The sequence below is a fragment of the Equus caballus genome, chromosome 19 (genome assembly GCF_041296265.1).
Source record: "Equus caballus isolate H_3958 breed thoroughbred chromosome 19, TB-T2T, whole genome shotgun sequence".
NCBI lineage: Eukaryota > Metazoa > Chordata > Mammalia > Perissodactyla > Equidae > Equus > Equus caballus.
The window spans coordinates 33,184,315-34,295,921 of NC_091702.1; the positions used below are offsets into that span (position 1 = coordinate 33,184,315).

Sequence of the window (1,111,607 nt, forward strand, 5' to 3'; positions counted from 1 at the left end):
TGAGTCACGTTCACATGCCCCTCAGGGTGTGCTTGGCACTGCAGGCCCCCCTGGAAGCCAAGTCAGTTCCTTTGGTCTAGCTTCCTCCACATCCCAACCCCGCCCTTGTCTGTGTGTGGAGGTTCCCATGGGATCTCACCACCCACCAACCCCCCACAAACTTAACGGGCTATGCTCCCAGGCTCTTGTGCCTAAATGGCTTTCGAAGGTGGCCTGAGCAGGTCAAAACTCCTCTGCCTGGCTTCCTGGGTGTCATGTAGCTCCCCTGCTTCTATCCATCAGTGACAACCTCTTCTCTGTGGCCCTGGGACCCCCACATTCTGGGGCCAGTCCTTGCTTGGCTGAGCCTGGCTCAGGGCTTTCTTGGCACTGTGGCTGATGCTTCTTGCTGGCTTCCAGGTCCCTGACCTGCTGAATGCCCTGATTCTGTCCTGTTCTGCCATTTGACACTGGCCCGAGTCAATGCAGGCACTGGCTCCTGCCTTTGTCTCCCTCCGGCCCCCAGGAGTGTATGCTCCTAAGCCTCAGCATGTCCCCATAAGCCCTGGGTCCACCCAATCGTCTCTCTCACTCTGCTTGATGGGACACTATCCAGCCTTTTTGTTGCGACATCTCCCAACTTGGACTCTGCTCCACTTAGAGCAGAATCATCACTCATTGAAGAATATGTGCTGGGGGCCCACATGCAAGTCATTGTGTGGGGCATGGAGACCTCCAGCTGCCTCATGCTCCTCAGACCCACTGTCACACACCCTTGGTGCCTGGTTTTTGCTGTTCTCCTGCATTCCAGACCCCCTCCCCTCTTCCCACCCCACCAAAGGCCTCACCTGCTCTGAAACCTACTCTGAGGACTTCAAGCCAGGGCTTTCCTATGTTCTCTGTACACAAAGGGAAGGCAAGCTGGGGTAAATGGAGGGACGGCTGGCAGCCTAGGAGGAGCCAGCCAGGAGGTCCAGCCACCCCAAGCTTGACCTCAAGGGCTAAAGGGGTGGCTCAGTCTCTGCTCACCTGGAACCCATTCTGTCAAGAAGCTCTCCTCTAAGCCATGGCAGTGAAAATCATGAGAGCTCCCTTTTGTGGAGGGATTAAAATGTGCCAGCTTGTGTGTTGGGCATTTCCATACATCACCTCTGGTCCTTCAAAGCAGGTAGTCATCATTCCACTTTACAGATGAGGACTAAGGACCAAGACAATCAGCAGCTCCCCCCAGGACCTTTCCTCCCTGAGCTTCCAATGTACTTAGAGTCAACGTCCTGGGATTAACGCTACGGCATTCTGGTTTCCTCTCCATGTGCCCATCTTGCAGTGACACAGGGAGCTTGATGAGCACAGAGCTGAGTCTGATTCCTCTCTGCATCCCCACACTGCCCGGCACACTATAGGTGCTCCATGCTACCTCTCCTCCAGGCCCTTCTGGGGAGCCCAAGGTTCCTTAGGCCCAGCTCTCATTTCCACCCCAAAGGAGTAAACCCAAATGCCTTCCCCAAGGAAGGCCAGACCCCTTTTCTGGGGAAGGTGTTTGGGAAGAGGGACTGAGCTGCCACCAAGCGGCTTCGTGACTGTGGCCCTCTGGGAGTAGGGTGTTTCTAGGTCAAAGGCTGGGGGAGCCCCTATCTCTTTGTTTCTCCTTGGCAGAGCATCTCCACACACTGCCATCCCTGTCTGCCTCAGAGGATCTTTCCCACTTCAGGTATTGAGAAGTCTCAAGTCTCTCTCTATAGATGATCCTGTCTTTATACCCAGCTCCTCAGGGCAACCCATGGCCACCCCCAAGAGAGGGCGAGGGCCAGGGATTGACAGGTGGGTCCCATCACCACACTCCTGCCTCCGTTCCATCACGTATAGTAGACAGTGTTAGGTCAGAGTGACCCTAGGAACTGCTGAGCTGGTCCAATCCCTCCATTTACAGGTGGCGAAGCCAAGGCCTGAAGAGATGATGTTTCCTACAAGGTCACGGAAGGAGAAGAGGCAGAGACGCTGACTCCCCATCCGAGGCTCTTCCCACAGATCACGTTTCTTCAGCATCAACTCAGTTACCAAGGCGCTGCCACCCAGTTGGGGGTCCTGGAGCACAGTGATTTTGCTTGGTTGCTTCCCGGCTGGAGGACTTCGTGCCTCACCTATGGGGAGTGGACAGTGGAGGGTAAGACCACTAAAGGGTAAAAATTCAAACATGCTGCGCGAGCCCTTGTTGGCCCCTGCAACGCTGACAAAATGGCAGGCCGGGCTGTGTGTGCTCACTGTTGCTACGCTCCCTCTGTCCCCATTGTCTGGAGGGGGAGGGCAGCTGCCTCTATTTTGAGGACTGTAGTTGCTCTGGCCCATTGGCGCACAGACTTTCCACTAAGCAGAGCTCCATGCTCTTTGGCCAAGCAAAGGCCCCGCTCTTCCTCGGCCTGGCAGGACCAGCAGGGTTAACTGGGAGCTGCCCTTCCCCCGGTCATCACCATTTCCTCCAGAGGGACGGAGCCAGCTCTCTGCCATCTCCGAAGCTTCAGCGGAGTTATATTTTGCATAAAGTAAACTTAGCACACAGCGAACACAGTGAGAATATATTTGGCTTTGAAGCGTCAGTGTTCTGACAGGCATTTCCTATTAGCTATCTCCGAGCCGACCAGCCCGGCTGGGTTTTGCTTAAGTGGCATAATTCTTCTGCAGTGGAGACAGCTCATTCATTAGTCATCCCAAAAGCCAAATACAAAATATACTTCTCTAAGCCGACTCCACCAACCAGCTCTGCAGCGGGTGGAACAATGAAACTATGTTGCTCGCTGGGCCTGGCAAAGGTCAGCCTGAGAGCCACCTGTCTGCCCGGCTCAGGAGGAAGGCCCTTCGGAACAGGAAGGACACATCTGGTTGGCAGAGCCCTGGGGAGCCTTTCAGAAAGTGGGCTCTATCCCATTTCACTACTGAGTCACTCGAGACAGCTCGAAGCCCTGATTGAACCCACTCCGTTTTGTTTATGTTTTTTTTAGGTCCTAGAAGCTAAAGGTACTTGTTCTAAGAGGAAGCGAAGGAATGTGTCCCTTCCTGCTTGGGTCTCTCAGCTGAACTCAGCCCTTCCTTGATTGACATCCTGCGTGTTATCTCTTTTAAGCCCTGCACCCGCTGAGGGCCGATGTCTCCATTATACAGATGAGGAAACCGAAGCCCAGAGAAGTGAAGTGATTTGCCAAAAGTCACACAGCAAGAGTTCAAGCCGGTCAGGCTCCAAAATGCATCTTCTGTCTTCTCTTTCAGAAAGCTCCTTTGAGATGATTATCTGAGTTTAAAAATGAAAATATATATGGGGATGAGGGTCTCCTTTTCTCAACTTCAGGAGAACTTGGAATGCCACTGTATTCCAGGCACCCGGAGCAGGGTGGGCTAAAAAGCCAGCCAGGGAGAAAGCAGGGGGAGACATGTTCTAAAAGGAATGTTGAAAACACCGTGGGGTGGGAGTTGGTCAGGGGGGTGTTGCGGGCAGTTCTAATGGAGACAGAGCTTGGGAGCTGGACCAGAACAGGCACAGGGAGGGGGTCGTTGTGGTTCTGAGGCCCAGCTGAGGATTCCACACGTGCCCCACTGAATGGGCCATCTGACAAATCCTGACCAAGCAGAATGCCATGGGGTAAAGACTCCACTAACACCCGGTAATGACGGGAACACCAGAGGAGCACCGAGAAAGTTCTCATGCAGAGGCGAAGAGCTAGAGGTTGTGACCACAGCTGGCGGTTGGTGTCAGACTCCTCCTCGGAGGGCTTAATTAACACTCCAGGTGGACAAACACATCCACAGGTGCCCAGGCCAATGGACGGGCGGGCAGGGGAGACAGGCTAAGTCAGAGATAGAATACGTATACATAAGCTAGGAATGAGAATCTCAAAGTCCTTCCAAAGCAGACATCCGAAGCTTAAACTCTTGAGTGGTACCCTCCTTAGCCTGCCATTAAGACCTCCCTAAGTCTGGTCTTAACTCACCTCTGTAGTGTCATCTCCCACCCTCCCCTTCATCCCTCCACTTTCTGTCTCAAGCTGTTTGTTGTTTCCAAACACACATAGCACTTTCACTCTACAGCTTTTCCACATGCTATTTTCTCTGCATACACTTCGTCTCTCCCATCCATAACCCCACCTAGCAAACTCCTACTCACCCTTCAAAACCCTGCCTAAATGTGAATCACCTCTCTGGCGTTTGAGCCCCTCCTCTGTATTCCCTGATGTAATGTACACAAGCCACCTCATCTAGTGAGTGGCATATATTAGATGCTCAGTGAATGGCAGCTGATGTTGTTGTTGCTTCTCAGGGACTCCAAATGGACCTAGACGAGTCCACTGAAACAATACTGAATCTGGAGTCAGGGCTGCATCTCTGTGTGTGAGACCCCAAACAAATTTGGACAAGTCATCACAGCCTCTTTAGACCACGGTTTCCTCATCTAGAGTGAGGGATATGCTAGATGTCCTATAATTGGGTCCCTTCCAGCTCTGATTAAAACAAACCAGAACAAAACCAAAGCATCCCCAACAGATTGTAGGGATTCTGGCTCCGGTCTTCCGGGTGTGACCTGGACCAGAAACCAGGGAACCAACCCTGATCTTAATGGTCCTTCCGGGGGTGTGCCCCTCCCCCAGGCCGGGCCAGTCCTTAGGGAGGCAGAAACTCCTCCTTGACACGCTCTCAGCCAGTCATACCCGCTCTCCATCTGGGAGAAGGAGGGAGACAGCCTGTCATGGAGGTTGTGGGAAAATCCTTCTTCCTCCCCAACACTAACCCTGATTAGCTGTGTCTTCACCACGAAACTGCAGGGGTGTGTGCGGGTGAGTCATGGACGCCCAGATCACATTTATAGAGCGTGTGCAAGGCAGTGGGGCTTGGTGGCTGTCAGAATCACCCCGGTTCCCTTTCCCTCCCCTCCAGCAATTGTGGAGATTTTAGGACCCAGGTTTTTGGGTTACTTTTAAGAACCATCCTCTGATGCCACCCAAATACTAGGCGGCTCCTCATGCCAGGCCTCTGCCACTCAAAGCAGCTCCCTGGAGGTGGGTGGGGGCTTGCTCCTTATACCATGACCCCCACCCCCCTCCCAGGAGGGTCCTCACAGGGCAGACCCAGGCCTGAACCCTCTCTTTCTTGAACCCCTCTCTCCCTGGTCCCTGCCACCCCCAGGGCTACTACGAAGGAATCAGGAGATCTCTCTGGGCGTGGTTAATCTGAACCTCACAACCTCCAGGGGCCCCAGCTCCCACCACCCCCAAACCCTAGGCTCACTCTGTGGCTGCTGATGTGAGGCAGGGCTGCAGCCAAAGGCACAGGAGTCCCAGCCTCTCTGATCTGGTCACTCTGTTCCCAAATGTCCCCCTCATGCCCCTTTGCCATCGGTCGATGGAGGACCCTGAGCTGCCATCAGGAGCTGGGGAAGAGGCAGAGGCCTTTTCAGTGGAGGAATCCTGACAGGCGGGCGAGTCCCGACAGGCAGACCCGGGCTGCAGCGTGCAGACAGTGAGTCACCTGGGTCCCTGCTGCTTACTGGACAGAGCCAGAATAATGACAATAATAATAGAGACCCAGGGTGCTGTTATTAAATCCCACCTTTCCTCCCAGGATGGTATCTCCTCCATCCACCTGACAACCCTGAGGGGCAAGGAGGAGCCGAGGGCAGAGATTTGTTGCCTTGTCTTAAGTAAGGGGGAAACTGGGGCCAGAGTTAGTCTCCACTGAACCCGGTAGTCTAGAGAAAAGACTGCCTCCTAGTGTCATCCTGATGTCAAGAGAGTCTTGTGGGCCCTCAGTTAGTGGTCCTTCTCACTGGCAAAGCTCTAGGCTCAGAAGGGGAAAGAACTCATATTTTTTAAAGTTCTCACAGCCTATCCTCTAATCCTTACTTACAACAGCCCTAGGGGGTAGGGATGATTATTATCTCCATTTTATGGATGAGGAACCTGATGTTCAGAGAGGTTACGTAACTTTCCCATAGTCACACAGCAAAGGAGTGGCAGAGCCAGGATTTGAATGCAGTTGGTTTGACCGTGCCTTCTCAGCCTCCTGTGTTGCTATGCCATCCACAGCCAAGAATCCCAGAATCTCCACAGCTGGCTTCCTAGGCCTTTGGGCCTAGCCTTTCTCCATTGCCTTCCCCTCCTGGACTCGCTCTGTCTCAAGATTAGGCCTCTTCCCAGGGCTCCCTGGAGGCCAGCTTTCATTTTTTATCCTTGAGCAGCTGTGGAAAAGTAAAGACTCCACACTTTAATTTGGGGGTCTCAGTAATTATCTGGTATCCACCACCCACTCAAGTCTACCCACTAGTTATTATAATAACAACAATAATAATTTAGAGAAGCAGCGATGGTTTATCACAGCGTCACTGATCCCCCATGGGAGGCTGGATACAGGCAGATAGAGCCTCGCCCTTTCTTTTTATTTCCAAACGGTCCTGGATTGGGGAGTCAGGATTACTGGATTCTAGTTTTAGCTCTGGCAAGGATGCCACGTATCAGATGGCTGCATGAGCCCCTAAATACCTCTGTGCCTTTACTTTCCCCTCAGTAAAGTGGGGATAACATTCTTGCAAGATGATGCACTTTAAGCTTCTTGAAAGAAGCTCTAATAAGACAATTTTTTTCTTTAAGCATCACCACACCATATTTACCATTAAAAGCAACCCAGCAGCCTGATGCCTCAAGGTTGCGTTATCTTCATGCTCCAGTCTCCCCCTGCTCAGGCCGCCCGGCCCTGGGGAAGGCCGCTGGGTCGGGTTAGGGGCAGCGGCTGAACTCTTGGTTGCAGTGGGCGTCTGGCTTTTCCAGCCCTCACCCTCCACAGCTGCCTCTGCCAAGGCCCTGGAGCTAGAAAAAGCGAGGCCACTGCCTGAGCGCAATAAATGCTTTTATTAGTCCTTTTATTAATGATGGTTGGTATTTGTCGAGAAGCCGGGACAATAGTTATTCCAGTAAGAGGATATTAAGCTCCCGCGGACAGGCCCTGTGTATCTAGCGTGCTCTGGGCCCCGCTCCCCCGATGCTGCTTTATTACAAGGCAGCACGCCCCCGGCCTCCTAGCAACTCCAGGGAGAGGAGGGCGGGGGAGTAGGGATAAGCGGGTGTCGTTAAACACACAGGCCCTTTCAGAGGTTACCGTAAGCCAATAGCAGGGAGCTTTTGCTTCCCCGCTGGGAGCTTAGGGAGGCTGGAGTTTTGCATTCTTTTTTTGCCACCTCTGGGGTCTTGGCTGTTTTATAGCCAGAGCTGCTAGTGAGGAGTTGGTAAAAGAGGAGGACATCCTTGAACCATTTGTTAAACTGGAGACCATTCCCATTCTTTGATTTTCAGCCATGTCACATTACTTTTTATTTGACAAATCCACATAACGCTTACTACGTGCTGGCAGTGTTCTGAGTGCTTTTCAGATACTCATCTAGTTCTCATAACGCCCCTGAGAGGCAGGTGCTATTATTAACCCTATTTCATAGATGAGGAAATTGAGGACCAGAGAGGTTAAGTGACTTACCCAAGGTCACACACCTAATAAGTAACTGAGCCAGGTTTGAATGCAGGCAGTTGTCCCCAGAGTCTGTGCTTTTTATCTGATATTTTAAAACTGAGTCTGAAAGGAACTGGAAAATGTTTCTGAAATTCAGCAGCTTTATTGTTTTACCAAAGGAAATTAGAATTTTTCATGTAGGGGATAGTATAATAAATTAAAATAGCAATCCTCAGAATCAGAGTATCTATCTTTGAGTTGAAAGGATCCTCAAAGGTCATCTGATCTAATCCTCTGATGAAGACAAGAATTCTCTTGGTAGCATCCCTCATAGGTGATCCTCCAGCTTTTACCTGAACACCTCTAGTGACGGGGAACTCATTACCTCATCCAGCAGACCATTCTAGCTTTGGACAGTTCTCCCTGCTGGAAAAGAAAGTTCTTCCTCAGGCTGGACTGAAATTTAGCTCCCTGTAACTTATTCTCCTGGGGTGGGACTGGGGGAGGGGAAGCTTTACCCCTTTTGTATAGGTTAGTCCTTAAAGTGCTTGAAAACAGCTTTCATGCCCCCCTTAAATCTTTTTTCCTCTTTGGGGTTAAACCTCCTTCATTTTTTTGCTGTCCTCGTTTGTTATAATTTCCAGATTCTCTGTCTTCCTGTTTCCACCCCTCTGATGCACGATAGTGTGTCCATGTTCATCCTGCAGTGGTGTCAGAGGAAACACAACACAGCAGGTGTGGTCCAGCAGCGCTAAGAAGACTGGGCTGGCACCTCCTTCACCTCCTTCTTTTGTACCTAACATTTACAATGATGCAGCCTGAACTTGCCTTAGGATTTTGAGAGTCACATTATGCCCATGACTCATACGGAGCTTGCAATCAATGCTCAGCTCCTCCAGCTCCATCTTCCAAATTCTGAAATGATACACTGTGCTATTTGTTTTTTTGAGTCCATGGGTGGGGCTTTATATCTACCACTAGTAAATTTCATCTTGTTAAATTCAGTTCCTGTTCCAACCTATCAAGGTTGACTTGGGATCTTATTTTTTACCCTATTTAGTGATTCCCTACTTGACTTTGTTGCATCTGAAACTTTGATAAAAATGCTCTCTGTGTTCGCATTCGGGTTGTCATTATTTTTTTTAAAGCTGAATAGGAAATTTTTCAAGGATGGGTTTGTGGCAGAAGGTGAGGTAAAGCTTGTGTGACTCCAAAGGGACATTTTCTGTTTGAGTCAACATGAATGACCAGTGCTGTGCACTCTCTGGGGACGTGAGTGGCTGGGTAACCAGGTAAAGACTTGTACAGCATCACTTCTGCGTCAGAGCCTGGGACCCATGACGAGACAGGAAGGCAAATATTGATAGCCTGGTTCATAGATCTGATTGTTTCCTGTATACCCTCTGCTGACAAGTACTCAGAGTGGAAATGAAGGATGTTGTGAAATAGAAGAAAGACCCATTGTGAGGAGACAAACAGGACTCTCAGGGCAGAAAAAGCCAGGGGATGGCTGTAAGCACTAAGACCTCCAGAAGCAAAAAAGAAGACATTCTTGGAGCAAAGACAGAGCTAACAAAAAAAAGGCTTTAGCACGCTGCATGGAGTTTGAATAAATTTTTCTCGGCTTGAACAACCATTCCCTTCTGTCATCCCTGAGAGGTCACACCTGGAAGCCAAAAGAATCAGACCGAGGCCACATCATTGGGGTTCACAGCAGGGGGTCTCTGCTTATGCCAAAGGGTGTTGGAAATCAATTTAATGTCTCAATCTTGCTACTGATGGCCCTTTAAAGAACCCAGCCCACTTATGCCATGCACCACAGGAGTATATTTTTAACTCTCCTTCTAATATTTACCCAAATTGTTCTCCTCCTTGCCCATTTTGACCCATTCTTTTTATTTTCTCTTTCTCACCCCTTCTTCCCCACATGCCGCTCCTCACCCCCACCAGGAGTCTGGCACTCTGTGGGTCCCGGGCACCTGTGTTGGATGTAGCTGCAGGGACTGAGGTAGATTTTGGTGCCTGGGGGGTAATGCTTCTGGTGGCTGAGACTTTGGGATTTTCAGGAGAGTCATGAAATGGAGCCAGGTCGCCAAGTCCAGATAGGATGAGCCAGGAAGGCTGAACTGGGAGAGCGCCTGGGACTGAGTGGGAGCCAATATCTGGGGCAGAACAGAGCAGGGGACACTGAACTGAGGAGCAGGCAGGGTTTTGTGGGGCTCCCATGGGCCAGGCAGAGGCATGCTTCTCGGGGTTAAGGGCCCCGACTAGGGGAGAACATCCCCAGCTCTGTGGCTCCCTGTTTCACACTCCAGCTCTGATGCCACCTAACTCTCTCCTGCTCCCATAATGCACTGAGACCCTGTCTCGGTCCATTTGGGCGGCTATAACAAAACCACCACAAACGAAATGGTTTAAGCAACAAACGTTTATTTCTCACAGTTCTGGAGCCTGGGAAGTCCAAGAGCAAAGCACCAGCTGATTCAATGCCTGGTGAGGGCCTGTTTCCTAGTGTGTGGCCGGTCATCTTCTTCCTGTGTTCTCACGTGGCAGAAGAGGTGAGGGAACTCTCCAGGGTCTCCTCCTACAAAGGCACTAATTTCATTCATGAGGGCTCCACCCTCATGACCCAATCACCTCCCAAAGGCCCCACCTCCTGATACCATCACGTTGGGGATTAGATTTCAACACACGAATTTGGAGGGACACCAACATTCAGTCCATAACAGACCTGCTTCAGTTTGCTGAGCTTGACACGCACAGCCCCTTCTCAACTCGGTGGGTCCGTCCCTTCCACTCAAAGGACTTGTAGTTGTGGTCAGAGACACTCCTCAGCTCTCTGAAGCCCTATCAGGTGGACCACCCCACCCCGGCCTCCCTGCTTGGCCAGGGGGGCTGGACACTTATTTAGCATCAGGCACTGTGCCCAAGAAAATGGGGTGGGGGGCACCTCAAAAGGACAGGAACCACTTATCTGCACAGAACCAACACTTCCATTGACTTAGTAAATTGAGACTCTAGTTCAGTTAAGTCATTAAAAAGAAGATAAAAGTAAGTGGGATCTGTTTTTTAGTCGTATATATTCAGGGAGCACACAAATAGACAAACCCCTACAGTTTGCCTGGATTGAGCACTTCGCTTCACAGTTTATCTTTTGGTGACACCAATCCAGTCTCCGGCAGACCATAGGCCTTATTTACTGTTATTATTATTTTCTATTATTAGGCAGTTTCTTATCTGCCTGTGGTCTGACTCTTTCAGGGCTAGGCTTGTGGGCCTGTGTTAATTTGCAGGGGTGAGTTATTTACATTATATTACAATCTAGTCTATCAATTTCGTACACATTTTCCCCTCAAGATGATCACTAATCCAAAAGGAATTAAAACACTAAACCCAGGGGTAGGAAAAAAGGGGTGAGAACCGGATTTGAGAAGAACTGAAGGATTCTCTCTTTGTGCTTCGGCCCTGGGCCCGAGACCCCAAAGGTGGAAGGAGGCCGGCGCTCCTGCTCCCTGCTCACAGCTCTCAGCTCGGCTCAGAAGGCGCGGGAAATGGGCAGACAGCACGGATAAAAACGCCAACTCCACCCAAATGACTCAAGCGAAGGCGCGTCTCAGAGTCTGTGTTTCCCTGAAACTCAAGGCCTGAGCACAGAGGAGAACTGTCCCGCTGCCTGGGCTTGGATGGGAGCTTCATGAATCTCCAGACAGCCTCCGACCCTTTCTCCTTTCTCTTTGGCTCTGTGTCCTTCTTTGCTGAGGGTCCCTATTTGTCAGGATGGAAGGGAATTTCCTCAGTCAGTTTTGAATCAGACAAAACAAAAATAAGTGGACAGTCCTCCTCAGAGAGGGAGGAATAGTGGTGAGTCTTTTTTTTTCTTGTTTCACCCGCCTGACTTATCAGGCAGCACAAAGTGTGTGAGAGGAGGGTGGCCAGGAGTTCAGGTGTAGAAGGGGGAGCAGCAGTTTGGACACAGAATGGGATGGGGGTTGGTAGGAAAGCAAGGGATGGGACTCAGCCTCATGGTTCTCCCTCTCCCCCTGCAGGTGAGAACAGACACACCAAGAGGCAGGAGCAGAGCGGTGTAGACATGCAGGCGGGTGCAGGAGTGCCCACGCATAAACTGTTTCAGGGAGTCAACAGACAGAGAAAGGAGCCCAGGATAAGCAAAGATGATTGATGGTGAACAGGAATTACTCTGGGCAATAGTAACGATAGGAAGAACCACCGGCTGCCTTCATCCATTCAATGTGCATTTATTGACGGCTCCTCTGGGCCAGGCACGTTCTAGGCTCTGAGGATACAGCGGTGAATGAAGCCAAGCCCTCGCCTCCAAGGAGTCTAATACACGTCAGGCTCGGAACACACGTTATCTCATTCATTGACCCTACGAGATGGTTACTGTGACCCCCATGCTACAGATGAAACTAAAGGCATAAAGAAGCTTTAATACCTTGCCGTGTGTCACAGTAGAGCCAAGATTTGAACTCGGGTCCTCCGACTCCGGAGCTCCCCATTTTAACCCCTGGAACGTGGTACGCTGCTTTCACTAGCCAGTCCCGAGCTAAAGCCTTAGTTATTAGAACTCATTAGACAGACGACTTTTCCTCCTAGAACCTCAGACTATCCATCTGTGAAAAAGAGGCGTTGGATTAGCTGGTCTCCGAATTCCTTCCAGCTTCAGAGCTCTCTTATTACGGGAAAACATTCTACAGTGGTCTCCTCCCTCTGCCCCACCGAGCGCTTCTTGTGGAGATCTGCAGAAGCTTCGTGGATATTCAAAAAGAGATGAACACTCGCAGTAATGTTTCCCACACTGGACTCCAAGGATTTCTGTCCAGGGATTATGGGGTTTTCTATGAGAATTTTACTTTTGTGAAACAGATTCCTCCAGGGTCCACAGCTCCAGAAAGAAGCAGCTCTGGGGTTGACCTGTGGCCAGCAGAGGACAGAGAGAAAGGAGGCGGGAGGAACAGTGGAGAGGAGGGTCCAGTTGGGGTCGGGACTCAGCTAGTCCAGGCAGTTGTGTTTTGTCCTGGAGGTAGAGGGCTGGGGCAGTCAGTCCCAGAATAGTTTTTTCATTTTTTTTATGATTTTTTTTTTTGGTGAGCAAGATTGGTCCTGAGCTAACATCTGTTGCCAATCTTCCTCTTTTTGCTTGAGGAAGACTGTCACTGAGCTAACATCGGTGCCAGTTTTCCTCCACTTTGTGTGTGGGACACTGCCACAGCATCGCTTGATGTGCAATGTTAATGTCCAGGCCCAGGATGCGAACTCGCGAACCCCGGGCTGCCAAAGCAGAGCACACAAACTTAACCACTATTCCACCCAGCCTAGCAAGTCAATGCCTTGCTCGGGTCAATCTCACCAGAGGCTGGGAGAGGTAGGAGGCAGTGGGGCTCATCAGGGGCCCAAGGCTCAGAGCCCAGGAGGGCAGGCACAGTTCAGGCTGCACCTAGGACCCTATAAAGATCCAGCTAGAATGTTTGAAGGAGGAAGGACATGATGCTAAATGGTAACATGTGACCAAGCAAGAAGAAACGGGTCCCAGCAATTTCCCTTAACCCTGACTCACCTCGCCTGCCCAGTCAACTGCTCTAATGTGAGCTTTGTCGCCTGGAATAGTGAGGTGGCAGTGGGACCCTGGCTTGCCCGGTGGCTAAATGCAGCTTAGTAAACTTATTAAATTACACAGGAAAAATCGAGATGGAATATTAATTCTGCACACCTCTCCTCTCTGCCTGGGGAACCTGCCTTCCTGGGTTTCACTTTTCAAAGGCTGAAATAGATATGGAGATTTCACGCTTAGTTAAAGGAGAAGGGTGCTCACTTCAAGTCTTTTCAAAACCATTTTGGTTCTGAGCTTAGCGGAGTGGGTGGAGACCCAGTCACCATCTGGCATGAAAGGTGTTAACTTGGAGTCTCCAGTCAACTCTAGACATCAGATTCAGAAACAAAGAGAATTAATTTCGGAGGCCCCCTTAAACAGCGCCTCCTCCTCCAGCCTGTAAGTTGAGAGCCTATGACTAGCTAGGTATTAAAAAGTTAGGTCTGAGAGGTCACCTGCAATGCAGAACGCCAGGTGCCAGCGCTCACCCCATACGGCAGGATTATCTTATCAGCCAGGCCGATAAAACTCAGGGAAGTCTGGCCATAAGGAACAAATATTTATAAGCCCAACACCTTTCGGTCCATAACAGATTAGGCACAGAGTGTGAGCAGGAGCTGAGGGGCGAGTCAGCGTCCACTCTGGGCAACTGAGCCTGGTTCCTGATTAGAACCCTCCCGGGGTCCTCCCATCCTATTTAGAAGAGTGCACGTCGAATGGTGAACTGTTTAGGGGGTCCTTTCCCATTTATCCTGTCACGCAACCCTTGAGACAGCCTGGTGAGAGCTATTATCACCCCCATTTTACAGCTGAGGAGACTGAGACGCAGAGAGGTTAACTGATTTGCCTATTCGCACAGCTGGCAAGTGGGACTTGAATTCAAGTCTTCTGATTCCAGAACTGTGTCCTTCCCTCCCTCACCCCCCCACTCCAAAGGGGTGGGCTTGACTGCTCACTTGGCTACTCTTTGTTTTTTGTTTTTGGGTTTTTTTTGGTGAGGAAGATTTGCCCTGAGTTAACATCTGTGCCAATCTTCCTCTATTTTGCTTGTGGGTCACCACCACAGCATGGCTGATGAGTCATGTAGGTGCTCGCGGGAGATCTGAACCTGTGAACCATGGCTGCTGAAGTGGAGAGTGCCGAACTTCACCACCAGGCCACAGGGTCGGCTACCCTTTGAATTAGCAGCTCCCAGGAAGCCCCACTGTTCTGCCCCTCACTCCCTGCCCCTCACAGGCCCTGCTCCCTTGGCAGGTAAGGCAAGTCAGAATCCTATGAAGAGGTAAAAGGAGACAGTGACCCCTGTGGATGGTGGAGGGGTGCTTTAAAATAGCCCTTGCCCCCAAATATGTACACCCCTGTGGTCTCTCCTGGGGCCCAGAATTCATTCCTTTGGGTCCCCAAGTCTTTTCTGTTTACTCATTCTCCCTGGGAGACGTGAGGAAATGATCAAATGCAAATGCATTAGAATAAGAGGCCTTTAGTAACAGAGGAGGGGTCACTGATGGGAGGGGTCTCTGATTTCTGCCCGTGCTAGTGAGGACAGGGGGTGGGTGGCACTTGGAGGAAGCCCCCTCCTTCTGGGGACCTGGGTTTCTCCTCTGCCAAAGGCAAAGTCAGACTAGATGATCTTCGACATCCCTACTGCTTGGGCCTCTCAGGCAAAGTCTCCTGGGATAAGAAGTCCCTTAAGCCCTTCTCTGTCCATCCTCGGCCGCGAGAGTGAGTGTTCTGGAGGAAACAGCTTCTGAGTGAAGAGGAGAGGAAGTGAGCAACTGGGGTCAGGAAGCAGCCCATGCAGAGGCCTGGAGGTGAGTGCGAACATGTGTGTCTGAGTACCTGTGGGCCCGAAGCTTAGGTTACAAGAGGCTGAGAGATGAGGCTCCAGAGATAAGCAGGAGCCAGATCGCAGAGAGCTTGTAAGACTGTGTCTGGGGCCTGGACTTTACCGTAAGAGCAATAGGGAGCCAGAAAGGATTTAAAGCAAGGCAGCGGCATGCAACATGTGAGTTTTAGAAATTTTCCCCTGGTGCAAATGTGGAGAATAGATTGGAGGGAGGAGGACAGGAAAGGGCAGTGGGAGGAGGAAGGGCAGAGGGAGAGAGACTCCAAGTGGACTTATTTCTGCTTCCCACCCCCTTTCCTCTGACCTAGGCGGGCCGGCTGTGATACCTGTATTTGCAAGAGTAATCATAATAGCTGCCATTTATAGATGCTTACTCTGTGCCAGGCACTGTGTGGGGGGCTATGCCTGCATTGTCTCACTGAAGCCTCATGACAACCCTGTGAGGTAACAACTTTTACCACCCATATTTTGTTGATGAGAAAATGAGGCTCAGATAGGCCAAGTGTCTTGCCTTGGGTCACACAGCTGATAACTGGTAGCACCAGGACCCGGGCAGAGGTGCAGCTCATTTCAAAGCTCCAGCTTTTAACCACTGGATGTCCGCCTCCTGAGATGGCCATCACTGTGTTAGTCTGCCCTCTCCAGTACAGTATGGAGCCCTCTGGGCCCGCTTCCTGCCACAGTGGAGAGTGAAGGCAGTCTTAGTTGACACAAATGTCATTTGCTCTGGATTTCCTTTAACCAAACGGTGGGCTATGTCTGGAGAGGTTATGAGGCCTTTGGGAGTGTTTGGGCTCCCACAGCTGGTTCACTTTTGCCTGTCAGAGCAGAAATGGAGCCAGGTCTCGGGCAGGTGCTGCTGCTGGTGACCCTGCTCCCCATCCCCTCTGTCGGAAGCCTTGGGCTTCAGGAACCGTCTTCCAATCCGGGGGGGTCCAAGAAGCCACATCTTCCAGACGCTGGAGAACACAGAGGGAGAAGGGCCACTACCTCTTTCGCAAGCTGCCTCTTCCTAAAGGGGGAGCAGAGCCCCACATCTGCATCGGGAGGGCTGGAGGGCACCCCAAGGTGTTAGTGCAGGGGCAGTGCTCCCCGAGGGCCAGGGTGGAGAAGGGCAGACTGTCGTCTCCGACCTCCTAAAGTCACCAGAGACCCCCAAGTGGAGCATGAAATGCACCCGCTTCTTGCCAGTGATAAGGAAGGAGGGAGGTTACTTTGCTGAGAGCCAGAAGTGCAGGCTTCTGATCTGGACCCTTCCCTAGAGAGCTGAGTGGCCTTGGAGAAATCCCTCCCCGGATCCCTGCACCTCAGTCTCCCCACTAGATGACCTGATCCCTAAATTCCCCTTTCCCAGGCCCAGAGTCTGAGTCTCCAGGGCCTGGATGAGGCCGCGGTCCAGGCTGGCTTCACAGCCCTCTGCAGCCATCAGGGCCCATCCTCTCTCTCAGGACCGCTGGAGCCAGGCTGGAGAGCACACTGCCCCTTGGGCCTTCCACAGCCTGAGATGGAGCAGCCGCCTGCCGGCTCCAGGCCGGCACCCTGCTCCACGCCCAAGCCCATCAGGACACCAGCCTGTCTGGGTTCGCTATCAGTTGGAAGATAGGGCTGGCTTACACCTGCAGCAGGGCACACTGATTAATTTATTTTGCATCATTTTGCATAACCTGGCTCCAGGGCCCTCAGCTTGACATGCAGATTTATGTAAAAGAGACCCGACATGCAAATGAGCCAGGCCTGCCACTTGTTTTAGTAACAGGCAGGGCTGCATCACTGGTTCCTCTGGTCCAGCTGTTCTTCCCAAAGCCCACTGGTTCTCACAGGCCACGGAGGGGCCATGGGGCCATCCCCTGTCCCTGGACCTCCCCCCATCCCAACACACACCCAGTGCTGCCACCGCTGTGCTATTCTGGGAGCCCAGACCAGGTGAGGAGTCTACCTGACAGCGAGGTCAGAAAGAAGGAGGCAGCTAGAAACCCTGCTTCCCTGAGGAGTTTCTGGCTGAGTTACTTGTCAAGAGACAGAGAGAAGAACAGAGAGATAGAGAGACAAACACACACAACAAAACAGAGAGAGGCCAGCCGACTGAGAGAGGGGCAGACAGGGATTCAGAGGGGCCAGGAGACAGGGCTGCACAGACAGCACTGAGTCAAAGGGGGCGAAAAGCAAAAAGAAGTGGAGACAAGAGACAGGAGAGATGGGGACACAGGAGAGGGATGCTGATGGAGGGGGCAGACACCAAGAAAGGAACAGATTTCAGAGTTGCTGCGGAGGAAGAAGGGAGGATATAGCAACAGCCTGGCTGCAGGGAGCAGAAGTGAGGGAGGAGCCGGTGATGATGACAGCTTGATGTTGTGGAGCTGGGAAAAGGAGAGAGCTGTGGGAGAGACTGGGAGCTGCCCTCTTGGAAGCGCTGGCAGCAGCTTGGCTGCCACTGGCAGGCAGCACTGCCGCCACCTCGTAAATCCTGGATTTGTATCCGTCTATCTATATTTATACACACACATATCTATAGACACACACGTATATAAACCACACAGGCACACGTTGGTGGAAAAAAGCATTCTAGAGCCATCGGGGAGAAAGTGAGCTTGAGGGGCTATCCAGGACAGCAGCATCTGTCCCAGAACAGAGGAGGTCGTCTCCTCCTCAGAGGGCCCGGAGGAGAGTTCACACCCCCGCCTCCCGGCTGGTCCTGGCCCATTTAGCAGCCAACAGCCCTGGGTGTCAGGATGCTCCTTCCCGCACCTGTCGCAGCCGGGCTCCCCACACCCTGTCCTTTGAATGCTGAATGCACTCAATTTGAGCATGAGAGCAAGCAGGAAGCGGACAAGTCAAAAAATAAAGAGGAAACCCCTCTCGTTCCCACAACCTCTTTTGCAGGGAAATTGACTTTGTGGGAGGAGGGAGCCGCGTGTAGGCCCTGGGTGGGTGGTCTTGGAGTGCAAGGGGGAAGGCTGGGAAAGCTCCCTGTGTCTTTTGGATGATCTCCGCTTCCCCCACACAAGATCTCCAGGGAGAGGACAGAAAGGGGCATTTCTTAAAACCTAAGGTGGCAGCACTGAGGGTGCCCTCAGAGACCCTCCAGCCCAACCTCATCATTTCGCGGGAGAGGGAAGTATGACCCAGAAAGGTCCAACGGCTTGGTCAGTGCAGAGTTAGGCTAAGGGATTTTCACTAATGACTGTCATTTCCTCCAAACCTCCCCCTTGGCACTGATGACCTTCCCCTCTCTTTTTCTGTGATTCCTCCGATTAGCCCACATTAGTGCTGGACACACTCACAGCCCTTTGAAGAGTGGATGCTATTTTTACTCTGAGACAGATAACTTCGGACACGTAGTGAAAGTTGTGGGCACAGACCCTCATGTACACTTTTCACTGATGCCCCAGGAAGGCCTAGGGCTCAGCTTGGGTCACCTTTCCATCCTACCAGCTGCTACCTGCCAGGGCCCCAGCAGATAAGATCAACAAACAGTTTAGCCCTGTGGTGGTGTGTCATGTGAGCCATGGGATTTCACCTGGCAGAGATCTGCTTTAAGATGAGGTCTCTAGGAACCCGGGTCATCTCCGGGAACCCCACCCCCACACTGCCCCGCACTGCCCCCCACCCCACACCCAGCTACAATTGACGGTCACTTCCTCAGACTCACAGTACTTACTGCCTGAGCCTGATCCAGTCTGTTTGTTTCAGCCAGAGGTCATCTGGCTCCACTCTGGCCTGGTCCTTTGGGTACTCTGGCCAGCCTCCTGTGTCACCTTCATGTTAACCTCTAGTGGCTTTTAAGTTTTTGGAGAGAGAGATCCTTTTGAGAACATGATTGAGGCCATGGAGGTTCTCCCCATAGTACTGTCCTAACCACAAGATTTTGCATACAATGTCAGGAGATTCATAGACTCTCTGAAGCCCTCCGTCCAAGACAGACCGAAGAGTCCTCCTGGCATCTTCAGGCCTCAGGAAGCCAGTGTTGATGTGTGGAGGCCCCAGGACCCTGCCCATTTCAGAGGGAAACTGTAGTCCTGACAAGGTGGCATTACAGGACACTTCCCACAGAATATCTTCTTTCCCTCTTTCTATCTTGGGTATTACCTTTTAGGCAACTGTTTCTTCCACCTTGAAAGTCAGATGGAAGCTACCACTATCCCCTAGCTACATATCAAGGCAAGCTCAAACAACATATAATCCAAAACTGATTTCTACTTTCCCTTAGAATCTCTCTCCTGCTCTGTGCCCTCTCTGATAGTCTCCTTCCACTCAGTCCATGACCTTGACCCTGTTTTGCTCTAACTTGAGCCAGGGCTCAGCTGAGCACCAGGTCCTGATGTGGCTCCAGAAGAGAAGCAGAGTAGATGATACACTCTCAGAGAGTTGAAAGCTGGTCGGCCTTGTCCTCTCATCAGCCACGGGAGACCATAGATGGCCATGTTCTCAGAGAAAGGGCCTCTGAGGGCAAGAGTGGGTGGGAAGAGCGGAGAAGCCAAAGGGGAAGGAGGTGGGGGAGGGGGAGCAACCAGACTGAGGATTCTCTCTGCAGATTCCAGGCCCTGAGCACTGCCCCATCCCCACCCCACCCCCCCACCGCCCCCACTCCCTCCCCAAGAGCTGGTGATAGAGGAAGCTGTGGACTCCAGGCTCTGAGCCCGGCTGGAGACGCTGAGTCTCTGGGTAAAGGGGTAACGATGGGAGGGCTGGAATCTTTGGGGGGCCGGGGCAGGGTGGGGGCCTGGGAAGTTCTGCGTGGAAGGCCCAGGACTCAGGGTGGGCCGGGGCTTGGAAGAGTGAGAACAGGCCCCTCGCCAGAGAGGGGCCTAGCCAGCCCATGGGGTGGCCCAGGCATCCAAAGTGCCTTTAGATGGGGAAAGCTGCTTAATCTCCCCCTGGAAATCAGGAAGTTGGAACCCGCACAGCTGATTACGGGGCCAGAGGAGTGATTTCAGAAGAAAGATTAAAAGAATTAAAGTCGGCTCGGGAGGGAGCAGTGGAGAGGGAGCTAGGGGCAGTGGGGGGCTGAAGGGGTTATCTGCAAAGCCCCAGCACCTTGAACCCAGCTGGGAGGGTTTCTTGGGGTGGAGGTGGGGAGCCGGGCTGAGGTGGAGTCCGTGGGTGGGGGTCAGGCCTGTAATCTTGGGGGGATTCCGAGGGAGTGAGGGTCAAAGGTAGAGAGAGAATAGCATGAAGGTCTGAAGATCCTGAGAGCTCTAGGAGGGAATAGCCAGATGCCAGCGATAGAGCTGAGGCCCTACTTCCAGTCCAGGCTGCCATTGGAGGGGCGGCTCTGTGAGGGGGGCCTCACCCTCACACTGTCCGTCTCCTCCAGGCCTGGAACCCCCAGCCCCAGATCTTCTGGGTAAGCAGGAAAGAAGGGCAAGAGAATGTATGTAGGTGGGTTATCACTAGCAGAATGTGTCATGGAGGCCACCCTGGGGCTGAGGGGCAGGGGCTATTGTCCCAGGAGACCGTAGATTGAAGGACAAGGACAGTCCTGGGACGGTAATGATCTTGCCCTGCTTCAGGTCTAGACAGGAGAGTCGAGGCCAGAGGACAGCTGGGGCGCAGGCAGAGACTGGTGATTCCTCTGCTCTGCTGTCTGCTCCAGTCACACACACACACACACACACACACACACACACTCCTCAGCCATATTTGCTCTCATATTCCCTCCTTCTCTCTCTCCTTCACACACACACACACACATACACACGTGCACCCCACTCAGCCAGACTTGCTTGCTCTCATATTCACCCCTCCTCTCTCTCTCACACACACACACACACACACACACACATGCACACTTAAACATACATTTAAATAACTTGCAGACGTATATTAGCAAAAACATTCCATCTGGGCTGGGATTTCTCTCATTGCTTTGAATTCCCCTGGGTTTTAACTTGGAAAAAAAAAATAGGAAGAGGCAAAGATTTGACTAATGTTGGGTTAAGGTTTTTTTTTTTTACCCCTTTCTTTCTTAGTTACTGACTGCCAAGAATTTATGTTTGTAAAAGGAAAAGAATTAACTGTGTTGATTAAGAGGCAAACTCCCTGGAAATGTTCTCTCTTAACCCTTTGGTACCCTGTCAGCAAGACGCTGGGGTTTTCTGGTGCAGGGCTGGACATCTGTCCCTGGGCTGGAGGCCCAGAACCTTCTGAGGGGCTGATCCTCCCCAAAGGGAGCTTGTGGAACAGAGGCAAGCTGTGACCTTCTGGTGAGCGAGTGTGTGTGTGTGTGTCTATGAGCAGATGCCTGGGTGAGTGGCGTGAGAGTGTGTGTGAGCGTGGGCACTGTGAGTTCGCGTGTGGGAGAGGAGTGTGTGCACGTGGGAGTGTGTGCACGTGGGAGGGAGCGTGGTGACTGTGCCTGCATGTCCCTCAGCACATATGGGGTGTTCCGGCAGTCTCTGCGGCCTGCTGGCTGCGTGGTAAGACTCCAGGAGGGCGAGGGGACCTTCGCCTTGACCACTTTAGCAGGAACTGACTTGAGAGGAGCAGGGGCCTGAGACCTGACCCAAAGCAGGGAGGCTAGGGGGCTGGGGGTGGGCGGCTCTAGCTGAGGAAACAGGTTCTTTCCTGATATCCAGCAGCTGTTACCATGGACTAGCCACGACCCAAGGCTCGCCCCACCATCAGTCACTGTCCTCGCATGGGGAAAGGCGGGGGGATTTCTTCTTTTTCCAGCTCAGCCTGAGTACCCACCAAGGGTCTCCCCTCCAAATTTTCCTTCCGAAGCTTCCCTGGCCCTTAGGAAGAACCTGGACTGCATGGCTCCTGAGCTAGGACACCAGAGGGGCTGAAGCCTCAGGGAAAAGGAGGCCCCTGGAGCTGGGGCTCAGGTGTCTGACCGGAGAAAGGATGTTGGAGGAAGAAAGAGAAGAGATGAAGAGATTGCCAGAAGCTCAGAGCTTGTTAGTATGCATCCAGCTGTATAGACGTGCTTATACTTCCCTGAGCCCTCTGACTGGCCTCACTCCTTCCCAGACTCTGCACAAGCTGTTTCCCTCCACCTGGAGAGAACTTCCACCCCTACTTTGCTTAGTCAATTCCTACTCATCCCTCAAGTCTTAGATGCCACCTCCTCCAGGAAGTCTTCCTTGACCCCATCCTCAGCTGTCCCCCTGTCGCATGACAGCACCCTGAGCACATGGGCACATTCCACATGGTATAATCCTTACATCCTCTTGTCTGTCTTCCCCACTGGACCCTGCACTCCTTGAGGAGAGAGGCACAGCCTTCTTCATCCTGAAGCCCCAGTGCCTAGTCCCATGCCTGGTGCACAGCATGGGCTCATTCAACACTCGCTGAGTTGGATTGAAGGCCCTTGACTGCCAAAATCAGTGTTAGTCACTCCACAGGCCCTGATCTAGTGATCTAGTATACATGCCCCACCGTGACACTTACCACAAGACCCCAGGATTAGCTGTACATATATTCGACTCTTTCGATTTGCTAGGAGTCCCTCAGGGCAAGGATTTTGTCACAGTCATCCCCAGGGCCTAGCACAGCATCAGACAAAGAGTAAATGCCCAAGAAACGCTGACTGAATGGAGAGTAACCGCTGCATGATAAACATCCAGGAACACGCAAGGAGTAAGCGAAGTGTGGCTGTAAAGATTGTTGAGGACTGGAGTGCAGAGAAGAGCCTGTGCAATCAGAGTAGCGCAGAGCAGAGGGGAGGGAAATATTTATTGAGCACCTACTATGTTCTGGTACTGCCCCCAGCCCCGCACCAGGCATCTGGAGGCTGTTGTTTCACTTTCTCCTCTCCTTCATCCTATGATGGAGAGATACTTACCTCATTTGACATATCAGGAAATTGAGACCAAGAGAGGTTAGGTAACTTGCCCAAGGTCACACAGCTGGTATAGGTTAAGCTAGGATTCAAACCCAGGTCTGTCTGAGCCCAGAACTTAAGCTTCTCCTGCTGTGCCATCTTCCATGAAGGATGTGTGTTTTGAGCAGAGTTTTGAAAGATGTGAGGGACACAGCTTTGTAGAGAAGGCTCTCAAGCCCAGGTACGTGGAAGCCTGAGGGTTCCCGAGAAGGATGAATGCTGGTTAGCTTGTCCCAGGAGCTACATAAGCTACCACGTGACCAGGGAGCAGGGAGAAAGCCAGCGTGGCAAGGGACAGTGCCACTGCGGAGGAAGGCGCGGAGCAGAGAGCAATCAAGGAAGGCCTTCAAAAACAGATCAGAAGCCCTGTCTTGCAAAGGCACTGGGTGGGATTTTCAAAGGGAGCCAACACAGATGGAGTGCTTATTGGGTGGCAAGCACCGTGCTGAGCGCTTTGTTAATACATTTAACTCTTAAAACAAGGCTTTGAGATGGGTCCTACTATTATCCCCAAATACTGATGGCGAAGTGGAGCCCAGAAAGGTCACATGGCTGGTGAGTGATAGACCTGGGACTTGAGCCCAGACCGTCTGATTCCAGAGTCCATGTTAGTGTCAACTACACCAAGGAGGGAGAGTGCGCCTATGGAGGGCCCTCAACATGCGGGTCAGACTGGCAGGCTGAGTCTGGGAGTGTGATCAGAGCTGGGTGGAGGGCTAGGAGGGGTCAAGTTAAAGGAAAGCCCTACACCCCAAGCTGATGAGTTAGGAAATCATCTGAGTTTGGGGAACACTTAACAGCAGGGCCAGAGACAGAGTCTCCGATGGTCTAAACCTTCTCTGTGGACATGGAGAACTTGTCCTTGCTTCAGGGACTTTGGGGTCCCCCAACCTGTCAACCCTATCCCAGCCTCCCGAGAAGCCACAAAGGGCTGTGACGATGTGGGTTATTCCTAGGCTACTTCCCCTGGAGAACTCTAACCTGTTTGCTCTCCCCCCAACCTGTGAACAGGGGATCCAAGCCAAAACAGCACGTGGGCCCTGCCCTGGCCCTGCCCTTGTTCCTGCTGGACGCCCACTGCCCTGGGGGACTGGGCACTTTGCTGCCTGGGCTCTCTCCCTTTCTCCATTCAGGGCATGCCCCTGGGAAGGAGACTTATAACTTCTTGGTAGCTCCGCTCTGACTTCTCCCCAATTAGAGGGACACTGCCATCTCCCAGCCATGCTCTTTTGTGGTCTGGGTGGGTGGGTGTCACTGTCCCAGGCCAGCCCCATGACCCTGTCCAGACAGTCCAGAGACACTTGGGAAGAGCCAAGGCTGATGGAAGATGGTGACTCCCACACTGTCCTGGTCTCGTGGTTTTGTGGGGGTTTTTGAGGGGGAGTGCCCTTGTATCAGAACACCAAGAGATATTCTCTTGAATACCCATGTCCAGGAAATACTTTCTACCCAGCTTTGGACCTTTGGGTCTGGAAGGAACTGGCATCCCAGGATCGCCCTAAAACTTCTCTCATAGCCACTTCAGAGCAGCCCCCAGCCCTCAGCCCCCACAGCCCCTGGGCAGGAAATCATCTTAAAACCTACCCTTGAAAGATCCCCTCAAACAGCTCTTTACCTTGGTACAAGGTAAAGTCACCATGCTTATAGTCACCAAGCATTCTCAAATCCTCAGCCCATGGGACCCCCCCCCCCCCACATTAGCCCTGTCAGGCAGGCAGCTCAGAGATTATCAGACCCATTTTACAGATGAGGAAACTGAGGTCACACGGCTGGGGAGTCACATCAGCTGCACTGTCAGATTTCCAGGCAGTGGGACCAGAAGGTGGACCAGGATGGGGAGGCGGGCAGGATCTGGATAGATGCAGCCGAGGAGTTGGGGGAATTGGAGGGATGAGCGATCACAGTTCCTCTGTGCCCAGAAAGTCCCACCTTGAGTCACCTTCACCTGCCTTTCCCTGATGGAGCCACCGGCAGCTTCCCAGATGAGCAGGGCTGACTCATCTTTTTTCGCCACCTCTCCAGGGTGCTCTCAGTCAGGCGCTTCTCCTGGGTCTCGTAGGATCTGACTCAAGGTCCATTTCAGGTAGGCAGTATCTGTGGAGGCTTCGGCTGTAAGGCTCGCCTCTAAACAAGAGGAGGTATTTGAGAACTATTCGTGAAAAAAGAACACCGTGAACAGTGTTTGGGCTCTTCAGGAAAAAGAGATGCACAAGGCTACAGCGGCGGTGGCGATAGTAACACCCAATTACATAACAGCATCGACAATTACATCTTGCATGTCTTTAGCACCCGCTTCCAAAGAGCTTTAAGCTCCTCCACGTTTATTAGGCTATTTGATCTCATAAAAGTCCCACAAATGGGTGGTGATCGTTATTATTATCATTTTATAGATGAGGAAACTGAGACCCAGAAAGGTGTTAAATGATTTGCCCCAGGGCTTACAGAGTGGAGAAGTAGGGCTGGGTCTGTCCTGTTTCTAGAAGTTTCTCTGGGTGTTTTGTGCATGGACTCTCTTTTGGTGTCTACATTCTTACGAGGCAAGGTGTGGACAGAGGAGGTGACTGGCAGCAGGCTCAGAGAATTTTCCTGTACAAGGTCACTCAGAAACAGTGAGTCAGGCACCCTTATACTGAGGTCAGTTTCCTTTTTCACTTCCCCAAACAATTGTTGTGGAGTGAGCTCACTTGTTGTTCATTCTCAGATCAGGAGCTGAGGGTATTTGCGCAGTTTGCCCCGGAAGGTTTTAACAGTAGCAGTGATCTGAAAAAGAGGTCAGCGCTCTACCCTAGGGCTCCTGCCCTCCTGACCCGCCAATCCGCCAGCTAGGTGTGGGGTCCTCTCTAGCCCTGCCTATCACCAGAGCCTCTGCAGCAGTTCTCTGACCCCTAGCATCATTCCCATTCAATCTGTTCCATGACTGACCTTCCTGAAGCTCTCCCCACTCTCATAAATTGTCAGTGGGGCCCCACTACCTCCAGCCTCGGCTTGGTATTCAAGGCCCCACCCAGTCAGGTCCCAAACGGTCTTCCCATCCTTTGCTCCTCCCCATCTGCCTCCTCTACAAAATCCCATCTTCAACCAAGATGGTAGGACTTGCCTAGACATGCTTTGTGTTTTCCCAACTCCGCAGTTGACCGCCATGTCATTCCCCTGGCCTGGAAAGCCACTTCCACCCTCTCTGCCTGCTGGATTTCTATCCATCCTTCAAAACCTATGACAAACATGACCTCCTTCATGATGACCTCCTTAATTCCACCACCAGGAAATAATCTCTCCCTCCTGAGATGTCTTACTCAGTACACGGGTCTCTACACAAGTAATTCTCTGATTGTGTGTTGTGATGTGTAAAGCTGCAGAGACTGCAGGATTCTGCAATACCCCGTGTGTGTGTAGGTATGAGGGGTGGGTAGAGCTACGTAGAACACCTGAACACAAAGAAAGGATCGAACATTTACTGAGCTTGGAATGCGTCAATCACTTCTGCTCTGCCAATGAACAGAGAGCCAGGTGTCTTCCTCGGAGGAGAGAGAACACTCACTATAAATCTATAAACACACGTGGAGGAAGAAAGAAAGGAGAGAGGGAGGAAGTAAACAAGTGTGTACTGACCATTTACTATATTCCAAGCACTGTGTTAGAGAGGAAATTTCGCAAAAACAATGAGCTCACTTGACCCTCAAAATAGCTCGGAGAGGTAGGCATTATTGCCCTCGTTTTGTGGATGTGTACTGTTGAGGGTCAGGTTCCTCAGGAAACAAACTCTGAGAGGAAGACCCATGTGCAGCAGGTTAACTGGGGAATGCTCGTGGAACAACCCCTGTAAGGGAGTCATGGAAGCAGCCCTGGCAAAGGGAGAGGTCGTACGGCAGTGGTGTTGTCACAGGCCTCAGAGGATCCATGGGGCACTCTGAAGCTTGGGTGGCCCTTCAAAGATGTTCCCCCATCTAGGCAATGGGACTGGGTCATTGTGCCACCTGGGAGGGGCATAACTTAGGCACAACAGCTCCCTTCAGCCAAGGGCATTCCTGGGGAGGGACAGCATCCACTACACACACAACTCCAGACCTGAGAAATGCCTGCCCTGCATGCACACAGCACTGCTGGCAACTGGAAGGCTAGGGATTGCCCGCCTTTGTCCTGAGGCACTGTGTGGCTTTCACTCCATCTCAGAAGACTGCTTGGCTACCCTTTGCTCAGGATGCATCTTCAGGAAGACCGTGCCCAGAAAGTCACCCATGAAGAGAACGGTCTCCCCTTTTTCTAAGAGATCTCAGGTAGATCTGGTGCAAATAATAGCAGTGAGAAGGCAGGTAGCGCTGATCTAGTTACTGATGTTTTCTGTTACTGTCTGGTTCTTACACTTGGGGAACTTGGATAGTGGAATCCAAGTGTGATATTCAAAATATATAACAACAAGAAACACCCAGGATAGTTGGAGTGGTGCTGGCAATGTGCATCCCAGCTGAACACGAATTAGACCTGGTGGGCTCCGGAGGACAAGGCCACAGCTCCCCCAAGCCCCATGTGCTTGAGAAGAACCCAGGAAGGGCTTTCTTCAGAAAACAAAGCTGAGAGAGGCAGGTCTCCTGATTAACCTGGGCGTTTGGATCGGCATCTGAGTGGAGGTAGTAATCTATGCTGTAAGCCCCTCCATTTTGCAAGGACTGTGACTTACTTAGCTCTGTATTCTCTCATACCCAGCAGAGTAAAATTTGTTGGATGAAATCTGTTTGACTCTGGGCAAGGCACCACCCTACTCTGTGCCTCAGTGTCCTTATTTATAAGAGAGGCTTCCAAACCCTGTTTCTTCTTGAAACAGAAGAATCTGGTGAAGCCCCCTTAGGAGAAGGGAGGTGAGTGGGCCAGACCCAGGGCCCCCTATCCTGCTTTAACTAGAGCAACTCCCCTGTATTTGTTTATGCTTCCATACGGTTTCACTTATGCCAGCATTCCTCAGCTAAAAACAAAGCCTGGGAACCACCAGGCTGCGTATGATATCTAAGGTCCCTTATACACAGCTCTGACATGTGTGAATGCTAGTGAGCGGATGGACAAAGGAATGAATGAATGAATGAGTTAGTGAATGAACTCTGTGCCCCAAACTAACGTAGGCCAGTCCCTGGTCACACCTGTTGTTGGAGCAGATGGCCTGCTGTCCTGGGAGGTTTGGAAACTTACACAGGGCTAGATCAGAGCTCTCCCGAGTGCTGTCAATTGCAGGGTTCTGTCTCTCTTGGCCACAGCCACTGACAAGGCCTCCTCCCTCCAGGCACCTCGGGTGCCAGCAGGTCTGAACTGCACATTTCTTTGACTCTCCCAATACGTTGACTCAGCTGAAAGAGATACTGACAACAGCAGTACGAGTCACTGGCAGGTTTGGCAAAAGAATCATTAGGTTTTCTCAGTGTGTGTGTCCCGGGGTGTGGCAGTAGGTCTGGCTTGCTTCAGGTCCCTTCCATCACAGAAAAAGGGCCCTCAATTTTGTCTGTGACCTCCCTTCCACCACCCCTCCCTTCCTTTCTCCCTCTAGGACAGTAGTTCTCAATCTTGGCTGCATGTTGGAATCGCCCAGGGAAACTTAAAAATTACTGATGCCCTGAGATTCTGATTTCTTGGTTTGGGGTGTGGCCTTGGCAATAGGAGTTGAAAAAGCTCCCCAGGTGATTCTATTACGCAGCCGAGGTTGAGAACCACTGGTCTGAGGACAGGGAGTAGCGATCCCAACTTTGGCCTAAATTCTTCCTAGCCACGGGATTCAGACGTGTCTGCTGGGTTTGGGGAAGTGTGGGGCCCAGGCATCTATGAGCAGTGGGGGTGGAAAGGGAAGTGGAGGGACGTACACCCCACCACACCCCTGCCCACTACCCTCGCATCTGAGTCCTGTGGGGAGAGAAGCCTCAGGAGACGCCGAAGGGGCTATTTCCATCAGGGATCCTGTGAGACTCAGAGAGAGCAATCCCATTTGGTGACAGGGTGTGACGGAGTAGGGGGAAGGGAAGAGGACACCATGAGGCTCCAGTACACTGAGGACACCAAGTGGGCAGTGCTGCCCTTTTGGGGAGCTTCGAGACAACACCCTGGGCCTGGGCAGCAGCATCTTACAGGGCATGCCAGCAGCAAGGCCCACCTTGGAGTGGCTGCAGGCTGCGCAGCATCAGAGAACAAACAGGGTGTGGAGAGCAAACATTTGCTAAGACAGGGCATCCACTCTCGATGGCAGTCCCATTCACGAGCACAAGTGGGGTGCTCCCAAGGGGTCCTCCAAATCACAGAGTGAACCTCTGGTAGATGGGAGCAAGCGGCAGGGAAATCTGGTAATTTCATTGATGGGAACCCACCTGGACTTATGGGATGGTGAGGGCCGTGGACACCTGGGTCACAGATACAAGCCACAGTCATGAAACCGTCTGGGTGTGGCAGTGGTGTGGTAATGCACGACAGAGGCGGACTAGAGAAGCAGACATTTGCCAACCTGCTTGAATTGCCCCCTGGTCGGCTCAGTCCCGCTAAATAGCTCTCATGCTGTGTGCTCCCCATCTAGGCAGAGTCTTCTCAACCCAAGGCTTCTCTGTGTGCATGTTCTCAATACGAATTATTTGCTTTACTTCCTGTGCAAGTTCCTTCTCTCTCTCTCTCTTTAAATCACATTTTCTCCTAAATTAGAAAACCTCTTTAATTGTTAGCAGGAGCTGAGGCTCTGCTCCTCGCATGGACAATATCATTAAACATTGGAAAATAAACAAACTGGAAAAGTTTAAGACATTTTCAAACCCTTTGCTTCCCAGAGGGCGTCTGGGGCCCAGGGCAGGACAAGGTTCTGCTGGCCTGGGTTTATACTGTGTTGATGACTTGACCCCTCCAGCTGTGAGAAGCCAAACTGACAGCAGGGTTGTTTTTACTAAACTTCCCAGGATTGCAAACTTGATTTGGGAGGCATTTGCGCTGATTTGCGCTGAGGTCTCCAGCGACTGCGCCGAGCTTCCTCCTTGGGCCGAATGCATGATGGGAGTGGGCCAGTGGCTCTCGTAGCTGACAGCTGTTGTAAACCATCGCTGTCCTCCGGAGTTATTCCACAGGGCCAGGGGAGGAGAGGGTAGCTGTGGGAGGGGGTGGCGTGTGAGAACATTTCTTTCCATCTTGCTGAAATGTGAGTCTAATGAAATGATAATGAGGTTGTGGCCTTTAAGCTCCATTGAGCTTCTTGTGCATTGTAATTTTACCCAGAGTGGGGCTAGTTTTTGAAATGATTAAAACTATCGATTCCTAGGCCTGTGTGGCTTGAATCAGAATTCATTAGAGGCCCAGAGGTGAGGGATAAACATTTCTCCTTAGTTCAGCCAGGAAACAGACCCCATCTTGTGGGTCTCCTGCCTGCCCACCCACTTCTCCAGCAAGACCCCTGGTGCACAACAGGCTGATGTGGGGACCCCTGGAAGTGTTGGCAGACAGACAATAAACGGGATCCAGCATCCATAGAGCGACAAGTTATCAAAGTCCCAACCATGACTCCCAGCCATTTCTTGGGACCTCTCCCTCAGGTTGGAGGAGGGAAGTTCTCAATGTTTAGTCTTGGTCCTTTTTTCTTACAGGAGTTTTATGTGAAATGTCTTCTCTGTGAAAAGAAACACATAGAAACACTCCAAAGTGTGACCCAGAAAAATACTGGAAGGAGAAACTCCAGCTGGGAGCGGTGGCTGACAACGTGACCTGAACTTGGATCTCCCGAGCACCGTCTTTCACAGGATGGAAAGAGGGGTTTCTTTCTCTGATATTTGATGTCACCACCATGCTGGCTCCCAAGAGCACAAGATCACTCCTTTCAACTTCTAGTTCAAGTTCCCTTGAGCTGAGACAGGCTGGCATCTTAAAAAATAAGCTTACTTTGAAAACAGTATAAATGTTCCTCAAAAAATTAAAATAGAACTAGCATATGATCTAGCAGTTCCACTTCTGGGTATTTATCTGAAGGAAACAAAAACATTAACTGGAAAAGATATATGCACACCCACGTTCACTGCCGCATTATTGACAATAGCCAAGACATGGAAGCAACCAAGTGTCTATCAATGGATGAATGGATAAGGAAAATTACACACAGGCACACACACACAATGGAATATAATTGAGTCATAAAAAAGAAGGAAATCTTGCCATTTGCAATAATATCGATGGACCTTGAAGACATTACGCTAAGTGAAATAAGTCAGACAGAGAAAGACAAATGCCACACAATCTCACTTATATGTGGAATCTAAAAAACAGACAAAAAAACAAACAAAAAAACTTGAACTGGGTGAAGCAGGTCAAAAGGTACAAACTTCCAGTTATAACATGAATAAGTCCTGGGGATGTAATGTACAGCATGGGGACTATAGTTAATAACACTGTATTGTAGATCTGAAAGTTGCTAAGAGAATAGATCTTAAAAGTTCTCATCTCAAGAAAAAAAATTTGTAACTATGTGGTAATGGATGTTAATTAGACTTATTGTGGTGATCATTTCATGATATGCACAAGTATCGAATTATCACGTTGTACACCTGAAACTAATATAATGTTATATGTTAATGAAATTTTTTTTAAACTTTACTTAATATTAAAGGAGGCCAAAAAGAAAATAATTACAGAAAAATGTCAACAGCATAAGGATGGGCATGTTTCCAAAGTATGGGTGTCTTGTTCTACCTTAGCTCTCTCTGTTCTCGCCTTAAAGGGCTGAGGCAATTTATCTACACTTGGCCTGGCTCCCTGTCTGGGTCCATGTGGGGACCACATCTTAAAATTGGTCAGCCTCCCATCTTAATCTCTTCTCCGACAAGCCTAAAAGGTCACATTCTAACCGCCCACCTGGGACCTCCTACTCACATAGAGGTTCTGGTCTGAGGAGCAGGCTTTATCCACAGCAGACTGGGGGTCATGTGAGCCACTTAGGAAGACAGTCAGGGTGCAGTCCTCCACATGCGGCCGGGAGCACACAGAAGTCTCCTTGAGCCCCATCCCTTCCTCTTCTACTGCCTCACTGGGCAGTTGTGATCATCAAACACTCACAGCAATAATTATACTCAGACAGGAGCTTCAAGGTCACATACACCATGATCCTGTCCACATTTTGGAGATGACGTGATATATTTCTGGTTTTCCTGCTCACTTTTTAAAAGTCAGCTCAGGTATCGCCATTCTGAAGCCCTGTCTATCCCAGGCGAATGGGACGCCTTTCCTCTGGCTTTCCAACGCTTGATGGGCACCTAGGGTCCCCTATACCACATTGTATTATTATTCTCATCTTTTTCTCTGTGTGGCCCCCACTAGACTGCAGGCTTCTTGAAGGCAGGGTTTGCGTTTTATTCCTTTTTGTATCTCATTACCCAGCACAATGCCTGCCCCATAACATACCTGAGTGGATGATTGTTAAGTGAAGGAAGGAAGGAAGGAATCCAGGATGGATGTCATCTGATTCTTAGGACAACCTTGTGAGTCAAGCAGGGCAGGAATATGAGCTCTGATTTCCTGAAAAAAAAAAAAAAAGAAAAAAGAAAGGAAAGAAACGGAGGCTCCAGGAGGGTAGGGCCTTGCTTAAGGTCACCTGATTCCTGGAGCTGGCGCCAGGGCTGCAGTGCAGTCTGGTGGCACTGACAGAGGTGTGCGTTTCGCTGCCCACGCTTGCTCAGTCTCCTAAGGCCCTGTGCCATTCAAGAGTCTCTCCAAGGTGCCTCCTACACAGGTGGTTCCCAAGTGGTTCATATCAAGGTCCCCTTTTATTTTCTCCACCTGCCCCACCCCCAGCACCTGGGCTTTGAAAGATTTGGCCTAGCAAATGAACTGCAATTATGCAGTAATAATGACTCCATTTTCTCGTTTTTATTAATAAAAGACATATGCGACGTGCCACTCGGTGCTTTCAGCTGAGAGAAAACGTGTTTCCCCCGCTAGGTGACTACAATTCCACCCAGAGGCAGACAGTTAACAAACCACCCTCTCGGCTCGGGCCGGAACCGCAGCACTGCACTTGACAGCCCTTTCCCTGGGCCTCCAGCGCGCCGGCCGCCTGCCCCGGGTCTCTGACGTCGGAGGAGACAGGGGCCGTTTCAGCTGCTCCCAGCTTGCCTTCCCGTCCCCGCTGGAATCAGCAGACCCTGACTTCTGGAGAAGCGTTGCTGCAATGTGTCAGCTGCTCCAGGAGAGCCCGGAGTGATGTATTCCAAGACCTGTCAGGAGAAAGGGTTTACGGTCAGTTAGGAACTGTAAACTCCCTCCCATGGAATCGTCAGTGGAATTTTAATACTCTGTCTCCCTCTGTCTGGGCACTTCCTTCCACTCTTGGCCTGCTCCTCAATGCATATGGAGCAGGGCTCATGTTGGAGGGTCCCCCGGGAGAGCACACAGCTTCACTCCATCCAAGTGTCAGGGCTGAAAACAGGAGGTGAAGCTCAGACAGGACGCTGGCCTTCCCGCCGCCCCTGGGTCTTGGCTGGGCCCCCCGACCGTTGATTCTCTGGTGTTCCTTTCCCTTTCATAGCAGGAGTGAGGCCCTGCACAGGCCTGAAGGGAGCAGAAAAATGGAACTCCAGCCTGGCCTCTCCTTCCTTCCTTTATTCAGGCAACAAACACTGAGGGCCTCCATCCTGAAGGCCCACTATGTGCTGGGAAGGGAGCTAGGAGCTGGGGAACAAGAGGGTCACTGTCCCCATCCTCATGGCACCCCTCCCTGCTGCTATTCAATTCTGATCACTCCATAGATGGTAAATAACAAACAGGAAGAAGGGAAAAGAGAGGGAAATAAGAGAGGAGGTTGCCGGAGGAAGAGTCATAGTTAGGAATGACCTCCTGGGGAAGTGAAATGGAAAACCAGGCTCTAGGAACGATTTGGGAAGCCCAAGTCAGCCCCTTCCTGCATTATGGCTCCCAGCCCTCCAGTCTTCACTCCAGGAGACTTGTCTACCACATCTTCAGTGATAACTCCAAAGTCTGTATTTCTTGCCCAAACTTCACTTTTGAGTGTCAGACCCCCTATATCCAACTTTCTTTACCTGGAGGTCACAGAGGCAAACCATCCATGACCAAACTCATCATCTTCCATCATCTTTCATTATAACCTCTGAATTCCTTCTCCTCCTCCTTCTTTCCTAGACCATGAGCAATTTGAGGCTACTCCCCATGTCTTGGTTACCTCTGTGTCCCCAGTGTTTAGTACAGCCCCTGGCACATGGTGGGCATCCAGGAATATTTGTCAGAAAATGATCAGCACCACTTCATGGAAGAGGCAGCTTCTACAGGATCAATTTCCCCATTTCCCCTTGAAACTCCTCTCATCTGTTTCCCCTCAAGGAAAGGCAATCCCCTGGGTATGACTCTCAAGACTGTTGTTTTAGTAGAATCAAAATGGAACCGGTGAGATTTCCTCATCCCACAGGGAACTCCTTGGACCAATCTGGGGGTGGAAGGGGGATCTCAGGACTTGCCTTTGTATCCTAAGTCTTCACACAAGGGGTTTGATTTGCATATGTTAATATGGAGAACTGTAGCCATTTAATGAGAAGCAGTGGGCCATGTGGGTGAGCGGAATTCCTCAGAGTATTTTTTTCAGATGTCTTAATTCACTCTCTTTGTTGTATTTTGGCAGATCCAGGTGTTTGGATTGAGTTGGTCCTGGTCCCCACTCCCCTCCCCCAAATCTCTGAAACCACAGATCTTTCTAGACATCAGACTCAGCCTTACGTCTGGAGGGTGAAGGTGGGGGGAGCATACTACCCACCTGGAAACAACCCCAAGGAGCTGGCCTGAGGGAGACAGCCCCAGGCCCAAGAGCCCAAGCCCAAGGGGGGCGTGATGTGTTCCTGAGGGGGGTGGGGAGGAGAGGCTAGAATTCCAGAGACAAGAACCCTCTACTGAGACAGCCCCCTGGGCTCCCAGCCCTCCATCTGGGTTCCACTAAAAACACATTTTGCGTGTTTCTGTTGTTCTTAAGTCTGGGTTTATTTCAAGGGGAAAATTATAAAGAAACATCTCTGCCTTTATTTCAACAGCAGCTTGTGCTTGGGTAGGTTCTCATCTGTCTGGCCTGTCCTGCCTGGAGGTGAAAGGAGGGGGCTAGGGTGAGGACTGCCAGTGTCGCAAACCAGTGGGCCTGTCACCAATTCTCACCTTCCCAGTTGATGGCAACATTGATGGCAGGAGAGACCCGTGGTGGTTTGAGAACGAGAGGAGGGGATAGGGGGAAGCACAGGGCCAGGACGGATCTGCTGAGGCTGCCCCACCTGGGAAATCGCCACAGACAGAAAGGCAAGTGAGAGCGTCCCCACAGGTATTTGAAAGCCTTCCTCTCTGATCCCAGGGCAGCATTCCGCACATGTCCACCCAAGTGAGCCTGGGCTTAGCCCTGATAGGAAGCCAGAGATAGCAGAAGCCATCCTGAGGATTCAGGTTCTAACCCAGTCTGAGAATCCCCAAGGTTACCCAGAGCCCTTGAACTTGAATCAGCCTGCACCTCCGAGACGCAAAGAATGAATATCAGAGCTAGAAAGATCCTTAGCCACCTAGCCCAGGGCTTCTATTTCACAGATGAGGAAACTGAGTCCCAGGGAGGGGAAGCTCCTTGCTCAGGCCACACAGTGGGTCATATATCCCAGGCCTTGGTGCTGTCTGGCACTTTTCAACCATGCTGCTTATGAGGGTGGGTGGACGGCCAGATATCCACAGAGGGGCCGAGAGCACTAATATACATGCCATTCACGGACTCACACGTACGTGTGCACACAACACGTACACTGCCTCGGACCCTGTCAGCAGAGCTCACCAGAGCCTGGCCCACCAGGACAACCTGCTTTCTCTTTCAGGGTCATCTTGGACACTCAGGCTCCAGACAGACATGGGACTCAAAACACCCCAGTAGATATAGTCCTGTCTTTACACAGAGCTGATGTCAGACACAAAGAAAGAATTCATGGCGCAGGCCTTAGGCCCTGGCCTTCACCCACCAGAGAGCAATCCTTACAGAGCTCTCTTCCTTTGAGAAGGGCCTCTGCCATGACTCAAGTTGACCTGCTTAGGAAGGATTTGATTGCCCCCTGGTGGCCATGTCTGGCATCTTCAGCCCCAGCTCCCCCAGAGCTCCAGTCTATTCCTTCATCAAACATGTATTGAGCCCCCTGCTGTGGGCCAGGGAAAGGAGTGGCCAGTGGACTGTAGGAGATCGATATGCAAAGCAACAATTACAATACAGGTTGATTAGTGCTATTATAGAGGTAAGCTTAGGGTACAATGGAAGCTAAAAAAGAAAGGAGGGTAGTGGGGTGTCATCCCAGCTTCTAGGCAAGAAGCCTAAGAAAGATTCCTCAAGGGGTGTAGGCTGACATGTTTCCTGGGCTGTGCAGAAGCAATCAATACTTAACGTTCATTTGTGCAGGAGTTTACAGTTTACCAAAAGATTGTACTTGCATTTTCTAGTTTATTCTACCGATAGTCTCACGAAGTGTGTATCATTGTCCCCATTTTATGGATGAAGACACTGAGGCTCAGAGATGCTAAGTGAGTTGCTCCAAGTCTGTCTGGTAATTGGCTCCTGTTTGATTAGTACAGTTTCCAAACTGCTCCAACTGGACCAGACAGCCCATGGGGAGGTGAGTACACCAGGCAAGGGCTGAGGGAGGGGTTGACCACCTCTGCCACAAAAGGGTTGGTAAGTTAGGGGTTTGCATCCTAGGGGATGAGAGCTCTCTCTCTCAGAGCTCCCCAGTGATGCCTGGTGGGCCTCACAGGACTAATGCACACTGGAGAGTCCTGGGCTTTGTGGCTATCACATTCTCATCACAAACCTGGAAGTGATGGACACGAGAGGGACGTTTAACTTCCTTTTCCTCGCTGGGGCTTGTGGTCAGATCAGGGCTCAGGACACAGAGTGAGCACTGCAAGGGATCCTTAGAGCCACCGTGACGTTGCCTGGCTTCAGCATGGGGAGCACAAGTCTAGGGGGAGCCTCATCTTCCACACCCCCCTCCACTGCCAAGCACAAGCTGCAGGTCCTAGTGGACACCTTGTTAAAGAAGAATGAAAAATCCGGTGCAGCTATTTAGTGCGGCAGAGGAAAGTGGCCCGCAGTAGGAGGCGCAGCCCAGACAGCACCTGGGAAATCATCCACCACTGCCAGCCCTGGAGAGAGACCCTGCGTTCCTGGCCAGTGGGAGATGTGGGTCATTTAGGCTCCCCTCTCACCCAGAGCTAGTTCATCAGGGGGTCATACTGACTCCTTCCCAGGAATGCTCCAACAGCCTCACTGCTGCCCCAGAGTCCAAGTCCCGTCCCTCTTTGCTTGGAAATCCAGTTTGTTTCCCCACCAGTTCTCTCCCTCTCTTCTCGCCACAGCTCCCCTTGACAGGGCAGGACTAGAGCCTCAATCCCACCTGTGGCGCTCCCTCAGGGTGGGTCTGGGCCCCAGGATGTACAGACCTCTCATAAGAATGGGGGGGGGGCTGCTTTTGGGAAGGGGCTGGAAAAGGCTGGGGTGAAAGAGCTGGAATGAAGAGAGTCCCAGTGTGGTAGAGACCGAGGTAGTCTTGAGTGAGTGGCTGTGTGCAGTGGCCTGTGAACTAGAGCCCACCAGTGTGCCTGTCAACATTAAGATGAGAGAGGGTTAAGACTCTGCTGGGGTTCAGAGTGATTTGTACCTCCCCCAGGATTCTAGACCTGTGTGTTTTCTAGTGAACTAAAACTGGAAAGCCCAGAAAGTGATGTGTTCCAAGGGCTGGGCTCAATGCAGAAAGTCCTTTGGACCAAAGATATTGGCAAGGGGTGAAGGATTCAGATCCAATGACCCTTCACTGACAGCCTACCATGGACCCAGCACTGTGATAGGCACTTGTTCATATTTAATCCCATTTAATCCTCACCGCAGTCTCATAAAGCAATGAAACTCAGAGAGGTTGGGTAACTGGCTGGAGGTCACAAAGCTGGTAAGTGACAGCACTAAGATTCAAACCCAGGCCTCCAAATTCCAAAGTGGTTTGTTTTAAGAACATCTTTTGACTTTGTTAATTTATGGATGTGATGTGGAGACTTCCATGAAAGAGTCAAATATTTGGGAAGCCGAAGATTCAAGGGAGGGAGTGCCCGATATTTTTGTAGAAGAAGACTGCCCCTGCCATGGAGTCAGATTTCCCTGCCAGCTCTGCCTTGTCCCAGGACACATATTCTCTGCTGTGCATTTGGTTTTGTCAGTGCTCTGTGGAACTGCATTTTCAAGGACTCCGTCACTCCCCAAGCATACAAATGTCTCTCCTTCATTTTCCCTGTTAAGCAGATTTAAAGAATGAACTAAGATTCCTGGCCACCATTAATTTCACAGCCTACAATTATTTGCATCCCTTTTTTTGCTTGAGTCATTTTAAAAAGCCCTTATGATTCCTTTAATCCCCTTTGGTAGAGCGATTCCATTCTCTTCTCTCTCAATCCCCTCTCTCCTGAATGTCCCCCACTCCCCACCCCCACCACGGAAAGCTTTAAATAATGCAGCAAATTCTTGTTTCATTTCCTTTTCTCTGTTTCCAGATGGATTTTTCTCCCCAGAACATCCCTGGGAATCATTTCTGTCAGACGCTTCACTGGATGTCCCCTGGTCTCTACCCTCATCCGTCCCCTTCCACTCTCCCCACCAAGCCCCCCTCCGAAATTGCAATTTGCTATTTTAATTATAGTTTCTCTTGCCACACTTGAGGGTTTTTTCCCTTTGCAGCCCTCTACCTCCTTTAGATTTTAATCCTTTCTTCCACTGCAGAGAATTCATTAAGATTTCTAGATTCCTCTGAATTTGCTTCCTTAGCGGTGAATACTTCTTCTTAGTCTATGCATCATTCTGATTGTTCAGCGGCTGAATGAATCTGCTGAGCAGTGGGGCCAGTGTGCCCTGTGTGAACGAGCGGCCCCATCCAAGTGCAGAGCGAATCACCGCTCTGGAGATGGCATGTCCCTGGGCCTATCTGGTCGCTGCAGTCCTAAGGCTGACTGTCTCCAAGACCGGACAGTGATCCCAGGGCAGCTGGCCACGTGCCTCTGCCTCCTGGCCAGCTGGTGAGAGCCCCAGGGACGGTTTCTCTTTGGATTCCATACATTGCTCCTTGCAGGCTGGGACAGGCTGGCCTTGACCACAAACCATCTGGGTCACCCGCAGCTGTTTCCCAGGTGCCTGCTGGGCCCGTGGGCTGCGGCTGCAGCTGGAAATGAGTCTGGACAGGAAGTGAATGGGGAAGTAACATGTGTGACTAGGAAGCTGATGAGGGCCTCCCTTCGAGGGAAAGACAGGAAAGCAGTTCTCCAATGCACTCTAGGCATAGAGGCTGAGCTACTCATCACCGAGAGGAACTACTTGAATGCTACCACCTATCCTGTTTGGGCTCACAAATCTGTCACCCTTCTGTCCTTCAGGCAGGTATGTAGGTCAGCACTAGTGAAGGGCATTTACAGTGGGAGCATGTACACTTCGACTTTGAGCCCGGCTCGATCAGAAACATGGGGTGCTCCAGGATAACCTAAAAGTCCCTGGGAAAGTGATGTGATACACTTCTAGCTGTGTAACCTGGGGTGGGTCACTTTACCCCCTGAAACTCGGGGCTGATGTGACACAATGTCCAAGAAAAGCCACTAATGGGCAACACTGACTTTCTTACACAGGCGAGGACGTTTCCTACCTAATTCTTAAAGGGATTTGAGGCAAGAGACCCAGCTGGAAAATAGACAAAGGAAAAATGATTTTGAGTCCATAAAGCATAAGATAAGGTCTGAGACTGTCTGCAGTGGATGTAAAGGGAGTAAAGAGGAGGGAGGGCCCGTGAAGCCAGGTGAGTAGGGAGAACACAGGGGCCGGGGCCCGGGAGGACCTGGTGCAGGACCAGCGGGAAAAGCTGAAGGAGCAGGTGGGGCGGTGCACTCCTAGTGAACTCGCCTTCTAGTCCCAGGGGTTTCCGTGTTGGGAAAGAGCAGGCTCAGACTTTCTAAGACATTGGGAATACCAAATAAGATGGTAGAAAATGAGGCAGATAAATGGTCCAAAAAGTTGGGGTCATATCACTCTGTAAAAAATTCTGGCACCTTCTAGGTGTGCTTTGGATATAATGCTTTTACGTACTGAGGGTTTGTTTGTGAGCATGCCTCTGACACTTCCTGTCATGGTTCAAGGGCAGCAGCAATGCCAAGGGGAGGCTTAGAGAGGTGTGTTTTGCCCTTCTTGTCTTCATTAATTATTCCCCCAAAAAACACTAAGTAAAAATAATGTTTTTTGACATGGGCAGATGTCTTCCTAATTGTATGTAAAATGTGAACGAACACCAGCCCCTTTAGAAAAATTGCTATTTTCATTGATGTGTGAAGAATCAGCTGAGTGCACACCACAGCTTTGAGAGAGGTCCCCAGTCCCTGCTGTTTCTAAGTCTCCCCAGGTGAAAGTCTGGAGTCCCCGTTCCAGGGGCACTCGGTGATGCACTGGAGTGAGGGCCAGCTGGAAGAAGGAGAAGCTCTGAGCGCTCTGGGGCCATGAGGGATGAGTTGATGACATAGTAGGGACTTTGAACAGGCTGGGTTCAGGAAAGGCAGGGGGTATACTTCCTACGGGGAGGAGGGCACAGTAAAAGATGGAGGCTGGAGAGAGTCTGGCCATTCAGGGAGCTGTAGGGGTTGGTCTGTTGAAAGGGAGGGTGTCTGGAAAGCAGAAGCAGGAGGTGAGGTTGGAGGAACTGTGGTGCTAGATCCAAGGAGGATCTTGAGTGCTGGGTGAAGGAGGCAGGTCTGTGTTCTTGAGCAAGACACTCCATTGAATGCTTCCAAGCTCGGGAAAGCTGGGGGCAAAAGTCAGATCTTAGGAACATTGGTCACATGTAGGATAACCTGGAGGGTGGGGGCCGGCCAGGGAGGCTGGTGGGGAAGCTTCGGTTCTGAGTCCAGCATGAGAAGCAAGGGCCGGGACTAGCATGTATGACATAGAAACGAAAGGAGTGAATAATAAGTGAAATAGAAAAGATATGACAATTGGAAGGGGACAGCCGGAGATGGGGAGGATTTGAAAGTTAGGAGGAGAAAGATGCCCTGGGAGCAGGAGACATGGGTACTTTATATTCCCAGATGAGTTCCCAGGAGGGGGCTAGTTGGTTAGGCCAGTCACTTCGGTCCAGGCCTTGCTAACGCATGCACCAGAGCAGCAGAGATTTTCCACAAACCTTCCCCAGGAACCGGCAGACCGAGGCAAGTAGGGGTTAAAACGGGTTGCAAATAAACCAAAGATTAATCCTCAACGGTACTTAATGCAGGGTAAAATGTGATAAATTATTCACATCGTACAGTGTAATAAGCAGGTTGAGTCTGTGGCACTCCGCCTCTTGAGCTGTATTTTACACTTAGGTCCTCCTCTTATTCCTCTTATTTAATCATTTTCAGAACACCTGACTGAACTAGCTCTTTCAGGTCCCATTTTTTTCCCCTGCAAAAATAAATTAGATCATACATTCATCTCATGACATTCTGACATTTGCCATATTCTCACATTAAAATAAAGATGATTGGAAAGAAAAGAGCTCAGTAATTAGGCACAGGAGGAAGCTGAAACGCACTTTTCCTAAGGTTACCCCTTCTGGCCTCCGTGGAAGAAGCAGGTCTGTTCCACAGAGAGCCTTCAGAAAGCTCCTTTGCATATGGGATACTCCCAATTTGTGGTTAATCAGAGAGAATTAAGTCTGTTTCTTTAGAGTTGACAGGATTCTCTCTCCTGTGGAGTGGGTGTCTGGGGAGAGGTTCTCATAGCCCTCTGGGGTGTCTGTAAAAGGTATTATCATGAATGGGGCTTTTGTAGCCAAGAGCCTCCCACTCATGGGCATCCTTTCCATGGCTCCAGTCCATGGCAGCTAATTGCCCTGAACAACAGTGAATTTGCTCTACCTTCCTCCCCAGAGACTGTGAGTAGAAGGTTCTGGGGCAGAGACCATTTCTATTGTAGATCTGCTGTCTATGGGACCTAAAGTCAGTGGGGAAGTGCTAAGAAGCCATATGAAGGGGAGGAGGGTAAATTAAGACACTGCTGAGACAGGGCAGAGAGCACAGAAGCATGGCGGGGAGAGCTAGCCAGGAGGTGGTGGACTAAAGAACCAAGTTCAAGGGAAGAAATGGCCCCCGAAGAAAGGCAGGCTGAGGTGGAACTGAGGGGGACAGGGAATGGCCAGGACTGGGAATGAAGCTTCGGGAGAGAGAATTAGGGCTCTCAGAAAGAAAAAGGAACCAGAAAGGAGGGACATAGGAAGATCAACAGAGAAAGAGTGCCAGGAATAGCGTGGGAGGCGGTCTCCACCCCCAGCCGTTCTGATGAACCAAGCTGAGGGTAATTTAACTGAGGTGTCATCTGCTCTTAACCCGAATCTGCTTCTTTCTGTATAAAGCAGGACACAGACACACACGTATATATAGTTTCTGATTTCTTTATTGCATTACTGACTGTAAAACGCTTGGCAAACTCAGACTGCTTACTTCTCTCCCCCTCCTGCCATGTTCTGGCTATACCCTCTCCATCACTTCAACAGCCAGCCAAGCAGGGCACTTTTGATGTTTAATTATAAATACAAGACAGATAGGGACTATTAGGGTCTGCAAAATGCTAACAAAGTGGTGGGCTCTTTGTGTCTCAAAAATGGGGTTTCGGTTCCCTGGGCAGCCCATTCAGCATATCCAGTGAGATGTGACAGTGGCCCTGGCCAGGAGTTGTTTCTAAGGGAGGGGGCTGGCATAGATAGGAGCGACTGGGGCGTAGTGCCGGGAGCATTTCCTCGCAAAGGGAAGAGCTGTCAACAAATGTTTAGAAGCAAGTTTCTTAGGGATATTCAGGAATAACTACAGAAATTCCAGATTTGGGGTGCGGGGGGAGAGGTGATTCATATGTACTATATTATATAAGAAATTCAGAGAGAGAGAGACAAGCAGGCCACATTTCCCAAGGGCTATGAAAATCTGAAAACACTCTGATTTCCACGTGGAGGTGAGAGGCACCTGATGTTCCATGGTGGTGTATACCAAGGGAGTCAGAATGACTGAAGGAAGAAACCCAGCACATCTCTGGGGAGGTTGGGAGGTAAACCCAGAGCTAAGGGAGCGTCAGCCTGCAGCCCGCGCTGAAGCTGCTCAGAGCCGAGAAGGGTGCAGGGTCTGTGTGCTGCCAGCTGGGACCCCCCACAGCCCTGCTTCCGGCTTCCTAAGCAGGTTCGTGGGAGCTTCCCTACTGATGCTACTTAGTAGATGGTGAGCCCGGATGTCAGCACCAGGCTCTGGAATGTTGCCTGTCCACCATCAGCATGGAAGGGAGCCCTCCTGCCCAGACTCCCTCTGGCAAGCCAGTGCTGAGGGCAGCCAGTGGCCATGTGGAAGCCTGGGAAGACACATCCTCAGCCCTGAAGGCAGAGGGGCTGCCAGGCCACCTTGGCACACAAACAGTGCAGCAGAGCTGTCAGCTGGAAGACAAAAGTTTGCAGCATTTCCTTGCAGTTTAAACCTTCTGAATGTCTAACTGAAGGTTGGTCTTTACTTCATTTGGTCAATTAAATGGAATCAATTTCTATTCAGCTCACATTTAAAGACTGGTCCTCAAGGAGCCCCTGGTCCAGTGAGTCCAGATGAGTGAACCCAACATCTCGTATTGAGATAAGGGCATAACAGAAGTTTTGAACAAGGTACAGAAATGGCATAGAAGAGGGAAAAAGTGATTTATTTGAGGGATAAATAATAAAAAACCAGCAAACACTTATTAAGTATTTATCATGTTCCAGACACAGTGCTAGGGCCTTCCATCAATTAACTCCCTTAATGATCAGAAAAACCCAATAAAGTAGGTTCTGTTATTCTCATTTTACAGAAGAGGGAGCAGAAGCACAGAGGGTTTAGAAAAGTGATGCAAATTTACATAGCTTGTAAGTGGGAAAGCAGGATTCGATGCCACTACATTCAACTGCCTTTCTAAGATATTAAGTGAAAAAGGAGTTCACCTGGGAGAGAAGGTGGAGGAAAGCATTGCAGGCAGAGGGAAGAGCATATACAAAGCATGGAGGTGTGAGATCACACGGCACGTCCTGAGAAGGATACATAGCCCAGTTTTATGGAGGTAAGAAGTGTAAGCGCAGGAAGGAGTGGAACGTGAAGGTGGAGGGGAAGGCAGCGGGCAGAGCATGTGGGGTCTGAGAGCTTAGACTTCACCCTCTTGTGGTGAGGCACCTTTGAAGGGTTCTTAGAGGGAGAGTCACAGAGTCAGATATACTTTTAAGGAAGACCACTCTGGCTGCAGGATGCATTGGGTGACAGGCGCAGAGGAAGAGTTGGGAGGCTATTGCAACGGTGAGCAAGTGACATGATGAAGACCTGAACTCAGGCAGAGAAAGGGGGCATCGTTTTGAAAAAATTTTTAGAAGACTGAGTCAGTAATTCAGTCAGTAGTTGACTGAATGTGGGGGTAAAGGAGTGAGAAGTGGCAAGGATGAGTCCTAGGTTTCTGGCTTGGGAGCTGCTATGGTCACCAGTTAGGGTAGGAAAAGCAGGTTTGTGGGAGGCTGAAGGTAGGGAGCCAATTTTGGACATGCCGCTTTGGGGGTGCCTGAGTGACTCCCAGGTACGTAGACAGCAGCAGGCAACTGGATACACAGATCTGGATGGCCCTTGGCCACCGTTCCATCTTCTCTGCCCCACCCTGCAGACAGCTCCTCATTAGGAGCACAACGACAGGAAACATTAGAAGATGGAATCTGGAGTTGGCAAGGCTGAGCGTGATTAATGCAGAAGAAATGAAGTCAGTATTGGATGGCAACAAACTCAGAGTCTGTTAGACACAGCAGAAAGTGATCAAAGAGGAGGGGATAAAGGTGGTAATGGATGCTCAGAATATTCACTCCCGTAGACAGTCGGAATTCTTAAGTGATTTGAAGAGAGAAGAGTTCAATAAAGGCATCACTATCTTTTATTTTTACTGTCAACTCTTAGTTCAATACGATGAAATTTGTTGAACAATCATTATATTCATTGAGCCAACATTTATGAAACACCTACTGTGTGTCAGGCAGTTTTATAAGAGCTGAGGACATAGCAGTAAACATACAAAACTCCCTACCTTATGAAGCTTACCTTCTGGTGAGGCAGGGTGGGGAGACAAATGATAAACAAACAAACAAAATATCTATAATATTTGGGTATCAACTAACTAATACAGCATCTTCATGCAGGAGAGGAACAGGCCACTCCTCTGGGCTGAGGCAACCCTGTGCCCAGGCACACAGCTTGGCAAGCAGAGCCTGGGCCTGCTCTTGCTCCTTCAGCCAGGCATCCAACCCGCACAACTGTACATGGCAGCCCTATATAGAAAGCCAATTGTACCCTGGAGAAAAATAGAACAAGATAAGGGAGACAGGTGGTAAATGGGAAAGGATGTTGCAATTAAGAAAATGAGAAGGACTCAATGAGAAAATGACATTTGATCAAAAACTTGAAAGGGATGAGTAAGCAAGCCGCGTGGTTCTCTGGGGGAAGGGCATTCACAAGCAGGGGGAACAGACAGTGCAAAGGCTTGAGAAGGAGCATGCCTGGCACATCTGAGAAACAGCAAGGGGGCCTTCGGGAGCAGGGGGTGGCTGGAGGAAGGAGAACAAGGGGGAAAAGAGTGGCAGATTGGATCTGGAAGGCAGCTGGGGGCCAGATATTGCCGTGTAGACCATTGTAAGGACTTTGGCCTTCGCTCTGAGCGACATGGGAAGACTTTGAAGGATTTTGAGCAGAGGAGGGGCATGATTTGACTCATTTTTTAATGAGCTCCATCTGACTGCTGGGTTGAACATACAGTGCAGGAGGGAAGAGTGGAAGCAGGGGACCATCGAGGAAGCTACTGCAACGACCAAGGTGATAGGTGATGGCAGCTCAGACTAGGGAGGCAGCTGTGAAGGGGAGGCGAGTGGTCAGATTCTGGTTATATTTTGTGAAGCCAGCAGAATTTGCTGATGGATTGGATACGGGGTCGGAGAGAAGAATGACTCCAAGGTTTCTGACCCGAGCCATGGAAGAATAGAGTTGCCATTTGCTGAGAAAGAGACGGCTGTGGGAGGCAACATGATTGGGCATAATGTCCAAAATTTTAATTTGAGCGCTGACTTGAATGTGCAAAACGGCCCTCCCTCGTAATAGGCCCTGACGTTTGCAACAACCTTACAGAGGAGAAAACTGAGAGCCAGAATAGCTTGCTTGAATCCTGCCCAGCTAATAAGTGACAGAAGTAGGATTCAGATGGATCTGTGTGACTCTAACACCCATGCTCTTTGCTCCACACCGCACTGTCTCAAAGAGTTCCTTCCCCACCAAGGGACGGGAGAGAAACTAGACCAGGAGCAGCGCAGGAGCCGAGGCTGGATCTCATTCACCTCTGTATCCCCGGTGTCGGGATTCGGTTGGAGGAACCAGTAAGTAGTACTCCCCGTCTCGGCTCGATTTGGGGACCTATTGAGAGACAGACATGAGAGTAATGCAGATAGAAAGATTGGCTTTATCCTAGAGAACGTTGAGGTGGAAGGTGAGGCTTGAACGCCCAGCCACAGCGGGCTTCCTGATGTTACTCCCCTGAGCCTGGCTGGCAGAGCTTGACCCTACAGGCCTCTTCATGGAACGTTCACGTGGAGAGGCAACCCAAATGCAGGTAGACCTGCTCCAAGAGAGAGACAGGAAGAGGAAGGGATTGAGCTTGGCGTGCTCAGGGCTTTCTCTCAAACTCACTATCAGATAAACTGCTTCTCCCACAGGAAACACAGAAATGAAGGTACCCTGTCCCCCCAGCCAAAATCTGGGACACGTTGGATGCTCAATAAGCATTTGCAGAATTTTTTTTTTTTTGGTATGATTAAAATACAAGCAAGCACTTAGTATCTTGCAAAGACTATAGAAGGCACATTACATACAAATTTACCCCTCACTATAATCTTATGAGTTAGGCACTATTTTTATTTCCCTTTTTTTTTTTTTAAGATTGGCACCTGAGCTAACAACTGTTGCCAATCTTTTTTTTTTTTTTTTCTGCTTTATCTCCCCAAACCCCCCCTACACACAGTTGTATATCTTAGTTGCAGGTCCTTCTAGTTGTGGGATGTGGGATGCCGCCTCAACGTGGCCTGACGAGCGGCGCCATGTCCACGCCCAGGATCCGAACCCTGGGCTGCTGTAGCCGAGAGCGCAAACTTAACCACTCGGCCACGGAGCCGGCCCCTATTTCCACTGTTTAAATGAGAAAATGGAGGCATTGAAAGGTTAAGTACTTGACCCAGGGTGGAGCCAGAATTTAAACCAGGCTGTTTGGCCCAGAGTGAGACCATGGAATGAGTACATGTACTCCCCTCTGGGGCGTGCTGGTGAAGGTCCCATGTGATAAGGGCATTATTAGACATGAGTATGGAGTGTGTTGGGAACCAGATGAGCGAGCTGTTAATTCTGCCTGGAGTTGGTGTTGGGGCCGGAGGGAGTCATGGACAGTCACAGAAAGAAGGTGAAAGTTGACATGGGTCTTGAAAGACAACTAGAGACTTGTGAAAGGACAAGATGAGGGGGGAGAGGAAATGGCATTCTAGATGGAGGAAACAGCTTGGGCAAAGATCCTGAGACTTGAACAATATATGATATGTTTGAGGAATAATGGACCAGACTCCTCACAATAGAGATCACAAAATGGCAGCCCACCCTCCAAATTCAACCTGAAGATGTGAGTTTGGCTTGTATTATATATATAAGCTTTCAATTGTCCCACTATTTAAAAATTGAGCAGTTTCACATAAAACTGGACTTTTGGCTTTTCTTGAAAAACCAAAAGATAACCCTAGGTAGCCGTAGGCTTGTGTTCCCATATGGCCACCTTTGTTGAAAGCTGAGAAACCACTACCTCCTTCAGAGAGACATGGGCTCCCTAGCTTGCTGCAACCCCGACCACTCCCTCTCACTCCCAGGCACCTGCCTGCTTCATTCATTTATTTAACTAACTTACCTGGTTCCTGTGGGTGCTTGAGTTTGCAACCATTGGGCTAGATGCTCAGACTGAGTTTTGAAGGGCATGGTGTGCCATGCCAAGACTTTGAATTTTATCGAGAAGGCAATCAGGAGTCTTTGAAGTTTATTAAACAGAGGAGCACATGATCAGCTGAGTACAAAGGAGAGGGTGGATGGGAGAGAGATGGAGGCAATGCTGAAATTATTAGGCATGAGGGTACCGGTGGATTCTCCTGAAGAATTCCTTTTCTGGCTGAAGTAGCAGTTGTTCTGGGAGAATCCTTGTCGTGGGCACTGGACTTGGAGGCAGAGGGCCTAAATCAAAAAAGAAGAAGTTTCTCCTTTCAAACACTGTTAGCCCCACCTCTCCAGTAAGTCCTGTCTGTTCAGTAAAGAAGAAAACAAGCACAAATCTGGATCCAAGTCCCAGCTGTGCCATTTGCTCCCTGTATATCTCTGGCAAGTCACTTAACTTCTCTGGGCCACAGTTTCCTCAACGGTAAAACAGGAATAACATGACCTAATTTGCAGAGTAGCTGTGAGCATTGAATGAAGAATGGTGTTTGAACATGTCTGCCCATGGTAGGGGTCCTAGGGAGAGTAGAGGATAACTGGGATTGATATTATAGGAAGACCCCACATATGGGACTTGGTTCTTGGAATGTCCACTATCTAGAGATGGCACAAACCCCAAAATAGCTGGGGCTTTTACCAATGACAGGCCACATCAAGCGGCGTGAACAAGAACATATGCATAAAGGCTTACATCCCCTGCTTTTTCCTACCCCCAACACACACACACACAATGAAGTTTGGTGCAAGGGCAAAAACCCAGCGTGTGGTCTGAGCTGGATTTAGCTTCTGGGGTTGGTGTGGGGCATAGGGGCTCCAAATCCTCCGTGTCCTACATACAGCATCACGGTCACTTGGGGATGGAGGCTGCACAATCAGCCTGGTTTCAGCCTCTCTTTTCTCTGCCCTGCCGCTCCCTCCTTTCCCCTCCCCCTCACTCTGTCTCCAGCCCTGCAATTCATCACAGCTCTGTGTCCATGCCCTCTGTGACCGCGTCTCTCTGCAGCACCACTTCTGCATTTTGATGTTAAAACAATATTTTACCCAATATATGACAGCACTTGAAGCCTTTGCAAAGGCCTTTCACATCTGTTATTTCATTTGATCCTCACCAGGTCGCTGTCAGGTAGCCAGGAAGGTATTATTAGCAGGGGCGATCGTCAAACTATATAACAACCAATATACCATGGGCCCAACCAATTGGAACGGATGCAGGCCTAGGGCCGGGAGAGGGCCCTGGAGGTGTCCTCCCTTCGTGGAGGAAGGTCTGGGGGAGGGAGGGGTCCCAGAGTAGGGACCAGGAAGGTGGGGTCAAAGGGCAGAGCAGATTTGAAGGAGTTAAGGAAGTGGCTTTTTACCAAGCAGCCTGGAATTGTGTCCGTTTCTCAAGCCTCTGTAGCTGTACCAGTGCTTACACTTGACTGTGATGATCAGTCCAATTGTGCTGAGGTGGGGGTTGAGGTCCAGGGAGATAAGTAACTTGCCCAGGGTTAGAGGTGAAAAGAAGACCAGAAGTTAGGTTCCCTGACTACTCTGGCAGAGATTTTTCTACCACCTCAGAGTGCAAGCTAAATGCAAGAGCTTTTGTTTGCGTTTCATCCTCCTGCACAGCACAGCAGCCTTGAAATGTGATGCCTGACCTCACGCTTCCCTTCACACTTCTATCACCAAGTCTTCTTATCTACTTGCTCTGTCCTCTGTCCCACCCTCCATGAGTCATGATTCTGCCCCTGAATTTCCTCACTTGACTGTCTCAGGGATGATCTCCACTGATCCCCGCGCCATCTGCTATTACCTGGCTGGGAACGATTTCCAGAAACTCCTTGAGGCCCTCATCTCCCCCTCCTGAGCTGCCCATTGTACATCTCTCTCAGGTGTCCTCCTAGCTACCCCACCTCAACACGCCCCAAAGTGACCTCACCACATTCTCCTCCCAAACTTGCTCTCACAATGCCTATAAATGGCAGCACCATTCTCCCACTCCCCTAGACCATAAGGGAGTCTTCTGGCAGACCACCCACGAGCAAGTGCCCCTGATGGCATCCTCCTGCTATCACCTGATGCTCTCGGAAACCCCAGTGAAGATCAGCTCTGAAGTCAAAGCTGAGGCTGGAGTCTCATATGCCACAGCCTTTGTCCCACCCTGAGATCATGACCCCATCTTCCTTTGCAATGGCCTGTTCATTTTTTGGTAAATAAAATTTAATTTTCATTAAACTAATACATATACAGTGTTTAAAAAGCCAAACAGTCCTACTAAGTATATAATGAAAAATAAATTGCTCCCTGCTTCATTTCTCCCTACCTCTGATTCCTGCTTCTCAGAGGTAATTTCTTTCAACATTTCTTGTTCTTTCTTCAAGTGTTTACCTCTATTTTTGTAATGGAGGCAAAAGTTTACATTGTAATTCTAGATTTTTCCATTTTAGACATATCAGTTGACTTCTATGTCAGATGCTGTCAGTGCCCCACCTGTATCCCTTAGACCTTCCCATGAAGCATTTTTCCTCACTTCCAATTGCCAGGGTCTGCCTCTCTGTACCTGAAGGCTTTGGGGCTCTGCTCTCACATGCAGCAGGCTGACATTCCAGGAAATGGATATGCCACCTCCCCCACCTCCAGCAGTCCTCAACTAATGAGTTCCAGGAGTTGGCATATAAATATCTCAGCTCCCTCCCCCAAGGGTGGAATAATGTGTGTTTTGCCCCATTTCCCAGAGTTTCCCCAGTGGGAGAAAGTTCCAATCACTCACAGTGGTGTCTGGCTTAATCACACATTTTTTACCAGTTGCTTTCCCTTCCCTGTGTCATTTTCCCACTTCCCTATGAGTGTTCCCTGCACTTCCCAAATAAACTACTTGCTAGCAAATCCTTGTGTCAGCAACTGCCTCTGGAGAAATCCGAACTAAGACAACTTCCATAGGAAGATGAGGATTTATCTTCCTTACAGGCCTCTTCCCTGAACACACACACACACAGCCCCATATTCTCTCAATATATTTGAAGCATGGTTTTTAGTTAAATCAACATTCTGTATTTACATTACTATGACTATGTAAATATTGCTCACCGCTGAGTGACATGAACTATGTATGATATTTCTTTTTCCTAAATAGCATTTTTCCTCTAAAGTTAATAATTGCTCCTTTTTTTTCTTTGCTTAGTTATCTATGTATTTATCACTAATTCCCCCCAACTCTCTGATAGCCTAGAACTCTCTCTATATAGTTAAATAAACCAAATAAATGGAACATATGTTCCATTATTTTCTTGGAAACTACATCGTGAAGGCTGAAGTTTTCCTGCTTCAGTCTGAATTGGTTGCTTTCCTGGTTTGCAGTACCAGGGGCTTACTCCATCATCTTTCCGGAAAGTTCTTTAGTTTTTCTCCTGTATTAGATTCTCCTCTTTTTGGGGGTCCCATGTCTTCTTTGTTGGGTTATTCCTCCTTACACGCTTTAGTAGCTTTGTGAGAATGGGTGCATCAGAGACAAAGCTTTTGAAACCCGGCATGTCTGCAAATAATTTTGTGCATGTTTTATTGACAGTTTGCCTAGAGATTTCTAGATACAAAATAATTTCCTTTCAGAATTTGGAAGAAATTGTTCTATTGTCTTTTAGCTTCCATCCAGCATTGCTTTTTGTTTTCGGTTTACTTTCTGTAGCAATTTATTTGAATGAAATGTTTAATATTTAGACATGGGTTATCTTACTAGCTGTTTTATAATATACCCATACATTTTTATATTTGAAATGCTTTGTATATTAATTCCAGAGTTTTTTATTTTATGAATTCTTTTTTTTTTTACATTATTGAGATATAATTTTGGATTTATAAAATTCACCCACTTCAAGTGTACAATTTAATGATTTTTACTAAATGTACCAAGTTGTACAACCATCATCATAAACCAGTTTTAGAACATTTCCATCACCCCAATAAGATCCCGCATGCCCATTCAGCATTGCTTTTGAGAAGTCTGATGCATTCTGGACCCCAATCCTTTCTATGTGGCCCAGATTTTCTCTCTAGAAGCTTTGAGGATCTGCTCTTATTTCTGATGTCTGAAATATTCAATGATGTGTCTTAATATGACTTTTTTTTTTTTTTTTTTACCATCCTAGAAATTTTTTAGTCATTTCTTTGGCAATTACTCCCCAAACTTTTCTTAGTCTCCTCTTTCTACAACTCTTGTTCTAGTGGTGAGCCTTTAGGAATAATCCTTTAATGCTCTTGTCTTTTTTCTCTTATTAGATTTTTTTTTTATCTTTAATTGCTTTACTTCTGAGAGATTTCTTGTAATTTTTTCTTCCGAACCTACACAATTAAAAACTTTTAGCTCTCTTTATTTGCTATAAACCCTTTCTCATCTCTGAAAGTTCTTTTTTCTATAGCCCCCTGATCTTGTTTCATGAATGCAATGGTTTTCTTTTCCTCCAAGGATGTTAAATATGCTGTTAAAAAAATTTTTTTTTCTTCTCCTTGAGTTGTCTGTTTCTCCTGAGCTCATTGAAATCTCTTTGTGTCTGCACAGGGCTGGTTGAGTGGTGGACCACACTTTAGGATTATCTGGTAGGAAGCTGATCTTTTACTGGGGACTCCCCCTAATGCCAGTATCAGTAAGTGTTTCTCTTGGGTCCATTGGTTTACCCAGCAGACACTTCCCCAATCTCTTTCCTCTAGAGTCTAAGCCAGGCTTCCAGCATTCCAGGAGCCCAACAGGGGAAGAGGTGAGTGATCACTTTGTTTAGGATGAAGACTTCCACTTAATCCCCCTGTTTTCAATATGGTGCCTTACCTCTTCCGTCTGCTTTGCCTAATGTCTTCCCAAAGTCCAAAGTCTTTCTCCTTCAGCCTCTCCAGAGAGTAAATCTCCTGTGTTTTGCTGGGTAGGATAGAGAAAGCCATCTGGCTACAAGAGCTGGGAGAGAGGAATGAGACTTTCAACTCATCCTTGTGTTTTCAACCCAATTCCATCTCATTAGCTTCGGAGTTACCTGCTACCTCTATTTTCTAAACTTTTCTGTTCTTTTGCTTTTGTTTTTGTTTTTCATATCAAATTGGCTTCCTTCTTCAAAGCTTCTCCACCCCCTGCCTGCCCTGCAGGCAGCTTTCTTGTCTTTCCTAAATCAGTTAACATCATCCTACTACTATTCATCTTCCAAATTTTTTTGACATCTTCCATCAGCTATTGTCTCTTGTCTTGTTCCTAGAGTTTTTGTGGGTTTACACTTTGTTACTTTACTGTCATTTTAGGAACAGAGTCAAATGCATATGTTTAATGTGCCAAGTCTAACTGGAAATTCCTTTCCTGTTCTGCTGCCACACTCTTACGCCTGACTCACATTTCCGGTCTGGACTGCTTAATATTCCCCAAACAAACAGGCTCTTTCTGGCCCCCTTACCTTTGCTAATAAAGTTTATGGAATGCTCTCCTCACCTTCTTTGCATTCTTCAAGGCTAGGCTTAAATGTTATATCCATGAAAGCTTCTCCAGTTGCCACTGCTGGAAAAAAGTCTTGCCCTCCTCTCATGCCCATTGCACATTTCACCTCTTCTAAGACATCTACCAAATGCCACGTATAGCCATCACCTCCACTATGTAAGTTCCTTGAGGGAAAGAACAATATCTTAACATCTTTAAATCTCTTTCAACCAGCTCAATAGATATTTGTTGAATAATAAGATTTGTCATAATCAAATGTCTGCCCTACTGTGTACATTTTTTAAATGCGTATTTTAACCATCTTGGCTTCTAACACCCACAGTAATTCTGCAAGGTAGAGTACTAGCTTTAATTTTTAGATGTAGAAACTGATGCTCCAAGATGTTAAACAACTTGCCCAAGGTCCAGCAAGAGGCAGGATCAGAATTCAAATCCTATTCTCTCTGTCTCTAAAGTCTGTGTTTTATCCCAGCAGCCATGTCTCAGCTATCTTTTTTTTTTTTTAATGTTGTTTGTTACCTTTGTTGTATTAACTTGGATACTTAACATTTTTCTTCCTACTGTGTCGGACTCCCTCCACTCTGAAAGTGCAGGTGCAGTGTGTTATTCTGCTCATTCCAAACCCTTGTCCTGAAAGCTGGAACCCTCAGGTTGGCCTTTGTGGATCCATATCTGTCATTTATTGAGAAATTAGTCTCTGCCAATTAATTAGTAATAAATATGGTTAAAGGCAGGGACTCTGAAGACAGGTTCAAATCTTGACTTCTCCACCTACTAGCTATGAATGTGGGCAAGTTACAACCTCTCTATGCTTCTATTTCTTCCTCTGTAAAATGGACTTAATAGTAGTAGATAGCACATGAGATTATGGTGAGAATAAAACGAATTAAATACATGCAAACTGTTTAGAAGAGTGTGTACTAATTAATGTTACCTATTATTTTCGCATATTCTATCTCATTTAACTTAACTTCACACCAACCCTATCAGGTAGAAATTATGCTAACGTTGCAACGAGGAGCTTGCTATACAGATATAAATTGAGGTCTGTCTGACTCTAAAGTCATGTTCTTAACCACTAGGCTACACAGCCAGAGAGACAAGTGATATTTCTGGACACTTTTCAGCTTTGGATGTTTGGTAAATCTATGAACAAAAAGACAGTGAGGACCTTTGGTCTCCAGTGCAAGTCTAGAGAGAATGTGGAGGTATCATTACTCTGTAGGGATAAGAGCCACCCCCTTAGGCTGAGAGTCAGGAAACCTGGGCTCCAGTTCTCACTGCTGTGTGATGATACCACTTCCACCCATCCCCTCCCCCAGCCTCATTTCCCTTATCTGTAGGATGAGGAATGGCTCTGGCCATCTCCAAAGGCTCTCTTGCAAAGGCTCCCGGCAAAGCCAGGCTGTTATCTGCTGAATGTCAGCACCATCTGGTGGCCATGGGCCATAACCCAAGCCCATTGCCTCCCACTGCCACCTGGCGGCCGCTAATGCCTCATTAAGTTTGCATGGCATTTCGAATTTAAAAAAACCAATGACACGTTCACATACATTATTTTTGCAGCAACCTGACAAGATAGGTAGGGCAGGTGTTGGTACTGACTTTTACCAACAGGATGCTGGTGCCCAAAGAGGTTAGGTGAATGGCGTGGAGTCACATGGCAAGTTGGTGGGCTGTTAGAGCTGGGTTTAAAAGTATCTGGGATATTAAGCTACCTCTGAAACAGATTTAGCAGATATTTATTGAGAACCTACCAAGTGCAAGAGTCTTCACATAGGTCATTTTATGAACATACAAATGAGACTCAAGCAAAATAATTCACGCAGCGTAGGGTGTGGCAGAGGTAGGATTTGAACTCAAATTGTACAATTCTAGCAGCCGTATTTCCCCTTCTACTCAATGCCTAGGGCCAGCACACAGAACACCCCAAGGCTTCTATTCTCCAGAATTCTGTAATTCTTCTTCAGGATAGAAGCCCTAATGTTTAGTTGGGCTGATAGTCACCGAGAATGAAGACTACATTTCCCAGCCTCCCTTGCAGCTAGATGTGGGCAGGATTGGTGTTTGCGATTTCAGGAAAGAGTCTTTGAAGGGACTGGGCATAACCTTCTTCACTGGCAGCTTATAAAACAGCTCCCAGTGATCTCACTTCCTGGAAGTCACACTCTTGTGTAATCCTCTTCCCTTGAATGTGGCCTGGAGCTAGTGCTTTTAACATCAGAATGTAGAAAAAATGATGGGAAGTCACTTCCAAGATCAGCTTACAAAAGACTATGACTTCTATCTTGTTCACATTCTTTTTTTGGTGAGGAAGATTGGCCCTGAGCTAACATCTGTTGCCAATCTTCCTCTTTTTGCTTGAGGAAGATTGTTGCTGAGCTGACCTCTGTGTCACTCTTCCTCTATTTTGTATGTGGGATGCTGCCAAAGCATGGCTTAATGAGTGGTGTGTAGGTCTGCACCTAGGATCTGAATACAAATCCCAGGCCGCTGAAGCAGAGCATGAGAATTTAACCACTACGCCACTGGGCCAGCTCCTTGTTCACATTCTTAATGGCTCCTCTTGACTGCCATCTTGAATGAAGCATGCTACCATGTTGTAAGCTACCTTATGAAGAAGCTCACATGACAAGGAACTGAGGACACCTCTGGCCAATAACCAGTGAGGAAGTGAGGCCCTCAGTCCAATGCCTGCAGAGCAGCGAATCCTGCCAATAACCACATGAGTGATCCTGGAGGCAGAGCCTTCCCAATTTGACCCTTGAGCTGTCTGCAGCCTGGGCCAACATCTTGGTTGTAGACTTGTGAGAGCCCCTGAGCCAAAGGACCCAGCTAAGCCACGCCTGGATTCTTGACCTACAGAAATCGTAATATAATACATGTTATTGTTTTAAGCCTCTAATTTTTGGAGTAATTACACAACAATAGATAACTAATAAAGTTTCTTCCTTGCTAATTAGAAGGTGAACGTGATGGTTGGAGCAGACTACTTGGGCATGACATAGATGTGGGAATTGAGGTCCTTCATGGAGGAACAATGAGATGGTAGGAGTCTGGGTCCTGACACAATGGAACATTACTGATATTTCAAATTTTCTTTCAATCTCAGCTGAGGCCAGCTCTTCCCTTTTTGTGTTGAAGAGGTAGTGTGTGTCTTTTTATGTAAGCAAGGTTATCCTCAGGATAATGGCAAAATAGGTCGAATTTGCCTTTGATGTCCTTGCTGTTTCTGCATCTTGTTTATTCTTTCCTTGCCCTTTCTCTCGTCTAATGCCCAGTCCTCTGCAGTGCCTGCCTAAGGTTCCCTTTAGAGTCCAGATCCCAGCCCTAGAGCTCCCTCTCCACCCTCTTTTTGTTCTTGAGTTCCAACAGGGCTAGCATGATGCCAGTCCTCAGTTCAAAAGGCTGATAAAGGCTGTGCTTATTTCCTTGCAGGAATGTGGGAGGGGTGGCAGTGGAGGAGCAGGAGGACAAAATACTCTCAGCATATTTCAAATGACGGCGTTTGTGGAACTGTGAAATTATCAGAAGGAGACATACTTTTAAATAGTGAGATCTTCCAGGTTTCTCTCAACCAAGTACACATACCCTACTTACCCTACTTACCCTAAGGCTGAAGGGAAGAGGGATGTGGGACGGCACTAGAATGAAGGGGTGAATGAAAAGTGAAAGGCGACCTGTTGTCAAGAATACAAAATGGTAGAGAATACAGATTTTATTTCTTTGGGAAGCAATTTATGATTCGAGTCCTCCTCCCGCCACTGCTTCTTTTTTTTTGTTGCTATTCTAATAATGTTTAGATATAAAACCTGATTATTTCTAAAGGTCAGAAGAATTTGGACTTTTTAGCTCCCATAATTTATTCCTATTATGAATCTTGATAAATATTGCATTTTTTATTGTTTCTTCCTGGCTAGGCATCAGATACTATTTCTCATATCTGTGTTCCTGGCACCAAGCATGGTGCCTGGCACATAGTGGGGACTCAATACATGCTTGTGACTGCTAGAAGTCGGGGGGCAGGGGGGTCCTTATTCCTTGAGAATCATCCTCAGGTCGGTGCATGTGATACCCCCTCCACACGCAAATATAGACTGTCATTGCAGGATTCATTCATTTACTTAATAAAAAATTATGGAGCTCCTATTATATGCCAAGTACTGTTTTAGATGCTGGGGATAAAACCATAAATGAAGCAGACAAAAATCTCCACTCTCATGATGCTTATATACTAGTGGAGAAGACAGAAACTCAACAGATACATAAGTAGAATATACAGTATGTTGGATAAGTACTATAGAGAAAAATAAAGCCTGAAAGGGTGGCAAGGGAGTGCTGGGGAAGGGAGGAGTAGTCAGGGGAGACCCCATGGATGCAGCTCCCCAGATATCCTGAGTGCTCCTCTGCACTTCCTGGCTTCATTGCAGTAAAGCAGGGCCAGGTGGCTGCCGCTGGCCAATGGACTGTGAGCAGAAGGAGTACATGTCACTTTCAGGTCAAGGCGGTTCAGAGCTAGTGAGCCTTTTCCATCTCCCTGCCTCGGAGAACTTGGAGGCCATGTGTTCAGCTGCGAGCGTCACCAGATGGAAAGAACCTAAGTCCCTGAGACCTGGATGGAGGAAAGTACTCCTCTCTCATCTGCCTTGTATTTATTGCCCTGACTAACGCAGTGGCACTTGAGCAAAGCCCAGAAGAAGGTGAAGAAGGCGAAGAAGGTGAGGGAGTGTGAGTCCTGTGGTTATCTTGGAAGGAAGAACATTCCAGGCAGAGGGAACCTGAGAAGGACATCTGGATCAGCTTGAGTAACTTACAATAACCAATTTCACTTCCCTCCAGAGACTTGAATGTTTGACTCAATCACAAATCCTGTATACCAGATTCCTCTTGAAGAAAGGAAAAGGCGTCAATTATTTTGTGATTGTGATCCAGGAAAAAAATGACACACTCACCCATCTCCTAGTCTCTGTCCCTTGTTCCCAGGTATTTGGCATTTTTTCAGGATAGATGTGGCTCACTCTGGATGCAATGTTAACAGCAATGTCTGGCCCATACTCTCCATCCTTCCTGTCATGGGGAGAGCTGGAAGAGGAGGGTTGAGTATCAGGACATCATCCAGCTGCAGCAGCCTTCGGGTGGTGCTCCCCTTCTGGCTGCTGGCCATCAGAACAGTCAGTCCTCACTGATTCTCACGCCCCAAGCCTCCTACAATGGGCTTTTTTCTCATGGGTTTAATTTCTCCTAAGACCGATTCATAGAAGTTCCATTTTAATTGCTATCTGTTCTAGTGCTTTGTCTTACTTTAAAAGACAAGTTTAATAAATCCAAACCTTCTTTTGTCTAGGTCCTACTGACCTGTACAAAGTTAACTTTGACGAATGGTACATTTTAAGCCAAAACATACTCTCTGAACCCCAAACATAGTATAGCTTTTGGTGCTCTTTCCAAAGGCAAGAAAATCATAACAATATTCTGTATAGAAAAATTCCAATATATAAGCTGACATCATTTTTACCTTTTTTTAAAAAAACAAATCCCAATGCCTATGTTTAGATAATTACAAATGAAACTTTAAGAAATTTCCATATCAAGTTTCTCAAACTTAATGTTCAGATTCCTTATAAGGGAAAAAGATTCTCACAGATCTCTAGAGTTGGCTTAAATTATTTTTTATAATGTTTCATACATATATGTGTATGTGTGTATATATATATATATAAACACAAAACTAAGGAAAAGACTCCTTGTTTTTACAAATTTCATGAATCTATAAAACCAAAACAAATTTGTAAATTAAATACAAACAAAACTACCAAATGAGAAAATTAAAATTTACTATGTTGATTTTATAGAAGGAATGATATTTGTTGAAACCAAATCACCCCTCACAACATGGAAATTTTCCCAACTGCAAGAGCACAGACCTATTTAACCACATTCCTTGTGATGACTCAATTCTCCCACTAACCTTTGTTTGTATGGTACACCACAATATAATTTGGATATAACTTGGTGTGACCACATCATTTATTTTTAAAGTCTCTCTCTGTTTTTTTCTCATAAGTCTGCAACAGTTCACTTCGTACTATTTGCCAATCACAAATTCAAACAGAGGCAGTGAAACTGCATTCCCAGAATAACTGTTAAGGGTTGATAAATTTATGAAGATATCCCACTCCACTAGTAATCCAATACAAATTAAAATGAGAGGCCATTTCTTCCATCAAATTGGTAAACCTTTTTAAAAAGATAGAATAAATGCTGGTGGGTATGTGTGATGGGCACCCTGGAGCATTTCTGGGGAGAATGAAAACTGGCCTGACCTTTCTGGAAAGCAATTTGGTAGTAGGTATTCACAGACTTAAGAGCTTTCAAAGTCTTTGCATCAGTAATTTCACTTACAGGTTTCCACCTTAAGGAAATAATTTTAAAGTGTGGGCAAAGATTTCTGTCTAAGGAGATTCCTGGCAATGTTCTTGTTAACAGTGAAAAAACAGGACACCCCCTAAATGTCCAAAAATAATGAAATAAACTAAATTATTAAGAATTATGTAGCCATTACAATAATATTTGTGAACAATTTTAATAACAGCAGATAGTGCTCAAGACTATGGAGGGGAAAACATGGAGGGGAAAAAAAACAGGATACAGAGCCATATATTCTATATAGTTCTATTATGTCAAAAACATAAATGTGCAAAGAAAAAGACACAACAGAAATTAGCCAAAATGATGAGTGCTTTTTTTTCTGGAATGTGGGTAATTTCTGCTTTACTTTTTATGTTTCCTGAATTTTTAAACTTTATATAATGAGCATGCAATATTTTTATTTTTTAATTAATACAAATAACCCTGTAATAGATGGCATGTTAGCTTAGACCACCCTAAAAGACTCCTAATTGTCAACTGGACTTGCTTCCTTACAACATCTGTCACAGGTCCCAGATTTAATTTCTAGAGTTACACAAAATAAGTCTACAACTGCTGTAGAGATATTTCAAAAAGCAACCTTTCCCACCTCCCACTGCCATAACCCCGCTCCCCAACTTCCGTCAATTTTCTTTCTGCCCAACCCTTTCAACAGTTCTCTATCAGATAGGGTTTCTGATCTCACCAGCCTGCTTACCCTGTTCCAGACAGGCTCTTGTTTAATAGTTTTCCTCTAAAAATGTGATATTCAGAAGCAAAGGCAAGTCTCCAAAATTCTAAAACACAGCTATAGTCATACCACTCCTCTGCTAAAGAACCTCCAGAGGCTCTTACCAGAAAAGCAGACCCCCTCCCCCATCCCCCTTGGCATTCAGTGTCCTCCTGGATCTTGTCCCAGCCTTTCCAGCCTCATATCCCATTGGGCCTCTAACACATTCAACACCAGTGCTTTCAAACTATGTGTTGCTATGCATTAGTGAGTCATGAAATCAATTTAGTAACAGCATTAAAAAAAAAGAATAGAATAGAATAGAAAATACCAAGTTGTATTGCACATACTAAAGGCAATTGCTATCTTAGGTTGTACACACACACACACACACACACACACTAGGTCATGGCTGAACTGTATTTCTTACTTTGAGTGATGATCAAAAACCTTTTGAAAGCCACAGCCCATGCCACAGCCACATGAAGCCAGCAGCTGGTCCCCAATCTTGCTTCATACTGCCTTTGATCCCACTGTTCACTCAGCTAGGCAATCTCCCTGTTCTCTGTCTACTGAAACCTTTCAGGGCCCTAATAAGATACCACCTCCTCCTGGACATGTTCCACCATTTTCCCTCATCTGTGATCCTGAAGTGATATTCTCCTACCTTTTTTATGCCACTCAAAACAGCCTGCCTTGTATTGTAGCTATATCTGACACTGAGTTCTTAGAGAAAGTGTCCCTGGAGGACGGGACTGTGTCCTTCTTCAAAGGCCCAAACGTGTAGTGAACCTAGTTGATGCTCAATAAATGTCTGCCCAACTGAATATTTTCTATATCTCCTTCCAGGAGCATCTCCTGGTGTTCTTCCTCCTATTTGCTTGACAACAGGCCCCAGCAGGCATAAGATCTGTGCCCTGGGGTCAATGTTATCTACAGTGGTGGCTCTAAAAAACAGCCCGTCCTGAAAGCTTTCATCTTTCTTCAGGAGGAATAAGAGAAATAAACATACATTTTTATTCACCTAAAAGATACTCCTTTATTTGAGAGTCTCTCCTATGTTTTTGGTGTTAAGATGTATTTTTGTGGGGCCGATTTGGATCCTGGGCGCGGACACGGCACCGCTTGTCAGGCCATGCTGAGGCGGCAACCCACATAGCACAACCAGAGGCACTCACAACTAGAATACACAACTATGCACTGGGGGGCTTTGGGGAGAAAAAGAAAAAGAAAAAAAGATTGACAACAGTTGTTAGCTTAGGTGCCAATCTCTAAAAAAAAAGGAAAAAAATATATTTTTATGGAGCCATGTTGAGGATAAATTAGAAAATAATAGTTGGCTTTTAGTGTGTGTGTCTTTATGGTCCTTACTTGGCAAAATAAAAAGCTAGTAATTCTATGTTTGCCTTTAACAGCAGGGACTCAACTGCCCTTTCTGGGCTGGCTGCAGGTAGGTTCACTTTTTTAAAGGCCAGGTGAATTCATTGATATAGGGCTGGAGGAGGGTTTCTCTTCTCATCTCAAGGACTGCTATTTATTGGTCTGTGTTCCTCCTCTGACGTTTCCACTCTCTTGGTCCCCAATATGTTAATCACCCATTAAGTCCCTGGGGGTGAGCGAGTGTATCTCTGGCCCTTTAAATGGGGGCGTGGCGTAAGGGGCGGACCGCCTAGGAGAGACGCGGGTCAGAAGAGGAAAGCGGAAGCGTGGCCGCCAGTGGTAGATACTGCGCGTGCGTGAGGCTAGAGCAGGGGGCGGGGTCACGTGGGCCTTGGGGGTCCTGGAGTGGAGTGGCTGCCAGCGTAGGTAAGAAATCTCGCGAAGGCGGGCCAGCTGGTTGGGACCGTCGTCAAGGGCGGTACCCCGGACCGGAGGAGAACGCGCGCCAGGTCGCTGAGCCTGGGCCTTTTCCCCCGCGCGACAGCGGCGAGGCCTCGGTGAGGCTGACGGAGCCGCTGACAGGCCACCTGGACCGGGCCCACCGGCAGGGCGGGGTTGACTCTGGGCGGGGGGCGTGTCCTGCGTTTGGCCTGGAACTGGGTCAGGCGGTTTCCACTTGTTGATTCCGAACGAATGTGAGGCTGAGGGATAGGTGCGCCCGCTCCCCTGATTGTGAGGTCAGGAGGCGGGTCATCACCCCCTCCCCCGGACGGAACAGGTGTGCACCCCGCCTTTCGGGCCTGGGGCACCGGTGTGGGCTCCTCTGTCTGTCGAGGACTGGGATGAATGTGCTCCCCGAGTATGAGGCCGAGGTTTAGATGGGGTGACCACCCTGTGAGGCTGGTGCCAGTTTGTCTCTGCCTGCAAAGTGTGCCCCAAAGTGAGGATAGCTGGGGGACAGGTGGGTCTCTAAAGTTGGAGGCTGCTCCTGTGTCCTGGTTAGTTCTCCAGGTGTGGTACCTGGGGAGGGAGCAGTCTAAAGTGTTTGGTGTGCTTCAGACGCAGTCAGGGTGGGATGAAGTAGGATGGGTGAAAGAGGGTCCACGGCCATGGGGTATCGGGAACTGCTGGGGAGCCTTTTCCAAATAGGCATGCCTCCTCTATACCGTAATGTTAGGATGGACAGGAAGGCTTGTGTCCTCTGCATTGCCCACCCTCTACCACACTCTCCCCTCCATCCCCCCCTGCCCCCTAAAAATACAAGCAAAACAAACATGGCTGTTAACTTGTGGCACCAACTCTACTCCAGATGTCTGTGGTTGGGAGATAATTATGCGTCAGGTGTGTGTGTTTGAGGTCCATAATACAAATGGGGATGGAGGACCTCTGTCTAAGACGTGGCTTTGCTCATGGTTAAATTTAAGCAAAGAGTAGATTTTGAATCTTCTGGCAATAGCTGGTGTGTTCCATAGAATACAGAATAAAGATAAATGGGGGAAAAATTCTTGTTGAACTATTAGGCTTCATATGTCAGAGACATAATGTGAGAAAATTCTTTCCAGAGCTCTAAGAGAATAGTATGTTGATTGTCCTTTATATATTTCCTTTCTACCTGGACTAGCATCAGCAGGTGGATATTTTCTGTTTTCCAGGATATTTGGGCATCTTGATGATTTTCAGCTTTATCTCACTGTTTTAGAGACATTTAAACCATTGTGACATCCAATGTCAGTTATCTAAGTGAATGAAAAGTAAGGCCTTTTGAACTTAATGAAGTATGTTTAACTTTGGATCTGTTTATAGTTTTCACAGAGGTTAGATAGCATCTTCTCTTCACAGCTTCAGGTATCACCTGTATATATTTGTAAGATCAAGCTGTTCTTAAGTGAATCTTGAATTCGTGTTTGAATTATCTTCATTCTATGTAACAGCTCCTGTGTTACATCTTCCAAGACTAAGCATCCCAGAGTGAAGAGAAAACTCCTGCCTTCAGTATTTACAAATCCCAGGGAAGGACGCTGATTGGCCAGGTTGGACATGACAATATCATGGGCCTACTCTTCTGGCTAGGCAGCTAGGGTGTTTGATTAGCAGCACCACCAAAATTGCATGCGTGCAGGAGGAGCTGTTTCCCAAAGGAAAGGTGGTAAAGGTGCTGGGATGTTTTGACTGTAATTAACTTTGTTTTTCACTCCGTAGTTTAGCAAAAAACTTGCCTCTTTCAAAAAAAAAAAAGAAGAAATCTCTTGTGACTCTACGTCCTCCTTGACACCTAACCAAGAGAAATTGGGGTGACAATATAATTAATTAAGATGAGTGGGAAAGCCAGCATCTACTCAGCTGATAACTGAGTGGAATCCTATCTTCTGTGCATTTGACTTATAAGAATTCACCATACCAGTCAGTGAAAAAAGAAAAGGGAATCTGTTTCAGCCTACACAAGGCCCATGCCCTTCTTAGGAGGAGTTCTCTGAGGTTGGCCTGGGTCTTTAAAGAGAGATTCTTGTAATAGGGGAGATTTATTAGAAGCTGGAAAGAAGTGATGATTTTTTCTGTCATTCATTTAACTTATCACCTCATACACATATTTATATACAACTGATGAATAATACTAGGGTTTATATATAATGTAGATATTTATAAGACTTAGTTCTTATTGTTTTGTATATTGTAGAGGGTTAGTTTTTCTTTTCTAGAATGGTGCTACTAGCAGATTGTGCTTGACAGTTCGTAGTAGTAACTTAGTACCATGCACAGGTAGGTCTCAGACACTCTTCCTTTCTCTCACTTTTCTTTTTAACATTTGTTGTTCATATGTACTTCCTAAGTTTTAAATGACCACTCTTCTCCTTTAGACATTTACCTCGAGAAGTTTAGGCTGTTTCGTTGTGGCAGCTCCAAGCACTGTGGGCAGTAGTTGCCTAAATGTAACCTATTCTTGGAAAGAAACTTGGGGGTCAAGTAAGCAGCTCAGCCCAGTACGTAGTAGCATTGCATCTAACACAGGGTCTGTTTCTGAAGTCCATGAGTAAGGTGAAATTTGAGTACCCTTGAAAAAGTACCGTGAGAAGGAGTCATGTTGGAGACTGACAGATGATCTCTCAGGAAGTCCAGCACAGCCAGCTTTTGCTCCATGTTGGAAGAGCATGCTGTTTATTTTGAGCACAGGTAAATAGATTGCTTATGTATGAAGCATGCAAGAACTGAAATTGACCAAAAGGACAACAATGTCCATCTCCCATCCCATACTCACTCTGAAGCATATAGTTCCTTAGGGGAGTGGTGCGCAGAGTCCCTGGCTCTGAGTAAAATCATTTCTTTCTCTTTCCCTTTGCTGAAGATAGTAGTTGAATTCCTGTAAATTGAATGGATAGATGATACATTTCTACTGTTTTCATCTTGGTCCATGGGCTGAATTAATGCAAAAGAACATGAAACATCTGAAATTGCAGAGTTTGTGTCATATTATACATGAGCTAAATGGTCATTAAAAAAGAGCAGTGTTAGAGATTTTTAAAAATCTCATCTGGATGCAAGGATGGGAACTTGCAAGTGGGTGGCTTTGTAGTAGAATGACTATATCTTATTTTGAATGACCAGAACTGCTATTTGAGGCTCTGGAAACCAGTGATGCAGTGTTGCATGGCTGCTTACCTAGGGAGGGAGGGTGGGAGAGAGGGAGTGATGGAGAGATGGGTGGATAGATGTTGGTGGGTTGATTAGCTACTGTGTAATTAGGCACTGGGAATATAATGGTGAACAAGGCAAATCTGGTCTTTGCTCTCCCGGAACCTGCTATTCTCCTGGAACCTGCATTCCAGTTGAGGGAAGAGAATGGTGGTTCAGACACTGAAAAAATGATTGCAATGTGGTAAGTGTAATGAAAGAGGAGAACAATGTTATAGGTGCATATTAACAGGGAACCTAGTCTAGTTGAGCAGGACAACAACGACTTTTTTCCCCCCTAAAGATTGGCACCTGAGCTAACAACTGTTGCCAATCTTCTTTTTTCCTTCCTCAAGATCCCAGTACATAGTTGTATATTCTAGTTGTGAGTGCCTCTGGTTGTGCTGTGTGGGATGCCGCCTCAGCATGGCTCAGTGAGCGGTGCTGAGTCTGTGCCCAGGATCTGAACCGGTGAAACCCTGGGCCACCAAAGCGGAGTGTGGGAATTTAACCACACGGCCACAGGGCTGGCCCAAAAATGGCTTTTTTAAGGAAGCAAAGTTTTAGCTGATATCTGAAGGATGAATATGATCAGCAGTAGTTGACAAGCCTGATTACATAAAGGTAGAACTCAATTATAACTTGGCTAATTGTGGCATAGATCCCTATATGCTGTGAGTCAATATCTTCTGAAGCTTAACAATTACAGGTAATAAAAGTCATATTTAATTTGCAACACGGGTGTTATTCTTGTCTTCCAGTTCTTGTGTTAATCAGCAAATATTTATTGAATGTCTACATAGTTATGCAAATGAGTGAGCCCAGTGATGAGGAGTAAACAAAGAAACATGGCCCCATTTTTATTGTCTAGTTGGAGAGAAGAGGCATAGTCATGTGCTAAGTCAACTAATGAATCAATGTGAGAAAAGTGCCAAGGCACTGTTCTAAAGAAGACATGTATTCTGGATTCAGAGGATGCTTAAGGAAGGAAGGTGCCCAGAAGGAAGGAAAGAAAGAAGGAACTTAGGAAAATGGAGAGGGAAAGGAAAGAGAAGGTGAACTAGTGTGAGCAGACCTGGAGGGGAAGTGGAAGCTCTTTATGAAGGACTCTGAGTACAAATACTAAATTTAGTTGTAAAGGAAGGTAGGGCCAGCTCATGTGATGTCTGGAATCATGGGTTTAGAATTTGGAATTTTATTCTGTAGGCATTGGGGAACTGTTAAAAATGAGTCCATTTACCAGAGAAAGAGAATAGAAAACCAATAGAAATGAGTCCTCTATTATGTTTTTCTTCACAAAACAAACCACAAAAAGATGAGACAAAGCAAAGAAATGGAAGAAGAGAAATACTTGGATTGGGAAGGCCAGAAACAAAGTTGGCATGTAAAATTATTTCCATATCGTGATTTCATGATATCTTCCTGGGGATATAGTAAATTAAAACAAACCTTGATTTGATTTCATTGTAATGTGAAAAGTGTCTCATATGACACTTTTGGGAGGAAAAGAATGTCAGTGAATTAAGTAGGATCCTGGAACTTGAGAACAGTTGGGAATATCTGCCATGGTAAAAAAAAAAAAAAACAGCTGGTGCAAGTTTCACATTAACCTGTTGGCCAGTGTCATAATGGGGTCATTGCAGTTTATATGGTACATGTATTTTTTTAATGGTCCTTGAATCTATTATTAATTGAATGAGAATAACCTTATTAATTAAGAGAGAGTAGCTTTGGGAACTGTCAAGATGTCAGATAATCTTAAATTGGAACTATTAAAATATTAGTTATTAGCACTCAGAAGAGGACAGCATACTGGGTAATCATAATTCTGTGATATACATTTCCTGTCAGATTAATCTAATTTCATTCTGGGAGAGACTAAGAAACAATCGATGTGACCTTAAGAACTATAAAAACACTCTATCACAGGATGGTTGGGTGAAGAACTAGTTGTAGCATTCTGTCTCAGGAGGAGATTATCAGTAGTTCATTGCCAACCTTGGTGCTGGGGTAGCACTTAAGTGATGTCTGAAGGCAGTATCTGCATCAAGTGTGTAATCTTGTGTCATATATTAAGCATTTCATCATTGGTCTGCATACTGGAATGAACAGCTTGCTCAATAAATATTTGGGCAACACCAAGTGACAAGGGAGAGGTTAGTATTTCAGAATGTTGGCGATGTGGTCGGAAACAAATTAATTGAAGTTTGTTAGTGTATTCATTTCCTATTCCTGCTGTAACAAATTACCACACACTTAGTGGCTTAAAAAAAGCAAATTTATTATTTCCAATTCTGTAGTTCACAAGTCTAGCACCGGTTTTCCTAGGCTAATATCAATCTGTGGTGGGTCTGGCGTCCTTCTGGAAGCTCAAGGAGAGAATCCTTTTCCTTACCTTTTGCAGCTTCTAGAGACTGCCTAAATTCCTGGCACCCTTCCTCCATTTTCAAAGCCTGCAACATAGCATCTTCCTGACCCTGCTTCTGTTGTCATACCTCTTTCTCTGACGCTCTCTTCTGCCTCCCTCTTCCACTTTTAGACCTTTGTGATTACATTGGGTTCGCCTGGATAATCCAGGATAATCTCCCCAACTCAAGATCCTAATTTAGTCACATCTGCAAAGTTCCTTTTGACATGTGAGGTGACATAGTCACGGTTCTGGGGGTGAGGATGGGCATGGTTGGGCAGTATTATTCTGCCCACCACAGGCACAACTCAATTTCTAAAAAATGTACAGAAGCTGCTCTAGTGAACTCTCCTTTTTTAAAAAAAAAAATCCGAGCATGGTGATCTTTTGATTCAGCAGGTTTATTTGGGTTGGAAAAATTTGCTGACTGACATAAAGAAAGGAATAACTACTGGTAAGTGACAAAAGAGGAAGTTGGTGTAAGAAAAGGAATAATTTTAGAATGAGTTAGTAGTATAAAACACTTATTATCATAATAAAACATTTTTGTTAAGGGTCTCTGGTGCTTTGCAGGGGGCTGTACTGACCTTAGATAAAACACTTACCATTTAGCTCATGGAGAAACTTTTAGTATGATATTATGTCCTTTTGATATGCTTAGCGCTGGCTAGACCTTTCCAAAAGTACTGGATCTTGTTTCAGGGTCTTTAACTTTAGAAGAATTTGGAAATCTTGAGGAAATGTTAAATGATGATAGCTAGTGTTTCTTGAAAGCCTATTCTGTGTCCAGGCATTGTTCTAAATGCTTTACGCTCATTATGTCATTTATTCCTCACAGTAGCCCAGCAAAATACGTAGTTACATTCCTAAGAGTCAGGACTCTCAATTGTAAGTGACCAAAAAAAAAAAAAAAAAAAATTAAAAGAGTTAAGAGAGTTGTTGGCTTATGTAGCCAATGTACCAGGAGGCTATGGCCAGAGCTAACATCGTGGAAGACCAACCTGGGGCCTGAAGATACCAAGGCACTCTTTCCTCCTCTTCTAGTGGAAACGGCTCTTCCTCACCAGTTCCCTTTTAGTGAATCCTGGGAAAGGACTCTGGCTATATGATGCAACCTCTATTACAGGAGATTTTTGATTGGCAGCCTCCACAAGAACCACATGGTTTGAAGGAGCCTTTCCCAAAACAAGAGAGAGGTTCTTCTCTGGGCAAACAACGCAAATGGCCGCAGTATTTCATCTTACAAATGTAGAAGTAGAGGGGCTCAGAAAGGGTCGGCAGATTGACCAAGGTCGCAGATAGGAACTGGTAAAGTCCAGATTCAAATGTAATTTTAACTGACTCTTTGGCTTCTGTTCTTTCCACTTTGCCACCACTCCACGATGACGGGAGCTCAGTGAAGTGAAGGTTGGGAATGGAGTAGGGCAACTGGCAGGATGTTCTTTCTCCAGGGAATGCTTGATCGCTTGAAACTTCTTGAGTGTGGTATTCTCTAGGGAATGCTTGATCGCTTGAAACTTCTTGAGTGTGGTATCGGTGTTCCCAGGTGCTGAGCTGTCCTGAGAGCCTCTTACTAACTCCAGATAGGAGATATCAAAAAAGCCAGAAAAAAGTGCTTGCCTTTCTGAGTTATTTTGGAAAGACAAATGTGAAGAGTGAAACATTTTAGGTTATTAAATCATTTAAAACTTTCTTTTTGGGGGGCTATGTGGTCTTTTCTTCTTTTTTTTAAATGTATGAGAATGAAACTTAATAACTGTCCTCAGGAACCACTGCACGTGAATTAGATTGTGCATGTTTGCAAACCCCTTGCCTAATTGTAATCATTTTTGCTAAGTGGTCCAAATAAGAGTGAACTTTCTTAAGAAGTAATTTGTCATGAGCCAGTTCAGTCTTCTTTGCAGAAAGGCATATGAATGCTTATATTGCTACCGCATTTGGCTCATTGCAAAAGGAGCAGTATATTTGGTAACCAGGATTGGAAAGCTGCTTTCAAATGTTGCCAGATACGGCGTGGCCTGTTATGTCTTCCAGGAATGTATTTGATACCATGTGTTTGTAGGACAGAGCCTTACAGTCTATCTTCTGTAACATGTGAAAGAAATTAGTCTGTATTTGGTAATATACCAAATGTACTAGCTAGAAAAATTGTTTTCAGCTCTTGAAAAATCAGTCTCCATGAATCTACATGTCTTACACATAGTAGATATTCATTTCTTTTAATATGATAAAAATGAAACGTGGAAGGAAGTGAAATTCATTGTAAGTACTAAGAAAAATGAACCTTAAATTAGATAATATTGTCAGTTTGGGGCATGTTATTTTTTAAAAAACAGTAACAACTAATTCTCGACTCCCTTTGAAAAAGTTAGTTCTTTCTATGACTCAGTGGTTGTTAGCCTCTTTTTCTGCTTCCATTTCTCTAAGGAGTAAGAGAAGCTCCTACGATGGGGAGGGTTGGTGATGGGGTGGCGATTATGCCCCCTGCTGGCAGTATTGTAGCTTGAAAAAGCTTCCCAGTGAGAGTTACTGCTAGTTGTGTACTGCGGGAAACACGTCTGGAAAACAAAATGACTATTTTTATTATAATTTTTGCTATGGTGTGTGTTCTATTTGCATGTTTTTGCTTCTTTATTCTAAACGAGCAGAGCTCAGTGATGGACTTTTTAAAGTTTGGTTACTTGTAGCCTAATTCTGACACCAAACTAAAAACATTTAAGAACAAATTTAATCATTAAACATATAATTTTTTTCCTGAATGTGTTTTCAGTTTTCTAGAAGTTTTGCAGGTGGTTATTTTCTAGACAATTTTGCTAGTAAACCAAATTATCTTTTTAGTATATCGTATCATTTAGAGCTGTGAAATATACACAACATTGCATGCATTTCTTTTTCTTTAGTATTTCAGTTTTCCCTGAAAATGTCCATGTTTCTCTATGACTAACTTTCTTTCTAGAAATTGCTAGTTGGCTTTGGAACTATTGTATCCTGGCATCATTGTTGTCTCGCCTAATAGATCTGAACCCTTACATTTGCTAGTATCACAGCAAGTGACTAGCTGTCCATTCTGAGCCCTCTGTGTCTACACTAAGCACCTTGAGTGATCTGTGGCCTTGTATGGATGGCAGTGACAAAATTGGTCTATGTGCTTCTCTCCAGGGGAACTGGAGATCTACTCTGAGGTCTGGGGAATGTGAGGAAGGGATTAATTGCAGCTTTTGGCACCACTTTACCCTCGTGCTATTAGGTACATAAATCTAGTTGGTACTGGGTCTAGTGGCTGAGCTTATCCCAAGTCTATCGCTGTCAACATACTTACGTGTGGTGGGCCACTTCCTGTTAGATGTTCCTCCTTTGTGCTCCCATAGAAACTGCCCCACCCATATCATACCCTGTACCCTTGTGTTGATTTCTCTTTGCTTATAATCAGATCACCAAGTGACGAATTGGTTTCCACAAAAGTCTGACCAAGTCACTCTTTGTAATGTCCAGTTGAGAAATCTAAGTGATATATATTTTTTCTTCTTTGAAAAGAGATCATCATTCAGATCATCATGATCTAAGGCCACAACGCAAAACCAACAAAAATTTGCTTGGATTGACTGAATACAATTATTAAAAGTAAACATGGAAAATGAACCAGACCATGAAAATGTGGAACAGAGCCTCTGTGCCAAGACTACTGAAGAAGAACTGAATAAGTCTTTCAATCTAGAAGCTTCACTTTCAAAGTTCTCTTACATAGATCTGGACAAGGAACTGGAGTTCAAAAATGATCTGGTAAAAATTCAACTTTTTGTCAAGTGATGATATTTAACCAAAATATTGGTTAGAGTGTACTTTATGACCCAGAACTCTAAATCTCTCATTTTTGCATGGACTAATAGTCTGTGTACAGTTTTATGAGATAATATTACTCTTCATTTGTATAGTTCATTACAGTTTATGAAACACTTTAATACATGTTCTCAATTGAGCTTCACAACACTGATAATCCATTTTCTAGAGGAAGACACTGAAGTGCAGCTATGTTAAATGACTTCTCAAGATTGTTAAGCCAGTGGTAGGTTTAGAATTCTTGCACAGTGATTGTTTTCCCATTGATTTGATACTATATTAATACGATTGTGTGACCATGAGAATATTTAATAAGTTGTTTGACCTAATCATTTCTCACCATAATTTATGAAATAACTAGGAAGCAAGTCAGGCCTTCGTATATTGCTTATGACTTATGTCCAGACTTAGAAAATTAGGGCTTGTCATAAGACTTGCTGTTTTGTCATGCTTAAGAAAATAGAGGCCAAAGTCCTTCAATAGAAGCTTTCTGGAAAGGGCTGTCAAGATGGTGCAGTCAGTTTATAATTGTCCTTGTCCTTGGTAATCATTCAGTATGTGGATAGGAAGGGGAATAATTCTGTGGTCTTTTGACCTGATCCCTATTACCATGGATTATTGAGTTGGCTCTCAATCAGTTTGGTGGTATGTTTGTTTATTGATAATGATTCTATCAATTAAAACATTCATGATTATAAGAGGGATAGCATCATTCTGTGAGCATTAATTTCTTTTCTTTATTTAGATTGATGACAAGGAGTTTGATATTCCTCAAGTTGATACTCCTCCAACACTGGAAAGCATACTAAATGAAGTAAGTATATATTAAAGGTCATTGTCATTAATTTTGATACTTTCCGGGTTAGTTATAGTGTATGTATCTAGATTTTCCCTGTCCGGTATGGGAGCCACTAGTCACACGTGGCAATTTAAATTTAAATTAATTAGTTAAATAAAAATTAAAACTTCAGTTCCTTAGTTGTACAAGGCACATTCCAAGTGCTCAAATAGCCACATGTGACTAGTAGCTATTATAGTGGACAGCATAGATACAGAACATTTCCATCGTTGCAGAAAGTTCTGTTGGACAGTGCTGATCTAGATTGTGAGCCTCTCAAGGGCAGAAGCCATGTCTTGTTCATTTCTGTGCCCAGTGCAATGCCTTTTGCTTGGTAGATTTAAAAGAAAATGTTTTATTGAGTAAGTTGAAATATTAAAGTCATGTCACTTTTGAGATTTGTATTGTGTTTTGATAATGTTATCTCTACCAGTGATATTCAGATAGCTCATCCTCTGATAATGAAGAAGCATCCACAACCTTTAATGTGCCTCATCACTCTTCTAGATGAAGAAAACAAAACCTCCATAGGTTATCTTATGAGCACCATCTCTATTAAAGAGTTTTTCAGAGTTTTGAAATGATGTTATTCTTTTCTGAATTATCAGATCATAAAGGCTTTATAAAGGAACTTTGTGGGAGTACATGTTGGTGAAGCGTGCCAGTTTTTATGTGCTCTGCATCTGCTGACAGTTCTTCAGCTCAGCCTTCTTGATCTTTTAGAAACTTGCTTAAGACTTCCCTTGGAGGTTTTAGCTTCTAATTTGAGAAAGATTTTTTTTTTCTGTGTAAATCTATTTCAGATCCCAGGTTGTATTTTCTAGAAGATAGTGATGCCAAGCTTTCCCAACAAAAATGCCCACTGATCCATGGCTCTGAATGAGGTGGACCTTGGTCTTTATCACTTGTTTACCTATATTTTTAGGCTTTTAGCCAACACTTTATAGGATGGAAACTACTTTCTCTGTAAATTCTTTCGTTTTTCTTGTATCATTTTTATTTCTGTTTTTTATATCAGTTTGATGTTGCTGTTGCTTTGAATATATTTTAACTTCAAAAATGTTCTGTCTGATCTGTGTTGACGCTTAAGAATTTTTAGTTTGGACAAAGAAGGCTTTGGTCTATGAGAGAATATTCTGCAACAGTGAAGTTTCTTTTATTTTTTGCTTTCTAATATAGCGGAAATCTTTCATTTAGAGATGAAGAGATTAATTTTAGTTAATTTTGTTAACATGGTCTTAATCACATGCTCATTTCAATTATCTTACTAAGTGTGAAGTAAAAATAATTGTAGAGGACTGTGTACAAAGCCCTATTTGTACATATTTATAAAGTAATAGCAAAGAAAATTATGCTCATAAATGAGACTCTAATTCGTAATGAAGGAAAACCATCTTTGCACAGTTTTCTTATCTATGATGAACAGTAAGTAGTTGTTAGTGGTTTACTGAGAAGATAATGCTGTTACCATCCTCAGGAGTAATTTGGGTGCCTAGTGTATTTGGGTCATAGTGTTAGATGCTGGGATTTTAAAGTGCTATGTGACTGTCTCTGACTTTGAGAGAGAAATGGGACTGGAAATTGGCCAGCCTTCGCACCTCCAGGGAGCTAGGCAGGTAGGTAGGTGGAAGCAAAAATAATTTAAGTTATAGAACATTGTGAAGACTATAAGAGGGGAGAAATATTAAAGAAAATTATTTTTAAAAGGAAAAAATGAAAAGGGTAGAAGTAGAAAGTATGAATAAGCACTTGATCCAGGATATGTGTGTGCATATCTTCTATGATATGAATAATATCAGCCTGAAGAGAGACTGGCAAGAAATGGGCATCCAAGATATTTCACAGAATGGAAAGTTAGAGATTATCAAGACATCCTGAATCTCAGAATTTAGGGCATGAAATAATGTTACTAGGCCTTGTCATCCTTTGAAACTGTGCTACCTCTAGGTTTTTAATTTTTAAATTCCATTCTCTAACTGTAACTACCCTGCAGCCCCTGTCCATTCCCTCACTTTGTTTAAGGGAATTCTTTGACCCTATTCTTTGACCTCATTGAGACCAGGTCTCTTGATCCTTCCTAGTCTCCCAGTCCCTGAAAGCAGTCCTGGCTTTACTTCAATCCTACTATTGGATTGTGCAGCCAGAAACTTCTTTTGAACTTTTTGTTCAAGTATAACCTACAGATAGAAAAAGTACACAGATCGTAAATGTACAGCTTGGTGAATTTTCACAAACTGAACCCCCTGTGTAAGCAGAATCCAGATGAAGAAGTAAAACATTACTAGCACCCCAGAAGCTCGTCCTGTGCCCCTTCAATACTCAACTGCACGATAATCACTCTCCTAACTTCTACCACATTGATTAACTTGCCTGCTTTTAACTTTATATACATGGAATTATACACTGTGTGCTTTTGTTGTCTGACTTACTTCCCTCAATATGTTTTCAGATTCATTCATGTTTTTGCATGTAATTGTTCATCCGTTCTCAGTATACACCATTATTTATTCGTTCTACTGTTTACGGGTATTTGTGTAATTTCTAATTTCTGGCTGTGATGAAGAGTGCTGCTGTGAATATTCTTATTCACATATTGAGACATATGTATACTTACACACGCATATTTCTGTTGGGTGTATACTGAGGAGTAGAATTGCTGGGTCATCAGATATGGGTATGTTCAGCTTTAGTAGATACTGCCTCGGGTTTTTCAAAGTGCTTGTAATAATATCTACTTCCAGCAGCAATATATGGGGGTTGAGGTTAACATACCCTCGTCAACTTTTGAATTTTTCTCTCCTTTTCACTTTAGCTGTTCATTCTTGCAGGTATGTAGTGGTATCACATCATGGTTTTAATCTGAGTTTCCCTGAAAACTGATGAAGTTGAGTACCTTGATGTATGTTTTGGCCATTTGGATATCTCTCTTGTGAATTTCCTTTTCATATCTTTTGCCCACTTTTCTATTGAATTGGTTTTTTTAAAAAAACTTACTTATAGAAGTTCTTTATATGTGATGGATATAAGCCCTTTGTAAGATATGTTATTGCAAATATCTTCTTCCATTCTGTGGGTTACTTTTTCACTCTATTATTGGTTTCTTTCGATGAACAGAAGTTCTTAATGTTAATATAGTTCAGCTTATTAAGTTTTTCCATTATAGTTAGTTTTTTTGGATGTCTTGTTTAAGAAAATTTTGCAAATTCCAAGGTCATGGTGATGCTATCTTATTTTAAAATCTTTATTGTTCTATCTTTCACTTTTGGATCTGCAGCTCATCTGAAATTTTTGTGTGTGATATTGAGGTATGAGCCAGAACCATTTACTGAAAAGAGTAGTCTGTGATGTCACCTTTGTTTTCAGTCCGGTGATCATATATGTGTAGATCTGATTCTTTTGGTCTGTCTGTACTTGTCCCAATATCACGTTCTAATATTCAAATCTTTATAGTAGATCTTTATATCTAGCAGTCTCAAGTCTTCTAGCTTTGTTGTTGTTCTTGATTGCCTTGCTTATTCTTGGTCTTTTGCATTTCTCTGTAAGTTGTAGAATCACTTTATAGTTTACACTTACATAAACACACAAAAATCAGCAGAAATTTGGTAGGATTGTGTAGATTTTACACATCAGTTTAGGAGAATTGATATCTCTATTGTGTAGCTAGTAATTTTAAATTCAGCCTTAGTGGTACTCTCAATACTCTTCTTCCTTCACTTTTTCCTTCACGTAGCCTATAAGCCCTCAACCCTGGCTTAACTTAGCTGGTATGTTTTCTTTAATTATGTCCCCAGGCTCCTTAAGAAAATCAAATAAGATTCTGATCGACTCTCTTGCTTAAGACCTTGGTGCTGCAGTTCTTATTTCTGAATTACTTCCTTTCCCTTTCCCTATAGCAATTATTCCACTCTGGTACAGATCTCAAGTAACAATATCTCCTTGCTAATCCTAGCTCTGTTCTTAGCAGACTTGTCTGTGGACGTAGCTGAATAGCACTTGTACCTGTGGGCCTAAACCTCAAGAGAAATTTTGATACTGAAGATGCAGATTTTGGAGTCATTAGCCTGACATGGTATTGAAGCTATAGGTGTGGATTTTCTTGTTCATATAGGAAATGTGTGAAATAGGAAGAGAACTAAGAATATAATCCTGGGGAACAACATCATTTAAAGGGTGGGCTGCAGAGAAACTAGAGAAAATGACTGATAGAAAAGGCCACATAAGTTGGAGGAGTACCAGAAAAGAGAGGTACTGGAAACCAATGGAAGAGAAAGTTTTAAGAAGTAGGGAATGGTCAATAGTGTTAAATGGTGCAGAGAGGGCAAGGGCATGTTAACTGAAAATAGGCCAGTGCATATGGCTAGTATCTTCAGCAAGAGCAGTAGTCAGTAGCTAGTAGTAGGTGGAGAAAGTGGAGATGATGAGTATGGTCTGCTGTCTTAAGAACATTGATGAAAATGGTAAGGCAGAAGGTAGTCCAGCTGAAAGAGAAGGTAGGATTAGAAAATTCTTCTTTAATGTCTGTCATTCAGAATCAACTTAGTCAAAGCTGAATTCCTGATCCTGCTTTGTCTGCTATTCTGCTTTTTTATTCCGATTAGTAATATCACCTTTTGCCTAGTTGCTCAGGCTAGAATCTTCTTTGACTTCTCCTTCTCCCCCTCCTCCCATTTAAAGATTTTCTGTTTCCTTTTTCTCCCCAAAGCTCCCTGGTACATAGTTGCATATTTTTAGTTGTGGGTCCCTCTAGTTGTGACATGTGGGACACTGCCTCAGCATTGCTTGATGAGCGGTGCCATGTATGTGCCCAGGATCCAAACCCGTGAAACCCTGAGCTGCCTCAGCGGAGTGCACGAACTTAACCACTCGGCCACGGGACCGGCCCCCCCTCCTCCCATTTAAATGGTTACCAGAGACTTGATTTTATCTCAGTAATGTCTTGTCTTTGTTCCTTCTCTTGACCTGCATTACTAGGCTGGACTCTCTTCTCTACCCTCATCCATCTTTTTACTTCCCTATTTATCTGTCTAAACCATGGTTCTCATCATGTGTGTCCACTTCTTAAAAGTCTCAGTTGCCTTCTCACTGCCTACTATATGTAGTACACTAATGCATTAAATAAATGAATACTGATTGTGTCAGGCATTGTACTAGGCACTAGGGATACAGTGGTGAACAAGATAGACATGGGCCCTGCTGTCATCTATCTTAATGGAATATAAGGCTTTTTACAGTTTGGGTCCCAGCCTATCTTTCTAGGATCACCTCCAGTTCCTACTCATGTCCTCTAATCATTTTGGACTACTTCCTTTTCCATGGGCAAAACTCATACTATGAAATCACTGTGTCTGCACATGCTGTTTCAATCCAGAATGCCTTTCTTCTTTCTGCCTGCCATATTTTTCATGGTATACTATTTATAGTCAGGTGGTATTTGTTTTTTTCTAATTAGCCATTGGCTATTAGTTAACTAGTAAAGTATCTATACAGGTTTGAATTTTAAGAAATATTCTGAAGGTAACAATAATCTGCATAACTGTTCCTGGTTCCTCCTGCTTGCAAGAAAGAAATTTTGGGGGTGAACTCTCTGTAGAGAGAGATATCTGTCTAGATTGAAATTTAATTCTGTACTGAGCCTCTCTGGTCAATAACAATGCATGGAGTAGAGGTGAAAAGCAGAAATAGGCATGCGAGTGTTTTGGAGAAACCTATTCATGCCTCTCTGACTTATAGAGTATTTGGAATTTTGAATTTATTTATCCATATTATTCCAATTTAGACTGATGATGAAGATGAATCTTTTGTTCTCGAGGATCCTACATTGTTAAACATTGATACTATCGATTCTCACTCCTATGATACTTCATCTGTGGCAAGCTCAGATAGTGGTGACAGGACCAACCTAAAAAGGTAAGTAATCATTTAAATCACACTTGCGTATGGTTGAACTATTTGATCGTTTAAAATGTAAACATCTGTTTATAGTACAATATGGTCTGTTGGAATGGAAGCCTTGCATGGAGAGTACAGGCCCACTTGGGTGGAAATAATATGCTTATTAGATCCTAAAGATTTTAGCATTGTTGAGGGGAGAGGATTAAAAGGTGGGTACTATGACCACTATCTTCTGCACCCCCAGTAGAAAGCCATAATAACGCCAGGGACTTCCGGAAGCAGTAAGCCCCTGGGAGGGAGCACAAATCAAACTCGTCACAGTGTCTGTGGTGGAAACATGGAGCTTGGTTTACCTCACCACCCTCTGTTCCCTGCACACCCCATCCCCTTCCTCCCACTCTCTGAGGTCAGCTCCACCATTCCTTCATTCCCTTGGAATGGGTTCAGAGGAGAGTCACAAAGATGATTAAAGATTTGGGAAAAGGACTTCTAACCCTAAATAATTTCATATTGGCTGCTTTTCACCTTCCAAATTCTTGGAGAGAACATGAAAAGGAAAGAGAAGTGGAGGAAGCATAATGTAAATCTTTATTGAATTCATGTGTAACTTTAATGTTGATAAAGTTGTCGGTGTATTTTTTCTCTCTTCTTAAATTTTGCCTGTATCAGTGCTGTCTTCTTTAGGTTGTCGACTCTTGTGGGATAGGGGCCATTGCTGGATATATTAACCCATTCATCACTGTGTCGTACAAGTAAATAACTTATTTTTTTTTCAGCTTTATTGAGATATAATTTTCATATAACACTGTGTACATATGAGGTATACAGTGTGATTCTTTGATACACGTACAGATTGCGAAATGATTACCACAATAGGGTTAGTTAACATTTCCATCACCTCACATAATTACCATTTCTTTTTGTGACGAGAACATTTAAGATCTAGTCTCTTAGCAACTGTCAAGTATAGAGTACAGTATTGTTAACTATAGTCACCATGCTGTACATTAGATCACCAGAACTTACTCATCTTATAACTGGAAGTTTGTACCCTTTGACCAATATTCCCCATTTCTCCCACTCCTCAGCCCCTAGTAACTACTATTCCACTCTCTGTTTCTATGAGTTTGGCTCTTTTAGATTCTACATATAAGTGAGACATACAGTATTTATTTGTCTGTGTGACTTATTTCACTAGCATAACACCCTCAAGGTCCATACATGTTGTTGCAAGTGGCAGGTTTTGCCTCTTTCTCACGGCAAAATAGTATTCCATTGTGAATATGTATACCATATCTTCTTTATCCCTTTATCTGTAGGTGGACACTTAGGTTGTTTCTGTATCTCGGCTACTGTGAAAAATGCGGCGGTGAACATGGAGGTGCAGATATCTCTTTAAGATGCTGATTCCATTTCCTTTAGATATATACCTGGAAGTGGGATTGCTGGATTATACAGTAGTTCTATTTTTAATTTTTTAAGCAACCTCCATACTGTTTTCCTTAGTGGCTGCACCAATTTATATTTCCACCAGCACTGCATAAGGATTCCATTTTCTCTACATCCTCACCAATACTTGTTACCTTGTCTTTTTGACAATAGCATTTTACCAAATGTGAGGTGATATTGTGGTTTTGATTTGCATTTCCCTGATGAATAGTGATGTTGAGTATATTTTGGATATTAACCCCTTATCAGATAAGTGTTTTACAGATATTTTCTCCCGTTCCCTAAGTTGCCTTGTTGTGTATATTGCTTCTTTTGCTGTGCAGAAGCTTTTTAGTTTGATGTAGTCCCATTTATATTTGCTTTTGTTGTTTGTGCTTTTGGTGTCATATCTAAAAAACCATTGCCAAGACCAACGTCAAGGAGCTTTTTCTCTTAGGTTTCCTTCTAGGAGTTTTATGGTGTCAGGTCTTATGTTTAAGTCTTTAATCCGTTAATACACTTAATTTTTGTGTGACTGGTGTAATATAGGGGTACAGTTTCATTCTTTTGCATGTGATTATTCAGTTTTCCTAGCACCATTTATTGCAGAGAGTATTCTTTGCCCACTGAGAATTCTTGGCTCCCTTGTCAAATATTCGTTGACTGTACATGCAAGGGTTTACTTCTGGGCTCTCAATTCCGTTCCATTGGTCTGTGTGTCTGGTTTTGTGCCAGTGCAGTACTGTTCTGTTTACTACAACTTTGTGATATAGTTTGAAATCAGAAGTGTGATGCCTCCAGCTTTGTTCTTCCTCAAGATTGCTTTGGCTGATTGGGGTCAGATGTGTTTCTCTATGCTACCAATGAAACATCTGAAAAAATGGTAAAACAATCCATTTATAATAGTATCAAAAACAATAAAATACTTAGGAATAAATTTAACCAAGGAGATAAAAGAACTGTACACTGAAAATTATAAGTCATTGATGAAAGAAATTGAAGAAGACACAAATAAATGGAAAAAATCCCGTATTCATGGGGTAGTATTGTTAAAATGTCCATACTGCCCAAAGCCATCTATAGATGCAATGCAATCCCTAGCAAAATTCCAGCTTTCATACTTCACAGAAATAGAAACAACAATCTAAAACTTGTATGGAACCATGATAACTTAAATGTTTTTGGTGATCTGGTCACCACCTGCTTAATAGATAAGGCGTTTTCTTCTTGGCCACATAATAATGTCAGCACTCTTTTGCATGGCATCAGTCTGGGCCCTGCTTGCCATTTGACCCATTCTCTAAACACTCCCACCCCCACCCTCCTGGTTCCTGCCTTCCGTGTACTCACATTACCCCCACACACTGCACACCTGCACATCTTTGTAGTTCTGCTTGTTCTTTTTTGTTGCCTGACAGATTCATAGTTATCCATCCAGGCCAGATTGGACGTCTTCTCTTTTCTGTAGCTGTCCTTGATATCCCCCTAATAAACAGGATTAAAGTCTTCTTTATTTCATTTCTATAGTGCTTTATTCATTTTTCTTGTCTAACATTTATCCTTTAATTTAACAGTGAATTACCTATGAGTCGCTCTAGCTAGCCTTGAGTGTCTTATTTTTGTATCCCCAGAACATGCTTTTAGTCATAGAGAGTAGGTAATCATGTTGGGTAAAAGTTTAAAAACTACTTTTTGTACAATGATGAGTTGGATAAGTGAAAGGAGATGATAGTAGGAGCAGCTGAGAGTGAGTAGTTGGTTGATGAATGAGAGGGTGGTAATAGACAGGAGGACGGCAAGTACGGTGGATAAGGGTGGAAGGCAGATGGAGGTAACGCAGACATGTAGGGCAGGACGAGTGCTCTGTAGGCGACCTGGTGAGTGGTTGAACCTCTGCTGTGTTACTTAAGATGGGTGAGGAACAGTTTGGATCAGTGAAAAAGGAATGCTTGTACATTCTCTGAGGTTCATTTTCCTGCTTGTGCTTCTCTGAGGTTCAAGGTGGGTTTAGCACAGCATCTTAAATGTGGGACTGATAGCCTTTATTCCTCTTTGCAAAGCAGAACAAAGTACATAGAGTGTTGTCTTCGACTTTTCTTACTTTTTATGTTTTTATTCTTTCAGAGACCCTACCTTTTCCATTGTTTCTCTGTTCTTAAATGTTTTCGTTTTTGTTAGGAAGAAGAAATTACCTGATAATTTTTCACTCCATGGCTCAGTTATGCGACATTCGCTTTTGAAGGGAATTTCTGCCCAGATAGTGTCTGCAGCTGTAAGTATTTTGTTCTCTTCCCCCAGCTTTATAACCTGCAATGGCATAATGAAGTAGGAATGAGCATAAAACAAAGCCCCGCACTTCTCTTGGCCCGAGGCTTAAGAAAAATAGAATCTGGCTTTCATGGGTTTTGTGTGATTATTTTTGACTCATAAGACGTGGCTACACATCTTGACATAGAAATTAGTGCAGCCATGAAATAAAGGTCTGCTCAGAGTCTCGGGTGTGCCTAAATGAAATATGGCAGCAAGCCTAAAAGAAACTCTATCTGCCTTTTTTAAAAATTCCTTTTCAGTTTAGTTGCCATCTTGTGTGTTTGGTTGAGGTAGAGTGCTTGTGTTTTTAGCTTTTCTTTTTTTTTTTTTTTAAGATTTTATTTTTTCCTTTTTCTCCCCAAAGGCCCCCGGTACATAGTTGTGTATTCTTCGTTGTGGGTTCTTCTAGTTGTGGCATGTGGGACGCTGCCTCAGCGTGGTCTGATGAGCAGTGCCATGTCCGCGCCCAGGATTCGAACCAACGAAACACTGGGCCGCCTGCAGCGGAGCGCACGAACTTAACCACTCGGCCACGGGGCCAGCCCCTGTTTTTAGCTTTTCATATGGAGAAATGATTGAGCAGAATTTTTACAACTCAGTGATTTTTTAAAATAATTTACACAAGTCTTTTCATGTACCTTATTTTCATTTTACTCTTACAACTTTGAAAGTAGGGAAAGCCATATCCTGTTTTACAAATGAGAAGACAGACACAGAGAGGTGATATTAACTTGTCTTACATCATTGGGTTAGAAGATAGAGCAATTACTCAAAATTGGGGTTTCTGGCTTGAAGTCCAGTGCTGCTTTGTTGTGAAATGGAGGTGGTATTGGCGAATGTGGCCAGTGTATAATGGCTGGAACAGAATATCTGTATTCTTTTTTGAAAATCACTTAGGGCACTGGGTTAATGCAAAAATATTCAATAGTCTGTGAAGGCAACAGATGCTGATTCTGGTATGTTTGATCAAACTTTCCCTTTGACCTCAAAGCCTGTAGTTTTATGTAGTCTTTCAATTTTAATTTTCTGAATTCAATAGATAGATCCTGTATATAATAATATGATGATGATGATGACAGGTTCATACCCCGGGAACTTTGATGTGTTTTTATGTTCTTTTCATGGAGTTTAATTGGTATTTTGCATATTCAATTTGGATAAGAAATAAAAGTGTTGATTTTTCAGGAGGGGAAGAGATTGATACAGAAGTGGCATCATGACACCATAACCGCATTGCAGTTTTCAGGCTTATCAGAGAAAGCTCTTATTGCAGATACCAAAAAAAAAAAAAAAAAGAAAAAGAAAAGAAAAGAAAAGCGAAAGTGTTCTCTGTGGGCCCTTGGTATAGCCTGACCCAGCTCATATATCATGAAGTCAATTTAAATAGAGAGATAGTCAAGCAATGGAGGAAACCTGGGCAATTGTCCTTCCTCTTTAGGTGGAGAGTAACTCATATTTGCTAGAATGGGAACCACCTGTTGAGGATTATATTTCCATGACGTTTTCTGAATTTAATCCTTATGTAGGTGATGAAATTCATTCCTTTCAAAATCAAGATGAACCAGAACAGTCATTTGACCCACCTGTGCAGTTTTAAAAATATTTTGAATAATGGAGACTGAGCTAAAACTCAGACACTGAACAATGATTAGATAAATCTGTTATTTAAAAGGGTTTTCTCCTCCCTCTTGAAGGGGAGGGAAAAATTCTAATAAATCCCAGAGTGTTTGCATTTTATTCTTATTTCATTGCCATGGCTGAGCTCCTTTGGTATGTTAAAATGGAAACTGCTTTTCCTGTGACAGTCTTCATACTGTGCCTTCCTAATTTTGGAATTACCAGCTCAATTTAAATTGTATGCTTCTCTGTGATGGTTGGTTTATTAACATGTAAAGCTAGTTGTACTTTCGGGTATCTCTCCTGAATAGTTGTTCAATAACGCCTTCAGCCATGTGGATTGTGATGTTATTAGGGCTGCCTAGGGCCTTGATCATCACGGCTTCGTAGTCCACGCATGGAGAACACTTAGGGGAGATGAAACTTTTGGAGTTGTGAACTTCATTGTTTAATTTTGGAATCCTCCTCAAAATGATATGACATGACTATATTTAAAATTAGTGAAAATTAATTTTTTAAGGATATTTATCATTTTTATGATCATGTAAGATAATAGATACCTTGGCACAGTGTTTTGTAGAATGTTTCCGGTGTGTAATGATCTCCTGGAGAGCTTATTAAAATGCAGCTTCCTGGGCACTACCCCAGACCCACTGAATTGGAATTGCCAGCAGGGTAGCATGGGGATCTGCATTTTAACAGGTATCCTGATGATGCTAATGCACCCTGGCTTTTGAGAATGACTGTCCTCAATGTCTCAACACCAGTACTAAAATTCTGTAATCTCTCAAGTGCTTCCCACATCTATGGCGTTTTAGCTTTTAATGTTAGCTGACTTCTGATTTCATTATTCGGGTTCCGTTTTGAATATAGTTTATGTTTTTCATCTGCCGTCTCATTCTTTTTCTGTGTCCGCGACACAAATCATTTATCAGATACTTATTGCATGCTTCTTAATCGTCCAGCATTATGTGAGGCATGCCTTACACACACACACATCTGCATACAGTTGGGTATATCCTGCTCTCCAGAACATTGTACAGAGCAGCCTTGGTCATTGTTCTTCCATATTCCCACGCACTGGAGTAAGTTTCTTAAGTTAGTTCCCGGCAAGCTCTATAAAGTTGGGTAAAATAGATTCTGCCTTCTGAGAGATGGTGATAACGAATTGACCACATTGACAGGGACAGACATAGAGAAGAAAAGTAGAAGTCATGTAAAGAAGCTGACCTGGGAACTGGACACCCTGAGTTTGAGACATAGTTCTTCCACTCTCTGAATAATTGTGGGCAAGTCAGTTAAGCTCCTTGAAACGTTTGTTTTCTTAACCTGGAAAATCTGAATACTGCTACCTATTTTATCTATCTCTTCCAGTTTGAGAATCAAACAGTGTAATATATATGTATGTGAAAGCTCTTTGCTGCTGCAGTGCTAATCATTATTATTGTTTAAAGCTATAGAAGCATCAAATAGATTCCCTTACATTTATGTGCTACTTTACATTTAATTTGATCCTCACAAGAACTCATTGAGGTAGATGGGGCAGTATTCGCTATAAGTTGGACAGATGAGACTAATACTCAGAAGGGTTAGGTGACTTTCCCAAGGTCATTTGGTTACTGGTAAGGAGCTGGGACTAGTACTTAAGTTTTGATTTTCTTATGCTTGAGAACTGACTGAATATATGCTGCTCAGGTTTTATTTAGGGGTTTTTGGATAATCTGCTGAGTAGGAAGAATATCTTTAGCATATGTTTCCCTTTTCTAAAATCTTTATGGACTCCTACCATTTTGACCCATAAGTACCCATAGTTTATTCACATTATTGAAAATGGAACCTCTTTCCTCTCTCTTTTCTTTACATTTTCATTTATAATCAGTACCCTTCCTGAAGCATCTGTTACAGTTAGTAAAATAAAATGACCCACTCTCGTGCTTTTTATATTTTGTTGATTTATACAACTTTTGTAGTTTCTCTTAGGTAGGGGCAAAAATGAAGGGTCTACCTCTTGTCTGAATTGATTTGGATCAAAGTATGTGTAAAGAGAGCGCCTTATACCATTTTCTGTTTTAAAAAATATCTTTTCAAGGACTTTTTTTATTTTTAATTTCATTCAGGACAAAGTAGATGCTGGCTTGCCTACAGCAATTGTAAGTATACTTTAAATAATCCTTTAAAGGTAAGCTTTCTGTTTGATTGGGTTTTCTTGGATTCAGTCTTCTAATGTTCAAAGTTATTACATAAATTATTGTGATGATAAATTCATAAGTCATTTACTGCCAGTAGTCAAGTTTAAAATTTACCCGTGTTGAATGTTCTCTTTCTAATATATTGTTACTCTTCAGGCATTTGTTTGCGGAGCATCTAATGGAATAATGATTAGCTTTTTCCAGGTTTATTTGTATGTGATACTACCCTGCCCAAGTGAATTTGCTCCTGTGATTCGGCTTGCCTTTGGTTATAGGAGTGGAAGACAGTATTTGGTAGATTCACTTTGGGGTAAATAGTACTTTGAACAGCTCTGGACTCCATCGCCAAGCCTGCCAAATAGGAAATGTGGGGAGTGATTATAGAGAACTGGGGGATATTGAACTGCCCTCTTTTCTCGACTACTTCCAGCTGCCTCTTGCTTTCTTATTAGTCAATTGGTGAGGAAATGGGCTGAATTTTGAACATTTCTGGTGCCTTTTGGCTCCTCTGAACAAACTGGAGAAGAGCTTTCTTGTCCCTTCCCCACCCGCACAGGAGGCTCTTGCTGGATAGTGTAAGTGCCTCTTACTTGGTCTGGACCCCTGATTTTTTTTAAAAAATTGCTTTAGAGGAAGCTAAGTGGCATGCTTTTGCCTCTAATGTTGAACATATGATATTTTGATATTGTTACCCTTAGAGTAAATTTAGAGAGATTCCCAGGAATAAAATGTCCTGAGTTTCATTTCCCGTTTTACCTCCTAGATGAAATTCTCCTTATTTATAATAGTTGGTATGTCATCTGGTGCCTAGAGGAAGGAAGACCAACAAATTCAGCTCTGATTATTTCAAGATTCTTGATGTAATATCTTAAAATGTAATCTTCCCTTTCTTTTTCCTCAGGCAGTGTCCAGTCTGATAGCAGTGGGTACATCTCATGGATTGGCTTTAATATTTGGTAAATTTCCTAAGTACTTTCCTTATTTTAAACATTAAGTATCCTTTGGGTTTTATAATGTCTTTTACTCATAGTGTATATGGTGAACTTTATTTTCTTGAAAAAAACCCAGAAAAACTTGAAAAGTAGTGTCATTTTTATAGTTAAAAATTACTTGACCCAGCTTCATTTTGTTGCTCATTGCAAGTTTATTTTCTTCTTTCTGAATTTGTAAGTCATGACAGCATATCTTTTGACTTTCTGCAGAGCTAGACAAAAAGAATACAAAGTTGAAAGGGACCTTTGGTTGTCAATTTGTCTGCCTCCAATTTGTGGTGGTGGTGATTTTTTATTCTAAATCATATCCGAGTAGTAGGTATTCTAAAAGGTCTTCAGGCAAAGAGATTCCCAGGCTTTCTCAGTCGTTTTTAGTAACTCTCATTGACAAGAAGTTCTTTTCATTTACATTGCAAATCCCTCTAAACTGAAAAATTTTTAGCCCATAATCACACTCTTTGGTTGATTGACAGGAGAACTTAACTAGTTTCATTTGTATAGTAGACAGTCATCTGAAGTATTTTCTCATTTTTTTCCTCTCTGAGACTAAGGAACCCTAGTTTCAATAATCTTTCTTTGCTTTAGAATTCAATACTATAAGCAGAACATTTTGGTCTGTTTTTTAATTTAAAAACTATCAGGTAATATTTTTCTGTCATTTTTAGTGTTCTCTTCCGGATCTTAAGTCTTTTGCATCTCTCTTAAATGGAATTCCTGATGATGCTGGATTTTAGTAAGGAATCTACAGAATATTGTATAAGGTTTACCTGGGAATACTTTAGTAGCAGAACCACCATTTGATCTCTGTGAGCCTTGCATCTTTATTTACCGTATGAGTGAACAACTAGGTATTTTCCCTTGTTTTGGAACAATTGACTTCCTATTTATACATTTTCCATTATGCCAAAGGCCTTATTTGTCATGTGGTTTTTAACACCTAGTCTTTTCAAAGATGATTGATTTAAATAATAGAGTTTTACTGTTTAGGGATGGGAAGAATGGAAACAAAGATATAATTCTCTTGAGAAAACTTAGACTTGATTATTTAAACCATAATTTTTTTCTTATTCCATAATTGACATATTTTCATAGTAGAAGGTTGAAGATATAAAATACTAAATTCTATCATCTAGGCATAATCCCTAACATTTTTGTGTGGCCTTCTAATCTTTTTTCTGTACGTGTGTGTGTGTGTGTGTGTGTGTATGTATATGTACACACCCCAGAATGGGTCATGTTAATTTGTAACCTTCTTTTTCATTATAATGAACATCTTTCCATGTAATTATATATTCATCTGTAACATTATTTTTAACAGTTACATAGTATTCTTTTAAATGGAGTCACCATAATTTGCTTAACCATTTCCTACCATAAGATGTTTAGGTTGTTTCTAAACAGTATAGTAATGAACATCTTTGGAACTACATTTTTGTGCACATGATTACTTCCTTAGGACAAATTCCTAAAAGTGGAATTGCTTAGGTCAGGGTATGAACATTTTAAACACTTTTGATATATGTTGCCTAATTGCCTTGTAGAAAGTTTGACCAGCTTGCTCTCCTATCAAATGTAAATGCTTGTTCTGCTATAGGGGCATGATTTGTATTAGATGGATAGAATTTGGGGAAAGGATCTTAAAAGTTCTTTTAGTTCAATTCCCTTACTTTACATAAAGGGATTGAGAACAAGAGAGGTTAAATGACATGCACAGAGCCAAGATCAGAAGCAAGGAATACTGAATCATAGATCAGTGCAATTCTGCCACTCCAAGCAATTCACTTGTCCTGAGAGAACAGGAGGCAAATTCCAAAATATGTGAAGTAAAAAATAGAAGAACTAAGATGAATGAGGAGAGAATAAAATGCATATGTTTATCTGTCAGCAGAATGCATGTTGATTTTTTGTTCCCACTACCAGTATTCACTTTTCCTCAACTCTGTTGGCTTTAACGTCCCTTCCTTACCACAAGGATATAAGAATGTGTGCCTGCTTATAATCAAACCCATGTAGAGCTTACTGCAACAAATTAACACATATACTTTTAAAATAAAAACTAACAGAGAAGAAGAGTACATTGTCTTTTGCTACTCTCTCTCTAATTTCCTTGTGCCTGCTTCCTAATTTTTTTAGACCCCAGCAGATTTCTTATTGATAGGATGAAATAGTAATCTTTCATTATGGTCTCATGGAAAAGAAAGTCTGTCAGAATGAACATTTTGAGAAAGAATCATAATATTCTGGTTATGCCTCAGGCTTTCAATCATGCAGTTAATATATTTTACTCATAATTTTTGTGGGAATCAGATATTTGGGCAGCGAGTTTTAACAAATGCATTAAAATGTGCTTGAAAGCCAGGAACAAATGGCAGAGTAATAATACTATGAAGTATCTAGATTAGCGGTCTGGGTTAAATCTGATCTTTTTAAAACATCTTTGTTGATCGCATGAAAAAGTGCAGCAGCAAGAACTGTAATTTTTTAAGAACTACTAGATTCTCTTAGGAATAGAGGCATGAGTTATTAAAATAGTCATCATTATAAGCTTCTTAAAGATGATGTATGTTGCCTATTCTTAAGGAATTATAGGTTTATGGTATTTATTATATATCTTGGTTCTCACCTATATACAGGATCTCAAAAATTCAAGTCTTAATAAATGTGTCTCCTTATCCTTAAGGCCCTTAGTTTTCCATTTTTTGGGTTGTTAGTGTACTTTAGGAGATTATCTTTTTGTAATTGTTTTTGTTTCTATCAAACTTAATAGACTTGTGTTTTCTTACTGTGCTATAATTTGAATGTTACACATTTTCTCTTCTTGCATAACCAATACTTGAATATAATCATAGATGCTAGAGATGCCCATTAATCACATTTAATATCATTCCCACAGATAACTGAAGTTTGTCACTTATACTCTTGAAATTTTACCTGTCTTTTCTCTGAACTTTTGAACTGATTTCTTGCTTTTCTCTTTCTTTTGATCTTTTCTGCATGGATTCAAAGGAAAAGGTATAGTAATTTTGGTTTGCATGAGTGACTCTTTTTCTTTTGACCTTTTTAATGTTGGAAGAGAATGCTATCAATTACAGTTGATGCCCTCTTAGGAAATGCTTATTGGAAAAAAACCCAGCTAATTTAAATTGATTAAAGCAGGGAATTGTTAAAAATTACATATAATATATATATATATATATATATATATATATACATACATACATACATACATACATACCTTCAATGTTTTATTTTAACTGAAAATATATAAATATTCTTTTTCCTCTTAATCTTTTGATATAGTCCAAAGCCATTTCTTTGACTTTGTGTTTGCCACTTGGAGGTCTACAGCATCTTTTTTGGCATAAACTGCATCAATAATGGGTCATGTAAAATTTGCACTTTTAAATTAAAATAAAAGGTAAAAGCTTAGGCACCTGTGAATCGATTGAGGAGTGCAGAATTGTAGATTTTCACAAAACTTATCTTCAAACTTCTACAGTTATCTTGTCTGCAACTTATTTCATGACAGTTTTTTAAAGCAACTCATCTTTACCAGATTTTTCTCAGCATTCATTTAGTTTCATAGAAACAACAGCTGTTTCTTTTTCACTCTATTTCATCAGTTCATATATTGTTTAATTTTTAGGTACAGTAACATTACAGTGGCGTGAACAGGTTTGGAAGTGAACACAACGGACTCTTCTTAAGCATCAACATTCTAGAGAATAGCCGGTTAGCCATGGGGAGTCAGTGTGTCCTGGGCTTCAGTCACTCAGCTTTGCAGAGGGAATGCGAGCTTTAGTTCTCTGTGTTTGTTAGGTGGAGGTCAGGTGAAGTGCCTCTGCAGTTGTCTGATCATTGACAAAAAGTGTTTCCTAATATCTCTTTTCTTCTTCTCTTTTGGTCTTAGAGGATATTTTAATATGCTCAAGGGGTAAGAAAAGATTAGTAGTGAAGAATGTTGAATTCTGGCAATGAAAGTAGAGCTCCAGACCACAAATTTGATTCCTTCTGGGATCTAAGTGTTTCCTTCTTTGATGGTCTTTGGGCACTAAACTAGATAAAACAAATTAGTTAAACAAATTAGGGTGAGGAAATAGAGGATTGGGTTAATGTTGGTATTTGGAAGGAGGAGAAATTCTTGAAGTACGTTCAAATTTAGATTTTATAGCTATTACAGACTTTATATGTTATTTGTGGCTTTTCTTTGCTGTTCTGCGCATTACTCTTAAACCCAGAATATGCTGAGGAGATCTACCCTAAGCAAAGTGTACTTTGAAAGACATACTAGTAAAAGAAATAGGTGTAATTCATCACAGTGTCAAATAGGTGTGCTTTTGTGCTATCTGGGCTTCAGGTTCTCTTAATTAATTGTTAAGCTATTTCTTGTTGTTAATAATAATTCCTTACATTTGTACCATTTGGTAATTCTTAAAATTGTCATAGGCATTTTCTTATTTAAGCTCTATGCCAACTCTGTGAAGTTTATAGGAAAAATGAGAGACTCATTTCATATTTCTTGCCCAGAGTCATTTGCTTCATAAGGACCCTCTCCAATTCTTTTTAAAAAACTAAGTTGACAATGATAATAGATATGATTTTATGTGACTTTGTAAATGAAATTAGGTGTGCCACTAATTTAATCTCTTTTCCCCAACAATAGACAAAGGAGACTTCAGAGAGAAGGGGGAAAATAGAATTTCTCCTTTTAAATTAGTAAGATCAAGAGCCCCCTGGAGGAAGAGAAGGTGCAAAGCTCTGATTGTCACCTTTCTTGCTTCTCTCTAGGTCCTTTTATCCTTTCCTTATAACTATAGAATTTAAGTGTTTGGAAGAGGTTTTATTTTTATTTTCACCAGGTGCCTCTCCCCAGAATCATCCAGAACGTCTGGACTACAGAATGTTTAGTTACTCTAGCAAAGAAACCTGTCCAGTAAGACTCTGCTTTCTTCTTTCCACAGAAATCTATCTTTTATGATTAGCCTAAATTGTGTAATAGCAAGTTTGTTAACATGATACCATAAAGATAGATGTTTAAGACAGCAATAAAAATTGGTAAATATCTTTTGGAGTTAAAATAGATTATATTTTATACACTGTGCATCACCTCATGGCCATGCTACCTTATAAAGGGACATTATAAAGAGAATGAATACATTGTAAAAATCAAAAAAGTTGAGAATGTTTTCATTAAGAGAGTCCTATGGGATGTAAATTTGATACGTCTTTCAGGAGCGACCAAGGTTGATAATTTAGGTCCCTGTCTTAGCTACTTTTTTGTTCTGAGGAAGATTAGCCCTGAGCTAACATCTGCTGCCAATCCTCTTTTTGCTGAGGAAGATTGGCCCTGAGCTAACATCTGTGCCCATCTTCCTCTATTTTATATGTGGGATGCCTGCCACAGCATGGCTTGACAAACAGTGGGTAGGTCCGTGCTGGGGATCCAAACAAGCGAACCCAAGGCCACCAAAGTGGAGCTCGCAAACTTAACCACGATGCTACCGGGCCAGCCCCTCTTAGCTACTTTTTAGTACATGGATCCCACAGTTAGGAAAGCAGTCATATTTGGGGTTTTAATCTAGAGGTTAGATGTGTCTTTTTCCTTCCGTCTTCTCCATTTCCTCTTTCTTAATGGTACCATTATTCTCTTTTATCATACTCCTTAATTCTCCTATTCTTACTTTCCCTGAGTTATAGCAATACTTAAATAGTCTAATTTAAAGTTTGAACTTTGTTGAATCAGAAAGCAGTCATGAGTGTCTTTAAGTGTTGGTGGATCAGAACTGTGTAAAGTTTAGATCTCAAAGCAGGGATTACAAAGGATCCCAGCAGGACGTTGTACAGACTCTGCTCTGTGCCCGGAAGGCGGGCAGCCAGACTCAGGGGGCTTCTTTGTGAGGCTGGTAGGGATTTCTGTCTTTGTCCTCTTACTTTCTTTCCATCCTTTGCCTACATGCATGACCCAAAGTATTGGTATATATAGAACACTGTTACCCAACATGGTATCTTGACAGTTTGCAAAATAAGATATATGGATAATCCACTAACTGTATAAGGTGGCCGTGACAAAATAAGGACCCCAGAAAATGCTGATTTAGACAGGCAGTTTCAGTAAAGCAGAATAAAATGGGATGTCGTATTTAGAGTCAGGAAAATAGAATAAAGGAAATTTTAATAATTTGGGTTAAACTGGGGGAGGGAGGGAAAAGTATGTAAGTAAGGAAAAAATCTCTAGTTGTATAATTCTAGATGTGAATAAAGATAATGAGTTTTAAAATATATCAGACCTTTGTATATTTGTGCATTTTGTTCCTTCTCAAAAGTTCACCTTGGAAGGCTAAACTCTAAAATGATTTCAGAAAACATTGAGTATGTTTTGTGTGCCAGAAACAGTACAGCCATTAATTGTGTCAGAACTCCTTGTGGAATTGGGATTGCTATTTGAGCCAGCTTATGAACATAGAAGAATATTTGTGCAGTATTCACTTTGGATGGGCAAATGAACTTACCTAATATTGTTCCCTAGACCTGAGAATTAATGTCTTTAGGCTCTTTTTGATAACTAGATTTATCCTTCTAGAAGGAAGATTTGCAAATGTGGAAGCTATTCAGATGATTGTCGGATGGCTTATGAGTGCAAGGCACGAGGCTAGGTATTCTGGGAGTGTTAATTCACTCATAATCTCAGCCCTTAGAGAGGTCATAGTCTAATAGTGGGTGTAAGACATACCAACTTCCAAAAAGTAGCATGTAGATAGTTAAGGGAAGCATAAATGGTTGCTGGGGGAATTCAGAGGACTCCAGGTTGTGCAAGTATGGTGGGTTTTTTCTTTCTCTAAACAGTTAAATTTTATAAGCATGCCTTTGTATATTTAAATTTTTTATTTCACTGTTTTCAGGTGGGTATAGTAACGCACTCTAGACAAATAAGCATTGCCTAGGAGAAGCTCTAGAGGAATTTCTTTTAATTATTAGAGATAGTAAAATTTAATAAATATTTGAGTGCCTCCTGGAGAAATCAGAGGTGATTAAGGCAAGATCTTTGCCCTTAAAGAACTTAATCTAGCAGAGATTTGAATTATTTGCTTTTTGCATATCAGATGTTGATGCTTGAAAATAATTTTCTTAAGTGGTTTAAACTGTTTACTCTATAATTTTATTTGCACTGTTAATTTGCCTAGTAGACCTTTTCTCCATGGATAATATATAAATGTAAATTTTAGCCAAATTCTAAATTAATAAATTTTGATTTTTGAAGTTTTAAAGCTACTTTAAAAGATGGTATTCCCTGTAACCTTGCATCCTGAAAATAGCAAGAACTACAATTCTAGGATGAGACAGATGAAAGGCAGTTGGTTTGTTCAAGGAGATAACAGATTCCTTATGGATTTTTTTACTTATCATTAGTAAGGTTTATATTATGCGTCCTTGTAGATGTTGTTTTCCCGCATTCTTAGTGTTATAATTCAATGCCAAATATCTAGTAGGTGCTCAATAAATATAGTTTTAAATGGATGTGACTTCATTTCATTCTTTTGATTCTTGCTTCCTCCCACGTCTTTGAAAACAAGCCTATTCTACATATATATAATTTATTCACTCCTTCCATTTCTTTCACTTGATTTTACAAATTGCTCTCTTTAGATCAGAATCAAGCTTTGCGACTCTGTCTGGGTAGCACTAGTGTTGGAGGTCAGTATGGAGCCATCTCTGCGCTCAGTATCAACAATGACTGCTCAAGGCTTCTCTGTGGCTTTGCTAAAGGACAGGTAAATATGAACTTTAGTTTATGCATTAGACAATGCTAAAATCAATTTTTTAAAAACTAATATCTTTAGATCAATATCTCAAAGACCAAAATGTGTGTTATAAAATGTCATGTCTGTGGAGCTAACCTGAGGTTGCTTAGTCTGACTTTTGTGCACATTTTTGAATAATTGTTATTGACTGAGCCAGAGCCAGATTTTTAATATCTTAATTTATGTGTCTATATAATTAAATAGCTTTTGTAAACCAACCAGGCTGTTAGACAAAATTTACTTCCTTATAGTATTGTAGATAATTGTTGCTATTTTTTAAATATGCTATATTCTTCTTTCTGTATTCTTATTCCTGTGTTCTGGATAACTGTTTTGGTATTTTTTTTCTTTCCACTTCTGAAACTGGCAGTAAGTTATGGTTTTTCTCATCTTCTGACTTCTACATGACTAATTTGGCAGTGAGCCTTTCCTATAATTTTTATCAGTGCTAGAGAAATTGACTCATTAAAGAAATTTCTTTTACCTCTCAGTATAAGGACAACATTCAAAATCTAAAGGGAAAAGTAGGTGGGACAGGATGAAGGGTGGGTGAAGATGGAATCAAGGCCCCGTGCTTTAATGGATCTGCAACCTTTAGTTATGTTTTAACTTTACAGTTCTTTGCCTGCAATGTTTATAGAGCACGAATAGATTATTTTAGCCAGAAGGCAGGATACTTAAGTCCAAAAAAGAGCAATAAATTTGTTTTTAAAGCATTTGGTTGTCTTATAGATTACTATGTGGGATTTGGCCAGTGGAAAACTTCTCAGATCAATAACAGATGCTCATCCTCCAGGAACGGCAATATTACATATTAAGGTAGTATTTTCAGTTTTTTTCTAATAATTTTTATTATTTTGCCTTTGTGTCCATTTTTAAGTAAATTTCTTTGTAAACGGAATCGTTGACGATGAACTTCCTTTTATTTGATTAGCCTAGCAAGATGTTTTCTCAAGTTAAAACCAGAGATGGGCTAGCATGGTAACATTCCACTGCAAGTTGTGTTGAAGTCTAATAGAGCAGCAGAGTAAATCGACGTGATCCTCGATGAGAGGTTGGCAGCAAAGACAGGCAGTACCCTACTGAAAACTCACGTGGAGATTTTAAAGGTCTTTTTACCTTTTGTTTAGTCCGCCAAGATTTCATTGCTGAGGTGGTGTGCTCTGTCACACTTTGTTGGGAGTTACCTGAGGCTCAAGGCAACAATTGTGAAAGAACCGAGGTTTGGATTATGTTTAGAAATGAATCTGTTGGTTTATTTTCTTTCAGGCCTCTAAAGGAGAGGCATTAAGATTTGTGTCTTGGCTTTCTCCTTACAGGCCTGAAAAAAAATAAACCGACTTAGGTAACAGATTTCATTTATAAATACAATGTGAACTTTGGTTTTTGTATGCTGTCAAGCCCATGTTCAGAAGCATAAAAGGTAAAGGGCTATAACTAGGGAAGTCTAAAATCAGATCTGCTCGATTTTAATCATGTACACATTTGGTTGCTTAGCTGTGCAGACCTCTCTTATCCATGCATATGCTTTTTAAAGTCTGCAAGCATCTGGAGTTTATGTGTCTGCATCTAGGTTAGTTACATAAAAGTCTTTTGTGACAAAGCAGCAGTGAAGCATTTGGTAACAATGAAAACAACCAAGACAAGTAAAAGTAGAGAGAATTTCTCCTCTTTCTGAACATCATGGTGGTTTATCTTGACCTCTTCCTATGGCGTCTGTCAACTTCTAATACGTCGTAGTCATTTGTGTTTATGTCTTATCTCCTTTAATAGATTAAGATCTTTGAAACCAGAATCTGTTCTTTCTTTATGTTTGTTTGTTACTCATAGTAGCCACTCAATAAATGTTTGGTTGAAGGAATAACCAGTTGGTGGTGTTTATAAAAGGCCAGTTCTTTTGCAGAAAAAAGTTAAGCCTTTGGGAGAAACAGTAGGAAACAGAAGCGATAAAGGCAGAAAGAAAAGACAAGAATGCAGCCGAGGTTAAAAGCACAGTAGTAGAAACCATTGTGTTGCTTGGGAATGATGATAAGGTGGTACATGCAGACACTGTGACATTGGAGAAAGAGGTAGCAAGAGATATATGATGGAATACTTCTGAAGCCTTGGATTGACAACAGCCACTTACACTTCAATACTCTTACTCATTATTCTTCAAACTTAACCCTACATCTCATCGATAACAATTGGGGCTTGCATCCTTAATGTATATATATTTATTATTTATTTTAAAATTATATAAATGTACTACTGTACTGATATTTCAGTACATTATAAAACATATACACAAGAAGTAGAAAATTAATAAACAAAAATACAAGTTCTTTTATCTTTCCTACACTCCGGGGGGATGTGCCTCCCACCTTTGCACCTGCTCAGCTAGCCTTTGAGAGCAAGCTGTGAGACTTCTTCACTCTGCCTGTGTGTGGGGTCCAGGAAGAACAGTTTTACAGTAGCTTCCTGTACCTCAACCATCCCTTGACTAAGAGCACAAAGGCATGCTGTTTAGTCTCACCAGCCTTTGGGGTTAGGGAGACTCGTCACTGTAAATGATGCAAGTTAAGCTATGCAATTTTATATTATACAATTCACATTTACCGTAGCTCATAAGCCCTTAGGACTGTCTGTCATCGTGAACGTTGTTATTTTGAGTTTTCTAGGGTAGGTAATAATAACTGAGGTATACTCTGTTGAAGAAGATCAAGGAGGCAGCTCACTTTAGGAAGAGTTACATAAAAAGTTAAACTATTTTTAAATATAGTGGGTTAACTCTTGAGTTATTCAGAAAACATATTCAGACAGGTTTATTTCCCAAAGATACCAAATATCTTTTACTGTGTCTTTATTCTTGAAAACTAGGCACCTACAGATGTATCCAAAGTATCCTACTCAATTTAATACCCAGTTAGAAAAAGTCAGTGTAAGAACCCAAGTAGAGAACATTAAGGCTTTTATGAATTACAACTTTTCTTTTTATTTTATCCTGATGAAAGGTGGTTTTGCTTTTTTTAAAGCCTCAGTTTTTTAAAGATACTGAGTCATTTTAATTCTGAATACAGGTAAGTTTGTGTATTTGGAGTGGTGAGCTGAATCTTGCTTAGGTGATTTCAAATGCTATTAAAGGTGTTTGTTTTAGATTTTTAAATTTTTATAATTTTTTCCCTTATTTTCTTAACACACTTTACTGGTTGTTTAAAAATCTACAAAAAAATAAATTCCCTCTCTGTTTAGTTTACAGATGATCCAACTCTTGCAATTTGCAACGACAGCGGAGGCTCTGTTTTTGAATTGACATTTAAGTAAGAGACTAACCGACATTTGTTGACAAATGAAGAAAGTAGCTCTAGTTTAATGACTTGAAATTGAACATGAGGAGGTCTGGAAGGCCCGTGTGATTGAAAATAGCTTATGGCTGTGTATTACAGTTACCTCGGGAGGCTGATAGAACAGATGAAGCTCCAGAGCTGGCCTCCCCAAAATTCTGTCTCAGTAGGTCTGAGTTGGTGTTCTAGACTGCTCCTCCCCTGGGAATTTGTATGAGCCGTCAGGCTTGGGAGCCACTCTTCTGGGGTATCTCATTGATTTCAGTTTAGGCCCCAAGCTCAATCATAATGGCCAGGTGTAGAAAGGTTTTTATAGCTTTGGAATTGCCTTGTTTACTCTTTAAATAAGAGCAAAGACTATCTTGATAGATTGGAAGAACATTTGTAAAGCTGAGTTAAAAAAAAAGTAGAACATAAAATTGATTGTATATTATGTTTCCATATGTTCTTCAAAGGTAAGGACTATATTTGTTTCTTGTATTTCTCATACCTTCTAACAGTGCTGAACCCAAAGTAATTGCTTAAAAAATACTATTCATTTAATGTTTACTGAGCATCTCCTGTGTGTAGGTGTTATTCTAGGTACCAGGCAAGGTTGCTGATCTAATAGAACTTGCATTCTAGTTGGGGTGGGGTAGGGAGACAAACAATAAACCAACACGTAAATGAAGTAACTTCAGATTATTATGAGTACTATGAAGAAAATAAGACAGGTCGGTGGGCTGGAGTGCAATTGAGGATAGTTCAGGAGGGCCTCTCGCAGAAGGTGACATTTGAGCAAAGATCTGAATGATAACCTGGTCAACAAATGCAAAGATCTGGAAGAAGTGTTCCTGGCAGAGGGACGTCTGAACACAAAGGCTTTGAGGTGGGCACACACGGCCTGCTGGAGCAATGGAAAGAAGGAAGGTGTGGCTAGAGCCTGCCTTTGTCACGAGCAGCAGTAATAGGAGAGGAGTGAAGGCTGGAGCCAGATCCTATAGGACCTTTTGAGACGTGATGAGACATAGCAAGCCATTGAACTGTTTTTAGGAGAAGAGTGATAAATCTGGCCTATTTGTTGAAAAGACCATGCTGATGTCATGTGGAATTTGGATTTGGGGGGCAAGAGGAGGAGTTGGGAGGCTATTGTAGTATCCAGGCTAGAGATGGTAGTGCCTTGGAGCATTGCTAAATCGATTCTGAATGTTTTGGTTACGTTTTCAGGAGAGTGATGGGAGTGAGGACTTGTGAATCTAGATGTCTGTTCAGTGGCTCCAAGGGTGAAGTTTGCTGCATTGAACCTCTCCATTCCAAGCCAGAGTTGAAAGATCATCCCATCACACAGTTTTCCCTACTGGCCATGGCATCCTTAACAAAGGTAGGCATATTTAGAAGATGAAACTCATAACTTTTAGAGGCTTTGAATACCCCAAATTTGAAAATTACAGAGTAAATATTAAGAAATCTGTTTTTTCGTCTAAAGATACTGGTCATTGGATTGAAACCATCCTTGAAAGTGTGGATGACTTTTCCCTATGGACGGGTGAGTAAGCTTCTCTATCTTATTGGCAAAAAGAAGGACCATATCAGGAGGTTGGGGAAAATGACTCGTAAATGGTGAATTCTGTGAGATTGTCAGAAAACTGGGTAGAAGGGAAGTCAGTGCTCCAAAGATCACTGTCTGGGCTTACCTCGACGTGGCCAAAGCTGCATAAGCTGGTGACCAGAGCAGTGTCCTGGGAGTCTTGAGATCTGTATTTTCTACCATTATTGCTTTAAGTTTTTCTCTCATAAACAGCATATAGCTGGCTTTTGTTTTTAACCTCAATTTGACAGTCTCTCTCTATTCACTGTCCTGGTGCTTTGTGGTCACACCTAATTTCATGCGTGGATTTCCCTAGTCTCATTCACTGCACATTTGAGTGCAGTAAAATTCCCTCATTGGATTTAAAGCTGGAGTATAAATTGATGTATTGAATCCCAGCCCCAATTTTCAACATTTGAAAGACATTCGTCTTTGCGTGACTGCTGCACTGTGGTAGGATTATGCTTACCATCTGCCGCTTTGACATTGCACGGCTGCTGGAGAATACCCCACCACAATATCCAGCAGACGTTGCTCCCACGTAAGCTTTCCTTAGCTTCTGCCTCTGGTATTTTACTTTGGGGCGATACTTCCCCTGAAGGTACTGTGCACACCCCAGTTTCCCTTTTCTTTCCTGCTTGCTTGTTCTCAGAGAGTTGTGATCTTCCAGTGAATATGTGAGGAGACGTATTGATGGGATGGGGTGGAGAATGAGGGTGCAGAACTCTGACTAGTCCAGAAGGCAGCCCCTGTGCTGAGGGTGATCACTCCTGTTTTCTTGTCGGTACTCTGTATCTCTGGGCCGCAGGGGAAGCAGGTCTGCCCTTTCAGATGGTAAAGCTGGCTTAGATTAGTTCTTAGGTTAGCTTCCTTGAGGTTTAATTGAGGTTTATCATGGTGGTATGTGTTTGCATGTCTTTTTGTATGTTTTTATTGGTATTTTTCCCAAGATTTTATTATGAACGTTTTCAAAGACATAGAGAAGTTGAAAGAATTTTACATTGAACATTTGTAGACCTACCATCTAAATTCTACCATTAATATTTTACTGTACTTTATTATATATCTATCCATCTCTCTATCCACCTATCAAAGCTATGTTTTTTTAATGTATTTCCAAGTAAATTGCAGAAATCAGTACTCTTTCTACTAGATATTCAGCATGCATATCATTAACTCAATATCTGTTTAAGTTTTTCCTTTGGTGTAAAATTTACATACAATGAAATGCATAGATCTTGAGTGTACATTAGCAGAATATGGTTTTGTAAACCAAACCTCTGTCAAGATGTAGAACATTACCATTAACCCAGAAACTTCCCTCATGACCCTTCCCAGTTAGTCCCTGCTTCACTGAAATTTTAATGAGACATTAGGAGAAGTTTTATCAAGGAACACTGATCAGATGCTGTTTTTAACCAGAGTTTTCTCTTTATTCTTCTGTGTTTTGACTGTGATAACTTTTTTTTTCCCTTGGCCTTCTCCTCACGTAGATGGACCCTTCCAGTGTTCCATTGCTGGCCTGGCACTTTGTGGCAGTGCATAATTGTGTGAATCCCATGCTTGCCTTCTGCAGAGGAGATGTCGTTCATTTTCTGTTGGTAAGTTCTAATATAATGCTAGATTTGTTATAAAGTCCTTTATCATAAGACTTTCTTTCTGGTTCACCAGTGATTTAATTTGTGTCAAAGAAATATGCTATCATAATTCTTTGGCGAGAGTGTGACCTATTTAATTTTTATTTAAGGCTTTAATGGTTGACATGGAAAACAACCGATCATCCTCAGCTTCATGCTCCTTCATTGTTTATTTCTCAGTTCCATCTCCTTTGACTAACAAATAATTAATGGTTTATGTGTATGTATAAATATATGAATGTACATATGACTGTGTGAATGGCTTACCTATCTACATGTAGTGTATTTTTTATAGAGCAAGTATAATTGAGCACCTGCCATATTCTCTACATGTGATGGACACAAGAAGCAACTGAAGGAAGTATAGTTTTCTCTTTCACACAGCTTAAAATATTGTTTGAAAGGCAAAACCAGTGTGCTCATTACAACTAGAAAGAACAGTTTAAGGGTTGAACCATATGATGAGAAATAAAAGTTGATATAAGTTCAGAGTATGGAGAGATTTGTGTGGACTAGAGAGGCTATGGAAGACTTCATGAAGGATATACAGCACATATTGCAGGAGAGGTGGACATGCAACCTGGGGGAAATAGGACGAACCAAAGTTCTAGAGGTAATAACCTGGCGTATGTAATCCCTTCTTTGGGTTTCGCAGCTCAGTGAAGCCAGTGCCCCGCAGTCCACCTAGTTTCTCCAGCCAGAAACCTAGGAGTTGCCTTTCAGTTGCTCTTCTCCTTTCATATCTGCTCCATCACCACATCTTGTTGACTCTACCTCCAAAGTCTCCTGAATCTACTCTCTTTTTGTCTCCCCCGTTACTGTTTCCTTAGCCTAAACCACTGACATTTCTAGCCTAACCTCTGGAGTAGCTGCTTAACCAGTCTCTGGCCTCACTGTCTTTCCATATGGGATCTCCCTGCCAGGAAAGCTGTGCGCTCTCTTCCACTTTATTCTAGCTCATGGTTAGCATTGCCGTCCCTGACTTCCTAGACTAAGGTAGCGTTTCTTGCTACATAATGCTCATAAGACCTTCTCCTTTGATGACATTTGGCACTTTTAAAACTACTGGTCTAATATTTTTCTTCCTCACTAGACTGAAACCTCCGTTAGTCTAAAGACCAATTCTACTGCTGTATTCCCAGCCACTAGGACAGTGCCTGTATATAATTCTTAATGCATTTTTATAGAATTAATGACAGGGAAGAACCTCTGGTGGAAAATAAAGTTGAATATATGGGGTAGATCTAGATTAGAGGTTGGCAAACTGTGACCCATGGGCTAAATCTGGCTGGCTGCTTGTTTTTGTAAATAAAATTTTATTGGAGTGTAGTCATGCCATTTGTTGGTCTATATTTATATTTACTTTCACACTATAGTGGCAGAGTTGAGCGGTTGTGACAGAGACTGAATGGTCTGCAGAACCTAAAATATTTATTGTGTGGCCTTTTCAGAAAAAGTTTGCCGATCCCTGATCTAGGTTATATAATAATCGGCCTAGATTGGTAATGGGGAGCCATCATAGGTTCTTAGCTAATTAAAATGATAATGATGTGATTAAAATAATATTTTAGGAAGATCATCATGGAGCTAGCAAGAAGAATAGATTATGTTAGGTAGGAAGGAAGAGGAAGGTTTGGCTCTTGTACTAAAGGAGGTGTGAGGTATTTGGACAAGGATGGTTGGTTGTAGTGAGAGTTAGGGGTGTCATTTTGAAGGAAAGGCATGGCTTCTCATCTTATTGGATCTGGAAATTGAAGGACGTGAATGAAACATCACGTTTCTCACTTTGCATTTTAGTGGGATGAAGTATTCAAAGGGGAGATTGTTTGGGGAGAAACCAATTAGGCGGGCTGGCCCAGGGGTGCAGCGGTTAAGTTCGCATGTTCCGCTTCAGCAGCCTGGGGTTCACCGGTTCAGATCCTGGGTGCGGACATGGCACCACTTGGTAAAGCCATGCTGTGGTAGGCATCCCACATATAAAGTAGGGGAAGATGGACACGGATGTTAGCTCAGGGCAGCTTTCTTCAGCAAAAAGAGGAGGATTGGCAGCAGTTAGCTCAGGGCTAATCTTCCTCAAGAAAAAAAAAAAAGGAAACCAATTTGAATGGGTTGAGTTGGAAGTGAAGGTGGTACTCCCAGTGTTGTATCAGAGAGTGTCCTCTGGGCAGATGACAGTCCAGGTCTGGAGTACAAATGAGAATTCCAGGATGGAGAAGGTGGTTGAAGCTGTGAAAATCAAAAGCTGGAGCGTACACAACCTTAGAGGACACTCACACAAGGGAAAGGAAAAAGAAAAGGAAACAGGAAACGAGGTTTCTATAAAGGCACATGGAGGTAGGAGGGGAAATAGGGCAGTAGTTTAGTGTAACCTAAAAGACAAAGAAGGAAAGGCTCTGTGACAATATCAATTCCAGGGTAATACCAATACCAAAGAAAGATCAAGAAAGAAGTATGTGGGGCTGGCCCCGTGGCCGAGTAGTTAAGTTCGCGCGCTCCGCTGCAGGCAGCCCAGTGTTTCGTTGGTTCGAATCCTGGATGTGGACATGGCACTGCTCATCAAGCCACACTGAGGTGGCGTCCCACATGCCACAACTAGAAGGACCCACAACGAAGAATATACAACTATGTACCTGTGGGCTTTGGGGAGAAAAAGGAAAAAAATAAAATCTTTAAAAAAGAAATAAATAAAGAAGTACAGCCAATACTGCAGGATCAGACCACTGGATATGCAAGAAGTGGTTCCTTAGAAACTTCTCAGAGGACTAGTTATCAATGGAATGGAGGAAGAAGCTAGACTGGAGAGCCTTGTTAAAGAAATGGGTCTCTGGAAGAGCAGACTCACACGATTATAGTGTAGTGTTTGGTTGCAAGAGGAAAGAGAATAGTTAAATATCTGTAAGAAGTAAATCAAAGGAAGGTTTTTTGTTTTCTTGTTTGTTTTGTTTTTTTTTTTAAGATAAAGAAACCGGAAACATGTTTGATAGCAAAAGGAAAAGAGCCCTTAAAAAGGAGTGATTGAATATGTTAGCAAAGGAGGAGTAATGTTAAACCGTGATGGAGCGGGTAGGGTTTACAGCGTATATAGGTGAAATGATTTTCTTTAGTAAAGATGTTAGCAAATCTTAGGATGAAACCCTTCCAACAGGTGCAAGATATGGAACAATTCGGTGCTATCTTACTTTCATTTTACAAATAAGGCACCTGAGAAAGAATAGTGATTTGCCCTTGTTCACACAACTGTAATAGTGGAACTAGTTCTTAAACCCATTGCTCTAGATCCCATGCTCCTTTTACCAGAGCATCCTTTCTTACAAGTGAAGAGAAGATGGGAGTACCTGAAGGGCCCACATTAAGTGGTCTCAGTTGTTTGTTAAGGTATCTGGTAAGGTCCACACTGCAGGTAATGGGACTAGAAGGCAAAGAGGAATTGGGACTTAAAGCGAAAGGAAGACATCTAGAGCACCACTATGGGGCGTATGCAAGAAAACCCAGGTTGAATGGGATGTTATGAATTTCAGGTGTATATTGTGCTTTGTCTCTTTTTTCAGTGCTCTGTCATCTTGGAGAAGTGGAGAAAGCAAATTATAAGGATTATTGAAGATTATAGAGTGTATATATACATATATATAAATAAAATAGACACTCAAGGTTCTTTTGAGAAATTTTGGGCTGTTTGAACTATAACAGTAATATATTTAGAAAAGTTTGTCACTGTAGCTTCTTTTTTTCTTTTTTAAATGAACTTCTGTTTGGCTTTATTGCATTGTGTTACCAATCCCATTTTCTGCTTTAACTCTAGCTAAATACAAAAGTTGATGTGATCAAAGTAGGTTGTTCTGAGTTATGAGAGAGTAAAAGTTACGTTACAGTATTGCTAATACTGACAACTAGACCACTGATCAGATATGTCTTGGACTTTGGTACAAATCATAGTGTGAATGATTTTTTTCATTTATATAATAGTTTCTTTAATTTTGGGTATTTTTGGCTTATCCATACTCTGAAAGGAAATCATGTTCCAGGTAGAGTATAATTAAGTATCCAAAAAAGTCCCTCAAACAATAGCTGATGTTTAGGTTGTTTTTATTTTATCATCAGGTTAAGAGAGATGAATCTGGAGCAATACATGTTACTAAGCAAAAGCATCTTCACCTATACTATGACCTCATCAACTTTACTGTGAGTATTATTCAGATTAAATATCTCCACCTATTTCATGTAATTGTTTTGAGTCCATGAGGTATTAAAGCTGCTAGGATCACTGCCATGAACCATGACCTTTAGGATCGTATAAAATATGGACAGAAGTGAAGTCTTGCTTTTATTGAATGAAGTCTGAGTTTGGCATGATGCCACGGTATTTTTATTGTCTTTCAGCTTTATGTCCTGCTGAACACTAGTAGGATCAGGAAAAGTTTTCTTTAATGTCAGAAGAATACTCAGAAGAATTTAGGTGGATTTCTTTAGGATCATTGCCTGGGATTTTTGTAAACACATTTTCATATTTCTGAGCTTGTCCCAATTGGTTCAGGAACTTTTATACCTATTCTTTCCTTGTGACTAAAAACTTTGCAGAGTTTTTTCTCCATCATACATCTCAGTCCTGAGTGACTTTTTGGTTTAAAAAAGAGGTTATTTCTTTTTGTATCAAATTATTGTTTTTTTCTTCTTCAAACTGTGTTAATTCTGTGAGTACTGTAATTATGTTTCTGGGTTCTCTATCATTAATGGTTTTAGCACATCGGTATGTCATATTGAGTGAAACATTCTGTATGTGCATGAATATGGGCAGCTCTAAATATAAGGCAGTGCCTTATTTTTCCAGTAAAAAGGCTAAAAAAAAAGTTTTTTCCCCTAACTTGATAATATGCAACTTTTTAGGATATAGATGTAATAGATCTTTTCTTTATAATATATGATTTATTAATTAGTTACACATTTAATCTCACATATAGACTATTGATTTAGAAATAATACTTTTTCCCATACTCATTTCATGAAATAGTTTTGTTCAAACTCTTCTCACGGATATAAGACATCAGTGTCTTTGTCACCAGAACCCTTTGTTGAATCATCTAACACAGTTTTCTAGAATTGATCATCATCACTTCTGTTTAAGATGTCTGAAACACAGCACTTTAAAATCTTCATGTGACTCTGTCCCTGGAAAATTTTTCCCCAACTTCAAGTAGCCATTCTCCTAACAGTAGGACAGTCGGTGTTTTCATTTGTCCTGTGGTTTATCCGTGATGTGACCACTAACTGCATTGCTTTGTAAATTACGTTTAAAAGGCTGACTTACAGCAATGTCAATACTTGCAATTGTGAGGGTCTAATCTCAGGAATGTTTGCTAAACCTGCTAACATTGTTTCCCTGTCACTGGTTCTCTCTGTTTTAATCAGGTAACCTTTGAAAGCATTTAAAAACTATCACAGACTGAGAATGTGTAAGGCTAAATAATATGTTTCTCCTAAATGATAACTTTGTTTTTCAAAGTAATAAAGAGAGTACCTTCTAAGAGCTCTTTGTAAAAGATCTGAGTATCAGGCTGTTTTCTGAGAGAGAATATTTTTTTTGGAAAAAGCCTGGAATCTTTCCCTCATGGTAGCCTTTAGAGTGATAGAGTATGTCTTCAGCATATGTCAAAAGAAAATTGATCCATTTTCAACTTTGTTGTCTTTGACATGGTATTTTGCAAATAACATCTCATAACATGGGATGGGTCAGATAAATAAACCAACATGAATTTTTGTTCTGACTGATTTAGAATTCTAATTGAGTAGATTTTAAAACTTCATTTGTTTCTTTGGAGGGATTGAGATTTTTAAAAATTATTTTATTGAGGTCATAATAGTTTATAACATTGTGTAATTTCACTTGTACATTATTATTTGTCAGTCACCATGTGTATGTGTGCCTTTACCCTTATGCCCACTTCAAACCCCTTCCCCTCTGGTAACCACTAATCTGTTCTCTTTGTCCATGTATTTCTTTATCTACCACTTACAAGTGAAGTCATGAGGTGTATGTCTTTCTCTGTCTGCCTTATTTCACTTAACATAATACCCTCAAGGTCTGTCCATGTTGTTGCGAATGGGACCATTTTGTCTTCTTTTATGGCCGATTAGTATTCCTTTGTATATATGTGCCACGTCTTCTTAATCCATTATTAGCTGATGGGCACTTGAGTTGCTTCCACATCTTGGGTGTTGTGAATAATGCTGCAGTGAACATAGGGGTGTATCAGTCTCTTTGAATTGTTGATTTCAAGTTCTTTGGATGAATACCCAGTAGTGGGATAGCTGGGTTGTTTACATTCCCACCAGTGGTATATGAGGGTTCCCTTTCTTCCACATCCTCTCTAGCATTTGTTATGTTTTTTCTTTGTAATTATAGTCATTCTAACAGTTGTAAGGTGATATCTCGTTGTAGTTTTAATTTGCATTTCCCTAATAATTAGTGATGTTGAACATCTTTTTTTGTGCCTCTTGGCCATCTGTGTATTGTCTTTGGAAAAATGTCTGTTCATATCCTTTGCCCATTTTTTTTTTTTTTTTAAGATTGGCACCTGAGCTAACATCTGTTGCCAGTCTTCATTTTTTTCTTCTTCTCCCAAAGACCCCCAGTACATAGTTGTATATTCTAGTTGTGAGTGCCTCTGCTTGTGCAATGTGGGATGCCACCTCAGCATGCCTTGATGAGCAGTGCCACGTCCGCGCTCAGGATCCAAACTGGTGAAACCCTGGGCCACCAAAGCGGAGCATGCGAACTTAACCACTCAGCCACGGGGCCAGCCCCTCCTCTGCTCATTTTTTGATCAGGTCGTTTGTTTTTTTGTTGTTGAGTTGTATGAATTCTTTTTATTTTTTATTTTTTATTTTTTTTAAATTTTTTTTTTTTTTTTTTTTTAAAGATTTTATTTTTTCCTTTTTCTCCCCAAAGCCCCCCGGTACATATAGTTGTGTATTCTTCGTTGTGGGTTCCTCTAGCTGTGGCATGTGGGACGCCGCCTCAGCGTGGTCTGACGAGCAGTGCCATGTCCGCGCCCAGGATTCGAACCGACGAAACACTGGGCCGCCTGCAGCGGAGCGCGCGAACTTAACCACTCGGCCACGGGGCCAGCCCCATGAATTCTTTATATATTTTGGAGATTAAGCGCTTGTTGGATATATGATTTGCAAATATTTTCTCCCAGTTAGTGGATGGTCTTTTCATTTGTTCCTGGTTTCCTTGACCTCACAGAAGCTCTTTAGTCTGATAGAGTCCCATTTGTTAACTTTTTCTTTTGTTTCCCTTGCCTGAGTAGACATGGTATTCAAAAGGATGCTGCTAAGACCGATGTCAAAGAGTGTACTGCCTATATTTTCTTCTAAGAGTTTTATGGTTTCAGGTCTTACCTTCAAGTCTTTAATCCATTTTGAATTAATTTTTGTGTATGGTGAAAGATAATGGTATACTTTCATTCTTTTGCATGTGGCTGTCCAGTTTCCCCAACACCATTTAAGAGACTTTCCTTTCTCCGTTGTATAGTCTTGGCTTATTTGTCGAAGATGAGCTTTCCATAGATGTGTGGTTTTATTTCTGGGCTTTCAATTAAAATGTTTTGAAAATAAGAAATCTTTTACATAACCCAACAAATTGATCAAAATGGCATCCTTCAGAAGATTTTTAACATTGTTATTTACTTATTACTTTTAAAATTACAGTAGTACTTATTAAAGAAAATTCAGAAGATACAGAAAAATAGAGCAAAAAACTCTCCCATAATTCTTAGGGAGGTTTTGAAGGAATTGTATATTTTAAATAGCTTCTATTTTAAAATATGTATTATTTACATTTTAACCATCATCCTTTGACCACTTATGTGTATGAAATTTAATTTGCCCTTTTATTAATGTCATAAAAACTAGTTTGTCACTTTTCTTAAGTCATTTGTGCCGATGTGCCTTTTAAAAAATTTTATAAAAGCCAATATATCCTGTAATATATATTAAAGCTCTTGGCTTTCTTTTACACTATGAAAGTGTCGTTTTAGCACTGTCAAAACTCAGTACTGTGTTATGCACCTACTGTTCACTGGGCTGTCACTGAGTAGTTCTTGCTGTGATTGTGTCATCATCAAGTTATTAAATGACAAAGTCCTCAACATGATTTAACTGGGTGGCCAAGCTTGCTGCTTGTCCTGAATGATGGTGTGGGATGGGCCTCACCTATGTTTTGTTGTGTACTTGAATTGCAGTGGATAAACTCACGCACGGTTGTGCTCTTGGACAGTGTGGAGAAGTTGCATGTGATTGATCGGCAAACTCAAGAGGAACTGGAAACAGTGGAGATCTCAGAAGTCCAACTGGTCTATAATAGCAGCCATTTCAAATCACTGGCCACCGGAGGAAATGTCAGCCAGGCACTGGTGAGGGTATTCCATTATCTTAGCACTGCTTTGATAAACTTCGTGTCTTGTCGTTTTGTTTTAGAAATAGGAACTCTGAGGAGTTATCTCTATTCTTGAGATGTTTCTTTAAAAGCCACTAGGTTGGAGTGGAGGTGGGTGTGTTTGTAAGTATTCAGGAATGTGAACTAAAACAGTAATTCCTGTTACCTTCTACCCAGAAATGTGACTAATTTAATGCCAAAAAGTTTTAACTTTTATATTATAATAATGAAATGAAATTGAAACTTTATGAGAAATTGTAAAATACTTTAGAAACTTTAATATGGGGGCAGTAAACCTGATAGATTTAAGGGATAAATAAATGACTAGAGACTGGTAGCCTATGAGGCTTTGGAAATATTTGGGTGATTGGTAAAGGATTGAACAACAAGTATGGTGCAGCATTGAAAGGCATTGAAAGGCAAAGATGACTTTGAGAGAAAGAAGGAAGATTCTTTAAGCATAGGAGATAGATGAAATGTAGGAGCCTAGAGAAAAGGAAGACACAAAAGTTATGATCTTAGTATTAATTTTACTGTATTTTAAGTAACCACAGTAATGGCCTTTAGCAATTTACACAGATAGTTCACAGTTAAATTACTTTGAATTGTGATCTCATGTTTTCTAAACCAGTAATCTTTAAGCAGGAAATTTAGACAATTGTGAGGCTTCCCTGGGTAATTTCTTGAAAAAAATTATAATGTCATATTTAATAAGTGTCTACTATACGATATGTAGCCATTGCTAAAATCTCCCTGAGATATTACAACTTTAGCCATAAAATATCTATGAAAGGGTCTTCCAGCCTTAGAATTTAGAAACCAAGAAAGTCCAGAATAAGAAATGGTAATACAATAAAATTCACTAAAGTAAGAATAATTATTCTCCTACACTTCGATATTTTCTTGTGTCTGAGGGGTTATTAAAAATGCCATTAGACTTTAAACTTGCACTTTTGGTTAAGATGGAATAATGGGGTCTGGATTTACTCTCCTGTCTAGAAAAACAAAATCACACACCCACAAAAGAAACAGCGGTTTTCAAGATACTGATATCAGGTCCTGAAGGACAGCAATCTCTGACAAAATGGGAAACAAACAACATGAGCCCTGTGATTGTCCCAGTTCTCACTTTGAGAGAGTTTCCAGGCTGTGGCTCAGGGAGGAGAACCCAGCTGGAGCCTCGAGGACTGCTTGAGTTGAGACAGAGCTGAGACTGCGGGAAGGCAGAGGTGGGGTGAGTTTTCAGGACAGAACACTGGAGAGTGGAGCACTGTAAAAGGGGTCCTCCTTGGGTATTTATCAGGCTACTGATCAGCCGATGCATGTGAGGAAACTACCCACGCCAGGGAAAGAAATATTCAGAAGGTTCAGAAGGAACTATATCCAGTGCGCACACTGGCTTGCTTATACCAGCCAGATGGAAAACTTCAAGACTCACAGGGCATTGAGTGGAGTACTCATCTTGCCTCAACAGGGGGGAATAATTGGGATTGGGTAAACACTGCTCTGGCCCCACTAACAAATCTTAAAAACAAGACCAGAAAGGATCAAACTGTTTCCAAGTAAGTTAACTACCTCCCAGAACAAAGCACAAGTACATTAATAAGAGTACAGAAATTTCCAGAGCCCAACAAGATAAAATTCACAATGTCTGCCATCCAATCAGAGATTACTAGGCATGCAAAGAAGAAGAAAAACACAATTTATAGGGAGGAGAAAAATCAATCAAAAGTGACTTAGACTTGAAACAGATGTTAGAATTAGCAGACAAGGACATAGTTATTATAAAAATAGTCCATGTATCCAGAAAGTTAAGTAGAGACATGGGAGATATTTAAAAAGATGCAAATCTAACTTCTAGAGATAGAAACTACAGTGCTTGAGATGAAAAATACACTGGATGGGGACTAACAACAGAGTAGATACTACAGGGAAAAAATCATTCAACTTGAAGATATAGCAGATCTCTCTATAGCAAAGATATAGAATCTACCCAAAGTGAAACACAGAGGAAAAAAATAATTTAAAAAAATAGTGTTAGTGAGCTGTGAGAATCAAGTGGCCTAATACATGTGTAGTTGGGGTCTCTGAAGGACAGGAGAAAAAAATTGGAAAAAATAATCGTCAAAAACTTTCCAAAACTATAAACACACACATTGCAGAAACTTAATGAACCCAAGCACAATGAAAATAAAACTGTATGTAGATTGATCAAAATGAGCAGTAAAGAGAAAAATATTAAAGCAGCCAGAGAAAAAAGACACATTGAATGCAGAGTAACAACACTAAGTGTGAGAGCAGATTTCTCATCAGGAACAATCTGCAGCAATCTCCTGAGAAGATATACAAATGGCCAGTGAGCATATAAAAAGATGCTCAACATCATTAATCATTAGGGAAATGCAAATCAAAACTACAATGAGATACCACTTTGTGCCCACTGGGATGGCTGTAATCAAAAAGACAGACAATAACAAGTGTTGATTAGGATGTGGAAAAACTGGAGCACATACGTTCCTGGTGGGAAATGTACAGTCACTGTGGAAAACAGTTCCTCAAAATATTAAACAAGGAGATTCCATATGACTGAGCAACTCTATTCTTAGGTAGCTACCCAGGAGAAGTGAAAAGATACGTTCACACAAACACTTGTACACAGATGTTCATAGCGGCATTATTCCTAATAGCCAAAAAGTGGAAACACTCCAAATGTCCACCAACTGATAAAATGATAAAGAAAATGTGACATAGCCAGGTAATGAAATATTATTCTACAATAAAAAGGATGAACTGATACATGCTGCAACATGGGTGAACCTCAGAAATACTGTAAGTGAAAGAAGCCATGTGGAAAGAACATATATTGTTTGATTCTATTTATGTGAAATGTCCAGAGAAGGCAAGTTTATAGAGACAGACGCAGATTAGTGGTCACGTGAGACTGGGAGTGGGAATGGGGGTTGACTGGAAACGGGTAAAAGGGATCTTTGTGGAGTATTGGAAATGTTCTAAAACTGGATTTTGCTCATGGTTGAACAACTGTAAGTTTACTAAAAATTAGTGAGTTGTACACTTAATGAGTGAATTTTGTGGTATGTAAATTATACCTCAACACTATTGTTTGAAAAAAAGCAGTGGACTGTTTAAAACAACAGTAATGTATTGTAGCGTTTATTGTATGACAAAAATAGTACATAGAAGCAGGGAGTAGGGGATGGAAGTATATCATTGTGGAGTTCTTACATTATACAGTCACGTGTCATTTAATGATGGGGGTATGCTCTGAGCAATGCATCATTAGGTGATTTTATCCTTGTGTGGACCTCACAGAAAGTACTTACACAAACCTTGGTGGTATAGCCTACTGTACACCTAAGCTATATGGTACTAATCTTACAGGACCACCATCATATTTGTGGTCTGTAATTGACTGAAATACCATTATGCAGTGCATGGCTGTACATCAAGTAGTATAGTACTATTTAAATGTAGACTGAAATAAATTAAAGTCGTGTGTTGTAAATGCTAAGAGCAGTCACTGAAAAAGAAGTGTAGCTAGTAAGTCAGTAGTGACAAAATGGAATGTTAAAAAATAATAAATTCAAAGAAGCATAAAAAAAGAACAGATAGTACAAGTAGAAAACAATAAGATAATAAATCTAAAGCCAACCATATCAATAATTACAGGAAATGAAATAGTCTAAACATTTCAATTAGAAGGCAGAGATTGTCAGATTGGATAAAAAAAAAAAACAAAGCAAGGGGGCTAGACCTGTGGCCGAGTGGTTAAGTTCATGTGCTCTGCTTTGGTGGCCCAGGTTTCACAAGTTTGGATCCTGGGTTGAGACCTAGCACTGCTCATCAGGCCACACTGAGGCAGCATCCCATATAGCTATATAGAACTAGAAGGACCTGCAACTAGGATATACAACTATGTACTAGGCAGCTTTGGGGAGAAGAAAAAAAAACCCCACAAGAACCAGCTAGATGCTATCTACAGAAAACTCACATTAAATACAAAGACATAGATAAATAAAAGTAAGAAGATGGAGAAAGACATACCATGCAAACACTGATCACTAGAATGGCTGTAGTAATAGCAGACTAAGTAGATTTCAGAGTAGAGAATATTGTCACAGTTAAAGAGAAATTTCAAATTGATTTTAAAAAGGGGTTAATTTGTTAAGAAGATATAACAATCTTAAAGTTTTAAGCACCCAAAAACAGGCCTTCAAAATATATGAAGCAAGGGGCCAGCCCAGTGGTGTCAGTCAAGTTCGCATGCTCTGCTTTGGTGGCCAGGGATTCGCTGGTTCAGATGCCAGGCTTGGACCCTATGCACCGCTTATCAAGCTATGTTGTGGCAGGCGTCCCACATATAAAGTAGAGGAAGATGGGCACGGATATTAGCTCAGGGCCAGTCTTCCTAGCAAAAAAGAGGAGGATTGGGACGTCAGCATCATGGCAGAGTAAACTTTCCCAGTAATCTTCCCCCTCCAACATACAATGAAAAAATATCCATACTCCAACAGAGGATATCCAAACACAACACAGATAACATCGGAGAGACACACACAGCCATATGACAACAGGTGGAAAGGCTGGAGCCCTGCTTAGAGGAGGTGGAATGAGGTAAGAGAAAACTTCATCCCACCCCCCCCCCCCCCAAGACTGCCATCCAGGACTGCAGGAGGCCTCTGAGAGGGAAGGAATGGGGGAGAGGATGTTCGTTTGCAGGAACACCAAGGATCCTGGAGGGCCCATGCAGCCTAAAGGGAAGACCTCTACTGGGGCGAGAGCTTTTGTGGGAGGGTGACCTCATGAAGCCAACACCCTAGGAGAGCAGATAGCGAGAGTGGAGCAAGATAACCCTGAGAGCACGTGGGAGGAAGCGCCCTTACCCCCACCTACCCAGAGCCTGGCTCCAGTGCCTGGGATCGCAGCTGAAGGCAGAGGGCTCAGAATACACTGCTCTTGACCCCCACCCAGTGGCAATAGGAGGTAACTGCAACCAAATAATACCAGGCTGCATAAAAACAGAGGCACCCCCCCCAGCAATATCAAACATTATATCAAATCTCCAGACCCAGAGAGAAAATGACAAGTACCCAGAATTCAGTCCTGAGGACACAGAAATACGTAATATAAATGACAATGAATTCAAAATAGATATCATCAAAAAACTCAATGAGGTAAAAGAGAATGTAGAGAAACAATTCAATAAGTTCAGGAGCTACTTCATAAAAAAGATTGAAACTATAAAGAAGAATCAATCAGAAATATTAGAGATGACAGACACAGTGGAAGAAATAAAATACAGAGTCTGAACACTTGAGTGGACATCATAGAGGAGCATATCAGCGTAATCAAAGATAGACATGTGGAAATGCTCCAGACAGAGGAGGAGAGAGAACTAAGACTAAAAAGAAATGAAGAAAGTCTCCAAGAAATATCTGACTCAATGAGGAAATGCAACATAAGAATTATAGGTATTCAAGAAGGAGAAGAGAAGGAGAATGGAGCAGAAAGTGTGTTCAAAGAAATAAGAGAGAACTTCCCAAATCTAGGGAAGGAGATGGAAATCCATGTGAAAGAGGCTGCCAGATCTCCTAGATATGTCAATGCAAAAAGACCTACTGCAAGGCATATAGTAGTAAAACTGGCAAAAATGAGTGACAAAGGAAGAATACTAAGGGCAGCAAGGCAGAGGAAAATAGCCTACAAAGGACCCCATATCAGACTTTCAGCAAATTTCTCTGCAGAAACCTTACAGGCTAGGAGAGAATAGAATGACATATTCAAATCTTTGAAAGACAAAAATTTTCAGCCGAGAATACTTGGTATCCAGCAAAAATATCCTTCAGATATGATGGAGAAATAAAAGCTTTCCCAGACAAACAAAAGCTAAGGGAGTTTGTAGCCACAAGGACCCCTCTACAAAAAATCCTCAAGAAGGCCCTCATACCTGAAAAAAAAAAAAAAAAAACCCCAGGGAGAAAGGGGTTACAAAGCACAGAGTAAGGAGATAAATAGGTAGATAGAATCAGAATAGGATGCAAATACTCAAGTATAGCATTAAAGATAAAGGGAAGGAAAACACCAAAAACAAAGATAACCTTGTCATTTTAACCACAAACTCACAAAACAAGATGGAATAAGATGTAAGAAAAACAACTTAGGAGGGGAGGAGGAAAGGGACTGAATCAATTTAGACTAAGGAAAGAAGAGGCCATCAGAAAATGGACTATCTTATACACGAGATGCTGAACACGAACCTCATGGTAACCACTAAACAAAAACACAGAACAGAGACACAAATAATAAACAAGGAGAAAACAAACACATCATAAAAAACTACATAATTCAATGGGTAGACCAAAACAGGACGAGAAACAAAGGAAATGCAGGAGAACCAGAAAATGAGTGATAAAATGGCAGCATTAAGCCCTCATGTATCGATAATCACCCTAAACATAAATGGATTGAATTCTCCAATGAAAAGACACAGAGTGGCGAGATGGATTAAAGAACAAGACCCAACAATATACTTCCTCCAGGAAACACATCTCAGCTCCAATGGCAACCACAGGCTCAGAGAGAAGGGATGGAAGATGATACTCCAAGCTAACGGCAAACAAAAGAAAGCAGGTGTTGTCATACCTGTATCAAAGTAGACTTCAGGATAAGCAGGTAAAGAGAGACAAAGAGGGGCAGTATATTTAGTCAAAGGGACACTCCATCAAGAAGAAATAACACTTATAAATATCTATGCACCCAACAGAGGAGCACCAAAGTTCATAAAGCAACTGTTAACAAACCTAAAAGAAGATATTAATAATAACACAATAATAGTAGGAGACCTCAACACCCCACTCACATCAATGGATAGATCATTCAGACAGAAAATCAACAAGGAAACAGTGGAATTAAATGAAAAGCTAAGCCAGTTGGACTTAATAGACATATATAGAACACTCCATCCAAAAACAGCAGAATACACGTTCTTCTCAAGTGCACACAGAACATTCTCAAAGATAGAGCATATGTTGGGAAACAAGGCAAACCTCAATAAATTTAAGAAAATTGAAATAATAACAAGCATCTTTTTGGATCACAATGCTATAATGCTAGAAATTAATTACAGGAAAAAAGCTGGAAAGGGACAAAGATGTGGAGACTAAACAACATGCTATTGAACAAGCAATGGATCATTGAAGAAATTAAAGGAGAAATCAAAAAATGAAAATGAGAACATACCATACCAACTCAGATGAGATGCAGCAAAAGCCGTATTAAGAGGGAAATTCATTGCAATACAGGATTCCTTAAAAAACAAGAAAAATCCCAAATAAGCAACCTCAAATTACACCTAACTGAATTAGAAAAAGAAGAACAAATAAAGCCCAAAGTCAGCAGAAGGAGAAAGAGAATAAAAATCAGAGCAGAAATAAATGCTATTGAAACAGAAAAGGCAGTAGAAAGGATCAGTGAAACACAGCTGGTTCTTTGAAAGGGTAAATAAAATTGACAAACCCCTAGCCAGAGAAGAAAAAAAGAGAGAAAGCTCAGATAAACAAAATCAGAAATGAAAGAGGAGAAATAACAAGATACCACAGAAATACAACAGATTATGAGAGAATACTACAAAAAACTATATCCCAACAAAATGGATAATCTAGAGGAAATGGATAAATTCTTAGACTCTTACAACCTCCCAAAGCTGAATCAAGAAGAAATAGATAATCTGAATAGACCAGTCACAAGGAAAGAGATTGAAACAGTAATCAAAAGCATCCCAAAGAATAAAAGCCCAGGACCAGATGGCTTCCCTGGGGAAATCTACCAAACTTTCAGAGAGGACTTAATACCTATCCTTCTCAAGCTATTCCAAAAAATTACGGAAGCTGAAACACTTCCTAACACATTTACGAGGCCAACATCACTCTGATACCAAATCCTGACAAGGACAGCACAAAAAAGGAAAACTACAGGCCAAGATTGCTGATGAACGTAGATGCAAAAATTCTAAACAAAATAATGGCAACCCAAATACAGCAATACATCAAAAAGATCATACATCATGATCAAGTGGGATTTATACTAGGGACACAGGAATGGTTCAACATCTGCAAGTCAATCAACATGATATACCACATCAACAAACTGAGGAATAAAAACCATGATCATCTCAATAGATGCAGAGAAAGCATTTGACAAGATCCAACAGCCATTTATGATTAAAAAAACTTGTAACAAAATGGGGATAGAAGGAAATTACCTCAACATAATAGAGGCCATGTATGACAGACCCACAGCAAACATCATACTCAATGGAGAAAAACTGAACACCATCCCCCTGAGGACAGGAACCAGACAAGGATGCCCACTATCACCACTCTTATTCAACGTAGTACTGGAGGTTTTGGCCAGAGCAATTAGGCAAGAGAAAGGAATAAAAGGAATGCACATAGGGAGTGAAGAAGTGAAACTCTCGCTGTTTGTGGATGACATGATCTTATATATAGAATACCCTAAAGAATCCCTTGGGAAACTATTAGAAATAATTAACAACTATGGTAAAGTTGCGGGGTGCAAAATCAACTTACCAAGATCAGTTGCATTTCTATACTCTAATAACAAACTTACGGAAAGAGAACTCAGGAGCACAATTCCATTTACAGTTGCAACTAGAACAATAAAATACCTAGGAAGAAATTTAACTAATGAGGTGAAGAACTTAAACAATGAAAACTATAAGACGTTACTGAAAGAAATAGGTAATGATATAAAGAGATGGAAAGAGATTCCATGCACATGGATTGGAAGAATAAACGTGGTTAAAATGTCCATACTACCAAAAGCAATCTACAGATTCAATGCAATCCCAGTCAGAATCCCAGTGACATTCTTCATGGAAATAGAACAAAGAACCATTGTCTCATGCCATACACAAAAATAAACTCAAAATGGATCAAAGGCTTGAAGATAAGTCCTGAAACCATAAAACTCCTGGAAGATAATATAGGTAGTACACTCTTTGACATAGAACTTAAAAGGATCTTTTCAAATACGATGTCTTCTGAGACAAGGGAAACAAAAGAAAAAATAAACAAGTCGGACCTCATCAGACTAAAGAGCTTCTGTAAGGCAAAAGAAACTAGAATCAAAACAAGGAGACAACCCCCCAATTGGGAGAAAATATTTGCAAATCATATATCTGACAAGGGGTTAATCTCCATAATATATAAGGAACTCAACTAAACAATAAAAAAACAAATAACCTGATGAAAAAACGGGCAGAGGATACAAACAGACATTATTCCAAAGAAGATATACAGATGGCCAATAAACACATAAAAAGGTGTTCACCATCACTAATCATCATGGAAATGCAAATTAAAACTACACTAAGATGTCACCTTACACCTGTTAAGATGGCTATAATCACTAAGACGAAAAATAACAAATGTTCGAGAGGTGCTGGAGGAAAGGGAACCCTTATACACTGCTGGTGGGAATGCAAACTGGTGCAGCCACTATGGAAAACAGTATGGAGATTCCTCAGAAAACTAAAAATAATACTACCATACAACCCAGCTATGGCACTACTGGGCCTCTACCCAAACAACTTGAAATCAACAATCCAAAGTAACATATGCACCCCTGTGTTCATTGCAGCACTATTCACAATAGCCAAGACATGGAAGCAATCTAAATGCCCATCGACTGATGATAGGATAAAGAAAATGTGGTGTATATATATATACAATGGAATACTACTCAGCCATAAAAAAGGATAAAATCATCCCATTTGCAACAACATGGATGGATCTGGAGGAAATTATGCTAAGCAAAATAAGTCAGACTGAGAAAGAGAAACACCAGATGATTTCACTCATATGTGGAATATGAACAAGCACATGGACAAAACAGTTCAGTGGTTACCATGGGAAGGGTGCTGGGGGTGTTAATTGAACACAAATCAATTAAATAGAAAATGGACAAACAATAGAAAAAAATCAAAGAAAGCAAAAGCTGGTTCTTTAAAAGATAAATAAAATTGATAAACCTCTAGTGAGACTAATCAAGAAAGAAAGAGAGAAGGCACAATTACTGATATCAAGAATGAGAGAGGTGAAAAGATAATATGAGTAACTTTATACTAATAAATCAACAACTTTAGATGAAATGGAAAAATTCTTTGGAAGACACAAATTACCAAAGCTGACTCAAGAAGAAATGGAAAATCTGAGTGGCTGTACATCAATTAGAGAAATTAATTGATTTCCTGTGAGGAAACTCCAGGCCTAGATAGCTTCACTAGTGAAGTCTGTCATATTTAAGGAAAAAATAATACCAATTCTACACAAAAATATATATATATATTTTTAAAGATTTTATTTTTTCCTTTTTCTCCCCAAAGCCCCCCCGGTACATAGTTGTGTATTCTTTGTTGTTCTTCGTTGTGGGTTCTTCTAGTTGTGGCATGTGGGACGCTGCCTCAGCGTGGTCTGATGAGCAGTGCCATGTCCGCGCCCAGGATTCGAACTAACGAAACACTGGGCCGCCTGCAGCGGAGCGCGCGAGCTTAACCACTCGGCCACGGGGCCAGCCCCTACACAAAAATATTTTTAAAAATAGAGGAAAAGGGAGTACATAACAGTTTTTATGAGACTGCCTTAACTCTGATGATAAAACCAGAAAAAGACATAGCAATAAAGAACACTACCGACCAATGTCCTCATAAGCAGAGAAGCAAAAATACTTAAAATATTGGTAAATAGAAACCAGCAATGTATAAAAAGACTAATGATGATCAAATAGTGTTTATCCAAGGCATGCAAGGCTGGTTTAACGTTAAAAAAATCAATGTAATTCACCATAATAGTTGATTGTAAGGAAAACCGTAATGTCATCTTGAAAGACGTAGAAAAAGCATTTGACAAAGTTCAATATCCATTCCCAATAAAACTCTCAGCAAACTAGAAATAGAAGGGAAATTCTTCATCCTGATAATAAGGACATCGAGAAAAATTCTACAGCTAGCATCGTACTGAAAGTAGTACTGCCAAAAGCCAAAATTAAAATCCCTGATTCTGATCAGACCTCCTCTGGAGAAAGTGTAGAAGGCAGAGGAGCGTGTTAGAAGATTCCATGGGCATGAAGTGAGCAAAATCCAGATAGTAGGAAACTCTATGGAATAAGTGTTCCAGCTTCTTCAGTAAATACACTTCAAGGAAAATAAAGGACTGACAGCTAGAGGCAAAAACCTATATATTAAGAGACTTGAGATGCATTGGCCAGCTCCAACATGTGGCCCTTGTTTGGATCTTCATTCAGACAAATTAAATGCAGAAAAAAGAAAAACAGAACAAACAAGAAAAACCTCAACAGCATTTGACATCTGTGAGACAATTTGAAATCCAAACACTGATTGGATATTTGATATTGAGAAATGATTGTTAATATTTTAAAGTATATTAGTGAAATTGTCATTATGTTAAAAGGGCTCATTTATTATGCCTATATTGAATTTTTATAAATGAAATATTCAAAATCTGAGATTCACTTCAAAATTATACTGTGTTACAGAGGAGTCAGTGGAATGTAGATGAGACAGGATTGGTGATGAGTTGATAATTGATGAAGCTGGATAATGGATGCATAGGTTCATTATTTTATTCTCTCTGCCTTTGTATACATTTTTAAATTTCCGTAATGAAAAGTTAAGAAAAATTATCATAGTTATCAGTTATTGACCACTTATATATTTTGGGAGGTTTATAAATATTAATATATTTAAGCCTTGCAGAAACAGTACATGGTTTTCAAAGATGGGAAACTGAATGTTGCAAGTTTGAAACTTGTTTAAGGTCATACCCGCTAAGTGACAGAGCCAACATTTGCAGCCCAGATCTGTCAATCAGACAGTAGGTCTTCTTTCTATTTTGCTGGGCTATGCTGACTTTCATATACTATACTGGTTTGTCTTCCTGTTTTTCTCTTGAGTTTTATGCTGATATTTATTTCAGAGAACTTGGGGGTGCCATTTTCAGTCAGCCCTATTGTTTGCCAGAAGCATGACTACCTGTCATCCAACGATGGGCAGGTTGCAACAGTTTTCCTTCAGATTTAGAAGTTGGCATGTTCCTCCCTTTTCCATGTTCTGAAAAATCAAAAGACCATCTGTAAGCAGAAAATTACTTTTTGCACTTTGTCTTCTCTGCCACTGTCACTGACAGATGGCACTTGATTGACGTTTTCCCCACTTACTTATGGGATGATGGCATGAAACCATGTTAACCTTAAATGTTGTCTCTATAATTGACATTCTTTAAAACTTAGTGAGACTTCTAATGCATGTAATTCTTACCTGTTTTGTTTATTTTTTTATAGGCTTTGGTTGGAGAGAAGGCTTGTTATCAATCCATCAGTAGCTATGGTGGTCAGATCTTTTATTTGGGGACAAAAGTAAGCTCTTCCACTCTGTGACTTGTGTTTATTTGTGTCAGGATAGTTGGGGCTGAAGGAGGTTGCTGGTAAAAAGAGCAGTGCATTACAAAGTGGATATTGATCAGCGGTAATCTAAAACTTTTAGGGGTTAGATAGTGGTGATTTTAAGCTGACTTATTTTCTCCATTTTTAGAAATATTTTTACTTTCACTTAGCTTCTAATAGAATGCTTATTTTCTAAATTCAGGGATATACTTTCATAATCTTCGCATTTATGTTTTCATGACCAGGAAGATACCTTCTCATGTATGTTTGTCATGTCATTAAGATGTCCTTTAGCTTAGATCTGCTTAGGATATATTAAAATACATTGAGGTATTTGACTTAGAATAGAATCACTGGAATAGGAACTTTTTGTATATCAGTTTGTTCCTGTGCTTTTATTTTTTAACTTAACATGGAGAAATATTTATTCATTATTAAAATTCAAAATATTAGCAAGTCAGTATGGGAAGATTGGGGGTTCCTTATCCATGGGATTAACTCCTTTTTGGACCGTAGGCTTATTGACCTTTAAATATTTGATTTACTCATTAATGTGGGCCCTTGAAGACCCTTTAGTAAATGCTTCTAACTGTGGTATGAAATGCTTTTACTTAAAGAAATGTGAAATGAGATGTGGAACTGGGGCAAATGTGTCTCCCGAACAAGTCCATTGAAGAAGAGCATTTTAATTTTCTTCTCTTTGATTTCTAGTCTGTTTACGTGATGATGCTGAGGAGCTGGAGAGAGGTAAGTTCAAAGTAATTTTATGTATTAGAGCTGTTGAATTGGTGCCATCTTAACATTTCTGTTTTGACTTTGCAGAAAAAGATTATTTGGATTTGGGCTTTTTAGTTTCAGCAGTGTGCATCAAAACCCTTGTAACTACTGGGTACTTGATTTGGTAAAACTGTATAAATTAGGAGTAGGTTTAGCTATACATATCAGAAAATTCAAAATAACAGTGGCTTAAACAGGATTTTTCTCTCATGTAAAGGCAATCTGGAGGTAGGCAGTCCATGATTAGTATGGCAGCCCTATGGTCTTTAGTATAATATCCTGTTCCACCATCCTTGTGTGTGGCTTCTAGTCTCAAGGTCATTTTATGTTCCAGTATGGAACTCCAGCTGTTAAGTCTACATTCCAGGAAGGAGGGAAGAGAAGAGAACGGCTGGTCCTTGCCTTTTAAAGTGACATCTCAGAAATACCAAGCAACATTTCTGCTTACTTATCATTGGCCAGAATTTAGTCACATGGCCCCAAGTCGCTATAAGAGAGTCTTAGAAATATCCTTTAGCTTGTATATTACTGTCTCAAATAAACTTGGGACTTGTTACTAAGGAGGAAGGAGTGAAAAGATGTTGTGTTAAACAACTAGCTGTTTCTGTGATCAGTGACATTCTAGCTGTTTCTTCTTTTCATATTTAGGCTTGTGGCTGCCTATATTAGCCTATACAATCACTGTACTATCCAGTGCTTTAAGAAATTATTTTTCTTGGAAATAACATAGTCACATGGTTTTGGAATAATTTTAGATACTAAGCAACAACTTCTAGAAATATATTAGGTAAAATAGGAATTCTGACTGGCAAGTTGGTCACATAAAGGGGTCTGGTTTCTCCCGTTTATTCATTTTAGAGAGTGGATCATCTGCTGAAACAAGATTGTCTTACGGAAGCCTTGGCTCTTGCATGGTCTTTCCATGAAGGAAAAGCAAAAGCAGTAGTGGGTGAGTTAAAAGATTACTGGTGTAGTAGACATTGTTTTTCTGGACTAGAGGGAATGAATAATACTAATCACTCACATGACACTTCTGGCTTAGTGTTCAAGTATTTTATAAATAAGATGTTGTCAAAGCTTACAGACTTCCAATGAAAAAGGTTAATGACAAATACAGGATATAGAATTTTAAGTGTCACTCTTTTGATTCTTTTTTTTTTTTTTTTCCATAAGGAAAATTTGCTGTTAGAGCAAAAGGGAAGTACATGCTATCTGGTCTGATACATGTGAGGTGTTCCTGTTATGGCGTATTAGCCAACATTTTGATACCTAAGGATTGTTGAAATTCTATCTATTGGTAGCACAGGTTGTGAATAGAAGACCAGAATAGTTTCACTCTTGAAGATGTGGACTAACTTTGTTTTTTGCTGGGTTGTGCTTCTCTACAGGATTATCAGGGGATGCCAGTAAGCGAAAGGCTGTTGTGGCAGATCGGGTGAGTATTTTAATAAGGTTTTTACTAGGGTATAGTACAGATGTGCTTTTGGTATTTGCTAATATCTGTGGGCATGATTAGGTAAATGGCTACAGTCAGGGAGATGGTGTGTAAGAAAAAAACGAGTCGGGTTATCATTTCCTGGTGTCATCTTGAAAACTTTTTAAATTCTTTCTTATCGCCTTTTCTTTTTTTTCCCTTGCTTACTCTCCTATGAAGATGACAAAGTAGTAAAATAGTTCAAAGACAGCAGAAAGTCAAAGGAAGAAAACCCAGGGATCTGGGTTATTTCTGAACATAATTATAGCCCATAGAAAGTTAACATTTGTTAGTTTTTATAAACTGATAGTAATTATGAGAAGTATTATAAGAGCAAGTGTTTGTATTGCCTGAGATAGCAGGGTTAATATTTTAATATTGTTGTTATTAGCTTAATATAGTTAACGCTAATATTTACTATTAGATTTGTTTTCCTAGACTTGGTTGAATTCGTTTACTATAGTCATTCCTCCCCTTTTTATTGTGTAAATGCATTGGTAAAAATTATTCCAAATTAGTGTAAACATTTAGAAAACATAAGTAGAAATTGGTTACTCCTTAGACTTATGAATGCTGCTTGTCTCAGTATCTGCTCTAAAAAGAATTAGCTATCTGTGTTCTTTAGGGAAAGACCTACAGCAGAGGATTACTCAAGAGCTGAACTTCAAAATTTTTCATTTCCTGAGCAGTATAGATAGTAATGAGGTCTAGAACCTGGAGATAATTTTTAGGAAAGATTAGCAAATTAGTGGTAGCTCTGAGGCTGAAAGAAGTTAGGCTGGGGTTAAAAATATTGGGAAATAAAGCCACTAACATTTTGTATTATATTTTTAATGTAATAACAAAGCCTGGCTCTCTATTCTTCAGGAGGGCCATATATATTAGGTAGTGAAAAACTTTAGAAATACATCTTAATTTCTTTGCAAGACTCTTTTCCTTACAGATGGTGGAAATCCTGTTCCATTATGCAGATCGAGCTCTGAAAAAGTGCCCAGATCAGGGAAAAATCCAGGTGATGGAGCAGCATTTTCAGGTACACCTTTGCATGTGTTTCTAATAGACATTGCTGTGCATAGGTCTAATACTACTCTTTTATATTACTTGAGAATGGGACTTTCATGTTTGGGTTAAACATTTTTTAGTATTCAAAGCTTTGTTTCAGGGCTTGTGGAGCATTCTAAATGATGAAATTTTCAAGTAACCAGTCACATGGGAACAGATGAGTAAATTATTGTGGAGCGTTAGTGCTTAGCTACTTAGTGTTGTGTGGCAGGAAAGGATATATGTAAGTGGGTACAGAGCTGTGAATTGTCACCTCACAGTGGCTGACACCGGCTGATGACCGACGTTTATGGTAACTAGGCTAGTCGGAGAAGAGGTCTACTATCGAAGTGTCAGTTGAGTTCTAGGAGTACCTGTGACTCAGGAATGGATCCATTACAAAAAAAGCATGATCTCTAAAATATGCTAATGAAAAACCTTGAGTTTCTCTTGGAACTCAGTGAAAATGGAAGTCAAGGAGCAATTTAAAGACTTGTATAGTGTTTATTATGCAAGTTACACTGTTTGCAGTGATCTCCAGTTATATTTGTTACAAATCTCTTTCTCCTTCCCCATTCCTAGAGCTCCCTCCCCTCCCCCTGCCTCCTCTTTTAACAAATCTTTGAGGATCTAACACAGGGGTCAGCAAACGTTTTCTAAGCAGGGCCAGATGGGAAAATTTAGGCTTTGCGGGGCACGTATGATCTCTGTCACATATTCTTCTTATTTTTTTTTTTTTGTTGTTTGTTTTTTAAACAACTCTTAGAAAGTGTAAAAACCGTTTTAGCTGTGAGCCATTCAGAAAAAGGCTGTGGGCAGGATTTGGCCCATGGGCCAAAGTATGCAGTCTCTGGTCTAATATGTACTAGGCACTGGGCAATAATGAGTGAAATATACATGGTCCTTGCTATCTTTAAGTTTGCAGTGGAGTCAAAGTAACTTTTCTTGTGTACATTAGTGGAAATATTTAGAAGAGATCTAGGGGTTTTGAAGTTCTAAAGAGCAGGCCCAGCTCAGATCCTTGCATCTGTCCCTTTGATGCTCATAACTTTGGAAGATAGGGATAGATACAGCAATTAACATTTGGAGGACATCAAACATTTGGAGAGTATTAACATTTGGAGGATTTGGTTTCCTGAACTGTACTCTTTAGTGCCACAATAGTGGGCTTCTGGTGGATTAACTTTTATTACTGTTTGGCTGGAGGCTCATTAATTTATCAATAAAGAAGAGAACTAAGCCCAGATAAATCATAAAAATAGATAACTTGGGAGGAAAACATATGGCAGAAAGAAAGCTTTTGGGAACAAAACTGTGTGGGAACAATACCTTCTATATAAATAATTTTTTTTTTAAAGATTTTATTTTTCCTTTTTCTCCCCAAAGCCTCCCGGTACATAGTTGTATATTTTTAATTGTGGGTCCTTCTAGTTGTGGCATGTGGGATGCTGCCTCAGCGTGGCTTGATGAGCGGTGCCATGTCTGCGCCCAGGGTTCAAACCAGCGAAACCCTGGGCTGCCAGAGCAGAGTGTGTGAACTCAACCACTTGGCCACGGGTCTGGCCCCATAAATAATTTTTATACCAATGTTGTATATATAGAAAAGAAAACTTAGGGGCCAGCCCGGTGGCATGGTGGTTAAGTGCGCACATTCCGCTTTGGCAGCCTGGGGTTCACCAGTTTGGATCCTGGGTGCAGACGTGGCACCACTTGGCAAGCCATGCTGTGGTAGGCATCCCACATATAAAGTAGAGGAAGATGGGCACGGATGTCAGCTCAGGGCCAGTCTTCCTCAGCAAAAAGAGGAGGATTGGCAGCAGATGTTAACTCAGGGCCAATCTTCCTCAAAAAAAAAAAAAAAAGAAAGAAAGAAAAAGAAAAGAAAACTTAATATTTTAACAAGAGAATATCTATTACCAAGAAGTGGTAGGGAGGTATTCATGAAAGAACTCTCTCCATTGGAAGGTATACTCTGTTGAAAATAAACATCTAGTAGGGAACTAGGAGGGGCTGATGTGGGGGGGCGATGTGTAACATAGAAACCACCATGTGGGGAAGAACATGGTAAAGAGTTATAAAAGAAGAAAGGGAGAAAAGTGATGTTCTGTTGGAGAAATAAGAAAGAATCTCAGCGTGACAGGGGCTATGGATGATGGTTTCTAGTGCTGATTATAAAATTTACAGAGAAACAAACTGTAGTCATGTGTTCTTAACCATCTAGATCTTTGTTGGAAGTTTCATTCTGCTAAAAGAGTATCTGATAAAATTTTTTATTTATTAAGATTTTAGTCTCATAAAAGGTAAAGGATAACAGTGGTGGCGACCACTATTTGGGATTTGTTTTTTACTAATGATCAGGGATAGACTCTTCAGAGAAAAATTATCACTTTGTTTTAACAATTGTAATAATGATGAAGAATACACTCAGCATAAATCCTGTATTTTAGAAATCAAATATTTCAGAAAAAGGGGCCAGCCCCATGGCCGAGTGGTTAAAGTTCCATGCACTCCACTTTGACGGCCCAGATTCACGGGTTTGGATCCCAGGCGTGGACTTACTCCATTTGTCAGCCATGCTGTGGATGCATCCCACATACAAAATAGAGGACGACTGGCACAGATGTTAGCTCAAGACTAATCTTCCTCAAGCAAAAAAAGAGAAGGATTGGCAATGGATGTTAGCTCAGGGCAAATCTTCCTCACCAAAACCAAAACAAACAAACAAACAAAAATACTTCAGAAAAGAAAATATGGGTACAATCTCATGGTTATAGGCTCCAAAAAATGAATAGGTTACAAAGAACAGGAAATTCTTAAATTTTGACGTAATAACCACAAACAATTCAAAGAGAAAGGAAATGGAGGCATGTTGAGAGAAGTGTCTGTCTACAAAGCACAGAACAGCTACAAAAAATGGAGAGAGGCAGAAAACCAAAGATAGATGCCAAAAGCATCTTGACTGCCAGAAAGGAGAATACTCCAGTACCTACTAAGATGCTGAGGGGTACACGAAAGAGATTTTGACAAAGATTCACTGAGTATATACTACATGCCAAGTACCAAGTAAAGGGTGTAATATTCCTTTTTATTTAATTCTCCCAGCAACCCCATGAAGTAGATAGTGTTTTAATCCCCATTTTACAGATGAAGAAATTTAGGCTGAGGGAGGTTAAGTGACTCCCCAAGGTAATATTGCTAGTAAGTGGTGGGGCCAGAACTCATATCCAGGTCCTTCTGACTTCAGAGCCCAGCTGTTAACTAACCATTGTACTGTACTGTTATTTTCAGAGCAAAAAGTGTAAGGATAGGTGAGAAGGGGTGATGTTAATAGGTGTCTAGAATGATAATTATAGCAGAATCTGAATTGTTTAATGCTTACTAGGTGGGAGGCACTGTTAAAAACCCTTTGCATATATTAACTCATTTAATTCTTATTGTAACTTTATATGTAGATGCGGGTATTCACATTTATAAATGAGACTGAGGCACAGAGACATTAAATAACCTGTTCCAGGTTACATAGCTAGTAAATGATAGACCTGGGATTAGAACCCAGGCGGTGGGCCTTCAGGTCCACATCTGGACTGCTACACTCTACTATAGAATAATGCTTCTTATTTTACTCCATTTTCATGAGCACAGAGAAATGTTCTTTAAAGTGGAAAAGTCTAGATAAATATATTTAATAAAAAAGCTGAACCCCAGCATATGTGACATATAGTTACATTATGATTGTTCAAATCTCAAGACCCAGTGGAATCATAATCCAGGATACTGTTTGAACAGTTGGAGCCATTGTTAATGATTTGTGAGTAACTTTGGATCAACTTTTGAATGAGGTGCCCTCGCTTAAGCCTGGAGGCCTCAGCACAGGAGACACAATTTATTTCACTCAAGAGGGCTGTTTTCTTCTGGAAAAGGTAATCCTCAGCCCATCAGGATGAGTGGAAGTCATGCAGAGTTGGCCACAAGTCTGCCATTTTAAGCGTTTAATCTTAAATATTTAATCACAAAATTATTAAATAGGTTAACTCTTAAAGTGTATTTTTTTTAAAAAGAAGCGTGGACTTAGGAAGCTATCCACTGATAACCCCAATGTGGTTTGTGAACATTTTCCATGAGTTCACCTAAAAATGGTCATGTTCAATGATCATGTTAAACTCATAAATTGCCTTATTAAAAGGAATCTGAGGATGGCATTTTCATGGAATGCCTGTTGCATAATGCCTTGATTTCATTAAGGAATTTGTCTAAATTTTCCATTCTCCTCATGGCTGAAATAGATTAGTAAATAGTAAATAGATTAGTAAATCGATTTTCAGCTAGATAAACATCGCTACCCAAAAAGCATTCTTTGGGGCTTAGTATTAATTACATCTTGGGGCTCTTTGTTATCCAAGTTTTTGTAATTGATTTGGATGAAGATTTATTGAGTGGCTTGTCAAATTTAGATGACACCAAGAATCAGGGTCCAAAATGATCCTGACAGAGTGCAATCAAAAGCATTATGATATGAAATTTAACCAGGATAAACATCAAGACTTCATTAGATTCAGCTGATTACATTGCATGAGTATTGAGTTGGGAAAATCTAGCCAAACAGAATTTTAGTTGACTACAAATTTAGTATGAGCATTAGTACGTTAAGGTCCAGATAAAGGAAAGTTATAGTACCACTGGGCTACCTGTTGGAGATAAAACCTCTGAGATAGGTTATGGACTATTGACAGACTAAGCTATATCCCACAGCTGGGATGGTGGGAGGTTTTAAAACAATAGTTGAAAAAAAAATACTGGCGTTGTTTAATCTGAGGAGAAAGTGGAGACATGCCTGCCTTCAGATGATGAGGGGCTGTCGTATGAGGATTTACTGTACTGCTGCAAAGGGAAGGCTGGTATAAGTGGGTGGACATTAGGAGCTGTATTCCTGTTTAAAATGACCTAGTGATGATGTAATGGCTTTTGGACTTATGCACCTCCTACTGTTGAATGTATTGAAATAAAGGGAGTATGACAACTGGCCTGAAGTGTTTTTAAAAGACTTTCTTTACTGGGTGGGAATATCTAAGATTCTGATCCGTATAGAAACTCATTAGAAACAGGTATCCTTTAATCCAGGGAAGACTGGTTTCTTACTCAGAGTACCAAGAATTTGTATCTTACCAGCAGGTGGCGCTCATGCCTGCTGCCTCAATTTTAATCTTCACTTGTGAGGAAGAGCCTCACCTTTTCCTTGGAGTCAGAATATATGCCATTTAGTATTTCTGCTTTCCTCCAAAGATCAATATTTTGTCCTGCTTTGACTATAGAAAATAACTTTGGGATCTTGTGATGCTTTTGAAATGCTGTGGCTTTTATTTATCTATGAAAAGATTTGAACCTATACTTTATTTGTATAATAACTAGAAGGATTAAAAGGAATTAAAGTGTTCTCTGTCTCTACATCTTGAACCATGTTTTTTCTTCTGGCCGGGTCTTCCCATCCTAAAACAAAGTCAAACAGCAAATAAACGCCTCCTTTGCACCATGCCGTACACAATAGCCTTATGCCTCTTGTCTGCACATTCTTTACAGAGCCAAACATAAGAGTTGTCTGCATTTCCCACCTCCCTCTCATCCTGTGTCTATAAATTCTGTGGGCCGTTTTTGTTCCTCATCTTGTTGGTCTCCAGAAGCATTCAACGCAATTAGTGACTTCTTGAAACAGTCTGTCCCTTTGGCTTCTCTGGTATCATACATTCCAGTTGTGTTTTTTTTCCCCTATCTCTCTCACTACTTAGTGACTTTCTTTGTTCATTCTTCTTCCTCCTCATCTACTTAACCAATAAATGTTAGAATTCTTCACAATACTCTATATCACTGTTTCTCTAGATGTTGTCTGTGGACCATTTGCTTCAAAAAACGCTTGAGAATATTTGCTAAAAATGCTTTTCCTGAGTTATTTCGCAGGTTGGCTGAATCTGAGTCTCTGGGATTGGTGACCCAGATTTGTGATCAGCCCCTGAGATGACTCTTAAGCATGTTAAAGTTCAAGAACTGTTGCTTTATGTTCTCTCCCTAGGTGATATAGACAAGTGACTATCTTAACAGTGTCTTCAACCTAGATTGTTCTCCGAGTTCCAAGATCTGTATAGTAAGATGCCCATTTAATCTCCACTTGGATGTTTCATAGGTACCTCAAACTCATGAACATTCCTTCACAAAGCCTCTTTGGATGATCTCTATTTTACTGAATGGATCCACTATCCACCTAAAGGGAATTGAAAGATTCTTGTCTTTCACTCGTTCTTATCTATTCTGCCTCTTGACTTTTCTCTATTTCTTTAATCTGTTTACATCATGCCATCTATTCTTCCACTATTCTGGTGCATATCACCATAATTTTCTCTTGGTATATTACCGTAGCCTCCTTATTGATCTTTCTGTACATATTCTTACAGCATTTCATTGCATTTTCCACACAGCAGACAGAGAGAAATGTCTTTCAAGTCTAGACATGAGACTCTCCTGATTTTAAAATATTTTGAGGACTTCTGATTGTCTTGGAATAAAGACTAAATTCCCTGGAGTTTCTAAGGCTGTACATGATATACAGTTGTCCCTCCTTAGCTGTGGTTTCACTTTCCACCATTTCAGTTAACTGTGGTCCTCCGTGGTCTGAAAATAGTAAATGGAAAATTCCAGAAATAAACAATTAATAAGTTTTAAATTGCGCACCATTCTGAGTAGCGTGATGAAATCTTGTGCTGTCCTGCTCCATCCCACCCAGCATGGACATCATCCCTTTGTCCAGCATAGCCACGCTGTATACGCTACCTGCCTGTTAGTCACTAGTAACCATCTTGGTTGTCAGATCAACTGTCACGGTATCGCAGTGCTTGTGTTCAAGTCATCCTTATTTTACTTAATAATGACTCCAAAACACAAGAGTAGTGATGCTGGCAATTTGAATATGCCAAAGAAAAGCTGTAAAATGTTTCCTTTAAGTGAAAAGCTGAAAGTTCTTGACTTAATAAGGAAAGAAAAAAAAAGTCATATGCTGAGGTTGCTAAGATCTATAGTAACTTTTATTACAATATATTGTTATAATTGTTCTGTTATATTATTGGTTATTGTTGTTAATCTCTTTCTGTGCCTAATTTATAAATTAAGCTTTATCATAGGTATGTATCTATAGGAAAAAGATAATGTATACGGGGCTCAGCACTATCTGTGGTTTTAAGTATCCACTGAGGGTCTTGGAACACATCTCCCACGGATAAGTGGGGACTACTGTATCCCCACCTAACTCCTCCTGATTCTTGGTATCCCTACAATACTGTAGAGTTCTTTTCAGTTTTTTGATGTCCCCGTTCTCTCTTAACTCAGAGCCTTTGGCTATAGTGTTTGCACAAAAAAATTCCTTGCTATTTCTTTTTAGCTCAACTAGCTCCTATCTATTTTCGGGTGTCAGCTTAAACGTCACTTCCTCTGACTCCCGTGTTAAATCAGATCCATTTCTTTGTAAAATACCATGCACTTAAATTACTCATTCAATGTCAGTCTTCCCCAGCTAGACTGTGTAAGTCCAGGGACCTGTATAAGTGCAGGGAACAAGTCTGATTTTTTTCACTGCTGTATTCCCAGCATGTGGTTTAGTGCCCTTTATTTGGTAAATATTTGATGAGGGACTTTAAAAAAAGCACATGAACTTATGTTGTGTACATGTTTGCTTTGGAAATATGTTTTAAATCTAACTCTGGGAGGTTTGAAATGAGAATAGAACTTAGCATTTGCAACGCAGATGTCCATAATCATGGCTGATATTGTGTGCGATGTGCCTGGCAAGTATCTGATTTGATCTTTATACTGGAGGAGTAGCTGTTATTTATCCCCATTTTACAGATGTTTACAGGTGTTAAGCAGACACGGAGCTTGAGTAACTTGCCTAATATCACACAACCATTAAAGAGCAGAACCATGATAGGCACCCAGGCTGTCTGGCTCAGGAGCCTTGACCCTATACCGTACTGTGTTTCATCCCACAGTTTATTCTTTCATAATCTTAGACCAGTATGTTATCAGGTAGCTCACTTTGAAATAGAGAGGACTAAGTAATATATGAGTTTTAGGAAGATACTAATATATATAAAAAGGTGAAAGTACAAATGAATTCATTTTAAGATAACCATAGTAATCATCTTTGAATGATTATGGGCCCTTTTATTTCTCATCTTATTGGTCCTTAATAGCATTCAGCGTAGTTAACGACTTCTTGAAACAGTCTGCCCCTCTGGCTTCTCTGGTGTCAGAGCTGTCTGCCAGCAGTGCTCTCAGATTCAGAAGCTGGTCAACTAACTATGGAAACAGGTTCATGAATTTGGGTTATTTTATCTTGCTACACTCATGTTTGTGTATGAAACAAGGTAAAGGTATAAATAAATGAGGCATTTTAATAATATGAATCAAGCTAAAATAATATAATTTTAAAAGATCTGAAAAATGAAGCCTTACGTTAATCATTACCAAGCTCTCCTTCCAGCTTCATGTACATTTCCATGAGAAGCATATCATTCAAGGCTGTTCTTATAGCAACTGTTGGCATATGTTTTTGTTTTAAGAATTCATGCCAAAGAGTGGACAGAGACTAAAACTGAACGCAGAGTGAGATGATAGGAGCTTTCCTTGTTTAACTCATGCTTCCCTGAGATGATTTGGAAGGGAAAACAGTGTTGGTGTCCAGCACACCGCCTTGTCCCTGAGGCTTGCTTAAAATGCTGGTTCTGGGGAATCAGGTCTTTCCTAGAAGATTACTTTGTTATCATACTGGGAAAAAAAAAAAAGGAAAAACACATGTACACACATACACATGCAGAGAGATATCTATATAGCTGCTCACAGTGTGTGTATGCTAATACTGGACTACCAGCTACCCAGCTCAGACAGCCTTTGGAGATCGATCCGTCTGTCTGTCTGTCTATCTATCTGTCTATCTTTCTCTCTTTCTATGTGTGTGCTTAGGAATGTTTATCTATTTTGGTATATATACATTCTAGGCTTTGTTAAAATTTTGAATCATTTTCAAACAATGCTGTTTTCACTGCCTGACTGACTTTTAGAATATAGATTATGAGAATTAATGCTGTTGTTCCAAAAAGCAAAGGCATCTACATCTGCTATCTCGTTTCTTTTCATATCATCCCTATGAAATAGGGAAAGCCAGAGATTATATCTTTAGTTGGCAGATGGTAAGATAGTCACAATGCAATAAAATGATCTATTCAGTCACTCGAACAATTGACAGGCTTAAATTTAGGTTTTCTGTCTGTCAGCTTAGTGTTTTATTTACATTTCCACATTGCCTTCTTTAATAAGTCTTAAATATACATGAATATCTAATAAGAGAAACAGTCTTCTTTGGCCGATGATAGGGCTGTGCATTGAAGAAGAGATTAGAAAAATATTTACTTTTTTTTTTTTAATTCTGGAGACCAAAAATTTACCCATTTCAGGGGACTCCTGCAAGCTTTTGAGACTGTGAGGAACATTCTTAAAGCAGGTATTGCTCACTACGTGTGTGTTGAAAGACTTCAGGCAAATAGCAGCAAGCAGCACACAGCGCATGCTGAACCTCAGGGCGGAAGGGCTGAAAGTTTGCAGTCAGGCCCTTGATCGCTCAACGTCCCAAAGAGAGGTGTGTGTAGATCAAGTCTAGCTGGAAGGACTGAGGGTTTCGCTTCAAGAGAAGGACCTGTCTTTTCCCATTCTTCTTTCTCATAGTGCTCTCATGAAAGCAGCCTTCCAAATGGGTTAAGTGGGGAGATAGCCCAGCTGGGCACCAGCTGCTCACGGTGGTTGTATACTTGTCCTGGGAATGTCAGCTGTGTAGCTGAGTGCAGATCCTGTGGGAAGTTGAGTCTGTGCTTAGCCCTTGCCACTGGGGAGATGGAGAGCTACAGATCCCAGCCAGCTCGTTTTCAGGCCCCTAGGAGATTGCCACCGGGCATTCTCCACTGGATAGTCTGACTTGACTCTTCGTAATCAGATTCTAGAAAAGAAGCCTTAAAATATGGAAATAGATTTGGCTTTAACTAATATTTTGTTTATGATTTTTAATGTTCAAAATTGATAAAGCATTAATTTGGATGATGTAGCCCTATTTAAGTGAGTTAAGAACAGTCAGGGGTAGCTTTGAGGACTATGTGTATCCTCTTTTTTTTAATTAAATTTTTTATTTGGGGATAATTGTAGATTCACATTCAGTTGTAAGAAATAATACACAGAAATCCCATGTACACTGAACTCGATTTTTCCCATTGGGAACATCTTGCAAAACCGTGGTGTGACTACATAACCAGGATATTGACCAATACACTAAAGATACAGGACATTTCCATCACCACATGAATTTTGCCTCTTTATAGCCCCATCCACTTCCCTCCCGCCCCTACCCCCTTCCTAGGCCCTGGCAACCACTAATTTTTCTCCGTATCTATAATTTTGTCATTTCAAGAATGTTATATAAGTGGAATTACGTAGTATGTAACCTTTTGGCATTGACTTTTTAAACTCAGCACAATTCTCTGTTGATTCATCTAGGTCGTTGATTCTATCAATAGTTTGTTTCTTTTTTTTGCTGAGTTGCATTCCATAGTATGGATGCACTGAAGTTTAACTAACCATTCACCCGCTGAAGGACATCTGGGTTGTTTCCAGTTTGGGGCTATTAAAAATAAAGTTGCTATAGGGGTTGGCCCCATGGCTGAGTGGTTAAGTTCGCGCGCTCCGCTGCAGGCGGCCCAGTGTTTCGTTGGTTCGAATCCTGGGCACGGACATGGCACTGCTCATCAAACCACGCTGAGGCAGCGTCCCACATGCCACAACTAGAAGGACCCACAGCGAAGAATATATACAACTATGTACTGGGGGGCTTTGGGGAGAAAAAGGAAAAATAAAATCTTTAAAAAAAAAAATAAAAAAAATAAAGTTGCTATAAACATTTGTGTATAGGTTTCTGTGTGAACATAAGTCTTCATTTCTCTGGAAGAAGTGCCCAGGAGTGCACTTGTTGGATCGTATGATAGTTTTATGTTTAATTTTTTAAGAAACTACCAAACTGTTTTCTACAATAGTTTTACCCTTTTATATTTCCACCAGCAATGTATGTGTGATCAGGTTTGTCCACATCCTCACCAGCATTTGGTGAAGTCACTCTTTTTCCTTTTAGCTATTCTGATAGATGCGTAGTGATATCTCATTGTGGGTTCCATTTGCGTTTCCCTAATGACTAATGGTGTTGAACATCCTTTCACGTGCTTATTTGCCATCTGTATATCTTCTGTGAAATGTCTCTTCATGTGTTTTGCCTATATTCTAATTGGATTGTTTGTTATTTTACTGTTGAGTTTTGAGAGGGTTTTTTGGTTTGTTTTTTTAAATTCTGCATTTTAATCCTTTATCAGAAAGGTGGTTCTCCCAGTCTGTAGTTTTTTTTTCATCCTTTTAACAGGGTCTTTTAGAGAGCAAAAGTTTTTAATTTTGATCAAATCCAATTTATCAGTCTTTCCTTTTATTGATTGTGCTTTTGGCATCAAGTCTAAGAACTCTCTGTGTAGCCCAAGACCCCAAAGATTTTCTCCTATGTTTTTTCTAAAAGTTTTATAGTTTTGTGTTTTACACTTAAGTCTGTGATCCATTTTGAGCTAAACTTTGCACAAGGCGTGAGACTTAGATCAAAGTTCTCTTTTTTGCCTATGGACATCCAAGTACTCTAGCACCATTTATTGAAAAGACTAGTTTTTTTCTTTGAATTGCTTTAGCACCTTTGTAAAAAATCATTTGGGTCTATTTCTGGGTTCTCTTTTCTATTCCATTAATCTGTGTGTGTCCGTCCATCTGCCAGTACCACATAGTCTTGATTACTGTGGCTGTATAAGTCATTTGAAATCGAATAGGGCGATTCCTTCTACTTTATTTTTTGTTGTCAAAATTATTTCAGCTATTCTACCTTTTTTACCTTTCCATATAAATTGTAGAATAATTTTGTCTCTATGAAAAAGTCTTGTGAGAATTTTGATAGACATTACATTAAACTTATATATCAATTTGAGGAGAATTAGCATCTTTACTATGTTGAGTCTTCCAGTCTTCTTTGATTTTTTTAATCATCATTCTGTAGTTTTCAGTATACAATTCCTGTACATAGTTTGTTAGATTTATACCTAGTCAATCTGTCTGTCTTGCCTTCCTTTCTTTTTTTTCTTTTGCAATTATAAATGGTATTGAATTTTTAATTTTGGTGTCCACGTGTTCATTAATAGCATACAGAAATACAATTTATTATTGTATGTTTATCTTATATTCTGCCATCTTACTGAACTCACTTCTTAGTTCTAAGGGTTTTATGTAGATTCCTTGAGATTTTCTATGTAGACAGTCATGTCATCTGCAAAAGAAACAGTTTTATTTTTTCCTTCCCACTCTGTGTGCCTTTTTCTCTCCTTTTCTTGCTTTATGGCACTGGCTAGAACTTCCAGCATTGTGTTGAATAAGAATGATCAGGGCAGACATCCTTACCTTGTTCCCAATCAGAATGAAAGCAGTCAGTCTTTCACCGTGAAGTATAATGTTAGCTGTAGGAGGTTTGTTGCAGATATTCTTTATCCAGTTGAGGAAATTCCCCTCTATTTCAGTTTTTCTAAGAGTTTTTTCATGAATGGGTGTTGAATTTTATCAAATGCTCCTTCTGCATTGATTGATACTGATTTTTCTGCTTTAGCCTGTTAGTATGGTGTATTACATTGATGGATTTTGATTATTGAACTGGCCTCTCATCCCTGGAATAAACCTCACTTGGTCATGATGTAGAATTCTTTTCATATATTGAATTATATATGCTGATATTCTGTTAAGAATTTTTGAGTCTTATTCACGAGGGATTTGGTCTGTAGCTTTCTTTTTTTGTAATGTATTTTTGGATTTTGGTATCAGAGCAAAGCTAACTTTACAAAATGAATAGGGAAGTGTTCCTTCCTCTTCTGTTTTCTGGAAGAGGTTTTGTAGAGTTGGTAGTAATTCTTCTTTAAATGTTTGGTAGAATGCTTCAGTGAAACTAAGCATGTAGATTTTGGGGGGGAGTTTTAAATTATGAATTCAATTTCCTTCATAATTATAGGAGTATTCAAATGATCTGTTTCATATTGAGTGAGTTGTAATAGTTGTATTTTTTGAGGAATTGGTCTATTTCATCTAAGTTGTCAAATTTGTGTGTGTAGAGTTGTTCATAGTATTCCCTTATTATCCTTTTTTTTTTGTTCCTTGCACCCAGAAAAATCCTTCCGTGACTGTCTCCCATACTGATTCGAGGACTATAATCGCAGTGTTTGGAAGGAAGAAAATTTAGACGTGGAGACACAGTAAGCATGTAGGTTGAAGAGAAGTGAAATGGCAGAAAGAGCTCTAGATGAGGTACCAGGTGGCCTGCATTCTGACAAGCTGTGTGACCCTTAAACTTTCTGAGTCTCAGTTTTCTCATCTCTAAATGGAAATAAAAGTCCCTTCCTGGACAACCGAATTATTGCAGCTATCACCTGTGAAGTGCTTTGTAAACTTTGAAATATAAGACTTTAAAGGATTAAAAGTCTCAGATAAAAATATAGGCGGGGGGAATTTATTAATACTTATTACATTTTCTTTGGCAAATACTAGTTAATGGTAGTTTTGATTAACAAGGAAATGAGAGCTTTTTGCAGAATGGAAACCACATGATAAATTGCTGGGGCCAAAGAATTCATTCTTACTGCAGAGTGGATGAGGCCTTCTAAGTCATTTCTGATTCCATTAACAAAATGGTAATTCCTTGCAGTCTGGAACCTTAGTGCATTTAACATCACTGTCCCACCATGAGTTCCTCTATTTTGTCCTGGCAGTCTGGGTCACCCTAAACTAGAGCAAACTGAGGGGCCTCCCCAGGGCCTTCAAACTAAAGAGCCTCCGTCCTCTATCCACCCCGACAGCCTACAGCTTAGAATGTGCTTACCTGAAGACTAAGCACTGTGGGACAAGCAGAGTAGACTTGCCAGACAGACAGACAGGAAAAATAAAACGAGAAATACCTTTTTGAAATTTGATATTTCAGAAAAATCAGTGTAGTCATGAGAAAAAGCTGAATTGTGTCAGACTTGTGAAACTTATTTTACAGTTTAGTACTGCTTTTCTTTTAAATTACGTGCATAATCCCTGCTTAGGACCTCTAATGTTCTCTCTCTCTTGTTTTTAATAGATATTTATTAGAATAGGTCAGGAGTGATGATGCTGTGAAAACAATTAAAAAGTAATTGTCGTTAATTATCATGAAAAATAGTCATTAATACTTTCAGAATGTAATTATCCTAATAGCTAACCTATGCACTCCTAGTTTTATTTGTTAGAATATCATAATCTGTCTCGGTCAACACACATTAGGGTCAAATCCAGTGTTACGAATGAGGCTTGTGAAGCAAGATGCTTTCTGTTGGAGCATTTTAATTAGGAATACGATGGACTACTTCTCCATATCCCTTGGTAGAGAGAATAGAACTATGGTATGTTAGACTTTTTAATTTAATTTTACTTTTTATTTTACTTTTTGACCCCTTGCATCCATTTCTCACATCCCCTAACCCCTGCCTCTGGCAACCACCACTCTGCTCTCTATATCTCTAAGCTTGGTGTTTTTTTTTGTTTTTTGTTTTAGATTCCACATATAAATGAGATCATACGGTGTTTGTCTTTCTGTGTCTATTTCACTTAGCATAATGCCCTCGAGGTCCATCCATGTTGTCTCCGATGGCAAGATTTCATTCTTTTTTATGGCTGAATAATATTCCATTGTTTACATATACCATAATTTCTTTATTCATCCATCAGTGGACACTTAGGTTGTTTCCTTATCTTGACTATTGTAAATAACACGGCAGTGAACACGTAGGGTGCATATATTTTTCAACTTAGTGTTTTCATTTTCTTTGGATAAATACCTGAAGTGGAATTGCTGGATCGTATGGTAGTTCTATTTTTAATTATTTGAGGACCCTCCGTACTGTTCTCCATCGTGGCTGTACCAGTTTACATTCCCACCAACAGTGCACAAGGGTTTCCTTTTCTCCATATCCTTGCCAACACTTGTTTTTTCTTATCTTTTTGATAATAGCCATTCTAACAGGTATTAGGTGATATCTCATTGTGGTTTTGATTTGCATTTGTGATAGTTTGTGCTTTTTGAGAAATTGGTCCATTTCATCTAAGTTGTCGAATTTGTGTGTGTAGAGTTGTTCAAAGTATTCCCTTACTGTTCTCTTGATGTTTACAGGGTCTTAAGTGATATACTCTGCTTCATTCTTAATATCAGTGATTGTGTTTACTCTGTATTCTTTGTCAGTCTTGCTAGAGGTTCATCAATTTTACTGATGTTTTTCAATGAACCAGCTCTTTGTTTTATTGACTTTCTCTGTTTTTTGTTTGTTCATTTTCAATTTCATTGATTTCTGTTCCTTATTATGTCCTTCCTTATGTTTGCTTCGGATTTATTTCATCCTTCTCTTTCTAGGTTTTTGAAATGATAGCATAGATTGATTTGAGACTTTTTTTGTTTTCTAATGTATGCATTTAATGTTGTAAATTTCCCTCTCAGCATTACTTTAGCTGTGTCCTACAAAGTCTTGCTATGTTATATTTGCGTTTTCATTCAGTTGAATGTGTTTTTAAATTTCTCTCATGACTTTCTCATTGATCCGTGGTTTATTTAGAAGGGTGTTGTTTAGTTTCCAAGTGTTTGCAGATTTTCGTGTTATCTTTCTGTCATTGATTTCTCGTTTGATTCCGTTGTGGTTGGAGAACACACTTTGTATAATTTCAGTTCTTTCAAATTTGCTGAGGTTTGTTTTATGGCTCTAGATGTGGTTCATCTTGCTATATGTCCTATGGGCACTTGAAAAGAATTTGCTTTCTACTGTTGTTGGTTTGAGTATTCTAAAAATATCAGATGGTATTGTTGAGTTCTTCTATATTCTTGCTAATTTTCTGTCTAGTTGTTCTATCAGTTATTGAGAGAAGGCTGTTGAAGTCTTCAGCTACCACTGTGGATTTGTCTATTTCTCCTTTCCCTTCTGTCAGTTTTTGCTTCATATATCTTGCACCTCTGTTTGGTGCATACACATTTAGGATTGCTATCTCTTCTTGGTGAATTGACCCTTTTATCATTTTAATGTCCCTGTCGGTCTATAGCAATTTTCTGTGCTCCAGAGTCGGTATTATCTCATATTACTACAACCACGCCTGCTTTCTTTTGATTAATAGTTGCTTTATATATTTTTTCTATCAGTTTACTTTCAACCCGCCTATAGTGTTATATTTGAAATGAATTTCTTGTAGACTTCTTAAATCCACTTTGCCAACCTGTCATTTAATTGATATATTTAGACCATTTACATTTAAAGTAATTATCCGTTTGTTAGGGCTTACATCTGTCATTTTAATTTTTGTTTTCTATTTGTCCTCTCAGTTTTTTGTTTTTCTGTTTTCTTTTTCCTTCCTTATTGCGAGTTGCTTGAAAATTTTGTACAATTTCATTTTGATTTATCTATAGTAGCTTTTTCTAGTGGTTGCCTAAGTATTACATTATATATACATCACTTATCACAGTCTACTGGTGTTATTTTTCTCTTCACATCTCTTTACCCTCTCCTGTTTATAATATATTCTCTTAAATATTTCCTCTACATTCATTTAGAACCACATCACACAGTATTGTGATTTTTGCTTCAACCATAAAACATAAGTAAGAAAACTCAGGAGAAGGACTGTCTATTATAATTACCCTTATTTTTGCTTACCATCTTCTTTCTTCTTTCCTGATGTTTCAAGATCCCTTCCTTTATTGTCTCCTTTTATTTAAAGAACTTTGATTAGCCATTCTTTTTTTTTTTTTTTTTTGAGGAAGATTAGCCCTGAGCTAACTGCTGCCAGTCCTCCTCTTTTTGCTGAGGAAACCTGGCCCTGAGCTAAAATCCGTGCTCATCTTCTTCTACTTTATATGTGGGACGCCTACCACAGCATGGTGTGCCATGCAGTGCCATGTCCGCACCTGGGATCCGAACTGGCCAACCCCAGGCCGCCGAGAACCAGAATGTGTGCACTTAACTGCTGTGCCACCGGGCTGGCCCCTGATTAGCCATTCTTTTGGGGCTAGTTTTGCTGACAGCAAAGCCTCTTCATCTGGGAATGTCTTGATTTCTCCATCATTCCTGAAGGATATTTCACTGGATTTAGGATGGTTATTTTATTTCAGCACTTGAAAAATATCTTGCCACCTCTTCTGGCCTCCATGGTTTCTGATGAAAAATTCAGTCTTTCAAATTGTTTGTCCCTATAGTTAAGGGGTCGTGCCTCTTATGCTGCTTTCAGGATTTTTTTTTTTTTGTCTTTGGTTTTCAGAAGTTTGAAAAGTCTTTGGTGTGGATTTCTTTAGATTTGTCCTATTTGGATAAATCTTTGTGTTTGTGTCTTTTTGCCAAATTTAGGACATTTTCATCTATTGGATCTTTGAGTACTTTTTCAGTCCCACCCTTTTTCTTCTCTCCTTCTGAGACTCCAATGACATAAATGTTAGACCTTTTGTTATAGTCCCACAGGTTCCTGAGTCTCTCTTCATTTTTTTTAATCAGTAATTTTTTTCTCCTTCAGATTGGAAATTTCTGTTGTTCTTTCTTCTAGTTCACTGATTCTTTCCTCTGAACCCTCTATTCTGCTGTTGAGCCCATCCTTTGAGTTTTTAAAATTTTCAGTTATTTTATTTTTCAGTTCTAAAATTTCCATTTGGTTATTCTTTATGTTTTTCATTTCTTGGATGAAACTTTCTGTATTTTCATTTGTTTCAAGATTGTTCATAATTTCTCATTGAAGTACTTTTATGATGACTACTTTAAAAATATTTGGCAGATTATTCTAACATCTCTGTCATCTCAGTGTTGGCCTCTATTGATTGTCATTTTTTAATTCATTTTGAGATCTTCCTGATTCTTGATATGACTTTTGATTTCCTTTTGAAACCTGGACCTTGTTGGTGTTATGTTGTGAGACTCCAGATCTTATTTAGACTTTCTGTTTTAGCTAGTTTCTTCTGATACAGCTCTGGCAGGGCAAGGGGAGGGGTGCCATGTTGTCACTGCCAGGTGAGGTGCTCGTCCAAGTTCCCCACTTGGTCTCCATTGAAACCTGATGGGAAGTGTTCCTCCTCACTGCTAGACTGAGATGGGGCTTCCTGCTCCTTATTAAGCCTTCACTGATACCTCATTGGCTGGTTAGAGGTAGGGAATGCCTCATTACTGTTCCCCATGTGCCCTCAGTTGTTGACAACATAGTGAGAGGGGCCTCACTGCATCAGACATCGGTGAAAGTTCTGATTCGTAGACCTCCTCTGACGCCACTCCAGTAGGACCTCGTTACTCTGGGTGTAGGTAGAAATTCAGGCTCTCCACATGATCTCCACTGGCACTCTCCATGGGGGAGGAGGAAGGGATTTGTTACCAGCTTGTTGGAGTTGAAAGTCCTGACTTTCTATTGCCTTCTCTGATACCACCCTGGTCAGGGGAGGGAAGATTAGGGTACCTTGTTACATCCTGTGGAGGGTGAAATCTAGGTTTTCCAGGCAGCTTTTGCTGGCATGGTGAGCATATCAATTAGGGTTCTCCAGAGAAACAGGACCACTAGAAGATATATATATATATAAGTAGGTTTATTATAAGGAATTAGCTCATGTGATTATGGAGGCCAAGAAGTCCCAAGATCTGTGCTTGGCAAGCTGGAGACCCAGGAGAACTGATATTTCAGCATTATGAAGGGAAATCTGCTTTACATGGTCTACTGATTCATATGTTAATCTCATTCAGAAAGTTTGATCAAATATCTGGGCACATCATCGTCCAGCCAAGTTGACACATAAAATTAACTGTCATAGTGGGTGTGGGGCCACAGTTTTTTTGTTTTTAAATTGTATCTTCTGAGCTCTTTTTTTTTTTTTTTTTAAAGATTTTATTTTTTCCTTTTTCTCCCCAAAGCCCCCCGGTACATAGTTGTATGTTCTTCGTTGTGGGTCCTTCTAGTTGTGGCATGTGGAACGCTGCCTCAGCGTGGTTTGATGAGCAGTGCCATGTCCACGCCCAGGATTTGAACCAACGAAACACTGGGCCGCCTGCAGCGGAGCCCGCGAACTTAACCACTCGGCCACGGGGCCAGCCCCTGGGGCCACAGTTTTTTCTGTGGTATTTTGCTGGAGAGTAGTAGTTATTTCTGAAAGTTTTTCTTTTTTTTCTTTTACTAGGTTTCTCCTTTTCTATTTGTTTGGTTAGAGAGAGTAAGCCTTTGTTGGGATGTTTTCTGTCTGTGCTTGTGGACGTTTCCAGGTTGCCGCTTCTTCAGCTCCAAGTCTTGGACATATGGTTAAAAAGAAACCAGGGAGCTCACTACCATGTTGTTCCTCAGTTCCTGAAATATCTAGCTGGTCTGCCTTCTTTCCACCTTTCAGAATCTTCACGTGTTTGTGTTGTATATACTATCTATGGTTTTTAGGTTGTACTAGTGGGAAGAATAAGGAAAAATATGTCTGCTCCATCTTCCTGGAAGTGGAATTCTCCTGTATGTCCTCTTTTCAAGGCATCTCAGGGTCCCTTGGATAAAGAAAGAGAAGGATGTGAGCAAAAGTTTGGAATTGCAGATGGTGAGAGAGTCTAGGCCAAGAAAACTAAGCAGTGCTGAGGGAAGGGGAGTTGGCAAGTGACATATAATTGAGAGATTTGCAAAGAAATAAAGTTCGCACATGTATTCTAAGTAATTGTATTTTTTATTTTTATGAGTGACAAAAGTAAAAAGACTCTAAACCACTTGTAATCCTGCCACAATTTTTTAAATTTTCATCTCACTTCTTAAATCTCACTGCTTAAAACCGCTTGAGTGGTTTTCCACTACTCTTAGAATAAAGTCCAGAATCCTGCGCATTGCCCCTTCCTCATCTGGTGCCAGGCTCCTCTTTCTGTGCTCTGGTCACACTGTCTCTCTCAGTTCCTCAAGGTCCTATGCTGTCTCGTACATCTGGACTTTCCCACAGGCTATTATTGCCTCGTACTGGAGCATTCTTCCCTGTGACTTGGTTGGTGAATGCTCTCTTTCAGGTGTCCATTTAAATGTCATATTCTCAGGAAGGCAGACTTAGGTTATGTCTCCTTGCCATAAGTTTCCCTGGCATTCCATATTTCCCCTCTGGTAACTTTCCTCATACTTCATTGTTACTACTTGTTAAAAGGCTTTGTACTAGACTATAAGATATGTCTGTTTTGTTAAGTACATATTGTTAACACCTAGCAATGTGCCTGGTCCATAGTAGATGCTTTATATAAATATGGTTGAATTTCACCAGTGGTTTGGTGTACATCCTGCCTATACGTTATAGCCAGTTATGTTTCCATAGAATTGAGATCGACTGAACTTAGTTGTATTACCCTCTGTTTTTTTAAACCTTCAATTAATTTAACTTTTGGATCAGTTATGCATTCATGTGATTCAAAAATCAAAAAATATAAAAATGTATACAGTGAAAAGTCTCCCTGCCACCCTAATGCCATCTGCCTAGTTCCCACCTGCCTCTCACCATCATTACTAAGTTTTTAAGTATATTTCCAGATTTTCTGTAGGTAAAATGCTAGCACATATTCACATTTTTACCTACCCACACATCATATTTCCTCCTCATTTAACACAAATGATAGAAAACTATATTTGTGATTTTTGTGCTGTGTTTTTTCCACTTAGTATATCTTGGACATCTTTTTATGTTGGTTCATAGAGAGTGCCTTTTTTTTGGTAGTTGCATAATATCTTTATTTTTTGACGCTATCGTAAACAGTATTTTTTTACTTCAATTTCAGCTTGTTCATTTCTAGGATGTAGAAATACAATTAATTTTAGTATATTTATCTTCTATCCTGAAATCTTGCTAGGCTGACTTGTTAGTTCTAGCAGTTTTTTATATTTTTCATCAGATTTTCTGCATAGGCAATCAAAGACAGAATTACTTCTTATTTTCCAATCTGGATGTTTTAGTTCTCTTTCTTACCTTACTACCCTGGCTCCAGTATGGCCTCCAGTGTGATATTGAAAAGAAATCATGATGGGTGGCACCCTTTTCTTGTTCCAGTGTTAGTGGGAATGCATTGAGTCTTTGATTTATAAGTATGATGCCAGTCATAGGTTTTCAAAGATGCTCTCTATCAGGTTGAGGAAGTTCTCCTCTATTCTTAATTTCCTAAGATTTTTCTTTTTCCTAGAGCAAATGTTATTTGCTTTTGTCAAATTCTTTTTCTGTGTCTGTAGAGGTGATCATATGGGTTTTCTTTTTTCATTTGTTAATGTGATGAATTATATTGATTGACTTTTTTGAGTGTTAAACCAACCCTGCATTCTTGGGCTAAACCCATGTGGTTACGATGTATTATCTTTTTTTGTGAATTTCTATGTTCATGAGGAATAATGGTCTGTTGTCTTCTTTTCTTGTAATGTCTTTGTGTGGGTTTGGTATTAGAGTAAAGCTGGCCTCATAGAATTAGTTGTGAATTATTCCCTCCTTTTCACTTTTGCTTTTTAGGTTGACATCTTCTTTGAAGAGTACTCTCTCCCTGTTGATGAGATATTTTCTGCCTAGAACCTAGGCCTTCTAGGATGTTTTTTAAAGGAAATCATTTCTCTGCAGCCCCCAGAAAATGAGAGTACTACTGAAGTCTGATGCTTGGTTACTTGACAGTTTCCAGTTATGATAAGCTACTGTTTCTCCCTCAAACTGTCCTGAAAAAGGCCAAAATTATGGGTTGCCATTCATTTGTTATGAGTCTGTACAGGATGAATTTAAAGCAGTCAAAATATTATGAAACCGAGAAGTTAAATCAACCTTAAAATAGCTGGTTTGGAAGATGTGACAAAATATGGACAACCTTAATCACCTGAGCCACAAGCCGGACCAATTATGTCCTTTTAACAGTTTGATGCATTTTCTTCTGGTTTTTTTTTTTCTTTGCAGATTTTCTTTACAAAGTTGTGAGATAAATACATGTTTTCATCTGTTTGTTATAATGTTATTGTAAACTCTTTATAAACTTTTAGTACCAACATAATATATTATTTAAATAGCAGATTTACTTCACTATTTTCCTGTGTTGTATATTTAATTCCAATTTCTTTCTCCCTTCCCTCTCCTTCTCCTGCTTCTTCTGTTATAGAGCTGCAGTGAACACCTTAATGCATTATAATTTTTTTCTTAAGTGTATTTATGATAAATTTCCAGATAGAATTACTGGAAATTTTTTTAACATTTTTGACACATAGTACCAGATTGCTTACCCAAAGCGTGGGGTAAGTTGTATTCTCTCAACAGTCTAACAGTATCTTAAGCAGACCTCTCTTGTTATGTGTCGTGTCTAACCCGTGAGCTGTAGGACAGAGATGTGGTGCTGATGCTTTCTTTATGGTCTCTCTACAGGATATGGTGCCTGTCATAGTTGATTACTGCCTTCTGCTGCAGCGAAAGTGAGTATATGTTGTCTGTCAGATTCAATTACTTTGAATCCAGCTTGTCTCTTGCTTATGTTATAATTTACTGCTATGAATTCTATGAATTTGACTGGATAGGTTTTTAAAAAAAGTTTAATTTACAGGCCGGTCTCATGGCCAAGTGATTAGGTTTGTGAGCTCCACTTCTGTGGCCTGGGATTTGCTGGTTTGGATCCTGGGCATGGACCTGCTCACTGCTCATCAGGCCATGCTGTGGCGGCATCCCACCTAGAACTGGAATGACTTACAACTAGGATATACAACTATGTGCTGGGGCTTTGGGGAGAAGAAAAAAAAAGAGGAAGATTGGCAACAGATGTTAGCTCAAGGCCAATCTTCCTCACCAAAATAACCCCCCTTAATTTACATAAATTAGATTCTTTCACAATTTTCAGTCCATTTACCTAATAAATTAACTTTTCCAAAATAGATGCTGTGGGTGTATTATCTATGCATTTGTGTGGCAGGATAGTGGAGGCGAAGAACATAGCTAACAGAAAAGCAATACTAATTAAATATCTTAAAAGTAAAAGTGTATGATTCGTGTACTGTATATATATTCTTTTATGAACTATCACTAAAACACAGTATGTCGTACTGCCCGGAAAAGGGCAAGATTCCTGTATCTGCAGGTTTGATTTTTGGAACATTTTTGTTTAAAAGAAATCAGTGTAAATAAACTCTTGATTAGGCTTTTTTAAAGGTTTAAGTAGTAACTATGCTAGTTACTAGCTGGTTAACCAACTTGTGCTAGTTAACGAACCTGTGCTAGTTCACAATTTTTTCACAATTATGATAATAGTTCCCTGCACGCCAGGTATTGTTCTAAGCCCTCTACATTAAATTTGTCTAATTTTTATAACAGTGAGGTAGATGTTATTATCTTCGTTTTACACAGGAGGTTCCAGAGGCAGAAAGCCATTAAATAACTTGCCAGAGCTCACTCACACTTCTTTTGAGGAGTGAAGGTGGGATTCTAATGCGGGCAGACGAGCTCCTGGGCATTTGTTCTTTTGTGGCACTTTTTGGGTGGTAGGGAACAAATGTGAGCACCCAGTGCAGAGACTCCTAAACCCTGTACAACACCGACCTGACCCGTGAGTTTATATATATTCAGGTAGCCTGCATCATGAAAGGTTGGGTCCTACTTTCAAGTTATCAGTGAAGCTTATCAAGAGGGCAGTTATTTGCCACGTCAGACCTTTGATTAAGTCATGGAGAGCTGTAGCTTCTGCTCACTTGGGGCTCAAATTCATTCCAGTGTTTCAGCTGTAGTGCTATGTGTGATTATCCAGTGACATATATTGTATTCACAGTTGAGATGTTGTGGAGAACATTGCTTTATGTTATGCATTGTCTTCTTCTTGAGGGCCCAAGGGAGAAATTTCCCTCAGGTGTTAGTACCAGAATTACTTTTGCCTCTTCTGAACAGCTCGTTCACTTTAATCAATGGACAGTGAACTGTGTAGCTAATTACTATTTCCTAGAAAGCTAAGAGCCGTGACATACTAACCTCACCCTAGCTTTTCTTAGTTTATATTCTTTACCCCAATTTTCACACTCACTTCCTTGTCATCTTGTAGTTTTTAAAGCAGCCTCATAATTTATGGATCAATTTTACGTATTTTGTTTTGTTTAATCCTCATAATTACAGTGTAAGAGAGGTAATGTTGTCCTCATTTTCAGATGAGGAATTGAGGTATAGAGATGTTGCTAATACTAATAAGTACTTGAATCAACCCTAATCTTCAAGTTGAGATAATCATAAATGAGATATAAAGTACCTAAAAGACTAAATTTTGTTTAGAGTAAGAAAGCGTAGATTTATAAAATGGGTTATATCCACTTAGAATGGTGCCTGGCACAAAGTAGCTACTCAGTACCTGATGGTTGAATTAATGAAGTAGTTCTGCCTCCTGGTTTGCCAGATGACTTGTGGTCATTATCTTGAATACTCTCCCAGTGATGTGAAGTTGAAATGGCTCTAGCAGTTGTAAGATGAAGGATTATAGAGGGAAAAAGAAAAAAAATAGGTTCTTTCTTGCAGAAATATTTTGTGTTATTCCCAGAAATGTTCTGGAGATAGACCTTTCTTTTCTATATGATTCAAAAAGGCATTATTTCTAACTTTCTATTGACTGCAATAATTTCTTTATTAAATCACAGCATATAACGTAGAAGATAAGATCTGGTATGATTTTCACCAAATTAGAATCTATTTATTATTTCTTCTTTTTTTATCAAATTTTTTCTTTCTTTAATTTTCTTGACTCCTTAGCTTGTTTGCTTCTGGGCTGTGTCAAAAATAAATGCAGTACTTGTTGGAGATCTCAGAAAGAAACACCTGCAGTCATAGTATTCCTGACCTCCACGGGGAAGGGACAGCTCAAGAGTCCTTTTCCAACTCTTGGTTCTTTTTGCAGGTCTTCCCTCCCTCCCTCCTTCATCCACCCATACACACATACTCCTAGATCAAGGGCATGGACGTTTCCCAGGTCCATAGTGCAAATAGTGTGGCCTCCTTCTCTCTCAATCCCGTTTCCAAAGGCTGAAGATCAGGTTGCACTACATCCTGCTCTTGCTCAGGAGAAGTTCCAGCACGTGTTGTTCTCATTCTCCTTTCCCTCCTGCTCTCTTTCCCCACTTTTTCTACTCTCTAGGTTCCAGTAAGGGCAGGAGGGACGAGGCAGCATTCCCAGCAGTGTAAGAAGGCCTGGAGTTGTGAAACTAAGCACTGGGTCAGGTGTTCCCTTTTGTGTTCTAGATTGTGTGCTTCTGTGCTTGCTTACTTCTCACCATATGGCTTTTCTTTTTCATCAGTGTTAAGAGCCTATCTATGGGCCTGAGCTTAGGGGGAAAGGGGTCAAATTGGCCATTTGATCAACTTTGATTCTTTGCGTCTAGGTCATCTTACAGTCTCCTTCCATTTCAAACATGAAACAATTAAAGATTTGTTAGATATAGAAATTCTATGTTTGCTTAAATAGTTCAATATAATCACTCTTAACTGGTAGAGTTTTTATAATGTTTTCTTAGAGTTGCCATAGATAACAAGGTTAAAAATGGTCAATTCCCCAGGTTAAATTGAAGTGGAGGATTAGAAGCTGTATGTCACTTCCTTCTAGTATAGTGTCTTTCTTCCTAAACTGGACACTCTCTTTATACCATCTTTTTTGACATTTGGTTCCATTTTCATGTAGGGTCTTTTGTATTCCCAAATTTCCAGAGTATCTGTGACATTAACATTGCTTTAAGGAATGCTTGGGTTTGCATAACACAAATACAGTCTCACAAAACATAGTCTAGTATTCGACCATTTTCAGGTAACTTCTTCCACTTCTAGGGTGATCCTTTAGACTCTCAATCCTGGCCTGCACATGCCTTTTATATAAATATCTTCTGATTGAGTAAATTGTTTTTATAGCCATCCTCTTATTTTCACTATTATACTGTTTGTTATGTGCATCAAATTATAAACACAATACATATTCTGAAATTAATTTTAACTCAATACCACAAGCATTATTATACTATGATCACTATTACCTCATAGTAGCATAATTCATAGAACCCCATACCTAGCAGTAATGTTAATTGAACTAGTGTATATATGTATTCCTATTCATACCTAAGAAGTGTTTTATAGTATAAAATCCTTTTTACTATGACAGGAACCACTATATTATAGCCATCTTTTTTGGTTAAAACTTGGCTATATAGTCTTTTCATGAATTGTTCAAAATTAGAAATGACAGGAAATGCTGTTTTTGAAGACTTGAGCTTTATTTTCACAGTTTGGTCTCTGTTCCACAATTTCATTTCAATTTTGTAATGTGAATTTTTTTTTCAGTTTTAGACACATGATATAAAATGTCTCAAGGCTTTTTCTAGGACATTTAATAATTTGTCATTTTGCCTATACAACAGTAGCCATAATTGTAGCTTATTTTGAAATTGGTCCAGAGTATACTTGACCTATAATCATAATTTTGAACATTGTTTAAGAATAGGTGCTATATGATTATATGTGAATTATATCTCAATAAAATTGTTATTAAATGAAACAAAATAGCTGCTGTATGTAGATGATCCTGACACTTTGAGCTTATATCACTGTAAGCTATCCAAAAAGAAGCCATTGTTCAGATGACTTGAATTATATATAAATCTGAACCAAAAATATTTCTGTTAAATCGGAAGTGAATCTGAAGCGGTCTTTTGATAGCCAGGATATTTGTTCAATCTTGTTGTTCAATATCCTGATTATTGTTTGAGAAGCAAAAAGATCTTAATTATCAAGCACAGTTGAGGAGCTGGATGTTTCAGATCTTGTTTCCCTGATAGCTGCATCTTCAAATTTTAAATATCAAAGCTGGGGGGAAGGTGCTACGCCTTTTTAATTTTAGAACAGCTATATTGAGATATAGTTCTCATACCATACAATTCACCATTTTAAAGCGTACCATTCAGTAGTTTTAGTATATTCACAGAGTTGCACAACCATCACCACCAAACCTTTTTAAAGGAAATCTTTACAAACTGTGGTACTTGTATCGGAAAACAGAGCGTTTTGAACATAATTTCTCTTTTTTCTTTTTTTGTGAAGGAGATTGGCCATTGAGCTAACATCTGTTGCCAATCTTCCTCTTTTTTTGCTTGAGGAAGATCTTCACTGAGCGAACATCTGTGCCAATCTTTCTCTATTTTACATGGGATGTAAAGTGTGGCTTGATGGGTGGTGCTAGGTCCGTGCCCTGGATCCAAACCTCCGAACCCTGGGCCGCTGAAGCAGAGTGCACAAACTTAACCACTATACCACCAGGCCGGCCCCTGAATTTGTAATTATCTCATAATCAAAGCTGAGTTCTTCACATTTTTTTAAATTGTAAAATTGGTAATGCACAAAGTGAATTTAGCCATTTTCTCTATCAATTTGAAGTTATGAATGATAAACTCCAAATGATATTTTTAATATGAGTATTAACATAAAGTGAAATTATGTAAAAAAGACCTCTTTGATGTCCCTCTGTTATTCAGAACGGATTTTCTGTTATACTGGCTATAGAGAAGCTAAGCTTTAAGCAATAAACAGCAATTCTTAAGTTAGTCCTTCCAGGAAACAAAGTCAGCACACTGGATGGAGTAAAATGCATAAATATAGAAATAAACACAAGAGCTAAAGCTTTTTTGTATGGACTTTTATTTCTCCCTCCTTCCTTGATACTCTAATAAATATTCTCCCAAAATGATGTGAACATGTTTTAGAATTTTGTTTTATTTTTATTTTAAAGTAGAGATACAGATAAGATTACTGAGTTTTATTTTTCTTGTATCCTTATTATAGCCTTTAACTGGTTAAGAAAGAAACATAGTTTTGTCATGAATCTTACCAGCAGTGATGCTGCTGTTTGTCACAGGAGTGCCTTGTTTGTCAACTTTTATGCTCTATTTACTGAATTTTTAGCTCTTTAATTCTCCTCTCTAGGGCTTTTTCTGCTGAACTGAAATAGTAATTATCTTCCCTAGCATATTGTTTTTAACAACACGTTACAGAGTGCAAAGGCTAGCAAATAGAACATTTTCTTTGAATTCATTAGAGTTACTTTGTTACTCTTACTTTATCTTTCTTATAGTAAAGCTTCATTAATTTCAGTTTCTTTTATTTGGCTAGTAACTGGTAATCACAAAAATGTGATGGGCTATTGATTAAAATGAAACTAACATGAAAAATGCTCTGATAAAAATGAAGCAAAGAGGAAAAGTGATACAAAAATTACATTCGTAGATATGAGAAAAAAGTAAATGAATATGGATTTCCCCCAAGGATACTGCAAATACTGTTTATTGAAAAGTGGCCTGTGGTTCTGGCACAGTTGTAGCCAGTCCATTTATCATCTGTCCCCTTCCAGGACTTCAGATGAGGCAAGACCCCATCCTACTCCTTTCAGAACGTTCCTTAAACTTTTGTGGAACTTGTCATGAAAGAGCACTTTTGGATGAACCGTCTATACCATATTTCACAACTGACATGATATACATATAAAAAGATTATACATTTGATAAATAAATAAGTAATCCTAACAGATAAATAGCATTTACACAGTTTTTATTTTAAAAGAAAAGGAATGAGTGAATCAGTGAATGATACAAGGCAATACAATGTATGAATGGAAACTTAGGAAACATTTATTTTTGCCAGTCATCAAAGAGTTTAAAAGAGTGATGTTGTTTAATTTATACTTGTTAAATTATCTGGGGGGAAAAAACCAATCACAATTGCCTGGTGAAACTGGTATGATTATACATTACTGGTGGTATGATGCTTTTTGAAGATAATTTAGTGATACATTTCAAGTGCCACAAAATTTTTCGTATCCTTTGACTCAAGATAAATTTCTAAAAAGTAGTATGACCAAGGGAATTAAGCCCCCATAATGGGAACGACTGCATATGTAGATGTTCATTGTCACATCACTCATAACAGTTAATACTGGAAATAAGTGATATAGTCCACACCACAGGAGTAGTTAATTAAGTTCTGATGTTTCAGCATCTTGAAACCTTGTTTGACAAAATGGTAACTTTAAAGAGTAGGTAGCAACTTAGAATAATGCTTATCATCTTAATGTTGCATGAAAACAGAATTCAGAATTATATCTGAGTATAACAAATTATTTATGGACTATTTGCAGAAGAAGTAGGAAATAAAATAATTATTGAGTGTGGTAGCATTTAGATTAATTAAAAATTTTTGTTTCCACAATAAAATAATGTCCAGATATATTTTTAAAATACTGAATGAGATTTCTTCCTTCTCGTCCATCAGTAATTACTACCTAAAGCCTTTGAAAAGCAAGGGGTAAGAACTAGGTAAGGAAGCAGATTGGCTCTGCAGATCAGCTCAGGATATTTAGATACCAGGAAAGAGGAAAAGATTTATGAGTAGTCCTTTTTAATTTTTTTTTCTACTTCATCATGTTCACCGTACTACTCACTCGTATCAGTGTTGTCTTTAAGAAGCATTGTGCCCTAATAGACTCAGCACAGGATTTAGACCAGAGAGCTGAGTTCAAATTCTGACTCCATAACTTAACTGTGTGACTTTCAGAAAATAATTTAACTTATTCAAATTTTCTTATTTGCAAAAGAAGTATTGAGAGAATTAACTAAGATAGTATGTATAAAAAGGTTTTCACAATATACAGCTCTATGCAAACATTGTGAATGTTGTTATTAAACTTGTGAGTAAGTCAAAATAGAAGAAAGATGAGATATACCTAGCAGACTGAATTTAGTGGATGTTTGGAATGTTCCTAAGAGTGTTTTTTTCCCCTTCTTGTTACAGAGATCTTTTATTTAGCCAGATGTATGACAAATTAAGTGAGAATTCAGTGGCCAAAGGAGTGTTTTTGGAGTGCCTTGAGCCATATATCTTAAGTGATAAATTGGTGGGGATCACACCCCAGGTAATGAAAGACTTGATCGTTCATTTCCAAGATAAAAAGTTAATGGAGAATGTGGAAGCCCTCATTGTACATATGGATATCACGAGCCTAGATATTCAACAGGTGAGTTTATAGACAGTCTACTGATTTACAGAATAAGCATCATTCCTTTACTGATTATATTTACCTGACTGATCCAGCCTCCCCCTACCTTCTATCAACCCCAATTATTTATTGAGCACTTTTGGTAAGATGTTTCATAGACTTGTATTTGTCAATGTGTTTCTTAGGACTGTTCTTTAATGAATGTCAGATGATGAACTCCTGCAAGCCAAGAGGCTTCTCTTTCTTCAACATCCCCCAGAGCTCTTAGCGTAGAGTTTACATTTGGTAGTTGCTTGTCCTCTCATAGGTTTACATTCTAGCAAAGAAGTTTGACAATAAATAGATAAACAAGTAAACAAACCAGAGATATCCAAAAACAAATTCTATGTTAAAAGTCAAACGGGAAATATAGTAGAGAATGAGAGGCTACTTTAGATTGGTTAATTATTAGAAAACCTTCCTGAGTCTGGAATCCATATGACAAGAAGGAATAAGTAATGCAAAGATCTTGGAGAAGACTGTTACAGGTAAAAGCAACAGCTAACGCCAAAGGAAAAAAAAAAAAGATATATGCCTTGGCTATTAGAATTACAGATAAAAGGCAAACAGATTTGGAGCTTGGTTGAAAGGGAGAGGTAATCCTTTCAGGGCAAGGTACAGATTTTTTCCATTTTATTCGGAGTGCTATGAGAAATCATGAAAAGGTTTTAAGCAAGGTCACTCTGGTTTGCTTTAGGGATAAAAGAATGAGGGGTGGGGGCCAAGTACAAAAGGAGCAAAGAGACTAGTTAGGAGCTGGTCCAGGATGTGGTCCTGGCTGGAGTTGCTAACAGTAAGATAGAGAGAGATGGCCTGACTTTGGATGTGTTTGGAGGTAGAACTGATTTGCTGATGAATTGGGTGCGAGGGTGTGGAAAGAGAGAATTTAAGAAGGATGCCTAGTTTTTCAGCTTGAGAAACAGGGTGGAATAATTCCTTTAAGAAGATTGGAAGACTGAGGTAGGTCTAAGTTTGGGAGTCAAAATCAGGAGTTCTGTTTTGCCATTTTATTTGGAGATAGCTCCTAAACATTCAGGTGGAGATATCAAGTCAGTGGTTGGATATATGAGTCAGAGAGGAAACTAGGGCTGAAGCTGTAAATGTGTTAGTCATCAGCAAAGAGATCTATGATTATGGCACTGGCTGAGAGGAAGGGTAGTGAGAGAAGAGAGAGAGGTCCCAGAACATACCTTCATCTAGAGTGATTTTCTCATGACACCTCACTTCCATTTTTCCTCTTACCTCTCTGGCTTCTCCTTATCATTCTCCTTTGTCGACCTCTTCTCTTCTACTTCAGCCCTCTCCTCTTGTCAGTATAGTATATTTTAGCTCTCTTAGGAACAGAATATAGAGTACTCTATACTTTGAGTCATCTTAAAGTATGTCTCTCCCTCATATTTTCTCTCCCTAAATATTTTCTCAAATCAATTTCTCTCCTTCTTTAAACACTTCAAGCTCCTTCCCACCTTAGGACCTTCATCTTTACTGCTGCTTCTGCCTTCAGAGTCCCCAGTGTCCACCTCTGCTTTTGGCTCACATACATGCATCCTTTAGGTCCTAGCTTAAATATTGCTCCCTCAGGGATGATCTTCTTAATTCTCCAGCCCAAGTCAGGTTCCTGTATAACACTTAGCACATTTGTAAATGAATTATTTGTGTCATTGAGTATCTCCCCCAAGTCATAACTCACACACCATTTTGTGCCTCTCCCTTCTTTTGGTGAGTGTTCAAGATGAATGGACATTCCGTAAGGGTACAGACTAGGTCTGGGATTGTCTCATCCATCACTTTATCCCCAGTGCCTATGAGAGAACCTGAATATAAGTGTTCAGTAAGTATTTGTAGAACTAGTGACCCAAGGTAAAATAAATATGGAAAGGGGGTGGATAGAGAAGAAATAACGTTAGACATTGGAGGATGTTTCAAAGTAGCTGTTGTACTATTAAAAGTAGTATTGAACCTTCAACAGCTGTTGTCTGGCATTGTGTTTGAGTACTTCAATTTTGTTTTTTTTCAGAGAAGGAATAAGAAAAATTAGGGAAGAGAAGTCAAGATCTTCCCCATTCTTAAATCTTTAAGGAGAGGAATTGGTGAGACTTACCTAATTATATGGACCAAGCAACTTTTCCTTTTTACAGGTAGTTCTCATGTGTTGGGAAAATCGGCTATATGATGCTATGATCTACGTCTACAACAGAGGCATGAATGAATTTATTAGTCCAATGGAGGTAAGATACTTCCTAACTTGGGCACATATTTAATATTGTCTATTAGTGTTTTTTTCCTAATTCTCCATTGGCTTTGAAAGTTTCTGTTTTCATCCATTCTTCTAATTTCTTGTAGATTTATTAGGCTCGCACCCATTTCATTTGGGACTTTTAGGTAGACTTTAATTTCATACCTTCTACCATTGCTTTCTTTTTTATCTGCATAATTATGTATTTAAATCTCAGGGAGCAATAGGCACAATTAAAAGTTATGCTTACCTGTTAGACTTTAAGTTTTTTCCAATAACTTTTGAAATTATAATAGCTTTTTCAAAAGGTATAAGAAATTCAATATATATACTTATTGTATATATTGTACTATTGAATAATGCTATTTGTAGATATATTCTGCTGTGGAAGGTCCTGAAAATGATTGGAAGTCATTATTTGTTAACTGCTAGTTTGTTGCTTTTCCCAGTTCAGAATTGTATAGCATTCATTATAATTTCTTATTCTCATTTCCATTAGAAGAGAGCATCTAAAAAGCATTTGGGCTTATTTTAAAAAGAACCAAACCCCATCTGTCTTGTTATTTGCCTTAAATTTGGGGACGGAATTGTGGGTAATGGATTGTAGATACACGTAGTGCCCTGCCCGCCCATTGCCTTTTTACAGCCACTAATTACCTGTGTCAAAAGAGCCAGGCATCTGCTGACGGCAACCGGTCAACTTTTTTGTGTATTTAATGGCCATCCAGAGCTATCTCCAGTATTACTAAGTCAGGAGTCATTCTAGATACTTCAGTCTTCTTTAAACATATTAGCTTGGTGAGTGAGCAGCCCTGTAGTTCATAACTCCTTTAGTTTGGGTTGTACCTCTCTGTTCTTGGTCAATTTCCAAAATGAGTGCCACAGCCCCCTTCACTGGTTTTAACCCTGATTGTCTGTGTGTCAAATAAGTATTCTTTACACTTGAACAGCTCTCTGCTGCTTACTCACCGAGATCCAGTACTTCCCTGAGAAAGAGTGGTCACCTCCCTCCTCAGTGAGGTCCAGGACCTCCCTGCAGGCAAAAATGTTCTCTGCCCCACTACCAGACCACAATTAGGAAGAGTTAATGCAATGTCTAGTTTCTCTCAAAATAACCCCTGAAAACACCTTCTAATTTGATGCATTCTGTGTTTATAAAAACAATTGCTGGGTTTTTGGTATTGTTGCTTTTGAAGTTTTTGTTTTTTGTGGGTTTTTTATTCCTCAAAGTCTGGAGATTTTTATACCTGCACATCTCAGATGGAACACTGGACTATTGAGGTGGCCTTGTCTTGTGTTGAGTAGTTTTTGAGCTTTCAGCAGGAGCTTGGTATTTGTCATCTTTTGGAAGTTATGGCAGTGGGCGTTTAGATGCATCCTGTGATTCCTCGTTTATAATTCTCTGCCTGTAAGGAAATCACTTTTCAGTGTTTAAAGTTTAGTTATTTTAGTACTTAAAGAGGTTCAAATTAAGAGGAGGTGTCCTGCCTTTTGAAATTTTCTAGATTTTCCAGAATGAAAGTGTCATCGCATTTGGGATGACAGCAGTAGTCTCTGGAACCTTTCCTGACTTCTAGTTTTGACTGTTTCTGAGGCCAAAGTAGTGCCTTGTGTTGGGCGGAAAAATTTTTCCACCAGCTTAGATCCCAGTGGTGGGGGGAGTGCTGCAAATTGACAGACAATAGACAAATTAACAGGAGAAAAGACAAAGTTTATTCACACATGTACTGGGAGCACTCAGTAATGAGTAACTCTCTGAAAAGCCAGAGGTAAAGGTTTATATACTAGTTTAACAAAAGTTGGGGCGGAGCGAATTTATGGTTTCCATGGGAAAGTATGAATGGTTTTTTGGGCTTTTTGATGCTAATTAACAGCTGAATTTGCACTTCTCAGTGCTAAAGGTCAGTCTTCTCCCCAACAGGAAACTCCCTCCCAGGAAGGCCAGTGGAGTTTTACCATTAATCTTACTGTATTTTCAGAGGCTCTGCTTAAATTTAGATAATGTTTCTCTCTGTGGCTGCTGATCATTCAGATGTTTTCAGTTTAAAGTAATCTTCATTACCATTTGGGGGGCTATCATTAATCCCTTCACTTGCTGACTCTTTTTTTTAAAGAGTAAAGCACTTTTAGGAACCTAAGGATATTTTATATTCAGAAATCATAATCTCAACAGAGACTTTCATCTAACTGGTATTTATTAATTGGTTTCTTTTAGTGAGGAATATGACAACAATGATTGTTTCCCAGTGATCTTTCTAAAACAGTTCATGTCCACATTAAAAGTTTTTATGTTTAAGAGGCTGACCTGGTGGCACAGCGGTTAAGTTCGTGCACTTGGCTTCAGCAGCCTGGGGTTCACTGGTTTGGATGCTGGGCGCAGACCTATGTATTGCTTATCAAGCCATGCTGTGGCAGGCGTCCCTCTTATAAAGTAGAGGAAGATGGGCATACATGTTAGCTCAGGGGTAATCTTCCTCAAAAAATAGTTTTTATTTTTAATCTCAGTAGCAAATGAATAATTCAATCAGAAAGGTAATTAACAGCATAAGATTCTTGATTATCTTTTTAAAAATATTCTTTTTAAAAAATAATGGTGATTATTTTTCTATTAATTTTACTCCAGAAACTTTTCAGAGTCATTGCTCCTCCTCTGAATGCAGGAAAGACGCTAACAGGTATTAATTTTCTAAGCCTTAATTTTTTTCTCTTTTTTGTATTTTAAGATATTATTTAAAATATCATAAAATTCACCAATTTTATATGTACAGTGTGAATTTTGACAACCATATATAATCACGTAACCAACACCATAATCAAACTATAGAAGGAACTATATAGTTTCTTCACACTAAAAAATTTCCACCTGCGCCTTTGTACGCTATCCTTTCCCCACAGCCCCACCTACAGGCAATGACTGATGTACTTTCTGTCACTACATTTCATGTAAGTGGAATCATGCAGTATGTAATCCTTGGTGTTTTATTTCTTTCACTAAGTGTAGTGTTTTTGAGATTCCTCCATGTTGTTGCATGTATTAATATTTCATTCCCTTTTACTGTTGAAGAGTAGTCTGTGGATTGGACATACCATCGTTTGTTTATCTCTTTACCAGTTGATGGACATTTGAGTTACTTCCAATTTGGAGCTGTTATAAGTAATGCTGCTACAACATTTGTGAACGAATTTTGTTCTGTTTTTAATTAAACTTTGTATTATGAGGAAATTGTAGATTCACATGCAGTTGTAAGAGATGACACTACTCTTTATCCACTTTCCCCTACTGATAACATCTTGCAAAACTAAAGCACAATATTACAACTAGATATTCACACTGATAAAGTCAAGATGCAGAACAGTTTCATCACCATAGGTATCCCTTATGTTGCCCTTATCCCCCACTTCTGATCCCTAGCTATGAGTAAGCTTTTGTGTGGGCACATGTGTTCATTTTTCTTGGGCAGTTACCTTGGATTGGTATGGATGGGATGTATGGTAAATAAATGTTTTACTTTCTAAGGTACTGCTGTTTGGTTTTTCAAAATGGGTGTACCATTTTGCATTCTCATCAACAATATATGAGAGTTCCAGTTGCTCCATATCCTTGCAAGCACTTGGTACTGTCAACCTGTCAGTCTTTGAAAAATTTTAGCCATTCTGGTGGGTGTATAATGGTATCTCATTGTGATTTTAATTTTTATTTTCCTGATGGTCAGTGATGTGAGCATCTTTTCGTGCGCTCTTGCCTATTCATATATCGTTTTTTGTGAATTGTCTCTTTAAATCTTTAACAGTTTTTTGGGGGTGGGGAGGAGGTGTTATTTGACTTCATATTATTGAGTTGTAAGAGTTCCAAGTGAGTGAACTCCCCACCAGAGCCTATAAGAATGTTCTTTATGTAGTCTGAATACAAGTTGTTTTTCAATATATGTTTTGCAAAAATTTTCTCCCTGTCTCTTGCTTACCTTTTTGTTTTCTTAACCATGTCTTTCAAATAACAAAAGTTTTTAATCTTAAAGAAGTCCATTTTATTCATTTATCCTTTTATTCATTTTCATCTTTTCGTTTATTCATTTTAGACTTTTGGTGTTCTGTTTAAGAAATGTTTGTCCAATTCAACATCATAAAGATTTTCTCTTATGTTTTCCTCTAGAGATTTAATAGTTTTAGCATTGCATTTAAGTCTGTAATCCATTTTGAGTTAATTTTCATCTATGATGCAAAGCAAAGTTTAAGGCTTTTTTTTCTCATATAGCTATCAGTTCCTTTACCATTTTTTGAGAAGATTATCTTGTTTCCATTGAATTACCTTGACACTTTTTTCAACAAAAAATGGAGAAAAACTGATTTAAAAAAAAAAAGTCAATTGACTGTATACGTGTTGTGTTCCATTGAGCTATATGTCTATAAATATAGACATATAATATACTGTCTTGATTACTGAAGCGTTATATTAAGTCTCAAAATCAGATACCTTAAGTTCTCCAACTTTATTTTTCTTGTTCAAAATTGGTTTAGCTAGTCTAGATCCTTTGCCTTTCCCTATGAACTTTAAAATCAGCTCATCAGTTTCTTTTAAAAAACTTATTAGAATTTTGTTTGGAATTGCATTGACTCTATAGATTAATTTGGGAAGGATTGACATCTTAATGCTATTGAGTCTTCTAATCTATGAATATGATATGTTTCTCCATTTATTTTGGTCTTTTAAAATCAATTTGCTTTCTCAATTTCTGCAGAAAGGCAGCTGAGATTTTGATAAGGATTGCTTTGAATCTGTAGATCAATTTCAGGAGTACTGCTATCTTCACATCGTTAAATCTTCCAATTTATGAATACAGGGTATCTTGCCATTTATTTAGGTCTTGTTTAATTTCTTTCAACAGTGTTTTTCAGTTTTTAGTGTACAAGTCTTATACTTCTTTTGTTAAATCTATTCCTAAGTATTTTATTCATTTTGATGCTATTGTAGATGGAATGAGGTTTTTAATCTCATTTTCAGAATGTTCATTGCTAGTGTATAGAAATAAAATTGATTTTTGTATATTAATTTTGTATCCTGCATCCTTACCAAATTCATTTGTTAGTTCTGATTTTTTAATGGATTCTTTAGAATTTTCTACATATATAACATCATGTTATCTATATGTAGAGATAGTTTTATTTCTTCCTTTCTAAACTGGATTCCTTTTATTCCTTTTCTTCACCTAATTGGCCTGGCTAGAACCTCTAATACAACTTTGAAGAGAAGTAGCAAGAGTGGACACCCTTCTCTTTTTCCTGATCTAAGGGAGAAAGCATTTAGTCTTTCACCATTAAATGTGATGTTCACTGTGGGTTTTTTGTAGATGGCCTTATCAGTCTAAGAAAGTTTCCTTCTATTCCTAGTTTGTTGAGTGTTTTTGACATGAAAAGGTTAGATATTACCAAATGCTTTTTTTCTGCATCTATTAAGATAATCTTGTGGATTTTGTCTTTTATTTTATTGATATGATCCATAAGATTGATTTTCGTATGTTAAGCCAATCTTACATTCTTGGGATAAATACTACTTGGTTGTGGTGTATAATCTTTTAGCATGTTGCTGGATTGAGTTTGCTAGTATTCTTTTGAGTGTTTTTATGTTTATATTCATTAAGGATATCGTTCTGTAATTTTTATTTCTTTCTTTTTTTTTCTGGTCTTGGTATCAGGTATACTTGATATTTTGGTATACTTGTCTCATGGAATGAGTTGGGAAGTATTCTCTCTTTTGTTTTTTGGAAGAGTTTATGAAGGATTGATGTTACTTCTTCTTTAAATGTTTGGTAGAATTCATTAATGTGAGCCTGGGATATTCTTTGTTGAAAGTTGTGAAATTACTAGTTCAGTCTCTGCTTGTTAAGTCTATTCAGATTAACTATTTCTTCTTGAGTCAGTTTTGGCACTTTGGGTATTTCTAGGAATTTGTCCGTTTCATCTATGTTATCTAATTTGTCGGTATATAGTGTTTATGGTATTCTCTTGTAATTGCTTTTATTTTTGTGAAGTCAGTAGTTATGTCTCTTCTTTTATTACTGGCTTTTTGTAGTTTGAGTCTTCTCCTTTTTCTTGGTCTATCTAGCTAAAGGTTTGTCAGTTTTGTTGGTCTTTTCAAAGAACCAATTTTGATTTTATTGATAGTCTTTATTTTTCTTTCCTCTTTCATTTATTTCAGCTTAGTCTTTATTATTTATTTCCTTCATCTTGCTTTCGGTTTATTTTGCTCTTTTTTAATTTTCTTGAGGTGGAAGTTTAGGTTATTGATTTGAAATCTTTCTTTTTTAAAAAAAAAATGTGTTTACAGCTGCAAATATCTCTCTAAGCGATGCTTTATCTGCATCCCATAAGTGTTGGTATGTGGTGTCTTCATTTCCATTCGTCTAAAAGTATTTTCTAACTTCCCTTGTGATATTGATTATTTAGAAGTATATTGTTTAGTTTTCACATATTTGTGGATTTCTCACATTTCCTTCAGATGTTGATTTCTAATTTCATTCCATTGTGGTCAGAGAACATATTTTGTTCTCATCCTTTTATAGCCTAACATATGGCCTGTTCTGGAGAATGTTCCATATCCACCAGAAAATAATGTGTTGAATATGTTTTCTTGTTGAGTGCAATGTTCTACAGATGTCTGTTAGGTCTAGTTGGCTTATAATTTGTTCAAGACTTCTATTTCCTGTTCCTGCTAATTGAAAGTGGAGTATTGAAGTCTCCAAATATTAGTGTTGAATTGTCTATTTCTTACTTTAAGTCTATGGTTTTTGCTTCATTTTATTTTGGAATTTTCAGTGCTCTAGCAGGGTGTTTTGTGCAGAGTCTCAAAGTCAGCCATAGGTTATAGATTAGGGCCTTTTCAGTCTTCCCTGGGTATAGTCATAGCCCTGTATATGCCCATGTCCTTCTAGAGTTCCAGAAATATGTTGGAGCTTTTGAAAGCCTGATGGCAGACCTCCATTCTCCAGTTTTTCCTTTCAAGTTTTTTGATGAGTCTCTTATTAGTCCCTTCTGGTAGCACTGACTCTGGCATCTGTAAAGTTAAACAATTGTGCTGACTGTTTTTAGCAAATGTCCTGGGGTTGGTGCTCTTTGCATAGAGAAGCTCTGAGTCTGGACAAAAAGAGACAAGCCCTGAGAATGGAGCTTTTAAGTGAGCTGCCAGATAGATCAAATAGTGACATTTCTCTAGGAATGGGGGCTTTGGGGGAGTTCCAAACCCATTCTGACCCCTCAGGTGGCCACTAGGTGACTGATTTTCCCAGCCACCATAGTTGCAAGGCTGTTGGTTTTCAATGAAGCTGGGGAAAGGGGGATGGGACTAGGTAAAGTTAAATCACCGTGGAGTTCCCTGTTCTTACTGAGATTCAGCCATTTTTCTTGAATAAACATTCCTTGGATTGTTTTCATTGCTTTTGTGGAAGCGCAGATTTTTGAATGTTTTCCTCGACTATCTCATAGTCAGTCCCTCTGAGTTTTGTCTTTGTTTTGCTTGGTGTTTTTTCCCACTGTCTTCTCATTAGATGATTTCTATCGCTGTATCTTCAAGTTCACTCTTTCATGTCAGTTCGGCTGTTAAACCCATGCAGTGAATTTTTATCTTCCATGATTGTTTTTCAGTTCCATAATTTTCACTTGGTTCTTTTTGTGTTTCTGTTTCTCTCCTCCATTTCTTCATTTATCTGTTCAAATTTTCATGCATTGAGGCATGTTTTGTTTTATTTCATTGAAAATAAATAGAATGGTGGCTTTAAAATTTTTATCCATTAGTCTAACATTTTGTTCATTTCAGGATTGGACTTGATTGACTTTCTTTTCTTTTAAGAAGAATATGTTTTATTTTTTTGGTTCTTCATATGTTGGATAATTTTGGATTGTATCCTGGGTACTGTGAATGTTACATTGTGGAGAATCTGGATTCTGTTATTTTTCACCACTGAGAATTTTTTCCCTGTGTTTTATCAGGTAATTTTCTTGGCTGGGGCTTGAATTGCAAACTCTGTTTCTGTGTGGCAGCTCCAGTCTCTTTTCGAAAGATCGTTTGTCTTTAGCTGGTCTGCTTTGATTCTTTTCCACTTGTGTGGCTTAGGGGTCAGTCAGTGATGAGGATAGAGAGTTTGAGGATCCTCTTTCTGGCTTCTTTTTACAAGATTCCTCCAGTCTGTTAACTTCCCATTTCCTACGTTCTCTTCTTTAGTTCTCCAACCAGAAAGATTGCTGATTTTCCCTTGTGAGCTCCCAGCTGCTGCTGTGCTTGCCACACAGAGAGCACTTAGTCCCAGGCTAAAAGCCACAAGTGATAGTAATGTACTGTACACGTCCCTGTCTCCACTCCTCTAAGCACATGAACTCCACACCAGAGCCGGTCTGCTTCTCTTCACGCTCCCGTGAAGGAGGGCGGGTGGGAGCTTCAGGGAGGGGCTCCAGTCTTGGTGCCGACTTTTCCTCTTAGGCTGAGCTGCTTTGCTTGTTTCTCATGCATGGTGTGTCAGGGATCAGTCACGGAAGTGGGTAGACAGTTTGGAGCTCCTCTCTTTGACTCGTTCCCTTTTGGGATTCCCCTACTCCTTCCACATTCATGATTTCCTGGCTTCACTTTTCTGGTCCCCTGTGCCAGAAAGATGAGAAGTTTTTCCGTCCCTCTCCCTCCGCCCCCACTGCCTCTGTGTGTAGTGGAGACTGCATTTAGCCCAGGGAAAGGCACAAAGAAGAAAAGTTACTTGTATGGCTGCCACTGTCCTCCTACCAGTGACTGTGAACTCCCCACCAGATTTGTCCACTTCTATTCACTCTTTAGCAGCTTCAGATAGTTACTTTTGTATCACGTCCAGGTTTTATGGGGTTTTTTTCCTGTAAGGTTGAGAGCAAGGGGGATCATTTGGTAGAGTCATAGTCCCTCACACCCAATAGTAACCCTGAAATGAATCTTTTTGAAACAAACTTGAAAATTGTTTTTAACATATATTTGTGGCAGAAATGAAAGCAGTATATTGAAAACTCCAAATGGAATTGATAAACTTTTGCAACAGAAAACTGTCTGGAAAAAGATAGTGAGGAGAGAAAAGGAGTAGAAGAGGGGTCAAGAAAATTAAATACTTTGTTGGTATATATGCTTCAGTTCAGTATCCATTTACTAAGCACCTACTATGTGCCAGATGCTGTGCTGGATGCTAGAGCTGGAAACAGAGATGACACAGGCTTCCTGCCCTTAAATTCATAGCAATGGAATAAGGGAGATGAGTATGTTAAACAAGTAAATTGAATTCTCTAGAAGTATCTGAGATTTTATCTGAGATTTCTAGCAATAAAGGTTTACCTAATTAGCCGACGAACAGGAACTTATTACACTAGTAAAGTGACTACCACCTTGTATCATGCTAATTGAGTTGAATCAAATAACGTTTAGGACTTCTGGTTTCCAGTCTGGTTTGTAAGGAGCTTAGAAATCACCACTCTGTCCTACCAACAAGTAAACAGGTGAACAAGCTGAAAAATCAGCAACTCTTCTGAGATCTGCCAGAAAAGTGAGGTCACAGACCAAACTCCCGTACCAAAAACTAGAGAGCGAGGCAGGCACAGAGAATCACAACTTACTGGAGTAGACACCTCTGCAGGAACCAGTGCTGGGGTAGGAAAACTGGAACTGTAATTGAAGAATTGCTGGAGGCTCAGTGTAGACAAGTCTGAGATCTAAAAACTCCAGGGAGGCCCTGTCACAGTGGAGTCCCCATAATTTTGTAAGATTTACCCTCCAGGACTGCTACCAGGTTCTCTCAGTGAATATCAGAGAAAAATCCCTTGTGCTTCTGCAGGGGGAGGGGAAAGGAACCATTTTGAAATATGCAAGAGTATTCTGTTTTTCTTAACTTTGTCTGCCCCGAGGAAAAACTATTTTGTCAAAACTTAACCTGCTGGGGTTTTATCAGAGCCTAAATTACTTGAGGGAAGGAAAATACTCAACCCCAGCATGTTCAACCCATCCTGTTCCACCTACGAGGAGGAAAAAAAACTGAGGAGCACTGATGAGGTTCATATCTTAGAAGCACAGGCACCAAAAGACTGTAGAATCCTTCGCCTCCCCTCATAGCTTACCACCACGTGACTAAAGGCCTCTTTACAGTAGTGCCTTTTACCTAGTGCATCGTATGTGGCTTTCAAAAATTACAAGGCATACCGAAAGGCTAAGAACACAGTTTGAAGAGACAGACTAAGCATTAAAACCAGACTTAGATATAGCAGGAATGTGGGAATTATCAGACCAGGAATTTAAAAAAATACTGTGATTAATGTGCTAAGGACTTTAGTGGAGAAAGTAGACAACACTCAAGATGGATAATATAAACAGAGATGGAAATTCTAAGAAAGAATCGAAAAGAAATGTTAGACATCAAAAATGCTGTAACAGAAATGGAGAATGTCTTTGATGGGCTTGTTACTAGACTGGACACAGCTGAGGAAAGAATCTCGGCATGAGGACATAACAATAGAAACTTTCAAAGGTGAAAAGCAAAGAGAAAAAGACTGGAAAAGAAAGAATATCCAAGAACAATGGACAACTACAAAAGATGTAACATACACGTAATTGGAATATCAGAAGGAGAAGAAAGGGAGAAAGGAACAGAAGCAATATTTGAAGCAATAATGACTGAGAATTTCCCCCAATTTAATATCACACACCAAACCACAGATACATAGGAAGCTTGGTGAACACCAAGCAGGATAAAAAGCGAAAAACTGCACATAGGCATGTCATATCCAAACTGCAGAAAATAAAGAAAAGATCTTGAAAGAGGCCAGGGGAAAAAAGCACTTTACCTATAGAGGAGCAAAAACGCGAATTGCATTCTACTTCTCAGAAATTGTGCAAGCAAGAAGAGAGTGGAGGAAAATATTTAAGGTGTTGAGAGAAAAACCCACTAACAGAATTTTGCACCCTGTGAAATTATCCTTCAGAAGTGAAGAAGAAACAAAGACTTTCTCAGACAAATAAAAATTGAGGGAATTTGTTGCCAGTAGAATTGTCTTGCAAAAAAATGTTCAAGTAAGTGCGTCAGAGAATGAATAAGTAAAGATAAAAAAACTTTTATTTTTCTTATTCTTAATTGATCTATCAGGTAACAGTTTGTTCAAAATAATAATAGCAACAATGTATTTGTGTATGCTTGCATATGTGTATATGCATAGGTATAAATGAAATGAATGATAGCAAAGATACAGATATGGGAGGGAGAAATTGGGTGTATCTTGTTATTTCAAGGTACTTGCACTACCTGTGAAGCAGTATGTGAGGCAAAAACTGATAGAATGGCAGGGAGAATTAGATAAATCTAGTATTGGAAACTTTAACACCCCTCTATCAGAAGTGAACAGATTCAGCAGGCAGAAAATCAGTAAGGACATAATTAACTCAAAATGAATCATAGATGTAATTGTAAAATCCAAAACTATGAAATATCTAGATGATAATATAGGAGATAACTTAATTGACTGTGGTTATGGTGATGAACTTTTAGATATGACACCATCCATGAAAGAAAGGTACCATTCCTGAAAGAAATAATTGATAATGGAGTCCATTCAAATTAAAAATTTCTGCTCTGCAAAAGACAATGTCAAGAGAATGAGAAGATAATCCACAGATTTGGAGAAAATATTTGCAAGAGACTGTTATCCAAACTATACAAAGAACTCTTAAAACTCAACAATAAGAAAATGAACAACCTGATTTAAAAATGAGCAAGAGATCTGAACAGACATCTTACCAAAGAAGATATACATATGGCAAGTAAGCAAGTAAGCATATGAAAAGATATTCAACATCATTAGGGAATTACAAGTTAAAACAACAATGGGATACCAGTATGCACACGTATTAGAATGGCCAAAACCTAGAACACTGACAGCACCAAATTCTGGCTAGGATATGGAGCAACAGGAACTCTCATTTATTGCTGATAGGAACGCAAAATGGTACAGCTACTGTAGAAGACAGTTTGGTGGTTTCATACAAAACTAAACATAGTCTTACTGTACAATCTAGCAGTCGTGCTCTTTGGTATTGACCCACAGAGTTGAAAACATATCCAGACAAAAAACCTGCACACCAATGTTTATACCAGCCTTCTTCATAATTGCCAAAACTTGGAAGCAAGCAAGGTGTTCTTTAGTAGGTAAATGGATGAAGAAACTATGGTACATCCAGACAATGGCGTGTTATGCAGTACTAAAAAGAAGTGAGCCACCAAGCCCTGAAAAGACATGGAAGAAACTTAAATGCGTATTACTAAGTGAAAGAAGCCAATCTGAAAAGGCTACATACTGTATGATTCCTTTTATAGGACATTGTGGAAAAGGCAAAACTATGGAGACAGTAAAAGGATCAGTGTTTGCTAGGGCTTGGGGGGATGGAGGGATGAATAGGCAGAGCGCAGGATTTTTAGGGCAGTGAAACTATTCTGTATGATACTATAACAGTGGATACGTGTCATTATACCTTTATCAAAATGCATAGAATGTACAACACCAAGAGCGAACCCTAATGTAAACTATGGACTTTGAGTGATAATGATGTATCAATGTAGGTTCACTTATTATAGGAAATGTACTCCTCTAGTGCGGGATGTTGATGGGAGAGGTTGTGTGGTGTGTGATAGCAGGTATATGGGAAATCTCTCTACCTTCTACTCAGTTTTGCTGTGAACCTAATTAAAACTTCTCTAAAAAAAATTATTAATTTAAAAAACCTGGAATTGAATCAGGATGTAATTATTCATATAATTTTGACCAATTTCAAGTTTATTTTCACTTACAATAGCACAGATTTGGAGTATTTGTGAAGGATTACTGATTTCTATATCAAAAATAGAAAGTTCAGCTCATCATTATTACTAACCACAAATTCTTATAATCTACACACCATAAGAAGTACTGATCACTTCACCCACTCTTGGTGCTTCTACTCTATTCTCTGTTGCTCTTGACCCCTTGGCCTAAAGCTCGGTCTGATTATATTTCCTATTTATTGTAACCAAGAAATAGGTTTATATTACCAGATGATAGAATCTTACATTTTAGATATAACTTAGAATGCAAAGCGTCCTAAAGGTCATTTAATCTAAGTCTGTTAAACGTTTGTGAACAATGGCCTTCTCAGCTCTAGAGCACTGTAGGTGGTTCAGAGTCCATGTTTCAAATGAGAAGACATTCTAATTATGCCTTAATGTTAATTCGTTGGTCATGGTCTATAATTCATCAACTCACTGCCTGTTCTACACCTTCCCCTGGTCCCAAGCTGTTGGTTAAGCCAACAATACATAGATCTCTGCCTTCAGATCTGTTCCTTCTACATGTACCCTTGAATGACTCATTGATTTTGTGTCTGTGAAAAGAATCTAATGGAAATTCTAAAAATAATAACTAAAGTGGTATTTCAATTTTCTGCTATTTGGAAATATACTTACCTTAAATGGGAGGTTTTGTTTTTTGTTTCCACATAAAGATTATATTTCTGAAAAGGTTTTGAAAGAGACTTGCTAAGATACTTTTTCTATTTTAGATGAACAAGTTGTTATGGGCAACAAGCTTCTTGTATATATTAGGTAAGAGATTTTTTATTTACTCCTCTGTGTGTATGCTCCTTCTGTAAATGTCACCTCTTATGTATATAGTGCTTTTCATTTTTCGGGGTTCTTTCCTTTATAGCCATGCTTCTCAACCATGGGTGATTTTGTCCCCCATGCCCACCCACCAGACTTTGACAATGTCTCAGACATTTTTACTTGTCACAACTGGGGCTGGAGGACAGATGCTCCTGGCATCTAATGAGAAGCCAGGAATGTTGCTAAGCATCCTGCAATGCACAGAGTAGTCCCCACAATGAAGAATCCTCTCTCCCAAAATATCAGTGGGGCTGAGGTTGAGAAACCCTGATTATTTTACTTGTACTACCGACAACTCTGTGGGATATGTGTTGTCTCTATTTTATATATAAGGGCAAGAGATTTGTTTAAATCATGAAAAAGTTAGTGACAGAGGTAAAGCTGAAATGTTTCTCTCTTTGCTCCTGGACCAGAGTTTTTTCCAATAGACTATGCAGGCTCAGAGTTGTGTCCTGATAGAATTTTGGATAGATAACTGGCCGCCAGGCTGGCAGGCAGGCAGGCAGGAAGTTGGCAGAACCTGCCAGAGCATCATTTTAGCTCCTATTTAGTGTCAGAATTAACTTTGAGATCCATTTCACACTTGTTACGTTGATTCTACAGATGCAGAACATATGCAGCATTTAGCTAGGACTCTATCATCTGTGCTTTAAACTTCTTAGAATATGCTGGTATCCAGCTTCTCTAATCTAACATTCAAATTGATGACTAGTTCAGATAGTTTTAAAATTCATGCCACCCCCCCCTCAAAGAAAATAAATGAATAAAAAGTGAGGACATATTCGGAAGACATTTTTATATGTCAGCCTACAAGGCAAGTCATTAGCCATAAGGAAAATCTGATTTGGAAGTAAAACTGTACAGTTAAATTCCTCATGAGATTCTAACTCTCCCTGAAGGCTTGTCCAATTGCAGACATTTTCCAGATGTTTATTAGCCTAGCTCATTTTCCATCTTTAATCACCATTTTTAGAGCCACTGGTTTAAAAGTCTCTGAGAACATCAGGCTTATAACAGGTAAATCAAAGTATAATGGTGCTGTTAGGTTCTTTCTAGATGCTGAGTATGAGACTTTTAGATAGTCTGTCCTTATTCCCTCTTGCCTTTAGAGTGCAACTTGGGTTTTTCTTAGGAAAAATAAGAAGAAATGAAAGTCCTTACTCAGTCACAGGATGTGTTACTTCACTATCATCTCTGTCGCCCATGTTTTCTGAACTGGCTGTCATCTTGATCTGGGTTTGAACTTGCCCTAACTGGCAAAAGCTGAGCCTGCTTAAAAATCAAGCTAGTGTCTTGGGTTTGAGAAACAACCTGGAAGTTAGTCCATTATAAGTCACCAACTCTGTTCTCTTTCTTTTCTTCTAGCTGTTGTCTAGCAGGCCGTGCCTATCCCCTTGGTGACATCCCTGAAGATCTTGTTCCCTTGGTTAAAAACCAGGTTGGTGCTGTTTTCACCACATGTTTACCATCAACACCTCTTGTTAAGATGCACTAAAGACAAATTGTAATTGAGGGTTACGCAGCGGTCCAGAGCCATTAGCTATGACAGGAGAGCCTGCACACTATTACTGAGGCCAATAATCGTAGTTGAATGAGGTAAGAGAAGTTATAACATAGTAGCAATTTAAACTAAATTCAACCTGCCTTTGTTTTATCCAGGTGGGAATCATTGCTTTGGCAAAATACTTTGTAAGGTGAAAAAATAATCAACTTTTTTTTTCAACTTGCAGGTTTTTGAATTTCTAATTCGCCTGCACTCAGCAGAAGCATCCCCTGAGGAAGAAATCTATCCCTATGTTCGGACTTTGCTACATTTTGATACAAGAGAATTTCTAAATGTATTGGCACTGGTAAGAGATAAATGATATGATTTTAATGTGTTTTAAAAGGAGGCAGGTTGGGGCCTGCCTGGTGGCATAGTGGTTAAGTTCATGTGCTCCATTTTGGTGGCTCAGGATTCATGGGTGGGGATTCCAGGCATGGACCTACACACCACTCATCAAACCATGCTGTGTTGGCGTCCCACATGCAAAATAGAGGAAGATTGGCACAGATGTTTGCTCAGCGACAATCTTCTTTAAGCAAAAAGAGGAAGATTGGCAACGGTTTTTAAGCTCAGGGTCAATCTTCCTCACCAAAAAAAAAAAAAAAAAGCCAGCATGATTATTTTTTAATAGAAAGAAAATAATGCAAGTAATAATCCTTATGCAGGTATAATTTTTATGCCCTAGCAGTAAGTCAGGGTTTCAAACTTCTACATTTTTAATTTTGTTGTACCACCCGTATTTTCTAATTCTTTATCCCCCTTCCTTCCCCCTCCCTCCCTTCCTCCCCCTCTTTATTCTCTCTCTGTCTCTTTTTCTCTCTTTCTCTCTCTTTCTGTGTGTCTCTGTGTCTGTGTCTCTTTCTAATACATCCTTATCAAAAAGTTAAAGAAAGCAGAGTTAGATGTGGTGCATCTTTGATTTTATAAATTCTGTTAGTTGGCACACTAAATATGGAAGAAGGCTCTGAAGTACATGTGGTGGTGGTGATAGTGGAAATACCTGGAGTTGAAATGTAACACAGAAGCTCCCTGCTGAAAAAACATCCTTATACGTGTTCAATTAAAGATGGGTTTGGGTGAGCCAAGTTCTCTGTGAAAATGCCTCCAGGGGAATAATTATATAAAACATGATATATCATCTCAATTAAATGGCTTTGTAGTTATAGTCTAAAAAGCTTTCAATAACATGGACAGCACTTATATTATAGTGTTTAGTGAAGCAGGAGGCTCAGAAATGTATAGAACACACAAATAATGTATATGCACAGTATTAGGAGAAAAAAGACAGGAAGGAAATACACCTAAATATTAATAGTGACTAACTCTGTGAGATGGGGCAAATATCTCTAAGGACCGTATAGTACTTTTATAAGTTGAACAATAAACTGTTAAATAAAAAAAGTAAGTACTCCTGAGAAGGTTAAGATACCAATTATACTTTGAATTACTTTAATTTTAAAATCTTACTTCAGAAGTAGTAACTTTAATTGCATATGAAGAGGGGAAAAGAAACTTAGAACTGGAAATTAGGTCTAGTTGGTTTAGGAGATCTTCGACATCCAGAAGAGGACATAAGGGTACTTGGTGTCTGGCATGTAGGAAAAAAGAAACAGGAAGTGGTGGGGCAGGGGATTCGGAAAAAGTGGTAGAGAGCGACAATTGATTTTACCTAATTTTCATTTGTTTAAGGGCTGTGTTAGCATTGTAGGTCATTTGGAATTATGCCGATGTCTGAATTACCATATTGAGATTGATAGTAACCGCAATATAGTCTCTCATTTGCTTGACAAATGTGTGAGTGCCTAGTTTATCACAAGTACTGTATTCTGGGGGTGCATCCTTGGCTGACGGGATAGAAACCCTGCCTTTGTGGAGGAAGAGGATCCAGATTGTAGAGAAGTAACTGTAGCACAGTGGGATACATGCCATTGGAGAAGTGCAGGATGCTGCACAACACCTCGGAGGGGAATCTAATGGAGGGCTAGGGAAGGTTTCTTGGGTGAAATTATGTCCATGTTGAGTCTCAAAGGATGAGTAGAAGTTAGGTTAGGGAAAGATATTCTAGGCAGAAGGACAGAATATGTAAAAAGACCTGGAAACAATACAGCAGTGTGTGTTCAAGGAATTGAGAAAAATTCAGCGTGGCTGCATCTTTAAGGAAGCCCGCAGAGAGAGAGAGCTCCAGAGATGTAGGCAGAGACTGAATTTTGTAATCCATAGTAAGAAGTTTGGACTTTATACGAGAGCAGCAGGTAGCCATTGAAGCTTTTTACATAGAGGAATATCATGATTTGTAGTTTAGAAAATTCTGACTGATGAATGGAAAATGGATTGAAATGAAATAAGACTGGAGACAAGAAGATCTATTAGCAAATTTTCGTGGTAATCTAAAGAGAAGGTGATGGTGGCTTGAATGCGGGCAGTAACAGTGGGGTACTAAGAAGTGAAGGGTTTCACAGATACTTGAGGAGGCATAGCGGCCTAAGATTTAGGGCTTACTGTGCAGTTGGCTGTGAAGGATAAGACAAATGAGAAGCATCAAAAATTCCCAGATTCCTGACTTGGTGAACGGGATATGTAGTGGTTTATTTGTTTATTCAGTAGGGAATCGAAGGAGAAACAAGCTGCTCAGGAGATAGGGGGAGGGGACAAGGGTGTGGTGAGGAGTCGGGAGATGTAGTAATTACTTCTCGTATGTATTTAATGAATTTGAAATGCCGTGAAGACAAGTGGAGGTTTCCTTCCATGCCTGCACCAAGTGTTGGCTGCATTCCCAAATGGGGATGGTGACAGATTTTTAAATTACATTTCCTACTTTTTTAAATTTAGGAATATTTTTTCAAGTAAAGTTTTTAAATTTAGCTTTCTTGAAGTATGATTTATACAAAATATAGTTCACTCATTTCAAGAGAAGAGTTTGACAAATATACACAATCTTTTAACCACTACTACGATCTAGATATAGAACATTTTTATCACCTCAAAAAGGTCACTTCTGCAGTTTTGTAGTCAGTCCCAATACTTTCTGACACTACAGTTTTGCCTTTTCTAGAATGTCATTTAAATAGAATCATAAACTTGGTAGTTTTTTCTGACTTCGTTCACTTAAAATAATGCTTTTGCGATTTATCCATGCTGTTGCTTGTGTCAATAGGTTTCTTTTTATGTCTCTATAATTTTCCATTTTATGGATATACAGTTTGTTGATACATTTACCAGTGGATGATTCTTGGGTTGTTTCCAGTTTTAGGCTACTATGAATAAAGCTATTATGAACATTTACATATAGGCCTTAGTGTGGACATAAGTTTATTTCTCTTGAGTAAATACCAAAGAATGGAATTGCCGGGTTATTTGTTAAGTGTATTATTTTACTTTGTAAGAAACTGAAACTGTTTTCTAAAGTGGTTCTACCATTTTACATTCCTACCAGTGGTATACGAGAGTAGCATTTCCTTCGTCTTCTCACAACACTTGGTAGGGTCCATCTTTTTAATTTGACCATTCTAATAGGTGTAGTAGTATCTCATAGTGGTTTTAGTTTATATTTTCCTTCTGACTAATGATTTTAAGCATCTTTTTATTAAAATATGTTAGCCAAGAAGATATGTTTGCCATCCATATATTGGTAAAATATCTGTTTAAATTTTTCGCCCATTTTTTTAAATTGTGTTTTTCTTGTTGAGTTTTGAGAGTTCTTTATAAATTCTAAATACAAGTTCTTTATCATATTACGTAAGCCTAGCAAATGTTTTCTCCCAGTGTGTGGTTTATCTTTTCATTCTCCTAACAATGTCTTTTGAATAGCAGAAGTTTTAAATTTTAATCATCTAATTTATCAGTTTTGTTTTGTGATTCATGCTTTTGATGTCGTATCTAAGAAATGTTTGCCTAACCCAAGGTTGCAAAGATTTTCTCTTATGTTTTCTTTTAGAAGTTTTATGGTTTTGGGTTTTACATTTAGATCTATGATCCATTTTGAAGAAATTTTTGCATGTAATGCAAGGTTTAGATGCAAGTTTTTGTGGGTTTTTTTGGCATATGGATATCCAGCTCTTACAGCACCATTTAATGAAAAGACTGTCCTTTCTTTGCTGAATTGTCTTTGTACTTTGTCAGAGATTTATTATCTGAATATGTGTGGGTCTACTTCTGAATTCTGTTCTATGCCATTCGTCCGTTTGTCTGTCTTCATGCCAATACTATCATACTGTTTTGATTTCTGTAGCTTTATGAGTATGGAAATCACATTACGTTAGCTCCCCATATTTTTGTTCTTCAAAATTGCTTTGTCTTTTGTAGGTTTTTTGCTTTTCAATATGAATAGAAGAGTTATCTTGTTAATTTCTACAAAAGCCTGCTGGAATTTTGAGTAGGATTGTATTTAATATTTAGTCAATTTGAGAATTGACATCTTAGCAATATTGAGTTTTCTGACCCATGAAAAGGTATATTGTTCCATTTATTTAGGTCATCTTTAATTTTTCTCAGCAATATTTTGTAGTTTTCAGTGTACTTTTCTGAGTGATGAGGATTCAATGTAATGTTTTGTCTACTATTGTACAATTTTCAAATTTTGATAAATTAAAACAAAAATTGCCTCCCTCTTACCTTGCTTTGTACATTGCTGTCAAGAAAACTGATGTTAGCCTGATTTTTCTTTACTTTCCCAGGGACACAGTCTTTTTTCCTACAGAACCAGCATACTTTTTTCCTTATATTTAAAATAATAGTTTTACTCTAAGATATCACTCAGAATTGACTTTCTGGGTCAGTTTTACTCTATATACTGTTGACTCTTTCAATATGTGAATTTAAGTCTTTTTATTTCAAGAAAGTTTTCTTCAATTTGAATACTTTTTCTGCTTTATTGTGGTCATGCATGGCTTAATGACAGGGATACATTCTGAGAAATGCATCGTTAGGTGATTTCATTGTGCAAATATCGTAGAGTGTACTTACACAAACCTAGATGTGGTATAGCCTACTGTACACCTGAGCTAAATGATTCTAATCTTATGGCACCACCCTCGTATATGTGGTCTGGTCTTGACCAAAACGTTGTTATGTGGTGCATGACTGTATTTTATATTTCATCTTCAGAAACTCCAACTATTTTTGTATTGTGTCTTCTTTATCGTCTGTATTTATCACCTATTCTCTGATCTCTTTTACTTCTTTATTCAAATTTCATTTTCTTGGTTCTTTTCACTTACATTCTCTATTTCTCTTACAGTGCTTTTGATCATATCTCTTCTCCCTTGGTGGCTTGTAAATCTGTCTTCATTTTGAGATGACTTTGTCTTTTTTTTCAGTTTTTTTTTTCTGAGTTCAGTTAGCTCCTAGTTTGTATCTTTCTGCTTTTTGTGCATTTCTTTCCTGAATTCTTAAATTTCTGTGATACTCTTTCAAATCTGCAGTTGTATGTTTAAATATATTTAATATATATTGGGATAACGTTATAGTTTACTTCTATCTTGTAGCTAGTTTTTATTTTGTGTTATTCTGGAGTGCCTGCATCTGCTGTTTTGATTCTCATTTTTTGTGTTGGATTTTTCTGGACTAGCAATAATAGGTGACTTTGTTGGAGAGTGGAGGAAAATTGCATACTTGTTTTCCTAGTTCAAGTGACTTCTCCATTTGCTACAATTAACTACAATTTCTTTTTTTTCTTTTTCTTTTCTTTTTTTTGGTGAGGAAGATTGTCCCTGAGCTAACATCTATGCCAGTCTTCTTCTATTTTGTATGTGGGTTGCCGCCACAGCATGGCTTGACGAGTGGTGTGCAGATCCATGCCTAGTTTCTAAACCTGCAAACCCTGTGTCTTTTGAAGGTAGTCTGTCATCTTCTCAATCTTTGACATTATCTTGTTTTAGTTAGGATCTTTATCTTGAGCCACCTCCTTCTTTACCATGAATAATTCCCCATTCCAAAGTACCTCCTCTATCCCAAAAGCCATATCTTACCAAGACCTCTGATCCACACTTGCCAGACCCCTTCTTTAATCTTCCTGTTGGCCTGTGCTCTGATCCACCAGGTCTCAGACCTGATGTCAGTGTTTTCTCACCCAGAGTGGATTTCTCTTTGCTTCTGGAGGTGAATATTGAATGGTATTATAGGTGTTCTGCTACCAGTGAAACCTTGTCACAGCCTCCTTTCTTCTCCCCAGTTCTATCCTGACTTCTTTATGGTGTTACAGGCTTTGGAGCCAACTCTGCTAATTTGGGATGTGGATTTTCCCACTTTTATGTAAGTTGAAGTTTGTAGTGTTTGTTGTCCTTCTAGTTTTCCCATTAGCCTGGGTTGTGGGTGATTCTTTTTGCTCTCTTTTTATCATACACAGATCTTGTTGGGGGATGTGTGAAGGTGTTAGGACATAGCTCCACAAACTACAGCCTGTGGACCAAGTTCTGCTCCATTTGGCCTCTGCCTGTGCAAGCTAAGAATATTTTTTACGTTTTTAAGAGTTATAAAAACAGAAGAATATGTTGTTGAGACCACATGTAGCCCACAAAGCCTAAAATATTTTCCCTCTGGCCCTTTTCAGAGATGTTTGTTGACCCCTAGATTAGGATTTAGCCAATCAGCATTATCTTACAGAAACTCTGTAATAATTTTTAAGGGACTACGGAAAGAAGCTTTTATGACAAAATTCCCAGATGACTTTGGACTGAGTTTTGGGTCTACCTTTGTGCTTCGCAAACTGTGTCATTCTCCATTAGGACATCTTTGCGTATTATTCCTCTAACAAGCATTGTACAATTAGAAGCATCTTTGTGGAATGATAATGGTTTAACAATGATGTGCCATTTTGTTAACTACAACCAAAATATGTCATTATGAATATCCTAATATTCATAATATAGTATATCACCACTTAATTATGTTTACAGAAGTAAACTTTCAATATCTGTTTCAAAGCAGTGAATACAAGCTATCAAAAGGAAAATGGATAAGGAAATTCTTTTTTCCTTGCTGTCACTGCTGTAGTATTTTAATGCATCTGTTAATTCTCCATGTTTTTGTGTTTTAGTTGAATAGCACTTGTATTAGCAGACAGTACCTTCAGTTTGTACCTGCAGAGTTGACATGTCACTTTGGCAGGCTGGGCTGGGGGATGTTTGCGTGAGCTTGTGCGTGTTTATTGTTCTCATAAACCTGAAGATACAACTGAGAGACTTTCTAGTCCCCCTGTCTGTCTTCAGTCGGGGTCATATTTAACCTGCTTAAACATCAAAGTATCTTCTGTTTGAGCTTTCCAGATTAAGAGTTCCTGTGTCTCCTTGGTTACTCATTTCAGCATATCTCAACTAACTGGCAGCAAACCAGTATAGCTGAAAAAAAGATTAAAAAAAGGAAAGGGTTTTCTTTTTCTCTGTAATTAACTAGACAAATCAGCAGTCATTTGTTTAAAGCACTTACTGTGTGTCAGACAGAAGGGAAAGAAGGCGTGCTCATAAGAGAACAGCGTGAGCAAAGGGGCTTTGGAGAAGTTGGGGGATTTCAGGGCCAATTTACAGAACAGCAAGTATTCTGGTTTGAATGTAACCTCGATGTAGTCTTGAAGGTTCGTGGCTGTGAAATTCCTGTTTTCTTTTAATCTATTGGGACAATATGTAATCTATTTTCTTTTCTCAGGAAAATAAGCAGTAAATTATTGCTGTGTGGATTTAAATATTTCTAAGAGCCTAATGTGCAAAGTGAGAACCATAAGAAAGATCTTTGTCTTTCATCATTCTTGTTATTCAATAAACATTTTCATTTGAATTTTTTGGTAGTGGATACAATTTCAGCTCCTTCATATGTGTATCCTGTACGTACTAGGTATTTTCAGAATCTGGTGCTGTCATTTACTTTGGTGCGTGTTCTATTCAAAATATATTTGGCTCTACTTGAGCAGGGACATAAAATAAGAAGTCCTGTACTTGGCAGTGTTTTGAAAATAGGGTGCCTTTTCCTTGTATGTTGGCTTGAGGATTTTAACATTGTGGCATTTTACCATAATAATTTTTTTAACTATCTTTGAACATCATTTTTTCTTAGTTGTCACGGAAATTATGAAAATTATTTTTCATGACAGTTCACAAACTGTATTTCAGTTATTATTTCCAAATAGCACAGATGGAACGATGGCTGAGCATGTAACATGTATTTCATCCTTCTCAAACTCTTGGTCACCAATTGTGTCTTGCAATTAGTGTTTTTTCTTTTTCATTGCCTGTAAACTTTGCCTTCCTTTCTTGAATCACTTTTTGGTTGCCTGATAATCACCATATTTTATGCTTTTTATCTATTTTTAAAGTTTCAGAATACTGTGCAATATTAAATGTTGTAGCTTTCTACTTAACTCACTAAAAATAAGTTATTAAAGATATATAAGGAAAAAACTACTGAAGAATGATTATCTTATTTGGGAATTTACTTGACTATTAATAAGAATTTAATATCTTCTTTCCTTCTAAAATTTACAAATAATTATTTTTAAAACTTTCTTTCTCTCTTTTAGACTTTTGAAGATTTTAAAAATGACAAGCAAGCCGTAGAATATCAACAACGTATTGTGGATATTTTGTTGAAAGTAAGTATTCAGAAAAAATGTCTTTGTGTTGATGTTTATATTAAGAAAGTTGAATTATTTTATAGCAAGTTCTAAAATAATCTTGTTTAATGAAGTGCTGTGTTACAGTCATTTATCTTGTTTAATGAAGCGATATGTTGCAGTCTTTTAAAAATTTTATTATGATGTCTTTGTCTTCAAAAGTTGAATGAAATACTAATCATTCATTCAAAGAAGATTTAATGTCTCTCAGCTTTAGACTTGATACAAGGATATAGGGTACTACTCTTGAGAAAAGTATATTGTGATAATTGCTACATTAGTATGATTACATGCAACGATAGAAACTAACTTCAGAGTGCTTTGAGAAAACAATTAATGTAAATAATCTCCTTCTGTCTCATACCATCATCGCAGTGTTGCTAAGGTAGTTTTACCGTTGTACTGAGATGATGGGTGACACTTAGGACTTGAGGCACACAAAGACGATCATCCCGGTCTGAATCTAACTAGATTCAGTCCAAAGCTATTTTGAGGTTCATGCTGTTGCTAATGAATGAATGCAGAGACAGATTTTTTTCCTTTCCATCTGCACAGCTTCAACCAGGCCAATTTCTTCTTGTAGTTGAAAGCTTAGAGTTTTCATCCTGTTCATTTGGCTATAAAATAGAGATTTCTTCCTCTTAGTGACTTTTAGATTATTTTGGACAAGAGACCAAAATTAAACTGTTCTCTGTGCATAACATTAATGCATTACAATTATAATAGTTCTTTATAATTTTCAAAGCACATTTATATACATTATGTCATTTGAGCTATTTATTGACCTTGTAAGACTGACAGTGATGAAAATACAAACAGGATGGCTAAGCTCCCAAATAATGCCAGTTTGATCCAGGTGGTTAATATGGAGATTTTTCACCTAAATGCCCAAAATACCTTTCTAAATGGTTTCTCGATACATCATCTTGTCCTTGTTTAATTTGTGATCTTGCCTCTTCTCTACCTAATAGTCTTCTATGGCTTCCCATTAGATCAGTTGGAATTAAGTTCTGCTGTGAGAGAATATTCAAATTAACAGTGGTTTGATTGTGATGGGAATTTATTTTGTCATGTAAGTCTGGAAATAAGCAACCTGATTTAGTAGAGTGGCTTCACAAACTTATCAGGGATGCAGATCCCTTCTGTCTTACTGCTCTTATTCTTAGTACATGGTTTTTGTTTTTTGGTTCAAAATGGCTGCTCAGGCTCCAGCCATCACCTCTGCTTTCTAGCCAGCCTGACTGCAGAAAGAGGTGAAGAAGTGAGTGTTCCTTTCTTTAAGAAAATTTCTTAGAAGTTATCTACAACAGTTCTGCTTATATTGTGTTGATCAGAACTTAGATATATGGCAGGTTAGCTGCTAAGAGACTGAGAAATATATTCTGTATTACGGGTGACCATGTGTTTAGCTCAAAATAAGGAATTCTGTTTCTAAGTTAGGAGGGAAGAACAGATGTTGGAGCACAAGTACTAGTTTCTTCCGTACCCATATAAACTGCTTAATGTAACATCCAAGATCCTTCTGTATTTTTTAGTCCCTGACTACTTCTCTGTAACTGCTCCTCTCTCCTACCCACCACCGCCCCGCCATGTTATGAACTCCTCAACCATACTAAATTGTTGGAATTCACTGAACTTTCTCTGTCATCTTTGTGGCTTATATTCTTTGCATAGGTTTTCTTTCATCCCGTCATGCCTTTTCCTTTCCTTTCTCTGCCTGGCAAATTCCTAACCATTTTTCAAGATGTAACTCAAATAGCATCCATGAGAAACTCATTTAGGATCCTCTCCCATACTTCCAGTTTGATTAGTTGCCCTTTCTCTGTGTTCATGTAACACTTGATGCTACACTAGACACACTGTTTCGTAATTGTTTACATGTGTATTTTCCTACCCAGACTTGAGCTTCCTGTAGGTATAGACTCTGAGGACTTTTGGGGGGGAGGGTGCCCATTGTTTTAACATGCCCAGAATGTGCCTAGCACAATGCCCACAACTTAGCAGACATACAAGAAATGTTTTCAAGTTGATTGAATTGGAATTTAAATTTAAAACTATACTGAGTTAGAAGAATGATCCAAATGAAAAGAAGAAATCTCCGTAAGTACTTAAGTTCTTACTATTGGGGAATGGCTACTCTTATATATTGTTTTGATAGTATTTACCTTGGGTCCATGAAGAATGAACTTTTGAGATTATTTTCTCATTTCTGGTAATAGAGTTGTACTAATCTGTTAAAGGGTACTTCTGAGGGAGCCAGTGACAGTGGGAGTATAGGCAGTGACCAGAGAACAGGTGAATGAGCATCAGATCTCAGGCATTATTGTGTGTGCTGAATGGCTGCAGACAGAGAGGAGAAAGGCTGTTAATATGTGACTTTGTACAGGATTGCCCTACAGATTTTGTCAGCATGGTCTCTGAAATAGGTCGGAGAGAGGAAATGGAGAGAAATCAAAATTTCTAGGGTGATAACCAATTAGACACTTGCTGAGGTGCCAGGGGAACTGGCTGTGAGTTAGAACTGTTTTCAAAGATGTTTCTAGGATCAGACAGTTAAGGAGTTTGCTTACAGAGCAAAAGGAAGGGCTAAAAGCAGAGACAAGCACTAGTTGAGCCCCAGCAGTTGAGTTCTACTCAAGGGTCCGCACACTGGAAGAGAGTGATGACTGAGTATTCTAAAGCTGTAGAAAGCTCTTTGAATATGATCAGTTGGAATTTAGAGACACACACACAGATTACAACTTGAAATATCCTCACGCTCTTAGAAATGACTGATTATGCACTTGAGCAAGCTGTGATTGCTGGGCTAAAAGCAGGAAGGGTGAAAGAAGTGTATATATGACTAGCACAGTAAGAAGAGGTAGGCCAAAAGCCAGCCCCCAGGGAATGCTTTATAATAGGAGAAATGTTTATCTTTGAATAGAGGATGGAGGGAGGGAACTTAGGTCTTTGCCGTAGATGAGACAGGGTGCTGTTCCCTAATTTGTTGTGGGGTTGCTGCCATAGATCCAGTAAGTCCAAAACAGTACATGATCCTTTCTCAAACTTCTGCATTCTCTCTTTGTTAATGGCATCATTATCCTACCTGCCTGTCAGGCTCAAGATCTATTTTTTATTCCTCCTTTAGCCACATATTTCCACACATATGAATACTTGTCCTGTCTCCTCTCTCTCTGCAGTGTCTTTTGCACCTGTTCCTCCTTCCGTTTTCCTTGTCTCTGCCCTGGTCAGAACCCGTCTGTCTCTCCCTTGGACCCCTGCAGTCACATGCATCTTGGTCTCTCACCTTTTCGGTCTTCCTCTGTTATTTTATCCTTCACACTGCTGACAGGATAGTTTTACCTCAGCACAATACTGATCGTGATCAACTTTCCTGATTGAACGCCTTTAGTCTCTCCCCAGTTTGTGATGGAATAAATTCTAAATTCCTTGGAATGACATTTGAGGCCTAATCTTTTTGTATCGAATTTCTGCCTCCTCTGCATGCATGCTCTGCATTCTAATGAAACACATAGTTTCTCTAAGCAAACGGTGTTTTCCTGTGTCCATGCTTTTGCTCACTCTTCCTCTGCCTGGATTGCTCTCTCTCCTGCCATTTCCCCATCACGGGTTCCTCATGGGCTTTAAAGCTTAATTTAAAAGCTACTTTTCTCATTTCTTTTCAAGTTCCCTGTCTAACCAGTTGAAGTGAATTTACCCCAGTGTGCTTCTGTAGTCATTTGTTCCTCTGTAATAGTGTTGATCACAGTATGCCTTTTAAGATTCATTTACCTGTCTCACCTTCCTGTCTCATTGATAATTCCCTTGAATGTGTCTGCCATAGCATCTTACACATAGTAGGTACTCTGGAGATAAGAGCTCTCTTAAAGCAGGGGAATGATTATGATTTGATAACTGTGTGTGGCTGTAAAAAGCCTGTTACATGAAGCCATCTGTTCAAGAAACTGTTTATAGACAAGGCAGAAGCCATTTCCTTCATTGATTCGTGGGCTAGCTGACTTCTTTTCTGGGATGCTTTTACTCTCAAGTTATCTTTTTTTTTTTTTTCTAATGATTTTATTTTTTTCCTTTTTCTCCCCAAAGCCCCCCGGTACATAGTTGTATATTCTTCGCTGTGGGTCATTCTAGTTGTGGCATGTGGGATGCTGCCTCAGCGTGGTTTGATGAGCAATGCCATGTCCGCGCCCAGGATTCGAACCAACGAAACACTGGGCCTCCTGCAGCAGAGCGCGAGAACTTAACCACTCAGCCACGGGGCCAGCCCCTCTCAAGTTATCTTTTAAACCCCAAAGCAACTTCCTTCTTCCTGTGTTAGTGGGCAGATTTTTAAGAGGGTTATTAATTTACTGTAAATTAATTTGAGTAGGATTCTCTTTTAAGAATTCAAGAGGGAAACATGATCAATATTTCTTTGAAATCCACCTCTCTAACAATTCAGTTCTCATCTGAGTCATGCCTAGAAACATGCCCAAAATCGCTAACATGTTTTCCTTTCAGAGTGTGTGAGTAGTTGTGCTCCTTCTCTCAATGGTATTGAGCTCTTTTATTGAGTTGTTGCACAGTCAGTAAAAGAATCTTTTCATGAGTCTTCAGTAATGAGACATCCCCCCTCCTTCTAATTGTATATTTTTTGTGTCAAACCAGATGGTGTATTGAATAAATGGTCTCTTTGCTCATCAGGTTATGGTGGAGAATTCTGATTTTACTCCCTCACAAGTGGGGTGTCTCTTTACGTTCCTCGCCCGGCAGCTCGCAAAGCCTGACAATACTTTGTTTGTTAACAGAACCCTTTTTGATCAGGTGAGTGTCTTTAACAATGAGAACTAGAGTTGTTTTTACTCTACTTACTGTTCGTAGAACCCTTCACTGGATCACACTGTTTCTTTTTTTTTTTTTAAAGATTTTTTATTTTTTCCTTTTTCTCCCAAAGCCCCCTGGTACATAGTTGTATATTCTTCGTTGTGGGTCCTTCTAGTTGTGGCATGTGGGACGCTGCCTCAGCGTGGTTTGATGAGCAGTGCCATGTCCGCCCCCAGGATTCGAACCAACGAAACACTGGGCCGCCTGCAGTGGAGCGCGCGAACTTAACCACTCAGCCATGGGGCCAACCCCTACACTGTTTCTTAATAAAACAGCCTATAGGATAAGTTTCTTATCAGGGAGAAGCCTGTTTGGGTTTCAGTTTGAATCTAAATTGTATGTTGTTTACAGAATAATATATCTGGATACTATGACTTTGCCTGGTAACTTGGTGTCATGGGAGTGTGGTTTGTGGAGATTGGTTTATAGAAATTCTGTTCTCTTAATTATTGTGTTGCTCTAAATTGCCTAGAATTCTTTGCTGAAGAATTTTCCAATGTGAGAATCACCCGTCTCACTGGTAGGAATACTATGATGTTGATCATCTGAAGGAAAGATTACTTTTAGAAAATCTAAATTTACTTACAAATAAATGACTTTGACTCTGAAGCTCTAAAGATATCTCCAAATCCCAGTTAATTATCTCCTACAAATCCACAGGTGGCAAAGAAAATACTTTTTTTCTGGAGAAAGTTGCTTATAACGAGTAGCATTTCTTGAGCACTTCACAGTGCCAGACTCGATTCCAAAGCTTTAATACGTAATATTAACTTAATGCTCCCAGTGGGTCTGAAATTAGTATAGTTGTGACCCCCGTTTTGCAGATGAGGAAACTAAAGCCTGGAGAGGTTGTCACTCATCCAAGGTCATACTTAATAAGTGCTATTATTAGCAATAAATGTTATTATTGTTAATAAAGTTAGCGTTCAAATTCAAGTGGCCTGACTTCACAAAGTCCGTGCTCTGCTTGGTCCACGGTATCAGGGATCTTAAAGTTAAGATATAGAGATGATGCTGCCTTCTAATCATGTTTCTAAACACAGTAAAGAAATGTGTGCAAGGTACATGTTAAATTGTTAGTGTGCCTGAGCCTGCTGTGCCATGTACTAGAGCCATCAGCTGGGAAGATACTGTATACTGTGGTATTTGTTATGGCTGAGTGTGAATGAGTTGGTGATATAGAAAGGGTAGGTGTTGTTTTCATTATGTCAGTGTTATGGCATGCATGCTGGTATCCAATAAAAAAATACCTTTTCTTTGACTAGGTCCTTGAATTCCTCTGTAGTCCTGACGATGACTCACGACACTCTGAAAGACAGCAGGTATGAACCACTAGAACTCTTTTTGCTAAAGAATGGGAAAGAAGACAGAGTAAGCCCAAAAGAACCCTTCCATTCTAGACCTCATGAGACATAAGGTGAAAATGACTTGTGACAAACCCTAATGCTAAGCTAGAAAGTGACAACCAGAAAATAGTGTGGATGGTTGGTTGAAGTACATGTATAAGGCGCTTATGTCAGACTAAATTTCTAAGCAGACTGGACCTGTCTTTCATTCAACATGGCATTAAAGAGAACACTTCATCCTTCTCCATTATGTAGGAACAGTTGGCACCTATTGTATCCTGCTTCTCACCAGTGTCATTAATCTGGTAACCACTCTTAGCTACAATGATCCTGAATCAGAAAGGCTGCAGAATCCTGAGTATTGAGACACTCAACTTTTGGGTGTGCTCTCTAGCACCACTGCAATAGGGCTGGCCATTTCTGAAGACCAGAATCCATCTGTCCCTCCGCAAGTCACTGTGCGATAGTAACTGTTCGATCACCTCCTCTTTCTACTTATGCCACTTTCTGTAGGGTCCATTTTACGAGGAAGATTCTTTAAAAGCTTACCCACTGTAATTGTGAGCACTAAGAGAGTCAACCTATTTAAAATTGGTAGCCAGACTCTGTCAGATAAGCTACAAAGATTAAGTGTTTTGAGAGCTGTGCTGATTTTTTATGGTAATAGTGCCCAGCTGGGAGGTTGAGACTCAAATAAGAACATGGGATAGCAAGAGTGACCCCTTTCTCTGCACAGCTGTGGCCCAGTGACGGCTGCAGACTATCTTAGGGAAGACAACAGCTGCTAAAATTGTGGTTCTCTCTTAAATTATATTGAATACAAATGGCTACATGGACTCTCGTTTTGCCCCTATTTCTCTACTGACAGGAAATGTGGATCCTGGTATGCATGGTATTGCTATATAAAATAACAACTTTTTATATAGACAACTAAATTAAAATCAAAACCAAACCTAAATGTAAAAGCTGAACCTTGAGAAGTAATCATAGGATAGTAATGTTCTATTACTGGAGTCCCCTTTAAGATTTTGTAGGTTTTTTCCCTACTCATTTTAAAAATACAGAAAACTGAAGAAGTTGCCCAAGGTCACAACTAAGATTAGAACCCAATTCCTTCCCTTCTAATACAGCACTCTTTCTCTTGTACTGTTCATTATGTATAATAATTTGTTTATGCAATATTTTTTAGTATTTTCCAGTGTTGTGCTGATAAAAGTTTAACAATGGCTTCCCAAGTGTAGTTCTGATATCAATGTCGGTTGATATTTTCGTTTATGTAAATGAATAAGATGAGAGTGCAGCCACGAAAGCATGTCAGAACTTCACTCGTTCATCAATGAAGAGATTGCTTTGCTGAATCTGATAACAGTTTTAGAATACCTGCACTGGAACATAATTTCTTAATTTTTTTGTGCTATTCACAATGTAATGACTATGACGTGTACACTTTTAAGTTTGATTGCCTTATTAATGTTATTTCCATCACTTTCCTAATCAGGGACTGGCACACTTTTTCTGTAAGGGGCCAAAGAGTAAATATTTTAGGCTTTATAGGTCATGTGTGGTCTTAGTCACATGTTCTTGTTTGTTTGTTTTACAACCCTTTAAAAATGTAACAAGCCCTGATTTATAGCATTTGACAATTTCCGTGGTGTAAATACTCCCACTGTAGCTGATTTCAACTTACCAACATGATGTCACTGAACACGGAGTTTGGAAGAGATAAACAATACCACAGTTTTTGTAATATTTCCACCCTGTAGATATAATCACAGAAACTAACCTCGAGAGCATACATAGTAAAATGTAGTAAAATTAGGAAGCAGTGAGTTTTTGGAGTATTACCTTTGTTTTTAATTTGTTTAATTTTGAATTTATATAATTTAATTTTTAGCGATGGCTCTATTTAACATCCAACTTAAAAAATTCCTGAAAATTTAAAAATCAGCTCCAGTGAGTTGTAAGACTGGCTCCAGCTAATGGCATTTCTATTATGTTATTCCACATTGAGGCTTCTGGCAGGAGGGGTTCACTCCGCAGTTATTCTATATGACAGTACATTATGGTACTCAAAAACATTAAATTAGAGTTCTGAAATGTTAAGTTTGATAGGTTTTACTTCTTTTCTGCCTTTTGTTTTTTAACCTGAAAGTAATCAATTTCCTGTGTTAGAGAAATAGTTTGTTAAATGATTTCCTGGAGTTCTGAGAAGCGTCATGTCATTCTAGGTCTTAAACTTAAATACAGGAGAGAGCTTTCTCATATTGCTCTATTTACTATATAATGATTCTATTGTATTTTGAGATTTATTTAAAAATATTGATGAATCAATCTCAAGATTCTAGTCACCTTTATTATTCAGCCTCTTGTTGTGATAAAAATTATATGAACCCCAATGTTTTTGTTTGTTTTTTATTGTGGTAATATGTATCCCATAAAATTTGTCATTTTAACCATTTTAAGTGTACAATTCAGTGGTGTTAAGTGTATTGCATTGCTATGCAACCATCACCACCATCCATCTCCAGAGCTTTATCTTCCCAAACTGAAACTCTGTCCCCATTAAACAATGACTCCACAGAATCCCCTCCCCCAACCCTTGGCTGCTGCCAGTCAACTTTCTGTCTCTATGGATTTGGCTGCTCTAGGTACCTCATGTAAGTGGAATCATACGGTATTTGTTCTTCTGTGACTGGCTTATTTCACTTAGCATGATGTTTTTAAGGTTATCTGTGTTGTGGCATGTGTCAGAATTTTATTCCCTTTTAAGGATGAATAATATTCTATGTATATACTGTATTTCGTTTATGCATTCACCCATTGATGAACATTTATGTTGTTTTCACCTTTTGGCTCTTGCAAATAATGCTACTATGAAAAACACCAATGTTTAATTAGAAAAATTAACATGGATACTACCTGTGAACAACAGATTTTAAAGCACCATAAGACATAAAAGCCAGACAAAAATATACTTCTTGAAAGAATATATATGGACATTTTTAGCTCAGTGGAGGGTCAGTCAGATATTCTAGTTAGGCTTTATTTCCAAACACTGTGGCATTACTTCCATGTTTGAAAGATAGATCCGTTTATCTTTTTATAAGACTTAAATACGATATGGTCAACATTTTAATGTCAGTCTAACCCCTTTTATATGTGAAAGCCAGGCCGAAACATGAGCAAGTAATAAGACAAAAGGAAAAAAGTTAGGGGTGGTGTGGCTGAATGGACTCTTAAAGAGCTAGTAAATAAAAGTAGATTCCAGTATTTTTACTCATTTATTTTAAATGTTCAGGTCCTTTTAGAATTGCTGCAAGCTGGAGGCATAGTCCAATTTGAAGAGAGTCGGCTCATCCGTATGGCAGAAAAAGCAGAGTTGTAAGTTGTTTTGAAGCCAAATTTTAGTTCCCATAAAACTATTAAATTGCCTTTCTCTAACTTGAAGCCCAGTTTATTGACACATTGCTGTTTTCTTAATTAAGAAAGGCTGTGCAAATAACAACAAAAAACCTAAGTATGAAAGTTTTTGCCTTTCAAGTCTAGAAATTAGTAAAATTTGCAGAAATTAACAGCAAGTAAATTTAAAGTGTTTGTACATTTGTTTTAGTATGAAAATGAAGTGGCAGTCTTATGATTTATTACTTTAGGTTTTTTTACTTAAAATTTCCATGGTATTTCATAGATTTTTGACAGTTATTTTTATATGTTATAAACAATGCAGAATTTAACATAGCAAATAAGATGTAGTATGTTAGTACTACTGTTTATCTAGTTTGTTAACTATTTCATTTGACATATTTAATTCTGAACAGAAAAACTTAATTGATATCTAATATATTAACTATTTTTTATGTGACACATGGTTGCTTTAACATTTATTTGGTACCCAGCTTTGAAATTTCTTATAAACATGGTATTCAGCAGCATCTTAAACCTAGATTTAGGGGAATGACAGATACTCATCTCCCTTAAGTAGTATAACTTCATTGAACAGTAGAAATCACATCCATTATAGTAATTTTAATTAATACTAACCTCTATACCTAAGCAACTTCTTGAAATGGTAAGCTAATAACCACCTGCCTGTTTGGGTACACTGAAGTTTTCCCTTTTGTGTTGTAGCTATCAAATTTGTGAGTTTATGTATGAACGAGAACACCAATATGACAAAATTATTGATTGCTACTTACGTGACCCACTAAGAGAGGTGAGTTAAGAGACTATTTTCCCCTTTTTTTTTACTCAGCACTCCCTTACCGAGTAGAAATAACTATTCAGTAAGTATAATTATCCAGTAGAAATATTTGGACATGTGTTTGCTGATTCAAGGTTTTCTTCAACAGGTTTTATTTTGAGTGCCTCCTACTAGCCAAGTATACATTTATACGTAAAACAGATAGAGTTCCTGCAGTTTTAGAAGTTATAGTTTAGTGACAGTGACCTGACAGTAAGAAAACCAAATATACACAGTAGTCCACCCGTTCACGGTTTTGCTGTCTGTGGTTTCAGTTGCTTATGATCAACTGTGGTCTGAAAATATTAGATGGAAAATTACAGAAATAAACAATTCATAAGTTTTAAATTGCATGCCTTTCTAAGTAGCGTGATGAAATCTCGTGGTGTCCTGCCCAGGGCCGTGAGTCATCCCTTTGTCCAGCATGTCCACACTGGCTGTATGGCTACTCACCCATTCATCTACTGTTGTGCTATCACAGTGCTGGTGTTCCACTAACCCTTATTTTACTTAATAATGACTCCAAAGCGCAAGAGTAGATGCTGGCAATTTGAAGAGAAGCCGTAAAGTGCTTCCTTTAAATGAAAAGGTGAAAGTGCTCAACTTAATAAGGAATGAAAAAGTCATACTTTGAATTTGCTAAGATCTATGGTAACTTTTATTACAGTATGTTGTTATAATTGTTCTATGTTATCATTAGTTATTATTAATCTCTTACTATGCCTAATTTATAAATTAAACTTTATTATATATATGTATAGGAAAAAACACAGTATATGTAGGATTCAATACTGTCTATGGTTTCAGGCATCCACTGGGAGTCTTGGAACATATCCCACATGGATAAGGGGGCACTACTGTAATTACAAATTGTGATGAGTGCTAGAGAAGAGAAACTGGGTGCAACTTTAGAGGATAATGGGGGAACTGACGTATACAGAGCAGCCAGGGAAGAAATCTCAGAGAAAGTGGCATATAAACTGACTTTTGGAATGTGAGAAGTTAGTCAAGCAAAAAGCCAATGGAAAAGTGTTTCAGGATAGAGAACAGTGTATGCAAAGGCCCTGAAGTGGGTAAAAATTTTGACATGTTGAAGGAACTGAATAGAAAACTAAATATTGTTTGAGTGAATGAATTAATAAATTATGTTGTCTGTGCTCTTTAGGAAGAAGTCTTCAACTACATTCACAATATCTTATCCATTCCTGGACACAGTGCAGAGGAGAAGCAGTCTGTATGGCAGAAAGCAATGGATCATATTGAGGTGCTGATTCCACAGAACTTTTTAAATTTGCCCATTTGAATGGATATCTCCCAAATTAACTTTTTGCTACCTAAGCAATGACAGGTGTCATATTATTAAGTTGATTTATTTGAGGATTAACATCTTTTTCATATAATTTATTCCACTTCATATTTGTATTTGTAAGGCCTATGTGATAATCAATTTATTATATCATGACTTATGAAAATAACCCATGTTCAATCAGCTAGTTGAGAAGCTGGAATATTAGTGGGTTTTTACAGTGTTCTAATCTACAGAATGATTCTGAGAGTACTACTGGTCTTTTTCCCTAACACATGCTAGGAGCCATTCTCCCTAATCTCCCAATGGAATTTTAGAAACCGTACTGCAGTGAGTTGTTCTCTGTGATGTATTTCCTTTTCTTAGGTAACAGGATGATGATTCTGATTTTGTTTATGCATGCTGTTTTACAAGAATGCAAGAATTTCCTTGGAAACAAAAAGTTCTTTTTTAAAAACCATGCTTATAGATGCCTAAATGGAGAGACCAGTACATGTGTGATGAACATGTGATCAGAATGCATTATGAAAAGGGACCCCAAAGCACTCCTCACTTTAGTTTCCTTAGGTTCATAACATACAATGTACCTCAGAGACCAACAGAGCTGGCAGGTGTGCTGAAATCTATTCTGTCTTATGGGTCACTGATTATTGAAAAAAAAGAAAACAGTAACGAAAGATTCTGAGGTACTCTTACTTTTGGATCTACAAAGGTTCTCTCCTCCTTGTAGCAAAGATCAGGTGATGGGGTAGCCTCTGGTGATGGGTTTAGAGATGTAGTGAAAGATATGATTATTCAACGTGTTTTAAATTTTTATACATTTGAAAAATGGTAAGAAAGTATGAGCTCTGAAACTCGAAGAAAATACTGCATGTGATATGAATACTTTGTTCTGGTTCCTGCTGGTTGTAAAGTGTAGAAAGATCAGAAATGTGAACAGCATCTTATGTGAAACATCTGGTGTGAAAGGTGGTGCAGTCAGTGATCAGATGTGTGGTCTGAAGTAATTTCCAGACTTTCATCTACAGGATTGAGAACATATATATGTTATTTAACATTATCATACTCCTGCTAACAACAAAATGAATATATCCTGGTGAAAGAACCCAAGAAAACTTCTCCTATTTCGAGTTGTCTCTTTTTTCCTTTAATCATTTTGTATTCTTTTTCCTTTCATCATCCCCTTCAAGTCTCCATAGTTACATTATGGCCCATTCTTCATTTCTCTTCATCTGCATTATGCAGTGGTTTCAGCAAATGGACTCCAGACATCCAGAAATGAAGTTATGTCTTTCTACATAATGTGAAACGTGATGAATTAATCAATGAGCAAACAAATTGCTCGGCAGAAAACTCATACTGGAGAAGCAAGAGTATTTTTGCTGCACAACTGTTCTGTGTGCTGACTGCTTTTCCCATATCTGCATATTTTTTCACCTTGAACTTTTTAATATCTCTTAAGGCCACGATTACAAATATATAGACTTTTTGTTGAAGGCCTTCTGTGGCTTCAGTAATGTAAATAAAATCAGCATTAAATATGTAGGGAGAAAAATCCTCGTAGTAAAGTTTTCTGACAGTATACACAGTGTATAGATTAGCGGTTCCTAACGCTGTCAGAGTTACAGAACTCTTTTGAGAATCTAATGAAAAATTTGGACCTGTGCCTCGTAATATTGTGCATGTGCTCAGCTACATAATGTTGTTTACAATTTCAGGGATCCACAGCCCCCTAAAAGCCATTCTTAGATTGGGTTTGTGGATTCTAGGTAAAGAATTTCTAGCTTAGGTGGTTTTTCCAATGTAGGCAAAATGTGTTTTATTAGATTCTCTAAAATATTTTTTAGTTTGAAATAGAAAAGACATCCAAAAAAGTGCATAAAACAAATGTACAGTTTAATAAAAAGTTCCAAATCAGACATCCCAGGCCCAGATCAAGAAACAGAGTTATTTCCAGTACCCTAGACTCGTCCTGTGTCCTTCCATGATTACCATCCCCGGCCTCCTCTAATACTCACATTATCCTGGTTTTTCTGGCAGTTTCTTGCCTTTCTATATCTTGTTACTACTTGTGCCTGCATCCAGAAAAATAGATGTTTTTGTTTTGCCTGTTTCTGAGCTTTATGTAAATGAAGTTATACTGTGTATTTTTTTCTTCAATGTTTTGAGAAGTTTGTATATTTTGTTCTATGTATCTGTGGTTCATTTTTATTGGATCCTGTTCCGTTTTACAGGCTATCACAGTTTATCCATTCTATTGTTAATGGACATTTCAGTTGTTTCTAGGTTTTGACTATCAGAAACAGTCCATCCATGATCATTCTTTATATGCATCTCCAGCACAGCCACGTGCATTTTTCTAGGGCCATGGTTCTCACTTTGATCCCCAGGCCCGCTTGACAGCATCAGCTGAGAACTTGATAGAAATGTAGTTTCAGTCTTCACCCCAGACCTACTGAATCAGAAGCTCTGGAGGTGGGCCCCAGCAGTATGGTCTAAAACCCCTCCAGGTGCTTTTGACGTGTGCTAAATTTGATAAGCCCTGCTCTAGGGTCTGTAATTGCCGGTTAATTGGGATAAATATCTTAAACTTTACCAGATGCCGGCATTGTGTGAGATTTTCCATTGACTCCATTTCTTTGCTAGGCTTTAAAATTATGTCAGTCTAGTGGATGTGTAATGATATTTCATTATGTTTTAAATTTACATATCCTTAATTATTAATGAGATTGGTGGCCTTTCCACGTTTATTGGCCGTTTAAATTTCCTTTCTGTGATGTGCCTGTTGAAGTCTTTTGCCCATTTTTCTGCTGGAATCTCTTTTGTACTTACTGATTTGTAGGAGTTCTTTGTGTACCCTGGATCTTAGTCTTTCAGAGACATGTGTTGTGAATATCTTCTCCCACTCTGGCTTTTTTCTATGGTTCTTTTTAAGAAAAGTTGGTTTTTGTTGTTTTTTCTTTTGATGTCATCAAAATGATAATTTTTTCCCTTCTATCCTGAAGGAGAAGTTCTCCTATATTATTGTCTAAATGCTTTCTTGGTTTTTTTAATCTTTAAATCTTAGGTCCACCTGAAAGCAGTTTTTCTATATGGTACGGGGGGGGGGTGGTGGGGGGGGCGTCCAATTAATTTTTTTAAATAGAGATGCCCAGTTTTCCCAATTTTCCCAGCAACAGTTGCTTTAAAAGGTCGCCTTCCCCGTCGCTCAGCAGAGCTGCTTTGTCATAAGTATGTCAAGGATCTGTATGTTTGGTCTGTTTTTCTGGGCCCTCTTCTGTTTCCTTGGTCCATTTGTCTCTGTATCGGTACCATGCTATTTTAAATATTGTTGCTTTATAATAACTCTTGATATCTTTAAGAGAATATTGGTGCTCTCGACCTTTTATACTTCCAAGTACGTTTTAGAATCACTTTGTCAAGTTCCACCAAAAAAATTTTCTTAACCTTATGATTCTGACAGGGATTGCATTAAATCTCTCAATCTCTTGGAATTTAATTGACATCTTTGCAATACTGAGTCTTCCGATCTGTGACCATATGGTATAACCCTTTATTCAATATCTTTCTATAAAGTTTTATAATTTTCTCTGTAGAGATTTTCCATCCTTTGTTAGGTTTACTGTCACAACTTTATATTTTTTAGCATAAAAATGCTATTGCTAATGATATTTTAAAAAATTTTGCTAGCCTCATACAAGCTGAGGAAGTTTCCTTTTTTCTATCTCTGTAAGAGGTTAATTAATGTTGGAATAATTTCTTCCTTCACTGGTTCCTAGAACTTAGCAGTGAAGCTATTTGAGACTGGTGTTTTCCATATGGAAAGATTTTTGACTGTTCACTAAATTTCTTTAATGGTTAAAAATTAATGCAGGTTATCTATTTCTTAGGTCAGTTTATTAATTATATTTTCTAAGAATTTATCCATCTTGTCTACATTTTCAAGTTCTTGACCTCTATTAATTCATAATAGTTTCCTATCTTTCTAATGTCTGCAGACGAGTGATAATACCCCCTTTTTCATTTGTGATATTGATTAGTGGTGCCTTCTCTGTTTTGAGATGTATAAAAGCAGTATAAACTACAGTTATTTGTGTCAGCAACTTATTAATCTACAAATACTAACACTCAATTGTTAGATATATCATGAATATTGCAGTCACAATAAGTTAACGAATTTTTTTTTGATAGTATACTATGTTGATCTATAGTGGGTCTTTGCCTTTCAGCCATATAACATGCAGTTGGAAAGGTAGGATAGCAGGTCACAGAAACCAAGTAAGAAGAGAGTTTCAGGAAGAAAAGGACAGCCAGTAGTGTCTGGGAAAGTTCAAGGAAAGGGCAGATTGGAAGTCTTAGACTTGATAGAAATAGGTCTTATTAACAGTGGTTAACAGTGGTCAACCTCTTAGTCTCATTTAAGACTTATGACCTTAGTTGATTTCTTAAGACAATTCTAGTTTCAAAATCCACCAAGCATCAGAAGTAAAATTTTAGAACTCTTAGCCAGAAAAATTGCAACTATACTTTTTTTTTCATTTCTTCAAATTATTATTTTAAGCTCAAGGGTGAAATTCACTCATAGGGAGTTTGGGAAGCTTCTGTTCCTTCTGTTCATCCTGTAGATGTCATGGCCTAGATCCAGAGTTTTAGTACTTTCATTTTCTAAGAATTCTGAATTACCTTTTATATCAAAACCTGATTTTTTATATGGCATTTTTCTAATTTTGCTCATTTGCAATGTGCCTTTAAATTGAGGCCCTATATCAAGGTCTCCCGAAATGCAGTGTAGAAGCTCATGAAAATATTGAGGTAGGTGATCGTGCTCCACATCTGTGGAAATTCTGTTTAAATTTAACCGTAAGAATCATTTTATCTTTTTCTTTCACTCCAGGAACTGGTGTCCCTAAAGCCCTGTAAAGCTGCAGAGCTGGTTGCTACTCACTTTTCTGAACAGATTGAAGCAGTCATTAAAAAACTTCAGGTAAATATTGGAAAAACACACTGGGAAGAAGCATCTAGAGGAGCGACAATTATTGAATAGCTACCAAAGAACCGTTGATTGTAGTAGTTTCTTCAATTGATAGTTGCCATTTAATAGCAGTTTCTACACATTTTGTGTGTGTGTGTGTGTGTGTGTGTATTTGGGGGTAGTTGTGTGATGATCTCTGAGTTTGGAAATGAAGGGAGTTCATCTTTTGTACATAACAAATATTAGCATCACAGAAACGTTTTTGGAGCTATAGCCTGTGCTTAGTCTAGAGGTCTTAGTCCACAGAGGATCCTTCCCCCCTCCCTTTTTCTTTTGCTGTAGGAACTACAACTGTATTCTCTTTGAGGTTCATGTTATTTATTCAGACTTTTGTCTCCTCAAATTGGGTTAATGCTGATTATTTAGAATTTTTCTTGGAAAATCTTAACTAGAATACAAGTATATTCATGCTGAATATTGAGATGCTCAGTTTGAAGTACTATTTTATGGACCTACTGTTCCACTTGTCACTACCCTGGCAGCATTAGTAGTGAGTTTTGCTTACCACCTATGGCCTCAAGTGATAGAGGTAGGGAATAGGACAATGACAGGGACATGAAGCACAAGCCAGGGTCCACAAATAGCAATAATAGTGGTGGAGAATAGGTATGCAAGATGGAGACCAGAGCAGTGAAAGGGAGGCAGCTGGCATGAGAAACAAAAATAAGGAATTCATTCATTTAAACGCTTATTATGGCTCCACTGTGTACCACAGTATGGTAGGCCCTCGGAGGCACAAATAAGAATACTATCTTTTCTTTAATTTTTCCTATGGAACAGAGAAGCACTTATATAACCACAGAACAATGTTCTAAGTGCTACACCAGACATATGTAAAACGTGCTGTCGGGGGCCAGCCCCATGGTATAGTGGTTAAGTTCAGTGCACCCTGCTTTGGCAATCTGGGTTCGTGGGTTTGAAACCCAAGTGTGGACCTATACCACTTGTCAGCCATACTGTGGCAGCAACGCACGTACAGAATGGAGGAAAATGGGCACAGATGTTAGCTCAGGGTGAATCTTCCTCAAAAAACCAAAAAAAAAAAAGCCAGTGCTGTAGGAAAAAAGAGAGTGATAGACTGTGTGAGGAAGTCAGACAAGAGTTCCCAGACATGCCCGAACTGGATCTTGAATGATTGGTATCAGTTTTCCAGGCAGAGAATTTGGAAGGACTTGCTACATAAAGGGTTATAGGTATGTAAAGTCTTGAAGGCTTGAAGCAACATTCAGAGAATGATCCAGTCTATGTGAAGCATAATGTGCTGGGGACGATGGTGGAAGAAGCATTAGAGTAAGCTATAAAAGGCATGTTGGAGCAGAGGAGTTAAAAGTATAGAGGCTGGATAATAGAGTTTGGGGCCTGATATCGAACGATCTTCTGTGTAATGCTAAGAAATTATACGCCAGTATACATCTTCTGTATACTGGAGAATTACTAAAGTTCTTAAAAGGAATGACATCATTGGATTCATTTTATAGAACATTAACTCTTTAGAGTGGAGAATGGTCTGGCAAAGAGAGCAAATGGAGGAGAGAGACCACTTAGACCAGTCAGAAGGAAAAAGGTCTAGGCAACAGATGGTGAGGACCTAAGGGCTAAGTCAGTGGAGAGGACCGGTCCAAGATATGTTTGAGAAGGAAAATGTATAGGGCTTGGAAATTAATTGAAAGTGATGCGAGGAGTTAAAAATGACTCCCAGATATCAGGCTTAGTTGTCCAGCAGGATGAGGTCCATTAAATCAAGATAAAGACTCATCCATTAATCAAATATTTATGTACCTGCTGTGGGACATAATAATAAAAACATTATTAAGTGCTGAGGATACAAAACCATAAATGTAGCCCCGTGCTCAAGGAAGAAGACAAATAAGCCAAAAGGCAGTTGCAAAATAGTTTGACTTGATGATGGTAGAGCACTGCCTGGGTACTGAGGAAGAACGTGGAGGGTCACCCAGTCCAGTCCAGTGATGGGGACAGGAGGACATTTCTGCTAAAACTACTCTCAACCTACAAAGGTTCTCCCCCCTTTAAAAGTCAGCAGTTCCAGTGAATCTTCTTGCTTGTAGTGTTGTTACTGTCATTTACAATGTAAGATTATCCTTTGCAGAATTTTCTTTTTCCTATAGTCTCAAAAGATATTTAGTGGCAGAGAGCCCAGGTAAATGAATATAAATGTCACTCATCAGACAAATATATAAAAGCTGAAGTGTCATGGATAAAACAAAAAGAGGCTACTTGACTGTGGACTGTAGAGTCTTACATATTTCTTTTAAAGAAATGAAGTATTTATTTCATTGCAGAGCTTTATTGATTGTGTGAGAATCTCACACAAATTTTATAAAGTACCTTTACTTTTGATGGCAAGAGATAGTCCTCTGATCAATTGTTTTCAGAATTCTTGACATGAAAAATAAGCCAGAATATTAAGTTATAACCAGAAGTGTAAAATAAAACAAAGTGATAAACCAGGGAAAAGATAGACAATCAAAGACTGATAAATATATATAAAATATCACATTCTAAGTGATATTAATTCTTTTCAGTTTTGAAAGTCCCCTACTTTTTATAGGTGAAGTTTGATTGTGTCAAAAAATTTTAAAAAACTAAACTATAATAATTTTTGCTTAGCTTTCCCAAGAACTTAGAAACATTATTTATATTCATGTAGTATAAGGTTTGTCTCATTTGATTCTCACCTCTACCCTGTGCGGAAGGCAGAGAAGAAATTGCTGTTTTCTTTTTCACCTAAGTATAGTGAATCTCTAAGAGAGTCAGTGACTTACACAAAGTCAGATAGCTAATAAGAGGAAGAAACAGAAGCCAGATTTTATGGCATATTAATTGCTAACATGTTGCAGTTTGCCATCTCTTCTATAGTTGATTATATTGGGGAGTTAATGAGCATTTTTGGTGTTGGGGGTGATTTGGGCCTCAAACTCCCACCCTACCTAGGGCGAGATTAACTCTCCCACTGTTGGCCATTGTCACAAGGAAGACCAGGTGAGGCAGTGTGAACCCATCAGTGCAGCCAGAACTCTCCATCAGCAGAGCAGTTCAGAGCACCTGCCATTCTGAGGGTCCTTGTGTTGAGAACTGCTCAGTGATTTGTCTCAGTAGAAGGCTTTTTTTGGGGCAATAACAAAGTGTTTGTGTTTGTTCTGTGCTCAAAATTGAACGTGTGACAGTGATTAGAATTACTGAGAGGAAATGACCTCCAAATGATTCTTTAGAATTTCTTAAATCAGTCCAGAGGGCTTAATGGAAATAATCATATGCATGTGTGCAATTTAAAGGACTATTCTAGAGTCATTCATTACCATAGCATAACTTGAAGAATTTGTTTTAATATTTAATTGTATTTTCTATTGTTTTTCTGTTCAGAACCAAGTTTTGCTTTTCAAATTTTTGAGGAGTCTTCTAGACCCAAGGTATGTTAATAAACTTTACTTTTTCATAATACATAGATAGGAAATCATTTGAGGTTAAGAAACTGGCCCATGGAATCCACATAGTACAATCAGCTCTTGATTTTTAATATTAGTGGGAGTCACACTTACATAGATTATACCAAAATACTTGATGTAAAAATGGATTATGTCTTGAGGGAATACTTTTCTTTCCATTTGGACATGAGTGTATGTGGTGAGTTGTCATCAACGTAAATAACATAAGGAAGCCATGCCATGAGGAGGTGTTTCAGGAAGAGTGTGATGGTCGTCTGGCTTCACTCCTTCCTATTCCTTATTCCATGCTGTTCATTGGTAGCTTCACTTTTCAAAGTAAACACCTCGTTCCCAGCCCTCCTCTAAATGTATTACCTTTTAAACTCTCATTTGAAGTGTTTAGTTTTAAATAACTTTTCCTGGCTGTGTGAGAAGGAAAGTTTAAATGTTTTTTTAAGTGCTGCTGTGGTACTCAGCAAATAAAAACTAACCCAAGGAGATGATGAAATTAGTAATGGATTTATAAGCAAAGTAGCTCTGCGTGTGAAATTGTAATATTTTGCTGTAACTAAGTGGAGTACATTAGGAGTGGAGTGTAATAATATTTAACGTCCTCCAAGACAGTCACTCTTAACCAGAAGTGTGTGCATCTGAATCACTTAGGAAACTTTTAAAAATATAGATGCCTGGGCCCAAGCCCGCAGAATCATTGTGGGTGGGGATATTTTTGATGTACACTTAAGAGTGAAGCATCACTGGCTTAAGTGTAATATTCCAGGATGACATAGCTTTCATATCACATATAAAAACTTTTTAAGTTGCAGTATAATATACACTAGCCATTAAAAAGAGTAATTTACTTACTTTAGCAATTATAAAGTCCGTTTTGGTTATCCAGTATTCTCTGCTATTTTTAAATACCAAAATACCAGTAATTTTGTTATTATAATAATTTTTTGAAATCTCGGTCATTTAAATCTTGAACAGGCTATGCCACATTTAAAATTCAGAGTCATACAGATGTGTATGTGCAGATGTTTAGAAAAGCAGTCTGGTTACATACTCCTCTGCACCCCTATTGAAGACCTTTTCAAAGTATCCGTGTTTTAATGCCCTGTTGTCAGAATATTACTGAGGCTAGACACCTTTTTTTATTTCCATTAATCTTTTGTATTTCCCTCAGAGCCAGTTTGGGCCCTAGTCTCTCCTAGAATTAACTGACGAAGATAACTTAGAATTGTAGTTGGGGGGTTGGAGGGAAAGAAGAGAGCTGGAAAAAGGATGGAGAGAGCTGAGGGAGAGGGGAGAGGACTGAGGAGGACTGAGCCAGGCGGAAGAGGAAGGGGGTGCCCAGTCCCAATTACCAGCCCTTTCTCTGGAGCCTGTACGCCCCTTTTTCCATGGCAGAATTCCTTCTGTTCCTCTCTCATGTCAGATCTCCAGTGTCAGATCAGTTTTCTTAAGACCTGACTCCTCTTTCCCCATCCTACCTAGGGAGACTCCAGCTGGATGAGCAGAGGAAATTCAGCTTTGAACTTGGCCATTACTCACATGTAATAAAATATAGAAGATGGATGGTGACCCAATCTTACTTTTTTTTTTTTTTTTTTGAGGAAGATTGGCCCTGAGCTAACATCTGCTGCCAATCCTCCTCTTTTTGCTGAGGAAGACTGGCCCTGAGCTGACATCCGTGCCCATCTTCCTCTACTTTATATGCCGGACACCTGCCACAGCATGGTGTGCCAAGCAGTGCATAGATCTGCACCTGGGATCCAAACCAGCGAACCCTGGGCCACTGATGCAGAACGTGCAAACTTAACCACTGCACCACTGGGCCAGCTCCCCAATCTTACTTTTTTAAAATAAAAAATATCAGTATTAGGTAATATAAATATCACTACAGTCATTGATTCTGAATGACTGGTTTCCCATCCCATTTTAGCCTTTGTGAATGAGCATGCTTTTTGACTAAGCTAAAAAAAAAAAAAGGATTAGGGTCTGGTCAGATCCTAGGAAAACTGAAGGAGGAAACTGAGGGAGTGTAGAAACAGCTACTTAGAGTCAAAAGAACACCCAGCATCGGTAGACTGGCCCTGCCCAGCAGTTCTCACTGGCAGACAACTTCAGACTGTTTTTGCCTTTGATTCTTCCCATTCTCTTCTTCTTAAGCAGTAGTTGTTTTTTTCCCCACATCCAGGTTTTTTCCCCCATGAAGCTCCTATAGCAGCCTTCTGGAGAGTAGGGAAAATGAAGAAAGACAGTTATTTTGAGACAGAGACAGCTTGTATTATGTGTGTCATATCAGAATGTTTCTTTTTTTGCTCTTGCCCCAAAAACCTGAGTCAATAAGATCCTCAATCCTGTGTATATAGTTTATGCACATTTGATTTAACATTTATATATATTCAGTGAGTTGTTTTTGAGGGGGTAGCTTTTTATTTTTGTCAGCAGCATTTTTAAAGGAACAAATCATCTAATTGAATTCTTATGTATATTTCTCTATTTTCTTTATCCAATTTCTTTAAATTATCTTTGCTATGTAAATAATGTCCTCAGTAGAATTAATTGACCTACAAAGATATTGGTGGCATCTGTACATAGAAAGATTAGATAGTTCTGGGGGAAGGGGGTTAATCCTTCAGAAGCAAATTGCTTCCCTGAATTGAGGCCAACAACTTGGGAGAGAAAGGATTTGCATCCCCTTCCAGTTCCCTTCTTTGGGACAGCTGCTGCATAAGCCCCGCGCCACCCCCTCTCCCTGCGTGCATTCCTGCTGGCCAGAAATTCTCCCAGGAGCTCTCCTGATATATTTACATCCAGATGCAGGTCTTTTGTGCACTGGGGATGCTTGAAGGATAATACAAAAGGACACTGATGGGTCTTGTGCAGCTATGAGCTGCATAAAGAATAAAGAGAATGTGCAAGTATATTTATATTCACAATATTTTCCTCAGTACGATTTTCTTGGTAATGTCAATTTAGCCTTTGTTAACATGTCCGGGAGCCTCTGAAATATATGGAGTATATGGTATGATTTTCTTGTAGCAAAAAGTACATAAAACGACACATTATATTTCTAAGTCTTAAATCAAGATAAAGTAAAAATTGAACATTGCCAAGAAAATGAGTATCTATGCCAAAGAGCAAAACATAGATTATGGAAATGGTTATACATTGAATTTAAGTTGACTCTGTCACTGTTTCTGTGGATAATTTTGAAGGGACATCTTAAGATATTGACACTCAGTGTTGAAATAACATATTTCAAAATTAAAAATTAGAACATTATGTTTATGAACTTTGACATATAAAAATACATTCCTACTTCAGTGAGTGCCTGTCAGCTTGGCTAGGCTCACTACCAGATATTGAATCTTTGGTTAGTATTTTGCCAGCAGCTCAAGATTCAACCTTTTAAATCCTAACACATCATCTCCAAAAATAGACAGACAGACAGATAGGTAGATAGATAGATAGATAGATAGGTGATAGAAAGAAAGAAAATAGCCTACATGCATTTATTTCTTCTTTTGTTTATTCAATAATTCTTTATAATAAGATTGCCATCTGCTAAGTGTTGTGCTAGAGGTTGAAATGGCTCAAAATTATACTCACTTTTTTCAATCCAAACCTGTTCCTTCTCTTTTATTTTCTCTCCTAGCAAATGACATTATCCACTCATTTATTTCATTTAACAATTTACTGAGTAACAGCAGCTTACTAAGCACTGTGACAGGCATGGGAGATAAAATGGAGAATAAGATGGGGCCCTGCCTTGAGAGAATTTACATTCTAATGGAGAAAATGGACGAGTAAGCAGACAATTATAGTATAAGTGTCTTAAATAAATCCTGAGAGTGATGACAATTTTTTCGCCGTCCTTTACGCACTCCACCCCACCTTCTCAGCCACACCATACAGAACCATTCATCAGAATCTGCCTCTTGGATATCTCTTCCCTGTGAGTCCTGCTCTCGTCTACCCCACACTGCTCTGGTTCAGGCGCTCAGCATCTCTCTCCTGGTCTCCTAACCAGCCTTCCTAATTTTTCTACTTCCATTTTCAAGCAGGCAAATAATGATAATGTTCTTCTTCCCCTTCTCAAAGTTCTTTCATTATCCAATGTAAAATCTAAACTCCTCATGGTGCACAAGACCTGCCTCATTCTGATTCAGGCGTATCTATCCAGTTTCATTTCCTTCCTTTCTCCCGCTTCTCTTTTCCCCTTTATTTCTCAGCAGTACTGAACTGTTTGTTCATAGGATACACTAAACATTGTCCATCTTCGCTTTGCATATGTGTTCCTCCCTCTTAGTCCACTTTGTTTTCTTAAAAGCAGTTTACCTGTATGTATTAAGAGCTCTCAAGTTATACATGTGTATTGATCCAGTAATTCCATTTTGGAAAATAGATTTTAAGGAAATACTGTGAAAGAAAAAAGTTAATATTAAAATATCCTTATTAGCATTTACAGAGTGAAAAAGCTATTTAAAAAGGAGGATGGAGCAGATGGCTAAATAAACAATACGGTTCGTTGTTGTTATTGCCACTGAGTTGATTCCTAGTGACCTGTGTAGAACAGAGTGGAGCCCTGCCCTGTCTTTTTACGCCATCCTCTCACCTTCCAGCACTACATCAGACAATGCTCTGCTGCTATTCAAAGGGTTTTCATGGCCAATTTTTTCAGAAGTGAGTGGCCAGGTTTTTCTTCCTAGTCTGTCTTAGTCTGGAAGCTCCACTGAAACCTGTCCACCATGGGTGAGCCTGCTGGCATTTGCAATACCAGTGGCATAGCTTTCATGCATCACAGCAACACAGTGTGACAACCGACGGATGGGTGGTACAGTTCCCTGACCAGGAAACAAACTCAGGCCGTGGTGGTGAGAGCACCGAATCTTAACCACTAGACCACCAGGGCTGGCTAAACGTTGAGGTGTCTGAGCATAATTGAATGCCAAACTGGCAAGCTTGGCAATCTGAGTGTAAAAATAATGCTAAACTCGAAAAATACTAACATTACATAGTGTACACACATACTATTAGTGTGTATGATTGAATGGTTGCTAAGAGGATATGGAGAGATGTAGATATCTTATTGTTCACTATATTCTTTGTCCCCATAGATTTGCTTAAGTTAATAATAAAAATGAGAGCAATTGTTAGTAGTTTAGAAGGGTCTGCTCTTTGCTTTTAAAACTTCTGAAACAATGAAGACTGCTGTGTAAGAGCAATATATTAAAGTTTCGAAAAATGTGCTTCATTTATATTTAAAGAAGTCTTTCCAAATACCCATATTTTTCTATTTACAATGAAAAGGACACATTTTAAGATCCTTGTGGCTTTTAAAATCCTACCCTTTCTTCTGTTCTATTTATGTTACTGTTTTTTTATTCTTTGGCCTTGTTTTTGGTTTCTTTTTTGGTTTTCTACTTTTTTTATTCCTTCTCTGGGTTTAATTGAGCTTTTTATGTGATTCTATTTTTTCTCCTCTCTTAGTATATCAATTATATGTACATTTTTAAATATTTTAGTGGCTGCCCTTCAATTTGCAATACATAATTATAAGTAATACAAGTCTAATTACAAATAACACTATAGTACTTCTTGGATAGTACAAGTGCCTTATAACAGAGGATTCTTAATTCCTCCCCTCTTGTCCCGTATGACATTGCTGTCATTTATTTCACTTATCCATAAGCTATAATCACTGAATACATTGTTACTATTATTCTTTTGGGCAAACTCTTTTCTGTTAGATCAGTTCAAAATAGGAAAAATAAAAGATTTTATTTTAGCTTCATTTATTCCTTCTCTAACACTCTTTCTTTATGTAGATCCAAATTTCTAACTTATATCATTTTCCTTCTTTCTAAAGAACTTCTAACATTTCTTGAAAGGCAGATCTACTGATGACATACTCCCCCAGTTTTTGTTTGTCTGAGGGAATAGTTCTTTTTCACTCTTGAAGGAGAATTTTGTTGGATACAGAGTTCTGGGTTGGTGATTTTTTTCTTTCAACACTTTAAGTATTTCACTCCATTCTCTTCTTGTTTGCATAGTTTAGGAAGAGAAGTCTGATGTAATTCTCTCCCTTGCTCCTCTATACGTAAAGGTTTTCTTTTCCCTCTGACTTTCAAGATTTTCTCTTTGTTTTTGATTTTCTGCAGTTCAAATATGATATGTATAGGTGTGGATTTTTCGGTATCCTACTAGGTATTTTCTGGGCTTTCTGGATTGGTGGTTTAGGATGTGTCATTAATTTGGGGAAATTCTCAGTCATTATTGCTTCAAATATTTCTTCTGTCCCTTTTTTTCTTTCTTCTCCTTACGGTATTACCACTATGTGTATGTTACACCTTTTATATTTGTCTCACAGTTCTTGGATCTTCTGTTCTCGTTTTTTTTCCCCGAGTCTTTTTTTCTGTTTCTATTTTAGTTTTGGAAGTTTCCATTGACATAGCTTGAAACTCACTTATTCTTCCCTCTGCTGTGGCCATGCTGCTGATGAGTCCATGAAAGGTTTCTTCATTTCTTTTAGTGTTTTTAATGTCTAGCATTTTCTTTTGTTCCTGTCTTAGAGTTTGCATTTCTCTGCTTACTTTACCCTTGTGTTCTTACATGTCACTTTTTCCATTAAAGCCCTTTGCATGTTAATTATAATTGCTTTAAATTCCCATCTGATAAATCCAACATCTCTCCATATTTGAGTCTGGTTCTGATACTTGCTAGATCTCGTCAAACTGTATTTTTTGTCTTTTAGTATGTCTTGTAATTTTTTATTGAAAGCTAGACATGATATACTGCATAAAAGGAACTGAGGTAAACAGACCTTTGTTGTGAAGTTTTCTGTTTATCTGGCTAGGTGTTAAGCTGTGTTTACTGTTTGCTATAGCTGTAGGTGTCTGAGGCTGTAATTTCCTCAAATGTCCTCGTTTTTGTCTCCCTGGTCGTTCTCTGGGTTTCCCTAGAGACTTCTTCTAAAGTAAGATCTGAGATGTGTAGTTCTTTTCAGTTGTATTCCCATTACTGTACAGGAGCCCTACTGATGTGGTGGTGAGGTGTGGTGGGAGGGGAGGCATTCTATAGTCTTGTGATTAGTGTTCAGTCTTTAGTGAGCCTGTGCCCCGGGCAGTGACCTTCCCAAGTACTTCGTAGTACCTCTCCCTGCCTCTAAGTGAAGCAGAAGGCTGGAGGGGCCTGGAGTTGAATATTTTCTGTCTCCCACATGGAAAGCTACAAGGGGCTGGAGTTGGTTATTCCTCTTCCCCCAGCTTGGTTAAGCTTTAGTAAAACCCCAGTCAGTTAGGTTCTGGTAAACTAGTTTCCCTTGAGGGCAGTTGTATTCGTTTATTAGGGCTGCCTTAACAAAGCATCACAAGCTGTATGGCTTAAATGACGGAAATTTATTGTCTCAGTTCTGGGAGCTAGAAGTCCAAGATCAGGTTTGGCAGAGTTGATTCCTTAGAGGGCTGTGAGAAAGAATCTGTTCTGTGTCTCTGCTCTAGCTTCTGGTGGTTTGCTGGCAATCTTCGATATTCCTTAGCTTGTAGAAGCATCACCCTGATTTGAGCCTTCATCTTCACATGGTGTTGTTCCTGTGCGTATGTTTGTGTCCAAATTTCCCCTTCTTTTGAGGGCACTGGTCATATTGAAGTAGGGGCCCACCCTACTGTAGCATAACCTTATCCTAACTTAACTAATTCTATCTGCAAAGACCCTATTTCCAAATAAATTCGCATTGTGAGGTACTAGAAGTTAGAACCCTAACATGTGAATTTGGGGGGACGTAATTCAGTCCATAATAGCAGGCCTTGTTAAGAAGAACAAAATTCTCTGGGTATATTTCAAAATGGCCGCTTTTCGCCACCCCACTGCTAGAAGCATGATGGGATTTTTCTCTCATCTTCACAGTGAGAACCTGGTGGGCCTCCTGGAGGTAAAACTCATGAAAGTGAGGGAACTTCCCCCGAAGACTTGGCCCCCCTGGAATTTTTAACTCTCAGGTTTCCACACTGAACCTCCAGCAGTTCGTCAATTACGGTTTAATTAAGTTTAACCCAGTACGGTCTCCAGTAGCTGTGGTTTTTATATCTGCTGTCTGTCTCTTTCTAATTTGGGTGGTGGCAGTTTGCCCTGTGACCTCAATACTCAGATGGATCCAGGAAGGATTGTTGATTTTCAGTTTGTTCGGCTTTTTTCCTCTGAGGACGGAAGTGTTAACTTTCAGTGTCTTTACATGCCAGACCAGAAACCAGAAGTCTTTGTTCTCTATATGTTCAGAATTATATGTGGATATCATAATAGATTTATAGTAGTCTGACCCAGCTTCAGTTCAAAATCTGTTTCTGGAAACTGTTTAAAGAATGTCTCTGTGGTGAGGTCACAGAACTGCCGCTCTTCCATCTCTTCCAATTCCATCTATCACTTGAGACAGAGAATGACATCAGGTTTCTCACCTAAACCTGAAAGTGCACCAGTTTAAGTATTATGGGGAGATGCCAGGACCTGCGTCTTTCCAGTCTTTTTCTACTTGGGTCACATTAAGACAATCTTTCCTAATAGGATTGCTAGCAGATTTTAGTGATGAGAGCTTTGCATTGGGAAGAAAATATACATTACAGGTAACTGCAGTTTTCTTCTTATTAGTGTTATGAATAGTGGAACTTTGGAATATTTGTTTTAGCTATGCTATGAGTTTTTAACTGAAATCTATACAGCGTTGGAATGATCCAAAACTTGATAAGATTATGGAGCTAAATTATTTTTTCTGCCCCTAAAGTCATTGGGCTCGTATTTCTGTTAGCTTATAAAGCCATTCTTCCTGCTTATGTAGGAGAACATTCAAAACAGTATACTTTTTTATGAATATCAGAGAGAAAACAAAATTTCTTTTAAGATTTAAAGGAGGACATTTGGACACTTGATTATTAATCAAACTCTGGAGATGGAAAGTGGCCAAATCCCCTACAGATCTGTCTTCGATCTGCTGTTACATCATTTGATGCAGCAGAATCTTTGCTGTTAGACAAATGGTACACTTGTCTGCTTTGGTCTGTGCCTCGTAAAAGTTTATAAGGGATTGTGGCTCTTCCTGTGTGAGGGGTACTGACAGCTGTGCACAGTGTAATGGGTCATCATGGAGCTCAGAGAGACCAAAGCATGCTACTGCGCTCCTTCTTCCCACAGGATGGGTTTCCATCTAAGCCAGTTGCCTGTCCAGTTTGTGGAACATTGTAACTATGTTAAAGTTTCATATAAATTTTGTAGGTACTGTCTTTGCTACTTATAATAACCACATCTGAAGTATTTTTCAGGCAGATTGGCACGCTCACTCATGTTTTGTTCAGTTGACACAGGATTACATTGTGGCATCTTTAACATGGAATGTATATGGAGGGCTAAAAGTTCAGCTGAGCAGCCTTGTGAAGCAACTTGCTTTGAATTAAAACTATATGGAAAATAATTTACTCTTGTGTTTTGTGAGTGATATATCTGAGTTCTCAGTCTAAAAGGTACCAAGTAGTCGTTAGTATGTCACCACCTCTAAGGACTGGATCTGTGGGAATGAGGAGAGAATTCAAGTAGTCAGGATTTAGGCTAAGCTGAGGTGACCCTAGTTGTCAAAACAAGTTACTGAGGGAAATTGTGAAATCCTCTTCCTTGGAAATCTAGAAGAGTAGTCTAGACTATTTTTGTGTGGTATTTAGAATGAGGAGGAAGGACTCAACCAGACTTTTTTCATTCCTGCACAGCTTTTATTTTCTCTGGCAAATATTTTGAAATCAGCATTTAAATTTTAGAATCAATTTAATGTAATTTTTTCAAAACTGGTAGTTTATCCTTCCCCAGAAATGGCCTAATGTGCAAGATTATAATTTTAAATTATTTTCACAACCTAAGTAAGAATGGATATTTTCTTCAACCTGAATTTTGGGGTGTGGTTGGTATGTGTGTGTTGTGTATTTCACAAGGCAAACAAATGCTTTCTTTTAAAGCTGACAAGATAAAGCCTTGTAAAATTCTCCGTTTTATATATACTTAAATGTTTGTATCTTTTAAGTCAATGCTGTTATTAAAATAGAAATTCCCAAAGAGTAGGTATGCTTTAGGTCTAAAATATGTAATTTTGACAGCCATTAAAGTTAGCAGTGGGTATACGGCAAAGTAGGCAGCTCATAGAAGACTAACAGAAATAGCTTTGGGAAATGGATATAACAAATTGTATTTATATGCAAGACTGATAGCAGTCAGAAATGGGTGTAAATTCATTAATGCTACAGTTTATTTATTAAAGGTTTGGTTATGTTGCTGTTGCCCAATCATTTCCCAGCACACACATTATTTCCCTCGCAGATGAACGCATCAAAATCTATTCGTCTGGGTGATTTGCTTGGTTTGATGCATCTTCACATCTTCAGTACTTGTAAAGAGTTTTGTCAATAAATGTTCTGGAAGTAATTAAATACTCTGATTCATTTGCACATGCTTATGTCTAATCTTAATTTGTTCCATAGTCTTGCATTTATAAGACATATTAGCGGAAGTCTGGTGTAGATAAAATGTTAACACCACTAACAATATGGCAGAGACATCTGGAAAGTACACTGGCTCACCTTAATGTCGAGAAACATTCGTTAGCATTCTCTTTCTCTTTTACCTAATAGTGTTCTGTTGAGACACAACCTTGATCCTATGTACAGAACTATCATTTCCCTGGGTTTATCATGTGCGTCTTCTGCTTTCTCCATGTAGAACTTTCTGACAGGATTTATTCCTAGCTTTACCTGACTTTATAGCCCTAGTCCTTGTAATTTTCACCCCTCTATCCTATATTTCGTTCCCTCTGTTTGCATGCAATCCGGTACACTATTTCCAGTCAGTTCACTTCGGTTCAATGTACGTTTACTGAGCACCTATTTATTATGTGCCAAGACTATGCTAATACTGGGGAAATAACAATGAACCAACACGGTCTTTGCTTTCCCAGTTTATAGTGTAATCAAACAGATAATTTTCAGATTATATGATAAGAACTAAGGTAGTGGTCCCCATAGGGCATAACCAGTCACTTAACAAAATTCCACATTAAAGGCAGTTGTGAAATTTAAAAAAAAATTGAAAATTCGATCTTTGGGATTGACAGTTAATTTGAAGAGATAGTGAATTAGCCCATCAGCAAGTATTGAAAGCATCGAGCAGTAGAACTTACTGAGCTCATCACCCAACCTCTAGTCAAGAGTGAGTGTCACCAAGCTCTTCATTTAGGAAGGATTACCCATATGTAAATATAATTTCTTCTTCTGTAACTGAAGTCTCTTACTAGTAAAAATAAGAGGGCTCTTTACCATCATTTATAGAATATTTAGAAGCCCAGATCCTTCTCTCTGGAGTCCAGAGATTCCCACCTATGGCTCTTGGTGTGCTGTGCGTGGGCTCCAGGTGTTCTTAGAGACTGACCCCCTCGGGTCGTGGGGTGGTTCTTGAGGCACCTAGAATGCCCTGTCATCAATCTTATTTTACTCCGATGGGCCATACAAATATTGTTGCTTTCTCTGTGCCACAATATGAGAAAAGCTGGCAAGTGTTGCTTTAGACAATCTGCCTTAACCTTTCTTCAGAAGGTCAGTTTCCCAAGCAGTCATTTTGTGTCTTATTAACCCTATTTCAATTCTTTATATAAGGAGCTTCAGTTGAGGAATTCCGAAGAGAAGATAGGACTTTCAGTAGGAACTGATTTGTTATGAAACAAGAGAGAAGATGATTCTTAGGTCTCCCGTGAACAACAGTTGATTTTCTAAATAGTTCATTTTGGCCACCCGTAGTTGAGTGTCCTCCATGATACAGCTAATCCTCTACTTCCACAGCTTCTGTGTGGGCACTATGACTAGTGAACTTGGTGAATAGCTGGCAGACAAGGCAAATGAACCCATAAATGTTGTGTATCCTACTATTCATCCAATTTTTTGTTTTAACAACACCCAAATAGTTAGCCGTTACTACATGCAAGACACTGTTGTAGGCTTTGAGAATTCATTAGTGAGAAGATACCTCATGCCTGCCCTCCGAGTTTATAGTCTTGTAGAGAAGATAGATAATTAAAAAGTAATTACATTATGGTGCGTTTGGTGCTGCGAGGCAAGGACAGCGGGGAGTGCTGGTGAGACTGGAAGATGGTTTGTTATGTACAGGTACTCAGGGATCAAATCATTTAAACTGAATTGGGTCGATCTTTGTTTCTTTTAGAGCAACAGTGTGTCTTTTGGTGTTATTCAGAGGCACCTTCATGGAATATTATTTCCTTAATTGTTGAGTGTAAACTGAGAAATACTGTGATTTAGAGTGCCTCTGACGTAACTTACTGCTAACCTAAGTAACAGGGAGACTTTTAATTCGCAACTTTTCCTGACCAGAAGATAGTCTTGGTTTTAAGGTAACATTTTTTTTTTACCTGTAGCCTGAATTATAGATGTGAATAAATAATGCTACTCTCTTGCCTTTTATGCTTTCAGGGAAGGTATTCATGTAAATCAAGAATTGCTGCAAATATCTCCCTGTATTACAGAGCAGTTCATTGAGCTGCTCTGTCAGTTCAACCCGGACCAAGTTATAGAGACGCTGCAAGTCCTTGAGTGCTACCGCCTAGAGGAAACTATTCAGGTGAGACCAGTAGTGTAGCGGAGACAAGCGTGGGCTTTTCCTAATCAGTCACCATTTTACAGGGAGCAAGGGGAAACTCACACAGTGAACCACTTGCCTAAGCTGAAGCTCAAAGGTGGTAGCACCTGAGATTGAACCCAGACAGACTGGCTCCATGGCACATGCTCTTCATTGCCTCCCTATTTAGTAAAGTCAGAAACAGCACGTGTCCATCATTGTTGTTAATCAAGTTTCACAGCTATTCTGACCAACATGATAAGCCTAGAAAAAGGAATACAAGAAACATATTAAAAGGAGAAAACCAAGCTCTTGTTCGCAGGCACTGATGGTGAGATAGTCCTGCTGCGCCGTAAGACTGACTAGGCTGAAGGGAATTCAGTAGCCGTAGCACAGGCTCTGCTTTGGTTCTCTTCCCTTGTTTTCTCCTGTTTCCATATGAGAAGCTAGTACATTCCCCATTTAAAGTTTATTTTAGGGGCTGGCCTGGTGGCTGGCAGTGGTTAAGTTTGTGCACTCTACTTTGGTGGCCCAGGGTTTGCAAGTTTGGATCCTGGGAGTGGACCTAGCGCTGCTTGCCAAGCCATGCTGTGGCATCATCCCACATAAAATAGAGGAAGATTGGCATAGATGTTAGCTTAAAGCCAATCTTTCTCACAAAAAAAAGAAAAGAAAAGAGATTTATTTTTAAACTACCATTATACCTCCTTTCCTTTGCTATCAATACTCATGAAACAGTAAGCTATATTTTTTATTATCCACTTCCTGAACTGCCCACACACTTTAAAATTTTTAAATTATGAAATATTTCAAATATATTGAAATATGCAGAATATCAAATACCTATATACCCACCAACCCAATTTTATAGTTGTTAACATTTTGCCGTACTGGCTTCAGATCTTTGATGTTTTGTTGTTGGTTTGTTTTAGCAATAAAGCACCTTTTATGCATCACATTCCCCTCTTCTCCCCTGAGGTCCCCACCAACCTCACGATGGGAAGTTTCTTCTTCCCATTCGTGTTTTTTATTTTTCCTATTTATGTGTTGATCTATAAAATACGTGATACAGTCTTACGTGTTTTTGGAATTTTTATTAATGGTATCATAATACATATCTCATTGCAAATTTCTTTTTTCATTAAATGTTTTTAAACCTATCATTTTTTATACATGTAGATCTAGTTCATTTTAATGGTTGTATAATATTCTATTGAGTGAATATGCTACAGCTTATTTATTTCCCTATCGATAGGCATTCATATTGCTTCCAGTCTTTTACTTTATAAGCAACGCTACATTATACATCCATGTCATATTTCCTTGTGTTTCCATGTGAGGTTTCTCTAAATAATACATCTGGAAGTGAAATTCTTGAAACAATAGAGTAGCTTAATTCTACTGATATTACCAAGTTGATTTTCTGTTTGTTTCTATTCTCATCATCAGTGTTTGATATTTGCTGTTTTTCCACATTCTCGCTGATTACTAATATTTTTAGACTTCTTAATTTTTACCCGTGTGATGGATATCATTGATTACGTATGACATTGAGCATTATTCCATATATTTAATGACCCTTTTGATTTTCTTTTCTCTGAATTATCTATTCATATTATTTGCCCTTTTTTCTACTGAGGTTTTGCCCTTTGCTTGATTTCTGTTTCTTTCTCATTTCTGCATCTCTAATCCTTTGCTGATTTGGTGTGTTGGATATGCCTTCTTGCAGTCTTTTGTGGCATGTCTTTTAACTTGGTTTTTAGTGACTTCTATTTTATCAGTCTTTTCCTTTAAGGTTTAAACTTTTTTGTGTGTCTTATTTCCTTTCATAATTTTATGGCATAAAAGATAGCCTCTTATATGAGTTATATAGTTTAGCTTTTTACATTTAGGCTTTTAATTCATCGGGAATTTATTTTTGTAAACAGATCGTGAGAGATTTGTATATTTTTTTCCACATCCATAGCTAATGGTCCATGGGGCATTTTATCATCTTTTCGTCACTGACTTATAATGCCACACCGCTGCATACCAAACTCCCAAATATACGTAGATCTGTTTGTGGATTCTGTTGTGTTCCTTTGGTTATTTGTCTTTCCTTATACCCATACCACATATTTTAATTAATACAGCTTTACAATAAGGCTTATTATTTGAAATAAGAGTCTTCCCCCTTCATTCTTTTTCTTTAAAATTCTTTGGCTACTCTTGGCCTCTTACTATTCTACATCAACTTAGGAATCACATTATCAGGTTCTTTTAAAAAAAATTCTTCTGGGATTTTGATGAAAAAATACATTGAATTTGTAGATTAATTCAGGGAGATTGACATCTTCTGGTATTGAGTCTCCATATTCAGGAATACGGTTGTCTTTTCAAAAGATCTTTTATGCTGTTTGGTGAGATTTTATTACTTCTATATAATATTTTATATGAGATTCTTGCACACATTTTCTTAAATTTGTTCCTAGAAACTTATACTTTTTGTTAACATTGTGAAAGGAAATTTTTTGAAAATTTTTTTATTGATTGCTGCTGCTATAGGTTAATAATTTTGGTGCATTGTTTTGTATCTGGTAACCAGGCTGAGTTCTTTTTTCATTCAACTAGTTTCTAGATTTTTTAATGACAAAGATATTTTATGAGAATAAAGGTACTTTTGGGTTGTTTTCTTTCCAATCTTATACTTTTTTCTGCCTCTTATCAGATGTCTAGGAGCTCTAGGATATTATTGAGTAGAAGCAGTGACAGTATGCATGCTTGCCTTGTTCCTGATTTAAAAACGAACGTGTCTAACATTTTACATTAAATATGGTGTTTATTATAGAATTTTAATAGATAATTTTTTATTAAATTAAGAAAGTTCCATTCCCAGTTGTGTTTTGTTTTTGTTTTTGTCAAGACTGGGTGCTGCATTTTATCAAAGACTTTTTCTGCATTTATTGAGATGATCACATGTTTTTCTCCTTTAATCTCTTAACCTGTTAACATGTTATTTGGGCCTCTCTTTTTTCTTACTACTAAGAAAGTTTTATTCTACTTTATTAGTTTTTTCAAAAACTAATTTGGGGTTTGTTAAACTTCTCCATTGTTTCTCTGTTTCTTTTCTATGGCATTATTTTCTGTGTGTATTTTCTTTCTTTTGTCTTCTTAGCTTAATTGGTATGTCTTTTTCACTTAGTAGAAACTCTTAATTTATTAAATTTTATTAAGATCCCTCAAGTTGACGTGGAGTGTTTTCTTTGTCATTTTGTTCTAAATGTTTTGTGTATAATTTCACTTACCAATTTCCGGTTTATATTATTACTATTTATGTGTATGTGTTACTTTTTCTCCAATAGACCTTATTCAGATGTGTAACAATGTTTTAAATAGATCAGTGAAAAAAAATGGATGAACGTAGTCCAGTTAGAACTGCCAAATGGGCCACTATAAAACTAGAAGGCCAAATATTTGCATATTATACTGTAAAGTAGCGTACTACTAAGGTATGAATTCGTTATTTATTATCATGCAGTATTTTCATCCTTAATAGGATCTTCTCACTACACAGACGAGATTTGTGAACAAAAATCTCTATCTTTTCTTCTTTCCTAGATTACCCAGAAGTATCAACTTCATGAAGTCACTGCTTATCTATTAGAAAAGAAAGGAGATATTCATGGTGCCTTCTTAATAATGCTAAAGGTAACATTTTACTCTGTTTGCTTTGTCCTGTTTCTGTGTAGCCCTCTATCAATTCATCAGTCCATCTTTTTTAGTTGAGATATAATTGACATATAACAGTGTGTAAATTTTCATCAATCCATCTTAATTTCTTATGTTTCAAAGTAAGTTGCAGACAATAGTGCATTTTACCTCTAAATATTTTTATCATGCATGTCATTGACTAGAGTTCAATATTTCTTTGTGGGTTTTTTTAAGGTAAAATGCACATACAACAAAGTTCACAAGTCTTGTGTACCATTTAATGAGTTTTGACAAGTGCATACACCTGTATGTATAGCCCTAGTTCCTAACAAGACAGAGAACATTACCTTCACCCCAGAAAGTTCTCTTATACTTCTTCATAGTCTGTTCTCAATCCCATCCCCCCAGAGGTAACCACTCTTCTGATTTTTTTCATCGTGGATTAGTTTTGCTTGTTCTGTTCATTCATGTTAATGGAATTGTACAGTAGGTACTCTTGTGTAATTCTTCTTTCCTTCAGCATAATGTTTTTGAGATTTATCTATGTTATTTCATGTATCACTAGTTTGTTCCTTTTATTGCTGAGTCACTTAATTGTATGAATATAGCACAGGTTATCCATTCTCATGTTGATTGACGTCTGGGCTATTTCTAGTCTTTGGCTATTATGAATAAAGCTACTGTGATCACTCCTATACACAAATGTTTTTATTTCCCTGGAGTCAATACCAAGGAGTGGAATTGCTGGGTCACAGGATAGGTATAGGTTTAGTTTTATAAGAAGTTATCAGATCTCCTTCCAAAGTGGTTATACCACTTTACATCCCACCAATAGTGTATGAAAGTTGCTCCACATTCTCAGCAACAGTTGGTGTTCTATCAATTTTTCAAAGAATTTTTTTCCATTTTTTTAGTTGTTATGAAATATGCATATCATAAAATTTACCATTTCAGTGGCATTAAGTATATTCACATTGTTGTGCAATTATCACCACCATCCATCTCCAGAACTTTTTCAACTTCCCAAACTGTAACTCTATACCCATTAGACAGTTACTCCCCATTCCTACCTCCCTGCTCCTGGCAACCACCATTCTACTTTCTGATTCTTTCACTTTGTTTACTCTATGTACCTCATATTCATGGAGTCATACAGTGTTTTTTTGTGTGTGTCTAGCTTATTACACTTAGTATAATATCTTCAAGATTTATCCATGTTTAACACGTGTCAGAATTTTATTCCTTTTTAAAGCTGAATAATATTCCATTTTATGTATTATATTGCATTTTATTTATTCATCCATTGATGGACACTTGGGTTACTCCCACCTTTTAACTATTGTGAATGATGCTGCTATGAACATGGATGTACAAATATCTTTTCAAGACCCTGCTTTAATTTCTTCTGAGTATATATCCAGAAAGAGAATTGCTGGATTAAATGGTAATTCTGTTAATTTTTGAGGGATTGCCATACTGTTTTCTATGGTGGCTGCGCCATTTTGCATTCCCACCAGCAGTGCACAGGGGCTTCAGTTTCTCCACATCCTCACCCACACTTCTTATTTTCTGTTTTCTTGATAGTAGCCATCCTAATGGCTGTGAAGTGTTATATCTGTTTTTTAAATATTATCATCTAGCTAAGAATAGATTAGGGATGTCCTTTTTATGTCAAAAACTACTCCATATTAGCTTCTAGGTTTTTTATAGCCATATAAGTGTAAAGCAGGCCAGGAAGAATATGCTACAAAGGCTTTGTGTAGGCTCTTAACCTCTTTTAATCTGTAAGTTACCCCTACATCCATTTTTTCCTTGTAATTTATTTGTTGATAGCATGAACCTGGTTTTAAAGGCTAAGTAAAAATATTCCTGGCATGGATGGAGGGAAGTGAAACAAGAAATCCTCACAGGGAATAAGGCCATCATTTGCAAAGACATGGGAATACAAAGAAATATGAACTGCTAGGAGAGCAGCCAGCAGCTTTATTAGAGCTCAACTATCAATACGCAGGTCAGGTTAGAAACAAAGGCTAAGTCCAGATTTGGAAAGATTTTGTAGAACATGCTAAAGAATTAGGACTGATTCTGTTGTCACACAGGATCAGCTAAAGGTTTTTAAGCAAGGAACTGGCATAATGTTGTTGTTTCATAAAGACTGCTCTGATCACTGTAGGAAGATCTGGCGGGGAGGGTGTGCAGAGAAGTGCGAGGTAAAAACTCAAAACAGAGCATCTGTGAGGCTGTTGAGTAGTACAGCTATGAATCAGTGAGGGCTTAAGCTGGGTGTGGCAGTGGCGGTGGAGTGAGAAGAAGAGGTGGATTTGAGAACTATTGATCATTTCTATATGGTGCGGAATAAATGAGAGGTATGGTGATTCTATGATTTTTAGGTTAACATTGGCCTATATGGGACCTAAAGAAAAGGAGCAAATTTTGCGTAAAATGGATGTGTTATGGTCAGTTTCAATGTATATTAAGACACCTTTGGAATATCAGTTAAGGGTGTCTAAGGGTCTAGAATTTAGTACAATAGTGGACACTACAACTGCATATTTGTGAGATGTCACACTCAAGGCTGTCCCCTGTGCTATAGGGATAGACTTATATGTCCTTTTTTATTCCCACCCACCTCTTTTTCTCATAACCCACTATGAATTTTATTCCCTTATTCCAAAGCATAGATAAATCCTAGTCCTCATTACTGTGCTTAAAGAATGTCAGTGATGACTGTGTGGTAGTGCAACAGAAGCAGAAGTGGGCCGAATAAGTGATACGTGATATTTTGGGTCCCTTCCGATACTGCTAGCTCTGCTTTCTGTGTACACAAGAATGCTCTTCTGAATGATAGTAAGAAACCATTCTTAATAACCTTGTTGCTTCTTGAGGATTTTTCTTTAACATATGTTAATTCAAATATGTGGTGGATTAGAAATACAAAGTGTTCCTTTTACCCCTGCATTCTTTTTTACCTCCTAGAGACTACAGAGCAAACTTCAAGAGATAACACATCAAGAAGAAAGTAAGATCTTGGGTATAATTTACAATTTTTTCTCCAAGGGATCCCATGTTGTAAAAGTTGTTGTCTAATAAACTGCATTTATTGAGTAATAATTAGATTCATCTGCATAATTACTGTTTATCCACTTTAACATTGATCTTAATTTTAGCTCATTTTCAAGGGCTCTTAGTAGGAAATTGTAGAAGCCATTGTGGCTTTGTGATGCAAATTGTCAGCGGAGGTCAGTATAAAATTAGGCACTTTTTGCTGCTATGATTATTCTTTTGGTTATATTTCTGTACTGTTTTTTGGTTATATATAAATGAGATGCATAACTAATGTCATAAAAGTTACTATAATGTGCTGAGCAACAGCAAGTCAGAGCTTCTAATCAGTAAATAGCCAGTGTTTCTGTACTGAATTTATATAATTTTAGCACAAAGTGGTAAAACTTGACAGTTGAGAATCTTGAATGGCTTTGTCATGGGTAGATATATAATTCTCATTATTTTCCTTAACGTTTAATATATATTTATTGTTTTCAATTGTGGAAAAGTATACATAACACAAAATTTACCATTTTAACCATTTTAAGTGTATAGTTCAGTGGCATTAAGTACATTCACATTGTTGTGCAGTTACCACCACCATCTACGGAACATTTTCAACTTCCCAAACTGAAACTCTGCAGCCATTAGACAATCTCTCCTCATTCCCTCCTCCTTCCTCAGCTCCTGACACCCACCATTCTACTTTGTGACTCTATGAATTTGACTCCCTACTCTAAGTACTTCATATATGTGGAATAATAGTATTTGTCCTTTTGTGTCTGGCTTATTGCCTTAGCATAATGTTTTCAAGATTTATCCACGTTCTAGCATGTGTCAGAATTTCATTCCTTTTTAAGGCTGAATAATATTCCCTTTTACTTATATACTGCATTTTGTTTGTCCATTCATCTGCCAGTGGGTACTTGGGTTGCTTCCACCTTTTGAGTCTTGTGAATAATACTGCTCTGAACATGAATGTACAAGTATCTTTTCAAGACCCTGCTTTTATTTTTTCTGGGTATATACCCAGAAGTGAAATTGCTGGATTAAATGGTAATTCTATTTTTAATTCTTTGGGAAGCCACCATATTGTTTTCCATAGTGACCATATCATTTTACATTCCCACCAGCAAGGCACAAGGGTTCCAGTTTCTCCACATCCTTACCACACTTATTTTCTCTTTTCTTGTTAATAGCCATCCTAATGGGTGTGAAGTCATGTCTCATTGTGCTTTTGATTTGCCTTTACCTAATGATTAGTGATGTTGAGCATCCTTTTCATGTTCTTATTGGTCATTTTTATGTCTTCTTTGGAGAAATGTCTATTCAAGTCCTTTGCCCTCTTTTGAATTGGATTATTTTTGTATTACTTGACTATTTTCAAAATAGCCCTCCCAAAGTTCAAAGAATCAGTTGAAAGGTGATTGTTAGATTGTCCTGCCTCTTTAACACACCAGCACATTTCTTGAACCCCTTGGCCCACACATTTCCCTAAACACTTTTACCCTAATTTTGTGTAGATTACTTGCTTATCTATATTTTTTGATGGTTAGGACCTAGGTGATAGGTATTATACTGAATCTTTTTGGAACTTCAGTAAACACGTGATTGACTTTTCCATATTTAACTCAGCTAAACATTTAGCTATTATTTTTGTACTGTTGCTATGTGTTCAGTCAATTTAACTTTGTTAGATTTGTTGCATTTATGGTATTTTTCTTTTTGTTATAAGAATAATTTTTGCAGACATGAAAGATTGAGGGAAAAATAAGAAGAATGTTTCCCCTAAACCACAACACTGATTTGCAAGTGGTATGTCTAGGGAAGCCAGTACGTTGAATTCCAATGAAGATAAATTTCTCAGTAATAGTCTTACATCTACCATTTATTTTCAGCTTCAGTTTTTTTCAGTATGCTTAAGAATTTTGGAAGATTTGCTAATTGCAAGATAATGTGCTAGTTCCTTTGGGTTATAATATACATAGATGGCTAAAACACAGTCCTTACCCAAAGAACTACAGTCTTGTGAAGGAGACAGACATGTAAATAAAAATATCTAATGCTGGTAGAATCAAGTATTATAAAAGAGATACAGTGAGAGTGGCAAAGGATGTGGAAAAGTGGGGAACTGTTTGTAACTGATGAATCAGAGATACTTTTGTGGAAGAGGTGACCTTTGAAGTAGGATTGGAATGACGAATAGGAGTTTGATAGGCAAAAGCAAGAAAGGCCTCTAGGCTGAAAACATGAACATGAAAGTTCCTGGCTAGTAACCTGAAGGAGTGAGAAATAATCCAGTGATGCAAGAGCACAGGGTGAGAAGATGAGCCAGAGTGTTTACCATGTTTACTTACATTCTGTTCTTTTTTTAAAGAATTTTTTATTTTATCTTTTTCCTTTTTCTCCCCAAAGCCCCCGGTACATAGTTGTATATTCTTCGTTGTGAGTCCTTCTAGTTGTGGCATGTGGGACGCCGCTTCAGCGTGGCTTGATGAGCGGTGCCATGTCCGCGCCCAGGATTCGAACCAACGAAACACTGGGCCGCCTGCAGCGGAGCGTGCGAACTCAACCACTCGGCCACGGGGCCAGCTCCCTTACATTCTGTTTTTAAAAATTAGAAGTCTTTGATGGTTTTGTGGATGGGACAGATGTGTTTGGACTCGTACTTGAGAAAACTCTAGTGACAGTATAAAAGGGAATGAGAAAGGCAAGATTTGGAAGTCAGAAGTTTAATTAAGAGGCTGTTGCAGTGCAAATGAAGTAATGAAGAGCTCCACCAGCATAAAAGTAGTGGGCTTATGAGAGTAAGGAAGTAGAATCAACAAAATTGGCAGTTTATTTGAATATGTGGGTGAAGGAGAGGGAAGCATCAAAGATAGTGAAGATTTACAAACTGGTTGACTTAAAGACGATGGTTCCCTTAACTTAGTTTGGAAATTTAGGGGAAGGAACAGATGTGAAGCGAGAAAGATGAGTAGGTTTTTTCACATATAAGGTTCAAGGTTCTTGCAGGACATCCATGCAGAGATAGATTCCTAGAGTCTGTCGAAAATTCAACCTGCAGATTATGAAAGGCATGAGGGCCAGAGGTGTGTACTTGAAAGTACAGCAATGTCATGAGAGTTGAAACCATAAGAGTGGCTGAAATTATTGAAAAAGGAAAAGGAAAAGGCCTAAGATAGTATTTTGGAGGAATTACCTACATTTAAGAAATAGGTGGAGGAAGAAATGGTAGAGCAAGAAACGTGAAAGATAATCTCTCTACTAACTAATCCCCAAACAGATGATTGAGAATTTTCCATAGCTAAAGAATATTAAAATGCTAAGTATGATGTGCTTTGAATGTACTGTGAATGTCAAACATTTATATGGAAAACCCCCATTGCACAGAGTTATCTGTTTTTTAACTGCTAAACCTCTGTATCAGGTCTTATAGATGATTCTATAATAGAAAACTAAAGCTATGCAAAGAAAAAATAGTTTAATTTTTTATAGAAACTCTGAGATTATCAGTAATGTATCCTTAAGTGATGTGAACAATTTTTTCTGAATCTAGATACTAAAGAGGATTCCTCGTTGAAGGATGTTGAAGATACCATGGTAGAGACAATTGCCCTTTGCCAGAGAAATTCACATAATTTGAACCAGCAGCAGCGAGAGGTAGGAGAAGAGGTACTTAAAAGTCTGTTCTGGTCTGAAACTAGGAATTAATTCTATTTCCACTGCCCTCTCAGCTACCTGAGTTTAATTCAACTGGATTTTAATCACTGTTTAGTGCTCCCAGGAGTCTAAGACTCCTAAAGTTATTATAGGAGTGCTGTCTTCTTTGTTCTCACAAAAGGCTTTATATTCCTAGATTTGGCTGTGCTGCAAAAGTTAGGTGTATGAATAACTAGATGTCCTCGTTCTCTTGGGACTGAGATTTTGTGTATTCCGTGTAGTGGTACTGTGGATGTGTCATCATTTATCATCTCCTCCATTCCCTGTGGATGAAAGTGAGCTTGAAGAACCTGAGGAAAACCCTCAAGGGATACAGAGAAAGCTGGAAAAAGGTCAAAGAAGGCTATGATATAGTAGTTCTCAACCTTGGCTGCATATTAGAGTCACCTGGAGAGCTTTGAAAAATCCCAGCACTCAGACTGCACCCCAAATCAATTAAATTAAAGTCTCTGGGGCTGGGACCCAGTCGTCAGTATGTTTTAAAGCTTCCCACATGCTTTTGCTGTGCAGCCAACATTGGAACCACTGCTGTAACAGATTCCAGACTGCAAAAAGGGAGAACACAAAACTGAAGGCGGTATAGTTGAGCGCCTGGTGCAGGTAGGAGTTACAGCAGTGAAGCAGAAACTAAGGGGGCGAGATGTGACTTGACTAAATTCTGTAGTAGCAGCATGATATGGCCATAACTCCTCTGTGCCTGCCCCTCCAGGCTCTGGCCTCCTTCCAGTGCCTGGGTTTCTGAAATGAGAAGCAGGGTAAATTTTTTATGTATAGTTTTAGCCATACATGTTACAGTGAAAATAATAAACTTGGTGTGTTTTCTGTTCTTATGAGATGGGTAAATTTCTCCTTTATGTTTTTGTCAAGGATTTTTTAAGGTCATAAATTTTGAAGACCCTTTAGAATATAAATCATATGTAACAGACACATTTACATAATAGATGTGATTTTTTTCTTTATTAAAAAAACTTTTTTGTGTAAAATGATACATCCTGTCATTTTTAAAAATCCTGCAATACAGAAAGTTACACAGAAGGATGTTTTAAAAAAAATTACCCTGTATCCATCCTGTCACCCAGAAATAACCATCATTATCATTTTGTGAATATCATTTTAGATATTTTTTATCTGCCTAGGTTGGCATAATTTTAGAAAAATTGGATCAAATAATGCCTGCTTTTAAAAATAAATATAGTATTTAATCTTGTTTGGCTGCATGCCCAGTTGGGTAAGGAGTGCAAGAGAGGTTGCAGAGACCGAAGAAAAGACCTGGAGATGGCAGGCAAGACATATGGGTTTATTAGGAGTTACATACAGGGAATGTCCAGTGGCGGCCAGCTGGATGGAAGTGTGCACCCACTACCTCCCCCTGAGAGAAGCTTGCCTAAGTAGGCAGAGGAACAAAGGCTGTGTGCCAGCCGAGAGGCATTGTCCTTGTATGACCTGCATTCCAAGGACCAGAGCTCCCCACAGGGGGCCTCTGTGTTCCCTCAGACCGCAGTGGTCTTTGTGCTAACTATCCCACGAGAAACAGCTGGGTTGGCCAAGCCCAGGAGTGTTATCATCATGAGTGCTGGCACGCAGCCCAGACAAGGGGCTGCAAGGACACATGGTCGTAAAGGGCACACGGGCTAGTGCGCCTACAAATCTCGTTTAGGAAGCTTATGTTAAAACTGAGGAATTTCTGAGTTACAAATAAATATTTCTTCACCATACTATCTCGCTTAATAAATCTCACTGAAGTTAAAAAAAAATCTGAATAACTGTAATAGATTGGAATTATGTTTATAATTACATTTCAATTTTATAATATCTATGATGCCAAGCCAATAAGGAAACTTGCATGAACTTCTACTTGCTCCAATCTCTCTTCTCCATTCCTCTTAATTTTAATTACTTATGTTATTCTACCTCATTAAGGTTAATAACACATTCCTTTCTGTATCCGTAATTCCCATAGTTGTTTAATCTCTATTTAAGTGGTTGTGGGCTTTACACCAGTCTTTTTGCCATGACTTTGCCATTCCTCAGTTTTTATTTTCATTTGTCTTTTGGTTAGCTGGCTATATTTGGACATGGTTATATTTTGGTAGAAAAACACAAAAGGGTAGAATTGTTAAAACTATGTTTATACATATTTAATACCAAGCCTTTTTTTATTTTTCAACCTTCCATCTCTTCTCTAATATCTATTTGATACTCTTCCTTTTTCTCATGGAAAATTTAAGGAAAAAATGACAGTTGTGATTTATAAATAGAGCCATTTAGGTTCACATAAGCCGAAATAGGTCTAGATTCACATATATTAGTAGTAGAATTAGATATAAAATCCATGCCTCCAGAACTCCAGGGATTATTCTGATTATATTTGAACTCAGTATCTCTTAATCAGAGATAGGAACAAGGCTTTCTTCGATGTGACAAAGGAAAATTTATTCTATCTTTTTTTGGTCCAAAAAAAATATGTCTGAGTTGGAAATTGTCTTAATAAAGATATTAGATGTTAGACTTCTTTCTATCCTTTGAAATTTTCACTTCTCTAAGATTATTACACCATTTACTGGCTGCATATAAGAGAAGTCTGTCTGTCTCCCTCTCTTAGACATAAACACACACACACACACACCCCTCCTGCCACTCTACACCTCCCCCAACAACTAACTAGTTCTGCTTCCTTTCTGAACAAGTTTCATAACAACAACAAAAAATTTGAATGATGGTTTTTATGTAAATACTATTTTTGTGAAAATGCTAGACTGATTTTATATAATACCACACAGTAAGTTTGGGAGATGGTTGATTGCCTTTTTTCTCTTTGTTTTTGTTTTGTTTTATAGAGAGTGAGAACAAGAGCTATTATCACAGACCCTAAACTAACTAGAAAATTTGAAGTATCCAAAAGCTTGAAAATGAACTGTCTCTAATATTTCTTTTCAAAAGTTTCATCAGAAGATTTAATAATATGTAGTATTTCCTTAAAGTTAGACCACAGGAAGTTGGGTTGTCAGTCCTTTCCCAAGTAGAATCGGGACCTGTCCTGCCTTTTTTTATCTGTCTATTTATGCTGCTACCCCAGGGTCCTGTGATTACATACAACGAATAATATGGCCTTGTTATGCATATAATTTCCTGAAAAGAAAGCTATTTATTGCATAACATGAGAAAGTAATTCAGGTTTAATTGTGTTGCTCTCAGGGGTTAGGATTGTCATTGTCATGGATGGTTATTTTAGCCTATGAGTTTTTAGAGTTATCCAAGTTAAAATTTTAAGAACCAATATTAAAGTGCAAGAGAGAGAAAATATTTAAGAAGTGTTCGCCATATAGTTAGGGTTAATGTAGACGTTTAATTGAAGAATACCTTCTATTTAAGGTATGAACACATCCTCAGGCTGTTACCTCTACAGCCATGTTTCCCCTAGTCTGCATCTATAAATCATGAATAAAGTAAACTTTAAGAAGGTAATTCTTCTAAATTGTCCAGATTAAATAAGAAAATTTAAAAACCAAATTTCTAGGGGCCAGCCCGGTGGCACAGCAGTTAAGTTCGCACATTCTGCTTCAGCAGCCCGGGGTTCTCTGGTTCAGATCCCGGGTGCAGACTTACACACCGCTTACCAAGCCAGGCTGTGGCAGGTGTCCCACATATAAAGTAGAGGAAGATGGGCACGGATGTTAGCTTAGAGCCAATCTTCCTAAGCAAAAAGAGGAGGATTGGCAGCAGATGTTGGCTCAGGGCTAATCTTCCTCAAAAAACAAAAAATCAAATTTCTAAGCATAATAAATATAAAACCCAAAAGATAATAATTAAATATGCCATGTATCATTAAATTAAAAGACCATAAAATGCACAGAAATAAATGATGTGATTGTGAAAATAAGTTAAAATAGGCAACTAAAAGGTAAGCTAAGTAAAGCTATCTAAGAATAAAATACAAGATTAAAAGTTCATGAGTACTGGATAAAGTAAGTTAAAATTTCGATAAAATAAAGCATTTCCCGGATGTAACATAGTATCTCAAGAATTTGAAGAAATACATAAAAAGTCAGCAATATAAAATTCTGGCCTTAGGAAAACTCAAGTGGGGACAGATAAGGGCTTCCTAGTAGAGCTCTTCAATGAGAAGTCACCCAATGGGAAAGTCACTGGACCCTTAGCCTGTCCCCTTTGCCTTAAGGGATTCCCGTATCTCCATTGCCAGCTGAGTTCTACAGTGTCAGATGGAAGGGTACACGACATGCCCTCTTCTGTAAATAACCACTCTTTCTTTGCTCTGTCAATGCTTGCTTTTCTTCATGGCTCCTGGATGTTTGCAGGAGTAGGTTCCTCCCAAGATAATGGATTAAGGCCCTTGTAAATCATTATCCAACAAGAAAACATGTTTGAAATTTTAAAATGTATTAGTTTGTTTTTTGATGATAAGTATTTTTCCTAAGGTTTAGGAAGAGCACAGAATTTAGAATCAGACTGCCAGTTTGCTGACACTGTGATCTTTGGCAAAATTACTTAACTTCCCTAAACTTCCGTTTCTTATCTCAAGTGAAGATAATGCTTACTGTATAAAGTTATTATGAGATTAAAATGAGAAAATGTGTGTAAAGCGTTGAATACAGAGCCCAACATAAGAGGAATAAATAAATGATAGATCTGTTAATTTATCTCAGGATGTAGTTGGAAATATTAATTGAAAGTATGTTAACTTTCACTTCTTGGTCTGTGATGACTAAGGAAATACAAAATAATGCTTGATATAGGAAAAAACATTGGATAACCTTTATCTTGCTTGACATAGCTGAAGAGAGTTGGGGGGATAAATGTCGGTGGGTACTCTGTTCTCTTCTGCAGTACATCGGGTTGTTTAGACTTTGACAGTGATGCATTTATACCAGAGAATGTAAGAACCCAGCAGGAAGCTCCTTTGAACCTACTCTTTCTTGAGACACAGAAGGCTGCAGTTCCAAGGTCTAGATTTACTTAACTTCATCTCCCTTATTTTCCCAAGGTGCATGGTAAAGGTGTCTGTTCTTGCTATGGTCCCTGCTTTTTATTGTCTTTTATCTTACCAGTCAAGTGTTCCATCTTTTCTTTTTAAATTTTTACCAACAAATGTATATGAGAAGTACATTTCAACTTGTAAAACACTATGCTGATGTTAGTTATTCTTAAAAATAACCGAGCACTTTGGTTTTTCTTTGGTTTCCTCTGATATTATAGGCACTCTGGTTTCCATTATTAGAGGCAATGATGGCCCCTCAGAAGTTGTCTAGTTCAGCAGCTCCTCATCTACATGCTGAAGGTAAGTTCATCAAAGTCCACCTATACCGTCACCCGATTTTTATCTGACAAAAGTTATCATTTATGATACCTTTCCCCAGTACCGTATTCTTATTATTTTCCTTAATGAAATCATATTGTAGTGTTGATCTCCTCTTTCGGGTTCAGTTCTTTCTGTGGCACCAATATATCATTTGTCTTGAATAATAGTGGCTTTGCAACTTACCAAGAGTTAACTTTAAAAATATCAAACTGGCCTTGGTTAGCTAAGTTTCTGGGAAGCTATATAAGTCCACTATTTCCACTGACAGATAGGAAAAGCCAAAAACTCTTATTTTCAACTAACCTTAATATTAACATTTTATTATAACAGCTCTGAAATCTTTGACCATGCAAGTCCTAAACAGCATGGCAGCATTTATTGCCCTTCCATCAATCTTGCAAAGAATCTTACAGGTAAGTTAAAAGGGGGAAAAATACAATTGATCAATTTCAACTAATATTTTAGTTATGTGTACATAACAGCAAATTGGACTAATGTTTAAATGAGTCTCAAGAATCACGCAGCTAATATTTGGCATTAACTGAATATCTAACCTGTGATTCTCATCCTTGAATCTTTCCTAGCACTCCAGGGGTGTGGGCTTGCCTGGCACACACTTGGGACCTTCAGTTAGTGAGTGCAGCCTTCAGATGTTCACTGTTAACCTTGGGATGTAGATATACAAGCTTCCTATTGGTGTGCTAACTAGGAGAGAATTGCCATTATTTCCAGCTGATTATACTTTTCTAGATCAAAAAAAGATAACCTAAAAATTAAGTTAATATAGGCATTTCTTAATCCTAGGTTGTTACTTAGTTTTTCTAACTCATCCTAAAACTTACTCTATGTCCAAGACTCATCCTCTACTCTAGATTCTGGCCAGCTTTCTGTCCAAAGCCTTTGTAGGAAACATCATTCTAGCCTGTTTTCTTCAGCAAAAATGGCTGAATTTTTCCAACTTCATCAAAAGGAGAACACTGAAATTACACTAAGACATAGTTTTAGAAAAATCTGTGAACATTCTTGGGGAAACAGCAGGAATTATCCTTAGAATCCATTTTATCTTCCTTCGCTTTATGTAGTATAGAGACACACACACACACAAATCAAACAGTAATATGATGCTATTGGTCTTTATAATTTTCAAATGGTTTTTATCCAATCAAGAATATCCCTGTCAGCTCTCCTTTAAGACTCTCCAAACTCTCTTCCCATCTGATATTAAACATCTGGGCCTTTGCTGATAAAGATTGCCGCATCCAGTAGTCTCCCTTCACATACTACGTTACCATTTAGAATGTGTCTTCACACATATTATCTCACTGATCTTTATCATGTATTGAATAATTCTTTGATAAAGACTACTTCTCTTATGTCCATTTTAAAATACGTCAGTCTTAAGATTTTTAATCATATATAAAGTAATATCTCCATAAGGCAGAAATACTTTAATTTACCAAGTAAATTAGAAAAAATGAAATCTTAAAGCCAAAAGTGTCTTCTCTCTCAGTGTATGCATTTTGCTTTGTGTTGAGCTTTAACTACACATGAAGATACATAAATTATAATAAATAAAAATCTGTTTTTCCCTTGGCAAAAGCATATGATTTTTTAAAAATTTCGTGTTTCAAGATTTATGTCTTTAAAGGCTTTTTATATTTGAAAATCTTCACTTTATTTTGAGTGATGCTGGCATTCACTGTAATTGTATTCTTATCATTTTCTACCTTCAGTGGTTGTTAACTCCCACTAATCAGGAAGGTGTGCTGTTTCTTAAACTCCTTGTTTGCACATTTATGATTACTATAATAATAATTCTACCTTGTATTTGTATAGAGATTTTTATTTTTTCAAGGTGCTTTCAGAGATATTATCTCATTAAGCTCACAACAGTCTCTTGTTGTAGGTAGGGCTACTGTAGCAGTTTCTGTTGATGAAGGAGGAAGGAAACTGAAGTATAGAAAAGTTAAGTACCTGGCCTGCCATTAGTGGCAGAACCCAGACTACCACCAAAGTCTCTTACCTCCTAATTTATGCTCTTTCTCGTTTTATCATACGATCCTTTTCATTTGTTTCAGGCTCTGGTTTTTCGAGGACTTTATTAATTAGTTTATTAATTACCTATGTAGATGAAAGGCACAGTTCTTGCCCCAAAAGAGCTCTTATAAGAGAGGCAGAAAATGTTCTGATATAACTATTTATAGGGCTCTAAGTAAGTAATAGTGGCAACCTTTAGGATTATCTGCTCTGAACCCTATGTAGGTACTTGCCGCTTCTACAACCCTACCCTCTTAATCCATGTGATTACTACAGGAGCAGCCATGTGAAAGGGGCCCTGCCTCCTAGCTCCACCTGATTGACTCCAGGTGGGTGCCTGGCCTAAGCAGGACCAGAGTCCTTTTGAGGAAGTGTTAGAACTGCGCTTGAGAAAGATGAATTCAAGTCTCTCTTCAGGTCTCTGGATTACATAAGGCACAAAGTTCAGGAGCTGACGGTGACTATTCCATCATATGGACTGAAAGAGTAAAAAAAGCTAATCTCAAAAGAGGAGAATGAGGCAGACACACGAAGAGGAGAATAGACAAGATGTATGGAGGAGAGGGAAGATACAAGGAGAGGATTCAAGACAGTGGGAGAAGAGGCAACAGAGAGAGAAAATCCTGATGGCATTTGAGTCCCTCATTGTAGCTCTTAAGGCTTACCTGCAATCCTGTGCTTGGATCCTTGAAGCACCGCAGCACCTTTACAATAATTATCTTTTTTGAATAAGTTAGAATGAGTTGGGTTTCTGAATATGTATAGTCAAAAGAGTACCAATAAAATATATTTTTGAAACAGACTGGGGAATTTGGAAAGATTTCCTAGAGAAGGAGATGTCTGAACTGAATTGCAAAGAGCCTAAAGGAATCAGGGAAAAACAGCAGATAGGACTATTTAAAGCAGAGTGAACTATATATACAAATAATGTGAGGTAAAACATGGTACATTTGGGGAGTTGCAAGTGTTTAAGTATGCTTGGAACATAGGACAAGAAAAGGTGAGGCACAGCTGAAATTTGACAGACAGGCGGAGACTGTCCTGAATTGCTTTATAAACCGTGGTAAGGTCTTTGGATTTTATTTTAAAATTAGTAAATTCTCATCAAAAGATTTTAAGCAGAGGAGTGATTGAATGAGGTTTCTCTTTAGAAAGATCACTCAGCCTGTATTATACAGAATAAATTAGAAGAGATCAAGACAGAGGCATAGAGATCCTTAGAATGTAATAGGTACTCGAGTTTGTTAATTGGGTTACAGAGAAGATGAATTTGGAAATTACATAGTTGATAGAATCCACTTGACTGTTTAGATATAGGGGAACACAAGAAAAAGCCAGGTAGGAACCCAAGTTCCAGGAAACACCTGAGAATCAGGTCTGTTTACCTATTTTTATTTCCCATTAGAATATAAGAATGTTGAGAGATAAGACTCTCTCCAGAACTCTGTCACCATCACCTAGCCCAGAGGCACCTGGCATATACAGTCATGTGTCACTTAACGATGGTGATACATACTGAGAAGTGCGTTGTTAGGTGATTTCATCATTGTGCGAACATCATAGAACATCTTACACAAACCTAGATGATATAGCCTACTACACACCTAGGCTGTATGGTACCAATCTTTTTTTTTTTTCCTGCTTTATCTCCCCAAATCCCCCCTGGTACATAGTTGTATATCTTAGTTGCAGGTCCTTCTAGTTGTGGCATATTGTATGGTACCAATCTTATGAGACCAGTGTCATATATGCTGTTTGTCATTGACTGAAATATCATTATTCAGCACATGACTGTAATAAATATTACTGAATAATAAGTATTTCTAGAGTGAATAAAAGTCAAGTATGGAGAAATTCCACTTCTGGCCAAGATAGAATAACAGAGACTGGGTTAACCCTCCTGCTTGAAATAACCAACATATATAAAATAAGTTTTATGTATATATAATATATAAAATATATACAAATATATATAAAATATATAAAATAGTTTTCAAAAAACTGGATAGCAGGCAGTAAAGGACAGTGATTCCCAAGAGACGGGAAATAAACAATGTGAGTCTTTTGTTTGCCCCACCTTAATGTCCTGAGAGAGTTTCCAGACAATAGTGCAGGAAAAGGGATCCCAAGCAGTTTCCAGCATACTCACTCATTTGGGGATATGGAGCTGAGAGTTAAGAGAGACCAAGGTGCCCAGAGTTTTCAGGCCAAGTACCAGGAGAGAGAACTCTGGAGATATGCCAAAGGCTCCCTCAAGTATAAGTGCATGATCGAGGAAATTAGGCCAGGGAAAGACTCACCTGAAAGCATTAGAGGAATAACAAACTCACACAGGGCCAAAAATAGTGTCTTTCCCACCAGTAGGACTAGAAAACTTCACAATTCACAGAGCATTGGGTAGAGTACTCAGAAGCACTCAATCATGGGAAACAGCTAGCTGTAGACTAAACATAGCTCCAGTCATTGCCTTACAGACCTGAAAAGCAAGACCTGAAAAGATCAAACTATTTCCATGCAATTTAAATGCATCTCAGAACAAAACTTAAAAATACTTTTAGGAATACAAAATATCCAGATCTCAACAGTGTGAAATTTACGGTGTATGGCATTGAGTGAAAACTCGTAAGGTATGCAAAGAAGTTGGTAAATGAAACCCAAATATGGCATGGATATTAGAATTAGCAGACAAGGACACCAAAACAGAAGAAAAGATTAGTGAATTTGAAGACATAGCAATACAGACTATCCAAAATAAAAAACTGAGAGAAAAGTGAATCAGAAGAAAATGAACCAGAGTATCAGTGAGCTACGGGATGGCTTCAGGCAGCCCAAAATTTGTGTACTTGGAATCCTGAAAACAGGGAGTCAGAGCAGAAAAAATATTTGAACAAATATTGGCTGAAAAATTTCCAGATTTATTGAGAACTGTTAACACACAGATCAATAATACCAAGCTCAAAAAACATGAAGAAAACTACAAGGCACGTCATAATTGCTCAAAATAAATGATTAACAGAAAAGCTTAAAAGTAGACAGTGAAAAAAGACACAGAGGAACAAAAATGAGAACAGCAGATTTCTGCTAAATGCTCTTGGCCACTTTGACCTAGTTGACATTTATATATCAATTACAGTAGCCGAGTACACATTCTTCTCAAGTGTTCATGGAACATTTACTGAAACAGACTGTTTTCTGGGCTATAAAACAAGTCTCAATAAATCCAGTGTTTTGGATTTTAGCCATTCTAACAGGTTTTGGTGGTCTCATTGTTTTAATTTGCAGTTCCCTAATGAGTAATGGCATTGAGCATCTTTTCATGTGCTCCTTTGCCATCTGTGTATCTTCTTTGCTAAAGTGTCTGTTCAGATTTTCTTGCCCGCTTTTCAGTTGGATTTAGTTTTTTTTTTTCATTTATTGTTGAATTTTGAGTTCTTAGTATATTTTTTATACAAGTTTTTTCTCAGATAAGTATTTTGCAAATATTTTTTTCCAAGTCTGTGGCTTCTCTTTTCATTCTCTCAACACTGACTTTCACAAGGCAGAAGTTTTTAAAATTTTAATGAAGTCCAACTTTTCAGTTTTTTCTTTCATGAATTGTGCTTTTGGTGTATCTAAAAACTCATTGTCAAACCTAGGGTCACCTAGATTTTTTCTCATGTTATCTTCTAGAAGTTTTATAGTTTCGCATTTTACATTTAGGTGTATGATCCATTTTGAGTTAGTTTTTGTGAAGGATGTCAGTATCTACAGTCGTTTTTCTACATGTGGATGTCCAGTTTTTCCAGCACCATTTGTTGAAAAGACTATCCTTTCTCCATTGGATTGCCTTTGCTCAGTTGACTGTATTTATGGGAGTCTGTTTCTAGGCACTCTATTCTTTCCCATTGATCTATTTGTCAAGTCTTTTGCCAATACCACACTGTCTTGATTATTGTAGCTTCATAGTCAGTCTTGAAGTCAGGTAGTGTCAGTACTGTGACTTTGTCCTTCCTTAATACTGTGTTGGCTATTTTGGGTCTTTTGCCTTTCCATCTAAACTTTAAAACATTTATCTGCAAAGTAACTCACTGGCATTTTGATTGAGATTGTCTTCGTCTGGTTTTGGTATTAGGGTAATGCTGGCCTCATAGAATGAGTTAGGAAGTGTTCCCTCTCTATTTTCTGGAACAGATCGTTGAGTATTGGTATAATTTCTTCTTTAAATATTTGGTAGAATAAACCAGTGAAACCATCTGGGGCTAGGCCTTCTGATTTGGAAGATTATTACTTATTGATTGAGTTTTGTTAAGAGATGCAGCCTATTCAGATTATCTTTATCTCCTTGTGTGAGTTTTGGTATATTCTCTTTCAAGGAATTGATTCATTTCATTTAAATTATCAAGTGCTCCAACCATGAGTTTTTATGTGCCTAGGTGTGTGTGTGTTTGTTTTTATTCTTCCCCCTCATCACTTTTCTCCTTAGTCCCAATGTTTAATCCACTTTAAGTCCTCTCCACTAGACTATTTCCTATGCTCCAGCACAGTGCCTGGAACATAATATATACTGAATAAATATTAGTCGACTCAATCACCTAATGTCCTTGAGTAGTTCTCAGCAGTTTCTGAAGCACTTTTGTGTTCTTTATCTCTTTTGATCTCTGTGTATGTTGAGCTGGGGAAGTAGTGGTATCTTCATGTTCCTCATGAGGAAAGGGCCTCTCAGAAAGATTACATAACTTGCCTTAGTTACTCAGTTATTAAGGGAGCACAGCTGGACCATTAACCTAGGTCTTCTAACTCTGCTAAGGCCTTTTCTTCTAGCAAGGGTGTTGATGCTATCTGGTGTGTTTTTTGTATCCACCTTTCTTCATCAGGTCTCTGGGGAGACGATAGAGAGTGACAGTTATTGACATGCACAGTTGCTCAGATATTTACAGTTTTTCCAGAAGAGAGATTCACTTGATAAGAGGTTCTCAAAGATCTTCTTGACCTCTAAATGTTTATTCAAACTGATACCTCACACCTGAATTGTACGTGTTTCTTTCATGAACATTAGATGATAAGTTAGTGAGTGATTTTTTTAATTCATGAATACTTTTACTTTATTTTATTGCTTAAATATTATTTATCTTATTTTTTTATTTTTTGCTTGAGGAAGATTCACCCTGAGCTAATGTCTGTGCCAGTCTTCCTCTGTTTTGTATGTGGGTCGCCACCGAAACATGGCCACCGACGAGTGGTGTAGGTCTGCACCCGGGAACCAAACCTGGGCTGCCGAGACAAAGCTCACTGAAGTCAATCACTAGGCCACAGGGCTGGCCCCTTAAATATTTTAAAAAATTATTTTATTGAGGTCATATTGGCTTATAACGTTTTGTAAAGTTCAGGTATACATTATTATATTTTGGTTTCTGTGTAGACTGAGTCCTGTTCACCACCAATAGCCTAGTTTTTATCCGTCACGATACTTATGTACCCCTTTACCCTTTCACTCTTCCCCCATCCCCTTTCACCAATCTGTTCTCCTTATCCATGTGTTTGTTTGATTACCTTCCACATATGAGCAAAATCAGTGTTTTTAAGGGACCTTATTTATGTTATATACATTCTGTCTTCACTGCTTGCTTTATTGATCTTCACTCTATGGCAAAAGTAATTCTTGACTTCTGAGAAGCTGTTTATGACTTTTTACTGAGGGAATTAAAACAAGCAAATGATTTATATGCTAACCTGTTGAGGGCATTATTCATATTTTAGAGTAATCCTTGATTACTAAATATTTTAAGACATTACCTATATGATACAATAGGTATTAGAAAGCAATAGGGAAAGGAAGTGGTCATCTCATCTTTTTCTAATGTGCTTTTTAAAAATCAAGTTTATGTGCAGTACTCAAGGGTACTCTTTTATAGTTTACAAACAAGTTAAAAAGAAACCTCAGCAGTTATTCATTGCTCAAGAATCTAGCTGACATCTTTGGAAAATAATTTGAAAAGCTAGTGGATTGTGTACATGCTGTGCCGGAAGCCTTTAGCTCCCTTTTGCATTCTATAATTTATATGTTGTCCCAGCATGAGGTAATTTTCATGATTTCACCTTTAAATTATGCATATTAAAGTGAAATGTACTGATACAAATATAGACATGACCTATAAAGATTTCTTCTTTTTCACAGAATTTAACCTTTTAAAGACCTCTTTATTCTCTAAACCACTCTTGTCATAAACAAATGACAGAGCTTTTCTATGCTAGAGCTATATTAGTGTATTGGATGCACATATTATAGTAGATATTTTAATAGGCTTTTTATAATAAAGTATTGCACTGTCCATTAAATACTTTGAGAAATAAGCATATTTATTAAGAGCTTGACCAAAAGCATAATTGAGTGTAAGTTCAGAAGCCTTAACATGGGTCTATTTTTAGGCAGAGAAAATTAAAAGAAAAAATTGTCTGTTGAGTGTGTGGCCTGAGTTGTTTTTTCTAGTAAAGAGTTAGCCTGAGATATCTCTAGTCTTGCCTTTTGTAAATGGTCTGCACATGTTTGACAGGCATCTTTAGCTTAGTGACACAATCTCTGGCTTTGAAACAGAGAATTTCCCCACTAAACTTAAGTGACCTCTTCAAGCCCAGACTTGTAAACTTGTTAATTAGTACACAAATATGTAGCTGTTCCCTACTGTCAATTTCTTCAGCATAACCTTAGCATCAGGGACCAGGAACCTGTGGCAGACAGTCTTGTGCTGCCCCAGACCAACTGAAAATTCTGAAATAGAAGCTGTACAAACCCGGTTCTCAAGAGCCATCCTCAGAGGCTAGAAGAGAAAAAGAAGCAAATCCTAAGACTATGTTGTACAGGAGCAGGAAGGCAAAGTTTCTTCTCACACTTCTGAACCTCGCTCCTAAGTTTTTCCTACTTCGCAGTCTTTTTTGTTTTCTTAACGTATGAACTCAGTTACTCTTACTGCACCAAGATTTTAATAACTCCTACTCCCTAAGAACCAGAAGTGTTACCTATATTTTCAAGCAAAGCTTAGTTTATCACTTAGTTATCCATACTGGTTACTTCTATTATCTAGCAAACATTAGTTTATTATTTAGTTTATTAGTTTATGTATCCATACTTGGGAGACCAGTATAGTCTATTAATTAAGAACATGGTTTCTGAAGTAACTAGATTCAAATCCCGCTTATCTGCTTAATAGTTTTGTGATCTTAGACAATTTTACTTAACCTCTCTGAGCCTGAATTCCTTCATTTGTAAACGTTCTGGAAGGAATTTCATGATATGGCATATATGAAATGCTTAGCACTGTACTTGGCGTATGCTATGCAGTTAATAAATAGCGGCTACTTTTATCATACTGTATAGTTGGATTCCCCTGTTTAGCATGGAAGAGTCGTTTATGTCATACATGATCTCATATTAGAGTAAAGTAATAGATTTGACATACTCATTTATTAGTAAATTTTTTATTGTAATTCCCAGTCTAGCCAAAGGTGCAGCAAAATGAGCTCACAAATGTGCCAATGGAGATAAAAATTGCATAATACAACTTTTTGGTGGAGCAATTATGCAGTATCTATCAATACCCAGAAAAATGCTCTTTGAGTCTGCAATTCCTTTTCTAAAAGTCTCCTCCAAAGACAGATCAGAGCAAAATTTGCAGCCACTTGCGTTTGATAAGAGTGGGTGGGATTCGGGGTTAGGGGTCAGATGGGAAACTTAAATGTCCAGCAACAGAGAAAGGTTGGCTAACACATGGTGTTTTCACGTGATTCATACTCTGTTGCTATTATGAAATATTTGGTGATGTGGGAAACTGCTTACCATATACTCTTAAGTAAAAAAAAGTTATAAAAGTAATATGAGAAATACTGAAATTTCATACACTAAGAACTACATCCCTGTCTGTAGTCCTTTCTCTCCTTCCCCAGAAACAAGACTGGAAGAACAAACATCAACACATCAGAAGTGTTTATCTCTGAGTGGTTGGATTTCAGATTTTTTTGGTTTTGTTTTCTTTTTGTACACTTCACTGTTTTCCACATTGTAGGTAATAAACAAGTTACTTGGCACACCTCGTATGAAATGCAGTGGAGGGAAGATGGGGTGTCTAGGTATCTGTTGTTTGTCACTAGTGACCTTATTGAAAAAAGCTTTGAAAAACCGAAAGCTGCTCCTTGGATCTAGAAACTGATCTCCTAAACTGAAGCACTGTAGTTGATTTGGGCCAGGAGGTGGCAAATGTGGGTCACAGGAGGAGCTGTTGTTGGACAGACTCTGTGTGTTCACGAGTGCATCGGTTTAAGTATAGCAGATAAAAAAGCCCTACGAGAGGGACAGGTGGTGTTTAATATGGAGGAGAGGAAGCTTCTTGCAGGAAAAAAACCAGAGTGAAATTTAATTAGACTTGCAAAGAAGATTGTTAAGCAAGGGGCGTGGATCATTTAAATTTTATTAATTTTCCCAAAATATTTGTGATGGCCAGAGGGAGACTGATGTGCATTTCCAGTGGAAAGCTTGTGGAAGAATAAATATTTTGTGACTGTAGAAAAATACTTAAGAATATTTTGCTTTTTCAGATAACTTATATTTTAAAGTAATTTTAAAATACCAAGAACAGAATTATAGCTTTTTGCAACTTTTTCCTAATTAGGATCCAGTTTATGGAAAAGGAAAACTTGGAGAAATCCAGGGACTTATTCTGGGAATGTTGGATACCTTTAACTATGAACAAGTAAGCTACTCTCCATTTCTAAGCCTGTCCTAAGGTAGAAGGAGACTATTTCTTTTTTCTTTGCACCTATACTTTTTCTTTAAAAATTACCATCTATTTAGTGGAAGTTTGGTAGATTGAAGTGGTTTTTAAGATTTTTATATTGCTCTTCTCTTCATCTTACTTAATCTGTATTTTATATACACACATATATATTCTAGAATGTGGAAATGCATCAACTTTGGATTCATTTTATTGTTCTGTTTCATGGGCAGTGGGAAAAATATATTTTATTTCCCCGTTGAAAAGTATGAGAAACTTTCTGGAAAAATAATTAAATTCAAAGATACAACCCATGAAAAGGAAGGGTCAGCGTGAGTATAGAAAATTGCAAAATAAAATCAGAGTGTTCTTTTATACATTCTGAAGCAGATAATTGCCACTAACCAAAAATGGTCATTAGTCTTTCCTTAGCTCAAAACTGCCTATAGCTTTAATTCTCAGTAGAAGCCAGCTTAGTGTACAGATTTTTTTCTTAGTGTACTTCAAAGTGACTCATGAAGCCAAGAAAAGCTCCATTTAGGCATGTTAGATACAATGTCTGCTTTTTTAATAATCAGAGGGAAGAAAAAGAAAAATTGGGGTGGCAGAGCCTTTCTTAGGATGTTCTAAGAACTGCGGTTTTGCTAAGCATAGCACAGTGAGGCTGATGGCCCTGCAGGCCAGACCCCATGTTGGCAGAAAGAAAGCTGAGTACAAGGCACAAAATTTTTGCAAACTTTGTAACTTTGGAAGAAGAGTAAAAGATGGGGTTGATTGGAAAGAATTACAAAGGTTAGACCATTAGAACTAAAAGTTCTGCATTACAAAGGACTTGCTATGTAGCAAGGAGGATGGGCAATATATCTTCCCCCTTGAGACCTCAGAAAGGAACCCAACTGCACATCTAAATGATATATATGAATGTTGAGAATTAGATATAGTATGAAAACGATTTTATTTTGCAATTTTCTATACTCGTGCTGACCCTTTTCATGGCTTATATCTTTGCATTCAATTATTTTTCCAAAAAGTTTCTCATTTATGAGAAATAGTACTTTATAAGCACAAAGATCCTTAAAATGACTTAATGTGGTAGCTGTGAAAATGTCTTTATGTGACTTAATGACAGATGTCACAGTCTTGAGTAGATTCAAATGACTTGTAAGTGCTGATCAGGAAAATGTGATCTCTCTGCCCGAGGGAGATGAAAATTGAGTAATGGCCATTAGCTTTTCCAGGGAAAGGTTATTTGAAGTATTGCCATGAATGCAGTTTCTATAAAAAAAATCAGGGATTTTTTTTTGTTACAACACTTGGAGCCATTCAGAAAGAACTTATTATATAAATGTAACAAATACTATAATAGATTTAGGTTTATCTAGTCATTTGAAAGCCATCAGTACTGAATTAAGCCACAGCATGGGAGAACACACATTCTCAGTAGAAACTAGTAACAGCCTTTTAATAATTATTTTGAGGATCTTAGTGTATGCACTTATCATTACTCTGCATATTAAAGTTAACCACTGAAGTTTGGGGGGTTTTAATGTTTGTTTTATCAACTTTGTGCCTTTAGAGTGTATTCCAATTTCAGTTGTTCATAGTTGAAAAGTAAACAAGTATTACTCCCTATTCATCCCTTCTATCTCTTTCACTTTATCAATGATTTTTTGTTTGTTTTTGTTTTGGTCTTTCATAGACCCTGCTGGAAACAACTACTAGCCTCTTAAACCAAGATCTCCATTGGTCGTTGTGTAACCTGAGAGCTTCGGTCACCAGAGGACTGAACCCCAAGCAGGATTACTGCTCCATATGTTTGCAGCAGTACAAGAGACGCCAAGAGATGGCTGATGAAATTATTGTCTTTAGGTAAGAGAGGGAAGGAAATGTTCCACGTATGGTATGTGGACTCGTATGGTATTACCAGGCAGAACACACGTGGATACACAGCCCCAGTCAGTCATTCTAGCAGTGAAGAAAACAAGACAGAGTGCCTGCCCTCATAGACCCTATACTCTGCATGGGGGTCGGGAGGAGTGGGTGTTAGGGTGGTCAGGCAATAAGTACATAGGAAGTAATAAGAGCTATGAAGAAAAATAAAACACAGGGTAAGGGGAGGTAAGGATGAAGTGTTCAGGGTGAGAGTACTATTTTAAGACACCATAACGAGGAAAAACATCTCTAAGGAAGTGACATTTGAGCAGAATGAGAGAGGTAGGAGTGAAGGTTCAGAATATATTTTAAGGGTGGGGCCAACTTGCTGCTGTATTAGATGTGGAGTGTGAGGGGAAAAAGGCTTTGGCCTGAGCAACTGGATGAACATGGTGCCCTAAAAAGAGGAAGAACAGGTGTGAGAAACGGGGAAAAGCAGGTTTTGCCTTGGAGATTTAGTTTTGAGATGGCTAGTAGACATCCAAGTAAGGATGTCGGGTAGACAGTTATTCTAGTCTGAAACCTGGAGACATGTCCTGGAAATATAAATTTAGAAGCCATCAGCATTTAAATGATGTTTAAAGCCACAGTGCAAAGAGAGAAGAAATCCAGTGTGAAAGTGAAAGGTTTGATCTCAGGAGCAAAGACAGCTCATCTAGAATATATGGATAGAGCCAATAGACGATGGACTCTGGAGCCAGACTTCTTGAGGACGAGGTTGACCTGATCTGACCTTTGTCTGAAGGATCTCTTTGACTGCTCTGTTGAGAATGGACTATAGAAGGTCAAGGGCGAAAGTAGAATACCTAGTTAGGCTACTGCAGTAATGCAATTGAGAGATGGCCCTAGGTGATAGTAATGAAGTAAGAAGTGGTAAGATTCTGGATATGTTGTGAAGGTAGAGCTGAGAAGATTTATTTGTAGATTGGATGTGAGGTTTGAAAGAAAGAACTGTCAAGGATGACTCCAAAGCTTTTAGCCTGAGAAACTGTAGAAAGTAGTTGCCATTTATTGAGATGTGGAAGGTTGGATGAGAGCATGCAGTGGGGGTGGAGTTGGCTGGAAATCAAGAATTTGGTTTCAGGGTCTGCCCAGGGGTGTAGTGGTATAGTGGTTAAGTTCCCACTTCGGCAGCCCAGGGTTCACAGGTTTGGATCCTGGGCACAAACCTGTATGCCCCTCATCAAGCCATGCTGTGGCAGCATCCCACATACAAAATAGAGGAAGATTGGCACAGATGTTCGCTCAGGGACAATCTGCCTCAAGCAAAAAGAGGAAGATTGATGGTGGATGTTAGCTCAGGTCCAATCTTCCTCACAAAAAAAAGAGAGAATTTGGTTTCAGGCATGTTAAATTTAAGATACCTATTAGACATCCAAAATAGAGTTCTTGAGGGGACAGAAAGATGAGGTTTAGGAGAGAAGTCTGGGATGAAGGTGTAAATTTGGCAGTCATCAGCAAGTAGGTGGTATCTTAAAGCAAAGGAATTGGAAGTAATCACTAAAGGATCAAGGGTGGGTATAGAAAGAAGCGTGCAGAAGAAAAAGACTACAGAAAAGAAAAAGAGTAGATAAGAGAAAGACTGTAGAAGAGAAAAGGATCGACTTCTGAGGTAGTCCCGCATTGCAGGTTGGAGAAGGGAGGAGGAATCAGTTCGGAGGGCTGGGAGTTATACGCAGCGCCTCGCTTCTGGGAGGCTCATTTGGTAACTTGGTGTAATCAATAGGGGATTGCTTCATAGGAGTAGTGTAAGAATTTAGCACTGACATTTTTGTAAATGCTTAATCAAATCACAGCTCTGGCCTTGAATTTGATGAGACACACCACTCATGTTAATATCAAGCTGCTTATATAATGATGACTTTTCTCAATTGACTTTTTTCAAGCTGTCTAAAACATTTCATAGTTTGAGAAATGAACAGAAGTTCAACTCATCCCCCAGGTGGTTTGTAGTCAGAGAACTGTGATTCTGTTCCTACTCAAAACTCAAGTATACAAATATACGTCTGGATTTTAAAAAAAAGAGAAGACAGCAACAAGTAAACTCCCTTTCTGGTTTCTTAATCTATACAACCAGCAGTGCATTCCAGCTTATTGAAATCTTTATCACGTTATAAATACACTGTTTTTTTTTTAAATCAATGGCGTTTTAGTTTTTTTTTTTAAGATTTTATTTTTTGTTTTTCCTTCTTATCCCCAAAGCCCCCCAGTCATAGTTGTATGTTTTAGTTGTGGGTCCTTCTGGTTGTGGCATGTGGGACGCTGCCTCAGCATGGCTTGATGAGCAGTGCTAGGTCCACACCCAGGATCCAAACCAGCGAAACCCTGGGCTGCCAAAGTGGAACACACGAACTTAACCACTCGGCCACGGGGCCGGCGCCTATAAATACACTCTTAACATAGCTGATGTTTATGGATTTTATGATAATGAAAAGTACAAATTAGTTGCTTTCGTTTTTTAGCTGTGGCCATCTGTATCACTCATTCTGTCTGCAAAACAAAGAGTGCACCATCGAAATTGAGGGGCAGACAAGATGGACATGCTACAAATGCCGCTCAAGTAACAAAGTAGGAAAATTAAGCGAAAATTCATCTGAAATTAAAAAGGGAAGGATAACCCCATCACAGGTAAGACTTGTTTTCGCAGAAAAATGCAGACAGTCTTTTCTTACCAACATCTTTTAGGCCTGGCTTCATGTTTTTTCAGGTCCTATAGGCCTCAACAAATTTACGCTATGGGTATCCAGTGCATGATGTCTTCTGCTCAGTCCCAAGCAGTGTTTGAAGAGTCTCTCCTCTCTGCCTAGGACTGAAAAACAGGGATTTGAGAACAACAGGAGACATTTTCTGCCCTCAAAAAGCTTAAGATCTAGTTGAACAGAGGGAATGTACACACGAGTCTAAGATCCTTTGACAAAGTAAGAGGTCAGCAAGTACAAATGCTACAGTACTGATGAATACCTATATGCTGAAGAGTGCCGAGTTCTCACCTTTAAGTAGGGCCGATGGGCAAGGTACATACACGTGTGTGCTGTGTATGGTTTTCTTAGCTGGTTACTGTCTTCAAAGAACTTGGTGCAGTAGTGTTCATTGAGAAATTTTCGTTGCCTTTGAAGTCTGACTAATAGACTAGATATAATTTTTGTTCAATTTGCAGCCTTCTTTTTTTTCATCTTGGGCAGGCAGTGGAGCAGAGTTTGAACTCTACTGCTTAGTAGCTTTTGGGAGAATAGAACTTGACAACATGAGGGGCTCAGTGTGGAGGAGGAGCAGTTACTAGGGCTGTGACTTGATCATTGTGCTATTCTCAATCTACTTCCTCTTCAAAGTGACAGATAGTGTCACGTTTGCTGTTTCCTTCTCCTTTCTCTATGCCACCCCATCCTACAGTCAGCCTTCATATCACATAGTAAAAAGTTGGACCGGTTGCTTTTCTCTCTGTTTCATTAGCTTTCAGTGTTATATTAGAAGCAGACCCAAGAAAAAAAACCTTGGTTGAGCTTCTCCCAGATAACAGTTTGGAATTTCTACACTCCAGTGGTAGGCATTCATTTATATATCCACCCAATATATATGGAACAGTGCACCAGGCACTGTGCTTAGTCCTGGGGATGTAATGGTAGACAAGTCGTTTGTCTTGTGGAGTTCACAGTCAATGAAATTGTAAACAGATCTTAAATAAGTGTTCTTAAGTTCATTCTGACACCAAATCGTGGTATCTTTTCCAGCACCAATTCTGACATCAGTTTTGTCAGTTCTTCAGACAACAACAATTCTGAGTGTCCAAAAATTCAATTCTGACACTACCTACCAGGAGTTAGTGTCAGACTCCACAGATTTAAGGATTCATCCCCACAGGACTGCTCTCGCTTCAGACACCAGTCGCAAATGGAGTGCCCAGGTTACCCACACTTCCGTCTGACTTGGCCAATTCAGGGGTCCCCATGACTACCCCCAGTTAGATAATTCACTAGAACAACTCATAGAACTTGAGAACATACTTTATGTTTACCAGTTTATTATAAAGGATACGACTCAGGAATAGCCAAATGGAAGAAATGACCAGGGTGAGTTAGTAGGGGAAGAGGGTGCATGGAGCATCTATGCCCTCCCCCAGCGTACCGCCTTCCCAGTACATCAATGCGTTCACCAACCCAGAAGCTCCTTGAACCTCATCGTTTAGGGGGTTTTTATGGAGGTTTCATTATGTAGTGATGGTTGATTAAATCATTGGCCATTAGTGATTAAACTCAATTTCCAGCCCCTCTCCCCTCCCTAAAGGTGCAGGGGGAGGGGGGCAGGACAGGAGAGGGTAGAACTGAAAGTTCCAACCCTCTAATCATGGCTTGATCTTCCTGATGACCAGCCACCATCCTGAAGCTATCTAGGGGTCCCCAGACATCAGTCATCTCATTAGCATATAAAAGGCACTCATTGGGGCTGGCCTGGTGGTGGATGGGTTAAGTTCATGTGCTCCGCTTTGGTGTCCCAGGGTTTGCAGATTCGAATCCTGGGCACGGACCCAGTGCCGTTAGTCAAGCCACACTATGGTGAAATCCCACATAAAAATAGAGGAAGATTGGCACAGATGTTAGCTCAGCCACAATCTCCCTCAAGCAAAAAGAGAAAGATTGGCAGCAGATGTTAGCTTAGGGCCAATCTTCCTCACCAAAAAAAAGGCACTCATTACTCAGGAGATTCCAAGAGTTTTAGGAGCTGTGTGACAGGAACCAGGGACAAAGACCAAATATAAATATTTTTATTATACTGCAGATGAATTGTGCTGTAAGAGCAGATAATGAGTAGACCTAATCTAGACACGGGAGATCATGCTTCCTCAAAGTGCCATGTTAGCTGCCTGAGAAGGAAAAAAAGAAGTAAGCTAGACAAACTTTAAGTACGAGGGTAGGCAGGAGAAGGAGTATTCCAGGCAGAGGGAACAATATAGAGAACAAACATGTAGCATCTCTGCTGTGAAACAGAAACGAGCATGAAACTAGACGTTAAACATAATTGGATCTAGAGGGTGAGAGCAAGAGTGGTGTGAGATGATGCTAGTGAGGTAAACAAGGACCATCTTAATTATTTTGATGTTTATACTAAAGAAATAGGGAAGACATTGAAGGATTTTAAGGAAGGAATGATCTGATCTGATCCAGAATAGCATTAAAGAACACTGACTGCAGTGCAGGAAGTGAAAGGGAAGAAAGAATGGATGTAGGGAGACCAAGAACATTGAAGTGATTTAGAGGAGAGAAGAGGTGACTTGTACTAGAATGGTAGAAGTTGGGATGGAAAAAAGAGTACATATCTGAGATGTGTCTGAGACGAGCACAAACATCAGAATAACCAGTGGTCCCTGCTTTCCTCACTAACCTCATCTCATACCTCTCTCTTTTGGCCTCTAGATCCAATCATGCTCAACTTCTAGTTTTATACTCTTTTCTGCTTCACAGCAGAGATATTATATTTGAGAGGTGGAATTATCAGGACTTGGTAACAAATAAATTGTTGGATGGGGGAGGTAAGACAGAGGAAGAAGTCAAAGATAGCACCCAACTTTCTAAACAAACCCAATGGATAACAGTAACATTCACTGAGATAGAAAGCAATAAACAATAACAGATTTGGGAATAAGATAGAGAATTCATTATTGGAGTTAGAGATCTCTGCAGGACATACAGGTAAAGATGTTCAGTATGGTTTCCAGATTGAAAATTTTATTAACCAGTCATCCAGAACACTTCCTTGTTTGCATTTAGGGAAGGAAAGACAGATCCTGTGATTTCCAGCATCTTTCCAAGCAGCATCCAAGTGCATATGAGGGGACCTTTACTTAATGTAGATACTCCAGGCATTACATCTTGGGGCACTTCAGCTTTTTTCCTCTTTCAGTTTTATCCTATTCATAAACAGTTTGTGATTACATGCATGTTTTTATATGGATTTTACCAGTTAGATTTTTTTTTCTTTCTTCCTAAATAATACCCAGAAGCTAAAACAGACTTTTTTTTCCTTTTTCTAAAATACAATTCTGTATTATGTATATATAATTATGTGTTTTTATACATAATTTACAAACAGTAAAATTCACTTTCTGTGAATTTTGACAATCCTCTACAATCAAGATATAAGGCGTATTATCACCACCTTCAAAAGTCCCCCTTAGCTCTTTCTAGTCAACCTCTCCCCCTACCTTCAACCTCTGGCAACCACTCATCCATTTTGAGTTAATTTTTTAATAGGATGCAAGATAGGATTGAGGTTCATTCTTTTGCATGTGAATTTCCATTGAATTGCTTTTGTACTTTAGTCAGAAATCAATTGACTGTGTATTTGTGGGTCTTTTTCTAGACTTTCTATTCTATTCCGTTGATCTATATATCTATCCTTCCTTCAGTTCTGTAGCTTTATGGTAAATCTGGATATCAGGTAGTATGTATCTTCCAACTTTGTTCTTCTTTCTAATATTTGGCTATTCTATATCCTTTGTTTCTCCAGATAAATTTTAAAAACCAACTTGTCAGTTTCTACAAACTATTATACTAGGATTTTATTGGGATTGTGTTGAATCTATAGATCAATTTGGGGAGAGTTGACATCTTAACAATACTGAGTCTTCCAATCTAAGAAGATGGTATATATCCCAATTTATTTAGCTCTTCTTTGATTTATTTCATCAGTGTTTTGTAGTTTTTGGCATATAAATCTTGTACATATCTTGTAAGATTTATTTCTGAGTATTTAATGATGATGCTTTTGTTGTTTTATATTTCAATTTCTAATTGGTCATTGCTAGAATATAGAAATACAATTTATTTTTGTATATTGACTTTGTATCCAGTGACCACTGACCTTACTAAGCTTACTTATTAGTACTAGGACTTTTTTGTAGACTCTTTGATATTTTCTACATAGATAATCATAACGTATGCAAATAAAGACTATTTTATTTCTTCCATTCCAATAATTTGCCTTTTATTTCTTTTTCTCGCCTTATTGCATTGGCCTTCAGTGCAGTGTTGAATAGGAATGGAGAGAATAGACATTCTTATGTTGTTACTGATCTTAGGGGGAAAGAGTTCAGTTTTTCATCATTAAGTATAATGTTAACTGTAGGCTTTTTATGTGTAACCTTTATAGTACCATGTTTAGGAAGTTCCCTTTTATCCCATGTTTTGCTGAGAATTTTTTCATCAATGAGTATTGAATTTTGAAGCCATTTCTACTACCTTGGTTGTCCTGTTCCCACATCCCCACACCTCATACAGTGAAGAAAGACAATCTGTTTCATTGCTTTCCTCCTGCCTTCTCTCAGAGCATCTAGAAAAGGGAAATTGTTTTGAAATTGGATCTGCATCTCAAAGGCAGCTTTATTTCTGAGGCCATCCCATTCTGCAGGGCAGGTGAGATGACTCAATCTTTTTATTGTTTAAGAAACTCCAGTAAGATTATTGATCAGATCCTCTTGAAAATCTCTGTTTGATGCATCCTAATAATGTACAAGCTAGACTGAGAGCTATTCTGGATTTCTTAAATTTTCCTCTAGCTGTCTGTCTCCCTTGATTTTCTTACATAAAGTATTGTGAAAAGATCTGGTGGGCTGGTAACATAAGAAGGAAAGAGGAAATGAAATTTATCAAATATATGTTTTAGATGTGTGTATGCCAGTCTTTACCACAACTTTATGAGGGTGATATATTCCCTGTTTGCTGAAGGAACTGCATGTAGCTCAGAGAGGGAGGGCCAATATTTGAACTGAAATTTGTAGGATCGTCATCACCCCTGTTTTAGCATTCTGGCTTATTGAAACCTGGTAAAACTGATTTTTCAATTACGTTCATACCACATTGGCTGTGCTAATTAAGATTTCTTACCATGCATGAGCCACTCACATTTTTAATTATAAGAAAATTTAAAATGAAAATACTAATTCTGTGTATGATGGCTTTTTTTTTTTTTAAGGTTGGTACCTGAGCTAACATCTGTTGCCAATCTTCTTTTTTTTTTCCCCCTTCTTCTCCTCCCCAAAGCCCCCCAGTACATAGTTGTATATTCTAGTTGTGAGTGCCTCTGGTTGTGCTATGTGGGATGCTGCCTCAGCATGACCAAATGAGCAGTGCCATGTCTGCGCCCGGCATCCAAACCTGCAAAACCCCAGGCTGCCGAAGAGGAGCACGTGAACTTAACCACTCAGCCATGGGGCTGGCCCCTGTGATGGCTTTTATTAAACTTCATTTCACAAAAGTTCTACTTTGCTCTCTTAATTTCCTTCGAAAATCCATTGGCCCTGGTTATTAAGTTCCTAGCCAGTGTACGGAGGGTAACAGAGGTGAGGGCCCCAGTGACTCTGAAATCAAACTGAGACAGCCAGTTAGCTTCTACCTGCTGCTGTCTACCCCAGAAGGTACGGAATGCCTTTGAAGCTTCCCACTGCCTTTCTAACATGATCCTTCTATCAAATAGCTTTTTGTTTCATTCTTTTCTGAGACCTGTGATGATTCACTTTTACTTCTTCAATTTCTGACTCCAACTCAACAGGATACAACAGTTGTCCTCAAAACTGTGGTTTTGGTGGATAAAGTCTTTCTTCTTGTTGCTCCTTATCTCATTTCTGTTTTTCACAGTTGGCCAATATATATAACCAATAACTCTGACGTATTGGTTACCTCCCAACAGGTTTGCACAGACGTGATGGGAGTTATTCCCTCAGGAAGTCTGCTTTCCTCTGAAATAAGCACTTCTATTCTTTATAAGCAGGAAAAATGACTCAAATTTCTTTCTTTTCTTATCTCCTCTCCCTCTCTCAGGCTTACAACAGCTCAATCTAGAATGTTTAGGTCCACAGACTAGACCTTGCGAGTCTGTCTGATTCTCTGTTTTGCTTTACATATTACTCACAGATGAAATACATTGGAGAACCTAATTTCAATTGAAGTACTCATCATTCTATTATATTTTCTCAACAAATATTATTCCAATATAATATAATAATTTATTTCATCTTTGCTTTATTGAATTTATGGTAGTAAGTAATCATCTTCGTTGGTACTGATTAGCATTAGAAGAAATTAACTTGCTATTCATTTTAAAAATAATAATTGTTGCTCAACGGGCAACATGATATAAATTCAATGAAACATAATTGAAGATTTACTAGATATTAGTTTTAACAATATTATTAACAGTGCTTAGAATTCTTGATAGCTGGTAATAAGTAATGTAACAGAAACATTCAAGTTGTTATTCCTTTTAAAACTTCAAAAAACAAGAGCATTTAGAGACTCATCAGAAAGTTTTATGATGTAGTGCTCAATATCTTTTCTGATTTGAATGAATCATCCTTTTTCAGTAGAGAGCCAGGTTCGTAGGTCAAATGTCAGATTTTTTGTTTTTTCAATAAGAGGTAAATATCTGAGGAAGAAGGGGACTGGAAATAAACATACAGCTGCCTATTCATTCTTTAATAATCACAAGGAGAGAATTAAATGAAATAAGCTGATATTTTCCTTAGTACTTGGAGTTGGTTTTATTTCTTGATTTTTAGAGTTGTCTAAGAAAATGTTCTGTCTTTGGGGGTAAATTTATAAATAATGTCAGAGGGAAGTATTTACAACTTCCAAGAAATTATTCAGTAAATGACATTTATGTGCACTCGTCATAATTTTTTGTTAACCATTGTACATTGCTTATTTATTTTGGATTCCCACTATAAATTGGAGATTTGGTTTACATGCTGTTTAATGAAACAGGAACACTGGTATTAATGTGCCATTTTCATTTGTCCATTTTTAAAGAGTATTAGATCCCTAGTATAAATATGTTAGATTCAAACTAAATGCTAAAAAATGAGATTTCACTTTTTGATGACAGCAGCATTTCTCAGAAGAATATCTTCTAAATTAAACTTACAAATTAAATGAATATTAATACATCTCAGAAGTGCAGAGAAATGATAAATGATCCCAATATAAATGAATCTTTTTGAGGAGACTTTTGTCCATTTTTCAGTATCTTGTTATAACACTCTGGTATTAAGTGATTCGTTACTTCACCCAATATTTAATGTATGTCTACGTTGGGCCAAACACTATTCTTGGTATTAAGTAGACATTAGTGAACAAAAAAAATAGTTCCCAGCATCATATAGCTTACCATCTAGTAAGAGAGCTAGACAATAATTAAGTAAACAAACAATGTATCAAATATGTAGTTTCAAATTGTGATAGGTGTCTAAGTGCTGTGAGGGGAGAACAGACTGTTATGGGAAGAATAACATGAGGGGAACCTCCTCTGGACTGTGTGGTCGGGGATATCTATCTGCAGAGATGGTGTTTAAGCTAAGATCTGAAGGGTGAGAAGCTACCAGCCATGGGAACAACATTCCAAGCAAGAGAAAACAACAGGCGCAAAGGAGCTTGAGGGGGGAATGACTTGTTCAAGGAACTGAAAAAAGGTCAATGGCTGGAACATGATGACTAAAGGGGAACATGGCGAGGAATGAGGTTGAAGAGGCAGGCAGGGGCAGATCCTGAGTAGCCTGGAAGACTCTGGTAAAGAGTTTAGTTTTTATTCTTAAGAATAGGAGGGGTTTAAAACAAGGGGACTGACATGATCCATTGATTGTGATTGTGGAAAATGGATAGACACCTGCATGTCTGTTACAGCCCATCGTTTACCTCTTTTGCCAGAGCAGTTAAACAGTCAGATTCTTGAAGTTCTGTAAATTTGTGCAGTTCCCTTTGATCCAGAAAAAGCTTGTGTCCAAGAAACCAAGACATGACAATAGTACCAAGAAAGTGTCTCCAGTCTTTATGTAGAACTAAAGGTTTGATGGAAATGTGGGCAACGGACGTAAAAAAATTCTGTGGTCCAATTAAATGGGAAAAAATGTTCAACTTTACCAGTGATCAAAGAAATGCAGGTTAAAACAGCTTATGACACCTTTTTCCTTTTTTACTTATTAAACTGGCAAATTTTCTAAACTGGCATACATCAAAAAAATACGTATGCATTTACATTGATAAGAATGTTAGGAGACAGACTTTTATGCACTGCTAGCAGGAATGCATATTTGTACAAATCCACAATCCCTTCTCCAAGTCCCTTTGGCCAGATGTTTCAGAATTCATATTTTTTTTATTTTAGAAAGGTAATACAGGTGCTTCCATTTCTGACAGGATGCATTTGGAGTGTCTTAGGGGAGAAAATGGACAAAATAAATAAAACAATGCTTCTCAAGACATTGGACCTCAAGCAGTGGAGGAGAGTGACCCCTGAGAGACAAGAAACATATTATGTAAACCCTAGGATTGCCCCCAAATTACTGTCTGGAGAAAGTTTCCTAGCTATGATGTAGGGAAGGGGAACCAAGGCAGAGCTCATCAGTCTCTTTGAGTTGAGGAGACGGAGCTGGGAGTCCAGGGAAAGCAACGTGGCTAGAGTTCACAGGACAGAATATTGGACAGGAGAGAGCTGCACAGAGAGAGAGAGAGCCCCAAAGATCTCAGAAGGCAACTTTAAGTATTAAGTTAACTAATGACCCACTCAGTTATGTGAAGGCACTACTCAAGGTCAGAAAAAGAACCACCCAAAAGGACTAGTGGAGCACTGTCCCACATTAACATAGAGCCAGGATTAATGCCAGCCTGGAAAGCTTCATAATTCACAGGGCAGCACTGAGAGTACTAAGTACAGTCTTGACCTCAGTTCTGGGGGAAAGGTTAACCCTAGACTAACTGCTGCTTTGATCCCACATAACAAAACTTAAAAAAGCAAAACCTGAGGCCAGCCTGGTGGTATAGTGGTTAAGTTATTAGCACACTCTGCTTCAGTGGCCCAGGGTTTGCAGGTTCAGATCCCAAGCTCAGACCTACACGACACTCATTGGGCCATGCTGTGGCAGCCTCCCACATACAAAATAGAGGAAGATGAGCACAGATGTTAGTTCAGGGCCAATCTTCCTAAGCAAAAAGGAGAAGATTGGTAACAGATGTTAGCTCAGGGCTAATCTTCCTCACAAAGAAATAAAAGTAAAACCTAACAAGATCAAATTATTTCCAAGTATTTTAATCACATCCAAGAACAAAGCTTAAGAATATGTTAAGGATTACAAAAACATCTAACCCAACAAGGTTAAATTCATAATATCTGGTATTTGATCAAAAATTACTAGGCATGCAAGAAAGCAGGAAAATACAAGTCATAAAGAAGAAGAAAAAAAATCAGCTATGTGACTTCTGGAATAGTCAAAACTGTGGAGACAGTAAAAAGATCAGTGGTTGCCAGGGGCTGGGAGTGGGAATGAATAAACAGAACACAGGATTTTTAGGGCAGTGAAAGTACTCTGTATGATACTACAATGGTGGATATATGTCTTTATACATATGTCCACTCTCAGAATGTGCAGTGCCAAGAGTGAACCCTAATGTAAATGATGGACTTTGGGTGGTAATGATGTGTTAATGTAACATGTCGTCAATTATAAGAAATAGACTACACTAGTGGAAGATGTTAATAATAGTGGAGGTTGTGCATGCATGGGAGCACGTGATATATGCAACATCTTTGTACCTTCATCTCAGTTTTGCTGTGAACCTAAAACTGCTATAAAGAAAATAGCCTTTTAAAAAAAAATCAGTCCATTAAAACAGACTCAGAAATGGCACAGATGATAAAGTTAGTAGACAAAAACATTAAAACAGTTATTATAATTGTATTATGTTCAAGAATCTAGGGGAAAGATTGAACACATTCAATAGAGATATGAAAGTTATAAAGAGCCAATAGAATGTCTAGAAATTAAAATTACAGTGTCTGAGATGAAGAACACACTGGATGGGATTAACAGCATAATGGACATCACAGAAGAAACAGCTAGCAAACTTGAGTAATAGAAACTAGCCCAAATCAAACACAGAGAGGAAAGACGGAAAAGAAATGAATAAAGCATCACTGAACTATGGAACAACTTCAAGTAGCAAAATATACGTGTAATTGCAGCCCTGGAAGAAGTAGAGGTGGGGATAGTACAGAAAAAATATTTGAAGAAATGTAATCAGAGTTCCAGTAATGGCAGAGGAGCCTGTACTGGACAACCCATCTGCCAATAGCAGTTATAAGCTCTAGACAGAATTTGAAAAAACAGCATTTAGAGAGCAACCAGAAGCAGGCAGAAACTATAGGGAACACAAACCTTGAAAGAAGGGAAGCAAATCAGGGGAACTCTACATTTAACCAGCTTTTCCCTTAGGGCACTTCCCAGTTTTCCTTGCAGTACTGAGGGAAAAGAGCTTAAACAGACAGTAGCGTTCTTAGTGGGATAAAGAAACAGAGGTCAAAGTTCAAGACTACCAAAGCACCTAGCTGTAAATGAGGGGGGAAATCTCAGAAAGAAGGGTACCAGGGAGGAGGGAGCCCCAAATTCTTTTTATACGTTTCTAAATTGCACTTACTCAGACAAAGCTCCAAGAAACTGAGCAGAAGGTAGCATCAGGAGGACCAAAGAACTGAGCAGAGATTTCAGCAGCTGCATAGTGTTGAGTTTTGAGTGCCAAGTTAGAGGGATTGATAAACACCTCAGGTTTTTTATAGAAACTGCAGAAGGACTGTACTTTAGGACTAATAGCTGCCCCAAGACTAAGGGCAAAAGCAAAATAAATCTCTCTAGTAAAGCCAAGCCCAAATAGGGTCAATAGGAAGAAGGAAAATGTAACCTGAAATCAAGAGAAAAAGCATCAATAGAAGCAGACCTGTGGATCACCCAGATGTTGGAATTGGCAGTCAAGGGCTTTAAAATAGAAATTATAAATATGTTAACAATTCAGAGGAAAACATCAACAGAATTATTGAACACATGGGGAACTCTCAGGAGATAAATAGAAACTATAAAATGAAACCAAGTATAAATTCCAGAGCTAACAAACATCTAAAAGTAAAATTTCATTAGATATCAATAGCATTTTTAACACCGAGACAAATATTATCAGTAAATTTGAAGACAGTTCAATAGAAATAATCATAACTGAAGCACAGAAACTAAAAGGATTGAAAATAAGTGAAGAAAGCTCTCAGGGACCTATGAAACAATATCAAGAAGTCCAGCATATATATCATTGGAGTTCCAGATAGTGAGGAGAGAGAGACCAGTGGTCGGGGGGTGACCTAACAATGTCTAAAATTTTCCCATATTTGGTGAAAAAACACCAACTCATATGTCCAAAAAGCTCAGCAAACCACTAGCAGGTCAAATACAAAGAAAACCACACTCAGACACATCATAGTCGTAGACCAACTGCTGAAACCAAAGATAAAGAGGAAATGCTTAAAAGCAACCAAAGACAAGACAATAACAAGAATGATGGCTGACTTCTCATTAAAAAAAAGGAAGCCAGAAGACGATAAAATGTTATTTTCAAAGTGCTAAAAGAAAGGTAATACGGCACATATATTGTGTAACATTCCCGGTGGGGTTAGGGCATTATCCCAACATCAAATGCTTACGTGCGATAAATAAAGACTGTAAATGGCCTTCAGGTTTTGCTGTCAGATGACTTTGGGTGCCTAAGTTTTTAAAAAGAAATCCTGTTGGGTTCAGAACATTTTGGATTTCAGAATTATAGGAAAAGGGTTTGTGGATCCATCTTACTAGTCAGGAGAAAAATTGGCAACATGTTATTTTTTAATAATAAAAAAAATTGAAAACAGCCTAAATGTCCCAATAGCCTCCCAAAAGTTGATTAAATTAGTGACAGTCTGTCTATACAATGAATGTACTGCTTACTAGCCGTGAAAAATCATATTGTGGGAGAATATTGATGTGGTAAAATAAACATTCTCAACACGTAACATGAAAGATCACAACACAGTGTGATTCCAAATGTTAGTAGTTATTGCTGTGTGGTTAGATTCTGATTTTTATTTACTTTGTTTTGCTCTTTTGTATTTTCTAAATTTCCATTAGTGAAAATGTATTCCTTTGTAATCTGAAAAATCAAGGCTTGTTTAAAAAAAAAAAAGCGAGGTGGTAAGGAAGGTCTTACTGTTGCTATTAAAGTGTGGATCAGATTGCTTCTCTAAATCAGGGATCATTTTATTAACAAAGATCACAAAAGTTCAGCATTACTAAGGCCATAGCTTAATATACCATCCATACCCCCAGATCTAGTTTCTGCACACCTGGATTTAAAGTATCTCTCTTAAACTGCATTGCCTGAGGCATTTCCAGAAGGAATCCTGTTAAATGAAAAGTAAGACCTTTATGAGCGGTGCTGAAGCATTTCTCTTGCCACTTCAAACACTCTCTGACTTAATCTCCAGAGAACAGCTTTCTCAGATAAATTGTCCAGCACCACATCTAGTTCTTGGCTTGTTTTAAAAAGTCTGCAGATTCTTTCATGAGGTCGTTTTTTTTTTTTAAGCTTAAATATCTACTTTGCTTTGAAAATCTATTTTCTCCCTTTTCAAAACGAGCATACCAGAAGTTAAAATTGGATCACATTTAGCAAACTACATCATACATCTGGAGTGAATTCCAGAGTATTAATGTCATGGTATGCTAGAGCAAAGACTGTCAAGTCTAATTTTTGCAGACCTGCTGAAAACGAAAAGACAGTCTGGACAGCCGGGAGTTTTGATCCCTGAGCTGAGGTATGTTTTCCAAAGTTATTCTGAAAGTCAGAGAGGAAAGACAGAAAAGCCTCAGTATGGTCCTATTTGAAGAGCTTGATGTCACAGTGTCTTTATCATCTATACTGTAGGCTCTTAGGATTAGACTGTTAGAACTGGAAGAGTCTGGAGAACGTGGGCCCTATTGCTTACCCAGTACTTAGACCTCTTGTGTCATTCTAGAGAGATTGTATCTAGTATCTATTGAACTACTTGTAATGACCTTATTCTTCCGTGTAAATTTATAAGTTGATGTTCTGATTTCATGGTTGGTTTCTGTGTACTTAACATTTGCCAGAATTCACTACTGAAACCATGTGGACCTGGAGTTTTCTTGGTGGGAAGATTTGATAAATTCAATTTCTTTAACAAACACAGGGCTATTCATATTTTCTGTTTCATCTTGGGTCCATTTTTGTAAGTTGTTTTTTAAGGAGTGTGTCCTTTTCATTTAATTTGTCAAATTTATTGGCATAAAATTGTTTGTAATAGGCTCTTATCATCTTTTAAATGTCTGCAGATAATATGGCGTGTAGTAATAGATCCTCTTTCAATGCTGATGTTGGTGGTTTATATTCTCTTTAACTTGATCAATCTAAATAGCAGTTTATCCATTTCATTGATACTTTCAAAGAATCTACTTTTGTCTGTAATTTTCTCTATTATTTTATTTGATTTCTATTACATTGATTTCTGCTCATTATTTCTTTCCTTCTACTTAGTTTGGTTTTACTTTGATCTTTTTCTAGCTTCTTAACTTTGAAGCTTAGGTCCTTCATTTTAAACCTTTCTTATTTTCTAATATAGCGTAAAACGCTATAACGCTCTTCCTCTAAGCACTGTTTTAGCTGCATCCTGCACATTTCTTTAAATGCTTTATTGAGTTAGAATTGATGTAAAATAAATTGTACATATATAAAGTGTATGAATTTGTATCCATCAATCTGTCACCACAATCAAGATACGGACTGTACCCATCACCACCAAAAATTTACTCAGTTGCTCCCTTCTGCTTTCTGGACACTGCTGATTGGCTTTCTGTCACAATAAATAAATTTACATTTTGTAGAATTTTAGATAAATGGAACCATAGGTGTGTATACTTTTTTGGTCTTGCTGCTTTCATTCAACATGATTATTTGAGATTTGTCCATTTTGTTGTATCAAAAGTTCATTTCCTCTTCTGTGTAGTGTTTCATTTTATGGATATACCATAATTTGCTTATTATTTCACCTGTTGATAGACATTTGGATCTTTCTAGTTTCTTGCTATTACAGATAAAACTGTTATGAAGATTTGTGTACAAGTCTTGGTATAGACATATACTTTCATTTCTCTTGGGTAAATACCTTTGGAATAGAATGGCTGGCTCATATGGCAAATGTATGTTTATCATCTTAAGAAACTGCCACACTGCTTTCCAAAGTGGTTGTACCATTTTGCTCTCCTACCAGCAGTATATACGGGTTCCAGTTCCTCCACATCCTTGGTATAGCTGGTCTTTTTAGTTTTGGCTATTCTAATAGGTGTGTGTCTCATTGTTTTTAATTTGCATTTTGTGAATGACTAATAATGTTGAGCATCTTTTCTAGTGCTTATTGGCCATCTGTATATCTTTGAAGAAATGTCTATTCAAGTCCTTTGCTCATTTTTTAAGTGGGTGGTTTATTTTTTTGTTGTTGAGTTTTAAGAGTTCTCTGTATATACTGGATATTAATCTCTTATTAGATATGTCATTTGCAAATATTTTCTTCCATTCTGTGAGTTGCCTTTTTACTCTATCTGTAGTATCCTTTGGTATACGAAAGTTGTTAATTTTGATGAAGTCCAATTTGTCTATTTTTTGTTGTTGTTGTTGCTTGTATAACTTTAGTGTCATATCCAAGAAATCATTGCTAAATTAAATGTCATGAAACTTTTCCCATATGTTTTCTTCTAAGAGTTTTGTAGTTTTAGCTCTTATATTTTAGGTCTTTGATCCATTTTGAGTTAGTTTTTGTATATTGTGTAAGGTAAAGGTCCAACTTTGTTCTTTTGTATATTGATATCCGGTTTTCCCAGCACTATTTGTTGAAAAAACTACCCTTTCCACATTGAATCGTCTTGAAATCCTTGTCAAAAATCACTTGACCGTATGTATGATATATATATGAGGATTTATTTCTTGTCTCTGTATTCTTTTCCATTTGTCTATGTTTGTCTTTATGCCAATAGCACACTGTTTTGATTATCGTAGCTTTATAGTAAGTTTAGATACTAGAAAGTATGAGACCTCCAATTTTGATCTTTTTTTGATTGATTTTGCTACTCACAGTCCCTTGAGGTTTCATATGAATTTTAGGATGGATTTTTCTATTTCTGCAGAAAATGCCACTGGGATTTTGATAAGGATTGCATTGAATCTATACATTGCTTTGGGTAGTATGGACATCTTAACCATATTAAGTGTTCTAATCCAGAAACACGGGATGTTTTACTTTTTATCTTTGTCTTCAATTTCTTTCAGCAACATTTTATAGTTTTCAGTGTACAAGTCTTTTGCTTCCTTGGTCAAGTTTATTCCTAAGAATGTTGCTCTATTTGATGCTGTGGTAAATGGAATTATTTTCTTAGTTTCCTTTTTGGATTGTTCATTTTTAGTGTGTAGAAATGCAACTGATTTTTGTGTGTTGATTTTGTATCCTGCTACTTTGCTTAGTTCATTTATTAGTTCTAACAGTTATTTTTGTAGAATCTTTAAAGTTTTCTACATGAAAGATCATATCATCTGCAAACAGAGATAATTTTACTTTTTCCTTTCCAGTTTGAATGCCTTTTATTTCTTTTTCTTGCCTAATTTCTCTGGCTAGAACTTCCAATACTATGTTGAAGAGAAGTGGTGAAGACAGTCATTCTTGTCTTGTTTCTGATCTTAGAGGAAAAGCTTTCAGTCTTTCACCGCAGAGTATGGTGTTGCTGTGGGTTTTTTATATATGGCCTTTATTATATTGAAATAGTTTCTTTCTAATCCTAGTTTGAATGTTTTTATCATGAAAAGGTGTTGAATTTTTCCACATCAAATAACATGATCATGTAGTTTTTTCCTTAATTCTGTTAATGTGGCGTATCCTGTTTATTGGTTTGTGAATGTTGAACCATCCTTGATATAAATCCCACGTGCTCTTAGTGTATGATCCTTTTAATGTGCTGTTGAATTTGGTTTGCTAGTATTTTTCTGAGGATCTTTCCATCTGTGTTCGTCAGGGACTTGGGCTGTAATTTTCTTTCCTTGTAGTATCCTTATCTGGCTTTGCTATCAGGATAATGCTGACCTCCTAAAATGAGTTTGGAAGTGTTCCCTCTTCTTCAATTTTTTGGAAGAATTTGAAGATTGGTGTTAATTTTTCTTTAAATGTTTGGTAGAATTCTCTGATGAAACTATCTGGTCCTAGGCTTTTCTTTGTTGGGAGGTTTTTGATTACTAATTCAACCTACTTACTAGTTCTTGGCCTATTCAGATTTTCTCTTTCTTCATGATTCAGCCTTGGTAGGTTGTGTGCTTGTAGGATCTAATTTCCTTTCAATTTCTTCCTTGATCCTAAGTTTCTATATATTTGGGAAATTTTCCAGAGATCTTTCTGTTATTGATTTCTAATTCTGTTCTTATCAGAGAACCTTCTTTGTATGACATGAATCCTTTTAAGTTTATTGATAATCATTTTCTTGATAGAAAATAGTCTGTGTTGGTAAATGGTCCATGTGCACTTGAAAAGAATATGTATTCCCTTTTTTGGGGTGAAGTCTTCTGTAAATGTCCACCCGCTCAAGTTAGTTGATTGCGTAGTGTAAGTCTTCTATATCCTTTTTAATTATTTGTCTACTTGTTCTCTCATATATCGAGAGAAAGGTATGGAAATCTCGGACTATAAAAGCTATTTCTCCTTTCAGTTCCATCAATTTTTGTTTTATGTACTTAGAAGTTATTAGAAGCATAGGCCTTTAGGATTGTTATGTCCTCCTGATGAATTGACACCTTTATTATTATGAAATGATCTTCTTTATCCCTGGTAATAGTCTTTGCTCTGAAATCAAGTGCTATCGTGGTATATCTTTCTCATCCTTTTGCTTTTAACCTATTTGTGCCTTTATATTTAAAATAAGTTTCTTGCAGGCAACATGTAGTTGGGTCTTGCTCTTTTACTAATCTGGCAATCTCTCTTAACCCTTCAGATATTTCAAGATATTCCTGTACCATCAATCTTCTCTTCCTTGAGCTAAACATACTTTTATTATAGTTTGGGCTGATACTTTTTATAAATCTTTCACTATGATTATCAAACTTTTTGTGCATGTTTTGCTTAAAAGGGATATTATATCACAAAGGATACTTTGAGTTGGCCCCTGTAAGAAATGCTGACTGTTGTGTATTGTGTCAGTTGATTAACATTGTCAACAAAGATCTATGTCTATTTGGTTCCTCACCATTTGGTTAAAACCAGCCTGGACCATCTGTTCCACTTTTCTTACCCCAATCATATTTTTATCTTGGCCAACTACTGACGTTTTGATCTCCAGAAAAATTTCAAAGGAACTTAACAAAAAAAATCTATTTATCATTCCTCTGTTTTATCTCAGTTCCACCAATTCTAGTTGAATTATTTTGAATGTGGGTCAAATAAAACTAGGCTATAACTAAAAGGGTATTAAAATGTTTGCCTTTTTTCCCAGGTAAAAATGTCTCCATCCTGTCATCCATCCAAAGGCGATCCTGCTGTTAAGAAGGTGAGTGCGTTTTAAAAGCAAAAATCCAGCTTCCTCCTTCAGTGTGTTTATTCTCCTGTGTTGAACAATTTTCTCAAAATGAAAATGATTTTTAATCATCTTAACACTGTCAAATGTTATTTCTAATTGGGTGCCTTAATAATGTGTCTCTAGACTCCCTGGCTCTTCCAGAGAAGCCAAATGTGGATTTGGGCCTAGCATCCGTCTCCTGGCAACTAGGAACTTTCATTTTTCTAGAATTCCCATCCTCTCTACCAGGCAGGCATCCTAGTATCAGATGAAGGCTATATAGTTTTTCTTAATAATGTGATTTCCCTCCCGATAGCTATGCCTAAAGAAAACTGGCCTGAGATACTAACATTTCAGCACATATCACCTAAGAAAGTCCTCAGTAAACACTTGTGGGATAGAACTCTTGCCCCTGCCACTTCATTCCCTGACTGTAAACTTTGTGGCATAGATAGGGAGTGAGTCTTTCAGCTGAGCGATCTTCAGATGATGTCAAGAGACCCACTAAAATCCTTTTTGTTATCCAGCTGCAATAGTGCAGACAAAACGTGGTAAACAGATTGACATTTTTGCTATGTTTTCTTTTACCATTTTTATTTCTCTGATGCTGGAAGTGTTCATGGATGTAGCTTTTCTTTCCTTGCCTTTTTTTATAGTTTCATCCAGCATTCATGTCAGCAAAGGACTATAGAACAAAAATAACAACTTGCTGGCTCCGTTGACTAACAGCAGGTTCTAGCTTCAAAGCAGTGTGCCAGAAATGGGTCCCTTTTCTCTGCCTTTAGAATCCTCTGAGACTTTTTCAAAGAAAAGAGTAAAAACAAAATATGTTCTCTGAAAAGCCCTATAACATGCTTCACATGAAAATCTCTTTCATTCTTGTCAAGACGGGAAAAGCAGGCAAGACTGAGGCAATAATGGTTGCTGCTCAGAACCGTCACACCGTAACAGGAGGAGCTGGAAAGGGCGTAAGTCATTTAGTCTCACTCAGTAAACAAATGAAGACATTGGAATCCACGGGGAAATTTTTTTTCCTAAGCTCTCAAATGTTAGCTATGGGACACACTTCTAAGTAGAGGTTATAAACATGTGCTTTGGATTCAACTAGACTTTGGTTCACAGATTGACTCTTCTACTTATTTACCTGAGTAACCTTGAATGAGTCAGCCTCTCTGTTTCCTCCTCTGTAAAATGATGATGCTACCTCTCAGAATTCTCCTGAAGATTAAATGAGATGCTATTTAAGTGCCCAGCACTGTGTTTGACACTTATTAAGTACCCAGTAAATTACTGACACATAGGAAGTACTCAGTTGTTATTGAAACTAGTATTAAAACACAAATCTCACAGCTCCTAACCAGATGTCGTTTCACTTTATTATGCTACTCGTAGATTATTGTCCATTCAGCAAGGATTTCTTTATACTGAGCTAAGAAATGGACTACAAAGGTGAAAAATACAATCCTTGTTCTCAAGGGCCTCAGCATTTAGTGGGAAAGGTAGACAGGTAAACTGACAATTACCATACAACTTGATACATGTCATGGAAGGTGCACAAGGTATCCTGCAAGAGCATAGAGGAGAGGCCCTGTTTTGAAATGACTAAGCTAATTTAGTACGACTCTTGTATTCCTTGTGGTAGAGTCCAGTGAAGAAGTTTGAGAAATGGTTAGCTGCTCCCCTACAGCCTCATTACTAGATTATAATGAAAGCAAATCCTGCCATCCTTACAGACACTTATTAAGTAAATATTCATTTAGAAATAGGTTCATGCTGGGGCCGACCCAGTGGCATAGTGGTTAAGTTTGTGCGCTCAGCTTCAGTGCTCGAGGCTTCAGAGGTTCAGATCCCAGGCACAGACCTGCACACGGCTCATCAAGCCATGCTGTGACAGTGTCCCACGTGCAAAAATAATGGAGGAAGATTGGCACAGATGTTAGCTCAGGGCCAAACTTCTGCAGTAACAACAACAACAAAAAATAGGTTCATGCAACTTATTTTTTAAACTTTGTAATGTCCCAGCTCTCTGTCATTTTAGGTGTCTGACCACTATCAGAGATGTAGCAACGTTGCAGAAGCAGGATTCTGCTACTCTGGTAATCAGCATTCCTTTTTTGAGTTCTTATAGCACGCTGAGCTAGTCCCTACCAACATACTTACCTGGCTGTGTTGAAATTCCCTCTTTTCTTATATATACCCTCCATCAGACTATATGCCTCATGAGGGCAAGAACCACATCAGTCTTGTTTACTGCTGTATCCCTAAGTGTAGAACAAAGTAATCACTCAGCTGTTGTGTGAAAGAGAGATATATGAGATTCCACAGGACTTCCTAGTTCTTTATGGGAAGTGAGAGGGAAAAAGTTGTTTCTGGCCTAGATAACTAAAGAACGAACAAATGAAACATCATTGCTGTCTCAGGCTTGTATTCCCAACATGGTCAGTTCCTTACTGTTGGAGCTATATCAGCAATACTCTGAGTGAGATCATTGTGAAACTCAGCACCTGGTTCCTACTTCCCTTGGGCGTGTATTTTTGTGTATATATGTATGTGTGCATAGATAAGTACATCTACGTATAAATTCTGGTTATCATCCTGGAGCAACAGTGTCTCTTCCCAAAGTCACATTGACAGATGGAAGCACCAGCAGTGTCTGTTGAACAGAGTGACTGCCAAAGTGACATGTGTAAGAAACACAAAGGAGCAGTAACGTTTTGATTTGAGCCAAAGATTCTCTGTTGACCAATAACTGAAGAAAGTGTTTGGTGACTTTACTGTCACTGTTGGCCCTGCCAAGAGGTGGATTCAAGTGCTGAGGAAACAGGAGCCATGTTCTGTAGGGCCACCTAACTTGGGTAGGTGTCTTATGTAGGAGTCACTCTTCCACTCTGTTGCCACATGTCAGAATCTGGCAGATTCCGTGAACATGTATACGTAACATCCTTTTGCAACACAAGCATTTTGCATTTTAGACATTCTTTTAGAAAGCTCTGGATTAGAAATATCATATACATGGTATATAAAATTTTTATATAATGTTTTGTCTTATGTTTATAAAATTTCTTATTGGGCTTTGACTGATAACTTAAAAATAAAATTGGAAGATACGCATACTTCCCTAGGACTTTTGCAGTGTTTGATCATGGATGACCAGAAATTTGAAAATTAGGAGGCATTTCCCTTAGATAAAGATTGCCATAAAGGTTCATTGCAATAAACTCCATGGAATAGATCCAAATGGGAGGTGTTGACAGTGTTTGATGTGGATTAAAGGAGTTTAGAGAGTTAGTTGAAGGCAGCATCAAAAACCACTCAGCTATGATGCATCTCTTCTTAACTACTAGAGAAACGCCACCCAGGAATTTGTGTAGCGGAGTTGGGACTGCTACATGAATAATAACCAGAAAAGGCAGTTTGGTTTTCTCTCTTGATCACAAAGAGTGATCACTCTTTGAGGCCTCCCCTGTTTTAGATGAGCTTTCTCTGCTCGTGTGTTTGCAGAAGCCTGAGGGGCCGGGTGCTCTGGCTGAAGAGTATCCTCAGGCTGGTGGAACCCACTGGAAGAGTCTACAGTTGATATTCTCCTCAGAGTGACCTCTTCCAGTTAGGGGCAGGGTACTGGGAATAGCAGGGAGGAAAGCTTTTCTGATAGTTCTGGGTAAATTCAGTAAATATTCAACAGGCCTCCAAGGTGCCAGGCGTTGGAGGGACAAAGCTCAGTGCAATATAGTTGATGATCTCAACACATTTACAAGTCAGCTTAATGGTGACTGAACTGATGGATTTAATAGCCAAGGCTCCTGGAAATTGGTTCCCCGTTTCTCAAATATTCAAGTGCATTGTAAGAATTTGGAGCTGATGTTTTTTGTCCAAGTGTTCTGGTGAGGTAAAATTTTTACAGCCATTCCCAGTCTTACCACTCATATCAAGAATGTACATGACTCTACTTGCTCATTATTTTTATTGAATCACAGGGAGGAGGTTTGTTTTTTAGGTTTTTTATTTTTAAGAGAAAAAGCCTTACAGAGCAACTGTTTCCATAACAACAGGAAAAGCTGGCTGCACTGTCTCAGCTGACCGGGCCCAAGAATGGCTGGTTGGTAGTTTCACAGAAGTGAAGGGAAACATGAAAAGAAAACACTGAGATAGATGCAGCATGTTCTAGCCGTCATCTGACGATGGCTGAAATAAAGATTCATTTGCCTTTTTATGTCATACTTTTAACTCTTTCCTGCAAAAATGCAAGTCTTCATGAACAACGTGATAGCCCTTGATGCATGTATTCTGTCTCTTTCCTTAGAGCATTTGTCCTAGTAGGACTTATATCTAAATGTGACTTCTGGGCCTCTACTGATCAAAAAAAAAAAAAAGGGAACAGAGGACACTCCTTGGTCTTTGCTTTGCACAGGCGGGGTGGAAGACCTCCACAGGCCAGGTGCCTTTTTATGCTGATGTGAGGAAGCTGGGCTGCAGTGTCTTCAGACATCTGGAGGCTGCCGATTTGGAAGGAAGCATAAGCATTCTTTGTAGTTCAGAGGACAGAAGTGGTACCTGTGGGTAGCTGCTACATAGCAGGAGATGCCGGCTTGACATGAGAATTTACTAACAGTGGGACACGTCACCTTGTGTATAGTGCCTTGCCCATTACCAGAGGTGTTTGATCGGTGGCAGGATGTCTGTCAGTCAGAGCTGCTGCAGAGGGATTCCTGCCATGCGTGAGAGGTTGGACTGGTTCATTTTTAGATCCTGTGGAGTGTGAAGATCTTCAATGTCTACAATTGTACTAAACTCAAAAAGTGGCATGTTCAGGGATGTGGTGAATACTTTTAGTTAGACCTTAACATCCAGCCTGAACTAATAGAGCATGTTGTCTATCAAAGAAAAACAAATTTGGCTTGGGTAAGGAGAGAAGTCATTCAAAGAATTATTGCAATAAGGGGAGTGGGCTATTGCCGTGGAGAGAATGCTCCCACCATAAGATCTGCAAGGGTGTCAAAGATCAGGCAGAAAGGAAATTTCTTTATAGGGGCAGGTAAACAGGCCTAGAAAGAACCAAATGTGGGGGAGTAGACGGCAGAATCAGACAGTTGATCAGGAAGTGCCTTTCCTTTCGGTCAGCCAGTTTTTAGGAGGCTTCATTAAGGAGGGGTTGTATGCTGGCTCAGGCTGAGGGTGGGTCAGAGCTTGGGGAAAGGAGAAAATCTTAACTAAAGTTTGGTCATCAATTAACAAGAATTTTGTTCCAATCAATCAATGAGGACAAACAGCTCAGCTAATCTTTTATGAGGCAAAGAGTGGGGATTTGGTGGGTCTGTGTCTGGCCTTGTCATAGGTAGATATGGGGGCTAGGTGAGTCTTCCTGAGTCTTATGGGGATGGGTGGTTCTTTGCAGTAAGCTGTTTCCCAGAACAGGATAGGGGGATTTCTTTAACTGTAGCTGTTTCCCAGGAGCTCAGGGCTCAGGTAAAGTTTAACATGGTCATGGGTCTGACTGTAGCTGCCAAGTTCATTCTTTATTCCTCTCCATGATTATGACCTGAAGTTGTGACCTGGGCTCTTCTGAAACCTGCTTATTAGTCCTCAGGTAGAGGGAGAGCATGTCAGCAGGAAACAGTTACTCAGAGGGACAGCAGGTACCATTTGTTTGTGGTGCTCACCCTTCTCGCCAACCCAGTTTCCCCTGTTATTAACATCTTGCATTTCTGTGGCACATTTATTATAATTGATGAGCCAACATTGATACATTATTATTAACTGAAGTCCACAGGTTACATTATTGTTCACTTTTTGTATTGTACATTCTGTGGGTGCTGAGAAATGTATAATGAAATGTATCCACCATTACAGTATCATGTAGAATAGTTTCACTAGCCCGGAAGTTCCATGCTCCACCTATTCATCCTTCTGGCAATTGCTGATCTTTTTACTGTCTGCATAGTTTTGCCTTTTCTCAGAATGTCATGTAGTTGGACAGTATGTCCAACTTTTCGGATTGGCTTCTTTCACTTAGTAAAATGCATTTAAGGTTCTTCCATGTCTTCTTATAGCTTGATAGCTCATTTCTTTTTAGCGCTGAATAATATTTTATTGTCTGGATGTACTACAGTTTGTTTATCCATTCACCTGCTGAAGGACATCTTGATTGCTTCCAAGTTCTAGCAGTTATCAATAAAGCTGCTATAAAGATTTGTGTGCAAGTTTTTGTATGGACTTAAGTTTTCAGCTCATTTGGCTAAATACCAAGGAGCATGACTGCTGGATTGTATGGTAAGAGTACGTTTAGTTTTGTAAGAAACTGCCAAACTATCTTCCTATTGTGGCTGTGCTATTTTGTGTTTCCACCAGCAGTGGATGAGAGTTCCTGTTTTTCTACATCCTTGCGAGCAATTTTTGTTGTCAGTGTTTTGGGTTTTAGCCATCCTAATAGGTGTGTATTGGTGTCTTGTAAAAATTTGCAATTCCTTAATGACATATGATGTTCACTATTTTTTCATAGGCTTATTCGCCATATGTATTTCTTCTCTGGTAAGGTCTTTGATGATTTTTTCACTAGTTTTTTGGGGGTTTTTTTACTGGTGCTCTAAGGTTTACCATATGCATCTTAAGTTTTCCAGATCAGCTCCTGATTTAAACTAGCTTAATTCCAGTTATATATGGAAATGTTATTCCTGTATAGCTCTATTGTCTTTCCCGCTTTTTATGGTATTGTTATACATAGGACATCTATTAATGTTACAAACCCAGCAACACATTGTTATAATTATTACTTTACCATCTGTAGTCATTTCCTTAGCCCAATAAAGCTTTGCTCCCACCCACTTCCTTTGTGCAAATATATTATACATATATTACATTTTTATGTCTTATGACCAACATTACATTATATACATGTTATTTTATACAGTTGCTTTTTTAAATCAGTTATGAGAAGAAGAGAAAAAATCTATGCATTTTGCTGTATAATTACATAATTACCTTTACCAGTTCTGTTTTTTGTGTGTAGGTTTGAATTACCTTCTAGAATCATTTGCTTTTCATTAGTGACTCTGTGAACAGTGACTGATGAATTTCCATTAGTATTTCTTGTAAGGTGCTGGCAACAGCTTCTCTCAGTTTTTGTTTATTTAGAAAAGTTATTTCATCCTCATTTTGAAAGATATCTTTGCTGGATATAGCATTATTGGCTGACCATTTTTTCTTTGAACACTGAATATGGTTAGCCCACTGCGTTCTGGCCTCTATTGTTTCTGCTAAGCAGTCAGATGTTAATCTTACTGGGGTCCTCTTGTAAGTGACTAGTCATTTTTCTCTTGCTGCTTTCAAGATTGTCTCTGTGTCTTTGACTTTCAGCATTTTTACTATGATGTGTTTGCAGTGATGTGGATCTCTTTGCACTTATCCTGCTTGGAGTTTGTTGAGCTTCCCAGTTGGGTGGGTTATAATTTTTGGTTAGAAACCAGACATCTTAGGTAACACATTGTGGAAATTCTTGATCCCACATTCTTGGGGCTTGTTACTGTTATTTGCTTGTTTATTTTTTAGTGACTGCTGGGTTATTTTGGTGAAGTCTCTTCACCTCCCACCCCCATATACACACACTGTTAAAACTCTGATACTGCTCCTCAGGGAGGCACAGCCTTGGGTATGCCCTGGGATGGCAGTGGTATTGATAGGGCTCTCTTTCTCTTTTTCCTTGACCACATCCAGCTCTTAAACTCCTACTGACTGCTCTGTTGTTTTCAGCAATGCCCTGGGGCATAAATTCCTCTACAAACTAACCCAGTCAAATTGTGGCTACTTTGAAGGAATAGTTTGTGAAGACTGTTTTTGATATTGGTTTTGACCTCCTCACCAGGGCTCCTCCCAGCTTTTGTTTTCCTAGGTTCTCTTCTACAAAGTGGCTAGCCTACAGTTTAGGTTGTATCTTCGCTAAATCCATGAATCTCCTCCCACTTGCCTTTCTTCACACAACCTCCGCTTTTCTTAAGAACACACTTAGGTTTGAACTTCTCCACACTCAGTTGCAGATGAAGTCAGTTCCTTTTGGAAGAGATTAGGAGCTGTCTGTTTTACTACCTGCTTCTCCACCAAGGAAAAATCTCTGAACCAGGGCTCTGTTGCAGGGGGTAGGGACAATGGCAGCTTTTCTATGAATGACACCCCTGCTCTAGGACTTGAATGCTTGTTGGAAGGGGGAACAGCCTGGGTTCCTCTTGGCTTGCATTTCCTGGTATGGAGCCATTGCCTCACAAGCCAGGGTAAGGGTGATCAGGGACCCAGTATTTTTCCATGCATGAGACCCAAGGTAGAACCTCCATTCCACAAATGGAGTCAGAAGAGAGCTCCCACCACCTCTTGACTGCACTTACCTAGGACGTAGCCTCAGCAACATGTAGCTGAAGGCAGGATAAGAAATGCTGAAGTCCTGTTTCTACTGGGAAGAAAGTCCTCTAGCTGGGAGCTTGGGGGAGAGGAGCTGGGTGTTCTTGACTACAGCAGTCTGAAGTGGAGTCTCTACCTCACTGGCTGGGAGGGTGGGGACAGGAGCAGTCTTGGTTCAGATACCACAGACTCACCTTTCTTAATGACTTTACATAGATTTTTTTAATAGTTACTTCTTCATTTGCTGTTTGTCCTTAGGTCCATTTCTAAGGTCTTTAAATGATTGGATTTTTAAAATAATTTTCACCAGTTTCCCTGGGGAACAGGTCAGCAGAGCTCCTCATGCTGTCACACTAGAAGTCAACCTCCTTCCTCATCCATTTCTAACAAACAGTGACAAGCCCCCTGCCTCTGCTTGAAAACCACCTCCTGAGGCAGGATGTTCCATCTTTGAAAGCTGTGCCTCAGATAGTTCTTCCGTATGCTGGGTGACACCTCGCTTCCCATTGATCCTAGTCCTTCCTCTGGAAGCCATCAAAAAGATGTCTAATCCCTCTTTCATATAGCAGCCTTTCCAGTCCTTAACGTAGGTGAAATCCTGAATCCCCAGCCCCTGGTCTTCTCTTGTCCAGGCAGAACATCCACAGTTCCTTTCCTCATTCACCTCCACCCTGTCATACCACATCTCTTCAACTGCCGCCATTGTACTTCAGGGAGGTCAATTTAGAGCTGAATGAGATCATCACTTTCCTTATTGTAGGTGCTGTTTCTGTAAATGGAACCAAAAGCGCATTAACTTTTTTAAACAGCCATTTTGTGTAGTTGATTCAATGAACATGTTGATAGCAAACTCCTGATTCTGTTTACACATGCTACTGATCCCATCCTGTGTAAATACTATTGGTTTCTACAGCCAAATGAAGGGCTTTTCTTCTATTGTTTCAGTTTATAACCTTTGGGAATCATGTTTTCCATCCAGTGCATTGGCCTCTTTTATCTTTATCTAAGTCATTGATAAGATATTTGTATAGAACAAAGCCAGGGACAGAGCCCTGCAGCTCATCATCAGAGACCTAGGTAGCATTATTTAATTAGTCACCATACCATGGCAATTGAGAGTTAATGGGTGTGATTTTTCTGTTTCTTAATATGACACCCCTTCATGAACAGTTGACAAGATTGTTTTCACTGAGTAGAGTCAGATGGTGTGAGTCTCTCACTGTGGGGCTGTATGTGAGACCACGTCAGAGCCAGTGGTTGTTCTTTGTGCCTTCTTTGTACCCTCTCCGTATATGAAAGTGAACTCCCCTATCAAGACAAGTGATGCCATCATGTCTACCATCTCCTTGGAATTTTGGATCCTACTTCAGTTTAGAGTATTGATCGAGTTACAAATGGGCCTTCCCCCTCCGACAGTGTTTCTTGATGAAGCTTTTAGGCACTTCCTACAACACACAGAAGGGATCTTTTTTCTCTTCTGCATGTGTGACAGAGCAGCTAACAGCCTATTATTTTGCATTAAAACAACTCAGTAGGCCATACTTAATTGCACTCTGCTGATCTGTAAAGGTTATAGAATCCAAAAAGCAGAGCTTTGCAGAGTTTGAGCTGCTCTAATGTATGTGGTGTTCTTGAGTGGCTGATATACTGTTACTGCAGAGTATAGCCTTCTATCTGGACCGCTATCCCTAATCAGATAATGTGTCATCCCTGAGAGCTCACACTCCTTTCTTAGAATATCAGGCATGGGACTGAGCATGTTCAGGAAACAGTGAGAAGTCTTCTTTAGTTAAAGCAGAAGGACAGGAGGAGACGATGAAGATGAAGTGTGGGCTGGTGCTTAGTGCAGTCTCTTCTGTCTGACAAGTCACTGTCTTGCGACTTTTGTGTTTGTTGTTTCTGCACAAATCCAGGGGGCATTCTAGTTGGAATTTACATTGGTTCTTCTATCAGGACATGAATAAGTTTTAGCCCCCTGGTTTGTAGTGAAGTATCTACTAATAGTGGATATTATTCCAGATACAGCATGTCCTTAAAGGAGAGACACCACTCTACATGGTTAAGTCACTTAACTTTTTCATATATTGTCTGAGTCAGTTAAGGCTACCTTTTTATGGTATAACTGGGGCAGTTCATATCTTACATTTTCACATACAGCCCCACAGAAAGAGAAAATGAAATTGTGCAGAAATTTCTTTGCAGTCTTTGGAAGGAAGAAATGATCTAATTCCAATGACCTCTCTGCATTTTACTTTTACCTTTGAGAAGCTTTCTGCCACAATGCCAACCATCTCCTTCTCTACTCTTCCCATTTACTTGAGTGGTGTTGTCATTCCCCAGTCAGTATGTACCTCTGCTTCCAAAAGTCTCTTCACTGACCTCACTGCCTCTATCTTCTCGGGCTCCAGTCCATCGTCCTCCACTTCTTCTAGTGCTTACAAAACTTCACTTGCTCCCTGTGGCTAACAGAGTTAAGTCTAAATAGGTTTAGATTGACAGTCTAGGCTTTTGATGCATCACTAGCCCACATTTCCTACTCATCTTCTCTTCCTTTCCTTCTTCTTTAACCAAAGGAAATTTCTCACTGTTTCCGAAACGTAGCCAATCCCATGTCTGTGTATCTGCTCTTCCCTTCCTTTCCATAACCTGGTATGTCCTTCCTTCCCTGCCCTCGTAAGTGATAGCTTGTTTTTAGCCTACAGTTCAAATTCTGCTTCATTCATTAAAAAAATATTTCTTGGGCACCTACCATGCACCAGGTGTGGGTCTAAGTGTAAGGGATCCTGCAGGGAACACAACCAAGACTCTCCCTTCACAGAGCTCACATTCTGGTGGCAGGGGTAGATATCAGTCAAAGATATGGTATATCAGATGAGGGAGATAAAAAGGGAGATTGCTGTTTTATGTGGAGTGGTCATGGAAGGTTGGTAGGTAACATTTTCTAGCTAAAAAAAAGGTGAAGGTGCAATCCATGTGAGTGTGAGGGAAAAGAGCATTCCAGGCAGAGGGAACAGCAAACCCAGAGGTCTTGAAGCAGGAGAATGCCTGGCGCGTCCCAGAAACAATAAGGAGGCCACTGTGCGTGGGCTTGCAGCTTCGTAGGTGTGTGGTGAGCACTTTTGGAGTGTCTCTTCCTTCTAGTTTTCTTGTTCACTGAGAAAATAGAAGTAAATGGAATCCATTGAGAATATGGAGGAGGTGAGAAATGTTGGAGGTTTGAAGAGAGGTGAAGGTATGAAATAAACATCTAGCATAGTGGTTGAGTGAAGAGACTAGGGAAATATCAGGGGGCCTGCTTGCAGTTCATAACTCAAATGTCTTTGAACTCATCACCTCTTCCTCTGAATTCTTGTAGCAGTTATTTCCATACTTCATTTGGCACTTGGCATATACTTCTGTTACGGTTTTTGGTGTCTGGCCTAACTTTCTAATGTTGTTGTTTTCAGTTGTGTTCTAGTCCACCTGGCTCCTCAGCTTCTTTGAGGCAACTTTCAATATGCACACAACAGAAAAGGACAAAAATAAGTAATTGAGGGCATCAGGAAAAAATGAAAATATACCTGAGTAGAATTCAGTAATAGCGTAAAAGCATTTGGGGAGAAGGAATCTTGAATAAAAACTTTTTTTTAATCTTTACTATCTAAAACAGGACAGTTTATTGAAATTGGATATTTAAATCATTACTGTAATAATTACAGTGAAACCTACATTTGCATTGCCTCAATTTTTCTCCCACACATTCACCTTGATTCCCAAGAGAAAAAAGTTTTGTATGTTACCAGTATATCAGTTCCTTGCACTTTACACTATCATGTCGGCAGTATTTGGTAAGGACTGTAGTGGTAGCCATGAAACTTGCTGAGAAGAGCATGCGGGGCCTGTGTGCTTTGAGTAAACACCTGGCATGGTTTTCTCAGACACAGTATTCCTGCACAGGCACCACAGGACCCAGGGACCTCCTGAGCCAAAGTGCAAGTTCATTCCACAAAGCAACCTGTAAGGATTTTCCCCCTTGAGAAGCTCTTATTGATTGTCACACTTGTAAAATGTCCATGATGATTACAGTACATATTTTTTCTTTCAGCTCATTAAAAATGCTATTCCACTGTCTTATGGTTTGCACTGTTTTTAATAAGTCATCAGTAGTAATTCTCATCATTGTTTTCCTGTGTCATGGATGCTGTGGCGCCCTCTTCTCCCATCTTTCAGGAGAGCGAGAAGCACTCCTTGCCTCAGCTGCTGGGAGTTGTAGCCACTGGTAACTTTTAGTTCATCTTTCTCCAGGAATTGTCCTTAGCTAAAAAGACCTATCTTGCCAACAGTGACAGCCTCTTCCTGAGAGCAACCTGCATCTAATGACTAGCCATTGAAGGATTATAAAGACCAGAACAGGGGCTGGCCCAGTGGTGTAGCACTTGAGTTCACAACGCTCCACTTGAGCAGCCCAGGGTTCGCTGGTTCGGATCCTGGGCACGGGCCTACACACCGCTTACCAAGCCATGCTGTGGCAGGCATCCCACGTATAAAGTAGAGGAAGATGGGCACGGGTGTTAGCTCAGGGCCAGGGTTCCTCAGCAAAAAGAGGAGGATTCCTAATGGGTGTTAGCTCAGGGCTAATAAGGGCCTGAACACCTTGTCTTAATGCAGAACAATTCTTCAGGGCCATCTTAGCTCTAGAGCTTTCCTTGGGATCACTTGGGGCCTTTGTTGTGGTTGCATCATGGTTGAACCCCCTCTGCCCAGTTCTGCTTCCTTTCCTGCCCCATAGGTTTCCATTCCAAACATCCACCAATAACCTCCGGCAGACAGATCTCCATCTCAGTCTTTCTTCCAGGGAACCCAACTGGTAACACCTGTATATAACATGTCTTTTTTTACCTTTGGCTGCTTTCAAGTTTTTCTCTCTGTCTTTGGTTTCCAGCAGTGATATGCCTGGGTGTTGCTTTCTTTGTGTTTCTTTTTTGGAAAGTTCAGTAAGCTTCTTGGATCTGGATGTTTATGATTTTCATCAAATTTGGGAAACTCGTGGCCATTATTTCTTGAAATATATTTTCTGCCCCAATCTCTCTTCTTCTGGGCCTCTAATTACATGTACAGTAGACAGTTTAAAGTTGTTCCACAGGTGACTGAGGCCTTTTTTATTATTTCTACCTTATTTTTCTCTGTGCCTCAATTTGAATAGTTTCTATTGTCCTGTCTTCAAATTCACTATTTTCTTCTGTAATATCAAATCTTCTGTGAATTTTTCGTATCCAATATTATACTTGTCAGTACTCAATTTCCATTTAGTTATTTTTGTCTTCCTTCTACTTAGGGTTAATTTGCTTTTCTTTTTCTAGCTTCTTAAGCTGGGAACTTAGATCATTAATGTTAAGCCATTCTTCTTACCTAATGTAAAAATTTTAACTATAAATTTCTGTCTAAGCACTACCTTAGTTGGATCCCACAAATTTTTTTTTTTAAAGATTTTTATTTTTTCCTTTTTCTCCCCAATGCCCCCCAGTACATAGTTGTATATTCTTCGTTGTGGGTCCTTCTAGTTGTGGCATGTGGGACGCTGCCTCAGCGTGGTTTGATGAGCAGTACCATGTCCATGCCCAGGATTCGAACCAACGAAACACTGGGCCGCCTGCAGCCGAGCGCGCGAACTTAACCACTCGGCCACGGGGCCAGTCCCTGGATCCCACAAATTTTGATAATACTGTATTTTCATTATCATCCACCTTGAAATATTTTCTAATTTACCTTGTGATTTCTTCTTTCACTTATTGATTATTTAGCAGTATATTATTTTAATTGCCAAATATTTGAGGCTTCTCTAGATATCTTACTGTTAAGGATCTCTAATTTAATTCTTTTCTAGTCAGAGAGCATACCCTGTAAGATATAAATCTTTGGAAAGTCATTGAGACTTGTTTACAGGCAAGCATACAGTCTATTAAATGAACATTGTGCACCTGAAAAAAATATAATCCACAGTTGTTGGGTATAATTCCTGTAAATGTCAGTTAAGTGAATGCAGCTGTTAGTGTTATTCAGCATTTCCGTATGCGTACTGGGTTTTTTTTTTTTTGGCCTAGTTATCTTATTAACTACTAAGAGAGAATGTTCAAAATCTCCAGCTGTGATGTTGGTTGTCTTTCTCCTTTAGTCAGTCATTCCTGGGTGTGTTTTGAAGCTCTACAAGTAGGTGCATATACATTTATTATTGTTATATATTCCTGGTGTATTAATCCTTTTATCATTATGAAATGTTTCTCTACTAATTACCTATTCATGTAGCCATTCAAGCTTTCTTATGATCAGTGTTTTTGTTATATATCTTTTTTCCATCCTTTACCTGTCAATTTATTTTTGTCTTCGTATTTAAAGTGCATCTCTTGAAAACAGTGTATAATTGAGTCTTGTTCTTTTAATCCTGTCTGAAATTCTTTGTCTTCCAACTGAAGAGTTTAATATTTACTTGGATTCTTCTATTGCTTTTTTTAGCTATATCTTTTTGCTTTTTTTTTTAGGGATTACAGAATACATCTTTACCTTATTGCCATCTAATTAGAGTTAATATTTTACTACTTGAAATGTAGGAAATTTGCAGTGCCCTAGGTTTATTTACTAACCTCCCATCAATTAGTTCTTTTTATAGTTTCTGTTTCTCTACTGGGGTTCCTTTATTTATTCAATTGTTGAGTTCATCCTTTCCCTTAAATCCTTAAATGTATTTATAAAATAGATGTTTTAAGTTCCTTGTTTGCTAATCCAGTGTCTCTGTCATCTCTGAATCTGTTTCTGTCAATTGCTTTTCTGGTTATAAGTCACATTTTCCTACTCCACGTGTCTAGAAACTTTTGATTGTATGCTGGATGCTATATTGTTGAACATCTGGATTTTGTTGTCTTCTTTGGACTTTTGAATTTTCTTCTGGCAGGTTATTAATTTACTGTTAAATCAGCTACATATTTTTGAGGCTTATTTTTAAGCATTGTTTGGGCAAGTCTAAAATATTCCTGCTCCTAATACGTGGCTTTTTAGTAGTCTCATTGAGTACCCAGGGTATTTATCAAAGTCTTTCCTCTCTAGCTGGTTAATATTCCCATGTCTTGCAGTGCTCTGCAACCTCCAGAGTCTCCATTTATCTCACAGCTCCTGGCACCTGTTCTCTGCCAGGTCTCTGGAGCCTTGCCTGCATATGTGCATCTGAGTATTAACCCAAACCTTAAGGGGATCCCTATATGCATTCGTAGAGCTCCTTCTCAGCTCACCTTCCTCCTCTTCAAATTCTTCCCACTGTCCAGGCCCAAACTCCTGTCTCTAATTCCACAGCTCAGTAAGACTGCCATGCTCCACTTGAGCTATCCCTGCCTGTGCCACAGTCCAGAAAGTGCCTCCAGGTAGAATTCCAGAGAGATCACAAGATGTATTTTATGTGTTTTCCTTCTGTCAGGGATCACAGTCCTTCTCTGCGTTTTGTTCAAAGTTTGAAATGCTATATATATTTTGGCTGATTTAATATTTACTTTGATGGGAGAGCTAGTCTAGTCCAGTACCATTACTTTATAATGGCAAGATTTGAAAGTCTCTAGTTTGCCTTTTTTTGTTTTTAGGCATCATGAACAATAGCTTAATATATTAATTTCACTCAATTTCCATCTTCTTATTTCACTTCCTGCCCTCCACCTCCCAACACCAAGTTCTATAAAGAGAAATGATCTGAAAGCTTTTCTCTCTTCTAGACAGCAAATTGGTGTCTAAAGTAACCAGAGTACAACCACAATGCACCATGCTCTTTTTCCTTTGGTTTGTAATTACATTGTTAAGTTGCATTGGGTTTTGCTAATTTCAGAGTTAAACCTGCTTTTCCAGTTGATTCTATATTCCTCTTGTTATCAGGTAATCATTTTTAGGTCTCTTTAGTTAAGATGAGCAGGAATACTGGAACTGAAAATGTTTCAGCAGTTGTGGCTGTGATAGGCAATCATTAAGGACCCTGCCCTCAGAGGGGCGCTTTGTTATAATTGCTACCCCACAGCAGCATCTATCAAGATAATTGTTTGACTTTCTTCTTAAGTAGGCAACAATCAGTTAGATAATCAAAGGGTAGCAAGCCTTAATTACATATAAAAAATGAATACTGTCTCTGTTTTGACTTTTTTTTTAATAAGGCCAATGATAAAACAAGGGGGGATTACTCACTAGCAATACAAAAATGCCACCTCTCTCAGAAGCTTTCTTTGTGGCTCTACTTCCCATCATAATAAAACTTTCTGGATTTTTTTAGATCTTCCTTTCCTGATAAAAAGAAAAAGCAAGAATGGAATGACTACAATATACCACGTAGCAAGAATCCTCAGTGCCCTCAGGAAGGAGAGGTTGGGGGTCACAGCCTAGTTGTCATTCCATCTTATTTCCCAGTACTCATTTTTAATTGCTATTTATAATGATCCTAGTCTACATCCCAACATCTCTGGATAATGCTGACTCTGGATAATGCCTCCATTACATTGGGGGTGGCAACATTCAGCAATTAATTTTAATCTGTTTGGGAGTTTGAGCCTCCTATACCCATGAGTCAGTCACACTACGATGACCAACCCTTTGTAATAATAATAATCACTGTCAAGATAATAGGCAGATTTCAATGAATTTGACCAAGGAACTACATTAGTTATTTAAAGTTCAAAGTACATTCTGCAGTTGCTTAATCAGTTTTAAAAAATCCTCTTTTTTAGGTATAATGAGATCATGAGTTTATTCTCCCCAGGTTGTTGCCTTTCAAAGCAGGTTAGGCAAGGAGTAGCCGAGCACAGCCAGGCAGAGTTTACAGGTATCAGAGACTTTAAGCCAATTTGGGGACATTTCTTTTTGGAAGAGCAAAATGGATGGACAAACCCAAGAAGGAAAAATAGTGTTCCTTTGTATAGTGACACAGCATTATGTGGCACTAACCTTATAGATGATCCCACCAGGGGTCCTGGCAGGGTACTCAGGCAGATGCACTATCAGCCTCCCAGCATGTGGAGCAGCTCAGATTGTCCGTGGGAAGGAGGTCCGTAATACCTATACGTTCATAGCACTCAGATTGTCCATGGGAAGGAGGTCCATAATACCTATATATATATGTTCATGGCAGCTCAGATTGCCCATGGGAAGGAGGTCCATATACCTTATACATTCATAGCAGCTCAGATTGTCCATGGGAAGGAGGTCCATATACCTTATACATTCATAGCAGCTCAGATTGTCCATGGGAAGGAGGTCCATATACCTTATACATTCATAGCAGCTCAGATTGTCCATGGGAAGGAGGTCCATAATAACTATACGTTCATAACAGCTCAGATTGCCCATGGGGAGGAGGCCCATAATACCTATACGTTCATAGCACTCAGATTGCCCATGGGAAGGAGGCCCATAATACCTATACGTTCATAACAGCTCAGATTGTCCATGGGAAGGAGGTCCATAATACCTATACGTTCATGGCAGCTCAGATTGCCCATGGGAAGGAGGTCCATATACCTGTACATTCGTAACACCTTCTGTCTGTCACAAACATGGCATAGTAGGCTTTAGCATAGACCTGTTATCTGGAGCTGCCCTGTTTCTTACAAATTGTATTTTGACATGTCTGAACCTCCATTTCCTCACATGTAAATTAGACAGTAAAGTCTACCTCATTGGGCTAATGTATGCATTAAACAGGAAAGTAGCTAGAGTAAGGCCAGAAACTAGCCAGACAGCAGATTACATGTGTTTTCTCCATTTCTCTCTGCTCCCCTCCCCTCTTCACTCCCCTCGCAAGAGCCCTGTGAGGTAGGCTATGCAGGTATTTTCTCTGTTTTACAGATAACTGACATCAAGGGTGTTACACAACCAGTTAGTGTCAGAGCCAAGTTCAGGGTTTTTTCTGTGGTGTCAGAAAACCTTCGTGAGCAGCCAGTGTGTGCAGTAGCATCTTCTGACGTGTCTGAGGTCTCTCACTGCAGAACTTAGCTTAGTTCTTAACATCCTTGGCTCCCATGGGGCTTCTGCAGCCCAGCCTTCCAAAATGCATTTTTAAGCCAGACGCTAATAACTGTAGCTCATATTCATCAGCTGCTCTCACTCTCTCTCCTGGGCCTTTTGTTGAGACTTCACAGGCTTAATGGAATGAGTTTCTTTAGCTAGAAAGCAGAATCATGAAGGATCCCCAGAAGGAGGTCAGAGGACATCAGTGTTTTAAGAGCATGGCTCAGGCATAGCGACCTCCAGCTAGTCTTAGTCTGCTCCAGACACAACCTTTTGGGTCCCTTGAAAGTGGCTTTCTGTCAGGCTTCTTCTGGGACGATACCAAGAGCATGGCAAGTGAAAGAAACCTCTGGAACTGGACTGCCCAAATTCAGATCTGGGCTTCACTCCCAATCACAGTGACCTTGGGCACGCCATGAACCCCAGAACCTTAGTTTCTTCAACTATAAAATGAGGATAACAGAAGTACTGACCTCATAGGGTTTGTGTGATGATTAAATGAGATGGTGCATGCACAGTGCTTGGAACCGTGGCTGACACGTGGTAGTTACTTGCTCAATAACTGTGAGTTGCTGCGGTGGTGGTGGTGGTTACTCCTTCTCACATCGTGGAAGACTTAAACCAGCATTTTCTTCCTACTGAGAAAAGTCACTGTGTTGTTTCTTTTTAACTGTGGTACTGAAGGTCTTGGTTTTTCATGGATATTTTCCAGTCAGCCTTTCACAATCTCCATCTCCAACCTCACACCCTCTCTTCCCTTAGAGCTGGTCATTCCAAAGCCATTACTACTCTAAGCGAAATCTCCTTATGAGATGTCCTGTGAGGTGTTTCTCTCCTCTCTCCAGGCCGCTTAGCAACATACCTGCTTATTTTGTTATTTCATTACCTAGTTCATTATTAGCTGTGGCCTCTTGAGGGTTTTGAGGCATCAGGAAATCAGGGTATGTGAGAGTCAGGTTCTGTCTGAGAACAAACTGTGTTGTGGGTGGGAATTTTAGGAAAGGTGTTTTCTGTTTAGGGGAGGCAGGGGGTGGCGAAGAGGAATGGCTTCACTCCCATCTCTGTAGCCAAGGTTTCATTTTAGGCAAAAGCATTAAATACAAAGGACCTCTAGTTGGAAGTAGCTTAGGTAGTGGCAAAAGGGCTGAGAGAGGCCTGTAACAGACGGAGCATAAGATTTGGCCGTGAGGCCGAGGGCCGGCAGGGAGAAAAGAGGGAGATGCGGTCTCATTCCACTCATCCTGCTCCCCCTCTCCCTGTGCCCCCCTTGCAAGTTACAGAAGTGTCAGTCGAAGGCTCCTAGAATGCAGAAGAGGCAAATGCTCACGTTGCAGAATTATGCCAGGTGTCCCATGCCTCTCACAAATTAGGTTTGACGTTCTCGTGTGTTAGTGTGGGAGGTCCGTTAGGAAAGGAAGCGTTGGGATTTTGACTTCAGGACCTTATTTATTGTGGAGAAGAAGTGAACAAGCAGAGCTCGGTCTTCTCTGACTGTCCCTGTCTTCGTATATGATTTGGAAAGTTGCATATGCAGTGTTCCCAGGAACCCAGCCTTCAGGTGGCAGCAGATCATGGTGGTTTCCCTGTGTCGAAGCTCGATGCGCTGGTTAAGAGTTCTCTGGATCCTGAAAGCCCTGGTTGTTTCCTTCCTTCCAGCGGATGGAATTATGGCTCTCACTTCCACCCGGCCTCTGAGTCACTGAGCTGTGAAATGTGCGGGCGCACCGTTAGCCCGGCGTCTCTCTCCCTGGGGCTCTCCTAGAGCATCAGGACCTCATTTTCCACTGGATTTACTTTAATGCTGAGTGTCACAAGGTCATTTCCAGGGTTGTCACTGTTTATTCCTCTAATGTTTAGCTACAGTTTAATTTTCAGCTTTTTACTGTACTTCATTACATGAGAAGAAAGAAATTTGCACCAGCAGATCGTATCAAATGTGTTTCTCTTTCTCTTCCAATTAGAAAATGGTTCCTAATCAGTTCTATGCTGGTGGGTTAGATTTTCCACTGGATTCCCTTTACTGCTCAGTGTTACCAGTCTGCTGGCTTAGATGGTCTGGGAAGAGTGCTTTATGTTTATGGATTTGCCAAACTGAGATTGTGTTCAAATTTTGTTGGTCCCACTTTTATACGTGACACTGATTTGGCAAATCAGTTTCTCTGTACAGCATCTTAGTCTGAGTCTGTTACTTCTCTTCAGGGTACCATGAATCTTTGTGACAGTGCCTCTAGTTGGTTGCCCTAGTTTGCTTCTGATTATGCAACGAAAGCCATGATTAGTTTCAGTAAACATTACTATCTTACTTGAAACTTTCATGCCCCAGATCCCTGTTATCTCATGGTGCCCACATCTTCCCTAGATGGTAGAGCGTACCCAAGTGGCATTGCCCTTTGATACATCAGGACATAGACTCAAAGGAGCAGTGTAAACTGCTCCAGTCATACAGGGAACTGTAACAGGGTTGGAGCTCAGGTTTCCTGATTCTCAGCCCATGTTCGTTCTTCCAGATACTTCTCTTGGGAGTACAGTTGTCCCTTGATATCCACAGGGGATGGGTTTCAGGGGCCGCAACAGATACCAAAATCCTCAGATGCTAAAGTCCCTTACATAAAATGGCCTCGTATTTGCATATAAGCTACGCACATCCTCCCATATACTTTAAATCATCTCTAGATTACTTACAATAGCTAATGTAGTGTAAATGCTATGTAAATAGTTGTTATACTGTATTGTTTAGGGAATAATGACCAGAAAAAAAAGTCTGTATGTATTCAGTACAGATGCAGTCATCATAGGCCTTTCGACCAAGGTTGGTTGAATCCGCAGGTACAGAACCCATGGACAAGGAGGGCCGGCTATACACAGTCGCAGTAATGGCTGCCATTTATTGAACACCACGTAGGTGTCAGGCCCAGACATAACCTCTAATCCTCCCAACAATTCTGCAAAGTAGAGTTTTACAGATAGAGAAGCTGAGACTGAGAGAAGTGAAATAACTTGGCCAGAGCCACCTAGCTAGGCATCGCAGAATCCAGATGGAGCCCAGGTCTGTCAGAGCCGTGCCCTGTGCTCTTCTTACTGCTTTGCAGAGGGCTTATGAATGCTCCAGTGAAGGTCCAAGTATGAAGGAGAAAATCTGCCTGCTCGCCCTTCCCATCCCTTCATCCATTCCATCAGCAGATAATTATTCCACAGCTGCTCTGTGCTGAGCATAGTGCTGGGTGCCGGAGAGCAAGAGGGACAGAGGCCCTGTCCTCAGGGAGCTCTCCCTCCACTCTCCCCGTTCTCTCTCTTCTGCAGCAGCCACCCGTCCTTTCATTGCCAGGTTTGCCATTGTTGTCTGCACTGTGCCCTGATGTCTCCTTTCTCTCCACTTCAGTGGCCACGTTAGGAATAGGCACACACGACCAGTATGCTGTGTGGACTGGCTGTGTCCAGGGCCTGCGAGGCCCTCTTCTTCGTAACTCAGTGAGAACTTAGAGTGTCTGCGCATTCACTGCGTGCTCGACACACATGACCTTCCTGCTCAGAAAGAAGAGGTAACTGCCTCAGATTGTGGTGCCAAGATGGTGACACCAGAGTTTGGCTTAGGCGCACTGACTCTGGAGCACAGGCTCTCGCCCACCAGCCGCTGCAGTGTCACAGGCCGTGGGGAAGTAGGCGTGCCCCAGCAGCAGGCCTCGGTCACACCAAATGGAGGGCTCTGCACCAGGAAGTGCCAGGGCAGCCACAGAAAGAGGCTTTTAACCACAAGTCCCACTGGTTTGGTAAATTTTCCTACCTTCTTAAAAGGGTTGCTACTTATGTTTTCTGATATTTTAAAAAATAATCCTTTCCCCAGAAGTGAATTAAATAAAATAAAATAGACACTTCACTGAGACAAAGGACAAACATGCCAGAAATGACAGTACAAAGACTCTTTCCAAAGTGCAAGTTCGTGAAAATAGGAAGACAAATGCCGGTGATTTCACACTGGGCCACGTGCCTGCTCTCCTACCGAAAATGGGCAGCTCAGAGTAAACCAGGATAGAGATTATTCGGCAAAGGTCTGTTGAACATTTGCTGGTGTAGAGCAGTGGGAAGAGAAGGATGAATAAGCTCCGGTTCGGACAGTCGAGGGGTTCACAGTCTAACAGGGGAGGCAGACAAACACGATTACACTGCTGAGGGCAACAGGGCGGTGATGGACGGGCCGTGTGGAAGCTCGTCTGTTGACAGGACTGGGCACTCAGCAGAGGCATTCTGAGAGGGGCCAGAGCTGAGACGTCCACGCCTCATGATGTTCAAGAGCGTATCTGGACCCAAAGATGTAATTTCAGGGACATTTTGATGGTTTGTGTAGATAATGGGAGAGCATGTTTCAGGCAAGCCCTGTCCTGGCACATAAGCAATCTATGTTTATTATCCCTCAGTAACCTCTTAGCTTTGCTCATCAGCACTGGGGAAGGTGAAATCTTTTTGTGGGGTTTTAATGTCCCAAAATCTGCAAGACATTAAACCCCTCTTGACTTACTCATCTTTGTCCCCCAAGGCCTATTATCGGCATGGTCAGGGCCCTGGATGTATTTGTTGAACCCCAGAACTGGGTCCCAGTTCACGAGGAGGTGACAGGACAGGAGCTTGCGTAGGCAGGACATAAACCAGCTCAACAGGCTTTTGTGGACAAGCTGCCTTCTCCCTCCCCTCATTCTTGCTCCATCCCACTTTTTGAGCCGCAGAACCAGGGAAAAGCGTACAGAAATCCTCAGCTTAGTGATTTATTAGTCATTCCCTGAATGCTTCCTTTTTAAAAATACTCTGTCTTATTCCAGGAAGGATTTTAAGACAGGTGAGCGTCTCCTAGGTCCTAGGCACGTCTACAAATAGCTCTCCCATTTCACCTCAGATGACTCGTATGCAGATGCTTTTCCACAGAGACAGTATGGCCCGGCCAAGAATAGGGCATCTCCGTCCTGCAGTGACTTGGCTTCCAGAGACTCCCAGGGCAGTCCAGCAGCGGCTCCTTAGTTCTGTCCCTGCTTGCCCAGGATGGTGGCTGTGTCATAAGAGAGGACCTGTCACCTTGGGTTATTTCACACCCATGGGACAAGCACATTTTTCAATTTCTGAAGGATGTCATTGTTGGAAAATCCCCCTCTTGGTATGTCCAAGGAGTTTAGGGCCTAGAGGAGGAATAAGATCACAGCAAGCCCAGAGCTCAGTGCCACCCCTGCACACTGGGCTTCTCATGTTTGAAATCATGGGTCTGCGTGTGTGTGTGTGTGTGTGTGTGGATACATACACACGTTTGTACATATGTTTGTGCATGCTTACCTATTGTTACTCCAGGTTCTCTCCCAGCAGAGGGGGACTAGGGATTACAAGGTAGAGGCCCTGGTTATGACCCTTCATTGGTTGTGAATGTTTGTTTCATACTGGGTAAGTTTCCTAGCCTTCTCTTCCACAGTCCTGTTCACTTATTTAGTAAAATAGTTGTAGGGCTGCAATTCAGTATGATTGAAAATAACCATGTGGCAGCAACATTTATTTATCTTATTAAATTTTCCTATTATATCCCAGGGTTGCTAAGATGCATGTGAACTCCATGAATGTTGAAAACAACGTACCTAATTGGGACAACTTAGAAAAAAAGTGTGTCCTGTTGCCGTTAGGACTCAGTAGGGACAGGCGGTCCCATGGCCCTGGGCTGTTCTGCAGTACACATCAGCACCTTGCTGCTCAAAGTGCAGACGGAGGACCAGCATTCACAGCATCCGCTGGGAGTGGGTTAGAAACGCAGAGCCTCAGACCCCACCCCAGGCCTTCTAAGCAGAATCTGCCCTCTAACAGGTTCTCTCACTGATCCTTACGCACATTAAAGTTTGAGAGGCACTGGATCAGAAAACATGGGTTTGCCCATCATCTGAGACTTCTGCACTTTCTGCCTTGGTGAGCAAACTCCCAGGGGCTGGAGCCGTCTATTCTGTGCCTAGAATAGACTCGTGTGCTGTGTAGTCTTTCCTGGGGGTGAAAGTGTGATTCTATTTTTAACACTAGCATTTTCCACTTACGGTCGGACATGACCTTCACTTTCCCAAAATGATTTGCGTTGGCTTCCAAAATACCTCCAATAGGATGAAATAAATAACTGAAGAAATCTAGATTTTAAAAAACTATGTGGAAAATAATATAAAACTGGGTTTTAGTAACACACATAAATGTTTGCACAAAGTCCTATGCAGTTGCTAATTCTATGTAGCCGACCCTTAGCTCTGAGTTCGCTAGTGAGAAAAGCAAAAAAGAAAACACAATTAGTAACAAGTCTACACAATCAGCAACTGCGTCCAAGACAGTTTTTCTCAGCACAGGGTCTGATGGGAATTTCCTCAGTGGATCATCATAAGTGGCCTGTACCATCTGCATTTCCGTAACAAGTCCAATAGTACACTTCACGAGGGTTTTTTCTTACAGTAGCCCTTCAAGGCAAAGCGCTGTTTTATGGAAGTACTTCTATAAGGAGAGACCTTTTCTTGTTCTGCTGCTTTGTCATTTGCTAACGCGGCCTTTTCAGCCTTCTTTTTAATTAATCTGCCTTAACTGCCCCAGTGCCACCTCACCTCATCCGTTCCCGACTTGTTTCCATTGTTAAACCGGTCCCAGAGTAACCAGGGAACGAGCACAGGTGAGAGCAGGGTGGCTGGTCCCTCGTCCTGCGGACCGTGGGGGTGGCGGCCCCACAGCCAAGGTTTGGAGTGGCCGGTGAAAGGCATGTAGCATCCTTGTGCTTAACCTGCCCTGCTCCCCAGTCTAGCCAGTGGTACTAGAGGGATTAGGAAAATCAGGTGGCAGGACCATGATGTCCAGTGTTAAGTCTCTCGAAGGCAATTATATTTTTTCTCTTTTTGCTTTGTTTGAGGTAGGTTTGTATTATTTCTCAAACCTTCAGATCATCTCCAGCCTGGAACTCCCCTGTGGGTCTTACTTAGTATCCCTAGGGAGTGTGACATTCCACACTCTCACCCTCTCCAACAATATGATCGTTTTTCCTACCAAATTATATTGAGAAGAAATGTTTTTTAAAAAGTGTGAAGGCAAGTTTAAACATTGTCAGGTTAGAGAAGGAGGCTCCCTGTGTCTGGCAGGCCCAGAGACGCCAGTCTAACAGAAGGAAAGTGGGGCCCCTGTGGGTCTGCCCTCTTCTCTTTCTGGCTGCTGTTTGGGATCATACTGCCTGCTCAGGATTCCTCTCAAGCTGCCTTCACCATCCCCACATCACTGACAGCATCAAGAACTGAGGTGCCTGTGTCCTGGGCTGGTCTCTGAAGCCTTGACGTTATCTTTGGGGCACCACTGTTGGATCCCAGAAGCCTATGAGATGTGAGCCGCCTCCTTATTGACAGCTGATTTCTAGGGGGTTTTTTTTTGGTGAGGAAGATTCACTCTGACCTAACATCCATTGCCATTCTTCTTCTTTTTGCTTGAGGAAGATTAGTCCCGAGCTAACATCTGTGCCAGTCTTCCTCTATTTTTTATATGTGGGTCACCACCACAGCGTGGCTTGATGAATGGTGTAGGTCTGCAGCCAGCCGGGATCCAAACCCATGAACCTGGGGCTGCCGAAGCAGAGTGTGCCAGACTTAACCACCACACCCTGGGGCCAGCCTCTGCTTTCTGGATCTTAAAGCAAGTCCTTCTCATCTGATTGGGAGATGAAGCTGTGAGGTAACTTCCTGCTCAGCTAGCAGGATCTCCTTCAAGGGCAGTGCTTGTTTCCGTTCTCTCTTAGCTCTTAGTAGGTTTTTCCCCCTAAGCATAGTGAAAATTTTGAGGAAAAGAAGGAAAGTCCTTCCCGCAAGGCAAATTTACAGCTTTTTCAAGTTTAAATCCTTTGGGGGGTTGGGAGGAAATAGACCTGACCGTACCTTTCTCATCGAGTGATTTCGAGGACTTGATGAGCGCATCCATGGAAAGCACTTAGCGCACAGGGCTTGGCTCATAGAAATGCTCAGTACGTGTAACTATGATTAGTGGTATTATTTTCTCTTTGCCTCCCCTGCTCACCCACTCCGTTTCCCTGTTCCTCAATTTCTTCCACATCCTGGACACAGACATTTGTTTTCATCACTGTTTTGGTGGCTGTTCCTGCAAGGACTTTCCTGTAAACAGAACATGTCTTCAAACCAGCTTTTGCTGCTCCCTTCAATCCCACAGCCCTCGCTCGGCCCACCTAGATGCGTGCTTGTTTCGACACCCAGATCTTTCGTCACTGAAACACTTGTGAAGTCAACATTTAACTAAGGGGATCTCTAAATTGTAGTAATAAAAGCTGGCATCTACTGAGCCCTTTCGGGGTATTAGGTTAAAGGCTCTTTAAATATGTATCTCATCTAATTTAATTTTCAGTAACCTCTTAGGGAAGCATTATCCTCTCACTTAGAGGTGAGGCAGTTGAGGCTCAGAGAAGTGACTTGCCGAAGGTCACACAGCAGGTTAGTGTCAGAACTGGCATTCCAGTTCACCTGTGGCTCCTGCACCAGGATCCCATTTCTTCTCTCTGGCTCTGAGTTAGATCAGATCCACTGAGAGCAGAACCACAGTACTGGCGTGTTCCACCACAATAACAGGTGGAACAAAACGAGACTATTGTAGAAGCAAGTTAGACTTCCTCTCTTCCAAAAAGCAGCAGATTAAAACTGCATCCCCAGAGGTGGCTACCAGCCTTATGAGGAGACAGGGGAATGACGTGATTTTTCATTTATAATGCATCCCCACTCCCACCACCAAGAAGGGGCATCTTTGCTGGCATGGTCAGTGATGGATGTGGAATGCAAGGCTGGGTGGAGCTAAACTGCTCTGCATAGATCCCTCTGCAGAGAGGGACCGAGAAGCCCTAAAGGAAGCTCGTGAGTGTGAGAAGTTTAGAGACCACGTTGAGGAAAGGGTCCATGAGAGGTCAACCTGGGCTGATACCAAGGGACTTGAGAGGGACGTGCCCATTTCTAATTCATGTTCAGTAAAATTTCTCTCCCCACTCGCTGGCAGCGTGGATTCTCTTCAGAGGAATGAGGGAAGCACGCCATCCTGTTTCACCGTTGGCCAAGTGCAGAGGTTGCTTGTGCGAGTTACTAACCGTGCCGTTTTTTATTTCTCAGGCAACCTCAGAGCCTGTTCTGGATCCACAGCAAATCCAAGCATTTGATCAGCTTTGCCATCTCTACCGAGCAAGTTCCAGGGTAATGTCTGCATGGTGGTTTACATTTTTATTTCCCTATTTCTAATTACTGTTGTGGAAACACAGTGTCCTCAAGTCCTTACTCCAGCCTCCTCCTCAGTCTGTAAAGTGACCTGGCATCCCTGATATGGCCACGTGGAGCCCTACGAGGAAGTGAAAAGATATCTGTCCCTCACCTCCCACGGGCTGTGAGGACACAGGAGGGCATCTGTCTGTACTGCCTCTGGAGAGAGCAGGCATATGCCTAACCCCTCATCTGGAGGCCTTTGTTTATACTGATGACTGCCGGATCGGCCCTCAGCCCCAGACCCTGCTGGACACCTGCAGTGGCTGAATTTGTTTTGCCCATGAAAGACAAATGCTAAATTATAGTGGCTTAACCAAGGTAGAAGTGTAAACGCAGGCATCCCAGGGCACCTTCCATGAACCTCTCTCCAGGTTCCTTCAGTCTTTTGGCTTGGCCATCCTCAACATATGGCTTATACTCACATGGTTCAGCATGGTTGCTCCAGCTCCAACCATCATATCTGCATTCTGGCTAGCAAAGTGGAGGAAAAGGAGGAAGACTGTCAGCCCTCTAGTTAAAGACAGTTCCTAAAAATTAAATGCACCACTGCCACTTACCTCCATTGTCCAGACCTTAGAGACATAACTACGCCTAACTGCAATGGAGACTGGGAAAACTGGTCTTTATTCCAAAAGGCCATGGGCTAAAACTCGTGGTATCCTGTAACTGTAGGAGAAGAGTACAGACATGGCGGGCAACTAGCAGTCATGCCACAGTATCGATAGGTCTGGGTGCCCCACAGGCACTTCAGAAGTGTACTCATTAACTTGCGTGACCTGTTCTTCCTTGCCTGGGGCCTGTTTCTGGCTGGCACCTTCTGCCATCCAGTCACCCAGAGCAGCACCCTGGGCTCATCCCTCCCATTCCATCCACTCACTAGGGAGACCCCTACATACTACATCTCTGTGTTTTTCTTCCCCTCCCGCCTCCAACTCACAGAGGCCACTGCAGGTCTTCTGTCCCTTCTCTGTGCTGCTGCCTGGGTGCCCTCTTAAAACCCAAATGTCATGTTAGCCCCTTGCTTAAAACACTTTCCTGGATCTCCATCAGTGGAAGGAGGAGTCCAAACTCTACCACCGTCTCCACTCCGCAGGTCATACCCACATCCCAGCGAGGCCAGGTTTGTTCCCAGAGCTTGCCTTGAGCTTGCACAGGTGCTTACGGGCTCTGCTGCTGTGCCTGGGCCCCCTTCTCCCACTCCGCATTCTTAGGCAGACACCTGCTCGGTTGCTTGGCAGCCAGAGGGAAAATGGTGCTCTCTTTGAGAGTTTGTCTGGGCAGAGGTTTTTATTCCGGGAGACTTCTCTAGGGGTCTCCTGAATGTAGTCCAGCAGCTTTATGGAACTGGCATTGCCTCCATCCTTTCCCAGCCTCGGCCAACCTTTGCCCCAGGAGTTGGGCTTCTGGGCCTTCGGAGGAAGTTCTGCTGCATCAGAATGGCGAGCCTTTATTCAGGACTTATCAATTTCCAGATCACTAAGTTACAGAAGTAGAACACAAAAATCTCTCTGTTCTTGGGAAATAGAAAATATTTTTTTGTGGTTGATCTTTCTACCTCACAGTGTCCGAACGTGAAAGAACTTGGAGTTTACGTGGCATCTGTTCATGGCATTGTATGTAATAGTTCTTGTGGAGAACTTCACAGGCTCCTGGGCAGCTGAGAGGATTACAGAAGACAGGCAGTGGCACGAGGTGGGGCTCGAGCAGAGAAGGGACATCTCCTTGTAACCTGCTCGGGTGACAGTGGAGGTCCCTGGCAGGACTGCTTGAGCGAGTATACCTCCTCTGTGTCCTTGGCCAGCTAAGTAACTTTCAGTCAAAGCTTCTGAGCCAGTGTTATGAGTTGTGAATTGGACCACAGACATGTCTCCGAGCTAGGGCTGCATTATTTTAGATGAATTGGTACTTTGAACTTAGGGGTCTTCAGATGTCTCCCCAGTTACCACAGGCACTGATAGTGAGTTTTCAACAGAAGTGACAAATGGACGCATGTGAACTTTGTCCCATTATTGCCTGAGTGAAGGGAGGACCCTTCCCAGAGGTCGGAGGACAACTAGAAGGCAGAGTTCCTGGCAGAGTAGGTGGGTAGGGAACAGGTAACAGACTAGTTGTCTTCAGGGAAGGCAGAACCTTAGGCAGCTCGGCTGAGCGGAAGTTGCCACACAGACTAGCCCTCACCACTGGGTGACTTGGGGGAACTTACTTCTTAGGGCTCTGGGTTTTTTACCCAGAGGGTTTTTGTGGAGGATTAGAAATAAGAGACGTGTAAAGGACCTGGCATAGTGCCTGGCCCCTGAGGGGCACTCCCTACAGTGACCTGGGGCCGTGAGAAGCACCTGCGGGCTTCAGGCCTTGAGCCCAGCACAGACAGGACTGCCTGCCATGTTTGTGGCCCAGTTCTCACGCTGCCCTCTCCAGGTGAAGGGCCTCAGTTGGCTGTGGAAGTCATCTCTTCTCAAACCATCAAGAGCATCTCGAGGGCCAGGCTGTCAGGCTCCTACTTGTGGAGAGAGCCTCTTTGAGGAAGAAGAGATGGCCCCTCTGAGTGGCAGAGCCTGGTTTCCTGAGGAGCTGGCATTAACCTTTCCTCCTGCCACTCTTTCTCCTTGGCGAGTCTTCAGACCCGAGCCACTAACGGAGTGAGGGCTTTGCTGGTGTCACTGGTGGAAACAGGGAAGCTGGGAGCAGGGCAGACTCTTAGAGGAGAAGGTAGAGTCTCTGAGTTTCCCGCGGAGCTGCTGAGTTTGAAGGGGCAGCTGGGCATCCATTTGGAGCCATCCAGGTTACAGAAGAGAGAGGTGAGCCAGTGATCATAACTCTGGGTCCCTCAGCCTGAGGAGAACTCACCGAGAGGGAGGGTGTGGAATGAGGTGAGCAGAGAGTGGAGAAGCCCAGCTCAGGGCCTGTGCGCAGAGAGGGAGAGGAGGCCACAGGGTCACGCACCCCCGGGAGAAGGAGGACTCAGTGAGAAGGAGGGTCAGCATCGGACAGCTTTCCACTGTCAGAGAGCATCACGGTTTGATGTGCCCATGGCCTTACCCAGTCCGGTCTCATCATGACCAAAGGAGGAAATTTAGGCCCTAAAAGATGAAGCGAACTTGCCCAAAGTCACATTACTTGTTTGTGAGATGCAGACCTGGGATCCAAAGCCAGTTTGTATACTCTCGCCACCGTGCAGCACTGTCCCTCATGTGTTCGAAGTGGAGGAATTCAGGCTCCGCCACCTCTGTTCCACATCCCTCCCATCCCCACCCACACTCACCCCTGCCCCACAAGCCTTGGTTAACGTGTGTCCCCTCCTTTGCAGCTGGCTCTCCTTACAGAACTCTCCCAGAATCGCAGCAGCGAGAGCTACAGGCCGTTCAGTAGCTCCCAGAGTGGCCCGGCTTTCAACAGCATCTTCCAGAATGAGAACTTCCAGCTGCAGCTCATTCCCCCGCCTGTGACGGAGGACTGAAGCCTCTCTGGGGCCTGGCCCCACGGCCCCTGCTCTGAGCAGAGTTCGGAGGTGGGCTTCTGCACTAGGCCTTCCCCACGGCCGCCACTCCCCGGGGAGCCCCCTCCTCCACGGTGTGGCTGCAGCCGCAGGGCCCCAGACTGGTGGGTTTTGTTTTGCTCATTAAGCGCAGGAAAGTCATACCTCTGTCCAGCTTTTTAAGAAAATGCGCTTTGCCCATTAGGACATTTTCCTGTTTCCCCTGAAGCCTAGAGAATAGGTAGAGCCCACTCTGTCTCCTCCAGCTGGTGGGTAACACGGAGGGACTTCAACTTCTGTCACCGTTAGGAACAGGGGGCAGCGGTCAGCCAGGCTGCAGTGTCACTGAAACCTGCTTTGGAGGGAGCGAAGGACCTGCGGGGCTAGGGCACCTCCCTTTTGATGTGTTTATGTTAAAATCCATTCGAGTGTAAGTTTTTCCCTTTCTAACAATAAATGCCTCTGCGTTTAAGTTCTGCAGGCCTGCTGGCTGGCTGTCCAGCTCTCAGTCTGTCAAGTCATAAAGGACATTTAGAACCCTTGTCGCCACAAGTCCGTTTCATTAGCTCAAAGTCAAGGACTCTGATTGTGGCAACCCTACCTTTATTCAAATTGGCGGCTCCCTTGCAGGCTCCATTCAGAGCAGCCAGCCCCCCAGGTGCTCCCATGACAGGCACTAGGCCCCCAGAGCAGTATTATTGCATTTCTTGGCCCTGGGACTTTGAACGTCATTGAACCAACAAGCACAGGAGGTCACCACACGCAGAGGCGAGGCTCCCACCTCACAGGCTGACGGGCTCCAGCCCATCACTTCCCTTGGGGATGACCAGACTCTCGTGGACTGGCTTACACCATCCAAGCCCACAGGAAATAGATGTGTAAGCCTGATGCAAATACACTGACTTTTAATGGAAAATAGATCCTGCTTCTGCCACATACTAGCTGTGATCCTGAGCAAGTCACTTAATTTCTCTAAGCTTCAGTTTCTCATAAAATAAACCCATTGTGAAGACTGCATGAGACAGTACTTGTAAGCATTTAGCACCGTGCAGGCACATGGCAAACACCCCTGAAATGCTAGCCGAGCTTTTATTACGCAACTCCTCCAAGACCTGGCGGCTTGGGCTGCTGCCTCCTGATGGAAGCGGGTGGAGGTCAAAGTAGGGGAGGTGGTTGACCAATAAGTGATCCGCAGTTGGGTGCCAGTGGCAGCTGTGTGGGAGAGTCTCCACCCCGTTCTACAGATGAGAAAGGTGAGGCTCAGACATGATAGATACTTTAACCAAGGAAACACTCTCAAGAAGTGGCAGAGCGGGCGTGTGAACTCGGAGCTGTGATTCCAGAGCCACTGATGCTGCCTCCCCAAATCATGTATCAGAAGGTTTCTTAATGAGCCTAAAATTAAGACCAGAGGAGCTTGATATTCTCAACGCAAAACCTGGCGACTGCCCTTCTTCACTGTGTAGTCTAAAGAGCCAAGGCAGTTTACTGAGTGTCAGACCCTGTTCAAATCCGGGCCAGTAAACACCAACTAATTCCTCTTCTCCAGCGCCTGTCCTGTCTTGTCAGACCCCAGGAGTCACAGCACCATGGAATAAGTTAGAGCATCTTCTATTCAGGTCATGCCTTCCTAAGAGTATACTCTGGAGGGGTTTGGAGAGCCCTCTGTCACCTCAGGGTAGATGAGTGCTGGGCAGGCCTGAGCTGAGCCCCGGTCCCTGCCATCTGGAAGCCATTGTCCCTGTCCCCTCTCGTGGCACTTAGCACATGTTCTGCTCTGCAGTGATATCTGGTCCCGCTTCCAAGCAGGTCCTTAAGGGCAAAGACTTATCTGGAAGTATTTCTAGACTCAGCAACAGAAGCAGTTCTGCTGACATCGCCGTGGAGCTCGTTGAAGGGAATGGGGGAGCTCCCAGGATCAAGGAGCTGGCAGCTCTGAGCACCCCGCTCCAGCTGTTTTTCTAGGTCACATGCTCACCCCTTGGCTGTGACAGGTGGTAAGAGGCAGGATCTGGGGGAGGGAGAGTCCAGAGACACATCAGCTACCATTTGGGGAGGGCAGGGGCCTGGTCTGAACGGTCTCCTCCCATGCCGCCCCCCAAGGGAAGGGAGAGATGATCCTCTGAAAGGACATCAGGGACCTCATGGGAGAGGGAGAGGATTCTGGTCGAGCAAACGCAGCAGCGTCCGTCACAGCTTTGGTTCTCCTTTGTACCTGGCAAACAGGAAATGTCTGAATGGACACCGTCTGTGTCCCACCTGAAAATGGGTCCTCTCAGCTCCCAGCTCCAGCTGAAGGCCGCCCCATCTCCCATCGCCCTTTTCACTCTTTATTTGCCCCTCCCTCCTGCCATGGGCCGCCAGGGCTGGAGTCTCACCCAGTTCTCCAAGTGGCAGAATGGACTGTTGGAAAGAGCCCTGGGCTCAGATCGGGAGCCCAGGGTTCTCAGCACAGACCCACCCCAGGCTCACTTGTGAGCGGAGGAGGGCTGTTTACTCTTCTGAAAAATGAAGATGATGAAAGCAGTCTGCTCCATCTACACAGCAAAGGTCCAGGTGCCGTGTGGGAAGATGCTTTACAAAGGGAACATATTACCAACCAGAGCCTGCCGTGGGGAGAGGGGCAGGGGAGGTGTTTGTGGAAGAGGAGAGCCGACAGGGGCCTCATCAATGATGAATGCTGCAGTGAATAAATAATTCAGAGCTCTGGAAATCCTTTTAGAAGCGGTGTTTCCACTCGGCTCTGCCTGCTGAAATGCTTTTCCAGAGGGGCGGCTCCAGGATCAGATGCCTGTGACGTGCCCAGAGATGCAAGAAAGGCCGCCTGGTATGTCGTCCTCTGGGCAGCCCAGGGCCGAGTCCGGGCCCCCAGGGAGTCCGGGCACCGCTGAGCTCCGAGAGGGCGGCGCTGGCTCATGAGAGGGTTCATCCCAGCGGCCCCTCCTCTCTGGGGTGTCCGTGGCCATCTTTCTGCCACCAGCTTCCTCCACACCCTGATACTCTCTGGAGGCTCCCCCAGCTCCCCGAGGACAACTGCTGTTTGCCTCACCTTGTTTCCAGGCTTGGGTGTCTTCCTGTCTGTCTCCATCACTCCTGAGGGCAGCATTGTGTTCTCTCCAGTCTTGTGTCCTCCATAGCACAGTACTTAAAAAGGAATAGTATCACCATCTTTTCTTTAAAGTCACTATTTTTTTTAAGTAAACTTTTTATGGACGGAAATGCTCACAAACCATGTGTACAGCTGGATTAATTCACAAAGCAAATACACCTATATAACCAGCACCTAGATCAAGCAAATAGGAATGACAGACACCACAAGGGTCCCCTAAATTCACTGTTCTTCACACTCCCCAAGTTAACCACTATCCTCACTTCTAACAGTATGGGTAGCTCTGCCTGTTTGGGACTTCATATAAATAAATGACATTATGTACTCTGTGGGGAGTAGCTTCTTTCACTCCAATTATGTTTACGAGATTTATCCATGTTAGTCGTTCTCACTACTGAATAGTATTCTGTATGAATGTACCATGATTTATTCTATTATTACTGGGCATTTGGGTTATTTCTAGTACTGCCTATTACCATTCCTCTTCCTGTCTTTTAGTGAACATGTGTATGCATTTCTGTTGGGTACAAACTGAGGAATGATTTTGCAGGGTCAAAGGGTGGATGTAATTAACACTTTTTTAATATATGCCCGCTTGCATGAATGAATGAATGTCTGTCTACAGCTTTGGAGGGCTATGGGATAGATAAGATGGGAGACGGTGCACACCGTCCTCTGCACAGTCCCTTCCCGAGCTTGGCTCCTAGTGCACGGGCCCCGACATCCGCCTCCTGCCCCACCCGGGGACAGCTGGCTCAGGAGGCTGGCAGGATGTGCTGTGAAGCTGCTGGTGGGCCTGGGCCTCCACGTCACACCGGCACTTCTCCATAACTGAGTGAAGCCAGTAGCCCCAGTTCCTACCTGACATCTGTTCCCTCAGAAGTCGGTACTGCATCCATCTCGAAGGTCAGTATCTGGTCCTAATAATCTTAGGGGGCCATGTCCCCGTCCCTAGCAAACTCAAGGACCGCATGGTTGCCAAACGTGGCCTCTTTCTCCAGAAGAACGAGTTGGCCTATCATCCTTCAACACTCCCGCAATCCACCCTCACCTCCACTTGAGATGGTGATTTCAACTCCCTCCCTTCATCTTCCCCATTGCTGACCTCTCCATGACCCCATAATTCCCTTTCTGAGTGGCTATATCGGACATAACGAGGGGTCCAGGTGATTTCCTACTTGATTCAAGAACACATCACAGCCCCAGGAATTCACAGCCTCCCTGTGACTCTTGGATATGTTGATCATGGGTGAGAAGAAGTCCTTTGGGGCATAATTGACCCCTTCAGGACCCCATATACTCTGAAAGGACCCAAGTGAATTCTAGTTGGACCCACTGATCTTATGCTGACCTCTTGGTGACCTGTCCAGAGGGGCCCACCGTGGGGCCTCACATTCATCCAGGGCTGTGGGTTCCTTGGGAAACCCAAACCCCTGGTGTCTCCCCATCTACTCAGTGCAGCCCCTAAATCATGCTAGAGTCACCTTTCATTATTCTGAGTCCCAGGTAAAACAGGCTGTCTGGATCCCTGTGCAAATCCCACCCAGGCCTCGGTGAGCGTACCCTCCAGACACAGCACAGTCCCCCCATCCTGGGTCTTCCCAAGGGCTCCTGGCCTGACTGTGTGGCCTCTTAGAGTGGTGCTGCAGCTAGACTGTGAAGGCTTTTCTAGCTGTGCCTACATTTGCTTTGTGAGTTTTGGCATCATCATTCACACAGGCAGATTCTAAACGTGAGGGCAGAAACTCAGCCCTTTGTCCACTGCATGGGGCCCTGGGTAAGGCAGATGTCAGATGTTCACAGCCGGTTCATGGGTCAGGGTCTACACAGTCCCCTGCAGTAGACTGGCCCCAGGAGGTGAGTCCAAGGCCGGTGATGATTGAGGACAGGCCGTAGTTGAGGAAGCAGTTGGCATCAAAGGCTCCACCCATTGGGGCTAGGAAGGGGAGGAGGCAGAAGCAGCTGATACGGAAAGCGCTGAGATCCGAGGCGAATTCCCAAGAGCGTTCTTAGATCTAGGGTCACACCTAAGCACAACGCAGCACCTGGGTCTCGTCTGGGTCTCTGGCCAGACCCAGGACCAAGCCAAGGCGAGCTGGGCACAAAGCCAGAGAGACGACAACAAGGGCAACATCAGGTGATGCCCAGAGGGCTAAGCTAAGCTGTGCCTCCTCAGTGCTCCACCTAGAGCCAGGGCCCAGCTCAGTCTGGGGTGGGCCTGGCTGTGTGAGGAGAGAGAAGGTGCGGCAGAGGACAGGGCACAGGCCGGAGCAGGAGCAGGGCAGGGTCTGACTGCTCAGGCTCAGGAAGTGAGGGAGCTGGATCTGGAGTCGGCAGAAGTTTGGCGCTCTGCCCTGCTACTCACTAACTTACCTTTTTAGAGTTGCTTTAGCTCTTGTTTGCTTCAGCCATAAACCCACGAAATTATCCCGCCCTGCCTACTCCGCAGAGCTGCTGGGCACAGCAGATTCCTTGACAGCTGGGGAAATGCCCTGTGAGTCCCCACTCAGACGCTGTGGTGCTTTGCTGATCCGTGATGCTGCGCTGTCATCATCTGCAGTGACACTCCAGATCTCTTTCTCGGGATAAATCATCTGGGGTTTTACACTAGGTGACAGACTAGGTGTCACAGAGGCCTACGGTGTCCCACCAGAGCCCAGACTTTCTGACCTCCCATCTCCAAATTCACATGCAGCGCGTTGGACACGCATGCCCCAGTCCAGCCCTCAGTCTCATCCAGCAGGTGCGTGAGCGGCGCCCCACTTCCATCCCACACACTCAGCAGTCGGGCTTGGCCTGCACTTGCTGTCCGAGGACTCACCCTCCTCACAACAGCTTACTGGGTTTGTTCCTAATTATAAAAGTACTATCAATTCATTTTAGAAAACCAGGAAAATCCAAAAAAGCCAACAGCAGCATACCATTAATATCTAGGCATATTTATTTCGCCTTGCTTTTCACTTGTATTTCCATCAAATTTCCCTTTCCACCTGGTTCCTGAAGAATTCCATCTGACCCCTGATCGCCCCTCCTTGAGCCCGACTGCAGCCAGCCTGAGTCCTGAGTCCCATCTTGCCTGCTTCGTCTGCACAGAACTGGACGGCACCCCGAGCAGTAAAGGCGTTTCCAGTTCCCGGTGATGGAATTTAATGAGGAGGAAACGCTAAATCCAAGTTTACTGCAGAATCAAGTGTGTGTCATCAGCATTTGTAAGAGGCTACAAGGAGATGCCTTCTAGAACTTGGCAATAATGTAAATTAGTAGAATGCACACACAGTAGAAGAGATTAGCTGTCTGCAAGAGTCACTTTAAAAGACAGGTTATCTTTGGTGAAGGCAGAAAGTGCTGGCCTAGACTGCTAGTCAAGACGTGATTAAACATGGAAGCAGCAATGGCCTAATCAAAGCACTGAGGTATTCAAAGATGGAATTGCGTGTGTTGGGGGGAGGTCTGTGTGGACACAGAAAAGGGGAGGCAGCCTGTCGGTGTTTTTCCCACTCTGCCTGGAGAGCAGCCACTCTGGGTGCACCATGAGCCACCAAGCTGTGGGAGGGTGTTCGCTGGGTTCGGGATGGCTATGCAACACCCTCCGCTCTCCTCCGAGGCTCTCTGAGCAGCCTCTTGACTCAGCCTCCAAGTCAGGGAGGGAGTGAAAGGGCTGCAAGAGTGAGCAACGCTGGCAAGGGGCCCAGAGGGTGAGCCTAGAGCCAAACGCAGCGGGCCTACCTCCTGACTCCCACTCATACAGGCTGTGCTCTCTGGGCCAAAACGGCCACCTCTTGAACTCCTTTCCTGATTTGTGAAACGGGGATGCTGAAATCTCGCTCGGAGGGCTGCTGTGAGCACTACTCGTAGAAAGTAGTAAGGTAGGAACTGAGCTGTCATCATTAATATTAACAATGGCATTATTACTATTACTGATAAAAAAATTTATTTAGCAGTCCCTAGGGAGGTTATTCAATAAAAGCCAACCCAAAAGTAGTTCTTTTTCTGGGTGCTGAAGTAAAAAACTGAGCTCCTGGATTGGCTATGCTGAGGTTGGTCCCTGGGCCTTGGGGACCACATGACTGCACCCCAAGGTCCTGCGGTTAGAACTGTCTTACGTGGCATCTATGAACCACGTGCAAAGCTTGTAGCTTTGTGTGAAATAAATACTGTTTGTGGGGTAACGTAAGTTTTATTTGTGTAAACCTAACATAGCCAACAGAAAAGTTCTTATTACAAACGTTTCTGGGAGTTATGAGCAGGGACCATGAGTGTATATGACGGATAACATCATTTACCTGCACTTCATAAAGTTTTTGTAAAGTTTAGACAGGGTAACGACGTAAACTGCTTCTCTCCTGGCACAAATAAGCACTCCGTATAAATGTTTCACACTGCGCAAATGTGGGGTTTTGTTTTTGTTTAGCTCACACTGTGTTGTTATTTAAATCAGACAGAACCTCTCCAAAGGGGGGCCGGGGGAGACAACACTCCAGACTCCAAAATATCAGATTTGTGCTGGTACAAAAGAAAAAAATCACGTTTATTTTACAAGGTAGTATTTTCCTAAAGTATTACATAAGGGAAAGTTGAGCTGTCTGTAGGAAAACAATATAATTTTAGGAAATTACAGAAAAGTCAACATTGTGCTTAAAACCGTAAAGTAGACAGGTTTTAAAAACAGTGCAGGAAGTGAATGTTGGACGATATGAACAGCCGTAGACAGTGTCTGTGAAGATGCCGGTCTGGAAACTTCTAGTGACGATCTGCCCTCAGACTGGTTCAGCCTCTGGAGAGAGCCCCGCTTCAATCTGAACAGAAAACAGAACTGGAGCGCTAACAGAAACACTGCTGTTTCCTAATACAGTCACCTCTCAATTACCCAAACAATGAAAGGGAGCAGCGACATATAAAATTTTTTTTAAGGTAGATAATTCCAAAATTAATTTTGAGAAGTGCCCTTGTACTTATGTCTGGATGTGAGAAATGTGACACCCCCGGAATTCGCAGCACTGATGAAGTGAGCAGAACCCCCAACTTCCTGCTCCCCTCCTCCTCCATGACCACATACGACTTACTAAAAAGCCTGAATGCAACTGGCCGCCTTAATTCTGGCTCACGCCGCCTCTGGAGAGAAGCGTAGGAAAGAAAACTGCGAAAATTTTGTTTTCCTCATAATAAAAAGCCAAAACATGTCAATAAAATTTTGCAAACAAGACGGAATAATCAAGAGCTGACTATATAAATAGTATTTTAACTCGTGCTTTTTTGTTGCCTAGAAGTATTCATACTGCCAAACATACCTGGGTGTTCTGACAGCTTTCTGACTTACCTGGTGGCATCCTGTTACCCAAATACAGAAATCTGCGTAAAAGGTGTTTGTTACGATCGGTCCCAAAAGAACTGCAATGTTTCAAACAGGCCAGGAAGTGGAGATTAAGAAAGAAAACCACCACCTCCGAAAGAGAACCAAATCAAACCCAAGAGGCACGTCAGGACAAGGACTCCACGGTTTGTTCTGGTTTGGGGCTGCGGTGCTGTATTACCTGGAACTCCAAGTCTTCCCTTTCCAGGAAAGCAACTGTTTTTCTGCAGGATTTTCATCAAATTCCCATTTCAAATCTTGAAAATTACACAGTAAAAAATACCTAGATTTGATTGTAAAGCCTTATTTGTTAATGTACCAAGTAGTCATAACCACAAAAGCATTTTAATACTTTGTCATTTCTCAGCAAAGTTCTGAGCATATTTGAAACTTGAAAATTCTAAAGTAAATCTTGCCTAGATAAGAAAGCTAAATTCCACATAGCACTTAGTTTGTATTTTCTACTTAATAGCTTTTACAACAACTTTCAAAAAGTGGGAATGGGGCCAGGGTTCCACAAAGCCCAGGAAAGCAGTTTCTCCACCCACAGAGCCCCACCCTTGGCTCCAGTGAGCACACCGCCAGGTCCGAGTCATAAAGCTCTCATCTCGCTCAATGTGCAAGTGTTAACGCAGGCAATCTAACATGACTGTGTTCGATGTGTATAATACATGTTGCAGCCTAAACATTTTCTACAGTGCCTATAATTATGCTTATACAAATGAGCAGTATAATATCAGGATTACAGAAGATCTCTTTTACATAATATAGAACAGAACAGGCCTAGAATTTAAGTTGAAACTACACATTTTTATATCCTTATCAGTTGTTTTTGGAATGCAAGCATAAACAATTCTGGTTCAATCACATATGATTTTCAGGGAATTATTACTATTAACAGTGCTAGGACAAAGAAATTCTTGCTTGTGCTTATTTAGAAAGGCTATTCTGAGATCCAGGAGCATCTGATATTTAGAATCCAATGGAACATCTCCAATTCTATAAAATCGATAGTAGTAACTGAAGCTTAGTGAGTTTTTAATTATAAAGAGATTGTGCAAATATTTAAAGGGATTATCAACCATTATTAAATCCAAAAATTCCATTAAAATCATGGCCAATCAGAATGGCAGTTGAGGAGTTTAAAAATAGGAACCTAGGCCAAAGTTGTAGATATCACTGATAAGGGGCCCAGGCCTGAAACCGCCGGCTTCAGAATCCTGGCCCGTGACCACGTATTTCCATGGCTTTAGAGACCTGCTGGTCAGCTCCAATTAGTCTAGCAGGCGGGAAAGGGGGCCCAGAGTAGAGAACAGACAGGAACCCTGGAACCGTGTAGAGAAAGAAGACCTTCCGTGCACCCCCGGGGCGTAGTGAGCTCACTCACTGGGTGGGTGTGGACAGGGCGATGCCGGGCTGCAGGCTCGCTGGTGTCTGGCTCCCAAGCCTGCCTTCAGGGCCACTCAGTCACCGGGGCACTGTGAACCTCAGGGCTTGTCAGATGTCTGTCCCTAAGCCCCCTGGGCCGGGCCGGGCTGGCCAGGGAAGCCCCTCTCCGCACCCCCACCCCCACCTGCCCTCTCGGGTGCCCGCCCTGCTGTTCCTGGAGCTCCTCTCACCACCTTATTGGCTTGACTTGTGGAGTCTAGGTTTCAGTAAGCGAGAACTTTATGCTGCATTCCCATCTAGCACAGAGAGCTCTAACTAACACTGTTGTCAAAGGAATACACATACTCTGCTTTCTAAACCCTACGGATGTTTTGGCACCTAAACCTAACACCATTCTAGCCAATCACTTGAATTACACATAGGACTAGCAAAGCAGATTCCGCCGGTGTGAAAGATGCCAAATGGAGGCTTCAGGGAAGAACAACAGGCCGCTTCTGATTTCTTAAAATACGAACGAATGTGACACAGAAGAGACGTGCCACAATGCTGACAGAGCACGAGATAATGCACGAGAGCAGGCTCACGGGGACTTAGGACCTAAGAAATGCTTCTCTGTCTCCAACTTTGATGGTTCTAGTTTCATTAGGCCATATTTTAAATTTCCTGGATTCTTAACTATGCCTCAGAGAGAGGAGATTTGGAAAAATGGCAGATAACCAACTAACACAAGAACACCTGGTATAAATGGAGATTAGGAGTAGGATTCTGAAGAGAGCTAAATAAGAAAGAATTATTCACTATTTTGTGTGTGTGAGAAAAGAGAACGAGTGCAACAGATCATGAATATTACTGTAGTAAAAGTGAATGTATATTACACTAAATATTTTCTCCTGACTTAGCAGCAAACTATTTCAACTGCTTTTGCATTTGCATAAAAACTCCATGCATCATACTGAATTCTAATCCATTTCTCACCTAAGTCGTTCTAATGCTTCATACAACCAAATGAAGCAGAATTAACCAAACCTATTAGATTCATTCCTAATCCCTAAAGGACTCCTGTCTGTAGCATTTCCATGCTAACTAAAACTATCATTAATTTTTTTAAGACGTCAGATGTGGCTGCCTCCTAAATATAATACCTATATAACTTCCTAAAAGTTTTCCCCAGATTTGAAGGACAATTAAGAAAAGCAGGGAAATGTTGAGGAACCCACCCGACAGGCCAGCTCAAACGCTGCGCCACATCCCCCAGCTACAAGCTAAGTACCTCTCACCTCCCCTGGGTCCCAGAGCATCTGGGGACCGTAACCTGTATGTGTTATCTCCCCTGTTAGACTGCGGGTCCCTTCAAGTTGGGAGTCAGGTCTTATTCCTTCTGTATCCCCACAGCGCCCTACAGAGTGTAGGCGCTCAGCTGAAGCTGAGATGTCATCTTCTTAAATGAAGGCCTAGCTCAGCACAGGTCATGGAGGGCTGTGCAGACACTGGCCGTAAATAAGGGTTGAGCTGGCCTCCACTAACCTCCTAGAAGTAGGCTGAGGCAACACTGGCCCGGACCCATGCAGGTGGTGAGGAGAAAGGGAAAGAGAGAATGGCATCTACCAGTGTGCTCTGCCCCCTCAGGTGAGCTGACTCCCATATGGACCAGCAGGGTCGGGGCACCTGCCAGCAAAAGGCCAAAAGGAGTGCCAACGGTTCTCCTGTGAAGAACTGGCTATTTAGAAAACACTGTCTCCTTCACTCTGGGGAGCTCCTCAACCTGATCCATGATACTCTGTGATCATCGCTTCATCGCTTTCCAAGTCCCAGTGAAATTAAGGCTGGGTCACAATTCATGACACCAGATGCTACATAGAAAGGAAGTGAAGATACAAAAGAAAACCATTTATAAGAAAAAGAATGTCTTAGTTAGAAGACTAATTTAAGAGTGAAGCTAATCAGCAGCCCACTGATCGTCAGAGACGGGTAGAAATACCAACTGCACTGGAAAAAGATCCATCAGACACAAGTACAAAAGTTCCCCGTGGATCAAGGACACGCTTCCTGCCCGGACGCTCACACGGTCGTTTCTATCGTTTCAATCACCTCCAGATCAGACTGTGAGGGGGAGAGGAGGGTGCACTCGTCCGGTTCCCAGCTGCTCTCGGGACTGTAATCTTCCTCTGAACTCAGTTCTGCTCCTTCTTCTGTGTCCTCATCACACGATTCCACATAGTGAGCCCCGATCGCATTGATCCCAGAGTCCTCAGAACTTGAGGGAGAAGAGCAGTGATCTATTTTTGGTGTATTGCTCTCTTTTGAAATTAAGGCATCGTGTGCAGAGACCTCCTCAGGGCTCGTTTTGTGGGAATGTGGCGCCGGCTGCTTCTGCACATAACACATCTTCCCATTTATACATTTCACCTGATAGTTGTCAATAAAGAGGTCTGAGATCATACAGTACCTCGGTGAGTCAGGGGGCAGGGGAGGCTGGAAGACAGATGCAAATTTCAAAAAGTGTTCGGTGAGTGAGACTGAGATCTGAATGGTGTTCGTGGGTTCCCGAGGCTGTGCAGGAATCTCCGTGCTCGGGAGCTGCTCCACGGGGGTCATGGGCTGATACACGTATTTGCCTGTGGGGAACACACAAGGCGGCTGAAATCTAAGAGTATTACACGAACTACATTAACATAGCCGTAATGGTTTCTTTCTGAGGACTCACAACGTTTTAAAAAATATTTTAATAACATCTCAAAAGAAATGAGTAATAGAATCACTCAACACTGTTATAAAAAATTAAAAATAGAGCATGGTGCATAACATCATGTACCATTAACATTTTCATCTAAGAAACTCAACACACTTTAAAAATCTTAATTTATAAATCTTTCTAATGCCTCTCAAGTAGGTGGGTGGATACTATAATCCTTATTCTACAGACAACTTTAAATGCTTTACCCCTCATCCTAGAATAAATGTCCGTGTTACAGTATGGTAAAAACACGGTGTCAAATAGTATAATATACTATAAAATTATAACTCCATTTTTATCTTTAATAATTACATGTTAATATATACACTTACAAAATGGAGGAATATATATCAACTTATTATCAGGGTTATGGAAGGCTTTCGCTTTTTAGGTTCCTATGTTTTAGTCAGAAGACACACACACATATTTAATAGGTAATGGCCCACAGGATTGTGGCGGCCACCCTTACTGTCTGGGATGAGGTGCAGGATGTGAAATGATCTCTTTCAAGATTAAGGCTCATCAGTGGCCGAAGTAGGAGATGCTCTTTCTCCCTGACACCAATGCCACTGGCACTAAGCAACCCAAGCCAAGCAGAGGCAAAGCCATAGTTGGCGGGGGGCGACCTCCTGGATGTTTCCAGGAAACGGAGAAGCTTATCTCCAAACCTTGCCCTCTGCTCTGAGCCCTCAAGTGTTTAACACAGTTTCCACAGGAGTGAAACCTAATAGAGCTTTCCTAATGTGTCTCTTTCCCCATTCGCTCTCACTTCACTCAACATTTAGCCAAGCCTCCCATGTATCAAGTGCTAAGGAAATAGAGGGAGAGATGAAAATTACTGAGTCTGTAAGTCTAAAATGATGTAAAACTAGAAATCTGCAAGGAAAAAAACACCCTGAAAAACCCAAAGACAGGAGCCACAATTGTGGGCAGCAGCTTGGATTTTTCCTAATGTCATTGATTTATCAGTCAGTCATACCATATCTTCTGCACATGTTTACGACAGGGTTTTCAACCTCAGCACTACTGCCATTTTGGACCAGATAATTCTTTGTTGTAAGGGGCTGTCCTATGTACTGCAGGATGTTCAGCAGCATCCCTGGCCTCTACCCACTAGATGCCAGCAGCATCTCCTCCTCAGGCATGATAATCAGAAATGTCTCCAGACATCATCACATACCCCTGGGGGGGAGGGCAAAATCACCCTGGTTGAGAACCACTGATTTAGACATCCTCATGAGCATCCCTTAGCAGGCAAATCACACACTGTGCATGGCACCTGCTCCTATTTGTTTTATTTCTTGGTCAGACTGAAATTTCCAGGACAGGAATCACATTTGTAAGGAAAACAATTGTAGATTTTTTAGTAAGTTACTTAAGCCATGGAAGCATAACAATTTCAAATCAGAAATGTGAGGAGCACACTAAGCCACAAAGAGTGCAACATCAGTAATCTATTAAGATCAATCAAGCCTGCCTGTATTCTTTACTTCTGTTTCTTGATTCCTGTATTAAAATCAGGCTTAGATTCCACAATTTCTTTGTAACTAAATTACCCTTAAAAATATATTCAGCTTCATTCTGGACTACCACACAGAAAAGGTACATTTAAAATTGTTAAGCCTTTGGGTTCCCAGGTCTACTTCAAGCCTGGACATACTCATGCAAACCCTGTGGTCTGATAAAAACAGGTGAGAAGAAGCCGTCACACCTGCCTGGGGAACTACATTTAAAATATGCCAGGAATCTTCATTTCTCTGTTACCGGCACGGTTTTACTACTTGTCAGGCAAAGTTCAAATCCATAAGCTCTAACAGTTGGCACAGCAGGACCTCTGCCTCCAAGCATCACAGGCACTACCAGCTCAAGGGGTGACAAAGGCAGGCCTTCGTGCCTCCCTCCCATCCACCAGCCCCAGGGTTAGAGAAAGACATGTCCAGCAAGGGACAGAGAAGGGACTTGGAGAACCTGGGGGACTCCTCCCTTCTGTCCACAGAGTGGTAAATAAAACATCTGGAAAGGAGGTTTGGTCTTTTCTATTCGTGGCTGGTGGACTGGTGGTTACCAAGTTTAGGAAGCTGTGGGCACTCAACAAACCCTTGTTGCAGAATGCTGATTAAGTTCATTCTGGCCCAAGCGACCTCTGGTTTAGTTATCCACTTGACACAGCCACAGGAGGTTCCTGGAAGTTGATCCTTAGACTCAAAGGGATCAGGGCTTTGTTTAGTCCAAAGATGGCGGAATCTGTGAAGCCTGACTCTGGGACTTGTCTAACCATCCTCTCCTACTCTCACCTACCCCCTCGCCCCACCCTCTTCTTTCTTCTCCTCCTTTGTGCTTCTTCGTAATTTCGTTGCTTTTTCTCTTCTTCTCAGTTCTTATACCTCTTTCTCTCTCTAATCTTCTCTCCTCCAAAGCTCTACTTTTCTTCCTTGAATGAAGTGTGGTAAAAAAAGAGAAATGCAGCTGATGGAGGAAGATGACTGCTGCATTCCAGACTCCATTTTCTTCTACAAGTTACATTGTTAAATATGCTTACTCAGAGCAAAGGTGACAGCCAATTATCTGGTGAGATGGCGATACAGATGCAAAGAGGAAGGCAGAGAAGAAAACACAGTAAAGATGGCCAGCTGAGAAACAAAGTTTAGTAAACATCTTTCAAATACCAATTATTATATAATACTATACTATCTGATTTGTTTATAAACACATAATAAGACAAACTAACATCAAGGATTTAGTTTTATGAAGAGTCCAGAGGGGTTAATACTTTCTCTGATCCCCAGTAACTTCTAGGCATAGTATGCTGTGAATCCATGTTTACAACGAGGGCCCTGAAGCATCACAGGATCCTGAATTATCAGAGATTCAGTTATGTGCCCTCTACTATACTTGCTGAGAGCATCAAATGAACTGACACACTCCACAATAGCAAGGATTGAAACAAAGGAGTTTCTGGCCACTCAGCCAGGAAGTCCAATAACCACCATACTCTATTCTCTGAACAATCCTCCTAATTAAGGGTTTACTATGTTATTTAAAGAAAGAAATAGATGAGAATTTTTAAAACTCAAATCTCTGGAAGGAAAAGATACTCCAAGAGAATCAGGGCTTGGAAAACACCAAAATAGAGGGAGAATAAAATAAGGATCTAGATACGATATGATCCAGCAATCACACTTCTAGGTATATGCCCAAAAGATCTGAAAGCAGGGTTTCAAAGAGATATTTGCACACCTATGTTCACAGCAGCATTATTCACAATAGCCCAAAGGCAGAAGCAACCCAAGTGTCCATTGACAGATGAATGGATAAACAAGATGTGGTATATACAGACAATGGAATATTATTCAGCCTTAAAGATTAAGGAAATCCACGCTATAACATGGATGAACCTTGAGGACATTATGCTAAGTGAAATAAGCCTCGAGGCCGACCCCGTAGCAAAGTGGTTGAGTTCGTGCGCTCTGCTTCGGAGGCCCCGGCTTTCGCCGGTTTGGATCCTGGGCGCAGACATGGCACCACTCATCCAATCATGCTGAGGGGGCGTCCCACATGCCACAACTAGAAGGACCCACAACTAAAAATACACAACTATGTACTGGGGGGCTTTGGGAGAAAAAGGAAAAATAAAATCTTTAAAAAAATAAATAAGCCAGTCACAAAAAGACAAATACTGTAGGATTCCACTTATTTAAGGTACCCAGAGTTGCCAAATTCAAAGAGACAGAAAGTAGAACTGTGGTTGCCAGGGGATAAGAAGGAATGGAGAGTTGTTTAATGGGTACAGAGTTTCAGTTCTGCAGGATGAAAACAGTTCTAGAGATGAATGGTGGTTATGGTTGCAGAACAATATGAATGGAGTTTATACCACTGCACTGTACACTTAAAAATGGTTATGATGGTAAATTTTACATTATGTGTGTTTTGCCACAATTTTTAAAATTAAAAGCAATTAATGGTATAATTCACTATATTAACAGACTGGAGGGAAAACTTTTTATGATCCAGAATATATAAAGAATTCTTACAACTCAGTAAGAAAACAACTCAATTTTAAAAAGGGTGTGGCTACACAAGGGCAGCGTGAGGAATCCCTGCAGTGACGGAAACGTTCTGTAACTGACTACAGCATTGTCAATATCTTGTTATGATACTGTACTACTGTTTTGCAACTATAGTTGTCATTGGGGGAGAGTGAGTAAAGGACACACAAGCTCTCTCTGTATTTTTCTTAAAACTGCATGTGAATCTATAACTTTTTTCAAAATAAAAATATAGTTTAAAACAATGAGGGGAAAACCCCACAGAACTGATGGTGCACCCTTTTCAGTGCGTCACATCAGGAGGCACATGCTACTGACACATCTCATTACACACGATGCAAAGTTGGAAGACTTATTTAATGTGCTATCTGTCTGGGTTTCTCCATTGTCAAGTTAGCATTTTTCTCTCTGAAATTGTTAAGTATCTTGTGAAGAGATATTTTGAGACTATGCAAATATCCTATTTTTCATCATACTCCCACCTACTAATTTTGGCACACAGAGGTGGATCTGGTCTGCAATAATCATTACTGTGGTGTTTGCCAAACAGTGATTTTCCATTTCCATCATTCTTTCTATATTTATCAATTAGAATCCTATGTAAGCAAGAGCTGCTTCTTCTCCCTCATTTATTTATTCAATTATTCAAATTAAGCACGGACTCAGTAGCTATTTATTTTATTCTATGGATTGTAATCATTACTGTCATTACGTATTTTGTTGCTCAAATTGTCCCAGACTTAGCTCTTGGGAGTTCCTTCAACATAGTTCCTTCAACATGCCCCCGTCCCTTTTTGAAGTCCTGACTTTGTGGCACCGTAAGACATTACTAGCTTCTCTTGTTCTTCCCCTGCCCCAGTGCGGGAATCAGCCATTTCTCCAAGAAGGCCGAGTTCCTGATCTGAAGAACTTACACACATTCTTAAGCTTGTTCTCAAAGTATTCCTGTGATGCAGAATCTTAGTTTGCTGACCCATTCAATCACTCACAAAACTCATCCACAGGAAAGTGAAAACTAAACCTCACTACACTACCCCACACCCATCTAAAAAATAATATAAAATTAAACATAATCTTCACAAACCCATGAATTGATCTGGAATATTTTTCAAGGGAGTTGAAATCACTTTCTCAATACTGAAACTGACTAATACACCCTGACTAAGATCACAAAAACCAACTGTGATCCGTAAGTGAAAACGAGATTTCACACGTCTCCATTCTCTTCAGGGAGCCTGGTTCAATGTCTTCAGCTGTTTCTCAACTAAAGGCCAATCAAAACCACCAAACAAGAAACTTCCACTACTCTCTTAAAGTCTTGGTTCCTAATTTTTCTGATTGTTCTTCCCCTTTGGTGTTTAGCAATAATATATAGTACATACTTTTTTTTCATAATGCCTTGATGAGACACTAAAAAAGATTTATGTTCTTATCCTGATTCTTTTTTGGTTAAAAAAACCCCAAGGAAACAGCAGAGTTCATTACTTTCTCAAGCTCATGTAACAAGACCAGAGTCAGTTCTGGGACTTGTGAGAGCCTGTGTCCTTTCTTCAAGAGGATACTCATCACTCCATGAATGAGGGTTAGATAATGCCCTTGTTAGTTTACACTGTCATTCTCAGCCATTAACTTCCGCTAATGCTCCAATTTGTAGCATAGTGTGAACACACAGGGGATATATTGCCTTGAAGGAGCTTCATTCTTTTGGTTGTAGAGCACAAAGGAAAAGGAAAGAAACACAAACAAATGTAGAAAGTAATTTATGTGCTGTTAAACTATTAAACTATTTTTTTCTTAGGATCAGCTGTGCATTTTAATTCTCAAAAAAGATCCTTAGGGGGAGATGAGCTTTTTGCTTTTGCAGATAGTTTTATGACTGTTAAATGTGTGTCCGCATGCCACATGAAGTACACTGCTCTCAGGGAATGCAAAGTAATTTGAAAACTAGCTAAGCAAAATATAATTAGAAAGGTAAATCTACTGAAAAAAAAACAATTGAATGGCCTAAGGGAAATTGCATCCACAGCTCAGTTCTTTGATTTTATATAGTGAATCACAATTCTGTTTTATTCCCAAGGGCAGTCTTTATATTGAAAGTAATGTTAAATATTCTTATTCAGCTACTTCTGCAATGTGCATTATTTACTAAGTTGTAGCATATCACAAACTAAAAGCAAAAGAATATAATGTTTACTATAACCAATATTTTTGTGGCCTTACTCTCCACCCTGCCCCACCGCAGGCCACATACCAGTATTTTTGTACTTTGATCTATAAGAACATTAGAGTTTAGATTCTGCCCAACATGTTGAAGTCCCCAATCAGAAATTTATGCAAGATCCTAGTTTCTTCCTTTTTCAAGTTTTATAACCTTCCTTGGTGCGCTGGAACACATTAGTGTACAGCAAAGCCCTAGTGAGACAGAACCTCAGAAGCACAGTTTCTTTACTCGCTTAACAAACATTCATCAAATATCTACCATGTTTATACCATTAAATGAGACGCTATGGGGAAATGAAAAGAAGTACAACACACAGTCAAGCTTCAAGGAGCTTCCAGTCAAACTGGGGGTAGAACATAAGAAATAAAGTAAAAATAAAACAAGAACTGAGTAAATCTGTGAGAATATATAGAAAGATGCTTGTCAAGCAGAACAGGATTCCAGGCTTTGCAGAGGGTTTTACACGGCTGTTCAAAGATAGGGGCCTGTGGGGCAGCAAGCAGACCTGCTCCAGGCCAGGTTCAGAGCAGAAATGTGCCAGTGTGGCACCTGGGGTTCAAAGGGTTGACCAAGAGAGCAGAGGAGGATACAGTCTGTGAGGAAGACGGCGGGCAGCTAGGGGTTAGAACCCAAGGCCCGAGAGCTTGTGCTTCGGTAAGAATGCTGCACCACTGACGAGCACTGGCGCGCAATAAGGAGAAGAGAGGGATTCTAGAGAAGCTAGCCTGGGAGAGAGGTGCAGACAGACTGGAAAGGGAACAGATGGGGTTGAGAGGAGGCTATTATGGATTTTCAAGCATGATATTCTGATCTAAAGTCACATGGCTGGAGAGAGGAAGGAAAACAAGAGACACTCCCAGGAAGGTGGCAGATCCCAGGGGTTAAGGGCAAGGACTGGGGAGTCAAATGCACCTGGATGTGAATCCCAACTCTGCTACTTATTAGCTGTTTGCCCTTCATCAAACTGTTAAGATCCCCACGCTTTCCGTTTCCTCAGTGTAAAAGCGGTCAGTGATCTCTACCTTTCGGAGCATTACGACATGCAGACATTGAGTTAATGTCTACTGTTGGTGCTACTTACAGAAGGCAGGAGCTGCCAGGGTCTCTGAGCTGCCCTAGAGGCTTCCCAGGGTCAGGACCATGACCCCTAGTCCTGAGTCTCAGGAATACCGTGACTGCAGCCCGCTTCCTGATTGAGCTCAGCCCATAAACCTCTCTCCGACCACAGTTCTGCACCACCCCACCCTCATCACCTACCCCCGGAGCCCTGCAACCTTTCACATCTGCTTTCATTCCACTTTTCAAACTAATATTTACTGAGCGTCGATTATGTGCCAGACACCGAGCTAGGGACACAGGGTTAAAACAGCAAGCAGACAGGCCACATCCCTGCCCTTATGGAGCTTATACTCCAGGAGGGGATGTATATTTGAACAAATAATCACACAAAAAGATACATAATTACAAACCATACAGACCAATAGGCAAAAGTGATAGGAAGAAAAAGCAAAATCAGTAATTAGAAACTATAAGTGCGAGGCATGATTTGAATGGGGGTGTGTGTGTCAGGAAAGACATCCCTGAAAATGTGACAGTATGTGGTACATGTCACCTCAGGACTGAGTGGGAGCTAACCAGGCAAAGAAGGGGAAGAGCCAGAGCAGCTGGAGCGTGATAAGCAAGAGGGAGAATGGTAGGAGATGAGAGTGGGAGGCCAGACCACGCAGGGCCCTACAGGCATGAGACGGATTGAGGATTTTATCCTGCGCAGTAGAAAGACATCACATGGAACGGAGGGAAGAGCGATATGACCAGCTTTGCCTTTCTACTCACTCCCACTTCTATCTGCTCCCCTCACGGTATGGGCACAGACAAAGCTAATCTAAAGCACCAAAGAGACTCCAACAATCAAGCAACCAGCCTCTCCCAGGTTCCCACTCAGATGTGGCCTGAAGTCAAGCAGGTGAGAGAGGGAATGGAGGAGGTGGATGAAAGCACCACGGGGCAGCCTGTACAGGGCGGGAGCCCTTTACCAAGAGACTTCCACAATCCACACCACTCCAGCCACACTGCTGACCCCCTCAAGTATGGACCTGCCTTGAAAATAGCATTCCAAAAGTGCCATAAACGAACAAGAGAGAGAGAAGCTGTTCACCCCACTTACACTTTACAGCAGCCAATCTGAAAAGAGATATAATGAGGGCTCTGGAGTTTTTTAAACCATGTTTAATCCTACTTGAAGCCAAGCCTTCTGGCTTAAGGGACAGATACTAACAAACTAACTCTTGTGTATTTTAACAAGTACCTACAGGTCCTTAAACATCTAGGAGGAACAACTAGGAGGAAAGAGAAGTGAAAATGCATCCCTCTTACAATCCAGTTTGGGTCACACAAACATCTGTAAACACCACAAGAGGAAAGATAAGCATTAAGTTGTGGGGTATAAACCATATATAGTGTAGGAGCTCAGAGAAAAGTGAGGGCCGGAAGGGCTTAGAAAAGGCTCCACAGAACACATGGAATGTAAACTGAAGAAGAGCTAGGACTCAGAGAAAAGAAAGTAAAGTGGCACGCCTTGGGCAAAACTCGAGAGGTGGAAGAAGTGTGGGACGTCTGAGGGGTGGCGGGGTGACCAGCCTAACTGGAGCGGAGGGTTCTCGTGCCACAGAGACCAGTCTCATCACCCAGATGATCTGGAAAGACAGCAACGCCCTTCCCTTGCTTGGGGACTGGATGCAACAGAGTCACTCTGCTGAACAAAGGGCACAGTGGAACTCCCTGAACTTGCAGACACAAACTGTTCCAGCTGGAAAGAGCCCCTTGGAGGGCCAGAACTCAGAAACATCCTGAGCGGTAAGGCCGACGAAAATAGGCCACAGTGAACACAGGCCAAGAATGAGAACTCTCGCAGGCTTCCAGTTCCTCGCAGGTGGGGAAATAAGGGTCCACGGGGCAAACACGCCTTCCTCTTTCCACTTCGTCTGGGAAGTCCTCCTCCTCCACCGGGAGCTGTCCTGCAGAGCTGTTCTAACACAGTAATTAGTTAGAAAAGGGATGGCCAAGGGAGTCTTCTCCCAAGGATGGGTCACTGAGGCTGAGATGAAGCACGAAAACTGTTGGTCCAGAAAGAAAAAGATGGCTGCTGACAGAGCACACAGAGACTCAACCAGTATGTACTGCGTGTCCGCCCTTTGCAGTACAGGAAAACACTGAGAGAGGCTTGATGGACGTAAGAGGAATAAATGGGAAAGTGGCTGATTATGGGTCATCACAGGTGAGAAGAGCTACCTGAGTACTACCCCTTTTTAATCTAAAGATGGATGATGATGATGATGATGATGATGATGATGATAGTCATTACCTTTGGTTTCTTTATTACAAGCCTTGACCTTACAGGCATTTTATGAGACCATCTCAGCCTCTGGCCTGTCTTTGCAAAAATCACTAGTGAATGGGCTGAGTTACCAAACTGGGCAAAGATTTCTAAAACTGCAGTTAGAAAAAAATCAATTTTGAGAAAAAAGAAACTCCCTATGGGAGGCAGCAAAAGGCACCTAGAACATGGATGACTTTGGTGCAGTTTTCTGCCATTCCACTAGCACACAGCTGAAGAGTTCTACAGATCCCAAATAAGTTATTAGCAGCCATTAATTCAATAGACAGATATTCCCAGCAGACTAAAGCTAAGGGAAACAGTATAAGACATCTGTCACATTTATCTATTGATCTGGGGATGAAAAGTTCAGAAATTCACAAGAAAAGGATGCTAACCAGTCAACCTGATCTAAGGAAAATAAGATCTAGAGGCATCTGAACGATCTGTGCTTTGCACAGGGGCCCAGAGAGGATTCAGTAGATGTTTACTCAATTTTTAAAAATGTGTCTTTGTTAAGGGTTATTTTTGTAGGAAACATGTCTATACATTATTCAAGAATCTCACTTTCAAATTTACACAAACCAATATGGCATTCTGGAACTTGGTTTTTTATTAATCACTCATAACAATAATGAAACATTCTAAGTATCAATGAATTGTAATTTAAAATCAAATTATTAACATTTATATATAAGAATTTATATTTCCCGATATAATGAAAGAATTACTCAATTGTAATAATTACCTCTCATTTCTCTTGGACTTGGGGTTAAGCCAGCCAATTTCAAAATCAGTGCCACTGGGAAAATCCAAAGAGTGAGGGTAAGAAGTAACAAAATTCATATGGCCAGCAAAATGGCATCTCTACTTAGCTATCCATTTAACTACTCCTGAGTGGGGACCAGGAGGCTCAGACGATGGCACCAAGACTCAACCAGGAGCTCTGTTCTTGGACTACTCTTCGTCACAACAGTTGGGTTGTAAAATACATGGAGGGAGCCAGTTCAGTTAACACTACACAGTAAAGAGGAAACAAGGGGTCCAGATAATGATGAGACTCTAACTGTGCTATTTATCAATTTACTGCCTCTCCACTCCACATTTTCTCTTTAATACATGTTCTGCCATAACAGACAGAATTCCTTCAAGTACAGTTCCTCTACAGCGAGCATGATGCTGAGCTTTCTCAGTGGAGGGCACTGGAGGGACACTACAGGAGGCAGGGGCTCTCCTGCTGTCCGCCGCATAAGTGAGGGCTCCGGGGGCGAGGAAATCTACTGGAGCTCTGCTCCAGCCACACAGCTGGCACACGCGGTACCTTGACAAGCTTGCTGTCTTGGCCTGACCTGGTGATAACCTTCCTGTGGCCCTCTCCACACAGAAACCAGTGTTCTGAGGCCTTCTGTCCGCATCATGCACTCCTGCCCACCCAAGCTTCTGCCCCCTCTACACACCCACACCGTTAACTGCTGACTGCTTGTGCCTCACTTGCACACCAAAGGGCTGCTTCCTGCTCCTCAAGCAACTGCAGACCAGGATGGCTTGAGGAAAGAGCAAACTTCTGTCCTGTCCTGTGGGCCGAACTACACTTTCTCCAACAAGGTCTGAACCCCAGCCTTGGGGAGGGACCTCCTTCCACCTTCATCCTCACTGGGTGTTCTCCCTCAGCCCTAGGGAACCACAGAGAGTTTCCTTATATCTTACAGTCCTTATTTTTTAAGGTTTAGTCATTCTAGATACTAAACTTCCTCCTTGTTTAATCTCCTGCGTGGTTTCCTTCTCCTGATTGGACTCAAACTGATTCAATGACTGAGGTCAAGGTGTGAGATTTTCTTGTAAGTGGTACCTTCCCGATTTGTCTCCTAAGAAAAGATAAGCATTGTATTTAAAAGTTAAGTAGTTTATATATTTGGAACCTAAACTAATAGATATTAAATGTTATGTGTTAAAATACTAACAATTCTTTAGATGTTTAAAATTGGAGAAACTGATAAACAATATTAATAGAGCAGAATTTTAGAAGAATGCATTCTAACACCTCATTTTTAAAAGAACATTGCCTTTGCCACTTGAATATTTCTATATCAATAGTTAATGTCAAAAATTACTAAGAAAAACAAAGACAGCTTATTGAATACCCTTGAGTAGTCTCCTCCTAAAAGAATGATACAAAACTACTGAACTAAAAATAAAAAGCACTTTCCCAGGGGTGGGCCCCCGTGGCCTACTGGTTAAGTTCGGTGTGATCCACTTTGGCAGCCAGGCTTTGGTTCCCAGGGGTGGACCTACACCACTTGTCCACAGCCATGCTGTGGTGGCGACCCACATACAAGATAGAGGAAGACTGGCACAGCTATTAGCTCAGGGCCAATCTTCCTCAAACAAAAAAGAAAAAAAGAGGAAGATTGGCAACAGATGTTAGCTCAGGGTAACTCTTCCTCAGCGGGGAAAAAAAAGTGCTTTCCCTAAAAAAATCAAGTAGGAAAAAAAATTCTGAACCAGACTTCATAATAAATCAACATATGTTGATCTTAATTCCAGACTGAAGAAATTCAGCGGGTAGGTTGGGAGGAACATTCAGTAGCTTTATGAATGACAGCAGAGCATTGTGGCTGGCAAAGTATAGTACAACTCTTTTCTCTAGAGCCTGGAATACAACTGCCTTTGAAGAGAACAATGGAGGGGGACAAGAAGGAAGTACTCCTGCCTATAAAACATGTGGGACATAAAAGGCAGAATCAATCATTTGAGAAAAGAAATCCTGATTACATGTGAAGTTCTAGACAAAAATGGAGCAGCATGTACAATAAACCTAAGGCACTGAGCACCATGACGGGCACTGTGGGAGCATGATGGCCACTGCCCGCATTGTGTGGGGGCTCACTTACGACCACAGCAGATGCTGTGTGGTTTTAGATTACTGATAGATCAATGAGATTTGACAATATAATAATGCAGATTTTCAAGGTAAAATAAGATTTCTATGGATTTGATAAGTTTTTTAAAATTATCATTTGAAAATGTAAGGGAAAAAAATGTACCATCAGCACAAGTATAACCCCTGCAGAGAAACAAAGCCACAGGCCTTCAGGGGACAAGCTGTGGCTAAAAAACACCGCCAGGGACCAACCCCACAACAAGGCTGAAGTACGTCCAGGTGCAGTCGTTCTGAGGGCCTGGGCTAATCTAAGAAATAAAACCATCCTGGGAATTGTCTGCCTGTGCAGATGGCTGGCTCAGAGAGATCCCCAGCTGCTGTTGAAAGAGGCATACCAATTGTGAAATTTTTTTTTTAAATATTGCTAATAAGCAACCAAACAGGATTTCTGTGAATCCTTTGCAAAGACCATGAACCTAAAACGTCAGGTGAGATCCTCTTGATGGTTTCAAACAAAGAGATTAATGAGGCTTTTATTGCCTCTGTCTGGAACAGCAGGCCACATTCTATTCAAACAAGTATCTCCTAGCATTCATTAACAAATGCTAATAATTCAGAAAATCTATAGTTTTCTCATAAAACCTCGAAGGATTACAAAACACTGTGATGAAAGAAGAGAGCATTTTCCTTTACAGTAAACAATTTCAGGAACCCACAGAGAAAAATGATATATTCATATATTGTACTGCCTGAGGAAACTAATTTCAAAACTATGCATTTTACTGCTGGGTGGATATGATAGTTAATTTTAAGTGTTGATTCAGAGGGTGTTTTTGAATGAGACTAACATTTTAAACCAGTGGACTGTGGGTAAAGCAGATTGTCCTCCATAATGTGAGTGGGGCTCATCCAATCAATTGAAGGCCTGAAAAGAACAAAAGGACCAGCCTCCCAAGCGAGAGGGAATTCTCCAGTGGACTGTCTCTGGACTTCATCTGCACCAACGGCTCTCCTGGGTCTCCAGCCTCCCAGCCCACACTGCAGATTTTGGACTCACGAGCCTCCATAACTGCGTGAGCCGATTCCTTATAGTAAATCTCTTTCTATACGTACACATATCCTATTGATTCTGTTTCTTTGGAAAACCCTGACTAATACAGTGGAACGAACTCATTTTACCTGCAATGGCGATAATGCCATGGCAATATAACCAAATATGTCCAACTTTAACTTCCACTAATGGGGGAAAATGCACCCAACTCTTTAGTCCGGTGCCGTCTTTCCTTGATGATACCACCCTAAAAGGGGACCTTCTACTTCATCTTCAGCTCTTGTCAGGCCAGCTGGGAGGAGCAACACTGAGATGTCCCAATTTTCCTTCTTTTAAAGGCAAACATGCATGAGTATTATATATTTTAAATTTACTAAATTATATCACTAGATCTAGTCCAATTCCCCTATAACAAAATGATGGAATTCACACACATCAATGGGTTCTTTTCTTTAGATGTTTCCCTCAGGTTTTCTAATAAATATTGCCAGCATGATTTTTTTCCCGCTTGCTTTGCTTACCAACACTTTAGATTCTTAAATATTTTAAAATATCAATTTTCTTCTGACATTATTCCTGATGCAATTTCATTCTGGTTGTGACAGTGAATAAGGCCAAACTGCATTCTGAGCCCTATGTTCCAATTTAGTGTTGTAAATCAAATTAAAATTATGTTAAGTACCTCAAATATTGTGAATTATTTCATTTATTTTTAATTATTTCCTTTAGGCATTTTGACTTTTGATACTGGGGCTCATAATATTCTGGTCCAAATTTTGCATTGCTTTTCTGGTTACACGATGCCTATGTAACCCAGGATCACCATGAGAAAATGGCTGTCATTTCTATCTTGGATCATAGTCGAGAAATAACAATTGCAATGCAGTGTGGTGAGCGCTGAAACAGGATGGCATATAGAGTACAAAGGAGGAGTAGAGAAACACAGGAGAGAAATCAACCACAGGAGGGCAGGAAACACTTCTAAGAGGTGGTGCCTGAGCTGCGTCTGGTGACTGGAGGCTTGGGAGTGCTGGAAAAGGTCAGGCATTCCAAGCAGACAGTTGGGTGTGTAAAGGCACAGAGGTGCAGAAGAGCAAAGGTTTCCACAGAAGTAAAGCACCTCAGTACAGCTGGAATAAGTTAAGTGTGAGAAGGAAGAGTCCAAAGAGATGAGCAGGGGTCAGGCCACAAAAGGCTGTGTGTGTCCTGCCACGCAGACTGCATACAGAGATTTCATCCAGGAGATAATGGGAAACCACTGAAGGGTCTCAAGTGAAGAAGAAAGAGGTCAGAGCAAATTTGTGTTTTAGAAAGACCACTCTGTCAACAGTATGGAAGAAAGATTAAAAGGTCAAGAAGACAGGAAGACAACTTAGGTTGCAGGACAGAAATGAATAAGAGCATGAACTGAGGCAGTGGCAAAGGAGGGGGTTAGAAAGGAGAAATTCTAGGAGACCTGATAATGTGATATGTAAAGTAAGGGAGAAGGAAGGGCCAAATGTGATCCCCAGGTTTCCGGTTTAAGCAAAAAAAAAAGCAACAAAAAACCCCAACAGAGAAAATATATGAAATCATGGTTTTCAAGACACTGGACATCAGAGAACAAAAACTGATTACCCCTGAGAGAGAGAAAACAAAAGAGGTAAGCCTTACAAGTTCTCAAACTTACTGCCTTGAGACAGTTTCCTGGCCACAGTGCAAGAAGGGGAACACAGGAAAAGCCTCAAAAAAACACTCTGAGATGCAAAGACAGAGCTGAAAGTCCAGGGAGACTAAGAAAGCCAGAGCACCACGGAGGAGAGAGCTGCACTGAGAGAGGGAGCAGAGACCTGCAGAGGGGCCTGTAGCACTCACCAGCACACTGAGGAGGACACACTGAGGAGGACACACCGAAGGCCAGGAAAAGACCGAAAAGGATTAGAGGGACGAGCGCCCACCACTCACACAGAGCTGTTCCCAGCAGGTAGATTAGAAAAACTCGTAACTTACAGGGCATTGAGGACAGTATGCAGGAAGGTCTTACCTAGTACTGGAGAAAAATCAGCCCTAGAACGAGCATTGCTCCTGACCCACTTAAATCATAAAAGCAAAACCTGAAATATTATTTCCAACTAATTTAACTACATCCCAGAACTAAGCTCAAGAATGTTCACAGGAATACAAAAATATCCAGCAAGCAACAAGGTAAAATTCACAATGCTGCAACTAATCAAAGATTACCAGACATATCGAATAAGGAGGAAAATACAACCTGTAATGCAGACAATATCAATCAATCAAAATCCACCCAGAACTGACACAGATGCTAAAATTAGCAGAGGCACTAAAACAATTATTATATCCGTATTCCACATGTTCAACAAGTTAAGTAGACCTGGAGACAACTGACTATCCAAATGCAAAAGAAAGAAGTTGGACCCCTACCACACAACATGTATGAAAATTAACACAAAACACATCGCCCACCTAAATTAAGAGGTAAAACTACAAAACTCTTAGAAGAAAACATAGGATGAAATCTTTGTGACCCTGAGTTAGGCAATGTTTTGTTAGATACGACACCAAAAGCACAAGCAACACAAGAAAAAATAAATTGAATTTCATCAAAATCAGAAACTTTTGTGCTTCAAGAAAGTGAAAAGACCACCCAAAAAATGGGAGAAACTATTTGCAAATCATATATCTGATAAAGGACTTGTATCCAGAGTATATAAAGAGCTCTTACAACTCAACAAAAAGACATAATAATCTAATTTAAAAACAAGCAAACAATTTGAATAGACATTTCTCCAGAGAAGAAATACAAATGGCCCATAGGCATGTGAAAAGGTGCTCAACATTATTAGCCATTAGGGAAAAGCAAATCAAAACTACAGTGAGCTACCATTTCACAACTGCTAGCATGCTACAATCAAAAAGCTAGTCACTAACAAGGGTGGCAAGAATAAGGAGAACTGGAGCCCTGATACACTGCTGGTGGGAATGTAAACTGGAGCAGCAGCTTTGCAAAACAATTCAGTTTCTCAAAAAGTTCAATATAGAGCTGCTGTAAGACCTAGCAATTCCATTCCCAGATACATAACCAAGAGAATGGAAAAGATATGTCCACACAAAAATCTGTGCACAAATGTACATAACAATATTATTCATAACAGCCAAAAAGTAGAAACAACCCAAATGTCCAACAACTGATGAATGGATAAACAAAATATGGTATACTCATACAATGGAATATTATTTGGTCACGAAAAGGAATAAAGTATTGATACATGCTACAATATGGATAAACTTTGAAAACATTATGCTAAGAAGGCAGACACAAAAGACCACACATTGTATGATTCCATTTATATGAATGTGCAGAGTAGGCTCTCGAAAATTTAAACTAATCTATACTGCAGAAAGCAGGTTGGTGGTTGCAGCTGGGGTGGAGAAGAGAGATGGCACAGGGAGGGATGGAAAGCAGGGATTGCAAAGGGACACAAGTCTTCTGGGAGTGATGACACGTTCACTATCTTGATTGTGGTAACAGTGGTGTACACATCAGGGGCATACACATGTCCAAACATTTCGACTGTATTCTTTAAATATATGCAGTTTATTGTATGACACATATTCAATAAAGCTGTTAAAAAAAGAATTATGAGAGGAGTGGGTTTTGATGGGAGACAGACGATGTGTACAGTCTCATACATGTTGAACTTGAAGTATCTGTGGGATATTCACACGTGGACATCTAATAGGCAGCTGGACATGCACCCAGAACACAGGAGAGAGATGTGAAGGTGATACAGAATTTTAGGAGTCCATAAGGTAGCTGAGGCCATGAATATGAACGTTATCATCCCTGATAGTGTATGCTGAGAAGAGCAATTCACTGTTGGAGGGGGAGAGGAGCAGGACCTACGTGGAGACATAACAGAACCTGGAGGGAAAAGTATGCCTAGTTTTAAACAGCACATTAACATCAAAAAACTTAGCAACTCTTAAGACACTTACTTAAAGGCTACTTAAGTCTGCATGGGGACATGAGCACATGAATGCACACACACTGTGTTACGGACTTAATTGCCCCCACAGGACAATTCTTTCTTGAGCCCCTCTGAGGACCCCTGTTTTTGACTCCATCTTGCCTCAGGTGAACTTACACTCCAGGGAAGACACCAAAAGGATGTAATATACAACCCATCATGCCTTCCCAGCAGTGCGCAAATTCCTCCTCAATGCCCCATCTGCACACACAAAGGATAGAGGCAGCCCCAAGTATGCCCGAGTTCCTTGAGATAGGAATGTAAGCTAAACTCTAACAACCATCTGATATGATACCTAGTACTGGTTACTCTCTGCAAACTTAACTCCCTGGCAGTGAGATGTAACAAAAGGACACCAGGGAAAATAGCTATACAATCAGTCAGGCAAAGGCCTATATTATACTTTATATTTTACATCATTAAACAGCTCAATTACCATACCTTATTGATTCAGACACTATCAGTGCTTTCTCCATCGATAGTTTCTCTAAATTATGGATCAGGGGAACATTCTGTTTTTGTCTAACATTATCCTCATTTTAAAATAAAAAACCTTTAAATTAAGGAATTACCATGAAAAGTTTTAATTTTTTGTTTTTAAAAGGTGAAAAAATAAGCAAAGGGAAAAAAAGTATTATAAATCAAATCACATTCGAAATGTACCAGGAGAGATTGATATTAATGAATTCAACAGTGAATATTTTTGTAGTGAATATTTTTAACAGCATATTCCTTTTCTTTATTTTTAGAAATCTGGATCTTTACGTAGTATTAGAAGTGCTTAAGGCAGTATATACCTATATCTCAACTAGATTAAAACACTGATTTTAAAAAGAAAAGGCAAAGATAGTTATTGAGTAGAAGACATGACCGTCACTCTTGCGGTGGCATCTTCTATATATAACCTCACTTTGGAAGACAAGCTATCATGGTTTTGGCAGACGAGCTATCATTGCTGTCATGTAGATGGTGCTAGATAAATATGTATTAATGACTATAAATTAAAAGAAGTGCATCTTAATGGAAACAGTTTGGAAAAGTCTGTGTTATCCTAACTACAAAAATATTTCCTATAAGGGCCCAGCCCCGCAGCCAAGTGATTAAAGTTCTGGATGCTCCACCTCAGCGGCCCGGGTTCTCAGGTTCGAATCCCAGGTACGGACCTACTCCACTTATCAGCCATGCTATGGAAGCATCCCACATACAAAGTGGGGGAGAACTGGCACAGATATTAGCTCAGGGCTAATCTTCTTCAAGCAAAAAAACAAAAAGAAGAAAAGAAAAATAGAAAGATTGGCAACAAATATTAGTTCAGGGCAAATCTTCCTCACCAAGAAAATATATATGTATATTTCCTTTAATATGTCCACCCAACAGATACTCTGAGGTCGCTAAAAAAAATTCCTTGCCACCGAGGAATACATGAGCAGAAATGGACCAATGGAAAGGCTGCTTTAGAAAACATTTGTTTGGGGCACATCAGGTAACTCAAAGCAAATAGTTGAGAAAATAATGATTTAAAAACTAAATTTGCTGGAGAAATATGTTTGCTTTAGAAATCTACCCTAAAATTAGTAATTTATTTAGCACACATTTATTTAGAGATCCCACAAGAAGGTTCTTGGCCCACAAGCTCACCCATTAAAACTCACTACAAAGGGGTGCTAATAAACGATGCAAACATAATATATGGAGGACTTCAAGAGACATGTACAACCATAAATCTGCCAAGTGGCTGAAGTGTCACACTGTCCTGAGGACTTCACGGTGCCATGAGATGCATATTGCTAAGTCCTGGTCAGACTCTCACCTGAGTAAAGGTGCAGCTGCAGGCACCACACAGTAAAGGACACACAGAGGATTTAAACATGCTGGCGGAAATGACAAGTACATCTAAACTTCAGTATTTTGCCCTATTGAAGAAAGTTTAACAACAACAAAAAAAGGGAAAACTCACCTTACAAAAGAAATCTGATAGTCATCATAATTTTCTAGTAGAGTTTTTTTTTGTGTTTTTTTGGTTTTGTTTTCTAGATGGGTTTTCTTGGTTTTGTCTTCTTTTTGTTTTTGTTTTGTTCTTAGGAATATGGAGATATATTCTTCACTTACGCTGATGAAGAGAGAAACTTTTAGTAGTTTTACTAAAAGGCTGCCTCTTTTTGCTAATATCAGGGTCTCTGGCATTCCCTTTCCCTAATTTAAATTTTCAGTTTTCAATTGGTTTGAGTTTGTTTGGTTTTTTGTTTTTTAAAGGATTCACAGAGATAGAAGGGGCCCAATATAATTCTCTTTACAGATGCGGAAAGGTAAAAGATCAATACCCACTTTTCTGGAGACCAACAAGGAATCTCACAAAATCTGTATTTGTTTCCTGTGGCTCCATAACAAATTACCATAAATGTAGTGACTTAAAACAAGAGAAATTTATCCTCTCACAATTCTGGAGGCCAGAAGTCCGAAAATAAGGGTCAAGAGGCCCAGCCTCCCTCCAGAGGCTCTAGGGGAGAAGCATTCCTTGCCTCTTCCAGCGTCTGGTGGATCAAGGCTTCCTTGGCCCATGACTACACAACTCTAATCTCTGCCTCTATCTCCATATGGCCTCCTCTCCTTCCATGTCTTCTCCTTTCGACTTTTTCTGTCTCTTAGAAGACATCTGTCATTATATTTAGGGCCCACCTGGATAACCCAGGATCATCTTATCACCTTAACTGAATTACATCTTCAAAAACTCTTTTTCCAAATAAGGTTACATTCACAGGTTCCAGGGGTTAGGATGTGGACATATCTTTTTGGTGCCATACCATTCAACCTACTAGAAATTCTAAGGAATAATCAATCGATTAGCAGTGAGTAATACCAGATTCTCTCTTTCTCTATGATGGAGAAAGAGTAAAGAGACAAAGGTGGAACGGGACAAGAAAAGTAGAAAAAGTGTTAAGCACTGAAGGGAATAAGGGAACAAAAGGAAAGGCTGCAGACTGAGAAAACAGCTTTAAGTGGCTTCATAACTTTGTCAAAGATCAACTTTGAGGTAACTGGCAACTGTGCAAAAATATTTTATCATCTAGTTGCATGCATATCTGCTTTTTGTGATTTGTGAAATGTTTTTTTAAGTATTTTAGACTCAAATTTCTTAGAAGAGAGCCCAGTTCCCAAAAGATTTATTAATTGGGACATCCTGGAGTCCTGCCAATAGGAAGTCTGGCTGAGTCCTCAAGAGCCCCAGAGTCCTACATCTGCCAGTGCAGACAGTGCTTGAGATTTACAGCTGGGCTTCTGAGTCACTCCTACTGCAAAAAGACGGAATCACATACGTAGTGAAAGGTACTGATTTAAGCCTTGATGGAAAGCAGCATGCTCAGGTAGAAGATAAATCAGCTTTTATTAACAAAAAAACCCAAAGACTTAAGTGAACTCGATGTCAGTCCTCCTCTAGAAGAGTTTAGTCTTTGGTTTCCCTTTCTCTTGAGTTCCTCCCACTCCCAAGACTTTGGCCAGAGTCACTGATGACTTTTGTATCAAGCATATGGAAGTCCCTAGTGGCTCATTTTGAGACAATATTCTGACTATAACAAGAAACTGATTGAGTAAATGGTCATTTGTCACCTGGTTCTCATTTCCCTATTTCCCAGGGAACATCTCCCTTCTTTATTCTTTCTTTCTTTCATCCTGTTTTTAGACTTGAAACACTCTGCTTCGATTCCCAAATAATTTCACTGTTTTCAAATTTCACTAGAAAACTTATTTTTGCAAAGTTTTTCAACAAATAATTTCATATTAACATCTCCAATAGGCTAAAAAATTACTTATGTGTTTGCACATACTCAACCTTCCTCATCCATTTCCTTTTAACATTTTAAAAATAATTATTATGAAATATCTGTCTTACACAAGTGTATAAAGAAAAACATAATGAACTCCTATGCACTCACCACCCAGTTAAAAATAAAACTAGCAATACAGTTGAAGTCTCTGTGTATTCATTCCCAATCTCATTCCCCTCTCCTTCCCTTACTCCATTGCTGCAAGAGGTAACTTCTATCTTGAATTTTTACCTAATATATTTTTTCATTATATCCCTAGATTTTGTATGTCTAGACCAATCAAACTATTTTCCTTTTTGTATATTACATACCACCAAACCAATTCTCACTATACAATAAATAATCATCAATAATGATCATGGTAGTAAACCCACACATTTATGGACAGCTAATATTCGACAAGGGAGCCAAGAGCATACGATGGATAAAGGAGAGTCTCTACAATAAATGGTACTGGGAAAACTGAACAGCCTCATGCAAAAGAATGAAAGTAGACCATTACCTTAGACCATGCACAAAAATCAACTCAAAATGGATTAAAGACCTGAATCTAAGATCCGAAACCATGAAACTGCTAGAAGAAAACTTAGGTAGCATGCTCTTTGACATCGGTCTTAGCAGTATATTTTCAAGTACCATGTCTGACCAGGCAAGGGAAACAAAAGAAAAAATGAACCAATGGGACTACATCAAACTAAAAAGCTTCTACACAGCAAAGGAAACCATCAAAAAAATGAAAAGACAACCTAGAAATTGGGAGAAGATATTTGCAAACCATATATCAGATAAGGGGTTAATATTCAAAATATACAAAGAACTCATACAGCTCAACAACAAAAAAACCAACAATCCAATTAAAAAATGGGCAAAGGATCTGAACAGAGATTTCTCCAAAGAAGATATACAGATGGCCAACAGGCATATGAAAAGATGCTCAACATCATTAGCTATGAGGGAAATGCAAATCAAAACTACAATGAGGTATCACCTCACTCCGGTCAGAACAGCTATAATTAACAAGAGAGGAAACAACAAATGTTGGAGAGGATGTGGAGAGAAGGGAGCCCTCATATACTGCTGGTGGGAGTGCAAACTGGTGCAGCCACTATGGAATGCAGTATGGAGATTCCTCAGAAAATTAAGAATAGATCTACCATATGATCCAGCTATCCCACTGCTGGGTATTTATCCAAAGAACTTGAAAACGCAAAGGCATAAAGATACTTGCACCCCTATGTTCATTATACACAATAGCTAAGACTTGGAAGCAACCTAGGTGCCCATCAAGGGATGAATGGATAAAGAAGATGTGGTATTTATACACGGAATACTACTCAGCCATAAGAAATGATGAAATCCAGCCATTTTTGACAACATAGATGGACCTTGAGGGTATTATGCTGAGTGAAATAAGTCAGAGGGAGAAAGTCAAATACCGTATGATCTCACTCATAAGTAGAAGATAAAAACAACGACAAACAAACACATAGCATTGGAGATTGGACTGGTGGTTACCATAGGGGAAAGGGGGGAGGGGGGAGGGCAAAAGGGGTGATTAGGCTCACCTGTGAGGGGATAGACTATAATTAGTTTTTGGGTGGTGAACATGATGTAATTACACAGAATTCAAAATATATTATGATGTACATCCAAAAAAAATTTTTTTTAATTTAAAAAAAATAAACCATTTGTTCCCAATTAAAAAAAAAAGAATGATGACCATGGTACTTCAAAAAAATTTATAGAATCTGAAAATTCAGAAAAAATTCCCATGACATTATTTTAAACCAAAGTTACTGAACATGAGTTAAACTTTTTTTTTTTTGAGAAAGATTAGCCCTGAGTTAACATCTGTTGCCAATCTCCCTCTTTTTGCTGAGGAAGACTGGCCCTGAGCTACCATCTGTGCCCATCTTCCTCCACTTTATATGTGGGATGCCTACCACAGCATGGCTTGCCAAGCGGTGCCATGTCCACAACCGGGATGTGAACCGGCAAACTCTGGGCTGCCAAAGTGGAACGTGCGAACTTAACGGCTGCGCCACCAGGCTGGCCCCTAAACTTTTAACATTTTTGTGCCAAAATGATAGGTGCCACTTGATATGCACACAAATCCTATAGAGAAATGTGGCAAAAATAAAGTAGTATCTGTAATATTTGCCTTCCTGTAGAAGCTTTTATCTAGACTAGACAAAAAGATCTACAATATGTAGAACGTTAAAATCAAAGACAAATGAGACTCCTCAAGAACTTACTGTGCCATACTCTTTTTGAGAGAATTGTAAGAATAGGAGTTGAAAGAAACACAAGATCACTTAGAGTATTCATTTTCTTCAAACATGGCTGAAAATAGCAGTGTCTTGGTTTCTGCCTCACCTGAGATTCACTCAGGAAGGAGAAGTTAGGAAAACCTCATCCAGTCATAAAATAATGGACAAGCATACCATAAGTAACTAACACTAGTAGAAACATTTAATGAAATAACCCTATCCATTAGCCTTAGTGAGCTATTACAATTCCTTACCAGACAGTGCCAAAAGGAACATTCCAGTTGTGTTACATAGTCGGCCGTCTGCACCCATGGATTCTGCATCCTCGGATTCAACCAACCGCAGATGAAAATGCCTATGATGGTTGTGTCTGTACTGAACACGCACAGGCTTTTTTTTCTTGTCATTATTCCCTACACTATACGGTATAAGAACTATTTACGTAGCATTTACATTGTATTAGGTATTATAAGTAATCTAGAGATGATTTAAAGTATATGGGAGGATGTAAGTAGGTTTCTATGTAAATACTACACCATTTTATATGAGGGACTTGAGCATCTTCAGATTTTGGTATCTATGGAGGGTCCTGGAACCCATCCTCCATGGATACTGAGGGATGCCTGTATGTGGAAAAAAGACACACTGGACTATTAATACCAGAGTATAAAACAGTAATTAAGCCAATCAATATTTATTAAGCACTTCTTCAGTGCCAGGGACAGAGTTCTGTGGGGCAGGGAAGGGGGAGGTACATAGCTTAATCCTTGGAACATAACAGCCCCTGCCCTTAGAGCCAGAAGCTGGAACAATTTAAATTAACAATTTAAATTTCAAATAATACTTCCTAAGTTGATTATTATAAGAAAATCACTAAATGAACACAAAAATAACTAAAAGAACATAACTGGATGAAGTAATTTTGTCTCAAGTTTTATTTACATATTGAGAAATAATAAGATTACATTAGGGGTCGGCCCCAGGCCGAGCAGCTGGGTTCACGCCTTCCGCTTTCGAGGCCCAGGGTTTCACAGGTTCAGATCCTGGGCGCGGACATGGCCACGCTGAGGCAGCGTCCCACATGCCACAACTAGAAGGACCCACAACTAAAATATACAATTATGTACTGGGGGGCTTTGGGGAGAAGAAGAGGAGGAAGAAAAAAAAAAGAAGACGACTGGTAAGAGACGTTAGCTCAGGTGCCAATCTTTAGAAAAAAGAAAAAAAGGACTCGAATAATTATTCAGATATTTGAATATATCCAGATTTGGAAATATCCAGGAAGATATGTTCTTAGATTCTACATCTACAGCAAATGAGTGAAACAAATTAAAGAAGCTCAGATATTCAAGGCATTATAATTTTAAATGGTGGCAGTATCTAGAGTTGAATGATTACCTTAAAGATTCTCCTTCAGAAACCTATCCTAAAATATTTCAATTAAAATGAGTAAATGTATATGAAAGCACCTAGCATCATACTTGCTAGACAGAGGATTCTTAATAAAAGTCAAAACAAAAACAGCAATTAACCCTATCTAAGGAGCAATAAAGCTCACACTTTTTATTTGAAACTATAGAAGCACAAAGTTTTACTGACTGAAAAAACCTTGGAAACGATCTTGTCTAACTCCTTAATTTTAAAAGGCAAGGAAACTGAGGCCCAAGGCCTTAGCCAGCTGGCACTAGAGGCAGGATTAAAATCCAAGTCTCCTGACATGAGACTAACCCTTTTGCAAATTCTTTTGTTGAGCTAAATTATGAAAAAAAGAATGGACCCACCAAAAGCTTTGCTTTCAACAAGAAGCCCTGGACTCTGAGGCAGAAGGCCAGATTCTTACTCCAGCTCTCGCTAATTACAGCCTTAAGCAAGTCACCAAAACTCTATGGGATTCAGTTTTTGTATACAAAATGAGAAGGTTATACTGGATCGGTGATTCTCAATCTTGGCTGTGCAGTATAATCCTAAGCGGCTTTTTACAAAATAGCAATGCCCAGGTCCTACCCCCAAGATTCTGTTTTAAATGGTCTGAGATGGTGTCCTGGCATCAATATTTTTTAGTTTCCCAAGTAATTCCAATGTGTAACCAAGATTGAGATCCACTGAATTAAGTAATTTTTAAGGTCACCTATCATCTAAAGTTCCAATTCCTTTTTCCTTATTTTGGTTGTAGTCATTTGGCCATGGGTCAACTAGTAGGTAGATTAGACACAATAAATGCACACAGACTCAGAAAAAAACTGTCCCCTTTTAGACTTTGCAGACATTCATGGTGCGGGTAGATTTTATAAATTATTATATTATCATTATTATACATTATTCTTAGCATTTATTGAGGCCTGTTATGGAGAAGCCGTCTTCTTCCCTGACATATCTCTCCAAAATGGGGGGCTCCATTAGCATCAAACTCTTGACCCTCTCTATGCCTTTCCTCCTTCCATCCAAGGAGAGAGAGAATGGTTTACTGGATGACAAACATGGGAGAATAAACTGTTATACAGTAGTCCCCCCATTATCCATGAAAGATACGTTCCAAAACCCCTAGTGGATGCTGAAACCACGGTTAGTACCAAACCCTATTTACACTATGTTTTTTCTATATATATACATACCTATGATAAAGTTTAATTTATAAATTAGGTACAGTAAGAGATTAACAACACTAATAATAAAATGGAACAATTATAACAATATACTGTAACAAAAGTTACCGTAGATCTTAGCAACCTCAGCATAGGATTTTTTTCTTTCCTTATTAAGTTGAGAACTTTCACCTTTTCACTTTAAGGAAGCACCTTACGGCCTCTCTTTGGCTTAGCCGAAATGCCAGCATCATTACTCCTGCACTTTGAGGCCATTATGAAGTAAAATAAGGGTTACCTGAACACAAGCACTGCGGTACCACAGTCTGACAACCGAGGGGCTACTAGTGACTAGCAGGCAGAAAGGTATACAGGGTGGATACCCGGGACAAAGGGATGATTCACGTCCCGGGTGGGAGGGAGCAGGACAGTGCAAAATTTCATCACACTACTCAGAATGGTGCACAATTTAAAACTTACGAATTTTTTTATTTCTGGAATTTTCCATTTAATATTTTCAGACCTAAGTTGACCAAGGGTAAATGAAACCAAGGAAAGGAAAACCACGAATAAGGGGGGGACTACTGTATGCCTGGCTCGGCTCCCTCCTCTTGCCTCTTGGGAATGAGCCCACCACAGAGAACACAAGGTCTGACATCCTTCTCTAAGGACAGTCTCTGCATCAGGACTCAGTCAGTCCAGTGCTGCCATGATTGGATGGATAAGCCTTCTAACTCCGAGGTTCAGAATTTGGAAGCCCACCAGCCAGCAAATGTAAGCCGCATCCTCGAATTTAGATTTTATTAGAAACCGTGATATTTTGGTTCCCAGACACTTATTCTTGTCTTATTTCTCAACTGGTTCAGAACTCAGTGAAAGACAAGGAATGCTATTTGTTGGCTCTCCTCAGAAATCTCAACAAAGCCTACTCTGTATTAGATAATATCACAGGAAGTCAAAGATGAGTGCTTAGTGTCACTTTGCAATGTTCAGAGTGAGTGAATGAACAAATGAACAAATAAATATTATAGTTGTTATGGACCGAGTGTTTGTGTCCCCTCCAAAATTCACATGTTGATATCTTATGCCCCAATGTGATGGTATTAGGAGGTGAAGCCTCTGGGAAGCGAATAGGTCATCAGGGTGAAGCCCTAATGAACGGGACTGGTGCCCTTATGAGAAGAGACACAGGAGAAATGATCTCTCTCTCCACCATATGAGGATACAGCAAGAAAGTGTCCATCTATAAACCAGGAAGAGGGCCCTCCCCAAAACACAACTGTCCTGGCACCCTGATCTCAGACTTCTAGCTTCCAGAACTATGAGAAATAAATGTTGTTGCTTAAGCCACCCAGTTTATGGCATATTTCTTACAGTAGCCCAAGTGACTAAGACAATAGTAGAGATAGAATGTCATATGTACTCAGGGGCTACCCTTTAACCAAAGGAAGTCTGAGCAATCTTGCCTTAATTCAGGGCTTCTCAATCTTGTCATTATTAACATTTTGGGCTGGATAATTCTTTAAAAAAAAAACATTTTATTGAGGTATGACTGACATACAAAAAGCTGTACATATTTAACATATACAACTTGATGAATTTGGAGATAACACTGTGAAACCATCACCACAATCTAGTCTATAACATATCCATCACCTCCAAAAGTTTGGGCTGAATAACACTTGCTGTGTTGGGCTGTCCTGTGCATTCTAGGAAGTTTAGCCACATCTCTGGCCTTTATTCATTAGGTAGGAGTAGCAACACTTACAGCTGTGACAACCAAAAATGTCTCCAGATATTTCCCAGCATCCCCTGGGTAGCAAAACCACCCACTGTGGAGAATCACTGCCTTAATTTGATGTATCAGTACAGGAAAGCAAAAGTGTGACCAACCAACTGTTGAAAAAGCAAACACAGAATCATAGATTACAATGGCCATAAGGGTCTTTAGAGCTCAGCCAGTCCAACACTGCATTTTTAGATAAGAAACCACAGTTACAGAAATATTATTTATTACCAGTCGTTTATTGAAGCAGGGCCTCTTACTTTTTTTAAAATCAGCAAGCTTGTCAATAAAAATGCAAATAGAAGCATAACCTAGCAATTTCCTAGTTGTTCTTCCCTCCCGAAAGCATCATTATTATTTCTGGAGCTATGCCATATCACTTTCAAATACGTGAAACATATTTTCTCCAATTCCTCTTCTTAGAAGACCTGTGAGAAGTTTTTAGAAACCATGCCCACTACTGAAGGTAAAACCCATGGTTCTCACCATAGGTGTGTCAACAAAAATAAATAAATAAAGACACAGAAGAATGGCCATTGACATGACAGAAATGAAGGAACTAAAACATTAATAAAAAGTATAGAACCTATCATGTATTACTTGGCAAAGAAACAAGTAGATATTAATGTAGTCTTGCCTTCTCCAACCTACCCTCCACAGTAACCTTTCTCAAGAAGATGCTTCTGAAACACTGATCTGATTATGTTTGTGCCAGGCTGGCTTCAAATCCTTCAATGGTTCACAACACCCATCACCTTCAAGATAAAAACCAAATTTCCTAGAATGGCAGGTAAGGCCTTCCATGATCTTGTTCCTGCCCACCTCTCCAGCCTCGTCTCCTTTCCTTCATACCATACCTTCCAGCCTTTCTGGACTCCTTGAAGATCCCTAAAGATACCCAAGAACCTATGTTTTATAAGAAAAGGGAAAATGAGATCAATACAATTATGTGTAATATTTGTTTGAGCCCATCCTTTGGTTGTCAGGTCTAGAGTTACCTCCTCAGGGCACACTGCCCCAACCCCAATCTAATACGTGCTCTCACAGCACCTTGGACCTCTCCTTCATTGCATTTATCACAACTATGGTTTTTACAATTATTTGCGTGATTATTTTATGAATCTCTTTCTCCAGATAGACTGTAAACTCCAACAGAGAGGAAGTGTGCTCTGTTTTTGCTCTCCAATATGTCCCCAATGTAGGTACTACATACGCCTGGCATATGGTAGATGCTCAATAAGTATCTGTCAGATAAATAAATGAATGTTCATTCACCTATACAAGTCTTTTCACAGTGCTATTTCCTATCTCTGACGACTCTCTTTTCCTTCTTTATCTGTTCAATTCCTGTTTTCCCTTAAAACTCAACTCAGCAATCTTCATCCTGGAAGTCTTCCCTGATCCCTAAGTCCAAGTTAGATACTCCACTTCTGTGCTCTCATAGCATCCTGGATTTTCTTTTTTTTGGAGGAAGATTAGCCCTGAGCTAACATCTGCCAATCCTCCTCTTTTTTTCTGAGGAAGACTGGCCCTGAGCTAACATCCATGCCCATCTTCCTCTACTTTTGTTTTTATACGTGGGACGCCTACCACAGCATGGCTTTTGCCAAGCAGTGCTATGTCCGCACCCTGGATCCAAACCGGCAAACCCCGGGCCACCGAGAAGCGGAACGTGTGAACTTAACCGCTGCACCACCGGGCCGGCCCCCTGGATGTATTTTTATAGACCATGTAACACTTGATTGTAGCTTTCTATTTACTTGTCTCTCTCTCTCTGTCTCTCCCACTAGACTGTGAGCTCCTTAAGGATAAGGGCTGTTTCTATCATCTGTATATGATCTGCAGGTAGCACAAACACCTAACACAAAGGGGCATTCAGTAAATGTCTGAATGCATATACATGTGCATATACTGCATTTTATTACATAGGTTCACACCTGCCTGCAGAAACTCCTACTAAGTGAAAATATTGTAAGGATAAAATAAAGCTTGAAATAAAACCCCGAACATTTAAATTACATTAAAGTTTTTCAGAAAGAAATGTGACCTAACAAAATTGCCTTAAAAAAAATTTACTGCTGTTCTCCTTGGTGTGCTTTAAGAATAACAAAATTTAAAACCAGTATCAGAACACTAAATAGAACTTTTTTAAAACAATTTAAAATAATAAATCAGTTCTAGAAAAATAGGAAAGTTGAATGTTGTACTCTGTGCAAGTTGAGTCATTTTAAAATAATGATATTATCTCAAGAACCACTCTACCATGTTATTCCATTATTGAAAGGATACTTTAACTTAAGAATTGCCCTGAAAATGACTTTACCCCTTTACAGACAATGGCAATGACTTCTGTAAATTTCTCCAAGGTCCTATTGAAAGAGAAGAGTTGGTTGCTGAAGCAACTTCATTTTTCTTAACATGTGATCTATCCCTCCAGACTTTTGAAACATTGAATGTTCTTCCAATGATTCTATAATGGACATAATTAAAACTATATAAGGATGGAAGCTTATATTATTTGGCTGCTTCTATCACAGCTCATAAAAGACTGCACATTTGCCCTACTTATGAGCTAGTCTCTCCTAAAGCAAGAACATACGAAGTCTTCAAGAAACAAAGATAAGGTTAATGAACAAGAGCCTACTCTTTTTTCTACATTACAACTTTATTTAAAATACAATAAAATGAAAACTCAATGGAGAGAGGGGAAGGCAGGGATACCGCCTAAGAGAAAAGTAATGGCAAAAGACTCAGCTTCATTTGAACAGATAACCCATGGCCAGATCACTCTATTTTACTAAACAACAGTAATAACTGGATTACACTTATTTCAATTTTTTTTTCAGTTTCTTTCCTGTCTCCGATTTGATTTATAAGGTAAAAATACTCTTTTAATAAGCTGTGTTCTTCTAGTTAACACTTATACATGCAGCTCATGATCTCTAGCCTATTCCTGGCCTGAGTTAAACCCCAGAGGCCAATATCCAGTCCAATTACTGTCTCATGGGCCTCTGGTCTTTAACTTCCAATCTCTCAGTTCCCTCTGGCACCAAGAGATTTGCTGTTTCTGCCTTCAAACGTGGATACACATGAAAAGATTTTTTGTTGTTGCTCTATTTAATCCAAAATTTATCTGGATTTGCAGCCAGAGGAGGACATTCCCTTATCTTTTCATTCCATTATCTCACCCGGAAATTCCTTATTTTTATAAGTTGCTCTTTAATATGCCATCTCTAACATTATGTCTTCACTAAGGTCCTTTAAAAATAAAAGTACTAATTACTTCCTAAACAGACTTTGTCCCTCTTCCCACCATCAATGTTTGTTGATCCTAATGACTGACTGATGATAAACAGGCTCTCGCATCTGTTTACTAATTGACTATGGCTCTACGTTAGTCATCAAACGTCGAATCTACACAGTGTACCACATCTCATTACATATGCAAATCTGAAAATGAACTGAAAAGCCATGTCTAAGTGATTATAAAGTTTTGAGTTAGGCTTTCGATTAATCTAATTCTGAATTCGTCATAAAAGTATATCACTAAGCTATTTTCAGTTCGGTATCTCTTAGTTGTATCCGCATTTTTGACAATCTCAGGTGCTTTTAGAAAAATGAAGCTAAGTTTTAGAAAGTGTCCTTCAAAGATCCTATACTTGGTCATATAATAATAAGACCATTACAGACTACTTGAGATGTGGAAATGCTAATGGGCAAAAAGCAATTTAGCATAAATACACTTCTGCCTAAAGGAATATATATACAATGGAGCAGGTATATATGTAAGCTTATGCAACTCCTAGAAAGAACCAAATTTTAAAAAGTATTCATTTGTTCATTCAATAAAATATATACTCATGCTGGACCTTGAATTACCGAATGCTAACCATTCAATGAAGAACAGACAGATAAGATCCCTTTACCTTCAGAATGTCGGTGTCTCAGTACGAGAAGGTAGACAGTATAGTAAACAAAGAGACATGCAAAGCAACTATAACAAAATTGTGATTATGGTTAGAAGAAAATAAGTATGATTCTGTTACAAAGAACATGGAGGGCCTACTCTAGATAGGACAGTCAGGAAAGGCTTCTGTGAAAAGGTAGTATTTAAGAAGAGACTTGAAGGGCAGCAAGGGTATTTACTAGAAGCTTACAGCAAGGGAGGCTAGAGAGGGGAAAGGTGGTAGGATACCACAGGGTGTGAGAATATTCAAGGTAGAGACAACAGCCAGAACAACAGTTTATAGCAAGAAAGAATTTTATGAGTTCTACAAACTGAATTGAGGCTAGTCTGATGGGAGAGTAGTAAGGAGGAAGAGTGTAATAAGATACGTGAGGCTGGAGAAGCAACAAGGCCAGATCATATAGGACAATCAAAGGAAGTCATGACCCAGACTGTATAAAAAAGCAAGGCCCAACAATATGCTGTCTACAAGAAACCCACTTTAAACACAAGGACACAATTGATTAAAAATAAAAGGATAAAGAAAATATCCCACATAAACATTAATCAAAAGAAAGCTAGAGTGACTATATTAATATCAAAGTAGATTTCAGATCAAAGGATAAAGATGGCTATTAGATAATGTCCCTTACATAAAAAGGCCAATTGACCAAGAAGATATAAGCATCCTCAAGAGAAACCTGCCAAAAGAGGTTCAAAATACATGAAGGAAAATCTAATCTCTCCAAATTGATCTACATACTCAATGCAAATTCAATCCAAATCCCAGGAGGTTTACTTTGTTTTGTTTTACAAATCAAGGAGCTGATTCTAAAATGTATATGGAAAGGGAAAGACATTACAATAGCCAAAACAATTTCAAAAAATAATAATAAAGTTGGAGGGCTCCCACTATAGGCATACCTCGGAGATACTGCAGGTTCGATTCCAGACCACCACAAGAAAAAGTGAACATCACAGTAAAGCAAGTCACATGACTTTTTTGGTTTCCCAGTGCATATAAAAGCTATGTTTACACTATACTGTAGTTTATTAACAGTGCATTAGCATTCTATCAAGCGAAAAACAAGGTACACGCCTTAATTAGAAATACTTTATTGCTAAAACATGCCACCCATCATCTGAGCCTTCAGCGAGTTGTAGTTTTTGCTGGTGGAGGGCCTTGGCTTGATGTTGATGGCTGCTGACTGATCAGGGTGGTGGTTGCTCAAGGTTGGGGTGGCTGCGGCAATTTCTTAAAATAATTCAACAATGAAGTTTGCCACTTCGATTGACTCTCCCTTTCACAAATGATTTCTCTGTAGCATGCAAAGCTGTTTGACAGTGTTTTACCCACAGAACTTCTTTCAAAATTGGAGTCAATCCCCTCAAATCCTGCTGCTGGTTTATCAACTATAAGGTTATATATTTTAAATCCTTTGTTGTCATTTCAACAATCTTCACAGCATCTTCACCAGGAGTAGATTTCATCTCAAGAAACCACTTTCTTTGTTCATCTATAAGAAGCAACTCCTCAACTGTTAAAAGTTTTATCATGAGATGGCAGCAATTCAGTCACATTTTCAGGCTCTACTTCTAATTCTAGTTCTCTTGCTCTTCCCACTACATCTGCAGTTCCTTCCTCCACTGAAGGCTTGAACCCCTCAAAGTCATCCATAAGGGCTGGAATCAACTTCTTCCAAACTCCTGTTAATGTTGATATTTTGACAGCTTCCCATGAATCACAAATGTTCTTAATGGTATCTAGAATGGTGAATCCTTTGTAAAAGGTTTTCAATTTACATTACCCAGATCCATCAGAGGAATAATTATCAATGGCAGCTACAGCCTTACAAACTGTATTTCTTAAATAATAAGACTTGAAAGTCGAAACTACTCCTTGATTCATGGTTTGTAGAATGGATGTTGTGTTAGCAGGCATGAAAATAACATTAGTCTCCTTGTACATCTCCATCAGAGCTCTTGGGTGACTGGGTACACTGTCAAAGAGCAGCAATATTCTGAAAGGAATTATTTTTTCTGAGCAGTAGGTCTCAACAGTGGGCTTAAAATATTCAGTTAAGGGGCTGGCCTCTTGGCATAGTGGTTAAGTCCGGCACACTCTGCTTCAGTGGCCCCGGTTGGCAGGTTGGATCCCAGGCACAGACCTACACCACTCCTCAAGCCATGCTGTGGCAGCAACCAACATACAAAATAGAGGAAGGCTGGCACAGATGTTAGCTCAGGGTGAATCTTCCTCAAGCAAAAAAAGAGGAAGATGGGCAACAGATGTTAGCTCAGAGCAAATCTTCCTCACCAAACAAAATATTCAGTTAACCATGTGGTAAGCAGATATGCTGTCATCCAGGCTTTGTTGTTCTATTTACAGAGTACAGGCAGAGTAGATTTAGCATAATTCTTAAGGGCCCTGGAACTTCTGGAATGGTAAATGAGCACTGGCTTCAACTTAAAGTCATCAGCTGCCTTAGCCCCTAACAAGAGAGTAGCCTGTTCTTTGAAGCCAGGCATTGACTTCTCCTCTCTAGCTATGAAAGTCCTAGATGGCATCTTCTTCCAATAGAAGGCTGTTTCCTCTACATTGAAAAGCTGTTGTTTACTGTAGCCACCTTCCTTAAACATCTTAGCTAGAGCTTCTGGATGACTCGCTGCAGCTTCTACATCAGCTTCAGTTGCACTTTTATGTTATGGAGACAGCTTCTTTCCTCAAACCTCCTGAACCAGCCTCTGCTGGCTTCAAACTTTTCTTCTGCAGCTTCCTCACCTCTCTCCACCTCCACAGAATTGAAGAGTTAGGGCCTTGCTCAGGATTAGGCTTTGGCTTAAGGAAATGTTGTGGCTGGTTTGATCTTCTACCCAGACCACTAAAATTTTCTCCAAATCAGCAATAAGGCTGTTTCACTTTCTTATCATTCATGTGTTCACTGGAGTAACACTTCTAATTTCCTTCAAGAACTTTTTCTTTTCATTCACAACTTAGCTAACTGTTTGCTGCAAGAGGCCTAGCTTTCGACCAGCTCGGCTTTCGACATGCCTGCCTCACTAGGCTTAATCATTTCTAGCTTTTGATTTAAAGTGAGAGACGTGTGACTCTTCCTTTCACTTCAACACTTAGAGGCCGTTGTAGGGTTATGAATTGGCCTAATTTCAATAGTGTTGTGTCTCAGGCAATAGGGAGGCCTGAGGAGAGAGAGAGAGATGTGGGAACAGCCAGTCAGTGGGGCAGTCAGAACACACACAACATTTACTGATTAAGTTCACTGTCTTACATGGATGCAGTTCATGGCACCCCAAAACAACTACAACAGTAACATCACAGCTCACTGATGACAGATCACCATAACAAATATAACAATAATGAACAAGTCTGAAATATTGTGAGAAGTACCAAAATGTGACACAGAGACACAAAGAGAGCAAATGCTGTCGGCAAATGACGCTGATAGACTTGCTCAGTGAAGGGTTAACACAAACCTTAAACTTGTACCAAAAAATAATGCAGTATCTGCAAACTACGATGAAATGAGTACTTGATTTCAAGGCTTACAACAAAACAGTAATTAAGACAGTGTGGTATTGCTGAAAGGACAGACAGATAGTGGAACAGTATAGTCAGCATGTTTACAGTCAATACGTTTTCAACAAAGACGCCAAGACAATTCAGTGGAGAAAGGAGAGTCTTCAACACATGGTACAGGTACAATTGAATATCCACATGTAAAGAAAAGAGAATCTCAACTAATACCTAACACCATAGACAAAAACTAACTTGAAATGGAGGACTCACAGAAATGTGAAATTTATACTACAAAACTTCTGAAAGAAAACACAGGAGGAAACCTTGTGACCTTGGATTAGGCAAAGAATTCTTAAACAGAACACAAAAAGCATGAACCATAAAAGAAAAAACTGTTAACCTAGATCTAACTAGAATTTAAAATTCCTTTTTAGACACTATAAAAAAATAAAAGAAATACACAGACTGAGAGAAAATATTTGCAAACATATATCTGACAAAGGACAGATATCCAGAATGCAGAAAAAAACAAAACTCTCACACTTCAACAGTAAAAAAATAAACTCAATTAAACGAATAAATGAGCAAACGATTTGAACAGATATTTCACCAAAGATGATTACACAGATGGCAAATAAACACATGAAAAGATGCTCAACATCATCTGTCATTACAGGCATCACATTAAAACTACAATGAGATACTGGTACACCCATATTTAAAATGGCTAAATTTCTTTTTAACTGACACCACCAAGGATGGCAAGGATGCAGAGCAACAGGCACACTCAACGCTGGTGGGAATTCAAAATAGTACAGCCATTTTGGAAAAACAGGCAGCTTTTTAAAAAATTAAACATACACTTATACAATCTAGCAATTCTATTCCTAGATATTTACTCAACAGAAATGAAGATATACGTCACCACAAAAACATGCATGCAAATGTTTACAGCAGCTTTATTCTTAATCAGCAAAAACTAGAAACAACCCAAATGTTCAACTGATGAATGGATAAACAAACTGTGGTGCATCCATACAATAGTATACTAAGCTGCAATATATAAGAATGAACTACTGATACACGCAACAGAATGGATGAATCTCAAGAGCATGATGGCACATGGGAAGAAGCTACATACTCCATAATCCCACTTATATGACATTCTGGAATGTTATAAAAAGTATAGTAAAAGGTTGCATATTGTATGATTCCATTTATAAAACATTCTGGAAAAGACAAAACTACAGGGAACAAAAACAGATTAGGGATTTCTAGGGCTGGGGGTAGGGATAGGGGATTGACTACAAAGGGGCTTGAGGGGACCTTTTGGGGTGGTGGAAATATTCAAAACCTTGATGTGGTGGTGGTTACCCAACTATATACATTTGTTAAGAATGCACAGAACTGTACACTTAAAAATATGTGAATTTTACTGTATGTAAGTTATACTTCAATAAACCTGACTTTCTAAAAAAGAAAAGAAAACAAGGATCACAGTAAGTACAAAAGGACACTAATGAAAAAACAAAGGTAAAAATGATAAGTATCTTACAATTCTGTAACACTCAACTTTTCTAAGCAGTTTCTTATATATTTTCTCATTTTAAGGCCACTCTTTAACTTATGTAATTTCTTGAATTTAAAAAATATCAAATGATATAATACAGTGGTCTGAGTTCAGGCTGCCAGTGTCTTTACAAAGCTAATAAACTCTGGCAGCTGACATCTTGTTGCAAGATGATAAAAAGGATATGTGAGTCACAGACCGAAGGAAATGTCTTTTCAGACAAGTGAAATTCAGGAATATGTGACAAAATAGCTATAGAACAGGGTCATCACTGTTAGAGAGAGGAATCCCAATTAACTTCCCTGGGCGCCTCCAGGTACATGCAGCTGGGAAGATAGATCTGGGAAGTAAGGCAGAAAACAGAAGTAACATCGCATACTGGGGAGGCTCAGAATGGACTTCCACATGTTTTAGCTCATCTTACCTTCAAACAATCATGGGAAATGGTATTACTTTCTTCTGTATGAAGGGTATAGGTGTTTCTTTGCCTTAAGTGGAACATTCATAGGAAAAGGCAGAACTGGCTACCATTTTTTTTTTTTTTAACTTTTTATTGAGATTATGATAGTTTACAACCTTGTGAAATTTCAGTTGTACATTGTTGTTTGTCAGCCATGTTGTAGATGCACCCCTTCACCCTTTGTGCCCACCCCCACCCCCCCCCCTTTCCCCTGGTAGCCGCTAATCTGTTCTCTTTGTCTACACGTTTAACTTCCACATATGAGTGGAGTCATACAGAGATTGTCCTTCTCTATCTGGCTTATTTCACTTAACATAATACCCTCAAGGTCCATCCATTTTGTTGTGAATGGGATGATTTTATCCTTTTTTATGGCTGAGTAGTATTCCATTGTATATATACACCATATCTTCTTTATCCAATCATGAGTTGATGGGCACTTAGGTTGCTTCCACGTCTTGGCTATTGTAAATAATGCTGCAATGAACACGGGTGCATGGGAATTTTGGAATTGCTGATTTCAAGTTCTTTGGATAGATACCCAGTAGTGGGATGCCTGGGTCATATGGTACTTCTATTTTTAACTTTTTGAGAAATTTTCATACTGTTTTCCATAGTGGCTGCACGAGTTTGCATTCCCACCAGCAGTGTATAAGGGTTCCTTTTTCTCCACATCCTCTCCAGCATTTGTTACTTTTTGTTTTGGTTATTTTTGCCATTCTAATGGGTGTAAGGTGATATCTTGGTGTAGTTTTGATTTGCATTTCCCTGATGATCAGTGATGATGAACATCTTTTCATGTGCCTATTGGCCATCTGTATATCTTCTTCGGAGACATGTCTGTTCATGTCCCCTGAGAACTGGCTACATCTTTTGTGGTCCTAGTGCAAAATGAAATGCAGGCCCCTTGTTCAAAACTTAAGAATTTCAAGATGACAAGAGCAAATCATTCACAGAGCACAAAGCCCTTCTAAGAGTGGGGCCTGTCCAACTACACAGTCACATGGCCACAAAACCAGCCCCAGGGAGAAGGTATAGTCCACTGACAAATACATAAACATGCAAGAGATCTCTTGTCCCTTCCCTTACTGCACTGATAATTATACCATAAAAATATTATTAAAATCTTCACAGTAAAATCTCCAGAGGAGATTCTACAGCTTTTTAAAAATCCATTTTACAGTCTCAGGAAAGTTCTCCAGGTATCTATTATCTACCTTTTCTATTGAAATTCCCCATCTCCCTTATCTCATACCCAGGAATAACAGAAAGTATCTTCCCATCACCTTCTGTAAGATGTCCCTTTTATATACCTGAAGATCATTATGGGCTGTCTGTCTAGAACCATAGGCTGTAACAGTAAAAGTAAAAAACTAACTCATTCTGACATTAGAACTAAAATAGGCTAACTTTTCTGGGAAGAAATTAATCAGTTTAAAGAGTGGGACTAAAAATGAGAGAATAAATAAGCACTATTGAAAAGCCAAATGTGTTGTAGAAATGTAACGTTTTAATAATTTTTATCTCAATTTTTAAGAAGTCTAGTTAATCTCTAACTCCTTGAGAAGATATATAAGATTAATTTATAGAAAAGAACTAAGAAGATCTAGAAATTATTCCTTAAAAAAACACTTGTTTTTTAGATGTCCAAGTAAACTGATGCCCTCAAAAAGTCTATACAAGTGGCATGCGGAGATCATGCAGAGTAGATCAACACAGGCATTAAAAGATTGAGAGATCATTTTTACAAGTTAAGGTCAGAGGATGATTTGACCCGGAAGATTTTCCCCTCCAGGTCAGTTCCAGTGTTTTCATTAGCATGTTATCACTGAAACACAAACACACACAGAACTAAGTGTAAGCCTCTTATGCTTACAGCTCTCACACAACTACAAAGCAGAAATTAATTTTCAAATTAAATACACAAGCCACAAAAGCATTAATAATCAAATTAGAAACATTAATTTAATGTGACAAACAATGCTGTTTTTTAGACAGTTAATTGCTGCTTGGAACCTGACTGTGGTACTCACTGCCACAGCACAGATTCTTTCCAGTGTCGGTCCTGGAGGCTATAATCAGTGCTTTATGAAACAGTAAAACAACCAAGTAAAAAAGGAAATTTTTCATCAAGCCAGATGTGGTACCTTATGATTCACAAATCTATGAAACATAGTTAAGAATATAAAATTCTTATTTCTAGGGGCCGGCCCAGTGGCGCAGCGGTTAAGTTCACACATTCCGCTTCTTGGTGGCCCGGGGTTTGCTGGTTCGGATCCTGGGTGTGGATATGGCACCGTTTGGCACGCCATGCTGTGGTAGGTGTCCCACATATAAAGCAGAGGAAGATGGGCATGGATGTTAGCTCAGGGCCAGTCTTCCTCAGCAAAAATAGGACAATTGGCAGTAGTTAGCTTAGGGGTAATCTTCCTCAAAAAAAAAAATTCTTATTTTAAAACTTAATCCAAAATTAATTTTAAATTAAATTCTGTTGTAAACAAATTATTCATAACACTTACACCCTCCCTTCATTTCCGGGATAACTAAGCAACAACTGTAGTTGTAAAAACAATGCCTCTAAAACCATTTTTAAAATAAGGTCATGAAGAAATAGTGTACATCCCTGTCGAAAGAAATATCTCTAAGCCCAGAAATGATTCAATAATTTATCTTTACCCTATCCCAAACATGCCTTAAGCCAATAAACAACTTGCCAATAGGTGTCTATGTTCAATAACTTTAAATAGGCAAGCACAACAACCAATACGTTACCTTGCAGCATCTTTGAAAGCAGGATACAAAAAGCGAGAATAGAAGAAATTCCTATTCCATGATATCAAAATACCAAAAATGGCTCAAAATACACATGATTTGTTATACTGGGAGTTAAATCTTTAACAGCGAATCTAGACACTTCATAACGTCCTCTACCCTGCTATTTTGCCAAATCTACTTATTCCTCTTCCCATTTTTGGTGGTAACAAACCATATCATCTCAGACCCAGATACAAAGTATCCAGCCAGAGAACCCACCTTCCCTTTCCAAACCTGCTGACTCCCTTATCGTGGACAAGAGCAGTAAATAATGGTTAGGGCACACATTTTCAAAGAGAGGGAAGCAACTGTTTTTTGCTTATCAGCTCTCCAAGTTTCTGCTAAAGTAGAAAGGCAAAGTACTGTGAAATTTTTCCTTAAACTGACTTTTACTTGACACAGGATATGGGTAACGAAGGTCATTCCTGATTTAGACAGACGAAAAGAAAGAGTGAGGCTCTCCAGGAGAGATAAGCAAGAACCGAGGGTCTCGTACCCTCCGAGCTTGACCCTTTCAGCTGTTCCCCTCCAACACTCACCCTCTCCACCTTCTGCTTGCTCAGTTCAGCTCAGCTCGATAATCATCTATTGAGTGCCTACCGTGTTCTCATGTGTTCTCATCACTGTCCTGGGTGCTAGGACTGCAAGATTATTAAAACACAGTCCCTGCTTTTTAGGAATATCCCTTTTTCACGTGAAATTTCCCTCATCCGTCTAGACCCAGATTAAGGACTCTTTCAACTAATCCCTAATGCAGAATTAAGTACTCCCTTCTCTGAACTGCTATTAATAGTTTATCTTTCTCTTAAACTCTGTTTCCCATTGTCTCATAAAAATGTCCACGGAGGGTAAGGTGAAGGGAAAGAGAGAGTTGAATTCCAGCTCCATCAACCACTTAAAAGCTATTTAACCTTTGCAAAGTTAATTACCTTCTCTGAATCTCAGTTTCCTCATCTGTAAAATAATGGCAAATACGTACTGAGCACTTATTTTGTGCCAGATGATTTTCAACCCCCTTTGTTCATATGGACTTAATCAATCCTCCCAATAACTCTATGAGGCTGGCTGTATTATTACATCTCACAGACAAGGAAACTGACGTCCACAGAAGTTAAGTAGCTTCCTTGCTGCCTGAGGTCATGCAGCTAGTAAGTGTTGGAGTCTGAATTTTAACCCAATTAGTTTGGCTGTTGACTTTATTCTGAACCCCTATACTGTCGGCACTCAAAATGAGGTAATGATACCCACTCACAGAGGATCATATAAGATAATGCATGGGAAAGCTTTTAACAGTGTCCAGCCCACAGGAGGTGCTCATGAAATGTTAGTTTTCTTCCATCCCTGGGAGATTCTAAATTCCCTACAGAAAGAGATGTTTCTTACTCATCTTTCTATCTCCTAATACATCTAGCTTTGTGCTTGGAAGATAAAAGGTGCTCAAATGAGTCTATGGTTCAAGCACTTGACACACAGGGACAAACTGTCCATATAGTGGACAGGAGAAAGGTCTCTTCTGGAGCCAGTCTCCACCCCACCCCCATGGGCATAAGGACAATGTTCTTTTATTTTCTAATTTAAGGTATTATTGGTCTAACAAGTTCTCTTGTCCTATGAAGACAGTATTGGAAAAATAGAATTTGTCTTCTTTTACCCAAGGACAGAGACAGCACTGGATAAGGAATAGGGCAGCAAGACCCATGATACCAGTTTATAAGGGATAAATCAGAAATAGAGCCCTAGTACACTCAGGATTCCACATTTTATAGTGAAGTATAAATTGGTTCTGTTGTGGCTGAAGTAGACAACTTTTTATATGGAAATTGCTGAGACCACCTATTTCTGAGTATTTTGCCACCTGCATGTGAGAATAAAGATGTTATATTCTATTCAGTCCTATAATAAACCCTTCTCTATGAAAATTAAGATAGACAACTTTTTATTTCTCTTCACTCCCAATAAATAAATGTTGAACAAAATATTTAAGCATTATCACTTTAGAAGAATGCTAAACTAATAGCCTGGGCACCCATGTGTCTTGGCTCAGCATCAGTATAGAAAGAGATTCTGTTTCAGAAGCACATATACAGCGCCTGCATTACAGTCCCTAGGGTTATTTGTTCTCTTTGCCCGAGGAACCCCAAGTTTAGTTATGCTAGTATTAGCACAATAAAACTAATCATTTGAAAAATTTTTAAATGTTGAATAAAATTTTAGTGGCTACTTTAGGACCCTAATTACAAGTCAGAACAATGTTTCTAAGAGAAAGTGTACTCTACCTAATTTAAAAAGCAAACTTATTTACGCTGTCAGCCAGCTCCTACGTGCTAGACTGCCCACGGTGTCAAAATAAAATTTGAAATTTGAAACATGACTAAGGATAAATAAGCACATTTTAATAAGTACGTACAGTCTTACGAAATAAAAAAAAAATCCACTATAAATTTCACCCTTACACTGTTGTGTATTGTGCTGCAGTGTGTAGTACTATTGCAATGTATCTCCTGAGAGTTATATTTTCAAGGTCTCTGGTTCATGACAAAAGGAATAAAGCATGCTCGAACAATCGGGCTTAATCAACTGGAAGCCAGGCAGCATGGTACGAGTGAAGAAAAGCTGGTCTTAGTGAAAGGTAGTACCCAAGAGCCCACAAGGTGATGTCAGAAGCTGCGATCAAAAGCCGCGATGAAAAATTCTGCACCCTAGACCAGTGGTCACACAGTGAACAGAAATTCACAGCTGTGGCCTCACCAACAACAGACAAAAAGCTTTTGCTGCCTTTTAAACTAAAGCTGTTGAAGTCAGTCTGATCAACCTTTCTGCACATGAAAGGCCTCATTAGCCTCCAAAATGCCCATTTATTGTTAGTATCCATTCCCTCTCCCAATGAATGGAATAACTCAGATGAATGTCCAGAAGCCTCGGAATTTTGGGCCCTAGGCCCTGCCTTCTTATTGTTGCTCTCATTGTTGGGTAGGAATTTGGATTACAGAAAACATAATGACAATTATAATAATGGTAGTTGCCAATATTAAGAAGTATTACATTATTTCTAATTCTCACAATAACTCTAATACTCACAATGTAAGTATTACTTCCAGTTGACAAATCAGTAAACTAGGCTCAGAGAAGTTACGTACCCAAAACAACACAGCCAAATGAACAGAAGTGGCAAAGCTCGAATTCAAACTCAGGTCCATCTGACAACAAAGACCATGTTCTTCCCATATTGACTGCCTTTTAGTATCTGAGTGATCATAATATGTTATCCAAACATTATTTATTTAAAAAGAAAGAAACTGTACACACACAAAAATATCTTCCTAGTACCTAAGACAATACCCAAAGACTTGCTTTTTTTCAAGTGACTATGATCTCATAAAAGCAACAAACTTTCTGTATCATCATTGTTAATAACCACTAGAAAGTCCATGAGGATAGAGATTTTGGTGTTTTGTTCACTGTTGAAGCCTACAGCTTCTGGAACAGTACCTGGCACCATTAGGTATTCAGTAACTATTTGTTGAGTGAATAAGAAAAATGTATGCTGGTAAATTCTTCTCTAAGTACTAAAAGCACCATGTTTTGTGCAACACACATTCTCTAAGTCTCTTCAAGTCAAAGGTGACTAAAGGTGGAATATGTGCAAGAATGAACAAATCAAGCACTGGTTATTGCAGTTATTAAAGAAAGAACAAATTCACAGGGAGAAGTACATACAAACTTTACAACATCTCAACAGTTTGTATTTTGAGGAAATTGAAATAGAAAAAAATACATTTTAGGTTTGTATCAAAATGTATGAAATACTGCAAATACATAGTGTTTGCTTTATTGACAGACTGTGCAAATGAAACGTTAAAGTCCAGGGAAGCCTGTAAGGGACAGAGGTGCAGCCCATGTGCACACTGTCCACAGAGCACACACGCTCCAGAGGCGCTCTTGGGGCCAAAACGGTCTTGGACATGTCATTTAAAATGTCTTTGGAGAGTGAACTAACAAATTAACAGACTTTTTAAGAAACAGGAATGGTAGGAGGTCCTACAATACTGAAAAGGGCAAGGGAAACTAAAATCCATAAGGCTGTCTTATAGCTTCAAAAGAATCTAAAGTCAACGACTTCAGCAATCACTGTACCTAAATCTGGTCGCGAACTTTTGGTAGAAGTCCCTTTCTAAATAGCCCGATACAACCAGCTCTTTTTATAAATCAAATAGTACTCCCGGTTACAAGCTAAATAGAAAAGAAAAAGAGAGGGAAAGAGACATAGAGAAAAAGAGAACGATCTAAAAGAGAGAAATGTTATTAGTGACATTATTATTGCACTTTGTTAACAAAACAAGCAGCATGCTTAGAACTTGATGTAAGAAAGTCACTTTCACATACTGACGGTTTCATAAGCCATCTTCACATGTCCTTTCAGGAATGGAGCTGGGATATTGTCAAGTACATTTCCCCTTACAACGTGACAAATGTTCTGATTCCTCTGGAATCTTGAGTATTCCAGATTCCTCCATTTTCTGTATTGTGTGTGAATGTAATTAATCCATCAATATAGAAATACTTATGCCAAATCAAGGAACAAACTAACAAATGAAAAGGTAAGCTTACAGTAATTGAAGTAAAACTACAATTTTCAGGTGAAACATCTGAAGAAGCTTAAATCGATGAAAAGAATGGCTTAGATATTGGAAGGAACTAGTCCACATTCTATTTAGCAATTACGATCATCAGTGAGTTTGAGAGTTTTCTAGAGCTTTCCATCTTTTTCTGGAAACAAATTTGTATCTGATTAACCCTGTGAAGGGCACGAAGTCCACACAATATAACTTTCTTTGTTTTATGATGTTGATGATTTCTTAAGTTTTTCCATTTTACGTAAAACGGATAGATGCCTGGCTGAAGTGGGAGGGGGGCTCAGAACAGGTCACTATCACGGTAATGGTCCAGGCACTTGCACCAAAGCCCACCCTGCAGCATAATTCGAAAACTTCTGAAACAGACAATTCTCTAGATACTTTCTTTTCCAAGTTCTAAAGAATTCAGAGATAAGTTCTACAACGCCGTGCACAGTATGGTATTTAATTGAGTAGTTAAAAATAACATCATCTGAGTTCAATCATTTAACAAATATTTACTGAGGGTTCTCCATATTAATCACAATTTTTTAATTCAATTACCTATTTTATTTAAACAGAAAGTTGCTAAGTATATAAGCTTGGTTTTTAAATTATTAAATTTTTGAGAGATGAAATGACTGAGTAAGATTAGTAAATAAATATCACTTTTACACTCTTTCCAAAATAAAGGGCTATCAAAATGATAGCTGTACATAAAATGAAAACTCTTCATGGAGGCTCATATGAATCCATAATTCTCTTTAAAGTAAACCCAAAGTTAAATACAGAAGTTAATTACAGTGATCATAGCTTTAAAGTAAACTATAAAGATATGCATCTTAGCTTTAGCCATAATTTCACATGCACAATTTGAAATGTATATCAATTCTAAAAAACAGCTTCTCAAGCTGCTAAAAATGGTTAATAAGTCTTTGTTATTTAAGTGTAGTTTGATATTGCTAAATGAAATTTATAGAATAAAAACACTTTAAAAGTAGATTTACTGTCAGTTAACATCAAATTATACTTAACCATAATAAAGGCCTCAGCTCCTTAATATAAATATAATAGTATTAGCTCAAAGCAAGCAACAAGACTAAAATAAAATTTCATTTTTGGTGCCATTATAAATAACATCAGAGAGTATCTCCTGACTATTATTGTAAAAAAAAAAAAAAGACTAACACCATTCAGAAATTTTTAAAAAATAATTAACACTGGGATAGCAGAGGAACAGTTTACAGTTTGTATCGTTCTCAGACTGAAAATTAAGAGATCATAATTCTATAATAATTTGATTGCAATCTATATTAAATGTTTATTTTTTTTAAAGCTAGTTTATCAAATTGTATATACTCCCTGAATTCAATCATGAGGAAATATTAGACAAACCCAAATTGAGGGATACCCTACAAAATAATTGGCCTGTACTCTTCAAAAGGTTCAAGGTCATGAGAGACAAAGACTGAGGAATTGTTCCAGATTAAAGGAGACTAAGGAAACATAACAACCAAACAACATGGCATCCAAGATGTGATCCTGGACCAGAAAAAGGAAATTAGTGGGACAACTGGGGAAATTTGAACAGTTTATGGATTAGATCAGGGGTCAGCAAACTTTTCTGTGTAAAGCACCAGATGATAAATATTTTAGGATTGTTGGCCACATAAGGTCTCTGTCACATATTCTTATGTGCTTTTTTTTTTAATACAACTCTTTAAAAATGTACAGGGGCCAGCCCGGTGGCACAGTGGTTAAGTTTGCACATTCCACTTCGGCAGCCTGGGGTTCACCAGTTCGGATCCCGGGTGGGGACATGGCACCGCTTGGCAAGCCATGCTGTGGCAGGCGTCCCACATACCAAGTAGAGGAAGATGGGCACAGACACTGGCTCAGGGCCAGTCTTCCTCAGTAAAAGGAGGAGGATTGGCAGCAGATGGTAGCTCAGGGCTAATCTTCCTCAAAAAAAACAAAAGTACAATCCAGGCTAGCCCCATGGCCAAGTGGTTAAGCTCACATGCTATGCTTTGGCAGCCCAGGGTTTCACCGGTTTGGATCCTGGGTGCAGACATGGCACCGCTTATCAGGCCACGCTGAAGCGGCATCCCTCATGCCACAGCTAGAAAGACTCACAACTAAAATACACAACCATGCCCCTGCCACTGAGCCTTCCTGGTGCCAGCCTGAGTGTCCAGGAACTGTCCAGTGGCCCTGGTGATGGTCCCTGAGGCATGGGCCCCCTGGGCCAGTCCAGCGAGGCTCTATTGTCTGTCCTGTCACCCCTGCCCCCACCATCCTCTCCCTCTGGTGGCCTGGCTCCCACTCCTTGCTGGTCCCGTCCCCCAGCCCCTCACTATATGGCTTTTACGTCTGTGGATTTAATAAAAACTTCACCCATAAAAAAAAAAGTGCAATCCATCTTACCTTAAAAAATAAGCATTAGGCAAGATTTTGATAAGGCATATCATAGAAATGTAACATTAATATTAATATCTGGGGAAATCTGGGTGAAGAGTGTACAAGAATTTGTACTATTTTATAACTTTTCCTCAGTCTGAAATTATTTCAAAATGAAGAGTTACATAAAAGTTAATTTAATTAAAATGTTAAAATGCAAACCCTGATTAGATCCTTTCCATGTGCAACAAACTGATAAATAACAACTACGACAGCTAAAACGGACACTGGCCTTTTTTGCCTTCCCTGAAACCACCAGGCTTCTTTGCTCCCCAGGGATCTCCTCGCAGCCTCCCCTCTGTGCGGACTGCTCTCTCCTTCCCTGCCAGCCCCCACAGCCCCTGACACAATTAGTTCCTACCTGTGCTTCTGCTCTCGACTCAAGCATCACTTCCTCAAACAAGTTTCACCCTCATCATCCCCCCCTTGCCTTGATATCTACCACACTCTAAGCAGTCTGCATCTTTCCTTCTTAACAGAAACGGCAGTTGTAATCAAATACTTAATTGTCTAATATGTTGTTTAACGTCTGCCTCACCTGCTAAGACGTGAGCACCAAGAAAGCAGGAATTATGGCTATCTCGTTCAATGCTATATTCCCAGCACTTAGCTCAGGACTTGACACACAGTGGGTGCTAAACAAAATACTATCAGATAGACGGACAGATGGAGTGCACAGACCTCTTCAATGTAGCTCCAGTAGGGAGAGATAGGACAGAGAGGTAGATATTAGAGGTGGACTAGGAAGCGAGACTTCTCAATACAAAAAATAACTTGCTAATAATTATAATGTCCAAAGATGAAATCAACAGCTTTCTTGGCCCCTATAAAGGCGGATGACCATCTTGAAAAAAGGATGTACAAAATATTCGAAGTAACAAGTTAGACTCAGACGGTTTTTAAGTTTCTCCAATTTTATATTCTTATTAAAATTATTTACAAGGAGTTAGGACCCTCACGTTACACTAAATAATGAATTAACAGAAGTATGACTATAAATCTAAGAACTTTTTTTTTTAAAGATCAGCACCTGGGCTAACAACTGTTACCAATTTTTTTTTTTTTTAAGGATTGGCACCTGGGCTAACAACTGTTGCCAATCTTTTTTTCTTTTTCCTGCTTTATTTCCCAACCCCCTCCTCCCCGCCCCCATACATAGTTGTATATCTTAGTTGCAGGTCCTTCTAGTTGTGGGATGTGGGACGCCGCCTCAACGTGGCCTGACGAGTGGTGCCATGTCCGCGCCCAGGATCCGAAACCCGGGCTGCTGCAGCGGAGCGCGCGAACCTAACCACTGGGCCACGGAGCCAGCCCCAATCTAAGAACATTTTATAAAAACAGCCGCTAGGAAATGTAGGGTGAGCAACACAACTAAGAAGACAAACTTAATAACAAGAGAAGAACAAACAACTTGCTATGGCAAAAGGGGAAGGTGGAAGTATAGGGAATGTATAAACTGATCACATATAACAAAGGGCAGTGATTCTAACAACAAGTAAGATAATATTTATAATCTGTTTAGTCTACTTACTGTCTAATTAAGAAGGCAACTTTAGACGTGTCCTATTACCAAAATATTTATACTCAAACAAAAGAAAATTATAACATGCTTGTTCATACCACTCTGAGTTAAGAGCAGACTGCAGAGCAACAAGCGACATGCCATCCAAGAAGTAAAGTCTACATGACGATAAACAGATTAAAACACAAGCAGTAGTTCCACTTTGGTGATACAATGAAAACTAAACACCCACTGAAATTTTGGCTTAGAGACTTTCTCAAAGTGAGCAACTAAAACAAGAGCCAGCTCCTCTTTCAGTCACCTCTTGAAGTATAATCTTTTAATTAAGGCAAATTGGTATTAATTTTTTTAAAAAAACCTCTCTATTTTTCCTGTTGATTTGTTCCTATGAAGCCAAAAATTTCATGTCATGTAATTATATAACAAAATGACCCTGAAAACTTATCCTCAAGTTTGGGTTAAAAATAAATTTGTTTTTCAATATAAGCTATAAAAATTTTTTTCATACAATTTTTTATAGGTATAATTTACGTACTATAAAATTCATCCTTTTAAAGTATATCAATCAGTGGTTTTTAGTATATTCACAAAGTTGAACAAACATCACCACTATCAAATTCCACAACATTTTCATCACCCCAAAACAGAAATCTCCTATCCATTACTGCCTCTCTCTTGGATGGTTAATTGTATGTGTTAACTTGAGTGACCACAGGGTGACCAGATAAAACATTATTTCTGAGTCTGCCTGTGAAAGTGTTTCTAGATGAGCTCAGCATTTGAATCCATGGACTCAGTAAAGTAGATTGCCCTCCCTAAAATAGGTGGACATCATCCAACCCATCAAGGGCCTGAAGAGAACAAAAGGCAGCAGAAGAAAAAAGTCACTCCTTTTTGTTTTCTGCCTGGCTGCTCAAGTTGGGACATCTCATCTCATCTTCCCCAGCCCTCAGAATAGGATTTAAGCATCAGGAACCCTGGTTCTCAGACCTTCAGACTCAGACTGAATTACTCCACCAGCTCTCCTGGGTCTCCAGCTTACAGATGGCAGATCATGGGACTTCTCAGCTTCCAAATGCACATAAGCCAATTCATCACAATAAATCTCCTGTGTGTCTGCATGTGTGTATGTGTATGTGTGTGTGTGTGTATTTCTTAGTGGTTCCATTTCTCTGGAGAACCCTAATACATTCTCTATTCTTCCCTCCTCTAGCCCCCAGCAAACACTAACCTACCCTCTCTGTCTCTATGAATTTGCCTATTCTGGACATTTCATATAAATGAAATCATACAATACGTAGCTTTTTGTATCTGGCTTATTTCACTTAGCATAATGTTTTCAAGGTAATCCATGCTGTAGCATGTATCAGTGCTTCATTCCTTTCTAGTGACAAATAATAGTCCATGTACAGATATATTGCATCTTGTTTATCCATACATCAACTGATGGACATTTGGGTTGTTTCCACTTTTGAGATATTATAGATAATGCTTCTATGATGTTTGTGTACAAGTTTTCATGTGGATATATATTTCATTTCTCTTGGGTATACATCTAGAAGTAAAATTGGTAAGTCATACGGTCAAAACTCTATGTTTAACATTCTGAGTATCTGCCAAACTGTTTTCCAAAGTGGTTATACCACTTTACATGATGGTTCTAATTTCTCCACATCCTCAGCAACACTTGTTATCATTTGTCTTCTTTTATTATTGCCATCCAAGTGGGTGTGAAATAGTATCTCATTGTGGTTTGAAAAAAAGTAATTCTTAAATGATCTGACAGTCTAAAATTGTAAACAATTAAATGAATATCACCTTAGCCAAATCAAAATAATTTTACATAACTTGTTGTAATTTAACCCAAAAGTTAACCATGATAAGTCTATGATTAGGTAACAATTTCTCCAACGTTCTGAATGGAGGCACTTACTACTCAACAAAAAATAGCCAAGTGATAATGTCTTGTTATAACAGAGCTTGCCTAAAGTTTAATGTCTGGTTAAACAGTTCTTTAATACACTTAATTCCCCTTATTACACCAAACTCATACATGTATGCATTTACATACCATATCGTTCCAAAAAAGCTTTAAAGTAACTCTTAAAAAGACATGCTATACAGCAGGAATTTTAAAAATAGACTTGTTTCTGACTGTATGTTATACTAGGCAACCACACTAATCTTCCTGCCAAAAAACAACTTAAAAATGCTGGGAAAAGATCTTGATATTCTCACTACATTGATGCACTGACAAAAAAGCATGGGATACTCAGGCCAAAACTCAAGTAAAGGGAGAAACTCAGAGAGGTGGGTACAAAAGTGAACATGATATTTACTTTGAGAATATTTACAGAAATAGGTGAACTTGAGTTTGGTTTCTATGACCTATTGGGAGATGAGGGTTCAAGACACAAAGCTTAAGGCTTACCACAAATGGTCTAAGAGAAAACTCTCCATGTGGTTGGTATCAGTGTAAGAGTAAACTAGAAATAAGCCTGCTCCTACAGGGTTTTACATACCTTGAACTTAGGAGATAAGAGGGGAGGGAGGAGAAAATGATCACTCATTAACAAAAGCTGTCATTCAACAGGTTTTAGACAAACTTCATACTTCCCAGGTGGTCCAAACATGTCAAACTATTTGTTTAATTTAAAGCAATCCTGTACTAATAGTGTCCCTAGACACCCGGCAGAAGCAAAAGCAAATCCTGTCTGGAGGAATATTCCCATGGATAACACTCCAAGAAACAGGATCTCATAGTTAAAAAAAATCACAAAATATATGAATGAACAAAGCACTTAGTAAAATCTAGTAGAATCAGATCTGCAAAGCTTCAAATATCCAGAAACAGAATATAATATGCTTGTTATGTTTAGAGAAATAAAAGAAATTTAAAATATGAATAAAAACAAGTAGCTATTAAAAAATGAGCAAGACTTTTTCAAAATGACTATCTGAAAAAGTACCAAATAGAATAGCTATAAAATAATACAATAAGTAAAGTGAAAAACTCAATGAATCACTTTTATGACAGATTAAACTGGGTCAAAGAATTAGTAAACTGGAAGGCATATCTGAAGAAATCATTAAAAATGCAATATAGTGTGACAAAGGGATCCACAATATGAAAAAGAAATTAAAAGACATGGATGATAAAGTGAAAACATAAAAGACATCTAACTAGAGTTCTAAAAGAAAAAAAGAATGAGAAAAGGAAAAACATATTTGAAGAGTGGGTGGTCAAGTATTTTCTGAAACTGATGAAAAACATCAATCCACAAACTGAGGAAGCTAAATGAATCCGAAACAGGATAAAGAAAAAGAATTCCACATAGACACACTCAGTGAAATGTAGAACATCAAAGACAAAGAGCCTGTCTTAAAGGCAGATAGAGAAAAAAACACATTCAAAAGAATGATAAACTGACAGCTGACTTCTCCACAGCAACAATGTAAGCCAGAAGAAAGTGGAATGGTATCTTCAATATACTAGAAGTCTATAATCAGTGAAAACATCTTTGAAGAATGGGGGTAAAAACACACAAAAATATGCTCAATTCAGTCATAATGCGATAAATGAAAATTAAAACTACATGAGATGCATTTCTAACCTATCACAATGGCTAAAACTCAAATGCTTCACGATATGCTCTTTGTGAGGCTGTGAAGAAACAGGCATTCTTGTATGTGCTGGAAGCAGGACAAATAATACAACCCATATAGAACAGAATTTGGCAATATCTAACAAAACTATATATGCATTTATTCTTTGATCCACCAATCCCACTTCTAGATTTTACTCTAAAGATATACTTCTACAAATATATAATAATATATGCATCAGTTATTCACTGAAACACATTTGCAATAAAATACGAGAAAAAAACAAAATACCCTGCAATAAGAAATTGGTTAAAAACCTATTCACAAATAGACACAATAGAGTACTATCCAAGCACAAAGAAATGAGAAGGATCTCCAAAGATGGATATGGGATGATTTTTAAGATATACTGTCAAGTAAAAAAAAATAATGTAAAAAGTAACAGTATGACTAGTTTTTGTTTATGAAAGGAGAAATAAGAATGTGTATGTGTACATAAATACACACACACACATATACATGTGTGTGTACACATATAAAATGCAGTGACTTTTGCAAAAAGAAACACAGAAAGAATAAAACAGAAAATTAATAAGAATGAGTACTTAGAGGAGGTACATTGAAATGGGGTAGAAGGTACAGAAATACAAATGAGACTTCTCTCAGTATTCTTTTTTATATAGTTTTGACTTCTGATATTCAAAAATTAGAATCAAATAAAAATGATAGAGACTAACACTTTCAGGAAGATGGAGTAGACATATTTTTTCTTATTCTTCCTAAGTACAACCAAAAACCTCAGACACTATACATAAAACAAACAGAAGACAACTCTGAAAGGGGACGAGAAGAAGACTGACCAACTAGGGACCTCAGCACAAGCAATGACACGGTGGTGAGTTCCCAGGGTTTTTTGTGTGGGTTTATATGCCAGGTCTGGAGCTGAAGAAGCTGTAAACCAGGAAAAGCCAATGGAAGCAGCAAAAGACACCCCAATAAATGCCTGCACTCTCTGGCCAAAGGACAAAGAAAGGAGTGACCCATCATGGCAGAAAACTTTTAAACAATAATTGCTCCACTCCAGCCAAACATCAGTGTACTGTGTACTCCACCCCAGTCCATGACAGCAAAGGTGGGAGAGAGGGAAGAACCTGGACTTCTATCCCTGAAAGGTTCTAATGAGGTATCTCAATATCTGGCCAGGTGGTGTCAGAGAACCAAGTGGAAAGTGAGGGAATAAGGTCATCATGGCATCAGTGGAGACCACCTGGAGAGCCAGAACCCCAACTCCTACCCAGTTGTAACAAGAAGCCCCCCCTCCACTGGGTGTCAATGGAGAATCTGGATTTCCACCTCTTCCTGGCAGTAATCAGGCAGCACCCTCACTTCCCCGGCTAGAGTGGTATCCAAAAAAGCCAATAAAAACAGAAGGTTTAAGATCAAGAGTCTTATAACATAAAAATGTCTAGGTTTCAACTGAAAATCACTTTGCAAAGCAAGAAACCAGGGAGAACTCAAACTGAACAAAAAAATGACAATCCAAAGATGCCAACACTGAGATGACAGAGACGTTAGAATTATCTAACAAGAAATTTAAAGTAGCCACGATAAAAACAAAAAACCCCCAAAACTTCAGCGAACAATTACAAACATGCGTGAAACAAAGGGAAATATAGAAAGCCTCAGAAAAATGGTCTCAGCAAAAAAACAGAAGAATAAAGAACCAAACAGAAATATGAGAATTGAAAAATACAATAAACAAAATAAAAAGCTCAGTAAATGGGTTCAATAGAAGAATGGAAGAGGAAAGTTTCAATGAACTGGAAGATGGAACAACAGAAATGAACAACTTGAACAACAGAGAGAGAACAGACTGAAAAAATGGACAGTGCCTCAGGGACCACAGAACTATAACCAAAAAAAAACTAACAATCATGTTACTGAGGTCCCAAAAGGAGAAGAGAAAAAAAGGCAGGGCTGTAAAAGTATGAGAAGAAATAATGGCTCAAAACTTTCCAAATTTGGCTAGAGACATAACCTACAAATTCCAGAAGGTGAGAAAATCCAAAACAGGACAAACCCAAAGAAATCCAGGCCAATACACCTCATATTCAAACTTCTGAAAACTAAATAAAAAGAAAAAATCTAGAAAGCAGCCAGAGAAAAACAACTCCTTACCTATAAGGGAAAAAGAATTCAAATGACAGTAGATTTCCCAGCAGAAACCATAAAGGCAAGAAGGAAGTGGTATAACTTTTTTCAAGTGCTGAAAGGAAAGAACATCAACCCAGAATTCTATAGTCTCTAAAAATATCCTTCAGGAATTAAGGAGAAATCAAGGCATTCTCAGGTAGAGGAAAGCTAAAAGAATTTGTCACCAGCAGACCTACTGTAAAAGAATGGCTAAAGAAAGTTCACTGAACACAAAGGGAATAATAAAAGAAGGAACTTTAAAAAATTGGGAAGAAAGAAAGAACACAATACAGTCTGGCCCAGTGGCATGGTGGTTAAGTTTGTGCACTCTGCTTCAGCAGCCCAGGGTTTGTGGGTTTGGATCCCAGCCGCAGACCTACACACCGCTCATCAAGCCATGCTGTGGTGGCGTCCCACATACAAAATAGAGGAAGACTGGCAACAGATGTTAGCTCAGGGCCAATCTTCCTCACCAAAAAAAAAAAGAGAAAGAAAGAAAGAACACAAATACTTTCCTTCTCCTCTTGAGTTTTGAAAATTATATTTGACAATTAAGACAGAAAGTACAATCCTGTCCTATAAGATTCTAAATATATAGACAGAAAATATTTAAGATATTTATATTATAAATAGGTGGAGGGCAGAGGGATAAAAAGGGAAGGAAGGTTTCTATACCTCACTCAAACTGGTCTAAGGATGCTAACAGACTGTGATAAGCTCACTCATGTACATGAGTGCTTGCTCACTCTCTCTCTCTATACACACACACACACACATATTTTGCATGTGTGTGTGTGCATGAATAATGCAATTCCTATAGCAACCTCTAAAAAGCTACACAGAAAGAAAACTAAAAAATATTACAGATAATTAAATTAAAATTCTACAAAATGTCCAAGTAACTCACAGGAAGGCAGAGAAAAGACATAGAGAAACAAAAGATAGGAGAAAAAAATGGAAAACAAAAACTAAAATGTCAGACTTAATCCCTAACTTATCAATAATTACATTAAATATAAATGGTCTAGACATACCAATTAAAAGACAGAGATTGGCAGAGTGGTTTAAAAAGCAATTTATGCTGTTTATAAGAAACTCACTTCAAATTTAACAGTATAGACAAGTTAAAAATAAAAGGAGGGGAAGGTATGTTATGCAAACATTAATCAAAGGAAAGCAGCTGTAGCTATATTAACATCAGATAAAGCAGCCTCAGAGCAAATAAAATTACCAGAGACAGAGAGGGACATTCGATGATGATAAAAGGGTCAATCTAGGGGCTGGCCTCGTGGCTGAGAGGTTAAGTTCGCACACTCTGCTTTGGCAGCCCAAGGTTTCGCCGGTTTGGATCCTGGGCGTGGATGTGGCATCGCTCATCGGGCCATGCTGAGGCAGCATCCCACATGCCACAACTAGAAGGACCCACAACTAAAAATATACAACTATGTACCGGGGGGCTTTGGGGCAAAAAAGAAAAAATAAAATCTTTAAAAAAGAAGGGGTCAATCTAACAAGTAAACATAGTAATTCCAAATGTGTATGCAACAAACAACAGAGCTGCAGATAATATGTGAAGCAAAACTGACAGACTTGAAAGGAGAAAGAGACAAACTCAAAATTTAGTAGGAGACATCAACACTCCTCTTTCAACAACTGACATAACAGACAGACAGAAAATAAGCAAGGATGTAGAACTCAAGAACACAATCAACCAACAGGATCCAATAGACATTTATGTAACACTTCACCCAACGAGAGCAAAACACCCATTTTTTTAAGTGTCTGTGACACTTGGACCATATCCTGGGCCATAAAACAAACCTCAATAGGTTTCAAAGAATTCAAATCATACAAAGTGTGTTCTCTGACCACACAGAATCAAACTAGAAATCAATTCACAAAAATATGACAGGAAAAGCTCCAAACATTTGGAAACTAAACCATGCTTCTAAATAATCCATGAATCAGAAAGATGTCTCCAGGGAAAACAAAACATACACTGAACTGAATGAAAATGAAAATAAAACATATCAAAATCTGTGGTACACAGATAAAGTAATGCTGAGAGGGATTTCTCTAGCAACAAATGCATACCTGAGAAAAGAGATAAAATCTGAGATCAATAATCTAAGTTCCCACTCTCAAGAAGCTTATAAAAACCAGCACAAAATAAACCCAAAGCAAACAGAAGGAAGGACATGATAAAGATGAAAGCAGAAATCAATGTCATTGAAAACCAAAAAAAAAAAAACAGAGAAAATAAATGAAACAAATAGTTGGTTCTTTGAAAAGGTCAATGAAATTAACAGATCTCTAGCAAGACCGACAAAGAATAAAGGGAAAGACACAAATTACCAGTGCCAGGAAGGAAGCAGGGAATACTAACGACCATGCAGACATCAAAACTATAATTAGGGAATACTACAAACAACTCTACACACATAAATTGGACAACTTAGAATGAAACAGACCAATTCCTCAAAAATTACAAACTACCACAACTCATCCATTGGTAATAATCTGAAGAGCCTCTTAACTACTAAGGCAATTGAATTAGCAATTTTAAAACATTCAAGAGAGAAATCTCCAGGCCCAGATGATTTCACTGGAGAATTCTACCAAATGTTTTAAAAAAAATTAACACCAATTCTAAACAGTCTCTTCCAGAAAGTAGTAGAAGAAGGAAAACTTTCCAATTCATTGTATGAAGCTGGCATTAACCTGATGCCAAAGCTGGACAAAGACAGTACAAAAAAGAAAACAACAGACCAACACCCCTCATAAATATAGACATAAAAATCCTCAGCAAACTATTAGCAAATAGAACTCAGCAACATATAAAAAGAATTATACACCATAACCTAATGAGATTTATTCCAGGGAGGGAAGTCTGGTTCAGTATTTGAAAATCAATCAATATAATCCACCATATTAACAAGGTAATGAGGAAAAATCACAAGATCATATCAATTGATGCATTTGACAAAATTTAATACTCATTCATTATAAAAACAACTTTCAGAAAATAGGAATTTCTTCAACTTGATAAAAAAGCATCTATAAAAAACCTACTACTAATATTATACTTAAAGACCAATAATTTAATGCTTTCCTCCTCAGGAGGAGACAGCAAGGCACAGATACTTGCTCTCATCACTCTTATTCAACATAGTTCTGGAAGTTTTAGCCAGTGTAATAAAGTAAGAAAAGGAGGGGTAAAGGCACATGGATTGGAAACAAAACAATAAAACTGTCCCTACATGCAGATGAAATGATCGTCAATGTAGAAAATCCCAAGGACAATATATTTTTAAAAAACTCAGAATAAGTGAGTTCAGCATGGTTACGATGATGCAAGATAAATATATGAAAATCAATTGCATTTCTATATACTGCCAATAAGCTCAAGGACACTAATATTAAAAACTCCATCTGCAATCAGTCAAAAAAATATAAGTACAGTCATGTGCCACATAATGAAATTTCAGTCAATGACAGATCGCATACACGATGGTGGTCCCATAAGATTTAGTACCACATAGGCAAAGTGTGTAGTAGGCTACATCATCTAGGTATGTATAAGTACCCTCTATGATGTTTGCACAATGACGAAATCACCTAATAATGCATTTCTCAGACGGTACCCCCATCATTAAGTGATGCATGATTGTACCTATGTGTAACAAACAAAACATGCACAGGACTTAGATGCTAAAAACTACACAATGCTGATGAAAGAAATCAAAGATCCAAATAAATGGAGAGCTATATCATGTTCAACATATAGTAAAGATTCAACATAGTAAAACTTTCAATTCTCCCAAAATTGATATACAGGTTTTACCACAATTCCTATCAAAACTCTAGCAAGATTTTTATAGATATAGACAAGATTACTCTACAACTCATATGGAAAGGCAAAGGAATCAGTATTCCTAAAACAATTCCTAAAACAGCTAAAACAATTTTGAAAATGAAGAATAAAGTGGGAAGAATCAGTCTACCCAATTTAAAGACATACTATATAATAAGCTATAGTAATCAATGCTATGTGGTACTGGCAGAGGAACAGACACATAGATCAATGGAATAGAACAGAAAGTCTAGAAACAAACCAATATGATACAGTTTTTGGCAAAGATACAAAAGCAGTGCAATGGAGAAAAGACAGCCTTTTCAACAAATAGTGCTGAAGCAACTTGGACATCCATAGGCATGAAAGATGAAGCTTAATCTAAACTGGACACCTGACACTAAAATTTACTCAAAATGGATCATGGACTTAAATGCAAAACTTAAAACGAAAACACTTTTTAAAAAAAAATGAAACAGGAGAAAATCTTCAGGACCTCAAGTTAGGCAAAGAGTTCTTAAAAGCACCAAAAGTACCATCCATAAAAGGAAAAAAGGATAAATCTGATTTCATCAAAATTCTGATCTGCAAAAGACTCTGTAAGAGGATGAAAAGACAAGCTACAGAACTGGGAGAAAGTATCTGCAAACTACTCTTCCGACAGAGGACAAAGGACTGGTACCTAGAACATATAAAGAACTCTCAAAACTCAACAGTAAAAAAAGAAAAAAACTATTAGAAAAGAATAAAAGAAGTCGCTTCGACAAATGGTGCTGAAACAACTGGACATCCACATGCAAAAAAATGAATCTAGATGCAGACCTTACACTCATCACAAAAATTAACTCAAAATGGATCATAGACCTACATGTAAAAATGCAAAACTATAAAACTCTTAGAAGACAACATAGGAGAAAACCTAGATGACCTTGGGTATGGTGCTGCCTTTTTAGATACAACACCAAAGACATGATCCATGAAAGAAATAACTAAGAAACTGGACTGTATTAAAATATATAACTTCTGCTCTGTGAAAGAAAACTTCAAGAGAATTAGAAGACAAGTCACAGACTTGGAGAAAATATTTGATAAAGGATTGTTATCCAAAATATACAAGGAATTCTTAAAACTCAGTAATTAAGAAGACAAACAACTCAACTAAAAAATAGGCCAAAGACCTTAACAGACACCTCACTAAAGAAGATATACTGATGGCAAATAAGCACATGAAAAGATGCTCCACATCATATGCCATAAGGAAAAAAGCAAATTAAAACAACAAGCTGCCACTATACACCTATGAGAATGGCCAAAATCTGGAACACTGACAAGATCAAATGCTGGCAAAGACGTGGAACAACAGAAATTCTCTCTCACACACTGATGGTGGAAATGCAAAATGGTACAGCCACTTTGGAAGACGGTGTGGCAGTTTCTTACAAAACTAAACATATACTTACCATCTGATCCAGCAATCGCACTCCTTGGTATTAACCCAAAGGAGGTGAAAACTTATGTCCACACAAAAACATGCACACAGATGTTTACGGCAGCTTTATTCATAATTGCTAAAACTTGGAAGCAACCAAATGTCCTTTAGTAAGTGAATGGAACAAAGTGTGGTACACAAGACCCCAAATAGCCAAAGCAATCTTGAGGAAGATCAACAAAGCCAGAGGCATCACACTTCCTGATTTCAAACTATATTATAAAACTATAGTAATCAAAAGAGTATGATACTGCATAAAAACAGACACAGATCAATGGAACAGAATAGAGAGCCCAGAATAAATCTGTGCATATATGGTCAGTTAATTTATGACAAAGGAGCTAAGAATACACAACAGAGAAAGGACAGTCTCTTCAATAAACGATGTTAGGAAAACTGGACAGCCACAAGCAAAAGAATAAAACTGGACCACTATCTTACACCATACACAAAAATTAACTCAAAATGGATAAAAGACTTGAATGTAAGACCTGAAACCATAAAAATCCTAGAAGAAAACATAGGCAATAGGCTCCCTAACATCATTAGCCTTGGCGATGACTTTTTGGATTTGACACCAAAAGCAAAGGCAATAAAAGCAAAAATAAACAAGGGGGACTACATCAAAATAAAAAGCTTTTGCATAGCAAAGGAAACCATCGACAAAATGCAAAACAAACGACTGAATAGGAGTAAATATTCGCAAATCATATATCTGGTAAGGGGTTAAGACCCAAAATATATAAAGAATTCATATAACTCAATAGGAAAAAAACAAACAATCTCACTAAAAAATGGGCAGAGAATCTGAATACACTTTTTTCCAAAGAAGACATACAGATGGCAAGTAGGTATATGAAAAGATGCTCAATATCACTAATCGTCAGGGAAATGCAAATCAAAACCAGAATGAGATATCACCTCTCACCTATTAGAACAGCTAGTGGCAAAAAGATAAGAGATAACAAGTCTTGACCAGGATGTGGAGGAAAGGGAACCCTTATGCATGATGGGAACATAAACTGCTGCAACCACTATGGAAAACAGTATGGAGCTTTCTCAAAAAATTAAAAGTAAAACTACCATATGATACAGTAATTCCACTTCTGGGTATTTATCCGAAGGAAACGAAAACACTAACATGAAAAGATACATGTTTCGAGTTCAACGAAGCATTATTTACAAAAGCCAAGACATGGAAGCAACCGAAGCGTCAATCGATAGATAAATGGATAAAGAAAATGTGGTATATATATAAATACAATGGAATATTATTCCACCAAAAAAAGAGGGGCAAATCTTGCCATTTGCAAGATGGGTGGACATCACACTTCCTAATCACACTTGAGGATTATGCTTAAGCAAAATAAGTCAGAAACAGAAAGACAAATACCATATGATTTCACTTACATGTAGAATCTAAAAAAGAAAAAAGAAGAACTGAACTCATAGATACAGAGAACAGATTGGTGGTTGCCAGATGCAGGGGGTGGGAGAAGAGAGAAATGGGTGAAGGTGATCAAAAGGTACAAACTTCCAATTAACATAAATCCTGAGGATATAATGTACAGCAGTTACTATAATTAATAATACTGTATTGTACACAGTAGCCTGCCCTTATCTGTGGTTACACTTTCCAAGCTTTCAGTTACCTGAGGTCAACCAATGGTCTGAAAATATTAAATGGAAAATTCCAGAAATAAACAATTCATAAGTTTTAAATTGCATGCTGCTCTGGGTAGCAGGATGAAATCCCATATTGTTCCACTCCATCCCACCCAGGACGTGGATCATCCCTTCGTCCAGCATATCCATGCTGTATAGCTACCCACCCATTAGTCACTTAGTAGCCATCTCACTTATCAGATCGACTGTCATGGTATCACAGTGCTTGTGTTCAAGTAACCCTTATTTTACTTAATAATAGTGCCAAAATACAAAAGCAGTGATGCTGGCAATTCAGATATGTCAAAGAGAATTCATAAAGTCCTTCGTGTGTGTGTGTGTGTGTGAAGAAGATTGGCCCTAAGCTAACATCTGTTGTCAATCTTCCCCTTTTTTCCTTGAGGAAGACTGTCACTGAGCTAACATCTGCACCAATCTTCCTCTATTTTGTATGTGGGATGATGCCACAGCATGGCTTGACAAGCAGTGCTAGGTCTGCACCCAGGATCCGAACTTGCGAATCCTGGGCCACCCAAGCAGAGTGTGCAAACTTAACCACTACACCACCAGGCAAGTTCCCCATAAAGTACTTCCTTTAGGTGAAAACATGAAAGTTCTCGACTCAATAAGGAAAGAAAAAAAAATTCATATGCTGAGGTTGCTAAGATTTACGGTAACTTTTATTACAATATATTGTTATAATTGTCCTACTATTAGTTACTGTTGTTAATCTCTTACTGTGTCTAATTTACAAATTAAACTTTATCATAGGCATGTACGTATGGGGGGAACAAGTATACATAGGTTTCAGCACCATCCGTGGTTTCAGGCATCCTCTGGGATCCTGGAATGTATCCCCCATAGATAAGGAGGGACCACAATATTGAAAGTGGCCAGAGTAAATCAAAAGTTCTCATCACACACACACACACACACACAAATTGTAACTATGTGGTGGTGGATGTTACCTAGACATTGTGGTGATCATTTCACAATATATACAAATATCAAATCATTATGTTGTACACCTGAAGCTAATAGAATGTTAAATGTCAATTATACCTAAATAAAAACAAAACAAAAACTGTGGTACATCTACATAATGGAATATTATTTGGAACTAAAAGGAAATGAGGTATCAAGCCATGAAAAGACATGAAGGAAACTTAAATGCATATTACTAAGTGAAAGAAGCCAATATTAAAAGGCTACATTCCAATTATATGACATTCTGGAAAAGGAAAAACTATGAAGACTTTAAAAAGATCAGTAGTTTACAGAGGTGGGGTGGAGGGGAGATGAACAGGCAGAGTACAGAGAATTTGTACGGCAGTGACAATAATCTGTACGATATTATAATGATGGACATATGTCATTATACATTTGTCCAAATCCACAAAAAGTACAATACAAGAGTGAACCCTAAGGTAATCTATGGACTTTAAATGACTATGATATGTCAATGTTGGTTCATCCTTGGTAAAAAAAAAAAAAAAGTACCATTCTGGTGAATGATGTTGATAATGGCGGAAGCTATGTATGTGTGGGGGCAAAATATATGGGAAATCTCTGTACTGTCCTCTCAATTTTGTTGAAAACCTAAGTGATCTAAAAAAATAAAGTCTTAAAAAATAAGATAAAAGACATTTCACCAAAGAGAATACATAAATGGCAAATAAGTACATGAACATTAGCCATTAGGTAAATGCAAATGAAAATAAAAGGAGTTAGCAATACATACCTATCAGAATGGCTAAAATAAACCACCACCAAATGCTGCCAAGAATATGGTGAAGAAACTGGATCACTCATACATTGCTGGTGGGAATGTAAAATGATACAGTACATACAGAAAACAGTTCAGCAGTTTCTTAAAAAATTAAACATGCAACCACCATACTACCCATCAATTGCACTCCTAGGCATTTACCCCAGAGAAATGAAAACTTCTGTTCACAGAGAAAACCACAAGCAAACATTTATAGCAGGTTTATTTGTAAAAACTGTAAACAACCCAGATGTCCTTCAATGAGTGAATAAACAAACTGGTACATGTATATCATGGAATACTTCTCATCAATAAAAAGGAACAAACTATTGACACACTCAACAACCTGGATGAATCTCCAGAGAGTTATGCTGAGTGAAAAAAGCCCATCCCAAAAGGTTACATACTGTATGATTCCATCTCTGTAACATTCTAGAAACGACAAAATTATAGAAATGGAAAACAGATTAGTGATTGCCAGAGATTAATGAGGGGATGGGTCAGGAAGGAAAGTGAGTGTGGCTATAAAAGGGTACCACGAGGTATCCTTGCAATGATAGAAATGTTCTTTATTCTGTCTGTATCAATGTCAATTTCCTGGTTGTGAAATTGTACTCGTTTTGCATGATGCTCCTACTGGGAAACTGGATAAAGGATATGTGAGACCTCTGTATTATTTTTCACAACTACATGTAAATCTACAAATTATCTCAAAATAAAAAGTTTAACTTAAAAGGATGAACAAAGTAAACCTGAAATTGATGAGAATCAGAAATAAATTAACCTAACTGATAATATAACCATACAGAAAAAAAATAATTCAAGAAACTTTTGAACACAGTGCTCTGACTATATAGCCTTTCTAAGATAGTCTACAGACCAAAACATGCAAACAAGCTCGAACTTATTCATCAGTTTGTTGTTGGCAGTGGTACTTACACAATAATTCACAAACTATCTTGTGTGTAGTTGAGGATAGAGGAAATGAGTAAATATTACGATGTACTGGAAACCAGGGTTCTTACCCACAGGGAAGGGAGGTACAAATATGGAATGGGGAAAGCTGAAGGACACACGCACACACATGCACATACAGATTTCCTAGATCTGTCCAGTGAAAGGGCCTAAATGCAGTAACATCCAGTAGAAATAAGCACACTGAAAGCCCAAACAATGGTTTCCACACCATTCTTCACTAAAAGGAACTGGGGTCCTTGGAAAAATAGCTGATTTTCTTGTCTGGAGCAGGGCAATTAGTAGGTAAGCCTGGAACATGTTGTGGTTCCAGAAAGCAGGGAAGTGCTCAAAAAATGACAGGGATGTCGAAAGGACACAGGAGTGAGCTTGAAGGGGCTCTCACTGGCCAAATTTAAGACAATTTGAGCATCAAAAAGAATTGAGATACCTGATTATAATATATTGAAAAAAATAAGCTGTCTATAGTAATACCTAAAAAGAAGGGCTTCAGGTAGAGAAGAGAGATCTCATCTTTACATAAGAACGCCATCAAATGGTAGAAGGATTGACAGAAATAGAAAATCACTAATTTGCAGCCACCAAGGTAATAAGTGATTCACACAAGAATCTTCAATCAATACTAGAATCACTGGGTTAAAGTTTGCTGGGAACAGGATATTCACTCTGTCCAAGTATCATCCCACAGATTAGTTAAAAACAAACAATACTTTAAGCAAAGAAAAATAACAAAGGGGAAAGGGCATCTTTATAATGACAGATTTGCCAGTTACCACCTAGTGTGAGCAACAGTGGAACAACTTGACATTACACGTCTTTTCGTGTGATGTTACAAGAAGGATACAGTATCACCTATGTAACAACTCAAAAAAATGTTTAACCAGAATCTAATCATTATGAAACAATTACGCAATTAAAAAATATAGACATTCCATAGGCAGTTAACCTGGATTCTTCAAAAAGTCCAATGTCATCCAAAAAAAAATGTGATTAGGGGCCAGCCTGGTAGCATAGTGGTTAAGTTTGTGTGCTCCACTTCCGTGGCCCAGGGTTGGACCTACACACTGCTCCTCAAGCTGTGCTGTGGCAGCATCCCACACACAGAAAGTAGAGGAAGACTGGCATGGATGTTAGCTCATGTACAATCTTCCTCACCAAAAAAAAAAGTGTGATTATTCCAGAATGATTAAAGGAGACTAAAGTGATATAATAATGAAATGTGGTGTATGAGTCTTGATTGGACCCTGGATTGAAAAAAAAAAAGCCAGCTATAAAAGTCATTTTTTGAGAATTAAGGAAACTTTTTATTAGACAATATTACTGAATTAGCTTTAATTATCTTAGGTGTGATTAGTATTCTGGTTATATAGGAAAATGTCTTCATTCTTAAGAGAGGCATGCTGAAATATTGAGGTGTGAAGTGTCATGATGTCTGTAACTTACTTTTAAATGTTTAGGAAAAAGGAGGTATGTGTGTATGCATGTGCACATGCACATGCGTGTGTGTGTGCAGAAAGAGATAAAGCAAATGAGCCCAACAGAATTTTCCATGAAACACCAAATTATTACCCTCTTAGTGTTTTTATTTCACCGAAGGTCTGAAAAATGAGATACAAAGGAAGAAACACATCTGTATTACACCAAAACATCTAGCTTTAAATGGACAAATAAGCACTAGGGAGGTTAAAGAATTTGTCCTGAATAGACTGCTTTGGGGCATTGTGCAGACACAGCTGGAAGGATTTATTACACACTGTTGGCACTTCGGATATTGCATGTTTTTGGCAGTGTGCTTACAGAATACCGTTAAATATCAGAAAATTCAAGAACAAATCAACAACAAGAACAGGAGAAATACAAAACAAAAATTCTGTGAATTTGAGTAACGCAACTTGCAAAGACTACAATGGAGTCTACTTTGTCCAGCATTCTAGCAGCCAGGAGTCCTCTATGACCCAGAACTTTTGCCATTTTCATATACAAAACCAGTATTCCAAATGATGACCAAATATCACCACAGGATCCTGACTTCTAAATCATTAAGGTTAACTATGTTCACTTTCACTTTAACATAATGTAAGTTTTGTACTATTCTGATCCTTTGAAACCTGTTGACCCATATTTGATATATATGATATATCTGATTAACCAGAACTATCCGTTGCTTAACAATGGTGGAAAACAGGAGGGAGCAGGGCAGCAGTAGTTGGAGCACAATATCAGATTTCATGAGAAAAAGTAGATAGTCATCATATAGTAACTATTACAAAACAGACCTACTAACAATGATCAATAACAAACTCAAAAATTTATAAATGTAATATTTGAAAGGTCTATTTTCACTATCTTTGTTGTTTTTGAGTGTTCAATTGAACAAACGGTCACAAAGTGAATTCCAGATTAACCAGGACGTTCGTGGAAGAGGGAAGCAGTCAGAGTTGGGGACTTTGACAATCATCACACTCCAAGGCTGCTACTATTATTATCCCCATACTGAAAGTGAGGAAACTGAAAGAGAGATTAAGCAACTTCTCCCGAACCACACAACTAGTAAGCGGGCAGAGTCAGGTTTCAGACAAAGTCAGAATGACCTGGCCATCCAGCATTTCCACTGTCTATCTGTTTGTTTGAGGAGGGGCCGATGCCACCCTTTACCAAACACCTGCACCAATGACTTTGCCTGTGTCATTTCACCTTCACAGCAACTCTGTGAAGGAGGATTTTTCTTCCTATCTTTCAGAAGAGAAGACTGAAGCTGAGAGAGGCTGAGTAATCTGTCTAAAGTAACACCGCCAATAAATGGAAAGACCAGGATTCAAACCGAGGTGCGTCTGACCCCACGGCCCTTGTCCTTCTAAGACTACACTGTGCCTTCCACATTCTATGTAGAAACCATTTATTTTTCAAGAAAGCAACTCTTTAACTAGACAACTTCTGGTTGTTAAATATGTGTTCTTATATTTATTTGAATTAATAACATAATTTGTCTGAAAATATTCTTTCTTGTAATTAATGAGATTCTACAACACGGGAGAACAAATAAAGTGAGGGTGTCATAACGTAGGAAATTATCACAGAAAGGCCCTCTAAAGCTATCTGGTTCAAATCCCCAAGTTCAACAGGCTTGGAAGCCAATAATAATTAACAGTATGTATACAAATCTAACCAAAAAAGGCCCTGAACCAGTGAGGGATCAGTTGAGGATATGACACGATGGAAGCTCCAGATTATACAAATACATTATTAAATGTTTTTTTAAAGTATAGTTTTAAAGAGTTTGCATCCACTCTAAAAACGTTCATATTGCATATAATTGCCCTTCTCTTAAAATCAGGAACCATTCTTGGCACCAGCCCAGTGGCCCAGGAATTAAGTTCACGCACTCTGCTTTGGTGGCCCAGGGTTCACCGGTTCAGATCCCGGGTGCAGACCTACACACTGCTTATCAAGCCATGCTTGGAAGGTGTCAGGCATATAAAGTAGAGGAAGATGCACATGGATGTTAGCTCAGGGCCAGTCTTCTTCAGCAAAAAGAGGAGGACTGGCAGCAGATGTTAGCTCAGGGATAATCTTCCTCAAAAAAAAAAGAAAAAAGAAACCATTTTCATTTTACTTATTTACTTAATTCGTGATTGTTCCAAAAAGAACTTTAAACAGCTGAAATCATCCTCACTGTACCTTAAGTGGAACCAAGAAACCCAAAGCCCTGTTACCAGTTGGTCTGTAAGATTCTGATGTACATTTACCACACCTGCTCAGAGCTCCCACATGCAACCTTCGGCAAGTTTCCGAATCTGAAAAATGAGAATAATAACAGTAGCTACCTCACAAGGTTGTTGTGGTTTAAATGAGCTGACACATGCAAAAAGACTACAGCTACGCCTGCCTGCAAGCATTAGTGTGTTATCTATTATTGTTGAAGTTGATGTATGTCCATGATGGAAGCACCACTGGGACGGAAAAGCACCTATCAGCCCTCTCTCTCTCAAAAGCTTTGGGGAAACTCACTCAGAACCTGATCTCACACTTGTCCTCTTAACATCTGTAGCCTCTCCCTTCAACTAGCAGACATGGTAAGAACCCTCACTCTTAGAAAAATCTTCAGTTGACTCCTCCATCCAAACTACCACTCCTTTTTTGGTTTTTTTGCGAGTTCTGTCAAGCTTCTTTAATATATTTTCCGTAGCTACTGTTATTGATATGATTGACATGTTCCTTAGGAAAACCAGCTGGCCTTCCCCTGGGGAAGTCAGAACTTGATTCTGTCCCACAGTTGTGCAGAAGCAGGAAAACAGAACAAATAAAATACCACAGAAATCACACCACCAAAATACTAACAGGGAGAAGTATATTTGCCCTAAGGTCCTGATGGTTAAATTCTCTAACCAGCTCCTTCTCTCCCTATGGGAAATCTATAAATAGGACGCCAAATTACAACCAAACATTTGCTTGGATAGTCCATTAGAGACCAGACATTTAGGCCGCTAGGCAGTGTACCACCTCTCTGAACAGTCTTGAAAAGAAACACTTCCAAATTCCGCCTTTTCAACTCCCATTTTTCTCTATTTCCATGCTGCCCATCCACGTTCTGCTGTGACAGTCTTTCTTTAGATATGTTAATATCATTTATTAGACTACATCAAGTCCTACTCTTCCTGCTTTCAACCTGAAAGAGAGACACCTTTTAAGATATCTTTTGCAGAAAACTGAGCTCATCTATTCCGTAATTTTATTAAGCCAACTCTGAGTTCTGCTGGTGGCACCTATATCATACCACGTACACTCCCCCGTTCCCACCCACCCTGTCACCTTCTAATCACTTTTGCTTCCTTAACCCTTAACTTGAATTTCATTCCCCACCACATCCAATGACCTCTTTACACTTCTCATTCTTCTGTATTTCACTATTGCAACTGATACAATTTGCCACCCATTTCTATAAAACTTTCCCCATCATTGGCTTTAACAGAGCCAAAAAAAAAAAAAAAACCTCTGCTGATTTTGCTCACTGATTTTAAATTACTCTACAGTACCTACAGGGCTTAAGAGTCCAGGTCCTAGAATCAGACAGACCTGGATCCAAATCCAGGCTCTACTCCTTACTAGCTCTGTGCCCGTGGGAAAGTTACTTAACTTCTCTGAGCCATTTTCTTCAACTGTAAAATGGACATAATGACATAATTGGCTAAGTGATTAGCATAATAAACTTACTCTAGCACAAATTACTCACTCAATAATATCTGTGTCCTACTTCTCAGCTCCTGACATTCTATTCTTTTTTCTACCTTGAAGAATTCACTGCCTCAAATAGCTTTGACTAATACTGCAATTAAGTATATGCCTGAAGCTACTGTTGCAGGACTAAACCTTCCACCTTCTTCTTTAGCAACAAAGAAAAGCACTATTTGTATATTTCACCAATATCTATGAAATAACCTGTTGAAAACTGATTTCAGCTTTATACTCTTCTGAAAACACTCATTTCCCTTGGCTTCTGCAATACCATACTTTCCAGACTTTTCTTCTCTGGCCATCTCTTAGAGTCTACCACCAGCTCATCCTACTATACTCAGATCCTAAATATTAGTGTTCTAAAGGGAAAGCCTAAGGGTTTTCTTCATTTCTCACACTACAGTCTCTCCCTTCGAGACCTCATGCTTCATCAGCACCACAAGTGCAACCTATAAATAAGTAAATGACTTCCATATTATCTCTAGTGCAGACATCTCCTCTGAGCTCTAGATCCCTCTACCCAACTGCCTACTGACATCACCACGTGATGACAAGGCAGCTTAAACTCAATAGATCCCAAACTAGCTTCATGATCTTCCTGGAGTCATGATTTAAAACGGGATTCAGGATCCATGATCAACCAACCTAGTATTACGTTGCTTTTAGTGAACGAAAGGCAGCACCATCTATCCAAGCTGCATAATGTAGAATTCCAGAAGTCTAGAAGTTATCCTTTATAATCTTCCTCTTCCTCCCCCTCCACATCTAATCTATTCCAACTTCCATTATATGGATATTGCTGCATGAATTTCAATCTATTTTTTACACAAATACCAAAATAATCTCCCTTGCTGGCTTCATTCCCCTACTGCCCTTGTTATCACGATGATGCCAAGATCTCTATCAACTCACACCCCATGCTTCTCCACCTTTGCAGTTCACCCCTCCTCCACATCTCAACAACCTAATTTCTTATTCCTTCTAAATACTGTCTACTCCAGCCGAATTTGCTTTACAATATCTCCATGCGATTTATTCTTTCCCATCCCTCTTCACCAAGCTATGCCTTTTTCTGTCAAAACTCCTCTTGGAATCCTTCACTCATTAATTCAACCCAATATCACTCCTTACAAGGAAAAAAAATAAAGTTACAGATTCAGGACCATACTTTATTCAGCCCAATAATCTACCTTTGACAGTGATACCAACTATAGTTTCCCTCCCAGACATGATCCTCAAAATCAGTCATTACCCAATACACTAATTACTTCCTTTAATAATACATCAAGCACTACATCGATCAATATTTACATGTTTTGTCTTTTATGAACACGTATATATTTTTAGCCTTTTCTATTTCATAAGGTTATGAATTTCACAAGTTTAACATCAACCACACAAAGCTGAACTTCCTCCATTTGTTCTGGTAGCATCAAGGTAGTCCTCTGATTTTAGCATTTTCTCATTTGGTGAACAAGCTGATAGTTTTCTCACCCATACCATTTGTAATTTGGAGGGAATACAAAAATAAATACTGCATGAATCATGCCCTTATCCTCTGCTTAAAGGGCACAATCCAGCTGTACTCATATTTATATTCCTAGTTTCCATAATAAAGTCTCATAAAGAGAGGGTGCTCAACACACGTTCAACAGAATTAAAGGAACTCTGCTGAGGACTGACACTGTAATGTTCACGAACGCCGAAAAGAAAGGAGGACTTCTCAAATATATTATCTCTGCTTTTCAAGAAAAATTATATTTGAGCTAAAAAAAAAGGGTAGAAAGAACTGATGCCAGGTCTAGGTGAGGAGACTAGAACATAGCACCTTGCTGCTCTAAATGAAAGGAAGCTCCTCGTGACTGTGCTCACTGAATGGCTGCCAGTGTAGGCTGCACGGAGACCCGGAGGGCTGCCAAAGACTGGAAGAGAGCAAATACATGGAGACCTGATTTTTTTAAAAAAAAACAGGAAGAACTGCCAACAATAATCTAGTATACTTGACATCAATCTTTTTCTAAATTCAGATTATTCATTCAAAAAACAGCCTCTAATCACTTAAAAAAGAAAGCGGTAAGCGTTTGTAGTACCAGCCGGAGTGATACCAGACTAATCTAATTTCTTATCTTTTTTTAAGAGTGTGTGTTTAAAGACAGATCATACATTAAAAAGCAGTAAAAAACAGTGTGTTGGTAGGACTGCAACAAGGTATTTGACCAGGTTCTCATTATACCCACATGGATAAGATAAATATAAGATAGATAACAGTACAATTAGGTGGCTAGGAAACTGTCTGAATGACCATAACAACAAGTGCTCATTAATGAACTGCTATAAACCTGAAGGGCCATTCTACTGGCAAGCCTCAGGACTCCATCTGTGGCCTTCTGTTCAACAATTTTATCAGTAACTTGAATGAAGATGTAGAAGGTTACTATACTACTGTTGGCATCCAATACGCAGTTGACATGAAACCAGAAGGCTCCTAATACATATTATGAAAGAGCCCGGATCTCAAAACACAACGATGAGCCAGAAAAATGAGCTGATTCTTAAAAAATGAAATTTAATAGGGAAAACTATCTAAGGGATCAATCAGTACCTGTGTCCAAAACTAACGGTGAGATGGGCAAGCGCTGCAACTTAATTGCCACACATGGAAAACAAACAAACAAGCAAAAAAGGGCCTAATGGTTTTAGTTGACTGCAAGCTTAGTTCAATCTGACAGCAGCAAGCTCAATATGATGGGGAGATCAAAAAAGCTAATGTGATGCTAGCTGCAGCAGTAGCAGCATCTCAAATGTGGGAGATAGCAGTCCTGCTCAACTCCAGACTGATCAGACCACAAATAGGATATTGCGTACCCCTTCCAGGGGTCACAGCCTTCAAAGGATCATAACCATATTGGCACAGGTTCAGAACAGAACCAGAATGCTTAGGAGCCTGGATATTATTCCATAAAAGGAAAGGCAGAAGGGAACAAAGATTTATAAATAGGAAAAAAGAGTGTCTTGCGAGAAAAATGATGGCTACCTTCATTCAGTCATTTAACAAACAAATTCCAAACCTATTTCAGGACAGATATTGTGACAGTGGCTGGGGATACAGAGAGAAAATAGTCTATGTCCATGAGAAATTCATATGTATAACCGAAGAGTTGAAACAGCCATGATCTAAAAAAAGGATTAGATTGTTCTATATGATTTCATAAGGTAGAAATAGGAGCAATGCAAAGAAGTTAGAAAGCAACCGATTTCAGCTCCATATAAGGAAGAGTATTTTAAGAGTCAAGCTGTCTAATGAAGGAAGAAGCTGCTTGAGAAGCTTGCAAGGCTCCCATCAGGAACCGTGTACTTAGCAGGGACACTGCTGAAATAAGACAGGCACTGAACTGGACATTTTTACTGTTCCTCACAGTCCACACTATGATTCTACCCTTTCCCAGGAAATGGACTCTCACCAGATTCATCCCACTGTGTACTTCAGCATCTCAGGTTTCCTACACTTGCTACTTCCAACTTTGTACCCTGTCCCCCACTGAAGCAATGCTTTATAACAGTCAATGGATCTGAGAGCAACAGGAATAATGAGAGATAGGAAGAACCGGACCCATCAGCACACAGAACACAAAACATCAATATGTTCAATGTGCCTTGTATTTGAAAAGAAAATGTAACAATCTCTATCCCTTCATTCATAAATTCGACTCAAAATATTCTATTATGTTGAATTAATGTAAATAAGGATTTATTATGTACTGCATCCCTTGTTGGGAGCCATTTTTTTCTAACCAACAAGGAAAATTTTAATTTAAGATCACTTCGAGAATTCGTGTCCTACATAAACACTCCAAAACCCTCTATTATAAGGTTATGTGGCAACTAAGTTTAGAATATATTTCTAAAAAGAAATTATTCATTAGATATAGCGGGCTAAATACCATGAACTAATCAAATTGTGGAATTCTGATTAAACGACTACTTTAACCCATCTAAAAGTCACAGGCAGGATAAACACAGAGAAAAGGTACAAACTATTTAGTTCTCGCTTTCATAAACTGGTTTAAGATTATTTAAGCTTACCTTCATTCATTTTATTTTGTAATTTTAAAACAGTGTCACATATCGGGTCTCTATGCTGCATCTGGGTATTTAAGGAGTTCACCCTTCCAAAGCGTTAATATTAACTTCTTGGAAGTAGTCCCTCACACTTCAGCGCTTTCTCAATTTGGATACAATAAATGAGCCACAATTCGATTTCCCAGGGCTCTTTCTTTTAAACAGCAGCCCGGAAAGACAAAAGTGAGAAAGAAAGAAGAGCATCTTTAACCACCAGTCCTGAAAAAAAGGCTTCCCCTCCGGTTGTCGTCAACTCCGACTACCTACCATTTCTGGCTGTCTACCATTTCTCAACACACTGCCAGGTCGTTTCGGTTAAAAAAAGGAAAAAAAAAGCAGATTCCAGTTTTCCCGGGACGGGGAGATCCCCTTCTGTAGAAGTGGCTAATGCTAGGCTCCCCGCGGGATCTCATCTCGTTGCCAAGGCAGCGCCAACCCCAGTCGTCCGGCCCGAGGGCAGCTCCCGCCGGCCCGGAGCCCGGGGCCGCCCCAGCCCGCGGGAGAGCAGCCCCGGCCCAGCCCGGAGCCCCCGCGGCCGCAGAATCCCAGCCGCGACCCCAGACGGCCCCGCGGGCGCGGAGGAAGGCGGGGAGACGCGCCTCGACTTACAGTGACACCATCCCAGGTGACAGCACCAGTGCAGCTTGAAGCACTTGCCGTGGCTGTGCGTGGCACAGATGGAGAGCCCGTCGCACGGCTGGAAGTCGGGTCTGCGGGCAGCGCAACTCCGCGCCAGGGCCTGAGCCTCGTCCACTTTCTCGCTCTTCCAACCCCGCTCGGGCGCCGCCGCCGCACTCATCTCCTCTCCCTCTGCGGAGCCGAGGCCGGGAGCCCGGGAGAAGCGGCGTCTGGGCGGGCAAGAAGCCGAGCCGGCTGCAGAGCGGGAGGGCGCGGCGCGGGCCGGGAGTCACGCCAGCGCGGGTCGCGGGCGGCGGCGGCGGCGGCGGGAGCGCGGCGGTCCCAGGCTGGCAGAGGAGCCGCCCCGGGCGCTGCGACCGGGGGCTGGGCCTGCCGCCGCCGCCGCCGCCTCCCTGCCCCCTCCGCTGCGGCGCGCGCCGCGCCCCCACGCGCACACGCACGCGCACACGCGCGCGCTGGCGGCCCCGGCCGACGCCACGTGGCCGTCCGCAAGCCCCGCCTCTTCGCACCCAGCCTGCGGGCGAGCGCGGTCGTCGGCGCGCCCTCCCTTCACGGCGAGCGAGTCCCTGCCGCACGCGCGCTCGGTGCTCGGAGACCGACCCCGGCCAATGGAGGGCCGCTGTGGACATACGCACGCCTCGGCGGCTTGGCATTCCCACGCACCCCAGCTTACACGCACGCTTCCCACACACACCTCCTTCCGAGCTGGGTCGTCTCGAGAAGGGACACACACGTCCACGCTCCACGGAGGGCTGGGCACACCGAGCGCACGTGCCCCGAGCCGCTCCCTGGGCTGGTCTCTGCGCCCCTGCCCGCGAGGCGTTCTTGCGCACACAGCCGCTCCCCACGCGCGTCTCACGTCTCCCTCGCACACGCCTTCCCGGGTTCTGGGCACAGACAGCCCTCGGAGGCGCGGGCACGTGCACACGCGCGCACTCCCCCAGGGTGGCCGCACGTCAGGCCGAAGCGGCCAGCCCGGCCCCACTTGAGACCCTGAGATCCCGAACCCCAGCCCCGCGCCTCGTGCCGAACCGCAGCGACCACGGCCAGCCCCAGACCCGGCCGAGGCTGCAGGCCCGCTTTACTGAGCCGGAAAGTAACCAAGCTGGGTGCCAGTGGGGGGGGGGGGGGGGGGGGGGGGTGTGTATGTGAGAGAGAGAAAGAGAGAGATGCATATGTGGTGCACCGTACTGGTATGTGGAATGTGTTGCATGTGTGTGTAGTTTGGTGTGTATGATTGTTATGTGGTGTATGTGAAGTGGGTATGTGTGTATAGTTAGATGTGTTGCTAAGTGTGTACATGATAGGGTGATGTGTGTATGGTCTGTGTGACGCATATAATTGTTATGTGGAGTGTGTGTGATGAGATGTGTGTATGGTGGCATGGATATATATGACCAATGTGGAGTGTAGGTGGTGTGTATGTGCGTGTAGTAGAGTGTATGTGGTATGTATAGTGTGTGTGTAGTTGAGTATGTGTTTGTATTCGTGTGTACATGGTGTGTAGGTGCGTATGGTTGTTATATAGAGTGTGTTAACGTGTGTGGCAGTGTGATGTGTGACTGGCGTATCGAGTGTGTGTGTGGTGTATATGGGTGGTGTTGGGTGCGTAGAGTGCATGTGGGTGTGGCACACAAGCAGGACTCATGTTTGCCTTGGACTCTGTCTGTACCTTTGGTTGTTAATGCCTGCCCTGGCCAGCTGGTGTGACTGGCCCGGGTGTTCGCTGCAGCTCCCCCACACAATCAGCTTGCCTTCTTCCCTCCTGGGGACAAGTTGCTCCAAATAGATTTTCCATGCCAGGCTCAGCTGCTGAGAACCCACCCCGGGTTGGATTCAGTGAAGAGAAAACAAACCATTTGCTCCCAGGGAGCGCTGCTGGGAATTAGTGTTTCCCTGCAACAAGGCCAGAACCCAGCCTTGAACACAGAAAAGGAGGGGACTTCCTCTCTTATTTGCCAAACGTTTTTTAGAGCAGAGGAAAAGGCCTGTAATTGCCAGGGTTCAGGGAACAACAACAAAGCATTTCAGCGCAAACGCTGTGTGGGAACATGTTTATGCCCAGGTCCACTTTCTCCATTACTTTATTCCTTTCCTGCTTTGCACTGACAAGGACACTCATCCTGGCTTTGAAATAACCAAATTCGTCTTCAAGCACTGAAAATCCTGGCTGCCATAAGCAATCTTTCATAATTTTCCCTTTTATTTAACCTTGGCTTAAGAAGGGAAATGTAATTTGCATATATCTGACTCTAGTGAAGTCTTCATTTATTAGGGGTTGAGAGAGACTCAATTTGGTGGCAAAAGTGTTTTCAAGAAAGATCTGAATCAAGATCTCAATATATGGTTCTCTCAATTGCCCAACAGTGAAATAGTTATAAACATGAAGGATCATGTCTTCAGCTTCAGCCCCAGGTACCCCTTCCTGAAAAAAATCTTAAGGAAGTACGTCCCTGACTCATAAAATTTATCCATCCCTGCTGTTAATTTCACAGTCTGGCCTACCTCAGAATAATGAGTGAAAGGAAGAAAAAATTTAATCAAAGAAATCCATAATCCATTATTTTTGGAGTAAGCCAACTCAGAATTCTTCAAACAAAGGGGACTTCCCATCTCTCCTACCTTATTTTTCTCCTTCCTCAACCTATAAACTCACTCTAATACTATCCATATTATATAAGACCTTATAACAGAATCCTTTCAGTAACTCAGTAACTAATATTTGAACAGGATCTTTCACTGACTTTTACTCTAGGACGAACATGTTATAAGATTCTGCTATATATGAAACCATAACATCTCAGCGAGTGAAAAATGAGCATGAAAAATAATGCAATAAAGCACTTTAGCCAGGAGGCAAGGTAAATTACCCAAATATCCTACTTTATGTCAGCCACGTGATTTGAAGCTGAGAAGCCTTTACATTTCCTATAACATAAAACTCATTCTGTCCCCTTGCCCTAGAGGTGTTATTAACCTGTACTGTCTGCAGTGGAGCAGGAGGAGGGAAATGTGCCATGACCTCAAACATATACACACACAGCCTTCAGGATGTCTTGTCATGATACAAGTTATAAGGTTTTATTATGGAAATGAAACATATACGAGAGTAGAGAGACTAGTATAATGAACCTCACGTACCCATCACCTCGTTTCAGTAATTATTAACTCATTTGGAAAATCTTGTTTTATCTGTAATTCCACTCACTCCTGACACCTACCCCGCTACTGGATTATTTTGAAACAGATCCCAGACATCATATCATTTCAGCCATAAATATTTTAGCATTAATCTCTAAAGGAACTTTTAAAAACCATAACCCACAATACCATTACCACATAATAGGATACAATTTGATCATAAATATGAACTCATCCCACAGCTGCTGGCCACCTCACCAGCTCCCTTTTAAGAATGCCACTCCTAGGGCTGGCCCAGCAGTGGTTGAGTTCATGCGCTCTGCTTCAGTGGCCTGGGGCTCACATTTTGGATCCCAGGCATGGACCTACGCACCGGTCATCAGGCCATGCTGTGGTGGTGTCCCATATATAAAGTAGAGGAAGATTGGCACAGATGCGAGCTCAGGACCAAACTTCCTCACCAAAAAAAAAAAAAAAAAGAATGTCACTCCTTCTGCCTGGAATTTTCCTCTTTCCCTTCTCTTTCTCTCTGCCTACCTCTTCAGTTTATGTGCCACTTTCTCAAAGAAGCTTTCCAACTTCTCCAACTTTCCAACTTCCAAGTGACCAACTCAGACTAAGTTATGTACACTCTCCTTTCATGTCACATAACTCAACTTTAAACAAATAACTAAAGAAGGAATTATTGAACTAATGTCTTTCCCCACTTCTCCCAAAGGAACATGGCCTCTGTCTTGATCTCTATCTTGTTCCCAGTGCTTAACGCAGAGAATAAATAATTGTTAAAGTAATGAAAATTATTCCATCTCAGACTTCCAAAGGCTGGAAAAAGTCCATTTGTGGTAAGCATTTGCAAATATATGTGAATGATTCCCATAATTACTTTTCCTATAACCACATTTTTGGATATTCCGCTCACATACTGACTCTGAGATTAGCTATGTGTATTAGTTATCTCTTGTAACAAATCACTCCCAAATTAAAACAATACACAGATTCTGTGGTGTTGCAGAAGATCATAGCAACATTCTTGCTAGACTTTAAGCTTAGCAAGAACAAGTTACAAAATGGGTGGCTGAGAAATATGTGATCTGCTGATCCTCATAAATTACTATACTAGATTGTTTGTGCTTTGGAATCAAAGGCCGAAAGGGAGTATCTTACCAGGCGTGAAGGCAAGGGGCTTAAGAACGCTGGGCCCTTGCAGGAACGGAATACCATCTGCATAACTTGCTGAGTGTTCCTAGGATACTCCCTAAGGGAATGGCCTTGGGTAGGGCGGGAGTACGTTGAAGGGAGGCAGACTAGAACTGCTGAGCTTTGACTTGCATATCCCTGCTGGCATGAGTTCCTGCTATGCTTGTACTTCTTTGCCTGCAAATAAATATGTGACGATCAGAGGGACCTCACCTCAGCCCTTGAGGCTGATGGTCCCATGTCCCATTAAATAATATAAATTGTGTTGTGTCTATTATAAAGACTGTGTTCAGTCCATTAATTCCATCCACCCCTTCAGCTGGCTGCCTAGCTGGTCTTGGCAGCACTGTGGGTCTGCAAACCAGGCATGACTTAGTTAGGTTCCCCATTTCAAAGTCTCTAACAAGGCTGTATTGAAGGTATGGGCCAGGGTTGCATTCTCATCTAAAGATTCAACTGGGCAAGGGTCTGCTTTCAATCTCACTCACTGGCTGTTGGCAGGATTCAACTCCTAAAGGAACTGTTGGGCTGAGGGTCTCAGTTCCTCACTGGTTGTGGGCTAGAGGGTGCCCTTAGTTCCTTGCCACATTGGTCTCTCTATAGGACCCTCTCTATAGGGTCTCCAGACGTGCTTTACCAGACAAGCATGTAAAAAGTTAGAGAGTGTCACAGACTTTCATAACCTAATCTCAGAAGTGATATCCTGTCACTCTGCCATATTCTATTCATTAGAAGCAAATCACTAGATCCAGCCCTCACACAAGGGGAGGAGATGACACAATGGCATGAATGTCAGGAAGCAGGAATCATTGGAAGTCATTTCAGAAGCTGCCTACCACACCATGGGACTTACTCTAGCCAGTGGAAGAATAGCAAACATGGTATAGTAAAGATTGCCAAAGAACACGATTGTTGGGGTTTTCTTTCTCTTTTTGTGCTTGGAGCCCTGAGACCACAATGTGTACAAACCTAAGCAAGCCCGCCGGAGGATGAAACGTCTTGCAGAGGAAAATGGAGGTGCCCCAGTTGACAAGCAGCCAATCCCTAGCCAATGGTGTATGAACCCCTAGAATTTTTCTAACTCCTAGATCACAGAAGCATGAGAGAGTCCAGGAGAGACCTGCTGAGCCAGTCCTTACCAGAACAACCACCGGGACACTCTGCAGAATCAGGAGCTACAGAAGACGGTGGTTGTTTGAAACTCCTAAGCTTTGGGTGGTCTCCTACATAGTACAAGCTAACTGATACACCCACCAATCCTCTCATTTTGTAGACAAAGTCATTGAAGATTCAAGAGACTGTGACATGTTCGATGTCACAGTGCAGCAAGCATAGTGGGAAAAGTTCTCTGGGACCTGGCATCAGAACAATGCAGCTGGTTCAAGTCTAAGCTCTGTCATTTTCTGCCTAGGAGACCTTGGCAATCCCTTATGCTTTCTGGGCTTCAGTTTCTTTAACAGCAAAACAAAACAGAAGGTTTTCCAGAACATCTTTTAGTGTAGATCAAGCTAGGGTTAGAATCCTTTTGGTTCAGACGTCATTTGTGAATAGTCAGATACTCCCTTCCTGTTTTCTTGCACGTATTTGTCTAATGCTAACATAAGATACGTCTGTGCACACCAACCATTCTGAACACTTTGATAGATCGAGTCATTACAAATCAGTTACTTTTTGGTTGCTTGATTGAACCAAGCAACTAATTCCACCATGGTTATAAATAACCTGCTAGTAATTGGTCAATTTGTCATATTAAGGCAATTAGAATGATGAAGTGGATGGAGAAGCTTCCAAATGAGGTGCAACTAAATTAGGAGTCTTCTGTGGGAAAGGAGGATGCCTCTTCAGCATTGTCGCTGCCATAATTCAGACCCGAATCATCCCATTTGGCATTCCAGCTTTGGAATCAGACAGAATGGAAACAAAGCTTAGCTCCACTACCACCTAGGTGGGTGATCTTGAGCAAATTATTTAGCTTCATCTCTTAAATGAGAATTATAATTCCTACCTCATACATTTGCAGTGAACACTAATATGGCAACATGTGTGAAGAGCCTAGCTCTGTGTCTGGTATGTCACAGATCCTCAATAAACATTAGTTCTCCTTTTCCTAGCACCTCCAAATGCCCTTCATGTCCTCAGACTCTATGCTCGAACCCCTCCTTCACAGTGTGAGAAGAGATCTCTCTAAAATCTGATCAGATCAAATCATACCTGGCCTTAAAAACCTTTGACACTTTTCACTGCCTCCTGAAAAAAATTCCGACTCCTTTGTAGGCTATACAAAGCCTCCCAACCTCTTCTCCATCCACCCTTCCTCATTCCTCCAACTCTGTACCCTCCCCAGATTATTGTTTTGTTTCTGGACATGTAATATCCTCTCCTGCCTGCCTCTGTGCCTTCTCTCATCCTGTTCCCTTTACCTTGAATTGCATGACTCCCTTTATGCATGGGGAATCGTACTTTTCCTTCAAGTTCTAGTTCAAATGCTACTTGAAACCTTTTCTTAGTTCACTCCCTCCTCCATACTCAAGGACATGCTGTGCCTACCTTGGTACCTCTATTACTTGGTACCTCAGTAGTGAGGCCGGCTCTGTGTATTTCCAGCATCTGGCATTGCGTTGAGTACTAGGAGACGCTCAAAAAATATTTTTGAACAGACACATTGAAAGATTTATAACTAAAAATTCATAAATAGTCTGTAAAAGCAAAACATCTGTTTTTCAAAGCTTAAGCCCCCAGAACTAGGACATTCCTTTGAAACCTTTGAAATTAAAAAGAAGCCTTACATAATAAACTGGCTTATAATCTTACTGAATGCCTTACCTTTATAAATGACTCAGGCTGCAACAGCTGCAGACTCCAAGAGGTGTTTTATTTATTTTTTTTAATTTTTTTTTTTTGAGGAAGATTAGCCCTGAACTAACATCTGCTGTCAATCCTCCTCTTTTTGCTGAGGAAGACTGGCCCTGAGCTAACATCCGTGCCCATCTTCCTCTACTTTATATGTGGGATGCCTACCACAGCATGGCTTCACTAGCAGTGCATAGGTCTGCACCCGGGATCCAAACCGGTGAACCCTGGGCCACCAAAGCTGAACGTGCAAACTCAACTGCTGAGCCACTGGCCAGCCCCTCGAAGAGGTATTTTAGAGATTGAAAGACTGACAGATCCATAGTAGAGAAATACCCATGGTCCCTCCCTAACCTTCTGGTATTGCGCCATGAAGGGCAGCTTTCCCACAAAATATCCCATTGTGTCACCATCAAAGGCAAAAATAGAAAAACAGACCCCGAGCCAGTCCAAAATAGCATTTCTTGTATTTTTAAAGTGGTGGAAGTGGTCTTTGTGGATTGCCTTAATACGATTTTCAAAAGTCACCATCCTGTCCCTCAGCTGCTCTTTGAAAGGGACACACCAGTTTTGCACCAGTTTGTTTTATCAGCTAGAGAAATATTTTTATCTATGAAAAAACTTTACCTCCTGAGTAGGTTTTGAACACAAAAGGGGAAGGCAAAGAAGCCAGTCATTAACCTGCCAAGCAATCAGCCTCCTGTGGGCATCAGTACACACCCTCAGTGCTCAAGCCAATAACGCTGGACCTTTCCCGAGTGATGTGAGGTGACACTAATAGAAGTAGGATCTGGGTCAATTTTGTGCTCTACACAACACAACCTGTTCTTTACGCTCCGACGATCCATGCTTGCTTCTGGAAGCAATGGACCTATCATAATTTTGAAACAAGAACACTGGCTTCTTTTAATGGTAGGATAACACACACATTCTGCCATTTCCATAAAAAATTCTTTTTTTTTTTGATGATTAGCAATTAAAATAATTCAGCTTTAATTAGCTCATTTCAGTAAGCAGCTAAAGGCTACGATGACAGTGAAGAGCAATCTGGAATACAATGGCTGACTCATGGATTATAAATGAAGTTGCTGTGCTACCACATGCAACCCGTGAAGATGCTGGGCTGTGGTCAGCACTCTGTCTACACCCAGGGTCCCAAGCACTTAGGCAGTGTCCAGCATACAATGCTGGGCTCATTTATCCATTCCACAAATAGCTAGAGGATGTTCCATGTGCCGGGCTCTGGGCTGGATGCTGGAGATAATTTAGAGGGGAGACATAAACCAACCATAAGAGCATAAAAGGTGATCACTTTGATTAAGGGGTTAAACAAAGCACAATAGAGGAATGAGGGAGACACAGATAAGTCTGCCTGGAGCCATCAAAAAATGTTTCATGGAACAGAAGAGCTAGCACAGGCGATGCAGACAAGTGAGGGTGCGGTGTTATCAGAGAGGGAAGAGCCTGCATGCAGGCAAGAAAGGCAAAGCCTGCACTGTAAGTCTGTCTTGCCTGAGAGTAATGTGGGCCTGAAGAGCAGTCAGATGAGAAGCAGAATTGGTAGGCAGGGGCCAGATCATGGAAAGACCTGTAAAGTTTAGATGTAGTCCTCAAAACCAGTAGTTTCTGAATACCTTGCAACTGGAAGCACTCTGTTCGATGGAAATACTTATCAGAAAGCATAAATGAAACAGATTTGTAAAGTCCAGATGCTCCCATGGAGGCTGATGCATGTTGGTGGGGAATGCTGGAACCCCACTTGTTTGTAACCCCCACAACACTAAGCCAAACCACCGAGGGGAAGTTGTGGCAGGCAGCCTCTAGCATGGCCCCTCATGATCACCACCTCTGCATAATTCCCTCCACTGACTGTGGAGTGGACTTAGTAACTCCCAAAGTAGTGATGGAGTCACTTCCAAGATTAGGTTACAAAGACTGTGGCTTCTGTTGTCGTGGTCTCTCTGTCTCTCTCTCTTTCAGAGGTCTCACTCTGAGAGAAGCCAACTGCCATGTTGTGAGTGGCCTTCTGGAAAAGCCCAAATGGGAATGAACTGACATCACTAGCCATCAGCTAGTCAGGACCTGAAGCCTGCTAACAACCACATGAGTGAGCTTGGAAGCAAACCCTCCCAGTTGACTCCTGAGATGAAACCACAGTTATAGCCAACACCTTGATTGCAGCCTTGTAAGAGCCCTGAGCCAGCTATGCTGCACTTAGAGTCCTGACCCACAGAAGTTATGAGATAACGAATGTTTGTTGTTTTAAGCCTCTAAGTTGCAGGGCCATTTGTTATACAGTAAGAGATAATGAATACAGGGGCCACTGAGGAATTCTGAGCACAGAGTGACAGGATCCAATGTGCATTTTAAATGCCAACTCTGGAATGAGCCAGGAGGAGAAATTGAATGGGACAAGACCAGAGATAAAGCAATTGCTAGTCCAGGAGGGAGATGAATAGGGCCTGACCGTGGGAGTGGAAAGGAGAGGAAGGGGTATAAATCCTGAAGAGGTAAAATCAATAAGACTTGGGATTATTTGGTTCTGGGGAGCAAAGCAGTTTCAGGGACAATGTCAGTCATGAGCTAAGGAAGAAAGAAGGAGGAACATGTTTGGAGAGAAAGAAAAGGAGTTCAATTTGGGATGTGTGGAGATCAAAGTGGGAGTCATTCTTATGGAGAACACTAGTACTAGATTCTTAGAGGCATGATTCAAAGAAATCTGAAATAGGGAACTCTGCATAAGAAATTGTGCTTACACACTAGGGTGCTTCACTTACAGAAGCTACAAACTCTAATGCCTTTGGGGGACCAAGAAAATAATATAGAGGAGAGGAGAGTTCTGGGCATAAAGTGATAGGAAGCGGTGGGGACTGTGTTGAACCGTAGAGTGCCCGCCTTCCTTAAAAGTATCAAAGCCAGACATGTTTGAAACACTGTGCTGAATTCAGGTTCAAGAGAAACTGGTTTTAACAGCACTCCTTAGGAAGCTGTCACAGCAGAGCGGAAAGAACATGAGCTTTGGAGTCAGGTAGCACTAAGTTCAAATCTTGCCTCCACCACTTGCTAACTGGTGCCACTGGACTGCTGCTCTCTGAGCCAGCATTCATTTCCTTAGCCATACACATGGTTAATAATATGGTTTTAGAGGGGTTGTTGTAATTAAGTGAGATAATGATTGCTAAATGCCAAGTACAGTTCCTGGCACAAAATAGGCGCTTAAGAAGCGGTAGCTGACGTGATGATGATGATGAAATAATGGCCGTCATCTCTCATTGAAGGGCACTCCAGCACACAGTGAACATCCTCCCCATTCTATTGAGAGAGCAAAAAAGTTATCACAGGGACCTGCCCCATGGTCTAGTGGGTAAGTTCAGTGCACTCTACTTCAGCAGCTCGGGTTTGGTTCCCAGGCACAGACCTTCATCACTCATTGGCAATCATGCTGTGACAGCAACCCACATACAAGATTGGCACAGATGTTAGCTCAGAGTGAATCTTCCTCAGCAAAAAAAATGATAATAATAAAAAATAAATTTAACAAGAAGTTATCACAGAGCATCCATGCTAGAGTTTTGGTACCCAGTGTCCAGGAGGGTGTGTGAGTGTGTGTGTGTGTATGTATCTGGCTTTTGGTTGCAGGTACTTTAAGTAATGGAAAGTTTCATGTCAGAAGGTACATGGTACAATAAAAGAAACCAAGAGCAGAAGTTGTTGTACATCCAGGCCTCGAGGAACTGAGGTCGCATCCAAAGCAGCCCCGGGACCAACAGCAGCAGGAGCTGACAGGGCTTCACTCCAGAAATGTGACTTTCCTATTCTCCATGCTTTTGTGCCTCACGTCACCAACACACGTTCTTTCTATTTTGTCTTTTCTCTACCTTATAGCTTCTCTCCTCTCATAGTATCTTCTACCTCCTAACTTTGACTTCATATAGGCGTAACCCCACTTTATTCTTTTCCATTGTAAATCCTGTCTAATTCAGTTCTTGATACGATCTATCTTTCCTCTTCCCTCCCAGTTTGAATTCCTGAGAGTGAGACAATGGTTATTAAATCCCAAGTACAGTTCTTGGGACAAAGTAGGCACTTAAGAAGTGGTAGCTGACCTTATGATGGTGATATAATAATGGCCATCATCTCCCATTGAAGGGCACTTCGGTTTGGAGTTCCTGAGAGTGAGGATTTGTCTTGACCACCGTCTTAGCAGTCATCTGCACCTGAAGGAAGAGAAGGGGAAGTCATGCCACATAAAGGCCGCCTAAACTGCTCCTTTAGCAGCAGCTGTGGATGGACAGTTTCCCATAGAAGGAACTATGGGCATGGAAGCACCATGATTGACGTGCCTAATATTGTGCTTATTTGAGTGTGTGCCCAGGAGGCCAGGAGGCTGGGGGTGGTGGGCAGATCAGAAGTATACTACTATTATTTCAGACATCAGTACAAGAATATTATTCAGCCACAAAAATAAAGAAAATTCTGCCATTTGCAACAACATAGATGGACCTTGAGGGCATTATGTTAAGTGAAATAAACCAGACAGAGAAAGACAAGTATCGTGTGATCTCGCTTATATGTGGAATCTAAAAATTAAAAAAATTAATTTAAAGAACCAGAGCTCATAGATACAGAGAACAGATTGGTGGTTGCCAGAGGCAGGGGGTAGGGGGAGCAGAGGGAGGTGAAATGGGTGAAGGTGGTCAAAAGGTACAACCTTGCAGTTATAAAATAAATAAGTCCTGGGGATGTAATATACAGGATGGTGACTATAGTTCACTATATTAACTATACTGTATATTTGAAAGTTGCTAAGATATTAGATCTTAAAAATTCTCATCACAAGAAAAAAATTTTGTAACTGTGCGTGGTGATGGATGTAAACTAGATTTATTGTGGTGATCATTTCACAATATATACATATATTGAATCATTTATGTTGTATGTCTGAAACTAATCTAATGTCATATGTCAATTATACCTCAACAAAAAAAGTCACTATGAAATTAGTTGCAGGAAGGTGACATAACATTACAACTCTGGAAGCTTCTTCCAGGAGGCCCTCTCTTTTCCCTCCACTCCCAATGGATCAGGTACAAAGAATCATCGATGCAATTAGCTCCAAACATAATATCTGTGTTTGCTGCACTTAGGTTCTTTTTTTTTTTTTGGTGAGAGAGATTGACCCTGCGCTAACATCCACTGCCAATCTTCCTCTTTTTTTTGCTTGAGGAAGATTGTCCCTGAGCTAACATCTGTGCCAATCTTCCTCTGTTTTGTATGTGGGATGCTACCATGGCATGGCTTGATGAGTGGTGTGTAGGTCCACGCCTGGGATCCAAACCCGTGAACCCTGGGCCACCAAAGCAGAGTGCACAAACTTAACCACTATGACACCAGCATGGCTTTCTATAACTATTTGGAAAATGAACTCCTTCTCTGCTCCAGCTTCAAAGGGACAACTGTAAGGCCTGCTTTCTTTCTGTGACTCATTCCTACTTGGCCCGGGTGTATACCTGTGTGGAATTTGGGGCACTGCTTACTTGAGTCTTGAGCAAAGCTAGTCCATCTAGGGTGAAATAAGAGTAGGACCAAGGCTTCTTCTCCCTCACTGGCAGCTGGCTTTCCCCAGGCAGCTGCTGTCCCTGGGACTTTCATCCTCTCCTTCCCAGAAAGAGAGCTAAGCCTCAGTGGCAGCTGTTGTGATTTCCAGGAGGCATCAAGCTGGAGACGCCCCACCCTCCTCGCGTCTCTCATGGGTGTCCATCCCAATGCATAGGTTCCTGTTTGCAAGCTGAAGGTGTAAACAGCTTTGAGAGGAGAGATTTATGGGTTCATAGCTTGACAGGATTGGTTAAGTAAAATGCCCCTTTTATTATTCAGGAAACTAGAGTCACAGAAAAGTGATGAGATGACTTGCCCAAGGTCATAAAACTACTCATTCCACAATCTATTCCTGGTGGAGAAGGAAACAGATATAGTTAGTGATTCTGAAACCACTATTCTTCCTTTTACCTTTGAGGTGTGAAGAGGAATTGGCTTTTGCTTTTATGCACTTTACATCTTGATGACTCCTTTTTACTCTCTACTTACTGTTGGCTATTAGGGCAATGTTTTGATTCTGTGATACGACAGGCAAGGACCCAGCAACACCCAAACCCAGCCTTGCCTGCCACTCCCCTCTCCCCTTCCCACCAGGCTCCAAGGAAGCTAAGTAGAATAAATCATCATAGATCATGAAACAAGATACCTCTCTATTCATATGGCCCAGCTGCCCTTACCCCAGTGTAGAGCTCTCTGTTAGAAAAGTAAGTGAGGTCTCCTTCCTCTTGGGCTATCCCTGCCCTCTGACCATACACAAAGAGAAGGAAGTCCAAGAAATAGGGGAACTGGCCAGGTTTGCACACTAGGCCTTGGGTTATTTGCTCACCCAGATGCATGTTAGGAGCAAAGTGGAAGAGGCAAGAGACTGGCTGGGCCTGATCCGTCTAGAAGTGATACAGGAATCACAGGAGAGGAGCACGAGGGTTCACACCCTTTAGTAAACGTAGCTTGTATTAGTTACCTGGTGCTGCACAACAAATCACTCTGAAACGCAGTGGCTTACAACAAAAATGATTGACTCTTGCAGTTTCTGTGGGTCAGGAATTCAGACACAATTTCTGGAGTCTCCACTGGCAGATTCAAAGGCTGAGGACTGGACCCATCTGAAGAAGCATTCACTCACACGTCTGGTGGTTGGCTGTCGGCCAGAGCAGTCACACACGGCCTCTCCATGTGGCTTCCTCAAAACGCAAAAGAGTCCCGAGAGAGCCATGAGGAAGTCGTGTTAACTGTCATGACCCAGCCTCCAAAGGCAGGCAGCATGGCTTCTGCTGTATTCGATTAGTTGAGGCAGCTGCAAAGGTCTGCCTAGGTCCAGAGGGAGAGAGCAGACTCCAGTTCCTGTTGAAGCATGTCAATGTCACACTGTGGGAAGAGCAGGAGAGATGAGACATTTTTGGAAACTGGAATCTCCCGCATAGTCCAATCAATGTCTTGGACTCTGCTCATTCAGATTAGAAACTTCTTCCTTGTTGAGTGGGAGCTAGGAAGGAAGGTGATCTGAGATAAGCATGGCTGGGAAGAGGGCCTAAAATGTTATTTCTCACAGAACCACCACCCTTTTCCTGCAGATATTAATTTCGAGGCTCCTTTCCGCTATCTTTGTAACTTCCTTACCTTGACCCATAGCAAAAAGTTCAAATAGACTCTCTGGTTTTGACATCTGGACAGAACTACAGTGAAGGGTAAAAGGGTACCTATGTGGATACTCAAGAAGGACCTCTGCCCAACCAACCCCCTTCCAAACAAAACAAAACAGAACAAAAACCTAACACTTCATTGTAATATGCCTGAAAAATTCACATGAAAGCGAAATTTTCCTTAAATGTTAAATTCACATACAGCAGAAGTTATACCTTGTTAATCATGTATACCTTAAGAGAAATTCGCCTGGGTTTGAACTGGGGGTAAAGAGGAATGGAGATGGAGTTGAGAAGCTGGTAAGGATAAGGTAGAGGAGAAAGGAAAAGCAGAAAGAGCGGAAGCCACAATTACCTGGGGCTTTGCTGTGTTACGCTTTACCAAGGTCCAGTTCTTGAAAGCAGTTTACATGGTTTCCCAGCTATAAACCCACAGTATCAGCTTGGGGATCACAGACCCATCTCCCTGAGACCACCCCTCAAGGCGAGGCTCCTCCTTCATCCTACCCCTCACCAGAAATGCCTCTCCCCTCTGAGCATTCCAACAGAAGGAAGTAGGTAATTCATGTTTTCTAATTAAAAATAATAACAACGACAACTATCATACTAACATTTATTAACAGCTTACACCATCTCACTAATCTTTAAAAAAATAATCTGTGAGGTAGGTCCTAGCAACCACTCCCACTTTACAGATGAAGAAGTTGGAGTCACAGAGAGGTTCTTAACTTGTCCAAGGCAGCACAGCTGGTAAGGCCTGAAGCTGAGACTGAACCCAGGCAGCCTAACTCTGGAGCCTATGCTCATAACCACTGCATTATTATATAGGGAAACCTCTTACAAACCAGTTATTGGGGGAAAGATTATTCTGAACATCGTTGTTTTTTAAAAAAAGAGAGATAGACATAATGAACTAAAACTCTACCTAAAATATTTAGTGAGGGGACAAAGTAGCAAGTTAAGAATAGACAAAATGAAACAAGAATATACATAAATAAAATAAAGAAAAAAACCAAGTTAGTTTATTGAAAGAGTAAAAAGTGTTTTTTTTAAACAAATGACTATTGTCTCAACCAGAACAAAAGGAAAAAATACAGTAGTAAGATTAGAAACAGGAACCTCATATATAACCAAATGAGTCTTGCTTACAAAAATATAAAGCACCATGACAGATCAAATAACTGGAAAAGAAATACAAGCAGTTACCCCCACAAGGATGCCTGGTCCTGATGGTTTATGAAAAATTTCCAAACTTTCAAAGAACAAAAAAATCCTCATGTTACATAAATTTTAAATGTGTGTATGTGTGTGTGCGTGTTGTATGTTACCTAACTTATTTTATGAAGTGAAAACGATTGACTTCAAAATCTTAACAGGAAACTGAAATCAAATTATAGGTCAATCTCATTAATGACCACAAACATTAAGATTCCATCTTAGCAAAAGGAGAGAAAAATATTTTACACGTACTTGTCATATGCTTAATTCTAGAGACACAAAACCGGTGTGAAGCAATAAAAATAATGTAGCACATCACATTAACAGGAAAATAGACATACATATATATATATATGATCATCCAAAGAGTTTTAATAAATTATTGGCCATAATTCTTATCTCTTCCTGATGAAAACTTTTAAAATCAGATGTGGGTAAGTTAGAGATTGGTTTTTGTCAGATGGAATTTAGTTCAGTAATTCACCAGAAAGGTGGATCCCAGGTCTGCATGTTTAAACCCACCTCTCCTATATGAGACTATATCCTTTTCTCCTGGAGAAGGAATGTGAAGGAAGGGGGGCTGGGAACAAGAACAACGTCAGCACCTAGGGGCAGGGACCCGCATGTCCTCAGACGGTGGCACCAAGATGTAGGATCCAGGGAGAGACGAATTCAAGAGACTCCCCTGAATGAAATACCTTCGCAATCCCCAGGAAAATGGAGTAGGAACAATTGCTTCTAGATGTTCTGATGATTTACTGGGGTTTTTTCGCTTATTTTGATTTGAGCTGCCTCCAAACTATTTTTATCTTTGGCCCTTCCAAACAGGAAACTAAGGCAACATTAGCTATGCTGGATTTCCTTCCAGTCTAAACATGATGGAGTGTGTATTGAAAACAGAGAGTCGATTCTATTATTAAAGAAGAAACACACATTGATTTTTCTCAAATCAGGATCTGTTGTTCCAGAAATGTTGCCAATAACTATTCAAGAAGAAAAGAAAATATTGTTCATAAATATTAGAAAAGAAGAAACAAAAATATCTATTTTACAGGTGGCATGATTGTGGACCTAGAAATCTAAGAAAATCAACTAAAAATTACTGGAAGTATGAGTTTAGCTGCGAGGCTGACTCTAAGAAATTTGTATGTATGAGTATATAACGTATATGTATATACTGTATTGTATGTTCATGTATTGTATTATATATATGTCAGTATATATACTGATATATAACAAGAAAATACAATAAAAATAGATTCTGTTGTTACTCTTACAACAAAAAAAGATTAAATACATGGGGATTTATTTAACTTGTGGCAAGATTTACTCAGAGAAATTATAGAATGGGTTGTTAATAAATTGAATGCTAAATCTGCACCTGACTGGGAAAGTAAATGTAATAGTATTTTTAAGGTTAATATGTAGATTTATCAATTAAAGCCTCAGCAGGTTTAAGTACCTAACAAATAAAGAAGACAATTCCTCTGGTATAATAACAAGAAGAATGCCAGAGAGTATTCATTTTCAAAAACATAATGATAACTGACTAACTCCATTGTATATTTAGCTTTACTAAATTTTAAAACACATTATAAAGTGATAATTACAAAAAGCAATGGAGCGCTAAGTGAAAAACATGATCAAGTTGTTGAATTCAGAAAAAATAGAGATGGAACAGATTAACTCAAACTCTAAGAGTTTAATACATGACAAATTGAAGTATTACTGTGAGGAAAGGAATCACTAACAAATGTTATACAGATAATTAGATGCTGGTATAAAAAAACATTTACTTATCCATGTAGTAATTAAGAACAAAACTGGAACTGATCATCTTTGGCAAGTTTCTTAAAATTCCCAAATCTCCTTTTCCTTCTTGGTGAATGGGACTCAATATCTATCTTGAGGGTCCCTTTGAGGAGTAACTTAGATAATGTATGGGAATAACTAAGCATAGCGCCAGGAACAGAGTAAACAGCGTTATCACGAGTCAGAGTGTTAAATATAAACTAGAACACTCAAAGTGGTTAGATGATCTAGAAATACAAACAACAAACACGTTTATCCCAGTGGTGGAGAAGAAACACATTCCTGATCACAGCAGCACGAAGGACATTATCGGAGACAAGATGGATGCACAAAAGCTTAAAAACAAAAACAAAAACTTTCAAACAAAATGTATTACTGAGAAGAAACACGTATTGTTGAGCTGCTAAGTAAAGTAGCTTTGGAAAGAGTATTGCCAGGCCAGTGGGGTGACAGACTGAGTCAGAATGGCCTAAAGTTTCACCCTCTGTTGTCAAAAAACCCTTCCAGGGACGTATCCAGGGCTTTCCACGTGGACCCAAGGGAACTCAAACCCAGCAAAGGTGGTCCCCCTCCCTGTTCTGCCACCCTCTTTGGTTAGTTTTGTCCAGAGCCCTGTGGTTCCTCCTCCTCCAGCTTGGGGTCCAGAGGGGCTTCATGTGGGCCGGATGGGTTTGTGGTTCTCCCTGGTCACATTGCCAGCTGAGTCATCTCTCTCTATTCACAGGGGCTGCTCATCTGACACAGCTCCAGCCAGTCCAGCTGCCCCTGCCAGCTGCCTCCAGCCTGCTCAGTGGTCCCATGTCCTCTTTACTCCTTCACCCCACCTGATTAATGCTTATTGCATTAATTTTTTTTTGGCTCTAGTAATCCCAAATTGCACGTCATTCCCACACCCCTACCCCAACCAATATACCTTCTGTATTAGGGTTCTCTAGAGAAACAGAACCAATATATAAAGAGATTTGTTATAAAGAATTGGCTCACACAATTATGGATGCTGAGAAGTCCAGACCCAGGAGAAACTGTGATATAGTTCCAGTCCCGGCCTGAGCCTGAAGGCAGGAAAAGACTGATACCCCAGCTCCAAGACAGTAAGGCAGAGAGAAAGAATTGCCCCTTAATCTGCCCTTTGATTCTATTTAGGCCTTCAGTGGGGGAACCCCACCCACCTTGGGGAGCGCCATCTGCTTTACTCAGTCTACCAAGTCAAATGTTAATCTCATCCAGAAACACCCTCTCAGACACATCCAGAAATAATATTTAACCAAACGTCTGGCCACCCCACAGCCCAGTCAAGCTGACACATAAAATTAACCATCACAGCCTCCAACGTAGTTCATACCTCTAAGCCTCTGCACAGGGACTGTTCCCTTTGTGGAACACCTTCCCCTTTTCCCTCCTTCAACTGGATATCGCTTTATCCTTTACGACTCAGGTAACTCCCCCATAAAGCCTTCTTTGACACATCCCAGCTGAACTGAAAGCCCCTCCTCCAAGCATCATAGCAGCCTGTGCTTTTCTCCCCAACTACGTTGTCAATTCCTAGTGAGCCAGAGACAGTCATAGCTCTCCGGCATCCTGGTTCCCAGCACAGGGCCTGGTCCATAGTAGTCCTAAGAAAGACTTGTGCCACTTGCTGCTGTTTATCCCACTGCTGGCCACTAATTTGACATCCCTGTTTGTCCTACTGAAGCAGCTTGTGCTAATTTAGACAGTGGTTCTCAGCCCTGTCTGCACACCGAAATCTCCTGGAGAATTTGTAAAAATGTTAGTACCTGGGCCCCACCCAAAGCCGAATAAGTCGGAATCTTGGGGTGGGCCCAAGTGTCAGGATTTTTTCAAAGCTCCCCAGATTGATTTGCCTGTGCAGCCAGAGCTGAGAACCATCAACTTAGGACATTAATTATTCAGAGCTGATCTAAGAGATGATCTTAATTCTGAGTTTGACTAGGTGGACGGGGAGGCGCATCCCTGCTGATATGGCTGCTCTGCAGAGCTTAGGGGAGTCAGGAGGCATCTCAGCTCCCTCTCAGTGCTTTCCCCTCCATCCTTCCACCCCCATGAAGCTGAATACTTAGAGTTATCACTTGCACATCTTCTTGGAGGGTAGCTGTTGAACCCTTTCTCTGGGAACTGGCTGTAAAGGGCACCCACATTACTGAATTACCTTTGCTCCTAATCAGAGGGGTGGGCCCCTTCAGTTGGTATTACAGTACCTCATCCATCAGGTACTCCCTAGAGACAAAGGGTTGCATGGTAGCAATGGGGAGGAGCCAATGTGAGCCTGAAATACGTATAATTTTAGGGGCCTCTTTAAGAAAAAGCATACAAAATTACAAATCACAAAATCGCTAGGGTCTTCCCAAAGTTTTGGAAAGGGCCAGTGCAAGTGCCACACCCTGAATTTTAAGCTTCAATAGCTTCAGGGTAGACCTGCTTCTGAGAATGATGACTATCGCTTATCGTGTCAGTCCGTAATAGAGACTTCTCACATGTAGCTTGCCTTACAACAAACAAGCAAGGATATGACATCCTCCTCTCACAAGCAAGGAAACTGTGGCTCAAATAAAGTCTATTACTTATCCCAGGTCACACATGTGGAACTAGAATTCAAATTCAGGTCTGGCTGGTTCCTGAATCCAGTCTCTTTCTACCACAGCTTCAGATCTCAACAGCTACGAGGTTGTGCATCCCCAGGGCTTATGACAAGAGGCAGGCAAATCTGTACATCTACCATGCATTGCATGGGGATGGAAAAGTTAATGTGACTTGCACGTTTGTGGAATGTTTTCTACATTACGTCAATGCCATTGAAGTTAATGAAATACGGTCATTTGAAAGCCCAGGTTTTACTTAATAGCTTTAATCATTGTGTCCTTTCTCAACCAACAGATACAAAAGGTACTGCTCTTATACGAGAACCTGCAAAAGTTTTTTTTATGTTAAAAGGGCCCCTGGTGCTGGAAACTGTTGGAAGCCCACTGTGTTGATGGTGCAGTGGTACAGCTCATGTTGCCTGAGCCCGTTGTGCTTGGCCTCTTTCCACAGGGCTCCAAATTCTCAAATAGTAGGCTCTAAAATGAGGAATTATAAGACAATCCATTGGGATAAAGGAAGAATATATCAGAAAATTCTATTTATATTTATTTTTACCCTCACCTTTTAAAATGTCCATGTATGTTTATGTTTCACAAGGTATATATTATTTCAGTGGCATATGTATGTGATTATGAGTAAGTACATACTGTATGGCATAGGAGTAAAGAGCACAGACTCTGGGGTCAGACTGCCTGGGTTAAAATCCTGGATTTGCCTCTGTGCGTCTTTGGGAAAGAATCCTTTCTGTGCTTCAGTTTCCTCCCTATAAAATTGAGATCATAACAATAACTACCACATAGGGTTGTTGTGAGAATTAAATGAGTTAATAGATTCAGAATATTTAGAACAATGCTCACAACAGTAAGTGCTGTGAAAGTTTTTTTCTATGATACACAATTATTATTATGCATATATTAAGGTGTATTAAGAGGGCATTCTCTCTCTCTTTCAACCAAAAATGTATGATTTTAAATTTTGGCAATTACTGCTCTAACTATCCTACTAACTGTTGTAGAGGCAAAGAAGGTGACTCTGGGGCATCAGCTCGAGATCCTTGCCAAGCTGACTCCTCCTGCTTAAGCCAGCTTCCAGCCTTGAGATCTGGGCTAGCACTGCCACGTTGCCTAACTCCACAAGAGTTCAAAGAGGGCACTAATATGCTGGGATTATTTCTCTGTGTTGTGCTCTGGCCCAGCCCTGCCCAGGAGTGGGAGACAGACTGCTACATAGAGACTTCCCCTGATGACTGGGGGATGGAGAGACCGAGAAACAAGGCTCCACTTACAGCAGCTTCCCACTCCCTCCAAGGAAGAAAAGAGGGGTCTGTGTGCTGAGGCTGCTTCCCTGCCAGTAGGCCAGCAGAACAGCTGCTGATCCCCTGCCCCGAGCTCCCTCCTGCTTGCCCCATCTCCAGGCTGAGGCACCAGGAAGCGCGAACATCAGCTGCAAAGAAAAGAAGAAAGAAGCGCATTGAGTTTTGCTCATCTGCCTGCTTTTTTTTTCTCTTCTGTTCTTTCCAGTGACAATCTCAGAGTCTGTATTCTCCCAGAGCCTCAATGCCCTCGAGCCCAGAGGTCTGCTCTTCTGCTCTCCTGACTCCCTGGATGCTGTAATCCCAGATTCCCTTCTTCTTGAAGAGAAGTCCTTGAAGACCTTTGTGAAGTCCCAACCCCCACTCCAGGCTCCTCTTCTCTCTCATTGGGTCTGCCTCTCATTTGCTTAGATAGATTTATAACTTATGCAAATAAATGTAGATGATTAGTCAAGTGATTATGTAAATGGCACCTTCCCTTTTCTCATCCCAATTCTGGTAACACTAGGAGAAAGTAACAATAATGATTAAATCTTGCCATTTGGGACACATGGATAAACCTTGAGGGCATTATGCTAAGTGAAATAAGTCAGACACAGAAAGACAAATACTGTATGATCTCACTTTTATGTGGAATCTAAAAAACCAAACTCATAGAAGCGGAGAGTAGATTGGTGGTTGCCAGAGGCTGAGGTTGAGGGAATGCGTGAAGGTGGTCAAAGAGTACAAACTTCCAGTTGTAAGATGAATATGTTCTGAGGATCTAATGTACAGCATTGGGACTACAGTTAACAGTACTGTATTGTGTACTTGAAAGTTACTAAAAGAGTATATCTTAAAAGTTCTCACCACACACACACACACACACACGGTAACTATGTGAGGCGATGGACGTGGTAACTAACCTCATTGTGGTCCTTGTTTCACATTATATACATATATCAAGTCATCACGCTGTTCAACCTAAACTTACACAATGTTATACGTCAATGATATCTCAAGAAACCTGCAAAAGAAAACAACGATTAAAAGATGGAAAATAGAATTAACATGCAAAAGATAAAGAAGCTGGGATTTAATCTAGAAAAGAAAATGTAATAGCTATTTCAGAGCAAGATTCCACTTCCACAGAGGATAAAATAAAAGAGGTCTTTGACCCTCAAATTTCAAAGAAAGCCTCAAATCCAGAGCAAATTATAGAATCTAACTACCTATATCCGTTGTGTTTTCCCATTGAAATTAGTGGCTCCTGGGAAATGTTCAGGAGAACTTTTGCTATATTTTACCAATAGCTCATACTATTACACTGGTGTACAGTGTATATCATATGCTGAAAGAAATCCTGAATTTTGTATCTAATAGACAAAATATCTTCGTAGAAAGGACCATAAATCCAACTGTTCAATTATTGTTTTTAAAACCCTTTCCCATATTTTAAAGAATTAATAAAGCTGGCTTTTCATGAATCACGTGAGAATAAGCAATTAGGTTTTTTAATTGAAACGATGTTATAATGCTCACTCTTGCACGTTGAACGAGATCTACAAGAAAATTATGCACATCTCATGCAATTTGTTTTAGTCTGGGAAAGGTTATTGGAAGTGAAGTACATGACAATCACTGGAAATCTCATAATTTCAAATGCTGTTTCATCCGAAATTCTATCTCCAATTTTCACCTACTCAGATTGTTTACTATTTATGAAACTAACCCACATCACATCCATATACAAGCTCTTGGAGCCCACAGAATGTTTTGTCTAAAATTATAAAAACAAATGTTAATAGAGAACCATCCCTGAACATATGAATTACACTCTATTGCTTAGTTAAAAGTGGGACTTCAAATCAAAATCTTTGAGAAAGCTTCTTAGCAGCATCGTCTAGTGGAGCATGCAGCAAAAAAACTGCTCTTAACGTACCCAGTTCCTGGAATGGTTTATTTAAATTTTACTTCATCAAGTTTGTGCCATTTTCCAATATAGAGTCTAAATTATGAGATATTCCTGAGGGCCAATTGGATAACTGAAAATATAGTGGTACAGCAAAACTTAGATTTTTCTGCAACAGCTCAAATTTTCATACATCCTAACGTCAAATATTCTTAAATTTTGTACTTCTTTTTAACATTATTATCTTAAAGAGAATTTGTAAATTGTACAATAAAATGTAACTTGATTTTGGTTCATTGTAAATATTTTTTAATGTAAGTCACAAATCAGGAAAAATTTTATTGGATTGTATGTCCCATGGTTGGGGAGGGTAGACAAGGCAAAAGTTAGCTTGCTAACGGAAATTTAGTTTTTATGTAACCTTATGTTAAGCTGTGCTAGACAGTTTTTAAACAGACAATGGATGAGCAATCTTTCTACAGCTTCCCTTTAGCCTTCTTGAGATAGCCTGGGCTAATCCCGGGCATGCAGAACACAGGGTGTGATATTTTAGAATGGCTACTCTCAGACAAGGGGTAAATTAAGATTTGTATTTCTTCAACAAATATATTGAGCATCTCCTATGTACCAGGCCCTGGTCTAGGTTGCAGACACAACAACACACAAAACTTTACCCAAAATGCCTCTTTCAGGGAGCCTACATCTGGGGAGGGAGCATAGAAAATAAGCAAATAAACCACAAATATATAATATGTCAGATAGGATCAAGGAGATAGGAAGTATTGGGGAAGGGAACAGTTGCTACTGTGGGTGGGTAGTCAGAGAAGGATCTTCTAACTAGGCGATACTGAAACAGAAGGAGAAAAGGGAGGGAGCAAGCTAGGCAGATAGCTGAGAGAAATAAGTTTCAAGTAGATTGAATAGGAAGTGCAAAGGTCCTGGGGTGGGGGGTTGCTTGTCATATTCAGAGAACACAAAGGAGGCCATTTTGGCCAGAGGAGAATGATTCAAGCAGAGGAATAGGAGATGAGGTCAGAGAGACAGTGGGGCTAGATCACATAGGGCCTTGTGGCTTTGTAAAGAATCCTGTGTTTATTCTGAATGAGATGAGAAACCATTGGAAAATGTTGAATAGAAGAGTTCCTCTGGGTGTCGTGTTGATAAATCCATAGTAAAACAAGGGCTGAAGCAGAGAATCCAGTTAGGATGCTATTGCCTCAGGTGAGGGAGAATTCAGACCCAGGTGACAGCAGAGGAGGCGATGATAAGTAGTTGTATTCTGAGTATATTTTCAGGTAGAGCCACCAAGATTCGTTGATGGATTAGATGTGGAGAGTGAGATAAAGAGGAGAGTCAAGGATGGTACTAAGGTTTATGTCCTGAGTAAATGGCAGGATGGAACTGCTACTCACTGAGAATGGGGCAAGCTGCAGGAGAAGCCTGAATTGGGGTGTTGCAGGGGAGGGATGGATATCAAGAGCTCAATTTTGAATATGTTAAGTTTTAGATATCCATTAGACATCCAAATGTAAATGTCAGGTAGACAGTCAAACAAGGGCCAGGCTGAAGGTGTGAAGTTAGGAGTTTTCAGCATGTAGATGATATTGAGAGCCATGAAGCTAAACGAAGTCACCAAGAGAGTAGTTGTACATAGACAAAAGAAGAGGTTTAAAGACTGGGCCCTGAGGCCTTCCAACATTCAGAGGTGAGGGAAATAAAGAACCAGTAATGGAGACTAATAAGGAAGCTAGTGAGGTGGAAGAAATCAAGAGAGTGGCGTATCCTGGAATCAGGCGAAACAGCTTTTTAAGGAAGAGCTATTGACGGATGAGTCAAGTAGGACGAGAACCAGGAGTTAACTATTGGATTCAGCAATAAGAGTCATTGGTGGCCTTGACAAAGGCAGTATTGGCAGAGTGGTGGGGATACAAGCCTGGTCGGAATAGGTTCAAGAGAGAATGAAAGGAAAGCAGTGGGAAACAACGAGAATAATCAGTGTAGAAGTTTTGTTATGAAGAACAGAAGAGAAAAGCACTGGTAGCTGAAAGGGGGGATAGAGTCAAGCTTTTTAAGACAGGAGAAATTTTTTTTAGCAAGCTCTTTTAAAAAAAAAATGGGAGAAATTACAGCTTGCTTATATGCTGATTGGAAAGAAGCCATGGAGAGGGGAAGTTGAGGAAGCAGAAGAGGAGAGGATTGCTGGGAGAGTGTATCTGAGTAGGTGAAGGGGGGTGGTATGCAGAACGTGGTGGAGGAGGTGGGCTTTGATAGGCACAGAGAGTTCATGCGCAGAAACAGGAGGGAAGGCAGAATACACGAGCACAGAGGCAGGGAGGTGGGTAGATGCGCTGCTGGGTGCCTTGGAAGTTCTCTTCTGATTCCTTCTACCTTCTCTGTGAAAGAAACAAGGATATCAGCTGAGAGTGTGGATAAAGAAGCAAGTGATGGAATTTGGAAGAGCAGGAGGGATGAAATAGTCATCTCGAAGAGTGGGGAAATGAATGGACTGCGGAAATGTAATAAGACAGCCTCCCTGAGGTTAGCGGGCATTAATTTTTTAGTGACCACTTCCTTCTCTGAATTCCAGTACTAATATTCTACATTATTCATTTGGTACATGACGCATGTTACATTTTACAGTCGTTTATCTGGTTTTGAGAGTCCTTTCTCTCTCTTCTTTTTTTTTTCTAATTTTACCTCACCCATTTCCAAAAAGGGTCTGAGACAACTTATATGTAATAGAGAATTATTTAAAACTATGTCCAGTACTGCTGCAACTGTGTGGGAAGGTCTGTCTAATTCTCAGGTGCCGTGTTATCAAGTCTGCAGAGTTAATGTATCTAAAACCACATCTGTTGATCTGGACTCTACCACTAATAAAGGTGATATTTATCCCCCATGGTTATTTTCCATTTTATTTCTCAATTTATTTATAAGCTGGCTGGTGAAGCCATTCATTGGAGACCCCCTTGAAGACCCTAAGAATTTAGGCCAAAAAGATGAGGGAACATTCAGAGAACATTTTGAACCTAGAGTAAATTTTGCTGATGCAAATTTTGAATTTTAGAGGATTCAGTGGAAAGATCTGGAAAGTTGAGGACGACAATACATCAGATCAGGAGATGTATAGAGCCGTATAGGGATGAGAGTCCAGGTGATGAGGGATGCCAGGGAGTTTTGAGCTTCTTGTAGTGAAAGACCAAAACAGGGATAAGATGTGATGAAAGCAATAAGGAATGTTTCCAAGGCAGCAGCTGTGTATTGGATGATGTGGTGCACTGCCCAGATCCCCCCTTTAAGTACCCAGGCACTTATTCCCTCAGCTGCTAGGAGTATTGGTGGCTGGGAGAAGCTAAGGACCCAATTTCCTCCAAGGATTTTGACCTTGGCTGAAAGTAGATGCCTTGTCCAACGCCATGCCTCCCTCCCTGATCGCAGCTCAGATCCAAAAGTAAGTGAAGGTGAGGGTAGAAAGGCCCGACCCTCTCGCCTGGATTCAGGACATCTCTGAAGGGTTGTCTGAGCCTCAGAGCAACCTATGTGTCTGCTGAAACTTCATCTGCGTCTGCCTTACAGTTCTGCTTCTCTTTCTGCTCAACCTTGCTTTCTTCACTCCCTTACGTGTGTTGTTCCCAAGAGCACTCGCCAGTAGACCTCCTGCGTGGAAATCTCTACCTCAGAGTCTTTTTCCTGGGGAACTCGATTATGACAGTTGCTAGCAGAAGTGGTCCTAGGAAGCAAACTCTAAAATAAGATTTTGGAGATGGAACACAAACCAGGCAACTGGCAATGAAAATGTCATCACTGGTGGTAAGTGGAGTGTCAAGAGCTCCTAGCATGCTGTAACTGTGTAAAAGTTAGAAAGTTCATCAGTGGAGACATTGAGATGGGATATCCATAGACGGTAATGAGGGCAGTATCTCAGGCATTTGAGAGGTCTACAGGAAGTTGTAATTACATGGAGTCAGATGGCTGTTGCTGGAGGCTATTGCTGCAGTAGAGAAACACAGTAAAATGTGGGAAGGTGATTAATTACCAAAGTAAGATGAACTGTGAATGTCAGAGGACTTCCCTGGCAGTGTATGAGAGACTCATCTCCTGTAGTCCTGTCTCCTGTGACAGAAAAAGCAGAAGGTCAGGACCAGAGATCCCCAGAAGACAAACAGAGTTCCAGAGAGATGAATTCTCATGGCAATTCTGCTTTGCAAAGGTTAGGGCCTTGACTGGTAATAAGTGGGACCCTGTGACTTTGAATGGGAACATTTGTGCCAATGAATTTGAAAATATCAAATTCTGAGACCCTGAATGCTTTGGGACTGCAAAGAAGGCCCACTCTTCCTTGCTAAAGACTTGTGCTCCTCTCTTGGTCAAAGACAATTCTCTTTTGCAAGACACAAACCCAGCTCAGGAAATACTTTCCCTTCTGGTCACCAGAACAATAATTAGAGTTAAGTCATGAAATAACCAGTTCAGGGAAGTGCTGAGACTAAGGGAGAACAGGGTTTATATCCTGAAGGAGCTATAGGATCCAGCCAACACCGATCAGCAGAAGCCAGGAGAGTAGGTATGAGAGTGACCTCTAAGGGTGCTGGATCAAGGGGGCCAGAACATAAACTTTGGGAGAGAGAGTTTATTAATAGGAAAACACTCTCCATGATACAGGATTTAATGCCAAGGCAGAGACTGTAGGACACATTACTAACACGTTGCTAGGTTTGCTCCTGGAGGCTTAGAAAAAATGAGGGCTCCCTTAGTGAAGTAGAAAAACCAGATCTGCCTTGGCAGATGGTGGAAGAAGGAATCAAAAGACTCAGAGAAGTGGCTTGACGTAAGAATATGTGGGCAACGGCAAATAGCTTAGGTGATTGGACAGAGCCTGGAAGAATAAATATCGGAAAATAGGAGACAGCAAAAACTGGGGAATTGAGGAATGGACCTATGCGAGTGGGCACAAAGTGTGAAGAGCTGTGCATCACACGTTAATACCATCCAGAAAACATCTACCACAGAAGACGAACTAAGGAAACAAGTAGATAGAGTGACTAGGCTGGCTGACATCAACCAGCCACTATCCTTGCCTACCTTAGTGCTGGCACAAGTGGCCCATGAACAGAGTAGTCTCACTTAAAGGATGGAAGCTATACATAAGCCCAACATGATGGGCTCCCACTCACCAAAGTTGATCTAGTTGCTGAACGTACAACTTGCCCAGATGCTGTGCTATCCTTCAAGGAGAACAACCAACCCCTTGGTGGTAAGCTGATTATATTGGAACTCTCCAGTCAACAGGTCATTGATTCATCTTGACTGGAATTGACTTTTATGCCACATGTGGGTTTTCCTTTCCTGATTGCAGGGCTTCATTTTCCAAGGACTTAGAGAGCGTCTGAGCCAGTGGCACCAGAGCCCACATGATATTGCATCAGACCAAAGGACACACTTTAAAACAAAGGTGGTGTAGAGGTGAGCACAAGACCATGGATTCCCTACTCCAATCATATACTAGACCACCCAGAAGCTACTAGTCGTCCTAACAGAGTAATGGAATATCTCTTAGAAGGTACCATTCAGGTGCCAGCTTGCAGATGATGTTCTGTGAGGATGAGGTGCCATCCTCCAAGGCGCAGTTTATACCCTAAATTAATAACTGTTATATGGTGCTATGTTCTTAATAGATACAACACAGGGTTATAAGAACCAAGGAGTGGAAGTAGAAATGGCCCCATTTATCATCCCTGCCAATGACGCACTTGGGGAATTTTGCTTCTTGTACCAGCAACTAACACCCTGAGATCTAGAAATCCTGGTTTCTGAAGGGGAAACGCTTCTACCCGGGACACAGTAAGAGCCTTTTAAAACTGTGTGTGCCACCCATTCAGTTCTGGCTTTTTGTGCCCGGGAAAGGAGTCAACACTCTGGCAGGAGTAATTGACCCTGACCATAGGAGGAGAAAGGACTACAGATAAAACATCAGCAAGGCTATACAGGAAACTTGACTAACATAATTAACAAGCTTGCTCTTAGAATCCCATGTTCATCAGACAGAGAATGCACATCCTTTTCTAGCACACATAGAATATTTACAAAAATTGATGGCATGGGAGATCAAAGGAAGTCTACTAAACAAATACCAAAGAGTTGATAGCATATGGATCGATGGTTTCCAAATATTTTTGAGCATGCGTCTCCATTGTTCAGTTTGGGTTCTCTGGGAAACAGGATCTGAAATGGAGATTAGCGTGCAGAATGTTCAGAGAGTGCTCTTGAGATTAACACCTGTGAAGGAGAGGGGAAGGAAGCTGGAATGAGCAGGGGGAGAAGTTGAGCTGCAATGCAATACCAGTGAAAGCCTCGGCACAACATCACCAGGAGCTCTAGAGGCATGTCAGCCCATCAGAGTTGGGGCAGGAGGATCAGGCACTTAGACTCCTATGTTGAGCAGTCTTTGGATGCAAGCCACCTTTGGAAGAAGGTGTGACCTTGAGCAAGGCAATCCCCAAAGAAAGCCATTTTCTGGCAGCACTCTTAGCAGCTGGGAGAATAAATCTTTCATTCCTAGAAAAGAATCTGGGTAGTACAGCACATCAATTTTTAGTATACGTCTCTAATACATAGGATGTTTATAAATTATGTATTTTTACTATTATATTGATATATATGTACATTATAAAACACAATAAAGGAGAAATTCATAAGTGAGATAATGGTGAAATAATATATTAAAACATTTTGCTAGTAGATGATGGTTTCATATTATTATTAACTAATATCATAAGACACAATACACACGTAGGGCAAGCCTCATCATGAGTGGTATGTTATAAATCAATATTTCTAATAATCTTCTTGACAATTTCAAGGTTTTTTTCTGACTTCTTACGAGATCTGACTAAATCAACTACCTTGTAATGCACCTGGGAAAAAGCTGATACCAGAACTACCAGCTCTGCCATTTTCTTGCTGCTCACCTTGGCCTGCATTATTTGCATTATCTTCAACTGTGCTTTCCTTCAAGGAATCTTTTTAAGGGTGTTTTCTTTCAAGAGATCTTTGAGAGGGTCAATTTAGTGAAATTAAATAATTAATCTAAATATCCACTTACCCCAGCATACATGATTTGCAATATTTCTCAATATGTTGAAAACAAAAGAAAGAGGGAGGATGCCACTGTCAACCTCTCTACATTTTGGAACTCACCGTCTTCCCTCAGGATACTTCATTCCTGACGTATGGCTGTCTGAGATGCTACCTGATGAGGCCAACAGTGTCCATATGTACATGAAATATTAATAAGGAGTAATTTCTTATTTTTTAGACAAAAATAAGTAGCAAAGGTAGTTGTAGTATTTTCTGCCTGTACCTCTATGAATCATCTTTCACAGTCCTTTGGGTAGAGGCACTCCATTTTGGAGATCTCTGATCTACTGAACAAAATTTTTGTCACCCCAGATTCAGCACCTCCCTTTTGGTCAGTGCCAAGAGACAATGCTTCTCAAATTACCCTTCTTTTGTGCCACTGTTGTCAACCCTTCCTTCTGATAATCCATACTTTCTTTGTGAGTGTTTTTATCTCTGATTAAGTAGGAGTCAACCCAAGGTTCAAGTAGGCCTGTGAGACTGTGTCCTACTAAATGTTCATTTAAACATTTAGGAGAACATCCTATTCTCAGATTCTTAGTGGTGTCTCCACGAACTGCCTACAGAAATTTTACGTGAAACAGCATAAAACTTATGAGCAATTCAACATCAAGTTGAAAAACACATCACATGGGCAAAAATTTCTTTTCTTAAAACAAGAAATCTTGTTTAATGAGACTGGATTCTCAGGCCTGCCTGTGCATCAGAATTCCGTATGGCACCGAGAAAAACGAAAAAGCCCCACTTTTTTGGAATTCTTGGATTCCCACCTGCATTAGGTAGGATTAGAGTCATCTGTGAGTGATTAAAGACGTACAATGACACTGGCTTACCCACGGCAGGAGTTGATTTCTCTCTCACACAAATGACTGTTGGAAGCAGAATAGCAACTCTGCTCCATGAGGTCCTGAAAGACCAAGCTCTTTAGAGCTCTCCATTCTGCTATTCCTAGGGCACGGCCTTTGACCTCGTGGTCCAGTATAGTGGGTTAAAGTGCAGCCATCCCATCTGCGTTCTAGGCAGCAAGATGGAAGAAGGGACAAAAAGGAAACAGGAAAAGGATGAAAATCATCTGAGTCTTAAGGTAGGTTCCCAAGAACTGCCATGTGACACTTCCATTTACATCCCATTGTCTAGGGATTAGTCACATGTTCACAACTGGATGCAAGAGAAGCTGACAAATATATTATTTATTCTGAACAACCAAATGCTCAGCTAAAAATTGCAAAGTTTATTACTACAGAAGAAGAGAAACACTGGGGGACAGCCAAGAGTCTCTGCCAGAATTTATAAATCAGCAACTCTCTAGGCCTCAGCAGGCTTTGGGAATCCAAGTGCACTTATGATTTGGCTGGAGAAGGCTTTGCCCCACCCCATCCTAAGGATCTCACATTACGGTTAGAATTAGCAACTGCTTCCTCTTAGAGAAGGTGGAATAACCCTAACTGTGAAAGATGTGCACAAGATAGATTGCATCAGCTCTGCTCATGTCATCTTATCAAATGCTTTTAGGCACTCATTCTGCCAAGCTATTTTAGGTTTGGTGAAAGAGAACAAATAAATATTACAAATGAAATGCCCTGGAAATCTTTGGACAAGAATTAAAAGCTCTGTTCATCTCTCTCATGTTCCTCTTTCTGAGGGTACTAGAAAAAAAGTACTAAGAAGAACAGAGAAGATGTATTCTCTTTCTAAAAATTTGGTCCGATTGGAGAGACTGATCTAAGTGGAGACTTTCCCTCTACTGCTGTCAACTAACTTTTGTTTGGAAAGATACTTATAGCAATAACCAGAAAAAAAGAATTTTTGGCTTGAAACGTCTACATAGAGTGCCCAGAAACAATATTGGGTGTTGCGCAACTCTAGGGGGTGCTATTCACATTGGTTCTATGTGAATGGCAACCCCTTGGAGCACAGTATGAATGGTGTCTCAGAGCTGTGTAATGTGGCTGTCCTGCAAGGAAGCATTGTAACTTGTCTGTTAACCTCAAAATATGTATAAGCTGGCAAAATAAGCCCATGGCACTGGTGGTCCCCAGAATCATCAAAGACTGCTCTCTTATTGCAGAAAGCTGTCTTTAAACCTAGTCCAGGGAACTTGATTTATATTAATCTCATCAATGGCTACCAAGAAGGTTCAGACAATCTAGTAAGCCTGCAATAGTTCTGATTTCTAGGTGTCTATTTTAAAGACAAATGTAAGACCCTAGAAATTCCAGGTTCCTGCAGTGCTGTGGAGTATGATTTGCATACACAATTCTGTACCATCATTAATCAGGGGAGTTTAGGATCCCTCACTTTATCTCTCTCATGCACACCTGTTCCTGCTGGAAATGAATGAGTAGATAGCAACTGCAGTTGCACAGTGGCTTTACTGATTTAAGGAACATTATTAGTCTCATCTTTAAAGCTGGAATATCATGGCAAAGCTTCAATGGTGCTTCTAATATATACTTCTCATCAGAGTCAATTACCATTCTAACACACTTTTAAAATGTCATTCAGAAGCTATTTTTTTAAAAAAAGATAGTTTTTAAATTATTAACAACTACAACAGCAACAAAATAAGCCTTTTAAGTAAGTGCATTTTCAAGGATGGGATAGGATATCCTGGAAAGGTTTCATCATATTAACCGCTGTTGTATGTAGGACCTGACAAATTAGAATTAGTTTTGCCTCCTTTGATACAAAATAAGAATAAATGAACTCAGATTTCTTCTTCCCATTTTATATATAGTTTTGGTCCTTAACTTTATTGGGTCATAGACACTTTTGAGAATATGAAGTAAGAGATGGTACCTCTTAGAAATGCTCTCAGATACATACATATATATATATATATATATATATATATATAAATGTTAGCATAATATTTCAGAGATTATTGACTTATAAAATCTATTCATAGACACTCTAGTTTCAAAGTTCCAATCTAGAGGATAGTGTAGGGTGAAAATGAGTTTTAAGAACTCAAAATAAAATTTGCTCAAGGTCTAAAGAAAAAAAATTAATGTGCGTGTGTGTTAAAAATAATTTGAAAATCAGGGGCCGGCCCCGTGGTCAAGTGGTTAAGTTCTCACGCTCTGCTTCAGCGGCCCAGGGTTTCGCTGGTTCAGGTTCTGGGCACGGACATGGCACTGTTCGTCAGGCCACGTTGAGGCGGTGTCCCACATGCCACAACTAGAAGGACCCACAGCTAAAATATACAACTATGTACTGGGGGAATTCGGGGAGAAAAAGCACACAAAAAAATTGAAAATCAGTCACTTTGGAGACAAAGTCACTATTTTCAGGAATCTTTTATATTGATGTCTTTAATTTCAAGGACAAATTTATATAAAATTCAGCAATATACATCTCAAAAAATATTCTAAATGGAACAAGTCAAGGCATAAGCTACAGGTTTTTGGTTTTTGTCTTTTACAATGGAAAACTTATACTACATTCATTCAAGATTTCTCTATCAGAAGAGAAATTTTGATAGTTTTGTTTGGGTTCACAGGCGGAAATATTGTGAAAACAGTTCATTTACATCACACTGAAGAACAACTTGGGCCCATTTGTTTATTTATTTATTTATTAACCACTTTATTGAGATACAATTCATATACCATACAATTCACTCATCTAAAATATACAACTCAATGATTTTTAATAGATTCAGAGTTATGTAATCTTCATCACAATAATTTCAGAACATTTTCATCCACCCAGAAAGAAACCCTTTACCCATTTACTCCCCATTCCACACCCCGCAATCATTCCAGCCTTAGGCAACCTCTAATCCGCTAACTCTATAGATTTGCTTATTTTGGACATTTCATATAAATGTTCACATAATATGTGGCCCTTTGTGACTGGCTTCTTTCCTTTAGCATGATCTTTTCAAGGTTCACCATGTTGTAGCATGTATCAGTACTTCATTTCTTTTCATGGCAAATATTCTATTGTATGGCTCTTCTACGCTTTGTTTACCCATTTATCCGGTGATGGAGATTTAGGTTGTTGCCAATTTGGGGCTATTATGAATAATTCTGCTATAAACATTTGTGTACAAGTTTTTATGTTGAGCAGCCTCTCAACTTTTAACCATACAAAAAGTAAAAAGAGAAGAACTCTTATAAGAAAATTATACAAAATTTGTTTTGTAGTAATTTTAGGTTTTTCAAGATTCAACCATTTCCATACCCAACATCAAAAAGGCTTATCATGACAGGGAAACTGGCATCATTACTCTATCACAGAATCGGAGGAGGTTAGATGTTCTCTAAGATCCCTTCTGATACTAAGTCAACAACTTACCGCTTTCTATTACTTCTCCACAAATAGAAAAGGCCAGGTTGTGGCCATCCTCTGGTCTTGAGGAAATTATCAGCAAACATTACTGAGCCCCTGGCAAGTAGCAAGAACAGCTGTGCACATGTGGCTGGGCCTTGGATAAAAGTAATATACTGAGCATGACTTGCCAAGCTACTCTGAGTTCCCATTCTGGTCAGAAGTAATTGGCTCCCTCACCACTACCCAACCGTGTTTTGCTTACAACTTTAACACTGATCTGCCTTTGATACCCTGCCTCTCTTTCTAGTTAATACCTCTGCCTCTACTTGGGAAGCTTTCATGCTCACTCACGGAGACCTTCACTGCTGACTCTACCCTGCCAACTATCTCCACTCCACCTCCGAGATTAGGGATTGAACTTTGTCACAGGCTTCCATGCTGGATTAACGGCCCCTCTGGACTCCAGGTCTGCCAAGTGCTGTGCAAAATGTTCAGGGAGTGCACCATGAATGTTGAATGAAGGATCCATAAGATTTGCTATCAGTGCTATGTGTGTGAGGTTGAAAGGGGTCAAAATGAACTTATGACTTAGTTGCGTTTATCAGTTATTAATTGATGACATATTTCTCCCATGATCAACGCACGTGGAAACCTCAACTTATTCCTCAGGCTCTCTCCTTAGTTATTATGGTATCAACACAAGTTTATTCATTGGTTTTAAAATAATTGATCTGATAGGGACAGATTCAGAGGCACAGGAAGTACACTCCTAAAGACTTGACCCATTAGAATCAACAGACAGAAGACCCAAAGAGGAGGTTTAGCTCACAGATTCTTTCTTTGGCTTTGTATTTCAGAGCAATCTTACTTTGGATCTTTGGTTTAATTTCAATGAAATTCAGTGAGTATTACCTGATGCCAGCATGTGAGGCATAACCTGGAAGGCTGAATCACAATTTACTGGTGGGGGGTCCTGCCAAGCTTTGCCATTCTTTCAGAGGAGGGTTTCCCTGGGAAGCCAATTTTTTCAGATAGTTACATGGCTCCAGTTGGGGAATATCAGGATTCTGTCTGTAATATTTCTGCAACTTCTCTAGCACTGTGGGCAACCCCACTGTGGAAGCATAGAACATGGGCCCACCCTTGTGCCTTGGCCATTTATACCCATGTAAATAGATAACATCAATGTGCTCTGGACTAGCAGCTATCCCATCTCCCAAAACGCGGAATGCTTCATTGATGAGTGAATACAAGCAGCGCTCAAGGATCTCATCCTGGCTAATAATACGTGGTACAATGTGATAGGTTTCTCTGTACTGTGACAAAAATTTGGAAAGCCAGGGATCAGGTTTGTGAATCTTGCCCAGAGGCTTGTCATATTGGTACCAACCCTTACCTGTTTTCTGGCCAAATCGTCCTAATTCACAGAGCATATCAGGAATTGGGCAATATCTCCTATTGTCTCGCTTTCGGGCAGGAGTTCCTGGAGGCAACGTAGGTCCCGTAAGACCTCGCCCCTTTCGAGATTTCCAACCCACATCCAACCCAGCAAGATCAGACACTCTGAAAGGTCCCAATTTAAAACCAAACTCCTCCAGCACCTGATCTATCTCCTCTGGCTTACTGCCTTCTTCTAACAAGAAATATGTCTGATTGTAATAAGAATTCAACATTCGATTCCCAACAAATGAAAAACAGTTGCCTACAACTACTCCAAATTTTTGAATCTTTTTTGATAAGTTCATAACAGTTGCAATGGTAGTGGGGGAAGAATACCGGCTGGGAATAACCTCTAACAACTTCATGACATGAGCTGGTGAGAAGAAGTGGGTGCCAATGACCAAGTGAGGACGATTAGTGGAAGAAGCAATCTCATCAACGTCCAGGGCTGAAGTATTGGTGCACAAAAAAGCTTCTGGCTTGCACACGGCTGACAGTTCAGCAAAGACCTTCTTCTTCAGGTTCATTTCCTCAAACACAGCTTCAATGACTAAATCTACATCACTAAGCTCCTTCATAGCTGTAGTTAACCTGGGTTTTGGTCCTGACCAAGGGTGGCCACTCTGCTGCATTTTGGACACTTCCCTTTCCAAGGCAGAGGTTATTATCTTGTTTGCAATTTCTAGCTGCTTCTTGTCTGATTCTACAGCAATCACAGGGATCTTGGCCTTTGCAAGAGAAATGACAATGCCCCGGCCCATTGTTCCCAAGCCTGCAGATAAGAGGAAAGAAGAGAAAGAATGAGTCAATGGTCTTAGGAACTAAAAAATTACTCAGTGGATGGAAGGCTCAGTGGCAACATGACATTTAAAGAGATCAATTCAAGGAATACAAATAAATTGAATGTTAGTTAAAGCTAGGCACTGTGTTAAGTGCTCCAGGGGATATAACAATGGGTAGGATTCACAAACACACACACACTATTAGAATTAATAAGTTCAGCAAGGTTGCAGGATACAAGATCAATATACAAAAATCAATTACATTTCTATATATTAGCAATGAACAATCTGACTATGAAATTAAGAAAACAATTTGCTTACAACAGCATCATAAAGAATAAAATACTTCTGAATAAATTTAAGAAAGAATTACAAGACTTGTACACTGAAAGCCAGAAAATATTGTTGAAAGAAATTAAAGAAAATCTAAATAAATGGAAAGTCATCCCATGTTCACGGATTGGAAGACTTAATATTGTTAAGATGGCAATACTACCCAAATTGATCTGCAGATCCAACGCAATCTCTATTAAAAAATCCAACTGATTTTTGCAGAAATTAACAAGCTGATCCTAAAATTCATATAGAAATACAAGGAATCCAGAATAACCAAAAACAATATTGCAAAAGAAGCATGAAGTTAGAGGACTCACTCTTCCCAATTTCAAAACCTATGACAAAGCTACAGTATTCAAGACAGTGTGGTGCTGGCATAATGATGGATATATGGATCAATGGAATAGAATTGAGAGTTCTGAAATAAACTCATACACTTACGGCCAGTCAATTTTTGACAAGGGTGCCAAGATAATTCAATAGGGAAAGAATAGTCTTTTCAACAAATGGTGTTGGGACAACTGGATATCCACATGCAAAAGAATGATGTTAGACCTCTACCTCACACAATATACAAAAGTTAACTAAAATGGATAACAGACTGAAGTAAGAGCTAAAACTATAAAATTCTTATGAGCAAATCTTCATGACCTTGGATTAGGCAATGGTTTCTTAGGTATGACACCAAAGGCACAAGCAACAAAAGAAAAAAATAGATAAATTGGATATCATTGAAATTTAAAACATTTATACTTCAAAGAACACCATAAAGTGAAAAGAACCCACATAATGGGAGAATATATTTGCAAATCATATATCTAATAAGGGACTTGTATCATAACATATAAAGAACTCCTACAACTCAACAATAAAAAGATAACTCAATTTCAAATTAGGCAAAGGGTCTAATAAACATTTCTCCAAAGAAGATATACAAATGGCCAATATGCATATGAAGAGATGCTTAAAATCAATAGTCATTAAGAAAATGCAAATCAAAACCACAATGAGCTACCACTTCATGTCACCAGGATAGCTGCAATTAAAAAGATTACCAATAACAAGTTCTGGTGAGGATGTGGAGAATTGGAACCCCAATACGTTGCTGGCAGATTGCAAAATGGTGCAGCTGCTGTGGAAAACAGTTTGGAAGTTCCTCAAAATGTTAAACATGGAGTTACCATATGATCCAGCAATTCCACTCCTAGGTGTGTAGGTAGGTATGTGTACACATATCCCCAAGAGAACTGAAGACCTACGTTCACACAAAACTTTGTTCGGAGCAAGCATTATTCAAAATAGCCACGTAGAAACAAACCAAATGTCCATCAACTGATGAATGGATAAACAAAATGTGGTATATCTATACGGTGGAATATTATTCAGCCATATAAAGGAACGAAGTACTGATACACACTATAGCATGGATAAATCTTGAAAACTTACGCTAAGTTAAAGAAGGTGGACACAAAAGGCCACATGTTGTATGATTCTATTTATATGAAATGTCCAGAATAGGCAAAGCCACAGAGACAGAGTGTAGATTAGTGGTTCCCAGGGGCTGCAGGGAAAGGCAATGATGCATGACTGCTAATGGGTACTGGGTTTCTTTTTAGGGGATGAAAATGCTCTAAAATTGATTGCAGCAATGTTGCACAACTTTGTGAATATCTAAAAACCACTGAAGTATACTCTTTTTTGATGATACTGTCACTATGTATTTAAAATTTTTTTTGAATTGTGGTAAAATACACATAAAATTTACTATCATGACTATTTTTAAGTATACACTTTAGTGGCATCAAGTACATTTACACTGTTGTGCAACCAGCACCGCCATCCATCTCCAGAGCTCTTTTTATCTTGCAAAACTGAAACTCTACCCATTAAACAGTAACTCCCCATTCCTCCCTCCCTCCAGCCCCTGGCAACTACCATTTTACATTCTCTCTCTATGATTTTAACTACTTTAGGGACCTCATATAAGTGGAATCATATAGAATTTATTCTTTTGTAACTAGCTTATTTCACTTAGCATGGCATCCTCAAGGTTCATCCATGTTGTAGTACATGCTAGAATTTATTAAAGCTAAATAATATCCCATGGTGTGTATCTATATATATACACACCGCATTTTGTTTATCATTCATTCATTGATGGACATTTGGGTTGCTTCCACATTTAGGCTTTCATGAATAATGGTGCTATGAACATGGGTGTACAAATACCTGTTTGAGTGCCTGCTTTTAATGCTTTTGGGTATATACTGGATCATATGGTAATTCTATTTTTAATTTTTTGAGGAACTGCCATACTGTTTTCCCTAGCAGCTGCTCCATTTTGCATTGAATTGTACTTTTCAAAAGGGTGAATTTTATTGTCTATGAGTTACATTTCAATAAAACTGTTATAAAAAATATGAATAGTACCAATCCTCAGGGAGTTTATAATGCAGTGGTGGGAAAAAGAAAAGTTCACAGATATCCATCCTATAAGGTAAAGTAAATGATGTGAGAAGGTCACATCTCTTTGGTGAATCAAAGGAAAGAGATTACATTTTGTTGGATGAATCAAGAAAGGCTTCAAGATAAAGACATTTGAAGAAAATATTTGAAGAAAGATTATACTGAAATAGGTGAAATTGGGGAAGTTGAACCACCCAGCCTGGGGCAAAGAAAAGGAAAGGGAGTAATATTTTAAGCAAAAGCAAGAAGAATGGAAAATGTAGAAAAATTATCCAATGCAAAGACATTGCTGTTCCTCCCTCATATCATTTCATTTTCCCCTGGGCACATGGAAGGCTATATTTTCCAGACCCTTAGTTTCCTGGTAGGGCCTGTGACTAATTCTGGTCAATGAAAAGGGGAAGGGGGGTAGGGTGGTACCTATGGTTAGCCCCTAAAATTTCCCACCAGATCCCTCATTACCACGTGGATACAGAGAATGCGGAGAACGACTCAGAGGCCTTGGAGGAGACCCTAGAGCAGGTGTTGGCAAACTACGGCCTCCAGGCCAAATCTGGCCCACTGCCTGTTTTTGTACTACCTGCAAGCTAAGAATGTTGTTACATTATAAATAGTTGGAAAAAAACAAAAGAAGAAAAATAGTTTGTGACACATGAAAATTATATCAAATTCAAATTTCAGTGTCCATAAATAAAAGTTTTATTGGAATACAATCACACTAATTGGTTTCCGTATTGTCTATGACTGCTTTTGTGCTCCATGGCATAGCTGAGTAGGTGCAATAGAGACCATATGCCCCAGAAAGCCTAAAATGTTTACTATCTGGACCTTTACAGAAAAGTTTGCTGACCCTTTCCCGGGAGAATGGCAGAGCCACTAGTTGGCAAAAATCTGGTCCTAGAATGACCTAGAAGATCATGCAGGAAATAAACCTTTATTGTGTTAAGCCACAGAGATTGTTGGGTTAATCGTTATAATAGTAGGTTATCTATCACCTAACCAGTCCATTGTGGATGAAGCAGCTTTGTAAAAGCCATTTATATATTACTCGTCTGTACCGCATATTGAGTAGCTTGGGAGACTGATTTTGAATATAGAATGATATCTGTCATTAGAAATCACTGATTCAGTGTCTCTGCAATATACTTATTTAACTTTCAAATTTTATTAAATTATTTAATATTATATATAATATAAATAAATATATGAAATTATTAAAAATATTCAATTTTCCAAATTTACTAAATAGCTGCATTTCACTCAGTAAGAAGCAGCCTGGGTAACTCTCACTGCAATAGCAATTTGTATCCTAAACTTTAGCCTGGGCAAATAGAAATAGCCAGGGGTTCAAAACCCTGTGCTCCTAGCTTTCAGTCCCAAGCTTCATATAAAATTTCTAACATTGCAGAAATCATGATCTCACAGGGACAATACGGATTAATAAGAAGTTAGGTGAAAGCGATTGTAAACTGTAACATAACATAGGTGTCATCCCAGAACTGAAAACAGAGCAGGGAAGGAATGTCACCTCATGAAGGTGGGGTGCAGGTCTTCAGTGCTCGCCTCTCAGAGCGGGTCTGCTGAAGGATCGCTGGGCCTACAAATCAACTCATAATCCAAATCACAATGTGGAGCAGATCAGCGCTTTTTAGAAGGGTCCTAGCTATAATTTTAGATCTTCTTTAGTTTAGTTCTAAAGACCGACACTTTCCACTCAATCACTGAAATAAAAACATCCATGAACACAATATATATTTCCTTCAAAAAGTTCTTAGCTCCAGGGGCCGGCCCCACTGCGTAGTGGTTAAGTTTGTGCACTTCACTTCGGCAGCCCGGGGTTCACAGGCCTGGATCCTGGGTGTGGACCTATCACCGCTCGTCAAGCCATGCTGTGGCAGCAACCCAGATAAAATACAGGAAGACTGGCACAGATGTTAGCTCCGTGACAATCTTCCTCAGCAAAAAGAGGAAGATTGGCAACAGGTGTTAGCTCAGGGCCAACTTTCCTCACCAAAAAAAAAAAAGTTCTTAGCTCCTCACTTCTCTTCTCACAACCTTGTGGTCTCAACACATTCAAAACTGTCAGACAAAGGGCTGAAGGACCAAGCTTTCACTGTTGATTATTATGTTTTCGTAGGTATATATTGTATTTGTATTAAATTTAATTTCTTAATTTTTTCTCATTAAATATATACAGACTGGGTCAACCTGCTCCCCTACCAATTACTGCCTTTAACTGCCATGGAATTAAACTTGGTCAGAAACCTCTTCTATTGAGAGAAGTAAAGAAAGAATAAGGGATGCTTTAACTACTGGTTCTGCAGTTTTGGGGTCAACTGTATTCTTCTCCCCTGCTGATGGCGCTGAGAGCCCAGGCGAGGTAGGAGAACATGAACTTGCAGTGGCACCAATGTGAGCTGAGAAACCTGGGCACTGGCTCATGGAAGTGTACATCTGGGATCATCAGGGTTGGGGTTTTGCCAAGGAACACAGAAGTGCAAAGAATCACGGAGCTCGAGGACATCGGCAAGAGAGTGGCTGAAGTGATGACTCTGGAAATTAAAGTTGAATAGAGAAGAAACTAAAGATAAGGGGAGCTGATCAAGTAATGGATGTAGTTGGAATAACCGACTAAGAGACATGGAAAGATACAAGGCTATGGTAAAAAGGGGAGATTTCAAATGTTAGAGGTGGAGAAACGTTCAGGATGAAGACAAGACCTATGCTGAAGCCATAACTGTGGGTCATGGAAGTGAAGTGAGGCCAATGTCACTAGATTTGAGGAGGCAAAGGAACCGGGGAGTTACAGGGGCCGATTAATTGTCCATACAGACAAGGAAGACAATCAAAATGGCAGTAGGGTTTGGGCCAAAGTGGGTAACTGAAAGCCAGATACCGAAATTTTCAGCAAAATGAGGGGGAGCAATGATAGTAATGAGGAGGGATAGAGTGATAAGATGGATGGCAGGATCGCAAAGGAGAGTGTCCTGAAAGGAACAATGGGCTGAGAGAGGAACTGGGAAGTGACACTGAGGCCCATGGAGTGTGGGAGAAGCAGTAGCATTCTCTTGAGAGGGCTTCAGGAGATGCGGGTGGCCAGGGTAAGCCAGATTTCAGGCACGAGCGAGGAGGGAGTCATCAGTGAAGCAGGTGAGGCTGTGGGAACCTCCTAGAGGGCACAGGGCGCAGTGGGAGACTGTGTCACAAAGATCAAGTGCAGAGCGCTATGGGGATAAACATGAAGAAGGCGAAGATGACCAAACTCTCTCTCTTTAGTTTTATCCACATTGTCTTCTGCATATTTTAAATGTTTTTTCAAATATTTTTCAAAACAATGTGGGATATACTTTAACACAAAAACCCTTCAAACTTTTTAAACATTCCATGCCAGACAAACCTGAAGTCTTTTTAAAAGGTTCACAACAAGAAAACAGGGAAACTCTCAAATAGTGGTTGACAAACATAATACTGATAAACTTCACTTTTGCTGCTATTGTGAATTAATTATTCTTGGCTTGAAGGAATGTAGGGAAGAAGAAACGGGTAAGGACACAACTAGAAACTAATACTGGTGTTGCTGAAAATGCATAAAAAAGGGAACTCTCGTTGTTCTTTGTCATACTATTTATCCACCTCCTTAAAAAACCACAAGTAAACAGAGTCAGTGCTAGAAGGAGCACAGTGTCTTCATATTAAAGACATACTATTTTACACCCAAACTTGACCAAGACAACCAACAGACTGAGAAGATTAGAAGGGGCTCTTTGCCTCCAAGTGGGTTGGTGCTAGAGAGCCGGTGAGGGTTAAGAAAGTTGATGCTTTTCATAAACTATGGATCTCCTCCCCGATGAAGACTGTACATAAGCTGATACATATAAGATTTTGCTTACCATTTCAGGAGGTTTACAATCCACCAAAGACCATTCTTGGGCCAAGACTAAAGCACGTGAAGCTTAGGAAAGTGGCCCCAAGAAGCCAATCAGACAACTAGCTTCTAGGGAAATTTTGTTTGGGAAAATTCCAGAGGGGAAAAGTAGGGAAACCACCGTCTCAAGGTTCACATGGATTTGAGGACAGTGGTTTTGAACCAGGAGAAGTGAATGGATCCAAGGACAGAAAGACAGAGCTTTCATTCCAAATACCTAGCTACAAGAGTGACAGGTCACACTTTGAAAGGTGGTACAAATAAGAATCATTATTGGGAAACCCAGGAGTGAGAGATTCATACAGGGAAGAGGTAGGGATGCGTAAAAATTGCCCAGAGTCTGGAGTCAGACGGACCTGGCATCGGACCCTCACACCACTTGTATTTAGTTCATTGTTGAGAAGGTTAGTGTCTCTAGGCCTCACATGTAAAATGAAGATAGTTCAAGGGCTGGGATGAAAGTTAAGTCAGCTAAGACAAGTAATATGATTAGCAGAAGGCCTAGCACCTGGTGGCCCTAAGCAAATGGTAGCACTTTATATGTGCAAATTTGGAGAATGACAACTACCCCATGTTCTTACCGACAACGCCAGCTGAGGAGATGGGCCGTGGTGATGCTGTTTTCCAGGATGCTCCAGACGGAGTTGACCACTTACGTGCATTCCTCTCAGCCAAGAAAGCATATTGCAGGGCTCTGGCCTGCCCTGATTCCAAAAGGTACATAAATAGCTCCTCTTCCTTCTTAATGCCCACTTCATAGGGATACTGGACGGCAGCCTGGACCGCACGGACACAAGTCTCCTGAGAAAGACACCCAGGGTACTGCTTCCGCATCTTCAAGAGGGCTTCACTGAAAATGGTGTCCATGTTGGGCAAGCTCTGAACTGGCTTGTTGTAGAGTCTACGGGATTCCAGAGGTTGATCTGAAAGCAACAAAGAAGAAAATAAGATCTTTGGAAATGTTACTTATACAAAGAGAATATGACTATATAATAATAATAGTAACAATAACCGGTTAAAATTCAAAGTACAAAATAAAATACTATTCATCAAGATATTTAATGTAACACTAATACCAAAATCCCTAACATCTTTGTACCTTAGTCTCATAAGATAGAATTTAATAGATTCAAAGCAGTTTCAAGTTACCTAATTCAGGCATAAAAGTTGCATTTTTCTTCTATTCCAAGGTCAAGACAATGTTATAATAGAGCAAATATTAATCTGTCAGTGAGTTTAAGGAAAACAGTTCTGAGTTAATAATATTTTAGATTCAAAATAATCTTAACTTTGTTCCTAACAGTAACAAAAACTTAAGAATACATAGAAAAGAAGAGAGTGTGATATTCAAACAAGGATAGACACACAAATCAATGGAAGACAATTGAGAATAAATAAATAAATCCTTATAATTATGGCCAATTGATTTTCAACACAGGTGCCAAAACAATTCAATGAGAAAAAAGAAAGTTCTTTTCAACAAATGGTGCTGAGACAACTAGATATCCACATACAAAAAAAGTGAATTTAGATCATTACCTAGCACCACATATAAAAATTAACTCAAAATGGATCACAAATCTAAACTGAAGAGATAAAATTATAAAAATTTCTAGAAAAAAAGAGGAAAAATCTTTGTGAACTTGTGTTAGGCAAAGTACTCTTAGCTTGATCCACGAAAGAAAAAAAAGCAATAAATTGGACATCATCAAAATTAAAGACTTTTGTACTTCAAAGAACACCATTAAGAAAATGAATGATAAGCCATAGACTGGGAGGAAATATTTGTATGGTAGGCAGAATAATACTGCCCCCCATCCCCACACTCCCACCACCAAATGTCCACTTCCTAATCCCCAGAACTTCTGAGTATATTACCTTACATGGCAAAGGGACTATACAGATATGATTAAAGTTAGAGACCTTGAGATATGGAGAGTACCCTATATTTTCCAGGTGGGCCCAATCTAATCACATGCGTCTTTAAAAGAGGAGAGCCTTTCCTGGCTGTGCTGAAAGAGAGATCTGATGAGAAGGGTCAGAGAGATACAACATGGGAAAGATTCGACCTGTTGCTGACAATGTAGCTTTGAAGACAGAGGAAGGGGGCCAAGAACCAAGGAATTCAGTGGCCTCTAGAAGCTAGAACAACCCTTGGTTTACAACCAGCAAGAACATGAGGACCTTGGTCCTGCAAGGCAAAGTACTGAATTCTGCCAAGAGCCCGAGTGAGCAGGAAAGGGATTTTCCTGAAAGGAGGGCAGCTTCTGACACCTGGATTTTAGTCCAGTTAGACCCCTACCAGACTTATGACCTAGGGATATGTAAGATAATAAATTTGTGTGGTTTAAACTGCTAAGCTTGCGGTCATTTGTTATCAAAGCAATAGAAAATGAATACAATTTGCAAATCAAATATCCAATAAAGTATTTGTATCCAGAGTATATAAAGAACTCTTATGATTCAAGAATAACAAGGCAAACAACCCAATATTTTTTGAGGAAGATTAGCCCTGAGCTAACTGCTGCCAATCCTCTTCTTTTTGCTGAGGAAGACTGGCCCTGAGCTAACATCCATGCCCATCTTCCTCTCAACCCAATTTTTAAATGGGCAAAAACTTGAGTGGATATTTCACCAGAATATTTCATTAGAATGGCTAATAAACATGTGAAAAGATGTTCAACGTCATGAGTCATTAGTGAAATGTATTAAAACCACAATGAACGTGGTAGGCAGCTTCTAAGTGACGGGATGCCATTTCTGAATTAAGTTATGAGAATACTCTGGCTTCGGTCTTGCCCCCTCTGATGGAAATGAGCTGCCATGTGAGCTTCCCTTTGGTGAAGCCCATGTGGCAAAGAATTGAAAGAGGCCTCCAGCCAACAGCCAGCAAGGAACTGAGGCCATACCTTCAGTGTAGCCTCATGCGAAATCCTAAACCAGAGGACCTAGCTAACCACGCCTAGATTCCTGACCCACAGAAACAGTAAGATAAGAAATGTTTGATTAAGAAATAAATTAAAAAAGCGAAGTTTGGGGGTAATTTGGTATGTAGCTATAGATAACGAATACAGACCCACTAGAATGACTATAACCAAAAAGTCACCAATACTAAATGTTGGTGATGATGCGGAGTACCTGGAACCCTCATATGTTGCTTATAAAAATGTAAAATAGTACATTCACTTTGGGAAACAGTTTGGCAGTTTCTTAAAAAGATAAAAAGATAAACTTATTGTTCAACCCAGCAATTTCACTCCTAGGAATCTACCCAAGAGAAATGAAAACACATGTACACAGAAAATGTGTGTATGACTACTCACAGCAGTTTGATTCATGACATATTGGATGAGGAAGGGGGGCCGAGCTGCCAATGCTGTGGCATAAACAGCAGGCTGTGCAATCTATGCCAGGTGGGGACAGGACACAGACAGGTCTAGGATATCTTACAGCTGGATCTCTGTCCCTGTGACACTACCACCATTCCCACCATGACAGGGGCTGATTCTCATCACCATAGCACATATCAGAGTTAACCGAGGAGATTAAAAAGTTCAGACACCCATGCCCCACCATGGACTCAGTTAAGAACCTTTAAGCATGGGGCCTGGGCACGAGTATTTTTAACAAATTCAACAGTTGATGTTGAGGTATAGCCTCTGGGAGGTCCAAGAGCAGAGTATTATGTCAGCCACTGTATCAAGCACAGCTGTAGCTCCTGGCAACTTTGCCCTGGCCCAGGGTTTGAAAAGAGAAGAGAAAGAAAAAAAAAAAAGGAAGAGAAGGGAAAAAAAGCAAAGCTTGCTTAATAGTGTACAGTAATTATTGCTGATCAGCATAATCCTGTTATCCTGGTGATACTCAGGACATCTCAGCCTGCAGATGCGTATTCTGGGAGTTACCCAGCCCAGCGCCAAGGTAAGCACATCCCCTGGCGAGTTTTGGATCAGAGCACAATCGTAGGTGGTTTTTCCCTTCTCAATTGCTTATCCCTTTCTTGCTGTAGCTGTAACTGAAGGCTGCTATTATCTTACAACTTCGTTTTATTACTACAAAATATATTCAGAATTTCCCCTTTGGGTCTACAAGTACGGTGTTTTCAAAGTGTATTTCTTATACACTTGGTAGTTTTCAAGTCACTCAGCTGTCCCTACATAATAAGAGAGGCAAGTGTGGGCAGGTCAGCATCAGCATTTGCTGCCCAGGAAAACAGGGAGGGGAGGAACTAATTAGTGATTCAAATATGCTTATAATTGAATTCTTTCCTTGACGTATTCACATTTTTTCCTTAATTCTTTGAGGTTTTCTAAAGCAGAAGAATATTCAAGTTTTGATTTAAAAAAGTGAATCATGCTCCTAAAGGAAGAAAAGGAGGTAATTATTTTCCCCCTTTCCTTTCTGGTACACTGACAGGAAGAGATTTTCTCTGCCTGGGATAGAGAGAGACACAACGTGCAGTTTACAGAAACGGTTTCCTGAGACCTAAAGGACCCTGTCTTCTCGAATTCTAATCCACGGTAAGCTGTGTCTGTCACAGAAGCTCTGCAGAGGACAGACAGAACAAGTGCGCCTTTCTAGGCTCGTGGGAGGTCACCCACAGAACCTGGGAAGGATGTAGAAAGGAAGCTCAGTGTAGACACTCGCTCAGCTCCTTTGTCAGGCAGGGTCACTCTGCTCTCGGGAAAGATGTTTATATAAATGTTCACAGGGAGTAAAAATAAATTACAAAGAGCAAAAGATAAAACGAAGAGAAAGACAGATGAAACCACTAAGATTTTTCTTAAGCCAGAAAATCCAAATGAACAAATAGATCAAGGTCTTCAGGCAGAATTAGAATTGCTAAAAATGGCTAACACAGCCCAGCACAGTCACAGGAACGAGACCATGTCCATTAACTTGGACAAAAACAGAGCCTCCTGAGTTGAGGCTCCCAGTTGTGTGTCCCCTGTGCTCATCTTTGAATAATAGCATGTACTTCGAGCTTTATGCTGGAAATATGCACGTGGGAACAAGGAGTTCTTGCTCAGTTTGGGAACAAGCAGGCTGCTGGCCAAATGCAAGAGCTTATGAGTAAATAGCATTTTCCAGGACCCTCCACTCCTTAGTTTAGCCAAAGCAATCTGGTTTGGCCAAGTAATTCTGAATTGCTCTGCTAAATCTATTGCACTGCAGTAGTCTAAGAGGCATCATATAACGAGCATTAAGATGCATGAAGCTAATTAACTTTCACAGTCAACTCTCCAGGATGCGTGTTAAATTTGTAGAGAAATTTTGCTGCTACTTCCCCAATCCCATTTTTAGATACATGCTAACCTCCTACAATCCCCTCCCACCCGTAATTGGTTCCAAAACCACCGATTGCAACACTGACCACTGGAAATTCCCTTCCTTTTCTCCTTTCCTATTGGATGTGGAAACTAAGTGTTCTTAATTTTTCCCTTTTTTTTTTGAGGAAGACTAGTCCTGAGCTAACATCCACCGCCAATCCTCCCCTTTTTTTGAGGAAGACTGGCCCTGAGCTAATATCCGTGCCCATCTTCCTATACTTTATATGTGGGATGCCTGCCACAGCATGGCTTGCCAAGCGGTGCCATGTCCGCACCGGGAATCCAAACCAGCGAACCCTGGGCCGCCAAAGTGGAACGTGCGAACTTAACCACTGCGCCTCCAGGCAGGCCCCTGTTATTTTTTTTTTAAGTAAACATTTCAGCAGTGAAGGTGGAGGTAGGCAGAGGGGTGGAAATAGGCTGAATTAATGGAATATTTTTACAAATGGGAAAGGGAAACAAATATTTTACATATATTTTAAAAATTGAGATATAATTCACATACCATGGAAGTCACCATTTTAAAATTTACAATTCATTGGTTTTTAGAATATTCACAAGGTGTGCAACCATATATGTATGTTTTTTAACCCTGCCTTTCATTACTGATTTACTAATATCTTTAAAATTGCAGGTAGTGTTTGCATGCCAGGTGTAAAAGCTCAAAATTAGGAAAAGTTATCTCTATTCTTACCCTTGTTCTCTGTAAGTCAGCAGTTCTCAAAGTGTGGTCCCCAGAACACAGCATCAGCATCACCTAGGAACTTGTTAAAGATGCAAATTCTTGGGCCCCACCCCAGAAGTACTGAATCAGAAAGTAATGAGTGGCGTCCTACAATCTATGTTTTAACAGATGTTCCAAGTGATTCTGATGCACAGTAAACTTTGAGAACCATTGCTCTAGATCAAGACAATTGTACTAGCTTCACATAACCATAGATTTGAAAATGTATGTGTATTTAATATTAATATATTTTAATATTATGTAAATATATTTTATAATAAATATATATTATAAAAATGCAAATATAAATTTTTATAATAGCTTTTTGTGGAACCTGTCCTTCAAATCAATCCATCCATTTTTTTCTGCCAAATAACCACATACTAATAGCTACATTTAAAAGCAAACAATGGGGGCCAGCTTCGGTGGCCGAGTGGTTAAGTTCGCAAGCTCCGCTACAGCGGCCCAGGGTTCGGATCCCGGGGGCGGACATGGCACTGCTCGTCAGGCCACGTTGAGGCGGCATCCCACATCCCACAACTAGAAGGACCTGCAACTAAGATATACAATTGTGTACAGAGGGGGTTTGGGAAGATAAAGCAGGAAAAAAAAAAAAGATTGGCAACAGTTGTTAGCCCAGGTGCCAATCCTTAAAAAAAAAAAAAAACAAGGAAGATTGGCAACAGTTGTTAGCCCAGGTGCCAATCTTTAAAAAAAAAAATTAAAAAAAATAAAAGCAAACAATGAAAGAAAATGAAGAGGAAAACGGGAAACATAAAAAGAAAGGAAAAGCACAAGACCTCAAATGAAAATGAAAGGCAAAATAAATAAGCCTACCTAAACTATGCCTTTTGTAAGATAATAAATGCAAATGTAGGTGGGGTCTCTGAGCTAGTTCTTGGTTGATCTGCCCTATTTCTCTACCTTGTATCTCAAGCATTTATCTATTACAAAGCAGCACCAAGAAATCATAGGATTCTGAAGAGTAGAACTCATTAAAAAAAAGCAAACAAAAAAAATAGTAAAAGTCTCCGAGTTTTCCAGGGGATTCTAAGCCCTAAATCCCAAGAGACACAGCAGAGCTGCTCAGGTCGTAGCAAGGACCAAAAACCAAAGGCCCACCTCTGAAGCCTGTAGGGTCTCAGGACAGGGTTTGACACCAACTCATTTTGTTGAAGCTTTTCCTATTATTGATGAAGAAAATAAAGCCCCAAAAGCTGCTTTGTTAAGGTCCATATAGCTAAGGTTAAGACTATAATCCAGATCTCCTGACTTCCAGTCCTGAGCCCATTTCTCTACCAGATGGTACCCCTTCACACTGGCCAGGCACCCATTTTTCCTTTGGGCAAATGTAATGACTCAGATATTAGGAAAAGAGAAACATTTTTTAAAAAATCAAGAGGGGGCTGGCCCCGTGGCCGAGTGGTTAAGTTCGCGCGCTCCGCTGCAGGCGGCCCAGTGTCTTGTTGGTTCGTATCCTGGGCGCGGACATGGCACTGCTCATCAAACCACGCTGAGGCAGCGTCCCACATGCCACAACTAAAAGGACCCACAACAAAGAATGCACAACTATGTACCAGGGGGCTTTGGGGAGAAAAAAGAAAAAAATTTAAAAAATCTTTAAAAAAAAAAAAATCAAGAGTCTTCATTACCTACCACCCAAATACAACCACTGTTAAAAGTTTGTTATATCTCCTTACAGTTTTTTCCCTTATGCAAATATATATCTGAAGACACACACAGGCACATGCACACACGCACATTTGTGCAATTTCCTATCTGGTTGTTTTCAAGTGAATATTACATGTAAGCATTTTTCCAGGTTCTTCAACTTCCCTTAAAAAAGGAAATTTTAGTGACTGAATGGGGTTGCTTCATTGAGATCTATCATCTTTTATGTAACGAATCTCCTAAAATTAGATATTTGAGTTGTTTCTAATATTTTACAACGATAAATAAAGCTTCAGTGTGTGTCACTGTACACAAATCTTTGTGTACTTCTGTGATTGTTTCTGTATGAGAAATTCCTAAAAATCGAAATACTAAGTCAAAAGGTATGAATAAGCCTCCAGACATAATTGCCCAGCTGTCCTCAGAGAGGATGTACTGGAAGCAGTGTAATAGGAGCTCAATCTCACCATATTATTTTTCTATCTTTTCCAATTTGCTTGGCAAAAATTAGCGTCTTTCAAATCACTGATGGTTTTTCATTAATCATCGTTTAAAAATCACTTAAGAATTACACCTACACATACTATATGACCCAGCAATACTACTCTTAGGTAAGGGGAAATATGTCTACAAAGACTATGTAGGCCCAAAGTGGAAACAACCTAAATGTTCATCGACTGGGAAATGGATAAACAAATTGGGGTATAACCATACTATGGAGTACTATTCAATAATAAAAAAGAATGAAATATTAATACATGAAACAACATGGATGAATCTCAAAAACATAATGCTAAGTGAAAGAAGTCAAACACGAAAGACTACGTACTATATGTGCGATTCCATCTATATGAAACTTTAAAAAAACAAAACTATAGTAAGAAAAAGCGAGTCAGTGACTGTGACCAAGGGGCAAGAGAGGGAATCTACTGGAAAGAGGCGTGAAAATACTGTTTAGGGTGACAGAACTATATCTTGATTGTGACAGTAGTTACACAACTGTAAACAATTACAAAAATTTATCAAACTCTACACTTAAAATGAGTGAATTTTATTGTGTGTAAATTATACCTCAATAAAGCTGGAAAAAATCAAAACAAAAGCAAAGATCATTTATAAAGTTTTGGGGAAAAATCTAACTTCTTTTTATTTTTGCATATTTCCTTTAAAATTTTGGCTGTATTCATACATACTCTATGTAGCTATGATTATAGAATATATGTAAATTTATATTTCAGACATTTTTATACACAATTTTACATATTTATACATAGGCTTCATGATTATAATTTAAAATAGTTATACATAATTGTCCAAAGTCTGGAACCCTTTCTTTACTGTTAACAGGTGAATTTCCAAGTTTTAAAGCAGATGATTTCTCCCCAATATTTGGATGCCACCAAGTGGACAAACTGTGTAATGTCGCTGAGAGTGAATAGACCATTTTATAGCTTTCATAAATTAAAAAAATAAACATTTAAAACTTTAATTTAAAATTTATTTTAAAAGTTAAATAAATTTTAAAAATTAAAACAGACCATTTTATAAATGTATTAGACCATGATCCTCATGTATCTCTTTTAGTAACTTAACTCTCAAATACAAATCTAGGGAAATCAGTTAAGGAAAAGAACTTTCTGTTGAAACTGAGTTCTTTACAAACTAGAACCATGGGTATAAATGATAGATATGGGTCTATCTTAAGCCCCAAAGCAAAAAGATCTCTTAGGGACCTCCAAATAAAAACAGCCTTTGCTGTCTACCAACCAAGTGTCTTCTAACAACAAGCCCTCCCAGGAGGCACCACGAAACCAGTGATGAAAACATGATGAAGATGGTATGCAAGGCAGAGAACCATAGCAGGAAACTCATTCCCATTTGGGCAAAGGCTTGCTGATTCTCTTTACAAGCCACCAGGGTTTTCTCCCCATATCCCTGGCCTCTCCAGTTGAAGCTTTTAATATTGCACTGAAACAGTAACCGGCTAGAGCCACAAAAAGTAAGATTATTTCAGGGAAGTGCTTGGTCCCTGCCAGGATCAACAAAAGAATGACTATTTCAAAAGAATGCCTTTGAATGACACTGAACCATTGCCTACCACCACGTGGGAGATGAACACTCTGCTCTACCTGTACCCTGTCACTCCTCTCAATTATTTTTTCGGACACTCTTTAACCCTCTCCATCTTGCTGCCAATCTCCATAAATTGAAAAGGATCAGTTTAAAAAAAAAAAGAAAAGAAAAGAAAAACTCCAGGAGTACCATTCCAAAGAACTCTTAAAAAAATGTCACGAATCAATGCAGTGAGAAACCAGTGAAAAACATAGCTCACTGAAACAGAACAACGGCTTTATTGTGGTAAATTATAGAGCCTAGCTTCTACTTGCTGAAATGTTTGTTTGCTTGTTTGTTTTCATTTTAATTATACTTCTTAATAGAAAATACATAAGGTAACGAAGAGTACACAATAAAAACTTCCTTCCAACTGCTTCCTTGGCTGACCAGCCCCACACCCAGAGGCAACCAGTAACCATTTCTCACGGCTCCTTACAGAAATGCCTTATACATAGACAAATAGCTATGTATATACATTCTCCCCATATAAACATTCGATCCCATCCCCCCTTTCTTATTACACAAATAGTAAACCGCTCTACACAGTGATGCTCTTTCACTTAATAAGGTATCGTGGCATTCATACATATCAATGCATAGAGTTTCTCATACATTTTAAAGCTGTATCATATTCCATCGCATGGATGTACCATAAACCATTTCAGGAGTTCCTTATTAAAACAGACATTTAGCTTTTCCAATCTTGTGTTGTTTTTATTATTATCTTCTTACCGGAAACTCTCTGGGCTAATTTGATTGCTTCTTCAACCGGGTCTGAGTTCACAATTTCATCTAGAATACCCAGCTTGAGTGCTTCATCTGCCAAAATACATCTTCCTGAAACAAAACAAAACAAAACAAGCCAAGGAAGGATGTGAGATTAAAGCAAAAGGATTACTCTCTCTAGTAGGGAAGATTATCTGTCCTGGATATAAACACCTATTATTGAACAAAATAAATCAGCACCACACTGACTGTTGCAGTAAAAAGATCACTGCAGAGGTAACCGGAAAACGTGGATGCACGCTCCAGCCCTACCTTTTACTGTTTGTGTGACGAGCAACTGCACCAGGACCACAATTTCCTCAATGGTAAGTAGCAATAATTATGCTTACCTTAGTAATTCTGAGTATCAAGTGAGAATAATACATTTTCTTTATATTCTATAAATCTCTATAGAAGCACTTTATACATTATAAATCTCTATATAAATATAAGAGATGACTGGGTTTTGATAATAGTAATAGAGGTGGTAACAGTAGCAGTAATATCTATCTTATAAGAACATTTACCAGAGGCTATCATTGATTACCAAAAAAACAAAAAAAAAGAAAGTCCTCAAACATAAATATAGTTGAGTAGACAGGGAGAAAATTAGTGATTAAGTTGACATTACGTAAGTTGTAACCAAAATTACACAGGACAAACGGGGCGTATTTCTACCATTTTTTGGCTACCCATTATGTCAACCCCTCCCTAGTTTGTGGAATCGCTATTGCATGTGCTTTGGAGCCCTGCCTCCTACTACAGAAGCTAAAAAAGAAGCAGAGATGATCAGACAATTGTTCCTGCAGACCTGTGGCAGCTACGGCGTGGCCCGTGACCCCAAGCTTGGCAAACAGAGTGCTCTATTGAGAGTTTTTAGCCTGGAGTCGTGACACTAGGCAGCAGCAACAGCTCAAATCTCCTTTCACAGGTGGAGACATCTCGTGTCTGGTGGTGGCGGCGCCAGAAGCATCTAGCGTCCAGTAGTGCTGCCAGGAGGATCTATCGTCCAGTGGCGGCACTGGAGGCCTCCAGTATAGAACGGCAGCTCTAGGGGGTTACAGACATTTGATGAGCATCACTCCTGAGTTCTTCACCAGGTATAAATATGTAATTTGGTCTGCATATTCTGAAGTAGGGGGTTAAGGGATATAAGCATCCTTTACCACAGGGTCAGACAGAAGGAGACAACAATACATTACTTGCTTCCTTGCCAGTACCATCTTGCCTTCTGAAAAGCGATCATTAAATCAAGTCTTTGCGGCAACAATTTCACAGTCTTCACTGCTTTTACGGACTGTGTTGGTGGATGCCATCTCTGAGACAAACCCTCCACGCCTGGTTCTTATTAGTGCTTCAGAGAGCTACAAATGAGTTTTCTTGGTCAGATAGCAGCTCAATGATTTTTTGGCAGGGGTCACTCTGTAACAGCAATATTTGGGCAGTTTTCTGGAAGTGCCTTTGAAAATAGGCTTCCAGATCTCCTCCCAGGGTGAGGACGGTGGGGAGTGGGTGAGGGGCTTCAGAGGTCAAGTCTCCTGTGTATAAAATCACGGGTGAGGGGTGAGTGAATCACCCTCCCCAGGTTAGGGGACCAAATGGACACAAAATGGACGATGGAAACCTGAGTACTAAAAAGATCTTTGGGGCAACTGAGCAAGAACCGCGAGCTACCCACAGGATGAAATGAAAATTCCTTCAGCTGTAATGATTTCTTCTGGCCTGGATTTCACAAAAGTGGAAGAGTACCACTAGTGTTCTTACAGAGTCAACGAGATGCCGGGTACTTTTATTCTGTTTCAAGGACCTAAAGACACGGCTCTGTACATCCAAGCCAAATCCTCAGGCTGAGACTTAAACTTGTTTTTTCTTGTGCTGCCCTCAGTGTAGACGACAACCACTGTCCAACAGACTCTAATAAGAGCCATGCCTAGAGACCCCGGGGGCAAATGAAGCTGAGCTTTCTCTTCTTCTCCAAGCTGAGTAATCTCAATTTTTTTCCAATTTTCTTCATGGCTTCTTTTCCAACCTTTAGAAAAATTTTTCTACATGGAACCCTTTCTAGACGTCATTTTAAAGTCCCCCTAAAATTATACAGACTACTTAAAAAGATAGGTGTATGATTCTAATGTTAGCTTTCTCCTAATTGACTGTGACCTTTTCTATGCAAATCAAAATCCATCATATTCTTACTGTTTTTACCTCTTCTCTTCATCATGTTAAAAATAGTGATATTTCTATAAGCAGCAGTGCTTTGGAAAAGGCCAATCCTAATTCACTTCATTTCTTTTTGTCAAAGAAGCCAGATTTCTTCCTGATTTCTCCCAAGATGCTTTTGCCTTTCAGACTTAATGCTGAAAACAGGGACACAAAATGTCGCAGTATTTCCCCACATGCTTTAATTCTTGCAAACCTCAGAATTTACAGACTCATTTCACACAATTATAATTTCCCCCTGTGTTTTATGCTTCTTTGCTTCCTTTCTATTTTATCTTTTGCAGAATGAACTGTCTCATGTGCTTTGAATTTCTGTACGTAGTATGTTGGATTGTAAGCATCCTCTTATGAATTCTGCATTAGATACTTAAAACAGCTCACCTTCTTAAGAGTACTTATCATATCATTGTAAATTAAATCAATTGCTAACTTTATTTATTGAAGACAAGAAAGTTAACTTACTTTTAGTTTTTCTAACTACCTTTTCTTACTTTATAGGATTTATAACACGCTCCCCAAAAGAAAAAAAAAGCATTTTTTATGCACATAGACTCAGATTATTTTCTAATTTGGATCATGTATACACAGTTTTGTATTGCAGTTTCTGTGTCAAAAATGTGAATTTAATTAACAGTTCTTAAACTTTTTAATCTTAGGAACTCTTTGCACTCTTAAAAATTATGGAAGACTCTAAAAAGCTTTTGTTTATGTGGATTATTCCTATCAATATTTACTGTATTATAAATTAAGACTGAGAACTTTAAAAATTTTTCTTTATTAAATCACTTTAAGATAACAATGATAAACCTATTACATGTTAGCATAAATACATTTTTATGTAAAATAACTATATTTTCAAAATTTTAAAAATTTAGAGATGAGTATCATTGTTTTATATTTTTGCAAATTTCTTTCATGTCAAGTAATAGAAGATAGCTGATTCTCATATCTGCTTCTGCACTCGGTCTGTTCTGGTATCACATGGCATACAATAACCTCTAGAAAATTACACTGTACACTTGTGAGAGAATGAGTGGAAAAGGCAAGTAATATGCCATTTTATGAAAATAGTTCTGACTTCATTGACTCCCCCTATAGTGATCTTAGGCACACCCAGGAATACCTGGACCACAGTTTAAGAACTCCTGATTTAGACTATCATTTTAAAGACTGTATAGCATCCTTCTATATGAACTTTCCATACATTTAGAATTTATTTGTGACTGAAGTGATTTTAGTTATTTCGAAAGTAACCTTTAGTTGTGTTTCGTTTTTATCCTTTGGAAGCTTGTAGCATTCTATTTCCTGAAAGTAAAATCTTTACCAAAATACATCAGAGCATTGATATCTCCTCACGAGTTCTTCCAGGAAAATAGTATGCTTGCTCAAATATAATCTGATTCTGTTTCATATCTGAAGAGTTTGTTCTATTTTCTCCTTTGGTTATTGCTTCTCACCTTTCGGCTTCATGCTTTGGGAGCTCTTATTACTCACAGCAGAGACCTCTATTATATACTTTCCACCTCTGCTGCCTTCGTTTACATTTTATGTATCTTTTTGTTAAATTCTCCTGAATTCTATAAATACGTCTCCATTTATCCTCCATGTTACTGATTCAGTTTTCTTCTCTTCTAGCATGCCATCTTTTTGTTGCTTCAAAAAGAAAGGATTTGGCTAATGTTTTGATTTTAAACAGGGTATTCTTATTTTAAAAATACGTAAAATATGTTCTTTTCTAATTTAGAATAATGTGAGTTTTCTAAAATTTCTGTTTTCTTTAATCTGCTTCAGCAGACTCATATTTATGTTTCATTTTTCTTATATCACAGAATATTTTCACAGATTTTAGGTTTTGGGTTTAGTTTAATTTTTTTTTTAAGGAAGATTAGCCCTGAGCTAACTGCTGCCAATCCTCCTCTTTTTGCTGAGGAACGCTGGCCCTGAGCTAACATCCATGCCCATCTTCCTCTACTTTATATGTGGGACACCTGCCACAGCATGGCTTGCCAAACGGTGCCATGTCCGCACCCGGGATGTGAACCGGCGAACCCTGGGCCGCCAAGAAGTGGAACATGCAACCTTAACCGCTGCATCACCGGGCTGGCCCCTTGGGTTTAGTTTTAAGATTTTTGTTTGTTTGTTTATTTTGGTCATGGAATGATACTTGGTAAATATTTATTATTGCTGCCTGGGAGCCCTGGGTACTAAAACTCACACTCAACATCTTGTTCGACTAACATAGAGAAAACCCACCTGGACCTAAATGTGAAAGGCAGGCAGGATAAAGAGGGATCCCCAACTTCTCCCCCAGCCTTCTGGGTGGTACGAGGCATCTCACCAAAGTCTAGAGCCCGAGGGCATTCCTGCCCCAGGAATGATCATAAAGAATCCCATCAGGGCTGGGACAAAGCTCTGCAAGAATAGAGCAGAAACATTCTGTGCTGTTCAGTGAACAAGGAGGACAGGGCCTAGAAAATACAAGCAGAAGGAGCAGCAGGGGACTGTGGTTCTTGTCCCTTGATTACACAGACTACATCAGGGAATGAACTGCAACGTGCTCAAGCATATCTTTTGTGGTTACTGGGAAAGATTCAGTCATTTTCAGGTAGCACTTTAAGGGAATTGTGGAGAAGCAGTGGTTGGTGTTGTCATCACTCCACTCTCCATAATTTCCTCTCTTACGGATTTCAGACGATCAATAAAGGTTAGCTATTTGCTTATTAATTTAATCTAAATCTATTTACCTATTAATTTCCTATGGGGATAGTTCCTACAACGTTGGTGTTTTTTCCTCATTCACATCAACAGAGAATCTTCAACTTTCAGTAACAATTTTTGTTAGCATCCTTTCTCAGGAAATATTTTTTTCCAAACCACAATGCAAGATTCTTAATATCATCATTATGGATAGTTACTGTATTAGTTTCCTATGGCTGCTGTGACAAATTACCACAAACACAGTAGCTCAAAACAACACACATTTACTATCTTAGTTTAAGAGGTCAGAAGTCTAAAATGGGTCAGTAGAATTCTTCCTTCTAGAGGCTCTAAGAGAGAATCTGTTTCCTTGGCTTCTCCAGCCTCTAGGGGCTGCCTATATTTCTTGGCTTGTGGCCTTTTCCTCTTCAAAGCCAGCCACGTAGTATCTTCTCTCCTTTCTGACCTCTTGCCTCCCTCTTCTAAGGACCCTTGTGATAAATTGGGCCCACCTGGAAAATCCAGAATAATCTCCCATTTTAAGATCCTTAATTTAACCATATCTGCAAAGTCCCTATTGAATTTAAGGTAACATATTCACAGGTTCTGGAGATTAAAACAGGGACATCTTTGGGGGGTCATTACCACAGTTACCATTTATAAAATGTCTTCTATATGACAGAAGCTTGTCATGTAATTTCATTATTCCTTAAAACAACTATGCGGTTGTTTTACTGATGAGAAAATGGAGACTGAGAGGAGTTCAGAAGACCTTTCTCCCTAACTCCAGGCCAGTCTATCCAACTGTCTACTTGATATCTCCACTTGGATGTCTGATAGGCCTCTCAAACTTAATGTAAGTGAGCAAAAGTGAGGCCATCGTGTTTTGCTAAATAGCCCCTGCCCTTCCTCTGTGTGACTAGTCACTGCTCTGCACGTACTCTAAAAAATTCACACACTCTCCTGATTTATTGCTTCCATTTAAGTACGTACTCCCGAATAGCTTGATAAATTAAAACCTTGTTCTATGAGTTTCTCTCCAGAAACAGGCTGACCACAGGCAGGAAACACGCCTACAAGGTATCCATGACAGCTAACAGAAGAATAAAACAATAAAATAGAACAATAAAAGACCCTGGAGTCCATCATACTTGAAGGAAACTCCCTCCTTACTGCCTATTTTCCCTATATAACTGCCTCAAGATTCTGATCCTTGAAAATGAGTTTTTGAGATGTTAGTCACCCATTTTCCAATTAGCCGACTAATCTAATTAAACTTCCTTTCTTGATCTCTAACTTGTTGTGATTAATTGGCTCAGATCGCAGTGAGCAGAGCCAGCCCATTGCTCAGTATCATTAACACATCCAAAACTGAGCTCTTTTGATCCCTCCCTACAACCTGTTCTACCAGCAGAGATTCCCCATCTCAGTAATAGCACCATCCTGCCAGCTGCTCAAGCCATTAGAATCATCCTTCACTCTCCTCTTTCTTTCACATCTGATCTGTCACAAAATCCTATTGGCTCTACCTCCAAAACAAACCCAGAATTTGACCATGTCTTACCAATTACATTGCTAACACTCAGGTCCAAGCTCCCCTCATCTCTCCCTTGAATTATTATATAGCAGCCTCCTAACTAGTCTTTCTATTTCTTCCCTTACCTCTAATTAATATATTTTCAACAGCCAGAGTGATCTTTTAAAAAACTTAAGTGACAGCATGTTACTCCTCTGCTCAAAATATTCCAATGCCTTTCTACCTCATTCAGAAGAAAAGCCAAAGTTCTTTCTATAATCTTCAAGGCCCTATGTGATGTGACTTCATCCCCTACTCCGTTTCCTCTTACTCACTTCACTCCAGGTACATTGACCTTCTTGCTTTTCTTCGAACCTTCCAAGTTTGCCCCTGCCTCAGGGCTTGGCATTTGCTATTTTCTCTGTGTAGAATATCTTCCTCCAGATATTGGCATAATAAGATTCCTCACCTCCTTCAGGTCTTTACTCAAATGTTATTTTGTAGGAAAGCCGTTCCTGGCTACCCTACCTAACATAGTACCCACCCTCATCCCTACCACTTTATACTCCCCCTTCTGATTTGTGTTTTCTTCTTAGCACCGATCTCCATTTAACCTACTATACATATTACTTATATAATAGGGAGGCGTATGTGTGAGTATACAGTTGTCGTAGGTGGTCTCCAAAGCAACCTCCAGCGGGTTTAGCTTCTTAGTTCAAGCCCCCTCCCACGTTGAATAGGGAAGACCTGTATCATCAATAGGATAGTTCAGAAAGATGGTGTGTGATTCCAAAGCTAGGTCATAAAAGATATTGCAGCTTTTGCCTTGCTGTCTTTTGGATCACTCTAGAAGAAGCCAGCCACCATGTTGTGAAGACAGTGAAGCAGCTCTAGGGGGAGGTCCTTGTGGACAGGTGATGAATCCTCCCGCCACCAGTCAGTACCACTAGCCATCCATGTAAGTCAGCCATTTTAGAAGTAGATCCTTCAGCCTCACTCAAATTTTCAGATGACTATCGTCTCAGGTGATGTCTTGACTGCAACCTCATGAGAAACCCTGAGCTAGAACTCAACTGAGCTCCTCCCAAATTCCCAACTCACAGAAACTATGAAAGAAAAAACACTGGCAATCAATCAAACCATGACTCACAATGAATATAAGAGGCATCCTGATTTCAAAGATGTGGAAAAAACTGTGCATTTTTGAACTGATGAAATATGACAGTGATGATTATTGTCACTGTTGTTTTCTCCATATAATCTCCATGAAGGCAGGGTATTTTGTGGGTTTGGCTCACGGCTATGAGCCCAATGCCTAGAACAGGGCCCAGCATATGAGAGAAGATTAACAATAGTTGCCAGATGAATAAACAAAAATTAACTTGCACCAGGCATATTGTTTAAATGTGGCAGAGCTGGGATTCAAACTCAGGTATTTGATTCTAAAGCTTGTGCTCTTTTTATTGTTCATTCTTCAGGATATATTCTGTTACCAAGATCTTCATCTTATTTTTACTCAATCTTCCTCTTTACAAAGAAGACAGATATGGGAATAATACTACATAGCTAACGCTTATGGAGTTATTACCATGTTTGGGACTGTTCTGAGCATATTGTATGTATCCACTTATTAACTTTACCACACTGTACAAGCATCTGGTAGGTACTATTATTATCCACATTTATGAGGAAATTAAGGCACGAAAGGTAAGGTGACTGATCCAAGGTCTCATAATTATTTATACCTGTTTGGAGTAAATAGTTGTAATATGTTCTTTCTTCCAATCTTACCAACTGGAAATCTCTTTATATGTCATCTTACAGCATTTGGCAAATTCAGGGCCTCTAAATGTTATCTATCGTTCTCCTGTTCACATTCCCTATTGAAACAGAACAACTTCTATTTGTAGCTAATATCTTAATACATTGGAAATGAAAAATACAGCTATTTCCACACTAAAACTTGAAAACGTTCCTCGGAAATTCTGGTTTTAATTCTTGTTTATATCACAATTTCTAAATTGGATCTGAATATAATGCATTCTATGCGAAGACCAGTGTCTATGAATAGACATGTGAACTATAATAAAATCCTAAATGTGATTTGTGCTTTGTATACACTTTCATTTAGACAGCACTCATATTTGATCTTCCTGGGAACGTTTGGGAAGCTCTCGGAGAAGGTATTCTTTCCATGTTACAGCTGAGAAAATTGAAAGTCAAAGAAGTTAAACTATCCTCTGAAGATTCCATGCGTAAGGAGTAGTCAAACCAGGATTTTTCTAAATCTAGTCCAGTTCCTCACACTGATCTAGACAGCTGTTGGCAGGGTTTGTACTGACCTGAGGTAATTAAGTCAAGTGCAGCGGGAACTCCAATGAGTCTGGGGAGAAGCTGGGTTCCTCTACCACCGGGAAGGAGTCCCAGTGAGACTTCCGGTAAGCCCACTTGAGCCTATCAAAGGTTGAAGGTATAAAGGTCATTAAAATGAGATGATATGTTCAGAGTCAAGGCAAGCATTCCCCTGGATTTCCCACACTCTCAAAAACATTGTTTTATGGAATTTAGTAACAGTTTCCATCAGGCTAATTAGCGCCGACCCTCTCCTTTAATTAACAACTCAAACAAAGCCGTGCTGTCCCTAAGTCTTCAGGTTGAAACACATCTCTAGCTTCTTACATATTTTTTCTCTGACTCTATTATGACCTGTCTCAGCCAACAAAAATAAGAGTGTCCAGGAACAGCTTTACAGAACCCTGAAAGAGCCAGGCAGCCAAGAAAGTAAAAAGACAACCCATAAAATGGAAGAGAATATTTGCTAATCGTATATCTAGAATATACAAAGAATTTTTATAACTCAATAATAAAAAGACAAATAATCCAATAAAAAATGGCAAAGGATCTGAATAGATATTTCTGCAAAGAGATACAAATGGCCAAAAAAGCATATGAAAAGATAATCAATATCATTAGCCATCAGGGAAATGCAAATTAAAACCATAACAAGATACCACTTCACATCCACTAGGGTGGCTATGATAAAAAAGACAGACAATAACAAATGTTAGAGAGGATGTGGAAAATACAAAACCCTCAAACATTGTTAGTGGGAATGTAAAATGGTGGAGCCACTTTGGAAAACAATTTGGCAATTCCTCAAAGGTTAAACATAGAGTTACTATATGACCCAGCAATTCCACTCCTGGGTATACAACCAAGAGAAATGAAAACACAGGCCCACAACAAAACTTGTGCACAAATTTTCATAGTGTCATTGTTCACAAAAGCTAAGAAAGGAAAAACAACCCAAATGTCCATCAACCGATGACTGGATAAATAAAATGTGGCATATCCATACAAGGGAACATCATTCAGCTATAGAAAAAAAGTACTGATACATTCTAAAACATGGGTGAATGGTGAACCTTGAAAACATTATGCTAAGTGAAAGAAGCCAGTCATAAAAGATAAAATATTGTATGATTCCATTTAAATGAAATGGCCAGAATAGGCAAATCCATAGAGACAGAGAGTGGTTGCCTAGGATTAGGGGAGAGGAGAGATGGAGGATTATTCCCAAAGGGTACGAAGTTTCATTTTGGGATGATAAAGTCTCCTAAAATCAACTGTAGTAATGGTTACATGACTCTGTAAATATACTAATATACCATTGGGTTGTACACTTTAAATGAGTGAAATGTATGGTATATGATTTATACCTCAATAAAGCTGCTATTAAAAAAAAAAAGAATGGGGCTGGCCCAGTGGCTCAGCGGTTAAGTTCGCACATTCTGCTTCTTGGTGGCTCGGCGTTCACTGGTTTGGATCCCAGGTGCGGACATGGCATTGCTTGGCAAAAAGCCATGCTGTGGTAGGCGTCCCACATATAAAGTAGAGGAAGACGGGCATGGATGTTAGCTCAAGGCCAGTCTTCCTCAGCAAAAAGAGGAGGATTGGCAGTAGTTAGCTCAGGGCTAATCTTCCTCAAAAAAAAAAAGGAAAGTCAGACAGCAACCTCAGTCTAGACAAGAGGGTGAGCTTAAGTCCTTTATCGCGCGCCTCTCCTGGCCATTTAAAAGTGTCTAAAGCTCTGTTAAGTCATTTTACAGGTATGTGGATGGGAAGAGGATGGTACTTAAATACAGATTGCCATTTACCCAGACTGTGACACCAACAGCTCCAAAATACCTGGAATATTTGAGCCTTTCTCACAGGAGGATTTCCTAACAGTCAATCACCATATTTTCCACCACTGTTCATCCCCACCTCCAGAATTATTATTACTTGTAATTTAAATCTGCACTCAGTGTGCAAAAGGTCATGGTAAGAGGGACACAAAAAAAGGAGCGCTTATGATATATGTCTTTATTTATAAGCTTGTATAAAAATTAAAACTAAATAGGGAAATGGTTAAAATTATTATGGTATATTTATAAGACAGAAAATTATGCAGCCATTTAAAATGATATTTTTAAAGAATATTTACAATAATATTAACAGCAAATTTCTCATCAGAAACCACAGAGGCCAGAAAGCAGTAGGATGACATGTTCAAAGGACTGAAAGAAAAAAAATTGTCAAACAAAAACTCTACATCCAGCAAAACTAGCCTTTTAAAATGAAAGCAAATTAAGACATTCCCAGATAAACAAAAACTGAATTTGTTGCTAGCAGATCTGCCCTAAGAGAGATCGTTCGTGCTGAAATGAAAGGGCTGCAACTCAAATCCACATGAAGGAATAAAAAACAATAGTACACGGCAACTAAATAGGTAAATATAGAAGACTGTATTAATGTAATTTTTTCTTTATAATTCTTCTTTGTTATCTGATTTAAAAGACCACTTCATTAAGCAATAATTATAAATCTATGTTGATGGACATACAGCGTGTAATGATATAATTTGTGACAATAAAGGAAGTGGGTAACAGAACTGTATGGGGATGAATTTTCTGTATACTATTGAAATTAAGTTGACATTAACCTGAAGTAGATTGTTATAAATTAAGACGTTAATTGTAATCCGAAGGGCAACCACCACTAAGAAAATAACTCAAAAATATATAGTAAAGGAAACAAGAGAATTAAAAGGGGACTAGAAAATATGTATTTAATACAAATGAAAGCATTAATGGAGAAACAAAAAAACACATAAGACATAGAAAACAAATAGCAAAATGGCAGAAGTCCTTCCTTATCAGTAATTACATTAAACATAAAGAGATTAAACTCTCTAAAAGGCAGAGATTGGCAGAATGGATAAAGAATATTTAATAATAGGTTAAATATGACATTAGTATGAAAAATAAAGTAAATGAAATACAACAAAATTTCAAATGTAGTTTTTCAAAATAAGATTGCAAAGGGAAAAAACTGCAAGAAGAAAACTTTCATGGGAAAAAGATCAGAAGGAAATAAAATAGAATGTTAATAGTGGTGATTTCTGAACTGTAAGTTTATGGTGATTTTAGTTTACATCTTTATACTTTCCTGCATTTTCCAGTCTGATTACAATGATGACTAGTATCTTTGTAATTAGAAAAATATATTACTTACAAAAATGTTACCATTAGAAGACTGGGGTATCACAGACTTCATTCTATGTGCCTATTAGCCCAAATAAATTTATTTCCAGAAAGAAATACATTTACTAGTTTTGCGCTGTTTTCCAACAGAAACTTGTCTTCTTAGGTACTGATAATTATAAGGGACCACAAAACCGAAGTGTTTGAAATAGGAAATGAAAATTTAAATAAGTCTGCATACTCAGGGGTGATAGTTAAAATATTTAATACCTTTTACTGCATGAGCTTGCCTCAGTGGAACCTAACATGAGCCACAGTTACTGGAGCAGAGTCCTGGGGACCCTCTGCTGACCCAGGAGTTTCCCTTTAGCTGGCGGATTATGGAGAGGCCCAACAGTTAGGGTTAGGGGAAGCAAAAGGACAGTCAGGGGCTCAGGGTAGCAGTTATTTACAACCAGAATGGACGTATTTCAACATTTCAACCACCAGTACTACTGTACTGGTACATAACAGCTGAACACCAGTGCTAGAAATACCTGAGTAGTCAACTAGTAAGCTACGCATTTAAAATTACCACCTCTGATGCTTATGACTGTATTTAGAGTTTTCCCTAAAGAAAAGCTCCCCATACCGAGCCCCATAGGGAGCCTCAGCTATTACCTTTGCATGGGCAATCCTATAGTGACAGCCCAGGGCCAGCTCTAGTCCCCCTCCTAAAGCAAAGCCTTGGATAGCGGCCACCACGGGCTTGTTGTTTCTCTGTAATTCATCTACTAAACTTCCCAGTGTGAAGTCAGAGATCCTAGGAGCACTGAAGCCACGGATATCAAAACCTAAGGACACAAAGACAAGGGAAAAAGAGAATTGAGAAAAGACCTGGCCTTGGTTACATAATAATAAAGTACCAGAAAACCCTTAGGGAGTCTGTTTGGGCCCATGAAACACTTCATCCTTTGGCTGGAGACACAGTAAAGGAAAAACAGCCTGGAAAATGTAGAACGATATGAGAGAAAATCCTCAAAAAAAATCTTTACCAGGAATCCTGTAATCTTCTAAAATCTGTCTTTCCCTATGATAGACAGCAACTCTACCTTTAGAAAAATTAAAAAGCTCAGAGAAGGGGAATAGAAATTCTGAGATTGAGTCAGCCCCTCTCATTCTTTGCATGATGCTGCTCACCAACCCTATTCTCAGAAATCTAGATCCACAGTTTTGTTAAGTGCATGAGTCATTACAATATAAAATCTCAGGATAAAGTTCATCCATATTTTTGAGTTAGGTGTTACTCAACCAGCTTAGAATTATGTTTTGGTGAGAGACTTTCTGTGAGCAATAAAAGTAACAACATTTATTGCTTTTCCTAATTATAAAAATAACATATGCATTATGAAAATTTGAAAAACACACAAAATTATAAAAAACATAAAGATCACCCCAAATATCACCACACAGAGATAACAATGTAACATTTTCATGAATTCTTAGTTTTTTTCCCAATAGATAAATGTAAATTGCTTTGTGATCTTGAGTAAGTTATTTAACCTTTTTGTCTCAATACCTATCTTAAATGACTGACGGGAGAATTAAATGAAAGTTCACTATAAGATATACTTTTAACAATATTGAGAGCATTCTGTAAAATCAGTTTTTATATTTCCCTTTTTTCACATAACATTATATGTAGTGAGTTTTCCCCCACAGCATTATCTATTCTTTGAAAACATTAAGCTTGGTACAAGTTAAAAAGTTAAAGTAATTTTTTCATGTTCAATCTACTCATCTTTTGTTGTTTTTCTTTTTTTTCTTTTTGCTACCTGCTCCTCTTCTAGCATCAATCCAGGGATTATGCTTTTTTTCTCACCAATCTATCATGTTTCACCCTCCAGTATAGAGTTATTTATTTTTTAGATTCCTTTTGGTTCTAGAAAAAACAAGATGAATTTCAGTCTGAATCTCAGGTCTATCTTTCCCATAACTTTAGATTACAATAATTTTTCATGTAATAATAGCAATTAACATTTATTGGATAAATACATCAGGTACTGTGCTAAGTAGTTTCATTCACTGTCTCATTTAATTTTCTTAACACCTAGGTTAAGTAATATAACAATCCCCATTTTACAGGTAAGAAAGTTAAGGCTTTGACATGTTAAGTGACTAGATCAGACATATGACTAGCAACTGGTAGAATAAGGATTTGAACTCAGGCAGTTTGACTGTGCAGCCCACAGTCTTAAACGTTATACTACATTCTTCTACTCTCAACATATTACTATTATCTCAATTTTACAGAAACCAAGGCACAGACAAAGGTATTCAGATTTCATTTTTAACTTTATTTCTGGGATATAGAAATGCAAATAATTTTTGGATATAGATTTTATATCCAGAAAAATTGCAAAATCCTCTTGTTAATTCTAACAATTTTCTATCTTGATTTTTCTACGAACACGCATATCTTCTGAATAATGAAGTTTTGTTTCCTCCTTTCCAATCCTTATACCTTTTATTTCTTTTTCTAGTTTTACTGGGCTGGCCAGGGCCTAGAATACGATGTCAAATACAAATGGTGACAGCAGGCAGCCTTGTCTTGCTCCTTTCCCATAAGGAAAGCTTTTAATTTACCATTTTGTTTGATGTTTGCTGTAGGTTTGTTTTGATTTGAGGAAGATTAGTCCTGAGCTAACATCTGTTGCCAATCTTCCTCTTGTTTTGCTTTCCTTCATTTTGTATGTGGGTCACGGCCATAGCATGGCTGTCAAGTGGTGTACGTCCATGCCCAGGATCTGAATGGGTGAACCTGGGCCACTGAAGCAGAGCACACCAAACTTAACCACTATGCCATGGTGCTGGCCCCTGCTGGAGGTTTTTAAAAATAGATGTCTTCTGCTTGATTAAGACATTTCCTTCCTGTACCTAATGTACTAAAAATTTTTATCTTTAATGTGTGTCAAATGTTATCAAGTGTTTTTCTGCAACTCTTGGAATAATCATATGATTTTTCTCCTTTAATTGTTTAATAGGATGAGTTACCTTTGATGTTCTAATGTTTAACCAATCTGGTATTTCTGGGATAAAAGTGATGTATTATACTTTTTAATTATTGTTAGATTCAATTTTATAATATACTGTTTGAGATTTTTATATCTATGTTTATGAATGAAACTGGCCTGTAATTTTGCTTTTTCACACCATCCTTGACAGGTAGGAGTTGGTATGAAGGTTATGTTAGCTTCACAAAATGAGTTGGGAAGTGGACTGGGTTGAATGGTGTCCACTCGGAACCTATACATACAACCTTATTTGGAAATAGGGTCTTTGCACATGTAATCAGGTAAAGATGAGGTCATACTGGATGAGGGTGGATCTATATAAGATCTATGTAAGATCTATATAAGATCAGGGGAGAAGGCCACTGGAAGACTCAGGCAGAGACGGGAGTGATGCAGCAAAAAGCCAAGGGATGCCAAGGATTGCCAGCAACCACAGAAGCTAGAAGGGGCAAGGAAGGATTCTTCTCCAGAGCCTTTGGAGGAAGAATGACCTTCAGATATCTGGATTTCGAACTTCCAGCCTCCAGAACTGGGAGAGAATAAATATCTGTGGTTTTAAGTCAGCCCGTTTGTGGTCATGTGTTACAGCAGCCCCAGGAAATGAATACAGGAAGTGTTCCCTCTTTTTTATTCTCTAAAACGTTTGTGTAAAATTAGAATAATATTTTGCTTGACTTTTCAGTTAGAGCTTGCCAGTGAAGTCATCTGGGGCTGGAATTTACTTTCTGAGATTTTCTTTTAATTACTGATTCAATTTCTTTAATGGTTTTCTGTTTCTTTTTGAGTCAACTTTGATAGGCTAAATTTTTCTACTTGTTCATAATATCTTCATTATCTTTTTAAATGGCTATAGCATCTGCAGTCATATCCCTTTCGTTAGTCCTCACATACATTTGTTTGTGCCTTCTCTTTCTTTCTTGATCAATCTTTCCAAAGGTGTCAATTTTATTAGTCTTTCAAAGAACTAACTTTTGACATTGTTTTTGCTTCATATTTGTTTTCCATCTTATTAATTTCTCCCAGTATCTCCTTCCTTTTACTTCGTTTGGGTCTATTTTACTGTATGTTTTGTTAATTCCTTGATACAGATGCTTAGCTCATTATGTTTCAGTGTTTTTTCTTCTCTGACATATACCTTTAAGGTTATAAATTTCCTGCCAAGTTTTGCTTTAGATGTATCCCTCAAGTTATATATGTTTTATATATATATATATATATATACATATGCAGTTTAACTGGATTGTCGTCAGAGAACATACTCTAAATGAAATTTATTGAGACAAGCTTTCATGTTCCAGGATCTGGTCAACTTTTGTAAATGTTGCAGATTTGAGAAGAATATATATTTTCCAATTGTTGGGTCCACTGTTCTATATAAGTCCATTAAGTCAAGTCTGATAATCCCTAATGCTTTTCTAGGAAAATAATTTTTTCTGCCCCTGAACTCTAACTTCCTTCTCTCCTACCTCCTTTCTTACAAAGAAATATGAAGTTCTCCATAATTCTGATCTCTCTCTTCATGCCTCAAAGATACCACCTTGGGCTCCCAACCTTAGGTTTTCAAACAGTGAATAAGCCATTTAATAGCTGGTTAATGTTTGGCACATTATTTTAATCACTCTCAGGCTCAGCCTTCTCATCTGTAAATGGAGATTGTAGGGTTTACCAAGGATTAAAACAGAATTTGTACAAAACTACTATCATTTTCATTATTAATAAATAAACCACCTACACAGTACTTGTACATAGCAGGCAAGATAAATATAATGATTAACATTTTTATACTTATTTATTATACTTATTTATTGTCATTATTCCAATATCTATTTCTTCTCAGGCTACCATTAACATACATTAAATTCCTCTGGCTACAGTAAGAATATATAGGCCCTCATATCGATGTGACTTTCTTCAAAAAGTATAACATATTCATTTGGGAAAAAAGGAAAAGGCGGCACAAATACGACTGAATAAATCACCATTTTCAGATACTTTTGCCATATTTTGTCAATATTTTTACGTTTTCACACAATAACCCAATAAAGAGTGCCATGGTCACTGAGATGGGTAACTACCAGAAGAAAAATGAATTCCATTTCAAGACCCCGTGTGAAATTAAAAAATAACACTTATTGAACATCTTCTGCACACAGGCACTGTACTAGGGGCTTCCAGATATGTTGTCTCATTTAATCTCACAAAAACCCATTAAGATAGAAATTACTCTATCTTCTTTATATAGACGGAAATTAAGATCCAGGAGGTTAAAGGGACTTGCCCAAGCTCACATAGGTGGAGACATATGCAGAGCAGGTATGTACCAGTAGGTGTATCCTAGCAGGTGTCATAGCCGTCAAGCCTGAAACTAAATGTCCTCCAAAGGCCCAATCCCATAGGAAAGAGAGGGAGGTCAGAACCTTCTCTGGGTTTCTCCTGTGACTCCTGTCTCTTTCTCCACAATGTTTCTCATTCCCATCCAAGTCTCCCATATCCATCACCCACAGTCTGGTATTATCCTCAGGGACAGCTAATGCACTATCGATCTGTCTGTGGATTCCAGAGAGAGTGGGAGAGGGTCAGACACTGGTTACCTGCAGAGAAATAGCCATCTGCTCCACAAAGCACAATGGCTTTTACTGTATGGTCTGTTAGAGCTTTCCGCAGTCCCTCTTGTATTCCACGGAGTACAGCCACACTATAAGGAAAAAACTAGATGGAGCATTAGTCAGAATTAAATTTCCCTTCTAGCAATGAAAACTTAAACACATACATGATGGGTAAAAACCCTAGATACTTATCATTAAGCTTTCACTAATTTCTTCAACAAAATAATATATGTGTCTACTGTGAATTAAGCACTGGGCTGATTAAATGAAAATTGTTTTTAAATATTATTTTCCTGCACTCTGCTGTAACTTTGACCACTTAGATTCAGCACTAATCAATTTTAAAATTATTATACAGCTTCTGTGTGCAGTGCAAGGAGTTTAAAACATTCTAAGAAGAACAAAGTGTCCTTCTAAGATAAGCGCTACTTGTAATAAAGGTACAAAGAAAGTGATGTGGAAGTTCAGAGAGGGAAAATCAATTTGTTATATTAGCAAATAAGAAAACGAAACAATCTAAAAGAAACAGTCTAAGAGATGTGGCAGAGGCTGTAAGTTATGTCCAATAGCCACCCCTCCTCCACCTTCTTCAAAGTATTAAACAGCTGGGATTTAGCTGGACACCTGGCTGCCCAAAATAAAGACTACACTTCTCAGCCTGGTTTGCAGTAAGCTCAGCCGCGGCATTAAGTTCTGGACGATGGGATGGAAGTAGATTTAGTATGTGCAACTTTTGGGAACAGTCCTTATAGGATTGGGTATAATTTCTCTTTTTCTTTCCTCTCTACTCTGGCAGGAAGGCAGATGTGATGACTACATCAGGAGCAGCCATTATGGACCAAGAGGTGCAAGTCGTGTATTGAGAATGGCAGAGCAAAAGATATGGAATTGGGGTCCCTGATGATTGTGGAGTAGCCATACCATTCCAGGACACTGCTGTGACAGAAATCAATGTTTTCTTGTTTAATCTACTATTATTTTGAGTGTTCTGTCACTGGCATATAAAGCTAGTCCTAACTAATTTGGGAGGTGAAGGCAAGGTCTGGGTGAGAAAGGGCATGTAGTAGATTTTGCCAAGTTTCAGTAGATAAGGGAGTCATCCACAGAGGAGATAGTTAAAGCCAAGATTGAATGAGTCTGCCAAAGAAAAGAGCACTGAGGGTAGATGCTCTGGATACACCCTCATTTAGGAAATGGGAGAGGCTCAGTAGAGTGATTCAGCTCCAATGGAACCCAAATCACAAAGACCAAGAGAAGAGAATTTGTCAAGAAGCAGGGGTTCAATAAGTGCTGAAGGATGGTGAAAGAGGAGAACCTAGGAAAAGCGGTGAGAAATTGCTTAAAGAAAAATGATAGAACCAGAGTTCAATCAGTTTTGCCTTAGAATTCTCAGTATTTTGGGTAAAACGTCTGTTCTTTAGTATACAGTGAAAAAAAAAAATCTGAAAACAACAGCAAACTTCTATAAAAGCCATATTGTTCAGACCAGCAACTGTGAGTTAAACCCTCAGGGAATAAAGGAGATAGTGGCCCTTGTATATGATAATTCCCCTTCACCTAATTACTTTTCACCATTTAACCTAGAGGAAATCAAACAAAACCTCTTGCCTTTGATTGGTTAGAAACCAAATTCGTTAATGAAAAACAGATTGTGAACCACCCACAATACTGAGAAGTCCAAAAGGCACATATTTGAGCCAGCCCTGATGGCCTGGTGGTTAAAGGTCAGTGCTCACTGCTCCAGCGGCCTGGTTCGCTTCTCAGTCGCAGAACCACACCACTGTCCATCAGTTGCCATGCTGTGGCAGCAGCTCACATCCAAGAACCAGAACAACTTACACAGGGTATACAACCATGTACTGGGGCTTTGGGGAGGAAAAAAACAAAAACAAAAACAAAAAAAAAGAAAAACAAAACAAAACAAAAAAAACAACAAAAGGCACATATTTCCTTCTGGGTAAATGATGGCTGCAAAATTAGCCAAAATGAACTCAAACAGTGCCACTGAAAAAAACAGGCTGGCTTTTCCCATTTCAACCAACCCCTACTCTTTCATTTCTTATGTTCTTTTAATTTTGCAAAATCAAACACGAGAAATAAAGAAAAATGAAGATGGCTGTAACAGATACAGCTTTACTAGATTCACACCGGCTGAAAGGGACCACAGCCTAGGAGAAACGTCAAGGTCACAGGGGTCAAGAAACTATTTTCTCCCCTTAATATTGCAGGTACGGAGAAGTCGAGTCTGGAGTAGATAACATTCCATGAGTGCTGACCAAAACTCTTTTGCTTTTGTGATTGTAGGAAGTCTGTTATTTTTAGGGCTTTTTTAAACCAAAGGTCGTCAAATCAACTTTGTGGCTGTGACCAGCATTTTTTTAAAATAGAAGAAAAACAGAAGAGAAAACAGAATATATTAAACTACATAACATATATGATAAGTTTTGTCTGACAAAACTTTGTTTCAGTTATATATTTGTATGTGTGTGTCTTAGGTTGCTATGTAAAACATGGGACTTTTGTGTGGATTATGGAAAAAAAAAGTGTGAAAGCCATTGTTCTGAGAGACAGGCTTAGTAATCAGGCATGGTCTATACTCACAGAGGGTTGGCATTCATTGGAATGTAAGGAAACATGGCTGGCTAAACTAGCAAAGAAGGATTTAAACTATTTGGGCCAAAACGTATTCAAATAAGAATCTCTCAGTGAGCTAGGAAGAGATAATTTCCCACATAAAATTAGAAATAGGAAGGAGAAAAGGAAGAAAAAGTAAAGAAAAATATAAAGCATAAAAAAAGGGAACCTGTTAAACTTGATAACATGCTGGCATGTATACCTCTACCTAAAATGTAAGTTCAGAAGAAGACAGATGGAAAAGGGCAGTAAAGTATTTATTTCTAAGTGGAGAAAACCTTAATGAAGCTGAAATGAATCCTGAGCAGCAGGGCCTACGGGTAGGGGCTTGTAACAGGCCTCTGACTAATAAAAATCACGATAGCTAACACCTGTTAAATGCCTGTTTATAACCTCCAACACATTTATTTATTCATTCATTTATTTATTTTTACCGTATAAGTTTCAGGTGTACAGCTTCATAATTCGACATCTGTATACACTGCAAAGTGCTCACCACCACAAGCCTAGTTCCCATCCATCACCATACAGCTGACCCCCTTCAGCCATTTCACCCATTCCCCTCCAACACATTTAAACCTTGCAACAACTTTATCAGGTAGATACTAACATTTCTCCAGGGAGGAGGGGGGCAGGTTAAATACCAGAAACATTTAAAATATTCATGAGAAAAATATTCCTAGTTATGGGTATTAGACTGTGGACCTTTTTCCCCCCAAGGCTTGATGGGCACGGTTTCCCATTGTGAGCAGAGGCTGAGGCAGAGAGTCCTAATATCTAGCAATTCTAATTAGAATACAGACAAGTCTAAAATTGACATGTAATCATATTACTTATGTTTTTCTTTGGCAAAACCAAAATAATAGATATTTTGCTTTTTTCTGAGAATGGCAAGTAGGCAAGTATATCATCCTTGTGTGATTTTACTCCTGCATATTTTTGTATTATTAAATGTAATAATTCATATCAAAAATAAGAATTATATTAATACTAATGATATGATCAAATCTGATGACAGTACGACAAAAATTAGTTAAAATTAGAAGGTCTCCTCATTCCAATCCCTTTTCACTCCAGCAGCAGGCAATAAGAATTTTGACCAAAGGTCTTTCTCTCTATACTTTACATATTCTTTGTAAATTATAATTTCTGCTAATCCTACTCCCTACGGAGGGGTGGCTCTCTCCTAGGCCGATGTATCACCATACTTTTTTTGGAGATACAGAAGAACCAAACCTATGTAATAACTTCATTAATTTTCAAAAAAGCAGCATTAATCTCACTTTTAAAAGTAATGCTGTAAGTGCATTTCACAAATCTGGGTTGGAGAATTTAACAAGGAAGGTACTCTACAATAAAACAGAAGATAAAATGCACAGCAGTTTTTCAGAAAAAGCTATTCAATAGACTTACTCTGACACGGATCTTCCACTGAAGCACTAAGGCCCTGAGGTTTAGAACAGACCAGGAGACACAACTTTGCATTTCTGGGCCAGGACACAGTTCTCCTTTACTCACTGTGTTGGCATTAATGGGGACTTTAATTTATTTTTAAGAACTTGAAGTCACTTTATTGTCCGATTCCTAAAGCTTTTAGTTACACATTGCAAGGGTGGCCTGGACTCCAAGTTGGCAAGTGAGGGATCAAGGTCCAGACAGCCATTGCACTAAGACCCTTGGAACAGAAAGTACGCGTGGGAAGTCAAAGTTGGAAGGCACGGTCAGACCCGGTCCAAGCCCAGCACCCTCACTTCGTAGCCCTCTGTCTGCCTCTCAGCCTCGGTTTCTTACCAGTGAAGCGGGAATGAGAGTTCTCTGCGAACATTACCAAACCAGCCACCGTAAAAGGCCCTGGTATACGCCGTTGTTCAACCCGCGTTAGTGCCCTCTCCATTTAAAGCAGGGGGCTGGGGAGTCAAAGCCTCCACGGCAGCAGGTGGATAAGACCCTGCCGTCCCCGGGCTGGAGGCCACCGAGCCCGTTACCTGATCGCGTTGACCGGGGGGTTTCGGAGGCGGATCAGCGCCAGGCGGTTCTGCAGCCGCGTATACTCAGCCATGTTTCCTCGCCGAATTCGCGCCCGGCTGCCGCCACGGGGCGATATCCCTTTTCTCGGCGCGCTGGACCGGTGCCGCGAGGGAGTGCGCCCGCTGAGCCAATGCGAGCCCGGCGCCGCCTCCCCCTGCCCCACGGCTCCCGGGCACCTGCGCCCATCCTCCGACGCAGCCCTCCTCCTTCCCCGGACCCTAGCCCCGCGCTCTTCAAACCCTTGTGGTTGGTCTCTTTCTCTTTATTGGCTCCCATCACAAAGTAGATCAGGGAGGACGATGGAAAATGGGTGGAACTACCAGCATGTCGAGGTTTGTAACGGCCTGGCCCAGGGGGCTGGCTCCCCTGCACAAGGTCTAGGTTCGCTAAGTTGGTGGGGCTGTCCTCATTACAGTTTTCATCTTCATGATGCTTCTTAACAGGGACAGACATCTTAGGTCCTGACAATTATGTGATATGACACACACCTGGAACACATAAAATACAGACATCATGCATTTTACCTGAATGGCTGTGGTACTAACATCAACCAGATATTTACAGAATAGACGTACCTAGTGAAACCTATGAGTGTCTCGCCTGCCCAATCCTTCTATCTTTTTCTTCTTCTGCCATTCCTAAGGATTCTGAGTTTCTAAGTTTCATTCATGAATTGAGTACCTATTATATGCTAGGATAGGTAGGAGACTAAAGATAAATAAGGCCCAGCCCCATTCCCTCTAAAAGTTCAGGCTGGGACAGGGTTTTTCCAGGTGTTATTGGCCTCTGGTGGTCTCCACATCCATCAAGGGTCAGAAGGCAGTCTGGAATTTTCAGAGGATAAAAACAATGGAGTGATTTTGTTCACTGATGTTAAATAAATTTTAGCAGTGATTAAAGACTTTTCATAGATAGTCTTTTACATCGTGAAAATAAAAAGAGCTTCCGACTTCTAGGAAAGTACCAAGTACCTTGAAGCCCTGAAAACAAACAGCAGTCAGAACCTACCAAATCCATCAAGGACAACCTATCAAGGACAGCCGTCATTGCGATAGCCCACCAACCAAAGACAGCCCAGGGCACATGTCTCTGAGTGCCCACCATCAACAACCACCAGCTTCTTACAGGTGAGAGCAATCTCTAAGGGCTCTGAAAATTTGCCAATTTGTGAACTCCACCGGCCCCAAAATCTCAATGTAAGATCGGCAGCCTGCTCTGCTTGGAGAGACCGTGCATGACCAGCATAGTTTACCCTTACTATAGGAAGCAATACATTCAGCTTCGTCCTCTTATTTCAGATACTGGTCTCTAGGGGAACAGCTCCATGGCATCCTAGCAACTTTGAACATCTCCACAAAGGCCATATAGGAAAGACTTAACACCTCTGAATGACCTGAAATTCCGCCTGGAGCAAGGGGAGATAAGCATGGTGTGAAGATGTTTTGAGGCAGTTTCTCATCTCTCCTGCGGAGGAGTCAGCCACAGGTCATTTCTCACTTATCTCCCTAGTTTTAGTTGAACACAGAACTTTCTGCCTTGAGCCCCGGCCCCAATCTTAGGTACAGCTGCAAACTTCTGTGTAAATCTATAAAACTGCTTGACGATAGTTTAGAGTTGGCTCCTCCACATGGCAGGGCCAAGCATGGCACCTAGTGCTGCCATGCCACATGGGCCTGCCACATGGCAGGTAAGCAAGCGAGGCACCTAGTGGGCAAAATTTAAGAAGGCAATCACTCTCAGTCTCCTGTGAGCACTGACCCTGCCCTGATCCTCACCAACAGAGAGACCAATAGTTCCTGTGATCTGTCATCTAGCCCCTCCTGGTGGTGTCATCCTGTGAGACTAGGGACACAGGGAACTGGTACCATGCTGATCTTTCTTTTGCTCTGTAAATATAAACTGTCTAACTCTATTTGGTCTTCTTATCGACCAAATCTATGGAGATGTGGCAAGCCTGCTTAGCAGGTGCCACCACATTGTTGCTTACAGACCATTTGACTGCTTGACAGTCTCTTGACCATTGTGACGAACTGTTATATTCTTAAGTTGTCTTCTCATTTAATTTGTCTCAATAAATGCAACTTAACAGGATGCCATTCCTCTTGGCTAAGGCACTTCCACATCATTTGCTTGTTACTGCTTTTGCTTGTTAAATATGTCATTTCATTGTTGTCGTGTTGCCACTCATGAAAATAGATCAGTTGATAAGAAGTGGTTCATTAAAGTTTAAAACAAAAATAAAAGAATGTAATTGTAGAACTTTTTTGTGCTAGGACATCCAAATATGTACTCACAGTAAGACCAGAGAACAGAGATGACTATCGAAACTCGGCAATGTGCTGTGAAATTTCATTCCACGATGGCAGGAAGTCATCAGAGCTGACTTGTCTGATAAACTAATCAGGTTTTTCTGGAACAAATGAAAACTATTGCATAGCAGCTGGAGTGATAAAATCTGTGACACATCCTCTTCCGTGTCCTTCCCCTTTCACTGTGGGATACAAATGGGCACAAGGTCCAGGGGACGATAGAGCCACACCCAGAAGAAGCCTGACTTCCCAAATGATTTTGTAGAGGGGAACTGCCCTGCTGACTAGAACCAACGTGGACTATTTCTCCAACAGGAGAAAGAAAGAAATTTAACCTGTCCTCACTAATGCAGTGAAGAAATGGGCAATGAGAACACTCTGCCAAGTGAAGGTGGCTGACATTTGGGGAGAAACCTGCTCACGTAAGTGTTTGAAATAAGAGACGAGATACGAATAATTTCTTCACTATACCAATAGTATCAGTAAAGACAATCTCTATAGTTTCAAGTGGCTTGCTCAAGTGTGGAGCCTTGGAGAGACAACACACACACACATCCAGTATCTTAATGATGATGATAGGCCATCAAGATCCCTAAAGGGGACCCAACTGTGGCCAAAATGACTCAGTGACATCTTGATAATCTTCACTGGTATGAAATGTCAGAGATGAATGATGTATTATTGAGCATATTTAAAGATCATGCCCATATGCTACAACCAAATCTGGGCTGAATGCAACCCCCAATTTTTTTTTTGAGAAAGATTAGCCCTGAGCTAACATCCATACCCATGTTCCTCTATTTTATATGTGGGACGCCTGCCACAGCATGGCTTGCCAAGTGGTACCACGTCTGCACCCAGGATCCAAACCAGTGAACCCCGGGCCGCCGAAGCAGAACGTGTGAACTTAACCGCTGTGCCACCAGGCCGGCCCTGAAAACAAAAATTGAACTGAGAATCCCTTCATTGCTATCTCCCATGTTTCACCCTTTCAGCTTTTCAGTAAGCTTTGCTCATCACTTTAGGTTTGCAAATAGTTTTTCATTATATGTGTCATCTCTGTCAACTTCTGGATTGAAAGTCATTCATGAAATATCCCTTCACAACAGCATAAGCACTTTTATGACATCTCTGGCATTTTCCACCATCCAATTTCATTTTGTGTGGAGAGCGCACTTAGGCTATAGCTCACCTGTATACTTTCCCAGATCTTTCTCCCAATTTCCCACATATCATTTTAGTGAAGAAATAGTTCATTTGCTAATGATAATCCTTTTCAGCTTTTCTGACAAATTGGCACTATTTAGAAAGAAGCTACATATAAATTTGAGATATGTCCTAGATTATTTAGTCTAATATTCCTTCTACCATAAGAATGCCTCAATAACAAGATTACCCATCTCTCTTTGAATGCTTTCAAGGATAAGGAGCTCAGAACTCTGCGTGGCAGATAGTTCTACTTGCTAAAAAAACTTGCCCTGTTCTCTAGAACTCGACACTCTGTGGTTCTACTTTTGTTCTCAGGAGTAATTACCCCTTGATTCTACTTTTATTATACATTGTCTCCCTTTAATAGAATGGTCTTTCATCAAAGATTTAAAGATGCTAACAAGTCTGTCCTAAGCCTCTCCTTCAGGCTCTTTCTCAGGTACCCCCATGTCTCATATGATAAGGTATTTCTAGTTCCTCATTACGTTGGTTGTGCTAGACACTCTTCATATTTGTCAATGGCCCCTTTAATTAGCTTCTATTCTCTGTATTCTGCACCTGTCATCAATCAGGTCATATTTATATTTCCTTGACTCATATGGGCTCTCTTTCTTATCCATAAAGACATATTTTGCTTTTAAATTTCAAGTGATGTTCTCTTTTTTTAAAGGATAATTAATTTTTTTATTAAGATACAACTTACCATACAATTCACCCTTTTAAAGTGTACAATTCAGAGATTTTTACTGTATTCACAAGGTTGTACACCATCACCACTCTCAAATTCCAGAACATTTTAATCACCCCAAAAGAAACCTTGTACCCCTTAAGCAGTCACTTTTCATTCCCCTTTCTCCTTATCTCCTAGCAACCACTAATCTACTCTAACAGAGACGCTGATCTGTCTCTATGGATTTGCCTATTCTGGACATTTCATATAAATGGATTCACACAATATGTGGCCTTTTGTGTCTAGTTTCTTTCCCTTTGCATAACATTTTTAAGATTCATCTATATTGTAGCATGTACCAACACTTCATTCCTTTTTATGGCTGAATAATAGTTCATTGTATGTATATACCACATTTTGTTTATCCATTCATCAGCTGATGGATATTTGGGTCATTTCCACTTTTTGGCTATTATGAATAATGCTGCTATGAACATTTTGTGTACAAGTTTTTATGCAAACTATGTTTTTAATTCCTTTGGGTATATACCTAGGAGTAGTATTGCTTGGTCATATGGTAACTCTGTGTTTAGCTTTTTGAGGAACTACCAAACTGTTTGGCACTATTTGGTATACAATACATACAGCAATGTATGAGGTTTCTAATTTCTCCAAATCCTTGCCAATATGTGTCCATTTTTTTTTTATTATTAGGCTAGTTATTCTTAAATATGAGTTACACTGTATCTTTCTTTGTCACCAAACGTGGTCTTCTCCCTTTTGAGTGAATACACGTTTAGAATCTGCATGGCTTACGGAAAGCATTCGGTAAACATAGTCATATTATTTGCCATTATTAGTATTATGTTCCTTTGAGATGAATCAAATTGAATTGCATCTTTTCTCTAGGACTATATTTCCATCTACTTTGAATAGCAAACAGGATTCAAATTAATTCAAATTAATATGCATTGTTAAGATCAAAGTAAAACAGGTTGGCATAACTCATATCTCCATTAATAGCATCATCAAGTGTTCTAGCAACTCTTATTTATTTCCAGTTTTTCCCATCAAAGTGCCTTGATTTTAAGCCTGGAGATTGTGCTGACATGATTATAGCATTGAGAAATCCCAAGGTAAAGGGATGGGCCAGAAGATTAAGGATGGGCAACGGTTTCTATTTTTGGAGAGGCAAGAAGAAGATAAAAGATGTGTAGACTGCTGAGTCTTAAATCAATAACTTATGAAATTTTAGAATAATTCATTCAGGAGATGGTTTGTGAAAAGGAAGTGTGACCATCAAAGATATACTGTGTTTACTAAGAACAAGATATGCCAAATTAATTCCTATTTAGTTTTTGAGAGGATTAAGACATTGGAAGGTCAGAGAAATGTATTGAGATTCCCAGAGAGATTTAACAAGGTTAGATAATGGAATCCTTGTGGATGTGATGTGCATTATTTGATAACTACGTTTTATGAATAAATATTTGACCAATCATATTTTTATTGAGCAGTTATATGTGCTAGGTACTGCTAATGCAATGTGAGCAAAACCAGACATGGTTCTTGCCCTCATGTTGCTTGCTCCATGGTATTATGGGACAGGAGATCTTAACTGGGGGTGGGGGTGGGGGTAGGGAGAAGCATACGTTTTGAAAATATACATCTCTGGCACTCACTCTGGGAGATGATTCTGGGTGGACTCAGCAGTTTAAAAAAGCTCCCCAGGGAACTTTAATGCACCTCTTTGGTTAAAAAACTCTCATGAGGGAAGCTTCTGAGCCATTATTAGCCATTATTTAGTATTATGTTCCTTTTAGATGAATCAAATTGAATTGTGTCTGAACATCAAACTGTCACTGAACTGTCCTTAATTTGATTCTGCCTTGAACTATATTATTTTTCAAGCTGAGCAACTAATAATGTCAGAACATTTTCATTTATACATATAATATAATTGCTCACGTTATAATACAAGTAAGTGAGAAGAACCGTTGAGGAATTCTCCTGCTGCTTTGTACTTTATTTATAGGTTGGTACAGCTGAATTCTAGATGAGTCTGTGTCAGCAAGACCTAAAATAGAGAGCTGGCTTTGTCATAGTCATTGGTGCTGTTCACAAATATTCTAATTTTCTCACCTTCTTACCCATGGTAGGACTGCACTTCCCTGCCCACTTGAAGTGAGGTCACATGACATCGCTGCGGCCAAGTGAGCGGAAGTGGTGGAAGCATTAAGTTAACGTGTGCTTCGCCAGCATTCTTCTTTCCTCTGGCTTGGCTACTGGCAATGTTCATGGCAGTGGTTGCTCAATCAGCCTGGGTTTCTGAATGAAACCATGAGCAGAGTCCCTTTGCAGATCCAGAGCAATCGTGTAGCACGAGTAAGAAATTAACCCGAGTTGTTTTAAGACATTCAGGTTTGGGGGTTGTTTATTTCTTGCAGTATTACCCTGCCTGTTCTAACTGATACAGAATTCAAAGGTGAGTTGTTGACAGCACGACATTTAATGGTGACTAATGTAAAGCCACATGCTAAAGTTGAAAAGATAAAAATTGTAGAGAGTAAAGTGTCCAGCCCAGAACTTAATGTATATTTTTTTCTTTTCTAGCCTGAGAATCACCTTGGAATTACTGAAGGTGTGTCCATCCCCCTGAGAGAGTGCACAGCGAGTAGATGTGTAGGTGAACTGCTGTAGCCATTTTGCCTCCTCCAGGGAAGCTGGCCATAAGCTGAAGCAGATGCTACTGAAGTCAGAGAGAGGGAAAGAAATATGGGTCCCAGCTGATACCATTGAGTTGCTGGAGCAAACAACCCTGATGTCTGTCATAACAGTCCAGTTACAGAAGTCAATACATTCTATTGTTTAAGCCAGTTTGTGTTGCATTTTGTGGAAGATGTAAAGATGTGCTGTCCCAGATTCCTCTCTAAGAGAAGACTTGCTGTGCAGCTCAGAGGAGTGTGGTTAGCAGGCAGCCCCAGCTGTCAGCTTCTTCAGGATCTGCCTCAGCTGTAGAGAGCCTTCTTGCTTGAGATGGCGCCCTTCCTGGGGCAGACAGTATCCCGTATAAAGGGCTGACCATTTCAGCCTGACTCAGGATACTTGGAAGGGCAATACCCATTTCAGAGCTTCCTCTCCAGTTTGCTGAGGATTCCTTGGACCTGAATAGCAGTTCAATTTCTTCCTCTGACCAATCCTGCTTCCTATCCATTCCTCATAAGAATCTTTCTCCCCATCTCCATATGAGTGTTTACTTCTGAAAAACCTAGTCTGTGACAATTTTTCTGCAACATCAGGCAAAAGCATCCTAACTGAGATTCAGTGGGATAGTCTGAACTGGGTCTTGTATAGAGGAAGGGCAATGCACTCATCCTCTCTCTTATTTTTAACTTTGTATTGTGGAAATTTTCAAGCATACACAAAAAATAGAAAGAATGTAATGAAACCCAATATATCCACCTTCAACAATATCAATATATGACCAATCTTTATCATCTGAAACCTCTCATACTATTTTAAAATGTCTCAGACATTATATTATTTCATCCATAAATACCACAGTGCACTGATGTTTGCTTTGAGATGCAATGCAATGCCTTTGCATTCTCCTCCCAATCCAACTTGCATTCTCCTTCCAACCCAACTGCTATCTACTGTCTAATCTTTTCTTCCTCTTCTCACCACCACAGCTTTCAAAAGAAGAAGTATTTTAATAGGAGAAAGGGGCAGTAATAGTAGGGGAGAGAAGGGCCCAGAACTAAGCGTGGGATCCATTCATTCTTTCGTTCATTCAACAAATATTTTAGACCTGTCGTCTTCCAGAGTCTTGGGATAGTCAGTTGTTAACCATGTGAGTGGTTGTTCAGATAGGCAGTGCAATGATGTCTTTGGTCAGAAAAACTAACAAGAGAGAAAGAGGAAGTGGGGGAAGGACTGAGGAAGACAAAGGAAAGAAAGAAAGAAGGAAAAAAAGGAAGGAAGGAAGTATCACAGTGGGAAGTATCATCCATTTTTTCCTATTAGACTGGAGAAGACAAGGTTTACACCAGGGAGCACCTTCGAGAGGAAAATGAGGCCGAGAGGTGAAGGGATTTAAGGTCGTATGGCTAGTTAATAGCAGAGCTAGGCATAGAACCCAAACAAGCTGACTCTAAGCCTTGTGTAAATTATGATTGTTTGAAACTCTTAAAAAAGTGGTTCTAATCATTTAAAGTTTGCCTAAAACATCATATTTTGTATTTATTTTTATCAAGCTATGGTATATTGGAAGCAAAGGGGGAAACATGCACTAGTTGAATGAAGAAACTAGATGGATCTATGCTAACATTAACATTGAATTATTTTTCTTTAAAAGGTCTGCCTCCCTCACCAGATAGGAAGCTCCTTGAAGGCAGGAGATTATTTTATTCATCTTTGTATCCCTAATGCCTGAATGAATAAATGGATAAATGGAGTTAGGAGGCTTATATTCTAAAATTACTGCCACTGGCTAACTTCATGACTTCCAGCACATTATTCAATTCCTATGGTCCACAGATTCATTAAAAATATCATTGACCATTTTTCATGACAGTGGTGGGAGAAATCTTAAATTTCACCTATCCCAACTATATTATTCTATGGGTCTATGGGATTAACTGGTTATTTGGAACACAGGCTCATTACCAACATTTCAATAATAATATCTATGTTAGTTTTGTCATATTCCTAAAATCAAAGTTGAATATTTAAGAGAAATTGCTTCCAATAGAGAAGTCCAAATAAAATTGTGCCACATTGTTGCCAGTGCATTCACAGCCTTTACTTTTACCTTAGGGAACTGGTTGGATCAGTTACTTATTGCTGTCAGACAGTTCAAACTGAAAGTAGAGCTCACAGGAGCTGATACTTAACCCTTCATTTCTGAGTAAATGTAAGAAGTTTGCCAGGGGAGAGGAGGCTACTGAGTTTGAAATGAACCGAGCAGTGGCCAGAACAGATCATTCAAATGACCATCAGAATTGTATGGCATCTGCTAGGTTACATTGCTCTTGTCTCTCTGGACTGGGATTTTCCTAGTCCTTTTCACTTGAGAGCGAAGGTTTTGAAAGTGAATTCGCTTTTACCTTATTAACACCTTGAGGCAGATTTGGGGAATGAGGGAAGCGGTGAGGATTTTGGGACTCCACTTCTGGTCCTAGCGCTGCAGCTAATTTTAGCATGACTTTTGGTCCGTGGCTTCTCTGGATCCAATTTTCCTTACTTGTAACATCAAGAGGTAAACTGGGGCTGGCCCCGTGGCCAAGTGGTTAAGTTTGCACGCTCCTGGGCGTGGACATGGCACTGCTCATCAATGCTGAGGCAGCGTCCCACATACCACAACTAGAAGGACCCACAACGAAATATACAACTATGTACCGTGGGGCTTTGGGGAGAAAAAGGAAAAATTAAAAATCTTTAGGAAAAAAAAAGAGGTAAACTAAGTGACTATCTGTAAAGTTCTTTTCAGTTCTAGCTTTCTGTGAATTTTTTGTTCTACGGATAAATCCTCAGCTAGCTGGTCCCGTTTTTTCCAGGGTTGACCTTCTTCCTTCTATAATTACTATCTCCATGTCTTTGAAGGCAGGGCTTGGGTTTTATTGGTCTTTCCACCAGTATCTAGCACAAAACCAAGCAGGTGATGTCAAGAAGGGTTGAAGTCGGTTCCTGTATCTTTATCTGGAGGGGTTCACAGTTCAGAGAGGGAAGGTACCAAGCATCATTAATTAACCTCTTAATTAAAACCTGAGGATACAAAGGATAACAGGAAAACTGGTTTCCAGCCTCCCTTACCACTTACATGTTCCAACAGGGAACAAGACAGCGCTAGTAATAGTCAATACTCATTGAGAGCCTTCATTGTGCCAGAGCTTTCCATTGGTTGGGGAGGGGGTCTCACAAGTAATACAACAACTCTATGTTCTAGGTACCAGTATTAGCTCCAGTTCACACTTGAGGAAACGGGTACGGAGAGGTTAAGTAACTCGCCTAGGTAACGCCGTTACAAGAGAAGCAGCACTCGAAACCTCAGAGCCCGCACTCCCAAGCTTTCTACTGGGCAAAGAAATGAGAAGAAAAGCACGAACACTCTTGTGATTTCCCAGAGGGGTCGGGCGACTTGGGAGAAGTGCTGAGGTCCAGGTACAGAGGCGCAGAGGGAAGTGACCGCAGCACGGAAGGCTGCAGAAGCTGGCCAAGAAGTTTGAGAAACAAAAAACGCACTTCTCCGTGCTGGATTACACAGCCGCAGTTTAGGATGGCAGGCGAAATAGAACCGGGTAAACAAGATCTGCAGAGCACCCGGATCCCCGAGGGAGCCGAGAACCAGGTCGGAAGTGACTTCAAACCAGCAGCTAGGAGCTTACCGGGACTGCAGGGCCGAGAGGCTCTCCGGCCGGAAGTGACGTCCAGGAAGTCACGCCCTGGAGGCGGGACCTGGTTGGGGAGGGGGTCGCGATGGGCGGGGCGGAGCTTGTGTGGTCATCCTGGCACCTTGGATCTCCGGCAGGTAACCTGCGGGCCGAACCTGAGCTGGGGCAAGGGTGGACGTCAGGGTCGGTGGCCCAGTTTGCTCGGGGCCCCAAGCTCCGGCGGGGAGAGATGAATCTCGCATTAGGTGGCTGGAGGAAAGGCTCCCTGGCGTGGGACTGCTTGGGGAGATTGGGATACGAGGAACTTTGGGACGGGGTCGTGAGGGCCAGGTTGTCGTGGAAGTACAGACGGGCTGAGTCTTCTGAGTCGGTCGTGTCTGGGGGTCATAGGCTCCGGAGCATTGGCGCTCGGGGGTAGAGGGACGGAGCCTGGGCACTGAGATGAGCTCACCTAGAGATCATTTTCCACTTCCCTGACCCTCACCCCTGTGCTGCTAGTAGGGGACAGGGGCTGCGTCTTTTCATCTCTTAACCCAGGACAGTGCATTGCTACTATTAGGCATTCTTTAGATGCTGTCGAATGAATGAATGAATGAACGCACGAACTTGATTCTGGCTCAGCGGGGGAACCTCAGTATCCCTACCTCTGAATGTCGAAGTGACTCCGGCTTAGTTTGCTAATCAGTGGTTTACGAGGATGCCAGTGCAGTAGAGATTCAGGACATTGCTGTTGTTATTTTGTTCATATTGAAATTTAGAAATGTGTATTAATATTTTTGTCTGGTGTGGGTAGAGAGGATAAGGCGATTAATTTGGCTTCTTTCAGGTCCCTTTGCTTTTCTGGGAAGAACTTCCAGGTGAATGATATCGGGGAGGAGTTGGCCATCAAATGACAAGTTGCAGTTGTAGCCCTGAGCTTCTAATTAGTGTTCTCAGTCCTTTCTTTTCTGCAACATGAACTTACTTTCCTTTTTTTTTTTTAATGTTTTCTTTCTCATGTTGGAGTACTTCTTACCTTTGAGATGTAAATGAGAATTATTTCATAACAAAATGAAAATAGTAATTTATAAAAATCCAGTCAGAGGTTTCACCTGGTGAGTTCACATAAGGTTAACTCCTTCCAGACAGTTGTAGGAGGCCTCCAAAAGAATGAATCCCTGAAGATTAAATTGTTTCCTTTGTAAAGTATTTGTTTAGGTGTCTTAAATGTGATGACGAGGGGGCACAGACCTAAAGAACAAGTACTATAACTTGATTGTTTTTGGTTGTCAAATGGAAAAAAGTGCAGACGACTGTGTAATGCAGGCTGTGTAATTGGATCGGGGCGTGAATCACTATCTAGATGCAGTCCCAGTGAGGCGATGGTGTGTATGGGCTTTGTGCTATCTGAGATAGTAGCTCCTAAGAGGTTCTAGAATCTTATTAGAGTGGATGTAATGAAGTAGGAAAACCTGAATTAATGGCTTGTTTTGTTTTTACAAAAAAGAAACTAGTAAGCATTTTTAGATTTACAAATCTAAGATGTTCTTAAAAATAGGTTTTAAAAAAATAGACATATAAATACGTTATTGCAGTCATTTAAATTTAAAAAGTTTGCCTGCCTTTAAAACTTATTTTCCCGATTTCTGGATAATGTGGTATCCAGATCATCCCCATCTTTGCATGCTCTTACTATGCTGCCATCTTTAGGATACATACAAATATGGTACAAAGTAATGTTTTGAGGTCCTCTAGATTTATGTTAATATTAATGTCTTACTTAAAAATAAAGTCCAATTTTGCTGCCTCAATCTGCTGTTCAATGTATGTCCACTAATTTTGCACATCAAATGTCTATATTCAAAATAATAACATTATAACTCTCATTCATAATAAATAGTATCCAAGTGGTAACTTAGGTACGTGCATTGACATTCTTGAGGTTTTCAGTTTTGCAGAACACTGATATCTATGGATTCTAACATGGACTTCATTTAAAGAAATCCACGGACCGTTAATGGACAAAAACATGCATCAATTTGTATTGTGGCATTCAAATCCTAGCACTTTGGGAAAGGTAAGTTGTTGACAGTGTTTTATGTTAGGTGAGAAATAGAACAGCCCTGGATTGGTCTAGGAGATTGTAAGACAGTGATTGAAAAATATAGGCTGCATTCTGTAAATGATGCTTTAATCTGAACCTTCCAAAGAGAAGTTTGTTCTGTATATATGAGGCAGTTTGTTACTATTTCCCTGTAAAAGTGATCAGAAATTAAAGAGATTGACAAGGTGTATTATTCCTGGAAGATTACTGCTCTGCTGTCTTTTTTTGGGAGATCTCCTTTCAACACTTTACAGCCTGGTAAAATATATAAACCTGTGGATACCCTGTAGGAATGGAGCCTGAAATTGTCATTTAAATCATCTCACGTCCAAGTTTGGCTCTATAATAGTGTATGTCCCAAATCTGGCCAATTTTATTTTATGCCTTAGTTTAAAGCAAAAAAAGAGGCCCCGAAATGGGGTTTTTTTCTTTATCCTGCCTTATTAATGCTCTTTTCTTTTTTTCTTTTTAAAAATCTCTTAGATGATTAATTCTCCAGGGCTTTTATCTTTCTGTCCCAAGGTTGAAGTTTCTCTTTTTTTCTATTTTACCTTTCCTAGCTTAGGAGTTTAATTTTCAAAACCTTAACTCCTAACTTTGTGATAATGTTTGGCACTTTTTAATCACTAAGCATTAAACTTGTAGTTTTTCTTGGTCTCCTTTGTAGATACACTGGCTTCTTGTTTAGAATTTGTTCAACTCTAAAATCAGGCAATACTTCTAGGAATTCATCTTTCAGATAGACTTCTGCTTGCACACAAAAATTTGTATATAAAGATATTTATCACCATATTATTTGAAATAAAAAAAAAAAACAAACCTAGAAGTAACCTAAACATCCCTCAACAGAAGTCTGGTAAATAAATGCCTTCATACAATGTAGTACTTTGCAGCTCTTAGAAAGAATGAAGCAGATCCATAGGTGGAGACACAGAAAAATCTCTAAAATGCATTGTTAACTGAGAAGAACAATATAGAATTGTTGGGTATGGCATGTTTTAATTTGTGTTTTTAAAAGCATACATTTATATATATGTACTTGCAAAATTACTTCAAACATGTATAAGGAGCTATTAACAGGTACTCCTGGGGAATGAGACTAGAAGTCTGGAGTAGGAAGAAGACATATTTTTTCTGTATACTCTTTCTGGTGGATTGCATTTTTTACTATGAACATGTTTCTATTTTTATAATACTAAGAAATAAACAGCAAGGCGTTAGGCTAATTTAATAATTATGGGAGCCTACTACTATTCCTTGCGACTTTTGTCCTTATAAATATTTGCCCTGTTCAGGAGGAATGGGGTTGCACACGTGAGTTAAGTTTTTTCCAGAGCTGCATGGAAGATTTGGTGATATTATAATAGGTTTTAACCTTGACATTAGATTATTACTCTTAATAAGGACTTGTGAATAAAGTAAGTGCTTAGTGCTGCTGAATTCAATACTCATGTACAATTTATAGCACGTTGCTGACCTCACCAGGTGATATGGATATTGTCACCCTCGTTTGTGAGCTAAGCTTCTGTTGCATTGGCATGGTTCTTCTGAACCTCTCAGTACGACTGAATGGGATGGACTTTGTTCTATTTGTATTGCTGTTTAGGGACTCTACTGTTTAAACAAATCTTAGTTATTATTTCACTTCATTCTTGATATTTAGAACTGGCTTAAGGCATTTCAAAGAATGGCTTGTTCTCTTCATTAGTAAAATCAGTAAACCAGAAAGATCCTTTAGATATATATGGATAATCTCATTCTGTAGTGAGAATTTTACTTTAATTGGCTGATTATTTGCCTTAGGACTTAGCAAAAATTTCTGATGACTTTTACTTCTCTAGCCATCTTTATCTTTCCATACTTTCATTGTGGAAAATTTGGAATAATAGTAACAGGTGAATAAAATGAGTTATACAAGAAATTTAAAGATATCGTAATCTTCATTTTATTAGTAGAGGGATTTTATTTGAAACTTGCTTCAGAGTAGGCTGTGTAAGATACATATCTCTATGATACCACTGATTGTGTCTCTCGTTAAAATCAAAATGAAGGCCGCTATCTAGGGGCTGAGTCGTGATTAATGGAATAGAACAGGTTATGCTATGTCACATGTTTTATAACCATACTTTGGCATATAGTCATTTTTGTTAATGATGCTTTGCTTCTTGAGATCCTTGGGATTAATCACTACCAGACACAATGGGGAAAGCTTTGGGCAGGATGCCTAGAGTGGGACTTCTTCTTGCTAAGAGAGTAGATAGCAATGAATTGATTCCAAGGGTAGATTGTAATTTTCCTGAGTCAAGAGGAATATGGTAAAGGTGACATATAGAAAGAAAGGAAATTAACATGACTGTGCAAGTTACACATAGATAACACAAAATTGGGGAAGATACATGTATATGTGTGTGTGTGCATGTAGATATATAATACATTATGTATATAAAACATACATATATATAAAATACATTTTATATATAATGTATACAAAATTTTCTGGAAAACCAAAAATTCCAGATAGGAAGTTATCCAGTTAGTGCAAGAGATTAAAAAAGTCAGAATTTTAAGTCCTTAGAGCTGGGCCTGTCACGGGCCAATTCATGGCTGTGAGAGCAGCTTAAAGAATTTTCGATGTTTTAAGATCATTCACAGGGTTCAAGTGATGTGAAGGTAGACCAAAGCCTGAGAGTAAGAAAATGAAAAGCTAGCAACATATAAGACTATGGGTAAGGGTATCTTTTAAGATTCTGTTTTGTGGTATTGTTTTGGGGAGGGGAAAAAGAAGGGGGAACTCAAAAATTTATTGCTGTTGCATTTGAATTTGAGCTAGGTCCATAAGCCTTTCCTAGCATTCCAGTTGTATACGACCAACATGGATGGATAAACTAGATCCGTTAACCTACAAAACATTAATATACAAAAACTAATTTCATTATCAGGTATATCTTGAAGAACAAGAGAATTGCTTTTAATCAATTTTGTGATTATATAAAAGGACAACTGTGATGAGATTGAGGGGGCTGGGACACTTTTGTTCAGAAAATAGAAGACTTTGGAAACGTTGGAGAAACTCCATAGGAAGTATACTAGTTCTCTGTTATTTGCGGTCAAAATTGGTTCTAAATGAGAGAAGGTATAGAACTTGTCAACAGTGAACAGATTGTATCAAGAGGCAGTGAACTCCGGGTCATTAGGGTTGCTTAAGCAGTTTCTCGTTGTATGGGAGATTGTACTAGATTATTATGAAAGTCCCTTTCAAAGCCTAAATTTTTTTTTATAGTGCAATAAAGTGATTTATTATAGTACAAGTATACGTTCTGTTATTCTTGTAGTGTTTAAATACTGATAGCTATCTTGCCCACTGGTCACTTATCCACCAACCTCAATTTACTCATAACTGGGAAATAAATTTAAGAATTACCTGAGCTCCCAAATTATAAGACACAAAATCCATATGTTTTTCTCAAGTCCTTACTCAGTTTATTTACCTTCTTTTAGACATACTCCTAACGGCTTAGTAAACTGGCATCTAACTCCACAGTCTGTTAGAAGCAGCAAAATGTGAGCGGGCAGAGTGCTCCTGTTAGAGGCAGACACATGGACAAGTAAGGACAAGAAGAAAATCAGAAAGCAGACCAACTAATTTTAAAATTGCAGCACCCCAGCTCTTTTGATTAGATGGAAACAGCTCTATGTTAATGGATGTTCAAAATAATAACCCTGACTGAACTTAAATAATTTATGTTCAGTATTTCCTATTTAAGAATATCTGAATTTTAGAGTGATCTCTTCAGTGTGTTTAGTAACAAAAGACAGTCAGATATTTTGGCACTTGGAGAGGCTGCATTGTATAGTAGAAAGAGCATAGACTTTGGAGTGGTAAAGACAGGTTAGAATCTGGGCTCCAGTATCTGCTGGCTGTTCTGCTAATTAACTTTATTATTCATTCCAAGCCTCAATCTCATCTGTAAATAGGAATTTCCTGAAGAATAAAAATTATGTATGTAAAAGGTTTGCCTATATTATTATTTCATTATTACCATAAAGCTTACTCCACCTTGAATTTTTTTCTCTTTAAATAGAGCAAGAACAAACATACCTAATAACTTTAGTGCAAGTTTAATATATATTAGTGCTAATAATGGTGATGGCATGCTCAAAAAACCTTTTTTTAAAAAATTGTGCAAGTAATCCATGTCCACTTTACAAAAATTAGAATACAGAAATGTATTTCTCTCTCTATATGTATAGAAATATATTTCTCTCTATATGTATTTAGAAATATATATATATAAAGAGAGAAATATATTTGGATATATATACTGTGTAACCAAAAAAAGAGGAGTAAAGTCACCTATAATCCTCTACCACTGTTTGTGTTTTAGTGGCATGCTTTATTTTTAAACAGCTTTGACATTCCTGCAAGATGTCACTTCTGAGTAGTGACTGCTGAAATGGATTCTCCATTGCTACTGTTAGGAAACTTAAATTAGTCACTACACTTTCTAATCAGAATATGCAGTGAAAGATCGTGACATGACACAGTGCTGATTTGAAGAAAGCCTTAGTCCTGGTAAATTTTGTTGTATTGAAACCAATTTTGTAGAGCAGTGGTGTGGGTTGGTGTTCTGGAGCCAGAGGGCCTGAGTTTGAATCTTGACTCCGCTATTTACTAGCTAGGTAAACTACTTGAATTTCTTAACTTCTCTGTGCCTCAGTTTTTTCATCTCTAAATTGGGGATAATAGTAGTATCTAATTCATGGGATTCTTGTGAGGATTAAATGAATTAATCTACATTAAGTGCTTAGAGCTGTGCCTAACAAAAAGTATAGACTCAGTAAATATCAGTTGCTATTATGAATTTTTAAAGGCTTAAAGTTTTCCTGGAAAAAAGGCAGGTTTGTAAGAGCACATAAAGTAAAAAGAGACAAGTTGCAATGAGCACGGAGGTAGTCAGCGAGATTTACTATATGTTTTTCATTGGAATTTGCAAAGTGGTCTGACTTTTGTTAGTTTTTCTCCCTGTTTAAATATTTTCAAGCCGTAATATATTCCTAGTTCAGTTTCTTTCTCTACCCAACAAAATCAACGTCATTTTATGCTATCTCTTCCAACAAATATTTTGGCCATGCTTTCAAAGGTCAAAAGCCTTGAAGACAATCAGATATCATGGATAGTGATCAAAGAGATTCAGGAAATTATCATTAAATCAGTTTATCTGACTACAGCCCAAGGTAGCTGTGTAAGAACTGTAAATTCTGTTGCAATTTGAAGAGAAGAATACTAATCAAAGAGAGAAGCCAATGAACATATTTAGCCATTCTGTACACTATCTTTTAAAAGTCTTTCCTTTTCTTTTTCTTCTTTATTTCTTTTTGTTTTCTGTTTTTGTTCTTTCAGCATGGTATCTAGTGATCTGATTGATTACTGGTCAAAGAGTTATAGCTTTTCAAAACCCTTTTTAAAAAATTTATTAGACTTGCTAGTAGAATTTTTTTGTGTTTTGTTTTAAAGCGTCAAGTACAAGGTTTTGAAGATCCTGGGGCCTACCATCATTACGCATGCAAGATTTGAGTTTGAATAACTTCGTCAAGACTTAGAGCCTCTTCAAAAGCCTCAAGTCTCATCAGCATTAAAGCTCTCCATTGAACCCTCTCACAAAAGTCAAAGCTTAAAGACACTAAAATCCATTAATACATTCCATTTCGTATCTTTCCTCTGATTTCTCTTCAATTTCTTTGGCCTTTAGGGTGTTTCATATTGCTTATGTTCCTTTAGACTGGAGCCAAAGAAACAGTGCTTTTCAAAAGAATGTATGTCCTGTGGCCATAAATTTTCATTGGTAGAGAAGCATAAATTTGGCATAAGTTTAGAATCAGGTCTTTTGTTGTATCCTATAAAAACTTGAGTCAATAATAAGATGAGGATGAAGTGGTAAAAATATTTGTGGTCATATTATACTCTCAGAGGTTATGTGGTTTAGAGAAAAGAGCCCTCAACCTAAAAGTTAATGGTTCTTATTCTCTCTGCCTGTTACTAGATATTTGCTAACTGAGAAAGTCACTTAACCTGTCTCAACCTTAACTTCATCTGTAAAGTAAATCTGATAATAATTTCCCTCCCTACCTCACAGGGTTGTTGTGAGGATCAAATGAAATAATGTACATAAAAAGGAGTTTTCTATAAAATGTGCAGTATAGACCCAGGGTCCTGTTACATAGCTGTGAGTCACTCCCTCAGCTCTTGGGCCTGGCAAGCTAGGTGATTTAAGCACCCTGAAAGCAGCCACCATGTCCAGGCTGGATACTTGGTAACCAGGCTGTGTTAATTTTTGTTTTCTGTGAGTACATAGAACACATTTTCAGGCTAATTCTAAGAAGGAGGAAGACTATCAATTTCCCTAAAATTATAAGTTATTGTTGATAATGCTCTAGAGCAGTTATGTATTCTAACATATTCATGGTTTGCAAAATTTATTTACTAAGTTGTGACCAGGACGTTTTTTTGAAATGAAAGAACATAGAGCAGAAAATTGCACAATGCATCCCACATGGTAAGACTAAATATTGTTTTAGTTATATATATGTGTGAATGTGTGTGTTTGTACTTGTGTACCTGGTCCTTAAATAAAATGCATTTTTTCCTACAAGTTGCAGGCGCTGATCTAGGAGTATCATTTTAGTACTAATGTCTTTCTACGCATTTGGATTCTTATGAGACTTGGTGTTTCTTTTCACTTCATACTACTACTTATGACAAAAGAATTAACAGTTAATATCAGTTTGACTTTTGGCCTAATTAATGAGATAGTGTTTAATTTCAGAGCACAGAGAAAATCTATAGGCCTTCTAGATATTTTATTTAATATTCTAATGCCATCTACTCTGACACCCAGACTATTATAACATTTAAGCTTGGTTCAATCTCATACTAGTAGAAAGATTGTATGAAATGTTTTTCCTTTTTGAAAGTTTTTCCTTTTATCTTTCTGGCCTAATGGAAAACAAAAACTCCCACTTAGTTTAGCATTGTGTGAGGACCCTGTGGAGATAGGTTAGAGGGAATACAGTCAGCATGACTAGGAGTTTGATGGTCTCTAGAAGAGAAAATGCCAGCTTTTCTTTCTTTGAGTAACTAAATTTATCTTTAATGATATAAGAAAAATAAGTCACTGGTGTTAAGTCACTCAACTATTTCACAAAAAACAGATCTCCACCTTTTTGGTGATAGTATTGATTAGAAATAGGTGACTTTTATAGTATCCACGAACAGTAGGGAACGGCTTCTTCTTCCAAGGGTTGTACATTCCAATTCATTGGTGAAGATTCTTTAGTGCTTTAGTGTACTGAAATTTTATATTTGGTGCCCTGGGATTACTTGTTTAAACTTTGATGGAATGTTGCAGAAAATATTGATCTTACCTACTTACAAATTATATAAACATATAGAATCCTAGCAACATGAATATTTAACAGAAGATTTAAAATGTAGAATCCAACTGCTTCATTTTCTGAATAGTCATAGCCAAGCTTCATGCACTGATAGAAACAGAACAAACTGCGTAAATCGTGCAAGTTTGAGGCTCTTTTGTGAATGACAATTGGCAGCAGTGGCATAAAGCTCATTATTATATATGATCAGTTTTTTGTTGTTCCTCCCAAAAGAATCACCTTGACATTTGTCTCCTCTCCATGGAGAAGGTAGGATCTACCTACAAAGTCAAGGAAAGTCATTAGGCAACCTCAGCCATTCTTGACCTTCCTCAACCCTCATGAACCTAATGCAGCATCGAATTCTGTCTTTTCTACCTTCAAACTATCCATCTTTTCTGTTCTCACGTTCACTACGCTTATTTATGCTGCCTCCCCTCATCTTTGCCTGCACTTCTACAATAGATCTTGACTGGTCTCCTGTGTTCACTCTTCCCTTCTCTAATCTTAGTGCTTTTAGAGTCATCTTTAAGAAATACAACTCCAAAAAAATATGTATGTACAACTCTAATCTTTGGTCTCCTGCTTTAAACTCTTGGTATCTTACTGCCCTTAGAATCAACCCAAAATCTTCAGATCTTCAGTCATTCTTCTTGCCTACTCCACTCCAGCCACAGTGGTTTTCCAATTCCATGAAGATGCCAACTTTTTTTTTTCCTGGGATTTTTGAAGATGTTTTCTGCTTGGAATGCTCTCGTCCCTCTTATCCCTCTTTGCTTAATTCCCCCCTACTTATGTCACCAGTCTCACTTTGAATACTTTTTTCTTCAAAGAAGCCTCCCCCTACAGCCCAGACTAGATTAGACCGCCCTCCCTCATTATTCTTCCATAAATCACCCAGTTTTTCTCACACCTAGCATAGTTGTAATTATTTGCTTAATCATTTGTTAATATTCTTTCCCACAAGACTAAAGCTTCACGAGGGCAAGGACTGATGTGCGTTTTATTTACCAATGTATGCCCAGTGCTGAGGAAAATCCTAGTAGACAGTATAGGTTCAGTAAATATTTGTGGACTAATTCTGCCCATAGCTAACCACTGTTTCCACTTAGACATTGCAGATACTGTAAATTCTTCGAGGCTGTTTAACTTCTTCTATTCAGAATCCTCCAGTTGTTTCTCATCTCACTCCAGTTATAAGCCAAAGTCCTTATAACAGTCTCCAGGGCCTTACCTGATCTCCCTTTGCTCTCCCCTGATCTGTCATCTCCTAATGGTCAGCCCCAGCCACTCTGGTCTCCTAGCCGATCCTCAGAAACACAAAACTTTCTTCTGCCTCAGGAACTTTGTACTTGATATTCCCTGTGCCTGGAATGTTCTTGCCTTAGATGTCTGTGTGGTTTAATCCCTCATCTTCTTAAGATCCTTCAGGTCATGATTTGTCACCTCAGTAAGGCCCTTGCTGACCATCTTATTTAAAATTAGAACCTCACCCCCAGCCCGTGGGCTCCTCTTCCCCTTCCCTGCTCTGTTTTTCTCCACGGTACTTATCTCTGTCTGACATGCTATTCACCAGTATTTCTTTCCCCTAGTCCCCAGAACAGTGCCTGACACATGGTAGGCACTTGGAACATATCTATTAAATGACTAAATTTAACTTATACTCACAGAGGTGCATATTTGGGACAAGTAGACCTAAACCTGAATCATGGGGACTTAATATGTTTAAATGACTTTAAAAGATGAGTTAATTAAATTTATTTATATCTTGCTCTGTTCTGAGAAATATTTGACGTGGCTTCTAAAAATGCATATAGTACAATGGGATGAAGATGTATAAAGAGAATAAAACAAAAGAATGTAATAGTAACATTAAACTATGTAAAGTTAATGTATAGAACATTCTCCCTAGTGGCTAAAGGCAGGTTATAAATTTGACTCATTAAAGAAAGAGCTAGCTTGCTCAGAAATGATAATAGGACTGGAATTGTGAACTTTGTTCTATGACACAGGTCACAGACATTTGAATCTTACGTGAGAACCCAGAAAACCTGTTTAACTGTAAGAAATCATGAAATTACTCTTCTAGAAAAAATTTGCTTTCTGTATTAGGAAATTCTCTATTGGTATAAAATGTACACAGTCTATCCGTAATAAAGCCTCTGCTATATCTGAGAGATGACAGTCATCGCCACCAACCTCTGTTTGTATTGTGTCCAGGACATGTCAAAGATTGGTTCAAACTTAGTAACTGGATATTTTTGAAAGTCTGCTGTCAAAGATCCCAACCAGCACATTAATTACTCTAGTTTCTCCAACTCTAATCATGAGATGGTAAGAGAGTCCAGTGGTTGTGACTTCCTTCCTTTTAAGGTAGATAATTAGCAACTTATAAATAGGTTTTTCATTTTGCAATATATACATATATCAAATCATTATGTTATACACCTTAAGCTAATACAAAGTTATATGTCAATTATATCTCAATAAAACTGGAAAAAAAGAAATAACTTTTTATACAACCAACAACTGAATTGGAGTGGAGGAGTGAGAGTAAAGCAAGTGGATTAGACTTCAAGAAACCTTTCACCAGTATGGTAACCAAAATCAGAGCAACTTTGTGTGGAGTTCAATGGGATGTTATACACTGCATGTCTTTCTGTTCATGGCATGTATACTTTCCTAATTCCATTTTGTCTTTTTTTTTTTTCCCTCATTTACAAGTGAGTCTGAGAGTTGTGGAGATACCTGCAGACCAGAGATAAAGCAGGGGATTGGGTGGTGGAGGACTGCAGACCTTTTGGTAAGCTCTGCAGTGGTCTGTTAAACAAAGCTGATATTTTGAGGCAAAACATGAGAATATCTGCCTAAGTGGTGTTTCACTGGCAAAATGTGCTCCTATTTGACTTTTTCTTCTTTTTCACCCTTCTCCTTTCTATCTTTGACCTGGAGATAAACAGTACTTTTTGAAGTCAAATCTTCTGTCCTGCTCCATTTTTCAGAGATGAAAGAGGGAAATTAAACCAACATTAGACTTTTAGAGAAATAATGGAAATTATATATTTTTTAAAAAATCGTTTATGTTCCACATATTTCAAAGAAAGAGTACAGGAGACATAAAAAGAATACCAGAGAACCATTAAAATCAACAGTTCCCATAAAGGGAAAATAATTTTACCAAAATCATTATATATAACATGTTGCTGATTAAATGATCATATTGGGTTATATTTAATCTATAAGTGTACATTATTCTAACTAATTTAAAATGTATTGAATGTCTTTATACATTTTATTTGCTGGGACTTTATGTTCATTTTTAAAGAAATTGAGCATCTCTTCATTTTGGTGTTTGATGAGTATCAGAAAACCTGAGAACAGACAGAACTGTCGGCATAGAAATAATGCAAAGGTCATCATATCTTCTAGCATAAGTGATGTAGAAGCAGAAGGATCTTGTTTTCAGTGAAAGTGTTGAAGCGGCAGAAAGAAAATAGCCCCCAACTTCTTTGCTGACACAAATTTTGCCACAGTGAGGACAAAAAAATATGTCCAGGCTTTTAACTCAGTATTTCCCAAACCATGTTACTCAGAATGCCTGACACAGCAGACTCTGTAAAACAAAAGGATTCTGTAATGACAGATTGGAAAATGTTGCATTATTTTTTTGAAATTTATAATGCAAATCAGCATTTTCCAAACTTATGTGTGGCCAGAACCTTTTTTGCTCATAAAATCTTAATAACCCTGGGAATAGGGTTTCAGGAAATGCTGTTCTAGATTAGAAAATTTAAAAATATACACATGTATAATAATATATTCTACAACGGTATTTGGTATGCTCTAAAACTAAGTAAGTAAATTCTGATTATCAATAAAATTTTTGTTCAGTATCCTTAATGAATATAAGTGTTAAAATACTAAAATTATTCCAAAATTAGTAGATATGTACTAAATTGAATGTATGGTCATTAAATAATTTGTTCAGCATTGACAAATAATCACTTATCTTTTCCTGGAAACACTTTCTTTACTTGGACTCTGGTATATCACATCCTCTGGGCTTTCCTCCTACTTCTCTGACTATTCCTCTTAGTCTTCTCTGTTGGTTTCTCCTCATTTTCTTGACCTCTAAACACTGGAGTGCCCTAGAGCTCAATCCTAGGACCTCTTTCGACCTACAGTCATTTCTTTTGATGATCTTATGTATTCTCAAGGCTTTAATACCATCTTTACTCAAAAATTTTTATCTCCAGCTTGCACCTGTCCTCTGAACTCCAAGCTTGTATATACAATTGCCAACTTATCACTTCCATTTGTATGCCTGATAATTCATCTCAAACTTAGCATGTTCAGAATTGAACTCCTAATCTTCCCTCCCATCCATCTTCTTTTTAGCTTTTCCATCTCAGTAACAGACAATTCCATCCTTCCTGTTTCTCGACCTTGGGGTTATCCTTGACTCCTCTCTTTCTCTGATACCTACTGTCTGATCCTTTAGAAAGTCCTATTGTTTCTACCCTAAAAATATAACCAGAATCCAGTCACCTCTACTGGTACCCCTTGAAATTGCCTCCTAATTATCTTCTTGCTTCAACCCTTGCCCCTTTCAATCTATTAACACAGCAGCCAAAGTGATCCTGTTAAAACAAAAGTCACTCCACTCAAAACTCCAACAGCTTCCTCTCTTACTGATAAAAGCCATTCACCTCTTTGACTTGATCTCCTACTTCTCTTCCCCATGTTCACTTCCTTCAGCCTTCTTTCTGTAGGGACTTTGCTGATGCTGTTCTCTATACGTGGAATGTTCTGGATCCCATGTGGCACTTTCCCTTACCTCCTTGAAGACTTGACTCAGAGGTCACTTCCTCAGTGAGGTCTTCATTAGCCACACTAACTCCCAAACCCCGCTCCCCTCCAACACACACACACTTAGTCCCTTTTCTTGCTTTTTCTCCTTAGCACTTCTCACTATGTAACAGTCTATATATTTTTGTTACTTGTCTTGTTCCTTTCAGCACTAGAATATAAGATGCATGAGAGCAGGGTAATTTGTTTTGTCTTTCTGTTTATTCTTTGCTATAACCCTAGATACTAAATAAATATTTATTGAATGAATTAATGAATGGGTCATGTATGGAATTGCTTAATTGTCTTAATTAGCTGAATATTATATTTTTTAGTTGTCTTAATGTGGTTGAATATAAAATAAAGTTTTCATTTATACAGAAATCGAAGTAGTTTTCAGATAATGGGAAAAATCCTATTTAAATTGAGAATTTCTCAAAATGTCAGTATACATTTTTACTCATTCATTCAATTACTGTTTATCAAACACTTGCTATTTTCATATATGCTGCCAATATGCACTTAATAAATAATGCTCTCAACAAGTTAGAATTCAGTAAATTGCTCTTGAATGGGTAAGGTAAACATAGTCAATATAGTGGTAGTATCTTTTACTAAACATGCCATACCATGTAAAAAGAGATGTGTATAAAATAATTGGAGAAAATGAGAGAGCACATAAAAATAAAAACAGCTAAAGAAAGATTAAGGAAGGAAAAGAATGACTTCCAAATTTTATGTGCTGTAATGCAACTGCTCTTGTAACCATGTGGTATCAGTACAGACAAATAAAAATATAAGTAGCAAGATTGAAAACCAGAATTAGATACATCAGTATTAAGAGGATTCTTTTGAAAAACAAAAACAAAAACCTAACTCATGAATCAGAAATTAGCATGGATGTAATTCAAAGGAAAAAGCACTAGTATATGTATTGCGTATTCGTGTATAGAATAAAGACAAAAATTGAAACAAATACCAAGATAAAGAAGATTTGTGAAATCAATTTGTTTAGAGATATTTTAATGATATGCATGGAATATTAAAATATGATAACATTTTCTTAGTATACATAATTTATCCAAAAATTAAAAGTATTAATAAACAGAACAAAAAAATGAAACAATGTGTTTTCTAGATGTGGTTTTAGATTTAAAACACCACTTGCAGTTATATATGAAAATTAAATAAAAATCCCTCAAATCTAAAAACATTCATATTAAATTATGGGAAGAGAGTTTTGCTTCTGTTTAGGTTGAAGAAAATTACAAGAAAGCATTTCTCCCATGGTAACAATGATAAAAAGCCTGATGATCCACAAAGTCATAACTTTTCTTGAGCCCATTAGACAGTTGAGTTCAAAAGGCAGTCAGTGAACTGAACTAGTTTCATACCGTTGTAGTCAGAAAAGATGCTCGGTGTTATTTCAGTCTTCTTAAATTTATTGAGACTTGGTTTATGGCCTAATATGTGATCTATACTAGAGAATGTTCCACGTGCATTTGGAAAGAGTGTGTATTCAGCAGTTTTTGGGTGGAACATTCTCTATATGTCTACTAAGTCCATCTGGTCTAATGTGTCACTTAAGGCTAATGTTTCCTTATTGATCTTCTGTTTAGATGATCTATCCATTGATGTAAGTGGAGTGTTAAAGTTCCCTACTTTTAATGTGTTACTGTCAATTTCTCCTTTTATGTCTGTTAATAATTGCTTTATGTATTTAGGTGCTCCTATGTTGGGCGCATAGATATTTACAAGCGTTATGTCCTCTTGTTACATTGTTCCCTTTATCATTATGTAGTGCCCTTCTTTGTCTCATGTTACAGTTTTTGTTTTAAAGTCTATTTTGTCTGATATAAGTATTGCTACCCTAGATGTCTTTTCATTTCCATTTGCATAGAGTATTTTTTTCCATCCCTTTACTTTCAGCTTGTGAGTGTCTTTAGGTCTGAGGTGTGTCTCTTGTATGCAGCATGTATATGGGTCTTGTTTTTTATCCATTCAGCCAGCCTGTGTCTTTTCATTGGAGCATTTAGTCCATTGACATTTAATTTTTTTTTTAAAGATTGGCACCTGAGCTAACAACTCTTGCCAATCTTCTTTTTTTTTATTCTTCTCCCCAAAGCCCCCCAGTACATAGTTGTGTATGCTACTTGTGAGTGCCTCTGGTTGTGCTATGTGGAATGCTGCCTCAGTGTGGCCTGGTGAGTGGTGCTGTGTCTGTGCCCAGTATCCGAGCTGGAGAAACCCTGGGCTGCTGAAGTGGGGCATGTGAACTTAACCACTTGGCCATGGGGCTGGCCCCTCCATTGACATTTAAAGTAGCTATTGATAAGTGTGTACTTATTGCCATTTTGTGACTTTTTTCTGGATGTTTTTGTAGTTCTTCTCTGTTCCTTTCTTCTTCTCTTGCTCTCTTCCCTTGTGGTTTGATGGCTTTCTTTAGTATTATCTTTGGGTTCCTTTCTCTTTATTTTTTGTGTATTTATTATAGGTTTTTGGTTTGTGATTACCAGGAGGTTCATATATAATAACCTATGTAAATAACAATTTATGTTAAGTTGATAGTCTCTTAAGTTTGACCTCTTACTAAAAGCCCTACACTTTTACTCCCCCACACACATTTTATGTTTTTGATATCATATTTTATGTCTTTTTTGTGTGTATATCTCTTAACCTCTTATTGTGGAAATAGATATTTTTGTCTTTTGACTTTCATACTAGCTTCATAGGTGGTTGATTCACTACCTTTACTGTAGATTTGCCTTTGCCAGTGATATTTTTTCTTTGATATTTTTCTTATTCTTATTTGTAGTCTTTTCTTTTCCACTTAAATAAGTCCCTTTAACATTTCTTGTAACGTGGACTTAGTGGTAATAAACTGCTTTAGTTTTTGCTTGTCTGGAAAACTCCTTATCTGTCCTTCCATTCTGAATGATAAACTTGATGGGTAGAGTATTCTTGGATGTAGGTTTTTTTCTTTTCAGCACTTTAAATATATTGTGCCACTCCCTTCTAGCCTGTAAGGTTTCTCCTGAGAAGTCAGCTGATAGCCTTATGGGGGTTTCCTTTGCATGTAACTTGTTGCTTTTCTCTTGCAGCTTTTAGGTTTCTCTCTTTATTTTTAACTCTTGACATTTTGATTATATTGTGTCTCTGGATGTCTGTTTCCTTCCTAAGGTTAGGAAACTTTTCAGCCATAATTTCTTTAAATAGGTTCTCTGTCCCTTTGTCTCTCTCTTCTCCTTCTGGGACACCTGTAATACAGATGTTAGTGTACTTGATGTTGTTGCAGAGGTCCCTTAGACTGTCCTCATTCTGTTAAATTCTTTTTTCTGTTTAGCTTGGGTGATTTCCTCTAGTCTTTCATCCAGATTTTTGACCCATTTTTCTGTGTCATCTCTGCTATTGGTTTCGTCTAGTGAGTTTTTCATTTCCATTATTGTATTCTTCAGTTCTGACTGGTTCTTTCTTATATTTTCCAGTTCTTTGTTGAAGTCTCGCTGTGTTCATCTATTCTTCTCCCAAGATCAGTGAGCATCCTTATGACTATTAGTTTGTACTCTTTATCAGGTAGATTGTTTATCTCTGTTGTGTTCAGTTTTTCCTGAAGGATTTGTTCTGTTCCCTTATTTGGAACATATTCCTTTGTCTCCTCATTTTGCCTACTTCTGTGTGCTTACATCTATGTCTTAAATAGATCAGCTACATCTCCTGATTGTGGAAATGAGGCCTTATGTAAAAGGCACCTGCTGGGCCCCAGCAATGTGCTCCGCTCTTGTCACCCATGCCAAATGTTCCAGGAGTGTCCCTTGTGTGGGCTGTGTGTGTCCTTTTGTTGTAGTGGGGTTGCTCTTCCTGCAGGCACAAGGGTAGGCTAGGCTGGCCCTTGGGGTGGCTGGTTATAAGGCTCAGCTGTGTGGCTGCTATGGTCACTTTTTTGGGCGGGGCAAACCCCAGCATAGCTGACTGCGAAGTCTAATAGCACACAACTACTGCTGTTTTGCTGTTAAGCCTGTCAGGCTGCCAGTGTGGCTGGTTGCTAGGCTTGGGGGCTCACAGTTGCTGCTGTTCTCTGGTGCAGCTGCCCATGGCACAGGGACTGTTGTCAGCTCTCTCAGGAGTGCAGATGGGTGGGTTTGGCCTGAGGCATGGCAATGCACAGTCTTTCAGGCATTGGAAGGCAGGGCAGATCCCCTGTGTTGCTATTTGAGATGACTAGAGGCACGAGTCTGCTGCAGCTGACACATGCCCCACTGCCCAGGGGCTCACAGCCCCGCCAACGCAGGCCCGCATGCATGCCTTGTTGATGCAGACCCACTGGCTCCACAACAGAGGTCCCACACACCCCGCCTATGTGGGCCCACAAGTTCACATGGGCTTGCCGGTGGGTGGGGCCAGTCCCTGGGTGGGCTGCCTGCCTGGCTTCACTCAATTACCTCAGGTGCTGTAGTGAGCAGGGCAAACCCACAAAGACTAAAGGAGGGACTCTAATGGTGGCTGCCAGCACAACTGAACTAGGTAACAATAATGGCTGCCTCCAGTGTCTCAGTCCCTGGAGGGGTGGGCCTAGCCTCCTCCTGCCTCTCCGAGATGTGCTCTGAGCTTAGTAAGTGAGTATCTTCTACTAATGGACTATGCACTTTTCTTTCTGGTGTTTTTGTGTTGGTTTTCAGAATGGTGAATCTGTGGGTGGGCCCTTTAAGAGCTGGTTTTTCCTTTTCTGAAGTTCGATAGTTTTGCTGGGCAAATTTGTCATTGGTATTCACAGCCAGCAAAGCCAGGTATTATGGGATCTTGTTTTGGTTGTGCTGAGTCTAAGGGCTGGGATGCCTATTGTGGCACAGATCTGCAGCTCAGATCCCCTACTTCTCTGGGAAAAGGTCCATACGTTTGAGAGCACTCCTAGCTGTTAAGCACTGTGACTAGTGTGTGTTTTTTTCCCGAGCAGTGGTGCATTTCTGCATCTTCTACCCCTGTCAGTGTTGTCCCTTGTTATGGGGGTTCTTTTTATCCAGTTTCCGGATCTCTCTCAGAGGAAATTCCACAGGTAGTTGTAGATTTGTTGTGTCCATGCAAAGAGGTGAGTTCAGAGTCCTACGCTGCCATCTTCCAAACTCTCCAAATTGTGTTTCTTTTTTTCTTAGTCTATCTTAGAGTTGTCAATTTCGTTGATCTTTTCAGCTCTTAGTTTCATTGATTTTTTCCTATTATTTTTCTGTTCTCTATGTTGTTTATTATTGCACTAATCTTTATTATTTCCTTCCTTCTGTTAATTGAGTTTAGTTTTTTCTTCTTTTTCTAGTTCGTTGAGGTGTAAAGTTAGGTTGTTGATTTGAGATCTTTCTTCTTTTTTAATGTAGGCATTTACCAACATAAACTCCCCTCTTAGTTCTGCTTTTGCTGCATCTCATAAGTTTTGGTATGTTGTGTTTTGTTTTCATTTGTCTCAAGCTTTTTCTAATTTCCCATGTGATTTCTTCTGTGACCCTTGGTTGTTCAAGAGTGTGTGTTTAATTTCCACATGTGTGAATTTTCCTATTTGTATTCTTCAGCTTCAGAATTTCTGTTTGGTTCTTTTTTATACTTTCTATCTTTGTTGATATTCTCATTTTGTTCATGCATTATTTTCCTTATTTGTCTATCTGTTTTCTCTTGTAGCATACTGAGCATCTTTAAGATGATTATTTTGCATTCTTTGTCAGGTAATTCATAGACCTCCATTTCTTTAGGGTCAGTCTCTGGAGATTTATTTTGTTCCTTTGATTGGCCCCTGTTTCTCTGTTTCTTCATATGCCTTGTTATTTTTTGCTTGGATTTGTGCATTTTAAAAACCAGCCACCTCTTCCAGTTCTATGGACTGGCTTCATACAGGGGAAGACCTTCACTTATCAGTCCTACTAAAGATTCTGGTGGCCCCCCCATGCCTTGTATGGGCTTGTGTATGTGCCTTCTCAATTAGACATGTTTGCCAGTTTCTTTTTCAGGAGTTTGTGATTTCTTCCTCCCTCTGGTGTTGATCTATGGTATTGCAGGTCGTCTGGTGCTGCAGCTAGCCTGTGTGCTCCCCTGTTATTCCAGGCATGCAAAGAATGCCAATTTCCTCAGCACTCCAAGTCAAGTGAAGCAGAAACCAGTCTCTCAGGCAGTCCCCCCAAAAGTTGGAACCTTGAGCATGCATTCTCCCCTTCTCTTTCCCTCCTAATGGAGAAGCTGTGAGTTGAATGTTTATTCCTGATCACACCAAACTGTTCCATCTTTGGGGAAGGGCTATAATAGGTAAATGAAATGACTTTCTTACTCATGTCAATGTGGCTGTTCTTGCCTTTGAACTTGCCTACAGTACTGCAACTTCTTAACTGGTTTCTGGAGGCCTCATAAAGGCTTTTGAGACCGTATATTGTTAAGTTAATGTCTGTGTGGGGGAACTAGATCTGGGGCTTCCTGTTCTGCCATCTTGCTGACCCTCTGTGTGGTAAGGGAGTCTGGGGCTTCCTATACCACCATGTTTCCTCTTCTTATAAGGACTCCAGTCATGTTGGATTAGGGCCCACCCTATTCCAGTATAACCTCATCTTAACTTGATTACATCTGCAAAGAGCCTATTTTCAGATAAAGTCACATTCACAGATGCCACAGCTTAATTCAACTTATCGTTTAGGGAGACGCAATTTCACCTGCAACAGCCTCCAACAGTGCTCATAAAAGGCAAGAAAAGAGAATGAGGAGAGCCACTCTTTAGGACACACAGTTACAAAACCCTGCCCACTTTACCAACCATTCTCTCACATGAAGCAAAAATCTTAAGGCTGGGGGACAGGAAACCCTTCTGTTTTCAGGGTCTAGGCAAGGATTCACTGCTTCTGGGGTAGGGTAGAAGTAAGAGCTTTCTGCCCTGGGGTGGTACAGGAACTCTCCACCAGTAGCTGCTGCTACCTTATGTTTAGTGTGGGATCTGGGGTACTGGAGGGTTTTTTGCAGTGTTCTCCAAAAACACAGGGTAGAGTTTCACTGCCATGGGGTTAGGGTAGGGGTGCAGAAAGCCTCATACCCAAGGCCTGGGTGCCTAGGGACTGCCTAAGATTGATGCTGGACTAAGACAACCAAGACACTTAGCACTGAGTAACAAACAACAGCAGTCTACCTCTTAGGGAGGGGCAAGGATGCTGAGAAAGAGCCCCTTCTGTGGCACAGGCGTGAAGTGATGACTGAAAGCTGAGGGTAGGGCAGGAACACTGTGTAAAACCCCTTGAGTACCCTAGGCTCCACACTAAGCACAAAGTAGCAGCTGTCGACTGCTGGAGGAAGGTGAACAGAAGGTAACTATAGCAACAGTAAAACAATAAACCCAGGTCAACTACTGACTAGCTTATCTCTCTTTGGAATTTCTGTTTACCTGGTTGTGGGACAGAAGAATAGACATGCCTGTTTCCAAGAGTAATTATTCTTTTCCTCAGTTTGTTTGGTTATTCTATAGACAATGTCTGGTATTCAATCAAAAATTACAAAATATGTGAAAAAGAGATAAACAGACCCAGACCCAGGGATGACTCATGTTGGAACTATCAGACAGGGACTTTAGTTATAATAATATGTTAAAGAACCTAGTGGAAAAGGTGGGGCAAATGCATGAACAGATTAAGAATTTTAGCAGAGAAATATGTAAAAAGAGTCAAATGGACATACTAAAATAAAAAATATGATATCTAAGATGAAGAACCCCTTTGATAGGCTTAGCAACAGACTGGACACAGCTGAGGAAGGAATAAGTGAACTTGAAAACAGGTCAATAGAAATTATCCAAACTGAAGCACAAAGAGAGAAAATGAATGATGTGAGAAGAAAGAAATGAAAATAATATAGCATAACTTTTCACGTATCTAGTTAGTCTTATCAATGGACAGAGTCAGCACCTGCCTCTATGCTGTCATTGCCATTTCTCTTCATTTCTGTGTTCCTTCTTGCTTCTCTGTTCTTGCTGCTTTCTGCTTCTGACGTTCATGATGGTGAGTGAAGGCTACGCCTAGTTTTCCAGAAGAAAGCTACGCTTTTTTGGTGGAACCTAAGACAGCTTCCTAGGAGTTGAGTCAGAATGTGTTTTGCATTAAACTGTTTTGTGTCTCAAAATGATATGCCTCTAAAGATCTCAAACCAGTGGCACCCTGCTATGACTGATACCTTGATTTTCTCGTATCTTAGAATGAGTTTCCTAGGGTATCCCTCTCTAAACAGTAGCACCCTTTGTTTCCTCCCTTCTTTGAGAACGTTAATCTTGCAATCCCATGTGTCTACTGCCAGCCGTAGAGTCGTCTTTACTCATTTTCTTGGCAGCCAGGGAGGTCTTCAGGCCATTGAGGTTCCCTGATGTTTTGGAATTCTCAGTCCCCCAAACTGGCACGCAGACCCTTTAGTTATTGTCTGGACTCTCCTTTCCTTCTCATTCAGCCATTTTGAAAGGGTCTGTGTACTTTTTGGTTGAAAGAGAGAGAGACAGAGGGAAGGGAAAGAGGGCGAGAGTGATTCAGACACATTTTTTTTAAAGGTGGTGATCCTTCACATTTGCTAAAATAATCTATTAAAATGTTCATTGCATCACTGTTCTAAAAGAAAAAAAGAAACAGTCTCAATGTCTATCAAGAGGAAAATAGATAAATGAGCTTTGCTGGGCTATTCATTCATGGGAATAAAAGTCATCAATGCATTGTAGAGTTTCTTATATCAACATGGATCAATCTCAAAATGTTTCAAAAGCCATCTTACACATTTTCATAAAAATAAAAAATAGTACTTTTGGGGGGGATGATTAACGCTAAATTCAGAATAGTGATTAAAGTATTAGAGAGGAGAATGTGAAGTTGGAAGGGGACGGAGGGTATTTGAAAAGTTTCACATGTTGGAAAGCATCTGACACAATCATGAAAAAACATGAGGTAGTGGTGGGAAAAGGGTGAATATTGTAAGGTTTCTTGTAGACTAGAATTAGAAAGCTCTGGACTTTAGGCAGCTTCAGAGACTGGCTACTTTCTCTATTTGTCTCTCATGGCCTCTGGATTCTAACCAAGGAAGAATCATCTTACTGAGTTTGTTAATCACTGTGTGATAGGGAGTGCTACTATGGTAATGCCCCTGTTTTGAGGATGGGTCCCTGGGTTAGGGGAGCAGGATATGTTCATACAAAATAATGTTTCTCAGAAGGATACAGTGGAGTGCGGCAATTCCTAAGAGACGGAGACAGAGTCCTTAACCTACTATGGTTGGCATCCTGTGCATCTCTATCACTGTATTAACCAACTGGTAGTATAATCATTAAATGTCTGCCTGTCTTACCAGACTATAGTTCTTCAAGGACATAGTAGGTGCTTAATAAATGTTTGTGGAATTAATGCAAATGAGTGCCCCCTTCCAAGAGATGCAATAAAATTAGTAAAAATATATAACTCTACCTCGTGTATATATGTGGCCAAATGGGATCTTTTTCGTACCTGATGGATATATTGCACATTAGAACAATGGTTCTCAAACTAACATGCCTCAAAATCACCCCAGAGGAGTAATTTAACAAAAAGCAGATTGTGTGTGTGTGTGTGTGTGTGTGTGTGTGTGTGTGTGTGTGTGTGTGTGTTTATGTGTATGTGTGTCTTTTAACAAAGACACAGCTTGCTAGGCCCTACCCTAGAGTTTCTGATTTGGTAGGTCTGAGTAGAGCCAGAAAATTTGTATTTCCAACAAGTTCTCAGGTGATGCTGATACTGCTGGTCCAGAGACCATAGCTGCATTAGAAAAATCCTGGAAAAAATACGGAGATACATAATGAAAACAACAAAATCACGTCTCTTTCCTCCAAGTGTCATTCCTGTGGGAATGCCTCCCCAAGAAATCAAAGAAAATAAAACAAAAGCAAATTATAACATTAGCAAATTTTACTACTGTGCCCTATTGTAAATGGGATATTAACCCCCTCTGCTTCCAGGTCCTAATCTGTAAAATGGGAATAACAGTGTATTTTTTAACTGGAAGTAGCTCATGGGGTTGTTATGAAGATTAAATTAAGTAAGTAAAGTATTCAGAACAATGTCTGGCTTCATACATATTAGCTATTATTATATTTTTGGTTAAGAAATTCCAAAACTAATCATTGAAAAGAAAGAGAGAGAGGTCTGAGCAGAAGATATCAATGTGGGAGTCATTAGGATATAGGAGGTCAGTAAGAGAAAGTCCTGAACGAAAAAGGCACTAAATATATTTTCCCTTACTTGTAAAAATGAAATTGTATTAGAAGCCAAAATGCTTCTTATTTTTCCATTTGAGAGTTTACTGTTTCCTAAATAACATCTCATAAAAATCTTTGCATTAAATAGCTTATATTTTTATTTTCCAAATGAAAATAACTATATTGGAGTTTTTTGGTTATAAATATATTTGAGCCAAAATATATAAAAAAGCATAAAAGATGTACTTGAAAACTCCCCATCCCCCAAGATGCCAACATTTTTACCAACATCCTTTAAGACATTGCTGTATATTGCATAGCTTTTAAAGAGAGCATTTTGGGAAGTAAATGTTAGGAAATAATTATGAATTGTTTATGTTAAATATCTTATTAATATTTCCAAAATAATATCATCAAAAGTTTTTTTTCTTTTGCTAACTAGATAGAGGTAGGGAGGTAGGGATGGAAGAGAGAAGTCCTTGGGAGAAAACAATTTGATTATCTAATCTTTCTTCCCTCCTTGCCCCCTGCCATCACATTTGAATTCCAGCTTTATTTGAAAAATCAGAGCTGCATGGTGCGTGGAATTGCTATCCTGTTTACTGCTCCTTCCTCAACTGGAGGTAGTAGGGATAGGAAACATTGTGAGCTTGGGCCGGAGGAACAATTGAAAGGCCTTTAAGTCTATCCTGTAATTATTGTGATGTCATGCCTTTAAGTCTATCCTGTAATTATTGTGATGTCATGCTAATGGTTTAAAATTCTTCTTTAAAGGACTTGTAAGATTCAGAAGCTTCCAACCATTATTATAAAATAGTGTAGAGCTATTCTAGGGAAAATATTAAAAAGCAGTGCTCCCTCTGCTGAACTTTGCCTGACACTCTACTCTTTCCCCATTCATTGCCTTCATCTCAACTCCTGAAACACCGGTATATTCTGTAGAAACTCAGATTAGGAAATGTTTAATTTTTTTCTGTCCTAAAATAGCAATAATTACTGTGCTTTCACCTTCTAGAAATGAGAGAGGAAAGTGCTAAGGGTGAAACTAGAGGCGTGGCCGGGATTGGGGAAATATTTTGCTTCTCTCCAAAATCATCCCCACTGTTGCTTACGACTCTGTATTGATTTTCAGTGGTTTAGGGTTAGTTTCATAACTGCCCCACACTGGAAGGGACAGGTTTCCTATAAGCCTTTTCACAATAAATCTGAAATAACTTCCTCTTGGTGAAAATAGCTATTTTAGAAATTCTAAAATAAAGCAAAAACAATAAACGCTTTATATTTTCTAGGTTTTTAGGTACTTATCCTAATGTAACAGGACTTAATTAATTATAGACCCAGGTTCTCACTTCAGCATGATATATTCAGTGTTTGACATACTTCAAATTGGCCTGTCTTTGATAGCAAGAGCTTGTATCAAGGGTAAATTTCTTGAGTTGAGTAAATATGTGAAGTTTTTTATGTATAATTGATCCTATAAATATACAATGTCAAATAAATTTAAATTTTATATTTTCTTAAATGGCCTAAGGGGAAAAAAGCCTTTCATTTTGTGTAAAGTTTATTGGTTCATCTGTGATATAACATCCTAGGTCAAGGTGCAGACGCAGCTACCACTTGGCATACCATTCTAATGTATCATGTGAAAGTAGTTTCTGTTTAGAATTTCCAAATAGATACTCCAGAACTGACCGGGGAATTCCAGCAAGGTCACTCACCCGTTAAAACTTTAAAGAAAAAAAAACAAAGGGAAAAAAATTACCTTTGTGTAAACATTAACCTATCTGCTTTTAAGTAGCTCTTTTTTTTTTATTGAAGCGAGAGCTCAAACTGGATTTCTTTTTCTTTCAAATCAAAAACAATAAATTTAATTAATTTGGAAGTTAACTTTATATCTTTGTGGTCTTTTATATCTCTTCTAGATTGGCAAAATGTCCAATGCTTAGAAAAATGGCTGCCCACTGTCTAGCCCTTAGAATACAAAGAATCAGAGTAGAGGCAGGAATTCTTAAAATGTTTCCACTGGGTTTTCTTTGGTATTATATCAGTCGAAACAGACCCAGTTCTGGCTCTTAAAGCTTTATAAACCTGCCCTTAAATGACATTGACAAACAGACAGGCATTTGACTAAGCAAACATTGCTGGATATACTTGATGAATTAAAGTATTGTCATTCTGTAAATGTCTTCTGTGTGGTCTAAATACACAATGAAATGTTGACTGTTTAGAAAATAGCAAGAACAGTTATTCATCCATAGGCTGGCAGTTTATTTGGTCCTAATTCTTTAAATCCATATTTCATTTAATGTTAAATTTTGCTTCTATGATGCCTCATAAAATGATAGCATATTGACTTTAGTTTTACTTTTAATTATTGTATAGCTTTCACATCCTTTATTGTCGCAGTTGTGTATGTCTGTAGGGCCTTTGTGAAGGTTCAGTGTCTCTCTAATTTGATACTTTCTGTCCCTCCTATTGCATGTACCTCACGCTATTGCAGAGATGGCAGATGTGTTCACTATCTACCTTTGGACAGAATAGGGCTTTTATAAAAGATGTTTATTCAATATTGAGTAGGTAAGGCTTATGGAATAACTACATGGAGAACATATGTTACCTACAGCCTAGTTTTAGCAATATTACCACTACTTCCAATATCTCCTGTGTACTCCTCTCTGATCCCAAACTTTTCCTGTTCTCTCAGAGGTAACCAAAGTTCTGAATTTTGTGTTAATAATTTTCTTGCTTTTTTCAATGGTTTTGTCACATATCTGTATCCCTAAACAGCATATTGATTAGTTTTACATGTTTTTGAACTTTATAAAGATGCAATTACATAGTATGTATTTTTCTGGGACTTTTTTTTTTTTAAGTATAGCTAATTCTACTTTGATCTTTTTCTTTTTCTAGGAAAGATTCGCCCTGAGCTAACATCTGTTGCCAATCTTCCTCTCTTTTTTCTTCCTCCCCAAAGCCCCAGTACATAATCGTATATTCTAGTTGTAAGTCCTTCTAGTTCTTCTACGTGAGCCACTGCCACAGCATGGCTACTGACAGACGAGTGGTGTGGTGTTTGCACTGGGAACCAAACCCAGGCCACCAAAGCGGTGAGAGCACTGAACTTTAGCCACTAGGCCATGAGGGCTGGCTCTGGAACTTACTTTTTTTAATTCAATATTATAGTCTTAGATTTATCCATGTCAGTACATATAGCTTTTACTCATTAGTTTTTGCTGCTGTATAATATTGTGTTGTGTGAGTATTCCATAATTTATTAGCAGATGAATTGATTGATGGACATTTGTGATGTTTCAGTTTTTAGTTATTACAAACACTGCTCCTATATGTACATATATTCCTGTATATGTATCTGCCGTACATATGCAAGAACTTCTCTGTCAACGTTTCCCAAGCTTTTTCATGTCATAGCACACATAGAAAATGATAGATAATATTTGTACAACACACTGCATTAAAGGAATGAAGCTGTGTCTCTGGCCTGGGGCTTGTGCTTTGCTGGAGGGCTGATGAGATCCATATCTGGGCGCACCTGTAACCCATTCATTGCACACTAGGTTACCATGACACAGCAGTTGCGAAGCTCTGCTGGAGCGTGTGCCTGGGAGTTGTAGTGCTGGTTGTACGCACATGCTTCTTCAACTTTTCTAGGTAATATCAAATTACACGGTGGTATTAATAATTCCATTTAGCTGACATCCAAAGTGCTTGTATCAATTCGCATTCTCTGAATATACATTTACAACAAAATTGGAATCATTGAGAAGTCTACCAATCTCCTGATTATGAAGGTCAAGAAGGAAAAAAAAATAATTTATTATTTCCTAAAATGCCAATTCAGGTTTGCTTTCTCAAAACATGATAATGTTAAAATTCCTTTAAAATGTGGTAGCAAGAGAGTTATAGGCAATAGACAATGTTAAGAAGTGACAGCTGCTCCATAGCTGTTATTAATTCTGAAAGCCAACAGCCTGGGCTGAATGAGGTCCTTGTGAGAGCTTTAAGCCTGTCTTCCAGGGTTAGTGTTGCATTAGCTTTGTGTTTCTCAGCCTGGAGAGGTACTTTCAGACCCTGTATACAAGATGGGGTCATGAAAGCTGTTTACTATGTAACTTTAGTTTAGAAACCCAAACGTTTAGAAAAGAAGCTGGTTTGCTTTGCCTATGTATTCTTAAAATTGATTTTCTTTTAAATAGTAAAAATCTTTATATATCAGAATTACATTAGGATAATAAATGATGATATTAATTTCTCCATTCAGATGACATCAGACTAGACAGTTTATTTTAGAAAAATCGCTAATGCTACATAGTTTTTCAATTACATTTTCAAGAAGCTCCTGTGTATTACACTGTTACTGCTCTAATGGCTTTTCACACAAAAGATTTAAAAGAAATCTTTACTTGGTGGGAGTATTGCCTTCTGGCTTGTAGGCTGAGGCTGTTTAAAATTAGATGGAAAATATCAGAGCAAAGCTTTCAAATTTGTGCTTAGCCTGCTTTATGAAGATGAAATGCCAAAGTAGTATTTTAATTTACTTGGCAGAGAATTACATCTGAAAACTGCACTTCCATTTTACTGGTATTCTGTACACTACACATAAGTCAGGGTTTCAGGGTTTTTTACATAAATTAGAATTTGAAGCATAGTCACCAATTCTTTTAATAACACCTATATTTATAGTATGTGTGGTGTGTATGTATGCACACACACCACACATATATATATGTTTTTACACATATGTATATACTCATATACACATAGGCATATATGTATATAGTATTGGTTAGTACTTAGTATGTATTCATCATTCTCAGATAGCATTGATTAAGCATCTGAAGTATGGTTGACACTGTGATTTCCCTCTAAGTATGTAGCTAAGTTCTAGCTATAGACCTAAAGGATAAATAATCTCTCTTTCTCTTTTAAGTCTGCTGTCTTGTGGTGTATTGTATATCCTCATTTCTTGGACAGTGCATTTGATGGAAGGCTTCTTCTTTGACCATTCTTTTATCTCGGTTTCCAGGAAATTACCCTATCCTGCTTCTTTTCAAAACCCTTTGGCCATTCCTTCCCTCTCTTCTTTGCTGCTACTCTCTTCCCCTAGTTGTATTTCTGTCCCACGGCTCAGTTTTTGCCTCTCCTTCCTCACTCTGTATCACCTTTCTCAGCTGTTGCAGTTCTGTCTCTCACCTGCACTCTCATCCTGTATGTCCAGATGCTTCTTAGACAATTCAACTAGGAGGTTTTAGGGTCACTTCATACTCAACATTTATAAACTCCCTCTCACATCCCCAGTGCCTTGCACAGTGCCTGGCATGGTAGGTACCAACAAATATTTATTGAATGAATGAATTAAATGAATCTCACTCCCCTTCAAACCAGCTTCCTCCTCTAATTTTCATCTTCTAGTATCAGTGTTCTTTGCTCTCTGCTTTGCAATTATTTTGTTGACTTTTTTCTTTTGAAATGTATCTTATATCTATATTAGTTCTTTTCATTGTATTTTCATGACTTTTACCCTAGTTCAGGCCCTCATTACCTCATGCCAAGATCCTCCCAGTTTCTCATCTGGCATCTTTGGTTCTAATCTCCAAGTCATTTCCACCATAGCTGTCCTAATAATTCTTTAAATGTTTATTTATTTTTGTTTTAATAAACTTTTTATTTTTCGAATAATTTTAGGTTTACAGAAAAGTTGCAAAAATAGTTCTTTCACCTAATTTCTCTTGATGTTAACATCTTACATAACCATGGCTCATTTGTCAAAATTAAGAAATTACCGTTGGTACTTGACTATTAACTAAAGTCCAGATTTTATTTGGTTTTCACCAGATTTTCCACTTCTGTACTTTTTCTATTCCAGGATGCCGCATTGCCATTTAGCATATCTATTTATTTTTAAATAAGTAATACCAGCTTTGGTAAAAATTCAAGAAGGACAAAAGTATGGATAAGTCTGCTTCTCACCTCTGAACCACAGACATCCGGTCCCTTCCATAAAGACAACTCACTTTTCTGGTTTCTTAGGTATTCTTCCAGAGAGATTCTGCACATACACACACATACACACACACATGCCACATTCTCTCAAACATACATACGTAAATAGTTGCATTCTAAATATACTGCTCTATACCTTACTTTTGTAAAACTTAATACAGCTTGATCATTCTTATATCAGTAATACAAAGTTGCCTTATTATTTTTTCCAGTATCCCGTTGAATAGCTGTACTGTAATTGAACTTACCAGTTCCCTACTGATTGACATCTTTTACTTTTGCATATGATGCTGTAATGACTATCCGTGGACATAAGTCATTTTACATGTGTATGTTTTTAGTTATTGCTGGGTGAAAGGGTCTATGTGTTCATGATTTGATTGCCAATTTGCAGTTCAGAGAGGTTCTACCAATTTATCCTCCATTATTTCTCCCATAACCTCATCAACATTGTGTATTGAGATTTTTGTAACTTTGCCAATTTGATAGGTTAAAATAATGTCATTGTACTTTTAAATTACATTTCTCTTATAATGAGTGAGGTGGAGTATGTTTTCATATAGTTGAGAGCCATTAATAATTCTTCTTCTGTGACCTGTTCATATATTTTGCCCGTTTTTCAATTAGGTTATTGAATTACCCCTCTTAGTATTTTATTTTCTTTATTCACAGGCTTTCAGTTTTTCCTGTGTTCTAATATATTAAGTTAAAATCCTAGTTCCCTTTTCAAGACTTTACATCATATGTTTCAACCCTGGTTTCATGCTACTTCTGACAACCACAGTGCTCTGATCAGTGTGGTTTTTATCCTCTCCCAAGGGCACGCAGTGCTCATTCCTTCCACCAGGTCATCTTTTGTAGTGTTCCCCCCTTCCCCCTCTACTTATATCTCGTCTTTTGAGACAGAGATCATTGTCACTTCTACAATTGGGAAAACTGCCTTTTAATTTCAAGTAGACTTCTACAAAGGATAATTAACTGATAGTTTGTAAACTCTTAAAAAAGAAAATGATAATCACTGAAACAGCACCGAATTACAAAAAAACTGCTCCTATGAAACTAACCACATCTCTGTTCCCAGCAGAGTTCTAGTGGATTGGTACGCTCTAGACATTTTTTTTTTTTTTTTTTTTTTTAAAGATTTTATTTTTTCCTTTTTCTCCCCAAAGCCCCCCCGGTGCATAGTTGTGCATTCTTCGTTGTGGGTTCCTCTAGTTGTGGCATGTGGGACGCTGCCTCAGCGTGGTCTGATGAGCAGTGCCATGTCCGCGCCCAGGATTCGAACCGACGAAACACTGGGCCGCCTGCAGCAGAGTGCGCGAACTTAACCGCTCGGCCACGGGGCCAGCCCCCGCTCTAGACATATTTTTATTTATTAAGGCATTTTATTCTCCTGATACGTTTGAGAAGTTAAAAAAAAGTAAGCTATTTCAGAGTAGGTGGTTTTGTAACTGACCAAATTTGTGTACCCAAAGAGTATTGATTCATGGATCAGTGTCAAATTGAAGATCTCTAATAACAGAACTCAGTTCTTGATCTTGACTGCTCAATGTTTGTTTATGAATAGCCTGGTGAATACATGGGAATACGTAGATGCAGTTCGCCTTAAAAAGAATACTCCCTATGACAGAGTACAGAGGCAGGATTCAAAATTATCTTAATAGTTTGGAAGGATGAGCTAAAACCAGTAAGGTGAAATTTTAAAGGATTGAATGTAAAGCTCTGCATTTCTTCTCCAAAAGTAGTTGAAAACAGGACTGAAGGTAGACACCTGGTTTGATGTAATTCATGTGACAAAAACTTAGGAATCCACTAACTTACAAGTATAATGCGTTAAAAATCTAAAACAATCTTGAGTTGCATTCGTAAAAGTATAGCATCCAGATTAAGGAATTTGATAATTCCACAATTTTTTTTTCTTCATCAGACCTCATTTGGCATATTCTATTCAGTTCTGGGTATTATATTTTCAAAGGGACATTTTGAAATTAAAATAAATTAAAATGTATTACTTTTCTGTTGCTACCATAACAAATTATCACAAACCTAGTTTCTTAAAACAACACAATTTATTATCTTACAGCTCTGTAGGTCAAAAATCCAACATGGGTCTCACTAGACTAAAACATAGGTGTCATCAGGTCCACGTCCCTTTCTGGGGGCTCTAGAGGAGAATGTGTCTCCTCACCTTTTCCAGCTTCTAGCAGCCCCCTTCCCCCATCTTCAGAGCCAGCGAGAGCAAATCAAGTCCTCACATTGCCTCTCTCTGGCCACAGCTGGGAAAGGTTCACTGCTTTCAACGGATTCATGTGCTTAGATTGGACACGTCTGAATAATCTCCTCATCTCAAAGTCCTTCACTGTAATCCATCTACAAAGTCCCTTCTGCCATGTAAGGTAACATATTCACAGATTCTGGTGATTAGGCTCTGGACATCTTTGGGGGGGTGGAGGGCATTATCTGCCTGCCACAGTGCTTATGGCAGAGGATCACCAGGATAGTGAAGGGGATAATTAGGTACAGAGAATCAGACTAAGAAGAATTGAAGATGATCCCCAAGTTTATTGCCTAGGAGAGAATGAGATCATGTTTATAAAGTGATTAGTGCAGTAAGTACGTAATAAGTGGTTTTTGCTTCAAAGGCTAATGTCACAAATTACAGAAGTATAGTAGTTCAGAGGAAAGAAGCTTAGGGATGTGGAAGGGGATGAAGCAGCATAATATTTTATCTTGCAAAGAATAGAATTTGTGATCCAAGTTCTTATTTTACCTTAGATCAGCAGGTGGTTTCAATGCCAGAAAGTACTAAGTTTAACAAGAACTCTGCATTATTTCCCTAACTAGTGAAAGAGTCGGGAAAAATGGAGGTGATGGAGGAAGAGAAGCAACTTTCTGGCCTCTTTTTGCCATGATTGCACAAAATATAGATTCTGAGCAGGTGGGAAAACTTTTATGAAAGGAAGAAAGCAAGATTTTTGAAGCTCAGAAGGCTATCATTTTTTGTTTTTTGTTTTTTTTTCTGGGAACATATGGGAAAGAAATCCCTCTGAAACCAAAGCCCGGCCATCAGAGATTATGAGATTTTTCAGTCTTTCCCTATAATCTTCGTTACATTTGTCTCTTTAACCACGTTGAACTCTGCCTTTGAGGAGTTGCTGATAAGCGGTTATCAAGCAAGAGTTAGATTAACAAACCCTCCCACCTCGCTCGGTTGAGTGGTAGCTTCCAAGGCCACAGTAAATGTGTATCAGTGTGAACCTAAGCAGGAACAGCCAGGAAGGGAACAAAGTTTAGTCTGTGAGGAAACAGGCGGCTGCTGATCGTTTCATGCTGGCTGTCTAGACTTCAGCTTGCTGTGGTGTAAGTAGTTTTTGTAAAAAAATCTTATTACATTTGAATATAAAAAGGATCACAGGAATAGTTTCCATCTAAGATTAAATTTACGTCCTGCCTGGTCCTAAATCTCGTGTACTAGATCTATTTAAAAGAAAGTTTCAGCATTTCACAAATAGTTTTATTTTTAAAAATGAAAGCCGTGAAGTTTTCGAGCAAGTGTTCTGCTAAAACAGGTCCTGCTTGCATAAGATGATTTTTAATGTCTTGTCTCTGATTGAATGAAGATGTTGACAGTCAGAAAATAAAAGTGAGTGAATAAATGTCTGGTACCTAGAGGTTGATTATTTCTACGCGGTGCTTAGATTTCTCCTTGATGTTCTTTCCAGTTGCTTTTCCTTTAGTTTAGGCTCATGTTAGAAGTTTATGTTAGCAAATATTTAGTAGTCTCTCAGGTAATTAAACTGGAGGTTTTGATGTTCAAAGAAATTAAATGAATGAGAATAAAGTAGAACTTAATATGATGTAATAAGATATTGGGATCCTAGATTTAAGAGCGGCAGAATGTATTTTCAAAGAGGAGGAACTTTGTGAAATGGATGAAATGGCAAGCGGCTTAGAAATTTCACGCAACTTTGGAGAAATCTGTTTTTAAGATTTTGACGTGTGTACTAATTTTCCAGACTAAATTCCCGGTACTATAGTGTGTAAAATAAGTTTCATTTGTGAAATTAGAATTGCTGTGTTTCAGCTGTTGTAATTCTCTGTTGAGATTAGGATTCCAGGAACTACACATTGTTACACAAACATTGACTTTCTTGAGTGTAGCTATGAGAATGTTATGGTCGCATTTGGTGTTGGAGAGGTTGATATTTTCTATTTCCCTTTGCCATGATGTATTTTTAAAAATCCTCCTGGCACAGGACAATTTTATGACTTTGAATATAGAAACCAAGTTTGATGTGGTTAATATATTATATAAAAGTTGTAAGGGCTGACTGTTGGCCAGTAGCCTTTGAAATCACTCAAGGAGGACTGAGGAGGCAGATTGTTTGTGTAGAAGTACACTGGGCTTCCCCTTCCCTCTGTCTTCGTCTCAGACCTCAGGGATGTTCGGTCTATGTCTCCAGCCTGCTGCTGCTTCTTGCTGGACTGAGCGGGAGCCCAGATGACGGTAGTGGGCCCTACCTGACCCTTAGTGGAATGGAAGCCCAAGACACACTGTCCTAAGCAGGCTCTAGGACTGTAATGAAGTGAAATCTTTACTCATTCCTTAGGTTGCTGAATCTCAATGATTCTAGTTTCCTGAGCTGATTAACTCTCCCAACTCAATAGCCTCTGCTGGGCGAGGTTACTTATTTAGTTGTTGGTTCCTGGGGCAGGAGGTGGGGTGTGGGCATTGTGGAGGTGGGGGTGGGCAACGGCATGATCTTAGGAAAGAAGCCAGCATGGCAGGTGACACTATTACCAGGGAAGCAGCTGTTTCCTAACCAGATTTGAAATATTTCAGTTTTTTAGCAACCTGGAGGCCATACAGGTGTGTACTGGCTGAATCTTAACGAAGACTCTTTTGGATTTTTTTAAAAACCTCCATTAGCTGCCTATAACATCTCAACCCTTGCTTATGTCCTACAAAGCCCACATGATCTGCCTTCTCTGACAATCTGTTTAACTTCATTGCCTAACATTGTTCTCCTCGTTCAGCTACATAGGTGTTTTTGCTGTTCCTGGGCCCATCAAGCTTGTTTCTGTCCAGGGCCTTTGCTGCCTGGAAAGCTCTTCCCGTGCATTGTTTCTTCCTTCCCTTTATTCAGATCTCTACTCAAATGCCTCCTCCTCAGAGAACCCTTCCCACCTATCTAAAATAACAGCACTCCCCCTTCCCACTGGAATGTCAGTTCTATGAGGACAAAACTTGATCTCGTTCAGTATTATATTGCCAGAGTCCAAAACAGTGCCTACTTGGCATATAGTAGACACTTGGTAAATATTCATTTTATGAATAAATTAATGTCAGTTGGTGTCTTTAAAATTTACTTTTAGGCATAGGAATTTTGGGCTTAGTTTTTTGAATAGGTGATATAGTCACGTGGTTCTAAGACCAAAACATATAAAAAGATATACATTGAAAAGTTTTCCCACCCCAACCAGTGCCCTATCCATTCAGTTCCTATTCAGGGCCCCCAAACCACTATTAGTATTTTTCCATGTATCCTTCCAGAGTTTCATGAAGTATGTGCGAGGAAATATAAAAGTATGAAGAGATTCTTACTTCCCTCCTTTTTACACATACTGTTACATATACTCTTCTTAATTTTCTCACTTACATGTTGAATCGCTTTCCGTATCAGTACATAGCGAGTGTCCTCATTTTTAAATAGCTGCATATTCCACTGTATGAATGTACTATAATGTAACTAGTCACCTAGTGATGGGCATTTTGGTTGTTTCCAGTATCTTCCTATTATAAACAATGCTGAGGTTCATAACCTTGTACATATATCATTTCATTCATGCATACAGTATATCTGTATAATTCACCAGAGTAGAACTGCTAGATCAAAAGGTGTCATAGGTACTGCATAGTTGCCTTCCATAGAGACTGTTCCATTATTCCCTCAGCAATGTATAAAAGTACTATTTCCCGTATCCTTGCCAACTGAGAGTGTTATCAGACTTTTGGATTGTTGCCAATCTGATAGGTTAAAAAATGGTTTCAGGGGCCAGCCTGGTGGCACAGCAGTTAAGTGCACACGTTCTGCTTCAGCGGCCTGGGGTTCACCAGTTCGGATCCCGGGTGCGGACATGGCACCACTTGACAAGCCATGCTGTGGCAGGCGTCCCACATATAAAGAAGAGGAAGATGGGCACGGATGTTAGCTCAGGGCCAGCCTTCCTCAGCAAAAAGAGGAGGATTGGCGGCAGTTAGCTCGGGGCTAATCTTCCTCAAAAAAACAAAAAAAAAGGTTTCAGCATAGTTTTTTGTTTTAGAATTTATAATAAAATTTGTGTTAAAGTTTTTAAAAATAATTTTTAGATTTTAAATTGTGATAAAAAACACATAAAAATTTATCATCTTAACCATTTTTTTTTGAGATTGGCACCTGAGCTAACAACATCTGTTGCCAATTTTTTTTTCCTTCTTCTCCCCAAAGCCCCCCAGTACATAGTTGGATATTCCAGTTGTAGGTCCTTCTGGTTGTGCTATGTGGGACACCACATTAAGCAGTGCCACGTCCGCACCCAGGATCAGAACTGGAGAAACCCCAGGCCGCTGAAGCAGAGCGTGCGAACTTCACCACTCAGCCATGGGCCGGCCCCCTATCTTAACCATTTTTTTAAGTGTACAGTTCAGTGCTTTTAAGTATAATCACATTGTTGTGCAACAGTTCTCCAGAACTTTCTCATCTTGCAAAACTGAAACTCTATACCCATTAAATAACAGCTCTCCATTTGCCCCTCCTACCAGCCCCTGACAACCACCATTCTTTTTTTATGAATTTAAATACTTCATTTAGATATCTTAGATACCTCATATAAGTAGAATCATACAGTTTTTGTCTTTTTGTGAGGCTTATTTCACTTAGCATAAAGGCCTCAAGTTTCACCCATGTTGTAGCAAATTATACGATTTCCTTCCTTTTTAAGGCTGAATAATATTCCACTGTGTGTATATACCACATTTTGTTTATGTATTCATCCATCGATGGACATTTGGATTGCTTCTACCTCTTGGCTATTGTGAACAGTGCTGCTGTGAACATGAGTGTGCAGATAACTCTTTGAGGTCCTGCTTTCAGTTCTTTTGAGTATATACCCGGAAGTGAGATTGCTGGATCGTATCGTACTTCTATTTTTCATTTTTTGAGGAACTGCTATACTGTTTTCCATACTGGCTGTACCATTTTAGCATAGTTTTAATTTGTATTTCTCTCATTGTGAGTGAGGTTGAGCATCTTTTTGTATTTAAAAGAAACCTGCCCTTTTTTCTGTGAACTGTTTATATTCTTTGTCCTTAATGGATTTTTTTCTATTATTAATTTAATAACATCTTTTGCTTTTTTGCCTCTGAGTTTTCCAAATTTATAATCTAATAGTCATTGGTTCAGGTTTGGAGTAAGAGTGCCTGGGTTTGAATTCTAGATCTGTTAATAGATGTGCAATCTTGACTGGGCAAGATACTGAATATTTCTGAGTCTCAGTTTTCTTATCTGTAAAATAGGAATAACATTGAGTTGTTATAAAGATTAAATGAGATGATGTATGTTAAGCGCTTAGTATAGGGCCAGTATGATAAGGCAAGAAAAAGAAATAAAAGGCCAAAGTTCAGAAAGGAAGTAAAACTCATTATTCACACATGGCATGATTGTGTACATAGAAAACCCTGTAGAATATAAAGACTATTTGAACTAATTAATGAATTTAGCAAGGTCACGGGTTATAGTCAATATAAAAGATTGTATTAGAAAAAATTTGAACAGTTAAAACAATTAGAAAATAAATGAAAGCATCACCATTAAAAATTATCAAATATATAAGAAGAAATCTTGAGGGGTGGGCCCCGTGGCTGAGCGGTCAAGTCGCGTGCTCCTTTCGGCGGCCCAGGGTTTCACCGGTTCGGATCCTGGGCGTGGACATGGCACCGCTCATCAGGCCATGCTGAGGCAGTGTCCCACATGCCACAACTAGAAGGACCCACAACTAAAAATACATAACTATATACCGGAGGGCTTTGGGGAGAAAAAGGAAAAATAAAATGTTTAAAAAGAACACAAGACCTCTATGCTGAAAACTATAAAATGTTGCTAAGAAAAATTAAAGAAGACCAAAACAAAAAGTTCAATGTATATATATATATATATATATATATATACACCATGATCATGCATTATAAAACTCAAAATTGTTAAGATGCCAATTTTCCGTTAATTAATGTATAGATCCAGTGCAATCCCTATCAAAATTCCAGGAGGAATTTTTGGACAAATTGTCAAGCTGATTCTGAAATTTATCTGGAAATGCAATGGATATAGAATAACGAAAACAATCTTGAAAAGGGACAACAACAATCTTGAAAAGGATTTATGATATGTGATTCCAAGACTTAACTATAAAGCTACAATAATCAAGTATTACCCTAAGGATAGACAAATATATCAGTGGAACAGAATCGTACATCCAGACATAGACCCACACGCATAAGGTCAATTGATTTTTGATCAAGGTGGCAAGTCAATTCAATGGGAAATGGATAGTCTTTTTAAACATGTTGCTGGATCAAATAGATTTTCTTATAGGAAGGAAAAAAGAACCTTCACGTCTTTCTCACTCCCTACACAAAAATTAAATAGATATGGATCATAGATGTAAACATAAAAATCAGAACCAGAAAGCTAGAAAAAACAAAATATCTTTGCAATCTTGCGGTATGGAAAGATTTTTTGAGTGGGACACTAAAAGCACTAACCAAAAAGTGAATTAAATAAAATTAAGTGAGATTGTGTACTTACTGCAAGACTTCTCAGGACCTTAAATATGTTTATGTTTCTAGTAAGAGGGTCATACAGCATCTCTCAAAGTGTTTCGCCACAGAATCCTTTTTCATCTGAAGCATTCAACTAAAATGCAGGAGTGAGTATGCCACAGAACATACACGGAGAAGTGTTGCTTTGGTTCTCTCCTCAAAACATACTATTTTTGAGACCTGTAATAAGTTAATGATCATTTTCTCCCTCTTTGAGTGTGAATTAATGTAATTGCATCCCTTTCAACAACCAGAATAAAGAGAACCCTTCTGCCAAAAGAACTGTGATCACTCCCCACTCCAAATTGACTGGTCAGCCAACCAACTGTTACAGTTTCTATTATTACCAGTAGGATTATAGACAAGTATCATATTAGGTTGGAATTCACCATAGTAAGAGGAATAAAGACTGATTGAAGGTGCAAAGCATTTTGCATTTTCCCTGCTGCTCGTTCCATATACTTGTTTGGCCTGCTCTGCCTCACTGCCTGCCAAACTCCACGTCGCCAACCTTTTGCTTCTCTCAGATTGCTCAACTCCTATAGCTCTCCCAGGTCCTAATTGCTGGAAGGGCTTTTTGCTGTGGCATTCCTACTTTCTGACTCATAGTTCACCAGACTCCTCCACCTGCTGTTGCCGCCCACGAACTGATTTTCATGGAGTACGTTTGTCACGTAAGAAGTAGGAGAAGAACCAGAAGAGAAAGTAGAAGGAATCCAAAACCAAACTTCACCTAAATCAAAATTTGGCCCAAGGCCCCTGTTTAGGGCAAGAGACCTCAGGAAGTAGTCAGGATGCTTTGTAATGCCAGCAGAAATACATACTGAAAAGAAAGTTTAAGGAAGTGTCCCTATAATGTCTCTGGATTGTAATTAAAACATTGAACTACTGTAATAGATATTAGTTTGTCCTGAATGTGCAAAGCTAATAACATTTCCAGATTTGGAAATGTCGTCTGTGTCATCGAAATAGAGCTTGCTAGAAAGACTGTACATGCCTAGAAGGAGCTTTAATTTTAGATCTGCCACTAATTTGCTTTTTGATAGTAAGTATATATATTTCTTTAAAGAGAAAAAATTGCCCTCGTCCTCATTGCAAAAATACATCTAAATAAATATGTATGTGTGTGTCTATGTATGTATATATGTACACATACACATGTACATACATACTAGACGCTGTCACAGATGCTTTCCCATGTGCTGTCTCATTTAATCATCTCTGTCCATGTCGCAGCTTCCTCATCTGGAACATAAGATAATAATATCCACTCTGGCCTTCTTCACAGGACAACAAACGTAATGATAACCAGGTAAGAAAATATAGTACTTTGAGCATCACTCTAGAATGTAAGGAATAAATCATGAATGCCGTGTTGTGAGATGTATGCCAGTGTTACCATAGCAAAATGGTGTGATGGATCCTGGTCAAATTCATTTCAAAATACATGTGCAATACACACTTAGCAGAAACGATTTACACAGGATGTTTCACAGACATCAAAGACAATTATGGAACACCTGGAAAGCATAGAACAACCTTTTCTCTACTTCTCAATAAATGCAGCACAAAGTAAACACACCTTTCACAGAACTTTATGACACATTTCATCAAAGAAAAACAGTCAAGAGAAATACTTAGGCACGTAAGTAAAAGCAAGATAACAACATAGATGACAATAAATGGAATTTTACGTTAGTAATTAAAAACCAATTTTTAGGTTGTATTAAGGTAGGATAAACAGAAGGATGAGAAGTACCACAGAAGAACCTGGAGTTGAGGGGGTAGAATGGATTATGCTTGTATAACTCTACTGCTTATTAATCTGGACGTGGAAGCTAAAAGAAACTTGATCTCTTTTCTAGCAGCCTGGTCTTTTATTATAATCAGAATGGAAGGTTTAAGAGCTACCGAACCCCACCTCTAGGCTGTCTTTCTATTCTTACAGCTTTCAGAATTTAAAAAGATGATGGGGGTGGGGAACACAATGGCTGCCAGGTGTCTAGGAAACTACAAGCTTTCCTCACTGAAGTTCCATAAAATAACTAAGGGATCATAAACTAGCAGAAAAACTCATCAAAGAAGGACCATAAAAAGTTACAAATTAAAAAAGTGAAAAAGGCTCCTTATATAATCTATTTTCTGGAAAATGATTAGATAATTTCCATAGGAACAGAAATGAAAAACAAGGTGGCTTACATGACTGCTTTGACAAACTGAAAGAGAAAATAATTTTGCCAGAACTTTTTCCAATTGAAAGATTCAAGAATAAAATGTTCAAACAATACACTTAAATGATACAAGACACACATTAGAAGCAATCAATAGCAAATTGGAAATCACCAATATATAGGTGGATGTTAATAGTGTTGAATAAAGAAAAACATGAAAACCTTACAACCCAGTACAGGAGTTACCTTCACTCAATAGCATGTATTAATGAATTCTTCAATTTCGATATTTATTTTTTCTAGCATTCCCTTTTGATTCTTTTTTTAAAGATTTTATTTTTTTCCTTTTTCTCCCCAAAGCCCCCCGGTACATAGTTGTATATTCTTTGTTGTGGGTCCTTCTAGTTGTGGCATGTGGGACACTGCCTCAGCGTGGTTTGATGAGCAGTGCCATGTCCGTGCCCAGGATTCGAACCAACGAAGCACTGGGCCGCCTGCAGCGGAGAGCATGGACTTAACCGCTCGGCCACGGGGCCAGCCCCTGATTCTTTTTTTATACTTTCCATCTCTGTGGTCAAATTCCCTATTCGTTTATGTTCCTCTTTTCTACTAGATCCTTTAACACAGAGAGTTATTGCAGTGGCAGTGATAATAATCCATACATAAGTTAAAACTCATAGAACTGTACACCATAAAAAGTCAATTTTACTGTGTGTTAATTTGCACACAAAAAAGTTGTGACCTTGTTTAAAGCAAAAATAGTAACAATGTACAGTAGAGTTAGGAGGGTACAAAGAAGTAAAATATGTAACAACAAGAATGCAAAAGGTGGGAAGGAAGTAGTATAATATAATATAATAATAATAGAATAGTAAAAAGATAGACTGTAATAAGTTAAAGTTATATAATATAACCTCTAAAATGGTGATCCTTGGGGCCAGCCCCGTGCCCGAGGGGTTAAGTTCGTGCGCGCCACTTCAGCGGCCCAGGGTTTTGCTGGTTTGGATCCTGGGCTAGGACATGGCACTGCTCATCAGGCCATGCTGAAGGGGCCTCCCACATGCCGCAACTAGAAGGACTCACAACTAATAATACACAACTATGTACCGGGGGGCTTTGGGGAGAAAAAGGAAAAATAAAATCTTTAAAAAAAAGAAAACGGTGGTCCTCAAAATGCGGTCTGCAGACCAGCAGCATCAGCATCACCTGGGATCAGCAAGGATGAAATTCTCTTTCTCTACCACAGACCTAACTGAATCAAAAACTCTGGCAGAATGGCACAGTCTTTCTGTGATTCTGATGCATGCTAAAATTTAAGAACCATCACTTTAGAGCAAGGGTTGGGAAACTTTTTCTGTAAAGGGCCAGATAATAAATATATTAGGCTTTCTGGGCCATATGGTCTCTGTAGTGTCTACTTAACCCTGCCTTCATAGCATGAAAGCAGCCACAGACAATACACAGAACACAGCGGGGCCATCTTCTAATAAAATGTTATTTATAAAACAGGCAACCAGCTGGAGTTGGCCCATGTGCTGTAGTTTGCTGAGTTAGAGCCACCGTTAATACAGACATGGCACATGCACACATACACATACACAGATACAGCTAAAATACCAAATGGAAATAAAATGAAATATCAAAAAATACAGACAATCCTCACTTTGTGCAGTAATGTGGGACCATAAAAATGATCTTGCAAGCTGAAATCATGCAAAGCACTTTTAAGATCAATGGGAAAGATTATGATTGTTCTGTGACCTTTAATATCTTTTTGTCAAAACATTTTTGGCCAGGGTGATGGAGAGGAGGGTATTTTATTGACTGAAAAGGGGCATTCAGGAACTTTCTAGAGTTCTAGAAATGTTCTAGATCTTGTTTTGGGTGGTGGTTACATGGATGTATAGACTTATTGAGATTCATTAAATCACACTCTTGAGATCTGTGCATTTCATGTATGTAAATATATGTCAATCAAAGATGTTTTAAAGTACAAAATGAGGGTCTGGAATAAAATCTGCAGCTCACATTGAGTGACATCCTTATTGTAGACAAAATAACATAAATTATGGGGAATAAGTATAAATTCTTCAGGAAGAAAGATGAAGACAGTTCAGGCAGAGGAAACATTTGCAACACTTGAGAAGAGCTATGGAAATGAATGAAGTTTGGGAAACACTGCTCTATGTGATACAGAGCAATCGAAAGATTTTCATCAAGGGAAGGAAATAATCAGACTGTATTTTAGAAAGATCAGTCCTGTATGAATTGAAGGGGAAAGAGATTATAATATCATTCAAAAAACATTGCCGAATAAAATTTTCAAATCATTTTTAATAGTCATCCTCAAATTAGTTGAAAATATACATTTGTCAAGCAAATATCCCTAATGAACATATACTCACTGATGAAAACTAGAGTTATGCCTAACAGTAGAAGGTGGTTCAATATCAGAAAAAGTAAGGCTGGTATAGCCATTATGGAAAACACTATGGGGGTTCCTCAGAAAACTAGAAATAGAATTATGGTACAATCCAGCAGTCCCACTATTGGGTATATATCCAAAGGAAATTAAATCAGGATCTTTTTTTTTATAGGTGTACTTTTTTTTGGTAAGGAAGATTAGCCCCAAGCTAACATCTGTTGCCAGTCTTCCTTTTTTTTCTCCCCAAAGCCCCAGTACATAGTTGTATATCCTAGTTGTAAGTCCTTCTAGTTCTTCTATGTGGGATGCCTCCATAGCATGGCTTTATGAATGGTGTATAGGTCTGTGGTCAGGATCGAAACCAGTGAACTCTGGGCTGCCAAAGTGGAGTGCACAAACTTAACCTCTGCCACCAGGCCAGCCCCTGAAATCAGGACCTTGAAGAGATATCTGCACTCTGATGTTCATTGCAGTTTTGTTCACAATAGCCATAAAATAGAAACAACCTATGAGTCCATGGTTAGACGGATGGGTGTAAATATCACATCTTCTTTATCCATTCGTCTCTTGATGGGCACCTAGGTTGCTTCCAAGTCTTGGCTATTGTGAATAATGCTGCAGTGAACATAGGGGTGCATGTATCTTTATGCCTTTGGCGTTTTCAAGTTCTTTGGATAAATACCCAGCAGTGGGATAGCTCATATATGGTAGATCTGTTCTTAATTTTCTGAGGATATTCCATACTGCTTTCCATAGTGGCTGCACCAGTTTGCATTCCCACCAGCAGTGTACAAGGGTTCCCTTCTCTCCACATCCTCTCCAACATTTGTTGTTTCCTGTCTTGTTAATTATAGCCATTCTGACAGGAGTGAGGTGATACCTCATTGTAGTTTTGATTTGCATTTCCCTGATAGCTAAGGATGTTGAGCATCTTTTCATATGCCTGTTGGCCCTCCATATATCTTCTTTGGAGAAATCTCTGTTCAGATCCTTTGCCCATTTTTTAATTGGGTTGTTGGTTTTTTGTTGTTGAGCTGTATGAGTTCTTTGTATATTTTGGATATTAACCCCTTATCTGATATATGTGATATGATATATTTCATTTTGTTGATGGTTTCCTTTGCTGTGCAGAAGCTTTTTAGTTTGATGTAGTCCCATTTGTTCATTTTGTCTTTTGTTTCCCTTTCCCGGTCAGACATGGTACTTGAAAATATGCTGCTGAGACCGATGTCAAAGAGTGTGATTTTTCTAAATTAAACCAACTTTGCATTCTTGGGATAAATGCCGCTTTGGTCATGTCATATTACATGTTTCAGAAATTCCCTGGATTTGATTTACTGGTGCTTGGTGAAGCATTTTTGCATCTATGTGGGATGCAATGAGGAATATCAGTATCTATGATAGATATTGGTATGTAACATTCTTTTTTTGTAATGTGTTGTCATGTTTTGGTACCAGAGTAATGCTGATGTTCTAGAATGAATTAGAAAGTGTTTCCTTCTCCTCTGTTTTCTGAGTCTGTATCGATCACTATTATTTAGTAGTAGTAGTAGATGGTGGTAAATATTTCTCTTATCCCCTGGTGAAGCTATGTGGGCCTAGAGTTTTCTCTTTTTTAATCGAGGTATAATTGATATGTAACATTATTTTAGTTTCAGGTGCACAACATAATGATTCGATATTTGTATATATTGCAAAATGAACATGCTCAATAAGTCTGGTTAACATCTGTCACCATACATAGTTACATAAAAATTTTTTTTCTTGTCATGAGGACTTTTAAGATCTACTCTCTTAGCAGCTTTCAAATATGAAGTACAGTATCATTAACTATAGTCACTGTGCTGTACATTACATCCCCAGGACTTATTTATTTTATAACAGGAATTTTGTACCTTTTGACCTCCTTTACCCATCTAGCCCCGCCCCTAACCCCACGTGCCCTGCCTCTGGCAACTACCAATCTGTTCTCTGTATCTATGAGCTTGGTTTTATTGTTGTTGTTTAATTCCACATATAAGTGAGATCATATGATATTTGTCTTTCTCAGACTGACTTATTTCACTCAGCATAATGCCCTCAAGTCCATCCATGTAGTCACAAATGGCAAGGTTTCATTCTTTTTTATGGCTGAATAGTATTCCAGTGTGTATGTGTGTGTGTGTGTGTGTGTGTGTACATATATACCACATCTTCTCTATCCATTCTCCCATTGATGGACTGTTGTTTCTATATCTTGGCTATTGGAAATAATGCTACAGTGAACATGTGTGTGCATATATCTTTTCAAATTGGTATTTTCATTTTCTTCAGGTAAATACCCAGACGTGAATTGCTGGATCATATGGTAGTTCTATTTTTTCATTTTTTTAGGAGTCTCCATATGTTTTCCATATTGGCCACACCAATTTACATTCCCACCAACAGTGCACAGGGGTTCCCTTTTCTCTACATCCTCACCAACACTTGTTATTTATTTTCTTTTTAATGATAGCCATTCTAACATGTGAGATGATATCTCATTGTGGTTGTTTTTTTTTTTTAAAGATTGGCACTTGAGCTAACAGCTATTGCCAATCTTTTTTTTTTTTAAGGATTGGCAGCTGAGCTAACAACTGTTGCCAATCTTCCTTTTTTTTTTTCTTTCTGCTTTTTCTCCCCAAATCCCCCCAGTATATAGTTGTATATTTTAGTTGTGGGTCCTTCTAGTTGTAATACGGGGGACGCCGCCTCAACATGGCCTGATGAGTGGTGCCATGTCCGCGCCTAGGACCTGAACCAGAGAAACCCTGGGCCGCCGTTGCAGAGCGCACGAACTTAACCACTTGGTCACGAGGCCGGCACCCTCATTGTGGTTTTGATTAGCATTTCCCTGATGATTTGTGATGTTTCATGTACCTGTTGGCCTTCTATATGTCATCTTTGGAAAAATGTCTATTCAGATCCTCTTCCCATTTTTTAATTGGATTGTTTGGATATTTGCTACTGATTTTTGTGACTTCTTCATATATTTTATATATAAAGATACATGATTTATATCAGATACATGATTGTAAATACTTTCTCCCATTTAGTGTGTTGCCTTTTCATTTAGTTGATGATTTCCTTTACTGTGCCTAGAGTTTTCTTTGAGAGAAGCTTTTCATTATGAATTTGATTCATTATGAATTCTTTAATAGACATAGGGATACTTAGATTTTTATAATTATTTTTAAGTCAGTTTAAGTAATTTGTGTTTTTCAAGATCTGTCCATGTTATCTAAATTGTTGCATATATTGGTGTAACATTCATAATATCTCTGTATTATTTTTAGTGTCTTCAGTATCTGATGTGATATTTCTTCTTTCATTCCTAATATTGGCAGTTTTTCATTTTTTTTAATGAATAGACTTTATTATCTTTTTTAGCAGTTTTAGGTTTATGCAAAAATGAGCTGAAAGTTCAGAGTTCCCCTATTCCTCCTCACCCTCACCTCAATTTTCACCATTATTACTATCTTGCAGTAGTGTGGCACATTTGTCAAAATTGATGAGCCAATATTGATACGTTATTAGCAACTAAAGTTGAATAATGTCCCCTCCAAAATTTATATTCACCTGGAACCTCAGAATGTGACCTTGTTTGGAAATAGGCTCTTTGTAGATGTAATTGTTTAAGTTAATATGACATCATACTGGATAGGGTATGCCCTAAATCCAGTGACCCGTGTCCTTATAAGAAGAGGAGAGGACACACAGAGATAGGCAGAGAGAGAAAGGCCATATGAAGACAGAGATGGAGACTGGAGTGAAGCAGCTGCAAACCCAGAACTGCCAGGACCCACCCGAAGTCAGGAAGAGGCAAGGAAGGATTCCTCCCTAGAGTCTTCATAGGGAGCGCGGCCCTGCTGACGCCCTGACTTCGCACTTCTGGTCTCAAGAACAGTGAGGGAATACATTTCTGTTGCTTTAAGCCACCCAGTGTGTGTAATTTGTTACAGCAGCCCTAGAAAACGAATGCAATATTTAACCCACATTCTGCTTAAGGTATTAAGCCCATTGTAGTGGTTTTAAAATACGTCTACAAATTCTTTTATTTTTCACTTCAAGAAGCAGAGACTAATTCCTCTCCCCTTGAGTGTGCGCTGGACCTGATGACTTGCTTCTAATGAATAGAATAAAGGGAAAATGAGGATGTGCAGATTTGGAGACGAGGCCAGGGTTGGCAAACTATAGCCTGTGGGCTGGCTGCCTATTTTTATAAATAAAGTTGTATCAGAACATAATATGCCCATTTGTGTACATATGGTATGTGGCTGTTTTTGCACTAAAACAACTGAGGTGAATAGTTTCAATAGAGACTATGTGGTATGCAAGCCTACAGTGTCTACTATCTAGCCCTTTAAGAAAAAGTTTGCCAATCCCCAAACTAGGTCATAAAAAGCACCACGGCTTTTGCTTGCCCTTAATAACTTGCTCTGGGGAAAGCCAGCTACCTTGTCACAGGGACACTCAGACGGCCCTGTTGAAAGGCCCATGTGACAAGGAACTGGGGCCTCCTGCAAACAGCTAGGTGAGTGAGCAATCTTGGAAGTAGTTCCTCCAGCCCCAGTCAAGCTTTCAGATGACTGCATCCCTGGGCAACAGCTTGATTCCAGCTTCATGAGAGGCCCTGAGCCAGAACCACCCACCTAAGCGGCTCCCAGATCCCTGATCTTTAGAAACTGTGTGAGATAATAAGTGTTGCTGTCTTAAGTTGCTAAGTTTTGGGGTAATTTGTTATGCTGCGGTAAATAACCAATTCACTCATCCTCCCCTTCTGCAGTTTTCAATGCAGCCTGTAAGCTGCTGTGTGTCTTTATCTATGCTATGGGCTTTTGCCATTTTAGAAACATACTGGGAAACGAGAACTTTATATGAGGAAATTCCCAGGTGACAAAGATAGGACTTTTGGGAAACAAAAGATATTGGAAGGCAAGGGCTATGTCTTCTATATTTTTCATAATTCTCCTTACTCATAGCACTGTGTATGATCATTGCTACTGATTTTGATAATATCACTAAAAAGTATTAGGTTTGTAAATCATGCTTATTTGAGTCAGCAGGCAGAATGTTTGCTCTATTCCCTATTATTCATATAAAAAGGAGTATTAAAGTATGCCGCTGTAATCTTTATTAGGTGTGCCTTAAGGGTTTTAGTTGTTTTCCATAAATGTAAACCAAGTTGCCTCTAGCTGGGATGGTGTCGAGTTGTCTGGGTGTATTAGTTTTCTATTGCTGCATTAAGGTATTATCACAAACTTTGTGGCTTAAAACAACACACTTATTACTTGATTTCTGAGGGTTAGGACTCTGAACATGGCCTAGCTGGGCCTTCTTCTTAGGGTCTTACAAGGCTTCAGTCAAGGTATTGGCTAGGGCTAGATTCTCATCTGGAAGCTCAATTGGGGAACTCATGTGGTTGTTCACAGCGTTCAGTTCCTCGTGGTTGTAGGCCTGAGAGCTTCATTTTTTGGGCTTTGGGGACTTTCGTTTTGTTTTGTTTTTTTGTTATTATTGCCTCTTGGCCAGAGGCTGCCCTCAGTTTATGGAGGCCACCCATACTTTCTTGCCATATGGAGTTCCCTAACATGGCCATAGCAAGCAAGGGAGAGACTCCAGGAGGACGGGCACTGTGGTTTTATATAGCATCATCACATAATTGTGTACATGTAATCACACATATCCCAGCACCTTTACTATATTCTCTTGATTAGAAGCAAGTCTCACTCACACTCAAAGGGAGGGATCACACAAAGTTGTAAACATGAGGAGGTGGGGATTATGGGAGCTACTTTAAGAATATGTCAGCCACAATGGACTTGGAGATCATGCAAATCCTCCTTGCCAGGTGGAATTAATGTCTTACCAAAGATGGTTTCTGTACCTAAAAAGGGAGTGTGGTATATTGTTTATTTTTTTCCCTCCTCTGTGCTGCAAATGGATGACGCCCAGGAGGATGTTGAATAGAAGAATAGAAGATAAATGAATAGAAATGGGACAATAAAAAACAGGGAAGGTAAAAGATATACCTAATCCCAAAACATACCTTCAGTCTAGAAAATACTGTAGCTGAAAACAGCTTGGCATGCAGCTAGCTAGACTGACCCTAAGCAAAGGCTTCCTGCTTATGAGGAGCCTAAGGTGCTGTCGCCAGTAGCATAAAGGGAGCCCATTTCTACAAGGTCACAGATATAGTTTAAAAAGTGCTATTATTTGTTCCTTTTCAATCATACCTGCATAGATTAAGTTCACATTTTAGTAAGACCTTAGGATAAGAAAGACAACAGTAGATGTGACAGATCCCAAATCTACTTTGATTTGTGACATGCATGCATTCATTCATTTAGTGAATTGCTTTTGAATGCTTACCATATGCAAGGCCCTTTGCTCGGTGCTATTCAATTTTACATGTGGTTATGGTGTATGTCAATGGGAAAGAGTACCACCACTACCGCCTATACCTGCCATTGGTGTGGGAAGATGGATTGAGGCAAATGTGCCTAGTTTCTGCCAGCCCTGGTATATTGTGTTATTTCATGAAGTTTGGTGGTAAAGGACAGGAAAGTGAGTAGGTAAGTCAGAGGGAAATTTGAATAGGGGAGACATGGACATGCTTATAGGCAAAGGAGAAACCCAACCAATAAGAAGAGCCCGAAGACGATACATTTATGTGTGCCAAAAGAATCTGTTACATAGTAACATAGTAGGTGCTCAGTTATATTAGTTGTCTTACCCTTCTCCTTACAGTCTCTCCTCACCCTTTCTTAAACATATATTACACTGCTCTATAATGTGTCATACATGGTAGTAGATACTATAGTAACCAAACCTCTGACCCCTTTCCCTTTATGTCCCATCCAGCTTGGAAACATCATTAGTCATTTCAGCAATCACTTCCTCCCAGTCTTACTTCCTCCACCCATTGTCAACCTTTGGCCTTTTCTCCTTTGTGCTGTCAACGCAAATAATCCATAACCAACCTATAAATCAAATTTGGGTTGAGTTTATTATGAGCCAGAGTGAGAATTATAACCCAGCAAGGCCTTAGAAGGTGTTCCCGAGAAGCATGGGTTTCAATACAGTCTTATATCATTTTAGAACAAAGAAGATACATTAAACACACCCAGGATACATTTTCAAAGAGAGATTCACTTGCAAATTAGCAGGTCAACATGACCATGATGCCAGGAAAGGGACTAATCTGTGTGTTACCCATAGGGTGTAGGAGGGGAGGTATGCATTCTTTATCTCAAGAGATTCCTTACTTTAATGGATAAGTAGATGTACGATGTATGTTTGATAGGCCATAAATCAGGCATTCTAGTTCAAGCCAAATCAGTTTTGAACTCGAATAGTTACCCCATATACCTCAATATGTGAAAATTTCTTGTCATGTTCTCCTTTTGATTAATAATCTTTCAATAGAAGGCACTGCTGATCAAAATATTGTCCCTCAGTGCCAGGGTGGTTGCTGCCTGCCCTGGGTCCATCATGTCCCTCGGTGCTGGGTTTTTATTTCATTGATTTGCCCAGTTATCCATGTTGGGGGGAATAGTCAGATATAGTGGACAAGCATAGAGGTATATATTAACAGGGGAATTGTTTCATAGGCTACGTAACTTGTCAGTTATTTTTAGATTATCGCACAAACATTGCACATGTGCTTTTACATGACTTCTTACAGTTACATTGTTTATAACAATCATAGAACAGGTAATCCAATGCTCCAAATGATTAGCTTAAAAATGAATTCTTAGGCATAGCCTTAATAAAAGGGGATTCATTCAGGGTTGTAGGATCCATCAACCGTCTCAAGTTTCTGAGCAATCATTACTCTAGCTTGCATGCCAGTCATACAACACTGAGAAAACAGTAATTAGTTTGAATATTATGACCAATACAAGAATTCCAAGGAGTAATAGAAATAGGAATTGCAATCCAGGTCACAAATGGAAGCCAATACCAGAAGGGAGCCAACCAAACAAATCAAGACCAGGTATAAGATTGCTTAAGGCATTTACCTGCTTTGTGTGTGTGTGTGTGTGTGTGTGTGTGTGTGCTTTAGCAGAGATGACACATTGGAAGATTCCTCAGGTATAAAAACACAGCATTTGTTTGAATGATTTATATGTGCCACCTTGGGATGCTGTAAGAATATCTAAGGCCATTCTATTTTGAAGGACAGCCTTTCTCATGAAAGACATTTCAGTATTTAATAAGGCTATTCCTGTTTGACCACTGTTAAGGGCCTCTGTATGTGATATGACATCCTCTAGCCCCAAAGGAGGAACAACTAAAGCTAGCTTCTTGGTGGTCATACCAGTGGAACACTGAATGAGCCCATCTGGCCTTAAAGAGAGAGGGACTGGCAACAGGTGTTAGCTCAGTCTGAATCCTTCCCTGCATCCAAGGGAAACTCAGGGTGCGGTGTTTAGCCATCCAGGCAGTAGCTAAGGACAGGGATTTTTTCCACATAACCATTGAGTTCCATTATGAGCCACTCAATAAATGTCTGGCCTTCAAGACCAGTCTGTTCCAAATTAGTCACTTTCTTTAAGTATAATAGTATTTTGAAACCTCAAATGGAACAATTATAAAATAGGTATACAGTTTAAGCATAACAAAGGTTTAAATGCGGAGACACAAGGTTGGGAATACAGGCCTGGTCTGGAGTCTTGGGACAGCTGTCTACAACAGATATTGTCTTCTTCTCATCCTGGTGTGGTCCTTTCCAACAGGCTGCAGAGAGTCTTTCATTTGATGCCTCTTTTGATAAATAAATTCTCCAGTTTATAGCCCATGATACTTAAGGTCTGGAAGCTCTGTGAAAAGAATCAGCTACCAACCTTTCATTTAAGCATCTCAATGGGACCCTGATAACAATGTAATATCTCCCTTAAGCAAACTTCGTTCATATGTTTCCTCATCTAATTGCATAGGGCATCCAGTTATTATCTCGAAAGGAGACAGCCAATGCTTAGCAAAGGGCGTAGAACTAAGACTGAAGAGGTTTTGGCCATGAGAGATTAAATGCTTCTGAAAGCTTTGCCAGTTAAGTTTTGATTATGCTGTTAGTTCTTTCCACCAGTCCTGAGGATCAGGGATAGTAAGTGCAGTGGAAATGCTGCATTGTTAGCCAAATGTTACAAATAGATTTAATTATTTGTCTGGTGAAATGAGTTCCCCAGTCACCATGTAACTCAGTAGGAATTCCTCAAACAAGAATTATCCTTTTCAATGATAATTTACCTGAAGCTGTTGCTCTTCTGAAGGAAAGGCCTCAACCCAACATGAGAGCATATGGATCATTACAAGATATTTATCCTTGAGAGGGGGGCATTTGGACAAAGTCCAATTGTCATACCTCAAAGGGTCCTTTAGGAAGGGGAAAGTGGCCTTGTGACTCATGAAATAGTTTCCCTAGATTATATTTTGGGCTTTATGAGCCACTGTGGGAGAAAGTTTCCAAAAGTATTGTTTTCCCCCTTTTCTTGCACCTTTATTTCTTCTCTTCTGTGGCAATTTCTTGAGTGTATAGAAGGAAACCTATAGTGGGTTACCAGAGTTAATAGAAAATAGCAGGCATTCTTGAGGCTGGACAGCTTATCCAGCTTGATAACATCTTTGGTTATGGTTTAAGTAAGACCCACCTATAAACCAATTAAATAATAGAATGCAGTCGTGGTTTATTCCCCTTGTGATGTTGGAAGCAAGGTAGCAAGGTTAAAATAGTGAATAATCTTTACCTACACAATATAACGTAAGAAGGTTTATCATCATTTACTGGACAATGCTTCCATGCAATTTAGCATACCAAACAAGCCTAATAGTATCCCCCCCGCCCCCCCTTTATAGGAAGAGAGAACAAATTCCTCTGAGAAGTCTCAGGGGCCCTCTGAAAATACTTATAGAAATTCTCGTCCTTCTTCCAGGTCAAAAGGAAACCTTTATTCAGGATTTGAATATTTTTGGGGGAGGGAGGAGGAGCTTGTCAAAAATATCAAACAATTTTAAAACACTTGGTCAAACAAGATCAAGTGTCTGCTCATCTTGTCGCTATGAAACAGTCAAGGGCAAATAGAGCATATCCTTTTTGAGAGAGAAAGGCAAATTCTAATTCTTGTACAAGCTTACTTTTTATTAAAACTCATTTACTTAATTGGATTTACTTAATCTTAGCCAACTTGACCAGGCATAAAACTCTCAGACTTTCTCTTTCACAAATCTTCTATAATTTCTTTTTACATTCAGAATTTGTTCCATGCTTTCATTCTGCCCTGCTAGTACTTTAGAACAATTTTATCTTTCTTAACCCAACAAACAAAAATACTTCCATTCTTTATACCTTCTTTACTGAAAACATATTTTACTTTCCTTGTATATAGAGCTGTTTTTCTTATTAATTTTTAGTAGCTTTAATTACATATATCAGTTAGAACTTTTAACCCTTACAGACCTTAATTTCTAAGTAAAAACTAAGTAAGCAATTATAAACTTTCTTTTACATTAGCATTTTGGGGCAAATTTATAACTACCTTTTATAATTTCTGGAAACATGTTACCTTTGTAGTATAATCTTTCAGTAAAATAGAAGACATGTTTACTAATAGACCCAAACACTTTTTAGTTTCTCTATAATAAAAAGCCAAAAGTAAATAAACTTAGATACATTTAGCAATGTTTCAGTATTTTATCTTATTTGAAAATGACCCAGATGCTCAACAAGTTTTTATCATTTAACTTAATTTAGCAAAACTTGAAAGTTTTAAGTTACCAAAAAGAATTTGAAAGCTTTTTTCTAAGTATTCAGACCGTAAAATATAATTATTGTACCCACAAACTCTTACCCATTTTTATCTATCTAAATCATTTGTGTCCCACAATTATGTTCAGATTACCCATAAAAACTTCATGAGACATTAGACAAAATTAGCTATCATTTAAAGCTATTATTTTGCTGATGAATTTGTAACAGATAACAAGAGCATATTTGACTATTAAACCCAGGCTGCATGTCTGCATCATATCCAAATACTGACAACTTTGAGGACATGCCTATTTCAATCAAACCAACAAACTTAAACAAGCTTTTATTTACCAAAGATTAATTTGTCTCAAGTTAACTTGAAAGACATTGGGTTAATTTCTATTACGTTCAGAATTTAAGTAAGTGCTTACTTTAAGCCAATTAAACAGAGCTCTTAATTTTGTCCATACCATCTGGAGGTGAAGTATCACACATGTATAGCATACATATAGACACACATATACAGGTCTCCACAGCTATTCTTTTAAAATTACTGCCATGAATCAGGTACAGTAATATAAAGCTCCCTAGTTATGAATCCAAATTTTGTTTTAAGCCTTTTTACTAATATTTGTGAGGAAGACACTAAAGATGCTAGATTTGGGGTGAGGCTGTTGTTATGGCCATTTTTCAGGCCTTTTTAAAAATTTTTCTTCAATTTTAGGAATTGGTGATGAACAATTGGTGATGAGCTAGATAACAGTTCCCAGAGAGGTGAGGCCATAATCCTTTTTAAGATAAAGGAACTGAGTGGAATCTGAACTGCCTCTAGAACTGCTTTTCCAGTCTTACAGGGATTTGTAAGTTGAGGGCACCTGTCCAATCCCATCACCCTAATTTGCTTTTTTTCCCACTGGGTGCTTAGGTTTAATTTAACTTAGGGAAGAAGGTCTGAAAAGAAAATTCCTATCAGACTCAATATCAGCTTCCAGTTTGGCCAAATTTCTGATCCTAAGTTGCTTAAATCCTTTCAAATACCTTGTTGGTTTCAGCCAGGACAAACAGTAACTGAACTGGTACTGAACAGTTCCAGTAATCTTTAGTGTAGCAGTTTCCCAGAAAACTTCTCAGAGTCTCATTAACTTGTAGATTATGGGGGTGTCTGTAAAGTCATGGCCTAATATATTCCTTTAACTACTATTTATAACAATTTTCTATTAGCTTTTTGCAGCAGAACTTTCAATAAGATTATTTTGGAATGTTGAAGTTTTTGCTTTTTAAGTGCACTTTTAACTGATCTTATCTAATCAGAATGTTCCTTCTAATGGCCAATGTAATTCCCCTGAGGCTGGCAGAAGCTTGGTAGGACCCTTAGCCACGAATGGAGCACAACCCACATTTCTCTCTATCTCTGACCACAAAACAGGGTGTGACCGCATTTTGTCTGACCATTTTTCAGGACCTCTAACCTGACAATTATTAAGCCAAGCCCTGAGGACATGAAACAAGCTGGGTAAAATATTTTTTTCCTGTTCTTTGTAAATATTTACAGCTTCCAGAACCTTTGGTTTTTGAGCAATTGTGCTGGAAGTTGGTGAGCTTGACTCAAAATTTCTTTGTTACCTGTCTCTTAAAAAGGAGCCCCACAGTGGCCACTGTAATTTCAAATTATCACAGGTTATCTTGCCAGCCAATAACAGCTATCCTTATTTCATTAAGCATTTGCAAATCACAGCGTGAAGCCAGCTGGAGTTCGGAGGTGAGGCTGCCTATTTGGGAGCTCGATTTCCTGCTTTTCTTTTAGTTTTGTTTTGCTATAAAGTCTGAACAATTCCTAGGGACAGTGTAGTGGGTCAGAAATGTGCTGCTTGTGAGTGTTACTCCCTAAAGAAAGGTTGTAAACTCTCTCTTATGTGCCTCAGTTTCTCCCACTGACAGCCTAAAACTGCCATGGGGGCTCAGAGCTCGGGTAACCAACCCTCATATGAGCTTCCCTGGACAAGCCTTTAATTAATTAACGTGGATGATAGGGGAGTTCTTTATGAGACTGCTACACATCATGAGAACTCAACCCTCCAACACTCCTGCTAAGGTTCTCAGTCACCTGAGAATGCCTTTTGGCTGGGAGGAGCAATGTCCCTTTTCTTCGGAGCTGAACACATCAGTCACTCATTTCTCTATCAAGCAGTTTGTTCAACTTTATATAAACACAAATCTTTACAATTTAAAGCCAAATTAAAAAGGTCAGCCCTCCCCATTCACTCCAAAGTTCCCTCTAGACCTCCCTGGCCTAGGAAATTCCTCCTAGGTTCCTCAGTCCTAGGAATTCCCCCTAGGTTCCTCTTACCTAGGGTATGTACCAGTACCCCCTTAAGACACCTAGTCTTAAGGTTTGAAACAACTCAGATAAACTCTGGACCATCGACTTAAAATAAAGAGGTCCTGGTTTCAGGAGAACTCGCCAGAGTCATCTGAAGAATGCAGTGATGTGGGAGGGCTCAATGGCCCCTGTTAGTACTGAATGCCAGTTCAGTGTAGATTCCAGGTGGTCTCTGGTGGGTTTCTCTGAAATCCTGCTGCAACTACGCCAACAAATGTCACCGCAAATAATCCACAACCAACCTATAAATCAAAATTGGGGTGAGTGTATTATGAGGCAGAGTGAGGATTATAACCCAGGAAGGCCTTAAAAGGCGTTCCCGAGAAGCATGGGTTTCAATACAGTCTTATATCATTTTAGAACAAAGAAGATACATTAAACACACCCAGGATACATTTTCAAAGAGAGATTCACTTGCAAATTAGCAGGTCAACATGACCATGATGCCAGGAAAGGGACTAATCTGTGTGTTACCAGAAGGGTGTAGGAGGGGAAGTATGCATTCTTTATCTCAAGAGAGATTCCTTACTTTAATGGATAAGCAGATGTACGATGTATGTTTGATAGGCCATAAGTCAGGCTTTCTAGTTCAAACTGAATCAGTTTTGAACTCAAGGAGTTACCCCATATACCTCAATATGTGAAAATCTCTTGTCAGTGCCCAACCCAGAGGACCTCCCTAATCATGTTTTCTGCTGCCATGTTGATTGTTTTGCCACCTCAGTTGGGTCCTCACTGCTGATTGGTGCCTTTAATTCATATCTATTAGCATGTCCCACAGTAGCTATCCAAACTTCCTCTGTTCCTTATGATTCCAACTCTATCATCCTTCTCTTTCACCAGGTGACTTGTGCTTCCTGTAGTGGGGTTTCTCAACTTCCTTTCTACTCACCTCATAATCTTTTATAGCCATCCTCACTTTTCTATTTTCTTGCAGAACAAAGTGAGTAAATACACACACACACACACACACGCCCCTACCTTCTGGTCAAGGCTTTTAGTCCCAAACCTTCCCACCTCCTCAAAGCTTATCTCAGCCATGACTATCCCTCACTCTAGTGAAAAGACACATTACCTACTATAGCGTGGTATATTATAGAATCATTTCCAGGTCGTCTATGCCTTGAAATTTAATATCTCTTTTAAAATTAGAGGGGGAAAAAAACTGTAACAAGTTTTTTAAAGTTAAAATAATTTTAAAATGTTTAAATAACGAACATTTATTAAATTAGCAACTTTTAAAACTTTATTTTTTCCAAAAGTAATACATTTGTACTTCATAGATAATTTAGAAATTCAGATTAAAAGAGAAGAAAAAACATCACTATCCCTACATCCAGAGATAACCATGGTCAACATTGTTTATATTCTTCTAGTTATTTGTATGTGTTAATCCCATGGTACCTATTCTCATGTCACCTTCCTCTTTTCACACTGTTATGAATATTTTTATCTGTTCTATAATTTATTTAACAAATCTTCCCTGTAGTGGTATTATGTTGTTCCCACTTATTTTTGTTTTAAATAATTATGTGATCAAATCTTTATACTAGACCCTTTTTGCAAATTCCTGATTATTCATTTAAAATAAATTTCTTGAAGTAGAATTTTGGATCAAAGGATATTTACATTTTAAGACTACTGATACCTCGTTTTTTTTTTTAAGATTGGCACCTGAGCTAACATCTGTTGCCAATCTTCTTCTTTTTTTTCCCCCTTCTTCTTCTCCCCAAAGCCCCCCGTACATAGATGTATACATATTCTAGTTGTGAGTGCCTCTAGTTGTGCCATGCTAATAATACCTCTTGCCAAATAATTATACTTCAAAAAAGTAGCAACAATTATTTAAGCACCAGCAATGTATGCAAGTGTCTGTTTTCCCACACCCCTTCCAAAGCACTGTATACCATCTACAAAAGCAATCTTAGCTGCTTTGCAAGTAGAAACTTGCATTTTGTGTTAATCTCATTTTGTTTTAATTTGCATTTCTTTGATGCTGAAGTTGAATATTTTTCATATTGGCCATTGTGTCTCTTTTGTGAATTGCCTGTTCATGAAACTTTTTCTCCTCCTCCCACTTTATTTGTATGTTTATCTACCTTGATAATTTTAAAACTCACAATTGTTCAAATTAATGAAAGTTTATTTAATACGTCATTTTTCTGGTAGCTCTGAATTGGGTTTTTCTCAACACAAAGGATAGACTTTTTTGCGTTTAACATAGACTAGAGAAAAAAATCTATGATGTATAAATGTGTGTGTGTATATATATATCTGAAAGATATAAAGAGAAGGATGATAGAGTTGGAATCATAAGGAACAGAGGAGGTTTGGATAGCTGCTGTGGGACATGCTAATAGATGTAAATTAAAGGCACCAGTCAGCAGTGAGGACCCAACTGAGGTGGCAAAACAATCAACATGGCAGCAGAAAACATGATTAGGGAGGTCCTCTGGGTTGGGCACAAAGGAGGAAGGGCCAAAGTGTACAATGGGTGGAGGACGTAAGACTGGGAGGAAGTGATTGCTGAAATGACTAATGATGTTTCCAAGCTGGATGGGACATAAAGGGAAAGGGGTCATTCAGTTTGGTCACTATAGTATCCACGACCACATATGACACACTGTAGAGCAGTGTAATATGTTTAAGAAAAAAAAGTGAGAGACTGTGTAAGGAGAGGTACCCCTAACATGACAACTAATATAACTGAGCACCTACTATGTTACCATGTAACAGATTCTTTTGGCACACATAAATACATCATCTTTAGGCTCTTATTGGCTGAGCTTCTCCTTTGCCTATAAGCATGTCCGTGTCTCTCCTTTTCAAAATTTCCCTCTGACTTAGCTACTCACTTTCCTGTCCTTTACTACCAAGCTTCTTGAAAGAACACTGTATACCAGAGCCGGTAGAAACTAGGCATATGTGCCTCTATTCCTCCTCCCACACCCATGGCAGGTATAGCCAGTAGATAGATGGTGGCACTCTTTCCCATTCACACACATCATAAACATTAGCTCAACAAAACTGCTTAATACTGTTCTTTGTAGCTTATTTACTCTTTTTTTTTTTTTTTGAGGAAGATTAGCCCTGAGCTAACTACTGCCAATCCTCCTCTTTTTGCTGAGGAAGACTGGCCCTGAGCTAACATCCATGCCCATCTTCCTCTACTTTATATGTGGAATGCCTACCACAGCATGACTTTTGCCAAGCGGTGCCATGTCTGCACCCGGGATCTGAATTGGCGAACCCTGGGCCGCCCGAGAAGTGAACGTGCACACTTAACCGCTGCACCACTGGGCCGGCCCCTATTTACTCTGCTTTCTGCAACATTACTTTATTGATTATCATTCAGGGTTCTGGAATAATTAGTAGATAATTAAAAGTAAAGCATAATGACATTGATCTTGGTCTACTTGTGTGACTTACAGATTATTCTTCAGTAATATTATATTGCATTTTCTCTTTTAAATTTTCAAACATTTTTCAAGTTTGCAGTAGGTGGCAGCAGCAGAAAGCATCCTTTCATTTGGTTTAAAATGTAATCAGGCATTTATGGGGGACAATATAAAGGAATTTGCCCTAAATGTGAAGAGCCTTGTGATGGAGACTACTCCAGAAATGTAAATTCAGCATGAAATTTGTGAGTATTTCATAGCCCATTTAGGAAATACGTTCCAATGAATACTCCTCTTGGGAAAATATATTTTATTTTTCAAATGTTGCAGTGTTTACTAATTACAGTATGTTTCACTATTTTTCTGGAATCTTACTCCCCCCAACCCCAGCTCTTTTTATATTTATAGTGAAAGCTACTTCAAGGCACTAGCCTCTCTTCCAGAGGAGTGGCCTTTTGAACATGACTGTTTAATACGGGAGCCTTGGGTAATTTAACAAATGAAAAATACATGCTAAGAAAATGTGGCCTTTTTAGGCCACTGCTTCCATACGGGTGATCTTCAATGGGGCTTCATTTTGCTAATTTTAAAATTCAGGGCCAATGCATGTCCTAAGAGTATTTGTAATAATTGTCTTTAGATCATAATGTTCCCTCTGAAGTTAGAAAAACACTGTCCATAGTCCATTCACTACAAGGGCAAGCAACTCCACCACAGGGGTTATGAGGACATGCCTGCTTTTGTTTCCAAACTACGACAGCTGGATATTATGTTCCATAGACCAGGAGGGGTAGCTGTCAGATAGGCCTAGTGGTTATGGGTTTTGAGGGGAGAGAGGAACACTTGCTACTCTGGCCAATTGAAAGCTAATGATGATTTTGATGGCAGAGAGAATGATTGTTCTGAACCAGGAGCAAGGAGAGGCTGTAAAAAAAAAAAAATATGGAGCTGTAAGCAGTGGCTTCCTTTTCTATCCTTTCTTGTTTCTTTTCCTTTTTTTGCTGAGGAAGATTTGCCCTGAGCTAACATCTGTGTCGGTCTTCCTCTATGTTTTATGTGGGTTGCCACCACAGCATGGCCACTGAGTGGTATAGGTCTGTGCCCAGGAACTGTACCTGGGCCACCGAAGCAGAGCACACCAAACCTTACCTCTAGGCCATGGGGCCGGCCCCTGTACCCTTTTTTAAGATTGCCTCAGGGGCTGGCCCAGTGGCGCAGTGGTTAAGTGCACACGTTCCACTTTGGTGGCCTGGGGTCCACCGGTTCAGATCCTGGGTGCAGATGTGGCACCGCTCATCAAGCTATGCTGTGGCAGGCATCCCACATATAAAGTAGAGGAAGGTGGGCATGGATGTTAGCTCAAGGCCAGTCTTCCTCAGCAAAAAGAGGAGAATTGGCACCAGATGTTAGCTCAGGGCTGATCTTCCTCAAAGGAAAAAAAAAAAGATTGCCTCAGAATGAAAAAGAACAGATTAGGGGGCCAGCCCCATGGCCGAGTAGTTAAGTTTGTGCCCTCTGCTTCGGCAGCCTAGGGTTTCACTGGTTTGTATCCTGGGCCCGGACATGGCACCACTCATCAAGCCATGCTGAGGTGGCATCCCACATGCCACAACTAGAAGGACCCACAACTGAAAAAATACACAACTATATACCAGGGGGCTTTGGGGAGAAAAAGGAAAAATAAAATCTTAAAAAAAAGTAAAAGAACAAATTAGGACTCAAGAACACAATAAAGGTGATCTGGAGTGATCGTTCCTACTCCAAAGATTAAGGGGGTTTTTTTGGGTAAAGCATTCTTTCACCCTTAATTCTATCCCAGCTCAAACTCTATGTGAACATATATTAAGAAAGGACAGTTTCCAGTTCTAGACTGTAAGGTTCTTCAGGGCAGGGACTATGTATTTATCGCCAGATCTCAGCTCCATGTCAGTACATACGGAATGCCCAGCAAGTTTTTGCTGATGAATAAATGAAGTTTACTATCTCATAGCGACCCTCTCCTCGCATTCTTTTCTTCCTGTTTCCCAAAAACTTTCTGCATGTGCTCCACAGCAGGCTGTGTGCTTACAATGAGAGATGCGTTAACTTTTCCTCCTCAGCAAGAGGACAGCCTAGGAGAGAGGTTTCTGGTAATGATGGGCTATTGTGGACTAGCCAACACAGAAGAGATCTCTAAGCTGATGGCTTTTGGGGTAGTTTTTAAAAGATTAAATCATTAAAACTTTCCAGGCTAAGGAAAAAGAAGGAATTTTATGAGAATTGAAAATATATTCCCAGGCCCTGGCATGTTTTATTAGGTTTCAACAAAGCACTTAAGAATTGATTCAAGTATTCCGAAAGCACTTGTTCTCAGGAAGCAAACTGCTTCTATAATACTTTTATGACCATTTCCGTTTACAGCTTGAATCTCAACTAATTGCTTGGATCTGTCTCTTGTTTGTTTGTCTTTGGCTTAATTGTACCTATAGTTATGCTAGTATTTTCTCTTGTGTTAGATTGCAGATAGCTTTGAGACAAAACACGTGATTTTTAAAATTCTTGTCGGCTTTCCTTTAGAACTGAGGACAGTATTCTATGTCCCAGGAGTACTTGAGTGAATCTTAACTGACCGTGTCAAGAAAAGAAAGAGGCAGCATTAGCGGTCACTGCTCTCCCACAGATAGACAAGATGATGTAATATAAAAATATTCAGGAGACCTGGGATCCAATTCCTGGTTCTGCCACAAATTCCAAGACTGGACAAATCTCTGAACTTCAGTTTCTTCATATGTAAAAAAAATGAGAGAGTAGATTTGAGTTTTAAGATTTCTCCAAGCTCCTTGATTCTCTGAGTCAGTATTTCTTCTCAGGATATATTAGTTGGGATACAAACTAAGCAGCAGTAACAGAGAGTCTCAAAAACATTTGGTGGCTCAAAAAGGGAAGAATGTTATTTCAGCCTTCATTAACAATCTTGAAGTAGGCAGGTGTTCCATCCAGGACAGATAGATATCTCTAATTCACTAAAACATTCAAAGCCCAAGGCCCCTTCTGTTTTGTTGCTCTACCATTCCCTGGGGTGTTGTCATCATCTGCATGATAGAAGCTGACTCAGCACGGGAAGCCAGAAAGAGCACCTTCATCTCCAGGAAGACATGAAAGTTGCAAACATCACTTCCGCTCACATCCCATTGGCTAGAGCTGAGTCATGTGATCACACCTACAGCAGGAGAACAGAGAAGTCTTTAGCAATGTGGCATGTGCCTACCTAAAACTTTAAGAACGGGTGTGGGAGTAAGGATTCTATAACTAAAAGGAAAGAGAAGAGATTGGATACTGGGGGATAGTCTCCACCACTAGCTACGCCTTCTGTTAGGATTTGAAGCCACTATAACAATTTTTATCTTGCTGTTTATTTTGTTTCTATCTTATTAATGAAATCAGCTGAGATCAGCGTCTGTGATTTATCCTCATATGTGTACCCCACAGCACAAACTATCTTGAACATAGATGGCATTCAATAAAAATATGTATATTTGATTTATATATTGATTTTTCAGGGCATCTGGTAAGTCCTCTGTCCAGCACCCTCCCCACTACCCTGCTCTGTCTTATTGCTTGTCTAGTGAATGTTACATGTAAAACTTCAATTCTCAACTTAGTTGAGGAAGCTAGATCGGAATCTATGAAGTAATAAAACTTAAAAATATATATTATAGATAGAATGATTGATTTGGAGCAGGTTGCTACTAGTAGCAACAACTATCTTTAACTACTAGTAGTAAAGATAGTGCTATCCTATTTTTGGGTTGCATGATTACAAGTAATGGAAAACCAAGAGCTTTCCAATGTGGCTTCATCATTTGTTTTTAAGTGTTTTCCTGGGGCGTGACATATAATTATGTTTATGAGTAAACTTTATTTTTAAAAATTTTTTCATTTTTATTGAGATATGATTAACATATAACACTGTATTAGTTTAGTGTGTACAGCATAATAATTTGACATATGTATATGTTGTGAAATTGTTACCACAATAAATTTAGTGAACATCTATCACCTCACATAGTTACAGTTTTTTTTCTTGTGATGCGAACTTTTAAGATCTACTCTAGGGCCGGCCCCGTGGCCGGGTGGTTAAGTTCGCGCGCTGCGCTTCGGCGGCCCAGGGTTTTGCCCATTAGGATCCTGGGTGCGGACATGGCACTGCTCGTCAGGCCATGCTGGGGCGGCATCCCACATGCCACAACTGGAAGGACCCACAACTAAAAACACACAACTGGGTACTGGGGGCTTTGGGGAGAAAAAAGAAAAAAAATCAATTAAGATCTACTCTCTTAGCAACTTCCAAATACACAATACAGTGTTGTTAACTGTACTCACCATGCTGTACATTGCATCCCAGAACTTATTTATCTTATAACTGGGTATTGGTTATTTTTAACCATTTAAAAAAATTTTTGGCATTAACACCATGAACATAATACCAGAAATTCATGTAGCTCAATATATTCATTGGTGGTTTTATAGATACAACCAAATTACAATATAATTGGGCCTGAACTTTGTATTTCATAGAAACTATATTGCTAAGATAATATTTTATAATATTAGAAAATGTATTATTATTAATTTCTGAGAAAATAGGGTGGAGGTGAAGGTTGAGAAATATATACATAAACTTTGAAAGAGAGCTTTCCCTGAAAGAGTTTTGGTTTGTGCCTTCTGTTTCCTCCATGAGCAGTAATCATGAAGAGCTGGCCACAGTGCCAGGTGTGCGTCTGTATAGTGGGAGCCTATTTATGAAGTCGTAAAGCTCATTTTAAAAACAGGCCACCCTTTACTGCGTCAGTGTTAACGTTCTTATCCACTCTGACTTCCAGCTCTTTATCTGCCGCACTTGTACACTAGAATCCTATACTGGAAAGAGAGTATTGTATGTACCAGTTCGCAGTTGGTATGGACTACCTTGGAGAATTGTCCTTGTTCTCCCACAGCCAGTTTCCCCAAAGCCTGCCCCTTCAAGGTCCAGTTCCAGTTTACCTCCTTTTTATAACTGACTGTAACCACCCAGCCCCAAACGATCATTCTATCAGAAAGAGAAGAAGACTTAATTCAAGCCCTGGGCCAACTGCAGCCTAAGGACAGAGTGTGTTTGTATAAGGACAAGCCTTTATTCTCTTTACAAACATGCCAACTTGCCAAAGACAATCAAACGGCAAGTACTGGCTGTAGTCTGCACCAGGAAGAGTGGCTGCCAGCCTTTATTCAACCTCACCCCACATTCCCAGAGCTCTTTCTTAGCCTCAACACCAGGCATCTCTGTTCTTGGTACATTTTTCTCCAAGGGACTTAACATTTTTCTCTAAGGGTCAGGACACATTTTTCTGCTAAGGGCTTGATCTTACTATGCCAAGAGAGGGCAGCAGAGAGCACCACTCCATAGCCTAACCTGTAGGTCTCCTAACAGGGGCCGCCCCAATCCCCTAGTGCCTACGGAAACAATACATGGGGGGCTTTTTTAGCTATGACAAAGACTGAGGCTGTTAAGGCATGGGGGCTGCTAAACGTTTTGCATTATGTAGGAAAGTCCCATGCAAGAAAGAATATTCTCGCCCCAAATGTCAGTTAACTTCCTTGTAGTATTTTTCTTGAACCTCAAAACATTCCTGCCTACCCCACTAATTTAACACTTTCACTATTTTGTGTAGTTTTTCATCTCACCAAAGCTCCTTGATTCCAAGAACTGGCTTTTTGTCTTTGAATCGTCACTTTTTTATTCACTTTTAATTTATAGTCATTGGATAATTGACAGGTCTTTCACGGGGGGGTGGGGGGGGAGGAGTATGGGATAATGGCTAGAATTAAAAAGTATAGTCAGTAGATTACAGAGTTTAGATAGAGCAAGATTAGATGAGCCAATGTTCCTGAGTCTTAATTTTCTCACATATAAAATGAGACTAACACCCAGCCTATGTTAAAGTACTTTGTAAATTGTAAAGTGAAATATAAGATTGTTTACAAAGAATGTCTAGGAGCAGATTTGTTCTCAATTATTATTTCTAGAATTTAGATGTCCAAAACTTCAAAAGAGTACAATTATACAAAGAAGATATTTAACACAAAAGACATGGTATATAATATGAGACATAAAGAATAACAAGAAACAGATAGGTGTCAATTGTATGTATCATAGAATAGTGATTTTTAAACTTTTTGTACCTCAACCTACAGTAAAAAATACAACTTTCATAGTGTCCTATTACACACATATTAACAAGTTTCCTGAAACAATAAACCTCAACACATGGGATATGCTATTTTCTATTCTGTCCTATTCTATCTCATTTTTAAAATGATGGTCATGACCCACTAAATTAACTTCATAGTCCACTAGTAGGTTGCAACTGCAGTTTGAAAAATACTTAAAAATTCCTGAGGCCGGCCCTGTGGCTGAGTGGCTGAGTTTGCGCGCTCTGCTTTGGTGGCCCAGGGTTTCCCCAGTTTGGATTCTGGGCGCAGACATGGCACCGCTCATCAAGCCATGCTGAGGCAGTGTCCCACATAGCACAACCAGAAGGACCTATAACTAGAATATACAACTATGTACTGAGGGGCTTTGGGGAGAAGAAGAAGAAAAAAGGAAAGATTGGCAACAGATGTTAGCTCAGGTGCCAATCTTAAAAAAAAAAAAAAAAGATTCCTGTATATATCATGTGAGTCTCTTGAAGAATGTACTTTCTGTCATCCTTCAGACTCTATCAAGTATTTGTACACCTTAAGATGGAAAAAGCATATTGCACAAACTAAATATTTAGGGATATAAATACATTTGGTTTACTTATTAGTTCTCACACTAGAAATTATTATTTGTAATGCTTACTCTTTACCTTAAAAATAATAAGAAGCAGGGGCCTGCCTGGTGGCTTAGTGGTTGGGTTTGCGCTTTTCGCCTTGGTGCCCAGGGTTCACAGGTTCGGATCCTGGACACAGACCTAGCACCGCTAGTCAAGCCACACTGTGGTGGCACCTCACATAAAATAGAGGAAGATTGGCACAGATGTTAGGTCAGTGACAGTCTTCCTCAAACAAAAAGAGGAGGATTGGCAAAAAATATTAGCTCAGAGCAAATCTTAAACACACACACACAATAATAATAATAAAAAGCATGCAATAATTCAAAAATACGTGAAATCTTTTTTGACTGTGTTTGTGTGTTCTTTAAATGATTTTCTTAACAGCTTTATTGAGGTAAAATTGGCATACAATGAGTTGCCCATAATTTAAGTGTGTAGTTTGCTATGTTTTGACATAGTGTACACCCATGAACCCATCACCACAGTCAAGATAATGAACATTATACAGCACCCCCAAAAGCTTATTGTGGCCCCTTTGTCTTTCCTCTCTGCCACCCTCCCCTTTACCTGGCAACCCTTCTATATTCTCTGTCAGAATACTTTAGTATGCATTTCCTAGTGTTTTATATATATGCGATCATTTTATGTATATGCAATTATACGCTCTTATCTGGATTCTTTCATTCAACATAATTACTTTGAGATTATCCATATTGTAGCATATATCAATAGTACATTCCTTTTTATTGCTGAGGAGTGTTTCCATTGTGTGGATTTACAACTGTTTATTCATCCTCTTGTTGATGGACGTTTGTGTTGTTTTCATTTGGGGGCTATTACAAATCAAGCTGCTATGAACATTTGTGTACAATCTTCATATGGGCATATGCTTTCATTCCCTTTGGGTACATTACCTAGGAGTGGAATGACTATGTCATATGGTAGGCGTATGTTCAACACTTTAAGAACTCTGGCTATGTTTTAACAGCCTCTGTTGAAGGAGAAGATAGGACAACAGTTCTTTAGAAGAGACTCACCAACGTAGTTGTCTTCCTGGTGCCATTATTTTATTATATAAAAAATATCCTGGTGCATATTTTTTATTATATAAAAAGTAACCCAAGACTGGTTTAAGACTCTTATAGCCCCAAACAGTAAAAACAAATTACCTCTTGCCCAAATATCAAGTCAAAATCATTAAAACAATGCTAACTGTATAATATATATAATGAAGTCTGTTCAATTCTTATTTTCTCCACAATAACAAATTTGAGTCTTTAAAACAAATATATCAAATATCTGATTCTATCAAAAATAAATATTTTGGGTGCCTCTTTTTTTCCTGGAGCTCTAAGCACATGCGTAGTCTGCCTGGGTAATCCTGAACAATTCACTTCATGAAATAGGTTCTAACAGATTGCTTTTTCGTTTGCCTATTACTGTGCTTTCCACTATCATAGATTGGGCTGCCAGGCCCATGGATTATTCATGGGCTATGGACCATACCCTTCAAATGGGCTTCTTTAATAATTACTGTAGCGTAACTTCCTAAGTGGGAGATTATATATATTTCTCTGGAAACATATCCAATTGTTTGGATGCTTCTTGTGTGAGACTCCCAGTTAAATTGATCTTTTCTCTTACAAACAGACTAACATAATAAGAGCATACGTTCTGGAGACTGCTGCCTTTTTTTTAGACTGGCTTTGTGACTACAAATTATTTGGCCCTTCTGTGTCTCACATTCCTCATCTTAAAATGGGGATTAAAATACCTACTTTAAATCATTGTATGAATTAAATGAGATTTTTATATAGGGCTCTTAGCACAATGCTTGACATGTAATACAAATTGGTAAAAGTCACTGACTTTAAAATATCAAAGATAGAGCTTGCTATTGAGAGATGCTGGGTCTTAAAAATGCTGAACACTTGAGGATGACAAAGACAATAATGAGGTACAAATACTTTGTAAGAGTTATAAAATAGAATTTGAAAGTTAATCTTCCAAAGTATTGAGATTATTAGTGTCAGAAAAGGAACTCCTATAGTACAGAGAATCTGATATTAATTGGGGTGTCTTGAGTATGACAGAAGAGAATCAATTAATGACATTGTATTAATAGAACTCTTTTGGCTGCAAAAACCCATATCAAACTGGTTTAAGCCTCAAAAAAGAGGGTAGGGGAAGAGAGGGAAGGCATTGAATGGCTTATGTAATTGGAAAGACTAGCAGTGACTAGCTTCAGATTGACTGAAGTTAGGTGCTCAGTTACTGTTGTCAAGAATCTGTCTTCTTTCCTTTATCTCTCAGGTCTGCTTTCCTCTGTCCTATATATGGACAAAGATGACTGCTCTCTGCTCTCATTATATTTATAGCTAGTATTCTGATTAAACAAATGTGCTTTCTCCCCCCTCCTCCCAATACTTGTAGGAAACGTCCTGGGGATGACTTGGATGATTGTGATTGGCCAGCTTGGGTCATGTATCTATCCTTTTAGTAATCATTATGACCAAGCAGGTGAGTTGGCCAGCCTTGTGCTACACGTTCAGTCTTGGAGCTCTAGCTACAGGAGTAGATTCGGCTTCATCTGAACCAGTTGGACTGAGAGTAGGGTAGAGACAGTTTCCTCAAATGGAGAAGACGCAGAGGCTTACTAAAGAAAAGATGGCAGATGTTCACTATTGTTATACTTTGATCTTCAATTATGTTGCTTGCACTATAAGGCTAAAATGGAAACGCCAACTTCTATCTAGCTAACGAAGGGAGGAAATTAAAACAGGACTAGAAGAACAGAAGTCAGATAGTTAAGTTTTTTTACATGGCCTCTCAGAAAGTAATATGAATTCTATGTGGATAAGTAAAATAATGTATAAAGTTTCCTTTTGTTCTTGCAATATGTAAAGTGCCTTTATAAACTCAAGATATTATTTTTAGTCCCTCAAAGGTTTGGTTTATGATACCTTGCCAGAATTTGTATGTTGTGGAATGGTGTGTTTCACAGATGTTAAATATTTTATTAATTGAGAAAGCCATTTGCTTTTGATTTGTTTCAGTGCATTTTCATTATCGATCAGAGAAGAATTCTTACATCCCTCATTTGTAGTCATCCTTTCGACAGGAATAATACATTAAAACTTCATTAAGCTGTTAAGATTTATTCTAAATAGCATATAAAATCTCTAAGCAATTGCTTTTTTCCAGCTGACTAGATGTTTTATTATCCTTTGATAAAAAATATTAAAGACTTCAAATCCACTTAATTCACAATATTCTTCGAAGTTTGCCATAATTATGTGTACCTTTAGGGTTTTCTTTTATCATAAAGGTGATCGTAGAATTTACCAACATGAGAATTTTATCTTCTTAAAAGTCAATAGATATGAATTTAGTATAAATTTTTATTTACAGTCTACTTTTTCAAAAAGAATTTGAAGTGCTTACCATGAAGTATATTACAGTAAGGTTAACAAAAGGGAAATCAAACCCAAAACAAGGAAGAGGAAGGAAATATGCTAACCACAAAAGCTAAAATAAATTAGATATAGATATAAAGATATATAGAGATAGATAGACAGACAGACAGATAGATAGATTGATTGATTTGAACATAAAGATGGCTCGAGCTTTCCAGCAGCAGGGACAAAAAAATGGAAATTCAGTGGATTACATTGTTGTCATCTAAAAGGTGGATACCTAATAATTCTTCAACAACAGAAAACTTCTCCCTGGTATTAAGTTCTAAAACGAATTCCTCATGTGAATTCCTTACATGTGAGACATCCCACAAGATAATGGACAACCCAGAAGCAATATGGCTGTTCCTTATAATAATCCTTAATAAAAACAAGACCATAACATAAGGTATAACTCAATGATAGTGATTCTGCTTAGGGTACTAGGCGCATGATATTTAGGTGGCATGTAGCTTTCTGATGATCTATCTCCCTTGATACAAGGATAGATTTTAGTGATACTTATAAGAAAGTTTTTCCTTAGATGTTTCTTAAAAACCACTTTCTTACATAGGCATTTAATGGGAGCTGGACAACAACAACAACAATAAACTGAAGTAATAGTCTGCTGAGGTCTTTGAATATTGAAATTTGGATATTGAAATTGTTGTCTAAGGAACCATATCCTTTGAAAACAGGGAAAGTTAGGGTTAACATTCTGATATGAAAGTGGAGAATTCTGACCAGTGTTCCCACCTAGTAGACATATTGTTGTCTGTATTAGTTCATATCATTGTATGTAAACTATATCTTCTTTGTTTGTTTTGTTAGTGAGGAAGATTTGCCCTGAGCTAACATCCATGCCAATCTTCCTCTATTTTGTATGTGGGATGCCTCCACAACATGGCTGACCAGTGCTCCTCTAGAATGTACATTTTTCATGTTCTTTTCTCCCTACCTTCCTTCTGTTCCCAAAACAATGGCTTCCTCCAAGAGTTACCTCTAAGTTTTCTGTAATTTGGGCAGAGAACTTATTTTCCCAATGATTTCCCATGATATTGACATGGAGAATTTTTTTTTTTAATTTTTGGTGAGGAAGATTGGCCCTGAGTTAACATCTGTCGCCAATCTTCCTCTTTTTTTTTTCTCCTCAAAGCCCCCATAATAGTTATATATCCTGGTTGCAAGCCACTCTAGCTCCTCTACGTGGGATGCCACCACAGCATGGCCTGATGACCCCATGTGTAGGTCTGAGCCCAGGATCCTAACCAGCGAACCCTGGGCCACCAAAGCAGAGCATGCAAACTTCAACACTCAGCCACAGGGCCAGCCCAATATGGAGAAACTTTTGTTGGCCAAATTGATATTTCTTTGGTACAGGGAAGCAGGCTAACCCAGACCAACTTCATCTTACTAAAATGGCAAGTCCATAGAGCCAGCTAGTTTTTATTTTCCGGATTACATATTAAGCCAACATCTTAGGTGGCTGTACAGTATTTAGAACCATTTAAAGACTGTTTTGTTGAATTGCTTCAGAGACTACCCTGATCCCTCGTGGACTTATTGAGTAATGATGTTGTTGTCAAACCTTACAGCAAACACGTTAACTTTGTAATAGATTTGGCCATCTTACTAACATGTTCCACAAAGAGGTTGCTTCCTTCTATTAGTCTGTGTTATTTTGGAAGAAAGATTTTTTTTTTTTTTTGAGGAAGATTAGCCCTGAGCTAACATCTGCCATCAATCCTCCTCTTTTTGCTGAGGAAGACTGGCCCTGAGCTCACATCTGTGCCCATCTTCCTCCACTTTATATGTGGGACGCCTGCCACAGCATGGCTTGGCAAGCGCTGCCATGTCCACACCCGGGATCTGAACCAGCGAACCCCACCTGATGAAGTGGAGCATGCGAACTTAACCGCTGTGCCACCAGGCTGGCCCCAAGAAAGAAAATTTTTTATAAATCTGACTCTTTTAGTGTATCCTAGTTGGCTTTGATTGCAGTTAAAAGAAACAGATGTATATTCTTCATCTTCTTTCCATTTATGGCTTCTAAAATAATCTTGGTACATGGACATATTGATATAGGCTGGTGTGGTATACTCAGGCCTACCAGGACTATACCAGTACTGCACTGGTCTTGAGCACTCCCGTCTTACATGGGTAAACTTCTTTGGTCTACCTTTTCCATAGTGATATTCCACAATAAGCTCCTTTAGAGGAATTTGTTGAGTGTATTGTTTGCCAAAGATATTATATTGCTTGAGTACATAGAACAGTGCGCTGAACATCTTTGCTGTGTGTAAAATGAGTAAGTATTGCACACTGCTTAGCTCATTTTGAAAAAGAACCTTTCCAGAACTGTCAGGTTTGAACCTTCCATAACCACATAGAAACAGGTGGTCACTTTCCTTCTCTCAGTTGTATAAATAATCTGATTGAGAGAGAGCGGATCTCTGCTCAGAATGTTCTTGGTCACCGGACACCTCATATCCAGGGCCTTATATTAACCACTATTGTTCCAGTTCCAAGGATTTGAGTCCATTTCCAAAGTTCAAAAAAGTTGTGATCAGTATTAGTAAAGCATTGGTAATCGTGAAGTGAAATGATGGGGTACAGGGTCAGTAAATTATGTTAATCTCCACTTTTGTGTAACTTTGAAAATTTTTAAAATAAAGAATAAAGAAATGTCACATTATTTATTTTTTGCTTTTAAGTTGTATGAGTTCCTTATATATTTTGGAAATTAACCCCTTATCAGATATATGTTTTATAAATATTTTCTCTTATTCTGTAGATTACCTTTTCATTCTGTTGATTGAACCTTTTTAGTTTGATGTAGTCCCACTTGTCTATTTTTGTTTTTGTTTCCTGTGCTTTTGGTGTCATTTTAAGAAATAATTGCCAGGACCAATGTCAAGAATGGGCAAAGGGCTTGAACAGACATTTCCCCAAAGAAGACGTATAAATGGCCAATACGTATATGAAAAGGTGCCCAACATCATTAATCTCCAGGGAAATGCAAATCAAAACCATGACGAGATATCACCTCACACTTCTTAGGATGGCTACTATTTTTAAAAAGATAAGTGTTGGCAAGGTTTGGAGAAATTGGAATTCTTGTACACTGTTGCTATGAATGTACAATGGTACAGCAGCTATGGAAAACAGTATGGAGATTCCTCATAAAATTAAAAATAGAGCTTCCATATGATCCAGCAATCCCACTTCTGGGTATATATCCAAAATAATTGAAATCAGTATCTCAAAGAGGTATCTGCATTCCCATGTTCATTACAGTGCTATTCACAATAGCCAACATACCCAAGTGTCCATTGACAGATGAATGGATAAAGAAAATGTGGCATATACATACAATGGAATATTATTCACCCCTAAAAAAGGGAAACCCTGCTATTTGCGGCAACATAGATGCACCTGGAGGACAGTATGCTAAGTGAAATAAGCCAATCACAAAAAGACAAATACTGCATGATCCCACTTATATGAGTTATCTAAAATAGTCAAACTCATAGCAGAGAATACAATAGTGCTTACCAGGGGCTGGGGGAGGAGGGAGTGGGGAAATGTTATTCAATGAGTATAAAGTTTCATTATGCCAGATGAGTAAGTTCTAGAGATCTCTGTACAACATAGTGCCTATAGTTAACAATATGATATTGTATTGTGTACTTCAAAGTTTGCTAAGAGGGTAGATCTCATATTAAGTGTTCTTACCACACACACACACGCACACACAAAACCCCAAGGAAACACAGGAAACTCTGGGAGACATTGGATATGTCTACTACCTTGACTGTGGTGATGGTGTCGCGGGTGTTTGCATAGCTCCAAGCTTATCAAATTGTACACATTAATATGTGCAGTTCTTTATATCAATTATACCTCAATAAAGCTGTTAAAAATTTTAAATTAGAAAATTTTTAAAAATGCATGAGCTCTTTGGGTGAATTTAATACAGCTGTTTTTGCTAATTTTGTCAATAATAAGACATCTTACTAAAAACAAAATTTGCTCTAGGAATCATTAACAGCTCTTTTGGAGCTATGTCTTAATTGAATGTCAGAAGTTTAATAAACCAACGAGGAAATGTTCCTTCCTTGTTATTATCATGTTTTTAAGATTTTACTTTTCCTTTTTCTCCCCAAAGCCCCCTCATACATAGTTGTATATTTTCAGTTGTGGATCCCTCTAGTTGTGGCATGTGGGATGCCGCCTCAGCATGGCTTGATGAGCGGTGCCATGTCGGCGCCCAGGGTTCAAACCAGCAAAACCCTGTCCTGCCGCAGGGGAGTGCACGAACTCAACCACTCGGCCACAGGGCCACCCTCCCTTCCTTATTTAAATGTAGCAATAAATTACTATTCTACACCCCATTTTGATGCATCACAAAGGTCAACAAGGTGATATTGTTCTACAAAATAATTACATTTATGTAAAATTATATATTTGTATTTCCTAAATCACTAGGTTATTATTCCCATTATTATTTCCCTAGTATTTTGCTTTTACAAGTCCTGGTGTGCAGGGAATACATGTCTGCTGGTCACCAGTTTTAGAAACTGTTTCCCTGACTTCGATTTGTTTTTATCACATCAGATCACGCACAGTATAAGAAAACGTTTAAAGAAAATAGCTCTAATGGATAAAAGATTGTGATTTCTTCTAAGCGCATTTTTGGTAGCATTGATTTCACCGAAATTCTATTTTGATTCCCTCATTCAATAGCAATAATAATGTTTTCATGACTATCACAGCTTGAAACACACACACACACTCTCTCACTCCTCAAGCTGCCAGTCTGTCTTAAGGCAGTGGCAGACGCCTGATTGGCGGGCTCTGTTTATTCTGTGACCAGATTCCTTCTAAAAGAAGGCAGGCCATGACTGCCTGTAGCCCATTGGCCGGGTCTGCTCTGGACCCTCCCTTTCTTTTTCATGGCACACACCACAGCGAAGTCTGTGCGGAATCCTAAACCAGCCCAATTTACATCCATTCATGAATCTGTGACGTCAGCAAGCCTTCGGGCTCCTTGCGGTGGGCTGGAGGATTGTGTGGGTGGAATCCCCCGCCCCCTTATTTTTCTAATTCTGCGAGGCTTTTTAAATTAACCTTCCATCTTTTTAAAGCAAGAAAATGGAACAGCATGTGTAGGAATTCTTCATTGTTGTGAGTATCGCACTCTATTTTTCTGTTTCATCAGCATTTTTCACAGGGACAGACGGAGAATGTATTTGTGATTTGAGGTGATTAGAAAGCTGATATTATTTGAGGGAGACATGGTGAGAGAGACAGACAGACAGAAGCAGAGGCAAAGAGAAACCTGAAACCAGGTTACAGCTAGGAGCCTCTGAAACTGACAGCTGGTTTTCCTTTGCTTGTCTGCCTGCTAGACGTGGACATTTTTCATTTACCGTTCTGCACGTTACCTCTAGATGCTGGCTTGGCTTTCCTTGAAGGGAGATTGATTTCTCTGAGAGATGGTGTGGACTGTATTAGAGGCAAAGCCTGGAACTGGTACCAGAAAGGTGCGGGGAAAGCTGGGCCAGCTAGACAGAGCAGGCTCTATCCTGCTGAGCACTTGTCTTCCTTTCTGCCTCCTTTCTGTTCTTCCTCACCCTTCACCTTGCCTTTGTCTCATAATTGTGTAACAGTCAATATCTTGGGAGGGCAATTTGGGGAAGATGGATACTTGTCCAACCATTTTTTTCAAAAGCTTTTATTTTGGGAGCTATAGAGGTGTATTTATACATATTTGTAGCTCTTTATGTCACTCTGTATGTTTTATTTATGTTTTCAAAAACCTAGAAGCCTGCACCAGAGGCAAAAGGGGAATTATCCTTAAATTCTCATTTTTTAATATCCTCTAATGAAAACTAAGAAGTGGTTTTTAATGTATTCTTTGATTATATTGTATAGAAATGCACGTGAGTATTTTTCTAAGACAAACTTCCAACAGAAATAGTTTATTCCACTGTGTTAGGGAAACTTGGAGAAGTTCTGATATGTTCCATGTATTAAGTTGGTTTGATAGTTTTCTTGGAGTTGTAACAAAAAGTTAGTATTTATGATTGGGTTTGTTTTCCAAGGCTCTGGTTTATTCTGGTGAAAGTTGTGATAGTAAAGGAGAGGCATGTGACATTCTGACATGTTCTGCCCCTGGGGCAGCTCCTCAACCCAAATAATTTAATAGCATTTTCCAACTGCCTCTCTTTGAGCAATTTGTGTAGTCTGCAGCATGTACCTGGTTGGTCTTTCCAATGAGAGAGAAAGCAAGATGTCTGTTATTTCTTGTCATCCAGCCTTGTCGTGTTTACCTTGTATAATCAATACTTAGTTTTGAGATTTTCATATTATATTCTTTTCTCGTGAAACAAAGCTTCTACAGTATGGCTCTAATGATATCTTTTGAATCATTCTTAGTAAACTCATTTCATTTCAAAATTACCTGAGGATTTAGAATTTTCTTTTGTGTCTCATCTTGGCATTGCCCTTTCTCGTTTTGTTTTTCTGAGTGCATTTGAACTCACCAGAGTGACAGAAGGGAAAACTTCTGCCGGATTCTAAACCAGATCTGTGTTCTATACTCAGACAACTATGGTTTCATATTCTGCTATTTTTTATTTTCTAGGTTGAACAGTGACACAATTCCCTATATTTGTAAACATCTACTTATTTCAGCAGTGTCTCTTTTTGTGTACCATCAGAGACTTTGTTGAAAGTAGCAATTTCCAAGTGATTTTAAATTATTGAGGTCTGCTAGAGCACAGTCAGATCAAAAGACTGAATTCTTAGGACATTTTTAAAAAATGTGTTTACATAATCAAACTCGAAAAATCTTCATCAGACTCTGTCTTTTATATACATTTTGCCAAGAAAGAGCTTTATTTCCGTGAAGGAAATACAATCTGCCCTTTGGATTTATTAAAGTAAAACTCTCCCTTTAAGGCACAGAGTGGATATAGAATCGCCCTCTTCTCCACTCCTAGTGGCTGCATTCTAGATTATATTTATTTTCATGTATAGTGTACTTGTAGAGAAAGAAAAAAACAATAACTCTTAATTGTTTAATATCAAACAATAAAATCCTGTGTATCAGTGACTGTCAATAGATGGCTTTCTGTTTAAAAATTGAAGCTACTCCAGAAGTAGGAATTAATTTATTTAGTAAACAACGTCAGTCAAACCAGAGCCATGTCCTGGGGAACTGTCAAAAAAATGGTTCCTAAGGGCCAGAGGCCACCTTCACTGGTGTATGACAGAAGAACCATGCTTTGGATGGCAGAACTGGTCAGTTTGGTTTGCACTGTCTGCCTGCCCTCTCTCTATGTGCTACAGCTGAATTAATTGCTTGGGGAGTTCAAATGAATCCAGATAGCCAAGATGACCAATTCTGCCAGGTGGCAGCCTGATTCTCGCAATTTTGATTAAAATAGGAAACATTCAGCAAGAACACTCTTTTACTTACAAAAAAAAAAAAGTCATTTAAAAGATATCATACTCCTGCTCTGTGTGAGTTATTATTCCTTAAGAATGGGAGGAAAGAAAGATTTGGAAGATGCCATCTTTACCCCTCAGGAATCTAGAAGGTAAGATACCATACACATAGAGTGTTGTGGTTCAGAAATTGGTTTCTGTAAATAAGCATTAAGATTAGAATTACCTGGGGAACTTTCTCTCTCTCTCTCTTTCTGTTTCCTATTCAGTGGTTTTTACTGTGTTCATAGAGTTGTTCAACCATCACCACAATCAATTTTAGAACATTTTCATCATTGCAAAAGAAACCCCATACACATTAGCAGTCACTCCTCATTTCTCCTCAACCTCCCAGCCCTAAATAGCCACTAATCTACTTTCTCTATAGATAGATTTGCCTGTTCTGAGTCATTTCATATAAATGAAATCATACAATATATGATCTTTTGCAACTAGCTTCTTTCACTTAGTGTAAGGTTTTCAAAGTTCATCCATATTGTAGCATATATTAATGCTTCATTCCTTTTTGTTGCCAAATAATTTTCCATGTACGGATATATCACATTTTACTTATCCGTTTATCAGTTGATGGACATTTGAGTTGTTTCCACTTTTTGACTGTTATGAATAAGGCTGTGTACATTTGTGTACCAGTTTTTGTATGATCATATGTTTTTATTTCTCTTGGTATATACCTAGGAGTGGAATTGCTGGTTTGTATGAAAACCATATGTTTACATTTTCAGGAAATGCCAAACTGTTTTCCAAAGTAGCTGCACCATTTTACATTCCCACCAGCAATGTATGAGGGTTTCAATTTCTCCACATCTCCTTCAAAACTTATTATTATCTATCTTTTTGATAAGAGCGATCTTAGTGAGTTTGAAGTAGTATCTCCTTGTGGTTTTGGTTTACATTTCCCTAATGGCTAGAGATGTTGAGCATCTTTTCATGTGCTTATTGGCCCTCTGTATTTCTTCTTTGGAGAAATGTCTATTCAGATCCTTTGCCCATTTAAAAAAATTAGGTTATTTATCTTTTTATTAGTGAGTTTGAGTCCTTTATATATTCTGGATACAAGTTCTTTATTAAATGTATGGTTTGCAAATATTTTCTTTCATTCTGCGGGTTGTCTTTTACTTTCTTGATAGTTTGTAGCACAAAATTTTTCCATTATGATGAAGTTCAATTTATCTATTTTTTGTTGTTGCTGCTTGTGCTTTTGGTGTCATATCTAAGAAGGCTTTGCTTAACCCAAGGTTGTGAAGATTTACTCCTGTGTTTTCTTCTAAGAGTTTTATACTTTTATCTCTTATATTTAAATCTATGATCCATTTTGAGTTAATTTTTGTGCATGGTATAAGGAAAGTTCAACTTCATTCTTTTGAAGGAGGATATCCCATTGAATTGTCTTGGCACCCTACCAGAGAACTTAAAAAAATATATTGATGCCATGTTTCCAACTCCAGAGATTCATATTTAATTCGTCTGTGGTGGGGCCCAGACATCTGCATTTTTAAAAAGCTCCTCAGATGATTCTAATGTGCAACCAAGGTTGAAAACTATTGGCATGGATAGAGAGTTAGTCTTATAAAGGAAGAGGGACACTACTTCTGAATCTGGAGAAAGGATGAGTGAAAGCATAGAATTCTGGTATGGAAAGGAAGGAAGAGAGGAAAATTAAGAAGATTCATACCAGAAAGCATGGATTTTCTTGCTAAGTAGGAGTTAGTTGTTTTCAAAGAGTGAGGACATAATCAGAGGTTAATGAAATATGTTAAATTAAAGGAAGAGAAGGAGCTAACGCTTATTAAGCAACTTCTAGATGCCTGTAAATCTGCTGGGAGTTTTCACGTACATTATTTCCTTTAAAATATAATCCTCGTGATATCAAGTAGGTACTATTACCCCCACTTTACAGATGAGAAAACAAGCTCAGAAAGGTTGCAGACTCAGCCAAAGACACCGGGTAGTGCACATCATCCCAGTTTTCAAGCCCAGCTCTGATTCTTAATCCCAGTCTCATTCCTCTGTATATCGTGGATTTTGAGCATTGAGTCCTACCATGAAATGTTACTACTAGTCCAGTCCAGCATGAATCTAAGATCTTTTCTTGCAATCCTCTGGACTGGACAAAGTATAAGATAAGTCGGAAGACCGGGTAATGTAGGGTCAAGTGTTGGCACAGCAGGTGCAGTGGAAGATAAGAGGGTGGGGGTAAATGAAGATTATCATGTGATAACTAATCATGGAACCCAGGCTAGCTATATTCTGCCTAGATGTAGCCAGCAGTAAAAATCCTAAGAGGATGGAGGGCCAATATACTGGGCAGGAGATAATGATTGAAGGGAATGATGAGGAGACCATGATGGAAAAGAAGATGCATCCAATAGAATTGGCAGGTATAGGAGTGCTGGCACTAATTTAATCAACACATATTTATTGAACATTTACTTTGTGTTCTAGGTACTGGGGACACAGCAATGGAAAAAACAGACAAAAATTCTTACACTCTTGGGGGCTTATTTTATTGGGGAAGACACATAATGAATAAGTAAATTATGTTTAGACATAATTTAGTGATAAATTTAAGAAGAAAAATAAAGATGGGAGGGGAATGGAGAGTGCTGGGGGTGGTATAAAGTCAAAAAGGACTTTTTCCTCATATAGTGTATGTGCAGATACAGATTCCTCCAAGAGGTTAAGGAATCATCAAGCCGAGGGGTTGGAGATTGACCAAGTCAGGCATGTTGGGTATAAAGAGAGCTTCTTCTAAGTGCTAAAACTCAAAGTGAATATTGAATGTTATTTTTCACTCACCACTTTATACCCCATGCCTGGCACAGCGTAGACACTCCATAAATATTAGTTTATTGCATGAGTGCCATTTTTTTGGATTAGTGATTTTTTTCCCACAGGGTGGAGGCCATGGCAGAGGTGGTACTTGGGAAACTGTTTCAAACTTTGCTTGCTGCCTTATTAGGATAGCTCCTTATAAGAATGTGTGTGTGTGTGTGTGTGTGTGTGTGTGTGTGTGTAGGGCGTGTCCTTCCATAATGTCACCACTGAGAATCACTGCACAGTGAGTGATGATTAACGAGGGGGCTGTGTTCTAGTTCTCACAGCAAACCACCAGTGTAGGCGATACTGGAGACACTTAAATTTCTTTTGCTTTCTACACTTTAGCTTTCTAGACTTTCTACACTTCTATGCTTTAGGAAATCTACATGCACCACCTTGAACAGAGGGTGAATGGGAAGTTTTTAATAATGAGGTTCTATTATGCAACCATTTCTGCCTTCTTTCTTTATCTAGAAGATTACTTATATTAAAATGGATAAAATCAACATGTTTTCTGTTTACCTGCTGTAAGGCACAATGATGTAATGGAAAAAGAATTGGACTAAGACTGTAAGGTCCTAGTAGCAGCTTCATGTCATCTTTGGCAAGGCAGTTCTCTCAGCTTTTAAAAGTTTTTCCTCAGCTTTGGTTTCAACATATGAGATGAGGAAATTTTTCTTATTGAGCTCAAATGTCCATTCTAATTGTAACATTGTAGAATTCTTGGAATCTGGTTATCGCCAACATCAAGTAACAATTTATAAGACAATCTGGTTAAAATCTACCTTTATTCCAATTCTTTAACACTACTTTTGGAGAAGGTTAGCCCCTGTGGGATTCTTTACAGCTGAGGAGGAGGAGAAAGTGTTTCAGAGGAGACATCTGGGTGAGACAGAGAAAAGTTCAATCATTTCAGATTCACCCAAGTACTTCCTCATAAGCAGGAAGTAGAGTCCTGTTGAGATCTGACCTTGCCACATTTAGGCATGCCCGTTATATATGTCATTTGTCTTGGCTATTGTTCTCTGTAGTCAAGAGACAGCTTCTATTAGACTAGTAGTGATTTGGTGGTCTGGGCTAATGGGGGATGTGGCAACAGATCAATTAATAACCTCAGTTGGGTTGTGTGTTACAGCCTTTTCCTTGATCTGCCTTTTGTTAGTGCTCTTAAGAAGCAAAATTCGTCATACTGGCTCTTTCTGTCCATCTCTCACTACCTCCTATCATTTTCTAAGAAAGGCTGAAGCATAATGAAGAATGAAAGACTGCAGTAAATAAGAAAATGAAGGCTCACTAAATCCATAGATGGTATATGACGAGTCTTTGGACATAAGATTTTATTATTTTGTATGAGAGTTGCTAGCTTTTGAAAAGTATTCTTTTCACAATTCTCCAAATAAGTTGGTTGATTGATTGGTGTTTTGAGTTTGCAGATTTTGTCGAAGAAAAAAGATGAATTTTTAATATTACAAAGAAAACTTCCTTTTCATTTGTGTTCATCCATCTAGAATTTTTCTTATATCCTTTTTCATTTGTGTGATAGTCAATCAGAGAGCTCCAATGTCCAGTCCTAACAGCTATAATAGTTTCATATAGTGGTTCCATTTAGACACAGTACTTATATGTGTAGCAGTGTGATAAAAACATCTTGCAAAAAAGCAATCTTGTATTGCAGGACAACCCTGAGAGAATGTGTAGTAACTATGCAATTTTAGTTGTTTAAAAATTTTAAGAGAAAACAATGTAGGACTTCCCGCTGATAGATGGCAATTGTCTTCAATGTGCTAATTTGTATCAAATTCCTGGGCTGGGGGTAATAGTTCAATTGGTAGTACTGGGAGGACATTTTAGTGAAATTCTGGATTCTGAAAAGGCCAGAGAAGTGAAAGAATGAGTTGATTGAGGGTGAAGGGTTTAGGAAATAGCCAAAGACAAAGGACTGGAGGAGGGTGATAGCAAAAGAGGGAGGCAGATCCCAGGGAGACTGCGGCTGAGCTGATGGCTCACCCCAGGCAGGTGGCAGCCAGGGCAGCAGTTTCCACCTTAAACCAAGGAGAGTGGATCTGGGACCCAGAATGAAAAAAGACTCAGAGTCCTAAAGAGGGCTGTCACAGTTGCTATTACTAAGGAGGGCTCAATTTGCAAAATAAGCCCACCGAGGCTTCTTATTCCCCCTGAGGCACTGTGCCTGCATTTCTAATAGCTGCCCCGTCTGCCTTTAATGGGACACATTAGGCTATCTGCAGGCGTGGATAACCATGGATAATTGAGACTAGTGAGATCAAGCCCACCAAAATACAGAGCCGTGATTGCTTTTTCCAGGGAAAATAATCTTTTGATTAAAGTGAGATTAAGCATTTTACTAATTACTCACCAGTTATTTCCTCTCACATAACAAATTCAAATACATATGCACACTAAGAAGAAACAGATGCAACATACCTTTGGATATATCCAGTCACTACTTTCTAGACCTAAATTACAGATTCATTTAAAATCTTTGCTAAGCATAGAAACTCCTGGGAAACACCCACCTGACATTGCAGCTGCTGGGGCTCAAGAGCCAATTTGAAAAGAAATTTTACTACTTTGCCAGGTTCTCCCTCCCCCGCCTCCTCCCCGCTCCTCAGCCTCTCCCTCCTATTTCTGGCCATTTTTGAACAGAACCCCTCCCATCTGTTTGTCTAATAAAAAATGACTGAACATTTGCTTTACATGCTTGTGTTAATGATCAAAGCTAGGCCCTAATCTAATTCTTAAGTATTCTCAGAGACCTGGAGACCAGAGTAGATTTCTTTGAGAAAGAAAAACAATCACGTAATCCTTTATAGTTTCTGTAATGATCTTTTCTCCAATGGGACTTCTGCTGTAACACTTTGAAACAGCACTCACTCCCATCACCCGCTCTCCTTTGATCAAAGGGTTATCTGCACTGATAAGGATTTCTTTTAACTGAATCTGATACCTTTGATTCTGGCTTTTGTTTGGTTCAAACTGCTTTTGCCACAGATTGTTTTATAAATAGCCTTTGTTCTTTTTCCTACTATTTAAAAGGCCATGGAATGGTTTTAAAAACAAAGAACAGCAAGCCACCCAGATTCTAAAAGCCTTGACTGGGTCTGGAAAGTAAAGAATAATGACCAAGAGATCCTCTTTATTAATGCGGGGCAGAGGAGACCCTAGAGTAAGGAAAAGGAAGTCACTCCAAGGAAGCACCTATCCAGGAAACTGTCCTGCGTGAAAGCTTCGCCAAGCTCATGAGCAATATGAAAGGGTAATTGTGACTTACCTGAAATGCGTGTGGCTTATACCCAGAAGTGTCTTTACGCTGGAGAACAGAATGCGTTGGAATTGACTGTGTGCTACACTTGTAGGTTCAGGGAGAGGAAACTGTAGTCTTGAGGCTTCCACCTTCTGAGAGAAATGTCTGGTTTATTCCTGGCTGGTTGCAGCCAAGGATTTGCTAAAGACCCAGAAACTAAGTTGGGGGCCTTGTTTTGGGACCTATCCTTTCACTGCTGTATATTATCACCAGGAAACTGAAAAAGTAAAAAAAATGGTTTTTGACACTTTTTGCCAAGCAGATTCTTCAGATTCTCCTATTTTGTGTGTAATTCATAAAACATAGTTTATGAAAAACTATTCGAGAATTTTTTTAGATACTTTAATGATAGATTTTTCTATAGACTGTGCCTAAATAACAAGGAATAAAATTTTTTTCTCTGTTTTTGTTTCTCAGTTGACCCATCCATATTGGCCTTCCCCCACCAGCCATGACTAAGTCTACCCATCCTGGCTAGCCAACCCGCCTCCACGAAACCTGGCCCTATTCAATGAGGATTTCTTCTGATGAGCTAAAAATCAATTATTTTTTTCCCTCTCTTCCGTGAAAAAAAGATGCATTCACAGTTTAAAAACATCAATCCTGCAAGAGACCTACCCGTGAACCAGCTTACACAGTGGTTCTCAAAGTGTGGTCCTAGGATTAAAAGCACGAACATCACCTGGGAACTTGTTATAAATGTGAATTCTCAGATCATTCCCCAGATGTTCCGAACCAGAAATGCTGGGGATGGGGGCCCAGGCATCTGCGTTTTAACAAGCTGCCTAGGTGATGCTGGTGTATATTGAAGTTTGAGAATCCTTGATTCAAAGCAGGGCTTCTCAGGTTTTTAGTGTGCATAGGAATCACCTGAGGATTTTGTTAAAAACCAAATTCTGGTTCACTTAGTTTGGGGTAATTTTGTCGGCATTTCTAATAGGCTCCCAAATGATGCTGATGCTGATACTGCTGGTCCTAGGACCACATTTTGTAAGTAGCAAGGACCCGAAGAATCCTCACAAGCCGCTCCAAGAACTACTGCAATAAGCAGGCCCTATCAAAATTATGACTATCTCAGTAGTCCATAAGAAAATACTCCTAAAAGAGGAAGAAGTTTTATGCATAAAGATATTAATGACAGCATTAATTAATATTTATTAAATATTAATTTTTTATTAAATAATATTTTAAAAGTAACTTTATCTTCTCTTGAGAGCATTGCTCTTTTGTTTTTTTTCTTTTTCTCCCCAAATCCCCCCAGTAGATAGTTGTATATTTTTAGTTGTGGGTCCTTCTAGTTGTGGCATGTGGGACGTGGCCTCAACATGGCCTGATGAGCAGTGCCATGTCCACGGCCAGGATCTGAACAGGTGAAACCCTGGGCTACCAAAGCAGAGCGCGCGAACTTAACCACTGAGCCACCGGGCCGGCCCCTGACAGCATTATTTTAATAGGAAGAAAAAGAAATAACTGTTCTATATTAGAGAAATACAATTGATAATCATTATTTGCAGATTCTGTATTTGTGAATTCACCTACTCACTAAAATTTATTTATTTATTTATTTATTTATTTGCTGAGGAAGATTCACCCTGAGCTGACATCTGTTGCCAATATTCCTTTGTGTGTATTTGAGCTGCTGCCATAGCATGGCCACTGACAGACAAGCAGTGTAGGTCCATGCCGGGAACCAAACCTGGGCTGCCAAAGTGGAGTGTGCCGAACTTAACCACTAGGCCACTGGGGCTGGCCCTCCCTAAAATTTATTTTTAACCTCAAAATCAATCCTTGCAGCACTTTTACAGTTATTCACAGACATGTGCAGAGCAGTAAAAAATTTGAGTTGCCTGAAGTACCCAATCCCAGCTGAGATGGAACAAGGTGATGGTCTCCGCCTTCTTGTTTCAGTGCTCATATGGTAAACAAGTGTCCTTCTCAAGGTCAATTTAGTGCCCTGGTTTTTCAGTTTTTGTGCTTTTTGTTGGCAATTTCGATGTTTAAAATAGCCCCCAAGCGTAATGCTGAAGTGCTGTCTAGCGTTCCTAAGTGTGAGAAGGCTGGGATGTGCCTTACGGAGAAAATATGCTTCATTTAGGCATGAGTTATTGTGCTGTTGGCCGTGAGTTCGATGTTAATGAGTCAACAATGTGTATTAAGTAAAGTGTCTTTAAACAGAAACACACGTAAAACAAGGTTATGTATTGATCAGTTGACGAAAATGTTGTGACCAGAAACCTAACACTGTATTTCTCCTAGGAGCAATGGTTCCATATTCACTAATTCAGTGTTCATGATGACTTTATAGAATATATCTATCACAAATAACAATAATTAACTATAGTTAATAGCAAATTGATAGAATATATGCTGCCATTTAAAAATGATGGTGATGAAATCCATGCAATCATATGAAAAATACGTGCGATGTACTGGTAGAAGAAAATGAAACAGGAGACAAAGCTTGAAGCACAGCACAATTAGAGTATGTTTCACATTTTTTCAAGTAGAAAACTGAAGGAAGTACATCAAAATTTTTGGGTTAGGGTGATAGGATTATTATTTTCTCTATTTCTCAAATTTTTGTAATATTGTTACATTGCTTTTATGTTACGCTTTAAAATTTGTCTTACTAGTTCTTTCAAAAGGTATAAGGTACTAAGAGGGACTACCTTTTTACCTCCTTGAGAGGAAGAGATAATACATTCTAGTTAAGGAGTTGACCTTCTTAGAAAAGACCTTATTAACATTGGTATAAGAGAGTATGCTCTCTGTGTTAAACAAAATAAAAGTTGTTCCAAGTCACATGTGAATATCCAAGAGAAATCCAGAATTACCAACCTCTAACAAAGGTAAAGCAGGTACTTGATAGATATACTGGAACCGTGCTTTGTAAACAATTTGTCTTGCTAATCATAGCTTTTCTAATTTCTCTACATATTTTCACTCTTTCAACATGGTTAAGAGCTTGGCTTCTAAAGTCAGAGCTGAGTCCTAGCAGTTTCATTTTTTAGCTATCTATGCCTTTAAGTTATTTAACGTCTCTAAATTTCCTCCATGTCTATAATAGGGATAATTCTAGAACCTAGTGAGGATTAAATGAAAGGCTGAACACAGTGTGTAACATATTATCATGCCCTGAATAAATGGTAGTTGCTATTATTTCTTAGCTTCATTGCCTTCATTGATTGTCTACCATGTCCAAAAGGCCGTTTGTCAATACCTGCAGAAATTTTTTTTTAAAGAGTAAAAAGAAAAAGGTGGGCTGGCCCCATGGCTGAGTGGTTAAGTTCGCTCACCCCGCTGTAGGCGGCCCAGTGTTTTGTTGGTTCAAATCCTGGGTGCGGACATGGCACTGCTCATCAGACCACGCTGAGGCAGTGTCCCACATGCCACAACTAGAAGGACCCACAACGAAGAATATACAACTATGTACCGGGGGGCTTTGGGGAGAAAAAGGAAAAAAATAAAATCTTAAAAGAAAAAAAAAAGAAAGAAAAAAAAAGAAAAAGGTAAAACAGTATTCTTGTCCACGCACACTCACCGTCTACTTGAAGAGATTCACACATACACTATAATATAGTAAGACAGTGGTTCGCAAACTTTTTGGTCTGAGGACCAAAAATATTATTGAGGACCCCAAAGGACTTTTTTTATGTGAGTTATATCTTCTGTATTTATCATAGTAAGAATTAAAACTGAGAAAAATTTTAAATACTAATTATTTTTTGAAAAACCTTTACACATTAACATAAAGAACTTTTTTATGAAAAATAGCTAGATTACAAACCTCCAAAATTTTTTGTGAGGAAAGTGGCCTTATAAGAAGAGATTTTTGCAAATCTCCTTGGTGTCTGACTTAATAGATGATAGCTGGATTCTCATTTCTGCTTCTGCTTTCAATCTATTGTAAAATCAAATGGCGTTTGGTAGCCACTGGGAAATTCCACTGTGTACTTGTGACAGACTGTGACTGAAAAAAGGAAATAATGTCTTATTATTATGAAAATAGTTCTGACGTCACAGAAGCCCTAAAAAGTCTCAGGGATTCCCCGAAGTCCTCAGAGCACTATGGGCCCCATTGCATAGGATGTGAGTGTGAAAAGGAGCAAGAATAATAGCTGACATCTATATTGTGCTTACAATGTGCCAGACACTGTTCATAGTGCTTTATGCATTTAAACCTCATGACTCTAGGAGGTGGGTGCTGTTATCATTGTCCCTAATTTCCAGATGAAGCCAGAGCACAGAGAGAGTAAATTCCTCAAAGTAGAGCCACCATTCAGTTTCAGATAGCCTGCCTCCAGGGTCCAAACTTTTTCTGTGCTACTCTACTGCTTCCTTACCTGGGGATTGAGGAAGATTTTGTAGAGAAGACATTTTCTTAAGGGATATACAGGAATGGGGGTTCTTATAGACAATCTTAAGAGAACACTTCATTGTTACTAAATACAGAGCGGGATTTGATTCTTGTGAATGTTTTCAACCTTCAGCTTTAACTAATAAGTTTCTTTTAAATCACTTTACATTTAGATTTGTTTCCTTTCTCCCACTTGCACAACAGCACTATTCTACACACCCAGTCTGTCCAGGCTTTCTACCAGTAGCTGCCAGTCATTGCAGGTTCAAGACTAAAGACAGGATTTTTCCCCATTCTTTATTTTGTTTATTGTGATAAAATATATACAACATAAAATTTACAATTTTAACTATTTTTAAGTGTACAGTACAGTGGCATTAAGTCCGTTTATATTGTTGTGCAGCCATCACCACCATCCGTCTCCAGAGCTTTTTCATGTTCCCAAAATGAACTGCTGTAGCCATTAAATAATAACTTTAATTATTCCCCACTCCCCCGGTCCCTGGCAACCAACATTCTACTTTTTGTCTCTATGAATTTCAATAGATTGTTCAGATAAGTGAAATCAAACAATATTTGTCCTTTTGTGACTGGCTTATTTCACTTAGCATAATATCTCCATGTTGTAGCATGTGTTAGGATTTCCTTTCTTTTTAAGGCTGAATAGTAAAATCAGGATTTTGTTTGTTAAGAGTAAATCATACATACAGGACCTAAAGAAATATCAATTAATAAAAAAAGAAGAAATGTAAAATACTATAGAACTTAAAGAAAGTAACATAAACCTAATGTACCGCTTCTCTGCCTGATTACAAAGTTACTATTTTCAACATTTATCCTGAAACTCATAATATTGCTTGGGTAAGAAGAATTCAATAGGAGGTTAAAAAAAAAAAAAGAATAGCTGAGTAATAGCTAGAACCCATCATGTATACTGTAGCCATTTCTCATGATTCTCACCTTCATTTCCTTTTATTTATCATGCTTTTTTTCTGCTTCCATTCTCTTTTCCCTGTCGTAGAAAAAGTAAAACAAAACCCTCTTTCATCTTTCCTAGGAATGGCCATTTTATGGAACTGTTCACAATTTAAAAAGCAGATGAGTTGAATATTTGACTCTATAAAATAAAAGCCTAAACAAACTGGAGTACATTCTAATTGAGTATAACCTGTGCTTTTTTCTGGAGGGGGTGTGATTGGAGTGTGTGGAGTGGGTCATAGTCCTTGAGAAGGATTTGGATGGAAAAGATTCTGTTATTATCCTGGGACCATATAGAGAACTCAGCTTTTGGAATATGTTCTTGAGTGACTACTATATGCTGGATGCTGTGCTATGTACTGGGTTTATAGTGGTGAACCCCTAATCATGGCACCTGCCCTCACAGAATTTACAGACTAGTAGAGGAGATAGTTAAAGAACAATTACAATACAGTGATATGTGCTTTTAGGGGAGGGAGTAAAGGGATGAAGTACAGGCAGGTAAAGGAGGATATGAGTGGAGCATCTAACCCTGACTTGAGGGATCCAGGAAGGCTTCTTGAAGGAAGTGATAATAGACATGAACCTTAAAGAACAAGCAAGAGCTGAATGGAAAGAGGTATACAGAGTGTTGCATGCAAAGAGGACTGCAAGTGCTAAATTCCAGAGGTGAGAGAGAAGGCAGTGAATTCAGAGAACTGGAGTCTGATTGGTGAATTGCAGGGCTGTATCAAACATGAGGCTACAGAAGTAGATCATGCCAGGAGGGTTGGACTTCATGTAGGAGCAGGAGATTTCACAAAGTTGAGTAGTCTGTTCAGAATTACATACTAGAAAAAGCACTCTCGCTATGGAGAGAGTGGAACAGGATGGAGAGACTGGAGACAAGGATAAAATTATGGGATTGTTAAAATAATCTAAGCAAAGGTGATGATGGCCTGTGCTAGAAAGGGTTATTGCAATGGAGAGAAGTGCACGTATTCAAGGAGATATTCAGGATGTTGAAGGTTACTTTTTAAAGGGTAAAATAATGATTCATGCACACATAAAATGAATATGTCAAAGATTTTAATTCTTTAATGAATGAGGGAAACCAGTAAGATGTTATAAGGAAAATTAAAAGAACACACGTGTATGTAGGCAATAAGGAATGCTGAAATGAATGTGTAGGGGTAAAACTAGTCAATATTCATAGGGCATTAATAATCAGTTGCATTTATCAGATACAATTTATTTGCATTTCTATGGACAAGAATCAGTTGCATTACTAGATGTGTGCTACAATTTTCAGAGTTGTAAATATCTCAAAAACAAGGAAAAGCTCATAAAAACTGGGGATGGTGCCCTGGCCAAGGGTAACCAGTAACCTTTTTGCTCATTTCAAAGTCTTTGACAATTTTCCCTGACAAGAAAATATCCTCAGGATTTCAGTGATTAGTTTAATGTGGTGATGGTAAGCAGGGAGGAAAAGAGAGAGAAGTCAGCTGTGACCATTCATTCAAGGAAGTTGAGGGAGCACTCAGCCAAGATGTTGAAGATGAAACAGGAGGGTACAATGGGAAAGTTTTAGATGGAGGGGACAGTGGGAGATGGGGTGAGGGAAGAGGATGCAGATAAGTCCAGGGTTGAGACAATAAACCAGAGATGCTTACATCTCGGGCAGTAACAAAGGAGAACAGGAATGAGCTACCAGGCGGGATTAGCTGGCTATAAAGTGTGAAGAATTATTCCCAATAGTCCCCTAATCTATAATGTCAGTGTTACAACTTTTCCTTCATCCTGTGTCCCTCTGGGCATTTGTCCCTATGTACCTTCTTTCTTGGAGTAGGAGCCTGAAAGGATGATGTTGATGAAAAATGTAGAAGGTGATTTTAACTAAACTGATTTAATGCAAATAAACTCTGAGGATGGAGAAGAATGTCTTTTGTATCTTTCTATCCCTGAGATGCCTAGGATAATGTCCAGTAACTATATTTCATAAATATGTAGAATGAAAGGCTAACATATTGGATTATGGCCTAAAGAGTTCAAGGGCTTTTCTCCGGATCTTATAGCTGCTTAAGTAAGGATTCAAGGATTCAAACCCAATTCTTCTGACTCTAAAGCTCATATCACTGGGATGAGTGAGTTAAATTACAACATGTCATGGAATTTCCAGCCTACCAATTATTAGAAAAGATGAAAAGATGTTTCTTTATTTTTTTAATTTCTCATGTTTCTAGTAACTAAATAGAATTGTGCAAAATTTAGGTACACTTTTTCTAAGGAGAGGTAACTTTCTAAAAGGATCCAGACTGAAATCGGATGGACCTAACAAGCCATCTACTAACTGTAAACTTGGACAAGTTTATTTAACCTCTCTGAGCCTCAATTTTCTCATCTATAAAATGATGATAATATTGACCTCCATGGAGTTATGAAGATTAAGTGAAATAAAGTATATAAAAATTATAAGCATAATAGGTGCCTTAACAGATACTGGCATTTTTTTCTTCTAAGGTTTAAAGCTTTTACATGCTTACCTTATACCAAAATCTGGCTTTGCTTAATTCTTGATCAATTTAAACCTATAATTTCTGTAGAAAGATCTTTGTTTCTTGATATGTTTGTCACCTGTTTCAAATACTTTGCTTTTCTCTCTTGCTTCTCACTAAACTGACTTTTCTCTTTCTTCCCAGTACACTAACCTTTACCATTACATGTTTCCAGAAGCGTTTTGCGGGATTACAACTTAAATTGGGTTCAGTTTGTTATAGTATTTTTGGTCCCCTTTATTATTTCTCAGATGCAAGAAGTATTTCTCATTCAACATCTATTTCTAATTCAGCTTTTCAAAATACTATTACAATTTGGGATTATTTTTGGTTTCCTTTTTAAAAGGTATTTCTTGACATTCCATAACAATATTATATTCCTCTGCCATTTCCTGAATATATGCAAATATACTGAAATCATAAACAGATAGGTGTATCCTGCCTGACCTCTTGTGACAAAAGCCTTTAAGGGAATTGAAAGTGATAGGATAATATTTGATCAGTTTCCATTGTTGAAGAAGGGGATTGCAACTAAACCTTGGTAAGCCTCAATTTTCCTCTGAGAAGGGTCAATAATACCTGCTCTGCTCACCTCACATGGCTATTATGAGGCTCAAATGAGATTAAAATATATGGAATTAACTTTGGAAACTCAACTCAATATATAAATGGAAGATAAAGCAGTAATTATTGTTATCATTTGTGGGTCTCTTGATGTATGTCCCTAAACATAGGCCAGTGGAGCCCACCACTGTAGGAAGGGTCTGTGTGCCCCCAAATATAGAGTTGATTGCGGTCCTCTTCCCTCTTCTCTTAGTTTTTCTGACTGGCAATCAGAAGGCATTCAGTGATGAAAGCGTATATGCTCACTTTGGACTGACTGAGGCATTTAGACTTTTTCCTTGCTGAGTGTTGTGTTTGCAGAGTTATTTACACCACCTAGCAACCTGACCCAAGACAAACAGTCCCCATTAGCTGCGCAGTGACTTGCTATACCTGTCATTGCTCTGTTAACATAACAGCAAACATTTAATACCGTACCTGGAAGATAGCATTTCCCTCCCCACCTTTTACTGTTAAATTAATTTCATTCTCTAGTTGTCTTATGGTCTCCAAAACTAATTCATAAGATGAGCGAGCCTTACAATTGAGAGACATAGGAGAGGTCATTTGGTTCAATCCTGTTTACCTAAGCGAAGCCTGATAATTTCTCTGATAGACTGAGCATTTCCAGTGATGGGGGGAAGTAATCAGTTTTGAGATATCCTTTTCCATTGTTGGGTTGTTCTGATTCCTTATATTCACAGAATGTTTTTTTAATTGTTAAAAGGGACCTTAGAAACCATTCTAGTCCAATTCTTTCAGTTTGCAGATGAGGAAATTGAGGCCCAGAGAGGTTATGTGACTTGCCCAAGGCCAAACAACTAATTTATGACACAGCTGGGACTCCTGACTCCTGATAGCTTCTTTCCAAATCATTAAACTGCAAAATTGCTAAAGTCATAAGTGTTGAGTAGTATTAAATGCTATTATGCAGTATATAAATGCTTTAGTATGCAGATATTTTAGCATAGCAAATATTTATGTTGTACTATAGATAAACTGATTTTGATGGAGAAAATTTAAATCTTTCCTTTTAATTATGTACAAATATCTTCTAAAGCTCCATGAGAAACTCCCTGCTTTAAATAGGACTTCTTTTTCTTTGTTTTCCTTTTTAGGGGTGGGGGGGAAGAAGTCATCAGTCTGATTCTTGTAATACACATATCCAAGAAGTCATATGGCCAACAAAGATGCCAAAGCACATTTTTCTGCCTGACATGAGGGTTGTAGAGTGGACTGGAGCCAGGGGCTTTTTTATATTCCTGTCAGGCTTTGGTCCCAGGCCTGTCCGTGGCAGTATGGATGAGACAGAAGTAGAGCCTGCCCATATGCCAGCAGGACTTTGAAAGGTCATCTGGCCTCTCCCTGCCTTCTGGAAGGACTACACTTAAAGGGAATCTGCAACCTTTTTGTCCTGTGAAATTACTCAGTGGACACTTTAGGGTTACCCCTGCCCCTTGTGTATGTTCGTGGGGAGGGGTGAAGGGAAGGACGGAACACTGATGGGCTCTGGGAGGGTTTTGGGGTATGTGGACAGACTGGGGGGAAGGAGCATTGGAAATGGTGTGATGTAAAGAGCTGACAAGCAATACTATCTGTTCTGAGAAGTGACCAAAAGCCTTAGACTGAGGACCTGGCAGCAGCTTCAGGCCTGTGATCCAATGGGCTAGTCTTATGTCTTCCAGTTGTAGATTCAAAAATATTTTTTTAAGGCTTACCAGATGCATCAAGCAAGAAAGACATTTTCTCCCCAAATCTCAGACTTTTGGTCTCATATCTTGTAAAGCCAGATGACCAGACTCTTGTTCCCCAAAGGCGGAAAGATTAATTTATTATTTATTACCCCACTGTACTTCATACCTGTATTGTATTATAGGCATGTGTCATGGTCTACCTTCATCTGTGTTTGTGGCTGTCACCCCTACTAGACTTGAGTTTTAAAGAGCAGGGGCCATTTTTTTAAAATTATGAAATATGTAAGGCATACCAAAAGATAGGGAGGATGCCATCTTTACACTTTCATATCCCCATATGGCTTCTGAGAAGCACAGTACAATACCTCACATGCAGCAGGCACTCAGGAAAGGTTTGTTGATTTGTAGTACTAACTTCCTTCTTATACTTGTACAATCATCCTTTCTATCCCTTGCAGATTATGTGGAATCAGAATCATTTTCTCTGGTGACCTAAGCTCTCAGGGTCAATGCAAATATATTCTGATATTCATGGAAACAGTAGCTGCTCTGAAAGGCCTTTGGAACAGTGGTGCCCAAATGAGACCGTCCAAATTATTGATGGTGATTAGAACTCAGAAGTAGTGAAGTGTTCTATTCAGAAGACTTAAAGTTTAAATAAAGGAATGAAACAATAATGATATAAATAGTTAATAAGAATATGGATTTGGCCTTAAAGGATGGAAGTAGTTGGTTATCTGTGTTCTCTGTTGTGTCCTTTAGCGATCACTGATTTTTTTTTTTTAAAGATTTTATTTTTTTCCTTTTTCTCCCCAAAGCCCCCCGGTACATAGTTGTATATTCTTCGTTGTGGGTCCTTCTAGTTGTGGCATGTGGGATGCCGCCCCAGCGTGGCTTGATGAGCAGTGCCATGTCCGCGCCCAGGATTCGAACCAACGAAACAGAGGGCCGCCTGCAGCGGAGCGGGCGAACCTAACCTCTTGGCCACGGGGCCAGCCCCAATCACTGATTTTTTTGAGCAGACCCAACAAGTGGCTCATGGACGACATGGTTTTGAAGAAAGGAACACTCTTGGGTTGAGGACAGGTTAGGAGGAGATTATTCACACATGTGTGGTGTCGGGGGAGGATAAGAGCTTGGTGTTAGATTCAGGAGGATTATGAAAGAGACCAAAGAAAATGATAAAATAACCCTTGAGAAAGGAATAATATTGATCACGAAGCTCAGGATAAAGTGAGTCCATAAAATATCTAACTCTCTGATGTGAGTATAATAATTATGTGAAACTTTTCCCTCATATTTGTCTCCCAACAATATTTGTAGCCCTTTGTCCCAGTTTCAGTTTAGCTACTACTTCCTTATTCCGTTTCCAACCGCCTTGCTTAAGAGAGTATGTCAAAGTATAAACCCTACCATGTTACCTCCTCGCTGGAGTTCCCTAGCTGGCACCTATTCTGGATTTTCTGCCTTGATTTGTGATAACATCTAGTCCTCCTCAGTGGAAAACTCTCTCTCGTCGTCACATCCAGCCAGTCATTATATCCTATCAATTCTGCCTTCTAAATATCTCTCAAATTCTTTCCATTCTCTCTGTAGTAGCGTTTTTTCATCTTCCATCCTCCATCCATCCATCTTCTACCCTTAACAGAATCATCTTTCAAATCTAATCATGTCACTTCCCTTCACCTCTCCATACTTCTGTGCCCATAGGAGAAACAAAAATCCTCTAATCTACCTTTCCAGCCCTCTCTTCTACATCTCTCATCACCTTCCAGCAGGCTTGCTGACATTTTTCCCTCTCCCCAAATCACCACGTGATCTTTCGCATCTCCACGCATTGTGCGTGCCTGTTCCTCTGGCTGATGTTCTTTATGCCTCTTCCCTATTCATCCTGGACAGCAATTTTCCCTTCTTTGTGCTTCAAAAATTTAAAACATCTCCCTTGCAGAGCTTCTCATACTACTTAGTAATCATTTACTTATTTTTTCTCCTCTAATAGATTGTAAGCTCCTCCAGAGCAGGGGTCCACAGTGTTGTTCATCTCAGCATCACGCTTATTGCTTAACACAGAGCCAGCACCCTAGGTGATTAACAAAGCATTTACTGAATCAGTCAGTGAATGAGCTGAAGAGAAAATATCTGATAAGTGACCACCTTATCCACTGATAAGTGGTGGCTAAAGGATGCAACAGTGAACACAGATAACCAACTACTTATATCCTTTAAGGCCAGTTTTTAGGTGTAGTCTTGTGATTTTGATAGCAAATTTACTGAGTGCCTTTCTCGGATGGCTGTGGTGAGAACTGATGTGAGAATGTCTATAAAAGTCCTTGAATATCTTAGAAAATGTATCAGGTGTAAGCTTTATGTATTTAAACTGCATACCAAACAAAAAAACAATTGTTTTAGCACTTCTGACTTAGATTCTCTTTCTAAGAATGATCTCAGATGCCCTTTAAGGCTTACTGTAAGAACTCAAAAGTATCCTGTGTTTTTCTTTCAACTTGTCATTTTCTGATTATTTTTGTAAACTTGATTCTCTGCATTGTTTTCCTTATTAGGATCATGCCTGACTTACATCTTCTTTTTACCTGCTTATATCATCTTTACAATTAACACATTTGGAGGAACCAGTCCAAAGCAGCTAAGCCCTCAGCCTGCAGTAAGAGGCAGAACGTATTCAGCCACTAGGGCCCCTTGTTTGGGGGCTGTGCAAGTTTACACAAGTACATACATGCAAAATCACATAGCTTCTTGCTAGATTAACTTCTCAGTTTTCATTCTATGGTAAATAATGTCACCTTTTTCTTCTCAAGACATCTTTGTAAGTTCATTAAAAATAGATGAAGCAGCTCTGAATCTATTGTTTGTTCTCTCTGACTTGAGGACTTTTTTTGCCCAGAGCTTCTTAAATCCTAATTTCCCCTCTAATTGCCAATATTTAAAGTATGAGAATTTTCCCTATAATTTCCTGAATTCAGAAATTTGGTATGGGGTTTAGGGGGCAGGGAGGTTGTATCTGAGAGTTATTTTTAAAAATCTGACGGCACTGTATTCTTCTGCTGTGGCGGAGTCCCTTGTCTGGACTCGGAGCTGCCCTTTTCTTTAGTCCCTGCTATGGATGGCTGCACTGATAGATGGATGCTCCTAAGGGAGCTTCATGGATCAGCCCTCAGACCATTACCATGTAGCAGGATTATAATTTATAGCCCCAGATGGTGACTAACTACCCCACCACTCCCTATTTACTTCAATAAAGCAGCAGAGGTATTAACTGTTAAATTGCTTCCTTCTAAAAATAATTGATGCTATTTGCAAAGGGCTTTGTATACAAATACTTATAAAAGCATTGAAAAAAGTAAAGTTTCATCAGAATGGGAAGAACATTATTCATTCTAATAAAAAATAAACAACCACATGGTCAGACTTATTTTTCTTGGCCCACTTCTGTGTGAAAATGAGTTTTTGAGACACAAATTCTGGTCAGATTCCTGCATTTTTATAGGAGGATGTCAGCTCTTTCTTCTTCTTGGTTGATTGTTAAAGCTTATGGGTCTGCCCCTTGCATGAAAACTCAGAATATTTGCATTCTAGGTTCTTGGCAGAGAATAGAACCTATAATTCTTAGCTGCTCCATCCTTTTTGAAAGCTTGAGTGTGAGGAATAATGGTCAGGGAAGATTTCCTGAAGGAGACGCAGTCCATGCCCTTCTGGATTAAGTCAGACTTTCAAAGAGCTGTTTACTTGGCATCTCTTACTGTAAGTATTGCTCTTCTGGAATACTTGGGAATCTTACCTTGTATGGAAAGGTGCTCTAAAAACTGGCCTAGGAAAGATGCTACTGTATTTGCTGTGAGGGTATCGTTGAGGATATTTTATCATTTTGTGCGGATCAGTGAAAGAAAGGCCTCTCTGGCTTCAGGACAGGTAAAAGTGCTTCTCCTGGACGCTTGATACGTTTTTATCTTACTTGAGCACTTAATTGTGTCTTTCTCTTTACTTTGATCCACAGAAAGTTCTCCAAATTTGCAAACCATCTTTAACAGTTGTAAGCATACAAATTATTTTTGTCTACTGCTTTTTACTTTGGGGGTTTTGTTTTGGCTTTTTATTTTTGTTTTTTCTTCATCTATTTACTTATATTGTGTGCATTTTTGTCAACAGCCTCAAGATCTTTTTAGAACAAAGTCCATGTGTCTTTCTAATGTGTGTTTATTGAAATTAATTTAAGACATTGAACTTATTATACTTAGTCTCAAATAAAACCATAATATCATCACTTCTGAATTTTAGTTTGTGGCTGTATATCTCTTTGAATTCTTAAGGTCTTTAACAGCTCCACAGTGTGAACCGTGGACAGCATTTATGAGGCAGGATCTAGGAGCCAGATGACGCCTGGAAGTCTTACTGTGTAATTTAATCCTGGGTGCTGTGTTGTTTGGCTTCACTGGACTCCAAGTGTGCATATATAATTATGTGCGCATGTGTAAAAAGCCCAACCCTGATAGGAAAGAGAGGGAGGAACATCATTAGCAGAGATTAGATTTGTCTCTCCAGCTGGGCGATGTGCCTCTGAATTCCAAGGGCTTTCCCCTGTGTAAATTATTAGACTGACTCAGCTGCTGTTCAATTCCCCTCTGGCTGAACTGCTTTTGCTAATGCTGTTAAGCTGTGGCTCAGGAGGCAAAATGTCCTGAGGTACTAGATATATCTTCTGTGTGTAAAAAGGAAAACCTCCCTCCTTCCCATATTCACAGGATAGTGGTATATAGTCTTCTCAAATCAAAGATAAAAAGGCAAAAATGGAGCAAAAGACAAACCATGTGCCAAATTTGAGCTACATATAGTGCTTTGGAAATTGTTAGTAGACTGAATTAATTCCTATCCAGCTAAAGCAAATAGGAGTAATCTAATCCAAAGAGTTTAATTTGGATCAGTTGAGACTATCTGACTTCAGATCTGCAGCTGTTCTGAAATCGGTGAAGTCTAAAAAAAATTAACCCACTCAGACGGCACTCTGAACCAAATACAGGTTCAGGGCCACGGAGGGCCTTGTCTGAAGTTCTTTAGCAATAATAGTACACTAATAATGTGAAAACTTGCACCTTTTTACTATAGCATGAAGCACAAGGCTTAGTGTACTAGACGTGTCAGTTGGTTGAGTAGAATTCACAGCTACAGTAAATGATCTGTTTCAGTTTCTTCTACTGACAAGGCTATACGTATGTTGTGCTAATGCAATTCAAAAAGGCATGGTGTCTTCTCTAATTTTATTGCCTAAAGGTAGCCAACTTATTGATATAGATAAACCTAAAGGTCAGTTTATCCATTGAAGGTCAGCGAGAATAAATGAAGTGCACAGATAATATAAGAGGTGTAATTAAGTGATTGCTTTAAATCTTTTTTTAAAGTCATTACCAGTTTTTTTCTTACGAACTCTATTAACAAGTAGCAAAATTGTCTGACCCCAGTGGGGTTTTTTCCCCCCTCATTCCATTGTTTTTGCTTTGGAGAAAGTGTTAATATGCTGAGAAATAGGACTAAAATAGAATAAAATGTAAAGAACAAGGAAATCACATAGCAATGGGATCATCCACTCATCAGTTTCAGGACTGTAAAATGCCCAGCACAGTACCTAGGCACTCAGCCACAATCATCAATATTAGCAGCAGTAGCAGCTGGCTATCCTTAGACTCTACATAAATAGTAGCCTAAATCATGCATCAATTTAAGATTAAATACTGGATGTGTTTGAGAACTTATTACCTTACCTCCTGATAGTGAAGACTTTATGAAGAGGGGAAAATTTTAAACACAAAAGATTAAGAGAGAGTGTGAATTTGCAATGAGCAGAATGGCATTATAAGAACAGGTGAAGGAGTTAGCACTTCTCTAAGAAGGGGTCTCCTGTAGCTACCATTGCCAGCCAAGGCAGAGAGGAAAGCACGCTGGTGGGGGTGGGATAAATTCTGCGGGGCAAATTGGTGGCAGAAGTTCACACTTGAATGTGAGAGCTGCTTTACACCTAACAGGCTGTAGAAACTAAGTGGATTATTATTAAAAGTGAGAGCTGGCAATCAGGCCAGCTTCACAGGTGTATACCCTGTGCAGTTACACAGGGCCCCGCACTTGGTTTTATGTTGTGCTGCCTCTATCTTGAAATGCTTGATAGTTCTTGAACAAGGGGTCTTGCATTTTTATGTTGTATTAGCCCTGCAAATTTTGTATCCAGTCCTGTTGTCAATGTATGAAGTTGTCAGCTGTTCTCACTAGCAATGTATCTTATCTTAGTACATTGAACACTTGCTGTGGCATGTGCCCCCCACCCCCATTTTTTTGTTTGTTTGTTTTTTTTGGTTTTGCTGAAGAAGATTCACCCTGAGGCAATATCTGAGCCACTTCCTCTATTGTGTATGTGAGTTGCCACCACAGCACAGCTGCCGATGAGTGGTGTAGGTCCCTGTCCAGGATCTGAGCCCAGGCTGCCAAAGTGAAGCACCTGAACTTAACCACTAGGCCACGGGGCCAGCCCCTGTGGCATGCCCCTTTTTGCTCTAAGGCCAGCATGTTTATTCCTTCCTGGCTACTGTTAGATTTCTAAACGAGGCTCTGAAGAATGTGTTTGTAGCAATGAATGACTTAAGGGAAACTCTGCATCAATTTTATTCCCCCAAACAATGTTATTTCACTAATAAGGATATATGCATTATTTAATGTAATAGCATAATTTGAGAAACTACATATTTTACTCATTCCAATTACTGTGGTCTTGAACAAAAGTTTTCTGATTTTTGTATAAGTAATGAGTAATGGTTTTTATGAAGCCAAATTCTTCTGATCTGAGAAAAGGGGCTTGTTACAGCATTCAAAACCTTTCATAACAAAAACGTGACACCACCCCATAGTTATAGCTGTGCTTATCCCTGCCCTCCATGTACCTTATGTTCCAACTATTCCAGACGGCTTGATATTTCTGGAAAATCTCATTTATTTTCTTGCTTTCCGTTCTTTTCTTTATGGGATTCTCTTTGACAGGAATGTATGCCTTCTTCCAAATAACACCCCAGCCTCCCCCAGCCTCCACCCTTTCTCCACTGGTGTGACTCTCTCTCTTCCTTCAAGGTCCCACTTTGTTGCTGCAATGTCGCTTCCTCTATGAAGTTTGCCCATAATATTCTCTATCAGAGTTAGTTGTTGCACTCTCTGTTGTGCCATAGCCCATACAGCTCTTGAAGGCTTACTTAATTCTGTCTTGCATTGTAGTTGTTTACTTGCATATCTGACACACTAGGGTATATACTCCTTGAGGGTAGGACTGGCTAATCTGTCTCTATTCCATCATCTATGGCATCATAGCACAGTGTCTGGCACATACTCAGAGCATTTTTACTGAGTGAGTGTCTTAGTCCATTTGGTCTACTATCACAAATATCATAGACTGGGTGGCTTATAAACAACAGAAATTTATTGCTCACAGTTCTGGAAGCTGGAAGTCTGAGATCAGGGTGCCAGTGTGGTTGGATGAGGGCCCTCTTTGGGTTGCAGATTTCTTGTTGTGTCTTCACAGAGTGGAAGGGCAAGGAATCTCTCTGGAGCCTCTTTTATAAGGGCACTAATCCCATTCGCGGGGACTCCACCCTCCTGACCTAAGCAACTCCCAAAGACCCCACCTACTAATACCATTACCTTTGGGGGCTGGGATTTTGACATATGAATTTGGGGAAGACACAAACATTCAGACCAGAGCAGTGAGTAACTTGGAAGGATTACTCTAGTTCCTTTACAGTATTGTCTTGTGTGTTTAAAGCACTTGGTTGTAATTCCCTAAAATGAAACAATCAATTGACATCAGTTGATCTTGTTGGGAATAATTTTAAGAATCATTTGTGGAAGAGAGAAATAATAAAAGCAGGGCTGTCACTGAGAATGAGGCCTCTTAGAATTGTATAATGTAGCAACCTGGGTGAAACAGTAGCAAGAGTCCAGGAGTGGAAAAGTTAAAAAAGACTTTTTTAACTGGAGGGCCCCAGAGTAGTCAGGAAAAATTACCCAAAACAGTTTGAAGTCAGAAAAACAGGAAGCTTAGGGTACCATTTGACTCTCAATTTAGCCATCTCTAGCCAGCAATTTAGTTCTCAACTTTTCTTTTTGTAGCACCTTCCTTTAATTAGATTATACTGCCATGTCAAGAAAGGGCTTGAAATAAAGCCAGGAACATGGCAGCCCTACTTAGGAGTTTACTAAATACATTTTTATTCTACCACTTTGACTCTCAAACTAAATCCTAACTTTTATGAAATTTGAGTTTTTTCTTTTGATTCTGCCTGGCTGTGAGTAAGGAGAAAGAGAAAAAGAGAACAAATCAGAATCTGAATCTGGATCTACTGGGGTTATAAAATAATCAGACTCTTCTTTGAGCTTCTCTGTGACCACAGCCAATCATGCCTTTAATTTTATCCCATGGAATTTGACATATGTAGGCTAAAGGAAAGAGCCACTAGTTCTAAAACCGGGATTGTCCAAGGGGTAAGTGGGTTAATTTCTAACTTACTGGCACAATTGATAGAGCATCCTAGCCCTATGGTCATTTCAGTGATTGTGAGTAGAAGGCCATTTAGTAGACTAGGTATAGGGACTCTGTGATTCCTCATAGGTATTTAACTGTTTTCATGTTTTAAATTTTGCTGCTCAATTCATGTCAGTCTGGTGAGGTTGAGTGAATGGCCCATTGCAAAACCCATTCTCACTAATGAGTACTTGTTTTTATGCAAGGCAAGTAAAAAAGGGCTCCGTGGAAAAATCCTTCAAATGAAAGTTGGAAATAAGTGGGGTGGGATCATCCCAGAAGAGATGTGGGGTATATTCCCACATCCAGTAAAGTTAAAAAATTAATATTGAAAGTATGCCTGGAAAGGAAAGAAAATCATAAAAGCATAATAGAAACACTAAAGATCTTATGGGAAGGACACTTTGATTTGCCTCAGTAAATGATTTTCTGGCACCAGATCCTGGATCTTTACCTCAGCCTTTAATTCAACACTGATTCTGGGGTGGGAAACTCTAGGGATGGCTTTTAGATTCTAAGGACGTATAACCTTGACTATGTTAAACTCTTAGCTCGTTTTATTCTCTAAACTCATTATTAACTTTCATTTAGAAACACTCAAAAGTACCTCTGTCTCAAAAGGTATTAAAGGATTCTGAATACAAAATTAATTCTAATGTATAAATAAGTGGGAAGTTATAACTGTAAAGCAATGTGATTGCATTTTAACAAAGCTTGCCACAACTTACACAACTAAATGGACTTTGTCTTTATCAAAGGCATCCTAGCAAAGGTGTCAGGAAAGGATCAGTGTCCTTGGAAAACTGATAGTTTCGAAGGAGCCTGCTAGAAGGCTGTTGATGTGTTCTGGTGATTCTGCTATTGCTCAGGACAGCTTGGGGTCTTTGCCTTCAGCTGCCATTTGCAAATCTCAGTATTGGAGCTGGGGGTTAGAAAGGTTCAAGTCGGTTCTCTCTCCCCACACCCTGCCTCTGTTAACCATTGTTCTGTTTTCTGTCCCTGTGGTTTTATCTTTTGTATAAATGGATTTCATATAAATGGAATTATACAATATGTAGCCTTTTGTGTTTGGCTTTTTTCTCTGAGCCTAGTGCTTTTGAGCTTCACACATTTTGTTGCATGCTATATCTTTTCTTTTTATTTGTCTTGCTTTCATCTTAGTGGGGTTTGGTGGGGGGAGGGGAAAACCAGAGATAAAATCTTTATGTTCAATCTACCACATTTAACTAGAAATCTTTTTAACAATTTTAGAAAAAATCAAAAAATGTGAGTATAGAGTGAAATGGTCCAGTTTTGCAGTTGAAATTAAATTTATTTCAGGTGAGAAATGCCAAGACAACAGAGGGAAACCATTTGAAGATTTCAGGGTCTTGATTAGTAAGCACTCAATAAAATGCCTGTTAGTTTGATTTGCATCTACAACAATCTCAAAAGGAAGTTTTATTATCCTCAGTGTACAAATGAGGTATTTCTGTAACTTGCTGAAGACTTCATAGCCAGTAAGTGACAGAGCTGGGATTCAAATAAGGTCTTTCTGACTTGAAATCCCACATCCTTTCCTATTACAGCACATCATAAGCATAATGTAATGAACATGGAGAAAACAACTATTTGTAATATATTGGGCTTCATTATGGTCTGGTTCATTATAGTCCTGGGAGGAACCTTGCAGTAATGGTAGGTTAATCACCGATGAAATTGGCTCAGTGTGTTGTTTATGGCCAACTCACTAACACGTTGGGCATCATCAGAAGGGGTCTGGCAATGAAACAGAAAACAATATCCTCTCCTTAACCCACAACCAGGGGGCAGTGATATTTATAGCATAATTCTGGGTGATAGTCTTAAGGAAAAATGAAGCAAAGTTGGAGATGGATCAGACAGGAGCAATAGAAATGGTTCAGGGATGTGTGTGTCCTGCCTTAGGAATGCAGCCTGGAACTTTTAAGACCCATCAATGTTGAAGAACAAAGGTTGATACTTATAAAATCATGGTGTACAGATTCTGGAATTCTAGACTTTAAGGATATCAGCTAAACTTGAAAACCTTTTTGAATAAACTTTTAAAAGTCTTACTTTTAAATTTTGAAAAGGCATTTTTTACCTTGATTCATTAATTGATTGGACCTTTGTTAATGTCAGGTTCCATGCTAGGTGTTGGGGAAAACAATAATAAAATGGTCCCTACCCTCAGCAAGCTTCTCTTCTAGCAACAGAAACGTGTGTTGAAGAGATCATTTATAATATTCAATGTTAGTAATAAAATTAAGGCATTAAGGATTAATATAAAAATAAGTTCAACACATAAATAAGATTCTTTAATGGATTATGAAAGGCAACAAGTGATGTTTATGTTATATCCATTCCTTTTGGAAGTAGAAGTTACAAAAAATAATCACGCATCCTTTAAAGCTACTGTCAGAGGCAGCATATTAGGCTACAAGGGCCACTAGCATTTCATAGGTTCTTCAAGTAGAGTTGTCTCTTGTCTTCACTTTACAAAGCGTTGTCACTGTAGATCATGCCATGCTTTAAGAACAGCTGGACATACATACGCACAAATTTGCAAAGAGTTATTGAGAACCAGAAAATGGGAGGAAAAAAACTTTCTCACATAGCCAGAACAGACATCGTAAAGTTGATATACCAATCGTCGTTGTTTACTCATAGGAAGATTCTTCAAGCCTTTGTACAAAACCTAATCACTTTTATTTTCACACACTTTTAACAAGCTTGGTTATCTGATTTCTGAGCCGAGGACAAATTATAAGGACATATTAACTACTCAGGCAGATTTACTAAGAGCTTTGAGAAATGATGGCTAATGAGCTGGCTAGGGGCTTTATTCCAGACATTGAGACAGAAGAAAATTCAAATTAACTAAACAAGTGCAATAATAAAGCAATCATTAGCATTTCAAAAGGATTTTCCACTTTACAAATAGATTTACAAGTGTTACTTCAAACAGTTAACTTCTATTGAGGATTTTTAGATACTAACTTTTTAAAAAATGTAATATTTATGAACTTTTTAGGAACGTGTATTGAAAACGTGTGCTTGTAATGAGTTCAAATTATAATTTCTGAAGGGAGGCAGCTAAATACATCTTTAAATACTATCCTTGGTAATATTAATCTCTGTATTGAGGTGCTTCATACTGCCTGTTTTCTATCACAAATGCCTTATTATTCTGCATTTATTTTTCTTTCCATTAGAACTGTCTTGTACATTTATTATTTTTTAACACTTAGAATAAATATTTAATATTTATTGATGCTTTTCCTTGTCATCCTCATCTTGGACAGATGGGACTTATCAAGGATCCTTTAGTAGTCTGCAAATTTCAACTATATATTGGGAGTAGAAATGGAAACTACACTAATGAATAATTAAACAATGGGTTTGATTTACTCTCTAGCACAAGGTCAAATTCACATTCCAAAACAGTGACATGAGACAGGTGAAAAATGATTGATCTTTGCCACCTTCAAATTTTTATTCTTGGCAAAGCTCGAAAACGTTCCATCATACATTTTCTAGAATATCATCTTGATTAAAAAATTAAAACTCAGGACTGCTTCTGTGAGCAAATGTTAAGGAGAAATGTAAAAGTCTAGAGCAATAGGATCTTTCACTAATATGGTATTAATTACTTCTCTATTAAAATTGGACGTTGGATCCAGAGTCTAGAGTTCCTTGCTTCTCTTGGAGTTTCACCCTGGTTATCTATAGTACAGCCTTCTCTGAGAAGTGACAAGAGCTGTTGGTGATTTGAAAAAAACTTCTCGTCCTATTCACTCTCTTCCCTCCGTTAGCTCTCCCTTAGGTTTCTGCTTTCACCTACACTGTTACTGTGATTAGGAACTTCAAAGAAGGGCAATTATGAAAATAGCAATAATCCAATTTCAATTGTAAAATTCTCCACAAATGACTGTTGAAACTACTTAGGTATTTGAAAATTATTCCTCTGGCTCTTCTGATGATTTTAGACACCTGGCTGTGGTCCCTTGGAAAATCGTGTGAAAAAAATCTCTGCTTTAATTTGATCCTGGCAAACCATCATTAGAATGAGCTGTATTTAAATCATTTCATTCACAGGTATTACTAAAATTTGGTAGGAAACCTGTTATCTTAAAGGAGGTAGTGGAGTTCTGTGCATTTAACAAATCCCCGTGTGCAAAGGGAAGCCGCAGTCCTTGTTAATTCTTGCAACAAACAAATCTATTAATGTGAAGAAAGCATGTAGAGCACTGCTGTCCTGTAGAACTTTCTGTGATGATGGAAATGTTGTATTTCGCACTGTCCGATATGGCTGCCACTAGCCACATGTGGCTACGGAGCACTTGAAACAGACTAGTGCAACTGAGGAAATGAATTTTTAATTTTTTTAAATTTTAATTAATTTTAAGTTAAATAAGCACATATGACTAGAAGCTACTGTATTGGACAGTGCAGGTATAGAGTTTTAATGTTAAAACAGAATGAAGTAAACCCTAAAGAAAGTGGGCATATTTTGGAATTCTCCACTTATCTTTATTTGTTGCTGGGAATTTTTACCTTTCATCCTAAATATAGAACCTAAGTTTAAGGTAAGATGTGAATCTAGTCCTTATTTTTCTGACTTAGACCTTTCTTAATTAAGTAGAAGCCCATTATAATGTTGACAGTAGAGTGTTGTGACCAAGGGTATCGGCTTAGACTTGTACTCGGGCTCAGTCTCTGGAACTGGGTTCAACTCCTGTCTTTACCACTTAGTAGCTATAGGTGAGTAATTTAAACTCTCTGTGCCCCCATTTCTTTATCAATTATTATCGGGGTAATAACACTACATTTCTCAAAGGGTTGATGTGAAGATTAGGGAAGTTCCTATAGGAAAAGGGTTTAGAGCAGTGAGTGGCAATAATCTCAGTAAATGTCAGCCATTGTTATTAATGCATTGTTCATCACATTGCTCTGTGTGTGTGTACATGCGTGTAAAGTTCTTGTCCAAAAAATAAATTGCATCGTATCACATCAAGTCCTGTACCAGGAGCTGAGGCTAGATAAGGAGGAAAAGAGGGACAAGGTATGGAGATAGGTAATACTTGGATTCTACTCTTAGTGAATTTACAAACTAATAGGAATGAGTTATTTCTCCTGAAAAATAGAAGTCATGGCCTTTTCATTGCTTCCTCCAATTCTAACAATCTATGATTCTGTCTTCCTAAGCAAGACCTTGAAAAGCAATCCAAGGATGGCAGAAGGACCCTTGACAACTTTTGCCTGCCAAATATATGTAAGACTTGCCCAAGAATAGTTTGTAGGATCTGCAGCTCTGTAGGAAATTCCAAATATATCATTGGAAGTCTGTAACTGATGCTCTTCAGTAGCTCAATTATACTAAAGTGGCAATGAATTATTTGGTTTTAATGTTATACAGTATAAAACAAGTACAGAATGTGTTATATTCATATCTCTACTTAAGTTATAATTTTCTGTCCAACTAAACAGTCCAAATACTGACAGTAAATTTAATGGGAAAAGAGAACTTCCATTATATAATTTAATTCAAAAAGACTTCCCTTCCTCTCTCACTTGCTTAAAGTCATAAACAGTATCTCCTGACAGCAGAGCCAACCAATTCTTACTAAGCAGTATGCTATTCATCACCTCCCTATGACTGGAATATATTTTAATAGCAACAGTTAGCATCAGGATACTACTTCATAGCTTGAAAAGCACTTTCATGTCCATTATCTCTTTTAATACTTACATAAATTCCATGAGGAAGCTGATTTTTTAGAACCCATATGTTGCAAGCTGCCTCCACTATAAGTACTTAATTACAACATGGATATCCTTTAATTTTCATTGAAGAAATGCTTTTTTGGAGCATATTACATAGTATTGAGACTCATGGATGACCTAAATGTAGTAAATAGTATTTTACATATTTAGAGGGGAAAATATTCCCTATATTTCAGCCCAGGCAGAAAGAACAGATAATCCAATGGATATCCAACTGCTATAGAGCTCATGACTGACACCAGAGTTCAAGTTTCTCACCAAACTGAAATATCCAGAAGCCAGAGGTAGACCTTTTAGTAGCAGGGGCTCAGCTCTATGAGTTTCATTTCCAGTTTTGGCCATTATGTCACTGCCTTTAGCAGCAGGATCTCCAGTGGTTTGGTGCTTAGGGTCAGATCTACTTTCTGTCTTTCTCCAAGTACCCTATTCTGTGCCTCTGGAGGTTGACTTGTATGGATTGCATCAGTGGACTTTCTTGCTCTCTGATTTTCTACTAGGTTCAATCAGTGGGAAGCACGGGCAGAATCTCAGAGAGCAAGAGGAGAGTGAGGGTGGGGTTCAGTATTAATTCCCCTAGCTCCGCCCCTCTCAAGTCATCACACTTTGGTTGCATCCTTCTACCAAAGGCCACCTCACTCTTATTCGATAACCTTCTTCTATAGCTATGCTCTCCAAGCTTTGGTATCATTCTTTCATCTGCCCAGTTAACAGCCTCCTGGCTGTTACTAGCTTTGGGAAATAGCACCATCCCTTTTGCTTTTCCTACCCCTGCCTTTGTAAGTAGTCTCTTATTAAACTCTCTTCATTTGCCCCATTTGAGTGTGCCATCCATTTCTTGCCAGGGCCTGGGCTAATATAGGATTCTACAACTTCAGTGATAGCGCCTGCTTCTGCTGCCAGCTCATCATATAGGCAGTGTTCACACAGACTTCAGAAAATCTTAATTCAGAAAAATGATTATGTATAGCATAGAAAGTTTCCTTAATTTAATCCCTAGTACATTTGGCATATGAATTAATCTCTAATTAGATTATTTTTTTCTTTAAAAACATACCTAGTCTACAAAGGAAGATACATATATGACATAGTAAACAAATGTAGTTATATGTTAATATCATGATATTTATTAGAAGTAATTATTAAATATGTTTTTATTCTCAACATCAAATTACTAATTTGTGCTACTCATACTATCTCCTAGTTAGGGGATTATTAATCTTTCAATATCTATAATTCTTCAAATTACATCCAAAAAATTTTTTTCTTTTTGCCAACTAGACAAGCCATAGAAACTGTAAGAGTGGTCAGAGTGGTCTCAGGGCCTGGGGTCGATAAACAGTGATGTCAAATCCTGCAGGCTGGGCCATTGCTTATTTCTGGGCTAAGTGGCTCTACTTAACCCCTTGGAAATAAATGATCTTTTCATTATAAAATGGAAGTAGCCATCCTTTGGGACAACTTTAAGGCTCCCTTTTTCTGTGGATATTTCCCTGAAATGATTAAGGACAAATCTGTTGTAAAATATATGTTCTCATTTGATCTTACTCCTTTAATGATATGGATATTATTATTAATAAAGAATATACTCTCATTTTAGGATAAAATGTTTATTAATTTAAAATATAAATAGCAAACTTTTATTAAGTGCTTACTCTGTGCCAGGTAATATGTTAAGCACTCTGTGAGCATTATCTCATTTAGTCCTCATTGCAACCCTATCAGGTAGAGACTCTTATTATCCCAGTTTTTGATTCTGGAAACTGAGACACACAAAGATAAGGAACTTCCCCATGGACAGAATCAGTATTAGGACCCAGACAGTTTGAAACCAGAGCTCACACATTTTACTACAATGTTAAATTTATTACTTAGGGCTATTTTTTAATGATTTTTCTAAGTTTGTGGGAAGTTGCTAATGTACAGAGTTCTCTAGGCCTAGAGCCACAACAAACTTTTTAGACTTTGCCCAAGGCATAGGGTGTTCATGAAGAAAATGAAAGCAAGCTGCCTGAAGACACAATGACGTTGCCAGGAAGATGGGTGACATGGAGTAGAATTAGTCCCTGAAAGGCAGAACATCTTCATGTCTACATAACGTGATGTGGAAACATGCGGATTTCTAGGGAAGAAATTCCATCATCTCCCTTGGGAACAGTTCTGCAATAGTTCTCCAATTTTCTAATTACTCTTTTGTTTAAAGCGTAACAATGTTGTCCTAGAGACATTTTCTTGAATCAATAAAATGATCTCCTAGTTTAACATAGCAATGTTAAAATCATGAGAATTAGGGTTTTTTCTCCCAAATATTAACTACATAGCATTAATATTCTCCCAAATATTATAGCTACATAGAGCTTCTCCCTTTTTTTTCAATTTAATTAAAACCTGGAATGTAAAAATAACTGCTATAATTAAAGACAAAGGAAATTAAATATGAAAAAGAAGTTACATACATTTGGGATTTTTCTCTCCCATTTTCCATCTTACTTTTCCCCTTTTGACCTGGTATCTCTCTGTTTACTGATGCTTTGTGCTTTCATTTAATTTCAAATGAATGTTACAAGCTCAACACCCCTCAATTTCTATGTATATTGATCTATCCTCCTTTTCTTATTCCCCTTTTCTCATTCTTTCACTTTTCTTAAAAAAGCTTACGGTCTTCCCTTTGCCTTCCTTTCGTATCCCTTGATTTTACATAAGTATTGAGCATATTGACATATATCTTTTTATTCTAGTTTTTCTAGTTAAAGACTGGGATATCTAACAAGTATCAAGGATTCACTGTGTACTGGGTGTACTATATATGCATTATCGCATGTAATCATCTAATCTGTTCTATATGAAGTGAATTCTGTCATCCCCAATTATAGATAAGGAGGCTTAGAGAGAAAGTCAAGTTAATGATTAAGATTTGAATCCAGGTCTATCTTCCTCTGGTGCTTTCCCTCTTTGCCCCTCACAGTCTTGCCCTCTATATGATGACGTGCATAGAATGTTCTGAATTGATTCATTGGGAAACAGTGTTAAACTGTGCATTATAGACCAAATTTTTTAAATAATCTTAATTTTAATAATTTTTAAATAATTTCAGTTATTTCAATTGTTCTCCTGAACTATTTATCTTTTTTTTTTCCATTTTCTTCCCAAAGCCCCCAGTATGTAGTTGTGTATTTTTAGTTGTGGGTCCTTCTATCTGTGGCATGTGGGACACCACCCCAGCGTGACCTGACGAGCAGTGCCATGTCCACGCCCAGGATCCGAACCAGCGAAACCCTGGGCCGCCAAAGCCAAGCATGCGAACTTAACCACTCAGCCACGGGGCCAGCCTCTCCTGAACTATTTATCTTAAGGAGAGTTATAGATTTCCAAAAAGAGAGAGGAAAGGCACAAAATGACAGGAAAGGAAAAGGAGAAAAGGGACTAGCATTTATTGAGTGCTTAATGTATACTTGATGCTTTTATCAGGGACCAACTTAAGTCCATAGTTCTATATATTCTATATTCCTTCCTTTTCTTTTTTTTAAAATTAGGATATCTCTCTATCTTCTGCTTTTCTATGAATAAATGTCCTGCTCAAAGTTCCTAAAGATAATTCTTTACCCAAGGTTATTTTTGTGATCCTAAATGCAAGAGTTTTAGTGCCTTAGCATGTAATTCATCTCGACCTTAGAACAGGGAAATAATCAGAACACTTAGATATGCCCTTGGCTCTTCATCTGTCTGGAGTTTCAGTTCTGGTAGTCAAACTTATTCTATCTTTTCCAGCTTGAATATGATTCTTACTAGTAGAAAAGGTAAAAACAAAATAGGAGTCGTCAACTTTTGTTTCTTCATTGTCATCTGTTTTTTTATTCATTTTTCTTTTTGGTTTTCTTTTCTTTTTGTTTATAATTATCCTTAAGACTGTTTGCAAGCCTTAGCACACACTGACAATTAGGTTTCCTGATAATGACCTTAACATTTCATATCATTTTTCATATATGCAAATGTAGTAAAGTTGGCTCATTAGTCTATATGTTTAAAGCAAGAAAGATTTGGATTAAAAACTTCTGATTTAACAAGTAATGCATACTGATAATAGAAATTTAGGAAAATAGAAAATTTAAAAGAACAACAGTGATAACTACTGTTGACCTTTTCAACCTATTTTCCTGTTTTCTTGAAATGCTTCTATAATTTTTATACTTATTAACATTTGTATATTTAAAGGCATATATGTCTGTATCTTATTTTTTAAGACATTTTAAGTGAATTTATTCAGTTATTGATTTTCTTCTTCATATGGCAAGTCAGATTTAGGTCAGAAAATGTTGATTCTGTTCTGGAATAGTAACACTTGTAATATTATGTATTATTTATCATAGATTCATGGAGGTTATAGAGAAATCATTCCTTTGGTGAAGAAATATGTTTAGCCTTTGACTTAAGGTATATTTGAAGCCTCACAAGTTTCTATTTCTTGATAAGTTTATAGTCTACAACTGTGAAAATGAAGCATCTTTATTCATTTTAAAACCTACATTATAAACTTATTTTAACCTTAATCATGGTTGTATTCATAGGTATTAGTATTCAAATGGTAATCTGTCAACATGGAGGATTTGCCTTCTTGTAATTTTTATTTTTTGCTGCTCCAGCATACTTCAATATTATTAAACATTCATAATCTTAACCAAAAGTATAGATATAGGGTAGGCGCTGAATCAATATTTTTGAATACATGATTGTTAAATGCAATGTTATAAAGAAGATGGAGTGATGTAGCTCAGAGGATTCGGCTGATGGGAGCTTATTATTGTCCTGGGGGTTTCTCTAGAGGATTCACAGGAACGAGAGCAAGTTAGGGGAAGGGCGTGATTGTAGGCCACGCTTTTGATCTGATTTTAAATCACCTACTTATAATTTTGTAATTCCATTAAAAAGAGCTGTCTAATTTTTTTGAAGTTCAAATCAAGATCTCAGTGCCAGACCTCTATGGTGGGAGGATCGCTTTATGTTATTACTAAGAACAAGTGACTTAATCCCAGTTTTAAAATGGAATGATGCCCTAAGAGCAGAACTCTCTCTTATGCTCTAAATACTGCTATATGCATTTTAAAGAAAGGACCAAAGGTTAGGATGGCAGTGTCGTGTTCATTTTAAGGCGAGAAAATGCCAAGTAAAGAGAAGATAGCTTGGGAAGAGCTCAGCATCAATCAAGAAACCTCAGCAATAATGCTTAATTTAAAATTTTATTCATTGTTACTCATATTGAAAACTTTGTGTGGCAAAATTGTCCAAAATCTTTGATTTACTTGTATTTGTAATATAAAACTCAAAATCTGGTCTATTATAAAATTATTCTCTATTAGCAATATGGGAAAATTTTTATTATATAATAAAAGCACAAGAATTCGAGGGCCATTTGGCCCCATCGCCTCTTCCATTCCTCTTTTTCTCTGTCCCAAATCCATCTTGGCATGAGGCCAAGGTAATTTCCAGAAATTGGCAGTGCCCTGGCAAATGCACAGCTGCTGCTGTCTCCAACCCTTGGCTACTAATTTTGCACAAACCACTTCCTCCTCCGGGGGCTGGGAAATTCATAGGGTGAGGGATATGTGCCTGGACGGCAGATCCGGAAGCACCTACCTTGTGCTCGGGGCGGATTCAGGAGCCCTTGTAAGGACAGCAGCAGTGTCACCTCACCTGCAGCCCTGCCCACAGAACTTCCTCCTGACAAGGGCGGCATGCCAGCCTTGCCCTTTTACCCCCCTGCTCTGCCTTATCTTTTTCCATTTGACTTGCAATGTTTAAAAATCTTGCCTCGTTTCCTTTCTGTCCTCTTCTAATAAGTACTAGCTTTGACTTCTTATAGGTGAAAATAGCCAAACAGTCCATTCCCTTGAGGGTACCCGAGCCAAATCTGGACAGAGAGAGGAACTGAGAGGAAAAAAGACAGAGGTAGAGATGGTGGGGCTGCTTGTGTTCCCTCAGTTTCCACTTGCCAGCTTCTTCACTGGCAGTGGCAGTGTGTGGGTGTGCATACAAACACAGGTAAAATTTAGACATTTTTATCCTCCTACACTCTTCTTAAATGTAGAATCAGCTCTGATCATATTCAAATATAGTCATGGCGATGATTTCTTTCCCTTTGTTCTCATGACTCTCCATTTCTCTGCCTTTGTTGGTTGAGATTGGACTTGGTATTCTTGGTGAGCAGAGGACGCCTCTCTGACTACCCATCTTTATACACGTCTTGAAGTTTCCCTCACCTCTGCCCCCTCCCAGAGCAGTGCTGAGTCACCAGGAGCTGGGTGGCCTTTCACTGCTCTGTTGACAGGTACAGGGTCACCCTCCAGGTGGGTTCTTGTGCTTCCCTGGAAGGAGCTTTAGTGTATCTAGAATAACACTGTGAATTGCTGTTGCTTTTGTCATCAGTGGTCATGATAACCTGGCTATTTGTTTCTCTTTGAATAAACAGACAACCAGACTAGGGGACGAGCATAGCGTGAGGAAGGAGGACTCATCCCAGCTCAGCCACTCGTTAGTGGTTCTGTTGGGCAAGTCAGCAATCTCTCTGGGATTTGATTCTCATTTGATTCGTAAAACAGGTGGGTTGGACCATGTTCCTTGAAGGTCCTGTTACTCTTTGATGTCTTAAATATCAAAGTGAAGTGATGACTCTGCTGAAGTTCTCTTCCTTAGGCTCATTCCCAGTGCCAATGTGAACAAGTCCACTTCATGTGCACCCTTAACCTCTTAGAAATAGAGAGATTATAAAACAAACACTTGTTTTTCTAACTTTTTCTCTATGAACCGATTCAGTATGATATCATCAGGGAGAAAGTCAGGATAAAAATGGACACAATGGAAATTTACCAGGAATTAATATAAAGTCCTGTAGTTTGATTCAAAGAACAAATCGCACAAATATGTGGGTGGCTGAAATTCACATATACATTTGGGTATTTGCATTATCCTCAAGTCTGATGTGAGCCGATAGCATAATGTGTGCCCTGTGCTGTATGGGATAACCATGAGTCCCAACGGCAAAGGCAGACTGGAAGTTGACTGCTGAGGCAGTGGCCAGGTCACATAGTATGAAGTCAGCAGTCTTAAAAGACATCGTCTAGAGCAAAGTCAGAGAAGCCAAAGGCAATAGACAGTGAGAGACAGGTTGTAGCAGGAAATCAGCAAGAAAGCAAAATGAGGGATTCATAATGTCAAAGCTTAGAGACGAGCACAAAAGGAAGGGGATGGGGAGGATGAGGTGGGGGGAATGAAGGTCAGTTCAGCAAACAGCTATTGCTGTAACAAATAGGTCCAGCTTTTCTTTCTCATTCTTTCTTTCTTTTTTCCCAAGCTTACATTCCCAGGCAGCATCCCAGTCCCTAAATTTCTCCATGCCTGAGAACTTAAGTCCCTGTTAACCCACCCTTATCCAGTTAAAGTCATTTCTGATTTGTTTAAAGGGAAGACACTGCATTATTTCATGAGCTTTCAGAGGTCTCTATGTGAAGGCAGGAGTTACCTTTTTTGACAGGAAATACCAAACATTAGCAGCTATTTCATTATTTCTGGGTTACCAACCTTCTCCCACATGCCCTGGTCTTTTCTTCTTCCCTGCCTCTGCTAAAGCTCTTGTTCTTCCCTGTCTTCCTTTCCTCTGTCAGTCTCAAACACATCTTCCTTTCAAAGGTTCATCTCGAGTCCTACCTCTTTCGTTCAGCTCAGTTGACTGATCCTGCCCGTCATTGTTTCCCTTCTCCCAGCAATGTATAACAGAATATGACACAGCGGGGAGAGCGGGCAGACAGAAGGTAATTCCTCCAATGTAATTATTAACTCCTTAACTAGTTTGTAAGCTTTGAAAGGAAGGAACTGTGTCTTACAGAGACTGCATGGTACATGGTACAGGAGAGAGTTTTAGGATAAAGAAAAATAACCTGGTATTCAATCCTGGCTCTATGCATTCTCTAGGTCTTAGTGTCCTTCTGTGAAAAACAGGGATAATGATTCCATACTCTGGCTTCCTTATACAAGGGATCAAATGTTTGGATCAAGATCATAGGCAACAGCATTTTTTAACCTGTGAAGCACTCTAAGAAAGTGAGGGGTTATCATAAGAGGTGCCATCATGTTGTAAAAAAGGCAAGGGAATTTGGGGATCTGAATTTTGAGTTAGATTTTAATTCTGCTCTACCATTTATTCAAAATATAACCTTAGAAAAGTTCCTTCTCTGTAAAATGAGAATGAAACTCTTACAAGGATTATTAGTGCTGGAGCTGACTTATACACCGATTTGTAAGAACCGATTGTGAAATATTCAGTAACTTGGCAAGTAGGTTGTTAAACTCTTATTAGCTTCAGATCTGCCATGGTAGGAATAGTTGTATCAGGTAAATAGGCAAACACTACAAGTCGGACCATTGGGTTTTTTTCTGGAGAGGTGATTTCCCAGCACATCGCTGATTATGTAAACAAGGCTCTGGAAATTGTACAGCACTTGGTCTTATTTGTTTAGAAGTAGTGATGGTAACAGTAGTAATATTCTGCATCGACAGAACCTAGCTTAGTGCATGGCAGAGCTCCTAGCACATATTTAATAAATACATTATTAATTTTACTTGGATTCACTCGTGTTATTTCGATACTTCTGCCCCTGAGCTAAAGGAGCCTCCATCTTTACCTCTCTTCAAATCTCTCTCTTCAAATTGTCTTTTTAAAATCAGATAACATAAATAAAAGCCTGGTTCAGTGCATGACACACACACAGTAGGCCTTAAACTCCCTATGTCCATAAGTGAGCTAATTACCTTCTTTCCAAACCTTCTTTTCTTCTGATATTTCCTATCTCAGTTAATGGCATTGCCCATCTATGCATTATCCCAAGTAAGTTTTCTGAAAGTCTTCCTTTCCTCTCCCTTTTCCTCACCCACCCCCATGTCTAACCAATCACTAGATCTTTCCAAGTCTACCTCTTATCTCTTCATTGCCATTGCTACTGCCTTGATTCAGCCCCTCATCATTTCTTATTGAACTCCTGCTCCTCATTAATATCTTCACCTTCAATCCAACTTCTACTTCTGTAGATGTGATTTTAAATTACAAATCTGACCAAATCTCTCTTCCACTTAAAATTCCTTAATGGCTCTCTGTTCTCTTGAGAATAAAATCCAAAAGCTTTAGCTTGTCATACAGATCCACCATATTCTGACCTTTGCCCACCTTTAATAAGAACTATCGCCTGCTGCTCCCCCATACTACCTGGAATACCTAGTCTCACTTTCTTAGTGATCACTGGTTCACCCTCCAATTCAAACAAAATTTCCTCTATGACATCTGTAGACATATTTGATGTTTATTTTTCTGAGCTCCCACAGCACCTTGTACATGTCTGTGTACCATGTCTAGCCATATGGCTGTTATTATCTATTGGTCTTTCCCTCCAAATTGTAAGTTCCTAAAGTGTAGGAACCTATGTACCATTCATTAATGCCTAATACATTGTATAGCATGTAATAGGAGCTCAATAAGGGTTTAAGTGAATGAATAAGAGTTCAAAGGATTGAGTATTTTCATTGGTTCACTCACACAAATTAGTCGTAGGGTATGGAAATTTTAAAAAAGCTTAAAATTTGGGTCTCAGTAATGAAGATAAGAAATTAGTAAAATAAGGATGGTTTATTTTTATCCCTATCCCCCAGTATAGGATACTTTGACTCCTTATCAACTCCCAGATAAAATCCAGATCTCTTAGCCTAGCTTACAAAGCTATTTACAATCTAGCCTCTGACTTCATCTCTATCCTTACCTTTCTCTATACACACACATATAATCTACATTCCAGTCATTTAGATTTCTCGTCTGTTCCATAGTCTTTAATCCCTCCATGCCCTCATTCATAGTTTCCCCACACCTGTAGTACCCTCTCCCTCTTCTTTCACTCACCCCTTTCCCGCCTGACTGATGAATTTCTACACTTCCTTCAAAGTGATCAATGGTTACCACCTTTGGGCAGCTGTCCCTGAAACTAATCCTCCCTCTTCTGTGCTCTCAGAGCCCTTGGTTGATTATTGTAAGCACTGTACTGTCAATCTTTATTGGTCTGTCTTTTGTTCCCTTTGCAAAGTGAGATCATCCTCATGCCCAGGCCTCTAACACATTCTAGATGCTTGATACAGTGAGAAGGAAAGAAGAACTGTTTTTTGGGATTTGCAAAAAAAGTAAATTTCTGATAAGAGTCATATGTTGAATAAATTTAAGGTTGACTTTGCATCATCTGGCCAATCTAGAACAATTCCATGTCTTTATTTTCAGAGATTAGGTAGTTCTGAGAAATTGGTGCTAATGGACAGATCAGAAGCAAAGAACAAGTTTAAAGAGCTGGAGCTTAGTTATGTTGCCCCAGATTTGGTGCAGTACAGTAAAAACAAATTTTATATGTTAGGAATTTGTCTTGTCACATAAGACATTTATCTACATGACTTAATAATGCCTTAGAAAGTAAAGCAATGTACCAGTGGATAAGACATTAAAGCAAAGAGAAGGATGAGCAGTGATTTCTAATAACACAGAATGTAGTTTCTAATAAAAATATATTTATCAGAACACTTAATTTCTCTTTGGGAAGGGAAACAATTTTTTATTTCTGATTATAAACGTAATACATATATCTTAGTTTGTTCAGTCTGCTATAACAAAAATACCATAGACTAGATGGCTCAAACAACAAACATTTACTTCTCATAGTTCTGAAGGCTAGGACATCCAAGATCAAGGCACTGGCAGATTCAGTATCTGGTGAGGGCCTACTTCCTTTTCGTAATAGCCACCTTCTCACTGTGTCCTCACATGGCAGAAGAGAAAAGGGAGCTTTCTGGGGTCTCTTTTATAAGAACACTAGTCCCATTCATGAAGGCTCCACCAACATGACCTAATTACCTCCCAAACGCCCCACCTCCAGATATCATCACAATAGGGATTGGGTTTCAACATTCAATTTTGGGGAGACACAAACATTCAGTCTATAGCAACACATTAATACAGAATGCTTGGAATATCTTGAAAAACACAGCGATATAAACCCCTCCCAAATCTAACCACCTAGAATTAGCTATTGTTAATTCTTCAGATGTATCCTTCCAGTCTTTTTTCTTGTATTTGTTTTTGTATCCTTTTAAATAAAAAATTTAAAAACAGTTTATGTTGTATATATTGTTCTACCCTATTGTTTATATTAATATGTCATGAACATTTTCTCATGTTGGTAAACACTCTTCTACAACATGCTTTTTAATTGCTGCACAGTATTCCATCATATGGATATATACCACTGTTTAACCAGTCCTCATTGTTTCAATGTTTTTGTTATAAACAGAAGTATGGTAGTGCGGTTGACTAAAGAAAGGTGATCTCATGTCCTCCTCCTGTTTTCCCCAGGTTTTGGAGCCCTCTCTTACATCAGAACTCTGTTCTAATAATCCTCTGAGTGTCATCTCAGGATCTTGGGCATACCCATGGCACGATGGCTGACCCTCAGGAGCACCTGAGCTGCTCCTCCTCCCCACACTTACCCTTGAGTGAAAACAAAACCTTCAATGGACTACAAGATGAACTCGCACCAATGGGGAGCCACCCTTCACCCAAGCTCCTTAAGGACCAACAGGAAAAGGGAGTGGTGCAAACAGAGCTAACTGAGGGCATGAACAGCCCCATCACCACGACAGTGTTGACAAGTGTAAGCGAGGATTCCAGGGACCAGTTTGAGAACAGTGTCCTTCAGCTAAGGGAACAAGATGAATCAGAGATGGCCATGTCTCAGGGGAACAGCAACACTGTGGATGGAGAGAGCACGAGTGGAACTGAAGACATCAAGATTCAGTTCAGCAGGTCGGGCAGCAGCAGTGGTGGGTTTCTTGAAGGACTATTTGGATGCTTAAGGCCTGTCTGGAATATCATTGGGAAGGCATATTCCACTGATTACAAATTACAGCAACAAGGTAAGCTAGAGTATGGACCTGGAAGGTATTTCCTGTGTAAACACACCACCATCATTAACTAGATAACCTTTGACCTGTGGATAAATTAAAGAACTAGGGTCAGATGAATACCCCATATCCATTTCCTATAGACCTTGTGAATGGAACAGATTCACATTTGCTGAGTCTTTTTTAGTCAAAGCCCATCTTTTGTGGTTGTCCAGTCCAGCGGTGTCCAAAGTAGAGTACATTTAAGACAATCGATGGCGTTATGAGGAAGAAAATGTTAGAGCTCCTATTCCTTTTATCTCATCATTTACAATTTCTATTTTCATGCATGTTTTCATATATAGTTGGTATTTTAATAAAGTTGTACAGCTATATAATTTATTAAAAAATCACATAGTGAGTGCCTGTTTAAAAATTTTTTATTGAAAGTTTGTACAATCAGAAAGTCTGATGGTCACTGGACTAATTCAAAATCAGACAGAAGCCTGAAGATTGCAGACCTGTCTTAGGTTAGTAAAAAGGAATTATCTTCTTACAGACATGGCACAGAAAGCTCACATTTTGAGAAAAAAAACAAAATATCTAACCAATCTTGAGAAGCTTTATTATTTCTAGATTCCACAGCTTTTTAAAAAGTAAATTTTTAGCTCCCATCGTTGTGTAACATGTATATTCATATAGTCCAATTCAAGCCCTATGCTTTTGAAGCAAAGAAAACACATGGCCCTAATGTTCTTTATAACTTTACTTATGTTCTTTAAAAGAAGTTTTGTTTCCTGATAACAAAAGTAATTCATGTAGAAAATTTGGAAAATACAGGCAAGTTCCAAAAAATAGTTAAAGTAATCCATGATTCCCAGTCTCCTGAGAATAACCACCACTAATGTTTTTGGTATATATCACGTTAGTCTATTTGTGTGTGTGTGCTTTAAAAAAATAATCATACTGTTTTGTAAGTTTTTTACTTCATATTATGAACATTTCCCATATCGTGAAATATATTTCTTCAGCATCATTTTAATGGCTGCATAATATTAACTTATGTGAACGTGCCAATATTTATTTAAGCAATACTCTATTCCTTGACACTTACTTTTCTTGCTATTTTTAGTGATTATAAGCTACACTGCAACGAAAATCTGTCTGTTATTTAATTTTCGCACACATCTTTGTTTACGCCTTAGGATAAATTCCTAGAAGAAGTGTGGTTGAGTTCAAAAGGTTTATTGTTTTTAAGGCTTTTGATGCATATCTTTGTAGCCTTATGTAAATAATCCCGTTGTTATGAGTTATCTCATCAAGAAATTCTGGAAAGGAAAACCATGGACCAGAAATGAGATTGTTTTGTTTGTTTTATAACAATGTTGGAGTCTATGACCCTCCCTTAAAAATTATTCATCTCTTTTAGTCAAGACTACTGACAGCTTTTCCACAACAGCCAATCAACATCAGTCACCATTAACCACTTTTTTCACGGATTCTACTTTTCCTATTTCTGAAATACTTTCTCCTAAACCAATACCAACTTCCCTCTCTCCCTTCCCCACAAATGTATTGGGATTTACTGACAAATCTATCAATTCCAGGTATACTTTTCAAGATTTGTCGACCACAGCATTCATCCCTGCTCCATGTAGAAATTCTTTGTCAGTCCCTGGGTTTTGTCTGTCCATCTTTCCCTCTTTCATGCATACTCTCATACCTTGCACATTCCACTCGTTTTTCCCCTCCATGATCTTAAGGTTTCAAGGAAATTAAAAAGTTATTCCTTGTCACAAAGAGGTTGGAGACTCCTATGTTAAACAGTATTATTATTTTTTAAACTGGAAATAATGATAAGCACAAAGAGGAAAATAAAAATCACTTGTCATCCCCAAACCAGAGATAACTACCCTTAATTTATTATTTTTTGAAAGTTCCTCTTCTCTGCTTAGACACAAAACCTACTAATATCTACTTGTGCAATAAACTACATTTGGTTTTTAGGGTCTTAACTTGTCTAATCTCAGTTATTTTGGTAGTAATTTGAAGGTCTCAGGATCTAAATGCAACATTGAGGTTGAGACTCATAAAGAGAAATAACATCCTGTATCTGTTGAAAGGAGGCTTAAAAATTTGTTTTGTTGTTCTATAAACTTGTATTTAATTTGTCTTCCACTTGATTCTGTGACTTTCAGAAAGGCTTATTTCAGGAATAAATAAGAAACAGGCCTGGTCAGCTTAAGCTTACAGGGTACAGCAGCTGCCTGACTCGTCAGCAGATGACAAGAATCTTACTGTGGGCTGGTGTTGCTGTGGGCCACGAAGGAGGTTTGCTAGCCAGAAACTAAGTGTAGTTTTTTCCTTGTCAGTTCTGGGATCAGGGAGCTAATCTTTAATCCTGGATTATAGTCAACCACAGGATAGCACATATAACAGATGTGTGCTTGCATTTGGTACTTATGAGGAAATTTCACTAGATTTTTAAAAAATTTTAATGATGTCTTCATCTCCCATTTAGTATGTTGGTAGTGAAGTCCAAGTAAGGTAGTATGTGTAATTGGCATCTTTTATTGCCAAATAGTTCCTAGTCTCAAAGCAAGTATTGTCATAGACGTGTATGAATAAACAAAGAAGAACTTATGCATTAAAGTGGGTGGGCATGTGGTTTTTTCTCAGTCCTAGGGATCATGGTGGATATTGGAATTAAGACAGTAGTCATAGGATGAGTCAGAGAGAAGATAAAAGCTGGGAAAGAGTACCCGTGGGACAGATGTAAAAGCAGCAAAAAGTCTGGGGCTAACCCTGGAGAGAGCACAGCCGTTTCTATTATTATGAGGTTAGTTATCTTGCTCGTCAGTGATCTAGGCCTCCAATTTTGCACATCCTTATTGCTAATGTTCTTTTTCTGATGTTTTCCTGTTCCTTGGCTCCCTCCTGGATGTTGGGACAGGACAGAGAGGATTAAATCACATCGATCAATTTTACTTCTGGTAATCAGTTCTAGTAAAAAGATTGATGGGAAGGTGTTTAAGTACTACTTTCTTTTACATTCTGTGTTCTTGAATTACCAAGGCTATCCCTTACATTTTTCCATGGATAATTAAGACTTGACTGAACATAGCTGAATAACACAGGCATGAGCTACTGCTCGTAGAGGGATATTTTCTTATGACAATATCTTCAGCCTTTGGTATGTGAGTACCAAATATATTTATCATTTGTATTTTAATAATTTATTTCTCATTTTATAAAAATACTAAAAGGCATATTTATAAAAAAGATAATAAGTTACAATGTAAGCATTATAAAATGACATGAAAAGAAAGGGTTATTTAACAAATTGTCTTGGAATCACTAAATAACAATATGGAAAATTTAATTTACATCTGTCCTCACATAATACACCAAGATAAACTCCAGCTAGATGTAAGGGTTAAATTTTTTTTTTATTGTGGTCATAATAGCTTATAACATACTGAGATTTCAGTTGTACATTATTATTTATCATACACCTTATAAGTGTGCCCCTTCACCCCTTGTGTCCACTGTCCACTCCCCTGTCCCCGGTAACCACTAATTTGTCCTCTTTGTCTGTAAGTTTGTTTATATTCCACATATGAGTGAAATCATATGGTGTTTGTCTTTCTCCATCTGGCTTATTTCACTTAACATGATGCCCTCAAGGTTCATCCATGTGGTTGCAAATGGGATGATTTCGTCTTTTTTATGGCTGAGCAGTATTCCATTGTATATACATACGACATCTTTATCCAGTCATCAGTCAATGGGCACTTGGGTGGCTTCCACGTCTTGGCTATTGTGAATAGTGCTGCAATGAACATAGGGGTGCATAAGTCTCTTTGAATTATTAATTAAACTTTTAAGAAATCAACTATAGATCACTCTTAGAAGATAGATTAGGCAGTAGAAGAAATTACAAAAGAAATGACAGGTGACTATAAAAATATTTTGTTCAAAAAATAATGAAAGAAAAAGGCTTTTATAAAATAGTCCTTTCATGCATTCAAAGTAATAGAAAGAAAGCTCCTTCAGGTTTGTGACAACTACAAGACCCTAATAGATAAATGGACAAAGGATAAATTCAACAATTCATACAAAGCAGATGTGAGTATTAAAACAAATGGAGAGAAAATATTCTACATCACTGGCAAATTAATGCAAACTTATGAAACATTATTTTATACCTAATTAAATGAGCACTAAAAAGTAATTGACAATATTCATTGCTGGCAAAGTTGTAGGAAAAGGGACAAATTCCTATGTTGCTTCCATCAGCAAAAACTAGCAAAATCCTCTTAGATAGCAGATTGGAATATATACCAAGAGCCAGGAAATTGTACTCTTTAACCTAAGGATTAAGCTTGAGGAAATAATATAAAGAAGGAAAAAAATGTCAAATTTAAATTAGCAAACGAAAATATGGAAACTTAAATACAAAAAAAGGTAAGAGGGTACAGTAAACAATTATTAAAGCTTATAATAAAAACTCAATACATAATACACAAAAAAGTAGAAAAAACTATACATCACAGACAACTTTTTTGTTTGATACAGTTTGATTAAGGTATAATTGATTTACAATATATTATACATATTTAAAGTATACAATTTGATAAATTTTGACATATGTATATACCCTTGAAACATTGCCACAATCAAGATAATGAACATATCCATCACTGCCCAAAATTTCCTCCTGTCCCTTTCTCTCACCTCTGACCTCTGCTACCCCATCCCAGTGCAATCACAGACCTGTTTATTGTTGTTGTTGTTGTTTGTTTATTGAAGTCATATTGGCTTATGACACTGTCAATTTCAGGTGCCCATCATTATATTCCAGTTTCTTTATAGATTGCATCGTGATAACCACCACTAGTCTAGTTTTTATCTATCCCAATATATATGTGTCCCTTTATGCCCCGTCTGCTTCTCCTCTGGTAACCGCTAATCTGTTCTCCTGATCTACATCCCACACAGCTGTTACATCACTGTATACATATGAGCAAAGACTAGGCGAGAAGATGAAAACTGAATATGGGATGGGATTTCAGATAAAATATGTGTTTTTCTATTTTTTCTTATATTTTCCAATGTTTCTAGTATTTAACAGTAAATAAAGATTGAGTAAATAAGAAAAAAAGACACTCAAAGATTGTCTAATTTTAAGTTATTTTATTAAAAATTAGCATAATTTGGACTTTAACAAAGTTATTCAGAGAAATATTATATTCTTGCCCAGAATCCAGGAATAGGACTTTATTCAACCCCTAGAAGGTCAAAATGACACTGTGTTCAGTTCTTCTCTGGACCCCTAATGAGTAACACTCTCTTACAGTGTGTCATCAATACTCCCGTGCTGTGCGAGCTGCACCAATAAGCCTGTGGGGACCAAAGTGAGACTGTTTGAGCCACTTCATACACGTCAGCCATTAGAAACCATAAAGATGTTGAAAACAGTGAAGTCTGTAACTTACTGTTTTCCCCCAAATCTCACTTGGTATCGTTTGTTTCTTTGGTGATTTCGTATTTGTGAGCTATTTGTATTTAGAGAGATTTATTTTTATATAGCATCTAATGAATTTCAGTAGAGCAGACACCTTTAATACTGTTCATATCAGAAGAGTGGGACGAATGCCCCTGCTCTAAACCACCCTCACTATAATTTTTTCTGCTTATTTTGAAGGTCATGTTTTAACCATTGTAATGGAAAACCACATTTTACTAAGAACGTACAGAATTTCTTTTCTCTTATGGTAGAGAAAATTAGAAAAGAAGGAAGTGTGGTCCCCTGCTAGATACTGATGAGCTCTTTCTGCTCTTGCTTCATCAGCGTAGTAGAAAGTGAGATGATTTGCTTCAAGACCGGAATATCTTCAAAGCTAACTCCACACTACCTTGTTCAGTGTTCCGCAAACAGTGGCCTTTTACCGACGGGTGATCTGATGAGAATCTCTCATAACCTTTGACACTGTCATCATCCTTCTCCTCACTCCATGGGGCTCTGAGCTCTTTGATGTTCATTTCTGGCCAGTGCAGTGATAATGCACTGGTAAAAAGTGGGACAAGGAGAAGGATCAGTGGATTATATTCTTTTTAAGTTTCATGAGATTAAAGCACATATTGATGCAGTTTTTGAAGTGCTTTACTTAAAGTAGCATTGTATTCATTATAAAAGTAATATAGCCTATTGTAAAAAAATTTTTAATACAGAAAAGGATAAAGAACATAATATGAATCAACAATAATACCAACACTTAGAAATGACCATTGTTACGTTTTTGGTGCAAAAAATCAAACTCTAAGAAAAAGAGAAACTTGAAAATACTGCATCTATATGGGTAAGCATGTCATAACTAGTGACCCTTTCAGTTACTTCATGAGAGGCAGTGTGGTATAGTGGAGAAAGCACTGTCCCTGGAATCAGCCAATTCTGGATTTCTAGGCCCTGTTCTGCCCTTTACCAACTATATGACCTTGGGTAGGTTACTTAACTATCCTATGCCTTAGTTTTCTCATCTTTAAATAACCATAATAAGGCCAGAGTTGTAGGATTATTGTAAAATTTAAACACATGAGATATGTAAAGCACTATGCTAGTGTCTGGCATAAAGTAAGTACTCAATAAAAGGTAAATACTATGTAAGTATTATGGATAATTAGGTCCTTAGGAGAGTATCATTGAAAATTCATTCATCAAGGATTAATTGAGCATCTGCACTAGAAATTCAAAGAGGAATAAAGCAACACTTATAATAGCTGACAGGGTAGGGATAGTGGTGTAGAGACAAATGGGTGAACTGACTGAACATGCAAGCTTGCAGTGAGGAGGTGGGGCTGCGGGAGAGTCAGGATGTGTTTTGTTTGGAGGAGAGTGTGTTGGAGATCTCTGATCTGCTTGTTTTCACTGGTTAAAAATTGATACTAATACATGTGCATATCTGATCTATAGTATCAGGGTCCATAGAAAGATTATATCTTTTGGCTAGTTACCAGGTGGGAGACAAAAGGTAGAGGTCATTTTGGGTGATGGTGAAGTTGGTGCCTTCGGAGTGGCCTTGTAGAATGGTCCCTGGGCAAATTCTGAGATCTCTTGAAGCTTGTTTCTCGCTTGTGTGCCTAGATACTTGGGAAGTGCCATTTGAGGAGATCTCAGAGCTGCAGTGGCTGGGTAGTGGAGCCCAAGGAGCTGTCTTCTTGGGCAAGTTCCGAGCGGAGGAGGTGGCCATCAAGAAAGTGAGAGAGCAGAATGAGACGGATATCAAGCATTTGAGGAAGTTGAAGCACCCTAACATCATCGCTTTCAAGTAGGTCAAGGCATTGTTTTTCTTTTTTAAAGAAATAGAGAGATTTTCTTTCCCCCTAATATATACATTTAAGTTCCTGCTTTGAAATATCTGTTAAGAACACTCTATTGACTTAGCACTGTGCTAGGTGCTTTGGGAGAGTACCAAAGAACTATTAAATTACAGTCATGTCTTTAACAATTTCATAATCTAGCAATTCTTTTTGCCAGAGCGCATGCTGTTTGGAAGGGATGTACATGGGACAGACAGAGAGAAGGTGGATTTCTGCCCAGCAGCAAGATCTGCTGAATCAACCTAATTTTTTTTTAAGATTTTATTTTTCCTTTTTCTCCCCAAAGCCCCCTGATACATAGTTGTGTATTTTTAGTTGTGAGTCCATCTAGTTGTGGCATGTGGGACGCTGCCTCAGCATGACCTGACAAGCGGTGCCATGTCCACGCGCAGGATCTGAACCAGCAAAACCCTGGGTTGCCGAAGTGGAGCACGCAAACTTAACCACTCAGCCATGGGCCGGCCCCTCAACTTAATTTATTAACAGGGTGTCAGAGATCACTTCGAGATAATCTGAACGTCCTAAAATTCATTTCAATAAACAAAGATAACATCTGAAGTGATCAGAGAATAATTAGTCCCTGTCTAATAGATACGTATTTTTTATTAGTTTCTATTAGTATGCCTTCTTAAATATTGACTTGTAATAACAGTTACCTTCAGAGTGTTTCTCTGTGCTTCAGGTTTTGCTAGATCCCTTTTTCAAGTGATGCCAAACACTCAGCTTTCTAAATCTAATGATAGTAGAGTTATTGATGATAGTAAGTTACGTGCTGTTTTTCACAAAGTAGTTGTTTTCAAGAGTGTGTGAACATATCTTTCTGGTTTAGACCATTATTTTTATAATATTGGCAGGGATCCCTAGCAAAAGGGGGAGGCTCAAAGGTAAATTTGTGGAAATCACCAAATTTGGCAGTGTTGAGCTCTAAATATGTGTAATCTCCTCTGCCTGCACTTCTCCCTTGAGTTTTCTCTTTTCCCAGCCTTCAAATTTTGCCCTAGGCTTGAACAAATAAATGGTGAGTGGATTTAGAGGCGGGAAGGTGAAGAGCAGGAAAGGTAGCCTTTAGGTGGGATGAAAGTTTAGAAACTAGAACTTGTTATATATTTTATATATATATTTCCACCCTGCAAAATAGTACGACCAATGAGGTCACATTAAAAGTGAAATAACTTACACATCTCCCTTCCCTGAATTAGGAGAAATTTCTCCCAGCTCCAAGAGAGATCCTTTTCTTAATAAAACTCTCATTATAAACCTAAACATGTCATATGATTATTTTTACTTGGAATCACATCCCCAAAGTAAGGAATAGAAACCTTGGGTACAGGTTTTGTAGATTGGGTTTAAATGAGTATTGAAGTTGAGTTTTGATTCCCAAACAAGACGCCTTATTAGAGAGAAGAGGTGTGAAAAGGTGAGAAGCATTCAACTGAGATACTAAACCAAGTGCTTGGATTCATTTCCTTGTAGAAGGAACATCCATGCAGAGGATGAGGGAGAGAGCTTCAGTCACTGTACTGATTCAATCATTGGTTGCCCTAGTAGGGCCAGGAGGATGTAAGACTAAAACAAAATGCTATGGAGACCAATTATAATCTTTCCAAAGATGATAAATTTCAAGAGACAATAGGAAGATTATTTTTAAGCAGACAGACTATCAGAGACTTGCTTCTTTCCTTCATTTTACTTACTGAGAGGGTCATCACTTCCAGGATGCTACATCATCCGAAATGAGAGGAAGAGCCTTCCATTTAAATAAACTTTTAGGCTTAGATCACTAGGATGCTGGGTTTGAGACACTGAATATTATATAGATTAGCGTGGCTTTTTGGCCTCCTGAAATGAACTAGGCTGTGAATCCCAGATACAAGGGCTTTCCAGAAGGATGTCCTGGGTAACGGAAGGTAGAAATGTGTCCTAAGAGGATGGGTGTGAGAAGCTTTATTTTTCCTTCCTTTCTTTTGCTTCTTTCCTTTTTCCTCCCAGTCTTTTCCCCACTTCACCCTTCTGCCCCTCCTACCTGCATATGCAGTTTTCAGCATTTTGAACAAGTATTGCCCTGCTGGTGCCCAACTCTTTAGCCTGAAGATGCTTGAATAGTCTTTACCTCTCCACGGAAAACAATAGTGAGACTGTGTCCCTGCCCATTACACCATGCTCTTGAGGCATTGTGCAGTGTTGTGTTTGCAGCCATCTGTGCCATGTGTTGCTTGGCCAATGAATCATTCAGGACCGTCTGGAAGATATGAAGGCATGATGAGATTTTACTGTGTCTCTCTGGATACTGATTTCTGTGCTTATGGCTTCTTTTGAAGTTAGTAAGAACCACGTACAGAAGGGGAAGTGCAAGAAAAGAACACTATATTCTTTTTTTCTTCCAATTTTTTTAAAGTAATTTTTTAAGAAAACCCAACCTAACTGTTCCTAATGGAATTGAGTGCCAAGGGGAAGAAAAGGTAGCAATTAGAAGTGATTATAGAGCTGCTATTTATAGCTACTAAGAAGCCTTGTCATAGTACAGGGCTGATGGAATGATTGCTTCTCATTCCTCAGTCAAGAAAGATGAAAAGTGCATAACATCACTGTTAGACCCTTTCTGTCTATGTTTGTGTGACAAGTCAAACGGAGTTGAATAAGATGCTCACTAGTTTCAAACAAATATTTATTTTGCTTCTTCATCACATTACATTATTTCTTCCTTGGTCATTATTTCTCTGAAATGAAATGAAATTGTTTGTTTGTAGTTGCTGTATACTTGTGCTCCGCTGAGGTTTCCTAAAAGTCAAGTAACAGAAAGTTGAAAAAGATTTTTCATTAAAAATCAAGATGAGAATTCTGGGTAGCTTAGGAAATGATAGGGGAGTAATAGCAATAGCTTTGTGGCATTTGACAGGCACATCAAGGCAGCGAAAATGAAGCCTAATTATACTTCTTCTTTACCTGCTGCTGTTAAGACTTTCGCATGATCACAAGTCATGGCCTCTAAATTCTTTCATCACTTACAACAGCCTAAGAGATAGGGCACAAATTCGTAGCCGGCTGAGGACTTCAGCTGGGAGTCTGGTAGATAGAATATTTTCATAACTTCTCCAGAAAGTTTTGAAGGAAGGCATACATACCACTAAGAGATGAGACACAGAGAACTGCATATGGTAATTTTTCTTCCCTTTCCTCCTCCTCAGAACAAAACTGTGAAGTAGAGTTAATAAGATATTCCCACTCGTATAAGGTAACAATATTAATATAGGAATCCCCAGTATGCTTGTCTGTACAGAAGTTAAAAAGCTAAAAGGGAGGCAGTGTAGCACAGTGAGTGGAAAGAGCACGGGCTTTGAAGTTAGACAGACTGGATTTGAATCCCAGCTCTGTCCTTTATTAGTTGTCTGATCTAGAGCAAGTCACTTTCCCTCTCTGAGCCTTACCTGTAAAAACGGAAAAGGTAATATCTGTCTTACAACGGTTTGGGGCAGATTAAATGAAACAATTACATAAACATGTAAACATGCCTGAGAAATAGATGTTCTTTCACGTTAGTGCCCTTGCTCCTACCTCTGGCCTCTGTACATGCTTGTGTGAAGGCTTTATCAGTAAAGAAAGTTCAGGTGAAGTTAAATATTTGTTAAGGACTTGCTGGGAACTTCTAGGCCATGTGGTAGAAAGAAAAGAACTTGAAGACCTTTCCCTTCCAGGAGCTTTTAATCTGTATGGAGAGAAAAGAACTGCATGTAAAAAACTAATGGCTGCTAAGTAGCATAGGAATTTAGAGAAGAGAAAGATCTTTTTAGACTGGAATAATCAGGAAAGGCTTCATGGAAGATGTAGGAAGTGATGGAAATATAGGCTGCATAGATGTATAATACATTATATAACATTTTTATTCTAAACAGAAATGTTTTTCAAAGACTATATACTGTAGGAAATAGACTCTTTTTTGGTCCTCAGTCTAGTTAGTTATCTTAAATTTGAGTAGTTTAAAATTCAACCACTAATAGTAAAAATAGCAATAATTTATTTGCATTCTCTCTTTCTGTATGCTATACATAAAACCTTCTATTTAATTTTAAAAGGAAGATATTTAAATTATTCTTAACGATGTAAAACAACACAAGATCCAGCCTATACAAGTCTCAGGGAAGGGCGCTCTTCGTCCCAGAGTGGAACGGTCCCACAGAAAGAGCGCTGGACACAGCTCAGCTTGTAGATATCTGGAATGACCGAAACGAAGTGAAATTGTATGCATGATAGAGAAACCTGCAGACCAGAGGGGTCTTAATGGTAACTTAAGGATCAGGAAAGATTATCTATATGTATTTTAAAAACAATATGGGTAGAGCCAGCCCTGCTGGCCTAGTGGTTAAAGTTCGGCACACTCCTCTCTGGCAGCCCAGGTTCAGTTCCCGGGCAGGGAACCACACCACTCATCTGTCAGTAGCCATGCTGTGTCAGCAGTTCACATAGAAGAACTAGAAGGACTTACAACTAGAATATACAACTATGTCAGGGCTTCGGGGAGGAAGAAAAAAACAATAATAATATGGATGGAGAACTGGTCTTTATTAAATTTATTAAATATTCTTTTTCTTTTAATGCCTTCTTCAGGGAGATTACTATTTGCTGAGGCCTCTATAGCCTTCCTTAGCCAGGAGGACTGTTCACAATACACACGCTTTTTTTTTTTTTTGAGGAAGATTAGCCCTGAGCTAACATCTGCCACCAATCCTCCTCTTTTTGCTGAGGAAGATTGGCCCTGAGCTAACATGCATGCCCATCTTCCTCTACTATTTTTTTTATATGTGGGACGCCTGCCACAGCATGGCTTGACAAGTGGTGCTAGGTCCGCACCCAGGATCCGAACTGGCAAACCCTGGGCTGCCAAAGTGGAACATGCGAACTTAACTGCTGCACCACCGGGCTGGCCCCTATTAAATATTCTTGAAATATAAATATGTATACACGTATGTTTGTATGTATGTGTGTATTATATATGTGTTTGTGTTTTCTTGAAAGGGGTGTTTGTACTCAGGCCCCATGTTATTGTATCATCATGGAATACTGTGCCCATGGACAGCTCTACGAGGTTTTGCGAGCTGGCAGGAAGATCACGCCTCGATTGCTAGTAGACTGGTCCACGGGAATTGCAAGCGGAATGAATTATTTGCACCTCCATAAAATTATTCATCGTGATCTCAAATCACCTAAGTGAGTTCTGGAGCTAACTTTTTAGTCATTTTGTTTTATTGCTTTGAAATAAGGAACTTTATCAACATAGTTGAAGTTTTCAGACATCATACTTTCAGTTCAGTTTAAATCAGCATAGTGGATAATTCTATCTGCATGTTTGGGGGATTATTGTTGACCTACTTACTTACTATATGGCAGATATGTCCAGACACCTGACAGTAATTTCCCCTTTCTGTTGCTTTTTAATTGTACAACCGTGAAACAAAATTCATTATTAACTGAAGAATTCATTTTTCTCCATCTCGGGTAATTATTGCCAAACTTTCCCAGTTGAAGACTTGATTTGTTGTTTTCCAAGTGTGTTCCAAAAAAGGAAATTTTTTTAAAAGTGAGTTTCAGAAATATATACAACAGGATAACAATGGATGAATATGAAACAGAGGCAAAGAGAAAATAAAAACACTAGAACTAAAGCTTGTTCACAAAGTGTATGCCATAAGATTCTGTACAGTCATTGGAGGCGGACTACGTTATTGGCTTTGAGCTTCCGAGAGTCTAAGCAAAGAAGGAAATAAAGAGTTACAAGGTTCACAGTGTCCATCCAATAATATAAACTGGTCATTTAAGAGAAGCAGAGCTATTTCTAGTAATCTCTGTTTTCAAAATGATTCTTTGGCTAACAATAACCACATTAAGAGGAGTGTTTATTCAGTTCCCCAAATTGAGTGAAGGAAAGAAAGGAATTGGTAAAATGGTATATTTCATTGTAGCTCCTATTTTTTAAATATTATTTTTATTATTTCTCATCACATCTTGGTTTAGAGAACCAGAGAGGAATTAATCTTTTTTCAAAAACATATTTGTATAGCGCTTTGATGGTTTATAACATTTTTTAATATCCATTAACACATCTGCTTTGATCTTGGCAAAAACTGTGTGGGATAGATGCAAGAAGTATCATTATTCTTATTTTATGTAATAAAAACTAGGGCTCAGAGCCCAAAGTTATGGAGATAGGACTTGAACCCAGAACTTTTAGACCAAAGACCACTGCATCCTATCTCATTATGTGAAGGTGAGGGATTCACAATGAATCCTGTTTCTTTTCCATGGAAGATACAAATCAGTCCTTGGTTATAAGCTTCAAAGGAGCTCATATTTATCACCATACTTCTCAACAATGTTTATTACATTAGCTCATGAACAGCTTCCTCCTTGCTTTATTTGCATATAAGCTTTATTATAGTGTTCATTTCTTCTGTTCACATTCTCAACACAACCTGCTCCTTTTGTCATCCGCTACATACACATAAAGTACATGAAATACTTGCGGAAGGCCCCTTTGAATGGTCTCAACCACGTTGTTCTTGAGAATTAGTTTTAGAGGAAGAAGTCAGGAAATTTTAGAATATATAAAATCACGTACTACTCTCTTTAAACTCCTGTCGTTTAAAGATTAGAGTAGTAAGCTGGTTACCCAGTAAGCCTTTCTTTCCCTGTTATCAGCACCACCCTGAGCCTTGGCTCTTTGGGTTGCAGGCTGACTTTGAGAAGACAAAGATCAGACTGGCTTGCTGTAAAGAGAGATTTCATTACCTACATTAAATCTTTAGGCTCTGTGACCCCAACTTTGTCTCAGAGAAGATTTCAAAAAAGTTCCAACATCATATCTTCTCTAGTCTCCTCCCATGTCCATTTCCTCTTGTCATGCCAATAGGTCCCATAATGAGCAGCACAAAAGAGGCAGAAGAGGAAGTTTCTGGTGTTCTTCTTTCTAGGGGCTTATCACCTTTTCTGACTTTCATCAATTCTCCAATTATTTCAGATATCCCATGGTATTTTAATCCTTAGACATTTTCACCAAAACTAACACCATTAAATCAAAATTCCTAAATTATGTAAATTTTGCATATTAAGTGCAAAACCGAGGGTAGGATGTGGACGTAGGTATTCTAAAGCAATTGTAAGCCCGGAGCTGTTTGGTAAGTAGAGAGCCATTTGACAGTAGCAGGGAGCAGTGCAAATATGAAGTCCCTGATTCAAGCAGAGAAAGGAGGAGGTAGACTGAGAAGTTTCCTGTTTTCTAGCTGCCTCAGTTCTGATGCAGTTTGAGTATTGTCTTCTTATTGTTAAAAATAGGTCCCTACATCATTAAGCCTCTGAAACCCTAACTCATCAACATTCTGAAGTTCTAAACAGGTTATTTCAAGTGAATTCAATCTAGTGTGTGAGGATGTTAATACTTTGGATTTGCCTGCTACCAAATTGTATTCATCTTAAGGCTAACAAAAGCAGTGTGCCCCACATCACATTTCAGATAACTACTGTGAAAAGTAAAACATGACTTGTGTGGAATCTACTTAAGCTTAAATTTATTCCTGCTTCTCCTTATCAACATTAGTGGAATCCCAGCATACTCATCAACCTTTAATGTAGTGCATCCCTAGTATCATGTCCCATGCCGGATTTTAGTTGGCCACGATTAAACAGTGTTTTAAAAGGAGGGGGGGTGGGGGCGGGGTTTGGGGGGTTTTATTTCTGTTTTCTCCCAAATCCCCACAGCACATAGTTGCATATTTTAGTTGTGGGTCCTTCTAGTTGTGGCATGTGGGACACTGCCTCAGCATGGCCTAATGAGTGGTGCTGTGTCCACGCCCAGGATCCGAACCAGCAAAACGTTGGGCTGCCGAAGCGGAGCGTGCAAGCTTAACCGCTTGACCACGGGGCTGACCCTACAAGAAGTGTTTTTCTTAGTGGGTTGTCTGAGACCAGCAAGGATGGAGACCAGTATTTACTGAGCATGTGTGCTTTACGTCTCTTACTTCATTTAATTAAAACAAAAATTCTATGAAGCCGTTATTACAAGCCCATAATCCCGTATCCCTAACTCTTGGAGCCCAATGATTTCAGGAAAGTAACATAGTGCATTACCTTACATCTCCAGCGAAGTCTGGGGCAACGCCTTTATAATCAGCCACATTTATATATCTGTAGCAAAACCTATGACAGTCACACAATGTGGGATAAATAAAGTGTTTGCTTTATAAATGTGAAAAAAATATTTATACATCATTTTCAGAGTTTTTGCATTTTTGAATTGTGGATAAGATACTGTGACCTGAATTGTCTTCATCTTCCAGATGAGAAGAATTAAGTAACTTGGCAAAGATCACACAGTTAGTAAGTGGTGGAGGCAGGAGAAAACCAGGTGTAAAAGGCCCACTATGCTATGCTGCCTCACCAGTATGAGTTATGCTGTTTCTAGTATATAGCTATTGCCCCAGTAACATGGGAACTCGCACGCTGAATTCTACAAGGTAGGAGGCAGCAAACAAAATCTTCAGTCGCCAAGTCAAGTCGTGGTTTTCGTTAGGACTAATGATCTGGATGTTTTCTTTATTTCTTTTCAAAGTGTTTTAGTGACTCACACAGATGCAGTAAAAATTTCAGATTTTGGTACGTCTAAAGAACTCAGCGATAAAAGCACCAAGATGTCCTTCGCCGGCACAGTTGCATGGATGGCACCAGAGGTGATACGTAATGAACCTGTCTCTGAAAAAGTCGATATATGGTGAGCAGCGCCTACTTTGCCACCTAGAAAGCATTTTCCCACTTTCACCCTATTAGCACTTTCCTCCTTCAACACTCTACTTTCCCAAAATATTCTTTAGGGTTACTCACTTCTGGTTGATTTCAGTCTCCTATTATCTGAGGTACTACCCAGTCTGATGATAAATGGTGAGAGGGATTGGGAGAGGAATTAGAGTGAATATCCATTCAGTAAGTCATCAGTTTTTGGGACCCTCAGAGAATATGCTGAACTTTCTGGAAAGTTTACTTCAAATAACCATTTAGTATAAAAGTCCTTCTGAAATGTATTACATAATTCTCACCTTAAATAAAATAGACTAAACAAAGTTTACCTGTTTTTGGTGACTCAGACCATCATTATGTACATTAGTGATGTGCTTTGCTGTGATATGGTCATGTGCTTTGTCAGATTTTCCTCTGAGGTTACAAATGTTTGCTATTAACAGTGTATTTCCCTGTAGTTGCTTTCTTCCATTCTTAAAATTGGCTACTAATAACTTTTAAGCTTAAAACCAGAATAATAGCATATATTAAAGTTGCAGAGTAAATAAGATAAAGTAGAAATGTGGATCATTTGTAATTTGGATAATTATACCAAAGTGTCTTCCTTAGGGATTATACCAATTTATGTTCCCAACAGAAATGTATAAGAATGTTTTCTCAGTCTCACCAACAAAATGTGTTAAACTTTTGGACTTTTGCCAACCACATAGGTAAAAAATGGTATGTTGAGTATCGTTTTAATTTGCATTCCTCTTATAAGTAAGCTAGTACATTTTTTACATATGTTTACAAACCATTTGTAATTTATGATTTGTGAGGTATTCTTATCCTTTGCTAAGCCTTCTGATCTTTACTCTCATCAATTTCTAAGAGTATTTTGTATATTAAGGAGATTAGCCTTTTGTGTATGTGAATTACAGATACTTTCCACATTTTGTTATTTTGCTTATGGTGGAGTTTTTTTTCCATACCAGATTTTTTTTAATGCAGTTTAATTTATCAATCTCTCCTTTTATGGCTTCTGGATTTCATAATTAGAAAAGCCTTCACCACTCTAACATTATTTAAAAAAAATTACCATGCGTTCTTTCAGAATTTTTATGGTTTCATTTTTCACATTTAAATCGTTAGTTCATTTAGAGTTTATCTTGATGTAAGATGAAGTATAGATTTAATTTTTTCGCCAGTTGTCCCAACAGCATTTATTGAGTAATCGATTTTCCCCCACTGGTTTGAGATGTCACTTGTATCCCGTACTCAATTCCCTGTATGTATTTGGCCTATTTCTGTATTTCTGTTCCATCCCTCTAGGCTGGCCAGCTGTTCATGCACCAGGGTTCATTATAATATGTCTTGATGTCTGATAGTGTTGGTTACCCCCTCACTGATTTTTTTTTCAGAGTTTACTTGGCTGTTTCTGTTTTTCTCACAGCAGTATTAGAATTTTAAAACTGAGTACATATTTGATTAGAAATTAATAAAGAACCAAAATACAAACCTGTCTTCCTGAAATATCGTCCGTACATGTTCCTGGTGCTGCTGTAGGTCTTTTGGAGTGGTGCTTTGGGAGCTGCTGACAGGAGAGATCCCTTACAAAGATGTAGACTCTTCAGCCATTATTTGGGGTGTTGGAAGCAACAGCCTACACCTTCCAGTTCCTTCCACTTGCCCTGATGGATTCAAAATCCTTATGAAACAGACATGGTAAGAAATACATTTCTGCCGATATTCTCTTTTACCTTCTTCCTCAAAACCATATTTAAAACTTCTCTAAAGCTGCAGGGAAGTCTCTAATGTGTATTGGGAGTGAATCATCTGGTAGTATAAAGACTGGGAGCCTTGGAGCTGTTTGTAAACAAAGAATTTGTTATATCTTGAAACAGTAGGCTTCAGTAAATGTAGAGTAAAATCTTCATCCTCCTGGACACTACTTCTGAAATGCTCAAGCTGTCTTTTTTTTACTTTTAGGCAGAGTAAACCTCGCAACCGACCTTCTTTTCGGCAGACGCTCATGCATTTAGACATCGCATCCGCAGACGTACTTGCCACCCCACAAGAAACTTACTTCAAGTCTCAGGTAAGTCTGGAAACTTTCTACCATGTGCTAGTGAACAGACAGACAAGGAACTCTCAATGAGAAAGAGTAACTCTTAGAAGAGGCCATTCTGATTCTTATAACAATTATATCAATTATTCACTATGAAACCATAATTCTGATACCTCACACATATGACATTTTGGAGTTTTTTAAGCACTTAACATATATTATTATCTCATTTGAAAAGAACGTATATCAGAATGTCATCCTCATAGTGGGTTCTGGAAATTGTTGAAGAGAAAGAGGAAAAGAGAATATGAAAACCGTAATGTACATATATGTGAATTAGAATTACTGCTGACCTTCGTGAAAGTATTGCTTTCCTTGAAGTAGAAAAGCTAAAGTACAGAGGAGGGGAGTTAAATCCCAGAGAGAGCCCACGATAGAGTCAGGCCCAGAGAGAAGCTTTTCTCTAACTTTATGTGTCACCCAGTAGCACCAAATAAAATATAATTTAATTTATCTGTTGGCCTTTATGGCATTACAAACCATTCCAAAATTTACGGCTTAAAACAATAAGCTTTTGTTTAGCTCACAATTCTGTGGTTTGGCCATTTGGGCTAGGCACTTCTTCTGCTGGCTTTGACTGGGCGCACTCACATGTCTGCAGTCAGTGGCCAGGTTGGCTGGGAGGCTGGCAGGTTCTAGATGGCCTCATTCACAAGTCTGGAGATTGCCTGGCTGTTAACTAGAGCACCTCAGTTCTCTTCCAAGTGGTCTCTTATCCTTCAGCAGGCGAGCTTGGGCTTGGCTTGTTCACATGGTGTTCTCCAATAACAAGTGCAGCAAGAGAGCAAGCCCCAGTGCTCAAGATTTTCAAGCCAATGTGTACATCATGGTGCTAATATCTCATTGGCCAAAACAAGTCACAGGCCAAACCAGACTGAGAACAGACTTTACCTCTTGACAAGAGAATCTGCCACAGCATATTGTAAGGGCATAGGTGCAGAGAGGGGAAGAATTTGTGACTGTTAAATAAAAATGCTGCAAATGTCATAAGGTCTAACCACTATCAATATGGATGGGGAGTGGTGGGAGATAAGTATATGTGAGGTCCTTATCCATACCAGGCCCAGGCAATAGCAAAAGGAGTAAAATGGGATGAAACTATAGCTTTTAAAGTAAATGTGATGATCCTAAATTATAGCTTTATGCTTGGAGAATTTAACTACAGTATTACCTAATCTTTTCTCATATAGCTTTGTCTCACTTTATGTTACTGTGTTTCTAAAATGAATTTTTGTAAGATGAATTCCATCTCCACATTGACTTCCAGTATCATTTCAAAGATTCATTCTCAGAGAGGACATTTCATTTCCAGTTGGTGTCTCAATCCACCCCTCATAGCCCTCATCTCCAATGGGTACTGAGTGTACCTACCTGGAAAGTAGGTATTGAGAAGAGCACTGGACTGGGTGGGGCATCATCATCCCTGGGAGTTAAGGAATCCTCCAGTATGCTTTCCTGCCTGCCCCAATCCGAGGCTGGGAGTACGTGCTTCCCGGGTGTCTGATAAACAGAGAGACACTCCACCCATCAGACATTGGGGAATATCTTAATAAAGGCACAAGGTTTTTTTCAGTTTCTAAAGACTGATGAATCAGAGACTCTTATCCTGTTGCCCAAAGTTCCAACACACTCTCCACGATTCACAAACTTAGCTCTCCCCACAACTATGTTTTGAAATAGTCAGGCTTGCCCCTGTAGTTTTTTAGTGTTTCTGAGGAATTATTATGTAAGTAAAGTGTTTGATTTTAGAGAAAATCAGAGGAGGTAGGAGGTTGACTTCATACCATTTCCTATGTTCTTTGGTATGCAGTCAGATAAACTCCCTCAGAACTATTAAAACTATGGCCTATCTGGGGCCAGCTGGGTGGTGTAGTGGTTAAGTTCGTGTGCTCCGCTTTGGCAGCCCAGGTTTCACAGGTTTGGATCCCCTGCGCGGACCTACGCACCACTCATCAAGCCTTGCTGACACGGCGTCCCACTTACAAAATAGAGGAAGATTGCCATAGATCTTAGCTCAGGGCCAATCTTCCTCACCAAAAAAACCCCGAAAAACCCTATTGTCTATGTATTGAAATACATGTGGGTATGGGGCCTTGGATAAGAAATCTGTTTAATAATCTTCTCTTGTTAGTATTCAGAAAAAAGACTTAGGTCCTTTTGTGAAATGAAAGTGAATAATAGTGAGTACACTCTAGGGTATGGTTTCAAACTTTCTAACTTTAGGATACAGTTGCAATCACAGCTTTGCTTCCTTTACAATAAAACTATACATACCACAATTCAGAAAGGCAGTTTTTGGTGAGAGTGCTAAGTCACAAACCATTGAGACAGTATAAATGTAGATACTTGGGAAACTTCAAATTCTAAACAGATTTTTACCTGAGTGCTCCCAGAATATCACTTCTGAAGCCAGTGCCACATTTTCTGAGCACCCACCATCTGCAAAACACCGTGTAATGCAGCTCAGCCCCCACGGTCAGTACCCTCATTTATGTGAACTCACTTTTATCTATACTTGCAGTGTTCAAACTGAATTCAGAAAAGAAAAGGTTCTTTTGGAGCACGAATATAAAAGAGAGAGGAAGGGGAGAGGAAGGAAGAGAAGGGGAAGACTTAGTGCATTGGATGTCTCTTAATATTCATTCATTCTTCCACATTATTCTCCCAACGTAAAATTTCACCTCTCCTTAAATAGCCCCAAATCTGCTACGCTTGCTAGTTCCTAGAATTTTTCAGGTACTTAAAAGCTGGTTTGTCTCTGGGTCTGATATTCGGACTATCTCTGGCTAAAGATAATAAAGTATTTATGAACTAGCTAGTTCTGGGAAAAACAACAGACCTTTAGCCTAAATCCCTGTCCTGTGATCTTGGATAAGTCACTAAATTTCTCTAGAGCTCAGCTTACTTATCTAAACATTGAAGATAATCTTATCTTCCATTCCTTGTGGAGTTTTGGTGAGGATCAAATGAGACAATAAAAATGCACGTGTATTTGTTGTAAACTGTAAAGAACTGCGGGACTGTCGATGTTCCATTCACCTCCCACAAAGCTACAAACATAAGCTTTCTTTGGGTTGTTACATTCTGGGTACCTTTTCTGATGGATCTGAGATGGATAGATGGCAGCTAGGGAACTCCTATTAATTGTGTTTTGACTTTCTCCTCCCCCAGTGGGGAAGAACTGGTTGTTTGGCATGTGGTTTTGTCTTTCTAGATCAGTCTTGTACCTGAGGCCTCCCCTGCCTACTGACACAGTGCTCTCAGCATCAGTTATCAGTCGATGGTTGTTAGCCTCTGGTCTCCACCTTCCTCTCAGACTGTCAATCAAAAGTGCTGCCAAGAGCCCAGCTGACTCCTTCCTGAGAGAAAATGCTTCATCTGTTTTGCATCAACAGCACATGTATAAAGATGCAGCATATATAGAACAGATGAACAAAGCAACCAATTTCAGTACAATATTAGATTCTGCCAAGGCTATTGCTTCATTCCTAGACAATAACCCATTTCTGCAAGTAGGCAATTATTGCTCTTGGTTTCAATTACATTTGATATCAGTCTTCAGAAAACATTTTAGCGCAGTCCCAGATCCCAGCTGCTAGGTGGGTCATGCGCCCTGCTTCTAAGACCTTGCACCACTCCAGTTTCCTGTTGATGGCCACTGTGACCACCCAGAAATTCATGGGCTGGGAGTTGCAGAGACACTAAGTTCACTATAGGGACAGACTGTGCTGCCTGAAGAGTAATCTTGTCATGAGTGAGGAGGTGCTTAGGCAGAAGCTGGGTGCTGATACCTGGCAGTAAAGAGGACTCATGTGCCAATCAAGCGTTGGACTTGACCACGTACACATCTAAGGCTTTTCTCGCTCAGAATCTATGCTTCCCCCTTCTTAGCCCCCCAACATCCTGTTTCTCTATTCCTCAAGCTAGGTTGGAACTGCCTCAACTTCTTGTTTTACTTTTTAAAAGTTGTGGTAAAATATATATAATATAAAATTTGCCATTGTAACCATTTTTTAAGAGTATAGTTCTGTGGCGTAAATTACATTCACGATGTTATGAAACCGTCACCACTATCTATTTCCAAATGTTTTTATTACCCCAGCAATAACTTCCCATTCCCTCCTCCCCACAGCCCCTGATCATCTCTGTTCTACTTTCTGTCTATATGAATTTGCCTATTCTAGATATTTCATTTAAGTGGAATCATACAGTATTTGTCCTTTTGTGTCTGGCTTGTTTCACTTAGCATGTTTTCAAGGTTCATCTATGTTGTAGCATCTGGCAGAACTTCATTCCTTTTTATTGCTGAATAATAGTCTGTTGAATGGATATACCACATTTTGTTCACCCTTTCATCCTTTAATTCAACCTCATCTGACACACCTATATTACGGGAGAGAAAAGAAGCAAGGTTTGGGTGCAAGAGCTTCAGTCTACTGATTGAATAACTAGAAGACTGGAGAAGACAGAAACCTTCTAGATGTTGTAGCCTTTCCCAGGCCTTATCTGGGACATAAAGAGGATCCCATTAATGGTAATAACCCAAGTTTCACTGGATTTTTCCCTTACTTGCTTACATCTGACTTAAGTACCTTGTGAAGCACCCTCCCTCCACCCCCCACATACATTTTTGAAGGAATCCCCAGTGAAGAGTGGGGATCTCAAATAGCCTCATTATTAACGTCTGCTTTCCACTGACTCTGGCTAGACAAAGCAGTCTCCCACCTAGCATCTGCCGAGTATTACTTTATTGGTTAGCACTGTTTTCTCCTAAAAGACTGTGGTCCCCCACAGATGTCCAGGGGATACTGCCATATCCTTAAGGCACTGCCATCACCCACCGAGAGCTGCTATTTCTTGCTGTAACTGAAGCTTTGGACTTCTCACAATTCCAAAGCTGCACATTGTTCTGTTCAGACAGTGCACTCTTCCTTTCCCTGTTGAGTTTCTACACTTTGTCAAAGGTAACAGAATGGCGCTGGTTATGGCCCAGTGTTTGACAGGTATTTTAGTGAAAAGAAGAGAAATGCCTCTCCACTCCTAAAAGGGTGGCTTTGTTATAGGCAGACTCAGACAAGAATCCTCCTTCCCTCATGACGTGTTTTCTCTCAGAGGCTCCTTAGTCTCTGCAAATTTGCTTCAGGCTTGCCCACCCTCCATTTCTTCAGATATGCCCAGACGTGTCTGAATGGCAGCTTTAGTGCAAATTGGAACTCGATTACACAAAGATTCTAAGTATACGTGATGGAACTCCAAAATTAACATCTACCAGGAACATGATACCTTTGGGGAAAATACATTATTAATCAGTACCTGGTGTATTCCCAACATCCTGTTCCCTCTCCACGGGGGGAAACTCTTTTTGGAAATCTACTTCTTATTAGGTTCCAACCTTCAGAAGGTTCTCTTTAAGTTTCCCATTCCCATAATGGATATCAGGAGGTTTATTTCCTCTAGAATTAAAAGAATCTCATCTGTGATATCTGATTCCTCACCACCAGAGGGAGGTATTCCTTTTCCTGCTTCCTTCTGTAAGTATTGTGCTAGGATCCACGGACATGTTTTGCACAAAAGAGGAAACATTAAGGCCCAAATTTGGCCCTCTCCCTTATTCTTTTTTGGTCTAACAACCCTTGATTGTCAATCTTTGGCCTCTTAAAGCTCAAATACTCTTCCTACTTCATATCTTTGATCTGTTGATTGAGAGAACAGCATTACATGGGGCTCAACCAAACCTGCATTTACTCCTTAGATACTGTCAGAGACTATTACCAAACAATGGGTAGTACATTCTGGATCTTGGCTTTCTGGTGACATTGTTTGGCAGGTTTGGCACCTAAAGGTCAGCTGACTGACAGAAATCTCTCTTTAATAGTCAGTCAACATACATATATATGAAGATCTAGCATATTTTAAACAGATAAGCAGGATGATCACTTCCTGAATAATTACAGTATAATTTCCTCTATAAAAATAAATGAGAAACAGCAAATTTGGGGAGAAATCTTCCGTAATTTCACAATTGCTTAAGCATAACTTCCTCCGTGATGTAGAGAGATCATTTTTCACGTGAATCTAAAGGTAATAGAATAGATCTAGAGGAAGATTACACAATTAGAAACATTTAGTTACACATCTAGTCTTCACTGGAAATTATCTTAATCTCATTAGCTTCTTGGGACGATAGTCTATACACAATTTGAGGAAACATCTCCTGTAGCTGTTTTTCTAGAAACTGCCTGAAGACCATATTCCAGCAGAGATTTTTCTGCCCCCTAAAATTTCGATAAAAATGGCTTGAAATTCTATGCCCTGTAAAGTCTAATATCCTTTCTAAGGCTTCAGTGAATTCCTGGGAGATTTGTAATTTCATGGCCACTCTGGCTCTGCCTTCCTAAAATTCCTGGCCCCCAGGGGCCAGCCCAGTGGTGGAGGGTTAAGTTTACATGCTCTGCTTTGGTGGCCCGGGGTTCACAGGTTCAGATCTCGGGCGCAGACTTACACACTGCTCATCAAGCCATGCTGTGGGAGCGTCCCATATACAAAATAGAGGAAGATTGGCACAGAGGTAAGCTCACAGACAATCTTCCTCAAGCAAAAAGAAGAAAATTGGCAACAATATTAGCTCAGGGACAATCTTTCTCATACACACAGAAAAATTCCTGGCCCCCATCCCTACCATCTTGTGGTTCTTCCTTTGTCTTTGTCCTGTCATTCACCCAAACATGAAGGGCAACACCTTTCCTTGATTTCTAAAAAACAAAACAAATAAACAAAAACATTCATCCAAAGTCAAGGTGAATGTCAGAGACTTTACTAAAGGTTTAGGAAATTGGAAGCAGCTTACCTTTTGAACAACTGGAATCACATGTTAGATATCCATCCCTGTCCTAAAAATTTTGTCAGATTGTGAAATTGTTTAGCCATATTCTTCCTCGTCCTCCTCCTCTTTTTCTGTTTTTTCCCTCACCCCAAATTCCTGTGTTTTTATTCCCATCTCTGCTGTTCATGCCCCTTGAGTTTCTACTCCAAATATTTTCTCAAGAGATATTCAGAAACAAAACGTAAGAGGAATTCTGGTATCAACTGTAAAGGTGATCATATTTTCAGTGACACATGCTTGTACCATATGGTTATCAGAGCTGTTCTTTCTGATCAGGTTATCTCAGCCACTATCTTGACTTAAAAGTGAGCTCTTTCCTTCCAGAGGTGATGGCTAGTATGCCAGCTGTGGTGCTTCTGGTGGCCAGCACTGCACGGAAACTGGAAAAGAGGCAGCATTGCATATTGGACTAAATACAGAAGATGGAGTAGGGTGTGGGGTGTGCAGACACACTAGCTTGAGACATTTGCTATCACCAATAGTCATTGAACATCTCTTCTATAAGGGCCTTCAGTAGAAGCATGCAGAAAAAAAATCTTGTCCGTGATCCTATGGTTACATCAGGCATTGAAACTCCTAGGATATTAACAAAATCTTATGTGTCCTCGCCCAGGCTGAATGGAGAGAAGAAGTGAAGAAACACTTCGAGAAGATCAAAAGTGAAGGAACTTGTATACACCGATTAGATGAAGAACTGATTCGAAGGCGCAGAGAAGAGCTCAGGTCAGCTGGCCCCTCCTTCTCCACCTCTTCTCGTCCCCAGGTCTTCTGATATTAGCAGGAACCCTGTTTGTGAATCACCATTGCACTTTCTACACACCTTTCACCTCTGCCATTTATTATTATTCTCTTTAAAAGTTGCCCTAAAAGTTAGCCCTCCTTTATATTGCTGTCTTATCCTCTCCCCCCAACTCTGTCATCCTTCTTTATTATATCTCTCCAATTCCTGGAGCAATGCTATTAGTTCATTCAGCCCCTGTCCTAGGTGCCATGGAAGGCCAGAAATTTATAAGATGTGGTCCCTGGTCTCAAGATGCTTATAATTTATTAAGGGATACAGGACATAGTTGTAGATAACCACTATATTATGCAGGATCTATACCATGGATAAGTATAAATGAGTGATCATGATGTCAGCTCTAGCTGCATATTTCATTAACATATGAGTATATTATACTGTATTCTAATTAAGGTATTGCCAACATGACACAAAGTCTACAAATTATACACAGATCACAGTAAGATTTTATCTCTGGCCCTCCTGCTTATTCTGTATGGCTGGATGTGGCCCTTCAGGACAAACCAAGTGGAGAGCTTAGATTTCCCATCTCCCACTCTGTCTTGTCCGAGTCATTGCATCAGACAAGGGAGCCTTAAATTTAGAGAGCCCTCAGAGAAATATTTTTGAGATAAACCGTCCTGATTCTTATTTCATTAGAGCTGTCCTCTTTTCTCTCTCAAATTAGTCAGCTTCGCTGATCCTGTGTTTTCTTTGATAGGCATGCTTTGGATATTCGTGAACACTATGAGAGAAAACTTGAGCGGGCTAATAATTTGTACATGGAACTGAGTGCCATCATGCTGCAGCTAGAAATGCGGGAGAAGGAGCTCATTAAGTATGCATCCAGCCCACGGTCTGTCCTTATTGATTTGGGCCCATCAATCAGCAGGAGTGTATCACTCTTCCATGTTGCTGCTCCTCAGAACTGGCAGATATTTTATTCACTCACCCAGCATTCCTTAAGGGATATGCTGTGCACATGTCCCTGGCCCTGGTGAGGTTTACTGTGGAGTGGAGTTGCTGCGAAGCTGGTTATAGAGGAACATTCACTTGACAGGCATTTTCACCCTGTTGAATGCCTCAGAGAAGGGGTCCTCATTCCAAGAAGAGCTTGGTGTGGATGAGTGGGAGCTTATTGCCCACTGGGGAGGTACAGTGGCTGCTGAAAGAGATTTCAGGTCATTCTGATAATGACAAAAGAACCCTGGGGTCCTGACCAAAACAGCAACTGAAAATAAGTAGGACTTCTGCCACTGCATTGAGTCTCCCACAAGGTGTGTCAGGGGCTGGGAAGGTCAGGCTCTGATGCCATCGGTGAGCTGAAGAGCACAATGATGTCAGATTAGTTTGAATTTAGTATATATTTTTTCCCCTTTTTTAACTCAAATAACAGCCTTATTATTCAAATAGCCTGTATCTGTTGGGTGTGGCCAGAGTCTGTGGGTAGAATTAGCCTGGGAAAGCATCTTGCCCATTTTTTTCTGTCTACAGTGATTGAGATGTGGCTTTTTCTTTCATTCTGCAGGCGAGAGCAAGCAGTGGAAAAGAAGTATCCTGGGACCTACAAACGACACCCTGTCCGTCCAATAATCCACCCTAACGCCATGGAGAAACTCATGAAGAGGAAAGGCGTGCCTCACAAACCGGGGATGCCGACCAAACGGTGGGAGCCTGCACCAACCTACTGTGCAGATAAATGGGAAAATATCCCCCTCAAGATACATTATCAGAGGATGGTGGGTGTGGCCACTCTATTCTTCATCATTAGTACACTTGCCTCTAGATAAAACAGGCAGAAAGGTGAGAGAGTGTGCGCCATGAAGTCAAGAAATCTAGTTTTTACTATCTGAGGCATAGATATTCATTGTCTTAGCATGGAATAGTAAAAGAGAAATAAACTGGGGGCCAGACAGACCTGAATTCAAATCCCAGCTCTGTCTATTATAAGCTGTGTGATTTGGGCCATGTCATTTGACCTCTTTCAACCCCTTGGGTAAAATGATATAAATCTAGCACATGAAATTTCTTTTTCGTTTTTTTTTTTTTTTGGTGAGGAAGATTTGCCCTGAGCTAACATCCATTGCCAATCTTCCTATTCTTTTACTTGAGGAAGATTAGCCCTGAGCCAATATCTGTGGAGTAGGTCCACACCCAGGATCCAAACCTGCGAACCTGGGCTGCCGAAGTGGAACACACAGAACTTTAACCACTCGACCATGGGGCTGGGCCCCTTCTTTTTCTTTTTTTGATCCCTAGTGCACAGAAGTAGGTTAACTATAATTCTTGGTTTATTCAACATTGGTCCAGGCATGTCCCATTTTTATTTATTCACTTAGTTAGTTCTTTTTAATAACGTAGTAAGTGCCTGTAAATCCAACACCAAAATCAAAGGCAGAGGCTTTGATAATGACCTGCATCAAACCATATGGTTCCCATCATTCCACTCCTGCATGGACTGTTGTGAAGTTTAAATAAGATAACATGTGAAATCACCTAGCAAATTATAGGTGCTCAAAAAATAGGTTTTTAAATAGTTAAAAAAAAAAAAAAAAGATTGCCCTTTCCCCTAATTATAACACATTTTCCTTATATTAGTTTAATCTTGGAATGCTCTTCCAGTCAGTTTTTATTACCAACCTCTACCAGAGCCTCATTCCTCCCAAACAATGGAGAGTTTGATTCCATCCTAAGTTAATGTAAAGGAAAGAAAGAGCCCTAAAGCTGGGGTGTGGCCCCAACAGTGAGACTTGAGCTAAATGCAATAAAAGTAAAGGTAATGAGAAAATGCAACCCAAAATGTATTTAAGGCTTTCAGAATGGTGGCCATTCTACCATAGCATGACTAAATCCATCATGCTAAATCTAAACTACTAATGAGGAACTACATGGAATAATTCCAATTTTGCTTTTATTTACCATGCCTGACCATCTTCTGGTCAAGTTCTGAGAAATGGTTTTCAGAGGGCATCTGGCAAAATGCTCTGGGAATCCCAACACCTCTTTCTTTGGTGTACTGGTTAGGGATGGAGTCCACCTGCTGGCTTTCCCCTGCGCTCTGCCTACAGCTAAAACTAAGAGCACTGGGGAAGAAAATAGTTTAATTTTTCAAAATATGAGCTCATGTTTACTTTTATTTTGGCTGTGAGAAATATGTTTGAAAGAGTTTGACACCACCAGTAGATGTTTAGTCAACATGCTAGCTGAACTGTCCAGAAGGCAACCTGGAGTGGGTATTAGAGCTGTGAAGAGTTGTGCTTTCAGTTGATTGGCCCTTGAAGGATTTAAGTTTTGGATTATTTGGACAGTCCATTGATTATCAAGTCAGAAGTCCAGTGACCTCTGAGCAGATCAGAGAGGAGAAACCCATCCTCTACCCTTATCCTAGGTTTCAGTTTGTATTTGGTTAGGGACCAAAAAGAAGATAGTCAGAGTTCAGTTATGGATCCACCAAGCCTGTCACAAGTGAGTGTAGTCCAGTAAGATAGTTTAAATGCCTCATAATAAGGAAAGCTTGGAATGGGGAAAGAACTACTCCTTGGTGTCCAGAAACTTGCATTCAAGTTATGAGTTCTGCCACTTACTAGCTTTGCAATGGACACAAGCCAATTAACCTCTATGATCCCTCAGTGCCCTTATCTGTAAAATGGATATTGAAATAGTAGGAAGCAAGTACTTTATATGTTGTAAAGTGCTTTGTAAACTGTGAAGTGCCATATCAATGTTATTCTGTGATTTTGTCACTGCCAGCTTCAATAAAAGCAGCCTTCACCTGACTGTGACACTTTCACGTCAGCTCTCTTATAGAGCCCACCCTAGCCAGTCACTGTGTAGGTAGATGCCACTTACTGGGCCTTGGAGGGCTGTCTTGCCTCAGTAAAAGCCCCAGGGCCTCCTCAATCCAGATACCTCTGTGGCACAAGTTGGCCAGCTGACCATAGAACTGTGAATCCGACACAGGACACTGCTGATGGCAGCACAATACTCTACCCACCTTCTCATAAACCAGTAACACCTGGAACTGCTGTGCTAAGACAAGGCTTTAACTGTACTTCTCCTGAAGGAAAAGAGAAACCCATCTCCTACTGCCTAATGCCTGCTAATTTCCTATGAGCCCTGGCTATTCAAAGTGTGGTCATCAGTTCAGCATCATCTGAGAGTGTGTTAGAAATGCAGACTCTTAGGCCCCATCTCAGGCCTACCCAATCATTTTAACAAGCTCCCAAGTAATTTGTATGCACTTTCAAGCTCTGCTTTGACTATCCAATAAGCCAGACTGGAAGTTAGGAGAGGCTTCTTGTCTGGATTCTACCAGTAACGGGCTGTGAGACTATAGGCCACTTCAGCTGGGCTTTGGGCTCCTCATCACATAGGGTGCAGGCAGGACTGTATCTGTGGTTTCCAGGCAAGGTCTGGGACACCCTAGGGCTTGCATAGAAGAGTCTCAGGGACTACTGCAGGGGTAGAGAGGACAAGGAGGGCGCGCCCTGCAGGGGGCGCTTCTGCTCTCCTACCTCTCTTCAACCATTCCACTGTATCTGTTTTATCTACTGGCTTCTCATAATAATTCATTTTAGAAAAGGATTCTGTTCTTAAAAAAAAAATTGAGGCCCTCCAACTCTGAAATCTCCTGCTGACAGTGTCTGTCTGGTCCCAAAGAAGGATGAGGCTACTCCCTAGTGGGAAGGAAGTAGCGATTCTGCCTGGTACCCTGAATCAGTTCATCAGTTCAGAAACTGTTTATTGTTTACCTATGTGCCTTGCAGTCGGTGCGCGCAAGGTTTCCTTTCAGGCGCTGGCTTCCTCCTGCACATGATCTGCATGACCGGCCCACTGGGCACTCGAAAATATGGCTGTGAGAGGACCTCCTCCCTTTAGGAGCACGGTAGAAGGCCAGCGTCACTCCTCGTGAGCCCTTCTCTTGCTGGCTCTGCTCAGCCTCTTGGGCTGTGTACTATTTCCCCCTTCTTCTCTCCTTACCCCTTTCCCTCACCCCTTTAAACATTTTTTGAGTACCTACTATGAGCAAGACTCTTTGCTAGTGTCCTTCACGTACAAAGATGGATGTGACATAATCCTAGCCTTCAAGGAGACCGTCTAGACCAAACTTCCTGAATTTAGCCTCTTGCCTAATTAACCTGAGGTTTCCTCCTCTGGTACCAGACCTCTGTCCTTTGTGACTCCCCGTGGGATCTATCCAGATCCATCATCAGACAGATTTGTGATTGTGGGCAAACAGCCATGCCTATGCCTTGGCCTATTGGCACTAGACTGATAGCTGATACTATGAGGAAGAGATCAAGAAACATGTAGGACAGAATTAGAATTTAAAAGAGATTGAGTACCTTGGCTAGTGGGGCACAGAATAAAATCCAAAAGGAATAAAGGGAATCCTCTATAAGGGGACAGTTAGGTTGTTTCTAACTTTCTATTTTAAACAATACTGTAATATAACATCTTCAAACACACATCTTTGTGCACATCCATTATCTCCATTGGATCAATCCCTGAATGTGTGACTGCTGACTCAAAGGGTATGTGTATTTTAAAGCTTGGGATACATTTCCCCAAACTTGAATTTGTTTTCATGCGTTTAAAACCAAACTTGTTCTTTTCTCCCAGGCCAGATCTGTTACGATCTGAAGGTATCCCCAGTATGGAGGTGGCTCCCACTGCATCCCCTTTGTCCGGAAGTCCCAAAATGTCCACCTCAAGCAACAAGAGCCGGTATCGCAGCAAACCACGCCACCGCAGAGGGAACAGCAGAGGCAGCCATAGTGACTTTGCAGCAATCTTGAAAAGCCAGCCAGCCCAGGAAAATTCAGCCCATCCCACTTATCTAGACCAGGCTCAATCCCAATACCCTTCTCCCCATCACCATAATCCTCTGCAGCAGCAATACCAGCAACCCCCTCCTGCCACGTCTCAGAGTCACCATCCCAGACTCAATATGCACGGACAGGACATTGCAACCTGCGCCAACAACCTGAGGTATTTTGGCCCAGCAGCAGCCCTGCGGAGCCCACTCAGCAACCATGCTCAAAGACAGTTGCCTGGCTCTAGCCCTGACCTCATCTCCACAGCCATGGCAGCAGATTGTTGGAGAAGTTCTGAGCCTGACGACGGCCAGGCTGGCCCCTGGGACTGTTGTCAGGCTGACCCTTATGACCCCTGCCTCCAGTGCAGGCCAGAACAGTGTGGGTCCTTAGACCTACCCTCTGCTGAGCCAGTGGGGAGGAGCCCCGACCTTTTCAAGTCACCAGCACACAATACCCTCTCAGAAAATGCCCAAGGTTCTGAGAAAATGGAAGAAAACGAATTCAACGGCTGTCGGTCTGCATCCTCCCTTGGCATCCCTCATCACATCACCCCCCCAATGCTACCTCGAAAAACAAGGCCCCTTCAAAAGGTGAGCTGTAGTGACAACAGCTGTGTGTGTCACTGCCTTCCAGGAATGTCAGAGCCTCTCATGTTATTTGCACTATAAAACGTACATAAAATATGCATTTTGTAAAAGGATGAGATAAAAGCATAAGCAGAAGTTTCTTTTCCTTTAAACACTCTTTCAACACTGCTTCAGTGATGGACATGGGAATACACTTTGGAACTGCTGACCCAGGGGACTGATTCAAATGTATATAATTTATAAATAGATAAATAACCAGGTATTGGGGAAATGTAATCAAAATAGTTTGGAAACCACTACCCTAGCCTAGTCCTGAGGGATGTTGCAAGAAGGAAAGATCGCATTATAAAACCCATTTGGGAAGCAGTATCTTCCGTCCCCTCCAGGAGATTCCCGGTGCATGGTAACAAATCCTAGGCTTTGAGAAATCATGCAGTAACCTTGTGTAATCCAGCATTTCCCTCACCCATTTCACCATACTTCACAGTATATTTTGGAAAACATTACCCTCATGACCCAGCCAGTTCTCAGTCATTGAATCCTGTTCCTCTCCTCCTCACCCACTGGCTGCCTAGGGTTTATTAGCTGGGAGGCAGTCTTCTATAGTGGTTAGAGCAGCACGAGCTTGGGAGTCAGGCAGACCTGCATTCAAAGCCAGGCTCTTCCACTTAGAACCTCTATGAACCTTGGTGTCCTTGTCTATAAAATGAGGCCAATAGTGGATGCTGCCTCACTGGTTGATGTGAAGATTAAATGAATTAATTAATATAAAGCATTTAGAACAGGGCCTGGCACATAGCAACCTTCCAAAAATGTAACCTCGCCTTGCTAATAAGTTAAAAATAAGATTATGTATGAAAAGTGTTTAGTACCTGGTAAACAGTCAATATGAAGTATTCTTTCATCTCATCATTCATTAGGAGTTTAGTTGAAGGAATGAAAGAGTGTAAAACGTAAATGAGCATGTTTTGGTCAACTAGACATTTAATAGAAAAGAAGTTGAAGCTGAGGGCTGCTGTCAGAACTGTATTTCCTCCCCCACATACAGTGCTGCTGCTGCTGACTAAGAATTCTCAGATGTTAAATTGCATTTCAGGTGGTGCAGTGAATTTGGGTTAATCCATTTTCTGCTCCCACTACACCTATGGCCAATAACATGTATTTTTTTAATAACAACTTTATCGAGATATAATTCATGTACCATATAGTTCTCCCATTAAGTGTACAACTAGTGCTTTTATTCACAGAGTTGTGCAACCATCACCAAAACCAATTTTAGAATATTTTCATCATCCCACAAAGAAGCCCTGCACCCTTTAGGAATCACTCCATTCCCTGGTCCCCTGCCAAGTAACATGTATCTTTGAATCATCCTGATGCCATCTATGGGTCTGCAGGCCACAGAACACACACCTTATACATTTGGCTTCATTGGAACCATTCTCCCACAGAGCAGTTCAACTTCTCTTTCCTGAGATACACTCCCACAGATACTCCTAGGGTAAAGTGCTCATCTCAGCCAGGTAACTTCATCCCTGTCTTTCCTACTCAAAAAGCTTATCAGAATACACATGGATAAGAGTGACAGTATTTTACAACTGACTTTAAAAGTAAATTATCCTCAATCTTTGATACCATTACTTGGACCCAATTACCCACCTCACAAGGGATTGTAGCTATCCAGTGCATCACGATGCTGTGGTTAAGGACAGTTGATCTTAGTGTGGCTGTTCTTATGCCCTTGAAGAGAGTTGGAATCTTCCCTGTAAGGGAAGATTCATCTTCTCAGACAGGACACTTGCCCTGCCTTCCAGATCAACCACGGAGCCCTGGCAATCACAAGGCCTCAGACATCCCAACCAGAGCTCCCTTGTATCTGCCAACATGCTGACTCAATAATGTACTAAGCACCTGTTTTGTATGCAGCATTGTATTAATGGTAAAATAGGAATACAATATAAGATATGGTCTGACCCTCAAATAATGTATGTCTTAGTAGTGGAGGTGATACACACATAATAAATATAATAGTGAAAAAGTGATTGGTAAGTAATAGGGGAAAAGTTGTTGGGCTTTGAAGAACTGACAGATCACTTCTTGGTGGAATCTCTATGTCAACTGAGTCTGGAACCACTAATGACAATGATTACAGGAGATCACCCCAAAATCCAAGACCTCTAGTTTCCCCTCTCCATCACGCACCTCTGGACATTTTCATGGAGCCTTCACCTCCCTGAGGGCAAAGATAACGTTTTACTCAGTTCTGTGTGTCTTCCAGGATCTAGTACAGGGTCTGTCATTATGGACACCCAGGAAAAGTTGCCAAATGAGTGAATGACCCTTAGCAAGCTGCTACTCAGTGTCTTTTGATGATAATTAAATCTTTTACAAGAACTGTGTGTGTGTGTATGTGTGTGTGAGAAAGAGAAATAAAACTTTTCTCCTTGTTCTCAGAGTGGAGATGACTCCTCAGAAGAGGAAGAAGGAGAAGTGGACAGCGAAGTTGAATTTCCACGGAGACAGAGGTAAAACCAACAAGCACATGTGATTGCTTTCAGTGTAATGGGGGAAGATCCTGAGTTTGCCACACTTCCTGTTCAGTCACAGGTCACTTTCTAACAGCCACCTTATAGGGAAATTTGAACTCACTGTGTTCATGGTTTCCCATCACCACATTTTGGCAGCTGGTTATGCACAGCAGATCCAAGTTCATCAGAATTCATTTCAGAGGAACTTCAAGATGAGGAGCATAAGTACACATTCAAGGTTACGATTGAGAATATAGCAGGCAATTTATGAGGGATGGCCATGCTGTTTTTGGGGTAATTCTATTGGTTTCTCTGTATTCGTCTACTCGGGCTGCCATAACAGAATACCACAGACGGAGAGGCTTAAACAATGGAAATTTATTTCTCACAGTTCTGGAGGCTGGGAAATGCAAGATAAAGGTTCCTGGTGAGAACTAGCTTCCTGGCTTGCAGATAGCAGCCTTCTTGCTGTGTCCTACATGGCAGGGGAGACAGAAAAAGGGAGAGAGATCTTCTTCTTATCAGGCAGAGTCCTGTCAGATTAGGGCCCCACCCTTATGACCTCATTTAACCTTAGTTACCTCCCAAAGACCGAAGCTCCAGATTCAGTCACCTGGGGGTAGGCCTTCAACATAAGAATTTGACGGGGGAGGAAGGGACACAGTTCAGTCCATAGCACTCTCCATGCCTTGAATTTTATACCTCAAATTAATTATAATTAGATGAGTTGACTCTTCCTCAACAGAGTCTTAGGAATAACTTCCTATTTAGCCAAGAGATGGTAACTTTGCTTGTAGGATTAAAAAAAGGACCACACCCGCCTACTTCTAGAATAGAGCTGCTCCTAAGTAGAAGTAAGGAAGGTAGTTTTCTTTGTCCCAGGAGGGCTTTTCTGCTAATAGACATTCCCTTGAAGAGTAGGGCTCTAAGAATCCCCAGGGAGGTTTGTGTACCTACCCAGAAAGAGGAATTCTCGGCAAACCAAGGGACTCCTAGTCTGTTGGTAAGTTGTACTCTGGGTCCCCACACTGTGCACAAAATTGTAATCTGTTCTCATCCCCTGCGCTGTTCCTGCCATGTCATTATTGCTGTCTTAGTGTCTGCTTGGACACTATGTTTTCTCCTGTGCAGCGAGACTGAGCCTGAGTAAAATGTCTTTTCACTCTCTGAACTCATTCTGCTGGCATCACAATTATGTTACTTCCAGCTTTTGTTCCTATGACACATCATGAGCTCAGGACACCTAATGCCTTCTCACCTTTATTTTTGCCATAATGCAAATTATATTTATGTTCTTACCACATGGTTTTGCTTTTTGCATGGTAACATTCTTCTCCCTGTCTCCCTTCTGGATCATCAGCTTTGTGTCCTACTTTAACTTCCCTTTCCTACCTGGGCTCCCTCATCTTCTTTCCATGTGTCCTTGATCCCCCCACCCCCAGCCCATCACCTGGCTTAAACATCTGCCAGGATCAGATCATATGCCATCAAATTGCTTTGCACTAAGAAATACAGAAAGATGAGACAATGACAGAGGAAAAGGGCAGTCTTCTTTTATTATTTGTTTTGTTTGTTTTGTTTTCAAAACCAGTATAAGCTAACAGCATTCTTATTTGCTAGGCTACTTATAAACAATGGGAAAGAAATGAGGAACTTTTACAAATCTCCCCCTCCCCCAGCCCTGCCCCAAGCTTTGCCTCATTGGAGCTAAACCCAGCTGTTAGCTGGAATGAGCCACTCACTGGCTGGGGAGTGTCCCCAGCTGCACAATGAGAGTTCCTTCCAAGCTTATTCCTGCTGGGGGCTCCGTGGACGGGGGTGGTGAGCGCACACAGCCTTCCAGGGCTGCCATGCCCAATGGGGCCTGCAGCTGCGGGGGGAGGGAGGTAGAGGACTCCGAGGGGCCTGTGAGTAGACCTCGCTCAAGCTGCAGCTCTGCCTTCTCTGATGGTGTGGCCTGGAACAAGTCACTTTTCTCTGGCTCCAGTTATCTGATCTGGGAAATGAGTCAGACCAGAGAATCTCCAAAGTCTGTTTCACCTAAGAACCCAGGATTCTATGAATAAGAAGCATAATTTCAATTTGAACATTTCCATACCATGCATACGTGTACACAGGATAATTAGACCAGCCAATTTTTTTAAAAACCATTGGTAGCCATCAGCTTTGGAGTGTAGTGTTTGGCCACATAAACATGTAAACCAAATGAAAAGGGAAATTCACATTTCCTTCTCTGTTGCTTTAAAGTTAAATAGTTTCTACCTATCTGGATTTGATTCTCCCTCAGGGGCAGGAAAAAAACGAGATGACCTCGCACCAAAGCTATGATTGACAGACAAGGAAAGGAAAGTAGTTGTTCCTGTGATGAAGTTCCTCTGGTTCTTTGTGGTTCTAGGCCCCATCGCTGTATCAGCAGCTGCCAGTCATATTCAACCTTTAGCTCTGAGAATTTCTCTGTGTCTGATGGAGAGGAGGGAAATACCAGTGACCACTCAAACAGTCCTGATGAGTTAGCAGATAAACTTGAAGACCACCTGGCGGAGAAACTAGACGAGCTGCTGTCCCAGACGCCGGAGATCCCCATTGAGATATCCTCACATTCGGATGGGCTCTCTGACAAGGAGTGTGCTGTGCGCCGCGTGAAGACACAGATGTCTCTAGGCAAGCTGTGTGCGGAGGAACGTGGCTATGAGGTGGGGCTTCTCTTCCCTTCTCCTCTCATCACTTTTCCCTCCCTATAGCTCCTTTGGGTTAGAACATGCTCAAGTCCCTAGGGCCTTTATAGTTATCATTTAGTATATAAGATAAAACAACTGCCTCCATGAAGTAAGTAGAAGGACAGAGATCAACGGAGCTCCCTGAAATGCGGGCCATGCTACCAAATGAGGCACAAACATTAAACTGCTCAGGAACCCTTCATTCCAAGATTTAACTCACACATCACCTTCTCCCGACCCCCTCTCCCAGCCTGGTTAAGGACATGAGCCTCCCTCTCCATGTCCCACTGTCCCCTGGACAATGCTGTCATAGCACATGTAACACTATAGTGCATTCAGTGCCTTTTGAGAGGCAGGATAGCATAGCGGTTGAAAGTGTATACCCTAGAATCTGACTGCCTAGATGCAAATCCCAGCCTTAGCCTTCCCACTTACTTACCGTGTGACTTTGGGCAAGCCACTTAACCTCTCTGTAGGTCAGTTTCCTTATCTGTAAAATGGGTATGATAACAGCATCTATTTCATAGGGTTGTTGTGAGGATTAAATGGATTAATAGATATAAAGTACTTACGGCTGGCTGTGTCTAGAACATAGTAAATGCTATATAAGTTGGGGGGGTGCTGGTACTGTTATAATTGTCATCGTCATCATCAACATCATCATTATGTGTCTTCCTTCTCCAGAAGCCCCACAAGGAAAGGACCTGGTCTCACTTATCTTCATAGCCCACTTACCCAGCAACTCAGCACAGTACCTGTGGTGTGGGAGGTGTTCAATATATGTTTACTCAGTAAATGCAGAAATAAATTGTTTTATTTTGTCCTCACTTTGCAGAATCCTATGCAGTTTGAAGAATCGGACTGTGACTCTTCAGATGGAGAGTGTTCTGATGCCACAGTTAGGACCAATAAACACTACAGCTCTGCTACTTGGTAATGAAAGAATGCCCATCCTGAAGATCTCCTCACTTCCCTGGCATTTCAAATCCACCCCAACCCAGACTCTTCCCACTCTCTCCCTGCTTTTTTGGCTAGGAAGAGAGCTGCCCTATCTTTCTTCCCCCTAGAAATGAGCTGCAATAACAGGAACATGAGACTTCGCAAATCTCTGGAAAAAAATATCCAAATGAAATTAAGTCTCACGAACATTTCAATCAAGAATGGCAGGGATCTATTTTATTGAATATTCTAGCTACTGTAACATTGATATTTATTTTTGTTTGACATTTTAACACTTTGTACTGTAAAGAGTGAACTATATATGATATATAGAGAGAAACAATAATTTCTTGCAAAAAAAAAAAGACAGAGAGAGAGAGAAAGAAAGGAAGAATGAAACGAAAGAAGTGGAAGTTAGGAGCAACATCCTTGGGAACTGGTGGGGCCAGGAGGTATTATTGCTACTTGAACAGGGGACCAGTCCTTTTGGCCGTAAGTGACTGAAGAAGAGCCAGAGCAAGACATATTGAGCATTTTAGAAAACAAAGAAGGGCAAAAGAAAAGCAATTCTAGGTAATTTGTGAACAGACCACATTAAGTTCAACCAGCTTACCCAGATGGGTGATGAACATGACCTAGAAAAGTTTGGTGACAAGATATTTGCACCCAAGGTCTTTGAGGGCATATACTTCCTCTAGGAGGAAAAAGAAAACTGTGTACGTGGAAGCTGATTTCATTTCTAAAATTTTAAGCAGCATTTGGTCATAAGACTTATACAGTTAATGTCAAACCTTGTCCTTGACAAATACTTCCCTTTCAATGCTGTCATTGTCATTACCTTGACAAATGTGTTACCTTGACCAATATGTTAATTTTTCAGACTCAAGTGCCATTTTCTTGTAGCCTATTTCCTTTCCACCTGTTGCTACTTCATTTAGGAAAAAAGGAGGAGGGGTGGGCCTGAGGAGAGAAGGATAAGAGAGAAAGGAAATTTACAACAGTGCTGGAAAAGCAATTGTGTGATTTGAGGAAATACCTTCTCAGAATGTCTCAGTTCGGCTACATGGAGAAGATGGGGTCAACCCTCCCTGGAACCAAGCTGCTTGTCTACCAGAGTCATATTGATTTAAACCGGACAACAGACTTTGAAGGCAGCTAGGCTGTGTGTGAGTCTGTCCAGTGTCCAATCCCAAGCCATTCCCCTTGTTTTTACTCATTAATACATTCTATCCTGGAAGCTTTAGTGACTGGCTACCACTATCAGAATAAAGGCAAAAGAAGCAACTTGCAAAACGCAACCTCTCTCCCGCCACAATAGCATTTTTGTTAATTGCTACTTGTAAAATGTATTTTAGTTCACTTTGCTTCGATGCAGTTTTGAATAATTGGATTTGAAAATTTATGGAAAGAACAAGTGATGCTGAGCAGCGATTGGAAAGAGTTTACATTGTCCAAGGCATGAGGTCCTTCCTGTCTCCACGGTCATGGGCTCTGAAAAGCATCCCAAGGTACTTCATGGTGCCTCGGCTTTAAGGACATTTTTATCTAATATTTTATATAAAAACAGATGTTGGCCTAGTTCCTGTCTCTGTCTCCAAGATGGGTTACTGTCAAACAACCTACCTAGGCTCAAGACCTGAAGAAGATGGCTAGACTCTCTGACGCCACATCATACTGGACATTTGGAAAGACTGACATACAGGTATTAAACCATTTCCAACGCAGATGAAAACGTTGCCCTCCTCTGGGTTTCACTGATTGCATCAGCCAAAAAGGAAAGCAGGAGGGAAGATAGAGCAGCTCCTTTTGCTTGTTTGATCCCCTCCATTTGTTTACACTTTATGTTGAAAATTGATTTAAAATTTAGTGTCTATAATTTATAGCTCTTAGGTAGGATGAAGGAAAATGTTTAACTTATACAGAGAGCAGTATTGTTTGCATTAAATTATTCCATTTTGTATAAATTCTGTAGCTGGACTACATGAAAGATCTTAAGTTATGGCATTATTATCATTGTTATTTTATTTTATAATTATTATTCTCATGTTCTGTCGATCAGAAGGTATGGTTTACGGTATAGTACAATGATTGTGTTTATTGCTAACCATGAATTATTATGGATTTTTATGATTTTTATGATGGAATGAAAATAGAACTGCCATTTGGAAGCTCCCTGGTATTCATCCTAGTTGTGTCCTCTCGTTGTCTGTGTACAACTACAATCATCTGAGGATGAGCGTTCTGCCCTGGCGCCCAGTGGATACATTGTGATTCTGACTTGATCAGGAAAGCTCCTGGCTGGGCAGATGACTGAGTGGATGGACAAAGACTTCAAAAGCTGTAAACTTTCTCAAGTTTCTTAAGAAATAAAATCATGGGACTATATTAGAAGCAAAAAGAGAATTATTTAATGCCCTGAGAGGAACAGACCTAGACAGTTTCTGCAGGGGGCCCATGGGTCAGATCGTTTCAAGAACTCGCAGCATAGTTTGTAATCTCCATCCTGCCAGATGGATCCCACAAAACCAACCTTTTTTCTCCTAGTTGGGAGTAGCAAAGAAACTAAAAAAAAAAAAAGGCATGACATAAAATGCCTAGCTGTGATGTGATCCCATGACAAGACTAGAGAAATTCTAGAATGAGGCCTAGTCAACTTAGAGGATCATAGGGCTGGAGAAGTACCTTGAAAGTCCATATTTTCCATCCTTGGACTTTGGACCACACTGTACTGTGAATCTCTCTGGTTTGTTACAGAGAGCCGACAACTGTGTCCTCTTTCTGTCCAACATAAAACACTGACACTTCAGTTTGTCCAGTTCTTGCCCACCTAGTGGCAAAAGAGAAACACGAGGGTCAACATCTGTCTTACACCTTTCAGTGATGGTCTTCCTAGAAAACCCACACCTGATACCTCATTATTTTGGTAGGTTCTTTAAATTTCCATCTTGACTATCTGTCATGATAATGCCATATACCTATCTGGATTCACTTTTATGAACATGTTCGAGTAATAGACAGTGTTGAATCATCAGTCACTGTATTGTCAAGAGTTGAATAAAGTTCCACAGTGAACATTTTATTTTTTAGTAGAAGTGACTAGAGGCTTCAGAGAAGAACAGTGTCTTTAGGTTAAAAAGAGAAATGCCTTTGTATCCGGGCCTTGCCCTTCGCTGCCTGCCTTGAGCTAACCAGGACAATTTTGAATTGGTGTGTGTTCTTTGAGAACAACTCTACGGTCAGCTGAAGAGTGGTGAATTAAGAGCTCAGGGAATTTAAGAGCTAATTCTTCAGTCCTGATAACTGTGTAACAGTGCTTTAAGGAACCTCACAGGACTGATTTCAAGCTTCATTGTTGATTGAAGGTTTAACCCCCTTGGGATGAATGCCCACATTCATTTAGCATCTGTTTTTGACTGACTGAAAGATAATGAGTTTTAATTTGTGTTGCAGATGAACATTGGTTCTGATTTTCATCTCATTCTAGATCATGTCCTCTGAATAACAATTCCTCTTAACATTGCTTAGCAGAGGGCCTGAAAAGCCTACATCCACTTTGAAATTATAATAGACCTTCCCACCGCTAAAGTTTAGACTTGTTTGCAAGATTGTGGAACTCCTACTCAGAAAGGCGAAGAAACTAGCTCTGTTGTGAGATAATTTGGTTAAGACCTACTTGAAGTTTGGATGTTTAAAAACTTTAGTATCAACAAATTCATCCTTCTAGAATGAAGGATATTTTTACTAGGATTTAAAAAGTATTGGACATCTATTTCAGGACCTCATTGTGCTAAATTTTCCTCTTACTCTAAATAATGGATTTGATGGTTTGGGGTTTTCTTGATGCCAACCCAATTTTAAATGCCCTCCCCCACTGGGGAGCATTGACTTCCTTTCAGTATGAATGCATCCTTATTGATCAAATGATTTACTCTCTCTTTCCATGCCTTTATGTCTCAATTTTTCCCCCTTAAATGTTCCTACTTGAACTTCCTGGAACTGAATTCTCCAAAATAGAATATAATTTTTGGAATCCCAGGAATTCCCGCCTTGCTCTGCAGTATAGTATACTATGTTTTGTTTTGATTTTCCACTAAGCCAGAAGCCAAAATACCATGACATACCACCATCTACCATGTCCACTGTAAACACTCAAGACTGACCTTATTTGTTGATCAACATATTCTTTCCACTGAGCCCGGACACAGCCTCAGAAGCTCTCACAACACAGCACTTGGAGCAACAACTACCACTTGATTGGAATTGGCGTGCAAGGGGAGATCTGTCTGCCATCCCAGCTCTAAGCTTATAATTAATTTCTTAAAGGTGGTGTGAGATTTTGAGTGAGCCTTGACGGGAGAATGACAGGATCGCACCAATGGATCCCAACCTCTGGCTGTCAGGACAGCACCATTGGCAGGAAAAAGGCCACTTGCCTCCACCCACCGCCCTTTTGGACTACAATTCCAATTGAATAATCTCCAATCACTAATGGATTGAATTTCAGACTGTCTCTTCCTTTACATCATTTCATTGTGTTAAATGAGCGTGTTCCTCCCTCACCGTCTATAAACAAAAAGTTAATGCTAAGTCCCAGTTACTTGCTTCTTCCTTAGACTCTGAGACTAATGTACCAAAACAATGTGACATTCTTTTTAAGACTTGTACTGTCAGTATGAATTTAGTGCCTTTCCAGGCAGCAAGATTTTTCTTCTTTGCTGATTTCATAGAATAAAATGTCCTAGTATACTCACTCCACCAATGTTACCAACCTCACAGACTAGCACGTAAGAATCACATTGGTCTGCTTGTTGCATGTTACACCAATACTGCAAGCGCCCATTCAACTGGAGTGAATTAGGCTGCCAAGTGGAGGACCCTTGTGGAACCTGAACACTTCTCAGGGACAGGTGGCAGAAGAGGGGAGCTCTGAAATCACTGCTCTGAGCAGGGTGACTCCAAAGGGGTTGGGTTAAGGCTTTTGTTAAGTGTCACATGACCAGAGCATGATGGCAGCATTTCACAGAGGCCAGTCCCCAAGCAGATGGCAAGGCCACTGTAAGGAAACTTCTGGCAGAATCCCAGGCCTCTCTCGAGCCACTTCACAGCACTCAGGGGAACGCTGGCCCCAGGCCCCAGGCTGCTGCCCAGTGACCAGGCAGACAGGGTCCTCCAATGGTTGCAGGCCAGAGGGAAGCCCAGCCAGAACGTGCAAGCTGTTAGGAAGCCATCCCGTACTGACCACATCACCCAGTCACTCTCCACCTCCACAGTGACCACTTCTCAGACTCTGGAAGTGAGAAGACCCACTTTTGATTCTTTATTGCAGTAATTTGAGTTCCTTTCAACTTGGAGCAAATTAAGTTCTTTTTTGTGGTTAAGTCTCAAAATGAACTCCCTCACCTGTCTCCCCTGTGGTCTCCGGTCCTGTTAGTTCCCCGCTCCATGTGTTGGTTTCTGATGCTGGCTCCCTCTTTGTACTGAACAATTTGTACAGCCACAGAACAAGAGTGACTATCAAGGCAAACAAATGCATGGAATTAAACAAAGTGTACTTCACTGTTTTCTGGTCCTGTCTTTTCCTAAAGGTACTGTTTGTGTCCTGAGAGCTGCCTTCACAAGTCTCAGCGTGTCAGAACTTTAGAGGAAGGAAGACTACATGACTGCATTTCCTGCAGCCAAAAAATAGGTGATGGGGAAAGCTGGTTTCTGCAGCTCTCTCATCAGACACATCCACCAATGGAAGAGACAACCATCGTTGTCTTTTGTTACAGTCTCTTCTTGATTATTCTGTCATAGTCTAGACAGAACTTGGCTTCTTCCCTAAGCTTTCCTGCTGCCCATCATACAGCAACGCTTCTGTCATTAGTACCAACTATAAAGTGAGCATAGAGAGGAAAAGGTGAAAATGAAAATCTGGCTTCCTAAGAATAACATTGGTAAGAAGCTAAGATACCATTTTGGATTGTCTGATTTTCAGCCAATGCTGATTCCCACCGGCAAGGGGAGTTGAAAGCACCACGTACAAACACACACCACACAGAACATTTATATCCATTTATTTGGGAAACTGCTTTGCCTGCAAACTCACAACTGATAAGGCACGTTGTTGCAAAATCATGGGAGAGGGAGAGAGAGAAATCTACGAACCCTGATAAAGGGCAAAGGACACACACTTGCAATAGTGTAGAAAAGCTCTCGTGTCACCTTCCCTATCTACTCCAGAACACACAGAGCCACATATTTCAAGTCCAGTTGGCCACCTCCTCACCCCCATTTGGTTCAGTGAGTGAAGGGCCTGGCTCTGCCCTTTCCAGATGGGTAAGAATTTCTCCAGAACATATCCGTAACATACAGAGGTTGCTCCATTCATATTTAATAGTCTGTTTGCAATCAGCTTAATGGTCAGGACATGCAACAAAGAGTAGATGTGACATACATGGTAACATCACTGTGTCTGGACACAAAGAGCATCACAGAAATCATTGTGCATTTGAGCTGTATGTGGAAGTTCTACGCAGTTCCTCAGCTTATTTCCCTTGGTTTATGGATGAGGTAGGTCATCAGCAAAAAAGTACAAAGAAACACAATTAAGAGACTAACAAGGTGAAGAGTGATGTCAGCGATGTGGGTTCAAATGTCATCATTTACACTACTAACATCCGCCAGGGACTTAACAGGAGAACACTGTCACAACAGCCCATCACTCTGCAGATGTGGCACTCTGGACAATCGGCGTGCTCTCCCAAGGCAGCTCAGGGCTGGCGGGAGGCAAATACAACAGACTATCCTGAGTTCCTTGTTACTCGGTAAAATATAAACAGGATTTCCAGAAGGCCCTCCAATTCGCAGAGTATCCTCTTAAGTCAGGACGCGTTTGAGAACCTGATCTAATTCATCTTCTAGAGCAGAGTGGCCTTTACGATAAGACACTGCACACACAGGAACAGTCCAAATCACCTGTCGAGAATAGTTAACAAACGATGAGGGCCTTTAGAGGACCACACTCATTACACAAATAAACTATAACAGAGTCCAGGGACGTGGCAACCAAAAACTCCAGATCACGTGTCCTTTCTACTATTTAGATGATTAGCACTGCTTGTTTCATTCAAATGCAGGTCTTTCTGACTAAATTTTTTAATGAGAGTTCCAGGAACTAAGGCCACCAGGGCAATGGCCAACAGCTTAAAGACAGTTCCCCAGGAGAAAAGAGCATCCAGAGAGGTAAGGGTTGACAGGATGGAGCCTGTCTGCACACAGATGAAATTGTATGGGATCAAACCTGGAAGAAAAAAAGGGAAAGAGCCTGTTACTGGTGGGCAGGAAATGAAAAACAATCCCCTTTCAGAAATGTCACCAGGAATTCACAACAGTGACTCCAGGTTTTGTGGGGTTTTTTTCCCAACTCTTGACCCCTGAACATAATACCTCTTTCCTGTCTTCTTTTCCACTCTTTCCTCACTCCCATATTCATCTGCCTTGTTCAACAAAAGATGTAAGATGGTTTAAAAAAATATATACTCAGGATAAATTTTTAATTTAAGATAAATAGGGACAACAAAATGAGTGAAGAAAAAAAGGAGTACAGTTAGGACAAAAATGCATAAGGTTTACCCATTTGCTAGAGGAGCCAAATTTGCCTCTGAGTGCTCCACAGCCAAAGTAAAGAGAGGCACCAGCACTGAGATTTACAGTACGCATATGCTAAAGACAGACACGTTTCTTAGAAGCAGTACTACTTTTCATCTTTGTTTTTTTGTTTGTTTTTTTGAGGCAGATTAGCCCTCAGCTAACTACTGCCAGTCCTCCTCTTTTTGCTGAGGAAGCCTGGCCCTGAGCTAACAGCCGTGCCCATCTTCCTCTACTTTATACGTGGGACGCCTACCACAGCATGGCGTGCCAAGCAGTGCCATGCCCGCACCCGGGATCCAAACCAGCGAACCCCGGGCCGCTGAGAAGCGGAACGTGTGAACTTAACCGCTGCGCCACCGGGCCGGCCCTTACTTTTCATGTTTTATATTGCCTCTAAGAGGTCATCAAATCCACTGGATCCCAAGTCTGCCTGGTGGCTGGAGAGGCTGGTTGCATAACAATCCCCCAGTGAAGTTGTTAAAAACAATCCCCGGGCTCCAACCCCAGAGATTCTGGTTACCTGGGTCTGGAAGAAAGCCCAGGAATCTGCATTCTAGCACCCTCTCTGACCCCGCCCCCTCAAGATTCTGACTGGTTTGGGACCCCCTCCCCCGATAATCCATTCCTCTTCTACAGTAGATGATGCCTCAAGGTCATAGACCACTCAAGGTCACAGCTTGTCAGAGTGGGGACTGGAACCCCGGTCTCCAGTCTTTTCGAGCCTTGTGCCACCGAGGTCATGACGGGCTGCTGAGTGAAGTACTGAAGCGCTGTGAAAGCCGCTATGACCAGAATTAGCTGTGTAAGACTCGGCTTCGATTTAAGATCTCAATGTCTCTCCAGAATTCCCTATTAATAGCAGCCGCTCAACCACAGATTTGATATGTTTGACCTAGAAGCCCTGAGTAGTCTTTTCTTCTGTGCTCTGAGGAAGGCTGAAGAGAGGCAATCCCTGCCTTAGGCTTAAGGAGGGTGGTTTACTTCCAGTGTGGAGAAAACAGTCACCGATCTGACAGGATGTTAGCACTTTACCATTCCGGTATGTGTGGTCCAAGGCCCATGATTTGAGAAACGCTGCTCTAGGCTCAGCCCCTCATCTGGCCAAGTGGTCCATTGAGGGTAAGCAGCTTGCAGAAGGTCACAGAATTGTCAAAAGGCAAGAAACCTCACTGGTACCAGCTCTTCCTAAGGCAGATCTTAATCAAAACAGGGGCCAAAGCCAGACAGGAAGCCCTTTGCTCTGCTCCTTCCCCCGCCCCCACCCTTTCTCCGCCACAGCCCTGCTTCTCCCGCAGGCACTCACCGAGCCCTGACGATGGGCCAAGTCGTGTGTCTTACACAGATTTCTAATCCCAGGGCCCAGCACAGTGCTCAGCACTCATTAGGCACCAAATACAGCTGCAGAATAAACAATCCTTATTTTTCCCAAAAGGATTTTTATGGATTTTCAGGTTCAAGCCTGAGTAGCTTTGACATCAGGAACCAGTACTTTAGGTCATGAGGCCTGAAGATGCTCTTCAGGAGCCTGTGCTCTCAGAGGCGGGCATGCCCGTGTGGCTGGTAACCCAGAGCAGTCCCCCAACATGACAACTCTGAAGACTCAACCCCACCCCACAGCTGCTTACCGATCAGAACAGAGAAGAAGAACTGCACGACGGGGATGTTCAGAATCGGGGCTGAGAGGTTCAAGAACCAGTTTGGCGTCATGGGGAAAAGTCTCAAAAACAGTAAGAAAAAAAACAAGCTGTTCCTGTTCTCCTCCACCTGTAGCCAAAGAAGACAAGGCCATTAAGAAGCAGAAAGAGTCTCCAGGTATTGAAAATCTGTTGGTACCAGGCACTGTTCTAGATACTTTACATATTCTGTAAATTCTGGGACATAGACTGTTCTCATTTTTTTTGTTTTTGTTTTTTTTCGTTTGGCCCTGAGCTAACTGCTGCCAGTGCTCCTCTTTTTGCTGAGGAAGACTGGCCGTGAGCTAACATCCATGCCCATCTTCCTCTACTTTATATGTGGGATGCCTACCACAGCATGGCGTGCCAAGCGGTGCCATGTCCGCACCCGGGATCCGAACGAGCAAACCCCAGGCCGCCGAGAAGCGGAACATGCGCACTTAACCGCTGCGCCATGGGGCCGGCCCCTGTTCCTGTTTTTAAAATGGAGATCCTGAGGTTCAGAGAAGGCAGGAACTTGCCCAAAGTCACAAAGCTGGTAATGACGGAGGTGGGATTTGATCCCAGGTCTGTGCCTCTTGGAGGCATCCGAAGGACCCCCAGGACCTCCCACAGCAGGGCAGAGGAGCACTGTGGGAAACCCCTTCCCCTCACTCCCCTCAGGGCCATGAGGTGAGTTCCTGGGGCCCAGTACTCGGCTGTGCCCTCTCCCCTTACCTTCCTCTGTAGCAGGGCCACTTTATCAGGAAAGTAGGAGACCACCAGCTGTTTGCCAAAAACGCTGGAGAGCAGGTAGCAGCATGTGGCACCCACTGAGGTCAACACACAGCACAGCAGAAGCCCCAGCCATGGCCCAAACAAAGCACCAGCTAGAACGTTCTGCAAAGAAAACAAACCCTCGGCCATTACAGCATCTGGCAGCTAGCAGTCACCTCCTCCTGGAGCCCAGGAGTCACAGGGTCCCTCCTCCTCCAGTGATTTTTCCCAGCCAAAACCCAACTCCCATTTTAAAGAAGTGAATGAAAAGTGATGAAAGAGCTGGGAACTACAACCCTGGCCTCGGTCTCTTCACCTTTAAAACGGGGCAGAGGATTAAACCCTCAGCGGGCCAGACAGAATTAAATGGGAAAATACGTGTATATGGTACCCAGCCTGCTGCACAGGCTGTGGCAGGTCCTGCAAAGAGATGCTTCCAGAAGGCAGAAAGGAAACTCACAAGTGACACTCAAAAAAGCCTTAGATGAACAAAAATGGAAAAGTGAACCAATAATTCCTAAATGCAGTTTGGCTGGAAACATGGGATCCAAGAGAGAAGGTAAAAGGGGAGGCAAGAAGGTGGTGATCTGCTCAGCACCTACTATGTGCTAAGTGCCTGACCACATCTTACTTAATCCTCATTACGACTCTGTGTCATGTACTATCCTTACCCCCTTGTACAGGTGACAGATCAAGTATGGTGCCCAAGATCACCCTAGGCAGAGACAGGATTCACTCCCGGGGAGCAGTTGGCTCTTCACCCTGAGGGATCAGCTTAAGAGGGAAGGCAGGTACGGGGCAACCCCAAGGAATCAGCCCCTGACCTCGAGCACCACATACCTCGCCTGTCTCTCTTGGCATAGACCTGTCTGCTTTTCTTCCAGTTTCTAAGAAAGAAACTGCTTAAGTGGCAGATCCAACCTGAGCTGAATCCTGGGGCAAGAGAGAGAAGAGAAGATGCTGGGGCAGGAGAGAGAAGCAGGACGGAAAGAAGCTTTCGGGGTTTCCTGCTCAGTCGCTTAATCATTCCACAAGGGCTGAGGGCCACGGTGGGCCAGGCACCATCACCGTGCCAGCCACTCTACACTCATGTTTTTTTAATCGTCCCACGTAACACTCCTGGGGGTTAAGTAGGGGTATCCTCATTTTACAGATGAGGAAACAGGGTTGGAGAAGTTAAATGGCTTGCCCCTGGTTCCACAACTGGGATTCAAACTTACCCCAAGCTCTAACAATATACATACATTCACAAACCAGCTTAAGATGCTGCTGTGAGGAAAGCACAGACCCTCCCGTGTAACCTGAGACGGCAACTGAGAAGCATCCAACAGCTGAGCACAAGCCCAGGTCTAACACTGAGAGCCGGGGTGGGGGCCGAGAGAGAGCCGGGGTGGGGACCACCTGGAAAATCAGAAGGACTTGTCCTCTCCACACCAGGACTTCCCAATCCTCCACAGCCTAATATCGCCATGAACAACTTACATTTGTTCCCCAAACATTTGTGAAGGCACTTCCCTATGTCAGGCAAATGAATACAAAGGCTGAGACTAAGGAACAGGGCCTGCCCTCAGGAACTTACAGACTGTGGAAAAAACAGATTTAAAAAAATCAAAAACAGTGCTAAAATGCAGAACATTACAGGAGCTCTGAGGAGGAAGAGCTGACCCAGCCCGGGAGTGGGTGCATGTGTGTGCATGTGGGCGCGCCTCTCAAGGTCAGCGCTCCAAAGCTATCAATGCCTCAGAAACAAAAACAGCATACCTGAGAGGAAAGGCAGACTCTGGAGCTGGGCAGACGTGAGTTCAGACCCCAGCCCTACCCCTCCCCATCTTGTCACCTTGGACAGTTACTTAACTTCTCACCATTTGTTTCCTTATCTGTAAAATGTGGATAATAATGCCCATTATTGGCTGTTGGGAGAATTACATAAGGTCATGCAGGTAAAGCAACTAGGACAGTGCCTGACACAGAGGAAGCTGTCAGTAAATGGTTGCCATAACAGCCTGTCCTCTGGACTGTAGGATTTGCAGCCTAAGGACCTCTTTCCAAAGACACAAGGTGGCTTCCTGGCAGGCACAGAAGGAGGGCAGGGCACTGACCAGGAAGCTGGAGCCGGGGATGGCAAAGGCCTGTTTGTAGAGGTAGGCACTGCAGAAGAGCAGGAACACGTAGGCCTGGTGCTCCTTCCTGTACTCTCGAAGCACCTCAGAGAGCTCCCGCAGCTCAGCCAGGTCTGAGGGGAACCACAGTGACCTGTGGATATGGAAAAGCAGATGGAAACAGGAGTCCAGATGAGCCTAGTACTTAAGAGAGTCACTTGTTGTGGGTCTTCTTCCCCAAGGAGGTTTATAAATGTGCCCATCATGTGGTCTGCTGGGAACACACACGCGATGGGAGCCCAGGATGATGGATGACCCAATACAACACAGCAGGAGTGGATGTTAGAGTCCTGGTTTGGAAGCGAGAGACCTGGGTTAGCATCTCAACACTGCTACTACCCAGGTATGTGATCTTGGGCTAATCCCTGGGCCTCAGTTTCCTTGTCTGAAAAAGGACGGGCCGGTGTTGGAGAATCACTAAGTTCCCTTTTAGCTCTCAGGTTTTATGATCTATTCTTAAGAAGCAAATGGATTAATTTCTAGGCAAGTACCAAACGTCCTAAATTGCCTTCCTTTCAAGGAGCACTCCTCCCACACAAGCTTTAAACCAAGGACACCTCAAACTTCACACTGCTCCTGAGTTACTAGCAAAACGACTGTTTTATCAGTCACTAACAAGCCAATTAAAGCTTCTCGGGGAAAGTATATCTGTCCCACACCATAAACATAAGCTTCTTGATAATATGTCAAGCTTGAAACCAACCCTTTGGAAGAGCCTGCCTGTTCACCCCGCTCTTTATCTGGTCCTCAGTGCTCTCTGAATCCTGTGCAAGGGTTATAGTGTGAAGGCTACCTTGCCTCTGGCATATGAACAACCCTTGAACCCATCAATGATCAAGTACGAGCAAGCCTTCCTAGTTCTCATCAAAATGATTCTCTCAGTATGTCTGACACCCACAGCAGACCCTTCTCAGCTAGAGCAAAAGAATACAGTAATGAAAACAGTTGTCCTGACATTCAGATATCAGTAACATCCTTGACAGTGCAATGCTGTGTCAGGCACACTGCCATGAACTTTACAAACAGTATGCAGCACACAGGACAAACCAGCCCGATAGGTATTGGACTGCCTCCTGCCTCACGCAGTCGATCAGAAGAAGGGGAAAAGCAGAGACGGCCAAGAAGAGGGGTGGACCCGATCATTAATTCGTGAATAATTTTAAATTGTCCATGTAACGTTTCTCCTGAAGACCGAACGCCTTAAAGACCCAAGGGCAGACCAGATGGAAGAGAGGAGAGGTGGGGCGCACGAGGAAGGGAGGCTGAGGGTAGTTGTGAAAAGGGGCTGCGGGTCCACACAGCGGTGAGGGTTGGCTGCAGCTGGGGGTCAGAGGTGGGCCTGGGAAGGCGACGGGAACCCAGGTAGGGAGGCGATGCCACCCCGCGAACAGAGCTGCGCGGGCAGGCTCCGCCCGGGGCAAGGCGCCGCGTCTCCCTCCGCAAATCCCCACCCAAAGGCACCGGCCGCGCGCGCGGGCAGCGCGCCCGCGCAGCCGGCAGGGCCCCGCCAGGGCCGCGCCCCGCTCCCCTTCACTCGGCCTGCCCGAGACCGTGGAGACGCGGCCGGGATCCCAGACCCCGAACTCCAGTCCTAGCCCTGAACCGCAAATCCCGGCCCCCGACGCCTCCGATCTGGGAAGCCGAATCTCCGATTCCCAGACCCCGTCCTCGGACCAGGCTCCCTTCCTCGGACCCGAACCCCGGTCCCCGCCACCGCGGCCACGCACCTGCCTCCAGTGTCCTCGGCGGAGCCCAGTGGCGGCCCGCGGGGCAGTCGCGTCGACAGCAAGTACAGGGCGAAGGTGCAGCCAGCGAAGACCAGGAGGAGGCCGAGCAGGGGGCGCATTTCAGCTCCCGCACTGGACCCGCCGCGCCGGGAGGAGCTTGGAGGCAGCGCAGGGGTCGACGCTGCACGCGGCGTGCGCCAGCGGAGCACGTTCGCGGACGGACCGGGGCGGGGTCCGTGCCAAGCCCCGCCCCCAGGCCCAGGCCCCGCCCCCTGCCCGGGCTCCGCCCGCTGTGCTCCCGGCTGCCTTCCAGCCGCTCTGCGCGTGCGTCTGTTTTCCTTCCATGTGTGTATCTTATTCTACGTTTGTCTCGTTCTTCACAGGTTTGCAGCCTCTCCGCCAGGCGCTGGGAGGTCCTGGGATGAATCACGAGCCCTGCCCACAGCGAGCTTGCAGTCTAGTGGTTAAAACAGTCTTGTCCACAACCAGCTGTAACAAAGCAAATGCTGCCGGTGTAGAACGAGGGGCTCCAAACCAAGTACGGTGGGACGGTTATAGTGACCACGGAAATAGTCAAAATTACCTTTTAGTGAGTGCATGCTATATGCCCATTATCCCTAATCCTCACAGCAACCTTGCAAGGTTGGTGTATTTGTCTTTATTTAACAGATGAAAATCTGAATCTGAGAAAGATTGAGTGACATCCCCCAGAAGAGAGTCCGGACTAGAATCCAAGTCAACCTGTCCAACACTAGTGGTCCTACACTGCGTGGATTCGTGGAGGAGATGGGGTTTGAGTCTACCTTAAAGGAAAAGCAAGATTTCCACTATGAGAAAAGAGGGAAACGGTGAGCTGGGGGTCCACATAAGGCACCAGAGTCCAGTTTCAGTGAAGCCTAAGGTGTGTGAGGAATGAGGGAGAAGTTGGGGACAACCTGGAAAGCACTGGAAGACAAGCTAAGGAGTTGGATTTTTCAATTTTTACACGGTGAGACTCCAACATAGGTGTTTGAGCAGAAGAATGATTTAGTTCCGTTTTAGGATTTTTGCTCTGGCAGGTGATTAGAACACGTTCTCAGTTGGCAGCTGCAACTGTTCTGGTGAGAAGGGATGCAGGCCTGAGCCAGGACCACAGCAGTGGGAATGGAGGGAGGAAGATGGTCAGACTGGGAGGAGTTGAGTTGGTAGGATATATGACTGATTAAATGAAGGGACAGAGGAGGTCTCTGAAATGTCGCAAGCCTGGAAAACAGAGAAAAGGCATCCTCATCATATTATTCAAAGCACCTCTTGAGCCAAACAGGGAGCACCTATCAGAATTCGAAGTGTACAAGGTCCTAGCAATTCCACATCCAGGAATTTACCTTATAGACATGCCCATGGGTAGACAGAGATGTATGTTCAAGGGTATTCTCTCAGCTTTGTTTTGATATCAAGAGATTGGGAGCAACCCAAATGCCCATCATTTGGGGACTAGCGAGGTTAGCTTTGGTATATTCACAAATGGAACACTCAGTAGCTTCCTAAAAGAGGGAAGCAACTCTTTATATCCCGATACAGTGCAGGCGCCAGATAGATGGCTGGGATGAAAATCAAACAAGTTGCGGAGTTAGAGTATACTATGACTCATTTGTAAGAAGAAAAAAAGGTATATCTAATCTTTTCAAAATATTGAAGTATTTATGAAAAATGATTCAATGTCTCAGGTTTGTATCAGAATAGTGGGACGGGAATCTAGTGGGTAGGGATATAAATAAAACAAGATTGGCCATTGAATTGATCATTGTTGAAGCTGGATGATGGGCACATGGAGGTGGATTTTCTACCATTTTCTCTATTTCTGTATGTATCTGAAATTTTCCATTTTAAAAAATGTGGGAAAATGGTCTCAGCTCTTCATGCTCACTTCCTCCCTTCAAACCCTCCGTAACAGCTGAACATGCACCATGTTCGTTCATGCCCCTGCCGACACTCTACCCTCCATCTGGCAATGTTCTCTGCCTGAACATTCCCACTCTTTAATCAACACCCAGGGCAATTGTCACCTCCTCTGAGAAGTCTTTGCCAGCTCCTACAGTTGGAAAGGTTGTTCCTTCTCTGTGCTTGGGGCTCCCTTTGAAGTGTCTGTATCCCTATTATTGCTAATACTATGCTCCAGGGTCATTATCTGTCTCCTTAGTAGAGAGTGAACATTTCCATAAATGAAACAATGTCTCATCTATCTTTTGTCTGTCCCAGCCCTTAGCCCTGTGCTTGGCTTATATTTGGCACTTAATAAATGTTTATTAAATTAATGGGTCAGGTCAAGCAAGGAAATGAAGATTTGTTTGGTTTGGTACATGTTGATTTTGAGAAGTCAATGGAATAGAGGAGAGAAAGTGAATGAAAGACTAATGTCATTGAGCCTGTGCCAGGAGTGTGCTGGGGCAAGGAACAGAGGAGTGGGCAAGAAGGCAAGTCTCTTACTCTCAAGGACTTTCCTCTTCCTCTGGTTGGGAGAGAGCATGGAGAGAGTTATAATTATAGAGCACGGTAAGTGCCATGGAGGAAACAGACATGGCAAAGTTCATTCAACTCCAGAGCAGCAGGTATCATTATCCTTCTCATGGATGAGGGTGAGCAGATGTTCAGATGAAGTCACTTTGTGAGTGCTGTGAAGTCCATGGATGTGAGTACCGAACAGGACTCAAGTCCTTATCAGCCCCTCCTGAGCCCAGGCTCTTTCCTCAGCCCCGCACTGCCTCTCAACAAGCAGGTGAAAATCTGGAACGCCGACTGAACATTCAGATTTGGAGGTCACCTGTCTAGAGGAAAGCTGAAATGAGGGGAGGGGAGTCTCTTAGGGAGACCGTGAGAGGGACGGTAACAGCATCTGACATTCATTGACTACTTACTACACTCCAGACCCCACAGTGAGCGTTTCACACACGTGCATGTATTTATTCCCTGTAACAACCCTCAAGAAGCAGGGACTCTTACAGCCCCCACTGCACAGTCCAGAGAATGGAAGCTTAGGAAGAGTTAAGTACGTTGACAGAGGTCACACACCAGCAAACAGCAGAGCCCAATCTCTTACCCTATGCTAGCTTTTTCAGAGAGAAGACTGAATCATAAGCCTGTGGAAGAGAACACGATGGCTCATTCAAGGATGTTGGATGAGAAACATCCAATGTTTCGGGGGATTGCAGGGGAGAGGTGGGGGGTTGGGTGTCCTGAAAGCCCAAGAAAGAGTGTTACAAAAGGGCCCAGTGCACAGTGTCAGAGGCCCTGGAAAAATCCAGCAGGGAGACCAGAGGGGTTGTGGGCTTCAGCCAGCATGAGGTGGTGGGGGACCTTTGACAGAGCTCTACTGGGAGATGCAGACCTAATTTCCTACAGGCTCACTGCCCAAGCCTCTGCTTGCTGCCCCTGACTTACCCACCTAGACTCCTGTTCTGCTTCCTCTTGCTCGATCTGTCTGCTTAGGGGAGAAGCCCCAGACTGTGTTGCCCACTTCCAGCTCACCTCCATGCTGGTCTGTCTCCCCAATCCTCCTGGCTCCCAATCCAGCACCTGCAGAGCCACCTCTAACCAGCCAGTGCACCGCCTGCAAGCTGCAGCAGCCTCCACTGAGGCCATTCATTTACAGCACATGCCCAAGCAGCCTGAAAAAGGACAGCTGCAGGACCCCACCAGGGACACATGCTGGACTGGGAAGCAGATGGGCACCAATGGCTCAGGGAAGTTGGAGGGGGGAAAAGGCAAGAGGTTCCAGTGAGAGTAAGTTAGCCAGGCCCGCACCCGGGCTCTGTGTCACTAGCACTCAACCTCCTATTCTGGCTTAATCAGAGCTGCACAGAGCAATTGAAGGGAGTAGCTCTGAAGAGACCACAGAATTTTGCTTCCCCATCCCCACTTCATCCATAACTCATTGGAACAGGATGGACACCCTCCCCAAGAGGAGGAGCCAAGGGCTAGTTCCTCTCCCTGGACTTTAGAATTGGGCCACCTAGTGAGTGAGTGGCCGAGGACCCCATGGTCTCAAGGACCCAAGTGGTTCACAGTTGCCCTGTGGAGGGAGTCAAGCTGAGTCAGAGAGACTCTTGGCAGAGCATGAAGGTTAATAAAGGCCCATAAACTCTTGTTACTGAAGCTTCCAGGGCTGCCCCCATCCTGCCCTTCCTGAGGTCTGATGGTTCAGCTCTTCCTGGGTTTCCACAAGTCCTCTCTTAATAAAATTTGGGTTAGTATGAGTGGATTTCTGTTGCTGGCATCCAAAGTCTCTTGGCTAAGATAGGGTTTTGCAGGAATGAGAGCATGGGGCAGAGGTCCTATGGTGGGAAGTTCTAAGTTTAAGTTTTGGAAATAATACAGTTGTGTGTTGATGTCTAAATCAGAGTGGAGGTGACTCCCTCAAGTCCCTAAGGATGAGTCCACTCCATTCTGTTCAACAGACATTTATTGGGCACCCGCTTTGGGCCTGATTGTGCTAGGTCCTGGGGCAGCAAAGACAAATCAGTGCTGCTCTTGTGGCACTCACAGTCTCGGAGGGGATACAGACGTAGAAACATACTACAATACGGCGTAATAAAAGCAGTGATGGAAACACGTACAAAGTCAGTGGCAAAGTGGGTGGTAGAAGGGAGCCATGGAAAAGCAAGCAAGGGGGACTTTGAACCCACAGCTTGGCGTCATCTAGTAATGCTGGAGGGTCCTGGAGGGTTTTAGCCAAGGTGCTAAAACAGGGGAGTCAGGGAAAGCAAAATCTCCTAGGCTTCAGGATAGGTGGGCTTGCTGAAGAATGGTGTTGGGGCCATGTGTAAGGTGTGATGAGGAGTAAGAAAAAGAGCCAACCTCTCTTCTTCCTAGGGGGTCCTGGGAAATGGCCAGTGGGCCTCCAGAGACATAATAACAAAGGCGCCTGGGAGAGAAGTCTAAGGCAGAGATGGTGGGTGCCTCCATGGAAATGGACTGTGGCTGGGCGTAGAGGGGAGGTCTTTACTCACAACCAAACATGGTTCCACAGGGCTCACAAGACAGTGTTTATTTAATAAATATTTCCTGAGCACAGACTATATTGTAGGTACCTCACTAGGCACGCACCCCCTGCCTTGCAGAGCAGTAGTGGAAAGACAGACATTAATCAAATAATCACACAAATAAATATTTTTAAAATACAACTTAAAAAGTGCTAAAAAGGAGAGGTACGGTGTGCTACGTGGAGAAATGAGGTCCAAGAAGACTTCCCTGAAGTGACAATCAAGCTAAGCAGGAGATAATTGGTGAAGACGGGAGGGAAGAGGGTAGGCTGCAATTTAATTGGATTTGGGATTCAGACAGATACACTGACCAAGAGAAGGGGAGAGAGGCAGAGATAACAAGAGACAGTGAAAGGTTCCAGGGGCCTTGGGAGAAAGACTCTGAGAAGAGAGGGACCACACTTGTAACTGTCTTCATTTCTCCCGATCACTGTTATATGAAACTCATTGAAATTCACTTCCACTCCAGTGAACAAATTTCCTTCCTTCCTTTACTCATCCATTTATCCATTCATTCATCCATTTGTTCATCCATCCACCCATTCCACAGCGAGCCAGGTAATGTGCCATGAGACACTAGGAGAAGAAGCTAAGAGAGATCCACTGGGCCAAGAAGTTTCTAAATTGATAGAAATTCTATTCTTGGCATTTTCTTGCTGTTGTTTTGACCCCCTGCTTACCAGGCAAGGCAAAGAGGACAAAGAAGTGACCGTGCTAATCAAAATACAGGACCAGTAAAACGCTACAAAGAAATCAGGGCTTATCAGCACACTGATCTCTCTGCCCACAATTGCTGAGCAAACATGGGCAGGAGGAAGGTTGATAAGATGTCCGAGTGGGCAGGAGCATCACTGAGCATTACTGCTGTCAGAGTTCAGCCATTCACTGCAGGCATTACTCACTTAAGTGAAATAGACTCCATATTTGCTACCTATATAAATCTGTAAGATGTGCCACACAGGAATATATTTACAGAGTTCTATAATTTATGAAATAGAGAGTCCACTTCTTTAAAATAAAGGCTGCTCTCACAGGAAACAGTAGAAGAACCGTCATTTGGATGAGGAGGAAGTTACGAGTGGGACTTGTGACACTCAGGAATCCCAGGAACCTTTCCTCAGTGGCCGCAGTTATGGGATGGGTGGTGTCCACCCCTCTGGCTCTGTCACTGTACTGGGCATCTGACCACAGGGACCATCGTCTCTTGGTTCTGACATCTCTGGCCTTGGCCCTCTGGGGCCTCTTGACTTGGCTGCTGTTGTCATTCCAGATTCACAGATCACACCTACCCCTGGAGAAGCCTAAGAATTCCTCAGACTGAAGGCTTCAGATGCTCCAACAGGCAAACCGGTTCATGCTTTGAATTCCCATGTTAACAAAACAAGCTAACATTACTCCAAAAGTTAACGTTAATTACCTCTAACACGTGGGATTATGGATAGCACGTTTTCACTTTGCATCTATGCATTTTCTAAATTTCCTTCAATAATCATGGATTGCATTAGTAATAAGGAAAAAGAAACATTTGTTAAGAATTGCTTAAAATGAAGATTGCCTATAAAGTGATCCTTCTTTACCTTAAGTGAAAAACGAGCTCTGCCTGCTCTCGCCTGCCTCTCTCTCCATCCCTGGTCACTGTGAGCGAGGCTGGCCCACTGCTTCCCCTGCCCGTCTTCCTTCCTCCTCTCACTATCTAGTCCCAGCAGCTGCCCTCTTTGCTGTCCCCACCTCCTCCTACACCAACCCCAATTTAGAAAAGGTGAGAAGCCAGGGCTAAGGCTTTCCTGCCATCCCAGAGCAAACAGCCCAAGAGAAAAGCTGATGTTGATTAGGAGAAGCTCTCTTATTGCATCTTAGATAAACCATATCAAAATAAATAAAAGCATATTCACATTTATCAAACCACTCACGGATGTGGCACCCATGGGGTTTCAAATAGCCCTCCACACACTTGCCTCCCAAACCCACACAATAGCCCTGTGAGGTAGGTCGGTTTCCATGCCTTTCTACATGCGGGACCTGGAGGAATTTGGCACAAGGAAGGTGGAGTCGAGTCCAAAGTGAAGTCTCCAGTCAGCCCTTCCCTGTAGGACGCTGACTGACCGCCATCATGGGCAGAATTGCCGGAGTGACAGACAGCAGAATTGACAGGTTGGAACAAAGGAGGCCCCAGGACACAGCCAGACAAGGCACTGAGCTGTCGGGAGCCTGGCTATTTCTGACTTGCCCTACTTAGGGGCTCCCTTCCCCAGACTGTTTTATAATCCAAGATCGTTTGACATTTTGCAATGTGACATCCAGAGGACAACTAATGGAAAAACGCTGGTTATTCCATACTTTTTGTGCCTTGAGGAAAAGGCTAGGTGAAGCTTTTAAAAAGCCTGTAGTTGTAGCTTTCTTGATGTTACCGGTGCCCACGTGTCCTGACAACAGTTACATTTGCAACTTGGGGCAAAGAATAGGTTTGAAGACTGTTTCAATGTTTTCCATCAGCACAAGATCATACCGACACAGCTGGGGCCTATAAAAATAAGACAAAATACCCTTGTCAATAAAAATACCCCATTCTAGTAAAGTAAGTTGCACTATAGCCTTAGGATATAAAATTATGTAGCAATTATTTCTAACGTTATAGGAAAATTCTTATGGTAAATAAGCAAAGCAATATTAACAGCAACAAGAAAGCAGGATGTAAAATTTTATTTACTACATAACTTCAACTAGGCTTAAAAATCATAATAGAAAGACATTTAGAAAGAAATAACCAAAAATATTAACAGTGGTTGCCTCTGAATAATGTCATGATGGGAGAGATTTTTCTGCTTCTTCACACTTTCTGTACTTTCCAGATTTTATAAAATGAACATGTCTTCCTGGGACAATCAGGAAAAAAAGTATTAAAAAGTCCCACAGTTTTAAGATGTAATGAATATCCTCTCAGAAGAAACTTGCATTATTAAATGTTCTAGGGAACCCTAAACTTTCAGGAAAAAGCAATTTATAAAGTACCAACTGCTCACATCATTCCTCGTCTCTCTCCATCCATAGACTGGATGCTAGGACCAGATGCTGAAGGGGTGCTAGTCACAAACATACAGACCATCACAGCTTTGTTCTTTCTCCCCCTCTTTGTCTCTGCCTCCCTCTCTACACATACACACACATTGTCGTTTATTTTTTCTAAACCAATTGAGAATAGATTATTTACCCCTTAATACTTCAGTGTGTATTTCCTAAGAAGGAAATTCTCAGCGCAGTTATCAAATTTAATATTGATATAGTACTTTTATACTGTATCAATGAAATAAAATATTCCAATTTTTCTGTACCCTTTTTTATACTAAGCTGTTTTATCAGTTTGCCAAATTATATGAGGTTTTCTTTTCTACAACAAATTATCAACTTGTGTGGATGGAAACTAGACTTTTGATGTTGAACATGATGTAGTCTATAAAGAAGTTGAAATATAATGATGTAAGCCTGAAATTTATAAATGTTATAAACCAATGTTACCTCAATAAAAAAAAAAAAATACCAACTTGCAAGCAGTGTGGGTGAGTGGTTAGAGAGGAATTATATGTCTAAGCATATAACAACATTATTTCTTTGGATTATTGGGTCATTTATCACTTGTTTTTTCCTCCCCAAAGCCCCAGTACATGGTTGTGTATATCTAGTTGTAGGTCCTTCTAATTCTTCTATGTGACCACCACCACCACCACAGCACGGTAACTGACAGAGGAGTGGTGTGGTTCTCAACCGGGAAGTGAACCCGGGCCACCAAAGTGGTGAGTGCCAAACTGCAACCACTAGCCCATCAGGGCTGGCTCCGGGCCATTTATCTTTAAGTACACACCAGTAAAATTTTCTTGGATGACTGGGCTACTTGTTTTTATCAAGTCTATTTTTGGAAAACACTTCTCTTCCTTCGCTGTGATTGATGAAGTCTTGTTGAAACATCAGACCAAGCAGATTGGACAAGAACGAATAACGTCTTTGGAAAACAGGGGCTTGTCAAACCCTGCCTTACAGCTCACCTCTCTGGATGGGCAAGTGACCTTAACTTCATTCGGAGAATTCTGAGCTTGTACTTCGGGCCTATTACAGATCCTGTAGAGAACACCAAGGAAATGTCTGCCACTTCATCCAGATCTTGGTTAAATCTTGCAAGTAGACTCACTTGGTGGTATTTCTGAAACGTTGTGGGTTCACTGGAAGGAAGAAATAATATTTTTTAAGTGGATATACATTGCTAATGAACAAAAACAGTTTTGAAGCCCACAAATCACTTGTAATTAGGTGGGCACTTGACCCAACAGCGTGTACTAGCCAACTTTCGTGGGCAAAGTCCGCTGGATTCCAAAAGACTGCATGAGTGAAGCTGCTGACCCCAGCACTGATGAAATGCTACGACATTAGAGACGTATGTGCTGCCCACTATATGCCAGACAGCATCCTCATCTCTTGATATGTCTCCGATCCACTAAAAAATTCTGCAAGGTGAGTATTATTATCTTCATTCTACAGACAAAGAAACAGATGCTTGCCGGGTCACAGGGCTTATCTGAGCAGTGCAAGGATTCGAATCCAGTTCCGGCTATGTTCGAAGTTATGGTCTTTCTATTGAACTGCATCACTAGAGGCAAATGTATGCTTTTAGCCAAACTAGATACTAAGCATACTAAGTTGTGCTTGAGCATATATTTTTTCAGTCCTGCCTCTCAAAAGCAACCTTAAAATAACTAAATACCAGGTTCCAATACTTTTTCCCAAATGTGTGGAGATGTTTCCTACAGTGGGAATCCCAAATTGAGCCTGAGGGTGCATTCACTGGGGAGGATCAGCTCGGTCAGTGTCTCTCCGGGGAGCTGGGAGAGCAGGCCATGGAGAAGTGAGGAGCCCTCCTGGGTTCAGGAGCAGGTGGCTTGCTCTAGAAATGAATCCTTAGTTTGGAGGAGGGGCTGTGGCTGAGGAGGTGTCTGTCACCCCAGCCTTACTGGAATCACGTCTAAGGCCTGAGAGCAGAAGTGCCACAAGTAAAACTAATCTGAAAGGTGCCAAGACTTTGGTTTCTAAATACTATCTCCACTAAAAGGAACCAGGGCTCCCTAGAGGAGTGGTTGAATCCAGGGCAAGGGCAGGGAAAGTGCAAAGTGATCCTGGAACAACCCACGTGCCAAAAACTAAAGAAGTGCTCAAAGAATGATGGAGATGTTCAAAAGAATATAGACTCGAACAAACACATAGACAAGGAAAACAGATCGGTGGTTACCAGAGGGGGAGGGAGTCGGGAGAGGGAAAGGGGGTGCAGGAGCACACATGGACAGTGATGGATAAAAACTAGACTATTGTGGTGAACATGATGTAGTTTACACAGACGCTGAAATATAATAATGTGCACCTGAAATTTACACAATGTTGTAAACCAATATGACCTCAAGAAAATAATTTTTTTACAAAAAGAATATAGACTCACTTCACACCCATTACAATGTCTACTATACAAAATAATAATAATAATAATAGCAAGTATTGAGAAGGGTATGGAAAAATTGGAACTCGTGCACTGTTGGTGGGAATGTATTGTAAAATGCTATAACCACTATGGCAAACAGTATGTAGGCTCCTCAAAAAATTAAAAATAGGGGGCCGGCCCAGTGGCACAGCAGTTAAGTGTGCACGTTCCACTTCGGCGGCCTGGGGTTTGCTGGTTCGGATCCCAGGTGAGGACATGGCACCACTTGGCAAGCCATGCTGTGGCAGGTGTCCCACATATAAAGTGGAGGAAGATGGGCATGGATGTTAGTTCAGGGCCAGTCTTCCTCAGCAAAAAGAGCAGGATTGGCAGCAGATGTTAGCTCAGGGCTACTCTTCCTCAAAAAAAAAAAAAAATTAAAAATAGAATTATCATATGATCCAGCAATTTTACGCCTGGGCATATACTCAAAAGAATTGAAAGCAGGGTCTCAAAGATATATTTGCACACTGGTGTTCATAGTGGCATTCTTCACAAGACCCAACAGGTGGAAGCAACCCAAATGACCACCAATGGATGTCCACCAATGGATGAATGGGTAAACAAAATGCGATACACACGTACCCTGGAATACTATTCAGCTTTAAAAAGGAAGGAAATCTCGTCACATGCTACAACATGGAGAACTTTGATGACATTAAGCTAAATGAAATAAGCCAATCATTAAAAGACAACTGTTTGATTCTATTTATATGAGGTATCTAAAGTAGTCCAATTCACAGAAATAGAAGGTAGAATAGTGGTTTCCAGGGGATGGAGGGAGGGGAAATGGGTGTTGTTATTTAATGGGTATAGACTTCAGTTTTGCAGGATGAAAAAGTTCTGGTGATCTACTTCACAATAACTTGAATATACTTAACACTACCAAACTGTATACTTAAAAATGATTAAAATGGTAATTTTTATGTTACGTGTTTTTTATCACTATAAAAAATGCATTAAAAAAGGCACAGAACAAGCTTGAAGAGCTCCCACTGGCCAGATTTGGGACAATTTGAATATCAAAATAAATAATGATAGTAACTGATTATGTCTCCATTAATAAAATAAAAATCCAGGTGTCCATATTGAGATAAACAAATAGGGGCCGGCCCTGCAGACGAGTGGTTAAGTTCGCGGGCTCGCTTCCGCGGCCCAGGGTTCCGCCGGTTCGCATCCTGGGTGCGGACATGGCACCTCTCATCAGGCCACGCTGAGGCGGTGTCCCACATGCCACAACTAGAAGGACCCACAACTAAAATATACAACTATGGACTGGGGGGATTTGGGGAGAAAAAAGTAGGGGGAAAAAAAGAAGAAGATTGGCAACAGTTGTTAGCTCACGTGCCAATCTTTAAAAAATAAATAAATAAATGAACGAATAAATAGATGGGGAGAAGAGAATGCTTTTCCTAAATGTTGAATTAGAAAAATCACCATTTGGCAACTATCATAGTAATAATTAATTCAACCACAAAACCTCAAAACTAGTGGGTAAAAGTGGAGGAGTAATGGAACATTTACATGGTATCAAAGCACCTAACCACAAAATACTTATTAATTACAAACGGAAAAATAGTAACTTTCCAGTAGAAAAACTTGGCAGAAACATCTTAATCAATTGACCCACCATAACGAAACAAATCCAAATTGTGAGCCTCCTAACAGGATGCCCCGAGACCACATAGCATCACTGCTGTGGTGTTCTTGCCAAAGATGCATAGTCGAAACCTAATCGTGAGGAAACATCAAACAAACCCATATTGAAGACATTAAAAATAATCGACCTGTAATCTTCAAAAGCGTCAAAGTCAAGATCAAGGAAAAACGAAGAACTGTTCCAAAGTGCAGACTAATGAGGCAGGACAACCAAATGCAACCAGTGATCCTGAATTGGATCCTTGAGCCACAAAAGACGCTATTAGGACGATTAGTAAAACTAGAATGGGGTCTCAGGATCGGATGGTAGTAATGTATCAATGTTATTTTTCTGATTTTGATGGTTAATTGTGGTTATGTAGGAGAACGTCCTTGTTGGTAAAAAATAGACACACGGTTGATGAGGCAGCGTGTCAGCGACTACTATTGAAAGGTTCAGAAAAAGAAAAGGTTCTTAGTACCACTGCAACTTTTATGTAAATTTCAATTTTTCACAAAAAACGCCAATATGAAAGGAGTAGTTTAACCAAAATCTCCTCAAAAAGGGTTATAAGCAGCACTGTTCTGGTCCTCTCTTGATCAGAGCGCAAGAAGAGCAAGAGAGATTCCCTTCCCGCTTCTCCAAGAGCAGGGGGGGAACCACAAGAGTGCAGGGACTGCAGGAGATGGTGACGCCACCTGCAGATGGCAGAACCTGGTGGTTGTGGAGGGAGGGTGGAAGGGGGAAAAGGAGACCTCCTGGAGCTGATCAGCTTGGCTATAAGGACAGGTAAGATCCCCTCTTCCACCTGAAGGGATGTCTGGAAATACCTGGGGAGGCACTAACCAAAGGATTGGGTTCATACAGGAGTGAATGGAGTGAGAGCCAGCGAACTATGGCTTATGACCAATAATAAGAGCCAGCTATCTGTTTCTGGCAGTATGGTGCACTAAATACGCTGAACACAACTCATAATGATGGATAACATTAAAACAAAAACAACAAAAAATAAAACTAAAAGCCTTTTAAACTGCCTTGAACTAAGAAGAACGTGAAGAATATTGAGAAATCCCAAAAATATGTGAAAGCAGAAATCCAAACAGATAAGAGGGTTGCTGAAATTCCCTTTTGCCGACCTTGTTCGAAACTTGGTAACCTTGAGCTTCATTTTCATGACCTCGCAGTGCAGTAGGACAAGAAACAAAGTCTATGGGCCGCTAAAGGAGGGGAGTTGAATTAAAGACCTCTGGCGGGAAGGGTGAACTAAAAATGAATTTGAAGTAAACAAATCTCGTACTGCCTCAGGGGACAGAAAATTCCCCGCCTCAAATCTTGGCACTGGCGCTGAGAAGCTGGAATGCAGGCTGCCCTTCCCAGGGATCCAGCAGCTCAAATTCGAGCTACTCGCGGTCCGAGAAACCTCAAGTTGAGAAATTAAAAGGTCCCAGGTTGACGGTATCCCCAGGAATTTGACAGAGGCAAATGCAAATCCTTTCCGGAGAAATCCTACTTCTACACAGATCCTCAAAGAATTCCCACACATTGACAACAAAATAAGAGCATTTGAAATTTAAGATAAAAAAAAAAAACGCTTTTGAGTTTCAGGCTTTGTGGCCTCTAGCCGTGGGCGGGAGGATGCGCTCGAGCGCAGGATCCTGGCTGGCCCGGCAGCGCCGCTGCCTGGTCCCCACAGCGAACGCGCGGCAGCTGCAGAGAGGGGGCTCCTCCGCTGGAGCCCCGCCACCTCGAGGAGCGGGGCGGGGTGGGGAGAGGGCCGAAGAGGCCGGCGGGTCCGAGTGGTCGGCAAGACTGGGCGTGCAGGGACTTTGGGCTGTCGGGGCGATCTCCCCAGAGGAGGCGCGTGCCCAGGGCAGACCCCGGGCACCTGCTGCTCTGCAGGCTGGGAGCCAGGCACAGCGGCCTCCCCGTGTCCCAGCGTCCTGATGGGACCTGAATCGCTAACAGCAAGAAGAAACAGGTAAAAATGCAAAAGATCGGAACGAAAAAAATCTACCAAAGACTTCTCAGGATTGTCAAAGAGCATACAAATCTGAGCTTAAATGTAAAAAATGTGATGCGTGAACTGTCGTACTCAAGCAGTCTGGCAAACACTTGCCTGTGACTATCGCTCTCAGCCAAGTGGTTCACTGTGGAATTTCAAACTGCCTGAGGGGTACTGGGAAACGTCGAGGCACAGAGCCAAAATGATACTGACCATGAAAGGAAAGAGTGAACGAAAGTCCACCGCTGAGTACTACTGTATTCCTCTTGTAGGGAAGGGGGAAATGTCGGGGGAGCAGCCTGACTTCACATAATGTCCTCCGGAAGAGCCAGAATATCACCCTAATGCTGCAGCCCAAGAATCACTTGCTATTTCAAATCAAGAAATGTGCAATGGTGAGGAAAACTCCCCACATTTTCCAGTGCCCCAGGGGGACCTCCCAAACTGAACCCTTGTGTTCACCTGTCTGAAAAACAGCCAATAAAAACTACGGAAGCGGGGCTGGCCCCGTGGCCGAGTGGTTAAGTTCGCGCGCTCCGTTGCCCGGCGGCCCAGTGTTTCATTGGTTCGAATCCTGGGCGCGGACATGGCACTGCTCATCAAACCACGCTGAGGCAGCGTCCCACATGCCACAACCAGAAGGACCCACAACAAAGAATATACAACTATGTACCGGGGGGCTTTGGGGAGAAAAAAGGAAAAAACAAAATCTTTAAAAAAAAAAAAAAACTACAGAAGCAAATCTCTCAGGAAAGTAATTTTTAAAAGATGCATGACAATGGAATGAAATTAAAAATCAATAATAACAGAAGTAAAATTGAGAAATTCAGGAACATATGGAAATTAACACCTCGTAAACAATGACTGGGCGGAAAAAGAAATCAAAAGGGAAATTGAAAAATACTTCGAGATCAATGAAAATAAACACTTAGGAGTTACAGATAATGCAGTACTTAGAGGGAAATCTATAGCTGTAAATGCCTATATTAAAAAAGGAAGATCTCAAATCAATAACCTAAACATCTACCTTAAGAACAAGAAAGAGAAAAGCAAACTAAGCCTAAAGCAAGCAGAAGAAAGGAAGTCATAAAGATTAGAGCAGAAATAAATGAAATAGAGATTTAAAAAACAGAATCAACAAACCAAAAGTTGGTTCCTTGAAAATATCAACAAAATCAACAGGATTTTGGTTAGACTGGCTAAGAAAAAAAGAGAGAAGACTCAAATTACTAAAATCAGGAATGAAAAAAGAAACATCACTACCCACTTAGAGAAGTAAAAAGGACAATAAAATACTATCAACAGTTGTGCATCAACAAATTAGATAACCTATATGAAGTAGACAAATTCTTAGAAAGACACAAACTGTTGAAAATGATCAAGAATAAATAGAAAATCTGAACAGGCCTATAATAAGAAAAGGGACTGAATTAGTGATTTAAAAGATTTCCTGCAAAGAAAAGCCCAGGCCCAGGTGGCTTCATTGGTGAATTCCACCAAACATTTAAAGTATTAACACCAATCCTTCACAAACTCTTCCAAAAATTAGAAGAGAAGGAAACACTTCCCAACTCATTCTATGATGCCAATATTATCATGATATCAAAACCAGACATCACACAAAAAAATACTAAAGATCAATATCTCTTATGAATATAGATTCTAAAACTTCAACAAAATATTAGCAAACCAAATCCAGGAAAATAAAAAAGGATTATACAACATATACAACTCCCACAATGACAAAGTGGGAGTTATCCCAGAACGGAAACTGAGTTTAACATGCAAAAGCCAGTTACTATAATACACCATATCAATAGAATTAAGGACAAAAACCAAAGGATCATCTCAAAACATGCAGAAAAAGCATTTGACAAAATTCAATACCCTTTCAGTATACAAGCACTCAACAAACTAGAAGTTGAAGGGAACTTCCTCAACGTGATAAAGAGCATTTACAAAAAAAGTTAATGTATACTTAATATTGAAAGACTGAATGCTTTCCCTCTAAGATCAGGAGCAAGACAAAGATGTCTGCTTTTGCCACTTCTATTCAGCTTAGAAAGAGGTTCTAGCCAGGTCAATTACACAAGAAAAAGAAAGAAAAGACATCCAGATTGGAAAGGAAGAAGTGAAACTCTTTCTACCTGCAGATGACCTGGTCTTGTAAACAGAAAATCCTATGGAATCTTCTAATGACTTTAGCAAGCCTGCAGGATACAAGATCAATATATGAAAAGTCAATTGTTTTCCTATACACTATCAATGAATAATCCAAAAATGAAATTGAGACAACAATTCCATTTATAATAACAACAAAAAGATTAAAATACTTTGGAATAAATTTAACATAGGAAGTGCAAGCCTTGTGCACTGAAAACTACAAAATATCACTGAAAGAAGTTAAGTAAGACCTAAATAAACGAAAGACATACCATGGTCACAGATTGGAAGACTGACCATTATTAATACAGCAATACTTTCCAAATTGATCTACAGATTCAACACAATCCCTATCAAAATCTTAGTTGCCCTTTTTTCTACAGAAATTGACAAACTGATTCTGAAAATCCATATGGAAATTCAAGAGACCCAGAATAGCCAAACAACTTGAAAAAGACCAAAGATGGAGGGTTCACACATCCTGATTTCAAAATTTGTTGTAAAGCTACAGTAATGCTGCAGTAAGCTACAAGACAATGTGGTACTTGCATAAGGATAGATATGTAGATCAATGGGATAGAATTAAGAGTCTAGAAACAAACCCTTACATTTGTGGTCAGTTGATTTAGACAAGGGTGTCAAGATAATTCATGGAGAAACAATAGTCTTTTCAATAAATGGTGCTGTGACAACTGGATATCCACCTTCAGAGGAATAAAATAGGACCTCCTACCTCACACCATATGCAAAAATTAACTCAAAATGGATCAAAGGCCTAAATGTGAGACATATAACTATAAGGACTTGTATCCAGAAGATATAAAGAACTCTTGCAACTCAACAGTAAAAAGATAAGTAACCTAATTTAAAAATGAGTAAGGCACACAAAACCCTGCACCCAGATGTTTAGAGCAGCTTTATGTAAAGTTGTCAAGACTTGGAAACAAGCAAGATGTCCTTCGGTAGATGAATGGATAAACTGTGGTACATCTAGAAAATGGAATATTATTCAGTGCTGAAAGAAAATGAGCTATCAAGCCATGAAAAGACGTGGAGGAAACTCAAATGTTTATTACTACGTGAAAGAAGCCAATCTTGAAAGGTTTCCTATTGTATGATTCCAACTATATGACATTCTGGAAAAGGCAAAACTATGGATACAGTAAAAAGACAGTGGTTGCCAGGGGTTGGAGGGAGGAAGGGATGAATAGGCAGGGCACACAGGATTTTAGGGCAGTGAAACTCTTCCATGATCCTATAAGGGTAGATATATGTCATCACGCATTTGTCAAAAGCCATAGAATGTAGAACACCAACAATTAACCTTAATGCATAAACTATGGACTTCGGGTGATAATGATGTGTCAATGTAGGTTTTTCAACTGTAACATATGTACCACTCTGGTACCAGATTTTGATAGCGGCAGAGGCTGTGCATATGTAGGGGCAGGGAGTATATGTGGAATCTCTATGCTTACTGCTCAATTTTTCTGTGAACCCTAAAATGCTCTAAAAAATAGTCTATTTAAAAGGAAAAAAAATGGGGGCCGGCTCCGTGGCCAAGTGGTTAAGTTCGTGCGCTCCGCTGCAGTGGCCCAGGGTTTTGCTGGTTCGGATCCTGGGCACAGACATGGTACTGCTGGTCAGGCCATGGTGAGGCAGCATCCCACATGCCACAACTAGAAGGACCTGCAACTAAGATATACAACTATGTACCAGGCGGTATTTGGGGAGATAAAGCAGAAAAAAAAAAAAAAAAAGATTGGCAACAGTTGTTAGCTCAGGTGCCAATCTTTTTTTAAAAAAAAAAAAAAAAGGAAAAAATGTATAAGGGATCTGAATAGACATTTCTCAAAAAAAAGATATACAGGGGCCGGCCCGGTGGCAAAGCAGTTAAGTGTGCATGTTCCGCTTCAGCGGCCCAGGGTTCGCTGGTTCAGATCCCGTGTGTTGACATGGCACTGCTTGGCACCCCATGCTGTGGTAGGTGTCCCATATATAAAGTAGAGGAAGATGGGCATGGATGTTAGCTCAGGGCCAGTCTTCCTCAGTGAAAAGAGGAGGATTGGCAACAGTTAGCTCAGGACTAATCTTCCTCAAAAAAAAAAAAAAAAAAAAGATATACAAATTGCCAATAAGCACAGGAAAAATACTCAACATCATTAATCACTACAGAATTGCAAATCAAAACCATAATGAGATATTACACAATGCCCACTAGAATGGCTATAACAAAAAAGACAGACATGGATGAATGGATAAACAGGATGTGATATATGTATGTAATGGAGTATTATTCAGCCTTCAAAAAGAAGGAAATCCTGTCACATGCTATAACATGGATGAACCTTGAGGACATTATGCTAGGTCACATAAGCCAGTCACAAAAAGACAAATACTGTATGATTCCACCTCTATGAGGCATCTAAAGTAGTCAAATTCATAGAAACAGTAGAATGGTGGTTGCTAGGGGCTAGGGGGAGGAGAAAATAGAAGTTGTTATTTAATGGGTAAAGAATCTCAACTTTTCAAGATGAAAAAGTTCTGGAGAGCTTTCACAATGTGAATATACTTAACACCACTGAACTGGATGCTTAAAAATGATTAAGGTGGGGGCTGGGCCAGTGGCACGGTCGTTGAGTTTGCGTGTTCCACTTCAGTGGCCCAGGGTTTGCTGGTTCAGATCCCAGGCGCAGACCCACACACCACTTATCAAGCCATGCTGCGGCAGGCATCCCACATGTAAAATAGAGGAGGATGGGCACGGATGTTAGCTCAGAGCCAATCTTCCTCAAAAAACAAAAAAAAATGATTAAGGTGGTAAATTTTATGTTATATACTTTTTAGCACAGTTAGAAAGAAAAATTTTTTGGAAAAGACAAACAACAATAGAGTTGGAAAGGAAGTGGAGAAATTAGAGCTCTCATACATTGCTGGTTGGACTGCAAGGTGGCGCAGCCTCTCTGGAAAACCATTTGGCAGACAGTTCATCAGGTTAAACACACAGTTACTGTAGGACCCAGCAATTCCACTCCTAGGTGCATCCCCAAGAGAAATGAAAACATATAGCCACAAAAATTTGTACGCATGTGTTCATAGCAGTATTATTCATAATAGCCAAAAAGGTGGAAACAATCCAAATGTCCACCAACTGGTGAATAGATAAATAAAATGTGGCATGTGTGAGGAGAGTGGTGCAGTGGAAATGTGCTGGGCCCATAACCCAGAGGCCAGTGAACTGAAATAAAGTGTCGTTTATACATACGATGGAATATAATTCGGCCATAGAAAGGAATGAAGTACTGACACACACTACTACATGGATGAATCTTGAAAACATTATGTTAAGCAAAAAAAAAGCCAGACACAAAAGGCCAAATATTGTATGATTCTGTTTCTATGACATGCCCAGAATAGGTATATCTATAGAGATAGAAAGCAGATTAGTGGCTAACAGCAGCTGGGGAGGAGCGAGGAATGGGGTATTACTAATAGGTATGGAGGGTTTCTTTTGAGATGATGAAAATGTTCCGTAATTAGAAGGTAGTGATGGTTGCACGTTTTGTAAATATACTAAAAGCCACTGAACTGTAAACTTTAAAAGGGTGAATTTTATGGTATGTGAATTATATCTCAATTTTTTTAAGAAGGTTAAAAAAAAGATGAAGAAACATATCTAACACATGGATACAGGGAGAGTCACCAGGTAGATAACATCCTTGAATGTGACTCCATTTGTACCCATGGTCTGGAAAGACTGGATAAACTCAGGGTTCATACTCTAATATTATTTCCCTTTTCTTAAACTGTAAAAATACTCAATACTATAATGTTAAAGTTTACCTTGCAAAAAAGAGAAAAGTAGCCATAATCTCACCATGTAATAGAACAACTATTTCCTTTTTTCCCATATGTTCTCTGATTGGTGATGACTTTTTCACAAACGTGACTAAAAGATAATAAGGTCTCTATCTTAATCAAGAAGCAAACCTTTGAATTTAGGTATTCTTAGTTGGGATAAATTCACCACATCACATTAAAACTTCTAAAACACAGCTACAGCAAATACGTAACCAATTATTGGCATGAATACCCAAACTTTGCTAGGCGAGTACTCCTCATTATATAACCACACAGTCTCCCCTGCTATTTCTCCGAATTTCCAGATGAGGTCTCTGCCCAGCTTCCTCACTGAACGTCACAGCCTATAAAACTACCTGCAGCTGCTTCCTCAAGAAGCGCTTGCTCCCTAGCCACGTCCTCCCTGAAAATGCTGCCCCACTGTGGGTTTGGGGACATTGGTGCTGAAGGGCGTGTGATATTGGCGAAATCACTTGACCTCTCTGAGCTTCAGTCTCCTGATATGTAAAATTGTACTGGTAATACCACCTGCCAGGTTTTAGTGAGAATTGCATTAGCCAATGTGTGTGATGTGCTTAGTTCAATAAACAAAGGCTGTTATTATTATGACGCAAGGATGCATTAAAAAAAACTCATCTCCAAACCACTCGCCCACACCTTCTGTATTTATCTACATGGTGAACTCACGAGGCGACTGGCAGTTTCAGATAACATTCTACTTGCTTAAAGTAAAGAGTTTTGGGTTTTGTTTCCCCTTTTTCCTGATTATTAAAGTAATAGATGAAAAAAATTTTAACTATTTTAAAACAATATATATACAACATCATAGAAAATTGAAAAGTAAAGGGAAGCCAAAAAAAGCACCCATTCCTACCACCCAAGGGGCAATCGAACATATTTTGGCATGTTTCTTTTTCATTTTTTTTTACATTGTTGAGCTAATATTGTACTTTATATGATCTGATATCCTGTGTTTTTTCACTTAGCACGTTATAAGCATTTCATTTGTTTCATAAATTATTTCAATGGATAAATAACATTTTATTATATGGGAATATTTCATTAACCATTTTCCCATTGTTGGATTTTTAGGGTATTTCCAATTTTCTATCACAAATTACACTTTCTGAGCTTCAGAAACATACATATATGTTTATATATATGTATATTAGAGATCATGAAAGAAGAGAAGCATGTGGGGGGTGCCTTTGGGCATGAGGTTGTTGGGAGGGGGCAGGGATGGGGCAAGGATTTGCATTATGATGTTACATACTTCTTTGTTGTTTAAATCCTTTAAGGCAAGCAAGAAGGACTTCTTTTTTTTTTAAAGATTTTATTTTTCCTTTTTTCTTCCCAAAGTCCCCTGGTATGTAGTTGAATAGTTTTTTAGCTGTAGGTCCTTCTAGTTGTGGCATGTGGGACGCCACCTCAGCGTGGCTGGATGAGTGGTGCCCTGTCAGCGCCCAGGATCAGAGCCAGCGAAACCCTGGGCCGCCAAAGCAGAGCACGCGAACTTAACCACTCAGCCGCGGGGCGGCCCCCAAGAAGGACTTTTGTAATTAAATGTTTAAGCAAAGGGAGGGAGGAAGGGAGAGTGGGAGAGAGAAAGGAGGCAGGGAGAAAAGAAGAAATCGAGGAAGGGAGGAAGAGAGGAAGGAAAGGAAATCTGCACCAATTTGATTTGTGAAGAGCCTGGAAGATCAAGAGCTACTAAGCAATCTGTCTCCTCATATGTTTTGTAGAACAAAGAAAAGTACAGACCTATAAATAAGAAAGTGGGCACATTTGGGATTTAATCTCTCTGAGCAAAAGGGGAGATAGTAAGCTGCAAAATATCCCAGCCCAACTTACTGATCAATTTTGGACTCTGTGGTGTTTCCAGCTTTGTCTTTCAATTTGATTGTTATGGACCCTCTTCTTATGTTCTTGTTCCAAGTTATAATATCCAGAAAGTAATGATATACTGCAAAACAGGGAGAGAACATGGTAAGAGAGAGACACTCTCAATTGCTCCCCTGAACGGTCAGTTCCTAAAAACCCAACCTCCCTAATAACTGAGTCTCTTTTCCTCTTCCTCTCTAGTTTTGCAACAAGGATCCAGGGCAGAATTTTGTAATTTCCCTTTCTATCTTTGTTAAAGATGGCTTGAGTGACGGCAGAATTTAATAGTATCCAGTCGCCATGTTTAGGCCTTATCGTTGGATCAGTGTTCCCAACCTTATTGACTGAGGTTACATGACCTGCTGCTGAGGATGGCTGGTTCACTTCAATCCTGGCTCATGTTAGAATAAACCAGCCAGGTGGCCGTGTAGAGACCCTCCACAACTGACAAGGTCTTCTGCAATCTGGGCCGTGTTCGCCAGCCTCCCCAGCCCACCTCATCTCTTCCCCAGTCATCCATACCACCTGCACCACCTGCACTGCCGACCTCTCCCTTGCTTCTGGGCCTTCCTCCCACTTGGACGCTCTTACTTTGCCCCCTTTGCCAAGTCATCCTTCAGGTTTCGGCTTAATGTCACTTCCTCCAGGAGGCCTTCACTGACCCTCAGACTAAGTCACGTCTCCCTCTTGGAATTCTTATCATCCTCTGGTATTCTCCCGTCATTAGTCAGCACACTATACTGTATTTACAAAATGCAAGAAAAAATGATAATCAAAAAAGTGATAAATGTATGGGTACATCTATACAAATATTGCCTGAGTAATCTTGTGGGGTTAAAAAACAATTAAGCTAAAATATACTACAACAATAACTGGGAAAGGATGGTTACTCCTTTTTGTAATCCCAGCAGTAATACCTTATAGGCACCCAATAAATTGCTACTGAATAAATGAGAGTTCGTGATGTGTTCAGAGAACTATTCTTCCTCCCTACTCTTTGCTCTCCAAGGTCAAGGATGCTTTGGGAAGATGGGGATCCCACCATGGTAGTCATATTTACCGTCTCTTGGTCAGACTTGCAGAGAAGGGAAAAGAGGCTCAGGGAGATAATGGTCCCACAAAGGAATAAAGTCAGCCCTGGAGTTGCCATTTCACGGCCCATTATTGCTCAGGGGTTTGTCCCATTTGGACTTGGGCAGACACCAAACCCTGGGCTGCCACACATGGCTCCAAAGAAGGAGGGAAAGTCAGCACTGCAACCTGTTTTGTAAGTGTTGCTCTCAAGAAGAGTGAAAAGGGGAACAGGATTGCAAGACATATATCTGCCCAGGAAAATTCCTACTTGCTTCCTAGGGCATCTCATCGTCTGCTGCCACATTTAGCCCACATCTGGTAGACCCAACCTCTCAATGTCTTCAGAAGGTCATCAAGGTTGCTTTGGAGCTGGAACTGACTTGTAGATGTGACTGACACCTGATTTTTCCTAGCCCCAATCTCATGTCTCTTGGGGATCAAGCAATTTTCTGGAAGATCTTAGTGATTAGAATGGCCATCCAGTAAAGCTAACAACTATAATTTGTTGAGATTTTTAATCCTTATAACCCAGAAGATAGGCATTATCATCCCCATTTTACCTAGCAGACACTGAGACTCAGAGAAGATAATTGTCTTAAGCAAGGTCACACAGCTATCAAGTGGCAGAGTCAGGATTTGACCCAGGTCCTTCCCACTCCAAAGTCCATGCTACGCCATGGATTTCATTTGCCAAGAAGTAGCCAGGAAGCTGAGACTCAGCCATTCCACAAGTAGAAGGGTTGGGCAAAAGCAAACAACCGCGTTCACCACTTACTGCAGAACGGCTTCTCCTGGGCTGTGTCAAAGAACGCTTTAGTCATAGGAGGATCTTGCGCCCTTAAATAGTCTTTCCAATTATCAGCATAATAGCCTGTAAAACAAGTTGGAAAAATGTCACATTAACATGTATTATATAAATGTAAAAGCAACTGGGGAAGTAGTCAGAACAGCAAGTTTGATTCCACCACCACCAAGCCCATCTCTTCAGTACCCACCCCCATGCAGAGGACCCACAGGGCCACCAGGCCAGTGCCTCCCCAGCACCCACCATGCCTTGCTCGCTACCCGATGCCTAAGAGCTGGGGCTTGCTTAAGGACTCCATAGTGGCTTTTCTCCCCTTCTGCTGATGTTCCATCACCCAGCCCTGGTTCTCAGTAGCAAGAGTTGGGGGGTAGGGAGTGCTACATACTGGGTAGACTTAAAATAGCCCCGATATTTTTCCATAATACATTCACTTTATAGATTAAAACAGATTCAGGTTTATACCTAGAATAGTGTCACTCTTGCAAAATGATATGCTTTCTTAAAGGACTACAGTTGGGCCCCCAAATTGCACAGAACCTGGACTTGCCAGGTGACTATGTCAACAAGAAAGGGAATGTCCTCCTTCATGTCTGTGCCTGCAGGAGCAAGGTTGAGAGCCATCAGTGGGGCCTCTCTCTCTCCTCTGTTCCCACCCCTAGAGGATGGCCACCACATTCCAACTTAATTGATCTGGAGTGGGACCCAGGCATCGGGATTTTTTTAAAAGCTCCCTGGATGATTCTAATGCAAAGCAAGGTTGAGAACCCCTTGTCTATGTGGCACACCCTGATGTGAACTCGGGTTTTTCCCTTGGGAACAATTAGAAAATTCTCCTGACCATCCGGTTTCAAAGTCCTCACCACCTAGAATATTTCTATTAACCTTAGCAAACATCCAAGCAGCCTCCACAGTATCTATTACCCCACCCCACCCTGGGACGTGCACACAAGAGCCAGAGTGTGGTGTGAGGGCATTTACAGACATGACTTGTTGGAAGGGACCACCATGCAAGGCCCATTTGACAGGAGAGTCTCTGGGCTCATTGTGGCCCTCCCCGAGCAGAATGGTTGTGTGCACAGAGAGGGTGTTCCTGTTCCCATCAGAGCAGGCCACGTAAGGTGACTGTGGCCTGGGTAGGCTTGGAAACTCTTCTAGAACCTTCTTTTTCATGCTAGAATAGAGTGTCCAGGGAGACTGCACTACTTTCTGGGTGAAATCCTATACTGATTGCTTTTCTAACAGTGTTTATCCTTAGGAGACCCCAGAATACTGCATGGAAAAAATTGGCTAGAAAAAGCCGACTAAATAAATTTTTTTAAAACATACAACTTTCAGCCCCAGTTTTAGAGATTAAAATGGTGTGGGGATTCTACCAAAAATTAGCTCTTCGTTAATCCAAACGGGAAACTGCTTGTTGGACTCACCCAGAAGGGGACAGGACTCCTGTTGTGGTGTGCCACACTTGACACACTTGCCCTTCCTGTAGTCCCAGTAGGAGTCACAGGGGTACGCAGTGATAGCACAGTTCTCTCCCAGGGAAGAAAGAAACAAGTACACAGACCTCTGGTGGTCACACTTAAAATACTGTATTCCTGGGTTATAAAGGGAAAGAGTAAAGAGCAGAGCAGATGTAGCATTTAATAACAGAGTATCCTGTGTTGTACACACACACAACTTATCATCTGTCTCTTGTGTGCCAGGCACCGTGCCAACAGCTTCAGCATATTTGATTCCATTTAATCCCTATAAAAACCCATAGATCAGGCTTCATGCCAGCAAGTGGCAGGAGGAAAGAAGATAGGCATGGTTGTCCCCATTTTATCTAGCAGGACATTGAGACTCAGAGAGATTAAATGACTTGACCAACGTCACACAGCTATTACATGGTAGAATCTGGGTTCGACCTATGTTCTTTTTCGTCAGTGAAAAGGAGGAGAAAATCTCAGTGGTAGTCAGAGATTCCCCAGAGATTTTCAGCAGAAGGCAAGAGTGTTTAAACTAGTAAATACATCAGAGAAAGAAGGCATCAGGGGGTAACTGGTAGAGGGAGATTCCCAAGGAGCGCAAGCAGAGGAGATGGCTTTGAGAAAGGAGGGGGGATGCCTCTACCCGGGGTCAAAAGGGAACATGAATGTAAAGATCGAACTCGTGAACAGAGATGAGGGTAGATAAAAGGTGGGACCTTGATCTAGGTACAGAAGTCAAATCTAGCTTACCTCTAAGAGGGGAGGGTTTATAGTGGGGAGATATTTGGAATAGAAGCATGAGAAGTGGTCATAGGGAGTCAGGAAGAGATCAACATGAAGCTTCTCCAGCATTCTTGAGGGCCATGGAGAAGTTAGCAAATTTGCCTGGACCTTGTGGTCAATCAGTGAGGCTCCATGACTGCTCCAGAATATTCCCAAGCAAAGGTGGAGCCTGACATGGCAGAAACCTGAGAGCCTGGGGGTGCAGAAGACGTTCATGAGAGCAGCCAAATGGCAAGGGCTCCATTTCTGCTCCAGGGTGAAGGGTGAAGTGAGGGGGCTCAACAATAGCAGGTGGCACTGGAAGCCATGGATGGGCAAGAAGTGGTGAGAGGGGAACCTCAAGTTAACTCTTAGTGGGCGCCGTGTGGTGTGATGGAGAGAGAGGAGCCTGATGAGGCATGGAGATGGGCGTCAGAAGAGCTGGAGATGACGGAGCACTGCAGCAAAGCATATGAGAAAGGAGGTCAGAAGGTTGATGCGCCAGATGGTAAAGTCATTCAGAAAAGGGAACGGGGTCCCAAAGAAGAGTCATCAAAGGAAGTAAGGATCTGAATTGGAAACAGTGAACCCCAAGAAAAGAGGAGTTATGACTGTGAGCTAGTGGTTTGGAGAGAGACTGGCTGCTGGAGTCAGATCAACGTTTCCTCTTCCTCCACAGTCCACTTACACCCATAGAAGAGATCAGTGAAGGACAAAGAGAAATAAACTGGGCAAGAGAGGAGAAACAGGGGGCTGGTGTGGAGCCAAGCTGGACTGGAGTAAAATCTGACAAGTCAATATTTATTTACTGTTCCTGGAACTTTCACTGACAGAAACAATAAAGTCAATAACAATACAGATAATGGGGCCGGCCCCGTGGCAGAGTGGTTAAGTTCGTGTACTCTGCTTCGACAGCCCAGGTTTCACCAGTTCGAATCCTAGGCACGGACATGGCACTGCTCCTCAAGCCATGCTGAGGCGGCCTCCCACATGCCACAACTAGAAGGACACACAACTAAAAATACACAACTATGGGGGCCTGCCCAGTGGCACAGCAGTTAAGTGCGCACATTCCGCTTTGGCAGCCTGGGGTTCGCTGGTTCGGATTCCAGGTGCGGACATGGCACCGCTTGGCAAGCCATGCTGTGGTAGGCGTCCCACATATAAAGTAGAGGAAGATGGGCACGGATGTTAGCTCAGGACCAGTCTTCCTCAGCAAAAAGAGGAGGATTGGCAGTAGTTAGCTCAGGGCTAATCTTCCTCAAGAAAAAAAAAAACAACTATGTCCAGGGGGGTTTGGGAGAAAAAGGAAAAATAAAACCCAAAAAAATAAAAAATACAGAGAATGTCATTTGTAAGCAAAGTGCATAATCTCTGACTGCTATGGGATTTGAACATGCACCATATATGGTACAGTATGGTTGGCTTTACTTATGCCATTTCATCTGCATCATTTTCAAACACTACATCATTCCCATAGGGCCACGTGCAGCTGCTATTTTGTAACAAGATTTTTTTTCCTAGAATTATTTCCATGATTGTTGAACTTTCTCTAGCAATGGTGAAATACAAATTCAGAGCACTTAGGGGTGGTTTTTTTTTTAATTCTGCCCCTCCCCCTCCCACTTTTATGTTGTCCTCCAACTACCCATCTTTATTTTGTAAGATTTTTCTCATTATAAAAGTAATATATGCTCATTAGAAAATACAAAATAATAGGAAATAATGATGCAAAAATTGCCTAGAAGTCTAATATCCAGAGATCACCATTAATAATTATTTGGAGCATTTATGTTTAGATTTTTTTCTCTACTTACACACTTACAAATAAATACACGCTTAAAGAAAATTGGGATCATACTGTATAAATTTGTGTCTTTTTCACTTATCATATCGTAAGCACTTTCACTAATCTGAAAATAAGAATTTTAACAATTATATTTCTTTCTGTGGGTATATCATAGTCACTTAATAATTTTCCTGAGTTGGATATTTAGCTTATTTCTAAAAATTTAAGTCATAAATACACTGTGTTGAATATCTTTGCACTCCAATTTCTGTCTACATTTTCCATTATTTCTCTAGGAGAGATTTCCGGATGTGGAATTTCTAGGTCAAAGACGCACTTATTCAAGAGAGAGAAATAGTTCATTCTAGCTTTTAATCAGATGGTTATGGTTTTTAAAAGTAGTATATTTGAGTAATAATTTTTAATTTATAATTTATATTTATACCACCTCTTTTCTCGGGAAATGTTTTCTACTAAAAACTATTCTGTATAGAATAATATCAGATTTTTAAAGCACTATTTTAGAAAATCTAAAGTACCTGCACTTACCTGCAAATATTGTGTTAGGACAACCAGGCTGATCCAATCCTCCATTTGGGTAGAAGTCTATGTTTCCTAATGGTTCCCTGTAGCCCAGTGCTAAAAGAGAATATACTATGCTTTTATACTGCTTTGAGCTTTTCACATCTCATAGCTCATTTGCCTGCAGGATATAAGCAGGGATTGTGTTATTATTATTGTCATTGTTCTTGTTGTTGTTATATCTATATAAATATTTTGCCCAAAGTTACCCAGCTAGTTTGTTAGAAAGCAATGATTTCCAACTAGGAGACCATGAAGATAGCAATAGAATTTATTTCCAGTATTTCTAAAGACATAAAAGAGTTTGGTTACTCATTCACTGCAAAGCTGATAAAATGATGTTTCTTCTTTATATTTGGCTGGAAACTTCTAACCGCCAGATGTTTCCCAAGGTTCTGCTTGCATTTGCGTAAGTTTTTAGTGAATAAGAAACGGGAAAAAATAAACTTTACTTAGTAGGAAAAATCTTTAAAAATTTAAGATCTAGGATTGTAAAAGCATTGGAAACTCTTCTAGAAAATGGGGAGCTGAACATTATAAATAGATTTAATAATTGCTTATTCTCTTTAACTTGTAACCCCAAAATAATCAGTAAAATTCTTGATTAAAAAGATTATTTATATATATGTATACATATATAGTGTAACAGCTAGATCTTAAGTTAGCACGAGGGAAGCCATCTTAGGGAAAGTAAGCAATATTGTAACTACGATCCTGACTCACTAGTCTCTATGAAAACATTCTAGCCTACACACAGCCCAGATGATTAAGCGCCTCTCACTTTTGCAAAATACATGATCCCCTAGTTCTATGACTCTTGCTTGCGTATACTTCCCAGGTGTGATAAGACAATAATTTTGTTCTCTGACTTCCCCAGGAACATGACAACCTCCAGAAAGAAAATTCTGCACTAGTATCCATCACAAATGACAAAAGAAAGAGATAATGTGGGGCCTTGAAGTTCGTCACGCTGGATGGTTGATGTCCCTAAACCCCGCTCCTTCCCTGCCCACTTCCCCTATAGAACGGCCTCAGATTCTGTAGGATTCTAAGACGGTTCTTCAGGACACTAGTCCACCATCTTCCAGTTCTGCCAGCTAATCGTGTAAACTTTCCTTTCTCAACCACCGGGCTCGTTTGCAATTGATTGACCCTGGATTGCCGCGAGCAGAATGAGCCCCTTTTCGCTCGGTTACAATAGTACATCATTGCAATATATTTTGAAAACCTACATGTGTCTGTGGGCATGATGTTAGGTTTCACACAACTTTCTTCTAATTTTCACAATGTCTGAAAAGTAGCCATTGGTAAATTCAGATGAAGTAAGTTACAGACGGAAATACTGGGCTCAGAGGACTTAAGGAACAAACACGACACCACTAGAGAGAACAAAACCTGGGATTGGAGTCCACCTCTGCCTGACTGCAAAGTTTATACTCTCTCCCTCAAAATTCACTTTCTCCCCAAGAATAAAAAATAAATTACTCTATTCCATCAAGTGTTAAAATGTCTTTGAGGTATGCACTTAAGTAAGTCAGTACTTTGCAAACTACGCAGTAAGAATGCAGCTGTTTCACAGGGACATTTCTTCTACAGCAAATAATTGCTGAATACCACATCAGAGTGCCCCTGGTAGGTGGTCAAGCGTTTTTCAGGTGGTCGTATCGCAAAGAAGGTGTAAGTAAATCATCAGTCTGCTCTGTCCCTTCAACCCTTCCCAAGTTCCTCCTCCACTTCTTCCCCCCGACATCTGGATGTAAAGACCCATCTTTAACATCACCCCAACCCCCATGCATGTACCCAATCTCAAATATGAAATCAGCACCACGAAGACAGAAATGGCCAGAAAGATCCACAGAGAGCTGGAGAGCTATAGGTGGTTCAGAATCGCTCTGTGTAGAGGGACACAACACTTGACTATACCTTTCAGCTTAAGGAAATAATGAGAACCAAAACAGGAAATTATGCATCCAAACCCAGTTGCACATATGGAAACATCTGTCCACTTGGTGTGGAAATCAGCCCGTCCTTGATTTTTCAAGGCGATCGCTTTAAAAATAAGAAGAGGTGACGGGAAAAGCACTTTCACTCCAGCAAGAGATCTTGGGTGCCTGCATTAAACCAACTTCCCTTCAACATTTCTCTGGATTTGGAACCCTGCCTCATAGCAAAAGAGGGAATCTGGAGGAACCTGATCCACCCCTGCATGACGATCCCCTCAGGGGGAGACTCTTTGGGAGTCTGGGGGAGTCACTGACCCACAAGGAAAGGAATGTTACCGTCAATGTCAGAATGGATGACGTCAACGAACTGTGCATCACTGGGATCTAATCTGTCCTCCGGAGGTCTCCCGTTGAATAAAGGGCCCGCAGGGTCGAGACCTGGAAGGAAAACAGAGTTGGCTTGGCAGCCCCACGCCATGAGTCACCTGCAGCCAGGCTTTTGATCCCTCCTCACGAGGATGGTTCACAGGCTGCAGGACACCCTCGCTTGGGCAACCACTCACATTCCCATCCTGCTTTGTCAGGCTCCTTTCCACAGCCCTGTGGCCTTTTCCCACAGTGGAGAGGGTTACTCTGGCAGTGTCCCCTGAGAATGGCATCCAGACCCACCAGGAGGTATATGTTGTGAGGGGCTCAACAGCAGGGAGTGCACAGACATACGGGGACCAGGGGCGTGGGGATAAACTGCTTCCTCAGGAAAAAAGCGCCCAAGGGTGCATATAAAAAGCAGATGCTATACTTAATCTTCATCCCATTTTAAATGACCCAGAAACCTCACTCAACCTTTCCTTCTTGTTATTAATACAACTTCTTTACAGTTTCAATTTGTATTCATATGTACCAGTTCATATGATCCACATCCCATGCCAGTGAGGGAGGCAGGTAATTATTATGACTCCTATTTCACAGATGAATGAACTGAGGTTCAGAAAGATCCATAACCAGAGCCACAGCCTCACGAGGCAACCACTTCTTTCTGTTGAGCTCTTGGTTTCACCACACTGGGTTTGGCAAGCTCAGTGGAAAGGTGTGAAACTCACTGGTCAGGGCAGGTGTCAGATATGGATGAGGGAAATAAAGTGGGTGTCAATTCCTGCAGAATTAACCTACCCCACCAATGCCTGGACTGATTTCTTTTCTTGGTCAATGTTAGCTGGGCGTTCCTTATCATGGTTATGAAACAGCTGGAAAAACAAGAGAGCAGCTGCTGTGATGCTGTAACCACAAACTACAGTCTTTAAATTGAAAAAAAAAAAAAAAAAACCCAAGAAGAAAAAAACACCAGTGTTTCCAAAAAGCCCTGCTTGCTAGAAACCTACCCGTAGTGAAGAAGGTTTCAAGGTATGTCTCGAAGTTATCTAAGAATGTCATTTTAAATGACATCTCCCATCCCCTGGTGTTATAAAATCTGAGAGATGGCAACTTGGCCTCAGTTTTCCTGTTCTAGCCTCACTCTCTCCATTTCCCCTCTCTCAATACTCTTTTGCTCCTTGAGGCTTGTCTTCGTCTGCCTCCTTTCCTTATCTCTTTCTCTTTTTTCTCCCCAGCTTTTCTTCCCCGTTTGTCTGCTCCCAGCTGAAACTGATGTGGGAGGAGACTGATCAACATGTGGGCACCCAAGGCCACAGGATATTCTCCACACAGAATAAGAAACTCCTAACCTAGGAAAGGGTCTGCTGCGGAAGCAGCCCCGTCTCCTAAGACGGCACCACTTCCTGTCGAAGAAAATAAACCATGAGAGCCCCAGTTTATGGCAACCTCAGATCCACGGCAGATAAATCGGCTTACTACACAAAGTCCAAACCAGGGCAATTCTGAAAGTGATGAGGGTGCTATTAATAATTATACCAGGACAACAGGCTCAAATGGGGACTGTCACAGTAAACTTGGGCATATGATCTCTTCAGTGATAAGCCAGAGCAAATGATCAGCTTACAATGTCCGACAAAAAACACAGTTAACCTGCCCTAAAAAGCTGCGTATTTTGTGTCGGCAGAGACCACTGGAGTCAGATAGATGTGACATGGAGCCCCAAACCTAACACCAGCAGCTGTGTGACCTTAGGTGGGTTACTTTACTTCTCTGAACCTCTGTTTCCTTGTCTGCAAAATGGAGGTAGAATTAATAGCTACTTCAGAAGACTTATAAAAGGACTTCTGGATCTGAATCAAGAACATTTTGAGATTATTATAGAATAGAAACAAAATGGGAAAATCGAGCTCTTTCTCGTTGCTCTAAGATCACCAGAAAAGTGTCTAGATATTGATCCTTGGTTTTTATTGCAGCATTAACTGGCTTGAGAATTTGATGAAAGCTCTGGACCTCTCCCAGGACAGACATCCAACATTTTGCATGCAGTTTCAGGGACTCTCACTCCCATCCCCAAGGTCACCATGAAGTATTTAAGGCAGTGCTGTGCAATAGAAATATACTGTGAGCCACATATATACTTTAAAATTTTCTAGAAGCCGGTTTTAAAAAGTAAAAAGAAATAAGGAAAATTAATTTTGATAATACATTTTATTTAACCCACTATATCCTAAATATTATCACTTCAATGTGTAATCAATATTAACAACTTTGAGAGTTTTTAAATATTCTTTGTAGTTAGTCTTCGAAATCCGGCGTGTATTTGTATTTGCAGCACATCTCAATTTGTATTAGCCACATTTCAGGTGCTCAATGGCCGCACGTGGCTAGTGGCTACTATATTGGACAGCACAGCCCTATGGTTGTTTCCTAAAGTGTGGTGTTCAGACCACCTGCATCTTCTGGTTAAAAGTACAAATTCCTGGACCCCAACCCCAGAATGCGGATTCAGCAAGTCGGAATTGTAACCAGCACTCCTAGGTGACTTTTACATGCCCTTGCATTTGAGAATCAAATTTAATGCATTATCAAGTGATCAGGTACTTGAAATATTTTAAAATCTGTTCATGCTCTGCCATCTTCTGCTGGAGAAGTTAATGAGAAGTAAAACCAGGAGATGTGCCTGGAGAGGAAAAGCAAAAGGAAAGGCAGAGGAAAGAAAGGGAAGTGGAAGAGATGAAGCAACCAATACAGCCTAGTAAATAACAAGCAGAACCGTCGGGTTCTGGGGCCTTGGGAGTGAATCGGGTCCTTGAGTTCTGGGCCAGATTCCCGCTGCACAATCCAGTGAGTCTACTCAGGCAAGGCAGTGGGAGGTGAGCGAGGAAGGGAGACACTTTACTCCTGAAACTGCTCTGAGGGGCAGCTGAGATTGACCTTGGGGCTCAGATAGGATGAAGAATCAGGAGAGCATAAGGAAGTCAGCAGACAGAAACTTGAGCCGTGAACCATTGGCTGGGTGCAGGCCACAGAGTGGGCCACGTGGGCCCAGAGTGGAAGGAAGGCTGGCTCAGGGAATTTCCATGCTCAGAGACCAGGTTACATCGCATTCACATTCAAAGTAGTCATGGGAACAGGTTTGCTGGGAGGCGGAGGAGCAAAACCCAGGAGAGGGGGCGGGGTGGGGGGTGGGTAGATAGAATAAGGCCATGGTGGCCCGGAGGCCCCTAGGACCAGCACTGGAGAGCAGATTCTGCTCATCTCTTCCCAAACTTTGCCGTCAGTGATGTCAGGTTGGTAGCTTGAAATCAGTCACGGTGGAGTATTGCACCATGGAAATCAGCAAACACTACAAATTAGGACTTTTTTGGGGGAGGTAGAGCCAGTCAGCGTCTAAACGCACTAATGGGGAATGTACCACCCGCCAAAAGAGGAGCTCCCAACAGATAAGGGATGCAAGCAAATTCAAGCCATCTGTCCTTTGTACCCATAAGGGAAAATGAAATTTTAAAAAAGCACACATTGCTTTATAAAACATAGTAACAACAATAATTTAAAAAACTGAAAAAGCGCTTTGCCTCCCTAGGAAAGCAGGTAAATAAGAAGATGAGGACAGCCTTGGCCTTTGGGGTGAAAGTAAGAAAAAACCAGCCAGGAAAAACAATGTGACCTCAAGTACCCGGGTAAGAGGAGACACTAGGCAATGTGGGGTGTCTGTGTGTGTGTGTGTGTGTATGTGAGAGAGAGAGAGAGAAAGAACGACTTTCCCAGGGCTACCTGTCAAGTTAAGTAGCACCTTGTGGCCCTAAAAGCTTACTTCCCAAAGTAGTTGGTTTGAATGTCTCCTCCCTCCGTTCACTTCTGCCTTCCAAATTCCCTAGATTTAAGATCGCTACCTCTGTGTGAGGATGGATTCTGGGAAAGGTATGAATAAAAGAAGCCTTGAGTCTCTGCAAGAGAAAGCCTCCCTCAGCCCTTCCTTCGTAGCTCTGGGGAAGCTTTGTTTGGGGATTCACCTGCTGTCTATCTGAGGGTTTTCATTCAGCTTTGCCCTGAAAGCTTTTATTCAAAGAGTAAGCCCCAGCCATCAAAATTCCCATCTCATTTTCCTTTCGTGAGACTCCAGCTGTGCCTGGGAGGGAAACATATTAGGTGTATAGTTGAAACCATCCTGGATTAAATGAAAAGAAGAAAGCTATCTGCTTGGAGGGCACAGAGCAAATCCCATGGGACGTAGCTGTTTTTCTAGCATAAGGGAAATAAAATCACCACCTATCTTTGCTGTGGCATATACAATTTACAAAGTGCTTTGCCTAGATTTTATTAAATAATACCCTGAGGTCAATATTATTATGGTCTCTCCTTTGCACAAGAAGACACACACTCTGAGAGGTTAAGTAATTGGAAGAGCTGGCTTCAAACCCAAGGATTTGGGTTGCCTGTGTCATGCTCCCTCAGTTAACACTCTGCCCAGCCTGACTGCCCCGTGCTCATTCACAGGAAGCCTTACCTGTAATTCTCCCCAGCTGCCCATTGTACATCTCTCCAACAAACCCGGATATGTGGGCTCCTAGACTTACTCCAATCATATAAATGTCATCAAGAGAAGCTCCTGCTGCCTGAAATTCCAAGAGGACCATCATTATAAATTGTGAGGGGCCAAGATGGTGACAACACTTGGAGACATTTTCTAACTGTTGACTTTGGGGAAACACTTCTAAGCACCTTATACCCATTATCTCATTTAAATGTCACATCGCCCCACAAAGTAGATACTATTATTTTGATAATACAGATGAGGAAACTGAGGCCTACAGTTGAACTAATCTGCCCAAGGTCAGGCACTTGGGGAGGGGCAGAGCGGGATTCGAACCAGTCTATCCAACTCCTAACCTGTGCCTTAACCTGTCGGGCGTGGTGCCTCCATTCCTGCTTCTGCTAGAAACCAAAGTAAGACAGCTCTAAAACCTTCCCACTTGGGGAGAAGGGCGCCAAAACATTTTGATGAGCTCCTTTATCTTCATGCTGGCCCAGTTAATGAAGTCACTATGGAGAAGGAAGGAAAGAAAGGGGGAGGGGACAACATTGACCGTAGTCTGCTGGGACAGCCTGTCATGAATCATTTTAATATTCACTTTCCCAGGGCTGTGGCTTAGGTGGTGGAGCTTGTGTAAAGCTTATGCCACCCCCGGCCACGGTGGCCATCAGGCCTGATTCTCTCTGAAATAGTCCTCATATCGTCACTTTTTTTTCATAATGGGCAATTCATGAGATAGATCACTAAATAAAATTTAGGATTTACTTAATCTTTGTAAGTCTTCTAAAAACATAAATCATACACACACAAAAATCTCTCACCAGACCATGTGTATCAGTTTTGGTTTGGAATAATCTGGTCACTAAACTTCTGGCATTTCTAAGAAAAGGAAGAGCTTATAGAAGTTGAGGAAGCAGTATGCCTTGAAACCAGGAAACTCCTAGACAGAACCTCTCCTACTCATAAGGCATCTATATGGGAATTAGAAAAAGATGCCCCCTCTTAAGGACGCTTTGCTGGTATTGCTAGAAAATTATCATAATAAAATGTGTAAATCCACAGTGTTTACAGGGACAGTGGTGCTTCCTTAGATGGGTGCCCTAGCAGTGCACAACCTGCACAACCATACCTATGGGCGTTCCCTCCAGCCCTTCCCCCACTTTCCCTGGGGCTTATTCAAATTTGAAAAATAGTCCCCCTGTTCACTGCAGATATCTCTTGGCTTTAAATCTCTAGGTAATGGCCCAGTCTCAATTTGGCCCAGAATCATCTAAGAGAATTCTCCCTTACCAACATCTGGTCGATAAATTCCTTCAAGATTATTGCTACTTTTCTGGTCTTATTAGAGGCACGGGTGTATATTACAGTTGTAGCTCCTCGATTCCAATCGACAACAACCACGTTCATGTCTTCTACAGAGAGCAAACCCTCTACTAAGTCCTCGATCCAAACTGGAGGGGAGCCTGTTGGCCTGAATCCATGGACAAGGAAGGTGGTTTTCTTCGTCACGTTCAAGTTCCCCATGGCCGTGGGGTTGATGACTTGTGCACAGGTCGGATTTCTCCTTGTGTAAAGCAACAACTTCACATTTAGTCCCGTACCAATCACTGCACTGGAAAAGCTCAATCTGGTGAATGAAGGACATGTTTCCTTTGTGTCTGAAAATAAAAATTAGACAACATCATGACAGTTCTTTCCTTGGTTGAGTATCAAGCAAGAGTGCTGGCCTATAATCACTGAAGTTCTTTCTGTGTGGCTTATAGCAATTAGCAGGAGGCTGGATCTGGTTGAATGAAGTTGCAAAGTCATACCTGATTCGGAGTTCATAAGTAGTGACTTCTTTTTCACCAGGGAAATCATTTTTCCAAATCCTGACCTCCTTCAAGGTCTAACACAAAAGTCACCTCAATGAAGCCTTCTCCAGATCTTCCAGCCATAAGTACTATCCTTCATCCCAGAACTCCCCAAACCCCTTTATGTACCTTATTGACAGCATAACGGAAACATTTCCAGGGGTGTATTATGGGCATTTATGGACAGACACGTCTTCCTGCTAGACCACAATCTCCCGGAATGGTGTCTTATAACCCTGTGTATCCCTCACAGTGCCCAGCATGTGGTAGACGACTCTAACTGAATCTGCCTGGTCTGAGCACCTCTTTCCTTGTCCAGAGCACCCTCCTGGGACAGTGGTGGAGGATGTGATGTACCTTGCCCTGAGCCTTTCAGTAGCATCTAAAACTGTTGACCAAGGCGGCCTTTCTTGGATCCTCTCCATCTTTGCTCCTCAAGCATTCATCCTGCTGAGCAGGCTCCAAGGATGGCCTTAGAAGAAAGATTGGGGATGGGGAGGGGAACAGCGTAAGATGACTCTGGAATATCTTGTTACGGCAGAGAGTAAAGGAGTGTTTAAAAACATGTCACAAGGACACAGGAGACAGCTTGAAGGGGCTTCCACTGGCTAAATCTGGGATAATTTCAGCACAGAATAATTAAGGACAGTAATGCATTATAGGCCTTTGGAAAAAATTAGGAATCGATGATTCCATAAAAAATAAATAGATAGACAAACAAACAAAGAAATAAATAAATGGAGGAGAGAGGAAGTTAGGATGTGGACACTAAATTAGATAAAAGTATGGTATCAATTTTAAATTAATTGAGGTTGATAACCATATCATGATTGTGATATTAGAAAAAAATCCTAATTCTTAGGAAATACAACTGAAGTATTTATAAGTAAATGGCCAACTTGTTCTCAAATGGCTTAGAGAAAAAAAAATTAAGGGGATTGGCCCCGTGGCCGAGTGGTTAAGTTCTCACACTCGGCTTCGGCAGCTCAGGGTTTTGCTGGTTCCGATCCTGGGCACAGACACGGCACCGCTCATCAGGCCATGCTGAGGCAGCATCCCACATAGCACAACCAGAAGGACCTACAACTAGAATATACAACTATGGACTGGGGGGTTTTGGGGAGAAGAAAAAAAAAAGAAAAGACTGGCAACAGATGTTAGCTCAGGTGTCAATCTTTAAAAACAAGAAAAAAAAATTAAGGAAGACAAGATAGCAAATGACAAAGCCTACATTGTTAAAAGCAAAATTTTAACAATAGGTGAATCTGTGTAAGGGTTATTGGTGTCCTGTGTATTTTTTCATTCTTGTAGCTTTTCTGCAAGTTTAAAATTATTTCCAAATAAAAAGCTTAAATAAAAGGAAGAAGAAAGGGGACAAGGTCGTATCAGTGACGTACAAAGCAGGAGAGAGGCTGTGAGTTCTGAAATGAGAAAACGAAAGCAGATAGGAATAATAAAGACTTCTGCTTGGAGGCACACAGGGAGTTGGAAATGAACTTAAAGATCAAGTTGCAAGATGGAAGAATGGGTAGGAAGGAAGGAGGACTTGGGGGTCCTTGGATAGTGAGACTGTTACTTTTGCGACAGTATATAACGCCTTGATCAAGAACCATGACCAAATAAAATAAAAGTAAACCCCTGATCCACATTGGTATCCAGACACAATAATATAATGATTGGGAAGACAGTATTTTCTTTAATTATAAGAATTATTTAAAACCGTCTTGTGACCCACTCTCCCACGTCCTGCTTGGCTGAGAGAATAGCCAAGAAGGAGGTGAAGCGGAGCACAAACAATCCCTGCCTGCAAGTTGGAGATGGTCCTTTAGTTACCCAGGAGAAGGGGAAAGGCCCTACAGACGCCCATTCTAAGAGGAGGGAACAGATGGGGAAGACTATTGGCTTGGAACTGGCCAACAGCGGACAAGAGAGCCTTGGGAACCATCTGTTCTTAGTTCTAGTCCTCCAATAGGAATTTAGGAACCACTTGCCCAGGACCCCTATTCTCAGTGAATTTACGCTTGCACACCCAGGAATTGCTCCTCCCTCATTCTGAGCCTCAGAGTAGCCTTCATCCTGGGGTCTCTACCCTTTCTTGATGACGTGAATCCATTCATGTACGCTTTTCTTTGAAACTTCTTGCACAGGCTCTGGTACTCAAGAGTGAGTGAAGTTCCAAAATAGAATGAGCAACAGAAACTCAAATCAAAGGTTAAAAATTAAGGAAGCTTTGAAATCCCTCACCCTAGAAAATAATAATTAAAAACTGAGCCCCAAATGTACACATTCCTCCTTTTACTCCACCCTGTCAAGTAGCACATGCAATGAGGCATGCTCACAATGTAAATCCTGTCTCTCTTTTTTTTCCCCTTTCCCCCCAGCTTTATTGAGATATAATTGACACATAACACTGTGTAAGCTTAAGGTATACAACATGATGATTTGATATATGCATATATTATGAAATGATTACCACGACAAGGTTAGTTGTTAAGACACCCATCACCTCACATAATTACCTTTTGTGTGTGTGTGTTTGTGTGTGTGTGTGCACGGCAAGAACATTTAAGGTCTATTCCCTTAGCAAATTTCAAGTATACAATACAGTATTGTTAACTATGGTCACCACTCTGTGCATGAGATGCCAGAACTTACTCATCTATGTAAATATTTTCTCTATCCGTTGGCCTCCTTCATTTTTCTCTTGCTGTAGATTGCACGGTCCTGGAGAATGGGGACTGAAACTTGTCTAGTGCTTGTACAGCAAGTCCTGGAGTAAGTAATTGGCTGTTTAATTAGTCATTTTATTGAATAGACGATATCATGGGTAGGGCTGAGCCTCTTGGTCTTAGCCATCAGTAAAACTGGGTTTTCTTCCTGGTTGTGTGACTGACTCACCAGGTGGCCTGAGGAAACTATGTCATCTTTCACTTGCCACCTACCAGCCCAAGAGAGGAATGCTGTGGAGGTTATGATTGAGGTCATACTGGGGAAGAGAGAGATCCTTTTCCAGAGAAGACTCTTTAATTAATGTGTCTGTGCGTTTTGAGCCAAATGAGCAATATTAGGTCAGTGTGTCAAAAGTCACGTATCTGGGTCCTTGGAAGGCTCGGAGAAGAGTCGCAAAGTTGGGGCCAGAGCTATTTTTCAGCAGCAACTGCCAACTTTAACGTCTATGGAGCAACTCAACCAATGTCCTTGACTTTCTGAGTCTTTACTAGAAGCCCTTAAAAGGGACAGTTACTGAAAGGCAAGAAGGGCAGAACAAATGGATTTTTATTTTTCGTTTGATAAAACCACTCTGACTTCATATATTTTTAATGTCTTAGTTATTTTTACAGTGGCATTATATTCTAGAAAAGTCCATCGTAAGGAATGAGTGAAAACCAGATTTCCTTGTTCCTCTCTCTCAATACTAAATATTATAACAGGTTTACCTATGTTATCTCTCAATCTCGGAGGAAATGTGCAATTCATTCAGCAAACATCTACTCCATCCTAGGTTCTGTGTCAGGTGGCATTTTAAAGAGTCAGTCATGAATGAAATAAAACACACAAATAAGTATAAAATTGCAACCTGTGATATATGCCATGTAAAAGAGATGTGGTATAAAATGAGAATTTTTTTTTTTGAGGAAGATTAGCCCTGAGCTAACTGCTGCCAATCCTCCTCTTTTTGCTGAGGAAGATTGGCCCTGAGCTAACATCCGTGCCCATCTTCCTCTACTTTATATGTGGGACACCTGCCACAGCATGGCTTGCCAAGGGGTGCCACATCTGCACCTGGGATCTGAACCGGCAAACCCTGGGCCACCGAAGCAGAACATGTGCACTTAACCGCTGCGCCACTGGGCTGGCCCTAAAATGGGAATTTAAATAGGGAGTTTGGCCTGGTCTGGGATTCACAAATCTTCTTCTCTTACATCTGGAAATGCCAACAATGGGGGACTCATTTTGCAAAGCATAACAATGTTACACTGAAGAGCAAATTCAAGTTCCCCAAATTATTAAGTTTTAGTTTCATAGATTTTTACTTTTATTACCTAGACTTAATATTCCAGGTATTGTATCCTTTTCATTTTAATGTGCTCCATTTGCCTTGAATTCCATCAAATGATATTATTACCATAACTTGGTTTTCTTTTTGTTAGCATTTACCTGGAATGTTTTGTATCCTTTTTTTAACCTTTGAATCTGTTCGGGTTAGGGGGTCTTACATATATTATCTAGCTGGGTTTTGTTTTATGACCCAATCTGGGAGCCCTTTTTAAAAAAAACAAGCAAGTTCACATTTATTGGCATCACAGATCTGGTGCCTCACTCAGATCTGCCTTCAAGGGAATGTGCTGCAGGGAGCACGGCTGAGTTGACTGTGCCTCCAGCTGCCCCACAGTGTTCACACGAAAACCACGGCTCCGCCAGGCTGCTCCCAGCCAGTGACCGAGCACTGTAGTCTACTAGGGTCAGGCCAAGGTGGCCATTCCTGCTTCATGTGGGATTCCAGTAATGGGCAACTTTGGCTCAGGGACTCCCCATCAGCCTGGCTGAAATCTTCTCAGAACCATGCTGAAGCTCTTTCTACCCAATCCTTCGTTTCCCCTCTGCTTCCTAGGTGTCAGATCAGCATCACGGCGTGAAAGCTCTTTCTGCCTATTCCCGCCGGCTTTATCCTTCACACCTGTCCTCCAATAGATCTCTTACGTGTCCAATCCCTTCTTGGTGTCTGCTTCTTGGAGGACCGAAACTGACACACTTGGATTTCATACGGTAATGCTGTATTTTCTAATACTATATGGATTGTGCTGTCTCTCTGTTGTTTCATTTATGTTTTCTTTCTCACACTAGGAAGTTTATAGCCTGCTTTAATTCTTCTGGTGTTTACCTTTATAACTTTATATGAAATGCTTAAGTCTCTATTTCATGGGATGTAAATGTGTGGACTGTAGGCAGGAAATAGACTACAAGCAGAACTGTTCCAGACTTGGGTATATTTATTCAGACTTAATTATCCACCAATGTGAATCCCTAGCAAGGATTTTTGGGCATCTGGAAACTGTATTTCAGACTGTGGTGGAGCATAACTTCTGCCACATGTCCTGCTGCTGACCTTTGTCGGAACGGTTGTCTTTCCTTATCATGCTCCAGACTTTGCTTTAGTAACTTGAGACAGTATGTAATGATCCTCTGTTATAAATGAGGAGGCATTAGCACACTCAATACTTCTCCATACTCATCTAATGTCTACCTCTTGATTTTTATCAGTTATAAAACTATTTTTAGGGGCCGGCCCAGTGGCACAGCAGTTATGTTCGCATATTCCACTTTGGCCGCCCAGGGTTAGCCAGTTCAGATTCCGGGTGTGGACATGGCACCGCTTGTCAAGCCATGCTGTGGCAGGCGTCCCACATATAAAGTAGAGGAAGATGGGCACGGATGTTAGCTCAGGGCCAGTCTTCCTCAGCAAAAACAGGAGTTTTGGTGGCAGATGTTAGCTCAGGGCTAATCTTCCTCAAAAAATTAAAAATTAAAAAAATTATTTTTAGTTCATCCTTTGTTAGTTTAAAAATAAGTAGTTAAGCCTCTATGTATTGGTGTATCATCAGAGAGTTTCTGTTCTGTTTACTGTATCTGTTCTGTCTCCTTATTCTCTACCAAGAAAGATGAAAAAGTTAATGCCTTATATCGCCTCTCATATAGCCTCCTTGACCCTCCTTCAGAACATACATACACACAGATAAACATACACTTTTTGTCCCCATTGTCAAAATACAGTCAATCCTCATTATTTGTGAATTTCATATTTGTGAATTCACCTACTCATTAAAATGTAACTGTAACCCCAAAAATCAGTACTCAGGGTTCTTTTGTGGTCATCCACGGACATGAACAGAGCAGCAAAAAGATTGAGCTGCCCACCATGTCCACTCTTAGCTGAGGTCAAACACAGCAACACTCCACCTTCTTGTCTCAGCTGTCATAACAAACGTCCTTTTCATGGTCTATTTTACTGCCATGTTTTTTGCTTCTTGATGATTTTGCTGTTTAAAATGGCCCCCAAGCACAGTCCTGAAGGCTGTCTGGTGTTCCTAAACTCAAGAAGGCTGTAATGTGCCTTACAGAGAAAATACATATGTTAGACAAGCTTCATTCAGACATGAGTGACGGTGCTGCTGGCCGTGAGTTCAATGTTAATAAATCCACAATATATACTAAATAAGGTGTCTTTAAACAGAAACACACATAAAATAAGATTATGTGTTGATTGGTCAACAAAAATCTTGTAACCAGAGGCTGACAGGAACCTAACCCTATATTTCTCCTAGGAACCATCATTCAGTATTCGCAAATTCAGTGTTTGCAGTGACTTTATAGAACGTAACTACCATGAGTAGTGAGAATGGGCTCTATATAAAAATTACCTTCTGGAATCATGTTTCCCAGGGTATATAACTTCATTTCCATAATGTACACAATCACCATTCACTGTGAGTCCTTTCCTTAGGTTTCTCCACTCACCGCTGATGAAAAGCTCTTACTGTCTAGTTTTTTTTTTTTTTGGCTGAGGAAAATTAGCCCTGAACTAACATCTGTGCCAATCTTTCTCTATTTTATATGTGGGTCATTGCCACAGCATGGCTGATGAGCAGTGTAGGTCTGCATCCAGGATCCAAACGTGCAAATCCAAGCCACTGAAGCAGAGCGCACCAACTTAATCATCAGGCCACAGGGCCACCCCTATCTTGCTGTCTTTTCAAGAAGGGCTAGTGGATAATACAGTTTCTCAGTTCATTCATGCCTGTAAGTGAATTCCTTGGCCTAAATGATGACCTGGTTTTGAACAATGGTCTTTCCCCCAGGATTTATAGATATTATTCTACTTTTTTCTTGTATTGAATTCCACTCCAGAGAACCTTCCTTCTTCAATATTACTTGCTTTTTTCTACCACGTACCTGAAGCATTCTTTCTTTATTCTGAAATAACTTCCCCTAGTAGGGTAGAAGCTCTAAAACAACTGATATATTTGTCTGTTTATCTATTGGTGTAGTCCCAGTGGCAATAACAGAGCCTGGTTCAGAGATAGCATCAACAAATATTTCCTGAATAAATGAGTATCAACCTGATGACACATTATCCAGCTGTTCAGAATGACCATATGAGGACCACAAAGAGTGTATGGTGTAATGTTTGTAAAATAAATGGAGTATGAAATAGCACACGCATTATGACTGAAACTATGGAAAAATATATCTGCAGGTGACAAGGCCTGGAAAATAATATGCAAACAAAAATGGGTCATGTATTCCATTTCTGATGGTTTAGTTTAAAATTGCCTACAGTTATTAACCCTTTTCCCCTCAGAATTAATAACACTTTAAAAAGAAAACATTAAAATTATTTTATTTTGGGTCCAGCCCTGTGGCCTAGTGGTTAGGTTCAGTGCAGTCCACCTCAGGGACCCAGGTTCAGCTCCTGGGCTCAGCCATGCTGTGGTGGAGACCCACACACCAAAAAGAGGAAGATGTGCACAGATGTTAGCTCAGGGCGAATCTTCTTCTGGAAAGAAAAAATTATCTTATTTTGGACCATGTGACAAACTAGGTTAAGCTCCTTGAGGGCGGGTGCTATGTGGTTTTTTGGGTCCAGTGTTGTGCCCCCAGGATCTAGCACAGGAACTTGTCTTGTTGTGGGAACCTAAATCCTCAGGCAATTTGGAGAGCATGTAAGCACTGGATATTTATTTATGAATAGCAAATTTGTTAAATCGCTTCACCCTCATAAATATAGTTCTATGTTGCTATTTCTAAAATGATTACATGCATGCCTTCAGAAAGCAAACTTCTTTTGATTATTTTGTCGTTTTCTTACAAAGTCAAGTTTGCTTAGAGGTAGTATTAATAGAGCCAAACTGAGTAACCACAGAACGTGTTAAACTGGTTTCTAAAGTTTAATCTCTTCGATTAGTGTTTATTTGAAACAGAAGAAACTTTGCCTTTCCTTTTAAGACTACTTTGAAATTCAATTACTCTGAAATGCCATTTCCTGTTGACAATTGGAAAATTACAATTGGATGGTGATGTCTCTCATCCAGCGAGGAATTTAGACTATGTAGAGTGGGCCTGATTATCATTTCTTGCTTTCTTTCTGTAAAATTAAAAGAAATATATCCAAGTAGGATGTCAGGGACATCTGGCTATAACATCTTCAGAGACATGTATTTGTGCCTGAGATGTTTTGTTATAATCTAGTGCATGATTGCCCATGGGGCAAATCTGGCCATGCCCATTTATGTGTTTATGGTTTGTGCCTGAGATGTTTTGTTATAATCTAGTGCGTGATTGCCCATGGGCCAAATCTGGCCATGCCCATTTATGTGTTTATGGCTACCTTCCTGTCATAAGGCAGAGGTGAGTGGTTGTAACAGTGACCGATAGCCCACAGAGCTGAAAATATCTGGCTCTTTACAGAAAAAGTTTGCCAACCTTGGTCTAGTGTCTTAAAAATGCAACCTGATTTTAGAAAGACTATGGGTTTTGGAATCAGACCTAAGTTTGAGGTCCAACTCCATTGCCTACTAGCTACAAGACCTCTGATAATTAATTACCTAAGCTCACTGGGCCTCAGTTTCACGTGTGTAAGATGGCCATAATAACGCCTTGCAGAGCCATATTGAGCCTGAGGCAAAAGAAAAAACACTATCTCTCTCTCTCTCAAAATAGTCTCCCCTTTTTTTTTTTTTTTGAGGAAGATTAGCCCTGACCTACATCTGCTGCCAATCCTCCTCTTTTTGCTGAGGAAGACTGGCCCTGAGCTAACATCCATGCCCATCTTCCTCTACTTTTTTTATATACAGGACACCTACCACAGCATGGCTTGCCAAGCAGTGCCATGTCCGCACCTGGATCCGGGCCGGCAAACCCCTGGCTGCTGAAGCGGAACATGCGCACTTAACTGCTGTGCCACCAGGCCGGCCCCATCTCCCATATTTTGAACCAAGTGGAAAAGTTTATAAAAGCTCTACAATCAAAAAACATGACTATATATATAGCCCTTCGTAATTCAATCTGTTCACACACCATTGTCAACCTTCAAAAACTGCTGAGCAAGGAAGTGGAGGTGTCATGGGCCCAGGAAGGGCTGGCTGATTGGAAATGGCTTTTCATATTATACAATAACACAGAGTTGTAAAACAGACGATAGTCTATATTAAAATTTTTGATATTTTGTTCATCATGGACTTATTTGTATTGATTTTGATCTTTTAAAAATACTGCGTTAGGGGGGCCGGCTGGTGGTGCAGTGGTTAAGTTCGCATGTTCCGCTTCACAGCGGCCCGGGGTTTGCCACTTCAGATCCTGGGTGCGGACATGGCACCGCTTGTCAAGCCATGCTGTGGTAGGCATCCCACGTATAAAGTAGAGGAAGATGGGCACAGATGTTAGCTCAGGGCCAGTCTTCCTCAGCAAAAAGAGGATTGGCAGTAGGTAGCTCGGGACTAATCTTCCTCAAAAAAAAAAAAAAAAAAATACTGCATTAGGGGGTCGGCCCGTGGCTGAGTGGTTAAGTTCATGCACTCCGCTTTCGCTGCCCAGGGTTTCACGAGTTCGAATCCTGGGCGTGGACATGGCACCGCTCATCAAGCCACGCTGAGGCGGCCTCCCACTTGCCACAACCAGAAGAACCACAACTGAAAATACACAACTATGTACCGGGGGCTTTGGGAGAAAAAGGAAAAATAAAATCTTTAAAAAAAAAAAAAATACTGCATTAAGGGGCCAGCCCTGTGGTTGAGTGGTTAAGTTCACATGCTCCACTTCAGTGGCCCAGAGTTTCACCAGTTTGGATCCTGGGCATGGACCTAGCACCGCTCATCAAGCCATGTTGAGGTGGCGTCCCACATAGCACAACCAGAAGGACTTGAATATACAACTATGTACTGGGGGGCATTAGGGAGAAGAAGAAAAATAAATAAATTTAAAAAAAGATTGGCAACAGATGTTAGCTCAGGTGTCAACCTTTAAAATAAATACAAAATTAAAAAAATTAAAATATCATCTATGCATATATTTATTATGCATTATTGAAATGGATAACAATACATTATAATAACCATTATTAATGATACACATATTATCATTTGCATTAAAATATCATTAAATGATATTAAATATCATTTAAATATTACATTAAAGTATCATGAAAAAGAAAATATTTTTTATAGCTTTAAAAATCATAAATATCATTTATCTTGATTACTGAGTTTTAGTGCCCCTTCCCCACTTAAATTTTGCATCAGGTGAGTACCTCACTCCCTCACCCTAACCTCAGCTCTGCTGTCAGGATTGTTGTGAGAATTAGAGAGAATGTCTATGAAGTATCTAAAGCGTTACCTGGTACATAGTAGAAGCTAAAAAATTAGTAATTGTTGATGATGTTGATGAAAAGTTGGGTTATTAGTATTGACCTCATAGGGTTGTTATGAAGACTAAATGAAATAATATAAGTAAATTGATTAGCATAGGATTTGACATAACGTAAGTGCTCAGTAGGTGTTAATTCCTTTCCCTCCATCATTTTAGCTTCCTTAACCCAACTAAAGGTTTTGGAAAGGGAAGCTTTATTAGCTGCACACAGGTGGCCGTGGTTCTCCCTGGCCAGAGAACTGGGTTTGGTTCTGGCTCTGTCATTAACAAGGTAAAACAAATAATCTATTTGGGCCATCATTCATCTTATATTAAAATGAGAGGTTGGTTCCTCATTCCTTAGAAATTTAGCTAATCTTTAGCATTCCTTTTGGACACAAAATTCGAAGATCTGCAAGATAGCTAGCTGATTTGAAAGGACAAGAGGCATTTATTCAGGAAAACAAATTTCCAGGGCAGTCTTACTAACCAAAGACAACCCAAACCTGAAAAAATAAATGTAGTGACAAATTAAAATTTCTTTGAATTTTCATTAAAAGATCTGAAAATAGCCATGCTTTACTCCTGTAATTAGAATGTGGATCAGATAGGTGGTTTGTCACCTTTACGTCAAGCTGGGTTTTTGGCTAAATACCCTTTAGTTAACAAACGTTTCCACATGCTACAATAAGGATGAATCTTGAAAACATTGTAAGTTTATAAGTGAGAGAAGCCAGCACAGAAGACCACATATTATATGACGCCATTCATAAGAAATGTCTAGAATAAGGAAATCTATAGAGACAGAAAGTAGATTTAGTGGTTGCTCAGGGCTGGGGGCTGGGGGGAGATGGGGAATTTGGGGTGTGATAGCTAAAGGATACCGGGTGCCTTTATGAGGTCATGAATATGTTCTAAAATTGGTGATGGTTGCACATGTCTGTGACTATACTGAAAACTGTTGAACTGTACACTTTAAATGGGTGAATTGTATGGTATATAAAATATATCTCAATAAAACTGTTTTAAAAAATGGTTCCTATAATTTCACACTTTCATGGAAAGACCAGAGTGAAAACACAAAAAGTCTTTTGGAGATGATGGGCAGAAGTTTCACTTTTTCTGTCAAAATCAAAATAGGCTCCCAGTTTTCCATTTTGTTTTCTTTCCCCTTGGAAATAGATGGACCTCCATTTTCTGCCACTGAAGGTTAAACAAAGCCCCCACCTTGGTCAGTCTGTTGTCGGGGGAGGGGGGTTTGTAGCTGTTCCTCTACAAAATAAACTATTCTTGTTCTCAGGCTTAGGGACTAAACATAGCTGTTATTTTGTTTTACCTTTGCCAGACAAAATTGGGTTGGATAGACAAACTACCCTCTTGACTAGAAGAATATCTCTCTTTTTTTTCCAGATTAGCACCCGAGGTAACATCGGTTGCCAATCTTTTTTTTTTTTCCTTCTTCTTCTTCTCCTCAAAACCCCCCAGTACATAGTTGTATATTCTAGTTGCAGGGCCTTCTAGTTCTGCTATGTGGGATGCCGCCACAGCATGGCCTGAGGAGTGGTGGTAGGTGCACACCCAGGATCCGAACCGGTGAAACCCTGGGTCACCGAAGCAGAGAGCGCAAACTTAACCACTTGGCCAGGGGGCCGACCCCAGAACATCTCTTCTTTTAACCATGGGCTATATTTCTTTACAATCAATACCACTGAGAAAACAGATAGACATCTGTTTCCCTAGATTGACTTACTTCATGTGAATCCCAGTTGGATAGAACAGTGTGATTCCCTAGGACAAAAGTGATCACCGACAGCCCCACTCCCTTGCTGATGAAACTTACAAGGGATCCTTTCACTCTGCCTTGGAAACACATGCTGCCCTGAAGCTCAGTAAAGCTGCTCCTGCTGTCTCAGCATCGCACTCCGTTCTGGCTTTTTAGCTTCCACCTGCTTTCGGAGGAACTGATTCCTTTCCCTACTGTTCTGACTGGGGTCAGGGGAGAACTTCACAAAGAGGAGACTCCTCATTCTCCTCCAATGAGGTGTCGGTGAAAAGAGAAGATGAAACTGTGGATAGATTAAATAACCCACAAATGAAGCAACTGAGACTGCAGACAAAAGGACAGAAAATTCTGAGATTCTATGAGAGTTAATAAGCAAAGATAGGTTCATGTTTAACCTCTTGATGTGGCTGAGTCAGCTGATTGAAAATGAAAATATCAGTTTCTCCCAGACCCATGGCTGGTGAAGCTTAGTTCACTAACTTTCGAACTCAGGCGACAGCTGTGAAATTCCACCCAGTTTAACCTTAATGCCCGATATCCAGTCAGGAATTAAAACAGGCATGGCCCTGACTCACACTTTTTAAATTTCAAGTTTTGGGTTCCCAGTTCAAGTGTTCAAGTTCAAGGCATTTGGGTTCAAGCTATCATTTCCCCCCACCTCGGAACATGACACAGATGTATGTTAATAACCTCTTTAGAACAGAGTTTCAGGGTCAAGTGTACTGACTCAATGCTGCCTGAAAGTATTCACTGAGATTCAGACCCAGATTAAGGCATACGTTCTCAAGTGTTCCACACGCCAGGCAGTGGATGCTAGTCAGCGTCTGGGAGACAGCTCAGCACATGATAATTGATGAAGGCATGATGTTTCCAGCAAGCTACACTTGAGCACACTCTTTTTTTTTTGCAGTAACATTGGTTTATAACATTATGTAAATTTCAGGTGTACATCATCATATATTTTGATTTTTGCGTAAATTACATCATGTTCACCACCCAAAGACTTGTTACCGTCCATCACCACACACATGAAGCACACTCTTATGCATGCCTGAAAACACTGTTCTGAAGGAATTTTCAAAAGTCCCAGAAATAAACTCCTCTTTAGACAAGAAACTCTGCCTTGGGGAAATTAGAAAATGAGTTGGATTCCTATTTTTAAGAGCTATAGAAGGGGGAGGTGACATGTCCCTGCCATGAAATTCTACAAATTTTTTAAATCCAAAAAGTAACTCAGTTTATATTTTTTTATTCAGAGAATAGCACTGAATTTGACGTTAAAAATCCATCCTGAGCCAGCTGACCAGGACCAGACCTGGTGGAATATCTCACGTTTCTCTTAACCCTGGTCAGAGACAGGCAAGAAGCATAGGGGCAAAATGCCCTCTTGGTTGGAAGGACATCTCTGCTTTTAACCGCTGGCTGTATTTCTTTAGGATACAACTGAGAAAACAGAGGAGAGGCCAGATTTTCTCACTCTCATCTCTTAATCATGTGCATAATAAATATGCACATCACACCTCACTCCCTCACTCGCCTTTGCCTCCAGTATCAGAGAAGGATGAGTCAAACACACACACAGAGTTATAAATCATCTGGAAAGGATTGCCAATTATTTCCGAGGAAATAATTATGTTTTTGGCACCCAACCATTTTCTCTAGGAAAATATCTACCTAGTTTTACACAAGTTGCCATAGGCCAAAATATTGATAGCGAGGTAACTTTAAAAAATATGAAGGACAACAGCCTTAATTTAGAACAATATTTGTCAACATGTGTTCCTTGGACCAGCTGCAACTGAAAAACCTTGAGAGTTTGGTAAAAATGCAGATTCCAGATCTCACCCCAGACTCACTGAGTGTGGATCTCTGGGGATTGCGTCTTTGCATTTTTAATAAATCCCCCCAGTGATTCTGGTGCACAATAGCATTTGCTAGCCATTGCTTTGTCCACTGGTAAGGTTTTGGCAAACATTCCTATCATGATTTCACAAAGGTTAAAACAACAAAGTAAAGATCTGTGAAAGTGAATGACTCGTATCCTTGGCATTTCTGAATCGTATCTTAACACTTGCTAATTTCTGGACTGAGAGGCAAAGAAGAGAGAAACAGAAAGTCAATGTATTTGTAATTAATAATTTCTGCGATCAGATGCATATTCTTCAACACCCTCCCCCACGAAAGTCCCAAGTTCATGGTTTTGCAGAGATTGAGAAGTCTAGATTTAGCTTACAGCTATAATTATGTCTTTTCCTTCTAGCTACAGAAGTTTATTGTGACGTGTCTCTGCTTAAATTCTATCATGCCGCAGTGAATCTTCTAGAGTCATTTAAAACAAGCCTTTGCTGATGAGATAATATTAAGTAAAAAGGCAGGTCACAAAAAAATTAAGTTCCAACTTTGTAAATAGAGATCTAGAATGGGAGACTGGAAGAAAGTACCCACGAATCATCATCAGGTTTTTGTGGTAGAGTTAGTCCCCACTCCCCTTAAGCTATCTCTAAATTTATGTTCATTTTTTAAATTTAAAAATGACAATGAAAAAGCACTTTAACATGTTGAGTTTTCAGTTAAAAAATGTCAACACTACTATAATTTTAACTTACTAGTAAATCAACTTCAAAAGCACAAATTAAGAAAAATTTATTTATTGGCCTGAAATCCTAATACAATTATTTTAATTTTTCCATTTCCCTTCTAAACTTTATTTACAGGCTTACATACATGATTTTAGCATAATTGTAATCTTAGTTTATTTACAAATTTGAGTTCTGCTTTTTCTACTTTGCATTACTTTATAAATGTGTTTGCACATTTCTGCATAGCTTCAGAATTATTTTATTTTTATTTTTTATTTTTTCCTCTCCCCAAAGCCCCCCAGTACACAATTGCATATTCTAGTCGTAGGTCCCTCGGTTGTGCTATGTTGGATGCCACCTCAGCATGGCTTGAAGAGCAGTGCCATGTTCACACCCATGATCCCAACTGACCAAACCCTGGGCTGCAGAAGCTGACCGCTCGAACTTAACCACTCGGCCATGGGGCCGGCCCCCGGAATTACTTTAAAGGCTACATTTTTTAAAGAGTTGATATACTGTACTTTATCCATGCCTGTATGTGGGAACATTTCTGTTGTATCTAGTTGCAAGTTATTATAAGCAACACATAGAATTGTCTTTGTGTACGAGGGTTTTTTTCTTTTATTTCTTTAAAAAAAATGCCCAGCAACGGTTCAAAGGGCATGAACACTTTTATGACTCCTAATATATAACATGTTTCCCTTCAAAACAATTGTACCAATCTTTACTACCATAAGCTACGTGAAAAAGAAATGAATTCCTAAAAAGGCTGGGAAATATTGACTTTAAAAAAAAAAAAGCATTTCATTTTGTTTTTGGTACCTTGCTATGTACATTACTGTTTTTTTAATTTCTTCATTATGATTGATAATTTTTAACTTATCAATATACCAGGCACCATTCTAAGGGTTTTACATGTATAAAATCATGTTTTTCTGTAAGAATAATTTATTTATTTATTTATTTATTTTTTGAGGAAGATTAGCCCTGAGCTAACAGCTGCTGCCAATCCTCCTCTTTTTGCTGAGGAAGACTGGCCCTGAGCTTACATCCATGCCCATCTTCCTCTACTTTATACGTGGGACGCCTGCCACAGCATGGCTTGCCAAGCAGTGCCATGTCCACACCCGGGATCTGAACCAGCATACCCCAGGCCGCCGAAGCGGAACGTGCGTATTTAACCACTGAGCCACTGGGCCGGCTCCTGTTAGAGTAATTTAAATAAGCCCTCAATGCAAGAAAGCTATGAAATCCTACCCTCTAGATATTAGATATTACAATAAAATTAAATTTAAAATTTCCAGAAAATAAATGATCTTATTTCATAAAGGTGGAAAGGCACAGAAAATTTAACTAGGAAAGAAGACAACATTATTCGAGATTTTTCAGCATGTTTAATTTTTGTACATCGAAAGAATAAGTTAATTCAAAGGAATAATAATTTCTTTTATTACCGAGAAAAATTTTTTTTTTTTCAGAATTAGAAAGTTCATTTAACCCAATTTTCTTTCTTTAAAAATGACCACATGAAACTTTAAAAGTCCACTGAAGGAACTGGGATGGTAAAATGCAAAATGATAGTAATGCTAAAATGTTTTTAAAATAATTAAGACAAGCATTCCGTAAATAACCTACCTGGTCTCACCAAGCACATCAAACTGATGAAGAAGTATAATTTCAGCATGTGGAAACTGGAGCGAGCGCGTCACACTCACCAGAGAACGACTTCCTTCTCAGCGCCTCAGAGTCTCCACTGAGAGCCTCGCTCTGGGAGAGCCCAGATAACTAATCCAGAGGTGTGGTGACAACAGGAAGTTCCTGAGGAACTGTGGGCAGGTCCCATCCCTCTCAAGATATTTGACTCCTCCCCTTTTCAATAAAAGATCAGGTATGTTTCTGTCTTACACAATTTTATGCATATCTTAACGTCATAATATGTATTTGCAGAGTGACGAGCTCAAATTCGTTTCATTCTCTGTGGGTGGTTTATTAGTCGTTTGGCTTGGGTGTGTTGAAATCTAGTGTGATTTGAGATATTTCCCCCTCTTGTTCTTATGAATGAAACAAATCCGGTTAGTGTTCTGTTGGCCTGTGTATACAAAACTACTTTTTATGTTAATTCGCAGACTCATTCCTCATAGGGCAGTCGTTAGATTTTATTAAGAGCATTTCAAGTCCAGTCATATACCTATATTTGCCAAAACATGCTTCAGATTGAAGGAAACTTTTTATGGTATTATACATATTTTTATTTCTTCCTATCCGGAGCTCACATTTCTCTATTACTCTGTTAGTTCTTCTTTCCCTGCTTTTTTTTTAAGGAAAAGTAAATGCAAAAGCTTTAGAGAACAATGCCTGAATCTATCCACCACACTGTTAGAAGTAACTAAACTTGTGCTCCCACAGCTACAAGGTAATTTAATTCCCTTTCTGGTGGAAGGGCTTGCAACACTTACTCAGGCTTGTGGTGGCCTGACCAGCTGAAAGATAAATTAATAAAGACACAGACAATTTAAGAATACGTTTTCACCCAAAGCATCAGGCAAAAGCCACTAGTCTTTTAGCCCTGTCTACCTGAACTATGTGTTTATGAAATAACAGCATCTCTCATCTAAGTTTATCAGTTCTCTGTGTCTGCATTCCATTTGAATAGCAGGGGATTCCTTGCAGGAAATAGATTATAACAATGCTTCCCAAGGAATCAGTACATCAGAATCACCTGAGGGGCTTTTAAAAGTACACAGATTTCTGTCACACCTCAAACCTAATGAAAGCCAACATTCCCTAGCAGTAGTCCACTGACCTGGGTTCAAATCCCACATCTTCCACTCACTAGCTGTGTGGTCTTAACCAAAACATTTGAGTTCTCTAATTCTTAGTTTTCTCAACTGTAAAATGAAGGTAGTAAAACCACACATCTCCCAGGGTTGTTATGTGAATTAAACGAGATATTACAAATAGAGTTCTTTTAGCACTGTGCCTACTACCAAGGTAAGCGCATTCACCACTCAGTAACTATTGTTATTACTTGACTGGTCACACAATCTACACCTTTCCCTGCCATCAGAAGGTGGGCTGCACAATGCTGAGAAGAGGGATCAAGTGGAGAATCTCTGGGATTTTAGGAATGGAGGCCACCTTACAACAGTGATGTTTCAGATAAATGACTTTAGTCAGCACTTTATTTTTGTCTTTCATCTCCTGCTTGGAGAAATAAGTTAAGGATACAGAAATAGGAAAACCGAATATATGACCTGCTAGCTTTTTGATGTTTCCATTTTGTAATAAGCTTTACTAATTAGAAAACAACTGCTCTCTGGAACTAATAGAGAATTGTTTCACATTCTCTTAGGAACCTGTTATGGAACGCATTGCTCCCTGTTGGATCAGTGTACTTGCCTGATAAATATTTGTTGAGCTCATATCAGTTTTAGCACCATGTCAAGTGTTTATCTAGATGGAGCCAATGTACATTTTCCTGGAAACTAGTCAATGATAGGATAAGAATAATTTCTGTTTGGCAGCCTCTTTGTGTTACTCAGAATGATTTTCCTGCTGGTAGGCACAGAAGGTTCCCTAACTTCCCAGCTGTGTGCTTGTTTCTACTTCCAGCGTTCACAAAACAGCACAAGAATCAGCGGGAGAGGGGCTGGCCATGGGGCTGAGTGGTTAAGTTCAAGTGCTCCATTTTGGATCCTGGGCATGGACCTAGCACCACTCATCAGGCCATGCTGAGGCTGCATCCCGCATAGCAGAGCCAGAAGTACCTACGACTAGAATGTATACAACTATGTACTGGAGGACTTTGGGGAAAAGAGAAAAAAAAAAGATTGGCCACAGATGTTAGCTCAGGTGCCAATCTTTAAATTAAAAAAAAAAAAAAGAATCAATGGGAGAACTCATTCCCTGTTTTTTGGGTTAGCGAGAAATATCAAGTATGAAAAAATATAAAACATTCCAAAGGATGGGGGAGGGGAGAGGAAGGGAGAACTGGAGAATGGATGTGACTACAAAGGGCTAGCATGAGGAATCTTTGAGAGGTGGGTTAGCTCTGTCTTCTGCTTGTGGTGGTGGTTACAGGAATCTAGACAGATGATAAAATTGCACAGAACTACACACACGCACACACACACACATGCACACACACAAATAGGTACATGTAAAACTGGTAAAATCTAAATAAGCTCTGTGGATTGTACCAACGTCAATTTTCTGCTTTTGATAGTACATTCTAGTTATGTAAGATGTTACAATTGGGGGAAACTGGGTGAGGGTACATGGGACACGCCTGTACTATTTTTGTAGCTTTCTGTGAACCTATAATTATTTCAAAATAAAAGTTTCTAAAAATTCCAAAAGTTGGGCCCACTCATAACCATGTGAATGTTAACATTTGTTCAAAGGTGTTCTCAGGAAAACTATTTCTTCATTTCTCATCAGTTAGTCAAGGGTGAATAAACCTCAATTTTCTTAAAACTGTGACCCTGATAAATGATCATAACTCAAGAATATCACAATTTTCCTCATTTTTAATCTACTATTACGTGCTGGCTTTTTTTTTTTTTTTTTTTTAACCTAGAAATCACTTGCTACAGACAGCAGAGTAGAAAGGGCCAGGCAAGCTTTCAAACTCGTGGACGGGAAAAACAGGTATGGAAGTTAATGGAACTGAGCGGAGGTGGTTTTATGGCTCTCCTTGGCTTCAACCAATGACCTATGTTCTCTCCCGCCCTGGTCTAGGGCTCCAAGCTGGTATATGACTCACTGTAACATCCTTTTGTCTTATCCCCATCAGTGACCCTGCAATCTCTCACTTGTGAGCCAAGTCTGGAAGATAAGACTGTTCCCTCGGTTCCTATTCTACAAGGAGATCCGGGTCACTTTCCTCAAATTCATATATTTGTTTCATTTCTTCATTCCTTCATTTATTGAACATTTCTTGAGCTTCCATTTAAAAAAATAATAAGGAAAAAATAGGAGATGTCTCCTTCCCTCAAGAAGACAGACACATTAGTGATAATACTAATATAGAGATATGCATACACATTCCAGAGGAGAACCAAGCAGGAAGCAGTAAGATGATGGGAATCCCAGAGGGAGGAGCCATTGGAAAAGCTTCACACAGGAGGTGCCTTTCGAGCTGAGTTCAAAAGACTAGGTAGGAGTCTACGCGGTGAAGAAGGTGGAGGAAAGGCATTCCAGGGAGAGGGAGCAACTTGGAGGCATGAAAGAAGCGTGGATTGAGAGTTTGGTGTGTAAGAATAGGGAAATGATAAGATAACTTGAAGACAGGCTGTGAAGAACTTTGTGTCATGCTCAGGATATTGGATTTTACCTTCAAGGCAGTGGGAACCCAGCTTTATTCTTGTTCACTTATTTATATGTTCATAAATTACTGTTACATAATAATACAAATAAACATAAATAATATATACTAGAATAGTATATTATATTAAAAATGTAATAAATATTAATATATGCAAGATAATATATTCATGTTAACCTATTAACATCATTATATGAATACTTTTTTTGGTAGTTAATTACAAAACAGGAACTGAATACTACTTTTTTTTGGCATACTGCTTTTCTGGCCTAAGAAATATGTTTCATGCAATAAAGCTACTTTGTTTTAGAAACCATGACTTTCTTACAAACAATGTATTAAACAAAATCAGCGCTCATCCAGTGCATTCAGTGACTGCTTGTTTTCACCGAGCTGCTCAAACACTTTGAGGAGAGACTGCTCTAGCCAGGGCTGTATGCACACTGCCAAGACAGAGGCAAAATGGTTTTACTTACTAAAAGGTAATTAAACAAAAAGGAATCAACAAAAATTTCGGAGGAATATTCAATATTTGACATCCTTGGTACTATGTATTTTAGATTTATTTGGGTCTTAAACTGTTGTTTTAAAATATTATTATAATCAGATTTCTGTTTTTATTTTTACTCAGCTGGCTTCCCAAGCATTGGTCATGAGAATGCTGCACTTTCATTAGACACTTATTCCCTGGAGCAGGCACACAGAATTGTCTGGGTGAGAAGCAACTCGATGGAAAAATCCACCCCTGTAATTTGGAGGGTCTATCCTCATGACTTCTGACTTGGGCTCGCATTTGGAACCATCGTGACCCATCTGAGGAATTCATGCTGTCTAACTCAGCAGGGTACTTCTTGCCTGGTGGAATCCTTCTCTTCTGGCTGCATCTCAGTTTCAGCTGCTCCCAGAGATACCTATCTCTCCTTTCGAGGTTTTCCCTAGGGCCATCCAAAGTCAATTTTAGGGTTGCCCCATATTTTAAGTCAGATCACTCCGAACAAACCTCTGGAATCTGGGGGAAATCAACCCAACCATTTTTTTTTCTTTTTTGAGGAAGATTAGCCCTGAGCTAACTGCTGCCAATCCTCCTCTTTTCGCTGAGGAAGACTGGCCCTGAGCTCACATCCATGCCCATCTTTCTCTGCTTTATATGCGGGATGCCTGCCACAGCATGGCACGCCAAGCGGTGCCATGTCCACATCCGGGATAAGAACCGGTGAAGCCCGGGCCACCAAAGCAGAACATGCACACTTAACCACTGTGCCACCGGGCCGGCCCCTCAACCCAACCATTTTTAAGTTTACTTTCTTTAATAAATAAGACGAACAATATAAACTTACCTTCTTAACAATAAAAGGCAACTAAACAACAAAAAGAGACAGATCACCCTGAAAACAGATAAAGGAGTGACAGGTAGAAGAGGAGGTGGCTATTGCAATGGTGTGAGAAATGATCAGGCCCTGAACCACAGTAGCTCCGATTGGTTTGCGGAAGGGAAGGGGCAGATCTGCGGAAAACGTAGGATGCAGAACCGGCAAGTTAAACGGCTTATTAGAAACACGAAGGAAAGAGACGGAAGAGAAACATTTAGAATTTAGCTTTGCTGGGCATTGAAGGAGGTCCTTCACATATGTAAACACATTTAATTGGCCTACAGATCTGAGAGGCAAGTTTGATGAACTCTGTTTTACAGGTTAGGAAACAAGCTTAGATAGGGCCTGGTGCTGTTTCTCCACAAGGCAGGCAGAACCAAATGCAATCAATGTGAGCAAATTTTGTAATAAAATCCAGGCAAGAGAGAACTGTGCTTCCTTTTGGCATAATAAGGCCAAGGTTATTATCAGACAGATTGAATCAAAGTCACATCATTAGGAGGACATGTTTTCCTTGAGTCCTAGAGGAGTTGGTCTCCAGAAGGGAACTAATCTTCAGGATGGTGAATTATGTTGGATTTTATGCATGTTAGGCCCAAACCAACAACATCTCATCTATGGGCTCCTACTCCATTCCATCAAATGGCCCAGGACCCCGTCCTGACAGGGGTCAGCAAAGACAAAGTTGAGAGGAAATCTCTTAACATTCGAAGAATGCTGGCAAAGGGAAAATTTGCAAGACTAAAGAATAGACTTCAGGGCTGGGTCTTCACTGTTTTGCGGAGGGTAGGCAGGTTTTGAGGAAGATGGGGGAGGGGACCTGGAAAGGCTTGAAGGAGAAGATCTTAGCAGGAGGACAAGGAAAACTGGCGCAATCATTTAGAATTCCCTACGAAAACTTAAGCAATGACTTTATGCCCTTCCAGCGGTACAAGGGTGCAAGTTATCCAAAGCAAGGGCAGAAATCTCAATGTTCTTGTTACTCCATATGGTTTTGGGATTCTCCTCTGGCCCTCCGCTGAAGAGTTCCCGGGTCCAGGACTGGCTGCGGCAGTGTTGGGGTTGGGGATATGGATAATCCCACCCCTTGCCCAGTGGACGGGCAGTGGCCCATGCCCCTACTGTGGACGACAGGACTGTGAAAGCATCAACTGGCAGACGAGTCCCAGGTGGGAGCGACTGGAAGTCTGAGTCCCCTTTTTTCCTCTGTTTCAGAGGGCAACTAGAAACACTAAGAGGACACAAAGTGGGTGTATGTGTGCGGGAGGCTGGCAGTTGCCACATTCATGAGTTACTGTTTGCTGATGCCCAGGGAGTTGGACTGAGGTCTGTAATTGTGAAACCCTCCCACTTTTCCTGGTGGATTACTGACAGTTCAGTATTCTGTATGTGCAGCTGCTATTATCGAGGCAGGAAAAGAAAAAAAAATGTGTTGTGTTCTGAGATCTGATGCCAATATTTCTTTCTTTCTTTTTTTTTTATTTTTAAAGATTTTATTTTTCCTTTTTCTCCCAAAGCCCCCCTGGTACATAGTTGCATATTTTTAGTTGTGGGTCCTTCTAGTTGTGGCATGTGGGATGCCGCCTCAGCATGGCTTGATGAGCGGTGTCCTGTTCACGCCCATGATTCGAACCAGGGGAATCCGGGGCCGCCAAAGCAGAATGCACGAACTTAACCACTCGGCCACGGGGCCGGCCCCTGATGCCAATATTTCTTAAATCTTGGTGGCCAGAACCTGGGACGAGCTGCCATTCTAAAGCAGCTTACAGTTTTCTGATATATGTTTTGAATGAAGATTGCTCTTTTGTTTTGGAGAATCCCTTTTTAGCACTTGAGTGGTCTTGGTTTGGCAAAAGCAAAGACCAATTCTTATAGTGGAATGGATAGTTGGGACATAGGTGAGCTGCTCTGCATATAATGCCAACGATAGTCTTCTTTTGTTACTGGGAATACGGCCTGAAACGGGTTAGGGGAGAGGTGGAAGGGAAATTCTCTTCTGTTGGTGGCTTGTAAAAGATGTTGAGTGGAGAGATGACCTCAAGGGGAGGAGAATCCTTTTGGGAGACAATGGGCTATGGGCTGTAGAAGCTGTACTTGTAATAGCCACTTCAATCTTCTTCTCGACTTTGTAATTCTCTTATTCCCAAACTTTCAGTAACAGCCTGGTGTTAGGCATGGCTTGGGGAACCAAGCGAGGGGCCTATGTCCACACTTGGGATTTGCTTCCACTCTCTAGGAACTGTCCCCCATCCCCCCAGGCCTGAGTAGTGGCAACCAAAGGTGGGGAGCTGGTGATTCTGGAGCTCTAGGGGGTGGCCTGCAGCAGAATTCTGGAACACTGTTTATTGAGCAAAGGATAGGGCTGTACTAGGGAGTGCCTGTGTTGAAGTTCAAGCCAGTCTGGAAATCTGGTCTTAACTGGATCACAGGTAAGGATCAAGCGTAGTCAGGGTGCATCTGTGGGGCATGGAAACCTTGAGGGTTCCCAGGACTGTCTGGCAGAGGGTGGAGGGTGGGGGAGAGGTATAAGGGGTGGGGGGTGGGGGGGGGACACTGGATTTTCTATTACTGAGTGGGACATTTTCTGTTCTTAAGCAGAAGCGTGACCTCTAGATAACAGGGAGACTAATTAGCAGCGCTCCCTGCCAGCCCAGGGGAGGAGAATAGTAAGTACTAGCAGGCCACAGGTACCTTTTCATCCTTAAGTTTCTTTGAAGACTTCTTGAGTTCTGCCCTTCCCTTCCCCTGCACTTTGCATACACGTTTATCACAGCAGACAGTTACTTGCTATTATAATTTGTAACTGTCTCCCCCATAGGCTGACCTCAAGGGCAAGGGGCTGGCCCTGGTACTCATACTCCGGTTCAAATTCTAGCTATGCCACTAGCTAGCGTTGTGACCTCAAGCAAATTACTTAATCGCTCTATGCGTCGACTTCCTTATTTATTAAAAATGAGCAAAAACTCCCCATCGCCTCTGGTTGCTGGCAGAAATGAAGGTGACAATGCGTGTAAAGTACCAGGCACAAGGTATATGCAAAATAAAGGGCGCCTACCACGGCAAACATCTGTTAAGTAACCTGACCTACCTTTACTTTGCGCACTCAACACATTTACTGAGCATCCACGCTATTTCAGACCACCGGAGCGCTCCCTCCCAGATGGAGAAGCCTCACGTGGGGCCTGTGGGCCTTGTCCCGCAAGCCGTCTCACGACTGGCTGCGCCAATAAGAAAACCCCGCCCACAACCCCTTCGATGTCGTCAGCGATTGGACCGGCACTGTCCCTCAGGCATTTTGGTTGCTAGGCTCGGGTGGTGGGGTCCTAGGTTGCGCGTGCGCAGATGGAGAACGAAGATGCTTTCCGGTCGGGCGGGAGGAGGTGACGTCGGGAGCGGTGGCGGGCGGGGGCCTCCTGTAGCCCTGGGGACGTTGTATCTCTGGGCCCTCTGGCCGCGTCACAAGTCGGCGACTAAGCCTTGGCGGTGGTGGCCGAGGCGGCGAAGGCGGCAGCGGCGGCGACAGCTCTGGGGTTTGCGTCTCGGGGTGTGTCGGCCGCCGCTGCTGCTTGGGCCTGGTATGTACAAATGGCTGGTTAGGATTCTCGGCACCATTTTCCGTCTCTGTGACCGGCCGGTGCCCCCTGCCCGGGCCCTCCTGAAGAGGCGGCGCTCGAACAGGTGAGAAGAGAGGGGGCCCAGCGCCGGCCTAGTCGTTCCCTTCCCCCACCCGGGTTCGGCGAGGAGGGGCGCTGGTCCAGCCGGCCCGGCCCTGCTCAGCCGAAACAGTTGGGGGGCCGAGGCCGGAGAGCTGCGGGTCGCGGGTGTCCTGGTGACGTAGTCGCTCCCTCCGCTCTGTGCGGATGCGACTCCTGATGATGGAACGAGCTCGTTGTCGTTGGAGTGGCCGGTGATGGCTAGGATCTTTGATGTTCCTGTCAGAGTCCGGGCTGGTTGCTGTCAGCAACTGGGGCTTTATCGTATATTGCTGCTCTTGGGTTGAAAATTACAAATTGAAGGAATACTGTCTTTGTTGTGGCTCACTGTTCACGAAGCACACTCCCAAGTGTCATCTGTGGGTAATAACTGCAGTTAAGAGAAGTCAGATTCATAGCTTGCCCAAAGTCGTTTTGACTGCTGGTACTGTTCTCTCAGCACCAAGAGACAGCAGCTGTCTTGTTCTGAAACAGCTGTTAAGCTGCGTGTGTGTGTTTTCTTAATGGGAGGGAGGGAGAGTGGTTCTGTGCTTTAGGATTAGCTTATGAGAAAAAAAATTAGGTACCTCATTCCTTTAAAAAGATCACTAGTCCGTACTCTAAAATTCAGTTAGCATTTTGGGGAAACTGAAAGCTGTTCTGACTTAGCATTTACCCCTTGGTTTGTCCCATTTCACGGTGTCTACCTCCTTGCCTAAGATTTAATCTAGGGAATAAAATACCATACCAATTCTGTACAGCCCCCCCCCCCCAACTTTTAGTGATCAAGTGTTAATTTCATTTCTTATTAAGCCTCGAGATCATTGAAGGGTGGTTTCTTGGAGCTTGAGAGAATAAGATAATTAATACATGAGTCTGAGAACACAGGTCATTGATAAAATTGGCTGTTGGCTAAATTCCATAATGTGTTCCAGAGAGGGCAAGGTTTCAACTTATTCTTCCTTTCTACCTTTCTGTAGGGTTGATACAAGGATCATTTTGGAACATGTTGTAAAGTGCCTAAAAGGATGCTTAATATATAGAAGGGTAGAGTTTGTTTATTCTGCCCTGGGGGTCTCGTGCAGAGGCTGGTGCGTGACAGGCACTTGGTACAGATTTATTGATTAAGGGAATATTAATTCCCTCTCCCCTGTCCTTTCTATTTGCTATGAATCCCTGCTAGTCAGGGAAACAGTGGTTTGGAGATAAAAAGCCTGTTCTTTATCATACAGCCTTAATCTAAAACAACTCTTCTCAGTGTGAGCCATTTTTCAGTCAAAATGAAGCCAGGAGGTCTTGTTGGGATGACTAAAGTTATGAAATGAATGGTTCCCCTGGGAGTTAGTCTGTTCACTTTTTTGTAAATATGATCAGTCATAATCATTTTTAGAAGATGATTTGGAGTATACCATGAAACTTTAGCATTCTTAAGGTATAGGTCCAAAAACTGCTGAATTCCCAAATTCTTAATTACCATTGTAATATAGTGTCCATGATAAAAATACAGTTAAATTGAACACCTTTTCTGGCTGAGAACTCTCTCTTTTTTTTTTTGAGGAAGATTAGCCCTGAGCTAACTACTGCGAATCGTCCTCTTTTTGCTGAGGAAGACTGGCCCTGAGCTAACATCCGTGCCCATCTTCCTTTGCTTTATACATGGGACGGCTACCACAGCATGACTTTTGCCAAGCGGTTCCCTGTCCGCACCCGGGATCCAAACCTGCGAACCCCGGGCTGCTGAAGCGGAATGTGCGCACTTAACCGCTGTGCCACAGGGCTGGCCCCTGAGAACTATCTTTTAAGGCCTTTTATATTGTCTACTTCTACCTGAAGTAGAAAATGACTTTATTATGGGCGAGGCGGGGGGGGGGGGGGGAGGGGGTGTCATCTTTGAAAAGGAAATTATTTGTTGTTTTAAAATCATTTCTGGAGAGACAAAGGAAATAACTAGTCCTGGGCTCTTACCTATGTTCGTTTACTAGCTAAGTGATTTCTGACCAATTTCAAGTTTGTGCTTTAGCCAAATCACAGATTGTTATATGATAGGGAGTTTTGGTTCTCTCTCAAATAGTTGAAATCATTGTGTGAAGTCCTCAAATGCTAAAGGCCTACTACAGAGTAGCGTTCTCTTTTAAAACACCAGTGGGATCTCATTTGATGACCAAGGGGCTGGAGGGGGCTGTGTTGTCTGAATAGTAAGTTTATTTATAGAGTGGATATGTGTGTATATAAAAATATATATGTGCATATATATATTTCTCTCTTTTCTCTTTTATCAGCACTCTGTTGTCTACAGTGGACACTGATGAAATACCAGCCAAAAGACCAAGATTAGGTATTGAATATTAATTTTAAAAATTAGTTTTTTTAATAGGAAAAATATACGCATGGAACAAAATTCAAAAGGTAACAAGTATATGCAGTGAAAAGGAAGTCTGTTTCTTGTCCCTTTGCTACTCAGTTATCTTTTCTAGAGGTAACTACTGTTACCGGGGACTAAAGTATCTTTCCAGATAAATAAGCCTATATGTTGAATGTGCATTTTAAAATTCTAAATCTTCCTATAAAGAAAAGGTGCTTTTTAAATTTGAGGAGAAAACATTGTGAAAACTGCTTCAAACTGAGTTATCTCGTTCAGATAGCTGAGTGAACCAATCTAATGTGTTGCCCCAAATTGTTTACTTCCCTATATCTGAAGGGCTAGACGTCAGTTGGTAGAAGAGAATAAAGCTAGATTAGAGTAAAAGGAAAAAGCACAATGGAATACCATAATAATAATTTCCTCTTTCTCAAAAATGAATGAATTTGGATCTACGTCCAGATGTGGTAGTTAAGAGTGGACATGTCTATGTTAAGGTTTCACTCAAATCCACTGAGTACTTATTGAGCATGTCTTACTGCTAACAAAGTGTTAGGTTCTACAGGAAGTACAAAAATGAGTAAGTCAGGGTCTCTGTTTTTAAGAACCTTACAGTTGTAGGGGTATGTGATTATATAGTGGGGGGATATGACAGGTACATAAATAATACTAATGTCAGTGAGGATATTATAAGTGAAATAAGAAAAGTAGTAACAAAATACTGTCCAATTTTCAGCTGGTTAAGAGTCTCAGTAAATATTTGATGAAGTGGCTAGTATGTCATGAGATGAGTCTTGAAGGATGGATAGGAAGGAAAAGCATTCTAGGCAGAGGGAACAGTATGGGAAAGTTGTGCAATTCAGGAAATAGTGACTAGAACTCAGGGAAAAAGTTGGCAATAGAGAGATAGGTCAGATTGTAGAGGACATTGAATGCGAGGAATTTATACAAAATTCATTAGGACAGTATTTCCCAAAGCACAGGATAGATACCAATTCAGGAAATGATTTTAGGAGATTCAAAGTTCATAGCATTAAGTAACATTTGAATTATGTTATATGCTAAAAAAGTTGTATCCTTTTCAGTTATTTTTAATTTTCTGATTATTTTAAGTAGAAAAATCTTAATTTAATGCTAGTTATGTCTTCAATACTTGTCTAATATGTGCTAATCTCCCCTTTTTTAACAGGTTCAACTAGAACTTAGCATTGTTGTGTTTTCATTTCTTTATAAGACAAATGATGTCGCTTTATGTTAACAGTAGCCATATAAAATGACCTTTACAAATACATTTGTTTAGCAAAAAAAGTGAGTCAATTTTAAATAAAAATATAAATAAATAAGTATGTGTGGTAGAAAAAATTTTGACGTTAGTATTGCAGAAGGTTCCTGGTAATCATCTATTTCATGGACTTTTATATCTCTTCCATGATTTTCATGAAATATGTGTTATGATTTTCTGAATGGAAACTATAGAAGGGAACCTAAGCCAAGGGGGAAGCAGAGATAACACTTATTGGCAGAGTTTGTCAAGGTCTATAGCAGCACTGTTGATAGAGCTCTCTCCCGTGAGCGCTGCTGAACACTTGAAATGCGGCTAGTGCAACGGAGGAGCTGAATTTAATTTCAGTTAAATTTGAACTTACATAACTGCATGTGGCTACCGGCTATACTGCATCAGACAGTACAAGTCTATTGGTTGCTTTTGAGAGAAAAAGAGGAAGGGTAAAAGAAAAAAAGGAGCACCTTAGAATTGCGGACTCATGATCTTACAGATAAAAGGAGTTTTAAGAGATTTCATAGTCTAGTCTCAGGAAAATAAGGTGGTCTTATCCCCATTTTACAAATAAGGCAAGCCTTCCTTCCTTTTTTTTTTTAAGTCAGTGAGATTTTTGACAATCTTGGGGCATCCTCAGATTTTGACAAAATTTGTTAGGAAAATAAATATTATAATACTTTTTAGCTTATTAAGAGTACCTCTTGCCCTCTAGGGTCTGGATGACAGTCTGTGGATTCAGCACCAATTCCTAAAGTTCTTTTTCCTCCCACTTCAAGCACAGCAGAATGGAAGTGATGTCCCTCTACATTATTAGAGGGATAACCTGGAATTCTCTTTAATTCCTAAAATGAGAAACAAGTCATTTGGAAACTTTGGTACTTTTAAGTATTCTCTAGTTACAAATTATTTCAAATTGGATTCTGCTTTACCCAGCTATCACATCCTTCATGGTGTTTAAGTTATTCCCCTGTCATTCTGGAAAGTATTTTATATCTTATATGTTCTGGACTGCTTGTTGCTTAACAGCCACCATTTCAATTTCAGGCTATTTTTCTCTAAAGTGGAATGTGGCTAGGATGATGGTCTCTTTCCCTCAAACCTAGTGCTCTAAAATACCCTTAATTAGGAAATAGAAAGGAAATGGTAGAAAGCAAATCAGCAGTGTAGGAAGTGTGAGAATGGGGTAGTGTGATAAAAGGAGGAAGTGAGGAAAGCACTAAAATCTCCCCTTCCCCTTATTTATTTACTTACTTATTTTGTAATCTTTATTTTTGGTGGCAGGGAGGGGTGAGACTGAGATCTTCCAGCACATCTTCAGTAGCAGAGGGATAGCCTTGTTTCATCGTAGATATTTAAGAGCTGCATATCTTATCCTTCACTAATTTCTACCCTGGGCATAGCCAAGATATAATAGGCACTTCGTGAGTAGTTGTTTAGGACACCTGTATTGTTACCTGCCCAGGAAGGAAGGACAAACCAGTGAGTAAATGATAGTGCTTCCTGTAGGATTCTGTCATACCTAGTGACTAGTCGTTTCAGGTTAAGTTTTGCCCCTCTCTCTCTGGTAAAGAATTTTATATTCTGGAGAACGCATTTCTTAAAAGTTGTCATTTTAGGACTTTTTTTTGTGAATCACTCTGTGATTTGCTAAAGTGATGGTTTCATGTTTTTGTAGTATCCCAGATATTTTATTTACAAAAAAATCACAATGCTGGAATTCCAGTTATTCAGGTAGGAGAAAAATTATTTTTATAATTTTATCTCAACGGTTGAAAACAGAATTTCTAGTAAACACTGAAAGAGGCCTTTTTGTAATATAATCTTTTTTTTTTGCCAGAAGTTTATCACTCTATATTTATAGGTATATGTAATCTATATTACCCTGTCTAGATTGTTTTATTCACCAAGTGAAAACCAGTCTCTACAATGCTGCCAGCTTATTTGGATTCCCATTCCAGCTGAACACAAAGCCCATGGTAACTGCTGCTTGTAATGGAACACGGAATGTGGCCCCTTCAGAAGAGGTCAGTGGGGATAGGGCTCCAGTGGGGCTACTGATCTTTGTACTTAATCATTAAGGTTAAATTTTAGAAATACTCTCTTTTTAGGAATTAATGTGTAGAATAACTTCTTTCCAGCAATGTTCGTCTTTATTAGCCTTGATATAAAAGGCAAAAAATCAAAGGTTAAGAAATTACACGTTTAAAAAATATTTATGAAGAGCCTAATTATTAATACTTCTGCTTTTTAAATTTAAGTATGCATAAAGAACCTGGAATTGTTATTTTTTACATCATTTTGTGAGTCTTTACAAATTAAACATTTGGTTTTATTGATATCTCCTCTGTGAGCTAGCTAAATAATCACCAACAGAGTGATTTTTTTTTTCATATTAGAAACTTATTTAGATTTTAAAATTTAGATACTACAGATGTGATTCTCTTTGATTTTAAGGTATTTTCAAACTCATCATCTTGTGAACTGACAGGTTCTGGATCCTGGAACAACATGCTGAAACTGGGTGAGGTGGTCAAAATATTTCTGCTTCCCCCTACCTCCTTCTGCCAGTTTTTTCTGAGTTTTGAGAATATGAAAGGGAAACACTGATTTAGATAGGGATGAGAGCACAGACATATTCTCTCTACCATTCTAAAAAGCAAATAGCTTTCCTTTAGAATTGTCTTTGAATTCACTGTTGTGTTTTCTATTTGTATTATCAGTGTCCTTAATGTGACTTTGATCAAAGTTCATGCATTAAAAAAAAAACCCACAATACCCCACATTTCTTGAGAGCTTTCTCTGTGCTAGGCACTGTGCTAAGTTATCAGGAATAACAAAATAATAAAACCTTTAACAACAAAATAATGAAACAAATAACAAAATAATAAAACTTTTAATAACAAAACAAAATAATAAAACCTTTTATAGCAAAATGACAAAATAAATAGCAAAATAATAAAACCCTGCCTTTGAAGGACATCATGTGATTGGGGAACAGTCTTAGGTTCCCACTTCTCCCAGGTTTATGGATTAGGATCCTCCACATCATCCTTAGACCCTGAAACTGAATTGTAACTACTGTATATCCTGTACAAAATGCTGTGGTGGGGAAAAATCAGAAGAAGCCAAGTCCTGAAAGTGGCTGTGGTCTCTGCCACACAGGCAGGCTGGTAAAGTTTGAGAGGAAGGTGAAAAAGAGCTTTGAGAGAGCTTGTGCGTTCAGAAGTCAAAAGTGGAAGAAGCTCAGGAAATGATAAAAACCTTAGATTAGTGCTCCTCAAACTTTTTTTAGTAAAGTACCTCTGGTGGCAGAGAAGAACAAAGGAGAATAAGTGCGAACCCCCGAGTCTGAGCATATCCCAAAGGACATGGGACAAAGATGATACTTCTTTGAAGTCTTTCATTTCATTTGAAAAGTTAATATAAATTAGATTTTATAATCTATTCGGAGTGTTTGAATATATAAATGTTTAAAATTATTTACCATTAAAATCAATGTGTGGAAGGGATGGTAGATTTATCTCGTGCCTGAGGTAGTGGCACTATATTTCTGTGTAGCCTAGTCAGAGAAGCACAGGGATTCCTAGGGCAGGTTTTATATATAAAGATGTCCACAGTTTCTAATCTGAAACCCTTGGAGATGTGTTTGGGAATTCCAAATTTTTCCTATTTTGGGTATGTTGTGTTTATTAAATATTAGTTTAAAACCCCATGGGATTGAACATTGGTTCAAGTCAGGTTTTGCAAACAAATGAATTCAGGTCAGTATAGGTTTTGCTGCTACTGACTTATGAAAAAACTTTTAGTTTTAGATCTGTTTGCATTTTGGAGTCCTCAGGGACTCCAAGCCCCTGTAGTAGCTCCAGCAGAAAATGTGGCTGATGAAAATTTTGTTACCCTTTTTTGAAGTATAGTAACCATCTCACAAGTGTTGGAAGCTTCTGGTGAAATGTAGTAATATATGGCAGGTTTTCATTTAAAAATACTTCTGTTTTCTTAGGAAGAAGAAACAATTTACTTAATTTGATTAGATTATGGAGTTTGTCATCATTGGGTTCTTCATGCTTCTTGTTGGTCCCAGCAAGCAAAACTAGAAAAGCTTGCCTATGAGTTGTTACTACTTACCTGAGATCAGAGACAAACTAAGCAGTATTGCTTTTCCTTTTTTTTTTTTCCCCTGGGGAAGATTTGCCCTGAGCTAACATGCATTGCCAATCTTCCTCTTTTTGCTTGAGGAAGATTTGCCATGAGCTAACATCTGTGCCAGTCTTCCTCTATTTTGTTTGTGGCTCACCACCACAGCATGGCTGCCGACAAGTGGTGTAGGTATGCCTGTGAACTGATCCTGGGCCACCAAAGCGGAGCACGCTGAACTTAACCACTAGGCCATGGGGCCAGCCCCACTATTGCTTTTCCCTTAACTTTTATAAAGTTTGTGCTGGATCTCTGCTGTATAGTAATAGAATTTGAAAAAATAAGATACTTAGTGCTAGAAAGTAGATTGCTCACAGATTTTCTTTTCTAATGCAGACTGTTCACAGGTTTTTTGTTGTTGTTTTTACAATTACGAATGCATTTTTAAATAGGTAATAAATCTCCTAATGGAATAAGTGACTATCCAAAGATCAGAGTGACAGTAACCCGAGATCAGCCTCGCAGAGTCCTGCCTTCCTTTGGGTAAGTGTTAAATTCTGCCCTTCTGGAAGTGGAGACTTTGCACTTATTAGGTGCTCACTCTTGCTAGGCATTCTCCCTTTGATTCTGTTATGTAATCTTGTTAAGTAAATACTCTAAGGTTAGTAATTTGCCGAATATCATACAACTAGTGAGACACTCGAACTCAAGTGTGTTACTTTTTCTACCACATTATATGCTTATAGCGTCTGATTTTGCAAACCTTTTAAAAAAGAAATGTCCCTCAGTTCTACACTTTCTTTTGAAGTATAATACCCATACAGAAAAGTGCAGAAATCATGTGTATGGCCTGATGAATTTTCATACACTGAACCGTTCTTATTATTTTCTTAGTAATTTTCTTCTCCTTTCTGTGTGGTTACTTCCTAGAATTTCTACTGCTTGGATAGTAGACTTTCTGGATTGATCTAATTTTCCTATATATTATCTTCTTTTGTGGTTGTCCTTGCCTTTTTTTTTTTTTAAGATTTTTTTTGTTTTTTGCCTTTTTCTCTCCAAAGCCCCCCGGGACATAGTTGTATATTCTTCGTTGTGGGCCCTTCTAGTTGTGGCATGTGGGATGCTGCCTCAGCGTGGTTTGATGAGCAGTGCCATGTCCGCGCCCAGGATTCGAACCAACGAAACACCGGGCCGCCTGCGGCGGAGTGTGCGAACTTAACCGTTTGGCCACGGGGCCAGCCCCTGTCCTTGCCTTTTTTTAAAAAAAAAATCTTTCCCTGATTTTTTTTTCTTTTGGTTTCATAGTTTTTAAGTCGTAAGCATCCTTCTTCCTACTCCCCATGGTTTTTTCCAAGCATCTTATTCTTATTATAAGGATGCAATATCTTATCTCTAAAGTTAATTTTTTTTAAATTTCTTCTTCTTCTTGCTCTATCTGCTTCCTCTGAATTTCTCCTCCCCCTTTGGATTATTTTGGTCTTTCATATAGTCTTTATTCAAATACCTGATAATCTTTGTCTATCCACACATATTTAAGAGTGAGGCACAAACTAGGGCTCTCTGGAGTTGGATAAACGGCTAATAGTAGCGCTAGGAGAGAAAGTATAAAATGAGTCTGGAACATCTTATGCCAGAAATTAAAGGAGTGCTCAGAAACTGGGGGCATGTCAACATGACCCAGGAGGAAACGTGAGGGGGCTTTCACTGGCCCAACTGGGGACAATGTAAGCATCAAAATGAAGAAAGAGGAATACAGATGCTAGTAAATGTATAGCATGGGAGGGGAAAGATCTTCTCTGTAGTAAAATGTCAACTAATAAGTGTAGAAGGAATGATAGAAAATTACCATTTTGTAACTATCATGGTAATAACTGATATGTACAGGAATCGTCAGTTGAGCTGAAACTAGTAAGTAAAAGTTTAATGAGGTATGGGATATTTACATAAACTAAAAATATCTCTCACAAATTAATCATTAATTACAAAGGGAAAAGTAGTAACTTCAGAGTGGAGAAACTTGCCTGACACCATATTAACCAAAGGATCAAAGTTAAAGTCACCCACATGGGGCAAACTCACATGACCTCCAGATACATTGCACTGAGAAGGACATCATCACTTAATGTAGTATTCCTGCAGAAATCAATGATCTGAATCTAATTATGAGACAACTGGGTAAGCTGAAATTAAGGTTCATTCTACAAAACAACAGGCCTGTACTCTTCATTATACTGATGAAGAAAGACTGAAAAACCGAGATTAAAGGAGACCAAAGATAGACGACAGCTAAATGCAGTGTGAGCTCCTGCTTTGAATCCTAGATGGGAAAAAAATTTGCTATGAAATATATTTTTCATACCTCTGGAGAAATTTGAATATGGGCTCCATGTTACATATTGTATCGCTGCTGAAGTTCCTGAATTTGATGATTGTATTGTGGTTGTGTAAGTGATATCGTTGTTCTTGGGAGATAGTACTTGAATATTTAGAGGTGAACTTATTCCCTAAGCATTTAATGCTATAAAATGTCCCTATAAGGAAGGCTTTAGCTGCATCTCACACATTTTGAAATGTTGGTTTTAATTTTCATTCAATTTAAAATATTTTCTAATTTTTGTTTTACTTCCTCTTTAACCTGTGATTATTTTGAAGTGTAGAATTACGTTGTTTAACTTCCCAATATTTGGGACTTTCCAGATATTGTTTTGTTATTTATTTCTAGTTTAATTCCATTGTGGTCAGAGAATATATTTAGTATGATTTCAGTTCTTTTAAATTTGTTAACATTTGTTTTATAGCCTAAAATATGGCCTATCTGGGTGATGTTCAATGTGCACTTGAAAAGAATATGTATTCTGCTGTTGTTGGGTGGAGTGTTCTATAAATGTCAGGTCAAGGTTGCTGATAATGTTTTACAGGTCTTACCGATTTTCTGTCTACTTTTTTATTGATGAGCAAGGAGTGTTGATGTTTCCTACTGTAATTGTGGATTTGTCTATTTCTCTGTCTGGTTATGTCAGTTTTTGCTTCATGTATTTTGAAACTCTGTAGGTGAATATATGTGACCCAGATTCACCAGTTGCTGTCACTTTGCCCTTTTGCTTTATCATTTTCTGTCATATACATATTTTTTTCTGAACCATTTGAGAGTAAGTCTTAGACTCATGCCCCTTTAATCGTAAGTATTTGAATGTGTTTATTTCGTAAGAATGAGGACCTTCACTTCCATAATCACAGATTACCAAAATGAGAAAATTTAACATTGGTGTAATACTATTATATAATCTTATTTAAATTTCTTCATTATAGAAATGATTTTTTCTGGTCCACGATTCAGTGCAGGATCGTGTATTACATTTAATTTTCATGTCTCTTGGATCTCCTTTAATCTGGAACAACTCCTCAGCCTTTCTTTGACTTTAATAGCATGGATATTTTTAAGAAGTACAAAGCATTTCTTTCGTAGAATGTCCCTTAATTTTGTCTGATTTTTACTCATGATTTATTTTGATTATGCAGTTATTTTTTTGTAAAAACACTAGTACATCTGTGGTGGTGTATCGTTTTTAAAACATCACATCAAGAGAAGTATGATGTCATTTTGTCCCATTATTGATAATGGCAGGAGAGGCAGGCTCTGTCACCAGCAACAATGACTGGGTGGACACTTCATGGCTTCTATTTGTTTAGCACTTATTAATTTAGCATTTATCAATTTAGCATTCAGCAGATATTTATTGAGTGTCTTTTGGCTTAGATCATGTATTATGATACAGTGGTGAAAAGATGTAATCTCTGTCTTCATGGAATTTAAAGTTTAGTGTGGGATGTGGACATTAAACAATCACACCAGTAATTAATTCCACTGGTGCCAGGTGACTAAAGGAGCAGCACAGTACCAGAGGAGGGTGTGTGTAATAGGGGAGCTAAATCCAGAGTTGAGGTTGGAAGATTGGGCATGAGGAAGAGGGCAGAGGCTTTCATGTGGGAGCCCTGGTGACTGGAAATAGCAGAATTTCATAGCAGAATTCTGGGGTGCCCTCTGCTCTAGAGATAGATCTAACTTTTGTGAATGATAGTTGTCTGATTTGCCAGGAGCAAGCTTAACCTGGGACAGCTTAATCACAGGATGGTCTGGAGCTTAAATTCCAGCAATTTAAGCAGTTTGGTGATAACTTTTTTTTCCCCTGTCTTTCTGTCTCTCAGTTTTACCTTGAACTCAGAAGGCTATAATAGAAGACCCGGTGGCCGACGCCATAGCAAAAGCAATCCAGAGAGTTCCTTAACGTGGAAACCTCAAGAGCAGGTTGTAACAGAGATGATCTCTGAAGAGGGTGGCAAGGGTCTGAGGCGTCCCCATTGTACAGTGGAGGAGGTAAGCCCTTATAGCCTGATCTCTTTTAAAAACTATTTCATGAATTTGCAGGGGAATAAATAATATATGTACTATGGTACAAAATTCCAAAGGTGTGAAAGGGTGTATGGTGACTGTAAATTTCCCAGTTTCCCCTCGGTATCTGGACCCACCACCCTGTTTGGCTCTTAGCAAGTAACCACTGATACTTGATGTATCCCTCTAGAGAGATTCTCTACGTAGGTAATTTCGTCAATTTTCAGATGTAGTTATTTTCACCATAGGAAAGAGAAAGGAACCATGTTAGGAAAAGATCAGATTATAAATTCTTTCTTTTTGGGTGCCTGAATTGTTCTAACTTGTTTCTTTTATAAGCTGTAAAAACTGTGACTGGGTAAGGGAAGTAAGTGGTGTCCATCTACTTTTTCCTTCCCTTTTTAGGGCACTTAGCATTATATCTTCATCAACAGTCTTTTCTTCAGTTCCCTCTTGAAGTCTTCACTTATTCCAGGAGAATTTAGAATTATTCCCGTATCTGGCATTCCTCAGGATTATCACCTGTTGCAATTTGCTAGATGGTTTTCTGAGCCACTTAATTTAGTTCAAAGAAGTATTTGTTTGGGTCCCAGGTGATGTGCTAGTTGTCAGCAATTCAAAATTGAATGAAATATAGTCCCTGTCCTCTAGGAGCTTATATATAAATAGTAGTAATCGACAGAAGTGGGCAGAGAGAGGAATGGACTGCAGCCCAGGAGGGATTTTTTTCTTTTTAATTGCGGTAACATTGGTTTATAACATTGTATAAATTTCAGGTGTATATCGTTATATTTTGATTTCTGTGTAGATTACATCATGTTCACCACTCAAAGACTAATTACAATCCATCACCACCCACATATGCCTAATCACCCCTTTCACCATCCTCCTTTCCCCTTCCCCTCTGGTCCAATCTCTGTTTCTGTGTGTTTGCTTGTTGTTTTTATCTTCTACTTATGAGTGAGATCATGTGGTATTTGACTTTCTCCCTGTGACTTGTTTCACTTAGCATAATAGCCTCAAGTTCCATCCATGTTGTCACAAATGCCCGGATTTCATCGTTTCTTATGGCTGAGTAGTATTCCATTGTGTATACATACCATATCTTCTTTATCCATTTGTCCCTTGATGGGCACCTAGGTTGTTTCCAAGTCTTAGCTGTTGTGAATAATGCTGCAATGAACATAGGGCTGCATGTGTCTTTACGCGTTCGTGTTTTCATGTTCTTTGGATAAATACCCAGCAGTGGAATAGCTGTATCATATGGTAGATATATTCTTAATTTTTTGAGGAATCTCCGTTCGGTTTTCCATTGTGGCTGCACTCTCACCAGCAGTGTACAAGGGTTCCCTTCTCTCCACATCCTCTCCAACACTTATTGTTTCCTGTCTTGTTAATTGTACCCATTCTCATGGTAGTGAGGAGATATCTCATTGTAGTTTTGATTTGCATTTCCCTGATAGTTAATGATGTTGAACATATTTTCATGTGCCTGTTGGCCATTTGTATGTCTTCTTTGGAAAAATATCTGTTCATATCTTTTGCCCATTTTTTAAATTGAGTTGTTAGGGTTTTTATTGTTGAGATGTATGAGTTCTTTGTATATTTTGGATATTAACCTCTTTATCAGATACATGGTCTGCAAATATCTTCTCCCACTTGTTAGGTTGTCTTTTTGTTTTGTTGATGGTTTCCTTTGTGCAAAAGCTTCTTGGTTTGATGTAGTCCTATTTGTTTATTTTTTCTGTTGTTTCCCTTGCCCAGTCAGACATGGTACTTGAAAATATGCTGCTAAGACTGATGTTGAAGAGCGTACTGCCTATGTTTTCTTCTAGAAGTTTAATGGTTCCAGGTCTTACATTCATGTCTTTAATCCATTTTGCATTAATTTTTGTGTGGTGAAAGATAATGGTCTGCTTTCATTCTTTTGCATGTGGCTGTCCAGTTTTCCCACCACCATTTATTGAAAAGACTTCCCTTTCTCCATTATATGTTCTTGGCTTCCTTGTCAAAAATTAGCTGTCCATAGATATGTGGATTTATTTTTGGGCTCTTGATTCTCTTCCATTGATCTGTGTATCTGTTTTTGTGCCAGTACCATGCTGTTTTGCTTGCTATAGCTTTGTGTAGTATATTTCGAAATCAGGGAATGTGATACCTCCAGCTTTGTTCTTTTTTCTCAGGGTTCCTTTGGGTATTTGGGGTCTTTTGTTGTTCCATATAAGTTTTAGAATTCTTTGTTCTATTTCTGTGAAAAATGTAGTTGGAACTTTGATAGGGATTGCATTGAATCTGTGGATTGCTTTAGGAAGTATGGGTATTTTAACTATGTTAATTCTTCCAATCCAAGAGCATGGAATATCTTTCCATTTCTTTGTGTGTTTTTCAATTTCTTTCAAGAATGTCTTATAGTTTTCAGTGTACAGATCTTTTATCTCTTTGGCTAAGTTTATTCCTAGGTATTTTATTCTTTTTGTTGCAATTGTAAATGGGGTTGTATTCTTAATTTCTCTTTCTGCTACTTGGTTGTTGGTGTATAGAAATGCAACTGATTTTTGTTTGTTTTTTGAGGAAGATTAGCCCTAGCTAACTGCTGCCAATCCTCCTCTTTTTGCCGAGGAAGGCTGGCCCTGAGCTAACATCGTGCCCATCTTCCTCTACTTTATATGTGGGATGCCTACCACAGCATGGTGTGCCAAGCGGTGCCATGTTTGCACCCGGGATCTGAACTGGCGAACCCCAGGCTGCCGAAGTGGAACGTGTGCACTTAACTGTTGCGCCACCGGGCCGGCCCCAAAATGCAACTGATTTTTGTATGTTGATTTTGCATCCTGCAACTTGACCATATTCATTCATTCTTTCTAAAAGTTTCTTAGTGGATTCTTTTTTTTTTTTAAGATTTTTTATTTTTCGTTTTTCTCCCCAAAGCCCCCCGGTACATAGTTGTGTATCTTTAGTTGTGGGTCCTTCTAGCTGTGAGACATGGGATGCCGCCTCAGCATGACTTGATCAGTGGTGCCATGTCCATGCCCAGGATTTGAACTGGCGAAACCCTGGGCCACCGAAGGAGAGAGTGCAAACTTAACCACTCGGCCACAGGGCCAGCCCCTCTTAGTGAATTCTTTAGGGTTTTCTATATATAAAATCATGTCATCTGCAAATGGTTACAGTTTCACTTCTTCCTTTCCAATTTGGATCCCTTTTATTTCTATTTCTTGCCTGATTGGTCTGGCTAAGACTTCCAATACTATGTTAAATAAGAGTGGTGACAGTGGGCATCCTTGTCTGGTTCCTGTTCTCAGAGGGATAGCTTTCAGTTTTTCTTCATTGAGAATGATATTAGCTGTGGGTTTGTCATATATGGGCTTTGTTGTGTTGAGATACTTTCCTTCTATACCCATTTTATACAGAGTTTTTATCATAAATGGATGCTGTATCTTGTCCAGTGCTTTCTCTGCATCTATTGAGATGATCATGTGATTTTTATTCTTCATTTTGTTAATGTGGTGTGTCACATTGCTTGATTTGCAGATGTTGAACCATCCTTGCATCCCTGGAATAAATCTCACTTGATCATGTCTGATCTTTTTAATGTATCCTTGTATTTGATTTGCTAGTAATTTCAGTTGAGGATTTTTGCATCAATGTTCATCAGTGATATTGGCCTGTAATTTTTTTTGTTGTTGTTGTTGTCCTTGTCTTGTTTTGGTATCAGGGTAATGTTTGCTCCATAGAATGAGTTAGGAAGCTTCCCCTTCTCTTCAATTTTTTGGAAGAGTTTGAGAAGGGTAGGTATTAAATCTGTGAATGTTTGGTAGACTTTACCAGGGAAGCTGTTTGGTCCTGGACTTTTGTTTTTTGGGAGATTTTTGATTACTGTTTCCATCTCCTTATTTGTGATTGGTCTATTCAAATTCTCTATTTCTTCTTGATTCAGTTTTTGGAAGGTTGTATGATTCTAAGAATTTATCCATTTCTTCTAGATTATCCAATTTGTTGGCAGACAGCTTTTTGTAGTATTCTTTTATAATCTTTTGTATTTCTGAGATGTCTGTTGTAATTTCTCCTCTTTCATTTCTGATTTTATTTATTGTGCCCGCTCTCTTTTTTTCTTGGTGAGTCTAGCTAAAGATGTGTCAATTTTGTTTATCTTTTCAGAGAACCAGATCTTGGTTTCATTGATTTTTTTCTTTTTTTTTTTTTTAGTCTCTATTTCATTTATTTCTGCTCTGATTTTTATTATTTCCTTCCTTCTACTGACTTTGCGCTTTGTTCTTCTTTCTCCATTTCCTTTAGGCGCACTGTTAGATTGTTTATTTGAGATTTTTGTTGTTTGTTGAGGTAGGTCCATATTGTTGTAATCTTCCCTCTTAGAACTGCTTTTTCTGCATCCCATAGTTTTTGGTATGTTGTATTTTCATTTTCATTTTCATTTGTCTCTAGGTGTTTTTTAAATTTCTACTTTGATTTCTTCATTGACCCAGTCGTTGTTCAATAGCATTTTGTTTAATCTCCACATACTTGTGGCTTTTCTGATTTTCATCCTGTAGTTGATTTCTATTTTCATATCTTTGCGGTTAGAAAAGATGCTTGGTATTATTTCAGTCTTCTTAAGTTTATTGAGACTTGTTTTGTGGCCTATTATGTGATCAATCCTAGAGAATGTTCCATGTGCATTTGAAAAGAATATGTATTCTGCAGTTTTGGGATGGAATGTGCTATATATATCTACTAAGTCCATCTGGTCTAATGTGTCATTTAAGGCCAATGTTCCTTATTGATCTTCTGTTTGGATGATCTATCCATTGGTGTAAGTGGAGTGTTAAAGTCCCCTACTATTATTGTGTTACTATTTCTCATTTTATGTCTGTTAATAATTACTTTATGTATTTAGGTGCTCCTATGTTGGGTGCATAGATATTTACGAGTGTTATGTCCTCTTGCTGGGTTGTTCCCTTTGTCATTATGTAGTGCCCTTCTTTGTCTCTCTCTCCCTTTTTTTTTTTTAAGATTGGCACCTGTGCTAACATCTGTTGCCAATCTTCTTTTTTCTTTCTCCCCAAAGCCCCCTGGTACATAGTTGTATATCCTAGTTGTGAGTGCCTCTGGTTGTGCTATGTGGGATGCCATGTCAGCATGGCCTGATGAGTGGTGCCATGTCCGCGCCCAGGATGCAAACCAGTCAAACCCTGGGCCGCCAAAGTGGAGCGGGTAAACTTAACCACTTGGCCACAGGGCCAGCACCCCTTCTTTGTCTCTTGTTACAGTTTTTGTTTAAAACTCTATTTTGTCTGATATAAACTCTATATTTTGTCTGCTACCCTAGCTTGCTTTTCTTTGCCATTTGCAGGCAGTATCTTCTTCTATTCCTTTACTTTGAGTTTATGAGTGTCTTTAGGTCTGAAGTGTGTCTCTTGTATGCAGCATATATGTGGGTCTTGTTTTTTAATCCAATCGGCCACCCTATGCTTTTTGATTGGAACATTTAGTCCATTGACATTTAAAATAGTTATTGATGAATATATACTTATTGCCGTTTTGTTACTTTTTTTCTGTATGTTTTAGTAGTTCTTCTGTCTTTTCTTCTTCTCTTGCTCTCTTCCCTTGTGGTTTGATGGTTTTCTTTAGTATTATGTTTGGGTTCTTTTCTCTTAATTTTTTGTGTATTTATTATATGTTTCTGGTTTGCGATTACCATGAGGTTCACATATAATAATCTACATATATAGCAATCTATATTGAGTTTATGGTCTCTTTAGTTTGAACTCTTTCTAAAAGCTCTATTCTTTTTTCTCCCATCCTCCCACATTTTATGTTTTTGATATCATAGCTAACCTCTTATTTCGTGTATGTGTATCCATTACCCTCTTATCATGGAAATAGGTAATTTTAGTGCTTTTGTCTTTTTTTTTAAAGACTTTATTTATTTATTTTAAGACTTAATTTTTTTCTTTTTTCCCCCAAGTCCCCCTAGTACATAGTTGTATATTCTTAGTTGTGGGTCCTTCTAGTTGTGGCATGTGGGACGCCACCTAAGCATGACCTGACTAGCGGTGCCATGTCTGTGCCCAGGATTTGAACTGGTGAAACCCTGGGCTGCCGAAGCGGAGCACGCAAACTTAACCACTCGGCCATGGGGTTGGCCCCAGTACTTTTGTCTTTTGACGCTGACGTTCATATTCTTTTCATAGGTGGTTTGTCTGCTACCTTTCCTGTATTTTTTCCTTTACCAGTGATTTTATTGCCTTTTTTGTGTGTGATAGTTTTCTTTTTTAAAAAATTATTTATTTTTTTTGTGAGGAAGATTGGCCCTGAGCTACCATCTGTTGCCAGTCTTCCTTTTTTGCTTGATTAAGATTGTCCCTGAGCTAACATCTGTGCCACTCTTCCTCCATTTTGTATGTATGACGCAGCCACAGCTTGGCTTCATGAGCAGTGCATAGGTCTGTGCCTGGGATTCAAACCCGCACACCTTGGTCCACCACAGTGGAGCACATGAACTTAACCTCCACGCCACCAGGCCAGCCCCATGGTTGATAACTTTCTTATTCCTATTTGTGGTCTTTTCTTTCCCATTTAAATAAATTCCTTTAGCATTTCTTGTAAAACTGGTTTCTTGGTGATAAACCCCTTTAATTTTTGCTTGTCTAGGAAACTTTTTATCTCTCCTTCCATTCTGAATGATAACCTTGCCAAATAGAGTATTCTTGGCTATAGGTTTTATCCTTTCAGCACTTTAAACCTATCATGCCACTCCCTTCCAGCCTGTAAGGTTTCTGCTGAGAAATCAGCTGATAGCCTTATGGGGTTTCCTTTTTATGTCACTTGTTGCCTTTCTCTTGCAGCTTTTAGGATTCTTTCTTTATCTTTAATTTTTGACATTTTTATTATAAGGTGTCTTGGTGTGGGCCTCTTTGGGTATATCTTGTTTGGTGCTCTCTGTGCTTCCTGTGCCAGGATGTCTGTTTCCTTCCTTAGGTTAGGAAAATTTTCAGCTATTATTTCTTCAAATAGATTCTCTGTGCCTTTGTCTCTCTCTTCTCCTTCTCAGACACCTATAATATGAATGTTAGTGCACTTGATATTGTCCCAGAGTTCCCTTAGACACTTCTTGTTCTTTTTTAATTTTTTTTCTTTTATCTGTTCAGCTTGTGTGAGTTCCTCTAGTCTTTCATCCAGCTTGTTGATCCATTCTTCTGTAGATTCTACTCTACTATTGAGTCCCTCTAGTGAATTTTTCATTTCCAGTATTGTATTCTTCATTTCTGATTGGTTCTTTTTTATATTTTCCAATTTTTTGTTGAAGTTCTCACTAAGTTCATCCAAGATCAGTGAGCATCCTTATGACTTTTTGTTTGAACTCTTTGTCAGGTAGGTTGCTTATTTCTGTTTCATTTAGTTCTTTTTTTCCTGCTCCTCATGCATTCCTTGCCCCACAGAGGTGGACCCACTTGCCTGCCTGCAGAGGTTCCAGGCACCCAGCCTGTGCAGGCTCACAAGTTGCCCAAGGGCTTGCTGTTGGATGGAGCCAGTCTCTAGGGCAGGCTGCCTGCCCTGGCTGAACTGGATTAAATCAGTGCTTGAGTGGGCAGGGCAGACCCTGGGCTCACAGGCCAGGGGAAGAACTCTAGTGGTGTCTGCCAGCATCTGTGTCAGCATGCCTGTACTACATCACAATAATGGCTGCCACCAATGTCTCAGTCCTTGGAGAGGTCTCACCTCTCACTGAGATGCGCTCAGAGCATATCTTTTCACCAAAGGACTGTGCACCTTTCTTTCTCGTGATTTCAGGTTGCTTTCTGAAACAGGTGAATTTGTGTGTGGGCCCTTTAAAAGCTGCCTTTTTTCCGTTCCTGTCCGATAGTTTTTCTAGAGATGTTCCCTGTTGTAGTTAGTAGCTAGCAAAGCCAGATATTATGATACTTGTCTCAGTTGTGCTGAATCTGAAGGCTGCTTGTAGTAGTAACACTTCCCCGCTCAGGTCCCCGACTCCCCCAGGGAAGGCTGTGTACCTTAGGATTTCTCCTGGCCGGCTGTGAAGCTCTGCAGCTTGCAAAGGTGGCTTTTTTCTCTCCAGAAGGGGATTTCTGCCTCTTTCGCCTCACTCAGGACTGTCCCTTGTTGTGGGGGTTCTTTTTATCCAGTTTTCAGTTCTCTCTCAGGGGTAATTATTCCAAGAATAGTTGTAACTTGGTTGTGTTTGTGGGAGGAGGTGAGTCCATCTCCGGGTCCGCCTACACTGCCATCTTGACCCCAGGAGGGATTTTAAGGAGAGGTATGAAAGTATGCTTCAATACCTCTTAGAATTCAGAAATGGGACTGAGCAAATATGTAGGGGGTATACACAGGATATATTCTATAAATATTAGAAGGTAATATTAGCAAGGACATAGATATTCATTGGTTAATGTGATATAAAGTTATAGGGAAGAGCCTGAATCCCTGATTTCAGTCTTACATAAATACGTGCCACTGACCAGGATACCCCATGTGTTTAGGGGGAAGATGATGACTTCAGTTTTGGACACTGTTTAAAGTGCCTGTGAAACACACAAGAAGACCTGTCCCATAGAACTATGGATATAGGTGCTGAGAGTTTTGAGAAGAAGGCAGGGTTAGAGACACATTTCTGAATTTTCTGCATGTTGATGTTATTTAAATCCAGGGAGCTGAAGGGATTATTCAGGGAGGAGATGTAGTGGAGAAGAGTTAATGGGCAGAACCGTAGGCATTTAAGGGCAGGCAAAAGAAGAAATAATCTGCAGTGGAGACTGAGAAGATAAGAAGAAATCAAGAGAATATATTCTTGTCCAGGTAGGCAAGGCAAAGTCAATGGGGTGAGATGCTGAAGAAAGAGGTCAAATAACATAAGAGGTGAAAAAGCCTCTATTGGCTCTGGCCATAGAAGGTCATTGGTGACTTTGGTGAGACCAGTTCTGTTTTGGAAGCTAATGTTATGAATATGCAAGTGGATTATTTCTGCTGAGTTTTTTTGCGGTTCACTCAGTTCTGTTCTCAAAAAGTTAGATGCCATCAAGGACTAGCAGATAACATAAATGAATGAGGTGGACTAGAGTGAATGGCCCGTCTAAAGGGACTAGCCCTACAAAGCTCTAGATTGTTGATTCAGTTTTTCAAAAGAGACCAGATTTTTGGATTTTTCTTCTCAATTTATAAAGTTGGTAATTAATTCAAAGATTTTAAAAAACACTGTGCTGGGAAATACAGCCCATATATGGGCTGCATTTGACCTCTTAGTCTTTGTTTATGATTTAATTACAGATTTATGTGCTAGTAGTTATCTAATATGCCTTCTTTTATTTAGGGTGTTCAAAAAGAGGAAAGAGAGAAGTACCGGAGGTTATTGGAGCGACTTAAAGAAGGTGGTCATGGAAACACTGTTCCTCCTGTAACTTCAGCTCATCATAGGTAAAGATGAGCTAATAAGATAAATGCTTTGCCAGACATCTTTTTCCTCATTTTGGCGAGGGGAATGGTGGGAAGGACTTTCTTGCAAAAACAGGTTAATGTTGAGAGAACTAGCCCTGTGACTTATCTGAACATTGTATCTAGTAATAGATTATATATATAACAAAAATAGAATTTTCTGTTAGCTTTAGAATCCATTGTCCAATTGAACTCTTACTTGAAACTCTGATATAGAAAATTGGAATCACTGGTTGAATTTGGGTTCCCAGGGGAAGAGAGTTTTTTCAACCTCCCCAACACAGACGTTTCCTACAATCTGTGTGTCTGTCTCTGCCAGCCGCTTGTTCCCCCTCTTTTCCTCTGCTGCCCACCTCTTCCTCTCTCCCTTCCTCCCTCTCTCTCTCCACCTGCACCCTCTCTGCCCACCCACCAATGCACATAGTCTCTGAGGCATCTTAGTGCGTGCATTTTAGCACCATTGGAAACTGTCCACTTTAGAGACAAGATTGAAGTCATCCCAGGTCATAAGAAGTTTTCCTTATAAGACTGCTTGTTAATTAAATACTCTAATGATTTCAGCAATTAGATGAGAGTGGCAGAGCGAGCTGATGTCTGGCCTTATATTCGGATAAAAAATATGTGAGCTCAGGATTGAGGTACACTTGATAATTCTAAGAAGTGGTGTGAGAATACACAGAGGGCACCCAGAATTTATGTCACAGCAAGTTGATGGTAAAAAAGTCACAAGACCATCTAGCTTGTTGAATGTGGAAATAACCGAGGATTATTTGTCTGGGAATTTTAACTTTGGTTGTAAACTTTTTTTTTTTAATTCTCTTGGTTTGTTGGTCAGAATGTTAATGTGTTCTCCATTTTGACTAGGTACTGATGGAAGCAGCAGTATAGTTTCGTCACGTCAGTAAAATCTGCAAACCACTTTGCTTTTTTTGGGGGTGAGGAAGATTAGCTCTGAGCTAACATCTGTTGCCAATCTTCAATCTTCCTCTTTTTTTTTTTTTCTTTTTGCTTGAGGAAGATTAGCTGTGAGTTAACATCATGCCAGTCTTCCTCCATTTTATGTGTGGTTCACCACCACAGCATGGCTGACGAGTGGTGTATGTCCGTGCCCGGGATCTGAACCTGTGAACCCAGGCCACCAAAGTGGAGCTCACCAAACTCAACCACTATGCCACGGGGCCGGCCCCACAAACCTGCTTTTAATGTGTTGTTTTAGGAACTATTTCAGTATGTCATTTAAAATTTCTCATTTTTTAACCTGAGTTTTGTCACACTGAGGTTTTTCAGTCAAGGTGGTGCTGGGGATTAAAAACATCCAGGTTTACGAATAGAGAGACTGGCAGTTGGGTGACCTGGCTGAAAGAGTAGAATCTGGATTAGATTCCTTTTATCCCAATCCCAGGTGGTGATATGTTGCATCCTCTCTCCTGTAATTTGATGTTTCAGGCAATCAATAACACCTGCTTGGAGAAGCTTGCCAGGCAGAGATAGTGAATACTTATGGTGGGTTTTCCTTTTATATCTGATTTTCACTTTTTGTGTTTCTAAGTTCTCAAAGAAGTCACACGGACACATTAAAGACCAAAGGCTGGGGGGAAGAGCAAAGTCACGGAGTCAAAACAGCTCAGTTTGTTCCAAAACCATGTGAGTTCCTAGATTCAGCCCTATCTTAATATATTGAACTCAGATCATGTGCATGTGAAATTGAAAAATGACATACTAGTGAAAGATGGAGTACCAAACTGTAAAACATCAGACCCCTGGGCACTGTCTGGGATTTATCTAGTACCGGTAGTTTAGTGAAAAAGCTGTTTCAAGATGAAGCTGACTGATAAGTGACCTCTTGATCATTATTCCAACCTTCAATACAGTAGCACATATTTTGTGCACCCTAAATTAATTTCTTTATATCCCTCATACTAACTTCCTTGTATTTCTCTGCTTGTTGTTCACTAAGTGGCACTAAATGATAGCTTACCAAATGAGCAGATATCAGTCATTTTACACTAAAGATTATATTTAAAGAAGAAAGAAATTTATGCATTTTTAAGCAACTTATTTTGTGAGAAGGCTAGTGTCTTTGGAATTCATTTTAGCATTTCAATGTAAGTGAATGTCCTGATACTTTAGAAACTGTGTAAGTTAAAATTCTAGCTATGTGATTGATTAATAAAGGAAACAATTTTTTCTTTGCCGTCCTCACAGATAGAGTTGTTGAAACAAGGGGACCTCTGTGTTCTGTGAGAAGTGAAAAGAGGTACATGGTTCAGCTCATTCTGACATATTAATTTCTTACTTTATAAGCTATATTTATGAGTAACTATGTCTGAGGAATTGTGAACTCTCCTCAGTGCTGGTAGCTGACCAGCATGTTGGGTACACAAGGAGCTCTTGTGTCAGATGCTCACCCTAGCTTGGGAGGGTGCCCTTCTCTGTCCTGGGCATTGGGGGTGGGAGATGCAGGTGCCACGTAGATAAGTGTGGGTCTGGTGGGCATCTCTAGTGATCGGCATCTCTAGTATATGAATGGTGAAGGTACTTCTAAGTGCCTTAGGATTTTGGATGATAGTTCATTTATAGCAGAGTTTGGTAAACTTTGGGCCAAATCTGGTCCACCTGCCTGTTTTTGTAAGAAAGGTTTTGTTGGAACACAGTTTGTTCATTCATTTATATACTGTTTATGGCTGCTTTTAAACTACAATGGAAGTTGAGAAGATGTGACAAAACCCATAAGACCTGCAAAACCTAAAATATTTACTATCTGATCTTGTTCAGAAAAATTTTGCTGACCCTTGGTTTAGAGGACTGTATAAACTCAAGGCAACTTTTGTTTGCAAATTATTAAATCTTACTTCTAAAATTAGTCCGACATGTCCCTGGTTAAAATCATCTAGTCTGTAATCTCTCAATTTTTTTCCTTAGATGTTCAAAGGGGAAAATTTCTGATATAGAGAAGACAGTTGGAATCAGACTCGAAAATGAAGGTGTAAGTAGAAACCCTAGTTAAGTTTTATATCTTTTTACTCTTCCACCTGACTTACATTAAAATTTTGGCGCCCATGAAAAATAAGAAAGATGGTATATGTTACTTTGATTTCTAATTCTGTTGTTTTCTTTGAAAAAGCAGCAGGCATTGAAGATAGACAACTTTGGCTTTCTTCTGAGTTGCTGGATTTTTATCTCTGTGTGGTAGCCACCTTTGTAAGAGGGACCAACTTGCCTCCATCCCAACCCTTATGTGTGTTGCCTGGCTTTTCTTGGAGAATTTTTTTTTTTTGAGGAAGATTAGCCCTGAGCTGACATCTGCTGCCAATCCTCCTCTTTTTGCTGAGGAAGACTGGCCCTGAGCTAACATCCATGCTCATCTTCCTCCACTTTATATGTGGGACACCTACCACGGCATGGCTTTTGCCAAGCGGTGCCATGTCTGCACCTGGGATCCGAACTGGCGAACCCCGGGCTGCCGAAGCAGAACGTGTGCACTTAACCGCTACGCCACCGGGCTGGCCCCGGAGAATTTTTTAAAACTAGATGCCTCTAGGAAAGATATAAGTTCAGGACCTTCTTTTCAGAGTCAAGATTTTGGGTTTACTTGAAAATATTACGAATCTTATGCTTAATTGGATTTTATGTTTTCTGTGTAAGTATTGGAATAAGAAGTGTTCCAGTGATCTCCATAGCAATACCAACATTTTAAATAATAGTGGCAAACACTCCGTATTCCAAAGAAATGTATTCCTAAATTAAAGACAAACTTGCAGTTTCAGATTATTTCACATGTTAGATACATGGAAATACCAAAAAGAGAACTGCTTTGTGTTGGGTATCACTTTGATCAAGTTTCTCTTCTCCCATTAGATCTCTTCATAAGAATTAGTTTTGAGGCTAACTCACAGTCTTAAGTCATAAATCTTTGAACATTCCTTTCTCTAATGTTCCCCGTTTCCAGTGATTCAGAGCGAGCCTTTTGTGTTTAATTATCTATCACCTGTGGAACAAAAACTGAAAGAAGAGGGGAACCTAAGCCTGAGAGAGGGTGGGAGGTGGAGGAGGGAGGCGTGTTTGTTACCTGGCTGATGGCTACATCCTGCTTCTGTCCTTGGTGAACCTGAAGGCTTTGCTGTCTGGGACTGTGGGGAAGGGCCAGCAGCTGCTGGTTTTCTAGGACCGGTATACCTGGCAGTTAGCTAGAGTCAGGAGTACTGGCTAGGTGTGTTGAGAGTGTGGTTCTAGTCCAAAGGTCTATTTCTAAATAAATTTCCTAATTTTAAAATAGTTTGCCTAGCAGATGACTTAAGTTCAGTACTCAGGGTTACATAGGGTCATGATAAGGAAAGGATCTTACTAGAGTTTCTGGGATGCTGGCAGAATTCTGTTTGTTTTGACCTGAATGGTGGTTACATAGTTGTTAATTTTACAAAAATCAATTAAATGGTACATTAATGTTTTGTGCATTTTTCTATAATACATAATTACTTTTTAAAAATGATGAGATAGAACAAATTTACTTAGTATAAGGATAGCAGTGGTTTATTTTGAGTGGTAGGATTATGGATTGTATTTTTTACTTTTTTAAAACTTTTCAAAATGTCTTTTAACTATATTATTTTTAATTGGGAAAAAAGAACTGAAAATACTTTTCTTGCTGTCTCCAGGGAAAAGGATGAATGTTCTGTTTCATGGTTTGTAGTTGAGGTGTCCTGAGCCCTAGGTTTTGAACCTTTTTGATCCCTCTTGCAGGGATAGGCAGGTATGCTAAATCTACCTCACTCATTTGGGGATTTGCTAATTCTCTTTTCTTTTAAGATAATGGCGCTGTTGTGTATTTCCTGTGTTATGTATGTTTATATGTGCAAGTATGAAACATGTCAATAGAACATAAAACTTTTTTGATCAGAGGAGAGGACACCAGCTGGAACCTGACCTGTCTGAAGAAGTGTCAGCCCGGCTCCGCCTAGGCAGTGGAAGCAATGGCTTACTCAGGAGGAAGATGTCAATACTTGAGACTAAAGAGAAAAATTGCTCAGGCAGAGACAGGGATAAGAGGACGGATGATCTTCTTGAACTTACAGAGGTATTGTTTCCTGTGTTGATCAGAATAAAAGGCATGTTTTAAATAACCTCAGTTATTCAAGACTTGAGTGCATGTTTTGTTGTGAGCAGTTTCTCCAGGTAGGGCTGAATATATGAAAGAAATCAGGCCAAGGGCTGTTCACTCACTGGCTATGTTAATCATTAGTGATCTCTGAAGGTGGCCTAAGGGATCAGATTAATGCTCAGCAAATGTGGGTAGACATAAGTGCCATGAATCTTGGAATATAATGAGTTTTTTGTAGATTCTTTTTCTAACTTTAAAATATTTTGGGTTACATAGTATGGGTTTTGCATCAGGAATGAGTTCATTGCAGTTTTTTTTAAAGTGATTATGGTTTACTAAAATGTCCCTTTTGTTGATTATTGCATCTGAAAATAGTAAAAACTTATAGAAAACAATAAAATGAAGATTGTTAAGAATTCTTATTTTAAATGTGAGCCCACATCTTGTCTCTTTCTCCATTGTTGTCTTAGTAGGTGGTAGTCAGCCCTACTCAGTGAATCTCTCTTGAGCACTTACTATATATTGGGCATGCAGATAGCGAGATCCATAAAACTGCAAAATTGTGTGCCGTTGGGGGAAAGCATTATTTAAAATATTTGGAGGAAAATAATTTCTATTGGGTTTATAGATTCTGTCTTGTAGCTTAAACATGCATTTATCTGCATAATTCTTTAGAATAACGAAGCCATCTATTCAGTAAGGACTCAGTTGCCAGACTGCTGCCTAGTCTTCCAGTTTCTGCCTGTTTGCTTATTCTCTTCACGTCAAAAATTGATAGTGTGATCTCTTAGGTGTTCTAATTTTATTACTTTGATGTTTTTAAAGAAAAGTTTAGGAGGTAAATAAGCAAAGTATGAAAATACTTTTATAGGATTGTGAAAGGAGCAAAGGCTAGGGAGTTAGATACTCCGGGGTTCAAATCTTGGCTCTGCCTTTTAATAATTATATGGTTTGGGGCATGTAACTTAAATTCCTGAGCTCTACCTCTTCTATAAAATGGTGATAATACTTTCCCCCCCATGCAGATGTGCTCTGAGCATCTGGGACTGTGTTTGGCACATAGCGCTAAATAAGTGGTAGTGGGATAATTGAGACTCTACTTTAAATGTAAATATTGCCAATTATTGTTTCCAGAGCTAATTATTGAACTCACATTTTTTATAACCATTGATAAGACTGCTTTGTAGTCCTAAGTTTAAATCTTTTCATACCTCGATTTAGTAGGTCTTTGATAGTAGATTTTTCTCAAGGGTCGGGTATCACAGCGATGAAAAGCATTTTTCAGTCTCAGACTTTCAGTATCTGATGGTGGTTCTGTATTTAAGTAGCAACCTCTGGGTTTTTTAATTCAGGACATGGAAAAGGAAATCAGTAATGCCCTAGGCCATGGCCCTCAGGATGAGATTCTAAGTAGCGCTTTCAAACTCCGAATCACTCGAGGAGATATCCAGACCTTGAAGAACTATCACTGGCTCAATGACGAAGTAAGCCGTCTTCTGTGCCCCTTTGACTGTCGTTATGCTTAACCGTCTACCATCCGTAATCAGAGTGATTTCTACCCAGTTATACAGGCTTGGTAAAGCAGCTTTTAGTTTTGTCTAAATCGAAAACATCTTAAACCTTTAAAAGAACGTTAATTCTGATTGTTTGCTGCCCTTAATTAGGAATGTTACTCTCTTCTGCATCCTTTCTTCGTTTCATCCTCCACTTCGTTTACTAGTCTTCAGTGAGATTTTTTTTTTTTAAAGATTTTATTTTTTTCCTTTTTCTCCCCAAAGCCCCCTGGTACATAGTTGTATATTCTTCATTGTGGGTCCTTCTAGTTGTGGCATGTGGGACACCGCCTCAGCATGGTTTGATGAGCAGTGCCATGTCCACACCCAGGATTCGAACTGAGGAAACCCTGGGCCGCTTGCAGCGGAGCGCGCGAACTTAACCACTTAACAGCCACAGGGCCAGCCCCTTCAGTGAGATTTTTATAAACCCTGGGTGCAACTGATGAATGGAAGGAAGCAGCAAGTGATACTTTATTTTAGATGAATTCTTAGAGGGGCCATTTCATTTTTTCAGTAATGAAGGGCTATGTTGATTACCACATGTACACTATATGTCTTTTTCTTTATTTCATTTGAGTGATAACTGCAAGAATTTGCCCCATTGTCACCTTGTATCCTTACATATTTAGCTAAAGCTAGCTCTTGGTTCTTGCCAATTTTCCAGTTGGTCCTTTACCCAATTCCTCAGTTGCTGATTTTCTCCCTTGTCTGCCTTCCTCCTCCCTGGCTAGTGACACATAAACACATTCTTGTAAAACAAATGTTTTGTTTCATATTATAAATGTCATATCTTTATTATAGAAAATTTAGAAAATACAGGAGAAGTGAACAATATTATTGTTCAAAAGTGCCAACCCTCAAAAATAAATGAAATATTAATGTTTTGGTATATTTCCTTCCAGTTAATATTTTTAAATTGAAGTATAATTTATATATAGTAAAATTCACTTCCAGTTAGTATGTCTACATATATATTTTTTTAATCTGTTTATTTCTTTTGGTGTAATTCAGATACAGAGACTGATTTTTTTATTTTATTTATTTTTTTGGTGAGGAAGATTGGCCTTGAGCTAACATCTGTTGCCAATCTTCCTCTTTTTGTTTGAGGAAGAGTGGCCCTGAGCTAACATCTGTGCCAGTCTTCCTCTATTTTGTATGTGGGATGCCACCACAGGATGGCTTGGTGAGTGGTGTGTAGGTCCATGCCTAGGATCTGAACTTGTGAACCCCGGGCCACTGAAGTGGAGCGCACAAACTTAACCACTGCACCCCTGGGTGGGCCCCTGATTTTTTTGTTTTTTGTTTTTTTTGGTGAGGAGGACTGGCCCTGAGCTAAGATCTGTTATCAGTCTTCCTCTTTTTGTTTGAGGAAGAGTGGCCCTGAGCTAACATCTATGCCAGTCTTCTTCTATTTTGTATGTGGGATGCCCCCACAGCATGGCTTGATGAACAGTGTGTAGGTCTGCCCCCAGGATCCAAACCCAGGAACCTGGGCTGCTGAAGCAGAGTGTGCAAACTTAACCACTATGCCCCTGGGCTGGCCCCTTTCTGCATATTTTTTGTGTGATACAGTTACATACACCTTTTCATTATTGCAGACTTTCTATTTGAGTTCTTTCTCTTGGCTCTCTTTTTCATATGCCTCAAAAGTACAACTTCATTCTTTCTTAATCCCTCCCATTTTACAGTGATCATTTTTTATTTTCCATTTTCTGCCATAGACAGTCCTTTTTTCCCCTTCCTTAGTACCTTCCCTTCTCTAATTCAGGTAGGTAGAAATTTAATTTTGATAATGTACTTGCCATGTTCTGATGTTTACTCTCTTGGTATTACAGGTCATTAATTTTTACATGAATCTTCTGGTGGAAAGAAATAAAAAACAAGGGTATCCAGCACTTCATGCATTCAGTACTTTCTTCTATCCCAAATTAAAGTCTGGGGGTTACCAAGCAGTGAAAAGATGGACCAAAGGGGTCAATCTCTTTGAACAGGAACTTATTCTGGTGCCTATTCATCGGAAGGTACATTGGAGCCTGGTGGTAAGTTGAGAGGGTTAATTGTGGGAGTTTAGATAATGACCATTTTCTTAAACAATGAAGGCTACACTTTCTGTCCAGTGAAAGTCTCGTAGTATATGTTAAAGGCGTACTCTGCAGAGTCCCTTCTGAGTTCTTGAGTTACACAACTTAGGAAGCTAGAGGACAGTCCCTGTAACTGAGGAGCTTTCATTTTTAACAGGAAAGGGTTTTAGTACACATGGGTTATTTATTTTATTAGTTTTGTTTACAAGATGGTACAGGTTTATTGTATAAAAGTAAAAGTATAAAGAAAAAAAGCAAAGAAAAATCTCATCACTCTGAGAGAACCACTTATGTTTTGGGGACTAAGTTCCTAGGCTTTTCTCTAGGAATAGAAGTATATAATTTTATAGAAATGAAGCTCATAGCATCTGTGATGCTTTATAAAAAATGTATCTTAGAAATCCATTCATGTTGGTACATGTATTGAGTTTTTTTAAAGATGCTTTTCTTCTTAGAAATAAAATTCTCACTCCTGTTATGGTTGTTTCTGGATGTTTCATTTTTCTATTATAGGTGATAGACCTAAGAAAAAAGTGTCTTAAATATCTGGATTCTATGGGACAAAAGGGCCACAGGATCTGTGAGCTTCTCCTGTAAGTAAGGGCTGGAAAGCTTTGCTGTTACATTGCTATGGCCTTGTTAGGCGCTCCTTCATCTGTCTGAACCCCAGAGGGTGTGCTGGGCAGTGGTCTGATGCACAGTCAAGGCTCTCTTCCCATCCTTCAGGACTTGACTGGAATCCATCTTTTATGTATAAATAACCTAGTATCTGATCTTAACTGAGAAGTCTGGTTTAGTAGCATCATTGAAAACAAGTTTGTCATTTGTTAATAATGAAAATATATCTGACTAGAATCCTGGGATTTGAATTAGAATTCTTTTAGATTCTGAACATTATTCTGAATGTTCTGAAGAACTGTTCGCTGGGGAGTAGTATTCCTCTAAATTCTTAAGCTCACTCATGTGTCTGTGCTTTCTGTTATAGTTGGGTTCATCTCATAGAACCCAGAGGTAATTTTTAAATGAAATCATGGTTTATAGGCAACTATTTCAAACAGTAATTGCTGGAAACTTTCCCTTAAAGCATAGCCACTTACTGGCTATGTAAAGTGGTGGCATGAATTTCACAGTGAGGAAGCAAATCAGTGAGACAAGTCTATTTTGAACCTCTTCTGCTGGCCGGAAGCAAATGTAGGTTCCTGTTTTGAATTTTAGTAAGGATACTTGGATAATTTTATTAAGGATACTTTAGTAAGGAACTTGTTAAATGAATGATATGAAGGAAAGTTAATAATTCAATTCTCTCTTTTTCAATTATTGATTTACTGTAAAAGATCTTTTTATTTATGGATGTTTATCTCGAGTAAAAAGTATAGAGGGGAAATGTTTTTAAATCATAAGATACACCAAATTGTTATAAAGCAGTTATTTCCCTCTAGTCTTTTCTGTTTAAGAGGTGTATAAAATGTGCACACATACATCCATGTGCACATACACATACATATGTATTATCACATTCATATACATGTTCTCGTTGGAATCATACAGCAAAATTTTGTATGCTGCTTATAATAGGATACAAAAAACCCATACTTTTATTACATCCATACTTTTTTCCTTTTTTTAAGTATGAAAAGTTCAACTCCTGGCGGTATCTGAGGCCCACTTCCTTTCCTGATGCCCCTAGTCCAGCTTTTCTCACCTTTGTTTTCATTATCCTCCCAGCCCTGAAAAATTGAATTTCTCCATGCCAAGAGAAAATAAGACTAAGGAGTAAGACTTTTTACTTGTTGGGAATTTTGACGATTTTGCCTTCCAAGAGCCAGATTTCACCCGCTTGGGGGAGATATTGCTGCCCCATTGAGCACGCATGCCCTCGAGTAACCCTTGTTTACCTCATATGCAGGTTAGGGTAAGAACTGAGATGCCTGGGTTAAATTTGATGAACCTCTGGAGATTTGGATAAAATTAATCACTCTTGATATTTACGTATGTATCTCCTAAGAATAAGGAAGTTCTCTTACATAACCACAATGCTGTTATCACACTTAACGGAAATTAGCAATCAGTAATGTGGAATCGATGGTTCATACTCTGATTTCTTCAGTTATCTTTTAGAGCTTTTCCCTTAATCCAGGAAGCCACTCGGGGCTCATGCATGTACTTAATGTCTGTCTAGTCTCTTTAATTTAGAACAATCTTCCTGCCTTTTTCTTTGTTTTTCATAGCAATAGCTTTTTTTAGTCCAGGCCAGTTATCTTATTTTATATCTATTTTTAAGTGAGAAAAAGCAAGTTGCAAAATGACGTACTTTTTTTTAAAAGAATAAAATGTATGTTTTTAAATTGTGTATATAGGAGTGGAGTAGAGAACTAGAAGAATACACAGCAAATTATTAATAGTAATTACTTCTAGAGTGGTTATTATGGGTTCTTTTGCATTTTACATCTTATATGTTTTAATTTTTTAAAATAAGCATGTACAATTTTTGTAAGCAGAAAAAAAACCCAAAACTAAATGTAAAAAACAAAAGCAATCACATTTTTAAAAAGCTTATGGAGATGGATTTGAGAATGGCATATCTGTTAAACATCACAAAGTCCTTTGTAATGATAATGGTAAGTCCCCACCGGAATTCATCAATATATTCCTTCTTTGTTGTTTTTTCAGTCAGTATTTACAGGATGAAAGTAAGACCAAAAGAAATATTGATCTGAATCTTTTAGAGTGGACCCACTACAGCATGAAGCCACATGTAAGTGACGATCATCTATATTTCACATACTTTGTTGCATTTACTGACAGTGACATATTGTTTAGATTTGGCTTCCTTCCTCTCCTCACTCACTCACCCTTAGGCATGCATTCTCCGGAAGTGCACATCCAAAGAATGATCTACTTCTAAGTCTTTCGAAGTTCATTTAACCAAGATGTTTGCTTCTTAGCCTTTATCTTCTTGCTTAAATTGTCAATGTTAACTATATGTTAGCATGTCTCAAAAAATTGAAAGCAAAAACAGTAAATTCAAGTCAGCTACTTTTCTTGGTTGGCATTAACGAAAGTTTAAAGTTCTTGTTCAAAACTTTTCTAGGAATTTTGTGCTTTTAGATCTTAAGGGTCCTCTGCCATGGGTCCTCAGGAGGCAAGTATGCTCTTTGTGAATGTGTTTGGATCTTGCCAGATTTGAATTTCTTTCCGGGTGCAGATTTGAATTTCATTCAGGATTTAAAAATGCATAAATCTTTGAGTCCTCATGGTTTCTTTTTAAAGTAAGCTACATGAATTCAATTTTAGCCCTAACCTGTGTATAATGGCTCAACTATCTTTGTCCAAAAGCATTTTCATTTCTAAGTTGAGTAATTAGAATGGTAAGCTTTGAAATTGCCTGAGGAGAGCACAGGTATAGGAAGAGTCTGTTAGGATGAATCCTTTGTTCTGGTATGGGAAGTATAGTACAGAAAGCAAATTCTTGGGGGCCAGCCTTGAGGCCTAGTGGTTAAGTTCAGTGCATTCCACTTTGGTGACCTGGGCTCAGTTCCCAGGTGCAGACCTGCATCACTCATCGACGGCCATGCTGTGACAGCGACCCACATACGAAATATTGGAGGATTGGCACAAATGTTAGCCCAGGGTGAGCCTTCCTCAGAAAAAAAAAAGAAAATGAATTCTCTTCATTTGTTTATTGGAGTCTACAGTTCTCTCCACTCTGTGGCGTGGGCTTGGGAGAAAATATATACTGGGCTCAAGAGAAAAGCACAAGGTACCCACCATATGTATGGGTGGTGTGCATGTTCAAACAGTTTTTTCTTTTTACAATAATTATCTGTATTTCTTTGAATAAAAACTGAGCTGTTGTCATCTAGGATATTTTCTAGCAGTGGAATCAGCCTCTCTTATACTCTTATTATCTTGTGCTGTTATAACTGACAGCCGTAGTGTGTAAGGGGCTGGCCAAGATTAGTGTACCTTGGGCCTAGGGACGTGTGAGCTTACCTCCTGTGGGTTTGGAATCCACAACCTTTGTTTTGTGATGCCCTCAGTGCTGCTTGCAGTAAGTTCTGTTTTTGCTTCAGGACAGAACTGAGGAACAAGGCAAGATTTCCTGATTGTTTAAGCCTATCAAGAAAGTTTTTTCTTTCTCCTGCTCACAGCTGTGTGGGTCCAAAGCAGTAGTCCTATTTTTCTGGCGAGGGAGGAGAAGTTAAACTCTGCACTACTGAAGTAGGCTAGTTGTATTAGAAACATATATTTTTTTTTCATCATAGAGAATATTTTATGGAAAGATGATTTTTATGTATTCTGTTTATATAACAAAGCCTAATAGAAATTGTTCGTGTGCCTATATTGTGGCTGCACAGACTCATTCAGAACAACAAAACCCTTTGCTTTTGGCTGGACCAACACCAGCCTCAACTTTTTTTTTTTCCAGTGAATTTTTATTTTTTATTTTATTTTTTTTTATTAAGATTATGATAGTTTACAACCTTGTGAAATTTCACTTGTACATTATTGTTAGTCATGTTATGGGTACACCACTTCGCCCTTTGTGCCCTCCCCCCAACCCCCCATTTCCCCTGGTAACCACCGATCAGTTCTCCTTGTCTATATGTTAACTTCCACCTATGAGTGGAGTCATACAGAGTTCGTCTTTCTCTGTCTGGCTTATTTCGCTTAACATAATACCCTCAAGGTCCATCCATGTTGTTGCGAATGGGACGATTTTGTCCTTTTTTATGGCTGAGTAGTATTCCATTGTATATATATACCATATCTTCTTTATCCAATCATCAGTTGCTGGGCACTTAGGTTGGTTCCACGTCTTGGCTATTGTAAATAATGCTGCGATGAACATAGGGGTGCATGGGACTCTTGGAATTGCTGATTTCAGGTTCTTAGGATAGATACCCAGTAGTGGGATGGCTGGGTCATAAGGTATTTCTATTTTTGACTTTTTGAGAAATCTCCATACTGTTTTCCATAGTGGCTGCACCCGTTTGCATTCCTACCAACAGTGTATGAGGGTTCCTTTTTCTCCACAACCTCTCCAACATTTGTCACTCTTGGTTTTGGATATTTTTGCCATTCTAACGGGTGTAAGGTGATATCTTAGTGTAGTTTTGATTTGCATTTCCCTGATGATTAGTGATGATGAGCATCTTTTCATGTGTCTATTGGCCATCCTTATATCTTCTTTGGAGAAATGTCTGTTCATGTCCCCTGCCCATTTTTTGATCGGGTTGTTTGATTTTTTGTTGTTGAGTGGAAACATATTTTTGATGGAGCCACATTTGGCTGTTTTCAAAATTTATAAATGCTTCTTAAATAATTCTGACTAGAATTCCTCTTTTGGTAATAAACCTTCTTTCAGTGTGGTTTCTTTCTATGAGAGCTGAGAGACAGAACTCTCACTTTGCTTCTCTCTTTCCTTCTGAAAAACATTTTCTATGAGGTCTTGTACTCCACGTCTTGGTTAGAGTGTTTATATTGCATAAAGACTAACTGTGTGTATGTCTGTGTGTTTGATGTACCACTTACCTTTATAATACTGTTTCTCAATAGTAATATCTAGAAAAAGTCAAAGGAGTTTGTATTTGATGAAATTTTACCCCTTCCTCCCTTCTTTTTTTGTAATTTTAGGAGATTCCTCAACAGTTGAATGGGAGTGATTGTGGGATGTTTACTTGTAAATATGCAGATTATATCTCTAGGGACAAACCTATCACATTTACTCAGGTGAGTGAAGACCCCTCCTCATCCACTTACTTCAACAAGGTGAAGTTAAAGCATGTTGCCAGTGCCTGGCACTCATTAAGCTCTTAATAATGGTAGCCGTGCCACTATTATTATTGCTGTAAACCTTGGCCGTAGCCCTATTCTTGCTAGCATTAGGGTTTGTCACTGCATCCGCCCTCAAGTTTATCCTCCTCTTTGGTGGCCAGTGGGACACTTTGCCTATCTCCGAACTCCAGTGTTCACTGGTTCCTGAGTACTACTGATATTTTAGCCAAAGAGGGAGGCATGTCAGAATATGTGAGAGCAAAGGGACATCAGGCCTTGTGAGAGCTTAAGCCATAGGTCTAAGATGTAACTCTGAATACTGCCTTTCCCTTCTGTTCTGGTTATTTTTGGTTCTCCATAGCTCTGCAATTGAGTGGAAATTCAAATTCAAATTCAAAGTTGGGAACTCCTGAGAATTTTATGTTTGTTATAGTGGATTCTCAACCTTTTTACAACCAAGGAGAACCCCCTTTAAAAAATATTTTTCTTGAACAGACCTCATTTTGATAGATCTACCAAACTACACTTAATGGATAGTGGGACTGATAACCGCGTTCCAAGCTTTTGAGCAACGTGAAGTAACTAGGGCTCCCATGCTGGATTCATGCAGTCCCAGTCTAAAATGAAAAGGCCCTTCTTGGTTAGTTTCAGCAGTCTTACTAAGAATAAATGTGGAATTTTTTACTACATGTTTTGAGCTATTTAAAATAATGTATGAATCCAAGGGTAAGGATTTTTTAGGCCCTTCCAGGTAGGAAATCACTCGTTTATAGTAAAGTGGTATATTCAGCTATTTATAAGGAGATGCCAGGAGTACCTCAAGGCTGTAAACTTCTGATTTCATCAGAAAGACGACTGGCTGAGTTACAGGGGATTTTGGATTTGTCTTTTGTATGTTGCTGCTTTGAAATTTGGCCCATGTAGTGATTATCAGTTAAAGCAGAATAATATATTAAGCAAAGCATCTCATTCTTTGATGGTTCTAAATAACAAAGAGTTATTTGTTTGCCAAACCTAGTGACATAATTGAAAGAGAGAAGTTGCTATTTGAACAGAATGGAATCTACAACCTTTGGTAGAGCAGAAGGAAATTTGTGGATTTGGTTTTTTTCTTTATTTAAATAGAGTTCATGTTTTTCTCATAAAAAACAGAATGTTCATTTTAGAATGTTTTGAAAATATATATAAGTAGAAAAGTTGCCTATTGTGCCACCACTAGATATTTCCATTTTGGACACGTTTTTGTTAAGAAATTGTTGTTGGACTCTATTGTATAAATCTGCATCCTTCTTTGATTTTCCTTAACATGTAAAAATGCTTATGATACGTATAATAATAAACATTATAAACCTCCTTTTTGGTGGCTTTATAAGGCTGTACCATGATGTAAAAAAGTCAAGCGTACGTAAAGGACGTGGACATCCTGCTTTATTTACCTTTTTACACCTAAAGGGTGTTGACGCTGTGCACATTACTGTGTAACGTATGTGTTGTTTGTGGATTCCTTCACAGCACCAGATGCCTCTCTTCCGGAAGAAGATGGTGTGGGAAATCCTTCATCAGCAGTTACTGTGAGAATGCCCTGCCCGGTCCCTCTAGCTGCTGGTGGTTCTTTCACAGACGGACGTTTCCATATACCTCATGCATTGTGGGTTAAGAAGTCCCTGCATCACTCTGTTCTCGCACAGGTACTGAGCTGTCAGAGTGCACCAGGCCTCTCGCAGCACCCTAGTCCTGACTTGGCGTGTGGAGGGCTGCTTGCAACCCTGCTCGGAAGGCTGTGCCTGCTCAGAGCCCTGGACTCTTCAACCCCCACAAGAACAAACGCTAATACATACTTTTTTTTTAAGATTTTTTTTTCCCTATGAATGTGGGAAATGCAAGATTTATTCTATGATTTCTTTTGTGTGTGTGTTTGTTCACAAGTATTCATTCACTCACTCATTTGCAAACATAATGGGCAGTGGTTTTCTGCTGTTCTTTTACAGTTAACTCTAAATTACTCGTTTGAACTATTTATTTCTGAAAGGAATGTTAATCAAGCTGCCACTCCCTGCTGAAGATCAGGAGGGGAATCAGTGGGGGGAGGAAGGAAGTGTTAATTAACTTCTCTAACGCTGGAGCAGTAACTGCCAACTTGAAGCTGGAGGTCTTTCTTTTGAGGCTTGAAAATGCCGGGAGAAGCGCTGTGGTGTAGGGCTCTGCCTGCCTTTCAGAGGAAGCCTGACACTACAGCATTGGCACTGTGTTGTGGAAAAGTGGAACTGTGGCCAAGAACTCTGGCCATCCAAGCGTCTTCAGAAGAGTGTCGTGGTCATCCTAAAGAGACTTCCTTTTCTGGAAATGAGGTGACTTGGCTACTCTTGAAACTGGATTTGAAGTAACTGTAAACCCTCAATCTGCATTTTCATCCCAGATCTGGTTGAGTATAAACCTCAGAATTGTAAGGGCTGGCCTGAGCTGTTTATGTCAGAAGATACTATTCAATTTAAAGCTATTTTTCCTCAGAGTTTTTTTTCTATATATAAAGCTGAAATTAAGTTTTGTATTCATTAGGATTTACATCCTCCCATTCCACCCCCGCTGAAATTTGTGGAAGAAAATTTAGGACTTGGCTCTGAGGTTGCCAGTTATACAATAATCTATTTTGCATATGAAAGTTTGTATTTAACTTTTTTGTTCATTAAAAACCTTACAGTGGTTACACATTTTTAATTTCAGAAAGTTTAGAGTTGGTCAGAACATATTTTGCAAGATCTAGTGCCTAGTGTTGCTTTTCCGATGTAATAAAAGGTTGTCTGGCAGAACCTGAAAAGTATATGCTGAAATGATTTCTAACCCTCTCCCAATTTAACCTCCCAAACTTGTTCTGGCGCACAACAGCAAGAGGTTAAACCAGAAAAATTGGGCCTGTGTTAGCTATGAATCAACATGTCTGCCATGTTGCGGGCCCAGGCTGCTGGTCGCCTGGGCATCCTGTTGCAGCTGCTCTTCCTGAGACGTCTAAAGGTCTTGGTGTAGGACCTGGGGCTTGTAACGTGGATTGGAGTGGCTGTGCTTACTTGAAGGCCAAACCAGAGGACGTGTGCTTAGGTGATGCCTAAAGAGTGAGTGGGTTGTGCTGAGTGCCCCTCAAGCTTAGGCTGCACAGAGAACCCTTCCTGCAGCCTCTTTTCCTTTCCCAAGGCTGCTGGAACTGCGCCAGTGAGTACTGGCATCAGGCAGCTGGTACAGCCAAAAAAGGCCAGAGGTTTACTGGGTCAACATTACACCAAAAACCTGGTTCCCACTCGGCACTAGTAGGTTTCAACTGAGAATTTAGTGCCTTGGTTAAGATTTGTTCCAGGTCGGGGAAATCCTGTTAGGAATGGCAGTTTGTATTCTGCCCCAATGAGCGATGCCGGAGGTTAATGTGTTTGTATTACAAGAATTTGAGGGTATTCTTAGAGCAGCTTTCACCGAGCTTTCCATTAATGTGTACTCTTAGGATAGCTCTTAATAATTCCCCAGGACATGATGGAATTGATAGGAGCAGAGAGTTAAGCTAGAGAATGGCATGTTAGTTAACCCTGAGTTCCTGAATTTAATATGAGATACCACAGGCCATGTTTTTAGGCACTGACATGTCTCTCTTGGTGCAGAGAAACTTGCTGGTAATAGAATTTTTATATTTAAACAGTTTATGGGAAAAGCAGTCAGGTGATAAAAACAGCTATTGATTTTATCAGTAGCAAATTATCAGCATTAAAGCCCGCTGAGATCGATAGATACGTATTTTTTTTATTGCAATAGTTTGGGGGTCTGGAAAAAGGTTGAGTGACCATTGTTCTTTTTTAGTAGGCAGTCTCTCCTAAAGATTGATAAAGAAAAGAACAAAAACAATTGTAGGTAAGCAAGCGTCTTTCTCATGTTTGACCTTGTACTAGAGCCAGGATATGGGTGGGAGGGAAACAGACTTGGGGCATATGGAAGATGCTCTGGAGAGCCCCGCATGCTACCTCAGTTTCCTAAGGCTGTTAGAACTTCTGATCTTCTCCTCCTCTGAAATCCTAAGCACAACTTGGGGAACGCTGGGTCGAATGTTGGATGTTTGCCTGCGCCGTGAGGAGTTGCTTGGTGCTGGGACCAAGGTGTGGGTGTGGGAGATGTGTCCTCACAGGCATATTAAACCTCAGAGACAAATAAACAAGGTAGATAAATTTAAGTTTGTAATAACCTTAGTACTATAGTTAAGCTACATTGTTTAAATTGGCTTTTTGAACTAATTGGGAACCTAATCTTTTTATGATAGTTTGCGAAAAACTCTAAGCACCCCATATTCAAACAAACTTTTGGTATTTGTTTGTGAGTTGGGGGTCTAGCTGGCTGTATTGCTTTGATAATTGTTTTCTTTTAATTTACCTAATATATACGGGGGTGGGGTTTGGGTGTTCGAAATAGGTGTTGATTTTATCTATTTACCAATAAATTCATCTCTTTAATTCAGTGGCTTTCAAATTTTTTTGATTCCAACTCATAAATGTATTTTATATTTGTGACCAGTACACATATACATATATATTATGTGATCATATATGGATGCAAAAGTTTTATAAAAATATTACTTATCCTTACTTCTCTCTGATAGTTTTATTTCAGATTTTAACAAATGTGCATTGTGACCACCAGGTTGATTTCTCAACCCACTAATGGATAGAAATCCACAATTTGAAAAACACTGCTCTAAATGCACTGACAGCAAGGTGCAAGTTATGTTTAAAACTATAAAGCTTGAGACCACAAAAATATGATAAATGTGGGGCTGTTTTGAGGTGAATCTGTCTAAATCTAGGACAACAGGCCAGAAGCTTTCAGACCCTCTGTGGAAATATGTGGTGTAAACCATGCTTGTTCTTCAGGTTTTTATATTGGCGTTTCCTAAAACATGTAAGTAGAAGTCCTGTTACTTCTATGTAGGATGTAAAACCAAGGGTTCTATGGCTCAATGAGTGTCGCACCACGTCTTTTCCCCCTGGGGATGCATAGCAAATCTTCTAACAAATTAATGTCTTAACCTAGCATCTCTGGAGACTTGGGCGTCGAGCTCTTCTCTGTGCGACGCCGGTGGAACTGTTTTACAGAATACACTTTGGAAGGTGCCAGGAGCAGCAACAGAGAGCTTTTGGAAGCATGTGCTTCAAACACACTGGGGAAGCAGCCCTCCCTCCCCGCCCTGCATACACACTGCCTCCTTAAGGGCATACGGTGATCATAAAATCTGTGCTCCCAGTTATATTTTTCTTTAATTGTATCAGTAATAGGTGTTCATAGTAGAAAAATAAAATACTGATAAAAGGTAAAGATTAAGAATTCTGCAAACGCACTACCCAGAGTTAATAACTCTTAACATTTTGGTATATATCCTGGCCTTTGGTATATACTCCTTCATGTATGTATGAATAATTATGTGTGCTGTGCATGCTTGCACATGTATTTTTTTGTTATTAAAAAAAAAGAACATACAAAGATATTTCCTAAATTTCAGAAAAGAAGCTGGAAATACAAAGTAAATTACTAAAAACTAATTGGCCATAATATGCCACTTAATTTTGCTTATTGATTTTAGCTTTTCTACTTTTTTAAATGGAGAACTAAGCCCAGGACTCTGTTTCACCTACATCTTCAATCCTCTGAGTATGTTATGAGTTGACTTGTGTGTCCAAAAAAGGATATGTTGAAGTCCTTAACCACCCACCCCCGCCCCCCGTATCTCAGAATGTGATCTTATTTGCAAATAGGGTGATTGCAGATATAATTAGTTACGATGAAGTCATGATGTGGTGGGGTGGGACCAAAGACCAACATGACTGATATCTTTATAAGACGAGACCCATACAGACACAGGGGAGAAGGCCATGTGACAACAGAGGCAGATATGGAAGTGGTGCAGCTGCAAGCCTAGGAATGCCAAGGATGGCCCGCAAAACACCAGAAGCTGGAAGAGGCAAGGAAGGATCCTCCCCTCCAGGCTTCAGAGGGAGCACAGCCCTGCCAACACCTTGAGTTTGGGCTGCTAGCCTCCAGAACTGTCAGACAATAAATATCGGCTGTTTTAAGCCAAAAAAAAAAATATATATATGGAATCATACTGTATATATGGCTATGTAACCCCTTTTCCACTTAATTTATCTTGAATATATTTTCATGTCAATAAATATTGACATCATTTTAATTGCCACATAGTGTTCCAGTGTATGGCTGTGACATAATTTATTTAATCCAGTATTGCTGGATATACCGTCTTGCACAATGTTTGGGTTATTTTCTTAGGAGAAATTCTTAGAATTAAAATTTCTGAGTTAAAGTTATATATATTAAAAAAACATAACCCACTGATATTTTGACTTTTATTTCTTCTGGCGCAAGATGATGATTTGTATCTCCACTGATTTAAGTTTTATATTTTTCATGTGTAGGTCTTCTGGATAAGTTCATTCTGAGAGATTTAATGTCTCACTTTAGTGGACAGTTTTCTTTTTTTTAAACTAATTTACCAAAAGCTTTTTATCATGGAAATTTTAAGAAATACACAATCGTCACTCCCATCCAGCAGTTATTAAAATGTGGCTTCTCTTTTCTTTTTTGAGGAAGATTAGCTCTGAGCTAACTGCTGCCAGTCCTCCTCTTCTCACTGAGGAAGCCTGGCCCTGAGCTAACCATGCCCATCTTCCTCTACTTTATATGTGGGACGCCTGCCACAGCATGGCGTGCCAAGTGGTGCCATGTCCGCACCCGGGATTCCGCTGAAGCGGAATGTGCGCACTTAACCGCTGCGCCACCAGGCCAGCCCCCAAATGTGGCTAATGTTGATTCACTTTTTCTTTCACAGGGGAGAGGAGAGGAGGGTCTGGAGTATTTTAAAACAAAACACTGACATATCATTCTACCTAAATAAGAATGTCTCCCTAAATAATAACTTAAAAAAAAAGTGTCATTTTCACACCTAACAAAATAGAATTTGCTAATATCATCTATACTTGGTTCATATTGAAATTTTCCTGGTCATTTAAAAAATGTTTAATTATAGTCTTCTAATTAGGATATATAATGGGTTGATATGTCCATATCCTACTCCTGGGAACCTGTGACTATTACCTTCCATGGGAAAGAAGGAATTCTATCTTCTATGGAAAAAGATGTAATTAAGTTAAAGATCTGGAGAAGAGGACTCTATCCTGGATTACCTGGGTGGGCTCTAAGTGCCATCACGTGCCTTATAAGAGATAGGCCGAGGGAGTTTTGAGACAGAAGAGGAGGTGTTAAAATGGGGCTAGGAAGTGTTTACTATTTTTGTGGAAAAAAATCTGATTATATATATCTCAAACAAAATCTGGAAAAAGACACCCACGTATTACTATTGGTCATCTGGACAGGCTCTGTTGCTTTCTACTTTATAAACTCGTGTTTGGAGTTTTTTTAAAAAAAGAAGAGACGGTGACAATGCGACTACGGAAGCAGAGCCTGGAGTGATGCGACCACAAACCACGGAAGCCTGAGCTTCAGAAGCATGGCCCTGCTGACACCTTGATCTGGGACTTCCGGCTCCAGACCTGTGAGGAATAAATTTCTGTTATTTTAACCCCTCAGATTTGTGGTAGTTGGTTACAGCAGTCTCAGGAAACTCATACAGGATCCAGATAAAATGGACACTTTGCCTTTGGTTATTACAGCTCTTGAACCTCCCATTCAACAGTAGTCTCCCTCCTTATACTATTTTTTAATTAGAGAAACTGGGTTTTCCTGTGGAATATCCCACATTCTAGATTTGGCTTATGGCTCCTTGGTGGTATTTAACCAGTTCCTCTATCCCTCGTATTTCATGTAAACTGGGAAGTTGATCCAGAGGCTTGATCAGATTCTGGCTGAATTTATCAGGCAAGGATGCTTCATTAGTGGTCCTATTGTATGGCATCATGTGGCACATAGTGTCTGGTTCTCCCACTTCATGGTGCTAAGATTGACCAGTGGTTGACCAGGCCAGAAGGGTTCCTATCCATCTTTCTCCTCTTGGTTTTAAACTTAATTGATGACCCATTATTTTATTGAGGTACAAAGTGGTGATTTTCTGATTCTGTCATTCCTTCTGTGTTCATTACCTTGAATTCTTCTATAAAAGAAAAACTTATCAACTATTTGGCTCCCCTGAAATGCACTTCATACAGGCAAGAGTATATGATGTTTTGATTCATTGTAATTATTCTTTTTGATGTTCAAATTGCCCCATTTTAGGTTCCAGTGCCTTTTGACAGAACCCCACAAGTCTGATTTGATAGCTTCCTTGCTTAACCAGTATGATAAAGGCTCATCTTACACATTTCCTGCCCCAGACCTGGAATTGGCCATTTATTAAAGGATTTCTTTTAGTAAGAATTTTAGAGACCAGAATTTGAGCACTGGTAATGCCGATTATGGCTGAGTGACTGGTGCTTCTTAGGCCTTTACAACAGACAGATTAGGAAATACTTTTTCTTCAAAGGAAAAAATGTTTTACTGATTTCCAATTCAAATGTAAGATTCTCAGGTTTTTCTTGATTTTATACTGTAATCTTGAAAATCTTGGTTGCTAATATCAGCATAAGTACTTGTTTTTCCCTACAGTATACTTACAATAATTTTTTTCTTTTCGTTTTTTTTCCTGAGGAAGATTAGCCCTGAGCTAACATCTGTGCCAGTCTTTCTCCACTCTGTATGTGGGTTGCCACCACAGCATGGCTGATGAATGGTGTAGGTCTGTGCCCAGGATCTGAACCTGTGAACTCAGGCCACCAAAGTGCAGTGTGCTGAACTTAACCACTGCACCATGGGGCCGGCCCCAACTTATAATAATTTTAAAATATCAATAACAGTATAACAACTAACAAGTCCACTAAATACAGTTTAAGTTTTTGCAATTCTTTTTATTCTTAGATTAAATCCCACTAGAGGTTCACAGTGAAAATACACTTTTAAAATCACTCAAGTAATTTTTTCTCTGAGTGATTATTTCATCAATTTGATACACGGTTGTACTCATTTGTTCTTGGTGTTTAGGGATTTACTTTTTGCTTTTTTTTTTTTTGGTGAGGAAGATTGGAGTCGAGCTAACATCTGTTGCTAATTTTTCTCTTTTTGCTTGAGGAAGATTGTCCCTGAGCTAACATTCGTGCCAATATTCCTCTATTTTGTATGTGGGATGCTGCCACAGCATGACTTGATGAACAGTGTGTAGGTCCACGCCCAGGATCAAATCTGCAAACACTGGGCCACCAAAGTGGAGCATGTGAACTTCACCACTAAGTCACTGGGCCTGCCCCTTTTGTTTTTTTAATTATGTAAAACATAAACATTAGTCTAAGAGCAAAACTACAGAATGGGTATGTTCCCAGTTTTGCTTGCTTCATCCTATTCTCTTTTCCTGTGTAGATAATTTTTTCTAAGCTCCTAACCTTGTCTTTTTTGAAAATATATCTAGAGATGTATTCATATTTCTTTCCTTTCTTACACTTAGGATATCATATTACAAACACTTATGCTTCTTGACTTTTTTTAAAAAAACAATTTAGTCTGGATGTTACTCGTCATTCTTCAGTTCTTTTTACAGCTTCCTAACGATCCATTGTTCCAGGGTGCTCTGGTTCATTACACTGCCCTCCCGGCAGATGTTTAGGCCGTCGATCTCCTTCTGTTACAAATAAAGCTGTAATGCATGTGCCCTGTACATGTCCCTTCCTATTTTTGCTAACATATCTTTGGGATAGATTCCTAGAAGTGGAATTGCTGGGTCAAATATCTAGCACATGTAATTTGCAAAATTTCCTTCTACTGGGGGTAGCATCATTTTGTATCTCCTCACAGTCTTACCTGCAAAGCCTAAAATATTTATAGTCTTATTTATGGAAAGAGTTGTCAACCCCTGTCCTATGACACTGCAGTCCTTAACGTCCAGTGAGCGGAGAGTATGGAGGAGGTCCTGCAGGCAGGCGGTTTTTAAGGGGCCAGGCTACGAATGGCACAGATCACTCCTGCTCACGTTCCTTTGGCTAGACCTCTGTCACATGTCCACATGGTACTGCAAGGTAGACCAGGAGACAGTCGGCTTGGGTCCCTAGGAAGAGGAAACCATGGATTTTTGCTCTGCAGCTAGCACTCTGCCACAATTATCAATTTTTGCCCTACTTATGACACTTTTGCTTGTTTTTTCCCCCTACTGTCATATACATTTCACACATTGTTGGTCTTTGTTAATGTAATATGTATTTTGGAACTAATTTTAGAATTATAACTGGTTCCTCTCCAAGGGTAATTTTTGATATTTAGATTCAGTTTTAAATTTAATTACAATTCACCTCCAAATTTAGACTTACAACAATTTAAACATTTCTAGTTTAAGTGGTTTCAAGGCTCATTTTTAGTCTTTTTTTTTAACATGAGTTTTATTTGGCTTTATTTTTCAGTTAGTTGGAAACATTTTCACATACTTATTTTCGAGAAGGACATAGGAATACTCTTATCTGAATCCTTGCAAATCTGAGAATTTTCCTGAAGTTTTCACACATGAAAGATAACTTGACTGGGTATAAAAATTCTTGAGTCACAGCCCTTTTTGTCTTCAAAACTTGCTTTCTGGCATTTAACAGTGGAGCGGAGATATCTGAAAGTAGCTTGATTTTTGCTTGTTTTTTGTTTTGTAAGTTCTTTTGGTCTGTATCCTATTAGAATTTTAGTTCTAGCTGAAAAATATGCCAGAATCTATGTAGATCTGAGTCTGTTTTTGTCTAGTTGTATTAAGATACTAGTTTGTTGCTGTAACAAAGGCCATACTAACAGTGACTTTAAAAAGATAGAATTTTCTCTCAGGTACCAATTTGAGCCTAAGCAGTCTGGCACTGAGGTCTGGCTGTCAGTGTCAGGAGCTGTCCGTAACACTTGGCTTCCATTTTGTGTTTTACGATGGCTGTTCCAGCCCCACCACGGCTCTCAGCTCCACATCTGCATTCCATCTGGTGGGAAGGGGGCAGTGGTCGGTACATCATGGAGATGGCAAGTATGTATTTTCCTATCTTTTAAAAAAGTGGTTCCATGAAGCTACACCATGCCACGCACTTATGTTTTCCCACTCCGGTTCTGTATAGCTTATCCTAATTGTCGATTTCCCTTGCTTTTTGGTGTTCAGTTGTTTTTTTAGTCTGTTTTTGGTGCTCTTAAGTTTTCATCTTTTTTGATGTTCAATGAGAAATTGTAAGAAACATTGAAGGCTGCTAACCAGAAGCCATTTTTGACTTGAAGGTCCCTTTTTATACATCAATTAGAATCAAAGATTTTGGGGCTGGCCCTGTGGCCGAGTGGTTGAGTTCATGCACTCTGCTTCAGCAGCCCAGGGTTTTGCCGGTTTGGATCCTGGGCGCCGACATGGTCCCGCTCATCAGGCCATGCTGAGGCAGCGTCTCACATGCCACAACTAGAAGGACCCACAACTAAAATATACAACTATGTACTGAGGGGGCTCTGGGGAGAAAAAGAAAGAAAAAAAGAATCAAAGACTTTGTTGTGTTCAAACTTTTATTTTACGTATGAGGAGACAGGTCTCTAAGAGGCTGTGATGTGCACAAGGTTATACAGCTAGCATAGAGGCAAGCAGGGAGAACACTTCTGGGCCCGGGCATTCTCTTACTTTCCTGATGAGAAAATGAGACTGTGGTAGAGGAAAGGGAGATGTGGTCAGACATGCCTGTCCCTGCCTTCAGGCCTCCCCTCTGCACTGCCCCGCTGTGCTCCCTCCACAGCCTCGTGCTGAGTCTTGAGCAAGGCCTCCATGCCTACCGCCAGTCCCTGGGGCTTTCGAAGGTGTATGATGCAGGACGTAACGGCTGTAGTCCTTCACAATGTGATTTTTAAGAGTTGAGAGGAAGCAGGTCCCAGATGTGAGGGATGATTGGAGGGACTGAGAGAAGGGAGGACGAAACAGCTGTCTTCAGACATTAGCAGAGTTGTCCTAAGCCAGGGAGAGCAGACACTGGCGGGGGGCCATAGGGACAGCAGATTTCAGATCAGTGGGAGGAAGAACTATGAGACTGCGCTGTGCGAAGACAGAACTGCCTACCTTAGGAGTCGCGTTTGCCCTCACCGCTGGGGCGCTCAGTTGGAGATCTGAGCAGGCGTTATTCCATCTTAGGAAGGTGGACTGAATGACCTCCAAGGTCCTTTCCCAGTACTACTGTGCTGTGAATCTAGAGTTGAGGGTAGGTTTTATTGAGTTCACTGAGGGTGGCTGGAAGTAGTTTTGTATCTATGGGACAATCAGGGACATTCATGAGTCACAGAAGTCAGGGACTCTTTCATATTGCAAACTGTTGAAATTATAGATAAATTGAGATAGGGATCAGATTGAATGTAATTACTCGTTCAGAGTTTGCCCTGATTGCTAGAGGTTATTGGAGGCAAATGGGTATATTCTTCACTATTTATGGTCAGCCACATCTGAGAGATTACAGGCAGTGCCCTAAAATGGGAACAGACCAAGTGTCTTGGATCTATGACCAAGTCACTGCTTTTACAGTAAGAATACAGGGAGCATTGAGGTCAAGTTAGAATATAATTTTGTTCCATGAGGTTTTCTCCTCATGCCTGCCGTTTCTGAGAGAGCAAGAGCCATTAAGAGTACTCATTATGGCTTCTAGAAAGACATGACTTTATGTGGCTGATGTGAGCTAGAATAGAAAATTAACCTGCATATGGGGTAAGTCTTAAATTTCAATTCATCAGCACTTAAGGAGAATGTAGAGAGGAGATAAAAGGCAGCAGCCACAAATGACAGTAAACATCAGGGGAATTTGCTAGCAGTTTTATTAGACATTAGCGCCAGCAGGCCAAAGAAATCTGCATTAGGCTTTAAGACAATAAGAGACTTGGAAGCAGGTACAATTTAGGCTAGTCTCTGTCTACAGTTGTGGGCCTCTCTCATAATCATCAACATGAGGATGCTTCTATTGCCCACGTCCTTCCCCAGGGATGTAGGAACAAGACTAGGCCAAGTGCATTTCATACTCAAGTCCTTACCCCATCTCTGTGTACTCAGTCATTGAGTCATTCAGATCCTAACTGATGCCAGGTTATCAGTTTTCCCTGCTTGCCCTTACAAGTTCAGTGTTTCTCCCACCCTAGCCTCCTGTCCCTGTCAAGATGCCTTCTTCCTGTCTAGGGCTAATCCTTTGATTCTTGGTCAAAACTCCTCCAAACTTCTAACTATTAATTGAGTCTCCTTTTTCTCAAGTTCTCCCTCAATGCTAGAATCCTCTTCTAATTTGCAACCAACCTCTATCATCTTTCCTTTCCAGAGCTCCATGTTGGAGGAAGTAAGACAGGACAGAAGGGATGTTCAGGCCTACTCACCAAGTATAGGGAGATGTTAGCACATTCAAAACCACTATGGATCATGGGTTTTCAATGGGTTCAGTCCAAAGGAGTGGGGAGGGACTTTTTGAGTCCTGCAGGGTAGTGAATAAAACCTTTGTTGTTGAGCTAAGTCTCCATCTAACAACTGTCCCTTTATTTTGCATAAAATCATGTTCAGTTAGGACTTTCTGGGATGTTAGGATGTCTTGTCAAGATGCGAGAAGTCTGGGATTCATAGCAGAAAAGATGAATACAAAGTTTGTCACAGTCTGAGCCCACATGTGGTGAACTATTCATCAGAGCCCAATGCACACACACGAAGCTATTCTTATTTACAGTAAGATGGGCTAGGGTTTCATCCTGTAAAGGGATGGTCTCATGCTCATGCCACCCTCGGTAAGCTCAAGAGAGCTGAGCCAAAGTGCTAAGTAATCCAGCACTTGGGGGTCTCAGAAAACAGGTTGTAGGAAGAACCACCTCTTTGCTCAGAACAAGCCCAGCTGGTCTTGTTCCTGCCTTCTGCCTGTGTGGCCTCCCCTTCATGTCTTCAACCCTAGGACACCTTCTGAGTGCTTTGTACCAGGGCAAGTCAGGCATCACCTTAGCACTTCCTTCCCTGTCTTTCTCACATGTTTAGAGACAAATATTTTGGAAATGGGCAGTTTAAGAGCTACAGTTAACCCTCAAATTCTGCCACTAGGAATAAAGGCCGAGGAGGGAAACCTGAGAAGCCAAGAGGGTGCCTTTTTGGAGGTTCTTGTCTTTTCTCTCCCACCCTGATTCCTCTCATCGTGACAGATTTATCACCAAGCCCTTGGGCCTGTATTTAAAGCCCTTCCTTTAAAAATGTGCTGTTTCTCTGTCTGTTCGTCTGACAGGGATGCCCAACCCAGGGAAGAGCTTTCATAATAACCCTGGTTGCTAGGAACTCTGACAGCTTCTCTTGGGCCGTCAACCTATGGTTTCTCCCCGCCCCCACCGAGAGGGTGATGGGTTTGAACTAAATGGAGGAGGGAAGGTAGAGCCATAGATCCCCGGTTTTCTAACGGCCACATGAAGGGATAGCCCATCCCTGCCCATGTTCATGCCAACCACAGCAGTGAGAGGAAGATCTGCCATCTGCATGCCATAAAACTGTAAAAGTAAAATGAGTGCCACAGTTACTGGAAATAATGGGAAAATCAGGACTGGGGATGGGACATCGGTGAGGAACAAATTTTGAGTTAGGAGCCCTCAGAGCTTGTTAGAAGGGGAATGTGGCTACTTTGGAATCCCACGAGTTCACCTCCATCTGCCCCTGCTGTGCCATGAACAGTCATTGCAAAAAGCCTAAGTGACCGCCTCTGGCAGTCAAGTGTCGGCTTGGTATTCCCAAGATCGTTTGGACTTTTAGCAGCTGTCTCTGGACAGCTAGGTCCGTCTAGGAAGACATGCTATGAAGACAGGCTTGTAAAGGGGGCGGCACCCAACCTTTCACAGAGCCTGAGGGGGCGTGCCAAGTACAGCACCTTCCGTCCAGTTCCAGGCTGACCCTGCCCTTCTCTGATCTCCTGAAATACTTAGAATTGGGCTTCTGGGGAGGGGTGAGTTAATTCTTCCTTTGAATTGTCAGGCATATTATCCTGCCCTTTCCCCCCACATAAAAATAATTCCCTGGCCAGGATTAAAGTTCCTTAAACAGAGGGGCAGGTGATACCTAGCTTGATATGCTGTCACCCCATCCCTCTGCTTCCGTGGTTCTTCACAGAGGAGTCACCCAGAGGGCTTGCAGAAACACTCTGCTGCGCCCCACCCCCAGGACTTCTGATTCAAGGGAGACCCCAAGAATGTGCATTTCTACCAAGTTCCCAGGTGATACTGCTGCTGCAGGTCTGGAGACCACACTTCGAGAAGCACTGACCTAATTTAGCTTCTCCCAACTTTCCAGAGAAGCCAGCCTCCTCGGGGGGGCTTCCCAGTCCTGACTGTCCGTTTCCTTCCTCTCCTCAGAGCTGGAACTCAGCTGACACTTTGGGATGGGCAATACTTAGTAAAATAAGAGACCAAGACACCAGGATCTTGTTAGCTGGATATATTTCTTTTTTTTTGTTTGTTTTTTTGTTTTTGTCACAGAACACTGTTTGCAGTAGAGGAAACTGGCATTGCAGTCTGGTGGTAAAATGGCTTGTTCACATAAACCAGTACATGTTCATCCTTTAGCGCAAAAAGCCCTAATGGCGCGTACCCTATGGAATTTCAGGACATCTCCAATATTTTCTCTCTCTGTTTTTCTTTGTCTTTTTTTTTTTTAATAAACATTTTCAAGGTTTGTCCAAAAGAAGGCCATATAGGTTCTTGGCTAGCGGAAGACAATTCAGAACAGTTGTTGCACACTTGGACTGTCACCTTCTCCAGGCTGGCAGTTGATATCTTATTTTTTTTCCAACTCATTTTTATTAAAAAAATAAAAAAATGCTCCAACTATCAGTTTTACAAAATCTCTAAGGGAAACACAAGAGCAAGGTGCTGAGGTAAAAAACACCTGAGGTAGCTTTTTTTTTGTGTGTTTTTCTCGATAAAAAAATCTGTAAATTTAACGCCCTGGGCCAACGACCTCGTGTAAATTGCTATTTTTCTCCGTATTTTTTTTTTAAAAGAAAGAAATCATTTCGCTGAATATTGATGGCTTATACACCAAAATGCAAAAAGACAAAATACGTTCTTTCTTTGCGGAATTTTTCTTTGTTTGGTTGGTTGGTTTGATGGGTTCCTGTTTTCCTCTTCCAAAATGCTAGGACAAGTACCATTGACTCTTGTTCTTTTGAGTAACCAAGTGTAAGTTGAGGCTGGTTTGTGTGTTTCGCTTTTGTTCCTTTTGTGTGATGTGATACTCAGAGCACTGCTTTGCCTGGGGGGTGCGTAGATATGGGGAGTTGAGACAGAGGGATGAGGGAATTAAAAAGAATGGGGATGGAGAAGGGGCAGGGGGAGAGGTGGGGGAGAGATAAACAGAGAGAGACAGAGAATTATATAGCAGTATGCAAAAACCAGTTTAAAACCTGTGAAGCAAAGAGAAATGGGTGTGTGAGCTAGACAGGGATGAAGAGAGAGAGTTTCCTCTTCGGAGAGACGGTATCCCTTCTGTTGACATACACAGGTGATCCAGAACTGCTGTGAGTGTCCTTTTGCCGAGATTTCCCTCCGGGTGAATTTTGTGTGGGTGGCCTTGAAGCTCCTTACTAAACCATTAGACCTCCCAAAGAAAGACTTTATTCTTTAAAGTCTAGAAAAGCCTGCTTTCTCTTTAAAAAAGAAAAAAAATTAATAATTGATTAAAAATTGGAGTTAGTTGAGTTATTTGATATATTATTTCTAAAATATATTAACGCTGCAGGCACCCTGTGTAACCCACAGGCCACATATCTTAACATCTTTCCCCTTCTAATATGTACACACATGTACAGAGACAATTTTCCACAAAAAGAAAAGGGTGTGAATTTTGCTTTGCTTTGAACACGTTCACCTATGTTAGTTCAACTAAAAGGGATAGCGTGGTGGGAGTTAAGGAGAGATCCGAGTGGATGGTGAAGTGGATGGCTGGGAAGCCTGCAGAGGCCCCGGGGGGAGGCAGGAGGCTGGGCGGTGAACAGTCTGCCCTCCCCACCTCCCTCCTGGCCCCGAGGATTCTCAGGGCCTCTGCAGAGCCCCTGGCGCCTCCGCAGACTTCTCATTCCTCAGGATGGTCTTTGGTTTGCTCCCGAGCTGGCTGGCTGTGTTTGGTCTCATTCTGTCAGGTGTTGGAAGGGCTACATTCATCCGTTGTTTTGCTGGTGCCTGTGGGAGCCTCACTTGCTGCGCTGTGAGGCGACTCCCTGAGGATATTTCTGCTCCTGCTGCTTCACCTGTTGTACAATTTCCCTGATCTTGCGCTGTGCAGTCTGCAGCAAGGGAAAGGAGGGGACGGGGGAGAAAAAGGAACCCAGTTCTGAGGATAAGCAGTGGGGGGAGAGGGGCTTGGGGCAGGGAGATGGTAAGCTGAGTAAAGTGTCATCTACCCGCTGAGGCCCTTACTCTGGGGGCCTCTTCTACCTTGAAGTAACGTGGCAGCATCATCCCCCTCCCAGCCCCCCAAAACTGCTGGGTAGAAGATAAGGAGGTGGGACCCCAGAAGCTTCCAGTTAATTACTGGACAGATAGGCTGGGGAGCAGAACCAGGGACCCAGTGACCAGGGGGCCCTGCAGAGGTGAGACAGCATCCTTCCAACTACACACACACCAGCTTCCAAGGCTGCCCCACCCACCTTCCTAGAGTTCCTAGGAAGAACGTTCGTGTGACTGCTGGGAAAGATGGACGTGAATGGGATGGGGATGAAGTGAGGAACAGGCCCAGACACTGTACCCTGAACAACTGGAGAAAACCGAAACCGCGTGGACCCAAACCTGACCCCTCTGCCCACCCCACTGCTCCCCCTGTGCGGAGAACCCTGCAGACTGAACTCCTGCAGGCACCTAGCAGTTCAGACACATCCCCAGGGCACTGGAGGAGCTGGGATGTGAGAGCGGCAGAGCTGGGTGTGGCTGGGGCTGGCGAGGCTCTGACTGTAGGAGGCCCAGGTAGGAATCTCCAAGGTCACAGGGGAGCAGCAGCATGGCAGGTGCCTTTTCCCAGACAGTCAGCGTCCCGGCACAGGCACAAGGCTGGGAAAGCCAGCTGAGCGCTCAGAGAAACCTCAGTGTAAGCTCAGACTGCCTTTGCTGGTTTAGGACAAGGACCTGGACTGCTCCATCCCAAAACCCAACCAAGAAAAGGTATCAAAAAAGAGCCAGGCCACATGATGCCAAGTCACCAGCCCTTCTGAATGAAAGCAGCAGCTGTGTGGAGGTCGTGTGTCCTGATGGGGGGCGTGTCATGGTGAGATGGAGAAGGAGAGGAAAGAGAAATGGGGGCCTCCTGCAATGATCACTTAACCTGTAATGGGGAGATTCTGGCACCCAGGCAGGTTCTCAGAGCCTGGCTGGGGAACCCCAAGGGTGGGCCCTTGCCTGGCATGTGGCTCCCGGCAGAGCAAGGCTGTGACTGAGGCCTGAGTAGGAGAGTGAGGGAAGCGGAGACCTCACACTGTAGCATTTCAGGGGGCTTGAAACAAGCTTGGCTTGACTCCAAAGCTCTACACTCTTCCTCCTCTTCCTCAGGCTCCTCTAGCATGCCTGGGGGAGAGCAGTGGTGAGGAGGTGGGGGACAATTTCCCCTGCCTTGGAGGCAGTCCCTGAAGAGCCAGGGAGGAGTTCTGTCCCTGTGTGGGGTCCGGGTAGGGGGTGTGTATGTGCAGGGCCTCTGGCTACCCGGTGGGCCACCAACAGCTTAAACAGAGAACTGAAAAGATTGTCAGGAGAGACCGGACCTCACAGCACAGGTACCTGGCTAGCAAAGAAATGCCCGATAATTCTGACGATGACTTCCTCATTTTCATCTGGCGTTTGGTCACGAGGCACGATGACTTCTGCACTGGTTAAGTTCTGCAATTCATTCACCTGGAAGGGAGAAAAACAGGTTCAGGAGGAAGCGGGAGAGGGGAGTGGTGGAGGACAAGGAGGCCGATCTCCTTTCCTTCAACCTAAGATACCTCTGGGGACTTGCCTGCCGCTGGTCACATGGGGCCATGTTGGTTTGGGCCCAGCAAGGCTCGATGACAGAGAGCGAGTCCAGCCCCTGACTCTATGGAGCCGTTTCTGGGGCTGAAGTCTCTCATTCTGGAGTTCCTATCAACACGGTTCCTACACATGGTCACAGACACCCCGGGCTTTCCAGTAATCCAGGGATGAAAGTCACTACCAGACATGCTCTCCTTGATGCCAGTCCTGAACTGGGGACAACGTAAACTTTCCTTTCTAATCAGGCCCTGCTCTGTTCCTGTTTGCTCCAAGTCTTGCTTATGCTGTTCCTACCCCTGGGTTGTCATCTTTTCTCCCTGCCACTTAAGTTGTATCACAGGCCCACCTCCTCTGGGAAGCCTCCAGCCCCTGCTGACCTCCCCTTTCCTGTACTCTGGTGTTCCTCCTCACAGGTCTGCTTCCCAACAAGACCACACTTCCTGGGGGTTGGCCCCTGACGTAGTGCCGAGCACACAGGTGGCGTTGGCAAGTGCTTAGTGGACAGTCTCAGCAGTGCACAGAAGTCAGTGACTGGTTCTAAAATAACCAAATAGGACATGAAGGGCTCAGGATTCCACTCCCTCATCGACTGTCTGCTCTCTTTCCTACTACACTCCAGCTTGCCTAGAACTCGCAGGGTGTGCCCTGGGATGTTGATCACATTCCTGGATACGGGGAATAATCTGCATGCCATGCAGCTTTATTCTTCTGCATAAAAGTGACTCATTCTATCTAGAACTTGGCTTTGATTCCTCTGTAAAAGTTTCCATGTAAAGAAAACAGCAAACACACACACACACACACACACACACACTCAGGACTAGAGAGACCCCCAAATTCCTGCCACCCAGCACTGCCCCTTTGCCAGGGTGCACAGGCTCTACTGGAGATTCTCGGGGGTCACGTCCCCGCCAGGTGGTAAGTCATGCTCTAGAACACACCTGTGTCTGACAATCTGCTCATTCCTCCAGGCTTCAGAGCTGATTCTCTGGCACTTTTCAAATCACATTGTGTTACTGCCACCTTCAGGTTGACAACCTTGATTCTTTTTTAAAAATGGTTTCCTTCTCACCCACTACCCTATTGCTGCGCTGTAGCAGATGGCCAAGTATGGGAAACAGCCAGGAGGCAGAGCATGGGAGGGAGAGTTAGGGCCCCTGGAGGCATCTGTCAGGAGAGTTTGAAGAGTCAGAAGAGAGTGAAGGACATCAGACCTCGCCGGCCTCTGAGCAGGAAATTCAGAGATGACGGTGTGCCAGGCAGGTGTACTTGGGGTGGGACTCTCCTCCCTGTGATTTCCTGCCGCTGGGGGTGGGTACACAGCGGGCAGGAGGCAGCCCCCCTGTCTTCAGGGAGGGGAGACCATTTCCCAGCGCGTCGCTGAGATGCAGTGTTCTGGGTGCACGACCCTGGTGTTTGGGGGCCTGGTGAGCACCATCGATTTGGGGCCCTCAGCTCTGGAGGGATGCTAATTAATTACATTTTTGTCCTTGAAGAGCCAACGGGGGTCTGAGGGGAGTCAGGCCAGGCCGGGGCAGGGAATCCAGCTCAGGAGGTGAAGCCAGCTCGGAGCAAACTTACGGTCTTGCCGCCCTTGCCAATCACCCGGCCAGCCGTAGAAGAGGGCACTCGGATGTGGGCTTCCAGCTTCACCTCTTCTTTGGGGTTAAAGAAGTTTTCTTCTTTCAGTTTCCCAAAGATCCGCCCCTGGGCCTGAGGGAGCAAGACATGACTGGTGACTCTGAGTCGGCTGCCAGTCAACCCACTTTAGCAGTGCTGCTCCGGGAACTGGTGAGTCCAGGCAACGCGCTCACTCAGGCCAGATGGAGGGAAGCTGTATGTCCGCCCTGCTTCAGCTGCTCACAGACCTGGCGGGGCGCCGCTCTGGCCCCACCCCAGGACTCCACTTTGCAAAATGTGCACCAGGCACTCCTTTGTCTTCATGGTTGGCACACGAGCGCCTCCTCTAGGAAGCTTTCTGTGTGTTGGGTTGGGGGTGGCGGTGAGGGGGCAGAGCTATATGTCTCACTTCCGTGTCCCTAGCACCTATAAATGTCGAATTGAATGAATTTGTTCAGGGAATTCTGAGCTTCCCCTCCCCATGGTATGTTCAGACCTCTGGTTGTTAATGCGTGGAGGTGGGGGCGGTGGAGATGGGCTCTGATGAGCCTCATCCTGCTCTTTGATGTCTAACTCCAAAGCCAGTGTAGCCAAGAGGTTATTGTTCTTTTTAAAAAAACTTGAAAAAAAATTGATATATAATCTATATAACCTAAAATTCATCATTTTAAAGTGTACACTTCAGTGGTTTTTAGTATATTCACTATGTTGTGTGAGCATCACCACTTCCAGAACATTTCTATCCCATCCCCCAAATAAAAACCCTGTACCTATTAATAGTCAGTCCCAATTCCTCCCTACCCCCATCCTCTGGCAACCACTGTTCTACTTCCTGTCTCTATGGATTTGCCTGCTCTAGACATTTCATATAAATGGAATCACATAATGTATGTGGCCTTTTGTGTCTGCTTCTTTCACTTGGCGTAATGTTTCCATATGGTGCTGTAGTGTGCATCAGAATCTTTTTATGGCTGAATAATATCCTGTTGTGGGGATATACCACATTTTGTTTATCCATTCATGAATTGAAGGATTATTGTTCTTGATTGGTTCCACATGTGTTAATTTTGTCTTCTCAGGTAAATTTTAAATATTTTAAATGATAAGGATTATATTTCTATAAATAAACATGTTTTTGACTTTTAGAAAACTCAAGTTATAATTTTCCTAGGGGAGAAAAAAAGGCAAAAGCAAAACAAAACAAAACACCGTACGAAACAACTTCCAACAAACTGTACTACTTGCCCTTACACCCCATGTTTATGTCCCCATAGCTTGAAGGGTGTAAATGACCAAATGAGTCTGAGACCTCCATCCTCAGAAGGATGGCTGAGGGTCAGAGACAGCACAGAGGAGGTGCCATTTGAGTTGAGCTACTTTTCCATGGGAGGAGGGAGGGCTCCAAGCAGAGGGCAGGTGGGAGGTGGGGAGACAGGGTGAGTCAGAGTAGCGAGCAGGAGCAGGAAGGGAAATGGAAGAGCCTTGAACATGCCTGTGGGGTGGCTGCCGCCTGTTAAAAGGCCCTCGGCTCCCCAAACAGACTGCCCTGTGCCCAGGGCCTGCAGAGCTGAGGTGGCCCTTGGCACTGACCTTGAACTGGGCTTCAGGTGGGCCGGTGATGATGACCATCCTTTCGCTGACGTCTGGGCCTTCCGCTGGGGCAATCTGCAGTTCACAAGGAAAGAGGAAAGTGCTGCTGCTTGCCTGCGTTCCCCAAGCCCCTCTTGTCTAAGTGGATGGCACACACACTAGCAAGACATACAGGGCTTCCGCCTGTGTCCCTGGGGCTGCCTCTGACCCCTGCTGTCTCCACTCTGGGGCTTAGGAAGTCAGGACTGTAGTGCCCACTATCAAGTTTGGGTCTTTGGTCGCCCAGAGAGACCTGGAAGCAGATCCGTAGTTACTGCCTGTCCCTGCCCTGAGCACCAGCAGTGGCGGCCTGCCTTTCACCAAGCCAAGAGAGTCAAGCTCTAGGAAGAGGGACGTATACCGGCTCCTCCAACCCACCCAGGGCCCAGAGGGCAGAAGGGCTGGTCCACAGAGGCAGTAAATGGGAGCAGGAAAGGTAGCCCTGGTTCTAATGCTCAGCTCCCAGAGGTGGCTGGCTGCAGGTGACAGTTGCACTACAGCAGGTGTGGTGAGGACCAGCTCCTCCATGGCACACCAGTCAAGTGTGCTAGCCCCAGGGCAGGAATGAGGGACCCTGGTTCCAGTGCTGGTTCTGCAAGCCCCTCCCCCCCTCACCTGTGAAATGTGGAGGCTGAACCTGGCCAGCTCAGAACCTCCTTCTAGCTCTCATTCTCTGTGAGTCTGAGTTTTTTGGTAACACAATTCAAATGATGCACCAAGCAAACATTTTTTTGTTAGGAAAATCCTCATTACCTATTTTTTTCTACACACCCTGCCTTATTCCAAAAACCTTTAAAGTACCTTTAGAAACAAATACAAGTTAGCAAAATTAAAGTAAAATGAGTTAGAAGTACACCGGGTATTTAGAATGAGCCAGGAGTGAGGTTAGTACATAAATACATCTTATAAAGTGGGTTTTTTTTTTTGGAAGATTAGCCTGAGCTAACATCTGCTGCCAAGCTTCCTCTTTTTGCTGAGGAAGACTGGCCCTGAGCTAACATCCGTGCCCATCTTCCTCTATTCTATATGTGGGTGACCTGCCAAGCGGTGCCGTGTCCGCACCCGGGATCCGAACCAGCGAACCCCGAGCTGCCAAAGCAGAACGTGTGCACTTAACCACTGAGCCACCGGGGTGGCCCTCATAGAGTCTTATACACCGGCCTCAGGTGGGCCACAGACTGCAATCTATACTTACTAAGCAAGTACAAAACAAGAAACGTGATCAATGACAGGGTCACAGTGTTCCTAAAGCAGAACACCACCAGGGGCTCAGGGGAGGCATCATTCCTGAGACCGAGCCTTCAGAAGTGAGTTATTCAGAGTGAATGTGACTCGCCACTGATGGTGCATGTATGCAGTTATCATCTCTGAACCACTGCATCTCACTCTTAGGCTCCCCCAAGAAGACACCCACTGTCACGGGTTTAAGTTAGTTTTCTCTCAGTATATGCCCGGAGCCAGGTTCTACCTGTGGGCCTCAAGGCCCTGTCTCAGCTTTACTGTGAGGACACATCCAAGGTGTGCTCTGACCATGCCCCACTCTGGAAGGAGGGATCCTTCGACAAGATCTCTGAAGAGGTCTCTGGCCTTGATTACTTTGGGGCATGAAGATGAATGTGAGACATGGGGCACCAACGACTGAGCTTATTAGGGGACTTCCCTTTGCTACGGGCAGACCACCTACCAGCCTTCTACTGCAGGGCAATGGCCTCTGCCGAAAAACACATATCGCACTGTGGCCAGGGGACTGAGACCCTCCAGCAGGCCGCACACAGACTGGCCCTTGAGACCACTGGGGGGAACCCTCTCCTCCACTTCTAGATCCATAGCCAGCATTAAATCTGGTCCTTATCTCAAAGAGTAAATAAGAGAGACCGGACCATGGACATGGTGGTTCCTAGCTCTTACCCACCCAAACCAAGAAGGGCTGAATGGTTAATTCACGATTCATGTCGACCACATCAGTTCTGCTGCCGCTGTCCACCTCCTAGTGACTCACGGCTGCCTTGCTTAGATTCTGATAGAAAACCCCCCCTCGCTCTACTGTCCAGCATTCACCAGCCCAGCCCAGAAGCCTGAGAGTCACACAAGCACTCCTGAGTTTTGGAATGGCATTCCACAGCAAACTCCCTCAAGAAGACCAGGAGTGGGGACCCCCTTCTATGATGAAGCAAATGGGACCCAGAGAGATGAGATGACTACCAAGAGCACAGGGTGAGCAGGAGCTGGAGCAAGGATCAGGAACCGAGTGTCCCTGCCTGGCACTGTCAACAGTCACGTGTGGCATCCTGAAGCCTGCTGACCGGACGCTCTGCAGGCAAGGTGAGCGATGGGAGCTCAGCTCTTCCTGGAACCAAAGCATCTCCTGGGGTGCACCTCCCCGACCTCAGCTCCGTGCACCCCCTTCTGGCACTCTGCTCCTGCGGGTTAGTGTTATGCTCTCTCCTGGCCCCGGCAGCATCGAACGTGCCTCTAAGCTGTGGATCCAGAAGGCTGGCAGAGCAGAAATGGGGGCTCTCTGGAGCTAGTGAGATTATCCATCTCCCTTTAGAGACAGATGCTTTCAGAGAGCTGTCAAGAAAAAGGGAATCTGGCAAAAACCAGGTTGATTTTAAAAAGTAGGAAATTTCTCTCACGACTACTTGGCTTCCCTGGTTTTCTCCTCTTTACTGCTCTGGAGAGAGGCAGGGGCTGGGGGAGGAGACGGTCGCCGGAGAAGCAGGTTGTTGGCGCAGCATAAAAAACGTCTGGATATTACCAGCCTGCAGAGCCCATCCTGTCTCCCCAGTCCAGCCCTGCTGTCCTTGCCCATCACAGAGGTCATGAGCAAAGTGACATGCCACCATGCTACCTTGCTGAGACAAAGGGGGTCTATGGGGATGTGTGGGGTGAAGCCCAAGGGGCTGATCTCTCCCTCCTTATTTTCCTAAAGGCCTGCTGGGGCTGATTCTGTCAGGGTACTCAGGTTGCTGCGGTGGAAAAAAACCACTGGATCAGAAATAGGATAGCCTGGCCGAATCTCTGCTCTCACGTTCTTTAGCTTTGTGGCTTTTGACAAGTCAATGGAGCTCTCCAGGCCCCCGTTCCTTATGGGCAACGGTAAATGAAAAGTTACTGCTGCAGTTAGCCCGGGTAGGTGCTCAGCATCCCACAGGTCAGCGGAGTTGACATCGAAGAGCCAGTCCCAGCGCTGTGTGCTTGGCCACATGTGCATTCCTCTCTGAGTCTCACGTTGCTCAGGGAAAAAAGGGAGGATTTCATGAGATGATCCCACAAGTTCCTTTTAGCTGAAATCTGCATGGCACCGCGGAGCACAGGACTGAACCCTGAGACAGGCCCTCAGGGCACAGCCAGCCCAGCGGCCTTCCACACATCACCCGTCCCACCCCGGGGGCAGGGCCTCACCTGCAGCAAGCCTGCTGATGCAAAGGCCCCTGTGTCCTCCCCGTTTGTCCCCCCATACCTCGGGTCTCTCATCCAGTCTGTCCACTTTGTAGGTGACATAAGTGAAGCCTAAGAGGGGAAATGATTTACCTAAATGAAATTCTTCTACGGTCTCACTGCAACCCTTGTTCTGTACTACTCAGAACGTTTTGTTTTTGTTTTTCCCCAGCACACTTGCTGTGGGAGAAATTCCAGCTCTTCTTGGGGAGAAAGTGTAAGCATTCTTTCTCTCCAAGTCATGAGACTTCTCGTTCGGAATTCCGGGTTGTCCCATGGTAGCAAATTATTTTACGTAACAACGGAAACTCTGTTTCCGAAAGTGCTTCACGGGGCTCGGGACGTGCTCAGCATTCTGCCCGTGAGTCAGAGCTGATAGCTGGGCTTGGAGCAGGACCAGGGCCGAATAATCCTTCCCTTTCAGCTTCTCTGACGATTCTTCACATTGTGCTGGAGGAGGCAGGATGTGGGTATGGAACTGCTGCTATGTCTGCACTCGCGACCATTTCCATAAATCAAGGGCCTTCCTTCCTCAGCCTCCTCTGCTCAGACCTAGGGCTGCATATCAGGTTATGTCACCAGCTGCTGTTTACCTATGGTTTTGTCATTGCTTTTCAAAGACTTTTTCATTCAAATTATTTTTTCAAAGTTCCAGGGTTTCTGAAGTGGAGACTAATTAAAGCATCAAAGAACTGGTAACTGCTAAGTATAAATTATCACTCCACTTAAGTCCACTGCCTTGACTTGGGAAAAACCCTCAGCCATTCTTTGCTTTACCTTCTTGAGAAGAGGACAGTGGTAAACCAAAGAGGACCAGGTTGGCTTATCTGTTTTTTCTATTTCATGTATTTTTTTTTCTTTTTTTTTTTTAAAGATTGGCACCTGAGCTAACAACTGTTGCCAATCTTCTTCGTTTTTTTTTTATTCTTCTCCCCAAAGCCCCCCAGTACATAGTTGATTATTCTAGTTGTGAGTGCCTCTGGTTGTGCTACATGGATGCTGCCTCAGCATGGCATGATGAGCGGTGCCATGTCCGCGCCCAGGATCTGAATGGGTGAAACCCTGGGCCGCCGAAGCAGAGCACACGAACTTAACCACTCGGCCATGGGGCCAGCCCCTATTTTTTCTAATTCAGTTGTTAGTTGAACAAAAAAGGAATGAGAGAGATAAAGATGAGAGCAAATGTCCTGGGGGCAAATTTTCCAGGTCCTGTGGGGTTCAGTCCCTGGATGGGACTGACAGAAGGAACAAGGATGGGGGGTGGGGAGGGATGTTGGAAGAGGTGGGATGAAGTGGCTTTACCTTGATGGAGGCACCGGCGAATCTAGCCAGCTGTTTAATGTGCGCCCCCTTCTTCCCGATGATGGCCCCCACAGCCTGGGTTGGTATGAAGAGATTCACAATCTCCTGCTCTGGATACTGTAAGGGCAAGACAAGACAGAAGACATCATTCCCACTGGGGTTGCTCCTTCAAGGCACTCAACAGTTACTGAGCATCTGCCACGAAGCACGTAGTAGGGAGGCCACACTACCCAGGAAATGGCCAAAATGGTGCATGGGATTCTTCTGTGGCCTGGGCTCTGCAGATGTGAAACTTGAGAAAGGAACCTGAACACAGGGAGGATGGCAGGCAATCAAAATGCAAACTCCTCTTGAGCAGCTCTGAATTTGCCGGATACAGAAAGCTGTCTGTTCACAGGTTTTCTGTCATATACAAACGTGATATGTACTTCTCCTGTGTCTTCATCCAAGAAATCAATATAGTAATCAAACACCCAAGGCCTGAGGACGGGGCCCTGAGGCACTTGTTAGAGGGAACGGGAAGCTGCCCACCCGACACTGTAGCCAGGAATGGCATATTCGCGAGAGCGGTGTCATATTCCAAACAAGATGGCCACTAGACCCACCCTGACGAGGCTGCATGGTGACAGCCCAGAGAGACATGGGCAAGGCCACCAGGGGTCCTCGCTATAGGGTTTGTGGGAATGACATGATCCCATTTGCTAGACTTTGTTCAGAGATCTCTAGGAACCCTGTTCTTTAGTCCAACATCACCTCCTACTTTGACCTATGATGGCTCATTTGCACCAGTTTCCTGCCACCTATGGGATTTGTAAGCATCAGCAGGACTGCTGAACGGGACAGCACCAGCACTCTGAACACCTATAGTCCACTTGAATGCTGGGTAGTCTGGTGTGCTTATGCCCTCTGATGTGTCCCTCCTAGGATGACCCAGAACCACAGCACCCAACACTCACACTGTGAACATCCACTGGCCAGTCTGCCAAGGACTATGTGGTGTCAGGCACAGGAGAGGGAAAAGTGGTGGATGGCGCTGAACTGAGGGGCACTTACAGAGTGATGATGCGGGAACGGGCTGAACTGGTGAGGGGGGTACAAGCTGGAGAAGTATCCGGAGTGGGTCTGCAGTATGAGAGAAACAGTCAGTCAGCTGGTGCTCTCAAAGTCATTCACCAACCTCATGGAGGCAAGATTCCCACACGTGACACAGGTCTCTGCACCATCACCTGGCTCCACTGTCGCATCTGCACACCTGTCCCTCTGCAGCTCAGACCTCTGCTCCACTTCCCCTCTGAGCACTGGGCTGGGCTGAATGTTGATCACTTCTGGCTGAGCCATGCTTTAGGTTTCCTAGCATCTCTCCATGGGAGTGATAACCTGCCACACACTCTTTTAACCTGTCCTCAGGTCAAGAGGCAGGACCAGTGGCTTCTATTTTCTGGGGGCATTATGAACCCTGGATACAAAGGAGCAGAGAGTGCTAGGACAATAACCAAGAGTTATTCGGAACAAGCAAATGTGCTCCTGGGAAGTCAGATCAGTGAGCTCCATCAGAGTCTCAGAAGGAACGGAGAGACTGAGAATGGAGAAACTGAAAAAGAGCTTGAGGGGCCGGGCCTGTGGCCGAGTGGTTAAGTTTGCGTGCTCTGCTTCGGCGGCCCAGGGTTTTGCTGGTTTGGATCCTGGGCGCGGACATGGCACCGCTCATCAAGCCATGCTGAGGCAGCATCCCACATAGCACAAATTGAAAATACAACTATGTACTGGAGGGCTTTGGGGAGAAGAAGAAGAAGAAGAAGGAAAAAAGAAGACTGGCAATAGATGTTAGCTCAGGTGCCAATCTTTAAAAAAAAAAAAAAAAAAGGTGGAGAAGAGAGAAAGAAAATGAATGAATAAATATATTGTGTGTGAGTGTGGGGAGGGGGAGCATGGGACAGGAAGGCAGATGCGGATAGAAGAAAACAGAGCTATTAGAAAAATAACATTTTAAAAGTAGCTGCTTTTGATTGAATACCTACTGTGTACTAGGCACTGTGGTAGAAACTTTCTATCTATTCATAAACTCTTTTCATCCTCACAATAGTCTGCAAGGCAGGAATATGTCTGATTTTATATATTCTTACGGGCAAGCCATTGACCAGTCAGCACAGTCTAGTTAACTGCACTTTACATAAGGCCAAGCAAACGCTGACGTGCCTGTTACGGGAAAAGGGGTTGAACGGCTCTGAGCACCATGGGCCCAACCCCTCAGGTCGACCCTACGACACAGCCTCCCTGGAGGACCGTCCAACAGTGGTCAGACGAGGGTGAGGCTTGGACATACGGGACCTAGCTTTCATTTGAGGGCCCTTTAAAAAGTCTTATGGTGTCCTTCGTCCCCTGAATCTCTAGCTGAAGTCTGAGCTCCAGATCACAACTTCGCCTCGTGACTCATTACGGACAAAATGAAACTGTTCCCCTTTCTGAGCTTGGAGAGTGGACTTCTGGACTTGGGGAAGAAGAGATGTCAACACAGTGGGGAGTGTCCCCCAGGGGTGCTCTAGGTGCCCAGAGCACCTCCGGAGGACAAAGCTCCGCTTGTGGAAGGGAATCATCACTATAGCGCAACCCTTTGTTGCAGTGACACCTCACGCCCACAAGAGGGTGCTATGATATCAGCGTTCTCCTGGCAACCTCTAGTTTCGAAAGGAAGCTGAGTGAAGAGGTTTGGCTTCCTTGGCCCCGTCTCTTTCTTGAAGAGCCTCAACTCTAGACCCTTCTCTGTGTAGATCCCTGTCGTGGGCCATGGGGCCATGGAGTGTGGGGGGAGAATTCCTGCAGCTTTTTTGCTCAAAGCTCTTGGGGAAAGGATGCTTCTGCCCTCCTTGCCTGGAGAGCCTTTCCTACAGCCCTCATAGCAGAAATAATTCTTTTTTTGTGTGTGTGAGGAAGATTCACCCTGAGCTAATATCCACTGCCAATCCTCCTCCTCCTTTGATTGAGGAAGATCAGCCCCGAGCCAACAGCTGTGCCAATCCCCCTCTACCTTGTACGTGGGACGCCTCCACAGCATGGTTGATGAGCAGAGCAGGTCCGCACCTGGGATCCGAACCTGTGAACCTGGGTCACCAAAGCGGAGCATGTAGAACTTTAACCACTTAGCCATGGGGCCAGACCCAGAAATAATTGTTTTGAACTGTGATTTGGCCTCACTTGTGTGAGGCCAAGAATATACTGGCCACAGTGTAGATCTTATTCTGAGTTCAAATACTCCTGACAGAAACACTGTTATCAAATTTAGATCTACCACTTGGGTTAGGGGAGAGAATCAGCTGTAAAAGGATGAAATGGACCAATCCCCACTCCCCTTTTCATTCATGAGTTACAGCTGGGAAATTGTGAGGAAAGAGCCCTGAACTCAGCAATCAGAAGCTCATTTCTGGCTGATTTTCTGCCACTAGACTTTGTGGACATAAGTTGATTTCTGGAGCCAGAAGACTCAGAAGACCAGAGTCTGCATCACTAGCTCTATAGAAGGGAACAATTTATTCAGCCTTCCTGAGCCTCATCCACAAATGGATTTTTAATATCATTATGCGGTTCATTCAATTATTCATTCAAAAGATATGTGAGCATCTACTATGTGTGAAGCACTGTCCTAGGTGCTGGGCACAGAGCTATTGAGACAGAAATGGTCACTGCCACCATGGGACTTAGGTTCTATTGGGGAGGCAGACAGTACTGTGAAAGAGATGAGCAGGACGATGTGGGGAAAGGGAGCTGCAGAGATGAGGGATGGGATGGCGACTTCGGCTGGAGTGGTCAGGGAGGACTCCTGGAGGAGGTGACCTCTGAGTTGGGACCCACAAAGGAGATGGAGCCCTGTGACGGCACTGGGGAGGGAACATTCTAAGCAGGGTTCTTGGAGGTCCAGAGGTAGGAAAGGGGTTGGCCTGTTTGAAAAACAGAAAAGAAGCTGTTGTGGTGAAAGCAGGTAAGAGTATAGCAGGATACCACAACAGGGAGGCAGGCAGGGTAAGACCACGCAGGGCCTTGTGGGCCTTGTTTTGGGCCTGGATTTGACCCTAAGTACAAGGGCTGCCCCTGAAGGATGTTACATAGCATTCAATGAAGTCACGGGAATGGAAGACTCTATCATTGGGCATCATGTGGGCTGAATCAATGCATGTTAAACGAGTACATGTTCATAATGAAGTGTGTGTCTTTTCAGAGCACGCTTTCTTTTTCCCATCCCCCCCAAGCTTACATGGCGTCTACAACCTCCAACGGAAGCGAGAGCTTCCAAACATGCCTAGTCATGATGATTAGAAGAGCTGTTGATGATCTGAACAAATGTTCTCTAACAGGAGCAGGTTGTAGCCATCTGACCAACCAAAAGCCCTGAGAGGAGGAGGTCAGTAGGTAACCCCAACCCCAACATGGCAGTGGGGCTCACTGTCCTAGTTTGAGAGTCCCCAGCTATTTTATGAGGGAGAAGCTACTTTATTTTTGAGTGTTTCAAAAGCATTATGATATTGGGGAGGGAGAGAGGAGGTGTCTGGTGAAGGCACCCCTGCCAGGTGTGCGCCCACCCCCTGCCAACAGTGACGCAGCAAGGTGGGGGGTGGGGGGGTCATTATTATCCCCTGGTTCATTTCAAATTCTCAGTTGGAGGGAAACTGGTATCTGCTTTTCCTCTACACTGACTGCAGGGGTAGGTTGGTGCATACACCAAACTTGTAAAAACTGAAAAGGGAACTCAAACAGTTGGGCCTGCTTTTCCTGGAAGAACTGCCAGATCGTCAGTTCCAAGCTGTTACGTGTGACCATCGATGCATGACTGAGGTAGTACTCTGAAGCATGAAGAAACTGGGGCGGGAGGAGTGAGGGGTGGGAATGGGGTAGTGGAGAGGGCAGGGGTTAAGACTGCAAATTATGCTCAAATACTTAAATAGCTTCAATGTAACGATGCCTTGTTGCAAAGATGGCAGGGGCTCTCCCTAGGAAACAGGGATCTGGGCGTGGGCCTGGACGAGGGCAGTGGACTTGGCCAGAGAAGTCAGTGTCATGGGCAGAGCTTTCCAAGATTCAGAAGGGGCACTGTTCTGCCCCAGCTTTTCCAAGTGCCTCCCCACAGCAGCTGCTTATCCACCTGCGTGCTCTCATAGGACAACCTCCAGAGCTGATGGGGACTAGAAACTGGTGAGGAAGCAAGAGGCAGAGCTAAGATTGGAGCACAGTCTCTGTGTGTGATCCCGCAGCCCAGGATCTTAACCACCACATCCAACACTGCCCTCACCTGGAACATTCCGAATTCACTGGTTCAGGTGGGGCCTATGGCACATGTTATAATAAAGCCCCCCTAAGGATTCTAAAATGCCATCTGTTGAGTGTATTTAAAAGGATGAATGGACAATTAAAATTCATATATGGAGAATGAGCAGCACGAAAGAGGGGAGATTCAAGAGGACAGTGCTTTAATATGTGAGTAGACTGCTATGAGTTAAGACCAATCAGAGAACTAGATTGATCTTGGAGATTAAAAACGTGATCAGTGAAGTAAAACTCAATAAAAGCAGGATACATAGAAGAGACACTCCTGCAAAGTCAACGTGTGCATCAGAAGATTAACCCATGGAAAACAAAAAGAGGGCATTAGAGACATGAAGAGTGGAGGGAACAGATCTTCCATCCATCAAGTGGGACCTCAGGAAGGAAGAAATGAAGTGGAGGGAAGAGAAGTGATACGAAAACTAATTACAGAAGCAAAAGATTTTCCTGAGCCAAAGAAACACTTGAATGATCAGATCAAAGGGCTCAGATTCAGATTTCTGAATTCCAAGGGGGAAGGCAAAAAAACCTTGCAGACAGAAGAAAAAAGAAGTTACCTACAAAAAAAGAGAATCAGGGTGAAAGAGAATCACACTTATCTGGCAAAGGAAACACTACAAGTAATGTTTTCTGAGTTCTGAAGGAACAATGACCCTAGAATTTCTGGACACCCAGTTGAACTTTCCTTCATGTGTGAGGGGAAAAGAAAGCCATTTTCAGAAAAAGAATGGTTTAGAAATTATGTTACTTACATATTATTCCTGAAAAAAAAGTTGTTTGAGGAAGTACTCCAGACAAAAAAAAAACCAATACCTCAAAAAATGAGAGGATATGGAGCACAAGAAACTGTCTGCAGTGAGCAAAGAAACCAGTAAAAGTTTAGTTAATTCTAAGTAACTGTAGATTATGAGACTGTATATTCATAATGAAAGAAAGTTTTATAATTTGGACTAGAATTCCACATTATTTCTAGAATTATATGATCAAAACCCACTAAATAATATCAGTAAACTGCTCTCAAAATTTAGTAAGTCGTATTGATAAAAAATTATATAGAGGATCTGAGCCACCAATTAGAAGCTTGATTTTACAGCTATAAACACAACTTTGAGCCTGTCAGAGAAGGTTATCTTTCCAAATGTCAAGAAACCATTTTGAAAACCAAATGGTTTTCAAAAATTGATGATGCAAAAGGCCACAAAAATCACAAATGTTCCAATAATATTCTCTGAGTACAAAGTACAGGAAATAATTTCAAGATAACAAAAAGAAACCCTCGAGTACTTAGAAATTTAAAAAATAGAAAAATCCCCAGCAAAGTTGATCGAGGAAAAAAAAAGAAAAAACACAAATACATGATGTTAGGAATAAAAGAGAGATATAACCACAGGTTTGGAGATTTAAAAGGGAACAGTCTGCTTTGTACAACTTTATGCCAATACACATGAAAAGAGAGATGAAATGAATACTTTTATAGGAAAATATAAATAACAAAACCAAGTAAAAAACTTATAAGAAATCGAAAAGGTTATAAATGATCTTTCTCCAAACAAAAGGGGCTAAGTCCAGATGTTTTACTGATGGGTTTTATAAAATCTTCAAGGAACCAGAAAATCCCTATCTATTCTTTAATTTTCGCAAGTGTAGTAAAAGTTGGCCTTCTTTCCAATTCATTCTTTGAGAAACAAATAACCCTGCTGTTAAAACTGTTGAAGATAGTATAAAACTACAAGAAGTGCAGTGTAGAGAGATGAATGGAATGGAATAGAGTTCAGGAATATGACTAAGTGGTAACTTAGTGTATGACAAAGCTGGCATTTCAAATTGTTTGATAAAATGGTGCATTATTCAGTAAATGACTTGGGGAAAACTGTGGAAAAAAAATAAAGTTAGATCCCTATCTCAAAGTATAAGTCAAGACAAATTCCCGATTACAGATATAAATATGAAAAACAATCCCCAAAAACCAACAACAAAAAGTTACTATAAGAAAACACGGGAGGGGGCTGGTCAGGTGGTGTAGTGGTTAAGTTCACACGCTCCACTTTGGTGGCCCGGGGTTCACTGTTTCGGATCCTGGGTGCTGACCTACACACCACTCATTAAGCTATGCTGTGACAGCGTCTCACAGAGAAGAACTAGAAGGACTTACAACTAGGATATACAACTATGCACTGGGACTTTGGGGAGAAAAAAAAAAAAAGCACAAGACTGGCAACAGATGTTAACTCAGGGCCAATCTTCCTCATCAAAAAGCACAAAAAAAGGGATGTGTCTGTGGTAGCAGGGGTTCTTTAAGAAAACACAGGAGAATACTTTTACAGTCTTGGATGGGAGAAGGCTTATTCCTTAGCATGTCATCAAAGGCCAGAAATCCATAAAGGAAAACGTTAGTTAAATTGGTGGATTTAACTACCTTAATTCTTAAAATTCTCCATGAATTCTGTTGTAGGGAAATCTGTGAAAATTTAAAATGCATGTACCCTTTGACGCAATAATTCCAGTTTTAGAAAGAATCTACTTCCAGACATACACATGTGTGCAAAGACTTATGTATAAGGATATTCGTTTTGACACTATTTGTAGTAGAGGAAACCTGGAAACAATCCAAATGTCTAAAAATGTGCTCAGTAGAAGAATTATAGTAAATTCATACAGTGGAATACTACGTAGCCAGTAAAGAGAATTAGGTCTAGCTATGGAAAGATGCCCATAAGAAGTAAAAAAGAAACTTGTAATTCACTAAGTATAGCATCATTCCATTTGTATTTCTGAATAATATCATTGTACATATGTTAAGAAAACATTTTTTAAAAACTGTGTAGACATAACAGTGCTAAACTTCTGGGGTGTGTTGTCAGGTGAAATCTGGGTAAGAGAAGGAAAGCTGAAGGGAAACATCGATATTTTACTTCATATAATAGTTCGTTTGTTCAAAATATGTCTATTTTAAATTATTATGGCATGGGACATCACAAAATAAAGCAAAGAGAAATGACAAGCCGGTGGAAAATATTTACAATATGATAAATGGTTAACTGCCTTCATATTTACTTAGCTGTTACAAATCACTAAGAAAAAGATGGGGGGGAAAAGACGATAATGGCAGCTAGGATTTACATGGCAATTACTATGTGCAGGTTTTAACGTATTTAATAACTCTCACAACAACCCCGTGGTATGTGTACGATTATTATCCCCATCTTACAGACAGGGATGCTGAGATGCAAAGAGGTTTAGGTGCTTGCACAGGGTTAAAAATAACAAGTGATGATGCAGAGAGTCAAACGCAGGCAGTCTGGCTCCACAACCTATACTGCCTCTCAATAGACTGACGGGCAAGGGATACAGAAAGACAATTTATTAGCAAGGAGATAAGATGGCAAATCAACTCAAAAGTGTTGAGTCTCATAATAACAAAAGAGATGTATATTTTAATGTACTAGATTGCAAGAACTAAGTATATTGGTAGTGAGGATATGGGAGAAAAAAATCCCTCTGTCACATACTCTTGATGGGAATGAAAAGTAGTAAATCCTTTATGTATCAAAATGTATACATTATGTATCAACATTTATATATTTTATAATGATACACTCTATATAAAATGTATACATTATTTGGCTCCAGCAATTCTATTTCCAGGGATTTATTTTGAGGAAATAACTGGATAAGAGAGCCAAGATATATATACAAGGATTTCCACTGTAGACTGAAAATTTGGAATATATATACCATATATATAAACAATTTGTATAGAAATAAATTGTATTACACACACCCACACGTATACATTGAAACAGTGGTTATCTCTAGACTAAGAAAAACCTTGCACTTTCTATATTTCTCTATTATTTACTTCTTAAATACTATGTACGTATTACTTTTGTCACCAGAAAATAATAAAAAATGACTTTTCATACATACACATATGCATTAAAAATTCCAGAGTTTCGAGACCAACCCACGCATGTGTGAGCCAGCTGTAAGGAGGTACACAGAATGCCTGACCCTTGGATGCCAAGAGCAAAAACAGTAAAGTTTTGCGATGTCTAAGTGCAACGAAGAAATACCCTAGTCCTTTGAAATCTGAATGGCTATGTGACAGGAAAACAATATTCTATAAGTATTTAATGTATCCCCACCACCCCACCCTACCCTGTCCTTCTCAGGTGGGCTGGGCCCACCAGGGAAGCCCACTCAGCCCGTAGTGTAGACTCTGCAGGTGTGGCTTTGGGGACCTCTCCCGGTTCCACACAAGTGGGTTGCAATGGCCACCTCCAGGCCTTGGGCCTGCGCTTCTGCAAATGCCTGAAGGGGACGTCTGCAGGAGCCATGTTGTCACAGAGGCTAGTCAACTGCGTGCTCTGGATCAGAATCTAATCTTGATCTACGGGATCAAGATCAGAACTGCATGGCTTTTAGCTTAAATAAGAGATTTTCTTTAAAATCTAATTTATAAAGAACAGACACTATGTTTTAGTAAAATACTACTACTGTTTTAGTTTAAAATACTACTTTTAGTAAAAATCTCAGATGTAAAGGAAGCTTTCCAACTGGCAAAACTTATTGGCGAGTTTAGAAAATAGTCTGCTTTCACATGAAAACTCCTCCTCTTGTTTTAGTTTTGGGGTCTGCAAAGTTTTTCTGTAAAGGGCCAAATAAATATTTTAGGCTCTGAGGGTCAGAGGGTCTCTATCACATCTACTCCACTCTGCCATCATAGCAGGAAAACAAACATTCAATATGTAAACCATTTGGTCATGGGTGTGTTTCAATAAAGCTTAATTTACAAAAGAAGTGGTGGGCTAGACTCGGCCCATGGGCTGTAGCTTGCTCACCTCTATTTTAGATGATCAGTTTTAGATGTGGTCTATTTTATTATACCTTTTTTCTCGCACCACTTATGTTATTTAGGTAGAGAGGGTAGCCTGGCTTTTGATGTTTTCTTCTGTGGGCAGTACATATAGACTTTCTCCCAAGAAATGAGATGTGCCTCAATGCCATTTAATTGTACCAAGCTCGGTCATTCTCAAATCTTACAGGAAATGTATGGGGACGTGCACCTGTCATAGTTGTTCTTGCTCCTTGGAGCAGCCACGTGACCATAACAGCTGCCACGTCCCCAGCTCTCCCCAACACACACACCCCCCCCAAACATACACAGCTCAATATTCGGCCTTATCCTTCAGTTTAAGGGAAAGTGGATGTAACTCTAATGAAATGGCCTGAAGATTTAGAAATGACTCAGAAGAACTGTCTATAAACAAGATTGTATGTTCCTGAGACTAAGGACACGGGTGCCAGTTCACGTCTGTATTTTGTTGGCAGAAAAGCACAGTGGGTTCATTCCAGCTCTCTACAGATAACCCAAGGAGCTCCTAGGAATTCTCACATGGCAATGCCTACACTGGAGACCACCTTTCACAAGAAAGGAGTGGATGAAGTAGAGTTCACCAACCTGATTTTTCCCATTTAAACAGTATAAACATTGGGGGAAAGACAGTTTGCTTCAGAAATAAGCAATATGTGTGGGGAAGAATTAGGAAAGAAAAAAACCAACCTGTTAAGTATCCTGAACCCCAATTTGGTAATGTATTGATCTTGAATAATGCTTGTGAATAGGAGCAACAAGTAGAAAACTCCTGAAAATCGCATTTCTTCTTTTGTTATTAATTGTGACTCAAACAATAAATACTTATTGAGAACCTACTAAATGCCAGGCATTGTGCTAAGTGTTGAGAAACAAACCCTGTATTATTTTCTTTTAAAAACTGCCTACTAATAAAATATAATGCAAGTGACTTGTAGACAGAGGTGGGAATTATACAGACATCTAACTCCCAGAGTCATCCAGATACCTTAATATTTTAATAAATGAACAACACTCAGGAAGGTTCTTATTTGAGCTAATGGTTTTTTCCAATAAATAGGCTTCTAGTTAATGAATGTTCTAGTAGTTTCTTTCTTTCTTAGATATGATATATACTACGTTTAAGAGCACACATTTAGAGGACGGTTTAATAATATTAATCTGTCCATTAGGAAGAAGTCCTAAGAAATGCTGGATTCATTCTATAATCAATTTAATCACGAGCATGGCCTCCAAAGTAAAGCTTTAGCTCTGATCAACACAGCAGAGTAATGCTGCAGCCTGGGGGTGCCCAGCGCACGAGCAAACCTCTGAATGCTGAGCTACTTACAGCGAAAGGGTGGTAGGGGGGAGCGGGGGGAACTCCTCGGGGCCCTGCTGGTGGAGGCAGCATGGACAGTCCTGTTGAAAAGATGCCAAGTGCGCTGAGGTTCAACCCCGGGATCAGATTGGCTTGTTGCTGGGAATAGAAATGGAGAAAAAGATGAGGGGAGGAGACCAGAGAGGCCCAGCTTGCCTGGGTCAACCTCTACCTCTTTCTGGTTGGGACCAGAGTCTCCTAATCAGCTCCCCCCTGGCCCGGTGGACCTCTTCCCCACTGTGCTGCCGGGGTGGGCTCTCCAAACCTCAGCCTGACCACAGTCTTCCTTCAAAGCTTCTCTGGCCACCCTCGAGAGCGTCTACACGTCGTAACACAGCAAACGAGGCTCTTCCTGGGGACTTAGGTGACCTCACCAGCCTCTCTCCTGCTAACCTCTCATCCCCATCCAGCCCAATCCTGCTCCTCTCTCACCTCTGGACCCCTGCACATGTTGTCCACCTTGCAAGGAATGTGCTTCTCCCCCTGCTCACCTGGTTAAGTCCTACTCATCCTGTGGATTTCACATGAGCTCAGGTGTCCCATCATCCAAGAAGCCTTCTCTCACCCCAAAGGTCTCAACTCAAGTGCCTTTTTTGTGTGATCTCAACACTCCTATGTTTCCTTAAAATAGCACTCATCACATGGTATGTGAATCAGCTGTGTTGTTACCGCTTCCCCTTTAAAAGCATAATTTCCTTGTGGATAGAAGCTATCTTACTTAGTATTGTGTGCTCAGCGCCTGGTACATAGTAAGTATTCAATAAATATTTGTTGAATGACTATGTTTAAAACAAACTGGATTAACAGTTTTTTTCCAACTCTATCCAGGGAAAGATCAGACCCTTCACCAGGATACCACATATGTAAACTCCATTACCCGGATTCAGGATTGTTCACAACTTTGGCTTTTTCACCATTTAGTTGCCATCTTCATGATTACCTTGCTTGCTTATTTCACATTTAAACACGGGATGCTTACATAGGCTGGGGGTGAGTTTTAACCACACAGTCCTTCGGAGGCAGAAGGATGGAGCAACCCACCCAGGCCTGTGTCTGACCTGCCCCCACCTTGGTCCCCTGAACACTAAGCAGTTCTCTAACATTTTCTATTCTATCTGTGGCCAGGGTCACCGAGTAACTTGTCTTCTTTTAGAATGTTTGGAATACCAGAGGTGGAATCCTTAACCTTTACCCCATTTGATATATAAGATCTAGTGATTTTGTTACTCATCTGTCAATGCATGACTTCGGTACAGACATGAATGAATCTAAGTATATGTATGTTCAGGTGAAGGTGTGTGGAGCACCCAGACCCTTTTGTAGATTTTTCAGGTGTTCACAGAAAGAGATGTTCATATAAGACATCAAGAGCCCAAAAGAAGAAAACGAGATCACTGGATGATACTTCCACAGCCAAATACACACAAATGGGGGGAGAAGGTCACACTGCAATCTTCTCATCATGTCCCACAATTACGATGTGATGTGGGCTGCTGAGCTGGGGGCCAGGGGAAGGTAGGGGAGAGGACACTGACGTGAGTAAGAGGGTCCTGTGGAACAGGCTACATGAGGGAACTGGGTTTAACCTACATAGCTCTTTGTCAACACTTGTCCCTCTATGAAATGTTACCAGGTCTAGGATTTACTTCAAAGTCATCCAAGGCAGGTGGGGAAGTGGATGAAGGTTCAGATGAAATAAAACAGGTCATGAGTTGATAATGACGGAAGTTGATAACTATATATCTATGAGGGTTTATCATATTATCCTTTCCTCTTTTGTATATGTTAGAAAATCATAATAAAAAATGAAAAAATTTATTCTGAGCTGAGCTGAGCTTGGGTTTTGCTGATGGACAAATATTTTTAAGATTTCTCAATGCCAGACTGGTGTCTCCCCATTATAAAATGGGAACTAGGTAGCAGTAACAGGAAGGACAAACCCAAACCAGTTTGCTGGAAGTATTAGTGAGAACTTAGGTGGTTGACAACATTCATTGTGCAATCTAAAAGAGCAGATCAATAAGCAAGAGATGAAAATCAGAAGTTAATTTTAAAGTATGTATTTTTAAAATTTAAAAAGTAATAGGACAATATTATATAAAGTTTGGAAAGGAGGAAAATAAAATCCCACTTTCCTAACAAAGTAGCTATTTTTATTTTTTGTATGAAGTCTTCCAGTCATTTTGATCCATGCTATTTTACATAATTGTTATCCTAGTTATATACACTTTTACATATTCTTTTCTTAATTAACATTACATCATAAGCAATTCCTCATTCTTCAAAGTTATGATTTTATTATGAGTTATGGCTTCATCCTATTTTGTCCAGTGCATTTATCATAATTTACCTGGTTGGTTTCCTGATTGTTTTAATGCCCTTGCCTCAAAAACACAGGAATAATTCTGCATACCTATTCTAAGGTGCTTCTTTATTAGCTGAATGACAATTACTCTTAAAGAAGCTTGGGTCCTGCCTGAAAACACACGTGAAAACCAGCAGAGAAGAAAGCATCAGGCACTTACATTAACAGCCAGCATATCATTTTCAAAGGCCTCACGCAGCTTCTTCATAATCTCTATCTCAGCATTTGCACAGGCCTCAACTGTGCCCTTCACAGTGATGGTTCTTTCAGGGTTGTATATGCTCAAATCCTGCAAGCTGGCCACCGGGGAAAAAAGAGAAATTTCCTTTTTTCAAAAGGAAAAATAAAATCTCAGAAAGATCGCAAATAAGTCTTGGTGGAGGAGGTGAGATTCCCTCACTGCACACTGTGGTACGGAATACCTGCCTTCTTATCTCAAATCACAGTAGTGACTTAGATCTTATCCACAGTAGAAAAGGTTTGACTGGTAACTATTTATGTACTTGTTTTGATGGTCTGGGAGATAATTACATCACTTATATATTCCCATTTTATGGAAAAGCAGATGAATGAGTTGGGCATATTAAAATGCTTAAATTCTCTATTATTGGGCACAATTAATCTGATGGGTAGCTTACGATGAGATTGTTATCTTGGTCCCTGTCTCATGTTCAATTTTCTTCAAATTTCTGCCTTCTTTTCCAATCAGTCTTCCAACCAAGCCATTGTGGGCCAAGATTTTCAGAGGAATCTCTTCAGCTCTAAAAGAGACAAAGAACAATTTAACACTTAAGGTGGGCACAGTGGTTGCCTCCCAAAAGCTATTACCCTGCTTTTTTCTCACAGATGGAAGACTTTTTTCAGGTACCAATAGCCATGGGCTTTCGGAGAGGCTCAATCCCTCACCTATCTCAGAGCATGAATTCTGATTAACATAAGCCAAATCATGGTTATTTTACTCTCTTGTTGTGACTGGCTGGAAGTGGGTCCATGAGGCAGACCTGGCCAACGAGGTATGAGGAGAAGTCTGTTGGGTGACTTTAGGAAGGTTTTCCTTGCTCTTAAAAAAGGCACAAGGGAAAACGATATTACCCAGATGGCAGACTAGGAAGCTACAGATCCTCCAACCCCAAAAAGATATCAAGTTAACAACAATGGACAGGCCAGAACACCTCTGTGAAAACTCTAGAGATTGACCAAGAAGCTACAACACCCCCAAGCCATTAGAGAACCCAAGGGATTCCAGCAAAAGGGATCAGAATATTTGTGGCATTTGGCAGGCACGTTTGTGCTCCTTCCGCTATCTAGCATAACAAGGAGCAAGCGGGAGGAAATCTCCCACACCAGGGCTTCTCCCTTGGGATGGAAACAAAAGATTGAACCATGAATTCGACATTCTGGCTTGTCTGGGAGCTGCCTGAGAGATTCGTTTCCGTCTCGCCTGACTCGGAGGGCTGACAGGACTGGTGCCAGAATCTGGAAGCCACGGAAAACAGAGTTGAACAGTATGGCAGAGCTGCAGTTCCAGAATCAGAAGCCAGGTGAGAAAGAGGTCAGAAGTTTGAGAGGTGAAGGTATTCACCCGAACAAAGCCAAGTAGGCAAAGACTGTGAGAGGCGGTTGTTTTTCCAAAGGTCCAACTCCCAAGAAAATATTACAAGGCATACAAAGAAACAAGGAAACATGGCCAAATCAAAGAATCAAAATAAAACTCTAGATAGTGACCTTAAAGCAACTCAGATCTATGAGCTACCTGACAAAGAATTCAAAATAACTATCATAAGGATACTCAATGACCTAAAAGAGAACACAGACAACTAGGTGAAATCAGAAAAATGATGCAGGAATAAAATGAAAATATCAACAAAGAGAGAGAAACTATAAAAAAAAAAAAAAACCTAACAGAAATAACGGAGCTGAAAAAATACAAAAACTGGACGGAAAAGTTCATTAGAAGGGTTCCACAGCAGGCATGATGAGGCAGGAGAAAGAATCAGCAAATTTGAAGATTGGTCATTGGACATCATCAACTCAGAGGAGGAAAAAAAAAGAAAAGAAAAGAAAGGCTAAGAGAGACTTATAAGACACTATCAACTGGGCCAATATACACACCATGGGAATTCCAGAAGGAGGAGAGAGAGAAAGGGCAGGGGGCTTATTCAAAGAAATAGTGGAGGAAAACTTTCCAAATTTGAGGAAGAAACAGACATATAGATTCAAGAAGCTCAAAGATCTCCAACTGGGATAAATCCAAAGAGAATCACACTGAGACACATTATAATCCAAGTGTCTGAAGTCAAAGACAAAGAGAGAATCTTGAAAGCAGCAAGAGAAAAGTGATTAGTAACCTATAAGGGAGTTTCCACAGGATTATAGGCAGATTTCTCAGCAGAAATTTTGCAGGCCAGAAGGGAGTGGAATGATATATTCAAAGTGCTAAAAGAAAAAGCTGTCATCCAAGAATACTGTTCCTGGCAAAACTGTCCTTCAAAAATGGAGGAGAAATTAAGACTTTTCCAGATAAACAAAAGCTGAGGGAGTTCATTACTATTATACCTGCTCTATAAGAAATGCTAAAAGGAGTCTTTTAAGTTGAAATGAATGGACAGTAGACAGAAATACAAAGCTTTATGAAAATATAAGGTTCTCTAATAAAAAGAAATACAAATACAGTAACCTGCACTATAGCAATCTGATGGATAAAATTTAAATGACAAAAACATTAAAAAAGACAAATCTGTGTTAATAGATATACCATATATAAAGAGTAACTTGTGACATCAGCATAAGGGGGAGTGGAGTTGTAAAGGAGTAGAGTTTTTTAATGCAACTGAAGTTAAGCTGCTATTAGTTTAAAATAGAATGCTATAACTTTAACATGTTTTATGTAATTGCAATGGTAACCACAAAGAAAATATCTACAGAATATACCCAAAAGGAAATGAGAAGGGAATCAAGGCATATCACTAATAAAACCAAAAACAACAACAACAACAACACTAAAGGAAGGCAGTAAGAGAGGAAAGTAGAAACAATAAAACTACAAGACCTACAGAAAACAACAAAATGGCAATAGTAAGTCCTTCTCTATTAGTGATTACTTTAAATGTTAAGCAATTTAACTCCCCAATTAAAAGACACTGATTGGCTGAATGGATTTAAAAAAACAGGATGAAAGACTTCAAATCAACAACTTTACACCTCAAGAAATTAGAAAAAGAATAAACCAAACCCAAAGCTAGCATAAGGAAGGAAATAATAAAGATAAGAGCAGAGATAAGCAAAATAGAAAACAAAAAAACAAAAGAAAGGCATCAATGAAAGTGGAAGTTAGTTTTTTTTAAAAGATCAACAAAATTGACAATTCTTAAGCTAGATTAACTAAGGAAAAAACAGAGAACACTCAAATACCTGCTATTAGAAATGAAAGAGGGGACATCACCACTGATGCCACAGAAATAAAAATGATTATAAGAGAATACTATGAAACTGAACAGCAACAAATTGGATAATCTAGAAGAAATGGATAAATTTCTAGAAAGACAACCTACCAAGACTGAATTATGAATAGGAAATCTGAACAGATCAATAATAAGTAAGGAGATTGAAGAAGTCATCAAAAACCTCCCAACAAAGAAAAGCCCAGGACCAGATAGCTTCCCTGGAGAATTATATCAAACAGTTAAAGAAGAATTAACACCAATCCTTCTCCAATTCTTCCAAAAAACTGAAGGGTGAACACTTCCAAGCTCATTTCTATTAGGCCGGCTTTACTCTAACAGCAAAGCCAAACAAAGACACTTCAAGAAAAGAAAACTACAGGCCAATATCCCTGTTGAATATTGATGCAAAAATCCTCAACAAAATACTAGCAAACAGAATTATAAAGTACATAAAAAGGATTATACACTATGATCAAGTGGGTTGTATTCCTGGAATGCAGGGATGATTCAACATGAAAATCAATCAGTGTAATATGCCACATTAACAGAATGAAGGACAAATACCAAATGATCACCTCAATTGACACAGAGAAAGCATTTGACAAAATTTAACACCCTTCATGATAAAAAATATTGAGCAATCTAGGAATAGAAGGAAATTATGTCAACATGACAAAGGCCATAGTGAATGTCATATTCAACGGTGAAAGACGGAAAGCTTTTCCTCTAAGATCAGGAACAAGACAAGGATGCCCACTCTCACCACTTGTACATAGTATTGTTAAGTCCTAGCCAGAGCAATTAGCTAAGGAAAAGAAATAAAAAGCATCTAAATTGGAAAGGAAGAAGTAAAATCATCTCTGTTCACAGATGACATGATCTTATATGTAGAAAACCCTAAAGATTCCACAAAAAACTCATTAGAACTAATAAACTAATTCAGCAATGTCGTAGGATACAAAAATGAACACACAAAAATCAGCTGTGTTTCTATACACTAACAACGAACAATCTGAAAAGGCAAGTGAGAAAACAATTCCATTTACAATAGCATCACAAGGAATAAAATACTTAGGAATAAACCTAACCAAGGAAGTAAAAGACTTATACACTGAAAACTACAAAACATTGCTGAAAGAAATTTAAAAAGACAAAAATCAATGGAAAGACATCCTGGACACATGGATTGGAAGATTTAATGTTGTTTAGACATCCATACTACCCAAACTATCTATGGATTCAATGCAATCCTATGAAAATCCCAATGGCATTTTTTTCTATTTTTTAGAAAAAGATTTTCTAAATTTTTTCTAAAATTTTTTTGGAAATCGAAAATTTTTTTCTAAAATTTATATGGAATCTCAAAGGAACTTTGAGAGTCAAAACAATTTCAAAAAAGAGCAAAGTTCGAGGACTCACATCTCCTGATTTCAAAACATATTACAAAGCTACAGTAATCAAAACAGTGTGGTACTGGCATCAAGACAGACAAATAAACCAATGGAATAGAATAGAGAGCCCAGAAATAAACCCATACAAATATGGTAAAATGATCTTTGACAAGGGTGCCAAGGCTACACAATGGGGAAAGGACAGTCTTTTCAACAAATGGTGGTGGGAAAATTGGATATCCACATGCAAAAGAATGAAGTTGGACCCTTATCTTACTCCATATACAAAAATTAACTCAAAATAGATTAAAGACCTAAATGTAAAACCTAGAACTCTAATATTCCTAGAAGAAGACACAGGGGAAAAGCTTCGTGACAATGGACTTGGCAACAGTTTCTTGGATATGACACCAAAACACAACGGCAAAAGCAAAAATAGACAAATGGGAGTCCACCTAACTTAAAAACTTTTATGCATCAAAGGATACAATCAACAGAGTGAAAAGACAACCTATGGAATGGAAGGAAAATATTTGCAAGTCATATATCTGATAAAGGATTAATATGCAAAATATATAAAGAACTCCTACAACTCAACAACAAAAAATCAAATAACTGTTTTAAAAATGTGCCAAGGACTGGAATAGACATTTCTCCCAAGATGACATAAAAAATGCCAGCAATTATATGAAAAGATGCTCAACATCACTAATCATCAGGGAAATGCAAATAAAAACCACAATGACATATTGTGAATACAAAATATTACCTCATATCCATTAGTTTGACTATTAATAACAAAATAACAGAAAATAACAAGTGTTGGTGAGGATGTAGAGAAACTGGCACTCTTGTACACTGTTTGTAGGATTGTAAAATGGTGTAATTGCTATGGAAAACTACTTGGAGGGTCATCAAAAAAATTGAAAGTAGAACTGCCATGTGATCCAGCAATCCCAATTCTGGGTATGTATCCAAAAGAATTGAAAGCAGGGTCTCCAATAGATATTTGCACACCCATGTTCATAACAGCACTGTTCACAATAGCCAAGAGGTAAAAGCAACCCAAATGTCCATGAATGGATGAATAAATAAACAAAATGTGATATATACTACAATGGAATATTATTCAGGACTAAAAAGGAAGAAAATCCTGTCACATGCTATAACATGGATGAATCTTGAGGACATTATGCTAAGTAAAAGCAGCCAGTCACAAAAAGACAAGTACTGTATGATTCCACTTATCTGAGTTGTTCTAAAGTAGTAAAATTCACAGAAACAGAAAGTAGAATGGGAGTTACCAGGGGCTGGAGGGAGAGAGAAAAGGGGAGTTGCTGTTTAATGGGCATAGAGTTTCAGTTTTGCAAAATAGAAAATTCTGGATATTTGTTTCACAACAATATGAATGTACTTAACACTCCTGAACTGTACACTTAAAAATGGTTAAGATGGTAATTATGTTACGTGTTTTTTTTACCACAATAAAAAGTTGAAAAAAAGAACAAGAAAGGATGCCCTCTCTTTCAACTTTTGATTATTTTTCTGTGGAGACACAAGGTCTGAAATCACCACAGCCATCTTGTCATCACCAGGGGATTATCAGACCCCCTGAAGAAGGTAAAGCAGAAAGAAAAGTCGTGGGTCTTTGAGTCTCTGATTCAACTGACCTTGGAGTCATGCTACCTTAGGACTTCTTGTTATGTAACATAATAACTGTTTCTTAGTGCTTAAGCCACTTATATGTTTTCTGTTACTTGAGACCAAAAGCATCTAACAGATGCTCAAGATAAATGAATGCTTGAAGCAGTTCCACTAGAGTGTAACTTTCAGAGGTGAGGGTTTTTTGTTGGCCTTGTTCACTGGCACATAGTAGGTACTCAATAAATATTTGGCAAATGAATAAAAAGGAAGTTTAGGATCCCTCTTCTCCTACATCCTCCACCTACTACTCACCCACCTCAGGGCTCAGCTTAAATGTCACTTACACAGGGAGGTCTTCTCTGAAACGCCCTAATCTCCTCCTGTCCTAAAACCTTGACAAGGGTCTCCAGTTACAGTGTAGCACTTCTCACAGCCGCACTTAGTAACTTACTGGTGTAATTATTTGTTTAGCGAATGTCTCTCCCACTGGATTGTAAGCTCCATGAAAGCAGGAACTGGGTCTTGTTCATGACAGTAGCCTCAGCCCCCAGCAAAGTACTTAGCACACAGTGGCAACACTTAGGAAGATTTTCTTTCAAAGATATTCAAACTCTATCTTGGCTCTACACGAAAACTTAAAAATCCCATCTACAAATTAGGATTTTTTTAAATTATTTGAATATTTTAAGTTGCTTGCACTTGGGTCAAAGGACCAAGGAGGGTGTTATTTATAAAGTTCTCAATAACTTAGATGAGGGAGGGGCTTCTTCCAATTAAGCCATGGCATTCGGGGGTTTCAAAAGCCCCAAGTAGAGTAAATAAAGGTTAGAGCTCCTTAGGAAACTTGAGAAGAGATGTGCAATGTTTTTCTTTTAAGGACTACTTTCACCTTCTTGGTTTTGGAACACTCTTATTTGACATTATTTGCTAAATTAACTTTATATTCAATTCATCCCCCACTGCTTCTCTATAAAACTGCCACTACTGCCCTTAAGCAGATTTTGCCAAACTGACATAAAGCCTTTTTTATTAGATTGTCTATTCTAGTACCATAAATTCATTTATAATACAAAGTCAACCGGTTTAGTAAGAACTGTGTTTGCCATTCAAACTGGTGCAGCTCTCATCAAGCTGTGGAATCCTAAGAAGTATTTTGTAACAGAAAGAGAGAGTGGGAGAGAGAAGAAAAAAGGAAGGGTAAAGCAGCCACTTGGATAGCAGTTTCCACTACTTAAGGAAACGTAATCCAATTTTAAAGGAGAGCAAATAATTTAGGAGGATGGTGGCAAACACCTTCTCCAGAACAGTTAATCATGGTTTTGATGACAACGTACATCCTATACCTGCACCATCCAATACGATAGCCATTAGTCATACATGTGACTATCTAAAGTTGAATCAAAATAAAATAAAATATTCACTTCCTCTATTGCACTAGTCACATATCAAGCACGCAATAGCAACATGTGGCTAGTGGCTATCGTGTTGAACAGTGCAGATACAGAACATTTCCATCATTGCATGACATTGGTCAGCATGGGCCTATGTGTTCCCACCAATAATTATTACCAATGAGTGATGGAAGCATTCAGATCACCAAGAGAAACACATGAGGGGAAAAACAGCCATATTATAAATGTAAAATATCTATTTCTCACTGTATTCTCCTTAGGAACAAATTTCTTAAAAATAATGCCTTCCTGGGGGCTGGCCCCATGGCCTAGTGGTTAAGTTCAGCCTGCACGGCTTTGTTCGCAGCGACCCACATACAAAATAGAGGAAGACTGGCACAGATGTTAGCTCAGGGCAACTCTTCCTCAGCAAACAAAACAAAACAAATAATCCGTTCCCTGCTCCCTTTACTAAGTAACAGATTTACAGCTTCATAAACATTTCTTAGGTTAAATGAATGAGAACCTACTCTTATTCTCTGTTGCGTGATCTGGGCGTTGCATGCAAACTTACAGTTTGGTCTCATCAGCCTCTTTCTGCATGATTTCAAGAATCATGCGGCATGCTTCAGAGGTCCCCTCTGGGGTGGCATGGATGGTGACAGGCTTCTCTGCAGCCCCAGAGTTCTCCTTTCTATGGATGTCTACCCTGTAGGGAAAGAATCAGGAGCCATAGCACGACATCATCTGGGACAGGATCCTAGTCCCAAGAAAGCGTCACACCAGCCAACGTACAGCAAGGACGCAGACAGACAAGGAAGTGTCATTAGCACATATGCAACCAATGCCATTCTCCAAGAAGGCGGCAAGCAGTGCAGGGGGTCTTGTGCCAAACTTGAATTCTTTGCAGCTCCATTTAGAAGGGATTATTTTTTACAGGAGTGCTGTGGGACGAAGGCACCAAGCCCACTTGGTGAGGGAGCCGGTTTGGTAAATGAAGGATTTTGTGTAGTCTTTCAAACGATCGTCGAAGTAAGAGTAAAGTGAGAGGGGTAATACTGCACACTGGCACAGCGCCGGGCTCTGAACTGATTGCAGCTTTTAAAAGCCACGTGTTAATCCAAATCCAAACACCGAATTCAAGCCAACTTTATATATTCGAGTGTGGACAGAAATGGGAGCCATGCCCTCTCTCTGCCGAAGTTTTTGGTTTCCTTGCCACTGGCAGCCTGCCTTCTTCCAGGCTCTTAAAACTACTGTCTCAAAAGCCTGATGACTTTGTCAGACTTCTTTGGGTAGTTGTGGCTCTCCTTGTTTTTGTTAACTTTCACAATCACATAAATTGATTGTATCCCCTTTTACCTTGGCAGTTAGACAGCCCAGGTCCAAGTCTTTGGCCCACTTCTAAAAGAATGGGCACACACTTTGAGAACTAACCTCGCTTCTATTTAAACTTGTTGCATTCTTAAAGCCACTTTAAACAATTTTTGGAACAAGAAGACACATAAATAAACATCACTTTCACCATGAAGCAAACTTGGAGGGGAAAGAAAAAAGGGCTGATTTTTAAAATAAAAGGAACATTAGAGAGTACTTCCCCTCTCTTCTATCTCATCATTTCACTCTTATAATTATGAACTCTGGGACTCACATAAGTGTCTATCATTTGGGAGTAACTCAGACACTTCGAAGAAAATAGCGTTTTCTCTTTTAGGCTACAAGACAATCAATGATCTGAATAAAACGCTCTAGGCATGTAAATAACTAATATTTGTCAGTAATTTGGTGCTCTGCAACTTAAGTGCTTTCATAGTAATTATTTCATCCAATCTCCCTGTCCTAATTCTCATAATGATCCTGGCTTATAGAAGGAGCAACTGATGCTCAGAGAGGTTAAAATTTTTTCCGAGATCATATACCCATTAAGTGGTAAAACTTGAACATGGGTCTTTGTTTTCAAGTCCTGTGCTTTCTTCGTTACATCATGCTATGGTCTGATGAACACACAATAATGACAACCCCACAAGTCACTTTATCCACTATAACTCCTACTACCAATCCAGTCTCCTTAGACAGAAAACTAAACATGGGCTAATGTACTTTATTTCTTGCTCAATATAGCAGTGACTCACCCACCTCCTTTACGCAGCAAAGTGACACCATCTAGGAGGTCTCAAAGAATGACTACCACCCAGGGCTCTGACTCAGGAGGGGAGGTAAGAGCTAAGATATGTGGGTTCTAGGATCCCACAAAGTTCAGCCACATACCTCTGCTGTTTTATAAACAAATGCATTCATAAGCATCAGTCAGCTTATGAGAACAGTTCTTGGCTGTGAAGTTATTAGTACCTTCTTTGTGAACCTGTAGTGTTTCAGGGTATGACCTATAGGCCATTGACACGAAAGCTCATTAAAGCCCCGGCTTTATGTTAGTCTGTTAGTTCTGTTTAAAGAAGCCACCATCCCATACAGCACAGCCCCCCACTGCTGATGCAAGCAATAGCAACCTGAGGATGGCTGGGACCCACCAGCACTCAGGGGACCCCTCAGAAGGAAGCAAAGGAAGCCCCGGAGGCACGTACCGGGACTGGGTCTGCTTAGTGATGTTCTTTATGGTCAAGCCCTCCTTTCCGATGATGGCACCAACAAACTGGGTGGGGACCAGGATCCGCAGCGGGAAATCAATCTGTCTGGCCTGAGAAGAGCCCCCAGGGGCATGGCCTTGCTCCCGGGAAGAGTGGTCCCCACGCTGGGCTCGCTGAGGGGGCGGAGGGGAGCTCACCTCTTCATCCGGGATGTAGGAAATCTTGAAGGAGTAGTTCTCAAACTGATGCCCGCTTAGCTTCTCGATGGCTCTGAAATGCAGCAGGGGTAAGCAAGCTTGGTGAGCTTGGTGAGAAAACAACGTCAGGGAAGACCCTCCGGGTCAGTGGACTGGGCCATTGGCTCTCGGTTCCCAGTTCCTCGGTGAGTGACGTGCTCGGCACTGAGGATACGGTGGTGAGCAGACGCCACCTCTGCTCCCTCAGAGCTCGTGGTTAACAATGAAACAAGTCATCACAATGTATAGGCCTGGTCAGACTTGATGTGCAATTTTGCATTCTGCGTTTCTTCACCACCCAAAGCTGTATTCTCTTCTTCAAAAACTCTTTGTAAATATGGGTATAAAATTATGACTCACTTTAATTATAACTCATAGTTATTACTGAAAATTCAGAAATAGATAAGGATAAATAAGAAAAAAATCCTAGTCTATCCTATATGTTTCTTGTCTTTCTTAAATATAAATATACCTATAAAAATGGATTAATACTATACATACTATTTTCTAAACTTTAGAAAATAGTTAACACTGTAAACATTTTTCCAAGTCATTAAATATCTTGCAATTTAATTTTTACTGGCTATTTAACATTCTATTGATTTACCATAGTTTTGCAACTGATTCTCTATTGTTAAATAGATATATAATGCCCAGTCTTTTACTACGTATTGCATATAGAGTTGCCATGGGCATATTTGCAACTACAACTTTGCACACAAGACAAATTCCTAACGGAATTGCTGGGTCAGAGAGTATGTATAATTCTAACATTATTAAGTATTGCCCGGTGTCCTTCTGGAAAGGTTTCAACATTTACTATCCAATAGCAGTTAAGAGAGCATTTGTTTCCTCATCCTCAAAAGCACAGAGTATTATTTTAAAAGATTTATCAATTTGATAGGGAATAAATGATATTCCACTATTGCATTTTAAAAATTATACATGAAGTACAACAATTTTTTCGCATGTTTTTGGCAGCATTTGAAAACAATAATCGTATTCTCAGGTTACTGTTTAGGGCTTGTACCTAAACATTATAAACCCGAATTTATTACAAAGCAGTGCCTTCTGAATTTAATAAAAGCAACGAAGTAACATCATGTACAGAGGCCCTACCTAACTAGCACCTGGACAAGAACTATAAAGGTGACCTGTTGGTATATATCTTGCTTACATATGCATGCAAATGTCAACAGCAAATGAACTATTACCCTTTTCAATGCAAAATTAACGTTTTGAAAACTAGCAGTATGCGAACAGGTTAAATGTCTTCATGTGTATTGAAACCTTGAAAAAGAAATAAAGCTAGGGCCAGCCCAGTGGTTAAGTTCATGTGTTCCACTTCAGTGGTCTGGGGTTCACTGGTTCAGATCCCAAGTGCAAACCTATGTACCGCTTGTCAAGCCATGCGTGGCAGGTGTCCCACATAAAATAGAGGAAGATGGCATGGATGTTAGCTCAGGGCCAGTCTTCCTCAGCAAAAAGAGGAGGATTGGTGGCAGTTAGCTCAGGGCTAATGTTCTTCAAAGAAAAAAAAAGAAAAAAAAGAGAGAGAGAGAGAGAAATAAAACTATCATGCTGGTATGTCTAACCAAGGTTATGCCACACCCATAAAGCATGACCACATGTGACCATGTGACCACACAGATTATGTGACCATAATTCTAGTTACAATGACTTGACAGGCACTTCAAGGACCTCCTACAAAAAGGAACTTGTTTTTGTTGTCGTTTTTTTAAAAAGTCAATCCCATGTTCCTTAATAGCCAAGCTCAAAATTAAGCATAACTGAAGCAGTATAGTCATGAATGGGGACTAGGAAGTAAATGGAAGGAAAAAGAACCCAAGCCAGGTGCTCTTTAATTACCCACTTCCAGACAATTCTCCCTGCTGCTAATGCCACTGAGGTGGATCCCTCTCTTAATATTACACAGAGGAAAAACTGATATTTCAGTATCTCTTCAATGAGTGTGGACAGAAATAGGCTTGTGCTTCTCCCTCATGGTGCACGGAGGAAGCTCCAGATAAAAGTGGCTCCCAGGGGGGGCTGGCCCCATGGCCGAGTGGTTAAGTTCGCTCGCTCCGCTGCAGGTGGCCCAGTGTTTCGTTGGTTCGAATCCTGGGCGCGGACATGACGCTGCTCATCAAACCACACTGAGGCGGCCTCCCACATGCCACAACTAGAAGGACCCACAACGAAGAATATACAACTATGTACCGGGGGGGGGGGCTTTGGGGAAAAAAAGGAAAAAATAAAATCTTTAAAAAAAAAAAAAAAAAAAGTGGCTCCCAGGGGTTGGCAAAGCAGAGTCTAGAGGACACAGTGTCACAGAGCTGGTGCCCTCTGTTCCTAACCATGTCAAGACACAGCCCCCACCTCCAGTTTTGATTCCAAGGCTCAACATTTTTCAAGATAAGTCTCTGATACTCAACAAAACAGACATCCTGGTATGAATGCCCTGGAGCTCCACTGATAAGTCAAAGACTTGCATCTTTCCGTAAAAGGTTTACAAACACAGGACTCAATGGAATTCAAAGACAAGCCTCCCACACATTTAAAAGGTAACAAGCTCAAATCCACTTACGTTTTTGCTTCTTCTCTTGTTGTATATGTGACGTTGACAACGGCAGTTTCTGTGTCTGTGTTGACTAGGAAAGAAGCAAAAGCTACATTGTCATAGAAAAAAAACGCTATCACCCTCTGGCTCAATATAAACAGATTTACTTTAGAGAAAAATGCACAAAAAAACCCATCATCCTAACTCTAGAGTTAGTTGAATCTGTCTTTATTCATATGCACTTACAGTAATTTGTAATCAATTGTATATACACATTTGTAATTAATTCTATATACAACTCAAAGCAAATGTTCACTTATTTTATCAACACTTTTGCATGTATAAATGTATAGTACATTTTCTTTGTATTTTTCACTTTTAATGCCTACATAAAATTGCAGTAAGTAAATGTGCCATGATTTTTGCCTAACCATTCCTCAATTCTTGACAAATGGGTTGTTCCCAGGATTTGCTCTTCTAAACAGTGTTGCCAACAATCACCTTTGCTGCAAACATCATTTGATTTGTGTTCTTCTGAATTACTTTTTTAGGCTAAAATCATAAAAGAAAAATGATCCAATAAAAGACCATAATGCTTTTAAACGCATACTTTCAGAGTACTCTCCTAGAAGATTGTATCAATTTATTGTACCACTTATCAAGGTATGAGTTTTAATTGTTATGATTTGCATTTATTTTTAAATAATTGGATATATGTATAAAATAAGAAAGTATTTTAATTTTAATTCTTCATTCATTGATACAGTTGAACTATTACTGTTTTTCCCTTTGACTGAACTCCTTGACTATGTGAGTTAATCTAGTAACTGTGTACAATAAATAAAGCTGACAATTCCAACTCACTTGGCTGAGGAAAGAACATGTAAACTCTAAGAGTGGCTAATAAAGGATCACTCTTGTGAGTTGGCTTATCTTGGTTCATAATCGCTTGCCTCTTCTTCCAAAGCCGGAAGATAAAAATAAATTCAAAAGGCAAGATAAAACTTTCTCAATCCAAGTCAGTAAATTTAAACCAAAAATACTGGTTTTCCCAAAACAAGTAGACACGGCTAAACCAAATCCTCCCTTTAAAACATTTAAGCTACTGGGAGACAAAGCAACAACAAGAAGTTAAGGATACATCAAGAAAACCACCATAAAGCTGCTTTTTAAAGTAATAATAAAACCCTAGAGGGTAGGGATTCTTAATCTTGGATTCACACTAGAGCTTTAGGAATTCTATAAACTAACCCCCTGTTCCCCACCCCACCAAAGATTCAAATTTATGGACATATGAATTTTTCTGGTTTATAATTTCCATAAGATTCTCAAAAAGGTTAAAGATCACTGTTAAAAATATTGTTTATCCAGGGCCAGCCCAGTGATGTAGTGGTTAAGTTTGTGCACTCTGCTTCAGTGGCCTGGGGTTCACAAGTTCAGATCCCGGGCACAGACTTAGCACCGCTTGTCAAGCCACACTGTGGTAGCATCCCACATAAAACAGAGGAAGACTGGTACAGATGTTAGCTCAGTGACAATCTTCCTCAGCAAAGAGAGGAAGATTGGCAACGGATGTTAGCTCAGAGGCAATCTTCCTCACACACACAAACACACACACAAAACTCTTTATCCAGTAACTTCAAAGTGGCTGCAGCCTTTGCAGAGAGGGGATGTGTAATCCTTAGGAAAGAACGGCTACCGAGATTTTCATGTCACAAACGCTGACCTCAGCCCTGGCCTTTGCAATTGATGATGGCACTTAACAGGGCATGTGTAGTCCCCAGCCTTCCTCTCTCAGTGTTGACACATACAATGCTACAGAGGTTTCATATCTGCTGCTTTCTAGTGCTACAGATGAGGCTGTAGACTCCCAGAAAGGGAGAAAACGGCTAGGTTTGAACCTCCTGAATAAAGCTATCCACTAGGATTCTCGGATTTTGTTCTCACTTCTTAGTCATATTCTCTGTTCTTCAGAGAAGTCTGTCTCCAGGAAATCAGACAGTTCTGTGATTCTAGAAAGAACTGATCTCCATTCAATTAATACATTTCATTGGATAGGAAAGCTCTATAAATCTACTTAAAACTCTACTGAAAATGTTTTCCTGCTGAATCAGGAATCACCTATGAAACAGAACAAAACAAAAGCCCAATACTTGTATCCTGTAGCTATGAGGCAGCTGGACACTGGGCATTCTCCAGGGCACAGGTGCCGTAGGAGCTGTAAACTGCCCCAGGGACTTGGAATAGTTGATCCTTGCGTGGCATTGTCCTGGGTTTATAACATGGTCTTGGCTGGCAGCTTTTACAGGTTCATGTGCGTAAGGCCATCTTGCCTACTACATCCAATGCTTATCTTCTTTTCCATGTTGAGGGAAATAAGAACTGAGAAATAGAATCCTTATAAATCATGTCTTCTTTCTGGGTTCTTTTCCTTCACCTTTGGGCATGGGTAGTCAGCAGCATGAAACTGAATAATAATATTTTTAATATTCATGGAGTGGAGAACATCTGAATAATTACTGCTTTAAAACTACTATATTAATTTTATTGGCAGATAGAACAGATACTGGCATATGAGAAAATGGGTTCTCTGTGGTTTTTCCTAAGTGAACCTTAACAATCCCTTGAGATTATATATGACTTCACTGTCTACAAGTAATTATACAGGTTCTCTTTGGGTGCTACGACTATTCAGCGATATAGGAAGGGTAAAATTATTCTCCCCATTTTACACATATGGAAACTAAGTCAGTGAGGGTAAGTGACTTTTACAAGGGCTCACAGTCAGTAAATGAATTCACATTCTGCTTTCTAGGCCAATGCAAAAATAATCTTTATCACATGTACTGCCTGTCATATCAGGAACTTGGAATCTATTTTTCCAGGACTCTTCAAGAGCTACATAAGATACCAGCTTCAGGGGCGGCCCCACAGCCAAGTGGCTAGGTTCGCGCGCTCCACATCAAGGGCCCGGGGTTTCACTGGTTCGGATCCTGAGCGTGGACATGGCACCACTCGTCAGGCCATGCTGAGGGGGTATCCCACATGCCACAACTAGAAGAACCCACAACTAAAAAGATATATATACAACTATGTACTGGGGGGAAAAAAACCAGGGGGAAAAAAAAGATTGGCAACAGTTGTTAGCTCAGGTGCCAATCTTTAAATAAAAAAAAAAAGATACCAGCTTCAGGTACCTTAAATTTTCTTTTTAAAAGCACAGCATTTCATGTTTGAGAAGATAAAAATGAGGGTGGCAGGAAGAAGAGTATGCATTTTCTGGGTATTTACAACATTGTTCCTAAGACAGAGACTCTCAAATGAGTACATGTAAAAATCACCCGGGGGGGCCTGTTTAAAATATGGATTTATCAGGGGCCGGCCCCATGGCACAGCAGTTAAGTGTGCACATTCCGCTTTGGCAGCCCGGGGTTCACTGGTTCAGATCCCAGGTGAGGACATGGCACCGCTCATCAGGCCATGCTGTGGTAGGTGTCCCACATAATAAAGTAGAGGAAGATGGGCACAGATGTTAGCTCAGGGCCAGTCTTCCTCAGCAAAAAGAGGAGGATTGGCAGATGTTAGCTCAGGGCTGATCTTCCTCAAAAAATAAATACATAAATAAATAAAATTATATATATGGATTTATCAACTCTTCCCCCAAAGAGTCTTTTTTTTTCTATTTTATTTTTTATTGAGGTTGATAGTTTACAACCTTGTGAAATTTCAGTTGTACGTTATTATTTGTCAGTCATATTATAGGTGCACCACTTCACCCTTTGTGGCCATCCCCCGCAAAGAGTCTTATTTGTAGGTCTGTCTGTGGTGAGCCAGGAATCTGCATTTTCATGAGCACTCCAGGGGATTCTGGTGTAGGAGTCCTCCTCCTTGAGAACCACTCAATCCAAGACATTAGTGATCTGTTTTCTTAGCCAGGAAGAGGAAAGTTGTAATAGTGTAAATCCAATTACTTCCAAGCGAATTAAGCTTATCCCAGCTTGACAGCATTTGTCCAGAGCTTGAGCACATTACAGAGTATAAAAAAAACAGCCTGGAAATCATTCCTTGAAGAATAAATCATACAGCTACGGATACATAGATATAGACACCTCTCACACACAGACAGACAAACATACACTCTAGGAAGCTTGCCTCAAAGGAATAGGAACTTATGATTTCTCCTGGGATTTGACCCAGCCTATAAGAAAAAACCAGTAATACTGCTCTCAAAATTCAACAGGCTAATTTCCTCATGTATTACCTTGTTCCACATTCTCCACTGTCCCATATTGAGCCAAAAGTCCATCCAACACCTGAAAAAAGAAAACTTCCATGTCAGAACTTCAGGTCTTCCATAAAAACAGTTAGAACTAAATACGTACATGGGACTTTCATTTGCTTATTGGCTCCTAAGTAATCTGTTCACTGAGGTGACACAGCAGAGTTTCGGAGTCTTACCAACTGTTCACCATCACACTCATCATGATGGTTTGAGCCCACTTACTGCTTTTGAAATGAGAAGCAGAATAAAGTGCAAGGATCACTTCTTCTTCTTGGAAGATTTAACCATTCCTTTAGGATGTACATGTTTGAAATTTTCCATAATAAAAAAATTTTTTTTTAAAGTAATGAAAGTGTTAGACAAAACATTCTGTTTCCTTTAAGCCTATTTTGATTTTGTCTGGGTTGGGCAATATGGGGCAGTTTGTTTTTAAATAATGCATAAGGCCACTCCTCATATTCTATCTTATTTTAAGGTAGCGAACTTACAGGAAGTTTTACAACTCCGAAACTATATCTTAACCATTACTCCTAGCAACTAATTGAAAGAGAAACAAAAAACTTGCTCAAAGAACTTCTATTTTTATTGGTTTTTCCATTGATTTTATTTTTTCCAAAATCATAATTTGGAAAAGTAAAAATCTTTTACAAAATCATGGATAAAAATCACAAGCCAAGTAAACATTTGTTTCACAGTTTGTTCGTTGGTGCTTGGTGCTTGAGAAGACAGAATATGAGAGATCAAAGTGCACACCCTACACGATGAAAGGGACAAATGTGACCCCAAACTCACGACAGATCATGCAGATTAGGGTACTGGAAAAGGAAGAGGTAGGACCCACAGGCTTTGTGGGAAAAGTCTGAGGACCTCTAATTCCCAAATATGAAAGGGAACTAAAAAAGAGAGAAAATGTCTTATTAACCCATTAAAAAGTAAAATGAGAAAGAGAGCAGGAAGATAGTAAACACAGAAGTGACAATGCCTACCTCCCACTGCAGGTGAGGAGGGATGTTTCGAATCTGAATTTTCCTGCTCCTGTAAAAATAAAAGTACAGACGGTAACACTCTCCAGCATACAACTTCAGCAAATAACAAAAACAGGCTTCAGACCACAGTTCGAGTTAACTTTCTCACTGTATTCACCAAGGCATCAACAAGAGATTCTGATTGTGAATGAGGAGCATCATGTTTTAAGGTTTTCAGTTACTTTGGGGAAAAAGTAAAGAACAAAACCAAAAAGTCCAAACAAGCTAAACAAATGGTTTAAATGCAGATTTGCCTTTCAATTTCCTACCAAAGTATTTAGAACCTGCCACACAGGTTCTAAGTACAGAATTATCCCTTTCCTCCTCAAAATATAAGGTCCTGCAACTGACCCTACCCCAAAAGGAACCTAGACTCAAACATGATAGTAAAGTCACATAAACAGTAGGATTAAACAAAATCAGATTTAGTTTGCCCCTCATCTAACAATGCAAAACTTGCTTTTAAAAAGTGATTTTTATTTCTGAATAGGTAATAGAGTCATAATTCAAAAATCAGAGCACTGTAAAAAAGTATACTATGAAAAGTGTTACTCCCATCCACCCTCTTCCTTAGCAGAAATAAACACTAGTTGCTTTCAGTTTCTTTATGCAAATAATAGCAAATACAAAGTCTTATCTTTTCCTTTTCTTACAGAAATATTTGTATATTCCACATGCTCATTGTATCTTGTTTTTTTCACATAACAGGAATATCCTGGAGATCTTTCTACGTTGGTAGACAGAAAGCATCCTCATTCTAATTTATACTACCTGGATGCACTGAGGTGCATTTATACCATCCCTATTGATGGATATTTGGGCCTTCTTCTGCCTTTTTATTCAGAGGATTTTTCTGTTTTTCCACATAATTTTGTCTGAGTGATTTAGATTGTTTCTTGTTTTTACTGAAGCATTAAAATTAGATAGAAAAAAGAAGAGAAATATGAGGATAAGAATTTTTCTATCTTTTGAGAACATGTTAGATCCTGGAAAGAAAACACAAATCAGCATTTAAATATAGAGAGGTTATTTTAATAGAAGGGCTTGACATTGAAATCCCATTAATATCCACTTTGGGGGGTTGGAAAAGAAGGGATGTGATGGCCAAAGTGTACCCCCATTACTTTTTCTTTCCTTCTCGTGTGAGAGGTAACAAAGAGCTGGTCGTTTCTCCACGGCTCTAACCTGGGCGAGAGCTCCAGAAAGGAAGGTTACAATTCACGCAGAGAAAAAAAAAGAGACAGAGGGAGAGGTACACAGGTAGAGGAAACGGGGAAACAAATAACAACATAAATGAGGGCCTACAGTTTCCTTTCTATTGAATGAATAGGGGGCCACTCCTCTGTCTAGATCCCATACACTATTTCTGTCTTGTCTTAGTTTTGAAAAATGAGAATGCATTCATGCTTTACCAGGGCTGTTCAAATGACTAAACACGCCAGTCGGTAGAACCTCTAATCTTGTATCAGGATAGGAGAAGGAAAAAGAACTAAGAACTAATTTCTACTATGCTATGAAGGCTCTTTCCTGACACTGCTGTTGGCAAGAGTTCATAATAAAACTGCTGACACCATCCCATACAGTGGCTACACAGAATGCTCCACAGATGATGTCACAAGCCTAACTATTTATAGAAAAGACATCAGAATTTGCAAGAAAAGGGAATATTTCTAAAAAAAATTTTTTTTTATCATCTCCAAGCATAAACACTGACTCCAACTGCTAACCAAGAATTTACTGGTAGAAATCCTCTTGGAAGACACTCATGCATGAACACAAAAATTTGAACAAAGACAGATACAGCAGCAACAAAGATTGCAAACATTCTAAATATCCATTAACAGTAAATCATAGCATAGCTATAATAAGGAACATTATATGGCTTTTAAAAAGTGTGAGGTAGACAGACATGCGTGCTTGGTCATGGGACACTCTCCAAGGCATGTTGTTACAAAAAGAAAGCTAATTACAGATTAGGTTGATCCTGTTTTTTAAGAGCACAAAACGACATGTTATTAAGTGTATGTATGTGTAAATGTATAGAAAAAGGTAGCTACAAACTGATTTGGTTGGTAAAAGGAGACATACACTTTTTATTTTAGCTACTTCCATCGTCTTTGCTTTTTTTAAAAATGAGAATGTATTCACGTCTTACCTTACTTGCTTCTAAAAATTAACAATTAAAACTCCTACTATGGCTGCTTTAATGAATATACAAAATTTATTTTTTTTAAGTATACTGGAACGTAAGTAAAAATAAAAAAAGAAAGAAAAAACCAAACAACTCACTTTTTCCATAATTAGGTTAGGTATTCTTGAAATCTTATTTAGCAGAGTATTAATTTATTTGGCAAACCCCCTTGTTCATAGTGCCTATGCAGTCAGACTCTGCCCAGTCCAGATTGTCCCAAACCCTAACTAGATGGTCTAAAACAACGTTTCCCTGTAATATCTCATGTAAAGAACGCACATGAGGCAATCAGTGCAGTAATTAGAATGTTCGTTAAGCAGGATTCTAGGAGAAATCATCTCTACAAGCTAGTGTGTATGTAGCATCTCTAATCTTAGATCAGGATGGAAAGGAAGAAAAGGAACCCAGAAGTAAAAGAGGGAAATGGAGACCACTACAGTAGAGCCAATTAAATCAGAGCTCAGTCAGGTTATTTGGGAGAATATCCTGAGAGCTCTGTTTCAGGATCTCTGAGATCTGTGAACTCCCACAGCATCACCTGGCCGCCATGCCTTCTTGTCACGGAGCCCAGGATGCCCATCCCTTTCCCCTGGGAGGGACTTCTCCATGCCCTCCAAAATCCAGTTCAAACCTGCAGATATTTCTAGGGCATCTCCAGGCAGAATTGTTTCTTCTGCACTCTTTAGCTTTTATAACAGCTCACGTTTTGGTATAATTATTTATCTGTTAGCACTGTTGTCCCACTAGCCGGTGATTTTCTCAAGGACAGGCTCCTTGTTTATTAGTCTCCTGTCCAGCAAGGGGCCAAGTGCATAGCAGAAAAGGAGAATGTGGAGCCCCAGGGGCTGGGGAAAGCACTCCCGTAGCTGCCTGCAGTCTGTTTATGATGTGGACCCTGACCCCACCCAGGAAGGCAAACTGTCCTTTTCTCCTTTGCCAGGTGGTCAAGAGGAGAGGGAAGGGGGAGTTCTTTTTCCTGTTTCCTTTAGAAAAGAAAGCCAGTGTTTGGCTCAGTCTCGAAAGAGAAATATGGATCTTTTTCCCTTTGAAATCCATAAAAGTGTGCCCTGCTTTAAAACAAACCAAAAGTAGGAAAGTGATTGGTTATACAAAAATTAAAAAAGAATAATTTCACAGTTCCTTTATTCTAAAAAAGAAATCAAGCTTCTCTAAATACATGTAAATGACATCGCTCATCATCAAGGCCACAGAACTATTACCACAGCCTCCTAGCTGGTCTGTCCACCCTCCCCAGTCTTCCTCCTCTCCCATGTATCCCACACTTGGCCACCAGTGACTCTGTAAACCACACATATGACTGGTCGCTCTTGCCTTCTTTGAATGACTCCCTGTCACCATGTCCAAATTCCCTCTCACGACCCCGTTACTGCCTCCAGCCCATCGCTCATCTTTAAACCCTCTTGTCCCACCGAACTGCCCACGCTTTGTGCGCTTGCCTCCTCAGCAAAAATGTGTTACACCTGTAGTTTAAATGTGTGCCAGGTCTGAGCCTTCAACATGCTCAGTCTACTTCAAAAACAAGAATAACAGGGCAGCAAGGAGCACAGTCTTGTTTTTTTTCGTTTTCATTTTAACCAAAGCAGAATAAGACCTGTAGTCAGGCAGAGGGCGCCCTTTGATACAGATACACAGGATCTTTCCCTGTGGCTTTGCAATTTAGGAACTCACAATTCCCACTCTCCTATTCAGGTAAGCTAAGCGTTTTGGGTGAGAAAGGGCAAGAAGCTCAGGTTTCACACCACCAGGAAAAGGATAATATAGCCCATAGCCATCTTGCTTGGCTGGGGAACTGGCCACTTTGATTGTGTATTCTGGTTAACTGGTGATGAGCATGCACGTGTAGACTATCAAATCTTCAACAACTACAAAACAAAATATACTTAATTAACCCCAGCTCATCTAACTCTAATTTAGTTGATGGTTTGCAAGGCTTTTCAACATATAAATACCTCAGGGCACTTTTTTTTTTTTTGAGGAAGATTAGCCCTGAGCTAACTGCTGCCAATCCTCCTCTTTTTGCTGAGGAAGACTAGCCCTGAGCTAACATCCATGCCCATCTTCCTCCACTTTATATGGGGGACGCCTACCTCAGCATGGCGTGCCAAGTGGTGCCATGTCCGCAACCGGGATCCAAACCGGCGAACCCCAGGCCGCCGAAGGAAAATGTGCGCACTTAATCGCTGCACCACCTGGTGGCCCCCACGGCACTTCTAATGAATATATTACTATCTTTGTACTGTAGATGCTCAGAGGAAAGAGAAGGTTCCAACTGAGTGAATTTCAGATAAAACTAGATGTCGTCCATTGTTATGAATTTCAAGGGCCTGGCAGAAATTATTTTGTGTGGTAGAATCTGTTGCTTAAAATAAGTGGGCAATCATCTGGGGAAACAAAATCATATTTAATTGTCAAGGAATCTCTGTGATTCTGAAGAACGATTTCACCTGGATTAAAAAAAACAAAGTAAAATGCCTGCTTGTATGTGAGGAGGGTAAGGCCACAGTTTTCCGGCTTATGGTCACTGAGCCACAAGTTTGATCAGCCACCTTGGAAACTAACCCAAGCCTTGACCTTGCTGGGGCCTTGAAAGTTAACACAAACTGTGGGAAGCCAGCTCAGAGGATCTCAAGTTCCCTTTGAAAATTAGGCCACCTAAGCATCGGAGAATTCCCCAGGTAAACTGGGGAAGAGGGACAACAGAGGGAGCAAAGAGTCCTGAGAGAGAGTCCTTTGGGGTTTAATGAGGGATTCTACTCAACCAGGTCCCATGCATTTCCATAGCAATTCTGAGCTCCATCAGACAACACATGGTCCTCATCTTGGAGGGAAATCAGAGCACCACGGAATGCGCATTATCTGCAAAGAGAGGCTGGTGTGCTAACTGACTCCAGGGACCAAGAGTGAAACCACCAGAGCTCTCACCCCACCACCTCTAGCACCGTATTCAGATTCCACTGCATCCCATGCGCTCATTAGTATGTATTTGAGGCACTTTATCTCTTTCCCATTCCTCACTAGTTGTGAAAGTTCCCCTTAAAACTTCTGGACATTCTGTCCAAGGGACATCCTGTGCTAAATTGAACTAGGACCTAGGGCTGCTGGGGGAAGCAAATGAATCACCGGTGACAGCCCAGTCTAGCTCTCTACCCAACTGTCCCTTAAAGTCCCCGGCCCCTCCTCTCTCTCTCACTCACAGAGGCAGGGCACAGGGAATGATTAAGAGTCAATAAAACAAATTGTTTAGTCACTTTCTTTGTTACAAAATTATTAAGAACAATCGTCTCTGCCTCTATGGAATCTAAAATAAACGTATTACAATAGTTGTTAGAAAAATAAATGACTTCAACATAAAAACTGTTGAAAAATGAACAGAAAGAGGTTTGGCGTTTTCTTAGAGAGAGAAAAGATGTGATCAGAGTAAAGTTCTTGTGAATATTAGCGGTCTGGGCCAAATCACAAAAGGATTAAATCAGATATTACTGTGGTGACCCGCGGCAAGGAGTTTCGAGCCAGAAGAATTGCAGTTATGAACCCAGTAACTTCCCTTTTTCTATAAACTCATGTCCACAAAACCATAAATCCCCCAAGCGGCCCTAACACGCTCATGCTTCCTGAGCATTCAGGAACAGGGGCTCATGGAAGTCCATTGCTTGATTGGACAGAAATCAGTTAATATGATAAGCAACAGTCTGAGACTTTAGAGCCCATTTATTTACCCTCCACCCCCTTCTCGAAGAGTTTACTAGCTCAGAAAAAGGCCGTGACTTTTTAAGAAGTTGCTAAGACAATTCCAGATTTCCTTTCTGAGGAAAACATCAAGGATTCTTAATTGTTGTTGAAAGAAGCTGAAGGGAAAAGAGAAAAGTCAATGGGATGATTAGTTGATAATCAGAGGTTCGTGAGAGACGAGTCAGACTGCTATTTCCTGTGCAAGATGGTGCAGGAATCTCCCTACTGGGAGTACAGTGACTAGAATTTGCATTCAAAGACCATTAAGTTTCATTCCAACTGCAGGATTCTAGGAATCTTCTGGAAAGAGGTGTGAGAGGAAAGTGAAAATCATCTCCCATTAAAAGGAATCAGTATGTTTAACTGTAGCTTGAAACCACCATATGCTGTTCTAGAGAAACTTTCTCAGAGATTCGATATTTCAACTCTTTAGAAATAAAGTCAATACCTAAAATTCTCTCTCTTTTGATTCATATTCAATTTTTAGCAAAAGGGCTTCTTTTACTGGAATAGTGGTAAACAGTAGAACTATTTTAAGGAAGACTAAAAATCTAAATAATTATTTGGGGAAAAGACAATATTTTTCTCTGTCAAAGACTTTTTTAGGAAATTAAAATAAACCAAAACAAAAAAAACCCTGAATACAAAAACTGTGACAACTCTCATGAAGACTTGTGGGCCGGCCCGATGGCACAGCGGTTAAGTGTGCACATTCCTCTTTGGCGGCCCAGGGTTGGCCAGTTCGGATTTCGGGTGCAGACATGGCACCGCTTGGTAAGCCATGCTGTGGTAGGTGTCACACCTATAAAGTAGAGGGCCAGTCTTCCTCAGCAAAAAGAGGAGGATTGGCAGCAGATGTTAGCTCAGGGCTAATCTTCCTCAAAAGAAAAAAAGAAAAAGGCTTTTAAAATGTTACTCTGGGGGACGACCCATGGTCCAGTGGTTAAAGTTTCGTGCACTCTGCTTTGCCAGCCAGGGTTCATGGGTTCAGTTCTGAGCACACACCTCCTCCACTCATCAGCCATGCTATAGAGGCATCCCACATACAAAATAGAGGAAGACTGGTGCACAGATGTTAGCTCAGGGCTAATCTTCCTCAGGCAAAAAAAAACCCCCAGATGTTAGCTTAGGGTGAATCTTCCTCACCAAAAAGACAAAAACAAAACAAAACATAACAGTTAACTCTGGAACTGTCAATTCACCAATAACAAAATTTACATTTCATGGATATACTTCAGTTCAATGAATCCTGGACAAGATGTGGCCCCCTCAGGCGAATACTAGGAAAATGGGTCTTAGGAATAGATTTCTAGCTATTCAGTGTCAACCTCATTACAGACTCTCTGACAAAAATATCTCCTTAGGAAGGGTTATTTTAGAAACTTCACCATAGTGGCCCACTCTTTGCTCCTCAAAAGAATTTACTTAAATATAAATGCCCATTAGAGAGGGTAATAAACGTATTAATAAGGAGCACACTCCTCCACAGGGTCAGTTGACTCCCGGTTGACAGTCAAGCTCTCCTGGCCCATGGCTGGGAGCTGTCCACACCTGCAAGGGCCTGAGGGTGGGACGGGGCACGTGAGAAATCACCTGCTTCCCAGTCTTGCTTATTAATATTGGTTCCAACCAGGGCTGGACAGAGCCTCACGGGGCAACATAAAGTTCAGAACCCTCCCAAAATATGGATTGCTGAACGGAGAAGGGCAGAGCGAGTCCCAGCAGGCAGACGAAGTCCTCAGAAGGCTAGGAGACTCATGTGTGCCTGAGTACGAACAGGCACTTGGATTCAGGAAGGGGAGGTTTTGAGAGGTAAGTCTTTGCAAGCCAAAAATCTGCATGCCAGCTTCCAACTTTTTAAGATCTAAACCAAATAAGAACTGAAAGCATTTTCTCTAATGCTTTTATTCTGCTGTGATGAAGATTCCAGTTAACAAAACCAAACTGTGTTTCTAGAGAAGTGATTAGTCACCCTTCTAAGGCCCGAAACTCATGTGTAATTAGGATGAACCAGGGTAAAAACAAATATTTACACATCATAACTTGAGCCCAGATAAAAAACATACAAAAATACAACGCAACACAAGTTACAATCTGAGTACATAAACGTTTGCCTGGTGTGGCACATGAAATACAAAATCATCTTTGTAAGGGCAGAGGGAGCCACATGCCCAGTCACTAACACCTGTATCCTTTCAGTATCTCTTCATTTTGGAATAATTGTTCTCTTTAGTTCTCCAAACAGCATTCAAATCTATCCCTTTCCTCCTTCCTACCTGTGCCTTTTTCATTTTTTTTCCCTCCTCAGTCTATGAAGCGTCTGGACCAGAGCAGGTGCTCAGCAGTCAGCAAATTCACCAGGACTATCTGTGGCTGACAGCTGGCTTCTTTTTCCTGGCCCACTCCATCCCATAATCTGTCTTCCAACTATAAGAAGAGCACATGCTTACTGAAGACACTGACTGGTCTTCAACCAAGCCAATTTCTTTCATGCCAGTTTATGCTCATCAGCTCGAGGAAACCGGCTGCTGACTAGAAAACGGACGGGAAGACATTTCTTGACCCAGTAGCCACTGCATACATTTCCTGTGATTGGATGTCATGACTCACACGGAGGTGGTGTTCTTAAGACAAGAAGTACAACGGCATGCCTTGACCCACTGAAGAAAGTTTCACAATTAACAAAATCTCAAGCCAGAAGCTGTGAGTCCTCTGTGTCCGGGAATGAGTAATAAGCCAACAGCATTTTACTTCTGAAAAGAAGGAACTACTCCCAGCGGTTATAAAAGACTTTGATCTTATTCATTATAGTCATGATGATGATTAAGGAAAATTAAATCTCTAATATAGTAAGTGAGCAAGGCAAGAGAGGGTTGGCCAAATCACATACGCCTTCCTCACAAAGGAACTTGGTCCCCCTGCCATGCAAATCAAATAGTGTTCACCCTCTCCCACAAGAGTAACATCTCGCCCACGCTGAGGGCTGGGGTGGTGTGAACCATCCAAACCACTCATAATGTTTGGACTGGAGGTTAAATATTGAACATTTTATCTGATTTTGGAAAACAGGATGATTTCTAAGATTGAACTAAAAACTTTCCAAATTCATTTAACAAATGTTCATTCACTAAGCACCTATTCCATGCCAAGCACTCATTTCAGGTTCTGGGTAGACCAGTGAACAAAACAGAAATGTCCTCTCATGCTACTTACATTCTAGGGAGTAAAAAAACTAAACTAAACTAAAACCCAACATCGACCTCAGCAACCCTTAGAAATCTCTACTTAACTTCAACAAAACAACAGAATGTTCTTAGATGTTAGTCGTTTCCTTGATCCAAAGAAGACTTTAAGGAAAAAGGCTATCCCTGACTTTTCCTAGCTCCTATTTTTAGGTTTTAGCTAGAAGTAAACGGATATACTTAAACACCTATTTTTTATATATACATATTTCTGCACAGTATCCTTATAATGTCACTGCAGCTAGTCAACAGCATCACATGAGCCCTTGTTTCCAAGAGTCGTGGGGAAGTTAAAGTTGGGGCAGGTATTTCGGTGTGTAACAGCAGTGGGGCACCTGTACCACCAAGAGGGGCGTGGGCAAGTTTCCTCCCCACTCAGGGTCTGCTCCTTGGCACTTAACCCCTTGAAGTTTTCTCTCCAACACGAAGGGGCGCTCTGGAGAAGATAAAAAAGATCACACTGGAAAGGACTCAGAAAAATAACTTCTTATACAACACCAATAAAAAAAAAAAAAGCACTTCACAGCACACAAAGAAAAATAAGTTAGTGAACACCCCTGGTATCTCATAAGGTGCTGATGAAAGAAGAAAGGAAAATCACTGGATCTTAGAGTTAACGTTCCATGATTTGAATACAATGAAATTCATTTTTTAAAACTTCAAATAGCCAACTTTAAAAACAGATGAACGGACTGGGGAAAGATGGCATAGAAATTATTCTTATTTTAAAAAAGATTCACTGTCTTAATGGAGATTCATCTTAAGATCCCTTTATATCAATTCTGAAATGAGGCAAATTAGTAGGGAGGTAACTTCAAATATACAAATTTGATTTGTAACCAATTCTAGGAGACTAGACTTTTGCACAGAGAAATTTTACCAGTAGGGCTGAGAGAATTGCAAGATTCATGAACATCCTTTCTGAATATGTACATCCTCTCCCTACCCCTGCACATCCACAGCTTCTAACCTGGTGACACATACACAGCAGTCACTCTGAGTCTGATGAATGAATGAATGTACATGACAGGGTTAACGTCTCTGGCACTTAAACACAGAATTCCTTCCAGCTGCTGATTCACACTCTCTTTTGAGTTCCCTGTCTTACAAAGACAGTAAACAGAGCATCTGTCTCAGTTGGTTCCTGGCTTTTCATCACTTCCTCTCAAGCCAGCAGCATTAGCTGGGTGGCCCCGGCAGGACCCATCAATGGGAAGTTGCATATAGGAGTCAACATCTGACTCGAATAAAGGTGAACCACCTACCTGGCTCAGCAGGTGGCCATAGGAGGTCCTGCAAACACAGCTTCAAATTCTTTTTCCTGTCTCTTTTCCCTTCCCTGGATGCAGTGCCGTGTCGCCCCCTACTTCTAGGACCCTGCTCCTTTGTTTGCTGGGAGCCAGGTCCTCAGCAGTGTGACTGAGGGAAGGAAGAGAGTTCAGGGGGTACCCTTCTCTCAGCTGTTCACAGGGTCCCAGTCTCCTTAGTATTGTGATGAACTCCTGCCCTCTTGTCTCATTTGTCTCTCACCAAATCCCAGGGAATTATGAGAAAGTTCTCCATAAACTGCAGTGTACCCTACACATGTGGACATTAGGATTATTTTGATAGAACAACATTGTCAAACTCCCTTTGCATCCTTCATTCTCAGCTTTGGTCCTGATGTGCCCAGAAGAGTTTGTGCCTGGTTTTCCTATGACATGTGAACGAATCTGATTTCACCTGATGAGTCACAATTAACTAATGAATCAGAAGGCATTGCATGGAGCCAGTACTGAACCAGGAGAGAAGGAACTGAAATTACACAGAATCACCTGTGGATTCAGGCTAAAGACCCATTTCAGGATAATTTCAGAAGCTGAGAAGTACAACAGGCAAACCGATGGATTATGTTTCTCCTTCATTAAGAGTACCTTGATTATCTTGCTGAACTAAGTGTGAGTATTTTTGTTCCTTGGCAGGAAATACAAAATGTAATATTCAGGCATAGATACTTGTGGAAATGCAAACACTTTCATTTGCTAATGTTTATAAGCAAAGCAAAAGGCCTTGATTTCTTAGGGAACAATGATTTAAGAAAAAACAAATTTAAATACATTCCCTGGATTTTCTAACCCCTAATAAAACATTTTATTGTTACCAAAGGCTACCACTATTTCAACACAACTGAGTGGCAGAGTGGGAGCCATGCCGACCTGGGAACTGGAGACCAGGGTCGGAATCCCGGACCCACCTCAGACAAGCTGTCAGACAGAAGTTAGGCTCATCATTTAACCTCTCTGGTTAATGCCTCAAACATGAGGGGGTTAGACAAGATTCCTTCCAAATCTAAGATTCACTTCATTTTGGCAACAAAACCGTCACAAAGAGAAGGAGCAGAAAGTAGAGGTATCACCATGGCCCTTAGGCTACAAATAAAGACTGAACTAAAAAAAAAATCATTTCAACAAATCTTGCAATTTTTGGGGTCAAAATTTTGAACAACCCAATAAATAAGTCACATGACAAAGCCCATGGTATTTTATAACTGGATAGCTTAAAATCCAAACATATTGGCTTTGTGACTCGACTTGCATCACAACCCAACCTACAGCTACAATTTATCCCATTTCTCCCCTTTTCTGCCTCATGGCAGGAAGCTGTTCACACCTTCACCACTGCCAGTGTTACCCTCGTACAATCTCTGGTGTCTGGAGTTTGAAGATGTAATGTTATTTCATGAAATTTACTATGAACAGACAGTACGGCACAGCTAAGTAGGAGCTCGTCCATTTCCTACAGGTAGGTCTTGGCGTGGGACTGTGAACGAGAAGACTATAATTGTCTCCCAGGAATTTCACTGATGTCATAAACCACCGGATCAAAGTTTATGTTTCCACTACATAGAAACAGAGCTCTGGCCCATAATTCAGATGTTGGTTAATTAGTATTGTAGCGATACTCTACTTGTTATTGCAACTTTGATCTAAACACCTCTGTAAAGCCCACATTGATATTTTTAAAATAACACGCTTTAGCAGCAGGTGAGAGAAATTAAGCCATGGCACATTTCTTGGAAAAGCAGCAGTGTTCTGCTTGATTTAGTGGAAACATCGCTAGATAGTTGTCCAAAATCCTTTCCAGCTCCAATGGCCTAGGTAACAGGTGAGTAAGAGAAACTTCAAAGGCAGGGGGACAGAGGGTGGGAGGGTGTAGTGAGACATCAGGATGAAAAGTGTTTATATACATGGAGCTCCTCCTAGTGATTTTTAGATAGTGATTCTGCAGATCTCAGCAAATCTGAACACACATCTACCACTCAACTGGTTTCTTCAAAACAAATTTATTTTTTAAAAATAAACACTACATAGTCTTTGTATAAAGTTCAAAAGATAACAAAGGGTATAGTAGAAAAATTTTCACTGCTACACCTATTATTCAGTCCTCTAGATCTCAATATCAGTTTTTAAAAAATCATTCCAGCACGTTCTATACATAAGCATAATGTAGATATTCTTTTTCCCCCCAAATACAAATGTTAGTGCTCTGTATATGCTTTTTTCACTTGGAAATTGCTTCATATCCATACATATAGAGCTATATTATTCTTTTTGATAGCTGTATAATATTCAGTTTTATGAATATACCAAAATCAATTTAACTGGTCTCTTGCTGACGGACATATGATGTTTCCAATCTTTTGCTATTTCCAAAAAAGTGTTGTAATGAATATCTATATATCTATCTATCCATCTATCTATCTTAGTTTTGCACACATGTGAGTATATCTTGGAAGACAAGCTCCTAGAAGTGAAATCACTAGGTCAGAGGGCTGTGCATTTGTAATGTTAACACACAAATGCAGTGTTGTTTCCCAGCACGTCTGAAAACACAGTTATCAAATTTTTTTATTTCTGCCCATTCATAGGTGAAAATTATACTATCTTTATTTATGAATGAGGTTGATCGTTTTTCATCAGTTAAAGAACCTACCCATCTCACCCATCCTGGGAAATGCTGCAGAATTCTTCCCTGCTTTTCTTCAGTATTCTGGCAGGTGACTCCTGCTTTGATTAACTTTACTCGTTTCATTTATTTGACGAACTCTTACCGAGTATTTACTATGTTGGACATCAGAGAGCTGGGTGAACAGCCTGTTCCCCACCATGAGGAGCTCATGGTCTCATGGGAAGACAGTCGAGTAAGCGGTCAGTGCACCCCGTGAGCTATGCCACTACAGACGGGCCTGTACCCTGTGGGAGGGTGCCGAGGTGGCCAGGCAGACAGGAGGGGAACCTCGCAAGGCCCCCAGGGAAGATGACGCCACAGCTGAGTTTTGAACAGTAGGAGGCAGGGTGGGCCAGGTGAGCAGAGGTAAGGGAGAGTGTAAAGGGGTCCAGAAAGGCTTCCAAGTTAAGGGAACGAGGTACACAAAGGCACGGTGGTCAGGTCACTTGGTTTGAGAGGATCAGAGACTGCTTCCAGTGCAGGTCAAGAGAACAAGCTGAAGAAGCTGGCAGGAACCAGGAAAGGCAGGAAAGAACTCCTATTTCCTGAACTGAACCATCACCAAGACCCAGAAACAAATCATTACGCCCGTGAACAGCAGGTGAAACACTGGGAGACATGTAAACATAGTCATCAGCACTAACTTTCTTTTCAGAAGCTGTCTTCTCCTTACTGACTCCCTTCCTGAGAGAAGAGAGTTTTGTGGCTCTGAAACTTTGGGTGTAAGTATAATCTACCTTTCCTATGGCTGTGTGCCTCCCACCATTGGGGCAGTCTGCTGGTGACTCCTCACTTCTCTGACATGGGGCTGCCAGGTACACTTAACCAACAAATTAAGTGCCTCTTTATATTAAAATAAAAGCATCTCGCCAACTGCCATTATAATACTCTTCTGTTCCCAGCAGCAAACAACTCTCGAGAATGTAACAGATAGATAGATCTATCAAAAATACTAAGAGTGTTTTAGGTTAGTGGAAGGAATGATTAAATAACATGATTGATTTTTTTAAACAAACACACTAGAACTTTTATTTTTTTAATCCACATGAATAATGCCTCCATCAAAGTAATGCCCTTAGAAGACTATTTACTTATTCCAATAATGATTCTTCTGCCCAATATGTTTTTGGAATTCTTTATTGATATTTTCTGCAGCATCTATGCAATAAACATTGATTTAACTGATTTGCCTTTGGTCTGTAACGCAATCTTATGAATATGATCTATGTTGAAACAGAATATGCCAATTTTCCTTCCTCTTCCTCTTTCTATATTCAATAAGAACAAAACAAAACTCAGAGGCCTCTCCTGGTGCCTCTGTTAACAGCAAAGAGCACAGCTCTCTGGGGAGTGGGCTGCCTTATTTTGTAGGCCTCCCTTAGATGCCAAGAATGCTGGTTAGCCACCATACGCAGGCCATCAACCTATTCTCATAAGGCATTCACCTCTTACTTTCCTTTGGGGGGGGGGGGGGGCGGTGGGTGGAGAGAAGCAGAAGTAGTGCCAGGAATAATGCCCTTGTCTGTCTCGAGCTCCCTGGTCTGGTTAAGGAGAGGGTAAACTCAGGGCCATGCTGGTGCATGGGGAAGCCAACCTCATCATTGCTGGCTGATCATCAGAATGACGGAAGGGGAACAGTCTTCATTCCAGGTTGTGTCTGGTTAACATGAGGTGCCAGGATCAAAATTTCACATTAACTGAGGGTCAGCACTCCCACAGCCCTTAGCTAATGCCTTGTTTGTGGCATTCATCAAAACCCTCTGTTTACATCTCTGCTGCCCAGCCAGACTCTGCCCCCTGTAATTTGTTCATCTCACCATCCAGCACTTACATGCTCGAGGGATGATTATACACAAGTAAACAGATAGCAGGTGTGGTTGCCCTTTGAGTCCATGTAAATGGGCCCCTCAATTCAACCCACTTTGCTCAGGCCAGGTCATCTGAATGTAAAGGGGACTCTCTGTCTCTAACCAGGCTCCTTGCAGCCCTTTGATGGCCACAAGGCTCTGAGAGAAAGCTCATTCCCTGACAGCCAGATGACATTGACCTCCCATCTATTGGGAGGTCGCAGGCAGAGAGTTAGACTAGGCATCAGGACTGCTGAGCATGGGGCCACCACCTGGATATGTGACTGTGGCAGGCCAGTTCATTTCTTGGGGCCAGAGGGCCTCTTTCTATGATCTTCCTCAGTGTTAAGGGTTCTCCAGTCCTGCCTGCTGTCTTCCCCAAGGACAGGACAGATGTCTCTTCATCCCATAGAAACATGTACAAGGACTAAGTTACCCAGGCAAAAAAAAAACCTTTGAAGGAAGAACTTCTTCTGTGCTGAGAGTGATTTATTCTGAGACTAGGACTCAGCGAAGTTTTAGAAATCTTCATTCAATGACATAGATAGACAGACTTTAATCTGTGAGCCAAGAAAAATGGTTTGTAAAGGCTAGAAGAAAAGAATCCCATGGCTAAGAACTTGTAAAAACATCTAGAACAAACAAAAGTTCTAAGGGAAAGACCGTGAATCAGCAGGATCTCGGGAGGTAGAGAGTAAGCTTTGAAATGGCAGAGAATTAACTGGCTAAAGGGCAAAGGGTGCAGAACGCGGCTGCAGGAGGTGATGCATGTGGATCCAAGCATCACCTGGAGTCATCAGAAGACAAGCAGACACATTTCATCCCTGGCCTGCACCAATGGGGACAGCCTAGTCCAACACACTCGCATTTCCCAGTTGAGAAGTAGAGACCGCTGAGATTCGCTAGAGTTTCTAAGGCTGAAAACCCCAGTCTTGGGAGATGGAGGAGAGAAGGAAGTGAGAATGACCAGGAATGACATTTTCCATTCCCTCCACTGACAGTTTTGCACTGTGCTAGGTAAATGTCAAGGGGTGATCTAGATAGAAGCCCACCACCACAGTCTCTGCCTTCCAGGAACTCAGTCCAGGAGGCAAGGAAGACAGGACACAAAACCTACCACCCAAGAACAGCCAATGGTAAAACTGATGCAGACTTTACCATTAAAAAGCATTTTTACATGTCATCTCACTTAATCCTCACACTGGTCAGCAGGCCAGAAGAGAATTTAAGTAACTTGCCCAAGGTCTCTCAGCTGTTAAGCAGTAGGACCAACTATAGAAACTTCACAGATACTACTATAAGAACTGTGAGAGATATTTTGAATTTGCAAGGGTTCCGAGGACAACAGTGCCCATCCTAGGGACAGGCACTGTGATGGGGTTTACAAAGACCAACTCTAGTGCCTAAAGGAGCCCCACACTGGTGCCTAGATAGTCAATACCTAACTCCTACTTGCTGCATGAAGGAAGGTGAGGTAAGTATTACCTGTTTCCACTTTGCAGTTGGGGAATCTAAGCTGAAGTCAAAAATCTGAACACAGGTCTAACGCCCAGGTCACTAGTCCTTTCATTCTGGCAGTGTTTTTAGGTGGCACTTGAGACACAGAGCTCCATGCATTGACTGCAGGAAGTGAGCAAATACAGCAATAAACAATGCATCACATTTCATTTATTTTCTAATATTTCTTTTTAAATCAAGGAAAAAGTCTGTTTGCGCTGGACTTCAGCACCTCTCCAATACTAATTCTCTTCCCTCTTTAAAAAAGGAGAAGGCTTTAAGTTTAGAACTTCTCAAGCAAGCAACAGTAGCTAGAATTTAATAACAGCACTTTGTTTCCAGTGTATTTTGTTTTTATGGTTACTTTCTATTTATTGTAAATGGTACCAGTTTTCCATTTACATAAATGATATAAAGTTTCTTTTTGAATTAAACAAGTTTTTAAAAGGGGGATCACTTTGAAAGACACTATTAAGTAGTTAGCACAGATAGCAGAAAAACACGAAAGCAGTACACAGGTAGTTGAAATTTGGGAAATGTTGCTCTATGTCATACTGGCTCAGAACCCCAGTACTTCTGCCCAGTTTTGAATCAGTGCTCCTTTGTAGGTAGAGCAAATGGGACCAGTAATATTCTCTGGAACCCTCAACTCTGAGGCTGCAGGATTCCCAGCTGAGCATGTCCCAGACATGACCTCTTGCAGGGCTACACTAATGAACATCACATATTCAAGCTAGCAGTCAGTTACATGAACAGGCATGAGGAGTGGATATTACCAAGTATTTGACCAGAGCAGGAGTCAGAAAAATATGGCCCCTGGGCTACATCCAGCCCAAAGCCTGTTTTTGCAAATAAAGTTTTATGGAAACACCCATTTGTTTACATACGTATACAGTTGCTTTCCCACTACACTGCAGAGCTGAGCAGTTGTGACAGAGGCCACATGGGCCACAAAGCCTAAAATATTTACTAACTAGCCTTTAACAACAACAAAAAAAATTGCTAACCCTTGGACTAGGGAGGCCAGACATCAAAATTGAGAAGATCAGGGCTAAGGGAGGGTGTATGAGTGTAGTTCAAAGGTCAGAGCAGTAACTCCACCAGAAAGTAAGTCAGAAGCTCCCTCCCAGGAGTGGCAGATGGGTAGGAAGAAATCTGAGTGAAAAACTGAAGCAGGAGGAGGGGAAGAACAAAGTCAGGATCAAAACTTGAGAAGCAGAGATGAACGAGGTGGCAGGATAATACCAGAGATAATGGTCTTCCATCTTTTAGAGTCAAGAAGCACCCCTTTGGGGAGTAGGGAATTGGTCAAAATAGGTGAAGGGGATTAAGAGGTACAAACTTCCAGTTATCAAATAAATAAGTCATGGGGATGTAATATGCAGCATAGGGAATATATTTAATAATATTGTAGTAACTTTGTATAGTGACAAATGGTTACTAGATTCATTGTGGTGGTCATTTCATAATACACATAAACATTAAATCACTATGTTGTACACCTGAAATTAACATAATATTGTATGTCAATAATACTTCACTTAAAAAAAAGAAGAGAGAGAACCACCCCTTTGATGGGCTACTCTGGGCTTCCTAGACCTTCCCAAGGAACTGCCTCTTGTAGCTTAAGGAGCCATGTCCTTGAGAAGGCAGGGACTCAATCATGCCTTGCCAGGTGGTATTTAGTGCGGACCACGATAGGATTGTGATAGTCAGAGATGAGCTTGAGTGGGGAGAAGAAATGACAGATTGTATTTGGGCAAGGGCAAATGGGGTTTACCTAATGGGGGGACAGATGAGTACTAAGTTGGGACAACTGCAGAGGCATCACTCAATGGGGTGAAGAGTTTGTGCTAATACAGTAGGCTATGGGCGATCACAGCAGGTTTTTGGGCAGGGCAGTCATTTGTAATTTCAGTTATTTGTGAGGCAAAGATAGTGCGGTATGACAAAGTTCTACAGAACTGTTGGATACTACCTATTTTTGAGCAACAATAGTATAAAAGACAAAAATGGATTGGGTTTGCTAGAATAAAGGTGCTAATAAGATGGCTATCACTAGCAGTGTTAGAATCTGCTGCAGCCACAGGCTCAAAACATCTATGCCAGCTCTTCTTTCATGGGCTTCATCTCATTTGCACGAACATTTCTATGAGCTAAACAGAAGGAAGGCAGTGATGACCTTGAAGGAGAGTTGATTGGGGAATGAAGGTTGGAGTACAAAAAAGTGGGCCTTGATAGAAACAAACTCAAAGGACAGAAGCAAGCTGCACAGGATCCAAGGGCCACTAATACATACTTACATTTGGCTGGGGGGTTGGAGGGGAGCATTTTCTAGTTGTTGCCAATTTCCATGGTGTAAATACTCTCACCAAAGCTAATTTAAAGCTACTAACATGATGTCACCATTTGGAAGTTGGAAAGAGATGCTCGCAATTGACTCTGGTGAGCCGAGCGAGCCTCCTCCAGCACATCACTAGAAAGCCAGCATTTTGCTCACAGCTGCTCTTACCTGGATGATGTGAGAGGACAGGGCACTGCGAAGTCATGCTGCTGAAGCTACTCCACCCACCCAGTTATTGAGAGACTGACGTCTTTCAGGGGGCATTCTCAAAAGGTTTTTGAAGAACCTCAGTTTTGGATCTCCGAATAACTTCATTTTGCAGATAAGGAAACTGCAGCCCAGGGCTACAGCACTGCTCACCTTGGGCTACATGGCAGGGCTAGGATCATGCTTTGCATGATCAGAAACAAATTCGGAAACCAAACAGGGAGTAACCATAGAGGGAGAAGGTAGTCCACAAATGGTCAAGCCAGATAAAAGTGCAGCTGATACAGGGCTGGCATTTACTCCAAGGGTAGTCCAGTCAAAGAAGAGAAAAGAAAGTCACTTGGATGCCTAGAAGCTGTGTCTAGAAGCACATATACACATGCACATGTGAGTAGGTAGATACCACAAAGCACTCCCAATTGCGACTTTCTATGCACTGTCAATAGAGCAAGACACCCCAGGCGTCTTATTTGAAATTAAAAAAAAAGTAGTGTGTGAATTTTAACCAGTTAATGTCACATGTGAAAGGAGAGGCTCATACTTCCTTCTTCTTCCAAGTGGGTTTTCTTCCTCTCTCTTATTTCTACAGTTAAAACTTCTAATTTTGCTACCTGCTCACTCAGCAAATAAACTACAAATTTTATTGGAAATCAATTCTTCCTCTAAAAACTGTACTTTCATGCTGGTTTTCTTCAGACTAATAAAATGCTGTTTATCAATCCAAACCTCAAGTAGGTCTCTCATGCACCTGTCTTCCTCCTCCTTTCTGTCCATCACCCCCTCCCCTTCATCTGAGAAGACAAGAAAACACCCACCTGGTTAGTTCCCTCTGTCATCAGAACTAACAGACCCCGGCGAAAATTCATCCATGTTAGCTTTCCTCCTGACTCTTCCTGCTTACAAAGAATGCTCCTTTGGCAAGTCAGGGCAGCCTTCTGGTCTGTTTGTGAGGCGCTTTGCTTCTGGGTGGCAGATAATGCCTTCTATTTTACCAACCATTCGCTCACCACTAACCAGCCTCCTTGGCGCCCCTTAGAAACTTCCAGGTGGCAATGTTTGTTTATCCCCATTTTGTAAGGGATGAAACTGAGGCACAAGAAGAGGAAATCATTGTCAGGACATGCCACAGGTGCAAGATACAAGATAAAAGTAATTCACCATCATGGATTATTTTTATTTTAGTTTTTATTTTTGGTGAGGAAAATAAGCCCTGAGCTAACATCTGTGCCAATCTTCCTCCACTTTATATGTGGGTTGCCTCCACAGCATGGCTGATGAGTGGTGTAGGTCCAGATCTGGGATCCGAACCTGCAAACCCGGGCTGCCAGAGCAGAGTGCACAGAACTTAACCACTACAGCACAGGGCTGGCCCTCACCATGGATTATTTTTAAAAACTAAAGAAAGGATTGCAACAAGACCTGAATCACACCTTCATACAGCACTGCCTTCCTTCACCAGCTCCTTCACACTTCCTTCGCCAGCCAACTGTGAAAGGAAACCCTAATGAGGGGCAACACTGACAGATTTAAGTTTTCAATTTTATGTCATTTTGTGCTTTCTGAAGGCAGTATAGTGAGCTTGGAAATAGGTGATGTGGTAGGAGGGTGGAGACAGGGAAGTAAAGTGAGAGGCTTGTACGATCCAGACTGGGATAATCAAACTAAGAGTAATCAATCTGGCAGAGGCTGCACAGAGACTCTAGGAAACAAATCTCAGCTGTACTCATGGCTCACTGGAAAACTGTAGGAATGGCTTCTGTACATCAGGGCTGGTGAGTAGAGCGCTCAGGCTTCATGCCGTATAATTATGTAAATATATGTATCTGTGTGTGTGTGTGTGTGTGTGTGTGTGTGTGGAGAGACACACAAAGACACATACGTATACATATACATAAAACCATATACATTTATATACACATAATTATATACAGTTATGTAATTATAATTGAGTTATAAGAACCTACTATGTTAGGGTGTTTTCAAGATCAGACTTCATTGTAAAGGAAAACTGTCAGCCATAAAAGCATTGTTTTGTCTTGTTCCCAAGGGGTACATCCTTTGTCTTGCTTTTGCTAATTAAGAGTTGAAAATTGTTGGGGCCAGCCTGGTGGCGCAGCGGTTAAGTGCGCACGTTCCTCTTCGGCAGCCTGGGGTTTGCCAGTTTGGATCCTGGGTGTGGACATGGCACCACATGGCAAGCCATGCTGTGGTAGGCGTCCCACATATAAAGTAGAGGAAGATGGGCACAGATGTTAGCTCATGGCCAGTCTTCCTCAGCAAAAAGAGGAGGATTGGCAGATGTTAGCTCAGGGCTAATCTTCCTCGAAAAAAAAAAAAGAGTTGAAAATTGTTGAAAGGTTTCTTGTTGGCTAAACTGAAGAGAAGACAACAAAATTCAATGAAGACTTGTAAGTCTTGAGAATTAGGATCCACCAAGGTTTAGGTTTATGTGGGAAGGGGAATGGGTTTGTAGACATGGACACGTTTATGATCCATCAGATCTAGTCAGCCACAGTTCCCCACCAGGGGCACAATCAAAATTGTGCAAATAACTGAATTTCTATCCATAGAAATGATGATATTAGAACTCACTGCTTAGCTCCATGACAGTCTACAGTCAAAAGCTTATCAGATAAAATTATCTTTACAGAGTATTAGCGCTGGAAAGGTCCTTAGGGAAACCTCTTCATTTCTTAAATAAAAAGCATTGCATCCGAAAGAAGCAGTTTGTCCAAAGACACACAATATGTTCTGATTGAGAAGCCACATCTTCTGAGTCTCAAGATCCCTGAATCTTCTTCCCACCCCAATCTCTCTGTTGGCAGCATCCACCCAGACAACCCATTAACAGACATGAACAAGCATTGGTGTTCCAGGCATTGTGCCAGCCACCTCAGGAGGATCTGAGCATCTTTGATATGCCCAGCTCTTAACAGGCACTGAGGGCTCCAAGATGAATGACACACAGTTTCTTCCCTGCTGGAGCTCCCAGGCTAGTGAGGGTCACATGGAACTAAACAACAGATGAGTACAGAATGTGGTGAAAACCATTCTAGAAGAATGTACAAGAAACCACGGGAGATCAGAAGAGGGGCTGTAACCAGCCTTGAGGGAGGGGGACGGGAACCTGACCTGAATCTTGAAGGAAGAGCAGGCACTATCCAGGTAAGGAAGGGGAGCAAAGAACATTCATTCATCCTGCAGAGAAAACAGGTGGGAGGCAACCCCGGGGAAGCAGGTTCAGGATGGACAATCCCAGGGAAACCAGAGCAGCCAAATCCAGCGAGAAGCCAAACTACATGGAGAAAAGTCTCTCTAACTCTAAGAGGGGCTGCAGTGAGCAAGAGGTCAAAGCAAACACACGGTGGTGGCAAGGAGTTTCAAGAGGGCGCCATGACCAGGAAGGAATGAACATACCAGGAGAAAGCAGGAAGAGGAAGCGAGCTTCACAGAGAACACAGGAGCAAAACAGCCTGGCTAAAGCCTGAAGAGGCAAACACAGAGGCAGTCACCGAGATCACTCCCTGGGTGCTTCTTGTCCCCTGGGGCCACATGTGGTCTGAGGACTAAGCTGGCTTGAGCCATCGGCCAACAAGAGTCTTGTTTCCCTAGAGTTGTGAGCCATCCAGGACTGGAACTGGACAAGCGGGGAAGTCAGAGTCTCAACTACAACGAATGCCTAGTAGGGTTTTGCAACTGCTGTTCTTCTCTGCCTCTCTCCTGGCACCTGGGCTTTGGTCCTGATGAAAGTCAAGATAGTAGAGCCTGGAGGTTAACAGTGGAATCAAAGGTTGTACACTCAAACGTCACCCAGCTAATTACTAACTGGATGACCCTTGACAAATCTGCCTCAACCTCCCTGACTCAGTTCCCTCACCATCTAAACTCTCAGAACTGTCGATGAGATGAGGATGCATACGAAGTCTTTCAACACAGTGCCTGGCACCAAGAAAGTGTTCTGTGAGTGGCAAGTGCTCTCCTGTTCTATTTAAAAGGTAAGCTGCGCCATATTTCAAAGGAACTTCCATCAATATGGGAGTCTGAACTTTGTGACGGGCTGTATTTTCCAAAGATGACAGCAAAAAAATCACCCATGTGCTCTTCTTAGGATGTGACTTTGACACTCCTCTCATGGAGAGATGGGGTTCTGTGTCCCCTCCCCTTGAATCTGGTCAGGCTTGTGACCCCGGCGATACTGACAGTGTGTGGCTTCTGAAGCTAGATCATACCCCGCCTCTCTTAGGAATGCTTGCTGTTGGAACCCAGCCACCATGCTGTGAGAAAGCACAAGCAACCACACGGAGAGACCACTGTTCCAGCTGACAGCTCCAGCGGAGGTCCCAGCCGACAGCCAGCATCAAATCGCCAGAGATGTGAGTGAGGAAGCCCTCAGATGTCAAGTCACCCCAGCCTTTGAGTCTTCCCAGCAGAGGCCCCAGACATCACAGAGCAGAGACAAGCTGACCCACTGTGCCCCTTCCAAATTCCTGAACGAGAGAATCTGTGAGTCTAAAAAAAATGGTGATTGTTTTACGCCAGTTACTCTGGCTTTGTTACACAGCAAAAGATAATCACTGCAATTGTTTTAAGGAACAGAAGGCAATGGGAAGGTTTGAGTGTGGTGAAAAAGAGATTTCCAGAAGGCTAACCTGATTGCAGTGGGTTGAGACTGGTGGCAGAGGGACCCAGCAGGAAACCACTGATACAATATGGCAGGCTCTATGTGAGGCAAACCTCAATACTGTGGTGTTTACAGGGGACACACTGGATGTGGGGGTTGAGGAAAAGAGTTCAAATGACTCCAAGGTTTGAAGTCATGGTGGAACCCCTGGCAGAAGTAGGTTCATCCAGAAGGCGGACTAATTTTTTTTCTGGGGGGTGGTGGGGGGATGGGAGAGAAAGTAAATTCCATTCTAAATATATTGAATCTGCATAATGTCAGGACAATCTAAAAAGTGTCAAGCAAGAAGTCACACATTTAGGACTAGAGGTTTTGGTTAAAACCTTGAAAATGGATGAGATGACCTCTGAGATTACGGTGAGAAAATGTCTTAGCCTCAGCCTATATTGAGGGGAACGAAAGATCAGAGGGATCAAGTTTGGTCAATCATGAGGCAGAATTCTGGGACTATAATGTCACAAGCAAGTTTTGGAAAGGTGTGAGGATTATTAGTGCCAAATGCTGCAGAGAGGTCAACAAGACGAAATACTGAGAAAAGGGACCTGAACCAAAAAGGTGTCCAGAAGGGACCCAGGATCAGAGGAGGGCATCTCCACCCCTGACCAAAAGTGGACTCAGACACACAAACTGAAGAGTGAAACAACACAAAGCTGCTGAGTCCGTCAGTCCTTAGTCTCCACTCAGACAGACAGCTTCCTGTGAGTCTGGAAAGGGGACGTGGATAGGAACTGTTAAAGTGAGATGGTGAAACGCACATTTCTAAGGGTATAAAGTAGGTACAGGAACACCTGCCACTTATCCACCTCGCAAAGATCAAATACAGATTAGATGCCTGTAAAGTGCTTTTGAGTTTTCTGGCATTGTAGTAGATGCGATGTCTATCTTTCCGCCTTTCAGAGGAACAGTTCTTAGCGTTTGTTGAACTCCACCACATTCCTGTGAGGTAGATGTTATCATTGGATGAGGAAACAAAGGCCACACAGCAAGTCAAAAGCCAAGGCCCGATTAGAATGGGGGCAGGGATTAGAATGGGGCCTGCCTGCCGCGTGGGGAAGGTCAGTTGGCTGGATTCCTTTTGTGTCAGTAATACGTTCTTTGATCTGTAACACGGAAGAGGCTTGTTTCTGAGGAGGTTGTGAAAATATTCATTAATGACCATCAAGTTCTCTGAAACTCACTGAGGGGTATATGGAAAAAAAGGTGCTGCCACCCAGATTCTAGAAACAATAAAAGCAATTCCAGGAACAATGGGGATTCTAGGAAGAGCGAGGGAGATGGGGGCAGTGGGGAAGAGTCAGTCAGTCTGGGTGGTAACCAGGAGGGAACAGTTTGGGGAAGGACCTTGGACAGGCAGCTGTGAGCCAGCTGTTCCACACGTATCTCCTTCTGCCTCTTCACTCGGGGCAGACACAGCATCAAAAGAAAACAAGGGCAGTACCTCGGAGCAGAGGGGGTCTGGACCTGAGCACCTCAGGGGTCCCCAGAAATAGAGAACAGGAGCGGTTACGGTTTGGTGAAATATATTACTTGAAATCCCTGGAGGAGAAGCAGCATCCCAACACTTCCAGTACTACATCCACCTTTTTCTAAAAACTCAATTTCTTTTCCTTTTTTTTTTTTTTAAGGAAGACTAGCCCTGAGCTAACTACTGCCAATCCTCTTCTTTTTGCTGAGGAAGGAAGCCTGGCCCTGAGCTAACATCCATGCCCATCTTCCTCTACTTCATACATGGGATGCCTACCACAGCATGGCATGCCAAGCGGTGCCATGTCTGTACCCAGGATCCGAACCGGTGAACCCCAGGCCGCCAAGAAGCAGAACATGTGAGCTTGACTGCTGGGCCACCGGGCTGGCCCCTAAAAACTCAATTTCTTAATAAAAGTAAAAAAGCAATGAGGACACTGTTTGAATAGTAGTTAGGGCCTTATTATAAATTATCAGTGATGGAGTTTAGATAAATGAAGCTGGCATGGGGAAGGTAATGGGCATTTATTGAGCACCTACCAGGAGCCATCTATCTCATTTCATATTTACAACCCCCTCATGAGGTACTGGCAGGACCATTTTACAGAGATTAAACAGGGGCTTAGAAAGGTTCAATCCTTTGCCCAAGGCCACACAGCTAGTTTATGACAGAGCCAGGATTTGAGTCCTGACATGCCTCATTGCAGAGCTCATGTTCTTTTCTGTGCACAGCACTGCCTACTTCCCCATAGTCACAAGTTCAACATTAGTCAGGTCTGAACTAACGAGATTTACTGGACTGCCCCAGAGATGACTCCAGGGAGAACTGGAGAATGCGTAGGGAGGGGCACGGTATTATGTATGCCTGAACTATGTCTGCAATTCACAAAAGGGAAAGAAGTGGCCAGGACCAATCGCAACCTATGGGACTCAAAGTAACTGTCATTCCTCCCCTCCTCAGAGAGCCCTCACTCAGCACTTTCCTGCTATGCTCTATCTGTCCAGTGGACCCCTCAATGCTCTGGACCTCCCCCCATCCCTTGTCCCTTCATCAAGCACTGTCCTTCTTCTTCTCCATTCCTTCAGAGCCTTGACTAGTTGGCAAGAGTTGTTAGGTTAATTAGATAAACCAAGCCCTGCTACGTTGTTAGCCAATACATTATCCCTTCTAGGATATGGGTTTTAACTCAGTTACTACGTGCTTTACCACATAAGTGTACAAAAGAGTAATTATAATGGTGGACATTTCAGGCATCCTGGAAGATGGACAGAGGAGCAGTTTCTGGGCAACCCAGCCTTTGGGCATTTCCCCAGATAACCAATCAATCAGGTACTAAGTTTTATCAATACCCACTGATGGGTTAACTATTAGGCAGATTAACTCATTTAATGAGATAGGTTCTATTATTATACGTATTTTACAGAGAGAAAACAGCCACAGAGAGGTTCAATATCCTCCCAAAGCCACACAGCTAATCAGCAGAAGCAGGATTCAAACCCAGGCAATCTAGACTCTGAGTCATGCTCTTAACCACTAACCCACATGGTTCTCAAAGTGTGATCTGCAGAACCTTGGGATCCCCAAGACTCTTTCAAGGGTTCCACAATGCCAAAACTATTTTCCTAATAATACCAAAATGTTATTTGCCTTTCTCACTGTGTTGATTTTTGCAAAGATGGTGCAGAAGCAATAGTGGGGAAAACCGCCCGAGCCTTAGCGTGAATCAAGGCAAAGGCACCAAACTGTGCTAACAGTCATTATATCCTTGCTGTTACGCAGTCTCAGTAAAGGGGTCCTTGACAAGCAATAAAAATTACTAATTTTTAAAAATCTTGACCCTGGAGTACCAATCTTTTAAAATGTTCCGCGTGACAAAATGCAAAGTACACACAAAGCACTTCTGCATACCGAAGTAAGACGCTATCTCAAGGAAAGGCACTTGTGTGATCGAGTTGTGAGCTGAAATAGCCACTTTCTTCATGGAATACCAATTTTACTTGAAAGAACAACCGCTATGGCTATTCAGAATTGGGTATCTGACATATTCTTAAAAATGAATGAAGTGAGCCTATTACTTCAAGGAAAACAACTGACAGTGTTTGTTGCTAATGACTAAGGATGACCTCTCAAGCAAAAATTAGAATTCTGGGAAACTTGTATTTACCATCATGGGCTTGCAGCTTCCCAATATTTAAAGACCTTGGGGATGAGATTGGTCATGACAGCGATGATTGTGATTTTTTCAGGCTGTATAATGCAACATGTCAACATTTGGAAGATCTGAATAACCCAATGAACCAATATTTTCCAAATGACTAACGTATGACATTACAAAATCCTGCATTAGTAAAAGATTCTAGTGTAACAGAAGATTAAAGTTCATTCATATGGTTTCAGACATTATACAGCAACTAACCTTTAAGAAACAACTACCTGTCAGGTTTTAGCATAGTATCAAAGAAGATCCATAATTATCTGAAAAGCCTATTGAAATGCTCTTCTTTGTTCCAACTACATATCCGGATGAGCCCAGATTTTCTTCATATACTTCAACCAAAATAATATACTACATCAGATTGAACCCAGAAGCAGGTATGCAAATCTATATGCTTTCTCTTAAGCAAGGCATTAAAGAGATCTGCAAATACAAAAAGATAAAACAGTGCCACTATTCTCACTAAGTTTTTTGGCTTTATAAAAATACAGTCATTTTTAATAAAGTATTATCTGTGTTAACATGTAATTGTTTTATTATTGTTATTTTTAAGTGAATTAATAAATACTTTCAAACTTTTTTTTTTGGTGAGGGAGATTGCCCCTGAGCTAACATCTGTGCCAGCCTTTCCTCTACTGTGTATGTGGGTTGCCTCCACAGCGTGGCTTAATGAGTGGTGTGGGTCTGCACCCGAGATCTGAACCAGTGAACCTGGACCCCCTGAGCAGAGCATGCAAACTTAACCACCATGCCACCGGGCCAGCCACCAAACTTTCTTAGTTTTAACTTCAGATATGGTAACTATCTAAAGCTCTTTGGAGTCCTCAATAATTTACAAGAGCATAAAGAGACCCAGAGACCAAAAGTTTGAAAAACCACTGCCAGAGAGCATGGAATCTAGAAGCAGAGAAGCCCAAAGAACAGACCGAACAGGTACATTACTTTCCAGGAGAGAGAGAACCATGACTAGCCTCTACGAATTTCACGGACTTCTCAGCAAGTAAGTTTCAAGGAACCAATTTCTCACCAGGCTTTATGGCTTAATGACAATCAGTATGAAAGATCGTTCTCAACTCCTTGCAATTCCCAGACTACAGTCATTCTCGCTCTTGTCCTGGGACACGCCTATGCTCCTTGAAGGAGGTCACAGTAGGTGCCCACCTCTCCTCTCTGCCTCCAAGCACCCTGCATATCCCTCTTCTATAGCACTAAGCACGTGGCTCTGATATCTGCTTACGTGGCTCTCTGTCGGGAGTGTGAGGCCTTGAAAGCTAGAATTTTGTCTTAATTCCAGCTCTTTGCTCAGTACTTGGCACAGAGAGTAAAACTAAAAATAAAAATCTGTTCAATTAATGTAACCAATGAACTCCCCACCAAGCACCAAGCAATCTTCCAGTGGCAACCTGACCTCTCCAGGGGAAGAGTGCTGGCCAGCCAAGAGGAACAGTGTAGGTTTTTTAGTGCTTCTCAGTAGGTTATTCAACTGACATTTTGACTCACTGTCAAGTCTCTGGTTAGCAGGATTGGTGTGAAATCTTGAACTTGTAAATCTGAGACGCAATGCAAGGCAAGCTCCGCCTGCACCCTCCCGACACTGAAGGGCCCTCCCCATGCAGACACTGGCGTCCCTCTGTGATACCGGTGACACAAGCTCTCTAAAACCAACAGAATGCTCTTAAGCAGCCAGATTTGAAGACGAAAGTTTTAGTAAAATGAAGAGCATATAAAGCCAATTATAAAATCATTGCTGTAGTTTTAACTGCTACATGATCAGGGACTTCATAACTCAATTAGAGAAAAAGATCTTTTTCCCAAATTTAATGTAAGCAATGTGTGGGAATAAAGGATGTTGAGTCAGATAATCCCCTGTGAGCATCACAGACAATACACTGTGTATAAGTTACAGAGAATTTTCACACAGCTCAGGATGTTACAGCTTCTTTCTGGAATGCTGCTACCGTCCTGTTAATCCCCCCCACCCCCAACACAATGATCTCTTATCCTGTTGTTCATCCTGCCTCTTCCCTTCCTTCTGCTCTACCTTGTTCTGTTACTTCCTCCGTCTATTCACGTAGGAACTGAGGGAGGGTAATAATACAGCTGATAGCCATAAGACATGCCACAGCCTCTGCAGGCTCTGCCGAAGAATGGGATCTTATTTCCTTATCCCTACAGAGTAAGAACCTTGGAAATCACCTATTTTCACCCCTCACATTACTAGAGAGAAAATTGAGAAAAACGTTAAGTGACTTAAACATCATACTTCCTCAATTTATTCCTGCATGTTTCAGGAAAACTGATAGCAAGGAAAAGGGGGTGCCCACAGGTAAAAGGGGGAATGGCTGAGGACTGCTTAAGAGGACCGTCAGCACCCACTCAACACCATTTACTAAGCTTCTACCATATGCTGCATGCCAGAGGCCCCCGGTTAGCACAGGCAGACAGAGAAAGCCTGAATTGAGCATTAAAAATTTTTACAGACACTAAATCAGAACCAAAAAAAAAAAAAAAAAAAAAGAAGTAAAGGCAAAAAGCATGAAGGAAAGCAAAATAATACAGCAGTCTAGGAAAATTAAACACCTAGCAAGGCTCTCTATGAATGCAATAGGAAAGAAATGGAGGAAAACACTACACATTTATTCTGATTGGAGAAAAAAATGTAATATCTCTCACTCTAAGTAAAACTGGGTAAAGACTAAGCAATTTATTCATATGGCATTTAAAGATCTGTTTAGAAAGAGCGTGTACATTCATTACTGGGAAAGGATTTCTGGTGACAATTTCAAAAAACCCACAATAACAACATTCAAGTATTTTTCAGAAAACTCCCTTAGCCCCCTCACTTCGCCACAAGAGGGTGCACACTTCCTTATTAATACAGTAACCAAGGGAAACCCTCTTCCGTTCCTCCAGGCAGCTGCACACCTCTGCTCAAGCACCTCCCTGCCCCACCCCAACTCAGGGGTAATAAGCATCTGCACAGCGTTATGCGAGTTAAACCCCTTTCACATAGATTATCTCACATAATTCTAACAATAGCTCTCTCAGGGTGTCCAGGGTGAAAAGTATCAACCTCATTTCAAAGAAGGGGAAACACACTCAGAGGTGAAGTGACTTGTCCAAGGGCAGAGAGATAATACTGCTAGAGCCCAAACTCAATCTAACATCTTCTGAGTCCCAAATCCTACATACACTTTCCTTATTTCCCTATAAGAGCACAATCAAAACAAACACATACCTCAATCATTCAGTGCCTGTATCCTTCCACTCTACTTTTTCTGAGCAAAGAATCATACACTGGGCAGATCACGCTTTGCGAGCGCCTTTGCAGTATTAAAGCTCTTTTTTAAAAAGTGTGTGTTAAAAACTGGCAATTATTTTTATGGGTTTCCGATGAAGTGAGAAGTGCGCTGACACCTGTCTACAGTATTCTACGGCAACGTTAACATGGACTAGAATTATTTTAAGTGTTGCTTACAACAGGGAAATTAACTGTAAACTCCAGTTTCTTTGGACAGATCTTATGAGATTCAGGCTAAAACATAACTCCAAAGGCCTTCTCTTGAAGAGATGGTATAGCACAGTGGTCAATGATGTGAACTTGGCAGCCAGACTGCATGAGTTCAAATCCAGATTGTGCCATTTACCATGCGACCTTGGCCAATTACTCGACTCCTGCATCTCCGTCTCCGCTCCACAGAACAGAGGGCAGAGTAGCACCTACCTCCTGGTCTAGTACAGAAGACACAGTTCTTACATGAACGAGCATACAGGAAGCTCTCAAGCTCAAAAAGCAGTCCTTTTTCTAAAAGGACAGACAAAATTATTAATTATGGTATTACTAAGGAAAACATTAATTTCCTGTGCTTTATGTGACAGTAGAACTGTATTTTATGACAATATGCACATTTGAAAATACATTTAAATCCCTTCACAATCTATGTGCACAGCAAATTATATCTACCTTAAAGAATTTAGAGCATAAACACAAATTGCTAAGGAGTATACAATTCTCATAACTTTGCTTTTATGTCATTGTTTGTCTTATCTATGGTTAATTTGACGCCATGTCCTTGGTCAGGAAAGAAAAACTAAATTACAGAGTTCCTCTGGGAGGAGATGATAAGCTTTACACAGCAGACGGGAAGGCTCCCTGCCCTAGAAACCTGAAGACCCGGTCACAGCTCTGCCACTGACCAGCATCCCCCTAATCCCACAGCCATAGCTCCTAAGCATCTCTAACAGTCCACCTTTTCCTCTTCAAGTCTACCACCATGGTTGTAATTCATATCCTTATCATCGTGGACTCCTAACTGGCCACAGAAGTGGGGCTCAATAAGTTTGCTGAATGAGTGAATAAATGGGGCTGGAAATAGTGACACTAAAGACGACTGCAAAAATGGGATCAGTTTACAAACTATACACATACACTTTGCTAACTCAAGTCCTAGCTCAGCTCTGGCTTGCTAGTGTCACAGGCCCCACAGGAATCCCAGATCACCTTTTTCAGTCCTGTTCAGTTTGCCAGATCAAATTCACCAGATCATTAAGGCTGGCTGCTCCTGCACTTAGCTGAAGCCACTTTGGCACCTCTAGGTCTAAGACAGCACTGAGCCTAGTCTCACTAGAGGTCACGTGGGCTTGGAAGTAGGGTGGTCCACTCTTTCCCAGGTCTGAGTGCCTTCCAGCTGCCTTCCAGCTCCTTTCAAGGGCCCCAACACAGACCTCTGATCCCTTCCCATTCTAAACATCACACTCCTCTTTTTAAGACTGCTCTCTAAATTCTTGTTTAGTTTGGAATAAAAAGTACCAAATACATAGAATAATGTAACCACTACTCCTAATGCATCACCAGATTTGTTAATAATATGTGGAGCAGAGATAAATCTGTAGCTACATCCCAGTGAAAGGTGAACACACCTTTTACAGCTTTGACCTCAGATTTTATCTGAGGTCCCCGTAGGCTCTGGTGCCCCTCCTGAGGACACAACCTCACACACACACTATGTGCAAGATCACGCCCTATCCACGCGATGGCAATGTCTGATTGCATTCAAAGGACGAGGGACTGCATTTCCTCCTAGGTTCCCTCAGGAATGTTCCCACTTGCTTACCCACTGTGGCTGTTAATTTTACAGGTAAGGAGGCTCTTCTGTATCTTGGTCACGACCTGAAATTTCCAGCAGGAGGCACCATGGAGGGAGGAATCAGTCACCTTCTGATGGCAGAGTTAATCAGCTAAACTCTTAGGGTTTCAATTTAGGCTTCACAGACAGTCTGCAAGGTTGGACAGCATGACACTAAGGACGTGCCCAAGTCTGGCTTCTATGAGATTGTAACAAGACTCTTCCTTTTGACCCTGATATGCAAAACTGTGCAATCAGAACTGGGTGGCAAATCCACTCTAGAAAGGGCCATGATCTCAGCCATCAAAATTAGAACTGGAAAAGCCCTCCCCAAATGTAGGCAGGAGAGCTCAGTCGTAAATGCCTCTATATAGGGCTTTTGATACTTCTCTTGGGATTCTAATTCACAAGCTAACAAGTCTCTCCATGAAAACAGCTTTTCTTGATGTTTAACATTAATTTTTATTTCTCTGTATATACTGCTTTGATTGGTTCCAAATCCATTTTCTCTTTCCATGATGTTTACATCCTTCACATTCTTAGGGACTGTTATCATATCCCCTTTAATCATCCTTTGGCCAAGCTATACATATTTAGCTCCTTTCATCTCTCCTATGTCCTTCCTTCCAGCAGTGTTGGCTCCTCTTTAAATTCCTTCTAATCTGTCAACATCTTTCTGGAACTGATGCACACCCTCCCTTAATAAACATTCTAGGTACTCTCTCTTTCCTAAGAGTCCCCCAAAGACTCCTATAGTAAAAAGAATAATGGACCAGAAGTGAGAAGGGGTAGTTGTAGTCCTGGTTCTGTTCCAAGCCTCACTTGTTCCTTCTATAAAACGGGAGCGATACCTCTCCTGACTTGATCAAGAGAACATAAAATATGAAATAACTTTCCAGATTATAAAATACTGTGCATGAAGGCGATGTGCATATATTACTTGCATAATTTTAAAGGCATAAACAAAGAAAAGCAAGATTGAAACAAGTATGTCAAATAATAGTTGTTAAATCTGGTGGTAGAATTATGAGTTAATGGTTACATTATTCTATGTATTTTGTGCCTTTTATTTCAATTTAAGGAATTATTCATTCATTCACTCACTAAAAGTATTTATTGAAATTGTACTATATGCAAAGCAATGGGCTGGATGATGTGAGAGAACATAAAACAAGAACTTCGAGAAGTTACCATTATTATCCCAAGTTCTTAGGAACTCACTGCTTGGTTTGGATCACATAATATCAGAAAGCTGTTCCTGCTATACCTTTAAAAAGATTTTTTTATTGAGGTATAATTGACATAACTGCTGTACCTGTGATTATGCTTTATGTTATAACATTGGTATTATTTCTTTAGGTTAAAAGAAACAGAATTACTAGGTCAAAGGGTATACTCATATTTAAGCCTCTAATTTCCAACTAGTTTCCCGGAAAGAGTGTGCCAATTTATCCCCTCATTACCAATATATAAGTGTCTCTTAGCAACCATTGCCAACACTGCGTTTTATTTTTTTTCCCATCGAATAGATTGCCTTTAGAAATCATAGACAAAAACATGAGAAAATCTAAAATAAATTCATTTCTACCACACAAAATATCCCTATTTGGTACTTACTTTGGTATTGCCTTTCGGCAGTTGTGTTCAACAGAATCTTTAAGTGCTTATTACTTTCTAGGTAATATACTGGGGGTTAGATCACAAAGATGAAATAGACCCAGACCCTGCCCTCAAAGGGCTCATAATTCAGTGAAAAGATAAACAACAGTAACTATAGAACATTGTGGAAGGGGTCCTCCCTTTGAGAAGTACATGGAAAGTGCAAAAGTAACACAGAAGATGAAGCCAGGTGCAGTCAGGGAGGCTTCAAGGAAGCGGTGACATCTGAGATGGGTTTTGAAGGATGAGCAGGTCTTGACCAGAAAAGAGAGAACAAAGGAGAGTAATCCAGGCCCAGGAACTAGCTGTTGGTCTTTGCAGCCACTACAATCCTCTCCCAGAAAATGTTTTATTATATAACTTTTTAGCAATCTCGATTTAAGCCTCACAGGTAGTTTTATTGTTTTCCTCTCTCTTTATCACTTGCAGTTGCATTTCTGTCCCCAGAAAAAGCAATCAGCAAATCTTCCCGCTACTTCCTGAAGACTACTCCTGGTTTCTTCACAGCAGACGGTGTTTCACAAAAATGGGTAGGAAGCCATTTTGCTGAATACAAACTTTAAAAACTAGACTGTCAAGCTTTAAGAGGATCTTTAATCCTTAAAGATCCTTAAACAGTCTCTCAAGTAAGGTGGGAACGTATATACATGAGATGAATAACTTTCCTTTCCACTCCCAGAAAAACAAATCAATTGGATCTATACAAAATCCAATTTAAAACCAGTAGAATTTATTAATGGCATCAGATCATTTTTAAATAATAAAAGTGCCCTTAAAAGCTGCCCTTTTATGTGTTTTCACATGTCATTAGTGGTAGATATAAATACCACATCTGGGATTTAACTTTTCAGATTTCAGCAGCATACTCTAAAAGGGTGGGGCAGGGAAGGGCGGGGGGGGGGGGGGCAAGTGCAACTCTAAGAATTAAAAGCTTCTAACTTATCCCAGAATTTTCAAAGCCCAAAACACCTCTCCAAGTCACTAATCCTCTGGTGTTTAAACTGCAGAGGATTTAAACAGAATTGGCACAAAATCACATACAAAAGGGCCTGTAGTCTTTTATAAATTATTAGAAAATGGCTTTTGAAGGACTTTGTCAATTATTTTCATTTAGACTTAAGCCCTTCAAATTGTGCCCAATTGACTCAAATATCCTCCTAAACATTTTATTATCAAAAGGCAAACAGATGTAAATGACAGCCTGGCTTCCTAGGAATCCTTACCACCTGCAGAAATGCAGGTGAGCTTGTCCAGGAGCAGACATTTATCTCTTATGCTGTGCCCATGATGGGGACAGCTTCTCTGGCCAGGGAGCTCTAGTGGAAGGCTATGACCCCAGAGCCCAGGTAAGCAACCACATGGACTTTTGATTTCTGTCCAGCCCCACATGCTGCCCAGATCCCAGCTCTGAGGCTCTGGGCCATCTGCCACCAGCTCCAGGATTCACAGGTCAAGCTTGTGTTCAGATTTGGAAAGTTATCAGTTATCCCATCTTTGTTAAAAATAAAGATACCACCAGATTTTCGTCTGTTTGTTTTTTTTGTTTTTGTTTTTTTTTTGGTAAGGAAGACTCACCCTTAGCTAACATCCATTGGCAAGCTTCCTCTTTTTTTTTTTTGCTTGAGGAAGATTAGCCCTGAGCTAACATCTGTGCCCACCTTCCTCTAATTTGTATGTGGGATGCCTCCACAGCATGGCTGACGAGTGGAGTAGGTGCATGCCCAGGATCCAAACCCGTGACCCTGGGTCACTGAAGTGGAGCGTGGAACTTTAACCACTTGGCCATCTATCTTTTCTTTTTTTTTCAATTGTCAAAAAGTAAAGGGAATCCTCACACACAGAAAACCTCATACACCCAAACAATTTTTATTGGATGAAAAATATATCTTTTAGTTTGTTTTCAAATTTAGAAGGACAGATATGACACAAGGTGAAAAATAAATTATTTACCTATTTATTTGTTCATCATTTAATCAACAAGCCCTACTATGTGCTAGACATTGTGCGGGGCTGAGGACTGTACACAGAGTTCCTGTTCTCAGGACATTCAGTCTAGTATAGGCTAACACCATTTTCTCCTTCGTATTTAATTTCTATCTGCTAGGTTTCCAACAGAACGAGACTAGACTATTTCTTATATTAATCTGATAATATGTTTATTATCAGATTTATTCCCCTTCCAACCTTACAAACATGGTCATTTGAATTCTTTTTTTTCCCCCCATTTTATACTAACAAGCATAACAGTTAAAACTGAATGCCCATTTTGTATCAAACTAACCCATTTTCTGTACATTGTTAAGCATAATTCTTTGAGCTGGCTACTCTTATTGCCTCTTCACAAGTGAGGAAACCAAGCTCAGAACCACAGGTGACTTGCCCAAAGTCACGTAACCTGTAAGAGGTAGAGGGAGGATGTGAACTCAGGGCCGCCCAACCTCAACTTACGCTCTTAACTACCAACGTTTGTGGCCTCCACTCACTTAAGAGACTGTCAAGATTAGCTGCAAATGGAAAGAATTTTTGAATATTTTCTGAGGAATTGTTCCATCAAAGGCACAGGAGCAAAACACTCTAATAGCCTCTCAAAGAGAAGTTCATAAAGTTATTAGTTTGCAAACATCTTACCAGCCCACTGATGATTTTATAAGCCCAACAGTAACATATGGAGAATACCTTGATTGCCAGGAGAAGTTAAATTTTAAAGCTACTTGTTATAAATTTTGATTTTTATTAAACTTCTTCAAGCCCAAGAGCCTGGCCTTTTAGACTCAGCTTTCCTTCTTTCCTGTTCAGGATCCATGGGCTAATGTGTCTGACTGATAAACACATAATGAAAGAATGAACTGGTATCAATAACAAGCAACACCTTGTACCATGGATAACTGCTATTTGTCATTGTCAAAAAACCTGGAATTTACCCTGAACAGAACTCTGGGCCCCATGGGATTACAGATAAGGAGGCGTCATAACCTAGAACAGAAAGCCATGGGAAGGGCGACAACAAGACCCAGTCATCAGGATTGCAAAAATAACAATAGTTAGGGCCAGCTTCAGGGGCATGGTGACCTGTACAGTCACACAGGGCCCTGAACTTGGTTTAATGCTCTCCTGTCACCACATAGGAATTCTTAATAATTTTGTCTCTGAATCTGTTTTGCAACTAAAGTCCAATGGAACAATGGAGCATGGGTGTGAGCAGAGGAGATAAGTGCAATGTGTATGTTGTCATTCCTTGCCACCCCATTTCCATAGAGCATTCAGGATGCCCTATGAACACAGGATTCTGGTGGACCCCCAGTGTGTAGGATTTCAGCAAGACTCGGAGCAAGTACAAGGTAAGCATGTGATTCTATGACTAAGTACAGCCCCAAGTAGGCACTTGGAACCAGAACTTGTTTTGAAAGTAGAAAGAAGGCAATGGCATTCTAAGAAACTGAAACGACCATGGAACCCTATAATATCCCTTCTTACTCATGTTACTTTCCCATGTTAGCCAACCACTTACACTGAAAATGATGACGTATGATGTGAAAGGAAAGGAATACATAGGGCAATCCACAGTTCCTTTTCTGTTAATCTTACTATCAGTAAGGCAAGGATAGAGTTGGTAGAAGACACAAATATTAAGTGAAATGAAAACAGCTGAGTTAGTTTGGTACAGCATTTCCCACTACTATGGTAAGAACAATGTGTGAGTTACAAAATACAAATTGTGTAATTTGGGTGATTTTTGCATATAAGCTAAATGCTCTTATATTTGCATTTTAAACTGGCATTGCACAATATAAAGCTGAATATTAAAATTCATAATAACAATTAAAACTTTTAATTTTACTTAGAATGACATTAAATAGCAAATAAAATATACCATGATGACTTGCAACTAAGATACACAAACTATGTACTGGGGCTTTGGGGAGGGGGAAAAAAACAGGTTTCCTTTAAAAAAAAAATCTCTAGATATACCATGACAAGTCAAGATAAAGAACATGGAAGAAAGTAAAAAGCTTTATATTTTAGTACCTTTAACAACACTTTTCTCCTGTTGTTTTCAACAAGGGATCCCACATTTTCATTCTACACTTGGCCCTACAAATGATGTAGCAGCCTGGAGAACACTAACAGATGAAAGGATTAAATTATGATTAATTCATTGCCTGCTTTTAATCAAACTTCAAATCAAGAGGTGAAAGACTGGATAATTCAATAATAAAACAACAAAAAAATTTTCTGCCTGCAATTCCGACTTTGGTGAAATCAACTTGACACACACACAACCTTCTTCCACCATGTGCAACAACTCAACCCAGGGAATCACGGAAAACCAAGAGTATTCAGCCTGAAATGGAGGAGAGAGGTTTTTACATCAAGTCAGTTGCGCCTCAGGGCTTCCCTACGAGGGAAGAACATGCATTTAGGACAAGAGGTAAAGCTGACACATTTACAGTGCACATCTCTGCATGACACAAGCAGCCTCAGACGTCGGCAATGACTTCTTGCTTTTGTGCACCTGTCATATTTGGCACTTTAAAGGAGAGAGGGAACTCCTTGAATTTGATGGAAGTTCTAAGATTTAATAAGCACAAGCACTTTCATATACCGTTTTACTTTATTCCTACCACAGCCATGTGAGGGACTCAGGAAAAGTAGTTTTTAACAAAATTTTTATTGTCAGTATTCCAGTGATAAAAGTAATAGTTGACTTGGATAGTGGTTACTCGGGTATTCACTTTAGACTCAATCATTAAACTTTATATATGTCTTTTATGTACTCTGTGTATGATATAGTCTGTAGCAAAAAGAACAAAAGGTAACAAATGTTCACTGTAGGAAATTAGAAAAGAAGGTTACAATCTCCCATAATCCCATCAAAGAAACTATTAAGGACTTGATGCTTTCCCTTCTTTGTTTTTAAATTGGAATCATTTTTCCATTTTGCCTCTTTTTCTTCAATGTACCAGCATTAAAAACTAAACATAGTATTTCGTAACAAACATAAACTCCAGTTTATTAACCAATTCCTACTGTTGGATATTTGGGTTGTTTCTAACTTATTTCCACAATGACCAAAGGGCACTTATCTCTCTTTCACGGGAAGGGGAGAGCTCGTGGAGGCTGCTGGCCTTACACTGCAGGGCCAGGAGAGGCTGTGGCTCACTGCGTTTGGAGGTTTGTTTCTCTCCCTCCACTGCTCTGCACTTCCCCTGATCACAAACCAGACAAATTAATGGGGAAAGGAGTGAAAGACAATCCGTCCCTGATCCTTTCCCATGAACTCTCTCTGGCCCTACAAAAGAGCACAGTCCACCACGTTCAGAGTTCAGATCAGGAAGGATGTGTTTCTGCGGGGTCAGGTCTGAGATGAAGGGCACCATCGCTGTCCCTCTGAGGTATAATGCCCGAGTCCAACCAGTTACTTGGGAGGCCAGGGAGGGAGAACAAACTTTTCAAAGGTACAAGGTTGCAGGGTTCGAGGTTAGTAGGGATGTTCTATAAATATTTACTGAACAAAACTCTGCCTGTTAACTGGTGACACAGAGCAAGGTGTGGTTTTCCTTCCCACCCCCGGAGGCGGCTGGGAAAGTTGGTCTGACAAACTAGTGGGAAATGCTGCCCAGCCAAGATGGAACCAAGAGACGCAAGAATGCCTAACATGATTCAGGAAATGAAATGAGTCCAACCATCTTCTGTCTGTCCTCAGCCCCGAGCCCCCACAACTCCCACCCCTAGTCACTAAACCGGAAACCATAGAGGAGAAGACATTCATAAACAAAACACTGGCCACAAAAATGAGAGCCTGGAGTAGCTACCCAAACAAATAGCTCTGGTCGCAGTACACAGCTTAGCTGTTTCTCAACAGGTTGAAATATCACTGGCACCAGTTAATACTGCAAAAGCCACTGGGTGGCAATAAAAATCATGAGCTATGGGCAGGCTGTACATAGAAAAAAAGTCCTAGCCTGCCTCTGGTTTGGTGGGTGGTCTGAAAGTTCTCTTTTTGGCAAGGCACCGTCCATTCCTTTATACTCCTTGCTAACTGAAGCAGCCAAGAGCCTAGGTCTGGGAAGATGACGTTCCTTCAGGTAGAACCATAAATAAACCACTCCAGACTTAAGAGAATCGATCCTATTATCTAAGGACCCCAGAGACAATGATTCCAAAACCCACTGGAAAACACAAAGATGTTTAGCTACAGTTTTACTGGGAAATCCACCCCCAGCCCCGAATCAATTCTAATCAATCCCTGATTCTAGAAAATAAGCCCATTTTTCATATAACAAAATACAGTCTAGGTGGCATGACAAATTTTGCTTGAAGACATCCTGAATCAGTGGGGGGCATTCAAAGGGAGAGGAAACCATGTTCCAGAGCTGCCGAAGCCAAGGTGCATGTGACTGCTCACAGTGGACATCAAACCTGCTGGTTCCACACATCAGCGTTCTCAAGGGCAGATGCTCCCAAAGGCATGCACTGCTCTGCCACGGAGCTGCTTCTTGCATGGACAACTCCATGTCCTTCCAGTAACAGCACGGATTGATCTGCTTAATGATTAATTATTTTCCTGAGCAACACTGGGGAGGCCAGCCAGAGTATCATACATAAGGACTAGCCACTCTAGCACTGGAACCCTACTTCAAACTGAACGTCTCTCCCTTCTGGATCAAAAAAGTCAGCTCTCATAAACATGGGTATTGAGGCATAATTTGATGTATAAGCTTTGTGGGCCTCTATGAGGAAGACTGTACATGGGGATGGAGCAGAAGTGAGGATAAAGCCAACAAGAAGCATATATTATCTTATGCAAGCAAGATAACCTATTTATTTATAACTTTTCTTTAGATTTTCATTTAAATGATAGATTCTTGAGCTAGGATTCCCGTAGAAATTACTTAAATATTTTACAGGAGAAGAGAAAATACTCCAACATTTGGAAGCAGGACCAGAAAAGAATCTCTTTGATGCTTTAAGTTGAAAAGCTAGGTCTGTAAAGATCTAGGTATTCAAATTTGGTCCTGCTAAATTTGAGTGGGGCTCTTTTTCATTTCTGGACTGCCTTCTTTTAGAAGTATGATTGGGTAAAAATCAAAATCAAAAACAAAAGCAAAAACATAAGACACATAAATATGTCAGATACTTAGAAAACTCCAAAATTAATAATTTCCAAATTACTAGGAGTTAAGGGTGATTACCCAGTTATGTATCAACGGAATCACCATGTTTTAACTTCTAGGATTCTCATGCTTCCAAAATTAATTATCTGCTTGCTTGTAGTTTCTAACTTACAAATTATAAAAAGGTATCCTTTTACTGCATTGAAGAAATTTAGATTTTAAGATGTTAACATATTTAAAAGCTCTGAAACCTAGTCATACCCTGACATCACTTCTTCTCACTATCCTTATGTTTTGGCACAGTTACCATCCCCGGGCTTGGAAGTCTTTGGTATTTACGGTCTAGGTGCTCTGTTCTTACAGGATTTAAAAATATATGGACAATGACTACTTTAGTTTATTTAATAAGTTGCGAATGTCTCAAAGGTAATCATAAAGTTTCCTTCCTATCACTTTTTTAGGGGGTCCTATTCAGCCTGCTCTCAGCAGCAGCAAAAAAGGCAGAGGAATAATGGGTTGGCATAATGGACACACCGTTAGATACATGATGCACTGCCTGCCTGTGCTCAGTGTGTCAGTAAACAAGTCCTATTGCGCCTTAACACCAGAAGCAGCAAACGGAAAAATATGCCACAAAGCCTGCTGCTGTTACTATCGTGGGAAGTCAAACAGCAACCTTTTCAAATATCAATTTTCTTTCCCCTCAATAATAGGTTATACAGAAGCTCTCTTCCAAGTTATAGAATGCATTTCTAAAAATTCCCAACCAGCAAATTCTAGAGCAGCAGTAGGAACTGGTAAGGTACAACATGCAACAATCGTTGGAGGCTGAAATCTCCACCTCTTGATTTAGAATATACCAACCGTCACCCCGACCCCAACCTCCCCACACTGCATGCACTGTGGCAACCCTGTTCCAGAAGGTCTGGCTGTCTCCTACATAATTCAAAAATCAGCCTGATAAGTCCCATTTCGTGAAACCTGCTCCTCAAGTTCTTGACACAAAGAACTCCAATGTCATTGATAACCTCAGAAATTCCATAAGGCCCTCTTACCTCTCTGTGGCCATTAAAATTATTTTAAAATATGTATAGTAATTCAAGAAATTCTTTTTCCTGCTTGATTGTAACAAGAATGGTAACCTAAATACGTACATGGTCAAGACTATCTTATAAAGGATAATTACCTATCAGTTTATACATTAGACTCCTGGTCTTTTTTTTTAGATTTTTTTTAGATTTTCAAATTTTTCCTTTTTCTCCCCAGAGCCCCCTGGTACACAGTTGTGTATTTTCAGTTGTGGGTCCTTCTATTTGTGGCATGTGGGACGCCGCCTCAGCACGGCTTGATGAGCAGTGCCACGTCCATGCCCAGGATCCGAACCGGTAAAACCCTGGGCTGCCAAAGCAGAGCGTGCGCACTTAACCACTTGGCCACAGGGCCAGCCCCAAAAACTCTTGGTCTTAAAAATAAATATCAGGAAGGAAAAAACTGAGAAGGGGTCATCACTTGAAGATTCAACTCACTTAGAGCAATTAAGACACATAGTCAATTACTGATTAGACACTAATGATTATAATGTATGCTGGAGTCCATAATACAAACAAGCAATTAAGGTTGACACAAGAAGTGTAAACAATTAATGAATGGGCTGATTACTCTTCTGAATAAAGACTGGCCTCTATCCCTCACACACCCTCTATGACAGCCTGTGGTAACTCCCTCATCACTTCCTCCCAGGTACACATTGAAAAGTTCTGAAAAGTAGTAATACTCTGAAAACAGGTTTCTCTCTCATGATTATGACTTCTTCCTCCAGGTAATTTTGAGAAAAAACTTCAAGTTGTTTTAGTAACCAGTTGGGGGGGAAAATAGGACTTACAGTCAGACTTGGAATTAGCCAGGATATGCTCTCTCATTGAAAGCAAAGGCACTACTACAATTAGCAAAGTTGAAGCGTGTTAAAAAGGTCCCTGACATCAAGCCAAGAACATGAATTAGCTTGGCTCAGAGAGAAAAGAGCCTGTTCCTGAGATAAATCAGGCAAGCACACATCTTTAACAAAAATTAAAAGTACACCAAAACTACAATAGTACCTAGGCTTTTTTCACTCGTGCTGATCTAGTATGTGGCTATAAACTCTTTAAGAGTGGGGACTATATTCTAGCTCAGCTGTACCCAACTTGAGCTTCCATCAGAACCCCCCGCCGAGGACTTGTTAACAAATAGGTTGCTGGACCCACTGCCAGAGTTTCTGATATAATAATCTAGGGTGGGGCGTGAGAATTTGCCATTTCCAACAAAGTTCCCAGTTGATGCTAAGGGGACAGTTTGAGAGTTGCTGTCCTGGCTTATATAATACATGGGGTATACACAGGTGAGAGGATGCTTACTTTTCTGTGGGGAACATTCTTCAACAGCATTGGAGAGCTGTGCTGTGAAAGGATCCTTCAGGAAATGCCCATATAGGCCCACACTTTGCCTTTGACATTGGGAATTTATTATCTGTTGATCTTTAATCTACATATTATAAACCTCTCCAGAATTTGAGACTTTCCAAAGCAAAAGAAAGCAATTCCCTCAGCCTAGGAACCATCTCACCTGAGGTAACATGCAACCCATCCCCTAGAGGTACAAGCTCTTGTCAGATGCACCTGGGTTCAATTCTTAACTCTTACTTACTAAACTGTGAGCCCTTGGGAAAGTTACTTAGTCTGAGCACTGTTTCCTCTTCTGTAAAATGAGAATCATAACACCACCACCCACAACTCATAGTGTGGGGTTGTGAGAATTCAATGAAATAATAATATCTCTACAGCTCTTAGCCCAAAGTCTAACTCACAGATGTCAATACTATTATGCCTAGTCTTTGCTGAGCATTTCTAGAATTCTCTACCCAGATCACTTGTAATCCAGGAACTCTTCCTCCACTGACAAGTCCCACCTACCCAGACTTTTCAACAAAATGCCATGATAGGAGAGAGAGCTTTCTCCTGAGAAAACATCATTCACAGTCCTCTTGGATCTCTTGACCATCCTGTCATCCTTACATCTCTGCTCCAATCCAGACCCTCTGCTCTGTATATGCTGGTGTATGGAGTCTATCTGGTGTACTTTCACTTAAAGTCCTCCAGCCATCCTAAATTCTTTCATCACTGGTCAAAAAAAAGTCTTTTTGAATGAAGGGAAGAAAGGTGTGGGCATCAATTCAGCTAACTAAACATAAGCCAACCATCACACCACCTGAACTCACGTATTTCCTTTGAAATTTATGTAATTCAGAGCACATTCTCTCTTTTTAAAAAATGTTTCATTTTTATTATAAAATAAATATAAAAAGAAATTAGAAAATTAAGACCACTAGTGATTCTATCACAAGATAACCAGTTAATAATTTGATGAATGTTATTACAGTTGTGTACATATTTATAAAAACTGGATCATACAATAGTATTACTGTTACGCAATCTTTCTCACTTAGTATATTGTACAAGTCTTTAATTTTAATGGCTGCAAAAGGTTTCATGGCATGACGGGGCAATAATTTAGTTAACCCCTTGGAGCTTTTTCACTCTCACACAAGCTGTGTATGTTTAGGATCCAGCAGAATGAACACGCGTATTTACAATTGCTGCTCTCCATCACTAGGTCATGTGCAAGAATAGAACTGTTGGATTGATGAAGCTAAAGGAATTATTACCTAATAAACCTGCAGACTGACTCTCTTAATCAGAGAAAAACATTTAAATTAATTAATTAAAAAATACTTCTATGGGGTCGGCCCGGTGGTGTAGTGGTTGAGTTCACACGCTCCACATTTGGCAGCCTGGGGTTCGCAGGTTTGGATCCTAGGCGCGGACCTAGCACTGCTCATCAAGCCACGCTGTGGCAGCATCCCACATAAGACAGAGGAAGACTGGCACAGATGTTAGCTCAGCGACAATCTTCCTCAGGCAAAAAGAGGAAGATTGGCAACTGATGTTAGCTCAGGGCCAGTCTTCCTCACAAAACAAAACAAAACAAAAAAACTTCTATTCATTTTCTGCACATTCTAATGTTGGAGAGCAGGTGGCTCACAAACTCCTTCCCTTTTGTACTCCAATGTAGCTGAAACATTTTTAATTTTGTCAATAAAGTTAAATTAAACCAGAACATATTTTATATACATTCCCTAGGGTCTAAAGACAGTAAGAGAATTTTAAAGTTGTTTTGTTTTTTTTAATAAAAGAGGGAGAAGTAAGACTCATAGGGCCCATGGCATAGTGGTTAAGTTTGGTGTGCTGTGCTTTGGCAGCCTGGGTTTGGTTTCCAGGCGTGGAGCTACACAAGTCATTGGCAGCCATGCTGTAGTGGCAACCCACATACAAAACAGAGGAAGACTGGCACAGATGTTAGCTCAGGGTGAATCTTCCACAGCAAAAAAAAAAAAAAAAAGACATATAAGCTATTTACTGTGCTTCAATGCAGGGGGCTGAGAGTGGTCAGGGAGACAAATCTAAGTCTAACCCTATACGTTTTCATTAGTTAATGCTGTTAAAGAATCAAAGACCACATGTGAAGAAAAGTCTCTTTTTGCACTATGCCTCTCAAAGTGTTCTTATAAAAGTGATGATCGTGAGTGCAGGAATCACCTCTCCAACACGGAGCATTCACCTCAGGCAGCATGTACTAGTCGTGGCCTCCACATCCAGCACTGATACCACTCCCGAGGACTAAGTTCCTGCAGGGTGCACTCTGCTCCAAAGGCACTGTGTGCCCCGTCCACCCAGCCCCTCCAGGTCTGTGCCTTCTGCTTCTCATTTCTCGCTAATTGCTTCAAAGCATACATCTTCCTGCCCATCTTGGGAGGACCAACATTACTAGGAAAGATTATATATATTATCTAGAAAGAATCAACTCACACACTTTTATGAAAAATTAAATTATCCCTTCCCATAACAAGTTATCCTCCAGGGGGACCCGAGGGTCTGCCGGTCTGTTATACGCAGATAAAGCAATTGCCCAATCTGAAGAGACCAGCGGGGCACAGTCATCCTCCCCCACTGCTCAGCAGACATTTCCTCTTGATGTCCCAGTGCCTCAAATTTAAAACTTTATCTCCTCAAACCCACCTTCCTCTTCTGATTCCCACATTACACTTAATAAAACAGGAGCATCATCACCCCTCTCCCAAGATCCTCAGTTCAGGACCACTGGGCCATCTTTGATGACTCCTCTTCCTTACCTTCGCTGGACTTGCATATCCAGTCACTAAGTCACAAGTCCTGTTTCTTCTTTCTTCACAACATCTCTTTCACCTGTCTCTTTCAGCTTCCTCAGCTGATATCCTAGTCCAGGTCCTTACTACCCAAACATCTAAACATATCTGTAGCCTCTTAACCTGCTTCCCCACCCATCAGTCCATTCCATCCATGGCCACTTGTTTTGATCACACCTCTCTGCTGATCAGAAACCCAGGTGGCTACAGAATAAAATCTGAATGTCTTCGTCCAGCACTCAAGACACTCCACGGTTCCAGCTAGATTTCTGGTCTTGTAAAACTGGTCTATTCCATTCCCAGGGCACATCCATAAGCACACTTTTATGTTTCCAAACTACTCTTGACCCCTTTCCCTGCCTTTGGAATGTCCTTTCCACTTTGCCACTCTTCTCCTCTTCCTTCAATTTTATTCCTACTTGAGTGTCCAGCTTAAATCCAACTTCTACAAAGCCATCAAAAAAGCTTCTAATCTCTCTCCTCTGCCTTCTCATTCATTCAAAAAATATTTATCAAGTTCTAATGATATGCCCAGCACTAAGCTAGTTGCCAGGTATGAGGAGGTGAAAAAAAAAACAAAGACATGGTTCCTGTTTTTGTATTTTTCTCTGTGAGTCATATCTACACCAATTAGGTGTAAACCTTTGCGAGGCTGTATCTCACACTTCTTGTTTTTTTTTAATCCTTCAGCACTTCTAGCATAGTGTCAGGTATGTGGCACATGCTCAGTAAATGTTTGCTGATTGATTTTTGATTAGCGCTTATAGATCCAACCTGTCCACACATACACACCCTGACCTGCCTGTGATAGCAGCTATTTATGCATGTAAGCTAACTGGCTTCTATCTGAAGAGGCTAATCTTTATGAACACCATGCTCCAAAACCAACTAGGATAACTGGCCACATGACCAAGAGCAATAATTTTCTTTCCCAGAGAGAATGTGAGCAGTTTGCCTTAGGCACTGAGAGCACTTCGTGATGCAACAGCAAAAGGCACACTTCTGATCGGCAATGGGAGACGGTACAGGTGGTCTCTGCCTTCATACGTCCAGGCAACAAAACACGGCTTTGTTCAAAGATTCCCACTCATATAACGCCTTTGATATTCCCTACAGACTCATAACCATTTCATCTCATATAAATTTAGGAGATATGCAAAAGATCTGTCAAGCATCCAAAATATGCATCAATTCAGCAAATATTTACCAAACACCAAGAACAGGCAATACACTTAGAGGGAAAAGCATGGGCTCTGGAAATAAGAAAACCTGGGTTTGATTCCTAGATTTACCAAACTAGTTGTATGGAAAGACCCCTGACCTTGCTCAGCTTTGGGTTCCTTCTCTGTAAAACAAGGACAGGTCCACCTATCTCACAGAGTTGCTTTGAGGTTTAAATGGGATAATGCATGCAAAGTACGTGGCACAGGTAGCTGTTCAGGAGGTGGTAAGCGGTTGCGATGGCTGAAGGAGAAGAATGGCAGGCAGCAGTAGTGTTCGTAGTTCTGGGCACTGTGCTTAATTAGCACTGCTGCACATCCAACAAGACAAGCTCAAGGGAGACCCTGACCTGGTGAGAGAAATAAGACGAACACATAGAAAACTATCTTATGCCTTGGAACTCCCTGTCCGTCATTAAAGTCTAAATAATGTGGAGATTCAGATGCTTCACTGACATCACAAGCAACATTATCCCAAGGCATTTGTGAGCACTTAGCGCTCTCATCTATTCAAACTGCTTGTGGGGACATAGGTCATAGGTAGAACATTTGATTGCACTTCAAAGTCCTTTTACCTATTTTACCTTGAGCTAAATAGCTTGTAAACTCCTAGAAAGCCATCGTTGTTCCAAAAAACCAAAGCTGGTCCTCCAGGGAGGATAATGCCAGGAATCCAAACCCAGTAAGAATTCAGCTCCTGTGCAGGTCCTTGTAAAGAGGGCACACCTAGCAACAAATGTTTACTGAACATAAGAACGAGCTTCAGTTACAATGAACCTGCACATCCAGTGTAATGGAACACCTGGGATATCAGTGTAATAAATGTTTCTATGAATAAGAGTTCCAATCTTTAGCGTCAGAGAAGGAAATATAAATTCCTAGAACCTCAACCTCTCTTGAGAACAGTGTACCTGAAAAAGGTATTGAAACATAAGCTGGCATTTCACTCATAAACATGTGACACTGTCAACGTTATCCCTTTTTGTCCACAGTCTCAGGGGTGAGTGTGTGCACGTTTTAGTTGCATGGGTTCCAAGTTCATATAGGAAGTTAAGGATAAATGCTATTCTTTAGCATCTTGCTAAAAAATTTAGCTCCCCTCCCAGGAAAACATTAAATTTAGGTACTTTAGCACTCAAATGCCACTAAAGAGCAGGGAGAATTAGGAGTCAAAGAAATGTAAAGGGCAAAATTACCCTTAAAAGATAAGGGCATTCACTGCCTTTCTGAAGAGTGGCAAGTCTTACTTCCATAACTCATGTAGCAGTATCTGAGACTCAGAGGGAAGGCTGAAAAAGCTGTGGATGACCTTACTAGAATTTCATGCTTACTTATACATGTGACTTAGAGCCAGTACCCAGGCTTCCAATCTCTCAGAAGTCACCCATAAATCAGCAAATGAGACAAGTGCTGCAAATAGCAAAATTTCTCATGAGCAAGAAGCCTTGCTATGTTGCTAGATTTTTTTTGTTGTTAACAGAGAATAATAAAATCTGTTTTAACATTTTATCATGGAAATTTTCAAATTTACACAATAGAGACATAGTGTAATGAACCCAGCTTTAATAGCTATCAACATATGGCCAATCTTGTTTCATCTATACCCTATCCACTCAATTATCTTCAAGTTAAACCCGGATATCACAGCATTTTATTTAGAAACACTTCAGTGTGGTATCTCTAAAAGAGAAAGACTTTTAAAAAATCATCACAATGCCATTATTATACGTTAACAATGAAAAGTAATTTCTTTACATTATCAAATATGCCATCAGTGTTCAAAAACGACCCAAATGTCTCATAACCTCATTATCTTTTTACAGTTGGTCAAAAATTGAATGTTCACAATGGAAAGAAACTTACGAGACTGCATAGTCCAATTTCCACCCAAGATGACCCAATCCCCTTAAAGCAGTACCTCATCTGTGACACTGCCCCTGAGAAGTGTGCGTCTTATGGAAGACATGAATCTTAGAATCATTAGTTGAGTTTTTTCCAGTATGCTATTTTACCATCTTTTACAATAGCAATTTTTCAATTTTTTAAAAATAAGAGCTTTATTGAGATATAATTCACATACCATAAAATTCTCCCATTTAAAGTGTCCAAGTCAATGGTTTTTAGTATATTCACAAGGTCACACAACCATTACCACTTTCTAACTCTAGAACACTTCCACCACCCCAAAAAGAAACCCCGTATCCATTAACAATCGCTCTCCATCTCCCCTTCCCCAGCCCATGGAGACCACTAGTCTGATTTCTGTCTCTGTTGATTTTGCCTTTTCTGGACATTTTTACTCCACTCTCATGCTCTTTTAAAACTGTCTGGGGGTCTGCTCCCTCCCCTCATCCCACTAAGCAGGAACTGCCCTGGGAGGAGGATACTAGGGGTACCTGACACTCATGGGAACAAGATTCCCCGGCAGGGGGCTCCCCCAGTCTCCCCTAATACAGGAGCAGAGGATCAACTGTTTCTTTTTGCTTTAGCTGTTAGAAAGCTCTGAGTTAAATTCATGGTCCAACTTTCATAACTCTGTAGTATACTATCATATACATTTCTCTGACCAAACTTTCCTTCTGTTCTACTTTAGTATTCTACTTAATTTCCCTTTTGTTTTGTTCGTTTGTTTTTTGCTTATATTTAAAGAATTTTGGGGGCCAGCCCCATGGCCGAAAGGTTAAGTTCGCACGCTTCACTGCGGCGGCCCAGGGTTTTGCTGGTTCGGATCCTGGGTGCTGACACGGCACCACTCGTCTGGCCACGATGAGGCGGCATCCCACATGCCACAACTAGAAGGACCCACAATTAAAAATATACAACTATGGACTGGCGGGCTTTGGGGAGAAAAAAAAAAGATCGGCAACAGTTGTTGGCTCAGGTGTCAATCTAAAAAAAAAAAAAGAATTTTTGTACTTTATCTCAAATACTTTTTTGGAACAAGAAAGTATTTAGATGCATAACTTTTCTCTCCAGACATTCTGGTACTATCCTATCATGTCTTCAAAGCCCTAGGAAAATCTCTCCTATTTGGCTATGATTATTTTCTTTTTGATGATGGATGCTTAGGCTGGTAGTCCCAAAAATAGGGTCCCAGGATTCCTACTAAAGGGTATGGATGCATAAAAGGTGACTTGAGTGAGGATATGTGAAGTTTATTCCTGTACACACAAAAAAGAGGTGTACATGTGGGGACAGAATCTGTGAAGAAAAAGTTGGTAATTCAATAGTTTAGAGAACTAAAAATAAGAGGTGATGGTCAGGAAAAATAGAGAGAAAGAGGAAGAGATATGGCAGGTATCACCTGCGATCCCAGGCTGGGACCTTAAAAAAAATATTATTGCATTTACTGGGGAGGGGTGTGTGTGTGTGTGTGTCTGGTACCTTAAAAAAATATTATTGCATTTACTGGGGGGGGGGGGTGTGTGTGTGTGTACTTCAGAAAACAAGAACTGCAGCTTTACTGCTAGAAATGTGACTTACTCATCCCCATTCCAAGTGTTGGCTACTTAGCACATTTTACTTGGTGGTATTGGTTGTTTTGCTCTTGCCAAAAGAAAAATATCCTGTACCAAGTAACATTAAAACCTAGTCTTTCCCAAGGAAAGGCTGGCTGGAAAGATCTCACAGGCAGAGGACATTAATCCTGCCCTTGATAGAGTTCAACAAAACTCTTCCGGTGCCCAGGAATGCAGTGATTAATCAACTAATTTCGACCCAGGTTTTGTTTGTACGTTCCCACCGTAAACATTAATTGCTGTATTTCCATTGCAACAAAATCACTTTGGTTTGGATTTAAACACAACTGTTTGACAACATGCAAGCATGTTTGAAAACACCAAAGCACAACTTAGCAAAATAATACTTCCTGGATGAAATGCAAGGGGGCACACAGTGGAAAGCATGTTGCTCTAGGTGCATGTCCTTCACAGCTAGAGCAGGGTACTGGGACTTCCTTTTCCAGGTAATAAGCTGCAGTAGATATTCCACTTGGCCCTACGGTTTTAGAAATGCTTGCATGAAGAAAAATTTGCTTTTTGGTGTCTGTTTTATTTTGTTGTTGATGGGTGGTTAGGTTTTAACATGTGAAAAAGAGACACAAATGTGGGTAATCCCATGTCTGGGAGTAAGCATATTTTTGATAGTATTTGAACAAGGGTCAAACCCCTGGAGGAAGCTTCGATATAATAATAGAGGGGAACGTGATAACATAGCTTGTCCGGGCTGTATCCTATTTCAGTTACTGCTCCAGAAGAAAACAGCCTTTGGGAGGAGTAAAAAGTCTGAGCAATTTGAGATGCACAAATGCTATTTTCTTAATAGAAGCTAACAGATTAATTTTATCCAACTGCTTTAAAGTACATATAACAGAATGATCTGTACCAGCTCTTCTCATCACCACCAGAACTCTCCCATCCTCAAGATGACAACCTCCAGGTTTCTCCAACGTCATAGCAAGACATTTACTTTTTTTTTTTTTTCTTTTAAAGGAAGCTTTCTCTGCCTAGATTATGGTTCTCAAGCCTGGATGCAAATTAGAATCACCTGGACAGCTTTTTCAACCAGCTCCCTCATCACCCAAGATTCTAATTTAACTGGTCCGGGATTGAGCCCAGGCATTGGTATTTTTAAAAAACTTCACAGTGATTCCAACGTGGGCCAGGGTTGAGAGTCAAGGGTCCATATAGATGCCTCAAATAAGCATTTCCTTCCTTCAAGGCTCAATCTCCTCCATGTAATGTACCAAAATGGTCCCACCTTAGTAGGACCCTGCTCATTTAACTATTCCAGATACACCTCCAATAATAAAGCTTTCGTATTTTTCCTGTGACTTACTATTTATGGATATATCCAGCATTACATTCATAATGTAACCATCATGTTTGTGTTTGTTACGACGGCTTGTGCTTAAGCTTCATGCTTGTGTTGTCCCCTCATTTGATTTATTAGATGATTTCGGATGGCTTATTACGTGAAAGTCACTACACCCACAGCCTGTGGAGGGTGCAAAGATGAAAAGTCGCTCTGGTAGCTACATCTGCAGTGAAGAAACTTAAAATCCAGCATGGAGATAAAACAACTATGAATAACAACACAATTTAGAATATAAAGTCTATAACAGACATGGAAGATGTGTAGACCACGCCCAGCTGCACAGCTCAAAAATATTTCGGACAGACATATGTCAAAATGTTAACAGAGGTTATCTCTAGGAAGTGGGGTTAAGGATTTTGTTATTTGTGTTTTTCTATGTTTTTCTAAGTCTTTTCCAAGGAGCATGTGATGAAAAATACTCTCTAGAAGAAGGCGAAATCTGTTTGAAGAAAGGAAAATTGATAGGTAGAGAGGGGCATAAACAGAAACAAAGCACCAAATGCGTTTGGCAACGTGAGTAGCTCCATTTTGCTATAACTTGGAGTATGGGGCAAAGAGAGGCAGAGGTGAGGTTGGAGAGACTGGAGCAATATTGCAAAGGCCTTGAATGTTGCGGTAGAGGGATTTATAATCAGCAACTGGGAGACACTGAAGGTTTTTAAACGGTACTTTCTATCATTATAAATATAATGCTTTTCTCAAAAAATAGTAGTATAAGTTTATTGTGAAAACAGTTGGAAAAGACAAAAACCATAAAGCAAATAAAAGTTATCCCCAAGAAGAAACTCATCACCAGGAGAAAACCATTGTTAATATTTTGGGACATTTCCTCCCAATCCTTTCTCTATGTATATAGTTATGGAAGTTTTTGAGCACGATTGTGACATTATCAGGGCAATGCCTAGGCAGGCTGGTTTATGAGATGGCCTGAGGACAAAGTGGACTTTGTGGGAATGGAAGTGACCAGCTGAGGCTTCCTCACACAGATTCATGGCGTCTCCTGCTTACGTTTCTGTACCTGCACAAGCGAGGAGAGAGTCTGGCTATTTGAGGAAGACCCACAAATATGTCGTAAAGGGCAAATGGCACCTGAGGTAGAAGCCTAAGGCCAAAGCCTAGGATAAGCATTCCTAACAATATTCGGCAAAGCCGAAAGACCTCGATGGAGGTGGAGCGAGCAATCTGTAAAACACCAGCAGATTTTCAGGAAGGGAAGTCTCTTCTCGGGAAGGAGATTGTTTCACAGCACTGGAGAAAGCTTTCCTAGAGACCATCCTCACCACGCACGATTCCCAGTAGGGAAATACCTAAAAATAGGCGATTACCACATCTAGAATGTGATAATTATATTACGCTAAAACAGCTCATGGCTATGACAGCTACTGCCTCTTAGTCAGAAATCATGTTGACTCTGAGATCACAGCCCCAAGAAGAGGTTGACCTGTGTCAAAACTCACTAACAGGCTTTACTTGCCAAGTCAGTTCTCACAGCATTGAGCCGTGCCCTCTACTCAGAGACAATGGGGCTCTGTGCAGGAGCAGAGGCCAAAAACTGGAAGGAAATTTGCATGCCTCTTCTACCCCCACGAGGTGTTTATTATTTGCTTCCAAATAGGTTGAGTCCAGTGTCTGATTCCTCCCCCTCCTTCCCTTTGCTAATTTTAACTCAATTTCAAATTAATATTTTTCAAGAGATAACTTAATGCCCAGCCCCTCCTACCGGTTTATGACTTAGGAATGAACGTAAGCACAAAACATCTTGTGATGGCCTCAAAATAGAAAGCAGGTTTAAAGTTTTATTTTTCTGTCCCAAAGCTGCCAAAGCTCTGGCGTGTTTTAACTTCTGCTCTACACACTGTTTTCTCCTTCCCTCCCTCCCACCCAGCTATATTTAGTAAAGCCCAAATAAAAGGGATACAGGCAAAGCAAAATTAAATATAGTTTCTTTGAATCAGTAAACCCCAGAGTTAGTCTAAATGGCAGCGGCTAAGAAAGCGAGTCTCATATGAACACACATATCCTCATGAGATGCTCTGTCCTTCTCCAAAGGCGGCCGGCAGCCTCCTGAGTCACCAAGCGGCAGGTGCATCCAGGAAGACACACACCATCCCCATCCCCTCAATCTCTGACCACCCCTTTCCCTTCTTGCTCCCACATCTCCCCACCCACTACCTTCATTGCCACCGCCATCTCTCTGCCCTCCATTTCTAGATGTCACTGTGTGTGCACCACCCTCTACTCCCTACCTGCACCTAGAAGGAAAAGAGAAAAATTGAGAAGGGTAAATTTAAATGAAAGGAAGCAAGGAGATGTGCTTAGATGACCAAGGAATTCTAAACCAAGCTAGCTCAGGAGCATCACTACATACGTTTTTTACCTCAGTTCATTTATTTAAAACTGATCTTGGGCTTTTGTTGACTGAAGGAAATTCTATGGACTCGAGGACAAAAGAAACACTCTGGTTCTGGTTTTCCAATAGGGATAACGAGCCTACAATGGCAAGAAGTTTTCTGGAGAAAACTTCTTGTCCACAAGGCAGCAAAGCTATAAATCTAAATAGAGAACATTCCAAAGGAAGAAACGGGTGGGTTTGAGGAGCACAGACTGTGGGCATGGAAGAAGGGGAATAACACCAAATGCAACTTTAGCTTTTCCTATAAAAGAAATACCCGATTGCCCCATATCTTTCCCAAAACCAAAGGCATAGAAGATGACAAGGGAGAAGATGTAGAGATTCTAAGAACCTCATGGCTGGGTACAAACCATTCTTCCCAGAGTATTCTCACCTAAATGCATCCCATATTTCCAGACATGCCCACTAAATTAATTTAATTCCACTATCAAAAGGAAGCTATTATCAGGTCCAATCTGAAGAGCAATAATGATCGTACACTCTCTATTTTGACAATATCATCAGAAAAAGCCCCAGATGTATTTGCTTCTACATCAAGGCAAAACATCTCTACAGTTTAAAACATTTTAAGTATCATGTTCTATTAACAGGAGTTAACAAACTATGGCCTATTGGCCATATGCAGCCTGCTGCCTGTTTTTGCACAGCCTGCAAGCAAATGTTTTTCACTTTTTTAAATGGTTGAAAAAAATCAAAGAATACCATCCATGACATGTGCAAAGTAGATGAAATTCAAATTTCAGTGTCCATTAATAACATTTTATTGGAACACAGCCACGCTTAGTCACTTACATATTGTCTATGGCTGCTTTTGCAGAGTTAAGTAGGTGTGAAAGAGAGTATATGGCCTAAAAAGACAAAAATATTTACTATCTGGCCCTTTATATAAAGATTTTGCCAACCTCTGGTCTAGAGACAGCTCTGGGATATAAAAAATACCTTTCACTTATTTGACACTTTATAGTCTTTCCAGGTACGTTCATTCATTAATTTTATTTTTTATCTTTACGCCAAGTCTATGAGTAGGATAAGGAGGAATTATTACCCCTTCTTTAGAGATAAGAACACAGAAGCCTGCAAATGGATTTGCCCAAGGTCATAGGGCTGCTAAGTGGCTGGGCCAGGGTGAGACTCCAATTTTCTGACCTACATGCAGAGGTGTTCTCATTACACAACTCTGTCTTCTTGGTCGTCCGCCAACTGTGGCTACCCAGTCTTTTAAACATTCTCTCCATATTTGAGACTTTACCATAGTGTAAAACCCCTCCTTCCTAAAACAGGAGCCAAAACACTACACTTCCCAGCCCCATTTCCTGCTAGGAGAGAGACGCAGGAATGTGGACTCTGTGGTTGCCCATCACGGCAGAGGCAGCTCTGGGGAAAGCTTCCTGCTGGTGGCAGAGGCAGTGGTTCCGTTGGCAGACCAATTCTGTGGAATTCCCGGAAGCTCCACCTGGAGTTTGTTTCTTCAGCCTCCCCAACAATTCTGTACTCTACCTACATACCTCAATACATTCTTTTCAGCTTAATCAAGCCACTGTGGGTTCTATTTTCGAGAACTAAGATCACGAACCAATACAACTTAAGTTCAGAAGAAACCCTTATAATACTATAGTGGTTCCTAAAGATTTCTCCAACAATTTCCTACTACCATCTTCCAAAATACAGTCCTATTTCCATAAGACATTACCAGATGTTACTCTTAAAAAAGGATTCTGTAATTAAATAATAAAATTGGGAAACACCAAGTTAAACAGATTTCTTTATTGTAGGACTTCTCTGAGCTTTAATATGTATGTGTGCTTCATAAATCTCCAAGAAAGGGGCAAGTATGCAACATCTGAAAAATTTACTGGACCATACCACCTTTTTTTTTTTTTTGAGGAAGATTAGCCCTGAGCTAATATCTGTGCCCATCTTCCTACACTTTATATGTGGGATGCCAGCCACAGCATGGCTTGCCAAGCGGTGCCATGTCCACACTCGGGATCCGAACCAGTGAACCCTGGGCCGCTGAAGCAGAACACATGCACTTAACCGCTGCGCCACCAGGCCGGCCACCATTCAACCATTCTTTAATACAATATCTAACCAGGATAGTAATACATTTTGGGAAATATTGATCAACACATCCTCTACCTAGAAAAAATGTTTATAGTTCTAAAATATGAAAAAATTAAGGCTGTCGAAATGTGGAATCCAATTCTGGAGTGTTACAGTGAAAAGAATACTTTCATACACTACTGGAGGGGGTATATTATTAGTGCAACCTTTTTAGAAAGTAATTTGGCAATAATTAGCGAGTATCCTAATATGTATACTCTTTGACTCAGTAATTCTACTTCTAGGAATTTATCCTAAAAAAAATAATCTTAAGTGTGGACAAATGTCAGATCCTTAGTTCTTATGTACACCTGTGTCACTTTATGAGAAAGAAAAACAATATACTCTGACTTGAAAAAAACACAAAAGGGGCTGCTTCATCTTTCTATTCAAGTGATAGAGAAAGGACTTCCTTACGGAGGGAAAAGAGACAAGGGCACTGTTATATTCTTAGTGGCATCATGACACTATATAAACATTTATTTAGCTCTTTACCTTCTGCAGAAAAAGGAAGAAGGAAAGTTGAAAACTTTCCCAAGAATATCTCTATTGCTAATTAAAACATCTTAGGCCAGACACACAGTATCCCCATAAATGAAGCAGGGAGAAGAAACGTGGGTGACATAGATAGACATGTAGTTGGAGGTGCTATGATGCTGGGCTAACCCAAAGGCTGATGACAAACCACAAAGCTTTGAGACAAATTTTTTGACTCCAGGATTCAGGTTGACTGGGTAAAGACCAAGACAATGATGATAAAGAATTATATGTTAGATATTTTAAGTTAATGTAAATACTTTTTAAAAGATCATTTAATATTACTTAAATACAGTTACTTATCGTATTTTGTATTATTGTATATATTTAACATATATAATGAAATAATAGAAATTTTAAGTGGAGGATGGAAGGGAGCTTCAAATTCAGCAATTTGTAGGCTCAGATCATGTGACTAAGGCAGCAATGCCCCCTAGTGGTGGAGCACCACACTTTCACTTTGAGGCTTTTTGACAGATCAATAAGCATCTTTAAAAGGCTGAATCCACAAAAATGAAGTTATGAAGAGATAGCAAACATTTCTAAGAACCTGTAACTCTTAAATGGTGAAGACCATGACCAGAGAAGGGTATTCAGTTTTAAGGCCATTTCTTGATTTGCTCAAGTCCATTTTACAGATAGAGAAACCAGGGCCTCAAAAGATTAGAAATGATTTCGTCTCAGTCATGAAACCACAAGAGGGCTATGTTTCCACCTAATAGGAAAAAACTACAAACTAAAGACGCAAGAACGATCTTTTGATATTTTACATCTAACAAAGTGCCAAGTGCCTATAGCAGCAGCCACTACATTTTTCTTTCCAGAGTTTAGCCCCTGTGGACCAGAGGCCCACACAGACTGTGTAAGGTCCAGCTTCTCCCAGAAGGGAAATGACTCCCTTCTCCACGTCCCTCAGTAAGTAGAATAGGGAGACTGGTTCCCTTTTAGGCTCAAATGCCAAGAGAATCTGTGTCTCATAAAAAAAGGATGTGGTAGTGGGTGTATAATTGACATCAGAAAATGAAGCCTATATCTTTGTTCTGCAGGAGCACAACCACAGAGTTAGGATTCAGGACTGGTGAAGCAGGACTGGCCAACCCCAGGGAACAGATCTAGTGATTTACAGGAAACTCTCTAGTTCTCTCAGGGAAAATAGGATGTGGTAGGAGAGGCAAAACCAGAGAACAGAGGTCATGATGTTGTGGTGGTGGTGGTTTATATTTGCAGAGTATTTTATACATTGCAAAATATTTTCACAAATATTTCACTTGCTCCTTTGGTTATGATCATGTAGAGAAAGGACCTTTATTCCAAGGTTACAGGTTAAGAAGGGAAGACTCTGAGAAGTTAAGTGGCTTGTTTGTATAACCCAGCAAGCTGGCAGACTCAAGATTCACCCGGAGGTCTACTGTGTTTCCCACAGCACCTGTGACACCCAAGCAAGAGGTGGCTTAATGAGCAGCAAATATAAATTATGAGGGAGGAGTCCTTTAGGCAGTCAGACAGAGCTGCAGAAAGAGACTGGTAACAGATGACACTGTGGAAGGGCTTCTCAAAATCCACGGAACAGTCACAAAGATTAAAAAGCAAAGAAGTCTGAGACCATGTAGAAGAGGTACAAACAGGTCTACAAAACTTGCAAAGAGCTAAGGTAATCACTGTATTATAGTTAAAATATGTTCATGATACTCTATTTAAGAAACAGGAAAGTGAGAAATCCATTTTAGAACGACTGCTACTCCGAACTGCCAAACATTTGCTTAAGCAGGTAAACTTTCCACTTTCCCAAAACCTTCCGGATAACCAAGGTTCTGGCTAAAGTCTCTTCTCAACCATTTCAATCAGTCAATTTTTTTCTCTTCTTTCTGTGCTCTGATTTTTCCTTCTATTTACTTACAGTTTGAATAAGCAGTCTTGTATTTGGAGTTTCTAAGACGGCATATTTAAAATTCCATGAGCTCACCTGCATTGCCGAACTCATCCTTGGTAATGAAAGAAAACAATGGAGCTGGAAAGGTAGAGAGCCTATAACAGACACACTTTGGAGACTTTACGCTATGTCTCACAACCTCAGGAACTACCTCTTGATCCCAGGTGTGGGCTCTTGGAGGCTAAGTTTATATCCTGGAACCCCGTCCCTGTGGCCATTTCTGATTGATCAGGAGGAGACTTCTGTCCCCAACAGAGCCGATCAGAAACTTCCCAAAGCAATTCCTTTTGCTAAAACCAGCTTGATTCTGTTTCTATTATGTGGAAACAAAAGGTTCTAACACCATACATTTTATGTATTTATTTTCTGCTTCCCTACACTACATTGTTCGCTCTAAAAGAGCAGAAACTTTTGTCTGTTTTGTTCACGGTTATATCCCAAGAGCCTACAACACTGCCCGGCCCATAGTAGATATTCAAAAACGTTTGCTGAATAACCAATATTGTGAACCTTTCTTTAGTTTTCCCCACTGTAAGTTTTATTCATTGGATGCATTCCATTTGCTTGAGAGAGGAGGCTCAGCCCTGTAGAGTTTGGTTGTTACCACACTTCCACACAGCACCTGAAAGATTTTCAAATTCACCCTTTCCCAAATATCTATTTAGCATACCTGGAAGAGTCTCATCTTTCCTTTATACATTAGAGCTTTAGTACAACAACTATTGTACACAGTATACTGTATTATCATCATCATAATGGGATAATCCCTACATCTCCCTTTCTTCCCTTCTCTTTCATCCCTCCAAATGTCTGCTCTCAACAATGTCACTGGCCGGGCCATCTATTAATGAAGACCTCGTTCCGGCTTCACAAGCTCCAGGATTTAAACGATGCCAGAAAAGGAATAAAGAGGTGCTCAGGCAGGCCTGATGACTCTATTACGGTATCAATCAGGTTCCTAAGAGCAGCAAAATGTGTGATTGCTACCCAGGAGGCCAAACAATGTCAATACACCTCCAAATCCTGTCACTGAGGACCAGGGGAGCATACAAACCACAGAAAGACAGCTGGCCAATCTTTACACCGCCTAGATCCTACAGCTGAGCCATTTAACCACTGTGCGTCGATTAGTCGAACAGATCAGTCCTATTTCTCTATGTTGTGAGGAGGTAACAATCACCATTATAATCCCCAGACTACAGAACCTGAGTGTTTGGCTAAGACCAAATGATCCATTAGACTTAAGTAATTTAAAAAGCAGAAGTGCTAAATAAATATAAACTGTTCCTATATAAGGTTCAAGTCCAGATTACACATTCAAATGGAGACATAACGAAGAAGTAGATAATTTCTTTAACTAGAAAACTTCCCCGAATACATGGCTTTAAAATTCAATGTTATGTCTAAAATCACTTAGTTAAAAAAAGCAAAACAAAACAAACTTTGGGGAGGTTTAAATTCCCAACATTAACACCAAGTTAGGGAAATCAAGGAGGGGCTTATCTATAAATTAGAAAGAAACATCACAAATGGATAAATGAGCAACTGGCTTTATCCCCATAGTTTCTTACAATTCCTTTTTTTACCTCATCTTCTCATGCCACATTCTCTTTCTTGTTTTAATTTCTTAATGTAACTCCTTAGGCTTAAATACTTAGAATTTTTTTCATATTGTGGCCATTCATTAGCTCAATCTTACTTTCTCGCCGTCTGAGTGTTCTAAAAACAAGTACTCTAAAGCCCTTGTGTCATACTTGAAGGTCTTGAGCACACTCATGTAAGTGATCTGACAAAGGCAAATACTCTGTCAGTTCCATTCACCATCTCAGAATTCTTCTCACTTTTGGCCCTCCCTTCCAGGAAGTCCTGACTTTGCTGATTAAGGGGAGAAACAAATCTCTTTTGATACGCTGGGGTGAGAGCCGCCGGCCGCTCTCCACCTCTCCTTAATACAGTACTGAACACAGTTTTCTGGAGGAGCTCCAGAATGTGTGCTTTCTAGAAGAACAAAGAATTGTGGTGGCATCCTTACTCCAGTTCACACAGCTGAGGAGAGTGTGGAGGGTCCAGAGCAGAAGGGAGGGAAGCAGAGAGCCTGATACATGAGGCTTACCTGATATCAATGACATTCACCAGGTTTCAAATGCCCTCCTGTTTTTCTCCACTTCTGCAAAATCACAGACTAAGAAAGTAAAAGTGACTTCAAGAAATAAATACTGGGCAAAGCCCTGCCTTCCCACAGATAAACAAGTAAGTCTCACAGACAGTATATGTGATGGTTAAGAAGGAGCCTGGGTTCAAATCTTAGCTCTACCGCTTATCATCTGGGTTAACTCTAGTAAAGTACGTAAGCTCTGTGCCTCAGTTTCTTCATTTGTAAAATAAGGATAATAACACAACTGACCAGAAAGGATTGTGCAGATGTTACATGAGGTAAACACGTAAAGCATTTAGAACAGTACCAGGCATGTAAGAGCTCAATAAATCATGGTAGTAATAGCTGTTGATGTGATTACTATTACTAGTGTAGTTTTTCAGAACGTTCCAAGAATTGCAATACCTTCATTTGGCAAATATTTCTAATGAGCACTTACCATGTGCGTCACGTATACGGTGCTAAACACTGGAGATACAGGATCAAAGGTGCAGTCTGGACCCTCAAATAGCATCCAATCAAATGGGACAATATATCACAGAGTGGTAAGATCTATAACAGAGATGTGAACAGGATGTTGAGAAGTAAGAGGCCTGGAGAGGACTGAGAAAGGGAGAATGAGCCGAGTTTTAAAAGGCAGACTGGAACGCACCAAAGGAATAGAAGAAGGAAGACCATTCTAGGCAGTGTTGGGTAACAGCAAAACATAAGACTAATAAGCTTAGCAGAGGCAAGTGTATGAAAGGCCTAACTAATCTGAACGTCAGCCTGAAGATAAACGTAGATCCTTGATTTCAGGGCAAAGGGTCGACGGGAGTAGGGGAATAAAATGGGAAGGTCACTGAGTGGTGATTACTGCAATAACAAAAACCCCAAACTGGGCAAGGACAGATAAAAACCCGAAAGGGTCTTACAGAAAGGATGGAGCAGAAAGAAAAGACCCCTCAAATATTTACAAGTTAAAGTAACAGATCTTAGTTGCTGATTAGATGTGGAGGATTAGAGAATGGGAAATGTAAAAAAGTGAGCACCAAGTTACTAATTGGAGCAGTGAGGTGGATGGTGGAGCAATGGGATCCAGGCAGAGGGGGTTTTGTGGAGAGGATGCTGAGCTTAGTTTTGAACATGTTGAGTTGAGTACCTGTGGGACATTCAGATGGAGCCATCGGTAAGAGAGAAGTCAGAAGGATGGACATGCATCTGTGAATCTGAGTGAGGCTGGAGACAGAGATGAGCCAACACTGCTCAGGATGCAGCCAAAGCCACAGAGAGAAAAAGAGGGGCTGGAGGTGACAAAGACGGATCAGTCAGGGAGACAGTAGGACCAGGGAGAAAAAGAGAGAAGATTCCACAGCCACCAACATTTTCTCAGAACTATGGCACTATTTTCAGCCTCAACAGTCTTGTCATTAACAACTTTTTCAAACATTCCAATGTTCTTTATTTGTATACCATCTGTTTCACAAATATTTAAGGCAGCTTATGGTAAAGACACACAATAACACAGCAAAATAAAAATGAAATGAATAAATCAGAGCAAGAAAATATGCAATTATATTAGGAGGTCAAGACAGAGACAGGTTGGGAGAGAAAATAGGATTAGAACACAATTATGCAGGCCAAAAATGACTACACAGTTGCAACAGTAGAGCTGCAAGTTTGGCTCTGAGCTTCCCAGTGGCCAAAGTAAAAAGAGAGAGAGAGAGAGAGAGAGTCAGTTACCTCCATAAGAAGAAACTATACTCTTCTTCAGGACTAACTGATTTACTCAAGATCACCCAGTTAAAAGGTGAGTGGCTTCTACTCTACCAAGCTGTTTCAACATGCCAAACTCTTCAACATAGTTAAGATTCCCTTTATCAGGATAGAACTGTAGAAAGGGAATTGGACTAGGAATCAGGATACCTAGTTATTACAGTACTAGCTCTTCCGATAATCATGAACCCAACACAGATCATTTAAATTCTTTGTGCCTCATTTCTCAAAGTGAGCCAGAAATCAACCAATACATAGTATTTGTGCTATCATTTTCCAATCCAGCACACCTTGACAGACACTGCTAATTAGTCACAGAACTTTTTTCTGCTGAATCCTGAAAAGACCTCAAAATCCTGCTCAACACGTTCCAGGTAATCACCAATCAATCAACATGGGCGTCTGACCCTTGAGGTTCTCTAAAGGGCCTCCAGCGCCATCATGCTACCATACTCACTATCGTGCTGTGATCACGGTGTGTCTCATTCTGTAGCATCTTCTCTGAATGAGGAAGGCCGAGGGGGATTTGACTGCAGCTGCTGAGGTAGGCAGATATGGAACAAAGCTCTTTTTAAAGTTATTTTTAAACTTCTAAAAATACTTGGATATGTTAAAACTAAAACTCACCTGAGTCAAAATACACTACTAATTAAAATAAAATGCTTCCAAATCACCTACCAGAGGAAATCTAGGGAAGGCATAGCAGCGTGTACCAAGCTGAAAATCTTTAGGAGCAACTCAACTTTCAAGGGATCTTTCTTTTATTTTTAAATTTGTATTATGAGCACTGCTACAAAATGCTCTACAGAAAAGTAGAGTGAACAGTACAATGAACCTATACGCAGCCAGCATCCAGTTTCAACAACCATCGACATTTTGCTATATGTGTTCATGGGATTTAACACTAAAGGTCAAGCCTTCTAGGACTAGAGTTCAAATCCTTAGGGCAAAACACGGCTCCCTCTGGAAACACGCTCCTGTCCATGTGTTAACGCAGACACACACCCCTGAAAACAATAACTCCCAGGCAATCTGCTGCAACAAGCTGGAGGGAGATTTGTTCTCTAGATTCTTGCTACTCAAAGTGTGGCCCCTGATCAGCAGTTATCAGTATCACCTGGGAGTTTGCTAATAATGCAAAATCTTACGCCCCCATTTCAAACTTACTGAATCATACTTTGCATTTAAAAAATCCTCAGGTAATTAGTCTGCACAGTAAGGTCTAAGAAGCACTGGTCTACTCATAACTGTCCTCTGCAAATCCTTCCCTAATTAAGTGGCTCAAGGTAGTCAGGCAAGAAACTGAAGTGTGAAAAATAATGTCCATTTTACTTGGGAGGGCAATTGGCCATTAACTAGTCAAATTTAAAAGTATGTAATTTATGACCTAGCAATTCCACTTCTCAATACCTACACTAGAGAAATATTCACATATATGCTCAAATAGGATATTACAAAGACATCTATCACAGCATTGTTTGGAACTGGAAACAACCTAACTGTCCATCGATGGTGAATGGTGAAACAAACAGTACAGAACAGTAAGCAGAGGTTAAAGTGAATGAGCAGGATCAGGGAAAAGTTCTCCTAGATATGTTGTTGAGTGAAAAAAGGCAAGTTGCCTAATGTTCCACTTAGTATAACAACATTTGTTTAAAACAAAAGAAAAACAAATGCTTCATTAAGTCTTTTCTCTGGAACATATATACATGTGTAAAGGAAGAGAAAAGGTCTGGAAGGGCAGATACCAAAAGGAAACAGTGGTTACATCTGAAAAGGGGTGAAGGGGACTGGGATTAGGGATGGGAAATTAAAGGAGGATTACGTTTTCTCTATTTGCTTATTTATGGAAAGGAAAATGCATTCATTCGTATACCACTTGTGGGACAAATATTTTTTAAGTAGCTAAATAGTTTCTTACACTAAATGAGTTTATGCAGAGAAAATATGGTCAGGTAAAGAAAATATGATGGACCATTTTTTTCTCCCTGTTTTTTTCAACACATGCATTCAGCTGGTACTGTGCATATTTTGCACTACTTAAAAATGTCTTCAAAAGTGGTAATGTTTGTTTTTCTGTGCATTTTTGTATTTCCTTCATTTGTCTATGAGCCACTTGAGAACAAGTTATATCACATGATTGTTTTTATTGTTGCATATTCCAGTTTCTTAGTTCAACAGATGATGCAGCATACTACATAAATGACTAACTCACCAGTCTATGTATAATAATAATAATAATAATAATAATAGCTAAAAAAAAATCCCTAAGAGATAGGCAGAACACACACTGTCCTCATTTTGTAGCTGAAGAAACGGGCTCAGAAAGGTTGGGTGATGTGGCCAAGGACCCTTTAGCTAGTGAGCAGCAAAGTCAGACCTTGGCTCCCGCTTTGTGATTCCGAGTCCCCTGCCCTTTGAATGATACTGCATTTGCCATGCTGCCATATTTACATATGACACTTGCCTACACTTTAGGCAGTTTTTAGATGCTTCAGACTGCAAACTCTCAGGAGAAATACTAGAATGCAAATAACAGATACACTTTTGGGATCTCATATCTAATTATCTGTTTTGAGTTTCTTTTCTTTTCCAATACCTTGCCTTGAACAACCCAAGAAGATGAGACTGAAAAAAATACTACTACCACCCCATTCGCATCATAAAGTAGAAAAAGGATGAACTGTAGCTATTCTGAGTTTTTAATAATGTCTGTTCTAATTTATATGGAAGAAACAATACAAAAGTAGACAGCTACCCATCTCCCAGCTTTAACAATTATCATAATCCATTAGAAAAATCCATGTGACAATATAAATAGTGTTGGGGGGTAGGGCGAAATCTAGTTGTCTGTCCTTAATAAAGGAAAGTGACAAGACACCCGGAAGCTTTTCATGTGAAATATTCTCAGTCTGACTTACAGGCTTTGTGAAGTTAACTGTTTTTTTAAAAAGTTTGGAACGAACAAGGTTAAAAGGTCACACTGGACCTTAGATATCAAGATAATACAACTGACTTCTTGATCCTCTTAAGCACTATGACTAGAGAGGAGCAACTCTGGACACACATGCATGCCTCTATTTATAGCAGCAAGCACCAAGTCTTATGGGAAAAGCTCCTAAACCATTTAAAAATCAAACTATTTTAAGCACCTCACAACTTTCTAAGAATTTTGTTTGTTTGTTTTAACATTGTTCCCAAAAGTTGGGTCATAAATTGTGTGTGTGTGTGGACACGCATGTGTGTGCGTGCTTGTTTTTGGGAAACGTGCAAAATGAGGTTAGTGGGTTTGAAGCATTAAAGGCTCCATGAAGAGCTCTAACCAAGGCTGCATTCGTGGGATAAGGTCCTGGGAGTTCACAGTATGACTAAGAAATGAATTAGCTGCCTTAAAAAAATTTTTTTAGAATTGGGAGGAAGATATATATTGCTTAAAAATATGAATCAAGTACAGCTCATTTCAAATATTAGGCATATTTCCCATAACCATTTGAAACATATATGTAATGACTCTGGGATCCTGCTAAATTTAAACCCTGACTCAGTAGAATAAGACAAGTCCTTCCCTCTTCTTTTGGGGAGGGAAGAGTAGAAGAGAATGCCCCAGCAGAAAGGACTCCTAAAAAGAGCCTCTATGTGCCAGGAACTTTTAAATGATGTAGAGAATTATTAAACTCTCCCCCTTTCTTTTGGATGAGTAAAAACCAGCTGAAGGGGCCAGCCCCATGGCATAGTGGTTACGTTCAGGGCACTCTGCCCTGGCAGCCCAGGGTTTGGGGGTTTGGATCCCGGGCGTGGTCCTACACAATTCATCAGCCATGCTCTGTTGGCAACCCAGATGCAATCAGAGGAAGATTGGCAATAGATGTCAGCTCAGGGCTAATCTTCCTCAGCAAAAAAAATCAAGAGAAAACAACCAGTTGAAGACATTTATAACCTACTTAGGATCACAGCTAATTTGCAACAGTGGTCTATTTGACTCTCAAATCTACCCCTTTCCCTCTCTAACACACTGACTCGTCTAGGCCAGCAGCACCCTATGTTTGCTTCAGAGAGTCTTGAAATAAGTTTTACTGACCATCTCTACTTGGAATTGATCTTTTGATCATGGCTTTCTCTAAAGTACTATGTTTTAAAAGTTCACATTCATTTATAAGGAAGTTATATTCCTGCCCACTAATTTTGAGAGAAGGCTTGAAAAGGGCATTCCATTACACCATGGCACTTAGAAGGTGGCCATCAAAAAAACAGTTATTGCTAGTAATTTTATTCCATCACCAGAAGCTCAGAATGTAAATTAATGGGCACAGCTACACTGGTCTTGTCTGAAAATAGCTGCGTAGCTGCGTGACTAACTGGGTCCATACAGTGACTAGAATAAGTCAAAGTACAAGACATGGGTTGCAGAACTTTTGAGGAGGGGAGCCACCATGAAGGTAGACCAGGATCCCACATTGAGGGCTGGGAGGCAGAAGTCACTAGCTTAGTAACCAAATAGTACCCACTTGAGATTTTTACCAAAAGTCTTGCTGCTGTGATTGTTTTAAGTCCCATCTTAAGGAACACATATGAAGTAGTAGTTATGCAGTAGGGATTAACCACCTGTCAGCTGTGGGCCTTGTGCTATCAAGTTACAGGCTTGATTCAATGAGTAGTTGTAATTAATTACATAATTTTTAGTTCAAGTTTAATTCCACTAAAATGTCATGGTAAGACTGGGCCATTTCTGAAGGTTTACAGATATAAGGATAAGCTTGAAGGTTATCATACATTTGATACAGATTTGAGACACATAAGATACTCGTAAACCAGGAGTGGAACCTCTTGCTCCCTGAACAGCAATAAAAGTAAATGCATCCCTCACATATATAGGTTTCTGAGCATTTGGACTCTCACTGAAAATACACTGATGCCTCTGCTCCGAGAAGGCCATGAATGGCCTATTCCACCCTGGCCCTCAGCAAGGAGAACGTGGTGGGCCCTGCCAGAGCTGCCTGGAGCTTTGCAGACGTGACGGACTTACACTGGTGGGGAGCCCCAGGGCCACTGTGATTGCCAGTCACCAAAAGGCGTTCTCATCCTTGAAGGCAGGAGAAAGGGTTCCCAGAGATTCCAACCCAGCAGTTGATTATAAACTCAGGGACATAAACCAGGGAGAGTCTAAGAGGGCTGTTGCTTTGTCACTCTAACCACAGGCCACTGCCTCTGTACCTGGTTCTTGTTTTTTATCACTTTACCGGAAAACACACCTCAGCTTCCAGGATTTGACTGACCAAAGTTTGTGTTCAACCAACAGGCCGGCTATGCTTCTCCATATACGACGTAAGTCTTCCCAGGGGTTCACAGCGGTGGGCTCAAGGAAAAGGATGAATGTAGCTCACTCTTGTGGAAAATCAATTCCATGTAAAGTTTTAAAATATTTTTAATATTTTTAAATGAAAGCAAACACGTGTACGGTGGAGTACATTTCTAGAAACATACAAATGTTAAGAAAAAATACAACAGGAGACAAGTTTTATGTTCACAGAAGTCACTTTGGTGGATATCTCCTGACTCCCCAGGGGAATTTTTGTAGCAATATTTGAGGAAGACCGGCCTGCTGGATCTCTAGGCAGTTCCCTCAGACCCCCAGGCTAGAATGGAAGATCCATCTCCCCAGACACCACTTCCAGCTCCCAGCCCAGCAGAAGGCATGAATCCTTGGCACTGCCTTTTCCAGTTCCCTCCACCACACTATGCTATATGTCAACAACGGAACAGGACACTACTGCATCAGCACTGGTTATGCCATGAAGACTTTCCCTGTGCAATGAATGCTGTTTGAACAATCACATGCTGTTTGTCCTCATCGAACCCAGCAAGAGTGGTGGAAAGACCAGCTGGCACTGGGGACCAAAGTGAGTCAGGGGAAGTGTTACCTGCAGGAATGGGTCTGTGAGTGAGAGCAAGCTGAGGCAAAGAACAACTGCTGGTAGAAAGAACTCCAGGGTACAACGAGGCATGCACAGAAATGTCAGCAGTACAGCCAGTACCAGAAACACATTTGCTAACCACCTGCCACGTAGGCACTGGGGATACAGGCACCTAAGACACAGTCCTTGCCTGTGAGGTGAGATCTGGAAGACCTAAGTTCCTGACACTTCAGTGACCTGCTGTCAAAATCTGCATATTCTAAATCACATGTTGTTTTCAGGTAAAATAATGATATAACTTGTGTTTTCTTCCCAATTTAGAGTTGACATGACTGTGAGGAGCCTTCCATGGAGCTTTAGGGTTAAAGGTCTTTACACCCCAACACCCCCAACTCATTTTATGGTGTCAATAACAAACGGATGAAAAAATAAGAATAAATAAGAACTCTAGTCTAATAAGTAAGAAGCATCTGTCTATCAGAGAGAGTACTCATTTGACAAACTTTTTAAAGGTTAAAAAGAAGTTTTTAGGGGCCAGCCTGGTGGCACAGTGGTTAAGTTCGTGTGCTCCACTTCGGCGGCCCAGGGTTTACCGGTTCGGTGGACCTACACACTGCTCATCAAGCCATGATGTGGCAGCATTCCACACAGAAGAACTAGAACGACTTACAACTAGGATATACAACTATGCACTGGGGCTTTGGGGAGGGAAAAAAAATAGCAAGATTGGCAACAGATGTTAGCTCAGGGCCAATCTTCCTCACCAAAAAGAAAAAATAAAGAATTTTTAAAAATTTTCAGTGCATAGAGTTTGCTGTGAAAGCAATTTCTAGACTGAATGGGTCATTGAACTAGATCAGGGGTTTCATTTATTCAACTATGCTGTAACAAATTTAATGAAGAACACGTTGTAGATCCTCTGCTAAACGATAGCATATTCAGTGGCTAATAAAACATGGATCCTGGGGCTGGCCCTGTGGCTGAGTGGTTAAGTTCACGCGCTCCGCTGCAGGTGGCCCAGTGTTTCGTTGGTTCGAGTCCTGGGTGCGGACATGGCACTGCTTATCGAGCCACGCTGGGGCGGCGTCCCACATGCCACAACTAGAAGGACCCACAACGAAGAATATACAACTATGTACCGGGGGGCTTTGGGGAGAAAAAGGAAAAAATAAAATCTTTAAAAAAAAAAAAAGAACAAAAAACATGGGTCCTGCCTTCCAGAATTCAGTCTTGAGCAGTGTTTCTCAAACTTTTTTCATTATTGCTCCTCTAACGAGCCTAACTAGACCTTTGTTGTAAACACTCCTCCCCTCCCAAGAAATTTTAATACCAGAGATATACTATATATCTGTTTATATACTGTGGCCCTTTGGAAGGCTGCGAATCACTGTAATATCTAAGATTTCTCACCCTCCAAGAACCAATTTCACCCCCTTAGGGGCAACACGGCCCTGTTGAGAATTCATAAGATATGTGGAACAGTACACACACATATGCACACGTTAAATTCTTAAAGGACCCCATGATTCCCTGATCTGGCAAAAAATATATTAGACCCAAGCCTAGAATAGGGGTCAGAAAACTTGTTCTGTAAAGGACCAGATAGTAAAAATTTTAGGTTTTGTGGGCTACATACTGTCTCTGTGGTATATTCTTCATTTTGTTTTGTTTGTTTTTATAACCCCTTAGAAATATAAAAACCTTTCTTAGTTCAAGGACTCTACCAAAACAGGCTACAGGCCAAATTTGGCCTGTGGGCTAGAGTTTGCTGACTCCTGATCTAGAGGGATAATAGCTAACATTTTTTGAGATCTTACCATTTATAAAAAAGTAACTGTTTGTAGAATGGTGGTTGCCACAGGCTGGGTGGAGAGGGGAATGGGGAGTTATTGTTTAATGGGTATAGAGTTTCAGTTTTGCAACATGAAAAGAGTTCTGGAGATGGATGGTGGCGACGGTTGCATAATTATATGAATGTACCTAATACCACTGAAAAGTACATTTAAAAATGGTTAAGATGGTAAATTTTATATTTTACCACAATAAAAAAATTGTTATTAAAAAAAGTAAGTTTCACTTTCATTTAATACTCACCCAAAAACCATATAAAGAAGATATCTTCATTTTATAGCTGAAGAATGTGAAGCTAAAAAGAGCTTTGACAACTTGCCCAAGTTAGAAAGCTAGCAAGTAGGTTGCTGAGATTTGAATCCCGGTCTGTCAGTTTAAAAGATTGAGCTCTTTGTCATTCTTACCACACCAAGAACTCCTTTTATTTATTTTCTCCAACAGATGCCATATTTCAAAAGATTTTATCTGCTAAATAAACATCACTTACTAATAGTTTGTTTTGCTTCTCAAGCAATTATACAAAGATACATACTGACAATCAGAACTTCAGATCCATTCATGGGTCAGCCCATTCTTAAAAGAAAGCTCTAAACTGATAGGATTTCAGCCAAAAATTAAAGAAATTTGACATTCTAGTTAGCCTGTCAAGATCTTTTAGGTAAATGTAAGGTGCATGAGGACAAGGACCTTCCTTACCTGTCTGTTTCACCCACGATCCTCAGTTTCTAGAACAGGGCTCAATATTTAGAAACGCAAAAAAAAAAAAGCTCACCTTGCTTTACCTCTGGGTCCTTCGTATTTAGGAGACAGCATATTATATGTGAAACTTTTGAAAGCAGATGGAATCTTGGATCTCTTTGATCTCTCAAGTTTTATAATTCTGACTCAACATACTTATTCCAGTGGTATTCAGTCACTCAGTCAACCAGAATTCTCCGGAACACACTACAGCAGTGGGTGCTGGTCTGTGTACTTGTGAAAACACAGAGTGAAATGGAAGACGAGCCTAAAGTTTAGCTGGGTATAAAGTCCATAAACTGACAAAAACAACAATAAGACTTTAAAAGGATTAGAGAAAGAATCTTAACTAATTGTTTGAACTGGCTCCCATATGGACTAAAAAAGCAAAAAACGGCTGTGGCTGCTTGCTTATAACAATTCCCTCAGGGCAAGGTCTGTGTGACTTCCCCGGGCACAAGACAGTCGAGCCTATCATATACCTCATCTCCTTGGCTGTATGAACTGTCACGAGCACATGACACAGGCCAGGCCAATTAGAATTCTTCCCTGGGATTTTTCAAACCTAAGCTGAGGAGGAGAGGATTCTGCTTTCTCCCCGATAACAGGCTGCAAAAACATCTATAGTTTGGCACCTTCCATGTAGAGGAACCTTACCTGCCGTTGAGAAAAATGAAGCCAACACTAAAACACAGAGCCAAAAGTGGAGAGAGAGACTGGAGGAGCCCAACAGACATAAACAGCTGCGTTCAAGTCCTGGTTCTGAATATCCTTAAAACCAACTTCATCCAGCTTATCCTGCAGCTTGGTTAAGTAAAAAAAAAAAAAAAGAAAGAAAGAAAAAGTCCCCCCTTTTGCTTAAGCTGGATGAAGTGAGTTTCTGTTACTTGCACCCAAGAATCTTAACACACGAGCTGAGGCGGCTGACCGACCTGGAAGGATAAAGTGCGTCATCCGGAGAAAGCAGGCTAAAGGTAACCAGCTCCTCAGCTCACCCTGGACCAGTTCCTCATCCTTCCTACACCTGGAGTTTTCCTCTGAGAAACTAGGTTAAACCTCTTTGCAACTAGCTATGCTCAAATCCCTTAAACAGGCAGACTTGACATAACGTACTGTTGAAGCATTTTTACTTTAGACAGAGGTGAGCCCCCCGCAAAATCCACAAATAAAATTATGTTTATCTTGAAAGCCCCTTCACATTTTACAGAGCGTCCAGAAACTAGTGTGAAGAAGAGACTGGGGCTTCAGGCTATACATAATAAAGAGCTTTAAGGGAACTCTTAAGAATGTAATCCCTTCAAATAGCTCTGTAAATTATACTAATCTGTGGAAAGAAATCTTGCATCACAAAGAGAATATCAAGAAAAAATTTCACTTTTTCCCAACCCAGCCACCAGCCCAATCACTCTTTATCTTGCTGGTTTTGTATTATCATTTTCTTACCTTTCCTTCTTATGATTTTAATTAGATTTTTTCCCCCATATGAAACTCGATGAAGCTATTCACCATTAAATCTGCTCAATTTCACCTAAGATTGGGGAACTATGAATAGAAACAATATGCAACTAAATTAGTCACAAAGCATAAGGAAAAATGATAGTTTGCCTTAACAGAAACTCAGAAAATTAATAATTTACTAACAGAATAGTTGGGAAAGGTTATTTTTGTATTATCTCCAATTACTATTTTAAGACTCTACTTAAAAAGAAGGTAAATAAGGATTACTCTCTAATCAAAGACTATGTAAAAGCAAACTGCCCACATCATGTTTTTTATTAATTTATTTTTAAGGACAATTCTGAATAATTGTTAAAAGTCACCTTTTCATCATTGATATTTAAGATAAGAAAAGAGATTCTGCCACCAGACACATAGACTAATTCAAAGTCAGTCTAAACATTTCTAAAATAGCAGTTTCTAGAGAACAGTCCCACCCCAGACCCAGTGAGCGCCCTCCTGAGGATGGTCCTTTTTTCCCCACTACAAACTCTAAGAGAGCAGGCAATGGAACTGAACTGTTCCACTGCTATGGTTTTAGCACCTGGTACCGCCTGGCACACCACAGGTCATCAATAAATGGTGAATAAGTAAATAAAGGGGTCAATAAATAAATCCAACTGCACGTCCTACTTCCAGGACTGAGGAGGAGTTCAACTTAGGAAAGTTCTTGAGAAACTGACATGGATGAAAACAGAGAATGTAAAAGTTTCTCTCCCTTAAATTCAATCTAATTCAGCAAGGATCTGGGGACACGTCCTCTATGCCAGACACTGGACTAGTAGCTGCTGAAGCACAGATAAAGATAAGAGAGTCCCTACCCCGCCAGGTACATATCAGGGTGAGCTGACATCTGAACGCCCAACTTCCACAGGACCTATCTGCTCACCAGGAGGTTCATCTTTAGTAGGACTGTAAAAGTGGGAAAAAGTGAGAGAAGACTATGGAAAACTTAATAAAATGGTGATTTTTAAAATGCACTTAAGTATCCTACTGAGCCATTAAAAGCTTACAGTATCATATAACCTATTACTCCCATAACATCATTTCTATAGAAAAATCCATTCTAACAGAAATGTTATAGGTCCAGGAACAAGCCCCCACGTTCCTAATTCCTCTTCTCTCCTCCCTTCAGAGCTTTGCCCAGGCAGAGGAGAAGGGAAAGAAAAGGAATAAAGGGCAGCTTTGACGATGGAGGCTCTCCTACGATGGGAAAATATGAGAAGGAAAGATGGGGGAAGGTGTGATATTCTTTTTTTTTTTTTTTGAGGAAGATGAGCCCTGAGCTAACATCTGCTGCCAATCCTCCTCTTTTTGCTGAGGAAGACTGGCCCTGAGCTAACATCCATGCCCACCTTCCTCTGCTTCATATGTGGGATGCCTACCACAGCATGGCTTGCCAAGCGGTGCCATGTCCACACCTGGAATCTGAACCGGCAAATCCCGGGCCGCCAAATCGGAACGTGCACACCTAACTGCCATGCCACCGGGCCAGCCCCAGTGTGATATTCTTATATATGATATAGATCATTCAAGTATTTGAAGATGAGAGTGGCTGCACCTTTAATTTTGAACCTTATTAAACCCATATGCACCTTCTCATACTAAATCCCACTTTACTAAAGATATTACTATTACTGCCATCTGCTTGAACACGTGATCGTAGACAAATCCCTCATCAATTATAGCAAATCCTGTTAAAAAGCATATCATTACTTTATTGGTTTCAGATACCATCAAATAATGACCCTTCCAAACACAGCAGATATAGAGAATAAAAGCATAATTTTGGAATTGAGTATCTGCCTTTCTCCCCAATATCAAAAGTAAAAAAAGAGACTGCATATGTATTCATTTAGCATAGATGCTATCTAAGATATAAACAACGATTCTCTAAAAACTGCAAGGTCTTTCATCTACCCATCCATTCATCCATGGAATACCAATTATGTGTCAGATATCACATTAGCCTTAGGAAAAAACATGGGGAGCAGGGGCGACACACAAAGGGGACACACCCTCAACTAGTAATAGCAAATAATATTCTTTCTATTTCTTATCTTGACTTATTAAATTAGCCTAACTGAATGACTAATGAGTGGACTAGGAAGAGAAGATAAACTCCAAGTCCTATCCCATAATAAATTAGAGTAGAAGTTAAAAATAGATTGAGTAAGAGCCACTATTACTTAGAAATACACAGGTGCAAACAAAACGAGGAGAGTATCTGGTCACACACAAAGCATTCCTAAAAGACACCATAAATAGACCTACGAAGAACTAGTAGCATTAGCCTCCCAGGATAGTTTCTAAACCATCTAAGACCCTCTCCTAAGCAGCCCACAGCTCTTCCTCCTCTATGCTGGCTAGAATATTCTATTGTCCTGACACACAAGGGCACAGAGGAACTGTTCGACTCTTTGGTCATGGTCATCACAAACATGGCTCAAGAGCTACACAACTGTTCACCTCTCAGCATTACAAGGGGAAAAATTACAAACTAGTGATCCCAGTACTGTTTCTTAAATTGGAGAGGATAATTCAGTTCTAAATTCTCAAATAGCATACTTACATGCCTTCCTACATTAAGTGTAGTATAGCAGAAAGACTTCAGGCTTTGCAATCAGAGAGACGTAAATTCGGATCTAAGGTTTGTTGCCTTTCTTGCTGGCGGTCTTGGGAGAGTGGCAATTTCCCTGAACCTCAGTCTCCTCTTCTGAGGAATGAAGTTGCCACCACTTGCCTCACAGGGCTGTTGAGAGACGGGTGATAATCCATATAAAGCAACTAGCCCAGTCAATGGCCTCTATTTATTATGCCAGGCTATCTATACCTCCTCTTACCCAACATATCCACATGCTGCTCATACCTGGCACTCAAGGGTGTGTTGAAGATAAGCTTTAGTCTGTCAATCAGTGGGCATGCTTAATAAAAGTGAACATGAGCCTCCATGAAACCTAAGGGGAAGGATTAACTTGGTACCAAATTATAAGTTCCAAAACCAAAAAGAAACTACTTTTATATAATAGACACACTAGCCCAGATGAGAGAGAACCTTTTCCATGGATTATTGAAAATAAAAACAACTTGGGAGGAACAGTCCCATCCTTGAGGCACATGAGAAAGCAAGTGATTTCTGATGCCACAATCACTCACTCAGGTGCTATGAGAAACAGCCCGTCTCTGGGCCTGGTGTCAAAGCAGGAATGGGACCCTAAAATATAACTCTAGAATCTGACAGCTCAGCGGAGTTCTGGTCCTGCCTAGAGAGCAGAGAGGCAAGATGGACAGACTAAAATGCTTACTCTATTTTCACACATGCTCCAGACAAGCGTTAATCAGAACAAGTTCTGGAGAATTCGTCTGCCCTCATACTGTAGGTGTGTCCCGCTCCTTATCTTCACACAGGCAGTTGTTCCTAAACGAGAATTTCTTTGCTAAGGACTTGTCGACTCACAGAATTCTAGAGCAGGCAAGAAGGTTGAAGATGAACCAGTTGACATTCTCACTTTACTGAAGAGAAAACTAATGGCCCGAGGGGCGGGCCACAAAGCTGAGTAATGACAGAACCAGAACTAGATCCCAGGCTAGTGTTCTTCCCAGCAGACTTCACAGTCTCATTCAAGTACCAGTGAACAGACAAGTTCTCTTCCTATTAGTGTTTTTTTGGAAGTCTTGAGTTTATTTGGAGGTCACTTCTTTTTCTCCTCAACATTTTTTATTATGGTAACATATACATAGCATAAACTCTACCATTTTAACCATTTTTAGTACACAGTTCAGTATTATTACGTATAGTCATACTGTCATGCATCCACCACCACCAGCCATCTCCAGAACTTTTCATCCTCCCAAACCGAAACTCTGTACCTATTAAAAAATATCTCCTCAGCCCCTAGCAACCACCATTCTATTCTCTGTCTCTATGAATCTGACTACTCTAGGTACCTCATATAAGTAGAATCATACAGTATTTGTCTTTTTTTGACTGGCTTATTTCACTTAGCATATTGTCTTCAAGGTTCATCCATGTTGTAGCACGTTTCTGAATTTCCTTCCTTTTTAAGGTTGAATAATATTCCATTGTAAGGAGATACCACATTTTGTTTATCCATTCATCTGTTGATGTACACCTGAGTTGCTTCCACCTTTTAACTACTGTGAATAATGTTGCCATGAACACAGTTGTACAATACCTGTTCCAGTCCCTGCCTTCAATTATGTTGGGTATATATACCCAGGATTGAAATTGCTAGATCATATGCTCTATCAGTGCTATTATGAAATGTATCCAAAGGAGACAAAGAAGAGACCAAATCATCTTGGCTAGTGAATTCTTTAAGAAAATGAAAAATACTGAACGTTTTGTTCCTGAACTTAATCTTTACTTAAAAACAACAATTTTTATGAGAAATCTTCTAGAGGTTGTATGAGGTAGAGGAAAAAGCACAGCAATGACAGCGAGGAGGAGGATTTTGTATTAATGTCCACCATAACATGGGACACGCTTTTTGACCTCTCTGAGGTCACAGGGAGGAGAAAGTGGTCCAGATAATCTCTGAAGTCTATGGATTCTGTGGGTTCTATGAATCTATGGAAAAACTTACTTAGAGGATTACACTTTTTATTTTCCTTTACTTCTGCTCAAATTACCAAGCATATTAGAGCTTAAAGAACTGTTTCTAGTTAAAGAACTTAGTGTATTCTTGAGACAAGAGTTCCAGGGACAATGAGAAGAATTCCTGAGCTAGAAAAAAAATCACTGAGACTAATTTAATATAATAGGCAATAATTTTCTCTAGTAGTACATTTATTTGATAATTGCCTTCTAGAGTGTCGTACCTGTATAATCTGAGTCACTGCGAACTTGGTTATTTTATAGTAGTTGATATAAAACTATCATATGCACACCCAGCTTAGTGTCAACAGTGCATACCTGCCAAGAAAAGTTTGCTACAAGAGTTTGGTCCAAACAACACTTCAGTTACTGAGCAACATGCCGTCACCAAGATCCCTAACTGACGATGCACTCTGAGTCAAAATGCAGACCTAGCTACAGGTAAGACACCAACAACACACTCCAAACCCCAGCCATTCCTGGGTCTTTCCTAACGACCCAGACTGTGGACATTACTCTCTTTCCCAGGAAGGATCTGCAGGGTGAGCAATACCTCCGACCCTGTTTCCCCCGGCTTCCCAGAACTCTATCTACTTGGCTATCCACCATGAAGCAGGCTTTCTACTCCAGGGACAAGAAAGGCAAGATACAGATAGAATACCTCATGTCTGTTTCACCAATCAATATTTCAACTAGTTTAAGTAACTTTTTTAGAAACCCTCCTATGCTGGGTACAATTATCTGTATTAACTTATTCAATCCTGTGAGTAATCCTGTGAGTTAGGTGCGTTCATGCTCACATTGTAGGAAAGGAGATGTCCTGTCAGGAGCCACAGGGGTGTCAGGAGCAATGCCAGGTTGGGCTGGGTCTTCTGGCCCCAAGTACAGGCTCCTTCTACCTCACCATTTGCCCATACTCTCACAAGCCTATGCCAACTTGGCCACTCCAAAGAGAACATCTGAAGTTCCTCTCTCAAAACATAGACCCTAATGATTTAACAATTAACTTATAGTTTTTCAGTTAAGTGGGAAGTGGACTGATCACACCATTTATTCTCTTACCTTTATTTCTACTGACAGGTAAAACTTTGAAGGAAGTAAGGCTAAGAAGACAAATCTTGGATCAGTTCTTTCATTAAAAAGTGCTTTTCAGGGACAGAAACATCCACATTATCACCACCTCCAACAATGGAAGACATGACTGTGTCCCAGTGTTTTCATCCACTTCCAGGCGTACTCCTGAGAAGACTACTGGAGGAAAGGCATCCAATTCAAGACTTCCTTGGAAATTTTTAGAAAGTTAGGCTATCCAGATCTTCCCTTTCCAAATTCTAAGCATGCAAACAGTGTTAACATTTATTACATATGAGATTCAGAAAATTGTGTTTCCTATGACCTCACACATCTTTCTGCAGGACCTAGACGACTGGGGGAGATATTAGGTTGTGTACTACATTTATGCTGATTTTATTGGACTTGGAACAGAATGTATTATTTTAAATGACTCCAGAGGTTTATAATTATTGTATCGTTGATTTTATGACATGTTATTGGTCTCATCTATGATTTATTCAATGCCAAGGCCTTGATCAGGAAGTTAACACCCAAATATGACATTGTTCCTATGGGAAAATATCACTGGCTTTAAAACATCTGCTTTCGTGGGAGTTTTTATTAATGCAATACCATGAAAAGTTTTGACTACCTGCTTAATAAAACCCTGATTAAGCAAAACATAACTGTAAGTTTTTCTTTATCCAACTTTTAGGAGAAAGAAGCATTATTTTGGATTTATTTTTTTAAGCAAGCTGCAGAGGATAGAGAGGAGTAAGTCCCAAATTTCTGTTCGACTCCATACATCAGTGGTTCTCAACTCTGGCTGCACACTGGTATCACATGGGGGCACTGAAAAAAATAGCTGTGCTAGGTCCCACCCCAGACCAACCGAATCAGAAGTTCTGGAGTTTGGCTCAGGTACTGTATTTTTTTTTTTTTAAAGCTCCCCAATAATTATAACATACATCCAGGGCTCAGAATGGTTGCCCTATACCAGAGGCTCTTAAACTTGACAATGCATCCGAATCACCTAAAGGCCTTGTTAAAACACAGACTGTTGGACCCCACCTGGGAATTTCTGATTCAGTAGGTCTGGGTTGGGATGGAAATCTCCATTTCTAACTAGTTGCCAGATGATGCTGATGTTCCCGGGGCCACATTGAGAATCACTGTGCTATACTTTCTCTAGTTGAACAATATTAATAGTTATTCTAAATTAATATTATAAAAATATTTTATATTTTTATAAATAGATACCACTCAATAAGGAGTGGTCTAAGATTTTAGTAAGGCTCTCAACAGTGTGGGTCAACGAGAATGATTTCCTGCTTAACCATCAATTAAAACAGGTAACTTAGTTTTATCAGAATGCACCATTCCCTGAGAATTTTAGTTACTAAAGTTAAACCACTGTAAAATCTGACACGATCCAATTTGACCATTCGTAAGCACCTCCCATGTGATGGCTGGGCACACACCACGAGTAAGTCATTCCTTTCCTCCCAGAGCAGTCAACAGGCTATCGGGCAGGACTGCCCTGCACACAAGTAACTACAGAGTCAGATGGTGACAGCTGAGCCCCTTGAGAGGGAGCGTTCCGGAAGAACCTGGGGGAGTTTCACACAGGACTGGGCCTTTTAGATGGATCTTCAAGAGGGCCACCCAGCTGCCATTTTCCCACTGTCCACAACAAACTTTTCCCCACCCGCGCAGCATTCTCTGCCCCACGAGGGTGCATCTGGACCTTGTCCCCAGGCATTACAGGAATGATCAGGAACTAGAGGTTAATTTTACTTCCAAACCGAAGGCAGGTTTCGTGGTTTATCTACCTTTGTACTTTTTACAACAATTAGCCCAACGCCTCACACACAGGCGCTGCTGGATACCTGAGAGTAGGTAATGAAAAAATCTAATCTGGAAGGTAAACCTAATGCACCCCAGGGCTGCACACACGTAGAGAGGGGAGGTCAGGTTCAGACTGCCGGTCTTCTGCTAAGTAGCATCCCCATTCCAGGCTTAACACACCACAGGCATTTAGTGTTCCTGACTAACCAGAAATATGGTAACACATTAAGCTGGTGTAGATTTAGAAAGAAGAGGAGGAGAAGACTCCTAAGAGCCTAGCTCATTAATGTAGGGACTGAGGGCTGGCTTCTTCTGTGCCTTACGCTCTGTGGCCTGTGCCCTATGCCTTGTACCCTACTCTGGCTAAACACGTAGTAGGTACTCAAGTAATGCTCTTCTAAGTTGAAATAACTTGAATTCCTTACTGAGTCTCAAAACCACTTTTAAAATTATTCAGACATTATTTGACATTCAGCAACTGATTTGGCCAAGGTAACTGAGAGCTGGCAGGCACTAGTTTCAAAACCCAAATGCTGGGACTAGCCTCGTGGCGCAGCGGTTAAGTGCGCACATTCCACTTCGCGGCCTGGGGTTCGCCAGTTCAGATCCCAGGTGCGGACATAGCACCGCTTGGCACGCCATGCTGTGGTAGGCGTCCCACATATAAAGTAGAGGAAGATGGGCATGGATGTGAGCTCAGGGCCAGTCTTCCTCAGCAAAAAGAGGAGGATTGGCAGTAGTTAGCTCTAGGGCTAATCTTCCTCAAAAAAAAAAAAAATTAAAAAAAGAAAAAAAACCCCAAATGCAACATCACCACCTAGGCATAGAATCCCTCTTATACACCCATCAACCAGACTGAAGCACTATCAATGAAGGGTAGATCTCTAAAAACCGCTGACAGAGAAGACATCCAGAAGTAAAAGCTTTGCCCAAGATGAGAACACTCACAAACACTTTTTTGCTGTGAGAAGAACTAAAATAAATGTAGACATTAAACGCTGAAAGGACCCCCTGGAGTGCCAGTGTAGGAGGGGTTAGCAGACTGCAGGCTGTGTACCTCCCACTAGAGCACAGCTCGTAGGTAGCCTCTTCTGCTTAAGAGCTGGATACTGGAGGTTATCATCGTATTTCTGATAAAGTAGCTTGTAGGCGCCATCTTAGAAGTTACCCACAATACTTCTTTTAAACTAAAGTGTAGGGGCTGGCCTCGTGGTCCAGTGGTTAAGTTTGCATGCCCTACTTTGAAGGTTGGGGATTCACCAGATTGGATCCTGGGTGTGGACCAACACACTGCTCATCAAGCCATGCTGTGGCAGCATCCCACATAGAAGAATCAGAATGACTTACAACTAGGATATACAACTATGTACTGGGGCTTTGGGGAGGAAAACAAAAACAAAATCAAACTAAAGAGTACTTAAATTTTACCTTTAAAGGGTAGTACAGAATCAAATGTCAAATGATCAAACATTAAAGCAGCCCCCATGACCCTGTGGCCGAATGGTTGAGTTTGCACCACTCTGCTTTGGTGACCCAGGGTTTCACCGGTTTGGATCCTGGGCACGGACCTAGCACTGTTCATCAAGCCCTGCTGAGGTGGCGTCCCACACGCCCCAACTAGAAGGACCCACAACTAAAACATAGAACTATCTACTGGAGGGCTTTGGGGAGAAGGAGGAAAAATAAAAAATAAAAAATAAACAGCCCCCAAATTAAAGTACTATTGGGGAGCTGGCCCCATGGCCGAGTGATTAAGTTCACGTGCTCCGCTTTGGCAGCCTAGGGTTTCACTGGTTCGGATCCTGGGCATGGATGTGGCACCACTCATCAGGCCATGCTGAGGCAGCATCCCACATGCCACAACTAGAAGGATCCACAACTGAAAATACACAACTATGTACCAGGGGTCTTTGGGGAGAAAAAGGAAAACTGAAAAATAAAATCCTTAAAGTACTATTGGTTATTAGATTCTTCTTGATGAATATTCCCAAACAAAAGTACTGAAAAAAGACATATTTCCCTTTTATTAAGCTGTGATTATTCTAATCAAAATTGCCTTCATTTTCTGTCAAGTAATACTGGATTGTCATGATTTAAATTGAACTCTCTCTCTTGAACGGACATATTTTTAACCACTTCCTGTCATATGAAAATTAGAAAGGCATTATCCTAAAATCTTCCGGAATAGGAAGGTATCTAGTTATTAACTACTTGCATCTCAAGGGCATTGAAAAGCCAAAAAGAATCAAGATTATAGTTCACTGAATAGAGAAATATCATTAATTCTAACTGTAACAGGACAGAACTGAAATTTACCTTTTCTTCATAAAGGGGGGAAAGGGTGCTTATTCAACAAAGGAATAAATACAAATAAGATCTCAAGAGGGAAATTTAAACTACTCAAGAGAATAAGTTATTTAAACACATTTCAGAAGTATTTATATATAACTGATATGATGAATACAATCATTTTTCCTATTCAATAAGAAGGTCCAGCAGCACTGCTCTTCAGCAACATTTTGTTAGTTTACTCAGGTTACAATACTTAATTGTAATCTAAATCTTTTAAAAATCTACCCATTCAGATAGTCTACATATTATCACTGATACTCCCATAACCCCAACTAGTCTGAATCAGTCAGGCCTCAGTGTATTTAATTCTAACTATAACCGTAGGTCAAGAATTGAACAGTGTCAACTAAATTCAGAGAAATTGATATTGCTTGTGTTTTCAGAGGAGCATCCGAAGCCTTTGATGATGGAAAATGCCCAACCACATACACTCTACATTATAAGGCTCCTAGGCTGTTGGACACAACAGTGAATGTCTGAGGTTCAAACATCAATTACACTAGCCTAGAAGCACTTCTGAAAATCTAGGAGAACAGTATGTTTCCAAAGGCTATCCAACCACACACGGAGGGACGCTCAGAGGAATAGCTGTCCTAACTCTGTGGACAGCTCCTGTGATGAGGTGTTTTGTAGACAGATACACTTGTGTGGCTCTGTGAGGAGGCCTGGGAAATGGACTCTGTCAGGTTACCAAGTAGGAAATGTTCTCTTCTACCCCAAATCCTGCATTTCTTTTCTTCTTATTTTTTTTGAGGAAGATCAGCCCTGAGATAACATGCATGCCCGTCTTCCTCTATTTAAATGTGGGATGCCTGCCACAGCATGGCTCAATAAGTGATACATAGGTCCGTGCCTGGGATCTGAACCAGAGAACCACGGGCCGCAGAAGCAGAGAGCATGAACTTTAACTGCTGCGCCACGAGGCTGGCCCCCAAAATGCTGCATTTCTTGACGTGAAAAACAAATCAGTTGGAGGAGCAAACTGAGGAGGAATAACTGAGATTATCTGAGACTAAGCAGGTCAGCTGAGGTGGTTCAGGCCACCAGATGACTTCTGATTTTCCCTGTTATCTTTCCCCCAGGCTGGGATTATAAGAAGAAGAAGAAGTCACTGAGGAAGAATGAGAAAAAATACATTTCTTTGGGTGCATATCTAGAGGCAGTCAAAATATTTTTAAAAAACTACAATAATAAATAAGGTGTAGTTAATTATCACATTGGTCTTTTGAGCTCACAGAATTCCTTATTCATGCTCACCTTTAACTTCCTAACTCTTGAAGATAAAAATGTGAAATAAATCTTAAACTCAGTCTGTTCACTGAAGCCAGTTGAGGAGTTCTCTCTAAAGAAAAAAGAATTCTTTAATATAATCATTTGATTGTTTTGTGGAAAAAAACATCGCATCAAGATTTTTAACTATGGAGAGGTCAACAATTCACTCAAAGAATACAAAAACGGAGAGACGCAGGTGAAGGATAACTCAGGATATACTCTGGCTGACTAGAACATAGAAACTACATAGAAAAGTTAATTTTATATTTACCCCTAGTGTTTTGCTAAACATCTATCTTTCCTAAAGAGCAGGCACTCCTAACAAACTCTAACATTCTATAAGCCTCAGTCCATACGTGTTCAAAAGGAAACAACCAAAATAACTTCTCACTTCACTTAACTCTCATGTTTATCAGGACCTTTAAACAAAAGGCTAAATGGGTTATGGAAATACATAACGCAAGTAAAGTGAGCATGGAGATCCAACAGGAACTTAAAGACATGACCATTGAAATACGTATTTGACTGAAGTCAAAGTAATTTGGGACATTCCATACGCCAAGTTGATAGGTTTACCCGAGTTTGGCAAAATGCTCATACAGAATGAATCATTCAACACTGACATGGACATGTCTGACACCAAAAATAGTATAAAAACACTATCAAATTTCTTCAAGAAACAAATGTATAGTAAAGGTATGCACCAAAGACTTGAGGGCCTGAGGTTTTACATTTTTAGTGGGGGAGAGAATTGGCCTTGTCTGATATCAAAGTGGCCACTGCATTTTCCCTGAAAAAGATTTACTCAGATTTGGTATAGTAAATAGCATATTTCTTAGAAAACCAATGATTTTAAAGAAGAGTAAATATATTTTCCTCTTGTAGACCATGGCTAACCGCAGAATGGCACAATTCTGGAGAAATCAGACCTCACCCAGTTACAAAAATAGCAAAAAGGACTCTTGCTGCTGGCAGAAAAGTGACAAACATCTTTATTGACACTATAAGAACAATGTTTTAAACTCTCCAATTAGGCATAAAAAAAATCAGCTCTTTCAGATATGACTGAAAGGGAACAATTAAATTGTGTTTTATAAAAAGGAGAAGTAATTGACATCAATCTTCAGGGGAAAGAAAAGAAAGAAGTGAAAAAGAAAAAAAAAAAAAACTCATGTTGAATGCTAAATATGTGACCCTGTCTAAACACTCTGAATAACCTGGGCCTCAGTCCCTAATCTACGAAATAAGGACAGTAGTATCTGCCTCCCTCACTCTCCAAGGTGTTGTGAAAATTAAATAAGGATTATAAAAGGATTCATTAATCTGTAACTGTTATTATTGTTGTTTTAGAAGGAGTTCCAGTTTTACTCCAAAAGTGGCTAATTATGAATATTAATATAAGGGAATTATTCTTTTCAGTATAAGCTCTCAATCAACCAAGTCTCCCCTTGATTTGCTAACTTTTCCTGATGGATTTACTCAAGCCCTAGAAGACTCCCAATGATCCCCACCTCCTGGTATTCACCTTTTGAGTAATCCTTTCCCATTGAGAGCGGGTTGGACTAGCATCTCACGTCCAAAGAACAAAATAAGGCGGAAGCGATGATGTATAACTGGCAAAAGGCAGTGTGGTGTCATAGTCTCTTGGATTACTTACTCAGGGAAGCCTGTCATGCTGTGAACAGACCTATGGAGAAGCCCTATGTTGTGAGGAACTGAGACCTCCAGCCAATAGCCAGAGAGAAACTGAGGCCTGCCAACAACCATGTGAGTTAGCTTGGTAGGACATCTTCTAGACCCAGCTGAGCCTTCAGATGACTGCAGCCTAAGTTGGCAACTTGACTGCAATCTCATGAAAGACACTGAGCCACAACCACCCAGCTAAACTTTTAGATGCCATATTCCTGACCCTCAGAAAATGTGTGAGAGAATAAATGTTTGTTGTTTTCTTTTCTTTTTTTTTTTTGTGAGGAAGATTAGCCCTGAACTAACATCTGCTGCCAATTTTCTTCTTTTTGCTGAGGAAGACTGGCCCTGAGCTAACATCCATGCCCACCTTCCTCTCCTCCTTTATATGTGGGATGCCTACCACAGCATGGCTTGCAGAGTGGTGCCATGTCCGCACCCAGGATCGGAACCGGAGAACCCTGGGCCACCAAAGCGGAACGTGTGAACTTAACCAGGCTGGCGCCTGTTTGTTGTTTTAAATCGCTAAATTTTGGGGTGATTTGTATGCAGCAATGGATTACTAATACAGGGCATTTGACAGCATCTTGCTTTGCAAATACCATTTAATTTAAGATCACTTTCTTGGTTATGAATTATCTTATCCATTCGTAATTCCTGTCATTTTTACACTTGTTTTTTTCACAATAACTTTTGATGCTGTTTAAACTGATCATATTTGATTTACTATATAAAAACACACTTTAAGTTTGATTCTTATATCCACCTACTATCTTGCAATAAGAGGATAGCTGTTTTTGTTTTTTCAAGTAGGTTTTTCTTCTATGATTCCCAGTAGATTCTTAATGCAATTTGGGTTACAGAGAGAAATATCTACAGGAAAAATTGTATTTTCATGCAACCATACTGAATCTAATAATACTAAAATTAACCTATCCTTGCTTTATTTTTTTAAAAAAAAAAAAAACCGATTTGCAAAACTATTCTGGTGCCACCAAACCTGAATCTCTGCTTTCCAGTACTTGTTTTGCAGCCCTGTGCAACTGTTCTTTGCAGCTCACCTCATGTTTTAAGGAGCCTTCATACCTAAAATGCCCGTGATGGTTTTACTCCACTTAGGCCAAAGATTCAGTTGAAAGCTTGAAAAACTCGCTCACAAAAGAGCAAAATCTGTGAACTGCTATGTCCCCCACCCCACTTGAAAATAAAGGAGGAGGAAAACAGAAAAAGAGGGAAAGAAATAAAAGTAAATCATTAATGATATCTTATTACAGCTTTTTAAATTTAACTTTAATTTTAAATTTAGTTTTAACTAATTCATTCAAAAATATTTAACAAGCAGCTATTTCCACTATTTAAGGCATTCAAGATGCAACAGTGGAAATAAAAAGTAAGACAAAACCCAGATCTCATGGAACTTCAAATTTTTAAAGTTCAAAAGACCAGTCCAAAAAACAGAGTTGGCTATTTTTGTGGAACTGATGACCATTTAGATCCATCACAAATGAGGGAAGCCAAATGAAATCCTGAATTCCCAGACTCCTGTATGCCACTCTATTATGCCTTACCATACATGACTTGATAACTACCATTCTCCAAGACAAGTGCTTTACCTCACCATTACAGGGATTACTAATGAACTATTTCATTATGCACGTAAGCTACAGAACAAAGATACATTTTTAAAATGCTAATTCCAACTGTCAGAATAGTTTTGTTGTTTTGTTTTTTGTTTTTTGTTTTTTAAAAAAAGGTCCCTTAGGCAACTGGCAGTTTTCATTTAGTTTGGCCTTAATGAGTATTTACTGCACCCAGGGCCCAGAAGCAGAATCCATATGGCCTTCAATTTCCTCAACTTAAACACAAGAAAGTGCGATAGTAACCAAAACACTTTTCAAACATATTTAAAAGCACAATTTTTCACCACTGAATTTTCCTACCGAGTACACTCTATGCTTTTATAACTACCTGCCTTATATCGGATGTTGATTTACAGGCAGAACTCAAGTTCTTTATTGAAAAAGATGTTTGCTGGACATATGAGAATCATATTTTCTTAGGAAATGGTTTAAAACATTATCTATAGTTGGCCCAGTGTTTAATTGGAGAGGGTGTAATTCAGATTGATGTGGAAACACGTTTCTCCAATTATACGAGAATACAGGCTTATTTTTTTTCTCATGAACATGTATCATGAAATACTATATACACAAACTTATCAGATTGTCATATATTCGGCATATGTATGTTCTATATTTACAAAAGGATTTTAGATGGTTTAATAAAAGAGAAAGTAAGATCATTACATAAAGTTAAAACTATGGGGTACTTTATAATGGAGAAAACAATTATTCCACGAAACTAAAGATTGTTGTTGCAACTGAGATCTAATTTTAATTTTGAGCTTCCAAACAGCTATTGTCTTTAGATAAGAGACCTACCAGTTTATCCAGTTTATCAAAAGAAGGACTTTTCCTTCTTACTTATAGATAAGCCTTAAAGGGTGAGACATATCAAACATGTTGGAGAATGTCTTCAACAATATTTTATAGAAGATGCAGATTTTCACGTGGCAGACTGCAAAGTGGCTACCCACCGGCCGCATTCAACCCATGGCTATCTTCCTTGACCCTCACCGCATCTACAAAGATTTTTGCATTGTTAACAACATTTAACAGAAGAACTCTGACTTCTGGCTTCTCTTGAAAAATCAGATTTGGGAATACTGGCTCTACATTTCCACATGGCAGCAGTTGGCTGGAGCAGACTAATAGCTACCCCTCCTGGACTCCACAGAATCCCCCCTTGCCACCATTTATGTCATCTGCAGGCATGTGAGTGTGGACCCCTGCAAATATATGGTGGTCTCTTATAACAGTCTTACTACAAAAACTTGGGTGTATGATATAAAATCATCAGTCTTTGAAAACCAACCCACAGGAAGCTGGCATGATGGAGCACAGGGGTGTGGAGCAGAGCTGAGAAGGGAGCCTCTCTCTCTGGGCATCAGAACCACCCAGAAGGCTCTTGGAAACAATACAGAAGCCAAAGTCCCTCCAAGAGTCCTCGGCCATAGGTTAAGAAATCATTGAGAGAATAATATATATGTTTTGAAGTAATATCCTGTTTTGGAACAAGAATCATGTATGCAGGACGGATACTGAGGACATGTGTGTTAGAGAATAATGGCTCACGTCCTTTCTCATTTGTTGGGCATCCATTCTAACCAGTTGTAAATATTTTGAAGATCACCCCTGTGTTCACAGAACCCCAACATATACAACAACTAAAAGTAGGGATGCTCTGCTAGAAGAAGGGGTAGGAAGGCCAACCTGCCTGGACCGCCTGAAGCAAAAACTTGCTCTCAATGAACGAGTGGGGTTCCATGTCACCAGACCCATCACTCTTCAAAGTCAGTTGACTCTAATGGCTCTGCCAAGAGCTAGAGTGCAATCATTGGTCAAGGAGCTCCCTGGAAAGTTCCTGAAGGGCAAACATTCTGTGCTGTTGATTGTAGAAAAATCCATAGATTTAGTAGTTGGCATGCAGTTGGCAAAGCAAACATTTGTTACTAAAGCGAAAGTGACAGGAGACGGAAGGCCATTCCACAGGAAGTAGATTCAGAAGTAACAAAGACAAGAGCTAAACTTTCCTCAAGAAGAACTTTGGATCTGCTAGAATGCCTGATCAAAGAATGGACTCAAGGCCCAGAATTACATACTAGAGGAATGATACTTTCAAACTGTTTTTTAAAGCAGCAAACCCCTTTTCTAAACTGTACTCTAGATGGAACTTCAATATATGAAACAGCAATGAATGCAGCTGTCTTCTGATTGAGAGAGAGGTAAGAAGCCAGGATCCCCCATGTAGATATGTCCACCCCTTCTTCCCATAAACCTGGCATCTCCTCAGAATCGTAAGGCTCTGTGGAACACACTGTTAAAAGCACTGCCATGGGGAATAAAGTATAAGACTTTGGTCTAGAAATTTTTAAAGCAGGTATCAACACCTTGACCATAATCCTTATAAGTGAGCTAAAGCCACAAGTCATTTTCAATATCAAAACTATTGTTTTGAAACCATTATGGAAATAGGCACGTATAGCAAACCATTAACACAAAAATCAATGAACCAAAAAGCTAACTCTTCCCCAGCAAACCTCTTAACATGTATAAAAAATTATACTGGAATCAACCACCTGTTCCCAGTCTTTTATAAGACTTAAAACAAAATCTCCTTTTAATTTATCTGCTTCATAAACCTAAATCCCTGTCTTCATTTCAAATAATTGAGCCATCAGCACTTTTGTCATCTCAAAGTTTTTGTGAAGAAAAAAAATATATAAAATGAAAAAATAAAAAAATAAAAATATTAAGCAATTAAAAAATTTAAACAATATTAACCAACTAATATTTTGTCCTTTATTCCTTAAAAGGGAGACTAAATCCTATGTTTTAAAATATCTGAGCTTAAAACTTGGTTTCCAAAGATCCTTGATTTCATCATCTTTACCAGCAACACAACTCAGGGAGTTCTGAAAAGCTTAGTTTACAAATTCAGTGTCCATGATTTGAAGACATCAATATCAGTTTGAAGAGAAAGGGAAGAAGAGTACAGCTGGATCCCGGAGAAAGGCCAGATTATTTATGCATCCACAGATTTTTTCTAAAAATGGCTTTAAAAAAAATAGATTTTTTCCCTTTATAAAGAATAAATACAATTGCACTTCAGGGGGAAAAAAAGTAACCTAAACTTTCAGCACTGGGAAATTCCTTCCCAAATTTTCAACCACTCACGAAAGCCTATGACGCGTGACCCCCATAACCATTGAGGAGCGTGTGTCTGTTGCACATTCTGAGTAAGTGTATGCCACAGAACCCATACATTCCAACACATTGAGCAAGCGCACACACGTCTCCCTGTCTTTCCCCAACTCAGCCAACGAAGGGGCACTGGGCTGGAGGCAGGCCTGCACACCAGGCACCTTCCAGCCCTCCTTAGCCATCCCCACGGAAATGCAAAGGGGAAGGAAAGTAAGAGAGAGAGGTGAAGTGGCCAGTGCAGAGCCTCATAGAAAGAAATTCAAAACCTTTTGTGGGGCAGCCCAGCCACATACTCCTAGAGTTTTTAAATGTCAAAGAAAAGAACAAGTAGTGTGAGACTCCCAGTTGTGCTGTCACCAGCGGAGTCACTTACTGTCTTCTACATACTGTCAGTGAGTACCAGCCTTTCCCATGTGCTCTGGAATTAGAAAGAGAGAATGTACAAGCTACATGACATAGTTCAGTCACCTATGTTTCTATGGCTGCCTATATCCTTTCCTCTCTCCTTCCTTCCCTCCCTCCCGCCTCCTTTCCTCCCTTCCTCTTTTCTTTCTTTCTTAATAATTGAAAAGGCTAAACTGCACTTTTTTTCAGTGTTAAACTGTTTCATTATCTACTTCCAACTCTCTCAAATTAAGATGCACAAACACTTTACTCCAAAACCTTATCCACATGAGGATAGAGAAAATATCCATTTTTCCAAATATGCATTGTTAAAATCACAAAGATCATGGGTGACTAAAGTAACAGGTCTCCATGTAATACAAAAACAATGTAGCCTGTCCTCATACGAGCTTTTTTTAAATATCCTGTTTCAAGAATTGGTTTGAGGGTAACCTGTCCACAGAATCACCATTTGATTACATATTTTTCACTTTTTTTTATGAAGAGAAAGAATAAAGAGAATATATAACATGGTAATAAAAATGTCTTTTCTGATAATATTCTAAGCTCTATTAGAGGTTCTTGACTGAGAAAAGTCATTTTTTTTAAAGTCATAATAAATTTCATAAAATTATGTTCTCATCAAAAAAGCATCACCTCTCTATCTGGAATCGAAACTCTTGTATGTCTCATTTCACTGGTAATATAATTGTATCTTAAGCCTTATTTACTAAAAAAAAGTCACGAACGTCTAGTATGCTTAAGCATTGTGTCAAAAAGAACATACGAATCTTTCTACTCCCTGTGTTTTCACTGACATTTTCATGTGTCAAAAAGGTTTAAAACTTTCTGTTAATAAAATAAATCATTTTATAAGAAGTAATTTGCAAGAATCCCATATTTTCCTTCTCTAAACCATAGACATTTTTTTTACATACAGATAAAAATGAAAGGATGCCAAACTCTGGGCAACATTTTAGGTCCTAAACAAAAAAGCCTGAATTTTTTTCAGGATTTAAAAAAATATCTGGGCCAAAGGCATGAATACAGACCCTCCCCCAACACTACATCATATACGTTTTTTACACTTAACTTTCAACCACAATGATTTTTAAAAACATCTGTTTATCTTTATATAATTAAAAATGCCTCTACTCTAGGACTACTTCAAGAAAGTTTCTTCAAGTTATGACTAACACTTTTAGCTGTTTTTCAATTACACTAAATTAAAAATATACTAAACTTTAGTCTCTTCTCCTCAACATATCTGTTGCATACATTTAAATTATATCTCTCATTCTGAGTTAGGAAAAATATACAAAGTTACTCTATAACCTATGTACACAGGATCACAACTTCCTACCTTATTGTTAGGGTGCTGCTACTGTATTCAAATTAGACAGAAAGCAAGAGTAATAACAAGGCCACTGCTTCTTTGAAGCAGGTTTGATCAGGCGAAAGGAGTTGTTCTGGAGTCTGAAGCTCTACAGCCCTATCTGAGAAAGGAATGAAACACAGGCCCCTCCTGACTGTTTTAAGGGTAAAATCACATATGTAGGAGGCCTAGTCCAGTGCCTAGCACACCAGCTACTTGGTATTAGCTATCTTCCCTCTTTTTCCCCATCTTCCAAGTTAGAATTCCACAGAACATGCAATACTCCACTCTGGACTGTACTAAGTTAAAGAAATGAAATGCGTGGGAAGTTGGAAATAACCTTCTTTCACCTTTTTTTTCTTGATAATTCTTTCCTCCCTCCCACCACCACCATAAATCCGATGGTATACAAAAGTTAAAGTAAATGAGAGAACAAATGCAGGACAAGTTTACAATTAAGGGGACTTAGACTGCTTCACGTGCTTAGTTATTTAGTATATGTTTTTGAGTGATTATGTCATTAACGAAGAACTCTGAGAACTTTATGGATGCTATCCTATTAATACTCATTCCATCCCCACAGGAGAGGCCAGAGGCCATATTCTGTACAGAAAGTGAAGCAGAGAGAAACAACAAATCTGGGGAAAGACCTGGCAGCTACCAGGGAAACACTTAAACCAAAACACGGTCCTGGCCTCCAGCAATGGGTTGGCTGAAACCTGTGAAGAACCCACCCAAGTGATTCCTTGTACTAGACGTTCATTTACCACAGGGCACATCATTGACCAGGGCTACGTGCGTAATCTGTGCAGCTCAGATGTTTAAAGAAACGTCTTTCTTGGCAATGTCCTATTTCACAACACAAGGAATGAAACTACTGAAAAAAGCAATATAACAAGACAACAAAATCTAACCTGCTTAGTTAGGCATACCTGCCACTTCTGTCTACAGGAAGCATGGTGAAAGGAGGAGGTAATGCTGCTCATAATTTTAAAATTACCTTTGTTTATTTCTAATTTTTTTTTTTCTAAAAATTGTAACAAAGAACAGATCATGCAAATTGAAGTGAGAATAAGATCACTGCAAAGGCTCATTCCTAAACAAATCTATTTTCACATATTTCTATCACTCTTGAATGTCATCCTTTGAACCTCATAATACTTTTAGTTGACTTCTTTAATTAAAAAGAGTAAATGTAGGTGAAGTACACCAAAACAAGAATCAGAAAACCTGTGTTCTAGCCCTGGCTTTACCATTTAATAGCCATATGGTCTTAGGCAAATTTTTAAATGTCTCTGAGACTGAGTTTCCTCATCTGAAAAAAGGGGACAATATTAATTATCCTATCTTCTTCACATAATTATTATTTGGAATAAATGAAATAACGTGTTGAAGAAGCTGGGACATCATTAGTACTAGATGAATATAAGATGCAGGTGCATAAAAATACCTCTCTCTCTCTCTGAAATAATGCTGCTACCAGTATTTACATATCAACCCATGGAATCATGAAACAACCTTTCTGATCATATTTAAAACAAAAATTAAAAATCCAAGCTTCCCATTAAGGCAAATTCTCACATGCTAGTACATATTAATTATACGATAATAAGAAAAACTGAAAATAGCATTTTCATTGGAATGGTCCCATACATATTTTCCTGGTCATTATGTACAACATTTCTTACGATTAGGCAAATATTAGAAAGTCTAAAACATGCACCAGAACTCTTAATTTTCATTTATTGGACTTATTAAAATACCTATTTTATGAAATGTTCTTGGTAGTAAACAGAATGGGAAAATTCTAACTAAATCTTCACATTTTATGAAATAAAGTGTAGAACAGATAAATAACTAGGAAACCCAGGAATAAACAAACGCAATGTACCCCCAAAATGCAAGCTTCTTATTTAGTAAGAACCAGAGGCTTGGGGAGGAGACATATGTCTATTAAATGATGGACATCGGGTTAGCTTTTGGACTTGACTGTCTGCTATTAATGCAAAAGCATCCATTTTTCTCCGGTCTACTTATTCCACATCTCAATATGCCATCAAACTCTAAACCAAATTAAAGAAACAGTTATTCATTCCCCCTCCTCTTTGGAAGCCAAAACAACAGGATCTGAATTTTTTTGTAAAAGAAAATAATTTTTCTTCACTATTTTATGGAAAGACCAGACTAAAGTCCATGATCAAAACAGGAAAAGAAAAACCTTAAAAATAATGCTCTGAGCACTCTGCAATTTTGCTGCCCAAAATAGAACCCATACAGTCCATGCCACCAAATGAAAATTACAAGTTTGTAAGCATGAAGTCAAATTATAAAGTAAAAGATTTTTAAAAATATTTTAATGGTGATAAACGGGAGGAAAGACTTATCTTTACTGGTAGGTGTTTGCTGTTTATGTGCTATTATGTTTTCTTCAATGATAGTGTTTTCAGTGACTACTCAAACTAATTTGAACTTGAATTTGACTGCAAAAAGAATAAACCTTGACTGATAAAATTATTTGGACGTGTTTTGTTAAACAGAACTGCCCCATCCTTCAAATTAAGAGGTTAACCATAACTTTTGAGAGATTACACTTTTGACTAAAAATTCTGACTAAAAGTTTTAGAAAACTAGTTTAAAAAATTGGTTTAGCTAAGACCCACCACTCTTCTTTAAAACCAAAAAGAACACTCAAGACACTTTGGTGGTATTTAAACAGAATTTTTTAAAATATATTTTTGAAATTTATAATTCCACTTTTTTAACAGCCTCCAAAGAAACCAGTTCGTTACCATGCTTCTTCTAATAAAATTGATTCGCAACATACTTTTGTTATGCAAAATAATATACTGCCTTCCATAGTATAGGATGTCTAAATGAAAATGCATATTCAAATCTCGAATTTTCTAAGACTTAAAAAATGCCTTTTAGATGATCAAAGCCTTCACAGAATCACTTGGCTAACTCTATTAGTGAGAGGGGACATTCAAGCAAAAAGGGGGGACAGCTTTTGCCCTGGATGGTCCTTCCTGCAGCATGCTCATAGAAGCAGCCATTACAGGTGCCTGTGCCTGGGCTTCCGCAAGGTTAACTACTTACAAGAAGTTATGCATCACTCAAGGCAAATATCATTGCACTTGATTCCCTTTGCCACAAGGTTCAAACACCTAGTGATTTTCATTTCCCTTGCCAGAACTGAGATCCAGAGCAATTTTTGTTCAATTAAAGGTTTTTTTCCCTTGCCTCTTGATATCATCTGTCTGAAACTACCGTCCCCCACAAAGCACACACGTACACACACACACACCCATGTACACACACCCCACTGAATCACAGAGATGATACACTTAGCTCAACTAATATCCTCTAACAACTCTGACCAATTGCTTGTCTACTTTTGAGGATTTCATTAGCAGACTTGGAAGAGTGATTCAGCAGTAGACAGCAAATATTTAGAAAGCTGAAAAGTATCAAATATGTATAACAGTTCCTGTAAAAATCTGATTTTCATCATTTTTTGACTTTTAATAAATGTGCCTAAGTTATTATCCTTTTATGCACATTTCAACATCATTTATATCTTCCCCAGTTGAAAAATTGGAGCAACCTTCATAAAATAAAAACATTTACTCAAAATAATAGTGAAATGTTAATTTTGATTTGCAATTAGTTTTAAATCTTCTAATGTCCTTTAAAATTCTTCTTCTGAAAGAAAATATATTGTCCTTTAGACCATCATGTATCAAAAATGTTGTACAAACACTACTAATTTTCTCTCATCTTCTCTATAGAAATGATAATCTCAGCTTAACAAAATAAAAAAAAAAACTCTGAGACCATCCCTTACTGGTCATCTTATACTCAGCTATAATTACAAGGAAACATTATTATTTTACAAAACAATTTGGCAAATGTATTACATATTACCAAATCAACTTTTAGAATTAATGTTTAGGTGTTTAGTCATTTAATACTTGTAAAAATGGCTACAACACAATTTAAAACTGGTATGAATTTGGAGAAGTGGAAAATCAAGCAGGATATAAAATCTATTTTGATTTGTAGATTTCAGTGTTTTTTAAAATTTAGCTAAATAATGTAAAAACATCAAGTGACCAGTCTTTTAAAAATGTAAAATGGAATTTTAAACCTACATCATCACCTGAATTATCAAGTAATTTTTTTCTTTCTTGCTTCTATTTTAATTCTAATGCTTATGTCTTAAAGGTCACAAAAATGGGTGATTCTCTATGGCATTACCTAGAATCATATGAAAAAATGATTAGCCTTTTTTAAAATGGGAAACTAAATGTCCAACTCAAAGCCAAACCAAAGTAAGTAACCTTACAGTTTGATATATATTTTATACTCATATATATTATAGCCACACATCAAATCTATATAATTAAATCCAGGCATTAATTTCTAATTCAACAAATTCTTGAAATAGGAGGCTACCATATGATTTTAACCTAATAAAGTGTTTTCTGTTGCTACAAAATTAAAAATTGATGCAGCAAAAGCCTTTGTTACAGGGAAGACTTGAGGTTGGTTTTTTTTTTTTTTTTCCTTTTTGGTATTTAATTCAACTATACACAATGTAGTACATACAAGCAAAATACAATTGAGATACTGTTTTCTTTAACATTCCTATAGGAGACCAAATTCATTTGCATTGGAGAGAACACAATTACTGATTTTTAACTCATGAAAGACAAATTCATAGCTTTTTCCTACACTACCTCATAGTATTCACACCATCTCAGTGAAAGCATGTCTAGCATCACTTAGTTACTTCCTAGAAGTGGGCAGAAATTGCATTTTTCAAAGTTTTGTTTCTCACAGAATCATTCAACTTTAGTTACAAAGCACATTCAGGTTAGCGTATGTCTTAGATCAAAACAATTTATGGCAATATGTGTGCTTGTGCGCGCATGTGTGTAGAATCATATATAGATATACATATATTTTTTAAAACTAAACTTTCATCAACATCAAAAATGAAATTCCTATCAAGGAAGTTTCCACCACTTTTAACAGAATTTTAAAGCCCTTAGCAGTTTTTCCTCTTTCAGAAATCTTTGATTCATACATACTACCAAAAAATAAGAATAGAGAAAAAGGATCCAAACATTTTTATTCAACAGAGCCTGAAACCAACTAAGAAAGTAAGAGAAATAGATGGTTTGTACAAGGTTTACATTACAATAATTTGCATTTAATAAGAATGAAACACATGTGGCGAAAAGAAAAAAGAACTTTCTACTTCTGAATGACCTTGAGAAAATAATGGTGTCTAGTCTGTTGCTATAATAGCACATATAAAATGATGCTAGAATGATATTTAACAAAAGACCCAATTGGTAAGCAAATGGCATGCCAATAATTTCATAACTTAAGATAAAAACATCTCCTCCCAAAGTATCATTAGCTTAAAAAAATCTATTTGGAATGTAGATATTAAAACTGATGCTTGAGAACAGAAAGAAATCAGAACAATATAAAGAAAATGAGCACTCAATTGTTGAATGATTTTTTAAGTAAGCAAGCAATGAGGATGAACTGTTTTCTTCACATTTTCACTTCAACTAACACAGAAACCACATATGGAACTGACTTGACCCAGACAAATTTGCTTCTAACTTGTTAATTTTCATGGAAATGCAACAAAAGAACACCAAGATAGTCACCATATAACATAAAAGCTCTGGTTTCAAATGTCACAGTGCCCTGCTTTTTGAAAGCCACCACCGTGGTAGTGCCCTGTCCAGGAGTACAGCTGCCTCATCCCAGGAGTCTGAGCTCAGTACACAACACCAGTCATTAGCTCTCTCGCCCTTAGCCTGCAGTACAAGTAACTAATTTCTGCATTTTAAACTAATAAAGGAAAAAAAAAAGATTAAAACCATCCAATCAGAATTGATGCAACCCTCTAGAGCAGCAGCTTATGCATACATTTGGTATGTCAGACGTCTTCAGTGTAGTGAATCATACCCAGCGCATTTTAATCTACCTCCTAGGTATTTCATATCGCCCACATGTGCAAAGAAACCATGTACTAATAGGACTGTGTAACTCCTATATTGCTCTTTATTTAAGGAACATGAAAAATCTGGGACATGCTTTTGATTCTGAATCCTTATATAAACACAACAAAATTATTTAAATGACACACTAGCTAACAGCAAATAACCACCGTATTTTTAAAAGAAAAAAGTTAAATAGTAGTATATTTGTGGCAAGTTTTAGATGTTAATAACTTTAGATAAACTAGTATTTCATTTATATTGCAACATTAAATAATGAACTTTGCAGCATGAAATGAGACCCCAACTAACCAAAGTTAAAATTATAGTGATTTTTATTAATTATAACCCCAAAAAGGAATCAAAATAGCTGTACAGCCAATAGAATTAGGTATTTATAGAAACATAACCCATCAAATATTTTGGGTGGTTCTTTCAACCTTGTTCAATATATTCACATCTTCAAGTGTTGTAAGATGAGTAATTTAAACTGCCAATAAATACTTAATATATCAGAGAGCTTCAACTTGGATTTCTCAAGAAAAAAATTTTTTATAGGAAGGTATACAAATTTAGAATACTTCACTGAAATAGCAATCAGTTACACATTACATCTTTTCTTAGGGAGAACAACTAGCTTAATAGTACACATGAAACTGCAAATTGTAACTTCTACCTCTTCTTTTAAAAAATGTATTAAGTAGTTTTCTGATATGTCACAGAATCACTTGCAAACAAAAGATACCCTGTTGCTTAGTTAAAATAAAATATATCCAGAAATGTGCACACGTTAAAAAAAAAAAAAAAAAAAAACCTCTTTAACAAAACATCTAAGTAGTTATAAAGTTAAGATAGTTTGTTTCAAAATCTATTCAATACTGACAAAACTTACTGGTTACACTATTGAGTATCACAAATTGTAAAGGTGGTAAATCAAAGACTTCACTTAAGAGTTTCCAATTCAGCTGCTTAATGACTAATGGTGCAGAAATGTATGTGAACGGGATATAAACTAAGTTAGGACACATAGGAGAAAAAAAATCTAAGAATGAGTAATAAAGGGCCCAAATTTAAAGTCCACAATAAACTTTAAACAAAGATGTTCTCCCTCATTCTCTCCTCATAGACAGATATTTCTCATGTAAGCCAACCACTGTGGAGAAACCCAACCTCCACAAAACTTTTCACTCCTTCATTAACAACAGTGCACTTTAATATAACTATGGATTTCACAGTGATATTTGTTCAGCCTCAAATATATCTTCAAAGCAACAACAACAACAAAACGCTCAGAAGCAATATTCAGTAGTTTCAGTGACTAAAAAACTCTGGCTTTTAACTGCCATCCAATCCAAACAACCTACTTCTTTAGAGGGCTGTGCAAAATATGGACCCCTTCCTGAATTATTTTAATATTCAACATTAAGCTATCTAAAAAAGAAAACTAATTAATCGCGAAGTTTAGTTCAGCAATTTAGCTGACACAGTAAATATTTACTCTTAACATCTCACAGGAAGTCTTGACAAGCATTTGTGGCCATTGTCCTGGGGGTAGGGGTGGGAGTGGGGGGTGGGAGGCCAGTTCTGATAAACAAGTTAAACGATCCCAGCGAATTTCACAGAGCTAGTGTCCGCCACCCCCCACCCCAATAAGGCACCAGATATTTTCTAAGTACAGTAAACACCTTATATAATGAAAGTAAAAAATGCAACTTTCCAAACTATGTTATCTCCACGAACAAAACAAACAAAAGCCTTTTTTAAAAAAACTACAAAAGCACATTTTTAAAAATTGAGTGTGTTTTTTTACTTATACGTAAGCCCAATCACAAAATAACTAAGCAAAATATATTTACCTGAGCTTTTTAGAGACTGAGTAATCAACTTCCATGATTTTCCCATGCAATTCCACTTTACCTTTAAAACAGAAATTAAAGCACTCAGAACCTTGCCGCGACCAGCCCCGCGGGGGTCTAGGAGGGGCACGCACAGAACTCCACGCTGCGGCTCCGCCTTCGGGCGCCCTCCAGGGATCTCCTACCCGGCTCGAGCTGGGCAAACTTGGTTCCCAGTGGGAAGGAGGGTGGGCGCCCCGGGTCTTGGGACGAGGAGGGGGGAGGGGGCGAGCCCGGATCCGACCCCAGGTATAGCTGTGGGTGGCATTACCGGAAAAACAAATTTAATAAAGAGCGGCGCCAATTTGAAAGGATGAGCTCATTTGAAACTCAAGCTGCAGGGCTGGCGCGGCCCCGCTCCTCTCCCGGCCCCCACCTCTCCATTCCGCTACCCCGGGTCCCGAAGGCTCCGCCGCGCTGCCCTCCCTGCCCTCTCCTCCCCGTGGCCCCGAGGAGCCGCGCCGAAGCCCCCCGGGTCCGCCGCCGCGAGAGCCCAGGCGCCGCCGGCTGCTGGCTGTCGCTCCGGCCTCGCCGCCGCCCCGCCCCCACCCCGCGCGCCGGTGGGGAAGGGGCTCGGGCCGGCCGGGGTTCGGGGGGCGCGGGCTCCGGGCCTGGGGGCGAGCGCGGCTCCGAGCGGTGCGTGTGCGAGAGGGAGAGTTGGGGAGTGCGCGCGCGCGCGAGTGTGTGTGTGTCGCTCTCCGTCTCCCGTCTGGGCTCCAGCGCTCTCGCGGGCCCCCCGGTCGCCTTTTCCCCCGTTCTAAGCCCGGGCCCCCACCGAGTTGAGACAGGGCACCTCGTAAAAAGGTGCTTCTGGCCGAGCGGGAGGCGGGGGGACAGGCGGCGGAAAGCCCCCAGCCCCGAGTTCTTCTCAATAAAATCGGACAAAAAATTCAGAGAAAAATAGGAGCGCTTGGGAGACGAGCGAGAGGGGACTGAGGTTCGGGAGAGGACCGAGAGAGATGTGCCGTCGTGCAGGGGCTGGGCTTGGGGGAGCCCCGAAACCTCGGAGGGGGTCATCAGGGTGGCGCCGAGGGGGTGCCGAAAGTGGGGGACCGCGGGGCGAGGTGGGGAGGGGGCTTGAAAGGAGAGTGCGGCTCAGGGGACGCCAGAGGGCGAGAGGTCCTGGGCACGAGGCACGGGAAGGGGTAAGGTCCGGTCGAGGGAGAAGGAGATGCAGGATTTGGGGGGGGGTCCCTGACAAAGAGGGTGACCGGAAGGTCAGGGAAGAGGGGGGACGGGGGCTCGCTAAGGATGGGGGCGGGGGAACTCTGCAGAGCAGCTCGGGAAGCCAGGGGAACAGGGGGTGCTCCCCGAGAGCGAGCGAGCCCCGGGGACCCTCGGAGCGGCACGGGGGTCGCCCTAGGGCCGCGGCTCGGAGGGCGAGAGGTGAGTGCGGAGCCGTGGGGGGAGGGGAGCGGGCCGTCCCAGGAGCGGGCCGGCGGCGAGAGTTGAGGGTCTGGTGCGTGGAAGTGAGCGTGCGGGCGCGGGAGCCCCCGCCGGGCGCCGCCCGCAGGGCTCGGCCTCCCTCCGGGCGCCGTCCCGGCCTGAGCAGGGCGAGGCGGGGGGAGGGGGACAGCGCCGACTGCTCACCCGAGAGGGTCTCGATGGCGCGGATGGCCCAGTTCTGGTCGGGGTAGTCCACGAAGGCGTAGCCGGACTTGAGCAGGACCTGTCCCGCCAGGGGCAGCTTCCTGTCCCCGAAGAGCTGCCGGAGGTCGTCGGCGGTGACGGCGGGGCTCAGGTTCCCTATGTAAAGCTTGTTCATCATCCGTCTCTTCCCCGAGAGCCCGCGGCTCCCCCGGCCCGGTACCCGGCGCTCCTCGGCTCCTCCGCTGCCCTCGTCTCTCCTCCTCCTCCTCCGCCCCCCCTCCCCGCCCTCCGCCCGCCCGCCACCCACCCCCACCCTCAGCCTGGCTCCCCCCACCGCGGCCGGCCCGGCCCGCCCGGGGGCAGAGGCGGAGGCGGGGACTCGGCGCGGCTGCCTCCTCGGGGCAGAGTCCCGGGCCGGGCGGCGGCGCGCGGACAAAGCGCTCTCTCTGCCTCCCTCTCTCTCCCTCTCAAGGCGGTGGCGGGAGGAGGAGCAGCGGCGGGCGGCGGCAGCGCACCCCGCGTGTGTCTGTGTGAGAGTTTGTACGGGCGTGTGCGCAGCCGAGAGTGAGCGAGCGAGCGCCCCCTCCCCGCCCCGCGCCGCTGCGCCCCTCGCCTCGCGCCCCCCGCGCTCCGAGCGCTCCGCGCGGCTACCCGGGCTCCTGCCCCGCGCCGGGCGGGCGGAAGCGGCTCGCGGCCCGGGGCTGGGGCTCCCGGGCGCCAGAACCCCGGGCGGGCGCGGCGCAGAGGCCGGGCGAGCGGCGGGGAGGAGAAGGCGCGCCCCGGGCGCGGGTGGGAGCGCGCGAGGGGGCGCGGGGGAGCGGCTGCGAGCAGCAGGCGTGGGAGGGAGAGGGGCTGTGGGAGAGCGTGGACGGGGTGTGCGCAAGGTGGACCGGATGTGCGAGCGCGGCTGCCGGGGCGAGCGGGAAGGTGTGTCTCGGAGGTGAGAGGCGAGGGCAGGCTGGGAGACAACAACTTTCGCGGCGAGTTGGCCGAGTCTGGCGCCCTGCGCGTTCCCGGGAGGAGCGCTTGCTCCGAGAGCCGCTCCCCGCCCCGCTCTCCGGGGCGACCGGGCGGCGCGTGTGGTCGAGGGATCGCGGACCGGAGTCGGGACGCTTGGGGTCCGGGACTGGCCGGGCCCTCCCGGACTGTGCACCCCGAGAAAGTTGCTCCCGGCCCCGGGCCTCAGTTTCCCGGCCCGTGACGGGAGACGGAAGGCCAGAGCGGAGTCACGTCCCCTCCGCCCGCACCCTGTGCGCCCGGAACCCCGCGGCGGGCTGCAGCCTGACGTTGGCAGCTGCTCTCTATTCTGGGAAGTGCCGAGGGCTTCCCGAGCGGCCGCTGCGAAGCCAGGTGGCGGGTGGGGAGGCAGCGAGGAGGGGGCAGGGGCTGCGTCCGGGAGCACGAACGCTCGCTGCAAGGCTGCGAGGCCAGCTTCGGTCCCACAGCCAGGGTGGTGGGAGGCGAGGGTGGCTGGAAGCGGAGGTGCTCGGGCTGTGTAGGAGTTCCCCGAGCATTGGGAAGGGCCCGGAGAGGAAAGAGGTCCTTCCCAGCGGAGGAACAACGTGACCGACGGAAGAGGCAGGGTTGGGATGAGAGCAGCCCGAGCCGAGGGGCTAGGGAAGGAGCCAGATACACTGGAGGCCGGTGGCGGGTTCCGGGGCCCGGCTGGAAGTCTGGTGGTTAGAGCCTGGTCCCAGCCAGGAAATGGAATTCTACAGGACAGAAAAAATTAGCAGGATTCAGAGGTGAAGGGGCAGAATAAGATTCCAAGATCTGGACTTCTGGGGGCCTTAGGAGAGGTGATGGTTTGACCGGAGAAATGCGGGGGTTTTGACGGCGTTGGATGTCTGTTGGTGGAGAAGTCACAAATGTGGGGATGGAGCAGGTTCGGGTCTTCTGGCTGGTTTGCGAAGTACTGTCTTGTTGATGAAGAGGATGGCGGGAGCAGGGCTTGTTAGGGAAATACACGTTCCCAGGCCCTTTTGAAGACTGACTCTGTGAGCCTGGATTTTTTTTTTTTTTTTCCGCAAGTGCTTCCAGGTGATTGTTGTTCGGTGAAACACTAGCCAGTGGAAGGCCTTTCTGCTTAGGACTCAGACCTTCGTCCTTTCTGCCCCTAGCTGTGTGGCCTGGGATGTTCCAGCGTCTCTGAGCCTGTTTCTTCATTTGTAAAAAGAGGGCAAAACAGAACCGTTGCAGAGCTGTTGTGAGGGCTACATGAAGGATAACTGAGTAGTGTGTCAAGACACAGTGGACACACACTTAATGCTTGTTTCTTTATTTTCCCCCAGAAACTCATGAGCTTTAAAGTACTTTCTTTTGGGGAAGGAGCTCTCCTTAAGTAATTACTTGTCCAGAGGAGAAAATAATATAGTCATTCTCACCTAGATATTTGCACTTACTTGAATTCTGGCTTTGGTCTCAAATATTCACGTATTTCCTCTCTCTAGAAGAGGAATTGGATTTTGCTACTCCTGGAGTTGGGAATGGACTTTGCCATTATTCTCCAAACAAATAGATAAACTAGGAATGGATGCTTCCCTACTAAAAGGTAGTGGAGAATCACAGATGAAAACTCCTGTGTGTGCATAAACCTTAGCACACTGGGAGGTACCGGTCTTCAGATTATTTGCCCAAACGCCCCTAATTGGTATGGTCACCTTCATATTGTAGGACAGCATGTTTGTTTATTTTTTTCCCCAGTAATTCAAAGTTGTATGTTCTAAAAGAGAAGAACGGTGGGGATAATAGGTCGCATTCCTCTCTGAAAGGTTAGTAAAATTGTTTTGTTGTATAGTATTTTCAGACACGTCAATTCCTTGGTCCTACTGCAAAGCTGCAAACATTTTAGCATGGATTCTGTAGTGGATGGCAAACATGTAAGGATTCCTGGCAGACGTGACTTCTGGTGAACTCTTCTACCCTGTTTCACCAGGTCACTTTCAAACTTTTTTCTGAGAAATCACTGCTCTTTGCTGTAATTTGTATCTTTTGTCCTGCTGGTGGTTTGTAAACAGTGGTGATACGGAAGGGTTTGAATGGTAAGAGTGACAGAGGACGCATTTCCACCACACCTCTGCCTTGTAGCACCCACAGTTCCTTATCCTAGAATTCAGAGTTACTCTTTCACATGATAGAGAAGGGAGTTGGGGACAACAGGAGGGGCAGTCTCCCAATGCAAAGCCAGAAATCCAGAGGTCATTGTCCATGTCTAACAAAACTTAATTTTCTACCTGTTTTCTCCTGAGTTCCTCTAACTCACCCCTCCATTTCGGAGATGAAATGGAGATTGATCAGGACTGAATTTAAGCCTGATAAGCCAAGATTTATGAAAGTTTAACTGAGGTCAAATGTTGGAGAAATTCTTGCAGCAAGCATATTACTTTTAAAAGCGTATACTAACTAACCTTTTCCTCAAAAGTTTCAAAAGCAGTACAGATCCTCATGGTTTCCCAGTGATTTTTGGCGGCAGGATGGTGGTAGGGTAGATGGGAGAAGATTTCTTAATGTCACTTTGCAGGTAGGAAGACTGAGGCCTTGGAAAGTAGAAATATTTCTTCCTGGCCATACAGAGAGTTTGAAGCATGACTGGCAAACACATTTGAGCCTAACAAAGAGCCTGTGAAGTATTAAGGCTTCATCTTGGACTTTCATGACCAAAATGTTTCTGTCCGTGAACAGAGCACCTTCTGATAGCATCACTGTGGTGCTCTTAACTTTCTGAATCAACCAAAGCACCATGGAAATGTTTCTGCTCGACTGATGATGGTAGTCAGTACAGCCAATGTTTCTAGGCAATGTAAAGAGTTGGGAGGGAAAAGGAAGTCTATTTGCTGGAAGGTTGTGGAAAAACATTATTTGGAGATAACTCAGTAGTTGGTAATACAGTACTTGATGGCGACAGCACCTGCCTGCTCATTGGGAATAATTTGGTGGTAAGGTAACCCCCTTTAGACACCTTTTCTTGAGTTGGCAGAAGAGAAGTTGACGTTAGTTGAGTTAATTCACCTCTCTGAACTTCAAATTCCTCATTTGTAAAATAGCCCAACCTAGTTCCTCGCCATAAACTCCAGCTCCCCTGCCCTTTGCGTATTTCCCCAGTACTGGGCCATCTCAGAGCTCTGTACCTTTGCACACATTGCTCCTTTTCCCTGGAATGCATTTTCCTCCCTGCTAAACTCCTGCCTCTTCCTCAGACTTGACCCCAGGACACCCACAGCACTTTATTTATACAAATAAAAAATATCTAGTGGTGATGGTTTCGTGCCTTTGTGAAAATACTAAAAATCACTGAAGTGTATGTTTTAAATGGGTAAATTTTATGGTATGTGAGTTTTTAAAAGTTTAGAAAAATCTTCTCTACTATATGGGTGAATTTCTGGAGAAATGTCTTTTTTATCCTTCAATCAATATCAAACCTGGCACATAATAGCAACTCAGGTAATATTTGTTGATTAAACAATGACTGTCTGAGGTTTGCTCTAGGGATTAAATTAGGATGTATGTGATGGCACCTATTTTGCACAATGCTTGACATGTAGGAGGAGGAATTGTTCGCTTTTCTCCCTTTGTTGAATTCATTCATTCATTCGTGGCATTACACACTGTTAGGCACTGAAGATACAGAAATAGATAAACATCTTGCTCTCAAGGAGTTTATGATCAGTGGGACAGGCAGATGTATAAATAGATTATAGTATGGCATCAGGGGTACCACAAAAGACTTGGTGAGCCCAGAGGAGAGACCATCTCATTCAGCCTAAGGTCAAGGAGGAGATCATCGTGGAAGAACTGATGTTGGAAATGGGTTTTGAAAGATAAGTAGGGATTTGCTAGGATAGGAGAAGGAGTGGGAGAGGAGATGCATCCCAAGCAGAAGGAATAGCATATGCAAAGGCACAGAGACATTAAAAAAGCATCTGCTGCACACCTAAAATCGAATCCAAATGTGGATTCAGAAATAAGTTTCAGAAAAAGAGGAGAGAAAATAATGCAAAAAATTTTTTTTCAGAATTAAAGACATCGATCTCCTGATTAAAGGGGTTTACTGAAGGCCCAACATAAAAGATCCAGAGCAAAAGCACATCATTGTGAAATTTAGAGCTCAATCAAATTATAAAAGCATCTGAAAATAGGTCACAAAAAAGGATTTGGAAAGAACGGGAATGTATCTTTCTAAAACATAAAGGAAGCAGAAGAGAAGTGCCTTCAAAACTGAATGGAAATTATTTTCAATCTAGACTTCTAAACCTAGTTAGACCATCAATTAAAAAGACATGCGAGCATTCAGACATGCCCCCTTTTTGGGGAAGCTGCTGGAGGATAAGTGCCAGCAAAACCATGCAATAGGAAGACATGGGATTTGAGAAATGGAATCCAACCCAGGAGACTATGAATAGAAGATCCAGAATGCCAGCAATGCAACCATCCAAAGAGCAACCAGCACAGATTGGAACAAGGGGATAGATGGCTCAGGAAATGAGGACTTCAAGGAACAAGAAAAATGGAACTTGCGTATGAATGCATAGAAAGTATTTCTGATAGGATGGTAGGCGTGTTGGAGCATTTGGGAAAAATTAATCACAGGTATATGGAAAACTAGGCAAGTGGAAAAACAAGGAAATCATTAACTCTCAGAAAAACACATGGTCATACAAGAAAGGAGCAATGGTCATAGGCTCAACAGTGAAAATATTTGTACAGTCATAATGTAAACACTGATGTATTATCCACACTGCCTAAAGAGAACTTACAAATTGGAAAAAGACAACCGTTAGAAAAATGGGAAAGAATATAAGTGGATTAATTCACAGAAGATGAAACTCAGTGGACAATAAGCTCAACTCATGAGTAACTGGGGAAATTAAAACCATTCACAAACATCAAATTGACAAAAGTTTTAAAATTCTGATGATAGAAGGTATCGGTGAAGTTGTGGAGCTTGGGAACAACTGTCCGCTGCTGGCAGGAGTGTACGCTGGTACAGTTTCTCTGAAGGGCAATTTATCAACGTCTAGTAAAACTGGAGATATAGGCCCTTAGCACTCCCTGGCAATCATTCTCCCGTTCTCCTAGAAGGCCTTTTCTTATCATCTCATCTCTCTTCACACCCTCCAATTGCTCTTCATCCACCTTGGGTGTCAGCTGATAGCCTTGCTTTCTATTTCACAGAGAAAATAAAAGCAATCAGAAGAGCACTTCAACAAATTCCCACTATATCTGCCCACATACCTGCATCTGAGCCCATAGATTCTGCCTCCTCTCCTTTTACTACAGACGATTATGCATGATCCAGAAGAGGGAAAATCTGATGACTCTAGAGAAAGCAAATAAACATGCACACCCTTTGACCTGGTAATTTCTCCTCCAAGAAATTCCACATGTGCACGAGGAAACATACAAGATTCATTGTAGCACTAGGATAGTGAAAAATGGAACCCAGTTGTCCATCAGCAAGAAAATGGATTTAAAGAATTAATTGTGGTGTAGGCATAAATTGAATATTATACACGAAGTCAAAGAGTATGCATGTTATTCATTTTCTCTGGAATCATTAGTTTTTCCCTTTCTCTGGATGAAATAAATGAAATGGGCTACGTGTATCAACGGTAAAAACCAAAACATCGTGCTGAATGAAAAGTTACCTTGTAGAAGGAAGTGTTTGTTATGATACCACTTATAAATTTGAAAATAACTCTATTGCTGATATGGACATATTGGTATGATATAAATGTATAGAAACATGCATGGAGAATGACAAACTTCAAATCTGACATAATGATTATCTCCGGAAAGCTCCAAATTTGGGATAAGGGACCAGGAGATGGAGGGGCACACATGGAATTTCCATTTTAACTGTTTTTTGTTTTTCAGGCTGGGTGGTAGGTAAATGGGTATTTGTTATCATTTTTTAACCTCTTCGGTAACAAAATTTTTATTACTCTATCTGGCAGAGAATGATTCTCAAGCCAGATTAAGCATCATAATCATCAGAAGAACTTTAAAAATAGAGATTCCCAAGATCCACTGCTAGAGCTCCTGAACCAAAAACTTGAGAGCTGGGGCCCTGGAATCTATATTTTTAAAAACTAAAAGTTTTTCGGTTATACATATATGTGTACATATATATATATATATATATATATATATATACATATATAAACATTATGTTATATATAACATTAGACTGTTAATATATAACATTATTTATATAAACATAAAGTGTTAGACTTACAGGAAGCTTGCAAGAATGGTACAAAGAAGTCGTATATACTGTTTACCCAGCTTCCCCAAATGTTAACATTTTACCACATTTGTTTTATCCTTTTCTCTTTCTCTGAACCATTTCAGAGTAAATTGCAGACAGGATGTCCCTTTATGCCTAAATACTTCAGTTTATACCTACTGAAAGAAAAAACAGTCTATACAACCCCAGTACAGTAGTCCCCCGTTATCCACGGTTTTGCTTTCTGCGGTCAACCACAGTCTGAAAATATTAAATGGAAAATTCCAGAAATAATTCATAGTTTTAAATTGTGTGCCTGTTGTGAGTAGTGTGATGAAATCTCACTCTGTCCTGCTCAGTCCCATCTGAGATGTGAATCATCCATTTGTCCAGGTATCCACTCTATGTGCTACCTGCCTGTCATTAGTCATTTGGTATCCTTGGTTATCAGATCAACTTGTTGTGGTATTAAAGTGCTTGTGTTCAAGTAACCCTTATTTTACTTGATAATGGTCCCAAAGTGCAGGAGTACTGATGTGGGCAATTCGGATATACCAAAGAGAAGCCGTAGAGTTCTTCCTGTAAGTGAAAAGGTGAAAGTTTTTTACTTAGTAAAAAAATCGTATGCTGAGATTGTCAAGATCTATAGTAACTTTTGTTACAGCATATTGTTATAATTGTTCTATTTTATTATTAATCTCTTACTGTGTCTAATTTATAAATTAAACTTTATCATAGGTATATTTGTACAGGAAAAAACATAATATGTACTGGATTCAGTACTTTCTGCAGTTTCAGGCATCCCCTGGGGGTTTTGGCATCCTCTGTGGATAAGGGGAGACTACTGTATAAGGATCAAAACCAGGAAATGAACTTTACTACTATTATCTAATCTACAATCCTATTTCAGATTTTGCCAATTTTTTAAATAATTGCTATAGCAAAAGAAAAATCCCAAATCATTTGTTGCATTTGATTGTTTTGTCTCTTAACTCTCCTTTAATATGGACAATTCTTCAGTCTGTGTTTTTCATGACATTGACATTGTTGATAAAAACAGGCTACTGATTTGGTAGAATGCCCCTCAATTTGGATTTGTCTGATGTTTTCTTACGATTAGATTTAGGTTGTAGATTTTTCTTGCTGGAATACCAGATAAGTGATATTGTGCATTATATCAGGAGACACATAATGCTGATTTGTCCCATTACTAACTTTGGTGATAACTTTGCTCACTTGCTGAAGGTGGTGTGTGCCGGGGTTCTCTATTATAAAGTTACTAAGTATCTCTTGGCAAGAAACTTTGAAACTATGTCAATACCCTGTTCACTTCTCAGAATTTCAACCATTAGTTTTAGTATATATTGTTGATTCTTGCCTAGATTAATTATTATTATTATGGTTGCCAAATGTTTATTCTAATTTCATCGTTTCTTTTATATTTATTAGTTGGCTTTCTGCTATATGGAAAAACTTTCCCTTCTCCCCCGTTTATTATATCAGTGTGGACTAATGGATTCGTATTTTATTCTCAGTGTTATACACTTTTACTATCATTAAGCGTTTTGATGCTCAGATTGTCCCAGATTTGGCCAGAGAGCACCCCTTCAAGCTGGCGCATGTGAACTTCTGACACTGTTCCAGGTTTGTCTTTTCTCTGCCTCAGTCCTATAATCAGCCGCTTATGCAAGGAGCCCTGGTGCTCCTTTAGCAGAGAACAGTGTTAGAAACCAAGATCTGCGTGCTAGATATGCTCATTGCTGCTGGAATATTGTTGATTCTAGACCCTCTCAGCAGAAAGAGCTAGGAAATAGATTATGTATATAAATACACACACATGCTCAATATCTGTCTAATTTACCAATCTATTACCAAATTAAAAATGACAAGTTTACACTGATACCTCTGACTTCAGTGAAACACCACAAGGTTCATCCTCTTCTCCTTTCGACTTTTCATATGGCTCCTGTTATCCACAATATATTTACTTATTTACTCAATCCTAGATTACACAGAATTGTTAACTCATGCTTCTTCAAAAAAGAAGGCTATTAACTAGGCTTCTAACTGTTATCTAATATTAGTTTAGAGTTCTTTTGTATTTAGCCTGAGGGTATACAGTCCAAATAGTGTTCAGAAGTTACTTGAGTTTTATTTCCCCCTTCAGTGTTGGCTACCATTTGAAATTTGGTTGGTTCATTCATTTTTTACATTTTAGTTTTTCTCTCCATTTTTGTTGATTTTACTTTTCTCTGTTAGTTGTTGTCGTTGAGTATGTAGGACATTAACAAGGTCCCAAAACTCGAAAGGCATAGTCAAATGATGTCCATCCGCTCCCATTCCTTCTATTCTATCTGACCTACTCCCACCCAATCCATGAGGGTAACCAATCTTATTGGTCTCTGGTGTGTTTTTCCTGTGCTTCTTTTTGCACAAATGAACCTATACGTATGTTTTCTTATTCCCCCTTTTTCCTACAAAAAAGGTAGCATACTGCAGATAATCTTTTGCACTTTGATTTCTTCACTTAATATATCCTGAGAATCACTCTGTATCAGTTCATGGAGATCTTTCTCATTCTTTCTTTCTTTTTTTTTTTTTAATAACTGCATAGTACTCATGTGTCATATATATGTGCATGTCAGTGGTTTCCAGTATTTTTAATTTAACAAACAATGATGCCATGAATAACCTTTATGTATATATTTTGGAACTGTTGGAGGTTTATCTTCAGGGTAAGTTCTTAGAAGTGGGATTGCTAGGTCAAAAAATTATGTGCACACGCACATGTGTTTTAAATATACATTGTGAAATTCTCTGTGAAGGTTATACCAATTTGCATTCCCATCAGCAAGGTAGGAGAGTGCCTGTTTCCCTACAGCCTGCTAACAAGATGTGTGATTATACTTTAATTTTTGCCAAGCTGATAGGTGAGAAATGATATCTCAGTGTAGTTTTAATTTGTATTTCTCTTATGAGTGAGAAGGTCTTATTTTCATATGTTTAAGGATCATCTTTATTTCCTTTTTTGGTACCTTTTCTGTTCATGTCTTTCATCCATTCCTCTGTTGGGTTTTGATCTATTCATCTCCTCAATTTTTATGAATTACTTAAATATCAGGGATGTAAGCCCTTTATCTGTGATACATGTTGCAAATATTTTCTTTCAAGTTTTAATTGTCTTTTGATTTTATTTATGGTGTTTTTTCTCATGCAAAAGTTTTGCTTTTATGTAGTCAAGTTTATCAGTCTTTTCTTTCATTCCATGTGATTTTGAGTTATAGTTAGAAAGCTTTGCTCTACACCCAGGTTAAAGAGTAATTCACTTACTTTTTAATAGGACCTATGTGGTTTCATTTTTACATTTAGATCCCTGATCTGCGTAGAATTTATTCTTATGTGTGGGTTAAGGTATGGATCTAATTTTACCTTTTTTTGATATAGCTAACTAGTCATACCAGTACTATTTATTAAAAAAAAATTTTAGCCCAAGTATTTTGAGATGCCACTTTTCTCACATACTAAATTTTCGTATGTACTTGGTTCTGTTTCTGGACTTGCTTTTCTACTGGTCTGTCTATTCATGTGCCCCTACCCCAGCCACTGTTTAATAATAAAGGCTTTATAGTATGTTTTAATGTCTGGTATGCCTAGTCCCCCTTGTGGCTTTTTTCTTTCTTCTTTTTTTCCTAGTGTTTTCCTTGCTATTCTTTCATGTTTGTTTTTCCATATGAAGTTTAGTACCAGCTTGTCAAGTTCCATAAAAAGTTGTTGGTATTTTATTGAGATCACATACATTATAAATTAACTTAGAGATAACAGACATCTTTATGATGTTGAATCATACTATCTAAGAACAAAGGCTGTCTTTCCATTCACCAGTCTCATTTGACAAAAAACGTTGGGTTCTAACTGTGTTGGAAAGAAGGAGATATCGAAGAGCTAAGAGTCATTGACCTCAATGGGAAGTCAATAGATAATGGCTAAAATTTATAAATCAAGGAATGGTGTAAGCAAATTAGTTAGAAACACATAGATAAATACCAAGGGAAAGAGCTGCAAGAGTGAGAGGAGTTTTTTGTTTGTTTTTTTTTAATGAGGATTTTAGTATATTTATTAGTCAGGGTCCTGGTAGGAAACAGATGGCATGCTCAATCAGAGTGATTGAGAATCTAATAGAAGTACTATCGAGAGATGTGAGTAGGGTTAAAGGATATAAACAAGGGCTGCTGAAGCACCCTGCCACTAGCAGCAACAGGGAGCCATTACCACCACTTGGCCTAAAGAGCGATGGGAGGGAGGGACAATTGAATGGAACCAAGAGAGCTATAGGAGAGGACTGCCCCATAGAAACCTTGGACTTGGGTAGAACACAGTCACTGCTCACTGCAGCATGACAGGTTGAGAGCTGAGGGAATAAATGTCCTCTTACTCTTCTCCCACTCCTGCCACTGCCCCCTAATGGCTGAACCAAAGCAGAAGGCAGAGGGTAAGGGAGCCCACTAGTGCCATTTGTAGCAAGTAGCCTCCAGCACACAATAGGGCAGGGAAGGGTGGACAGTGGATTTGGAAGGGCATATGGAAGACATGCAAACAGTACTATACTACATTTAAGGATGTAAATGTACAACATATAATAAAACAATAAAGTTACAATAGAAAACAACTTTAGTCAATGAATCTATGGTCGAAGGGAGCATGAATCAAATAATTCTAATAAAGGTTGAAAAGCAGTAAATGGCTGAAGAGAGACTGGTGATATTTCCAATAAGAGAATTCTGGCAGATTCTCCAGAGGGGACACAAACGTTCAGTCCAAAACACTCATGTCAGCAGAAACACCAGGAGCCTCTTGTTTTACAATGAAATGTCCATTATTGGTACAGTGGCCTCTCAAACTCAGCGTGAAAGTAACATCTCTCCCTGCCCACAGGCCATGGAAGTTTAGTCTTTAGTTCTTGGTTTCTCCTTTACACTACATTTGGCTCACTTGATAATCTACCCCTTCTCTATGTTCTTTGCCTCCTCCCACTGTATGTTGCTCCTCTGAGACAGGAAAGCCTTGTGGAAAGTGCTGTATTGAAGTCAGCAGACCTAGAATTGAATTCCCTAACTTTCACTTAGTAGCTGTGTGAACTTAATGAAGTTTCTGAGCTTCTCAGCCTTGATCACGTTTTGTAAAAGGAGAATAATAGCTACCTCAAGGAATAGGTATAGGAGTTAGAGATGCTATATGTCAAGTACCTGGCACCAGGCCTGTCACTCCGTAGATGGCAGGTGAGGATATGCAGACTGTGGGGCTTTCCCTCCTCTGGGCTGAGGTTCTTGACTATGAGCACTTTAGCATCACTGCAGTGGAGGTTGTTCTCCTGGCAACTACTAGAAACAAGAAAAATTTCTAGACCAAGTTGGAGAGGACTTTAGCAGTAATCTGATCCATCTTCCAGTGGACACAGGAGATCCTACCACAGGCTTCCTGACAGATGGTCAGGCCAACTCTGCCCATACCAATAGAGAGCTCACTACCTCCTAAAGCTGCCTATTATTGGAAGATTGATTGATTGAAAGACAGCTTTTCCTTGAATTGATGTGAAATCAATTTCCCCACTAATTATAGACTCAAAACCATTTAGAGCTAAAAGAAATCTTCAAGATCTTCAAGCCTGCCAGCTTATTTTATGAATGAAGACTCTGAGGCTTAGGGAGGCAAGGCAATGTGCTGTTCTTTGTGGTAATGCATTATGGAGCTGCACGGGACAGTCTCCTCCCCTGCCCTTCAATGTTATCAATCAGCTTGGCTTCCCAGTTCTTTCACAGCTCCCCCATTCCCTCAACATCCCCCTCATGAACCAAGGTTCACTCTTCACCACTCTGATCACCCACCTTTGCGTATGCAAGTTTGTGATCCCTGGAACTAAACCCGATTCTTATCATGATCTAGCCCCAGCAGAGTGCAATGAAACTATTTGTTAGTCAAATCCAGGGCAAGGGATGGCCATTAGACCTGGAAAGGCCAAGAACTTGAGCAAGACAAAACCAGCAGATCATTTACAGAAATTGAGTTTGTCGTGATTGTTCAATTCTATTCAGGCCCTCTTCACTGGACACTTAGAATTTGTCCTGTGTGCTTTTGAAACATCTGTGCCAGGTCCAGAGAAGATGCTCAGTAATATTTTTAATATAGATTTAATTTTAACTTTTTTTTCTTAGAAATACGAAAGAAGAGAGGGTGGACATAGGGGAAAGTGTCAAAGAAATAGACCTGTTGTCCCCAAGCCAGAGTTGTTAATTAGCGATTTTGCTCAAATGAAGTATTGGACTTATATGATGACTTTAAAATAAACCTAAGCAAAATTTATAGAAGTCTAGCATTGTTGGCATTTTCTGGTAACGTTGAAGAGAAGGCACAATAAAACTACCTGGTAAAAGATGCAATAAAACTGGTGAGTCCTTCTGTTCAGAGCCAGAGAAGTTCTCTCTGGTTCTCACAATGTTTCTGAAAAGAGGAAGGAGGAGGCGTGGCTGCTGTGTCACTCAACTGAATAATCCTCAGAGAGGTGAGATGTTTTTATGAAATTGCTTGCAGTCACCAACATATTTAACAGGATGCCATTTGCTTTGGCAATTTGTTTTAAGAGCAGCCACATCTGGTAATTGGTTTTTGAGATTTTCTTTTCTATATCTTAAAAACCAAAGACCATTGATATTATTAGAATGATAGACTAAATTCTAGTTTTAATGGGAGATATCTATTTTTATATCCCAGGTACCTCTTTTCGTTTTTCGTTTATCTATGTAACTTTTTTCCCATTTTAGATAAATTGGATATTTACCCTCCTGGATAAAGTTTTTTTTAAAAAATCACCCTCTTTTATGTGAACGACATTTTTAGTAATCACACCAGAAGTGGTCCTCAGAAGCAGCTGATCTGATTAGCTAATTACTGTCAAAAAGAACAGCTAAATAAGTACCATGCCAAAACAAAAATTGTTGTTTTTATCAGAAGTTTGTCTTTATTCAGATGGACAGTTTTAAATAACACAAATGCAGCTGCTTATAGGCAATTTTTTTGTGGTTGTTGCTATTTTAAAAAGAACAACTGAGGCCGGCCCAGTGGCTGAGTGGTTAAGTTTGTGAGCTCTGATTCGGCTGCCCAGGGTTCCTCCAGTTCAGACCCTGGGCGCGGACATGGCACTGCTCATCAAGCCATGCTGAGGCGGCATCCCACATGCCACAACTGGAAGGACCCACAACTAAAAATATACAACTATGTACTGGGGGGCTTTGAGGAGAAAAAGGAAAAATAAAATCTTTAAAAAAAAAAAAAAAGAACAACTAACATAGAGCTATTAGCAGCCCCCACTATTCAATGAAGTAAATAAATAGCTAATTCCTGCCACACTCTCTAAGGGAAGTTATCCTGGGCTCAAGCTAGACTCAACAAGGCTAAATGTAGAAGGCAGGCAGGACACCAGTGAGCATCTTTTCGTTATGCTCCAGTCTGAGGAGGGAGAGTTTCTGCAGCTTCATAAAAATATCGATTTGGTTTTGGCTCCATAGAGTAACTGTGCTTTGTGGCTCACTTTGAATTTTTTTTTTTTTTTTTTTTTTTTTTGGTGAGGAAGAGTTGCTCTGAGCTAACATCTGTGCCAGTCTTCCTCTGTTTTGTATGTGGGTCACTGCCACAGCATGGGTTGACGTGTGGTGTAGGTCTGCCCAGGATCTGAAGCCCTGAACCCAGGCCACTGAAGGGAAGCATGCCGGACTTAACCACTGTGCCACTATGCTGGCCCCTGACTTATTTTTTAAAAGACTAGTTTATAAAATCTTATCGCTGTCTTAAATATTATTTATGTTAATAGGCAGAACTTTTTTTTCTGTGATAAGGCGTCATCAAATTAATAATGGAAGTCAGTGGGAAATGTGATTCAATTTTAAAATTAGCATTGTGCCCAACTCTAAACTTTTCACCTGGTCTCTTCTGAGCGAAGAGGAGAAGGTGAGGTAGAGGTGAGTAGTTACTGTATCTGCAAGGTCTGTGACACTATTCAATTAAGCAGTTCTCTGATTTTCTGAATCCAGCAGTAAAGAATTTTGAGTTAGTGGCCGGCCCGAGGCTAGGTGGTTAAGTTCGTGCGCTCCTCTTTGGCGTCCCAGGGTTTCGCCAGTTCAGATGCTGGGTGCGGACATGGCACTGCTCATCAGGCCATGCTGAGGCAGTGTCCCACATGCCACAACTAGAAGGACCCACAGCTAAAATATACAACTAGGTACTGGGGGGATTTGGGGAGAAAAAGCGAAAAAAAAAAAAAAAGAATTTTGAGTTGTCCAACTCAGTTACTCCTAAAAACTGTTGCCAGAAACAAAAGGTGCAAAGAATGGTGACAAAGATGCTACTTTTGATGAGAGACCAAAGCAGGCTTTCTGAAGTAAGTTATTAACTCATATCGGAGACAAAAGAATGGCCGCCATCACGTGGTAAACATAAATTTGACATGGAAAAGTCTCAGCTTCAGGAATAGAAAACCTGGAGTCTAGTCTTCACCACTTCTTCACTCATAGGAACTTGGGGCAATTCCTTTAATCTCTGAATCTCAATTCCTTGCTGAAGGCAGAGTGCTGGATCTAATCATCTTTTAAGGGTGTCTTTCAGCGGTAAGATCTATTAGCAGAATTCTTCTTGGGAAAGTAGCTGTCTTTGTTTCAGGAAATACCATGATAAGCCTCTAGGGCATAAGGGCTGGCTAGGGCTCAGGCAACCAAAAAGAGCCAGAAGGCTGCACTTGCAGAAGCAGGAAATTAATTTTTCTTGGGGGTCAAGATGGGGAGAAGTTGCGCTCTATAGGATGGGGGAGTGAGAAGAGGGTAAAAGCCAGTGAGAAACCTCTAGGAGGAATGTTCAGAATCAGAAAGCCAAAAATGTAATTTTAAGTGCTTTGTGGTATAATGGGCATTGTGACCCTTCCCCGAGACCCCACATCTTAGTGAACTTGAACACACTAATGTGTTGTATGAGTGGGGGTTTGTTTAAAGAGGAGTAAGGAACCATATGGACATGTTGGGGAACAGAGATGATCTCAGAAAAGCTGGAGCTGGCAAGCAGAGAGGCGCTCCGAAACGCATGCCCTTGTGAATCAGCAGAAGGCTTGGTAGGTCTATGGAACTTGGCTGGGCACCACGGGGCTCAGGCCCGTCTGATCTAGACATGAAGGGGCCAGCAGAGCCCAGGTGACGTTTGGGTTACCCTGGTGATGAAGAGTCTGCAGGCTGCCCTCTGAGCACCACTGCCAGCTTCATCTTCAGTGTGTTCATCCTCTTCACATCAGTCTCAGTTTAAGGGGTGATTTCAGAGTCTCATAGGATCACCTCTGTGTGTCTCCAATATATATATATTTTTTGAGGAAGATTAGCCCTGAGCTAACATCCGCTGCCAATCCTCCTCTTTTTGCTGAGGAAGACTGGCCCTGAGCCAACATCTGTGCCCATCTTCCTCCACTTTATATATGGGACGCCTGCCACAGCATGGTTTGATGAGCGGTGGGTAGGTCTGTACCCGGGATCTGAACCGGTGAACCTGGGGCCACCGAAGTGGAGTTTGCAAACTTAACCACTGCGTCACCAGGCTTTCCGCTAATACCATTTTTCCCTTCAATATGTTTCTTAAATCCCACTATATTGTTCTTAAGTTATTTTCCTAGCTTAAGCTCATTTTGTCATTTCGTTTCTTTTCCTCTTCTTAGAAGTGAATCAACAGAGATTCTGGTTTATTTCCTACTCCTCTCTTCCATTTGTCATTCAGATTTTTCTTTACTTGGAAGTCTCCGAAGATTACTTTCAAACCTTCCTTACCCTTCAGGTTGCTTTCTATAAGCACTATTCTATAGGATATCAACTATTAGAATATTTAATGAAAATTAGATCATCTTTCATATCCAAAAATTTTATTGCTTCTTACAACTTCAGTTTTTAAAAGAAATTTAAATTTAAGTGTTCCACATTCCATTCTATTCGGTGACAGTTTTATATTCTCACCCTAAGTGTAAACAATCACTTTGGAGTTCCATTTAAAAACATTAACAGTGCCTTCTAAAGATTATGCTAGTGCGAGAATAAATTGGTGTAACCTTTCTGTCAAGCAATTTGGCAATATAGTACTTATCAAGAGCCTTCAAAATGTTTATACCCTTTGGCTCAGTGATCACACTTCTAGGAATCTTTCCACTGGAAATAATCAGAAATGTGGTCAAAGATTTATATATAATACGTGTATTGCAACATAATTTATTTGAGCTGGGGACAAGTTGGAAATGACCTGAATGCCCAGCAAAAGGAAAATAAATTGGTGCATCCATATGACAAAAATTAGGCAGGGGCCGGCCCTGTGGCCGAGTGGTTAAGTTCGAGTGCTCTGCTTCGCAGGCCCAGGGTTTCACGGGTTCGAATCCTGGGCGTGGACATGGCACCGCTGGTCAGGCCACACTGAGGCGTCCCACATGCCAGAGCTAGAGGGACCCACAACTAAAAATACACAACTATGTACCCCGGGGGGGTGGGGGGGGGGGGGCTTTGGGAGAAAAAGGAAAAATAAAATCTTTAAAAAAAAAGAAAAAATTAGGCAGCCATTATAAACTATGCTTTTCTTTAAACCTGGCAATCCATTTAAAATATGTGGATAACCTTTCAGAGTGTTCATGACTTCCAGGATGGAAAGCAGGAGTGTCTTGGGTCCCTTCAGGAATTTAACCCCCTCCATTGACTGAAATCAGCCCATCCTTAAGTGGGAGTGTCTCACCCAGAGGCCCAGCCCCAGGACTTCTCTCTTTGCATGCCTGGGGGCCTCCAGAATCCATATTTTTACCAAGGTTTCCACGTTAATTTTGACATGAGCACAGCCTAAGCCACCCCTCCTGCCACCACCACTGGGGTCTGAACTCTGAGAAGAACTGGTGAGAGGAGCAGAAAAGAATTCTTTCAAAAAATTTTTAACTATCTGGGGAAATACTATTTTGAAGTTAGAATTTTTTTTAAACCATATATTATTCCAGATTTGTGGAGAAAATTAATATATGCTTAGAAAAAATAAACACACCAAAATATTTACAGAGTTTGAATCTGGGTAACGGAATTGTGGATGATTTACGGGGAACCGGAAGGAGCCATGATTCAGAGAGGTGAGGTAATTTGCCCAAGTTCTCATAGCCAGCAAAGTGCTGGAGTAATGATTCAAACCCAAGTCAACTTGACTATAAAGTCTCTGCTCTAACAGCTGCTGAATAGTACTTAAACTGAGGAGCCATGTGCAAAAGAAATACAAATACAGTACCGTAAGTGTGGTAGATTGAATTATTGGTCCCAATTATTCACTGCCCTGCAGGAGTATTTTACGTTCACACCCTTGCTATGGATAGAATGTATTCTGTGCACCTTGATTTTGGGCTTGGCCATGTGACTTACCTTGGCCAGTGGGTCGAGAGTGAAAACAATGTAAAGGAAGGCTTAAAATGGGCTAGCACATTTGGGCCTTTTCTGTTATACTCCTGCCTTTTGCCAGGAGAATAATATGCTTTGGGTAACCTTTGGTCCAAGGAGAAGGAGAAATACATGGGGCAAATGTAGACCCAACCTGCAGCGTAAAGCTTAAATCTCAGCCAATCTGAAGACACATGGTGAAAGATAAATGATGATGGTTTTGTCGTTGAGTTATGGAGTGTTATATTTTATATGAAATTATTATGGCTGATTGATATGAAACATAAGATTCTCACATTAACTAACAGAATTGAATCTCTTGCTATGTCAATACGAGTCCAAATTTGGCTGTGCAAATGCTGTGGGATCTACAGATTCTCACCATCCGGGAAAGGAGCGTAACACGGCTTATTATTTAAGGCAAACTGCCTCATTGCTTGATGTGAGACCTAGACCCCAGTGATGAGGGAAATACGTAGAAATGCATCGCATTCTGAGAAAAAAGGACCACAAACCCCAAATCTCTGAAGTCTAGGATTGGGAAAAACAGTGGATGTGGGCCAGGTCCAGAGTAAGGATGAACAATGAGGAAAAGAGAAGAAGTAGGTTGGTCTCGAGTTCATAAGGAAGTCCTTTTCTTTTTGGGGTGTGGAAGTACATTCTGCCGATCATGAGACCACAACAACAGTAGGAATTTAAAGACTAGAAGGTTCTAGGCTCAGCAACCTTTGAGTTTGGAGCTGGAAGGCCCTGAGACCAAGTCACTGTGGGTACCTTGTGTGAGTTTTGGAGAACTATGATTCAGTCTGTGAACCGTACCTTTGGAGTCTGATTGCCAGTCCCACATTTATACTCCCCCCCATGGTTTTTTTTGAAAAATGAGATCATACTTATTTTTCTCAACTATATTTTGCAGTATACCATGAGCTATTTTCCAAATCATTAAATATTCTTCTATAATTTAGTTTTTAATAGCTATAGAATATTCTTTTCTGTGGTATAGCATCCTAGGGCATCTGATTATTTAGAATGAGAATTCAGACAGAAATTTTTCTTTCATATTCTATCCTCCACCATTTAAGAAAATGTTAACATACTTAAAAAAAAAATATGTGGGGGCCGGCCCAATGGCCAAGTGGTTAAGTTCACGCACTCTGCTTCTGTGGCCCAGGGTTTTGCCAACTCGGATCCTGGGCATGGACACGGCATCGCTCACCAGGCCATGCTGAGGCAGTGTCCCACACAGCACAACCAGGAGGACCTACAACTAGAATATACAACTATGCACTGGGGGGCTTTGTGGAAAAGAAAAAAAATATATATGTGAATCTATATTCAAAGCAAACATATGCTAAATGAAACTACCAGAAGGTCAGTTAGTGGAAGGAGAGAAAAATCAAAGAAAAGAAGATAGATAAAAGAAACATTTCAATTAAGACAGTGAAACAAGAAATAAACAAATTTAAATGAGATTCTCTAAATAGTCATTAATATTTAGTAATAAATATCTTCAAGCAAGAAAGCTGTAAAACATAAAATTTTTATACCTTTTTTCAGAAGTCCCAGTCCTGAAAACTTATCCTAAGCATATGACCCAAAACAAGAATAGACCATAGGATGTTTGGTTGAGTAGCTTCTAGAAGACTCTATCTTCCCACAGAGTACTATATACTGGACAAAAATACGAAAGCAAAAAACCTGAAGACATTGGAGAGTAATCAAAAGCAGGCAGATTTTGGAAGGAAACAACAGTCAGGAAAAAAAAGAAACATCACAGGGTAAGTTACCCATTTTTAGAGCTTTTTGCCTGAAGACAAGCCACAGTCGGCACTGTATGGCATAACTAAAGCAGAGAGAACACTTGTTATCTTTCTGGTCTCAACTACCACTGGACAAAGTTCAGGGAAACTCAAGGTGCTGGAGAGGAGAGGGTGGAATCTCAGAAAGGAAAGAGTCATAAAGGGAGGGCCCTAAATTCTGTGTATAATCTCTGTCCACATTTCTGGTTGATCCCTGAACCACATATGCCTTGGATGGACTTGAGCTAAGAACAAAAGCATTGAATTGACATTTGAGCTACCATCCAAGAGATAGAGTTTGCAGTTCAAGTCCAGTCAAATAAACTACTAGTTTAAAAAAATTCCTTAGAGAAACAGAACAAATTCCAGAAACTCTACAACATAGCATTTACAAGGTCCAGGAAAAAATTTGAAGATCCAGGAAAATCTGACCCATTCTCAAGAGAAAAGATAATCAAAAGAGACCAGTGGTGAGAAGACTCAAATGCTGTTATTAGCAGATAAGGATTTAAAGGCTATTACAACCATGTTGAAAGAAGTAAATAAAAATATTCTCACAATGATTGAAAAGATAGGAAATCCAAGGAGGCACATGGAAATTATAAAAAAAAAAAAAGAAGAACTAAATGGAAATTCTAGAGCTAAAACATACTATATCTAAAATGAAAAATTCGCTAGATGGATTTAACAGCAAATTTTGGATAACAAAGGAAAGACCAGTGAGCTTGGAATCATCCACTCTGAAGAACAGAGAGAAAAAAAGATTGAAAAACAAATAAGTAAATAGCTCTAAGGAGTGGTGGGACAATATGAAAAGTCCAATATAGGTGTTATCAGATGAATGAGCGAATGAGGTAAAGAAAATATTTTAGGAAATAAAAGCTAAAATTTTTCTATATTTGGTAAAAGATATACATTTACAGATTTAAAAACGTGAAATCCAAGTGGGGTAAATGTAAAAACAATGCTTAGAAACATCATACTCAAACTGCTAAAAAAAAGATAAAGGAGAAATCATGAAAACATTGCATACAGGGGAAAAATAATTCAAGTTACTGCTGACTTTTAGTAGAAACTATGGAGACAGTGAAACAACTTTTTTTTTGTACCTTTTGACAATCTTCACCCATTTTACCCACCCTCTACTCCTGCTCCTGGAAACCACCAATCTGTTTTCTGTATCTGTGAGTTTGTTTGTTAGATTCCACACATAAGTGAGCTTATACAGTATTTTCTTTCTCTGTCTGACTTATTTCACTTAGTATAATGTCCTAAAGTTTCATCCATGTTGTCACAAATGGCAGGATTCCTTCTTTTTTTTTTTCTTTTTAAAGATTTTATTTTTCCTTTTTCTCCCAAAGCCCCCTGGTACATAGCTGTGTATTTTTAGTTGTGGGTCCTTCTAGTTGTGGCATGTGGGACACTGCCACAGTGCGGCTTGATGAGCAGTGCTGTGTCCGTGCCCAGGATCCAAACTGGCCAAACCCCGGGCTGTCGAAGAAGAACGCGTGAACTTAACCACTCAACCACGGGACTGGCTCCAGGATTCCTTCTTTTTAATGGCTGAATAATATTTCACTATATAAATACCACATTTTCTTTATCTGGTCATCCATTGATGGACACTTTGGTTGTTTCCATGTCTTGGCTGTTGTGAATAATGCTGCAGTGAACATGAGAGTGAGGATATCTTTTTGAGGTAGTGATTTAATTTCCTTGAGATAAATACATTCATCCCTTGGTATCTGATGGGGGTTGGTTCTAGGACCACACACCCATACTGAAATCTGAGGATGCTCAAGTCCCTTAGTTAGCCCTCTGTGTCTGTAGCTTCTGTATCTGTGGATTCAACCAACTGCAGATCATAAGCACTGTACACAACTTGCAGTTGGTTGAGTCTACAGATGCAAAACCTGTGGATATGGAAGGCTGACTGTACTCAGAAGTGGAATTGCTGGATCATATGGTAGTTCTATTTTTAATTTTTTTTGAGGAACCTCCATACTGTTTTCCATAGTGGCTGTACCAATTTCCATTCCCACCAACAGTGCACAGGAGTTCCCTTCTCTTCACATTCTTGTCAACACTTTTTTTTTTTTTTGAGGAAGACCAGTCCTGAGCTAACTACTGCCAATCCTCCTCTTTTTGCTGAGGAAGACTGGCCCTGAGGCAACATCCATGCCTATCTTCCTCCACTCTATACGTAGGACGCCCACCACAGCATGGCGTTTGCCAAGCGGTGCCATGTCTGCACCCAGGATCCAAACTGGTGAACCTCAGGCTGCCGAGAAGCGGAACGTGTGCACTTAACCGCTGCACCACCAGGCCGGCCCCTCGTCAACACTTATTATTTCTTGTCTTTTTGACACTAGCCATTCTAATGGTGTGAAGTAGCATCTCATTGTGGTTTTGATTTGCATTTCCCTGATGATTAGGGATGTTGAGCACTTTTTTGTGTGCCTGTTGGCCATTTATGTGTCTTTGGAAATATGTCTATTCAGGTCTTCTGCCCATTTTTATCAGATTGTTTCTTTTCTGTTGAGTTGTATGTGTTCTTTATATATTTTGTATATTAACCCCTTATCAGATATAGGATTTGCAATTATTTGCTCCCATTCCATAGGTTGGCTTTTCATTTAGTTGATGTTTACTTTGCTGTGCAGAAACTTTTTAATTTGATGTAGTCCGTCTTGTTTATTTTTGCTTTTGTTGTCTCTGCTTTGGCTGTCAAATATAAAAAGCATTGCCTGCCAAGACCAATGTCAAAGAGCTTAGCCCTTCTGTTTTCTTACCAAAGTTTTATAGTTTCAGGTCTTACATTCAAGGCTTTAATCCATTTTGAGTTTATTCTCATGTATGGTATAAGATAGGGGTCCAGTTTCATTCTTTTGCATGTGACTATCTAGTTTTCCCAACACCATTATTGAAGAGGCTGTCCTTTCTCCATTGTATATCCTTGGCTCCTTTGTTGTAAATTAATTGACTATCTATACATGGGTCTATTTCTGGGCTCTTTATTCTTTCTGTTGATTTATTTGTTTTTATGCTAGTACCATACTGTTTTGATTACTATAGCTTTGTAATATATTTTGAAGTCAAGAATATGATGCCTCCAGCTTTGTTCTTCTTTTTCATGACTGCTTTGGCTATTTGGGGTCTATTGTGGTTCCATACAAATTTTAGGACTGTCTTTTCTGTTTTTGTGAAAAATGCCATTGGAGCTTTGATAGGGACTGCACTGAATCTGTAGATTGCTTTTGGTAGTATGGACATTTTAACAATGTTAATTCTTCCAATCCATGAGCGTAGAATATCTTTCCATTTATTTGGGTCTTCTTCAATTTCCTACATCAGTGCCTTATAGTTTTCAGTGCACAGGTCTTTTATCTCCTTTGTCAAATTTATTCCTCAGTATTTTATTCTTTTTGATGCAATTATAAATGGGATTGTTTTCTTAATTTCTCTTTCTGATAGTTCATTATTAGTGTATGGAAACACAACTGATTTTTGTATATTGATTTTGTATTCTGCAACTTTGCTGAATCTGTGTATTAGTTATAACATCTTTTTTGTGCAGTCTTTAAGGTTTTCTATGTGTAGGATCATGTCAACTGCAAATAGAAACAGTTTTACTTCTTCCTTTCCAGTTTGGATGCCTTTTATTTCTTTTTCTTGCCTAATTGCTTTGGTTAGGACTTTCAGTACTATATTGAATAAAAGTGGTGAGAATGTGCATCCTTTCTTGTTCCTGATCATAGAGGAAAAGTTTTCACCTTTTTATCATTGAGTACGGTGTGAACTGTGGTGTTGTTGCGGTGTTAACTTTCATTTATGGCCTCTATTATATTGAAGTACGTTCCCTGTATACCCACTTTGTTGAGAGTTTTTATCATAAATTGATGTTAAATTTTGTCAAATGCTTTTTCTGCATCTATTGAGATCATCATATGATTTTTATCCTTCATTTTGTTAATGTGGTATATCGCATTGATTAATTTGCAAATATTGAACCATCCTTACATCTCAGGGATAAATCTCACTTGATCATGTTGTATGATCCTTTAATGTATTGTTGAATTCAGTTTGCTAATATTTTGTTGAGGATTTTTGCATCTATATTCATCAGGAATATTGACCTGTAGTTTTCTTTTCTTCTAGTGTGTTTGTCTGGTTTTGGTATCAGGGTAATGCTAGCTTCATAAAATGAGTTTGAAAGTGTTCCTTCCTCTTGCATTTTGGAAGAGTTTGAGAAGGATTCGTATTAATTCTTCTTTAAATGTTTGGTAGAATTTACCAGTGAAGCCATCTGGTCCTAGACTTTTCTTTCTTGGGAAGTTTTTAATTACTGATTCAGTCTCCTCACTGGTAATCAGTCTGTTCAGATGTTCTATTTCTTCATGATTCAGTCTTGGTAAGTTGAATGTTTCTAAGAATTTACCTATTTCTTCTAGTTTGTCCAATTTGTTGTTGTATAATTGTTCATAGTAGAATCAACATTTTTTAAATGCTAAAAAATATTGTCAACCCTGAATGACACATTAAGCAAAAATATTCTTCAATAATAAACATGGCTTTTTTAGATTTAAAAGAACTAAGATAATTTTTACCAGCAGGGTTACACTGCAAGAAATGCTCATGGAAGTTCTTCAGTTTGAGGGGGATACTAAGATGGAAACTCAGCTTTAGGAAGGGATGAAGAGCATTGGAAATGGTAAACATCTGGATAAACATAAGAGACTATTTTTCCCTCTTAATTTCTTTAAAATGAATAAGACTGTTTAACACAATTTCTTGTGGGATTTATAATGTGTATAGAAGTAATACAGATGACAAGTATTGCATAAAGAATAGTGAGGGTGGGTAGGTAAATGGACCTATGTGGTTTCAAGGTTCTACCTTTTATATAAAGTGATACAATATAAACTCTAAATTGTGCTGTGAACACTTAAGGATGCCTACTGTAATCCCTAGAACAGACACTAAAAAATAATGCAGAATATATAGTGAAAAAGTCAATAGATTAAAAGTATTCAAATATCTAAAAGACAGAAAAGGAGGAACAGAGAAATGTGAAACCAAAGGAATTAACACAAAGCAGACCCTTCAGTGGTTTCCCTTTGCCCCCAAGACAATAACCAGGAGGCTTCCAAGGCCTGCCTCCTGCCAACTTTGCTAGCCTCATCTCTGCAGTGTGCTAAGCTTTCTCCATATTTATCTTTCTCTTCTTCCCTCCACTCTCCCTCTCCTGTCTCTCCTTCTCTTGTCATTTCCTGTCAAGGACACCTTTCCCGCAGTCTTTTCACTTGAGCAACTCCTCCTCATTCTTCAGGTCTCAGCAAGGTGACACTTCCTTCAGATAGCCTTTCTGGGCCAGGTTCTCCCTCCTGTGTGGTCCATTGTATCCCAAACATCCTTCATCACTTCACTCACCTAGATTCTCTGAAATACTGTGCTTCTGTTCAGTGCGTCTGTTTCCCTGGACTGAGCTTCATGAGGGCAGGAACGGGGCCTATTTTGCTTATCATTCTATGCCATGGCCTGGCACACTGCTCAGCAAATAGTAAGTGCTCAGTAAAAAAATTTTCCAAGTGACTAAATGAATGAGTAGAAAAGAAAGATATTTATTTGTCTGTGTGGGAGAGAGAGTCCCTATGCTGGGGAGATGCTGTCACAAAAAATAGCAGCGAGGTGAGCTGAGGGAACAAGGCTGTCAGAAGCACTAAGGCAGTGCATGCTGGCATGAAAGAAGACCAAGGTGTATCACTGAATGGAAAAAGCACAGACCAGTGTGGGCAGTATGCTGCCATTTGTGTGGTGTAGGTACAGTCCACTTCTTGAAGGACGTACAAGAAATTTGTAACAGTTAGTGACATTGTGGAGGAATGTAAATATTTTCACTTTGTACAGTGTTAATATATGGCTCATTTGAAATAAATACAATTAAAAATGAAAGACTAGATTATGGGCATAAAGACTTTATGTGCATTGCTAGCCATAATTGGAAAAAATTAAAACAACTACATGTTTATATTAGGATTCTCCAGAGAAACAGAACCAATAGTGTGTGTGTGTCTGTATAAAGAGATTTATTATAAGGAATTGGCTCATGCAGTTATGGAGGCTGACAACACATCCCAAGATCTGCAGAGTAAGCTGTTAGGCTGTTAGGCTGGAGACCCAGGAAGAGCCAATGTTTCAGTTTTCGTCTGAAGGGAGGAAAAAGCTGATTTCCTAGTTCAAGGGCAGTCAGGCAGAAGGAATTCTCTCTTACTTAGGGCGGAGTCAGCCTTTTTTGTTCTATTCAGACCCTCGACAGATTGGATGAGGCCCACCCACATTAGAGAGGGCAGTCTGATTTACTCAGTCTACAATTGAAGTGTTAATCTCATCTAAGCACAGTAACATTCAGAGTAATGTTTGACCAAATATCTGGGCACTCCATGGCCTAATCAAGTTGACAGTAAAATTAATAATCACAATGTCCTATAATATAATGAAATTTAAAGCAGCCATTAAAGTATTAACTTTGAAGCCCAGGGAAAATGAGTATGGTAGGAAGCTAAGTGGAAAAATAAAACACAGAATACTAGATTGCACTTAGAATTGCAACTGTAATGTATATGTACACAGGTATAAAGAATGGAAGCGAATAGAAGAAATAAAAATAGCATTTGTGATAAGGTGGTGAGACTATGGGAAAGACTTTCCCTCACATTTTTTTCCTTTAATTTTTTAATAATATAATTGTTAAAAATTCAAGAAACCAGAAATCCTAGGTATAGTGGTTTACAGGAGGATGGAGCAATAATAAGAAACGGTGCCTGATACTTTGTCTGTACTCAATAACTATTGAGTGAATGAATAATAGCTGCTGTCTTCATTGGGTTCCCCGAAAGCAGACCATGTGTTAAGCATTTGAGTTCAAGTAGCTTATTTGGGCTCACTGGTAGGGGAGTGGGGAGGTGAGTCTGGAAAGGGAAAGAAGCCAATACAGGGTGCTTTAATGAGAAGGTTACCACTGGAGACAACTGAGTCACAATCCGTGGGGGACTTCTGCGAGAATATGTAGAATAGGCTTCAGTTTGTCTCACTCAGAGGACAAGAAAGAAGGGTTTTTTTTTTTAATTGAGTTATTGATAGGTTACAATCTTGTGAAATTTCAATTGTACATTAATGTTTGTCAGTCATGTTGTAGGTGCACCACTTCACCCTTTGTGCCCACCCCCCACCCCACCTTTCCCCTGGTATCCACTAAACTGTTCTTAGTCCATAATTTTAAATTCCTCATATGAGTGGAGTCATACACAGATTATCTTTCTCTCCCTGGCTTATTTCACTTAACATAATTCTCTCAAGGTCCATCCATGTTATTGCAAATGGAATGATTTTGTTCTGTTTTGCAGCTGAGTAGTATTCCATTGTATATATGTACCACATCTTCTTTATCCATTCGTTTGTTGCTGGACACTTAGGTTGCTTCCATGTCTTGGCTATTGTAAACAGTGCTGCAATAAACATTGGGGTGCATAGGACTTTTGGGATTGCTGACTTCAAGCTCTTTGGATAAATACCCAGTAGTGGGATGGCTGGATCATATGGTAGTTCTATTTTTAATTTTTTGAGGAATCTCCATACTGTTTTCCATAGTGGCTGCACCAGTTTGCATTCCCACCAGCAGTGTATGAGGGTTCCTTTTTCTCCGCAACCTCTCCAACATTTGTTGCTATTAGTTTTAGATATTTTTGTCATTCTAACGGGTGTAAGGTGATATCTTAGTGTAGTTTTGATTTGCATTTCCCTGATGATCAGCGATGATGAGCATCTTTTCATGTGCCTATTGGCCATCAGTATATCTTCTTTGGAGAAATGTCTGTTCATGTCTCCAGCCCATTTTTTGATTGGGTTGTTTGATGTTTTGTGGTTTAGTTGCGAGAGTTCTTTATATATTAAGGATATTAAGCCTTTGTCAGATATATGACTTGCAAATATTTTTTCCCAGTTAGTGGGTTGTTTTTTTGTTTCAATCTTGTTTTCATTTGCCTTGAAGAAGCTCTTTAATCTGATGAAGTCCCATTTGTTTATTCTTTCTATTGTTTCCCTTCTCTGAGAAGGCATGGTATCCGAAAAGATCCTTTTAATACTGATGTCAAAGAGTGTACTGCCTACGTTTTCTTCCAGAAGGCTTATGGTTTCAGGTCTCACCTTTAGGTCTTTAATCCATTTTGAGTTTATTTTGGTGAATGGTGAAAAAGAATGGTCAATTTTCATTCTTTTACATGTGGCTTTCCAGTTTTCCCAACACCATTTGTTGAAAAGACTTTCTTTTCTCCATTGTGTGCCCTCAGCTCCTTTGTCAAAGATAAGCTGTCCAGAGATGTGTGGTTTTATTTCTGGGCTTTCAATTCTGTTCCATTGATCTGTGCACCTGTTTTTGTACCAGTACCATGCTGTTTTGATTACTGTAGCTTTGTAGTATGTTTTGAAGTCAGGGATTGTGATGCCTCCCGTTTTGTTCTTTTTTCTCAGGATTGCTTTAGAAATTCGGGGTCTTTTGTTGCCCCATATGAATTTTAGGATTCTTTGTTCTAATTCTGTAAAGAATGTCATTGGGATTCTGATTGGGATGGCGTTGAATCTCTAGATTGCTTTATGTAGAACGGACATTTTAACTATGTTTATTCTTCCAATCCATGTACATGGAATGTCTTTCCATCTCCTTATGTCGTCATCCAATTCTCTCAGAAAGGCCTTGTAATTTTCATTATATAGGTCCTTCACTTCCTTAGTTAAATTTACCCCAAGGTATTTTATTCTTTTTGTTGCGATTGTGAATGGTATTGTGTTCTTGAGTTCTTTTTCTGTTGGTTCATTACTGGAGTATGGAAATGCTACTGATTTATGCAAATTGATTTTATACCCTGCAACTTTGCTGTAGTTGTTGATTACTTCTAACAGTTTTCCAATGGATTCTTTGGGGTTTTCTATATATAAGATCATGTCGTCTGCAAACAGCGAGAGTTTCACTTCTTCCCTCCCTATTTGGATTCCTTTTATTCCTTTTTCTTGCCTGATTGCTCTGGCCAGGACCTCCAGTACTGTGTTAAATAAGAGTGGGGATAGAGGGCATCCTTGTCTCGTTCCTGTTTTCAGGAGGATGGGGTTCAGTTTTTGCCCATTTGAGTATGATGTTGGCTGTGGGTTTGTCATATATGGTCTTTATTATGTTGAGGTAGTTTCCTAGAAGAAGGGTTTTGTTTGTTTGTTTGTTTTTGAGGAAGATTAGCCCTGAGCTAACATCTGCTGCCAATCCTCCTCTTTTTGCTGAGGAAGACTGGCCCTGAGCTAACATCCGTACCCGTCTTCCTCTACTTTATATGTGGGACGCCTACCACAGCATGGCTTTTGCCAAGCAGTGCCATGTGCGCACCTGGGATCCGAACTGGCAAACCCCAGGCCGCTGAGAAGTGGAATGTGTGCACTTAACTGCTGCACCACTGGCTGGCCCGAAAAAAGGAGTTTTAATCTACCAGCTTCCATTCATCATTGGTTGAGAGGGCTGCCCCTGGGGGCATTAACTTCTTGGTATTTCCAGTCTTCCCCAAGCAAGGGTTGATCACACTTCTGGGGCTAGAGAAAGCCCTCAGGCAGAGAGGCACAGGCAGTGAGAAGAACAATGAGTGCTGAGGGGTAACGGGTGGGGCTAGAACATCTGCAAAGTTTACTATTATTGAACACCTGCTGTAATTAAGGCACTTAGAGGACATTTTCTTTAGTCCCCACAACAGTTTTACACAGTGAATATTACCAGTTCCACATTCCAGGAGAAGAAACTGAAGCTCAGAGAGGTTGTAACTTGCTCAAAGTCATTCACGGCAAGGTACAAATTCAAGAACTTGAACTACAAGCCTAAGATTTTTTTTCGCTTCCTCTTGCCACCTCCCAGTAAACTCAGCACTGGAAACTTCCTAGATAAATTCACCCAAAAAGTAAAATGGTGACATTTGAAAAAATTCAGTAAGATCAGCTTCAAAACAGCACAACTACCCGGGTCCAGTCATGCCATCAATAAAAATTGAAATCTCTAAGAGAAAGAGAATGTCAGCATGGGAAAGGGGTGTCTACCATGGCAGGAGCACCACTACCAGCTGAGACAGGCAGAGTCAGTGAGCCCACACTTACGACTTTCCAAGAGATTGAAGAAGAAATCACGATTGTGGAAGGAAATTTGTAGGTGCTATTCAAAAAGCAAAGCTGCTTTGTCACACCCTCCCTCCGAATCCTTCAATGGCTCCCAGTTCCCTTCTGTATAATTCCCTTAGTAGAGCATACCAGTGCTTCATGATTTGGCCCCTGCCAGTCTCTCCATGCTCATCATCACTCACAGCACATAAAACCATTTGCAGTTGTCAAACGAGCCCAGCTCTGTCACACCCCTGGGCACGTGTAATGGCCATTCTACTACCTAGAATTCCCTTTTCCACCTGGCTAATTCCTACTTATTATTGGAGGCTTAGTCATTAATTGTTTTTTTTTAAATTTTCAATCTGTGCTTTTTATTTTTTATTTATTTGTATATATATTTATTATTTATTCATGTATTTATTTATTTTTGGTGAGGAAGATTGACCCTGAGCTAAGATCTGTTGCCAATCTTCCTCTTTTTTTTTTTTTTCTCTCCAAAGCCCTGGTACACAGTTGTATATCATAATTGTAAGTCCTTCTAGTTCTTTTATGTGGGATGCTACCACAGCATGACCTGATGAGTGGTGTGTAGGTCCACACCCAGGATCCAAACTGGCAAACCCCAGGCCGCTGAAGTGGAGCGAGTGAACTTAACCGCTATGTGACTGGGCTGGCCCCTATTTATTTTATTTATTTATTTTTTGCTGAGGAAGATTCACTCTGAGTTATGAGCTAACATCATTTGTCAATCTTCCTCTTTTTGCTGAGGAAAATTCACCCTGATGTAACTGTTGCCAATCTTTCCTCTGTTTTGTATGTGAGCTGCTGTCACAGCATGGCCACTGATGGACGAGTGGTGTAGGTCTACGCCTGGGAACTGAACCTGGGCTGCCTAAGTGGGGTGTGCCAAACTCAACCACTAGGCCACCAGGGCTGGCCCATTCTTGGTTATTAAAGTGCAGTTTCTCCATCTTTTATAAACCATACCCCTGGGGCCAGCCCCGTGGCCGAGTTATTAAGTTCGCATGCTCTGATTCGGTGGCCCAGGGTTTCACTGGTTTGGATCCTGGGCTCGGACATGGCACCGCTCATCAGGCCATGCTGAGGCGGTGTCCCGCATGGCACAACCAGAGGCACTCACGACTAGAATATACAACTATGTACTGGGGGGCTTTAGGGAGAATAAAACAAAATAACCATAGCCCTAAGTGATGTATCTAAACTTCTCATACCAACCTTCCCCTGAGACTCTAATTATTCCCCTTGGAGAATTGCCGACATACAGAATATATCACCTATCTTCTGAATATCTCCAACATCTGGGGTGATTTTGTATTTGCTTTTTATAGTTTGAATTATGAAAACAACAGTTTTTTCACTTCTCCAAATATAAAATTGTCTTATAATATTGAATATATTTTTTCAGTCTTTGTCCTTCTATTTAAAGATTCCTCCTCAGTGGCTTCTGTATTTCTTCCCCACACCTACCCCAAAATGAGAATATAAACATTTTATAGTAATATAAAGTAATATAACCATTATATTAACCCTGTCACATTGTTTTGAAAATGCTGATTTAATTGTTAATTTTCCACTGAGTTCTGTATTTAAACGAAATAAACGTGTCTGAAGGCTCCACCAAGTTCCAGGTACTGTCTTAGTTATGTGAGTAGTCTTACCATTGTCGGGAAGAAAAGAGGACAAGAGGCTGTGGGATTTATCAACCAAGGTTCCACTTAGTAAGCGATGAAGCTGCACTTCTGAGTGTGATTTGCCTGACATCAGAGTCTACGCTCCTTCAGTGCATTTCCTGTCTGACGTGGAAACTGTGTCGGAGCTCCATACCCATGTGTTAGCACAGTGTCTGAAACAAGTAGGCCTATAGTAGTTTGTGGGTGAATAAATGAGTCAAAGACATCAAGAAAAGTGATAAAAATCTGAATGGATGTCACTGAACAAATAAGTGATTAAGAAGAAACATCAACCCAGAGACCTAAATCTTAGGGCATTTACAGAAAAAAGATAAAAACAAAAAACAGTGCAAGAAAAATGAAAAGACCTAGAACATAGCTTAGAAAAGTTCAGGTGAAAACCATAGGGAGTCCGTAGGAAACAGAGAGGGCTAACAATGTGGACATCACCATCAGGGAAATAAGTAATAAAATGTAGCTGAATAGAAAAATATTATAGCATTCTTTGTGTGATTGTTTACTCTATGTCCCTTTTGAGACAGTCAGCTCCATGAGGGTAGGGATCATATCTCTGTTGTTTCTCATTGTATCTTTAGTGCTTAACTCAGTGCCTGACATAAGATGGAGGTTCAATCAATATTTTGTTGAATGAGTAAAAGAAAGCTAAGCATGGATAATGAGAATATATGTAAAACCCCCTTCAAAACTCATCCCAGACAGATACCTGTAATGGTTCTGACATTGCTCCAGGAGGTAGAGTTCATGCTCTTGAAACTGGGGAGGGTTTGTGAGCTCTTCAATCACAGAGTCTGACAGAGGGATGCTCTGTAACTTCTAAGGCTAGGTCAGAAAGCCGACAGAGCTTTCACCTGGTTGTCTCAGCATGCTCACTCTCCAGATGCTTCCTCTCAGAACCCAGTCATCACACTGTGGGGAACCTGTACCATATGGAGAGGCCACATGTAAGCACTCCAGTTGACGGAGCCCACAGAGCCCAGCCTCAGGTCATCCCTGCCGGGTACCAGCAGGCGTGGTTGTGGGTGATCCATCTTTCAGCCATGTGAGTCTCCTTTTGCTGAGGCCCCAGACTTTGTGAAATAGCCACAAGCCAGCTCTGCTGTGCCCTCTCTGAATTACCCATGGAACTCATAAGCATAATAAAATGATTGTGGTTTTATGCCATCAAGCTTGGGATGATTTGTCATGTAGCAATGAGATAATCAGAACAATATCCATCCACATCTTTTCAAGATATCTCTTGTCAGGTGTTTAAATTTTAAAAAACTTTATTTTTCCTTTTTTCTCCGCAAAGTCCCCCGGTACATAGCTGTATATTTTTAGTTGTGGGTCATTCTAGTTGTGGCATGTGGGATGCCGCCTCAGCGTGGCCTAATGAGCAGTGCCATGTCTGCGCCCAGGATCCAAACTGGTGAAACCCTGGGCTGCTGAAGCGGAGCGGGCAAACTTAACCACTCGGCCATGGGGCTGGCCTCAGGTGTTTAAATTTTAAAAACAAAGGTAGGATTTTATGAGTTGCAAATAGAAAAGAGAAAATAACTTTTAGAGACCCAAGGATAAGAGTGATTTTAAGACCTGTCCCTGAGATGCTGGATAAGTGGAAGACTTAAGAGGAAATCTAAGAGAACTGAGTTATTGTCTAGTCAGGTTGACTTTTCTCCTTGAAGGCAGAAAGAAACCATGTCATGAGCTATGAAATCACCCACACTCACAATTTCCTCATATCCCTGAACTATAAAGATCACTGTACGAGCAGTGGAAATGAAAAAGCACATACATGGAGAATAAAAATAAAGAAAGAGAGAGAGACTCAAAAGACTTAAGTGAATTTAAACGTTAACAAGGAGGGAATTTTAATATTGGAAATGTAACCCAGCCTAGGGCAGTCTTTTTCAAATTGCAGGTCACAATCCATTAGTAGGTCATGAAATCAAGTTAGTGGCTCTCAACCAGCTTTTTATTTTTAAATGAAATAGAACATACTAGAATGTAATGGAATAGAAAGCACCGGCGTTCATCATAAAGATGCTTAGCAAAAACTGTGCATATTGCACCAATCTTCTGCCCAATTGCAATGAGTGGAGAAAGAGAGAGGGACGAACTGCTTAGGACTGGGTCATTTGCTCTTTTGTTCCCTGGTGTACGAATGTTAATCTGACCATCACCATAGAAAGAGGGTTAACGTTGTATAGTTGCAGCTAAGATTGAAGCAAAGTTTAGTATAATTTTATTTGCTATTGGCAAAATTGTTGAGACTTTCTAATGAATTTCAGATAACTTTCCCTATGTTTTTCAGAAAAGGCATTCATATCAATGCAACGTATTTTGAGTTTGTGTTCAGTTAATATTTTAATTGAATTTGTACAAAATGCTTTAAAATTGATTAATAGTAAAAAATGATGAAGTGAAAAATATAGAGACAAGTGCAAGTTTAACTGCTGGACATAATGGTTAATGGACTAGAGTTATGTGCATGTCTGTCAAGAACTGTGTTCTTGACAAGAAACTAGTGTTTCTGCAGATCACCCACATCATCAAGTTTGGGGGCTTGCAGTTGGTCAGAGACCAACATGGGTTCCAGTGAGAGACAGACATGGTTCCAGCTTGTTCTTACTCTTCCTAATTGTCAGCCTCTCTGACTTCAGGGCCAACACCAGGTGGAGGGGCAACTGACGTATGTAGACTCCTTCCCCAGCTCTCCCAAGTGTGTCAGGTCTAAGTCTTATAATAAATCCCATATATCACCCAAAGTGGTTCTGCTTTCCTGATTGAACCCTAACTGATAGCTCTCCCCTGTTTCTTTTCTTTTTCTTTTCCCTAGCAATTCATTTATCCTGTAGAGTTGCCCACAGTCTGGATTTTGTATTTTGCTGTCTGTGTCTCTGCAGTGTTGCTTAACCTGTTCCTCTGTCCCCTTTATTTCCTGTAGATTGGTAGTTAGATTGGGAGGCTTGATCAGATTGAGATTTGATTTGGAGGAAGAGAAGGACAGAATATAAATAGCAGTTGTGTATTTCTATCAGGAGTTATATATTTCTATCAGGGGTGGTATATATCTGTATATATTTCCATATAATGTCTAGTTGTCTCTCTTCATGTGGTGTTAGCAGTCATTGGTGATTAATACCAAGATCCATTATTTCATTATTGTTTGAAAAAATGGCAATATTATATCATTCTTCTTCATTTATTAGCTGGATGACTTCTATAAAGAGAAACTTCTTATCAACTGTTTACTTTGAGTTACAATTCATATAGGAAAAATAGAATAAATGCTTGCTCCCTGCCCACCCCCCCCCCACCCAGATTTCAAAATAATGATTTGGTTCCCTAACCTCTTCCAAAGGTGACCAATAAATTTTGTTGGGTTTTTTTTTCAGTATCATTATGAACTCATGAACATATTTGAGGTATTTCAAATAATTGATTTGATTCTTATAGGGCATTTTGGGGCATTTGTCCCATTGCGGGGCAGTGGATGCCTCTGCACACCCTCAGTAGCCTTTAATGGCTTTCTTTTTTTTCCAGACATGTTTTAGGCTCAATCTGCATATTTTCTGCCCCAGATATGGAATAAATCATTTCTCCAAAGAGCTCTGGTTTCTTTAAGTGTGAGATGGACTTTGCATACCACAGTCTGGGAATGTCCTTCACTGACGCTTGATTGGCCTTATTTCTAGGCTTTTTCAATGGATATAGCTAGGAAATACTCTTTTTTAAAAAAATAGTAAAATACCTCATGAGTTTATGGTGATTCTTCCAATTCAAATTCAGGACTACGGGATTTTTACTTAACCACATCAATCTTAATCTATTTCTCCTTTTTTCCTTACACTGAAAAACCAACATAATCCCTCTTTTGGTTTATCCCACATGTACACACAACAGTCTTAGAATAACAATACTGACACTAAAACAAACATTATGATCACTGAAAACAGTTTAAGATTATTTTTTTCAGTTTTTTTGTCTTTAGGGTATATCTCACTAAGAATATGCTGTCAAATTACAGTGTTTTAAACTCATTTGAAATAATTTATATTTGTATGGTTATACCACCAACACAATATATAGTTAGGTTTTTTTATTTCATTTGCTTTTGATTTTTAGGGATTCCTATTTATATTTTATAATTATGTTAAAAAATTATATTATGATTCCATATGTATCAAACAAGATATATTCAGAGAGGTTTAGCTTCTATCTCTGTTTCCTCTAGCTTTCCCTTCCCCCTAGCATACCATACACACTGTTTTTGGTTGCTTTTTTTTTTTTTTTCCTGAGCAAGATTCACCCTGAGCTAACATCTGTGTCAGTCTTCCTCCGTTTTGTATATGGGACACCACTACAACCTGGCTGCCAATGAGTGGTGTAGGTCTGTGCCCAGGAACCAAACCTGGCCTGCCAAAGCAGAGCCCGCTGAACTTAACCACTAGGCCACAGGGCCCGCTCCTTTTGGTTGCTTTTTTCATTTACTAACATGTCCAGGGTATCATTCTATAGTGGTATATAAATGTGGTCCTCATTTCTTTTTATATTTGCATGGTATTCCATTGTACCTATATACTAGAGTTAACCCCACAAGTTCTCTCTTAATGGATATTTGAATTATTTCTAGACTTTTGTTATTATAAATAATTAGATAACCGACCTTTAAAAATAATTGCTCAAATATTGGAGCTAGCTGTAACCAAGTCTGTTGATTGTCTTCAGGGAAAGTACTAAGCAGGTTGTATGAACCTAGAAATGAGATACACATTTTTCAAGTCTCAATCTTTCCCAGTTTTTGTTTTTGCATTATTTGTTTGAAATTTCTCTATATTGTATTTAAATATTAATAATATTGAATAGAAACTTTGTTATTTTTTCTTTATCATACATAGCAAGAATATATATTCTTTTGTGAAATTTTTGTTTCTTAAAATACATTTGTATTAGGTCCCAATATTAAAATATATTTATTATTGTGAATCACAATCAAAAGAGTGTGGAGGGGCCAGCCCCATGGCCAAGTGGTTAAGTTTGCACGCTCTGCTTCGGCAGCCTGGGGTTTCGCCAGTTTGGATCCAGGGTGCAGACATGGCACCGCTCATCAGGCCATGCTGAGGTGGCATCCCACATGCCACAACTAGAAGGATCCACAGCTAAAAATATACAACTATGTACTGGGGGGAGGCTTTGGGAGAAAAAGGAAAAATAAAATCTTTCAAAAAAAAAGAAGATGGAATATCCATAAATATTGATAATTGTTTTTCGGGTTTTTTAAATTCTTCAACCTCAGCTTTTCTAAAGCTAGAGGCATCGACCTTCCCACTCCAAGAGGTCTTGTTCTCTGCTCTGGTCCAGGCTTGGTATCCTGGTGTCAGCCCTTCCAGCCTGCACAGTCTTGTGCTCTTCTCCCTACCCTGCACTCTGATAGCCTGGCTGCTGCAGCCTCTTAACATCACTACTCTTGTCACTCACGTCATTCCTGTAGCTGATAAAGTGGAGGAAGGCCCCCTCCCACAAGATTTAAAACCTTTTAAAGGGACAATAAGACACCACGATCTTACCCCTTTGTTTCTTTCAGCATGCTGACAGTTACAACTCTGTTTATTAAACCATTCACCTCTGCTATCCTTAAAAATATTCTCTGTCAAAGACATTTTCCACTAGCTACCGCCATATCATTCTCTTGCCCGTGACAGCCAAATTTCATTATCTCTACCTCTTCACACCCCATTCATTTGACAGCGCACTGCAGTGGCTTCTGCTTCCACCATTCCACCTTAATGAGCACTTGCCATGATCACCAAAGACTTCATAGTTGGCAAATTCTATAGTGCTTTTGAGTTGTCATCCAACTTGAATGCTCTCCGCGGCACTTGACATTGTTAACCACCCCTGTTCTGTGAAGTTCTCTCTTGCTTTGGCTTCCAGAATAACATTCTCCTTTTCTCTGGCAATTCTTTCTCAGTCTCCTTTTCATACCACTTACATGCGAGTGTGTCCCATTTAATATAGCTTATTGGATTTTCCTTTCAAACTATAATAGGAATACACGCTCATTGAAACAGTCAATAAACACAAAAGTGTACAAAGAAAAAGCCACCTATATCCTTTTCTGTATTTAGAGCTAATTTAGGATTCTAAAACTAAAAATTTTAATTTTTTTAAGTTTAAAGATTGATCTGAGTTCAAATAAGCCCTGATTCTGTGACTTAAATGAAAGTATGTATATCTTGCAGAGACACCAATTAGAAGGCTGTCACTGTGTATCCAGGTGAGAGGGCATGGTGGCTTGTGCAGGGCATTGGCAGTGGAGGTAGTGAAATAGATCCATCCACTAGATATTTAGAAGATGGAATCAGTAAGACTGAATGATTGATGGGATAAGGGAGGTGAGGGAGAGGAGGAGGTGGGGATGCCTTCCAAGTTTCCAGTTAAAACACGTGGGAGCATGAGGGTGACACAAACTGAAATAGAATGTGGGAGGAGGAGGCTGTTGGGGGAAGAAATTGGTAACTCAGTTTAAGCATATTGAATTTTAAATGCCGGGGAGGCATCCAGGGAGAAAAGTCCTGTGGCCGCCTAGGTACATGAACCTGCAGTTGGCGATTCAGAGCAGGGAGTTATCTGCTTATTGTGACCATGGGAACCATGGTCACAAATGAGCTTGCGTCAGGAGAGAGTATACAGAGAGAAGAGAAAACGGCCCAGGATAGAACCCTGAGGGGCCTCTCATTTACATGTGGACAGAGGAAGGCGAATCCTGCTAGAGCAACCACCATTGCTCTCTCTTGTCACCATCTGCTGCTCCCCATCCCAATTATCTGGTTCTGGCTGCTTATAATGGCCTAGAATGCACTGTGCTAAGTGCTGAAGATAGTAAGACAAATTAACTATACTAAACTGTTTTTTTCCCCTGCAGATTAGCAGAGGAAGATGAGATGTCAATAAATATGTGCATGCTTAAGTAGAGTTATGAACCCTAGCCTGTGGGATGTATTAATCATGCCTTTTTATTCTTTATATTTCTGATGCTTTTCCATCTAGGGCCTTGGTGACTCTGAAGAGACTGCTCCTCCCAGGGCTAGCCAATTCCTAGAGATAGTAAAGGGCTTGGGGCAGACAGTCCCATGACTGTCCTCCCGCCTGTGCCCCTCACGAGTGACCAGGGATTGGAGTTGGTATCACCAGGAATCTAGCACCTCGCTCATATAATACTTGGATTCGCTGTTTAGGGTCAGTGGAGTTGGTGCCTGAGTACAGAGAGGAGGTGGTTTCTTGAGGGGCTGGGCAGAGCAGGAACTGGGACAAGAAAGGAGTAGACATGCCCAGAGGGGAGAGTGGGAACCTGAAGGTTGATGTGACTATGTGTCATGGGGCTAAGGGCTGGAATCCCGAGTCATGGTCCCACAAGTAATCTGGCCTATTTATAGTATAGTCACTGAGGTTCCCAAGAAGTAAGACCACACAGTTAGGTTTCTCTCCAGTCTAGCTTCCAGCAAGAAGCAAACATACAGTGGTGTAGTGGGCCGCTACCAACCCAGTCGCACGTGGCGCCTGCAGAGGTCACCCAAGACTGCCACTTGGCGGGTGGAACCACTAAACAGGTTGGGGCCAAAGTAGTTCCTGAGCAGTAGGAGGCTGGGTTTAGAAGAACAGCCGAGTGTCCCTTATCCCCCACCAGCCAGGAACCCAAAAATGTTATTTCTCAGATGTCTCCACAAACCTGATCTTACATTTCTACAGATAACGAAATCTTCAGATGAAAACAAAACACAAAACAAGGCCGTCTAGAGGAACCTTCAGGTAGTTGTCTGTCAGGGGAAAATGCGGCATTTGTGGGAAAAGCGTATCTAGCTGCCCTTCCACCTCCATCAGCCACACACAAGGTGCTCCCCTGACCCCCAACCCTTCCCTCCTGGCCAGAAAGTCCTGATTGGTCCAAAGAATTGCGCCTGATTCTCCTCTCTGTCAGATTCTCTTCCTCTGTAAAGAGGATCAAAGATGGGTTGTGGGGATGGTGTTCCTGAGCACCAAAAAATATAGTGAGAGAGAAATAAAGGGAGAGCAAATAAAGTGGATCTCAGAGTGAAAACTGTTTAGGTAAAGGAACTGCTTATATTAAAAATTATATGGAAGGATAAACCATAACACTTCTTTTTAAAAAATTTTTATTTATTTATTTATTTTTCCTTCTTCTCCCCAAAGCCCCCCAGTACCTAGTTGTGGGACCTTCTAGTTGTGGCATGTGGGGCGCCGCCTCAGCATGGCTTGATGAACGGTGCCAGTGCCCAAGATCCAAACCAGCCAAACCCTGGGCTGCTGAAGCGGAGCGCAGGAACTTAACCACTCAGCCACGGGGCTGGCCGCAACCATAACATTTCTTGAAAGGTTACCTGTCAAAGGAGGGAAGAATAGAGTGGAGAGGAGAGGAATAGAGGCTAGACTTGTTTGTAGATTTGACTTAGCAACTACATAAATATTTTATATAATTATAAAACAGAATTAAGATTTAAAAACAATCTCTTAAAAAATTGAAAGTAAAATAAAACAAATGAACCTAACTGTAAATCAAGTAAGTGGCTAAGACAACAGAGGGGGCCTATTTCAAGTGAATTTAAAACATAGTAATTTGATTGCTTATCCCAGTGGGATATACTCTGAGGACAAAAGAGCTGCTTAAAGAATTTTAAACTGTTTATGGCAATCATGTTGGCAGCAGTGTTGATATTGTTATTCTGAGATTGTTGAATGTATATTATGGGGTGAAAAACTGAGTAATTATGTGATATTCTGGTATCAGTCCCAGTATCCCTGAGAACCAGGACTCTCAACATGGGAAAAAGAAAATACAAATGTAAGATAGGAGTTAAGAATAAACCCTGAATTTGAATCAGAATTATCATTATTTATGTATATATGTATTTTCTAGTATATTCTAGTTCTATCCATTTAAAAGGCCTAAACAGCAGTGACCAATCAGTAAAAATGAGCACATTGTACACAAATTGTGATCTTAAAATACTGTTTCCCACTTAAAAGGAACTAGGATTCCTTGAAGAAATGGGTGATTCCGTGTCTGGGGCAGCCTGAAACATCAAACAGGAAGAAAATGATCAAAGACCACTAAAGCCTTGTTGAAAGGCTAAGAAGCCAAATTTAAAAGCCTCCCACTGGCCAAAGATGGCGTAATTTGTGCATTACCTCAATATGTTTAAATCAACACTGGTTCATAATAATACTAAAAATTAATTGGTTGCTGTTGGAAGATGCAAGTGAACAATTCATTATTTTGAGAACTACTAAATAAAGGGAAAGAATTATGATGTATTTTATGAAGTGTACCATTGAATAACCAAATAGTAGATAAGAGGGTTTCTTTATAAAAGTATTTCAACTAGTAAATGAAAAAGGCATAATAGATTTTGAATATCACCATTTGGAAGTCCTAACGAATTAATGGATCTAGTTATCAATGTTCAATAGCTGCTAATGTCACAAAAAGAGACAACCAGACATCATGTGCTTCCTAAGGGAAAACCACAACACTACCCAGGAAGCTGTGCCCCCAAAATTGAACCTGAATGCAGCCAGGCTTCTACATTCAATTTCCAATTTACAGGGAAAAAAAAGAACAGAGGATAGAGAAATATGTTAAATGGCACCATGGGAATGTAGTCAGCAAAATACAGATTGTGGGAAACTCTTCAGGACAAATGAGCCGTTTTCTTAAATAAATTTCAAGGAAAAAAAGAGATGGAGTGGATCCTAGACTAAAAGAGAATTAAGAGATATATCAGCAAATCACAATGTAGTGGTCTTTTTTGATCATGATTCAAGCAAATTGTAAAACTGACATGTACACACAAACATTTATAAAATTTGAGACAATTGCAAACTGAACAAATTTTTTAAAAAACAAGTCTTAAAATTTAGTAATGCATACTAAGTAGTTATAAATAAAATATTTGGGAATTTCTCTAAAATAATATGGGAAGGGAGCAAGTAACTGGAAGAAGAGATGACAAGCGTGGCTATGAGTTGATTATTGTTGGGGTATTTTTTTAGGAAAGCTGAGATAATGCTTCCAAAAAATCTTCCTTTCGTATGTGTGTGTGGAGAAATAATAACTTTTTTAATAACTTTTTTTTCGAATCATTAAGGTCTAGTCTCTTAGCAAGTTTGATGATTATAATACAATATTGTTTATATTCACTATAGTGTACATTAGATCTCTAGGGCATATTTACTACTTGTTGTAAGTTTGTACCCTTAAACAACATCTGTTCTATCCCCCCATCTTCCCATCCCCTGGTAACCACAATTTTACTTTCTGTTTTTATAAGTTTGGCTTTTTTAGATTCTATGTATAAGTGCTATCATACAGTACTTGTCTTTGTCTGACTTATCTCACTTAGCATAATATGCTCAAGGTCCATCCGTGTTTGCACAAATGGCAGGATATCCTTCTTTTTCATGGCTGAATAATATTCCATTGTGTATATATACCACATCTTCTTTATTCATTCATCCATTGATGGGCACTTAGGTTATTTCCATATCTTGGTTATTGTGAATAATGCTGCAATAAACATGGGAGTGCAGATACCTCTTCAATAGCCTGTTTTTATTTCCTTTGGTTATACATCCAGAAGAGGAATTAATGGATCATATAGTAGATCTATTTTTAATTTTTTGAGGAACCTCCATACTGTTTTCCATAGTTCAAGTTGGTCCATGTTGAACCAATTTACATTCCCACCAACAGTGCATGAGGGTTCCTTTTTCTCCACATCCTCACCAATACTTGTTATCTCTTGTCTTCTTTATGATAGCCGTACTAATGGGTGTGAGGTGATATCATTGTGGTTTTGATTTGCATTTCCCTGATGATTAGTGATGTTTAGCATCTCTACATGTACCTGTTGACCATTTGGATGCCTTCTTTGGGAAAATGTCTATTTAGGTTTCTCTGCCCAATTTTTAATCAAATTGTTTGGTTTATTTTGTTATTGAATTGTACGAATTCTTTATATATTTTGGATATTAACCCCTTATTTGATATATGGTTTGCAATAAAGTTCTCCCATTCTGCAGGTTGCCTTTTTATTTTGTTGATTGTTTCTTTTGCCGTGCAGAAGATGAGTTGATCATTGTTAAAGATAGTAATGAACATTTGGAATTCATCATACTATTGTGTCTCCATTTATATAGGTTTAAAATTTCCTATAATAAAAAGTTAAATAAAAGAAAAAAAGGAGTTGCCAACATTGTAAAATTCTACAGAGAGGTCACATAAGATGTAAACTAAGATTTCATTCATTTTGGCAATTAAGGTGTCATTGTTGGCTTTTTCAGAACAGTTTCGATGGAATAGTGGGACAGAAGACAGTTTGCAGCAGGTTAAAAAGTAAATGATTTAGAATACCTTCGTGCCTTGGGGTTAGCAGAGAATTTTTTCCTCTCTCTCTTTGTAAATTTGTAAAATTCCAAACCAAAAATAAAGAGAGGATAGAATAATGAACCTCCATGTACCTATTATCCAGCTTCAATAATACCAACATTTTGCCAGTGTTGCTTCATCTGCACACCTCCACCATTTTTTGGTGAACCAGTTTAAAGCAAATCCCAGTTATCATTTAATTTCACTTGTAAATAAGCTAGTTTTCATTTCTAATTGGTAAGGATCTTTTTCTAATTAACATAAAACCATTAGCACACCTAACAAAATTTAAAATAATTTAAAGAAGTGTTTTTTAACAAGATATAAAAAGCGCAAGGGCCAGCCCCTGGCCGAGTGGTTAAGTTTGCACACTCTGTTTCAGCGGCCCAGGGTTTCGCCCGTTGGAATCCTGGGCGCGGACATGGCACCACTCATCAGGCCATGCTGAGGCAGCGTCCCACATGCCACAACTAGAAGGACCCACAACTAGAATATACAACTATGTACTGGGGGGCTTTGGGCAGAAGAAGAAAAAGAATTTTAAAAGCACAAGTCACAAAGAGAAAGTTTATATATTTATTAACGTTTAAGATTTAAAAATTAGGGGCCAGCCTGGTGGCACAGTGGTTAAGTGCCCACGTTCTGCTTTGGCAGCCCAGGGTTCGCTGGTTCGGATCCCGGGTGCGGATATGGCACTGCTTGAGATGCCATGCTGTGGTAGGCGTCCCACATATAAAGTAGAGGAAGATAGGCACGGATGTTAGCTCAGGGCAAGTTTTCCTCAGCAAAAAGAGGAGGATTGGCCGCAGTTAGCTCAGGGCTAATCTTCCTCAAAAAAAAAAAAAAGATTTAAAAATTCTGCTTAACAAAGATCATTACAAAATAGGGAAAAGAGACTTAAAAAATATAAATGCACATAACAGACAACAATTAAAGAGCCACAACAAATGAATAACAAAGGCAATCCAATAGAAAAAAGGTCAAAGAATAACAGAAAATAGGAAATTTAAAGTGCCAACAAACGTGAAAAAGTGCTGACATCCCTAGTAATCAGGAAGAGGCAGATTAAAACCACATTGAGGGGCCGGCCTTGTGGCGCAGCGGATAAGTGCGCACATTCCACTTCGGTGGCCCGGGGTTCGCCGGTTTGGATCCCGCGTGCAGACATGGCACTGCTTGGCAAGCCATGCTGTGGTACTCGTCCCACACATAAAGTAGAGGAAGATGGGCACGGATGTTAGCTCAGGGCCAGTCTTCCTCAGCAAAAAGAGGAGGGTTGGCAGCAGATGTTAGCTCAGGGCTAGTCTTCCTCAAAAAAAAAAGAAAATTCAAGGGAAAAAAACCCACAATGAGATACCATTTTACGTGTCTTATATAGACAAAATTTAATCTGATAAAACTATATGTTACCAAAGATGTAGACAAATGGGAATTCTCAGGTATTGTTAGTGGGAGTAAAAATTGAACAGCTGTTGAAGAGAAATTTGGAAACATCTACCGAAGTTGAAAAAGAGTATATACCTGATGACCCAGCAATTCCCCTCCTAGGTGTAGGGCCCATAAAACCCTTGCATAAGCAACAACATATGAGAATGTTTATTGCAGCATTGTGTGCAATAGAAAAAAATGGGAATAACCTAAATGTCCAACAATAGGGGGATAGATAAATTATGATTTATTCATATACTAGGATACTAAATAGATTAAAATAGAATATGTATCAACATCAAAAAATATGTATTGAGTGAAGAGCACAAAATGTAGGAAAAATATATCACATCATTTATATAAAGTTTGTAAATTACAAAATAATGGCATACGTTGTTTATGAATACATATACAGATAAAATAATAGTATATAAACATGTATGGGAATGATGGATGCCAATTTCAGGATACTAGTTACCCCTGTGAAAAAAGAAATGAACACAAGGGGCTTCAACTGTATCTGTAATATTTTATTTTTTTAAAAGACCTAAGATTGAAACCCAAAAAAGATCTCAAAGAGTAAGAGCTAACTGGGCACATAAATGCTTATTTTTTCCCTATATTTTTCTATATGCTTGAATATTGCTAAAAGGAAAAAAAGTGAATAGGGAGATGAGGAAGTGGAAACAGTGAGGATCTTGGCTCTGAAGTCCAAGAGAGAGGATGGTAGCTAGAAAAGGAAGTAGGGCCAAACTCCTAATGGAGCCACAAGTTTTGAAATGCTGGCGGGTTAAAGGCCAAGCCATGCCTTTTCATTTTTTATTATCCCGCTCCAGTTTGACAAATAATACTTGGCAAATAAGTAAGCACTCTATGACTTTTGCTGAATGGATGAATGGAGTTAATAGCCAGAATTGCTTCCAAAGAAACAGTTGGCATCAATAAGATATATAGTTGAACATTCCTTTTTAACAAGGTGGCTCAGAATTTCCTGAATAGATTCCTGGGGGGACAATTGCTTCCCACTCTGAAAAAGCCATATCCTCTGACTAAATGGGGATTTCTGCCATGCTTGCTAACACTGATTACAATTCAGCATCCTTTCTTGATTAAAACCCTAACATAATTGGTTTTTTTAAACAGCTTTATTGAAGTATAATTTATAACCATAAAATTTAGCCATTGTAAGGGTATAATTCAATGACTTTTAATAAATTTATAGAGTTGTACAACTATCACCACACTCCACTTTTGGAATATTTCCATTACCCAAAAAAATAACCCCATGCTTATTTGCAGTTAATCTCTCCTCCCACCCCCAGCTTCAGACTACCACTGATTTTCCATCTGTTTCTATAAATTTGCCTCTTCTGGACATTTCATATAAATGGAATCATGTGATAGTGTTTGTGTCTGGCTTCTTTTACTTCACATAATGTTTTTAGGGTTCATCCATGTTGAAGCGTGTATTAGAATTACAATCCTTTTTATTGCCAAATAGTATTTGATTGTATGGATATACTACATTTTGTTTATGCATTGATCAAGTGATGGACATTTAGGTGGTTTGTAGTTTTTGATAGTTATGAAGAATGCTGCCATGAACATTTACATACGTGTTTTCTGTGAGGATATACATTTTCATTTCTCTTGGGTAGATCCTAGGAGTGGAATGGCTGGGTTGTATGGCAAGTTTATCTTTTTAAGAAACTGTTCAACCTTTTTCCAAAGTGGCTGTACAATTTTGCATTCCTGTCAGCAATGTATGAGGATTCTGGTTTTTCCACTTCCTCACCAACACTTGTTATTGTCTTTATAATTATAGCTATTCTAGTGGATGTGAAGTAGTATCTCATTGTGGTTTTAATTTTCATCTCCCTAGTGACTAATGGTGTTGAGCATATTTTTATGTTTTTATTAGCCATTTTCCTGTGTTTTTTGGTGAAATGTTTATTCAAATCTTTTGGCCATGTTTCAAGTTGAGTGTTTATCTTTTTATTATTAAAACGTAAGAGTTCTTTATATATTCTGAATACAAGTCATTTATCAGATATATGATTTACAAATATTTTCTCCCAGTCCATGGCTTGTTTTTTCATTTTTCTTAATGGTATCTTTTGATATTACAGAAGTCAACCTAAGTGACTAGAGCTGTTTAAAATTTAAATGGAAGCCAAATTTCACAGTATAAGATAAAAATTCATTATATTTTTCTGCCCTATATTTGTACAGCTAGAAATGCAGTATAAACAGCTTATATTTACAATAGTAATACAATTTTATTGATTTGACTTGGAATCAAAGTGATTTAGTCAAAGAAAACAACAAAACTCCAGTGAGGTAAATAAAGACAGGTGTGAACGTAGAAGAGAGAAATTTTGCTTGAGAAGGATCAATATAGTAAATAGGATGTATTTTCAAAGTGAACATATAGCTTCAATTCAACAAACATTCTTTGTACCTCTTATGTGTTAATCATTATATCTGATGATAGAACAAAATATGAATTGGACATAATCTTCTATATTAAGAAATTTGCAAGTATTAAGACATTGGAGTCACTGTGTGGAAAAGCATTAGCTTGGATTCCTACCTCACGTCATACACTGTAATAAGCCCCAGGTAATATTCAACTTATTTACTCTGTTTGGGTTATCTGTTACTGCATAACAAACCATTCCAAAACTTAGTGGTGTAAAACAATAATTTATTTTGCTTTCAGCTTTTCACTGTTGAGTATGATGTTTGCTTTGGATTTTTCATATATGGCTTTTATTATGTTGAAGTGATTTCCTTCTAGTCCTAGTTCGTTGAGTGTTTTTATCATGAAAGAATGTTGAATTTTGTCCAATGATTTTTCTGCATCAAAGGCTTTTTCTGATCATGTGGGGTTTTTTTTCCCATTCTGTTAATATGATGTATTACATTGATCGATATTAGATATTGAACCATCCTTGTATTCCAAGAATAAATCCCACTTGGCTAATCCTTTTAATATACTGCTGAATTCAGTTTGCTGGTATTTTATTGAGGATTCTTGCATCAATGTTCACAAGGGATATTGGTCTGTAGCTTTTTGTTTCTTGAAAGTCTTTGTCTGGGTTTGGTATCAGGGTAATGCCAGCCTCATAAAATGAGTTTGGAAGTCTTCCCTCCTCTTCAGTTTTTTGGAAAAGTTTGAGACGGATTACTGTCATAAGAAGATCAATTTTGTCTTTTAAAGAAGTGTGGAGTATCGTGTTGGACTGCTTTGAATATATAAAACTGAAAGAAAGGGAATAAAACACCTCTTAGGCAATCAAGTGTGCCTTGTTCTTCCCAGTCTTTCCTGTTCCACTGTAAATGGGCCAGGCACAAGTTAGGACAACACTGTCACTCCCAGGGCATCATGGTTGAGAGTATTCTCTTCCTCACTCCTCTTTAGAAATCAACTCCAATTTCATTCCTTCACCTTGTTTTGAACAAAAAGTTAACTTTTACGTTAATCATCCACCTTGCCTCAGACTGGACAATGAAGGGCTTTGGTCATTTCCAAATTTCAAATTTAATTTTAAAGATGAAAAGTAGCGTCTTTGAAAAAACTTTGAGAGAAAATTCAAAACAAGATTTCCAGAAATGATCAGAACTATGGGTTATTTCTAAATGTCCCTGGGTTATGTAAGATGTCCCTAAAGAGTTATCATAAACTCCCCCTACACTTGGTTGAGTTAGCTGGAGTTGGGTTTCGGTTAGTTGCAACAGCAAGTAGCCAATACACTGTAGTTAAATTTGCTGAGACCTGATATTGGCTGTGGCATGGCTCAGTGCACTTACGACCTTGTGTACATATTTAGAAAAGCTTGGCTATGGCTCTCCCTTCCTGTTGACTTTTCTTTTTTTTAATAATAGCTTTATTGAGACATAATTCATATGCCATACAATTCATCCCTTTAAAGTGTAAATTCAGTGGGTTTTTGTATATTCAGAAAGTAATGTGATCCTAACCAGAATCAATCAATTTTAGAATATTTCCATCACCCCAGAAAGAAACCCCATACCTTTTATTTATAACCTGTAATCTTCCCCCATCTCTAGGCAACTGCTAATCTACTTTTTGTCTTTATAGATTTGTCTATTTTGGATATTTGGAACCATGTAATGTGTGGTACTTTTAATAATGTTTTAAAGGCTCATCAATGTGTTCTAACATCTATCAGTACTTCATTCATTTTTATTGCTAAATAATATTCCATGGTATGGATATACCACACTTTACCCATTCCTTTGTTGATGGATGGTTGGATTGTTTTGATTTTTTTCACTATTACGAATAATGCTGCTATGAACTTTCATGATCAAGATTTTATGTACACATATGTTTTGAATTCTTTAGCATATACACATAAGAATGAAATTGCTGAGTGTTGAATTGTTCTTGTCCTCCAGTCCTGCCTGCCTCTGTTCTTACTCCATATTCCTGGCTTTGGTAACAGAACTTGTCTTGCTGAACTTATGACCTTGGCCCAGAGTCTGTAACTTGTTTTAGAGTTTCCTTTTTCCCACAAAGGACACAGAGTTCCTCAGTTACTCTAGTTCCCCATCTCAGACTTACCTACCTCCACAGCTCCCAACAGCTCAGCCCTGGTCTACTTGCCCACTCAGCCCTGTCCCAGTTCCCATACTCCATGCTTTGGAGTATGACAATCCTCAGTTTGAATCCTGACTCAACCACTTAATAGCTCTGGGTAATCCTACCATTTCTTGAGGTCTTACCATCTGCCAGGCATTAGGCCAAGTGATTTACATACATGATCTCATTTAATCCTAATACTTCAGTGTTTTGACTGTTAGTATCATGACTATTTTTCAGATAAGTAAACTGAGACTCAGTTTAAATGACATGCTTGAGGTCAAGCAGCCATGGGCTCCACTGAAGCCTGCCCACCTTTCTAGAGCTGGGATATTGTCTTGTTCTCTTCCTATGAAAACTTGCTGGACCTATGGCTAACAAATATAGATGAAAAATGTTCAACAGCACTAGTAATAAAAAATTCAGAGTAAAATACAAAAGAGATATTTGTCCCCTAGCAAATTGTCAAAGATTTTAAGAGTCTTTGGTGCGGATGAAGGGAAGCAGACACTGGTGGACATGTACATTGATACAGTCATTTTTAGAGATCAGTTGCATTATATGTATTAAAAACCTTAATGATGTACTTATATTTTACTTCTGGAATTCCAAGTCAAAAATTTTATTCTAAGGAAATCTATGTGGACAAAGAATTAGCAATATCAATACGAAATGTATCTTTGAGCTTACAAAATATATAGATTCCACATTTATTTTTTAAAAAAAGGAAAGAAAAATAGATACAGTATGTGTAAATGTACACAAAAATACGCAGTAAAGCCACTAGAAGAGAATATACCAAAATACTGACTGTGGGTGTCTCTAACTGGTGGGATGAAGAATGCTTCTTTATTTTCTTCCTTTGCTTCTCTAAATTAAAAAATTTTAATAAGTATTACAATTTTGGAAAAAATATAATGCTATAGAGATAAATTTATCTTCTTTGCAACTGAAACAAGAATTCCTTTGTAGAGAGATGTCTAATTCTGTTGGAGAATCAGAGACACAGTCACTGACTAGTCTTCCCGAAACACTAGCCCAGGTGGACAAGTTGGACCTTGTCAGGAAATCCAAGAAGCCAAGCATGACCAGCCATTGAAGTGAAACTGTGGGGAGGGAGAGTTCTGTGAAATGTTGCTATTGCTACTGCATCTGTGGGTCTGCAGCGAAGCATCAGTGATAGGTCTGGGGCTGCTGTTGGTCAGCGGGCAGCATTTGGGAAGATGAGTTGTACATGAAATGGAGAAGAATGAGGACAAACAGGAACCTCGCAGGACCTCTGTATATGTCCTTCACTGTCTCTAATCCCTGTGTCTCATCAGTGATAAGTGGCTGCTAATTCATCTCCACCTACCAAATATTGTGCAGTTTCCTCTTTGGGTCAATTCTAACTGGGAACCATACGGGGAAGGGAATTCTAAGAATCATAGTTCCTAGTTTAATCATGTTGATAATAGCAGAATCTAGCACAGATTCATAGTCAATGTATAAAGAACACCTACAAAATAATAAGAAAACTGTAATACAACCCAGTTTAAAAATAAATGATGGGGGGGCTGGCCCCGTGGTCGAGTGGTTAAGTTCGCGTGCTCCGTTGCAGGTGGCCCAGTGTTTCGTTGGTTCGAATCCTGGGCGCGGACATGGCACTGCTCATCAAACCATGCTGAGGCAGCGTCCCTCATACCACAACTAGAAGGACCCACAACTAGAAGGACCCACAATGAAGAATATACAACTGTGTACCAGGGGGGCTTTGGGGAGAAAAAGGAAAAAATAAAATCTTTAAAAAATAAAAAAAATAATAATAATAAATGATGGGGCTGGCCTGATGGCACAGTGGTTAAGTGCACACGTTCTGCTTCAGCAGCCCGGGGTTCACCAGTTCAGATCCAGGTGCTGACCTACACACTACTCGTCAAGCCACACTGTGGCAGACATCCCATATATAAAGTGGAGGAAGATGGGCACGGATGTTAGCTCAGGGCCAGTCTTCCTCAGCAAAAAAGAGGAGGCTTGGTGGTGGACGTTAGCTCAGGGCTAATCTTCCTCAAAAAATAAAATAAAATAAAATAAAAATCTGGCAATGTTATTTTTTTAAAAAAAGAATGAAACATTGAAACAGACACTCTCAAAATGAGATATCCAAATGCCCAATAAGCATCAGGGGAATACAAATTGAAACCACAGTGGTCTACCACTATACACCCATTATAATACCAAATGTTGGTGAAAATATGGAGTAACTGGAATTCATGCCTTGCTAGTGGGAATGTACATTGGTTCAACTCTTTGGAAAACTGTTTTGTAAGACCTACTAAAGCTAAATACATGCATGTCTTATAACCCAATAAATCAATTCCTGCTTTTATACCCAAGTGAAATAAGTGCAAATGTCCACCAAAACACATATTCAAGAATGTTCTTTTTTTTAAAAAAAGATTTTATTTTTCCTTCTTCTCCCGAAAGCCCCCCAGTACCTAGTTGTATATTTTTAGTTGTGGGTCCTTCTAGTTGTGGCAGGTGGGATGCTGCCTCAGTGTGGCCTAATGAGTGGTGCCCTGTCCGCACCCAAGATCCAAACCGGCGCAACCCTGGGCCACTGAAGCAGAACGCACGAACTTAACCACTTGGCTGGCCCCTCAAGAATATTCTTTGCAGCATTCATGATAGCTTCAAACCAGTAACAACTCACATATCCATCAAGAAGAGAATAGACAAATAAATTGTGGTGTAATAGATAAAATGGAATACTACACAGTAATGAAAAAGAATGAACTACAGTACATGCAACACCACCAATAAAATGAGCCAAAGAAGACAGATTCAGAGTACAAAAACGTGAAAACTAATCTATAGTAATGAGAGTGAGAATAGTGATAACCTCTGTGTTGAATAGGGAGAATCGTGGAGCCTTCCGGAGTGCAGGAAATGTTCTACATTGATCTAGATAGTAGTTACATGAGAGTGTACAAATGCACAAATTCATTGAAGTGTATACACTGAAGCTAAGTGTACTGTATGTTCTCTACGGTATGTATTTTATACCCAATAAAAAATAAAAAGGAATCTTTATCGGTAAAACATTCTAGGCAGCCACTACGAAGGGAACTGCCATCCTGGGCTAAGTTGGATTGTGGCTATGGGAGGAAGATGGAACTGTGTTGGAGTCCATCAAGATTTTCTATTAGGAAGATGTGTGGGGTTGGAGCAGGTAGAGTGAGTGAACTTTCAGGTGCTGGCAAGTGCTGTGATTATTTAGAGGGTGTTGTGTTGAATGTGGGTGCAGCGGGTATCCCCATGTCCACTCAGGGTTTGGATGGTCTGAAGTGTCTACTTGAATAATACCATTGCAGAACCCAACATAAAGGTGAGCTTACCCTGAGAAGACCACAGCTAGTTGTTCTGGTGGAACAGGCTACCCTGTTCTTGGTAGCTTTAGGAGCAGGCACCAGGCAGCTTTGGACTTTCGCAGGTGCACCTCCATCCCATGTCTGCTGGTTGTACTTTCTCGCTTAACCTAGAAGGCTAAAGTTGAAGGAGGATGGCTGCAAAGTTCCTGAACAGGGGCATTCTTGGGATAGGGTAGCTTATGCTTCCCCAAACTCTAACATAGATAGCATCTTCACTGAGGATGACAGCACTGGTGGTATTTATTGACTGCTATGTGGAGGGTGTGGAAGCAAACCTATCAAAGAAGAGGGCCCACCTAGGCTGCCAAGCTGAAGCCTCCAGGTTTATCACAGCTGCTCTAGGCAACAATATGCAGACTCTCCAGGACAGACAGTACTGGGCTCCCTGATATTATCTTTCCACACCTGTGAGGCATCCTTGATAATCAGCAATTCCTATTCCCTCTTGGGGCAAGTTGACTTTAGCTAAACCTGAGAAGAAACATGAGTGAGGCACCCAGGCTGGGATCTTTTTGTTCAGGATGAACATTAGTGTTGAGAGTATAAACTTGTCCTCAAGGAAGCTTGTTTGGTCAGATAGGGCAAAGATCCAGGTGGAAGTAAATTGACTCTTTTGTTTGTTTTAGTTCCTAAAACACTGTGACCAATCTTATATAAATGTCTTTCCTCTCCTGAAAGTTAGTGGGAGGTGGTTAGGATAGTGAGATTTTGGCAAAACTACAATCAGTAGCAGGAAACTTGGGCTCTATTTATGGCTTTAAATCCTGTGTTTTTCACTTAACTTTGTATTGTAAACATTTCCAACATTCTTCCAAAAAACCCTTTTGAATGGCTGCATAATCATCCATCATGAATGTGTAGCGCTTATTCAAACATGCCTCTATTATTGGATATTTTCATTGTTTCCAAATTTTTGGTATTATAAATAATTCTGTAATGAAAACCTTCTGATTTGGTAAAGGCAAATCTGTATTTGGGATTGATTCATAAGACAAATGGCCTCGTCAAAGGGTATGAGCATTTTAAATGTCTTGATACTGATTGCTTATCAAAAATGATGTGCCAATTTACCATCTGGGACAGATCATAAAGGGGCTGAGCCATTGTACCCTGGGCATTGGTGGCCTTCTGTGTCCTCCTATTAGGACAAAAGTTTTGAGCTGGAGCCCAGTGAGCATGACTGGGCTACTGACCTCGTTTCTCTTACCAGCTCCTTTACACAGGTCTGACCCTCTTCTGCACACCTTTAACTGCTGCCTCAAGTTTGGTTCTAACCCCGTGAATCTCCTGTAACCGTGGTACTCTACCCTCTACTCTAAGTATCCATCCTCATTGCCAAGATTCCTGCTTCTACACCCCAATGCCACATGGGATCATTGTATTTGATGGACCTACAATTCCAGTTATCCCACCTTCCTGGATATAGCAATTTGTACAGATGACTAACCATGTGCAAGCCAGACTCTCCCTCAGGTAAGTCCCTCCCTGCTAAAGCCCTGCTTATTTCCAGCTAATTTTTTAATTATTATTTATTTTTTTCCAGCTGATTTTTAAGAGCAAAGGTTATGGCATCAGATAGGTCTCAGTTCAAATGTATACTTTTCCAAGTCCTGGATATATGTCCTTGAATTTCATTTTCCTCATCCGTAAGCAGGGATAATAAGATGTAGTGATCTTTATTAGCTTTTTTGTATTTTTTTGCTAAAACAAGTATGTACAGGTACATCCATAGAAAAATGAAAACTGTTTTCAAAATAATATCTTTGCTTTAAATGAGGCCACAAAAGCCAACTAAAAAGTCAAGTCCTCTTGCTTTTTGCCTGTAGCAGTGTCAACTTAATTGGAATCATCCTGCTGATAAAAAAATTCTGATTGGCAGTTAAATATCTCTGATAAAAATAATTGGAAAAGAAAATTACTTAATATTTTGTTAGGTATTTGGTAGGTAAAAATAATTTTTACAGTATAAGCTCCATAGTAGAAAATAATAAAATTTAAAACTACCCTTGGTCTGTGTAAATCCAGTATTCCTCCAAGGCCCAGGATAAACTCCGTCGTACCCCTGAGATATTCTTAGGCAACATCTTACTTAATCATGTCTTGCATTGTTTTCTCATGTGTTTTGTGCATTCACATCTTGTGTCCCCAAGGTCATAAGCCATCTGTATTTATTACCCAAAGCCTAGGGACAGACTCAAAGCAGGTGCTCAGTTATTGAGCAGTGATAGCAGATAGCATAGTGCCAAACAGGCCCTTAATGCTCAATGTGCATGATGCTGGTGAGTTTACATTTATAGGAAAGGAGTAGGACGTTTGGGGAGAATTGACGTCCTCAGTATATTTAGCCTTCTAGTCCATGAACATAGGATGTTTCTCTATTTATTTAGGTTTTAAAAAATTTCTTTCATTAGCATTTTGTAATTTTTCTGTTATTAATTTTTATTTTAATTCCATTATGGTCAGAAAACGTCTCTTGTATGATTTCAATTCTTTTATGGTAGTTGATGGTGTTTGTAAGTTATAGGTTCTTGACGATTTTCTGTCTAATTTTTCTGCTGATTATTGAGAGAGGAGTGTTGAAGGTTCCAACTATAATTATGGATTTGTCCACATCTTCTTTCTTTCTTTTTTTTTTTTGTGAGGAAGACTAGCCCTGAGCTAAATACTGCCAATCCTCCTCTTTTTGCTGAGGAAGACTGGCCCTGAGCTAACAGCCATGCCCATCTTCCTCTACTTTATATGTAGGATGCCTACCACAGCATCGCGTGCCAAGTGGTGCCATGTCCACACCTGGGATCCAAACTGGCAAACCCTGGGCCACCAAGAAGTGGAATGTGCAAACTTAACCGCTGTGTCACCAGGCTGGCCCCAGTCCACATCTTTTTTCAATTCTCTCAGTTTTCGCTTCTTTTATTTTGAAGCTGTCATTAAGTACATACACCTTTAGGATTGTCATGTCTTCTTGGTGAATTGGCTCATTTATTATTATGTAACATCCCTCTTTATTCCTAGCAAGTTTTGTTACTTTGAAGTATATTTTGTCTGATATTAAGGCAACCACTCCAGCTTTCTTTTGACTGCATTTGCATGGTACATCTTTTTCCATCCTTTTACTATTAATCTATCCATATCATTTCACTTGAAGTAAATTTACTTAAAGTAAATTTCTTGTACACAGCAAATAGTTGGGTCTTGTTATTTTGTTCAATCTGACAATCTCTGTCTTTTAATGAGTTTGTTTAGTTCCTTTACATATAGTATAGTTATTGATATATTTGGGTTTAGGGCTACCATTTTACTGCTTATTTTCTGTTTCTGCCCTCTTCTGTTCTTCTGTTTTCCCTTTCCTGCCTTTTCTTTTGTCTTTTTTTTTTTTAAGGATTCCATTTTAATTTAATCCATTGGGTTTTTGGCCACATCCCTTGGTACAGTTTTTTTTTTAGTAGCTGCTCTAGGGATTATAATATACATACCTAACTTTTCACAATGTTCTTAAAATTAATATTTACCACTTCAAGCAGAATGGAGAAACTTTACTATCATATAAATCTTTATACTCTCCCCACTTTATGTTGTAGTTGTCATATTTAATACATTGAAAACCGACCAGACAATATTATAATTTTGATTTCAACTATCATCCATCCTTTAACAAAGAGGAGAAAATAGTCTACTATATCTACCCAGACTTACCATTTCTATCATTCTTCCTCCATTCCTCAAGTTTCAGATTTCCATCTAGTATCATATGCCTTACACCTGAAGAACTTTTGTTGGCATTTCTTTTAGAGAAAGTCTGCTGGAAAATTAGTTTCCTAAACTCTTAATTTTCTTTCACTAATAGATGGCTCTATTTCACCTTCATTCCCGAAGGGTATTTTGACTAGATATAGAATTATAGGTTGACAATTATTTTCTTTCAGCACATTAAATCTTTGTTCCAGTGTCTTCTGACCTCCATTGTTCCTGATAAGAAATCTGAAGTTATTCTAATCCTTATTTTCCTATATGTAATTCATTCTTTTTCTCTAGAAGCTTTCAAGATTTTTAATTTGTATCTTCCTTTCAAGAGTTTTATTATAATGTATCTGGGCATGAATATCTTTGAGTTTACCCTTCTGGGGTTGGTAGAGTTTCTTGAATCTGTACATATACGCTTTTCACCAAATTTGGTAAGTTTCTAGCCACTATTTCCTCAAATTTACTCTTGCAACTCAGTCTTTCTCCTCTCCTTCTGAGACACCAGTGATGCAAATGTTAGAAGTTTTTTGTGTTCTCCCACAGGTTCCCTGAGACTCTATTTATTTACACATCTTACCCAATGTTTTGTTTCTTTGTTGTTCAGGTTGCATAATTTCTACTGATCAAGTTCATTGACTCTTTCCTCTGTCATCTCCATTTTACTGTTGAACCCATCTGATGAATTTTTAATTTTGGTTATTGTATTTTTCAGTTCTGCAATTTCCATTGGGCTCTTTTTTTTTTTTTTGAGGAAGATTAGCCCTGAGCTAATGTCTGCTGCCAATCCTCCTCTTTTTGCTGAGGAAGACTGGCCCTGAGCTAACATCCATGCCTGTCTTCCTCTACTTTATATGTGGGACACCTGCCACAGCGTGGCTTGCCAAGTGATGCCATGTCCACACCTGGGATCCAAACTGGCGAACCCTGGGCCACTGAAGTGGAACATGAGAACTTAACCACTGCGCCACTGGGCTGGCCCCTGGGCTCATTTTTATAGCTTCTATTTCTCTGCTGAGATTTTCCATCCTTCCATTCATTTCAATAATGTTCATCCTACTCCTTGGAGCATGGTTATAATAGTTGCTTGAAAGCATTTATGTGATTCTAATAATATCTAGGTCATCTCAGAGTTGACTTTTATTGATTGTCTTTTCCCTGGTGAATTATTGAGATTCTCCTGATTCTTCTATTTTGAATAACCTTGGATTGTGTCCTATTTTTTAAAATTTTGTTTATTTATTTTTTATTGCAGTAACATTGGTTTGTAAAATTATATAAATTTCAGGTGTACATCAGTATATTTCGATTTCTGTGTAGATTACATCATGTTCAGCACCCAAAGTCTAATTACAGTCCATCACCACATACATGTACCTAATCACTCCTTTCACCCTCCTCCCTTCCCCCTTCTCTTCTGGTAACCACCAATCCAATCTGTTTGTTATTTGTTGTGTTTGTTTGTAGTTGTTTTTATCTTCTACTTATGAGTGAGAGCATACAGTATTTGACTTTCTTCCTCTGACTTTCGCTTTGCATAATACCCTCAAGGTCCATCAATGTTGTCAGAAATGGTTGGATCTCATTGTTTCTTATGGCTGAGTTGTATTCCATTGTGTATATATACCACATCTTTATCTCTTCCTCCCTTGATGGGGACCAAGGTTGCTTCCAAGTCCTGGCAATTGTGAATAATGCTGGAATGAACATAAGGGTGCATGTATCTTTACGCATTAGTGCTTTTGTGTTCTTTGGATAAACACCCAGCAGTGGAATAGCTGGATCATATGGTAGTTCTATTCTTAATTTTTTGAGGCATCTCCACACTGTTTTCCATAGTGATTGCACCAGTTTGTATTCCTACCAGCAGTGTATGAAAGTTCCCTTCTCTCAACACTCGCTCCAACACTTGTTGTTTCCTGTATTGTTAATTGTAGCCATTCTGACTGGAGTGAGGTGATAGCTCATTGTAGTTTTGATTTGCATTTCCCTGATAGTTAATGATGCTGAATATCCTTTCATGTGCCTGTTGACTATCAGTATGTCTTCTTTGGAGAAATGTCTGTTCAGATCTTTTGCCCCCTTTTTAATTGGGTTGTTAGGTTTTTTGCTGTTGAGATCTGTGAGTTCTTTATGTATTTTGGATATTAATCCCATATCAGATATATGGTTTGTAAATATTTTCTCCCAATTGTTATGTTGTCTTTTCATTTTGTTGATGGTTTCCTTTGCTGTGCAGAAGCTTTTTAATTTGATGTAGTCCCATTTGTTTATTTTTTCTATTGTTTTGCTTGCCCAGTGAGACAAGGTACTTGAAAATATGCTGATAAGACTGATGTCAAAGAGCATACTTGCCTATATTTTCTTCTAGAAGTTTCATGGTTTCAGGTCTTTTTTTTTTTTTAAAGATTTTATTTTTCCTTTTTCTCCCCAAAGCCCCCTGGTACATAGTTGTGTATTTTTAGTTCTAAGTCCTTCTAGTTGTGGCATGTGGGATGCCGCCTCAGCATGGCTTGATGAGCAGTACTGTGTCTGCGCCCAGGATCCCTGGGCTGCCGAAGTAGAGTGTGTGAACTTAACCACTTGGCCACCGGGCTCACCCTCAAGGTATCAGGTCTTATCTTCAAGTCTTTAATCCATTTTGAGTTAATTTTTGTGCATAGTGTAAGATACTGGTCTAATTTCATTCTTCTGCATGTGGCTGTCCAATTTTCCCAACACCATTTATTGAAGAGACTTTCCTTTTTCCATTATTTGTTCTTGGCTCCTTTGTCAAAAATTAGCTGTCCATAGATGTGTGGGTTTATTTCTGGGCTCTCAATTCTGTTCCATTGATCTGTGTGTCTGTTTTCATGCCAGTAACATGCTGTTTTTGTTACTATTGCTTTGTAGTATATTTGGAAATCAGGGAGTGTGATACCTCCAGCTTTATTCTTTTTTCTCAGGATTCCTTTGGTATTCGGGGTCTTTTGTTGTTCCATATAAGTTTTAGGATTCTTTGTTCTATTTCTGTGAAAAATGTCATTGGAACTTTGATTGGAATTTCATTGAATCTGTGGATTGCTTTAGGAAGGATGGACATTTTAACTATGTTAATTCTTCCAATCCAAAAGCACGGAATATCTTTCCATTTCTTTGTGTCTTCTTCAGTTTCTTTCAACAATGTTTTATATTTTTCAGTATACGGATCTTTTACGTCTTTGGCTAAGTTTATTCCTAGGTATTTTATTCTTTTTGTTGCAATTGTAAATGGGGTTGTATTCTTAATTTCTCTTTCTGCTACTTTGTTGTTGGTGTATAAAAATGCAACAGATTTTTGTATGTTGATTTTGTATCCTGCAGCATTACTGTATTCATTTATTATTTCTAAAAGTTTTTTTAGTGGATTCTTTAAGAGATTTCTCTATATAAAATCATGTCATCTGCAAATAGTGACAGTTTCACTTCTTCTTTTCCAATTTGGACTCCTTTTATTTCTTTTTCTTTTCTGATTGCTCTGGCTAGGACTTCCAAGGCTATGTTAAATAAGAGTGGTGAAAGTGGGCATCCTTATCTGGTTCCTGTTCTTAGGAGGGTAGCTTTCAGTTTTTCTCCACTGAGAATATATTAGCTGTGGGTTTGTCATATATGGCCCTTATTATGTTGAGGCACTTTCCTTCTATACCCATTTTATTCAGAGTTTTTATCATAAATGGATGCTGTATCTTGTCAGATGCTTTCTTTACATGTACTGAGATGATCAAGTGATTTTTATTCTTCATTTTGTTAACGTGGTGTATCACGTTGATTGATTTGCGAATGTTGAACCATCCCTCCATCCCTGGAATAAATCTCACTTGATCATGATGTATGATCTTCTTAATGAATTATTGTATTCAATTTGCTATTATCTTGTTGAGGATTTTTGCATCGATGTTCATCAGTGATATTGGCCTGTAATTTTCTTTTTTTGTGTTGTTCTTTTCTGGTTTTGGTATAAGGGTAATGTTCACTTCATAGAATGAGTGAAGCTTATTATTATTATTATTATTAGGAAGCTTCTCCTCCTCTTCAATTTTTTGGAAGAGTTTGAGAAGGATAGGTATTAAGACTTCTTTCAATGTTTGGTAGAATTCACCAGGGAAGCTGTCTCATCCTGGACTTCTATTTTTTGGGAGATTTTTTTATTAGTTTCAATCTCCTTACTGGTGATTGATCTATTCAAATTCTCTATTTCTTCTTGATTCAGTTTTGGAAGGTTGTATGATTCTAAGAATTTATCCATTTCTTCTAGATTATCCATTTTATTGGCATATAGCTTTTCATAGTCTCCTCTTATAATCTTTTGTATTTCTGAGGTGTCCATGTAATTTCACCTCTTTCATTTCTGATTTTATTTATTTGAGCCTTCTCTTTTTCTTGGTGAGTCTAGCTAAAGGTTTGTCAATTTTGTTTATCTTTTCAAAGAACCAGCTCTTGGTTTCATTTATTTTTTCTATTGTTTTTTAGTCTCTATTTCATTTATTTCTCCTCTGATTTTTGTTATTTCCTTCCTTCTACTGATTTTTGGCTTTGTTTGTTCTTCTTTTTCCAGTTTCTTTAAGTGGACTGTTATATTGTTTATTTGAGATTTTTCTTGTTTGTTGAGGTAGGCCTATGTTGCTATAAACTTCCCTCTCAGAACTGCATTTGCTGTATCCCGTAAATTTTGGCATGTCATATTTTCATTTTCATTTGTCTCCAGATATATTTTTGATTTCTCCTTTGATTTCTTCATTGACCCAATCAATGTTCAGTAGCATTTTGTTTAATCTCCACATATTTGTGGCTTTTCTGATTTTATTCCTGTAGTTGATTTCTAGTTTCATACCACTGTGGTCAGAAAAGATGCTTGGTATTATTTCAGTCTTCTTAAACTTATTGAGATTTGTTTTGTGGCCCAATATGTGATCAATCCTGGAGACTGTTCCATGTGAATTTGAAAAGAATGTGTATTCTGCAGTTTTTGGATGGAATGTTTTGTATGTATCTACTAAGTCTTCTGGTCTGTGTTGTTTAAGGCCAGTGTCTTCTTATTGATCTTCTGTTTGGATGATCTATCCATTGGTGTAAGTGGAGTGTTAAAGTCCCCTACTATTATTGTGTTACTGTCTATTTCTCCTTTTATGTCTGTTAACAATTGCTTTATATATTTAGGTGCTCCTATGTTGGGTGCATAGATATTTACAAGTGTCATATCCTCTTGTTGGATTGTTCCCTTTATCATTATGTAGTGCCCTTCTTTGTCTCTTGTAGAGTTTTTGTTTTAAAGTCTGTTTTGTCTGATATAAGTGTTGCTACCCCAGCTGTCTTTTCATTGCCATTTACACGGAGTATCTTTTTCCATCCCTTCACTTTCAGTTTTTGAGTGTCTTTAGGTATGAAATATGTCTCTTGTATGCAGCATATATATGGGTCTTGTTTTTTCATCCAATCAGCCACCCTATGCTTTTTGATTGGACCATTTAGTCCATCGACATTTAAAGTAGCTATTGGTAAGTATGTACTTACTGCCATTTTGTTACTTTCTTTCTGGGTGTTTTACTAGTTCTCTGTTTCTTTCTTCTTCTCTTGCTCTCTTCCCTTCTGGTTTAATGGCTCTCTTTAGTATTATGTTTGGGGTCCTTTCCCTTAATTTTTTGTGTATTTATTATCGGTTTCTGGTTTGTGATTACCATGAGGTTGATATTTAATAACCTATGTATATAGCAATCTATATTGAGTTGATAGTCTCTTTAGTTTGCCCTCTTTCTAAAAGCTCTACTCTTTTGCTCCTGTTATATGAATTTTATGTTTTTGATATGTAACCTAACCTCTTTTTGTGTGTGTGTATATCCATTATCCTCTCATCATGTAAATAGGTAACTTTAGTATTTTTGTCTTTGACCTTCATATTCCCTTCATAGGTGCTTGATCTGCTACCTTTGCTATATTTTTTGCCTTAACCAGTGATTTTATTGCTTTTTTTTTTTTTTTGATAATTTTCTTATTCTTACAGCTTGGATATAAGCTAAGGAGTTCATGCAGAACTTTTGTTGAGTTTCCTCCTTTGTACATTCTCCCTGCATTCTCTACCTCTCAGGGACCCCTCTTTCTGGTACCCTGACTATAAAGCTGATCCTTTATTCTCCTGGCTCTGTCATCTACTTCCCATAACTGATTTTGCCTCTGGGACAAAGGAATGGGAGGATGAATAGAGAAAAAAGCAACAGAAATTTCTACACTCTCTCTTTCTTCAGACCTTAGTTCCTCCAGATTTTGGTTGTCCCACATGACTCCCACTTCCCTCACTACCACTATCACAGAATTGTAACTCAAGACTGGGGCTTGCCTGAGGGCTTTGGCAGGAAAGAGAGAAAAGAAAAAGAAGGATATTTTCCCTACTCTCTATGACCTGTAGAGGCCCTAATTCCATTCTTTGAACCAGAAAGAGAGGGATTCTCTTAGAGTTCTCTGTCTATACCTGGTGCACAGTTCTGGAATTTAGATTGCCTTTGAATTCAGGCTGGTAGATACAGGAGGAGAAAACCTGGGGAACTTATTGCTAGGTTAGTAGTCCTGGTTTCCTGCCCTAATTTTTTGCTATCCTTCGCTTTTCAGTGCCCTTAGTTACTCTATGCATTCCCTCTGGGGTTTTTAGTTGTATTCAGTGGGAGAGCTGGGAGAGTGTGCTTACCCCATCTTAACCAGAACCCAAAGTTTTATGCTTTCTTCTAGAAGTTTTATAGCTGTATCTTTTACATTATTCTATGATTCAGCTTGAATTAATTTTTGTATTGAAGGGGGTAAAAGTCAAAGTTCAGTTTTGCCATATAGGTAACCAATTGTGCCAGCACCATTTGTTGAAAAGACTTTGGAGTTGGATCGGTAGTGGAGCAGAGATCAGAACTCAGAGAGCCCTGAGCAGCCCCACCAACCCCGCCGGCCTAGTTACCATCACACCCCAGGAAGAGCGCAGCTGCCGCAGCCGGCCCCAATCACCATCACTGCAACTGTGAGCAGCAAGGCCGAGACCCAGCAGCCGCCCGCCGCCCCAGCCCTCAGCGCTGCCAGCACCAAGCCTGGCACCACCGGCAGCAGCGGCGCCTGCCGGCGGGGAGAAGGTGATCGCAAGGAAGGTTTTGGGAACAGTAAAACGGTTCAAGGTAAGAAACGGATATGGTTTCATCCACAGGAATGATACCAAGAAAGATGTATTTGTACACCAGACTGCCATAAAGAAGAATAACCCCAGGAAGTACCTTCGCAGTGTAGGAGATGGAGAGACTGTGGAGTTTGATGTTGTTGAAGGGGAAAAGGGTGTGGAGGCCACAAATGTTACCGGCCCTGGTGAAGTTCCAGGGCAAGGCGGTAAATATGCAGCAGACTGTAACCATTATAGACACTACCCACGTCGCAGGGGTCCTCCACGCAATTACCAGCAGAATTACCAGAATACTGAGAGCAGGGAAAAGAATGAGGGATCCGAGAGCATCCCCGAAGGCCAGGCCCAACAGCACCGGCCCTACCGCAGGCGGCAGTTCCCACCTTACTACACACGGAGACCCTTTGGGCTTCGAGCACAGTATTCCAACCCTCCTGTGCAAGGAGAAGTGATGGAGGGTGCTGACAGCCAGGGTGCAGGAGACCAAGGTAGACCAGTGAGGCAGAATACATATCGGGTTTATAGACCACGATTCTGCAGGGGCCCTCCTTGCTAAAGACAGCCTAGAGAGGACAGCAACGAAGAAGATAAGGAAAATCAAGGAGATGAGACCCAAGGTCAGCAGCCACCTCAACGTTGGTACCACCGCAACTTCAATTACGAAGCAGACGCCCAGAAAACCCTAAGCTGCAAGATGGCAAAGAGACAAAGCAGCCTATCCGCTAATTGAAAATTTGTCTGCTCCGGAGGTTGAGCAGGACGGGGCTGAGTAAATGCCTGCTTACCATCTCTACCATCATCCGGTTTAGTCATCCAACAAGAGGAAATGAATATGAAATTCTAGCAGTAAGAAATGGAGCAAAAGATTGGAGCTGAAGACCTTAAGTGTTTGCTTTTTGCCTGTTAGCCAGATAACTAGAACTATCTGCATTATCTATGCAGCGTGGGGTTTTTATTATTTTCACCTAAAGATTCTTTTTGGTAATGACAAATGTGTGTGTGTGTGTGTGTGTGTGTTTAAAAAGCCTGGTTTTTCTCAATACACCTTTAAAGGTTTTTAAATTGTTTCGTATCTGGCCAAGTTGAGATTTTTAAGAACCTCATTTTTAATTTATAATAAAATTTACAACTTGATTTTTTCAATGAAGTCAAACTGCAAGCACCTGTTAATAAAGGTCTTAAATAATTCATTAAAAAAAAAGACTTTGTTTCCCCATTACATTCCTTTGATGCCTTGGTAAAAAACCAGTTGTTCTTGTAAGAGTGGATCTATTTCTGGACTACGTTCTTTCCTACTGACCTTTTTTTTTCTTTAATGTCAATACCACGTTATCAGTGATTACTGCAGTCTCATAGTATATCTTGAAATCAGGAAGAATAAGTCCACTAACTTTGTTCTTCTTTATCAAGATTATATTGGCTACTCTAGGTCCTTTATATTTGCATATAAATTTTAGAATCAAGTTTCCAATTTCTACAAAAAAAACTTTTTCATGGAGAATTGACAACTTAACTTTTGTTCTTTCAATCCATGAACATGGCTAGCTTTTTAGCTATACACATTCTTTGTTTTATATTGTTAGTAGTTACTCTGGGATTTATAGTGTTTAACTTATCATACTCTACCTTAAAATAATACAAATTCACATATAATTTAAGAAACTTATAATAGTATATTTTCATTCCCCTCCTCCTTTGTGCTCTTGTTTACACACATTTTACTTCTAAATTCATAATAAACCTGGTAATACATTGTTATTTTGTTTCTTCACATAATTATCTTTTCAAGAAATTAGGAAATGAGGAAAACAGTCTTTTATATTTACCACTTCTAGTACTCTTTATTTCTTATTCCTTCATTTATTCATTCATGCTTCAACCTGGCATCATTTTCTTTCCCTGAAGAGCTCTACTTAAAATTTCTTAAAGAGCATGTCTACCGGCAATGAATTCTGAGATTTGTTTATTGGAAATGCCTCTGTTGCAGCTTCGTTTTTGAAGGATATTTTTGCTTGATATAGACTCTAGTTGGACAGCTTTTCTTTTTCTTATACCGTGTTAAATGATTGCTGCATTTTGTTCTGACTTCCATTATTTCTGATGAGAAGCCAGAGATTATTCTTTTTATTATATCTCTATATAATGCATATTTTTTCCTCTGACTGCTTTTAAGATTTTTTTCCATAAATTTTCAGAAATTTGATTATGATGTTCTTCACTCTGTTTTCCTTTATATTTATCCTTCTTGGGGTTCTTTGAGTTTCTTGATCTGTGGGTTTATATTTTGGAAATTTTGAAAAAATTTTGACGTTGTTCAAGTACCATATTGAAACCATTATTCAAATATTTCTCCCTCAGTCTCTCTCAACTCTCCTTCTGGTGCTTGAATTTCACATATACAAGATGGCCTGATATTGTCCAATAGATCACTGGGCCTTTGTTGACAATTTTCTGGGCTTTTTTCCTCTGTGTGCTTCAATTTAGGTAATTTCTATTGCCATATCCTCATTTTCATTGCTCTTTCTTCTCAGTGTCTCTGACTGTTTTTATACCTATCCAGTAAAATTTTCAATTCATGTATTTTATGTTTGGATTCCAGAATTTTTATTTGATTCTTTTTTTCACTTTCTATTTTTATATTGAGATTTCCTGTTTCTTTCTTGTGTTCATCTTGTTCTTAAAATAGTTTAACATGTTTATAATATTGTTTTAAAGTCCTTGTTGATAATAACATCATTTCCATCATTTTGAGGTGTATTTCTGTTGGCTAATTTTTCCTCCCAGTTATGGATCATATTTTCCTGCTTCTTCACATATCTAGGAATTTTTTATTATATGCTGGACATTTTGGATTTTGGATTTTGTTCTGTTAGGGAGTTAATTTACTTGAGAATTAGCTTAACCCTTTTGAGACCTGTTTTTCAGTTTTGTTAGGGTGGGACTAGAGAAATCTTTACTCTAGGGCTAGATTAGACCTTCTAAGATGGGATCTTTCTTTTTTTTTTTTTTTTTTTGGAGGAAGATTAGCCCTCAGCTAACTACTGCCAGTCCTCCTCTTTTTGCTGAGGAAGCCTGGCTCTGAGCTAACATCCGTGCCCATCTTCCTCTAGTTTATACGTGGGACGCCTACCACAGCATGGCTGCCAAGCAGTGCCATGTCCGCACCCGGGATCCGAACCAGCGAACCCCGGGCCGCCGAGAAGCGGAACGTGCGAACTTAACCGCTGCGCCACCGGGCCGGCCCCAAGATGGGATCTTTCTGAGGTCTCCATCAAGACATCATTTTTTGTAACATATTTCCACTTTCGCTGGTTTAAACCTGAACATCTCCTAGCCCTGGATGAGATTCCGTTGTTATTTAGGTCACAGCCAACTGATAGTTATTATTTTCCCAGCCTCTTGGAGTCTTGTCCTGTGCATGCACAGTTTAGTATTTGGTGAAAGACTCAAGAGGGTCCCTATGCAGATTTCTAGAGCAGCTCATCTCCTTGGCATTTCTACTTTATCTTTGGTAGTCTGCTCCACAAATTCCAGATAACTAAGTAGCCCTGAACTCTGATTTTTGTCTTGTTTTTTTTTTTTTTTTAAAGATTTTATTTTTTCTTTCTTCTCCCAAAGTCCCCTGGTACATGGTTGTGTATTTTTAGTTGTGGGTTCTTCTAGTTGTGGCATGTGGGATGCCACCTCAGCATGGCTTGATGAGTGGTGCCATGTCCGCACCCAGGATTCGAACTGGTGAAACCCTGGGCTGCCAAAGCAGTGTGTGTGAACTTAACCACTCGGCCACAGGGCTGCCCCCGATTTTTGTCTTGTTAAGTCAGGGAGACTTCTATGCTCTGTTTAGGCTACCCCTCCTTAGACCACAGTCCAGAAATTGACTCCAGATAGAAAGTCAGGGCTTTTGAGGCTCACATTTTTTCCCATTCTCTCAAGAATCACAGTCCCATATTGCCTGTTATGCAACATCTGAAAACAGTTATTTCATGTATTTTGTCTACTTTTATGGTCATTTACAATGAGAAAGCTGTATGAATATCAGTTTCTATCATGGCTAGAAACACAAATCCTTGTGTCTCAGCTGATTTTATATTTTTAATTTTTGGAGGTGATGGAAATGTTCTAAGTCGTGATTTTAGTGATGGTTACATGACTATATACTTGTCACAACTCATTCACACTAGTACACAATGTGTACTAAAAATTGGTAAATTTTATTGTATGTAAAGTGTACCTCAATAAAGCTCATAAAAGGCAAAATAAAGACTTTTGAGACAAAATAATAATAGATATTTCAGGCACACAAATAAGTGTAGAGAATAATATAGGAAATGCCCTTATGGTTATTGCTCAGATTACAAAATAAGACAATACAAACACAACCAGACGCTCCTTGTGTATCTCTCCCTCCCCTGCAGAGCAAACCACTATCTTGAACTTTATGTTTATTATCCTCATGCTTATTTTTATCATCTGCTTTATAGATACATATCATCTTACTTTATTTACATATATGTATCTCAACAAATAGGGTATTGTTTTCCCTGCTTTTAAACTTGACACAAATGTTTCTTCCATCTAGCTGTTTTTAAATGATGTGATAATAAATAGGCAAACCCACAAACATAATTATATTTATATAACTTCTAGCCTTGGGCTTGTACAGAAATGCGCAAAGTTTACCAGACTCTCTACATTTTGAACCAACTACCCTTCCCTCAGGAGAGAAAACCAAGAAAATCGCTGTCATTTATTTCTCTGCCCAGGGGAAAAAAATTAGTGAACACTCCCTCTTGGCAAGTGGCACGAAAGGCAATTTGCAAGCCTGGCTCCATTCCCACAGCTGTAGTAGAAGACTCATGCGCCGAGGGGTGACGAGGGTTTGGCCGTTCCCATTGCCCTGAGTCAGCAGGCTTACTGGTGTGTGGTGTCAGCAGTTTCCGGTCAGAGAGTGACTTGCTGGACACCCTCCTGCTTTCTGCTGGATGCAAGTGTTTCAGGAAAATATATCCCAGCCCTCAGATCCCAGCTGGACCGTTAATTCTGTAAATATTATTAATCCCTAATAAGGGTCAGAAATATCTGTAATTCCTCCCCTATGTGACTCCTTTTTATGGGATCCAGCCCATATGCCCTAAACATCCTCCAAGGCACAGGCTCAAATGGCATCTCCTTCCTCATACCAGCCCTGACCCACTCAACTCAAAATGATAGCTGTTTCTTTTGGCTTTTCTCTGTGCTGCTTTTGTCATTTTCTACATGTGCTGTATTTATTTCAGTACCTGTCTTGTTTCCTCTATTAGAGTCAGGGACCTGCATATGCCAGTTTCTCTTTGTATTCATCCACTTCCCTCTGCCTCTTACTCTCACTCTCAGTATCTGGTAAAATATCTAACACAACAACTGTTTATTGAATAAATCACTTATTTTAATGGATCTTAATTTTTTGTTTCACTTTATCACACAAAATTCAAAACAGAAATACTTTGCTTATGAAACAACTCTGTACACAGCATAACATTTGTATTCTCTAGTTTAATCTACAATTCCACACTTTTAGTTCATGTAACACCTCAAGAATAAGCCAATCACTGCAATCACTAGCAAGACCACAGCTTGTAAACCCAGCCGGATCCTCTAGAATGTGTTTTATTTTCTCTTAACCTTTGCTTATTCTAAGTACAGTTTCATTTTCTTTTCCATTGTTTTTTTTTTTTTTTTGAACTAGAACAAGCCGCTCCTCTGTCCATTTCTTGATTTCCCAACAGGTCAGTTTTGATCACTCATAGAGTGTTTAAATTTCCTGAAAGCCACACAGCTGAGCCAAAAATTCTAAACAGAAACAAGAAGGACATCAAACAGAAGAGCCTGGTTTCAAAGATCCAAGACCACATGACAGTCAGAAGCATTAACTGACATCTTTGAAGCTTAACGAAAAATTTCATCAGGAAAAGTGATGAAAAGCACGTCTACCTTAGCACACATGCACACACACATTTTTTTACACAGCTTTTTTCTTTTTGCTTCAAGCCAAGCATAATAAATTTCTATATCGTTCAGTGAAATAAGTTCCTTCAATTGGAATGTGTGGAACTCCCACTAATAAGTAAATAAGGGAGGAACAGAATTAATTTGTTTATAATTTATTTTATAAAAGGTATTTTTGTCAAAATAATTTAAAAATCATATGAAACTAAAAACTTATACATAAAAGCACAGGGGACTCTCCCTCACTTCTTTTCTCAGTTCTTTTTCTCAGAGACAACCACCAATGCCTATTCCACCTTTTCTTCTAATATTTTTTCTCATATCTACCTTTATTTGTAAATATTATGCTTATATTATTATTTCTTAACTTTCTTAGTTTTAGACATTATCAGTTTCTTGTTGTGGAAACTGCAATTTAGCACCCTCTACTTGCAAGGCCTCTCTTTTCTTCCTTCCCACCCTCTCAATATGGGTATATCACAGTTCTCAGTGTATTAATATGTGGTGTTTGCCTTATTATGACTATGTCAGTCTTGTTCGCTTCTGAGTCAAGTACTATAGTATTTTATGAATGGATTTTTTTATTGTCCTGGTTTTTTTTCCAGCTTTACTGAGGTATGATTGACAAATAAAAATTGTATATATTTAACGTGTACAATGTGATGTTTTGATATATATATATATTCATTGTGAAATCATTACCATAATCAAGCTAATTATCATACCCATCACTTCCTGTAGTTACTTTTGTGTATATGTGGTAAGAACACTTGAGGTATACTCTCTCAGTAATTTTCCAAGATATAGTACGTTATTATTAACTCCAGTCGCCATGCTGTATATTAGGTCTCCAGAACTTTTTCATCTTATAAGTGAAAGTTGGTACCCTTTGACCAACATCTTCCCTTTCCCCTCATCCCCTAGCCGCTGGCAACCACTATTCTACTCTCCATTACTATGTTACTATGAGTTCAACATTTCAGGATTCCACATATAAGTGATACCATGCGGTATTTGTCTTTTTGTGTCTAGCTTATTTCGCTTAGCATAATGTACTTCAAGTTGATGCATGTTGTCGCAAATGGCAGGATTTTCTTCTTGCTTGTGGCTGAATAATACTTCGTTGTATGTATATACACTACATTTCCTTTATCCATTCATCTGTTGTTGGACACTTAGATTGTTTCCATATCTTGGCTACTGTGAATAATGCTGCACTGAATGCGGGAGTGTGGCTATCTCTTCAAGATAGTGATTTTATGTCCTTTGAATACATACCCAGAAGTAGGAATGCTGGATCAGATGGTATCTCTATTTTTAATTTTATAAAAACCTCCAGACTGTTTTCCATGGTGGCTGCCCCAATTCACATTCCCACCAGCAGTGCACAAGTATTCTTTATTTTCCACATCCTCACCAACACTTGTTATTTCTTGACTTTTTGATAACAGTCATCCTAACAGGTGGGAGATGATATCTCATTGTGGTTTTGACTTGCACTTCCCTAATGATTAGTGATATTAAGCATCTTTTCATATACATGTTGGCCATTTGTATATCTTCTTTGTAAAAATGTCTATCCAGGTCCTTTGCTCATTTTTTGATTTTTTTTTTTTTTTTGGCTATTGAGTTGTGTAAGTTGCTTCTATATTTTGGATATCAACCCCTTATCAGATATATGGCTTGCAAATATTTTCTCCCATTCTGTAGATAGCCTTTTCACTTTGTTGATTGTTTGCTTTGCTATACAGAAACTTTAGTTTAATGTAGTCCCACTTGTTGATTTTTTCTTTTGTTACCTGTGCTTTTGGTGTTGAATCCAAAATCTCATTGCCAAGACCAATGAAAAGACGCTTTTCCCCTATGTTTTTTTCAAGAAGTTTTATGGTTTTAGGTCTTATATTTAAGTCTTTAATCCATTTTAAGTTGCATTTGGTGGATGGTTTAAGATAAAGGTCCAGTTTCATTTTTCTGCATGTGGATATCCAGTTTTCCCAGTGTTATTTATTGAGGAAACTATCCTTTCTCTATTGTGTATTCTTGGCACCACTGTTAGTTGACTTGGTATTGTGTATTAGTTGACTATGTATGTGTAGGTTTATTTCTGGGCTCTCTATTCTGTTCCATTGGTATATGCTTCTCTTTTTATGCCAGCACCATACTATTTTGATTATTGTAGGTTTTTAATATAATGTGAAATAAGGAAATATGATAACTTCAGCTTTATTCTTGCTCAAGATTGCTTTAGCTATTTAGGGTCTTTTGTGGTTCCATATCAATCTTGGATTGTTTTTTCTGTTTCTATGAAAAATCCCATTGGAATTTTCACAGGGATCATTTTAAATCTGTAGATCACTTGGTAGTAGTTTGGGTAGTAAGGATATTTTAACAATATTAATTCTTCTGATCCATGAACATGGGATATCTTTCCATTTGTTTGCATCTTCTTCAGTTTCTTTCACCAAAGTCTTATAATTTTCAATGTACAGATTGTTCACCTCCTTGGATAAATTTATTCTTGGGTATTTTATTTATTTTGATGGTATTGTAAATGGCATGATTTTCTTTATTTCTTTTTCATATAGTTTGTTGTTGGTGTATAGAAACACAACTGATTTTTGTATATGGGTTTTATATCCTACAACTTTACTGAATTCATTTGTTAGTTCTAACAATTCCTCAGTGGAGTCTTTAGGGTTTAGTATACATAATATACCATATCATCTGCAAACACAGACAGTTTTGTCTCTTCCTCTCTGATTTGCATGCATTTATTTCTTTTTCTTGCTTAATTCCTCTGGCTAGGACTCCAATGTGATGTTGAGTAGGAGTAGTGAAAATGGGCACCCTTGTCTTGTTCCTGACCTTAAAGGAAAAGGTTTAACCTTTCACTGCTAAATATGATGTTAACTGGGGGCTTGTCATATGTTACCTTTATTATGTTGAAGTACGTTTCTTCTATACTCATTTTGTTGAGCTTTTTTATCATGAAACGATGGTGAGTATTGTCAAATGCTTTTTCTGTATCTGTTGAGATGATCATATGATTTTTTTCTGCTATGCTTTCAAATTGTGGCTTTTTAAAAATTGAGATATAATTGACTTATAACATTGTGTAAGTTTAAGGTATACAATGTTTAGATTTGATACATTTATATATTGCAATATGATTATCATCATAGCGTTAGCTAACACCTCTATCATGTCGCATAGTTATCTTTTTTTTTTGTGGTGGGAACAATTAAGATCTAGTCTTTTAGTGACTTTAAAGTTTATAATACAGTATTGTTGCCTATAATCAGTGTGCTGTACATTAGATCTCCAAGATTTATCTGCTAGTTGTGGGTTTGAACCCTTAAATAACGTATCCCCAATTCCCCCACCCCTCAGCCTCTGATAACCCCCATTCTACTCTCTGTTTTTACGATTTCAGCTTTTTAAGATTCCACGTATAAGTGATATCATATAGTATTTGTGTTTCTCAGTTGACTTATCTCCTTTAGCTTAATGTCTCTAAAGTCTATCCATGTTATCGCAAATGGCAGGATTTTCTTCTTTCTTCTGGCTGAATAATATTCCATTACGTATATATACACATCACATTTTCCTTATCCATTCATCTATTGAGAGACACTTAGATTGTTTCCATACCTTAGCTATTGTGAATAATGCTGCAATAAATATAGGGGTGCAGATATCTCTTCAGTATCTTGCTTTCATTTCCTTTGGATGTATACTCAGAAGTAGAATTGCTGCATAAGATGGTAGTCCTATTTTTAATTTTTTGATGAACCTCCATACCATTTTCCATAGTGGCTGAACCAGTTTACCTTCCCACCAACAGTGTACAAGGGTTCCCTTTTCTCCACATCCTTGCTAACACCTATCTCTCGTCTTTTTGATGACAGTCATTCTAACAAGTATGAGATGATATTTCATTGTGTTTTTTATTTGCATTTCCCTCATGATTAGTGATACTTAACATCTTTTCTTGTACCTGTTGGCTATTTGGATATCTTCTTTGGAAAAATGTCTGTTCACTTCTCTCCCCATTTTTAAATCAGATTGTTTCTTTTTTGTTATTGAGTTGTATGAGTTCTTTATATATTTTGGATGTTAACTCCTTATTGGATTTATGGTTTCCAAATATTTTCTGTCATCCTGTAGGTTGCCTTTTCATTTTTTTGATTGTTTCTTTTGCTGTGCAGAAACTTTTTACTTTGGTGTGGTCACACTTGTTGATTGTTGCTTTTATTACTTGTGCCTTTGGTGTCATATCCAAAAACTCATTGCCCAGACCAATGTCAAGGAGCTTCTCCCCCGTTTTCTTCCAGGAGTTTTATGGTATCAGGTCTTATGTTTAAGTCTTTAACCATTTTGAGTTAATTTTTGTGAATGGCGAAAGACAGAGGCCCAATTTCTGCATGTGGTTATCCAGTTTTCCCAGCACTGTTTGTTGAAGAAGCTATTCTTTCTCCATGGAGTGTTCCTGGCTCCCTTGTCAAATATTAGTTAACCATATATGCAGGGGTTTTTTCTTCTGGGCTCTTTATTCTGTTCCACTGGTCTCTGTGTCTATTTTTATGCCAATACCATATAGTTTTAATTACTGTAGCTTTGTAGTATACTTTGAAGTCAGGAAGTGTGATGCCTCTGGCTTTGTTCATTCCTATGATTGCTTTGGCTATCTGCAATCTTTTATGGTTCCATATACATTTTAGGACTTTTTTCTTTTTCTGTGAAAAATGACACTGGAATTTTGATAGGAATTGTGTTAAATAGATAGTTGGTTTTGGATAGTATGGACATCTTATCAATATTAATTCTTCCAATCCATGAACATGGAATATCTTTCCATTTGTTTGTATCTTCAATTTCTTTCATCAAAGTCTTATCATTTTCATTGTACAGCTCTTTTATTTCCTTGGTTAAATTTATTCCTAAGTATTTTGTTGTTTTTGATGCTGTTGTGAATGGGATTGTTTTCTTTCTTTATTTTGTTGTTAGTGTATAGAAATGCAACTGATTTTTATATGTTGATTTCATATCCTGAAACTTTACTGAGTTCGTTTATTAGATCTAACACTTTTTTTGGTGGAGTCTTTAGGGTTTACTATATATAATACCATATCATCTGCAAACATAGACAATTTTACCTCTTCCTCTCTGATTTGCATGCATTTATTTCTTTTTCTTGCCTAATTGCTCAGGCAAGGACTTCCAGTATAATGTTGAATAGGAGTAGTGATAGTGAGCACCCTTGTCTTGTTCCTGATCTTAGAGGAAGAGCTTTCAATTTTTCACCATTGAGTATGATGTCAACTTGGGGCTTGTCATATATGGCCTTTATTATTTTGATGTATGTTTCTTCTATACCCAATTTGTTGAGAGTTTTTATCATGAAAAGATGTATTTTGTCAAATGCTTTTTCTGCATCTTATGAAATGATTATGTGATTTTTATCTTTCATTCTATAAGTGTGATGTATCTCCTTTATTGATTTACATATGTTGAACCATCCCTGCATCCCAGGGATAAATCCCCCTTGGTCATGGAGTATAATCCTTTTAATGTGTTGTTGGATTCTGTTCAATAATATTTTGAGAATTTTTACATCTATGTTCTTCAGGGATATTGCCCTGTATTTTACTATTCTTCTAGTGTTCTTATCTGGCTTTGTTTTCAGGATAATGCTGGCCTTGTAAAATAAGTTTGTGAGTGTTCTCTCCTTTTGAACTTTTTAGAAGAGTGAGAAGGACCTACATTCCTTAAATTTTTGGTAGAATTCACCAGTGAAACCATCTGGCCCTGGGCTTTTCTTTATTGGGAAGTTTTTGATTACTGATCCAGTCTTCCTACTATTATTGGTCTATTCAGATTTTCTCTTTCTTCATAATTCAGTCTTGGTGGGTTGTTTTGGAATTTTGATAGGAATTTATCCATTTCTTCTAGGTTATTCAATTGTTGGTATATAATTGTTCATAGTAGTCTCTTATGTCCTTTGTATTTCTGTGGTATCAGTTATAACGTCTCCTCTTTCATTTCTGATTTTATTTGTCTTCTTTTTTTCTTATCTTTTCAAAACACCATTCTCTTAGTTTTTTGACCTTCTCTATTATTTCTGTAGTTCTATTTCATTTGTTTCTGCTCTGATCCTTGGTATTTCCTTCCTTCTGCTCACTTTGGACTTAGTTTTCTTCTTTTTCTAGTTCCTTGAGATGTGAAGTTAGGTTGTTTATTTGAGATCTTTCTTTTTTCTTAATGTAGGCATTTACTGCTATAAAGTTCCCTCTTAGAACTGCTTTTGCTGCATCCCATAAATTTTGGTATATCCTTTCCATTTTTGTTTGTTTCAATATATTTTTTGATTTACTTTTGATTTCTTATTTAACCCATTGGTTATTCTGGAGTGTGTTATTTAATTTCTACATATTTTTAAAATTTCCAGTTTTCCTCCTGTTATTGATCTCTAGTTTCATACCATTCTGGTTGGAAAAGATATTTGATATGCTTTCTAATATTATTAAATTTGTTAAGACTTATTTTGTGCCCTAATGTATGATCTATACTGGCGAATGTTCCATGTGCACTTTAGAAGAGTACGTATTGTGGTGCTTTTGCATAGAATTTTCTGTAATGTTCATTTGGTCTAAAGTGTAGTTCAAGTCCAATGTTTCTTTATTGATTTTCTGTCTGGGTGATCTGTCTATTGTTTAAAGTGGGTTATTGAAGTCCTCTACCATTATTCTATTGCTGTCTATTTCTCCCTTCAATTCTGTTAACATTTGTTTTGCTTTACGTATTTAGGTGCTCTGATGTTGGATGCATACATATATATATATATATACGCAATTGTTCTATTCTCTTGATGAATTGAATGAATGGTTTTCTTATTTCCTACAGATTTTGCTTTTTACCTGGAGTTGAAAATTATTTTCTTTTTTCTAACTTTTTTTCCTGTGCATATAGCTAATTTTTCCCCAATTATTTGGGAAAATAATAAATCTGTGAAAACCTCTCAATATTTTTCTGAATGCAAAAACACAATTGCTTTTTTCCCCTTGGAGACTTCCCTGTAATGTTGACTTGGGAATCTCTAGGCTAGGCACACAGCTTTCACCCTGGGCTTCCATTCCTTCCATCCTGGACTGCTTTCCTGGCTGTGATCCTCAGTCTCTTGAATTCCATTCCTTCCTCTTTCCTGAGTAATGCCCTAATTTTGCCAAAGCACATCTTCTAGGAGATTCCTTAAAAGTCATATAGGGAAAATATTTTTTTTTAAAGAAGGAGAGTGTTTGCATGCCTGAAAATATCTTTATTCAATCCTCATCTTTGACCTAAGTTTGAATGAGTAGAGAATTTTAGGTTGAAAATAACTTTTCCTCAGAATTTTATAGGCATTTCTTCACTCTTTTCTAGCATCTAGTGTTGCTTTTGAAAAGTTCTACACCATTCTGATTCTGTTATCTGTCTCTTTGAATGGCACCTGTGTTCTATCATATCCCCCTCTGCCCCACTTCACCCTTTTATGATCTTTTCTCTAGTATTTTAAAGTTTCATAACTTGGATTTTTCAGTGGCCTTTTTTTTTTTTTTTTTTTTTTTGCTGAGGAAGGTTAGCCTTGAGCTAACATCTGTGCCAATCTTCCTTTATTTTGTATGTGGGTCACCACCACAGCATGGCTGATGAATGGTGTAGGTCTGTGCCTAGGATCCAAACCTGCAAACCTGGGCCACTGAAGCAGAGTGCACCAATCTTAACCACCATGCCATGGGGCTGGCCCCCTCAGTGGGCTTTTTAAACATGGAGATTTATTCCTTCAGCTCTAGGAAATTTATTTGTACTTGGTCTTAAATAACTTTCTTACCCCCATATTCTCTGGTCTCTCTTTCTGCAACTTCTATTATTACTAACCTCCTTGAATACTCTTCTCATTTTTCTTATCACCCATAATTTCCACCTCTTTAGTTTTTGTGTTCTATTGTATTTTGTTCTAGTTTTCTTCAACTTTACCTTTCAACCTTTTATTGAACTTCTAGTCCATCTATCATGTTTTTAATTTTGAAGAGTTCTATCTTGTTGTCTGATCTTGGTTTTAGAAGTAATATTCCTGGTTCATAGATGCAATGCTTTATTACTCTGATTCTGTTAATGATAATTTTTAAATATTTTTCTTCTATTCCCTGTATGGTGCCTCTTTTATACAAATTCCTCCACTTTAGTTTAACTTTTTAGTGGAGATATAACTTACTGAAATATATATGGAATTCAATTATACAGCTTGATGAATTTTACATATGATTACACTCATATAACCACATTCCAATCAAGATATAGAATATTCCAGTAACACAAAAGCCTCCCTCATGACCCTCCCCAGGCAACACAACCCCTAAGAAGTAATCACTCAGGATTTCTATCAACAACAGTTGTTTTGCTTGTTCTTGAACTACATGTCAATGGAATCATATGATATGTGCTCTCCTGTGTCTGGTTTATTTCATTCAACATTATGTCTGTGAGATTCATCCATGTTATCAAATGTAGTAGTTGTTAATTTTTTTATTGCTGTACAGTATTCCAGTGTAAAAATATACTACACTTTATTTACTCATTTCCCGTCAAAAGACCTTTGAGTTGGTTCCAGTTTGGACCTATTATGAATAAAGCTACAATGAACATTCCTGTACATGTTTATTATAGATGTAAGCACTCAGTTTTGTGGGGTATATATATGCAGGAGTGAATTTTTTAGGTCATAGGGCTTATGAATGTTTAGCTTTAGAATATATTTTCAAAATAGTTTTTCAAAGTGGCTGTACCAATTTATACTCCTGCCAGCAATGTATGAAATTTCCAGTTGCTCCACATCCTCATCAACACTTGTTATTGTCAATTTAAAAATTTTAGTAATTCTAGTGGGTATATAGCAATAGTTCATTGCAGCTTTAATTTGAATATCCTTGCTAAGCTTATTAGCTCTTTGCTTGTCCTTTTTAATGTGAAATTTATGTTCAAGACTTTGTCCGTTTTTAGAAAATTGGGTTTGTATTTATTATTTATTCTGAGTAACAAAGTACCTCAAGACATACTGCTTTAAAACACCAACAAACATTTATTATCTCAGTTTCTGTGGGTCAGGAATTCTGGAGTGGCTTAGATGGGTGGTTCTGGCTTGGGGTTTCTCCTGAAGTTGTGGTCAAGAGGTTAACTGGGGCTGCCGTCATCTGTAGGCTTGAGTAAAGCTGGAGGATCCATTTCCAAGATGGTCTATTCACATGGCTGGCAAGTTGGTGCTGGCTGCTGGCAGGAGGCCACAGTTCCTTACCACACGACTCTTCATAGGATGGCTTGACTTGCCTCACAACATAGCTGGCCTTGCCCAGAGCAAGTGATCCAAGAGAAAGCAAGGGAGAAGATTCTGTCTTTTCTGACCTAGCTATTGAAGTTACACTTTGTCATTTCTGTAACAGTATTGGTTGCATGGGTCAGTCTAGTTCAGTATGGCAGGGGACTAACTAAACAAGGATTATAAATACCAGGAAACAAAGATCAATGGGAGCCATTTGGAGAGCTGGCTTCCACAGGTTGCTTGTCCTTTTCTACATATTCTGATTAGAAATTCTCTATCAGATGTGGCAACTCTGTTAGAATGACTTGACTTTTCACTCTCTTAATACGGCCTTTTGAGGACTAGAAGTTCTTAACAGCTTTAGTAAGAGAATATTCATCAATTTAAAGTGTAAAATTCAATACCTTTCATCTTTTCACAAAGTTAGGCAACCATCACCACAATCAACTTTAGAATATTTTCATCATCCTCTAAGGAAACACCATACCTATTACCAGTCACTACCCATTCCTCCTGAAACTCGCGGCCTTAGGAAACCACTAATCTACTTTCTCTCTATATAAAATTGCCTATTTTGCACATTTTGTATAGATTACATCATACAATATATGGTCTTTTTTGATGGGCTCCTTTCATTTAGCAAAGTGTATTTAAGGGTTATCCATGTTTTACCATGTGACAGTATTTCATTCCTTTTTATTGTCAAATAATATTCTACTATATGGATATATCGCATTTTATTTATCCATTTACTGGTTTAGGGCTCATCTGAGTTGCTTCTATATTTTGGCTATTATGAATAATGCTATTATGAACATTCATGTATAAGTTTTTGTATAAACATATCTTTTCAGTTATCTTGGGTAAATACATAGGAGTGGAATTGCTTGGTTGTGTGGTAACTCTATGTTTAATTTTTCTTTAAGAATTTATTTTTTAGGGCAGTTTTAGGTTCACAGCAAAAATGAAAGGAAAACACAGAGATTTCCCATATTCCCCTCTGCCCCTACACATGCGTGGCATCCCCCATTTTCAACATCCCCCACCAGAGTGATACATCCGTTACAACTGATGAACCTACACTGACACATCACAATGACTCAAAGTCTATAATTTACATTACGGTTCACTCTTCATGTTGTACATTCTGTGGGTTTAGAAAAATGTATAATGACAATATATTGGTCACTATAGTGTCATACAGTGGGCCTTCACTGCCCTAAAACTACTTTGTGCTCAGTCTGTTCATCCCTTCCCCACCCCCAACCCCTGGCAATCACTGATCTTTTTACTGTCTCCATAGTTTTGCCTTTTCCAGAATGTCATACAGTTGAAATTATACAGTAGATAGACTTTTCAAACTGGCTTTTTTCACTTGACAACGTGCATTTAAGTTTCCTCCATGTCTTCTCATGGCTTGGTAACTCATTTCTTTTTAGCACTGAATAATAATCCATTGTCTGGATGTACCACAGTTTATTTATACATTCACCCCTTGAAGGACATCTTGATTGCTTCCAAGTTTTGGCAATTATGAATAAAGCTACTATAAATAACCGTGTGTATATTTTTGTGTGGATATAAGTTTTCAGCTTCTTTGGGTAAATACCAAAGACTGCAATTGCTAGATTGTATGGTGAGAGTATGTTTAGTTTTGTAAGAAGCTGCTAAACTGTCTTCCAAAGTGCCTATACCATTTTGCATTCCCACCAACAGTGAATGAGAGTTCCTTTTGCTTCACCTCCTCATCAGCATTTGATATTGTCAATTTTGGCCATTCTAATAGGTGTGTACTGCTAACTTGTTTTAATTTGCACCCCCTGATGACATATAATGTGTAGCATCATTTCATATGCTTATTTACCTCTGTATGTCTTATTTAGTGAAGGTGTCCATTAAAGTCTTTGGCCCATTTTTTAATCAAGTTGTTCATTTTCTTTTTTCTTTCGTTCTTTTTTTCCTGAGGAAGATTTGCCCTGAGCTAACATCCATTGCCCGTCTTCCTCTTTTAGTCCTTTTTTATGTGAGCCACTGCCACAGCATGGCTGCTAACATGAGTGATGTATGTCTGCGCCCAGGATCTGAACCCAGGCCACCAAAGTGGAGCATGTCAAACTTAACCACTAGGCCATTGGGGCTGGTCCAAGTTGTTTATTTTCTTATTGTTGAGTTTTAAGCATTCTTTGTGTATTTTGGGTAAGAGTCCTTTATCAGATATCTTTTGCAAATATTTTCCCCCAGCCTGTAGCTTGTCTTCTCATTCTCCTGACATTATCTTTCACAAAATAGCAGTTTTTAATTTTAGTGAAATCCAGCTTATCAATTATTTCTTTCATGGATTATTTCTTTGGTATCATATCTACAGAGTCATTGCCATATCCAAGGTCATCTAGGTTTTCTTCTCTTATCTTCTAGGAATTTTATAGTTTTGTATTTTACATTTAGGTTTATGATCCATTTGGAGTTAATTTTTGTAAAGGGTGTCAGGTCTGTGTCTACATTCGTTTTTTTGCATGTGGATGTCCAGTTGTTCCAGCAGCATTTGTTGAAAAACATGTCTTTTCTCCATTGTATTGCCTTTGCTCTTTTGTTAAAGATCAGATCAGTTGACTATGTTTATATGAGTCTATTTCTGAGCTCTCTGTTGTGTTTCATTGATCTAGCTGTCTGTTCTTTCTCCAGTGCCACATTGTCTTGATTACTGTAGCTTTTAGGAAGTCTTAAAGTCAGGTGGTGTTAGTTCTCCAACTTTGTTCTTTTCCTTCAATACTGTGTTGGTCATTCTGGGTCTTTTGCTTCTCCATGTAAACTTTAGAATCAGTTTGTCAGTATCCACAAAATAACTTGCTGGGATTGGGAATGCATTGAATCTATAGATCAATTTGGAAAGAACTGACATCTCAATAATATTGAGTCTTCCTATCAATGAATAGGGAGTCTCTCTCCATTTATTTAGTTGTTCTTGGATTTTGCTCATCAGAGTTTTGTAGTTTTCCTCATATAGTTCTTACACATATTTTGTTAGATTTATACCTAATTATTTCAGTTTTTGCGGTATTAATGTAAATAGTATCATGTTTTAAATTTCAAATTCCACTTGTTAATTGCTGGTATATAGGAAAGTAATGGACTTTTGTCTATTAACCTTGTATCTTACAAACTTGCTATAAATACTTGTTAGTTCTAGGAGTTTTTTGTCAAATCCTTGAGATTTTCTACATAGACAATCATGTCATCTGTGAATAAACACAGTTGTATTTTTTCCTTCTCAATCTGTATACCTTTTATTTCCTTTTCTTGTGTTTTGCCTTAGCTAGGACTTCCAGTGTGGCCAGCCCTGGTGGTCTAGTGATTAAGATTCAGGGCTCTCACTGTTGTGGGCTGGGATTGCTTCCCAGTCAGGGAAACACACCACTCATCTGTTGGTTGTCATACTGTGGCAGCTGCACGTTGCTGTGATGCTGAAGGCTATGCCACCAGTATTTCAAATACTAGCAGGGACACCCATGGTGGACAGGCTTCAGCAGAGCTTCCAGACTAGTTAGACTGGGAAGAAGGACCTGGGCACTCACTTCTGAAAAAATTGGCCATGAAAACCCTATGAATAGCAGCAGAGCATTGTCTGATATAGCTCTAGAAGGTGAAAGATGGTGCAAAAAGACCTGGCAGGGTTTTTCTCTGCTGTACACAGAGTCACTAGGAGTTGGAAGCCATTCAATGGCACTAACAAGGACTTCCAGTATGAAGTTGAATAGGAGTGGTGAGAGGAGACAGCCTTGCCTTGTTCTTGATCTTCGTGAGAAAGCTTCTAGTTTCTCACCATTAAGTGTGATGTTAACCATAAGTTTTTTGTAGATATTCTTTATCAAGCTGAGGAAGTTCCCCTCTGTTCTTAGTTTACTGAAAGTTTTTATCATGAATGGGTATTGGGATTTCAGCAAATGCTTTTCCTGCATCTATTGATATGATCATGTAACTTTTTTTCTTTACCCTATCAATGTGGTGGGTTACATTAATTGATTTTTGAAAGTTGAACCAGCCTTGCATAACTAAGATAAATCCAACTGGGTCATGGTGCATAATTCTTTTTATAGATCATTGGATTTGCTCTGGTAATATTTTGTTGAGGATTTTTACAGGTATAAGAGATATTGGTCTGTAGATTTCTTTTCTTGTAATATCTTTGGTTTCGGTATTAGGGTAATGCCATCCTCATAGAATAAATTAGGAAGTATTCCCTCCGCTTCTATCTTCTGAAAGAGACTGAAGCAAATTGGTATAATTTCTTCCTTAAATGTTTCATAGAATCTGCCAGTGACTCCGTCTGGTTCTGGTGCTGTTTTGGAAGGTTATAAATAATTGATTCAACTTTTTTAATAGATCTAAGCCTATTCAAATTGTTTCTTCTTCTGTGAGTTTTGGCAAATTGTCCCTTTCAAGAAATTGGTCCATTTCATCTAAGGTATCAAATTTGTGGGCACACAGTTGTTCATAGTATTCTTTGTTTATCCTTTTAATGTCCATGGGATCTGAGGTAATGTCCCTTCTTTCATTTCTGATATTAGTAATTTGTGTCTTCTTTTTTCTTTAGTTAGCCTCACTAGAGGTTTATCAATCTTTTCAAAGAACTAGCTTTCATTTTTTTGTTTTTTGTTTTTGTTTTTTTTTTTTTGAGGAAGATTAGCCGTGAGCTAACATCTGCTGCCAATCCTCCTCTTTTTGCTGAGGAAGACTGGCCCTGAGCTAAAATCCGTGACCATCTTCGTCTACTTTATACGTGAGATGCCTACCACAGCATAGCTTTTCCCAAGCAGTGCCATGTCTGCACCCGGGATCCGAACCGGCGAACCCCAGGCTGCCGAGAAGCGGAACGTACGAACTTAACTGCTGTGCCATGGGGCCAGTCCCTGTCTTTCTGTTGTTGATTTCTAGTTTAAATCCATTGTGATCTGAGAGCAGATATTTAATGATTTCTATTTTTAAAAATAAGTTTAATTTGTTTTCGGGCCCAAAATATGGTCTATCTAGGTGAATATTCTATGTGAGGCTGGAGAAAACGCATATTCTGCTATTGTTGGACGAAGTAGTCTATAGATAGATGTCCATTACATTCAGTTGATTGATGGACTTGTTGAGTTCACCTAAGTCCATACCAGTTCTCTGCATGCTGGATCTGTCCTTTTCTGATAGAGAGTTCAAGTCTCTATCTACACTAGTGGATTCATCCAATTCTCCTTGCAGTTCTATCAGCTTTTGCCTCATATATTTTGACGCTCTGTTAGGTGCATACGTATTAAGGATTGTTATATCCTCTTGAAGAACTGACCCCTTTATCATTATGTAATGCCTGATAACTTTCCTTTCTCTGAGTCTGCTCTGTCTGAAATTAATATAGCTACTCCTGCTTTCTTTTGATTAGTATTAGCATGGTATATCTTTCTTCATCCATTTACTTTTAATCTATATTTGTCTTTATATTTAAAGTGGGCTTATTGTATCAACAAAATGGAAAGGCAACCTACCGAATGGGAGAATATATCTGCAAATCATATATTCAATAAGCGGATAACATCCAAAATATATCAAGAACTCATACAACTTAATATCAAGAAAACTCAAACAACCCAATTAAAAAATGGGCAGATGACCTGAATAGACATTTTACCAAAGAAGACATTCAGATGGCCAACAGGCACATGAAAAGATGCTCAACATCACTAATCATCAGGGAAATGCAAATCAACACTACAGTGTGATAGCACCTCATACCTATCAGAATGGCTATTATCAAAAAGACAAAACATAACAAGCGTTGGAGAGGATGTGGAGAAAAGGGAACCCTCATGCACTGTTGGTGAGAATGTAAACTGGTGCAGCCACTATGGAAAACAGTATGGCGGTTCCTCAAAAAATTAAAAATAGAATTACCATATGATCCAGCAATTCCACTTCTGGGTATTTACCTGAAGAAAACAAAAACACTAATTTGAAAAGATATTTGCACCCCTATGTGCACTGCAGCATTATTTAGAATAGCCATGATATGGAAGCAACCTAAGTGTCCATCAATAGATGAATGAAGACGATGTGGTATATATATATAATAGAAAGTTAGCCATAAAAAGAATGAAATATTGCCATTTGTGACAACTTGGATGGACTTAGATGGTATTATGCTAAGGAAAATAAGCCAGAGAAAGACAAATACCATATTGTTACACTTGTATGTGGAATCTAAAAACCAAACAAAGCAAAACAGAAACAGACTCATAGGTACAGAGAACAAGCTGGTGGTTGCCAGAGGAGAGGGAGGTGGAGTGATGGGTGAAATAGGTGAAGGGGATCAAAAGGTACAAACTTCCAGTTATAAAATAAGTCATGAGCACAGGAAATATAGTCAATAATACTACCATAACTTTATATAGTGACAGATGGTAACTAGACTTATAATCATTTTGTAATGTATATAAATGTCAAATTGCTATGTTGTACACCTGAAACTGATACATTGTATGTCAATTATACTTCAATAAAAAATAAAGTGGGCTTATTGTAGACAACATATAGTTGGGTTGTTTTTTGATCCACTCTGACAATATCTGGTCTTTTGTGTATTTATACCATTGCCATTGAAAGTGATTATTGATATGGTTGGACTAATATCTACCATATTTGTTACAATTTTCTATATGTTGCCTTTGTTCTTATTTTTGTCTTCCATTCTGTTTCTGCCTTTTGTGGTTTTAATTCAGCATTTTATATAATTCCATTTTCTCTTTTCTTAGCATAAAGTTATACTTTTTCACTTTTTTTAGTGGTTGTCCTAGAGTTTGCAGTATACATTTACAAATAATCCAAGTCTACTTTCAAATAATACAACACTGCTTTGCCAATAGTGTACTTTTTATTAACAGTAATTCTACTTCCTCTCTCCCATCCCTTGTATCATTGCTCTCATTCATTTCACTTAAAAGCATGTGTGTGTATGATATACACATAAGCATAATCAACTACATTGTTAATCAAATAGCACTGTTGTTTTTATTGTTTTGAACAAACTGTTATCTGTCAGGTCAATTAAAAATAATAAAATTTTTACTTCATCTTCACTAATCCTTCTTTGATGCTATCCCTTTATGAAGATATTTTTCTGATCTATATTATTTTCCTTCTCTCTAAAGAGTTTCAATTAACATTTCTTGGAGGTAGGTGTACTGGTAACAAATTTTGCTTTGTGAAAGATTACCCTTCCCTTTTGAAGGATAATCTAACAAGGTACAGAATTCTAAATTGGTTTCTTCTCTCAATGCTTAAATATTTCACATCCCTCTCTTCTTGCTTTCATGGGTTTTGAGGAGAAGTCAGATGTAATTCTTATCTTTTCTCCTCCATAGGTAAGATATATTTTTCCTCTGGCTTCTTTCAGGATTTTTTTCTTTGATTATCTGTAATTTGAAAATGATATGCCTAAGTGTAGGGTTTTTTTGGCATTTGTCCCATTTGGTGTTTTCTGACATTCTTGGATCTGTGGTTTTGTGTTTTAGTCTGTTCAAGCTGCTATAACAGAATACCATAAACTAAGTGGCTTATAAAACAGAAATTTATTTCTTATTGTTTTGAAGGCTGGCAAGTCCAAGATCAAGACACTGACGGATTCAGTGTCTGGGTAAGGATCTACTTCCTGATTCATAGACAGTGATCTTTTCACTGTGTGCTCACATGGTGGAAAGAGCAAGGGAGCTCCAGGGGGCCCTTTTATAAGGGTACTAACCTCTCATTTATTAGGGCCCTATCCTCACGACTTAATCACCTCCCAAAGGCCCAACATTCAAGTATCACATTAGGGATTAGGTTTCAACATATGAATTTGGGGGAACACATACAGTCTTTAACAGTCTGACATTAACTTAGGGAAATTCTCAGTTGTCATTGTTCCAGCTATTTCTTCTGTTCCTTTCTCTTTCTTCTTCTTTTGGTATTACCATTACATGTACCTTTTGTAAAAGTTATACCTTTTGTAAATGTTCCATGGTTTTTGGATATTCTGTTCTGGGCGTTATTTTTTTTGGTTGTCTTTTTCCTCTTTGCTTTTCAGTTTTTGCTGTTTCTACTGAGAATTCCTCAAGCTCAGAGAGTCTTTCCTCAGCTATGTCCTATCTAATAATAACCTCATTAAAGGCATTCTTCATTTCTGTTATAGTTCTTCTGATCTCTACCATTTTTTTGTTTCTTAGAATTTCCATCTCTCTGATTACATTGCCCATCTGTTCCTGCATACTGTCTACTTTATCCATTACAGCCCTTAGCATATTAATCATAGTTGTTTTAAATTCCCAGTCTGTTAATTCCAACATCCCTGCCACATCTGAGTCTAGTTCTAATGCTTACTCTGTCTCTTCAAACCGTGGTTTTTGCCTTTTAATATGCCTTGTAATTTTTTCTGGATAGCTGGACATGATATCCTGGGTAAAAGGAATTGTTGTAAATAGGCTTTTAGTAATGTGATGGTAAGGTGTGGGATTAGGTCTCAGTCTTTTAGTGTGCCTGTGCCTCTGCACTGTAAATCTGAGTCCCACTATCACCACCTGTGGCCCCTTAGGTGGGACAGGACAGCTAGAAGGGGCTAGAGTTGGGTATTTCCCTTCCCCTAGGTCAGTTAGGCTCTGGTTAAATAGTTTCTCCTGGGGGCAGACCTGGTTAAGAAGTCCAGAATCCTCTGGTGAATTTCACAGTGGTTCCTTATCTCCTCACCAACAGAAGCACAAGGGGACTTCTCTCCAACATTCACTGTGAGAAACTAGGTAAGCCCTTGGAGGCAAAACTCACAAATGGGTAAGGATCCTCCTATGACTGGGCCGCTCAGTCTACACCTACACTGAGCCTCCAGCAACTCATCAATTACAGTTTAGGTTTTCCTACCCCAGCCCTGGCTCTTTCAGAGATTTCTGCTTGTCGGTTTCTGCTCCAGTAAGTTGTGATTCTCTGTATCCGCCTGTCTCTCCAATTTTGGGGGCCGTGGTTTGCCCTGTGGCCTCACCTCTCTTATGGATCTAAAAAGAGCTGTTGATTTTTCAGTTTGTTCAGCTTTTCACTTGTTAGGATGGAATGACGACGTCCAAGCTCCTTACATGCAGGACTCGAAACTAGAAGTCACTTGACAACATTTCATTCAAATAACACCTTTAGACTGAAGCAGGGAATTATAACAACATACAAACATAGGTTTAAGATAATCCTCTTTATATTGCCTGAGACAATCTTTTAGGGCCGGAGGAGAAAAGATACAGTATTTATCTTATGAATCTGAGAACTGTTTAGCTTCAATTAAAAAAAATCCATTATATTAAGAAAATAAATCAATTTAAACATAACACAATCAAGGAGACTACAGGCCTTTATAGCTTCAGGAAACTAAATTAAAAATATTTTAGGCCGCTTAAATTTTAAAGCATGTTTAAAAACAAATTGTACTGTAATTACAAAGGTCAAGCAGGCAGTGAGAAAAATAAGGATCGGGGGATTGGTCCCAAGACAGATGTACCGTAGTAAGGCAGCCGGTTCCAAGTTCTGTCTCCATCTTGTCTCCTCCTCTCTTCCCTCCTCTTCCCCAAGGGGCGGATTGTTGGAGCTCCAACTCCAGGTTACTAAAGCTGAAGCAGCTCCTGCTTCTAGTATTTAAAGGAAAGTTGCAAGATGAGGTTGAAGAGAGACCTGGTGGGTTGGGAGGTTGACTAGATAATGAAGATCCTTGCAGACCACTAAAAAGAACTGGATTTATATCTAAATGCAAGAGGAAGCCATTGAAGAATTTTAAAGCAAAGAAGTGATGTGACCTGCTTTACCTTTTAAGACATCCACTTTCACTGTCAAGTAGAGAACCAACTGGAGGGGATATGAATTGAGACTAGAGAGATGGCTACCCATTAGGCATCACAAGGATGAGTAGTATTCTATCATGAAGATTCTAAATCTTGATTGTAAAGGATAAAAATCAATGCCAGCTGATTTAAACAGAAAAGCAGTTTTTTTTAAAGATGATGATTTGGCAGTTTGCAAACTCTATAGGAATAGGCTGGGAAGGAAGTTGAACTGCCAAAGTCACACCATAAAGTCAATTCAGTGAGGTCATCACCACTGCCAAACCCTGGACACTACAGCTTGCCCCACTGCTGCCACTGACACCAGAAAAGAAATCTATCTGGCCACCAGAGCTAGAACCATCTCCCAACCATCACCCCCCATGCTGCTGACATCTTTGAGGTGCTCTCATCATCCATTCTACTCACTTGAATAGATTTTCTAGTCCCTACTTCTTGGCATTACTGGTTTCTAATTTAAAGTTTGGATGCATCTGATCCACCATGCCTAGGTCACATGCATATGCTCTAGATGCAAAGGAGGCTGGGTAAACAAGTATCTGGGATTTTTGGTATCTATGGTTAGGAGGGCTCTGCCTCCCAGCAAGACTCATTGGGGAATATCCCAAAGGGAGGAGGTCTGCATGCTGGGAAGCTGAGAAAATAGTACGTCCAATACCAGCATGGAAAACTTGGTATGGCGGATTGAATTATGACCCCGCTCTGTGCCCTTTGCCATGTAACTTTGCAATCTTCCTCACTATGTGACTTGTTTTTGTCTATGGGAAGTTAGCAGATGTAATACAAGCAGAGGCTTGAAATGTTCTCGAGTGACTGAAAAGTCTTGTGTTTCTGCCATCATGATGAGAGGAACGTGCTGGCTTGCCCACACTTCGAAGAAGGCTGAGACTCATGGAGCAGACCCACATCTGTAGTGTGAAGCCAACCTGTCTCTGCCACTGCAGTCTAGTTCAGCCAACCCCAGTTGTCCTGCAGGTGAGAGCCTGGCTGAGATCAGCAGCTAAATACTTACTGTTGTATACCTCTGAGTTTTTTTTTTTTTAAGATTGGCACCTGAGCTATCAACTGTGGCCAATTTTTTTCTTCCTGCTTTATCTCCCCAAATCCCCCCTGGTACCTAGTTGTATCTTAGTTGCAGGTCCTTCTAGTTGTGGCATATGGGACACCGCCTCAACGTGGCCTGACGAGCGGTGCCACATCTGCGCCCAGAATCCGAACCAGCGAAACCCTGGGCCACCGCGGCGGAGCGTGCGAACTTAACCACTCGGCCACGGGGCCGACCCCACCTCTGAGTTTTTAGTTGATTATGCAGCAATAGCTAACCAGATACACTTGGAGAGTAGTCTGAGGATCTCCACAAAGGTGATGAAAAGGTTGGCAAGTAAGCATATGAAAGCTTTAGTAATGGGAACAAGGAATGTTCCATAGTGTGGATAAGTCTCAAAAGGACCTGTCTACTACTCTGTGAGTGACCATTTAAGCCTCCATATGGATGGTTTTCAAAATTCTCTTACATTTATATACTGTCTTATGGCTTACAAACACTTTTACAAACATGATCATTAACTCAGCAGCAGTATTGCTGTCATCTCACCCAAGAAGCCTTGCCCAGGGCCCCTCCCCTGGAGTCTCCTAACACCCCTGTGACTATAATAGATCTTCGAACGAAATTACCCCTGTATGTGGTTCTTTCCTGCTAGAGTGAGGTCATTCTTACATTCATTACACATGCTTGGCACTCAACAGTTGAGCCTTCTATGTGATTCTGTCACCCTTCTGCTCAACATTCCCAATGGATTCCCATCTCATTGCAAGTAAAAGCCAGATCTTCCTTATGATTGCCTAACAAATTACCCTCTGCTTTACCCACCTGGTCTTACCTCCTACTTCTTTTTATTCACACTGGCCTCCCTGGTGGCCTTAGCTTTGAACAAGCCAAGGAACTTCCTATTGGATCTAGAATATTCCTTACCCCCAAATCCATATGGCTCACTCTTTCACGTTTGTTTCTACTCAGATGTCATATTAAATACTTTCTTAACCTTCTCTACCTTTTCTCTATAGTACTTTGTCCACTGCTGTTATCTCTGGGACTTAGAACAGTGTCTGTACCAAAGCTTTTACATGCCAAATACGTAAAAGAAAGTTCAACTGAATACAAGGTTAAAACAGGTGGCATCTGTGTTGACTCAGGGCTCTAGATAAACTCTCATTGTAATCCAGTAGTTTCCCTATGAAATGCCAAAATCTATGGCAATTCCAGCATCCCATTTTATAGTAGAGTTAAGCAACAGTGAGTGGAATGGATAATAGAAGACAGTTGTGCTCCATTCCCAGTGTTGTTTGGATCAAGGGTAAATGAGTAAAGCCCTTCTGGAAAATAACGCTGATATGTATTGGTGCACTCATGAGCCTTAAAAATGTTCATACTTTATAACCTAGTTAAAAGTCCATCTTAAGGGGCCCAGTCCCATGGCCAAGTGGTTGGGTTCATGTGCTCCGCTTTGGCGGCCTGGGGTTGCACGGGTTTGGATCCTGGGCGCGGACGTGGCACAACTCATCAAACTATGCTAAGATAGCATCCCACATAGCACAACCAGAAGGACCTACAAATAGAATACACAACTATGTACCAGGGGACTTTGGGGAGAAGAAAAAAGAGTGGCAACAGATGTTAGCCCAGGTGTCAACCTTTTAAAAAAAAAAGTCCATTTTAGGACTTACAAATGGAGAACAGAAATTAACATATGAAGATTACATACATTTCTGGTAATTAGAGCAATCAAAAGGTAGTTTGATAATTTGTAAATATTTTAAAGAAATTCTCATAAATGGGTTTTACTAAAACAGTGTAAACGCAATGTTCATGATCTGAAAAGTAGCAAGAATCTAAAGTGTATGCATAAAAACATGCCTAGGGAACTCCGATGGGAAAACAAGTTGTGTGGTACAGGTATTCGCATTAAAAAAGCAAACCCAGATCCAGAATGTCATGTTACAGTAGAACAAACTACTGCCTGTTTCAGAACGGAAGCAACTCAATTTACCTACCTACTGCAGTTATTCCCCTCAAAGTTTATTTCACATTGGAGTCAGGGTTGGTTATTCTTACTGGCAAGTTAGGCTCTCAGTACTGATAGTCACGTTTAGCCTAGATGAATGGACATCCAAATTGAGGGTATATGTTCATTGCTTTTCCTAACACCAACCCTACTATCATGCTACTGGCCAAGCCATTAACCACATATAGTGAGATCTTCAGGCACAGTCCAGGAGATACCCAGAAACTCAGGTTCTCTCTCCCAGACCAAGACAATGTCATATACATTACTTTTAGTTTTCTCTGGGAAGATTTCTTTTACCCATCAGGGTCACCCGAGTGGGTCTTTACATACAGCAGTCTGAATCTGTGATGCTGGCATACTTGGTAGAGAGCTAACTACAAACCAGGCTCAGATAGGATGGTGAGGTGGTTTAGGTACCTGTGGACTAAATTACTCAATAGCAAGCTTTTCCTGTAAAATGTAATTATTTCCAGTTTTGTAGGTTGTACAGTATGTTACAACCGCTGAATGCTAGCATTATATAATGTGAAAGCAATTACATACTATGCATAAATGAATGGGAATGGCTGTGTTCCAAAAAAAACTTACAAGAACAGGAAACATGCCAGGCTTCATCCACAGGGTGCAGCTGGCCTACCTCTGAGAACTCAATTCTGAGGCAAGATGGAAAGGTGAACCACTACCCTTTCCAGATAAATGCATATTGTTTCTGTTAATGTTTATCATCATGGTAGGAAAAACTCATTTTTACATTGACAGCCACATATGAAGTGCCAGGGTCCATATTTGTTCCAATAAAGAAACTTGATTTGAATCAGCACCCATGTTTAAAATCACCACTTAAGATACCATGCATTGGCCAAACTGTCTAAGTGATTGGGAAAGCAGATCATTGCACCTGCCTCTCTCAAGTATTTCTGAGAGCTGGTACTCCTTGCAATCCCCAGGGATGTGATACTTTTATATTACTGTTTTAACAGGAAGGGCTAATGGCTTCCATTTGGCCTTTATCGCAAGGTTATGAGGATTCTCCTCATTGTTGAGGATACTAGTAAAACCACCACAAGATGAATGTGAAGTTCCATCAGGCCTACCACGAAGTAGATTTGGATGAGAATCCTATTCATCTATTTCCCAAAACCCCCATTCTGACTTTTGGTTACAACGGTGTCCTTGGTTCCCATGACCTAGTTTAACTGCAAGCCAGTATCCAGTATTTCTGGGCTTTCTCTAATACACAGCTAATGGGTAAATGATGGTACAATGCCTTGGCAAAACTAGTAAGGCTCAGGACTAGCCTGATGGCACAACGGTTAAGTTGGAATGCTCCACGGGTTCAGATCCCAGGCAAGGACCTATGTACCACTTGTCAAGCCATGCTGCGGCAGGCATCCCACATATAAAATAGAAGATGTGCACAGATTAGCTCAGGGCCAAACTTCATCAGCAAAAATGAGGCTTGGTGGTGGATGTTAGCTCAGGGCTTATCTTCCTTAAAAAAAAACAAACAAAAAAAAAAAGCAAATCAACACAAAAACCTAGTAAGGCTCATATACACAGGTGGTTCTTGTTTTGGGTTTCTAGTATCTTCTTCAAAGGCTTCAGTTTCTACAAATTCTCTAGTGTCAAGCCTATGTTCACAAGATCCAGAGGTTTTTGGTAATATAATCAAGACAGTCTGTTGGAGAAGCAAAACTACTGGTGTGTATGCAAAAAATAAATCAATCCAGCCCAATCCATCTTCAAAATCCCTTCCTTGTAAAATTTACCAATTTTTTGATAATGTAAATAAAATCCTGTTCTTCTGGGTGAAGATCACTCTTTCCTAGTCTAATTCATAATTCCTCACCTTGAGCCTTGCCAAGTTGAAATGCTGATTAATGGGAAATGAGAATTTAGTGTTATCCTGAGGCATACTTTCCTTATGCAAAGGGAAGCAACTTGAGAGCACTTCATAAGGCTTAGGGTTCTCAAAGGCCTCCAAAAAAATATTCATGCCAACTGTTGGGACCCTACTTATTTCATGAATAGTGTGCCTTCATGAGACCACAGTATGATTACAAATTTTAACTATTTTAATTCAGTAATCCTCCAAATTAACTTTTCATTTGGCTTCAGTAATCTCAGTCCTGCAGTTGTAAGCAATATAGTTAGTACTGGCATATAAAAATCCTGGGTCCTTCACCTTGAGGGCAAGAATTTCAACTTTATTAAATTTATCCTATCCCTAAATTATCCAAGGTGCCATTCTCTTCCATGGTTCTGACAGTCTTTGTCCATTTAAAATGGTCTATGGCAGAGTTAACCCAAGGGGCCCCAAAGCTTTCTTTCCATGGAACCAGATAACCACCATCACATCACACGGACTACTACTCACTTCTATCCCAGAACAGGAAAGGCATCTCACCACTCTTCAGCCCATCTCAACCTGCCAAGTTTCAAATTTTCAAGATCTGTTGCCCCAACACACTCCTGGTAACAATTTCTACTTGGTCAAAATTCTTCCAGATCCAAAAGTTGGAAAAACCAACTGACACTAGCTTAAAAAAAGTCGTTTTATTGGCAGGATAACATATGGCTTGCTTGGATTAGTTCAACTGCAAGCCAGCATCTTCTGGGATGCATCTATTAGGCATGGGTGCTTTCCAAAGGAGCTCTAGACCCTGGGCCAATTAGAGGGCTGGAAAATCTACTTCCTACTCCACTCTAAATCCAACAACAAAGAAGTGGGTCTTTGGCTAGGGCAGCTCACTCAGTGAAACCTGCACCAGATGCCCACTGTTCCCCTCCCCACCGCCTTGATGCTAGCCTACCCTTTCCCCTACAGCAAGGCAGCTATAAGAAGTACCATGTTCCTTCATATATACTTTCTAGCACTGCAAAACTTGGTTTCTCAGCCTTTTTTATCCCTTATAAACCACTTCAGGACCACATTCTAAAATGCAATTTGTACAACTACATGAGGTGCCAATTCTTATAGTGTCTATGCTCCATTATCAATGTTTTCAATCATCTGGTTACCCAGATTAGCATCCAAAGGGCACCATGATTAAGAGTACAGATTGTGGATCGAGACTGCGTGGGTTCCAACCCTGGCATGGCCATTTTAAAAGCTATTTGAGACCTAAGGTAAATTAGTCTGCATCATGATTGCTACAGACTAAATGAATTAATATATGCAAAGTGCTTTACAAACTACTTGGAACACACTAAATGATACCTAAGTAGTATTAAAAGCAGGCTAACAAAATTAAATTACCTGCCTATAGCATTTTCCTTAGAATTGGCCATGAAAGCAACCTAACTTCAGAGATACAACACTGAGAACATGCATTTCAGGCACCCTCACAGCAAATACGGAGACTAGTTACTTAATATAACACCATCCTCAAGTGGAGATGATCTCTGATACCTAGAGTTAGTCACTCAACGTATTTTCTAGGAATATACAATTTATCCATTAAAAAAAACAGCAAAGAATACATCTCAGTCCAAGGGATACTGCATGAAGGACTAAAAACTAAAAAAGAACTCTAATAAGTAACAATGTTACAACAAACAAAATCTTCTTTGTGAACTGAGATGTACCAGCCTTTTTACTCTTTTCATTTGCGTTTATTTAAACAGTTCTCAAAACATTTGAGTGAAATTGGGGCTCCTTTGGTAAGCAAAGGACCTGAAAATAATATTTAAAAAATGAACAGGCAAAGTCTTCGGTTCATCCACAACACAGGTGTAGTGTTCCCTTTTCTTTTCCCCAACTCTGAAGCACCCAGTTTTTTCATAGAGTCTAAGAGCTAGAAGAACAAGAGTACATTTGTGGTGGAATGTATTGTCACTTGCTGATAACTAGTTGAAATACCATTACCCCCTTTGTAACAGCTTTAAGAAATAGCCTTTTGAAGGCATACATTGTGTAACTCTTTTTCTTATTCCTTGTGATATATAATACAGATTACATAAAGGCTGACAAATCCACATTTATATAAGCATTAAGCATTTGCTGTATTGAAAGATCTTTAGTTCTAATACTAGCAGTACAGAGTTACAAAGCATAATTTTTAACACTTAGTTGCAGGTATATTAAATATGTTATGTTTTATGGACTGGAGGAAAATGGGCATTTTTGTCTTGAAATTTACTACCGACAACCTAATCTGAACAGTTCTGCTAAGCACTGATATGTTAGAAAGAAAAGTAAAAATCAAACTTTATTGTTGCTTTTTGCCATTTGGTAGCATTTTACACACAGGCTTCGATCTTCAGAATACCCTGGATTCAGTAGAAAAACCTTTTAAATGAAGTTTTGTACAATAGAAACTTCTCAGCAGTCAAAATTTAGACTGTAAAAAAATACATGCAAAACATACTTTTCTGAAAACACTTAACTTTGAACAAAGCACCGAACTACACAAATGCAGAATGAAAACAGCATTTCAACTCCACCAAAAGTAGTCATCATAAAAGGTGTAAAAGTCACCTAACTTCACTAGGCACTGTTCACTTTTTAAACAGGAGACAATAAAAAATATTGTCCACAAACAATATCCCAACTCTAGGGCAAGTTTCAGAAAGTCTTCCACTTCATGCTTTAATAGCGACCTGGGAAGGAAAAAAAAAATATGCTTCACTACTGAGAGAAATGATTATCAAGCACATACTAATGTTGAGAATTTTAGACTGCTCTGCCATTAGGGAATTCCTATCTATCAGATTCTCTCCTGTGAAAATACAGGAAGACCTTAACATAAGGGTCCCACTAGAAATGAGAGACCAGTGTTAATAAACAAGAGAAAGAGCTGGAAAGTATAATAATCCAAGAGTTATGGTTTTTAGTCACTCAAATCTCTCCAAGCTGTACAAAAATTCCAAGGACAATAGTGACAAAATATACTACACACTTACTATTTTAATTAGCAACAAAGGTAAGATTCCAAGAGTTGTTTTTACACTTTCTTGAACCCTACACATAAAAATCGTGTGTGGGTGGGTAATAATAGAGATAAATTAGCTAGCTGAATCAACCCAGTGGCAATCCACACTGTTAAAATATATAAACAAAATCACATCAAGACAAAAACTTACGAGGCGAGTATGATCGAGATCTGGAACGTGATCTGTATCCTCCACGACTATAGTAAGGAGAAGGTGACCGCCTTCTGTAAACAAAAGGCAAGACAGTCTACGACTTCACAGATCACAATTAGCCCAAATACATAAAAGGTTATACATGATCCCTTTATCAGTTTCTAAAACCAGAAGACCCTCATTGACCTTCAAATTTGCATTAGTCATGGGATTTCAAGGTCTGTTTTAAGTCGTGAGAATGAAGCACAGTATCAGGTATTATTACCAGTACCAAATAAACTACCAGAGGTTGAACACTCCTTGCTATATTTGATCCATTGATAATTTGCTAATCCATTTTATATTCTAACATTAAGTACAATGTTAGAGAAGGAAAAAAGAATTCTTTTATCACTAAGTCCAACCACACACCAAGCAGAGAAAATGGATTTCACTAGTGCTAAAAGTAGTTTAGTTTTGTGTTAAAGACTGACTTGAACATTCACTTGCTTAATCTGAGAGGCTTATAAAAAGCTAACAAAGAAAATTTAAGAGTACAAGAAGATAGCTATCAAGAATAAAGACTTAAAAATACAGGTTCCCATCAATTTTCACTAAAGTACAAAATGGTACAACTAATTACCTAGTACAAGCCCAGTTAGTTTCTGTACACACAAAAAAAGCCATGTACACTGTCATTTGGCTTCAGTTAACGGTATTTTTACCAATTTCATGCAATCTAATTTTGTGCAATGCCACTTATAATTTAACTACCAAAATACTAGTAACTAAGTGTTTTTATTGTGAGCCATTCTATTACAGCAGTATTTTAAATACTCTCCTGGCATACCTGTAAATTTGATCTCTGTCTTGAGCAGCTCTCCATCCTCCTCCTCCCCCACCACCTCCTCTGTGAAGGCAGAAAGGCAACATACATTCATTTTTGTAAGCTTTAAAAATATACGATTCAGGCAGTAAAATCACAACTCCCAGAGCAGAAGTCAAAGCTGGTTTCTTGTAAGTTAAGTGATAAAGAGCTAACTGTGCCACCCTTTGCACAAACTGGCACAGAGCTCTCTATGACTAAAATGAGTATCATTAAGAAGAGAGAACACTTCTAAGAAAATGCTCAAGTGAATTAAAATAAAAATCAAACCTAAGACTTTGTTCTTCTCAGCCTCCACAAATCCCTCAAGTGGCGGTTAACACAAAAATGATTTGGGAAAAAAACTTTGTCAGTGACAAAATGTTGAACAAGAAAGTCAGGAGGACCCTTGAGGATTCACTTCCAGAGAAAGTGTTACGTTGACCATGAAACTGTCAACTTCTACAACTTCTTAAAACATTACCCAATAGTGTGCAAAAGGACATCCAAACCTCAACACTCCAAAATAAGGTATCAAGGGTAACTGCTGTGTTCAATACTTATTATGAGACAAATTATGTTTTAACAAGCAAGACAGGGCCTAAATTACTTGCTGCCTGGGAGGCCAGCCCTGTGGCCGAGTGGTTAAATTCCTGCGCTCTGCTTCAGCAGCCCAGGGTTTGGATCCTGGGTGCAGACATGGCACCACTCATTAGCCCATGTTGAGGCAGCGTCCCACATGCCACAGCTAGAAGGACCCACAACTAAAATGCACAACTATGCACTGGGGGGATTTGGGGAGAGAAAAAAAAATTACTTGCTGCTAAAATAAGAGAGACTTTTACTTCATTTTTATCTTTCCAAGTATTCTCAAAGAAATCTATTATTTTTTAAGTATCATGGGACCTTCCCTACCAAACCCCTAAAAATGCGATCAATTTTTTGGTAATAAAACTCTTAGCATTGTTATACTATTGTCCTTAAATAATTACTTCTGTGGACTCTTCCAAGAACCAGTTTCCCCTCCCCTCCAGTACATGATACATTAGATACCAAAAAATCGCTTTATAAATCAATGACTTTCAAAATACAGCTTATGAAACTTGCTTTGAAAATAAAGCGAACAAAAGGGAAAAAACTGAAATAGGACTATGATTTTATTTCCATTGTCATGCTTGAAAAGAGGGATTTCTACTGGTTTACGCTTGATGTTTAAAAAAGAAATATACATATTAAGTTAAATTAAAAAGACACATAACCTTAAAATCTGGTTTGAACTCTAGCTCTGGATTTCTTACTATGATTAACTCACCTGTATGATCTGCTATAATAGTCCCGATCATCATAGCCTCGATCATATCCTCTGTCGTAGTAATCCCGACGGCGTGAGCTGCCACTACGAATAATAATAATAATACATCTTTAGAAAATACCGAGTGGTTTTTCCTATCTTCCTAGACATGACTTTTACTGTCAGCAGCAGCAAAGGAATGCTATGTAGCATGGCTCATTTGGGTCTTAGGGGTAATATATAACCCACACAGCCACGCTCTATGAAAATGACTAGACAACTGCTTCAAGTGTAACCTCTTTATTTTCTTCTTCTGGGCAAAAATGGAGAGATCTATTAACAACTAATTATTAATTCATAGGCAGGCCTTTTCTGATACTGGAAAATGAGTATTATTCTCAATTGAATTCTCACTGATACTGGATAAATACTGCCCTTTCTCTCCCCTTGGTAACAATGTACATAAATATATATTAAAAATCTTTTAACTTGCTTTCAACTAAAAGCCAGTCAATTTGCTAATCACACGTGTTCCCTCTAGAGAAAAGGAAAATAAAATCATACATGAAGAATGTTGTTTTTAGAAGTGGGAAAATGTCCAGCCCATTAAAGAGAATATAGGGATCATTACAATTCTCTGCCCTATCTAAGAAAACGACATTTAAATTTAAAAATTAATCCAATTTAGAGCTTTTGGTCAATAACATACACACTTGTGAAAAACACAAAGGAGAGAAGTATCCTATCAGAATACAGTACAAAAACTGAAGAGTTGGTGTTTTCCACTCTGCTTAAGGAAATAAAAACCAGAAAATGCACTTGAGTCTGATTTATATAAACCTGATTTTACCTATAATGCTTAAGTTTCCATCACGGGAAAAATGGTCTAATCAGGAACATTTAATTATCCAGCAAAGCCAAACATATGGCATTTCTTTATGATAAAGTGGAATGTAACCAATTTAATGGTGTCAATCAAAATTTTTGGCACAAATAGAATGTTTCCATTGAATATAGTTTTAGCCCAGTTAAAAAAAAAAAAAAAAAGGAAAATTGATTTATACTGTGGCAGGATTAGATGAAATGCCAAAGATTTGCCCCAGTACATGTATTTCTTGGGGGAAGTGAACAAACTGAACTGTCAATTTTTTACCTTGAAAATAAACTTACTAGGTAGGTCTCCCCATGTAAATTCCTGGTGTAGGGGTATGTGGTCTTTTTGTTATAGAGAAATCAACTCTGATCCTACGTCCATCAAGCTCCATTCCATTGGCACGCTCTTTTGCCTTCAAAAGATATGTGAATTGTTATATGCAACCTGCACAATGCCACAAACTATCCAATAGCTACAAATACAGTCTGACTGGATGTTGCAGTTAGGTGCATTAAATTCTTTTAATGTTGGCCAGAACGTTATGGCCTACAACTTTTTAATAGGCAGTTCCTCCTATTAAATATTTATTTGTAAAAGCTAGCCATAAAAACTCAGAAAGTTTATCTAAAAAGTCACAGTACCAATTTAACTCATGAGATACTTAATTATCATACGTAACTACAAATTTGACAGTGCTTCTGGTTCTAAAGCAGTGCACAGCTGACAAACTATGGCGCATGAGCTAAGAATCTAAATGGTTGGAAAAAAAATTCCTAAGATAACAATTACATGAAATTCAAATCTTCAGTGACCATACATGTTTTATTGGGACACAGCACTACTCACTAATTTACGGTTTATCACTGCTTTTGCATTACAATGTCAGAGTTGATAAGTTGTGACTGAGATCCTATGGCTCACAAAGCCCAAAATATTTACTGCCTAATTCTTTACAGTAAAGTTTATGGATCCCTGCTACAGAAACAAAAAGGTGGGATGAAGAAACTTAATTACACACAGTCCTTTCATCTAGAATATACACTAAGTGAAACAGTGTTCTCTTAAAAGCAAAAACCAAACAAAAAAAAAACCCATTCCAAAGACTTAGCAGTTTGTTGTCTATTTAAAGAAACCCCCAACATCTAAGTAAAATTTAAATATCTAATCCCAATTATGCTATTTTCTAGTTTGACTGTTTAAGCCTCAGAACACAGTTTCTGGCACTACTAATTCAGATACAAAATATGCTATTTTCCAGAAAGTTAACTGTGGTCCTGCAGCAAAAAAATCAGGGAAATCAGGCCTATACTGTTCGTAACCTTGGGCAAATCCTATTTATGTCTTTTGGCATCAATTATTACTAAAATGAAACAATGATATTTTAAAGCATCCCTTCAAATCTCTTAAATTCCATAATAAAGTCACCCACTATAATTACTTGCATTCAGCTTTCAATTCCTCCTTTAATAGATCAGGTTACTCTATTTTAACAGTAGTTTCTAAGTATACTAATGCAAAAATTAGTCTAATTTTCATAAAAAACTATATAATTTTTATCAATATTGAAGGAATTGAACTCATTTCCTAACCAACATTGACCTCAGATGGTTTGTCAGTGTTTCCCAAGCTTTTACTTCCCTTGAAGATGACCTCAACTTCATCCTTATGCATCTAAAGCCCAAATTTCTTAAATGTGGCCCAGATTCACACTCTGAACTTTCAGTCTACATATTAAAAATCTTTACTTCCTAATTTCTGCCTAAAGTCAAATTAACATCTAAATAGGAAATCACTTTGTCAATATATACTCAAAAACCAGCTCCTTCTTCCAGATCGTAACTTCATCACTTTTTACATTCTAGAAAATAGCTTAATATAACCAGTGATTAACTATCTTAAATAAGAGTATTAATATTCATGTATTTTAGATTTTCTCCATCTAGATATATGTCACATCTAGAAACACTCAGGTATAAAGTGCTATGTTTGGATTTACTTGAAAATGTGTTGGGTGAGATGGCCTGTGGGGCAGACCACAAGTTGGTCAGTACCGAAGAGGGGTGACAGAATCACTTGCCCCAAGTCTTACTTCTCTCTTTTACTCTGTATATATTGAAAATATTCCATAACAAAAGGTTGAGAAAGTAGTTTAAAGTATTACTGACTTCAATATCTGTTCCCAGAAGAATACATTTCCTTTAACTCAAGGTACTTTCACACATCCCATTTACAATATGAAAGCAAAAACTGTCCTTATCCAAGTACTTGGAGTTCAGCAGAACTGGTCTTCTACAAAGGTACAGGTAGACTTTTACTTACTTCCTTGGCATCATCTACATTTTCAAAATATACAAAGGCAAATCCTCTTGAACGTCTAGACTGCTGGTCATATACAATAGACACATCAGCAATCGGGCCATATTTAGAGAACACTTCTCTTAGATCTCTTTCTGTAGTGTACAAGCTCAATCCAAATACTCCAAGACAACAGTTGGGATCAGGATTTGCCTAGAAACAGGAAAATGGATTGTAACCCTTAAAAAAAAATTGTCATTAATCAAAGTTAAAAAAAAAAAAACCCATAAACAAACTAGCCAAAAGTATCACTAATAAAAGTAATTAACAGACTAAACACTACTTTAAAATTATCACATTACAACAAGTGCTATAAGAACGTTTAAGAGCGAGCAGTTGAGTCTGCAAAAGGAATAATTTCAACCTTAGAATTATCGGGGGTTGGGGGGCAGGCGTGATAGGGGCACAAACTCTTGAAAAGGCTTTTTTTGTGGGGGAGACTGGAAGGCAACTTGCCCAAGGAATTCACTTTTCGGGAATCTGAGTAATGTCCACACATTCACAATACGCATGCATAAAGATAATCAGAATAGCATCATGTCTGTAAGCCAGAGGAAAAAAAAGGTAAACTATTAAAATACTGAATTCTACCCTTACAATGAATGATGTGAATTGCCAAACATACAGAAGGGCAACACGTTCAGCTTGATTCTATTTTTCTTTTGTTTTTGCTGAGGAAGATTAGCCCTGAGCTAACAACTGTGACAATCTTCCTCCACTTTATATGTGGATTGCTGCCAGAGCATGGCTGACGAATGGTGTAGGTCCCACCCAGGATCAGAACCCGAAACCCGGGTCACTGAAGCAGAGCATGCCAAACTTAACCACTATGCCACAGGGTTGGCCCCTTGATTCTATTTTTATAGAAATATTATACATTAAGTTTTGATATATACACATAAATGAAGCTAAAGAAGATGTACCAAACCATTTTAACATGTATTAAGCAGCTTGCAATTTTAACAATAAAGAAAAATAATGAACCCACACATTGCTGACATTCCAGTTGTCAAAATGAATTTACCTAAAAGTTTCATTTACTTCACATATTCATTTACTACAAATTCCATGCTACTTTCAAAAATAAACACACAACAAAACCACTTGGATTATATAACGAAATCACAACATAAACAAACTAAATGCCCTATCATTGGGAACCTCTCATGGAAAATAAAAAAAGCCTTAATACCTAACAGAAACTTGCTTACAATTAAAATGGGAAAGTCAGGAGAACATTCTGTAAAAAGTATGTTAAGACAAACAGAAAACTTGAGTAACAGCATGAAATATATATATAACATGTTATACTATCTAAGGTACTAACGTAATAACAGTTATGCACAATGATTTTTTATTTAATGGGCTAAGTTACACCAATGTAACAGTATTCTGCTTGAATATTATAGCCCAAATGTAGACCATTACACAAGAGATACCTCTGAAAAAGAGAATAATGGCAACTCATGTATTCACTGCTAACACTCCACTGTCTAACAAAAAGTTTTAACTTCAAGAAAACAACAAAGAGAGGAAAGGAGGCTGGCCCCACGGCTAAGTGGTTAAGTTCACGTACTCTGCTTCAGTGGCCCAGGGTTTGCCAGTTCAGATCCTGGGCATGGACCTAGCATCACTCATGAAGCCATGCTGAGGTGGCATCCCACACAGAAGAACTAGAAAGACCTACAACTGAGATATACAACTATGTACTACTGGGGGGCTTCGGGGAGAAGATGACGATGACGACTGGCAACAGATGTTAGCTCAGAGCAAATCTTAAAAGGAGAGGAATGTATTTTAAAGTGGCTTTAGATAGTTCAATGCTTCAAAAACATAGGATTTCTTTCATCTTACCCGATTCCCGACATGACGCCTTCGAGTAGACATGGGAGAATGACTGTGGCTATGCCGTCTTCGATAATCTCGACTGTAGGATCTGCTACGGGATCGTCTATGAGAGCGGGATCGAGATCGTGACCTTGTGTAATGCCTTCGAGAACTTCTTCTGGATCTAGACCTGCAAAACAAAGGCTTCAAGGTTATAACTCAACAACCAACAATAAGACATGGCTTTCAATTCTTTTAATACTCTATTGTATACTTAACTCCAAAAGATGGAACACAATCCAGGCATTTACTAACATGGTACCAATTAAGTGGGATCAATACCGTTCTTCTGTATCTAGTCATTTCAACTCTGCTAGGAAGAGTTCCAAAACCTCTACTACCTCTTCCAACATTTCTTAAAGTAGTTAAGAAAAGTCAGAGATTAAGATTAACACACGCAATCTTGCAAAAATCATAAAACATGCATTTCATGCTAGCTTGATTTATGCCTGCCTTTCCCCCTCAGAATACCACTCTCTATTTTTCTGCTTCTTTCATTACGCCCACCATTCACGGAAGATAAAAGCACCGTCACAGTAGTTTTCTCCAGCAATGTTGTAAAAAAAAATCAACCAGTTGCTCTTAACTAGAGTGCTCATATGAATTGTCATCTAAACCAGGTAGAAGTCGTTGTAACAGAGAAAAGGGGTGCTGTTAATTATGCCTGCCAACAGGCATAAACTGGGGCTGTCCTGGACTTAACCATGACATAGAGCCCACTCTTAACCAACATTAAAAAAAAAAAGTGCATTATCGTAAGATATTATTTTTGTTTTATACATACATGTATAAAATACTAGACTATACCTTCTGACCAAGAATTTCAATTACTGAAAGCCAATATTCTGCAGTACATTTCCCATACTAATAAGCAGTTTACTTAAACTCACAGTGAATCCTCACAACAATTCTGAAGAACTGGTACTACTACTAACTCTCCTTTTATAGATAAGAAAGCTAAGGTGGAAAAAGGTTAAGTAATCTGCCCAAGCCAGAAAAAAACAGAGATAAGATTTGAACCCTAACTCAAAAAGCCCAGGCTCTTAACCACTTAAGTCTTCCGTCTCCCAGAACTTATGATTAAGTTCATTTCTAGGACCAATATTAAATAGGCCAACAAATGATCTAATCCTCTCTGTCTTCCTAGTTTACAAAGCACACACCAATTTCAAAGCTAAGAGTAACAGAAGAAAATCCCAAGACAGTCTTTCTTACCTAGATTCAGATCTGGACCTGGACTTTGATCTGGAACGCCTGGAATCTTCCTTGGAGCGAGACCTTGCAGGGGTATGCCTTGCAGATTTCCCAGATCCATGAGCACTTCCACTTCTGGAAGCAGAACGGGATTCCTACACGTAGATGTCAAAAGTTTAATTTGTATACTTTCTGGGCAACTTTAAAAACAAATAAGCTGCTGTGAGGTAAATGGTGAGGGAAAGCAATCCCCTTCCAAGATAAGAAAACAGGTAAGGGCAGAACTGAATATACCTGGTATACTAGTTACATTGCTCCAACTGACACAAGTCAATTAACTTGAACTGCCACCATTTTTGGTGCAGGCTTAAGAGTTAACTGACCCCACTCTCTTCAGAAAGGGGTGCCAAAGCCAAGCAGTTAAGGGAACTGTCCAAGGATTGTGTTTAGGGAAAGTTACTCCATAAAGACTAGGGTCAAAAAGAACCTTATTAACTATGACACCTGTACTTTACGCCTATTTCAATCAAGTTGCCATCAATAAACAAAATCCTATGAAATCCATAAAACTTACTTCAAAAATGCTTTTTTCCACAAGACCTCAACTTTCCCAGTCATATTTATTGTTGAATGGGAAAAGATACAAGGATGATCTGTTTAATGTCCCAGAGAAAGGTAGATACCCAGTGGAAAGCAAGGACCAGCTTGAAAGACACTAAACCCTCTAAGACCCTGTGTTTCCATCTAACCATGGGGGGAGACCTGTGAAATTCTCAAAGCAACCAGATGGAGGTAGAGCACAAAGGCAGTGAACTGTGCAGAGGTAAGAGTAGAGAGAGTACCAGAGATCTACAGCTTTCTCAGCTACATGGAGATGAGTCAGCGCAAACTGATAGGAAACGGGAAATAAGGCAAGCTAGAAAAAGTATGTAAAGGACATATTAAAACCAGAACAGATCAAATCAGGGGCTCCTAATCTAGACTCAAGAGGGAGGTAGTTCAGGAACTGTATGCAAAAACAAGTCTAGGTATATAGTATATACCCATAGCTTTCCCAATCAAAGCCGGGACGAGCTAGTAGGCAAGTGGCACAAAAAGGAAGACCTCTAAAGAAACTAACAAGGGAATGAATATACAGGACAACTAGATCCTTGATAAACCAAAGGCACACACATGTAGTAAGTAATGGAACAAGGGAAACGTTCTGCCAAGGCACCAAAACAGAAACAGTGGGGAGAGAGGAAAAAGCAGAGAGAAAGGCAAGGGGGGTGGGGAGGGAAGAGAATCCAGTCAGTCTGATAGCTAACGTATTATTAGCAAGCAAAACAAACTTTATTTCAGGTTAACTACCTTAGGCAAATTAAAAGGCATAAGGTCCAGTGAGTCCTTCCACCCAAGACAGAACAGAAATGGCCAGACTCAAAAGGAACCAACATTACAAGTTCCCTCTAAGGGTAAGAATCAATGTTGAAGCTGCTGGATAAAACCTACCACTAGAGACCTCCCTCTGTGGTAGACCTTCAGAATAGTGAGGCTATCCTTGAAAGGACAGAAAACAGAAAATTATTTTAAATTACAGCCGAAACATTTTAGATTATGTTCTGTGATTTACAGCATAGTAGATAAAATTTGGAAGATCCTTCTATGATGCTCAGGGAAAAAATGAGTAACTCAGCTGATAAAATGAGTTGGGGTCTCTAGGCCCAAAACAACTCTAGAAAGTTCCAATAAGATTTAGAAGTCATTAGAAGACATGGTGTGAAGTAACATGAAATGTGACACCCTCCTCTCATTCCCCTCATGAATGAGTGTAAAGAGATTCAAAGAAAAAGATGGTACTCTTTATTATCGTAAGAATATCTACTTTTAACCAAAGACTGGTTAAAAGATATACTATGGCTTTGAAGACCCCAATTAACAATCCCTTGGCTTTCTGTGGCAAATACTCTAAACACTGAGACATTTAAAAGCACAGTTCACTTCCCTTCTCTCTCAGGACAAAGAAGTTGTTCTAAAAACTGGGGGTGTAGTTTCTGTCATCTTTACCACAGGCAAAAGCTAATCTAGAAGACAAAATAGAAATAGGGACTCCAAAATTACAAATGCCTTTATCACAATAATGCTAACAACATTACTCGATGGAATGATGGTAAGCTTTAATAGGAACCAAAGAAAACAATTTGCTCTCAAAGGGAGAGCAGAATATGAGTTCCTCACACTACAAGTTAAAAGATTACCAATAAAGTAATTGTAGTTAACAGAAATCAGTCAGCCTAGGGATCTGAGTATTAAAAAAAGTCAACAAAGATCCCCTTTTAAGCCACCTGCTTCATTAAACAGAAAAGCCTTATTCCAAATTAAGATGCTTTAGCAGTCTACCCACTAAGATGTAAGAGAGAGTACTTCTAGCCTAGGACATAGGCCTCAATGAGGTTTTCCCATGAAATTCTAGCAGAACAAGCATCAAAGATACAATATCTGTGAAATTATCATAAGACTTCTCAGTCAGCCTGTAAAACTAACTAGCTGTATGAAGATATATTTCATGAGGAATGAAAGACCAGGAATAGGGGAAACACCAGAATGCAAAGAGTTTTTCCCTTCAATGCTGACAGTCTAGCACTTAAACAATGCCTCCACCTCCTACCTTTCTTGTCAGGGATATTCTTAAAGAAGTTAAACCCTTTTGCAGGTATGTTGGACGTTAAGTGGTCTGGAAATAGAAGCAAAGAAATTTAACCTGTCTAGAAGAAATGAGATCTAAGATTATTAGCCAAACCTAAAAGCATAAGATTAACTTTAAACCTTAACCCACAGGCAAATCTGTAATAAAAGGAAAAAGCCCCTACAAACAAGGAAAATTCAAAGTCCACTTGCAGGTTTGACAAAACTGTGTCAACACATCAAAACCCTATCAAAAGAAGCACTACTCTGGACATGAAAACCTCAAGGAAAAGGATCATAAACTTAAAGTTACCATGAATAAAATAAAGCCAAAAATTCCCTGAAAATTGCTCAAGGAATTAAAGTTCTTACAGAACGGCTCTTACTCATATACTAATATACAACCTACAAGAAACACAACAGAAAAAAACAAAACTCAGCCTGCCAATAAAATACCTTAATCTGCATATTCCTATTCTAAGAATGGTACTACCTTAGAAAAACTTTTTAGAAAGAGATGACAGAAATGGGAATTACCATCTACTTGCCAGGTTTCTCCTCTATTATTTTAAAAACTGGATGCACTAAATCAGATTTAGAGCAGTGGCTCTTAAACAGAGGTATGCAGAAAACCTACGTAGCGTTTTAAAAATACAGGTCACTATACTAGAGCTTATTTTAGTAGATCTGGAGTTGGGCGACTACATTTATTAAAAGCACCATACATGCTTGCGATGCCAGTTAAGTCTCACTGATTTGGTCAATTTCAGAAGCTTTCTGCTCCCTACCTATCTGATTTTTCTTGGCAAAGGCATCTTCCTGGAACCTCTTCCTGTCCTCTCTGCCCCACCTTCCCCTGGCATTAGTGGGCCCTCCTGTAGCCTGAGTCTTACTGCATGCCCCAGGACAAGAGGCCTATCTCCCCTTACCTCTCCAATGCCAGGTGTGGGAGGAGGCACTGAGATGTTTTGGCCAAATGGAAAAAACACCCTGAATGGATGAGATGGTCCACTAGCATCAATGTTTATTTTTGCCTCACATCTATCTAGTCTGGGCCATATAATCAAATTTCAAACTCCTTTCTTCCCCTTACAGGGTTAACAGGTCTTTTTCTGTTTTGGGCCCCAAACACCTTTCAGGTCTTTTGTTAAAGAATTCATGGGTTTAAACACAAATATATCAACTATTAACATAATTTTTACCTCAGCTTTCTGCCTAATCTATAAATAATTCAGAAGGCAAAATTAACTATTATTTCCATGTTATTATTAATTATACATGGCAAGAAATTTTACAAAGCGATAAGTGGGGCAAAACAAATGCTGGAAACTGTCTCCTATAAATGGGAATAATTTTCTCCTGCTTGCAAGATACAAATGTAAGTAATATTAAAAAGCACAAGCCTCACACTGACAGTGGGCCCTAAAACCTCAGAAAATGAATCCTTCTAGAAATCTCATTTAAACCACTTTTTCTAAAAGTTGTAAGATCTCACAACTCTCAGAAAAAGATTTTGTTAGGTTCTCTTCATTTCAGGAAAAAGCGAGACCCTTGGCTTTTCCAATAGGGTAAAGACAGCTACTTCTTTCTGGTTATTGTTTTGACACACGTACTTGTCTCAACTGAAAGTAACAACATCACACCAATCATCTGACTCTTCTATTCAGCTAAAACAAAACAAAACACACAGAAAAGGAAATGACAACTTTTGGGCTTATTTTCCTAGTAAGTGGTGGGAGTGGGTAACCAGAATAAAACTACTTCATAATCTATACCTCTCACATTGTTATAACAGCGAAGTGTTAACAGCACAAAACAAGAAAAGGAAATACAGCTGACTTTTGAATTAAGCACTCGCTAGTATTATCACTTGGAATCAGATATTTTGTTCACTTGTGCGACCCACCTTATTCTAAGGGAAGCCACTAATTTTTAGCAGTAACCCCAATCATTCAGGTAGAATAGGCATTAAACAGAAAAAAATTAAGAATCATCCTTATGAATTCAGCATACATGCATCTTAAAGTTAGGGCCTAAGTGGTCCTAGTGTTCCACTATTGCCATCCGGAAAGAAAATGTTTTCATAAACGCCAAAAGGAACTATCCTGTTCAATGCTTTGCTTGGATTTTGGGGGTTTGGTTCTATAACCATCCCAGAGACATTCTTTGGGAAAACTCTGACAAACTTAGTAAACATTCTACAATACATTGCTCGGGGTCACTGCATTTTGACAGTCCAGAGGAGTGGCACAGACCACCAGTTCCAACTCTGGAGGCACTCAGTCTCGTCCCAGGACCCGCAGAGCTAGACAAAAAAAACTAGAGGGGACAACATGAAGCCAACTGTTACCCATGCTGGAAAGCTCATTCCTGCCTGGCATTTGACTACAAAGGGTTATTTTTTTAAATTGCATTTCAATCATTTGACTAAAAAGTTAAAATTAGAATTACCTAATTTAAACGTTTCCCCTGGAAGGCACTTCTTTACCCTGTATATATGTTCTTCTATTAAACAAATAATGCATGCATGTTTAGCAAAATATACAGGGACACATAAACAGACTAGTAATTACTTAGCGTAGTGCTTTCTGATTCCAGATTACTTCTTATCTTAACTTCATTTTTATTTCTTTTCTTCATTCTTCCGTTTCAAATTCTGACTTCTTTCATCTTCCCCACTTCACACAAATTGCTCAATATTCTACAAGTGGGACTTCTGGTCTGATAATTAGCATGCATTCTTTCTTTTATTTTTTCAAATTTCAGCTTCACTTATTCCTGAGCTTCAAATACTCATTTATAAAACTTGTCAAATGACGACTTCCGCATTTTCCTTCTTCAACATTAACCTTAATAGAAAAAGAACAGGATGAAGAATATTTTAAAACTCCAGGATAAAATCCAGTGCCAAAACTGAAACTAGAAAAAAAAAAATCCCTTTTGTTGTTTTGGATTTAAAAAAAAACTAGAATACGCAGCTCAAAAAACTGACACTAGTTTCCGATTGGTTCTAAAATATATATTTAATCATTCTCACTTGTCTACTCCAAATAGATTTATCATGCTTAAGTTGAATGTGAAGTGCGCGACTGAACATTTACTGTTCATCTAACATATTAAAAACTCTAATTACATTTCACACTTCTTACTTATTGTATTCATCAACAGAAAATGTTAAGTGTCAAAAGCACATCTCTAGTCAAAAAGTGACACATTAATACAAAAGTGCAAGAAAGGAAAGCACGGACAATTCATTTGTACAATGATGACAAGGCTCAGGGTTGAAGAGGTTTACAAATTGTGACTTGTCTAGGTAAATTCTAGAAAGGTACTTAATGTCACACATTTTTGTACTGCATATTTAAACAGCTGTGTAGGAAGACAACGTCAGGGAATCTGACTATAGTGTTGGACTATAGTGTTCAACCCACCCCTAGAAAGCTGCTCTAGTGAGATTTTAAAATATGAATGGTCCCACTACTAAATTTAGAACTAAAACCACAAAAAGACAAAATCAAGTCAACCAACTGCTATATGCAAGTAGCTACGAAGGAAAGCAGAACAAATTTGAATCCAACAGTGTGTTTTCAAAGAATTTTTTTTGTAAATGTTTTCCCCTCAATGAACAAAGTACTGAAATCTTCTGCAGTCCAAAGGAGAAATCCTACTTTTAAAGGTGGCAATACTAGCAGAAAATTATAGCTCACCTCCTGAATTTATTAAAAACACTTGTCATTTAACAGATCAGTAATGTATAATAGTGTCTCTTGAACACCCTAAACAAAATAAATATTGCCCTCATAAAACATCCTAGTTTTCCTGGTTATTCTGCATTTCACCTTATGATCTTTCATTTCACTGTCAATAATTTCCTCTCTCAGCTTTATTTTCTTTCTGGAAAAAAAAAATTAAAGTTTCAAAAAAATAAAGGTTAAGTCTTTATCCCTATCTGGGCATAAAGACGACCATGGCTATCATGGGAAGTATAGTGATGTCTTTTCTAAGAAAGTAAACAATTTTCTGTCTAGTTTTTCAAAGTCAATTATTGTTTACTTGATCCAGGAAAAAAGTCAAATGGCCTTTTATTTAAGGGACTCACAGTAATTGGTTTTCTTTCAATATCCATCACTAAAATGTAATGGGAAATGTTTGCTGGCAGCACAAATGTAATCGTGGAATCAGAATGCCCAAGCAGGTTTCCTCTTAGGGCCTCCTAAAGATTATGTACAAATACAGGGCTTAGATGCAGAAGATACTGGAATGGAGGCCAAAGCTCCAGATAGCGTAGCTTTTCAATATGGACCCTTTCCTGCTGTTATTTCATTACCTCTTCCCAACCTTCTTCCTTTTTTCATACTCAAACAACAAAAATATATTAGATAATTTAAGTATTAGCTTTATTTCAACTCATCTACAAAAGTCAAGTGGCCACTTTATAAAACCAGAAGACCAACTATCTGGCCAATGTTGTTATACACATTTCGTTAAGAGATCTTACTTATAAATAAACAGAAACTTGTCCCAGCAACATAATTTTTGTCAAAATGATTCTAGGGATTACAACGGGAATTTGTGTATCATTAAGAACACGTGCAAACTTAAGTTGATTGACAGGGTACTATTTTAAAAATTGTGAGGGGACAAAGAAAAACTTGCTTACCCTGTTATAAAGGTCAATGCTGCTATTGATATAAGGACTATTCTATTTTTTTTCTGCAGCCAAACTCTACCAAAAGGTTGAGTGGACAGAAAAATCCTCAAAGACTGAGAATAGTCCCTGAGAAAAACCATCATCTGACATGCATAAATCAGTCGAAAGCCCATGCTTTTGAGAGATCCCTTGCAAAAACAGACTCTGTATTTAACATTCATAAGACATTCAGTACTTCCCAACAAAACCAAGTTTTAAGTATGCTTTTTACTTTTTCAGATGGCTACCGTTTAATCAAAGCACAAAAATCAATGCAAAAAAGGGGGCCTCATCCATGCTGTCATATTCGACCATCTATGTTAATAAAACTAACAAGCTGAAAATAACCTCCAAAACCCAATTCAAAGCAAAGATTTTTGGGAATCTGAAGACTAATTTGCTACAGTGATGCACTTTTTTGGGGGCTTGAAGCTTAAAAACAAGAGAGAACAATATCTAATTCTATGTGACCTACTCCCCAAAAAACTAAACTGGGTAAAACACTTAAAATTCTTAAATATCTATCACCATCCAATCACTGTACCTTGTAAGAAAATAATACAATTAAATGTAAAAACTGATCAACATAACAAGACAATGCTAAGGCTCAGAAGATGTACACAATTGTAGCTTTGTCCTTTTCTTGGGCAAAATGTAAACAACTATGAGTAGTATTAATATTTATCACGGGTTTTGCGTTTTATTGGAGATGAGGGGAAAAAGGTGTACAAGGTGAATTCCACTTAATACATCTCTCACCATCTGAATTATTCTTCAGTCTTTTGACAAAACTTGCAGTACTTACCTTGTAATTTCAGTTTGAAAATGTCACCTTCTAGTTCCAATGTCCACAATATTAAAGCATTCTTAGTTAAAATCAAGAAAAATATTCTTCAACCTGGTTCTTCAAGAGACTCATACCTAACCAGACTCACAGTGAAACAAAACAATGCAAACTATTTCCTCCCACTTGACATTAATTCAATCCTTTATTAAAGGAATTTATTGTGATGGCTACAATTCTTTAGAAGACATAGCTGCAGATGTTTCAGTTTTGAAAATTAGTATTTACAGAGTTAGGGGCTACAAAGAACACAGAAAGACAACCCAAGATTAAGCAGAAGAGGAGAAAACTGCAGAAATCTGAAAGGCAGTTTGATGGGATGGCATCCAGATGCTATTCATATCTATAGAGAATAAGACTAAAGATAATATATCTATCTTGCAAACACATTACTTCTACAAAAAATAGCCAATATTCTATCAGAATACTTTCTTAAACTGATTGCTATCGTAATCTTGATAGTTTGATAGAAATTAAAACCATCTAGCTATACAACAGTGTTTCCTTAGTTTCTGGATTTTCTAGATAAAGACTCATTTGTAGAAGTTCAAGAAACCATTAGGAGGATACAGCATTAAACCAGGGCCAAGACCAAAGATACAAACCTCACATACCCTAAACACGATGAACATTACTGGGCCTTAAACATTTACTACCCGTCAATATTACATCTCTCAACTTGCTACCGACCCTTTTATCATGTCCTTATTCTTCCAGATTGTGACATAACTGCAAAGAGTGCCTCTTTTTGCAAAGGTGCTAGTCAACCTCTGCAAAAAAACGTTTGCAGGCAAGTTTTGGAAATTACTGGAAAAGACTCGAATTTGGAGACAAAAAATATTTAACTTTTGCATAGGTTTGCCCAGATCAGGAAAGTCAACTCTAATTACATAGATTTTAACTTAAATCAACTTAGGAAAAACCTCAGATAAAGGTAAAAAGTAGAGTCCACCAAAACTAAGTGTGACATGAACCACAAAAATTAAAGAATGCACCCTAGCTACGCGTTTAAAACGAGACAAGGGGATACACTGAACCACAGCTCTAAGGGTCAGTATATTCACCCAATAAGTAAATGTGAGAGACCAAACTGAGGATTATCGCACACACACCACCAGTCTGATCAGAAAAGGAACAACTTCTACAAGAGTGGGGAAAAAAACAGTTCTAGTTAGTTGGGGGGAAGTGTATGGGAGTGTCTGGATCAGAGGTTTAGACAAATGAGGGGGGAGATTGCAGCTGAACTGAAGAGATTTGTACTAGTGATAATAGTTACTGATTAAACTTGTATTACTGATTTATATTAACAGTTCTGAATGTTTGAGAGCCTAGAGTGGAATTAAAGTAATTTTTCAGGCTCCAAAGAAGTCAGTCATACCGAGGACGAGAACGTTCAAGATTATCCTGAATGCAACTTTTTCAGAGCTTTCGGGCACTTTCAAAAGGAAGTTTTTAGCCAATCAAATCCAACTGTTCTACCTAGCCCTTTTTATAGCATTACATTTAAACAATTCATTGAGCTTTATGGTTTTGCCAGGCATTTTTGGGATTCCAAACGTGTTTGATTTAGGTCTATTCTAACTACTTCAAGTTCCAAAGCACCAACTGGAAAGCAATCAACATACAGAAGAAATGCCAAACAAAACCTCCACTTCAAAGTTTAGAAATCTCTTCCAGGAAGTCAAGACTCTTACATAAGAAAAATAACCCAATTTCTACATGTAGCTTTATTTTGTAACTTTCTCTCCCATAATTTGCTGAGTATTCTATGTAAAAGAATAATGAAAAACACTAGGATGTATATTCTACTAGTGGAAAGGAAATACAACCAATTCAAAAATTTCTAATTAATGGGATGACGTCTCGAACTGTCTCAAAACAGGGCCTACTTCCTATAAATGTTTCCTCCTTTATGTAAACTATACTAACATTTTTCTTTAGGCATTTTTTTTTTATCTTCACAAGCACACCATCACAAGTAAGTTCACTCAGGTATATGCAACTGAAAGCTCCTCTACTCAGAAACCAGTCATTCTGTAATCCCTCAACAGTAGAAAAGTACCCAATAATTGTTTTAACAACTGAAGACTTAAAATCATTTGCTTTCCAAACCAAACACGGAGTAGTTACACCGTACACTCAACTGGCAGAAACGAGAAGCTAAAGCTTTAACAACTTGTGAGCCTTAACCCAAAGTTTCTTACCCCAAGAATTCAAAAATAATCGCACACACTAGTGACACTGGAATCAATCGTCTTAGAGGAAAAAAAAATAAGCCAATATTCATTTGAATGTATAAAAACGATGCCCGAGTAGTCCAAACCAAATTAGTCGGATTTCGCTCCGAAGTTACACAGTAAGTTCACTAACATACCAGAAACTGATAAGAAGCTTCTTTCTAAAAATATCGTCCTAATGAACCACCCAAAAAGTTTTGTATGAGTTTCCTATAAGGTATTTGAATAGCTTTGAAAAGCTTTATCTGACAATTACTACTAACATATTAAGGTAGCTCTACCAGAAACGGAAAATTTAACATGTAACCAACTGCAGAAACACCCTTTCTCCTATCAAGTTAAAAAATCAAGTTCTATGGTGCTTTCTATTACCTTTCTAACAAATTCTCCTTAACCTCCAAGTACGCAAGTTTCTGGCAAGCCTTGTATTTTTCCATCTTCATTAGGACTCACAGCCTGGCAACCAAACTTTACACCACGCTATTTAAATCAGAAACTCTCCTGTTCCTGCAATCTCATCAGCCCTCCCCTAACCCCATCTCTGGGAGAGACCAAAAAACTGTACAACAGAGGTTGTGGGTCATAGAATGCCTCAAAACAAAGGAAATAACGGCGCCATGAATTCTTGCCCGCCAATTTCTCCTACACGATCCCGTGGAGAAATATCTACTCCACAAAACAAGACAATCCCAGAAATCTCGTGGTCTAGTCTATTTGGATACTCTGATTACGATTTTTGGTTTGAAAGCCCTCTCGGTATTGGAAAAAAGCACTCGGTTTAGGCCGAACACAAAGCCCGCGCGCAATCCCCTCAAACTAACGGGCACAGGACTCCGTCTATCTCACGTCAGTTTCCCCATCCTAAAACAGGCCCCACGAACACCCACCTTTCGGTGCCCATAAAACCATCCTTCCTTAACCTAAGTAGTGGCCGGAAGCCCCTAAACGACGCCGCCTTTGTCCGTCCACCGCCGTGCAGCGCGGAACCTCGGAGGGCGGCCGGCGCCGACGCGCGGCTCCTCCGCCATTTTGTGCCCCTGGCAGCGCGCCCAGCCCGCCAGCCCAAGATGGCTGCGGGAGGCTTCACAGGAGAGCAACGGCGAAATAAGACGCCGCTCCCCACCCCCAACGCCGAGGGGACGCAGCGGCCATTTTTAATCCTTCCCTCCCCCCCATAACGGAAAAAACCGCCGACTCGGCTACGAAGTCACATAAACCCGCCGGTGGCCTTCTTCACGACTGAATACATTATCCTTAAGGGCTCTCTAACCCGACTCCCATCCTTCGCGGCCTCAGATTTCGGAGCCTAAATGGCCCCTCTCTCCCGGGCCGAGGCCGACAGGCCTGGAAAGAGATGCAGAAGCTGGGCCCACACAGCCGCCCCCTGCACCACCTCGACGTACCCGCTCGCCGTAGTTCTGCTCGCCGCTGTCGCTCATGACTCCCAGCTGCTGTCGCCGCTCGATGGGCTTCAACCGAAGCTGCCAACCTCCCGCGCCTTCTATATAGAGGCTCCGCCGCAGCCTCGCAGAACGAACTGAGTCCCGAGCCGCCGAGAGCCGAAGCGCTCCGCACCGCCTCCGCACGGGCTCTGAGTCTGCCGGACGTGACGCGGCGCTCCTTAACCCGGCTCCTCCCCCTCCCAGAACGCGCGCTTTCTTGGCTCCGCCCCTCCGCGCTCGCCTTTCCCTTTCCAGCAGTGGCGCGTTCTGAACCGGTCGTGACGTAAGCCCCGCCCCTCGCGCTGCCCTACCCCGGTCTACGGATCTCTATGAGGCGGGAAAGTAAGCGCGCCCGGTGGCCTCTGCGGTGGTCGCCGCGGGGCCCAGTGATGTCACCCGCCGCGCCTGAATCCCTTGTGGAAGGATTCAGGGAAACCGTCGTGACGGGGGGAAGGGAGGGAAGAGATGCCCTCCGTTTCTCCCATCCTTCGTTCCTTGCTTCCGCTTTATTAGTTTCTTTTTTTGTGCCTTCCTTCGGTTGGAGAGGGCGGATATCCGTATACGTACTGGGTTCCGTGCTTTACTTTGCGTTTATTTAGCTTCAGTTGTAGATCTTTCCTTCCTGAATAAACCTTCATTTGAGCACCTATTAATGCCAAAGCACTTTACCCGATCGAGATGCACTGAAATCAGACACAGTCTGTATTCTGAAGAAGTTAGTGGTCTAATTTAAAGGTAGAACCGTTAAACCCACATTTGCCAACTATGATATTAAGTGCCGGAGGCATGTACAACTATAGTGGTGTCGCAAGGAGGAAGATTAATTCTGCTGTCACCCAACAGCGTGTTATGGTGGAAACAGTCCAAACATGGAAGTCGAGACCTTACCCTTTGCACCGTTTCCCCGCCCATTATGGTACCGAACTAGAGACGTACTTTGATAGTTATAAAGGGCCGTTTGATTTTTTAAACACCTTTATAGAGTTATAATTCACATACCATGCAATACTCCCATTTAAAGTGTACAATTCAAATGGTTTTTAGTATATGGAATTGTGCAAGCGTCACCCTAATTTTAGAACAGTTTCATCACCCCAAAAAAGAAACCTATTCTCATTAATTACTCATTATCCATCTCCCTCGCCACTCTCCGCTGCAACCCTCCCAGCTCTAAGGACTCTCAAATCTACCTTGTCTCTCTAGTGTTGCCCATTCTGGACATTTCATATAAATGGAATCATAACATAAAGTCCTGTGTGATTAGCTTCTTTAACTTAGCTCACTGGTTTCGAGGTTGATCTGTGTTGCTGCATATATCAGTATTTCATTCCTTAATAATATTCCATTGTATAAATATATCATATTTTATTTATCCATTCATTAGTTGATAGCTTTTGGGTGGTTTCCACTTTTTAGCTCTTATGAACAATGCTGCTATGAACATTCATGTACAAAATTTTGTGTAAACATACATTTTCAATTCTTTTGGGAATATACCTAAGAGTGGAATTGCTGGGTTGTATGATAACTCTATGTTTAACTTTTTGAGGAACTACATTTTAACTATAGCCATCCTAGTGGGTGTGAAGTGGAATCTCATTGTAGCTTTGATTTTCATTTCCCTGATAAAGATGTAGAGCATCTTTTCATGTGTTTATTGGAGAAATGTCTCTTCTTTGGAGAACTGTCTGTTCAGATAACTTGCCCATTTTTTGATGGATTATTAATCTTTTTATTATTGAGTTGTAGGAATTAGCAGTTTGATTCTTGCTTGGTTTAAAATAATGGTCTGGAACAGCTTCAGTATTTAAGGTCTCTGAGACTCAGAGATTTGGTGATGACCTAAGGTGACAATTTGTCCTCTCTTTTTACATACTCTCCAGAACCAACCTCATTTGCTTTCATGGTGTCAGTCAGGGAACTATATGCTTACTGTTTCCAAATCTATATTTATTGCCTTAAACACCCTTCTCAGTTCCATGCTTACATACCAGTTGCCTACTGGAATATTTACCTGGATACTTCAGAGGCTTATAAATATTAACATGTCCAAAATTAAAATAATAATTTTAATAATCTACCCCTCCTCTGCCCTCTAAACTTCTCTGCTAAAACTTTCTTATCTCTTCTTATTATTATTTAATTAGTTAACACGTCAATTCTACTTCCTATATGTTTTTAAAATTTATCTTTTCCTCTCCATTCTCCCTGCCACCATTTATCAGGGCCTTGTCAACTCACTTATCTGGAGAATTGCAAATTATCCTAGAAACTAAATTAGTGTTTTTGGAGTTTTTACAGCTTTAAGCACCTTATTTTAAGTTCTTATAAGAGGAAATAGGGCTATAAAAAGATTCAAACCATTACCTTAGAGCTGGAGTCATAGTGCACAAAGATGGAATGGAGTAGGGTGTACCTGAGAAAACAACTCTAGTACGCTTTTCCCCAATAATTGTGTTTGGAATTTTGCAGTGATCCCTTGTGCTTTTGTACGTTTATTACTTTATAATCATTATATCAGCTAGGCCGTACCATTTCTAAACTTTCTTGTATTCTCTCTGGGAAGAAGAGCTTAAATTTATTTCCTCTTTTTTAACACCTATTCACTTGTCAATGTGATTTAGTTTAATAAGTCATGAGCAAAATATTAATTGTAAAATCTATGTGAGTCTACAATATGGGTGTTCATTGTACAATTGTCTCCACTCCACTTGAACATTTTCTTTTCTTTTTATTTTCTTTTAAAGATTGGCACCTGAGCTAACAACTGTGGCCACTTTTTTTTTTTCTTAAAGATTGGCATCTGAGCTAACAACTGTGGCCAATCTTCTTTTTCTTCCTGCTTTATCTCCCCAAACCCCCACTGGTACATAGTTGTATATCTTAGTTGCAGGTCCTTCTAGTTGTGGCATGTGGGACGCAGTCTCAACGTGGCCTGAGGAGCGGTGCCATGTCCGTGCCCAGGATCTGAGCCCGGGAAACCCTGGGCCGTTGCAGCGGAGCACGTGAACTTAACCACTCGGCCACGGGGCCGGACCCTGAACATTTTCATCATAAAATGTTGAGGGAAAAAAACACAAGTCAGGTCATGGTACCACATGCTCTGAAACCATCAATGGCTTCTTAAAACTTTTAGGACAAAGTCCTCAATATAATTTGCAATTCTCTTTTCCTTATCTGCCACTCTCCTCATTGTTCACTATGCTATAGGGACACAGTTTCTCACGCTCCAAATATCCTCAACCCTGGAGCTTTGAATGAGCTGTTCCCTCTTCCTGGGATGTTCAACAACCACCCCTCCCCCCAACACACACCTAAACCTGGGCTTCTACTCAGATCTCAGGCCTTGCCTTGCTTCCTGTCTTAGATTGGATTAGGTCTCTTGTTTCCATACCCTTGTAAGCACCCCTCATATCATTCATAACAACTGTAATTAAACAATAGTAATTGTATAATTATTTCTGTGATTTTGGCTTTTATGTTTGTCCTCCCCGCTAGACTAAGTTCCGTGAGGACAAGGCCCATGCCTATTTTGTCCGCTGCTTTATGCGTAGTACCAGTGCCTGGCATGTAGTAAGGCCTCAGTAACACTTGTTGAGTGAATGAAAGAAAGCAAAGCACGAATTTGGAATTGATTGGGTAGGCAACAGGGTGACTGTATAGGCCCCTGGCACCACATCAGGTCGTTGTTTAAGTGTGACACTGCCTCATGAATAGCTTTCCCTGGGGCTCTAAGAGGGAAGATTTCTATTAAGTTCTGCCCACATGGCACCTCAGTGACTTCGCTGTCATCCAGTGAGCCACGGCTATGCTCTCTTCAACAAGGTCTAGACCTCAGCTCTTGAGGGGAGGGAGGTCTCTCTTGGGGACAAACCGAGGGGTAGGGCTTCTCCTTATATCTGCTATCTTATGTTCTTTAGAGATCTCTTTACTTCTTACCTGTTAATCTCTCATTACCCCATCCCCAGTTATAGTTAATAATTCTTTATATTAACCTTTCTTTGTTTATATTACTGTGTGGTTTATCTCTCCTGATCGGACCCTGACTGATTCAGAATTGCTTCCAGAAGTGATCTCCCAAAATATTGCTGGAGTATAGAAGTGAAGGAGAGAGAAAAGTAGACCAACTTCTAGGTTCTGCCTTGGATGACCAGGAGGAGGGACAACGGTGCCATTAATGAGGAAGGAAAATGAAGGCAAGTCGGGTAGAATGATGAGTTCACTTTGGGACATGTAGAATTTGTGGTGTTGCTGGGACATGCAAATGAAGATGTCCAGTGAATACTGGTTATAGTAATCTGGGGCTCAGGGGAGATCTAGGTGGAATATACGGAGCTGGAATTAGTGTACAGAGATGGGCAAGGAAACCTTACATTGGATAAACAAGATCCTTAAAGGAGTGATGTGGGGTGTCCTCAAAAAACTGATAGCAGATAAAGTGACTGAACACTCATTCCTTGCTTGGGAACATGAATATGGAAGTCAAATCTTGGAAACTTAGTTAAGGCAGATTTTCATGAACCAATTTAGAAGTGAGAGGAAATTAAGAAAACAGTATGATGACTATGGCTTATAACATAAATAATTGTGGTTAAACAATCAATCACTTTGGAGTCTCCTGAGCATTAAAGAAAAGCTCAGCTTAAAAAAAAAAAAAAAAGAAGGGGACGGCCACATGGCATAGTGTTTAAAGTTCCATGTGCTCTGCTGCGGCGGCCTGGGTTCAGGGGTTCAGATCCCAGGTGAGCCTACACTACTTGTCAAGCCATGCTGTGGCAGTGACACACATACAAGACAGAGGAAGATTGGCATAGATGTTAGCTTAGGGCTAATCTTCCTCAAGCAAAAATAGAGGAAGATTGGCCACAGACATTAGCTCAGGGCCAGTCTTCCTCAGGAAAAAAAAACAACCAAAGAATTAAATTAGAGACTTTCTCCAGCTATCTAGAGAAATCTGAGGAAATGATAAGGTTGCAAAATAACAATAGCAAAATAACACAATTTAGAGCTCAGACATTTCACATATAAAGAAAATGTTTGTCTTAGAATTATTATTACATTACTAATATAGGCCAGGGATAAAAAAAATTCAGATAATGTGTGCAGTGTAAAAAGTAAAATCCTCTTCTCTATTCTCCTTTCTTCCCCAGTCTCACTCCTCAGAGGTTACTCCAGTTAAAAATTTAGCATATAAACTTCTAGACCTTTGACAGACAAATAAATTTTTTTTTTTACGAAACACATGGAATCATGCTAGACATATTCTTTTATCGTAACATGTTATTCTACGACTTGCTTTTTTCACTTAGCAATCTAAAATATCCTGAATATTTTTCCATATTAGTACACATAGGTTTAACTCATGTTTTAAAAACAACTGCATTGTATTCTGTTGTAAATATGTGCCATGGTGTATTTTACCATTCCCTTTTTATGAAGATGAGAAGCCAGCTGTTTAAAGAGCAGGGAAAACTGTTTCTGGGAGGTAATCAGCCAGGACACAAAGCCACTGAGGTGAGAACGATTGACAGGTCCCAGGAGCCTTGAGACCAACCCATGGGATCCCAGTGAGTACAGCCAAGTACCGGAGGGGCCTTGTGGAGCTGAGAGCACAGTCTGGACTGCCTGGTATTGAACTCTGCTCTCCCTGGGACCAACTGAGAGACCCAGTAGGCAAGTTTAACCTCTGTGCCTCATTTGCTTCATCTGTAAATTAGGAATTATAAGAATACCTGTCTCATAGGCGTGTTGTGAGGATTCCATGAGTTGGTAATAGAAAGCGTTTACAACAATTGTCTAAACCATAAGTTAGCAATTATTATAGAAAGGGTGTCAAATGTCATTTAAATGCAGTGGGAAGCTGTTGAAATGTTTTCAGCAGGGGAATGGCTTGACTCTATTTTTATTTTTATAAGATCACACTCCTCATTGGATGGAGAATGGGTTGGAAGGAATTGAAAACTAGGAGACCAGTTAAGAAGCTATTGCTTGGTCCAGCAGAGAGATCATTGTAATAGGGTGGTAGCAAAGGAAAGGGGGAACAATGGACAGATTTTAGATCTATTTTGGAGATAGAATTGAGTGGACTTGTAGGAGGGTGAGAGGATAGAGACTTCAAGAAGGATTCAAGAAAGGCTGTGGTCTTCCAGACTGAGATGGGGAAGTGAAAGAGGAGTTCAGGGAAGTGGAGGGGTAAGTGTTTGGTTCTAAACTCAGTAAGTTTGAGATGCTAGGAAACGTGAAAGTGGAAGTTGTCAAGTAGGCAGTAAGATGTACAAATACAAGATTGGATATACTTTAAAATCTTATAATACATCTGGAATTTATAAATCTTATATGTTTTCAATCATGAATTTTTATTCAACAAGTAGTAATTAAGCAACAAATTATGCACTCAGCATTAAAATATTTTCTTGGCAATGGAACATTTTAATTGGATTCTTTTCTCTCATTATAAAAGTGATGTTTTATCTTACATGTATATTATAGATTGTATAATATTGTACCATATGGCTGTATATAATTTATTTAATTTTTTTGTTTTTTCTTATTTTTCAATATTTCAAATATGCTTCAATGAATATTTTTGGAGATAAATCTATACCTGAGTTAATTTTTCTATTTAGGATAGATTCCTAGGAGGTTCTTTGTCAACAAGTACGATATTTTGGGAGACTTTTTTTTTAATAGCTCACTATTATTGTCTTTATTATACTGTGCATTAGACCTTTATTTTTTTAGGACTTTTGAAACATATTGTCAACTTCCTTTCCAGAAAAGTTCTATTAATTTACATTCCTAGTAGCAATCCATGAATGTTCAGCATACCATTGCAATCAAAATTGAAGACTTGGTTCGTCTAATAGGTCAAACAAGACATCTGGCAGTTGTTTAATTTGCATTTCTTTAACACCAGGGAGAGGGATTATCTCTGACAATCTTTTATCGTTTTCACACTGACTAATGGCTGTGGTTCTCCTGGCCTGCAGCGCTCTCTCCCCCCAGACTATCCCTTTCACCTGGTGAATTCCTACCCAGTTCTTGCCGTTCGTCTCCAGTGACACGCCCTCAGTACTGACTGCTCTCCTCCCTGCCTCTAGTATATGTCTATTTTCTCTGATATATATTCTCGTACACCCATGTTCCTCTCCTTCAGAAAATTTATTTCTGCTTGTAATTATATATTTATTAATGAGAGTGTTTGATTAATGCTTATTTCCCCCAAAACTCTAAGCTTCAAGAGGGCAGGAACATTTCGCTCATCACTGAATTCTCACTTAATAAACAGTTGTGGAATGAATGAATAGATGAAAACAGAATAGGAAGTGGGAGGAGAGAGGTATTATGATTGGCTAGCCTGCGTCATGTGCCAACCCCGATGCTGGGAGGCAGGTCTATTACTGGGAAAAGAAGTAACACAAATATGGTCAATGGAAAATCACTGTGAGCTGGGCAACTATCCCAATTTGTGTCCACCACAAGAAATTCTAAATTTTCATGTAGTCAGAACTACAGATTATCTTTGTTAGGAATTTCTTTATTACATTTAGCCTGAGAAAGCCCTTTCTCATCCTGTGATAAGATATATATATACCCTTACATTTTCCTCTAGGTTTTGTCTTTTTATGGTTTCCTTTAAACATTTGACAGCAGTTGACTTTTCATTATGAAAGCATAAGAGAAAACACACAAAACAGAGTTTGGCATGCAGGAACAAATTTTCTGAACTGGACAGAAGTAAAAGAGAGGGCAAAATTTTCTTTATCTTCTGATATTTATCATATCTGAACAATCTAATATGAAAGATTTTCTTTTGCTGATTTGCTATGGGAAAATGGAATGTCTTAATGTTAATATTGTCCTCACCAGAATATTTATAGGGCCATCCACATTAAAAGAAGACTCAAAGAGTGGACTGAGTTGTTTTTTGTTTTTTGTTTTTCTTGAGGAAGATTAGCCCTGAGCTAACACCTGCTGCCAATCCTCTTTTTGCTGAGGAAGACTGGCCCTGAGCTAGCATCCGTGTCCATCTTCCTCTACTTTATATGTGGGACGCCTACCACAGCATGGCTTGCCAAGCGGTGCCATGTCTACACCTGGGATGCGAACCGGCAAACGCTGGGCCGCCGAAGCGGAACGTGCGAACTTGACTGCTGCACCACTGGGCCGGCCCCTGTGGACTGAGTTTTTTAAAAATGTAAAATAAATCTTCTCAGACCACATCAGCATGGCAAGGTGAGAGACTGAATGACCAATTATGAAACAGCCTTAGATGCTCAACCAGCTAAATCTCTGGGACCCTCCCTCCCATCCCCAGTCAGTCTTAATCCCTCCTGATTAGTCTAAGAAGTCCCTAGGGAGGTGTTTCTCAATTACTTCCTCCTTGTGGGTTTCTCTACCACTCCCAGCCAGTACCGTGGGAGTTGGGGGCTCTGATTTAGACTGCATGGCTTGCCTCTCAGTGTCTTATGGAGACTCTGGTGCTATAGCTCTTTTGATACCCTCCCTATTAAGCTCCTAAACTGGCTACCAGTGTCCCGAGATATTTTGTTTATGAAGTCCTTCCTTGCCCATATATTACAAAGACGCTCTATACTTTCTTCTATTTACTGTTTTCATTCATTACATAAGTTAAATCTCTTCTAGAGTCCACTTTTTTTTTTTCTCCCTAAAACCCCAGTACATAGTTGTATATCCTAGTGGTAAGTCCTTCCAGTTCTTCTGTGTGGGATGCCACCACAGCATGGCTTGAAGAGTGGTGTGTAGGTCTGCGCCCAGGATCCAAACTGACGAAACCCAGGCATCTGAAGTGGTGTGCATGAACTTAACCGCTACGCCACTGGGCCGGCCCCTAGAGTCTACTTTTGTGTATGGTGTGAGAGATATAGATCATTTTATTTTCTCCCATGTAGATATCACCAGTTTTCCCAACATTGGGTATTAAATAGCTTGTCCTTTCCTATGTGGTACTGCTTTTATCGTATATTAAGTTCCCATATATATATTTACACATGTTTATCTTGAAGCTGTCTGTTCCATGGGTCTATCTGACTATGCTTGCATCAATATTGCTCTTTAAAAAAATTTTATTACTAGGGCTTCATAGTACATCTTTAAAACTGGTAGGACTGGGGCTGGCCCTGTGGCCGAGTGGTTGAGTTCACCAGCTTCGCTTTGGCTGCCCCGGGTTTCTCCAGTTCGGATCCTGGGCGAGGACGTGACACTGCTCATCAGGCCATGTTGAGGCGGCATCCCGCATGCCACAACTAGAAGGACCCACAACTAAAAAAAATGTATACAGCTATGTACGGGGGGGGGGGGGGGGTTGGGGGAGAAAAAGCAGAAAAAAAAAACCTGGTAGAACAAGTCCTCCTTTGTGATAGTCTTTTTGATGTATCATCTTGGCTGGTTATTCAATCAAAACTAATCTAGGTGTTGTTGTGAAGGTATTTTGCAGATGTGATTAAAGTCCACAAATCTGTTGACTTTAAGTGAAGAAAATGATCTCAGATAAACTGGGTGGGCCTGATTCAATCAGTTTAAAGGCCCTGAGACCAGAGCTGGGGCTTCTCTGAAGAAGAAATTCGTCTTGTGGACTGACGCTTCAGGCCGTGCCTGCGAGTCTCAGCCTGCCCTTCCTAACAGCCCACCCTGTGGATTTCAGACTTGCCCAGGTAACCCCGACAATCGTGTGAGTTAGTTTGTTGCAATAAATTTCTTAATATACATCTCCTACTGTTCCTGTTTCTCTGGTTTAAGCCTGACCGATACATCCTCTTTATACATTTGTTTTTAAAGATTGACTTAGTTATCAGTAAAACTTTATTCTTTTAAATAAATTGTAGAGATTGAGTTTCTCAAAAAAATCCATGTGAAATTTTGATTTTTGATTGCATCATATTAACTGGTTAACTTGGGGAGAATTGACATCTTTATAATATTGTCATCTGTTCCAAGAGCATGACTGTCTCTGCATTTATTCAGATCAAATTCTACATCCTTCATAAAAGTTTTAAAGTTTTTTTTCACAAGACATCTTAAGTAGTCTTCATCACTGTCCAAATACCTTATGTCTTTTTGGTTATTGTGAGTGTGTTTTATTTTTAATTATACCTTCTAGTTGGTTATTGATGGTGTGAGAAATGCTATCGGTTTTTGTAGGTTAATTTTATATATGGAAAACTTACTGAACTTTCTTATTAGTTCTAATAGTTTGTATCCAGATTCTATTGCTGTTTCTAGGTAAGTGATACATTCATTTACAAATAATGATAGTTTTATCTTTTCTTTTCCAATTTTTGCACCTTCATTTCTTGTCGTTACTTGGTATAAAGTAGAAGGAGGAATCTAAAGATTTAAAGAAATGGGACCCTTGTAGTGGATTTCTCTTTTGCAATCTGTTCACCTACCTTCTAGCTCTGTCCTGAAAGAACCCAGAAGATACTTCTTTCACTAAAGCACTGAGAAATACTTTCATGAAATGAGCATCAACTTTTAAAAATTGAGCTATAATGACTGCTCTTTGTCAGTAGAAAGCTTCTGTGGATAATATGAGGTAAAGGATAACCCAATATTCCTAATTTGGACCAAAAAAACAAACGCCAACTAGTTAAGACATTTCTGGAATTATCGTAGTTGTTCTGGAAGTCCTGGCCATCTGCAGAACTCAGAATCACCCCATCAACATCTAAACCAGAATAAGTCATTTCCACCAGGTGGTGCCAAACCTCAACCCAGAGTGGATAATGCTTGGAAAGCACTGGATCCAGATCTCTGGATTTATACTAGTTCAGCTCACTCCAATCATTTCATTAGCTTCTCAATAACGTGTTCCTCCATTTTTGGCAATTGATATTTTAAAATCCACTTATTGTATTTTGTTGGAGTTTTACCATCAGAATTTTGCCATATTTAGCAAGTGGCATAATCCCTGTATTGGCTTTCTGACTTATAGACTAAGAGTAATTATGGTAGGAGGAGCCAAGTGGAAGCCCCTGGAACTCTCCCTTCCGATCAAAATAGTGAAAATTTGTAGAATCGCAGACGTTAGTACTAACCTCAAAGGTTTCTGAGACAACAGAGGTGGTGATTCCTATGTTAGACCCATTTAACTCACCAGTTTGACAGTGAAAAAGGCAGATGAGTCTTAGAGAATGACAGGGGATTATATTAAACTTAATCAGGTGATGACCTCAACTGCATTTGGGAGCTTCTTTTTGTGAAAAAGCAACATAAGTCCTGGTGACTGGTATAAAACTATTGATCTAGCAAATTATGTTTATTCTTGATTCCAATAAACCAAGGATATCTTTAACCTAGAAGGGACAGTAATACACCTTCATTGTCTCCCATCAAGGTTAGGTCAACTCTCTGGTTCTGTGCTACAGGAACCTTTATTGTTTCTTCAGTCTACAGGCCCTTGCACACTAGTCCACTACATTAATGACATTAGGCTGCAATGACCTATAGAACTGGAAGCATTTACCCTAGATGTCTTTGTGAAAAACAAGTATGCCAGAGCGTGGGAGAAAAAATGTTGTCTCTGTCAAGTTTCTGGGGATCAGGCTGTTTCTTTCCAAATGGAAGCACTAATCGTTCCACTGTTAAGAAAGAGGCACAATTCTTGGCAGGTTGTTGACCAGTATTGCCATGTCTAGTGGTAAAAGTTCATGGAAAACTACAGTAACCTTACATAGGTAGATGTAATTCCAAGATGTAATTTAATTCCACTAAGATTTCAAGTCTCTATGGAATAAAGGTTTGATCAGCTCAGGTACTGCTGGCTACAGACAAAGATAACAATGGGTAGTTGAGAAGGCAAGTTATAAATACCAACTTTGGCCTGGGATTCAGTTGGAAAAATGAAGACTTTAACATCTACCGGTGTTTTCACATACATACTTATATATTTTAGACTAGTTTTTATCTTTGTTCTCCCTTTCCCCCAATATTTTATATAGAAAAAGATGCCTGTTAATTTTATAAATTAAAGAATAGTGGACAAATTTTCAAGATGGATTCTAAGAGAATTAAAAAAGAGATGAGCATCATCCCGAGATCCTGGATCCTGAGTGCAATAACTGAGATTCTGGTTTAACCACTTTTAGGAGAGGTTAAAGATATAAGAGGTAGTTGCATTATGTCAGATATTATGGTTTTAAAAGAAGTGTAAATGTGGGAAGAAACATATATGTTGATTTTGGGGAGCGAAAGGGGTAGACTGTGGTGGAAATCCGTCTCTCTTTGTGGTCACTTAGCATTTGAATTCCTTCCCTATTTTGGAGGAATCTCCACACGCAGCAGGGTCTGCCTCCCTATACAGAAGCCATGGCTTTCCCAGGTTTCCCTGCAGCTAGCTACCACCCCAGTCTTGGAATCAGAAGTTAGTGAGATTGTAGAGAATACATTCCGGAAATGGTAGCAATCACAGCAGCTACATGCAGTTGCCAGAGCTGGCAGTGTAGCAGTTGTAGTTGTAGGCTTCAGTATGCAGGGTCAGTAGAGTTGGTGGTTATAAGCTGTGGTGGCTGTGCTCAGTGGCAGCAGCGATGGTATCTTTGCCAGACGAGTCCTACAGTATCATTTTGAAGTATGGCCTGGCTGCTCAGCCTCTGAGCTTTGTTCTTGGCACTTCTGAAGATTCTAAAATTGACCAATGTTGTTTGAATAATTTCCAGAATCAGAGTCCATTGTTTGCAAATAAGAATCTTGACTAATAAAGTCTTGCATATGCTAACATGTTTTCTTTCTTTTCTTTTTTTTTTAAAGGTTGGCACCTGAGCTAACATCTGTTGCCAATCTTTTTTTTTTCTTCTCCCCAAAGCCCCCCAGTACATAGTTGTATATTCCAATTGTGAGTGCCTCTGGTTCTGCAACGTGGGATGCCACCTCAGCATGGGCTGATGAGCAGTGCCATGTCCGTGCCCAGGATCCAAACCCTAGGCCAATGAAGCGGAGTGCGCGAACTTAACCACTTGGCCATGTTTTTATTATGTTTTGTATGTTCATTTGTTAATCTTTATTTTACTCCTCAGTAAATACCAAATTGTGCATAAAGAATGATCTCAATTAACATAAAGAAAAAAATACATAAAAAAATTGGGACTGGGCTGGCCCGGTGGTGTAGTGATTAAGTTCGCATGCTCTGCTTCAGCCGCCTGGGGTTCATGGGTTCGGATCCCAGGTACAGACCTACACACTGCTCATCAAGCCATGCCGTAGCGGTGTCCCATATACAAAATTAGAGGAAGATTGGTACAGATGTTAGCTCAGGAACAATCCTCCTCAAGCAAAAAGAGGAAGATTGGCAACAGGTTTTAGTTAGGGTCGATCTTCCTCACCAAAAAAAAAAAAAAAAAAAGGGACGAAATATGCTATGTGTGGTTCCCTCAGGGTAGTCATATTATGAGAAAAATGTTCCTAATTTACATGCACTGGAATTTTCCAAATTTTCTTCATGGGAATGCATTATTTGATAAATAAGAAAAATCAATTAAAATCTGAGAAATGAAAACAAAACAAAGAGCTTCATCTACACTGTTTTTTTGCTTAAAGCAGTCACAGACTTTTAAAGCTGTAGAATCCTCATTTTTATCTAAGCTAGAGCACCATGCCTTTCGTCAGCACTTCCCTTGATTTTGTCCCTTTACCCAGCTTCTCTCCAAGTGATAAGTGATTTTTCCCTTTTCAGAACACCAATAATTTAGCTTAAATTTGCTATAATAACATTGAGAAATTATTGAACAGTTACCACATTTCTCTTATGTAAAAAGGGAGGCAGTGTACTTATTGGAAAGAGCAGGAGCTTTGCAGCTAGACAGAAAGAACTGGATTCTAATCCTGGCTCTGCCACTTGTTACTTGTATGTGCCTTTTGACCATTGTAATCTCTTTGTAACTTGGTTTCCTCATCTGAAAAATGAAGGTAGTAATCCCTAAGTTTCAGGGTTATTGCAAGTAGATGTTTTGTTAAGCATCTAACATAGTGACTGGGACAGAGGAGGCATGCAATCTGCGACAGCTTTGAATAAAGCAGTCCACAGTCTCAGCTGAGTAGACCAGGGTGGGTACTTTACCCAAGTTAGGCCAATCTGATTCTCTCCCCTGAGAATTTGTCTCCCTTCTCAGGGGAGAGAAAACACACACACACACACACACACACACACACACACACACACACGCACGCGCGCGCTCTCTCTCTCTCTCTCTCTCTGCTGCTTTGGGAAAGGCAGGCACGCCAAGGCCCAGGCCGCTTCAAAAGGAGCCAGCAGAATGAAGGATTCCTGCGCCAGGCTCCTGTAGAAAGGGTATTATCTAGTTTAAAAGAAAATTAAACAAATGTATTTTTTTTTTTTTTTTTTTTTTTTGCCAGAGAGCGCAGCGGCTCGCTTGAGTAAAATCTAAGAATCTTAGATGCTCGGGAGTCCTTCACTCGCTGGACCCTTGTTTCACCCTAATCCTAGCCTTGTTGGATCCTGTCTTTATTTAAAATTTTGATACATTTTTTTCATCATGGATTTCTTGGGATTAATTTTTATTTAAAAATTATTGCATTGAAATGTTTATCTTGATCATGGAGTTTTTTGGCAACCCCTTAAATTTTGCACCGAAGTGGGCACTTCACTTGCCTCACCCTAGTCCTGGCCTGTCAGTACAGCCTCTCCGGATCCCTAAGCTTCTCTGTTTTCTTGGATGGTATATTGAGACTTGAGGAAAAGGGTAGAGTCAAGGTGGTATTCTTATAAGGGAAACTGCAGTGGAGAGTGGGAGTATGTGAGCCCTCACACTGGACTAACCACTGGATCCTTTCCATTTGGGCTTGAATGTGCTTCATGTCTCCCCCACCCCCAGGCAGACTTATTTTCATATTTCTCTTTTTAATAAGCTAATTGCTGTTCTTTGAGTACATCTCAGTTTAGTGCAGTGGGAGAAGATGAATCGTGATGTGGAATGAGAGGTTGGCTGGCAGGAGGAAACTAGCCGGATAGTGAAAAATGTGTTGAGAAATAGCAACAGTTCGTTTCTTTTGAATGTACCAAATAGATTAAGTGGTTTCATTTAATTTGATTGTCACTACACCTATCTGAGGTAGATACTATCATTACCCCTCATTGCATTGATGAGGAAATTGAGTTGAGGGGACTTTTAAAACTTGTCTAAGATCACACAGCTACCAAGGGATGGAACTGGGTATTAAATGCAGGACAGTCGTACTCCACAGCTTTAATCAGTATGTTATGCAGCTTTCTGGTTGAAAGTTGACTGGGTGGAGTTCAGTACACTTGGAAGTGTCAGACAAACGTTGGCAAGGGTGTGCACAGCTAAATGTGAGGAGCAGAGAATCCTTCCCATTCTTGTCTCTGGAGGGACTGAAAGAGCAGACTCCTTTCATCAAGGGGACCCTAAATAATTGGTCCAACGTCAGCTCAAGATGCCTTCAAACAACAAAGAAAAGGGTGTCATTGACTATTCCCCGCGAGCACATAATCTTCTGAATGGGTCGCTACTTGCCCTGGTAGAAAGGGCAGGTTAATTTGCTTAGTTAAAGAGCCACACCTTTTGTTTCCACCCATTGTAAATGTTAACAGGCTGGTACCTGCCCATTTTAGCTTTTCCTGTTCGGTCACTTAAACTTCTTATTTTTCCTTAAAGATTATTTTTAAAGTAAAGTTTTTAATGAAGTATAAGATACAGATAAAATCTTAACTGTACAGTTTGATAAATTTTCACAACATGAACTCACGCATGAGGTCAACACCCAGATCGAGAAATAAAACATTACCAGCCCAGCTGAAGCCCCCGCTTAAGCTCCTTCTAATCACTACCACCCAAAGTAACCACTAGTCTGATGTTTAACACCATAGATCAGTTTTTCCTGCTTTTGAATTTTATGTAAATTGAATCATATGCTAGGTATTCCTTTATTCTTTTGCTCAACATTTTATTTGTGAGACTTTTCCAGGTTGTCGCGTGCTGCAATAGTTCATTCATTCTTGTTCCTGTACAGTATGTCGTTGTATGAATATGCTGCTCTTTTCCATTCTACTCTTGATGGACATTTGGGTTGTTTCCAACTTTTGGCTACCATAAACAGTGCTGCTATGTACTCATAAACTTCTTGTTATTGTTGAGGTAATATTGGTTTATAACATTATATAAATTTCATATGTACATCATTATATTCCAATTTCTATGTAGACTACGGCATGTTCACTACCCAAAGAATAATTACCATCTATTCACCATACACATGTACCCTATCACCCCCATCAACCTTCACCCTCCCCCTTCCCCTCTGGTAACCACCAATCTAATCTCTGTAGCTATGTGATTTGATTTTTTTCAGTCGACTCTTAGAATGTGCAAGTCGTAGTACTATGCCGTAATCAAAGTGTGAAAGCAATAATGTCATGTCATGCCCAGTCCTCTGGATCTACCACCAACATACTGCAGAAAGTCACTCAACTACTCTTAGGCTACATATGTGTGTGTGCATATGTGTGTGTGTGTATACATTTTTTCCTTTACAACCTGGAATCACACTATGTATGCAGTTCTCTATTCTGCTCATTTCATACAACTTTATATTGTGAGCATTTTCCCATATTATGAAAATTCTTAGAAAATGTAATTTTTTGTTTTATCTTATTGAGGTCATAATAGTTTATAACATTGTGAAATTTCAGCTGTACATTATTATTTGTCAGTCACCATATAAATGTGCCCCTTCACCCCTTATGCCCACTCCCCAACCCCCTTCCCCTCTGGTAACCACTAAATTGTTCCCTTGTCTGTGTGTTAATTTATCTTCCACATATGAGTGAAATCATATGGTGTTTGTCTTTCTCTGTCTGGCTTATTTCACTTAACATAATACCCTCAAGGTCCATCTATGTTGTTGCGAATGGGATGATTTTGTCTTTTTTAATGGTTGAGTAATATTCCGTTGTATATATATAGCACATCTTCTTTATCCACTCATCAGTTGATGGGTACTTGGATTGCTTCCATGTCTTGGCTATTGTGAATAATGCTGCAATGAATGTAGGGGTGCATAAGTCTCTTTGGATTGTTGATTTCGAGTTCTTTGGATAAATACCCAGTAGTGGGACAGCTGGGTTGTATGATATTTCTATTTTTAAATTTTTGAGAAATCTCCATACTATTTTCCATAGTGGCTATACCAGTTTGCATTCCTACCAGCAGTGTATGAGGGTTCTCTTTTGTCTTTCCAACATTTGTTATTTTTTGTCTTGGTGATTATAGCCATTCTAACAGGTGTAAGGTGGTATCTTAGTGTAGTTTGGATTTTGGATTTTCCTGATGGATAGTGATGTTAAACATCTTTTCATGTGCCGATTGACCATCTGTATGTCTTCTTTGGAAAAACGTCTGTTCATATCCTCTGCCCATTTTTTGATCAGGTTGTTCTTTTGTTGTTGTTGAGTTGTTTGAGTTCTTTATATATTTTGGAGATTAATCAGTTGTTGGATTTATGATTTGTGAATATTTTCTGCCAGTTGGTGGGTTGTCTTTTTGTTTTGTTCCTGGTTTCCTTTGACTTGCAGAAACTCTTTAGTCTGATAAAGTCCCACTTGTTAATTTTTTCTTTTGTTCCCTTGTCCAGGTAGACATGGTATTCAAAAAGATCCTTCTAAGACTGATGTCAAAGAGTGTACTGCCTATATTTTCTTCTAGTAGTTTTATGGTTTCAGGTTTTACCTTCAAGTCTTTGATCCATTTTGAGTTAATTTTGGTGGATGGTGAAAGATAATGGTCTACTTTCATTCTTTTGCATGTGGCTGTCCAGTTTTCCCAACACCATTTACTGAAGAGACTTTCCTTTCTCCATTGTATGTTCTTAGCTCCTTTGTTGAAGATTAGCTGTCCACAGATGTGTGGTTTTATTTCTGGACTTTCAATTCTGTTCCATTGATCTGTGTGTCTGTTTTTGTGCCAGTACCATGCCATTTTGATTACTATAGCTTGGTAGTATATTTTGAAGTCAGGGATTATGACGCCTCCAGCTTTGTTCTTTTTTGTCAGGGTTGCTTTAACTTTTTTGGGTCTTTTGTTGCCCCATATGAATTTTAGGATTCTTTGTTCTATTTCTGTGAAGAATGTCATTGGAATTCTATTGGGATTGCATTGAATCTGTAGATTGCTTTGGGTAGTAGGTACATTTTAACTACATTTATTCTTCTGATCCGTGTGCATGGAATATCTTTCCATTTCTTTATGTCATCATTGATTTCTTTCAATAATGTCCTGTAGTTTTCATTGTAGGTCCTTCACCTCCTTGGTTAAATTTATTACTAGATATTTTATTCTTTTTATTGGGATTGTATTCTTGAGTTCTCTTTCTGTTAGTTCATTATTAGAGTATAGAAATGCCACTGATTTTTGTAAGTTGATTTTGTACCCTGAAACTTTGCTATAGTTGTTGATTATGTCGAATAGTTTTCCAATGGATTCTTTAGGGGTTTTCTATATATAAAATCATGTCATCTGCAAGCAGCAAGAATTTCACTTCTTCCTTGCCAATTTGGATTTCTTTTATTTCTTTTTCTTGCCTAATTGCTCTGGCCAAAACCTCCAGTACTATGCTGAATAAGAGTGGCAAGAGTGGGCACCCTTGTCTTGCTCCTGTTCTCGTCTCAGGGGGATGGCTTTCAGGTTTTCCCTGTTGAGTATGATGTTGGCTGTGAATTTGTCATATATAGCCTTTATTATGTTGAGGTACTTTCCTTCTATACCCATTTATTGAGAGTTTTTACCATAAATGGATGTTGGATCTTGTCAAATGCTTTCTCTGCATCTGTTGAGATGATCTTGGGATTTTTATTCCTCATTTTGTTAACGTGGTGTATCACATTTATTGATTTGCGGATGTTGAACTATCCCTGCATCCCTGGTATAAATCCCACTTGATCATGGTGTGTGATCTTTTTAATGTGTTGCTGTATTCAGTTTGCTAATATTTTGTTGACAATTTTTGTATCTATGTTCATCAGTAATATTGGCCTGTAAATTTTATTCTTTGTGTTGTCCTTGTCTGGCCTTGGGATAAAGGTGATGTTTGCCTTGTAAAATGTGTTAGCAAGTGTTCTCTCTTCAACTTTTTGGAATAGTTTGAGAAAGATAGGTATTAAATCTTCTTTGAATGTTTGGTAGAATTCTCCAGAGAGGCCATCTGGTCCTGTACTTTTATTTTTTGGGAGGTTTTTGATTACTGTTTCACTCTCTTGTGATTGGTCTATTCAGATGCTCTATTTCTTTTTGATTCAGTTTTGGGAGGTTGTATGAGTCTAAGAATTTATCCATTTCTTCTAGATTATCTAATTGGTTGACATATAGTTTTTCATAGTCTTCTCTTATAATCCTTTGTATTTCTGTGGTATCCAATGTCATTTCTCCTCTTTCATTTCTAATTTTACTTATTTGAGTCCTCTCTCTTTTTTTCTCAGTCAGGCTAAGGGTTTGTCAACTTTGTTTATCTTCTCAAAGACCAGCTCTTTGTTTCATTGATCCTTTCTACTGTTGTTTTGGTTTCAGTTTTATTTATTTATGCTCTGATTTTTATTATTTCCCTCCTTCTGCTGACTCTGGGCTTTGTTTGTTCTTCTTTTTCTAATTCTGTTAGGTGTAGTTTAAGATTGCTTATTGGGATTTTTCTTGTTTGTTAAGGCGAGCCTGTATTGCTATGAATTTCCCTCTTAGGACCACTTTTGCTGTATCCCATATGAGTTGGTATGGTGTATTTTCATTTTAATTTGTCTCCAGTTATTTTTTGATTTCTCCTTTAATTTCTCAATGATCCATTGGTTATTCAGTACCATGTTGCTTAGTCTCCACAGTTTTGTTCCTTTCCCAGTTTTTTTCTTGTAGTTGATTTCTAATTTCACAGCATTATGGTCAGAAAAGATGCTTGATATGATTTCAATCTTCTTAAATTTATTGAAGCTTGCCTTGCTTTCCAACATATGCTTTATCCTTAAAAATGTTCCACACACACTTAAGAATGTTTATTCTGCTGTTTTTGGATGGAATGTTCTATATATATCTATTAAGTCCATCTGGTCTAGTTTTTTGTTTAAGTCCACTATTTCCTTGTTGACTTTCTGTCTGGATGATCTATCCATTGATGTGAGTGGGGTGTTAAGGTCCCCTACTCTTATTGTGCTGTTGTTAATATCTCCTTTTAGGTTTTATATATATATATATATATTAAAAAAATTTTTTTGTAAATGATTTTATTTTTCCTTTTTCTCCCAAAGCCCCCCAGTACATGGTTGTGTATTTTTAGTTGTGGGTCCTTCTAGTTGTGGCATGTGGGATGCCACCTCAGCATGGTTTGACAAGTGGTGCCACGTCCACACCGAGGATTTGAACCGGCAAAACCCTGGGCTGCCAAATCAGAGTGTGCGAACTTAACCACTCAGCCATGGGGCCGGCCACAGTGCATATATATTTTTAAGTGTTATGTCTTCTTGGTGGAGTATCCCTTTTGTCATTATATATTGCCCCTTTGTCTTTCAATGCCTGTTTTATTTTGAAGTCTACATTGTCTGATATAAGTATGGCAACTCTTGCTTTCTTTTGTTTGCCATTAGTTTGGAGTATTGTCTTCCATCACTGAGACCGTGTTTGTCTTTGGAGCTGAGATGTGCTTCCTGGAGGCAGCATATTGTTTGGTCTTGATTTTTTAATCCACCCTGCCACTCTGTGTCTTTTTATTGGAGAATTCAATCCATTTACATTTAGAGTGATTATTGATATATGAGGGCTTAATGCTGCAATTTTATCACTCATTTTCCAGTTGTTCGGTATTTCCCTCATTTCTCATTTTGGACTATCAATTCAGTTTGATAGTTCTCTATGATGGTTTTCTCAGTTTTCTATTTATTTATCATTTGTTTCTCTGTTCTGATTATTTGTTTACAGGTTACCATGTAGTTTGTATAAAAAAATTTCATAGATGAGATAGTCCATTTTCTGATAGCCTCTTATTTCCTTAGACTAAGCTGATTCCCCCCTTTCCTCTTCCTCTTCTAAGTTATTGTTGTCACAATTTATTCCATCTTGTGTTGTGAGTTTGTTGTTAAAATGACAAGATTATATTTATTTTTGATGTTTTCCTTCCCTTTATCTTAAATGTTATAATTTAGTGTTTGCCAACCTGTTCTGATAGAGAGCTGCAATTTTCTGATTTTGTCTGCCTGTTTATCTCCTTGCTCAAGGCTTTGTAAACCCTTTCCTTTTTTTTTTTTTTTTCAGCTATTAAGGCCTTCTCGAGCATTTCTTGTGTGTGTGTGGGGGGGGGGGGGGCATCTTGTGGCAATGAATTCCCTTAGCTTTTGTTTATGTGGGAAAGTTTTTATTTCTCCATCATATCTGAAGAATATTTTCACTGGATAGAGAATTCTTTGCTGAAAGTTTTTGTCCTTCAGAATTTTGTGTATATCATTCCACTCTCTCATAGCTGTAAGGTTTCTGCTGAGAAATCTTCTAAAAGCCTGATAGGGGTTCATTTGTAGGTTATTTTCTTCTGCCTTGCTGCTCTTAATATTTTTTCTTTGTCATGGACTTTTGCCAATTTTTCTACTATATGCCTTGGAAGGTCTTTTTACATTGATATAATTAGGAGTTATATTAGCTTGTTTTACTTGTATTTCTAGCTCCTTCCCCAAGTTTAAGAAGTTCTCAGCTATTATTTCTTTGAAGAAGCTTTCTGCTCCATTCTCCTTCTCTTCTCCCTCTGGAATACCTATAATCCTTATCTTGCATTTTCTAATTGAGCTGGATATTTCTTGGAGACTTGCTTCATTTCCTTTTAGTCTTAATTCTCTCTCCTCCTCTATCTAAAGCATTTCTATATTTCTGTCCTCCAGGCTGCTAATTCTCTCCTCTATAATATCAGCTCTGTTATTCAAGGAGTCCAGATTTTTCTTTATCTCATTCATTGTGTTTTTCATCTCCAACATTTCTGATTGATTTTTCTTTATAGTTTCAATCTCTTTCATGAAGAATTCCCTATGTTCATTAATTTTGTTCCTGATTTCATTGACTGTCTATCTGTATTTTCTTATAATGCATATAGTTTTATTTTTGAGCTAACTATTTTGAATTCTCTTTCATTTAGATTATAAATTTCTGTGCCTCCAGGGTTGATTTCTGGGTGCATGTAATTTCCTTCTGGTATGAAGTATTAATATATTTCTTCATATTATTTGATGATATGAATGTGCCTTTGCATAGTGATTGTATCTGTTCACAGCTTCCAGCTGCCACCACTGCTGGGGGGTGGGGAGGGTGGTCAAGAGCTGTGTATTCTGAGCCCACCACATCCCCTGGCATCTGCGCATGTCTTTTGAAATCTATGCTGACAGGTCCCGTCTACAGTTGCCGATTCACTTGCTCACAGCTGCTTCTTTTCTAACCTATGCTTGGGTGCTCTGGCCAACCGGCTCAGCTTGAGTGCCAGGTGGGAGGAGGGGTAATTTCTCTCACCTTTGTGATCCAGGGGGCATTCTCATTCTACCCTCGCTAACTGCTGTCTTGGGGTGCTGGCTTGATGAAGACATCCCTGCAATAGCTTAGCCAGTTCTGTGTGGGGCTTCCCCATGGGCTGTGAGGGAACTTGGAGAGTGAAGGTGTTCCTGTGGAGAGCTGTCCCTACCCCCTCTTTTCTCAGAGCCGTGCATGGTCCTGAGCCCTGGGTCACTGCTGTTTGAGAGGGAGAGGAGATCCCCTTATCTCCACCCCCTTCCTCTGGGAGGTCCAGCACCTCCAACTTCAGATGTATGTCTGCATGGGTCTCTCAGACATCTTCTGTGTTGTGTGAATATCCTCTGTCAGTTTATGAATGTCCTTTTCATTGTATCTTAGGGAGAGAGTCTAAGGGAAAAGCTCACTCCACCATGATGCTGACACCCTAAAATGTAATTTTTAATGGAGGTATACCATTCTGTCTTATGGCTATACCGTAATTTATTTAACTACTCCCCTAGTGGTGAACATTTAGATTGTTTCCGCTTCTTTTCAATACAAATTATGCTATGGATAGACTGCCTGGAATATAAATCTTTGTCTCCTCTGCATGTCTGCTTGGAATAGTACTGAGGATTCTCCATATGGCTAGTGTAGGGTTGTGTATAGTTTAATGTAGCAGAAGTGCAGTTTAGCTTTCTTGTGACGTATCTGACTTTATTCCATTAGTATCTTTATCTTATAAATGAGAACATACAGTTTCCTGTTTACTGGACCTTCTGGATTTAGCTTGTCCAGCTTAGCCTCTGCACATTTGCCCTCAAGAAATGAGCAGGTGTGCATGACCACTTCTTCCAATCTGTAACAACTCTGGAGTTTATCTCTCAGTTTCATTGTGGGTTGCACTGTAGAGAGGAGCAGTTAGGAGAATTGCTTCCTCTTGCAAGGATAATTAGGAAACAACAAGTGATATGAGTGGGAGAGTGGAGGGAAAGTCAAGGGGCAGATGGGCTGCAGACCCATAATCTACTCCCTGTCCTGGATCTGTCTTCATATCTGTTTGGCAAAGGGTCCAATGTATCTCTGCAGTGCCTGCTATTTTCAGCACTCCTTCATCCATGCTGTAGAGTCCGTACCCTCCAGCTTCCTCAGGAACCTAACTCTACTGATTGTTCATTCATTAATTCAAAAATATTTACTGTGCACCTACTATGTGCCAGATATAGCTGTAGGCACTGGAGATATACACAAGTGAATAAAACAAAGTCACTGCCCTCATGGAGCATACAGTCTAGTTGGGAGGGGGTTAGAAATAAACATATGAGCAAATAAACTTACCTGTAACATGTCAAGTCATAAGTGTTGTGAAGAAAAAGAAAGCTGAGTATGAGGCATGGAGAGAGCCACCTTTAACCCACAAAGATGTTCACATCTTTTCTGTTGAAATAAAATTCTATTTCAACTTATAACCACAGCTCACTCTCACTTCCTTTATAACAAAGCTCTTTAAAGGAGACATCTACACTTGCTTTCTTCATTTCCTCACCTCTGAATCACTCAACAAGCTGCAGCCTCAAACTCAAGAGGTCCAATTCTGAACCTATTTCCTCTTGAGCCCTGTTCCTGCTCCTCCATTGCCTGCCCAGTTGGCAGAGTCATTTTTTAATCCTTTCTCTTCCTCACTTTCATTTTCCCTATGTCCAATCAATCATGAAGAACTTGTGTTTGCCTCCTAAATCTCTTCACTTCACTTCTATTGTCACTGCATGTCTGCATGCATTGGTTTGCTAGGGCTGCCATAACAAAGTACCACAAAGTGGAGTGATGAAACGACAGAAATCTATTGTCTCACATTTCTGGAGGCCAGAAGTCCAAAATCAAGATGTTGGCAAGATTGGTTCCTTCTGAGGGCTGTGAGGGAAGGATCTGTTCCAGATCTCTCTCCTTGGCTTGTAGACAGCCATCTTCATGTTCAAATGGCATTCTCCCTGTATCTTCACATCATCTTCTCTTTGTATGTATCTGTGTTTAACTTTCCCCTTTTATAAGGACACCAGTCATACTGGATTAGGCCAACTCTAATGATTTCACTTTAACCTGATTACCTCTGTAAAGACCCTTTCTCCAAATAAGGTCCATTCTGAGGTACTGGGGGTTAGGACTACAACATATGAATTTTGGGGGGGACACAATTCAACTCAAAACAGTGCCTCTATTCAAGTCTTTGTTATTTCTCACCTGTATCATTTCTTTGGTCTCCTTAGGAGTGTCCTTGCTTCTGGCATTGTCTTGTTTCAACTGAGCTCCACTCTGGTGCCAGAGGATCACATAAAACCTGCTGTGCCTGTCAGGATAAATCTAAGCTCCTTGTCATGCCTACAAGGCCCTTTGTGTTCTGACCTCTGCCATCCTTCTCAGTCTTACTTCCTGCCACTCACAAGCATTGTTTCAGCCATCATGAGCCCTGTGTCATGATTGCCCTGCCTTTGAACTTGGCTACATGTGGTTCTTCCTGCCTGGGATGGTCTCTATTTCTAGTATCCCTGATTGAATAAGTTATGGGGACTGAAGGTCAGCTCCAGCATCATCTCCTCTGAAAAATCTTCCCTAACACCTCTAGTCTGGGTTTTGTTTCTTTCCTCCCTGACCTACGTCCTCTCTGCCATTCCTCTCTACTGTACTTGTATTTACTAGATTATCTCCCTTAAAAGATCTGGATGACCAGGGCCTCTAGTTGAATGTCTGTTATACCAAAGGCACTCAATACATACTTGCTGAACAGATGAGTGAGTGAGTGAATGAATCCTGGTTTAGAAAATTGCTATGTCATTGTGAGTAAGCTATCTGGTGATAATAATGAAAACTTTATAAGGGAGGGGCAAAATAAGGGGTGTGGTACTCGGATGTGGTTTATAATTCTCACACTCAAGGAGAAACTGCATTTCAGCTGCTGTCACTGCTCTGAACGAAGTTCTGCTACATCACTGGCACTTTCTTTGTCCAGTAACATGACTAGCAAAAAAATAATTGCAGTGTTTGGAGCCACAGGTAAAAAACTTCTTCCTTTTAAAGTGCATGCTCACTTTGCTTACTTTCCTGCTTCCTGTTTTTAACTTCAGAGCCTGTAAGCATGGGCTGAACAAAGAGCCCTTTGGAGGAAATGAAGAAAAGTATCCTTTTGCTTGAGTTTCTCCTGTGGTAAAGCGGCAGGGTAATTTGACTTGATTGGTCAGAAATGATCTCAGTGGGACAAGGACAACTGACATTTTCTCTTTCTTGCTCATTTGCTGACTTGGTGGTGCAGTTTCCTTTTAACAGCAGCTGTACTCTGGAGACCACTCTCCACTCACTCCCTGACAGGCAAAAGGAGCAAGTGTGAGAGCCGGTGGGTATGCAGGGGACATCGACATGGCTCCCCCGTTCTGCAGCGATTCAGAAAGGATGGAGTGGGTGAGGGTTAGTAGAATGTGCTGAGGGACTTCTCTCCCGTGGGCAGCTGCCTGAGCCTTTTAAGTGGCATCTCTGCTTCCACTTTGCCTCCTTTACAATTGTTTTCCAACAGCCAGAGCCATCTGCCCAGGTGTTGCCCTCTCCATGAGCACTTTCCAGAGCTCCAGACTTAAAATAGCAACTCTGCTCCTGCCACTCTCTGGCACTCTCTGGCTGCCAGCTCTGCTTGATTTCTTCCATTACTGTCTGTCTTACCACTCTAGAGTATAAGCTCTATGAAGACCGGGATTTTGTCTGAAGGGTGGCAAAGGCTCAAACAGGGAGAAGAGAGAAATAAGTTCTCAAAAGCCAACAGCCAGGTATGATATTGAGTTTAGAAGGAAAAAAGAGATAATGAGATGATTGTGTAAAGCATTAAGGTGAGGGTGAGGATGTTGGTTTTACCTGAAAGAGATGAGAAGCCATTGAAGGATTTTGAGTAGCATTATGATATGATAAGACTTTGGTGTTAAAAGATTCATTTTCTTTTCTGTTTTGTGAAAAGACTGTAGGACAAGGGCTGAAGCCAGAAGACCTTTTAGGAAGCTGTTGCCATAAGCCAGGCAAGAAGATAATGGCTTAGACCAGGGTGGTAGCAGTGAGGTGGTGGAGAGTAGTCAAATTCTGGGTATGTCTTAAAGAGAGTTGATAGGCTTCATAGGGTTCACTGACAGACCAGATATGAGAGGAGAGAAGAGAGGAGTGAAGAATGACTTCAAAGTGTTCTGGCCTGAGTAACTGGAAGGATGGAGTTGTGATTCACTGATATGGGGAAGACTGGGGGTGGGGGGGCAGGACAAGGAAGGTTGGGAGCTCAGTTTAGTCTCATTAAACTTGAGTTGCTGCCTAGGTATCTAGGCTAGGCAGTTGGATAAGAGCCTTGGGAATAGCTCCTGAAGGAATCAGGTTAGATGTGTCAGAGTTGAAGAAAGTTGATTCCCAGTTAGCTAAAGGGGTGGGCTTGTTACCAAAACGTTGGATTCTTATTGTCCCCCAGGATGGAAATCAAGAGAGACAACAAATGGGAGTAGAAAAGTAAAAGTTTATTATCTTGTGCACAGTAGAGGTACAAGGGAGCCAGTACAGAAAGGAAAGGGGCAAGTGACTGGCTCATTAGGGAATGGAATAGTGGGGCTTTTATTAGGCAAAGGCTGGAGAGGAGTGCCTTGTCGTGGCATGTAAAGGTGGGGTTGTGCTTGCACCTGTGCTGTCTCATAACATGCTACTACATGCGATGCATGTATCATTAGCATGCTAGCTCTCCATCCCTGGGTGTGATTTTTGCTATGCTAATGGTGCTAGGGTCACCTTCAGTGGACTCCTGGGTGCTAGGGTGCATGCATAAGCCCAGGAAAGTCCAGAGGCTGTGGAATGTGGACCTTGGTGGTCTCTATCTGATTCTCCTAGTTTGCCCATTGGTTAGGGGCCTTACCTTGTTAGGCCAGAGTCCTTTCAGATGGCCCTGTCTCGTTAGGCTGGTTCCTGTCTCATTCCCCCTTGAGAGATTTTATCCTCCTTAATCTTACAGATCATGGGCAAAATTCTCTTCTTCTGAAGCTACTTCCTGCTAACAGGGGCCATTGAGAAGGGGGCCATATATCCGGGAGGAGTAAAAATCTTTTTCAGCTTGTTGCAGGGTCTGATAGGAATGAGAATGAGGGGCTGGTGGGTCAGCCATTGGAAGTGGCTGGAATCCTTGCATGACCATCAGTTTATTGTGGAATTGCTGGAGCCTAGAGGAAACAAACTTGGCAAGAAGGTTAAAAAGACAGGGACAAAAATTAATAGGAGTAGGATGATTACCAGGGATCCCAAGAAGGGAAGGAAGCAGATGAGGGATGGGAGGGCACCCTTGATCAGTGACCATGCCCTATTGGGGTCTGTTCCTTGGTTATATCAGTGAAGCCAGGATTATTGTTCATAGATTTCCCAGATGTTGGTCTCAACTTTCTCTGAGTTATTAACATAAGTAATTTCTAGTGAAAAAAGAAAAAGATAAAAAACAAAGTTAATGGTGGGAGCACGTTATAAATTGGTTTCTGAGCTCAGGGAGCAGTCAGCCTAAAAGATTTCTAAATATCAGAGTCACACCATCTTTTGTAGCTTGAAATGCCTCTGATGATGTCATTGGGTATTCAGGTATCTTTGTGAGTGGCTTACACAGACAGCAACAGACATGAATCTCCCTTAAGTTTATATCAAGTTGTCCAGCTTCAGTCTGTAGGGCTTCAGGAAAAGGGCAGGTTCAGTTTTCAATGATTCCAAATGAAAATGATGGGAAAAAAATTGAAAACATTTGTTTGGAGATTTGTAACCAGATATTTCAGGAGACTAGAAGAATTCAGGATCCAGTCCACTTTACAGATAGAAAACAAAGACCTTAAAATAATTATCTGAACTAGAACCTAATATCCATGAATGTGTACTATAGTTTCTATTGAACCATAATTTTTCTCTCTAAAATCACCCTCATTTTTACCAAAGATAGCCAATTAAGACTCACTGGTTTGTAAAATAAGTGTAGTTTTAATAAACTTGGCCAATTATTTACATAAGTACAGCAAGAATAGCATTAGGTTATATAGGCTTTTTCAAATCTGCTTTGTTCGAAATTTTTTTTAATTGAGTTCATAATAGTTTACATCAATGTGAGATTTCAGTTGTACATTATTTCTTGACTGTCACCACCTAAGTGCTCCCTTTCACCCCCTGTGCCCACCCCCTAACCCCCTTCCCCTGGTAACCACTGAACTGTTTTCTTTGTCCATGTATTTGTTTATATTCCACATATGAGTAAAATCACCTGGTGTTTGTCTTTCTCAGACTGGCTTATTTCACTTAGCATAATTCCCTCCAGGTCCTTCCATGTTATTGCGAATGGGATGAGTTTGTCTTTTTTTCTGGCTGAGTAGTATTCCTTTGTGTATGTATACCACATCTTCTTTATCCAATCATCAGTTGATGGGCACTTGGATTGCTTCCACATCTTGGCTATTGTGAATAGTGCTGCAATGAACATAGGGGTGCATATGTTCCTTTGGATTGTTGATTTCAAATTGTCTGGGTAGATACCCAAGTGGGATAGCTGGGTCATATTATAGTTCTATTTTTAGTTTTTTGAGGACTCTCCATACTGTTTTCCATAGTGGCTGCGCCAGTTTGCATTCCCACCAGCAGTGTATGAGGGTTCCTTTCTTTCCATATCCTTTCCAACATTTGTTATTTTTAGTCTTAGTGATTACAGCCATTTTAACAGGTGTAAGGTGGTATCTTAGTGTAGTTTTGATTTGCATTTCCCTGATGATTAGTGATGTTGAACATCTTTTCATGTGTTTATTTGCCATCTGTATATCTTCTTTGGAAAAATGTCTGTTCATCTCCTCTGCCCATTTTTTGATCAGGTTGTTTATTTTTTTATTGTTCAGTTGTGTGAGTTCCTTATATATTATGGACATTAACCCCTTGTCAGATATATGATTTGCAAATATTTTCTCCCAATTGGTGGGTTCTTTGTTTTGATTCTAGTTTCTTTTGCCTTGCAGAAGCTCTTTAGTCTGACGAACTCCCACTTGTTTATTTTTTCTTTTGTTTCCCTTGTCTGAGATGACATGGTATTTGAAAAGATCCTTTTTAGTTTGATGTCAAAGAGTGTACTACCAATATTATCTTCCAGGAGTTATATAGTTTTGGGATTTATCTTCACGTCTTGAGTTTATTTTTGTGTATGGCGTGAGATAGTGGTCTACCTTCATTCTTTTGCATGTGGCTGCCAGTTTTCCCAACACCATTCATTGAAGAGACTATATTTTCTCCGTTGTATGTTCTTGGCAACTTTGTCAAAGGTTAGCTGTCTGTAGATGTGTGGTTTTATTTCTGGGCTTTCAGTTCTGTTCCATTGATCTGTGTGTCTGTTTTTGTACCAGTACCATGCCATTTTGATCACTATGGCTTTGTAGTACATTTTGAAGTTAGGGATTGTGATACCTCTAGCATTGTTCTTTTTTCTCAGGATTGCCTTAGCAATTCAGGGTCTTTGATTGCCCCATGTGAATTTTAGGATTCTTTGCTCTATTTCCATGAAGAATGTCATTGGGATTCTTATTGGAATTGCATTGAATCTGTAGATTGCTTTGGGTAGTATGGACATTTTAACTATGTTTATTCTTCTAATCCATGAGCAAGAAAGCTCTTTCCATCTCTTTATGTCATTATCAATTTCTTTCAGTAATGTCTTATAGTTTTCGTCATAAAAGTCCTTCCCTTCCTTGGTTAAATTTATTCCTAGGTACTTACTTTTTCAGTTGTGATTGCAAATGGAATTGTATTCTTGAGTTCTCTTTCTGTAAGTTCATTATTGGAGCATAGAAAAGCAACTGATTTTTGTAAGTTGATTCTGTACCCTGCAACTTTACTGTAGTTGTTAATTATTTCTATTAGTTTTCCAATGGATTTTTTTGGGTTTTCTATATATAAGATCATGTCGTCTCTAAACAGCAAGAGTTTCACTTCTTCACTCCCTATTTGGATTCTTTTTTTTCCTTTCTCTTGCCTAATTGCTCTAGCCAAAACCTCCAGTATTATGTTGAATAAGAGTGATGATAGAGGGCATCCTTGTCTTGTTCCTGTTCTCAGAGGGATGGCGCTCAGTTTTTGCCCATTGAGTATGATGTTAGCTGTGGGTTTGTCATATATGGCCTCTATTATGTTGAGGTAATTTCCTTCTACCTCCATTTTGTTAAGAGTTTTTATCCTAAATGGGTGTTGTATCTTGTCAAATGCTTTCTCTGCATCTATTGAGATGATCATGTGGTTTTTATTCCTCAGTTTGTTGATGCAGTGTATCACATTGATTGATTTGTGGATGTTGAACCATCCCTGTGTCCCTGGTATGAATCCCACTTGATCATGATGTATGATCCTTTTGATGAATTGCTGAATTCAGGTTGCCAAAATTTTGTTGAGGATTTTTGCATCTATGTTCATCAGCGATATTGGCCTGTAGTTCTCCGTTTTGTGCTGTCCTTTTCAGGCTTTGGTATCAGAATGATGTTGGCCTCGTAGAATGTGTTAGGAAGTGTTCCATCTTCCCTAACTTTTTGGAATAGTTTGAGAAGGATAGTTGTTAAATCCTCTCTGAAAGTGGTAAAATTCCCCAGGAAAGCTGTCTGGTCCTGGGGTTTTATTCTTTGGGATGCTTTTGATTACTGTTTCAATCTCTTTCCTTGTGATTGATCTATTCAGATAGTCTGTTTCTTCTTTTTTTTTTTAAAGATTTTATTTTTCCTTTTTCTCCCCAAAGCCCCCTGGTACATAGTTGTATATATATATAGTTTTTTTTTTTTCTTTTTAGTTGTGGGTCCTTCTAGTTGTGGCGTGTGGGTTGCCCCCTCAGCATGGCTTGATGAGCGGTACCATGTTTGGGCCCAGGATCCAAGCTGGTGAAACCCTGGGCCACTGAAGCAGGGCACACAAACTTAACCACCTGACTATGGTGCCAGCCCTTGTCTGTTTCATCTTTGGGAGGTTGTAAGAGTCTAAGAATTTATCCGTTTCCTCTAGGTTATCCATTTGTTGGCATGTATAGTTTTTCATATATTCTCTTATAATCTGTTGTGTTTCTGTGGAGTCTGTTGTTATTTCTCCTCTTTCATTTCTGATTTTGTTTATTTGAGCTTTCTCTCTTTTTTTCTTTGTAAGTCTGGCTGGGGGGTCTGTCAATTTTATTTATCTTCTCAAAGAACCAGCTCTTTGTTTCATGGATCCTTTCTACTGCCTTTTTTGTTTCAATAGCATTTATTTCTGCTCTGATTTTTATTATTTCTCTGCTTCTACTGACTTTGGGCTTTGTTTGTTCTTCTTTCTCTAATTCAGTTAAGTGTAATTTGTTATCGCTTATTTGGGATTTTTCTTGTTTGTTAAGGTGTGCCTGTATTGCGATGAATTTCCCTCTTAATACAGCTTTTGCTGTATCCCATATGAGTTGGTATGGCACATTATCATTTTCATTTGTCTCCAAATATTTTTTGATTTCTTCTTTAATTTTTTCAATGATCCATTGCTTGTTCAATAGCATATTGTTTAGTCTCCAGATCTTTGTCCCTTTCTCAGCTTTTTTCTTGTTAGTAATTTCTATCTTTATAGCATTATGATCGAAAAACATGCTTGTTATTATTTCAATTTTTAAAAATTTATTGAGTCTTGCCTTTTTTCCCAACATATGGTCTATTCTTGAGAATGTTCCATGTGCACTTGAGAAGAATGTGTATTCTGCTGTTTTTGGATGGAGTGTTCTATATATGTCTATTAACTCCAACTGGTTTAGCTTTTCATTTAATTCCACCGTTTCCTTGTTGATTTTCTGTCTGGATGATCTGTCCAATGACGTGAGTGGGGTGTTGAGGTCCCCTACTATTATTGTGTTATTTTGAATATCTTCTTTTAGGTTTGTTAATAGTTGCTTTATGAACTTTGGTGCTCCTGTGTGGGGTGCATAGACATTTATAAGCGTTATTTCTTCTTGATGTAGTGTCCCTTTGATCATTATATACTGACCCTCTATGTCTCTCTTTACCTGCCTTATCTTGAAATCTACTTCATCTGATATAAGTATTGCGACACCTGCTTTCTTTTGTTTGCCATTAGCTTGGAGTATCGTCTTCCACCGCTTCACTCGGAGCCTGTATTTGTCCTTGGAGGTGAGGTGTGTTTCCTGGAAGCAACAAATTGTTGGATCTTGTTCTTTAATCCATCTTGCCATTCTGTGTCTTTTTATTGGAGAGTTCAATCCGTTTACATTGAGGGTGATTGTTGATGTATGAGGGTTTAATGCTGTCATTCTGTCACTCGTTTTCCAGTTTTCCTGCGTTACCTTTGTTTCTGGTCCTGTGTGTTTTGGTCTACCCATTGACTTGTGCAGTTTCTTATGCTGTGTTTGTTAGTTTTTTTCCTTATTTATTTTTTGTGTCTCTGTTCTGTTTTCTCAGTTTAGTGGCTACCCGGAAGTTTGTATTCAGAATCTCATGCATAACATAGTCCATTTTCTGGTGACCTCTTATTTCCTTAGCCTAAACTGATTCAGTCCCTTTCCTCCCCTCCTAAGTTATTATTTTCATCTCTTGTTCCAACTTGTGCTGTGAGTTTGTGGTTAAAATGACAAGATTGTCTTTGTTTTTGGTGTTTTACTTCGCTTTATCCTAATGCTATAGTTGAATATTTGCTATCCTATTCTGATTCTATCTATTTGTCTCCTTACTCTGTGTTTTGTGACCCTTTCTCCCATTTTTTCTTTTTTCAGGTATGAGGGCCTTCTTGGGGATTTCTTGTGGGGGGCATCTTGTGACTATGAAGTCCCTTAGCTTTTGTTTGTCTGGGAAAGATTTAATTTCTCCCTCGTATCTGAAGGATATTTTTTCTGGATAGAGTATTCTTGGCTGAAGATTTTTATCTTTTAAAGTTTTGAATATGTCATTACATTCTCTCCTAGCTTGTAAGGTTTCTGCAGAGAAATCTGCTGAAAGTCTGATAGGGGTTCCTTTGTAGGTTATTTTCTTCTGCTTGCTGCCCTGAGTATTCTTTCTTTGTCATTCATTTTTGCCAGTTTTGCTACTATATACCTTGCGGTAGGTCTTTTTACATTGACATATCTAGGAGATCTGAAAGTTTCCTCCACACACATTTCTCTCTTATTCCCTAGATTTTGGAAGTTCACTGCTATTATTTCTTTGAACACACTTTCTACTCCATTCTCCTTCTCTTCACCTTCTTGGATACCTATAATTCTTATGTTGCATTTCCTCATTGAGTCAGCTCTTTCTTGGAAATTTTCTTCATTTCTTTTTAGTCTTAGTTCTCTCTCTTCCTCTGTCTGGAGCCATTCAACCTGTCTATCTTCTATTATGCTGATTTGCTCCTCTATGGTGTCCACATGAGCATTCAGGGAATCCATATTTTGTTTTATCTGTTCCATTGTATTTTTCTTCTCTAGTATTTCTGATTAATTCTTCTTTATAGTTTCAATCTCTTTTGTGAAGTAACTCCAGAACTTGTTGAATTGTTTCTCTATATTTTCTTTTACCTCATTGAGTTTTTTGATGATAGCTATTCTGAATTCATTGTCATTTAGTTTACTTATTTCCAAATCCACAGGACATAATTCTGTGTATTTATTGTTTTCCTTCTGGTCTGGAGCTTTTATGAACTGTTTGATGCTAGAAGAACGATTGTTCTGCATAGTGATATTATTTGGTTGCAGTTACAGCCTATCGCCACTAGATGGGGGTCGAGAGCTGCATATTCTGAGCCCTCTGCCTTCAGCTGAGATGGCATGGCACAGCACGGGTTGGGGGGGCATTTTTTCTTGCGCACAGACCCGGGTTTCCTGATCAGCTCTCGCTAGCTGGTCTCCTGGGGTCTTGGCATGATGAAGTCACCTCATGCAAAAGCTTTCACCCAGTTAGAGAGCTTCCCTCTTGGCTGCAAGTGTGCTAAGGAGTCCTGGGTGATCCTGCAGATAGATGCGTGACCCCTACCCCACTCCTTCCCTCATGGAGCCTCCCACGGCAGCAACCACATTCTTTAGGGGAGGGAGCGAAGTTCTCTCTTACCCCATTCCAGCTCCTCTAAGGGGGGCTCAAGCCTCTCTGCTGTCCGTCATTTGGCTGCTGTGGGTCTCCAAGAATTCCTGTGTCATTAGGATATATTTTGTTGGAATATGGTTGCTCCTTTTTGTTGTATGGTGGAGGGGAGAGAGTCCTGGGCAAGCTCACTTTACCATGATGCTGACGTCACTTCCTTTTTTTAAAAAGATTTAAAAAAATTTTTCCTTTTTCTCACAAAGCCCCCCAGTACATAGTTGTGTATTTTTAGTTGTGGGTCCTTCTAGTTGTGAGATGTGGGACGCCGCCCCAGCATGGCTCGGCGAGCGGTGCCATGTTCGTGCCCAGGATTCAAACCAGCAAAACCCTGGGCCACTGAAGCAGAGCGTGCGAACTTAACCACTTGGCCATGGGGCCAGCCCCTGGAATACCTATAATTCTTATGTTGCATTTCCTCATTGAGTTGGATATTTCTCAGAGACTTTCTTCATTTATTTTTAGTCTTAGTTCTCTCTCCTCCTCTGTCTGGAGCATTTCAACATGTCTGTCTTTGATTATGCTGATTTGGTTCTCTATGATGTGTGCTCGAGCATTCAGGGAATCCATATTTTGTTTTATCTTTCCCGTTGTGTCTTTCATCTCTAATATTTCTTTTTTTTTTAAGATTTTATTTTTCCTTTTTATCCCCAAAGCCCCCTCCTACATAGTTGTATATTTTTAGTGTGGGTCCTTCTAGTTGTGGCATGTGGGATGCTGCCTCAGTATGGCCCAATGAGCGGTGCCATGTCCGTGCCCAGGATCTTAACCAGTGAAACCCTGGGCCACCACAGCAGAGCGTGTGAACTCAACCACTCGGCCATGGGGACAGCCCCTCATCTCTAATATTTCTGATTAATTCTTCTTTATAGTTTCAATCTCTTTTGTGAAGAAGCTTCTGAACTCATTCAATTATTTCTTTACATTCTCTTTTACCTAATTGAGCTTTTTGATGATAACTGTTTTGAATTCATTGTTGTTTAGCTTACATATTTCTGTGTCCTCAGGACTGAGTTCTGGGTGCTTATTGCTTTCTTTCTGGTCTGGAGATTTGATGTAGTTTGTGATGTTGTAAGGTTGGCTCTTTCTTATTCCAATGTCATTCGGTTGCAGTTACAGCCTATCGCCACTGGGTGGGGGTCGAGAGCCACGTATTCTGAGCCCTCTGCCTTCAGCTGAGATCCCAGGTGCTGTAGTGGTGCCGGGCAGGTGTGGGGAGGGGCACTTCGTCCTCTGGGATTTCTCAATCAGCTCTTGCTATCTGGTATGCTGGGGTCTTGGCTTGATGAGGTCATCCCATGAGAAAGCTTTTGCCCTGTTAGAGAGCTTCCCCCTAGACTGCAAGGGCCCATGGGAGTCCTGGGTGATTCTGCAAATGAGCCACCCCTCCCCTGCTCCTTCCCTTACAGATCCTCCTGTGGCAGCTATCGTGGTCTTTAGGGGAGGGAGTGAAGTTCTCTCTTACCTGGCTCCAGCCTCTCTGCCCTCCGTCATGTGGCTGTGTGTCTCTCTGAGGTTTTTGTGTTGTTAGGATGTCTTCTGTTGGAGTATGGATGTCCCTTTTTGTTGTATGTTGGAGGGGAGAGAGTCTCGGGCAAGTTCCCTCTGCCTTGATGCTGATGTCACTCTCCTTGCTGGAACTTTTTATAAGGAATCTCAGATTGAACTTTAAAGGCCTCTTGAGGCCAGGAAAGCCGAGCCAAGGATTTATCATCAGGCTTCACCTGCAGAACCTTAGATTTGGGTGAATTCCTCTCTTTTCTTGAGGTTCCCCAAAATATTGAGGGCCTTGCCGTATGGTTGCTGGGAACTCTGTAAACAAGGTACCAGGCCAATATTTCCAAGTGGCTTTATTCCAGAAAGTCATCCCTTATTCCTAAAAGCTGTCTTGTCGTATCTGAGTCTGTATGTTTCTCTCAAATATGACATGCCAGTTGAAGCTGTGGTATTATAACCAGTGTTTTCAGTTGTGTCCTGTTATAAGGAGAACAGATTCTTATAGAACTTTTGCAAATAACTATATTGCCATGAAAACAATACTCACTGCTTAAGAGCTTCCAGATCATGGAAGGATCAGGTAGGGAGAAAAATAAATAAATGATTCAATTCTGCTTACAAAGGTATAATTTACCAAATTGGTATAAATAATAGCTAGCTTGAAAGAAAAGAGAAAAAGATTTCCTTATATCTAAAAAAATAAAACATCAAAAAACCCAGCAATATCTCAAATGAAAAGTCATATAAATTGTAAACATCCTCATCAGTTAATTCAGTCCTGTGTAATTGATTCTTGATCTTAATCTTCTGTTGTGTTTTATGAGGTCATCAGTTCTCTGTTAGAGTTCTGTAATTTTTTACCCAGTTCAGTTTTATAATCAGAACGTTTATCAGAAACCTGTATTCTAGAATAAGTGTCAGACAAAAGACTCAAAAGGACAATTGACAAAGAAACTTGGCTACTTTTGTGACGTACATTTCAAGGTAATAACTAGAATTATGGCTGACAACCAGGACAGAGCAGAATTTTGGGAATGTTATATCATTTTTAAGACATTTGTATGAATAACATTTACCCACATAATACACCTACAAAAGTTTATCATCACTTATTTGGCAATGCTTCCTGTGTAATTTAACACACCGAATAAGCCTAATTACTTTAGTGTATTTTCTTTATAGAAGGAGAGAACAAATATTTTTGAGAAGTCCTAGGGGCCCTCTGAAAATTCTAAAAGAAGAAAAAAATTTTTTTTTTCCTTCCTCCAGGTCAAAAGAAAGACTTCATTTAGGATTTGAATTTTGGGAGACGATTGTCAAAAATATCAAAAGAGTTTAAAATACTTGGTCAAATAGGAAACAAAGCTCACTGCAAAACAAGACTCAGTTATCCATTCAATCAAAGTGACAACAGAAACAGTCATGGGCAAACAGAGAGTTAAAACAGTCAAAGATTCTTAATATAGAGACCTCAGTCTTGTTGAATATAGGAAATTATTTTAACAAAACATACATTTTCTGCCCTTTTAGGTAGGGAGGTACTCAAAGGTAAAGAAAAACCTTTTATAACCTCTTTATCAAGAGCAGACCAAAAGTCCAGGGAAATTATCCTTTTAAGAGAGAGCGAATCAAATTTTCATTTTTGCAACAGCTGACTTTTTATGTTAAAACTTATTTACTTATATTAATTAGAATTTTTAACTCTTACAGACCTTAGTGAAAACTAAAAACTAAGCAATTATGAACTGTCTTTTATATTAGCATTTTGTGATTTGGCAAATTTATAAATACTTTTCATAATTTCTAGAAACATGTTACTTCATAGTACAATCTTTTTTTTTCTGCTTTATCTCCCTAACCCTCCCCCGCCCATACACAGTTGTATATCTTAGTTGCATGTCCTTCTAGTTGTGATAGTACAATCTTAATAAAAATACAAGACGTGTTTACTAATAGACTTAAATATCTTTTAGTTTCTTTGTAATAAGAAGCCAAAAGTAGATAAACTTAGACATGTTTAGGGATAATGTTTCAGTACGTTATCTTGTTTGAAAATGACTTAGATATCCAATGAGTTTTTATCATTCAATTTTAGCTAGCAAAACTTCAAAGTTTCAAGTTACCACAGAGATTTTGGAAGTTATCATAAATATGCATGTCCTAGCACATAAAAAGTTTACCCAAGACTTCTATCTTTTTCACATTTATTTAATTTACTCTTTCCAGTAATTATTTAGATTGCCTACAAAACTTATGAGATATTAGACAAAATTAGCCATCCTTTTAAGTTACTGTTTTTGCTAACTAGTTTTGTTACAGAGAAAACATCAGATTATTTGACCAATAAACATAGAATAAAGGCTGCATGTCTGCATCATATCCAATGCTGATAACTCTGAAAACATGTCCATTTTAATCAAACCAACAACCTTTAATAAGCTTTCAGTTACCAAAGATTAATTTATATCATGTTAACTTGAAAGACATTTAGGTTAGTTTCTATTACATTTAGAAATAATTTAGGTAAGTGCTTACTTTAAGCCAATTAAAAAGAGCTCTTAATTTTGGCCATACCATCCAGAGGTAAAAATATCACACACATATAACATACATATAGACATACATACATAGACAGAGTCTCCACAGCATTTGTTTTAAAATTACTGCCATGAAACAGGTACCGTAAAACACTAGTTATGAATCCAAATTTTGTTTTAAGCCTTTTGTGGAGGAGACACTCAAGATGCTAGATTTTTGGCAGGAGAGCTCTTATGGCCATTTTTTCCTTTTTCCCTTTTTTTCTTCAGTCCTAGGAATTAGTGACAGGCTAGATATTCCCCAGACGATTTGCAAGCTCTTTGAGATAAGGGAAATAGATGGAATCTGAATGCCTCTAGAACTGCATTTCTAGTCTTGCAAGGATTTTCTAAGGACAATTGCTTTTGATTTCTCAGAAATTGGGTTGTAACTCAAATGACATTATAGGTTGATCTACCTGTCCGACTACATCATAAAAGCACAGAGAAACCACTCAAGTTTTCTCCAAGATGGAGTTTTTGGGGCATAACCCATCCCATTGAACGTGTTTCCAATTAATTAAAATGTACCTGAGGAGTGAATCTCTGGGGATGCTTGGGGCATTCCCCATGGTGGTAAAGTTGGTGTCCGACTGACATCAGGCCCAGAGAAGGATGCAGAGCCCAACTGTTGGTGTCAATATAGTTATAAGATTTGGTCAAGTCCCACTGAGCCCGGGCACTTAGTCCCTCAGCAAGCACAAGGCAAGCCAGGGAGGCAACAGGCAAAGGCCTGGAGCTGGCGGGGGCAGGATCCCAATGCCAGAGTTGAGAGTTAAGTCCCTGGTGAAAGGTTTTGAAGTTTTCAATTTTTACGGAAGGTCCAGGATCTGCTCAGGTCCAGCCTGAACTTAACCTTGACTTGGTGACAACATAGGAGGAGATGAATGAAACAGACAAAGAAGGGAAAGAAGTGGTTAGGCCTCACTCTCATGGCCTCTTCCCAAGGGTTATCACGATAAGGGTCACACAAACAACATTTCTCAGGAAGGACAGTTTACAGAATAACAGAAAACAGAGACTGCAGTCTGATCAGTCTAAGGACTGACCCAGAGATCAACCTGGAATCACTCTAGGTGGTCAAAAACCAGAGGAGAGCTACCAGAAGTAGAACATGGACTTTCCAAAACCAAAGATGGCAGCCTGGTCAGTCAAAGGACTGACCCAGAAACCCGGACTGCCAAGAGAGGGCACCTCACTTGGGGTCACCACGATGATCAGGCCCAGAAGAGGAGAGCTCCCAGAGGTGTAACTCGGACTCTCTGAAACCAGAAAAAACAGATTGTCAGGCTAGTGACTGACTCAGGGGTTCATGGTGCCCCTGAAACCAGAGGAGAAAAGATTTTCCTAATGAGGAAAATCTCTTTCCTAAAGGAGAGAGAGAGAGAAAGAGGAAAACTTTAGGAAAGTTGGTCAGACTGAAGGGGGTTGGCTCCCAGGCCTTGAACTGACTTACCAAACGCTGGAGTCTGAAAAAAAGGTTCAGCTCTGACCATTTATGTCCATATGTGGGTAGCCAGCCTGGTCCAGTACCAGGCCGACAAATCTTCTACCAGAATTCAAGAAAGTCCTGTCCTGTCCAGTCCATTTGTGGTTGCCAAAATGTTACTGGCACATTGGGTTCTTACTGTCCCCCAGGATGGAAATCAAGAGAGAAAACAAATAGGAGTAGAAAAGTAAAACTTTATTAGCTTGTGCACAGGACATGCACAAGGGAGCCAGTGCAGAAAAGTAAGGGGCAGGTGAGCGGCTTGTTAGGGAATGGGACTGTGGGGCTTTTATTAGGCAAAGGCTGGGGAGGAGTGCCTTGTCATAGCATGTAGAGGTGGGGTTGTGCTTGCGCTTGCACTGTCTCATAGCGTGCTACTACATGCGACACATGTATCATTAGCATGCCAGCTCTCCACCCCTGGGTGTGATTTTTACTATGCTAATGGTGTTAGGCTCACCTTCAGTGGACTCCTGGGTCCTAGGGCGCGTGCGTAAGCCCGGAGAGTCCAGAGGCTGCGGAATGTGGATCTTGGTGGCCTCTATCTGATTCTCCTGGCTTGCTGATTGGTTAGGGGCCTTACCTTTAAAGGCCATGGTCCTTGAAGATGGCCCTGTCTTGTTAGACTGGTTCCTGTCAGGCTGATTACTTTATTGCCCAGTTCTTCTACTTTGTTCAGTAGCATTGATGCAGTGGGTGTGTTTAGGTTTTTGAGGTAGGGTTGCCAGGTTTAGCAGATAAAAATACAAGATACCTCGTTAAATTTAACAGGGATACCTGTTAACCCTTAGCTCTTAACCCTTTGCATGCCACACTCCGAGCAGTACCTCAAGTGCCTGCCATTCAAACGCTACTCTCCACGTGGAACCACCTGCAAGGGAACTGGGTCCAAGAGGGCACAATCCAGAATAAGTGAGGAGAGTCTGGGGCAACTGAGTATGACAAGAATGGATGCTTGGGGGGCTGCTTTTTCGAGCTGATAGGTTTATGGGCGTGACTTGCTAGTTTAGAGGAACAGGGCCAAGTTGGAGGAACTCCTCTCCTGGTTTGAGTCTTAGTGAAACATTAAAGCAGGAGTGGTTAGGACAGCCAGTCCTGGTTTTGGTCGAGCTCCTCTTATTTTGTCTCACTAGTCCTTGTCATTTGCTTCTCCATCTCACACTGGTCCAGGCAGGACTGTTTACCTCCAAAGCTGAGAATTGAGAGCACAGAGGTGTCATTCTTTCCATTTCATTCACGTATTCATTCAACAAATAGACACTGCCAACGTGCCAGGCACCAGACTCAGAAAATGGTTGGCACACAGGGATAGAGCAAACACTTTCTATCCTCAAGGAGAACCCTGTTTAGTAATAGGGTTATAAGGTAATAATTACAATGGTGAATGTCATGGGCTGAATTGTGCCCCTCCCCTAGTTCATATGTTGAAGCCCTAATCCCTGTTACCTCTGCGTGTGATAGTATTTGCAGACAGGGCCTTTAAAGAGCAATTGAGTTAAAGAGAGACCATGAGAGTGGGCCCTAATCTGATCTGACTGGTGTCCTTATAAGAAGAGGAAATTTTGACATCCAGAGGGACAGGAGGGGCTCGCGTGCACAGAGGAAGGAGCACGTGAGGACACAGTGAGATGGTTCTCCATCTGCAGTGCGAGGAGAGAGGACTCAGGAGAAACCAAACACACCAACACCTTGATCTTGGACTTCTAGCCTCCAGAACCGTGAGAAAATAAATTTTGATTATTTAAGCCACCAATCTGTGGTATTCTGTCATGGGAGCCCTAGCAAACTACTACAGTCAACAAATATTTTTTATTGAATCTTATTTTTATAGAAGTGCATAAAATAGTTTTAAAAGTCTTGTAGTCCTACAAGGTTTATAAAGAAACCCAGCAGCCCCTACCCACCCCTTTCCACATTTAACTGTTCTGTTTCTACTCGTATTTTTCTCCATATTTCTATTATAGTCTTTTGTGTTTCTGTGGTATCCATTGTAATTTCTTCTCTTTCATTTCTAGTTTTATTTATTGGAGCTTTATCTCTTTTTTTCTTTGTAAGTCTGGCTAAGGGTTTGCCAATTTTGTTTATCTTCTCAAAGAACCAGCTCTTTGTTTCATTGATCCTTTCTTCTGTCTGTTTTGTTCCAATTTTATTTATTTCTGCTCTGATTTTTATTATTTCCCTCCTTCTGCTGACTATGGGCTTTGTTCTTCTCTTTCTAATTCTGTTAGGTGTAGTTTGAGATTGCTTATTTGGGATTTTTCTTGTTTGTTAAGGTAAGCCTGTATTGTGATGAATTTCTCTCTTAGTACCATGTTTGCTGCATCCCATATGAGTTGGTATGGTATGTTTTAATGTTCACTTGTCTCCATACATTTTTTGATTCCTCTTTTAATTTCTTCAATGATCCATTGGTTGTTCAGTAGCATGTTGTTTAGTCTTAACATCTGTGTCCCTTTTTCAGCTTTTTTTCCTTGTAGTTAATTTCTAGTTTCATAGCATTTTTGTCAGAAAAGAGGCTTGTTATTATTTCAACCTTAAATTTATTGAGGCTTGCCTTATTTTCCAACATATGGTCTATCCTTGAGAATGTTCCATGTGCACTTGAGAATAATGTGTATTCTACTGTTTTTGTTAAGTCCCTCTAGACTAGTGTTTCATTTAAGACCTCTGTTTCCTTGTTGACTTTCTGTCTGGATAATCTATCCATTGATGTAAGTGGAGCATTCAGGTCCCCTACTATTATTGTGTTGTTGTTAATGTCTCCTTTTAGGTTTGTTAATAGTTGCTTTATGTACTTTGGTGCTTCTATGTTGGGTGCATAGATATTTATAAGTGTTATGTCTTCTTGGTGGAATGTCCCTTTGATCATTGTAAACTGCCCCTCTCTGTCTCTCTTTAACTGTCTTATCTTGAAGTCTATTTTGATACAAGTATGGCAACACCCACTGTCTTTTGTTTGCCATTAGCTTGGAGTATCATCTTCCATCCCTTCACTCTGAGCCTGTGTTTGTCATTGGAGCTGAGATGTGTTTCCTGGAGGAAGCATATTGTTGGGTCTTGTCCTTTAATCCATTTCACCACTCTGTGTCTTTTTACTGTAGAATTCCATCCATTTGCATTTAGAATGATTATTGATATAGGAGGGCTTAATGCTGCCATTTTATCACTCGTTTTCCAGTTCTCCTGCATTTCCTTTATTTCTCATCCTATGTCTTTCAGAAAGCCAATTTGGTTAGGTAGTTTTCTATGCTGATTTTCTTATTTTTCTCCTTGTTCATTATTTGTGTCTCTGTTCTACTTTTTTGTTTAGTGTTACCATGAGGTTTGTGTGCAAAATATCATAGATGAGATAGTACATTTTCTGATGACCTCTTATTTCCATAGGCTAAGCCAATTCAGTACCTTTCCTCTTCCCCTCCTAAGCTGTTTTTTGTCACATCTTATTCCATTTTGTATTGAGAGTTTGTGGTTAAACTGTCAAGATTATCTTTGTCTTTGGTGTTTTTATTCCCTCTATCTTTAATGTTTTACTTGAGTATTTGCTAGCCTTTCTGATGGATAGCTACAATTTTCTGATTTTGTCTACCTGTTTATCTCCTTACTCAGGACTTTGTAACCTCTTTCTTCTTTTTTTTTTTTTCAGGTATGAGGGCCTTCTTGAGCATTTATTATCAGAGGGGTCTTGTGGTGATGAACTCCCTTAGCTTTTGTTTATCTGGGACATTTTTATTTCAGCATGATATCTGAAGGAGTTTTCACTGGATAGATCATTCCTTGGCTGAAAGTTTTCCTCCTTCAAAGATTTGAATATATCATTCCGCTCTCTCCTAGACTGTGAGGTTTCCGCTGAGAAATCCGCTGAAAGCCTGATAGGGGTTCCTTTGTAAGTTATTTTCTTCTGCCTTGCTGCCCTTAGTATTTTTTTCTTTGTCCTTGACTTTTGTCAGCTTCACCACTATATGCCTTGCAGTAGGTCTCTTTACATTGATATAATTAGGAGATCTGTTTCCTTCTTTCCCCTGGATTTCCATTTGCTTCCCCTGGTTTGGGAAGTTCTCCACTATTATTTCTTTGAACAAGCATTCTGCTCCATTCTCCTTCTCTTCTCCCTTGGAATACCTATAATCCTTATGTTGCATTTTCTAATTGAGTCGGATATTTCTTGGAGACTTTCTTCATTTCATTTTAGTCTTAGTTCTCTCCTCCTCCATCTGAAGCATTTCTATATTTCTATCCTCAAAGTTGCTAATTCATTCTTCCGTGATATCAGCTCTATTTTTCAAGGAATCCATATTCTGCTTTATCTCATCCATCGTGTTTTTCATCTCCAATATTTCTGATTGGTTCTTCTTTATAGTTTCAATCTCTTTTGTGAAGTAGGTACTGAATTCATTGAACTGTCTATCTGTACTCATTTAGCACATTGAGTTTTTTTAACAATAGCTATTTTGAATTCTCTGTCACTTAGGTTATAGATTTCTGTGTCTTCAGGATTGACTTCTGGGTACTTGTCATTTCCCTTCCGGTATGGAGATTTAATGTATTTGTTCATACTGCTATATGGTGTGGATTTGTGCTTCTGCATTTTGGTAGTATTTGATTGCAACTTAGACCTGTTGCTGCTGAGTAGGGATCAAAAGCTGAATATTCTGAGCCTGCTGTGATCTGCAGGACAGTTCCCAGTTTTTGGGCAGGGGCACCAGGTGCTTTCTTTCTCCTGCATGATCTTGGGGGCTTCTCTCTCTGCCCTCACTATCTGCTCTCCTGGGGTGTTGGCTTGATGAAAACTCCCCGGTGATAGCTAGTCACCCCTGTGTGGGGATTTCCACCAGGCTTGAGGGACCTCAGAGATCTATGGTGTTCCCATGGAGGGCTGCCTCTCCCTCCTCCCTTTCCTCATGGAATCTGCATGCAATCCCTGGGTCACTACCCTTTGGGAAGGAAGAGAAGCTTTCTCTTGCCTCATTCCACTTCCTTGTTGGGGGTTGGGGGGTTCCAGTACCGCCACCTTTAGACATATGACTGTGTGGGGCTCTCAGAAGTCTTTTGGGTTGTGTGGATGTCCTCTGTTGGAACATGAGTGTCCTTTTTGTTGTATCTTAGAGTGAAGAGTTTACAGAGAGAGCTTACTCCACCAGAATGCTGATGTCACTACTTCTGTATTTCTAAATAATGTGATAATATGCTATTTTTTGGTTTTTCAAGTTTAGATGTTATCCATTATCTTTAGTCTTATACATCATCAGCCCCAAGCACATACTTCCTTTTCCTTACACTCCCCATATAGTTTATAACAATTTTCTTTTTCATATGGACGATAGACTAATATGGGCCCTTATTGTTACTATGTAATTATTGTTCATACTTGAGCCATGTAGTGTGCACTTTCTTTTCTTACGTGATTTCTTGTTTTCCCTGAAATTAATAATTTCTTTTATTTTGTATTTGCTTAGTTTTCTTTATACCTATCACTCATTTTTCTCTCATCTCACCAATAAAGGTAGACAATTTCTCTCAAAATGAGCAAACACATCAATGAATCTGTTGGTTCTGTTTTTCTCCCCTCATGGAGACTTCCCTCCTGAGGTGCTCCCTCTCTCTATTTCAGTCCTCCTAGGACTTCTCTTCCCCATCATTCTAATAATTCTGTTTGCCTTTCTCCTGGGTTTGGTTCCTATTTCCTGGATTCCTCTTGCTTGCTTTACTTTCTCATTTTGTTGGAGTGTGTCCTCCAGTAACTTACAGAGAAAGAGTGGATGGGAGTTAAATTTTTGAGACCACGAGTGTCTGAAAATGTCTTTATGTAGAATTATTAGAATTAATTGATCATTTGGCTAGGTTAGAATTCTAGATAGAAAGTAATTTCCCCCCTAAATGGCATGACTCTATTGCTTTCAGTGTTAGAAAGAAATCAGGTGCTATTTTTACCCCTACCTTTGCATTGACTATCCCCCCTCCCAGAAGTTTTTAAGATCTTTTTATCCCCTGTGTTCTGAAATTTCACAATGGTGTACATAATGTGCGACTCTCTTTATTCATTGTGCTGGGCACTCAGTGGCCCCTCCATATGGAAGCTCAGTCAATTATCATTGCATTCTGGGAAATTATTATCTTCTTTGATAATTTCCACACCTCCATTTTCTCTATTATCTCATCCTGGAATTCCTCTGGCTTGATCATCCATTTTCTCTCTCCTATTTTCTATTTCTTTGTTTTCTTCTTCAAATGCTGGGAGATTTTTCAACTTATTCTATTTGGGAATTTATTTCTGCTACAATAACTTAAATTTCCAGAGCTTCTTGTCTCTGAATGCTGTTTCTCTCCTCGCTGCTCCCTTTTTATTGGTACAAGATGAAGATGTAGTGTTCTGAAAAGTCTTCTCCAATTTCTGAAGGCTATTGATTCTTTTAAATTTTTGTTCCGATTTCTGAGTTAATTGTGTTTCCTTTTATCACCTTGTTTATTTTGGTTTTGCCTTTCATGTTGGAGGCTTTCCTCAAACATCTGGTGAACTTTGGCTATCTGTTGATTAATATGAGAGCGCTAAACTTTGGCTAAAGCTTTGTGTGCAAAGGCAGAGCTCATTGAATGGCAGACCAGTAGAGTTATCAGTTGTATATCAGCTGGGTACCACAAGGGACAAGTGCCACACTCTTTCAGAGAAGTTGAGGAAATTTCATAAAGATGGACAGAGAAGAGAGCATTAAAGAATAAGTAAGCAACAGAGGGAAGAAGCAAAGGGCAAGAGAGATGAGCAAAATCTGGGAAGAGTAGCAACGTGGAGAGGGTGACCTGTCCTCCTGCCCTCGGGTCTCCTGCTGAGGCCTCCCTTTGACCAAACCTAACCTGAGTGCAAGAAAGCCCATTGATGGAGTCCATACTGGTCAGCCTCCCAGGGCACTCAGCAGGATGGAGAATGTGAGGTGGGTCTAGAGACACACAAAAAATATTCAGGACAGGTATCCAACCAATTTGATGGAGGATCCTAAATGTCAGTAACTCAGCACAGTACCTGGCATATATCACAGGGCATTCAGTAAATATTTATAGAGTGGATAAAACTGGCAAGTATTGATCATATCATGAATGTCTTTTAATGCCATAAAAAGAAACTTCTGCAAATTTTAACCTTTTAAAAAAATATAGCATATGAGACCCAGCCCTGATGGCCTAGCTGTTAAAGTTTTGTGGGCTCCACTTTGGTGGCCCAGGTTTGGTTCCCAGGTGCAGAACCACACCATTTGTCCATCAATCACCATGTTGTGGCAGCGGCTCACATAGAAGAACTGGCAGAACTTACAGTGATACCCAAATATGCACTGCGGCTTTGAGGAGGAGGAAAACAAAAGAGGAAGATTGGCAACAGATGTTAGTGAAGGGTGAATCTTCCCCTGCAAAAAAAAAAAAAAAAGCACGTGAACCTCCTTTGAAAATAAAATTGTCCAAAGAACCTCAAAGTAAAATCTATAATGAAATAAAAGTAGAATTGCCCAGTTGAATCTTGGGTGGATGGTCTGGCACCCTGTTCACTTGGCCTCCTCCTTGCCTTCAGTCTCTCCCATTCTTCGTCTACCCCATGGATTCTGCAAAGGTACCTCTGAAGAGGCTTGGAGAAACCTAGTTTGAAAGCCACTGTTGCAAGCCGTGGGGATACCTCCTGAAGTGGTTACTCCAGCAGCTCTCCTCTGAATAACGGGACTTCCCGACCAACTTCTTTCAGTGAACATTGTTCTGATCCTTCCTGTATTTGTTCTTCTCCAATCCTGCAGGAGCTCAGGGTGGCTCTGTGGCCAGGGCCATTTTGGAGAGCAAAAAGTTTGCCGTGAGAGCACTGACGAGGGATGTGACTAAACCAAAGGCGCAGGCGCTCCGGGACCTGGGCATCGAGGTGATCAAAGGGGACCTAGATGATGAAGCATCCGTGGAAGCGGCCTTGAAGGGTACCTATGGGGCCTTCCTGGTGACCAACTTCTGGGAGCATTTCAGCAAAGAAAAGGAAGTATGTCAGGTGAGAACCACCTTTGAGCCCTTCCTCTCACCCTGCCTGGCTACTCTGTCCTTCCTGGAAGGGGCTCGGCTTCAGTCTGGGCAAAAATATAAGCCTCACTCCACAGCATCTCTCGAGAATTTATGAAGTGTATGGACTTGCACTTGTTAGAGGTGTCTTTGATTGTGAAGTCAGTGTTATGTGGCACTTGTCCCAATCTCAAGACCCTGGATATTTGAGGTGACCGTGTAATGGAGCCAGTGATTAGATTCTCTGATTCTGACCATTTGTTTATAGATGACATATGAGAGGGGGCAGCAAGCACACCCCACAAATCGAGGTTACTGTGAGAGAGAAACGGGAAGAAGAAAAATGTAGTGAGTGTATGTACATTCTGACAGAGAATTTTGGGATGAATTAGTAATGGCTACATAGAAAAGAACTAAACGGACAAGCAAATAAACCCACAATGATTAACTCCAGGGAAAAGGACAGTTTGTAGAAAAAGTAAATGTAACCATAGAATGTCACGTGGCTCAGCTTCAGCTGTGTGTAAGCGCTCATTGTTGATCTAGCCCAAAGGTATGATGTTGGGAAGATGGAAAAAAGAGAACGGTGTAGACGTGTGATGGTGATGGCGGTGGTGGGCTCTGTGTGTGTGAGAGTCAGAGAGAGAGAAGGAGAAATTGAGAGAGAGTGCTAAAGATGAGGGCTCATCGTTCATAGTAGGAATGTGGTGGATTCTATCTTCAACTGAAACAATCAATTATCAGTGGAAACAAGTTCTTTAGAAATAAAGCAGCAGGTAAAAGAGATGAAAGTGATCTCTGGAGAGCAGTTATTGCACGGGGCCCAGGGACCTTCTTTGTCATTATAAAATTGATTTCTTTCCTCCAGGACACTACTATATGAAAATCAAGTATATGTATAAATTAGACAAAACATGCAGATTAAATTTACCAAATGTAATGGATGGGATCAGCCTCTAGCAGAAATGGCACCATTCACAAAATTAGGAGCAGGATTGAACTGTTTCAGGAATGTCTGTTAAATTAATTATATCGCTTACAGCTGGTTTTTTAGTGAGAGGAAGGGCTTGTTTTAGGAACTCTGGTTCTAATTCTGATATTCACTCACTCTGAAACCTACGGGTCCAAGTCATTTCTCAGCGTCACTTTCTGTATCTACTAAACCAGATTAATTTAGGTCTTCTCTGCCTGGTACGTGAGATTTGTAAGGAAAAGAAAGAAGGAAACAGTGAAAAGAAAGAAGAAAGGAAAGAGAGAGAGAGAGAGAGAGATGAAGGTGCTTTTCGAAATTTGGAACTAAAAACACAAAAAAGAATATATGTATATATATGTGAGTTTGTGTGTATATATAATGTATTACACATATATGTATATGGAGGGTATGTATATATCCCTCCATTACGCCCTCAATATCCCAATGGTGTCCAGATATGGTCCATTATCAGAAAACATTACTATATACTTCTTTCTCAGGTATCCCTGAGCCTCATATATATATAAACGTGGCAGTTGATCACAAGGATACTGACAGCCTGGAGGAAGGAGCGAATGTCCCTGACTGTTCCCACCAGGCTGCCTCTCAGCTGCTGATGCGGTTCAGTGTTTTGACATAGTGGAGCCTCTGCTCACTCACACTTGTGGGCTCTCCTAGGATAACTTGAATATATTTTGATGCTGCAAGAGCTCCCTCTCCAAGGAGGACAATAAGAGAAGGAGGGTGTGGAGAGGCCCCAAGCACCTGCCCTCTAGTCTATATGCAAATCCAGCCGTCCATATAAAGATTTTGCCTTTGTCCCTTAGGGGAAGCTGGTGGCAGATGCTGCCAAGCGCCTGGGTGTGAAGCACGTGGTGTTCAGCGGCCTGGAGAATGTGAAGCGCCTGAGCGGCGGCAAGCTGGAGGTGCCGCACTTTGATGCAAAGGGAGAGGTGGAGGAGTATTTCTGGTCCATTGGTGTTCCCATGACCAGCGTCCGCGTGGCAGCTTACTTTGAAAACTTCCTCACCACGTGGAAGCCCGTGAAAGCCTCTGATGGAGATTACTACACCTTGGGTAAATGGAAAGTTGCCGTGAGAGTTAACCAGACACCTGCTGTCCTGCCTTCCCCTCCACCCTTTTTCCCTCCCTCCTTTCTTCAGTGGACACTATCATTTGAGCACCTACTATGTGCTTAGCTCTGTGCAAAGTGCTGAAAGGGTTACCACATTGTCCCAGACCTAACAGAAAAGTGGGTCTGGGCCTGGAAACAGAAGGGTTACATTTCCAGTCTTAACGTACTGACAGCTCTTTATATCAGTACAGTAGTTAGCTATGTGACCTCAAGCCTCAGTTTCCTTATGTCTGATCAGAAAGTTGGACAAGATGACTTTTAGTTCTAGCTGATCCATCTGACCTTTGAGGCAACAGGGAAAACATTCTGCTCTTGATGTGGGTCCCATGGTCGGAATCCCTAGAGGGTCCCTGACTCCCCGGGACAGGTTCCCAGCCTGCCTGCCTTCCATTGTTCTGGTTGGAAGACAGTAGTTTTAACAAGGACTCCTGGTAATTCCGATGCTGCCAGTCCACCGGCCAGCATTCCCCTACTCTTTGGGGACATTTTCTTTGCCCATAGTCCTAGGTGGCTATATGGAGTGGAGGGAATATGGGGTTATCAATGGCAATTCAGTCCTTCATCTGTGGCACAAAATTCAGACTCATCCAGGGGATAAGTAGTGGCAGTCAAAGTGGATCTGAGTTACAGCCCGGAGCACGTGCCATCCCTCACGGACGCCTTGGGTAATGGTTCAACAAATGACCAGATACATGTGTGAATGGGATCCATCTCTTGAACCCTCTTTCTTCCTGTGCTTCTGCCAGGTTTCAGAAACTGGCTCACCTGACATTTCCTGGGTCCTGAGCTAGGACGTGATAATCTGAGGACTAGATTGGCCCTGGATGAAGAGGTGGTGCCTTAACGTTCTGCTGGGACCCAGTCCCAGTTGGGGCCCCAAAGTCTGTGGAACTCGGCTTCAGGTATCCCTGAGCCTCATCTTCCACTACAGGAATAGCTCACATTTACGGAGCACTTACTGGGTGCCCAGCTCTTACAGATGAGCAAAGTGAGGGACAGATAAACTTTCCCAAGATCACTAAGAAGGCAGACTTGGGACTTGAACCCAGACCGTCTGTCCCCAGAACCACATTCTTTACCACTGTCCCATAGCTCCTTTAAACTCAGCCCAAGAAGCTCAACCCTCAAATAAAAACAGACCTCAAAGTCAGAACACACTTGACTCTGGGTTCTTCCAAAAGCTCCAACTGCTTTACACACATAAAATACAAGTATAATGTAATGTGAGGAATGAGCAGACATTTTGCCTAACAAGAAATTCAGGCAGGAAACTAATTTTGCTGCAAAAGACAGAATGATATTTAGTCCCTGGCTGCTAAGCCTGAAGTCACTCTAATACTGGATGGCAATTCAGAGCCCTTGATTCTTGTCCTGGCCTGTTGCTTTCTAGCTGTGAGGCACTGGGTAAGTCAGAAGACTTAGTTTCTTCATGTAAAAACTGAGTGCTGGGGCTAGATCATGTCCACACTGCATTCAAGCCCCAGGATGTGTGCATTCTGGGTATCTATAAGAGGCCGTGTCACACTGTAGGAGGCTCACAGGCTTGGGAGTAATGGATGAGGGTTTGAACCCATTTCTGCTGCTTGCTGGCTGAGTAACCTCGGAAAGCACCTGATATTCCTATGTCTCAAGGCTGTTTTGAGGATTAAACCAGACAATGTGTTTGTTGGTCTATTCATTGATTCATTGAGGGACTATTCATTGAGGGACTGCTATGTGCCAGTCACTTACTGGGGAATCAGTAATAAACAGCTCAAAACAGGCAAAGCTCTGCCCTCAAGAAGCTCATATTCTGGTGGAGGAGATAGATAATAGACAAAGAGATAAGGAAAAACCTTGTATGTTAGAAGGTGATGAGTGCCATAGTAAACAGGGCAAAGTGAGGGATACAAGGAGTGCCAGCAGTGAGGAGGTGGGGTGTGAAACTACAACAAGGCAATCGGGGGCCTCTTGGAGAAGGTGACATCCGAGCACCTTCTGATGGAGGTCGGTAGTGGGCTTTGTGGGTAATGAGGGGAAAAGAGTTTTGGGCAGAGAGAACAGCCAATGTGTCAGGAAGAGAGCAAGTTGGGTGGGAGGAGAAGTAACAGGTGAGGGCAGAGCTAACAGAGGGCCTGGTCCTCTGAGCCACTGGCTTTTTCTCTCAGAGACACAGAGAACCATTGGAGAATATGGGCAGAGATGACATAAGCTGACTTTAGTTTTTACAGAATCACTCTGACTTCTGTGTTGAAAACAGACTATAGAAGGGCAAGAGTGGAAACAAGGAGACCAATCTTGCAATAATCCAAGTCAAAGATGATGGTGGCTCGGACTAGGGTGGTAGCAGTGCAGTTGTTGAGAAATGGTCAGATTCTGGACACAGTGTGAATAGTGCTTCAGGAAAGATAGAATACGGAGGGTGAGAGAGGTATCATGGTGCCTCCAAGATTGTTGACTTGGGAAACTGGAGTGACAGAGTTGCCGTAACTAAGATGGGAAAATATGTTGGGGGAACAGGTTGAGGGTGGGGTATAGGAATTCATTTTGGGGTGCATTGAGTTTAAAACGTCTATTGAATGGTCAAGCAAGAATGTTGAGTAGGCAACTAGACATATGAGTCTGGAATTCAGCAGAGATGTCTGGGTCAGAGAGACGATTAATCATACTTGGCACAGAGAGATGCTTAGTAAATAGCTGCTCTTTCTTTCTGTTTTGTTTTTAAATCAAAACATGGGCATTATGGTGTTTTCTCAAACAAAATTTTACAACTGTGCAAAGACTGTGGCCACTCAGTGGTACATTGTGTTCCCATCCCTTTCATTTAAGTAGTTGATTAGTTCAGGATTGGTGGGACCTACTGGTATGTGATGTAATCAATAATTTTTATCTTTTTTTTTTTCACTAGCAATACCCATGGGGGACGTCCCGATGGATGGGATCTCTGTTGCTGATGTTGGAGCAGTCGTCTGTAGTATTTTTAATTCTCCAGAGGAGTTTGTTGGCAAGGCCGTGGGTCTCAGTGCAGAAGCGCTAACCATACAGCAATATGCTGATGTTTTGTCCAAGGTTTTGGGGAAAGATATCCGAGATGCAAAGGTGAGTTCTTAGGAGACATAAGTGTGATCACAAGAGGCCACTTAGGGTCACATCCCACTAATGTACAAATTCTGGCAGACTTTAGACATATTGAGGCAGGGTTGAGCTTAGGCTCAGAAGACATTGAAGAAGATTCCAATTCTACAAATCTATCTGCATCTGTGAGTGCATCTGAATCCCACCCTTATGGTTTTATTTCTTTGGCTTCATGTTAATCAGCTTGTTAAGGTAAAATTACTTTTGGGTGGAAAGAAGTTAGAATCAGGCGCCAGCCCAGTGGCATAGTGGTAAAGTTTGTGTGCTCCTTTGGTGGCCCAGAGTTTGCCAGATTGGATCCTGGGCATGGACTTACGCATCACTCATCAAGCCATTCTGTGACAGCATCCCACATAGAAGAACCAGAAGGACTTACAACTATGTACTGGGACTTTGGGGAGGAAAAAACTTTAAAAAAGAACTTTAGAATCTGAAGACCGAGGTACAATGTTTTCATATACACCATCCCAACTCTCCTCTCATGAGCACTCATTGCTGCTCACTCCAGTCAGCCAGAGCTCCCTGGGGGTGGGCAAGGCGCTCACCCACTCTGAACTTCAGCCTCCTCACTTGTAAAGTGGGACGATAGCATCTACCATGGGCTGTTCTTGTGAAAATTAGAATACAGTTAGAGGTCTTAGCATAGTTTTTGGCATGTGATATATATCAGGAATCTATTACATACCTAGTGCTATCTTTGCGGAGTGTACAACAGAGTTGAGGAGAAAGAGTTAATGCACACAGAGATCAGTACAACCCAGCACACTGTAGGTGCTTAATTGTGTTGTCTACACTGCTATAGGTGACCAGAGAAGGGTAGGAGAAGGCTTCATGGAAGAAGCAGCCTTGAGGTGTTTCTTGAGGGTGGGCAGGACTGTGTATAGGTAGAGAGAGTGAGGGGGCTGGCCTAGCTGAATTCTGGAATCAACATGAATGAACCAGAGGCAGTCTGGGGAAGCAAGCAAACCCTGGTCCTGCTCTTATCTATCTGTGGAATCTTGGCAGGTGACTTAAGCTCTCCAGCCTCAGTTTATTCATGTTAAAAAAGATTATTATACCCCTCATAGGACTGTCGTGAGGATGAAATGAGATATATATGGGAGGTGCCTGGCACTGGGTTTAGGACATAGTAAGCCCTCGATTACTGAACAGGCTGGAATGGCCTGGACTAGAGTGTGGTTAGGACAGACCTTTTAGAGAGAAGCGCAAGGAGCTGATGAGATTGAGCACTAGCAGCCATCTCTCCAAGCAAGTGTTGATAAGAGGAAGGAGAAAGAGGACAGGGTTTCTGAGAAGGAAGGTTTGTGTGGCCTCGGAGAGACAGCATCAGGGCTGAAAGGAGGACCCGTCCCTTCTCTCCAACTGTCAGGCAGTAAGTAATACAGCTCTGCCTTTCCTGTCTGCCGTGGTCCCATCTGTGAAATGAGGGTCTTCTTTGGATGATTTCCAAGGTCCGACCCAGTCCTAACATCTCTCCAGAGGAGAGGTGCCTTCTTCCTACAGGGTTCAAGCCTGCTTTTATAAATCAAGATTTATTGGAACTCAGCCACGCCACTGTTTATGTTAAGTCTGTGGCTGTTTTCATGAGACAATGATACAGTTGAGTAGTTGTGACAGAGACCACTCTATGGCCTGCAACGTCTAAAATATTTGTATCTAGGCTTTCAAGAAAAAAATTTGTCAACCCCTGTTCTAAAGTGTTTCCAAGAGTCAGGGATAGAAGGTGGTTTTTGTTTTTGTCTGTAAGTGTTGGTCCAGTCAGTCGTGAGGGGCTTCTGGATTCCCCAGTCAGCCTCAGGCCGTGGAGCTGTGTGGAGGCTGAGAGATCTTTTTTTGAAAACTATTATAGGGGTCAATCCCACCACAAAACCACATCTGGGGATCTCACTGAAAACCACACAAAATTTCATGGAGAAAAGAGGTTACTCCCAAACCCAAGAAGGCAGCCCCTCACTCAGAAGATGGACTTAGGAGAAGCTCTGCAAAGTCACTTGCACCTGGCTGCAAATTTACTTCTCAGAGATTGCCCCCTCTCCCAGGGCACTTGCATTTGGGTCTTACATTCATTTTGTCTTGTGGGGTTTGAACTCTGTAAGAAAGAAGGGGAGAAGGGTGAGGGAGTGGGGGCATGTGGTGTGTGTGAGTTCATCTCAGAGGACCGGGTGGACATTGTTTCGAATGACTCAGGACCATCCCAGCATCTCTCCATCATGTACCTGGTCCCTGACTATCCTTAGCTGTTTCACAATGCAGCAGCAACTTCTTTGGCTTCAAACGTTCTAGGGCATTAGACGCTGGGAGTTCTACAGAATGGTTAGTGCTGTTCTTGGTAGCTACTCTAAGTTGAAAGGACGCTGGCCCCTCCTCTAGAGGGGAAAAACTCTGAAGCAAATGCTACTCTGGGGAAGGAAGCAAGAGGCCACAAGGTGGCGCTCCAGCCTTGACGGTCTGCCTCCCCCATCTGGTCAGAAGGAGGCTGTTTGTTAATTCAGTGACCGCACGCGCCCCAGAACGAACTCCCAGCAGGAACCCCGGTCTGGCTGAAACTGTCTGTCCAGCCCCAAAAGGAACACGGTTCTCTCAAAGAATGAGACCCAACAGAACCAATCTCTTTCCTTCAAAATTCTGCAGAATAGAATCCCTGTGTTTCCTGAGGGATATCAGTTATCAGAGGACAGGATGGGAGAGAGATTCAAGGAGACAGACATTCTAGAAGTCACCCTCCATCCTCTCGTAGGTCTTGTATTTCCAGCCACACTTGAATTTAAAATTGTTTTCTAATTTCAAAAATCACAAATGCTCATTGTAGAAAACTCAGACAAGTTTAAAAAAGAAAATAAAAATCATGTAGTGCCATCTATCAGAGACAGCAACTGTTAAGATTTGGCACATTTTCTTCTCATCTTTTTACAGCATTATATATGTATTTTTATCAAAGTAAAATAACACTATATGTAGCAGTTTGTATCTGGCTTTTTCACTTAACACTTATTATGAGAATTTTCTGTTTTGTTAAATTTCTTCAAAAATGTTAATTTTAACAACTACATAGTATTCTTAGATGTACCACAATTTTTGTTACTATTCCTGTTTTTGGACATGTAGGTTGTTCTTCATTCTTTCTTATTATAAATGGTGTATGATAACCATCGTTTTATATAAGTTGTTTGTGTCTGTCACATTTTTCTAAGGCCAAGTGGAAAAGGGAGGTTAGAGTTTATCTCTGGGGGCTAAAGACAGATTACACTGGATCTGATAGCTAGAAATTGTCTTTGCTCATGCAGGTGGTGGAACTATTGATCTAGTTTTTGTCAGAGGGACTCAAGGGGTGGCTTTTGTGGAAGGTGCCAGAAGGTGGGTCAGTAGGTGTGTGATGGGCAGCGTTTGCTTGGGTCTGGCCCTGGCAGAGGCTGCGATGGTTGAAGTCAAGATGCTCATTTCTGAGGCCGGCCCCATGGCTGAGTGGTTAAATTCATGCACTCTGCTTCGGGGGCCCAGGGTTTTGCCAGTTTGAATTCTGGGTGTGGAGCTCGCACCGTTCATCAAGCCATGCTGAGGGAGCATCCCACAGAGCAGAGCCAGAAAGACCTATAACTAGAATATACAACTATGTACTGGGGGCCTTTGGGGAGAAGAAGAAGAAAAAAAACCGCTTAGCAACAGATGTTAGCTCAGGTGCCACTCTTTAAAGATAAAAAGATGCCCATTTCTAATCAAGGAGGGAAGTGATGATGGAAGGGACATCGGCCAGGAGGGAAGGATAGAGAGACCTGTCAGAGTGAGGGAGCCTCGACACCGTGTGGAGGCCAGATGGGTAGAATGTGTCAGAGGGCTGCTGAGGGAGTCCCATGAGGAAACGTATGTAAAAGCTGGTCAGATGAAGGGGGCACAGGTCCATAGTACCTTGTCCACGAGGCTTAGGGCCAGAAACCACCCAGCTTCCAGAATCGTTCAGCTTTGGATTGGTTCTGGCTACATGTGGTAGGTAACGTCCCCGCAGGGGCTGGGTCAGGAACCTGTAATCAAACACATCAATCTCTCTGCGGAACATGGATGCCTGTTTCCACTAGCTGGGATAATTAAAGACCACAACCAGCTTCACTTGAGTTCAGACCACATTATGCCATTAAATTAGTTCTGAAAAGTCAGTTTGCTGCCAAATTATTTATGAAAAAATCTTCAGAGTTCCTTAGGTTTTGGAGTTAGGCTAAAGAATTATGGACCTGTATCATCACTGAGATGAATAATTTATTTTCACACTATTTTGAATGAGGGTGCTAACATTTCCTGTGTTTTCACTTGTTCTTAAAAGATGACCCCGGAAGCGTATGAGAAGCTGGGAATTCCTGTAGGGAAGGAGATTGCCAACATGTGTCGTTTCTATCAAACGAGGCCAGACCGTGATGTCAAGCTCACCCACCGACTAAACCCCAAGGTCAAAAGCTTCAGCCAGTTTATCTCAGAGAACAAGGGGGCCTTCAAGGGCGTTTAAGCTGTTCGAACAGGCCCCTGACCACATAACCTCCTTCCTCCCTGATCCTCGTCCTCTTCCAGCACAACCTCTACGTTCACATGAGAACATGTTCGAATGCAATGGTTTGTGACCCCAGAGCCTTCCTGGCAATTGTCTCTTCGGCAGGAAGCACTGCGGTGGTGACATGACACACATGTCACTTTCCAGCTAGAGATGAGGGTGGGGCACCTGTTTGTTAAGTGAGAAGCCCCAAACCTGTCACCTTTCGTAGCTCTCTCTCCCCAGAAGCCAACCTCAGAAAGCTCTGGCCCGAGGAACTTGGAGCTTCCTCCCTCACATGGATGGTGGGCCACTCAGCTGCGAAAGTGACCTTGAGCCCTGGCTCAGAAACTCCACTAGGCAGCTCCAGTGTCCTCGGGTGCATTGCCACATTCTCAGGGAACTTTTCTGTAATTTTAATTTCTTAAAGTAAAAATCTTTGCAGTGGACTTTCTGGGGAACGTGGTGTTCAATGAACCAGCACAAGTATTGGAAACTCTAAAGTCAGTTTGGCTTCAAGGTTGGAAGTTTGTTCTCTGCTTCGTTCATTCCATCATCAATTGACTCATCACTCAGTTATTCATCAAGCCTTCTTTTATCCACTCCACAAACTTGGTCTTTAGCACCAGCACCAATGATGCATTTGTGGACTTCTCTCCCCTCCTGTTTTCTTGCTGGAGTGGTCCACTCTCCAAAGGCCGCCATGGCTCATTACAGATTGTGGTTGGGTCTGTGTCATGTCAGGGCAAGAGGGCCATGTAACCATGTAGCTACAAGTGAAACCCAGAGGCTCTGCAGTGGCTGAAGGCCAGGTGCTGAGGCAAGGGCTGGCTAAAGGTGGAGAAGTGGAAAGAGGAGGGGACGGAGAGCCCCATTGTCTCTTTCTTTGTGTGTCTCTGACTCAGCAGTTTCCATACCGTGTTGTAATTGTCTGACTTACTGTGCTCCTCTTAGCTGTGAGAGACTTGCACTCTTCTGTATCCTGGTGCCTGGTCCCTGATAGGTGATCAATAAATGTTGATTGACTAAATGAGTGAGTGGAGTTAATTGATCACATCATTATAGGAAAAGGGGAATAAACAGGTGCATAGGTTGGAGAGTGGTAAGAACCAGCCACTGATACCTGAAGGGTGAGAGGTTGTCCACTTCTTGGACAGGAGGTGGGCCCCACTGCTCTGAGGCAGGCAGTGTACAGCGCTGGGAGCAGAAGAGCAAAGAGGGGATGGTGGTGCCAGTGTGAGGGGACAAAGTGGCCTAGGATCTTCCTCATAGGAGGAACCTTGGCAATTCCAAACATAGCCTTTTTGGTCTCTTAAGACATCCAGGTAAGTCTTTGTTGAATGAATGAGGTTGAAGTTATTGCAGACAAATGCTGATTCTTGGAGAAATCACAGTCACGGTGCATTTGAGCACCACTCTCCTCTTCACAGTGCTCTCTCCTCATCCGCTGAGCAATCAACTCGATGCAGCTCAAGCTCTCAACTCTGAGAGACAAGTCTGGATAATTTGTAAAAAGGGAAAAGAAAACCAAAACCCTAAACTGAAAATAAGTGGTTTATTACTCATCCAAGCAGACCAGGCAGGAAGAATGGCTGCCTTTTCCTAAATAAACCTCAGCATCCACGAACTGGAGAGTGTCTTCAGGCCAGCAGGTCCCCTGACCCCTTGTGTGTTCACTGGGGTGCCAGGTTGGTTCTTTCAGCCTTTGAGGCAAGGTGGGGGTAGCTCTGTGCCAGCCCCGCCATTGTTCCTGGACAGCATGAGGAACCCTTTCTGGATTTAGAAGCAAACTCTACAGTGGCCAATCTGAAATGAGACTGTGCCTTTTAGGGGCCTGGTTTGCATCCCCATCTCACACAACCAACGACAGGAAAGACTGAAAGTTAGTCTCAAACACTTAATTACTTGTTGACAGTGGACAAGGGACGCCACCCCCAGCTTCTCCTCTCCCTCCAACCGTCTCCAAGCTGAGGGAGAGAAATCTTCCCTCGGGAGTTGCTCAGAGGTGAGAGAAGCCCAGAAGGTGCAAATGGGGCTGCACACCCTGCAGTGAAGAAGCCACCCTCTGCCATCTTGGGGATGGGTTGGAGGTGATGGAACAGAAATGATGCAGAAGGAAACATCTCTCTGTGGTTCTAGAAATGTTCTTAGAAACCCAAGGTATGAAGTCTGATAATGCCGGATGTGAGTCCTGCCTCGGCCAATGACTAGTTGTGTGAATTTGGCCAAGTCTCTCGACTCCTCTGGGCTTCAGATTCCCCATCCTCATAAGGGGCTGCTGGGCGGACTAAAGGATTGAAAGTGTCAGAAGCACTTTGGACGATCTTTGGCTGATAGCAGGTGCTCAATAAACAGTAGCCGTAGTTATTACTGAGAGTAATTCCTGCCCTGGCTCCTTCATACAGCACCCGAGGTCTGAGTTGCCCACGGGCTGTTCCCGGTCCCCCTCTGACCTGCCCCTGACTAGTGGGACTGTGGGTTCATCGTGCCCTGAGGGCCCTTTGTCAGGGGCTCCTCTCGGCCCAGCTCCCTTAGCCGCCACTAGATGGCAGGATGAGTCTGGCATCAGAAAGTTGCTCCAAACCTTGTCCCAAGTGGGTTTCTCCAGCGGCTTTCTTTGGGAAGGAGGCTCCAGGACAGATAGATGGTGTGTATTACAGCCCTTCAGTCTGTCTCTTTCAGGCTCTGTTTGTCACCCTCCAAGGTCTTTTCAACAGACAGGTGCTGGGCACCTTCCCTGGTTCTTGCCCTGTGGTATTAAGATCCTTCTCTGTCCCCGATTTGGGATGAAGGAAAGGAAGGGAATAGCCAAGGTTTTATCCAAAGGCTCCAGCGCCGGCCCGACCCCCCGTAAGGAGGGCCCCGGGCGCCCCAGGGGCGCAGAGCGCTGCTCTCCAGCCCGGAGCAAGGGGGCCGAGCCGGGGTGCGCGCTGCCGCAGCTGACCGCTCCACAGCATCCTCTCCCACCAGGGGACCCTTCCAACTCTGAAGTCCCACCACGACTGCACTAGGGGCAGAGACAATTCCCCAAAGGAAGTCGGGGCCCTGTGAGGAAAAGGCAGTGCCTGCTGGGCAGCCCCGAAACAAGCACCGTGCCCTCTGCAGAGCGGCTGTTCCCGGGCGGAAGTGAAGGGCGGGCACTCAGAGCAGGAGTTTAAAAACGCCCCAGAGCGTGAGTTGTTACAACGTTTCTGAAGGGCCGCTCAGCTGACTGTGGCGAGAGGATTAAGAATGTGCACACCGTTTGACTTGGCCATACTACTTCTAGGAAGCTATTGCAAGTAAATAAACAAATATAAATTAGAACAAAAATTCCAGGATTTCATATGGAAGTGTTGTTTATGAGAGTAAAAAATGGAAATAAGCTAAATGTCCCGCATTAAAGGAATGGATAGTTAAATCATTGAATAGTTTTAAAATTCCCTTAAATTTTAAGTTCTTTAAAACCAGCATTTGTAAAGAATTTTTACTGAAAAGAGCTTATTGCGTTTTGAGGGAAAATGTTGGCTATAAAATAACATTGTATTTAGGTTAATCCCAACTGTAAGGTACATATGTATATAGTAACATATCGGGAGGAAAAACACCAAAATGTTAATAGTAGTTTTCATTGAATTTAGAGAATTTGATTAATCTCTATTTTCTGCTTTTAAATTCCCCCTTCCCCCCAAATAAAAATATGTAACTTTTATATTGAAATTTTATGTGAAACAAGTTATTTTAGAAGTGTAATACCTATCATCGATTGTTCTAATTCTTCCTTATATTACGGTCAATATACTAACTGTTATTTATGAGTCTTTACTACGTACCAGCCACTATGCTAGGAGCTGTATATCCGTACTTTCGCTCAATCCTTGTACCCACATTCTAGTAAGATTATCTCCTCATTTTACAGATAAAGAGTTTCTGTAATTTGTCTGAAGTCACACAGCGCCAGGGTTTAAATTCGAGTCCCGGTGTCTCTAAAGTCCGTGAGCTTTCCACCAGGTCAGAAGTGGGATCAGTGCAGTTCTCAAGTTATGAAAGGACTGGTCATCCAATTCATTCAGAATTCAGTTGTTTGGAATTTGGGACACGTTTTCTTTTAGAAACACTGTGGAAATTCTAACCTGCAACACTGTCTAAAGATCAACCTGCCCAAAGCTGGTGAAACCACATCGGCTGCTATGCTGGGAAACCGCAGCTTTCAATTAAATGTTTCTTGCTAACCCTTTCTCCCAGATGCACACACAAGAGAATAATGAAACTAATTCAGGGGTGAGGACAAGGCAGTGCGTGGGGAAGTCATGAGGGGGCTTATCCCCAAAGCCCTGTTGGGTACAGAAAGAGAAAGCGGAGCCGTGGTGTGCCTCGGGGTACAGGCAGAAGCCATGGGGCCTGAGTGGCTGATTAGGAGGGATACGTCCAAGATAGGGGTGGTGGGGCGGAGTGTGGAAGCCCTGCATGGAAACCCAGGGAGCCCCCAGGAGGTCTTGGGGGTGTCCAGTCCAAAGGTTTCCAGAGCCAGGCAGGTACATGAATGAAGCAGGCCAGAGGTGACCCAATAGGGCATGGTGGGGACTGTGGCGATGAGGGAGTATGTGACCCACCTACGGGCATTGAAAATAAATGTTAACAGAAACACAGTGACAACCAAACATAGCTTGCCTCAGCTGTTCCTAAAAAAGGTAGTTTTCTAGCCCCAGGGTTTAACAGACAAAACTTGTGATTTTGTGGAAGGGTTGGGCCCTGGTGGGGCTGTCAGGACTATGGGTGCAGGGCTTGATCATGAGGGGAAGGAGCAAGAAGCCCAGTCCAGGGTCCCCTGTGTTGGGAGTGGGGAAAATGTTGGCGAGGCCTGTGCGGTTGAGGAGCTCATTGGCAGCAGCTACTCCTATTTGTATGTCATTACAAGGAAGCAGCCCCTCCTTGCTTCTAGCAGAGTTTAGCTGTGGTGGAAAAGAAGAAAGGAACCGACATTTGTTGAAAACTGCACTGTTTCATAGTCACCCTTTCATTTAAGCCTTGTTATCTCCCTGAACAGTTGGTATGTGTGGCAAAGACTAGCTAGATGCTCACCAAACCTGTCTCCTCCGTGTCCTGGGCACACTGCCGGACCTCATTTCTAAGTGTTCTTTGCAATTCATTCCAGCCATGTAATTGTGATATAGATACTAGTGTGTGAGTGGAAGTGATATTTCTAGACCTAGCATGAAACCCTTCCACTGGCCACACTCCTCCATCAGATTCTCCTATCTTTGGATGGATTTCTACAAGGCTTATGACCTTGAAAGCCATGTTTAGAAAACGGCGAAGCCAGACAAATAAAGGAGCCAAGAGATGTACATCACATCTTGGAGGAGAGCGGCCCACAGATTAAGAACACCTGCTTTGGACTTCACACAAATCAGAAATAAACTTCCATAATAGCAGAGCCAGTTAATCTTCTGTGCGTGTGTTTACTACAGCAGCTGGCATTGCTTTAACCAACATGGTGTTTATGCCCATCATATACAAAATCAAACTTAGTCTTAGAGAGGTCAAGTAATTTGCCCCAAGGTCACACAACTGAAAAGGAATGAATTTGAACTCAGGTTTGTCCAGCTTACCATCCCAGGTTCTTTGTATAACAACCTCCTGCTTCCAAGGTAGCCCACAACTCCCGGAGCACCTAATTTGTGATTCTTCATCCTATTGTAAGCAACCCCACCCCCCACACCCCCAATCCGATGCACACCTCCAAAATGCAAGCAACTGGCAGGAAAGAGTCATCAAGCTCTTGCTCTCTATCAGGTTGCAGAGGGGGAAATGCACAGGCAGCTCCCAGGTCTTTCTCCTGAGAGTCAAGCAGGGCTGCTGGCAGAGCAGAGTGGGGCCGGACAATGCAGGGGAAGTTTTCCGATTCCCAGTGGCACTCTTGCTTGGTCCCCTTGTTCATTAACATCTGTGTCCTTCCAATTTGGGCTCTGGCTTGAACTCTGTGAACTGCTCAAAGAGGCTCTTGCTACCTCTTTGTTCAAACAGACAATGGCTGCAATAACAAAGAGGAAAATCAGATGCAGGTGAAAGTTTATTTTTAACATTTCCAAGGCCAAATGGGGATTTAACATGAAAATCAGAGCCCTCACTTCCGCCTGCTGTCTCCAAAAGTGGCCTGGGTGTTGTTGGCTGGCCTGGACTCCAACACACTTGGCTCCCTTCCAAGCAAGTGCACCACTTGATGAGGTAGACAGTTCAGTCTTTCTGGGGCCTTCTTTTGGCCAGAAATAGACATTTTGTTTGGGGATGGGGTTAGTTGAACTTGGACCCACAGAGTGTAATCAGCTTAGGAAGGCATGCTGCTCTGGCCGCTCCACATATGTGAGGTTTCTTTGCATTTTAGTCAAATCATACCGAAACCTGGAAAAAATGTGTAATAAATTGAAAATTCTTGGAAACCGTTAGGCTGAAATCTCTCTTGGGGGTGGGCCTCTAGCTCATCCCTCCTCTGTGGGTCCCCTAGAAGCCCACAGACAGCAGAGGCTGGGAGGTTTGTGTGAGAAACAGCAAGGACCACGGGGAGTGGGTCTTCAGGGAGCGCCCACGTTCTGCGAAGTACTTGACCGCGTTATCACATCATCATACCGTCTCCGGAGGTGACAGTCATTATCAGCTGTGTTTGATCAGAGAGGGAACCAGCTCTGAAAGGTAATGAGTCAGCCCATTAGTTGCAGAGCACATCTAAGATTACTTAACTCTAAAGTTGATTTTTTTCGCATTGTCCCATATTGTGGATGAGCTTTAGTTTTCTTCTCTCCGATTTTCCATCTACCAGGAGGAGGCAGAAATGCGCAGAAATGGGTCTGTGCTTTCTCTCTCCTGAGAATCCCAGCAGCTACAGTTTTCCTGCAGAAATCAAGAAATGAGAAGTTGGGGTTCACAGTAGCCACAATTGTAATAAAATGTTTCAAGAAAGCAAAACAAAACAAAATTGAATGGCTTGGTCTCCTTTTTTGTGCTTTACTTTAAGCTAATTGGTTTTCTGATATAAAATGGCTTTCCTTTCTGATTCACTTCTCCCATGGGCAGGTCTTGGGCAAAGTGTGGATTGAGGAAGAAAGGAAGAGGGGAGCAAGTGGTCCCGAGAGTTAAGAGCTGCCTTCCTTCTCTTAGGACACCTGGGGAATGTGCCTTCCTCTTGCTTGTGTTTTATTTTATGTTTTACTTTGTGAAGTAGGGGAAAGATGGGGCCACAACTGAAGGGAAGGGAAGAGCAGGGAAGGGCAGGGGAAGGAGGTAGAGTGAAAGAGGTTGTCTGGGCAGGGCCAAGGGTTGGCTTAAAGCCGGCTCCACCAGATGGATTGGGCTGCCTGAGGCAAATCTGACAGGCTGGGAATGATGGCCCTACTGCTACATCTTCGTCCCCTTCTTGCCATCTACCTGTTTCCTCTCTGCTCTAAGGCTCCTCCAAGGGCACCAAGGAGCCTGAAGTTTCCTCAGACTGGTTAGTCCCCCATCTTCCTGGTGCTTGCCCCTTTTTGAGAAGAAGAGGCACCTTCAATGGTTACTGAATGGGTTCTTTCCAAAGTCCCATCTCCAGCCAGTACCTCTCACCCCATGCTGCCCTGTATTACTCCATTTTCATCACCAGCCACTTCTGTGAAGCTCAATAAGGGCAAAGTGACAGCAAAATCTTCTCTGGTAAACCAACTTCTCCTTTCTCCCTTTCCTTTTTTTTTGTGGGGAAGATTGGCCTTGAGCTAACACCTGTATCCAGCCTTCCTCTTTTTGCTTGAGGAAGACTGTCTCTGAGCTAACATCGGTGCCAGTCCTCCTCCATTTTGTATGTGGGACGCCACCACAGCGTGGCTTGATGAGCAGTGAGTAGGTCTGCACCTGGGATCCAAACCTGCAAACCCTGGGCTGCTGAAGCAGAGCTTGCGAACTTGACCACTACACCACCAGGTGGCCCCACTTCCTTTCCATTTTTGACAGGGTCATCGCCAGTATCCAGGAGCCCAGGGTTGGAGTTAACATTTATCCTTCCTTTCCCATGAACTCCCGTAGTCTGTCATTCACAAAGTCCTGTCTGTTCTTTCTTCCAAATGCCTCTTGCATTTCTCACATTTTCCTCACTCTCTCTGCCCCCATCCTAGCCCAGAGTCTTGCATCTGCCTCTTGGCTGGGCTCCCTGTAGATCCTTTCCTCATCAAACTCTCATCCCATTCCATCCATTTATTCATTCATTCATCAGAAGAATATTTATTGAGCCCCCACTAAATGCCAGGGTACTAGACACCAGATTCACCAGTGAGTAAGACAGACATGGCCCAGGGGAGGCAGGTAATTATCAGGCAACTATGGTGCCTTGGGGTGAGTGTGGTGATGGAGGAACACAGGGATGAAGCACACCCTTCAGGTGGGGTCTTAGTGCAGATGGGAAAGGTGTTGGGGAGGCGTGCTTACTCCTGCCAGACTCATCATTGCAAAATAACACTTTTATCCTCTTTCAATTAAAATTGGCTTTGTACTACTTTTGCTTCTTCAGGTTTGCAATGGACAGAATGTTTCCCCTGAAAATTCATATATTGAAACCCTAACCCCCAAGGCGATGTTATTAGGAGGTGGAACTTTGGGAAGTGATGAGATCATGAGGGTGGAGCCCTCAGGAATGGGATTAGTGCCCTTATAAAAGAGGCCCAGAGAACTCTCTTGCCTTCTTTCTGCTGTAGGAGGACACGAGGAGAATACAGCAGTCTGCAACCCAGAAGACGGCCCTCACCAGAACCTGACACGCTGGCACCCGATCTCAGACTGCCAGCCTCCAGAACTGTGAGACACACGTTTGTATTGTTTATAAGCCATCCGGTCCATGGTACTTTGTTGTAGGAGCCCGAACAGACTAAGACAAGTCTCACGCTTTACATCCTGAGATCCCGAGCCCTCCCTCTTCGCCCAGCCTCATCCCCAGGACTCTGGAGTGGTAGACGTAGTAGGAGTAATAATAATGAAGTGATAATAGCAAAACTTCATTAAGATTATCTATGCCCCAGGCCCTCTTCTAAGTGCTCTCCTATGTTCACTTTTCACAGCATTCTCCATGAAGGAGGTACTATTACTATCATCACTTACAGAAGAGGAAACTGAGGCACAGGTGAGCTAAGTGGCAGAATCTGGGTTCAAATCCCGGTGGTGTGGCTCCAGGCCTGACACATATGACCACGGCACCATTGCACGTCGGTACAACCCAGCCGTGTGGATCTTAGACTCTGTACCGCGCACACTAGATTCTCCCTGAGGGCCTTTTCTCCGGGCCCCCTCTCTCCTGGGAATGCCCTTCTCTTCCTTATCAAACTCTATGTCTTTTGCAGAGCCTCCCTCTGCGGAAAAGGAGCTGGGTCTGGACGCAGGTCTATGTTCAAGTCCCAGTTCCCGACTGTGAATTCCCTTCTCCCTGGCTCTCGGTTCCCCATCTCTACAATGGGACTATTACGGTCCTCCGCACAGGGCCTCTCTGAGTATGACAAGAGAATAATGCATGCGAGTGTGCTTTGCAAACTCTAGAGTTCTATACAAATGTAAGGACATCAACATCCTTTTTTCCTCTTGTTTCCCAAAGCGAGAATCTTCCTATACAGTCTGTACTTCACTATGACAAAGTTTGCTTACACATTCCCTTGGGCACATGGCTTCATCTTTCTGAACCTCCGCTCCCTCATCTGTGAAATGGGCATAATACCATCTGCTTTATTGATTGAATGTGGGGATGAAATATAATAGTGTCTTTAAAAGATTAGACACATAATAGACACTCAAGAATGTGCATCGCATGTCTCCCAAACCTTGACTTTTCTCTAGCTGCCGGGGATGTCATTTTTTCTCTCACTAGAGGAAGGCAGGCCAGAATCACGCCTTCTCTCTTCCTCCATTCTTTTAATAAATGAACGGCACCTGTCTCCTTGGAGCTTCTGATTAGATTCGGCATCAACAGTGGAATATTTATTTACCAAAGAAAAGTGCTTTTCCTGCTCCTTTTGACTGTGTCACCCACATGGACCACCATCAGCCACCCAGAGCCTGTTCTAAAGCCGCAGAACATTTTGCGAGCCCAGCAGCGCTCTGTGACCTCCGGCGTGCTTGTTCAGCTGAAATGACTTGTGTCTGGCACAGGCCTTCTCTTTTGATTTTGGCAGAACTTCAGGGAGTGAAAAAGCTGGGTTAGTGTTAGGGCTGGGATTAGAATTTGAGACTCAACAGATCATACTGTTAACACTTCTCCTCTTTGCTAACTTTATGAAGTTCAAGAAAAGCTTTCTGGGGAACGGCACCAATTTATTTGCCAAAAGCTGACATGGGCCAAGGAAGATGTAGTCAGCATTTGGAATCTCCTTGACTTAGAATTTAACAGCCAAGGAGGGAAGAAGGATTTGCTGGGGAGCTGGGGAGTGGGGGGCCGTGGGGGTAGGTGCGTAGAAAGGATTTGGAAAGATTCAGGGTGCCGAACAGTCTTCGTTCCTTGTGATTCCGCCCCCACAACATCTCTCAAGCCATCCCTTCCTCTCCTTATCTAGTACAGCCTCCTGTCCTGGCCCTCATCATCCTCACCAACGACAGCCACACTTTCTGATATGCCTCCTTGTCCCTCTTGTTCATCCTAAACACTGCTGCCAGTTTTTATTCCTTTGCTGAAAAACATTCAAGGCTCCCTAGCGCTTATCAGATAAAAGCGTCACCTTTTAGTGAAGTGCTCAAGGCCCCCACAGGCAGGCCCCAAACTACCCTCTGTCTTCATCTCCTCCCTCACCCTCCACAAAGCCTCTAACACCAGCCAGGTAGATATGTGCTGTCCTGCACACATGCCAGTACATTCCAGCCTGCGAGCCTTTGCCCAGCTGGTCCCTCTGCCTGGACTGCTCTCCCCTAGTTCCCACCTTTGTCTGGTGGATGCCTCCTCTTTGAGGACCCAGTTCAAATATGGCTCCTTCTGCGAAGCCTTTCTCGATTCCTCCAGGCGAGCCGATGCTGCCTCATTTCTACTCCATGGGACTGTGTACTGCAGTAGCGCACGTGTGCCACGAGGTGACCCTGGGGACGGGACTAAGCCTTATTTACGCCTCACCGACCCACACCTAGTGCCTTGTTCCACATATGTTACTATTTGAGTTTTTGAAAGCTGATGGGACAAATTCCCCTGATGCTGGGAAGGAGCCAGAGCAGTAGACTGAGTTTTTGGCCATGTAGGCTCACTGATTCTGCCTTCTCTCGTCTCCAGAGAAGTGCAGCGTGCTGGTAAATGCCTCCTCGTTGACCACAGGTAATCGCTCCCAGAGAATGTGCTGTCTGCAAGAAGGTGTCCCAACTGACAGGCACTTCAGCCTAATTAAGCTCCTGAAAGTCATCCCCCTTATGTGGCAGACCCTGTGTTGGACTCTGGGGACATGCACGTGACTGTGACTCTGTCCCTGCCATGGGGTCCTCACAGCTTAGTAAGGGAGAAGCACACACATCATTTCAAGATAAGGCATGGAGCTTGATGGGGCACGAAGCTAGCCTGGGAACATCAGGGTAGGCTTCTTGGAGGAGGTGATACTGGAACTGAACATTATAGGATGTATAAGAGTTAGGCAGGCAAAGACAGTGAGTCTAACCAACATAGCCTCAAGCTACCAAGAGCATTCAGGACTGAAAGATTATTGATGGGGTGGGGAAGGGGGTGAGATGAAGAAAGAGCTATATATATCGATAGAGAAGATAATGGCATTTGAGTTGGACTTTGAAAGATGAGAGAGTTTTGGATGGATAGATATCAGAATAGGATAGACGTTGGAGGACAATCTGGGCAGAGGAACAGCATGAGCAAAGGCACGGAGGAGTGATGCCGCTTGCTTTAAGTGATCAGCACCAAGAAGGTTATCACTGGAGTATTAGTTAAGAGGTGGATCATGGTGAGCTGGGGCTGGAGAGAGGCAAGGGTCCAGGTCATGGAGGGTCTAAATGGTGAGACTTGTATACTCTGATGATCTCCTACCAGCAGTGGGGTCTGCGGAACCAAGAGACAGGGGGCCTGGGGCTCGGTCTGCTCTAATATCAACTCGCAAAACTGGAGCAGGTTCAGCACTTCTGCTTTCGTCTTCTCAGTTCCCACGTTGGTATGACCAAGCTGACTCATCTCCTAGCAGCAGAGGTAGGAGTTAAAGCAACCCAGAGCCCACAGTGCTAAGATTCTACCTCTCTCTGGAAAACCATCCCTTAAATGTCCCTCCCCTGAAAGAAGGCAGCCTCAGAATTCCCTTCTAGGCTAGCGAGCATTTAGAAGGCACATTCTCCGGTGCTGGGCATTTCGGACGGGTCAGGGACACGTTGGAAATCCAGAGGCCCCTAGCCTCCTGCAGACAGGCTGAGGGAGTCTTAGGTCAGAGCCCAAAGGAGGGGGCTGTGAGATTGTTCATCAGCGTCCAAGAGAGATCAAACTTGTTCCAATAATTCTCTCTCTGCTCTTAGCTCCAGGCTCTGCCAGAATGCGGGTCTGTTAGAAAGTGGGAATCTTGACAGGTTCTGGGAAACAACGGGAGTCTGGCTAAATGGAAGAAGCTACTTTCTTTAGGTGCGTGGCAGTCCCAGAGTCCTTGACCTCAGGTTTACTAGTCAGCCCCCACGCAAAATATATAAGAAGGGCCTCTGTGTTACATATTAGTTGCAAAATAAACAGCTCTTGTGTAAACTGCTGCATTTCAGGACCTATTTTGGGTGGGAGTGGGCAAGAAGGTGGGTGAAACTGGCCTCTATAGTTACAACTGGAACCTCCACGTTGACCACTCAGTCGTGACCCATATTGCAGCTTCCCTCGTGACCAAAACCTGTGCGTCTCTGCTGATGACCCAGGAAGGGTCCTGGCCTTGCATTAGAAAGTGCCCAGGGAAGGGACAAAGGCTCCCCCAGCTACCCAGAGTCCTGGGACCCTATTAGAAATGTGTTGTGAAGGCAGCCTCAAGCCCATCTGAGAAACTCTGCTTTGATACCTACTGTGTGCCAGGCACTAATGTGGCTGCTAGGGACACAACTATAGATAAGGACTTCTCTGCTTTCAGACTATCTAATTACAGCAGGAGGAGTGAAGAATAGGGTATATAGGTTAGGAGCCTTTCGTTTATAAGCATTGAAATTGCTGCTTCCATTTGCCTTAAGCAAAGAAAGAGAATCGACACAACGGGGTCCAGAAGCCAGGGACTCAGGATCCAGTTTTTCTCCTTCTGGGTTTACTCTGTTCTCAGACAGGCTTTACCCTTGTGGTTGCAAGATGGTTTTTAGCAGCTACTGGAATTACCTATCTGGCTCATGTCTAATGGGAAATAGAGAAAAGTTTCTTTCCCAGGATTATTAGCAAAAGCCTCATAATGCATTATCAGCTTGTAAACAGGTCACATGTCCATATCTCAACCAATCATTGTCAAAAAGGGAGACGGATGATGCACTGATGGGCTTAGGTCTAGGTTACATGATCCATCTTTGAACCAAGGGTAAGACCACAGCTGAAGCTATAGGCTGAAGGTTGGGGAGGGAAAGTGGGTTGTGATTATTTAAGAGTGAATGGAAACTGGTGACAAAAAATGAGATACTCCGAGGTAGGCTAAGATAATGGTTAGGGCTGTGACTGCAATGAACAGCAACCCAAAGCAAGTAAAAAAAACAAACAAATAATAATAATGGGAAATATACTGGGGTACGCATCACAAATGAAGAGTTGAATAACAAATTTTCTAGAAGGGTTGCTCCTGGATTCTGTGGAGATCTTTGTGAATGACTCCATGACATAGCTTAAGGCTGTGTTGGTTATACTTAACGCTTTTGTCTGTCTAATTCCTTCTTTTTCTGCTTTTTCAGTGAGGAAGATTGGCCCTGAGCTAACATCTGTTGCCAATCCTCCTCTTTTTGCCAATCTGCCACAGCATGGCTTGATGAACAGTGTGTAGGTCTACACCTGGGATCTGAACCCGCAAACCCTGGGCTGCTGAAGTGGAGTGCAGAAACTTAACCATTATGACACAAGGCTGGCCCCTCTAAGTCCTTCTTTACCTTATATCCATTAATATTCTACCCCAGTGATTAGACTAGGCCAATTGTGATATCCAAGTAGTAAGGGCAGAGTGATGGGAAAAACTCAGGTCTTTGGGGTCACTGTTCAGCTGCTGTATCAGTCATCCCTAGGGCCCACCTTTTCTCAGCTCATGTGACGTAACTTTTATTTTGATTTTGTTCACGATTTGAGTTCAACGTCTACTACTTTCACCTAACAGCATCCAAACTGGCACAGGCTCAAACACACCCTTTGGGACTCTGCATTTCGCCTGGGTTCCTCTCTGCCGCTGGCTTTGTTCCACTGCCAGGAGGCTCCTCACAGACATCTCAACGATTCTGTTTTGGAAAAATCATGGAGAAGGGCTCTGATTGGTCTGGCATGAACAACTGGCTTGCCCTTTGGGCCCATTATGTGCCCAGGGACATGATGTATTCTGAACGGCACAGCTTGGGTTAATTGTCTCTACTCTTGCATTAATCAGCCTAGGGCATGGGTTGAGGAAGGAATAGAACAGACGTTGCTCCTGTGGGTGGGTATCCTATTGCGTCTGTACCTACTACTGCAATGGGTTTCAAAGTGTGGTCAGTGTCTGCATAGCTAGGGAAATTGTCAGAAAAGCACATTCTTGGACGCCAACCCAGATCTGCTGAATCAGAAACTCTGGAGGTGAAGCCAGCAATGACCACCAGGTATTCTGATGGCCACCAAAATTTGAGAACTACTGGGCTACAATTGTACAAGGACCAACACCAAATGCCATGGTAGTTAAAAGAAGCAGCAATAATGTTTGATCAGAAGTTGAGGAAAGACTTAAGAAGAGATTTTTGAGGTGGGTTTTGAAGATTGGGTGGCTTGCTTGAAATAGACATAAATTCACGCATAATATTTTAATTACAATAAAAAATTTTTAAAAATCCTTCACTCAAACAAATCAATTATTTCCTTTTATCTATTGTCTTTTCCATTCTTGGTCTATGAGCAATCATACAAATTTATTTGTAGCTAACACAGATAAAATTTTCTATTTTACTTTTTTCACTTCACAATTTTCTTCATAATAACTTATGGTTTCTATGACATAAGCATTTTAACCATTTATAATAACTTTGGAGAAATTCATTAAAAAAATTTTGGACATTATCAGTGGATCCACTACTCTAAACCCAATTATTATGATCATTTCCTTCCACTCTTTTTCCTGTGGAAATTATTTACATAATTAGGATAATAGCAGATATATATTATACTAATATACTTAACATTATAGGACAAGCATTCTTCCTCATTGCTGAAAAGTTTTCACAGATACAATTTTCATTATGCACGTGAGACCAGCAAGTAAATTTACTATAACTTATTTAACCAATCTCCTATTCTTGGACATTTTAGTTGTTTCCAGTTTCTTCCATGATAAACATCTTTGTATATGAAGTGCTTTCTCCTACATTTCGAGTTATTTCTTTAGAATAGATTTCCAGAAGTGGAATTACAGAGTCACAGGATACAAACTCTTTTATGGTTCTTGATGCATTTTGCCAAATTTCCTCCAAAAGGTTTGTACCAATTTACACTGCCACCAGCAACGTGTGAGTGTGCCAGTTTTCCCACATCCTTGGCAGTTTTGGGAATTTTAATTAAAAAATTTTTTTTGCCAGTTTAACAGGGGAAGAACTTTATCTTGTTTTAATTTGCATTTTTATTGCTTTACCTAAGATTACTTAATAAATGTTTCCCCGTGTTGCTTCAATGTTCTTAATAAGCTCTTTTATGATTGCAAAACATTTTTATGGTTAAGACTTGATAAGTGAATATGAGGGTAGGGCATTCCAGTTTAGAAACCACCATGAGCCATAGCACAGGGTCAAGAAAACTCAAACACAGCCTGTCAGGAACTAAACTCATTGTTTTCAGCACCCTCATCCTCCTGGGGTCCCTGTCTTCGGGAATAATAGCACTACCAGCCATCTAGTCATTCAAGCCAAAACCGGGATGTCGTTGACTCCTTGCTTTCCGTCATCACTTACATTCCATCAATAACCTAGTCCCCTAAATTGCTCTTGACACCCTATTGCTGCTGTCTGAGATCAGGTCATATCATCTCTTTCAGAAACTATTGCAGAAGCTCCTAATGGGTCTTGTTTCCCTCTAAACCATGCTCCACATCGCAGGCAGACTTATCTTTCTCAAACCCAAATATGACTCAAATGTTTCAACAATTTGTTAAAACAAATTGTTAACAAAGCAAATTGTGAACAAAAGTTACTTCCCATTACTTTTAGGTTGAAGTCCCCAAATGCCTTAGTCCATTTTGTAAGCCCTCCATGATCTGAACCATGCCCGGCTCTCTCCCAAGTGGTGCAGTCAGGAAGACGGTGTACTTCTCTCTCCCCGTGGGCCATATGGAGACCATGCCCCAGGCCTTTGAGGACCACAACCACATTTCCAAAATGGCTGACTGGGGCTGGGATTAAAAGATGGGAAGCTTTACCTGGTTCACATGAGCAGCCTTACTGACATCTCTGTATCCAGACCACCTACTTGGATGATGCTCTACCCCAGAGTTACTCAGAGCAGCTTCAGAGTTGGTCCACACAGTGTTTGTTGCTGGTTCATGATGGGGTGAGTATAAAAATAGAAAGTAGGCATTTAGAAACTGTGATAGCAATTTGGTAGAGTAATTTTATCTTTAGAACCCAATAAAAAATGATTTTGCGTTTTGTGAGTTTTTAAAAAATTTTATTTGTCTAGTAATTTGATCTTATTGTATTTTGCAAGTCATTGGTCTAAAATGTGATGACTTGGAAACTTTAAAATAAAAGCTCTTTGACCACAGATAGTTTGACTTGATTTCTCTTGGAAACAACAATCTTCCCTTAATTTTGTAAATGCACTTTCTGGACTAAAGAGATGTTTGAATGCCCAGTTGGGAGTGTGTGTTTCAAAGACTGAAGGAAATCACAAAGAAAAAGAAATCACAACTTTAATTTACATCATAACTGATCATGATTTTTGTAGAGAAACTGGTTAAAACAGAAAGTTCTGGCTTCTGACCATCAAGTGAAAATGGAACAGTACTTGATATATTGAACAGGACAGTAACCTGGAGGGGGAGCTTGTTTCAAGCACGTCCTCATTTTCCTGATCTGAGTGGATGGGGTGAAAAAAACGTTCAATATTCCTTTTAGCTCTAAGACCATGTGCTTTCGTAATTCTATGCTTGACTATTTAATGCAAAATCTTTCCAATAACGGTACCTGCTGGTGTATGACATAGAGTAACAAGAGGGCTTGAAAAAAGAAGCAAATGGATAACCGTTATTCTTATACATGATTATTATTATTTTACTTTCTACAAATTCAACAACTTTTTAATGGAAGGAGTTGCCAAACATCAAATTATTTATCAGAGCCCTGGGTTCTCCACAGCTACCTTGCTGTATGACTGAGAACGGGTGCCTCGACTTGTTTGTGCTCTCTGCTTTGTAATGAGGAGATCGGACTGTGTTGCCAGGACCCTAAAGTGTCAAGGCTCCCACAGTGGGTGTAAGGGAGAAGCATGCAGGGAGAAGGAGCCAAGTAGGTCAGACACTTCCTGAGTTTTCCCCACCCTCAGCCAGAATAGCTCCTCTTTTGTATTTAGAGATCAGGCCTTGGCGTAAAATTTTATTAGAAGTACTTCTCTGCTGTAAAAAGTTTGGAAAAACTCTCAAGCTATATGATTCCCAATGTCACTTTTAGCTGTGTGTCTACCTGTGACATTGTTCTATCCAGTGGCAGGTGCCTAACTTGCTGTCATAATGTCTAGGTGGAAGGTTGAAAATTCAAACGTATAGGAGGTTGGCAAGCTATGTACATGAAAGAAGGCGGCTGGGTGTAAGCCCAATGTGAGCAGGGGGTCTGTGGGGAACTGGGAAGTGCATGCCCTGTCTAAAGGGAACCCCAGAAATTCAGCTCCTGCTCATTATTGCCGTGTGGGGATGTGGGCATGGCTCTTGGGCCTGTGTATCCAATATGTATTCTGGGAGCTAAATGTGACTCATCTGCCTCCCGACTGTGGCTCACCTGAAATTCTTAGAATTTTTTGAATGCTAAGTAACTAGCACACATGAATTAGCACGCTGGCAGGCCTAATCATCTTCCCAATTGTTTAGCGCTGTATCTGGCACATAGAAATGACTGTGGATGTTAGCTATCATTATTATCTTCATCATTATTACCTCATAATGATGTAGCAGACTTGGATCTGTTAATAATTGCAATTGAATTGTAGCATAATTATACAATTTTGTGCTATTCAAGTTTAATTCCTTTAAAAGCTGTATCATAAAACTGGAGCATTTTGGAGAATTTCTGACCAGAGGAAAAAGGAAATAAATGATGCCTCACTATGAACTGGAGTCATGTCCAAGGTGGGTTCTGTGCTACTCTGCCAAGTGTGGCCATTCACACCCATCGCGGCTCACAATGAACAATGTGTGGGGGTTCAGATATTGAAGACTTGGGTGTACTTGGTCTGGGTGTGTCTTAAAGTCAGACCTATTCCAGTAATAAGAAAACAACACAGTCACAGGCAGATAAACGTCTGGATTATTGGCTTCTTTCTCACTCACTTGATTACTGTATCCTAAAAGAAGTTATAATGTCTATAGAATAAGGCCCCCTTTCTTACTCTTTTTCAAAAATGTCTTGGCTTTCAAGTTTATTAATTTATTTTTCCAGATAAACTTGCTTACTCCTATGGGACATAAATGCCCAGAGCGTGATTTCAGATGCCACAGTGAAGTCCTGTTCAGGCAATTGGTTTTACCTTGAAAAAAAAGTTGTAAAACAAAACATAAAAGAAAAGTTTAAAAAAATGCTCTCTGAGTTCCGCCAGCCTAACAAAAATTATTGTCATTTCTCTGCATTCCCTCTCATACATATTTGTATATTGTTAGATAATTTAAATAATCATGACTTTACTGAATTCATTAGCTTCTGGCGAAGAGGTAGGTGGTTACAAAAATGAGTAGGACATAGTTTCTACCCTTAAAGTGGGGGAGATGGAGAGGTAAAGAAGCTTAAAATGGAATAAATAAAGCAGAGGATGACAAGAGTGGGAGGAGGCTTGGGAGAAGGAGCATCAAAGGGAGGGGCTGATTAACTCTGACGCCCGGATGATCTAGGCTTGAGTTGCCTAAATCGCTTCTGAAACTTGTTCTGGTGAGAGTTGCTGATGCTGGAGTCCCAAGTGGATCTGGGGCTTAAAGTTAGAGTCATTATTATGTACAGTTTTGTGTATTTCAAATTTGATATTAAGAAGCAAACCAATTCTCATGTTCCTATAGAACCTTGATAATTATTTTTGTAATCTACTGAAACATTCCCCTTGTATTAGGGATATGTACATATATTATATCCAGTTTATCACTAATATAAATAACAATGGTAATAATATATAATAATAATATAAATAACAGTGATAAACATCTTTAGATGTATAATTTTTCTCTTCGTTATGATTACTTCCTTAGGATAAAGTCTGTGGAATTGGGAGTCTTGGGTTTAAAAAAATAATTATTATTTTGACTTGTGTCATGCTGTCCAATTGTCTTCCTAGAGGCTTGTATAAATTTACATTGCTACTAAATTAAGTGACATTTCAATTTTTCTGTAGACTTCCAAGAATTGATTTTATAAATTTTCATTTTTATTGTTTTAATTTTTATGTCTTTGAAGACTAAAATAGAGACTCTTCTAAAACTGCTTATTGCTTTTTTCCTTGTGTTAATTGCCTACTTATGTCTCCCACCATTTGTCTAATGGGGGTGAGGTGATGTTCTTACATATATTTTACCTACTGTTATTAAGCATAAATAATAGCTCTATGATAATTGTTTTTACAAATGGTTATACTGGTCAGTCCTTTCCCTTTTCAAATCTTAGTCTAATTGAGTTTATGTCAGATTGACCCTGGGCTTCCCTGCACTTTGCTCCGATCTCTTTATGGCCCTTACCAGGTCGTGCTGCAATGATTGGTTTGCACGTTTCTCTCTCCTGTTGAACTCCGAGCTCCTTTCTATATGCCCAACACCTTACATAGAATCTGGTACATAATGTTTGCTCAAAATTGCTTGTTGAGGTTTGGAAGAAAAAGAATGTTTGAGTGAAAGAATTAAATGAGTGAATGCCTGGCAGTGGTACTACCATTTTGAATTTCTGGAACTAGGGAGATACCCAAGTTTTCTTCCTTCCATCAGGAAGACGTAAGGAAAACCTCTGGCTGACCCTGTGGGGAGGCCTGGCGGTTGGAGAGCAGGTCTTCCTCTCTCCCCTGGGGCCTCACTCAGGTCCTACTTGGAGAACCCCTGGGGGTCTGGGTGGGCAGCTGCTTCCCTTTGGCACCACTTTCTGGGCAAAAGGTTCCAGTGTTTGGATTTTATTAGCCAATAAAATTAAGGGAAAAATGCTGGAAAAAAATCACAGCACTCTGTTTTTAGTCTTGTGAATGAATAACATAACTTGCAACTGGACTATGAATGTCTAAATGGATTTTCTGTGCTCCAAGCCAAAACACATTTCATAAAGTTGCAGAGATGGACCGTGTCCCAGTTAAGAAAAACAGCTGTGGGCAAAGGACGCATGGTCTGAGGGAAGGGGAGCTGAGCGAGGCTAGGTTGCTGGGATTGGTGCATTTAACTGTGATTTTGTTTATGTTTAAATAAAAATAAAACATTTTATTAAATAGTTGAACTTAAACATTATTACCCAACCCTAATTCAAAAAAGTGAATTTATTGAGCAAGTTTTTGGAGATATAAATATATAGATGGAATCTTATGAGACATCTTGAATAATTTTCAACATTGTATTATAAACCAGTTGAATCCAATCCTAGTTTGTCCTTAGTCAGGTGTAGGGATGTTTCTTTCTAATTCATGTTTATTCGTTGGAGTCTTATCCCTCCCAGAATTCATGCACAGTTCTAGAATTTTAGTCAATACTTAAAAACAAAAATAAACAACTCTATAGATTCTGACGGCTGTGGATACCTTAGCCCAAAGAATCATTTCTGTGATCATCTTCCTTCAAAATCTATTGTGATAATATATTTGAGTTTAATTTCTTAGATTCTCTACTATAGTCAGCTAAAGAAGAAAGGAAAGAATGCAAGTCACTGTACTGAGAGCCAAAAAAAACCCGACTTTTATCTGAAAAAGGATACCTTTTCATTCTATTCTTAGAAATCTTCCCTATCCTGATAGATCTCATTAATGGTGATCAGTGGCCGGTGGCTGGTTTTCATTTGAAATTGCCATCGCCTCTTCCAACACGGATATTTGTAACAAAGGCTAGGAAATGTGTGGCAGGGGACACAAACTGCTTGGACTAAGTAGTTAGAATCATGCATATATATATAATATATATATAGTTTTCTTTTTTTCACATGTGTAGTACAGGTATAATGTAGAAAGGTGATAAAATATGAAAAATAAATTAGATATATATGTGGAAATGTACGAAATGTGAATAGAGGGTTACTTCTGGGTCATGGAATCAGAAGTGATATTTATTGTTTGTTTGTTTGTATTTTTTCTGCAATAAGCCAGCACTTCTTATATTAGAGAAAAAGCAGCTAGTTTCTTTTTCTTTAATTTCTTCTTATTTTGGGAAATTTTAAACAAATACAAAAATAGCAAGCCTAGACTAAGAAACCTAGACCATCACCTGGACTTGGGGCTAGACTTGTGCATCGTGCTTGTACATTGGGTTCCAGGCTTGCTCGGGACCTGTGACACTTTCTTCCTTCTTCTTTTTCCCTTTTGGACTGGAAATATCTATCCCATGCTTGTCCCACCATTGTATTTTGGAAGCAGATAAATTGTTTTCTGGTTTCACAGGTCCACAGATAGAGAGGAATTTTGCTCCAGGATGTACCATATCCAAAGTCTCACCCTAAATGATTTAGATGATGAAATTTGGGCCTTTTTGAGTTGGTGATATTTAGATGAGATTTTGGACTTAAAGTTGATGCTGGAATGACTTAAAACTTTTGGGGATGTTGGGATCAGGTGAATATATTTTGTACATGGGATGGATGTGAATTGTCGGGGGGCAGAGAGTAGACTATGCTGGGTTGGCCAGTGTCTCCCCAAAATTCATTTCCTTCCTAGAACCTCAGAATTTGACCTTATTGACCTTATTTGGAAATAAGGTCATTGCAGATGTAGTTAAGATGTAAGTTAAGATCATATTGGAATAGGGTGGGCCCATAATATAATATAACTTGTGTTTTTATAAGAAGAGAAGCTACGCAGACACACAGGGAAAAGGCCATGTGACAAAGGAGGCAGAGATTGAAGTGATGTGTCCAGAAGCCAAGGAACACCAAGGACTGCTGGTAACACCAGAAGCAAAGAGAAAGGCATGGAACAGACCCCCAACTAGAGCCTTTAGAGAGAGATCATGGCCCTGCCCACATCTTGACTTCAGACTTCTAGGCTTCACATCTGTAAGACAATCAATTTCTGTGGTTTTAGGTCAGACAATTTGTGGTACTTTGTTACAGCAGCCCTAAGAAACTAATGCAACTTGTATATGTGCTACTGGTTTGGTATATTATACACATTATAAAACGTAGACAGAAATAGTAATTGAAAAATGTGTAAAGGTGAAAAGACTAATATTTAAAACATAATTTATCTTGTTTATTTACTGTACGCAAAGAGTCGAGAGCAACGATATTGAATATTTACTGTTTTTTTTTTAAAACAATTTGCTTCTTTTTTTAAGATTGGCACCTGAGGTAACATCTGTTGGCAATCTTCTTTTTTTTTTCTTCTTCTTCTCCTCCCCAAAGCCCCCCAGTACGTAGTTGTCTATTCTAGTTGTGAGTGCCTCTGGCTGTGCTATGTGGGACGCTGCCTCAGCATGGCCCGATGAGTGGTGCCATGTCTGCGCCCAGGATCCAAACCAGCGAAACCCTGGGCCACCCGAGCAGAGCGCGCGAACTTAACCGCTCGACCACGAGACCGGCCCTAAATATCTACTGTTTTTAAATAAACTTATTTTGGAATAATTCTACGTTTACAGAAAAGTTGCAAAGACAGCACAGAGTTCTCCAGAGCTTTTCCTGGTGTGGATAGGTGAGGGGAGCAGACAGTGCCTCCCAGATCAACAGGTAGCTGTGGTACTTCGAAGAGAGCGCTGACCTTGGAGTGGGAGACCGAGGTTAAAGCCTAACTCTGCGGCCCACCATCTTCCTGCCTCAGTTTCTTCATCTGAAAAGACGGATGATAATACCTACCTACAGAGTTGTTGTGAAGATGATGTAATCCTCGCTCTGCCCCGTGCTGGCTAAAGGACCCTGGAGAAGACATTTGACTCTTCAAGGGGCAGTTTCCTCCTCCGTAGAGTGGGGAGAGTCATCCGTTCTCTGTAAGGTTCTAAAGGGTGGGAAGTTGTTTAACTCTAGGCCATCAGGTCATCTGTTCTTCTCTTTCTTTATCCCTCAGCCACATTTTCTAGGCTTTTTCTTTAAACAGAGTTCTTGGTTGTGGTTGTAAAAATGCCAAAATGTAGATCAAGTATATACTGGTGTGTTCAGATGCACCACGAAAACTTTCTCGGAAACACACAGCTTGTGGCACTAACAATATTGAGGTGTGTGCATGTGGGTGTGCTTGTGTGTGTGTGAGAAAGAGAGAGAATGAGGAAGAGAGACAGAGAAAGAGAGAGAGGGAGGGAGAGAGCCTGGCAACCCCTGGAGGACCTTCCAGTCTTGGGATTCTTGGTATCAAAATAAGCCGAATCTAGGCTTGATGATTTTATGCTGGAAGTAGTCCTCAGCTCTGTCTGGAAAATTCCAGGAGGAGGCTTCTTCAGTACATATGTCTGAGAAGAGCTGATTTGTTCTAAAACTAGCAAGTGTGTGGGCTGCTCCGCACCATTGCTCCTCAGCACCCGCCCCTTGCCCCCACTTCTGCCAACGCCAGCCTCGCCTTCACTGAGGAACCTCTGCCACCCTGCTCCTTCCTCCCCAGACTCCCTCAGGGGGGAGAGGCACTCCCCAGGGTCTGGGCTCCAGCTCTTTTCTCCTCTTTTTTCCATGGTGACAAAGATCACAGATCACCCGTTTTAGAGCAGATTGTTCTTAGATGGTTTAGTCAATGTTTCTCAATCCTGGCTACACTTTAAAATCACTTGGTGGAGCATTTAAAGCATACAGATTCCAGGGTCCCGCCCTCAGAAATTCCGGGGAGAAGCCCAGGCTTTGGTATGTTTCAAATCTCCCCAGGTGATTCTAAAGTGCAGCCAAGATTGAGAACCAGTCCGGAGTTTTCAGACCACCTCTTACTGAAGGCAGAGATCTCATCTCTCTTGTTTACCACTGTATCCCCTAGCAACACAAATATTTGTTGAATGAATGATCGAGCATACTCCTCAGAGCCCTGGGTAGTCCTTTGGATGCCACTGGAGGGTAGGGAATAGGAGGGCCAATCAACAGGGCTCCAGGCCCCCAACCTTACTTCAGCCGGAGCTCTCACTTTCACCTGCTCATTTTTTGAATATATACTTCCACATAAGGTATGGAAACCCCTCATTTACTGATAAAGTCTGTTCTAGACGAAAGAACAGAGAAAATTTCTCCTGATGCAGCAAACATGATAAAACTCTAACATATATTCATTAACAAGTTAAGTTTTATAGTTTAAGAATAATTTAATTACACATTAATGGAGTTTGATACAACATTATAGCCATTTTTTCCTAATAGACTTTATTTTTTTTGAAACAGTTTTAGATTTACAGAAAAGTCGTGAAGACAGTACAGAATTCCCATATACCGTGTACCGAGTTTTCTCCTATTAATATCTTACATTAGTAAGGCACATTTGTTACAGTTATTGAATCAATATTAATAAGATCATCCTTAACTAAAGTTCGTCCTTTATTCAGATTTCCTTAGTTTTTGCCTCATGTCCTTTTTCTGTTTCAGGATCCCATCCAGGAGACCATATGACCTGTAGTTGTCATGTGTCCTTATGCTCTGCTTGGCTGTGACACTTTCTCAAATTTTCCTTTTTTGCAAGACCTTGGCCAGTTTTGAGGAGTACTGGCGAGGTTTTGTAGAATGCCTCTTTGCTGGAATTCATCTGTTTTTCTTATGGTTAGATTGGGGTTATGGGTCTTGGGGAGAAAGGCCACAGAGGTCAAGTGACATTCTCATCACATCATATCGAGGGTACATACTCTCCACGTGACTTATCACTGTTGACCTTGACCTTGACCTTGACCAGCTGGCTGAGGCAGCGTTTGCCAGGTGTCTCCACTGTACAGTTACTCTTCTCATCCTGCCCTTTCCTGGATTCTTTGGGAAGAAATCACTCTGCACATCCCACACCTAAGGGATGGGGAGTTATGTAACTCTCCTTGAGGGGGCAGTATCTACATTTGGAATTCTACTTGGGAGATTTCTTTCTTTCATCTTTCTTTCTTTTTCTTTCTATTTATTCAGTCATTTATTTGTATCAGTATGGGCTCTGGATATTTATTTTATACTTTGGGTTATAATCCAATACTTCTTTATTTTTTGCTCAAATTGTTCCAACTTTGACCCTTGGGAGCTCTTTCAGTTAGCTGCTGTGTCTCTCTGACAAATGACCATTAGTTGTTTTGAGCGCTTCCTTACTGTCTGGAACTACAACATGCCACAGGCCCACCATGAGTATTTCCTGCCCCAGACTGTACTCATTTAAAAATGGATTTGAATTGTTCTTGTGTGTTCCTTAATTTCAGATTAATGTATATTTTTCTCAGAATAATCAAAGAATTTAGGAAGTATTAGATAAGTGTGTCAGGCAGTTAGTGATTTTGTGATGTTGGTCAGCTTTTAAAATTTGTAGTTTGTTGTGATTTCTTTTCTTGGCTGAAATAAAATTTTTTTCCTATTCTCCCCAGAGCCCCGCAGTACATAGTTGTATATTCTAGTTGTAGGTCCTTCTGGTTGTGCTCTGTGGGATGCCACCTCAGCGTGGCCTGATGAGCAGTGCTGGGTCCACACCCAGGATCTGAACCAGCAAAACCTTGGGCTGCTGAAGTGAAGCGCGTGAACTTAACCACTCAGCCATGGGGCCGGCCCCAAAAATAAATATTATTTTTATTCCTAGTTAGATATTCATGATTTTGTATATTTATCTTTTAAAAAGTCCCCTCAGTTATAAAGTTTTAGGCCCTGGTGAGCCCCTGGTGCCCCTTGGAGCCAAGACACTTAGGAATGAAGTCGAGATCTTCAACAGTCAAGGTGAAGAGAGAAAATGACAAAATACAGACATGGGAAAAAGCCGACCCAGCCCATGGGCCAGGACAGCTGAACCTTCCGTTAACTGGCTGCTGGCCGTGGGCCTTTGCTAAGAGCCCTTCTTTGCCAATAATGTAACTTCAGTTATTGTATTTGTTGTTTTACTGAGCACATGGCACTAGTGATCCATTCAACGTGTTCAATGAGAACACATTCTACATGTGAGGCATCTTGCTGGGCATAGCTGGAGATGATAAGTAAGACAGGCTCCCACTCCAAGGAACCTACAGTGCAGAGAAACAGATAAGATAGGAGGATATATGTGTAATTACAACTGGGATGGGACGGGATGGGATGGGACCATAAAATTCTCCAGGAGAGACTTACTCTCTTTTGAGGTTTTGAGGAAGGCTCCATTGAGCAAGGGATATTTGGATTGGGTCTTGATGGATGAGTAGAAGTTTGCCAGGCAGAGAAAGGGTCATTTCAGGTGAGGGAGTAGGGTTGCTGCATGAGTAAGGCTTAGGGTTATGAAAGTGCCTGCCAGGCACACCAGGACCCGCAAGGAGTTCAGTGAGCCCAGAATGTAATGACATTCTTCCAGTATCCTTTCTCAGATTAATAGTTCCTGTGCCAGCTTCATCTTTGTAACTCTAGTACCTGGACAGTTCACGGTACATAGTAGGTGCTCAAGAGCAGTTGTTGAGTGAAGAAAAGAAAACATGCAACACTCATTTCAAATTGACCTCCTCAATGTACATGGGTATTTGGCTACAAAGATGTCAAGTATAGCCTTATATATAATAATAAAAATCTCAAAAGAACCTGAATTTACAACAAAAGCAGATTGGTTAGACAATGTATGGTGTGTATTCATGAATACAGTAGAATTCTATATAGCTATTAATAGCAATAAATATTATATTTATGAATATGGAACAGTATTTAAAATATATTGTTGAGTGGGACTAGGATAACATGAAAGCAAAATAAACAATATGGGGGCTGACCCAGTGGCATAGTGGTTAAGTTTATGCACTTCGCTCTGGTGGCCCAGGGTTCATGGGTTCAGATCCTGGGCGTGGACCTACTCACTGCTCATCAAACCAGGCTGTGGCAGCGTCCCACATACAACATAGAGGAAGATTGGCACAGATGTTAGCTCAGCGACACTCTTCCTCAAGCAAAAAGAGGGAGATTGGTAACGGATGTTAGCTCAGGGACAATCTTTCTCACCAAAAAAAAAAATATATATATACATATATATACACACACACACACACACACACACAACATGAACTCAGTTTTGTAAATTATATTATGTGTATGTGCATGTGTACACACATATACACATATATTTATATATATATGTAAATTTTGGAAGGACTTTTTCAAATAAATTATTTATTCCAACTTTCTCCTTTTGTTTATTCACTCTTCCTAATTTCTCTATAATGCATATACATTAAATATGTAACAAGAAAAATGTTTTTAGAAGACTCAAACTTTGGGGCCAGCCTGGTGTGCAGCAGTTAAGTTCGCACATTCTGCTTCGGTGGCCTGGGATTTGCTGGTTCAGATCCTGGGTGCAGACCTATGCACTCCTTGTCAAGCCATGCTATGGTGGCAACCCACATATAAAAAATAGAGCAAGATTGGCATGGATGTTAGCTCAGGGCTAATCTTCCTCAAGTGAAAAAAAAAAAGAAGAAGATTGGCAGCAGATGTTAGCTCAGGGTGAATCTTTCTCAGGGAAAAAAAAATACTGTAGAATGTTTGATGATATGCAAACATGTCCATAAAAAATTCTTCAGTGAAAAAAGCAAGTTACAAAAGTATGATCCCATTTTAGTGAGAAACTAAAATGTTTGCATAAACACATGAAAAAATGTGAACTAGGATAGATTGTCAAGTGCAAGAAGCTAGACACAGTATATATGTGATGCTGCCTTTTGTGGTAAGAAAGGTGTAAAATAAGAATTTATGTTTGTACTTGTGTTTGCATTAAGGAACACTAGAAGGATCCACAGACAACAGAAAGAGTTCACCTTCTGGGAGGAGTGAGTGGGATACATGGGAGATGAGGATGGGGTGCGGACAACACTTCTCAAGGAATATCTTTTTAGTACCACTTTGATTTTGAGCCGTTCAAAAAACTAAAATTAAATTTTAAAAAATTTGAGAAAAGCAGACATACCCAAACGCTTATTTTTGAGGGGTGGAGAAACATGTAATGTTTATTTCCTTCTTTTGGTGCATCTGTATTTTCTTAATGTTTTACATGTGTAAGAAAAGGAGTCGTTTAAAAACCTTTCTTCTAAACTTATTGAAGTCTATGTACTCTTGATTGGAAAAAGGAATTGAACGAGATTTCTAAAGGATTTTGCAAAAAAGGCATTCTGTAGGATACTGTAAATGTGAATTCTTTTTTTCACCTGAAACTGTTTATTACTTCAGGCTGCAAAGATACAATGTGGACCTGGTTTCCATTGTAAGAAAAGCAGTAGCCCCCAGAATTCCCTCTGGAATTGCCTTCAAGATGCTGCTCCGGCTAAGAGATTAAATGCAGATTTCCTGCTTCAAGGCGGGTCCTTCCCATCCTCACCCCTTAAGGTTGATTCAGATAATGTTTTAAAAAGAATCCTACACCACCTTCTTTCAGGGAAATGAAAGAAATCTAGCCCAAAGATGTTCTCTGGGCCTTCAGCATTTTTGATTGATTGTGAATTTAATATATTTTTAACTCAATTCAAGTGCTTCTCTCTCGAGACTGCTCCTCTGTTTCTTGTCTGTGTGCCTGAGTTGTAGTCAGTGAAGTTTGGCTGGGGGTTTGTTGACACATTTTCTGGGCAAGGCTATTTGAGAAATACTGACATTTCCCCTAACTTCCTCTTTAGGCATCAACCCAGTTTATCTCTCTGTCCCTGTTGGGGCTCCAGTCTCTTTCTTGGAAGAGAAGAACCTGCTTTAGTCTTCACAATCACTTTCGGATTTTTTTTCTTTCCTTCTTTCCTTCTCCAGACTTGTCACTGTTCCACAGCCTGGGCCTCTGCCCAGTCAGCTTCCCAACCGTGCTGTCTCCCTGAGCACAGAGTCCTCTGCTCTCAAATTTGGAAGGGACCTCAGAGATCTTTTTAGTCGGCAAATCAAGAATCTTGTCTACCACATCTTTGCCAGATAGCCATCCAATGTCTTCTTGAACACCCCTAGTGACCGAGAGCTCTCTAACTTTCAAACCAGTTGGCCACCCATTGTTGGTGTTAGCATGCAGTTTTGTAAGGAAACTGAGAGCAAGCTTGTGGTCTTCTTGCTTGCTCTTTAGTTAATTTCTCATCCGAGTGAAAAGAGTGACCTGAGCGAAGGGGAATGGGGAAGAGAGGAGATCATTTCCCAGCCTGGACCACAGGGAGCAGATCCAAGGCTGGCAGTTGCTCCTAGGGCAACGGGGCGGGGGTGGGGGTGGGGGTGAAAAGAGCTCTGGATCGGCCTTAGAAGACAGCCCTTCATCCCAGCTCCATCTTTCACTTTCTGACCCAGTTATCTGGGGCAAGTTATTTGTACTCAGAATTTAGTTCCTCTCATTTAAATTAGAATTGTAATAATTTCTTCACAGGGCTAATGGGAGGATTGAATAAAATAATGCAGGTGAAAATGCTTTGTAACTATGTAGAGTTTTGTAAACGAGAGCATAGTTGTCACCTGAGATGCTAGATGCCTGGCTTAGTAAGTCTGTGAACCAGCCCAGCCCAAGGAGTTTACAGAGTGAAAGGCTTTAGGATTTACTCTGCTGCACCTGTGTGTGATTGGCAGCATCAGCTCATGACCAGTTGGCTTCCTCTGAGGGGCCAACCGAACGTGATGACAGAATCTGGGCAAGTCAACGGCTGAAGGATGTGAGTTCCCATCTGGTATAAAAGGCTCATTTTGGAGACAAATTAGAAGGATTGGTGCCTTGCCCAGTCACATGGCTCAGTAATGGTGGACTGGACCTTGACCCCAGAAGCCCGATTTCTAGGCACAGCTCCTATAAGATTTCCCTAGAGATGCAGTTGGCATTTTGGATAGTCCGATCTTCCTTGTGCAGGACTTCCTGGGTCACTGTAGGTAGTTTAACATCTCTGCTCCCCCTCCACTAAATGGCAGTAGCATCCCCTCATCTTACGATAATCCAAAAGGCTCCCACACATCTGCCGTTGCTACCAGGGGGCAGTGCCTCCCCTGGTTGACAACTACTGGAGACTTTCCTATAAAGTGGAAAGGACATTGGATGGGGAGTTGGAAAATGATGTTTGCCCTTGACTAACTCTGTAATCTAAAGAAAATAATTTCTGTCTCTAAGCCTTAGTTTCCCCGTCTATGAAATGAGGGAGCAAGTCCAGAGGCCCCGTGAGGTCTCTTATACGCTTCTGTGCTCCAGGCCTCGCTCTCCGGCCTGCTTGCCCCTGAAATGTCATCAGTGGGCCTTCATGTTAGGTCTTGATATGATGGGTGATTTGTCCTCTTTTATATATACCTTTCTGTATTGAACAGATCTGCTGCCTTGAACACACATTGTTTTTTATGGTCACAAGCATCTCCTCCTTTCTATTCTTTCTCTTTCTGACTCTTGTGCACCCTCTCTCTCCCCATTCTTCACCCTCTCCAATCTCCTGGCATCTTTCCATCGACATTTAAGTATGCTCAAGTTTCTCCCATTAAAAAACCCCAAAACCCCAAACCCTTTGACCAACTAATCTCTCCTTCCGCATCACGATCAAAGCTGTTTAAGGAATTGCAAAAATAGTACAAAGAATTCCCACACACTTTTCACTCAGATTTCTCAAATGCTTACATTTTACCACATTTGCTTTCTCCCTAATTTAATATAAACATGTAAATATATGTTTGTACTTACATATTCAATTTTTTTGCTTAATTTATTCATTATGTACTGATTTATTCTTATTTCTACTATTTTTCTGTTTTCTAACACACTGATTTATTCTCAGACATGTATTTTCCTGAACTGTTGCACAGAAAATGCTCCTTTACCCCTAAATACTTCAGTGTGTATTTCCTATAAACACGAGTACAATTATCAAAATCAGGAAATCAATATTAATATAATATTTCCTAATTTATAGACTTTATTCAGATTTACCTGTTGTCCCAATAACGTCCTTATAGCAAAGGAGAATTCCAGATCATGTTTTGTATTCATTTGTCATATTTCTTTAGTTGTTTTTTATTTGAAAGCGTTCCTCAATTTTTCCTTTGTGTTTCACGACACTGACATTTTTAAAGACTGGAGGCCAGGTTTTTTTGGTAGAAAAATCTCTCAGTTTAAGTTTTCTGATGTTTCCTCATGATTAGAATAAGGTTATACTTCTTCTTCTTCTTTTTTGGTGAGGAAGATTGGCCCTGAGCTAACATCTGTTGCTAATCCTCCTCTTTCTGCTTGAGGAAGATTGCCGCTGAGCTAACATCTGTGCCAATCTTCCTCCACTTTTTTGTGGGATGCCACCACAGCACAGCTCGACAAGTGGCACTAGGTCCATGCCCGGGATCTAGGCCTGCAAACCCTAGACCACCAAAGCAGAGTGTCAAAATGTAACCACTACACCACCAGGCCAGCCCCTTGGTTATACTTCTTTTGTTTTGTTTTATTTTTTGTGAGGAAGATTGGCCCTGAGCTAACATCTGTGCCAATCTTCCTCTATTTTTTGTATGTGGGTCACCGCCCAGCATAGCTTTGATGATGCCACCAGGCAAGCCCCAAGGTTATACATCTTTGGCAGGAATACCACAGAAGTGATGCTGTATTTTCTCAGAGTATCATATTGAGAGGCACGTGGTGTTGCTTTATCCTATTATCAGTGATATTTCATCACTCGGTGGTGTTTACTAGTTATTTCCACTGTAAAGTTACTATTTTTTCCATTGCAATTAGTAAGTATCTTTAGGGAGATACTCAGCCTATGCAAATATTCTCTTAGTCAAAGTTGGCTGTGTAAGTCAACCTTGGTATCATCTTCCCGGCCACAGTCATTGGTTCAGGGATGGGGCGTGACCCGTGATAAGAGAATCAGAGCCAAGAAGACTCAGCTCTAAGACTTTTATTGGTATTATTTCAGAAGAGATAGTCTTTTTCTGTTGGGCTTGAAGCTGTAAAAGTGTAAGCCTGGGCTTCCAGGTATCACGACCATGTGAGCCCAAGAACGAAACCAACACAGTGAAAAGCAGAGCCTTGTGTGATGGAAAGAGATTAGGTACTGGTGAAATTATCATGGACTCTGAGTCCAGCTATGTCTTACTCCCGGACTTTTCAGTGATGTGAGCCAATTATTTCTAGACACACACACACAGTTGAGGTTTTCACTTGCTATCAAAAGACCCCTAAGTGAAAAAAAAATCTACTGACGTGAAATAGTGTTTTTGTCAAATGTAGAATTCTGATGTAAACTCCTCCCTGTAATCTATTCCATTGACCTATTTATCTGTTCCAAGGGTCATAAACTAGAGGAACTTTGTTCTCAGATGTCTTTTTCTAGTTAGCTCAGTGTCTAAAAACGTTTTGAATTTGAACGTTGCTGTGTGTGCTGGCTGGTGACAGTTCTTGGCTACCCCTTCTTCAGAGGATTGCTCTTGGTCGAACAGGAGC

The 1,111,607-nt window shown here is 40.3% G+C and overlaps 10 protein-coding genes, 4 long non-coding RNA genes and 1 pseudogene across 61 annotated transcripts; 7 read left to right on the top strand and 8 right to left on the bottom strand.

Annotated features, from left to right (window-relative positions):
- Window positions 1–19,504: 19,504 nt before the first annotated feature.
- On the top strand, window positions 19,505–30,432 carry LOC138918971 (uncharacterized). The gene is made up of 2 exons (XR_011428776.1): window positions 19,505–19,574; window positions 30,327–30,432. It is a non-coding gene; the product is annotated as an uncharacterized lncRNA (long non-coding RNA).
- A 17,426-nt stretch (window positions 30,433–47,858) lies between these two features.
- LOC138918926 (uncharacterized) lies at window positions 47,859–58,356 on the bottom strand. The gene is made up of 2 exons (XR_011428693.1): window positions 58,222–58,356; window positions 47,859–48,066 (listed from the first exon to the last, which is right to left on the bottom strand). It is a non-coding gene; the product is annotated as an uncharacterized lncRNA (long non-coding RNA).
- Window positions 58,357–62,074: 3,718 nt separating this feature from the next.
- VPS8 (VPS8 subunit of CORVET complex) lies at window positions 62,075–298,145 on the top strand. Of its 22 annotated transcripts, none has more exons than XM_070243426.1 (49): window positions 62,424–62,565; window positions 63,719–63,817; window positions 71,395–71,640; window positions 72,443–72,511; window positions 78,312–78,442; window positions 82,034–82,127; window positions 85,900–85,932; window positions 86,873–86,927; window positions 94,608–94,732; window positions 95,495–95,581; window positions 97,994–98,061; window positions 99,292–99,445; window positions 99,551–99,610; window positions 101,146–101,253; window positions 105,388–105,468; window positions 109,530–109,700; window positions 122,120–122,194; window positions 122,933–122,968; window positions 123,857–123,947; window positions 124,387–124,433; window positions 125,416–125,505; window positions 148,054–148,100; window positions 155,470–155,692; window positions 157,852–157,941; window positions 160,573–160,624; window positions 171,520–171,562; window positions 172,988–173,060; window positions 173,353–173,472; window positions 181,675–181,746; window positions 186,448–186,567; window positions 187,893–187,949; window positions 191,272–191,354; window positions 192,099–192,183; window positions 193,376–193,474; window positions 198,411–198,500; window positions 201,930–201,976; window positions 214,501–214,648; window positions 218,243–218,332; window positions 221,312–221,354; window positions 224,940–225,055; window positions 230,318–230,399; window positions 230,751–230,833; window positions 241,097–241,177; window positions 242,898–243,067; window positions 245,593–245,758; window positions 263,505–263,558; window positions 264,455–264,535; window positions 291,086–291,166; window positions 294,540–298,145. In XM_070243426.1, the coding sequence occupies exons 3-49, from the start codon at window positions 71,488–71,490 to the stop codon at window positions 294,687–294,689; spliced, it is 4,374 nt and encodes a 1,457-aa protein (XP_070099527.1). In that variant the 5' UTR covers window positions 62,424–62,565; window positions 63,719–63,817; window positions 71,395–71,487; the 3' UTR covers window positions 294,690–298,145. The 22 variants fall into 22 exon arrangements, with proteins under 22 accessions (XP_001498704.1, XP_070099524.1, XP_070099530.1 ...); XM_070243425.1 differs by lacking the exon at window positions 62,424–62,565 and adding an exon at window positions 62,568–62,748; XM_070243431.1 differs by lacking the exon at window positions 62,424–62,565 and adding an exon at window positions 62,568–62,748 and having other exon boundaries at window positions 224,940–225,043.
- A 4,178-nt stretch (window positions 298,146–302,323) lies between these two features.
- Window positions 302,324–382,458, bottom strand: C19H3orf70 (chromosome 19 C3orf70 homolog). 2 transcript variants are annotated; one of them, XR_002801783.2, is made up of 3 exons: window positions 381,784–382,458; window positions 381,139–381,328; window positions 302,324–307,170 (listed from the first exon to the last, which is right to left on the bottom strand). XR_002801783.2 is itself a non-coding variant. In XM_023623459.2 (2 exons), the coding sequence occupies exons 1-2, from the start codon at window positions 381,971–381,973 to the stop codon at window positions 306,614–306,616; spliced, it is 747 nt and encodes a 248-aa protein (XP_023479227.1). In that variant the 5' UTR covers window positions 381,974–382,237; the 3' UTR covers window positions 302,324–306,613. The 2 variants fall into 2 exon arrangements, 1 of the variants encoding a protein (XP_023479227.1); XM_023623459.2 differs by lacking the exon at window positions 381,139–381,328 and having other exon boundaries at window positions 381,784–382,237.
- Window positions 382,459–415,487: 33,029 nt separating this feature from the next.
- On the bottom strand, window positions 415,488–468,938 carry EHHADH (enoyl-CoA hydratase and 3-hydroxyacyl CoA dehydrogenase). Its single transcript, XM_001498736.5, has 9 exons — window positions 468,887–468,938; window positions 460,607–460,722; window positions 458,270–458,800; window positions 453,636–453,739; window positions 448,652–448,824; window positions 444,809–444,920; window positions 436,004–436,108; window positions 426,016–426,357; window positions 415,488–418,697 (listed from the first exon to the last, which is right to left on the bottom strand). Exons 3-9 carry the CDS (start codon window positions 458,341–458,343, stop codon window positions 417,436–417,438), a joined length of 2,172 nt encoding a protein of 723 aa, XP_001498786.2. The 5' UTR covers window positions 458,344–458,800; window positions 460,607–460,722; window positions 468,887–468,938; the 3' UTR covers window positions 415,488–417,435.
- MAP3K13 (mitogen-activated protein kinase kinase kinase 13) lies at window positions 468,931–633,972 on the top strand. Of its 15 annotated transcripts, XM_070242662.1 has the most exons (17): window positions 468,939–469,029; window positions 470,822–470,948; window positions 509,579–509,654; window positions 584,412–584,541; window positions 589,374–589,933; window positions 597,045–597,228; window positions 602,291–602,482; window positions 605,877–606,035; window positions 607,604–607,762; window positions 608,027–608,135; window positions 615,662–615,771; window positions 616,548–616,664; window positions 617,355–617,492; window positions 621,449–622,235; window positions 624,687–624,757; window positions 627,156–627,453; window positions 628,313–633,972. In XM_070242662.1, the coding sequence occupies exons 5-17, from the start codon at window positions 589,459–589,461 to the stop codon at window positions 628,412–628,414; spliced, it is 2,901 nt and encodes a 966-aa protein (XP_070098763.1). In that variant the 5' UTR covers window positions 468,939–469,029; window positions 470,822–470,948; window positions 509,579–509,654; window positions 584,412–584,541; window positions 589,374–589,458; the 3' UTR covers window positions 628,415–633,972. The 15 variants fall into 15 exon arrangements, 11 of the variants coding, with proteins under 11 accessions (XP_070098762.1, XP_070098763.1, XP_023479228.1 ...); XM_070242661.1 differs by lacking the exon at window positions 509,579–509,654 and having other exon boundaries at window positions 468,931–469,029; XR_011428778.1 differs by lacking the exon at window positions 584,412–584,541 and having other exon boundaries at window positions 627,048–627,453; window positions 628,313–628,419.
- Window positions 633,973–634,455: 483 nt separating this feature from the next.
- On the bottom strand, window positions 634,456–642,625 carry TMEM41A (transmembrane protein 41A). The gene is made up of 5 exons (XM_023623468.2): window positions 642,364–642,625; window positions 640,577–640,730; window positions 638,439–638,600; window positions 637,674–637,812; window positions 634,456–635,698 (listed from the first exon to the last, which is right to left on the bottom strand). Exons 1-5 carry the CDS (start codon window positions 642,480–642,482, stop codon window positions 635,478–635,480), a joined length of 795 nt encoding a protein of 264 aa, XP_023479236.1. The 5' UTR covers window positions 642,483–642,625; the 3' UTR covers window positions 634,456–635,477.
- On the top strand, window positions 640,819–644,671 carry LOC138918972 (uncharacterized). Its single transcript, XR_011428781.1, has 3 exons — window positions 640,819–640,979; window positions 642,747–642,901; window positions 643,033–644,671. It is a non-coding gene; the product is annotated as an uncharacterized lncRNA (long non-coding RNA).
- Window positions 644,672–647,371: 2,700 nt separating this feature from the next.
- Window positions 647,372–696,200, bottom strand: LIPH (lipase H). The gene is made up of 10 exons (XM_014732788.3): window positions 696,021–696,200; window positions 679,060–679,427; window positions 677,743–677,851; window positions 673,200–673,301; window positions 670,888–670,977; window positions 667,746–667,913; window positions 666,292–666,387; window positions 664,413–664,524; window positions 651,419–651,592; window positions 647,372–649,902 (listed from the first exon to the last, which is right to left on the bottom strand). Exons 1-10 carry the CDS (start codon window positions 696,067–696,069, stop codon window positions 649,815–649,817), a joined length of 1,356 nt encoding a protein of 451 aa, XP_014588274.1. The 5' UTR covers window positions 696,070–696,200; the 3' UTR covers window positions 647,372–649,814.
- An 8,157-nt stretch (window positions 696,201–704,357) lies between these two features.
- Window positions 704,358–745,380, top strand: SENP2 (SUMO specific peptidase 2). 2 transcript variants are annotated; one of them, XM_001498854.7, is made up of 17 exons: window positions 704,402–704,759; window positions 707,053–707,108; window positions 710,302–710,435; window positions 710,866–710,932; window positions 712,998–713,088; window positions 716,752–716,920; window positions 726,261–726,364; window positions 727,932–728,026; window positions 728,588–728,639; window positions 729,305–729,368; window positions 731,280–731,456; window positions 732,833–732,964; window positions 734,872–735,075; window positions 735,631–735,710; window positions 737,788–737,872; window positions 740,755–740,850; window positions 742,408–745,380. In XM_001498854.7, the coding sequence occupies exons 1-17, from the start codon at window positions 704,437–704,439 to the stop codon at window positions 742,468–742,470; spliced, it is 1,992 nt and encodes a 663-aa protein (XP_001498904.4). In that variant the 5' UTR covers window positions 704,402–704,436; the 3' UTR covers window positions 742,471–745,380. The 2 variants fall into 2 exon arrangements, with proteins under 2 accessions (XP_005601916.3, XP_001498904.4); XM_005601859.4 differs by lacking the exon at window positions 731,280–731,456 and having other exon boundaries at window positions 704,358–704,759.
- LOC138918973 (uncharacterized) lies at window positions 704,660–710,405 on the bottom strand. Its single transcript, XR_011428782.1, has 3 exons — window positions 709,663–710,405; window positions 709,110–709,253; window positions 704,660–705,151 (listed from the first exon to the last, which is right to left on the bottom strand). It is a non-coding gene; the product is annotated as an uncharacterized lncRNA (long non-coding RNA).
- Window positions 745,381–756,361: 10,981 nt separating the features above from the next.
- On the bottom strand, window positions 756,362–903,157 carry IGF2BP2 (insulin like growth factor 2 mRNA binding protein 2). Of its 4 annotated transcripts, XM_070242668.1 has the most exons (17): window positions 902,882–903,113; window positions 901,253–901,313; window positions 876,535–876,714; window positions 800,355–800,403; window positions 799,348–799,399; window positions 795,114–795,177; window positions 792,288–792,560; window positions 790,280–790,414; window positions 782,475–782,597; window positions 781,997–782,132; window positions 779,442–779,570; window positions 768,982–769,050; window positions 767,929–768,045; window positions 763,147–763,221; window positions 761,518–761,649; window positions 759,703–759,816; window positions 756,362–758,222 (listed from the first exon to the last, which is right to left on the bottom strand). In XM_070242668.1, coding segments are annotated over exons 3-17 (1,563 nt in total). In that variant the 5' UTR covers window positions 876,537–876,714; window positions 901,253–901,313; window positions 902,882–903,113; the 3' UTR covers window positions 756,362–758,129. The 4 variants fall into 4 exon arrangements, with proteins under 4 accessions (XP_070098769.1, XP_023479239.1, XP_070098770.1 ...); XM_023623471.2 differs by lacking the exon at window positions 876,535–876,714 and having other exon boundaries at window positions 902,882–903,157; XM_070242669.1 differs by lacking the exon at window positions 779,442–779,570.
- Window positions 903,158–957,590: 54,433 nt separating this feature from the next.
- On the top strand, window positions 957,591–967,815 carry LOC100067864 (Y-box-binding protein 1 pseudogene; annotated as a pseudogene).
- Window positions 967,816–999,505: 31,690 nt separating this feature from the next.
- Window positions 999,506–1,021,268, bottom strand: TRA2B (transformer 2 beta homolog). Of its 8 annotated transcripts, none has more exons than XM_070242671.1 (10): window positions 1,020,694–1,021,266; window positions 1,014,093–1,014,368; window positions 1,008,877–1,009,010; window positions 1,007,629–1,007,791; window positions 1,005,739–1,005,927; window positions 1,003,716–1,003,831; window positions 1,002,567–1,002,650; window positions 1,001,240–1,001,299; window positions 1,000,408–1,000,481; window positions 999,506–999,924 (listed from the first exon to the last, which is right to left on the bottom strand). In XM_070242671.1, exons 4-10 carry the CDS (start codon window positions 1,007,659–1,007,661, stop codon window positions 999,914–999,916), a joined length of 567 nt encoding a protein of 188 aa, XP_070098772.1. In that variant the 5' UTR covers window positions 1,007,662–1,007,791; window positions 1,008,877–1,009,010; window positions 1,014,093–1,014,368; window positions 1,020,694–1,021,266; the 3' UTR covers window positions 999,506–999,913. The 8 variants fall into 8 exon arrangements, with proteins under 8 accessions (XP_070098772.1, XP_070098773.1, XP_070098774.1 ...); XM_070242672.1 differs by having other exon boundaries at window positions 1,013,971–1,014,368; window positions 1,020,694–1,020,896; XM_070242673.1 differs by lacking the exon at window positions 1,020,694–1,021,266 and adding an exon at window positions 1,020,178–1,020,370.
- A 24,837-nt stretch (window positions 1,021,269–1,046,105) lies between these two features.
- Window positions 1,046,106–1,079,681, top strand: LOC100067916 (nmrA-like family domain-containing protein 1). The gene is made up of 5 exons (XM_005601863.4): window positions 1,046,106–1,046,267; window positions 1,068,670–1,068,908; window positions 1,070,717–1,070,966; window positions 1,073,912–1,074,102; window positions 1,078,451–1,079,681. The coding sequence occupies exons 1-5, from the start codon at window positions 1,046,123–1,046,125 to the stop codon at window positions 1,078,628–1,078,630; spliced, it is 1,005 nt and encodes a 334-aa protein (XP_005601920.2). The 5' UTR covers window positions 1,046,106–1,046,122; the 3' UTR covers window positions 1,078,631–1,079,681.
- The last annotated feature ends 31,926 nt before the right edge of the window (window positions 1,079,682–1,111,607 follow it).

Coding starts and splice junctions, on each gene's coding strand:
- VPS8 (XM_070243423.1), top strand. CDS start 71,488: ATGGAAAATGAACCAGACCATGAAAATGTGGAACAGAGCCTCTGTGCC. Junction 72,512..78,311: donor TGGAAAGCATACTAAATGAA/GTAAGTATATAT, acceptor ATTCCAATTTAG/ACTGATGATGAAGATGAATC. Junction 122,195..122,932: donor TCTTTTATTTGGGGACAAAA/GTAAGCTCTTCC, acceptor TTTGATTTCTAG/TCTGTTTACGTGATGATGCT.
- C19H3orf70 (XM_023623459.2), bottom strand. CDS start 381,973: ATGAGTGCGGCGGCGGCGCCCGAGCGGGGTTGGAAGAGCGAGAAAGTG. Junction 307,171..381,783: donor TCACCTGGGATGGTGTCACT/GTAAGTCGAGGC, acceptor TGTTCCCCACAG/GCAAATACGTGTATCAGCCC.
- EHHADH (XM_001498736.5), bottom strand. CDS start 458,343: ATGGCTGAGTATACGCGGCTGCAGAACCGCCTGGCGCTGATCCGCCTC. Junction 436,109..444,808: donor ACTTGACTTAATTACCTCAG/GTCAGTACAAAC, acceptor GTTTTGTTTCAG/GAAGATGTATTTTGGCAGAT. Junction 418,698..426,015: donor CTCCTCAGCTGGCGTTGTCG/GTAAGAACATGG, acceptor TCTTATCTGCAG/GCTTGGGAACAATGGGCCGG.
- MAP3K13 (XM_070242661.1), top strand. CDS start 589,459: ATGGCTGACCCTCAGGAGCACCTGAGCTGCTCCTCCTCCCCACACTTA. Junction 589,934..597,044: donor TTACAAATTACAGCAACAAG/GTAAGCTAGAGT, acceptor TTGTGTGCCTAG/ATACTTGGGAAGTGCCATTT. Junction 615,772..616,547: donor AGGCGCAGAGAAGAGCTCAG/GTCAGCTGGCCC, acceptor TTTCTTTGATAG/GCATGCTTTGGATATTCGTG.
- TMEM41A (XM_023623468.2), bottom strand. CDS start 642,482: ATGCGCCCCCTGCTCGGCCTCCTCCTGGTCTTCGCTGGCTGCACCTTC. Junction 640,731..642,363: donor GCCGAGGACACTGGAGGCAG/GTGCGTGGCCGC, acceptor CCATATCCACAG/GTCACTGTGGTTCCCCTCAG. Junction 635,699..637,673: donor CTTCTTCTCTGTTCTGATCG/GTAAGCAGCTGT, acceptor TTTTTCTTCCAG/GTTTGATCCCATACAATTTC.
- LIPH (XM_014732788.3), bottom strand. CDS start 696,069: ATGCTGAAATTATACTTCTTCATCAGTTTGATGTGCTTGGTGAGACCA. Junction 667,914..670,887: donor TCCTAACACAATATTTGCAG/GTAAGTGCAGGT, acceptor TTTATAACCCAG/GAATACAGTATTTTAAGTGT. Junction 651,593..664,412: donor ACAGAGTCCAAAATTGATCA/GTAAGTTGGGCT, acceptor TCTTCCTTCCAG/TGAACCCACAACGTTTCAGA.
- SENP2 (XM_001498854.7), top strand. CDS start 704,437: ATGCTTTCCGGTCGGGCGGGAGGAGGTGACGTCGGGAGCGGTGGCGGG. Junction 710,933..712,997: donor GAACAACATGCTGAAACTGG/GTGAGGTGGTCA, acceptor ATTTTTAAATAG/GTAATAAATCTCCTAATGGA. Junction 731,457..732,832: donor ATCTTCTTGAACTTACAGAG/GTATTGTTTCCT, acceptor TTTTTAATTCAG/GACATGGAAAAGGAAATCAG.
- IGF2BP2 (XM_023623471.2), bottom strand. CDS start 903,059: ATGATGAACAAGCTTTACATAGGGAACCTGAGCCCCGCCGTCACCGCC. Junction 800,404..901,252: donor TCAGTCTCTAAAAAGCTCAG/GTAAATATATTT, acceptor TTATTTTTACAG/GAGCAGGAAAATTCAGATTC. Junction 790,415..792,287: donor ACTAAGCAGACCCAGTCCCG/GTACGTGCCTCC, acceptor CTTTCCCTACAG/GGTAGACATCCATAGAAAGG.
- TRA2B (XM_001497821.7), bottom strand. CDS start 1,020,729: ATGAGCGACAGCGGCGAGCAGAACTACGGCGAGCGG. Junction 1,007,792..1,008,876: donor AGGTCCAGATCTGAATCTAG/GTAAGAAAGACT, acceptor TTTGTTTTGCAG/GTCTAGATCCAGAAGAAGTT. Junction 1,003,832..1,005,738: donor ATGTAGATGATGCCAAGGAA/GTAAGTAAAAGT, acceptor TATCTTTTGAAG/GCAAAAGAGCGTGCCAATGG.
- LOC100067916 (XM_005601863.4), top strand. CDS start 1,046,123: ATGTGGTTTATAATTCTCACACTCAAGGAGAAACTGCATTTCAGCTGC. Junction 1,046,268..1,068,669: donor TGCAGTGTTTGGAGCCACAG/GTAAAAAACTTC, acceptor CCAATCCTGCAG/GAGCTCAGGGTGGCTCTGTG. Junction 1,074,103..1,078,450: donor AAGATATCCGAGATGCAAAG/GTGAGTTCTTAG, acceptor TGTTCTTAAAAG/ATGACCCCGGAAGCGTATGA.